A 1,153,433-nucleotide genomic window follows, 5' to 3' on the forward strand; every position below is an offset into this window, starting at 1 on the left:
AGTAGGGGCCTGCTGGCAGGTGCCCCTCACTGCTGGGGGGTGGGGGTGCTTGGGGACATGAGTGGGGTTCTGCTGGCAGGTGCCCTGCACTGCTGGGGGACATGAGTGGGACATGAGTGGGGGCCTGCTGGCAGGTGCCCCTCAGTGCTGGGGGGTGGGGGTGCTGGGGGACATGAGTGGGGGCCTGCTGGCAGGTGCCCTGCACTGCTGGGGGGTGGGGGTGCTGGGGGACATGTGTGGGGGCCTGCTGGCAGGTGCCCTGCACTGCTGGGGGGTGGGGGTGCTGGGGGACATGAGTGGGGGCCTGCTGGCTGGTGCCCTGCACTGCTGGGGGTGGGGGCGCTGGGGGACATGAGTGGGACATGAGTGGGGGCCTGCTGGCAGGTGCCCTGCACTGCTGGGGGTGGGGGTGCTGGGGGACATGAGTGGGGGCCTGCTGGCAGGTGCCCCGCACTGCTGGGGGGTGGGGGTGCTGGGGGACATGAGTGGGGGCCTGTTGGCAGGTGCCCTGCACTGCTGGGGGGTGGGGGTGCCGGGGGACATGATTGGGGGCCTGCGGGCAGGTGCCCCTCAGTGCTAGGGGGTGGGGGTGGAAGGGGACATGAGTGGGGACATGAGTGGGGGCCTGCTGGCAGGTGCCCTGCACTGCTGGGGGTGGGGGCGCTGGGGGACATGAGTGGGACATGAGTGGGGGCCTGCTGGCAGGTGCCCTGCACTGCTGGGGGTGGGGGTGCTGGGGGACATGAGTGGGGGCCTGCTGGCAGGTGCTCCACACTGCTGGGGGGTGGGGGTGCTGGGGGACATGAGTGGGGGCCTGCTGGCAGGTGCCCCGCACTGCTGGGGGTGGGGGTGCTGGGGGACATGAGTGGGACATGAGTGGGGGCCTGCTGGCAGGTGCCCTGCACTGCTGGGGGTGGGGGTGCTGGGGGACATGAGTGGGGGCCTGCTGGCAGGTCCCCCTCACTGCTGGGGGGTGGGGTGCTGGGGGACATGAGTGGGGGCCTGCTGGCAGGTGCCCTGCACTGCTGGGGGTGGGGGCGCTGGGGGACATGAGTGGGACATGAGTGGGGGCCTGCTGGCAGGTGCCCTGCACTGCTGGGGGTGGGGGTGCTGGGGGACATGAGTGGGGGCCTGCTGGCAGGTGCTCCACACTGCTGGGGGGTGGGGGTGCTGGGGGACATGAGTGGGGGCCTGCTGGCAGGTGCCCCGCACTACTGGGGGTGGGGGTGCTGGGGGACATGAGTGGGACATGAGTGGGGGCCTGCTGGCAGGTGCCCTGCACTGCTGGGGGTGGGGGTGCTGGGGGACATGAGTGGGGGCCTGCTGGCAGGTCCCCCTCACTGCTGGGGGGTGGGGTGCTGGGGGACATGAGTGGGGGCCTGCTGGCAGGTGCCCCTCACTGCTGGGGGGTGGGGGGCTGGGGGACATGAGTGGGGGCCTGCTGGAAGGTGCCCTGCACTGCTGGGGGGTGGGGGTGCAAGGGGACATGAGTGGGACATGTGTGGGGGCTGCTGGCAGGTGCCCTGCACTGCTGGGGGGTGGGGGTGCAAGGGGACATGAGTGGGACATGAGTGGGGGCCTACTGGCAGGTGCCCTGCACTGCTGGGGGTGGGGGTGCTGGGGGACATTAATGGGGGCCTGCTGGCAGGTGCCCCTCACTGCTGAGGGGTGGGGGTGCTGGGGGACATGAGTGGGGTCCTGCTGGCAGGTGCCCTGCACTGCTGGGGGGTGGGGGTGCTGGGGGACATGCGTGGGGGCCTGCTGGCAGGTGCCCTGCACTGCTGGGGGGTGGGGGTGCTGGGGGACAGGAGTGGGTGCCTGCTGCCATGTGCCCTGCACTTGCTGGGGGGTGGGGGAGCAAGGGGTCATGAGTGGGGGCCTGCTGACAGGTGCCCTGCACTGCTGGGGGGTGGGCTGCTGGGGGACATGAGTGAGGGCCTGCTGGCAGGTGCCCCGCACTGCTGGGGGGTAGTGGTGCTGGGGGACATGAGTGGGGGCCTGCTGGCAGGTGCCCTGCACTGCTGGGGGGTGGGGGTGCTGGGGGACATGAGTGGGGGCCTGCTGGCAGGTGCCCTTCATTGCTGGGGGGTGGGGGTGCAAGGGGACATGAGTGGGACATGAGTAGGGGCCTGCTGGCAGGTGCCCCTCACTGCTGGGGGGTGGGGGTGCTGGGGGACATCAGTGGGGTTCTGCTGGCAGATGCCCTGCACTGCTGGAGGTGCTGGGGGACATGATTGGGACATGAATGGGGGCCTGCTGGCAGGTGCCCCTAGGTGCTGGGGGGTGGGGGTGCTGGGGGACATGAGTGGGGGCCTGCTGGCAGGTGCCCTGCACTGCTGGGGGGTGGGGGTGCTGGGGGACATGTGTGGGGGCCTGCTGGCAGGTGCCCTGCACTGCTGGGGGGTGGGGGTGCTGGGGGACATGAGTGGGGGCCTGCTGGCAGGTGCCCTGCACTGCTGGGGGTGGGGCCACTGGGGGACATGAGTGGGACATGAGTGGGGGCCTGCTGGCAGGTGCCCTGCACTGCTGGGGGTGGGGGTGCTGGGGGACATGAGTGGGGGCCTGCTGTCAGGTGCCCCGCACTGCTGGGGGGTGGGGGTGCTGGGGGACATGAGTGGGGGCCTGTTGGCAGGTGCCCTGCACTTCTGGGGGGTGGGGGTGCCGGGGGACATGAGTGGGGGCCTGCTGGCAGGTGCCCCTCAGTGCTGGGGGGTGGGGGTGCAAGGGGACATGAGTGGAGACATGAGTGGGGGCCTGCTGGCAGGTGCCCTGCACTGCTGGGGGTGGGGGCGCTGGGGGACATGAGTGGGAGATGAGTGGGGGCCTGCTGGCAGGTGCCCTGCACTGCTGGGGGTGGGGGTGCTGTGGGACATGAGTGGGGGCCTGCTGGCAGGTGCCCCACACCGCTGGGGGTGGGGGTGCTGGGGGACATGAGTGGGGGCCTATTGGCAGGTGCCCTGCACTGCTGGGGGGTGGGGGTGCCGGGGGACATGAGTGGGGGCCTGCTGGCAGGTGCCCCTCAGTGCTGGGGGGTGGGGGTGCAAGGGGACATGAGTGGGGGACATGAGTGGGGGTCTGCTGGCAGGTGCCCTGCACTGCTGGGGGGTGGGGGTGCAAGCGGACATGAGTGGGGGCCTGCTGGCAGGTGCCCCACACTGCTGGGGGTGGGGGTGCTGGGGGACATGAGTGGGGGCCTGTTGGCAGGTGCCCTGCACTGCTGGGGGGTGGGGGTGCCGGGGGACATGAGTGGGGGCCTGCTGGCAGGTGCCCGTCAGTGCTGGGGGGTGGGGGTGCAAGGGGACATGAGTGGGGGACATGAGTGGTCACCTGCTGGCAGGTGCCCCGCACTGCTGGGGGGTGGGGGTGCTGGGGGACATGAGTGGGGGCCTGCTGGCAGATGCCCTGCACTGCTGGGGGTGGGGGTGCTGGGGGACATGAGTGGGACATGAGTGGGGGCCTGCTGGCAGGTACCCTGCACTGCTGGGGGGTGGGGGTACTGGGGGACATGAGTGGGGGCCTGCTGGCAGGTGCCCTGCACTGCTGGGGGGTAGGGGTGCTGGGGGACATGAGTGGGGGCCTGCTGGCAGGTGCCCCTCAGTGCTCGGGGGTGGGAGTGCAAGGGGACATGAGTGGGGGCCTGCTGGCAGGTGCCCTGCACTGCTGGGGGGTGGGGGTGCTGGGGGACATGAGTGGGGCCTGCTGGCAGGTGCCCTGCACTGCTGGGGTTGGGGGCGCTGGGGGACATGAGTGGGACATGAGTGGGGGCCTGCTGGCAGGTGCTCTGCACTGCTGGGGGTGGGGGTGCTGGGGGACATGAGTGGGGGCCTGCTGGCAGGTGCCCCGCACTGCTGGGGGGTGGGGGTGCTGGGGGACATGAGTGGGGGCCTGTTGGCAGGTGCCCTGCACTGCTGAGGGGTGGGGGTGCCGGGGGACATGAGTGGGGGCCTGCTGGCAGGTGCCCCTCAGTGCTGGGGGGTGGGGGTGCAAGGGGACATGAGTGGGGACATGAGTGGGGGCCTGCTGGCAGGTGCCCTGCAGTGCTGGGGGGTGGGGGTGCTGGGGACATGAGTGGGGGCCTGCTGGCAGGTGCCCCTCAGTGCTGGGGGGGTGGGAGTGCAAAGGGACATGAGTGGGGGCCTGCTGGCAGGTGCCCTGCACTGCTGGGGGGTGGGGGTGCAAGGGGACATGAGTGGGACATGAGTGGGGGCCTGCTGGCAGGTGCCCTGTACTGCTGGGGGGTGGGGGTGCTGGGGGACATGAGTGGGGGCCTGCTGGCAGGTGCCCCACACTGCTGGGGGGTGGGGGTGCTGGGGGACATGAGTGGGGGCCTGCTGGCAGGTGCCCTGCACTGCTGGGAGTGGGGATGCTGGGGGATATGAGTGGGACATGAGTGGGGGCCTCCTGGCAGGTGCCCTGCACTGCTGGGGGGTGGGGGTGCAAGGGGACATGAGTGGGACATGAGTGGGGGCCTGCTGGCAGGTGCCCTGTACTGCTGGGGGGTGGGGGTGCTGGGGGACATGAGTGGGGGCCTGCTGGCAGGTGCCCCACACTGCTGGGGGGTGGGGGTGCTGGGGGACATGAGTGGGGCCCTGCTGGCAGGTGCCCTGCACTGCTGGGAGTGGGGATGCTGGGGGATATGAGTGGGACATGAGTGGGGGCCTCCTGGCCGGTGCTCTGTACTGCTGGCGGTGGGGGTGCTGGGGGACATGAGTGGGGGCCTGCTGGCAGGTGCCCCGCACTGCTGGGGGGTGGGGGTGCTGGGGGACATGAGTGGGGGCCTGCTGGCAAGTGCCCTGCACTGCTGGGGGGTTGGGGTGCAATGGGACATGAGTGGGACATGAGTGGGGGCCTGCTGGCAGGTGCCCTGCACTGCTGGGGGGTGGGGGTGCTGGGGGACATGAGTGGGGGCCTGTTGGCAGGTGCCCCGCACTGCTGGGGGGTGGGGGTGCTGGGGGACATGAGTGGGGGCCTGCTGGCAGGTGCCCTGCACTGCTGGGGGTGGGGATGCTGGGGGTCATGAGTGGGACATGAGTGGGGGCCTCCTGGCAGGTGCCCTGCACTGCTGGTGGTGGGGGTGCTGGGGGTCATGAGTGGGAGCCTGCTGGCAGGTGCCCGGCACTGCTGGAGGGTGGGGGTGCTGGGGGACATGAGTGGGGGCTTGCTGGCAGGTGCCCTGCACTGCTGGGGGGTGGGGGTGCTGGGGGACATGAGTGGGGGCCTGCTGGCAGGTGCCCTGCACTGCTGGGGGGTGGGGGTGTAAGGGGACATCAGTGGGACATGAGTGAGGGCTTGCTGGCAGGTGCCCTGCAGTGCTGGGGAGTGGGGGTGCTGGGGGACATGAGTGGGGGCCTGCTGGCAGGTGCCCCGCACTACTGGGGGCTGGGGGTGCTGTGGGACATGAGTGGGGGCCTGCTGGCAGGTGCCCTGCACTGCTGCGGGTGGGGGTGCTGGAGGACATGAGTGGGGCATGAGTGGGGGCCTGCTGGCAGGTGCCCTGCACTGCTGGGGGTGGGGGTGCTGGGGGTCATGAGTGGGGGCCTGCTGGCAAGTGCCCCGCACTGCTAGGGGATGGGGGTGCTGGGGGACATGAGTGGGGCCTGCTGGCAGGTGCCCTGCACTGCTGGGGGTGCAAGGGGACATGAGTGGGACATGAGTGGGGGCCTGCTGGCAGGTGCCCTGAAGTGCTGGGGGGTGGGGGTGCTGGGGGACATGAGTGGGGGCCTGCTGGCAGGTGCCCCGCACTGCTGGGGGGTGGGGGTGCTGGGGGACATGAGTGGGGGCCTGCTGGAAGGTTCCCTGGACTGCACGGGGGTGGGGGTGCAAGGGGACATGAGTGGGACATGAGTGGGGGCCTGCTGACAGGTGCCCCGCACTGCTGGGGGGTGGGGGTGCTGGGGGACATGAGTGGGGGCCTGCTGGCAGGTGCCCTGCACTGCTGGGGGTGGGGGCGCTGGGGGACATGAGTGGGACATGAGTGGGCGCCTGCTGGCAGGTGCCCTGCACTGCTGGGGGTGGGGGTGCTGGGGGACATGAGTGGGGGCCTGCTGGCAGGTGCTCCACACTGCTGGGGGGTGGGGGTGCTGGGGGACATGAGTGGGGGCCTGCTGGCAGGTGCCCCGCACTACTGGGGGTGGGGGTGCTGGGGGACATGAGTGGGACATGAGTGGGGGCCTGCTGGCAGGTGCCCTGCACTGCTGGGGGTGGGGGTGCTGGGGGACATGAGTGGGGGCCTGCTGGCAGGTCCCCCTCACTGCTGGGGGGTGGGGTGCTGGGGGACATGAGTGGGGGCCTGCTGGCAGGTGCCCCTCACTGCTGGGGGGTGGGGGGCTGGGGGACATGAGTGGGGGCCTGCTGGAAGGTGCCCTGCACTGCTGGGGGGTGGGGGTGCAAGGGGACATGAGTGGGACATGTGTGGGGGCTGCTGGCAGGTGCCCTGCACTGCTGGGGGGTGGGGGTGCAAGGGGACATGAGTGGGACATGAGTGGGGGCCTACTGGCAGGTGCCCTGCACTGCTGGGGGTGGGGGTGCTGGGGGACATTAATGGGGGCCTGCTGGCAGGTGCCCCTCACTGCTGAGGGGTGGGGGTGCTGGGGGACATGAGTGGGGTCCTGCTGGCAGGTGCCCTGCACTGCTGGGGGGTGGGGGTGCTGGGGGACATGCGTGGGGGCCTGCTGGCAGGTGCCCTGCACTGCTGGGGGGTGGGGGTGCTGGGGGACAGGAGTGGGTGCCTGCTGCCATGTGCCCTGCACTTGCTGGGGGGTGGGGGTGCAAGGGGTCATGAGTGGGGGCCTGCTGACAGGTGCCCTGCACTGCTGGGGGGTGGGCTGCTGGGGGACATGAGTGAGGGCCTGCTGGCAGGTGCCCCGCACTGCTGGGGGGTAGTGGTGCTGGGGGACATGAGTGGGGGCCTGCTGGCAGGTGCCCTGCACTGCTGGGGGGTGGGGGTGCTGGGGGACATGAGTGGGGGCCTGCTGGCAGGTGCCCTTCATTGCTGGGGGGTGGGGGTGCAAGGGGACATGAGTGGGACATGAGTAGGGGCCTGCTGGCAGGTGCCCCTCACTGCTGGGGGGTGGGGGTGCTGGGGGACATCAGTGGGGTTCTGCTGGCAGATGCCCTGCACTGCTGGAGGTGCTGGGGGACATGATTGGGACATGAATGGGGGCCTGCTGGCAGGTGCCCCTAGGTGCTGGGGGGTGGGGGTGCTGGGGGACATGAGTGGGGGCCTGCTGGCAGGTGCCCTGCACTGCTGGGGGGTGGGGGTGCTGGGGGACATGTGTGGGGGCCTGCTGGCAGGTGCCCTGCACTGCTGGGGGGTGGGGGTGCTGGGGGACATGAGTGGGGGCCTGCTGGCAGGTGCCCCTCAGTGCTGGGGGGTGGGGGTGCAAGGGGACATGAGTGGAGACATGAGTGGGGGCCTGCTGGCAGGTGCCCTGCACTGCTGGGGGTGGGGGCGCTGGGGGACAGGAGTGGGTGCCTGCTGCCATGTGCCCTGCACTTGCTGGGGGGTGGGGGTGCAAGGGGTCATGAGTGGGGGCCTGCTGACAGGTGCCCTGCACTGCTGGGGGGTGGGCTGCTGGGGGACATGAGTGAGGGCCTGCTGGCAGGTGCCCCGCACTGCTGGGGGGTAGTGGTGCTGGGGGACATGAGTGGGGGCCTGCTGGCAGGTGCCCTGCACTGCTGGGGGGTGGGGGTGCTGGGGGACATGAGTGGGGGCCTGCTGGCAGGTGCCCTTCATTGCTGGGGGGTGGGGGTGCAAGGGGACATGAGTGGGACATGAGTAGGGGCCTGCTGGCAGGTGCCCCTCACTGCTGGGGGGTGGGGGTGCTGGGGGACATCAGTGGGGTTCTGCTGGCAGATGCCCTGCACTGCTGGAGGTGCTGGGGGACATGATTGGGACATGAATGGGGGCCTGCTGGCAGGTGCCCCTAGGTGCTGGGGGGTGGGGGTGCTGGGGGACATGAGTGGGGGCCTGCTGGCAGGTGCCCTGCACTGCTGGGGGGTGGGGGTGCTGGGGGACATGTGTGGGGGCCTGCTGGCAGGTGCCCTGCACTGCTGGGGGGTGGGGGTGCTGGGGGACATGAGTGGGGGCCTGCTGGCAGGTGCCCCTCAGTGCTGGGGAGTGGGGGTGCAAGGGGACATGAGTGGAGACATGAGTGGGGGCCTGCTGGCAGGTGCCCTGCACTGCTGGGGGTGGGGGTGCCGGGGGACATGAGTGGGGGCCTGCTGGCAGGTGCCCCTCAGTGCTGGGGGGTGGGGGTGCAAGGGGACATGAGTGGAGACATGAGTGGGGGCCTGCTGGCAGGTGCCCTGCACTGCTGGGGGTGGGGGCGCTGGGGGACATGAGTGGGAGATGAGTGGGGGCCTGCTGGCAGGTGCCCTGCACTGCTGGGGGTGGGGGTGCTGTGGGACATGAGTGGGGGCCTGCTGGCAGGTGCCCCACACCGCTGGGGGTGGGGGTGCTGGGGGACATGAGTGGGGGCCTATTGGCAGGTGCCCTGCACTGCTGGGGGGTGGGGGTGCCGGGGGACATGAGTGGGGGCCTGCTGGCAGGTGCCCCTCAGTGCTGGGGGGTGGGGGTGCAAGGGGACATGAGTGGGGGACATGAGTGGGGGTCTGCTGGCAGGTGCCCTGCACTGCTGGGGGGTGGGGGTGCAAGCGGACATGAGTGGGGGCCTGCTGGCAGGTGCCCCACACTGCTGGGGGTGGGGGTGCTGGGGGACATGAGTGGGGGCCTGTTGGCAGGTGCCCTGCACTGCTGGGGGGTGGGGGTGCCGGGGGACATGAGTGGGGGCCTGCTGGCAGGTGCCCGTCAGTGCTGGGGGGTGGGGGTGCAAGGGGACATGAGTGGGGGACATGAGTGGTCACCTGCTGGCAGGTGCCCCGCACTGCTGGGGGGTGGGGGTGCTGGGGGACATGAGTGGGGGCCTGCTGGCAGATGCCCTGCACTGCTGGGGGTGGGGGTGCTGGGGGACATGAGTGGGACATGAGTGGGGGCCTGCTGGCAGGTACCCTGCACTGCTGGGGGGTGGGGGAGCTGGGGGACATGAGTGGGAGCCTGCTGGCAGGTGCCCCGCACTGCTGGGGGGTGGGGGTACTGGGGGACATGAGTGGGGGCCTGCTGGCAGGTGCCCTGCACTGCTGGGGGGTAGGGGTGCTGGGGGACATGAGTGGGGGCCTGCTGGCAGGTGCCCCTCAGTGCTCGGGGGTGGGAGTGCAAGGGGACATGAGTGGGGGCCTGCTGGCAGGTGCCCTGCACTGCTGGGGGGTGGGGGTGCTGGGGGACATGAGTGGGGCCTGCTGGCAGGTGCCCTGCACTGCTGGGGTTGGGGGCGCTGGGGGACATGAGTGGGACATGAGTGGGGGCCTGCTGGCAGGTGCTCTGCACTGCTGGGGGTGGGGGTGCTGGGGGACATGAGTGGGGGCCTGCTGGCAGGTGCCCCGCACTGCTGGGGGGTGGGGGTGCTGGGGGACATGAGTGGGGGCCTGTTGGCAGGTGCCCTGCACTGCTGAGGGGTGGGGGTGCCGGGGGACATGAGTGGGGGCCTGCTGGCAGGTGCCCCTCAGTGCTGGGGGGTGGGGGTGCAAGGGGACATGAGTGGGGACATGAGTGGGGGCCTGCTGGCAGGTGCCCTGCACTGCTGGGGGTGGGGGCGCTGGGGGACATGAGTGGGACATGAGTGGGGGCCTGCTGGCAGGTGCCCTGCACTGCTGGGGGTGGTGGTGCTGGGGGACATGAGTGGGGGCCTGCTGGCAGGTGCCCCGCACTGCTGGGGGGTGGGGGTGCTGGGGGACATGAGTGGGGGCCTGTTGGCAGGTGCCCTGCACTGCTGGGGGGTGGGGGTGCCGGGGGACATGAGTGGGAGCCTGCTGGCAGGTGCCCCTCAGTGCTGGGGGGTGGGGGTGCAAGGGGGCATGAGTGGGACATGAGTGGGGGCCTGCTTGCAGGTGCCTTGCACTGCTGGGGGTGGGGTTGCTGGGGGACATGAGTGGGGGCCTGCTGGCAGGTGCCCCTCACTGCTGGGGGGTGGGGTGCTGGGGGACATGAGTGGGGGCCTGCTGGCAGGTGCCCCTCACTGCTGGGGGGTGGGGTGCTGGGGGACATGAGTGGGGGCCTGCTGGAAGGTGCCCTGCACTGCTGGGGGGTGGGGGTACAAGGGGACATGAGTGGGACATGTGTGGGGGCTGCTGGCAGGTGCCCTGCACTGCTGGGGTGTGGGGGTGAAAGGGGACATGAGTGGGACATGAGTGGGGGCCTACTGGCAGGTGCCCTGCACTGCTGGGGGTGGGGGTGCTGGGGGACATGAATGGGGGCCTGCTGGCAGGTGCCCCTCACTGCTGAGGGGTGCGGGTGCTGGGGGACATGAGTGGGGGCCTGCTGACAGGTGCCCTGCACTGCTGGGGTGTGGGGTGCTGGGGACATGAGTGAGGGCCTGCTGGCAGGTGCCCCTCACTGCTGGGGGTGGGGGTGCTGGGGGACATGAGTGGGGTTCTGCTGGCAGGTGCCTTGCACTGCTGGGGGTGCTGGGGGACATGATTGGGACATGAATGGGGGCCTGCTGGCAGGTGCCCCTAGGTGCTGGGGGATGGGGGTGCTGGGGGACATGAGTGGGGGCCTGCTGGCAGGTGCCCTGCACTGCTGGGGGGTGGGGGTGCTGGGGAACATGTGTGGGGGCCTGCTGGCAGGTGCCCTGCACTGCTGGGGGGTGGGGGTGCTGGGGGACATGAGTGGGGGCCTGCTGGCAGGTGCCCTGCACTGCTGGGGGTGGGGGCGCTGGGGGACATGAGTGGGACATGAGTGGGGGCCTGCTGGCAGGTGCCCTGCACTGCTGGGGTTGGGGGTGCTGGGGGACATGAGTGGGGGCCTGCTGTCAGGTGCCCCGCACTGCTGGGGGTTGGGGGTGCTGGGGGACATGAGTGGGGGCCTGTTGGCAGGTGCCCTGCACTGCTGGGGGGTGGGGGTGCCGGGGGACATGAGTGGGGGCCTGCTGGCAGGTGCCCCTCAGTGCTGGGGGGTGAGGGTGCAAGGGGACATGAGTGGGGACATGAGTGGGGGCCTGCTGGAAGGTGCCCTGCACTGCTGGGGGTGGGGGCGCTGGGGGACATGAGTGGGACATGAGTGGGGGCCTGCTGGCAGGTGCCCTGCACTGCTGGGGGTGGGGGTGCTGGGGGACATGAGTGGGGGCCTGCTGGCAGGTGCCCCGCACTGCTGGGGGGTGGGGGTGCTGGGGGACATGAGTGGGGGCCTGTTGGCAGGTGCCCTGCACTGCTGGGGGGTGGGGGTGCCGGGGGACATGAGTGGGGGCCTGCTGGCAGGTGCCCCTCAGTGCTGGGGGGTGGGGGTGCAAGGGGACATGAGTGGGGACATGAGTGGGGGTCTGCTGGCAGGTGCCCTGCACTGCTGGGGGGTGGGGGTGCAAGCGGACATGAGTGGGACATGAGTGGGCACCTGCTGGCAGGTGCCCCGCACTGCTGGGGGGTGGGGGTGCTGGGGGACATGAGTGGGGGCCTGCTGGCAGATGCCCTGCACTGCTGGGGGTGGGGGTGCTGGGGGACATGAGTGGGACATGAGTGGGGGCCTGCTGGCAGGTACTCTGCACTGCTGGGGGGTGGGGGAGCTGGGGGACATGAGTGGGGGCCTGCTGGCAGGTGCCCCGCACTGCTGGGGGGTGGGGGTAATGGGGGACATGAGTGGGGGCCTGCTGGCAGGTGCCCTGCACTGCTGGGGGGTAGGGGTGCTCGGGGACATGAGTGGGGGCCTGCTGGCAGGTGCCCCTCAGTGCTCGGGGATGGGAGTGCAAGGGGACATGAGTGGGGGGCTGCTGGCAGGTGCCTTGCTCTGCTGGGTGGTGGGGGTGCAAGGGGACATGAGTGGGGGCCTGCTGGCAAGTGCCCTGCACTGCTGGGGGTGGGGAGGAAGGGGACATGAGTGGGACATGAGTGGGGGTCTGCTGGCAGGTGCCCTGCACTGCTGGGGGTTGGGGGTGCTGGGGAACATGAGTGGGGGCCTGCTGGCAGGTACCCCTCAGTGCTGGGGGGTGGGTGTGGAGGGGGTCATGCATTGGTGATCAGTAGTGCAAGCTGTTATGTGGCTTGCCTGGGGGGCATGCCCATGGTGGATGGGCTGCCTGCGGGACATGACCAGGGGTGCAGGGTAGTCCCCTGTGGTGTGGGCTGCTTGCAGGGGCCGTGGAGGGTGTAGAGCGAACACCTGGGAGAAGCCACACTGACAATTGACGTGTAGGACTCCACGGCACCCCCGAAATACACGTACCCTGCTGAAATCGCGTGCGAGACTTCCCGCGAACCCCAGATTTACACGTACCTAGGCCAATCGCGTGTGAAACTTCACGCAAACCCCAGAAATACACGCACCCCACTCGCACAGGGCCTATCGCGTGTGAAACTTCCCTGCGAACCCCAGATTTACACGTAACCAGGCCAATCGCGTGTGAAACTTCACGCGAACCCCAGGAATGCACGCACCCCACTCGCACAGGGCCTATCACGTGTGAAACTTCCCGCGAACCCCAGATTTACACGCACCCAGGCCAATCGCGTGTGAAACTTCACGCAAACCCCAGAAATACACGCACCCCACTCGCACAGGGCCTATCGCGTGTGAAACTTCCCTGCGAACCCCAGATTTACACGTAACCAGGCCAATCGCATGTGAAACTTCACGCGAACCCCAGGAATACACGCACCCCACTCGCACAGGGCCTATCGCGTGTGAAACTTCCCGCGAACCCCAGATTTACACGTACCCAGGCCAATCGCGTGTGAAACTTCACGCAAACCCCAGAAATACATGCACCCTACTCGCACAGGGCCTATCGCGTGTGAAACTTCTCTGCGAACCCCAGATTTACACGTAACCAGGCCAATCTCGTGTGAAACTTCACGCGAACCCCAGATCTACACGTACCCCGCTCGCCCAAGGCCAATCGTGTGTGAAACTTCCCGCGCACCCCCGAAATACACGCACACGCTATTTTTGACACAGCGGGTGTGGGTGTTTGTCGCGTACCCCATTGCACGTCATTTGTCCTAGAGGGCCACAGTATGGGACATTCATCAGAGCTGTATATACGTGCTTTTTGTTAGCACACATTTTGGCGCACATTTTTTTCATGCGCAGGGACACTACCGCCTGCCTTCGTGTGGCAGACGTGTTTAGGCCTGTGCGCGTCTTTGCCCGTGCGCTGTTTTTCCCTTTTGGATTCCATGAATACGTGTTGTAGGCAAGCGTGTGGGCATTCCGCGCACTTGCCTCCTGTACTTCCCCCGTGACGCCCACATTTTCACGAGTTGTTCCCCATTCCGCGTGTCACGCCCCGTGTTACGCCTACTTTTGTTATGTGCGCCGCGCTATGTGCGCTTTCGCTGTGGCCGTAGAGCACGCTGTTAGATGACCTGTGCGCCGACGTTCGCCATGCAGAATTTCAGCGCACATCCCAGATTTTACTCGCGAACGGCCTTCCATGAATCGATGGGCGCGGGTTTCGGTGCGATTTTCACACTTGCACTGCGATTCGCACGGTTTCGCATGCTTGCGCGGGAATTTTCAGCGCACATTAATTCCATGAATCGGCCTCTTGGTTTTTACCTTGACTCAAACCTTTCATTCATTAAACAGGTGAACTCCCTAGCATCATCCACAGCCTACACTTGTAAACTAATACGTACTGGCAAACCGTTCCTCTCGGACAACAGCTGTATTACCTTGGCCAGAGCCCTCATCCTGTCACGCCTGGACTACAGCAATGCCCTCTACCTAGGATTCTCCAAAGCCACCATCAAAAGAATTCAAACATTGCAAAACAATACGCTAAGAGCGCCCCTACGCATATCCAGAAGAGACCACATTTCAGAGACTTGTCGACAGAACTGGCTCCCAACTCATGACAAAATTCTCCTAAAAACGTTATCGCTTACTTATAAATCTAACAATACCGCACCCATCTACCTGGCTGAGAGATTTCATAAGCAGACGTCAACGAGACCAGTAAGACTTGTCAACAGAGATCGACTCTCCATACCTAGCTACAAACGTTCCACAATTGGAGGTAACAGCTTCCCAGTAAAAGCTGCCAAACTATGGAACACGATGCCTCCCAGCCTAAGAACAAACCAAACATACCACAAGTTCAGATCCAACGCCATCACATGGCTAAAATCCAATAACCAGCATTCATAACACTACCCAGCTTTGTCACTGCTATGATAATATCTCTGCAATTACCTGCGTACCAGACCTATTCTTGTATATATTTTCTTAGGAACCGGTTTTCCTAATGCATATCATGCCTGTAAACTTGCCCTCTCTGTATATACACCTTCTAATCTATCCTTGAATGTATTTTATTATCTCTGTATAACTAAGCTTCCAATATACTTGTAACTGTTGCGCCCTGTTACCTCAGGGTATGATGTGCATTATAAATAATAAACAAACAAACATCTTCCGCTCATTACCCTCAATCTGCTCATTCAACCAAAATCTGCCTCTAACAGCCTATTTGTTGGAACTTGGAATGGCAGCCCCACTCCATCTTGACGGTGTGCCTGTGCCTTCACCTCCAAAGAATGTCACTGTTCACTCTTTCTAATAGCATTCTGAGAGGCCAGCAGCTCTCTGGGCTCTGTCACTTGGTGACCGACTTAGACAACAGATTAATGATTTTGACAGTACCATTTTCATGTAAGGGGCGACGCTCAACAGTTCCCATTTGGACACATGGATTCAAAGTGCCCTTTTATGGAAAGATGTCATAGGACCGTGCCACTCTGTGATAGGTCTATCCGTCTTCTTGAAATAACTTGCAACATTTATACTGAACCTGTTTTTAAAAAATATATGTTTTATTTATTAGTGTGAGAAAATACATTGTCTGATAAAATGTTCAATCGAATTGATAAAGACTAGGGGCATCTTCCACGTGCTGACAATGCCGAGATCCGTTTCTTCTCATCATCCATTGTTTCTTTTCTCCCAACCATTGGGTACCAGTGGAAAGGACCATCTTCAAAAGTTGACGTTTTCCACAAGATAAGAATAGAATTATTTGAGTAATTACCAGTTCTCCCGCATGCTCAGTGGGGGCATATGAAGGAGAGGAACATGTCCACCTCATTTTGTATGATGACCCTCCCGGGATGGATGTCATCTCTCAGGTAGTGGCAGGAGGTCATTTCCCAGGCATCAACAATTGCCACAGGCAGCTCAGAAAACATCTTTCTGAGGATCAGGTCCAGCTGGAGGGAGAGCCAGTCGCTCCCATATATAGACTTGTATCCCGTGTTGGCTGTTTTGATGATCACTGTTGTCTGGGGGCTCCTCAGCAGGAGGTCAATGACTGCCTTGCGGATGTTTCTTACTCGATGGATGTACACCTCCACCGGATAAGTAGTGAAATGAGCCCAGATAGTAAATACGATTACCACGTCAGGCCCACCTCCGATTTCGGTGATGTCGTTTGACATGTAGTGGAGGTCTGCAATCATTGTCTTTGTTGTCCTCAGTGGGTTCCCGTGGGCTCTCCAATACAAAATTAAGCCATTGCTCGGGTCAACAGCTATAAGGGGGCCTGACTTGTACTCTACATGCAAGTCGATCTTCTTGACAGCTGTGAAATGAAGAAAAAAAAGGATTGTGAAAAGGAGGAGGTCAGAGAGTGTCCCGTGAAGCTGTCAAAGTGGAGGAAGTTATAGAATGCAGATATTAGAGCTGAGGGAAGGGGGTAGAAAAAGGTGGAAGCAAGAGGAAGTCAAAGGGGGATGAGGTCACAAGAGAAGAAAACATGAGATATATGCCCAACAAGGCAGAGGGTTGCACTAGACTCAACAAGCTTTTAACCAAAATCTTGAAAATTGCCTCAAGGTTCTCTTGCACAAAAAGGAAACAATTGCTTTCTGGATACTTGTAGACTGAGGACAACGTTCTCCATTTAAAATAATTGGTTGGCACAATTATAACAGTGCTCAATTCAACACAGTAATGAAACAACGGCAAGCAAACAAAATCAAACTTAAGTACAGGTTTTAATAAACATAAAACACTAACATTAAATAAAGCCCGCAAGAGAAACACTTTAAAAACATCGTATTGCAACAATAACCTTAAGTATTCTAGAAATTGCCATCACTTAGAATTGAACTTTACTCTGTGATTTACTCATAGCGAGAAGTTTATTTATTTATTTTTTTTTTATTACGAGTGTATAATCACCGTGGTGATTTTTACAAGAGGATGAACGAAAAACAACGGAAAACCCTCCCCAGTTCCAACAATTATCTGTCAAACTGTCAACTTCTGTGGCCAGGCCCGTTAAGACGGGGGTACATGTGCGAAGATCTGATCCAAAATTTTTGTGGCTGCAATAGACCAAGATGTTCTCAAGCCTCCTATTAGGCGCTCCCACCAGAGCTCTTCCTCCCTCAGATAGGAGTTTTTTAAGTGATGAAGAATGTATGGTGATCTAAATTTGTCAGTACCTGGACATAGTAGTAAAAGGTGCCGTAATGTTTCGCTTTGTTCAATGTTATTACAAAAGCGGCAAGTATTTGTTGTTGAAAGGCCCCTTGTGTACAGAATCTCATTTGTAGGTAGCAAATTTAGCCTCGCACGGAGTAGAGTGTTCCTAGTTTTTTTGTCTGGGTGCTTTGTCAGGAAGGGTTGGAGTACATTCAGTTTTCTGTTTGTTGGTGGAAGGTGGCTAGTTAACTTGTACCCAGATGCCTTTTCCAATGTATTTATCCAGTCCAATTCTTCTAATCGGGTTTTAGTTCTTGTCGGGTTCCCCAGAAGTTCTTCAATCGAGCTGCCGCAGATGTCAAGTTGCTGTAAACACATTTGCTCCCATTTGGACGATAACATGGATTTGCTTGAATTCATCTCCTCATGGACCATCTGGAAAATTGCAGAGGAAGAAGGATCTATTATTTTCCGATATAACATAACTGACGCTCTTTTCACGATTGACTCTAAGGAAGAGAGGGAAAGTTCACGTCTAATCAGAGCAATCGGAGTAGAAGATGGCATGTTCAGTACTGAGCGCCAGAACTGACTCTCCAGTCTGGCCCATATGAAGTGAGGTAAAGATGGCATGGCCTCGACTCCATAGGTGATGGCCGGGATAACTTTGCCCCTGTAGAATTTAAGTAGTGGCAACAATGAAAAACGTCCGTATTTGTTATCCAGTATTTTTGCTTGCGAGGCTAGAGTTTTCATTTTTTCAGAAAGATGGTGCTGCATCGCTGAGTCATTGGCCGTGGAGTCAATGAGGACTCCAAGATATTTAAATTCAGCCACTTGTTCGATTTTGTTTGTGGCCAGATACCACGAAAAATTCTTCATTTTTGTCTTTTTTTGATTCTTTCCAAATACCATTATCTTCGTTTTCTGTTTGTTTACCTCTAGGTCGTTGGCGGCTGTATATGTGATCAATGCAGATAGCTGCCGTTGTAAACCAATTGGGGTGTAGTCCAGCTGAATGAGGTCGTCTGCATACAGGAGTCTCGGGATCTTCTCTTTACCCAGTTCTGGGGGGAATACTTGTGCGCTGATTAGAGAATCTTTATAGTCCCCAAAATAGGACAGAAAAAGGGCTGGTGCTAGTGGGCAGCCTTGTTTAACCCCTCTGTCTGTTGTTATGGATGTCGAGAGTAGGCCGTTGGTATTCAGTCGTACCTGCATTGATGTGGCAGCGTGCAGGGCCTTGATGGGGTTCAGGATCTCCTGAGGGCAGTCCCACCTGGAAAGTTTTCCCCAGAGCTTCCTTCGGTTGACTAAGTCGAAGGCCTGGGACAGATCTATAAATGCCAAAAACAGGGTCCGATTTTTTTCGCGGGCTTTTGCTTTTAAGAGGCTGAGTATAAAGATGTTTATACTAGTTCCTACTCCTTTTTTAAACCCCGATTGGAGAGGGTCATTACAGTGCGCACTTTTTGCCCACTGATTAAAGTGATCCAACAAAAGGGAACCATAAACTTTCCCTATCACCTCTAGGAGGGCCACCGGGCGAAAATTTCTAGGGTCGTCCTTCCTTCCTTTTTTGAATATGGGAATAATGATTCCTGAGGTCCAAGTGGGCGGGATTGGGCGAGAGGTAGTGCATTTGTAGAAAATTATGCTCAGCAGGTTTGCCCATTCTTCTGGCGCGGATTTCAAGTTCTCGTTTGACAGACCGTCAGGCCCTGGAGCCCTTGATTTCTTTAGCTTGAGTATTTTGTCCAGAATTTCAGCTCTGTCCGAAAGGTCGACCCACCGAGCTGTCGTCTGGGGATATAAAGGTCCTGCCTCAGAGTCTGGAGATTTGAAGAGTGATGAGTAGAACCCAGTCCATGCTGGTTCCGATATACTGTTTAGCATCATTGTAGATGCCTCCTTAGCTCGTGGGTTAACCAGACTCCAAAAGTCTCTAGAGTTGGATTTTCCAATTTGTTCTAACATGTTTTCCGAGTCTTGTTGGTGTAGTTTTAAGCGGTGGCCTGTAGCCAGTTTTTATAGGCTCTTGTTGTCTCCTTCATGTAAGCCCTATTAGCGGGCGAGTTGTTTCTTGCAGCCATTCTTTTAGCTCTGCGGAGGATGTTTCGCTGTGCCACCAACAGCGAGTCAAAAGTATGTGCATGGTAGGTCTGGGTTGTATTGGGCCCCTTCGATCTTTTTAACGAGGCTCTATAAGGTTCCAAAAATGGTCTGTAGTCCACCTTTGCGGCCTCCTTGCTGCTTCCATACAAACAAGTAATTTCTTGAATGTTGGTCCGTGAGATCCTTACCCGGTTGCCTTTTCCTACCGGTTCTATTCTTTCAGAGTAATGATCTATATCTGGTTTTATGGAGGCCCATTTAATGGCCAGCAGGTTGTGATCGCTTTGCTGTGACTGGCAAATGTTGAAATCTATCAACCGGGCTAACAGCAAATCAGAGACGAATATGTAGTCTATTGTTGAGCTGGTCAAACCTCTTTTCCATGTTGGTAGAGAGATAGAGTCAAGAAATGTAGTTGCAGAGTTGAAAAGATGTCTGGCCGTCATCAGCTTCTGCCAGGCTAAGCCTTGTTTACAAGGCTTACTCTGTGCGGGGTCTGTGGTGCTATTATTAGCCAATGGGCACTTGATGTTTAAGTCCCCACATATTATAACATCGCATACCCCAAACTCTAAGTAGACTGAGTCCAATGTGGAGGTTACTATATCAAACAGTGAGGTCTGTTGAATCCCTTTATGGTTCCAATAGATCGACATCACCAACAGGGGGGTGCATGTTTGATGTTCTTCCCCAGCCTCCTTTCGTTGCCACGAGATGAGTACCGCGATGACGTATGGGGTCGTCAAGATGGTTTTGGTTATTTCTAAACCCACACCCATCCGGACTGCGATGATTAGGCCTGATGATGGTCTTCCTTTAGGGCCCGCTAATGCTTCTGAGAAGGCGATCTCGAAACCATCCAATGTTGGTTTGGTTTGTAACCAGACTTCTTGGAGGCATAAGATGTCATAGTCCCCTAAATTGATGTCTCCAGAAGTTGTCAAATGTAAAAACCCTCTTGTGTTCCATGATGCCAGAGTCAGTTGATGTTGGTCTTGGTCAGTGTTTGTAGATTCTGATGGCTATTTCTGTAGGCGTGTGGATAAAGCTTTTGGTAGCCAAGCCCATGAAGACGATTCTAAAGACGGTCTGGTCTGAGTCACTTTTTGGGTCTCTTCTAAGGTTGTGGGAGCCTTTGTGTTAGAAGAGCTACTAGGGGAATTTGCTTTCCCCTGAGGAATAGAGTCGATCGTGTTGGATTTAAGAGTAGCTGGTGGTTTCTTTACGGAATTTTCCTTTGAGTTAGTGGACTGACATTCTTCGTTTGATCTTTCCTCCATTGTACAATCCTTTGTCTTGTCGTTATCTGTTCTAGGTGGTCTGGTTAATGTTAACTCAAACCCTTGTTTGAATAGTACTTCCTCTGCTGCTAGTAGTGCTGTAGTCACATCAGCTGATGATGTGTATAGCAGACAATATGCTGTATGGTCCTTGTGGAAAGGTTCCACCGTTGTAAGGTCCTCTGATTTTAAATTTCTTAAAGAGGAGATACTATGTAGCAGTCTCAACACCATACGTCTATTTAGTACCAGATATTTTTGGTTCCCAGACCGTTGGCGTATTTTGACCGCTGGATTCTTGTTGTGGTGTTTCAAGTCTTGGTGCGACTTCTTCGAATGATGGAATCTACGATCCCCATTCTCATGTTGTTTGTATTCTTGAGGTCCCTTTCTCTTGTGAGAATACGTCAAGTCTTTAGAATTATCCGGTAGATCAGATTTTGTTTGAGTGTGAACTCTTGATCTATACGTCACTTGAGGCCGATGAGGAGGTGAGACCACTTCACAATTTTGTTCAGGACGCTTTTCAGTGAATTTCCTGAATTGATCCCCTTGAGTGCTACGTAGAGATTTGAAGCGCTCATCCAGTGAGCTAAAGCCTGAAAGGTCTCTCGTGACTGACTGCTGGTTGTGTGTCATCTTAGTTAGACGAGAGTTCGCCCCTTTCTGTTTGTCCGGGGAGTCGTCAAAGTGTTGACTTATGTCCATCAAGTCCTTTTGCATAAGAAAATCTTCTACTGTTTTTGGTGACTGCGATGTGACTTCTAAATGTGCCTCTATGTCTGACTCATTTGTTGTCACTGGTTTCATCCCTCCCCAGTTTTGGGGCGTCTTTGGTAAGGGATCTTTTTGTTGGAGATCACATTGCGGCATTACTGGAGATGCTTTAAACAAAGGAGCCGTCTTGAGGCATGTGTGCGTTTTGAGAGTCTGTTGCTTTGGTCTCGTGTCCAAATTCCCCTCAAAACGCGGCCCTGGGTTCATTGGTTTGTGGCCTGGGCCTTGGGTGAGTTTCGATCCTAAGTGGTCTTTCTGTGGGAGGATGGCGTCTAAACAAATTACATCGTTTACGCTCAGATTGTTAGATGTCAGATTTGCTCTGATTGGCAGTGTGTTGAGAGAGCCTGACATGGAGGTTGAGCCCGCTTTTGGCCTTGTCCCACAATCAGTGTAGGATACGTCGCTGCACGGAGTGACTGGTGCTATTGTTTGGGTACTTACATCCATCCCTAGGCTATCTTTGTTGGTTTTTCTTAAGCTTGATAGGGCTTCCATGAACTCAACTTGTTGGAGCTGCAAAGCACCAATTGGGTCAGTTTTTCTTTTCTCTAAAGCGTTGATGTAACCTTCTAAGTAGATGAGCTTAGAATTCATCATCGCAAAGATAGAAGTGTGGTCTTTCAAAGAGTCGTTTATTGCCTCATAGAGTTTGCAAAAAGGAGCTAGAGCGATGGTTACAGCAGACATGATGTACATGAAATCCGCTTTTTTTGACGAAGTCTCCTTAGGGATAGTGTAAGAAGCCTCACTTGATCTTCTATTCGATGCGGAACTCACAGGTGTTGAAGGCGGCCATAGCCGCGGCAGTTCCTTTGGTTTCTGTTGGGAGGTCGTCAGCCTTGGGATGGAGCCCTCTCGGGGGTCCAGCAGGACGTCTTTGATTCCATTTTCCTCATGTGCTTCCCTGGCCGAAGGAGCCACCGAAGGGGTGGGCTTGTATCCCGAGTTGCTTTTCTCAAAAGGGTACTCCGTCAGACTTGGACTGTCAGCTAGCCCCGAACAGATTAGATCCGGTGACACAGGTAGAGGTGGTATTGATCTTGTGCTGTCTGACTGGGGTAAGAAATTCTTACTTCCCAGTAGAGGTTCAATTAAAGGCTCAGCCTCCGAGACAGTTGGGGCTTCACTGTGAGACTCCTGGACTTCACCACAAGGCTCATTATGCACTAGTGATGGTGGTGGAGTTACTGGTTTCTCTATCCCAGTTTTTTGTAGTTCCAAGAAAGTTGGTGAGCCTGATGGACCAAAGTTAGGAGTATCTATTGGATGCACCTTTGTATGAGTTAATGGAGCCATACACCCACTGTTGGAGGAATTCTTCTGAGAGCCCGATGATGCAGTGAGTAGAGGTTCTAGGAGGGCTTCCAAAAGGTCTGCGTCTGAAATTTCCCCAAGCCCTGCGTGGTGCAATTTCTTTGTGGCTTGTCTGTGAAAAAGCGTTTTTAGTGAGTTTTCCAAACGCTGACTCGCCATTGGTGTTGCTAATCTCTGAGGTTTTTTTGCAGCTGTTCGCTTGGTAGACTTTGGAAGGTCAAAATTTTTCTTAGAAAGCAGTCTGAATGGGATTCCATGTAATTGGCGAGTTGGATCCCCCTGTTTGCTACCTCTCCTCAAGTCTATAGATTTGACAACCTCAGGTTCGATGGACTCAAGACTTATGGGGGCCAAAGGAGAGAAGGTTAGTGCGGGCGAGGTTGGAATCGTCTTCTCAGCGAGAAGTTTATTGGGCCATTTGATGCTTAGTTAAGGGTTCTACGTTCTTATATCCAAGTAAATTATTTTTTTGGGTAATATACTTCTGATAAAATAACGAACGTTTATTTTGTTTTCTATGTAAATGCGTGAGGGGGATCCCTACCACACAACCTATATACCCGATCCCTAATAAACATATATCTATTTTTTCACCACAATGTCATTTATTTCCATAAAGCAATGGTACACCTGCTTGAGATATGCCAGCCAAAACATATTGACTTGGGAAATGTCTCTTGCCTAAATGCACTTTGCCAGTTGGGCCTGTAGTAAAAGGATGTGTCAGGGGTAACTATAACAGCTAGGGCTCCATGAACAAGGGTTCAGAGGACACCAGCAAAGTCCGTCATTCTGGCTTAGACAGAGGACCATGGCATTTGACTCCTTTATTCAATAAAGCCACTTGCCTGCATATTTCTATCACTGAAACAATGCTACATCCATTTTCTTCCCGTAGGAGTCTATTTTCCGCAGCTATTGTTCTTGCATTGATGGTTAGCTACAGAAATGTCTTATTTGCTACCAGTTAAATACTTCTTCCCAAGTCTGCTCGTCGTGTTGTGTAATTTAATGTCAAGTGCAATACTTTTCTCGTAAGGATTTACTTTCTGTGCCTCCTGTAAACATTGAGCTCTCCTAATGGGGACATGTCTGCTTGGTTGAGGAGCGAAGCAAAGTACCTCTAGACTTCAGGCAGGGATCACCTGTTGAGGTTTTTGGGCACCTGCTGACAAATGGACCATTTTCTCTTGTGTACTGACCAATCCTTATTGGAACAAAGACAATCTTCCAAAGGGTTAGAAGCTTGCCTCCAGCAGTAGCCATGAGCTGACAGGAAGCCATTGTCACAAACTCACCTGCTAAGCGCTGGTCGCAGTGCTCTTACCCCATGTTGCTTGGGGTCCCGCTCCATGCAGGGCGAGTGCGGCGCCCTGCCTCCATGCCGCTGGTTGTCCCATTCAGATTACAGATGGGTTCCGGGACTGCGCGGCAGAGGGTGCTCCTGCGTTGACCTTGGAGATTGGCTTGGTGATGCAAGACGTGCGCACCAGCAACGCTTGAAGGCGGTCACGTGACAGCAGTGTGTCACGTGACCAATCAGGAAATGCCTTCCGGATCTATATAAATGTACAGCAATTACATCTCCTTGCTTCTCAGCTGTTTTGCAGGTGGCGTTCGTTTATTATTTGCATTTTTGACTTTTCTTGGGGGATTTTTTGGCTCAAGTTTGTTCTTGATTGCTCCTGGGTTTTCCCTGTCGGATTTGGTGAACTGGTTATTTTTTGGACATTGGATTAATTGAATTTTCAACCCTCGAACTGTACATTTGGAACTCTCTTGGACTTTCCCTGGATTTCTGTACTTTCTAAATTGAACTCTGGTGAGACTACGAAACTGGATATTGTCATCCACTTAGCTTGCACCCTCGTGCCATTTGGGTTAGATTTGCCATATATGGGATTTGTTGACAACACCCATCAGGATTTCGTCTCTTCAAGGCACGCCTATTACTAGATCATGTATGTTATGTAAATGGGGGGGTTACATGAATATACATAGTTGTAGATCTGTGTGACTAATTCTCTGTTTTCTTTCTAGCTGCCGAAAGCCTGGCGGTGCTGTATCCTGCCTCACCTTTTGTCCCAATTTCTGGCCAAGGACCGTCTTTTCTCTTCTCTGGCTGGTACTTGGGTAAGAAGGAATAGCTTCATCTGGGACCTCAGTTCATGACAAACTGAGAAGCCACTTTCTACCCAGTTGGACTTATGGAGGCCGCCGAGGACCAGGTAGCATCCTTGATTCAGGACAATAAGGCGCTTAGGACAAACAGGTCTACCACTAATACTGTATTGCACCAACGATGGGATGCAATCCAGGATGGCCATCACCCTCGGCCTCCAGATGATGAGTTTGGGGATGGCATACCCCGCAATCTGGGGCTGCTCCTATGCCAGTTCCTCAGGCCACGGTATACGTACCAGGCCACGGTATACGTACTTACTCCTTTCAATTTGGCTTCTCTGAAGTGTTCGTCCGGGGAACCATGGAAATTTTGCACATTTATCAACCAGTGCAAATTGCATTTTTTATGCAGATACCACGCCTTTCACGATTCTTCGACTAAGGCTGCCTTCATGTTATCACATCTGGGTGGGTTATCGGGCACTTGTGTTAATCCTCTGTTAGAAGGCAATAGTCCTGTTTTGTACGACTCTGATCTCCTAGTTTTGGAAATGACTAAAGTCTTTGATGCCTACTTTAAGGCTCAGACAAGAGACCTAGAACTATTAAAATGAACACAAGGAAACGCAGGTCTTTGGGGTACATCGCCCAATTAATAGCCTGATTCATGGAATTATTTGCGTGAAAAACGCAGATTTGTGTGCCTTTCTGCCCAAAAATCCCTATACTTCAAACAGGGATTTTCGGGCAGAAAGGCTCGCAAATCTGTGTTTTTCACCCAAATAATTCCATGAATCAGGCTAAATCAGCTAGCTGCTGAAACTGCTTGACCTGAAGATAAAAGGTCTGTTGTTTTCTACAGGGGTCTTAGTAATCCCATGAAAGATGCCCTAGCTGTGGTCCCTTTCTTTCCTACCCAATAACCAGTACTAGTGGACTAGATCCAAGTAGATGCAAGAAGAGCAGAACGTAAAGGCAAGCTAAGTAAAAAAGCTAGCTTTGGACCTTGTCACTCCTCAGGTCCTTCAGGGTTTATGGAGAGTGCCCCTGAGCCTATGCACATTGGTGGTACTCGGATTCCCTTGACATCTGCCGAAACTGAACAATGATGTGTGTCTAATGCCTGCTTTTATTGTGCTCAAACCAGACATTTTTTTTAAGGAGTGCCCCCACACGACCAAAACGCATGTCTGTTTTTCTGGAAGGCTCATCTGAAAAAGCAAGGGGTACAGGTGGGCATTGACCTCTCTACACCCCTCAACATGTTTATCTCTAGTCAGGCTACTCATATGATCATTGAAGCTCATCTTACTATACCAGGACAAACAGAACAACCCATCTGTGTCTTGATCAATTTGAGTGCCACATGCAACTATGTCGATATGTCTTTGGCTGCCTCCTTGAAACTGCCTCTACAAGATAAAGTAACACCCGAAACTGTACAGGAAGTGGACGTCACTAAACTCGTCTCTGTTCTGATTCGACAGCAAACCCTGCCCATGCTTCTTATTATTCAGGAAAAATAACAAATCATGTTCCATCTTATTGCTGCCCCTCAATTTGGCATCATACTTTGTATCCCTTGGCTAAAGAAGTATAACCCTGTCATTGACTGAGTTAATAGTACCCTTGACCTTCATTCTGTCTGCTTTTGTCATACACAATGCCAGACAGTTGCATCTGTATGCCAACCTCCTTATCAGGCCCTAGTAACTGTAGGATACTTGGTGGGTGCTATCTCCTCAGGTATACCAGAAGAATGCACGTCCTGCTTAGACGTCTTCGACAAACGCCAGGTGGGGACGTTACCACTGCATCACCCATATGACTGTTCCATCAACTTTATTGCAGACACTGAGATACCTAGTGGCTGTGTCTATTCTTTGACCCCTACTGAAGACGAAGCATTGAAAGAATACATTGGCAAAGCCATGCACAGCGGGCATATCAGACCCTTCCAGTCCCTGGCTGCGAGCCCTATATTCTTTGTCCCCAAGAAAGAAGGTGACCTTCGATCTTATGTCGATTACAGATGGGTGGACCAGATTACAATCAAGAACAGGTAAACCATTCCCCTAATCTCGGTCCTATTAGATCAATTTAAACAAGCGATTATCTTACGAAACTTGATCTAAGAAGTGCATACAATCTAGTCTGGTACCTAGAGGGTGATGGTAGATGGCATTCTGCACACATTTCAGTCTATTTGAGTATACAGTCATGCCTTTTGGTTTATGTAATGCACCAGAAAACTTTCAGCGATTTATATCTGTCACCACATCCTGGATTCGTACGTTATTGTGTATCTCGACGATATACTCATATTCTCTCCATCATATGAGACATGTGTAAAACAAGTTTCAGAGGTGCTACTTCAACTACATCACAATCAACTCTTTGCTAAAGCTAGAAAATGTGTGTTTCACGTCCCTGAGATTGACTTTTTAGGATTCCAGATAGCTGCAGATGATCTTTCTATGAACGTGAATAAGGTGAACACTACCCTTGAATGGCCAGTACCAACATCAATTAAGTCATTGCAGTCTTTTCTTGGTTTCTCTAATTTCTACCATTGCTTTATTCAGGCATTCTCTGCCATTGCTGCTCCATTGACCAAGTTTACAAGTCCATCAGTACCTTATCAATGGACATCAGTGCAACAAGATGCCTTTGATACTTTGAAAATGGCTTTTACCACAGCCCCTGTTTTAAAACACCCAGATCCTGATTCTCTATTTGTGATGGAGGCCAATGTGTCTTCGTTTGCCATGTGGGCTGTCTTGTCTCAAGTCTGCACCACCACTGGTTTGTTACATCCGGTGGCGTTCCATTCTAGGAAATTCACAGTTGCTGAAATGCATTAGACTGTCCCTGAGAAGGAACCTCTGGCCATCAAAGATGCATTAATGGCTTGGAGGCATCACCTCTTGGGCGCTAAATGGCCAGTGGCTGTGTATACTGATCACCGTAACATTCAGGATCTGGCTACTATGAAATGTGTGAACAGCCGACAAGTGCGTTGGCACATTTTCTTTTCTGCTTTCGATTTCACAATTCAACACTTTCCTGATTCTGCACATGGGGTTGAAAATGCAGTTTTCTCCTTGGCATAGTCTGTCAGGGCTATTTGCCAATAGCCTGACGTTAGGTCAAATGTACTGAGGTACTTGGCTGAACCAAGTTTGTGCACCAGATCATCTGTCTTAGGTAAATGATGGGAATCGGTCTTAGTGACTTAATTTCGAGCTCTATAGTCCACACATAATCTCAACTCCTTGGATCCTGCCTTTGGCACTAGTACAACTGGACTGGACCATGGACTAGCAGAGGGTTCTAGTACCCCGAGATCAAGCATCTTGTTGACCTCTTCCTTTATGTGGGTTCGGACATTATCAGACACCCTGTAATCTCTGCTTTTAACAGTTAAACAGTCACCAGTGAGAATATCATGCTGGCCCCAAGGGGTCAAGCCTGGTGCTAGTAAAAACAGGGTGGCAAACTGATTCAACAGAAACTCACACTCCTCCTGTTGTTCCAATGTCAGATTAGAAGAGAGATGAACTCCTTCTATTTTGTCATCTAGAGGTTGTCCCCTGAGGAGATCAGGTAGAGGTTCATTCTCATCCGCCTCTTGAGCTGAAGCTAGAAGCAAAGCTCCCACTTCTGGTCTGGTGAAATAAGCCTTCAGAAGGTTGGTGTGAAAGACCCTGGTGCCTCCTTACGATTGCCTAAATCCACCAGATAGTTAACCTCTCCAAGTTTTCCCAAAACTTTGAAGGGTCCTATCCACACTGCCTTGTAGGAACCATAACTAAAACGTGCTGGTCTTAAGTAAACTCAACCATGTTGGCCTTCTGGTCATGCCAATGCTTCGCCATAGCCTGACCTGCTTTTAAGTTATCAGATGCTTCTGTCATCATGTGTGCCATTATCCTCCTGAGACCGAACACATAGTCAGTGACTCTCACTGGCTTGGGAGAAGGAGCACTCTCCAACCCCTCCTTAATTAGGGCCAATGGACCTCTAACTGGATAACCATAGAGAAGCTCAAAGGGACTAAATCCAACTCCCTCCTGAGCGACTTCTCTGTAAGCAAATAGAAGGCATGGCAGTAGAAGGTCCCACTTTCTACTAAGGGGTTCCTTCCTCTTAAAGCACCTATCATGCTCTTCATAGTACAGTTAAACCTCTCTTCCAATCTATTTGGCTGCGTATGGTTACTCCACAGTTTTCCCACATGGCCTTCATGTAGTGGGACATAAAATGTGATCCCCTGTCAGAGATGACTTCCTTAGGAAAACCTACCCTGGTAAAACTACCAAGTAGGGCCTTAGCAACAGCCTGAGCTGTAACAGTCCTCATAGGTATAGCTTCAGGATACCTAGTAGCATGGTCCACCACAACCAATATAAATTGATTGCCTGAAGTGGTTGGAATGTCTAAGGGACCAACAATGTCGATTCCTACCCTCTCAAAAGGGACTCCCACCACTGGGAGGGCCACCAAAGGTGCCACATTCTTGGCTCCACTCTTTCCTGATGTCTGACAAGTGTGACAGCTCCTATAGAATTCATCTACATCAGACCCCAACTTAGGCCAGTAGAAATATAGAGAAAGCCTTTCCTTGGTATTCTTGAAGCTCAAGTGACCAGCCAAAGGAATCTCATGGGCTAACTGTAGGAACGGGTGTCTTGTCTCTAGAGGCACTACAAGTCTTCTGTAGTTCCCTGGGATAGACTTGGTCAGTTCACTGCAGAAGAGGCCATCTTCCAAGTATAACCTGTGCTCGCCTGGCTCTTGCCCTTTCAGCTGGGAAGCTGCCTGTTGGCGAAGACCTTGAAGAGTAGGAAACTCTCTATGACCTCTGCAGGCATCTGCCCTAGAGGGGCCACCTTCTGCCAGTAAAGACAGTAGTTTAGGATGGTCTTTAGGATCCACATCTCCATCGGGGGTAAGGTCTTCTTCCAGCTCTGAATCCTCAGCGGCTGAGTCAACCTTTCCTGGTTGTTTCTCACACTCAGCCTCGCTGGAGGAGCAGTCACAGGTGTGACTGTGGACCGTCCTCTCAGGGATGTCCTTCTTGGTAGCACAGGAGTGCTTTCTGACTTTTTCCTGGAAACCTTGGATTGGCCCTTTGTCTCAGTCGTCTTTGAAATAGCAGTTAGTAGCTCCTGTGGGCTAGGTGTTATAGATCCTTCTGTAACATCCTCTGGAGAGCCATCTAAGGTACTCTCCCTGGCCCTCCTTGTCTGCTCCTGTATCCTTTTTCTGGGAAGCCTGGGGGTGCTTAATACCACTCCAAGAGTTTTTAAGTCATTCCCTAACAGGACTCTCACAGGCACCTCACTTTGTACACTAACAGGCATCTTGACAGTCACATTGTTGCACTGGATGAGAGCTGGTAGCATAGGAAGCATTTGGACAGGGCCTCCAGCAAGCTTAGTGAGGCTTTTGTGTGCCTTAGCAACATCCTCAGCCTTGGCAAAAATATTCATCCACTACAGTAATGCTGGCCCCAGTGTCTCTAATGGCAGGGGTCTCCTAGTCATTCACAAGTACACTGTCCTTGTAATATTCTTTGGTGTTATCTGGAATTGAATTATAGACATCTAAATTATGATGTTCCCACAGACCCAGGGACACTAAAGAAACACTGGCAGCGACTACAATGCGGTCTTCAGCCGGTACTTGAAAGTTACCACTTGTCACATGTACTTCTTTCTCTGGGGAGAAGGTTAAGAAGACAGTGTGGATCCCTGAAGGTTTACCCTTGCACCTGGGATCCCCTTTCACATGGTCAGTAGACCCACAAGCATAACATTTTCCAAATGTTTTGACAAATGGGGGCCTCTGCTGACCTCCCTATGGTTTGGCACCAGAGGTTTCACTAGCCTGATTTGGTTTCCCTGGTGGCTTACCCTTCTGATGTTTGGGGCCATCTTGTAGATTGGAGGTATTAGAATTCTCTTTGACATCTTTCTTTTGCAACTTCCCATCATCCTTTTTCTGAGTTGCCCCGGAATCCTTGTGAGTAGCCCTGTTGGCAACCCACAAGTCAGCAGCCTTTGCTAACTTCTTTGGATCAAGTTCCTTAGAGTCAGCCAAGTGCTGTCTCAGTGCAGGAGGGAAGGCATCAAACATAGATTCCAACAAAAATAGATTTCTCATTCCTTCAAAAGTGTTAACTCTGTAACCCTTTACCCAACCAGGTTGTTCAAACATTCACACACCCAGGAAGCCCAAGAGGTACCATCATGCTTTTTGAGGGTCCTAAACCTCTTAAGGTACTGGGAAGGAGTTTTCCCAAATCTAGCTATCAAAGTTAGCTTCACATTTTCATACTCCAATCTTTTCAGTTCTCCCACATCCATTACAACATCAGTTGCAACCTGGGGGAGCCTAGACAAAAGCCAAGGAATCAACTGATTCCATGTGAAACCATGAATCCCATAGTTATATTCAAAAGCAGCCAACCAATCCAAAATATCAAGTCACACCTCATACATACTTACAGCATCTTTAGGCATGCAAGGCCTCTTAGGACTGGAAGACCTAGAAGATAGAACCATTTTCAAGAGACAATTTCTTCATTTCAAGGGCATGATTGAACTCCATTTCTCTGAGCCTGAGCTCTTGAGGTTTACTTTCAGTTTGCATTTGGAGCCTTTTGAACTCTAACTCAAGTCTCATCTTTTCAAGAGAGACACATTCTGGACTCAGTACTGGATCTGGTAGGGACCCTGTGGCTACATGTTGAGGGCCGAAAACAGGTAGAGGGGCAGTGGGCCTCACATCTTTTTATTATATGTGCAGCCAAAGCGACCGGGCCTCACATCTTGAGACTTCTCTGACTCTTCTAGCTCATCAATAACATTAGAGTTAGACTCTGAATCATTATCATCCTCATGAACACTATCCACATTTGCTGAGGGGGTAGGGGTTACAACTCTAACACTCAGACTTTGATGATTCAACAATTTCCAATCAATTCAGTTTTCTTGCCTTTAACAGAGAGAGACCTGACTTTACACATCATTCAGTTGATCTACTGAAAGAATGATCAAGGCTTCCTGTCTGAAGTTATCCATATCTGTCATTATAAAACAATTGCTTATCTAGTGGTGTTTGGCATTGTGAAGGTTATTTGAACAAAAGTAAGAACAGCACTCTCAATGTAACAACTATACTTTATCCTCACTGGTGAACACCAGTGTTAGACAGAATTGCATGCAGTTCCCTCTGGGACCACCACATACAATTAGTGCTACAGGTGTAAGCAAAAACCAACCTGTGGTATAAGTCTGTACTACACAGTTTAGTGGTAGAAGGGCTGAGAAGTCAGGCTTATCTCAAGAGAGAATGTGGGCAGTACAAGATATTACACAGAGGACTTACAATCACAGTGGTTCAAGTAGACACTTATGCTCAAGGTTTCTTGGTAAAACCCTTATTAATCTATTTACACAATCATTTATAAAACATTCACTAGTGTTAGGCAACTTAATAATATACACAGATATACTTCAGTACTAAACCGATACGTTTCTGAACAAATTGGGTTCCCCTGAAGTGGGAGCAAAATGGCACTTCAGTAACTTTCAAAAGGAGTAAAAAGGCATAAAGTAGCAGAATAGATTACATATACTTGGTAGACAGTGCAAATAGTTTCAGCCCACCAGAATAGTTCAATTCAAGTCAATAGGCCAGGCCAAAGTCAATGGGCTAGTGTTCTGTATAGGAAAGAGCCCGGGAAGGAGAAGCCCTGTGCGGAGAAAAGGGCAGAGCATCTGGACTGTTTGAGAGACTGTGGAGCTGTGTCTCTATCCTGCTGTCCAGTGCTTTGAGCCCCTGTGCCCCCATGCTGACTTTGGAGCAAATCACCTAGCTGATCAGCATTCGCCTTACCTGTTTGGGCTTAGTCCCATTGAATTGCTCAAATCCTTTGTTCAGCTCGTAGCGCATCACGTGACACATCACGTGACCAGGAAGTGCGCTATTTAAGGAGCCGTAGTGACCCCTTGCGGCGAGAAGCCTGGCGTGGAGAAAAGGGCGGAGCATCTGGACTGTTTGAGAGACTGTTTGGAGCTGTGAGGAGGCCAGGAACGTGCTTCTGGCCCCTCCTGAGGAGCTCTGCTCTACGCTGCCCAGCCTCCCGCCCTGATCCTATCCACTCAACAGCCACAATGAAAAGCGGCCTCCCACTGCGGTGGCGCGGCACTTCGGCAGCAGGGTGTTCGACCCTCCAGCGCCATCCTCACCCGAGCGACCACCCCCGGATTCAATCGGAGAGCGGGCTACCGGGCGGGGTGTGTGGCACTCGGGCCCCCTGGAGGTGGTGCCCGCGGCAGGCCAGAAATCCACGGCCTGACAACAGCAGGGGCGGGTGAGAACCCACCCGGCCTGCCTGCGCCATCGGCCCTCTGGTCGGTCGTAGCTGCTCGTCTCCAGCCTACAGAGCCCCCCAGACCCAACCGGAGAGAGTGGGAACGTATCTGAACACACCACCGATACCAGGTAGGAGAGACACCGCCCCGACTTCGGCCGCCCCACCCCAGGTCTCATCCCCGGCCTGCAGATCCCTGCGCGGCTGCCGACCCCGCGGGAGGGACATTCCATAAGCCTCCAACTCCTTGAAACCCTAACTGCCCCAACCACAGCCCCATCTCCAGCGAACGACCCTCAACATCGAAGCCCGCTGGCGGACACCCCGCACGATGATCAAACGTGAGGCCCACGCGGCTACCCCATCCAGGCCTCTTGGGCCCGGCTGTGGAAGTACTTTAAAACTCATGAACTCTCCAGCCTCCTAAATCCACACGGCCCGGGCCCCACCATCTCCAAAATGCCCTGCTGAGTGCGGTCAAACGAACAAAGAACATAGCGAGAAAACTCGCCACTGGGGCCCACACTGCACTGCGACAACTCCTCGGCCGCTGCAACCTCGTGGAAGGCCTCTGCCGTTATTCTGAAACCCGACAACGAGACACAATGACCACAGCGCCAAACAACTATCACTCAAGCCAGACGAGCGAGCCCTTTGCCCCTACACCCAGCAAAGTCAGGAATCCATACCAGCATGGGCAAAACTGACAAATCGCAGCGAAAATTGATGTTTGAAACCGGGGCCATAGCCAAAACTCCCAAGCAGTCGAATCGAGAGATAGCGCCGTCACCAAGCATGGAACAGGAGGCCGAGTCGATACCCTCCCAATCTCTCGACATATGAGAAATATTGCTTGAACTCAAAACAGGCATAGGCAACCTCGATGCCAAAATTGACACCCTTTCATCCAAAGTTGACCAAATACAACACCGCCTTGATAAACACGGCGAGAGGCTAGACACCGTTGAACAGAGGGTCTCCGATCTGGAAGACAACACCACATCCCTGTCCTCCAAAGTGTCATCATTAGAGCGCCAAGTAAAAGAAATTGTCGCCAAAAATGAAGACTTAGAAGGGCGCAGTCGCCGAAACAACATTAGACTGGTGGGGATCAGAGAGCAACAAAATCCTGCAAAAATGGAAGACTTCGTGGAACGACTATGCAAAGAAATCTTTGGAACAACCACCTTCTCGCCACTATTTGTGGTTGAAAGAGCTCACAGGGTCCCAACCAACCGCCCAATTCCAGGAACGGCACCTCGCCCCATTATCGCCAAACTGCTGAATTTCATAGGCCGCAATCTAATACTCAAGTTGGCCAGGGACAAAGGCGACATTCAATTCGACGGCGACAAAATCCAAATCTTCCCCGATTTTTCACCAGCAATGCAAGCGTCCCGAAGAGCCTTTGGTGGAGTTAAACGTCGCCTCCGAGAGGAGCAAATTCAATATTTAATGCTTTTTCCAGCCAAATTACGTATCCTCCATGCTGAAAAAACGCAATTCTTCACGTCACCAGAAGAAGCCAACATCTTTTTTGATAATATCGGATGTCGCCCATTACGTGAAATGCCTAGACCACGAGGGAGAGCGAGGAATGGGAGCGATCCACCCTGAAAAGCACCCCACATTCAGCTCGACTTAGGTGATCGGGAAATGAGCAAAAGTCAGTTATATACACCTCGGGATGGGTGTTCTTGGAGGGCACCAGCGCCCCGTGCACAGCACTGTTCACAATGTTACTTGGGGTGCGGTCACATTCAGCGGGTTGGGGGTCGCCCGACAGGGAGGGAGAAAGGGGAGATGGGACACAAGTTGGAGAAAGTGTTCCCAGAAGAAACAAACCAAGAGTTCTAGACGTGCACCGACTGGGGCCGAAACCAGCCCCACCCGAACCCGACCGAGACCAACGTCTCCACCTCGGATATACGAACATCCTTGTCGAATCAACATACACTACCAAAGAGCGGCCTTAAGCACTCAAAACCACCAAACAGTAAGAGAGCAGCAGAAACAACGCAGCAACTCCAAGCAAATTCAAACTAGCTACATGGAACATTAAAGGAGGCAATCAGCCCTCCAAAACCAGGAAGTTGCTACACTACCTCTGACGTCACAACGTTCATGTAGCTCTCATACAAGAGACACATCTACGACCAAACTCAGAAAACCACTGGGCAAAAACATGGGGATGCCACAGATACTTCGCCTCGTTTTCATCATACGCAAAGGGAGTCGCCATACTCATCAACAAATCAACAAACTTCAGACTAATTCGGACTCAGAGCGACTCCAAAGGGAGAACACTGCTCGTCCACGGAACCATAGACGGGGAAGAAATAATCATGATCAACTCCTACGGCCCCAACATCGATGGTCCCAATAATTTCGACTGGGTCCAGACCCACATTGAATCAAACAGGGAAGCCACAATAATATGGGGTGGCGATCTGAACACCCCGCTCGATCTTCGTACAGACAAATCACACATAACAACCGCCCCTCGCTCCAAGGCGAGTATGCAAATATCCGAAATATGCAAAGCACACAACCTCATTGACATATGGAGGAGCAAACACCGTGAATCTCATGAGTTCACCTTCTACTCCTGGGTACACAAATCCAGCTCGAGACTTGATTACATCTTAGTGTCGGCACATAGCAGACTCCAATGGGGCGAATGCCAAATCCTACCCAGGTCCATCTCAGATCATTCAGCGGTCACCTTAGTGTGCACGACATTTCGGAGCGACTTTACCAGGTCTCAATGGAGATTCAAGCCCAGAGCCCTCCAAGATCAACTCTTTGCCGAGGAACTTCGTTCCGAACTGAGTGCATTTATCGAGACAAACAAAGGCACGGTAGCTTCGCCAGGAACACTCTGGGAGACACTGAAATGTTTTATCCGAGGAGTGTGCCTAGCAAAAGAAAATTGAATCCTAAAGAGGTTAAGGGAAGAACTGAACAAATGCGAAAATCGCCTCAAAACACGTGAACAATCAGCTACAGTCACAAATACCCCCGGCTCACTGGCCGCTCTCAAGGCAGAATTGGAAACCTTCAGATCACTAGCAGATAGAGAAGCCAAATTCCTAGCAAGCCAGCACAAAATCCGCCAGTACGGCGAGGGGCAACGACCCGGTGCATTACTTGCAAGACTAATCACCGCAGAACAAAAACCCACAACAGTCGAGGCGGTGCGGGACACGTCGGGAACCCTTGTATACTCTGAGGACGACATACTGGAAACATTCCGCAAATATTACCAAAACTTATATAACTCCAATTACTCCAGGGAGCCCGCCGAAATAACAGAATACCTAAATACAGCCGAACTATATTGGACGAGTGCCGATTTACGCGAGCCGTTGAACGCACCCATCACCTCAGCAGAGATCCTAGAAGCCATTAAAAAATTACCGAGCACCAAAGCCCCTGGACCGGACGGCCTAACAGGTGAATTTTACAAATTTTTCGCAGACATCGTTGCCCTGCTCCTGCTCCAAGTCTTCGAAGAAGCCATAGCCAAAGACCAACTTCCACCAACTCTTTACACAGCGAATATCATTCTCCTGCACAAAACAGGTAAACCAAAGGATGATTGGGCCTCCTACAGGCCCATATCGTTAATTAATCTGGATAACAAAATCTTTGCAAAGATCCTGACCAGGAGGTTGATGCCACTCATGCCCGCAATGGTTCTGGCGGATCAAGCAGGATTCGTCCCAGGTAGAAATACATCATTCGGCCTCAGAAGAATGTTTGGAGCGATGGAGGCCCTCAACCCAGAAAACCAAGCGGTAGCAGTACTTCTCGACGCAGAGAAGGCGTTTGACTCTGTGGAATGGCCCATTCTATTTGCAATATAGGAGCGAATTGGCCTCGGCAAACGATTCATCCAAATGATAGGCCTTCTCTACAAATACCCAACATCTAAAATCAAACTCGGAAACAAAAGCTCCTCCGAAATCCTCTTACGCAGAGGGACCAGACAGGGCTCCCCAATGTCAGCATTGCTCTTCGCCCTGGTCATGGAACCCCTAGCGTCCGACCTAAGGCTTTATCATCTGCACAGAGGCCTCGCCTTCGGCCGGCACAAAATGGTGGTTTCACTTTACGCCGACGACATAGCACTCTTACTTCGCGACCCATATGACAACCTGAATCCGGTGATGCAAGCAGTCCTCAAATTCGGCAACTTTTCAGGACTAAAAATCAACAATGCAAAATCGATAATTTTCCCCCTCACAGAATCAACCAAAGAATTTCAGGACGATTTCGGCTTCCACTGGCAACACTCGAAGGTCCGATATCTGGGGATTCTCATGTCCAGAACCAGTACTGACATCATGCAAGACAACTACGAGAAGACCCTCGACACCATCCAAACAAAAGTGAACAGATGGAAAACACTTCCCCTCACACTTTGGGGCAGAGTGTCCCTAGCGAAAATGGTGATCCTCCCTAAGCTACTCTATCTCTTTACAAACATCCCCCTACTACTCACGCAAAAATTCTTACGGCGAATCAAGTCCATCCTTCTTGACCTTATCTGGGCTGGCAAGGTGGCCCGAATAGCACACAGCACTATGATTCTGCCCATAACGCAAGGCGGACTGGCTTTACCCGACATAGAAAGGTACTACTGGGCAGCGCAAGCACAGTTCCTGAGCCATTGGTATGCAATACACTTCATCTGGCCACATGTGCAAATCAAAAGAGCTCTGGCAACACCCTATCTTCTCTGCGCAGTCATACTTAACGAACCACCGACATCCTCAACGCCAATGAACATAATGGTCACGACACACACGATTTGGAAACAAATCGCCAAAAGAAATGGAATCCAAACCAGATATTCTCCCCTCCTACCGGTAAGAAGTATTCCAGGGATACCCCTAACATCTGAAAAGGTTTTCCAGCTCTGGACCAAGAAACTGCAAATCCACTCATTGGGCGACCTGTTTCCAAATGGCTCGTTCCTCTCGATTCAGGAAGCTCGAGACAAAAGCGGAAACAACGCCCTCGACGTTTTCATGTACTACCGAACTCGACACGCCATACAGTCCAGCTTTCCCATGTTCCCGCTCCAACCACCGACCTGGCCACTGCTCCACGGAGTGATTAAAGCCCACTGTGATGGCCGCCTGGTGTCAAATATTTACAAAGCCTTGCTAACAGAAAAACTCACCCGCTGCTTAAAAGCTCGAACAAGGTGGGAGAAAGCTCTGAACACTACGATACTCGACGAAGACTGGTCATACATACTACGACTCACAAAGAAAGTGGCAATAAACACAAGGTATAAACAAATTCACTTCAACTTTGTCCATCAGGTCTACCACACTCCAGCAAGACTTCAGGCCCAGAGGACGACAATATCCGCCTCATGCTCTTGCTGTGGACACCCGGAAGCCGACTTTGTCCACCTGGCATGGTCGTGCCCCGAAATAGGAACGTTCTGGAAAGCAGTCCTAGAGAAAGTCTCGGCTATAATCGGAGTGCAACTAGAACCTGACCCAACACTGACCATGCTGGGTCTAACCAACCAACTACCAGAACATACCAGAAAACTGGCGAACCTACATTTAGTCCTGAAACGCAGACGAATAGCTTGCAACTGGGGCAGAGGACCACCACCCAAACTAAAGCAATGGTTCCACGATGTCACCTACTGTCAAGACACCGAAATGAACTACTTACGAACTCTGCCCCTCCACGCACGCCTCCCTGATATTTTGGGCCTCTACATTGCATACCTGTTAAATGCACACCACGATTCGATTCCACAGTCTCCACCTCCAATACAAAACTGTCACGAGCAACCGGCCACTCCAATAGCAGCCATGAGTGCCGAACAACCACAACACTAGAACTGATGTGAAACTGTACCCGACATCAAGCGGGGATCGTTCCGAGTGAGGGAGAGGGTTAAAGGGTCTCGTGACCGGTGCACGGTCTTGTCCAAATCTCACCAGATGAACTCCGAAGCGAAAGCAGTTTCCACTTAAGAGATAAGAGGGAAAATGCAAAAGCTAACCTTCATGAATTAACCCCTCGAAAAGACTGCACTTCGCTCTCTCCTTTGAGGAGAAGACGGTCTGACTTTCAAACACCCAAATCTACAGCTTCACCCGGAAAAAAGCCTGACTTATTGACAATCATGTCCACAATAACAATCGCTATGGCCCCCTTCTGCAAACCATATGAGGGAATAGCAGAAACTATGAAGGATCACACAAATATCATGGCCGCAATGAACTCAAAACTTTGCCTATTGGAAGGCTTTATATTGGCAAAGAATATAGAAGTTCCAACAATGATGAACCAGACAAGTGAAATCTTACCTATAGATTTCCAATGTCTTCCCCTCAAAGCTAGCCAAGAAAAAGATAACCATGCAGGGGGGCAACGATTCAACACCCAGGGAACGCAAACGAATGAGTGCCCAACGGATCACTTCATTCTAATCCCAGACTCAGAAACTGGTCCTATTGACCTGACTGAGGGTGGTGAAACCCGAAAAGCATTAAGACCAGAGAAGACGACAGCCTCAGCTAATCCACCCCCTGCCGGGGTGGGGAACAAACTAAACTACGCAATAAAGGCTCATCTCAATGGAGGCACACTTACAAACGGATGCATATCTCAGATAAACATCTCTGAAATAAGCTCTGAACCAACTACAGATAAACCTCACCTGTATGAAAGAGAGGCAAAGAAACAGCTGGATGAAGTGGCGTCTTTCGGCATATTCTCAAAAAAGGCTTCAACAATTGTGAACCTTGTGTGGCCCTCTAATTCAAAGTCAAAACCCATCACAGATAAACAACGTTTGGAAAAGCCACTAAAAAAAAACAGCCGGTTTTGCTGAACCTTCAAAAACCAAGCACTCCATAAACATTGAAGACGCAGTCAAAAGATTCTGTAACAAAATCAAGAAGTACTCAGCTTCCAGCTCACAGCAGAATTCAAGACGACTCAGCAGAGTTATTAAATATGAGTGTACATTTTGAAGATCTCCCGGACCAGAGCGATCCATCGTCAGAAGGAAGAAAGAGGAAAGCGGGGGCGAGTATAAATGAAGAGGGTGATTTACCATCACAAGAAAAGAAGAAAACAACGAAAGATTCTCTTGCACCTAAGTTCGTCACTCTTGAAGAGAAAAGAAATATCTTATTGGTTAAAAAATCGAATGAAAGATACAAGAAAATTGATCCAGTCACTCCAATCCCTCAAGCCAGTACCTACAGATCCAAAGAGAGGCACGAAAATGGAAACAGGACATTACTGATCCAACTGTCTCCTTATAAAAACCAAATTACAGAAATGAGGCGCATGATGATCATAGAGAAAGAAGACCATCGCAACAAACAAAAAGGACTCCAACAGTAAATAATACAAAAACACCGGACCAAAAGTCAGATCGTACAACTTATCGGGAGGAAAACACGGGATTGAAAAAGTCTTTCAACATAGGAAGAATTGCTCACAAAAGGGATAACCTGATATTGAACCGGCGGACACTGATGGAATTATTCTCAAGAATACCGTGCTTAAAACAACTGAGATCGAGCGATTTGAAAATAGTGGAGCCAGGATTGAATGGACGTGATGATTCAGCTTGTCTGTTTATCGAATCCCCTATGGTAAAAGATTGGATAAGAAATGCAACTGAGGAATTATATCACTGGGGATACAGACTCGAAGATCTTAGCCAGATCACACATGAATATTATTCTGCCTATAGCAACTCTAGAAGACCAATGAACAAATCGCATCAATCGTTTTATGAATCAAGACCTGAAGGGAGAAGAGACTCGCACTCTGAGGGATCCAGTCACCACTCAAATGCATCGCAAATTTCAGAATTGAAAGCTGCGGATAGATCGGCAAGGAAAAGTGACCCTCTACTGAAATCTCCATCAGACCACCCAACTAAATCCCGATTAGACAAAGAAAGATCACAGTACAAACACCCCTCAATGGAAAAATCTTTAGATCTTGATCACTCCATTTCTAGCGATCGAACTGAATCCAGAGATCCTGATCGCTTTCCAAAAGGCCCAATAACAACGATGAAAATCACCTTTGACCAAAAACTACCAGTGAACGAAAATAATGATTCAATTGAACGCAAATCATATGAAGATAAGAGCGTGGAAAAATGGGCCTGGATCGCGTCCACCTTAGCAAGTAAAGAAGCTTAGCAACCAGCAAAATTCATCAGAATACAACAACTAAGTGAAATACCTGATAAAGATCTACCAGATAATTTATCTATTATTTCGTGGAACCCTAGAGGTTTCTCTCATTTGACTAGGGAAACCAATATAAATTTGGGACTACACGATGTAGTAATGTTACATGAAATCTGGTTGCTAAACAAACCTTCACTGGACGGCTTTGAAATCCACTTCTCCCCAGCATATAGAGGCATCAAAGGTCATCCGATGTCCGGCCTATTAACAGCTTTCCATTCCAGTAGTGGGTTCCATTTGATGGCACCATTGACATCAACAAAATTCTTACAAGCTTCCCTGGTTCTATGGAAATCACATACCATAAAATCGGAAGTGATAAAAAGGAAGCTGATGTTCATAAACACTTATTGGAATCCAAACGCAACTTCGGATGAAGATTTCCTGAATGCTATGGAAAACACCATTGAAACAGCGTCTGAGAAATTTGACATTGATCACATCCTGATCAGAGGTGACTTGAACACAACCTTCGAAGGGACTGACAATCAAAAAAGTGTCTATCCGCAAAACACAGATATGGTAAGAAGAGCACATCTATGGGACTCACTCATGAAGATCAATGACCTGCATAACCTCCATGTAATATTTAAAGCAACAACTGAAAAGATACCTACTTGGGAGAGAGAAAATTAATCAGGAACCATAGATCACATTTACGTCTCAAGAAATCTGCTCACAGAAATCAAATCCTTCAATGTAGTAACAACAACTCATAGCGATCATAACATGCTGCAAATGAAATGGACATCCCCAAAACCGTCGACTCAGAAAATCCATCTTGACTTAGAAGCAAATTGCAGTGCAGTCAGCCTTAGAATAACGGAAGCAGGGATTGTGCAGCTAACAAAACGGTATTCTAACACTGGTATGATTAACAAAACAATAGATTATCGCCCACTTCTTTTGACATTCAGGCAACCAAATGGAAACCCAAAGAACCATACAAAACCTGAAAATCATACATACGACCAAGAATTAGTTGCAAAGCGCAAATGGATGCGCAAACTAAAGAGACAAGCAAAAAAAAAAAACCCTCACCCGATGTTATAGCGGGCGCCTGCAAAGCAGAAAAAAAATACAAACCTTGGGTAAGAAATCATAGAAGTAAAATGTATCAGACTGATTCTGAGGAGATGTTGAAAACTCTTTCTGGGAGAAAAAAAAGTACTTTTTGGATCTTAGTAAAAACCACTACAAGATCAGCAAATGAGGCATTACAGAATAGCGTGGGAGAAGCGAAGTGGATTGACCATTTTGAACAACTGTACCAAGCAAGAAATACCTGCGCCCAATCAATATCGAATGAAGTTTCCGAGGCATGGACCATTCCGCATAATAGAGACCAAATAATGATCAAAATAAAGAAACTAAACCAATCCAGAGCCCCAGGACCAGACGGGGTGACCAATTTCGATCTGAAAAAACAGGCAGATGCATGGGCTGTATTCATCAGTAAAGTATTCGCAGAATGCCAGAGAACTAGATCGATCCCTGTGTCATGGAAATGTGCAAACATAGTACCAATATTTAAGAAAGGAGCAAGGGATAATCCCAAACATTACCGCCCTATTGCACTACTTGACACAATAGGAAAGATCTTTGCCTCTTTTTTATTGGATCAATTTCAAATCTGGACCAATACCAATAAAATCAATGTCCCTCTACAAACCGGATTTGTCAGGGCTACAGGAACAACAGCAAATATTCTCTTGCTAAGTATACTTAAGAACAAAGTGCTGGAAGGCAAGCCGAGAGTATTTATGGGATTCATTGACCTTGTACAGGCCTTTGACCAAGTCAACCGGTCAAAACTGTGGAAAAAACTTGTCTCTTGTAAATGCCCACCTCAATTACTGGCGCAAATCAGAGCACTACACTCTGGAACCACAATCCAAGTACGCCTCAGCAGAGCGGGCCAATTAACAAAACCTATTGAAACAGCCCGAGGAGTAAAACAAGGCTGCCCTTTAGCACCGGGGTTATATAATGCTTACATTGCAGATTATAAGATCAGTGAATCTAAAATTCCAGCTTTCCCTCCAACCTTTGGTGGGGAACCACTACCGCGACTAATTTACACAGATGACATTATCATCATTGACCAAACACAAGTAGGCCTCCAAAGAAAATTTAACAACTTGGTCTGCTTCATCAAAGAAAATGATTTGGAAATCAATAATGCCAAAACTAAGATAATGTCTTTTGTATCTGCAAAAAGGAAAAATGAAAATCCGAAGTGGTACATCGAGGGGAAAAAACTAGACAGTTACCAGCTTCAAATATTTAGGTGTGACCCTCAGTTCAAGTGGAAGGGATCTTCCAATGCAAGCGGCATTACAGGAAAAATTGAAACTCCTGATTGTTCAGACTAAAGCCGTAAACAAAAAATATGGAAGATTCTCCCTCCTACCGGATCTGAACTTTTATAAAGCCAAAATCATACCAAGTCTGGTCTACGGTATAGAAGCGATGCCTAATCTCCCGGAATCTCTGTGGGACAAGCTAGAAGGGAAGTTTTGGAGAAAGGTTCTGTCACTCCCGCAATCAACGCCCATAGCATCGATCCGGAGAGAGCTAAGCATCCAATCAATTTCATCAACTGTAGCTCGAAACAGAATCATGCTATACAGGAAGATAATTGATCCTGCAAGCCCGCATATATTTGGCTTAATTAAAAAAGAACTTCAGGAAAACAGCACCAAGATCATGACAAGATGGGTGATTGATATACAAGAGAAACTTGATCAAATTGGCTGCTCAGAGAAGGATCTTTTGGAAAATCCGGTAAAAATTAAAAAAAAAGATACTTATCCAGGATTGGATATTAACTCAAGACCGCACTAACAGAAATAAATTGACAAAAGACATTCCTGTAATACTAAACAAGATCAACCAGCCACCAAATTACCTTCAAAAATTTCCCATCAAAACTGTAAGAGAAAACTTAATGAGAATAAGACTAAATTTATTAAAGACCAAAGAGGTGAAAGCCATGAGGAGTAAACAAAGTGAAAAATCCTGTCGGTTTTGCCAAAACAAGGAGTTAACTGGAAATTTAAGACATCTATTACTCAACTGTAAAGCATTAGAACAGCAGCATAAAAATTATTTCGGACACATCCTTTTTGACCTCCACTCTTACGATGAAAATTAATGGTGGCTATGCCTGCTGAGTGGGGAAAGAACTACATGGGTGATTGCTGTCACCAAATTCTTTAAGAGCTTGAAGCTCGAGACCACTGGGATGGACTGAAAGCCAGGATAGAAGACTGCATGAGGGGCTGGGGAGAAGAAGTCCTCAATCGACTAAGTGGAACTCTCACCCGGAGAAAGAAACAGGATTGGCCGGGTTTTACACCAACAGAGTACCCGCTTTTGTAACTTGAGAAGTGCATCCTCGAACTATCTGTCTTGCCCTACCGTTCATTCTTCAACCCCTGCCCCCTCCCTAGAAACACGATTTTTTTTTTGAAAAAAAAAGAAAAAATGAAAAACTTCTTCAATTCTTGTAAAAATTGATTTTCAATTAAAATAAGTTAAAAAAAAAGAAAAAGCAGTTCTGGTATCAAACGGTAAAGTCTTTGCAAAAGTTCTTAGAAGTAGTTTTGGTGAAAAAGAATCATATATCAGGTCACAAGCTGATTAGGCCTGCAAGTTGGGAAAGTTTCACAAACTGTCACCGCAAGAGAGAGGTTTCTCAATCGAATAGGCACAGTACCTTATTATGAAGAAACAAATGCTGCTGAAGTCATGGTTTCCTGGCAGTTCCTGCAGGTCTCACTGTTCCTGGGCCTCAGTCGTGGGGACAAGAGGGAGGACATCGGGGGACTCTTGCACTGCACAGGATCGTCGAAGAAAGCAAACAAGATGGTGTTTCCAGTAGCTGTAGATTCAAGAACACAAGCTGGTGTCCCTCTCCCTGGTTAATCCTAACCAGCCTGGAGAATGGTATCCAGGTGTATTACCAGTTGGTTGGTCCCACCAACTCAAAGGAAGAAGCCATCCTTGAAGGAGCTTCTCTGCTGAATGGAGGTTTGGCAATTCAGACCTGCAGCAAGGCTTCACCGGGCAAACCAATGGTCCAGGAGTTGCAGCAGCCGTCCTCTTCCAGCTCGTCTTCGGTTCTTTCGTTCCAGTGGTTGACTATGCCTTCCATTCCAGGAGACCCGACTTTTAATCAGTTTTCTCCCATTCATTACAGCCTAGCTGTCACTTACCTAGCAGGGTGGCTGTCCTTGCTGGACAGTCAGCCAGCCAATCACGCCAGAGTGCATTTGGATCTCCTAGGAGACTAAGCACAGGGAGTTTCAGGCACCTCCCTCACTTCCTGCCCATCCCAGACACTCAGACGCCAGAGGCGGTCTTCACTCCTGAAGCCCGCTAAAGGCACACTAACAAAGGGACCAAACCTGGTTTGGCACGCAGAGACAAACTCTAGCAGGACCTATCCAAAAAGAAACGGCGAAAAAAGAAGACCGGGACCTGTTTAAACAAAGGGGCTTAAGGCGCCATCTTGAAAAACATGGCTCCCGTGATTTTTAGCTACCGGTGTTCGCATTCAGGAGTAATCATGGAAGTTCGTTGTAAAACCACTGCCACCAGCCTTTTCAATAGGAAAGCGCAGCATTTGACTGCTACGTGAGTGTTTAGACACAGGTGATACTATGTAACCCCTCCAGCACTCCATTGTAAGATGGTGTGTGTTGGGTCTATGAATTTTGGAAAGACTAGTAAAGTCAATTTCGCTTTACACTCTCTGGGAAACAGTAGTTTATCCCAGAGAAGGTATTTAAACCTTTGGGAAGTCTCAAAGACATCCCTGTGTCACTGCACTGAAGGTGCTGTATAACACACATGAAAAGATGATGCCTATGGAGTTATCTAAAACCCCATATTCAAAGTGTAACACACACATCAAAACACATTAAAGAGTGGAGAAAAAAGACTCACACTCTTTCCAGGTAAAAAATCGAGTCCTCAAAGTCCAGCACAGTTGCTGGGGGTCACTAAGGTGAAGGGAATTGGCACATTTACGAGAATTCTCCCTAACAGACAACACATTGTTTAAAGAATTTTTACGGTAACACATAAATCACTTCATTGTACTGGCATAGAAATGTTAGGAAAAGGTTATATTTGGGCCATGTTAATCGATACTGCACTATAATGAAGCTTGTAATGTTACAGCCGCATATTCCTCGGAGACACTCAAGTACTTGTGACTCCGCCAACGTTATTTATGGCATAAAGTGCTCTTGTGGCATTTATTGCGTAGGAATGACAGCGCAAAAAGCCAAAACATGTTGGACGGAGCACAAATCAAATGCAAGAACCAAGAATTTGAATTCCCCAGTAACAAGTCAATTCTGGAAGTTAAACATACCATCGCACACAGGAAATTAGTGATGTTAGAGAGAGTGATAATGTCAAAGAGAGGAGGGGATCTGCAGAATAAAATTGCTGTAGAGAGAGATTAAGTGGATAGAGGATTTGGATAAATTGACCCCAAGGGGGATGAACAACGAATGAGACCAGTCATGTTTTCTCTAGCCTAGGAACTAGATTGTGAATGGACCAGTGGTGACAGAGGACTAAAGCATAAACATATTTGATGTGATGGAGCTATGGCTCTAGGAGCAGGATGATTTATAACAGTAGGCCTAGATTGTGTCGGTAGCCCTGGTCTGGGAGGAGTGAAAGTTATCATATATTTCTGTATTGTGCCACCAGGCTGAAGATGGAAAGAGTGAGACATTGTCCATAGTGAGAAATGCTGGGGGCTAGTGAATAAAGGTCAAAAGGGGTGCATTAAACTAAGGACACAGATGTGAATGCAGTAACAAGAGTCCGTTAGAAGGGAGCGTGTTGGTACAATAGTAATAGGCTTACAGGAGCCATCCTGAGAACAGGACAGTATGCCCATAAATCGTGAATATAGGTCAAAGGAGTGTGTTACATTAAGGACACACAAATGAACGCAAGAGTCAGAGAGAAGGGAGCCTGTTTGAGCCCAGAACAGTAATATACGCTCATAGGAGCCATCTGGAGAATAGCTCAGTTTGCCCATAAATCGTGAACCGCAGCCCAGCAACCGTAATTGGCACTGCTGGAGCTACGGTTCATACAAGGATAACGTAACCAGGGACAACAAATGGGTTAAGCACTTAGTGCAGGTTTGCCCAGAATATATATGGACGCACCATCATTGAGCCATAGTGTATTTATTTTTAAAACAAACTTAGGAGGAATATTTTCGGGAAGATATAAATAGGTGCCATTAAAAAGACAACTGCACTAATATCCATATTGGTGAATCCCATAGGAAAAGGGAGATATGGGTGAAAGAAAGGGATCGACCTAGGAAAATGCGGGAAACAAGAACTAGGTTAAAATGGGCTACATGCGAGTGGGGAGCTGAACCTCGTTCTCGACAAAGCCACTCTCCATAGACAGGTAGTAAACATATATGCGGACGTGGGGCATCCGGCCGGCTTAACGGGAGAATGTCTCGCATTCCGCACAACAAGAGACTGGCACAGTAAGTAAAGGGCGGACTGGGGAGGGTAACTGAGAACCCGGCACTGTGCAATCATAGTAATGAGGGTTATATGCATTTTCAGATGGAATGAAATAATGATGCAGGGACATCGAGCATAGCAGAAACCTGTGGGAAACATTAGCGTGCAAACTGTCTAGTAAGTTGGGGGCAATGATATATGTTAATTTATGGATGGAAAATGCAAGTTGGTCTGAGCTCAGGGCTGTGTTCGGTTACGTTGACAAGTTTGTGCTGTTGGATTTGGTTTTAGGTATTTGGATAAGTAAAGAGACCAAGGAGTTTTTGAGGTGGGTGACTGACACATTAGAAATAAAACTGCACGAATAAGAGGCAAAATGTTTAAAAGGAAATGATAATGTGACAGATTGTTATATTTGTTCTGTAGAGAAGGAGCCAAGTGCCTCTACCGGAAGTCCCGCCCCCATTTTGCCTATATGTTGTCAGTCGGAAATTGCAACATGCGCAAAGCCAATAATGTTACCTATACCACGAAGAGTCCTTGAAACAAGGTATCCATTGAGAAAACCATTTATGTATCCACGAAGAAATGACAGCCTCATGAAAGAAGTTCTGGTAGAAGTGTGAAAATGAATGAAAGAGAAGACTGGTGACGTCACATGTAGCAGAAATGACGCACTTAGAAGACATGCCAATTAAAAAAGTATATAGACCTTATATAATCTGATGGTGAAGTAGCGAATTAAGCACCATATTCCGGGAGCAAAATGAAGATTGCCCGTGCAGAGAAGCACTGTAGAAAATGCAAAGCCATTTTACAAATGTACAGACACAATAATGCAAGCAGACAAAATAATCATGAGGCTGGCTACGTAGAGAATAGTAGATTGCAGGTGCTGCCGCCAATGTATACATATATGTATATATATATATATATATATATAGATATATAGATATATTACATGGACGCGGTAGCGTCCATGTAGTTATGGTTAAGTTGGTGTTTCCATAGGAAGGGCATTCTTTGGGTGGCTTATAACTTCGCTCTCTCTGGACGAATCCTCACCAAACTTTGCAATAAAAGTATATGGCCCACTCTGAATTTGTTTGCAAAGTTTGGAGAGGTTTGGTCTAGGGGGGCAAAGTTATAAGGGGGGTCCCAAAACTTTTGTTTTTTCCTATAGACTTAATGGGAAAAAACTTTGCGCACGGCCACAGGCCAAACCGCCGTACGGATTTACACCAAATTTGCGGCAGGAGCGGGGGCTTGGTCCCGAAAGCGTGCTTTGGCAAATTTGGTATAAATCCGTCCAGTAGTTTTTTATAAAATGACCAAAACGTAAGGCAAAAAAATTAGTGATATCTGTGTTCGCTTCGCGGACGGACTTCCCTGTTCGCTCCGCGGACAGCACCCCGATTGACCCATGGGCTTGCGTCATGTCCGCGGACATGCGACGTGTTCGCTGATTGGACGGCGAGGGGCGTGGAGCGCGTCAGATTTTCTGTGGCGCCCGCCATCTTGTATTCGCTGTCGACCACGTACAGCGCGGTGAAACGTGGATAAAAAATTGTATTTAGTGCCGTGTGTTGGTGTGTAAGAGTGTTTGGGGAGGGTGGGGGAGTATGAGATAGGTTCAATGTTTTGTTTTTTTATGTGCTATACGTTTTTGTTGCGTTCGATTTGTCCGCGGAGAACACGGCTGTTCTGGCATTTTGTAAATAAACTAAATGGTTGGGTGTTTAGAGGACGGAGTATGTGTCATTTTTGTTCGCAAGGAAGGTAAAAATGAGCTGTGAACACTCGCGGTGTACTTAATTGTTCGTAAATACACAAACTGGGGGTGTCCTCAGGACGCTGTCCGTATTGTAATCTGTCTAGTTGAATGTGTTCTAAGAACACTCGCGGTGTCCCGAAATGGTTGCAATTACACAAAATGGGATGTTCTGAAAACGTTGTTTGTATTGTTCGTTGTCAGGGTGAAAGTGTTTTAAGACCACTCCTTTTGTCCGCTAATAGTACAATTTCCCATGGGCATCAACCGACTTTTTGTCCACTAAAGAAACGATAAATCCGGCTGGTGTGCGCCAACATTATGTGATAATCCTATGACAGGCGCTATTGACCTGGCTGACTTGCTTTTGCGACACTAAATCATATCACCCGCCCCTAAGCCTGATATTATCAAAGCATTCACATTCCCCGCCTCTCTCCGTGACGTTACAGGGTGCGTCATCAAACGCGCCCAGTTCTCTGCAGTCCTAAGTGACTTTACACAGAACCCGGAAGACAACACATATTATGTCACAACACAGCGCGCCACAATTCGGAATATGAAACAGTGATTTTAAAGCAAACAGCAAGATTGTAAATTTTGTAAAGTACATTTATTTGACATCAAATGTTTAGAGAATATTCAGCAATTTGCATTTGTCTTTGTTGTCGATCCGCAAAAGTTCATGTTGAGGCACGCGATGTTCCTTTGCGGTACAGAGGGTGTTAGATCAGCTTACAACTCCGTGCGCCACAATTCGGAATATGAAACTGTGCTTTAAAAGTAAACAGCAGGATTGTACATTTGGTAAAGTACATTTATTTCACATGAAATGTTTAGTGAATATTCAGCGATTTGCTATTGTCTCTGCTGTCGATCAGCAAAAGTTTATTTTGAGCCACGCGTTGTTCCTTTGCGGTAGATAGGCTGTTGGTTTATGATAAAAGCAGTAAATGGTCGCTCTGATAATCGGAAGGTTGCTCCAACAATGAGCCATTAGATCACCCTATTGGTTGGTATGTTGTTAGTAGCCGCTAATACTGCGTAAGATTGTCCCATAAAATGGTGAGGGTCATGAAGTTGCATATTTGGACCTGCACCTGGCAGTTGAAGACCCCATCCGTTGGAGTCTGTAAACCGTGACATAGGCAAAATGGTGCCACATACCTGTTTTAAAAAACATAAATTAGTCTCACCAGCCGATCTTCATTAAAAATCATCATTTTATTTATTAGGGCGTAAAACTATTTGCTATTGAAGATAGTGCAACGGAGTATGTTAATAATAAAATAATAATATTTTCCCATTCATATAGCGCTAAGAACCGTGAGGTATCTAAGCAGTGCTTATTATTACCCACGGTGTGTGGTGCTCATTTATCAACCACGGAAGAATGAAAGGCTGAGTTTGGCCTTGCCGGGATTCGAACTTGCATTAGCAAGCTGTGCACGGATGTCAAAGCGAGCGTTGTACTCGCTGTGCCACTTGACAGGCTACAGTGACGTGGCACAGCGAGTAGAGCGCTTGACCGCCTATAGACCGGTTACATTATTTCTATTAACCCACCCTGTGTCGTCTGCCTTTTTCAGAGCCCTCTAAACGACAGGGGATCAATTTGGCGGTGATAGTGCGCGGTAGAAAACATTATGCCACTTTCAACGAACAAGTTCAACTTGAGCGGTCTTTAATGCTACGCTATTGTAATTGTATTTGGTATAAAATAATCTAAAGGGTTACTTACAGTACAATTGCAATTTCCATTGTCTACGAGTAGTGCAGTCCCAAAATACGACTCCGCGTGTGCAAACGATCTTTTGGATAGTGATATAATATATAAAAGTGTTTTCGTTTCAGAAATTTCATCCTTATCTTCTCTTACGTTTTAGCAACACTCCTTCAAGAGAAGTCTTTCATCACAATCTCTGTCTGTCAAGGTCAAAACACAATACAACCTTATAGTCCGCTTCGTGAGCCTCTCTGGGGCCCGAGAAAAAAATGGAAGCAGCTGACCTTCACTGTGAACAAGCATAAATTCTTACTTTGCAACATTCTGTGTAAAGCCATCTGTGAGAAGTTGGTTTTTGCACACCATGTTTGTATATTGTTTGCGTGATATTAAAAAAAGTTTGTTTAAGGGACGTTATGGTTCTAAGTACAGATGAAAGACCCCTGAAAATCGCAAGTTATGGTAAGCTATGAAAAATATCTCGCGCCACCACCGTGCACTGCTAAGACTAACAACCAGGACATCAAATATGACATCGCAAATGTCATTGATGAAATCACTGATGACAACACATGTGTATGTACTTTTCATGGAATTTGTGTACTAGGGATTTTTATTATAATGTGGCGAAAAAAGTGTCAAGGATATTGCAATAAATATCATACCGTTATTAGTGCTTTGAATGATGCATTGATATAAATAGCATTGTATTATGGGATTCTATCTAGTATACTAGCTACTAATGGAGAAACATAGCATTGTGTGCAGAGTACAAGATGAAAGTATAATATTTGTAATGTTAATATGTTGAATAATGAAATGATAATTGTCCTGAAATGTTCGAAAATTCACAAAATAGGGGTGTTCTGAGGACGTTATTCGTATTGTGTGATTGCTTAGCTGTATGCAATGAGGGAATGCCACAGGGAGTAAAGTGGACGCCGTCCGCGGACAGGGCATGCTACATCCGGGTTTTTCCAGGAAATCTAACATGGAAAGAAGACTGTACGGATCAGCCAATCAGATGTCGAGGTTGTGGATTTGTGTTGAAAGAGATTGTGTGTGGTGAAGATGGCAGAAGTAGAGAAAGTCAGGGTGTTGGTGCTTGGAGATATGTTTGTGTATGGTTTACAACAGTACGCTCAATGCAGGCATGTTGCAAAGAACTTTGATGTGAAAGGAGTGGAGGTGGTGTGGAGCACTGTGCCTGATTGCAATGTACAGGGAATTGCACAAGTTTATGAGGATATGGCCACGATGAACAGTCCGCATGTGGTAGTTTTGCACTATGGTGCTTTCCATTTGGGCAACGTCAGTGCCCCTACTTTGTTGGCTGATTTGGAACGCTTGGTTCAAGTCGTAATGAAGATCCTTCCAAATGCGAAAGTAATTTTTTCTGGATTACTACCTAGGGCAATATGGGACAATAGTTCAGTTTTTTGTCCTCAGCAAAACATTGCTAGGTGTGTCATCAACCGAGGCATGTGTGCCTTCATGCTTAGAGCTGGTATGTTCTTCTGTAATAATGAGAATATTGATGCCAGTAATGCTGTTAATTTTAAAGAAGATGGCATTTCTTTATCTTTTACGGGAAATGCCTTTCTATTTTGGAATGTAAGGGTTGCTTTGCAGAAGGTTATGTGAATATTATAGGATAAAGTAAGAAAAAAAACAAGAAAAAAATACAAAATAACAGGTGTCTGTCAAGCATCTGTAAAAAAAACAAAAAAAAACGCTCTTTTCAGAGCCAACTTCAAAGGGGAAATGGGGCACACTATTTAAATTTACATTCACCACGCTCAGATTTTCGATATGTCCGCGGACATGGCGGTAGTCCGCAGACATGAAAATCACTATGAGGGGGTTAGTATGTTCTATGTTACATGTATATGAAGTCAGGGATATTATGGTTAAGTTGTGCTACTAAAAACCTATGAAATTCAGTGAAAAAACTTTGTTAAAGGGACGTTATGGTTAAGTTGCGCTACTAAAAACCTATGAAATTCAGTAAAAAAACTTTGTTAAAGGGACGTTATGGTTAAGTTGCGCTACTAAAAACCTATGAAATTCAGTGAAAAAACTTTGTTAAAGGGACGTTATGGTTCAAAGTAAAGCCTGTGTCTTCCGCTAGGTATATTTTTCATATGATGTGACTTGACCCTAAGTCTACAAATATAGTACCTTTTCAATTTTTACTTCCTGACTGTTACTGAAGAAAACTATGTGGCTTCGATATGCCAGTAAAGGATAAAAAGGGAGAGCCAGCCATGTGATGTCATCAGTGATGTCATCAATGACATTTGTGATGTCATCTTTGATGTCCTGGGTGTTATTGTTAGCAGTGCACGGTGGCGCGAGTTATGGTTGCTTATGTTACCATAACTGCCGAATTTCAGGGGTTATTTGGTTTTACTTTGAACCATAACGTCCCTTTAACAAAGTTTTTTCACTTAATTTCATAGGTTTTTAGTAGCACAACTTAACCATAATGTCCCTTTAACAAAGTTTTTTTTACTAAATTTCATAGGTTTTTAGTAGCGCAACTTAACCATAACGTCCCTTTAACAAAGTTTTTTCACTGAATATATATATAGATATAGATAGAATCTGGATGTTCCACGGCTCATTTTAGTAAACTTGGACCCCATGAATGAAAGGGCTAAGGGCTGGAAATGTGGTGCAGCAGAATAGAATAGTTAACAGCGAGGGAGGATTCGAGAAGGCTTGCCTGGCCGAGTGTCAAAAGTCGGGGGGCCACCAAGAGTCTGGTTATCTACTCAAGAAGATACAATGAACGTGAGAAGCAAACTGAGCTCCTGTTTGAGGTGTAATCGAAAAACACTAGAAGCGCCAGGTTATTTCATTTAATAATAGTAAATACAACGAAGGAGCTCAAATCATAGTCTCTAGTCACATGGTGAGATGAAAATAGACCTTGCGGCGAGCTACACTGAGACCAGAAGATAAGGCCATGCCTTCACTCCCTTTTATTCTCAGGCACAGTGAGCCTTTGCAAGGCCTAGTTCAAACAAAGTAATTTAATGGCAGACAGGCAGGAGTGGTGATGGGCTAATTGGGTGAGGAGGCATGGCCAGGCCAACCCCCCAACACCTGGGGTACCAGTTTGCGTGATTATAGCGAGTGGAATATTCCAGAAGAGTACAAGCATGCCAGCAAATTGCAGAGGCCCACGTAGCAAAGAGCCCTATAGTTTGAGAAGCCAATAGAACATTGCATATTAGTCTAACACAGAATAAAGGGCCTACAGGTTCACATGGTAGCAGAGGATGGTTAAAATCCCATCGACCAGTAGGCTTTTAGAATTTCGGAATATCGGGTGTCCTTCGCCATTTAGCTGGAGGATCGCAAGCTTCCTGTGGAGAGCAGATGATATACAACTCTTGCAAGAAAAAGATGATACAGGTGGGATGGTTCCCTCTTTCACAAAATCCCTTCTGGTTTCCACAGGCGCTGAGTGGACCAAATGCGATGGTGGCCGGTTGGAGGTGGAGACAATCCAGAGGGTCAGGAGCTGAAAAGGCGAATGGTGAGTAGATTGAAGGGGTTGGTGAAATAAGGGAATGGGGATTGTGGTAAAAGTATAAGGTAACAGAGGTTGGTAAATATATGACGATGAGCGTCTGCATAGCCCAGAGTCCTAAGCTGAAGGAGCTTTTAGAAGAAGTAATTTCAAAACCCAAGGGGTATTGAGGTGACACATAGATTGATCTATGAGAGTAAATTGTTTAAATTCCTTAAAACCTCCTAAAGGGACGAAAAGAAAATAGAAAAACAGATTTTAAAATTCAACAATTCTAAAGTGCTTATGTGTTAATCATTTATTTGTTTCTGTGCTTTTACAAATCCTACCACTGCCAGAACCATTGATGTAGTTCTACCTGTAAGACATTCATTCCACAATAAATACCTACCCGACGATGAATCTGTGACGCTCACCTGGTATCCACAGGGACGCCACCCAGTCGGGTTACTCACTGGTATGCTTCTCAGCTTTGCCCTGATCTGGTCTGCGGGGAAGGTTCTGCCTGAAAATACAGGAGGACTGTGTTCAAGACTGACCGACTGGGGTAAGTATCCTCCCTCCACCCCAGTATGATTTCAGTCCCTCTGGCGCCCTCTCCTCACCTTGTGGTAGAATTAGGCGTGCTCTCCGTCCTGCCTTCTTTGCAGGGGCGCGTTGTCTTTCATGGGCGAGTGCGGTCCAGTTACTTCACTGACGCCGGCCCGTTTGATATTGTTCAGGTTGGTCTTATTGCTGTTATTTAGTTTTGTAGCTATCCTGCATGCCTTTCTTTGTTTAAAATGCCTCTTTTTTCTTCCTTAGGTATGCGGAGGTTCAACGCGGCGAACTGGCTTGGTTGAGCCCTGCTGGTAAATGATGGCGCATTAAGAGCGCTTTGATGCGGTAAGTAAGCACTATGCGCAGCGCTGCAAAGTCTTGCCTTTGCTAACCTGTGTTTTCCTTCCTTGTAGGTCGCGGTGTTCTTCAGCGCGAGTGGAATGTCCGGAGTGGTGCCAGCCGAGAGGCGACCAGCCAGGTAAGCCTTTTGAGCAGATCGGAATTTGTAAATGTCTCTACTGCTTTCTTTAATGTTGCCTCTATCTTCCTCTTTCAGGTCATTCTGTCCGGGAGGCGTGCAGATTCGAGGAAGCTGTTCTCAGTAGCTGCGAGTGTTTAAAGATGAAGACTGCAGGTAAGATGCTATTGGTAATGATGTTCCTTTTGTCTCCTTGCAGGTTCTGCTTCTCCGAGGTTCGAGGGAATAGCTGGACATGGTGAGCGTCACGTTGCAAGCTGCAAAGTAACGCGAGGCGTGTTGTCTTGCTCGGGTGTGTTTTAAATAGCCCCAACAAAATAGTCCAGGTAAAGTAGTCTCTAGGCTACCACACCCAAAACACTAGACCGCATAGCTTGGTTGCCTCCATGTTGGCTGACAATACAATAAAGTAGTTCCTAAGCACATTGTTTTTCATGGTATAGGAGCCTGCTGCCATAGGCGCCAGGACTGGCCCCATGAGGGCTTTTGAAGAGGATGCCAGGCTTTAGAGGCCCAAGTCTTGACTCCACCTGGCCAATAGGTTTGTCAGAGGGGGTTTTGGGCGAGGGTCGTGACAGTATCAAAATAATTTAATTTTCTAAAACATAATTCTCGAATCCCTGAGAGCGCTGGACAGGCAGTTACCAAATGTATAAGGTATTTTATCATCTCTTGGGGTGCACAATATCTGCAGCTAGAGGGTTCTGCCGTACAACAACCGTATCTTCTTCTTATTTGCCTAGTGCAATGTAGATTCCATAGGAATTTGCAGGAATTGTCTCCTAATCCTCCGGCTTGGATAAATAGTTAAATATGAAGCTATAATTCCATGTTTGTTATGATCCATACTCGGGTGATTAAATGACTTATATGCATGGAGTTTCTCCATTATCGCAATCCAATCCCTTTGATAAAATACATCTTTTACTTTGTCCGGATTCAATGCAAGATCTTCGACTGCCAAATCTATATCTGTTAACAAATGTATACAAAGTCTGGTCAACTCATTTAGGGGTTTCTGTTTCCCTTTTATTACCATCATGGCCCTGTGACTATATAATGACTCTGGAATTGGAGTATAGGCTTCTTGTAAAAATTGAATAGACTCCAATTAACTTTGCTGAGTGAGTTAATGCCAAGCTCGAAATGGATTGCCATAATGGCATGGAACTCTGAATACACAGAACCTGATGCCAATAATGTCCCTGCAATGTTTGGAGGCGTTTCAGCACCAAGGCAAAGTAAATCTCTATCCCGTATAAAATCTTCATATGACTTTACCCTAAAAAAACTAATACAGGAATAATTGAAAATCAACCAAATCGAGCATCTAGCTGAGTGGTTTGGTTAGACTGTGCTGACACGCTTGCTCACAACAGATCTTAATTGGAATTTATGTGACTTGGAAATAATTGGAAATCCAAGGTAGGTAATACAATCTACTCTTTCCAAGGGAACTTCATTAAACCATTTAAAAATATCCAAGTGCTTTTTCAAAGTTCAATGCATAACCTTCGTATTAGTTGGGTTTATTTTCAGACAATGGGTTGTTGCACAATTATTAAAATCAGATAAATGTCATTTTAGTCCTATCTCTGTACAATCGAACAATAACAAATCGTCAGCATAACTGATCCACGTCAGTTTCAATAATTGCAGATTAGGAGAGGCTAAGGCTACAGGCGTTAAATATTCACCAATATCAGACATATATATCAGACAAGAACACACCCCTGTTTGATGGTCTTAAAAGTTGGTATTTAATTATTGTATTTATAAACTGCTTGAACTGTGCCTTTAGGCGTGGAAGCGCAGGAATGGACAAACATACAATGAACAAGAATCCTAACTGTAAAGAGAAAAAATACCTGGAAGAGGTTATCATTTGAAAAAGAAGGTCTTCGGTAAACGTTTGAATGACACCAAGGAGGAGCAGTACCTCAGATCTGGCGGCAGTGCATCCAAGAGGCGAGGGGCTGCCATAGGGAAGCATCCATCCAAGATCATAGTCAGTTTAGCTTTTGGGATCAGCAGGAGGCCCAAATTGTTGGATCTCAGGGTGCGTCTTGCCGATAGCCATCCCAACAAAGATGAAAGGTAAATTGGACTCCTTCAAAAAAGACAGGAGTGAGCAATGCACAGATGCGGAAGACAATGAGCTTCCTAATCGGGAGCCAGTGCAAGGATTTTCTTGCCACAGATACATGGTCAGATTTATGCAGACCACTCTGACAGCATTATTCAGAACAACCCTGAGGCGATTGAGTTCCCCCTGTCCTATGCCCTGTAGTAGGCTTGAAGAGTAGTCTAAACGGAACCCAATAATGTCTTGCGCCAGGGTGGCACAACAGCTTGAGTCTAGGCTTAGCTCTTGATACAAAATAACTCCCAGAGGCTTAACCTTTGGAAGAGTTTTAAGAGAACATTCAGTCACTTTGACGGTTTGAAATGCAAGGTTTAGATTACGGAGCTTGTAAGCAGTGCCAACAATCTTGATTTCAGTCTGTGAGTTGTTGAGTGCCAAGCCATTAAGCAACATCCAATTTTGTATGAGATTAAAGGTGGTGTTGATCGTCAGGGTGTCAGTCGCATGGTTACCTGTAAGGAAAATGAGACACTGGGTGTCATCTGCATACTTTGCGCAAATTACATATTGGATTCCAGCAAGAAAAAGAGGGGCACAGTGAAAATATTCAATAGCATAGGGGACATACATGACCCCTGAGGAACCCCACAGGGCAGTATAAAGGCCTCTGTGATGGCATTGTCACAATGCATTCTTGCTGTTCACTCCGTCAGAAAAGAAAGAACCCAGCTAGCCGCTTCAGGAGAGAAGGCAAACAAATCTTGGAGTTGGGTGACTACTATGGCATGGTCAACCAGGTCAAAAACAGCAGTCAGGTCTAGAAGCATTAAACAAGCTATTTGCCCCTAATCTAGATGCTGCAAGATATTGGTTTTCAGATCCCACAGGGTGGATTCCATACTATCAAAACTTCTGAAACCTGACTGTTTTGGGCCTAGCATTTTATGATGGGCAAGAAAATCTTGTATTTGTTGGTGGGCTATCTTGTCCAGCATTTTAGAACAAAAGGGCGTCTTAGTTATGGGTCAATAATTACTGCTAAGGATGGGTCTAATTAAGTTTTTTTTAGTAGGGGATTAATCCAAGTTTGTTTAATTGAGGTTAAACATAGTTTTAGAGAAAGTATAGATTAACAAATTTAGTAATCATAGGTGGTAAGGTGGTGGGCGCTAGATTTTACAATATTTGCGAGGCAAATGTCCCCTTCACAGTTGGTTAGTTTCAGTTTTTCTAGCATATCCAAGATAAATGCATCAGTCACTTTAGAGAAGACAGAACGAGGTATATGTTCCAATGCGCTTCCCCACTTAATACAGGTTTGTTATCCAAAAAAAAGCATTTCTATTGACTGTGATGATGCTTTTCATGTTCTCAATCTTAGTTCACATGGAGTTCTGGAAGTCTAAACACCACTTCACATCCTTGGCGACTAAGTAGGAGGGTGTACAACGATCCTTGAGTTATTTAAGACTCTTGAACAGTTCCCTTGAGTTGGAAGAGGCCCCCTTGTCTCATAAAACAATTTCTTGGCATGCATCACAGATGGCCTGGTTGACTGCTAAGGTGTAACAATTCTTATCCCCAAGAGAAAGGGACTTCCGCTATCTCTTGAAGGCCTTGTCTTTCCAGGATTTTAATTTCCGATTTCAGTGGAATACCATTGTTTTAATGGTTGTGCATTTACCAATCTTTGTTCTAATGGTGCATGATTGTTCACTGCCAGATCATTAGGTCACAGGCTCATCCAATTTTAGAAGCAGAGTCAAAGCAATCAAGATTGTCTATTACAGGAGTGAAAAAAGGATGCATGGAAGAGGGGTCAATTTACGTAGATTGTGACATACAAACTTCACTGGAGAATTTTTCTTTTTTTACCAGATGGCATACTCTGTAGCTGCTGGAAGGAAATGAGAAAGTGTTCAGACCACAGCACGGAGTTACCTCAAGGTTCGCTAACACTAACCTGGGGGGGCCACCCAATCCAGAATTCTGCCGCCATTATGTGATGGTGGTAGATACATTGATGGAAGTTTAGGCTCTCTAATGTATCCTGGGTAGACCTAGCCAAAGTGTCATCTGGGTAATTAAAACCAAGATTCCGATCTTCCAGTACAATCACCTTTGAGTGAGGTTTTAATGAATATGAAATCCAATCACTAAATTGGATAAGAAAATCGGTATACTCTGGGGAGGGCGGTAAATCAGGAGAATGTTAAGCGTGGTGTCATGGTCGATTAGCGTTTTACCTTGCAAGGTTTTGCAGTCTGCAATGCTTATTGAGTTAATCATATGAATGTTCAGGGCCTCACGAAAGATAAGGGCCCTCATTACAACCCCAGCGCTAAACCATGGCGCTATTAGCACCATGGTTGGTGCCGGTGTTGTAACGAGTCCGCCATGGTGAAATGGGGAAATACCGCCCCATTCCAAGGTTGGCAGGGCGGTATTTCCCCATTTCACCATGGCCCTTCCCCATTCCCATTTTCGCCCCATAGGGTTCAATGGGACTGGGGAAGGCGCTAAGTACGGTACCGCAAATTGCGGTACCGTAATTAGCACCGAGGTCCCTTTGCGGCACCCTACTTTAACGGCTGCTAAAACCAGCCGTTAATGTCGTGTCCCGCAAAGGGACCTCGTAATCAGGTGTTAAGGGTTTAACGGCGCCGACACCTTTTTACGGCGCCGTTAACCCTTAACGCCAGGGTCGTAATGACCCCCAAGGGCCAAGGCCAATGAAAGAGCAGTATCTTTGTAGTCAAGCCTCCTTCTGTATTTAATCTAACTTGGAGTTCCGAATGCTCATGGAGACCAATAATTTAACTTAATAAACCATCAGGGAGGCCCCATTTGTGAAATTAGCCCAAAGTAGATTTCAATCTAACACATTAAAGGTGGGGAATAGGTCGATGGTGGCGACAAACAGACTGTTTCCTTTCCCACACCATTGATTGAATGCATTTAAACATCATGCCATTTAAGGTGGTATTCAAATTATGTTGAAAGCCTTTCCGCCACTTTTGTAGTCAACCAGAATCCTTAGCCCACTTTCCCAAGTGGATAAGAATTAAAGAAGGAAAATCTTTACTGTACGTGTCCAATATGGAAACCGGCTTGTAATTCCTCGGTCACTTCTGACCTTTTAAAGATTGATGCTATGTATGCGGTCCGCCATGAGGCTGGGAATCGTTGACATGCTGAAATCTGCTGAAATAAAATGTATCAAATAATCGACCATTCCCTTCTGGAACTTTTAAACAAAGCATTTGAGAGTTTGTTGCAACCAGGGGCTCACAAACTACTTATTTTGACAAGTATTTCTTCTACTATTTCCAGGTTCATGGGAATTTCTAATGTAGAAACCTTATTAAGCTCAAAACTAAGATTCAAAGAACTCATATGATCATTTTCTGATAACACACTGGAATAGTTAGCAACCCAATCCTTCTCAGACACAAGATTCATTTGTACGTTGAGTTGCTTGTTGGAGTCATCATTTTTGATCCTCCAGAAAACTGAAAAATTATTTTTTTTTTATCACTGCTGCATCTTTTTGGAATAATGCCAATCTATAATTCTTAACCTAATCTTTATAGGAGAGCTTTACTTTTTTAATCAAAAAAAATGGTGGAATACAAGGATAGCTCTCTTCTGCCTTTCAATATTTTAATTGAATTTCTCATAAGAAGTTTTCTATAATGTCCCTCTTGATCAAACATGTAAGTATGTTTCTGCTTTGCCCCCAAAATTCCTACCAGATTGTCCCAAAACAGCACCAAGAAATTCATCAACATATGGCTCAAATGAGTCAACCGAAAAAGTATCCATTTTCCAATCCAGGAAGGGATCGAAGACCAACTGCATCATTAACCTTTTTGATATTAGCTAGGTTCCATGATATTATGTTACCCGCCTGATTCACAGATATCCCCTTTGGGCCTTCTAGCATGTTACACAGTATCCCCATGTAGATCTCTGCAAACAACCTGCAGTGATCACTTAGGTTGGTTGATTGAATACTCAAAACATTACATCTATTAACCAACCATTCAGGTGAAATTATGTAATCTATGGTGACAAATTGTATATTATTACTCCATGTGCGTTTAGTTTATGCGGGATGTCCCCTGAGACTGACCAATTACACGTGTAAACCTAACGCATGCAATGCCCCTGACGATTTCTTACCATTACCCAATTGTCTTCATTTCAACATCAAGCCGGTCAGATAGCACAGTAAATAGAGCACTCGCTTTGACATCCGTGCAGTGCCTGCGACGCCAAACTCAACCTTTCATCCTTCCGAGGTTGATAAATGAGCACCACACACCGTGGGTAATAATAAGCAGCGCTCAGATGCCTGAAGGTTCCTAGCGCTATATAAATGCTAAATTATTAATTATTATAAATACAGTAAGCATTCAAGTCTCCCATTATTATTGGTGAACCTCCCCTAACTCGGTTACACCAGTCATTTACAAAAGATGTGAGCCTCTCCAACATTTCATCCACCACGGAAATCCCACTATGCCATTATATATTTATAAACAAGAGGTCCTGCCTTATTCCTTGATCCATAATAATATGGGAAACCAAAAAACCTCTTGTCACGCCTGTCACGAGACAACTTCTAAAGCTAAGTATAATTTAATTAATGTAAGTAGGCCCCCGAATCCTTCTTTGCTGCTTGAAAATGGGATATATATCCGTCAAAAAAGGGTTTGTCCACGACCCAAATTTCCTGTAGGCTTAAGTGTCATGTTTTAAAAAAGAAATCCCAATTCATGGTTGGTTATCAAATTACATTGTCCCCTAGTTTTCCAGGACAGAAATGTTGTCCCTGATAGCTGACTTTTTAGATTCAAGCTACGGTTGAGCCCCCTTTCCACCCTGCAAGAAGGCCCCTGTCAGCCAGTACTAGTCTTGATTCTATCCCCAGTTAACTTGATTGGCTTAGAGAAACAAACCCCTCTGCCACCATATCCATTACAATCCGCTGTTACCAAAATGTCACTCGGGAGTGGAACCCTTGTGTTCCCCGAATCTAAGCACCCATTGTTCCTCTCCATGTACAGTCAGCCCAATTGTTGCAGTGAATGACGTTCTTTCAAGATAATACCTGCCACAACTTTGGAGTTAATGTACAATGATGGCGTGATCTGTAGGATGCAGATCAATAAAAGCCACTCTGTTAATGTCTAATGATAAGGTCCGAAGCATTGAGACCCCTCTCATACCTCTCAAAAATGTTAACTCTCTGGTAGTAAACTTTCCACCAGGATCTTAAGCGGGCCCCTCGCCCCCAAAACAGCGCCATCCATAGTGCTTGGGGACTGTCCATGCAAACCTATTTGAGCATCCGGCAGGCCAAATTCCCAATGATGCAGATGCTCAAGGCCTTTAGGATTTTTTGAAATACTCATCGTTCCTCTATAGTTCTTGCAGATATTAGATAGAAAGAAAATCCAGTTGAGATGTTTCTTCAGGATTACTAAACCGATCTCGAGCTTGGGACATGGAAAATAGAACACTCCAGTTGCCTGTCGTGGATAAAGGATGACCATTTAGGGCTCCATTCGTTCCAATCATTTCAGCTTGTCCATTATCTGGACTATATTTTGATGATATTTAAGGCAAATGAATTGTTCTGTCATGATTAGACGCAATGGGCACCTCCACCCAGGGTGCTGTATTTATTAAGGTCCTGCCAACATCTCTATTAAGATGGGGGCCGGATCTGCATCATTTCCCCTTATAGTCAACCTTTCACCACCCAGACCCTGCCAGTCAACATAGATTTGCAATCTGTTTGCACTGCATGTGACTCCATGGCTCCTAACCCCACTACAGAATGTACATGCAAATATAAAATCAATAAGTGGTGTGAATGAGGCTGGCGGGTGAGCAGTCGACTTCACTATGAACATTCACTCTGCATCTGTCCTTGAACTCCCTACAAAACTTTCAGAGCCTTAGGCAAGGCTCTGAACGTTCTGTCACCAAACTCACCAAACTCAGAAACGCCCAGAAGAGATTTATAGTACACAGCACACCAAGAGAGTCACTCTCATTCCTCTCTGCGAGCAAACAATGCTATGAGGTCTTACAGAAAAGATGCTGAAGCAAAGCCTCATGCATTGTAAGGGATCAAGAGTAAAACACAGACACAATGCGCCTCATACAACTTTGCCAGTCCGGAAACAACAGTGCCTGTAAGCTTACCAGCACCGTTGTTTCCGGACCGGCAAAGTACAAGTCTCGTGGGCGGGTGCCCTCCCAGCACCGGCACCGTTATTACCAATGCCAGTGTTTCTGTGGTCTCCATTCCCGAGTCCTATCGGACTCTATGAGAATGGGGAACAACATATTACCAGCGCCTGACTTTCCGGCCGCCGGGGTTGTAATACCCCAGTGTTACCGGCAAGCCAGGTACTGTTAACGGTTTACGGGTCGGGCAGCTACCTGCCGGTTTTACTGGCACGGTTACCGCCGGACCCGTAATGAGGCCCAGTGACATTTTTGGTGTTGGTTAAAGACTTTTATTGATGGAAGATAAGAGGGGTTTGGGAAAATCCTACCCATCCCTAACTCTAGGAGGGGCTTCCCTGCCTCAACAAAACTAAGGAACATCTGTGTCAGAATGTCCAAAACAAATCGTTCTCTGTCCTTCACTCACTAAATTAAATATAACGTGAAGGGGGTGGGGAATGTCTTTTAGCTGAACACCTGCACCATCTTTCCAAAGTTATAAACAGAACATTCTAAAGTGTAAATGAAAACCAATAAAGTTCCATCAGAAAAGGGGGCCTTCCCGTCTGCTGGATTTCTCTGGCTTTTCAATGTCACATTAATATACTCTACAATTTCAAGGTGGACGACATTTCCCTCGAGTTTACTCCAGTTTACACAGTTTATCAAAATCTGAAGGGGTATGACCCTTCCCTTCAAGGTTTCCAAAATTCCTCAATTCACAGGTTCAAGGGGTGAGTCTCTGCCCCTGAGCTTTCTTAGCTTTCCCACAGTTCACAGTTTTACAAGCTCAAGGAGTATATCTTTGTCCCAAGCTTTCTTAGATTTTCCACGGTTCACATATCTCCCAATTTCCACAATTCCAGGGAAGGGGAGACTCCCTTCCCCTAGTTTCCACACATTTGGGGTACTGTTTCTCCAGTTCAACAATCTTGATTGAGTGCAGGTCGCAGATTTGCTGTATTCAAGGTTTACTCTCCTGCCAGGGCTTTCTTATCGCATTACTTTGGTGCGTGTCCCAGACTCGTAGTTTGCCTGGTTTACTCTCCTGCCAAGGCTTTCATATTTCACTCAGTATTTGGGTGTCGGTCCTGGACTCACACTTCTCATCAACAATCACATTCTTATTTAAACAGTTCCATGATCATTTAACTATACTTTTCAGGTTTTGGGTCAGCGACCCCTTTTCAAAAGTTTTAGTCTCTTTGCCCACATTTATCAGTCTCCCAGTTCACTTGTTAGGGCTTATCAGGTTTTTAAATGGTATGCAGCATCTGCCACAAGGCGCCCCAGCGTCCCAATATCTCTTTGGGCTCAGCGGTCTCTGTCAGTGGCTTCAGCGTCCCTTGTGTCTCACCATTCTCACTGCTGCTTGTTTGTTGGCTGGGAGAGGGTTCCGTTGGCTCTCTGGTTCCCACCTTGCCTTCTTCCTAGCTTGAAAGCTCCCGCAGGCCATAACACAGGCGCAGCAAACCTTTCACTGCTCTACTCCCCTGGACGGCACTACATTACAATATGACATACAGAAATGGAGGGGGACAGGAAAGTATTGCCAGAGGGACATATCTGTTTTGACCCAGTGAGTCTACTCCACCTCCCTGAGGGTTGTCTTCCCCCATGTGGTCCTCCCACAGATAGCCACCCCCAGGGTCAGGTAGCTACTGCCTTTCCCGGGCCACATGAAGGAAGATTTCCCCCGTTGAAGTAGTGACAACCTCGCTAGATTCGTCACACAACCCTCCCGGTTTACATAGGAGACACCTGATTTTCTTTAGAAAAAATTTTGCTATTTTTGACTTTCTAAATAATTAATTAAATTCGCAATGCAACTCAATGGGAAAAATAAATTCTCCCGCTTTCTGTGAGAACATCTCTCTCCCAGGTGCTGCAAAATGTTGGCATTTATGCAGCCTGACCCACCGCCGTCTCTGGTCTTGCATTAGTGTCCAGGCACTGGTTTCTGATGTGTAATTTCTCCTGGATGGGTAACAAAGCATGTAAGGCGGTAGTAGCTTCTTGTGAAGTGGGTAGTTAGAGCACCAGTGAGGAGTGTACCAGCTGTGGAGTGGCAGAATCATATAGATGTTATCTACCTTGCTGTATCCAGCTTGGAAAGCACACAGCCTGCACCAGGCAGACCAAAGGCTACAAATATCTGGTCCGTTTGTGTCCAATGTGTGTAGTATCAAAGGGCTCTTCTGGTGTCAAGAATGTGCAATGCAGGTTCCACTGGTGGGAGAGGTTTTGGAAACATTTTAGCGAAATAACCGTTTGATTGATGTGGAAATGTGATACTATTTTAGGCCGATAGCAAGGATGCGTTTTATGGACGCCTGTTGGCGTGCAATTTTATTTGTTTGTTCATTTGTAATGCACCTATACACAAGTGTTTTGAGGCGCATCAAGGCAAGGGGGGGATCGCAAAAAGGTAGCGATCCTAATAGGCCTTGCGACATTCATATCGTGCAAGTGCAGTAACGAGAAGTGCAAGTGTGAAGGGGTGATGGGGCGGAGGGCCCTAGTGAGGAGAGTGCCAGAGGCAGCCAAGTGGAAGGGCCAGGGGAAACAGAGTGTACAAAGGAATGGGGGTCCACCACAAGTGCAAGGTATGGGGCTGGGCTATCTCAAGAGTGCAGGCCAGCCAGCACATGCAGAAAGGGGGGCCTGTGAGGGCAAGTGTACCAAGAAGGTGGGTCAGGGGGAAATCCAGTGCAAGTGCAATGGGGTAGACTGGACAGGGGACCTGGAGCCCTGTGTTATTCTGTGGGAACCAGGCCACAAGTCTAGGGCAAGCGGAAATTAGCAGGGGAGAGGGAGGAGGAAAGAAGAAGAGAAAAGGAGGGTCTTGTGTAGCTTCCGGAACTTAAAGAGATCTGGCTCAAGTCTGCGAGAAGCAGGAAGACCATTCCACAGAGAGGCACCTGCAGAGGAGACAAATCTACCCCTCACTCTCTGCTTGGCAAAGGGTCTGATCTGAAGAGAGTTAGAGCTAGATGTGCAAAGGGCTCTAGCAGGGAGGTATTTAGGGGGAGAGAGTTGGATGTAGCGGGGTTCTAGGCCACAGAAAGCCTTGTGGATGATGCAGAGAGTCTTGAACATGATCCTCGGAGCAACAGGTGTGCCAGTGGAGAGATTTAAGGGTTGGAGAGATGCTGTCCCTGGGCTTGAGGCAAGGATAAGTTTTACAGTCCTATTCTGGATTAGTTGTAGGGTGTGAAGGAAGGCGCTATGCAGATTGAGGAAGAGGAAGTCCAGCCTAGAAAGTACCTCTGGAGACATTGGGCCACATTACGAGGTTGGAGGTAGCCTTGCTGGTTTTACCGGCAAGGCTACCTCCAAACTCGCATCCGGGTCCGTCTCTCGCGAATGGGCAATTACTGGCTATTCCGGCCCAGCCGGAGCCGGTAATTGTCCTTTCACGGGTCCCGGACCCTGTACATCCCCATTGCCATTTGAGCCCCATAGGGCTCAATGGGAATGGGGAGGGTGGTAGCACCGGTACCGTTAATAACGGTGCCAGTGCTACCATCATGTTCTGCTCGCGGGCGCCTGTATGGCCACCAGGTCGGACCTGGTGGCTGCAAGGGCACCCGCGAACTTAACTCCTAGTATGGCAATATGGTAGCAACGATGCCGGTAGCGATTCTGGCGCCGTTGTTGCTTTACCGCCATACTTGTAATGACGCCCATTGAGTTTCTGGGGGAAGGTGGGAAGATGGGGAAAGGGAGAATGCCTCGGAGGAGGTGTATCTGGAAGTGTGCCTTCTTGTTGAAGTCAGTGATGTGAGGAGAGAAGGAGAGGGGCCAAAGAGGACGCCAAGGTTTTTTGCTTCATAGGAGGGTGAGGGGAGGGGGCCCAAGGAGGGTGGCCAAAGTATGGGTGGGAAGGAGGGAGCAGGGGTCCCAATGAGAAGGATCTCTGTTTTACTAGCATTAAGGCAGAGTTCATTGGTAGTGCACCAAGCAGGAATGGCAGACACGCAATCAGGAATAAGAGAGGCTGAAGAAGTTAGTTTGAAGGAGAGCTGGGTATCATCTGCATAACACTGGACATTAGGAGAGAAGTTAGAGATCAAATGGGCTAGAGGGGCCAGGTAGATGTTGAAAAGCCAGGGCAAGGGGATAGAGTCCTGAGGGACACCACAGGTGGAGAGTGAGATGGAGGAGAGAAAAGGGCCCAATTGAACCTGAGAGGGTCGGTCCAAGAGGAAGGAGGTCAACCAACCCAAAGTCAGGTGTGTGATGCCAAGGGTGTCTTGGAGGTGCTTTAGCAGGATGGCATGATTGACCGTATAAAAATCAGAAGAAAGAAGATTGAGAACAGAGGGAGAGCAGGAGTCTAAGATCAGTGAAGAAGTCTTCACAGGTGTTCATGAGAGCAGTTTCTGTGCCTCTGAATCCAGACTGATGGTCATGAAGGCAACAAACTGAGTCAGTGGGGTGGATAAGCTGGGAGACGGCCAGCTTCTCCCCAATGTTTGCCAAAGAAAGGGATTGTGGTGATTGGGGGGTAGTTTGCCGGCAGGAAGGGTCGGCAGAAGGTAGTTTGAGGAGGGGTTGCACAAAGGAGTGCTTGAGGAGTGAGGGGAAGGATCCAGTGGCAAAGGGGTGATTGCAGAGATCAACCAAGGCAGGAGCAAGAGGTCATGTTGTCCTTGATAGTTCTGGAGGAGCAGGGGTGCACCTGTTTGGCTGAGGCTTTCATAGCACAGACTTGTCTAGAATCCTCATCAGGTGCTATCGGAGAGAGAGGGGGGTGAGGGAGGCCTGATAGAAGGTGTGGGAGGAGGGTGTGGGCTAGAGGAGAGTGAGGAGAGGATGTCTTGGGTTTTGGAGATGAAGTGAGAGGCAAGAGAGGTGCAGAGGGCCGGCCTAGGTAGTGGAGACTGGCGTAGGATTGGCAAGTTCCTTGTAGATTTTGAAAAGTTCGAAAGTGTTGTTAGTGGCTGCAGAGATATGGGCATGGATATAGGCCCTTTTCTTGGAGCAGATGGAGAGTCTGTATTGCCTTCGTAGCAGGCGGCAGGCCAGGTTGTCAGAGGATGTGCTCGAAGCCTGCCACTTCCACTCCGCAACTCTGCACTGACATTTTAGAGTGGCCAAGTTGGAATCGTAACAGGAGTTGCATTTGGAGGCAGGTTTTATGTGGATCCTCATAACAGGGGCAATGATGTACAGAATGTTGGCAATGGAGAGGTGAAGGTTAGTGAGGGCTGTGTCAGAGTGAGAGTGAGAGTCAGAGGAAGGAGTGAGAGGGGGAGTGGAAAAGTGCAGCTGACACTCACTTTATCAGTAGCATGGAGAAGGAGTTTGGCAGAGCGGGCCAAGGGACTAAGGAGGTCAAGGTGAGAGGAGGGCATGATCAGTCCAGGGCGGAATCGTAATAGTCTAAAGAGATGAGAGCATCAAGGGTGAGTCCGGCTGAGTGTGTCTGACCGGAGGGGAGAATGCTGAGGTAAAGAGTCGCAGTGTTTGGTAAGAGCCCCGTCACCACATCAGAGGAGTCGAGGTGAATATTGAAGTCACCAAGGGGGAGAAGCTTGGAGGAGGTCAAAAGAGACCAGGTGAGGTCAGCCCATTCAGAGAGGAACTGGGAGATCTGGCCAGGGGGCCTGTAGATAGTGGCCACAGTTGGAGAAGGGCCATTATAGTAAGCCTGCAGACAAGGCATTCGAAAGTGGAGTCGGACTAAGTGGGTATGATTCAGGCAGGGATCCACTCAGGATATATGAGGTCCACACAACACCTGTTGCAATTAGGCCTGGGATTGGAGATCATCTTATAACCCTCTGGGAGAAGAGTGGCAAAACACGTGGCAGAGCTGGACATGAACCAAGTCTCATGAGAGCGAGGACATCCAGGTTGAGGTTGTTATGAAGGAGGCACATGTCAGAGGAGTTATTGACGGCAGAGCGAGAATTGAGGGTAGCTAAGTGAAGCGAGTTAGCCCCTTTGAAGGTCTTCCGAGGAGGGGTACAGGAGTGTGGTACACTCATCGGAAGTGGCAGAGGAGCCAGAGGGATAACAGGAGGAGGAGGGGGAGAGGGAAGGAAGTTGATGAGACAGGAGATACCTATCAAGGACTGAGAGCACTGAGCCATGTGTGAGAAACCAAGAGGTGACTCACCTGCTAGTCCCTGGGGATCTCTCTCTCAGGTGGCTAGGGCACAGCCATCACCTTTGGATCCAGACCCTGGGTGGGAGGATCACATGGGTGAGGGGTCTCATGGGAGTGGCGGTGAGAAAGCATATGGTGAGGCGCTGTATCTCCCCCCCTTTCCTGCACACCTAACCCATCCCATTTCATAGGATTCCATGATTTCCTATCCCCCCCTTTTCACACAAACACTGAGCCGAGAAAGAGGGCAACTGAGAGTAGCAATGCTAACTCATTGGCCATGCCCCACTAATTGGGTCAGGCAAAGTCTGGCACTTGACTCTAAGGGCATACATCAGATACCAATTAGCTCTCACACGGAAAATAGGGAGAACAGAGACACACTCTGAGCAAGGTGGAACACGAGTAAGAGCAGAACATCCGGGTCAAAGGCGAACCTACAGGAGCAGAGCAACAGACCGAGGGCCGAGAGTCACTGGTAGAGAACCCCAGGAGTCCCCTACAGGAGGTTGTTGCCTCCAAACGGCTGCGAAAGATACGTAGAGAAGGTTTAATCCCAAAATTGAAAGCAGCATTGTGTTCCAAGGATGCCAGCAACCCTTTGGGGTGAACGGCAGAGTTTGAGAGGCAAGGACAAGCCTGTGGCACCTACTTTGACTTGCAGATTGGAGAAAGTAAAAGACAAGAAAGAAATTCACACAGCCGGTGAGTTGGCGAGCTACATGAGAGACTTGTGTGTGCTAGAGAAAGATTGAAGTGGCAACATTATAACCCAAAATCGAAGGCTGCATGCATGTGGATGAGATGCAATGAATGGCAGACCTGCGAGTCAACTTTGAAGTAATGATAGCTGGAAAGTTAGCGATACTGAGTAGCGGAGCGGTCCGGCGAAAGGAAGTAACCCACTCGAAAGTCTCTGTGAATGGAAGAAGGTTGTCTCGATAAATTGAATTCATAGAAAGGTGATTGAAATTAACCCCCGAGAGAAGGGAAACGTGAAAAGCTGAACGCAGAACTTTGGTACTTAAACAGCAAACTACCCAGACCAAAAAGCACTGGGGTAAATAATCTGGGAGTGTATTGAAAGTTGGAAATTCGAAGTGGTCCTGCGGAGGTCTTTTGCAAAACCCATGCGTATTTGAAAGTCTTTGACATCAGGAAACGGTCTGAGCCTGACTGAGGGAGACCGGAAGTATAATAAGCCTGGGGAAGGGAACCCCTCCAAGTGTTGTGAGATTTTTGCTGTGAAAGGTCTGAGCCCGACAGAGGGGGACCAATATGAACCTTTCTGTTGTGAAAGGTCTGAGCCCAGCACAGGGGGACCGAAGCGAACATTTACTGTAAGAGGTCTGAGGGGGATAGAAGGGGACGGCTGTGAACATTTTGTTAAACTGTGTTTCTGGAAATTGGAAAACAAGACTTTGAGGTGGAAGGCCAGGCAGGCTTCAATCTACGTGTTGAACTGCCTTGTGTTAAGAACCTGAGCGAGAATGTGTCGCCTTGTCTACAGGGACCGCCTTAACCCGTGCTGTCCAAGGTGGGGAGGAGAGCTGATTCAGCCACATTTATTATTTTGAACACTGACTTTCCTTTATATACATATATTCCTTTTCACATTTGTTGTACTAGGTATAGAGCATGCATTAGGTTTTTGTTAGTGTAGGCCATTTTTATTTGACAGACACAACTAGGACTGTTTGGTTATGATTTGATGGTCGAGACTACTCCCATCCTAGCTATAGGGCAAGGTAGGAGTTTCACCAACCTCATTGAAACTTTAATTAAGATTTTACAAATGGTACCTTTTGTGTCAGTGTCATACATGTGAGACCATGCCTCCCTTACACACGACAGTGCCATTCTTGTAGACATTAATAAAGACACTTGAGGAAATAAAGGATGCCAAGGGTACCTCCCAGCGGGTGCCACCATTAATGGGAGAGCAAAAGGATCATATAGGGAGTCCACAGGTCTGGAGAAGGAACGACAAGGAGGATGTCAGTGAGAGTGTCTGGAAGAGGCATTGACATAGGTTTCAGTGATGGGAAGGTAAACAAAAGGGAAAGCCCTATGTACTGGGAAGGTCAGGAAAAGGGCATCAAAATACTGCTATACAAAAGGAGAACTGACCTACCCCAACGGGTTATTGCACACACTATTTATTTACGTGTGATTGCTTTTTAACAGATGAGGCCCGTGACTAGTTGGTCTCCAAAGGCAATGAATGTAGAACCCAAGTGCTCTGGATATACCACTGGTTCTATATCTCAGGCTACCCCATAAAGTGCAATGTTGCTGGTCTGGAGCAAGAAAACAATGGTTATGGTGGACTACTGTTGTGACTTTGTAGCCATTTTTAATTTAGGGAATGTTTAACAAAAGAAACATTTTTCTTAAAGAAAGGTACTGCACAGGTTCTCCTTTTGTATAGCAGTTCAATGATGGGAAGGCCAGGGTTGGAGACCAGAAAATCCTTCTTAAACCTTTTTCTTACAGACTTAGAGGGATAGGATAGGTGATGAAAATAACAATTTGAGAAGATGGGGAAGATTGCGAGGACCATTGAGGCGAGGAGAGGGAAGGAGGAGAGAGAACGAACCCAAATAATCACAAGGAGTGCAAAATCCGACAAAGTGTGGTAGGATTAGGCAATTTATTACGACATATACCAGTAAAACAAGACAATTAGTAGTGGGAGCAAAGACAGAGGAACCAGGGAAGAGGGATGATAGGGGTGGACAGAGGATAACCCAACAGGTCATTTCAAAACAGGTAGATAAGACTTTTCATAGAGCGGTGGAAAAAGTCTACATTTAAGCACAGCCAGCAATTTTAAATAAGCAGAATTTGACTTTCATAGAGATAAGGAAATAAACCTACCTCAGAAGATAGCAAGCAAATTTGAAAATAGGCAGCGATATGAATGCAAATTTCTAGTATAACCAGCAACTTCAAGTCAAACACACAGATTTGACTAGCATAGAAACAAATACTTCTGTGCACACCCGGGGGATGCAAAAGAATGCAGGCATATTCGAGTTGTGCAGGGAACTTATTATTATAGCCAAGGGTGAAGAACTGCTGAGTTCGGGCAGAAGTCATAGAACAGCATATGGTAGAAGAAAATCAATAAGAAAAGGAGGCCAGTGATAAGGGTTGTGGGAGCGACGCAGCAGGCAGTCAATAAGGATAAGGCCAGTCAGATGTAGGAGAGTGGGGGAGGGAGGGAGACAGTGACCATGATTCTGACAGCAGCAGAGCAGATTTGAGAGGCCGCGGCAGGTGGAGCGATCTGAACGAAATTAAGCACACCTGTGCGGGGGACCATGTGGCATTACTCAGAGGGGTAGGGGTGGGTCAGGGAGGAGGGGGGAGCTCCTTACCAGCACATTACAGCACAATGAGGATCACTGTTGATTTAATCGTTGGGGCCGGAATCAGTAAGATGAAGGTGGGGTCACTTGCAGGGCCCTGGCACGCCCAGACAAGGTCTGAACGAGGCCCTTGTAGGGCGGCCCTTTTTCAAAGCTGGAAAAGACTCTTTGGAGGAGAAGGCCTGCATGTCACTGACTCTCTTGGCAGACAAGACCCCTACCATGAAGGCTGTCTTAAGATACGTACTTTAGCTTGACTTTGTGCATAGGCTGAAACGGTGCCTTCATGAACCAAGAATGGACTGTGTTCATCTTCCATGCAGGGACCGGCTTATTTGACAAAGGCCCAGGAGACCCTTATGAATTGATTTGTGATGGGTGTTGCTAAAAGCAGAAATGCACTTTAGCTCGGCTGATAATATCCAATCACTGATAAGTGGACTCTCAGGGATGATGTAGGATGTAGCAAAGTATTTGGTATGGTTGCTCGCTTGGGAGATCCAGATTCTTCTGCAGTTCCCATAAACAGAAACAATGCTACTTTTAAGAATAGGTTCTCCTTGTGGAATTGGGCATTGCTTCTACCTTTACCCACAGGCAACTGTTTGTTGACCTAGCGGTCTGCATCTGTACCTTTCGTGTACCAGGCTGTTGAAGAAAGTGATGCTGGCGCATGGTGGCATATTTCTTCTCTCCCTGGTCAGCAGATTGTGAGTGACTGGAGCCTGTATGGCAGCCGCATTGGTAGGTGCAGTAGATCTTGGTGCCAGATTTGTGTCGACTACAATGTGGCTATCAGGATGATCTTTCATGCAGTGCTGCTCAGCTGGTCCTTCAGTTCCCATTCCTGAGCGAATCTGCCAGGGTGTTCGTCGCACATGGAAGGTGGTTTGCACATTTCCATAGCAGTTTTTGCTTCCCACGGACTGCAGACAGCACTCTGTACCCTCTGCTTGATGAAGTAGAGAATCTCTTTATGACTGACCAGAATGCTGAAAGTGCAAGGCAGATTGCCCTGAGCTCCGAAACGTTTATAAGCAGTTGACTCCTCCTTGGACCATATGTCATTTGTTATTAGTTCACCTATATGCGCTTCCCAGTTCATGAGAGAAGCGTCTATGGGGGTCATTACGAGGTAGGAGGTAACCATGCCGCTATTAGCGGCATGGCTACCCCCTTACCGGGTCCGGGTTCCTTGAATGAGGAACTACCGGGCCATTCCTACCTTGGAGGGCCCGGTAATTCCTCATTCAAGGAACCCGGACCCGGTACATCCCCATTCGAGCCCCCATAGGGCTCAATGGGAATGGGGAGCATGCTAACAACGGGTCCGTTAATAAGGGGCGCGTTGTTAGCATGCTGGGCTGCTCGCGGGACATGCTAAGGCCGCCTGGTAAAACTAGGCGTCCTTAACGGGTCCCGCGAGCAGAACTCGTAATGAGGCGTTAAGGGGTTGACGGCTCCGGCACCTTTACTGGCCCGTTAACCCCTTACCGCCAGGGTCGGAATGACCCCCTATGACTATGGTGGTTATGTTCCGGTTCCTAAAATGGAAATCTCACGTGTAATGTCCTTGCATGTATTTTGAATAGAGAACTGGTCCTCCTCCTTATGTAAAAGGGGTTCCATGTGTTAATATCCCTGCAAAAATATCGGCATACAAAAATATTGCCATATTTTTGCGACAATATTAAGGCACGGAACCTGCGGGGGACACCCCCACAACCCCTGCTCCCAATAACCCCAAATATTATCCCCACTAAAAATATCGCCCATGGCCGTTCCCGACGACTATATATATTGCGATATTTTTGGTGGGGCTAATATTACCTGATACCGTCAAAGGAAAGGCCAAATCTCGGTTGGAAAAGAAAGGAAGTGACTAGCGGGATGAGTAGGGCGTATGAGGCCACACAAAGTGTAGTTGTGTATATAGAGATACCCTTAAGCGAGGATGAGATGGCAGGCGGTTGTAAAAGGAAGCATTAAAGAAGAGTGACAAAGCGGATGCAATGTGAGCTGAAAAAGGTAGGCAATTGTATGCTGCACAAAGGAAGGTACAGAATCAGACTAAGAGGTGTGGGTGGAATGCAGAGATGGCACGTAGAGAGGAAACTAACTTGAATCGGCATGCAGGCTTGCAAGGATGGATGTTTAAGATGTGCAGGGCCACATTGAGAATTGTGAGGCATGAGGCAGCCCAGAGATGGGGTATCACTATCTGATGGTGTGTGAAAAGTTCAGATTGCAGAGGGAGTTGCTGAAAGCCAGGATGAGTGACATCGGGGTTCGAAGTGAGGAGGCCATCTGATTTATAACAATTAAAAAAGGGGATAGATGACAAGCAGTGCGAGTTCCTTCTACAATATGTGAGAGAGACTGGGAAGTGGAAGGAGATTTAAAGGCGGTGCTTGGTTGAGAAGGAAGAAAAATAGTAAATATCATCTATTCAGATGGAAATCGCTGGGACTCCTGACTTTAAGGAGCCAGTCCAAGAAGAAGGAAGAGGAGGGGCGAGAGAAGGAAGGGGCAGAGTAGTTTGAAGTTTAACGGATAAATGTTATCTTCTGTGTCTGTCTGCGCATTATTGATATGTGCCAGGAGTCAAAGGTACTTTCTGTGTGATGGCTGAATCGTGACTTGGAAATGGGCATCCTGTAGATTGATGATGGTGAAGATATCCCCTTTCCAAACGTTCTGTAGATTGATGTTTGTGAAGAAATACCCTTTGCTTAGACAGGTTACTTTTGTAGTGAGATCATTATTTTTTCTTTTTATTGTATACAAATGATTTAGTTTGTTACAAACTTTCCATTTATTCATTATATATAATTTCTATTCGAAGGTTCAACTCAAACAAACGCAAGAAAAAAAGGCAGGCAGAAAATTAAAATCACACCCTCGAACTCCCCTGTCGAAATTCATAGATTTGGATATTTCACATGTCTATGAGACTGTCAAGTCCTTTATCTCCAAAATTGTACAACTCTGTATATTCGGCTTTTTGTGCTCCCATAATCAAAATATACCAACGTTCTTCTGGGTCAATGAAGATGCTTGTAATGGCAGCATGGCACTGTATTTTGTTCTTATGGGAGTTAGCGCATCACAAACCATTATAAGAGGATATATTGATTCTTGTTGTATTGTATCTTTGCAAAATCGACAGGTGATGGATTGATCCATCACCTGTCTTGATTGTACCAAGACCTCTCTTGCCGGTAGAAGGTTCAGCCTCATTCGGAGGAACAAGTCCCGGATCTGAGGGCATGGGAAAATATGTAGATATACAGGTAACTGACTCAGGGCCAACTTTCTGCAAGGCAATTTATGGCCAGTTTGTAGAGACTTTTCTGCTCCTGGGTCTCAATCCAATCATTACGCTGCATTTCTTTTTTCACTGAAAGTGGACGTAGCTTCAGCCTTTCTGTTGAACATTCCAAAGCTTTGATCCATTCTAGAAAGTCTGATTTCCAGATGTTCAACACCATGTTCTGGTTAGGTGGGAATCTTGTTCTCAATATGTCATCGGTGGTAGTTTGTCCTCTACTATGGTTTGCCTAAAGAAATCCAATGATTTCCATAGTATGATGGAGTGCATGGATTGTAATGCTAGTTCAAATCTTATCCTTTGAACTGGGTAGGATTTTGGGCGCTACAGTGTTTCCTCCAAAATATGCCCTCTAGCAAATCCCAGTTGCGCCATGTCAAATTAAGGATTGCTTCTCCTCCATATGTCAATGTTGGCCCTACTTTTTGCTGATAAAAAGTAAGCACTGGTCGCAGGGAGAATTTTCCATATGTTTTCTGCAGAATCAAGCCTTTTCGGGCTAGAGATTCGGCTTTTGCTCACAAATGTTCCTCTCATCCATGTTCATCGATACTGGAATTAAGCCACACTCCAAGATATTTGACTGTTTTGATGTGCTCCAATTTTTGGGAATTCAGGAATATGGCAATCATTATTCTTTTGTCCTTGTTGGCTTGCGAGGCACATAGATTGAGACTTCCTTATGTTTCTCGTAAGGTCATTGGCTTTGACATATTTTGACAGAGAATTTAGTATTCTTAGTAGGCCAACTTGTGTTTCATCAAGTAGGACGAGATCGTCCGCATATACCATCCATGGGACTGTCATCCTGTTTAGGATCGGGGGGGGGGGAACGCTCGTACTACTTCTTGATTGTCTGCGATGTCTGCGATATGCAGGTTGAATAGGGTGGCTGCCAGTGGGCAACACTGTTTCAACCCATTTGACGTAGGTATTTCCTTTGTGGTTGCTCCCTTTGCTGATAGCCTCACTTGGATCGAAGCTGCCTGCAAGAAGATCCACCAGGCAGTCCCAAGACCGCAATTTCTTCCACAGCTTCTCACGGTTTATGCTGTCAAACGCAAGTTTTAGGTCTACAAATACAGCATGCATTTTGGATTTTAACCATATTGCTTCCAATTTCCATAGATTCAATATCATCAAGTTGATGTTGATTCCAGCTCCCTTGACGGATCCAGTCTGACGTGGATCTCTTCTATTGAATTGCATCGAACAAGCAGTCAGTCACCGTAAAAACATGGCAGCAAAAACTTTACCTAGCGGGTCCAGAAGCGCTATTGGGTGATCATTTGTGGTCATTGTTCTGTCACCTGGTTTACAAATAGGTATTAGGACCGCAGTTTTCCATGTGCCAGGGATCTGTTTAGATTCCATAATCAATTGGAAGAGCAGTTGACAAAGTTCAGTCCAAGCCTCTGGGCTTTCTTTCAGGATTGTATTAGATCGCCCATCAGGGCCTAGAGCTCCTCAGGTATTTAGATGTCTGATATTGTTATGCTCACCTGGCTCCCACAGGGGCGTCGATCGGAACTGGACAGCTGCGGTTTCCACCCATGTGACGCGTAGTGCATAGATGACAGACTGGACTGGCCCACCTAATTTCATCTGCTTGACCCGTAGAAGTATTCTCCTGAAAGTGGAGAAAGGGAATTAGCCACCCGTGGATTTGAGTGATAACCCCCTCCCCATTGTTCAACCCTCTAATCACCTCCGATGTCTCCTTTTATATTCTCACCTTAGGTTTTTAAAAGATGAGCTCTCCATCCTGCGTGGAATGCAGGGGCGCGTGGATAACCAGTTACTTCACTGGTCCGAAGGAATTGGGGCGTTCCAGAACAATATTGACTCTGAGATTCCTGGCGAGGAGCCGTAAGTATATAGTTCGTAAGAGTTCAAAATGTCTGACTTTCACTCTTTTCCGATTCCTTGCAGCTTGCAGCTTGATCCCTAGAGAAGATTGTCTCATGGCAGCTGGTAAAGTTCAGGTAAGAGTCTGTATTACCCAACACTGTCCAGCAAATGACACCTGTATGTAATCTGTTGCTTTCTCCCTTATTACAGGTGCAGGGTGAGAGATTATGACGTCTTGAGGAATAATGCCCCCGGCGGTAAAATCAGGTAAGTCTATTATGGTGAAAGAGATTCCCTTGGTTTGTTCTTTCGGCTCACCTGGCTGTCCTTTTGTTCCCTTTAGGTGCCGGAGTTCGGCAAAGATGAGATGGAGGCTGCGCCGGCCCGTGGAGATGAAGAATGCCTCCGGCGTTGAAATCAGGTAAGTCTATCATGGTGACTAATATTGCCTTGTTTATTCTCTCGGCTCACCTTGCTGTTCTTTTGTCCCCCTTAGGTGCCGGAGTTCGGCGAAGAAGTGATGAAGACAGAGGTGGATCGTGGAGGTGCTGCGAAGGCTAGTGAGTATAGCGCGGCGCTGCAGCAGGTGATGCAACGCGCATCAAATAACGTCTTTCTTCCTATTCGACGGCGCGATGGATCCAGGATCAGGTGAGGAATAAAAGTATTGTTTTTGTGCTATCCTTTTTCCCTTCTTTCCCCTTTTTCCTAGGAGCTCCAGACTCGAGGCGGGCATGGCTGAAGACTGGATGCTGACTTGCAGGCACGGTGAGCGTTACGCTGCAGGATGCAGAATAACACGAAGCGTGAGCTGCTCTTCGGGCGTGGTTTAAATAGCCTTCAAAGTAGTCCCAGGTAAGAAATTCCCAAGACCACACCCGAGTAAGCAAATGAGCCTGGCGCATATGGCGCCAGGACTGACCCCTTCTATGAGCCTGGCGCCTATGGCGCCAGGACTGTACCCAGATGGCCCCTAGCGGGGGCTGCTGGATTTTTTCCAAGTATCTGTTTGCCTGCTCCCGGGACAGATGGACCTGGTCCGGATGCCCGGGGGTAGGTATCATGACAGATATGATTCAGTATGTCATCTCGCGCCCATTCAATGTCCAAATTGATTGTAGTTGTTTTTTCAATTGGTTCTTGCCAGTCCTGTTTCTTTGCAAACAGGGTAGTAAAGCGATGCACCCAGGCTACTTCTGATATGTCGGCGGATCACCAACTGAGGAGACAAGCGCATCTCTGAAGTTAAAAGGATCCCTGAATAGCTGTGACAACTAAACAGCAAAGGAGACATAGCCCTTTTTTTTGAAAAAGAAGGAAACACAATTAAAGAAAACAATTATCACTAAGAAACAAAGGAAAGGATTCTCTCCTGACGATCCATGTAACACACATGGTGAAACACGTGTTGAGAGGTGACATTTGATAGCGGACATTTGAACCAATTAAAGGAAACTACTTACAAAAAGGAAGAAGTGAAGTAGTCTTATTCCTAACAAGACTTCATAGAGGTTAAATTGGCGCACATCAATAAGATACCATACACAGAACCAAGTCAGCATGTTGTGATTAACCATTAAGTAGGCCCAAGAGTTCTTGAGTATTTCGCTGGGCTAGAGCTCGCAGCATACATTCGGCATCCCTTTGGAGGCGGAGCACTCGTGAGCTGCGCAACCAGTTCTTATACCTTTGTTTGCTTTTTTTGGCTCTTCTCAATTGGTCCTCCAGTGGAAGGGGTCTCAATGCCCTCAATTCTCCTTGATGTGGTTTCCTTTTTCCTATGAGTTCAGCACAGCAGGCATGGTCGTGCTTAGAGAGCCTATTTGATGATTTGGTATCCGCTGTTCTATAGGGAGTTAGAACCCATTCATATTCAAGTTTCTCGGTCCTAACTCGAGAGCTGTTTATAAAACATTTGGTTAGCTCCTGGGCCTGTTCCAGTCTAATGCAGAGCCTGTTTTTCCTTCTGTTCAGATGCATCATTGGAAGTATATGTCCCATTGTTCTCTCTTTTCCTTCTTTCCAAGTGAGGGTCAGCATGTGGTGGTCTCTGCTTATTGTAGGGATAATCTTCATATTTTCAAGTCCGAGATGAATGCCTGCAAAGTAAAAATATAGTCGAAATAAGCCTCAGATTGACCCTTGTGCCATGTTGGCACCGGTGGAATGTCTTCCCTCAGCTCTCCATTTATTAGTAGGATGTCGCTTGGATGTAGTTATTTCAACCATGTTTGGGCCTTTGGGGGGAGCTTACTTCGGATCCAAACTCCTGTTTTTTTTAAGAGATGGATGTTAAAATCTCCACATATGATGAAGTTCATAGGTTTGTAGCGCTCCCGTAACTCAACGATAGTCGAGAGTATAGCGTCAATGAAGACGTTGTCATTGATGGCTACAGTGTTCAAGTAAAGGTTACAGATCCCTAACAGGTTCCGTTTTGCATGATTCTGGTTTAGATCTTCAATTACGATTACCTGACTAAATGGATTGGGCTTTATCATCTCAATAACTGTCAAGTTAATGGCAGACTTTAGTAAGGTCAGGAGTCCAGAAGAGGGATGTCCAGCAGTTCTTTTGATTGTCGAATTCAAATATGATGTATATCCATCACAGAGAAGTTGTTTGGAGAGCCACGTTTCTTGTAGACACACAATATCAAATTTCTGTAGTTATGTACGAATCCTCGTGTATTCCACGAGCAGAGCTTCCAAGGGTGTTTCTCGACTGATCGTAATGGCTAGTGGATCTTCGACACTTGTGCACTGATTTTCATATGGCATTTTGTTTTTCGCTTCCGCCCTGATGGACTATGGACCTCCGTGGCGTTTACTTCTCTGGGCAGTCTTGCATCATTAGAATCAAATATTATCTTCATGTGTTGGAAATACATTACTTTGTCAGCGCTTCTTTTTGCTTTTCTGTTTTGCTCTCGAGTTAGAGATGTGAGAATCACACACTCTTGATTCCTTCAAGTTTTGCTTTTGTCTGCTTCAAATGAGATTTTGAGTTTGGACAAGTTAGATCAAATCCAAGAGGTAAAACGGCAGCACACTCAGCCAATACAGTCATCTGTATCCTTCTTGAGAAAATGTGCAATACGATCCAGTCAGTTCTTGTTTCTTTTATATATTCAACAATTTGAATGTCTTGCGATTTAATATCTTGCATTTTAGGTATGACATGTAGCAATCTCAACACATTGGTTCGGTTTAGGATTAGTCGGCCATCCTGGTCCGCCATTCTTTCAATGATGATAGCATTGTCTGAAGTGTTCTGTTGTGGATCATCGAAGTGGGGTAATTTTCTTGTTTCTTCGGTTGTCGTCGCTCTTGGCTTCGTTTCTTGATAGTGTTCGTTGAGTTTCAATAAGGAAGTTTGTTTCTGATCAAGTGTTTGAAAGAACGATCCACGCGAAGCGGCTAATATGTCATGTGGATGTTGATAGTCTGTGCTTAGAGACTCTTCAATAGATGAGCATTCCAGTTTGTTGTCCAACATTTCTTCACACGAGATCTCAATGTTCATTATGGGTACTATCATTTCTCCATCTTCTTCATTAGATATGTATACTGATAGGTTCAGCAAAATATCCCTTTATTCAATTTCTTCTTTCGACCAGGGAGATTTGTCGCTTTTAGTTTTTTTTAGGGGTGCCTGTCAAAGTCTTGTCAGATGAGACGTTTCCAGTGTTTTTTGAAGGGCAGTCCGGATTTGATGCAGATATTTTTAGATTTCTAAGAAATGCCCTTAGATCTCAATTTCGCACTTCTTGCTTGATTTTGGGATTTTCTTTGGGTCCGTTTCTTTACCAATGTGGCCTCTGTGCCCATCTGTGTTGGCAGTCTATGGAATATGGAGACGGATTGTTTCAACTGAACATCTTGAAAAGATTTTAATTGATTGCGCTTTTCTTTTAATCTCATTTCTGCCAGCACTGGTTTGGTTGTTGCTTGCCTGTCCTCCATAATTAACTGTGGTAAGGAGGTGGCCCTGGTTAAGCCCACTGTCTCCTGAGGTGTTGTGGTCGATTTCGGATCAGTTGTTGTAAAAAGAGCTAGTGATGTCTGTTTCGCCTCTGTATGTACTGGCTGATTAAGAGCTTTTTCCTTTTTGTTCTGGATTAGTGGGTTGGATCTTTTCGCCTCATTTATCTTTTGAGTAGTAGTCTTCACCACTTTTATCTTGCTAGGGTTCCCGTTCTCCATTCGGGACACTTCATGCGACTTTGGGATGTTAGGAGAACTAGGCAAGTCATGATTACTCCTCTCTAGACGCAAGGTTTTGTCATTTCCAGAATCGCTGTCATCATACTTGATATATTAGTATGCTCACCTCTTTCTACGTCGAAGAACCTTGCATGCCACTGTGCAGAATGCACTGCTTCGGTATCAAGTCGTTAAATGATATGATATTTTATTTGTATCATGCTCATACACAAGTGTTTCAGAGCATGATCAGGCAAAGGGAGGGGAACAAGGGAGAAACAAAAACAACTATCTTACTAGGCCCAGTGACATTGAGAACACGCAAGTGCATGGAAAAGGGAAAAAGGGGGAAAGTGCATGGAAGGGGGGAGAAGTGGAAAGTGCAGAACAGAGGAGAGAACAGAAAGTGAAATAAATAAAGGCAATGAACAGTGGAAGTGCAGCCAGCATGTGGCAAGTGCTAGATTATTCAAATAGGGTATATCTGATAAGTGGAGGAGAAATGTGGGAGGGAGACTGTATGTGTACAGATACAGGTCCCAGGGAAGGGGTGGCCTGGAGGTGAGGCAGTGCAGGAAGGTGGCATGGTAAGCAGATACCTGGGCCTGAAGAACAGAGGGTGACCAGGTGCATAGTGACGAGAGAGAACAGATCAGCAGGGGAGAAGAGGAGCAAAGGCAGAAGCAAAGAGGAAGGTCTTGAGGTGCTCCCGGAACAGGAGATGGTTCTCCTCATGTTTCAAGTTAGCCGACAGGCTGTTCCAGAGGGAGGCCCCAGCCGAAGACAGAGATCTACCCCCAGCTAGTTTCATTGAAAAACTACTGACCCTGAGGGAGTTAGAAGTAGAGAAGCAAAGGGATCTAGAGAGAAAGTATTCCAGAGGGATAGTTGAAGGTATTTTGGTGCCAGCCCCCAGAAAGCCTTGTGGACAATGCAGAGGGTTTTAAATGTAATCTTTGCATCCACTGGGAGCCAATGAAGGGATTTCAGAGCTGGAGAGATACGATCCCAGGGCTTGAGGCCAAGGACAAGTCTCGCAATTCCTGTTCTGGATTAGTTGTAAAGGGCAGAGAGTGGAGGCAGGTAGATTTAGAAAGAGGCTGTTACAGTAGGCCAACCTAGAGAGAACCAGAGCTTGGGAGACAGTGAGCTTCTGAGGCAAGGAGAGGAAAGGTAGAGTACATCTAAGGAGGCGCAGTAAGATGTTTGACTTTTTAGAGATGTCAGAGATGTGTGCGGAGAAGGAAAGTGTGGAGTCCCTGAGGTTCTTAGCCTTGCAGGTAGAGGTAGAATGAGAACCAAGGGAGGCCGGCCAGAGTGAGGGGGAAAGGATGATGGTAGGTGTACCAATGAGGAGGGTCTCAGTCTTATTTGTCTTTTGACAAAGATCGTTGGCAGCACACCAATATTGAATGACGGTTAGGTAATCAGAAATGAGGGTAGGAGATGAGGTGGCTGAAGGAAGTCTGAAAATGAGTTGGGTGTCATCAGCATAGCACTGGAAATTTGAGCAGAAAATGTAAATGCAGTGGGCAAGAGTTGCGAGGTATTGGTTGAAAAGCCAGGGCAAGAGGTTAGAACCCTGGGGAACACTACAGGTAGAGAGGGAGATAGAAGATAGGAAGGACCCAAGTTGTACCTGGGAGGGTCAATCAGAAAGGAAAGAAATCAGCCAGGCCAGAGCCTGATCGGACCCAGGTTGTCTCGGATTTTTGACAAATGCTTTCATATGGATCTGTTTCGTATGGATCATGGCCAAAAGCGTGGCCTGATCCTTCATTGCTTCCCTGTATGATTCATAAAGTTTAAGGAATGGTGCTAGCAGGATTGTAGTTGCCACCATTACACTATTTTGTGGTTCCATCATTGTTGTAGGTATTGATGGAGAGGCTTCCGGTGCCATATATCGACATTGACATAAGGGTGTTAGTATGTTGTCCATATCTTCAGCGCATTTTGTCTCTGTTGTGCCTTGTAGATTGCTCATTCTTCTTGGCAAAATGTTTACTGCATTATCAGTTGACTTGAAACAAGCATGCATGCCCTTCATGTCAGTAATCATTTCGGCTGGGGCACTTGGAAAGTGGATCAACGGAGTAGATGTCAAATCCATTTTCTTTCCTTTCCTGAATTCAGGTAATGTAGTTCTGAATACCGATTTCCGCTTTTCATGGTTAGACATCAGAGATTCAATCCTCGTGATGTCGAATGAGTCTTGCAGCACGGCCACATGCGGAAAACTGAACGCCAAAAGCGCCCGAGCAGCGCTAGTAGCAGAAGGACTTGTTTGATGGACAGAGGGAGAAGCTGGTGAGGGGAGGTTCAATGCAGACTCTGGGCCTCATTACGAGTTTGGAGGCAGCCATGGAGCTAATAGCTCCATGGCTGCCTCCAAACCGGGCTCCTTTTCCGGGTTCCTGCAATGGGGACTTACCGGGTCATTCCGACATAGGAGGACCCGGTAAGTCCTCCTTGCAGGAACCATTCCCCATTCCCATTTGAGCCCCAATAGGGCTCAATGGGAATGGGGATGGAGGTAACAACGGGCACATTATAAGTGTCCCGTTCTTATCTCCCGCTTCCCCTCGCGGGACCCGGAAAGGACGCCTGGTTTTACCAGGCGTCCGATCCGGGTCCCGTTTTGGGAAGCTTGTAATCAACCCTGACGGAATGAAGGGGGCCGGTCCCGTACCGGCCCCCTTCATTCCGTCAGCGCAAGCCTTGTAATGAGGCCCTCTCTCATTAGAGTGCACATTGCCTCCTGCATCAGTTTCCTTCTATGCTGCGTGAAGCCTTCTAAATTCTCGTCCTCCGTTTCTAACTCTTCAATGTTGGTGTTACTTATTTGTGTAACTTCACAGTCCTGCTCCATTACCAATGCTCTTTCAATCGGAGGGAAGGGGTTTGTGTTCTGGGGTTTTGGAGTAAAAGCGCAGGTTGCTGCATCATTTGACTCTTCCGTTAGAAGCCTTGCTTCAGAGTCAGAGGTGCAGTGGAGTTATATTACCTCTGAGCCGTTTGCATTGAGGCCCCATACATCTACTACTTGTGTGGGTGTCAGTGGGTCACCATTTGTTTTCCATTCATTCTCATGCGAGGTGTCAGGCATTCCCTGCCTGTCTTGCACTCACCACAGTTTGTAGTTCGAAGCAACGTTCATTTTCACTCTTGGTGCATTCATGTCCACTTAGGCCAAATGCCATGTGTGAATGCCTTCTTTCTGGTTCCATGTGTTCATATCCCCGCAAAAATATTGCGATACAAAAATATCACCATATTTTTGCGGCGATATTGAGCCATGGACCCTGTGGGGGACACCCCTGCACTATTTTTAAATGTGCGGGGGACACCCCTGCAACCCCCGCTTCCACAAATTATCCCCCCCCCAAAAATATCGCCTATGGCGAGACAAACAACCATATGTACGGCGACATTTTTAGTGGGGATAACATGTAGGGATACCTTCTTTCTGTCGCCACTCTGTTCGATGAAAGACTTTTCTTTACTTGGTTCCATGTCTGTGGGCCAGATATCGATGCAATCGCTGCACCTCACTCACACCTCCGAGTGAACTCCAGTAAACTCCTTTGTAGAACTTCGTGGCAAGAGTGTAATTTATTCTTGCAGGGGTCGGTGAGGACTTAAACCAACAGCAGTCCAAAGAAAAAGCAGTAAGGGAGCAAGCCGCCACACCGCCAGTAAACTCCTTACTCCTAGTGAGATCATTCACATTCACAAAGAGTTATTTGATGTGCTTTTAGGCTTCCCATAGGTCTAGTATTGGTCACCACTTTATTTTTTGCTAATTAATAAATATCGGGAGTAAAACCCTCACCCTTTTAGATCCTTTGCCACTGGCTGGATGAGCCTTTTGAGCAGTATTTGCTGCACCTCATCTTCCAAGTATTGTTTCAATCTGAGAGGAGGCCTGTGGGGCGGGGTGCACATGAATTCTGAGGTGTATCTGACCTGTATGACTTGTACCATCCACCTGTCTGCGGCAATCGTTCACCACCAGTGAAGCCAATCATATAGCCTCTTCCAAGTGGGTATAGCACATCACGGGGTGGGCGCCTGGAGAGTCAGGTGTTCCTTGGGGTCTGGGACATTCCATGTCCCCCGGGCCCTTCCACTCTTTCCACCGTTAGTGCTGTATCAACAGAAGGAGGACGTTGAGGGTTGATGTATGGTGTAGGTGGAGGAAGAGGTCACATACTCTATCTAAGATGCTCTCAGGGTAAATTGACCTCTGGGTCTGCAGCCTGTAAGAAGCAACTAAGGCCTGCTATTCCTGAGTGAAGCCATCACCCTTGCAGTGTCCAATTTTATTTCTTTGGGTGCACCAAACAACTCATTGCAATCAAAGGGCATATCAAGTACACGCACCTGGAATTTCATCACTTTCATCTATGCTTGCCACCTCAATACCACCCTGCTAGTCAGCTGCCTGAACGCTGAAAGGACAATGGCCATTAAGGTATCGATTGCGTGATTTGACACAGTCTCGCCTTCACTGATGATTGACTTGGCCCCCATCTGCATGTTGCTGTGCAGGATCAACTTGTCAATTTTAAACCACATTTCTCAGTCATACCTATCTGTGAAAGCAAGGGTGTTAGTTGCCTGGAGTGTCATAGATGCAAGTGAGTATACTTTTTTCTGAGTGCGTCCAACTTCCTCCCCTCCTTATTTAGGGGCAGGATGAGTGTTGATGCTGGATTGATATTTCGCTGCTGGATTGATATCTCGCTGAAACTGTTATCAGAGTGTGTACGTGAATATCCTTGCAAACAGAGCACAACAGCATCAGGGCCTCTGTATTTTTTATCAAGTCGTGCTGCAAAAGGTGTTGCTGGGAACGCCCTCTTTAGATTGTGGGCACCCGCTTCCCAAACGTGGTCTAAAATGAGAAGTGGCAGTGATCCTGCGCTTCCAGTCCCTCCTGTCAAACACTGTTTTTCCTCGGAAATGTCCTGTAGGTCAAAAAGTGTAGCCGCTTTCTCCATCATCTGTTGGAAGGACACAATGTCATTGGGGCAAAACTCTGCCTTCGTCCTCAGGTCTGTCATGCTTCAGCATTACATAAATGTCCCCATTATTCTCTTGGTGCATTGCATTGTACTCATGTCGCTGCTCACCCCCATGATGCCAACCGTGTTCCTCTTCTGAGGGATATCTAAGTTCACAATCCTGTGTAGGCCCTGGAGGGTGCATGGGGGCAGTGGGAAGGTGAGTGCCCTTAACCTCTAGAACTGTCATTCCATGCCGGTGACCCCTTAGGTTTGGCCGGTGACTTTTCAGACCTCCTTTGCTTTTCCATCTGGTAGTCCTGCACTGGAGAGGTAGGAGAAGGGCTTTTGGGAAAGTTCATTGGGGTTTGCTCTTCTGCATCAGATCGCAATGAGGAGACTGTCATCATTATGTGCGTGCATCTCTGCCTGCCTTCCTGGTTCCTGCTTATCCAGCAAGCATTCGCACTCCCAGTCCAGCAATATTACTGCTGGCCCCACTGGGGATTCATTTATTGAGGAAAGTGTTAGCTATGGATGTAGTTCTTGAGTACCCTTGCTCCTCCCAGTGGACAAAACCGTAGATGCTGGAATCAGCGATCAGTGGATGGCTTCCTCATAGACGAAGCTGCTGGCCTTCCTGTGGATGAGGAGCCCATGGCCGATGTTGACTGCTTCGTAATGGATGGGTAAGTCATTAGGCCTCATTACGGGTTTGGCAGGGCTGGGAAAAAGTGGCAGTAATGGCTTTACTTCCACTTTTCCTGCTCCGCCATACTACGAGTTTGGCCCTGAAGTGGGGGCCCAGAGGGAAATTTACCTCAAGCATCATGCTGGAGGTAAATACTCCATTCTGCCTAAAGATAATTGGCAAATTCTGCAGAATCACTGCAGGCAGAATTACTGCTGTGGTAATTTCGCTGAAATCCCCAATGGAGTCCTACGGAGTCCAAATTAATGGGGACTAACACCGCCACCACCACTTGTAATAGGGCAGTAAATTCACTGCCAGAATGCCTCCAAACTCGTAATGCGGCCCATTGACTTCTGGTATGGGGTTCGATGATGGTAGGTCGGTCGTCAAGGACTAAACAGCTATGTTTAGGGCCATGTATCGGTGTTCGATTAACAGGGCTGCCTTGGATATCGGCAGGGATGTGGACGGGCATCCCGTTGATGGGGACCTCAATGTGCTCACTGCCATATTCTCTAGTGACAAGTCACTTGTTGACGGTGGTTTAGTGGACGGTGTCATTGTTGGCATAGCGACCATTGACGGCACCAACCGCGAGCCACCAATTATGGGAAAGTTAGGGTGCACAGATACCCGCTAATACTGGAGGGGCACTTTTCAAAGAGGTATCAGCCAGGAAGCACTTAAAGGGGCTCACAGAAGTCTGGGCTTGACCAGTGCCTTTTGCCTTCTTTCCATGTGAGGCCCCGTCTTCTGAAGAAAGTTATGTTAGGTGTGGTTTTTATAGAGCGCAATAATCATCAGTGCCGGTATCTCAGCGCTATCAGGTTAAAGAATTATGCATAATACAGTGCTGAAAAGAAAAAAACATACTTAGGATGAAGATTAATGAAGGTTAAATAAAAATGTCTTCAGTTTTTGCAGAAATAGATCAGGGGTAGGGTGTGCCAAGTCCTGATCGCACTGACTAGGAAGGAGCGACCTCTAGACTCTCCTTCTTATAAAATGGCATTTTCAGTACACTGTCATGCCGCCATCTCATGGAGTGAAGAGATATGGGAGTTTAACTTATGGAACAGAGGAATTGCGTGGGATTTGTAAGACTTTTAAAGACTATGCACATACTCTTGAAAGTTATCCGAGTTTTTATCGGGAGGCAGTGCAAAGATCGAAGGACTGGAGTAATATGCTCATACTTGAGTATTTTCTTAAAAGTCTGGCTGCCGTATTCTGGACTCTTTGTAGTCTTGCGACTTAGTAGTCAGGGAGGACAAGATGCATGCCATTATTAAAATCGAAGGGGTGGACACCAGAGAGTTCATTACCATCACCTAGTGGGGAAAGACCTGGGAGGGTAAGAGTCTTTATTTTCCTTATCATAAAACAATGAAACTTTATGACACTGGATATTTGAGAGTTTTGTGTTAACCTATTGTCTAGGATAACAACTTAGATTCTTACCCTCAGGGCAAGGGGTAGGGCATTGCCTAAAAGAGTTGAGCCAGTATAATGGGGTACAGACATTAGGTTTATCGTTGATGACTATAATTTCAGTTTTATCATGGTTTATATTCAGGAAATGCGCATCCATCCAGGATCCGACAACAAGGAAAATGTTTTGATTTTGTTGGAGAGCGCGTCATCACCCTCCTTTAGATCCTCCAAAATTGGTGTGTCATCAGCATTGTTTGAAAATGTGACATCAGAATCATGTAGAACTTCCATAAGTGGATAAAGGTTTGGATTTAACAAGAGGGGTGACCAGGCAGCTCCTTGAAGGACACTGCGTTCCAAAGGGTGGATCTGAGAGAAGAACAAGTTACTTACCAACTGGTAATGTTCTTTTGACTGGATGTTCCTCCAACGTATTCCTCATCTATGACATGTAATGTCCACAGTTGTGCTGCTTCGTACATTTTTTGGCAGAGGGCACCCTGTGTCAATGGCATTGGGTCGATGTCCCTCGAAGCCCTCCGTCGAGGGTGACATCATCGGATGTTATAAGTAGCACGCACAGCGCCCATAGCCTCAGTTCATTTTTTTCCCCCTCACAACATGTGGCACACATGCCAAAAACCCAGCACCAACTGCAGCTTTCGTTCAAACAAGGCCAAGTGCAATGGCATGGGAAATTCTTGAGAGGGGTAGGCTGGGAGGGCGATGAGGAATACGTTGGAGCAACATTCAGTCGAAAGAACGTTACCAGTTGGTAAGTAACTTGTTCTTCGAATGGATTGTGTCCTACAACGTATTCCTCATCTATGACAGACTCCCAAAGCAGTATCCATGAGTGGAGGAGGGAGAAGAACTTGGACATAACCAATTAAATGGCAGAGTAAAGCAAAGCCTTCCCAAAGGCAACATCCTGAGCATGGGAAGTATCCAGAGAATAATGCTTCACAAACGTGTTTATGGAGGACCACGTTGCAGCATCACAAATGTTGTTTACCGGTACACCCCTCTACAGAGCCCTCGATGTAGCCATACCTCTGGTGGAATGAGCTTGCAAGCCCTCAGGAGGGTCCTTGTCAACAAACCTGTAGCATTCCGAAATAGTTAGGAGGATCCACCTAGACAATGTCTGCTTAGAAACAGCCTGGCCCAATCGGTGTCCAGTATACCCCACAAAGAGCTGGTCGTCCGCCCTGACCTTAGACATTCTAGAGAGATAAAAGCTCAATGCCCTCCTAGGATCTAACCTATGGAGTCTCCCCTCATCCTTACTAGGATGCAGAGGAGGATAGAAGGCGGGGAGCACCACCTTCTGACTTAAATGACATTCCGACACTACCTTCGGTAGGAAGGATGGACGTACTCTCAATACAACCCTGTGCTTGTGGAACAAAGTAAAGTGTGGTTTAGAAGAAAGTGCCTGCAACTCGCTCATTCTTTGAGCAGAGGTAACTGCAACCAAGAAAACAGTCTTAAATATCAACAATCTCAACGGACAAGAGTGCAAAGTTTCAAACGGAGTAACCATCAGAAACTTTAAGACCAAATTAAGATCCCAGACTGGCACCTGGAAAGGCGACGGCGGGAACATTCGTGAGCCCTTTCAGGAAGTGAGTGATCAGTGGAATCTTAAAATAGTAGCATTCCTCAGACGAGCGCTTAAAGATAGAAAGCACTGCCAGTTAACCTTTAATGGTTCCCACCTGAAGACCCCTGTGGGCCAAAGAAAGCAAGAAGGAGACAACCTCTGGAATTGAGCACTGAAAAGGATCAACATTCTTTCCTCGGCACCAGTCGCAAAACTTAAACCAACAGCAACGGTACAGGGCGTTTGTTGCTGGCTGCCTGGCTGAAAGCAACACCTCCACTCCATCACGTCATTCGGGAGGTCCCAATCCTTATATCACAACCATTCATAAAGCATGGGTGAAGGTTGAGAGTTTTGACCTGTGGATGGAGGACCCGACCTTCCTCTCGCGAGAGAAGATCCTCTCTTTGGGGAAGACTTATTGGAGGACAGATGAACATATCAAGAAGGTCCAGGTACCACGCTCTCCTGGCCCAATCCGGAGCAATGAGGATCATGCGGGTCCCAAACCGTCACAAGCTCCTGAGAACTTGAAGAATGACAGGGATTGGAGGAAACTCGTACAGAATCGGGAATGACCAATCCATGACAAACGCGTCTCCTAGAGCCCCTCTCGGAGGAACTTCCCTCGAGCTGTACCTTTCATGCCGGTTGTGAACCGGTCCACCTGCGGGGTTCCCCAAAGGGTGAAGATCTCTTGAAGGACTTCCTGCGCTATCTCCCACTCGCGGGAGACTGTGCTCTGCCTCCGCTGCCATGTTCTCCTCTCCGCCAGATGAACCGCTGCTAGGGAGATCCCCTCTTGAATCGCCCAGAACCAGAGCTGCATGGCTCCCTGCACAGAGGGAGTGACCCTACACCCCCTCTCTTGTTGAGGTAATGCATGGCCCACAACCGAAGATCCTGGGAGACCTTGACGGGAACATGAAGGAGATCCGACATCTTGCCGGAGAACTGGGTCCATTGAGTCGGGAGAGACCACTGAAGGGATCGCATTCTCAGCTGGGCCTCTGGCACCAGAAAAATGCAGGATGCCATGAGGCCGAGCAACCTTAAGAATTCGAAAGCCGGAAAACTCTGGGCTTGTTGAAATTTGGAGACCATCTGGAGAATGTGTTGAGCTCTCACCTTGGGTGGCGAGCACATCCCCAAGGACGTGTGTAACACTGACGTACTGGAGCTGTTGGGAAGGTGTCATATGCGACTTCTTGAAATTGAGGGAGAAGCCCAGTTTGTGAAGGGAGTGGCAGGTGACGCTGAGATGATCCAAGGCTTGTTCGGGAGAACGCATCCTTATCAGCCAATCTGCCAGGTAGGGGTAGGCTTGAAACCCCCCCTCTCCTGAGATACGTTGCCACCACCACGAGCTTGGTGAAGACCCTCAGGGCAGAGGTCAACCCGAATGGCAGGACTAAAAAATTGATACTGCGAGCCGCCAAATGCGAACCTCAGGTATTTCTGTGCTTGAGATGGATCAGCACATGAAAGTAAGCATCCTGCAGGCCCAATGACACCAACCAATCCTGAAGTTGGAAGGCCTGAAAGATCTGAGAAAGAGGGACCATCTTGAACTTGTCCGAAGTGGTGTGTTTACATATACCTTAAGCTCAGATGGCGCTTATCATCAATGTCACTGTGTCATCCCATGTTCTGTGAGGGAGAAAAAGGCAAACCCTTGTAGACTTTTTGGGCACTAATCATAGCCTACCCTACTAGTCTACCAAATACAAAAGACTGGGTGTTGTAGAACATATTGTCGGAGGGACCTACATGCTACCGTAGAAACTAGGCTAATGGGATTCTCTGAGTGCAAGAGACAGGTTACCTTTATAGTCTGACTTCAAATCTCCCCCGTGTTCTACAAATGCTAACCAACGTAGTATAATAAGCACGTTGTCAAGGATATTTGCCTGTAACCACAGTGCGATACAATGGCTAAATTAAGCAGTGTATAGGTGCAATGGAGGGTTACCCACATATCTCTCTGGGCATCCTAGCCAGGCTAAACAAGGTAGGCGTAAATGCTCTAAGTGTACCACATGTGTTAACCTGCATGTCCTTCTTCGATTTGCAATGCTAGGCTACCAGTAGATCTAGGTATAACCCCCATGGCTCTCCCCACAGGTATCGTAAGCGGGGTAATATGAAACTATCAGGTCCAGTTCCAAGACCCTGGAGCAGTGGCATTCTATACTGACAGATCGTTAAACGCAGAAAGGGCAATCCTAATGCGTCTTCTAACACATTTCCTATCCCCAAAATCCATCTAAGTGCAACACATTTCCTACCCCCAAAACCATCTGAGTGTAACACGTTTTTCTGCCCCAAAAACCATCCAAGTGCAACACATTTCCTACCCCCCCAAATTCATCTAATTGCAAACAAATCTCCTGCCCCCAAAACCTAGCTAGATTTAGGACACAGCAGTAAATGGAGTAGCACTACATTTTCAGACACAGCAGTGAATTGAGAGGCACCTAAAATTGAGATACATCAGTAAATGGAGAAACACCTAGATTTGAGATACTTTTTAAATTTTTTTTATTTATTTTCATTTAGTTTATACAAACTTTTTGAAAAAGAAAGAAAAAGAAAAAAGTTAAACAATTCCTTCCTTGTCTAACGGGTGCTTCAAAAACTAGGTCATATCAGTATACTGTTATATACCAAAATATTACATTCCGTGCCTTACTCCTTCCACCCACCTCTGGTTAATACCATCTTTCATTTGTTCTATTCACTTTAAGCGATTCATTGTTCTTATACCATTTCTGTCCGACATTACTTCACATCATAATTACATCTCAACTTTCTTGAAGCACCCATAGCTTAGTTCAGAAAAACTCCCTCCTATTTAGCTGTCTTTAAGCAAGCTTTCGAGCAGTTGCAAAAAATGTGTTAACCCAAAAATATCTTTTTCACAAGGGTTATGAAATTTTTGCCATAAATCCTTTCCGTTTAAAGTGGAGTATTTCCGAACTAATTGTCCTAGATGCACAGATCTCTGGTCTTTTAGGGCTTTGCAATACAGTGTGAGATGTTTGGGGGTCTCTTGCTGTTTATTACAAAGGTGACACCTGAGTAGCGCTGTCGTTTTCCACGTTCTTATGGCTTGGCTTACTCTGGTGTTTATTAAGTTCAGCCAAAATTTCATGTAGATTGCTCGATGTCTTGCGTTTGCAGTTTTCATCAGATATTGTAATATATTCTTTCGATCTTTTACCTCAGTTACTGCATCTTCCATAAGCTTGTGACGATTACGATCGTCGACTGTCGAGCACCAATCCTGAACCCATAACTTTTTCTTCACATAGTTCGGGTTATTTCTCAAAGTATCTTGATCAGTTCCCAATAACTCTAACTGATTTCTGCAACCATCTGCCCATTTGCATAGTAGTGTTTCTGGACTACCCTTCAGGGCATCTTGTAAGATCTTAAACTCAGGAGCGCACCCAACTATGATTATTTTCCGATATATGGATAGCGTGTTCCATAACACTCGGGCATGCATGGATATCAGATTGAGCTCGTATCTCACACATGCACTCGAGATTCCTTTCTGTAGGTCCAGAACTCGCCTCCAATATAGGTTTTCTAGTTCAGTCCATAAGGTGACAGGTACTCCTAAAGCGCTTTCTGCTCCGTAAAGCAATGTCGGTATAACTTTTTGATTGTAATGGGCTATTACTGGTTGCAACGAAAATTTCCCAAACATTTTATTTATTAATACTCCTTGACATGCAAGTTGTCTGCATTTCTGTTTAGCATTCTCTGTCCAGGGCGCATCATTTATGTTACTATTGATCCAGACACCTACATACTTTGTCTTTTTCACACATCTCAAATTGTCATTTCCCAATCTCCACTTCGGGTCGCGTTTTGTATTTCGTTTGTTGTTTCAGACTTTGCAGGATTGATTTTTAGTTTGTTTTTTTCTACGTAGCTCTCCAGGGCAGCTAGCCTTCGTGTTAATCCAATTGTTGTTAAATCTAATAGTGCAATATCATCTGCATTTAATATCCAACTTATTGGCTGCCCATTTATTTTTGGTGGGAAAGAGTTTACATCTTCGAGGCTATCGCCAATGTCGGACATAAATAGGCCAAACAACGTAGCTGCAAGCGGGCATCCTTGTTTCACACCTTGATTCGTTTCAATTGACTTTCTCAACGTTCCGCCAGAATCTAGTCTGATTTTAATGATTGTGTCCGTGTGGAATTCTTTTATCGGTTGAAGTAGATTTTCCAGGCAGTTCCATTTCTTCAACTTTTCCCAGAGCATTTCTCGGTCTATGGTATCGAAAGCGCTAGACAGATCAACAAACGCTACATAGATCTTTCTATTTTGGCGGATAGCTTCCATCTTCAGGAAATTCAAGATTGTCAAATTCAGCCCACATCCCACCCCTTTCATAAATCCTATTTGTCGAGGATCGTATCTTTTAGCGTCCTAGATCCATTGTAATAGTTGGCTTTGAAGCTGGGTGGCAAAAACGTTCCCAACCACATCAAACAGGGCGATCGGCCGGTAGTTCCTGGGGTCTGCACGATCGCCCTTTTTAAAAATTGGTACTACAATGGCGCTCTGCCAGGATGTGGGTATCTTTTTCATCTGAAGAATGGTCCGAAATAGCGAGTAGCAAAATTCTGCCCATAATGCTGGATGTTGTTTTAGCTGTTGATTTGGTAGACCATCTGGTCCCGGCACATTAGATGTACTTAATTTCAGAATGTTTTTATAAATGTCTTCTTTCTCTCATGCTCTGTGGTTGGTAATGTTCTTATCTTAGTTAGATTATTGTTGAAGGAGCCCGCGTAATGCCTTGCCCACTGATCTTCCGGAATCATAGATTTTATCACAGCTCCTTGGGGCGTTAAGGTGTTATTCAGTAAGGTCCAAAAATCCCTAATATTTCTCTTGGCGAGTACTTTCATCATGTTTCAGCATCTCTTTGTAACATGATGTGTTTATGGCTAATTAGCCAGTTCTTATAGGATTGTTTCAGATGACTTATCTTTCTTTGATTGTTCGTATTCATTTTCTTTTTAAGCATTCTCAATTCTTTTTTCAGGTTTTTTTTCTTTTTATTAACCTCGGCATCCCATACGTGGAGCTGTGAAAAGTCCGGTTTCTTATTGACACCTTTTTTCTCCCGGTATGTCTCTAGTAAAGTGGTATACTCAATTTGATCCTTTTCTGTTTTTTTCAATGATTTCCGCAGAGAGATGACATTGTTCTCATTTAATCTTAGTCTATTATGACCAGGGCCCACTTCAAGCGTCTGTTCTTCATTGACAGCTGGACAGTTTTGTTTAGTTTCAAATAAAGTTTTACAAGGGAATGATCGCTGACCTCCATTTCGATGATTTTAAGGCGTATAACATTGCTTCTTAAGTTTTCGTCTGCAAACATATAATCGTTTGTCGATCTTTGCATGTTTCTTCGTCAGGTTGATTGGCAAGGATTGTCTCCTGCAGTATATCCATTCAACATCTGTAAGTTCCAAACTTTCATTTCTAACATCCACCGCCTAGCTGCCTGTTCGCCATTAGTTGTCTTCTCTTCAAGAGGATCATTATTTTTATTAGGCAGGCAATTTATATTTAGATCTCCACATATTAAGATGTTTATGTCTTTTTCATTCCTTTTAGTATTACAGATTAGTTCGGTGATGGTTTCAATGAAGATATCCAAAGATGTTGCTGCGTGTTGCCAATATATATTGACCAGAATTAGTAAATTATCTCTGTTCGCTGATGTCACAGGAAACTTCACTTTGCACACTTGTAGATATGATGACATGTTGGTGTAGGAGAGAATGCGTATTCCACTTTTAATTTTTGCAAGAATTACCATTCCTGACATAGGTCGACCTTTTTTCCCTTTGATTACGCTGTTAAAGGCTATCTCATAACCGTCTGCTACTGGCGGCTGCAGTAACCAGGTCTCTTGCAAGCAGAGCAAGTCTATGTCCTTCAATTCATTTAATGTGTTTTCAAAAAGGTGTGAGTGCCCACGTGTATTCCATGAGGCAATACATATATTGCCAAGCTCCTGGATCTTTGTGCATTAACTGTTTTTCGTGGTATTGGTAGTTTTGGCAACCCATGACCAATCCATATCCTCCTTTTGTGGATTAGCAGTTTTTTTAATTTCGGGGTCCGGGTGCCCAGTTTCTGCTAGATCTTTTTCTGGGATTTGGCTTTCATCATTAATGTGTCTCTTTACGGTGACAGATTTACTTCTTGCACATTGATATTCTAAACGTGCACTTCCGTGTCAATTGCAGCTTTATGATCTGATGCCATTCCTTTGTCCCTTGATTGTATTGTCTCCTTTGAATTCCGAATTTCATGTATATCAAACCCCATTGAATTAAGGATGGCACTCATGTCTAATAGTGAGTCACAAATGATTTTAGAAGCTATGTTCAGAATCACGCAATCATTATTTTTCTCGTCTTCAAATTCTATTAGAATGTCTTCAGAAACCACAGTTCTTAATTGTGGAATGTGGTGTAGTAGTCTCATTACGTTATTCCTATTTAGCAGCAGACCATCTTTTTCTCTCACTATTCGTTCTAGACGCAAAAGATATTTCCACATTTTCTTGCATCTTCGAGTTTGTTGGCCATAGTCAGAGTCAACATCATCATTTGCCCATACATTGTTCTGCGATTTCAGACACGTCGGTTGACGCTATACCCAGTGGCCCTTTTGTTGCACGGATGAGTCTTTCGAGAACTGTTCCGAGAGGGGTTTAAGATTATGAGATGGCCTTGCTCTAGGATCAGTGTCGTTTTTCGGATCTGTTTCAATTAATCCGTCATCCATTAATGCCATTTTTGCTTCCAGAACCGCAAAGTCTCGCTCATATTTCCACAAGTCTGTGTTACGCGAGATATTCTTTATCTTAGGCTGTTCGTATTTCTTAGTGGCTATAGTTAACGCTCTTTTAGCCTCAATCGTAAAACATTCTAGGGAGGCGTCCTCTAAGGCAAGTGGCGTTATGCCAGATTGTTTCGGAGAATCCCTATTAACGCCTCTTAGTCGATTTGCAGGTTTCTCAAATTCTGAACCGCCGGATTTAGTAGTTGGAATGACTCTAATGGCTGACTGCTTTTCAAGAGACTTCATTTTAGCGAGCGCTTGATCTCCTTTTTTATCCATTGTAAGGTCGATATTAATTATAGCATCTGAGGGAAGATGATCCTTATTCATGGCCGATTCAGGGATCTCGGACCATTCGTCCTGATCTTCTTCACAATGCTCATACGTTGAGAGATCTAAGAGATCTTCTATTGTGCCCACATTTCCAAGTGACTGATCATTTGATATTTCTTTAGTACTGAGTTGCGAGTGTCTTCACTTTGCTAGAGCCGCCTTTGCTGCGATTTCATCGACTTGCTTGGCAGTTATTGTAGAGAAAAGGCCTTTGATGTTCCTTAAAAATGATCGTACACTCGATCTACTTTGTATTTTCTTTTTTTTCATATTTTTGGATTTTTTCCCAGTCATTAAGTCTCTAACTTTATTTTTTGATACAGCATCCGATTTTGATTCAAATATTGGAAACATCTCTTTTTGCTTTGCCTTTGGCTTGATAGAGGCGACTGTGGCACCAGATTCCTCAGACTCATGTGCTAAGTTCGTAGGGCCTATGTTCTCTAACTCGCTACAGTGTTGTTGAGGTTTAACAGCTGGGTCATCAGCGTCAGGCGTGCACTTGCTTACAGATTTTTTGGACATAAGGTCCTAGACTCTATCCCAGGAGTTAACTTGCGTGTAAAGTGGGTTTGATTTCTTATTTCCTTCGCACATTTGTGGGACATCTTCTGAAACTGCAGTGGTCATAATCGCTCGTTCTCTACTACGGCTTATATTGATGACACTTTTACAATTGAGGGCTTCATTTGACCGATTTAGTTTTTGTTTACATTTCCCCAGAGGCTCTTTCTCACCTCCCTTATCACACCTCGTCTCTTGCGTGATTATCTCTGTGTCTTTTTCGGTGTCTGGAAGTGCAATTGAAGCCTCTAAATCAATTGCATTAGTCACCGGAGTAATCTCCACATTGTCATTATTGTGCAAAGTGATCTCTTTTGATGTCAAGGAGTTAAAGGTAGAATTTGGTTTATGTTGTTGCAGCAGTACTATATCTTCTCGAGCTACTTCAGCGAACAAACGTTTGTCCGCCGCGCTGTTCCTGGTTTCTTCCACAATGGTCTTGACATGCGCGTCAGATCTTAGTTGCTCATCGGACCAGACTTGTTTCATCCAGTTTAAGTCTTGATCCACGTTTATCATTTTCGAGTTCAACATAGCTATGAGAGTTGTTTGATCCTTGATACTCTCATTCAGCTGTTCGTATAATTTAATGTATGGCGACATTGAGATCGTATGGGCAGCCATTATGAGTGCGTTTAGCTCTCTCGTGATTTCTTTAGCCAAGTATCCTGCCATATTTTGTGTTTGCATATTTTGTTTTTTGATGTTATTCAATCTTAGTCTGGAAAGTCTTAGTTTTTTCTTTCGTAAATTACATTTTTTCTTGAATGGAATATCTAGGTGTATCTCAACAACAGGTGGCGGACAGTGGGACTCGTGTCCGGAAAAAATGGGGCCAGCCAAATCCTTTTCTTCGGCGTGCCTTTTTTGGGATATAATAAGCAGGCCACTGTAATCCTCATTGAAAGAATCTAATAGTTTCCTTTTCAACACCGGTTTCAACCACGGATTATGTTGTTCACTTGAACCTCGAAGTACAAATTGATTACTGCAAACATTCTCTGCGCCGGACAGAGATACACTCTGTGCTTGCTCCACGAGGTTACAATTTTCAATCGGTGCTATTTCCAATCTATTTCCCAAAGAGTTCTGTTCTGCTGAGTCCTTCGAGCTGCGCCAGTTAGGGCTCTTCGGGGTGTTGGATGTTTGATTCAATGAAATTACAGGACAAGGCCATGTCGTCTGGTCTATTTCTCCAAATGCATCATCCGTTAATGATTCCCTTCTACGATGCACGCTATTTGCTGTGTGGTTAGCAGTCCCTCGTTCCACGTGCACCATGGCTCTACCGGGACTGTAATGTGACACGACTGGTCTCTTATCACTTGCTTCATTAGCTTCATTAGCTTCAGTGGTTTCTCCATTAGACCGGTCTATGCTATCTGTACTGTTGGTCATGGAGCCCACAGCATACACCCTCATCTCAATTGCAGCCTTATCAGTCATGAGTTGTAAGGACTTGACATTGTGCAATTCATCACCTTCATCCGAGTTATGGATTGTATTAGTCCGACGAGTGTTTATCATTAAACAACTTTTGCAACTTTCGCAGCTTTCAGCGGCAGAATTCAAGTTTGTCCCCTGAACGACATCAGTCACATCAAGCCTTGCCTCCCCCCCTCAGAGTTTATTTTGGGCTCTTTCTGCGTTGGTTTTGGTATTGATGGGATCGGTGCTGTTACTGGTGTTAATGGTGTTGTGGCTATACTGCATGTAGATATATTAATGTTCTAACAGTCAAAATAATTCTCAGAGCTTAAAGAGGTAGAGGTGGCACAGTTCTTTTTCCAAGACTTACAGCGGCTTACCAGTGAATCCATTCGCGGGTCGAAAGTAGCGCATCCGTCGGCCGCCAGGAAGCGTCGCTGCCACTGTGTAAGCAGGTGAGTAACACCTTCTTCTTCTCCATGAAGCACCACAACGTCATCCATGTCACCCATATCAAGGCCCGAAGGGCCCGGCTACAAAGTGGGGACCAAAGTAGTCATGAGTGGCACGGAGTAAAAAAAAAACTGATGAACACGTACAATCGCCGTACATAGAGCGATTCAGGCGGTTCAGTGGAAATCCGAGCGCGGTTCGGCGAGGAGGCACCAAGAAGGCACCCGGCTCCCCAGGCACCCCAGGCACCCCTGGCAACACTGCCAACACTCAGTGTCACTCTGTCGCTCCGCGACCAATGCTGGGTAGATGAAGGAAAAAAGCAACTTCCTTGCACAACGAGGTAATGGCCACCAAAACAGAGCTCCCAACACTGCCAACACTCAGCGTCGCTCCGCGACCAATGCTGGGTAGATGAAGGAAAAAAGCAACTTCCTTGCACAACGAGGTAGATGGCCACCAAAGCAGAGCTCCAAACACTGCCAACACTCAGCGTCAATCCGCGTCGCTCCGCGACCAATGCTGGGTAGATGAAGGAAAAAAGCAACTTCCTTGCACAACGAGGTAGATAGCCACCAAAACAGAGCTCCAAACACTGCCAACACTCAGCGTCACTCCGCGTCGCTCAGCAACCAATGCTGGGTAGATGAAGGAAAAAAGCAGCTTCCTTGCACAACGAAGTAGATGGCCACCAAAACAGAGCTCCCAACACTGCCAACACTCAGCGTCACTCCGCATCGCTCTGCGACCAATGCTGGGTAGATGAAGGAAAAAAGCAACTTCCTTGCACAACGAGGTAGATGGCCACCAAAACAGAGCTCCCAACACTGCCAACACTCAGCGTCACTCTGCGTCGCTCCACGACCAATGCTGGGAAGATGAAGCAAAAAAGTAACTTCCTTGCACAACGAGGTAGATGGCCACCAAAACAGAGCTCCCAACACTGCCAACACTCAGCGTCGCTCCACAACCAATGCTGGGTAGATGAAGGAAAAAAGCAACTTCCTTGCACAACGAGGTAGATGGCCACCAAAACAGAGCTTCCAACACTGCCAACACTCAGCGTCACTCCGCGTCGCTCTGCGACCAATGCTGGGTAGATGAAGGAAAAAAGCAACTTCCTTGCACAACGAGGTAGATGGCCACCAAATCAGAGCTCCCAACACTGCCAACACTCAGCGTCACTCCGCGTCGCTCCGCGACCAATGCTGGGTAGATGAAGGAAAAAAGCAACTTCCTTGCACAACGAGGTAGATGGCCACCAAAACAGAGCTTCCAACACTGCCAACACTCAGCGTCACTCCGCGTCGCTCTGCGACCAATGCTGGGTAGATGAAGGAAAAAAGCAACTTCCTTGCACAATGAGGTAGATGGCCACCAAATCAGAGCTCCCAACACTGCCAACACTCAGCGTCACTCCGCGTCGCTCCGCAACCAATGCTGGGTAGATGAAGGAAAAAAGCAACTTCCTTGCACAACGAGGTAGATTGCCACCAAATCAGAGCTCTCAACACTGCCAACACTCAGCGTCACTCCGCGTCGCTCCGCGACCAATGCTGGGTAGATGAAGGAAAAAAGCAACTTCCTTGCACAACGAGGTAGATGGCCACCAAAACAGAGCTCCCAACACTGCTAACACTCAGCGTCACTCCGCGTCGCTCAGCAACCAATGCTGGGTAGATGAAGGAAAAAAGCAGCTTCCTTGCACAACGAAGTAGATGGCCACCAAAACAGAGCTCCCAACACTGCCAACACTCAGCGTCACTCCGCATCGCTCCGCGACCAATACTGGGTAGATGAAGGAAAAAAGCAACTTCCTTGCACAACGAGGTAGATGGCCACCAAAACAGAGCTCCCAACACTGCCAACACTCAGCGTCGCTCCGCAACCAATGCTGGGTAGATGAAGGAAAAAAGCAACTTCCTTGCACAACGAGGTAGATTGCCACCAAAACAGAGCTCCCAACACTGCCAACACTCAGCGTCACTCTGCGTCGCTCCACGACCAATGCTGGGAAGATGAAGCAAAAAAGTAACTTCCTTGCACAACGAGGTAGATGGCCACCAAAACAGAGCTCCCAACACTGCCAACACTCAGCGTCGCTCCGCAACCAATGCTGGGTAGATGAAGGAAAAAAGCAACTTCCTTGCACAACGAGGTAGATGGCCACCAAAACAGAACTCCCAACACTGCCAACACTCAGCGTCACTCCGCCGAGTGAGACACTTTAGTAGTGGTAGAGATGCCTAGATTTGTGACACAGCAGTGATTGGAAACTAATTACTAGCTGAATAACATGGGTGGCTCTGAACCTTTAAGAGACCACAGTAGGGAAGATGGACTTAAAGGGAGAAACGGCTAAATTCGAGAAACAGCAGTAATGGGAGAACGCCTAGATTTGAGGCACACCTGTAGTTGGAGAAATGCCTAGAAATTGAAGCACAACAGTAAATGGAGAAACACCTAATTTAACACACAACAGTGATTGGAAAGCTAATTACTAGCTGACTAACTTAGGTGTGCTAAGTTGAGTAAGGTAACGAGTGGTGGGGCTTTACTGGAGTACAGCAATGGCTGTACCTCCCACCCAGACCACACATACCATATCAGTTGCTGCTGGTTGACTGTGGCATGCTTCTCAGGTGAACACCGGCAAATAAGGAGTGGCGTTGCTCAGGGGCGTAGGAGGCACATCAAATCTGGGGGGGACAGGGGACACCTTGGGGACTTTTGCTTTTTTAAATGTATTTATTGTGATTTAGTCAAAGAAGTCGACTTTTCACAAAATTAAAATAGCAGTTCGTATTAAATTACACACATCATCACTGTATAAAACAAGAGAAAAAAAGAAAAGAAAACAGAAGAAAATTAAGAAAAAGAAAAGCAGTTCAGAGTATAAAATCCTTCAATTTGGCATCTCACTTCAAAAGGCTCAGTTCACGTAAACATTTGACCACTTCCCAGGTCAAAAGGCTTTCATGGCCTGAGGATTGCATGTCCACCAAACATTCCTTGTCCACAAATCTCACAAACTTTACAACCCTCTTAACGGGGACTTTGCTACAGACACAAACCACATGCATGTTTTGGTTAACTTTTCTTTCCTCCCACCCCCCAACTAAAGAAATCGTATGTAACATGCTGTATTTTAAGGGTAAGGGCAAATATGCAACATGAATATCATTTAATGCTCGCTGGGTGATCATGAAAGGTAATATTCCAAGCATCAACTACAACACCAGTGCCCAGATCCAATGAACGGGGCACCCTTCACCGTCTTGCTTTTTTTAACATTATGGGGGCGATTCATGGAATAAATGTGCACCGAAAATAATGGTGCAAGCAGGCACAAGCTGGCGCAAGCGTGAAAAAACAGGCGCACGTCCACGCGTGCGTCTCATGGAAGTCCCTGCGCGTGTTTTCCTTGGGATGTGCGCCAAACCCGTGCGTGGCGCACACGGGCGCTCATGTCATTGCAACATCCCGAATGCCGTGCGCGACGCACACAGGGAAAGCGCACATGATCCGCGCACACACCAAAAAGGGGGCCGGACACGGGGCATAACACGCAGAATGGGCAACAACGCGTGAAAAAGAAGGCGTAACAGGGGATGTACTGCAGGGAAATACACGGAACGCCCACACGCACTTGAAGAACCCGTATTCATGGATTTGAATACGGGAAACACGCGCACGGCAAAAGACGCGCATAGGTGTCAACGCATCCGCCACACAAAGGCAGGCGGAAGCGTCCACGCGCACAGTATAAAAGTGCGCGCAAACAACAAACACGTATATACAGCTACGATGAATGCCCCATTTGTCGTAGCACTGATCGTGGGACACCGCAGGAGGAGGAGAATAGCCAGGGCCGCATTTTTTTCCCCGGACCAGCCTTTTTGGGATACCTGACGACCCGTCTATGGCAGGTATAGGTTTCCACCTCGTATCATCCTAGACCTCGTCAGGGAGTGGGAAGATGACCTTACATCCCCCACCCTGTGCTCCCAAGCATTGAAACCCTTGGAGAAGGTGCTCAATGTCCTGCATTTTTAGGCCACTGGGTCATTTCAGTGGACAACTGCCATAGTGGGGGGGTCTCACAGGCCATGCAGTCACTCTGCCTACATCAGGTGTTGGCAATCATCACTGCACGCCCCTCAGTCCGCAGGCACATATACATGCCCAGAACACCCGCAGAAAGGCAGGCTGTGGCCTAGGACTTTTACAGGGTGGCACACTTCCCCAAAGTGCTCAGTGCCATAGATTGCACCCATGTGGCCCTACGTCCACCTAGGGCCACTGAGCACATCTATCGAAACCGCAAGCACTGGCATTCCATCAACGTGCAGGTTGTATGCGATGCTAAAGGAATCATCACCTCTGTCTATGCAAACTACCCTGGCTCCACCCATGACAGTTTCATATACAGAATGTCCGCCCTGAGCCGGGCCCTGGAAGCTGGGCAGCATGGTGACACATGGCTCCTAGGTGAGTACAAATACCTGTGCACATGCATGCATGTCACACACAGACAAAAACCCAAACCCTAATAATCACAACTATTATCACCTCCCCAGGGTACAGTGCCTACCCTCTGAGCAACCACATGATGACGCCAATCTGGAACCCCACCACACCACCCCAGGTAAGATACAATGATGCCCATATTGCAACCAGGGGCATAGTGGAGAGCACATTCGGAGTGCTCAAGTCACGCTTCCGCTCCCTTGACCGCTCAGGTGGGCAGCTACTATATGCACCCCAAGTAGTGTGCAGGATCATTGTGGCAGCATGTGTCCTGCACAATGTTGCAACACAGCGGGAGGTACCGGTGGACATGGTGGTGCCCCCACATCCCCAACCACAGGCACAGGCGCTGCACATGGGAGGGGACAGGGCACGTGGCGAGGCAGACCGGACCCAGCTTGTGGCCACATTCTTCACCTAAACTCCCACCCCTGCGGAGTGCACACAGGCCTGGCACATACCAGGTGACAATCGATGATGACAAAGAGACAGTCAACTGTCACAAGCTTACCACCCTGAGAATGTTGCCACGGAAGTGCTACATTGTGTGCTTCCCTAGCTACCTAACCATAACCAATCCCGTGTGACAAAAAAAAACAGTCCATCACAATCCCTGATATGTCACACAAACCCTCCCAAACCACATCACCCTTGTCTGCCACACCATGACATGGCATGCAATAGCAAAAGGCCAACACATGACCAATAATATACAATGTGAAATGTCATAAATGAAAATGGCATGAGACAATAATGCCTGACATGGAATCAGAAGAAATGACTGACCAACAACCTCCCGCACATACAAAGTCAGACACAAATGCTTTCCAACAGTCGTAGCATGAACACAACGCTGAATGCCCGTTCACATGCACATTGTGCATGGCAAAATTCTGACTCCCGAACCCCTGTGCTGTGTGTGTCTCTTGCAACACACTGCTCAGCACACAGCACTTTGAGCAGCCATTGTGTTGCAGATACACCTTGAGCATCACATGAAAAAGACTAACCAAATCCACAACCAAATGACGCATGTACAGGATACCCAAATGGTAATAGATCATGTGCTCCATGGACACAGCGGGCCTGAGAAGGCAATCTGTGTGCACCTGTGGCCATGGAAGGGTGGTTGTACGTGTGGTGGATCATTGTGTAACTGTGTGTGTCATTAGCGACATGCACTCAATATATGCATGTGAAATCAAGTGACCCTCAGTGTCCTGTACACATCACATGTGAACATTGGCCATGTGAACACCCTAGCATGTCAAACCACACCAATCCCCTGACACCTGAAAAGTAAACACAACACAGGAACAGGCATTGACCAGCACAACACATGCACATGGTACCCCACAATTACAATGTCAGAGTGCCCAAAACACTGTAGGCCAAGCCAACTGTCCAACAACAAAAGGCCCTCCCTTACACATCACCTTGACCTTCTGAACAACTATCTCTGGGGTATGAAGCCTTCTTCCTTCAAGTCTACCTGGCTACAGGGTCACCCTACCCCTTGATCTCCATGTTCCAGCTTGTGTGTAAATAGGGTCCAGCCCCCTCAGAGGCCACCTTGACTGGTAAAAATACCAAATCGCACAGAACTCCAAGTAGCCAAACACACAAACCAGGGAAAAAGCCTGTAGGCACCAAAAAACCCTGGAAGAGTCTCCAGTAGATGACTTGAAGTAGCAGGAAATGTCAAAGCACATGTACAAGCACAATGATAGAACAACCAAGGTAGCACAGTTGAACAATGATCCAACAGGATGAGTACCATTTACGGTACATAACATACAATGATGATGCAACAACTGATGGGTAGTGTCACAGCTCTGGTGTCCAGGCGCACACCCCCTCCGTGGTCTGGGCACCTGCAAGGTCAAACTTGCACGGGCCTCTGAGACCCCGGCAGGGAAGGAGGGTCAGGCATATGTTGCATGGACAGGCATTGGTATTCAGGATAACCGGAAAGAGGGGCAGGAGAGTGGATGTGGATTTGCAAGGGAAAGATTGCAAAATACAACTATTCACAAAAACACATACTCAATTAGAGAAAACATGTTCATCATGCACATTGTACCAAATTAGTCAAATGCAAGCTGAAGAGAGACTTATCTCTGGGGTGAGTGCTGGCCTCCTGCCTGTGCACTCTCAGGTCTGGTAACAGGAGCACTTCAATGCTGCAAAGAGAGCGTGAGTTACTAATCTGAATGTGTGTTTACAACACACACACACAACACCATCCATGCCCTAAAGTAAGTGACTTCTCCACAAACAAACACCCCTGTATGCTGCTTTGTACCCATATGTTAGCTTAGCCCACCGATGGTTCATACACTGTCAATGCAGTAAGGCAGGTGCATGTGGCCGTGCAGGAAATGGAAGACCAATGGGTCAAGAATCATACATGATACAATGGTCCCTGGGTGAGCTGCTAGATGCGTATAGGAAGGTGCAACTTCAGTACAAGTTGTGTTCTGGCAGCCGCATATTTCAATAGGCAGTGCACCTGACAATTTGCACATGCAAATGACATGAACTGCCCACGAGTCTGTGCCTCGCTGGGTGTCCCTGTGCGCTGTATCAGTATCTGGCCAGGAATGCTACTATCCTATGCGTCAATGGAGCAGGGGGTACTCCAGGATATGTTTGATGGCCCCTGCGTGTGCCCCTGACAACTTGTAAAGCCACTTGGCATTTGGCCCTCAATGCATGCCAGATGTACTGTGTGCTTCTCCAACAATGCCTGGCAAAGCTCCCCAGCACTGGTGCTACTTAGCATGCATGTGCAAGTGGCCTAGTGGAAAGTTGGCTGCGGTGTGGGCCTTTGTGCTGCTCACCTTGCCTGGAGATCCTGGAAACACGTCTTCTTCTGTTGCACGTCTTCGCACAAGCCCTGTGCTTCTGCTTGCGCACATCCACACGTCTGCACCACCGAATGTGGCCAGTTCTCTGGATTAGTCGCCCCTGTGTCTGCTGGCAAAGGTAGTCTTGAGGCTCATCTTCCTGCAGAAAGGGCATAAAACAAATTAATAAGACATGAAAGTTCTGTGTGTGTGTGTCTTCATGCTGGTTGTCACTGATCCAGGTCACAGACCTACATCCAAGCTCCACCCACCATCAGTGTCACTTTGACAGGCCAAGGGTGCAGGCTACTGTGTACAGCATGAAGTGCATCAAGCACATATACAGGCAAGAAAATAACATACATCATAATCCACATCAATTAATGGAGACATCAATCACGTACTCACCCAAATTGATCACAGACATGGGGTGGATAAAACACAACCAATCCCCACTAGGGGTGTTAACACAAGTAGTACAGCAGCAGACAGGCCACAGTTATGAGGAAAGTCCAAAGCCCTTGTGTAATATTTTGTTACACCAAACCATCCTAGCCCATGGATAAGGGAAGCGGGAGTGGCCTATGTGAGTCAGGACCCCAAGCTGCAAACACATACACGACACAAGCTTGAAGGGCCCAGCTAGAACAGACAGTGGATGCTTTCAAAAGCCACAAAGCACCACACCGTCACATGAATGCACAATAGACAAACAACATTAAACTATATTAACTAATTAAACTAACAATGAACAACCTACATAACCTAATTAAAATAACTATCAAATGGTCAATATTAACTAACTAAACTAAAAACAAAAATCAAAAATGGCCACATACGACCCGGGGAGGAGGCACCCAGGAGGGCGGAGGTACAGGGTGCACCGCAACACCCACATGCGATGCTATTGAGACAAAAAAAAAACCTCCATGGGCTCAACTCCTGCACACCTCGGCCTGTGTGAGAGATAAGTCCTTGTCCGAAGCTGCTGGACGGGTGAGCCTGGTTCTGTGCGGCAATGACACGCAGGGCCTGCATGCAGAACCTCCAGTGATACACATGCTTCTTCTTGCAAGGTAACACGTGTAACACGTGTAACACAGAGTTCTTCCTGCATGGTCTGGCTGGACAACTGATGCGTCACCCGGCAAGCATGTAGCTCAGCCGAGATGGTACGCTCAAGCTGCTCAAACCTCTCCTCTGAGACATCAAGGGGACACCCAGAGTGGATCTGAGGGAAGCATACTCACCCTCCATGGCCTTCATGTGTGCCTCTGCGTGAGCAGCAATTGCTTGACACAGAGACAACATGTCAGCCTGGCGTGCCCTGTCTGAGGTCGCCATGCCCAGCCTGAGCGAGCGGGTCATGGACTGCGCCGCCTGCCGCTGGAGAAGCACCTGCCCAGTAGGGGGGAGCACGGATTGGGCCACAATTTCCATGCTCGCAGCGATGTTATCAAGTGCTGCCCCCTAACGTTCTGAATTGGCAGTCATGTCTTGCTCCCACTCAGTATACCTCGGTGGCGCGCGGCCACCGCGTTGCTGGGCTTGACACCTGCGGGACCCAAGGACCGGCCGTTGTCGTTGGGTTGGCACCACCCACGGCTGCACAACTAAATTCCCCCGTCTACATGATGCCCCAGGCACATCAGCGACTGGTGTGGAGGGTGACCCTGCGTCCCGGTCCACCACAGACAGAGGTCCCACCACTGTCTGGCCCCTCAGTGCAGGTGTCGCGGACAGAGGAGTGTCCACATCAGAATTACTCACCCCTGACGTATGGACCTGATGCACTTCCAACTCGACATGGCTGTCAGAGTGGTCATCTGGGCTGGACTCATTGCCAGCCAAAGACAAGATGGTCTGAAGCACACGTGGGTTCTCGTGGTCTACCACCCCACAGCCCCCACTTGTGCCGGGTTGTGGTTGTGATAACAACCCTGTGCCTGACATGACAACATCATCCTCTGGCTCCATTGCGTCATCATCTGAAAAGTGGAGAGAAAAAAACATTAGTACACATGTTAGAAGCACATGACACACATACACATAGACATCACACAGACAGCCAACACATGAAGCAGACGTGTCACACACAAAAGAGAACCTGCCATGCATGCCTGGTCAATTTTACATTGCATTTGTGAGTAGGCATGAGAACGGCTCAGAAAAGGGTTGATGCAGTGCAGAACATGTGCACGTTACTCACTATCTACATGAACAAGTACTTCATGATGTGTATCAAAAATCGTGAAGCCAGTGGAAGGGCTAGTTCAGGCATCACATGCAATGTGCATGCAATGGGTTGCATGGCGACAAGCAAAGCCCCCCTCAATGAAAATGCAGGGATGCCTTGCATGGTAGCAAAAGGCTGACCAGAGACCTGTGCATTGGCAGACAGTGTTGACTAGCATCAATGGCATCATCTGAGTCAACTGACAATACAGCACATGATGATGGGACAGTAAGCAGGACACATGACAAACCCTCAGTAGTACACCCAAGTGTGCAAAAGCCACTACACCAGTTGGACAGAGTCATTGGGCCTGAAACTGGGGGAGGACGGTGCCCCACACAGACTGTGACACCCTAAACATGTGTGTGATGCAGGACACAGCCAGAGTGGGCATGGGATGGCTGAAGAAATCTCATGAAATGTTGCTCATACAAGACACGTACTACAATGATCATCCAGGCAAGGACACATCGGGGCATGCATGGAATGCACATGAGGCATGAATGGGCACTCATGTCCCTGCGGAGCATCTGCCATCTGCACAGTCCAAGTGTGACACCCTGCATGAACGGCAGAGGATGTACCCCACTGCATGTGTCTGGCAGGTTGGCTGGTGGAAGTTAGCATGTACACAGGAGGCTTGAACAGGCCATTGCAGTACACCAAAATGATGCACAACAGTGCAATGGTGTAATTGGGGTGCAGGAGGGGTGGAGGGGCAAGGGGGCATGCCTACGTGGAGTACCCGCATGTAGACAGAGGACACATGCACGTCAGTCATGCAATGACATAGTCCCAGTGCTGAGAGGAAAACCACCCCTGGCTACATGCAGAAGGGCCAGAGAGCAGGCACATGGACCGGAGGGGCATCTGGGTGACTTGCATGTGAGTAGGGTGCAAGTGTGGTGATGCGGACAGTCCCCGTCTGCTCTACATGTCCACCATCTTGCACAGCAAGCACGCATCTGTGAAGTATTGCATGACTAGCACATGAGAACCATGTACACATAGCATGTAGTGGCAGTCAAGCACAACACATCACACAGGCAAACCACACATGGGCTGGACATACTCGCAACAACACTCACTGGACTGGGCATCAAAGTCCTGCATCTCTCCCACTCCTTTGACCAATTCTGGTGGCATGAACTCTGCAACGAGTGCCTCGTGCAGAGTGAGGTCATCCTCCTCAGGTGGTGGCCCACCACCAGTCACCAAAGTCATGCTGTAATTATAGCCACGCTTGGCCTTAGCACTGCGTTTGAGGTCATCCCAACGCTTCTTGCACTTGCATGTGCGCACCTCATGGCCAAATGCACTCACATTATCCGCGACATGCTTCCAGTGGGTATTCCGATGGGCAGCCGTAGTTTGACAATTCGGCCCTACTATCATGTCACGTTTATGGGCCTGCACGTAGTCCACAAGGGAGTCCAGTTCCTGCTTGCAGAAAAGCTTCTTCCTTGACGTGCAGGAGACCGTGGCTGTGTCTGGGGTCCCCACCTGTGCTGCAGATGCAACCTTCCTCCTCTTGGATAGTGGCGTTGACCCTGGCTGGGGAATGTTGTTGGCTGCATCTGCCCCTGCACTTGCTAACACCCGGCTGATCGGGGCAGCAGATGACATTGCTGCCCCAGGGACACATGTCTCAGTCAGGGCAGCCCTGCGTCCACCTACGGTGTTCCTCCTGACCTGCTGGAAATCTTCCAGGGACTCTTCAAGTGCCAACGCAGCCTGCGCTGGCAGACCCTGAGCCTGGGTGGTGGTGTCCACAGCTGCACCTGCAGCTACCACTACCCTTGGGGCCGTGGCAGTCGATGAAACGGGCTGCCGGGTCACATGGGTGCCAGATGCAGAAGCTGCATCTCCCGGAACCACACGGGGTGGTGGCATGACTGCACCAACACATGGCACAACATTGTGCTGAAGTGGCGCACCCCTGCCTCTTCCCCCTCTGCGGCCACCCTGGACACCCTGGAGTCCCCCTACTCCCTGGTCACCCCGGCCATGTCCCTAACCACGCCCGCCACGAGGAGTACGCCCAGCTGAGGCGCCCCTCACCTTTGGTGGCCTCCCAACCATGGAGTAGTGCCGGCACAGATGGAGAAGTGCCAATGGGAGGTGTACACTACATTTGTCCTGGGCAATTGGGGTGAAGGGGGTGGGATACAATATGTTATAAGCACCTCTGCACCTGCAAGGCTGTATGTGACCCCGGTGATGAAGTGACGGGTCTCGCAACGCTAAGGCACCCCAAAACTGCAGTAAAACCGCACCCCAGTAGCCCACATGTGTGGAATTAACCTTCTGCAGTACAGTGGCACCCAGGGACCCGTAAAACACATACGTCTGGGACACACAGGCTACTATGATCTCGAAAACGGGTACACGATACACAGGGGCACCCGCAGTGGGAATAATAGCGTGCGCAACTCACCGTCAGACTAGCGTGGTAATACAAAACAAGCGTAGCCAATACCCCCACCAAAAGAAGAGATACGTCCTTGATCCGCTGTGAAGTAGTGATGGTGCGCGAAACAACACGAAGTAGCAACACACACATCGGTCTCCACGAAAGGCACATACAGCGAACTGCCGGGTTCGCTCACCTTTAACCCATGCTGAGGGAACACCCGCGCGCATCACGTCACTTACACACTTAGGCCCTATCCTCAGATTACATGCATTAACACGCGGACGTTCTGTTTTTTCACGTGCTGAATCACTGTGCACCCGTCACGAGGTTAACGCCTGCGCGTAACTTCACAGACGCGCTTACGCGCTAAGAGCCTTTCCTCAAATTACACGCTGACGTGCACTTTTTTCGCTCCAGCCCTGAAGGCCATTTTCCTGCCCCCCAGTGCCCCGAGCACGCTCCCACCTGCCATCTGCTGCTGCCTGCCTGCCTGCAAAACACCTGCCCTGCTCTTTGGTGCCTGCATGTCAGCCATCTGCAGGGCTCCAGTGTGACCACCCCTGCTGGAACAGAAGACTACCGACTGGGATACCATTGCTCCACAGCCCAGCCCCAGGACCCAGTTCCCCACCCACACCTGCCTCGGGGGTTGCTATGTCGGATTCAACACCATCTGGCACCAGTGGCAACCCCCCAGCAGGGAGGCAGAGGGCTACCAGCTTCAGTGCCAATGAAGTTGGTATCCTGGTGGAGCAAGTCCTGGGGCAGTATGATGCCCTCTTTGGATGTTTGCGCGCCGACTATGAAGGACGGAAGAGTATCTGGATGGACATCGTGGCTGCCATCAACGTGGAGGAGGTGGCAGCCCGCGACATCAAACCATCAAACATGTCCGGAAGCGCTGGGAGGACTTCAGGTCCAGGACCCTCAACAAGGCCCGGCGCCTCTTGAAGGCAACGGATGCTGTGGGGTGCCGGGTCCGCCTAACCAACAACCAAATGAGGGTCCTGGAACGTATACACCCAGCGCTCCACGTCCAGGTCCTTGAGGCAGACCTGCCTGGAGTCGAGCGGTAAGTGTACATGCGTACTGATTGGATGCTGTGCATGTCGAGGTGTGGCAGGAGTGTGCAGGTTGCACATATGTCTTTGTAGGGCCATGTATGGATGTGTATGTACAGGGACGTGAGCTGCCACATGTGAGTCCTCTCATGTGTGAGACACATCGATGGTGTATGTGTTGGTAAGCATGCTGGCCAAATGCAGGTGTGGGTGCACACATGTTTGAATTTCTGTGCATGTACTGTGGCATGGTTGTGGTGACACACATGGATGCTGGTCCACCTGCATGTATCTGCACAATGTACATGTGCATGTGTGTGTATATGACAAGCGTGCAACTGAGGTACACCATGGATGCATGTGACACTGACATGTAGGAGGCTGATTGCAAGATGTGACATGGATGGCAATGTAATAACTGCGACAGATGGTGGAGATGTACAGATGCATGTATGTCTCGTGGCGCGTGTGCATGTGTTCTGCACTCCCCGTGTTGCATGTGACGTCAGGCTCACCTTCGGCTACTCATGCTATTGTTTGTGTATGGATGGTGCTGGCTAGTGCAACATTCCTGTTGTATTGCTCTTGTGTGTGAGTTGAAATGACATGTGTGTTGGGGTGTGTGATGCCATGTCTGAAGTTTGCGACTGCCACTCATCAGCAACTGTCATGTGTGTATCAGACCATTGTACATTGCCCTGATGCCTGTGTTCTATCTCTCCCTTTCTGCAGCGTCAACTGATGAAGAGGGCAGAGACGGTGTTGTGGAGCACAGCGGCAGTGATCCCACCGCTAGCCGGAGACGCAAGGCCCAGCTCCCCTCCCAGATTGACATCTCTTCGGGGAGTGAGGAGTCTGGTGCCGCGTCCGCAGCTGCCGGGGGTAGGTCCAAGAGGTGGAGGTCGGAGGTGGACTCCTCGGCAGCAGAACGGTCAGCTGAGACACCACAGGGGCCTACGGAGGAAGATGGCACGGAGTCATCCAAGTTGGTGGGGGGTTTGGATGAGGAGGAGGCTGTGGAAGTCACATGCACGGGTCCTGGAGGGGGGATTGCACTGTTGCCAGTGTTGCAGTCCAGGGGCAGGGACAGGAGGCAGCACAGGCCGCCGTGGAGGTGCCTGTGTGTAATCCTGTCCCCGATCCTGTGACTGCAACATCCAGCGCCAGCAGGGATGTCTTAGTCCAGCCCCATTTTCAGGGAGGGGATAGCCGCACAACTGGCCTTCCTCTCCCTGCAGATGTGGCAATCCGGGACCGTGTTCAGCCTGTCCTGGCTGGGGTGGCGTTGTGTGTTTGTGACAATCGGGGTGACGTGCAGGGTTCTCGTGAGGACAATGCATGTCATTTCGAATGCCTCGAAGACCGCATCGACCGGCTAGGAGGGATCACCGGAGCTGGGTTCCTCCGTGTGCTGGAGCTTCTACCAACCCCCTCCTCAACTGAACCCCCTATGCGCCAGTCGTCCTCCGTGCCATCTTCCTGCCCAAGTGTCATCCGGGCACCCTGTGGAGCATACCACAGTCGGGAGTCAGAGGTCCAGCAGGGGTGGCCACCACAACAACTGGACCCCAAAGGAGGAGGACGTGCATGCATCACAAAGCAGGGGACATGCACGGCAGCAGCAGGCTCAAGGTGGGAGCGATGATGGCTCGGGGACATCAACATCAGAGGGGCAGGCATCGGCGATAGGGCAGGAGGACCCTGGATTGGGAGTGTCTTCCATGTGGCAGCGTTTGGGCCATGCCATAGAGGCGGAGCGGCACCGGGCGGAAGAGGCACGGCTCACTATGGTCAGGGCGGAGAACTCCATGCGCAGGGCGCTGAGGTGGGTTGAGTGCCTCGAGGGAATTCGCAGGGATTTGGAGGTGAACATGGCTTTATCCCTGCGAGACCTCAGGGCCAGTGAACAGGCCGGCCTCCAGGACATTGAACAGGAGTTTGATGATGCCCTGGCCCAGGACATCAACAAGTGAGCCGTTGGACTTGCCCGTCGCCATTGTATATAGTTCATTAGTGTTAAGTTTCCTTTCTTTTTTCTTTCATTTGGGGTGCATGGACTATGCCCCACATTTTTGTATATAGTTATTTATTAGGTAGGGTTTTTGGTAGGTTTCATTTATATCGTCGGGCTCATGGACGCTGGATTTGTTATTTGTAGATAGTTGAACTGTGGATTTATCATCATTATTTTATTTCTTTTCACCATGGAGCAATGGATTTTCCTTATTTCTTTCACTTTGGACTTGCTTTGTTGGACGGAGACTTTGGACACATTTTCATTGGGATTTTTTTGGATTGTGATTTCATAATTTTTCTCATTTTGGAACATGAAGCATTTTATTTCTTATTTCCATTATTGTGTGTTTTCATTTGAGTCACGGCATTTTGTGTTGAATAAATGTTTGGTTCATCCTTCAATGTGTGGTATTCTCTCATTGGTTTCATGCATGTCACAATGTGGGTTTTCACAATCACTGGCACCCATTGTGTGTGTGTGACGGACATGTGTTGATATACATACATGCCATTTGGGTTGTTTCATGTAATGGGCATTTCAATGTGGGGTGTATGTAATACTTGGTTGGTTCTTTGGCCAGGGGTGGCGTGCAGTGGGATTTGGGTCGCCATGAGGGCCATGATTGTGGATCATAATGACGTGTTGGGGGAGACATGAGTCGGGGGCTGCTGGCAGGTGCCTGTCACTGCTGGGTGGGTGAGTGGGGACATGAGTCGGGGTCTGCTAGCAGGTGCCTGTCACTGCTGGGTGGGTTAGTGGGGACATGAGTTGGGGCCTGCTGGCAGGTGCCTGTCACTGCTGGGTGGGTGGGGGTGCAGGGGGACATGAGTCGGGGCCTGCTGCCAGGTGCCTGTCACTGCTGGGTGGCTGAGTGGGTGAGTGGGGACATGAGTCGGGGCCTGCTGGCAGGTGCATGTCACTGCTGGGTGGGTGTGGGTGCAGGGAGACATGAGTCGGGGCCTGCTGCCAGGTGCCTGTCACTGCTGGGTGGATGAGTGGGGACATACGTCGGGGCCTACTGGCAGGTGCCTGTCACTGCTGGGTGGGTGAGTGGGGACATGAGTCAGGGCCTGCTGGCAGGTGCCTGTCACTGCTGGGTGGCTGAGTGGGGACATGAGTCGGGGCCTGCTGGCAGGTGCCTGTCACTGCTGGGTGGGTGGGGGTGCAGGGGGACATGAGTCAGGGCCTGCTGCCAGGTGCCTGTCACTGCTGGGTGGGTGAGTGGGGATATGAGTCGGGGCCTGCTGGCAGGTGCCTGTCACTGCTAGGTGGGTGAGTGGGGACATGAGTCGGGGCCTGCTGGCAGGTGCCTGTCACTGCTGGGTGGGTGGGGGTGCAGGGGGACATGTGTCAGTGCTCACTTGTGCATGGTGACATGTGGGCTGGCTGGGGGCATGCCCAGGGGTTAAGGGCTTCCTGCGGACCATGCCCAGGGTGGATGGGCTGCCTGCGGGGTATGGGGAGGGTGGATGGGCTGCCTGCGGGGTATGGGGAGGGTGGATGGGCTGCCTACAGGGTATGGGGAGGGTGGATGGGCTGCCTGCACGGCATGGGCAGGGTGGACGGGCTGCCTGCAGGGCATGGCCATGGGTGCAGGGTAGTCCCCTGTGTTGTGGGCTGCCTGCAGGGCCTGGGGAGGGGGGAGAGGGCACACCTGGGAGGACACACACTGGCAATTCGCGTTGGGGCACCCCAGGAATACACATTCCCCTCCCGCGGAAGCGAAAACGCGTGTTGAACTTCCCGCACACCCCCGAAATACACGTACCCCGCTCGCACTAGACCTATCGCGTGTAAAACTTCCCGTGCACCCCTGAAATACACGTACCCCGCTCACAGAAGACCTGTCACGTGTGAAACTACACACGCACACCAGTAATACACGTACCCTGCTCGCACAAGGCCTATCGTGTGTGAAACTACACGTGCACCCCAGTAATACACGTACCCTGCTCGCACAAGGCCTTTCGCATGTGAAACTACACGCGCACCCCCAGAATACACGTACCCCGCTCGCAGAAGGCCTGCTGCGTGTGAAACTACACGCGCACACCAGTAATACGCATACCCTGCTCGCACAAGGCCTATCGCGTGTGAAACTACGCGCGCACCCCCAGAATACGCGCAGGCAGCACATCCACCCTCCCCATACCCTGCAGGCAGCCCATCCACCCTCCCCATACCCCACAGGCAGCCCTTCACCCCTGGGCATGCCCCCCAGGCAGCCCATCCACCCTACCCATAACCCGCAGGCAGCCCATCCACCCTGGGCATGCCCCGCAGGAAGCACTTCACCCCTGGGCATGCCCCGCAGGCATCCCATCCACCCTCCCCATACCCTGCAGGCAGCCCATCCACCCTCCCCATTCCCCGCAGGCAGCCCATCCACCCTGGACATGCTCCGCAGGAAGCCCTTCACCCCTGGCCATGCCCCGCAGGAAGCCCTTCACCCCTGGGCATGCCCAGCAGGCAGCCCATCCACCCTCCCCATACCCTGCAGGCAGCCCATCCACCCTCCCCATTCCCCGCATGCAGCCCATCCACCCTGGGCATGCTCTGCAGGAAGCCCTTCACCCCTGGGCATGCCCTGGAGGAAGCCCTTCACCCCTGGGCATGCCCTGCAGGAAGCCCTTCACCCCTGGGCATGCCCCGCAGGCAGCCCATCCACCCTTCCCATACACCGCAGGCAGCCCTTCACCCCTGGGCATGCCCCGCAGGCAGCCCATCCACACTGGGCATGCCCCGCAGGCAGCCCACTCCACAGGGGGGACTTTTCCCACGTTGTACACGCGATTCTGCTGGCGCGAGCGGGGTACGTGTATTATGGGGCGAGCGCGGGGAGTTTTACACGCTATTGGCCTAGCGCGAGCGGGGTACATGTATTCTGGGGCATGCGCGGGGAGTTTTACATGCTATTGACCTAGCGCGAGCAGGGTATGTGTATTCTGGGGTATACGTGGGGAATTTTACACGCTATTGGCCTAGCGCGAGCGGGGTACGTGTATTCTGGGGCGTGCGCGGGGAGTTTTACACGCTATTGGCCTACCGCGAGCGGGGTATGTGTATTCAGGGGCGTGCGCGGGGAGTTTTACACGCTATTGGCCTTGCGCGAGCAGGGTACGTGTATTCTGGGCCGTGCGCGGGGAGTTTTACATGCGTTTTCGTGGTTGGGGGCCTGTGTGCTGGCCCACTGGCCTTTGCGCCATGTACTTTATTTGTGCACTGTTCATGGCGCATGGGGTGGGGTTGGGGGCGTAACTGCCCTGCTGCAGGGTTGCTGCGCCACTCTGCACCACTGATGGTTATGGATGTTGAAATCCATGAATACGCTGTGCGCTGAAATGGGTTTTGGGGTACGCGGCTTACGCAGACTGCCGCACGCGCACACTGTGCACCAGCCGCGTGCGCCACTTGTGCGCCAAATTCTATGAATTACCCTCTATATCGGGGCGTGCCATAGGGAGGGATTAGTCGATAATCCAACGGTATATAAAATGTATGCGACAATAGATTATCATTTATTTGCCCGGGAGTAAAAGAGTTACAAGCTCCGAAATGCATGGTAATGCAAATGGAAATTAGTTTCACTTTGAACATTGAATGCCAACATTGAAAACCTGCTAGCAAAAGAGGATTGAGGGGCATGATCTGCATGTTGTGACGGTCACATAAATCAACATTTTTCATGTGGAGGCAATGGAGTTGTGTTTTTACCACTTTTCCCCTGGTAACTAGGGTGGCCAGCCATCCCATATTTTGCATGACTTCCCCGATTTAATGTGTTGTGTCCGACATCCTGCAAATGTCGCAGCTTGCACCATCATGATCAAAGCCTCCCCGCTCATTCGCACTTTCTTGTGACATTTGAAGTCCAGGGCAGCAGAGTGGCTCAACAATATGTGAAACAACCCTTCTTAGCGCAATTGGAAGATAACTGAAGCTGACAAAGCAGTGAAGAGGCTATTGGTAAGGAATCTCGTCCCTTTGGAGGTGCGAATGGGGGGTGATAAGAATTGGAAGGGGTGCATAATGCTGCATGTTTTGTGAAATAATCACAACAATTGTAAAACCCAAGGGAGATTTATTTAGGCAGATCCACTGCGACTGTCTATTGGGATGGGGAAAATAAAGCTAAAACCATACTTTTTTAATGCTGTACTATGCAATTTGTGTACTTTTCAAAGCATGACAATAAAACAAAATATTATTTAAACGCATGAAACCTAAACAAATATTTACAGCTTTGAAAATATTAAGGGGCAATTGCTTAAAGCACCAACAAATCAGTTTCACCACTTAACCAACGTGTGGGATCTTGGGCAAATGACCTAATCTTTGCCTTATCTACAGTCCCTGGAATGGATTGAGTTCACAATTTATGCTATTGTTTATCTTGTCATAAAGCCCCACTCATGGTTTACTTAACCATGAAGTTGCACCACATTTAATAATAGTGACTACTCTTATATCTCACACCACAAACGTTGCTTCTTTGCGTCCTCATGGCAACTACTTGTTATGTCACTTCCCGTGGTACTCCTAAGTATGTAAGACTGGAGACACTCCTTGAAGAAGCCTTTTCTGTGATGTCAATATCTAAATTAGGAGGTTTGTGTTTACCTTGCCATACATTCCATGGAGATCCCTGGATCAGTCATGGATAGGAATGTAGAATAACAAATGAAGAAACGCTGCATAGATACGGTATTAACAACCTTAGAGATGTGCTAAATGAGTCAAGTACCTTTTCACGGGACTACACTAATTCAAATCCCGGGATCCTTATTCAGTGTATGATTTATACAAAGAAACAACACATATGCCGTGAGGTTTTGGATGAATAATTGTTATAATTGTTATTCACATCAAATTACATAAAAGACAATGAGTGACAATAAATAACTAAATGACCCTCCAATCTCATTCTACAGAAAGGAGAAGAGAAATAGTAGTTTAGGGTGAACAGAAACCCAGTGCTGAGGGAGAAGAAAAGTGTCTCTAGATACAGTAGAGAGAAAATAATCTTTTTTGGTTAAACAAAAGAAAAATTCTAAACAACATAAGAACAATTTGACAATTGCAAAAAACAGTTTTTATCTCAAACTGATACACCAAAAGGTTATTATATATACACAAAAATAAATAAATATATATATATATATATATATCAGTAAAAAAACTTTGTTAAAGGGACGTTATGGTTAAGTTGCGCTACTAAAAACCTATGAAATTCAGTGAAAAAACTTTGTTAAAGGGACGATATGGTTCCAAGTAAAACCGAAAAACCCTTGAAATTCGCCAGTTTTGGTAAGCTAAGCAACCATAACTCGCGCCACCACCGTGCACTGCTAAGACTAACACCCAGGACATCAAAGATGACATCACAAATGTCATTGATGACATCACTGATGACATTACATGTGTATGTACTTCTCATGAAATATGTGTAGAAGGGATTCTTATTATGTTGCGAAAAAAGTGTCCAGAATCATTGCAAGAAATATATCCTAATAAGTGCATTGAACGATGCATTCATATAAATAGCATCCTATTAAGGGGTTATCTATCTAGTATACTAAGCTACTCATACAGAAACATAACATTGTGTGCAGCGTACAAGATGAAGGTATGATATTCGTAATGTTCATATGTTGAATAATGAAATGATAATTGTTTTCTTAATAGATTTTTGTGTACTGTGAAATATGTAATAAGTAGCTAATAAAACCCCTGTATTGCATAATTGCATTACTATAGACAAAACACAAAGACACAAGAACACATACCAATATGGGTATATAGAGGGAAAGTGAAGTTAGCAAAAAAGCACAAGTAGTAGCAGAAACAATTCATAACTTAACTGATTAGTTTCATGCAAATAAATGATTGCTCTGTTTCAAAGCTGCTATTTACCCTATGCATATGTATCACTTGATGTGATTGGACCCTAAGGAAAGTAGTGTGAGTACAATGTATAAAAATATGACCATATACAGGGAAAGTACAGCCATAAAAAAAACAACGGAACTATCAGAAAGTGCTCATCAGTCTAGTGATTATCTTTATGCACAAAAAGGATTGCTGTCTTTCAAGCGTGTGTTTTCCCATATGTATGTTTCATATGATGTGACTGTACTCTTAGGGAACTACTGTAAGAACCCACTAGAAGGATATGTCTACAAATAAAATAAAATTCTTAGTTTCTGACTGTTACTGAAGAAAACCATGTGGCCTAGATATGTCAGCAAAAGAAAAAATAGTGAGCCAGACATGTGATGTCATCAGTGATGTCATCACTGACATTTGTGATGTCATCTTTGATGTCCTGGGTGTTAGTCTTAGCAGTGCACAGTGGTGGCGCGAGTTATGGTTGCTTAGCTTACCAGAACTGGCGAATTTCAAGGGTTTTTCGGTTTTACTTGGAACCATAACGTCCCTTTAACAAAGTTTTTTCACTGAATTTCATAGGTTTTTAGTAGCGCAACTTAACCATAACGTCCCTTTAACAAAGTTTTTTTACTGACTTTCATAGGTTTTTAGTAGCACAACTTAACCATAACGTCCCTTTAACAAAGTTTTTTTACTGAATTTCATAGGTTTTTATTAGCGCAACTTAACCATAACGTCCCTTTAACAAAGATTTTTTACTGAATTTCATAGTTTTTTAGTAGCACAACTTAACAATAATAACTTTGACTTTATGTACATATAATATTGAACATACTGAACCCTTTCTACTGAATTTGACTGTCCGCAAACATGTTTGGACAACAGTACCACGACCTAAAAACTCTGGGGAGGTATGTGTAATAGTTATATCATAACATAGGAACATTTAACAAATTCACAAAGCAGCACACATACAAAGTATATGTAGTAATACTTAAAAAATGTTACCCATATATGTAACACACTAACCATTCATGTAAATACAATATGTTTTAAAATGGAATATACCAAAAGAAGATAAAGTGGCTTCCACCATAATTACCTCACAGACGCTCCACAACCAACAGCAAGACCAGACGTATACACTACTGATTACATATCTCACCAGACATAGTAAGTGCACTTCTTTTTACTCATATATTTATAAACTTTCTATATTAGAAAAAAAAAACATATTACTTTTTTTGTTTTCTCACAGAAATGTGTAGTACTCTCGACTGGCTAGAGGAGCATTTCCCACGAGAGGAAATGTTAGAAAATAGTCCACCTAATGGTACACACTTTACTATATAAACCAATTAATAAATATTATTTTGTATACATTTAACATATACATTTTTTTTAATTACAGACCATACAAAAATTCCAAGCATCTCACAACACCAATCAGAGGATATCACTCTACAGCAGATTAATCAAAACATGGACGACCTTATGCAAAATTTTATGGATTTGAAAAACTTTGTGGAAAATTATGTGAAACCCCCAACAGCACACCATTGTCCAACCAGCACTTGTCCCCCCTCACCCTATCCCACGCAGTTAACCCCAAACCCTGTCTATGGACCAAAGCGTTTCGATGAGATTTCCTTCCCTTCTTCACCTGATCCCAGTTATCTAGAAATCCCTAATTCTCCTGTTTTTGTTTCCGTTTCTGCCCCACCTTCCCAGTCATAATTGTATATATATATGAAATAAAGTTACTTTTCTTATATTGTGTTGTAATTACTTTCAGTTCCTTGTGATAAAATCAATTTAGGTGTCCACGGACACCGCGGTTGTTCGGAAATGTTCGTAAAGAAAAGAAAATGTAACTGTCCTGAGGACACTACATCTGTCCGTAATGTTCTCATGCAAGTTCAAAATGTTCTAAGAACACTCATAGTGTCCTGAAATGTTCGTAAAGAAACAAAAATTAAAGTGTTCTAAAGAACACTATATCTGTCCGTAATGTTCGCTATCAACTTAAAACTGTCCTAAGAACACAATTGGTGTCCTGAAATGTTCGTAAATAAATGAAAATGATGTGACCTGAACAACAGTACAACTGTTCGCAGTGTTCGCTACCCAATTGAAAGTGTTCTAAGAACACAATTGGTGTCCTGAAATGTTCGTACATAAACTAAATTACACGTGTCCTGAAGAACACTATATCTGTCCTTACTGTTCGCTACCAAGTTTAAACTGTTCTAAGAACACACGCGGTGTCCTGGAATGTGCGTTTCACGTGCGACGCACTTTTAATTACTTCAGAACCCGAACAGTGTCCGTAGGACATCAATGCGCATGCGCTAACCAATCTCAGTGCACTTGGTGTCCTGCGGACAGGCGCTTCCTTCGCAGACTAGTTCGCAAACAGATCATATGACCGCGCCCACGCTCATCGTGTGTCCTGAAATGCGGACACTGTTCGTATCCCCAAACAATTTAAAAGTACATTTTCAGTTAATCCATAATATTTTTCAATAAAATCTCACCATGCCACAAGTCCCACATAGCAATCATGAGTTTCTATATACCTTTTGAAACTTTCCGATCCTTTTTTTGTGTTCGATCTGTCCACGCACAGTGTGCATGTCCGCAGACTGCGCACAAGCACCCCTATAATAGACCACGCCCAAGAGCTTATTCCCATTGTGTTTCTGGCTATTCTTCAGAACACAGTGATTTTTGCTGCCACCTGCAGACTACACCATCATCGACATGGCATCCTTGGCTGGTGAACTGCCACTTGGTGCTGTACCTGCTTCAGCACCACCACCACCCCCTCCACCACCACCACCTCCCCAAGGGCCTGAAGAGGGGAACAGGACTGAGGATGCAGAGGAGGAAGAAGAGGATGATGAGAATGAGGTAGAGGAAATCCCTACTACCCGCACTAGGCGTGAGTCTTGGGTGTGGCGGTTATTTACCATACATGGGAATGGTCCTAAGGCTCGTGCGAACCATGTTACCTGCAATGAGTGCAAAATGATACTCAGTCGCTGGAAGCACGGTAACTACAGCTTTGGGACCACTACTATGAAGCGACACCTGAGGTCATTTCACTCTGGGGCTATTCGCAGGGTTGTACCTTGCGAAGAACGTAGCAGGTTGATTTCCTCTACTTCATCCTCTGTTTCTGATCCTGTCACCACAAGGACTACCTCTGTGGGACAGCGTCTTTCTCAAGCTGCCTCACAGGCCATACAGAATGCTGATGACCCTTACCTTTCGAGGGTCACAGTTGTATGTATGTACTGTGACACAGTACTCTGCAGAGGGGAGCGACTTCGGAGTGCTTTTGAGACTATCGTCTCAGAGCACGAGAAGACCTGCTCACTACCCAAATAAAACCCACTCTACATCTTCCTCTCTCAGCTCGCCCTTTCTTATCCCTGTGGTTGGTGTCCCCCCTTTACCCTCCTCTCCTAGTGTGTCGTGTCTGAAAAACCAAAAAAAATACAAAATTACAAAAATAAAAAAAAAATAAGGCTCTTTTCAGAGCCGCCTTTCCCAGTTAAAAAATAGAAGTGAAAATAAATGAAGCAGGGCTCTTTGTATTTTTTAGAAGTTCGCGGACAGTTCGCGAACATTAAAAAAATTGGGTTGCTACTCCATCACAAACATTGTCATTTTCTCTGGAAAGAAGTGGTGGCTCTGAAAAGAGCCTTTGGGTGGTGTTTGTAAGTCAAAAATTGTAAATGCTTAACATCTACTTCAAAATCGTTGTTGTAATTCCAAAAAAGGTCGCAATGCATTTTGTACATTTCTCAGAAAAATCTGATTGCCAACATAAGTAAGATGGACTCCATCTCTGCGAAAAATGTATGTACTACAAAACATAATATTTTCATTGTGAAAAGAAGACATGCCAAAATCTCTTAGAAAGCCACAAACAGCCTTATTAACATTGCGCCTTGCTTTTTCCATTTGTGGACCAAATGAAGAAGAACGAAGCCACATTTGTCTCTGCGCAATCCGTAAAAATATCACTTGAGAATTAGGAAACATGTCCATAACCTTCCTCAGTCCTTCTTTCATAGCAAATTGCAAAAAAATTCCAGTCACATGTCCTAAACTGTTCCCTCCACAATGAATTACAATTATGTCTGGATGTTGCTCTGTCTCCAAAGTAGCACAGAGAGGTAGCAAGTCCAACCACTTCATTCCACGTACTCCATGCCAGTGTACTTCCACATGTGGGAATCCAAGATCTACAGCTACTCCACAGCTTTCTGCATGCACCTTCAACCAATGTATCCACAAATCTCCTAAAATCCAAACAATCTGTTTTCTGAAACACACAGCCATAGCTATCTTTTGTTCTCTCAGCAAAAAGAGTATCTGAGAAAATCTCTCCTGGCACAACACACCCACCAAACTTTCCTGACCAATCCCTTTCAGTGCTTATTCTCATTTGCATGACTTCTGAACCCAAAAATCCCCGGATGTAATTCCCGATGTCCGCGAACTACCGCCATGTCCGCGGACATATCGTAACATGAACAGCCCTTCTACCATTTCCACTACACTCTCTCTGCCATTCCCTCATTGGATGTACCTCAAAAATCACATGACCATGCACCAATCACATTCAAGACCTCTACATCTAACTGCATCATCATAGATCAGCACTGCAAATGTACTCTGAATCTCTCTGAGTACAAGTGTCATATCATTGACAAGCAGCATCTACCAGAAATACTGTACAAGTCTTCAAGATTTCTACTTGCAGCTCCATGCATATCCATATGCATGAACACAAACTTCAGGTATGCATATTTTCTGTATAGTAGATGACAAAGCTCTCAACCATTTTTGTTTTACAGGCGGGTGAAATCACCTGATTTTGTTTTTGGCGGGTGAGACGCCCATTGGAATGAATGGGCGTGCAGGAGGCTTGGCGGGTGAGTCTGCCCTTTACAAGGCGTGTGACACCCGCCAAAAGCATGTGAGTTGAGAGCTATGGTTGATGAACACATTTTCAAACAGACTTTTACCTTGTAAAATCTGTAAAATGAGTTTACTGTACTTTTTTCAATTTCCTAAAATCAACTATCACTTATACACCTTTATACTTTTTACTTTCTTATACACACAAACTCAAATCATGTTAAACTAACATTTTTTAAATGAAATATATAGACTACATATATTCAAACAAAATTGCATGCAAATACAATCTATGTTTAAACCTTTATAAAAATACTTATACAATTTCATATTTTTTGGTTTTATTTATTTACTTAATTACTTTAAATTAGACATGACATTGAGGCGCTATTACCTAGCACAGTTTACTTACAGAAATAGTGGTATTCACTAATATATTATAAATTTCACAAGACATAGTAAAGATATTTTATTTTTGCTACAGTTAACCATTCAATACAATTTGTTCATTAAGAACATATCATATGTAATGAACTGATGCAATGTATCTTATGTAAATAAATTAGTTTAATGGTTTTACAGAAGGCACTGAGGATTTCAATTAAAAAAATCAATATCTAAATTAAAAACAGTGCTATATACAAACAAAGTTACTAGTTTGAAGCTTTTACAGTTGCAGTGAAGACCAGTTTCCTGAAAAGAAGCAGCCGAATTCGAAGAAGAAAGAAAAACTAAGAAGTTACCTGTTAATTTAAAAAAAAAAAGTAAGTAAAATATCACCATAATATTTATATTATTAATCAAATATACTATAACATTAATACGAGCTATTTTGGTTTCTTAAAATAGAGATTTTGTACCATTTTGTCCAAAAATTTCCATGTCTTAAACAGCGATTTACAACCAGAATGGCCCACAAATTTCTATTTTTGGACACACAAATTAGCCAACTGAACCACTACAATTTTCATATCATAGAACAAACAACTGTTTTAATTGTATACATTAGATTTACTATTTGTACTTTTCCACACCACTAGCTTACTTTTTTTTTGTCATCTGAACCCCAGTTTAGCAACACATAAATTCAAGAATACCTATCCCTACTAGTTTTAGTTCCCAATGCACAATCACACACCATTACATACATCTTTATCATCTTACTCGAATACTCATGCACACAGCACACATACATTCCAGAGCACCCCAACCCATATCTTCTTTATTTTTTTCAACAGACCCTAAAGAATGCCTACCAAAAGACAACTCCGTAGAAAGCAACACAAAATTAGAGCAAATGAAAATAAAGGTGTCCAACATAAGCATCCATCTCTAGCAGAATTTGTAAAAAAAGTTGAAACAAAACAGCTAATACAATCATTTAGTGAAACACAAGAAGTTTCAAGTACAACTTCGCTTCCTCTATCAAAATGTAAAACAAACCAAAAAACAATTAACAGAAAATCAGCTATCAGTACAGATAAAACTACTTCTTCAAATTTTAATATAGTGCAAAGTAAGCATACCAAGAAAAGTATTTTAGCCAAAATATACCGTCACAAAGTCCTTCAAAATCTTATAAAAACAGGAGAGAAATCAGGTTCAAAGCTTAAAACCTATCATAGGAAATTAATCTTAGAAGCATTGATGGACAGTGCAATTCTTCTCAAAAGAAATTTATTTATTTTACTGTTAAACAAAATGAAACCACTAACAAAACTAATAACTAAATTACATAAGAGACTTCTCAATAAGCGAAATGTCAACAGAAAGAACTTCTTAAGTATCTGCGGAGGTGAATGGAATCACACTACGAGCACAGAACCATATTTTAATGAAGAAGCGTACAAACAAAAGAAAACGAATACAATTGCCATAAATAGCAGTGGTCGAAGTTATGAAAAAGTGAATAATACCATAATGGAACAAGAAGTACTCCTTACAAAAATATGCCCTGAAAACTTAGAATTACCCCTCCATTCAACTGAATCAGAACGTCTAGTGTACAAATGGCCATGCACGTCAATGTGTAACATTCCCAAACAATGTTTCAAATCTTTACACCAATTCCTCAATAAATATGTAAAAAGCAAAGACAAAATCAAAATTAAATTACTGCAAAATATAGATACCTGTCCAGTGCGCAAGTACACAGGACTACAAGGACATTCATTGGCCTGCATTACAGGACCTACTTGTAAAACCACTTTCCATGATATCAAAAGGATATCAACACATCATTCAACAATAAGAAATCTAGTCTATAAACTGTACTATGCTAAAAGTCCTGCTTTAGCACTAGCAAAGTTAAATAACATCCTTCTACATGGTACAGCAAAAGACCTACTTGAAGAAATTCACTATATCCAGAAAAAATATTTTGGAAGTGAAAGCCATTTACAGAATGAAATAGCTTTAAACCAATTAAGCAACAATTCTACACATGGCAACCTTTTGCTAAACACATACAAAAAAGAAATACTAAAATTTAAAAGTACATCAGCTGAAGTACCAAACCATGTATGTGTATGTTGCCGTAGAATTTCTTATAAAAGTAACACAAAAACTGTGGACCTATCATACAAAATAGAAGACAATGAAGATTCTAAATGGTTTGAATTAGCTCTCTACCTTCTAGCAGAAAACAAATATGAAATAACTGAGCCCTTAATACTTTGCAGTTATTGCACTACAAAACTTGACAACAACCAAACTCCTTCACGTTCTATCACAAATAATTTGGAATTATACCCAGTACCAAAACCTCTACAACAACTTAATTTATATGAGAGCATCATAATTCAAACAGTACACCCATTTCAAGCAATAATACGCCTTCAAACAAAAACAGCAAAATTACCTCCCTCTGAATTGGTAAAAGGCATTCGTGGAAAAGTAGTTTATTTACCATTAAATCTAAAAGAAAATGTGCATACTCTAGGAGTGCAACGTCCAATGCAGCAATCTTTAATTATATTAGTAAATGGAGTACCTACAAAAGACAAAAAAATATGGCAACAGCTGGTAGATTTATATAAAGTTAGACAAGCCTTCCAATATCTTAAAGAGAATAATGAATATTACAAAGAAATTAATATTGAAGAAAACTTGAAAGATACAACTGAAATAATTCAAGAAACACAAGAAGCTGGTCAATTTGAGCTACTAGATCCTGCTACAATATCAAATACTTTAGACCATTATACAATTCATCCTTTGCACTGTAATGACACCGTACAAGATGAACTGGAAACTTACCAAATGTGTCAAACAAAAGGATCGCCAATCAGTATAGGGGAAAAAAATATAGAAGCACGTGCTTTTCCTCTATTCTTTCCTACTGGCAAAGGAGGACGGTATGATGAAAGACCTATTCAAATATCAGCTTCAGAATACCGCTCATTACGGATGTATTCTGAAGATCCCACATTTAGACAAAATGTGGAATACATATTCCACCTACTCTTTGAAAGTGAACTAGCAACTTTATGTTACGGATTTGCACACATATTACAATCAGGATCACACTTTCAAAATATAACAGCTACACAATTATTAGAGAAAGTGCAACAAAAGGATGAGGTTTTACAATCAAATATTACAAATCTATTAGCAAATATGCGTGGTACTAAAGAGTACTGGTTTCAACGTCATGGAGATATACGTTGTATGATCAGAAACCTTGGCCCACCCACTTGGTTTGTTACATTAAGTTGTGCAGAATATGCATGGGAAGATTTACATGATTTCCTACGCATATCAAATAAAAACAAAACAAACATAGATATTCTAACACGTGGAGAACTTTGTTCCTTGGATCCTGTTAATGTTTCAAGATATTTTCACCATCGCTTCATTGCTATGCTACATTTTATTTGTAATAAAACTGTTCCTCCCCTTGGAGAAGTGCAACACTTCTTTTGGACAAAAGAATACCAAGCCAGAGGAGCGCCACATATCCACATGCTTTTATGGATTAAAGATGCTCCTAAATTTGGTCAAGACAGTGATGCCACTGTTTTACAGTTTATTGAAAAATATGTCACTTGTGAAATTCCATCAGAAGCCACAAATAGTGATGTTCGTGCACACATTTTACAATTTCAAAGACACAAATGTGGAAAATATTGTCGTCGCAAATACAAAAACAAAGGCAAATACTACACCAAATGCCGATTTGGTTTCCCTAGACCAGTTACAAATACAGGTCAAGTAAACAACCTCATGTCTTCAGTTAGACATAGTGTTAAAGGTAAGTCACCTAAAAAAAACATATTACATAAAAAGAAAAGAAGAAGAAAAATATATCAATGATTATATTGCAATCATTGCCCACTTATGGAATGCAAACATAGATGTGCAGTACATTGCAGACAATTCTACTGCAGTTGCACGATATGTCACAGCATACTTAACTAAAGCAGAAAAGACAGAGCTCCAAGACCTCTGGAATGACCTTTCATCAGATAAAACAGTATCTCAGAAATTATACAGCTTGGGCATAAAAATGCTCACCCATAGAGAATGTGGATCTTATGAAGCAGCTGATCGTTTAACTGGTACTTCATTGTATGATAAATCTGAAAATATAGTATGGCTAAGTCTTGGTCCAGCTAAATCTAGAAAAAGAGTTCTAAAATCATATGAAGATATAGAAACAATAGCCAAACATGATCCCAACAGCCAAGACATTTTAAAAAACAATTTATTGGACACATACTACCCAAACAGAAGTAATACTTTGGAAAACATGTGTCTATACCAAATATCCCAAAACTACACATACAAAAATAATATGAAACCTGATGAAAAAAAAAGGTAAATATAGAGTGACAGACTGTGAAGGCAGCTTAGTTAAACTCACTACACCAAATTTAATTAATCATATCAAATTGTCAGTGAAGACTCCTCAACATAAAGAAGTATATTACATGTCCCTGCTACAACTCTTCAAACCATGGAGAAAAGAAGAACAATTACCAGATAACTATGACTCATATGAGGATGCTTTCAAAGCAAATGAAAGCACTATAACTGATGTAAACTTTACACAGTACAAAACAATGTTGCACAATGAACAGCAACATGAAGAAGAACTCCAAGCCAAACTAGATAAGGATACTCCTGACAGTAGTCAACCTTCTGTAACAGGAAGCCAAGAACCACTAAGAAATGAGGCAGAATTAGCTATGATAGAAGTAGAAAACCCCATGTGTCAGTATGAAGATAAGGAAGACTTAACTATACTACAATCAAAACTAAACAATGACCAAAGTAGCATTTTTCAAGAAGTAACAAAACAAATTGCATATGGTGTAAAACATGAAAATAAAGAATGTTCCTGCCATAATTATAAACCTATACTACTGTACGTCAGTGGTGAAGCTGGTTCTGGCAAAACATTCCTAATCAAAATCATTAGTAAGTTCCTTCAACAATTGACAAACAAACTGTCAGCTGTTGCCACTGCCCCCACAGGTTTAGCTGTCTACAACATAGGTGGTGTTACATTACACCGATTACTACTATTACCAGTAGAACACCAGAACAAATTAGACTATTACAAACTTTCTGCAGAAGCTGCAATGGAATTACGCAGAGTATTGAAACAAATGAAAATGCTACTAATAGATGAAGTGAGCATGGTCTCCAACCTGATGTTAGCTTTGATTCACCTCAGATTATAAGAAGTACTCAAAACAGACTATGAAGAGCTCTTTGCAGGAAAACACATTATTGTTTTTGGAGATCTGCTTCAATTAACACCAGTAAAAGGTGAACCTATCTTTAAAACATTAGGGCACAAACTCTGCCGTAAAACTGTTGGCAGCATTGGAAATGTCAACCTTTGGCAACATTTCCAATACAGAGAATTAACAGAAAACATGCGCCAATCTGCAGATCTAACTTATGCCAACATTTTAAAAAGTTTGAGAGTTGGTATACTTTCTAAAGAAGCAGAAGCAACATTGAAAACCCGGCACATTAATGCACTTTATGGCGATAATGCATGTGCTACAGATGTTATGGAACAATTAGCCCACAAAAATGTCAATTGTATGGCCTTAATGCCAACTCTTGCAAGCTGTTTCAAATTCAATGAAATCATGCTAAGTAAAGAAATGCAACCAATAATGGAAATTAGCGCCACAGACAAACTAGATGTACATGGTATGACACTACCCATGTGTGACCAAGCCACAACAAGACTAAATAATTTAGAAAAATCAAACTCAAACACAGCAGGCTTAGAAAAGATGTTAAAATTATCCTTAAATTGCAGAGTAATGCTTAAACGTAACCTTGACGTGGACCAAGGACTAGTTAATGGAGCACTGGGTACAGTTGTTGGCTTTCAAACATACCCACGTGACAACAAAATTCAGTTTGTCAATATACTCTTTGACAAACTTTCAGAAGTAAAACGGATAGGACGCTCAACAGCTAGATTCCTTCTCTTCAAAGATATGTATGTACGCAGAGAACAATTTTCTCTAACTCTTGCATACGCAGTCACGATTCATAAATCACAAGGTCTCACCCTAGACAAAGCAATGATAGATATTGGTAACACAGTCTTTAAAGAAGGCATGAGCTACGTATCACTATCACGCTTATGTACACTTGACGGTCTATTTCTAATCAACTTTAAAGTAAAGTAAACGCTGATATTCCTTGCATTTTAGAATATAATAGACTTCGCTCACTATACACTCCCCATCTAAACACATATTCTGTTCCACAAAAACTAAAACGTTGTAAAAGAAAACTAAATCAAACAGAAATGCAACAGGACGTCACTGCAAATCCTCCAAAGAGAGTAAAACAAACTAATACTTCATCAAGTACCACAAACAAAAAAGAATCAATTAGAGAAAGTAAACCAGGTACTTCTTTAAAGAAGGAAGACAAACTCCAAAACAGCAGTTAGATACAGAACTACCAGGACCATTTAAATTCTCAAATATAGTTGGTGTAAGTTGCTATGCAAATGTAGCAATGAATATTCTATTTCAATTACCACCAATTGTTGACAACATTTACTCACACAGTACAGACCCATTGTGTTTGCAAATGTTAGTACTTCACAGAAATGCAGCAAACAATCCTGACAACACATATAGAGTTTTTGGAATAAGACGACGATTGGACCACTGTGCTGGAATGGTGAAATTCACTATAAACTCACAGGAAGATCCACAAGAATTTCTAATGTACTTACTACAAGTACTGGAAAACAAAAACATACCTATAAATGAAATCTTTCAGATTTCATACATGTGGAAACATACACGCACTCTCTGCAACAATGTGACACAAGAAGAAATCCCCAATGAACGCTTCATATATATATATCAATACCAAATTGTGAATCCATTCCATTTCAGCAACTTGTACAAAATGCAAACCATGGTACATTATGCTCTACCTGCAATTCAGATAATCGCTCCACGTTAGTAATACAAACACATAGTAAATACGTAATACTAATGCTTCTACGTTACAATGCAGATGGTACCAAAAACAACTGCAAGCTGGCTGGATTCACACATGGTCAAATATCACTTGGTAAGAAAACCTTCACAACAATAGGTATAATCTACCACGCAGGAGCCACAACCAATTCAGGGCACTACACTGCATATATAAAAAAGAAATGTGGATGGTTTGAATGTAATGATAGTACCATTACTCTAAAGCAGAGATTACCAGCAAATCTTACAAACGCTTATTTGATGTTCTTAAAACCAAAATTTGATAAATAAACTGTATTTAAACCTTTAAATAAATTTGTGTTAAAAAAATATAAACTATTAGAATACTCCAAAAGCTATCTAACTGCTCAAAGATTCTACAACAACTAATCAGATAAATGAATACCACTAAATTAGACCAAAGAATACACAGTTAGAATACGCCAATTGGTATCTAACTGTCCCAAAATTTAACAATATCCAAATAGATAAATCAAAATCACTAAAATATATTAAAAAAATACACAGTTAGAATACGCCAATTGGTATCTAACTGTCCCAAAATTTAACAATATCCAAATAGATAAATCAAAACCACTAAAATATATTAAAAAAATAGACAGTTAGAATATGCCAATTGGTATCTAACTGCTCCAAAATTTTATAATATCAAAACAAATGAAGAATCTTATACTGCTCCAAAAAAAATACAACAAAGCAAAGTATAAAGCATTAGCCAGAAACAACAAGTGAACACTGAAAACAAACAAACAAATAAACTGTAGCATAACAGAAAAAGGTTTTTTTTTTAATCCAACATGGATTTTTTTTTCTCCCACAGACCCAATGATTTTAGCAACAAATACAGAAACAGAGCAAATTGCACAGTACTCTGATTTGTACTCTACTAAATATGAGGGTCGAAAAAAAATAAAAGTATATTGCTTATACAATGTAATAAGTCATTACAAAATACTAATACTAACATGCAATTTTCTTTTATCACAGACATGAAGAAGAAAAACATGGACTTCCATTACTAGACCAAACAGTAAGTATACAATAATAAGGACAACCATAGCAGCATATCACATCCATAGTATCTAATACCTTTGTTCCTTATACATTTGTTTTTCACCCAAAGTTATAAGCAAATATGAATGTGATATGCTGCGGTGGTTGTTGCCAGGGCATACAATCATGGGTGCATGGCCAAATGGCCATGCACCCAAGACTCTATGCCCTGGCAACAACCACCGCAGCATATCACATCCATAGAGTCAAACATTTCAACTATGATCTATGGGAAACTTTTAATGTCCGCGAACAATGTGAGTGTTCTTAGAACACTTTGAACATGCCAGCGAACAATACGGACACCGTTTTCAGGACACCCCCTACGAACATTTCAGAACAACGCGATAGTTCTTAGAACACTTTCAATTTAACAACGCACAATACGGACAGCGTCCTAAGGACACCCCCTACGAACATTCCAGGACACCGGGAGTGTTCTTAGAAGCGTCTTCAGAACACCACCATCTTGTTTATTTCCGAACATTTCAGGACACCGCAAGTGTTCTTAGGACACATTCAACTTGACAAAGAACAATACGGACAGCGTCCTCAGGACACCCCCTACGAACACTCCCCAGACACCGCAAGTGTTCTTAGAAGCGTCTTCAGAACACCCCCATTTTGTTTATTTGCGAACATTTCAGGACACCGCGAGTGTTCTTAGGACACATTCAACTTGACAGAGAACAATACGGACAGCGTCCTCAGGACACCCCCTACGAACACTCCCCGGACACCGCAAGTGTTCTTAGAAGCGTCTTCAGAACACCCCCATTTTGTTTATTTGCGAACATTTCAGAACAACGCGATAGTTCTTAGAACACTTTCAATTTAACAACGCACAATACGGACAGCGTCCTAAGGACACCCCCTACGAACATTCCAGGACACCGGGAGGGTTCTTAGAAGCGTCTTCAGAACACCACCATCTTGTTTATTTCCGAACATTTCAGGACACCGCAAGTGTTCTTAGGACACATTCAACTTGACAAAGAACAATACGGACAGCGTCCTCAGGACACCCCCTACGAACACTCCCCGGACACCGGGAGTGTTCTTAGAAGCGTCTTCAGAACACCACCATCTTGTTTATTTGCGAACATTTCAGGACCCGGCGAGTGATCTTAGGACACATTCAACTTGACAAAGAACAATACGGACAGCGTCCTCAGGACACCCCCTACGAACACTCCCCGGACACCGCAAGTGTTCTTAGAAGCGTCTTCAGAACACCCCCATTTTGTTTATTTGCGAACATTTCAGGACACCGCGAGTGTTCTTAGGACACATTCAACTTGACAGAGAACAATACGGACAGCGTCCTCAGGACACCCCCTACGAACACTCCCCGGACACCGCAAGTGTTCTTAGAAGCGTCTTCAGAACACCACCATCTTGTTTATTTGCGAACATTTCAGTACACCGCGAGTGTTCTTAGGACACATTCAACTTGACAGAGAACAATATGGACAGCGTCCTCAGGACACCCCCTACGAACACTCCCCGGACACCGCGAGTGTTCTTATAAGCATCTTCAAAACACCCCCATTTTGTTTATTTGTGAACATTTCAGGACACCGTGAGTGTTCTTAGGACACATTCAACTTGACAGAGAACAATACGGACAGCGTCCTCAGGACACCCCCTACGAACACTCCCCGGACACCGCGAGTGTTCTTAGAAGCGTCTTCAGAACACCCCCATTTTGTTTATTTGCGAACATTTCAGGACACCGCGAGTGTTCTTAGAACACATTCAACTTGACAGAGAACAATACGGACAGCGTCCTCAGAACACCCCCTACAAACATTTCAGGACACCGGGAGTGTTCTCAAAAGCGTCTTCAGAACACCCCCATTTTGTTTATTTGCGAACATTTCAGGACACCACGCGTGTTCTTAGAACACATTCAACTTGACAGAGAACAATACGGACAGCGTCCTCAGGACACCACCTACGAACACTCCCCGGACACCGCGAGTGTTCTTAGAACAGTTTCACTTTGCTTGCGAACAAAACTGACACATATTGACTCCTTAGAACACCCCCTAGTCAGTTTATTTAGAACATTTCAGAACACCCGTGATGGCCGCAAACAAATCGAACACAAAAAGAACGTCTAACACATAAAAAACACAACTTTCATCATATCTCATACACTCCCACCCTCCCCAAACACTCCTACACACCAACACACTCTACAAAATACACATTTTGAACAAAGTTTCACCGCGCTGTCCGGGGACGTCCGCGAATCCAAGATGGCGGGCGCTACCGAAAAATCTGACATGCTTCACGCTCCACGCCGTCCAATCAGTGAACACTTTGCATGTCCGCGAACATCACGCAAGACGATTGGCCAATCAGGACACTTTCCGCGGAGCGAACAGGGAAGTGTATCCGCAAACCGAACACAGATATCACTAATTTTTTTTTACCTACTTTTTGCCCATTTTAAAAAAAACTACTGGACGGATTTTCACCAAATTTGCAAAAGCACGCTTTCGGGACCTAGCCGCTGCTCCTGGTCCAAATTTGGTGGAAATCCGTCCAGCGGTTTGGGCTGTAGGCGCGAGCAAAAATTTTTTCCCATTCACTCTATGAAGAGTGAGTATAATGTATACAAATATGAGCATATAGAGGGAAGGTAGAGTAATAAAAATAAAACTATGAGAAAGTGCTGATAACCATAATGATTATCTTCATGCACAGAAAGGATTGCTCTCTTTCAAGCCTGTATCTTCCGCTATGTATATGTTTCATATGATGTGACTGGCCCCTAAGTCTACAAATATAGTACCTTTTCAATTTTTACTTCCTGACTGTTACTGAAGAAAACTATGTGGCTTCGATATGTCAGTAAAGGATAAAAAGGGAGAGCCAGCCATGTGATGTCATCAGTGATGTCATCAATGACATTTGTGATGTCATCTTTGATGTCCTGGGTGTTAGTCTTAGCAGTGCACGGTGGTGGCGCCAGTTATTTTTCAAAGCTTACCATAACTTGCGATTTTCAGGGGTCTTTCGGCTGTACTTAGAACCATAACATCTTTTAAACAAACTTTTTTTAATATCACGCAAACAATATACAAACATGGCGTGCAAAAACCAACTTCTACAGATGGCTTTACACAGAATGTTGCAAAGTAAGAATTTATGCTCGTTCACAGTGAAGGTCAGCTGCTTCCACAACTTCTACAGATGACTTTACACAGAATGTTGCAAAGTAAGAATTTATGCTTGTTCACAGTGAAGGTCAGCTGCTTCCATTTTTTTCTCGGGCCCCAGAGAGACTCACGAAGCGGACTATAAGGTTGTATTGTGTTTTGACCTTGACAGACAGAGTTTGTGATGAAAGACTTCTCTTGAAGGAGTGTTGCTAAAACGTAAGAGAAGATAAAGATGAAATTTCTGAAACGAAACCACTTTTATATATTATATCACTATGCGAAAGATCGTTGGCACACGCGGAGTCGTATTTTGGGACTGCACCACTCGTAGACAATGGAAATTGCAATTGTACTGTAAGTAACCCTTTAGATTACTTTATACCAAATATAATTACAATAGCATAGCATTAAAGACTGCTCAAGTTGAACTTGTTCGTTGAAAGTGGCATAATGTTTTCTACCGCGCACTATCACCGCAGAATTGATCCCCTGTCGTTTAGAGGGCTCTGAAAAAGGCAGACGACACAGGGTGGGTTAATAGAAATAATTTAACGGGTCTATAGGCGGTCAAGCGCTCTACTCGCTGTGCCACTTCACTGTAGCCTGTCAAGTGGCACAGCGAGTACAGCGCTCGCTTTGACATCCATGCACAGCTTGCTAACGCAAGTTTGAATCCTGGCAAGGCCAAACTCAGCCTTTCATCCTTTCGTGGTTGATAAATGAGCACCACACACCGTGGTTAATAATAAGCACCGCTTAGATACCTCACGGTTCTTAGCGCTATATGAAAGGGAAAATATTATTATTTTATTATTAACATACTCTGTTGCACTATCTTCGATAGCAAATATTTTCACGCCCTAATAAATAAAATGATGATTTTTAATGAAGATCGGCTGGTGAGACTAATTTATGTTTTTTAAAACAGGTATGTGGCTCCATTTTGCCTATGTCACGATTTACAGACTCCAGCGGATGGGGTCTTCAACTGCCAGGTGCAGGTCCAAATATGCAACTTCATGACCCTCACCATTTTATGGGACAATCGCCAAGGACCAATATGCCCTTACGCAGTACTAGCGGCTACAAACAACATACCAACCAATAGGGTGGTCTAATGGCTCGTTGTTGGAGCAACCTTCCGATTATCAGAGCGACCATTTACTGCTTTTATCATAAACCAACAGCCTATCTACCGCAAAGGAACAACGCGTGGCTCCAAATAAACTGTTGCTGATCGACAACAGAGACAATAGCAAATCGCTGAATATTCACTAAACATTTCATGTGAAATAAATGTACTTTACCAAATGTACAATCCTGCTGTTTACTTTTAAACCACAGTTTCATATTCCGAATTGTGGCGCACTGAGTTGTAAGCTGATCTAACACTCTCTGTACCGCAAAGGAACATCGCGTGTCTCAACATGAAATTTTGCGGATCAACAACAAAGATAAATGCAAATTGCTGAATATTCTCTAAACATTTGATATCAAATAAATGTACTTTACAACATTTACAATCTTGCTCTTTGCTTTTAAATCACAGTTTCATATTCCGAATTGTGGCGCGCTGTGTTGTGACATAATGTGTGTTGTCTTCCGGGTTCTGTGTAAAGTCGCGTAGTACTGGAGACGACTGGGCGCGTTTCATTACGCACCCTGTAACGTCACGGAGAGAGGCGGGGAATATGAATGCTTTGATAATATCAGGCTTAGGGGCGGGAGATATGATTTAGTGTCGCAAAAGCAAGTCAGCCAGGTCAATAGCGCCAGTCATAGGATTATCACATAATGTCGGCGCACACCAGCTGGATTTATCGTTTCTTTAGTGGACAAAAAGTCGGTTGACGCCCCTAGGAAATTGTACTATTAGCGGACAAAAGGAGTGCTCTTAAAACACTTTCACCCTGACAACGAACAATACAAACAACATTCTCAGAACACCCCCATTTTGTGTAATTGCAACCATTTCGGGACACTGCGAGTGTTCTTAGAACACATTCAATTAGACAGATTATAATACGGACAGCGTCCTGAGGACACCCCCAGTTTGTGTATTTACGAACAATTAAGTACACCGCGAGTGTTCATAGCTCATTTTTACCTTCCTTGCGAACAAAAATGACACATACTCCGTCCTCTAAACACCCCACCATTTAGTTTATTTACAAAATGTCAGAACAGCCGTGTTCTCTGCGGACAAATCGAACGCAACAAAAACGTCTAGCACATAAAAAAACAAAACATTGAACCTATCTCATACTCCCAAACACTCTTACACACCAACACACGGCACTAAATACAATTTTTTATCCACGTTTCACTGCGCTGTACGCGGTCGACTGCGAATACAAGATGGCGGGCGCCACAGAAAATCTGATGCGCTCCACGCCCCTCGCCGTCCAATCAGCGAACACGTTGCAGGTCCGCAGACATGACGCAAGGCCATGGGCCAATCGGGGTGCTGTCCGGGGAGCGAACAGGGAAGTCCGTCCGCGAAGCAAACGCAGATATCACTAATTTTTTTGCCTTACATTTTGGTCATTTTTAAAGAAACTACTGGACAGATTTACACCAAATTTACAAAAGCTCGCTTTTGGGACCAGGCCGCCGCTCCTGCTGCAAATTTGGTGTAAATCCGTCCAGCGGTTCGGGCTGTAGCCGTGCGCAAAGTTTTTTCCCATTCAGTCTATGGGAAAAAAAAAAGTTTTGGGACCCTCCCTATAACTTTTCCCCCCCTGGACGAATCATCACTAAACTTTGCAAAATGATTCAGAGTGACCCAACTACTTTTTTTGCAAAGTTTGGTGAGGATCCGTCCAGGGAGAGCGAAGTTATAAGCCGCCCAAAAAGTGCTCTTCCTATGGAAACAGGAAACAGCAACTTAACCATAACTACATGGCCACTACCGTGGCCATGTAATATATATATATATATATATATATATATATATATATATATATATATATATATATATATATATATATATATATATATATATATATACACACTGCCCTTGGTCTTGATTCAAGACTAGGCTTCCTTATAACAATGTAAATGCAAGAGATAAAGGCTTTCATTCAAATACTAGTTTCTGTAGCTTCTACTAATAAGTCTTATTGAGAAATCAATAATTCTTGTGTCAAGTAATTCTAAGTGTTGTGAGTTGTAACAGAGACTTACATCCTGTCTGCTGATGCAAGAATTTTGATAACTTTTGCTGGTTAGTCTTATTGTAAAATTTTCGTGGATAGGAATGTAACCAGTCTGTGCCCTGTATGCACATTGGTTCCACAGGCTTTTTACTGCCGTTGTGTGTGTTAACATGACAATTACCACAAATGTTTTAATAAAACATTCGATGAGGGTGGTAGATGGGCATGAATGGCAAAATTTCCTCTGGCAGCTCCTGGAGCGAGCACCTGCCACAGTGCCCTCTAGCGCAACAGCAGCCAAGACCTGCAACAGTGACCCCTGCTAGCCCCAGCATCAAGCACCTCTTACAGTACCCCCTGCTAGCCCCAGCAACCAGCACCCGTCACAGTGCTCCTGGCGGCAACAGCAGCAATAGCACCTGCCACAGTTCCGCCTGGCAGCTTCAGCAGCCATCACCCGTCACAGGTCCCCTGGAAGCTCCATCCTCCAGAAACTACCGCAGTGCTCGCTGGCAGCTCCAGTAGCCAGCGCCTGACAGTGCCCGCTGCCAACTTCATCAGCCAGCATCTGCCACAGCACCCCTTGCATGTCCAGCATCCATTGCCTGATACAGTGCCTCCTGGCAGCAACTGCAGCCAAGACCTGCCACAGTGGCCACTGGCAGCTCCTGGAGCGTACAAAATACTACAGTGCCCCCTGTCAGCAACAGCAGCCAAGACCTGCCACAGTGCCCCTTGCATGTCCAGCATCCATTGCCTGACACAGTGTCTGAGGCAGCTCCAGCAGCCAAGGCCTGCCACAGTGCCCCATCGCAGCTCCTAGAGCGAGCATCTTCCACTGTGCCCCCTGTTAGCAACAGCAGCCAGCACCTGCCACAGTGCCCCTGGCAGGGCCAGCAGCCAGCACCGTCACGGTACCCCTGGCAGCTACATCCGCCAGCACCTGCCACAGTGTGATATGGCAGCTCCAGCCACCAGCACCTGCCACAGTGCCCCCTGTTACCTTCATCAGCCAGCACCTGTCACAGTGCCCCTTGCATGTACAGCATCCATTGCCTGACAGTGCCCCCTGGCAGCAACTGCAGCCAAGACCTGCCAAAGTGCCCCATGGCAGCTCCTGGAGTGACCACCCACCACAGTGCCCCCTGTCAGCAACAGCAGCTAGCACCTGACACAGTGCCCCTTTGCAGCTACAGCAGCCAGCACCCGTCAATGTCCCCCTGGATGTTCCATCCGCCAGCACCTGCCACAGTTTTATATGGTAGCTCCAGCAGCCAGCACCTGTCACAGTGCCCCTTAGTATTCCCCAGGAGCCAGCACCTGCCACAGTGCCCCCTACTATTCCCCAGGAGCCAGCACCTGCCCCCTAGCTGCAACAGCAGTCAGCACCTGACACAGTAGCCCTAGCTGCTCCATCAGCCAAAACCTGCCACAGTGCCCCCTGACATCTCAGCAGCCAAGGTCTGCCACAGTGCCTGAGGCAGCTCCAGCAGCCAAGGCCTGCCAAAGGGCCCCCAGCAGCTTCAGCTGCCAAGACCTGCCACAGTGTCCTGTGGCCACAACAGCAGCCCTCCTCTGCCACAGTGGCCCTTGGCAGCAATAACATCCAGCACCTGCCACAGTGCCCCATGTCAGCTCAGCAGCCAAGACCTGCGGCAACTCCAGCAGCCAAGACCTGCGAAAGAGCCCCGTGGCAGCAACAGTAGCTAAGACCTGCCACAGAGCCACCGGCAGATCCAGCAACCAAGACCTGCCATAGTGCCCCGTGGCAGCAACAGTAGCCAGCACCTGCCACAGTGCTCTCTGGCAGCTCCAGCAGCCAAGAACTGCCACAAGTGAAGGGCTGCTTACTTTCATTGGACATTCTCTTAGAAGATGCAGAGGAGCTAGCGAGTGATGCAACAAGCTTGAGCAAAGACAGTTGGTCTGACTTTCTAAATGTGTATGTTGGGGATTGGAACGGGCACAGGGGTTACGGGTGCAGAATGCTTCCTGACAGAAGAAACAGTGGGAGTGAGCTAAAGGAGCACTGTGGGATGTAAGGAGTCCTTTGTGGGAGCAAGACGCACTGGGGAGAATACAGACCTCTGGGGAACCAAAGAGCGTGGAAGGAGAACTGGGGGAACAAGGAACCCTGGGGAACATGGGCAATTGGAGGGCTGCCTAGAGCACTGGCAAAGCTGATGGGGCATTGGAGGGCACATGGAGTTTCCATAACAATGCAACAGGTACTGCAGGTACAAACGATACTGGGGTACAGGGGCACTGGGTACACAAGAAACACTGGGAAGCAAGGAGCACAGGGCTGGAATAGGAGAAGCAAGGGCTCTTGAGGGCACAAGGGGCACTGGGGGAGCAATGGGCAAAGGGGGATCTTGACTTACCTTAGCTAGCTCTTAGCTGTCGAGTAGAGTCTCTGTCTCTCTCTGCCTCCTCCATAACGCTGTCAGCGGAGGCTGGCCCGGCCTTCAAGTTCTCAGTCAGCACGACGAGAGCACGCGTCGCTGCCTGGCGTGGGCTGCTCCCTTCCTTCTGGAAAAAAATGCAGGCTGAGGATGCGCAGCAGTGCACTGCACAGAGGCACGTGCAGTTTTTACCCCGGTGGCCCGAGCACGTTCCAAATGCACAGGCGCGCGGCATGCATGAGCGAGCTGTGAGCAAATAAATGTACCTTTAGCGTGCAGTCTACAGAAGAACTTTTGCACGCATGCAGTGACGGCTGCAGCAGCCTCCAAACGTTTGCAGTGCACTGCACTGAGTTTGTGCATGACCCAACAAACACTTTTATTCTGGGGGGGGTTAAATGGCATTCTACCCCTCCCCCCCACTTAAAATCATGGGGGGTATTTTTCCCCTCTGTGCTCTCCATGTCCTACGCCTATGGAGTTGCTTCCTCAGGAGTTGGCCTTTACTTTGGGCCCTTAACAGAGGGCTGCCCGGCCAATCGCTGCCATAGGTGCTTCACTTAAAAAGGCATTAGGCCCAATCAGAGGTCGGAGTGGGCTGGTGGGCAGAGGGAGGGAGCAAGGGGACCAGGAAGAGGGCTATGGGAGGAGGGGGGGGGCACAGATCGACGTCACAGAACAGCAAAAAAAACATTAGCCAAACTCAAAGTAACACTTGGGCAGCACAATTTCCAAAGCAAAAGGTGCAAGGAATACATAACAGAACACTTTTCAGAGGTAACAACAGAACAGATATACAGCAGGGGGTAGAAAACAGAGTGGCACAGAGGAGGGGTACAGCTGTACATGGTTGCAGAGAGGGGAGGACGGCATCTAGAAAGTCAGGTGGCGTAGGGGGCTTCTGGTGGTGTGCTGGAGTGACCACCCACCACAGTGCCCCCTGTCAGCAACAGCAGCTAGCACCTGACACAGTGCCCCTTTGCAGCTACAGCAGCCAGCACCCGTCAATGTGCCCCTGGATGCTCCATCCGCCAGCACCTGCCACAGTTTTATATGTGCTATCTGCTGGAGATGCTGAATTTCTCACGAGATAGCTGGGTGACTTGAGGGCGACTGCCTTATAGATGATGCAGCAAGACTGGAAGGTGATTTGTATGTGCAGTGGGAGCCAATGAAGGTTGATGAGGGCCAGGGTGATATGGTCATATATGCGTAGACCCTTGATGAGGCATACGGCCACTTCTCAGGGGCACAAGGGAGGACGACGGGAGGCCTTCAAGGAGGGCATTGCCCCCATCCAGGACGGATAGGACCAGTGCTTGAACGGTGGATCTAGAGCTGTCTGGAGGGAGAAAGGGCTTGACATTCCACAGGAGGGAGAGCTGATACCAAGTACTCTGAGTTTTCTTAACTATATGTTTGAAGGAGAGCTGTTTGTAGATGTGGAACCCAAGGGACTTGGCGCAGGAGGTGAGCTCTGGTGTGAAGCCCTCAGGGTTCATGGTTGATAGCCAGGTCTGTATGTCTGGGTGTTCGGTGTTCAGTGTTGTTGGTGAGGAGTAGGAATTCGGTCTTGGAGGGGTTGAGCTTGAAGTATGCACTGAACATCCAAGACTGGATCAGCGATAGGCAGGTTTTGAGCCTTTGGATGTCCTTGATGGAGTCAATCTTGAGGTATAGCTGTATGTCGTCGGCGTATTGGTAGCTGTGGATTTTGTGTGTGGGTAGGAGTGCTCCTAGCAGCTCCATGTATAGATTGAAGATCACTGGGGAGCATATAGAACACTGCAGGATTTCACAGGCGACAGGTACCATTGGTGATCTAGAGGAGTCCATCTGAGCAAACTGCTGGCGGGTGGCGAGGTCCGCCCTGAAGCTGCGAAGGACAAGGTCGCTGATCCCCATGTGCCAATGTAGGGTGTCCTTGAGCACGGTGGTGGTCTATTGTGTCAAAATTGGCTGAGAGGTCGAGTAGAACCAGGAGGCACGGCGGCCGATGTTGAGGGTGTCGCCGACCACCTGTATGGTTGCCGTTTCTGTGCTGCATCTGAGTCTGAACTCGGATTGATAGGTTTGGAGGAGATTATTGGTGTGATGTGTGCAAAACGGCAGTGCATTGATAGGGAAACAAAGTGCAAATTGCAAGTTTAAAAGCAAAATCAATTTAAAACAGCATAGTAAAAGGCTAAAACACACAGTTTAAATTGAATTGTTCTAGAAGAACGTTAAGTAGGAAGCGTTAAAAACAAAAGTGCCTCTGAGATTCATCTGGTAAAAACTAGCAGCATAAGTAATTTGCACACAACACATTTTATCAATGGGCCTTTTCTTGGAGGTGTGGTTTGACCCTCGACTCCATTCCCTCCATAGACCAAGGGGCAGTTAGGAGGACTCCTCATCTGAGGTTTGTACCTCATTCTCACTGAAGAAAAGAAGCAGGTGTCTCTTCCTGTCCTGAAGTGTTTTACGTGAAAATCTACTGCAGAACCTACAATTTTCTGGAATAAGGTCTGGGTGTATCCACTAGATGAAATACTCATGAGGGTCCTAAGGAATATGTTCTTTTTGTGACATTTGCCACATTCCTTGAAGAGTGACTTGCCAGGTTTGGCTGGATCTTGAGTATCTCTTTCCTCAGCCATGAGAAAAGGCTTCACTCACAAAATGAGAGAAATAAACTCTCAGCAGGCTGAGAAAAACATAGGTTGAAGTGCCAGAACGTTCCTCTGAAAACGTTGAAGCAAGTGAAAAGATTCAGACATCTGTTCCAACTGAAACAGTGAGGACTCCCACGCACACGACATGCTGTAAGAATCAGAAGATGGTTTCATGTGGCGGTGCTTGCCCTAATTGCCCTAATTGGTCAGAGTTCAATGGACCAAAATGAGGGCCATAAGCTGTATAGCTAAACTTCTGATAGAGTTTACATTGATTTTCTAATACTGAGGATTCCCAGCCTGGCGTAGGGGATTTATCCAAAGCATGTTAATCTATGAGAGATCTAATGCTGGACAATTGAACAATTTCCTGGTGCAACCATACAAATATGCCTGCAAATCAATGACTTCTAAAGACAACTCAAATTGGGCCAACATTTCAAGCATCATTGCAAGAGGCCCCTCAGTTCAAATCTAAAAAGTGTAACAGCTTAGCTATAATGTCTGAGGGAGCAGCATTGAGAGTATGGAGGTCTAGGCGGGTAGCAGTCAACCAGGGTGGCAGTCTCAAAGCGTAGCTATTGAGGGGGATAGGTATGAGAAGAAATTGATCAGAAGGAAAGGAAGTTATAGAGAGAAGGCCAAAGTTTCAGGATGTCAGTCTTAAAAAGAGGAGGCCGAGAAAGTCAGAGTAGGCAGAGGTGCGAGGGGAACAAAAGTGTGGTGAAGAGGTTGGCTGTACAGCCTTCTTACACGGAATGAAGTCTAGCAGATATTCCCACCACTGCCTTAAGGTGGAGTCCCCAAACATGTGTATAATCTTCCCCTTCAGGCATTTGCTGGCCTCAGGTGGAGTGGAAAATCTCTTGTGTGAACAGGCCAGGGTTTTCCAGACATCTTCATAATAGAATCCAGATGGCTGCGGGACAGCATGGCTCGGGCCGCAGGCTGGCAGGTTCCTTGCATCTGTGAATTAAAACATTCAAATGGGAAGAGTTATATCCAAAAGCCAAGATAGTTATATCTCTACAAGTTTCGCAGAATAATGCTGTGCGTAATATTTTCAATCAGTCTCGTCGTACACACATTTCCACATTCAGGAAAAAACTCCACTGGCTTCCCGTCAAACACCGCATAACACATAAGATGCTTACCACGACCCACAAATGCCTCAGTCTAAGCAGCCCCATCTATCTGTCATCCCGCATTAGTACCAATCCCAATGTGAGGAACCTTCGCTCTTCCTCTGCGATCATTCTCAAACATCCTAAATTCAGGACAGCCAAATTTGGAGGTACTACCCTTGATGCTCAGGGTCCCCTTCTTTGGAACACACTTCCAGCAAGGATACGGCAGATCCAAAGCTATACCGTGTTCAAACGTGCTATAAAGACTCACTTCTTCAACTTGGAATAATCCTCTATCCTTCTGTTTTCATGCCTGTTGTGTTCGTCCTTGTTTTGTTCTGTGTGCGCCCTGAGGCCCGCGGGCATGTTGGCGCGTTACAAAAATTAAAATAAATAAATAAATAAATGCTGGCGCATATTACGGACACCTTCCCTACTTCCTGCCCTAACCTCTGAGCTTGACTCTGCCAACCCTCCAACATCCATCCTTCATAACCCTAATCCCGCCACAAACGTTCATCTACCCTCCAAGCATTGCTCTCACCTCCCAAGTCGATATCCATCGCCTCCTCACTTGCTGCTAAAGACTTTGCTCACTACCTTTGCTCTAAATTATCGAAAATTCTTAACACTCTCACATGCCTCCCTATCCCTGCTTCTGTCAACCAGCTCTCCGCCTACGTCTTCTACGTTCAACTACTTCTCCCCATCTCTCCAATTACCAACTGGTACGATAGCTCTGCAGTTTTTGCACTTGCTGCTGTGATCCGCAGGATACAGTTTCGTATCCCAACAAGGCCAACTCAGCCTTTCATCCTTTCAAAGTCGATAAATGAGTACCAACTTCACTTGGTTGATATTGTATGTAAATATCTTCTCTGTAAAGTGCTTTGCTGAAAGCACTATATTAATTAAACATCAATTGAATTAGAATTCATCCTTTGCAGTGCCAACCCATCTTGCACTTTTATCGACCCTTTTACTACCTAAATGTTCAAAGACCTAGTCTCAATCACTTGCCCTCATCTCTCTGATCCCTCTCTCTCTCTGCTGGACTCTTCCCTGCCTCCTTCAAGTCTCTAACTGTCTTACCGGATCACTAAGTACCTTAATGATAATGGCCTTCGAGATCGCCTTCAAATTGGCTTCTGTAGTAAACACTCCACTGAGACTGCACGCATGCATGCCCCCAACTTTCTCTCCAGTGCTCATCACTCTCCAAACTCTCTTCTATACACGATCCTTTTGGACCCTTTTGCAGCTTTTGACACTGTCAACTACTCCTCTCTCCTCACTCTCCAGGCCCTTGGGTTTCCCAAATCTGCTCTTGCTTGGATCATCTCCTACCTGAAAGATTGATCTATCGGCCACCTGGTCGGATTTCTTCCTTCCTCTCTGAGTGGGCGGACCTCTCCTCCTCACTCCTGGCCTCAACCACTCAACTCCTCCTTCTTGGAGACTTCAACATCCACCTGGATGCCTCCTGTCCCCCCACTGAACTCTTTCGCGACCTCTGCGACTCTCTCTCACTCACCATTCTTGCCTCTGGCCCGACTCATTCTGGAGGGCACACTCTCTTCAGACCTTCCCCTCTCTATCCCTCTCACCACTCCTCTCTCCTGGAGTGATCACTTTCTCCTCTCTTCCCACCTCACCTTCCATACCGCTCAGGTAAAGCCACCTTCATCACTGCCACCCCCCTTCTCGGTCATCCGACCCATGAAGCGCGTGTCAGTTGAGGCTTTCGCCGCACCTTCTCATCCCCTGACCCCTTCGGCTGACTCCCACCCTGACACAGCCCTCTCCACTCTCCACTCTGCTATATCTGATACTCTTGATATCCTTGCCCCTGTCATGAGAATCCTCCTGAAGCCCAAAGCCAAATATAACTCCTGGTATGACTCGGATCTCGTCACCCTAAAAAAACGCAAGTGCAGGGTGGCTGAGAGGAAATGGCGTGCTTCATGTTCATCCTCTGACAAACTGGCCTGCCGCCTGCTCCAAAGGCAATACCGGCTCTCCGTTCTCACCAAGAAGAGAGCCCTTATCCAAGCCCGCATCTCTGCGGCATGTTACAATTTGGCTGAACTCTTTAAAATCTGCAAGGAACTGGCCAACCCTGCAGTCTCTACTTCGCCTGTCCCCTCCCAGGCCCTCTGCATGGCACTGGCCTCTCACTTCATTTCTAAAACTCAGTACATCCTGTCCTCCCTCTCCTCCTATCACCTCCCTCCCTCTATTCCCTGCTCTTCCTCTGTCCCTTCTGAAGCCACCACTCCTCCCTCCTTCTCTGCCTTTCCCCTTTTTTCTGCTGTTGAGGTTTCCAGACAAGTCCGATCTATGAAAGTCTTGTCAAAACAGGTTCACCCCTGTTCCTCCAAAACTATCAAGGACCACATCAACTCCCTGGCTCCTGCCCTGGCTGACTTCTGCAATCACTCCTTCGCCTCTGGAGTCTTCCAATCCCCCCTTAAGCACTCCCTTGTGCACCCTCTTCTTGAGAAACCCTCTTCCGACCCCTCCTGCCCGGCTAACTATCGCCCAATCTCCATCACTCCCTTCCTGGGCAAGCTCCTGGAGAAACTGGCTATCTCCCAGCTTAATCTCCATGCTGAATCTGTTGGTAGTCTACATGACCATCAGTCTGGCTTCAGAGCCGCCAGAAGGACGGAAACTGAACATCCATGAAGACTTGCTCTCCAACCTTGACTCTAACACTTCGTGTGTTCTCATTTTGCTCGATCTCTCTTCTGCCTTTGATACTGTCAACCATGCCATTCTGCTCAACCGTCTCCATGATAACCAGGGTATCACTGGTCAGGCCCTGGAGTGGATGACCTCTTTCCTCTCCAATCGACCCTCCCAGGTCCAACTGGGGTCCTTCCTCTCTGACATCTTTTTCTCTACCTGTGGTGTCCCCCAGGGATCTAACCTCTCTCCCTGGCTGTTCAACCAGTATCTTGCACTCCTTGCCCACCGCATCGCCGCTCTCTGCCCCAACTTTCAGTGTTATGCGGATGATACCCAGCTCATTTTCAGGCTACCCTCAGCCACCTCCTCTACTTCCCTCATCTCTGACTGTCTGTCTCCTATCCAGGAATGGTGTGCCGCCAATGACCTCTGCCTTAATGTCAGCAAGACCGAGATTCTACTCATCGGCACACCCACTCCATCCTTCCCCGCAGCTCTCTGGCCGGCCTCTCTCGGCCCTCTTCCTGCTCCTACCTGCAAGGCAAAAAACCTTGGGGTCATCTTCGACTCCACACTCTCCTTCTCTCCTCACATATCTGACGTCTCTAAGTCACACTACCAGCTGCACCTCCTCAGAGGTATCCTTCCTTTCTTCTCCTTCCCCCAGAAGCTCACTGTCTCCAGAGCCCTGGTTCTCTCTAAACTGGACTACTGTAACAGCCTCTATCTAAATCTGCCTGCCTCTACGCTCCGCCCTCTGCAACTCATCTACAACAGGACTGCGAGACTTGTCCTTGGCCTCAAGCCCAGGGACCGTATCTCTCCAGGACTGGAATCTCTACACTGGCTCCCAGTGGCTGCGAGGATTAAGTTAAAAACCCTCTGCATTGTACACAAGGCCTTCTGGGGCCTGGGGCCAAAATACCTTCAACTCTCTCTTCCTAAATATCTTCCTTCTCGAGCTCTTCACTCATCCGCCTTCAACTCCCTCAGGGTCAGCTGCTTCTCCAAGCAACGAGATGGGGGTAGATCTCTCTCCGCGGCAGGGGCCTCCCTCTGGAATAGCCTTCCTGCCTCCCTGAAACTTGAGGAGAAACATCTCCGGTTCCGGAAGCACCTCAAAACCTTCCTCTTTGCTTCTGCTTTCCCCCTCTCCCCTGCTAAATTCCTGACTGAAATTGCACTGAATCTACAACTGGGCCACTCCCACCGATCTCGGTCCTTGGCCCAGCCACTCTCCCCTTGCACTGCCTACCGGGCAACCCCTGCACTGCGGGACTGTCTCTGTATCCCTACAGCCCCCCTTCCCAGCACTTGTATGCACTTACCTTGCACTTGCCACCAGCTGGCCCTTATTATTTATCTTGTTATTCTACTACCCCTGTACTGCACTTTCCCCTCTCCCATTCCCCTTGCACTTTTCCCTTCCCCTCTACCCATGCACTTGCGCGATCTGAATGACACCTGGCCTAGTAGGATCGTTGTCGGTCTTCCTTTTGTCCCCCTCCCTGCCTCATCGCGCCTTGAAAGACTTGTGTATAGGCGCATTATAAATACCATATCATATCATATCATTGATCCTTTAAAATCACCCGGAACTCGCAAACCTCTAATCCCATCCATCTTCCTATCGGCATCCCCCAAGGAACAGTCCTTGGACCTCTGCTCTTCACCCTCTTCACCCTCTATACCTCTGGCGTAGGAAGACTTACCTCATCCTTTGGTTTTCACTATCATCCTTTTGCCCCCAGGCAGGAACTGGCCCCCAGGCAGGAACTTGCCCATTACGTATCAGCCACGGGCCGATTGGCCGAGGGACCATTCCATCCCTGGTTACGCCTCCTTTCAACCCTTTCGATTTGGATATAGCTGCTCCCCTCACCACCACCTTAAATGCCTCCCATAGAGTGCCAGCCGATTCTACGCTTCCAGTGTTATTTTCGAAGTATTCTACAATTTCCGTTCTCAGGTCCTCCCTGAACACTGTCTTTCAATGCTTCGGCTCTAAGCCGACACGTTTTTTTTTACGTGGCTAGAACACATTTTGATTAAATCAGTCTGGCCACTCTGTGGCAAGACATTTTCACTAGGCATAGAAGGGCAGTAAAAATGTAATAGATATTCTAAATTCCAGACAAATCTCTCATAATAGGTGATGGGAACCTTCTCTCTTTTACTGACTGTCCCGAAAAAATGGACACAGTAATCCTAAAAAGTTATATAGAAAATAATTACATTTATTAATTCTATATCAAAATAATTAAAACTTCAACGACACCCATAGTAACACAAATATCATAACTCAATACAATATCACACGAATAAATGAAAAATACAATATTAACTCCTACGCTCAAAGTGTCCCTATATTAAAATTCCCAACATGTTTCTGTTCATAGCACCACGCTTGTAGAACATTCATCAGGGGATGACCTTTCGTCTACTTTTGTTTCTTCAACACTTTTTTGTGCTTTGGTTGACACTCATAGAACAACAATACAATTTAAAAACTCTGCAAGTGATACTTCTTCCACGGATTGGGGATAATTCCACCAACTCCAAAGTAAAAGGAATTATACACTCTAATTTGCCCCTGCATAGCACGCAAACTCATCTGTCGCTTCTACTACCTTTTTGTGTAACTCCAGACCAAATGCACTTAATTCTAATTGGCTCGATTACTGGGTCAATTATTCCCAGTCAAAAGAGCTGGATCCTATCTTGGGTTCACCGAAAGCCACATATATGTCGATCCGCCGGTATAAACAGGGTCTGTGTACGAATCACATTCCTTTAGATGTTCAGTTTACAAAACCCAATCTGATTCGTCGTGCTACGCGGTGTACTGGCGTACTATTATGAGAGATTTATCTGGAATTTAGAATATCCATCTCTCTTCTTATAAATAGATTTAGGTGCACCCCAGACCAAATAAATATATTGACCCTGGTGAGGGGTCAATTTAAGGGGTTTGTGCTTTACCTGGTTTAGGTATACAGTAAAATGTAATGCCACAGTAAGAAATGGCTAGACTTACTGCACCGAAAGGTCAGACTAGGCATATAATAACACTCACGCTTTCCTTAAAAGCATGATAAAGGATGCATGAGAAGTGTTATTACGTGGCTAGAATTGCATTTTTATGCAATCAGTCTAGCCATTTCATACTGAGGCATGACATTTTTTACTGGGCCTCTATGATAAAGCCGGCCTGATGAGCATTACATAACTAAACTAGAATGTTGATGCAGCCAGTCTAGCTATAATATCTTACTATGGCATGGCATTTGTTTACTGATCATCTATGAAGAAGCAAACATGATGTGTTGTTCGCAACCGCGGAAGGGCGCTTAGCCAATCAGGTCGCTGGAACAGCGGGTGAGAATACACAATCTCCGCCCGCTGTCCTAGTCACCCGAGGCCCTTCCCCGGGCGGCGGCATTTATTTTGTTTGATTTTATTTTTGTCAAGGTGGAAAGGCAACAGGGAGCATCTCCTTGTTGCCACTCCACCCCAACCTCCCCCAAAAATCCCCCAATCCTCTTTCCCACCCCACCCTCCATCTCCACTCACCTGCGAGACTGGAGCTCTGTGCTCCGGTCCTAGCGCTCCTCCCGTCTCCCGGCCGCCATTGACATGGAAAAGAGACTTAGTCCCTTTTCCATATGATGGCAGCCATCATTTTGGCTGTGCAAGCAGAGCGAATCTCCTGGGGAAAAATAATGAAAGCAATTCGCACCCCGGATGGACCCCAGACTGCGAATGGCTTTCATGCCCGCTCAGGAGGGCGGACATGGCTGGTGGGCAGTTACCGCCAATGTGCACCCTCCTGAAATGGCATGAATTCCATTTTATGGGCCTCACTACAGCTGTGGCGGTGTGGAAATAAGGGTGCCGGTCGCACCTTACCCGCACCTTTCCCAGACCGCCACAGTATAACTCTGCCTACCGGGACCTGTGCGCTCAGCAGGTCTGACCTACCGCGCGCAACTGTCCTGGAAAACAGAATTGTCATGGAAGCACTGACACCGTTGGCAACGGTGCCAGTGCTTCTGAGTCCCCATTCCCATGGAGTCTTATGGGACTCCATGGGAATTGAGACTAACATTTTGAGGCACTGACTTCCAGATCCGCCAGGACTTTTGTGGGATGTATTGACCCACTAGGCTCTGCCCTGCGACATCACGATGTGCTGCTTTCACCAGAACCAACAAAATGGCCGCTAAAAGCCCTATGCACGCTAAACCTCTGAGAATTGCGCAGTGAAACTGGAAAAATTGGCTGCCAATCCACTTTGCCTGTGTCAGTGGTGGAACAGGAGACCACACTGATAGAACCTGTCATTGGGCTGCCCACAGAGTGCATATGGAAACTTCATGAAAGGCAGTGCTTCATTGCAAGGAAACCCAGAAGTGCTCTGAAATCCGTTTTTCCTTGGCTGATGAAATTGTAAAATAATGGTTCAAAACATCAGAAAAGATCCAACATCCTTGCTGGGTGTTAACCATCACCTTATTTATTTATTTATTTATTTACTTGTGTATAATCAAATGAAAATGATTTTTACAAGAAGAAGAAAACTGAAATTGAGATCACTCTCCCGAAGAATCTCGTAGTTACATATTGTGTTTATGCGTGCTTATTTCAAGCAGAAAGTCGCTGTATTGTTAACCTCCATAGGAAGGGAAGAACAAGGGTTTGATCTAAGGTGCTCAAAAGGGGAGAATCCAGAATCCAGAAGAGGGATTGTCAGCTGTATCTTAGAGTTCACTTGTGGTTTGTTGTTGGTTAGAGTCGGTTGTGTTTATTTTTGCAAAGGCTGCTTCCATAAGTTTGGCTGTTGCCACCGCACAGCGGGCATTTTCAACCGAAATCAGGCGGCACCACCATTTGTCTTCTTCTACAAGCACTGAGTTGACCCACAAGGGAGCCAAGAAAGCTGTGCGCTCTGGATTTAGGATTGGGCAATTTAACAGCAGGTGGCAAGCTTTTTCTTGATTATCCAGAGTTTTGCAGAGTCTACAAGTTGTAAGACTAGCTTGGCTTCTTATTGCTAGGATCTCTCAGGTATGAAGAAGATTAAGCTGCGCTCTTAAGAAGATATTTCTCCGCTTTTTGTCTGGAAATTTTGTACAATAAGCCAGAGGACATTTTAACTTATTGTATGTTGGAGGAAGATGTTTCAGAAGCTTGAATGCCACTGCATGCTCACCTGTAGTTATCCAGTCTTGGTTTTTTAGCTTTTGTATCACTCTTTGTGGATTCACTATCAAGTCATCTGTTGTGCATGCTAGGTTTTTCAATTTGTCTTTTTGCTGGGCGATCCAGTTTTGGAGTGCTTGGCATTTGGTTGACATGAACTCATTGCCAATGATGTTGAAAATCGGGAGACCATCTTGTATCAGTGTCTTCTTGTAGATGGACAATGAGGACACGCTGACAGTTGCTTTCAGCGACAGCAGTCCCAGCTCTCTTTTCACCGCCGATATTGGTATTGAGTTTGGCAGACCCAGGACCGTTTTCCAGATGTATCCCTCGAGTTTCCTCCAGACAGAAGTCGACATGGTGATTGTGGCATCAATGCCGTATGTTAAAGCTGGAACTATTTTGCCTTTGTAAAAACTAATAGCTGGTAGCAGCGAGAATTTGCCAAACTTTCGGTCGATCAGCTTGAGTTGCGAGGTCAAATTTTTGACTTTGTCCAAGAGATATTGTTGCATTTTGGCCTCCTGTAAAGAGCCATCAATGATGACTCCAAGGTATTTGAAGTGGAAAACAACTTCAATTTGCGTTCTGTTTACTGACCAGGTTTTGGGCGTTTTCTGAGGCTGTCGATTCTTGGCAAAAATCATGATTTTGGTCTTGCTGCTGTTTATTAAGAGGTTGTTGGTTGCCATGTATTTGGCCAGGTTGTCCAGCTCTCATTGGAGGCCTACAGGTGTCTGGTCAAGAAGTATCATGTCATCTGCATATAAGATTCGTGATACCTTGATATTGCCTAGTTTCGGGGGAAATGAACGGACATCTGCTTCCGAGTCTTTAAAGTCCACAAGGAAGGCCACAAATAGGGCCAGAGCCAAGGGGCAACCTTGCTTCACTCCCCTTTCTGTTTGGATTTCTTTCGAGAGTGTGCCTTGTCTGTGCAGACGTACGCAAAAGAAGTCTTGGTATGGAGTGCTATTATAGGATTTAGAATTACTTCAGGGCAGCTCCAAAGTTTTAACTTTCTCCAAAGGAGTATTCTGTCCACTTTATCAAACGCCTGTAACAGGTCTATAAATGCAGCGTAGACAGTGGGTGACCCCTGTTTTATTTTTGCCTTTAGAATGCTTAGCAGGAGGATGTTCACTGAAGTACTGCCGTTCTTCTTAATACTGCATATTGGGGGGATTGAGTAGTGTGCAGGGGGAAAGAGTAATCACATTGCATTTTGATTGAACCCACAGAAAGTATTATTCCATGCTGCATTATTTTTCCTGATATAACTCCATATGATTAAAGAGATTCATTGTGACATCACCCCATTGGTGATCATTGTATAAACCATTAACATAGTTTGATCTATATATATTGTACAAATCCATAAAACAAATCTTTTAACTTTGCAAAACAGCCTGCATCCTGGTTCAGTGCGACCGGGGATTCAAAGAGAGGGGCGTGATATAAGGGTACATCATTCAGAAATAAAATAACTTATAGACAAAATATATAATTAAGGGTTTCAATTGTGCATCCCACGCTAGGCATTGACTTAGATGAAGTGCTGGGTTGAAATCACTTACACTTGTAATGTCCCGGTGGCACCTGGAAATCAGGCGCCAGAAAAGTGTTATGAGTCTGGCGGCAACCTGCAGGAAGCACCGGCAGAGTTACCGGCCGACTCGTAATGAGGCCCTATGTTCTGGAGTAGTCTGCATTGAAGCAGCCAGTTGAAACATGTTTTCCTATTGTGGCATTTTTAATGGCAAAGCAAACAGGAGTATGTTCTTGTGTGTGAGTACTGGCATATATTGTCAGAGCCAGTCTAGACATGTTTTCTTATCGTACCATTACTGCCGTTATGCGCAACATGAGTATGTACTTATATGGGAATACTGTTTTATATAGGTGCAGTCAGCATTAAATGCATGGGCACAGGCAGTGTGAAAATGTTTTTTTCCACTGGAATATATTGTGAGAAAGGCATAATATAAATGCATTGGAAAATGTTAGTGTGCACTGTTGGTGATGTCTATTGGATTTCTTTTATGAATTAACTTAAAAAACTGACTGGCTTTTTAACCAATTTTCACAGACAGTGTGCTGCATAACACACCATTGCAACCTATTATTAAAAAAAAATTTTGGAGTGGCAGAATCCCCACCCCCCGAGACCATCCTTGGTTGGTTCAGCCTCCCTCGCTACGCTCGGTCGCTCTTGCAAATTTGTGTGAAATATTTACGCATCATCAATTAAAAAATTCACCAGCCACCACTGGCAGTGTGAAAACAAACAAAGTGGCTTCTAAAAATCTGCTTTATTTTGGGAAATCAAGTTGTGAAGTTTGGCTTTCTCTAATATGCCATATATGCAAGACTGTATAAACCAGACAGAGTGGTAGCTACAGATGAAGAGCTGCTTATTCAGAGTCAACTTGTTCAGTTTATTTTTTGAGCCTACCATTTTGGGAAAAAATACCCCACATTTTGAAGTGGCCTGGATGTTCCCATATCCAAGTAAAATAGTTGGTATTATATAATATTTGTATGTATAGCACTCCATGTCTGACTCCGGATACCTCCAGCTTTTAAGCACTTTAAAAATAGGTGTTATTAGTACAAAATGTAATAGTACTTAGTGTATCAACCTTAATAGGAAGGACTGAGTCAGCCATGCTGAAATATAAACAAACATGGAACGTACAGGCTAGCACTTGTCAGAGATTAACATTGAACTCGCTGACCTATCCAATTGCGACACAAAATGCTGTTTTATCAATTGTGCAGTTGAAAACATTTATCAGTATATCTACCCATCACCCTCTACTGTCCCCGGCAGTCTTTTTAAAAAGAAAATATAGCACTATTTGTATCAGGTTTACATGTGGGCTATGGTATCATGCTGTGGTATTCACATTTAAGAAGAAATAGCTAGGACAGTACTTCATCAGGTTAAGTGCTCACCACTGGTATTTATGTGTGCAGGTCATAGGTGTGTATCGTATAAGCCACTCACCATATAATTTCAGGAATGTATGGTCAACAACTTTTATGGTCAGTGCCATATAAGAGTACAGCACTGTGGGGTCAGCCTATTGGTCCTCCTGATGATGGACCACGTACGGATCAAAACACGTTGAGGTGTCATGGGTTCCCTTTCAGTTTGTTTGATATGAATGATTGTATTAAAATGTGATTGATGGATATAGACTATAAACTTGACATTATGATTAAAGTCTTATTGTGGTTAGAAGAAGAAATAAATGGTTCCTTGTTACATATTACGGTGTTTGTTGTTTAGTGTCAGTTGGCTAATCCTCTGACTTTATCCCTTACCAGGTACAGGGCATTAGCTCACATTGGATGGCATTACTGGACATTTGAGGATGCAATTCAAATATTAAAGAAGCAACTGAATATACAAAGCTGTAACTTACATATTTTGACCATACCTAAGCTGTAAGGCTATAACAGACTTGAGAAGGCACCTGAGAATGTGGGTTTTTACTAGACATATGATTACTAGACCTGACATGTGCAGCAATAATGGCCGAATGAGGCTATAGTGGCATATACATGTAGTGCCCCTTGCCGATGTTAGTCTGTTTGGCCTACCTCTGTCATACCGTGACCCCCCCTACATGGCACGTCAAAGCAGCACCCCAGTGAAAATGTTCAGGGAATCTAAAAAGTCTTGTCTGCTTTAGTGCCGATTTGGTATTTTGTGAAATGTAAGCTTTCTTATGTTTTACACCAGTCAGTCACTTCAGGTGATGACATCGGGGTTAAATGTCATTTCATGTGATGCCACCAGGGTCAAAGGTCATATGACATCACTGTGTGTGATGTCACTTCTGCTACCCCAGGCATTTTGGTGAATTGACGTCCTTGTCGCCAGGTACCGCTAGTGTGCTACCAGGTGATTTCTTTGTAGATAAGACATGCAGTCTTGAACAGTAACCTTGCCTTGAGAGGAAGACAATGTACTCTGCATAGGATGGGGGTGTTGCGGTCCAATTTCACACACCTGTAATAAGGGATGCTACAGCATAGTGGACTGCTTTTAGGATCCCCGTCAGGAGGGTGTTACCCCAGATACACCCTAGAAACACTTGTTTACAGGCACGTTATAAATGCCACATCATATCATATCATATATATATATAGACAAGACCACAAGTGTCTGCACTACAGTCCAGACACTCTGCAGCAGGATGAAGGGTTTCATTTTGCGAAGGGTGGAGATTTGGAGCCACGCCTTTGGGCCTTCTGGGCTGTGTGTTTTGAAGGATAGGCTGCTGTTTATGGTGAAGCCTAAGCATTTTGCTGAATCTTAGAGTTGCGGATCAAATCCTTCTAGGAGCAATCATTGAGCTATTGTTGGATGGGTTGTGTTGCTGGGGGACTGATGTGGATGAATTCGGTCTTGAACGGGTTTATTTTGGAGGTAGGCATTCAACATACAGGACTGGGTGACGACTAGGTAATCGCAGAGCCGACTGATGTTCTGTGGGCTTTTTATCCTCTGGTACAACCGAGTATTATTGCATATTTTACGAATGGCTATATTAGGATCTTTGAGGTGAGTATGGAGAGGCTCCATGTAAAGGTTAAAGCAGATGGGGGAAGAGGATGTAGCCAGCGGGACTCCAAAGAAGACTGGGAGTAAGTTACAACGCAATGTACATCATCTGGATGGCCTGGTGTCTGTCCAAGAGGTAGAAGGTTAACCAATTCAGGACAGTGCTAGTACATCTCATCCTGTCGGCGAGGAGGATGCAGTGATGGACTGTGTCGAATACAGTCGAGAGGTCAAGTAAGACAAGGATGCATGAGTTTCCCTTATCCATGATCTGAGGGTCTTAGTCAACCACCTGGATGCTGGCTGTCTCCATGCTACACTTGGGGCAGAACCCCTACTGTTAGTCGTTTAGTAGGTACCACTGTTAACTCCCGGCGAGTAGCTGTGTAGTGACTACATTTTGCAAGATTTTGCTGATAAAAGAATAAGTTACTTACCCGTTCTTAAGATTGGATGTTCCTCCCACGTATTCCTCATCTTACGATAATTATCCTTCCAGCTTCAGCTGATTTGCCAATTTTGTTTGACAGGGGGTGCAGTGTGTTGTCTCGTAGAGTCGATGTCCATCGAGGGCCTCTGTTCGACTATCGACGTCAACATCAGTATAAATAGCACATGCTGCGCCCGTTGGCTTCAGTTCTGTTGTTCCCATCCTGTTGAGGAATTACCAGGCGTACCATAGACGGTAGGCTCCAATAAAGCATAAAGTGTACGTCTACAGCGGGGTAGGCAATGAGGAATATGTGGAAGGAACATCCAATTGAAAGAACGTTATCACGGGTAAGCAACTTGTTCTTCAAATGGATTGTGTCCTCCCATGTATTCCTCATCTTATGATAGACTCCCAAAGCAGTAATAATTTGGCGGTGGGAGTATGAATTATATTTTGTCTTTATTGATATCATGGACTGAATGAAGGACCACTTTTCCAAATTGTCCTTCTTGACTTGAAGATAAATCCAGGCAGTAATGTTTCACATACGTGTGAACAGATGACCAAGTGGCCGCTGCCCAAATGTCTTTAACTGGAACATCTCGCTGAAGAGCAGAAGTGGTTGCCATGCCCCTTGTGGAATGTGCTCTCAAGCCTTTCGGCTGGTCTTTGCCCGATAACCTGTAACATTCCCCAATAGCCAGGATGATCCATCTGGATAGGATCTGTTTTGTCACAGCTAAACCCAATTTAGGACCTGTATAGCCAATGAATGATTGGTCATTTTGACACATTTTTGCCATTGTTGATATATAAAAGATGACCCTTTTTGGGTCCAGCCTCTGTAATCTTTCCTCCTCCTTTCCAGGATGAGGAGGTGCGAAAAGCGGATGTCCGAGACTACCTTAGGTAGAAAAGAAGGTTTTACCCTGAGAACAACCTTGTCTTTTCAGAAAACAGTATGAGGAGGTTTACAGGAATGTGCCTGCAGCTCGCTTACCCTGCGGGCTGATGCTATTGCTATTAGTAAAACAGTTTTCAATGTTAACAGTCCTAATGGCCATGAATGTACTGTCTTAAAAGGGATGCATGTTAGAAATGTTAACACCAGGTTAAGATCACATATAGGGACTTGTATAGGAACTGGTGGGAATACGTTAGTAAGACCCTTTAGGAATTGAACAATGAGAGGGATCTTAAAATATGAATCCTCCTCTGAAGAGCGCTTGAAAATAGACAGTGCCGCCAGGTAACCTTTAATTGTTCCAATCTGGAGCCCCATATTTGCCAGAAGTAATAAAAAAGAAAACACCACAGGTGTATCACAAAGAAAAGTGTCCACATTTATTATCCCTGCACCAACGGCTGAACTTGTTCCAACGGCAGCGTTACAATGATTTTGTTACTGGCCTTCTGGCCGAAAGCAAGATCTCCATTACATCCTAATCCTTGTACCTCAACATCTCAGAAACCATGCGTGAAGGTTGAGTTTCTTGACCTCTGGATGGAGAACCCAACACTCCTCTTGCGAGAAAACGTCCTCTCTTTGTGGACGACACATTGGAGGACAGATGGACACGTCTAGAAGCTTCCGGGTAGCACGTCTTCCAGGCCCAATCCGGAGCAAACAGGATCATGCCTTTCCAGAACTTTCTCAACCTCCTGATCACGTGAGGAATGACTGGGACTGGAGGAAACACGTACAGCAGTGGAAACTCTTAGTCCACTACGAACGCGTCCTGTAGAGCTCCTCTTGGGTGAAATTCCCTGGATCAGTACAGTTCGCACTTCCGGTTGACACTGGTCACGAACAGATCCACTTGAGGGATTCCCCAAAGGGAAAAAAACTCTTGAAGGTCTTCCTGAGATAGTTCCCACTTATGGGAGACTGTGCTCTGCTTACTCAGAGCATCAGCCACAGTATTCCCCTCTCCGGCTAGGTGAACTGCTGACAGGGAGATTCCTTCTAGAATTGCCCAGAACCGGAGATACATTGTTTCTCTGCACAGTGGTAGTGACCCTATGCCTCCTCTTTTGTTTAGGTAGTACATGGCCATTGTGTTGTCCGTCATTATCAGGACATTCTTTCCCAGTACAGAGGGCAGGAAGGCCTTCAGCGCTAGTCTGATTGTCCTCTGCTCCAAAATGTTGATGAGCAGTTTGGACTCCGATGGAGACCAACGACCGCTGATTGTCACATAGTTGGTGTGGGCTCCCCACCCTGTGAGTGAGGCGTCCATCACTACTTTTTCTCCGGCCATGGCTGCCAAAAAGATTCTCCCTTCAGAATGTTGTCCTTGCAAGCCCACCACAGAAAATCCTGTGCGACCCTGCTCAGAACTTGAAGGTGATCTGACATCCTGCCTGAGAATTGGGACTATTGAGTCCTGAGACCCCATTGGAGGGATCTCATTCTCAGGCGAGCCTCTGGCACCAGGAAAATGCAGGATGCCTTGAGACCGAGCAACCTCATAAAATCGAAGGCCAGAAGACTCTGGCCACTTTGGAATTTGGTGACCATCTGCAGAATATGTTGAGCCCCACCTCGGGTGGTGAGGCTTTTCCTGAGGAAGCATCCAGAACTGCTCCAATGAATTGGAGCCTTTGAGATGGTTTCATGTGGGACATCTTGTTATTGAGGGAGAAGGCCAGTTTGTGGAGAGAGTGGCAGGTTACGCTGTGATTTTCCTTGGCTTGTATGGGTGAACGTGCCCTGATCAGCCAATCGTCCAGGTAGGGGTAGACGTGAATCTCCCCTCACCTGAGACTCACTGCCACCACCGCCATTGACTTGGGGCAGAGGTCATCCCAAATGGCAGAACTCAAAACTGATAATGAGAACCGCCAACCACGAACCCCAGGTACCTTCTGTGCTTGTGATGGATAGGAACATGAAAGTAAGCATCCTGAAGGTCAAATGACACCATGCAATCTTGGAGTTGGAGGGTCTGAAGGATCTGAGAAAGTGTAACCATCTTGTACTTGTCCTTCCTTAGGAATTTGTTTAAGTTTCTTAAATCCAAGGTGGGTCTCAATACTCCATCCTTTTTTGGAATTAGAAAATACGGTGGAGTACCAACCCTTGTTCCTCTCCGCTACAGATACTGGTTCTATAGCACCTTTCTCTAGCATGGTCAAAATTTACTGCACAAGGAGCGGATCTGGAATTTTGAAAAAGCTGTTCCCTGTGGAGGATGCTAAGGCCTTTTCAGAAAAGGAAGGCAGTAACCTTGCGCTGCCGTTTCCAGTGCCCAAGCATCTGAAGTAATGCCCCACCATTATTTCAGATGCTGAGAAAGTCTGCCTTTGATAGAGGTCTTGTGTATTAAGGCCTCAGAGTGGTTTTGAGGCGGCTGAAGCAGCGGCTGGGTGTAAAACTGAAGCTGATTGGGCTGATTTAGCACCTCTCCCTCGTCCACCATTAGGGGATCTTCTCTGCCCTCTATGACTGGCTTGCCCTCTTCCTCTTCCAACTGGGAGTAGAATCAAAAGGACTTACCCTTCCAAGATGTAGAACCGGGGTAGGAGTGTTGAGGCTGTCTAATGGCGGCACTAAAATATTTAGCCCCGGCTCTTGAGGTCTACAGCTTTTCCTTACTTTCATCAGGCCTGCTGCCAAACAGCGTCGAGCCATCAATGGGCATATGGAGGAGTCTAGACTGCACATCCAGTGCAAATCCGGACTTCCTCAACCACAAATCTGCGCAATACAGTGCTAGTTGCCATGGACCTGCTAATGCTATCTGCAGTATCTTTCTTCTCCTTCTGGGATGTGTTCAGCCGCCACAGCTTCGCAGCCCCACAAGGTAAATGTAAACCTTTACAAGGCAAAAGTTGTGTTTGTTGATTTTAAAGGCATACTTCCAACAGTAAATATTTTTCTCGCCCAGACATCCACCCTCTTATCTCTATCGGGAGGAATAAAAGGGTAAGCTGATTGCTTGGTAGATGTAAACAATGGAATGCCCATAATTCATGGGAACTCCTGTCCCCTGCACACCTGTATGTACTGGAAAAATCCAGTCAAAGTTTAATTCTGGTTTTGGATTACATATTTTATAACTCAGCAAACATATTATTTCTCTTCATTATAAACGTATCTTAATATCCAACTCAATTAGAGTTTATTAGTAAATATTTTCAAAGTGAATTATGTTGTATTCATAGTGATACAAATTCCAATCTCTTCACAGTTGTTTCAAAACATATACATTTAAATCATACTACATAACAATTAAATCATAAATTCAGATTAAAGAGCTCAACGCATTTCGAGAGAATGTCTCTCTTCTTCAGGAGCAAAAAACTTTCCACTGTCAATCATTAACAGTTGATTTCTTCCTTCTTCTATATCAAAGGTTGCATTCTCAAACTTCTCATTCTTTACCAATGTGAAGTGATAGGCACAGGCGTTTGAATGTGATGATAACTGGGACGTTCTAATCCCTGTAAAGTATAGAACCCAATTACTGTGCTGCTGTGTTTTAATGTAACTAATTATATTTATGAATGGTACAGTCTGGTTTACCTGGTACTGGTAGGTGTTCACTTCTGCAGAGTTGTCAAACGTTTACCAAGATTATCCATTCGGTGACTTCTTATCATCAGAGGATATGTAATTCGCTGTAATATAGGTAGCTAAGTGTAAATGCCATTGCAAACGACATTTGTTTAGGTAAGTGAGAGCAATAAATATAAACTTATGCTCACCTATTTAGTGCTCACCGGATGGCAAATCAACTAGTTTCTCGGCTTCCAATCATACGCTTCCAGTATATGAAGTCGATCGTGTATTTCCACATCTAATAGAAACATGCATGTGTTACTCCTCCTTTCTGACGCATTCTATGAAGTTAAAATGTCTTACTATGACGTGATACTTACTAAACATATGTCCCTCGCATCCGTGTCTGTGTTCAGCCGGCCGCGATATGGGGATGTCCAACTGCGAGGTGCAAAGTTTGGTGGTTTCCAAGCAACCAAGTTTTGTAACAGCGTGCGTCTTGACGTAATGCTTTGGCGTTTCCTTATTGGAACATGGGAATTGTAGCGCGGTGTTGTTAATTGTCAAAATGTTATCACTTCAGTTCTTCGTTTGCCGCTGTGATCTTTGCAAATATTTGCTAAAGTAGTTTTACCAGCGCCAAAGTTAATGGGATTTGGCTCCCCGGTAAAAGTTCTCTCCACCAATCTTCCATTGACCGCGAGCCATATTTCTTAGCAACTTCTGTCATTAAGCTCAGTCTAGTATCCTTCATTACTGGACAGAATAATACTAAATGTGTTAATGATTCACAAGAATCCTCGTTCTGACACAGTCTACAAACTACCCCATGTTTGCTACTTCTTCCCCGACTCAGTATCTCCCTCGTCGTTAGTAGGTTCTATCAGAATCTCATAAATTGATCCCTAAAATACCAATTAGGAAATAGCTCAAGGTATTTGGGCAAACAGTGCAGCTTTCTTGCTTCTTGAAAGGGGTTCCCATACAGTTTCAATGGCTGGCGATCTTCCTGGAGTGTGATCCAGTCCTGGATGTATAGTTTTTGTTTTAACCTTGTCTGGGTTCTCCCACAAGGTAAGCTCAGATTCACCCAATTCCGATATAATTGCCCGGCAGGTTGATCTCCATTCTGATAAGGTTGTGTTGTTGTTACTTGCCAGGGCTTCTCTTAGGACCGCAAAACCTCCTGTCTTTGAGTCATCAAGACATTTTCTGTACAAGGAAAGGGATTGCCAGACCACTATAGTTTTCATTGCTGTTAGACCTAATTCCATCCGGATTGCTTGAATTGGAGTGCTTTTTGGTAAAGGGAGCACTCTTTTCCAAAAGATCCCCTCGATCCTTGACCAATTCTCGACGTGGAATGAGAAAGATGTTTCCGCTCCGTATGTTAAGATAGGCAAAGCCTTCATACGATAGAACGAGATCAGAGGGGACATAGAAAATCCACAGAATCTTTTTAGCAGTATCCTTCCTTGACTCGCGATATTTTTTGCTTTGGCTCTCAGGAGATCTAGTTTTGGACCATCCCTTTTGTTTATATTCAGACACATTCCCAGATATATCAGTGACTTCACCTCCGGGATTTTTTTACCCAACAAGTGCCGTGCCTTAGTTTTTTTGGACGTCTGCCCCATCCATGCTTCAAAGGACATGATCCTTGATTTTAATAGGTTAATTTTAAGATAATTTGCCTCCACGTATTTTTGCAACGCCTCAAGTTGTCTCTGTAATAACACTGGCGTTTGATCCAGTAGAACTACATCATCTTTGTATAATAATCGTCCTATTGTGGATCGGCCAATCTTGGGTGGGAAGCATCTGATGTCAAGAAATGCATCTTCTATATCTGATTTGAACAAATTGAACATTTCGGATGCCAATGGGTATCCCTGTTTCAGCCTTTTATTTGTTGGAATTTCCTGTGTAAGGAGACCTGATTTGTCCAGTTTTACGTGCATAGATGTCTCTGAGTAAAGATCTTGAATTACTTCCAGTGTGTTGTTCGGACATCCCCAGTGTTGTAATTTTTCTCATAGTTTATGTCGACTAACAGTATTAAAGGCCTCTGTGAGGTCTATAAATGCCATGAAGATCTTCTTTTCTTTGTTTCTCTCAAATTGCGACTTTAAGATGTTAACAATAAAGATGTTTAATGACGTTTCCAACCCTAGACAAAACCAGCTTGCCATTCATCCCTATGGCTTGAGTCAATACTCCACTTCACCAAGGTCTTCAGTGTGAGTGAGGCAAATACCTTCCCTGCCACGTCAACAACGCTATCGGGCGGTAGTTGCCTGGTTCGGTGCTCAGTCCTTTTTTTATAAATTGGAATGATCACAGCTTTTTTTCCATGTAGCCGGAATGGATTGAGTTTTCATGATGTGGTCAAATAGCGTCATCAAGAAGATGGACCATTGCATAGGGTCTTCAGTAAGGCATTGGTCATCCCATCGGGCCCCGGGGCTCTAGAATTATTCAATTTGGTTATAATCTCTTGTACAGACGACACATGATTTCATTGGTCCCACACACTGCTTTCCCTTGGCTTTAGTGATGGCTCCAGTTGATATGGGTCAAAGAATTTTGAAAAATATGTGACCCATGTTGCCGCTGGAATTGGATTTATGACCAGAGCCTCCTGAGGTGCATCCACTCCATCAATCATGGTCCAAATTTCTGCTGTGTTCTTTGACCTTCTATTTTGAAGCATGTTTTCCGCATCCTGTTGTATTAGCCATTTTTTTGCAGTTTGCAACCAGTTTCGGTATTGTTGTTTTAGTTTATGAATCTCTATTTTTGCTTCTTCAGGATGCAAATGGAGTGGTTAATTACTTTCTTTTTCTCAAAAACAGCTCGATCAAATACATGGTGATGCAAAATGATCGGTTTATGCACAGTCCCTTTCTTAATTTCAAAAGCTTTAAGTAGCATAGGGTAGTCAACAGTATGGTTACCCTTTTTATTGGCTGTTTGTAATATGGCCAATTTATGCTTTTCTGTAAGAACTGTTATTTTCTTCCCTCATATCCTCAATCTGTTCCTTCCTGAGATCACTTCAGGATCAACAAAGTACTTGGATCCTGAGCTCTGTTTTAAAGCAGCCCAAGTCATGGTTAAGAGATTGTGATCACTGGAGGGCTTTTCTTCAACCAACAATGTTTGGATTGACATAATCATGTTGTGAGACACACAAATATAATCAATAATTTGTCCTCCATGCTTCCCTCTCCATGTTGCCTTTCCCGGCATATGCCAATCTGTGGTCCAATTCAGAATCAATTTATATCTCTCAAATTGATGGCGATTCTCCAGCGTTGCAACCTTCTACGGAAATCTGTTGTTACTAATGGGTCATCATCAAGTTCCCGTCCGTTTTTTTCATAACATTGTGAGTTTAAATCTCCACACAAGAGAAAGTGGGGGTCTCTCAATTTTTCTATTTGATCATCAATCAAAGCAACTACCTGCTCTGGGAAGTTGTTTAATTCCCGCATTCTCGGGTTCCAGTATAAATTTATGAGTGACAACATCTTCTCTGGTTCATCTTTTTCTGTTGGGACTCTGCCCACCAAAAGTTGGATATATGGACTTGGATTGAATTCTTCTAGCAGAGTAAATTGCCGGCCTATTGGACCTTTTATAGCCGGGTTTAAATAGATGTTATACCAGTCTAAAATCTGGGGTTCTCTCAACCACGTTTCCTGTAGATAGATGACATTATAATTGCCTTCCACCAGATCTTCATTGACAAACAAGTGAGAGAACCCCCTGTTGCCACTGTAAACTGCTTACTCTCATAGTTCACATGGCATTATGGCTTGCTGCTTATCTTTTCAGCCAAAAGCCCAGCTGGCCATCTCCAATTCTCCTCCCCACCTTCCTTTTCTTTGAGTCTTTTATCACTCTCATTACGTCCTGCTCTACCGGCTTCCCAGGATTTTATTATCCACTCTCTTTATCTGTAGTTTCATACTGGCCTTCTATTCTTCACAACTTTGAACCTTACAGCTCTTGATGGTTCTGACTTTGTTCTTACTAATTGTTGCAATTCTTCAGTTTCCAGTTTATGCTCCATTAAAATCGAATCCCATCGGTCTCAATCGACATGTCTCTTCCATTAGGATGAAAAGAACCCTATCCATCATCTTTTCTTCTGGGAATTCGATTGTGAGCAAATTATTTGAGGATAAAGGTCTCAAACCCAGAAAATGATGGAGTAGCCAGATCACATTGGCTCTATTCAAGATCACACCGTCGTTCAAGGGAATCATTCTTTCTAGTGCAAGGCATGTAATAGGCTTTACTTTACTTAGGTTCGTACTTCTATTTGATCTCTCATACGTTTTGTTTTCGCTGGCATCTCTTCAATCAATGTACTCCTCTGCTCCTCTGTTTAGTGATTCTTAAGGGAGATAACACGTATGACTCCTTATTTTGCAGAGTATGACTTTCTTCAAGTTGATAGTGGACTATGGTCGACGCCGGTCTGACTTTAATTTCAGTCGGTCCTGTCGATTTGATTGGGATTACCCAATGATTGATTCCTTTGCAGCTTCCTGTGATTATCTCCTCTTTCCGACTGTTCGTTGGTTCTCCTTTTCCTTTTCCTTTTCTAGTGAGACAGAATTTGGGTGGTTATTCTGTTCTTTAATATTCACATTCAGGTCTTTATAGTTACACACACATGATTGCATAATCCCCAAAGGGCTATAACTTGCTTTTAGGGTTTTTGAAATGCCATCATGTTGCTGTTTCTCACAAGAATTTACGGAGGGATTCTGGGGTTTTAGGGTCATTACCGTGGCTTCCACTCCTTGGCATCCCAGTTGATTTAAAGCATTTGGGCCTATGTGCCTCTTGTGCCATCTTGAATCTCTGTTTTCATTTAGTTCCACATCAGTCTCCGACGATGCAGGATCGTAAGTCGGATCTTCAAACTCAGAAGTTCCCCCTCCTCCTCGTCATTCCCTGAGATAGTATATGCCGATATATCTAACAGATCGTTTGAGACCGAATCTTCTTTTTCTTCAATTATTTGTGATGTTCGTTTATTGCTTGCCATTTGTGGCTTATGCAATGAGTTGTTAATGAGTATGACACCAATGGGTGTCATAAGGGTATCCCAAGGGTCTCTGTTCATCACAACCAAAAAGAGGAAGAGCTGCACTGCCAGGAGTCCCACATGGACTCCTGTGCAGAAAACAACACAGAACACACATAAGGGAGTACAGGACAAGGACATGGAGGCCCGTCAATCCAATACCTTTCCATCATCACAGTGATGAGGAGGGATCATGTAAAAACTAGGTTTACAGTGTTGCCTTTGTTGTGCGTGAGGAGATAAACATTTGCTAAAGGTTCTGGGAGCCGGTCAGTACAAATAGCGCGCTTCAAGTGTGGTTGTCGGTGTGAGACTCAGACACATTCAAGTGTGGTTGTCGGTGTGAGACTCAGACACATTAATATCTCAGAGAAAGACATTATAATTGTGTGCTATTTTGGTAGAGTAGAGTACGTTGGAGATGTTGTCAAAGGAAGAGTCTCTCCTGTGGGGTGGTCTGCAGATGAGGCAGCAGGTGATGAATTCCTTGTGTGATAAAGGACACCGGCAGGCAATTGATTCAAACAAGCTTGTTCTGGTAGAGGGCGATGCTGGGTCATGGCCAATCGCTCCTGTGGATGATTGCCACTCCATCTCCTGCCCTTCCTGGCCAGTCGGCATGTTGGATGCCGTAGCTGGAGGGTAGGAGGAGGTTGAAAATAGGGTGAGGTGAGAAACCGATGGACTTCAAGGTTGTACGAGATGAGGGTGGTGATTTCTGCAGCGTGAGCGACTGCTGAGCGAACATTCATCAGCAGGAGGGGATGTGTGATAATAGTCCATGGGTGTTGAATGGGAGCAACAGGGGTGGGCCAAAGGGGGGCAATTGCTACCAAGGCTGACTGGGCCGTTGCTCTCTGGGCCAGAGCTGCAAAATGTGAAAATAATAATTAAAAAAGGTAAAATCCTTCAGAATCCAGTCTTTCCCTGAAAATCTTAGTGCTGCAAGGTCTGCTCGGCTTCTGTTTTGATGGGGTGAGACGCATGTCTTGATTTCAGCAGTGGTGCAAATGTGCCTGGGTAGCGTCTACACGTATGTCTCCATGTTGGGTGAGTGAGAGAGAGAGAAGACCCTGATTACAGGGGCATGGTCATTACACCCAGTGCAATGTATGCATTTAAATGACATATTCTGTGACCCTGGATGGTTAAGTTGGTACAACTGCGGCCCATACACCATTGGTCTCGTACAATCTTCAGCAACTTATCACGACTCCTACTTGCCAATGAAGTAAGGGTCCATATCTTATTAGTTTTCTATCAGTTTCATTCTGTAAGATTGTTTCCCTATGCTCTGGTGAATTTCCTGATCACTGGTGAGTCTATTATAAAACGTTCTGCTGCACCCTGAATAGCGCCCATGGATGTCACTAGATGGCACTTACATAAGTGGGTATTGGAATGTTTGTGGTACTCCCTTGTGGACAGTTGAAAATGCAAAATGTAACCTTCAGGTATTAATTCTTAGTAGATAGTAATTCTTAGTAGACAACAAACTAAGAGTGTAATTCGGGGTTGGGCAGATTGTTTTTAACGAAACACTGTTGGAGAAAGTTATTACCTCCATCAGATTTACTTATGAAAATCCATCCAATTTGGGGTTTTGTCACCGGCAGAGGTGATATTTTTTAAAACCTCCACAAGTATTTTAGAAATACCACCTCTGCCGGTAACGTAAAAAGGTGTTTTTTATAACATTTTTATTCATCCATTTCCACCTTCAATATGAAGATGGAAATGGATTATGCACAATAGTGCCTTAGACTAATACTATGCATTTCTGTATGAACAAAATGGTCAGTTCTGACCCTTTTATGAATTACATGGGCAGGATGGTAAGAAGCACCTGCACCTCCATTCCATACAGTAAAAAAAGGGTTTAAAAAATGGGGGCCAATTTGACTTTAACTCCATCTCTTTAGTGGGGGTAGAATGAGGCAGATTTTCGGCAGAAAGTCAGCCTAAAATACTACTGTCGATATGTTCTCCCTAGTAAAATTTGGTTTATTTTTCCTGCACTCTTCACTTTACAATGAAGTGCTGTAGGGACACTGTGTCCCTGTAACTTTATTTGCAACTTTGTTTTATGTTATTGTTATTTATTCCACACACTGCTGCCATTTTCATGTTCTGCAAGCGCTCTGGCTGACCATGAAATGAAGGAGGGTTTGGGAGGGCATAGTGGGATTCAGAGGGAAAAGCACAAGATCTTTGATGTGATGTTGGTAGCTTCTGCTTGGACAAAACGGTCATTGTGCTAGGTTGTTTTTAGTTGTTCGGCTTTGTGGTGTTTGGTGTGTGTGTGTGTGTGTGTGTGTGTATGGGGTGCTTTGTGTGTAATTGGATTGGTTTCCTGTTAGGTGTTGTGGAGTATGTAGTTTGTGGTGGTTTTAGGTTTTTGCTGCAGTAGAGGCATGGGTGTGTATTTTGGTCGGGGTTTGAGGGCGAGTATGCAGGATATTGGAGAATCTTTAGTAGGGTTAGTGGAGAGTCATTTGTGTCCTTTTGTGCCTTGGTTATGTTTGTCTGTCGAGTTCATATTCATCTATGGTGATTTGTGGTGGAATGCTTTCGTTCGTTGGGTATCCATGCTTCGGTTAATTCGGTTTTGGTAGTTTGGGGTGTTTCTATTTTGATGTATTAGCAGTTTGTATTCGATGATGTTTCATGTTTAGCTCTCTGGATTGAAACTTTATGGTTACTAACTCGATGTGTCCAAGATTAGTGTTCGCAGAATTTTATACTGTTTTAGTCTAGTGCACTTTAGCATTCTCCTGCTTAATGCCACTTAGTGCACCAAATGGCCATCTTGTTTGGAATTCTTTAAGCCCTCAACTGGCATTGGTATATATGAACCCCCCACCCCTTCCTGGGCAAAGCGGTGGTCTTTGCGTGGCAGGATACAGGGGACTGGAACTGTCTGTTTCCATTCCAAAGTCTGTTTCTGGGGAGCTGTCTTTGGCAAATGCTGTCCAGGGCTGGACAGCCCTTGCCAGTTGGAATGGTGCAGATCCTCATCATCAGCATCTTGAGTCTTGGTGAAAAGGAGGACTCCTGCAGCGATTATGATATGATATGATATGATATGGTATTTGTAACGCGCCTATACACAGGTGTTTCAAGGCGCGACGAGGCAAGGAGGGAGGGAAACAAGGGGAAGACAGCAAACGATCCTACTAGGCCAGGTGTCATTCAGATCGCGCAAGTGCAGAGGTAAGGGGAAAAGGAGAAAGTGCAGGGGGAGGAGGTGGGGGGAAAGTGCAGTACAAGGTAAGTAGCGTAATAAAAAATAAATAATAAATGATAAATAAAAAGGGCCAGCTGGTGGCAAGTGCGAGGTAAGTGCAGAGCAAGTGCTGGGAAGTGCTGGGAAGGGGGCTGTAGGGATACAGTGACAGTCCCACAGTGCAGGGGGAGCCAGGGAGGCAGTGCAAGTGGAGAGTGGCTGGGCCCTGGACCGAGGTCGCTGAGAGTGGCCCAGATGCAGGTTTAGTGCAGAGTTCAGTGGGGAGTTAAGAAGGTTTAGCAGGGGAGAGGGAGAGAGAAGGCAGAAGCGAAGAGGAAGGTTTTGAGGTGCTTCCGGAACCGGAGATGGTTCTCCTCAAGTTTCAGGGAGGCAGGAAGGCTGTTCCAGAGGGAGGCCCCTGCTGCGGAGAGAGATCTACCCCCAGCTCGTTGCTTAGAGAAGCGGCTGACCATGAGGGAGTTGGAGACGGATGAGCGAAGGGCTCGTGAAGGAAGATATTTAGGAAGAGAGAGTTGAAGGTATTTAGGCCCCAGGCCCCAGAAGGCCTTGTGGACAATGCAGAGGGTTTTGAACTTAATCCTCGCAGCCACTGGGACCCAGTGAAGAGATTTCAGTCCTGGAGAGATACGGTCCCTGGGCTTGAGGCCAAGGACAAGTCTCGCAGTTCTGTTCTGGATAAGTTGCAGAGGGCGGAGAGTGGAGGCAGGCAGATTAAGATAGAGGCTGTTGCAGTAGTCCAGCCTTGAGAGAACCAGGGCTCGGGAGACAGTGAGCTTCTGGGGGAAGGAGAGGAAGGGAAGAATACCTCTGAGGAGGTGCAGCTGGTAGTTTGACTTCTTAGAGACGTCAGATATATGAGGAGAGAAGGAGAGTGTGGAGTCGAAGATGACCCCGAGGTTTTTAGCCTTGCAGGTAGGGGCCGGAAGGGGGCCAAGGGATGCCGGCCAGAGAGCTGCAGGGAAGGAGGGAGTGGGTGCGCCGATGAGTAGAATCTCAGTCTTACTGGCGTTAAGGCAGAGGTCATTGGCGGCACACCATTCCTGGATAGCAGACAGACAGTCAGAGATGAGGGAAGGAGAGGAGGAGGCCGAGGGTAGCCTGAAAATGAGCTGGGTATCGTCCGCATAGCACTGGAAGTGGGGGCAGAGAGCGGCGATGCGGTGGGCAAGGAGTGCCAGATACTGGTTGAAAAGCCAGGGAGAGAGGTTGGATCCCTGGGGGACACCACAGGTGGAGAAAAAGATGTCAGAGAGGAAGGAGCCCATTTGGACCTGGGAGGGTCGACCGGAAAGGAAAGAGGTCAGCCATGCCAGAGCCTGACCAGTGATACCCAAGTTATCACGGAGACGGTTGAGCAGGATGGCATGGTTGACAGTGTCAAAGGCAGAGGAGAGATCGAGCAGAATGAGAACACAGGGAGTGTTGGAATCGAGGTTCAGGAGCAGGTCCTCACGGATGTTCAGGAGAGCAGTTTCCGTGCTTCTGGCCGCTCTGAAGCCGGATTGATGGTCATGAAGATTACCAACAGATTCAGCATGGAGGTTAAGCTGGGAGATGGCCAGTTTCTCCAGGAGCTTGCCCAGGAAGGGAGTAATGGAGATTGGGCGATAGTTGGCCGGGCAGGAGGGGTCGGAAGAGGGTTTCTTGAGGAGGGGGTGCACAAGGGAGTGCTTGAGGGGGGATGGGAAGACTCCAGAGGCGAATGAGTGGTTGCAAAAGTCAGCCAGGGCAGGAGCCAGGGAGTCGATGTGGTCCTTGATGGTTTTGGAGGAACAGGGGTGAACCTGTTTAGACGAGGCTTTCATAGATCGGACTTGTCTGGAAACCTCATCAGCAGAAAAAGGTGGAAAAGCAGAGAAGGAGGGCGGAGGGGCGGCTGCAAGAGAGCAAGAGGAAGAGCCGGGAAGAGAGGGAGGGAGGAGAGAGGAGGAGAGCGAGGACAGGATGTCCTGAGTTTTTGAGATGAAGTGCGAGGCCAGTGCAGTGCAGAGGGCCTGGGAGGGGACAGGAGAGGTAGAGACTGCAGCAGGGTTGGCCAGCTCCTTGCAGATTTTAAAGAGTTCGGCCGAGTTGTTAGATGCCTCAGAGATGCGGGCTTGGATAAGGGCTCTCTTCTTGGTGAGAACGGAGAGCCGGTATTGCCTTTGGAGCAGGCGGCAGGCCAGTTTGTCAGAGGATGAACATGAAGCACGCCATTTCCTCTCTGCCACCCTGCACTTGCGTTTTAGGGTGACGAGATCCGAGTCATACCAGGAGTTACATTTGGCTTTGAGCTTCAGGCGGATTCTCATGACGGGGGCAAGGATATCGAGAGTATCAGATATAGAGGAATAGAGCATGGAGAGGGCTGTGTCAGGGTGGGAGTCAGCCGAGGGGGGAGGAGGGGGCGAGAAGGTAGCAGCGAAAGCCTCAACTGACACGCACTTCATGGGTCGGATGACCGAGAAGGTGGGTGGCAGTGAAGAGGGTGGCTTTGCCTGTGGGGTAGGGAGGGAGAGGTGGGAGGATAGGAGAAAGTGATCGCTCCAGGAGAGAGGAGTGGAGAGAGGGAGGGAGAGGGGAAGGTCAGAAGAGATCAGAGCATCAAGAGTGTGCCCTGCAGAGTGAGTAGGCCCAGACGGGAGAATAGAGAGTGAGAGAGAGTTGCAGAGTTCGCGAAAGAGACCAGTGAGGGGACAGGAGGCATCGAGGTGGATGTTGAAGTCACCGAGAAAGAGGAGTTGGGTGGTTGAGGACAGGAGTGAGGAGGAGAGGTCAGCCCACTCAGAGAGGAAGAAGGAAATTTGACCAGGTGGCCGATAGATAGTAGCCACGGTAAGGGAATGGCTAGGAGAGAGAGAGAGTCGGCAGACAAGACATTCAAAAGAGGAGTAGGTCTGCGTAGGAGTGACAGTGGCAGGAATCCACTCAGGGAAGATAAGGGCAACACCACCCCCTGAACGGTTGGGCCTGGGCACGGAGAGGATCTTGTAGCCGTCAGGTAGGAGTGTGTCGAAGCTGGTGGCAGAGCTGGCAGTGAACCAAGTCTCAGTGAGACCGAGGACGTCGAGGTCCAGTTCCTCAAGAAGGCGACAGATATCAGAGGAGTGCTTGATGGCAGAGCGAGAATTTAGAGTGGCAATGTGGAGAAGGTTGCCACCCTTGAAAAACTTCCGGGGAGGGGTACAGATCAGAGGTACGCCCTGCGGAGGTGTTAGAGAAGGAGTTGAAGAGGGAGCAAGAGAAGGGGCAGGGAGGGAGGGGAGAGGCAAGGTAGCCGAGGACAGAGGAGGGGGGACAGCGGGAGCGGAGAGGAAGTTGATGAGGCATGGGAAGCGTCTATCAAAGAGGAGAAGGTTGGCCTGAGGGCCTTGGACCAAGACGGTCCCGTTAGCATAGACATTAATGATGGCCTTAGAGGAGTGGAAAGGGGCCAAGAGGACATCCCAACGGGTGCCACCATTAATGGGAGAGGTGGAGAAAGGAGAGAGCACAGCGACCATGTGAAGGGTCCATAGGTCAGGTGAAGGCACGAAAAAGAGAATGTCAGTGAGAGTTTCCTTGGAGCAGGCGCTCGTGTAGGTGTCAGCGATAGGGAGGCCTGGGTTGGAGACCAGGATGTCCTTTTTAAACTTTTTCCTACCGGATTTAGTGAGGAGAGCAGGATAGTCAATAGAGAAGCAGTTAGAGTAGATAGGCGAGATAGAGAGCACCATGGAGTAGGAGGGGAGGCGGACGACACGAGTATGCAGACAGGAAGTGAGTGGAGGGCACTAGTTTAACACAATGCAGAGCAAACAGTAATGCGTAGGTCAGGGCCACCTAAGTTTGAGAATCCTGCGAGGGGAGAAAAAGCACCCTAGTTTAACACAGTGCAGAGCAAACAGTAATGCGTAGGTCAGGGCCACCTAAGTTTGAGAATCCTGCGAGGGGAGAAAAGCACCCTAGTTTAACACAGTGCAGAGCAAACAGCAATGCGTAGGTCAGGGCCACCTAAGTTTGAGAATCCTGCGAGGGGAGAAAAGCACCCTAGTTTAACACAATGCAGAGCAAAACAGTAATGCGTAGGTCAGAGCCACCTAAGTTTGAGAATCCTGCGAGGGGAGAAAAGCACCCTAGTTTAACACAGTGCAGAGCAAACAGTAATGCGTAGTAAGTCAGGGCCACCTAAGTTTGAGAATCCTGCGAGGGGAGAAAAAACACCCTAGTTTACCAAAAAATTGGGATAGGGGGGCGAGGCATCATGCGGATGAGGTGAGCAAAGGTGAGGAGGGGTGGGCCGGAGAGCGGAGGAGCTGGCGCCAGGCGTCCCCTGCGGACACCTGCAGACACACAGGGAGCCGCACTGTAGGAGTCGCCCTTGGCCTGGGGCCCTTAGCCGGGGGGGCTGCCGGGCAGAGGGCTGCCCAGGAGGGGGAGGTTATAGGCAGAGGGAGAGGAAGGGGGGGGTGTGGGCGGGCAGGGAGGCGGGGAGGGAGGGGAAGACCAGGAAGTGGGAGGGGGGAGCAGGAGCAGGCCAAACACCGCGCTAGGAGCGCGAGGAAAAACAATTCAGTTCAACTTTCTTTTTTCTTTGTTTTTAAGGCACAGAAAACACAACACTCACGGAGGCCCAGGCAGGGCTTTCCAGGCCTGCTGATCCCCTCAGGCCACCGGCGACCGCTCTCCACGCTCAGCTGGAGAAAAGAAGCGAGCGTGGGGAACGGCCGTCGAGTAGGCCAGAGGGGAGGCAGGAAAACAGCCAATCAGAGGGGGGGGTGGGCGGGCAGGGAGGCGGGGAGGGAGGGGAAGACCAGGAAGTGGGAGGGGGGAGCAGGAGCAGGCCAAACACCGCGCTAGGAGCGCGAGGAAAACAATTCAATTCAACTTTCTTTTTTCTTTGTTTTTAAGGCACAGAAAACACAACACTCACGGAGGCCCAGGCAGGGCTTTCCAGGCCTGCTGATCCCCTCAGGCCACCGGCGACCGCTCTCCACGCTCAGCTGGAGAAAAGAAGCGAGCGTGGGGAACGGCCGTCGAGTAGGCCAGAGGGGAGGCAGGAAAACAGCCAATCAGATTCAACAGATCCTCATTGGAGGGAAGAGGAGCATCCTGCGAAAGACATGGAACCTGTCGGAAGAAAGTCAGCAGCACTTTCTTCAATCGTCCTGGTGAAGCCCAGCTCATTTGCTGATCACAAGACAAAACCTTCCATGACCCCTTGACCGGTGGTAACAACCACTCTACTCTCAACCCCTGCTTGTGGACCTTTCCTTTGGCAGTCTTCAGAAGTGTCCCGGAATTATCATGTGGGCCGACTATGACAAAGTGCTTCGAAGCCATAAACTATGCAAGAAAATAAGCCTCCTCGTGGGCTACCTTGCCACATCTCATTTTGAGACTTGGGACTCTGCTGGTTCTCTACTTATGAGGACCAGCAGTTCAAAGTGGGGTCTTGCAGGACCAGCTTCTTTGTTCTTGCCAGAAGGGCTGTCTGCCGCCATTTATTTTGGAGTGGCAATCGTTGATCGCCACCTGCATCGTGTCCTGGCGGTCCCCTGAGGTCGTCACCAGAGTGGTAATTCTTTCTTCAGGCCAGTGGAGCTCTCCAGCTCTCCAGTAATGATCAATCTGAGCACCGAACTTCAAACTAGCTAGCCCCAAAATCTGACCACGGAAGTGACCTGTACTCAATACCCTCCTGGACATCTTTCACTGGAACCATGGTACAAGTATAGGGTGATCCAGCAATTTCAGGAGCTTCTGCAGGGGTCTATGAGTGAATCCGAGTACATGGGGTGAGTAAGCATACCTATATCTAGCCCTCCCTTGTCTGACCACGAACAGTGGAGTTCTGGTCCAGTATCCTCCCCTGGACATCCCCTGATGTGGTTGGATTGGGAGAGGGTCTGCTAAGAACTTTCTTCAAAAGTTGTCTAACTTTGAAACACTTACAAACTGCCTGTTTCTTTGCCAACTGTGGTTTACTCTTAAAAGGCTCATCGCCTTCGGACGATCTGACTCTTGGGCACGAGGCCCCATCTTTTTCTAACTAAAGACTTTTTCAGCTGAAATACCTTAGATTCTAAGGTTTAGCATGGGGTTTCTCCTTATTTTCAACATATTCTCTGACTGATACTTACCTGGTTCTTTTCCCTTGCGTTAGTATTTTATAGTATTATGAATCTGCTTTAACATTATTCCAAAAGTGAATGTTAGAGTATTACTTGCTTGGGTTTTTCAATGCTAAGAGTTGTCGAAGGCCTAAATTAATAACTATTTGTATATGTTCTGCCTAACTTGTAATAAGTATGTGTGCTTAATTGAACCCTTCACCACTCTCTAACTTCCTAGGTCTTGCTATTCAGTCACACTACCCAGATACTTTGGCTAGACATTAGTGTCTCTGTTTACCAGAACTGGGTGGTCTCGCAACCTGTCCACAGGGCTGATTCTGAAAATCTATCCAAACTCTTAACAGCAGGCATGGCTAGTTTTGTAACATTCAACAATTATGTTAGGTAGGAATACTGTGGGTGGACTAGGTACACACTTTTCTGGTAATAGAACTACATTTGGGTTGTGACACTGCCTGTTATGGGGGTAGTATCAGGAAGTAGGATCACATGGGAGGAGGGACGGCTATCAGGGGGATGTGGTGACTCCGCTGGGAGGGACACAGTATTCATCTTCTTCTGAGGATGAGTCATATCATTCCTAGATACCTAAAGGCGTGTTATCAATGTGTAAGTCCCTCCCATGTAACTACTCAAAGGCCCGGTCACGGAAAATCATCTAGACAGAATAAGGTTGGTTGGTGCCTCAGGGGTTCAAGATTCAAATATGAAATCCTTTAATTGTCATCTTTCTGCCTTAGGTAGATGTCACGCCTGTGCCACTGGTGCACACATTGGCAACCATCATGGACGAATTGGTACTCATTTATCTTCATAATACTCTTTAAACAACCCCTATTCACATCTTGGTCCTTAATTTCTATTTGTACAACTTTGGTACTTTCTTATTTTATTCAGCTAACTACATGTACCACAATGCACCTTGCTACAGCTATCAATTCCTGGCTATTCCCATTCATCTGTATTGGAACCACAATCCCCAGAAGCCCTAGCAATCAGTGCTGCTTCCACCATCTCAGGACCAGAGAGGGAGGAGGCAGATTATCTTTAGGTGTGCTGCTCCAGGTGATGCCAATTAGCCTGCCTCAGTACAGGGCAGGGCTGTATTTAAGCAGCAGCCTGCAGGAGCTCAGTCTCTTGCATCAAGAGTCCTCCCAGCGCCTTTTTGCCTTGTGACACGAATTTGTATGCTGTTCCTGTTGCTGCATTTCCCTGCTTGGATCCAGTGCTCTTTCGGGGCTGTCTGCCTTGCAGCCTGCTACACTCTGCTGCCTACAGCCCTAGCCTTCTGGGCTCCCTGCCTCACAGCCCTGCTCCTCTGGGCTCCCTGCCTTGCAGCGTGCAAACATCTGCTGCCTACAGCCCTGGTCCTCTGGGCTCCCTGCCTTGCAGCCTCTTACACTCCGCTGCCTACAGTCCTGCTCCTCTGGACTCTCTGCCTTGCAGCCTGCTACTCTCTTCTGCTTTCAGCCCTGTCCCTCTGGGCTCCCTGCCTCGATGCCCTGTTCCTTTGGGCTCGCTCCTTGCTGCCCTACTCCTCTGGGCTCTCTGCCGCCTACTACAGCTCTCAGTCCTGCTCCTCTGGACTCTCTGCCTTGCAGCCGAGTACAGTCCTCTGCAATACACTACAGTTTTACTGCACCTTGTGCCATCCGTTACTGCAGCCCTGCTTCCTTGTTTTCAGCCCCCCCCTATTAACTGGCGGCTGCTCCCTTGCTCTCTCCCTTGTTTGCAACCCCTTGTTCTTGATCTCTGACCTTCTCTTCCATGAGTCCTCTGTCCTCCCCTTTAGTTTTCCCATTTATATTGTACTGTTTTTTCCTTCATTCCCTTCTGCTAGATTTCTCTTAGACTTCCTTTTCCCTGGTTATTTCTGTTCTTGTCTCTCTTGTGTCTTATGTGGATCCTTTGTACAGAGCTTGACTGTTGGTTTCCGTCAGGCAACCTCTGCCCCTTCCCATGTCGCGTTTTCAGTGTTACAGACACCCAGAGCTGTTGTTCCGAGCCATGAGCATACAGAGTGGGCTCCTGTAATAGTAATCTGTACAGAAGGCTGGAGTTTCCAAAGGTCCATGGAACACTCTTTTCCATTTCTGCATACACCCCAAGAGGGAATCCAGTTTGTTTGTATCTTTGTATTTCCTGCCACTTTCTGTTCACAACTACAGTTGCCTACTTTCCTTTCTTGTTGAGTTTCCTGCTGTGTGTGTACTTATCTGTCACCTTATATCAGCACAGCCACCCAAACCATACCTAGGGGCCCTGTGCCACTCTTGACAGAGTGCCATCCTTGACAGAATGCAAGAGCTAAAAAATGTTTGTTCCATAGGCAGGAAAGGCACACACAGACCAAAGATGCTTTCCTTTTGCTTCAAGAAACCTCTGCAAAAATCTGAGGTTTTCCTAAGGACTGCACACAAAAACCCTAGTTTAAAAGACAGACTTGCCCTAGTAAACAAAGGTTTACAAGCACAGTACTACACTCACTAGCTCGCTGACCCTTCTATATGTAACTACTATGACATTTGCAACTATGATCCGCAGTCTCCGTCTGTAGAAGAACTACAGCAAGATAATGAATTCTTGCAGATTTTGTTAGCCCAACCAGTGGAAAACACTCATGCGCTTTCTGGCATTTCTTCTGACACTGCATTCGACATTCAGCCGGTACACAAACCTTGTATTCCTTTATCCTAGGCTACCCTGTCTCAGGACCAATGTCTTAACACGGCTACAGCCAAAGATATTGCACTCATTGTGGCAGACTCTCAACCAGAGTACGCTGTTGCCAAAGTGATATGCTCAAGATCAGCTTGGCAAGCTACACAACCTCCCCAGGTTGCTGGTAACACTCATTTAACAGGACAAGGCATTCAGTATCCTGAGGTTAGTGCAGCTGGTCCTGGGTACAAAAGACCAATACTGACCATTGGTTGTCTTAATGCTTCCCCAGTAACTACTAACCACGATAACTATAAGGTCAGTATTCATATTTCAACACCTGGCTTTTCTGTTACACCAGATTCCGAAGTTGTAGAACTGGAAACTGGGACATACCAGTTACAAGAACAGCTTTTACGCCTTAAAGAACAAACTGAAGACCTCTATGATGAATTTGTCTATTTGCATTGTAAGAATCTAGCAAAGGGACACAATTTACCAGATCATCTGACACTATGCCAAACACCAGACATTCTGCCTTTAGAGATTGACATGATAAGGCCTGGAATGATAACACAGAAAAGGATACAGACTTATACAGAGCAGATGGAAGACTTGAACTTGGCCTATGCATACCTTCTAAAGTTTGACATAGCTCATTCACTTACTAGTAACTCAGGCTGTTGTTCATATAGTGAAGAATTAGCTCCTCCGTTGGGTCAAATCACTCACACTACCATTACACCACAAAACAAGTTTAATCATCTGACTGGAGATCCTGCTGAATCAAAGGATTGTCTCGTTCTTACCCTTGATGGCGGTCCTTTACTCACACTTACAGCCTCTAATGAAGTGACCAAGTCAGTGATGTACTCTACTTCTGTGGACTTTTGTACACCAGACCATGAGTCAGATCCTGAACTACACCCAGTACCTGTCTGGAATCCAGCTTGGCCAACAGTCAATACCCCAGACCCATATATCAACTTGAGTACACAAGACTTTGCAGGCCAGCCATCAGAAAGTCTACTCTTTCCTGATCCTACATCACCCATGCTGCCTGTTACTGAATCTGCAAGCACAATCTCTACTAGTACTCCTAAATCTGCTACTGATGCAGCATCTCAAATCACTCTTACTGCAGTAGAAGCACCCCTTTCCTCTATGCCTGCAAGAACAGTACCTGTTGCAAAGCCAGCTAAAGGTTCTCCTATTAAGGCTACTGTTCCTGCTGATGCCTCTGCAACAGCTAAACTACCAGACGCTACTCCATCAGCCTCAGTTGCGTCTCTGCTGGTACTTCTGTGGCACCTATACACCCAGCTGCTACATCACCCGAACTTCCTACTGCCATTCCTGATCTCCCTGCTGCTGTAGTTTCTGAACTTCCTGCAAATCATGGAGTTCCTGCTACATTTGTTGACTCCTGAAGTCCCTGCTGCAAATCTTAATATTGCCATTGCTGCTTCTGAATATTTGGAAGACCTTCATAGTGCAACCAATTCAGCTGTATCTCTGGTTCCACCTTTCAGCACTGTACCGTTACCAGCCCTAAGGGAGACCACTACTCTCAAAGATAAATATGCCATGGAGCCTGCAGCAGATCTTCACAGTTCCTCAGTTTATGAACACACTGTTGTGCTTGGTGCCCCTAAGACTTTGTCTTTTCTAGATTCTATCTAAAGGGTTCTGAACATTGGTAAAGATTCCTCCTGTAAAAGCTCTCACCTTGCAGACTTACAGTGTTTGGATCTACATGATGTGCTTTATTAGTATAAGACTCTCTCATGGTATGACAGGCCTTGGACTTGCTCTTCTTGTTGGTCAGTCTTCAGGGGGCCTGGAGAGGGGCCTGGAGAGGGGCATACTGTCACGCCTGTGCCACTGGCGCACACATTGGCAACCATCATGGACGAACTGGTACTCATTTATCTTCATAATACTCTTTAAACAACCCCTATTCACATCTTGGTCCTTAATTTCTATTTGTACAACTTTGGTACTTTCTTATTTTATTCAGCGCTAACTACATGTACCATAATGAACCTTGCTACAGCTATCAATTCCTGGCTATTCCCATTCATCTGTAATGGAACCGCTATCCTCAGAAGCCCTTTTGATTAGTGCTGCTTGTAACGCTCACCTGACTCCCACAGAGGCGCTGGCCTGGTTCGCGCTGCTGTGACCTCTTCTAAGGTGATGCGCAGGGTTCGGAAGACGAACTGGACCGGGCCCCCAAATCTGGCTTGTCTGGCTCGCAGAAGTATCCTTCTGTAGGCGAAAATAGGGGATTTAACTGTCTGCGGGGTAATGCAATCAGCCTCCCACTTTCCCCTCTCACCCTCCTGAAAACCCTTCTGTGATTCCTCGTAGCGTCTCACCTTAGGGTCTGGAAGGACGAGCTCTCCATCCTGCTTCTGATGCAGGGGCGCGTTGGTATCCAGTTACTTCACTGGATTTTCAGATTGGTGAGAACCAAACTTGCTTGGCTTCCAGCTAAGTTTTTTGATAAGAGGTTCCCCTTGTGTCCATGCATTAATGTACTAATGCTAGTGTCTTTTTCCCCATAGGGGCCAGGGTACGGAATGCCGGGGAACAGGCACCGACCCGAGATGAGAGGTGAAATCCTTGTAGAAATCAGGTAAGTCTTTAATGAGCGTTTTTTGGTAATGTCTTTTCATTCGCTCATTAACGCTGATGTCTCTTTTTCCCCTTAGGGGCTGGGGTCCGGAAATGCCAGGATGCGGCGCGGACCCGAAATGGAGAGGGAATGCATCAACAGGTAAGTCTTAACATGGAGATTTAGCTTTCCTTATTCCCTTCTCTCTCTCACCTTTTGTTCTGGTCTTTTTCTCCCTAGGCGCTGGGGCGTGACTGCGAATCCGGATGATCGCTGCTGAACATGGAGGCGCCCTGTAAAGGTGAGTGGAATGCGGTGCTGCAGCGATCGACGCGATGAGCTTTTAAATAAAAGTCTTCTTTTTCAGGATTGTCGGCGAGATGTCTCCGGGATGCGGTTTTAGCAGGTAAGGACTTTTCCTTCTTCTGTTCTCTTCTTCTCTTCCTTTGCAGGTGATCCAGGATACTGGCAGGCGTGGCAGAAGTCAGGATGCAGGAGCAGACACGGTGAGCGTCCAGCTGCTAGATGCAGAACAACGCGAAGCACGTGTGGCTGTTCGGGTGGGGTTTAAATAGCCTTGGAAGAAGTTCCAGGTATGTATCCTTCCTTCAATCAGGTATGTATCCTTCCCCGACCACGCCCGGATGGTAAATTAGTCCCACAGGTAAAGTAGTTCCTTTCAGGCCTCAAGGAGGCCGGGATCCTGCAGCATGGTTTGCATCAGGTAAGTGCACCCAAGCACTTCCATAATGAGCCTGGCGCCTATGGCGCCAGGACTGATGTCTTTTATGAGCCTGGCGCCATAGGCCAGGACACTGTCCAACGGGCCCCTATATGGAGTTGCTGGGTCCTTCCTTGGGGACTGGATGTCCGCTTTCGGGGACGCAGGGCTTGAACCGGCTCCCCGGGAGCGGGCATCATGACAGCACTCCCACCCAAGGCCCCTCCCAAGGTTGTTCCCTCTGGGGGTTTTGGTTTGTCTGGGAAGAGTCGGTGGAATTTCCTGACTAATCGAGGTGCATGCACATGGTCGCTGGGTTCCCACGACCTCTCCTGAGGTCCGTACCCCTTCCAATCAATTAGGTAGAACAGTTTTGACCTAAACATTTTTGAGTCTAAAATGTTCTTCACTTGGAATTCAGACTCCCCATCTATTAGAATAGGTTCTGGAGGTTTGAGTAGTCGGGTTCCGGGTACCACTGGTTTCAGAAGTGACACATGAAAAACAGGGTGAATTCGCATACTAGCTGGTAAATCAAGTTTAACAGCCACTGGGTTAATTATTGCCGTAATAGAATAAGGTCCCAGATATTTTGGGTTAAAAGTTTGAGGCCCTTTGAGTGGTAAATGTCTGGTAGCTAACCACACTTGATCCCCAATCTGATACGAAGGTGCTTCACTCCGATGTAGATCAGCATTCTACTTGTATTTTCTCTTGGCTTGTTGTAAATGCGTAGTTGCCTCTTTGAAGGCTTGGGTAATTGTAGAATGCAGATGTTCTACTGCAGGCATTCCGAGTTTCTGAGGTGAGTCAAGGTTTGAGGTTCGAGGGTGGTGCCCAAACAAAGTATAAAAAGGACTGTGGCCAGTTCCAGAGTGTACCGAATTATTATATGCGTATTCAGCTATCCAAAGAATGTCTTTCCAGTTGCTTTCAGATTGCTGTAACATACACCGTAAGTATTGCTCAAGGGTCTGATTTGTCCTCTCGGTCTGACCATCGGTCTGAGGGTGGTGACTGGTCGATAATCTTACGTCGATCTGCGCCATTTGACAACATTTGCGCCAGAAGTGGGAAATGAATTGGCTTCCCCGGTCAGAGATTAGTATAGATGGGAATCCATGTAGCCGAACAATATTTTCGAGGAATTCTTTGGCTAGGACAGAAGCTGAAGGTAAACCTTTCAAAGGAATAAAGTGGGCCATTTTGGAAAACAAATCCACAATTACCAGAATAGTATTGTACCCCGAACAAGGAGGCAGGTCCGTAATAAAATCCATTGATAGGGTGTGCCAGAGTGCTGGGGGTATGTCTAGAGGTTGAAGGAGACCGGCTGGTCTTTTCTTTTGACTTTTATTTTGGGCGCAAACACCACAGGACAACCCAAAAGATTTAACATCTTTTCGCCAAGAGGGCCACCAAAATTGTCGTTTCACCTTTTCCTCTGTCTTGGCAATACCGGGGTGTCCCTCTATTAATGTATCATAATAACCGGAAATAACTAGTTCGTGTACTTCCTTATGTGGCAGGAATAAGCGTCCTTGGAAATAAGGTAAACCATTATCTACGGTAAAGTCTGATCCCTTTTGTATCCAATTCTGTAAGGTTGTAGGGTCCAGGAGTTGTTTCACTCTGGCTTGAATGTCTTCAAGTGTCTGTAATGAAGTCATGCCTAGAATCCTCTGTTCGGGAATTATTGGTACTGGTTCTGAGTTTATATCCGATTCTCCCATTCCAATTCGGGATAAGGCGTCTGCTTTGCCATTCTTGCAGCCATGTCGATAGGTAATCACGAAATCAAATTCAGCGAAAAACAAAGCCCATCAGAGCTGCCGTGATGACTGAGCCTTGGCGGTTTTCAAATACTGTAAATTCCGGTGATCAGTGATCACTGTGATGGTATGTCGAGCGCCAAGCAGATAATGCCGCCAGGCTTTAAAAGCGGACTTAATGGCTAACAGTTCTTTGTCCTTGATTGCATAATTAACCTCGGGTGCCGAGAATTTTCTGGACCAAAATGCTACGGGATGCAGTTGGTTGGTTTCGGGATATCTTTGGGACAGGACAGCTCCCATGGCTAGGCTGGATGCGTCAGTCTCGACGACATAAGGGAGATCTGGACGCGGGTGTTTCAATATAGGTGCGGAGGTAAACTTAGCTTTTAAATCCTGAAAGGCCTGCTCGGCTTCTTCAGACCATTCAAAACGTTTATTTTTCCTCAAGAGTGCAGTAATGGGTTGTACCACGCGTGAAAATTCCTGGATAAACCTGCAATAGAAATTGCCAAAGCCGAGCATGCTTTGAACCCCTTTTACAGAGCTAGGTGATGGCCATTTGAGGATGGCATCCACTTTTCTTGAGTCCATTCGGACTCCTTTGGGTGTCAGGATGAAACCTAGAAACTCGACTTCTATGGTATGGAAAACACATTTCTCCAATTTAGCAAATAGTTTGTGTTGGCGCAGTTTTTCAAGTACTGCCCTGACGTGTTTTCTGTGATCAGATTCCAAAGAGGAGTACACCAGAATGTCATCGATATATACGACAACACAAACATCGATGAGTTCCCGAAGGACATCATTCATGAAGTATTGGAAGGCAGCCGGCGCGTTACACAATCCGAAAGGCATCACCTGGTACTTGAATAATCCGTATTTAGTACGGAAGGCAGTTTTCCATTCGTCCCCTTCTTTAACTCGTACCAGATGATAAGCCTCCCGGAGATCTAACTTGGTGTATATGCAAGCGTCCTTCACCTGGTCAAGGAGTTCAGGGATCAGAGGCAGAGGATAACGGTTTTTAACCGTTATCTGGTTCAATGCGCGGTAATCGATACAAGTTCTAAGGTCACCTTCTTTTTCGGCACGAAGAACAAAGCCGAGGATGCCGGGGATTTTGACGGGCGAATAAAACCATTAGCTAGGTATTGATCCAAATATTGTCTCAAATGCAGATTCTCAGGTTCGGTAAGGGCATAAATCCTGCTACAAGGGGGTTGTGCACCGGGCACCAGATCGATTTGGCAATCGTACGATCTGTGAGGAGGTAACGTGTTGGCCTGTTCCTTTTGGAAGACGTCCTGAAAGTCTTGGTATTCTGGAGGTAGATGCATGGAGGCAGGCGTTACAGATGCTAGATTAATCTTCAGGTTTTCTGGGTAGCAGGTCTGTGTACAATCCGGGAAGGTTATTCTCTTAGCTCGCCAATCAATTCGAGGATTATGTGTCTCTAACCAAGGGATTCCAAGAATAACCTGAAACTGTGGAGCCTTGATTACATCAAACACAACACCCTCCCGATGGCCTTCGGGACCAATAAGAGTCACCTCAGTAGTGGAATGTGTTACCGGTCCAGAGGCAATTTCAGTTCCATCGACTGTGGTGACGACATCTTTGCTGGTTTTAGGACGGAGAGGGAGGTTAATCCTAGAGACCAATTCACGATCCACATAGTTTCCAATAGCCCCACTATCGATGTATGCCTTTATTGCATGCAACCGCTTAGGCTGTTCTGTATCTTCGAGAACCATTGGCACAATGAAATGCGAGGTCTGAGAGTTAGTTTTCAAGTTCGGCAAGCGGACCCCTACACTTGTCGGGCGGATTCGTTTGCCGAAACAGAGTCTTCATGGTTTTTATCAGCGGCTCCTACCGCCTTTCGGGGCGGTTTTGCCGGGCAATCTCATAGAAAGTGTCCAGAATTCCCACAATAAAGACATAATTTTAACTGCCGCCTCCTTTCACGTTCCTTTTGAGTTAAGGATCCTTTAACCCCTCCAATTTGCATAGGCTCAGAGACATCAACTCCCTTGGGATTAGCATGGGTCTTGACCAACACCCGGGTCTCAAACCTGGACCGATCTGCTTTTCTGTTTTGAAGTCTGTGATGCAATTGGACCACTAAGACTATATACTCTGTGCATTCTTGGGGCGGATTTACAACTTGGGCCAAGACATCTTTAAGTTCTCCGCGTAGGCCTCGATAAAACAACGTGACTCTTTTATCCTCTGGCCATCCCGTTTCCACAATTAGTCTATTAAAGGTTGCAATATAGGATAGGAGGTCCTGATTGCCCTGTCGCAGGGATAGAAGTTCGTCATCCAGAGCCTGCCCCTGAGAGTGTCGAGCAAATAACCTTTCCATGCTTGCTTGAAACCTTTGAAAATCAAGGAGAATCGGGTCATCTTGAGTAACCAGTGGAACTGACCAATCGGCAGCGCAGCCGCTGAGATATGACAATACAAAGGCTACCTTTGTCTGATCATTAGAGAAGGCCCCAGGTCTGCATAGTAAGTGCAAACGACACTGATTCATGAATACGGCGAATCGTTTGGGGTCCCCAGCAAAGCGTCCGGGTGGGGCCAGCGGCATGTTTCCAGGTAGATTAATCTGCACAGGGTTACTGGAAACCAAAGGAGCGGGGTTCCCTCCGGAACCGGGTAGAGGAGTTTGCCCAGCTTGACCTTGCAAAAGCTGTCTGGCCAGGTCATCAGTTCTTTCCTTTGATATTATTAATTCCCTCCTGAGGGCATTAGTCTCTTGACGAGCGGCATGTACTTCGGCCTGTAATTCCCCCAGTAATTGGGCCAACTGATCAGTCTCAGAACTTTCCATAGCGCCTGGGTGGGAATTTGTAGGAAGGCTTTGTGTTCTGTAACGCTCACCTGACTCCCACGGAGGCGCTGGCCTGGTTCGGGCTGCTGTGACCTCTTCTAAGGTGATGTGCAGGGTTCGGAAGACGGACTGGACCGGGCCCCCAAATCTGGCTTGTCTGGCTCGCAGAAGTATCCTTCTGTAGGCGAAAATAGGGGATTTAACTGTCTGCGGGGTAATGCAATCAGCCTCCCACTTTCCCCTCTCACCCTCCTCAAAACCCTTCTGTGATTCCTCATAGCGTCTCACCTTAGGGTCTGGAAGGACGAGCTCTCCATCCTGCTTCTGATGCAGGGGCGCGTTGGTATCCAGTTACTTCACTGGATTTTCGGATTGGTGAGAACCAAACTTGCTTGGCTTCCAGGTAAGTTTTTTGATAAGAGGTTCCCCTTGTGTCCATGCATTAATGTACTAATGCTAGTGTCTTTTTCCCCATAGGGGCCAGGGTACGGAATGCCGGGGAACAGGCACCGACCTGAGATGAGAGGTGAAATCCTTGTAGAAATCAGGTAAATCTTTAATGAGCGTTTTTTGGTAATGTCTTTTCATTCGCTCATTAACACTGATGTCTCTTTTTCCCCTTAAGGGCCGGGGTCCGGAAATGCCAGGATGCGGCGCGGACCCGAAATGGAGAGGGAATGCATCAACAGGTAAGTCTTAACATGGAGATTTAGCTTTCCTTATTCCCTTCTCTCTCTCACCTTTTGTTCTGGTCTTTTTCTCCCTAGGCGCTGGGGCATGACTGCGAATCCAGATGATCGCTGCTGAACATGGAGGCGCCCTGTAAAGGTGAGTGGAATGCAGTGCTGCAGCGATCGACGCAATGAGCTTTTAAATAAAAGTCTTCCTTTTCAGGATTGTCGGCGAGATGTCTCCGGGATGCGGTTTTAGCAGGTAAGGACTTTTCCTTCTTCTGTTCTCTTCTTCTTTTCCTTTGCAGGTGATCCAGGATGCTGGCAGGCATGGCAGAAGTCAGGATGCATGAGCAGACATGGTGAGCGTCCAGCTGCTAGATGCAGAACAACGCGAAGCACGTGTGGCTGTTCGGGTGGGGTTTAAATAGCCTTGGAAGAGGTTCCAGGTATGTATCCTTCCTCCAATCAGGTATGTATCCTTCCCCGACCATGCCCGGATGGTAAATTAGTCCCACAGGTAAAGTAGTTCCTTTCAGGCCTCAAGGAGGCCGGGATCCTGCAGCATGGTTTGCATCAGGTAAGTGCACCCAAGCACTTCCATAATGAGCCTGGCGCCTATGGCGCCAGGACTGATGTCTTTTATGAGCCTGGCGCCATAGGCGCCAGGACACTGTCCAAAGGGCCCCTATATGGGGTTGCTGGGTACTTCCTTGGGGACTGGATGTCCGCTTTCGGGGACGCAGGGCTTGAACCGGCTCCCCGGGAGCGGGCATCATGACACTGCTTCCACCATCTCAGGTCCAGAGAGGGAGGAGGCAGATTATCTTCAGGCGTGCTGCTCCAGGTGCTGCCAATTAGACTGACTCAGTACAGGGCAGAGCTGTATTTAAGCAGCTGCCTGCAGGAGCTCAGTCTCTTGCATCGAGTCCTACCAGCCCCTTTTTGCCTTGTGACTCGAATTTGTATGCTGTTCCTGTTGCTGCATTTCCCTGCTTTGATCCAGTGCTCTTTTGGGGCTGACTGCCTTGCAGCCTGCTACACTCTGCTGCCTACAGCCCTAGCCTTCTGGGCTCCCTTCCTCACAGCCCTGCTCCTCTGGGCTCCCTGCCTTGCAGCCTGCAAACATCTGCTGCCTACAGCCCTGGTCCTCTGGGCTCCCTGCCTTGCAGCCTCTTACACTCCGCTGCCTACAGCCCTAGCCTTCTGGGCTCCCTGCCTCGCTGCCCTGCTCCTCTGGGCTCCCTGCCTTGCAGCCTGCAATCCTCCGCTGCCTACAGTCCTGCTCCTCTGGACTCTCTGCCTTGCAGCCTGCTACTCTCTTCTGCTTTCAGCCCTGTCCCTCTGGGCTCCCTGCCTCGACGCCCTGTTCCTTTGGGCTCGCTCCTTGCTGCCCTACTCCTCTGGGCTCTCTGTCTGCCGCCTACTACAGCTCAGTCCTGCTCCTCTGGACTCTCTGCCTTGCAGCCGACTACAGTCCTCTGCAATACACTACAGTTTTTCTGCACCTTGTGCCATCCATTACTGCAGCCCTGCTTCCTTGTGTGCAGCCCCCCCCCTATTTCCAGGCTGCTGCTCCCTTGCTCTCTTCCTTGTTTGCAACCCCTTGTTCTTGATCTCTGTCCTTCTCTTCCTTGAGTCCTCTGTCCTCCCCTTTAGTTTTCCCATTTCTATTGTACTGTTTTTTCCTTCATTCCTGTTAGGCAGAAACCTGTGCAGTTCCCTTTGGGAACACTGCAAAAGATTTAGGACTACATGTGTTAGCAGTAAACCCACTTGGTAGCAGTCTCTACCACCCAGATTTACCCGGTAGCTATGGCTGAGCAGTCAGACTTCCCTCAAGAAGAGTTAGGCAGTATGCAAAGTATACACAATAGGCACTCAGATACAATAACACAAGCAAACACTGACCAGAGCTTTGGTATCAAAGTATATAATTATTTATTTAAAAACATACTGTTTGAAACACTCCAGCACTCTTATTGTAAAACACTCTAAACACAGTTACTATTATAATATATACAACTCTTATTCCTCATCAGATAAGTCTTAGTTAACACCACTTATTTCCAGACAGAGGTGAGCGCTTAACTATAGATGGCACTCCAATAAATTCATGAAGAAGGGAGGGAAAAAGACAGAATATGGAAAGATACACAACTTTAAGATTTAGGAACACTTTTAGCAAGGCAGAAGAGCAAAAGTCACTTGTGAGCCAAAGTCCATAGGCTGGGCCCACTCTTAGAGAGAGCAGAGCACAAATGCGCCCAAGATCACACAGTTACCCTAGGTTTTGAAAGTCTTGCAGAGAGTTCGAAAAAGAGTTTAGAGAGGCTCAGAAAAGTTTAGCCGGGGTGTCCCAGGCTAACCCAGGTTTGAAAGTCAGGGGCTAAATCTACCCCGTACAGTTGGTGGCAAGGGAAGCCAGGCGTAACGCGGTACCTCCAGCGGTGGCAGTTGTTCCTGGCAGCGGGGGCAAGTCTCGGCGTCGTCCAGGGGAATAGAAGATCTCGACTTGGAGGAAAGATGAAGGTCGTTGCACTGCCAGGGAAGAAACCAGCCGCAGAGTTTTCCGGTTAAAGGTATTACCCTTTATTTCGCGGTCGTGGTAAAACGTGGTATTCCGGTTGCCGGGGTGCTTGGCACAGGCAAGGCGGCCACGAGATGCGTCGGGAAGGCGAAAAGACGGTGAAACTGGTTATCCCCACTAGTCAAAGGAAGAAGACTCTCCGGCGGGAGATCTCCTCTGTCGTTGGGAAAAGTGGTGAGACGGTCCAGCAGGGCTCCACCGGTGGTGTTGTCCTGGCAGGTCGGCTCAGCTTCTCCCTCGTCGGATTCTTAGGTCCTGTGGCGACTTCTGAAGTTCCAGTCCCCAAAGCCCTGCTTTTATGCAGAAAACCCCCATTCACTCAGCCTAGCTGTCACTCAAACATGCTAAGTGGTGAGCCGGCCGGCTCACCACTTGGGCCAATCAGGACGCAGTGCGACTTGAGTTGCCTAGGCAACTCAGTCCAGGGTGCCTAAATCCCCCTCCACCCCTCCTAAGTACCCCAGACAGAGTGGCACCACTTTGGAGGGCTTCAGGGGAGAAGCCCGCCAAAAAGTGGAACAAAGGGCTCGACTTGGGTTGGAGTTACAGAAGACAACACAAACGCCATTTTAGAACCGAGTTTTGGCAAAAAATACCAACCGGAGAATTAATAATAATTAAATAAACTGGTGGTATGTTCGAGGCTATCGTAATTAAATAAATAAAGATAGTAGCCTCGAACAATGGGAAAATCCCATAGAGAAATATTTGCGGTTGAATATAAAAAGTAGTATCCACTGCCACCAGCCAAAACTCGATCAGGGGGGGCGGAGACGTGCCCCCTCGACTAACAGACCCCGGGGCAATCGAATTGCCCCAGCCAGTACATCCACAATATGATGGTTTGTACTGGTTCTGTTCAGAATTCAAGACTAGTAAAGTCAATGGTGACTTTACATGCCCTGGGAGACAGTAGTCAGTCCCAGGGTATGGAGTCTATACTGGGTGGTCACTATGACACCCCTGTGTTACTGCACTGAGGGTGCTGTGTAACACACATCACAAAAACACATGAAGCCCTATGGAGTAAAAGACCTCATAGCCCATTAAACACATCTAGAGTCAAAGGAACACACTCAAATCATGTCCAAGAGTGAGGGTAAAAGTGTCTCACTCTTGGCAGGAGAAAAAAGTAAACTCCAAAAATCCAGGAAAGCTGCTGGGGGACTCACTAGGTTAGGAAATTCAGCCTAAACAGAGAATTCTCCCCAACAATTCCCTTCTGCTAGATTTCTCTTAGACTTCCTTTTCCCTGGTTATTTCTGTTCTTGTCTATCTTGTGTCTTATGTTTATCCTCTGTACAGAGCTTGACTGTTGGTTACCGGCAGGCAACCTATGCCCCTTCCCTTGTTGGTTTTTCAGTGTTACAGACACCCACAGCTGTTGTTCCGAGCCATGAGCATACAGAGTGGGCCCCTGTAATAGTAATCTGTGCAGAAGGCTGGAGTTTCCAAAGGTCCGTGGAACACTCTTTTCCATTTCTGCATACACCCCAGGAGGGAATCCAGTTTATTTGTATCTTTGTATTTCCTGCCCCTTTCTGTTCACAACTACAGTTGCCTACTTTCCTTTCTTGTTGAGTTTCCTGCTGTGTGTGTACTTATCTATCACCTTATATCAGCACAGCCACCCAAACCATACCTGAGGGCCCTGTGCCACTCTTGACAGAGTTCCATCCTTGACAGTAGATGTCTTCACTTCAAGATTGAATCAGAAAACATTCTCACAACATCCCCTCTCTCCGAGAACTCTCAGTACATAACACAGTCACAACTGAGTATAAAAACATCAGTACCATTATGGACTTCAGTACCCATAATGCTTATGGCACTGCAACGAGGAACAACGGTTCAGAGGCAGTGGAGATTAAAAATGCTAATAACCAAAAGGTGCGGTCTCAATTGTTACAGGCCAAGGCACCTGAGCGGGACATTTAAATCCCGAAATGAGTTACAGCTGAAGGAAGGAGAGGAGGGAGGAGTTGAGCAAGGAGCTGGAGATGTAGAAGTCAGTACAGAAGAAGTAGTTGAAGCAGTTGTCCAAGGTGCAGGAACTGCCTCAGAAAAGAACACCACTTGATGCTGTCGTTGAGGGAAGGGAAGCGGCATTGGAGAGAACGCATAGCCGGAAGCGGCGTGTGGCGAAGAAGTGCAGTTGGTGGGGAGTCATGCTCCCAACTCAGCACACGGCGTGTCAGTGAGCAGGAAGCCACAGAAGATTACCAGAGCTATCACATCTCCACCGAAGGTACGCAGAAGCTGGAGAGAGGGCAGACAGGACCCGGGAAGTCTACCGCAGCAGCCGACAGTGAAAGGAAGACGCTGGGGAAAGCTGGTGAGTTGGTCAGATGCTATTGCTGACCCCAGTGCGCTCTGAATAAGACAATTGTTGAAACCCAATAATTTTGAATACCAAACAAGTAAAGAAACAAAACAAAAGTGGCAAGGATATATGTTTTCTCACATGAGTCTCCAACTGTGGTAAGTTTATAACCCACATTGCCAACAGCAAGAGACTGTGAAACCATACAGAGGCGACAAGTGCGCAGCTGCCTTTTTTTGGGATATCTACTGGGGGAAACTTTTAACCCACACTGCCAACAGTGTTCGGTCTCTAGAGGATAGTTTAGGGGCAACGTGCTCGCCTTGGCAGCAAGACGACCCCACAGGTTCGATCCCCGAGTCTGCGCTTAGAAACCTCTGGGTATTAAGCCTGTTATAAATAACCAATCATATCATATCATAACATTGAAGAGGCTGCCAAGAAATAGTTAAAAGCATGGTCTAGTAAAACATTTTATTGTCCCTACGGGTCGGCCATGTTTCTTTAAGCCTAAGTGGCTCGATTTTAGAAAACTTTCCTATGGACCTTACCCGAGTTTTCGTCCATTAAACGCACGCGAAAACAAGCACCAGGGACCCGCCATTTTCTGATAATCCTATCTTTTCCCCGATCGCCCTGGTTGACCTGCTTTTGTGGCACTAAATCAATTCCCCCTCCCCTGAGCCTGACATTATCAAAACATTCATATTCCCCGCCTCTCCCCGTGACGTTACTGTGCTGCGTTGGCAAACGCGCCCAGTCGTCTTCTGCGCGACTCCACACAGAACCCGGAAACCAACACAGACCATCTCACAACACAGCGCGCCACAATTCGGAATATGAAACTGTACTTTAAAATGAAACAGCAACACAGTACATTTGGTAAATTACATTTATTTGACATTAAATGTTTAGAGAATATTCAGCAATTGCCATATGAACTCCGGAAGCCATTTATTTTCTTTTATCTGTATCCGCAATAACTGTTCCGTTTCATCTTGAGTCACGCGCTGTTCCTTTATGGTACACAGGGTGTTCATTTTCGTAAAAAGAATCCCTTTGGAAGCACGGTGAACCGCAAGGCTGTTCCATCAACTAGGCACTAGTCCAGCCTAAAGGTTCATATGTTGCTTCTAGCCACTAGTACAGCCTAAGGGCATGTGGGCCCTTGGCGATCGTCCCATAATATGGTGATCGTGCTCCAGTTGTTGACACGAAGCTGCAGGTGTCTGCTGAAGAATCCATCCGCCGGTGTCTCAAACAGATGGCAGTGGCATAAAGGGATCAAATACCTGTTATGAAAACAAAAAAATGATAATTAGTCTTGCTAGCCGAACTTCATTAATATTACTCATTTTATTTATTACGGCCGATCAGAAATTATTTGCTTGCAAGGATAGTTCAATGGAGTATGTTCGTCTCTAAAATCAATGCGAAAAGTAACGAGATAAATCAAGGCCAACACACAATGATAAACGACAGTCTACATGCGTGAGGAATGATATGATATATGATATGGCATTTGTAACACGCCTATACTCAAGTGTTTCTAGGCGTGATGAGGCAGGTGGGGAACAAGGGCAGACAGACAACGATCCTACTAGGCCAGGTGTCTTTCTGATCGCGCATGGGGAAGGGCTGTACATGGTTAGTTGAATACAAATTAAATAATAGGGCCAGCTGGTGGCAAGTGCAAGGTAAATGCCGGGAGAAGGGGCTGAAGGATACACAGACAGTCCCGTAGTGCAGGTAGGCAGTGCAGGGAAAAGTGGCTGGGCCAAGGACCGAGATCGGTGAGACCAGTGGACCTGCATGCCCATATGCCCACTACGAACATTTTTACTTGCTTTTCCTAGCTCTTCATTCATTCATTTATTCATGCATCCATTCATTAAATCTTCATTCCGGTATAAAAGCGTGTAAAGATTTACTTACATTATATTTGAAATTTCCATTGTGTCTCTTCGTAATGCAGTCTGTAAAACGGACCGTGCTCTTGACAATGATTTTTCGTATATGACCTAAAACTGAAACTCGGTCTAGTTTCTGAATTTTCTGCCTTATCGTCTCTTACGTTATTGCGCACTCCCTTCAAATGTAGTTCTTTCGGCATGGTCCCTGTCTCAAGGTCAAAAAACAATAGACCCTTATACTTCCAGTGCGACTTGTGGGCCTCATCTGGGCGCTGTCCTTCGCATTCTTTATTTGCAACATCACGTAGTGTAGGCATCTGTGAGAACTTGAAGTTTAGAATCCGTCTATGTAGTGCGCCTCAATGTGCAAATGCGAACTGGCTTCTCTCCCAAATGCCACGGCCCGCTTGGCTGGCGCGTACTAAGTGCCCCAATTTTGTCCCCGTTGTCTGCGAGCTTTGCAGCCCAAATTGAGACATTTCATTTTTGGCGGAAGGTCATGGAAAGTATAAAGTACCACAGGAGTTGAGTTAAAAGTGAGATTTATTGTTTGTTTGTTTGTTTTATTATTTGCAATATGCAAGCCTCCCCTCCGTTAACAGTGCGCAGCATTTACATTTACATGAGATGTGACATGAGAAAAATATATACATACACATATGTGAGGTGAATAGAGAGAATTCAAAGATGACACCCAGCTTGTTCGCCACCCATGATGGTGAAGGTAGGGGTTAGGTTTACAGGTACACTGTACAATAACATTTATTTACAAAAAGACAATCGTATTGCAATTATTTAAACCGGGATTTGTACTTCACAATCAGCTGTGCTTCGGGTGGGCATGGCACAGTCGCAATGTTCGGTGGCAATGGAACACTTTCTCTGCACAGAAACGTCCAAAATTCCATATGTGTGCTTCTCTAACACAGCAACAATAAGGCCTTTCACAAAGTCAAACTGCATTTCATCATAGACTGGTTTGATCACCCATTGCTTACTTCGTTTTGAAAACACAAAACACATTAGTGTAGCGAGGCATCCTTACTTTAACCCTAGTCCTAGATTGTTCACGTCCGACATTGCTGTTATGGGCCAAGACCGCTAGTAGAGTGCGATGTTTCATGCCCCGAAAGCTAAAATGCAAGCGCTTTGGCCTGTACTTTAGGCACATATTGTGGAACACCTCCAAATCTCCTGTGTGACAGAATTCTGTCAGTCCTCTCAAATCTCTTGATAGAGTTTTGTCGAAAACAATCTTCTCAATGGCTTTGTGTGTCGGTGAAGATGGAATCAACCACTTCTTCTTCCGTGCCTCCTCTGGGGACAAAGGGCCATGTTCACATTGGTGGAAATGTTCATTTGCTGTCCAGCGGTGAACGTTGGTACAGTGGTGCATCAGTGACCGCCATTTTTCAAGTAGTATTTCCACTGACCCCTCACAAGTTTTTGAGCTCCACCAAAGATGGTTGGTGATAGAATGTGACCACTGCAAAATACTTACAAAACCTTTTTTTTCCCTGCAGCCGAGATTTTCTTATTGATTGATTTAGCAAGATGCCATACGTCAAATTGATGTTTAATATGTGGGAACTGCTCTCTCATTGTCTTGGCAATTGAAACGTGTCTATCCGTGGCTATGAGGTCGATGTGCATTCCCCTCGATTGTAGATATTCCACTGATTTTATAAAACCTAGTTTCTCCATGGCCACTGAGGATGTACATTGTGTTACCTGCACGACCACCGAACTTACAATTTTCTTACTATCCATGTCCTGAAAGTGGTAGGTGCAGTACTTGGCACAAAATCCAGGGCTGTCGCACTGTCCATCGCCGGCTAGCCTGAATCGTTTGCCTTCGAATGTACTTGCTAGAGACAATTGTTCTATTTTCCAAGCATCACTAATGGCCGGAAACAGATAATCACGTTGGTATATGTAGTACAGCGCTTTAGAAATGAAATGGAGTCCCACAAACTGAAAGAAAGCCTCTAACTTTCTAAAACTGGAGCCACTAAAAAGTGATGCAGCTGCACACAGTAGATTGCCTGCTGGCAGTTTCCCCAGCATCGGTTGTGCAGACCATGAGAACCTATGATTTAATCTACAGGCGGCATTTATTTTGACGTTACTGCCTTTTATTTGACGAGTCACATTAATCAATGGCTTCCCACATACTTTCCCTCTAATGAAATGCACACATTTCAGCATACTTATAATTTCCATCAAACAACTGTCGAATACAATGTATTTGCTCTCTTTCATTAGACTGTCATCCTGCGTCAACGTTGTTTCGGCCTGTGACGTTGTGGAGATTTCAACACATTGGAAAGTAATATCGCTGATATCAAGTTCTGATGCGTCTATGGATGCTGCGGCTGGTTCATTCTCTGTCATTTCGACATCTATTACTTCAACATTGATGTGAGAACACAACAATGTCGACAGGTTTTTGGGTGGCAAATTTTTGGCGGGTGTAGATTGTGTGAATTGATCTGCAACTACTTCAGAGCTATCTTCAATACATTCAATAACATCTTCTTGTGGTGGTGCGGTCGCACTGTAGCTATGGGCCAATGCAACTTTGCTGTAGTCTCCAATTACAGTTAATTCATGTTCTGGCCATTGGACATGAGCATCTCGAGCCTGAACACGCCCCGCCTCCGTTAATAGTTCCTCCAAAGTGTACACTGTCTGGCAAGCCACATCTCTCATTCGCTTCACTGTCTGTGTGTGTATAGTTCTGACACCCACGGGTAACTGGAGGAGAGATTGGAAAAGGGATGTTCAGTTTAAACACAAGATGGAGTGCAGTAGAATTGACTGGAAAAAAACATAAAATAGTCCCCAGCACAAACATTTTTTTAAAGTTATGAACAGTTTGTAACTAACCTTTTTTGTTTCTTTTTCTTTGCAACTTTTTTGACTCGACCTTCAACATCTGCACGCTGTAGCTCCGATTTGTTTCCGCATGTCCTCCCTTCCTCTTGCGCTGCAACGACTATATTTTCTGTATCCGCATAGACAGCACGGAATGAGGCTCCATCGTCTCCCAGAAACATAGTACTTTCATTACTATGTATCAAAATATTGTTAGCATAAAACACACGTGAGGACGAACACACAGGTACATCTCAATAGCCAAACACGATTTAAACATTGTGTGCAACAATCAAACGACAAGTATTCGACCAGTGATACCTCTGGCTCTGCATGGACTGCCATGAATGGTTGTATTGGAGAGGAGGCATCCGCATCTCCCTGAAACACAGTACCTGCATTAGTATGCTTTTCAATATTGGAAACACAACACACACTTGGGGTCGACGGCACAGGTACATATAAAGAGATAACCATAAATGATGCATTGTCCAAAAGAATCAAGGAAAATCTAAATATGATCACATTTCATCGACTTTTTTCAACGATTCCTTTACATCTGCATCATCTAAATGAGATGTTGTGATTGTGGTGGAAGCTTCGTCGTCTCCCTGAAACACAGCACTTGTGTTAATAGGGAAGAAAGTATAGCAAATGGGATCACGTTATATGATCACGCATGATGGAGCTGTCATTATCAATGCCTCGTGCTGCTGAAGAATATCTATGGATGTTGCAAATGTAGTGCGCACTTCCGAAAGCTGTTGCACCGATTCGTATACTTGAATGTCAGGCTCGGCATCAAGTGCAGGGGTTGACGCTCCATCATCTGCCTGAAACATAGTACTTGCATTAGTGAGGATTACAATTGTGAAAACATAACACACACCTGGGGTCGACAGCACAGGTACATAGCAACGGCTAACCACGAATGAAACATTGTGTAGAACAATCAAACGACAAGAATTCCAGCTCTGATGATGACGCTCGATGGAGCTGTCAGTATCCATACCTCCTGCTGTTGAAGAACATCTAGAAATGTTGTAGATGTGGCGGACGCTTCAGCATCTCCCTGAAAGACAGTACTTGCATTAGTATGGATAACACTAATTAGAACTGAAAACAAACACCAGTGGACGATAACTAAGGTGTATATCAATTGGAAAGCAGTAACCAAACATTCGGTAAAGTAATTACACGATAGAATAAAACTATTACTTGACATGCATAAAACAAGTCTGTAGCGGATTAGCCTAGTAAGATTACCTAATACGCGCTAGAAGTGGTTGATAACTGCGACCACGTCAAGGATGTAGAATGTTCTTGCTTCCGATTGAAGGGATAGTCAAGAAGTTGTAAAGGTCAATTAATGATTGATAATGAAATGCCAATATTAAAAATAGCCATGTAAGCCGACAGAATACTTGAAAAATGCTCAATACAGCACAGTTCCCTGTCCCCATATATATATACATTGCGTTTGTGGGTTATGAAATCGAAAAAGAATATATTGATAAATGTAATTATTCAAAAAACTATACACTCAGGGATAGAACACCTACAGAACACCTACAATATCAATTAATCCATTCGGCTACCTACACACTACCGCAAGGCCTAAAGCTAAATCCGGACACTTGACTCACCGGTGGCGGAATGTGGACGAATAGAGTGGGAATAGCATTTTTGCGCAATTTCCGTGTCGTTCGCCGTTTATTCTTCTTTGTTACCCAAGAAGTTGTGTACATGTCCAAGGAAAAGTGCCGGCTGCTGATGCGGTATCGATCACCCCTCTTGTCCTGTAAGACTTGTTCATCATCCAGTGGATATCCGCAATGTCTGACCCATTCTCTTATTCGATCAACAGTTTTCGGGAATACATGCATTGTAGTTCCTTCAGATTTCGCATGGGTCTTCGAAGGGCAACCGCTAATCGAACAGGCAGGCATTGTTGATAAATCTGAAAAGTAAATATCGACATTATTATACAATCTTCAAGAATAAAGATTTGATACAAAAGTAAATGAATCATACAATGATCAATGCAAGGTTTGTTTTGGTCGCAGGAACTATACCAGTTCATTATGTGCGGCTTAGCATTTGCATAAGTTGCAGAAATGTATAATTGATGTGACTGAAATCTGAACATGTGACTCGTCCCTTGGATGTTCTGTCTTGCACGAGAAGGAAACATGCTTACATTATAGACTGGACCCCCGAAGGATGCAATTCAATGACAATAGACAAAGATGAAAATAAATAGATCTATTGATAGCATAGCAATGGAAATTCAAGTCAATAGCAATGAGACCAATGAACATAGCACTATTGGGTACTCTACTCGCAAATAGATAGAAATTTAAAAATCTGCGAAATATGACCAGGATACATGGCCTTACCTTGACCAACAAACAGTTGGATTCAGCAAGCAGAGCAGTATGTTGCGGGAGAATAGGTGGATGGCCACAGGTAGCGCACTGATGGGTATGCTCGAAGCGGTCACAGAAGTTCACGGATAGCACGACGACGAGCAGATTAGCATAGATCTCAGTGGTTTCCAGGTAGCACGTTCAGGAGTTGACTTGCAAAGCACAAAGATGTTCTCATGAGACATATCGAGTGGTTTTTAAAGTATTAGAAACTGGGGTGTGTTTGTGAATGAATGACGTATGTATGTCGTGGTATTAGGGGGGCGGCCTGCTTCAAGGCGAGGCCTGGCTGGAGACACGGGGTCTGAGGAGGCCATGTGACCGATGGCCCCTTGGCGTGGGACACCTTTTGAAGTGTACATGTAGTTTTGCACCTTGGCCTTTCGCGCCCCTGACAGCCCCCCATGCCAGCGCGCATCCACCAGCGCGAACCGCCTTTGATACAGGGGGGTAGGATGGATGGGCCTGGGGCGTGCAGATAAGGCACAGGAAGACTGCTGAATGGAGACACACTTATGTGGATTGCAGGGGGGCGGCCTGCTTCAAGGGGAGGCCTGGCTGGAGACACGGGGTCTGAGGAGGCCATGTGACCGATGGCCCCTTGGCGTGGGATACCTTTTGAAGTGTACATGTAGTTTGGCACCTTGGCCTTTCGCGCCTCTGACAGCCCCCCATGCCAGCGCGCATCCACCGGCACGAACCGCCTTTGATACAGGGGGGTGGGATGGATGGGCCTGGGGCGTGCAGATAAGGCACAGGAAGACTGCTGAATGGAGACACACTTATGTGGATTGCAGGGGGGCGGCCTGCCTCAGGGGAGGCCTGGCTGGAGACACGGGGTCTGAGGAGGCCATGTGACCGATGGCCCCTTGGCGTGGGACACCTTTTGAAGTGTACATGTAGTTTGGCACCTTGGCCTTTCGCGCCCCTGACAGCACCCCCATGCCAGCGCGCATCCACCGGCGCGACCCGCCTTTGATACAGGGGGGTGGGATGGATGGGCCTGGGGCGTGCAGATAAGGCACAGGAAGACTGCTGAATGGAGACACACTTATGTGGATTGCAGGGGGGCGGCCTGCTTCAAGGGGAGGCCTGGCTGGAGACACGGGGTCTGAGGAGGCCATGTGACCGATGGCCCCTTGGCGTGGGACACCTTTTGAAGTGTACATGTAGTTTGGCACCTTGGCATTTCGCGCCTCTGCAGCCCCCCATGCCAGCGCGCATCCACCGGCGCCCACCGGCGCTAACCGCCTTTGATACAGGCGGGTGGGATGGATGGGCCTGGGGCGTGCAGATAAGGTACAGGAAGACTGCTGAATGGAGACACACTTATGTGGATTGCAGGGGGGCGGCCTGCTTCAAGGGGAGGCCTGGCTGGAGACACGGGGTCTGAGGAGGCCATGTGACCGATGGCCCCTTGGCGTGGGACACCTTTTGAAGTGTACATGTAGTTTGGCACCTTGGCCTTTCGCGCCTCTGACAGCCCCCCATGCCAGCGCGCATCCACCGGCGCGAACCGCCTTTGATACAGGGGGGTGGGATGGATGGGCCTGGGGCGTGCAGATAAGGCACAGGAAGACTGCTGAATGGAGACACACTTATGTGGATTGCAGGGGGGCGGCCTGCCTCAGGGGAGGCCTGGCTGGAGACACGGGGTCTGAGGAGGCCATGTGACCGATGGCCCCTTGGCGTGGGACACCTTTTGAAGTGTACATTTAGTTTGGCACCTTGGCCTTTCGCGCCCCTGACAGCACCCCCATGCCAGCGCGCATCCACCGGCGCGAACCGCCTTTGATACAGGGGGGTGGGATGGATGGGCCTGGGGCGTGCAGATAAGGCACAGGAAGACTGCTGAATGAAGACACACTTATGTGGATTGCAGGGGGGCGGCCTGCTTCAAGGGGAGGCCTGGCTGGAGACACGGGGTCTGAGGAGGCCATGTGACCGATGGCCCCTTGGCGTGGGACACCTTTTGAAGTGTACATGTAGTTTGGCACCTTGGCCTTTCGCGCCTCTGCAGCCCCCCATGCCAGCGCGCATCCACCGGCGCCCACCGGCGCTAACCGCCTTTGATACAGGGGGGTGGGATGGATGGGCCTGGGGCGTGCAGATAAGGCACAGGAAGACTGCTGAATGGAGACACACTTATGTGGATTGCAGGGGGGCGGCCTGCCTCAGGGGAGGCCTGGCTGGAGACACGGGGTCTGAGGAGGCCATGTGACCGATGGCCCCTTGGCGTGGGACACCTTTTGAAGTGTACATGTAGTTTGGCACCTTGGCCTTTCGCGCCCCTGACAGCACCCCCATGCCAGCGCGCATCCACCGGCGCGAACCGCCTTTGATACAGGGGGGTGGGATGGATGGGCCTGGGGCGTGGAGATAAGGCACAGGAAGACTGCTGAATGGAGACACACTTATGTGGATTGCAGGGGGGCGGCCTGCCTCAGGGGAGGCCTGGCTGGAGACACGGGGTCTGAGGAGGCCATGTGACCGATGGCCCCATGGCGTGGGACACCTTTTGAAGTGTACATGTAGTTTGGCACCTTGGCCTTTCGCGCCCCTGACAGCCCCTCATGCCAGCGCTCATCCACTGGCGCGAACCGCCTTTATATCAATATACAGTATATCGCCTTTATATCAATGATAGTATATCGTTGCTTATCAATAACAAATGCCACATACCGGAGATTCGTGTGAGCACAGACCCACACTTCAACCGGTGTATTATAGTGGTCAAGACCCTAAGGCCTGTATAATCCAATGGTAATTGTTAGTATAGATATATGTGTGACTTTTATAGAGACATAACCTTCTGAAAGACTTTGAACAAGTGTTATTTAGTGCATGCATTATCGAGAATATGTTATGTTAGCTTAGAGATAGTGACCACCCTCCTTCACAGCGACCAGACCTTCACCCATTCGGAGCACAGATGTCTGACGTCCATCCTTGAATGGAGACACACTTGATTCATTTAAAAAATCGAGACAACCGTTGTTAAAATATATGTGGTGTTTTATTTTGTATCTTATTTTCATGACACAAAAATACAAGGCTTTAAAGATTATACAGGTCATGTTGCAGCACAGCGAGAGAAAATCCCATGTACTGACCGCTGTCACTCGGGAACGTTTCTCTAGTGGCACGAACGGCACAGGCGGGTATCACTCTTCGAACGCGGTGTCCAAGCCTCCCGTGAAGCCACCATGTAAAGGAACGATAGGCCACCAGCCTGTACCACCTGTGAAAAGGAATGAAACAAACTGTTTTTAAATGACCAAGATAAGTTTAATAAATGTTTGCTGTCAATGACAATTCTTGTAACTAATGGCATTTTACACAGACAAATGCTATCTAGACAATGCACACTATTGAACGACTTACATGCGTTACAATGATATGTAGATGTAATTTTGGATATAGTAGAAGAACATGAAATAGGAGTGGCATGACAAGCAGAGTATACTTACTCGTTACTTGGATTACGAGGACGAACAGTTTCTCGAAGTTCGTGCATAAGCACCATCATTATTCTCAACATGGCCCGTGTGAGGCAGGCTGCCCTGAAGTCTGGCAGCTCGGTGATGCATTGCGGTCCAGGCTCGCCTTCCGAAATGTAGGCCAGGCATCCCGAGTTTTCTCGGCAGCAGCAGTTCTCGTCCTCAGTTGGCATTAGCTCGCACTGATTGCATGTGCACCAGGTGGAGACGGCGTCCATTCGACTAGGCCCAGGCTCTTCATCTGTTGATTCGTCCTGCCAACTGCCGTCCGAATCCCTATCGTTTTCGTGTGCTTCCCTTTCCAGTAGTTCCTCCTCGGTATACTCGGGCTCGTACATGTATTATGCATTATTGTAGCCGTTGTGTGTTAAACAGACTAAAATAATTTATAGCGGGGGTACTGGTATCTGTTCACATGGGCTACAAGCGGCCAAGGTAGCTGACCAGAGCACTGAAACGAGTCACAGAATACTCAAAGTAACACAGAGAGAGGAATGGAATCGAAAATCTGCTGCTGTGTGTTGTGAAACGTTCTGTTTATACTTATTGAGGAGAGAGGGGTCCTGCCATTTCCATGGCGACACGTCATTAGCTGAAGCGCAGCGAATGTTGACACGAGACGTGCTTTGGCGTTGGGAAATGGGAGGTACGAGTCTGCTGATGACAGGCTCAGGGGAGGGGGAATTGATTTAGTGCCGCAAAAGCAGGTCAGCCAGGGTGATCGGGGAAAAGATAGGATTATCAGAAAATGGCGGCTCCCTGGTGCTTGTTTTCGCGTGCGTTTAATGGATGAAAACTCGGGTAAGGTCCATAGGAAAGTTTTCTAAAATCGAGCCACTTAGGCTTAAAAAAACATGGCCGACCCATAGGGACAATAAAAAGTTTTACTAGACCATGCCTTTATAAGACAATCTAGAATAATCCTCCTATTCTGATTTTCCAGTTTGGGGAAAACTGGAATCTACACTACCAAGAGTCAAGAGACTGTAAGAAAAGGCAATTATTCCTTTGTCTTCCTTCCAAGAGATATTGGTGTGTAGAATCTTGGGAGCAATATTGCCATCAAGTTTCAATGTAGCTGTAGGAGTTTTCTTTCTGGTAGAGGAGTACACCAAAAAAGGGATCATGGTAGTTAGTTCTGGCAGGCAAGCATACCATGAAAGAAGAAGATGATTGGAAGAAGTAGGTTTGTTGCAAAAAGGTGGGGTGGAAAGAACGAATTAACCTTATCATGACATTTATGTGAGGTTATCATGTGTTTGACAAGCTGAAACATTGATAAAAGTAGTTGTGCTATCCTAACAAAAGTCTTTAATTTGAAGAAGGTGTGATATGCTAATAATTGTTGGGCATTCTGAAGAGAACAATTATTTTGGTTTATGAACTTGTTTTGAGAGAAAGACATTTTCCTGCCTAAGAAGGATACTGTGGAAACAAACATTTGCTTTGGGTGTGTGAACAGCATTTGTGAAAGAGACATTTAGTTTACAAAGTGGAGGGAAGTAGTAGATGGAAAATACTTTTTATGTTACATTGAACAGAACTTGGTTGAATCAGAACTTTGCTCAAGGTGTTCCTGAATTGATCCAGGGGAAGGGAGTCCAACCCTGGTCACAAGGAGTACTTTTCGAAACCTTTACGTTTGAACAGGTATATTGGTTGTTGAGTTGAAGACAGACAAATATTCCTTGTATAATTTTGTTGTATGTATTGGTGTGAGGCTCAGAGGCATTTTGGACACTAGGTCACTTTTCTTTAGCTTTAGGTTGCTAGGTAGAGACAGTGTTAGGTTAGGCAAAGATCAGTGTTTATCACACCCCAGTTCATTTAATAAATGGCAAACCGTGAGAAAACATTACCTTTGTGTCCGTCTCGCATTTCTGACTCCTCACAATTATCTTAAAACATTTGCTTGTGGAGTACTGTGGTCGACTAAGTTGTTGAAATTAGTGTGTGCTGGCATCAGATCTCAATTTGGGTTATGGAGACCAAGGTTGCCTCTAATGTGTCTCCCTAAATGGTTTGCTTTTGTGCACTTGTTATTTTCCTTGTGTACAACTGACTAGGAATACCACTTTGTGCATTCCCCCATTGCTTAGCGACCCGGATCTCGGCTCCGTTTCTTCCCTCACATCCTCATTCCCACCTCCTGCCCTCCCCCATGCCTACCCATAGAGCCCTGATTGGGGCCCGAGTCACCCACGGGATCGGAAGCTCTCCAATTTTGAGTTGCTCCCAGGGCAGCCGGAGAAGTACCAAAGGGGAGGGGTGGCTCCCTTACTGTTTGCCCTTTTCACTAATGAGAGCACAAGGCAGGTCCTAAAAGCAGCCTGGAACAACACCAAAATAAGCGGCAGTCATAGGCTTGCATAACCAAGTCTGAGTCCTGCATATAGTATCTGCACTGAAATGTGATAGCCGGTTGCCTTGGAAACAAAGACTTTGTACTGTATACTTCTGCATTCCTGAGCTCTGGCAACAGGCCTGCCTCCCACCTTTCTTTACTGTATAACATGCCTCTGCTGAACCATCTTCACTTAAATCTTACCTCATAGTTGAACACATTTAAAACCGAGTAAGCCTTGCTCTGCTTTAGCATCTCATTAACCATCTAACCAGTGTTCAGCCTCTGCACTTTAAAGCCTCTCTTTGTTAAGTATAGCCTAGTATTGAATTTAGCTGAATATTTGAGGTTAGCACTATACTGCATATAGCTCATTTCTAACACCCATTTCCTAGCCAAACTCACTGACTGCACAGCCTACTCCTAGCTCAGTAGTTTCACAGAAGCCAACCACCTCCTGCTCAGTCCGGGAAAAACAGAGATCATGATGTGCTGAAAGACAGGCCTCTTCCCACCAATGAATTGCATGTAGATGAATTGTGAGGGTAACCAATGTATTATATCTGGATGATTCACTGAGGATAGCCAATATGCTGCATCTGGTGGAACATTTGAGGGTAACCATTGTGTTTCATATAGATGGAGTTTTGAGGGTAGACAATGTATTGCATTTTAGCAGACTTTTTTAGGGTAGATAATTTATCACTCTTGGATGAATTCTGGAGGTTAACCAATGTCTTCACACCTAGATACATTCCAGAGTGTAGCCAAAATATCAAATCTAGGTGCATTTTAGACTGCAGTTACTATAGCACACTATGTGAATTTATATAATGAATGGGAAGAACTTAAAGGGAGGGGGTCAGAAAAGAGACAGACACAAAGTTGTAGTTTTTCTCAATGTTTGCCATATTTATTAAAAGTTAAAAGGGTTGAGATAAACACCTATCTGTCCCTATCCTAACCAGAATGTTCCTACCTAGCAAACTAAACTAAAGAAAGATGACCTGGATGTCCAAATATATCTGTCCCTCACACTAACATATATAACCAAAGTGCATAAGGTAAAGGCATCTGGTTTCAGTTCAACACAACAGTGCAAAAGCTCAAACTTATAATCCTCACAAAGTACTCCTGTTGACCAGGATTTGGTTCCCTTCCCCTGGATGGATTCAGGAAGACATTTGAAAAAGTACTGGTTAGTGAAAAATTTCTCTTTCACAAAACACTTGTTCAAAACCAAAGCAACTGTTTCTTCCACAATCACAATTATTCTTCTGATGAAATACTATTGTCAGGACATGACCACAAATCTCTCCTTGTTACAACAGTTTGTCAGGATGATAAAGTTATCAGTTTCTTTCCACAACACCTTTTACCATGACCACATTTCTTCAAAGCCACGGTTTCTTTCCTGGTCCAGTCGCTTGCCCGGACTAACTACATGTCCATTTCCTAGTTTACTCACCTGCCAAGGAGAAAACTCCTACAACTATAAATTGTCTCTTCTGATAGTGGCAACATGTATTCCAAAGTTCTCCAACCAATATCACATGTGAGGAAGTTTACACAATGTTTGCCTATCTTTGTAGTCTCTTGACTGTGTGAGTTACAGATTTCCCCAAACTGGTATGACATCAAAGGAGAATTGTGCCCGTTTTGCCCTTTTATTCTATTAGTTCGATATTCAACATGGTCTTTTATTGTTAATTGTTCTGCTCCGGGATAACCTTTCTCTTTAGGCCAACTCACCGGCTCCTTCAGTGTCTCTGCGTCATTCCTGGATAGGCGTTAGACCCTCCACAGTCCGGCAATTTCAAATGGATTGTGTTCTCCCATGTATTCCTTATCTTTGATATTTCCATATCCAGCTTACTGCTTCGGAAATTATTTTTCAGTAGAGGGCGCTGCGCGTCGATGACTGTCGAGTCGATGTCCCTCAAAGGCTCCCGCCTCGATGTCGACGTCATCAGTGGTATAAATAGTTTCACGCAGCGTCCGTTGCTCAGTTCCGTTTTTCTGTGCTTCATGAGCTTCGGGAATGTGACGCTCGGTTCTGTGAAGAGAACAAATTCTTTGAGTTTTTGTCAAGAAAACCTTTGGTTCCTCAATACGAGATGGCCTCTTCTTCGGCTCCATCTACGACCGATACGGCTTAATAAAATGCTGAGCTTGTGGGGTAAAGATGTCCTTGACAGACCCCCACAGGGTCTGGAGAGAGGTAGGCATAAAAAATCCATTACCCCAACCAAATGTACCTCAGATGAGTCGAGACCGTCGTCACCTCGACGTAAAAAACACTCCCGATCTAGATCTCGGAGCGGATCATATCACTCATCCGCTTCAAAGCGCAGTAAAACAAGGCGTCATAGATCGCCTGCGACATCATCCTCCAGTTCACCAGAGAGAGTAACATGCCCTACCAAAACAGCTCCCTGACTCAGTGGGAGGAATTTCGTAAGAAAATGATGAAGGTGTTCATCGGAGACACCTAGAGGCGATAGATACCCCAGGAGAAAAACTTGGTAGGCATTAAAGCCATGAGTCGTTGACCTCGGCAGGACATACCCCTTGAGAGCGTGAGAAACCCTTGAGTCGAGTCAAAGCCTCTTAGAGGCACAAGGCATCGACAATGTCGACTCACATGTCGACGCTGAAAACTGCATCATCATTGCCTTTGCCGTCTCCGTTGAAGGAGAAGTCTTTGACGCCTCAAACGTCGACCCCTTCTACGCCAATCGTTTCAATTCCCTAGACAACTTCGTCAAAGCTGTTGTCGATTTTATCGTCCACCTCGAGGCCAATCACTAATCCATCGAGGCCAATGATGTTTACATCAACAGTAACAAGTATAATTCCACCTGTAATGACTGCTAATATCCCTTCCTCATCGGAAAAGAGCTACACACCTCTACCACGCTCTGATTATTTCAAAACATTATCTTATCCTCAATCTATGAAGAGGGAGAGGATTCCAATGCAGAAAGACCCTTTCGTCTAGAATGTGTTAGACCTCACATTCCAGAGAACTGGTTCCAGAAGAGGTCAGATTGAAAGACCTGCAGGATTCCTTGCAGGAGGCAAACGGAATGGATAGCTCCCCAGAGATAGATTTTAGTAAACCTGAACCAGGGGACCATGCTGAGAGTAACTACAGGTCACGTATGAACAGGGTGATGGAATATATGTGGTGGTCTAGGCCTGCACCTGTATATGAGCAAGATGACCTCACGGACATACTTGATCGAGGACCACAAGAAGATCCTATCGTACCCTTTCACAAAGATTTACAGAAAAAACTTTCCACCAAATCGGAAACGCCAGAGGCGATTCCTGCAGTCAGTAAGAAATTATCAACACAATATAGAGCTTCAGCTGCAGACCCGCCATACTTATCTAAAAACCCAACTCTGGAAAGCTTTGTTGTTGAAGCTGCAACTTCGTCAGGAAGACAAACTCCATATCACACAATCCCACACGATTGTGACGACAAAAAGGTTGACACCATGAACAAGAAAGTTTTCTCGTCATGCAGCATTGCGCTAACGTCTGCAAACGCCACATGTACACTGGCAAAATTCAGCCACACCCTTTGGGAGTGTGCTTCAATGCGGCTGACCGTCTCCCGGAAGGAGAGGAACTAGACAGTTTCTTGAATATTATCAAGGACGGGAAGGATGCAGTGTGTGAATCCCTCCAAACCGGTCACGACTCTGATGACAGCATCTTTGTTTTTATTTATTAGCATTTGATTTTACACTTTAACCTTAGCTATCAAACCAAAAGACAAAACTAGACCTAATACAAATTCACTTTTTATATATATTTAAAAAAAGAAAGTAAAACAAGAGTACTATATACCTGGTCACTTTCAGCATTTCATTACATTTCCTTTACTACACCCCTCAGCAGGAGCACTGCTGTATGGAGGCTCCATATCGAGACCTATTGGGCCCCTTTTTGCCAGGGCGTTCCTGCAATTTAAATGCCATTTAAGTGAATTTCGGGATGTTTAGCCGCTATCATTTCAAATAGTTCCTTGACAAACGCCAACAGAGCCAGGGCTAACGATGTTCGTGTACTGGACATAATTCTTCCCCACCACTCTTCCGCTGTTGTAGTTACAAATTTGTCAAAGAAACTGCCCAGCCATTTTGACCGGATCTTTTTACAGCCAGGACATTGCAGGATGAGAAGAAATAAAGTTTCACGTTCATGAGCGCATAGGCGACACCTAAAGTCGCGAGACTTCCGAGGCTTCCTAGCTTCCAGAACTTCTTTTGTTGGATACAAATTCATCCTCAGCCTCAAGAAGTTGTGCTGCTTAAATTTACACAGGAATTTGGACATGTACGGAGGCAGCACGCCCCTTGCTCTAGTGTTCATAAAGTTGTTACTGTAAACTTTTGATGAAGTTCTGACCTCTAGGGACTGAATCCAGTCTGAATCATAGACTTTTCTCTTGACTCGGGCTGGCCTGTGCAGGAGCGAGTCGGTTGTTTCACACAGGTCCTTTAAGATGTCATTACACAACGAACTCCAAGCTCCCACTAGAGGTTCCGATGGGCAGGACATATCCCGACAAATTGCTGCCAATCCTTGTTGACTTCATTCTTCACTGCATTTCCTAAAAAGTGAGCGGGACTTCCAGATCGTAGTGGAGTATAGAGAGATCAACCCCAATTCTGCGCTTATCACCTGGATTGGGACACAGTTTGGCAGATTTAGTACTCTCCTCCAGAAAATCCCCTCCATTTTCCCCATAGCTTGCACAGCTAAATTCTTTGTTTTACTGCGTAGTACTTGTGCCCTTTGAGTGGCCACACTTCCTCTTTCCTTTCCCTAAGGTTAGAATTCTGGACTTTTTAACATTGATCTTGAGGCCATTTATTTCAACGTACTTTTCCAAGGCGCTCATCTGCCTTTGAGACCCACTTTCGTCTGATCTAAAAGGATCAAGTCATCCGCATAGAGCAGTCTCCCTATGTGAACGCCAGCCAATGAAAGTGGAAAACATCTTACATCTTCAAAAGCCTCCTCTACGTCTGAAATAAACAAATTAAAGACAGCTGGCGCCAACGGGCATCCTTGTTTTGGACCGTTAAATGTTCTAATGGGATCGGTCAACAGGCCTTTTCTATTTAATCTTAGTTCCAGAGTGAAGAAGCATCAGGGGTTCTCTGATGTCCGTCGGGCAGCCCCATTTTTCCAATTTTGACCACAAACGCTGACTGTCAATGGTGCTAAAGGCTTGTACCAGATCAATTGATGCCACGTAAAGTTCCGATCCCTTCCTGGCCTTCACCTGTGTCTTGAGAATGTTAAGAATAAAAAGGTTAACCACCGTTCCCATACCATTAATGAACCCCGTTTTCCAGGGGTCACAGTGCTGTGTTTATTTAGCCCAGATCGATAAAGCTTTGAGAAGCAAAATGTTGCCACTGACATCGGGGAGGGCACAACCGAGGGTACAATTGATTTTGTCATTGTGGCTTTAGGCTGCGAGTTTGTGGGGGGTTCACTCCTTCTTTTAGTCATATCCATTTCTGCTGTTATAATTTCAAAACGTTAGTGATGGCTTCCTTATTTTTGTCTAAATTTACTTGAATTCCTCTAACAAAGCCCTCCAAAAAAATGAGCTTTGTATACAGCATTGCAATGAGTGTAGACTGGTCCCTCATTTGTTCGCTCATTGTTTCGTGCAATTTCATGTACGGGGCCAAAGTCAGTGAATAAGCTGCAATTAAGCCTGAATCAATAGATGGCAATCTAGGAACCTGGCTTTCGACCTGCGCCGCTGCCAGGTCCATTAGGAGGCCTTTGTCGATAATCGGGCAATTTTGTGATAGAAACTGTGCCCGGTCTTGGGGATCCTGTTTCATCTTTTGAATTCAACTTTGATCATTTCAGTAGATGGGAACTCGGATCGACTGAGGGATCTGCTCTCCTTTTAAGGGAGGAGTTTCCTTCCCTTTGCCCTTCACGGGGGCTCCTCTCTCCCAGATTATCTTTTGAGGCAATCGTTGGTACACAGATCTCAGAGCCTGTCGGTGCTACCTTGTCGGTCTGCTTGTAGTTCTCATCGCTTAGGTCTGTGCACAGTGCAGAGGTCGTTGTCCCCACCCGCTTATAAGTGAATCGGGCTTTAGCTGCAGCAGTGTCAGGCAGCAGCCCTCTAGGCTGCCAACACGTTTCGGGCAGCGACTGAGTTTGGAGGTACCCCAAAGGATTCCCCTGAGTCTTTGTAAACCTATATATCCTCGGTGGAGAAGGTGCAGACCCACCATTCTTAATTGGGGGGAGCTGGCAATCCTTTTGGCTTTACCATTGAGGCCACTTTTGAGATCGCTGTGGTGGGATACTGGGCCAGCTAAGGCATACTTTCTATGGCCAAGAGTTATGTGCCCACCTCAATATCTCCCTGGGTGGCCGATGTAGTCAATCCCTGCTGCTCCACTCCTACAAGTTCCTGATCTAGGGATTTTGGGGACTGAAATACTTCAGGTTCGCCGATGCCCAACAGACTGCCACTGGGGGTGGAGGCTAATGGACTTGGATCGATCAAAAGCTCCCCCACCTTTTTGAGAGTATTTATCGAGGAAACAGTCTTTGCTGTAATGGATACCCGTACCTCTAAGGGACAGGCCTTTGAGTTCTGTCCCACGTTTTCAATCGGTGAATGCATGGTTAGGTCTTCCCGAGACTTACTGCAATGTGCCTCAGACAATTGGCACGAAGGTAAAGCAATGTGCTCCTCCCTGCTTGCCTCCAAGCCGTGCTCACATAAGTCCCCTGTTACCGCTTTAAGCAGCGTCATTCTTAACAAGCATTCTCCAACCCACAATGGCAGAAGGGCTGTATGCAACTTGTCGATTACAGCGATGGTAGGGCTCCTCGCGGTGGAATACACCCAACAACTCTTAGAGTCTAGTCCGACAACTCTTAGAGTCTAGTCCCTGGGGGAGCCCGTCTTCATTCCTTCTTTCCTTGGCTTCTCGGTTTTAACACAATGTTACAGAGGTATGTTAGGTGATGAATAAGTATCCAGTCACTACTTATAGTCTTATGTTATTTATGTAAGGTAAACCAGCCACTGCAGCCCAACACGCCGGCACGTCGGTACTGAGGACTGCAGACTGACACTTGTCGGCACTTCATGGTCGCTTAACGGTCTTGCAAGATTTTGTTGCGTGAAGGGGGGTGGAGCTCCAAGTTGCTCACACAGCGTCCTCAGGCACACCTCTGCCAGGCACAACTCTTCCTTAAAGCTGCAGACCAGTAGATATTCAGCAATGTAGCAATGCGGAGAGCAGCTCACAGGATCAGTGTCCTAATAAGTAAACAAGGAAAGCCAAACAATGAACCAGCCGTGTCTCCTCAGTACCTCAGACTGACACTTGCCGGCACTTTGCCATGATGTTGACAGCATCAGAAGAGCCATGGCGGCTAGTACCACTATCCGCAGATTTGCGTGGTTGAGGAAATCTGGATTTGCTCCTGATGTACAGTCCAGACTTCTGAACATCCCCTTTGATGGCGCCCATCTATTTGGTAAAAAAGCTGATGACAGTTTGGAGAAGTTGCAAACTTCCAAGGCAGTGGCTAAATCCCTTGGAGCTGCGATTAACAAGCTCCAAACCGCCCCACAGGTACGCCCTGGAAGGGTAAGTCCTTTCACTATTACTCCGCATTCAGAAAAGGCAGAGGCCAGCCAGCTCAAAGGGGCCAGAGATGATTCACCCGTGGTGGACGGGGCAAAGTCTGCATCTGCAGATGTTGCTTTACCATCAGCATCTGCTTCAGCCGCCCCAAAACCTCTCTGAGGTCTTCCATCACAAGACATCAGTAGGAGGCAGGTTAACTCAACATCTGACAGAATGGCAAGCTATTACTTCAGATGCTTGGGAATTGGAAACAGTTGCCCAAGGTTACTGCCTGCCTTTCCTGCACATACCTCAGAGTCATCCACCGGGGAACAACTCTGATGTTTCCAGACCCGCTCCTTATGCAGGAGATTTTGGACCTGCTAGAGAAAAATGCTATAGAACCGCTACCTGCAGCAGAGAGGAACATGGGTTGGGACTCCCCATATTTTCTAATTCTTAAAAAGGATGGAGGAATGAGACACATCTTGGATTTACGAGAATTGAACGAGTTCCTCAGGAATGACAAGTTCAAGATGGTTACACTTTCTCAAATCCTTCAGGCCCTCCAATTCCAGGATTGGTTGGTATCTCTGGACCTTCAGGATGCTTACTTTCATGTGCCAATACATCAGAAGCACAGAAAGTACCTGAGGTTCGCCATTGGCAGCTCTCACTATCGGGTTCTGTCATTTGGGCTAACCTCTGCCCCGAGGGTTTTCACCTAGCTAATGGTGGTTGTGGCAGCGAGTGTCATGAGAGGGGGATTCACGTCTACCCCTACCTGGACGACTGGGTGATCAGAGTGAGTTCCCCGGAACAAGCTCGGGAGCATCTAGACCTTGTTTGCCACTCCCTCTACAGGCTGGGCTTCGCCCTCAGTGTCACAAAGTCCCATATGATACCATCACAAAACTCCAGTTTATTGGAGCAATCTTGGACACATCCCTGGGAATAGCCTCGCCACCAGAGGTGAGTGCTCAAGACATTCTACAGATGGTGACAAAATTCCAAAATGCCCAACATCTCCCGGCCTTCGACTTTCTGAGGTTGCTTGGCCTGATGGCATCCTGGATCTTTTTGGTGCCTCAGGCCTGCCTGAGAATGAGATCTCTCCAGTGGGCTCTCAGGACCCAGTGGTCACAGTTCTCAGGAAAGATGTCAGATCTCATTCAAATACCGAACATAGTTGCTATAGACCTTCTATGGTGGGCTTCTCGAGAAAACATCTTGAAGGGAGAACCTTTTTGGCAACCATGGCCGGAGATAATGGTAGTGACGGACCCCTCACTCAGGGGGTGGGAAGCCCATGCCAACGATTTAACCATCAGCAGTCGGTCTCCATCGGAGTCCAAACTGCACATCAACCTTTAAGAGCTGAGGGCAATTAGACTAGCGATGAAGGCTTTTCTGGCCTCTGTACGGGGAAAGAATGTCCTGATAATGACAGACAACACGGTGGCCATGTACTACCTCAACAAAAGAGGAGGTGTAGGGTCACTACCACTGTGCAGAGAGGCAATGCAGCTCTGGTTTTGGGCAATACAAGAAGGAATCTCTCAGTCGACAGGTCACCTAGCCGGAGAGATGAACCCGGCGGCGGATGCTCTGAGCAGGCAGAGCGCAGTATCCCACGAGTGGGAACTAGCTCAGGAAGTCCTTCAAGAGATCTTCGCCCTTTGGGGAACCCCTCAAGTAGATCTGTTTGCAACGAATCCCGACAGAAAGTGTGAGCTGTACTGCTCCAGGGAATCTCCCCCGAGGTGATCTCTATGGGATGCGTTTGTGGTGGACTGGGAATATCCACTCCTTTACGCATTTCCTCCAGTCCCCATCATTCCTCATGCAATAAGGAGGCTGAGAAGGTTCAGGAAAACCATGATACTAATTGCCCCGGCTTGGGCCAGGAGAACGTGGTACTCAGACCTTCTAGACATGTCCATCTGTCCCCCGATTCATATTCCACAAAGAGAGGATCTTCTCTCGCGAGAGGAGGGTCAGGTTCTCCATCCGGATATCAGGACTCTCAGCCTTCACGCATGGTTTCTGAAAGGCTGAGGTTCAAAGACTAGGACCTCCCGGATGACGTGATGGAGGTGTTGCTTTCGGACCAGAAGGCCAGTAACCAAGTCACTATACCGCTGCTGTTGGAATAAGTTCAGCAGCTGATGAAGAGATACAAATATTGACCCTTTTTTATGCAATACACCAACAGTGTTATCTTTCCTTTTGCAACTAGCAATTTACGACTCCAGATCGGCACAGTTAAGGGTTACCTAGCAGCGCTGTCCATTTTCAAACACACTGCTGAGGAACCCTCATATTTCAAAATGCCCTTGGTTATCCAATTTTTGAAGGGGTTGACCAATGTTTACCCGAAAACTCCTTTTCAAGTTCCCCTGTGGGACCTAACTTTAGTCTTAAAATGTCTAATCGGTACTCCTTTCGAACCCCTTCATTCGTACCTATTGAGATTCCTTACCTTCAAACCGGTCTTTCTGGTGGCAATAACTTCTGCACGGTAAGTGAGCAAATAAAGTTGTTCTGCAAGTAAAGCCTAATTTCCTCCCAAAGGTTTCCCAAAGGTGTCGAAGTTTCATATTACTCGGAAAATAACCTTGCCTTCATTGTACCCTCCCCCTCATCCGGGAAAGAGGAAGAAAGGCTGCACAGACTTGACCCAAAGCGTGCTTTGCGTTTCTATAGTTTAGTTTAGTTTAGTTTATTATTTGTATAGCGCCGCCTGGCCCTAGGGCATCCAGGCGCTTGCGATGAATACAACAAGAATAATGAATACAACAAGAATAATGCAGCAGAAATGTACAAATCGATTACATATTTACAAATTTACAGTCTTGGTGCATGCTAGTGCGGTAGGGCTAGGCAGTTTCTGCTATATTAGCAGAAAGGCAAGGTTAAGACAAACTGACCAATTATTTGTGTGATACACAGGTCAAAAGCCAGGCCTAGCCATCAGCAAGCAAACAATTTCAAGGTGGATCATTCTAACCATTAGAGAATGTTACAAATTGGCAGAAAGGGACCCTCCAGACCACCCGAGGGCTTATTCATCACTGGGTATCGCAGCTTCGTCAGCTCTCCAAAGGGGACTTCCAGTAAAAGACATGTGTGCAGCTGCCACATGTTCGTCTGCACACACCTTTATGAAATTCTATAGTTTGGATTCCTCCACTATCCAGGAAACTAAATTTGGAAAGGCAGTATTGCATTCTGTGCATATTAAAATAAAAAAAAATGTTTTACTCCCTACTCCTTTATACTTTACTGCTTTGGGAGTCTATCAAAGATAAGGAATACGTGGGAGGACACAATCCATTTGAAGAACAAGTTACTTACCCATAGTAACGTTCTTTCGACTGGATGTTCCTTCCACGTATTCCTTATCGCCCCTCCCATCCTTCCCCGCAGTAAAGCTTCCCTTGTAGTTGCCGTCTGCGCTCCCTCAAGGGTAGTAGTCATTTCATCCTGCACAATACCTAACTCTTCAAAACGGAACTGAGCAACGGACGCTGCGCGTGACTATTTATACCACTGATGACGTCGAAATCGAGATGGAGGCTTTCGAGGGACATCGACTCGACAGTCATCGACGCGCAGCGCCCTCTACTGAAATTATTTTTCCAAAGCAGCAAGCTGGGTATAGAAATATCAAAGATAAGGAATACGTGGGAGGAACATCCAGTCGAAAGGACGTTTCTATGGGTTTGTAACTTGTTCATCTCTGACAGCACTCCTGTGACTGACGCCCCACAGGCTCAGTTGGGTTTCTGAGTCCTCCAGTACACCTGAGCGACTCACATCAGGTTGGAAGCATGTCTCCCGAACAGCTGGGCTTCTCTCCCCGCTGTCTTTCACGACTCTGCTTCATGCTGCGTGTACTGTGCAAAACCACATGCCTTCTCTTCCTGCGTCAGTTTCTGCTTGCGCTCTCATATCTGCTTCAGCTCCAACCACTTCGGCCTCACTTCGGACTGCTTCTGCCCCTGCTACTCCTTCCTCCACCTGCGGATGCTTTCCACATTTAAATGTCCCGCATTCTGTTTTGTTATGTTTGCTTTTCTTATTCTTATTGATTTTAATTATGGTTACAACTAACACTGATGATTGTTTTTTGATCTGCACCATGATGTTGATTAGACAAGGCCCAGATGGAGGACCTTTTAGTCCGAAATGCATTGGCCATTTTGATGATTTTTTGCTTATAGAGCAACAACGACAACCATTTTTGAAGATTAATGAATAAATTTGATATCTACGCACCAAATATATTTTTTATTGGTTTATCAAGGTACTATAAAATTTGAAGAATCCCAATGGGACATTAGGGTGTGCGGTCCACACCGCAGGCAACATTGCCTAGGTCTTTTCTTGCGTGGTTCACTAGATGTCGTCACTTCTCCCTGAGGGTGAGCCCTTTCCCATGAGGCCAGGGAGGTGAGGCCACTACCTAATAGTCCCCCTGGGGGTTCCTGGGGAGAGTCCCTCCCCATGAGGAGGATCTCATGGGGAGGGACTCTCCCTCTGGGAATAAGGACGACAATCTAGGGTACAGCCCTTATGAGAACAGGACACCTCCACATACTCTAGCTTCTCATTCCTCTGCAAACCTCTTTGTAGACATTATACATATGTACTGTTATAAGGCAGAGTACCGCAGGGCTCCTGAAAACACTGAGCCGAAGAAGTACAGGAAACTAGGTAATCCAAGTACTGGGACGAGTAGACCCAGCTGAGCAATGAAGATGAAACCTGTAAGAGACAAAGGACGTATATAATGGGCCCAGACACTGCTGGCAACATTGTATAAAAATCGACAATGTACTAAACGCTTGCTCTCAAGCAGCAACTGAAGACTGCAGGTATGCTGCGCACAGAATGCGGGAGATACAAACCCACGTCAGTGATCCGGCGGGAGAGACCTCCAAGAAAGCTGGCAGTTTGCTGTGTCTGATGACTGGAAGGTCTGCAGGAGCAGACTGGTGCCCAGAAGTGTCGAGAGGAGGCCGGAATGCAGACAGTAGCCGTGAATGCCGTTGAACTGTCGCAAGGAAAGCAAGGAGGCGGAGAAGCTGAACCAAACGCCCGTCATCCCAGGAAGCCCCAGCGACATGCCGAAAACGGACACAAGGGTGGCATGGGAGACCCGGAGGGACGCGGGGCGGCTTACCAAGAAGGCGCATGCAGTTGTCCCTATGCCCTTTTACAACCTTAATGCTCTGGTGGCACGGCAGGGGCAGAAAGCCTACAAACCTTCTCCTCCTAATTGCAGTGGTGGAACGAAGCCCACTGACCACCAGGAAAGGGTTGAGGTCCCTAGGCACCATAAAGATAATTTAGGAGAGGAGAGTCCCTCACAACAGTGGTGCAGACAAACACACTGAGAGCCAAAGGAGGGTCAGGGCCCCTAAACAAGATACTAGTCATCTTCCTCTGGGCAGTATTTGGCAGGGAAGTAAACCAAGTGGGCCAGATCAAAGATGAAGAGAAGCCATGGTGCCGGACATTCCTAACACTCAGAATTGGATGTTGTAGGTGTGAAACCTGATGAAAAGAAGACCTGAGGAAGAAGTCGTTTTCCCTAGTTGTAAGGGACTGATAACAAGATACCAGGAGAAGGGAGTCATTATCCTGCTAATCCGGACCGACAGTAAGGTTTAAAAAGACTTGGGGAGGGGATACATTCCCTTAGGGAGGCATGTGCCTGGCCAACAACGTGTGAGAAGAAAAAGTTACTGGTAACGTTCTTTCGATTGGATGTTCCTCCAACATATTCCTCATCTTAGATGTATTCCATCCCGCTTTGCTGCGCTTCTGAAATTTTTTCGGCAGAGGGCGCCATGCGTCGATGTCGTCGAGTCGAGGGTGATGTCATCGGGTGTATAAGTAGCACGCGTGGCGCCCGTTGGCCTCAGTTCTGTTTTTCCCCCTTTTTTTGCCTGTGATCTTGTACTGTGTAGATTGTGCCGGCAGACAGGTATCAGCCTTGCGAGATTTGAGATGGCAATAACCCGGAAAAATCTACAGAGGGGTAGGTTGGAAGGGCGATCAGGAATACGTTGGAGGAACATCCAATCAAAAGAACGTTACCAGTGGTAAGTAACTTGTTCTTCGTGTGGATTGTGTCCTCCAATGTATTCCTCATCTTAGACTCCCCAAGCAGTATTTTGCATACTTTCTCTGGAGGAGGGGTCAGATTTTTCCCCCCAATGCCTTTAGATGGCGGAATAAAGCATTGCTTTTCCAGAAGTCAGCTCCCTAGACTGAAGTAAAAATAAGGGCACCTGGCGGGGTCCTGATCTACCCAGGAGGGTACGTATATGATAATAAAAAATTATCAGGATGTGAGATCCTACAAAAAGCAAGCTACGGTTCTGAACAAATGTGTTTATTTCAAAAAACCACAAGTGTTTTTGTTCAATTAGTTTACATAGCTTTCGATAAGCATGAAAGGCGCAAAGGAACGGACAGGAGTAATTAAATTTGTTGAAAATATAGAATGAGTATCAACCTCTTTTGTATTGATGTACAGAGTTCCACCTAAGGGCACAGTGGTATACAACAGTTTGAAGAACATATATTTAAACAATATTGCACCCGGAACAATAAGGTGGTCCAGGGAATGGTTAACACGGGGTGTACACAACATAATCTACAAGACATACACGAAAAAGGGTTTTTGCAGTTGTGTCACTGGGGATCGACACAGGTGTGTTTCGGCCATGAAGGCAGAATTGTCACCTGGCTAGTGTTGGCCTTCTTCAGGATGAGCACCAAATGTGGTGTAGTCCGTATTGTCTTCGAATAGAGAAGGATTTGTAAGGATCTGAGGGTCTAATTGTTTTATTTATTGTTTCATAATTGAGGCCTAGTGTTGCCATGACAAAGGACAGCTTGCCTGCTGCTGTGGTAGCAGTAGTGATGCTATACAAAAACATCCAAGGATTAATGCTGGATGGTTGGTGCGAGACTGCACTTGGGGGAGCCATGGGTTCCTGAGGTATCAATTTCCGTCCGCTCCAGATACCCACCATTGCACCACTGTCCAACAGTGGTAACTAGACCAGGGTCACTGACACCCTCACCCTAGTTCTAGACGTTTGAACCGACGCCTCAAACTCACTTCCATCATTTTTTTTTTACAGACGAGGGACCTTTTTAGGCCCTCCTCTAGCCAATAGGATCCTGACCGAAATTGATACCTCAGGAACCCACGGCTCCCCCAAGTGTAGTCTCGTACCAACCATCTAGCACTAATCCTTGGATGGTTTTGTACAGCATCACTATTGCTACCTCGATGTATGTTCATCCACGTGGATCTTTGCGGCATGAAACCACATTGATCTGGATGTATTAAGAAGGGTATGACTTGCTGGAGCCTGTTGGCTAGTGTTTTCGCTAGGATTTTGGTTTCAGTGTTAATGAGGGAAATGGGTCTATACGAACTGCATCTATCTGGGGGCTTGTCTGTTTTAGGTACTACCACTATGGTGGCCTGTCTCAGGTCTTGTGGGAGGGACCCTTCTCTGTGAGAGGTTTCATACATTCTTAAGTGTGGTGTAATCAGGTGTGTGCCTATTTTCTTCCACACCTCAACGGGAAAACCGTTGGGTCCCAGGGTTTTCCCGGCTTGGAGATCCGCCATGGCTGCAGAGAGTTCATCCTCCGTCATGTCATTTTCCAGCAGGGCTCTTTGATCCGGTGTCAAAGAGGGGAGGGTAATATCTGAAATGGCCGTGGTTTCAATGGGGGAGGTTGGTGCTTTATAAAGTTCCTCATAGTAAGCTGCAAACCCTTCCGCTATGTCCCGGTCCGCCGTTATTAGTGTGCCCTCCTGCGATCTAATCGCTCTGACATGTCGGAGCCCCTCATCTCGCTTCTCTAGCCATGCCAGCATTCTACCCGCTTTATCCCCGGTCTCGTATACTCTGGCACGCATCGCTGTGTGTGCCAGTTTGGCATTGCCCAGGGCGACATTCTGTAGCTGTTTCTGTGCTAGCTGTAACTCACAGTGAGTTTCTGGGAGGCCCTGGGATAGGTGAACCATCTCTGCCCCTTGGACTCGCGCCTCGGCTGCTCGGATTGATGTAATCTGTTTCCTTTTATGGGCTGCGATCCGGGATATGAGTTCCCCCCTCAGTACTGGTGTATATGCCTCCCACAATGTTACAGGGCTGTCCACGGAGGTTGTATTCAATTCAAAATACAATTCTGTGGCGTTTTGGGCATGCTCAACTAAATCGGGCAAGCCCAGGTAATAATTATTTAGTCTCCAAGTGGGTGGGGGGACCGGTCTGTGGGTATTAAGCTCTAACAGGAGCGGGGAGTGATCTGATATGCCTCTGGATAGAAGCTGCGCATCAATTGCTTGATGTAGTTCGTATGCCGGGAGAAAGAAATAATCAAGTCTTGACAGCGAGGCATGTGCTCCGGAGAGAAAAGAGTATTCTCTTGTGCCGGGGTGTAGATGTCTCCATACATCCTTTAGACCCATGCGTCAACAAATGTGGCCAACTTGGTATGTGTGGAGGGATTTCTCAAGCGGATATGCGTGCGATCAAGCTCCAAATTCATGACTTGTTAAAGTCTCCCCCCACCACCATCAAGTTTGAGGGATCTGCTGCTATTGTGGGTGTTATGTCATTAAGTAGTGCGGTAAGTAAGGTAGGTGGCGCGTATATGGCTAGCATGGATATGGACCGCTCCCAGAGGGTCCCTGTTACAATGACAAATCTACCCCCTGTGTCCTGTGTGACGGATAGCAGACTCAATGGAAGTTGTTTGTGTATTAGAATCAATACGCCCCGGGCTCCCATGGAGAAGCCTGAGTGTATCACAATTCGGTAGTTGGTTCGCTTAAAGAGGTTGCAGTTCGTGCCTGCCAAGTGCGTTTCTGTCAAAAAAGCTACATCAGGCGCATATCGATTCAGGTATTGTAGTACAAGGCGCCTCTTAATACTGCTGCCCAGCCCATTCACATTCCAGGTCATTAACTTAATGGATTTGGTCTTACTTTCGTTGGTATATTCTGTCATGTTGGTTGGGAATTGGGGGTGCCGAGTAATGCTGCATGTGTGCCGGGATGGTGACCTCTTTCAGCCCGATGGGAGCCAGACCCTAGACCAAAGCGTGCAACAATCCTAAAACAGTGAACTAAACAGGCGACTTCTGTCGCAAAACCAAACTCCCCTACCCCCTACCCATACCTCACCCCAACTTGAAGTACCTGTCGCCCGAACATTAGTCCGAGTTTGACTAGGGTCTACTCAGACTGAACAATTAATAGGAAACTAAAGAAGTTGGGGGGGGTGCGCGCCGTAAGTTTACCCCAAGTGCGATGGCGGTACGCTCCCGCTAGCCGCATTGTGGAAGGTGTGAACACCTTACGAAAGTTACTGTGGCTTGACTCTGCACATTCCAAGTTATAGTTCAGCATCTGCACATCGGATCCGGATCCTCGTTGGAGAATTAAGCAATGTCAGTCCCCCTCTTCCGCCGGCCGGTTCGGTGAGGGTGGTTGGGCTGGGATCGGACGCTGGTCCGCTGGTGGTCTAGGGTTTCTGCCCCTGTTGGCACGGGGAGTCGACCAATCCCCCTCAATGTGCTGTTCAGCCCATCGTCAGGCTTCCTTAGGATCACTAAAATGGACCGTTGTGCCGTTATGATAGATTTTTAGTTGGGCGGGAAAGAGCAGGCCATATTTGGCTCCTAGGACTTGAAGCTGTCTCTTAAGCTTTTCAAAGGATTGCCTCGCCCTCTGCACTTCCCTCGTGTAGTCAGGAAAGAAGGCTACTTTAGAGTTACTGTAGGTGGTTGTGCCTTTGGTTCGTGCAAGGTGCAGAAGTGTGTCACGGTCCCGGTAGTTTAGCAGTTTTGCGATCACTGTTCGTGGGGGAGCGCCGGGCCCGGGTTTGCCTGTGGGGATTCGGTGTGCTCTTTCTATAGAAAACAATTTAGAGAAGGATTGCTGGTCGTACATATCCATCAGCCACTGCTCCAGGAAGAGCTCCATACAAGGATTCGAATGTCGTTGCGCCTGGATCTACCCTCTCCCTCTTCAACTCTGGCCTCCAGGATCTTAAGTTTGGCAGAGACTCCTTGGATTTGTTGTTGCACAGAGTGTAGCCCGTCCTCCGTGTTGGAGATTCGCTGTTCTGCTTCTCCGGTTCGTGCTGAGAGCTTCTGCAGGTCGTGTCGGAAGTGGGATACCTCCAGGCTTATACTATCCATCTTCTGCTCCATTGAGGAGCGGGAGTCCGCTATCGCTGCCATAATGTCTCTTAGGGAGAGCGTGGGTGCAGGGTCCACCTCTTCGGCAGGCAACTGTAGAAGCTCAAGGGGTTGTGATGGGGGATTGTGTACTGGTCGATCCTGTTCTGCACAGTGGGCCTCCTGGTTTTGTCCTTCCCCATGCTTGCCGCCAGGCCTCGCGGGCGTGCTTTTATGTCCCAAGCCTTGTCCGGTCGCTCGAGGGGGTGACTTCCTATTGCCCAGTTCGGTATACAGTTAGTGACACTGTGATAGTGTTGGGAAGCCACCTCGTTCCGTGACAAAAAGAGGGGGGGGAATCCGACAGAGCAGTGCCCCCTTTATTGCAGGGCACCGAACGCTGGTAGTCCCTAGGTCGTGTGCGCGGCTGTGGTAGTTTGGCCTCTCCGGTTTGTGGTCATTGTTGGATCGCACAGGGAGGTTTCTCGCTTTTGACCGGGTGGGTGTCTTTGAACCCGCTCTCCGATTCTTCCTTCGGAACCGGGTGTTCACTTGAGTAAGGCAGGGAGGGTACTTGTGGAGGGTTTTGCCCGCAGCAATATGCCATGTACGACGGTGGGTCCCTCTACTGTTCGCCACCTAGGTGGTAGTGGTAGTGGCGGTAGTTCAACTTGGAGGGAGTTGGCTGCGCAGCTGTGTCCCTGCTCGCCCCGGGTGCAGTGATCACCCGGTAGTATTGAATTCTTGTGTGGGGATCAGGTGGTTGGTTTGCCTTGGAGAACGGTATGTCCACGGGTGGGCCGTGCCTCCTCTATCTCCAGCGCACGTGTGCCGGTCGCCGGGACCAAGTTGGGCGATCGTGCGAGTCTTTATTTGCAGCGAGCCTCAGAGCGGGGAAGCCCAGCACCGTGTGCGGCGTCTACAGGATAGAGGGGCGTGTTTCACACAGGGAACTCCAGCGCTGGCACTCACCGGTGGGGGCGGACCTCTCCGCTTACGGGTTGCCGCGGCGGTGGTCGGCTGCATCTCTCTTGTCCCTTCTCCCAGTCCGCCGGTCCAGGGCACTGCTGGGCTCCGCCTCCACTCGCTTCCTCCACCGCTCCTTTGACGAAGTGCGCCCTGGTCCTCGCCACCGGCGCAGATCGGCCGGGTGTCCACTCGCCTCTGGCACCGCGGCGTCCCTCGGTGGAATCAGGTTGTTGGTATCGGGGGCCGCTCCGCTTCACTGTTGGTTCGCGCCCATGGAGCTGCCTTCACATGCTCCTATTTCTGCCGCCCGGGTGCGTTACAAGCTGATTCTGGACATGAGTGTACCACAGGGCATCATACACCAGTAGGTGTATTTTGGGGGTCGGCGAATGTCGGCAAACAGGCGTTCGGATCAGGATGTTATCCGCGGCGGCGGGAGCTTCTCAGGCGTACGTCTACTGCATCTCGCTGTTGGCCACGCCCCCCTCGCTGATTCTTCTTGCTGATGTTAGAGCAACTAAGAAGGCCGTTTTCCACGTTAGTAATCTTAAAAGACACGTGTGCATAGGCTCAAAAGGAGCACACATTAAGAATTTTAGGACTAAATTGAGATCCCAAATCGGTACTTGAAATGGGTGAGGAGGAAACACATTAGTGAGACCTTTTAAGAATTGTGTTATCAAAGGAAGTGGGAGCATTCTTCCGATGAACGCTTAAAAATGGAAATTCGCTGCAAGGTAACCTTTTATTGGTCCGATATTTAGACCTCTATGTGGTAGGGTCAGAAGGTAAGATAGTACTTCCGGAATAGAACATAGAAAAGCATCGACATTCTTTTCTCTGTACCAGTTGCAAAACTTTTTCCAACGGCAACGGTATAGAGACTTTGTTGCTGGCCTTCTTGCCGAAAGCAACACATCCATAACATCATCTGGAAGGTTCCAATCCCTGTATCTCAGCCTTTCAGATATCAAGCATGAAGGTTGAGTGTTTTGACCTCTGGATGTAGAACCTGACCTTCCATTTGAGAGAGAATGTTCTCTCTCTGAGGAAGACGTACTGGAGGACAGATGGACATATCTAGAAGGTCCGGGTACCACGTTCTCCAGGCCCAATCCAGGGCAATTAGGATCATGTGGTTCCGAAGCGTCTCACCCTCCTGATGACCTGAGAAATCACGGGAATCGGAGGGACGCGTACAATAGTGGGAAATTCCACTCCACCACGAACGCGTCCCCCAGGGCTCCTCTCAGGGGAAATTCCCTTGAGCAATACCTTTCACATTTCCGGTTGGTACTGGTTGCAAATAGGTCTACCTGAGGGGTTCCCCAAAGGGCGAAGACCTCTTGAATGAATTCCTGAGCCAGTTCCCATTCGTGGGGCACCGTGCTCTGCCTGCTCAGAGCATCTGCCGTCATAGTCTCTTCCCCGGCTAGATGAATTTCCGTTAAAGAGATTCCCTCCTGAATAGCCCAATACCAGAGCTGCATTGCCTCTCTGCACAGAGGTAGTGACCCCACACCTCACCTTTTGTTTAGGTAGTGCATGGCCACTGTGTTGTCTGTCATTATCAGGACATTCTTTCCCCTGACAGATGGCAGGAAGGCCTTCAGCGCTAGTCTGATTGCCCTCATCTCTAAAAGGTTGATGTGCAGTTTGGACTCCGATGGACACCAACGACCGCTGATTGTCAAATCGTTGGCATGAGCTCCCCACCCCAGGAGTGAGGCGTCCGTCACTACTGTGATCTCCGGCCATGGTTGCCAAAAAGGTTCTCCTTTTAGGATGTTCTCTGTACAGGTCCACCATAGAAGGTCTTGTCTGACCTTGTTCGGAATCTGAAGAAGATCTGTCATTTGACCCGAGAACTTGGACCACTGAGTCTTTAGAGCCCATTGAAGGGATCTCATCCTCAAGCGTGCCTCTGACACCAGGAAGATGCAGGATGCCATGAGGCCGAGCAACCTTAAAAAGTCGTAAGCCTGGAGATTTTGGGGATTTTGGAATTTGGAAACCATCTGAAGAATGTCTTGAGCCCTCGCCTTGGGAGGCGAGCTCTTTCCCAAGGATGTGTCTAGTACAGCTCCTATATACTAAAGCTGTTGGGAAGGTGTCATCTCTGACTTTTTGAAATTGAGGGAGAAGCCCAGTTTGTGGAGGAAGTGGCAGGTGACTTTCAGATGATCCAGTGCTTGCTCGGCAGAACGCGCTCTGATCAACCAATCGTCCAGGAAGGGGTAGACATGAATCCCCCCTCTCCTGAGGTGTGCTGCCACCACTACCATTAACTTGGTGAAGACCCTCGGGCGGAGGTCAACCCGAATTGCAGGACACGAAACTGATAGTGTGAGTCGTCAACTACGAACCGCAGGTATTTTCTGTGTTTGAGATGAATCGGCACATGAAAATAAGCATCTTGGAGGTCCAATGACACCAGCCAGTCCTGAAGTTGAAGGGCCTGAAGGATCTGAGAAAGGGTAACCATCTTGAACTTGTCCTTCCTGAGGAACTTGTTCAAGTTTCTTAAGTCCAAGATGGGTCTCAGTCCTCCGTCCTTTTTGGGGATCAAAAAATACGGGGAGTACCATCCCTTGTTCCTCTCTGCTGCAGGTACTGGTTCTATAGCACCTTTCTCCAGCAGGTTTAAAACTTCCTGCTGTAGGAGCGGGTTTGAAGACTTCAACGGGTGTCTCCCTGGTGGATTGCTTTGAAGTTGCTTTAGAAAGGGAAGCCTTGGGCTATTATTTCTAGAGCCCAAACATCTGAAGTAATGGCTCGCCATTCTTGCAGATGCTGTGACAGCCTGCCTCTTACAGGTGTTTTGTGATGCAAGTCCTCAAAGTGGTTTTGTGGCGGATGTTGCAGCCGCTGATGGCAGAGAGGCTGCAGCTGGAGCTGGCTTAGCACGTTTTCCTCGTCCACCGTGAGTGGCCTTTTTATGGCCCCTTTGATTGGCTATTCCTCTCGCCTTTCCATATGAGGTGTAATAACGATAGGATCGTCCCCTCCATGACTGCCCTTGCGCACGAAAAGGCTGAGGTTGCCTAATAGCAGCTCCTAAAGATTTGGCAGCTGCTTTTGAGGTCTGCAACCTCTCAAGGCTCTCGTCAGCCTTGTTGCCAAAAAGGTGAGACCCGTCAAAAGGCATGTTCAGAAGGCGGTTCTGTTCGTCTGGTGGAAAACCCGACTTCCGTAACCACGCAAATCTGCGCATTACCGTGCTAGTGCCCATGGACCTGCTTACACTATCCGCAGTGTCCAATCCAGATTGAAGGGATTCCTGCATGGCTTCCTTTCCATCTCTAACGATGGCTAGGAACCCTTCCCTTTCTTCCCCTTCTGGTATGTGCTCCACCGTCATTGCGATGCACTCCCAGAGTGTACGAAAATGTTGCCAATGCACTTGTGGAGTTGGCAGATTTCAATGCCATGGTCCCGGCTGAAAATACCTTCCGTGCCCAACCATCCACACGCTTATCGTCCCTGTCTGGAGGGATAGACGGGTACGCAAGTTTGTTGGAAGCTGTGGCTGCCTGTATGACCAGACTCTCGGGAGTTGGATGTTTTGACAGATAGCCGGGGTTGCTACTGGCTGGGTGGTATTTTGATGCGAGGGACTTATTTACCGGAGGAATAGAATCCGGAGTTTCCCAATTCTAGGCCACCCTGTTTTGCAAGGATACATGAAAAGGTAGTACTGGGTCTTCACTGGGACCATGGTCCAATATGTCTGTTAAATCATCTTGCACGAATTGGGCTGGTGGTTTAGCCCATCCCAAGTAATCTACCACCCTGGTCATTAACTGACGGTAAGATGGACTGGCATGCTCTCCTGGATCTGGTCTACCAAAGTCATTCTCAGGAGAAGTGTCAATGCCACTTGCATTGTGTAAAGACTCCACCAAATCCCTCATTCTGCTTTCCTCTGAGATCAAGCATTCTTGGACATTTGGGATGCCATATTCCAACCCAAAAGGTACATTTTCCTCATCCGATCTCTCCTGTTACTTAAAAATTGAGGTCAGGGATTTGAAAAACTCATTCCTAGGGAGAGGCTTGAAAACCTTCTCTGGGAGAGGAGGAGGAAGAGGTGTAGTACCAGGCTCTGAGGAAATAACATGTTTTGTAACCTTCTCCTTCTCTTTTTCTGGCTTCCCTGGCTTGACTGGAGCCTTTGGCGCCGAGGGTTTCAACGTCGATAAAGGCGTCGACGACATAGTAGTCGTTGACAGGGTCTGCTTCGATTTTCCCTTCGAGGTGTGATAGGTCTCGGACGGCGTCGGTGACCTTGAGCGGTCGACTCGACTCGAGCGTTTTTCGCTCTGCGTCCTGGAAGGTTCCCTATCCTTCCTTTTTCGATCACCCTGGCTCGATGGCACGCAAGTGTCGGAGCGATGACGCTCCCGGCCGGCTTCCGAAGTAGACGCGGACCGAGGCGTCGCCTTCTCAAACACCTCCATCATTTTGACCCTGAATGCTTCCCACTATTTGGAAGATTAATGTTTCGTGGGGCATTTCATCCTTTTCAGAGACTCGTCTGACGACGAGTTGGAGGGAGACCTGTGGTGTTGTTTCTTCGATTTTTTTGACGAAGACGACGAGCGATGAGAATCGCTTCTGGATCTAGATCGATGCCTTTTGCATCGAGGAGATTTCTCCTTATGGAGTCGCGACTCGATGCTAGAGGCTTTTCGATCTTTTCGACCTACCTGTAGCTTTCCTCTCCTTTCTCACAAGGCCTTCCCCGTCATTACCTGACACTTCGAACAGGCCTCCATGTCGTGGCCTTCTCCGAGGCACCACAAACACTCACGGTGTGGGTCTGTGATCAACATTTTTGAGCCACCCGACTTGCACTTTTTGAATCCCGATCTAGGGGTCGTGGTCGGCGTCAATGACGATTACATATTTCTTCTTTGTATATTATATTTCTTCACAGAACTCGAGGCGCGCCGAATGTCCGAAGCAAAGTATACTGCGGAAAAATGGAACTGAGGCCAACGGGCGCTGCGCGTGCTACTTATACACCTGATGACGTCACCCTCGACAGAGGCCTTCGAGGGACCATCGACTCGACAACATCGACACACGGCGCCCTCTGCCGATTAAAAAATTTCCGAAGAGCAGCAAAGCTGGATAGAATACATCTAAGATGAGGAATAAGTTGGAGGACACAATCCACTCGAAGATATATTTGGAACTATACTATCAGTGGATGGGAGCCATCCCACTAACAACGTGCGACACACGAGATTTGGGAACAGTTTTAACAAACCACTAACCATAACCCAGGAGAAGGGCAGTCATTTTCCTGGGGCTGGAACAGTACTGCCTCATTCTTTAGTTTCTAATGTAAGGGATAGAAGTAAGGTTTTCTTGACACAGGACAGTGGACACTTGAGTTTACAGACATCCTGACAGACACATTACCTTTAGTTGAGGCAGGTACACTCCTCTTAATAATAGGGACACATAGGTTTTCTCTTGCTATCTTGATTAATAAAGGTCTATAGCCCCAAACATGCCATCTTTGGGTCAGCCTCCTCCTTCTGCATCCTTACACTACCTTAGTTTGGGCTAAAACGCACACACGGATAGTAAAGATCTCGGACAACTTTTCCATACCTGGACTTCTGTCCGCCAAGGGCATTCAACCTAGAGCACGTTGGGACAATACCCATGGTGAATGGTGCTATACAAATGACAATTACGTTACAAACCCTGATTTGGGAAGACAGTAAAACGGTGGCATTTGCTAAATACTACCATTACAACACAAACTACACTCCTCCCCCTTAGTTCTCATTTTTTTGTTCTTTTCCGGAACACTCTTATCTGACCCACAAAAGACACACATACAAATCAACAAAATATTCACATATATAGATACATAGTCACATGATCACAGATGCATTCTTCCACATATCCATTACCCTCTCTCAAATAGACTCAAACGCAAAGGCACTTGCAGAAACCGAAAATAAACAACCACACAGACACACTCCACCTTTCTTTGAAACACAAATAAATATGATATGTCATCCATACTAATTTCTCCATCACAAGATCCCAGACGGACTCCCGTCGCAGTTCCCGCTTCTGCCATTAACTTAAATATGCAGACTACTTCCCAAGAAAGTGAATCTTGGGAGTACAATTAAAGCAAAGACCCCTCTGCTGCTTTTTCTCTGCAGTTTCCTATTGCATTGCCAAGCCAAGTGCAAGCCCCATACCCACATTCACTAGGAAGACCCCAACCACACATCTTGTCGTGTCTGACAGAGGTGGACTATCAAATCAAAGTGGTCTACTGTCTACATGTGAGCCAGGTCAATTGAAGGGGGTGAGTGACAAGGAGTTGGTGACTAAGCAATGTGGGCAAGTGAAGGGGGTGTGAGCGAGATAAGCAAATGGGATTGAGTCAAGGGTTGTCACAAACGGGGAATAGAAGTGTGAATTGTAATCGTAAGAACGACGGTCAATGGGCATTGAGAATGTGGTGCAAAAGAAGGATACATGAGACTGAAGGGAAAGGGAAATGGGGTAAATGAGAGAGAAGTACAACTCTGTAAAGGTTAATCATTACATTGACTGTTGCTGAGATCTGTGTGTAACCTTCATGCACTGCACACGACTGTGGGACTGGCTCAGCCCCTTTCTTTATTCGATGAAGTGAAGCACACTTGCTTTATGAACATATATATGAATTAAGACTTCTCTTGTATTTTGTCAGATTGCTGTGACTTGGTGCTTTGGAAGCCAGATGTATTAAACAATATATACGTTAGCTCCTGTATAACAACTTTGCAGAAAGCATTTTGTTTGTTTCTAATATTGAAGATGGAGTGGGAGAAGGAGAAGATGAAATCTCCTCTGCTGACTAAATCTGAAATTGTGGCAACAGGAAGCTAGTGCTTAATTTGCCTTCTTCCACAATTGACATTTTATGTGATCCTGAGCAAATCACTTTGTATTACTATGCCTGGTTTCCTTAACTGTCTGTAAGGAAAGTCTCACTCATACGAGTTTATAATCAATAGTGTTAATATATAAATAAATATTAACCATTTATATAATGTGTACTGGTGGGAAGACAGTATGTCAAGTGAGGTTTATATGTTGTGAAGCCTAGACAGGGTGTCAGGTCTGTCTTTTTGTTGTAGGTACGCAGGAAGCCAGGTAGGGGTATTATGCCATGCCAACGTGAGGTTGGTTCTCAGAGCAAAGCCCGGCCCCCTGACTCTGCTCTACCAATTAATTATTTTGGTTCTCCATCTCTTTACATTGATCTAAAACTAAACATGGGATGGGATGGAATGGGATGGGAGGCGATGTAGCCCGCTGTTAAATTGAAAACTGTGCCACAAGGAAACCTGTGCTCGAATCCCAGCTTTTCCATTTCATTGACTTATATTATCCTGGTGAAATAATTTATTGGTATCGGAAATCGATATTGATTCACAACCCCCAAAGTGTCAAATGGAAAGCCAAAGCGCACAATTAGGTATGTCACAACTATAGGTCTTCGCTCCTCTACCGCTAACTCCCCCAGGGTCAGTTGTTTTTCATCGAGCTGGGGGTAGATTTCTGTCTTCCGCTGGGGCCTCCCTCTGGAACAGCCTCCCTGCCACTCTAAAACTTGAAGAGAACCATCTCCGGTTCTGGGAGCACATCAAGACCTTCCTCTTTGCACCTGCCTTCGCTCCCCCTCTCCCCTGCTGATCTGCTCTCTCTTGACACCGTGCACCTGGCCACCCTCTGTCCTCCGGGCACAGGAACCTGCTCACCCTGCTACACTCACGCACTGCCTCCAGGCCACCCATTGCACTGTGGTCTGTATCTGTACCCATACAGTCCCCCACTTTTTCTTACTGCACTTATCAGACCTACCCTGTCTGCTGCCTTAAACCCAGCACTTGCTAGCTGCACTATCACTGTTTGTTGTCTTTATTATTTATTTATTTATTTTTATTTATCTGTTTCTCCTTTGCTTCGCACTTTCTACTTCTCCCCCCTTCCATGCACTTTTCCCCTCCCCCTTTCTCATGCACTTGCACGTTCTCAATGTCATTGGGCCTAGTAAGATCGCTGTTTTGTTCTCCCCTGTTCCCCTCCCTTGCCTTGTCGCGCTCTCAAACACATGTGTACGAGGGCGATACAAATAAAATATCAATATCTATATGAGACGGCAATTTGGAGATCCTCGCATTCATTCCCCTTGGGTCCTCTTCGCAGGTGGCCAGAGAAAGGTAATCCCTCTTGGATCCTGCCCATGGGGGTAGTGAAGCGAGAGAGTATCGCATGGGTGGCGGGTCCTTGGGTATTGGAGATGAGAGTTCCTCAGGCGAGAAGCAGTATTCTTCATTTCCTTTCTAGGAGGAACCCTCTATCCTCAAAGCATGTGTGGGGTATTGTTATCACTACCCCACTGACCAAAGAAATACCAGGAATCCTTACTAATCTCGAAGTACCAGGAAGAGGGAAAAGAAGGGAAGACTTAAGGGCAAGACATGGTATCCCCCTGTCCTACTGAAGACCAACCTAACCCATCCCCGACCTTTATGGGTTACTATAAAGTAGTTCCCCCACATTTCCACATATTTGACATCCGAGATCTATGTGACGTGGAAGAGGCAACTAGAAGTAATGAACACCACACCTTAATTTCAACACTTTAGTACTGGGACGAGGAAGATGCCTGCAGAGTAGTGTAAGGGTCAGGCATGTCCCTTTAACTATGGTCAGGCAAGTCTACTTAGGCATCCAGACCTACAGCCTATCAAGGGGCTACAGGTGTATAAAGCGAGACTGGTGGAGCAGAGAAGAGAGCAACAGGCAGGCCTGTGTAGGAGAGACCAGGGGAAACTTTCCGTGAGAAGGCAGGTGTCGTGGGACCTGAAGAGGAGCCTGGACGCCGGCTGAGACCCAAGAGATGTGGGAGCCTCTGCGACAGAGATTGAGCAGCTGGGGCTGCGAACAAGTAAGAGAGAGTACACCATCCGTGTCCACTCAGAACCAACAAAGCTGCCTGAGTATGCAGAATTCTGACCGGGGTGCGATCAGGGATTGCATAGGTCGGAGCCCCAGCCTGGGAAGCGAAAGGAAGCAGCAAGAGTCGCCGGAGCCAGATGCAAAAGACCTGTGAGTGTTGGGAAAAGTCACTCAGCTGTCGGGGCATTCCGGGCGGGTTTGCGCATGAATAATGAAGCACCGTATGACTGAAAGGTTCAAACCAAGATCAAATATATATTATTTTTATATAAAACCAAACTGAATAGAAGTTTAAACAGCGCTAAACTACACATATTGAATATCGGACTAAATGAAAGTTTAAAACAGTGCTAAAATATGCATATTGAATACCGAGTCGACTGAAAACCTAAAATTAAACCATGTTGAATACTGAGCTGAAATACAACTTTACAGGCAAAGCAAATAACTAATGTTATCTCAAAAGGAAAATACCCATATAAAAGCAACCCAAGGGGAAATGAGCAAGTGTAAAGGAGTGCAATCAAAGGTGGTGTATGAACAAGACCACCATAAAGTGAATCTTATGAACGGATGCAGTGTGGCAAGGCCAAAGACTGACAAGAGGTGTGTAATATGTTATGGCAAAGCCAGGAGGCTAACTAGGAAAAGCCAGAAGAGTATAAAACTGCAAGGGGCCCACAAAGAGGAAATACATGAACAGAAATGTGTACACAGGAGCAAATGGAGATGAACCTGCGTGGGATAAAGAACCTGGGGATCCTGATTGCGTGACCGGTTTTGGATGGACCGTGTTGTCCGACAACTGTGGCTAGACCAGTTAGCCCTATATTGTGAAAGACAAAGACACTTTGAACCCAACCAAGGAGAAGCACTGCAAGTGAGCTGGTGATGCAAATCAGAAGGAGGTCAGGTTAACCCAGAGTAAAGTTGAACTTTGAAATAATGAAACAAACATGGGTTGCTGCGTTGAAGTCTTGGGGAAGGAAACCCTGAAACTTGATGAACTACAAACACTGTCTTGAGGACAGGGCCTCAAGACCCCTTTTATTTGAACTGTGTACATTTTGAGCCTTTTTGTGGAAATGTCTTTAACTTGGGGAAGGGTAGCTGAAAAGGAACCTCAGAGCTGGAAGACGCTCAGAACCTTGTATTGTTCACCATTCCTTTTATTATTAAAACCCCTATACATTGTTTAGATTTAGTTGTGAGGGCAAGTATAGGTTTTGGACACAGACAGACTTTTAAGTAGAACTCCTTGACTCAGACTTTCCTTAGTTTCGTTCAGGTGGGGGAAACCCACCTTAGCATAGGGAAAGTTATGCCTTCAACCATCCTGACATTTAATTTAATAAACCATTGTATATTGTACTTTAAGTCTGTTGTATGTATCTTGCTTCATGATGCCTTCACATTGGCCAAGTACTTGGAATGCTTTCCGGACTGTACATTCCACCCCGTTTTCATGAGGTTTAGGTTAAATCAGTTGTGTACTCTGGATGTCTGGAGTGTTAGAAGGGGCCTCGAAAAGGAGAAGAGTATATGTCGGTTAAGATAAAGTTGTAAAATTAGAAACGTCTATTTTTAGAATGTGAAAAAGTAAAGGAACTGTGTTAACATTGTTTTAGTACATTTGTGTAAGATTTAAGGGTGTTAAAAGTGGATGATGGAATGCTTGACTGCAGCATTGCACGGGGACCGTGCCACTGTAGAGAAAACCTGGTTGGAGTTTCGCTCCGCATATGCTTCGTGAAACGTGCCTGAATTACGCTTTACCTAAGGTTATTATGGTTTAGTGCCTGAAATGACTCGAGTGCGTGTCAGCTGAATCAATACATGACTTCTATGCCCAATGCCATGACTAAAATGGCGGTTTAATGGTTTTGTTTAACGCTCTCTTTAGTTCCAGGTCTGATATCATGTGCGGGGGGTGGGAGTTGAGGGGTGGGATATAATTAGAAACAAAGGTTCGGCTTTCTTGTTATGCGAAATAAGAGAATGTAACTCTACTTACATGCTCGCTTTCTTTGTGAACAAGAGATGTAAGCTCCATTTATGTGATTGTAAAGCTTTCGAAAACCAATAAAAGTGAAATTTAAAAAAAACAAAAGTGGATGATTTTTAGTGTCAACTGCTAAACTGGTCCCTAGCACACGTTATTAAAGCGTTGTATGGACTCCTAGGTGAAAATTGGTTAATGCTTAGCTAAAGTAGGGAAAATAAGAAATGTGAACGTTAAAAAACACTAAAGCACTTTACTCAACTTCAGTAGGCCTGACAGTGATTAGGGCAGTTTTAAAATGGGTTTTAGTGTTTAGTGTTATAGGGAATGGAGGATTCTCAAGATGAGATGTGTGAGGCAATCAAATATGAATGTAAATACTGGTTACCTTCTCTTTTATGTTATGATGTATAAAGTGAAGAATGTATGAAGGTTTGCAATAAACTGAGGTACAATAATTCTTTTTTTTAAATAAATCCTTTTACTGCCTTTGGTAAATTGGGGAGATTACCTGGTACCTAGCTCTCTAAGAAACTACAAACCTAACAGAAAGATATGTTGCATAAAGGGAAAGTAATGTCAATAATGTCTACTATAAATACTTGTGAAAGTGAAGGTGGGGGAGAGGCTTGTATTGAGTTTAGATGCTCTGGAAGTTGGGGCCGTCGCATTGTGGGCTTGGGCCATTGCACCATGGGCCAGAAAACTGGACTTGCACTCCAGGCCAAAAGTTGCCAGTGCTCCCCTGGGGTCAATGCAATGGTGATGTGGATGAGGTTCGCTAGGGCAGCTTGCCGGGGCTCCCCAGGGCGGTTGGCCATTCAAACCCTAGGGAGAGTGGGGATGGGATGTTGAGGGAGGTGACACATTATGTTGTTCTTTGGCCAGTAGCTGTGTAGCATATAGTTTGTAGGTGAAATGCAGGATACCGGGTCTGGCCCTTGGCCATATCAGGCCAGAAAAGGTACAAACAGGTGAAGTCCTTCTCTTCATCCGTCCTTTGCTGAGGACGCGTAAGGAGGACTAGTGAAATAGGTGTTGGACGGAGGAGCGAGTGGCAGGGGCTGGTCACGTATCCAGCAGCCCCCTCAATACTGGAGTCCTTATGTAGCAGTTTAAAAGGCATGACATTGGGAGTGGGAAGAGCAGTTGAGTGGCAGAGCCTGGTCACCTGAACAGCAGCCCCCTTAATGTTGTCTGATTGGATCTGACCTAGAGTACTTATGTAGATGACTGAAAGGCAGAAAACAGGTGGTGGGCACAGCAGTTGAGTAGCAGGGCCTGGTCACCTGACCATCCACCTCCTCAATGCTGTCTGCCTGGAACTGGCCTGGAGTCTTTATGTAGCCACCTGCAAGGTGGCAAAACTGGAGTACACTGCCCCACGGAGGAGAAGAATCATCCTGACAACTTTCAGTTTAATTAAGACATTATTTCTTTATATTGGCCACACCTATGCACATTAGTTAATAAAACCCTTTATTAACTCGATTCCCTTGTCCGGCCTATTTGCCGATCAATGTCCACGGTGTGACACACAGCACCAGGTGCTATATGCTTGAGCTGGCAAAGTCAAACGGGCAGCACAGACTGCATTCCATGGAAAGAAGGTCAAGCTGGGAACATTTCATAGCAACAACACAGATGCCGGAAACCTTCTTAAAGAGGTTCACAGAGAGGCAACTGGACAACCCAGAGAGCAGAATCCTGATTAAAAGGTAAATATCTCATTATGTGAAGATATCGTGAAGACAAAAGAGGGACACGTCATGCTCTCAGCAATAGCACCTACCTCAGCTTAAAGAGGGCCCACCACATTACCTAAAAGTATATGTAAAGTGTGCCCATGGTAGTAAAGAAGACTAACAGCCAGGAAAAGGTGTTGAGGGGTGTACTTCCAACCAGTGAGATGTATTCCAAACCCAAGCAGGTATGCCACCAAGCTGGAACTGCCGGTGCCCTCTATCTATGTGAAGCAGAAGACTACATGTAGCTAGGCTGAGTGGATTCAGATTGGATGGGAAGAGATTCCCTACCTGAGGGCCTGTTTCAAGCTTGGGTCCAGGGATCAATCAGAAGTATGACGATTAGGAGGAAACGAAGGGGAAGGCTCTGAGTTTGAGAAATCAGAGGGGCTATAGAGTCCTGGATGAAACCACTGGTATAGGGGCTGCCAAGAGGCTCAGTAACCTTGAGGTTGTCAGAAAGTCACTGCATCCAGATTCCGAGGGAAAGCGCACGACAGGAAGGGGTTTGTCCATGCCTTGTGCCAGCATGCAAGACAATGACCACAACATGAGCACGGGTTGGCCCAGACACACAGATGCACACAGGTAGAAATGCACACATAATAAAAGCTGTCATGTCTCAGTGGCCTGCACAGCTGTGGAGATGCGCAGTGCCATGGGCATAGGCAGACCCACAGATCATACACAGCACACATATTTCGAGGGCGCACATCACAGAGGTTCAACTTTGGTGTAATGCTGCACTATGTCCACAGTGATTTGCAGGTAAAGGATAGATCTACTTACCTAGGATGCTAGTCCTGGGGAGTACTTGGACAGCGGGGACCAATACTGGTAACACCTGGTCCGTCAGCTCTCTGTGAGAAACACACAAATAAGTAAATAGGTGAATATAAGGCAAGTGGGAAAGACACTGTATGAGGACCACGGCTATGACCAGCAGTGTTGCCATGACCACACATTGTAAGCGACTTTGGGCTTGTTTTAGCACAAAGTAACTTCTAATATTTAAAGGTAGCTTGGTGTGATTTTGTTTGCTTATGTCAACCAATGTGCACCTGTAATTGGGCTTCTTCATCCTGCATCCTGCAGCTAAGCCCATTACCCATGTCCTGGCCACACAGAGCGTACTATGAGAGCAGCATCTTAACAACCTGCCATTACTTATTTATTTTGTCACCAGCACACCATTCTTGTGCATATGTTTAGGGATGTTTCACTGATGGGACCGTTTCAACTAAAATACCCCTCCCAGCTCGTTTCCTAGCCAATAGGGTGTCCACTTGAGGTGTTTAAAGTGACACAATAAAGATCCAATTTAAACGTTAGTCACGATCACCCTCATTCTAAAATGGGTACTGCATTAAAGGCATATTGCTTTTACGCCTATATTTGTTTTGTGCAAATTTAATTTTATTGAGACTCAGAGCAGGGCTCACACAGCTCCTACACCAGGAAAGAAACAGATCTGTTACTTTCACAGTTTCAAAATGTCCAGGTCTGGTTGCACTTGTCGTCTCGAGTTAAACAAACCTAAAGGCCTAGAACAATGAACTTGCACATGCTTACTAACAAGAAACAAAATAAAACTCTAGATCCCCCCCAAGCCCCTCACCGTCCCTTATTAACTCTCTCCCAACCCTTCACCCATCCCCCCCCTAGAACCTCCCGGTCCAACAGCAAAATCATAGTTAAACCTCTTGGGCACGTGCTAAATGCTCCACAACCAAAATGTGCTTTTTTTCAAACCCCTTTACACGAGACCACACAGTTCTGCATTGTTTACTGACTCCCCTTCAAACCCTCTCCTCTATGCTCCGTGTCAGTTTTCGCCTATTCAACAAACCCTTTATCCGGCCTCAGAAAACTCCTTTCCTTGGTCTCTCCACCCTGTAGAACTCCAGATATGGGATTCCATTCCATGTCATTGTGTGCATGGGACTCCATCATGGCTGCTGCGAGGGTGTCCATTTCATGCATTTCTTAGGCCTTGTCCAGCCACTCCACCTTAGTGGGGAGATAGGTCCCTTTCTAGTACCTGGTGAGACACACTCGTGCTGCCATGATTAGGTTCCTTGGCATGTGCGACAGCAGCGAATAGTCCCCTGCATCTTTCTCAACCACAAACAACAATGGCAATGGTGACAGAGTCCTGGCAATGCCATCTCTGGCACGCACCCAGCCTAAAACCTCTTTCCAGTAAAGTTGTGCTTTCGGACAGCTCCACCATTGGTGCCAATAGTCACTAAAGTCTGTGCAGCCCCTCCAACAATGGGGACTAACCCTTGTGTACTTTCGTGCCAACCTCTGTGGAGTGAAATTCCATCGGAACAGCAGCCTACTATTGTGCATTTCATATTGCACTGCTATCGTGGAGGACCAGACTGATCTGTAGGTGGTGGTCCAGACCTCAGTTTCCTCCTGCAGCCCCAGATCAGGCTCCCAACTTTCTTGTGTATGCGGCACAGTGAGATGCCCTCTGTTAAGAAGTGATGCGCATAACTGTGATATAAGCCCCCTTGATCCCCTGTGCGAGTCAAGAACCTGTTCTCGAGGTGTTAAGTGGCACTGCATTGGTCCTTCCCACCGCGGGTCCAATAGCACACCGCAAAGCTGCACGTACATCAGCAGTTGTATGTCTCCTATTTGCAGGGTTCCCTCCAACTCCTCTTTTGTTAGCACGACCTCTTTTTTCCACAGTTGCCCCGTCCTTAGAGGGCAAGCCTCATGTAATGATTGGAAACGTGTGGGGACCACTAGTAAGTCTCTGATCGGCGAGGCCCATATGCAACTGAGTGCGGAGGGCATGATGTGACCCCTATCACATCCCTGGATTTCCGCCAGATGGACCAGAAGACGTGACCAGAGGGTGATTGCATATCCTACACAACAATATTTCCTGCGGGACCCACAGCCATTCCTCTAATGTCACTGGCGCAAATAGACTGTTTTCTAGTGCCACTCACTGCTTCCCCTCAAGTGGTCTCGTATGATCCTCAGCTGCACCGCCCTGAAGTATTCCTGCAGGTCAGTGTAGCCCATGTCATCCATATTTTTTGGAAGGATCATCTATTTGTATGATACTCTAAGTCTTCGGTTCGCCCACAAGAATGCAAGGAGTTCTTTTTTCATCACTAAATGGAAATCAGCCGGGTTACTTATCTATTTATTCGAATTTGTAAAGCGTGCAGCAGCCCTAAGGCATCGTGGTGCTTGTTACAGGGAGTGGCAATCTTTGTTACAGTGTTATACATTTATACTTTACAAATAGTGTGGTATTTACATACAAAGTATATACAATTACAGTTGAGGGAAATTAGGAGGAGTAAGAAGTGTAAGGAAATAGAGGAAGGGTTAGTTGGCAAAGGAACTTTTGATGTTTTTGCAGAAAGCAGGAGGGAGGTTTCAGCTCTGAGGGTGGTAGGTAGTGAGTTCCATAGTTTTGGGGCTATGTAGGAGAAGCTAATCCCTCCTGCTTTGGCTCTGCGGATGTGAGGGATATGGAGTTGATTGGCGTATTGCGTTCTTGAGGGACGTGTGTAGGATGTTCTGGATATTGATTCTGTTAGGTATGACGGTGCTGTGTGGTTGATGCATTTGTGCGTGATAGTGAGGATTTTGAGTGTGATGCAGTCTTTTATAGGAAGCCACTGTGCTGCCTGTCTGGCTTGGGAGATGCGGTCCCGTCTAGGATGCTTAGTGCTGCTCTAAGGGGATTGTTTTGTGTAGTTTGGAGTCTGTTTAGGTTTTTTGTGGCTGTGCCTGCTAGGAGAGCATTACAATAGTCTAGTTTGGAGCCTATGGTTTCTCTAGCTATTGCGAGGCAGTTTGGTTTAGAGAGGTAAGGTTTTATGGCATTTATGAGTTTGGTGCTGTATGTTGAGGCGGAGGCGATGGCACTGACTTGTTTGTTCATTGATAAAGTAGTCATTGATAAAGTAGCATCAGTGTGAACGCCTAGCGTCTTGACAGACGACGAGACTGGGATGATGGAATTGTCTATGTTGAAGTTGGAGTATTGGATGTCAAGTTTGGCTAAGGTGGCTTTTAATCCGAGGATAAGACTGTCAATGACTGAAACAGGAAGAGCAATCTTGGCAACATTTTCATTTTTATGGTGGTGAACCTACCTGTCCATGAGAGGCTGAGCTTTGACCACCTTCCCATGACTGATTATTTTCCCCCATAGCTGCACACAGTTCGCTCTGTAGTGCTCGGTGAGCTGTCTGGTGACTGCAACCCCTAATGTTTTGATGTTGTACCCTGCCATGAATTGGGTGATGCAGGTGCTATCCTTGGTTAACGGTAGTGCCACTGTTTTGTGTAGGTTTATATGAAACCCTGAATATGTGCCAATTGTCGCTGGAGGGTTGTGTCGCTGGAGGGTTGGGATAGATGATTCTGAGCTGGGCGAGTGACATAAGTCAGTATGTAATCAGCAAACAAGGACAATGTGTATTCTCGTCCATATCTTTTGAATCCATGTATATCACCATTCGGCGAATCACCTGCGCGAGGGGTTCTATCACCAGAGCGTAGAGCAAAGGTGATAGCGGACAGCCCTAGCAGGTTCCGATGCTTATTTTAAACACATCTGAGGCTGTCCCATTGACTACTACCTGAGCTATGGTGTTCCTATACAGCACAATGGCACCAGCCATCCAGCTCTGCCAAAAGCCTAGTTTGTTAAGGACTGCTCGTACAAAAGGCCATTCCATTCTATCAAAGGCCTTTTTGGAGTCTATCGATATTAAGGTAGGATCCTCTACACTCGCTCTGGCAACTAGGTCCAGGGTTTTAAGGATAATATCTGAGCCTTGTGTGCCTATCACATAGCCCACTTGGTCAATATGAACTAACTTCAGAAGGTGACTACTCAACCGGGCCATTAAGACACTTGCATATATGTTTCAATCAATGTTAATTAAAGATGTAGGGCGGTACGAGTAAAATTTGTTTTATCCGTCCTTTCTTGGGCAGCACTATGATCCTCGCTTGCGTGAATGAGCTGGGGGCTTGGACTGAATGTAGTATATTGTTAAACGATTTTGTGAGGAAGGGGGCGATGGCTGGCCCATATGTTTTGTAGAAGGCAGGCGTGTAGCCATCTTGCCTGGGCACTGTGCCTGCTTTGATTTTGGAAATTGCCCTCTCCACTTACTCGCTATCGATGAGGGTACTGAGTGTGTCGCTCTCTTCCGGCGTCAGCATTCATGTGATCATCCCTGTTAGGTAGTCCTCGATGCCATGTGCGTCTTCGGAGCATTCAGCAGTATATAAAGCTGCATAAATGTGGGCGAAATGCTGGGTAATCTCCTGCGGGTTAATCAGGACCTTTCCTGAAGCGTCTGCAATTCTGTGTACTGCCCTGTCTGCTCTTTGCGCGCATAACCGAGACACCAGCAAGGTGCGCACTTTATCGTCCATTTCAAAATGACCTTGTTTAGGTAGCGCAGTTAGTTAAGCCCTTCCCCTTCCATATTTCGCCGAGCCCTCTCCTCAGATCCCTGATCTCTGCTACGGCCTCTTCAGGAATGTCAGCCCATTTATGGAGAGCACTTTCTCAGGCTGCCATTTCCTTTTTTAGAGTGGTCTCCTGGAGCAAACTGGCTCTTTTCTTGGCCACACCCTCTGCAATGATCACCCCCCCCTCCCGGATGGTCACTTTGGCCACCTTCCACACAGTGTTGAAGGAAGAGTTCCTGTGTCATCATTTTTAAAATACTCCCCCAATCTCCTGGCTGAGCTTTTCCTTGACAAGGGGGTGCTTGAATAATGTGTCATTACACATCCATCTTTGGTCTATCTGGGGGCTAGGCTGCATATTTAACGTGAGGGTGGACATGTCGTGATCCAACCATCCCACTATTACTAGTGCTGCATCTACGATTTTGTATTCTTGCGCTGCGTCTAACAAGATGTAGTAAATGCGGAAGTAGGTCTGGTGTGGCAGTGAGAAAAAAGTATATGCTTTTGCGGTTAAGTGCGCTGCCCGCCATGTGTCTAACAGTTGCGGACCCCTTTTTGAGCTCCAGTCAAGCATGGGATCTACAATGGTGTTGAGGTCGCCCCTGCAGATTACTACTCCTTTTCCTTATACTCCTAGGAACTCTAACACTGTTTTACAAAATGGGAGCTGATGCTGGTTGGGTCTGTAAATGGAGAAAAGGGTCACAATTGTTTGCCTTACTGTCCCTTTTAAGGCCAAATACCTCCCGTCTGGTTGATTGTGTCACCGTGAGGTTTAGTGAAGCCCGGTATAATATACCTACCCCAGTTTTTTTTGTGGGGCCCAATGCCCAGATGGCTCCCCCACTGTGTTTCCCCCTTGGTGCATTCGCCTCTCCTTTCTTGTATTTGGTTTCTTGTACAAACAGAACACCTAGCCCTGAGGAACATTGTACGCTTTTGCAGCAAGTTTAGTCCAATCACGTTTAGCGTTCCAACCATCACTGTACCGTTAGCCGTATTGATCTATGGGTGTTATCTCCTTGCTCTTACTAAACTGTGGACATGACTGTTTGGTGAATTTGAATTTGAATAATTTCTTACGCGCACCAGGCAGAAAACTGCATTCGAGCGCAGATGTTAACTAAAAAATTGAGTATATCAATGTGGGAGCCTGAACTGACCCTAAGGAAGTAAGTTCATTTAAATAAGAATGTTTTCAGTTCTTTTCTGAATCTTGCCAGAGTGGTGCATGAGCGAATGCTGAGGGGCAGCTGGTTCCATAGCTTAGGCCCAAACACAGAGAACCTCTGTCATCTTTAGAGATCCGTTTTGTCCTCGGGACACATAGCAGAAGTTTGTCTTCAGATCGGAGATCCAACTGGATGGATAGTAGTGGTGAATTCTGGTGTTTAGGTATCGGGGTGCAAGTTTATGATAACATTTGTACACCAGACATGCCATCTTAAATTTAATACGATCCTCCACCATCAGCCAGTGCAGTGCTTTCCTGGCTGAGGACACGTGATCTCTTTTACCCAGCTGGCCTGTTAACATAACCGCTGCATTCTGGACCATCTGTAGTCTTATCAATTCCTGGGGATCCCTGTCATAAGACTGTTACAGTAGTCAAGGTGGGAATTTACCAAAGTTCCCACCACTACTGGAAAGTCTTGAAGTGTTAAGAAGGGGAGCACATTTCTAAGCAGCCGCAGAGAATAATATACTGCTTTTACTTTGGCCTCTACCTGGGCTTCACTGGCTAGGTTTTCTTGCCAAATGCACCCAAGGTTTTTCACTTTCTTTGAAAACGGAATACTCACTCCCAAAATCTGTGGGGTAATATTTGTGTCTTCCTCTCTATTTTTCTCCTCTGATCTAAATAAGATTATTTCTGATGTGCCTGCATTAAACTGTAATTGATTGCAGGCCATCCATTTTTTTATATTTTGCATACAACGGTCTATCATTTCAAATGCATCCGGAAGGTTGTCTGTTTCCACGTAAATCTGTGTGTCGTCGGCATATGAGTGAAAACGTAGACCGTGTCTCCTCAGGATGTCAAACAATGGTCGGATATATAGATTAAAGATCAGAGGTGAGAGTGCTGACCCCTGTGGGACTCTGCACCTCAATTGTATTAATTCTGAGAGAAATGCTCCCAGTATCACCTGCTGTGTTCTATCCTGTAGGAAAGAGTCAAACCAGTCTATCACTACTTTGGCTGCTCTACCGATGTGTCTGATTTGTTGAAGAATAGTCTTATGGTTGATTGTATCAAATGCCGTGGACAGGTCAAGCATCAACAATATTGAATTGCTTTCCCTGTCTGCGGCTTTCAGTAGGTCATCCTGGACTGCTAAGACTTGGCAGTGGTAAGACTTGCCTCGTAATGCATTGTTAAGGTTCTCAGAACATTCCTCTTTTTTCACCAAAGCTGCTGCCTGTCTAAACAGTGCTTGCATGCCGTTGGCCTTCCCTTCCTCCTCCCAGTACCCCAGCTGCCCCCCCCCCAACAGGAACGATTGAACAAACCATTCCAATTGACTAGCGATGCCCTTTGTAACTAGGGCCACTTTTGGGTAACACAGCAAACCTTTAAAACAACAAATGCTACTGGAGAGGCGATATTGTGTGTGGGTTTGAGGCTGTCACGCCCTCCTTTCGCATCCCCAGGCTCAAGCAACGAAGTGTTCACCATTGTCAAAGTTATTGTTCGGGAGCATGATGCTTCCATTGCTGCTTCCGTAGCCCTGTTTCTTGTATCTTCCACAGGTAATGTCGCATTATTACCGTTTTCAGAGCGGCTTTGCGCCAACTAGCCGTCTATCATGGGGTGTTAATTCTTCGATATTTCCTGTATCCCGCCGCTCGACCGCGTCTTGGCTGGTGTCCACGATTCGCTTTCTTGGGCTACTGCATCTTCCTGAGCTCGCCCAATTCCGCATACATGTCCTCCGCTTTCAGGTGCTTGAGCACGCTGGACACTTCCTCTCCAGTAGTGACTCTTTAGTATTCCACTGTGTTCGAAGCTCAGTGAAAATGGAAATCCCCACCGCTACCCGATGCTTTGCTCTTGCAGCCAAGATGTTAACTGTCTGCAGTCCCGCCTTTTTAACAGGGTTGTCGCTGACAGGTCTTGATAGATGTGCACGCGCGGCCCTTCATCTTCTATACGTCCAACCCTTCATGTTCTATCACCTCTCGCTTCCTCACTTTTTCAGAGGGCCGCCTCCACTGTGAATTAACTCTATTAGGGGATTGGCGGTTCAATAAAAAAGGAGCTTAAGAGAACTTTAACCTGGTGCTCTAATGACAGTGGCGTCTCCTCCGGCAATTCTTTGAGGCCCATGATTCAAATATTTGAGCGCCTCTCTCTGTTCCCAAGGTCATCGTTCTTAGCCGCCTCCCTTTGTTCAAGGTCGAGAAAATGACCCTCCATTTTCATCTCTGTTGAAAAGTGGCGCTCCGAGTAGCTGGACGTCCGGATCAGGGGAGAAGAAGGCTCCAACTCCGATAGTGATGGTATGCAGGTAAGAGGTGCGCACAGCAATGGAGCGGCTGGAAGCAGGTAAGGTGCGCCTTCAGCGGTGGAGTAGCCTGATTCAGGTAAGAGGCGCCTTCAGCGGTGGAGTAGCTGGATTCAGGTAAGAGGCGCCTTCATCTTCTATACGTCCAACCCTTCATGTTCTATCACCTCTCGCTTCCTCACTTTTTCCACAATCTCCACCTTGTGCCTATAGTGGTGGCATTTCACCAAAACCAACCATGGCACATTGAGAGGGCCACCTCCACTGTGAATTAACTCTATTACGGGGATTGGCGGTTCAATAAAAAGGGAGTTTAAGAGAGCTTTAACCTCGTGCTCCAATGACAGTGGCGTCTCCTCCGGCAATTCTTTCAGGCCCGTGATTCAAATATTTGAGCGCCTCTCTCTGTTCCCAAGGTCATCGTTCTTAGCCGCCTCCCTTTGTTCAAGGTCGAGAAAATGACCCTCCATTTTCATCTCTGTTAACACTGCGGACTGCTGGTTATTCTCCAACTCTTCCAATTTGTCCTCCGCTTTGTCGATCCTTGATTGCATAACATTATCATCGCCGAGTTGTTGCTCTTCATTGATCAGATTTCTTCAAGCAGGAGGCATACGTCTGCTTTAGTCGATGCTTCATGGTCTTCTCCGGGATTCTTGGTGCACTCGCTTGCAGCGGGTCCCTGTTACGCTCGCCTGGTCTCTGCGGGGGCCTTGGGGCACGGTTGGAGCCCTCGCTGGATTTGGGCCCCCTGGATCGCCTCTCTCTCCCAGTTGCTGCAGAGCCTTCTGTTCTGGATGCTGGTATTGCCCACGAGAGAAGATGAGAGGCAATGAGAATGGCGTGTTGGTGTCGTGACTTCCCTCGACCCTCTCGTGCCACAATGAAGTGCGCAAGCGTTTTCCCATGCAAGCTCACCTGTTGTGTTGTAACGTTGAGTTATCCGTCCTGATTCTTATAGCAGGAGCGCGTAGAGTGGACCTAGTTGCTTCACTGGTCCTTGGAAGTGTTGATCCAGACCGGCTGCAACCAATCCTTTTAGAAGGTAAGTCTTTGGTTAGGATCATAGTTTGTTTATTATAATGTCTTTTGTCTTGATCATTAAGAGTAATTCTTGCAATGTCTTATCTCTTCTCAATAGGTGTGAAAATGCAGATCGAGTCGTGGAGCGAATCCGGGGATTAACTTGAGGATGATGGAGCTCCCTCCCAAATTAGCTGGTAGTTGGCCTTTATGATGGAACTCTAGTCTCAAGTATGGCGCGGCCAAGCGTTCATTATCTATATGATTTCTAACCTGTTGTGTTCTTTTTCCCTTGCAGGAGAAGGCCGGCGGCATAGAGCGAAGTCTGGATGTTCGACACAGCTCTGCAGTTGCAGGATGAAGGTACAGCGAAGGAGAAGAAGCGAAGTGGCGCTCCGAGTAGCTGGACGCCTGGATCAGGTGAGAAGAAGGCTCCAACTCCGATAGTGATGGTATGCAGGTAAGAGGTGCGCACAGCGATGGAGCGGCTGGAAGCAGGTAAGGTGCGCCTTCAGCGGTGGAGTAGCCTGATTCAGGTAAGAGGCGCCTTCAGCGGTGGAGTAGCTGGATTCAGGTAAGAGGCGCCTTCAGCGGTGTAGTAGCTGGATTCAGGTAAGAAGCGCCTTCAGCGATGGAGTAGCTGGAATCAGGTAAGATGCGCCTTAGAGATGGAGCAGCTGGAATCAAGTGGATGCACAGGTAAGGACAGCGGTAAGCGTTACGCTGCAGAAAGCAGAATAACGTGAAGCGGAGGCACGTGGATGGGTTGGCCTTATATAGACTGGCCCTGGCCCCTCCCTTTAGCTCTGCCTAGTGGCTCCACCTTGCCCCTCCCAGGGACTCTTGTACGTGTCTTCCAATGATGTTCTATGGCCACGCCCGACCTTGATGCACGTGCCTTAGGCATTTGGACCCTGGGGATGAGGAAGGACTGGACCCTTGTGCAGTGGCCATGAAAGTCCCCCATTGCTGTTTCTCTACGACAGAAGGACTGCAGAGTTGCCTTAGTGCTTGGGTCCAGCTTGGTGGCCCCTGCAGCAATGACAGGTGCTTGGAAGAGAGTCTCTGCTTCTCCCTCTGGTCCTCTTTTTCTTTGGCTGCTGCACAGGTTTATTTCAGTGATGGAGTACTGCCCAGGTCACTATGCCCAGCAGTGCTTGCTAGGTTGTTCTCGTTCGCTGCACACGTATATGTTTGCTGCGGAGTACAGGACAGGCTCGCCCACTATGTGGTGGACGCTTAAGGGCAGTTCACTCTGCACAGTGTGTTTCAGCGTTCACTGCTGCAGTGCCCGTATGGTTTCTTGCGCAAGACTGGGGTGCCACAGGAACCCAAACCTAGCCAGCCACTTGTCCATGCATTACTGGGTTCGCTGCTTCATGAGGCTTCTTCTGGGTGTAGTCCGCAGCGCCCTCTTGTCATTTATCTTGGACTTCTATGTTGGCACAGCGCGCATGCAAAGGCATCCTTTGGAGGTTGCGATACCCCCCTTGTTATTAATTTTTGTTGTGTTCTGCTTTTCTTTTTCTTGTTCCTATGGGCCCATTTTCTTCTTGCTTTGTTTTGCGCAGCAAATTCTTCTTTCAGGACACTCTTCAGAGTGGGCTCTCATGATGGGTTACTGCTGCTTTCTGCATTGCCTACTGCAGCGCAGGGTCTGTCCAGTGCTTTGTGCTACGGTGTTTCCCTGGATCAGTAGCAGGGAGCACTCCCTGGTGGTCTAGTGCTGCACTGCTGATCGTGCTCATTGCAGGCCTCCATATCGCACATTGCACAGTGCGCAGGAACGCGTGCTGTCATCCCGACAGTCCACCTCATCTTTTCGCTGCGATGGCTCGACTCCGGAATTTCGGGCAGTTTCACAAGGAGGGCTGCTCACTCACTGCAGCCCGCTGCAATGCCTACAGGGCTGGGCCCTCTGTTTACAACTCGGGGCGTTGTGTGCGCACCGCCTGCCGGGCCTCTTCGCCGGCCTGCTGCTCGCCACATGCCAGATTATCGGAGCCGCTAAACAGTCATCCCAGGCTGACACTGGCTGCAAAACATTCCCCTTCGACCTGCTGATGCTCCAGGTTGCCCTCAGCGTCACTGCATCTGCCGCAGATCATCTCTAACCGTCACCTCTCGGCATGTTGCTGCTCCAGGCAAGGGAGGCTCAGAATCAGGTGGCTTTTTTGACCACGCCCCCTTGTGGTCTCACCTTTAAGCCTCTATTTAATGCTGCAAGCCATTTTCAAGCAGTGTCGACGTCGAGGCCGAGGAGGGGCGAAGAGAAGGTCTCTGCTGTGCATTCTTCTTCCGTATCGTCAGGGTGTTTCAATTAAAGCATGCATACCATTTTCATTCAGGTGTGAAACGAATGGAATCTCCCTCGGTTTAGCACCTGCTAAAGAACAGGTTTGTTCCATAAGAATCCATCAGTAAACTGCACCTGTAAAGCGTACTTTGAAGGCAGCGTTTACTTTTTCACAAAACAGACAGGAAAATGAAATGGTAAAATTGAGTTTTGCCTTACTTTACTCTTTCCTTATCCCCACTACCTTGTGAATGTTTAAATTGCATGCAGGGGATGACAGAGCACATAAGTGCCAGCTTTGGTGGTTGACTGCATTGGATTAATATTTGATTTCATGGGTCTGGAATTCCTATAGACCCACTCCCAGGACAAGTTCTTTATTGTCATGGACAAAATGATTGCATACACATATTGTCCCCTAGACAAGAAGAGTGTAGGTAAAGTCTGTATATATTTATGGACTTTGTAGAGAAGCAGACGTATATGTCATTAATAGAGCCAATTCCCTCACCTCTGTCATACTGGGAGAACAGCAAGTAAGCACTATGTTTGACATCTGGTATTATTTCAATACCACATCGAAAGTATGAGAGACGTTATGCACTCAGACAACCATATCGGAGGTACCCTCGAACTGAGGAAGTAGACGTACACCTGCAGACAGAACTGGACATAGAAGAGCTATAAGTGAAGTCTGACAGACGAGAAGTGACGTCATAAAGGAAAGAAGATACTTGGATGCACTGAAACTGACATATGAACATTCAAAGCACGAAGATGTTATTGAAGAATAAAGTAAATATATATATGCGATTATGATGAAAACCATTTATACTAAGGTTAGTAACAAGAGACAAAGTAGATTTATATATGCAGAAATGCAAGATAGATGAGACATATAGAAGCTTGCCGATGTTGGAAATGGAACGCAGTTAAAGGAGCAATGTTGAGAAAATGGATGTCCGCATCAATAATAGTAACCGAGAATCCTTGAGGAGATAAACCAAGGATGTAGAGCTGACAAGCGAGGGAATACAGAATCGTGCAGAACAAAGGACACCGGTTTGACTCAGGATCAAGGATGCAGCAGCAGGAAGCAACTGCAAGGCACAAGAGGAGTCGAGGAGTCGAGAGGATAAGCCATGTATGTAGGTCAAATTTCTCTCAGATTAAGCAAATGAGTGAACATTTTGGGAGTATTGTACTATCGAATATGCAGAAAGCACATGCAAGACGGAGCAACCAAGTCTCGAGAGGCCAAGAGGAGTAATAGCACCTAATATAATTGAATCAAATAGCACTAAAGGGAAGGGCAGAATGGACAAAATCATGGTCTCCTCACACATGGTGCAGGCCCAGAAGAATGGGCCTATTCATATAGCTCCAGAAAAAGATAGCAATGTACCTTAACTCCCTTTTAGAGTTCCGAGGCAGAGAACGTTCAGCAAGATCAATTAGAAAGAGGCAGCCTTGGTTTAGGGCCTAACTGATGAGAGATGGTAGGCTAATTAGCCGAATTCGGCAGTTGTCTAATGATGTTCCTCTGCACCTGAGTTTCTGTGCTGCTAACGAGCCGAATGTCCAAGGTTGATAAGAGAGTGCCAACCAATCAATGCCTATGTGATGATAGACTCTACGTTGTTTTAGAAGCCTATCCGCTGCTGGTACTATGTTATTATCTGATAGATCGAGGTAGTTTAAGGCGTGCCTACCAGGACTCAAGTCGAGGGTACATGTGGGGGGTACAAAGTGAAACATGGATGTCCTCTTTGAATTTATGAAAACCTCAGGGATCAAACCGCAGTCGTCAGGTTTGAAGGCCGGACACTTCACCAATGCACTATATAACCGGATCAAAAATAACAAACAACTAAAGGTGAAATATCCCATTTGGGTACTGCAAGTCCCAGGGAAAACATTTGTATTGGTTCTTGGAGTTTAAAACATGCACACATTTTAACGTTTTCAAAATCACTATTAGAAGAAAATATCCTGTCTTGGTTTTGTGTGTGTGTTGATGTTATGAAAGGCAAATGCCATTCGTCCTGTTCAATTTGGGTGGTTATGCAAAGCCAATTTAATAAAATGCGCATCTTTCACCTTGATATGCTAATTTCTGACATCACATCCGATTGCGTTTGTTGATGAGTTCCCCCACTTTAATCTTTAGGACTTGACCCCTGGTGCCTACCAGATAAAGGGCTTCCAATGATGATACTAACACCTATGCAGACTATATGGTGACACTTCCCCTCACCAATCCCTCTGCCCGATAGGTTTTTACTTTTTGCCACATAGCATGATGTCATAACTGAAATGCATTGAGAGTGTATGAACTGCAATCTGCTTGTTCGCCAGTTTTCCCTAATTTATTGAGCTGATCATAAAGTAGTATTTGCCATATTCTTTGAGAATGTCCGGTTATTTGGGCCCAAGTAGTAATCCCATTCGGCACTAGGAACGCTACAGTTGCTATTGCACAACTTTCAAAATACTTCCTTTGAGCTACAGATGTACCAGGGAGCAACATGGCTACCAAGTGTGTTTGGGGACTCTGCTGCATGGCTCTGTATGTTTGCTGCATTTTTATGGGACAATTTTATTGCCAGAGTGCACTGGGTCGTCAAAGGTCTCCAACTTTCATAATTGCAATCAGTCTCTTAACATTGAAATGCTGTTACAACTGCAGGGGCACATTAAAATGCATTGAATTGAAATCCGATTTTGGGCAGCCACATCATGTCTTTGGACCAAGAAGGAGTGTAACGTTCTGATCAATCTAAAAAGCTTTCAGTGGGGGGTTTTAATACTAGCAGAAGTGGCATATGCTCTCCAAACATATGCCGCAGAAAACCACCTTGAAATCAACACGAGTAAAACGAAGGTCATGATTCTCCAGAATTGTGGGACGAAACAAAAAACCAACTTCAATTGGCACCTGGGTGAAGCCAACATTGAAACCGTTACCAAGTTCAAATATCTAGGAGTGATTATGGACAGTTCAGAAAAAGAGTCTGCCATGCAAGCAGAATTGTATTCAAAAATCAAAAAACTAGCTGCCCAAGCCAAAGTCATCGATGGCAAATTCGGAAAATTTTCCTTAGTACCAACGATAAACTTCTACAAAATGAAAGTGGTGCCTACAATAACATAAGGCGTAGAAGCAATGCCCACAATCCGAAAACAGCTATGGGCCAAGTTAGAAGCACTGTTCTGGCGCAAAGTGCTACATCTACCTACATCAACATCAGGGACAGCCATAAGACGCGAACTAAGTCTGCAATCATTAGAATGCTCAGTAACCTGCAATTCGATGATGTTATACAGAAAATGTAGAATGGCACACAGCAATGAGGTCTTCAGATTGCTAAAATGTGAAATGGACAGCAGAAATTGTAACATGCTAAAAGATTAATGAATCCATGTAAAATTCTAAAAAGAATAAAAGACTATGACTGGGCCTCTACAACAGAGGATGCTGCAAAGCTAAAACTCACCCGACATGTACCAAGCAACACGGTTAAAAGAAATGAGTTGCAAACTTATGTAAAACAATGGACAAGCAGACAGGTTTGAAATATAATTCTATGAGCACGTTTGAATTTATACAAAACAAATGAGATCCTACACATTAGGGGCCTGGCATTAATGAACAATTGACGATTCTGTAAACACAATCCTCATCCACCAAAAAAAAAATTAAGGCATCTGATTATGCACTGTTCAGCTACTAGTGCCATCAGGCAACGATATCTATCATGCATGGCAGGCATTGACATCTTGGCCGAAGATGACACATGGTGGTGCCGCTTGATAGGAGGCGAAAAAACTACATGGCAAATTGCATTGGCCAAAATGATTGATTATATCGAGAACAATCTACTAAACGATAAGAGTCAAGCAGTTTTATAATCACCACACTCAGCTGCACTGCGATACAATACTGGACCCTGGCAAAGGCACATAAAAAAAAAATGTACTGTGATAGACTTGTAAAATCGCAGCGAAAGTGAAGTGGAAGCCTGTCTTGTTTCGTCTCGATCATCTGATGAAATGCTCTAGAATAATAATGAATTGTAAAATCATATTTTTTGATCAAACAATAAAAAAAAAAAAAAAAAAAAGAAGTGGCATTAGCTCAGCAGGCCAGTCAGGAAGGATGACGGTAGGTTTGGTCCTCAGTGACAAAACTCTAGAGAAGGGGGTTAGACTTGCCACGGCTTAATGTCAATAAGTTAATCAGGTGGCTACAAATGCTCATTAATATTATATTTCATGTAAATGTGCTGCCTTTTGCTTAGAGACCTTAGTTTTTCAATTAATTGCACATCATCTGAAGTAGTGGTCATGCTACACGGTGTGACAGAATAGTGGTAATAATGTAAAGCTTCTTTCATGTTTGTGCAGACTCCATCTTTATGCTCTTTTCAGTTGCAAGACCAGAGTACTATGCTCTGTTCTAGCACTACAGATTAAACCTAGCAACTAGCTGAAGTGAAGCTGAAGCTGAATGAAACTGACATATATCCTGCAGACGATTGCATGGGTTTGTTAGAAAGTGTGATCTGGAAACGGAATCTTCTGTATTCAAAATGTCTTTTTTTTCATACATTTTTTTATTAATTTTATACAAGCGAATTATACATTGTGGCTTTTAAATTGCGAGCGCTGCGAGCATCCTTACGATGCTTGTTAATACAGGTGATAAAAAGAAAACAAACAACAACAACAGGTCAGAGAAATGTCCAGGGGGAAGGCAGGGCAGGGCAGGAGTGAGCAGACAGAAACACATAGTTGGGGTAAGAGCTCAGGGAGGCTGTTCATGCTTCAAGTTAGTATTGGGGGGGGGAAGGATCTGCATAGTCCTAGGCCTTCATTATTTCGTCTCTGCTCTTGCGAGCGGGAGAGGAACTCCCCAGGTCAATACCTCTGTTTTGCCCTTCCACCCTCCTTTTCAGTCATATTTGTCCATCCATCGTAGAGAGGGAGGTTGTCGGGCCAGGCCTGGGTATTTCCGTGTGTAGTCCAGGAAAGGGGCCCAAGTTTGGAAGAATTTGTCTCTGTTTCCAAACCGGAGGCCAGTTATTTTTTCAGCCGCTATTATGTCCCAACATTTAGTCCACCACATTTGGACTGCCGGTCCCTCTGGGTTTTTCCAAAGCCTTGCCACTGAGATTTTAGCGGCCGTCAACAAGTGGGCACATAGATCTGCTCTGTGACCTGATGGGGGGAATTGCCCTCGCCGCTCGCTCCCAGTAGGACAATACCCGGATCCCATGGGATTGTCAAGCCCGTTATCGTGTTGACTTGATCTAACACAGATTTCCAAAATTGGGGGGCCTTGGGACATGTCCATAACAGATGGTATAGTGTGCCTTTGTCTGGGCATCCTCTCCAGCACGAAGGTGGAATTACCGGATTGCATTTATTGAGCGTTTCTGGGGTTCGGTACCACCTGTAGCATACCTTGAATGCCCCCTCCTTGTTAGATACGCATTTAGAGATTCTATGTGCTCTCGTCCAGATGTGGTCTCATTCCTCCAATTCAATGGGCCTCCCAATGTCTTTCTCCCATTTGAGCATGTATGGCTCCTTGCGGGTAGGGTCAGTTCTCTCGAGGATCTTGTAGAGGGTTGATAGTCTGCCCTCTGGGGGAGTCGCTGTGAGGGTTTGCTCCAGGCCTGTAAGGTCTCTGCTTCCGAGGTTTTTTATGACCGTGTTTGAAAGCCAGTGCCGTAGCTGCGTATATCTGAATCTCTCATTTTCCGGAACATTTAATTTCACTTTGTAGGCTTCGAAGTCCAGGAAGTTTCCCTCCTCGAAAAAGTCTTGCACCCTCTCCAGTCCTCCTTCTTTCCACCTCATTAAGTTCTTGGGGTTGTTGCCCGGCGAAAATTCCAGATTCATCCAGTTCGGGGTGAGTGGGCCTGTTATACTGCGGACTTTCCAAAGTCGCGCCGCCTTCCTCCAGCTCGCCACTGTGTTTTCGGTTGCCGTCAGAGGCCCCATGCCCACATGGTCGCCGGGGCATTTCATGTGTGGTAGTGAGTTTATTGGAACTGGACTCCAGGCCTCCTCCAGCTCCAGCCAGCGGGGGTTCGGAGTGGTGGGTGGCCAGGCGAACGCGTGCGAGAGCTGCGCAGCCAAGATATACCTGGCAGCATCAGGTGCTCCCAATCCTCCCACCGCCCGTCCTCAGAGCATGAGTTTCCTTGGGATTCGTAGCTGATTTCCTTCCCAAATGTATCTCATAATGCTCCTTTGCAGTTTCTGTACAGCTTGCTTCGGGATGGTAGTTGGTAAGGCTGAGCAGTGATTAAGTAGTCTAGGAATTAGGTTCATTTTCAAGGCCATAATTCTCGCGAACCAGGAGATTTCCTGTTTCTGCCAGTGTAACAGATCACTCTTGAGTTCTTTGAGAAGCAACGGAAAGTTAGCTTTGTATAGTCTATTGGGTGTGCCTGGCAGCTGGACCCCTAAGTATGCCAATTGCTTTTTTGCCCAGGGTATAAGATATTCGTTTTCCAAATCTGTAGTTAGAGATCGTGGCAGGTTGATGCTCAGCGCTGTTGACTTGGAAAGGTTGACCGTGAAACCCGATGCCTCCCCAAATTCCTTCAGTTCCATCCACAGAGCTTTCATGGATTCCCTGGGCTTGGTCAATGTTAAGAGGACATCGTCGGCGTACAGGGCGGCTTTATATATTTGGTCTTTGATTACCAGGCCTTGGATCGCTGCATTTTGATGAACCCTGTTCGCAAACGGCTCCATGGAGAGGGGAAAGATAAGGCGGCAAAGGGGACATCCTTGCCTTGTGCCTCTTGAAATGTTAATTATGTTGGACCTGGTCCCATTCATTCTAAGTCTGGTGGATGGGTGCTGGTAGTTGGCTAGTGTCCATTTTATGAAATTAGGACCAAATCCATAGTGCCTTAATGTTTTTTGGATATAGCCCCAATCTAGCATGTCAAAAGCTTTATGAGCGTTGAGCGATAGCACCATCAATTTCAAACCCTTCCTGCTGGCTGATTCGATAATGTTTATGGTTCTCCTTATATTGTCGTGAGTACCACGGCCAGGAATGAATCCGGTTTGGTCCGGGTGTATGATATCTGGTAGTAAGGGGGCCAACCTGTTCGCTAAGATTTTGGCAAAGATTTTGGCGTCATTGTTCAGGAGGATGATGGGTCTGTAAGAGGCACAGTGTAATTTTTGTGTTTTCAGATTTTCTACCATTGGGATTTGTCCCTATTATTATATTTCGGACAACAGTCGTACGGATTAACTAGTTCTATTATTGGGTAAGCTCAAGTTATATTACATTATGTAATTATTTAAACACACTTAGCAACACTCTTATCAACAACTGAACTAATGGGCATTTTTTACTTTTGTCTCTTGTTTTTTCAATTTTCTTTTTTTGTGTACCCTAATTTGTTATTTTGTTATTCTATTTATTGCTATTTTGGCATGGAATGTCTCATATTATTTGATGTGGTTACATATGTCCATATTATGACATTATTGTGTGTTTTTTGAACCCGCTTAATCCTCCCCTTCACCAACCCTTGTTTCTCTGTCTAATCTAAATATGTGGACTTTTTAAATGTTTAATTTTCATATTTGATATGTGATTTTGAACTATGATGTTAATGTCATTTTTGTAATTTACTTATGGCTCCGGTTATAACAAATTAGCCCTGATTTGATAAAGGCTCGTGGGAGACGAAACGCGTAACCAAGTAGAGGGCTTTGTAACAGATTGTGCAATTAAACAATCAAGCCTCATAACTGGCGCTGAGTCCTGGAGTTTTCAGTTTTTTTTCGTTAGCGGTAAGTCTCGGATTATCAAGATGGCAACCCCTCTTTTCTTGAGGCCCGCAGAGGCAAAGTAGCGTTTTGGGTAGCGTTGGAAGGAGATGCGATGCTCGCCTATCCCGAGGAGATGTGTCTCCTGCAAGCAGATGATATCGGGTGCCAGTTGTGAGAGCCTGTGCTCTACGAACTTCCTTTTCCGAGGGGCATTCAGACCCTGGACGTTCCAGGTCAACATTGATAGCTCTCTATCCGGCAGGGCTATTTGTAATTAGGTTGGTTGGCGGATTTATCCTGCCTTTATCTGATTGCAAGACTGTAGTCTCCCCTTCTCCGGTGGGCTGAGCTTCCATTGTTGTGGCGGTTCCATGTAGAGGGACGTGTCCCCCTGCGGATTGCACCCTGTTACTCGGTGCCCTCCCTCTTTCGGCCAACTCCTTGGCTCCAACTCCCCCCCTCTCTCTGACCATGGTAAACAAACAAAAGGAATGAGAACAGAACCTGAAACAAAAAACAAATACCGGTATCCAGACCAGCCTTCTATCAACGGGGCTGTCGGCTGGGCCGTAGCTACCAGCTAGGTGGGAGACGCGAGGGTTTCGTGCTGTGTCGGTGAAATTATTGCAGTGCCAGATAGAGCGCAGTTGGTTACTCTGGCTAATGAGATTGTTGCCTTAGGATTATTTCCGGCTGGGCCCTGGGGGGCCAGTTCGTTTGTGCAGTTCTGGACTCCAGGCCGGTGATCCAAAGGAAATTGGTCGTCCGTCCGGGAGCTCTCACCCAGGGAGTCCTGGGCAGCTTAGTTCGATGAATACAACCCACCGAGGGGGAGTTTCCAGGATGTGGGGGTGGGGACCTTCAGCGGTTGTTGATGTTCTTCCCCCTGGAGGATGGGCCGCGTACCCTACGTCGGCCCACCAACCGGGACCAGGAGCGGAGAGACTCCCTGCTTGCCCTCTCGGGAGAGTGGTTCGAGCTCCCGGGGACCTCCTCCTCTGTGTCCGGGTTCATGAATAGTTCAGCTTCTGTCGGGGAAGGGGTTTGCCGTGTTTTCCCCTCCCAAGTGAAGGCGAGGCCAGTAGGAAAGCTCCAACGGTAGGTTATCTTATGTTCACGCAGCCAGTCAGCCATGGGCTTGAGAGCTTTTCATTTTGCTAGTGTTGATGCTGCTAAATCTTGGAACAGGGATATCGCTGAATCACGGAAGTGAATGTGTTACATGGCCCTGGCTTCTTGCATTATCTCCTCCGTGAGCTTGTAGAAGTGGACTCTCACCAGTACGTCTGCTGCACCATTGGATCTTAGTCTGGGTCTCGCTCTATGCACTCTGTCGAGCTCCAGGGGGGCGTCATCTGGAAGGGTGATAATAAAGCGGAAGAGGTCAGATACGTAGGATGGGTGGTCTTTCTCCGAGATCGTCATTGGAATTCCCTGTATCCTGATATTATTCTGCCTCGTGCGGTTTTCTGCGTCTTCTTGTTTGGCTTCGAGTGCCTTGCATCTGCACTCCAGGGCCCCAATTCTGTCCACTCCTTCTCCGATCTCAAAGTTTCGATTTCCTCGGTTCTTGATTCGATCGCCCCCACTCTCTTATCCAGTCGTGCAATTTGACTCTTTACTTCTTCTGTGCCCTTCTGGAATTCCTTGGTAAGAGCTGATAGGAGGTCATGCAAGTCAGCTTTTGTGACAGATTGGGATGCCATGGCTGCCTGGCACTCCGGCGGAGCGTTTCCCATCCGACCCTCGTTGCGCTCACTCTTCTTGTTTTTTTCCCCCACAGGCATATATAATGTCTGTTTGCTTAGTGGGCTTATTGGATTTGGACATGTTGATGCAGTGCGCCCCCGTACAGATAGGATAGGAGGGGGAAACATGTGCCGGTCCGATTCTTGCGGTTACTCCCAAGGTACTTCACTCCGCTTTGAAGCTCGAGGGGAGGGGACTCGTTAGCTTCTCGGATTGTGGGCAAGAGGCCGCCGAGTGGGCTGCGGCAGCAGGTGGTCTGATTGGTTCTAGAGCACCCAGTGGCCCAAAGTGGGAGGAGAGATCTAGCTCTTCGTCCCTGATCTCCAGTGGTGACAGTTAGTACGGGCTCCCTCTTTATGTCTAGCGGCTAGTACTTAGGTGGTGTGGGTTGATCACTAGACCCCTGCTGTCAGGGGGTTTATCGGTGTCAGTTTCGGGCTCCTGAGCCCAGGCCAGTCACAGGAGGCTGCGGAGCATCCAGGGGCACCGGGGCCCAAACAGGGGCCAGGCCGATATTTATCCACTGCCTGCAGCCCAGGTCCAAGCCGGTGATGTGCTCCGGCGGGAGCTGATTTGGCCCCGGGAGGGGGGATCCGCAGGTGGTTCAACAGTTCTTGGTCCACTGGGGTGGTGTCCCACTGAGTATACATAAGTGGATAAATATATAAAAACAAAACCCAAAAATGGCACATGAGTATGTGTTACACTGGATACAAGCCGAAGGGCTTAGTCCAGAGGTTTGTTTCATAGTAGGCGAGGTCCCTTTATACATTACCACATATGAAGTGTTAGCCATGACTGGTACCTTGGAACCCATTACGGGTAAAGTGAAAAGTGTGGGATGATTAGCTGGTCAAGATACCAAATGTTATATACTATGTTATGGTATGGTGGAGTTTCTCTTACAGGTAAAACCTTGCCCACTGAGATCCAAGGTGGGGAACCTGTGATGACCTGCCCTGTCTGGAACTTAGACGCTTGGACCGGAATACCTCTGCACCCCGAAACGACTACTCCCACTAAAGAGGCCATTGTCATTGCTACTGCGGTGGCTGAAGCAGTTAAAGTAACCATGGAGTGACAATGCCCGTCACCCTTGCTTAGTGAACATGGGGACTACACCCGCATAAGACCCTTTTCAGGTGAAAAACCTGTGCCCAAAGGAGAAGAGGGTTACGAACTGTAGGAAGAGCTCACTCAGCTCATGCTACACGACTGGAAAGTGTCCGACCAAGAAAAGACGAGACGAGTAATAATGGCATTGTGTGGACCTGCACTACAGACTGTACAGTCACTTCGAACACTGAGTCTGGACCTGACTTCCTTGCAAGCGAGGAGCGCACTGGAAGGAGCGTTTGACACTACTGAACCAGGGAAGGACTTAATGATCAGGTTTCATGCCACCTCTCTTAAACCAGGAGAGTAATTGTCTGACTACCTGGTGAGGATTGAACACTTTCTATGCCTGGCCCACCATAGAGGAGGAGTAGAGACTTCCCAACTGAACCAGTGTCGTTTGAAACAGACACTCAGAGGGGCCAAAAAAGCTGCCATACTGATTCTGCAACTGAGACTGCGTGAGAAACTGGACACACCTCCATCATATGAAGAACTACTAAGGTCAATAAGGGCACTGGAAGAAGAAGCTGGTGATATCAATGTCCAGAGCCACCCATTCCAAGGCAATTTCCCAGCACCCACTTCTCAGCAGAAACAGATTGAGCAGCTGCAGCAGCTGGTAAAGAAAATACAGGCCCAGCTGCTAACCAATGAAAGTCTGAATGCCAACCAGAAGCGAGGCAGAGAAGTGTTTCCTCCCTCTCGTGACCAAGAACATCAGATGTTGCAACGAGCTCAAGAGCCTTGAGAATGTGTTACCCAATCCTCTGCACCCTTACCACCATGGAGATTTTACATCTATGTGGGGATGACAGACACTCAACTCTTCTGTGTGATCAAGACCAAGACTACGCCCGAGAAGCTGCTCGATTTGAGGCACTGAAATCAACTCCAGCCCGAACAGTGTCGGGAAAAGCCCAGGAGGTTGTATTGGAGGAGCAGCTAGAACCTCGACCCCAGGAGTAAGCTCCATTGCAAGAAATTCCTGCATCTCCATAAGGACACTACACTCTGAAGTACCAACTACCAAGTATCAAAGTAAGGCTCAGGAAGGTCCCACAGCTGACCACCTCAGTTTAGTCTGGGAACTCTCCAACCCCAAGAAGACACTACCAGCAACTTGCAACAGACTACCAGCAACTTGGAACAGACTACGAACTCAAGCCTGTCTTCATCGAGGAATTCTGCTGGCCTCATAGGGCCCACCATGGCCATCCCCATTGACCTGGAAGGGAGAAGGACTACTGCATTGTTGGACAGTGGTTCTCAAGTCACCATTGTCTATGAGACCTACTATCATCGACATATAGCCCATCTACTCTTGGGGCACTTGGAGGGGTTACATCTGATGGGAGTAGGAGTTGCGACCTGCCGTTATCTGGGGTATACCTCTGTGAAGATCCATTTAAGTCAGGAAGTGGCCAGAGTGAACACCACCTTGACCACTTTGGCCTTAGTGTGCACCATGAGAAACCCGAAACCAGAAGTACCACTAGTCATGGGCACCAACTCTGCTCTGTTTCGTACCCTCGCCAAGATGTGTATGGAAATGGCTGGTCCACAGTTTGCTCAATCTCTGAAGAGGCACCCAGTTTACCAACAGGCATACCACAGGAAAAGCCTAGAGAAGGTGGATCAAACTGACTAGCCAGTAGGAGATGTGTCATGCCTAGGAGGCATGGGTGGTCGCTGTGGGGCCGCTGGAGACACACCGTAAGCTGTACGGTTGTTTCATCTCCAAGATGGCGTCTCGAATGAGTAGCACCGGTATAGTCTTCCCTGAGATCCCTGTTGGCTTGGCTCCTCCCCCTGCAGAGGCGAGCGATCATATTCCGTCTCCACGGAAGCCTGGGCGTGTTGCTACTCGACTGTCTGCGATGTTCCGTAAGTCTGTTCGAGACCTATGAGGCTTAGAAATCCCTTTCTTCCTACTACTGACTCTTGCTAACTGGCCTTGCTCTTCTGCTCTTAGATAATCTTCAACCGCTCTCTGATTCACACTGTTTACATTTGCGTACCGTATCCGGATTCAGTAACGCAAAGACTCCTCTCCCTGTGGTACGTGACTTCTTACCAGAATTCCTTCTTCATGAGTATTTTCCCCATCTTCCCTGCATTTACCTTACCTGTCATCCGTGTACTTAGGCAGTAGTTTTCTCTCGCGGAAGACAGACCGCCTTTCGGAGACAACCAGTTCTGCCTCTCTCCTCAGACACACGCCTGCGGCATTTAGCAGTCCGCAGCTTCCACATAACGCCATGGGTAGGTGCCATCTCTCTCCCGGTAGACATCTCTTACCATTCCTTTCTCTACTCTTTCCCACTTACATTACTTTGCAAGCATACTATCTTCCAGATCCCAGAACTTCCGAACTCCGCAGACAGCATCCTGAGTTTTCCTCTGTTTGTCTGGTAAAAGGCTTTCCTGCATCAGGTAAACACTGCCCGCCTAGGAAATATACAGACACACTTAGAAGACTTACTAACCTCTGATATTCTGTTCACAGAGGTTTCTGGTGTTCCTATCTCACAACTCGGGCAGCTCCTGAAATTCTACAACCAACGACGTGAATCCAGTATCAGCTCAGGTTTTCTTCCACAGAGGGTTTCCCTGGAAACTCTCCTCTTCTAAGACTCTACAACAGATAGGGAGAGAGTGACCAGGTGGATTCTCACTGCTGCAAGTCAACTGCATCTGATTCAGGTCGGGGGCTCTTTACATCTAATCTCTATGAATAGAATTTTCTGTGGTGTTTCAAGCCCATGGATCATAGTTAGCAACGTCCACAGTACCCAACATGGAACAGATGCAGCAACTGGTTGAGGCGGTTCAATCCTTAGCTGCGGTAGTCCAGAACCTTAAATGTGCAATTGAAACAACAGATGATCCGTTCTCCTCAGTGCTCTGAAAACCCTCCAGGCCCCCTTCCAGGAGGCAGGTTTGATGGTAATCCCCATAAATTACATGAGTTTTTGGAAGCATGTACAGTGCAGTTCGCCTTTAAGGCGGCCTTTTTTCCTACTGACCGGGATCGGGTAGGACATATGATTTCCAACCTGACTGGAGCAGCCTTAGCAGGGCAACCCCTTTAGTCACCACAAACAATCCTATATTGGATTCTTATTCTGTCTTCACCAATAGTCTAAAGTCTCTGTTTGGGAGGCAAGAGATTACTGTTGCCTCGCATGAACGACTGCTCGACTTTAAACAAGGGAGTCAGGATATCCTGACATACATCACCCGGTTCAAACAGATGACTGCTGATACCGCCTGGACCAACGATGCACTCATAACAATCTTCCATTGTGGGCTCACTGAAGAACTGAAGGATGAAGGGTCCAGGGTTCCTCGGCCAGGGAATCTAGCAGAGATGGTCTCACTTACTATGCAATTAGACTATCATCTACAAGAAAGACACACGAGAAAAGAAAGAACCGCCCCCCCCTCGAATTCCTCTAGACATTCCTCCCTTACCAAGGAAATGTACGTCTACAGAGGAACTGTTAGTATTGATATCCTCTTTCCTGTATGGATGTTAGTCATCTGTATGTATGTATGCTGAGTGCTTGATGTATGGGGTCATGAATGGAATGATTGGGTATGACTGAGTGGAATGCCGTATGTTGAGATTCCACCCAGGACAGTTGACAATGATGTAACCTGGGTGGTGGGAGCCAGTGGGCGTCCCTTGATCCTGTAACTGAATCTCCTGATATAACCTGATTAAAGTGACCTATTGAAGATCTCCTGGCATCCAGAATATTCTTTAACCTGATGATTCCACTTAAGGTCATAACAGGAACCTATGTAATTAGGTGTAGCCCGAGGTCCCTTGTCCCCTGAGGAATGAGTCCGACATAGAGCCCTCGGGCTGTGTATTTATTGTGGATCATCAGGCCATCGAGTTTTCGAATGTCCCATAGCACCACCAAAGCCGGGAAACGCCTCTGTCTGACCGTAACGGTAACCACCGTTCGGAAAGAAAACAATGGATTCCCCACTTCTCGTATCAGATCCCAATGCATGGACTCTCCAGAATCTCCCATTGTAGTTCTCCAACTAAATCTTACATGGGGTACTTCTTAGATCCTCAACATACCCCCTTTGATAGATTGTGGGGCGGCTTGTAATTTTGTTGATGTCACATGGGCCTCCAAACACAAAATTCCTCGAGTCACCAAGGTAGTTTCAGTCCTGGTTGAGAGTGTAGACTGTAGTCCTCTTATATCAGGTCCTATAGTCGAACAGACCGGACCCCTTCTTATGACCATCTCTTCTCACAAGGAAGAGATAATGTTTGATCTCATCAAGGTCACTCACTACCCCGTGATCCTAGGTTTACCCTGGTTGAGGAAGCACAACCCCTTTGTAAACTGGACAGCAGGGACTTTTTCTTAGGCTCAGAATTTTGTATAGATCACTGTCTTTCCCAGGGGGAAGTAGGATTACACACACCCACAGACACGGGTCCCATCTACACACATCCTGCTTCTTAACCAAATCCTTGAACTGCCCAAACCTTAGCACCAGTTCCAAAAGGTCTTTACTAAGGCTGCATACACCGAGCTACCCCCACCTCGTCAAGATGACTGCGAGATCAATCTGATTCCAGAACATCCTTTGCCTTTTGGAAGGATGTACATCTTGTCAGCCCGTGAGAAGGTAGTTCTCAAGGAATACCTGCAGACGAATCTCAGGAATGGTTTGATCGCTGAGTCCACCTCACCTGCTGGGGCCTCCTTATTTTTTATTCCTAAGAAAGACTCCCAAGAATTAAGACCATGCATCGAGTATCGTGCATTAAACAAAATCACAATACCAGACCGTTACCCCATGCCTCTCATCCCAGAAATTTTGAAAGCCGTGCAAGGGGCAGTGATCTACACGAAGTTAGACTTCAGAGGAGCCTACTACCTTATCAGAATTAAAAGAGGGGATGAATGGTAGATAGCATGCCGTACACCCTTCGGGCATTATGAGTATAGGGTAATGCCTTTCGGTTTATCTAATGCCCCGGCTGTATTCCTGCATTTTATGGATCATCTCTTCTCGGACATCTTTATGCACTATGTCATAGTTTATCTCGATGACATTCTAGTGTTCTCTAGTTCACCTTTGCAACATGAAGACATGTCCAGGAGGTGTTGCAGCAACTGCAACAGAATAAGCTTCTTTGTAAGCTGGAGAAGTGCAAATTTAGCCAAAACCAGGTGTCATATTTAGGATACATCCTATCTGCAGATGGCATAGCTATGGACCCCAGGAAGGTGGCTGCCATCATGGAATTGCTGTCTCCCTCCTCTGTTAAGGACATGCAACGATTCTTAGGCTTTGCCAATTTATATAGGCGCTTCTTCCCGGCATTCTCCACTTGCATTCGCCCCTTGACTTCCCTTGCCAAGAATAATGTGTCCTTTCACTGGTCCACAGTTGAGTTGCCCAACAAGCCTTTGACAACCTCAAGGTTTGCTTTTCCTCACCACCAATATTTATCTTCCCGGACCAAAATAAGGGGTTCATTTTAGAATCTGATGCCTCCCATCATGCCAATGGAGCGGTGCTATTACAAGTTGATGACCAGGGAGAGGAACGGCCTGTGGCATATTTATCGAAGACATTGACATCATCCAAAGTGAATTATTCGGTTCTTGAAAATGAGCTTTTAGCAATCAAACGTTCTTTCGAAGAATGCAGACATCTATTGCTGGGAGCCAAACACCCTATTGAAGTTCAAACCGATCATCATAATCTGCGAACCCTCCAATATGCCCAGACCCATAACAGCAGACAAGCTCGATGGGCTCATTTCTTCTCGCCCTATCACGTAGTTTTCAAATTCATTCCAGGATGAATCATTCTGCAAGCTGATGCTCTTTACTGAAAGGACCAAGTCAAGTTGTCCATGTTCCGATCCAAGCCTATCTTTCCGAGGGCCATTTTCGTGCATGTGATCGCAGATCTTCTTCATCAAATTGCAGACCATTCCAAGCACCTCAGTTCAAAGGACCCCCAAGTTATCACTCGAAATGAACTTACTATGGAACGTGGTTGTTACTTTTTTGGTTCCAGAGTATACTTACCCTTGAACTCTCTCCATGGCTAGTCGCTGTGGGGCTGCTGGAGACAATGTACACTGTACGCTTGTTTCATCTACAACATGGCGTCTCGAATGAGTAGCACCGGTACAGTCTTCCCTGAGATCCCTGTTGGCTTGGCTCCTCCCACTGAACAGCCGAGTGATCATATTCTGTCTCCACAGAAGCCTGGACGCGTTGCTACTCTTCTGACCGCGATGTTCCGTAAGTCCGTTCGAGACCTACGAGCCTTTCTTCCTACTACTGACTCTTGCTAACCTGCCTTACTCTTCTGCGCTTAGATAATCTGCAACCGCTCTCTGATTCTCACTGTTTACATTTGCGTACCGTGTCCGGCTTCAGTAACGCAGAGACTCCTCCCCCTGTGGTACGTGACTTCTTACCGGGATTCCTTCTTCATGAGTATTTTCCCAGTCTTCCCTGCATTTACCTAACCTGTCATCCGTGTACAGGAGTTTTCTGCGTCGGAAGACATAATGCCTCTCGTAGACACCCCGTTCTGCTGCTCTCCTAAGACACACACAGCATTCAGCAGTCGCGGCTTCCACAGAACACCACGGGTAGGTGCCATCTCTCTCCTGCTACACTTCTCTTACCATTTCTTTCTCTTCCCTTTCCACCTTACCTTACTTTGCAAGCATACTATCTTCCAGATCCCAGAACTTCCGAACTCCGCAGACAGCATCCCGAGTCTTCCTCAGTTTGTCTGGTAAAAGGCTTTCCTGCATCAGGTAAATACTGCCCACCTAGGAAAGATATAAACACACTTAGAAGACCTACTAACCTCTGATATTCTGTTCACAGGGGTTCCTATCTAACAACTCACAACAAGGGCATCTCCAGAAATCCTACAACCGAAGATGTGAATCCAGTACCAGCTCAGGATTTTCTTCCCGAGAGGTTTTCCCTGCAAACTCTCTTCTTCTCTGACTCTAAGACAGATAGGGAGAGAGTGATCAACTGGATTCTCATAGCTGCAAGTCTGCTGCATCGGATTCAGGTCAGCGTTTCTTTACATCTAATCTGTATGAATAGTATTTTATGTGGTGTTACAAGTCTGGGGATCACAAGATGTGACCACTCCCAACCATGGTTAAGCTGACATATTGCCTCTCCAGACGGTGATGTTGCCCGGCCATGTGCACCGCCAAGGACAAAATCGGTACCGGAGATTAGTGATGGAGGCCCCAGAGGGGGAATAACTGTCCAGAGGTCTGATGGTCCAACGCACTCTGATCAGTTACAATGGCCAAGGGCTGAAGAACGTTGCAGTCCTCATCACTAATATTACAGACATAACAGTGAACCTACCCGGGGGGGGCTGATAATTGCCCAGTTGCACCTTGCTGACTCCGTGGCCCAGGCAGCTGGCACCCGAAGCATATATCCTCCCTTGGATGTGAGAAAGATAAACTTTGGGGAGTCACCATTGTCGGAACGTGAACATGATAATCTACGAGACCAGCTATCCCTGTGAGCAGATGTGTTTTCAATCAGTGACCGAGACTTGGGTGAAGCAAAGGGAGTAAAGCAACACATCTGTCTAAACGATGTCAGCCCATTTCGAGAGAGGTCACAAATGCTGGCACCTGCTGATGGGGAGGGCGTCATCTTCTGCACCCTCTTCTTAAGAAACCCTCTGCTGACCCTTCCTGCCAGGCTAACTATCGTCCAATCTCCATTACTGCTTTCCTGGGAAAACTCCTGGAAAAACTGGCCATCTCCCAGTTTAATCATCACTCTGAATCGGTTGGCTGTCCCCATGACTATTAGTCTAGCTTCAGAGCTGCCAGAAGCACGAAAGTGCTCTCCTGAACATCCGCGAAGACCTGCTCCCCAACCTAGATTCCAACACCCCCTGTGTCCTCATCTTACTTGATCTCTCTTCTGCCTTTGACACGGTCAACCATGCCATCCTGCTCAACTATCTCCGTGATAACCTGGCTATCACCCATCAGCCCTTGGCTTGGCTGACCTCTTTCCTCTCCGATCGACCCTCCCTGGTCCAACTTCTGTCCTTCCTCTCCTCTATCTCTACCTGTGGTGTTCCCCAAGGGTCTAACCTCTCTCCCTGGCTGTTCAACCAATACCTGCCACTTCTTACCCACTGTATTGCTGCTCTCTGCCCCAACTTCCAGTGCTATGTGGATGACACTCAGCTCATTTTCAGGCTACCCTCAGCCTCTCTCTTCTCTGACTGTCTGTCCGCCATCCGGGAGTGGTGTGCCACCAATGATCTCTGCCTTAATGCCAGTAGGACTGAGAGTCTCTTCATCGGCACACCCGCTCCCTCCTTTCCTGTCACTCTCTGGCCGGCCTCTCTTGGCCTTCTTCCTGCTCCCACCTGCGAGGCTAAAAACCTTGGGGTAATCTTCGACTCTACACTCTCCTTCTCTCCTCACATCTCTGACGTCTCTAAGAAGTCACACTACCAGTTGCACCTCCTCAGAGGTATTCTTCCTTTCCTCTCCTTCTCCCAGACGCTCACTGTCTCCAGAGCTCTGGTTCTCTCTAGGCTGGACTATTGCAGCAGCCTCTTTCTAAATCTGCCTGCTTCTACTCTCCGCCCTCTGCAACTCATCCAGAACAGGACTCGAGACTTGTCTATGGCCTCAAGCCAGGGATCGTATCTCTCCAGGACTGACATTTCTGCACTGGCTCCCAGTGGCTGCAAGGATTAAGTTCAAAACCCTCTGCATTGTCCACAAGGCCTTCTGGTGTCTGGGGCCTCAATACCTTCAACTCTCTCTTCCTAAATATCTTCCTTCTTGAGCTCTTCGCTCATCCGTCTCCAACTCTCTCAGGGTCAGTCGCTTCTCCAAGCAACGAGTTGGTGGTAGATCTTTTTCTTCGGCTGGGGCCTCCCTCTGGAGCAGCCTCCCTGAAACTTGAGGGGAACCATCTCCGGTTCCGGAAGCACCTCAAAACCTTTCTCTTTGCTTCTGCTTTCACTCCTCCTCTCCCCCCCTGAATTGCCCGGCTAAAACTGAAACTGCACTGGTTACCTGGCCACCCTCTGATCTTGGGCCTGTTATGCTCATCTGGTCTCTGTGGAGGTGTTGGGGCACGGTTGCAGCCCTCCCGGGGGTGAGGTCGCTCGGGTCCAGCTTCGCCCTATGCGCTTATGTGACGACTGGTGGTAATAGGTCCTGCAGCTTCTGGCAGGGGCGCTTGTATGATCTGGACCGAGTTTCTTTACTGGTCCCTTGCACGTGGTAATCTAGTCCTGCTGCAACTAAGCCACTATACTTCAGGTAAGAGTTCCTGTTTGCCTTTGTCTTTCCTCGTCTGTTATTGTTGTATTGTAAAGTTTGTTGTCTTGAATTGCTGTCCGTTCCACAATTGGAATTCCAAATGTTTGCTCTTTTGCTTTCTTCCCTTGCAGGTGATGTTGCCGGCCCGGCAGAAGCTGCGGAACTCGAGGCGGCAGCTGGATGGAATGAGGAACAAAGCTGCAGCGGTACAGTAGCTGATAAGTTGTTAACTAGGGGGTGTCATGAACTTCAGATCATGCCCCTTTTGGACCTCCTGGTCCTTGACTCAACGGGGCTTACATTCCGTACTACTTCCAAAATGGCTGTCCAGAGCTGAAGCCCTTGCTCGCTCCATACGCTGAACGCAGCGTGATCTATTTATAGACCACGCCTTCCGCGGCTCCGCGCGTCTCAATGCTATTGCAAGTAGCCTCAGACATGTGTTCGTAGCTTGCGGTATTGTTTCCTTTGTCCCAGTGCTATTACCCGCTCCTGACCCTTTCCCCCTTCCTGATTCCGAGCATTACTAGCTTTTCCCAGTCTCCCGGATTCCTGGACTCCGCGTTCCTGGAACTAAACGCAACCTGGAACCAGACAAGACTCGAGCAGCACTGTTCAAGACCAGGAGCGTTCGCAAGAAGGCAGCGATCGAAGACACCGGCAAACACCGGACCCAGGTGAGAAGGGGGGAACTCCTTGACAGGGGGCGCACGGAGTTCAAATGTGACACGGCCCTAGGACAGATGTTCTATCCTTGTCTTTCTTCTTCTTCACATGGTCCGAGTTCGTGGATGCAGAGTGCGGTGCTGCGGCGTCGGGATCAAGATCACTGGCTATCAGGAGATGAGTCTGCAGATGAAGCGAGGAAGCACCGGTTTCCTGGAGGTGAGTATGCAGGAGAACGCCTGGTTTCAAAGGTAAGTAAACTGGTCCAAGCGGCGGTGAGCGTCACGTTGCACGCAAGTGCACAGTAACGCGAAGCACCGGTCTTAAGGATGGAGCAGCTTATATAGCTGAGCTTCTGAAGCCAAGCCACCAGGTTCAGCCTGCCTGCCACACCCTGTCACACCTGATGAGTCAGCACATGAAGACCAGGCCTAGGGAGCCACACCCGATGAGTCAGCACATGAGGATGTTCTCTGGAATAAAGGCTTTCAGCTCCTGGAAATTTCTTGTAAAATAAAAGCACTCCTTCACTGAAATAAAGTGTTCCTGCTCACATCTCTATATGAGCCTGGCGCAAAAGGCGCCAGGACTGAGTTCAGCCAGGGCCCCTGTGTTTATGGGTCCCAAAGGGACATAAGTGAGTCAAGTGACCCATTGCCCCATCACTAGATGGTGTGATTTTTGTGTTCTGGGGCCTGTGGCCATGACAGAGCCCAGGGCCCCTCACCCACCAGTCGCTCACCTGCACTGCCTCCCTGGCAACCCCCGCACTTGGGGACTGTTTCTGTATCCCTACAGTCCCCCTACCAGCACTTGACACCTGATGTCTGCACTTACCCTTGCCCCCATCTGGCCATACTTTTAATTATTGTTTATTTAATCTATTTATCCCATTTACTGCACTTTCCCCCTTCCCATGCACTTGAGCGATCTTAATGACACCTGGCCTAGTAGGAATGTTGTATCTGTCTTCCCTCTGTTCCCCCTCCCTTGCCTTGTCGCGCCTTGAAACACTTATGCATATACACGTTATAAATGCCATATATCCTGAAGAATTACTGCATGCAGGTATCATTCAGGAGTCAAGAAGCCCTTATGCTTCACCCCTCGTAGTGGCACGAAAGAAGAACAATGATGTGTGGCTTTGCATTGACTACCAGCGTCTAAACAGCAGAACAGTGCCAGACCAGTACACCACCCCCCGAGTGGATGAGGCTCTTGACTGTCTGGTTGGAAGCAAGTGGTACTCCGTTTTAGACCTACGTAGTGGGTACTATCAGCTCCCCATGTTTCCCGAAGACAAGGAGAAGACAGCCTTCATCTGCCCCTTAGGATTTTACCAGTTTACCAGAATGCCCCAAGGAATATCGGGAGTGCCAGCCACATTCCAACGTCTGATGGAGAAAACTGTGGGGGACATGAACTTACATGAGGTACTGGTTTACTTATATGATGTAATCATGTTTGGAAGGACCCTAGAAGAACACCATCAGAGGTTGCTGAAAGTTTTGGATCGTTTCCAGCAGCAGGGACTGAAAGTATCCTTAGAAAAGGGCCAGTTTTGCCAGACCAGTGTAAAGCATATTGGCCATGTGGTGTCAGCTGAAGGAGTGCAGGTTGATCCCATCAAGATGGAAACCCTGGAGTCTTGGCCCCGTCCACAAAATCTGCGAGAGATTAGACATTTCCTGGGTTTCTGCAAATATTACTGCAGGTTTGTGCCCAGATTCCCAACTATTGCCAGACCACTCACTGACTTGACCAAGGGCTATCCTGCACCACAGAAGGCGGCGGCCAGAAATGAAACTCAGTCCAAGCCCGATACCATCCAAAAGAGGACGTTAGCCTGCGATGGAGTGCGAACAAGCTTTTGCTCATCTGAAAAAGACTCTTACTGAAGTGCTGGTACTGGTGTACGCTGACCCCCAACTGCTTTATATTCTACATGTAGATGCCAGTTCTAAACGGCTGGGTGCTGTACTCTACCAAGAACAGCAGGTAACGGTCAGACCTGTGGCGTTCGCCAACCGTCGACTAAGCCCCTCTGAAATGAACTACCCCACCCACAAGATGGATTTCTTGGCACGGAAGTAGGCAGTGACTGAACAACTGCAGAACTACCTATACCGAGAAACTTTCACTGTGAGGACGGACAACAATCCACTCACAAACATCCTCAGGTCCGCCAAATTGGATGTTACTGACCATCGATGGTTAGCAGCTTTGTCCATGTAGAACTTCCAGTTGGAGTATCACCCAGGAGTGAATAACACAGATGCTGACGCACTGTCCTGCAGACTCCACTTAGAGGACAGTTTGGAATCCATCCCAATCAAAATGGCTTCTGTGACCACTATGAAAGCATTACTGCGGAAAGGAACTGGTCAGCCAGGGGGACCAGCGCACTCCATCGACTGCCTAGGGGGAACTGCACAGGGGGTCCGCGTGATCTATTGTGACGCAACCAGTCTAATGGCTCCTGAACTGCTGCACATGAACCAGGCGGATATGAGACAGAAACCATTACAAGATGTATAACTACGCAAAGTGCTGCAGGGCAAAGAGAATGGCGCTAACGGCCCACCATACCACAGAAATATGCCCAATTACCAGATAGATCAGAAAGAGTAGAGATCACTAGTGATGAAGGGAGGAGTGCTCTACAAGGAGAGTCAAATCCAAGGGCATCATTAACACCGGCTTGTACTACCCCGATGATTCAGTCCACTGGCGTTGCACGCCCCTCATGACCAACATGGACACCTGGGGATTAACAAACCTTAGAGTTGGTACAAAGCTTATTTTACTGGTCGCGCCTGGGCCCAGAAGTAGAAGAGCATTGTCACACTTGTGCCGGATGCATCACCCAAAAAACTCTCAGCCATCCTGCCGCAACACTCCAACATCTACAGAGCTCTGGACCCAAGCACTCAGTTTGTGTGGACTTCCTCAGCCTTGAAATAGACAACAACGGGATTCAGAACATCTTGATAGTAACAGACCATTTTACTCTATATGCCCAAGCATATCCCACCAGAGATTCTTTGTGCATTATGGCTGGCCTGCTCACCTTCATTCCGATCAAGGGCGAGATTTTGAATCTAAGCTCATTAATGTACTCATGCAGATGATTGGGGTAAAGAAAACTAGGACATCCCCATCACACCAAAGGGATGCACAAGCTGAACGCTTCAGTCGCACATTGCTCTGTATGCTGGAGGCACGTAGTGCCAAAGAGATACTCAAGTGTAGTCAACATGTGTCTACTCTGGTTTACGCCTACAACTGTACCAGGAATGACAGCACTGGGTTCACACCACATCAGCTGATATTCGGAAGAGATGCTTGCCTACACATAGACTTAAGTTCTGGGGTATCCACGGATGGAACAGGTGTAGAGAACTATCGCAAGTATGTGAGAGACCTTCAAGACCAGTTGTCGCAAGCCTTCCATCAGGCACAAGCCACATCTGAACAGAATGCGCAGTAAATAAACTAAACTAAACCAAGAGGAGGTATGATGAGAAAGTCTGGTTCCGCAAGCTACAACCTGGTGATCATGTGCTCATCCGGAGTTTAGAGAGAAGAGGACGAAACAAGCTGGGAGACCGCTGGGAATCTCATCCATACCTTGTGGAGAAACAGTTGACAGGGTTGCCTGCGTACAGACTGAGAAGGGAAGGCACCCCGAGGGATGTGAAGACCCTCTACCGGAATCAACTCCTACCCATAAGGGATGGTGTGGACATGGATCTGACACCGAAGTTCCTCTTTCGCCAAGTAAGAGGATCACCCGTGCTCATCAACCGGAGTCACTCCACAGGGAAGTCCTACGCCCCGCGGGACCAAGTTCTGTACAGTCTGCAGCCTCCAGCTCAAAAGAGAAGGAAAATCATAAGGATGAAGAGCCGTCAACCCCACCAGCAGCCCACAGGCCCTCAGACATTCAGACATTCAGGTCTGTGAACAAGAAGAGGAAGGAGACTGAAAGTTTAGACATAGCCTACTGGAATGAAAGGGAGGATCCAACTCCGGATCCCTCCGGACTGTCTGAGAACAGGAGAGAGGTATCAGCTTTTGGAGACACTGACATTTTTGTCACACCACAAGAAGGAAACATAGCAAGACCAACCTCTGTGACCCTGGACAGGTCTCCAGCACTAATAGACCATCAGAAAGCCGTCTCTACAACTAATTCGCAAGTCAATGAGGAGCTCTGCCGATCTCAACAAGAAGTCAGGCTAGTCAGAATGTTAAGCTATGATGCTCCAGGAACCCAAACTGAAACTATCAGGAGGGGATTTACTGTTCAATCTACTCCATGTACAAATTCAAATGTTAGTAAACAAATGTGTTATGCTCAACAATAGTGGACTGTACCGTTGTTATGGGATGGAAAATATCAGTTTGTGTTGTCTGCACCTCTAGGGCATATAAACCCTTATGGACAAGGGTTGTTGAAGGAGAAGGGGGTGAGTGTAAACTCGCATTTCATGTTGCTTCGTGTGTAAATGGGCCCTGGTTTCATGTTTTGCTTTGAAAGGTCCTTTCTCGCTTTCCGTAGTGGTTCCAGCGCGAGAAGTCCCTGGGACATGGTATGCCCCGTCAGCAGGGGGAGCAGGCGTGTGGCTGAGGTGTTTCTACTTCGGTTCCTATCAGGAGGCCCCCGCAGTTCAGCAACTGGTGGGCAGGGCCGAGTTCAATATAGGGTTCCCTGGTGTGGCATGAAGGGAGAAGCTCAGTGGAAACCGGAGAGGGCAGCCACGCTCTCTGTTTCGTTTGAAGGGATGTCCCCTGAGGCCATCCTCGCTTCGGGCTGGCCTGTTTCTTTCCCCAACCCTGGGTCGAGAGTGTGTGCTCATCCGGAGCTGAGGGAGTAAAGTCGGCTGGTGTGTTCCCCACTGCTGGCGCTGCTCTGTTAAGACAGAGCCGGGTCGCTCTCACGCATAGCCGTGTGTGGCTGGCTTCGAGGTAGGAGAGAGAAAGTGAGGGGGAGGAACGACATTCTCAAATTGTATGGCGGTATCCTTCTCTCATGCAGCTCATAGACTGGCTTGGTAAAGTGTACAATTCCTGTCAAGGTGAGGAGAGGACCGACCTGATCAAGTTCCTTGGTCCCTCAATACGTGCTGGGGGAGAAGTTTACTCAGTTCTCTTGAACGGGGCTCCTGGAGGGGTAGTTCAGGCTGGTGGAGAGACCGAAGGGAAATGTTTATCAGATAAAATAAAAACAAAGGAGTACAAGGGAAAAGAAAAGAAATTAAAACAAGCAAGAGAAAGTGAGGGGAGCGGTCACAGACCCTTCCCAAGATTCCCCACGGGGTTTCATCAGAAGCCTGGAAAGCGCTGGGAAGTGGGGTGTTTAATCAATACACAGTAGTGTTTACTTATTCTTTCAAGGGATACTTTGTTGTGCGAATGTTCACAGAGGACAGGGGAGCCGCTAATCCAAGCGATCACCCTGTGCTCTCTCCCCCCCTCACACCTGTACCATGAGGTCCTTTGCCACCCTGAGATTTAGTGTTTTCCTGGGTCAACGAATGAACAGTGACATTGCCCTTTTCATATGGTGACGGAATTCATAAGGGTAGTCAATAGAAGATCATATGCCTCAGCTATGGGCAAAATACCCTGCACTCGTTAGAACATTGTGGTGGGGAAGGTCCTGTGGTAGTTGTATTGTACCTGTGAGAGTCTGTGTGTTTAAGTGGTGTATCATGTGATAGACTGCAGCTACCACGTGTTTAGGAGTACGGGGGTGAGATCAGAGTAAACCAAGTGCCTACAACAGGAGAGGCCAGGGCACTGCCATAACCTGTATGAAGAGTATTCAACTATTTATTTACCAAATGTGAACTGACTGGCTTACAAGTGATACAATTGTTAATATTTAAATATTTATTTCGCAAAGGTGGATTGACTCCCTCCCAAGTGACCCAATTTATGATATTCAACTATTTATTTACTAAATATGAACTGATTGGTTTACGAGTGATCCAATTGGCACTATTTCATTATTTATTTACCAAATGTGAACTAACTGATTTACCAGGATCCAATTGTTAATATTTCATTATTTATTTACCAAAGGTGAACTGACCTGCTCACTGTCTAGGTTATGTAATGATTTTATACCAAGGATTCAATTGCACAATTTCTGTGTTATAAAGAAGGCTGTCAAGCTGGTCAAATGAGATAAGTGTGTGACTGTTTATTTAACCATGGTGCACACTAATCAATGTTAGCCAACAGGGCTAACCGGCTCATAGAAGAAGACCCTCACTCCCACACACCCTACTGTTCACTCAGGGCTTTCCTTGGTCCTCATAGAAGAGCCCACTCATCGCCCCTTGGGTTGTCATTTCTCACATGTGTGCGGTAAGGTACAATTATCCCACGCTCAGGACTCCTACACGTTGCTGCCCAGCCTCCTTTCAGATACATTAGGGAGAGACACCTTACAGAGAGGAAGAGGAAGCACAGAAATTAAGGGATAAAGGGATACAGAGATGAAGGGAAAAGGAAGAAAGGAGAACAGGGGTGAGGAGAGAAGAGCAAAGACAAGAAGAGGAGAGAATTAGAAGGGAGGTGAGAAAGCAACGAGAATTAAATGAAGCATTAGAACACAGGAGGAGACAGCATGACTTTGATATTAGCCTAATTCGAAAGGAACCAGTAGAACCAAGCCGAGCAATATGTTGGGACAGATTGGAAGAGTTCCTTCCGTTAAAGGGAGCAACATTAGGGGCATCTAGAGTAGCATTAGAAGAAGAGAATTTTGATACAGGAAGCATCGGAGACCGGATCGATAAGGCCTATCAAGAATTAAAGGAAGGTAGCAAATCAGGAAGCAGAGGGAAGGGAGAGCAATCCCTAGCATGTCAATCACAAGGTGAAGAAGAAAATAGCTTTAGTTGCAAGCTCAGGGCTTATCCTTACGCATACTGACCTTAGATAAGGGTGACGGGGACGAGAGTCACACTAGTTGGGGACTAGACATGTCAGATGAAGAGAGATAATCCTTCCTTGGTGAAGAGGGAGGGAGTGCGTCTGTCCCAGAGGAAAGCCTGCAGATAGACAAGGAAGTAAGATGGTCCGATCTAGAACAATCTAAGGATAGGACGCCAGATCAGACAGCATATGCAGAACGTCCCAGAGGACGATCGTATAGTGAGAAAGGAGAATCACTGCCATATGTGAGCAGGTTAAGATTGCCACCAACAAGGAGACAGCCTGGGACCACTGTCCCTGCCATGAATAGGCAGAGGACGGGAGCAGACTGCGGGTAAGGGTTTGAGCAGTTTCACTTATTGGAAAAAAGGGGGTGCAAGGCTACAGTATATTCCATGGCCACAGTTGGATAAGGATAATTTAAGGTGCAAACTCCAGAGTTTGACATCGGGTGCCAGGAAATGCATATATGAGCTAGAAAATAAAGGACAAGAGGGAACACATTGGCTATAGGAGACATTTAAGGTCTCCTAGCAGCTATTCTTTGAGAAAGAGCTGATCACATATGGAGGAGAGCAGACAATTCAAGTGTGACAGCACAAAACACAGTGCACGACGGAGCGCCATTCAATAATTGCAGAGCAGATGTGTGGAGGGCTCTTAGGGTACAGTATCCTGACACATCGGATATGGGTGCAATTATGACACATAAGATGAAAGAAGATGAAGACCCTCTTGCTTAAATTCGGGATATTCAAGAGTGTTGGCAATTTGAAACGCAGTAACCATGGGGAAAAATGGTGGCAGTATTTTACCACAATCTATTTCAGGGGTTACCCGAGCAAGTGCAGAGGCAAATGAAGAAACAAGTGGGAATGGAAGCAAAGCCGTGGGCTGAAATAGAGTTGACGATAGTGCATCACTGTCGGCTGCTGCAAGAGAAAAACAGGAAGAAGGATGAGGCTAGGAAAATAGAGGAAGCCAAGTTAGTTCAGAAGAAAGCTTCAGAAATCGCCATCGAAGGGGCGTTATTGACAGGGCTGGGAATGCAGCAAGCAGTGGGTGCATTATGGGAAAATAATCAGCAGCAGATGGACCAAGAAGGGAATGGGTTCATGCCACGAGGCAGAGGTATGGGCTATAGAGGAAGGGGTGGATTCCAAAATAGTGAAAGTCCAAAAGCAGCGTTTTAACAACATATGGCGAACTCTGAAAGTTTTGACAGTTATTGTTTCTGAAAAGTTGTTAGGAATTGTTGTTACTTAAGAAGCAGCTGCACTTGGGTTCTTGTTCTGAGGCTGATCAGAAAATGAAACAGATTATAGAAACAAAGTAGTAGAACCCGATTTTGTGCGCGCTATTTGTTGATAGTTTCTGCTTTGTTGTAAATGGCTAGCTTTGCTTAATTGTGAGTTAGAGAAGACTCCTCATGTCGGTTCCAAAGTTTTTTATTTTATTTCCAAATTGTTGTTGTATATTGTGATTTTCTCAACATAAATGAACCCTCCAAAATAATGAAGGTGGGTTTCAAAATGCACAGAATGAGAATCAAAATGTGCAAGGAGGATTTAACAAAGGGAGATTAGTCAGGCGGCCTCCCCCTGTATATTGGACTTGTGGGATAACAGGGCACATTGCACGCTTATGTGGGAGCCAAGGAATGTACTGAATGGCCAATTCTCAAGAGGGGGGACAGCTTATCCTCTGTCATATAGCTCACAAACTAGGGAAGGGTTTGGTCAAGATCAGACAGTGTATCAGACACAAGCACCGCAAATGCAACAGACACAGCAACCAGAGCAAGTGCAAATGAATCCACCGCATGGGCAGTCGCAACACGCCCCCAGCACTCCGGGGTTAGTAACTTACCCGTCTTTCTTAGACGATCTAAATATCTGCCTAAAGGGACATTGAACTGTAATTTAATTCTCTACATTTAGATCCTCTAGGGAAGGATTTCTATTCCTCTCCTTCTGATTATTGTCTATTCAGTGATCGTGTATGTCCAATTCTTTCTTCAATTCAGGGCTGTGAATGGCCGTTGATTGCCATGTCTCATATTTTCCGGTGTAGTGTCTGCCTTTGGCTCTTACATGTTTCTTGTTGTTTGTTTTCATCAGCGCCCTCATGCCTTTGGATTATATGGTGCGCAATATAAATGTAATAAACAAACAAACATACAGACACAGAAGTATGCAAACACAGGACAATTACTGACACCCAGAATAGGAGGTGTACTGTGGTAGGAGGAAATACTTTCACATGTCCAGGGGTATGCATATACCCACAACAGGGCAGCTCACAGGGTGACTTGATGTATTCAGTACTAGGAACCAAGGGTTGATGTGATGATAGGAGGAAAATCGTTTTCTTTCCTATTAGACACTTGGGCTACTCATTCATTTACAAGACATAAGATCGATTAACCAGATTGTAGAAGCAGAGTTTCCTCTAGTTACTAATCCGTCGACGATACCATGCAGTATCCCAGTGGAAGCACGATATTTCACAGTGATTGATTTGAAAAATGTGTTTTTCTCAATCCCGTTGCAAACAGACTTGCAAGACTTGACTTCATTTACTTTCCACCAGACTCGTCTGAAACATACTAGGCTGCCTCAGGGGTACTGTGAGTCTCCATCAATCTTTAAGAGGGTCCTACGCGATGGACTTAGGCAATGTTGTTTTGAAAATCGTGGTGATACAGCACATAGATGACATTTGAATTTGTAGCAGGACCGAAGATGAGTGCAGGCAAGACTCGATACAGTTAATGACTATCTTAGCAGACAATGGATACAAGGTAGACAAAGAGAAGCTACAGCATTGTCAAGAAGAGGATACATAGGACAGTTGATTTCACATGAGGGAAAAACAGTGACACCTGAAAGAGCTTAGGCGATTACGGAAACTGCAAAAACCGTACACAGTAAAACAGATGCAATCGTTTTTGGGATTATATAATTATGTTAGAGACCGGGTGTTTGACTACAGTTCATACACAAGACCACTTTTGCAGGCTTTAAAGAAAGCACAGGTGAATGAGGTAAAAATAGAATGGACTGAGGAGATGGAGGAAGGGTTTGAAGAATTGAAAAAAGCAATTTGGCCAGCTCCAGTTTTGTGAATTCCCAATTATGAGGAGGAGTTTTATTTGTTTTCATATACGAATGGGACAGTCATGACAGCAGTGTTTACACAGAGGAATACATTGGGGTACAAGCCTTTAGCGTATTACAGTGGGATTTTAGATCCAGTTATGAAAGGACACTTTCCTTGTGAACAGTCATAGGCAGACACCATGTTCGCAATTGAGAAGGCCACAAGTATTGTGATGGGCTGCTCTATGACTCTCTTTGTCGAACATGCTTTGTTTGCCATTTTAGAGAAACCCATAGGTACACTGATGTGTCAGAGAGCTTCTGCTTATGAAGTAATGATTTCAAACCCATTGATCAAAATTGCCAGATGTAAAATAGTGAATCCTGCCACGTTTGTAGCTGAACCAATAACAGAGGGCGATCATGTGCATGACTGTGCTAATTATGTAGAATTTTATGATGATATACCTTGTGTAAAGGAAAATGCTCTGTCAGGAGGGGAAATTCTCTTTATTGATGGTTCTTCGAAAATTGATCAGACAAGTGGAGAAAGGCATTCTGGTGCAGCTGTAGAATAAATGGCGAGTTTGAGGTTGTAGCAAGTGCTAGGCTACCATCTCACTTTTCAGCACAAGCAGCAGAATTAGTTGAGCTTATTGTCGCACTCGAGAATCATGAATCATGAAGGACAGGAAGTGATGGTGTGCAGTTTTCTCTGAGGGGACGGCACTCCAGTTCAGTGCGCATCTTTATTGGACAGGCTTATTAAAGCACTACAACCCCCAGTAGCCGTAGCGGTCGTTAAATGCGCCGCACACACTTAGTGAACAGATTTTATTTTATGCGCGAATGAAGCTGCAGTCGCAGAAGCCAAAAGGGTTGCATATTTCCCAGATATTTTAAGTTTCGACACTCTGAATGTCAAAGAGAAAGTAGTCACGATTATGGTAATACAAGACGGGTTTAATCATTTGCCAAAGACCCAATTAATGGAGATTCAAGGAAGTGCACAGCAGGAAGAGCAGGAATTATGGAAACATAGGGGTGTTCTCTATCCCGCATAGAAACATTATGGTGACAGGATAGCACTGGAAAGCCAGAAGTATTGTTAAAGATTGCGCTTGAACAGCTGCATTACCCCGTGCATATAACAAGGGAGAGTCTTGCTGCTACGATTGAGGAAGACTGGTTGGTTCCAAATTTGTTAGAACATGTTACATTCTATGTAGTGAATTGCATCCTATGTCAGAAGTTTACAGCAGTGCATACACTGAGAACTATTATGGAGGAGTTATTCCTCAACCAAATGGTCCTTTTCAGCATTTACATATTGAATATGTTGATATGCTACAAGTGTGTAATGGATACAGGTATCTGATCGTGGTGGTGTGTCCCTTCTCTAGGTGGATGGAGGCAGGTCCATGTACACACTCTAATGCCACATGTGCAACAACATTTTTAGTACGTAATGTCTTTCCAAGATGGGGTGTGTGTGAAGTGCCGAAATCCGATAATGGGCCAAACTTTGTCAATGAAGTATTTGAACAGATAGGACTATTATTGAGTATTACGCATATGTTATCTTCTGCTTATCAACCGCAAGTGAACGGAAAAATGCGAGCGACTCAACGGCATCCTTCAAGAAAGGATTGCCAAGCTTAAGCTAACTTTGAAGAAGGGATGGCTATATTGCCTGCCCTTAGCTTTATATGCCTTACGGAATCAGTCTGGTTTGGACCGCCACCTCACACCCCATAAACTAGTAACAGGTAGGTGAATGAGAACGCCTCTTACACCTTCATCGAGGAGTAGAAGTGATGCCTAGAGTACAGAAAAATTGTTAGGTGATGAGCTGCATAATTATTAGACATGTATGACCTCTAGCATCTCTCTCATTTCTGATCAACTCAAGCGCCAGGGGGGGGTCGGTCTCAGAACACAGATGAAAACCATCCAGCAACCAAATCAACTGAACTTTTATCGGCACCCAAACTATTTATTGGAGACACAGTTTTGATTAGAAATGTCACTAGAAAGTGGTACGAGCCACGGTTGAGTGGCCTCTTTATCACTGAAAATATAACCCCCTCAGCAGTAAAAGTCCAAGGCAGAATGACGTAAAACTGTACAACTGTACACCGGCAAGACCGTCCCTCCTACTGTTGCCGACCGATGACAAAGAAGAAGGACGATAAACCAACCAGTTGATTAATGCACATTGTGCATTTGGACAGTGACTCGATCAGACACTCTTTATAGATATTATAGCAGGCGTACAAACCTTTGCTGAGAGTCACAGGAATTGAGAAAAATTAGCTTAAGAAAAATATTGATGTATCACGAATATGCCTGATCTTGATTTTGAATTCGTAAACTGGAGCAATACCCAGACTCGGTTCTCACTGCATACCTGTTTGGTTGAATCTATTGTCTCCAGATTGGTATTTGCTGTTTTTGTATTTATACTTCAAGCTTATCCTGTTTTGTGAAAAGAGACATTGATGTTCGCGCTTTTTACAGGATCCTAAATATGGCCCTGTAATTAGAAGACTGCTCATAGCAGTAATAGAGGAGATATTACAATTGATGGAATAAAAAGTGTGTTTTCTTCAATTGATCAAAGTGAAAATGAGGAACGTTGGAGCTAGTACAAATAATACGTTGGTTCGTGATATACGTATGTGCAACTATACTTTGTGCCTTTCTATTTCGTCTGTGTACCATCCCCTATTATATTGCTGCTCCTGATAACGTAGAGATTGCTATAATTCCCCCCACTAAGGGAACTACCTTTGATTTGCTTGTTTCCACTGAGATAGAGGCACCTATAGTTCTCCCGACAAAGAGAAGAGAACTGCTTTTGATGGGCTTATTCTATGGCTAATTTCCCTCATCTAGTGAGTCTCCCAGCAGCTTTGCTGGATTTCTGGAGTTTATTTTTTCCACTTGGTAAGAGTGTGAGCCTTTTTCCCACTCCTACATGTGTTTTGCCATGTGTATTTTTACTGTTTGTGTGATAGTGGGCTCTGGAGGAACCCGCTCCATGAACCCCACTTTTTATTTGTGTTACACAGCACCTTCTGTGCAGTAACACAGGGTTGTCTTTGAGACTTCCCCCGACTCCATTTTTCTGGGGCTGACCACTGTCCCCCAGAAAACAGGTAAGGTTGCCATTTACTTTACATAGGGCCACATTACAACTCAGGCGGTAAGGGTTTTACGGCGGCGTAAACAGCGCCGACCCTTACCGCCTGAGTACGAGGTCCCTTAGCGCCATGGCGGACTTAATACCTGCTTTTAGCAGGTGTTAAAATCCATGGCGCTAAGGGACCATGGAGTTCATTACGCCACCGTAATTTACGGTGGCGTAATTAACGCCTTCCCCACTCCCATTATGCCCTATGGGGCAAAATGGGAATGGGGAAGGGAAAATGGGAAAATGGGGATTTACCGCCCCGCCAAGGTTGGAATGGGGCGGTAAGTCCGCCTACCACCATGGCATAAACATAGTTTACGCCTTGGTGGTAAAGTCACGGCCCAGGCGGTAACTTACCGCCTGGGTCGTAATGAGGCCCATAGTCATTTAAAACTACAGACCCAGTATACCCCATCCTACATGGAGTACTGGAAAAGTGTTAACTCCTATCCCTTTTTGATTGTGCCTCTCTGAGCTTTGTTTTGCTCTTTTAACATTTAGAATTGGCTGGTGGCAGTGGTATCTACCCTAACTTTTTTACCGCGATTATATTATATAAACGTGGTACTGTTCCAGACTATCATAGTAGCCTTCAGATACACCCGCTTGACCAAATACTCTTTCTTTTGGCTCCGGTCGGGTTTATTCGCCATTTCTTTTTGTTAAAGTCCTTCTTCTGTTTTATTTTGCGTGGCAAACCAGGTTTGCCTTCTTTGTTCACCGTCTTGGCGGGCTTCTCTCAGGAAGCCCTCTTTTGGGTGCCTGGGTGTCAAGGTGGGCTGAATGTGAGGGAGGGGTGTAGTCACCCCCTGCACAGGGTATCCTTGGAAACCCAAGTCGCATTTTGCCATGATTAGCTAAGGTGTTTGTCTGGGCCGGACAACCACCCTGCTGGGTGATTGACAGCCAGTCTGTGTGAATGGGAGATTTTTGCATAAAAGGCAGGACTCTTGGGCTGGAAGTCAGAGTCGCCACTGGAACTGCAAGGAACCAAAGAGAAGCGGAGAAGAAGATGGCTGCTGCAACTACCGAGTCCTGGAGGAGCCCTGATGCAGTCCTGAGTTATCTACCCTTCGACAACAGAGAAGATCCAGTCCGGAGTCTTCTTCCCTTGAGCTTGGTGGATTAACTAGCTTATCTTCCACAGGCAGAGGATCCTCTTCTTGGTTGAAATCGCTGCACACAGCTCTAGTAGCCATCTGAAGAGCCTCTCCTGTTTTAAAGGAGCGCACCTTTTATTCAATGTTGCTTTTGCTGCTGCTGGCATCATCCCTGAGTAGTGCAGATTGCTCCAGACGTCCTCCTTCTTGTCCCCACGACTGAAGTCACAGGAACCAACTGCTGTGGCACCAGCTCTTCTTCACTTGAATAAGGTACTGTTTCCGACCTTGAGGAACTAGGGTGAATCCCTTTTCTCCTCACCAAAAGGCTTGTCCTTATCTTCCTTCCCTCTTATAACTTTTGCTTCCTCTTGTGACAATATCCAAGTACTCCTGGCAATCTCGAATCGTGAACTGTACTAACCGTGTGATCCTCGACAACAGGAACCCTGTTCCACTTGACACTGGCGCAGGCCTATTGACTTTTATTCACTTGTAGGAAAGTGTCCTCTGATTCTACCTGCCTTGACAAAAGTATTGCCTATGATTTTTATCCCCAACTCTCTTGTGTTGATTCATGTGCTAAGTGTGTTTTAACTCCGGTAACATTTCTTCCCGTGGGTACGCGTATCTTTAGTAAGACCGAACTGTCATTACTGTCAAAAAATGATCGCATCTGTCCCCCCGGTAACGTCTTTGTTTCACAACACCGGTCTGTCAAAACCAATGGTACTTACCTTGAATTGTACTGCACAAAGTGAATTGGTTGTGTGTAGAAGTGAAGTGTTTTACGAACAGATGGTCTAGAAATAAATGTACTTTTACTTTTCAACAAAAAACCTTGAGTCAGTGTTTGCTTGAGTCACAGTAATTGTGGTCCTTTGTGTAATCTCTACTACTGCGCATTTTGTCTTGAGATAAGTCTGGCTGCTCCGCTACTGCTACCACTTTAACAGTGTAGTATAGGCTTGTACGAAAGGTGAACTTGTATTACCACTTGTAGTCTTAATTGTGTGTAGTGGTCCCTAAGGGCACTGCACAGAATTCTGCCTAACAACTTCTACTGGAATAGAAGCTCCTGTGGTTTTCCCTAAGGTGGGGAGAACTCTTTTTGATATACTTCATGATTACTATGCAAGCACTGACCTTGTAGTAGTGAGAACTAAGTGAAATACGGAAGAAGATAATGATAGGATAAACACATAGTAGTGAGAACTAAGAGAAATGCAGAAGAAGATAATGATGGGATAAACACATATCTAGATAATACAGCACACTTAGGTAACAACATGTCAGCACATGAAAAACGTGGGAGAGAGTCATCTAAGGAGAGTTGCTCTATCTGTGCTCTCATACCTTATGATTTGGGAACCTCTAAAATATTCATAGCCACAGAAGTAGCAGTTAAAAAAGCCCATTGCCTAACGCATCTCGCACTTTGCCTGACAAGAGGACAGTTCCAAGAGAGAACAGCATCCATAGTATGAATGGATAAAATGACTTCTCAAAGAGAAGATAATTATGTGCAAGAGCTAAAGACAAGAGAGAAGTCAGAAAGGAAGCATCAAATAATAAGGTATGAACAGCCTGGAACAAATGGAGCAGGAATCAAGATTGAAGAAAACAAGATCCTGCAATGCAAAGATAAGGATGGGAAGGAAATACGAGAATGCTGGAAAAGGAGACAACTACAAATGAAAGGAACAGTGCTTACTCTCGAAGGGTGGGCTGAAGGACTAGTTGTGTGCAAAGCAGCAGCACTAACCGGACAGCAGGAAGAAGTTGTGTTAAATATAGAAAACAAATGTATGGATCAATGGCCGAAGATTGCAAGATTGTTCACATGGGTCGATGATAAGGGAGGACTATTGCAGATATTACCTCTGAAGGATGCGTCCTTATGTTTCAAATAAAGGTTGGAGAGAATCATCAGTGTGGCCGAATTCTTGATGTTCCAGCAATGAAGGAAGGGACAGCTGTCCTGATGGACCATTATTGGGCTTGTGGGTACAGAGCCTACATGAAGCTGCCCAAGGACTGGGGAGGGACGAGTTCCTTGGTGCTCATCCATGTTCCTGCATTAGTAATTCCTCAGAGTGATCTGAACATTGGAGAATTTCCAAAAGTAGATGCCCATTTAAGAAGGATAAGATCGCTCAAATTACTAATTCGAAGAGAGGGAATTACTTCTCAGCCGAATAAATGGACGCATATGATACCATTGCATATGAACACATGTTGTTCAGAAAAACTGATACTATACTCATGCCTGGGATCCAGACGTTGGCAAATGCTAAATGGTTACAGATAACCAGATGAGAGCTTCTGCAGACCATCAACACCACCATAAAGGGATTCAATGCTATCAGGGAAGAGTTGAGGGCCATAAGACTGATGACCTTCCAGAACAGGTATGTCCTTGAAATGATCACAGAGATGTATGGAGGAGTTTGCACCAAAATCGGGCCATCATGTTGCACGTTCATACCTTCTCACGATGACAAGAATGGGACCTTGACAGAGGCCATAACGTTGCTGACAAACCTGCACAACAAGATGGAGCATAGGACCGAGGACATTATAGATGAAGCTGGTCTGCATCTATCTTTTCGTGGGTTCCACAATGGATGGCGAATATCTTCAAGTTTCTTGAAGCAGTATTGCTCATGGTCATGTTTGGATTCTTTGTGATAAATATAATACTCACACAGTGCAAGAAGACAGCAAAGAAAGCAGTAGGAATGAAGATCATGATTGATGATGAATCAGGGTTTGGACCCAAGGAGTTGACAGATGAAGATATCAGAAAATATATAGAGGCCAGCATCGTAGCACCTGAGGGAACGAAGTTCCTGTATCCGAAGAATCACAATAAGTACGTAGGACGATGGGTCTATTGTAACCCGAATGGACAGTGCCGCTACACGACCTAGAGTGTATATGATCATGTAAAATCAGCAGGAGTGATGAAGATTTGGACCCCAAAGAAGCACTTCTTCAAGAGAAGAAACCCAAATGTGGAGAAAAATGAGGGTGTGGTTGATGGTTTAACCAACCAGAGAGGGGATTGTAGAGGAGCAGCGAATGCCTCTGCAGGAAGTCCTGCCCCCCCTGCCTGTATGCTGGAAGCCTGAAATTGTGCCACCAGCAGTTGGGACTTTCCCGCAGAGAGTCTTTGAGAAGATGTATCCACTAAGAAATCCGTATATGATGTATCCCTGAAGAGATGACAATCTCTTGTAGGAGATCCACAAAGGAATATGACAAATTAGAGAATGAGAAGTTGGTGACATCACAAGAGACGTTCGTGATGCACTGAGAAGACTGGTTGAAGAAGAGAATGTATACACCTTATAGAAACTGATGACGATGTAAAGAGTCGAGTAAGCTTTCATATGGGATATTAAGATTGCACGTGTGAAGAGCACTGAGCGTTTTATAACTGCACAGATGCAGCAACGCAAACAGACTAAGTAATCTTAGAAGCTAGCTATACGTAGTGAATAGACTGCAGGCAGTGCCGCCATTACATAGAAGCTGGACATCGATGTCACAATTTTAGTAAGTTCAAGCCCATAGAGAAAAGGCTGAAGCTGTGTTGCTGCAAACAAGTAGCGGAATCACGGAAGACCCGAGAAGGGCTGTCTGGTCAGGTGTCAAGGATGGAGCTGCCAAAGTACTGGTTATCTATCCTTGGGAACAGTGAACGTGAGAAGCTGAGTAAGGCGCAAAGAAAGAAAACCATGGATGCCAAGTTTTATTCATTTAATATCATTAAATGCTGCAAAATTGGGCCAAAGTACGGTCTCTTGTCATGTGAACCTAGGATGAAATAGAAGTTTGGCATGCAGTCCAGAACTAGGATAGCGCATGCTCACACTTCCATATATTCTCAGAAGCAAGAATACATTCCAAGGCCAAGTTCAAAAACAATCTTCATGACAGGAGGCATGGGTGATGAGATGCTGGGCTAATTGGGTGGGAAGGTGTGATGCTGGAAATGCATTGGAGGGACAGGGCCTCCTTATCCTTGGCCTTTACTGTTTTTATCTTGTGTTTGGTCGTGTTTTTCCGCAAGAGTTCATGTGGGACTCCTGGCGGTGCAGCTCTCTCTTTTGGTTTGGTGTACAGACCCATGGGATACCTTTATGGCGGCCATGGGTGGGGTTACAAACCTGTGTCCCTAGTGTATGTTTTTGGGCACCTGTGTGTGGCCCACAGAGCAGGGTATGGGCTGGTGGTAGCTCCACGCTGAATTTGACGGGTGCTCTGAGTATCCTCCATTTTGGGATACCCAGTCCCTGTCATTGGAATCAGTAGATTCCTGATGGAAACAAGATGGCCCCCGTGGCCTCTTGCCTTCCATCGCCTGTTACCTGGGTTTTCCCGAAGTCCTGGGAAGCCCTGACTCTGTCCCTTCCCCCTGACTGGCTGTTGGGTGGAAGTTCGATATATGGTAGTGTGGGGAAGTGCCGACCAGACTGGCTGGAGCCTTCCCAACGACCGTATGTTGTGGGTACGCCTCTGGGTGGGACCTGGGTGAATGGAGTGTGTGACGAATATGCATTTTATGTTGTGGATGTCTAGTATCTGGTGTTTGACCCAATGACTGAGACAGCCCTGCCCGAAACTGGTATGAATGCAGTGTGCAGTGTTGAATGGCATGGTACTTGTCCGAATCCACATTCTGTGTTGTGAGTGGTTGGATGGAGAAGAATGGCCTGAATGCACTGTGCGCCTGATTGGCTGACTGGCTGCCTGAATGCCCTTCTGAGTGATTGGTTGCCTGAGTGTGACCCAGCAGAATGAATGGAAGATCAACAGTATATCTGGGGGCCTCTCACTGCTAGAAATCGTTCAGAAGCTGGAGTTGAAACAGACATTGAAATTGAAGCTTAACCTTGAAGCCCTGCTGGAAGAGAAGTAGTGCTGTTGCTCTACTTCGTCGATCTGAAAGCTGCTGTGTCAACCTTCGCCGAAGCGCCCTGGAAGTCAGCCTACGAAAGACTGTCAGCTGAAGACGGGGACCACCGACAAGAAACGAAGAGAAGCACCGGACAGCCATCCACCATCGTCGACCAGGGTTCGCAGGTTTACTACAACCGCTGGAGGCCATCTAAGTTATTGCCCAGAAGCGGGGACTGCTTGATGCTGTGCCGTCGCGACTGGAGCCGCACCGCTCCTTTGCCTAAGACATTTGATTCCCGGATGCGCTCATCCGCGCCGCCGACCGCCTTACCCTGCCGGAGAAGGCCAGGCCGTTGATGCGCCGAGGAGCATCCGCCGGTGGGTTTCCCGCCACCCAAAGACCGTAGAGATGCCAGACGACTCGACGCCCTTGCTGGGCCAAAGTTCTTCACAAACTCTTTGCTGTCCTAAACTATTGACATCGAGGTGCCCGCACGCCACATCCTTGCAGGACGTCTTCGACTCATCGTCGACGAGCACCGCCAGGACCGAAGCTGCTGCCTCGGCGCCATCGAACTTATCATTGAGGATTATCAACGTCAAGTTCACCTTCTTTCGAGGCCCGTCGACAATCCGTGACTACTGCTTTAAAGGGAGTCACTCAAGAAGGATCCATCGACACCTCCTCGAGAAAGTCTGCTGTTCCAGTAACATTGGGGTGGTAGAAACATTTTAGAAGGAAATAAGACTAATTGAACAATATATGGACTCGGCTTGTAGTATATCTTTATTTTACAGGTTGCCCAGGTGGGGGGGATCTCCACACATAACTGTGCATAGCGGTACGGGCCCAGTATTCTGCCAACTGTTCTAACCAACTGCTTTCCTCCTATGTCTAGTGTTGGTTACCTTTATTAATTGATTTGTGTGACATTTGACCACAGTACAGTTGATGCACTTTAATGAAATCTGATAATAATTGTGGTACCACTTAGAACTGTATATATTTGCCATTGTAAATTAATTGAGCACAAAGTGAGTTAATGTGATTGTGTACATAACCTTGAACCTTAATTTTATAAAGACTGTGTTTTAACTAATACAGTGTGCGGACATTCCTTTGTGGGTGCTTGGAGACTACACTGTACTTAAGAACCAGCCTGCATCACCTCCTGAGAAGCTAGGCCTCGATTGCTCACCCGCGTTTACCAAATAGAGAATCTAGGCTGGAGTCCTCTGTCCCTCTCCTGTGCCATATAGAGAGCGGGAGTACTGACACCCTCCTCCAGTCCTTACAGGAGGTACGGTCAATTCCACCGCCTGACACCTGGGGTATGAGCTTATGTGCTGCTAGTGAATCAAATGTTCCAGAAGGGCACAAGCGTGCCAACCAATTGTAGAAGGCCATACAATGAAGGGCCTTATAGTTTGATAACCAATCGTATGCCGTGTAACTAATAAATGATGAAGATGACTTGCCTTAGGGGTGGGCATGAGTTATTCACCTAACTGTAGAGACCCAATCACAATCCTATCTCTTATAGAAAGTATTTCCCCTTGAGCCTATCACAATCCCCATAGGTGTTTGCTTATTTGCTACATAGTATGATGTCACGTATGACGAATTTTCAGTATAAAAGTGTTGTTTTTTATTAAATGCTTTGAGAGATATGCTATGCGACGTCCGTTAATGTCTGTTGTAACTCCCTGTTTTAGACAATTGATAATGAAACAGTAAACAAACTTTGCCTTCTTCCCGAGTTGGTTTGATCATTTGGTGTAAGAGTTACTATGCCTCCCACCTACTGCATGACGTGCTACCTATTTAAGGGCCATGAGCTCAGAAGGTAAGGTGAACGGAAAGAGCGGTGAACCGGAACAGTAAAAGTCATCGAAAGGAAGAGAGAGTAGAGTAGCAACAATGCCTACCTATTATGTAAGAAGAGTGGAATCTAGGTTCCAACGTTTGCACTGCTGTGAAGAAGGGAAGTAGGCAGGAGATGCCTTGTGCGTACTATGTCCTACTTTTTCTATAAAGCCAAAACAATTCAATAGACCAAGTTCTAGTAAGCTGAACATGCTGTGTTGCATGCATCTGTCTGGTATTTGACAGTTGTCAACTATAACATAGAATGTTGTGTCTGTGTGCCATATTTAATAGATTGAGGGCACAGAGTAACAAGTAGATTTTTACAAATATTCCACACCCCTGTTAATATAAAATAAGGCTAGGTGTCTACTGTGACATGCAAAGAAGGGAAGTCTATGACCAACACAGTGATACTACAACAGAACATTTTGTGTAGTGGTTCTTAAAGTGATGAAAGTACAGTGGTATAAAAAGAAGAGCAATTTCAGACTTGCATTATTTTGCATTGCAGGACATACAGGATATGGAAAATAAAGCTATAATGATATTGTTTTGGCTTATTTTATTTATTTATTGAGCATTTGTTAGGCGTCTATAGAACAAAATGGTGTTTCCAGGCGCCACGAGGCAAAGTGGGGAGGGAACATGGGAGTAAATAATAATGGCAAAAGAAAACAGTAAATATACATTTGTGGTCCTACTAGAGGCCTTTTGGCATTTGGAAGTGCAAGTGCAGTGAGAGAAGTGAAGGAGATATGATGTGGAGAGTGCTGGTGAGGGCCTGGGAGGGGAGTGCCAAGGAGAGGGTGACTCCCCAGGGAGCTAGAGATCAGAGCAGTGATGGAACAGAGGAGCAACTCACAAGGGCATGGGTGACAAGTGGGCTCAAGCCATGCATCACACCATGAGTCAGTCCTGAATTTTCACTTTTCCTGCTGGTACTTGTAGACTCATAATAATGGGAAGAACACACAATCCAGTGCCATCATTCACCAGGCAGCACCAAGACTGGCACACAGTGTCACGTTTGCTCTCGTGCCATGGGGTAAATTGGCAAGCCTGGTGGTTGAACTTACTACATTTTGCAGCATGCACACACATCCCAGAAAGCATAAAAAGGTTTTTTAAGTGGAAATCACTGAGGTCTACTTCCTTTTAGTTTAAGTAATTAAAAATCTGACTGGAGTGAGAACTAGAGTCTAATGAGAAAAACAAAGGACCAGGCTCGGACTGGCCAATAGGCCAAAATGCTGATTTTGTTTTTTGTCAAAGTGGGCCGGGCACTTTTTGGGCCAGTTTGATGAGTTACTTCACTATGCGGCTAATAGTTTTGACTAGTGTTGCTGAATAAATATTCTTTAAAATGCACAATTTGCATCACATTTTATCAATGAGTGCTATTCAAACAGTGTCACAAAAGGAATGAATAGCCATTTGAAACTGTGGCCCACTTTTTCATTAGTACCCGATACAATTTTATGGCCCAGTCCAACCCTGCACAGCATGCAAGTGAATACCCTGCATCATCTGGACAACGGAATCCACACCAGCAGACCATAGTACAGTACACATTTGGGGTCATTACGACCCAGGCGGTAAGTACACCAACTTTACCACCATGGTGTAAACTACGTTTACACCATGGTGGATGGCGGATTTACCGGCCCATTCCAAGGTGAGTGGGGCGGTAAATCCCCATTTCCCATTTACACTTCCCCATTCCCATTTTTGCCCCATCGGGCATAATGGGAGTGGGGAAGGCGCTAATTACGGCACCGTAAATTACGGTGCCGTAATTAGCACCAAGGCGGTTTAGCGCCATGGATTTTAACGCCTGCTAAAAGCAGCCGTTAAAATTGGAATCAGGCGTTAAGGGTTAACGACGGCGTTAACCCTTAACGCCTGAGTTGTAATGAGGCCCATTGCATCATATGTATCTGTGTGCATACATCCAGGGACATGTGCATGTCAACACCAAATAGCTGCAGCCATGGCAGTGATTCCTAATGGTGTGAGGTCAGATATTGACTTACACATACCTCATTGTGCTCCCATGTAGGTGATGGTGTCTATCCCTTGAAGCCGTGGCTACTTACCCCTGTACGGAACCCACAAAACAGGCACGAAGAGGAGTACAATCGGGTTCATACCCGTACCCGTGTTGTGATTGAGCAGACCTTTGGCCTGTTGAAGGCACGGTTCCGCTGCCTCAGCCGGTCCGGTGGAGCACTCCTTTACGGGCCTGAGAAGATGGGAAAGATCACCATGGTCTGTGTCATGCTGTACAACATGTGCATCTGGAGAAACGTACAACTGCCACCTGACATTGACCTGCATGCGCCGGGTGAGGATGATGAGGATGATGATGGAGGAGAAGCAGCTGGCAGTTTGCGATGTACAAGATGGCTGTGCTGTGTGCCAATCACCGATTGACGATTTCTTCTGATCCACAGGGATGCTGATGGTTCTGTGTTAGTACTACACTGGGCACTGGGATTGTGTGGACATGGACGCAGGGTGTGTGGGGAGTTGGGCACTGTGCGCTGTAATTAATTGAATAAACACACACGAAATGAACAATGTTCAGTCATGATATGATTTTGAACACAACGGGTGTATTGGAAATTAAACAATATTGTGCTTCATCCCTCCACCTCACACACGCCTCCCACCTTCCAACACCCCCAAAAAGCCCCAACACCCCATACCACCCCCCTAACACACCATACCACCCCCCCAACACCACAAACCCCTCCAAACCCCCAAACATCTCCAACCCACCTCCTCCCTCAACCATTGTCATCCCACACACGATGTGCCAATCATCATTATCCCAAGGTGTCAGTTAGCACATGCAGTGTGGACCTGCTACTTCTAGCCTCTCTTCGGGTCTGGGGGCAGCATGTCCGTGTGGCCTGCACTGCGCCTGGTCATGCGCACAGTGCTTGCGGGAGTCGAGCTGCCAGGTGTGGTTGATGGGGTGGAGGTGGATGGATGTGCGACTGCCGGCGCAGGTTGTTGCTGCTGCATATGGTCTACAATCCTGCCAAGGACCTGTGTAACTGCAGCCAAACTGTCTCGGATGATCATGGTGTTGATGTTCATGGTCGTTATGGTAGCCGCATTTGCCTCCTGTATCTCACGGCGGGTCAGTTCCCCCTCCGTCACATACTGCCGGATCAGTTCAACCATACTGTCCTGGCGGGCCTCAACCCTCGTCTGTGGAGGCGGATGGTGCAGTGGCAGGGTGGCCCACTGCTGGACTGCCCTCTGATGTGGTCGACAGATGCAGATTTCCCAGTACAGTGGCGTGTTCTTGCATGAGGCATACTTGTGTGCCATGTGTGGAGTGCTGGGGGGGTGGGCTGAGGGCTCGGGATATGGGGACATAGAACATGGATGTTGTTGTCCATGTCTAGGAATTCCTTGGCGTGGACCTCCACGTCGCTGAGGGGGGCAGTGGCTGCTACCTCCCCCATGGGACTGGTGGCAGCAGACTGCGTTCCATCACCCTCTGCCTCTGCAAGATTTGCCGACTTCGTAGTGGCAGTGTCGTCGGCTGGTGTTGTATCCTCCTCTGCTGGCCTGGGCTGTACTGCTGCCCTGTGTTGCACTCTGGGCTTTGGTGTTGCCCTGGAGGTAGAAGGTCCAGTGCCTTTTTGTCTGGCCATGGATCCCTTTGAGGATGTCGTGGCCTTTGGGGCAGGGTCCTGGTCTTCACTTTCTGCGTTTGTGCCTGTGGGGGAACAAGAGATGCAGGGCATCAGTGTTGGTGTTACGGGCAAGATGCATGATTTGGTGCTGTTCAATAGTTCATGTTTCATGCATTGCATTCTTGTAGGTGTGATGCACAGAGTACTTTCAATGGGGGGGCATATTGCATACGCCGTGGACTTATGTGTACTAGGGGGCATACCGTTGTATTGCATACCGTTGTATTGCATACCGTTGTATTGCGGTTTGCGTGATGTGTGACATGTGATTGATCCCTGTGTGTTGGGTGTCTGTTGGTAATGGGATTGGCACGCAGCATACATTTCACTGTGCCAGGGTTTGGGCCACCATCTGGACATGGATCTGTATATGTGTGTATGATGGCCCATGCATTGGCTTGGTTCACTTTCACATCTGTTGTGCTACGTCATGCTTTGGTTCTCTGGGGTTTGTGGGGACACTCACCTCCATCTCCTGATGTCGGCACACCCGTCTCCATTTCTCCGAAGCCCTTGATCGATTCCATGTTGATCATGGTGCTGCACGTCTCCTCCCATCTCATCAATTTGGTTGGTGGGTGGTCCCCGTGGCCTGTAGCCATGGCTCCCTGTGCTTGGCTGAAAGTATGTTGCGCACCCAGAGACGTAGATCGTCCCACCTTTTTTTGCAGTCCTTCACCGTGCGGGGGGTGGTGCCAACTGCAGTCAACTTCCGTGCCACCTCCTCCCATATTTGTTTTTTGAGCCGTTGGGCTTCGCGTTTGAGGTTATTGGCAAAGACCTCATCGGCATGGCCTACCAGCGTGTCCGCCAGCATATTCAGCTCCTCGTCGAGAAGTGTTTCTTGCGCATGCGCGGGGGGGGTGGACTTCCGAGTAGCCTTGGACACGATGGGTTGATTGGGCCTGCTCTCCACTCTGCACCACTGCTGTGTTAAGAGGATTGCAATGGATTGCGTTTTTTAAGATGGCTGCAATGAAGTTACTTCCGGATCCGGTATTACGAACCCGGTATTTGCAGGATGGTATTGCTGGGTCTGTTATTAAGGGGTTGCTCCTGGGCAGAGGCGGTATTAGCGGGTTCCGTGATGGTCTATCAGGGCTTTGGGGCGTCTTTGGCGGCATGGTGGTGCAGCCATTACCGGCATGGGCGTTCGCGCGTGCTCGCGCTCTCGTAATCAGTCGCTATTTGCGGTGTCGAGGGTACACGGATGTGCTAATTACACCATGCCGGTAATGACTGCGTTTTTTCCGCGATTCTCATAATGAGGCCCATTATGTTTTGTATTGGGCATCTTTGATGAAGCATGCATGATCAGTGGCATTATTATTTCTGTGGCATGGCATTTTTTATTGGGCATCTTTGATAAAGCAAGCATGATAAGAGTTCATATGTAGCTAGACAGGCATTTCAATGCAGCCGGTCTAGCCATTTCTTCCTGAGGCATGACATTTTGCATTGGGCCTCTTTGATGAAGCAGGCATGATAACTGTTTTTATGTAGGTCGACTGACATTTTAGTGCAGTCAGTTTGGACATGTTTTCATACTGTGGCATGAATTTGTAATTGTAAAGCCAACTGGAGTATGTTCTTACATGGGGATACTGCCATATATTGGCAGAACAAACATGGACATGTTTTCTTATAGTATCATTTCTGGCATTATGCGCAAAGCAAAAATGAGTAGCAGGTTTATACTGGTATATATTGTGGGAAAAGGCATCATGAACATTTGTTGGAGAAATGCTTCTGTGCACTGTTGGTGACTTGCATCTATTGAATTTTTTCATGAGGTACCCTACAAAACCAATTGCAACTGTTTTTTTTTAATTCAATTTTTCTAAAAAAAAAGTGTGCTCTAAAATGCACCATTTTAAGCCATTATTCAAACAAAATTCTAGGGGGGGGAAACCCACCCAAATCCCCTTGATTGGTGCAGGCTCCCTCGTTACTCTGGGTCACTTTGACATTTCTGGGACAAATATTGACACACCTCCTCATAAAAAAATCACTAGCGGGCTGTGGACTAGAGGTTTGCGTAATGAGCAAAAACTATTTGCAAAGGTTGCTCTTCTTCTGTAATGCCGCGGACAAGATCAAATCACTACGGTAGAGACGCTGCCCAGAGAGATGACATTGGTAATGATTGATTTAAAACATTTCAATGATCACTTTTAATGGGATGTCACTTCCTATGATGTTCATCCACTGATATCACTTTCCATGACAGCACCTGGGTCAAAAGTTGCATCATAAGGATGGACACCCCCAGTATTTTTAAAGGTTGGGACCCTTGACAAGTAGAATTCTCAGGAATAAGGCTGGGCTCACGTTGATGAACAGGCTTTCTGCTCACCCTGGTGTGTGTCGCTAATACTACTGTGTAAGCATCAACTTCATCACAAATCCTTCTGGCCGCTACATCCCTCAGCATTGAAGGAATCCTCGTGCCTCACTTGCCGCGATAGATTTACTTTCTGTTCTATTTGCCATTGTTCCTCACTGTACACATTAGTAGTAGTGAGTATAGCACATGTCTGTTTGTTGCGTAACTCACATTTGAAAACCTCTGCCTCTGTCCCATTTCCTGCAATCCACCTGCCCTTACTCTAATCCAGTGGTCTTTAAACATTTTTGGCTTGGGCCCCGTGAGCTAAATGTGGGCAGGCCGCGCCCCCCCCACCCAAATGCAAAATGGACAGTAAGTCCAAATGACTATGAACTACTGCGTGCCGTCACCGCACCCTGCTCCCAGTATAGTCCCTGGGCTCCACCACCTTCTTCCATCACAGTATCTGGACTCCCTCATCCCACTCCTAGCCCATTCCTTGGGCTCTCCCCATTCCATCCCACCACAGACACTGGGCTCTCCCCACCCTGCTCCCATCAGAATCTAGACAGAGAAATGTAGTATAATGATAGCCGTACACAGGTAAATGGTACCATTACACACGATATTCATTGCAAGCTTAAGACCAGATTTGTTTGTATTTTCTTTGGAGTCTAGAATAGAGTCAGACTGTTGGTGCACAACCCCCTGGACATGAGGCTGTGGCTCCCTGGGGGTTGCACCCCACAGTTTGAATACCGCTGCTTTAACTGGTTAAATGTCCAAAGGCTGCGCACAAAAGTTTGTTCACGCAATTGCATGACAAAAGGTCGCAATCCTGTGGGTGCAACCTTTTGTGCGCCACCATGTCCCCGTCATCTCCCACACTGCCAGTCTGAGTGCCGCTACACCAGAAGTCCGGGGCACAGCACGGCACACTTTTGTGTGTGACCGTTTGTGCCCTGGGCTTCCGGCGGCACGGCACACAGTGCTTTAACCTGTGCTAGACTCACACTGTTCTTACTGCTGATTTACTCTCTGCAATTCCATCTCTTACAGTCCAATCACATATATCTTTCTAGTGTCATGTGAATACTTCTCACTGGCCTTTAAAGGTCCTGTCCTGTATTACTAGGCTAAGGGTAAACTGCTTTCTTCTTTTACCCAGGGCATTAGCAGTGCAATTAAGATTACTTACATCCTTATAAAGAAGAAGGTATAGCAGCAAACAAAGATCAAGAGACAAGTACCCCATTAGAATGCCCAGACGAAGAGGAGCAGAGGAGAAAATGCAAAAAGTAACCATAAAGAAAGTAATGGCCAAGAGTAGGAGTTACCCATTTAGTAGAGTATCTTCCAAGCTGTTTGTGACCTTCCTGTAGCCTCCTGCCGTGTGGTACACTAAGGAGTCACATGTAAGGTTGGAAGGTCTAACACAGACCCATGTTTCTCCACTTGGGGGGTCCCTATATTGACAGACGGACCGGTCAGGAATTTTCAGATTGCACTCGGTTGTCTCTGCCATCCCATTCCTCTGGAAGTGTCCATAAAAGTAGACTTTGTCTGGTCGGGAGTCCCTGGCTTTCCTCATGATCTGGACAGCCTCACTGGAGTGAATGAGGCGGATGGTTATTTCCACCTTTCCCGCCCACAGTAGCTGAAAGGAGACAGTGTATGTTCCATTCTGGTGGTCCCTCACCAATCCAGTCACCCCTGCCTTCAGACTGGGGGAATGGAGCTTGGCTCTGAAGAAGTCTCCACCGTAGGACTTGGGTTGTTTCTGGTGATTCATGGCAGTGAGGAACACTTCCAGCTTCTCGCCTACAAAGTAGTTGACTTTGGGTTGCAGGATGCGGTACTCGCAGTTTTTTGGACTTGTTGATGAGGCCAAGGTCGGGTTACCTTTTGGCTCCGGCCATGTTATCAGCTCCTGTAGGGCCCTCACTTCCTCTGCTTCTGTTGCTGCTTTTGTGAAGAAAAGATTAAGAGACATGGCATGCCCCAGCTCGGGTGTCTCTGCACTAGGAGTAGGATAAAAAGGCAGGGGTTCCTCTTGTGTTCTCCAGAGTTTTATCATAACCTGGTGAGGGAAATGACACACAATTCAGATGATATCATACACATTAGTAAAACGGCTCTGACAACATTAAGCTATTCACACACCGATTTATCACTACCGTTTCAATCGATTACATTCAAATTACAGAAACCCACCTACAGACACGTTGCTTGAGAACACATGGTCTTACTTCATTTATTCAATATATAGTTGTTGACAGGTTGCAAATGACAGCTGGTGAATATTTGGACTGGAGGGGCTTAATTATTGCCCACTAAAGAAGACAAGCGACTGAGGGCCCGATTCTCATGTGGGTGTTAAGTACCGAAAAGGTCGGAAAAAGAGTTATCGACCTATTCAGTACTTAAGACCTATTCTGTACTTAAGACCTATTCTGAAGGTGGCGCATTCTTCCGAGGTCGATATGAATGCGCCACGTTCGGAATGTATGTGGCTGTTGCTAAGATGGGATGGGTGTGTGGCAAATTTGTAATGTAATATGTGGGTAATTGTGAATATTGGCGTACAGCTGGCACATTGTTTTAAAGCATTTGAATAACGAATATGTCGTTATTTAAGGTGTTCTCTTGGCAGCACTTTCATAAAAGTAATGATGATGTTGTTATTTAAGGAACGTGCCGCAATGAATTTCCTTTGCGCCCGTTGTTGCCAGAAACTGGCACAATGAAGGCTGTGCACTATCGTGCTCTATGAAGAACCCCAGGACCACTTGAGAATAGTGGTGGAACCTGGGCGCCAGAATTGGCGTAGTGATTCGGGCTCTTTAGCACGCTCAGTGCGCCAACATCCCAATCGGGCCCCAAGTGTAACAAGAGAGCCTCAACCTAAGTGGACGGGGTTCCGCACAAAGAACACGTTTTTAATAATGGGTAAGGATGGCACATTTACAAGCACACCATTTGTGAAATATTGTGTAAGGAGCAGAGGTCAAGCCCAAAAACAGAAAGTGGCAGGACTCATTAACAGGTATCCACAAAACTAGAACCTAGGTTGGGAATCGGGACCTCGAATCTTCCCTAATGTTGTATCACACTCGAATCCGAGTCATATTTATTAAATTATTACTTCATTCTTAGAATTAATCCAAGGTAGTCGGTTTTTGAGTTGTGCCTTCAAGGTTCCACACGTTTTATTTTATGTTATTTACTGTGTTGTTTTCCAAGTCAACATTCATTTTTTATTTGCGTTTCTTGGATTTTACAACTGCTTAAAAATATGTTTTCTTTAAAAAAAGAGGAGTTAAAAAGAAGAAGAGACTGGAATCTCGGACCTAAACCAAAAAGATGGTGGTCATTAATGCTGACTCCTGTTATTGAATGGATTCAGAGATCTGTTTCTTTCGTATATGAGCTCCGTTCGTCAGTAGGTTTTTGGAGAAAAGAAAAGAGAAAGGTGATCCCTTCTTGATGTTGGAATCTACAAGCAATCTGATGTAGGGATCTTGTCTGATCCGAGTGCATCTACTCAGGTCGCAGAAGAAGCCGACCGGTTTCAGTGGTTTGAGAATGGATGTCACCACTTTCTTCAGGGCTATTGACACGCACTGATTTGTATTGTGCGGTCTGATCAATTCTTGTTGGGAGAACTAGGTCTCTAATATCCAGGAGTGATTCGTTGTTCGTTTTCGAGCTACGGCACGACTGCGGCGTTCTCCATTGCTAGTGGAAGGTGGGCAAGTGAACCCTTTGGATTCGAGAAACAGAAAACGCACGTTATCCGAATTCAGGACCCTGATAGATGGGAGTTTCTTTTAAAACTCTATTGGGGCGACTTTCCACTCCTGGATATTAGAGACCTAGTTCTCCCAACAAGAATTGATCAGACCACACAATACAAACCAGTGCGTGTCAATAGCCCTGAAGAAAGTGGTGACATCCATTCTCATACCACTGAAACCGGTCGGCGTCTTCTGCGACCTGAGTAGATGCACTCGGATCAGGCAAGATCCCTACATCAGATTACTTGTAGATTCCAACATCAAGAAGGGATCACCTTTCTCTTTTCTTTTCTCCAAAAACCTACTGACGAACAGAGCTCATATACGAAAGAAATAGATCTCCGAATCCATTCAATAACAGGAGTCAGCATTAATGACCACCATATTTTTGGTTTAGGTCCGGGACTCATTAACATACACAATGGGATGTGACGTCACCAGAAATTAGCATATGCTCATTTCATTCCATTGGCTTTGCCTAACCATACAGGACGAATCATAAAATCAAGACACAAAAATCAAGAGGATATTTTCTTCTAATAGTGTTTTGGAATCATTAAAAGGTGTGCATGTATTATTAATCGATACTCTGAAACAAAGGAGACTACTATTTCATTAGCAGACCTAACCCCAGCTGAATCTGCTTGGAAGGAGGCCATTATTACACAAGTCCACCTCATACCAACTAACATTGTAATTAAAGAGCCTATCGTTACGCCAATTGGGGTTGAAAGTAAGTCTCCTACAGAAACTTTAACATCTGGCACCATTACTGAAAGAAGGAACAATACAGTGTGCTCAGCATTAGAAAGAAATACCCAGAAATGCTTGGGTCCCCCACAAACACCAATAGAGTCTTGACCCACTTCTATCAATGTTGCACTTATTAATACATGTTCTTTAGTCAAACATGCTCTAGACATCCACGATTACATAGTCTCTAGCAAAGTGGACATACTGTGTATAAACTGAAACTTGGTTACAAGACACGAGTGGTCCCCATATATCGGATGCCTCTCCCCTGGTTATAACTTCTACAATGCAGATTGAAAGGGTGGAGGTGTGGCCATAATAGCCAAATCCAATCTAGGCCTTTTTCCAGCTACTATCACTTGTTCAGAATGCAAGATTCGACATCTTAAATTGACACCAACCTACCACCATTGCATCAATATCATACTATCGCCCCCTCGCAAAACATGCCCGAGTTTAATGATGAAATTGTGGGAATTCTTAACAGCCACAACAGTCCTAACTCTTATACACTCTTTTTGGGTGATCTCAATTGGTGGAGGGGAAATGCAGAGGACAAGGAAGCAACGCATATTGAGGCAGCATTAATAGAGAGTGGTTTTATCATTATAAACAATGACCCAACACACGAGAACTCCCATCTATTGGATTTGGAGGTCCCTAAGAACATTGGAACTATGGATATCCTTACCACACCATGCATCTGAAAACCAAAATTGTGTTCACCATGCACTCCTATTGATGATATTTGTGTTTTTGGATAAGTGTTAAACAGCACAATAGTGCTTTTAGGACAATTTAAGGTGCAGGGGAGATAACAGTCAACCCTGGCATATGGGTTGTAAAATATACGAAAACAAAGTAAGTTCCTAATAGAGGAACTCCCATCCCCTGCACACTTTCACTAGCTCAAATAGAGCCCAATTATTAATATGACTTAGATACACCAAATATGTGTGTACATACTTTGTAATAGTTAATATTTAGTTTAAAGCACACAAAAAACATTATTTTAGTATTCAATGAAGAACCTCCACACATAAATTGTAGGTATTTCCAGTTTCTTTAATTTTCAATAATTCATAGTTGGCCCAACGCGTTTCGAGAAGTTCATCTCTTCTTCAGGGGCATATTGAACAAAATTTATCACATCTAAAGGGAAATTTCAACAAAACATGGAATTATCTATATGATAATATATATTCAAAGTCAATCATAATTCAATATATTGTATTCACATGCATTCTCATCAGGAAAGCACCCAATGTACTGCTGGCTTAGGTAAATATCATTAAAGTAAACATATTCACTCAGTTATTCAACTATAAAGTTGTTCGGTCTATTCTATCCTAGACAATCAGGTGTGTCCAACAATTAATATACCAAATTCAAAGTTTCAAGTAGTAGATATTCTATATATTTTTTAAAAAAAGGCATTCAAGGGTCTGACCGCCAAATGGAGGTGGAATAGGGTCATTCAAGTAGGAGATATCATTGTCAGTGTCGGTAGTTGACAAGAGAAAGAGTGGTTCATTCATAAATGGAGGGCTATTAATCAATGATTATTCATGTTGAGAGATATGAGGCGGGCTGTATCTTTAGAAAAGAATATTAGTCTCAAATGGTTTTTGTGCTTACCCTTATGGTAAGAAAGTAGTCACCGTGAAGGTAGAATGGCAACAATCTCAACCCGGAGGATCCGGCAGAACACGAGATACACGAGTATTGCAAAGTATGTACACACATATTTGGTGTATCTAAGTCATATTAATAATTGGGCTCAATTTGAGCTAGTGAAAGTGTGCAGGGGATGGGAATTCCTCTATTAGGAACTTACTTTGTTTTCACACCATGCATCTGGTCAGACCACTGTATGATCAGCTTTACGATGTACTTACCTACTACTAAACCTATCAATAACATAAAATCTGTTAGAGGCTGTAATTTTAAGAAATTAAACTCTTCAGACATCATGAACGGAATGCAGACTGTCATGAACAAAATATTACCATCTGATCAAACTGATGATATGCTGTCAGTATTTAATAATATATTCTTAACAATACTTGACAAAGTTGCACCCATTCGAACGAAAGGGGTTAGAGAAAATTCTAATCATCAAAGCTGGTTTACACCTGAACTGGATGAGCTGAAAAAGAAAAAAAGGGCATTAGAAATGACCTGGAACAAACACCCCTCGGACACCACTCGACATGGAAGAAACTAGATATATCTTATAGATATTTGATAGTGGAAATCCCTAGAAAACCCCCAAACTGCAGAGCTTCCATTATCAATCACAGACAAAGATTGTACTCGGATATCACTGGCGTTTGAAGAGAAAATCTCTAAGGCAAAGGACAAAATCTTAGAAACTCAGAGTCTTAATGTTCCATTGGAGGATCCCAATAAGGCGGCTGAACCCAAAGAAACAGAGGACCCTCTCTCCAACTTTCAGTCCCTAGGTTTCTCTTTATCCCCTATCTCACCAACAGATATGAACCTGCTGCTTGCGTCCCTAAACCCCACTGAACCCGTACCTGTTCTTTAAATGTACTACCACCTAAAATCATCCTTCAAAACAGAAACACATTAAAACCGTTTCTAACACAATTTGTGAACGCTTCCTTTTGAGATCAAGAAGTGCTACCATATATTAAGAAAGTAACCATCACACCCATCCCAACGGAACTCCAAGGATCCAAGCAACATCCGCCCAATAACAAACAGTGAGTTTATTTTAAAAATACTGGACAAGGTTTCCACAAATCAACTACAGTCATTTATAGAAAACAATACCAAACTGCACAATCGACAATCCAGTTTCCATCCAACTTATAGCACTGAGACTGCTCTTCTTGATCTCCAGAATCACATGCTAGAGATCATTGACAGTGGTAAAGCTGGGATGCTGATCCTATTGGATCCATTGGGGGCATTCGATCTTGCTGATCATGAGCGATTACTAGAGTACTTACGTCAACAAGGGAGCTGTTCAGAGATGGCAGTAAATTGCATCAAATCATTCTTGTCAAACCGAGTTTCCAAGGTACAATGGGGCGCAGCCACTTCCCCAGCCTCTCAAATAAATAAAATATGGATTCCCAAAGGGTGCATCAATAGCACCCCTCCTTTTCAACCTTTACATGCGTCACTTGTTCACTATTGGAGACATTAGGGGCCCGATTCATGGAATGATTTGTGTAGAAAATAGGGGTCATGCACGGGAAATCACGCGCAAGCACCAGTTAGTGTATTCATGAACACAATGCGCAGGGCTGACCAGGGACTTGCGAGAAAGCCGTGCCGTTCCAACACGTCTGTGCGACACCACAAACGCCTTGCGTAAGACTCGTATCGTAGGGGCATTGGGTTCTGCGCGGTTACCTAAAAAGGGGGCGGAACACGTGGAATGGGGAACAACAAGCGTAAATGTGGCCGTTACGTGGGAAGCACCACAGTAAATTACTTGCAATGCCCACACGCGCGCTGACAACACGTATTCATAGGGCTCACTGTTGAGATGTATTTCTGAACTCTGACCTGGTGGGCAGAGGTTCATGAGGCCAGCCTAGTTTCTTGGAACAGGGTAACCTTCTGGACACGCCAGACCAATGAGGTAGCTTGGCAGTGGTCAAGACTAGGTCTCAGGAGGGGTCAGGGCGACTGAAAGACCTCAATGAGCATACAGAGCAAAGGACACTTACAAATCACTCCCAGTCAGGTGTATATATATTAAAAATATAAATACATTTATTTCAAGGCCTTTGAGTTTCAACACACAAATCTAATCACAGTAATACTTTTAAGCCAACACAATCCTATCTAAATACATATATACAATACCAATGGGGTCCAAAGGGTTAATGCTCGAAATGGATCCACAACCTAAAAGGGGAAAGCAAACAGGCAGTGCAAATAGTGTTTAGTCCCTGCATCCAACACACTCCTAACTAAGAGGCAGTCCAATCCCTAAGAAGAGTGGAGCCTATTGCTCGAATGCACTTGCACTGCTGGTGCACGCGGTAGTTAAAATGGGCAAAACGAGGTGTCTTTATGGGTTTGTAGCACCTCAGGAAGGTGGGTGAGGTGATGAAGAATTGGTTCCCACTATTCGAGGAGGGCCTCCACTTGAGGGCAGAGTCGATTCCAAGATTTGGGAATAGTTCGCTAGTTCACACTAGCAGTGGAAAGGAGAGGGGCCTTCAGGGGCCATTCATGCATAAAATTGGATGGAGGTGCTAGGGGGCCACCGGTTAGGGTTGCGATTACTCACAACCCTTGGCGCACTCTAGACCAAACTTCAGCAGTCGAGTCCATTTCGGTTGCAGGTTCAAGTGCGGCAATTTGGCGGCTCTGCAGCTTTCAGCGACGAAGATACAGCAATGATTCCCAAATGGGACAGTGGCGATTTCTCCGCTCCTGGTGGATGGATCAGGCCAGATTCACTGCAGAGGGGCACAAAATGCAGCGCACCTGCAAAGTGCGTTACCATGGCTGGGCGACACTGTAACCGCGTATACTCCGGTTCGGGCGCCCTCGCGTTACTCCAGTCCTGGAAATGCCAAGTGTACACAATTCGGTGTGAGAGTGCCGTGAATGCAGAGCTAGCAACTTACCAAGTTTCGAGGGCCCCCTTGAAACAACAGTGGTATCAGGGGAAAGAGTCTGCGTAAGCTGGTCAGCCCACTGGTTGGCCCAGGGACATTTCCAAGAGAGCTTACTTGCAGGGTTTGATGAAGGTGCCAAGAATAATTGGTCCCACTATTCTAATGGGTTGATGCATCTTCGCAGGCCTTCTAGGACGACCAGATGCAGAGGGGTCCCACTGGATGACAGTGGGCTCAGGGTGCCAAACCTTCCAGCGTTTCACCAGCGATACCTCAACTCGGCGTCTTAGTTTCAGGATACTTGGATCCTTTCCTTCATTCAGTGAGAACTCCAGAGATCGACATGGTATGGATGTTTAGGGCCTTCTCTTATCCAGAATCTCCTTCACGCTAAAACGAAGAGGACCCAATGGGAGATCTGCTCACATACAGGCATACCATACGTGGACCAATCACGGACCACGGTGGTCCCAGGCATTCACAGCACTCCAGACTCTCTGGCACCCAGGATGTGTATTGGAACCATATGTTCCAGCCCACATCCTGGAGGCGCACACACAAGGTATGCAGAAGCCCGCGAAAGCTTGGTGCTTTGCGGGATAATGCATGCCCACATAAGGACTGACCCGGGTTGGCTCGACCTGGGGAATGTGAAGGGGCAAAATTGCCAAAGGACAGGACAAAGAACCTCGTGGCATGGCCATTTTGGAGCCAGGCCACCTGTTCATGCCAAATGCGGTAATCGCTGTTTACCTGGCAGAAAGGGTTAAAGATATGCAAAATGATAAGCTGCACCAACCCTATCCAAGGCACATCTGCACTTCTCCTAAAAAATCCTTCGAGAGTATCTAGGGCCGTTGGAAATGACTAATAGACCCAACTGCACTGTACTGGTGCAACTGTGCAGAAAGGTTGCAACATTTGGAAAGGACTAAGGGAAACAAAGTCTCCCAGTACGGACCAACTTAAGGGCATGTCAGTTTCCCCATAAAAAGTGAGTGAAAAGCCAAGGGGAGTGCAGCAGAAGGCTGGGCTCCTCTGGTAAAGTCAGACTATGGTGTTTAACATCAGCAAAAAGTTGGGGAGTACACAAATGGAGGGAAAATTACACATAAATGGGAACCTTTCCTAACACCCACCGGCGCACGCAAAAAGACGCGCAAATCCGGAAACACTTCCGCCACGCGAAAGCTGGTGTAAGCGTCACTGCGCACTAAAAACAATGCATAAAAAGGGCGTGCAAAAACCAACATGTGTATACAGCTATGATGAATGTTCAATTTTTTTGCAGCAGTGATCAAGGGACACTGCAGGAGGAGGATAGCCACAGCATACATTTATTTACCGAGGATCAGCCTTTTTGGTATGCCTGATGACCAGGTCTATAGCAGGTATAGGTTTTCACCTCATATCATATTAGACCTGGTCACGGAGTGGGAAGATGACCTCACATCACTCACCCTGTGCTCCCAAGCACTCAGCCCCTTGGAAAAGGTGCTGAGTGTACTGCATTTTTTGGCCACTGGGTCATTTCAGCAGACAACTGCCATAGTTGGGGGCATTTCACAGCCCACACAGACACGCTGCCTACACAAGGTGTTGGCAATCATGACTGCACGCCCCTCAGTCCGCAGGCACATATACATGCCCAGAACACCCGCAGAAAGGCAGGCCGTGGTCCAGGACTTTTACGGGGTGGTGCACTTCCCTAAAGTGCTTGGTGCCATTGATTGCACCCATGTGGCCCTACGTCCACCTAGGGCCACAGAGCACATCTATCACAATCGCAAGCACTGGCATTCCATCAACATGCAGGTTGTATGTGATGCCAAGGGAATCATTACCTCTGTATATGCTAACTATCCATGGTCCATCCATGATAGTTTCATATTCAGAATGTCACCCCTACGCCGGGCACTAGAAGTTGGGGTGCATGGCAACACATGGCTCATTGGTGAGTACAAATGGCCCTGCAAATGCATGCATGTCTCTCACAGACAAAACCACACCACCGACAAACCAGGTCACCTTCCAAGAGGACAGTTCCTGCCCTCTGAGCACCTACATGATGACGCCAATACGGAACCCCACCACACCACCCCAGGTAAGATACAAAGCAGCCCATATTGCAACTAGGGATATAGTGGAGCGCACATTCTGAGTGCTGAAGTCATGCTTCCTCTCCCTTGACCACTCTAGTGGTGAGCTACTATATGCACGACCAGTAGTGTGCAGGATAATTGTGGCAGCATGTGTACTGCACAAAGTTGCAACACGGCGTGGCATACCGGTGGACATGGTGGTGCCCCCACATCCCCAACCACATGCACGGTGGGGGTGAAAGGGCACTTGGTGAGGCTGCCCGTTCCCAGCTTGTGGGACAATTTTTCACCTAAAATCCAATCCCTTCAGAGTGCACACAGCCCTGGCACATTCCAGGTGACAATCTATGATGGCAAAGGGACAATCATTTGTCCCAACCTTACCACCCTGAGAATGTGTCCTTGGAAGTGCTACATTGTGTGCATCCCTTAGAACTTAAACTAACTCAATCTGGTGAGCACAAAAGGAACACATGGAAGATGGAGTATGCCACTAACACCATGCCAAAGTACACATCTAAATGCCGGTATGTCACCTAAACCCTCCCACACTTCATGTCACCTGGTTGACACACCATGCCATGGCATGCAATGTCAAAAGAGACAAAGAAGTGACCAACACATAACCCTACGGTCACAAAGCTCTCAACGATCAACGGAACAAGTTCAGAAATAACTCACTCTCAAAGAACAAAATAATAATGTACACAGGAACATCAATTGGTCAAACACAGGACCCAAGAGTGAATCTGTCTGACAGTGACCAATCATAATTACACATAAGCCTCAATGTGTCGTAACTTGCACATGGCACCCTTGCATTTTGGTGTGGAATTGCTAACTGAAGAGGGCAGGGAAGCGCATGCAGCAGGAACGCTAACAATAATGGAGATAGGAAAGCTAATACATGAATATGGAACATGAACAAAGGATGGATCTCAATGTCCAAACAAAAAGGGATGCTAACCATGCACTGGACAAACAATCATGAATTCCCACTAGGGGTGTATACACAGCTCGGACTTCAGACTGCCCACAGATATAATGGAAGCCCAGTGCCCCTGTGTAAGTTACTTGTACATGATGCACTCCTTGCAAGCCCATGGAAAGGGGAAGCAGGAGTGGCATGTATGTCTGGACCCTAAGGCACAAACAAGGAGTGTACCAACACGAGACAAGCCTGTATGGGTCCAGCTGGAAACTACAGTGGATGCCCTCGGATGCCACACAAAGCAACACACTGTCACATAAATGCACAATTGACAAAAAACAAGTAAACAAAAATAAAAAATGACAATGGTGGACCGGGGGATGGGTGGCACCCAGGAGGGAGGCGGTGCAGGGTGCACGTCAACACTCAACACCCACATGTGTGGATGTTGAGAAGAAAAAAAAAACCTCCATGGGTTAATGGGCCGCACGGCTAGCATGGATCGGGAGACCTGCCACTGCTGTCGCCAGCCTCTGGTGTAGCATCAGAATGTGGTAGCGGTGAGGAAGGATCACCACGCATAGCCCTGGCCTGGTCCTCCATGGCAGTGGCCATGCGGGACTGAGATGATTGCATCTGCAACATGATGGCTCGGAGGTCCCCATGCAACACCTCACGGGATGCACAGAGATCCTCCGTGATGGTATCAGTCAACTTTTGCATCTGCTGTTCAGACCGTCTACCTATACTCTAACCTCAGGGCGTCCCTGTGTGCCTGATCCTCTGCAACCAGGGATGCCTGCAGAGCCCTCAGATCCGCCCATCGGCTCCTGTTGCTGGCCTCCAAGTGCAGCCTGTGTGAGCGGCATGTGGACCGCAATGCCTGCAGCTGGTGCTCCACCTGACTTTCTGGGGGATCATGGAATTGGCCACCCTATCCATGCCCTGAGCCAACATCTCATATGAAGCACCCTGTTGTGCAACAGTATACATGGAATGCTCGCACACAGTATCGCCAGCTGCTACATGGCCACCGCTTTGGCAGACCCCATGCCTGCCTGGCCCAAGGTAACCTGGCCCTTGATGTGATGACGCTCTCTGTGGCTGCAGGACTGCATCCCTCCCTTGATCAGCTGGCCTAGGACCAGGAATCAATAACTGCAGAGCATGACCCTGCAACCGTAACCACCACAGACGGACGTACCAACACTGACTGGCCCTGTGAGCGGTCCCCCCCCTTCAGACGTTTGGGATACAACATCATCTTCTATGTCTCATTATCCACAGCGATGTTGGAAGAAGAGGGCAGAGAAAGTGCTGTGGAGCAAGTCAGTGGGGATGCATCCACCAGGCCCAGACGCAAGGCCCAGTCACGCTCCCAGGTAATTACATCTTCGGGGAGTGAGGAGACTGGTGCCACGTCAGTGACATCGGCTGCTGCTGCTGAGGGGATCTCCAAGAGGGCGAAGGTGGTGTTGGAGTCCTCGGCAGCGGGAAGGACAGGTGAGCTCGCACAGGGGCAATCCACGGCAGAAGACGCTGGGGAGTCATACAGGTTGGCGGGGAAGGAGGAGGAGGCTGCATCAGCCCAGCCCATGGGGCCCGGCGGGGGTGATGAGGTGGGTGTGACTAGTGCAGTCCAGACTCGGGGTCAGGAGGCAGTGCAGGTCGCCGTGGAGGGGCCTGTGCATAACCCTGCCCCTGGGCCTGTGACTGCACCAGTTGGCACCTGTGGGCATGCCCCAGGCCGGACTCATCCGCAGGTGGCAGATGTCTCCACGCAAACGGAAACACCAATGCCTGCGGATCTCACCATTCGAGACAGGGAGGAACTGTTGCTAGCCGGTATCACGAGGCATACAGGCACCATTCGTGATGATGTGCTGACTTAACCGTGGGCTTGCACATCATCACAATGAGGACTTGCGTCTCATCAACTGGCTAGCTCAGTTCCTGGTCTCAAGTTGGGTGTATGGGCTGGCCACTTATGCAACCCCCTCCTCGACTTCCTCCTCTGTGCGCCAGTATTCCTCCCGGGCGCCTTCCAGCCCAAATGCCACCAGGGCCCGCTGTGGACCTGTCCCACCCCTGGCGGCCTGTCTGGTGGCGATCACATCCCTGCCAGAGTCGGGAGTCAACATAGGATCAGCCGAGGTGATCACCAAGCCGATCCAGCCGACGACAGGAGCTTTGGCAATGGAGGGAGAGCAAGCACCAAGTAGCAGGGCATGTGCACGACGGCCCCGGGTGTTGTCATCATCCCGGAGGCTGTCCTTAAGGAGCAGGCACCAGGCAATTTGGCAGCAGCAGGCTCGGAGTAGGCGGCTACAGTAATGAGGGCAAACCATCTCAGGGAGGCTGGTCTCAGGCAGGATGCAAACGTGGACCTTCTCCAAAGGATGTCTTCCATGTCGAAGCTTATGGAGCGGCAAATCAGGGCAGAGCGGCAGCGGGCACGGGAGACAAAACTCACCATGGCCAGGGCGGAGATTTCACTGCGTCGGGCAGGGAGGCAGGCTGAGGTCCTCGAGGAGACTTGCAGGGAGTGGGAGGGGATGGAGAGGACCATGTTGGACTTCCTGCAAGCCCTTGAGGAGAGAGCGGAGGCCCGCCTAGCGAAATTGGATGCAGTGTTCGATGATGCCCTGGTCGAAACATTAAGTGAGCATGGTGAGGAGAAGGACTAGCTCTCTGCCTTTGTAAATAGTTCTTTAGAAATAAGTTTCCTTTATTTTTTTATGATATGGAGTTTTTGGACTATACTCCACTTTTTGTGTATAGTTGTTTGTGTGTGATTTTGCTTTTTGTTTAGTTTACTTGTGTTTTGTATTTTTTGACTCAACATGACGGAATGGATTTTTTTTCTAATTTCCGTTATTATTTTGGAACACTTATGGACATGGACCTCTTTTCAGACTTTTAATTTTTTTAATGTACATGATTGGAAGTTTACTTTTGGACAATTGAATGTTGTTTTCATTTGTTATTGTGCATATTTGTATTCATGATTTGCAGTGTGTATGGCTCAATACAACTGTATAATATAATTTATTTTGATTACTCACGGTAATAGCTTCTCTGACTTTTTTTTGCAAAATTTACTGATTTGTTACTCGGTTTGGTGTCCCTGGTAAGGACCTTTGCTGGTCTTGTGTGTGCCCGCAACCCAGCCAAATCGCGTGAAAACTCAGCATGTACCCCATCCACACACCAGCCAAATCGCGTGAAAACTCAGCGAGTAACCTGTCCGCACCCCAGCCAAATCGTTTTTACTTGATTTGGCTGGGGTGGGAGGCTGTATGCTGGTCCAGGGATGGCACGGGGTCTTGCACCGTGTTAGGAATTTTATTTGCTTTTTACTGCGCATGGGGGCATGTTGGGGGCATTACTGTCGCTGCTTGATGTTCTTTGCGCCACGGCTAGTGATGCCTCAGATAATCCATGAATACGTGTGCTGCGCAATTGTTTCTTTGGCACATGGCACCTGTGCCTTTTCTGCGTTGGATTCTATGAATCGGGCTCTAGGAGTCTTCTTTATGAACTATGCCAATAACACGCAACTGGTCATCGAACTAACTGGTGATTACCAGCAAGACTCTATAACTCTAGAAAACATCTATAAGGCAATTGAAAATTGGATGTCCTTGAACTGACTCTGCCTTAACAGCAATAAAAACAGAGCTTCTCATCTTTGGCTCCCCCCAGGTGAGGGCCAAATTAGATCCGGCTTACTTTCACTTTTTGCTCTAAGGCAATAAGATCAAAACACAAGTGAAAGTGAAAACCTTGCAGGTCTTTCTGGAGACATCATTGAATTCAGACTTCCGTGTTCAAAACCTCTGTAAAACATACAATTAACATCTGAGGCGTCTTCATACCATACACCCCTATATTAACAACAAAAATGCAGAAACAATTGCATGGGCCATGAAACTATCAGGATTAGCCTACTGTAACATCTTACTATGTGGAGCGACTAAGTCTAACAACAGGACATGCCAAGTATTTCAAAATGATGCTATTTGCATCGCTATGACCATTCCTAGGAGGTCCCACATCACCAATACTAGAAGAGAATTACACTGGTTACCGGCACAGCAACGCATCAATTTCAAAATGGGATCATTAATACACTGCTCTCTCTACGGGAGAGCCACAAAGTATCTAAAAAACATAATTTTTCCTTACAGCCTGGCTAGAGATCTACGATCATCAAACAGGAACCTGTTATAAGGAATTAGAACTAAAAGAAACAAAGGTCTAGGTAGATTGTTTCGGACTAAAGCTCCTGCATTCTGGAACTCTTGACCTCCGTCCATCAGAGGGATCTCTGATTGGAAATGTTTCTGGAAAACACTAAAGACATACCTCTTCTGCTAAAATAGCCCCCTGGATCCTATAATAAAAGAATAGGGCTTGTACGCGCTTGTCCTGTCTTTTTGTTTGTTCCCATCGTGGCAATGTGAGCAACCTGAAGCCCGCGGGATTCAGCGCTATAAAAAAAAAGAATAATAATAGTAATACAATGTTTTCCCTGAATCGTGCAGTCCTGAAATTTGACATTTGACCATTAGTTGTGTGATATTTCTTATCATGCTAAATGGTGCAGTGGTGAAGCACCCAGCCCGCGCAACTGCATTGTTCGAGTCGCCACATCAGTGTACATTCAAAAATGGTTCTCATTGACAAATAGCTCTACAATAAATGGAGCCATACAATTCACAATCGGTTCTGTGTTGTAACACATAAAAGAAAAAAGAATTAATAGGCACTAGGTCACTAACCGTCCACAGAAGCAGTTCCAAAACATTTTTCATGATGCCTTTGTCCACAATATATGCATCATTGGTAGGACTTTGCCAGGAAGGTAACGACTTGCTGAGGGCCAATGAGCTCACTTGTTACAAGCACATTGTCCCTCTATGGGTACTAATTAGTATTATTAGCTCTACATACAGTGATGCATCGGATATCATCATCACTCGTCTCACGGGGGAAAGGCTATTTGAGGTTGTACAACTCTCATGGGAGAGAAGGGGACTCACTAGCAGGAACATGGTATCCCCCTTTCTACTAAGGGTATGACATCATTACCTGTAATTCCCAATCCTGTATGGCCTGTTGCAGAGAAGAATCAGACCATCCAATTTACACTGACAATAAGACTCTTCCAATACCTTTAGTAAAATGACTGGGATGAAAAATAGCATCTAGGGGGGCATTTGCAATAAATGCTAGAGTAGCTCCTGTATCTCTGGTAGGGTGAGCTCTCAGAGTGAAAGGTAGGGTCTTTTTGAATAGTGAATAGCACAGCTGTATGCATTGGACTATCCATCTGGAGATGGCATTTTTAGAGATGTGATCACCTTCTCTATCCATTGCTATGGAAACAAAGAGCTGGTCTGTTTTCCTTATAGGCTTTGTTTTGTTTACGTAGCTTCTTTCAACTGAGTTAAAGGATTTGGGAAAAATGTAGTTCAATGGATTGGTTGACATGGAACTTGGAGACGAATTAGGTGAAAACCTAGGATGTGTTCTAAGGACCATGGATTATAAAGAAAGCGACTTGTACTGACAATGTCTATAACTCACTGACTCGTTTTATCGAGGTGATGGCTACTAGAAAGGCGGTTTTGTGTTTTAGGTTGGCCTTGTGCATAGACTCAAAGGGCGGACCCATGAGTTTTGAGAGCACCACATTAAGGTCCCAACCTGGTGGAGGATTAGAAAAGGGAGAATAATCTTTTTACTCCCTCCATGAAAGCCTTGATAACACACACTTTCCACCAAGAAACCTTGTTCTGCAAAGTGGTTTATGCAGACAAGGCCGCTAGGTGTACTTTGATGGAGTTAAATACTAGGCCAGAGTCTAGTAGATGAAGCATGCAGTGTAGAATGTTGGATGGTGAACATTCGATTGGAATTAAGGACTGATCTGCACCATACCACAAACCTTTTCCACTCGTTGAAGTAACAGTGTCTGGTGTTGGGTTTTCTTGCCTCATTTAGAATATCCATACACCTTTGAGGAAGATTTAATTGACCAAACTTTATGATTTCAGGAGCCAGGCTGCCAAGTTCATAGACTGAGGATGTGGATGGAGTGTTGTCCCCTCGTGTTGAGACAGCATGTTGGAGGTGCGCGGAAGCTTGATTGGATTGCACATCGCCAGTTTGCGCAGATGTGGAAACCAAGGTTGTTTTGCCCACATTGGAGTGATCAGCATTATAGTGACTTGTTCCAGGTGCATCTTGTGCACTATCCTGCTCAGGAGTGGTGTAAGCCAATTTCCCTGACCAATTCATCCACAGGGTGTCTCCCTTGGATCCTGGTTGGGGAAACCTGGACGTGAAGTCTGGGCATTATGCGTTTTGGCTTGTGGCGAACAAGTCCAAGGCAGGATAGCCCCACTGGGAAAAGATTTAGTTGAGAATATCTCTGTTGATTTGCCACTCGTGTTTCACTGGTAGAGTGTCTGCTTAGAGAGTCTGCTAGAGCATTGAGTTCCCCTGAAACGTGGTGAGACTAAGAACATGTTCCGCTTGAGTGCCCACTTCCACATTTTTTGTGATATTCTGGGCAGACTTGGAGAGTGTGTGCCCCCTTGTTTGTATATGCAAAACATGGCAGTTGTGCTGTCTGTGAGGACTTGCACTGTCTGACTTAGTAGATTCTGCTGAAAAGCCTGCAAATCCTTGAGAACTGTCAGAAGTTCTAGGAGATTGATGTGGTTCTGGGTTGTGGTGTGTGTCCATAGGCCATGAGCTGTGTGGTAAAAGTAATGAGCTCCCCATACAGAGAGTGAGGCATCTGTAAATAGTATTGCGAAAGGGTTTTCCTTTTACCATGTTGTCCCTTGACCACCAGTGAAGAGCCTGTACTAAGGTTAGCGAAACAACCACTAGATCGTCCCACTGACCGCTTGCCTGAGACCATTGTTTTGCTAACCACTCCTGCATTGGGTTCATGCGCACCCGTGCATGTGGGACTAGATAAATGCATTATGCTATCATTCCTAGCAGGCGCATTGCCTCGCATACAGTTATCTGGTGACCGGCTAGTTAATGAGGTATTTGCGACAGTATCTTCTGAACTCTGTCATTTGAGGGGAAAAAAAGCCCCACCCTTGTCTTTATGATTGACTCCAGGAATTGTTTTGTTTGACTGGGTGTAGGACTTAATTTTATCTCATTGATGGAGAATCCCAATTGGAACAGAAGGTTGATTGTTTTTTGGGTATTGTATTTGCAAATTTGCGGGGACTCCCCGGTTATTAGCCAGTCGGCAAAATAAGGGTACACTGCCATTGATTGTCTGCGTTGGTGCGCTGCTACCCCTGCTAGTACTTTTGTAAATACCCTTGGGGCTGAGGCTATTCCGAAAGGGAGCACCTTGAACTGGTACTGTTCTCCTGCTATTTGGAAGCACAGATACGTTCTGCGTGCTGGAAACATTGACATATGAAAGTATGCATCTTTCATATCCAATGATGCCATGCAATCCCCCTGTTTTAAAAGGGGAATTACCTCCTGAAGCTTTGTCATGTGCCATTTTTGAGGCTTGTTCGCTGGGTGCAGGTCTAGCACAAGGCACATAGTTAGGTCTCTCTTTGGCACAAGGAAGTATGTTGAATACATACCCTTGTTTACCTGGTTTGCTGGGATGACCTCTATGGCGTCTTTCTCCAGCAGGACTTTCATGTCCTCCAATAATATGCATCTTTCTTCAGAAGTCATTTTTCTGTGTTTTGGCAGGTGGTTGGGTGGCTTTTGTAGAATTTCTGTACAATATCCGCCTGCCACAGTAACAACACCCACTTGTCTGACGTGATTTCCTTCCATGCATGGGTGAATTGTGAGATGCAACCTCCTACTGGAGTGGCATGGGAGGGGACCTGGAGTGGGTCGTAATTTTTTGGGTGTTGTGGAGCATCTGGCTGAGGAGGCTCTACCTCTGCTCCTGGACATTTTATAGCCTCTTTGAAAATTTGAGGAGGATTGTCCCTGTGAGCTGCCCCAGGATGAAGATTGGTTGCCCTGGCTGTAACCAGATGAGGGTTGAGGGCCCTGCCCACGAAATCTTCTTGTGTTGGAAGACCCACTTTGGCAAAACGCCTTGTTGGTAACTTGGCCAAGAGATTTGAGGGTGTCATATTCTTCCTTGGCACTTTTCAGTCTTCCACTGACTTGCCGAACAGGGTATTAGGCTTGTTGGGCATGTTGAGCAACCTTGCCTGCATTTATAATTTGAACCCAGACTGCCTAAGCAAGTCAGGCATGGCATTTGATTAGGGTGCCCTCAGCTATGATGCAGCCTGTGTTGTCTGCGGCATCTAGGTTATTCTTTAAGATGCAATTGGATACATGCGTCCCCTCAGATACAGTTTTTAGAAGTTCAGACTTCAAGGTTCTGGGACTGCTTCGATTTGTTGTTCCGTTTCATCCCACTTATGGCAACCATAGCTAGCCAGGAGGGTGGTATTGTTGGCTATCTTTGTTTGGTAGGCAGCTGAGGAAGCTACCTGTCCGCCAAAGGTGTAGATCTTTTACGTTCTTTATCTGGTGGGGACTCTGTGGAGGCCAGAGGGGTGCCTGCACTTTTCTTTGTATATGATATGAAATGATGGTTATTTATAGTGCACTTAATAACCAGAGGTTCGAACCTGTGTTGCTCTTTGTCGCCCTGCTTCAAAGGCGAGCACGTTAACCCCGAGCTATTCTCCCGAGACTGTAGTGGCAACAACTAAGGAATCAGGTTTAAGCTGACCACTGATGTACAGGGGGTTTGTAGGTGCTGGTCTGAATAGTTTTTTGATACAATGGTTTACCGCCCTCGTGAGGTTTGGTTATTAGTAGAAAAGGGTGGATACGCCTCTGGATGGATTGCAGGGGGGGATAAATTGAGTGGCAGACTTCATGTCACACAGGATGTCCTCCAAAATGTCCTTGTTGACTTGAGCCTCCTGAGCGTCTATTTTAAAATGTGGAGCAGCCCTTAGAAGGAGCTCATTATATTGAAGTTGGTTGTTGACTGGTGAGGCAGCCACTGGCTGGCCTTGATTGTCTGGTGACTGGATGACATAGATGTTGTCATCAAAATATTGGTCCTGGTCATCTTGGTCCCCCTGAGATCCAGGGTCCTGAGACCCCAAGGGGTCTATAAAGTAGAGGTCTTGAGAGGGATCATGGTACCTGAAGGTGACCTGGTTCTGTGTGGAAGTGCTGGGCTGTGAAACGTCCAGACGTGGCCTTTTGGCGGAAGGTTCATCCCTGGCCAGTTTCTTTGATGTAGGGCCCTAGAGATTTTTAAGTTCTTCAGGGTGCCTGTCCATGAAGTCTACAAAGCTGAACATTTTCCTCATAATGCGATAGAAACTCCCTGGGGTCTACTCAGTTCATTTGGGAAATACTGAAGAGGTAGGGGTGTCATGTAAGGGAGTCTGAACTTTGTGGTGTGTTGTCTACATAAGTAACAAGGCCCCTATCTTGGGAGGTAGGGGGCTTGGACGTTAGAGACATCGAAGATTTGGCTGTTTTTGATGTCTTCGCCTCTATTACGTCTCTCTCATCTTCCTCTTCTTAGAAAGGTTGTGCTGTTATTATAGCCTTCTTACTAGTTATATCAACTAGTGGGCCACCCTTCCTCTTTGAAGGTAGTCTATAGCAGAAATGCAAAAAGGATTCAATTTTTCCCCATGATGGTCGAAATTCTGTCCTCATTCCATAGGGATTCCTGTAACGGTTGTTCTTGTGTTCCTATTCCATCTTGTGTGCCCTACTTCTGTAAGGCAGCGTGTACGGTACCCTTCCCTTCTAGAGAAATGTGTGGTTTATTAACTAGAGTCTGTGTGTTGTCTGATTTATGAGTTTTCTTCATTTCAATGTCTTTCAGAGTTGGTTTACCTCCTTTAGACTTTGGAATTTCGGCTTCTGTGTTTTAGGCCTGTGTTTCGATGGGACCGTTGAAATCTCTGGGCTCTTCGGTTTATGTGTGTCCCCGGTGTTTTCACTCGACGGCCTTACCTTAGGCATCGTACCAGTTTCCGCCACCATTGCGGTGGGGGCGTCGGACATGTGTTTGTGTTCAACCGTATATGTGGCCTTCAGGCTTTGTGTAGCCTTGTGGACGTCAGGGGTAGTTTCCACAGCACAACCTGACGTCAGCCCTACAGAGCTGGGTGCCGGCTGCGAGGAAACTTTCAATGTTTCCTTGATCACTTGATTTTCTGTTTCTCTGGCAAAACCTCTGCCTCAAGGTCTTCCGCGAGAACAGTTGACTCGCCCAATATCTTTTCACCCTACATTGCTTAGGCTGCCCCCCTTCAGTTTGATGCTCCTTGAGTGTTTTCGGTTTAAAGATCCTAGAGACCCTACACTGGGAGTTGTCTTGGTCCCTTGGAAGGCAGCTGTTACACATGCAGTGTGTAAATGTGTAAAGGGGATTAGAGGCATTCTGTAAACCTTTCTAAATAATTGAGAAATGTTATCCCTCCCTAACTCTCCCTAATGCATCGTCTTTTCGGTGTGCTGTGCCTTTTGGTGTTCTTTCGCTGCCCGTCGTTCTTGTCTCTACTTTCGTATATGGGTGGTCGCATGGTTAGGCCTCAACTAGGCCTCGGTGGTTGTTTGTTCAACAGCGTCTCCACGTCTAGCATCCAACCACGGTGGTGGAAAAAAATAATCTGAGGACACCGACACGTGAATGTCATAGGTAGCCGTACACGTAGGGCTGAATTAGTGTTACAGGTGCAACCCTGTCGATACCCTTTTTTGATTTAAAAAAAAATAATAATATGTAATACTCTGCACCACTAGATGGCCGCCTATGCAAAGTATGTGGACTCTAAGCAGATTCACAAGCTCCAGAAAGAAGCGTTACACCTAGGGTCCACATGGAAGAACAAAACATATTATAAAATCATCTAGAATTTGACTGGCGCACAGACTGCAGGTACTTCTGAATCTGCACCCATCAAGGCATCATGATTTACACCATGCATCATCCTCTACTGCTCTAATCCCTCCTCTCGGCCCCTATGTTAAAGAACCTACCACCAAGTTTCCACCATAGTTAGCAGGGTTTGTGCTGTACAAGAGTTATATACATTACATTGCTGTGCCCTACATTTTTCCTACACTGTACTGTGACCCCTGATGGTCTTTACACTTGCAAAGTGGCTTGGTCTCAGTCTGCTCATTCTTGGAAGCAACTAGCCTCAAACATTAGAGGACGTCTGGTATACTAAGCTGGGAGTGTGCGGTTTCTATGGGAATGGGAGTTTTTGACGCATGGGATTTGGTCGAGGGATTATGTAGCGTTTTTCGCAACTTATTTTTCTGCACATGTATGTAGGGGGTGGGTTTAGGGAAATAATGTAGGGGGGATAAGAAGGAACGGCAGGGGGTCCCCACTGCATATATTTGGTGCAAAATCACCCAGTCAACCCCCCACAAAAAACGATTAGTTCTCTGTGGACAAAATGTTTTCTAGTAGATCACCCTGAACCATTTTGTGGTAAGCTTGTCCTGTAGGGGTAGTCTGAATTCATTGATACCCAATGCCACCTGGTATCACTGCCGATTTTCCCCACTATTGCTGAAGACATCAGTGTGTGATCCCCTATCAGAGGTTTCCAGTAGGAACACCGCACAGGAATATTGATTTCTGGTAGAATGTGCCTCCAAGGACACTGAAATATTGAAGGGTGGACCCCTATTGCAGAGTTTGCAAGACATTTCAAGGGTTGGGGTGGACCCATATTTGGCAACACTGTGTTTTTGGATCATCTCGAGGGAAGCCATATTTACAGAACTGTCTGACCATAGTCAACAGTGGCACAACATGACGGATAACAAAATTCCTCTTACACTATTGACATCCCCACCCAATATGTTCCAACCATGGCCAAATGAATCCCTGTCTCTGGAGCTGCCATGTGCGTTTTACCTGGATGACACCAGCAACCTAGTTCCACGGTGGGTAAGGTGGTGGTGTGATTTTGATGTATATATTGATGTGCTGGTTCCGCTTGACAATCACAGGAAGAAAAGTCTACTTACATTGGTGTTTGCTCATCGGCTTGTGACATCCTATATGAACTGCCGGTAGGTACTACGAACCCATTCAATGTTCTGAAAACAGCGATGTCAGAAAAATGTCACCCACACACGAATGTGGACTATGAACGACAAGTTTTTCATACGATGGGGTCCAGAACAAAGATAGAAGCATGGCTGACTTTGTGATGCGGTTTTGTGCCTGTCTGAAACAATGTGCTTGTCACAGATATTCTAATGAGGCGGCACTACGTTTGCCGATAATTGGGGGGTGCGAATCCTCCCATTTTCTGAAAAAAGCTACTGCAGCAACCACACTCGCTGGAAGACATCTTAATGTTAGCAAGCAACAGATGGCGACTGAGCTCCAAATTGAATTCAAGGACAAACTAAAAATACAGCTAGCTCCTCAAATGTCGGTGAACAAAATCACATTTTCGCAGCACTCCCATGCGCAGATGGACAAATTCTGCTTCAGACGTGGCCACGAGTGCCCACATGAAGGTATGCGTCCTGCAATAGGTCAGTTTTACTCTGCAGGCAGAGGGGAAAACCATTGTAACTCCTGAAGTGCTAAGGACGAGTATGTTCGTCCAAAATTCCCATAATAAATCATTGTAGGATCCACCCCACTTCTGCAGTTAAATGGTAGTAGTTTGCTTTACGGGGAATAACCCTCCTAGGACAGCGAATCCTGGGTCACTGTTACCGAACTATGGCAAAGGGCTGCCTTCGACACTGTAGAAGTAAACGCCACACATGCGCTCAAAGCAAGGTGCCAGACAGGATGATTGGTCTCTGGAGCACAGAAGATGACCAGAGGCTCTCTCAACGGTCAGTGGTTCAGAAGCAAACCAGAAGAACAAGACACCATTGAAGACACAATCGGACAGTGCTTCCAACTCATCCCAAGATGGTCAGAGACAGAAAGGGTACGTGTTCTCAGTAGGAAATCAAACGGCACTGAAACACAGCACAAAACTTTGGTTACAAATCAACAATCTCCCGGCTGAATTGTAGTTTACACTGGGGCTGGGGTCAACGTAATTAGTCAAGACATTTAGAACCGACTCCCAAAGACAATGGCGCTGCGGCCAACAGATGTCGACATCTATATGTATGGATCGCAGACACCATTACCATGCAAAGGCACTTATTCAGCTACATGTTGATACAAATCTCAATCTGCACACATTTAGTTACACATCTTAGAGGCAGCGGCTGACAGTAGGTGCATTCTCAGCTTCAAATCGGCTGGTACACATACTATGCACACACTGATGACTCACATGCATATTAATACAGAAGAGAAGATAGATCACTTATTTGCGTCTTTGTTGAAAGGTATGGGGAAAACTGAAGAACAGACAAGTGCACTTTCAACATAGACCAATCGATCCAGCCAGTGTGCAAGCTACTGAGGAATCCCTGTCAACATGCAGCGGCAGATCCACAAACTCATAGAATATGACATTATGGAACCTACAGCAGGGCCTTCACCATGGGAATCTCCTATCGTCCCAGTGACCAAGAAGGGATCGGACAATGTAGGACAATGCGTTGATATAGGACGCCCTAACCAAGCCATTCCAAGAAAAAGACATCAAGCACCTCGTACCACCATGTAAATAAGTCGAGCCGGATTCACGCTTGCCTTAAAGAATAGTCCTTTATTCAGATCAAACAAAAACAAGGTACCGACGCAGCAGTCTTTGTGGTTTATTTGATAATCAAACTCCCATTTCTTCTGTAGGAATGACCCATCTCTTCTTCGTGTAAGAGGCGTCTAGTAGGACCAATGGTAGCTTTCGCCTTACCCCTCAGCTTTGTCATGGGCCTTAGAAAATAAGGTTGGAAATAAAACAAAACATCAGTTCTGTTCTTTAACAACCTATTCTTCCGGCCCTTGGGCCAATCAAGGTCCATGCAGCACGTCGTTGTGCATGCCGTAGACAACCCGACACTGTCTCCACCCCCAGGGGCGTTCCTTCCCCCTAGTTGCAATGTTCCTATTAGGGTCTGCTCAGGTTAAGAGGGGTAACCATTATCCCGCGACACACCATCATTGAGAGGTAAGTGCAAAGCAAGCTGCCTTCTCTTCTGAGCTGGTACGCACAGGTTTTTGTACAATATCATCTTTGAATGGCAGTCCGTGCTGGATATTGTCTGGTGTGTCGATTCAGTCCTCTGACAGACGATCCAGGGGTCCTTGTTAGGTAGGGAGTACTGTAGTCATCCGAACACTCCCTCGGAGCTTCTGTAGGCAAAGCATCCGTCATATCCTCAAACACTGACATGATTCACCTGCTCAATGGAGCAAGAGTATTCTCAAAGTTATTCTTTAAGAAAGGATACCATCAACTGGAACTGGCACCGGAGTTACGCTATATCACAACATTTATCACCCATCTGGACCTATGCAGAAACAAACACCGTTTCAGTGTCTAGTATACGGATGAGCTCTTTCAAGAGGAGATTCATAACATCAAACATATTCCTAACTGTATTAATTACAGTGACATTCTCATATTTGGCATGAGAACCGAGCGGCATAATGAAACCCTGACCAGAGAATGCATGGCCCTAGAAGTGGTGATTCTCTCTCTAAATAGCGAGAAATTACAATTTAGGAAGAGTACGCTCTAATTCTTTGGTCACATATTTTAAGAACAAGGGATGAAACCAGACAAAAGTGGTCGCTTTGAATGGCACTCCTCAGCCTGCTTGTGTTGGACTTTGGTTCATTTTTAGGACTGGCGAGTAACTGCCCAAGACACATTCAAGGTTTCGCCACCATACACGCTCCCCTACGCAAGATCACTAAGCAACTGGTTAACTTACTGTCAAACTGGAATCGATTTAAGATATGTCAAAGAATAACATTGGTTGACAACATGGCATATTTTAACGCTAAATTTCCTCTGAAGACACCGGCAGGATCCGTGCGAGCGGAACCTTCAATAGACGATAGCTATTTCAACTATGTGATACACAAAGCCAAGTGGGCTGGTTTGGATCTCCACTTTCTACAACGTGAATCTGTGCTGGATCCAGCTTTTCATATCACTGACTGTTTGAGGAAAGGTTGCTGGAGACATGCAAAACAAATGGGAGCTCATGAAGTGGCAAATATTCGTAATGACATTGGCAATCGACTTTTAGTAAAAGAAGAACTATTGCTATCAACCGACTACCTACCACTTAAAGGCACCAAACTGGTGATACCATCTATGTTATGACAACTGTTGATTGACCTAGCCTATGAAGGGCACAGGGAGAAAGTGTTGACGAAAAGCATTTTGAGGCAAAAATTGTGGTTTCATCATATAGATACTTTGGTGGAAGACACATTAAATAAATGCTCCCCATGTTGCATTGTTACTATCCAGGCATGAAATGAGCCTCTACAAATGACACTCCTGCCCTTAGCGGTATCGGATGAGGTAGCTGTTGTTTTTTTCAGGCAGATGGAAGGGGTAGTTACATTCTTGTTGTGATGGACAGTATTTGTTTTTCCCAGAGACACAGATACTAACAACCATAACTGCTAGAGACAAAATATTCACGGCATACAGGTTCACTGAATTGTTACATCAAACAATGGTCCCGCGTTTACCACGGTCTCTGCAGAATACTTGGAATTGAAGCATCACAGAATCACACCATTATGGCCCAGGTAAGTGGGACGGTTGAGCGTTTTATAAGGAACATAAAACGAACATTGCACATCTCTTACTTAACCAACAAACCCCTGGAGCAACTTCTGTATCAACTCCCAAGAGACTATCGCAACATAGGTGTTTGAGGATAAGTATAGGGTTGACCAGGACATGAGGCAACATGATGCATGGTCAAAGACCAACATGAAATCGTATGCTGACAGAGAAGGTAGTCGGAAGAATCCACTCTCAAAATAGAAGCCAGGGTGCTTATGAACCAGCCATGGATGCACAAAGACTCCACTGCATTTCATTTTGATCCTTTAATGATGGTCCAGAATAAAGGGCTACTAGTCACTGCTCATAATGACAACCATCACATTACTCAGAACTCTTCACACTTTAGAAAAGTTGATTGTGTTGAATGGAACATGAACCTGGTTGACGGACAGTATTAATGAGGCTATGAGGCTATGAGTTGGCCGTGTCCTATCTGGGTGATTGGTGAAGCTTTAGATGGTGAAGCGTCTGAGATGTTCAACACTTTGACGCCTGTACCCATGAAAGGTGCTCTCGAGAAACATTCCTACATTCCTATCGTCTGAGAAGACCAATGAGACTGATTGAAGAAATGGGTTAAGTATCTCTTAGTTTAAATTGGGAAGCAGTTGCAATATTTTGGGTACTTGCCATTCATACGTTTGGTCCACCTCGTTATGTTAGAGGCAAGACGACAGTTGAGTCTTTTAGATGGAAGTGGTTACAAGGGATAGGGAGCATGAACGGGCAGTGAAGGAATAATGGTGTGAGTTATACATCCCCCTTTATGCAGTCTGAAGGCACCATGTGGAATCATTAAATATAGAACTTCTAATGAGATTCAACAGGCCAGTCCTCGGTTTTGCTGGGTTTTATGTGCTTGGCTGGAGGCCACAAAGCCTTTATCTTTTGCAGTTAGGGTCTCAAAATGGCATTACGATTTTACATGTGACAACACATGAGAACCCCATTCATGCGATAGCACCAGCTAGGTTAATTCTTGCCAATGAAAGTTCATTTAATCCTTCCTAGGACAAGTGTCGTTTTTAGCTTGGCACCCTTTGTGGCAAACTATTGCATACAAATACTGATTGATGTGTGCGTAGGGACAAGGGCTTGCAACAAGGGGCGCAGACGAATGACATTTGATGAGGGACACAGTATATTTTGGTGTTTGGTTATTGATACCTCCCATTCCCTGCCCCTAGCCATGCTAATCCCTATCGCTAACCCCCCCATTCCTGCCCATCTCTGGAACTCTTTTAGCTCCAAGCTCTTCCATGGTCGTGGCCATCTTGGGTGACTGTCTCAGGAAGCTCTCTGGAAACGATTTGAAACTAGTAGCCATCTTTGAATTGGAAATGTATCATGCATCTTCCAGATAAAATGACGCATTTTAAGGCGATTTCCACATCTTTTCCATTTCTATTTTCTGCTTATATGTAGAGCGAATTTAAAATATATGTAAGATACGATTTCACTAGAAAACTACTTAATGTTAAAAAAAAACATATTACCCTATTTTTTACTTATAAAAATATATATTGCGTTTATTTTCTTTTTACATGCATACATCCTGATTCAAAAGTGCACATTTGTTTACCACTGGCAGGCATGGAGGAGGAGAGGGTGGGAGCTTCGAGTGGTGTTCCCTGTCCACGGGAGGAGCCCACAGCTTTGTCTCCTTCCTCAAGACTCATATGAGGGAACCCTTCCTGCTTTTACTCCCTCCTCTCCCAGGCACCCGAGAGAGAAGCCCCATGGCCCTTCCTGCAGATGATATGTCCTAGTTCTACACGCATTTTGTCCAGGTTTTAGTTGGACAAAGAGGGAGAGACTCTTTCTTTGCTGTTTTGCTGTTTTGTATTTGGATTATCTTACCCCAGAATGACATAATTATTGTTTATTGTTTGGTGAAATACTGCAGAGTTAAAATAGCCAATATGAATGCTTGTTTTTCATCAGTTATACTGACTAACTTGATAAACACGCTGTAAAAGCGATAGACTTGTGCTTCTTAGGTCGGGCGATTAGGTGTCACTATAAGGCAAAACTATTGCATTTGAGTACAGCTAGGGAGAAATAGCAAATGAGGAGCGACACACCGCTTGTAAGTGTTATTTCCGCAGCCATTGAAGGCTCATGGCCATGCTAATCCCTATGGCCATTCCCTCCCAGTTTCTGCTCGTCACCGCCAAAACTCCTCCTCATGGGAACTCTTTGAGCTCGCGTTAATCAAGCCTTTGCATCAAACTTTGCACTTGAAGTGCCTGCTGTTGTTCTTTCAAAACAGCCTTCTGAGAGTTAATACTTAATTGGAGTTGTAAAGCCACTACTCGTGTAATAAAAATGTCAATCAGGTCTGCCTTCAGCAACTCGATTTATAAGCACTCTGTGTGCCCTTCACCGAAGTTCTAAACACAAGTATTGGCAAAGCCAACAGTTTGGCTTGTGTATAAGTATTAGGCATTTTCCAGGCACTGCTATTAGCTGCCCAAGTACTCGCACCATTTTGCACCTGCTACCATCAATGGCCAGTTAATACTACTACGGCTGTGCCTGGCAAGTGCCTTTCCCATTCCTACACAAAAGCCCAAACTGTTGGCATTGCCAATCCTTTTTTTTTTTGCGGCTGCTCTTGGAGAACCATCAACAATACTGAGTACCTGCAGCACAGGATTGCTCATATGCATCGCCTGATTTCAAATCCAACACTAAACTTTGTGATGGGGACCACTGTATTATAGATGCAATGAATCATTGTCTTCACCTTTCTCAAATTTGGTCAAGCCCATATCGAACTATTCCCAGCTCTCACTTGAGGCGTTGTTCCACTTCTCTTTCCACGTGCGCTTCCTCGCAGCATCCAGTTTACTTTGGAACTTAGCCCTTTTATTTGTTTCTGGACGGTTACTCCTGTCCTGCTGAGCTAGCTTTTTTATTTATTTGTTGACATTCGCCCTCAACTCTGCGATGGAACCGATGACTGGTGTTCATTATAACTTGCTCATGGCTTTATTCATTTTGTGTGCACCTTTTCCTCTCCTTTATGCATATGCATTTTCTTCTGGTCTGTAGGTCTTGATTTTCCAGCTCCCAGTTCCAACCATGTTCTTTCTACATTATGGGGTGAATCCTCGTGTGGTTTTTCCTATAGCTATTGGGCAGGATTTTGTTTACGTATTATTCGCTAGTTTCTGCCCCCCACTTGCTCGGAGATAAGAGGGTGTGAGTGTGATGTCTTGATCAGTTGAAATCCACCTTCCTGGCCTTTTGAACAGTAGTTGCCAACTGCATTAGGCATCTCAGCGGCAAGGCACTGATTTTGCTGAAAGAAGCATCGATCAGCCAGCCCGCCCCCTTGCGGAATTAACTCTTTTTTGCCAATCAAGACAGATACATTGGCGAATGTCATACCAGTTTATAATCCTGAGTTCACTGATTTGTTCTGGCTTGCTTTATGTTTAAAAATTACAACAGTAAAGCATTGCATTCGTTTTGTATACACATTATTTAAAATCTATTGTAAATCCAGTTGTTGCATGCTAGTTTATTGGTTAAAATCATTTACAGCTTCTTCCAGACATCTCCACAGCTTGATACCATCGAATGCATCCCTATAACCCTACCTCCATTGCTTTCAAAAGCTAAGTCTGTGCTCTAAAAAAACAAAAATAAAAACAAATTGGTGGATATCTCACGAGTTCAGCGCTTGCATCAGAAATGCGACCAAGCTGCGATTTGCAAGTTCGAATCCAGTATCAAGACCAACTCAGCACTTCATCATTCCAAGGTCAAATAGTACAGCTACATTGTGAGTTTCAGTGATGGCAACATACGTTATGGCAGCGCTTTGAAAAAGGAGGCGTCTTGGGCCATAACTTGGTGGCGATAATGACTGCTCCCGAGGTCTATAAGCCCATCAGCAAACAGTGGTGACAGCAATACATGCTTCGAAGTTTTAGTGATGAAGTGCCATTAATAGTGAGTAAAGCAAATAGACACTGAGTAAGTTTAAAGTGATTTATTATTTAAATAGCAATTAAATTGTAAACTTAATGCAACTGGAGTGGGTTTAACATGAGCATTCATTAGGTGTCATGGCAAAGTAAACAGTTTCTCTAAGGGAAAGTGAAAGAATGAACCCAAAGTATAGCTTTCTCTTCGGTGTGTTAAATAGGATTCTGAAGCAAACAAAACGTGTTTTGTTGAAAGAAACATTGCCTGGTTATTCTATAGTGTGGGATGTATTAACCCACTCATCCAAGCCCTGCAACATCACCGTGCATTGCTGGCAGCGGAAACATCAGTATGGCCACTGGAAAGCATGCTGCTCGCTCAAAATCACCAGAAAATGCGCAGTGAAAACCTGAAAAATAGGCTGACATCCACTTTTGCCTATATTAGTGAGCACAGGAGATCAATGCCAAAAACCACCATTGGGCTACCCGCAAAGCAGCCTGAAACCACTTGGAAATAGCAATGCTGACTCCAAAAGAAACAGCTAGATTCAAAAATCTGTTTTCTTGATTGTCAAAAATTGCTAGAATCCTGGCTCACAAATCACCTAAAAGGTCCAACCTCTTTGTTGGGTGTTCCCCATCATTTACCACAAGAATCCACACAAAATACAATGTCAGCAAAAATCATATGTTCTCAGAACAAAATCCTATTTTAAAGATACTGATGTAATGACAGCTGTCAAAAATGGGTGTAGTACCGTTGCTCACATCTACCAGAAAGCCGGCGTTTTAAAACCATTTCTTTGTGTAAAATTGAACAACTGAACCCAACTATGCCAAAGAAGAGAATTCCATCAAAATGCCATATAGAGAGTCACACAGTGATTTCATTGTTGAAAAAGATTTGATTTAAAGATATGTTGCTTATTGTGAGTTTATAAATGTATTTTCTTTTACAAGGACCTATGTTGCAACTGACTAGAAGGTAATCTGATTTAGTTAAAACTTCAAGAGGCCTTCCTTCCATGGGAACCCTTCACATCTTATCCCTAGACAAAGAAGCTTCCTTCTGCCCTTGGCCAAGAGATTGACAGACTGGTGTGAACAGGAACTAGCCAAGGCACCCTGGCATGTTTCTCTCAGTCAAGACAATGGGGGCTTTGGGATGAATAGGAATATCCTGATTTGGGTGTGACTGGTCAACAACTGGTCTGGGAGAAACAAGACATGTGACCCTCTGATTCAGCCAGCTCTGGGGGCGGAGACAAACCATTGTGGATTCAGGTAGCCCAGCAAAAATAGGTTTTATAAATTTGCGTATAACAAAGTGTACCAAGCTGACAAAAATATGAAACTTTGGGATTCTTAAAATGATAAATTCACCCACAATTCAAGACTAAGCTGGATGCCGTGTGATGTTCTGAGACCAAACCCCGGAATTTATTAATATTGTAGTTGCAGTGTTGTTGCTATGAACATAAAAACGTATAGTAATATGCTCAGAGAGGATCTGCATGCATGTATCAAATTTGGTGCATAACCAATATTGGGAAACCCACCAAAGGAGCAAATAAGTTGTCATTTCTGAACCCAAGCTCTCAGGAAGATCAGAGTTGGACAAGAATGTACCTTAATTAATCTGTGATGTGTATATGTATTATGAACAACTTGTGTATCTGGGAAATAGGTTTTTGGGAAAAATTCATTTTCTATGTAAAAGCAGAGGGGAGGGATGTCAGCTACGCCATAAACACAGCATCATGATGACACCTCATGACACGCTGATCCTTTTTCCAGTCAGAGGAAAAATCCTTTAACCTATCAAATCCTTAGAGGGTTGGGCATAGAGAATCAGACTCCACACCCACTTTGAAAACATATAAATAGAGACTGCTTAGGACAGAAAAGGAACACATTTTTTTCCACTACTCAGCGATTCCTGCGTAGCACTCTGCCAGACCAGATCCAGACAATATCCAGACAGAGACTCCAGACTACAGATCTAGATCCAGAGACCAGAACTCTAGAACCTTGAAGCAGAGGGGCCTAAACCAAAAGCTGAATCCTTTTCAGCAGGTTTCAGAATCTTTTTCAAACCTGATTCTCACCTTCAACAGCCGGGCTAAGCTGTCTGCTTCTAGCTAAGAACCCTGTGCTAGAACCTAGGTCCAGACCCAGAAAGCAGTGCTGTAATCCAAAACCCGTCAGATCCAGTTCAAGAGGCCGCAGACCGCCGTGCAGTGCTGAACGCAGAACCCAGAGGGCCTGAGACCTGTCCGGTGGCGAGAGTGAAGCCAAACCCCTTGACCAGATCGTTGACGAGGCCCATTCCATTCCAAAGCTTAGGATTGAGTATCTAGTCTAGAACTGTCCATAACCAATCTCTTAGTTTAAAGTAATCCTCTTCCATCCATTTCAACCTGTCCAGAACTGCATCATAGAATCTTGTGTCCATCCTGTTGATTCCAAATCTGTAACGCGCGATCTGTCATTTGGAAATCTTGACTTTATTTCTGAAAATCTACCTTCACAAAAACCTCTGTAACTTTCGACCCGCACGTCCTAGAAGCAAAATATAACTGTCATTTTAAAGCTAAGACCCTAAGCTTTCCAACAAACACATTCCAATGCATTATAGTTTTTCCGTAATTGCAATTTACACACGTGGAAAAATTGCCACGAATTGCAATTTGGCTCAATTTAATTTTCTGTTAAAATAGCTGTTCATTGCTTTCCACTGCTGGATTTCGTTTTCAATTTGATAATCATTCATGAATCATTGCTAGTGTTGACCTGAACCAATCTAAAGTAGTTCTCACTAGTGCTGAATCTCCTTTAGTGAATTAAAATCAATTTAGCATATTTTCACTTTCACTGCAATCACATTCAAAAGTATTTTTGCCTGTGAAAATCATACCTGTTTTCTCTAAGCTTGCTGGGGGAAATGGAATTGAACTGCATTCTTGATTGTATTGCTGAAACCTGTGTGCCCTCATTTCCATCTCTTCATATTGCATAGGGGGGAGTCACAGGGGAAAAAGTGACCATATTATCTTTTATTGAAATCATATCAAGCCTATTTCTGTGTTGCATTCTTTCCCATTATTGCGTTTCCTTGAATCACAAAGTATTCTCTGCTACAGTATCCTTCATATACATACTCCTAAGTGATTAAAGAGATTGTTAATTTTGTAATATTACCCATTGTTGATCACCGTTCATATTCATAAGTGTGCTATTCAAATATTATTTTATTCATAAAAGTGTGATATATATATTGTTTAATTCTTCAAATAAACCTTTTAATTTGCAAAACAAACCTACTTCTTGGCTCAGTGAGGTCAGAGGGATTCAAAGAGAGGGGCATTATATAAGGGTTCATCATCCAGATTTAAAGAATATTTGACATAAAAATATATAAATAAGGGCATCCCAGACTAGGCATTGACTTAGTTAGAGTGCTGTATTGAAGTCACTTACAATAGTTGTTTTCCTGTCTGCTTTTGACGATCTAATGTTCAGAATGCAGTCAATCAGTAGTCATTGTAAACATTCTGTTTGGCTGAAAGCAGAGCAGATCAATAAAGATATCCATGTCCTAAATATTATTATCATCATCTTCATGATAAGTAGAAAATGTGTCTGCCGTTTGTTCCTTCATGTACTACAATGTCGATTTGTTCACCAATGATCAGCAAGCTGCATGTTCGAGAGTGCCACTTTTGTGATGAGAGTAAGTAATATGTCTAATTCTATTCCTGATCCGCAACTCTGGTCTTTATGAAAGTGAACATTTTTCAGGATCCTTTCCACAAAGATCCTTTCCATAAAGATGTTATGTTTTGTCATAGTTGATAGGAAATGCATGGGACCCGAATCAGCTTTTAGTTGACTAGAGGCACGATAGAGCTATGGTCGTAGAGTTAGTTACTCAAAGCAAAATTTCATTCTGATGCTGTCAATGGCCACAAACTCCAGCTCTACTCTGAAGACCACTTCCAAGAACCACATCTAGGAGGAGAAACAAGGGTGGGCTGCACCCCAGGGCCTAGCTCGCTATCTCCGCACTATTTTGCCCCTGCCACAAAGGATCATTTGAGTGAGCTACTTTGCCGAAGGGAAGATGGGACACCACATTGTGTCATGGGCCTATTGGAACTTAGGTGCCTCCATATTGTCTGCTGCACTTCGTACTGCAGCTGTGAACAGTCAGCAGATATCATGTTTGCACTGACCTATACCGCTTCGTTCATTTTGTGGTCAGTATGGTCCAGCATACTATTCACTACAAAGCCAGCACTTTGGGAGTCATTACCAGCAAGACAGGGGCATCTTTTGAATTATACACCCGAGCATGCTCAGTCCCCAAATAGGGGTTTCCTGCCCATTCATTGCATGAAGTATTGGTTGCTAGGAGATGCAACGTAGATTATGCAGCTCATCTCTGTGGGCTTGGATGTCAACAGTTGCTAGGACACCTAAAAGATACACAGTGTTAGTAGGGCATATTGGTTGGCTAGTAATCGTTGACACAGCCGCATGGAGCGCACTCAGCCTCTTTTCACCAGGACATCCGAGTTATTTGTGCATTTCTCGTAGAAGTAGTAGCAGAAAACAGACAAAATAAAGAGGACAATCCAAAGTGGACACACCTAAACATTCTAAGTAAAGTACAAATTTGACCTGCGCACAATACAGACAAACTTCTATGTCAAGACAGGAGACGAGCAGACTACCCTGCGTAGTAAGCCTAGGCAATCTTCATTGTTCCACAGTGCCACAGGAAAATATAGAAGTTGGATGCCCTTCCGGAATTCCTTCCTTGACTTGACATCCCTCCATACCATCTAAAGAGCAGTTTGTAGGCAAATGATTGAACGAGAGATTCTGTGACCAGGAAAAAGGACTTTTTTTGCATTGGACCGGCTCAGAGGGACAGACAGTAGGCAAGCATCTATCACCCGCTGTTAGGGAGTATTCTCAGAAATGTGCTAATTCCATTCTAGCATAGAGACCCCCAGCACTTGTGCTGTACTTTAGGACTTTTTAATTTCTAACCTGAATCTCTCATGTATTTTACTGTAATCTGAACACTGTTTCTTTTGACTTTGGAATCTGACAAACTCCATAGGCATCATCTTTACATTGTGACACACAGCACCTTCAGTGCAGCGACACAGGGAAGTCTCTCAGATGTCCCAAAGGTTTAAACACCTTCTCTTTGTCAAAATGGCCCTGTTCTTCTTTTTTTGCCATTTCTTGGTGGAAAGGTCCTTCTTGATATTTACTCTGCACGCCAAACTAGGTTTGGTCCCTTTGTTCCTTTTGCCTTTTGCAGGATTCACTGGTGAAGCCCTCCTCTGGCTCAAGCATGTCTGGTAGGAGCAGGCAGTGAGGGAGGTGCCCGAAACTCCCTATGCTTAATCCCCTTGGTTACAGGAATGCACCCAAAGGCGATTGGCCGGCTGGCTGTCCGGCAAGGACAGCCACCCTGCTGTGTGATTGACAGCTAGGCTGGAATGAATGGGAGAAACCTGCATAAAAGGTGAGGCTATTTGGCTTGGAAGGCACAGTTGACCACTGGATGAAGGAATCCGAAGAAGAACTTGGAAGAGACGCCTGCTGCAACTCCTGGATCGTTGGTTTGCCCGGTGAAGCCCTGCTGCTCTGCTGAAGCTCTGAATTCACCCCGACTAGAGAAGCCCTGCAATGGACAACTTCTCCCTTTGGGTTGGTGGGTGTCAGAATCGGAAACTACCACCCCCGAAGGCTCCTCACCTGACTCCTTAGAGGAATCCTCCTTGGTAGATGTCTTTGGTCTTCTTCTCCCCTCCTTCTTGATCTCCTGCGGGTCTTCGTCTGTCTTGGTGCTCTTCCTTCCCTTTTTGTCCTTCTTGCGCTCGTAGAGATAGGGACGAGCTCCGCTTGAGGCCACCCTGACAGTGGTAGGAACAAGCTGACAGGTGGACCCAGGGGAGCCAGTCCCGTAACGTCAGGGAAAAAGCCAGTGACGGCAGAAAAAACCCTGTTAGATGGCGAGTCCTTGCTGGCAGGGAGTGTGTCGGAAGTGGAGGGCTGATGTCGAAAAGGATTGGAAGAAAGTCCACTGCGATCCAAGGAAGGCAAAAGCGGAGAATGCACACGAGCAGTCAGGAGGGATGGTAAGGCTATAATGCAGGTAAGAGTCAGAGAGGGAGAGAGAGAGAGAGCTGGTACAGGAGAGCGAGAGAGAGAGGAGAATGAGAGCGTGAACAGAAGTGGGAGCGAGCAAGGAGGAGAGAGAGAGAGAACTAGTAGGGAGAGCGAGCGGGAGCAAAAGCGGGTGAACAAGAGTAAAGAATCTAGCGAAAGCGAGAGAGAGAGCAAGCGGGAGCGACAGCGTATGAACAAGAGTAAGGTATCTAGCGAAAGCGAGAGAGAGAGCAAGCGGGAGCGAAAGCGTATGAACAAGAGTAAGGAATCTAGCGAAAGCGAGAGAGAGAGCAAGCAGGAGCGAAACCGTATGAACAAGAGTAAGGTATCTAGCAAAAGCGAGAGAGAGAGCAAGCGGGAGCGAAAGCGTATGAACAAGAGTAAGGTATCTAGCGAAAGCGAGAGAGAGAGCAAGCCGGAGAGAAGTAGCGGAGGGGCGTGAAGGAAGGCTTTACAGTATGGAACCCCGTACAAAAGGAAAGAGCCGAGAAACAGGGAAAGCCGAAGCGGGCTGAGTACTAGGTAGAAAAGTATCAAAGGACAGAGCTCAAGGAGCGGCACTGCAGGCGAAGTTAGCGAAAGGCTGACAATGCGAGTTGCAACGCACAGCGTTGTGGGCGTGGCTACCTTTTAAAGGAAAAGGACCAAAAAGACTAGAACGGTAAGGACCGCAAGGAGCCTAAGTAAGCCTCCATCTTTTCCACAGTGTCCAGGGTCGCGTTGTGACAGTATGCCCCCTTCTCATCTGGGGTTCCCCGGGCTTACCCGGATGAAGGCGGTGAAAAAGACGTAACAAGCGAGGGGCATGGATGTGGCTTCTAGGTTCCCAGGTACGCTCTGCAGTGGAGTACTCCTTCCAATGTACCAGGTACTGAACTGTACCATGTCTGTAGCGAGAATCCACCAGCCTCTCCACCTCGTATTCCTCAGGTTCTGGATTATCGGGAATTGATGAGCGTGGCACTGTCCGACCATGCGGATCTGATAGACAGGCCTTAAGAAGGGACGAGTGGAACACAGGATGGATGCGCTTCATACTGTGAGGAAGTTTCAGGCGAAAGGCCACCGGATTGATCTGTGCGGAAATGGGGAAAGGCCCAATGAATCTGGCAGAAAACTTCCCTGGGTGTAGCCAGCGTGGCAAGAATTTAGTGGACAACCAAACCTTTGTGCCAACAGTCCATTTGGGGTTTTGAGATCTCTTCCTGTCAGCGTACCTCTTTTGGAGCTCTCTGCTAGTCTCCAAGTTCTTCTTAGCCTCCCCTTGTATACGTCTTAGTTCACTAAGCCTTTGGTCAACCGCAGGGACAGCAGTCAATGGTATTCCGACCAAGGGGATATGCATGGGATGAAAGCCATAGGAGAAAAAGAATGGACTTGTTCCTAGGGAAGAGTGTACTGTATTATTGTAGGCGAATTCCGCCGTGGAGAGAAAAGATTTCCAACTCTCCTGTTCTTGACCACAGAAACAACGAAGGTACTGTTCTAAAGTGGAGTTCAGACGCTCAGTTTGTCCGTTACTTTGGGGGTGATAACCAGAAGAGAGAGCTCTACTGATTCCCAGAGTCTTGCACAGTGTAGACCAGAAACGAGAAGTGAATTGAGAGCCTCTGTCGGAAACAATAGTTTGGGGTAGACCGTGAAGACTAACCACATCTCTCAGAAAAACCTCAGCTACTTCTGGAGCCGATGGTAGGCCAGGTAGAGGAGAAAAGTGTGCCATCTTACTCAGGGAATCTACTGTAACCATGATGGCGGTAGAACCCATAGAGAGAGGAAGATCCACAATAAAATCAGTAAAAACGTGTTCCCAAGGACGTGCTGGCAAAGGTCCTTGTTGAAGGAGACCCAAAGGGCGATGCGTAGAGGGCTTACTGGAGGCGCAAATAGGACATGCGGCTACATAAGCCTTAACATCCTTGGCTAAAGTGGGCCACCAGAAATACCTTGATACCAAATTGGTCGTGGCTCCTATCCCCTTGTGGCCAGCAGAGGGTAGATCGTGACACCAAGACATAGCTTGAATTTGAAGCTCTTTAGACGGAAGGAACAGGGTGTCCTTGTAGAAATACACTGTCCCTCTTTTCTCCAAAGAAGACAGACGGTCGTTGGGTATCTGGGTAGAACTAGTTGTACGTTCAACCTCTTGTAGAAATGAATTGACCGCCCCTAATATCCTTTTCCCCGAAAGAATCTCTTCAGGTTTGTGTCCTTCTACTGGACATTCTTCTCCTAGGCTCCGGGATAAGGCATCAGCCAACACGTTCTCCTTCCCTGGAAGATACGTGATGTCAAAGTCAAATTGGGAGAAGAAATATGCCCACCGGGCATGTCTGGAATTGCGACACTTCATTTGTTGGAGTACCTTAAGGTTCCTATGATCCGTTCTCACCAGAAATGGATGGGCAGCCCCCTGTGACAGATGTCTCCACTCGACACAAGCCTGGCAGATGGCCAACAATTCCCGTTCCAATACCGAGTAGTTTCTTTCACTCGGGGTGAGTGTCCGGGAGTAGTACGCCACCGGGTGTTCGATACCATCCTTACCAGACTGTAATAAGGCTGCTCCTATGGCACCTCCAGAGGCGTCCATTTCAACCACAAAAGGACGGGACTGATTGGGTTGAATGAGGATGGGCGCAGTGGTGAAGGCTCCTTTGAGTACCTGGAAAGCTTGTTCTGCCTTCGAGTCCCATAAAAATTCTTGACCCTTCTTTAGTAGATTGGTAATGGGTAGCACGATCTCCGAAAAATTTGGGATAAAGCGTCTGTAAAAATTTGAGAGACCCAAGAACCTTTGTATATCCTTAGGGCTGCTGGGAGTGGGCCATAGAAGTACCGCCTTCACCTTCTCGGGATCCATCTGAACTCCTTCTTTAGAGAGAATAAAGCCTAGGTAGGGAACAGACGAGGATTCGGAGATGGACTTTTCGGGCTTTAACAATAGATGATTCTCTTGTAGTCTTCTTAACACCTGCTCAACGTGTCTGTGGTGTTCGGCCGGAGAAGAAGTGAAGACAAGAATGTCGTCAAGATAGACTACTACAAAAGAGTATAGCAGGTCTGAGAATATCTTGTCCACAAACCGTTGGAAAACCGCCGGGGCGTTTACCAGTCTGAAGGGCATCACTCGATATTCAAAGTGTCCCAGAGGAGTTCTGAAGGCGGTTTTCCACTCATCTCCCTCCTTGATTCTCAACAAATGATAGGCACCTCGAAGGTCGAGTTTGGTGAAAATGTTAGCCCCTTCAACTGCTTCCAGTATTTCCTTTATAAAAGGCATGGGATATCTGTCTCTTATAGTCATACAGTTCAAACCTTGATAATCAATACACGGTCTCAATTCGGAGGTCCCTTTCTTGGGTACAAAGAACATAGACGCTCCGGCAGAGGAGCGTGACTCTCTGATGAGACCGTTCTGAAGGTTTGCGTCCAGATATTCCTTAAGGGCCCTTCTTTCTGGGAGAGACATGGGATACATTCGGCCAAAAGGAACGGAAGCACCTGGTTTTAACTCAATGGAGCAGTCTTCAGGCCAATGAGGAGGTAAAGAGCGTGGTAGTTCGTCTTCAAAAAGTTTGGCGTATTGTTGGTAGCAGAGCGGCACCATCTGCACCACTGAGGCGGACTTAGGAGTAGGGATTCCCTTACCAGGAACCGGATTGGTCTGGAGAAGGCAGGAAGAAGTACAGAAAGAAGATGAAAAGCATATAGTGTTGGCTGACCAGTCTATAGTAGGATTATGCCTACGTAGCCATGGTATACCCAGTATTATTGGGAAGTGTGCGGCTCTTATCACATCGAAAACAATCTGTTCCTGGTGTTGAAAAAGAAGCATAGTAGTGGGTATGGTTTCTTGTACAATGGGCCCGGAGGAGAGTGGAGTTCCATCCACTCCTTCTACGGGTAAGGAACAGCTCTTTTGTAGAAAAGGCACCCCCTGATCTTGAGCCCACTGGACATCGATGAAATTACCCGCAGCACCACAGTCCAACATAGCCAAGACCTCAACGGTGGGATTGGGCTCGAAAGTGAGATGAATGGTGAACACCAACAATCTGTTATCATCTTCTATAGCCTTCTGACATGTAAGGTTGCAGGGATTGATCGTCTCTGCCCGGTTCTTATCCCTGCTCAAGACCGAGGAGAAGCGTTTCCCGAACGTCTTGGAGGTACTTCGGGGCAGTTCCGGAGCAAATGCTTAGAAGATCCACAGTACATGCAGAGACCCAGATCTCTACGTCTCTTTCTCTCCTCTGGAGTCAGGGGGCCTCTAGTAGTTCCGATCTGCATTGGTTCTTCAGTCTGGCTCCGATTAGGAAGAGGAACTGGAGTAGTACTGGCAGAAGGAAGGTTTCGGAACCTCCTCCTTTCTTGTCTTCGCTCTTGAAGTCGGTATTCCAGCTGAAGAGTCAAAGTCACTAGTTCTTGGAAGAAGGTCGGACGAGCCACTCTGGCTAGCTCGTCTTTGAGATCGTCATGGAGTCCCCGGCGAAAGAGGGTTTGTTGAGCAAAGTCAGGCCATCCTGCATCCTTTGCCAGTCTGATGAAAGCAGAAGCAAAAGTTTGAACATCTTGATTCCCTTGATGAATGTCCAAGAGGGCTTCATAAGAGGAAAACTGAACCTCAGGTCTGTCGAATCTGGCTCTCATCTGTTGGGTAAACAGGGAATAATTGTTGACTGCTGGATCGGATTGGGATATCAACGGGGTGGCCCAAGCCAAGGCATTTCCGACGAGATTAGCAACAAGGAAACCAACTTTGGACCTGTCTAGTTCGTAGGCCTTCGGTCTAAAAGTGAAATAGACCATGCAAGCATCCAGGAATTCCTTCAAATGCTTTGGATTGCCATCATATTTTCCAAAAGAGAATGACTGTGGAGGCAAGTCGCCCCGTGTATCATCTCGTACTGCGATCTGTTGTCGTAGACTGACATTTTCGGTTCGGAGATTCTGTACTTCAGTCTGAAGGCCTTGGATAGCAGCTACCATCTCCTGGATCTGTTCTAGGGAGGCCATGTTGACTTGTGGGCGTTGCAAACTGTCAGAATCGGAAACTACCACCCCCGAAGGCTCCTCACCTGACTCCTTAGAGGAATCCTCCTTGGTAGATGTCTTTGGTCTTCTTCTCCCCTCCTTCTTGATCTCCTGCGGGTCTTCGTCCGTCTTGGTGCTCTTCCTTCCCTTTTTGTCCTTCTTACGCTCGTAGAGATAGGGACGAGCTCCGCTTGAGGCCACCCTGACAGTGGTAGGAACAAGCTGACAGGTGGACCCAGGGGAGCCAGTCCCGTAATGTCAGGGAAAAAGCCAGTGACGGCAGAAAAAACCCTGTTAGATGGCGAGTCCTTGCTGGCAGGGAGTGTGTCGGAAGTGGAGGGCTGATGTCGAAAAGGATTGGAAGAAAGTCCACTGCGATCCAAGGAAGGCAAAAGCGGAGGCTGCACACGAGCAGTCAGGAGGGATGGTAAGGCTATAATGCAGGCAAGAGTGAGAGAGGGAGAGAGAGAGAGAGAGAGAGAGAGAGCTGGTACAGGAGAGCGAGAGAGAGAGGAGAATGAGAGCGTGAACAGAAGCGGGAGCGAGCAAGGAGGGGAGAGAGAGAGAACTGGTAGGGAGAGCGAGCGGGAGCAAAAGCGGGTGAACAAGAGTAAAGAATCTAGCGAAAGCGAGAGAGAGAGCAAGCGGGAGCGACAGCGTATGAACAAGAGTAAGGTATCTAGCGAAAGCGAGAGAGAGAGCAAGCGGGAGCGAAAGCGTATGAACAAGAGTAAGGAATCTAGCGAAAGCGAGAGAGAGAGCAAGCGGGAGCGAAAGCGTATGAACAAGAGTAAGGTATCTAGCGAAAGCGAGAGAGAGAGCAAGCGGGAGCGAAAGCGTATGAACAAGAGTAAGGTATCTAGCGAAAGCGAGAGAGAGAGCAAGCCGGAGAAAAGTAGCGGAGGGGCGGGAAGGAAGGCTTTACAGTACGGAACCCCGTACAAAAGGAAAGAGCCGAGAAACAGGGAAAGCCGAAGCGGCCTGAGTACTAGGTAGAAAAGTATCAAAGGACCCAGCTCAAGGAGCAGCACTGCAGGCGAAGTTAGCGAAAGGCTGACAATGCGAGTTGCAACGCACAGCGTTGTGGGCGTGGCTACCTTTTAAAGGAAAAGGACCAAAAAGACTAGAACGGTGAGGACCGCAAGGAGCCTAAGTAAGCCTCCATCTTTTCCACAGTGTCCAGGGTCGCGTTGTGACAGTGGGACCAATCAACCCCAAAGTCAACACCTAGACATCCTCTCGCAGCTAGCTGTACTTCCACTGCTGCTGCAGGAACCGATTGCCTGGGAGAGGAACACCAGATCGAGTGCATCGCTTTTAAGTCGGACCCAAGCTCCAGGAAGATCCTCCGAACTCCCATGAAGCAGGACTAACCAAGCCTGAGCCACCTCAACATAGTGCTGGACCCCAGATGTGAGGAAAGTCCATTAAGGTAGCCGAGAACCGTGGTTATGCAGTTTGCGAGAGCCGTAAGGAGCTGAATCCATAGACGTCCTCCCTCTTGTCCCCATGACTGAGGGCCAGGAACACAGGATCTACAGACCTACACAGGAACAGAAGCCAGCTGGATCCAATTTTCTTCAAACCAAAGGTACTGTAAAACTAAGGGGAGTTACCACTTGTTGCGTAGCCTTGCTAGCTCTCAGTTGAGACTCGTCTTAGTTGCCTTTTGCAGAGTTGCTTACAGCCTTTTCCCTCACAAGCCTCCCAGCGTGTGGCCGTTCAGTGATTTCATTTCTACAAACATTTCTAGACACATTGTGCAATACTTTTACTTACCTACAAGAAGATGTTCAGCTCCCCTAGACTTTGCTCAACTAACATTGGCTGTCCTGGATCCCTGAGAACTCTTCTTACCTCTGACTGTGCTTTTGCCTTTCCTCCAGGAAAGGGTTAATTTACTTTGCATTGGAGGGTTCAAAAAGTACTTACCAGTTTATCAATTGTTAACCTTTGTTTTATTCCCATATCTAACCTTTTGCACCAAACTCAGTATTGCTCTAAATGTACCAGTGATAAATCAATGTCCCCAGTGTCCTAGCTATTTAAGTCACCTGGGGGTGTAGGAAGCGTTGGTGTGCCATCCGCAATAGGTATCCTCTGATTAGAGAAACTAAGAGTGTGTTTTGAAGTATATTTTAAAGTGTTACATGTTTTGCTCCCTTCTAGAGAAGGCTTATTCAACTGACTGTTAAATAAATTAATAATTGTTTTACCAAGAAACCTTGTGTATACGTGTTTATTTGAATAACTGTCATTGTGAAACTCTGTTACAACCCTACAGCTCACATGGACACCTCCTGAGATAAGCCTGGCTGCTCAGTCACTCTACCAACTTGTGTAGTACATGCTTATACCAAAGGTTGGGTTAACTATTGCCAACAGGACAATGCTGGTGCAGTCTCCCACAGGGTACTGCATACAATGTTGCCTAGCACCCGCTCCACAAACGGAAGAAAGAGAGGCGCTGAACGTATATGACGAGCTTGTACCAAATATGGGCAAGCGGTTCCACGACCAAAGAAGATGTGATTATGGAATGCCATATGTTTTATACAAGAGCCCAACTACCTGGTGAATCAGTGGAACAATAGATTACTTTCCTCAGAATAATAGCCCCATCATGTAAACTCAGACAATTTTAAGATGAAGTCATCAGAGGCCAACTGCTGGTCCACACAACCAACCCACATAAACTCTCGAGAAAAGGTCCCTGTCACAGTGTTAAAACCTGGAACAAGAGAAAAGTCAACAACTACTGCATGTGCCACAAAGCCGACAAACGAAAGCTACACGAAAAACAGGAACGCATCGAACCCAAACATTGCATGTGCCCGGTGTGGTGAGCATTTCCACATCACCTTCTCCAAGGATCACCCAGCACTAGGGAAGGTGTGCAGAGTGTGGTACACTGTCAGGGAGTTTTATTTTACAAATCTTCCCACTACCTCCTTTGTGATCCCAGCAGTATTGCTGGATTTTGCATTGACTTTTAGAGTGAGCGAGATATTTTTTAACCTCACTCCACTTTTTTGGGTTACCAGTGCTAGGAGTCTTTTCCCTTTCTTCTTCTGTCAGAGTCCCTCAGGGCTCCCCTTTCTCTATCTCTCTGTCACGCCTTGAAACACTTGTGTATAGGCGCGTTATAAATAACAGATCATATCATACCGTGTTCGGTGCACTGCAGGGGCCATACGCTTATTAGTGCAGGAACTGTCATTCCGTTTTCCTGATATGTTAATGTATTTCTTACTGCAGCACAAGCCATGTTATGCGGAGTGTGGTGGGGACACTAAGTAAAAGAGGTTAAGTCTTTGCCTCTAACATGAATGTTGACCCCAGCTCAACTCTGAAGCCATCCTCCTTTATCCTCTTCCAAGGGAAGTTGTTTTACCAAGACTATGAGGAGGTATCACGCTCTTGAGATGGTTCCATGTAATAATGTCACCACAAAAATCTCGCCATGCAAAAATATCGCCGAAAAATGGCCGTTTTTTGTGGCGACATTATTGCATGGAACATGCGGGGGACACCCCCGCACACCCCAAACTTTTTTTTTTGCCCCTGTCCCCATATATATGGTCACCCAAATAATATCGCCACAACATTTTCCCGGCGATATTATTTACGGCAACCATATATATGGCGATATTATTACCTGATACCCTTGAGATGGAGACTGAAAATAGAATAAACTGAATATGAAGCACTGAGGTTCCCCACAGGGAGCTGAAGCAGAAATCTACTTCCTCATCCTCCTTCAAAGGATGAGGAGGACACTTCTGAGGAGTTTCCACCACCTAAGGTACCCGTTACAACCAGATCTTCCACCACAGCAAAGTGGGAAGACTTCTGGTGGAAGATGATTGTCACCTTTGTCAATGCTCTGGTGACTTCAGTTCCAGTGCTGAAGCAAAGGCACACCATGCTTGGACAAACCGGCCGGGGTATCTCTCTTCAGACATTCACAACCACACATCTGATAGCTCAGTTCCCGTTCTGACACTTGAGACAGCCACCCTCATGCACCACGCGGCTGTGTATTTTGTTCAAAAATGGACCAGATGAAGAGGGTGATCCAGTCACTTACTGGCTGGAGTCCTCGAATTCTGGAGAAATGGCGGATTTCACACAGAGTTTTACAACCATATGGCTGATCTAGCTTCCGATTTTCAATATGCCAGTGGTCTAGATACTTTCCCAGAATATGATTTTTGTGCAGACCTCTGCCTGTTGTGAGCAACATGTACCCTGTAAGAAAAGAACTGTTTGTTCACATATTGAGCCTCAATGGGCCTCACTGTACTAATGAAGCCGGTTGTCCAATTTCATATTATTGACATTCTGGACTAGGGTCCTGCAAAAGTGATCCTTCACCCACTTAATCTGGTAGTTGCTACCCCGGTTATACCAATGTAGATGAGACGAGCCTTGCCGTGACTGTGGACCAAGAACTTGCATGGTCTGACCCCATCACCAGAACCAGGCTTCTTGTCCACATACTACACAACCGAGAGTATGGTGGTCATGCCTCTACAGCCAGCTTCCCAACATTGTCCTGCAATAGGAAGAGCCAATAGATGAATGCCTTTGATGGCAATGTATTTTCTTCAGGTAGCAGCGCCTTGAGGGCTGTAAATGTTTGTGGAGTGTATTATCTGAGTAATCAGAAAATCTCCACGCCACATCAAGCAATCCTTCCATGGTCAATGATGGGAAGGAGGTAGCCCATCAACTTCTCCAGTCAGGCTGGGATATCGCAGACTATGTGGCGAGAGCCATGGGTATGGGTTATGTTATTCTCAGGAATTCCTGAATGCGGGCGTCTTGCCGCCGATATTCAGGCTAGACTCCTGGATATGCCCCTTGTCAGTGACAACCGTTCTGGGAATAAGGCAGATGCAGCTTTTCCAAAAATGTAAAGTCTCCAAAACCATTGCCAAGTGATAGGGTTATCCATCAGCTATAGGCTGCCTCATTTGTCCACCTTGGCAGAGCCCTGTGCCTTGTGGAAAGCAATTGCAGCATAGATTCCCCAATCAGTATAGAGGTAGGCAGAGTATAGGCAGGGGTGCACAGAAAAGTGGTGTTGCTTCAGCCCTTTAGCACTCCAGGTCCAAAACACCTCTGAAGTGGACATTACATCAGTGTGGGAGGATATCTCTGCACATCAGAGTGGGAACACATTACTTCAGATTCCTGGGCCTTACAGCTAATCTTGCATAGTAATTGTCTTTCATTTATGGAACACCTACCCAACCATCCTTGTAGCCCTTTCCCCTTGCTCAGATTCCTTCATGCTGGTGGAGATACTCCTTGCAAAAAGCGCCATAGAGTTCCTGCGGAAGCGCAAAGAAACTGGTACTCTCTATTTTCTAGTACCAGAGAAGCATGGGGACTGAATCCAATCCTAGATCCGAGGCTGATGAACATCACGATGGCCCTCTTGGCTCATATCCTACAGACCCTTGATGTTCAGGACTGGCTGGTATCACTGGATCTCCGAGATGCCTATTTCCATGTACCAATATATCCAAAGCACACAAAATACATGAGGTTTGTGGTTGGGAACACCAATTAGTCAAGGTCCTACCCTTCAGTTTTACCTTTGTGCAAAGTGACTTCAACAATCCGTTTGCTGTGGATCACAGTGCGTCTCAGTAGGAACAACATTTTTTTTTAAAATATGTTTATTTTAACAAGGCAGGAAACAAATACAAGTGTACATTAGTGTGACCTTCCGAACACCTTTAATCACATTATGAGTTCTCTAACCCTCCCTCTCCCCATCCCATCCCACATGTCCGTCCGGATTACAATCCTGGAGGTTGGCACACCCCCTCCCACCTCCCCATGCCTCGCACCCCCTCTCGGAGATGTCTTTGTTATCCAGAATCCGCTTAGCTTGTTGGGGCTTGAATGTAAGAGCCAGGAATTTTTGGTCATAGTCCAGAAATGGGCCCCAAATGTTTTGAAAGCGATGGAGCGTCCCTGCCTTTGCCACCGTCACCTTTTCTGCGATGAGGATATCCCACATTTTGATCCACCATAAGGGCAGGAGCGGACCTTCAGCAGTTTTCCAGGAGCGGGCGATTGTTATTCACCCTGCTAGAAGACATTCGGACAGGAGCTTGGCTTTGGGCCCTGACCTTGGGTATATTCCCGGAATTTGGGTGCCCAGCAAGATGGGTTCAGGCTCTAGTGGGGAGCGTTGTTTGGGTGATATCTTCAATAATGTTCAAGCATTGTTTCCAAAATTGTTGGGCTTGTGGGCATGTCCACCACATGTGAAAGAAAGTCCCTGTATGTCCGCATTGTCTCCAGCATGCCGGGTCCAGGGAACAGTTCATGTGGTGTAGCCTCAGGGGGCATAGTATCAGCGTAACAACATTTTATAAGCGTACTCTTTGTTGGTGATGCAGGCTGAGGAGGAGTGTGACCGGGACCATATGTCTATCCAAGTTTGGTCCTCTATGGGATGACCCAGATCCGCCTCCCATTGTGCCATGGCGCGCGTTTTAGATGTGAGGAAGTCCCCCTGAAAGAGTTTATATAGGGCCGAGATTTTACCTCAGGCCGGGAGGTCAGCCAGGGTTAGTTCCAGTGCTGTGGGCGGGCGGACTGCTGCAAGATGAGTCTGCGGGTGGGAGCACCAGTGGCGAAGCTGGATGTAGGAAAACCTGTCGGTCTCGCGCAATTGAAAGGTCTCTTTGCATTGCGCGAACGTGTGTGGTTCCCCTCCTTCAAACAGTTGTCTCAGAGATTCCAGACCCTCCGCGATCCAGTTCTTGAAGTTCCGGGGATTCATACCCGGGGAGAAAGATGGGGTGAGGAAAGTTGGTGATGAGGGACTCAGTCCTCTGGGGACCCCTTTTTTCCTTAGCGCTTTATCCCACTTGTCCACTGTGTTTCTAGTGACCAACATTAGTTTCTCTGTCGCATAGGTGGCGGGACGTGCGGGAGTAAGCGCAGGGGGAGGGCCAGGCAAGATTGTTCAAGTTCCACCCATCTTGGGCAGTCAGAGGATATACACCAGGCTTGGGTGATTGCCAGTTGTGCCGCCATCTGGTAGCCTTGCAGGTCGGGTACTCCCAGACCGCCCAGCCTGGCGTTCCCCAACATTGTTCTCAAAGGTATTCTGGGTTTCTTCCCTTGTCAGATAAAGCGCAGCATATTCCTTTGCAGGTCCCGAAGGGCCGGGGGAGGGATAGGCACCGGAAGCGAGGAGCACGCATACAGGAATCTGGGGAGAAAATTCATTGTACAGGCAGGAATACGGCCCATTAACGAGATCTCCTGGAGTTTTCATCGCCTCAGATCATCTGCCAGTTCCTTGAAGAGAGGGGGGAAGTTCACGCGGTAGACCTCCCTTGGGTTTGTCGGAATTTGGACCCCCAGGTAGAGGATTGCTGTGGTTTTCCACTGAATGGGACAGAGTGGGGTCAGGGTCGCCTTTTCCGACGGGGTCAGACCTAATCCAAGGGCTGTAGATTTATTAAAGTTAATAGAGAAGCCAGTGACTTTTCCATAATACTTAATCTCGGCCAGGGCGTGTTTCAGAGAGAGAGAGAAGGCTGTGAGATGGTAAATAGGACGTTGTCCGCGTATAAGGCCACCTTATGTTGGGAGGCTCCGACCTGGAGCCCCCTAATGGAGTCATTCAGTCTAATTCTTTGAGCAAAGGGCTCCATAACCAGGGCGATTAAGAGTGGAGAGAGTGGGCATCCCTGCCTGGTACCGCTGGTTAGATGGATAGGGGAGGAGAGGGTGCCATTGATTCTCAGGAGGGTCTTCGGGGATCTGTAATTCACTAGGACGATGGTGCGAAACTCTGATCCGAAGCCAAAGGCCTCCAGGGTGAGGTTCATAAAGGTCCAGTCTATTTATCGAACGCCTTGGTAGCGTCCAGAGTTCTTTGGATGTTGTCGCTTGTTGCTCTGTTTCTAATAAATCCGGTCTGGTCTGGGTGGATTATATCAGGCAGGATGCGGGAAAGGCGCGTTGCTAGGACCTTCAAATAGATGTTGGCATCGATGTTCAGTAATGCAATAGGTCTGTAAGAGGCTGGATTCGTTGGGACCCCCCAGGTTTAGGCAAAAGGATTGTAATGGACTCTTGCATGGAGGGTGTTATAGTGCCCGTGGTTCCCGAAGAGTTAAAGAGGTGAACCAAGGGTGGTAGTAATTGATGACGGAAGATTTTGTAGAATTTAGTGGTGTATCCGTCCGGTCCGGGGGCTCTAGATTTGAGAGTTTTTATGGCCTCTTCGACTTCTTCCGCTGAGATTGGCGTGTCCAGAGTATCTCGGGCTGGTAGCTTCAGCTGTGGAAGGGTGGCCTTCAGAAGATATTCTGTCTGTTCCTGCCTGTTGCGTGGGTGTGCGGACATTACTTGTATGAGGTGTTCGGTCGCTAACCGCAGTTTCTCCGGCTCCGAGTATTGAGTCGTGCCCTGAGGGTCACGCAGTCCGACAATGGTGTTGTTCTTCTTGATTTTGACGAGTTTTGCTACCATCTGCTTGTTTGCTTTGTTGTTCCTGACATAGAATTGGTTGGCTTTCGCTAGTAGATGTGCCGTATGTTTGGCATAGTGCGCCTCAATCTTCATCTGCGCCGTTCGGAGCGCTTGTTGTATTTTGGGAGACCAACATGCCTCGCCTCCACTTCTTGGAGGTCTTCCTCGAGAGCCATACGAGTCTGCCTTCTGTTTCTGTGGTATGCCACCCCGCGGGCTATTAGTTCCCCCCGGATGACCGCCTTCATGGCGTCCCAGGTATTGGCAGAGGTGTCCTCGTTGGGGTTTTCCGGGAAGAAGTTTGAGATTGAAGTCACTACAAAGTCCCTGATTGACATATCGTTCAGCATAGTGTAAGAAGATTCAATCCAGCACTACAGCCAAGTCAATGCCTAGCTTGGGATACTGAATGAAAAACCCTTATTGATATATCTTTATGTCCAGGTTCAGATTCTGGATGACAACCCCTGTATAACACCCCTCTCTTAGAATCCCCCTGACCCCACTGAGCCAAGAAGTAGATCTGTTTTGCAAGTTTAAAAGGTTTATTTGAAAAAAAATTAAACAGTATATATATATATATATATATATATATATATATATATATATATATATATATATATATCACACTTTTATAATTAATTAATAATTGAATATCACACTTAATCTGAGCAGTAATCAATAATGGATAGTCTGGCACTAGCACACTTCTTTATAATCAATGATGAGTGGGTATAGGATGGATAAGATAGCAACAATACTTTTATGGTTTCAAATAGATGCAATGTGGAATGAAAATGCAGTACAGAAAATAACTTGATAGGATTTCAGCAAAAGACAATGTAATCACTTTCTTGGACAATTCACTCCCCCCCCCCTTTATGCAATGTAAGGAGATGAAGAGGAGAGCACTCAGTTCTTAGGAATGCAATCAAATAGAAATCAGTTCAATTCCCCCCCAGCATCTTATACAACAGATAGGAGTTTTGAAACACAGGCAAAAGCAGCTATCTTTTTACAAGTAAAGAAATCGCGGCAAAATTTGCGAGTGCCTGAATCGGGATTACAAGTCGGTTCTAAGCTTGTTGAAAAGTTGAGATTCTAAGCTTTCAGAGGAAAGTTAAACCAAGTTCCTAGCCCAAACAGTTCCAGAGATACGGACGATTAAATAAAGGTAGTTTTTCGGATTTAAAGTAAACTCAAAATGACAGGTGACAGCTTTGCAGCTGTAGAATTGACAAATGACAGTCGTGCAGCTTTACAAATGACAGGTGACAGTTAGGAGGCAGTTTTGGTTAGATTAAAATAGTTTGGATTAGATTATTTTAACTAAGAGATTGGTTCTGCACAGTTCGGCTAGGTACTCACAATATATTTTTGAAATAGGCCTCGCCACGGATCTGGTCAGGTTTTGGACTGGACTCCGGTTCTGGTCTCGGCACTTCACAGTGGTCTGGGTCAGCTCTCTGGTTCTGCTCACAGCGGTCTGGGTCACTCTGGATCTCTGGCCTCTGGTTCTGGATACTTCTCTGCTTTCTCTGGGTACAGCACTGCTTCTGGATCTTTCTGACGCAGGGTTTCAGGCCAGAATCAACAGCTGAGCCCGGCTGTGAATAATCTGCAAATGATTTTTGGGCCTGCTGACAAATACTTTTGCTTGCAGTGGGCCTTCTTGGTTCAAAGTTCTGTAGTCTCTTTTCAGCTTGGAAGTCTAAGTGTAGGATCTCTGGATGTGAAGTCGTCGGTCAGCATGCTCCGCAGAAAATGGAATTGAATGTCTCTACCTGTCCCAGCAGTCTCTTTTTATGTGTTTTGAAAATGGGTGTGTGCCTGGGCCTAGCTAAGCCTGCCCCTCTCTACTTGTCATTGGCCCAATTCTCCCCTCTCCCATGATTGGGGGAAGGAAATGTGAGTCAGAGTGATGCTGTAGGTTTTATGGGTCAGAGGATCCTCCCCTGGTCAGTTTGCCCACAAATCTATATTTGACCCAAATACATATTGCACAGATACACAGCTGTTTAAAATTACATGCACCCATCACATATCACATGAGGTATACTCTGTTCAAACTCTGCTCTTCCTGGGGGCTCGCATTCAGAAATGGCAACATTTTGCACTTTTTAACTGGTTTTGCAATATCGGACATTTACCCAAATTTACACACATGTGCGCAAGGAATGTGGACATTAATTGATGAAGTGTCAGATTTTTAACATGCAGACATTTGGAGTGAAACCCTATTTTCCTCTAGCAACCCCCCAGATCATACCACCAGGTCCTAAAACCTCTTAAAATGTGGGCAGAAAAATCACAAGAATTATGGTATCATTTAGATAATTTTGACAAGTCCGCACCATGAGTTATACATCTTTCTTAAAATCATATTCTGGCCAACAGGGGTGTGTCTTCCCAGGTCACATGGTGGGGAAACCAGTCTATCCACTTTCTTTAAGGTCAGCCTGTCCTCAGAGGGGCTGCCCCTCCCCGTTTCTGCCAAGAGGAAGCCACTTTACGACCTCCCCTATAAACCATCTGCCTGAGTCAAGGAAGGGCTTTGTTCAAAAGGAAGCCATTTACGACCACCCTAATAAACCATCTGCCTGGGCCCAGGACAGGCCTTTGTTCAACTCCCTGTAGCTGCTCCACCCCTAATCTAATCAGAGAGGTGACAACTCCTTTTAGCAAGGGGAAGAGTGGCTGAGCAGGTTTTAACTCCTGTGGGGGTAGATGTCAGGCAGAATTCAGTTTCATTAAGCCAGGTTTCAGCTAAATGTCACTTTTTATCCCCCAGTTTAAGTCTATTACGATTTTTACATACACATTACATAATTACTTCCTTCAAGTCATTTCAGAGTATAGTTTTACATTGTATCCACCTCTTAGCAAGTCTTTCCTTGGTCTGGTTTTGTTTAATTTGTTCAGTTTTACACACAAGTCTGGTGGTTTTAAAACGCCGGCTTTCTGATAGTGGTGAGTACTGGTAATGCAACCATTTTTGGGATTTAAGAAAATGAATTCCCCACAGTTCTAGGTTGCTTTTGGCAATCAGCATTGCCATTCCCAATGGTTTCAGGCTACTGTGTGGGTAGCCCAATGGTGATTTTAGGCAGTGCCCTCCTGTGCTCACAACCTAGGCAAAAATGGGTGGCAGCCTATTCTTCGTGCATTTCCCTGTGCATTTTCTGGGAAGTTCTGGCCATCATGATGTTTTCCATGCCAGTACTGCACAGTTTTCCTATTCTGGCGTACATGTGGGCTTTTTGGCCATCCTGGATTTTCTAAGCCCACAGCACCAAATGTTGCAGCATGATAGCTCAAAAGTGGGTCAGTACACCCAATAATAGGGTCATATAATGACGATTTGCGGCGGGGGGGTTGGGTCGTGAGTGCAGATTTCTAGGGTTACCGGGGCGTGATCTGACAAAATTCTTGATCCGATGGACCCCTCCTTTGTGAAGTCGAGTATCTGTGGTGATGTCAGCAGGAGATCAATCCTTGAAAAGGTTCTATGGACATAGGAGTAGAAGGTGAAATCTGTTTCCGAGGGGTGCAGCACCGTCCATGAGTCGACCACTTCCAGGGTCTTGAATAGTCATAGTAGACCTAGGGGCAGGGCTATGTCTCCAGAGGAGGCCTAGTGTGACTTGTCCTTCGAGTAGTCTGGCACTCCGTTGAAGTCCCCACCCATCACGATCTGGCCCCAGAGGTAGTGCTAGATGTCCTTAGAGGCTTAGAGCCCACAGGCCGCAGTGAAATGCGGGTCGATGAAGCCCACCGGTCTTGAGGATGAAAAGGCGTGTCATATGCTGTGAGCAGAAGCCGGAGGGAGGTGGAAGATCTCGGGGTGCCCCTGGGTGTTGGAAACCAGAGGGTCACCCCCGGGCTGGGAGTGGCGGAGAGGGGGAGCCCCCTCCCCAAGTGCAGCTGGAAGTCCAGGAACATCCCCAGCAAGATCTGGTGGGAGTCACTGAGTGGGCCGGGGAGCCCCAGAAATGGCGTTGGATGTTGGGTGTCTTCGAGGGCTTAATGGATTTGCGGCACCCGGGGAGGGCCGGAGTCGCGGCACCTTTTAGCTGGGGCAGAATGTTTCTGCGGCGTTACCTGAGTGCAGCGTTGTGGGGTCACAGGTCATACCTTCCGCGCCCCCTGATGGTTGCGTTCTTAACACCACGGGCGGCGAGGGCAGGGGCGAGGGCCTCCCTCGTCCCATGCCGCGCCGGCAGGCAACCAGACCCCCACGGGGGAGTGGGGGTAGTAGGCTGTTGGGCGGGCCACGGTGCCCCAGGAGAAGGTATGGGGGGGAAGCTAGCCCCCTGCTGGGCCGCAGGCAGGGGCTCCTCTTGGTGTAGACCCCCCGCTGTCCCCGAATGCAGACAAACTCCAGGCGCCAAGTGGGGGGAGGGATGTGCCAGGGGCCGGTGCCTCTGTTTTCTGTGGGCAGACTGGGCCCTGTGAGGCATGCAGAGTGATGATGGATTCTATTGGAGGCAGGAATCCTGCCTGTGTGTTGTCGCCAGTGCTCCCGGCCGGAGCGGGTCCTTGAAGGAGGCGGCTGCAGTGGGGGCGGACGGGCCCGATCGCCCCAGTAGACCGTGAGGGGAGGGCAGCCAACCCTCCACTGCGGTGGGGGGCCGTGCTAGAGCTGAGCGTTCTTTGCCACCGGAGACGGCATGCAGAGCACTGGTAAGGTGCCCGAAGGGAGACGGCTGGCCCTGTAACAAGAAAAGGCCCCGGACGGGAGCCGCCGAGTCCCTGGTGCAGGTCCACGGATGAGTCTTAGGTGGGGAGGCAAGCAGAGAGGGAGCCGAACAGCGTGTCCCCGATGCACGCCGTAGCAACCGGCGAGCGGCGGGCAACCCGCTCAACGCGTAGCAGGTGGGGGCGGCGCCCCTGTGGTCTCCGTGCCTGGAGGCCGTGGACCCCCACTGGTCCCGCAGGATGCGATGTGCTATGGAGCAGTTAGACGGGCTGCGGGGGCATCAGGTCTCATTCGCCCCCTGCGCCGCCCCCGCTCCTCCCCCTCACGCCGGGCTGCCCAGCCGCCATCTTGAGGTCGCTGGAGTCAGCGAGGGGATTCTTTTCGTCATCAATTGTAGAGCTCAGCGGGCATGATGCTTCTTTATTTTGGGCCCCCAGCGTGCCCGGGACATTCCGATAGCGTTAGGTGTGCTTCCCGCATTCCATATGTTGGCGAAGCCGCTTAATTTCGCCACCGCAGCGGGCTTCCCATGGAGGCCGTTAGAAGAGCGGCCACATCGATGGCGCTCTTGGCCATGCCCCAGTAGGAACAACATTTAAATCTTTCCCTAACTGGACAACGGAATCCTTTGAGCTCGCACCCCAGATCCGCTATTGGGCCACCTGCCATAGAGCCGATGTTTGCTATAAAGCTTGGGCCTCTCCCTAAATTTCAAGACGTCATGCCTACCTAGTCACCTTAGTACATAGGAACTGTTCTGAACACCCATTCTGCAGGTCCACTCCCGTGGGGAACGAGTGACAAATATCTAGCTGATGGTCTGTCTTTTTTATCCCAAAATTTGGTTGCAGCCTCAGCTTTTCTGTATCTTCTTGGTCCTCCAGTGGCTACCTAGTCTCGGGTGGATAGCTCAGCAGCAACATGCTCGCCTACGAAGCAAGATGACACGCAGCAACAAAGGTTCGATCCCCGGGTCCGCGCTTAGAAACCTCTGGGTATTAAGCGCGTTATAAACAATCTATCATATCTACCATACTTAGTTATCAATGTCTCAGTTTTAGTGCATCATGACAGACCTGTACCAGCTCTCAGAGTGTCACAGGACTGCGTGTGGTTGGCCCAACAAGGCAATCTGCTGAGAGATGAGCCTCTGCAGAAAACTGTGGTATCAGATGTCCGACTGAAATACTGGGGTACTCAGCTAACAATCTGATGGTTAGTGTACTATGGTCCCCTGCAAAGGCACAGGAATACATCAATCTGCTGAAACTGCAGCCCACCTGGCTGGCCCTGGCAGCATTTCCTCCTTTGTTTGTGGCAAGTGCATCTTAATCCTGATGGGCAACATGGTTACCATGCATTACCATAACAAGCGAGGTTTTATGGACTTGCTGCCTCTGTTAATGGAAGAAATGCATCTGTGGTTCTGGGCTCTGTTGAATGGGGTCTCTCTGTCAGAGTCCCATCCTGGAAGAACGTAAAACGCAATTGTAGATGCTTTCAGGAGTGGGAGCTGTGCCAGGAAGTGCGGGACAAACTATTCGCCCCTTGGGGGATGCCTCAGGTATACCTCTTTGCATCCTTATCAACAGGTATTGCAAGTTGTTCAATACCGGCAAATTTCACCCATTGGGTTCTCTTTGAGATGCACTGAATGTTAAGTGGAACTTTGCTCTCCTCTATTTGTTCCAGCTGTTTCCTGGCTTTCTGTTGGTTATCAAGAGTCTGCAGATGTTTGGGTCCACAATAGTCCTGATCAGTCTAGATTGTGCTCATAACGTGGTACACAGAACTTCTATACATGTCCATATGTTCTTCTTGGGGTGTACCTCCAGTCAGGCGGTCATGTCCTTCACCCAAGCCTCAGGCTTCACCCTGGTTGTTGGCAGGCTGTGATAAAAGGAGTAGGACTTGTCGGATGCTGTCCTAGATATGCTCTTTTCATCCAGAAGGCCTGACACAAAGTCAATTTATGCCTGCAGGGGGGTGTAAAGGTTTAACAAAGTTACTGTAGCGACTACCTTACTCCTAGTCCATAGTACCCTATCCTCCATATTTTTGGGACTTTCCATCCTGGGGGATGGGACCGGAGCACTTTGAAGCATCGAAAAATACTTGTCCTTTTATTTTTACGCGGGATAAAGCATGTGGCTGTAGCCCCGCCTTCCTGAGCCCCGCCCAGCGCATCGCCCTTCACTCCTTTTCTATCTCCAAAGTCGAATGACAAATTAGCACATAGAGGAAACTTTTAGAGGGGAACGGGCATATGGAGGAAAGGGGACTATGGACTAGGAGTAAGGTAGTCACTACAGTGAGTCATTTTGTAACTTTGTTATACTCCACGTCCTGTCACCTTTCCTCCATACCTTTGGGAGATTCCCAAGAATTGACCAATTAAGAGGGTGGATGGTAATTTTTTTTTTACAGAAAAACGTTTTTGAGCATTACCTGGCCAAACCGGGCATCAGCCAGGGAACTGAGATCTAGGCAACAGTGCTTACAGAATGCTGAAGGTGAGGCCCATGTAGCTGCTTTGGCAATCGTCTACCATGGAACATATTTCTGAAAAGCGACTGCCACTGCTTTCCCTCGCACTAGATGTGCGTGGATGCCCTTGGGAGCTTGCAGACCTTGTAGTGTATAATGCTCTGAGATACACCAAGCAATCCTACGTGAGATGCAAGCTTTAGAGGCAGGGGTTCTTTCGAATTCCCAAAGGTAACAGAGTTGAGAAGAGTTCTGAGGTTGCTGGTTCTTTGTAGGTAAAACTTTAGTCCCCTCCTAAACGTCCAAGATATGGAGTACTCTTTCTGCATCTGAAGCCGGGTTTGGAAAGAACACCGGCAAGGAAATTGATTGGTTGATATGAAACTCTAAAACAATCTTAGGAAGGAAGGAAGGAAAGAAGGAAAGAAGGAAGGAAGGAAGGAAGGAAGGAAGGAAGGAAGGAAGGAAGGAAGGAAGGAAGGAAGGAAGGAAGGAAGGAAGGAAGGAAGGAAGGAAGGAAGGAAGGAAGGAAGGAAGGAAGGAAGGAAAGAAGGAAGGAAGGAAGGAAGGAAGGGAGGGTGCGGAACACCAGCTTGTCCTTATGAAAAACCAAGAATGGATGTTCAGTAGGGAGGGCTTGCACCTCACTTATTCTTCTGGCTGATGTAACCGCTATCACGAAGGTTACTTTCCAGGTGAGAAACTTATGTTTTACAGTGGCCAGTGGCTCAAAGGGTTTGTGACAGTGAGGACCACATTGAGATCCCATTTAGGACGAGGTGGCTTGATGGGAGGAAAACCTGGCAAAATCTCTCTTTACGACCAGATTTGTTAGAGTGAAAGAGCAATTATCTGTGCTAAGTTAAGCCCCAATGGCAGACAAATAAGTTCTGCGTGACAAAATGTGGTGCTGCCTGAATTATACGCATATTGTCTTCTGAGAGACTAAACTGCACTAGGGATTTGAACTCAGGAACCATGCTGCCAAGGAACCATGCTGCCAAGCTGAAGGATTGTGGGGATGGATGCCACACCTGTTGAATGTTCTGGTGAAGAAGATTCAGGATCTGCAGCAACCTAATAGGGCTGTGGACAGGTGCTGGAGTTCCGAGAACAAGAACCTGGCTGGCCACCAAGGAGCTATAAGCAGTAGAGTGCAATTGTTGCAGAGCGAATGATGAATCAATGGCAGAAGAGGAAAGGCATACACTAGCACGTTGTCCCACGGAATCTAGAGTGCATCCCCCAGGGAACATGTCCCTGGAGGCATACCACGGAAGCTTCTTGTTGGCAACCGTTGCGGACAGGTCCACCGTCGGAGTGCCCCACTGCGAGAAAAGGTAGAAAAGAACATTCTCGTTGGTCTCCCACTCGTGGTTCGCCATTGATTGGCGGTCGAGAGAATCTTCCGCAATATTGTTCCACCCTGGAATGTGCACTGCCTGGAGCCATATATTGTTCTGCACTGCCCATTCCCAAATCTGGATAGCTAGATTGACAAGTGGGGGAGTCCTGGTGCCCCCCTTTTTGTTCGCATAGAACAAAGCCACTGAATTGTCTGTGCGTATTCTCACTACCTTTCTGACAATAGAAGGCCGAAAAGCATTGAAAGCCAGGAACACTGCCAGGAGTTGGAGGTAATTGATATGAGACTTCCTGTCCTGAGGCGTACCTAAATCGAAGACATCTAAGTGATCCAAAGTGGCCCCCCGGCCCAGATGAGTCCGTCATTACTGTAACCTGCGGTAAAGTTTCTTGAAAGGAGTCTCCCACTGAAAGGTTGGAGAGAGTCGACCACCAATGGAGATCCACAAGCATGGATGATGGGATTGCTATCATTTGGGAGTCCGGGTCTGAAGCTTGAGACAAAGTTCTCTGTAGCGTGCGCCTCATCTTTAGCCTTGCCAGAGGGAGAGCCAGAACACATGAGGCCATGAAGCCCAGAAAGTCTCTGGAAACACCAGACGTGGGACTAGTTGAGAAACAGCCGGCAGGTGACTGACAAGTCAGTAATCCTGTACTCTGTAAGAAAGATCTTGGCTTTGGTGGTATCCCAGCGAAAACCTAAGAAGATCAGGTCTTCAGAGACCATCATGGACAATTTCTGCCAGTTTACTGACAGCCCCATCCGGAACAGTAGCTGGAAGATGGTCTGGAGGTTGCATGTTGCAGTGTGCAGACAGTGACTATGAAGTAGCCAGTCGTCTAAATACTGCAGACGTGGACTCCTTGGAGTCTGAGGAACACTTCAATGACCGCCATCATTTTCTTTAAAACCTGTGGTGCGGAAATGAGACCAAAGGGGGGGACTTGGAAATGTTCATTTCCTACTGAGAAACGGAGGAATTTGCAGTGTTATGGCCATATTAGGATATGCATGTAAGCATCCTGGAGATCTACCATGCTGAGCCAATCGCCTCTCCGAAGGGAGGATCTAATCTGGTTGGGCGTAATCATCTTGAATTTTTCTTGGGTAAGAGAAATATTGAAGTTGGAATGATCTAGGATAGTGCTCAGGCCAGGCTGGTTGGGTTTGTGCACTGAACAGACTGGATTAAAATCCCTCCCCTTGTTCTGAAGGAGGGACACGCTCTACCGCCCTCAGGTCTAGGAGCTTTTTCACCTCAGCCCGGTGAGCAGGAGACCCTGTCTGCTGTAAAGGAGGGTGAGAAGGTGGGGTATCTGGAAGAGGAAGATGAAAGCCAGACCGGGCGACGGATAAAACCCACCAGTTGTCTGTTGTGGTCCTCCATGCCCCCAGATGAGATTAAATCCGTCCTCTCACTTGGACTCGTGGGAACGATAAGAAACATCATTTTGTTGACCTGTATGCAGCAAGGGCACCTGTAGTCAAAGAGGAGGCTGAGGATCAGGAGAAAAACCACCATCCTTGTTTCTGTTGCTTGTGCCGAGGCCCACTGGAGGAGCGATCTGCTTGGCACGCTCTTTGGTCCTGAAACCCTCTGAAGGCCGAGAAGGATCTTGATCAGGATTCAGATTTCTGGGTGTAAGATGTTTTGGACGCAGTACGGATCTGGCTGTTAGCCTACTTGCCTTTGTTTTGTCGAGTTCTTCATCACTGGAGAAATGGAAAGGTTCTCTGCCCTCGAAGTGCAGGACAAGAACCTTTTCCTGGACCTCCCTTGAGAACTTGGTGGCATGGAGCAATGCCTGGCAGCAAATATCAACGCCGATCATAAGGCGCCAGGCTGAAATGTCCACATGATGGGCTGCAGCCTCGAGGAGATCTTGAGCCAACACCCGGTCATCAGACAGGCCTTTCTTGAAGTCTTCCAGCCTATCCTGGGGATACAGTCTTGAAATTATGGCAATTATTTCCATAACTTGAGGTTGGATGCCGCAAGTATGACCTCTGTGTTAGCCTGACATTGCTGAAGACCTACAATGGCAAAGACCTTTTTCCCCCGATACCGTTGAGGATTTTGTCTTCTTTAGACAGTATCTACAAAGTGGTGATGGAGGAGGAAGAAGGTTTTGAATGCAGAGTAGCCACCGCTATTAACATAGAGGAAGGAAGTGGACAGCAGGCTAAAGGAATTTCCTTTGATGATTGGAGCTTATAACGAGCGGCAATCTTCTTGTTGATATGCTGCCCAGTATGGGATTTTTCCCAAACACTGCAGGCTTCTGCAAGCACATCTTTTTACAAAAATAGGCACGCAAGAGCTCCCTCCTGCAATGCTAGGGGATCTGAGATCGGCATTTTCAGCAACGCCATTAAATCCCACATTGTCATTCATCCAACTGCCCCTTGACCTTTTTGGCGGGAACTGTAGGCTGATCTGCCAGACACAGTGTTTCAGGCACTTTTTGCTCAGGTTGCTGTACAACAGGGTTTGGGAGCACTGGATCAAGTGGAGGCAAAGGAGGAAGGGGATGCACTGGAGGAGGAGGCCCTGCTGGTAGCAGAGGAGGCAGTTCTGGAGCTTGTCGGAATAGTGGAGGAGCAGGCTGAGGTTTGGGAGGCTTAGGGTACATATCCTTGAAGGGGTCCCTAAAGTACGCCTTTATTGGGTCTGAATGCATGAGGGCCAGGAACTTGCCGAAGAACGCATCCTCCGAGGATGGCCTAAGCTGAGGAGCGGGCAAAGGCTGATGATCCAAAGAACTGTATACCTGTGACACCATTCAAACAGGCTACACTTGCTCACAGTAATTATACTCTTGCCCTGCATTACAGGCATCTGTCCGTGTGAACCACACGCGTTACCTGCAACGATTGCTGGAATTTTTTCTGGGTATCTACAAGGAACACACTTGCCGTACTTCCTCAAGTAATTGGCCACATTAAACAGGTAATCGAGCTCTCAGATTACCACTTGAATTACAAGATGTGTTTACATACAGCCCCCTCATTATTTTTTCTTTTTTCTTTTGGCATGTCTGCCACGGAAATGTCAACCTAATGGTATGTGTTATGCTTTAATCTCATGATAATTATGTGTTTTCACAATTATGCACATTTCTGTTTTATTTTCTCAACTGTCACGTTACAACCATTGTTTATGTATCATACTGACCTGCAATAACAGACTTGCCCTGAAGAAGAAAATTTATTTCCGAAATGCATAGGCAATTTAATTCTGACTTGTTAACGAGCTGTGGCAATTGCTTCCTCACTAAGAATGTATTAGTGATAGCGTAATTCTGAGTTTTTTCTGATAAATCATTATTTTTGATAAACAACAATGGATTCCTTTATTTGAATAAGCACATTACTTTGGATACATTACTGAATGTCCTTCAACTCACAGGAACTTCTTACCCAGGTTGGGTCTAATGGAGAGCGGCTGTGTGACCAGTATTTTTGCTAGGTCTCCTGCTTCTTGACCATTCAAACAGGCTGCAATGATGGTCCACCTCTGGTTGGATGGACATAATACAGAGTAGTGGACTTTGGGGGGAAGCACAACTGTGTGGGGAAGAGGAAATCTTGGGCGCCAGTCGATTGCCATCCGAAAAAGATTTCTGCTTGGCCCCCATTACTGGTCCCCCTGACATTGTTATCGATTTTGCGGGACCCGACAAAATGGCTGCATCCGACCCCATAGGATGGTTTGCCATTTTTTCACTATATGAGGAAATCTGTGTCAGACTTATGTGAAGCCATCGTCACCACAGGATTTTTGGGAGCTTTTGAATCAGTTTTATCCCTCTGTGAGGAAACCTCAGCAGAGCCAGTACTGGAAGATCTGAGACCTCTGTCCGCCTTTTTGGCCTTGAGATGTACTTTAGCCCTCTGTGAGGGAACCTCGGCAGGGCCTGTACTGGAAGATCGTGGGCTCTTGCCAGTCTTCTTTGGCTCCTCAGCAGGACTGGTATGGCGTTTAGCCCCTGTGATGGGAACCTCAGGCAAAAGCCTGGTGTTAAGATCCCCTGAACGGGGACCCTCAGATCCACTGGTTCTATTCTTAGACCCAATTTGGGGATCCTCGGGAACGGGCCCAGTACCTTTAGTGCCTCTTGAGAATAATCTCGCTACGTTTAGCCCATGACTGGGAATCATCGAGAGTTACCCCGGTAGAATTAGCCCTGGACAGGCAACTTCGGGGGTGACCCCGGTACACTTAGCTCCCTGACAGGGAATCTCAGAGGCTACTCGTGTCCAGGTTAGATCACTTTCGGGATACCTCAGGGTGACCCCTGGTATGGTTAGAGCCATTAAGACTCCTCCCAGCACTGGATGACCTCGGGAAGGAGGGACCGGGCTGGGGTGCCCTAAAAAGTAAGGTACCTTACCGGACGATTCCTCTTCTCGTTGATGAATTGTTGAAGGTGAGCCGGAGGAAGCCGTTGGAACACGTCCTCCCACCTGCTGACGAGCCTATGCTGAAGTGCCCGAACGGATAGCGAGTCGAAGTACAGACAGTAATCCCACTGATGTACCGGGCATAAACACTCGAGATGAAATGAGGATCCGCCCTTGCAAAACGACGTTCGCATGTAGAACAGGACACAAATTCCTGATGCTCCGGCATAGACAGAGATGAAGATGACCGCAGAACCGGAGCAGGAAGTGATGAAGGACAAGAGGAAAAACAAAAATCCTCAAGATGCAAGTGCATCTGACCGCACAGAGAAAAGGAGTGAAGGGCGATGCACTCGGCGGGGCTCAGGAAGCGGGTCTATAGCCATGCGCGGTGACCAGTGTAAAAATAAAAGAACCTTTTGTAATGGAATATGTTGGGTTAGTCACAAATTTTGAGGCCTGTAATAGAGGGCTATCCAAATCGACAAAAATGGTCTGTGATGTGTTAGTGCACATTCCGGCGCTAAGTGGCAGTGTAAGACTGAAGGTTAATCACTGTCTGTTGAGAGCGATCTCATTAAATTTGATAGTCTTGTACTAGAATCTGTACATCGAGAAAATGAACGTTGGGAGTGCCTATGTCAGCGGTGATCTAGATTCTGGAGTCAATACCGTTCATTTAGATAAGGAAGTCATGTAGTGTAGTTAGAGGGCTGTGCCAAACTCCCAAAAAATCATTGATGTAACAGAACCACGTTTTTAATTATTTATGCCATACTGGGTGCTGAACATAAAACAGTTGGCATACGCTAGGGCCATGGTAGCTACCATTGAAGTGCCTGATGTTTGTAGAAATAACTGATTGTCATGTTTAAAATAGGCATTCAGCAATATGAAAATTAGTAAGATCATAATGAACTCCTTTGCTGCTCCAATTGAATTCCCGTGTAGAAGCAACCACTCGACTGCTTCCTGTCGTATGTCGTGTGCGATACTAGTATAAAGACTACTAACGTCTACAGTGAATAGATGTCCTCCTCAGTGAGAGTGATTTTGTCTAGTGGTTGTAAAACATGAGTTCTGTCTCTAATGTATGTGGCCGTCTTCTGTATTAAGGGCTGAAGAAAATAGTCAATGCATGTCCCTAATGGTTTATTTATTTATTGTGCATTTGTAAGGCGCTTATACATCAAGTAAATTGTGTTGCAAAGTGCCCACAGGGCAACAGGGAGGGAACATGGGAAAAAAAAGGCAAAAATAATAGCACTGAAGAGAAAGAAAAACGCTGTCCTACTAGGCATTGTGAGCATTCAGAACGTGCAAGTGCAGATAGAGAGCGAAGGGATGAGGGAGCGGGGTAAGTGCTAGGAGTTAAACGGAGGGAAGTGCTAGGCAGTACGTTGCAAGCAGCTGTTAAGTGCCTGGGAGAGATCACTTTGTAAGAGTAGTGAACTGCCAATCCAATAAATGCAGGCCTGTGAGACAGCACATGGCAATGGGCACCCAAAGGCAAGTGCTGGGAGTGGGCAGAGGCGGAATGCGTATCGGTGGGCGGGAGGCCAGGACCCAGAAGGACAAATAAGGGCTCGGGTCACCAATCTCAGCGACTATGGGGTTTAGAGAGGTAGGGAGAGGGGATGGAGAAGGTGAAAAGGAAAGTCTTGAGAAGCTTTCGGAATTTGAGGAGATCCCGCTCAAGATGGATAGGAAGGGGGAGGCTGTTCCAGATGAGGAGAGATCGGCCACCAGCCCGCTGTTTAGAGTAGTCCTTGACATGCTCAGAGTTGGCACCGGAGGAGCGTAAAGATCTGGAGGGAGTGAATTTGGTGAGAGCCAGTTGTAGATAGCGTGGTCTCTGGCCCAAGACAGCCTTATGGATGATGCAGAGAGATTTGAATTTGATCCTTTCAAGCAACCGGGGGCCAGTGGAGAGATTTTAGGGCTGGACAGAAACGGTGCCTGGGTTTGAGGCCATGGATAAGTCTCACAGCCCTATTCTGGATAAGCTAGACCGGACGTACAGAGGACGGGGGTAGATTAAGGAGGAGGGGTGTTGCAGTAGTCCAGCGTAGAGAGTACTAGAGTTCTGAAGTCTGAGCTTCTGGGGGAAAGTGAGGAAAGTAAGGATTCCATTGAGGAGGTGGCGTTGAAAGTGGGCCTTCTTGACAAGGTCCTGGATGTGAGGGAGGAAGGAAGGAGAGGAGTCGAAGATTACTCCAAGGTTTCTGGCTTCAGATGAAGGAGAAGGGGGACAGCCCATCGAGTGTGACCAGAGTGAAGGGAAGAAAGGGAGAAGGAGTCTCAATGGGAAGGATCTCAGTCTTGCTGGCGTTGAGGCAGAGATCACTGGAGGTACACCAGGACTGTATTGCATATAGGCAGTCAGGAATGATGGAGGAAGTAAGGAGAGGATCAGAGGGAAGCTTGAAGAAGATTTGTGTGTCATCTGCATAACACTGGAAGTAAGGGGAGGAAGTGGAAATTAGGTGTTCAAACGGAGCAAGCTAGATGTTAAAGAGCCAGTGGGGAAGGTTGGAGCCCTGGGGAATGCCACAGGTGGAGAAAGAGGAGGGAGAGGAGAAATAGCTCAGGATAACCCGGGAGGGACGGTCCGTGAGGAAGGAGGTCAGCCATTCCAGTGCCTGTTCCGAGATACCAAGGTTATCGTGGATCCATTTGGCATCAATGGAGTGATTGACAGTATCAAATGCAGAGGAGAGATCAAGTAGAATGAGAACAGCTGGAGAGATGCAAGCAGTTCTTTGCAGGTGTTCAGGAGAGAAGTTTCCATGCCTCTGGATGCTCGGAAACCAGATTGATGGTTGTGTAGGCAAGCTCAGTATGCTGGGTCAGTTGGGGGAATACCAGCTTCTCCAGGAGTTTCCCAAGGAAGCGAGTGATAGAGATGGGGTGGTAGTTCGCCATACACAAAGGGTCCGCAGAAGATTTTTACAGGAGGGGGCGTGCAAGAGAGTGCTTGAGGGAAGAGAGGAAAGACCCAGCAGTAAGAGAGATTGACGAAATCAGCAAGTGCAAGGGCAAGAGAGCCGATATTGTCCTTAATAGTTCTGGAAGGATAGGGGGAGACCTGTTTGGAGGAGACCTTCATAGAGTGGACAAATCTAGTGACCTCATTGGATGTGATAGGAGAGAAAGGCAGAGGGAGGATGGTAGGCCATAGTTGGCAGGGGGATTGGAAGAGGGGAGGGGGGAAAGGAAGAGCTAATGCTGAGAATGTCCTGAGTTTTTGCAATGAAGTGTGTGGCCAGAGGGCGTGAGAGGGAAGAGGCGAGGAACAGACTGCAGACTTGCAGATTTGAAACAGTTCAGACGTGTTGTTGGATGCACCAAAGATGCAAGCCTGGATGTGGGCCCTTTTCTTGGAACAAATGGAGAGTCAGTATTGCCTTTGGAGAAGGCAACAGGTCAGTTTGCCGGAGGGCAAGCCTGAGGTCTGCCACTTCCATCCAGCAGCTCTGCACTTGTGTTTCAGGCTTGCAAGTTCAGAAAACAAGTTGTAAGATGCCGCCAGTGGCGGCCACAATGTGACGGCCCAGTGGATTGGACATGCTGTTATGTATTTTTAGTGGAGGGCAAAGGTGAGGTACTCAAGGATATTGTGTGAATACGTAGGTACTGGTCTTGTCTGAAATCCATTCCATGTCAAGAGCCATTTGTAAGATGTTTCTAGATCTGTGCGAATTTCCGTAGTGGGGTCGTGGTCTAATGTTGCATAGATGTTAACATCATAGTTTACCATTCACACTGGCCAGAGGGAGACACTACAACGTAAAGGATCACTGCATTTTTTACTGTGTTTTCAAGAAAATGAAACTGTCCAATCTTAATATCTGGCAATGGCACATCTAAAGAGGTGAGTCTACTATAGAAGGCACAGTGAAAGGTTCCTAGATAAGGGACAAAACAGAAGGGTTATAGAAATTGAAACCTTTTTTATTATCGTTACTGTCAGCACATTTCTCTTTGTTCTACCTTCCTTCTTTCCTTACCCCTGCCTCTTCCTTCCCTTCCCCACATTCTCGTCCACCTTACAGGCAGGGAAGATGTGTTGCATCTTGATGCAGTGCTTCTTTACGTATCATTGTGAGGTCACCATGGAAACTGGAAAGCATACAACTTGGTCCACCCTTCAATGTTAATCTGTTGACATGATGCTGTATGGGGCTTTGGTCATAGAATTATTTACTAAAAAAAAAGTCACCTTTCTTTCCTGATGGTGTCTGGGGCGTCACTCCAGTTTTATGGCCAGAGGGAGACACTACAATGTAAAGGATCACTGCATTTTTTACTGTGTTTTCAAGAAAATGAAACTGTCCAATCTTAATATCTGGCAATGGCACATCTAAAGAGGTGAGTCTACTATAGAAGGCACAGTGAAAGGTTCCTAGATAAGGGACAAAACAGAAGGGTTATAGAAATTGAAACCTTTTTTATTATCGTTACTGTCAGCACATTTCTCTTTGTTCTACCTTCCTTCTTTCCTTACCCCTGCCTCTTCCTTCCCTTCCCCACATTCTCGTCCACCTTACAGGCAGGGAAGATGTGTTGCATCTTGATGCAGTGCTTCTTTACGTATCATTGTGAGGTCACCATGGAAACTGGAAAGCATACAACTTGGTCCACCCTTCAATGTTAATCTGTTGACATGATGCTGTATGGGGCTTTGGTCATAGAATTATTTACTAAAAAAAAAGTCACCTTTCTTTCCTGATGGTGTCTGGGGCGTCACTCCAGTTTTATGGCCAAGAGTATGGATGGCAGCTATTGAATACCCAAACTTCTTTCTTGCCTGTGTAGTGGTGGGAAGGGGACAGCTCCGTCCCACCCCCCATAGACGCTTTAAAGTGAGGCGAGATGGCAAGGTGCTGGGAGAGATAAATTATAGTTCAAAATGAGGGTTGAGAACGTGGAGCCAGATGGCATGGAGGGGAGTGAGTGAGTGAAATGTGTGTGTGAAGGTTAGAGTGCCCCAGAAGCTCCTGTGTGTCTGTCTAATTAATTTGTTTTCTGACCTCAAAGTGAGAAGAACTTGAGCCCTGCAGCACCCACGTGATGGAAGATTGATGGACTGGGCTGGGACCAATAGACCGGGACACCCCTTATGGTCCATCCAATCAGCCGCACAGGTTTTACTGTATGTTGTTGCATCATTATGACACTGTGTATCTTTAAAAGTTTCTGCTTGTACCTCTTTTCGGCAGGACGTTCTTAGCAGCAGAGTTCTTTGCTGTTGCTCTCATCTCAGGGACGTCATTTCACCACAATGCCAGGGGTAGCAGAAGTGACATCACACAACCCTTGTCCCCCTGATGACATCACAGGAAGTGATGTAATTTGACCCCACCCCAAAGTGATATCGCAGGAAGCGATGGAACACGACCTTTCACCCGTTGACAAAACAGGAAGTGGCATCACATAGCATTGTACACTATGAAAAATATGGTTACGATATCACTATAATGTGATGTACATTTTATACAAGAATGGATCGCCATATGTATCGTTAAGATCAGTGTGTATAGGCCCATATTACCAAATTACTGTGAATGCAGCAGACGTCATGATCAAATGATATTGATGTGTTATTATATAGCACTTACGTTTAACTGATTTATATAGAAAAAATATACACCCAATATCACCCAACCTGTGTTGGTACTCATTTATCGACCTCAGAAGAATAAAAGGCTGAGTTGAGGCATTTAAGAACAGACTAAATCAGTGACTCACCCCCTGAAGTGTACCTGAAATAAAACTTTAATGAGTCTAGCAATTATTGTATAGAATTCCAGAAAGACACATTATTTGGTATTCCTATTCTTTCTTATTTAGGGTCTGTGCTGAAAGTGGCACTCCTGTTCTTATTTTTCTTATTTTTTTTAAGGGGCCTGAACAAGAAAGCCGGCCACTCCAGAACTACAAGAGCCACTCCAGAACTAAAAGAGCCACATAGTGATGGCCACAACCCAGGAGCTTGCATTACAAAAAAATGTATATACATTTTTTTTGTTTCTTTTTTAGAGGTTGCAAGGGAGACTACAGAGGTCACAAGGGAGACCTCAGAGGTCGCAGTTGCGACCTCTGGCGATCCCTAAATGACGTCCCTGTCTCATCTGCATTCGAGATTAAAAATTGTTATCCTTACAAGATCGACTTGGGCCTTTCTTCCCTAGCGGGTTGTATTCTCTCTGGTGTGAGCGTTTAGGGGTTTGCCTTCAATTGGTGACCCCGTCGTGATTCCAGCGCCCACTGTACCTACAGAGGCTTCCAGACTGCTTCTCCAGAAGGAGCCGCGCCAACCTACAGCGGCCGGTCCCAGAAAAACATGTGTTCAGAGTGGATTAGCAGGAGACATTTTAAGAGAAGTCCTCTCTGCTCTTTTAAGTGGGGCATGGCTCAGGGGAGAGTGTAGACCGGTGTTGGAACACAGTGATGGAGTAGTTCGAGTGAACACGCACATGTGAGAAGACTAAGAGATAACAAGTAGGGGACAAATGAATGGGGAAGTGTGAAAGCTGTGACATGGATGAAGTAAGGGTTATTTTTTGTTAAAATTTGTACTATGAATGGATCGGTAAAGCCTTATAAGGTAAGGCATTAAAAGGTAAGGCGGAGGAAAGGTGGTACTACAGGGCAGTATAGTATTTAAAAGAGGAATATGGGGATACAAAGTAGTGGTCTCGTATAAGTAGTAGGCCTGGAACAAGTAGTGGTTGTTAGTTCAGCCTGTTGTTTTAATATATTGTGTTCATGCATTTTGGGTGAAGAACAGTCCCTAGAAGGGGCAGTAATTGTTTGTGTCGTGGTGCGTTGTGATGTTGGATGATTTTTTGGAGTGGTGATAGAGAAGGGAGGGGGTTGATTTTCTTTGTTTTTGTTATCACAAGCAACCGGCAGCGGATGTGGCGCATTTGCGGGACTTTGCAGGGTCAGTAAGAGATAGACACCACTAGCATGGGGGTGGCACACTAGTAGAACATATGTATAGGGCCCTGCCACTGTATCATGACAAAGTGGAAAAAATCATAAGCAGTGGATCGCAGAGATAGGAGGGGGAGAATGCCCTGCCCATGGCTAGGGCAGGGCTCACACAACAAAAGCATTCTGGATCACATGTCCACATTTTTAGTAGCAAAATAGAAAGGGAAGCAGCTACAGAAGAAAAAAAAAATCTAGATCTCTGGCGTATGTACGAAGATGCAGAAGATCAAGGCAATGAAGTAGAGGTGCAGAGACAGAGATGGGAAGTCTAGAAAATGGGAAGGGGAAGGCGGTGCACCAGTGGAGGGTAGGGAATTATATCCCGGGACAACATATCCCGCAGAAGGGTATAGTAATCCAAGCTATGAAACCGCTGCGATTGGGTCCCTGTGTGATGCAGTAGGGTCCCCTGCAGTGGTAGTAACTCCACAGGCTACCGCTCCCCCACCTCTGTATACTCACCCGCCTGAAGTACCGGCATCGGCGCGTTATGGGTCAAGGGAGCTTGAGGATAGGTTGGCAGGATTATTAACAGAACTGAGAAGAATTCAGATGACCCCAAGATCAGTAAGGGATATAGGGGCATTGAGAGAAGTGTCAGGATAAGCTAGACCGGACGTACAGAGGAAATCTGTGGAAGTGCTTCTAGATGGCTACTGAAGGAATATGATGTGTAGGTGTTGAGAAAGAATGAAGCACGGGTGGCAGGATCATCCTGGGAGAGGAGAATACAGTGTTGGGAGAGAATCTGGAGGAAGAAGATGCTGATTCGTTTACTAAGGATCAGAGTGAAGGAGAAGGGAGGGGTGAAGAGGCGACTGAGAATACCCCCCCCAAGTTGAAGGTCTATAGGTGGGGGCAAGGTTGAGGAACAGGGCCGGCCGGATGGCATTGGTAAAGAGAAGAGGAGTTATGAAGAAGGGTGTGGAAAACAGGCGAAGATGCAGATGTCCCTAATACATAAGGGGGCAGGGAGGACACAGTATGTGCCCTGTGCGCAAATGGATAAGAATCATTTAATAAAGGCACTCCCACAGCTCACAGTAGGGGCGGGTAAGTGGATATATGAAAGCAAACAGCAGGTGTGCCCCAGGCAATAGGGGACCTTAAAACCTTGCTCTTTGCTCTAATTTGTCAAGCTGATTGGCCCGAGAGGACCGCGTACCTGTAGTCTTGGTGGTTGGTCTCGCAGAGGTCGCCAGTCTGGAGTCCAGGAACTGATGAGATAGCGGCACGAGGAATCAGCCTCTCCACCACCCAAAAGAGGAACTGGGTGAAGGATGGACCAACCCCCAATGTCACGAATGCACTCTCCCAGGTAAGCGTGACAAGAGGATGTAGGCTCAGATGGATGGAACCATAGTCCAGGTGGAGCTTGTAGTCAAGACCATGAATCTTCCAAGAACCTCAGTGCAGCGACAGTTGGTAGATAGACCAGTGTAGCAGAAAAGGTATTCGCAGTAGGCAAAAGGAGCTTGGCTGGTGCAGATGGTTCCAATGGTACACAGGATGAGATTCGGAGTCAGGCAAGACAGGGAAGAGTGAGGTCAGTTGGAACTAGCTGTCTGGCCAAATAGAGAACTGTAGAGACGTGCCCAAGATGGAACAGGGGAATGCAGGCTAGTGTAGGATAAGTCCCATCTACACAATGATGACTCAGGACAGAACTCCGGAATGGGCTGAGGGAAGGCTGACCCAGGGCAGAACCCAGGTAGTAGCTGGAGGCTGGCTGGCCCAGGGCCGGACCCAGGTGAGGATTGGAGGCAGGCAGGCCCAGGACAGGACCCAGGTAAGGACTGGAGTCAGGCTGGCCCAGGGCAGGCCACAGGTAAGGATTGGAGGCAGGCAGGCCCAGGACAGGCCACAGGTAGGACTGGAGGCAGGCAGGCCCAGGACAGGCCACAGGTAATGACTGGAGGCAGGCAGGCCCAGGACAGGCCACAGGTAAGGACTGGAGGCAGGCAGGCCCAGGACAGGCCACAGGTAAGGACTGGATGCAGGCAGGCCCAGGACAGGCCACAGGTAAGGACTGAATGCAGGCAGGCCCAGGACAGGCCACAGGTAAGGGCAGGGCAGGAACAACGAGGTGAGCAAAGCGAACCGCGTTGAGACGCGGCCCGCTTTGACTCGCGGCCTCTTTTATGGGCCGCCGGCGCCCGAGAGGCCTGGAACGCAAACCGTTCCGTTTCCGGCGAACCCAGAACGAGGCTTGGGAGGCAAGCCCCCACGGCGCATGCGCGGAACCGAGAGAGAGGGCCTCCACGCATGCGCCGAAGGCCGCCGGCCACGTAACCCGTCGCTCCCCTCCCGGCGAGTCCCCAGACGCGAACGCGCGGGTAGACTCGCCAGGAGGAAATGGGAGCGGCAGACCCCAGTCTCCCGCGTGACATGACACTATGCCCCCTCCCAGGAAGACCCGGGCCCCAGGTTTCCAGGGAAACCGTACGTAGAACTCACGTATCAGCCGGGGAGCATGCACGTGCTGGCGCGGTTCCCATGTACGATCACAGGCTGGGTACCCCTTCCAGTCAACCAAATAGTGGAGCACCCCTCTACGGTAACGGGCATCACAGATCTCGTGTCCCTCAAACTCAGGGACGCCCTGTACCAAAACAGAGGCCGGACGAGGAGAGGTGCGGCCGTAATCATCGACCACATAGGGCTTTAACAGGGACACGTGAAAAACGGGATGTACCCGCCAGGAAGAGGGTAGGCGAAGACGGAAGGCTACAGAGGACAACCGTTTGGTGATAACAAAGGGTCCCAAATATCGAGGGGCCAGTTTGACGGGCAGATTGCGGAGAGGCAGGTTCTTTGAGGACAACCACACCTTGTCGCCCTCCTGGAAATTAGGTTCTGCACTCCTCTTCCTGTCTGCCTGTCTCTTCATCCGATCCTTGGCTTCACTTAAGATCTTGCGTGCAAGTTCTTGCTGTTCCCGGATGTGTAAGATCAGACCATCAGCAGAGGGAACAGTACTAGATGGAACTGGTTGAAAAGGCATTAACCGAGGATGTAGACCAGTGGAACAGAAGAATGGGCTGACTCCAATGGAAGCATGAACGGTGTTGTTGTAGGATACTTCGGCCAGATCTAACCCATCTTTCCAATTAGACTGTGTGGCATTGGCAAAACAGCGGAGGTACCCCTCCAAAGTCTGATTGGTCCTTTCGGTTAGCCCATTTGTCTGTGGGTGGTAGCCTGAGCTTAGAGCTCTATGTATTCCCAGATGACCACACACCTGTCTCCAAAATGATGAAAGGAACTGGGTACCTCTATCCGATATGATTTTCTCCGGTAGGCCGTGCAACCGGTAGATGTCGTGCAGAAACGCTGAAGCCATTTGAGTAGCTGTAGGGATTTTCTGGAATGGGATGAAATGGGCCAGTTTGGTGAAGCTGTCCACAACCACCATTATACAGGTGTACCCTTCAGATGGAGGCAAATCCACAATGAAATCGGTGGCGATGGTATGCCATGGATAGGGAGCCACTTCGGTGGGCATTAACAAACCCAATGGTCGTCTTCTGGGAACCTTGCACTGGGCACAAATTGGACAGCTGTCGATGTACTTCTGGACCTCGGTCGCCCAACCAGGCCACCAGAACTGTCGGGATATCAAGTCTCGAGTGGCTCTGACCCCGCGATGTCCTCCTATGGGTGAATCATGGAATCCATGTAGAATGCCCCTTCTAATGGCTCCTCTAGGTATGTAGAGTCTTCTCTGAAAAAACAACAGTCCATCTCGTTCTGAAACCAATTGCCGACTAAGAAGGGTCGTTCTTTCTGGATCCGACCGAGTGGCTTCCGCGATGGACTTAAGGTGAGAGGACAAGGCCAGCAGAAAATGGCGAGGAGAAATCAGTGGCAGTTCTGGACAAGGCGTCCCATCTACGTTTTCCAGGGACCTGGAAAGCGCATCCGCCTTTGTATTGGAGGTTCCCGGGATATAAGTAACATGGAACTCAAACGGAGAGAAGAAGAAGGCCCACCGGGCTTGATGAGGAGTCCGACATTGCAGAGAGCGAAGATATTGCAGATTGCGATGGTCTGTCCGCACCTCCACAGAAAAGCGTGCTCCGAGGAGAAAATGTCTCCATTCCTCGAATGCGGTCTTGATGGCCAACAGTTCCCTTTCAATCACCGCGTAGTTTCGTTCGCTGGGACTCAACTTGCGAGAATAATAGGCCACTGGATGTTCTACTAACGTGGTTGAATCTTTCTGAAGAAGGACTGCTCCTACAGCAAAGCTGGAAGCATCGGCCTCCACTATGTAAGGCAACTCTTCCTGGGGATGGCGCAGGATCGGGGCAGCCATAAAAGCCGACTTCAATACGTCGAAAGCCCGGGAAGCCACGAGATCCCATTCGAACGTGATCTTGCTGCTGGTTAGCCTGGTGAGGGGCGCCGAGATCTGTGAGAACTGTGGGATAAAGCGCCTGTAAAAGTTTGCGAATCCCAGAAAGCGTTGGAGAGCCTTGATATCGTGTGGATGTCTCCATTCTTGTATGGCTCGCACCTTCTTGGGATCCATCCCAATACCTTCTTGATTGATAACAAATCCCAAGAACTCAATGCTGGGTTGGTGAAAGCTACATTTCTCCGCTTTGGCGAACAGGTTATTGACGGACAGCCGATGAAGGACCTCACGAACGTGTTCCACATGCTCGTCTAAGGATTTAGAGAATATCAATATGTCGTCCAGATAAACCCAAATGGATAATCCTAACAGGTCACCAAAGATGTAGTCCATGAATCGTTGAAAAACAGCGGGGGCATTACATAAGCCGAAAGGCATAACCCTGTATTCAAAATGCCCAAAAGATGTCTTGAAAGCTGTCTTCCACTCGTCCCCACTCCTGATGCGCACCAAATGATAAGCTCCGCGGAGGTCCAATTTGGAGAAGATTCGCGCAGTATGCAGGGTTTCAAGGATACTGCGAATTAAGGGTAAAGGATACCGGTCCTTGGCTGTTATGTCATTCAACTGCCGGTAGTCGACACAGGGTCTCAATGTACCTTCTTTTTTCTTTACAAAAAACAGGGGGAATCCTGCAGGTGATTTTGACGGCACAATGTACCCCTTTTCTAGACTCTCCGACAAATACTCCTGAAGAACTAGCTTCTCGTCACGTGTCAAAGCATATAATTTCCCATGGGGAATAACGTGGTCCGGTAGCAGGTCAATGGAGCAATCAAAAGAACGGTGTGGAGGAAGGGGTATGTTGCCGGGTTCAGAAAACACCTGTTTGAATTCGGAATATTCCTGTGGGACCAGAGACGTGGAACATAGATGAACCCCATTGCTGTCCGTTACTAGAGAAGTCGAGACGGTCCTGGTGGGAACCGGTAGCTTGCATTCTTGAGCACACCTTTCGGATGAAAAGGTCAAGGTCTGGGTTCTCCAGTCTATCAAAGGATTGTGGTGTTGCAACCAAGGTAATCCCAAGACCATCTTGTAGTTCGGTGACTTAATAACATCAAAGGCTAGTTCCTCGTAATGATCAGCAATCAGAAGAGCCAGTCCAACTGTGAACTGACTAACGGGTCCAGAAGACAAGGGAGTACCATCAATAAGCTCCACCGACAGAGGCGTGTGTCTGGAAACGAGTGGTATCTTATGTCTGGTGACGAACGTTTCGTCGATGTAATTTCCGGAAGCCCCACAGTCCAGTAGACCGGATACTTCCAGGTTCTTGTCTGGTAGTTTAATTCGGACCTTCAGGGTCTGTAGCACCGCTGGTTGCATGGGCAGACGAATAGAACAAATAACAGAAGGGTCTGAGGAAGGAATGGGACCTGTCGTTGCCCTTCCTGTATACGACAGGTCTCCTAGTTTCCCGACTTCTTCTTCTGCGGACGCAAAGGACACGTACCCAAATAATGTCCAGCTGCTCCACAGTAAAGACACAAACGCAAAGACCTCCTTCGTTTCTTCTCTTCTTCCGTCAAAGGTCCCCTCATGGCTCCTACTTGCATGGGCTCAGGTCCGGACTCGGTCGACCCAAACGAACCAGCGGGTGTGTTGGTCGTCCGGGGACCGCTTCTGTCAAGCCGACGTCTCTCAGCCTTTCGTTCGGCTAGCCTTTGGTCAATACGGAGTACTTGATCAATCAAGAGTTGAAGGCTCTCTGGTTCAGGGATGTGAAGTAACTCATCCTTGTACTCCTCTCTCAGGCCTCGACGAAACAGTGTCTTCTGTGTAATTTCGGGCCACTGGGAGTCGGTAGCCAAAAGTCGGAAACGGCTGATGTAGGTGATGACGTCATTGCTTCCCTGTTTGTAGTCCATCAATTGATTCTGTGCAACGGAGGCCAGGTTCGGCGTCTGAAATACCTCAAGAAAGGCCTTTTCAAAGGCAGCAAAGTCATTCAAAATAGGACTGTTCGTAACCACAAACGGAGTTGCCCAAGCTAATGCGTTCCCAGTTAGGTTCCCCAAGATGTAACCAATCTTGGCCCTATCGTTGTTGAAGTAGGTAGACCTGAAGAGAAAGTGTATCCTGCAGTGGTTACAAAACTCTGCCACCCGTCTAGGGTCTCCGTCGAATTTGATGGGTGTTGTATGAGCCAATGATCCCTCTACTTGAGAGGTACTAGGTGCTCCTTGCGTTATCATTTGTCGTAATGTTTGATTCTCCTGACGCAGGGCGGTCATCTCGGCCCTGAGCGCTAGCAACTCGTTCCTCATGTCCTGCGATTCATCCATCTCTGAATCAGGAGGAAGGCGTCTCAATCTGTCAAGCTGATTGGCCCGAGAGGACCGCGTACCTGTAGTCTTGGTGGTTGGTCTCGCAGAGGTCGCCAGTCTGGAGTCCAGGAACTGATGAGATAGCGGCACGAGGAATCAGCCTCTCCACCACCCAAAAGAGGAACTGGGTGAAGGATGGACCAACCCCCAATGTCACGAATGCACTCTCCCAGGTAAGCGTGACAAGAGGATGTAGGCTCAGATGGATGGAACCATAGTCCAGGTGGAGCTTGTAGTCAAGACCATGAATCTTCCAAGAACCTCAGTGCAGCGACAGTTGGTAGATAGACCAGTGTAGCAGAAAAGGTATTCGCAGTAGGCAAAAGGAGCTTGGCTGGTGCAGATGGTTCCAATGGTACACAGGATGAGATTCGGAGTCAGGCAAGACAGGGAAGAGTGAGGTCAGTTGGAACTAGCTGTCTGGCCAAATAGAGAACTGTAGGAACGTGCCCAAGATGGAACAGGGGAATGCAGGCTAGTGTAGGATAAGTCCCATCTACACAATGATGACTCAGGACAGAACTCTGGAATGGGCTGAGGGAAGGCTGACCCAGGGCAGAACCCAGGTAGTAGCTGGAGGCTGGCTGGCCCAGGGCCGGACCCAGGTGAGAATTGGAGGCAGGCAGGCCCAGGACAGGACCCAGGTAAGGACTGGAGTCAGGCTGGCCCAGGGCAGGCCACAGGTAAGGATTGGAGGCAGGCAGGCCCAGGACAGGCCACAGGTAGGACTGGAGGCAGGCAGGCCCAGGACAGGCCACAGGTAATGACTGGAGGCAGGCAGGCCCAGGACAGGCCACAGGTAAGGACTGGAGGCAGGAAGGCCCAGGACAGGCCACAGGTAAGGACTGGATGCAGGCAGGCCCAGGACAGGCCACAGGTAAGGACTGAATGCAGGCAGGCCCAGGACAGGCCACAGGTAAGGGCAGGGCAGGAACAACGAGGTGAGCAAAGCGAACCGCGTTGAGACGCGGCCCGCTTTGACTCGCGGCCTCTTTTATGGGCCGCCGGCGCCCGAGAGGCCTGGAACGCAAACCGTTCCGTTTCCGGGCGCCGGCGAACCCAGAACGAGGCTTGGGAGGCAAGCCCCCACGGCGCATGCGCGGAACCGAGAGAGAGGGCCTCCGCGCATGCGCCGAAGGCCGCCGGCCCCGTAACCCGTCGCTCCCCTCCCGGCAAGTCCCCAGACGCGAACGCGCGGGTAGACTCGCCGGGAGGAAATGGGAGCGGCAGACCCCAGTCTCCCGCGTGGCATGACATAATTGGGGACCAGACAGGGGACGTGCGTGTTAAGGCCGGATACCGTGCGTAACCCTGGGGGACGATACACATTATGGACCATCATTTAATGAAGTTAGGGCACTGGTATGGGACGCACTACGAAGGGCCTTCCCAGATAATCCTGATTTACAGTCTTTGATGCAGTATACTATGAGTGATGATGAGGACCAAGCTAGATTTATTCTTAAACTGCAAGAGAAGTGGAGAGCTGAGAAGGGAGGGCCGTGGGATCAATCAATACCATTTTTCTATTTTATTATGTAAAGTGTGGTCTGCCGAAGGAAGTACAGAAGGCATTGGATAAGATTGTGGGTATTGAGGTGAAGGGGTGGTCGGAAATACAGAGCGGGAAAAGTAAACAGGCCAAAGGCCCAGGGAGAAGAAGTGAAATTGTTGGAGAAGAAATTGGCAAATGTTGCTGTCCAGATGCCTGTATCAACACCAGTACAGGTGGAGGAAAGAGAGGGTAGCCAACAGGTTGTTAGTGCTACCACTGCAGCACTATGGGCTGAAGGAGGACAAGGGCAGTGGGGCAGAGGGTAACAGTACTCCGGCCCACAGTGGTAACAAGGAGGGCTGCAGAGAGGAAGAGGGGCATTTCGAGGAGCAAGAGGAGGAGGGATTGGGCCCAGGGGGGTTGGGTACAGACAGTCTCAATGTTGGAATTGTTTAAGGTGGGGACATTTTGCAAGGGAGTGCAGGAGCAGGTCTGCAGTGGGGTATAATTATGGGCTGCAGCAACAGGGCCAAGGGCCCCAAGGACTAGGGTACCCGCAACAGAATCAAGGGTATCCAAATCAAGAGTATTCACTGGGGCAATACCAAACCTATATTCAGCAGCCCCAAGCACTGGACACCCAAGCGCAGCACCTGGAACCACAACAGCAGGGGGGTGCTGCCCCAGTGAACAGGATACCAGGTGGGGCTGCCGCTCCCTTTGGGGGAGCAGCAGGGGTAGGAGGTAGCCCCTCCTCGTTCCCTGGAACAAACACCTATTCTGATTAGGACAGCCCACAGAGAGCACTCGCGTGTCCGGTCTTGTCAACGACAGCCCACCCTGAAGAGGAACCTTTGGTGGGTGCGGAGATAGGAAATAAGCAGTTCATATTCATGGTGGACTCTGGTGCAACTAATTCATGTATCATTGAAGGAAACTTTCCACTATCAGGAAAATATCTTGATGCACAGGGATTCTCTGGAGCTATTTCCAAGGTTCCATACACTGAGGAGTTAGACGTAAAGGTGGGAGGGAAGGTAATACGGGTGCCCTTATTATATTCCGAGTGTTCCCCTGCAATTTACTGGGTAGGGACCTACTCAACAAGTTAAACATGACTATATCCTTTACAGATATGGGGTAGTCTGTTCCACAACTGGGATGTGCGCTGTAAGGACGATGTTGATAATACACACAATGACAAGGGAGGTGGTAGTCCACGGGATTCCCGGAGACACAGATATGTTCATTTATGGTATTACGGTGCTTGCGGACGCAGTGCCCCAGATTGCCAAACAGTGTTGGCGAGTGCCCACTGATTTTATCTTTCATTCAGCAGTGTCACCTGAGGTGGTGGCGGGAAAGATAGTATCACTGGATTTACAGGGATTGGTGATGTTGAACAAGAGGGTTGCCCTATTGGGAATGGACAGGGACGTGTGTGAGTGGCACACAGTGCTCTGTGTAGATCCAATAGTGCAGCTAAAGGAGATGACAGATGACAAATTGTTTGAACATAATAACAAAATAGGGGGAAATAATCCTAGAGATCTGTATCCCATGTGACATAATGATACAGTACCATAGAGTGCAGTGTCCCTTAATGGCAGCATTAATTCCATCTCTATTTTTTGATGAAGGTTTACAACATGTGCCTTCACAGTTGTGGACTACAAATCCACATTATGTAGGATTACTGAAAGACATAACTCCTGTGCGTATAACACTGAAGCCAGATGCCGTGCTGCCCATGGTAAGACAATATCCACTCTCGAGCGAGGCGGAGGAGGGTATTAGAAAAACAATACAGGCCCTACTGCACATGGGGATTATTGTGCCATCTACATCCCTGTGTAATACAGAAATATACCCGGTCAAGAAATCAACAGTGGGCAATTGGAGAATGATTCAGGTCTTCTGCCCCCTAAATGACATGGTACAGAAAGAGTTTCCAGTTGTTCTGAATCCTGCAACAATTGTATGCAGCATCCCCAAAGAAACCACATATTTTACTGTAGTGGATTTAAAAAAAACATTTTTCTCGATTCCACTCCATCCAGAGTCAAGGTACCTCACAGCATTTACAGAAAGGCCAGATGCGGTTGGAACATACTAGATTTCCTCATGGGTTTTGAGAGAGCCCGAGCATATTTAACAGGAAACAGCATGCCGATCTTTGATATATTCAGGTGCCTAGCATGATTATGGAGTACTTGGACGATATGCTAGTGTGTAGTGCCAGTGAACCGCACTACCGAAGGGACTCTGTTGCACTCCTACAGTTGTTGGCCTGTAAGGAGTACAAGGTTGATAAGGCCAAATTGCAATATTGCCAACAGGAAGTAATCTATTTTGGGCAGTTCATATCAGCGAATGGTAAGAGAATACTACCAGACAGGGCAGCGTCAGTGCATGCCACCCCAGAGCCGCCTCAGTTAAAGAAATGCTGAAGTTCCTGGGCCTGTGTAATTACTGTAGGGCCTGGATGCTAGATTATGCAGCATACACAAGACCACTTTTACAGGTCTTTAGGGAAGTGCAAAAGAAAAAGGACCATAGGTTACAGTGGACGGCAGATATGATCAAACAGTTTTTGACTGACATGCCTACTACAGAGGATTTGATAGCGCACGACTGTGCCACATACGAGGGGGAGGAGGATGACACTCCCAAAGCAAGGGAATGTGCATTGAACAAGAGCGAGATACTTTTTGTTGACAGGTCTTCTACAATTGATCAGGAGTATGGACAGAGATGGGCAGGGGCAGCGGTGGTACGACTTGAGTAAGGATAGTACAAGATGGGGGTTATGAAAAGGTTGCATACACAATATTCTGTACAGGCGGCCAAACTTGTGGCGCTCATGGAAGCACTGAGAGCGTCTAAAGGGTGCCATGTCACAATATATTCAGACTCAGCATATGTTACAACAACGGTACAAGCCGGTCTATCCCGCTGGAAGAGGAAGGGTTTTCGAAGGGCGGGTGTATCTCCAGCACTGTTAGAAGTGCTGATAGAAGCGTTATCACAGCCATCTGTTGTGGTAGTCGTTAAGTTGCGCTGCCCACACCAATGGGACAGACGAAATATCAATGGGGAATCCAAAATGGCAACGTACCTGCCAAATGAAATACCCTCTGAGTGACTGCCCCACCCACAAGCGAGCTTCCAGTACCTTACACAGCATTGCCTATCTCCCAGATTATTGAATTACAAGGAAGGGCACCTGAAAGGGAGAAAGAGTTGTGGGTACGGAGAGGATGTAAGCAACTCCAACAGATCTGTTATGGAGGCAAGAGAGCTCTGGGTAGACTGATGCCCCAGGAACTGCTACCAGTAGCCTTCAAACAGTTACATTACTGATCTCACAGCTCGAAGCAGCACATAGCAGCAGATATACAGGAGGACTAGTTTATACCAAACATACAGGAAAGCATTACAGAAATGGTCATACATTGGACCACATTTCAAAGTTTCAGTTTAGGGATGACACTATAGACGTTACGGGGCACCTTGCCCCGCCCTACTGGGCTGTTCCGTGAATTACACATAGATTATGCTGATATGGATGAACGTAGAAATGGATCTAGGTACCTTGTTGCAGTGGTCTGTCCTGTCTCAAGGTGGGTGGAAGCAGGGTCATGTGCACACCCGGATGCCAAGTGTGCTGCAAGGTTTTCCCACGATGGAGTGTGTACAAGGTTTTAAGGTCAGACAACGGCACACATTTCTTCAATGCGTTATTTCAACGTGTTACAGTACTACTTGGCATCAATCATCGGATATGTTCAATTTATCACCCACAAGCCAATGGCATTGTGGAGAGAATCAATAGGCTCCTTAAAAGTAAGTTATCCAAACTGTGTACCACATTGAAGAAAAACTGGGTGTACTGTTTGCCCCTGGCCCTCTTCAATTTACACACACAGCCAAGCAAGGACCACCATTTGTCACCTCACGAAGTGGTCACTGCCCGGCATATGCATACTCCCATATCCCCTGTAAGAAGGGCTTCAGATGCACATAGGGCTGCAGTGGCACTAGCCGAGGAGTTCAAAGAGTATTTGACTACACTAACTAGGGTCATTAAATATGTCTCCCGACAGATGCCGAGACTACTACGGTGACGGACCACAAGCATATGACTGCAAGACCAATGCTGCCTGGGGACTTCATTTATGTCCACAATTTCATATGCAGATGGAATAACCCTTGGTTCTAAGGGCCTTACGAGGTGGTGTTTTGTACTCCTCTCGCTGTAAAGGTCAAGGAACTGCACTATTGGGCCCACCTCTCTGATGTTCGTAGGGCATCTCCAGAGAACACACTGGTGCATTAGTTATCTTAAAACGAGGGGTAGCAGTACTTGTACCCAGACTACCTCACCAGCCTGTCCAAGGGCCATACATGGGCGGCAGCACGCTCCAGTGGCAGGACGAAGCTTAGCTGCTAGCTCTGTATCGTTCCTTTTTTCAGGAGTGCTTTTTTCCTTCCATCTTTCCTCTCCCTCTCTCTTTTCCTCTCCTTCTTCTCCCTTACCCACCCTTCCTTTTCTCTCTCTCTCTCTTTCCCTTGTTTCTTCTTTTGTGTACAAATTACATCTTGTATGTTTCTCCCTTTTTGTTGTCTTGTGTGTCTGTGCTTCTATTTCAGGAAAGAAGAAGATGACTGTGACTAATGTAAATACATTTTAAGTAGGGACCTGAGGCGCAGATGCACGACTGAGAGAATGTGGACCTATATTTATTATTGTAGATCAACTATTGCTGGAGTTTATTGTGTGCTATTGCTAGTACTGTTGACAGTGTATTGGGGGTATTATAGGGGGAGTTCCAATAAAGGGGGGAATGAGGAAATAGGATTGTATATTATCCAAATGGAACGATACATATAAATGTTAATAATACAAGTGGATTTACCTATATTAGCACTAATGTGAACACTAACAATAATAATGGAAATTAATTTCTTGACTCTAATATGCACAATACGTCAGTGAGGGAACAGAGAATAGGTTGTTTGCAGCAAGTAGGGGATTGTCTACCCCTATGAAACGATATGTTATTTCAGATAGTACTACTAAAGCGGCCGCCCCTGAAAATGCGTACAGAAGAATGAAAAGAGAAGTACGACAAAAGTATGACACGTATAAAGGGCTGGGTTTTGATGTGATTGAGGATATTCATCATCCCGAGTTCACTAACTCATAGTACTCTGATATGAGTGGTGTGGGGATAAATGCAGTGAATGGGAGCTGTTAAATGAGTTCATTCATTCCACACGTGTCAGGGGCTCCCAAGGTGTTAGTACCACAACCAGTCCCAATTATAGAGGCACAATGCCTAGTTCATCTCGCGCTATGCAGAATAAAAGGAACGTTGCAGGCACATAGTGTGTAACTGCAAATGGTGGGTCCAGATTTAGTAAAGTGCAGTGATGACCCAGTTACATCTGATTTGTAAGTAACCGGATGTAACCAATTTCCTATGCACATGATTATGACTAAGCTTGAAAGTAACTGGATGTAACCTATTTCGTCATGTACAAGATGAACATTGTAACTGATTGTAACCATATTCTTAAATTCCAGCACCCAGATGCCCAAGGGTTAGGCGCGCTATATAAATGTAATAAATAAATAAATCAATAAAAAAAATCAAGTGTGTGGAGCTACCCTAGCTGATGGTAAAAGGGCAGAAACATGTCAAAAATAACTGTCAGGACACCACACGACCTTTCTTGGCAGAGGGACTGGTAACATATAGCAAGGAAAGGATAGCACAAGTGGATTTCTGTGCACAAATCTAGACAGAGCATATCACAAAGCTAACGTGGATTGCAACAATGGAAAAGCCAGTGCGAGTTCACAACGAAGAAGAATATAAACTCTGTTTTCACAGCAAAGGCACAGTCTTTGTTGGCTCAAATGAACATTGCAATAAAACCATCTTGATCACAGACATGAAGAAAGGAACAGCGGCGCTGATGGATTACTTCTGGGTCTGTGGCCGGCAAGCTTAACTTGCACCTCCCACAATCATTGAGGGGCTGTTGTTCACTGCCACATTGCACTAAGCGCTATTAGTAATCCCGGAAGAACACTTGAAGGTGGGAGCACTGCCTGCAGAGGGACCAAGGAATTTCACCACTGTCGAAAATGAAGATAATAGCTTGGTGCCCACACAAGAGCCCCATATCTAGTCATGAAATGGACAGTTCCAACAACCGCAGCGGATAAAAAGGTTGAATTACATATCCAAAGACATCCACAATGCTTGCCGGAATACCAGAAGAATACAGGCTTTTCCGCTCAGCAGAATCCTTTTTTGCATCTTTACTCTTGCTTGGAGTGCAGGCTGCAGCAAATGCCAAATGTTGTAAATAGTGAGATGGGAATTGGTCCAGCTCCTGAACAACACAGAGAATGGGTTCAGCGTGATCAAGGTCAAGTTGCGGGCATTGAGACTTATGACAATGCAAAATCGTTATGTGCTGGACATGTTAACAGCAATGAAGGAGGGGTGTGCAAAAAATGTGGTGATTCGTGTTGTACATTTGTGCCTCCAGACGCTGTGGAGAATGCGTCATTATCCCACATCATTGCAACTGCCCATGGCCCGAGTGTTCGCATGGAGAAGGAGGGAGGAATACAGGACATTGATTGGCTGACTATGGCATTTAAACAGGGCCAGTCGTGGCTTGGAGCGAATTTGAAGATCTTACTGCACATCATTGTGTTCAACCAGGTCATTTTCTGCACTTGTCAGCTGGTCCTTCGATGCTGTGCCACTGTGGCAGCAGATATCGCAAGAATGATGGGGTTCCAAAAGCGCCTTGCGAAACAAAAAATATTGAAGTACAAACTGATATTCCACAGGATGGCCCAAAGTATGAAATGTTCCTCATTGCGTGGAGATGAAGTTGATCCTCTACACCACACTATTATTTCCCCACCCCCTGACCCAGAACATTTCACAGAGGTTTAGGTGAACCTGGCAGGGGAGGGGCAAGAGTTTGCAATCCGTGTGTAGGGCCTGGGTGCCAATAAAGGGGACTCATCCATATGTGGATGCAGACACGGGGGAGCAGGAGTGCAGAAGCATTCCAGAGTTTGTTACTGTAGAAGTAATGAAAGGGGGGTATGTTGGGAAGGGAAAGCCCTACACGCTTTAAAGTGAGGCGAGATGGACTCAAGTCACTATGATGGGCCAGGGGCCAGGGGGGATAGTGAGAGGGACACCTTTCCATCTAAAAGGACCTCATTTTTATATAACCAAATATAGTCTAAGTACATAATATAGCCCAAGGCGCGAGGAACATTGCTATTTTGCGTAGTGATTAGTAATCATAGGGAGAAGGGAAGGCCTGCACGGTAAATGAGGCATTGCATGCACAGGGCCCAAATTCGCGAGACCACAGAAATCCCCAGCCATGCCTGACCTCCCATGAGTACAGCCCATACCCCCAACCACCACAATGCCTATTAATTGTTCTAACAGCGTTGCAAAGATGTGTTTTTTACCCAAGAGGAATCTGCTATACAAGGCCGCGATCACAGAGCGGCGCCTGGTATGTATGTTATCTCACACTGGCCAAAGCATAACCCAGCCTATTCCCGGGTGACCACGAGTTATATCCCATATAACTGACTAAAACTTAAGACCTTTGATTCCATGGCACCAGGTGCCCTTTGACCACCAACCCTAAAGTAACAAGTCCTGAGATGTTCAAAGAGGACGGACAGGGCGCATCATTGTAGCAGCAATCATGTGATTTGTATTGCAAGGTGCTGGGAGGGATAATTATAGTTCAAAACAAGGGTGGAGACTTTGGAGCCGGATGGCGTGGAGGGCAGTGAGTGAAATGTGTGTGTGTGAAGGTTAGAGTGCCCCCGAACCTCCTTTGTGGCCGGCTTTTGGCCTGCCAAGTGCACAGCATGAGTGATAAACTATCTGTATGTTAGGAGTATAATTAATTTGTTTTCTGACCTTCGATGTGAGAAGAAGATGAGCCCCACAGCACCCACGTGATGGAAGACGGATGGCCTGGGCTGGGACCAATAGACCGGGTAAAGGTAGAACATGTATAGGGTCCGTAGAGAAGCAGCTGTATACCTCTGCAGGAGACCCCACCTCCCTTCCTCCCATATGTTGGAGAAATGAGACCATGCTGTGTTTGACACCTGCCGCTGTGCCGATACTGCAGCGTGTGTTAGAAAAAAGATAACCGTTGAGACAAACCAAATGTATCCATGAAGTGATGACAACCTAAGGGAGGAACTCCCTGAAGGAATATGAGAAAGAGCAAAGAAAATAAGTTAGTGATGTCATCAAAAAGTGTGTACAACGTCCCAAGATACTGACTGTAGAGAATGTATACATCCTAAAGAAACTAATGACAAAGTAAAGAATCAAGTGAGCTTTTTAACTATGAAGAAGATTACACATGCACAAAGTGCTGCAGAAAATCAACCGTTCAATAATAGACGCAGCCGAAGCCGCCATTGTACAGAAGCTGGATATCGGTATAATGAATTTAGTAAGCCAGGAACCATGAAGCGGGAAGGGAAAACTGTGTCGCAGCAAGAATAAGCAGAACCGTGGAGCTGGATGGTGAGGTTGTCTGGAGTCAAGACTGTAGCAGCCAAGGTCAGCTATCTATTCTGGAAAGGAGTGAATGTGCGGAGGATGAATCATCCCTTGTTAAGGTGCAACGAAAGAACGCCAAGTGTGGCAAGTTTAATTCATTTACAGCCTGCAGAAATTGACCAAATCGTGGTCTCCTGTCACGTGGGCCAGGAATGAAAATAGAGTTCGAACTTGGAGGCCTCCCGTGCATTCTCAAAGACAAGGATACTTTTGCAAGGCCAAGCAAAAAGGCAATCTTCATGGCAGAAGGCATGGGTGATGGGAGATACTGGGCTAATTGGGTGGGGAGGTAGTGTCATGCCCCATATCCTTGCACCTGGGTCTGGGCTTACATGCTGCTAAGTGAACCGAATGTTATAGACATGGCACACGCATGCCAACCAATTATATCAGTCCATATATCAAATGACCTTATAGTTTGAAGACCAATGAGAAACTGTATCTGTTTCTGAAGATGACATTTTAGAGGTAGGCATATGTTGTCCACCTGATAGTTGACAGCCAATCACAATCCTAGCCCCTATAGAAATGCATACTTAGATGTTCCCCTTAGTCAATCCTGATTCCTGATAGGTTTTTCATTATTGCCACGTAGTATGACGTCACATCTCATGTATTTTTGCTACAAAAGCTATTGTTTGTGTAAAGATCGCTGAGAGGAACTGTGCGTACGTCTGTTGATGTTCGTTGTAAACTCCCTGTTTTACATTGTTAATAAAACAGTACTTTGCCATCTTCCTGAGTTGGTTCAGATATTTGGAGTTATTTTGTGTGATCCTATCGATTACATGCACTTTCCTAAAGGGCCATAAAACTCACATCCAATCAGCCGCGCAGGTTTTTATTGTATGTAGTGTCGTCATTATGACGCTGTGTATCTTTAAAAGTTTCTGCTTGTACCTCTTTTCAGCAGAACATTCTTAGCAGCAGAGTTCTTTGCTGTTGCTCTCATCAGCGTGTGGAATTAAACGTTGTTATGCTTACAAGGCCGACTTGGGCCTTTCTTCCCTAGCGGGTTGTATTCTCTGTGGTGTGAGCATTTAGGGGCGTGCCTTCAGTAGGAAGCTTGCAAAAGGTCCCGATATGAGTGAGTGTTAGCGTATGTGGCTTGTACCAGTACCCTCTCATGAGTGCGTTTTACAGATTGCAGTCAGATATGCCAGTTTATACTAAGTACTGGTGCCTCTCTGAACCTGAGAGGGCATGAATGGCACATCAATTACAGGCCAGTTGCTAGAAGGTGGGGACCGTGTAACTATAAATGAGTACATGATTTGATAGTGGCACTTTTTTGGGAAGCCTGCTGAAGAGAGCTTCACAGCCCAGAGCTATGTTATCAGGACAGCCAGAAGAGGAGGGCCTGCTACTTCCAGACTGCCAAGGGAATATAGGCACTAGAAGGCTAAAGTCTGATAGACACAAACTGCGCTCTAGAAAGTGTGGATCCTGAAACATTACAGCATATGCAGGGGTTTCCGCACTAGCAACTCTTATTCCATTCATGGGCGTTTGTTGAGGGGGGTTTCAGGGTTTTGGGAAGGAGACAGATCATTTGTCGGAGGAGAAGAGAAGGAGCTTGAGGCGGAGCAGGAAGGTGAAGGCTAGAGAGAGTTGGGCAGAAAAAGTGAGAGGAGGAGTAAGGTGGGGACAAAGGGAGTGGTGGTAAAGAGGGACAGCAGAAGGAGGATTTAGCAGGAGGAAGCATTTATGAAGTAGGGAAGGAAGGGTACACTACAGAAGAAAAGCTGGAGGAGGTACAAAGAAGAAGAAAGTGGAGAGCATTTGATCAGAGGTCAGAGGAGGAGCATATGAAGGAGGCAGTTGGGCGAAATATGGCAGGGAGAGAAGAGGTCCATTGAGAAAGGGTTTGGAGAAAACATCAAGAGAAAGGAGGCGGAGAACACTGAGGAGATACAGAGGAGGGGTCTGAAGGCAAAGCAGATGGAGAGAAGGAGAAGGCAGAGGAGCAACAGCAGGAGGGAGGTTGGAAGGCTTCTGAAGGAACAGGCACACTATAAGCCTCAAAGCAGAGGTACAAGAACCCCAAACCCCAAACCCCAAGACTTGAGTGATCACAAGTAAATAATTATGCTTAGTAACAGACCCCCCTAGAATCAGAGTTGGAAAGCAAAGCCTTTTATTATTTGACCCACAAGGCATTGGTGAGTTCAATTATCAAAGGCTGAAACATGTGTATGGGGTTACTGATGGTACTCTTGTTCAGAGGAGAATTGGCTAGCATTTCGGCGCTGGACTGCCCCTGGGCAGGACAAAGGCTGAAATGCGGGGAAATTTCTTCTCTGTGAAAGGAACAGTGAGCTAAAGACTTGGTAGAGTCTCTCCCTGGGGTTAATCACCCAAGAACAGGTCAGTGGGCTGTGTTCGTGCTGGTAGAGAGATTCCCAGACCACCCTTTTTTTGCAATTTTCAAAATTGCCCACTTGTGTAACCATCTTTAATAAATGTGCATGTTTTATCCATGACTTCTCTTCTGTTCTTTATTGATTCAATTTGTTATATGCCTTACTGCAAATTCAAGTCATTAAATGAACACAGATTTTCGTTTTTCAATGGTCTTGCTTTTTCAACACCAATGTAAAGTTTTTAAAGACTATTTTCATCACTCTTTTCATGGATATTCATTGGGGATAATTCCCACTTGGAAAGTGACCCATGCTAGGTTCTCATACCCACATTGAGGAGAACAGAACAACCCAAAGTCTCAATTACCTCAAAGTATGAACTAGTTTGTCCCAGATGTTTTGCACTTTATGGAATGCAAAAGGTGGTTCCTGTCCAGTGAATTCCCCCAACGTTCTAAGCAGTTTTGTAAGGCTGTGCTGTGCCTAGAAAATGTGGTGACAAACCAGATGTTACTGGATTTCTGTTTTTGGACAGGCTCATTCAGTAACTTCCGATATGTATAGCACACATGTTTAATGGCCTATTGCAACATCCCTTGCTCCTAGGCAATTTCCCAAGAGCTCTGCCTCATCAGAATAATCTTCCTTTAAGTAGAAACTGAGCAGCAATCCTAAAAAGTGTCCTTAGGGAAGATTTCCCTTTTTGAGTCTTAGGAAGTTGGCCCTTCCTATCAGTTTCTTTTATGTAGAATTTTGCGTACAGTCTGTTCTAATGTTCAACTTCAACGCTCATATCCAAAAAAGTAAGCCATTTTGTGCTGTCATTTAAAGAGAATGTGAGATTTACATACCCGATATTGACCCATCCATGAAACACCAATAATAACTCGCTATCGGCAGACCAAATAAACAGTAAGTCGTCAATGTATCAGTGGTGAGTGGATTTCGTTCTGACACAGGTTGTTAGAGGAGATGTTATTCTTCTTAAAGGCAGCCACATAAAAGTTTGCCAAATAGGCGGAAGAACACTGCCCCTATGGCTGTGCCTTTAACTTGGAGGAAAATTCCCGGGGGAAGAACACTGCCCCTATGGCTGTGCCTTTAATTTGGAGGAAAATTCCCATTTAAAAAAAAAGGTGTTATGGGGCAATGCCAGGTCTATCAGTTCAACCAAACATTTTATGAGAATAAACTATGCATAGAGAAAGCATTTACATATACCTCTGCTACGACATTTGCCTCATCCTGGGGATGTTTGTGTAGAGATCAGAAATACCTAGAGACACAATTTGTGGATATGTTAAAATAAGGCTCTTGGGTGCTGAAACTCACACACAGCGCAGTCCACAAGTGAAATGCAGAATTGTGGTGACAGAGATGCCAAACTAGTGAGGTATGTGGGTTAAACCATGGACACAACTGTGATTTTACCAAGAGTTCTGTGAAATGGAAGACACAGGAAAACCTACAGGTACATACGGGACTAGGAGGCACCAATTTGAAGAGGACGAGCAGCATGCACCACTATGACAGGGCCGCCTCACTGGCATTGTGAGTCCCCCATATAATGAGTTGACACACAGAGAAAAGGGTTGGAAGCAAATCACATGTAGACTGAGCAAGAGAAAGGACCACTGGCCATCAGACAATCACAAGTATCGATTGCCAACAGGGTACAGGTACCCCTAGTAAGCCCCTGATGGCCCTAATTCCCTTTTAAGAAAGGATGTGTTTGAAGAGAGGTTGACAGGAATGAGATGCATGAAACGAACCCGGAAGGAGGAGGAAGGTGGAAATATCAAGGAGAGGATGGACCTTGAGGATTGACAGAGGAGGAAGGAGGAAAAGAGCTGAGCCAGGGGGACATTGGAAGCGAGCCAGGGATAAATGTAGGTGTATTTTGGAGACAGAGGAGGGTCAGAGTGTTACGAAGTGAATAGCAAAATTAAAGTCAGTAATCCAGCACAGGCCAAGCTAATAGTGCCAAAGAGCCGAGAGCCCAGGAGGCTCAATGTTCGATAGGAATGTCTTCAAATGTTCGATAGGAATGTCTTCAGAAGTGTCCGGACCATGGAGAGCCCACTCACCCAAAATGAACTTTAAACAATTCCTTCAGGGCAGTTGATACAAAGTGGTCTTTTCACAGATACCAGGAGCCGCCAGGTAGAAAAGGAAATCTTCTTTAATAGTTACAGCGTAGTATAGATAAACCCACAGGTTACAGGACTCCCGTACAATGGGGAACATTCACCGGCCCACCCTCTTTCTCAGCCAGCCTCTCTCCAACGGTCATCCAAGGAACATTCAGCTGGAAATACTCACATCACATTCTACTCTCACAACACTCATGACATCACATCCATACAGAGCAGATAAAGCGGGAAGAAGGTACATCACAAAAGCAGTCTGATCCAGAACAGGAACTGTTGGAGACTGTGGCTGGAACCACCTTATGTTCAGTCACTGTCATTTCCCTCTAAGCTTCCGCAATGCTGGTGTAAGAATCCATGCTCTGTTGTAGGGCTTGCTTCAACCCTGATGTTCTGTACCATCAATTTTCAATATATCTCCCCATTATGTTTTCTTTCGATTGGTCTGTTGCTCATCCCTTTGTTCTTACAAATAAAAAAACAGATGGCAGCCTGATGGCCTTGCAGATGGCATTCTGCCAACTAGATCATATGGTGCACAGTGTTCTCTTTCCATAGTTATTGATAGAATAGGGGATGTATTGATTATTATATTCATGTTAGTTAGGGCATAGGGTTTCTGGTGGATATAGTTCAGAATACTGTATTTGATGTACATATTTATGCTTATTTTAAGTCTGATGTTTATCAGACTGGAAATGTTATCCAGAGCTCAAGCTTTGTTTGTCTTTATATGTGTCTTTTGTTGTCACGTGTACCCTTTCCTTACTTGTCAGTTTTTTTTTTCGGACCCTCCCTCCTGAGAATGAAGGTTGCTGTATGACTATATTTAAGCCGAGTATAGCGGTATGGTTCCATTAACTTTCCTTTCATAGAATGTTAAGGGGATTGGTAATGCTGTGAAAAGACGTACAGTCTTGGCAAGGTTGTGGAGGAGTAGAGCTGATGTGAGTTTCCTTCAGGAAACTCATTTGAATGAGCAAAGTGAAAGGTATTTGTCCAACTCAAAGTACTCCCGGGTAATTTCAAATTGTTATGATTCTAGGTCTAGAGGAGTGAGTATATTGTTTAAGAGGGGTCTACCGATTAAGATTGAGAAGACGGTTGCAGATGGGGAGGGTCGAAATGTGTTGCTTGACATACAATATGATGACAGGAAAATGACAATTGGAACTGTATATGCGCCATGCTCACTGAACGCGTCTTTTTTCGGTCAATTAGGTTTCTTGCTAGATGGTATGGAAGGTGAGTCGTTAATTTTAGGAGGTGACTTTAATATAGTGATAGTAAGATGGATCGGAAGTCGGAATGCAGATATTATAGTGAAAAGATTAGTGAAGAATTAAGGACATTTGTATTCAAATATGGACTTATAGAAGTATGGAGGGAGCTTCATCATGCTGAAGAGGAATACTCATTTTATTCACCTGTACATAATTCGTACTCAATAATTGATTATTTTCTTATTAGTAGTACACTAAGTAGCCAGGTAGTGACCTGAAATTTGCTGGAAAGGGGTATTTCTGATCATGCTCTATTAGATATGCAGTTACTTTTGAAAAATATGGGTGACAAAACTAAAAGATGGAGAATGCAAGCCAGTGCGCTAAAGGATAGTTTGGTTACAGTGGGATTAGATTAATTTATTAAACATTATTTTGAAGAAAATAAAGATTCAGCCGGAATCAAGTCTCTTTGGCACTGTTTTAAGGCGGTATTAAGGGGGAAACTGATAAGTAGAGCCACTCATGCAAAGAAGAAAAACCAGGAGGAGGTTAGAAATTTAGAAGTGGAAGTTAAAGAAATGCAAAAGGTTTGTGTTAGTGATGATTTAGATCAAAATAAGCTGGAATTGAAAAAACTAGAGGCAGAGTTGAAGAATCATGTACAGAACTTGGCAGGTAAAGGCATGTTTTATTCGAAAAAGCGGTTTTGGGAGTTTGGTGATAGAAATTGCAAATTATTGGCTAATAAGATTAAAGGGTTGATAGCTGATATATGTGTTTCTTCTATTCAAACAGACCAGGGTAATACTTTACATAGGAATGGAGAAATCTGTGACTATTTCCAGAGTTTTCATGAGACGCTGTATAGGGAAGAGCTTAATACTAATGCAAATAGCTTCGGAAAATTCTTTGAAAAGATTTCTCTTCCTAAATTGGCTTTAGAAAAACAAGCCTTGCTTGATTCTGTGATTGAGGTTGCTGAAGTATGTACTGCCATATCACACACAAATGAAAGATGGGAAATCACCAGGGCCAAATGGTATAGTTTTGGAATTCTATAAGAAATATAATACTCAATTGGCACCAATTTTATGTGAGCTTTATAATGCATTTATAGCATCAGGAGTAATGTGTGATTCGATGAAAGAGGCACTGGTTATTGTGATCCCGAAACATAATAAAGATCATAAAAAGTGTGGGAATTACAGGCTTATTTCGTAGCTAAATGTAGATCTAAAGAATTTTACAAAAATATGGGCTAATAGGTTAATGTCATGTATGGGGGATCTGACTGATGAGTCTCAGGTAGGTTTCATTCCAGGCCGGTTTGGATACGATAATATAAGAACTGTGTTAAATGTGATTGGAGAACATTATGGGAAGGACTTGAATAATGTTGTTGGTTTTTTCGATGCTGAAAAAGCCTTTGACAGGGTTAATTGGAAATGTATGGAATACAAGTTAATAAAAATGGGATTTGGGCCAGTATTTATGAAGATGGTGGAGTGTATACATCGTGATGTTAGGGCTCAAGTATTGGTTAATGGAATAATTTTGAAATCATTTCTGTTGTCGAAGGGCACGCGACAAGACTGCCCATTATCGCCATTTTTGTTTAATTTGACACTAGATCATCTTGATGCGTACATTAGACAATGTGAGATGATAAAGGGAATTATGGTTGGGAAGGTTTCAGACTTAAAATAAGCATAAATATGTACATCAAATACAGTATTCTGAACTATATCCACCAGAAACCATATGCCCTAACTAACATGAATATAATAATCAATACATACCCTATTCTATCAATAACCATGTGAACCCCCCCATTACTCCCAACCTCACCATCTGCCGATTTCACTCCTCCTCATCACACACATTATCTACTTTCTCATCCTTCACTGCCCTTATAGTGTCTATCATCTATAAAAAATAATCATCTCTTCCATCTACCCAGAAACCATCGTCTTTCCTTTCCTATCATCATCACATTTAACATAACCCTTTTAAATATCCATGCCCAAATACTAAATCTAGCACAATTGCCATAAGTTAATTTCCCCTTCTACAGACACGCCCCATTTTCAATCATTTTTATTGCAAAGTAGAGGGGTGGAAAGTGAATTGTGTTTTCGCCTCCTTTCTTCCTCTTCCTTTCCACCATACAAATGATTCAGCATTCGCACCGGCATAGATTTCCATGCAGGTGCAAATGCTGGAGATCCGTATGGGGTCCTTCGGCTTGTGTACCAGCATAAAAATGGTGGACCCCACAGCGATCACTTGTAAATGCTGCCTGCCATGTTTGCATGGCAGCATTTACAATTACAATGAAACCTTGCCTGAAATGCTTGCATATACGACAGGGTTTAATTGTAAGTGTGAGCACTGCTTATCATGCATGCATGGTAAGCAGTGTTCACAAACATGTGAGCATGCCAGCAGGGTTTAATTGTAAATGTGAGCGCTGCGTGCCATGTTAAGCCCAGGGACCACATCTCTCCTGCCCTAAAAAGTCTCCACTGGCTCCCGGTTGCTGCACGGATCAAATTCAAATCCCTCTACATCATCCAAAAGGCTGTCTGGGTCCGGGACCACACTATCCGCAACTCTCTCTTACCAAACACTCTCCTTCTAGACCTCTACGCTCCTCTGGTACCAACTCTCTGTGTGTAAAGCATTTTGCTAAACAGAGAGCAGGAGGTCGTTCCTTATCCTCAGCTGGATCCCTCCTTTGGATCAGCCCCCACCTCCATCTGCCTAGGTTCCGAAAGCACCTCAAGACTCTCCTCTTGTCCTCCTCCTTCCCTTCTTCCCTCCTCTGCTAATCTCAAAGTTGCTGTGATTGGTGTCCTGGACCCTTATGCATCCTCTGGGTAACGGACCATTCACACCCAATCTCCCCAGATTCTGTCTACCTTCAGCACTTTCCTCAGCATAACCTCCGCACTGGAGAATCGCACTTTCCACCCAACACGACTCCTGGTCGCATAGCACTTACCATGTCGTGCACTTCATATGCGGCTCATCCTCGAGCATGGGCACCCCAGCACCTACCCGACTGCCCTCTTCCTTGCTGCACTTACATGTTCTGAATACTCACAAGGCATAGTAGATTCGGCCGTCCCTTCCGCCACTGTATTTTTTGTATTTAATTGTACTGCAATCCCATGTTCCCTCCCTGCTGCTCTGTGGGCACTTTGAAACTTTGTATTTCCTGTGTAAGTGACTAACAAGCAAACAAATAAATTAAGCACGAATGGTACAGAGGCAAGTAAGCTCGGGCACCTTCGCCTAATTCCACCATCACTATATACCTCATATACCGCCCACCAGGACCTATGCAAACGTTTGAAGAGGACATTGCACAACTCCTCTCCACCAATACCAAACCATCATCAAAAATTATCATCATGGGAGATTTCAATCTCTGGCTTAACGACCCCGCTGACGGCCAAGCGCTAATAATTACAAGCACAAGGCTTTCCCCAGCGAATAGTCAACCCAACACACGGAAAAGGTTGCACACTTGACTGGCTGGCAGACTGCAACTGCATCACTAACATCACAGCCAACATCCCATGCCCAATGGTCTGACCACAACCTCATATTGTTCACCATCAACAACATCCTCACACTGCATAACTTCACTCAACATACCCAGATAACTCCATCCAGAAACCCTCGCATATCACCCCGGAGAACATTCTCCCTCTCATTTCACCTTTAACTTCAGACCTACTCACCCAGCACAAGCCTATAGATCTGGTCACGCTGCATAACCAGACCTTCCTTGAGGTCATAAATAAAATTGCCCCATTGGGCATCCGCAAACCTAAATCCACCGCCCACCATAACTTGTGGTTTACCCCTAGTCTTAAAGCCTTACGTCTAGAGAAAAGAACAGCAGAAAATACCTGGAAAAAAATAGTGACAATTTGTCACCCTGGTCTCAGAATACAAATTAGCCATCCTCCAAGCAAAAGGTAACTGCTATAACCTCAGAATTGGGCAAGCCAAAACTGGAACCAGAGAACTCTTCTCGATTTTAAGTGAGCTGGAAACCCCTGCCCATCCTCCAGAACATTGCAACAAAGACTCACATTGGTGTAATAACATTAAAATGGCTCTCCTTGGCAAAATCTCTTTACTTCAAGACAAAATGAACACCCAAAAAACTAAGCTAGCGTCACCTATCCATAGCTGTGATACGCAATCCACTCCACATCCATCGCTGCCCAAATTCGAATTCACACCTGGAACGATCTCAGATACCATCATTGGCCTAAAACCCTCCAAATGTCAAGGCGACATCTGCCCAGCATCACTCATAAAAGAGTTCACTGAAGAACTAGCCCCATTTAGCATGACCCTGATCAATAACTTATTCGCCTCAAATGACGTACCAGACCTTCTCAAAGAGGCCTTGGTTCTCCCCCTCCTCAAAAAACCACCACTAGACCCAAACATCCCAACAAACTACCAACCAATCAACACCCTACCCTTCCTCCTTAAAATATTGGACAGGATAGCTTTGCTGCAAATACAAATATTTTTGGAAATACATAACCTCCTTGGCCTCAGACAATCTGGCTTCCGCCCCGGCCATGGCACCAAAATCGCCCTTATAGACCTAAAACTCCAAATGGACAACATAAAAGACAATGGCAATATGGCTGCACTCCTACTAGATCTGTAAGCAGCCTTTGATTTTGTTAACCATAAGACAATGTGCAAACACCTACTTACAGGTGCCCATTTTTCTAACAGCACAAAATGGATTGATTCATTCTTATGCAACCGCAGTGTGACGTATTCTCAACCATAGCGGCTGCTCCCCCTGTACCAGTTACCTGCGGGGTTCCCCAAGGCTCCAGTGTCTCCCCCACCCTCTACAATGTCTTTACCAAACCTTTGTTTGATCTACTAGACAAATTGGGTGTCACCTATACCAACTATGCGGATGACCCCCAAATACTCCTTCCCATTACCGGCAACCACAACCTAGACTCCAAGGCCTTAAATGAAATATACCCAACCATCGAGGCCTGGATGGCACACAATGAGCTCTGCCTGGAAGACGATAAAACGGAGATACTCCTCATTGAGAATCAATCTCAGATTAATAACCTCTCCAATGACTACAAATCATTCATTATAGACGGCAACACGATCACCACGTCCAAAGAGGTAAAAACACTAGGTGTGTACCTGAACTCAACACTCTCCCTGACCAGGCAAGTCAATGCCATTGCATCGTACACAGCCAAACTGATCACCGCCAGCAGACCCTTCCTGACCACGGACAACACATCACCCTCGTTAGAGCACTGATTCCATCAAGAATTGACTACTGCAATTCTCTCTTCGCAGTCTCCAATACCAGGAACATTAAAAGACTACAAATCATTCAGAATAAGGCCATCAGAGCGGCTCTCAACATTCCTAAAAGGGACCACATCTCCGAAGCCAGACGCAAAATCCACTGGCTCCTGGTCCAAGAGCAGATTACATTTAAAATCCTATCCCTCACTCACAAATGTCTGGCCAAGAGTTCCCCTACATATCTAGGGGGGAAAAAAGCTGGAGGTTGCAGCTTCCCAGTAATCGCAGCTAAACTCTGGAACTCCATGCCAACAACCAATAAGATCAGTTCCATCCCTTTAGTCCTACCGGAAATAGCTCAAAACATGGCTCCTGCCCTCTCCCTCCGTTACGTATTCCAAACACTTCTGCCCCTCTAACTGTACCAGTAATATGTAATGCCTGCGTGTAATCTGTAAGCTGCAACTATGTACTACTGTTGTGAACGGCTTCATTTGCTGTTTTCTGTAATGCAACCTAAAACAACTACTGTGTAATCTGTTAGCTGTAACTAAGTACTATTGATGTTAATGATTTCATATGCTGTAACCTCATTGCAACCTAAGATAACTACTGCAACCAATACGCTTCTGTATACCAGCGTCTAGGTGCCTCCGGGCTTAGTGCGCTTAAAATAATTAAGGACAGACTATGGACAAATGGCAGTCTTGGCAGGTGGAAGCCCTTCTGAGAGCTTGTCCACACTTTATATGCTCACTAACTTATGACTTGCTATCTTTAAGGCTCCTGACATTTCCCCACAAGACTCAATTAAGTACCATAAATGGTACTTAATCTAGGTAAACTAAAAGCGCTCAGACAAACATTAGAAGAACAAAAGGCTAAGATAAGCCCCAATCAGTAGGGAGCATTTGCGACCTGGTTAGAAGAGGTGACAGCAAGACGCAATAGTCGTAAAGTAATGGGACTAAGAGGTTAATGACAGGCTGCGAGGACAGATACAATATCTGAGGGCCAGGAGGGTGTCAGAGAAATCAATGCACCTGTGGAGGGAAAGACAGAAAATGAGCAGGATGATCAGGACAGTGAGACTGGTGAGGACTTTTTCCTCTATTGTGCGTGCTGCAGCAAGAGCAGAGCTGCGGCTAGCGGCGGGAGGGGTAGGGGGTGGGGGTGGGGCTGGGTGGAGGGGGAGAGGCGCAGGTAGATGGAGCGGATCAGCCCCTTGTGGCAAAACGACCCCAACCACCTGAGCCTCCCCACGGGCACAGTCTGGGCCAAGTTATTTGGGATCCAAATAGGAGGGTCACTGTTATCTGATGCACCTCCCTTTTATACTTCGTCTGTGACGAGGGGACTCGCAACATATGGGAGGGACTCTCAGGTCCTCAAAGTACCCTTAGACAAATGCCGGCTGGAAACAAAGAGGAAGGAGGACAGCAACAGCCCCACCTTGTTACCCTGCATGTCCCATGGACTCCAGGCAACCTGCAGTGCCTGGCTAAAGAATTCACAAATATTAGGGAGTAACTGCAGTGATTCACAGAGGAGCTAGGCAATGTCATTCAGTTCTACAATCACTCTTGGGATAATATGCACCAGCCCATGTGGGAGTTGATGCCACCAAAGGTGAGAAAACGATTTGTGGAGCGGGCTACTTGGCCGGATACCAATCCCGGTACCAGGGGTACTCTTGTTCGGGCTAGAGAGGGAATAAATACTGCCATTCCCAAGATTTGCACCCAAAAGACTGACTGGGCCAACATAGGGAATTGAAAGCAAAATAAAGGAGAATCACCTCCAGATTATTTAGAGTGGTAGACATTAGTATTTGTCCAGCACTCAGGTATTACTAAGCATGACAATCACACAGGAGGCTATAGCAAATGCTTTCGTAGCGCAAAGTACAACCACTGTTAATGAACGTGTGCATCGGGTGGCATACTGAACTCTAGCGGAGCTAGTGGCAGTTGCGTATCACTGAATAGCAGGCCAAGAGCAAAAGAAGGAAACCTTTAAGAGTAAATGAATAACCCTCCAGCTCCAGATGCAAAGTCTACAAGGGCAGGTGCAGGTACAGATACAAAATGCACAGAATATTGTACAAAAGAGACTTAAACCCGTGTAATAAGGGGAAAGGAGAGCCCAGGAAAGGTGAGAGCAGGGGATCCAGTAGGGGGATAACCAGCCAAGCAGGATCAGCCAGGGCAATGGGGTCAACAGGGACAACAGGGACAGGGGAACCAGTAGGGACCGCAGTGACAATGGGGCTAGCAAAGAACACAGGGACCACTGACAAGCCCATTAAATTGTAATTTCTGTAAGCAGGTAAGGCATTGGAAGAACGAGTGGCCATACAGACCCCAGGGCCATCAGTAGCATTCAATGCACCCAGGCGAAAATCCTGCCCCTTTCCCCTTCCCTAGACACAAATCAGGGACACTTATCTCCCTTCCCGAGTGCACAGGTGTTTGGCCCCAGGCCACCTCTCTTGCTCCAGAGCGATCAAGACCCATTCTGGCTACGCCTTGGTTATGCAGTTTCAATGTACCCATTAATCCTGATTGAACAAGATGGTCATGTGTAAATTACAGTATGAAGGGAATATCGGTACCCTGCCTAGTAGACACCGGGGCAAGCAAGTCTGCCCTGGGCATGGACAGTATCCCATATGTACCAGTATCCACCAAAACTGAAAGCTGTAGGCCTAACACTCCAGTCATACATCCAGTTATAGAGCCCCTCACAATCACACTAGAACCTATCACTGACACACACGCCTTCTTATTAATCCCCTAAGCACCAGTTAATCTGTTAGGCAGAGATGTGTTATGCAAACTAAGATACACCTGTCATGCCTTTTCGCCTCTGGTCCTTGTGGGCAGCCTGGAGGCACTGTTTGCGAGTCACAGGCACCATTTCTCCTTCCAAGATGGCGCCCGATGTTACTCCTGAAAGGCTGCGCAACGGTCTAGTCTTTGATTTGTTCATCGACACTGCGGTCTCTTAGGCAGACGCTGCCAGTGCTCGGTGCGTGTCATCGCTAGTGTTCCTGTACCTAGCTCAGCACTTCCTTACTCCTTGTTACTATCCCTCTTCTCTTTCCTCCTGGCTCTCGTATTCTTCCTCCTTGGTGTCCTTGTTCTGCCTTAACCAGCCGTGTACCAAACAGTACCGCTAGTCACAATTCAGGTTTCTGCCTCATCCAGCCATGTTCCATCCAGTGTTGCCGGGTCACAATACAGTTATTTTCCCTTGGAGGGTTGTTTCCTATTTCTGGCAGCCTTCCAGGAGTCCCCTTGCCAGAGTGTTCATCCCTCAGGCAGGATGGCGTCTGGGAAGGCTCGCCCCTTTCTCCATGAAACCCTCACCAAACAGAAACCACGAAAAGCAAAACAGCTAAGCAAGTCTTGACGCAAGAGAAAACACCATCGATCGCACACTGGATGGGGTGTTCTAAAGTTTCCTTCACACTAACGCCAAAGCAGCCTTAGCAACGCTCCACATAGACCCAGAAGAACAGCCATGGGGAGAGCAGTCAGATGATTTTAAGGATTTGATTAATTCCATACCTCCCACTTTGTGGTCGACCCACAATAACAAGGTGTAATACATTCACACTGCAAAACCAGTCAGGATAAAAGTCATCCTTTTTCAGAAAGTTCCTCAGTATGCCCTAAAGCCAGAGGAAGAGCAGGGAATCTCTCCCATTATCGAAGCACTCCTATGCTAGGGTATATTTGTGCCCACTACTGGTCCATGTAACATCCTGCCTGATATTTCCGAACAAGAAGCTGGGAAAGACCACCTAACGTTTTGTGCATGATCTGAGGGCAGTGTGATGAACTGAGGGATCTCGTCACTTCTCCCCAGCGGGGAGCCCTTACGTGTGATGCTAGGGAGGTGAGCCTGCTATACAATATTCCCCCTTGGGGTTGCGGTAAGTGGAATCTTACAGGAAGAGACTCACCTTTTGGGACAAGGACTCCCGTTTCCCTTGTCATATGAGCCCCTCATACCACCCCTCATACCATCAGGGCTGCAGAAAAACCATCTTGAATCAATCACTGTTTGCTATTGTACCATCTCTGAAGACTGGGAAGGCTTGCGCGATACTGAGACGAGGAAGTTGAAAGGAGATAAAGAATGGGACTCCGACATCAAAAAAGGACTATAGCTACGTAGTGGGAAAGCTTCTGAGTAGAATGATAAAAGGAGGAAGAGTTGAAGAATCATGGAGAGAGACCCAGGAAGCTCAAACCTGGGACGTGCCGGACACAAGCATGAAATCGAAGATAACCGTGTCAGTACGTCTTGCATCTGTATCCTAGGAGGGAGGGCAGGAGCTGTGTCACGCTGACAAGATAACCGTGTCAGTACGTCTTGATCCGTATCCTAGGAGGGAGGGCAGGAGCCCCTTGCCGCCGGCGGCTTCTGGAGAAGCACATCCTGACCCAACCTGCAGCTACAGAGGAAATGAGGGTAAGGCTATGTGCAGAGGCACTAGCAGCAATACCTCCTGATCATTTGTAGCTGAAACAGCTTTTGGTTTTGCATTATCCCACCGCCAGCTGACTGCATCCATTCTACTGAAACTGTGAAATACATGTGTCTTAATGCACTAAGATGGCCGCCACAACGCTTGTTTACTCCGTTGCCAAGCATCCAACCCCGATGATCGCCGCAACAATGTTTTTCTTGCGACCGGCACCGCCGGAAGGCTATAGTCGGCCCGGATCACCAAAGGCCCGATACTTAAGGCTGTCGCCTCTTTGGGCCGCACTCAGTTCATCTTGCATCCATATCATAGGAGGGAGAGCAGGAGGCCCTCTCCGCCGGCGGCTTCTGGAGAAGCACATCCTGACCCAACCTGCAACTACAGAGGAAATCTAGGAAAGGCTATGTGCAGAGGCACTAGCAGCGATACCTCCTGATAATTTGTAGCTGAAACCGTTTTTCATTTTGGCATTATCCCGCCACGAGTTCTACTGAAACCGTGAAATAGACGTGTTTTAATGCATTAAGATGGCCGCCACGACGCTTGTTTACTCCATTGCCAAGCAACCAACCCCGATGATCGACACATTGTAATTGGCTGTAAAGTAGTTTTTCTTGCGATGAGCACCCTGGAAGGCGCTAGCCAGCACTCACCACAAAGGCCTGATACTTAAGGCTGTCGCCTATAGGGCCTAAACAAGGCCTCTGGGCCGACCACGCTGCTCCAGTCACCACCTAGACTCAAATATCTACCTAGGCTTATCACAGGGTAAGCAACACCCCCCCTCTACTAATGCACCAGGAACTGTGGTTACCACCGCACACCCGCCAAACATCAGCCTGTTTCCCCAACTATCAGTGTGCCTAACGCCATACCTCATCTAGCACCGACACGTCGCAAAAATTGACTGCCACTTAGCTGGACCAGCTACTCCTCCACCTGTCCCTCCACTAGCCTTGTTAAACTAGGCAGCTCATCGCCTGTCACTTGCTAACACTATCTTTTATACCGTAACCAACCACACATGCCCCTCACAGGTGAACTCCCATGTATATTCAGATAGCCCGAGGCAACAGTCATTACTGACCATCTGTAACTCTTGGAATTCTTGCACATGGTCCATCAGATGTTCTGCATTACCTGTCGGCCCCTGCACCTGATCATTGATTGTAACCGGACTGTGCCGTATTTTGTAGTGCACTGTACGCATCTCCTCAGCCCCCTGAGCTAACGAAACTGCATTACGTGCCTGCCCTATTGCTACTCTAAATAATTGCATTTCCGCTGTATTGGATGTATATGCCTGTTAGGGAGAATTCTCAATATGTGCTCATTTCTCTTACCTTTTGAGACCCCAGCAACTTTTCTGGATTTCTAGGATTTGATTTTTATACCTGGGAAGAGTTGTGAACCTTTTTATTCCCACTCTTCCATGTATGTTGTGTGTGTTTTACTTTTGTGTTCTTTGGTTATGGAGTTTTAAAAGCAACTCCAGTGGCATCATCTTTTTCTGTGTGTCACACAGCACCTTCAGTGCAGTGGCACAGGGGTGTCTTTCAGACTCCCCAAGGTTTAAATACCTTCTCTGGGACTGACTACCGTCTCCCAAAGCATGTAAAGTTAAATTGGCTTTACTAGTCTTTTGAAATTTACGGACCCAGCACACACTATCTTCCTATAGAGTGCTGGAGGGGTTGCTTAGCTTCTCCTGAGTCAAAACACTCATGTACCAGTAAAATGTGACCTTTTCCTACTTTAAATGGCTGGTGGCAGTGGTTTAGATCAACTACCGTGATTTTATCCGACCGCTAACAACGGTAGCTAAAAATCGGGTCAGCCATGTTTTTCAATATGGCACCCAAGACCTACCTGTAAAAACAGACTCCGGTCATCTTTTTTCGCCATTTCTTTTAGGAAAAGTGCTTCTTGTGTTTGTCTCTGCATGCCAAACCAGGTTTGGTCCCTTTTTTTGTTGGCCTTTAGCGGGCTTCAGTGCTGAAGCCCTCCTCTGGCGCCTGAGTGTCTGGGGTGGACAGGATGGGAGGGAGGTGCACGAAACTCCCTGTGCTTAGTCTCCTAGGAGACCTGAATGCACTCTGGGGTGATTGGCTGGCACGCAAGGACAGCCACCCTGCTGTGTGAATGACAGCCAGGCTAGAATGAATGGGGGGAAAACTGTTAAAGAGTAGGTCTCTGGGACTTGGAAAGCAGAGTCGACCACTGGAAGGAAAGAACCGAAGACGAGCTGAAGGAAGCGGACTGCTGCAACTCTTGGACGGCCGGTGAAACCCTGCTACAGGTCCGAATTGCCTGAAACTCCAATCGACGGAGAAGCCCTTCAAGGTTAACTTCTTCCCTTGAGTTTGGTGGGAACAACCAACTCGTAAGCCACCTGGACACTGTCCACATCTGGTCGAATTTTCATCAGAGTGCTGTTGAAAACCGGATAGCCAGAGGGAAGCTTGTGGACTTTAAGGAACTCACACCTTTAACCGACGTCTTGCTACAGCTTTTGGCCTCATCCCTGGGCAGTGCAGGAACCTCCCGACGTCCTCCTTCTTGTCCCCACGACTGAAGCACAGGAACAGCGAGATCTGCTCGAACTGCCAGGAACAACTGCCTTAGCTACAGCTTTCTTCATTGACAAGGTACTGTGCAAACACGGTCCAGAACTATTTTCGGCCATCGAGAAAGAGCGTGAAACTTTCCTCAACTTCGAAGGCTTGTCCTTCCCTAAACATTCCTCAAACTTTTCGCCTAGCCAAATTCTTGTAAACTCTGTGGCAAAGACTTAACCATTATCAACCAGAACTGTGCTATCCTATACAAAGACTCTGAACCATTGACTTTGGTCCAGGCCTATGAGAAGAATTGCTGGTTGTATTTAACTGAAACCCTTTGCCCTGCCTATGAATGTATTTAGCCTGTCTCGTCTTATAACCTTGTCTTTTTATCCCTTTATTTAGTATCTGAAGTGCCATTTTTCTCCCACTTAACAGGAGCTAAACTTGTTCATTTACTTACCGGTTGGATTTTTGTGGTGTATTAGTCTGTGATATTGAGCTGCTTATGCTAGTGTAATGTTTTCTAAATGATTGAATAAATAAATGTTTATTCTATTACCAAGAAACCTTGAGTAAGTGTTTGTTTGAATCACTGTATTAGTTGGTCCTGTGTGTAACTTGTTCTACTGCTTACTTAAACTCTTGAGATAAGGCTGGCTGCTCAGTCATCGCTACCACTTTACTGTGTAGTACAGGCTTGTACCAAAGGTGAAATTGTGCTTACACTTGTAGTCTTAATTGCCTGTAGTGTTCCCAAAGGGTACTGCAGGTGATTCTGCCTAACAATGCCCAGCCACCTGTGCTAACCAAACTGCATTATGTGCCTGTCCCATTGCTACTCCAAACGATTGCATTTTCGCTGTATTGGACGTATATGCCTAGCCCCATGTGCTAACCTAACTGCATCATGTGTCGAGCTTAAGCGCTTGCATTCTCTTTGTAGTGTACAGCACATATCTGCCCTGACTCCTGCGCTAATCTAACTGCATTACGTGCCTGCCTACTCCTATTCTTAGCTATTGCATTCTCTTGTACTGTATCCTGACTACTGTATATGCCTGACCCATTGCATGCTATCCTGACTGAAGCACATGCCTGCCTGATCCACGTTATCCTAGGTCCACCACGCATCTAGCCAGCCTCTTGTGCTAATCTAACCACAATACGCGCCTGCCCTACACCAAGGTTAATTGACTGCAGTCTGTCTGTACTGCACCTTGACTTCATCATGTGCCTGCTCCAATGCACGCTATTATGACCGCAGCACGTACCTCCCCCACTCTATCGCCATAGGCCCTCATATGGACATCGAGCTTTGACCATACACAGCTGTCTGCATCTGGACTATATTCTATATTCTGCGCACCACAGGTCATTTGTACAATTAGACAGACAACATTTTGAAATTATCCAAGCCCTCCTAGCTTCTCCCTCCACCAGCCTGTACCTAAAACATAGACTCACCACATCCACATCACACTATGCATATGCTCTTCACACTTCGCCTCTCACAGCTACTACTCTGCATTGTGCTACAGCCCATCCTGGCCACCAAAAACTCCAGCAACCACTCCTCACAGCCCACCTGTTCAGCTAATAACATGCCTAACATCATATGCACCACCTTGACCATGAGCAGTAGGCTCCCTACACCTTGTATCCAAAACTACACCCACCATCACAGCACTGCATAACCCCACCTAGACTCACCCGCCCTTTGGCTCAAACAATTTGCCATGAAACCTACACCAAATATACCATGCGCACTGAAATATAGGAATGATAGACTAGGCACCAGGTTCCTACCAACCCCATCAGCCCCTAAAACCCCCACTCTGATCAAACCTCAGACCAACACCAAAACTAGCGACCTCCCCAAGAGCCCTTCCACTAAAGAAAACTCCCCTTGTGAAATCACTACGCCTGCCAACAATAAGCATAGTCCTGGCACGACTTTCCATCCCATCAAGGGCGGTCTAATAAATACCAGATCTCTCTGTGCCCACGCACTTGACATCACAGACTACATTATAATACAAGACCTTGACTTCTTAGCTATTACTGAGACCTGGCTATATGAAGCAGCTGCACCCTCTCTCTCTCTCTAACCCCAATGATTACGCCATTATTAGATGTGACAGAGACTCTAACCAAACCAAAGGTGGGGTGTTGCCTTCATTTCTAAAACCTCCTTAGGCCTCAGACCCTTAACTGGCCAGCCTCTCCCCTCGGCAGAACTACTGTCCGTCAAGCTCTGTTTCAGCCACCCAAACACTCACCATACATTTTATTTATAGGCCACAAGGGCCAGTATCTACATTCGCAGAAGATATTACTACCCTTCTTTCTGCTAATACCAAGCTACATTCTCAGATCATTCTATTGGGCGACCTCAACCTCGGCTTTCAAGACACTAAGGATATCAAAGTCCTTGACATTGCCAACACGATAACGGAATTGGGCTTCACTCATTGCATACTTGAACCCACCCATATCAAAGGTAGGACTCTTGAATGGTTGGCAGACCACAACTGTAACATCAACATCCTATCTAAGACGCCCTGTGAATGGTCAGACCACTATCTGATATCATTCACTATCAAATACAATATCCAGCGCCCTAAGCAGAACCTCTCTCCCCCGATATATGCACAAGGAATAACAAGCACATAACATTAGAGAAACTGCTTCCAATCATTCTACCCATCGTCAAAACCCTACCGAATCACACACAGACCCCACTGCGTTAGTGGACATTTATAACCAAACCCTCCACAAGGCCATCAACACCATCGCCCCACTTAAACTGCGTAAACCAAAACCCTGCATGCATCTTAACTCTTGGTTTACGCCGCACCTCAGAGGCCTACGTAAGAAAAAAATAAATGCAGAGGCCCTTTGGAAGAGGCTCTCCACAGAAACCAATAAGGATAATCTCCTGATAGCATCACTCAATTACAAAGAGGCGATCCTACAGGCCAAAAAAGATACTTACAACAATCGGACTATCCGAGCTAAATGGAGTACTAAAACACTCTTTAATATACTCAAAGAATTGGAATCCCTGTCAGCAGGGGCGTTGCTAGGGGGGGGCTAAAGGGGCTATAGCCCCTGATCTTTTGGTTGTAGCCCCGGATAGAATCTCAGGAGCTACAGCCAAAAGACTAGCTAGCCCCCATTCCCAACGGTACTGACATCAGCTTAGCCCCGGGTCTTTTCCAGACCTAGCAACTCCCCTGCCTGTCAGCCCCCCCACGACACTTGCGCCAAAGAGATCACGTGGTGCTCCAACATTCAAAAAGCACTCCTAGGTAAAATCTCTATGCTCCCAAGAAAAAATTGTATCTAAGAAAAACAGTCTCTCACTCGCTGCCCCTCAAATCAGCACGCAAGCCCCACCTCTGAATTCCTGTAAGCTATTCAACTTTTCCCCACTATCATCTCAAGATGTAGAAAACATAATACTCAAATTGAAACCATCCAAATGCCAGGGTGATACCCGCCCAGCCCCCATCATCAAGGAGGCAATTAAACAACTGGCTCCTTTCATCACCTCTATAATCAACGCCTCATTCAATACAAGTAAAGTTCCCAACAATCTAAATGATGCGTGGGTTCTCCCTTTACTCAAGAAACCTTAATTAGATCCCGGTATCGCAACTAATCACAGGCCCATTACCACGGTCCCCTTTCTTTTGAAAATCCCGGATTGAGCAGCCTACCTGCAAATCCAGGAGTACTTAGAAACAACAACCTCCTCGGCCTCAGGCAATCAGGTTTTAGACCACGGCACGGGACTCAGGCGGCCCGGATAGACTTGAAAACTCAAACTGAAGAACTAAAAGAACATGGAAAACTCGCCCTCCTCCTACTGCTAGATTTGTTGGCTGCATTCGACCTGGTCAATCACCAAGTCCTATGCAACCACCTTATCTCAGCAGCACACTTTTCAGACAAAGCTACCACCTGGGTCCAGTCATTTCTGGAGAATAGATCAATGAGGGTCTTCTCGCCATCAGCCTCTGCTCAACCAGCTCCAGTCACGTGCAGAGCTCCCCAAGGTTCATGCGTGGCGCCAACCCTCTGCAATGTGTTTACAAAGCTCCTATTCGATGACCTTGACCATTTGGGTGTCGCCTACACTAATTATGCAGATGACATCCAAATATTCATCCTCATCAAAGGCGACCACATAGTAGACTCCAAAGCACTCAATTGTCATCAGGCCTGGATTGCGCAACATGGGCTCTGTCTTAACGATGATAAAACAGAGCTACTCCTCCTCGGATCACAACACCGACTCGGTAAGCTAGATGCCAGCTTTTTTCACTCCATCATAGATGGCAATCCCATCACGGTATCGAAAGACGTAAAAACTCTTGGCATCCATTTAGACTCCATTCTAACCTTAGGTAGACAAACAAATGCAATAATGTCCTATACGGCCTACACGTGCAAACTTATCACTGCTTGCAGACTATTTCTAACCACTACCAATTGCACCACCATAGCTAGAGCTCTAGTCCTGTCGATCCCAAACTATTGCAATGCGGTCTACCTAGGAACCAGCCGACGGAACACTAACAAGTTACAAGTATTACAAAACAACGCCATCATGGCCGCTATGAATATCCCTATAGCCCAACATATCTCAAAAACTCGACACAGTCTAAACTGGCTGTCAACCAAAGAACTGCCTTCAAATCACTGTATCTCACGCACAAATGCCTCGCAAACCTCACACTGATATACCTGTGCAATCCATTCTCACGCAACACATCTGATCAACCCGTTAAAGCTGAACAAGCTCAATGCCTCAAGATCTCAAGGTTTAAACTTCAGAAGGCAGGGGAGAGTAGCTTCCCTGTACTCGCCGCTAAACTGTGGAACACACTACTGAGCTCACTCAGATCTGAACCCTCCTATCACTCCTTTAGAAGCAAAGTCAAAATCTGTCTTCTAGTGCAAGAACACTAGCTCACCCACCCTAGACGCTCTTGCCCAGTACAGGCACCTGCACATAGGCGTAATGTAAAATTGTTTACTGCCTAACTGCTCTTGTTCAACCGCCTTTTGTAAATCCTGTGCAATATGTAATTAATGTATTTAATTCTACATTGTATACAAACAACTATGTAATGTAAATATGTAACTCTGTGAACCCAAGAAATACGCACAGATGCCCAAGGGCTTGGTGCGCTTTACAAATAAGCAAAATACAAATACGCTGGGAAGCCAAACCCGAGAATCGCAGCAGTGGCCTGCCCTGAGGAAGGTGGACTGTGCGGTCTGTGAACGGTGCCAAGACTGCTCCAACAGTGGCCATATCGAGCCACACCAGAGAGGAAAGGAGGACCAGAAGGAACACAGAAACCCTTCCAAAGCAGATGGATAACCTGGTTCCGAGCACCCAACCGGAGAGGCTAGCCTGTACGGAGAAAGGTAACAGGAGAGGTGGCCAACCCAGGGAGGAACACAGGAGGAAGGGACCAAAACAGCCTACTTGTCCCAGTGAAGCAGTAATTATTCAGCAGTGTATGAATGTATACAGGACACAGCCTACTCGTCCCAGTGAAGCAGTAATTATTCAGCACTGTGTGAATATGTGCGGGACACAGTGATGCTGTAACTATTTAGAAGTGTGTAAACCAGTGTGGGACACAGCCTACTCGTCCCAGTGAAACAGTAATAATTCATAAGAGTCTGAATACATATGGGACTAGGCCTAATCTTTCAATGAACAGACAGGAACCAAGGGAAGTGAATGGGGAAAGAGCCATCTGAGTAAGAAATATAGAAGATCACACCATCCAAACCTAGGGACATAAGGGACATACCCCTAAATTGATAAACTAAGTGACTTTTATCCAGGAAGAAAAGGGGCTACCCTGGAGGTGGAAGAGTCCCCTTGCAGGATTGAAATAAGTGATTCACGAAATCACCAAGAACTAGTTAGGAATAGCCTACAGAAGCTGAGCCGGCTTGTCCAGCAGAAGAGAGTTATTCTCCTGGACCTTTGTGTTATTTTGCTTAGTGGTAAAGTTAGCGTTGATTAGCCTTGGGATGGAAGATGGACTATTGTTTTGGACTAGATTATTGACGATGAGCACCCCAGTTAGTTTAGTGTTAGGCAGGGCAAGCCCTCAGAATAGGGCCAGAAAGGCCTTTTTCGTATCATTTAAATAAAACACATTTTGGAAATGTCACCATTTGGTCCGTATCCATATCTTGACATAGCACAGCAGTCAATTCAGTGGTCGCCCCTTTATTCTCAAAACTGGCTATGATACTGTCATATAGTACACCGGACGCTACACACTTTACAGTAATGGACTTATACTCAGCATTCTACTACGTCTCTATGCATAAAGACAGCCTGTACTTGCTTTCATTTTCACATAGGGAAATGCCGTACACCTGGACCTGTTTACCTCAGGGGAACACTGAGTCCCCTACTCTTTTCTCCCACCAACTAATTATATTATTATTACTTTTTTCATTATTTATTATACGCTAAAGGTCTTGGGCATCAAAGCGCAATAGCATAGCGCCAAACAGACAGGGAAAAGGCAAGAAGCAAAACCAAAATTGACAATGTGTAGGATTCAGAGCAGAGAATATAAATCAAACCCTCATCAAGGAAGTTCTTTACGTGAACAATTCAGCAAATAGGAATGTTTTTTAATTTTTTCCTGAAGGACAAAAGTGAAGACTCGCGTAGAGGAAGGTAGAGAGTTCCATAGTGCAGGAGCAAAGGCCTGAAATGATTTACCACACGCACGGATGAATTGGTGAGTTTGCACAGCAGCAGATGTTAAAACCCCGAGCGCAATTCACGGGTTGGCTTGTACCACTTTAGATGCTCTACGAGGTATGCCGGCGCGTTAGCATATAGGCATTTGTGTGTTAATGTTTTGAATTTACCCGTTGGGAAATTGGATGCCATTGCAATTTTTTTTTAGAACTGGTGTGATGTGCTCAAGATGGCCATTGTTGGATATTATTCTAACTGCAGCATTTTACAATACCTGCTGTCGGGCTATTTCATATGCTGGGATCCCCAACAGCAATGCATTGCCATAATCCTACTTGCTTCCTTTGATTGCTCATAATTGCAGCATTCGAACTGGTGATGAATGGTATAATCTGCCTGAGTAATCTAATATAATAGTGGCAAGCACTGACTTGATGAGATGTGATCAATAATGTACACATTTGAGTTAACAGTAATGCCCAATGATTTAGTTTCCTAGAGATCGAGATAGGGTGTGTCCCTAATATTAGCAAATCATACGTCTCCCCAATCTTTTTTACATGGCGGCGTAACTAGTAGTCATAGCTCTGTCTTTTAGTCATTAACACAGTGCCAGTTGTCTCGCTTCCAGACACTGATCATATCAAAGATTTCATTGATCAACAAGGTGTCAGCATCTTTATTCCCAGATAAAGAGTAGCTGAGTATCAGGGGAGTAATTTTGAAACAGAATGCTGCTATCAACCAACAAATCATGTAGTGGCCTGATATACAAAATGAATATAAGAGGCGATAGACACACTCCCTGTCGCACTCATTCTCTAATGGAGTATATGTCTGATGATGCTTGACACAACACTACTTTAGCTGTCCTATTCCGTACGAAAGAATCAATCCAATGGAATGATTGTTGATTGAAGTTAAGCGATTTTGACAGTCTTGCCAATAAGATGTTCCAAAACCTCAAAGGCAGCGCACAGGTCTACAAATATGAAAAGTCTGATCTTGCCCTTGTCGAGAATGTAAAATATATTTGATTGGACATCCAACATTAATGTTTCCGTACTATGAGATGGACGAAAACCTGATTGGTATTTCTCCAAGAGATTATGGGATAACCACAAATTGATCCACTTGCTGGTATTTCCCCAAGAGATTATGGGAAACAACAAATTGTTGTATTTGCAAGTGAGCAATTTTGTCCAATATTTTGACCATGAAACTCACGTTTGTGATTGAACGGGAGTACCCTGGATCACCTGGGTCTAGTGAGACTTTTTTATTGATGGGCGTAATGCAAGTACTCTTGATGGAATCTGGATTAATATTCGTAGTGAATGATTAATTAACAACGTTAGAGAACAGTGTTGTGAACAGAGGATAGCACAGGGGCAATGCGTTGGTCTTGGAATCAAGACCACGCTTAGCAACTGAGGTATGAATCCCGGATCTGCGCTTAGAAACCCAACCCAGGTATGTTATAAAAAAACAATTATATAAATAAAATAAATTAGCCAAGTAGGGGGTACAGTCTTTTATAGCATTTCCATGGCAAGTATCAGTCGCATAGTATGTTGCCTTCATCCCTTTAAAAAGATCAACCACTTCAGCAGAGGAGATTGGTCTAAATGCAAATTTGGGAATAGAAGCTTGTTCTATAGCTGCAGGCTTTGTCACAGTTTTAGATTGCGATTCAGAGCGGCTGGCTGGAGTTTTAGCCTCAATTGCGTCTCTGATTTTGTGCAATTTAAGCATAAAGTGACACATACCTTGTCATACCATTCAGGTGAGACCACTGGGCCATTAACAGACATAGGTAATTTTTCTATATCACATATGAGGTTAAATAACTCCCTAGAGGAGTTAAATGACATGAGAATTTTAGAGTTATAACATTTTTTTAAAATATTAATCAGAACTGCTTTATATCAGGCGTGTAATTTAGCCCTATGCTCTTCTAGTCCTGATTTGTTCCATTGCATTTCAGCTTGGCGTTAACACCTACATAATTATTTTACTTTGACGGTATCAATGTCATTATTCTCTTTGGTCTAACTATCTTAGGTCGTATGGCGCAAGAAGATCCATGGCGTTTTTCAAGGCAGAATGATACAAATCAATGTATTGTTCCAAATCTTTTTCTAGGTAGCAGTCTTCATTTAAACTTGGAAGTAATGGAGTCATAGATTCACAAGCAATCTTATTATGATTACAACCCATTATTTGAACAGTGTTAGCCTTAGGAGCCCTTTTTTAATCTTCCATAATCAGATAAAAACTGATCAAAGAATGATCGGACGAAGGGCATTACGACAAAGACATTTGTGAAATGATTTCCCTATTAGAAAGAATCCAATCGATTGTTCTACCTTTATCATGTGTAGGATGCCTTACAAGTTCAGAAAAGTTCAGATCTTCCAATGTATGTAGGCAGTCAGAGGCATCTTTATCAAGGTATCCTAGATTAAAATCACCCAAAATAATGTTAATTGAGTTTGTCGTCATAAATGTCTCAACAGCTTCCATGAAAGAGTTTTTAAAATCCGGCATAGCCACAAGAGGATGATATAAACAGGTACAATTATATGAACATGTGGAATTGACTAGTAATTTAAAATGCAGTACTTCACATCCGGGCACAACCTGAATTACAGACTTGTGCATGTTCAATATTTTAGAACAAACAACGGCACCGCACTCCTCCAACACGTTCCGAGTGATCCTGTCTCAAAATCAAGAGAATCTGGAATAGCAAGTGACAAGCCCGGACCAGCAGCTGAGTGAAGCCATGTTTCAGCTAATAAGAAAAAGTCACTCCCAAAGTTAGAAACAAAATCTGCAACCTCTGTTGCGTATTTCACTAGTGAACAAGTGTTTTAGAAAGCACACATAAGACATGCATTCCTGTCTCTAAGTTAATACCTTCAATCTTTCCAGGTGGATCTATTAAGTTTCTACAGATTTGGGCATTATAAAGTGCGACACTTTGGTCATGGCCAGTATTACCAATTAGGGACACTACTCTGAGGGTCTGGATAACCCAATTGCCTCTGGTACGGGCAGAATAGGTGGAAACAAAATGGCATGCTCAAGTTTGGGGAAACCAAGTTTATCTTTAGAACTCTCTAATAAGGTTGACGTATTATCTTGAGTAATTGTTTCTGATAAAACATTTTGAGGAAGGATTTTTATATTCTACCCAGGAATCTTAGCTGTGAGTGTAACTGCTATGAAATCATTCCTTCCATGAGGTTTTTCAATAAATCCCTGGATATTCTCCATCGGTTTTTGTGTTATAGTATCCCTGATAATATCCCTGGTGGTTTCAGCAGAAGGTGTAAGACACATGGACATATATTTATTCAATATTGCAGCAGCCCGCGTTTAAGTTGGGGGTATGCATATAATGATTTACCTGAGGTGGCAAAGATAACATTACAATTTCCTTGTATGCCTTGTAGCTTCAAGGTGGACATTAGAAGGTGAAAGTCTGAATGTGCAGGAAAGAACATGCAAAGAATTGAAAGAAGCACAACCAACTCACCTCTAACTAGAACACTAGACCATACAGCAGGAGCTACTACAAGATAGCACAACCAAATGTGTACCGAACATGAACCGGCACAAACCGGTCAGACGTGCCGGCGCTCACGCGCCTGCTTAGGGACTTAAGACACCATGGGAAACTGGAAAATGTAGTTTGTTCACCACCCGAAAAGTCACAGGTGCAAAATATGGTAAATAGGGCTTTTCAATAGTTTCCTACATGAACATGCTACAGAACACGTAAATCTGGGCAGAGACACATCAAAAACTAAATCAAAAGCAGTTTATAAAATAAAATTAGATACAACTGATTTAGGTTCTAAAATATCAAAAATGTAGACCATCTGAGAAGACGACAAATAAAACCAATTTTGAAACCAGCAGCACTGAAAAGGCTTTGAATACTGGTAAGAACTGGCGCTCAGTCCAGCATGTGGACGATTTGTTAATCACCTCACCATCATGCAAGGCTTGCAAGCAGAACACACACGGACACACACGTCTTACTAACCGCTCTTCCTGAGAAAGGACACAAGGCATCTAAGACAAAATAACAGCTATGTAGACATGCTGTACATTATTTAAGTCACAACATTACACAGTGATGTGAGCATTTCTGGGTGTGGTCGGGTACACCAAGATCATTTAACCCTTTCAGCAGTAAACCCACGTGAACACTTTAGAGCCTGGAGGCTGAAGAAGCCCTCGCCAAGATAAAGAATAGCTTGGCAAGTGCACACGCACTGAACTTCCAAATTACAAAAAAGGATTCACCTTATACGGTCATGGAAGGAACGGCTTTGCACTGGCCATACTGACACAGAAACATGGCATATGTCATAAACCAATAGCCTACTGCAGCAAAAAACTAGACCCTGTTGCTGCTGGGATGTCACCTTGCCCCAGATCAGTTGCAGCAGCCACGTTAGCGGTAGAAGAGTCCGAAAACATTGTCCTAGGATCTCCTACAGAGGTTGCAGTACTCCATCCAGTTGTCTCACAGCTACTGAAAACTAAAACACAGCATATGTCTGTATCCCGGTCCAGCAAATATGAGATTCTTCTCTTGAATTCCTCCAATGCTATGGTGACCAGACGCATGGAACTGACTCCAGTATCTCTGCTCCTCACACCCTTGCTGGGGAACCACACAACACTGAACCCCATGATTGTGTAACTATCGCCAATTGTTTATTGACATGCCAAACATATGTAACTGATGTACCTAACTTTCTTTGTTAATGAATCATGTTATCAAGACCAGAATCGGAAATTGGTTGCGGGTATTGAGCCTGTCGAATTGGAAGACAGTGGGAGATTGCCCCGGGTCACCTCAACCATGTTGCTGAGTTAATATCATTGGCAAGAGGATGCAGCCTAGCTGCTCAGCAATCTGTCAATATATACACTGATTCATGCTATGCATTTGGGGTAGCCCACGACTTTGGACAATTCTGGAAGCAGAGAGGGTTCCTGACATCGACAGGATAGCTTATAAAAAAAGTCAATATTTGAAGGATCTTCTAACACCATTATGTTACCGGAAATAATAGCCTTTATTAAGTGTGCTGCACACCAGCCCATAGATGATTAAATCAGTTGCAGCAATACTTTTGAAGACCAAAAAACCCACAACGCCTGCACTACCAACAACCCACACAGCCCCGCCAACCCCACAGGGGTGTTATCCCATGCAAGCAGCTGCAGGGTATACTAACCCAGAGTATGTGCCCCATGCAACTCAGCGACAGCAAGCCCCACTTATGAAAATGTTCCACAGCACCTAGCAGCGAGTGCTGCGCACAACCCATTAGTGATAGAAAGAAAATGTACATGTTGAGACGAGGGATGATGGTCGCAATGATGAAGGATACAGGGGAGGGCAACCGCAAGCAGATAGCCTAGATTACTAATCCATCCGATCCGATGCAGGAGTATCGGAGGAGGAGGAAGATTGGTGGACGGATGAGGAGCAGGGAGAAGCTGTGCTGCGTAGAATAATGTCAAGAGTAGAGAGTTTGTGGGGCCCAAGATTAAGAGCACAACCAGGTCACATGACTGTGGTAAAAGGGAAGCGAGGGGAGAGAGAGTTACCAGCGAAGCAGGTGGGAACACAGTTTCCATTGTTACACAAAGCTCCCGGCAGAGAACAGTATGTGCCTTGGCCACACATGGCTACAAACAACTTGATTAAGGCACTGCTCTTGCTCGCCGCAAGAGTGGGTAATGGGATTTTTGTGCTTGAGAAACAGACTGCAGGTTTGACATTGGCAGTATGAGATATGAAAAGCTTGTTCACCTCCGTATTAGGGTATCAAGCAGATGACATCGGAAAAAAGCAGCATATCCAGGGGTATGGATGGGAGATGACAATCATGATGGGGCCCACTTTAATTATTGTTGGGCTAGAGTGTGAGCGCAATTAAGAACAGCATATCCTGACACACCAGATGTACATTTAATATTGACACGTACTATGAAGGAAGATGAAGATCCAGTGCAGTACATATTATAGATTCACGAGATATGGGGGGCGGAGACAGGGGAATCATGGGACAAAACAATAGCAATTCTATCACATGTTGAAGATGGAACTCCCCAAAGAGGTCCAGAAGGATTTGGATAAGGTAGTAGGGTTTGAGGCAAAGGGATGGGCAGCGATTCAGGCGATTATAGTGCATCATTGCAAAAGGCAGCAGGAGAAGGAAAAAGAAGTTGAGGATAATGCGCAGAAGGTTGAAACAAAGTTAGTGCAAAAAGAAATTGGAGAAATTGGGTATATAAGGTGCAATGATTACAATGTGACCAGTAAAGCTGGTGGAACAGAGGACATCTCCGGTGTAAATGAGAGTGGCACTGGAGTGGACCGAAGTGGGCGTACAAAGGGTATCCGGACAACTGAGGGTATCAGGATGGGTACAGGAGAGGTTACCAGGAGGTTATTTGCAGGAAAGAGGAGTGTTTCAAGGGAGGCGGGGAGGTAGAGGAGGAGGATATGGTGGGATGCGTACAGGACTTGGTGGGGCAGGACTGTGTTGGTCATGTCGGAAGATGTGTCATTTGGCATGGGAATTTAGTGGCAGGCAAGCTTATGCATATAATCCTGGAGCAAATCCTTGTGGACCTGCAGTCCCAGTTACAATTCAACAGCAGTATGGGATGATGACCTCAAGAGTTCCATATGGTGCGATACCTGCGCAAGCACCCCAGCAGATACAAACACCTCGGTATCAATATCAAGCACTCGTACCCCACCAGCAGATGCCATCTCCAGCACCCAAAAATGCACAAGTGTATGCACCGCAGCAGACACACCAGCCACTCCCACAAATATGGGAAACAAATGCGTTCCCACAAGACACTGACATCATACACAGAAGCAAGTGTGGTTGGCGGTAACCCTTTCGTATTCCCAGAGACTTACACCTATCCCATTTAGGACAGCTCACAGAGATCCCTGACATGCCCAGTCCTGTCAGTCACTGCCGACTCAGAGGAGGAACCCCTGGTAGGCATGGAGATAGGCAACGCATCATTAATTTGCATGGTTGACACAGGTGCAACAAAATAATGCGTAAAGGAAGGGCACTTCCCCATATCAGGTAAAGTAATGGACACGCAGGGATTCTCTGGAGCTTTACATTTGGTTCCATTCACAGAAGATTCATCCATCAATGTAGGTAACCAGGAGGTATTAGCACCACTATTGTTTTCAAAGGCGACGTCAGTGAATTTTTTGGGAAGGGATTTGTTAAGCAAATTGAATATGACCATTTCATTTTCAGAAGGAGGGATAGTGTGTTCCACGCCAGGAATTTGTTATGCTAGCATCTAAACACATTGTTCAGCGATGGCGCTACTAGGGGAGTGCCCATGTACCAATATTTGTTTATGTATGGAGTAACAGTGTTGTTGAGTTGGGTGCCAACGTTGGAGAGTGCCGTCAGAATGTTTGGTCAGACCATCTGTGCCCCAAGACCAGGTACCAGGTACCATTAAGACGTTAGATTTGTAGGGGGTGTTGATTGCTGATTACAAAATAGTGCTCATAGGTATTGATAAAGAGGGAGGTGAGTGGTGAAGAGTTTAGTGCATTGACCCTGCTCAACCATTCAGTGGGGTATGTGATGAGAATCCCACAATTTCATCACTTCTCCCCACGAGGGGGACCCTACCCATGGGGCCAGAGAGGATAGGCCGCTACCTGATAGTCCCCCTGGGGGTAGTACTCAGTGGGTGGATCCCATATGTGGGGACCCCCGTTATGGGAGAAGTGAGGACTGTCAGGGGAGAATGCGGTATCCACAACTTCATGATGCCAGACATATCTCTCCCATTTGTTCAAATGGGGCTCAGACACCCCCATCCTCTCAGTCTACTCTCAGGGAGATAATACTGTGACGAGGAAGAGTGAATATGGATGACTCCAAAAGTACTGCAATGAGGAACAGCAGGGCAATAAAGAGCACTACGCAGAACAGATATAAAAATACTAGCTATTGGAAGCTAGAAAAATAATCTGGCATAAACACTGAAGAAGGACTCTACTCAACGTCAGTCCTGCCCCAGAGAAGCTTCACAATGGGGAGCGGAGCAATGCGTAGAGGAGGAGATGCAGACTGTGGCCCCTGGAGCAAGAAGGCAGGAACCGAGTAGGGGGAGAAGAACTACGACCCATCTGGTTTTTGGGAAATCTGGCACCCGGTGGCAGAAACCAAGCCAGCCGAGTGGTCCGGGCGAGGCCAGACGTGCAGTGAAAAACAAGCATGTTGGTACAGCCGAAAGCTGAAGAAAGACCGTGAGAGCCATGGGGAAACTACAGAAGTTTACCAATGTTGCAGAGGACTGGAACCCTCATGGACAAAGTGCAAAGGTACACATATGGTGACCAGAAAGTCACAGGGAGATCTGCTTAGGCTGTGGTTTGGAGGGAGTCCAGAGCCATCTTCATCGTCCCAGTAGGACCGAAGATAGAGACCAGTTGAGAACAAAGGGGGTGAAAGAGCACCCCAAAGAGAGTCAAAGTGGGGCTTGGCATTATAGCGAAACAGGCATTGCAAAGCTGAGGGGTCGGAGACCCGAACGTTGAGAAACCAAGAGAGTTATACATACGTGATAATGCCTGGCAGGTTAGTGAACTGGGCTTAAAAAATCTATCTTACAGAGTTGAGAAAGGGATCTGGGACCCACACAACGACACGGAAAATCCAGAGGGAAGAAATCCTTTGGCACAAGTCACAAGAAGTCCAGGTGAAGAGATGCTTTGCCACAAGTCATGAGAAGTCCAGGGAAAAAGATCCTTTGGCACAAGTCACAAGAAGTCCAGGGGGAGAGATCCTTTGGCATAAGTCACACAAATCTAACGGGGGGCAGAGATCCTTTTGGGACAAGTTACAAGAAGACCAGAGGAAGGGAGATATATCCTTTGGCAGAAGACAGAACTGTGACAAATAAAGCTATTGGAAAAGAGAGCCTGAAAAAGGCTTGGGGAAGGGAGACGCCTTCCCAATATTGTTTTGGCACTTGGAACTTTGCTTAGAAGGCCTGGAGAGAGGAAAACCTACTCCCCGACCATGGGAAACAATAAATGAAAGCCTAGTTACAGCTAGGGGAAGAAGGATATTCCCCCACCATTTATGAACTGATGGAAACAGCCCGAAGGAGGGAGTCATCCGGCTATAAGCAGGGTACAATCTAGTTATAGGTTTCTATTGAGTGTAAGGGATGGAAATAGGTTTGGCACATAGGACAGTGGACATTTGCCAACAAGCATGCCACCTTTCTGTCCTGTGTCTACCTCTGCACCCTAACAGGTGTCAGACCAACAGGTGTTTGAAGATGCTGACAAAGATGGCAAAATTATCTTGGAGGTGTGCGTTCCATGTCAAATAATGATTCAGCATAGGAATGCCCCTTGTCCTGTACTGCATATTACAGTGGTATCTTAGATTCAGTAATCCAGAGTCAATTCCCTTGTAAGCAGGCATTGGCCGCTGTAGCATTTGCTATTGGGAAAAATTCAACCATCACTATGGGGTGCTCAGATACATTATATTTAGAGCCTGCTGTGTTTGCAATACTAGAATGATTAAAATCCACATTAACCAAACAGAGGGCCTCCGCGTATGAAGCGAAGTGAGCTTATCCAGCCTATCCATTCACATTTTAAGATGCCTCATAGTGAAACTTGCCACGTTTATTGCTATAGAGGAGGTGCACGAATGCGTTACTTATGAAGGCCCCCCGAAGATGATTTAGTGAGAGCACAGGTCGACGCACTGGATGAGGGGGCGGTCCTTTTCATTGAGGGTTCCTCGACAATTGATCCAGAACTGGCCAGAGATGCAGGGGCGCAGCAGTGGTGCGCCTGGTAGATGGCTATTATGAGGTTGTTCAGAAAAGATTACCATGACATTATTCTGCTCAGGCAGGGGATCTCATTGCCTTTATTGAAGCGTTTAAAGCATTTCAGGGTTGCATGGTGACCATTTACTCCAATTTGGCGTACGTCACCACCGTCGTATATTTAGGGTTGTCCAGATGGAAGAGGAGGGGGGTTTGCAGGTCCGATGGCATGCCTGTACAACATGCAGCCTTTCTGGAGAGATTGATGTATGAAGTTTTCCACTGATCCTTGGTAGCAGTTGTTAAATGCGCCGCCCACACCCAGAATACAGACCCTATTTCACACGGCAACCATGCAACAGACAAGACTGCCGAGCTAGTAGCGTTCTACAGGGACCCAGATGTGTATTCTGTGGTGGCAAATATACAGTAACAGTTAACCATTCCATACACTGCAGCATCGATTACAAAAATAATTGAGTTGCAAGTAAAGGCACCCCAAAAGGAAAGAAATGTGTAGGTGAAGAGGGGCTGCTCACAGTCCTCCACGGACCTGATTAGGAGACAGAAAATAACAGCTAAGATGGTAATTCCACGGGAGTTGCTAACAGTTGCTTTTGAGTAGCTACACTACCCAGAGCATGTTTCAAAACAACACTATGCTGCAGATATTTCGGAGGACTGGTTTGGCGACAATCTGCAAGAAGGTATCAACACGTTTGTGGAAACTGTAAAATGTGCCACCTTTTCAAAACTGGCCAGATGCTCAGGACTTTGCACGGCACAATGCCCGGTCCCACTGGGCCGTTCCGGGAACTGCACATTGACTATGCAGATATGTCCAACAGGTGGAGTAATTATCATTACCAAATTGTTGTGGTATGTCCGTTCTCCCGTTGGGTTGAGGATGGCCCTTGTGCACACCCAGATGCAAAACCTGCTGCAAAATTTCTAGTATCACAAGCTATTTCCTCGTTGGGGGTTGTGTGAGGTCTTAAAATCTGATAACGGAACTCTCTTTTAATGATTTATTTAAGGAGATTGCATCTTTGTTAGGAATTCGGCATAAGATTTTCTCCATAATCCACCCTCAAGACAATAGGATTGTAGAAAAAATTAATGGACTACTGAAGAGCAAATTGTCGAAGTTATGTGTAATGTTAAGGAGGAACCGGGTGCAATTGTTTAACCTGAGAACTCAGCCCAGCAAAGATCACCACGTGTCCCTGCACGAGATAGTGATGGGGAGAAGGATGAACACACCTCTTACTCCTACACACACAGCATTAGATGCTCACAGGGCAGCAGGCGTTTGGGGAGAGGTGTTCCATGGGTACTTGTGTGCATTAACCAAATGCATCAAAGTGCTCTCTCGACAGATTGTTCCTAGAAGAGAAGATGAAGCCGTAACATTGGCGACCAATGAACTGGACTACAGTTATTTCCAGTGGCGGTTCCAGGGGCCCTTCATCGTAGAATTTACAATGCTTTTTGCAGTTAAGGTAAAGGAGCTGTGGTATTCAGAAGGCACCTGACACCACTCTACATTCTCATGAAGTGGACCTAAGCATTGATCCAGAATAAACTGCATATTGCATTAGGGACCTGACTGCCCATTCAAAGTCTGAACTGATCCAATTATTGAACCACTAGGAGTTCCATCGTGTAGTGTGTTTAATATTGACTCATTACTGTACCAGGTACCCCTTCTTACTCAGTAGTACATTGAGATTAAAAGTGCATCAGATATCACAGCCCCTTTTCAACATTGTGGCACAATCCAGTACCTTTTCTATGATTATGCATTTGCTGTCGTTTGCATGGATGTCTGTTGTTTCTCTCCATCTGCACGTGCAACATCACAGACCTTGTATAATATATATATATTATGTTGTATATGATATTTTATGTGATTCTTTTATATGGTAGGGGCATATAAAGGGGGATTACGGGGATTGTGGAATGTCTTTGAGAACAAAACACACTTGGGGATAATATAAATCCAGAGGGAAACTGAAGAGATAGAATACAATCAATATAAGGGTGTTATATTTGATACTGTGGCAGATGTGCAACATCCTGAATTGGCCAGGTGGTATAAACCAATGCATGAGGTGGGGCGGTAGAGGTCAAATGAGAGCTGCTATGCATGCTCTTTGATACCTTATGTGACGGGTGCACACAGTGTTTATACCCCAAGAAATTGCGCCTCTTATAGGCCAGTGCCTGGTACACTTGGCCCTGTGCAGAGTATACTGTCTTTTTCAAGGGCCCATCGTCCAAGCAGTAATTATGGACGGGGACAATGACGAATGTGCCAAGAAGAAAGAACAGACGTGGTGCAAGGTGCGACCATTGTTGAAGATGTAATGAGTATTGATTTCCAACGATAGATGGATGGCAGGAGTAGTGAGCTGTACAGTGTGGGGCTCACTGGGGTTTCCCGAAAACATCGTGGCACGTGTGAACATAAACTATGGCCAAATATGGGTTAACTATGTGCCAAAATAGACATGGTTTGAGCTAAATGAAACACCAACCAAAGTACAAAGGCCAGCAGAGTACTCCTTTTGTTTTGGAGGAAATTACACTGTACCCATAGGAACGAACAGTCGTTGCAACAAGACCTTGTGTATCCCTGATCTAGCTAAGGTTACAGCTGTGTAAATGCACGCGTACTGGGCGTGTGGACAATATACAAATGTACACCTTCCACCATCATGGAGGTATGTATGCTTGTTGACCACCCTACATGCTTCGGTTCTAGTAGGTCCTGATTCTCATCCATCAGTTATAAATGTGCTTGCCCCAGAACCAATTAAGCCCTCGGGCCATTAACTGAGTTTGTCGCCCCCTAAGAGGCTGTAGCCAGAAGAGATCGAACTACTTGTCCAAAGACTTCTTCTTCTGAGAAATTAAAGGAGGTTCTGGACCAATACCGGTTGTTCACCAAAACAGAAAAATGTTTGCCTCCCTTCCGGTGCCAGGTAGTCAGACTGCAGCCAACACAAAATGGCTGCAGATAACTAGATGTGAGATGATTCAGATGACGAACCAGAAAGTCAGGGCCTTAATTCAATAAAGAGCGAGTTGAGCGTCATTAGGCTTATGACTCTCCAGAACCAATATGGTCTGGATCTGCAAGTAGCAATGGAAGGGGGAGTCAGCAAAAATGTTGGACTGTCTTGCTGTACGTACATACCCCCAAATTATGCTGACATGCGATAGGGGCCCTCCACAAATTGAGTATTGCCATAGAGAATGAAGCTGGATTGAAGGCCGATGACTGCTTTGATGACATATTTTCATGACCCCTCGTGGTTAGAGATAGCTGTAAAAATGCTGGGTACCATCGTAGTATTTTTGTTAGTGAATTTTTGCTTTTGTCAGATGATCCTGGAGGTGCTGCACAAAGACTTTGCCGAAGTGCGCCATGCTGATGTAATGTAAGTTAATGTAACCATATTTATAAAGTGCTATCTATGGCCCGAAGGCATCTAGGTGCCAAAAAAAGAGAGAAACGGACCAAAAAGAACCTTCAAAACAAGAGAGTCTTCAAAGATTTACAAAATCCAAGATGATCAACAGTTTCTCCGAGTTGCAAAGGGAGGAAATTCCACATTGTCGGAACAAAACAAGAAAAGGCTCTGTCTCCAATGTGGGCTTTTTGAAATCCAGTCCCTTCTAACGGCTTCAGTGTAGCGGAATGGAGTGATCTGGCTGGGACGTAAGGAGTCAGTTTTTCTTGAAGATACTTTGCTCCTACTAAGTGAACTGCCCACACGCAGAGCACCTTAAATCTGATGCGACTGCTGACCGGGAGCCTGAGGAGCTGAGAGAGCAGTTCCTGAGATGAGTGGCACCAAGAGGTAGGGGTGTGGTGACATTTAGGAGTAACTGAAGCTGATAGATTACAAATGCCATCTGTCCCAGGTAGTTCCCATTACAAAAATCCAATAAAATTATCATTTCGATAAGGGTAGTTAAAGCTCCTCCTCTCACAAAACATAAGTACACCCAGACTGATAGGTGGGATGGGGTTGTCAGGCCAAGAATGGAAAAAACAGAGAGGTCTCCGGAACCCCTGGCGACAGTGACCACACCCCCACCAGACCCAGAGAATTATATTGAGTGTTGGGTCGACTTAGCAGAAGATTGAGGGTGCTCTTTTATGACTGGCACCCAGGAGTTTATGTCACGGGTGATGACTAAACAAGGAAGGTAGGAAGAAGGGTTAGTTAATGGAGTATTAACTAAAGGGGGGAATGTTGGGATGCACATACAGCGTTGCAGCCAGACAAAAAATTCCTGGTTGTGGAAAATCTATTATAGTGCAACATTGTGGGATCAGAGTGAAGGTTGTGCCGTAGAAAGTGCATATATTGTTTTAGTTAGGTCTGATAGAAATTGGCTACTCACATATAGCAACACAGAAAGAGCAACAAATGTATTGATGTTGTGATTGCAGAGGTCATAGATAGGCCCCAGTGTTTAGTTGATGTATTGTAGTGACGTAGGATAGCGTGATGTGCGGGGAAGACTCAAATAAGCTGAATGCGGAGTCAATAAGGTAGTGTGGTTGAAGCGAGGTTGTTGTGTTACCCTGGCAGTAGTGGCGCCATTTTGGATGCTAAGGTCTAGCACTCAAACAGTAGTGAACACAGGCCTGAGTTCCGTTCCCCAGGAGAGAAGCCAAGGTCAGAGGCACCAATTGCATTCAGCTGCGGGGCCTGAACGTGGTGGTAACAGAATTATAGTTGGTTGAAGAGCAGGAAGGGATGTGACAAATTCTCGAGAATAGGGCATGAGGCTTTGTGATGCCAAAGAGACAAGCAAAGATTTAGAACACTAATGCCCTCACCCTGGGGCGGTCACCCCATATTATTTACTTAGGAACACAATTTAAGCAAACACATTCTTGAAAATCAGGCACGAGAGCCCTAGACACCTGGAGTTGGGAGGAGATAAGGGGAGCTGTGTCTGGAACGTCTTGTGATTTGGGACAGAAGGAGCAGAGGTGTTGCCAATAAAAGTAGTACAGGTCGGGGGTGCAGCTTGTGTGAGCCATGGTGTCAGGTTTAATAAGGAAACATATTGTCTCATCAAAAGCAGGGTTGGCCTTGCCAAGTTATTTTGATTGCGTCAGGAACAGGAGGGTTCACATCACTTGATGGGCCCAAATTTACAAACCTATTGATAAGAACCCACCGATCATATACCCGGGTTTGACAGTGACGGTGCAGGGGACCACATGTCTAGGGTAGTGGGGGTAGTGTAGATGTGGCCAATCGGTCACGGTACTATAGTGGGGGATTATTAAGTTCTAGAGGTGGTATCCAATGAGGGTGGTGGGATTATGCTGTACTCATTATGCATAATATTATTAATTTGCGATTTCTCTGCTATAAAAGATGTAATGTCCTCAGATAAGACGAGCTTGGTATATATTCGGTTCTACGGGACCACCTGTGACCTTTTTGCATGTAATGCACCTTTGTTTTCCCTTGCAATAAGGTGCAATGATTGTTTTACCATGTTTGTTATCTTCTGGTTTTTGGGCTACCATAGTCTCAGTGGTTTCAGTGCTCATGACAAATTTGGATATTGTTATAAAGACAGGAGCTCAATACATATTGTCCTGCAGTAGAAATAAATCAATAAGTGCTCACAGTTACTAAAGAGGACACCATAGTCAAAGAGGATTACTGGCATCAAAAGAGCTTGCAGGTGCTAGAAGTAGTATTTAGGAAGGTGCTTGAGGTAGCTCATTGTACGGCTACTCCGAGTACTCCTAGTGACTTCATGTGTGCTATTAGTATAATGAAGTCTCCAAGTAACATTACATCACCATACGGATGTGAATAACTGTGTTTTTCTTCTTTTTGGCAGGTATTGCTTCCTGCTGTCGATGGTGCTGCAATAACAGGAAAACCATGATCATAAATACAACACCCTCCAGATCCTCTCCACGCTCCATGACTTGTATGCTTATTCTGAAACTTATAGATAAAAGTATTCTATCCAACAAGAATTAAACAGTTTACTAGATATTTAAAAAACCATTATAATAAAGTGTGATCATCCTTAGATCGTAGTTTAGAGAAAGAATAAAGATTGAAATTTGATAGCCCTGATCCTGCAAGCCCTGAACCCCTGAAAAATGGAAAATGGTGTAAGAAAATGCCTGTAGCTGCGATCTTAGTTCTGCTAGAAGCACAATTGTGGGAGGGAGGAGTTTGTGGAAGAAAGCAACACTCCGAGTGAGTTGAAAAATAAATAAATAAAATAATATGCTGATTATTGGAACGGGGAACATTATGAAATGAGGAATGGGTCTATGAGGGATTCCCTTGGTAAAGTGAAAAAGACAATGTTTGCCGCCCCATCAGAACATCATCCCTGAACCCCTAGTGTTTGTTATTTTTCTTTAAATCCTAGCGTACACTTGTTAGGGGGTCCCCTAAACCTGCTGGCACCAACCATTCCTGGTTGCTGTAATCTAGACAGGGCATGTATGCCCAATTAGCTGACACTGAATATTTGGCCTGCCTCCGGTGACTGTCGCAAGGCCACCGGGTTTGTGCTAACGGGTCGCGCTGGTCTGAACCAGCTCTAACAAAGGAATATTCATCTGCAATGGAATCTGTCAGAGCGGTGGAGGCCCTACACCCTTCACCTGGGGAGGATGTGACCAGAAATACATTAGTACTTCCATGATTGACCTGGAAGATACCCATCATGTGATGCCTTATGGACATGGGCATAAAGAAGGGACTAGTCTCATGAGACAAATGCTTTCATTGTTCAAGGCAACCCGATATAATGGGGTTGACAGTCTGCAATGTATTTAAGGAGCAAGCCTGGATGTGGGTAGTTTAGTGGATTAGGAATGGGTTCATGCTAGGATGCTGCCAGTTTGTTTTGCAAGACTAACTGTAATTAACCGTTTTGTTCATTCAATTGCTTGAGGATTAAGATCATTCTTTTTTGACGTTCCCAATGGTTTTACCGGCATCATATGTCAAACAAATCAAGCAATCCAGAAGGAAAGATTCCTGGCTCCCTGAATCTGTGATATGATGCACCTGTTGAACGGAATGACACCATTCTCGAAACATGGCCAGAACAAAGGTTAAATCCTATAAGAACTGGAATCTTCACCCCAAGACTTGCTACCCATCTACCTCTGTTACGATAGAAAATCAAAGTCCATTAAGCCATCATAACCATTTATAGGAATCCAAAGGTGAAGATTTTCCCCACATAGGTAGATGGAGCCTATCTATAGGAATACAAATTTGATATCATACATACACCTGGGAAGGAATACAATCCTACTTACTCTCTCGCTAGATATACACTGCCAACACTAGTGGCACAAGATGCCAAATACATTGAACTCTATGCAAATCCTGCACCCACAAAGTTAACTGAAGAGAGTGAAATTACCATAAGAGATCCTGTTTTTCCTTCAATCTGGAAAATGGCACCAGGAAAAATAAGCAACTCCATCATTCACAATCATTGATAAGGAAGCTCTAAAAATGCTCACTATGATCAACAACTGCCTCTGTCCAGCAAGAGATTACTCCTCAAAAGCTACAGAATTGTCATTTCTACGTTGAACAGCAGAAGATGTTGGATCTTGCATATTGAGGACAGAGGTAGGGGGTATCTCCCAAATGACTCATGCAAAAGAAGTTGCTCCCCATAATGGGTAACATGGTGTAAGAGAAATTAAGGGAGCATCGTGTCTGTCATAGATATGAACCTCCAACATATCCCAAACCATTACAAAGTACAACTGCCAGTATCCATTTGAGAAAAAGTGACTGTTGATTTTGCTTGACCTATTCACAAGATGCCCATGTCAGTTTGTATTCAATTAAATTTTTAGATGCTCAGAAATACAAGTAATTCAGTATTACAGAGGCAACTTCTGTAATTCCAGAACTTAACAAGATAGATTTAACTCAAGCAATTCCTTATATCATTATGAGTGATAATGGTCAGCCTTGCTGAGGTGAAGATTTCAAGTTATTTGGAGAATATCCTGGTTTTTCGGTCATCTTCAAGTAGATTCACTGTGACCTCAATCAAATGCTTCAGTGGAAAGCTTTTTGGGTGACCTCAAGTGAACCCTATAAACATGTTGTATCACCAGAGGGTCAGTGGTGCATGCTCTTTGGCAGCTACTCAGAATTATCACAATACCCATCACAGTACAACAAAGAGGTGAACTTCAGAACTAATACCCTTCAGAACTAATGAACAGAGTAGTTCTAACTCAAATTCCACACATCACACAGAACCCTAGCACCACAAAAGGCACACCTCAAAAGGAAAGATGCGGAATAAAAAAGGATATCTAGAACACCAAATGGCTCGATGTTAAAACTTTCAAAGTAGACACTTGATGCTTGTGAAACAATAAGTGACATCAGTCTTTGTCAGCTTTTGACCTTCGACCATTGATGATGAAAGAGAAGGAAAATGTTCCTCATATTTCAAGAAAGCAAATTAATGTTATTCCACCGGACACACAAACCAATGACATGCAGACTTCCTCAGATAGTAAAATATTGGATGATGTATACATACCTGAGATGATTCAAGGCCACAGCGAGTAGATGGTTGAACCAAAGCCTGGCCACTCTTAGAGAATGTACAGTAAATTTAAGAACTTGAAGTATTTTTTCTCTTTAGAGCACTGGAGATGTTATACCCCAATCCATGCCATTATGAGGTTAAAAACAGTGTTAGGAAGGAGGCGGTACACAGGAATGGGAGCTACAGGAGTTAAGGGACCAGGAAACACGTTACACATTGTGTCCAAGTAATTATTGGTCTTGGCCTTTTATAGGCTTCCTGCAGAGATTGAAGTAACACAAATATCACAGGTCTAGGACAAGTCCACTGCACGTCCCTGCACACATCTGTTACTGTAATGTTTGCGATGAGCCTCTATGCCCTACATCATAGCACACTGAGGATGGGAGTCACGCTTCCTGCAGATACATTGCCTCGATGATCACAAAGTTACTGCAGACAGGGTTGAAATTATACCCACCAAGAATTATGTTGATATGTATTATTTGACAGAACTCTGCAAGCACATTTGTGAACCTTTCAGTGTGCTGGTATTCTTTCCATTGTTTCAACACATCTAATTGATTTCCTGCTTCTACGCTTCCTCTTATTCCACCAAAGTCACACATCACCTAACACAGTTTCCAAGGCAGTAGCAGATTCAAGATAAAGGTCCCGTAATCAATAATGCCAAACAGGGTTTGGGTCAGTGGATGTGGGGCAGATGATAGGATAGGGCTTTGGGTGGGAAGACTTTGGGACAGTCTTGGGTCTTGTGAATTCTAGAGTTAAATGTTACCATCTGATGTGTTCAAAGTTTCTCTTTATTTCCTGTTAGAATTGAGAGCCCAACCACTATGTATCCTCGGTATGGTTTGCTGATGATGGAATTATGCATGCCTGACACTGTCTGCCGACTATGACAATGTCCCCTGCTTAGACTTAAGGTGTATGTGGGTGAGGCTCAGAGAATAGGGCTCACCCCCCGGACATGAAGTGCATTCTGGGTGAAATATGGGCATGATCCCCTGGCACCCACAATAAACACTTGGGGTTTGGGGCAGGGAACTGCCACATGGTTCAGGCAGCAGCTATCAGCTATTTAAGAAAGCAGAAAGAATGCCAGATTGAAAGCTACAGAACAAGTAGCCCCAGACTCACGTGTTTACTTAATGCAAATTTAATCACAGCACTGAAGCCATTCCGCTTGCCACTACCACAGAGAATGAGCCACAGACCAGAATGTAGATGGGAATCCTATAGGGTTTGCTCAGAGTGTGCAGAGTATCCGTCACATCATGCATGCTCAGTGATACTGAATTCAAGATGGCACAACAACTCTTTAAAGGCTCCCGCTGCACTGGAGTTGCAACCAGTGAAATTACAACATCCCTGAGTGCTGATCTCCACACAGCCCAACCAAAACCTGAATAGAGAAAATGGTCTGCCCCAGGCCTGTTGCAATTCCTTGTACCAAGCCAACACCAGGTGGAAGGGGAGGAAACACTATAAAAATCCTTACTGGGAAAGAAATTGTGTCGAGTTTGGAGAAGTGGAACAGTGAGTGGATGAACAGGGGATCTTGAGGAAAAGGAGAAGTTGAAGGTGAGGGAGGCAATATAGATAGATGTGATGTGAAGAATTGACAAGAGAGTTCGAGAACGTTGCAGGAGTAGAAGATGAGGACGGTTTGAGAACAGTACAGGACATAAATACATATGCCACCACATGTCAACCCCCAGCGAGTGATTGAAATTTTAGAGTAATTGTGCAGCCGGGAAGAATATCCCAACACAATTCTGACAAATAATGGAATACAGTTCAAATCATGGGACATGGTGAAATTCCCAAAAGACCATGCCATTTAGCATCATACAAGTGCTACATATCATGCCCAAACAAATGGCATCATAGAAAGGTTTAAAAGTATCATTAAAGAAACAATAAGAGGAACATGGACTAGTGGGAAAGACTGGAAAATGCAGTTAAGCAGATGGTGGTGGCATATAGGTTTACGTGACATAGTACAACCGGCATTTCACCTTTTGAATTCAGCAGGGGCAGAAAAGCTAATACTAGTCTGTTAGCAGCATGGTTAAGAAAGTGGGACAGAGCAGATGTCAGTGTAGATGATGCACAATACAGTATACGAAGGACACAAATGATAAACACAATGTTGTATGACAAATCTGGTGTAAAGAAAAGTGTGTGTCCTCAAATAGAAGACTGGGTCATGATTAAGTTACCTGTGGCGCTCAGGAACTAGGGGAGTCAATGGTTAGTAGTGATAAGGGTTAAAAGTGTTTATAGAAGAGCCATTAGGATGGCAAATGACAGAGTGTGGGACATGTGGAGGGTGATGATGAGACCGAGAGCTTCCAATAGTAAAGAGAGTGATCATGAAAGATATCAGACAAGAAGTGTTTCCTTGCCTTGCAAAACTGATTGTGGTCCATCAGTTTTGAGATTTGGCAGGAAATACAAGAAACCAAGATATCTGGAAGACTATGTTCAATAATAATAAGTTGTTCCTGCAAGAAGAACAAGTTACTTACCCCAGGTAACGTTCTTTCGATTGGATGTTCCTCCCACGTATTTCTCATTTTATGATATCTTCCCTTCCAGTTTCAGCTGCTTTGGAAAGTATGTTTCAGCAGAGGGCGCTGTGGGCCGATGCGGTCGAACCGATGTCCCTCGAGGGCTTCCATCTCGGGTTGATGTCATTGTCAGTACATATAGCACGCGCAGCGCTCGTTGGCTTCAGTTCTATTTTTACGCCTTTCTCGGGCATAATTACCAGCCTAAGTGAGTCCTAGACAGTACTAGACTCTGATAGAGCGTAAAGTAATGCCTGGAAATTCTAAAGCGGGGTAGCCTGGAAGGGGCGCTGAGGAATACTTGGGAGGAACATCCAGTCGATAGAACATTACCAGGAGTAAGTAACTTGATCTTCAAATGTCCTTCCACATATTCCTCATCTTATGATAGACTTCCAAAGCAGTGTAAGGTTTTGGAGGAGGGAGTACGAATTTTCAGTTTCAAGATTTGTCATGGATTGAGTATAAGACTGATTTCCCAAATACTCCTTCCTGGCTAGAGGATGAATCCAGACAGTAATGCTTTGTAAAAGTGTGGATGGTAGACCAAGCAGCTGCTGCACAAATGTCTTATCGGCATCCCTCTTTGAAGAGTGGAAGATGTTGCCATGCCCCTTGTGGAATGGGCTCTTAGGCCTTCTGGGGGATCTTTCCCAGCCACTCTGTAGCACTCAGAAATAGCAAGAATTATTGATCTGGACAGAGTTTGTTTAGTAACTGAAGTTGGTGTCCAGTGTAGCCAATGAAAAGCTGGCCATGTTGAAGTATCTTCGTCATCTGAGGAATGTAAAAGCTCAAAACCTTCTGGGAACAAGCCTATGCAGCCTTTCCTGTTGTGACTTGACTGTCGTGTAGTCAGGAGAGACCTCTGTCCACAAGTGCCGCACAGGGAGGAGCAAAAAGACTCCCTGTGCAACCCTTGAGGCCACAGGTGGGAGATCTTCTTCCTCCGGAACCGCAGACCCTCAGAAACCCCGGACCACTGCAAAGAAAGCACTGGTTAAGTTATGCACCCAACAACCACCACTAGTCAATACAATAACAAGTTGGAACAGTCTTACCCAGTGGAGCAGTGAGGTACTCCGGTATACCTATGGGGTTTTTCTGGGATTCTCCAGAACCCTCCCTATCAGGAAAGTATTGCCAGAAGGTCAAACGTACTTGAGATGGAACGGGCCCACCCGTTGTCAAAGTCCAGACCAAGGACCAGTGATCGTAGTGCCAGGGATAAAGAAGACGAAGTCCAAAAGCAGTCCGTGGTTCGTGACCGGTAGTTCCAAAAGACAAAGCCAAGGAGATCCAAAAGCAATTCCGTGAAGCAGTCCAAGGTCGGTATCCGGGTATTCAAGAAATCAGGAACGTAGCGCCGAACAGTGTCCAAGGATTTAAACAGCTGTGAAGCGGCGGTTGCACCGACACGGCCGTTTAAATACTGGCGCTTCGCTCCCCACCTGGACACGTGACCCGCAGCCTCCGGTCACGTGATCTGCTGCCACACGCGTGCGTACCTTCCGGGTCACGTGACCAGCAGCCATGTCCTGGGAACGTGAAGCATTCCTGGAATGCGGAAGTGCGGCTGCACGGAGTCAATCCCTCAATCTCCATGGGAGACACCACTGAAGCGGGCGTCGTAGCGGGTGGGTTGCAAAACGCTGGGGACCATGTGGTGGCAACCTAAATGAGGAGGATACCGGTAAATCCCGGAGCTGGGCATGAGATTGAGAGGGGTTAGGCACCATAGAGGGGGGACTGGGAAACCTGTTGTGATCCCTGCGAGTCGTGACATTTCCTCTTCTTTTCCAGAAGGAGGAGGCTGAAAGAAAGTTGGAAGCACAATTGTCTGGGCTAAATGGAAATCTGACAATTTTTGGCAAAAAAGAAGGTTTAACCTTAACATTATCCTTGTAAAAAAATTGTAGATAGAGGCTTATTAGGAAGCGCCTGAAACTCACTCACCCTGCGGGCTGATGTTAACACAACTAACAGAATGGTTTTAAATGTTAGCAGTCTTAATGAACATGAGTGGAGTGGCTCAAAAGGAGCACACATCAGAAATGTCAATACCAGATTAAGATTCCAAATTGGGACTTGAAAAGGTGTAGGCGGGAACGCATTTGTGAGACCTTTAAGAAATTGTACAATCAATGATATTTTGAAATATGATCCCTCATCCGAGGTGCGCTTGAAGATTGAAAGCGCCACCAAGTATCCCTTAATTGTCCTAATCTGGAGCCCCAGATTAGCCAAATGTAACATACTTGCAATACACCAGCTGCAGAATTTGCTCCAACACCAGTGGTATACGGATTTCGTTGCTGGTCATTTGGCCGAAAGCAAAATCTCCATTACATGTCCGGGAGGTCCCAATCCTTAGATCTTACCCTCTCAGAAACCATGAGCGAATGTTGAGCTCTGGATGGAGAACCCGACCCCGAACCCTTTGTGGAAGACGAATTGAAGGGCAGATGGACAAGAAAGTCTGGGTACCCCGTCCTGCTGGCCCAATTCGGAGCAATTAGGATCATGGATTTCCCAAACTTTCTCAGCCTCCTGATCACATGAGGAATGACGGGGACTGGAGAAAATGCATATAGAAGATGAAACTCCCAATTCCCTATGAACATGTCCGCTAGAGATCCTCTTGGGAGAAATTGCCTGAAGCAAAACAGTCTGCACTTCCAGATGACACTGGTCGCGAACAGATCCACTTGAGGGGTTCCCGAAAGGGTAAAGATCTCTTGAAGGACTTCGTGAGCTAGCTCCCACTCGTGGGAGACTGTGCTCTGCCTGCTCAGAGCATCCGCTGCTGTGTTCTCCTCTCTGGCTAGGTGAACTGCCCATATGGATACTCATTCTTGAATTTTCCAGAACGACAGCTGCATTGCCTCTCTGCACAGTGGTAGTGACCCTACACCACCTCTCTTGTTGAGGTAGTACATGGCCACTTTGTTGTCCATCATTACCAGGACATTATTTCTCCATACAGATGGCAGGAAGGCCTTCAGCGCTAGTCTGATTGACCTCAGCTCAAAATGAGTGATGTGTAGTGTGGAATGCGAAGGAGTCCAATGACTTCTGATTGTTAGATTGTTGACGTGGGCTCCCCTCCCCGTAAGTGAGGCACCCGTCACCACAATTATCTCCGGCCATGGTTGCCACAAAGGTTCTCCCTTCTGAATTTTTTCTGGTAGGTCCACCACAGAAGGTTGTGTGCTACTCCGCTTGGAACCTGAAGAAGGTCTGACATCCTGCCTGAGAATCAGGACCATTGAGTCCTGAGAGCCCATTGGAGAGATCTCATTCTCAGGCGAGCCTACACACCAGGAAAATGCAGGATGCTATGAGGGCGGAAAACCTCTGAAAATTGAAAGCCAGAAGACGCTGGGCACTCTGTAATTTGATGACCATCTGCAGAATGTCTTGAGCCCTCACCTCGGGTGAACTAATCGAAATACGAATAGCTGACCGTTACTGCTGGGTGACATTGTACTTGTTCGTTCTGTTTGGCATATTGCAATGAAGTGCTAGTACAACCTTTGTGTGCTGGGCTATCTACCGGGCACATGGGCAGGCCAGCATCGAGACGAATGTAGACCACCACTCGTTTCTCCCTGGCTCTATGCTAATAAATCATTACATTGTTTTTGCACCTCGAATTCTTGCCCCAGTTTATGCATTACGTTTAGAGCTCAACATTCTCGATCGCACTATCCTCGGAAGAAAATAGCAGAGTACTTTGATATTCCAAGTTGTATTCTCTCGGTTCACATTGCATCACCTCTGCGCTAATAAAGGAAATGATTAATTGTAATAAAGATCGGCTACTGAGACACTTTTCGATTTTTATCTTTTGCAAACAGGTACATCGTGCCGTTCTGCGATTGTCATCTATTCCAGACCCCAACCGATGGCTTCTTCAACCGCCAGCTGCAGCTACATGTCAATCACTGCATCTACTTAACCATCTTTTGGGACGACAGACAATATCCAATATGACCGTACGCGGTACCGGCGATCAGGAGCAACATAACAACCTTTACAGTGGTCTAGTGCAAGTTCATGCACCAGCCTTGCTATTCACCGAGTGACCGAAGTGCTTCATTTAGACAAAACGAACACCCTGTGTACCCAAAAGGAACAGCGCATGACTCACGATGAACATTTGTGGATTTATGAAACGAGAGCAAAGACGAAAAGTTCAATTTTAATTGATTAAGTCAGACGCTGAATGTTATCGAAACATTTAATGTGAAATAAATGTACTTTACCAATTGTACAGTCTTGCTGTTTCCTTTTAAAGTACAGTTTCATATTACTAATTGTGATGATGTGTGTTGTTTTCCGGGTTCCGCATTTAGTCGCGTAGGTGACGACTTGGCGCGTTTGGCCACGCTGCCCAGCAACATCACGGAGAGAGGCGGAGAATATAAATGATTTGGTGATGTCAGGCTCAGGGGCGGGGGATATGATTTAGTGCCGCAAACACAGGTCACCCAGGGCGATGCGGCAAGTGATAAGATTATCACAAGATGGCCGCGCCCTGCTGCCTGATTTAACTTGTGTTCATGAGACGAAAACTCGGGTAAGGTGCATATGAAATGTTTGTACGATCGATCGAATTATCATGGCCGAACCATAGGGACAATAATATTTCTGACCGAACCATTCCTTTAACTATCAGGCCTTAAAAGTAGGGCTGTGCCGAATAGCATATTCAGTATTCACCGAATATGAAGCTGAATAGTTGCTTTATTTAATAAATCATGTTCCAAACTTGAAAAAACACAATTACAAAAACAAATGAAGCATCATTGTAAATGCATTCTATACTTTTATTTCTCTTCATTGTAATTAATGTAGCATCTTTATTTAAAGTATAAAAGCCCGGAAAAAAGCAGATTTAACCAAAATGAAGGGACTGTCAGGGGTTTTGACCCATGTTCGAGTTATTATGCTGCAACATTTGGTGCTGTGGGCTTAGAAAATCCAAAATGGCCGAAAAGCCCACATTTGCGCCAGAATCCAGGAAAACCGCACAGTTTTGCGCACACCAAAAAGCGCCTGACCTGCCAACCACCGGTGCGAGCATGATGGGCTAGAAGCGCCATGAGTGAAACGTGGTGCCAAAGGAAAAAACAGCAGTGCCTGTTAGCTAAAAAAAAGCGCTTTGAAATCACCTTTGTTTCTCTGAAATGCATGCTAAAAATGCCTATTTTAAACATTGCAAGATATTCAAAAATCTCACTGAACACCAGCAGACATTTTGCAGAATGTAGTCTTGTGTGCATACAAAATCTGGAAAGATGAAGAGCGTAAAGCAATGTTTTTAACAAAACTGGCTGAGCTGTGGATGCCAGCAGCTTAACTGAAATTGGATTTAAAACCACTAAAATCAAAATGTTTAAAATAAATGAGTGACCTACTTTTGATTGTCACATAGGTTGCAACTGTTTAAAGGTCATAGTTTTGAACTCAGAATCAGCGTTCTAGCTGCATGTGTAAGAATTGTAAGTTTGATTTGAATGAAGAAAAACTGGGAACAAAGTGACATTTGGCTGAAGCCTGGCTTGAAGAGATTGAATTCTGCCCGGCAACTACCCCCGACAACAGCCACTGCATTCGCAGGCCTGGCTGACTTCTGCTGTTCCCACCAAAAGGTGATTACACCTCTCTGATTGAATCAGGGGAGGAGCACCTGGGAGCAGGGAAACAGAACAATGAGCCTTTCTTGGCTCAGACAAATGTTAAATTAGGGGGGTCGTAAATGGCTTCCTCTTGGGAGAAACTGGGAGGAGCAGTGCCTCTGTGAGCAACCTGAGTTGGAGGAAGTGGATAAACCAGAAATTCCACCATGTGCTTTGGGAAACCACAACCCTTTGGGCCAGAGCAAAATTTTAAAAAGATGGATAATTCATAGTACGGACTTGTCAAAATTATATAATTAATATCATTATTCTTGTGATTTTTCTTTGCCCATTTTAAGAGGTGTGAGGATTCTGTGGTATGATCTGGGGGGTAGCAGCGGAAAATAAGGTATTACTCCGAATGTCTGCATGTTAAAAATCTGACACTTTATCATCTGATGCCCATATTCCTTGTGCATGTTTGTGTAAATTCTGGAAAAGTTTAGAGGTTGTGTTTTTGATGAAAGGGGCAGAATTCTGTCATAAGTGGACCCGACATTTTACAAAGACAGGGATCAGATGGTTTGGTGCTACAGAAAATATGTTAACTGGACATATAATATTAGAAAAATGGTACATAGATAAATATGTATTTGGATCAAAAATAGATTTGTGTGCAAATTGACAAGGGGAGTGTTCTTTCTGTATGCCATAAAATTGATGCCCGATTACACTCCATTCCTTCCCCCAATCAAGGGAGAGAGGAGAGCTTGGCCAATGATAAATTGTGAGGGGCAGGCTTAGTTATGCCCACGCACACACCCATTTTCAAAACACATCAAAAGAGACTGCTTTGGACAGGCAACACATTCACTTTCCACTTTCTTGCGAAGCATTTTGCCGGACCAGACAATATCCAGAAGGACCATCTCCAGAACTTAGAATCCAGAATTCAGAACTTTTTCAGCAGTGCCAAGAACTTTTGCCAGAACCAGAGACCAGATCGCTGTGAAGTGCAGAGCAGAGCTGACCCAGGGAGCTGTGACTTCAGAACCACCCGCCAGGAGTCCAGTCCAAACTTGATCAGACCTTGACGGCCTATTTCAAATTCATAGTGTGAGTACTCAGCCAGAACTGTGCAAACCAATCTCTTAGTTTAAAATAATCTAATTCAAACCATTTCCACCTATCTAGAACTGCATCATAGAATTGTGTGTCCATCCTGTTCATCCAAAACCTTCCACAGCGCATCTGTCATTCTGAAACTTTAATTTCATTTCTGAAAATCTATCTCCACAAAATCGTCTGTATCTTTTGAATCGTAGGTGCTCGGATTTAACTTTCATGTTAAAGCTAAGATTCTAAGCTTTCCAACAAGCCTAAAACCGACTTTCTATTCCTTATAGTTATTCCGTAATCGCGCTCGACGCATTCGGAAAAATTGCTGCGAATTGAAAAATTAGCTCCTGTCAAAATAGCCACTTTTGATTGAACTGCTAAAATTCATTTTCAACCTGCTAATCCCTCATTGAGCATCGCAAGTGTGACTTGAACTAATCTTAAATCGCTATCACCTACCCTGAACCTCCTATAGGGAATTAAAAGCATTTTTAGCATATTTTACTTCATTGCCACCACATTTAAAAGGATTTGCCTGCTTTAAAATCATACCTGTTTTCCTCCAAGCTCGCTGGGGGGAACTGGAACTTTGTATTGCATTTTGTTTGTATTTCTGAAAATTGTGTGCTCTCCTTCCATCTCCTTATATCGCATAGGGGGGGAGTGAATTGCCACCAGGGGAAAAGGGAACATATTATCTCTTGTGAAACCCTATCAGTTTATTTCTGTACGGCATTCTTTCAATCATTGTTTTTCCTTGAAACCATAAAAGCATTCTCAATTACCTTTTCCTTCCTTTACCAACTACTAAGTAATTCAATAAGCGTACAATTGTAATATTATCCATTGTTGATCACTGTCATATTCTTAAGTGTGATATCAAATATTAATTTATTATAAAAGGGTGATATATATATATTGTTTCATTTTTCCAATAAATCCTTTAAATTGCAAAACACACCTACTTCTTGGCTCAGTGAGGTCAGGGGGATTCAAAGAGATGGGCGTTACATAAGGGTTTATCATCCAGAGTATAACTTGTCATAAAAATATATAAATAAGGGCTTCCCTTGGGCGTCCCAGACGAGGCACTGACTTAGTGGGATTGCTGAATTGAAGTCACTTAACAGGACCAAATGTACAGAAGGTTGTTGCATAGTCAAAACCAGTGCCAGTCAAAGTAGGTGTCTTCACAAATGCAAAAGGACTAGGTTGCAATGAACAAAATGGATATTGCAATTTGCAACTGCCTTTGTGAATCAGATGCATTGCATTATCCATCGAGTTGCAAGGTTGATGAGGTTGAGTTTCAAAACGTTTTGCAGCTCACATAGAAATTTATAAAATGGTTCATGTTGGCTCATCCAGGACACAAGTCAAGAGGAAATCTGAAATGCATGAACTCCATCTCACATCTATTCACCCCACTCAAACAAATGCTGCTCACTTTCACTTATCCTCGCTACTCCTTCTCGCCAATACACAAACATATGCAGATTATAATTCTTGATAAAATATCAGATAATGTTAAACTCAGGACTATGTCCATAAAAAAAGAAAAGGGGGACTAAGGCATACGCAATGGGAAGTGACATGACAGGAACTGAATGTATCCTAAAGTGAAATATGCCCATTTCTTTCAGTTTGTCTTTTCCAACTGAAAAAGTGCAAATTGCATATAAACATTTGCCAAAAGAAAAGATGTTCCTGTATTGTTTCAGGCTAAGTATAAAAGATGAGCACCTTTTATGGCTAAGAATCGGTAACACAACATGCCCTAAAGACCAGACTACAACATAACGTATTTTACAGCTTTGTGATAGCTATTTGTCTGGTCTCGTGACTAAGTGTCTGGTCTAATTCTTTTCAGTTTTGCAAACTGAAGTCTATATTTGCCTTTCTGAGTTATTGTTGCATAGTATTCAAATGTGAATGTCAAAGTATTCGGCAAGAGCTGAATAGCAAGAATCTATTCGGCCGGAGCAGAATACCTTATTTTCAGCCAACATTCGGCCGAATACTTACTCGAAGTCCAAGTTCGATACACCCCTACCTAAAAGAATGTAAAGTCTAAAGCTCGGAAATTCTACAGTGGGGTAGGTAGGAAGGGCGAAGAGGAATACGTGGGAGGAACATCTTGTTGAAAGAACGTTACCAGTGATAAGTAACTTGTTCTTCAAATGGATTGTGTCCTTCCACGTATTCCTCATCTTATGATAGAATTCCAAAGCAGTATTAAATTCTTTTGGGGAGGGAGTAAGAATTTGAGAGTTAATGTTTTTTCAAGAATGAGGCATAGAACTCCCTTCCCAAATCTTCCCTCATTGTTAGATGTAACTAAACAATAATATTTTGTAAACATGTGGTTGGTGGACCAGGTAGCTGCCTCGCACATATCCTGTATCGGAACCCCTCCCTGAAGTGCAGAGGAAGTTGCCATGCCCCTACTGGAATTAGCCCTTAAGCCTTCTGTGAGATATTTCCCAGCTAGCCTGTAGCACTCGGAAATAGCCAATATGGTGCATCTAGATAGAGTTTACTTGGTTACTGACAGACCCAGTTTGTGTCCTGTATAACCAATGAAAAGTTGGTCATGCTGTTGCAACTTTGCCATTCTTGAAACAAAAAAGCTTATGATATGATATGAATGGCATTTGTAATGCGCCTATACACAAGTGTTTCAGGCGCGACGAGGCAGGGGGTGGGGGAACAAAGGGAGACAGACAACGATCCTACTAGGCCAGGTGTCATTCAGATCGTGCAAGTGCAAGGGTAGGGGGACTGGGAAAAAGTGCAGGGGAAGGGGAGAGGGGAAGTGCAGTACATGGTTAGTAGAATACAAGATAAGTAATAGGGCCAGCTGGTGGCAAGTGCAAGGAAAGTGCGGTACATAGTTAATAGAATAGGAGATAAATAATGGGCCAGCTGGTGGCAAGTGCAAAGGTAAGTGCCGGGAGAAGGGGCTGTAGGATACAGAGACAGTCCCGTAGTGCATGTAGGCAGTGCAAGGAAGAGTGGCTGGGCCAGGACATGAGATCGGTGAGTGGCCCAGTTGCAGATTTAGTGCAGGTTCAGTGATTTTAGCAGGGGAGAGAGGGAGAGAAAGCAGAGGCAAAGAGGAAGGTTTTGAGGTGCTTCCGGAACCGGAGATGGTTCTCTTCAAGTTTCAGGGAGGCAGGAAGGTTGTTCCAGAGGGAAGCCCCTGCTGCGGCGAGAAATCTACCACCAGCTCGTTGCTTGGAGAAGCGGCTGACCCTGAGGGAGTTGGAGGTGGATGAGCGAAGGGCTCGAGAAGGAATATATTTAGAAAGAGAGAGTTGCAGGTATTTTGGCCCAAGGCCCCAGAAGGCCTTGTGGACAATGCAGAGGGTTATGAACTTAATCCTTGCAGCCACTGGGAGCCAGTGTAGTGATTTCAGTCCTAGAGAGATATGGTCCCTGGGCTTGAGGCCAAGGACAAGTCTCACAGTCCTGTTCTGGATGAGTTGCAAAGGACGGAGAGTAGAGGCAGGAAGATTTAGATAGAGGCTGTTACAGTTTTCCAGCCTAGAGAGAACCAGAGCTCTGGAGACAGTGAGCTTCTGGGGGAAGGAAAGAAAAGGAATGACACCTTTGAGAAGGTGTAGCTGGTAGTGTGACTTCTTAGAGACGTCAGAGATGTGAGGAGAGAAGGAGAGTGTGGAGTCAAAGATGACCCCGAGGTTTTTTGCCGTGCAGGTAGGAGCAGGAAGAGGGCCAAGGGAGGCCGGTCAGAGAGCTGCAGGGAAGGAGGGAGTGGGTGTGCCGATAAGTAGAATCTCAGTCTTACTGGCTGAGTCTTACTCTCCTTGGGTCGAGTGTATGAAATCTTTCCTCTTCCTTACCAGGATGAGGTGGAGGAAAGAAAGCTGGAAGCACAATTTTCTGTGGTAAATGGTAATCTGATACAATCATAGGCAGAAAAGAGGGTTTGACCATAAGGACAACCTTATCCTTGTAAAAGGTGGTAAATTGAGGTTTACAGGATACGGCATGCAACTCAATCACGCTGTTATTATTGCTACCAACAAAATATTTTTGTAAGTTAGATACCTTAAAGGGCAGGAATGGAGTGGTTCAAAAGGGGCACATGTCAAAAACTAATGAAGTTCCTAATTTGGGATTTGGAAATGTGTAGGAGGAAATACATTTGTGAGTAATTTAAGAAATTGATTTATTAAGGGTATTTTGAAGTAGGATGCCTCCTCCGAGGTGCGCTTGATTAAGGAAAGCACTGCTAGATAACCCTTGACTGTTCCAATCTGGAGCCCAAGATTTGCCAAATGCAGCAGAAACGATAATACTGTAGGTGTATCGCATTGAAAATGGTTCACATCTTTCTCCCTACCCCAGCTGCACAAATTGTTCCAACGGCAGTAGTATAAGGATTTTGTTGGTGGCCTTCTGGCCGAAAGCAAACTCTCCATTACGTCATTCGGGAGGTCCCGATCCTTGTACTTCAGCCTCTCAGAAATAATGCATGAAGGCTGAGTGTCTTGACCTCTTGATGGAGAATGCAACTCTCCTCTTACGAGAGGCGGTCCTCTCTATGTGGAAGACCAGGGCAATAAGGATCATGGGTTTCCTGAGCTTTCTCAACCTCCTGGTGACTTGAGGAATGACGGAACTGGAGGAAACGCGTGCAGGAGTAGAAACTCCGAGTCCACTAGGAACGCGTCTCCTAGAGCTCCTATTGGGGGGACGTTCCCTGGAGCAGAACAGTTTGGACTTTCGGTTGACACTGGTCATGAACAGATCCACTTGAGGGGTTTTCCAAATGGTGAAGATGTGTTGAAGGGCTTCCTGAGCTAGTTCACACTCGTGGGAAACCGTGCTTGGCCTGCTCAGAGCATCCACCGCTGTGTTCTCCTCCCGGGCTAGGTGAACTGCTGATAGGGATATTCCTTCTTGAATTGCCCAGAACCAGAACTGCATTGCCTCTCTGAACAGTGGTAGTGACCCTACACCTCCTCTGTTTTTGAGGTAGTACATGGTCACTGTGTTGTCCGTCATTATCAGGAAATTGTTCCCCGTAGCGAGGGCAGAAAGGCCTTCTGTGACAGTCGGATTGCCCTCAGCTTCAAAAGGTTGTGTAATTTGGACTCAGATGGAGACCAGTGACCACTGATTGTCAGATCATTGGCATGTGCTCCCCACCCTGTGAAGGAAGCATCTGTTACTACTGTTATCTCGGGCAATGGTTGCCAAAAAGGTTCTCCCTTCAGAATGGTGTCCTCGCAGGCCAAACACACAAGATACTGTGTGACCCTCCTCGGAACCTGAAGTAGATCTGACATCCTGTCTGAGAATTGAGACCACTGTGCCCTGAGAGCCCATTGAAGGGATCTCATTCTCAGGTGAGCCTCTTACACCAGGAAAATGCAGGATGCCGTGAGTCCGAGCAACCTCAAAAAGGCAAAGGCCGGAAGACGTTGGGCATTCTGGAATTTGGTTACCATGCAGACTGTGTTGAGCCCTCACCTCTTGTGGCACGGCTTTTCCCAGGGATGCACCCAGGACAATGAACTGGAGTCTTTGAGATGATATCATATGGGACTTCTTGTACTTGGGCAGAAGCTCTGTCTGTGAAGGGAGTGGCAGGTTACGCAGAGATGTCCCAGGGCTTGTTCGGATGAACGTGCCCTGATTGATCCAGGTAGGGTAGATGTGAATCACCCCTCTCCTGAGACTCACTGCCACAACTGCCATCAGCTTGGTGAAAACCCTTGGTGCAGAGGTCAGCCCAAATGGTAGAACTTGAAACTGATAATGAGAACCACCAACAGCGAACCTCAGGTACTTCCTGTGTTTGTGATGGATTGGCACATGAAAGAATCCTGAAAGTCCAATGATACCATCCAATCCTGAAGCTGGAGGGCCTGAAGGATCTGAGAAAGTGTGACCATCTTGAACTTGTCCTTCCTGAGGAACTTTTTCAAGTATATCAATCCAATATAGGTCTCAGTCCTCTGCCCTTCTTGGGGATTAGGAAATAGGGAGAATACCATCCTTTGTTCCTCTCCATCACAGGTACTGGTTCCATAGCACCTTTCTCTAGCAGGGTCAAAATGTCCTGCAACAGGAATGGATCTGGAACATTTAGCGAATAGCTTCCCGGTTGATGATCCTAAGGTTGTTGTATGAAGGGGAGGCAGTAACCTTGGGCTACTGTTTCTAGTGCCCATGCATCTGATGTAATACCTCGCCATTCTTCCAGATGCTGAGACAGTCTGCCTCCTACCAGGGTGTCATGAGTCAAGACCTTAAAGAGATTTTGAGACAGCTGAAGCCGTGGCTGATGGTAATGTTGCCGCTGCTTGGCCGGGCTCTGCACCTCTCCCTCGGCCACCACAGGGGAATCTTCTTTTACCCCTTTGACCAGTCTGTCCTCTCGTTAAAAGGACCTACCCCTCAAAGATGATCTGCTGGGGTGAAAAGGCTGTGGCTGCCTGATAGCAGCACCTAAGTACTTAGCTGCCGCCTTTGTGGTCTGCAGCTTTTCAAGGCTTTCGTGAGCCTTATTACCAAATAAGTGTGAGCCGTCAAAGAGCATGTTGAGGAGTCTAGATTGTACATCAGGTGCTAATCCTGAATTCCTCAAACACGCAAATCTGGGTATGTCAGTGCTTGCTGCCATGGCCCTGCTGATGCGGTCAGCAGTGTCCAGACCTAATTGCAGAGACTCACACATGTCGTCCTTACCATCGCTTATCAGGTTCAAGAAGCCGTTTCTTTCCTCACCTTCAGGGATGCGATCAGCCAGCCATGCTGTGCAGTACCACAGGGTGAATGTGACCTTTGCAAGAGCACATGTACAATTAGTAGACTTTAAAGCCATGCTGCTAACAGAGAAAAACGTTCTTTGCCCATGAGTCAACGTGTTTACCATCCTTATCAGGAGGTATGGTTGGATAGGCAGCTTGCTTAGAGGCGGATGTAGCTGCTTGCACTACTAGACTTTCTTGAGTCGGATGCATTGACAGGCAGTCACGGTTGCTACTGGATGGCCTGTATTTTTTTGTGACATTTCTATTTACTGCAGTGCTGGACTCTGGTGCCTCCCAGGTTGCCACAACCCTATTTTGGAGAACCACATAAAATGGTAGTATAGGGTCATATTGAGGACCTTTGTCTAATATGTCTGTAAGGTTGTCTTGCTCAAATGAAGGACAGTAGGCTTCTGTATGATGCATCTGCATGATTAGCTGGGTCCCTAACCCTGGTCTCTTCTGAAAGCGCTCAGGCACATCAGTATCTTTATGAATACCAGCGGTATCCAATTGAAGACCGCATGGAGGGGTTTCATCTGAAGTTTCATAGCCCATAGTTTGGACTACGGCAAATTTAATTTGCTTACGGGAGACACTAATGTTAGATATCCCAGGGCTAGATGGCTTCACTGTAGTCCATGAGCCTGCAAGGAGACCTAGAGGATGGCCTTTTGGTGGCCTATTATGTGCCTGGCGATAGGCTCCGGGCACGATGTTGGAAAACATGCACCTGGGTAGATCCGATATATATTGGGGCAAAAATAATTTGATGAGATGAGGCTCTAGTAAATTGGAGAACGTTTATTGTGCTTAATGTCTATGTTAATCCCTCTTCAGCTGAGCTATTGGATTTTTTTATGTGATTTTAAATGTACTTGAGACCTATACCTTGGTCAAAGATATGGGATCATTATATTGGGTGATTTTAATAGTGAGTGCTTAGATGATTTTCCTTATGGTTTGGAGAGTGTTAAGAAAACATCAGCTACTGCTCGGAACAGAGGGAGGTTGGTGCGCTCTGTGTTGGATCCATGGGATTTGAAACTCTAAAATTATCATATTCAGGGTGATGTCCCTCCAAAATGTACCTGGTCTAATGGGCTGGTGCATTCTACTTTCGACTATGTGTTTTCCTCAACGAATGTAGAGAGTAGCTGTGTCTCCTTGGAAGTAACGGATAACAAGTAGAGATCACTCACAATTGATTATTTCCTTACTGCAGTTAAAACATATAGAATGGAATGTCCCTCCTAAATGACTGATATAAATTAAGGGTAGAGAGCATCTTGTTATTTAACGTCCTAATTTTGCAACAAGATTTAATGTTAAGATGGATCAATGCTACCAGAAAGGTAGATTTTAAGCTATTTTTCCACAGGAGTTTGTGCCACTGCTACAGCAACTTTTACAAGGCCTAACTTCCGTTAAGTCTATAAAAAGGTCATGAGCAGGGATTTGATGAATTAGTACGCCATAGGAAAATAGTTTTAAAGGAGAGAAGCAAGACATGCGCTCAAATCGGGCCCTGTGGGCTATCTGAAAGTAAGAAAATTAAAGCAAGCTCATGTAAATTGGGTGAGAGTGTACAGACACCTTTTGCTCCAAAAAGATGCAGAGTTAATACTTAAAACTATTAACTGTAGAGATACGTCCACTTTTTGGAGATAAGTGCGAGTCCCTCTCAAAGTTATTTGCAAGTGCAGTTACCATCAGTGGTGCAATGGGAATCTTACTTTGCTAGTCTCTATTCTCTGCCAAACTCTGATCAGGATCTGAGTATTTGGTGAAGGATATGTACATGAACAGTGTGAATCATGGGCTTTTCTCAATGTGGAATTGGATGTGATTTTAATTGCTTTTGGTAAGGCAAAACATCAAACGCCCCTAGCCCAAAATCAGCACCATTACTTTGGGTAAGGGTGCTATTACAGCCTTTTCAAAATATAATTTGCTCTCCTCAATTTCCTTCACCTTGGAAGGACACAACTGTGGTTTTGATCTTTAAAAAAGGAGACAGTTCGGATCCTGTGAACTACCAACCTATCTCTCTTCTGGATGCCTCCTACAAGATGTTTGCTTTGTTTACTTTGCGATCTCTTGAGGGATATGCGATTCTGGCAAATTAGATATATATCAATATGGTTCCAGGAACGGGACAAACATCATTGAATAGCCTGCTTATCCATCTTTTAGCCAAACAGGTGAATACATCAAAAATGCACTGCATCTGGCCTTTTTAGATGTCAGTACAGCATTTCATTGTGTGCTTCGCCTTAGATTGCAGAACAAACTGAGGGCTGCTGGATGTCCAAGAGCTTTGGTAGACATGCTTGCATTACTACACTCTGATACTAGAATAAAGGTCAGACTCAACCAAAGGGACTCCAGTTCAGATTGGATTTATAGTAAGCAGGGCGTGAGACAGGGTTGCATTCTGGCCTGTTTCTTTTCAATATGTATATCTCTGACATAGGGGACTGCCTATGTGATATTGGAGCTAATCCACCGAAATTGGGTTCACTAAAAGTGCACTACCTCCTATATGCCAACGATTTGGTTTTGGTTAATTACACACCTATTGGCCTTCAGCAGTCTTTGAAAGCTGTTGCCACTTATTTTCAGGATATTCAACAGAACATAAATGTGCCAAAATCTAAAATCCTGATTTCGAATACTGTGAGGGGCAAGAGGTGTGGAGCCAAATGTGTATGGTAAATTAAAGAGCAGAACATTGAGGTGGTTGATAACTTAATATCTGGGCGTGGTAGTTAAAGCAAAACCATTGCTAGGTGATCTCAATTTGGCTATAAAAGCAGCAGCAATTTCTGCTGCCTCTCAATTGCGTGCGGTAGACAACGAGTACGGTTGATTTTCCCTAATTCCGGTACTTAAAATGAACAACCAAATGATAATACCTAGACTTATCCAGTGAGCAGAGACTCGAGAAGAAAAATTGGACTAATCTAAAGTGGAGTCCATAATATGGAAGCAGGCGTTTTCTTTGACGGTGGGGACCCATTTTCTTGCTGTGCACCATATGCTTGGTTTAATCTCAGAGCAGGACCGGATTAGCTGGAGGAGGTTACAGTTTTTAACATCTATTCTGCTTATTCCGGGGAATAGTGTGTTTGTGAAGATAAATGATGCATGGAGGATGCGGGCATGTAGATCTTTAAATGAGTGGGTGACTGTTTTGCTAACCCTGTTGACAAATAATTCTCTCACTTTAGATGATGTAGTATACTGTCCTTCCAAAGTTAGAAAGATCATTTTTGAAAAGGACTGGATTGACAATAAGATATTTGGCTCGGATCAGGGAGAGTTACAGCTCTACCCTAGATACCTGGCCACTAGGCTAAACCAATGTCTACCAATATGATCACCCCCCGTTGCCCCAAACTGCATCGTTATGCCTCTCTCCCACTGTACAGGTATCTGAAACTTAGCAGGGCCACTGTGCCCTAATTGCACTGTCTGTTCTCCAAACTGCATTGATAGCAGGGCCGCAGTGCCCAAATTGCATTGTCTGTTCTCCAAACTGCATTGATAACAGTGCCCAAACTTCATTGTCTGTCCTCCAACCTGCACTGATAGCAGGACCGCATAGCCCAAATTGCATTGTCTGCTCCCCAAACTGCATTGATAGCAGGGTCGCAGTGCCCAAATTGCATGGCCTGTTCTCCAAACTGCATTGATAGGCCTCTCTCCCACTATACAGGTGTCTCAAACCTAGCAGGGCCGCAGTGCCCAAATTGCATTGTCTGCTCTCCAAACTGCATTGATAGCAGGACCGCAGTGCCCAAATTGCATTGTCTGTTCTCCAAACTGCATTGATAGCAGGGCCACTGTGCCTGGAAATTGCATTGTCTGTTCTCCAAACTGCATTGATAGGCCTCTCTCCCACTACACAGGTGTCTCAAACATAGCACGGCCACTGTGCCCTAATTGCACTGTCTGTCCTCCAAACCACGGTTTGCAGACAAGGATATTTACCCAGGATGACTATGTTTTGTTCACGTGGGAAATACTAACTTATTATGCCTTAAAAGCTAGTTATGCCTTAAAAGTAAAAAGGTATTTACCTTTTTATTCAAAATATATGCATTGAAAGAGACCACTAGAGGGCGCGGACGATAATGGCCACCTAGAATACAGCTCCCGCCACTTTGGAAAGAAGAGATTTATTTTGCGGTTCCATGAATGCCCTGATTGTTTAAAGCCTGATCGGGTGATGTCTGATGGGGGGGAGCTGCCCAGGCACTGAGGAGCTAGGAGATCATGACCACAGCTGCACGAACACTGGTGTTCGCTGATGGCCCACTATAGGAAGGGCCCTGGAAGAAGCCGGGTCATCGAGCTGAAAGCCGGCTCAGGAGGAGTAGCAAGAAGATGGCAACGTGTGCGCACAAGCCCTGCGATCTCTTGCCTGGAATAGCAGCGCCGCAAAATGGTTGCGGAAAGGCGCAACGCAGGAGCAGCGTCTCGCGTAGTGCAGCTGCAGGCAAGGAAGAGAATGAGATAATTGGAGAATTAAACCGAAGACACAGCGAGGTACTCTGTGGTGAGGCACAGCATGGCAGAGGCAGACGGCAGGGTTGAAGGAACCGTGGGAGTCAGATCCCGACCTGAAGGAGAAGATGAATTAAAGTGCAGAACCAGGGAGGAGGCAAGCAGGTTATATTTTGAATGAGGCAAGTACCTGAATAGGAGCTGCAGCACTTAGTACGACAGCAGTAGCCGAAGACGGCTCGAGTGCCTCCGATATCGCAGTGGATGCCCAGACCTACACTTATGCCCCACTGCAGGTGACTCATGCATTGAAGGGGATAGCCATTCAACAGCAAGTGGCTCTGTCAGTAGGTGCCACAGCAGGAAAATTAATTTGAGATGTGGCTGTTCCATGTTTATTGGGATCTTAATGTTTATGGTGACTGTTGTGATGTAGTGTGGTTTGTGTCAGTGTATGAAAGGGAGATGTTGTAATGTAGTCTTGTTATGTGATGTCACTGGCCTGGAGTGCTTGCTGTCAGAATTTTGATGCATGAATGCAGCTCAGGAGTATGTGGAGTGGATCTGTGAGTGAATGTTCTGAGAGTGTCAGTTGGGGGCCTGAGCTGGGATGTTAGGATGGCCGGTGGGTTTTCTCCTATGTATGTAAGTCCAATACCCCTCCCTGTCACTGTCCTGTCCTGTCCTAAAGTCATTGTACATAATACAAGAACGTATGACTCCACAGCAGGTCTGTGTGTGAGTGCCAGCTTGAATGACCACCAACAGACATTATAACAGTGACCTGTGAGCAAGACGGTGGCAGCAAAAAGATCGCCCTTGGATGGTCCATTTGAGGAAAGCGCCTCTGGGGGACATTACTCGAGGGATATCACACCCTACTTATTGAAACGATTGCTTTGAGGGGGTGATATGGACATGTTTGCGGGGAGGATTGAAACTCACCTATAGACAAAGTGAAGGAGAGATTCCGGTGGGCTGGAGAGTGAAGTAGAATCAACGAGGAGAAGGGCGCCCAGCACGTTAACAGCTTTCTCAGCCTTACAGAGCAACAGGAAAGAGCAAGGTGAGGGTGGGAACGGTCCATCGCCCATGATGGCGGCACAATTGGACTTAGCAAGCAAAGAAGATATAAGGGGCATCTTATTAGAGATAAAGGCCCTTGAAGTGATATACAATCCTCAATAGCAGATCTGAGGGGCAGAGATGAGACCGTAGAAGGCAAGATAGAAGGCCTCTAGAATAACCAGTTGAGTGCAGACTTGCTGAAGATGCAAACGTATGACAGGTTGATGGAACTATAATCCAGGAAAGAGGAGGTGCTCTTGAAGTCAGACGACTTGGAGAATCGGGAGAGGAGGAACAACATCATGGTGTTGGGTAGGAAGGAACGTGATGGGGAATAACCCCTGAAGATGGAAAGGAAGGAGCATGAAGGTATTAATCTCCTTTTTTGGGGCGGACAGCGGAAAGGTGGTACAATTTGAATGGGCACATAGATGAGGTAACGCTTATGGTGGTGGTCCCAGGTCTATCCTTTTGCATTTTGGTCCATTTTGCAACTACTGTGAGTTTTTAAATCTAGGTGCTTTTTCCCCCCACTATTGTGAGTTTCAATCTAAGTGCACATTCCCACTGCTGTATACTTTAAACCTGGGTCCATTTTCCCACTATTATGAGTTTTGAATGTAGATGCTTTTTCCCCTATCACTGAGTTTTCGCACTTCTGTATATTTTAAACCTGCATCCATTTTCCCACTACTGCGAGTTTTTGCATCTAGGTGTATTTTTCCACTACTGTGAGCTTTGCATCTGGGTGCATTTTGCCACTGCTGAGGTGCATTTTCCAAGTGTTGAGTCTAAAAATGCTCAGAATGTTAGATTAGAAGAATTGTTGGGGGTAGGAAATGTGGTACCCCAAGTTGTATTTTTGGGAGCAGGAATTGTGCCGTATTCAGATGGATTCTGGGGGTAGGAAATGAGCTGTATTGAGATGGATTTTGGGGAAGGAAATGTGCCGTACTCGGATTATGGGGGTAAAAAATGTGCCGTATTCAGATGGATTTTGTGGGTAGGAAATGGGCCATATTCGTCTGGATTTTGGGGTAGGAGATATGTTACACTTAGATGCATTACTGAGTTTGGAATGTGTTGTACTTAAATGCATTGCTGGGACAGGAACTGTGTTACACTAAGATATCCAGTAAGATTATAAGGTAGCCTGCCCATGGTGCCTAAATAATCCTCCGATCCTAAAACCTACGGTAGCAGCCTAGTAGATATACTAGGTCAGACAGTATATTGCGCTAAGAAGAATTGAGGATAGCTCCCCACCATGATGTATAGAAGAGTCTATGAGGGTAGCTGGTATTTCTTTCCACATACTGTGACAACACAGCGACGATAATCTCCTTGGTACATATAAATGCACTACTATGGTGGCTAGCCTTCCACTCACAGTAGAATGCAGCTATGACCTATGACAAAACAGGCTCACTGGATACTTAATGTTTTTAAGCCTACTTACACCAGACCATACCTCAACACCCTATAATCAGTATGGAGCGAAGACCTATGCAAAATTCGGGCCTGCTGGACACATAGCAAATCTCTAGCACTCACGCAATCTCCTGCCCACCCCCCCAACAACGATCCACATGCCTGATCTTTGTGGGTTGTTTCTACAGGAGCCGGGGCCAGTCCTGCTTAGCCTCATCGTGGTAAAATGAACACACGCATTCAAACTCCTTGATCTCCAACACTCAGTGTTCGCACTACCAGCACTTTGAGACTATAATAATGGTAAGAGGTGCTATATAAATGACAGGTACAATGCAATACAATTTTCACTGATACAAAGATAGGATGGAGATGCTGGCCAGAGCAAAGACGGTCGCAGATATAACATATGACAGAGGGAAGATCTGCACTTTTCAAGATTTATCTGGTCTTACCCTATCCAGGAGACAGGACTGTTGCCCTCTGACACAATGGCTCACGGAGAAGGGTAATAGATCTAGATGGTGTGAAGAATCATGTGGATGCCTCAATAAAACCCTGCCTAAAGTCTACACCCGGGAGGCCAGGGGAAGGCAGACTCTTCCTGATGCCAACCCCCAGAGTGGTGTTCTGCGGGAGGATTGCCTGGGTGACGACAGTGCCCAGGGTAGTGAGGAGATTCCGTGGAATGATAATGTATTTTTCCTCGGAAGGGTGTATTCTTACCACTATGCCAGAAGAGGTTACAGCTTACTGTCATTTTAATATTTCTCAACCTCTGGTTAAAACTAAGGTGGTAAAACCTAAGGTTGTAACACCTAAACCTATTATGTTAAAGAGAGAATTCTTTTGATCCCTAAAATCAAATGCCCAACCCAATACCAAAATGCAAACTACAAGGAATAGCAAAAGCTATGCTTTCTTTACATCATCTTCCTCCAATAAAGGTTGGAACCTACAATCATCCCTCTTTTAAACATATTAAGGGAATTAAAACTACCCTTAAAAATATACCAGAAATGTAAAAACCAAATTTTACTAAAAATGAACTACATGTACCAGAATCCCATAAAGACTGAGACGAAGACGAGGGCTGAAGAGGCACGTAGAAGCAAAGGACAGAGAATTGGGACCAACAGCTTTGCCAGGGTCAGGCCATTAACAATAATGGCCTGCACCTGAAATCAATTGCACCACCTAAGAGGCATAAAAGACTGCAGGAGGAAGGAGCTGGGGAAGAAGATGGAAGCCTGGCAGGCTGGCAGTAGTAGCAAAAAGAGAAAGACACGAGCTGGCAGTTCAGGAGGAAGTATGATCACTTAAGGGACGCTGGGACATGGAGAAAGCAGATTTCACCTGCAAGTTCTAAGAGGGTCCTGTGTTCACAAACCCTGCCTTGCCTTGTCTGCACTGAGACTTGCTGAAAGTGAAGGTTTTCCCACATGCGCCTAGTTGCTGTAATCGCAAAGCTGTGACCATACTGAAGCCCGAGACACATGGCAAGAAGCAAGCCAAGGGACCGAGGAGTGAAGGGTACTCCTAGTTGGCGCGGTCGGACTGGAGAGATCCGTGCTTCAGGAGTGTGGGTCCCAAGTGTGCCTAAAGCCATAGTAGGAAAAGAAGAAGTAGGGAAGTTGAAGCAGCCCGCAACTGCAGTTATTTGGAGCCGGTGGGTGTAGCTTGGCGTTCAGGTTCACTCTTAATCCATTGCCTGTAACTGTTACCAGCTCTAAAATGACTCACGTTGAAGCAGAAGCTTGTTTAAACTGTTCATTATTGTGAAAGCTATAGCTATTCTTTACAATGGAAATGTATCACGCGCACTTCTAATCCAATTTATTGTGGTTGTGTGTGATGAAAAGCAGTTCATTTCTCATTAGCTAAATTTTGAAGGTTGCAAGAGTGGTCCCGTGTCTCCAATAAAAGTGCAACGCTTGCTGAAATACTCTAATCTCTGAAACTGACTTTTCACACTTGTTACAAGATATTAAAACATCAAAGGGAGGTTGTGTGTGACCAATTCCGATTAGGAAGCATCTCCAAGTTAATACATGGGAATATAAACTTTAACAAATAATTTATGGTTGAAGATCTACCTTAAAGACAAGTCGCGTATGACTAAAACGATTTTCCCTTTGAAGACTGAACCTTGAAACACTGAGAACAGAGCTGTATTAATAAGAACAAGCCTTACCCATACAAGAGGCAAATCCTTCCTATTTTGACGAAACCCTTCTTTAAACCAATCCACCTAACTGTTGAAGTTGTTAAAGGTCCAGTGTCCTCTGATACAAGTGTGACATTGTTATCTGAATTTGGAAGTGTGGCAATACAGCTTCAGGGTAACTACTGGAACCAGGAAGGTGTGAACAAAGCTGGGGAAAGGAGCTGGGTGTGTGTAACAAAGTTGATTAAATAACTTGTAATGCTGAGACTGTTGAAGCTGGGAGAAAGTTAGTCTGGAAGCAGAGGCAGTTTATCCTAGTGGCAGTAAGGCAGATCGAAGAGGCAAAGAGGCTGACCTTTTCTTGGTGCTTAAAAAAAAATGAAAAAAAGAAATGGAGTGCCTTGCCTACCTGTAGAGGTCAGAGTGGCTTGCCTTTAAAATGCCTAACCACTCTAACCTATAAAGTTGAAGCAGAAATACCATAAATATGGTTGTGTATAATACTGTTTGTGCATGTCACATTGATGTTCTTTGAAGTAGTGGCATACTATGGAACCAAGGCATCTGTTTCCACAGTAACAGTAGTAGACGGGTGTAGAGGAGAAGGTGGAAACATCATCCCTAGCTCCCGCCCCTGCACCTCCGTCATACTGGAATAGCAGGGGAAGAGCCCTATGTGGAACATCAGGTATCATCCCAATACCTCATCGAGTGTATGAGAGACGATATGCACTCAGTCAACCGTACCAAACGTACCCTCGCCTGAAAGGGTGGAAGGATGTCGGCACACACAATTATTTATAAACACAAGGAGTGCCTGATTGAAGTCCTTGGTCCTCCAGGCTTCATATACTCGCAACCAACAGAAATGGGCCAACAGGAATGGGAATAACCAACTCAATACATTTATCCTTTTACAAATACCAATAAATGCTAAATATTAAATTCAAAAATCTTTTATTATCATATCAAAAATATATAAAACTTTTTTAAAACATTTAAACAAACAAATATCTTCATATTCAACTCAAACTGAATCACTCCTACCATTCATTCCATTTTATTTTTTTCAAATCAGTAACATATATTATGTGGCCTAATAATAATTAGCCACCAATTCCAATTTCCACAATGATATAAGTCCTCCACCAAATGCTCTGATGGTTCCATCTTTGTGATCCTAGTCACACAGACATAAGTCTACACGTGTTTCGGTTGTCTGTCACCAATCTTCGCCCCTTTACTCTCGCAACGTTCGTCAGGACCAGAAATAGGGAGTTTCCTTATTCCCATTAGCAACAAGTAGGGTGAATAACACCACCTAAAACATAATACATAATTGGCCTCATTACGACCCAGGCGGTAAGTTACCGCCTGGGTCGTACCTTTACCGCCATGGCGTAAACTATGTTTACGCCATGGTGGTTGGCGGATTTACTGCCCCATTCCAAGGTGAGTGGGGCGGTAAATCCCCATTTCCCATTTTACCCTTCCCCATTCCCATTTTTGCCCCATAGGGTATAATGGGAGTGGGGATGGCGCTAATTACGCCACCGTAAATTACGGTGGCGTAATTAGCACCATGGTCCCTTAGCGCCATGGATTTTAACGCCTGCAAAAAGCAGGCGTTAAACTCACCATGGCGCTAAGGGACCTCGGAATCAGACGTTAAGGGTCGGCGCCGTTTACGGCGCCGTTAACCCCTTAACGCCTGACTCGTAATGAGGCCCAATGTCAGAATCTAAAAACAACTAATTTCCAACGTAAGACAATTTTTTGGCTATTCCCTCTCAATTTAAACCACACTGAATGTGTGCACATGATTCTTAACAGTAATCATTAAATCAATGTGTCAGAGTGAACATTTTTTGACACTCACAGGGTAATCATAGAATTTCGCAGAAAAGTGTCGCAAGCGGCTGGCGCAAAGAGTCCGCGTGCGATTGTCTGCGCCAGGCGCGTGCGCCAAAACCGATTTCCGCGCACAGCGTATTCATGAATTTTAGGCTCCCAAACCAGCCGTGGCGCAGAGTATCGCAGCGACCCTGCAGCAGCGCCAGTAACGCCCCCAAGAACGCCCTTGCGCAAGGAAAAGCCATCAAAATCGCTAAATCATCGCAAAGGGCTGCGCTAACCCTGGACCAGTTTACAGGGCTGCCAAACAAGAAACGCAAAGCGGGTAACGTTCATATCAGGGGTATGCGGGAAGTTTTACATGCGATTAGCCAGGATAAGTGTATTACAGGGGTACGCGGGAAGTTTTACACGCGATTAGCCAGGGTACGTGTATTACAGGGGTACGCGTGAAGTTTTACACGCGATTAGCCAGGGTACGTGTATTACAGGGGTACGCGGGAATTATCACACGCGATTTGGCTGGGTACGTGTATTACAGGGGTGCGCGGGAAGTTACACACGCGATTTGTCTGGGTACGTGTATTACAGGGGTGCGCGGGAAGTTACACATGCGATTAGGCTGGGTGGGTCCTCACAGGTGTTCCCTGTACACCCTCCACGGCCCCTGCAGGCAGCCCACAAAACAGGGGACTACCCTGCACACCTGCTCATGTCTCCCACCCCCCACCCCACCGGCAGTGTGGGGCACTCTCCACCAGGCCCCAACTCATGTCCCCTATCACCCCCACCCCCAGGACTGTGGGGCAGCCTCCACCAGGCCCCCACTCATGTCTCCCACCACCCCCACCCCCTAGCAGTGCAGGGGCAGCCTCCACCAGGCCCCCACTCATGTCTCCCACCACCCCCACCCCCCAGCAGTGCAGGGGCAGCCTCCACCAGGCCCCCACTCATGTCTCCCACCACCCCACCACCTAGCAGTGCAGGGGCAGCACCACCAGGCCACCATTCATGTCCCCTATCACCCCCACTCCCAGCAGTGCAGGGGCAGCCTCCACCAGGCCCCCACTCATGTCCCCTATCACCCCCACCCCCTAGCAGTGCAGGGGCAGCACCACCAGGCCCCCACTCATGTCCCCCATCACCCCCACCCCCCAGCAGTGCAGGGGCAGCCTCCGCCAGGCCCCCGATCATGTCTCCCACCACCCCCACCCCCCAGCCACCAGGGGCAGCCTCCACCAGGCCCCCACTCATGTCTCCCACCACCCCCACCCCCCAGCCACCAGGGGCAGCCTCCACCAGTCCCCCACTCATGTCCCCTATCACCCCCACCCCCCAGCAGTGCAGGGGCAGCCTCCACCAGGCCCCCACTCATGTCTCCCACCACCCCCACCCCCCAGCCACCAGGGGCAGCCTCCACCAGGCCCCCACTCATGTCTACCACCACCCCCACCCCCTAGCAGTGTAGGGGCAGCACCGCCAGGCCCCACTCATGTCTCCCACCACCCCCACCCCCCAGCCACCAGGGGCAGCCTCCACCAGGCCCCCACTCATGTCTCCCACCACCCCCACCCCCCAGCCACCAGGGGCAGCCTCGGCCAGGCCCCCACTCATGTCTCCCACCACCCCCACCCCCCAGCCACCATGGGAGCCTCCACCAGGCCCCCACTCATGTCTCCCACCACCCCCACCCCATAGCAGTGCAGGGGCAGCACCACCAGGCCCCCACTCATGTCCCCTATCACCCCCACCCCCCAGCAGTGCAGGGGCAGCCTCCACCAGGGCCCCACTCATGTCCCCTATCACCCCCACCCCCTAGCAGTGCAGGGGCAGCACCACCAGGCCCCCACTCATGTCCCCCATCACCCCCACCCCTCAGCAGTGCAGGGGCAGCCTCCACCAGGCCCCCACTCATGTCTCCCACCACCCCCACCCCCCAGCCACCAGGGGCAGCCTCCACCAGGCCCCCACTCATGTCTCCCACCACCCCCACCCCCCAGCCACCAGGGGCAGCCTCCACCAGGCCCCCACTCATGTCTCCCACCACCCCCACCCCCCAGCAGTGCAGGGGCAGCCTCTACCAGGCCCCCACTCATGTCCCCTATCACCCACACCCCCAGCAGTGCAGGGGCAGCCTCCACCAGGCCCTCACTCATATCCCCTATCACCTCCACCCCCTAGCAGTGCAGGGGCAGCACCATCAGGCCCCAACTCATGTCCCCCATCACCCCCACCCCCCAGCAGTGCAGGGGCAGCCTCCACCAGGCCCCCACTCATGTCTCCTACCACCCCCACCCCCCAGCCACCAGGGGCAGCCTCCACCAGGCCCCCACTCATGTCTCCCACCACCCCCACCCCCAGCCACCAGGGGCAGCCTCCACCAGGCCCCCACTCATGTCCCCTATCACCCCCACCCCCCAGCAGTGCAGGGGCAGCCTCCACCAGGCCCCCACTCATGTCTCCCACCACCCCCACCCCCCAGCCACCAGGGGCAGCCTCCACCAGGCCCCCACTCATGTCTTCCACCACCCCCACCCCCTAGCAGCGCAGGGGCAGCACCACCAGGCGCCCACTCATGTCTCCCACAACCCCCACCCCCAGCCACCAGGGGCAGCCTCCACCAGGCCCCCACTCATGTCTCCCACCACCCCCACCGCCCAGCCACCAGGGGCAGCCTCCACCAGGCCCCCACTCATGTCTCCCACCACCCCCACCCCCCAGCCACCATGGGCAGCCTCCACCAGGCCCCCACTCATGTCTCCCACCACCCCACCCCCCAGCAGTGCAGGGGCAGCCTCCACCAGGCCCCCACTCATGTCCCCTCTCAACCCCACGCCCAGCAGTGCAGGGGCAGCCTCCACCAGGCCCCACTCATGTCTCCCACCACCCCCACCCCCTAGCAGTGCAGGGGCAGCACCACCAGGCTCCCACTCATGTCCCCTATCAACCCCACCCCCCAGCAGTGCAGGGGCAGCCTCCACCAGGCCCCCACTCATGTCCCATATCACCCCCACCCCCTAGCAGTGCAGGGGCAGCACCACCAGGCCCCCACTCATGTCCCCATCACCCCCACCCCCCAGCAGTGCAGGGGCAGCCTCCACCAGGCCCCCACACATGTCTCCCACCACCCCCACCCCCCAGCCACCAGGGGCAGCCTCCACCAGGCCCCCACTCATGTCTCCCACCACCCCCACACCCCCAGCCAACAGGGGCAGCCTCCACCAGACCCCCACTCATGTCTCCCACCACCCCCACCCCCAGCAGTGCAGGGGCAGCCTCCGCCAGACCCCCACTCATGTCTCCCACCACCCCCACCACCCAGCAGTGCAGGGGCAGCCTCCACCAGGCCCCCACTCATGTCCCCTATCACCCCCACCCCCAGCAGTGCAGGGGCAGCCTCCACCAGGCCCCCACTCATGTCTCCCACCACCCCCACCCCCTAGCAGTGCAGGGGCAGCACCACCAGGCCCCCACTCATGTACCCTATCACCCCCACCCCCAGCAGTGCAGGGGCAGCCTCCACCAGGCCCCCACTCATGTCCCCTATCACCCCCACCCCCTAGCAGTGCAGGGGCAGCACCCCCAGGCCCCCACTCATGTCCCCCACCACCCCCACCCCCAGCTGTGCAGGGGCAGCCTCCACCAGGCCCCCACTCATGTCTCCCACCACCCCCACCCCCCAGCCACCAGGGGCAGCCTCCACCAGGCCCCCACTCATGTCTCCCACCACCCCCACCCCCGCCACCAGGGGCAGCCTCCACCAGGCCCCCACTCATGTCTCCCACCACCCCCACCCCCAGCAGTGCAGGGGCAGCCTCCACCAGGCCCCCACTCATGTCCCCTATCACCCCCACCCCCTAGCAGTGCAGGGGCAGCACTACCAGGCCACCACTCATGTCCCCTATCACCCCCACCGCCAGCAGTGCAGGGGCAGCCTCCACCAGGCCCCCACTCATGTCCCCTATCACCCCCACCCCCTAGCAGTGCAGGGGCAGCCTCCACCAGGCCCCCACTCATGTCTCCCACCACCCCCACCCCCCAGCCACCAGGGGCAGCCTCCACCATGCCCCCGACTCATGTCTCCCACCACCCCCACCCCCCAGCCACCAGGGGCAGCCTCCACCAGGCCACCACTCATGTCCCCTATCACCCCCACCCCCAGCAGTGCAGGGGCAGCCTCCACCAGGCCCCCACTCATGTCCCCTATCACCCCCACCCCCTAGCAGTGCAGGGGCAGCACCACCAGGCCCCCACTCATGTCCCCCATCACCCCCACCCCCTAGCAGTGCAGGGACAGCCTCCACCAGGCCCCCACACATGTCCCCCTGCCCACAGGCCCCCACTCATGTCTCCCACCACCCCCACCCCCTTGACAATCCTCAAGCATGGGCCTCATGGCCAGCCACCACAGCCCAAAGACACAACCAAGTATTACATGCGCCCATGATACTACTCCAATGGAAACAATGTAAATGAACACATGTGTCTCACACACACACAATGGTTGCAAGTGAACCTGAAAACCCATATCATGACATGCATGAAAACAATGAGATGAAACCACACATTGAAGAATGAAAAAATCAAAATAATGTATTAAAAACAACAGTAATGGCAATCAAAATTAAACAATATACACAAGTATAAAATAAAGAAAATTAAGCTGGCTGTCCCTTTTCAAATTAAAATCAATAAATGATAATCCAAAAAAATGTCTTCCAAAGTTCAAGTCCATAAAAAGGAAATGAAGGGAAAAAAGAAATAAAAAACCATTGCTCCATGGAAAAAAATATTCATAGTAAAAAAAATATCCAAATGCAAAGTCCAACTATGTACAAAGTATTCCGGGTCCATCATCCCAACAGAAGAAATGAAACCTACAAGAAAACCTATCTAAAATGGAAGTATATACAAAAGGAGGAGCAGTGTCCATCGTCTCCAAATAAAAATAAACAATAAAGGAAACCTATCACTAAATAACTATATACAATGGCGGCGGGCCAGTCCAGCGGCTCACTCAGTGGTGTTCCGGGCCAGGGCATCATCGAACTCCTCGTCTATGTCCCGGAGGCGGTCCTGTTCCATGGCCCTGAGGGTCCGCAGGGACGCCGACATGTTCACCTCCAACTCCCTGCGGATTGCCTCGAGGCACTCGGCCCGCCTCAGGGCCCTCCGCATGGAGTTCTCCGCCCTGACCATCGTGAGCCGCGATTCTTCTGCCCGCCGCCGCTCCGCATCTATGGCGTGGCCCAACCGCTGCCACACGGAAGACACTGCCCGTCCAGTGTCCTCCTGCCCTCCGGCCGATGCCTGCCCCTCCGATGTTGAAGGCCCCGAGCTATCGTGGCTCCCACCTACAGCCTCCTGCTACTGCAGCTGCTGCTCTCCATGTACCCTGTCCGATGGTGCCTGCACATCCTCCTCCAGCTGGGGTGCAGTCGTTGATGTGGCCACCCCTGCTGGACGTCCGACTCCCGACTGTGGCAGGGACCAGTTGTCCACCAGCCTGGCCGCACGGTCGGAGGCAGCTCCACAGGGCACCCAGGTGACACATGGGTGGGAGGATGGCATGGAGGACAACTGGGGCATAGGGGGTTCTGTGGAGAAGGGGGTCGGAACAAGGTCCAGGAAACGGAGGAATCCAGCCCTGGTGAGCTGTCCCAGTGGGTCAACGCGGTCAACGAGCCATGCGAGAAGACGTGCAGACTCATCATGAAAAGACTGCAGGTCAGCTCGCATGGCCCGTTGACACAACGCCACCCCACCCTGGACAGGCTCAACCTGGTGCAGGATAGCCCCATCCGCAGGGAGACGAAGGCCAGGTGTTGTAAGCCAATCCCCTCCCTGAGAACGGGTCTGGAGGTAGGCATCCCCGCTGGTGCAAGATGATGCAGTGACAGGAGCAGGGACAGGATTGCACACAGGCACCTCCGCGGTAGCCTGTGCTGCCTCCTGTCCCTGATCGTGCACTGCACCACTAGCACCAGTGGAATCCCCACCTCCAGACCCCGCCTCTGTCGCTTGCACGGCCTCCTCCTCCAAACCCCCCACCAACCTGGATGACTCCGTGCCATCTTCCTCCATTGGGCCCTGTGGGGTCCCAGCTGCCCCTTCTGCTGCCGAGGAGTCCAACTCCAACCTCCGCCTCTTGGACCTCCCCTCGGCAGCTGCGGCCTGGGACACGGTACCGGACTCCTCACTCCCCGACGAGATCACAACCTGGGAGGGGATCCGGGCCTTGCGTCTCCGGCTGGTGGTGCGACCCCTGCCGCTGTGCTCCACAGCACCTTCTCTGCCCTCTTCATCAGTTGACGCTGCAGACAGGGAGAAAGGAAACACAGGCATCAGGGCACTGTAAAATGGACTCATACACACATGACAGTTATACATGAGTGGCATTGGTAAACCTCAGACATGGCATCACAATCCCCAACACACATGTCATTTCAACTTGCACACATGAGCCATACCACAGCCATATTGCAACAGCCAGCACCATCCATTCACATACAACAGCATGAGCAGCCAAAGGTCATCCACACATCACATGCAACATAGTGAGTACACTTCACATGCACACACACCACCAAACTTGCATGCATGTGTACACCTCCGCCAACTGTCGCAGTGTTCCGATAGACATCCATGTCACACCTGACAATCATTCCTCCACATCCTGTGCCATGCAAGCCCACACACACAAGCACCATCCATGTGTCACACATGAGACCCCTCGCGTGTGTCACCCTCACGGCCCTGTACACCCCCCCCCTACTTGCCCACATAAAAATACATGTTCAACCTGCACACTCCTGTCACATCACCACACGCACAGCTTACAATCAGTATGCATGTACACTTACTGCTCGACTCCAGACGGGTCTGCCTCTCAAGGACCTGGATGTGGAGCGCTGGGGATATGCGTTCCAGGACCCTCATCTGATCTTCCGACAAGTGGCCCCGGCACCCCTTAGCATCCGCTGCCTTCAGGAGGCGCTGGGCCTTGTTGAGGGTCCTGGACCTGAAGTCCTCCCAGCGCTTCCTGACACGTTCGTAGTCGCGGACTGCCACCTCCTCCGCGTTGATGGCAGTCACGATGTCCATCCAGATCCGAGTCCGTCCTTCCTTGTCGGCGCGCAACCTTCCGAAGAGGGCATCATACTGCCCCAGGACATGCTCCACCAGGACACTAACTTCGGTGGCAGTGAAGCTGGTGCCCCTCTGCCTCCTTGGCCGGGGGTTGCCACTGGTGCCAGATGTTGCAGTGCCCGACATGGCAACCCCAGAGGCAGGAGTGGGTGGGCAACTGGGTCCTGGGGCTGGGCTGAGGGGCGATGGAAAAGCAGTCGGGAGTCTTCGGTTCCAGCAGGGGTGGTCACAGCAACAGCACCCCTGGCTGATGTGCAGGCAGCAAATGGCAGGGCACGTGGGCAGCAGGCAGCAGCAGATGGCAGGTGGGAGCGTGCTCAGGGTTCTGGGGGGCAGTAATTCGGCCTTCTGGGCAGGAGCGTGGTCTTCCGTGTGTGAACGCGTGGCCAGCTTGATACGGAGTGATTTTGCACGTGAAAATCCAGCACGTCTGCGTGTAATTCGAGGAAAGGCCCTTAGCGCGTAAGCGCATCAACACACGTCTGTACATTCATTGGCCCAAAGGCCACCAGCGTATGCGCGTCTATGAAGTCACGTGCACGTTGAATATGGCACACGTTTGAAATGTTGCGTGTTAAAAAAATGAAAGAGACGTCCGAGTGTCAAAGCGTGTAATTGGTGGAAATGGCCTTAGCGCGTACACGCGGAAGTGACAAAGCGTGTAATTGGTGGAAATGGCCCTAGAGCGTACACGCGGAAATGACGCTGGACGTGTGGGCCTGCATAAAAGGTACGTGTAGAACACCATTTCCTTGTACATGCTTTTCGTGGAGAGCGAGTGGGTGAAATCTGTACTTCTTGTCGTTTCACACGCGATTTACTTCACAGCGTTTCAAGTTCGTACTCCCTGTTACCTCTGACAGCTTTTTCTCTTTTTTCTCTTTTTCTGGTTTTCCTGGGCCTGTTCCCTCAAACAGTGTTCCCTTCTACTGTTGTCCTGTCTCCTCAGACAGCGTACAATTCTTCTTTTGGCGGGGGTGTTGCCAACGCGCACACGCGCTCCTTTTTCACGCTCTTTTTCCTGGCAGACGGTGAGTCACGCACGTATCTAACATCTGTGCTTGCCCCGTGTGTAGCCTACCCCTTCAGAGGTCATTCTAGGCTGCGTGTGACACACATACGTTAATTCTTGTGTTACTGGGTGCCACAGCGTAGTGCAGGTATTTTTTTCCGCACACGTGGTCTAGGAGGGGTTGCGTGCACGTCATCTCCCTTTTTTGGGCTTCCTGTGCGTTGCGTGACGCGTCATCTTTCCCCAGGGGTCACATTCAGCCTTGCTAGAGCACTAGGGTACAATTACCATCTGGTACCCAACCCCTTTGACCCCCAATTGCCCAGGACAATAGTTTACAGCCACTCCCATACGAACATTAACATCAGTGCCATGGTTGGGAGGCGAGGAATCCGTAAGGGTGGCAAAGGTGGACGAGCCACAAGTGGTGGCCGTGGTGGATCCGGTAGGGGACGTGGTCGTTACTTGCAGGGTGACCCTGTCCCCCCATGTGTGGAGGACCAGTCAAGGGCACCCATAATCACCCCCCGCTCCCCCTGGTTGAGGCTGATGTGGCTGACACCATCCATACTCAGCCCTTGTTGGACCAGCCCATTGTGGCACCAGACCTGGCTGACTCCATGGCTGACTTCCAGGTCAGCAGGCCTATGACACGTGCGCTGGTACACGTTGATGTCATCAGGCCACGTGGATCAGGGGCAGCAAGGTCATCTGCTGCCCCAAGTAGGCAGGGTGGAGAGGCTGCAGGGGCAGCTGCGGCTCCATCCACCCCAGCTCTCACACACCCAGCCAGGACAGTGTCGGTCCTAGTCCATCCTGCTGACATTCCCCCTGACACCATTACACTTGAGCCAATGCCTGCACCAACTCCCATGCTGAGTGTGCAATCCCACACTCCTGATACAGAGTCCACCAGGGCTCCTGCCCCTAGTGTCCAGAGCGGCGTAGGACACTCAGGATCACCACCACCTTCCAAGCGGAAGAGGAAGAGTGTTCGGCCGGCACAGGCTGATGCCCCAGACACGGCTACACAGTCCGGCCCGTCGAGGAAGCCCAGCTTCACGGATGCCAAACTGAATGCACTTGTCGAGTATGTGTCCGCAAATGATAACGAAATGGTCATTGTTGCAGGATCCAAGACCACACCTGCACAACGCAAGGCACACTGGCAGACCGTTGCGGACATCGTAAGTGCCCTTGGAATCGTGAGGCGCACAGCCAATGATTGCTATAAGCGCTGGAATGACCTAAAGCGCAGGGCAAAGAATAAACTGGCCTCAAGTCATGCCGCAACTCTAGTGACTGGAGGTGGGTCTCCAGTAGAAGACATTGAACTCACTCCACATGAGTCAGTCGCTGGGACCTACGTCACGGAGGAACAGATCCAAGGCGTGGGAGATCTGCCTGATTATGAGGCATTGTCCGGTGAGTGCACATGCATGTGTGTGTCATCCATGTGCATGGTGTGTGTGTGAGGACTTCTGTTTGTGTGCCAGGTGAGGGTGTGTGCGCCTGAGTCGTTTGGGTCACCCAAGTGCTTCATGCAATACATTCTGCACAGCAGCATTTGGCCATAGCAGTATCCCTTCTGCCAACAGTAGACATCTAGCCCAACAGCACGCCAGTTGCCCTGGAAGTGTCACCTTGCCACAACATTGTTCCTTATTTTTCTCTGTTCATTCAGGCAGATTGTTTGCATTCCACCACTTTTACTAGGCATTTCTCAGTCCTCTAGTCACATGTCTGACATGGCTATGGGAAAGTGGAGTGACTTTGTTACCTGGATATCATTTGTTTAGACATGTCCCTGTACAATCGGACCATTTTGGACTGGCAGCTCCAGGTGAAAAATCAGACCTGTTTGAATTAGGAAAGCTATTAAATGAGGGAACTGGACTGAATGAATAAGTGCTGCCCTCCTCTCCATCTTCACTCAATAGCAATCGTACATGCCATGTGTGATGGCATGTGTATTTCACCTGGCAATCACAGGCCAATGTGTGATGCCACTGCTAGGCAGCATGCAGAAAATGTGTTCATCTTCCATCTTGGTGTCATCAGTGTGTGCCATTTGCCTACCCTTCATACGCAGTGAGGGTGCATGCATGGGAGGGTTTTAGTCATGTGGGACATGTGTCAATCAAGTACTGGTTCTGTTGCTTCTCAGCCCTCATTGTGTGCCATGGTGCTAATGCCTGTTTCCATTTGTTTGCTTTTATGTCTTTGCAGGGGAAGACGCACCTGATACTGCTGGGGTTGTGGAGATGGTGCAGACCCAGAAGGGGTCTGAGGGCCGACCGACCACCAGTGAGGGACGTGGTGTGGTGGTGGGTGAGAACCCACAACTGCTGCAGGTCGTGCTCTCAAGGGGTCTCTCTGGCTGCACCTCCCCCGAGCTGTACTCAGGTGTTGATTCGGATGATGAGACCTACGTGCCGTCTCAGGTGAGTGTTCCTGGGAGGGATTCTGTTCTGTCCGACCCACCTGCACCAGGGTCAGAACCCTCAATGGGGATGTCAGTGTTGGCAGCTACGCCTTTGGTGGTTACGGATGCAGGGTCACACTCCGCGACATCTGATCCTGTTCCTGGGCCAGCAGATCAGAGGGGGAATGCAGTCCTGCAGCCTCAGGCAGTGCCGGCACAGCAAGGCGCAGTTCGCCTTGCCCCAGACAGGTGCGGTGCCCGCCGACGTGGTGGCCGTAGGCCACCTGGCAATACCGCATGGGAGCAATCCATTTACGGTATGGCAAACCAACAGGCAGCATCATCAGAGATGATGGCTCAGGCCATGGATAGGGTAGCCACTTCCATTGTCCCCCCCGAAAGGCTGATGGAGCGACTACAGCAGGCAACCGACTCCATCTGCCAGTCACACAGGGAGGACATGTTGGCGTCCAACAGGGACAGGCGGGCGGCACTGGCGACTCTGCAGGAAGCCATCTTCATAGAGTCCCAGGGCCACAGGGAAGCCCTGAGGCTGGAACTGCTTCACCTCAGGACGACTCTTGTTGAGCTTGAGGCTTCAACAAACCGAAGGACAGAACAGCAGCTGGAGCGTCTCACCCGTACGCTCTCAGCTGAGATGCAGGCAACTAGGGCAGAGGTCCGGGCATCCCGTGAGTTGTTGCATGGGGACCTCCGCACACTCATCCTCCAGAACGAGACCTACCATACCCGCATGCTTGCAGCCATGGAGGAACAGACTAGGGCCTTGCGTGGGCTGCCTCCCATAGTGCCACCACCTCTGGATGCAGCTGCACAGGGTGATAATAGCGACAGCAGTGATACTCCCACAATAGGATAGCCGTGTGGGCCATGAGCCCATGGAGGTGTTTTTTTTTTTCGCAAGATCCACACAGGTGGGTTTTGGTGTGCACCCTGTCCTCGGACCTCCTGGGTGGCCTCCCCAACCCCCCCGGGCCCATTAATGGCCATTTTTGATTTTTTCTTGGGACAGTGTGTTGCCTTGTGTGGCTCCCGTGGGCATACACTGCATTGTGGCTGGGCACATGCAGGCTTGTCATGTATTTGGTTCAGATGCTTGGGTTTTTGTCACACACACCCCTCCTGCTTCCCGTTTCCATGGCCTTGCAAAGGATGTGCCCAAGTGACATTGACGTACATGGTGACATTGGACTCCCACTACATGTGTGGGTAGTCTAGTCAATACTGTGTATACATTCCTAGTGCATATTGCTGTTGTGTTGTACACTGCATGTTGCAATGATGTGTAACTCATCATCCATGTCTACCTCCTAATTTCCTCATGTCTACACAAAGCCCTCTAATTTGGAGATGGGGTCCATGTTGGCAGCAGTGCACCTACAACACTCTACATGGCAGCAACACTGTACAGTTGGAAGTGGTGGGAGTGCAGGCATTTCCAGGTGGTGAGACTACTAATTCCTTACATTCGTAATGTCATGTTAATGGTAGTTTTGAGGGTCAGTAGCTGATAAGTGTTATTGCTAAATAGCTGCTCAAGTGTGTTGTTGGTCCTGCATTACTGTGAGCATTTCAGGTGTCGGGAGTTTCAATTAGGGACAATGTACTTTGTGACACTTGTGTCATGTTGTGGGGATTACTTTGTTTACCTGCACATAGCATGACATGGCATGGTGTGTCGTGCGTCGGTGCTGGGGATGGGTTGGGTGACATAGCACTGTCCTCATGTTGCATTTTGCAAGTGGGTATTCATTTTAGCTGCATGAATGTGTTTTTTCACGAAACTGCATTGGTGGTGTCTGTGTAGGTAGGGATGCACACATTGTAACATTTCCAGGTGAACAATCTCAGGCTGATATGGTTTTGACGGTTGATTCTCCAGACATTCAGGATCAGTGTCAGGTTGAGTCATCATTGATTGTCAGATGGTATGTGCCAGGGCAGTGTGCACTCCACAGGGGTGTGATTTCTATGTGAAGTAATTAGCCACTAGCTGTGTACGGGCTGCCTCACCCCGTGCCCTTTCCCCTCCCATGCGCAGCGGGCGTGCATGTGGTTGGGGATGTGGGGGCACCACCAAGTCCACGGCCAGGCCCCGGCGTGTTGCAACGTTGTGCAGGACACATGCTGCCACTATGATCCTGCACACTACTGGGGGAGCGTATAACAGCTGCCAGCCAGACCGGTCAAGGGAGCGAAAGCGTGACTTAAGCACTCCGAATTTGCGCTCCACTATGCCCCGGGTTGCAATGTGGGCTGTGTTATATCTTACCTCGGGTGGCGTGGTGGGGTTCCGAATTGGCATCATCATGTGGGGGCTGAGAGGGTAGGCACTGTCCCCTGTGGAGGTGGTGATGGGTATCATTGGTGGGGTTGTGACCTTGCTCAGTATCTGACATGCATGCATGTGCAGTGGCATTCATACTCACCAAGCAGCCATGTATCGCCATGCCACCCAGCTTCTAGGTCACCTCAGTCACATCCTAGGCTTAGGGTGGACATTCGGTAAATGAAGCTGTCATGGGTGGACCCGGGATAGTTGGCATATACTGAGGTGATGATTCCCTTGGCATTACATACTACCTGCACGTTGATGGAATGCCAGTGCTTGCGGTTCCTATAGATGTGCTCAGATGCCCTGGGGGGATGTAGAGCCACATGGGTGCAGTCGATGGCACCTAGCACTTTGGGGAATCGTGCCACACCGTAAAAATCCAGGGCAGCAGCATGCCTTTCTGCAGGTGTTCTGGGCAGGTATATGTGCCTGCGGACTGATGGGCGTGCAGTGATGATGTTCAAGACCTGGTGTAGGCAGCGTGGCCTGTGACACCCCACCCACTATGGCACTTGTCCGCTGAAATGATCCAGTGGCTAAGAAGTGCAGTATATTGAGGACCTTCTCCAGGGGGCTGAGTGCTTGGGAGCACAGGGTGGGTGATGTGAGGTCATCCTCCCACTCACTCACCAGGTCCAGTTTTATGTGTGGTGGAAACCTGTACCTCCCATACACCTGGTCATCAGGCATACCGAAAAGGCTGGTTCAGGGTGTGAAAATTCTGGCCCTGACTATCCTCCTCCTCCTCCTTTGGTAGCCCACGGCCACTGCTGTTAGGAACGGTATATTCATCCTGGCGTCTGAGCTTGTTAGTTTTTTGCGCGCAAATTTATGCATCGCGGGTCGACGTATGCCTGCTTCCTTCTGGCGTACGTGTTTCTTTGAGCCTGTTGTAGGCGAGCGTGTGAAACTTCCCGCGCACCCCTGAAATCCAGTACCCAGGCCAATAGCGTGTGGAAATTCCCGCGCACCCCGGAATACACGTGCGCTGATATACTCGCGTGTGTAAGTGCCCGCGCACCCCTGAAATACGTACATAGGCCAATCGCGTGTACGCGCACTTTTGTCCAATTACACGCAATGACACTCTGACGTGCAGTCTTTCCACGTGTGCTCCGTCATCACGTGCTATGAGGGAAACACCCGTGCGGGTCACGTCACAGACGCGCTTACGCGCTGAGGGCCTTTGGTCCAATAGAATCGCGTTTGCGTGCTGACGCGCTTACGCGCTAAGGGCCTTTCCTCGAATTTCACGCTGACGTGCAGGATTTTCACGTGCCAAATCACTCCGTATCAAGCTGGCCATGCGAAAACACACGGAAGACCACGCTCCTGCCCGAAGGCCAAATTACTGCCCCTCAGTGCCCCGAGCAGCCTCCCACGTGCCATCTGCTGCTGCCTGCCTGGCTGCCTGCCTGCTGCCACCGTGCCCTGCCATTTGGTGCCTGCACATCAGCCATCTGCAGGGGTCCAGTTGCTGTGTCCACCCCTGCTGGAACAGAAGACTCCCGACTGGGATAACATCGCTCCACAGCCCAGCCCCAGGACCCAGTTGCCCACCCACTCCTGCCTCTGGGGTTGCCATGTCGGGCACTTCGACATCTGGCACCAGTGGCAACCCCAGGCCAGAGGGGCAGAGGGGCACCAGCTTCACTGCCACCGAAGTTGGTGTCCTGGTGGAGCATGTCCTGGGGCAGTATGATGCCCTCTTTGGATCGTCCCGCGCCAGCAAGGAAGGACGGGAGAGGATCTGGGCCGACTGTGTGGTTGCCATCAACGCGGAGGGGGTGGCAACCCGCGACGTCCAGAAGATCAAGAAGCGCTGGGAGGACTTGAGGTTCAGGACCCTCGTGAAGGCCCGGTGCCTCGTGGAGGGGGGCCGGGGCCGCATGAGTTCCATCCAGATGAGGGTCCTGGAACGCGTACGCCCTGCGCTCCACGCCCAGATCCTTGAGAGGGAGACCCGTCTGGAGTTGAGCGGTAAGTGGCCAAGCATTGCTGTGTGAGACAGGGCATGTTGCGGTGTGCTGGTTGTCTGATACTTGCCTGTATGTGTGACATAGGCCATGTACGCATGTATGTGTGCAGGGACATCATGGTAATGCATGTGCGACCAGTGATGTGTGAACCACATGGTCGTTGCATGTGTTTAAATGCGACATGGGGAGCCCTATGCAGATTTTACACATGAGAGCATGCCAGTCTCTGTTCCTGGACATGGGTGGGGGTGAGGGATGGGTGCTGATGCCAGGTACATATATGGTAGGCATGTCTGTGTGCCTGACCTGCGTGTCTGTGACTTGTGAATGCCATGGATGCATGACACATGTGTGTGACAATGCACAGATTCACTGATGCAGCCTAGTTATCCTTGTATCCGCTGTGTTTGGGGTGTATGAGGCCAGATGGATGTGACTGAGGTGAAGTGTGTGCATGTGATAGGCATGACCCATGATGCATGTGAGTTCCATATCATTGTATGTTTCAAGAGTCCATTGGACATGTATGGAAATGTCCATGGCATGCACCATGCCTGTTACTGTGTGTGTTTTGCCTGGACTGACCCATGTGTTGTGGAGGGACATGATGGAAGTGTACTTTGACAGTGGTACTCATCTGCTATTGCTTCCTGTCTAGGGGACCATTGTACAGTACCCTGATGCTTGTGTTCTATGTCTCCCCCTACGCAGCGGATAGTGAAGAAGAGGGCGGAGACTGGGCTGTGGAGCAAGGTGGCGGGGATGCCCCCGCGGCTGCAGAGGAAGGGGTGGGTGAGCCCCCACAGGGGCCTGCTACGGCGGAAGATGGTGAGGAGCCATCCAGGTTGGTGGTTTCCACAGAGGAGGAGGAGGCCGCCACTGAGGCACACATGGGGCCTGGTGGGGGCATCCCTGCTGGTGCAAGTGGTGCAGTCCAGGGGCAGGGGCAGGAGGCAGCACAGGTCACCGTGGAGGAGCCTGTGCATGTCGCTGTCCCTGACCCTGTGACTGCACCACCATGCACCAGCAGGGATGCCCCGTCCCAGGCCCGTCCGCAGGTAGAGGGGATGTCCATGTCACCTGACTCCCCTCCACCTGTTCGGGGGTTTCCTGCATGTGTCGGCCAATCTGGCGGCCCTCTCCTCCTCTGTGGAGGCTATACGCCGGTCGTTCTCCTTGCCGTCTTCCGGCCCAGATGCCACCAGGGCCCCCTGTGGACCTGCCCTGAGCAATGCAGCCAGCTCGGTGGGGATCCCATCCCTGCCACAGTCGGGAGTCGGAGGTCCAGCAGGGGTGGACACCACAGCAACTGTACCCCAGCAGATGGAGGATGTGCCGGCATCATCAGGCAGGGCACGTGCACGACGGCGTCGGTGGATTCCATCAGCCTGGATGCTGTCGTGCTGGCAGAGGCAGTTGCGTCGGAGGCAGCAGCAGAGTCAACGTGGGAGGCATCATGGCTGGGGGCCATCAACATCAGAGGGGCAGGCATCGGCCGGAGGGCAGGAGGACCCAGGACGGGAAGTGTCTTCCGTGTGGCTGCGGTTGGGCCAGCAGATAGGTGCGGAGCGGCGGCGGGCGGAAGAGGCGCGGCTCACGATGGTCAGGGCGGAGAACTCCATGCGGAGGGCCCTGAGGCGGGCCGAGCGTCTCAAGGCAATCCACAGGGGGTTGGAGGAGCAGATGGCGTCATCCCTTCGGACCCTCGGGGCCATGGAACAGGACCGCCTCCGGGACATAGACGAGGAGTTTGATGATGCCCTGGCCCGGAACACCACGGAGTGAGCCTCTAGACTTGCCCGCCGCCTTTGTATATAGTTCTTTAGTTTTAGGTTTCCTTTGTTTCTTCTTATGATTTGGAGTCGACAGACACTGCACCACTTTTTGTATATAGTTGCATTTTAGTTAGGGTTTTTTGTAGGTTTCCTTTGTTCAGTTGGGCTCATGGACCCTTGGATGTTTTGTACATAGTTCTTCATTGGATTGTTTTTTTTTTTAAATTTTTTTATTTATTCACCATGGAGCAATGGTCTTTGCATTTATTTTTCTCTCTCGGATTGATTTAATTTTTAATGTGACTTTGGACAACATTTTTTTGGATTTGGATTTGTAGTTTTGATTTTTTTGGACGGACATGCAGCTTATCTTTTTTTCATTGCCATTGTAGTTTGTTTCATTTCATTTGCATTCAATTTTTTTTAATACAATTTTGTTTTCATACTTCACTGTGTGGTATCATCTCATTGGTTTCATGCATGTCATGTTGGGTGTTTTCCCATTCAATTGCAACCATTGTGTGTGACGGACATGGGTTCATTTGCTTTATGAACATTGGGGGTGTAACATGTAATTTCCATTTCCATGTGGGTGAATGGGTTACTTGGTAGGGCCTTTTGGCTGTGGAGGCTGACCATAACGGACATGATTGGGGATTGTGAGGACCTGGGTGCAGGGGGACATGAGTGGGGGCCTGGTGGAGGGTGCCCGGCACTGCTGGGGGGTGGAGGTGCAGGGGGACATGTGTGGGGGCCTGGTGGAGGGTGCCCTGCACTGCTGGGGGGTGGGGGTGGTGGGAGACATGAGTGGGGGCCTGGTGGAGGGTGCCCTGCACTGCTGGGGGGTGGGGGTGGTGGGAGACATGAGTGGGGGCCTGGTGGAGGCTGCCCCTGGTGGCTGGGGGGTGGGGGTGGTGGGAGACATGAGTGGGGGCCTGGTGGAGGCTGCCCCTGGTGGCTGGGGGTGGTGGGAGACATGAGTGGGGGCCTGGTGGAGGGTGCCCTGCACTGCTGGGGGGTGGGGATGCAGGGGACATGAGTGGGGGCCTGGTGGAGGGTGCCCTGCACTGCTGGGGGGTGGGGATGCAGGGGACATGAGTGGGGGCCTGGTGGAGGGTGCCCTGCACTGCTGGAGGGTGGGGGTGGTGGGAGACATGGTTTGGACATGAGTGGGGGCCTGGTGGAGGGTGCCCTGTACTGCTGTGGGGTGGGGGTGATGGGAGACATGAGTGGGGGCCTGGTGGAGGGTGCCACTGCACTGCTGGGGGGTGGGGGTGGTGGGAGACATGAGTGGGGGCCTGGTGCAGGGTGCCCCTGGATGCTGGGGGGTGGGGGTGGTGGGAGATATGAGTTGGACATGAGTGGGGGCCTGGTGGAGGGTGCCCCTGGATGCTGGGGGGTGGGGGTGCAGAGGGACATGAGTGGGGGCCTGGTGGAGGGTGCCCCTGCACTGCTGGGGGGGTGGGGGTGATATGGGCCATGAGTGGTGGCCTGGTGGAGGGTGCCCCTGGATGCTGGGGGGTGGGGGTGATAGGGGCCATGAGTGGGGGCCTGGTGGAGGGTGCCCCTGGATGCTGGGGGGTGGGGGTGATAGGGGCCATGAGTGGGGGCCTGGTGGAGGGTGCCCCTGGATGCTGGGGGGTGGGGGTGGTGGGAGACATGAGTGGGGGCCTGGTGGAGGGTGCCCTGCAGTGCTGGGGGGTGGGGCTGGTGGGAGACATAAGTTGGACATGAGTGGGGGCCTGGTGGAGGGTGCCCTGCACTGCTGGGGGGTGGGGGTGATGGGAGACATGAGTGGGGGCCTGGTGGAGGGTGCCCTGCACTGCTGGGTCGTGGGGGTGATGGGAGACATGAGTGGGTGCCTGGTGGGGGGTGCCCCTGCACTGCTGGGGGGTGGGGGTGGTGGGAGACATGAGTGGGGGCCTGGTGGAGGGTGCCCCTGGATGCTGGGGGGTGGGGGTGCAGGGGGACATGAGTTGGACATGAGTGGGGGCCTGGTGGAGGGTGCCCTGCACTGCTGGGGGGTGGGGGTGGTGGGAGACATGAGTTGGACATGAGTGGGGGCCTGGTGGAGGGTGCCCTGCACTGCTGGGGGGTGGGGGTGATGGGAGACATGAGTGGGGGCCTGGTGGATGGTGCCCCTGCACTGCTGGGGGGTGGGGGTGGTGGGAGACATGAGTTGGACATGAGTGGGGGCCTGGTGGAGGGTGCCCTGCACTGCTGGGGGGTGGGGGTTCAGGGGGACATGAGTGGGGGCCTGGTGGAGGGTGCCCTGCACTGCTGGGGGGTGGGGGTGGTGGGAGACATGAGTGGGGGCCTGGTGGAGGGTGCCCCTTGATGCTGAGGGGTGTGGGTGGTGGGAGACATGAGGTGGACATGAGTGGGGGCCTGGTGGAGGGTGCCCTGCACTGCTGGGGGGTGGGGGTGGTGGGAGTCATGAGTGGGGGCCTGGTGGAGGGTGCCCCTGGATGCTGGGGGGTGGGGGTGCAGGGGGACATGAGTTGGACATGAGTGGGGGCCTGGTGGAGGGTGCCCTGCACTGCTGGGGGGTGGGGGTGGTGGGAGACATGAGTTGGACATGAGTGGGGGCCTGGTGGAGGGTGCCCTGCACTGCTGGGGGGTGGGGGTGATGGGAGACATGAGTGGGGGCCTGGTGGAGGGTGCCCCTGCACTGCTGGGGGGTGGGGGTGGTGGGACACATGGGTGGGAGCCTGGTGGAGGGTGCCCCTGGATGCTGGGGGGTGGGGGTGGTGGGAGACATGAGTTGGACATGCGTGGGGGCCTGATGGAGGGTGCCCCTGGATGCTGGGGGGTGGGGGTGCAGGAGGACATGATTGGGGGCCTGGTGGAGGGTGCCCCTGCACTGCTGGGGGGTGGGGGTGATAGGGGCCATGAGTGGGGGCCTGGTGGAGGGGGCCCCTGGATGCTGGGGGGTGGGGGTGATAGTGGCCATGAGTGGGGGCCTGGTGGAGGGTGCCCCTGGATGCTGGGGGTGGGAGTGCAGGGGGACATGAGTGGGGGCCTGATGGAGGGTGCTCCTGCACTGCTGGGGGGTGGGGTGGTGGGAGACATGAGTTGGACATGAGTGGGGGCCTGGTGCAGGGTGCCCCTGCACTGCTGGGGGGTGGGGGTGGTGGGAGACATGAGTTGGACATGAGTGGGGGCCTGGTGGAGGGTGCCCTGCAATGCTGGGGGGTGGGGGTGATGGGAGACATGAGTGGGGGCCTGGTGGAGGCTGCCCCTGGTGGCTGGGGGTGGGGGTGGTGGGAGACATGAGTGGGGGCCTGGTGGAGGCTGTCCCTGCACTGCTAGGGCGTGGGGGTGGTGGGAGACATGAGTGGGGGACTGGTGGAGGCTGCCCCTGGTGGCTGGGGGGTGGGGGTTGTGGGAGACATGAGTGGGGGCCTGGTGGAGGCTGCCCTGCACTGCTGGGGGTGGGGGTGGTGGGAGACATGAGTTGGACATGAGTGGGGGCCTGGTGGAGGGTGCCCCTGGATGCTGGGGGGTGAGGGTGGTGGGAGACATGAGTGGGGGCCTGGTGGAGGGTGCCCTGCAATGCTGGGGGGTGGGGTGATGGGAGACATGAGTGGGGGCCTGGTGGAGGGTGCCCCTGGATGCTGGGGGGTGTTGGTGGTGGGAGACATGAGTGGGGGCCTGGTGGAGGGTGCCCTGCAATGCTTGGGGGTGGGGGTGATGGGAGACATGAGTGGGGGCCTGGTGGAGGGTGCCCCTGGATGCTGGGGGGTGGGGGTGATGGGAGACATGAGTTGGACATGAGTGGGGGCCTGGTGGGGGTGCCCTGCACTGCTGGGGGGTGGGGGTGATGGGAGACATGAGTGGGGGCCTGGTGGAGTGTGCCCCTGGATGCTGGGGGTGGGGGTGCAGGGGGCCATGAGTGGGGGCCTGGTGGAGGGTGCCCCTGGATGCTGGGGGGTGGGGGTGCAGGGGGCCATGAGTGGGGGCCTGGTGGAGGGTGCCCCTGGATGCTGGGGGGTGGGGGTGATAGGGGACATGAGTGGGGGCCTGGTGGAGGGTGCCCCACAGTGCTGGGGGGTGGGGGTGCTGGGTGACATGAGCAGGTGTGCAGGGTAGTCCCCTGTGGTGTCGGCTGCCTGCAGGGGCCGTGGAGGGTGTACAGGGAATACCTGGGAGCACACAGCCAAATCGCGGGTAGAATTTCCCACGTACCCCTGAAATACACGTACCCAGCCAAATCGCGTGTGGAAATTCCCGCGCACGTACCCGACCAAATCGCGTGTGGGACTTCCCGCGCACCCCTGAAATCCACGTACCATGCCAAATTGCGTGTGAAACTTCCCGCGCACCCCTGAGATCCACGTACCCAGCCAAGTCACGTGTGGAAATTCCCGCGCACGTACCCAGCCAAATCGCGTGTGGAACTTCCTGCGCACCCCTGAAATCCACGCACCCTTCCAAATCGCGTGTGAGACTTCCCGCGCACCCCTGAGATCCACGTACCCAGCCAAATCGCGTGTGGAAATTCCTGCACACGTACCCGGCCAAATCGCGTGTGGAACTTCCCGCGCACCCCTGTAATCCACGTACCCTGCCAAATCGCGTGTGAAAGTTCCCGCGCACCCCGGAATACACACACACGTTATTTTTCAGTCAGCGGGTGTCCGTGTTTGTGGGTACCCCTTTGCACGTCATTTGTCCTGGAGGGCCACAGTATAGGACATTCATCATAGCTGTATATAGGTGCTATTTGTTGGCGCACCTTTTGGCGCACATTTATTACAGGCGCAGAGACGCTACCGCCTGCTTTCTTGTGGCGGTCGTGTTTGTGCCTGTGCGCTGGTTTGACCGTGCGCTTTTTTGCCCTATTCGATTCCATGAATACGTGTTGTAGGCGAGCGTGTGGGCGTTCTGTGCACTTGCACCCTGTACTTCCCCTGTGACGCCCACATTTTGGCAAGTTGTTCCCCATTCCGAGTGTCCGCCCTGTGTGTCGGCCTACTTTTGTTGTGTGTGCCGCGCTATGTGCGATTTTCGCTGTGGCCTGTGCGATTTTCGCTGTGACCTGGCGCATGCCGTTAGATGGCCTGTGCGCCAACGTGCGCCGCAGCGCACATCCGATGGTTTTCTCGCGCACAGCCTTCCATGAATCGATGTGCGCTGCTTTTCGTGCGATTTTCGCACTTGCACTGCGATTTTCGCAATTCCACTGCGAATCGCACGTTTTTGGCCACTTGCGCCGCGCTAATTATTCCATGAATCGGCCTGTCAGTCTTCATTGATAAATGGATTAATCCTGTTCCCATCTCTACATAGAAGCCAGCTGAGTCTGACCCCAACCAGGATGCAAACAAACACATAAAGTACTTATTCAGTATTGTACTTACTCCAAATGGTCATCTCTAAGTATATTATGGCGGAAAAAACTCCAATTTCTATTTCTTCAAGGGAGAGTCTTTGCTATGTAGAGATGGGAAAAGGTTTAATCCATTTATCAATGAAGACTGAGGGGTGATTCATAGAATTTAGCACACAAGTGACGCACGCGGCTGGCGCACAGTGTGCGCGCGCGAATCTCTGCGCCATCCGCGTGTGCTAAAATCCATTTCCGCGCACAGCGTATTCATGGATTTTAGCTACCAAAACCAGCCGTGGCGCACAGTGGCGCAGCGACCCTGCAGCAGCGCCAGTTACGCCCCCAAGAAGGCCCCTCGCGCAGGGAAAAGCCATCAAAATCCCCAATCCAGCACAAAGGGCTGCGCTAACCATGAACCAGCACGGCAAGCGGGGTACGTGTATTACTGGGGTTCGCGGGAAGTTTCACACGCTGTTTCAGCAGGGCAGTGTATTTCAGGGGTGTGTGGGAAGTTTCACATGTGATTTCTGCAGGGTACGTGTATTACAGGGGTGCGTGGGAAGTTTCACACGCGATTTCAGCAGGGTACGTGTATTTCAGGGGTGCGCGGGAAGTTTTACACGGGATTGGCCTGGGTACGTGTATTTCAGGGGTGCACGTGAAGTGTTAACCGCGATTTCAGCAGGGCATGTGTATTTCAGGGGTGCGCGGGAAGTTTATCACGCGATTGGCCTGGGTACGTGTATTTCAGGGGTGAAGTGCGCGTGAAGTGCTACACGTGATTTCAGCAGGGTACGTGTATTTCAGGGGTGCGCGGGAAGTTTCACACGCGATAGGGCCTGTGCGAGAGGGGTACGTGTGTAACTGGGGATCGCGGGAAGTTTAACCCACGATCTCAGCAGGGTACGTGTATTACGGGGGTTCGCGGCGAAGTCTCACACGCGATTGGATGCGTGTACATGTATTTCGGGGGTGCACGGGAAGTTTCACACGCGAAAGGGCCTGTGCGAGTGGGGTACGTGTATAACTGGGGTTCGCGGGAAGTTTCACCCGCGATCTCAGCAGGGTACGTGTATAACTGGGGTTTGCGTGAAGTTTCACACGCGATTGGAGCAGGTACGTGTATTACGGGGTTCGCGGGAAGTTTCACACGCGATTTCAGCAGGGTATGTGTATTTCGGGGGTGCCGGGGAGTCCTACACGTGATTTGGCAGTGTGGGTCCTCCCAGGTGTTCCCTGTACACCCTCCACAGTCCCTGCAGGCAGCCCACACCACAGAGGACTACCCTGCACCCCTGGTCATGTCCCGCATGCAGCCCACCCAACATGGGCATGCCCCCCAGCAAAGCCACATGTCTCCTTGCACTATTGATCACCAACTCATGTCCCCTTGCACCCCCCCAGCAGTGCAGGGCACCTGCCAGCAGGACCCCACTCATGTCCCACTTATGTCCCCCTGCACCCCCACCACCCAGCAGTGCAGGGCACCTGCCAGCAGGCCCCCACTCATGTCCCCTTGCACCCCCACACCCCAGCAGTGCAGGGCACCGGCCGGCAGGCCCCCACTCATGTCCCACGCATGTCCCCCTGCACCCCCCACCCCCCAGCAGTGCGGGGCACCTGCCAGCAGGCCCCCACTCATGTCCCCCTGCACCCCCACCCCCAGCAGTGCGGGGCACCTGCCAGCAGGCCCCCACTCATGTCCCACTCATGTCCCCCTGCACCTCCACCCCCCAGAAGTGCAGGGCACCTGCCAGCAGGCCCCCACTCATGTCCCACTCATGTCCCACTGCACCCGCACCCCCCAGCAGTGCGGGGCACCTGCCAGCAGGCCCCCACTCATGTCCCCCACAACATGTCATCACGATCCACAATCATGGGCCTAATGGCCACCCAAATCCCACCACACGCCACCCCAGTCGAAACACACAACCAAGTATTACATACACCCCACATTGAAATCCCCATCACATGAAACATCCCAAATGGCAAGTATGCACATCAATACATGTCCATCACACACACAATGGGTGCAAGTGAATGAGAAAACATGCATCGTGGCATGCAGGAAACCAAGGAAAGCATACCACACAATGAAGTATCAAATAAAAATGTATTACACACAAAAGCAAGGGAATGAAATGAAATCACACAATAATGTAAATAATAAACAAAAAGCTGCATGTTCAAAATATGAAAAAGAAGATGTGTAAACCCAGAATAAAAATCAATCCAAAAGCAAATGGGTCCAAAGAGTCTGTCCGTCAAATCAAATCCAAAGTGAAAAAAAAGATACATCCATTCATCCATGGTTAAAAAAAAAAAAAGGCAAATGAAGTGAAATCCATTGTGGAACTATATACAAAGTACAAATCCAGGGTCCATGAGCCCAAGCATTGAAAGGAAACCTACAAAAACCCTACATAATGAACAACTATATACAAAAAGGTGGGGCATTGTCCAAGCGCCCCAAATGAAAAGAAAAACAAAAGGAAACCTAACACTATATAACTATTTACAATGGCAGCGGGCTAGTCCAACGGCTCACTTTCTGATTTCCCGGGCCAGGGCATCATCGAACTCCTGCTCGATGTCCCGGAGGCGGTCCTCTTCCATGGTCCCGAGGGTTCGCAGGGACGATGACATCTGGACCTCCAGGTCCCTGCGAATGGCCTCAAGACACTCGGCCCGCCTCAGGGCCCTATGCATGGAGTTCTCCGCCCTGACCATCGTGAGCCGTGCCTCTTCCGCCCGCTGCCGCTCCACATCTATAGCATGGCCTAACCGCTGCCACACAGAAGACACTTCCCGTCCAGGGTCCTCCTGCCCTCTGGCCGATGTCTGCCCCTCCGATGTTGAAGGCCCCGAGCCATTACTCGGTGCCGGTCAAGTGGCACAGCGAGTAGAGCGCTCGCTTTGACATCGGTGCAGAGTCTGCTAACGCAGGTTCGAATCCCGGCGGGGCCAAACTCAGCCTTTCATCCTTCCGAGGTCGATAAATGAGCACCACACACTGTGGGTAATAATAAGCAGCGCTCAGATACCTGAGGGTTTGTAGCGCTATATAAATGCCAAATTATTATTATTATTATTATTATTACGGCTCCCACCTTGTTGCTGCTGCTGCTGTGCCTCTGCCTGTGCCCTGGCTCCTGCTGCCTGCACATCCTCCTCCGGCTGGGGTGCAGTTGTTGAGGTGGCAGGGATGTGTCCTCCACCAGCCTGGCCGCAGGGTCAGAGGCAGCTCCACAGGGCACCCAGGTGACACATGGGTGGGAAGATGGCACGGAGGACGACTGGTGCATAGGGGGTTCAGTTGAGGAGGGGGTCGGAACAAGGTCAAGAAAACAGAGGAATCCGGCCCTGGTGAGCTGTCCCAGTGGGTCAACGCGGTCAACGAGCCATGCGAGAAGACGTGCAGTCTCCTCAAGAAAAGACTGCAGGTCAGCTCGCATGGCACGTTGACGCAACGCCACCCCACCCAGGACAGGCTCAACCCGGTGCCGGATAGCCACATCCGCAGGGAGTTGAAGGCCAGTTGGTGTAAGCCGATCCCCTCCCTAAGAACGGGTCTGGACGTATGCATCCCTGCTGGTGCCGGATGATGCAGTGACAGGATCGGGGACAGGATTACACACAGGCACCTCCGCGGCAGCCTGTGCTGCCTCCTGTCCCTGCCCCTGCACTGCACCACTAGCACCAGTGGAATCCCCACTTGCAGACCCCGTCTCTGTCCCTTGCATGGCCTCCTCCTCCACCAAACCCCCCACCAACCTGGATGACTCCATGCCATCTTCCTCCCTCGGATCCTGTGGGGTCTCAGCTGCCCCTTCTGCTGCCGAGGAGTCCAACTCCGACCTCCGCCTCTCGGACCTACCCTCGGCAGCTGCAGCCTGGGACGCGGCACCGGACTCCTCACTCCCCGACGAGATCACAAACTGGGAGGGGAGCCGGGCCTTGCATCTCCGGCTGGCGATGCGATCCCTGCCGCTGGCTCCACAGCACCCTCTCCGCCCTCTTCATCAGTTGATGCTGCAGACAGGGAGAGATAGGAGACAGGCATCAGGGCACTGTACAATGGACTGATACACACATGACAGTTCCACATGAGTGGCAGTGTCAAACTTCAGACATAACATCACAATCCCCAACACACATGTCATTTGAAATCACACACATGAGCTATTCCACAGCCATATCACAACGGCTAGCACCATCCATACACATACAACAGCATGAGCAGCCAAAGATGAGCCAGACATCACATGAAACACAGGGAGTGCACTAGACATGCACACACGCCACCACACTTACATGCAAGTGTACCCCTCCACCAACTGTCAAAGTGATGAGATCGGCATCCATGTCACATCTGGCAATCAGCCTTCTACATATCAGTGTCACATGCATCCATGTTGCATCACTGTTGCACCCTTGTCAAATACACACACATGCACATGTACACGGTGCAGATAAATGCAGCTGGAACCAACATCCATGTGTGACACCACTACAATGCCAACTTACATACACTGGCCCTCATTACGACCCTGGCGGAAATTGACTGACCGGACCGCAACAGCGTAAATAGCGTTTCCGCCATTGCACGAAGGAGCAAAGTGCGGCTAATTACGACCCATCGGGCACGAGCATTACGCCATGGCGGAATCCGAAAGGCTGCGATGGCGGAAATGACCCCAAAACGGCCCTTACCGCCGCCGTACGCTGCACCAGGTGCAATACCGCCACCCATCTTAGCGGTCACCGTAATGAGCGGGCACCGTAATGAGCGGGCACCGCAAATTACGGGCACCGTAAATATACGGAAACGGAAGTAAAAGCATGTGGCCGGAACGGGAAACAGCACGCCGCACAACTATAAAATCCGAATCCCAACACAACCATTAAAAATCCGACCCTGACACACATCCCAACCCGTTAGCAACCCCAGTTAAAAAAATAAATATGGGAAAGGTAGCCAAGAAAGCGTGTGATCGCAAGCGGCAGGTCCACTTCTCCCGAGAGGAACTGACCGTGCTGACCGAGACCCTGCAGGAAAATGCCGCCGTCGTCTTCTCCAGTCAAATGACCAGGACGGCCCTTGCCAACAAGAAGGCCATATGGGCCCTTGTGGCACAGCGCGTAAGTGCGGTGGGGACAACACCCCGCACGCCACAGCAATGTCGCAAGCGGTGGGACGACCTGCGGATCCGCGTACGCAGCATACTTTCTGCGAACAGGAACATCGCCACAGCTACCGGGGGGGGATCAGAGTCGCCCATCAAGTTGACCCCCTGGGAGGAGATCTGCGCCTCCACCATAGGAATGGAGAGCATAGAGGGAGTCGGAGGGATGGAGAAAGGAGTGCCGACATCCGGAGAATCAGGTAGGTTGGCCAAGAGAAACAATGCGAAATCCACAAACCACGAACATGTGCAGTACCATGTGACCCCATAGTGCAATACATACTTTGCCCTGACAGCGCCCTCTAAAAGTCAGAATGAATAAACAAATTAATCAAGATGCCATAAACAACCCCTACATGTGCAGCATGCACCCCCTAACTGCAGGCAGCCAAATGAATGCATCCTCAATCCACACGAAAATGAGACCACCTCCAAGGCCCAGTCCCATATCAGCCTCATGTACCACCCCAATGCATTTGATACGTTGCCATTCCAAATCCGACAGACCCATAACTAACGCTCGCCCCTCTTTACTCCACCACAGGGTCCGATACCAACGACGAGCTGCAGGACACCCCTACCAGCACGCCTGCAAAGAGGGCCAGGACCAACGTGCCAAGAGCCTCCACCTCAGGTGCAAGGATCAAGACACGGCAGCAGCAGGAATCAAGTGCCAGCACACTGGAGGGGACTGCAACAGGCACCCCAGCAGCCAGCAAGTCCACAACCCCAGCACCACAGGTCCCCCCAAAGAACGTATCTGATGGCACTGCCTCTGGTGCTAGCAGCACCATAGGTGACACAGCTGTCATGCCAGCATGCTCCGACACGGAAAACAGTGCTGGCGACGTAGGTACCATCCATGACCTTTCCCAATCCCCCTGCATGTCCCATCCCCTACACCATGACGAAACCACGCAGGGGCACCCTGAAGACGACGACTGGCCAACCCCCACAAGTCCTGTGCCAAGGCAACATGTGTTGAGCAGCCCCCCTGTCACACCACCGCAAATGTCCATGGCCCAGCAGAGGCAACAGTCCCTCGACCTGCTGATCGAGCAACAGCAGGAAGTGTCCACGCTACTCAAGGACCATGCGAATGAATGCGGGGGTTCCAGGGCAGCCATGGAAACATCCACCGAGACACTCAGGGCACAAATAGAGAAAAGTAGTGAGAGCCTCAGGGGAGAAATGGAGAGAAGCACCGAGAGCCTGAGAGCACAAATGGAGAAAAGCACCGAGAGCCTGAGGGGGGAACTGAATGCGACGTCCAAAGACGTTTGTGCTGAACTTGCTGCTGTGCGCCGTGTGCTCTCGGAGCTCTCACAAACCCTCAGAGACATGCATGGACGCGAGCAGGCAGAGACGTCATCCGTGGCAAGTTCCGTCCAGGGCAGCCCCCAACGCAGATCTGGCAGGAACCTGCGCTCCACGGGCAGGGGTGCCCCTGATACCCGTAGAGGGGGCTTGCAATAGCGTCTACCCACGGGCAGCATGCATATTTGGACACTGGTGTTGGGGGGGGAGGAAGTAGGGTGGAGGGGGTGTGTTGGGCTTCACTGGGTGGCGGGTCCATAGGGTGTATGAATCAAATCACATTAACAATACAGCACTTCATTATCATCCAATGACATGTGTGGACATTGATATTTGCGTACGAGGCCTTCATAGGCGTACAGTCCACTATGTGCCTGTACTACACACACACAGTGCCACAGGTCCCCTTTCCGTGTAATAGGCACCATGCGTGGTTGCTAGAAGCATGCATCTATGATGCTCTGTCGGATTGCACGTGCATCCTGTGCCTCATGGACTCCTTGGGGTGCCTCCACATCCCCACCCTCATCATCATCATCTTCAGGTGCATGCAGTACAGCGTCAGGGGGCATGGGCACATTCCTACGTATGCACATGTTGTGCAGCATGACACATGCCATGACCATCTTAGAAACCCTCTCATGGCTGTACATGAGTGCCCCGCCAGACCTGCTGAGGCTGCGGAAACGAGCCTTCAGTAGGCCGAATGCCTGTTCAATGACCACACGGCTACGTGAGTGGGCATGGTTGTAGTCCTCCTCATGCTGGTTCTGTGGGTTCCGGATTGGTGTAAGGAGCCATCTCTTCAGTGGATACCCGGCATCACCTGTATGGGACGAATAAAGGGTGTCAGTGGAATGATAGTGCTAAGTAGCCCCCCCCCCCTCCTGCAAGGTCATTGACGCATCAAATGGGCCACGATGTCATGCATGGAATGAGACTCACCGAGTAGCCAGGATCTGTGCCCTGCGTGTCGCTCCATGTAGCGTGGTATTCTTGTGTTCCTCAGGACCATAGAATCATGGGTAGATCCTGGAAATCTGGCACAACAATGCGTAAAGATCTTGTTGGAGTCACACACCATTTGCACATTGATTGAATGAAATTGTTTCCGGTTGCGGTACTGGACCTCCATGGCATGTGGGACAACCAATTCAACATGGGTGCAGTCGATGGCACCAATGCAACCCGGGATGCCGCCAAGTGCATGGAATCCCACCTTTGCGTTGGTAATCTCCTGGTACGTGCGTGGTAGTGTGATGTGGTCGTCGGCGTGCTTCAGGAGGGCATCGTGCACTTGGGAGAGTGTCCGTGAGAACAGTGGCTGTGAAATGCCATGCAACTGTCCCACTGTGTGCTGGTAGGTGCCTGTGGCCAGGAAGTGGAGTACAGACACCACCTTCAGTAGGGGTGGGATGGCGGTTGGGCTATCTATCATGCTCACGAGGTCAGCATGTGTCATGTCCACAATGGCGATTATGGTGTCCCGGTCCAAACGGTAGAGGGTGTGGATCTGCTCAGCAGTGAGGTTGAACGGATCAGCTCGGAGGCGTGGGATTGCGGGCCGCCTGCGTGTTGGTAGTGGCAGTGCTTGTGGGCCTTGCTGACCCTGCCTTGCCCTCCTCCTCCTCCTTCTCCTCCGTCTCCCCTGTGCGCCCGGTTGTTGTACCTGTTGTTGTTCGTCGTCTTCTTGTAGTTGTAGCACTTGCAGTGCTATCTGGTGCCCCAGGCCCAACATCGCTAGTCCTGCCGGTAGCATTTTGGAGTGGGAGTGGTTGTGGGAGGGGTTTGGGTCTGCTATATATGTGCTGTCGGCCTGTATGGCCTCCACCTGTGCTGATTGAATGAATCTGTGGCAGATGCAATCCCTTCTGGCCGAGCACGTCCCGCACGTAAGGCTGCATTTGGCCGCATGGCATCTTGGGATTGGAATCATGTATCAAATCCCGATGGCAGTGTGATGTACTTTGACTGATTTTCATGCTATGCTCCCATTGTTACACATGCTATGATTGCAGCCGCTTACATACCTGTGAAGAGTCAGTGGTATGTAGGGCTCGATCGATGGCCGACCCTCATGCAGCACAGTATCGTACTTCACCGACGGGCGTGGCGTCCCATTTGTGATTGCAGCCAGTTAGCATTATGACACACAGCCGCACTACATTGATGTAATTGTGAATGCAAGCGTTCACAGAAGCCTTTTCGACGTAATGTTGCAAGTGAGGAATTCGAAGGCCAGGATTTTTGGTTGCGAAGTAGCGGTGAGGAGACGCCCACAGGTCTGCCTGGAAATGTAACGTTCTATTGTTGAATGTCCTTGGGACAGGGCCCATAACGAGCAAGCAATGAATGACATGAATTGAATGGGATGCGCAATAGCGTAGTGGACGATAAGGCAGGACGTTCCCAAGTCCATCTAGCTTCACGACACTACAGATCCGGCCAGGAGCACAGTGGTTTTTGCAGACTGCATTACGCACAGACGCGATGGAAGTTTCACATATTATGTGAGTGAATGTTCATGCGTTTTCATTGCGGGATGAGGGAATGATGAATGGATGCATGGACAGATGATTCCATTTAGGGTCTGCCATGTACATGTGTTTTTTGATTCAATCCCCTTCCCCTGCGCTATGTGATGCAAGGCTGCCATAGTGGGACTTACGTCTATCTGCCCTTGTCGGATCCTCCCTGTCTCGACGCGCCTTCATACACTTGTGTCTAGGCACGTTACTAATCCCATGTCATGGGTTCTATCTTGACGGACGCATGCACAGTAACCGACGTTGCCAATGGTGTATTAACCTCGATTGGTTTCGTTATGTATCGATACTGATTTAGGGGTGTGTATATTCCTTTGGAGTGGGCTAGCATGCATATGGGTGTGGATTTGGTGTGTTGAATGAAGATAGTGATGCATCATGTGTCCTGTAGTGCAATCGGTTAATTTGTGTTTCATTTTGGTGACAGGTATCTCCTGCCCTATTGCAGATGCCATCTGTACGCCACTCCTCCAGATGGATTTTACTCTCGACACCTGCAGCTTCGGGTGAATCAGTGGAGCACCATTACGATCTTATGGGACGATCGCCAATGGGCCACATGCCCTTACGCTGTTCTGGTGGCTAGGTGCAACATTTCGGCCTTTCAGCTGGACTAGTGCCTGCCTCATGGGACGGACCTGCGGTTCTTGCCGCTTCCATGTTGCCTTTTGGAACGTTGATGTTGGCCCTGTGTGCCATGATGGTACAGGGCGTCACACAAGTGGAAGCTGGTCAATTATTGCAGATGCAGCCCTCGGTGATGATGGATGTTTTGGTGTTATTTTACAAATTGCTGTGAGGCCTTTGTCATTTGGATGTGCATTTAAATTGTATTCCGATATTTGGCGTGTTGCGTTATTCTTTGCAGGTGATGTGACGATTTTCGATTTGTGGCGGTATGTATTGCGAGATGATCTGCATTGTGTTCCGCCTTCTGAGTTGAGTTGTGTGGTACAGTACTGGCCGCTTTTGCCTACGTAGCACAGTGTGGTCACGGATAGGGGCTGCCATTGTGACTGTTTACATGATGTGCTGTTCAGGGGCGGGGGATTGGCTTTTGGCCGACTGGTGCCTGTCAGCCAGGTCGATTGATGGTATGATGGGATGTTCAGAATGTGGCTGGTCACAGGTGCCTGTGTTTGCGTGCGTTTGTTGGAGGGGGACTGGGGTCATGTCCATTGGAATAGCTTCTGTATTGATGCCATCTGTGCCCTGCAGCTCCCATCGGCCCCTCTTGGGATGTGCCTGGCTGCTCAGTCACTCTGCCAACTTGTGTGGTACATGCTTCTGCTGATGGTTGGTTTGTTTACTGGCAAGAGTACAGGGCTGGTGCAATCCCCCTCAGGATGCTGTTTTGGATGTTGCCTTGAGCTGGTGGCAAGCGATGGGGGACTACTGTTGTTTTGTGTCATGTGTTCTTGATTTCCATTTTGATGTCTTGTACCTTCACATGCCTGTGCTGCATCAGTACGGCTATGGTGACATGCCGTACATGGATGCCCACTCACGGGGCGCTTTGAACACCTGCATGCATTTCTACGTTGGCATGCATGGGTGAATTGTAGATTTCACTGGTTGCATGGTGTGAGTACATTGCGCCTGCCAGGAGTTGTGCAATGTGGCCAGGGAGTGGAGTACAGGCACTCAGTGGGCCATTTACGGTTGGTTCACGATGCCGTATTTCTCGCCATGGCGGGATGGTCCATTCCGCCATGCCTGATGGCGTTAGGTACATGTCCGCTAGGGTCGGAATTGGCGTACCGTTGCACCATGGTGGTGTTTGCGGTTTGGCATGGTGCGCGCGCGCGTGCTTAGTGCAGTTAGCGTTGGCGTTCACTACGGTGTCGCTAATGGCTTCGTACTTTGCGGTGACGGGTCATAGTCGCACCGAGCGCTTTTCGATGGCGGTATTGCTTTTCCGCCATCGTTTTCCCCTTTCCGCCAGGGTCGTAATGAGGGCCACAGTCATTCAAACATGTGTGCTCACACATATGCATTTGGCCTGCATGCTTACCCATACATACACCATCTATGTGTCTCACACATGAGAGGTCTCACATGTGTTAGCCTCACGGCCCTATACATACACATCCATACATGGCCCTACAAAACCACATGTGCAACCTGCACACTACTGGCACACCACCACATGCACAGCTTCCAATCAGTATGCATTTACACTTACCGCTCGACTCCAGACGGGTCTTCCTCTCAAGGACCTGGACGTGGAGCGCTGGGCATATGCGTTCCAGAACCCTCATCTGGTGTTCTGACAGGTGGCCCCGGCGCCCCTTAGCATCTGCTGCCTTCAAGAGGCGCCGGGCCTTGTTGAGGGTCCTGGACCTGAAGTCCTCCCAGCACTTCTTGACATGTTGGAATTTGCGGACTGCCACCCCCTCCGCGTTGATGGCAGTCAGGATGTCCGTCCAGATCCTGGTCCGTCCTTCCTTGTCGGCGTGCAAACTTCCGAAGAGGGCATCATACTGCCCCAGGACTTGCTCCACCAGGACACCAACTTCGGTGGCAGTGAAGCTGGTGGCCCTCTGCCTCTCTGGCTGGGGGTTGCCAGTGGTCTCAGATGGTGGGGTGCCCGACATGGCACCGCAGAGGCAGGTGTGGGTGGGCAACTGGGTCCTGGGGCTGGGCTGTGGAGCGATGGTATCCCAGTCGGGAGTCTTCAGTTCCAGCAGGGTTGGTCACAGCAACTGCACCCCTGGCTGATGGTCTTTCGTGTGTTTTCGCGTGGCCAGCTTGATACGGAGTGATTTGGCACATGAAAAAATTGCACGTCAGCGTGTAATTCGAGGAAAGGCCCTTAGCGCGTGACCCCGTCATCGATTTCATTGGACCAAAGGCCCTTCGCGCGTAAGTGCTTCTGTGACGTGACGCGCAGGGGCTTGCGCGGGCGTTTCCTCCCTGATGTGGGCATAGTGGATTAGCGCGCACGTGACAAAAATGCACGTCCCCGCGTGAATGCGTGTAATCCGAGGAAAGGGCCTACGCTCGTAAGTGACATGACACGCGCGGGCGTTTCCTTCAGCATGGGTTAAAGGTGAGCGGGGCCAGCAGTTCGCTGTACGTGCCTTTTGTGGAGACCGACGTGTGTTGCTGCTTCGTGTTGTTTCGCGCGCCATCACAAGTTCACAGCTATCAAGGACGTATCTCTTCTTTTGGCGGGGGTATTGGCTACGCGTGTTTTTCTGCATCACGCTAGTCAGACGGTGACTCGCACACGCTATTTTTCCCACTGCGGGTGCCCCTGTGTATCGCACCGTTTGTGATGTCATAGTAGCCTGTGTGTCCCACGCGTACGCGTTTTTCGTGTTACTGGGTGCCACCGCGTACTGCGGGAGGTTGATTCCACGCACGTAGGCTGCAGGGTTGCGTGCATGGTTTTCCAGCAGTTTTGGGGTGCCTGAGCATTACGTGACCCGTCACTACATCACCGGGGTCACATACAGCCTTGCAGGTGCAGGGGGGCTGTTAACATCTTGCTTCCCACCCCCTTCACCCCAATTGCCCAGGTCAATTGTGGTGTACACCTCCCATTGGCACTACGCCATCTGTGCTGGCACTACTACATCTGTGCCATGGTTGGGAGGACACCAAAGGTGAGGGGCGCCTCAGCTGGGCGTCCTCCTCGTGGCGGGCGTGGTCAGGGACGTGGCCGAGGTGACCAGGGAGTAGGGGGACTCCAGGGTGTCCAGGGCAGCCGCAGCGGGGGAAGAGGCAGGGGTGCGCCACTTGAGCACCATGTTGTGCCATGTGTTATGTGCAGTCATGCCACCACCCCCTGTGGTTCCGGGAGATGCAGCTTCTGCATCTGGCACTGGCGCCCGTGTGACCCGGCAGTCCGTTCCATCGACTGCCACGGCCCAAGGGTAGTGGTAGCTGCAGGTGCAACTGTGGACACCGCCACCCAGGCTCAGGGTCTGCCAGCGCAGCCTGCGTTGGCACTTGAGGACCACTTGGAAGATTTCCAACAGGCCAGGAGTGAAATCATAGGGGCACGCAGAGCTGCCCTGACCAAGACACGTGTCCCTGGGGCAGTTATGTCATCTGCTGCCCCAAACAGTCGGGTGTTGGCAAGTGCAGGGGCAGAAGCACCCAACAACAGCCTGGTTGTGAGTCTGCCAACCAGGACAGTTGCGTCAATGACCCTGCCACAGCGGATGTTGCTGCGCAGGGTCCATTAGAGGGCAGCCAGCTGCCACTGACAGAAGTCAGGCCTTTGGTCGTCCCTCCACCTGCCACTCCCTTGGCTCAATCCACCGAACCCACTGGCCATACTGGTCAGGACGGCATTATCCAGCCAGGGTCTGAGCCACAATCCAAGAGGAGGAAGGTTGCACCTGCAGCACAGGCTGGGACCTCACACACAGCCACAACCTCCTGCACGTCGAGGAAGAAGCCTTTCTGCAACCAGGAACTGGACTTCCTCGTGGGCTACGTGCGGGGCCACAGCCGTGACAAGCTAGTGGGTGCCAATAGTCAGACTATGGCTGCCCAACGTGATACCCACTGGAAGCATGTTGCGGAACATGTCAGTGCATTCGGCCATGAGGTGCGCACGGCGCAAGAGTGCAAAAAGCGTTGGAATGACATCAAACTCAGCGCTAAGGCTAAGCGTGCCTCAAATTACAACTTGACACTGGTGACTGGCGGTGGGCCTGCACCAGAGGAGGAAGTCCTCACTCCGCATGAGTCACTCGTTGCGGAGTTCATACCATCTGAATCGGTCGAAGGAGTGGGAGAGATACCGGACTTTGATGCCCAGTCCAGTGAGTGTTGATATGTGTTTGTTGAGGACGTGTGTGTTTTACTTGTGGGATGTGTTGTGCAAGATTGCCACTACATGTGACGTGTACACGTTTCGGATGTGCAAGTAATGCAATGCTTCCGTGATGCATGTCTGCTCTGCTGGATGGTGCACATGTGGAGCAGACGGAGACTGTCCGCATCAACACTATTGCACCCTACTCACATGCTGGTTACCAGTATGCCCCTCCGGTCCATGTCCCAGCTCACTGGCCCTTCTGCATGTAGCGTGGGGTGACCTTCCTCTCAGCCCAGGCGCGATGTCATAGCATGACTGACGTGCATGTGTCCTCTGCCTGCATGCGGGTACTCCATGTAGGCATGCTCCCTTGCCCCTCCACCCCACGCTCTGCACCCCAATTCCACCTTTGCACTGGTCTGCTTCAATATTGCCGCTGGGTACTTCCCTGTTAATGCGTCCTGGGTACATGCTAACTTCCCGCAACCAATCTGCCAGACATATGCTGTGTGGTACAGCCTTAGTTCTTGATGCAGGGTATCTCACTTGTACTGTGCAGAGGTCAGATGCCCCGCAGGGACATGAGTGCCCATTCATGCTCCATGTGCATTGCACGCATGCCCCTATGTGTCCTTGACTGGATGATCACTGTAATACAAGTCCTGGGTGACATACATTGCATGGCATTTCATCAGCCTTCACATGTCTACTGTGGCTTAGTACTGCGTTGCACACATGTTTAGGGTCTGACAATCTGGGTGGGTCACAGGCCTCGGCCTGTTTAATAGCCAATGACTCTGTCCAACTGGTGTAGTGTCCTCTTCACACATGGGTGTCCTCCAGACGTTTCATCATGTGTCCTGCTTACTGTCCCATCATCATTTGCAGTGTTGTCACTTGACTCACATGAAGCTGTTGATGCTAGTCAACAGTGCCTGTCAATGCACATGTCTATGGTCAGCCTTTTGATAACATGCTAGGCATCCATGCATTTGCACTTGGGTGGAGGGGTGCTTTGCTTGTAGATATGCTACCCATTGAATGCACATTGCACGTGATGCCTAAAGTTGACCTTGCACTGCCTTCACATTTTCTGAAACACACCATGAAGTACTTGTACATGTAGGTAGTGAGTAACATACACATTGGCTGCACTGCATAGACCCACTTCAATGCAAACTGCCACCTTTCAACAGGTCTGATCACAGAAGCAATTCCAAGTTGACTCAGCATGCATGGCAGGTTCTATTTGGTGTGTCACATGTCTGCCTGATGTTGTCGGTGTGTGTGTGTGTTGTGTGCTTCTGACATGTGTAGTGACCTTTTTTCTCTCTATTTTTCAGGTGATGACGCAATGGAGCCGGAGGATGGTGTTGTCATGCCAGGCACAGGGTTGGTATCACTACATCAACCCGGCACAAGTGGGGGTCGTGGGGTGGCAGGCCACGAAAACCCCCAAGTGCTACAGGCCATCTTGTCTCTGGCTGCCTATGAGTCCAGCCCTGATGACGACTCTGACGTCCATGTCGAGTTGGATGAGCATCAGGTCCATGTGTTAGGGGTGAGTGATTCTGATGTGGACAATCCTCTGTCCGCGACACCTGCACTGAGGGGTCAGACAGTCTTGGTCCCTCCGCCCGTGGTGGATCGGGACGCAGGGTCACCCTCCACACCAGTCACTGATGTGCCTGGGACATCACGTCGACGGGGGCATGTAGTCGTACAGCCGCGGGCGGTGCCAACACGAGGACAACCGGTTCGCGCAACCTCTGTATACTAAGTGGGAGCAAGACATGTCTGCCAATTCAGAACGGCAGGGGGCAGCAATGGAGAACATCGCTGAGAGGATGGAGCGTGTGGCCCGATCCGTGCTCCCCTCTGCTAGGCAGGTGCTTCTCCAGCAGCAGGCAGCACGGTCCACGGCCCGCTCGCTCAGGCTGGGCATGGCTGCCTCAGACAGGGCACGCCAGGCTGAAATGTCGTCTCTGCGTCAAGCAATTGCTGCTCACGCAGAGGTACACATGGAGGCCCCGAGGGAGGAGTATGCTTCCCTCAAATCCACTCTGGGTGTCCTTCTGATGTCCCAGAGGGAGCGGTCAGAGGAGAGGTTTGCACAGCTTGAGCGTACCATCTCGGCTGAGCTACAGGCTTTCCGGGAGGTGCAGCGGTTGTCCAGCCAGGCCTTGTAGGAGGAACTTTTGAGTTCTCTTGGATGTAGTGTTTTTGCAAATCAAGGTGGACTCTGAGGGTGCAGGCAACATTTTACACACAAGGTGGGAGATGGAGACAAAGGGGAAGGGTGATCCTGTGGCCAGGTGAAATTCAAGGATGAAGGCTCCATAACCCCGGTGCAGTTGTTCAGTGGGTCATGGTGATTTGTGAGGGAGGGGTGGTGCTTGGTTGGTGATAGTTGCCTTGCCCTGCAGCGTGATGGGCACCCTGACATTGTAATTGTGGTATCCTATGTACATGATGTGATCTGCTGATCAATGCCTGTTCATGTGTTGTGTTTACCTTTCAGGTGTGAGGGGATAGTTGTGGTTTGACATGCTGGGGTGTACACATGGTGAATGTTCACATGTGATGTGTAGAGGACACTGATGGTCACTTGATTGCACATGCATATGTTGAGTGCATGTCCCTACTGACCCACACACTCGCACTATAATGCACTACATGTACAACCACCCTTCCATGTCCACGTGCACACTCTGTTTTCCTTCGGGTGCCCACTGTGTCCCTGCAGCACATGTCCTATGACCAATTATGGATCCTGTACATGCCTAATTTGCTTTTTGATGTGGTTTGTCGCTTAGATGTCATGCTCAGGGTGTGCATCACACGCAATGATGTTAACTGTGCTGTGCACTGAGCAGTGTGTTGCAGGAGGTGGACACGGCACACAGAAGCTGCAGTGTTGATTTGTCAATGCACAATGTGCATGTAGACAGGCATTCATTGTTATGTTACAACTTCGACTTTTAGAATGCATTTGGGTAGGACTTCTTGTGGGTGGGAGGTTGTTGGTCAGTCATTTCATCTGATTCCATGTCAGGCATCATTGTCCGATGCCAATTTACATTTTTCCCATGGCAATGTGTACCTTATTGGTACTGTGTTGGTGTATGGCTATTGCTTGCCATGTCATGTTGTGCTTTGGGAGGGTATGAGTGACATACCAGTGATAGTCATGGCCTGTTTTGCAGGTGTGTGTGATTCACACCTTGCATGTGTGCCTTTTGGTCACACAGGATTGCTTGTGTTTAAGTAGCTAGGGATGCACACAATGTGGCACTTCCATGGCAACAATCTCAGGGTAAGGTGTGTGTGATTCACACCTTGCATGTGTGCCTTTTGGTCACACAGGATTGCTTGTGTTTAAGTAGCTAGGGATGCACACAATGTGGCACTTCCATGGCAACAATCTCAGGGTAAGGTTGTGACAGTTGACTGTCTCTTTGTCATCATCGATTGTCACCTGGTATGTGCCAGGCCTGTGTGACCTCCGCAGGGGTGGGAGTTTAGGTGAAAAATGTGTCCACAAGCTGGGTCCGGGCATCCTCGCCACGTGCCCTATCCCCACCCATGGGCAGCGCCTGTGCCTGTGGTTGGGGATGTGGGGGCACCACCATGTCCACCGGTACGCCCTGCTGTGTTGCAACATTGTGCAGGACACATGCTGCCACAATGATCCTGCACACTACTGGGGGTGCATAGAGTAGCTGCCCACCAGAGCGGTCAAGGGAGCGGAAGCGTGACATGAGCACTCCGAATGTGCGCTCCACTATGGCCCTGGTTGCAATATGCGCCGCGTTGTATCTTACCTGGGGTGGTGTGGTGGGGTTCCGGATTGGCGTCATCATGTGGTTGCTCAGAGGGTAGGCACTGTCCCCTGGAGAGGTGATAATGGTTGTAATTATTGGGGTTTGTGTATTTGTGTGTGTGTGTGACATGCATGCATGTGCAAGGGCATTTGTACTCACCTAGGAGCCATGTGTCGCCATGCTGCCCAGCTTCCAGGGCCCGGCTCAGGGCAGACATTCTGTATATGAGCCAGGGTAGTTTGCATGCATAGACAGAGGTGATGATTTCCTTTGCATCGCATACCACCTGTACATTGATTGAATGCCAGTGCTTGCGGTTTTGGTAGATGTTCTTAGTGGCCCTAGGTGGACGCAGGGCCACATGGGTGCAATCTATGGCACCGAGCACTTTGGGTAAGTGTGCCACCCTGTAAAAGTCCAGGACAACGGCCTGCCTTTCTGCGGGTGTTCTGGGCATGTATATGTGCCTGCAGACTGAAGGGCGCGCTGCCATGATTGCCAAGACCTGGTGTAGGCAGCGTGACTGCGTGGCCTGTGTGACCCCCCCCCCACTATGGCAGTAGTCCACTGAAATGACCCAGTGGCCAAAAAATGCAGGACATTGAGCCCCTTCTCCAAGGGGCTCAATGCTTGGGAGCAAAGGGTGGGGGATCTAAGGTCATCTTCCCACTCCCTGACCAGGTCTAGGATGATACAGGGTGGAAACCTATACCTGCCGTAGACCTGGTCGTCAGGCATCCCAAAAAGGCTTGTCCGTGGTGAAAAAATGCGTGCCCTGGCTATTCTCCTCCTCCTGCAGTGTCCCACGATCAGTGCTGCGACAAATGGGGCATTCATCGTAGCTGTATACGTGTTTGTTTGCGCACACTTTTATACTGTGCGCAGGGACGTTTCCGCCTGCCTTCGTGTGGCGGACGCATTCACGCCTGTGTGTGTCTTTTGCCGTGCGCGGGTTTCCCGTATTTGTATCCATGAATACGGGTTGTTCGCATGCGTGTGGGCGTTCCGTGTAGTTTCCTGCAGTACTTCCCCAGTTACGACTTCTTTTTCACGCGTTATTCCCCATTCTGTGTGTTACGCCCACTGTTCCGCCTACTTTTGTGGTGTGCGCTGCGCTATGTGCGCTTTTGCTGTGCGCGTAGCGCACGCCGTTTGATGACGTGTGTGCTCACGTGCAACATGCGCCGATTTGGCGCACAACCAGTGGGAAACAAGCGCAGCGCCTTCCTTGAATCGCACGTGTGCGCTTGCTTTCTCACGCTTGCGCCACCTTGCGCCTGCTTGCGCTGGGATTTTCGGCGCACGTTTGTTCCATGAATTGGCCCCTGAGTGTCAACATTTTTTCACTCTGACACATTGATTTAATGATTACTGTTGAGAATCATGTGCACACATTTAGTGTGGCTTTAATTGAGAGGGAATAACCAAAAGATGGTCTTAAGTTGGATACGAGTTGTTTTTAGATTCTGACATTATGTATTATGTTTCAGGTGGTGTTATTCAGGTGGTGTTATTCACCCTACTTGTTGCTAATGGGAATAAGGAAACTCCCAATTTTTGGTCCTGACAAAGGTTGCAAGAGTAAAGGGGCGAAGATTGGTGACTTCCTGAAAGGCAACCGAAACACGTGTAGACTTATGTCAGTGTGACTAGGAGCAGATAGACGGAACCATCAGAGCATTTGGTGGAGGACTTATATCATTGTGGAAATTGGAATTGGTGGCTAATTATTAATAGGCCACATAATATATGTTACTGATTTGAAAAAATGAAAATGGAATGAATGGTAGGAGTGATTCAGTTTGAGTTGAATATGAAGATATTTGTTTAAATGTTTTAAAAAACAGTATTTTATATATTTTTGATATGATAATAAAAGATTTTTGAATTTAATATTTAGCATTTATTGGTATTTGTAAAAAGATAAATGGATTGAGTTGGTTATTCCCATTCCTGTTGGTCCATTTTTGTTGATTGCGGGCACACACAATTAGACATCAGCAAGCTGTAAGTGAAATCTGACAAGGGCAGAGTGACATCATGAATGAAAATACAAAGACACACTGAAACAATATGCAAATACTTAAGAATAAAGATATAACTGAAGTAACAAGAGAAACATGTAATTGAATATGAAGAAATCATATATGCAAAGAAGATAAAGTAACCTGCTGACTAATACGTGTATATTCGCAGAAACACAAGGTGGACAAGACATATAGAAGCTTGCTTCAGAGGAAAACATGATGTGGTTAAAGTGGCCATGATGAAAATATGGACGCCGGACTCATATTCAAACCAATAAAGCTACCTCTGAGACAAACCAGGGCTGCAGAGTCAGGAAACACCGGAAAAACAGCTGTGTGTGAAGAATAAAGAGGAATTTATTGGCCTGGGATCAAGAACAATATTTCAAGGAATAATTGCAAGGCACAAGGGGAGTCAAAAGTATAAACCATGTACGTAAGACAAAAGATTAAGCAAGGAGGAGCAAAAGCCAAGTATTAGACAATAAAGATGCAAAAAGTTATGCAAGGTGAAGTGAGCAATTCTCTAGAGGCCGAAATGAGTAATGACACCCAGTACAATTTAATCAAATAGCAGTAAATAAAAGGTCGAGATGGACAAATTTGCGGTCTCCTCACATGTGATTCAGAAGTCAAAAGCAAGGGCTATTCATGAGAGATGATGGACTAATTGATATGATATGATATGATATTTATAACGCGCCTATACACAAGTGTTTCAAGGCACGACGAGGCAAGGGGGGAACAGGGGGAAGACAGACAGCGATCCTACTAGGCCAGGTGTCATTCAGATTGCACAAGTGCATGGGAAGGGGCAAAGGGGGAAGTGCGGGGGGAGGGACAGTGCAGTACATGTGATAGAAGAATAATAACAATAAGTTGAGGTACGGCCAGCAGGTGGCAAATGCAAGGGTAAGGACATCAGTGTAAGTGCTGGTAGTGGGACTGTAGGGATGCAGAAAACAGTCCCCAAGAGAGACGGCAGTGCTGGTGTATGACTGGAGATGGGGGGACCAGTGCCCAAGATCATAGGGTGGCCAGGTAACCACTCCAGTTTAAGTTTCAGCCAGGAAGTCAACAGGGGAGAGGAGGAGAAAATGCAGAAGCAAAGAGAAAGGTTTTGAGGTGTTTCTGGAACCGGAGATGGTTCTCCTCAAGTTTCAGGGAGGCTGTTCCAGAGGGAGGCCCCAGCCGAAGAAAGAGATCTACCACCAACACGTTGCTTGGAGAAGCGACTGACCCTGAGGGAGTTGGAGGTGGATGAGCGAAGAGATCGAGAAGGAAGATATTTGGGAAGGGAAAGTTGCAGGTATTGAGACCCCAGTCCCCAGAAGGCCTTGTGGACAATGCATAGGGTTTTTAACTTAATCCTCGCAGCCACTGGGAGCCAGTGCACAGATATAAGTCCTGGAGAGATACAATCCCTGGGCTTGAGGCCAAGGACAAGTCTCGCAGCCCTGTTCTGGGTGAGTTGCAGAGGGCGGAGAGTAGAAGCAGGCAGATTTAGAAAGAGACTGTTGCAGTAGTCCAGCCTAGTAAGAACCAGAGCTCTGGAGACAGTGAGCTTCTGGGGGAAGGAGAGGAAAGGAAGAATACTGCTGAAGAGGTGCAGCTTGTAGTGTGATTTGTGGGAGACCTCGGAGATGTGAGGAGAGAAGGAGAGTGTGGAGTCGAAGATGACCCCAAGCTTTTTTGCCTCACAGGTGGGAGCAGGGAGAGGGCCAAGAGAGGCCCGCTAGAGAGTGACAGGAAAGGAGGGAGCGGATGTGCCAATGATGAGAATCTCGGTCTTATTAGCATTAAGGCAAAGATAATTAGCGTCACACCAATCTTGGATGGCGGATAGACAGTCAGAGATGAGAGAGGGAGAGCAGGTGGCTGAGGGTAGCCTGAAAATGAGCTCGGTGTCATCCGCATAGCACTGGAAGTTGGGGCAGAGCAAGGCAATGCAGTGGGCAAGAAGTGCCAGGTATTGGTTGAACAGCCAGGGAGAGTGGTTAGACCCTTGGGGAACACCACAGGTAGAGATAAAAATAGAGGATAGGAAGGACCCAACTTGAACCTGGGAGGGTCTATCAGAAAGGAAAGAAGACAGCCACGCCAGGGCCTGACCGGTGATCCCAAGGTTATCACGGAGACGGTTGAGCAAGATGGTATGGTTGACCGTGTCAAAGTCAGAAGAGACACATAAGGACACATGGGGTGTTAGAATCAAGGTTGGAGAGCAGGTCTGAGAAAGTGGGGAGTAGTCAGATGTTACTCTCGGTAGCTGGGGTCCAGTTTGCTTACGTGCTGCTAATGAGTCGAAAGTCAAGGTTGGGAAAGCATGCCAACCAATCAGAGGGTCTATGTAGCAACATACTATACAATACTGCAAAGGCCAACTCCCTGCATTTGTCTGCTATAATCAGTATTACATGTATTTAGAGGTAGTTTCAGGTGTGCCTAACAGATAAGAGGCAGCCAATGGTGTCACTAACATTTATATATATTACAGGTACATATGCACCATTAACCAATTCCTCCCTTCAATAGGTTTTATAGTTTGCTACTTAGGACGACATCATAGCGGACCTACATTGAGGAATAAAACCTCTGTATGATTAAATTTGGGTGTGAGTGTGTGGACTACCTTCCTTTGTTCGCCAGATTGCCCTACTTTATTGTGTGGACTACCGCCCTTTGTTCGCCAGATTATCCCTACTTTATTCTATATTGATAATAAAGTAGTATGTTGCCATATTCATTTAGTCTGTGCGGTTATTTAGGTCCGAGACTGTTACTGGTAATTCCATCTAGCACATGAGATACTTCAAGGTGCTAGAGCCCAAGGGTGGTTGTCAAGAGTAAAGCAACAACCCAAGAAGAAGCATCCTCACAATTATACCAAATGTACTGCAGAAGTTAAGAACACTTGTACAGTTCTCAAAGAAGAAGTTGCTAATCTATTCTTTGATCTGTGGCCCAACAACATTGGAAGGAAGCCATACAGGATTACCTATGGTGCCATTTTCTTGGCTGGAATTGGAAAGGGATCTTTTCAATTGAAACCTGAAGGACTGTTACCAGTACATTTTTGCTTGGTGAACTTTTTTTCATTTGGAACTTACAAGAACTGGTTCAAGTATCTTTTGAACATTTGGCGGAATTGACTTTGAACAATCCTGGGGAAGGGATCTACCTAGGACAGTTGAAGGTCAACGAGATTACAGGTTGTTTGCTATTTACTCATTTAAGCTGTTTTTGATTTACTTTGAATGTTCTGTTGTTTAATGTGAGGGCCAGTTTTGTTTATGTTAGGAGTGGTCCCCTTAGCTCTTAGACTAGGTAGGGAACTCCATGATACAGTAGGTTTAGTAAGGATGTATTTCCATCTTTTTCTTTTAATAATATGTTCAAATCTGAGAAAAACACAGCAAGTTGTCTGCCTCGCATTACTGACCCCTCACAATGGGCATACCCATTATCGTTGTAATTTGATTATGGGAATGAGGACTACCTGACTACCACAGCCAGGAAAGCAAACCAAGTCTTAAGTCACTTGAATGAAGAGTCTGCGTTGGAAATTGGGCTTCCACGAAAAGGAGAATAAGGAGCAACACTTGCCCCCAAAAGAACTGCCACAATGAAAGGAGCCTGGGAGTCGAAAATATATGAATCTGGGCACGCCGTCCCCAGTGAAATAAAGTTGAAACACGCTGTTGGATGCCAGACACACCATAGTATGCTATTTATGGAATCTGTAGATGTGAGCTATCATTGAACCAATTAATTTGATGGGGGCGGGTGGAATATTTCCCAAGTGGCCCTCTGCCTGAAACAGGGCATCTCATGGGGAATGTTTACTTTAAAGGGTTCTAATTGTTTGTTTTATGTTGAGGAAATGGATGGGGACGTCAGAGAGGCAACTTGGGGGAATGGATAGGTGTTTATGAATGTGCAGTGCTGGATGCAGGCAATGTCGATAATGCTGTATTGATGTTAGGAGCTTCCATGGATGGGCGGGGATGACTGCAAATGATAACAGTGCTCCATCAAGAGAAGGCTAAATATGTGTGGGTACATTGAATGTCAAAGGGCTGAATTCCCCTACAAAGAGGTCGCTGATAGTTCGATAATTTCAACGTGCAGTTTTGGATGCAATGTTTATACAGGAAACAAGAAGAGGGTGAAGAACAGACCGGATGGGGGTTTGGGTGAGGTTTAATGGGCCTCTGGTGATGTAAAGGGCAGTGTCCGAATTCTCCGTAAAGGGCAGTGTCGGAATTCTCCTTCATAGGCACCTAAGGATGACCAAAGAGAACGTTTTAAATGTATTGCAGAGGCATCTGTTGATGGGGGGGGTGCTTCTAGTACTGGCTTCTGTATATTGCCCCAATCAGGGGCAAATTGAGTTTAGTGAACAAGCATTGGTCGAAGTGCTAAATTTGGAAGGGGAGCTGGTCATCATAGGTAGTGATTTTAATATGGTGCTGATGTGGAATTAGCTAGCCATTCCATGCGGAATTTATCTGAAGCGGCCGCAGGTTACATCAAAGGGGTTCCAGGAGACTATGGAGAGAAACAGGATTATAGACGTTTGGAGAGTTCTGCAACCCAGGCAGAGAGGGTACACCTTCCACTCTGCTCCTGATGACACCTACACAAGGATTGATTACTTGCTATTAAATATGGAATTTGATACAACACAGTGGGATCAGACCTGTGGGATGGACAGATCACGATATGGTCTTCATGATGGTAGATACAGTTGGAGTAGGTAGAGCAGACTTGAGGTGGAAGTGCGATGTCTCCCTGTGCAGGGATCAGTTATTTGCTGACCGCTGGATCATGAGATGCAAGAATTCTTTGAGTTAAATGTTACTGGAGAGGTGGGGTTGAATGTGTTATGGAAGGCGAGGACTGCCAAGTTGTGAGGTCTGCTGATGCGTGAAGGGGATAAAAAGAAACAGGGGAGAAGGTTGATGGAAACAGCACTAAAAAGGGATATTAGTCAATTGGAAGGAGTGATACACAACGGTATGTGGAGGGGGATGTCCTTCCCTTCGTAAGAAACATATATGGAGCTTAATGCTTTAGAGATGTGGCGCACAGCCAGGAAATTGTGCTTTTTAAAGGAAAGGTAGTATGAAAAAGGTGATAAGATAGATGCATTGTTTCCAAGACCTAGGGCACGGAGAGCAAAGAGGTGGGTTTCAACAATGAGAGATGCAGCAGGGATTGAGTTTGATACCCCTACGTAAGTGGTGGAATGCTTTGCTGGTTTTTATTATAAACTTTATACTAGTGCGGATGATGGGGGGGGGTGAGGTTGTGAACCAGTAGCTGGATGACAGGAGGATGTTGGTGCTGACTTATGAGGAACTGGCGGAATTAGATGTCCAATTTACTGCAGAGGAAATTCAGAAAGTGATTGATAAACTCCCAGGTGGGAAAGCTCCAGGTGAAGATGGGTACACGATTGGGTTTTACAAACAGTATTAATGGGGCCCAGCTCCTTCACCTTGGTAAGCTTTTTATCAACATCCTAGAGACGGATACGGCACCTTCTTCGTTTAGCTGAGCACTAATATTGGCAATACCAAAGGAAGGGAGGGACCTAGAGATCTGCCAGTCATTCCAATTGATATCTGGACTATAGCATCTTGCCTGGAAGGGCGTATGTCTCGTCTGGTCCATTCTGACCAGGTGGGTTTTATACACGCTTAACAGGGTGCGAATACGCTGCGTAAGACGCTAAACCATATGGACTCGACAAGTACAGAGGGAGGTGATGCAGTGCTACTCGCCCTCGATGCTGAATAAGAGTTCAACAGGGTTGAATACTTTTTTTTAAATTATTTGCAGTCCTCCAGAAACCGAGATTTGGAGAGAGGATTATGAGGAGTATACTCAGCATATATACGGAGCCAGTCCCACAAGTGGTGGTAAACAAGAAGAGCTCCCCTGATTTCCATTGTTGTTTCCCCTTACTATTGAACCATTGGCAATTAAGGGGAAGATCAAGGGGTGAGTGGGCTGACTGTTGATTATGGGGAATATAAGTAAGGAATGTACACAGATGACAGCCGTTTATATTTACGCAACCCAGTTGTATCGATTTGAGGGCACTCCAAGTTATTGGCGATTATGGACGTGTAGCAGACTTCAAAGTCAATTCTGCTAAATCAATACTCTTTCCGTATAGTAGTTGGGTTGGTTGATGATGCTCATAACATGACCACAAGTCGTGATGGTATTACATACGTGGGGTAAAAGTCACTAGGGAATTGGGTGGTCTCTATGAAGTAAATTACCCACCGTTGTTGAACCAGGAGATGGAGAACTAGTCTAAGTTTATATTATCTTGGATGGGGTGCTTAAATGCGATAAAGATGACACTCTTACCTAAGATTTTGTATCTGTTTCAGATGCTCCCCATACAGATTCCAAGGGAAATGTTCTTCGAGTAGAAACGGAGGATCCTATGCTTTCTTTGGCAGGGTAAGAAACAAAGGGTGGCATAAACAACTCTGATATTGCCAAAGGATGCAGGGGGAGTCTGATTACCGGACATGTATACTTATTATAGGGCTGCTCAGTTGCAGGTGTTGGTTCCACATTTACGTAGAGATAAGGATAAATAGTCGGTGTGGTTGGAGAATCACTGGCTCTGCCCAATAAAGGCGTGAGAGTGGCTGCGGCCGCCACTGCGGGCTGCCAGAAGAGAGTACTGAGACATGAGATACTCGGCCTCATTGACATCTATGGAAGAAGGGTAGTGAGATAAGAGGTGTCACCACGTGGCCATCACTGTTAAGTCATAGTTGGGCCCTGTCAATCAGTGATGACATTATGGAGGTATCTTGATTGCAGCAGTGGTTTGAAGCAGGTGTGGAGAGGGTGGGACAATTATTAAAAGGAACAGATTATGTACTGATCAATATATTGGAATAGAGCCTACACATGAGGAAGCTATCGGTCTTCATTTATCTGCAGTTGAAAGGGATACTGATTGTTAAAAGGTGGACATTAGTGTTGCAAAGAGAAACTGACAGTAACCGAGCATATTCAACAGCACCAAGATGACAGGTCTGATCTCAAGTATGTATAGATCTCTGCTGTAAGCAATGGGGAAGAGCACTAAATCCTAAAGGTGTAGGTAGGAGCAGGATTTATAGCTAGAGTTGGACGATCAGAAATGGAGGGCTTTGTGTCGTAATGTCTGTAAGGCATGTTGCACGAACTGAAATTGCTATATGGATGGCAATATGGTCCAGTGTGTCTCTTGAAAATGTACCTAGAAGCAGACCCAAGGTGTTGGCAGGGCTGTGGTGGAAATTCTGGAGAAATGCAGTGTTTCTGGAAAGAGGTGCTTAGATGGATTAAACACCTAGATGGAACTGAAAGAGTTAGACCCACGTTTATTATTGTGTGGTATAAGGGTACGAGAAGGAAAGTGGACCGGTCTTCATCATGTGATTCACTTTACCCTTCTCGCAGCTACAGTCTGTATTGCCATTGATTAGAAAAGAGACACTCTTCCTGTGACTGTGATCACTGAGAGCTAGAGAATTAGAGGAGATGGACAATATCACAGGCGCCCTGATGTATAGCCATCTAGGGAAATGGAATGGCCGGCTGTCACAATTGGTCACAAGAGGACAACAAGGAGATGTCAATAAGGAAGATAGTGACTCAACAGGAACGTAGCACGGGTCCTGGTTTGAACGGCTGTGCCCTTTGTGCAATACTCAGGATCTTTTAGATGTAAAAAGACCTTCCGAATGATAAACCCCACTAGCTGCAGTGGATCACTGGAAAGGGCGAGGGGTCCACCAATACAGGGAAAAAGCAGTGTAGTGATCCTCTTCTCAAGGTGACTTGTTTTCCATCCCTGGTTTTCTCCGTACTGATGACATCACTGATGACATCACATGTGTACCTCCCTCATTTTTTATTTACTGACATATGTAAGCCAGGTGCCCTTCTTCACTATCAGACAGGAAGTGAAAAGGTTAAAAATGCTATATTTTTAGGTGTAAGCCTTCTCATATGTTCCTAAAATACTTTCCTTAGGGTACAATGACATGATATCATACATATAAATAGGATAAGAAGGAATTCTGAAACACAGCAATTTTTTCTGTGCATGGAGGTAACAAGGACGGTTATGAATAGTTTCTGGTAATACAGAAGGTTTTTTTGCCTATGTTACGGTCCCTGTATATGCTTCTATTGGTATACATTGTGGTCTCTTTGTGTTTTGTAAGTAATAGTAGAATTATGCAGTAAGGGAAGCATTTGTAGATGTTTATGTAGCACAGTATGCAAAAATCTGTAATGGAAGCATATATCAATATAGTAGTGGACATGGGAAGATTTAGAATATTGCACATGCTGCAGACAATGCCTATGTTTTTTTTAGGGTGTTCATGTATTGAACGAACATACTATTTCAATGGAATTTTTTTGCAATGCATTGCTTAATGAACTATTTGGCATATGATAGTTCTGCAATGGTCTGTTACGCATTTCGGCCAATATCCTAATGACAATCACTAGTGGAGGTACAGCGTGAAAATTAAATGCACATGTGATGTCATCAGTGATGTCAGGAATGACATTTGTGATGTCATCTTTGATGTCCTGGGTGTTAGTCTTAGCAATGCACGTAGGTGGTGCGAGTTATGGTTGCCTAGTTTACCAAAATTAGGGAATGCGCAGTGTTTTTGGTTTCACTGTAACATCCCTTTAACAAAGTTGTTTTACTGAATGTGCATATATATATATATATGGCAGTGAACGAAAACAAAGGGGCTAAACAAGTGATGGCGTCAGTGATGTCATCAATGACATTTGTTATTCCATCTTTCATGTTCCGGGTGTTAGTGTTAGCAGTGCACAGTGGTGATGGCAGGTATAGTGGCTTAGTCTACCATAACTGGCGAATTTCAGGGGTTTTTTGGTTTTTTAGTGAAGTGCACAGGTTTTTGGCAGGGCAACCTAACCATGACGTCCCCTTAACAAAGGTTTTTTTAAGTGAATTTTTTTACAGGATTTTGGGAGGGCAACTTAAGCATAACGTCCCCTTAACAATGCTTTTTTTGTAGTGAATTTTACAGGTTTTTGGGAGGGGAACTTAATCGTAAGATTGTGTTAATTAAGTTGTTGTGCTGAAGATACACTGTTGTCATGTTATTTTGGGAGAAATGTAGTATAATGTACTTACGTGATGTACATGTAACATTTAACATACAGAACCCCCTCCCTATTGATATTAGAGAGGGACGGACTGAGCGCCTGTTTGCGGACTGAGCACCTGTTTGCGGACGAGTGCAACAGTACCCAAACAGACAGGGAGTCTCTGAAAATGTACTATTTTCTTACACAAAAAAATGTTGAACTTAGAAAAAAGGACAGAAAGACATTATAAGTATTAATAAATAAATATGGAAACCTAAACGTGTGAAATGAAAACGATGCATTTAATAACCATGTAGAATGAAATGGATGGAACCATAAAAAAAAAAAAAAAAGAAAAAAGGATGCCTCCATCGTAATTACTTCACAGAAACTCTGCAGCCTGGACCGACAGTGGACAGACGCAGTAGGACGAAGGGAAATAACATCAAAATAGTAAGTGAAGGTCATTTTTTGTATGTGTGTGTATTTTTTTTGGTATGTGGTGCAGAAATAATAATGCCTTTCTGTTTTCACACAGAAATGATGAGTACTTTGGAGTGGTTGGAACACTACTTTACTCATCGGGAAATGAGCGATAACAATGGTACACAGCACTCTGCGTATGCAAATTAATGGCCAGTATTTTATGGGCATTTAATAGATATATATTTTTTTTTTTACAGACCAGGAAAGAAAAGAAGAAAGGCCAACAAACGACACAGAAGAAGACAGGATGAAAAGGATTGAACTGAAAATGAACACACTGAATGAGAATTTTAAAACTTTAAGGGAGTTTGTGGAGGACTGTGTGAGAGGAAAAGTATGTTACCACTGTCCCATCTGTACCTGTCCCCCTTCTCCATTCCCTAGTGAACCATCCCCAAACCTTCAAGAAGAAAATAGACGTTTTGATGAAACATCCATTCCTTCTTCCCCTCACAAATCTTCCCTTCATAACCAGCCCGTGTTGAATCCTAATTCCCCTATATTTGTGTCAGTATCTGCTTACCCCGGTATTTCTTTGGAATGAAGTGTGTGTGTGTGTGTGTGTGTGTTTGGAATGTTTTTGTATAGTAGTTGTAGTTAAAGAGTTTGAGGAATATTGTTTCTTTTTAAAAGACTTAAAATGTTCGCGAACAGCACGTCTGTTCGACCTATCCGTAAGGAATGGAATGTGGATGTTGTAAAGGCAGTACACCTACCCTTAGTAATGTCAAGTAAGATGGAGTTGATGTTTGACCGCACCATCTGTGCAAGTTGTGCGTACATAAACAGAAAGGGGCGTCCTAAGGACATTATACCTCGCAGTACCGCTTACAAACGGGATAAAACATGTTCGTAGAACACACCAGGTGTCCGGGATGGCAGTAAATGAGCAAAATGGGAGTGTGTTAAGGACAGTATACCTGTCCGTATCGTCCGCAGCCAAGATGGTGCCATCCATAGAACATGCGCGGTGGCTGGCAAGTTCATAGTCAAACGAAATGGAGTTGTTCTAAGGACACTGGACCTGTCCGTACAGTGAGCATATCATGTACGCACATGCGCAGTACAACCATAAGTAAAGCGAACAACGCGCCTGATCCTAACTGTCCGTCTCGCTTGTGTCGCACTTTGAATTAGTTTGAGAACCTGAACACTGTCCTTAGGCCACATGCGCAAGTTTGTTAGTCTGCATTTGCTGTCCAGCGGACAACCATTTCTGTCGTGGATGTGTTCAGGACGTCGTCATGTGACCGCACCCACGCTTAGCGCGTGAACAAATTTGTGCAGTTTGTGGGCTTCCGCAACAGTACAAAAGGAACTTATGCGCACAAGGCAAAGTAATGTACAGTCTAAAAATATAATTTCACATATCACAGACAATAGCTTACCTGTGGACATGTTGTGTAAAGCTTTCGGAACGCTTTTCAGTGATGAAGATGGTCACGAGGCGCACCTCTCTACCCCTATAAATGGCCACACCCCCGAGCGCATCTTCATTGTCCTGCTAGCTATAGCAGATTGAGGTGTACTGACTTTACTGCTGTAGTGACCAAAAAGAAAGTAATCGGTATGGCATCCATGGCTGCTGTTGCTTCATTAGCCTCTGCACCACCCCCAAACCCGCCACCACCACCACCTCCCCAAGGGCCTGCAGAGAGATATACGTGTGAGGATGTAGAGATCGAGGAAGAAGAGGAGGAAGAGAATGAAGTGGAGGAACTCCGCACTACAAGCACTCGCCGGGAGTCGTGGGTGTGGTGGTTGTTTTCCGTTTATGGGAACGTACCAAAAGCATGTGCAAGCCTGGTCAGGTGTAACCAGTGCAGGGTGGTGCTGAGTCGCGGGAGACTTGGTGCGTACAGCTTTGGTACAACAACCATGGAGCGACACCTCACTTCGTTCCACAGTGCGGACATTCGCAAGGTGGTGCCATGTGAAGAGCGTATTCGACTGAGTTTCTCCACAGCATCCTTCGTGTCCGATCCTCTCACCATAAGAGACACTTCTGTGGGGGAGCGCCTCCCTCCAGCTGCCTCACAAGCCATTTGCGATGCTGTTGATCCTTGCCTTTCAAAGGTGACAATAGTGTGTATGTATTGTGACTCAGTACTCTGCACGGGTGAGAGTTTTTGAAGTGCTTTTGAGGCTAAGGTCACAGAGCACCAGAAGATCTACGTCTTACCTAAGTAAAGCTCACCCTATATCGTTCTCTGTCCACTTGCCCTTTCTTATCCCCGTGGTTGGTGTCCCTTCCTTATCCTCCTTTGTCCTCCTCTCCTAGTGTGTCGTGTGGCCAAAAGCAGGAAAGTGGAGAACAACACAAATTTTAAAAAATTGCTCTTTTTAGAGCCGCCTTTCTCAGTTTAACAATAGAACTATCAAGTGACAGTGTAGGCCTCCATGCATTTGTGAAAAAGTTCGCGGACAGTTGTAGGTCACACATAAAAGGAAGGTGCAAGCGGAGCAAACCCAATGAAGTGAACACTGGGAGTAAGTGGTGGCTCTGAAAAGAGCCTTTCGGTGGTGTGTTGTGTGGGTCATAAACTGTGGATTGGAGAAAACGGATTGTCACATACGTTATTGTGAATCCAAAAGAGGTTGCAATGCATTCTGATTGCCAGCATATGTGAGATGGACTCCATCTCTGCAGAAAATGAAAGAGCTGCGAAACAAAAGGAGTTCATTGTGGAATGAGGACATGCCAACATCTCTTAGAAAGGCTCAAAAGCCTTATTCACATTGCGTCTCGCTTTCTCCATTTGTGGCCCAAATGCAGAAGAACACAGCCATATTTGTCTTTGTGCAATATGGGAAAAAATTATTTAACAATTTGGAAACATGTCCATGACCTTCGCAAGTCCTTCCTTCATTGCAAATTGCAAAGAAATTCCAGAGACATGGCCTAAACTGTTGCCTCCGCAATGAATGATAAGTATATCTGGAGGACGCTCTGTCAGTAAAGTAACACAGAGAGGTAACAAGTCCAGCCACCTTAATCCACGCACGCCATGCCAGTGCACCTCCACATGAGGAAATCTGAGATCTGTAGATAGACGGCAGCTTTCTGCATGCACCTTCAACCAATGCATCCATGAGTCTCCCAAAATCCAGATAATCTGTTTTCGAGCATGCAGAGCCACGGCTATGTGTTTTCCTGTCAAGGAGAAGACGGTTTTACTGAATCTCGACGTTCAGAACACACCTACTGAACTTTATTGACCAATCCCTAGCTCCGCTCATTCTCATTTGCATGCGTCTCCACCCCAGAATCCCCTTTGGTGATATGCGCAGCCTGCAAACTACCGCCATATCTGCAGAGTTGTATAGGATCAGAGCGTGACGACGGTACTTTAAAGTATTATTCACCTTTTTCCCCTTTAAGGTGGGCTCGGAAAAGAGCATTTTTGTTTTGTTTTTGGGCAGATGCCTTACAGACATCTGTTATTTTGTTTATTTTTTTGTATTTTTTGTTCTTACTTTACTCCTACAACCATTACAGAACCTTCTCTAAAGCAAGCCTTACATTCCAAAAGAACATGGCATTTCCCAAAGAAGATAGCGCAAAACCATCTGCTTCAAAATAATCCGCATTACTTGGAACAATGTTATCGTGGCTGCAGAAAAACATACCAGCTCGTTACATGAAAGCACGCATGCCGCGATTGATGCTACACCTCCCAATACTTTGATCTGGACAGAAAACAGAATTGTTGTCCCATTTTACTCTAGGGAGTAAACCAGAAAAAATGACTTGCAGTTGGAAAGATGTTCATGAGTGCTTCAACCACCTGTCCCAAATTTGCCAACAAAGTATGTGAACTCACATAGCCCAAATGGCAAGCACCCTAGTACGAAATTACCACACGAGGAGTGGTCATCGTACGCATGTCTCTGCAAACTTGCAGAATTGCCGCAACATTGGCATCAGTGTCAGCACTCCACATCACCTCCACTCCTCTCACATCCAAATGGTGCGCCACATGCCTACTCTCGGCATAGTGTTGTAAGCCATGGACAAAAATGTCTCCAAGCACCAAAATCCTGACCCTCTCCACCTCTGCCATCATCAGTATATGCACCGTCTTTCGACACAAAAGAGTAATGTGAACATCTGATTGGCTGATGCCTACAGTCCCCTTTCCATGCAGGATTTGCTGTAGACACCCGTATGTGACACGCCCTACCCGCCGCGGACAAGCGTTGCCTACGTGCGGCACGTAACTCTTACCCAGTCCTTCTACCCTTTCCACATCGGTAGCAAATCGAGTCCCTCATTGGACACAACTAAGCAGTCACACAACCATCCACCAATCACATTGAACATCGCTAAATCTAACTCTGTCATCAACATTGCGCACTTCAAATGTACTGTTGATGACTCTGAATGGAAGTCGCATATCATTGCAAAGCACCTACTTCAGAAACTACTGTGCAAGTGTTGCATATGCACATGCATGAGTATAGAGTACAGGTATGCATATTTTAATCAGAGAACATGTGCAACCTTTATGATTTAATTGAAACAAATTAATGCAGCTAAATGTGCATAGGCAATATATACCAACGCTCCCCCTTTTAAGTGCAAGATGTCCGATTTATCATTGACAAACCGCACGACTTCTTACTGTCTTCCGCTCTGCATAACCTATACATACGTTACAAGCATGCCTATTTAGGGCGAAACGCAATTTTGCATTAGAAAATGTAAGAGTTGTGTACTGTGTACGGCCTACAGTAATGCTACTTGCAATGTGATCGTATGAGAAAATAAGCGCTCCCGATTGCTGTGATGACATCCCCCTCTGAGGGTCTCCCGATGTTTCGGCATTGCGCTTATAATTTGCAAGTAGAAAATGTTTTCCCATCTACTATTATGCCCTATCGCTCACAAACCTCTCTCCTATAGATAGTACACCTTTTAAAAAACAAGGAATTTCCATAACCTTAAAATTGTTCTCAATTCAGAAGGACTTGCAAGTAACATATTGCAAATAACATACAAAGGCAGCACAAAGTGAAGTGAAATGCACATGTGCACTGGGTTGAAATATGAAAGGAGAAAGCTCTGACGAAAGATGCACAATTAATGTGTGCAGTATCATCACTGCTGTAAACACACAAAGTAATTAATGTTTTTATTTTCAATCGCAGTGAAGACTACTCTCCTGAAAGTCAACAGCATCTACACTGCAAACGACATATCCGAAGAAACCTGGTCTTTTCACAAAAAAAAAGTAAGCACAGTACTACATTTATATTGTAACTATTCCTCAAAGAGGCTGCGTGGGTTATTTGTTTAATTTGTACACCAATGCAAACATTGATTTCTGAACCATTCTACCTACAAATACCCATTTATTAAACAAAGAATAACAGGCAGAATGGCTCACGAATCCCTGTGTGTTTGGAACTCAAATAACATACAGAATCATTAGAAGGTTAGTTCTACAAAAGAAGTTGCTGTTTCAAGTTTGTGGCATTTCGTTTACTAATAATGCTTCTCGTCACCACTAGCCCACTTTGTACTCTCATCTGAAGCACATTGTAGTAGTATACAAACAGTAAAATAGCCTTACCAAATCATTGTAAGAGTCCAATGCACATTCACACACCATGACAAAGAGCTACCCCATCAGACACATGCATGCACACAGCACACATACATTGAACAACAGACCAAAGCATGCCTTCTTTTTTTCAACAGACACCAAAGAATGCCTACCAAAAAGCAACTCCGTAGAAAGGAACGCAGAAGTAGAGCAAATAAAAAATAAATTGTTCAATCTAAGCATCCATCTGTAGTAGAGTTTGTAGAGAAAGTTGGAACAAACCAGCTAATGCAGTCGTTTAGCAAAACAAAGAAAGCTTCAACTACCGAAACTTTACCTCCTCCATCAAAATGTGTCACAAAACACACAAAAAAATCGGCTACCAGTACAGCTAACAATGCTCCTAATAATCCTGATATAGTAACAAGAACCCATAGTAAAAAAAAATATTTTAGCAAAAATGTTTCATCACAGAGTCCTTCAGAATCTACTAAGAAGAGGACCGAAATCATCCTCCCCCTTAAAACCTATCGTAGAAAGTTAATCCTACAAGCTCTCGTAGACAGTGCAATCTTTCTCAAAAGGATGTGGTTTATATCAGTGTTAAGTAGGATGAAAGCACCAACAAAACTAAGTACCAACCTACAAAAGAAACTCAGCAATAAACGGAATGTGAACAAAAATAATTTCTTAAATGTTTGTGGAGGTGAATGGAGTCACACGACAACCACAGAACCATATTTTAATGAAGAAGCATACAAACAAAATCAAACAAACACAACTGCCATCCATAGCAGTGGATGAGATTATGAGAAAATCAATAGTACCATCATGGAACAAGAAACACTGCTTACAAAAGTATCCCCTGAAAATTCAGAATTACCTCTCTATTCTACAGAACCACACTGTCCAGTATACAAATGGCCATGCACATCAATGTGTGCCATTCCAAACAAAGCTTCCAAATCTTTACGTCAGTTCCTCAATCAGTATGTAAAAGGAAAAGACAAAAGTAAAATGAAAGTGCTGCAAAATATGGGTATTTGTCCAGTGCGCAAATACACAGGACTACAAGGACATTCATTAGCCTGCATTTCTGGGCCTATTTGCAAAAGCACCTTCCATGATATCAAAAGGATATCAATACATCATTCAAATGTAAGAAATCTAGTGTATAAAATATACTACGCAAAAAGTCCAGCTTCAGAATTAGGCAATTTAAATAGCACTCTTCTGAGTGGTACACAGAAATACTTGCAAGAAGAAATTGACCGTATTCAGAGAAAGTATTTTGGAAGTGAAAGCCACTTACAAAATGCAATAGTTTTAGAGAATAGTAGCAACAATTCTGCACATAGCAACCTTCTATTACAGACATACAGAAAAGAAATACTAAAATTTAAAAGGGCATCGGCTGAAGTACCAAACCATGTGTGTGTGTGTTGCCGCAGAAACCTTTACAAAATGAACACAAAAAATATAGACATAGCATACAAAATAGAAAACAATGAAGATTCTAAATGGTTTGAATTATCTCTCTAACTTTTAGCAGAAAATAAATATTAACTAACTGAATGCCTAATATGTTGCAGTTACTGTACTACAAAATTAAACAACCACACTCCTTCACGTGCTATTACAAATAATTTGGAATTGTTCCCACTACCAAAAATCCTGCAACAACTCAATTTGTATGAGAGCATCATAATTCAAACAGTTCACCCATTTCAAGCAATTATACGCCCTCACCCAAAAAGAGCAAAATTACCTCCCTCTGAATTGGTGAAAGGCATTTGTGGCAAAGTAGTTTATTTGCCATTAGATCTAACCGAAAACGTACACACTCTAGGAGTGCAACGTTCAATAGAGCATTCTTTAATAGTGTTGGTAAATGGCGTACCAACAAAAGACAAAAATAATTGGCAACAACTGATGGACTTACATAAAGTTAGACAAGAATTGCAATATCTAAGACAATAACGAGTACTACAAGGAAATAAATATTGACGAAAGATTCAGGGAAACAACTGAAATCATTCAAGAGCCATCAGAAACTGGACAATTCGAACTTCTGGCTCCTGCTACATTATCCACTCTTTTGGACCAGTACACAATTAATCCATTGCATTCCAATGAAAGCATAGATGATGCACTAGAAACTTACCAAATGCGACAAACCAAAGGTTCACCAATGAGTATATGGGAAAAAAGAATAGAAGCACGTGCTTTTCCACTGCTATTTCCTACTGGCAAAGGTGGAAGATACGATGATAGACCCACTCAGATTGGGGCATCAGAATACAGCTCATTACGAATGTATTCGCAAGATCCCAGATTTAGACAAAATGTGGAATACATATTCCATCTACTCTATGAAAGTGAATTAGCAATGCTATGTTACGGAGTTGCACACATTCTGAAATCTGGAACCCACTTTCAAAATATGTCAGCTACGCAGTTAATACAAAAAGTACAGGAAAAAGATGAGGTTTTACAATCAAGTATAACAAATTTGTTTGCAAACATGCGTGGTACAAAGGAAGATGTGCGTTGTATGATCGAAACATTGGACCACCGACTTGGTTTGTTACACTAAGTTGTGCAGAATATGCATGGGAAGATTTACACGAGTTCCTACGCATAGCAAACAGCAACAAAAACAACATAGATATATTAACACCTGGAGAACTTTGCTCTCTAGATCCAGTTAATGTGTCAAGATATTTCCATCATTGTTTCATTGTCATGCTACACTTTATTTGCAATAAAACTGTTCCTCCCCTTGGAGAAGTGCAACACTTCTTTTGGAGAAAAGAATATCAAGCGAGAGGACACCACAAATTCACATGCTGTTATGGATCAAAGGTGCACCTAAATTTGGTCACGACAGTGATAGCACTGTTTTGCAGTTTATCCAAAAACATGTCACTTGTGAAATCCCTTCACAACAGACACATAGTGAGCTGCATGGGCAGATTTTACAATTTCAAAGACACAAATGTGGCAAATATTGTCGCCGCAAATACAAAAACAAAGGTAAATACTACGCCAAATGCCGCTTTGGTTTCCCTAGACCAGTTACAGAAACAGGTGAAGTAAACAACTTCATGTCTTCAGTTCGACATGGTGTTAAAGGTAAATCACCTAACAACACGTATTACATAAAAAGAACAGAAGAATCAAAATATATCAATGATTACAATGCAATCATTGCCCTCTTTTGGAATGCAAACATAGATATGCAGTACATTGCAGACAATTCTACTGCTGCTGCACAATATGTTACTGTTACACTCACGAAGCGCTGGTCCCTTTGGTCTCGAAGCCGGCTCTGTGGCTCCATTCGGACAAGTACCTTCAAGATGGTGGATCGCAGCACGGACGATTCCGCTATCACTGTTCCAGTCCTCTCACGTTCGCCAGAGGTACGGCGTACCGCTCACGTGACTTTTCATAGGACACAGAGACTTCCAGCTCTTCGCGTCGCTACTGTACTAGTGGATGCTCCGTGAGTTCGCAACCAGGCAATCTCAAATCTTCAGCATAAATCTCTTACCTCTGATCTATACTAACCCCTCTCCTCTTAATATTCCAGATTCTCCTTTCAGCATTCTTTGTTCACACAAATCCCCCGGATTCATCTCGCGTCTCATTCGGAAACGCTGCCTTTGAGTTCTCGAGTCACTACATTCTGGGTAACATTAAATACGCCCGTCCCAGTCCCTTTCTGAATCTGTCTTCAGGTATTGTAGGAATTGCCTTTACGGGCTTACTCACCTTTACTTTCTTCTGACAGACTTGTGTTCCAGTCGCCCTCTCCGTTCCTCATATTCCCAGCTTCTCTTCTGGTATTTACAATCCGGCTGGTTAAGAGGTCAGGGGAATTAGTCTCTTTCCTGTTTTTTATCCTCTTCCTATACCTCTGCTATTCCTTACTTCGCTTCTCATTTCTTCCCTCTCCAGAAGCAGTCTTCCAATACGCTACACCACGATCGAATAGGCATCATCAGCCTGCAAACCACGCTCCAATCTTCGGATCCGGCGCTCGACCAGGGTTTTCTTCCCCAGAGGGTTTCCCTGACTGGTGCGTACCTCTTACTCTGGGTTTCCCTACCAGTTGAGAGGTTGACACATTGGTCGGGGAGATTCTTGAGTTCAGCATTTGCTTCCCGTTGAACATATCAGTCTGCTCAAGGTAAGACCTCCAGACCTATTTATCGGGGGTTCTTAAAGATCCATTGAACTTAGACTTAGACTCGAGTATTCTGTAACAGTTAGCGACGCCAATAAAACATTAAGGCTACTGCAGACTGAGATTCAATGGAACAGCAAATGCAACAACTTATTTCCGCCATGCAATCAATGTCCCTAGAGTTGCAGGCCCTCAAACAGGATAATGCTCAATTACGACAACAAGTTACTCGTGCCTTCTCAGACTCTCCCCCAGTAAGTTTGAATTCTGGCAAGTTCGACGGAGACCCACACAAACTTAAGGAGTTTCTTGACAGCTGCACTGTGCAGTTTACTTTCAAATCCCGCTTCTTTCCCACGGACAAAGATAAGGTTGGCTTTTTGATTTCGCATTTGGCCGGACCTGCTTTGGCCTGGGCTACCCCATTGGTGACCTCTAATAATGTGATCCTAGACTCTTATTCTGCTTTCACCAACAGTTTGAAATCAATGTTCAGTAGACAAGGGATCTCAGTGTCCACACAAGAAAGGCTATTAGATCTTAGACAAGGTAACAAAGACCTACTTACCTATATCACTCTCTTCAAACAACTTTCCTCTGAGTTAGGATGGCCAGACGATGGGTTGCTCACTCTATTCCGACGAGGGCTGTCAGACGAACTAAAGGATGAGGTAGCTAAGGTTCCGCGTCCGGCAAATCTAGCAGACATGATAACACTCATCATGCAAATTGATTACCGTTTACATGAACGTTCGTCTGAAAAGAAGAAGACTAGAGGCATACGATCTCAATTTGATTATCCCTCCATATCAAACAAACCTATAACTTCTGATGAGCCTATGCAAATTGGAACTGTGAGAGGACCCTTATCAGCAGCAGAGAAAGAGAGAAGGAAAAGTTTGGGACTATGCATGTATTGCGGAGCCTCATCTCATAAGTTGCGAGATTGTCCTTTAGTTCCTCCCCGACGCACTCCAGCTAAGGGGTCGGGAAGCTTCAAAGCCCTACCGCAGGGGGAACAACGGTAAAGGTACAAGATTCTGATTCCCCAAAGGAGATCCCCGTAAATCTGGACTCTGTAACAACCTCTCACAATATGGTTATTATTTCGGTTACTCTTGTTTTTCACGATCAGATGGTACAGAACGTACCTGCTCTGGTAGACTGTGGAGCTGCAGGGAATTTCGTTGATGATCAATGGGCCAATAAACAAGGAATTACCTGTATACCCAAAGCGATGGTCACTCCTATCCAAGGAGTTGACGGTCATCCGCTAAGTTCCGGCCCTATCCGAGAACAGACAGAACCTATTGTCTGTCAAATAGCCTCACATAAAGAGACCATAACCTTCGATCTAATCAAGGCAGCCCATTTCCCCATTATATTGGGTCTCCCCTGGTTAAGGAGACATAACCCTTTTATAAATTGGACAGCAGGTACTCTCTTTCTTGGCTCGGAATACTGTGTCAGCCATTGTTTAGCCAAGAAATCAGTTGGCATCTACATTCCTACTGAAAACTCGATCCCTACACCAGTATCTTCAATAAACAATTTGGAGATTGTTCCGGAATGTTATTCGCAGTATCACTCTGTCTTCTCCAATCCCCAGTTCCCTACTCTACCACCGCATAGAAGAGATGACTGTCACATTGAACTTTTTCCTGACAAACCCATCCCATTTGGGAGAATGTACGTCCTTTCCCAACAAGAAAAGGTAGTCCTTAAAGAATATCTCCAAACCAATTTAAAGAACGGGCTCATTACTGAGTCGGTTTCCCCCGCGGGGGCCTCTCTCTTCTTCATCCCAAAGAAGGAGACCGATGAACTTCGACCTTGTATCGACTACAGGGGTCTTAACAAGATCACAGTGGCAGACAAATATCCCATGCCGTTAATCCCTGACATCCTGGAGGCAGTTCGAGGAGCTTCCTGTTATACTAAGCTGGACCTTCGCGGAGCTTACCATCTCATCCGCATTGCCCCTGGTGACGAATGGAAGACAGCATTTCGAACCCCATTTGGGCATTTCGAGTATCACGTCATGCCTTTTGGATTGGTGAACGCACCTGCTGTGTTCCAGCGTTTCATGGACCATCTATTCGCAGATATTCTATTCCATTTTGTAATCATCTATCTAGATCACATCTTAGTATACTCCCACTCTCAAGAAGAACACCTGACACATGTAAAAACTGTACTCGAACGACTGCAGTCAAATCAGCTTTACTGTAAAGCATCTAAATGCGAATTTCACCAAAGACAGGTTACCTATCTCGGGTTTGTTATGTCGGCCCAAGGCATTTCTATGGATCCAAGAAAGATCTCTGCAGTGGTTGAATGGCCTATACCTTCTAACGTTAAGGAGATTCAACGTTTTTTAGGGTTTGCTAATTTTTATAGGAAATTTATCCCTAACTTTTCGGATATTATTCTGCCTCTTACTCGGCTGTTAAAGAAGGGAATTCCATTTATATGGGATAAATCCACCGAATTCGCATTTCAGACTCTTAAATCCTTATTCACCTCTGCATCCTGTTTGATAACCCCCGATCAGAACAAACAGTTTTTTGTGGAAACGGATGCATCTCATCATGCTCTCGGCGCAGTCTTACTTCAACAAACCGACCAAGGAGATGAAAGACCAGTTGCATATCTTTCTAAAACCTTCAGTGCCTCAGAACTTAACTACTCGGTGCTCGAAAAAGAATTGCTGGCTATAAAAAGGGCGTTTGAAGAGTGGAGACACTTATTACTTGGTTCTCCCTTTTCTATAGTGGTACGCACAGACCATCAAAATCTTAGGGTCCTACAGAACGCTCATACAACCAACAGTCGACAAGCACGTTGGGCGTACTTCTTCCTTCCATTCCGGATCGAATTTACCATACTTCCAGGAAAGCAAAACCAGAGGGCGGATGCTCTCTCTCGCAAGGACGTTCCTGTCCCCCACTTCTGCTCTGAACAATTGTTTCCCAAAGCAAGATTCATCGCTGTCATCACCGACTTCTTGAGTGAATTGAGGACTGCATCGGTCTCTAACCTAGACGCCTGCAAGAAGACAGCCAGCACTTATCATCTTACCCAGAACGATTCTTTCTTTTTTCACAAATCACAAGTTTTTATCCCTACTTCAGAGCTGCAGCATGAAGTATTACGAATGTGTCATGACTCTCGGGCCGCTGGGCATCGAGGCGTTCAAGGCACTTTAGACCTAGTACTAAGGTATTTTTGGTGGCCAGAAGTCCGCAATGATGTACAGGATTATGTAGCAGCCTGCATCGTTTGTTCCCAATCCAAGAATCCCAGGACCCCACCTTTGGGGCTGCTCACCCGGATGCCTATTCCAGAGAAACCTTGGCAAGTGATTTCTACCGACTTTATAGTAGATCTTCCTCCCTCACTCAACAAGACCGCTATAATGGTCACCATAGATTATCTTACAAAGTTGGCACATTTTACCCCCTTGAACAAGCTGCCGGGGGCTGGGGAGATGTCTAAGATTTTTCTTTCGGAAATCTTCTCCAGACATGGTCTACCGGACACAGTGGTCTCCGATAGAGGCCCTCAATATACCTCCAGAGTTTGGGAAAAGGTTTGCCATGTCTTGGGAATCAAGCGGGCTCTCAGCTCGGGGTACCACCCACAGACGAACGGACAGACAGAACGTCTTAACCAAACCTTGGAGACCTATCTGCGGTGTTTCGTATCAGCAGCCCAAGACAATTGGTTGGACTTGTTGCCCTTAGCCGAATTTGCATACAACAATGCCCTTCATACAGCCCTTCATACTAGCCCTTTCCATTGTACTTATGGTTTTCATCCGTCCTTTGTTCCTTCTGTCGCTGTATCCCCTTCTAACTGTCCGGGAGTGGATGGCCTCATTTCTGAAATACAAGAAGGACATAAATTGGCCAAAGTCTCTTTACGAATGGCTCAAGATAGGGCCAAGCGGACTTCTGATAAACATCGCCAAGACGTCCCACCATTAAGCCCGGGAGATACTGTTTGGTTGGCTTCTCGCTTTCTTCCCCGGCATTTGGTCCCTTCTAAGCTATCCCCTAGGTTCTTCGGTCCTTTCAGGATCCTATCGATGGTCGGTTCTGCGGCAGTCAAGCTCGAATTGCCCTCGTCTTGGTCCCGGATCCATCCTGTTTTTCATCTCTCCCAGATACGGTTGACAGTACCGGACCGTTTTCACCGGTCGGACTGTACCCCTCCTCCTCCTGTCTCTACTGATGCTGGCCCAGAATATGAAGTCGCCTGTATCTGTGACTCCCGTTATCGGAGGGGGAAACTACAGTTCTTGGTGGACTGGAAGGGGTACTCCCCTGCAGAAAGGACTTGGGAGCCTGCCTCAGGTGTTCATGCTCCACGTCTGATCCGACGTTTCTTTAGGTTACATCCTGGGAAGCCGGGGTCGCCCCCCAGGAGAAGGGGGCATACTGTTACACTCACGAAGCGCTGGTCCCTTTGGTCTCGAAGCCGGCTCTGTGGCTCCATTCGGACAAGTACCTTCAAGATGGTGGATCGCAGCACGGACGATTCCGCTATCACTGTTCCAGTCCTCTCACGTTCGCCAGAGGTACGGCGTACCGCTCACGTGACTCTTCATAGGACACAGAGACTTCCAGCTCTTCGCGTCGCTACTGTACTAGTGGATGCTCCGTGAGTTCGCAACCAGGCAATCTCAAATCTTCAGCATAAATCTCTTACCTCTGATCTATACTAACCCCTCTCCTCTTAATATTCCAGATTCTCCTTTCAGCATTCTTTGTTCACACAAATCCCCCGGATTCATCTCGCGTCTCATTCGGAAACGCTGCCTTTGAGTTCTCGAGTCACTACATTCTGGGTAACATTAAATACGCCCGTCCCAGTCCTTTCTGAATCTGTCTTCAGGTATTGTAGGAATTGCCTTTACGGGCTTACTCACCTTTACTTTCTTCTGACAGACTTGTGTTCCAGTCGCCCTCTCCGTTCCTCATATTCCCAGCTTCTCTTCTGGTATTTACAATCCGGCTGGTTAAGAGGTCAGGGGAATTAGTCTCTTTCCTGTTTTTTATCCTCTTCCTATACCTCTGCTATTCCTTACTTCGCTTCTCATTTCTTCCCTCTCCAGAAACAGTCTTCCAATACGCTACACCACGATCGAATAGGCATCATCAGCCTGCAAACCACGCTCCAATCTTCGGATCCGGCGCTCGACCAGGGTTTTCTTCCCCAGAGGGTTTCCCTGACTGGTGCGTACCTCTTACTCTGGGTTTCCCTACCAGTTGAGAGGTTGACACATTGGTCGGGGAGATTCTTGAGTTCAGCATTTGCTTCCCGTTGAACATATCAGTCTGCTCAAGGTAAGACCTCCAGACCTATTTATCGGGGGTTCTTAAAGATCCATTGAACTTAGACTTAGACTCGAGTATTCTGTAACAGTTACAGCCTACTTAACAAAAGCAGAAATAACAGAGCTTCAAGACCTATGCGATGACCTAGCATCAGACAAAGCACTATCACAGAAATTGTACAGCCTTAGGATAAAAATGCTCTCTCATAGAGAATGTGGCGCCTATGAAGCAGCAGATTGTTTAACCGGTACTGCTTTGTATGGAAAATCAGACAACAGTCTCGCTAAGTCTTGGTCCTGCTAAATCTAGAAAAAGAGTGCTGAAATCATATGAGGACATAGAAACAATTGCCAGAAATAATCCCAACAGCCAAGACATTCTAAAAAACAATTTACTGGACACATACTATCCGAACAGGAGTAGCACTTTGGAAAGCATGTGTCTATACCACATAGCTCAAAACTTTGCATACAAAAATAATATAAAACCTGATGAAAGCAAACGTAGATATAGAGTGACCGATTGTGAAGGGAGATTAGTGAAACTTACCAAACAAAGCTTAAATAATCATGTAGAATTGTCAATAAAAAACATTTTAACAGAAAGAACTATATTACATGTCTCTGTTACAACTTTTTAAACCATGGAGAAAAGAGGAAGACATACTAGATAACTATGACTGCTATGAAGATGCATTCAAAGCAAATGAAAGCGCTACCACCGATGTGAACTTTACGCAGTACAAAACAATGTTACACAATGGAAGAAGAACTTCAGGCCCAACTAGATAAGGACTCTTCCTGTTACAGAAGGTTGACTATTGTCGGAAGTCAAGAACCACTTTGACAACCACTAATAGCAAATGAGGCTGAAGTAGCTATTACAGAAGTAGAAAACACCATGTATCAGTATCAAGAAGATACAGAAGACTTAACTGTACAACAAACAAAACTTAAAGATCAGCGCACCATTTTTGAAGACGTAACAAAACAAATTGTACAGCATGTACAACACGAAAATAAAGAATGTACTGCCAAAATTACAAACCTATACTGCTGTACGTGAGTGGTGAATCTGGATCAGGGAAACCATTCTTAATCCAAATCATCAGCAAGTTCCTTCAACAATTGACAAACAACAAACTGTCAGTTGTTGTAACGGCCCCCACAGGTATAGCTGCCTACAACATAGGCAGTGTCACTTTACACCGATTACTACTGCTTACAGTAGAGCATCAAAATAAATTAGACTATTACAAACTTTCTGCAGAAGCTGCAATGGAAGTATGCAAGAGTATTAAAACAAATGCAAATGCTACTAATAGATGAAGTGAGCATGGTCTACACCCTAATGTTGGCTTTGATTCACCTCAGATTACAAAAAGTACTTAAAAGTAACAACGAAGAACTCTTTGCAGGGAAACACATTATCGTTTTCGGAGATCTTCTACAATTAACACCAGTGAAAGGTGAACCTATTTTTAAAACCTTAGGACACAAACTCTGCCGTAAAACTGTTGGCAGCATAGGAAATGTCAACCTTTGGCAACATTTCCAATACAGAGAATTAACAGAGAACATGCAGCAATCTGCAGATCTCACTTATGCCAACATCTTAAAAAGTATTACAGTTGGTGTACTATCGCCAGAAGCACAAGCAGTATTGAAAAACCGGCACATTCATGCACTTTATGGCGATAATGCATGTGCAACTGATGTTATGGAACAAATTGCGCACAAAAATGTCAATTGTATGGCCTTAATGCCAACTCTTGCAAGCTGTTTCAAATTCAATGAAACAATGTTAAATAAAGAAATGCAACCAATAATGTAAATTAGTGCCACAGACAAACTAGATGTACATGGTATGACAGTACCCATGTGTGAGCAAGCCACAACAAGACTAAATAGTTTAGAAAATGCAATCTCCAACACAGCTGAGTTGGAAAAAATATTAAAATTACCCTTAAATTGTAGAGTAATGCTCTGGGACTCTGGGAGCTGGCCACACCTGCCAGATACATGATCGATTGTGTGGGTGTGAAGTATAAATGTAATAAGCTGCAGTGGTTGTGGGCAGTGTGTACATGCTTGGGTGTATGGCATACAACCTGCAACCATGCACCGAAAAGTATACATCTTGGCCACAACCACTGCACTAGATAAAACCCATGTTGACTTGTAAGTGATGAGGTTATATCTTTGTAGTGAGTGCAGGGTCTCCCCACAACCACCTTAGTGATGCGTGGTAGTTGGGGTTTTTCTATAGGTGTGGTATCCTTCAGTGCTTCTGGCCAGAGGCTGCACTCCTAGCTGTATATTCATAGATATTACATGGGATAGGTGTGCAGTGGCTTGGAGGTCCAGTGCTTATAACTTTGTTCTTGGCACACTTGGCACACTTCAACACTGCACACACTCCCCACAACCAGGGTGTATCCATGGGTGTGACATGCTGCGGTGGTTGTGGCCAGGGCCTACAGTCTTGGAAGTAAGGCCTTTGGCCTTCGGCCGACGGCCATGCATCCAAGACTCTAGGCCCTGGCCACAACCACCGTAGCATGTCACACCCATGGCGGCGTACTAATGAATACAATACCCATAGGAAAAAGTAATGCAATTACGGCATGTTGTCAATTTCAATGTTCGCTAACACCATGCGTGTCCTTACAACAGTTACAATTTCCCTGTGCACTGCACGGACTGAAATGCTGCCCTTATTAGACCCCTCATTTTCTGTGCGTACAAGGGGGCTATAGAAAATACATTATGAAGACCGACCGCCAGAACAAATGCATTGATCACCCATGTCTTACTGTCTGAAACTTTCCCAACGCTCTATGACACAGCAAAAGAGTTTTATAAATATAGCATGTTTCCGCTGGTTGTCGCTCCGCCATCGGCGGATCCAAGATGTCGGAAGCATCCAAACAATCTGACGCAGAACACGTCTTGCTGCAGCCAATCGGCAGAGACATCGCGTGTCCGGTCATGACGCCAGCCTCTTAGCCAATCGGTATCTTGCGTGTGGACCGAACAGGGAAGTGTGACCGCGAAGCGGACATAGATATCACAAATTTTTTCAGACCTACTTTTTGGTCATTTTAATGAAAAGTACTGCACGGAAGGTCACCAAATGTACAAAAGCACGCTTTCTAGACCAAGCCCCTGTACCTGCCGCAAATTTGGTAAAAATCCGTCCATCGGTTTGACCTAAAGCTGTGTGCAAAGTTTTTCCCCCATTCAGTCTATGGGAAAAAAAATACTTTTTAGGACCCCCCTATAACTTTTGCCCCTCTGGACGAAACCTCACCAAACTTTGCGATATAATTCAGAGTGGGCCATATACTTCTTTTGCAAAGTGTGGTGAGGATTCGTCCAGGGGGAGCGGAGTTATAAGCCGCCCAAAAAGTGTTCTTCCTATGGAAACAGCAACTTAACCATAACTACACGGCCACTACCGTGGCCATTTAATGGAGACGGAGATATTTGTTGTTCACCCAACACAGAATATATGCATTTCATTATTTGCACAAGAGGTAAAATGAGCAATATCTGACTTCCCGCCAAAAGGCATCCCCAAAACATTAAAGTAAAAAATAAACTCTTCTAACCATCCGTGCCTTAACAAGCAAAAGACCTCACACTTCAGCAGATGGTGCTTCCAACTTTCCGCTTTGTCTGTAGATTTACAAAGACGACAATGTCTGTCAGTGCGTGGAGGCATGTTGCGGGCCACAACACTAAGTGCGCACAATTCATTAACACAAAACTCATGAATGTCATTGGATACTTTCTGTCCCAGAAGGAACTTAACTAGATAGGGTGGAAGACGTGTGTGGAATCCATTTTATACAGATAACTTTAAAAGTGCACAAGTAACATGATAAGCCAGCCTGAGAACGTGTACACCATTGTAGAAATAAGTACGGGTATGATTTTGTTTTGAATCCTAAACTGCATAGAGGGGACTTCTGTTTGCAATTGTGTGTAAAAGGTTCCCACTGTACAATTGTAATTGTTTGGATCCTGTAGTGGAGAATTAAATACTAAAACACAGACTTAATCGCCTTTACTGTTCTCATTTTCACGTTGTGTCTAAAAAAGGATGGGACGGGGGCGAAGCGTTTCCCCCCGGGGTTGTTTTGGGCGCTGCACAGGCCTGCGCATAGAGTGCCGCCGGGATTATTTAAGGGGGCTGGGAAGGTTCGAGAGCAAGCGACGGTTTAGGACAAGCGTTTGTCCAGGTCGCCTGCTCCCGTGCCTTCCCTTTGTGTGGCCTAGGTTAGAGTAAGGTTAGTGAGGTCTAGCAAGTGTGGGGGTTTTCTAGTTGGCTGTAGTCTGGGGGCGGGTAGGCATATTTGCTAGAAGGTTATTTAATTTTTTGTATATTGTTATATCGTCGGGTGTGCTGTAAATAAAGCACGCCCAACGCTTACCAGTCTTTGCATGTGTCCTGTCTTCGTCGCGGCTCAGAAGAGAGAGAGGCAGTCCCAGCGGGGTCGTGTGCTTGTAGCAAAGCGTCCTTGCAGGGAGTTAGGCAGCTCTCGCGGGGGGCAAAGCGGAGGGTAGGTGTCCCAGTAGGGCACATTTGGGCGGTTTGGGAGAGCATTGAGGAAGGTAGGAAGGGCTGTCGTGTGGCGGCTGTATGGCCATAGGAGTGCGTAGGCCTGAAGCGCGGTGTCGCTCGGCAGCCGCCAGGTGGCAGTGCAGAGCCCTTAAAGGGCCGCACATGCGTTTTAGAGAAGGGAAATACTGCAGCTTGAGATAATCAGATAATAATTAAGTGGGCAGCCAGTTGCTGCCATGCAGTATCTGCGTGGGGGGCTACTGTTGAGGTCTAGTTTTAGTGGGCTTGTTTGGGGGATTTTTCAGATAAAGATTTTTCAGATAAAGAAGCTTCTTTCCCCCTGGGCGGGCAACACTCAAAGGGAGCATTTGGCTCGGGGGCCTGCTGTTAAGTTGTGTGGCAGGGCGGGGCGCAAGCTTGAAGAAAAGCTGCTGCAGCAGAATGGTTGAGCAGGTGGCAAAGGAGAAGGGGTTGATCGATACACAGGCATTGTGGGAAGCCTTGGCAATTATCAGCAGGGCACCCAAGGCGCAGCTTGAAGGGGCGGTGGGGGAGGTCATGGGTGAGAAGGAGGATGTTGGGGGGGGACCACAGCGGAGAGCAGCAGCAGATGGGGCTCTGGCGGCAGTGGTGGCATGTACACCTGCTGCAGGTAGAAGAGAGGTTTGGGAGACATGGAGTAGGAGGAGCAGGAGTGAGTTGGGTCCAAGAGAATAGGAGAGGTAGGGGAGGGGTCGGGAAGGGGTCTTGGGGATAAGAACGTGGTGGAGGAAGTGGATTGTAGGAGGGTGCAAAGAGGTGTAGGGCAGGTAGGGGGTGAAGATGGGAACGCCAGGGTGCAGAGAGTAGTGACAGGGCGGAGGGGTAAGGGAGGAAAATACATGCAGAAGAGTGCAGGTGGGAGGAGAGAGCGGTCCCTCTCGATTAGTGAGGAAAGGGAGAGGTGCGGAACGGCCGCCCCGGCTAGGAGGATTTCGGGTGGTGGGCATAGTGAGGCTGAGTTGGGAGAGGGTTTAAGAACAGCCCCTCCGCAGGAGTTACGAGGAGAGACTAGAGGGTGCAGTACGGCCCCTAGCACAGAGGACCGAAGGGTGGAGGAGAGTACTCCTCGCCCGAGAGAAGAGGACCAGGTGGGGGTTTCCACTGCCCCGCCGAGAAGACACCATAGGAGTGATGGGGCGGACGCCCCTGGCTCACAGGATGAGGATCTGCCCGGCCCGAGCAGGTGCTCGCAACAGCCATGCAGGAGCCCAGTAAGGAAGGAGATGAGGAGCAACGAGTGGAGGCCAGGCTTCAGACGGGTGATGGCAGGGCAGAAAGAGGTGAGCGGGAAGGGGATGGCAGAGGGGGGACACAAGATTGGGGGCAAGGAGGGCAGGGGTGCAATGGGCGAGGAGAGAGATTGGCTTGCAGGCTATGGGGGCCTTGGTTGTGGAGAAGAAGGTTTCTTTGGTGGAGGTGCAGAAAGACAGGGTGATTGAGCCCTTTGCACCCGAGGTACAGGTTTCAAAAGAGAAGGATGCAGAGGGAAAGGGAAAGGAGAAAAAGCTGCCATACATGGGCATTAGGAAACCGTTGGGAGCACATTTTATGGCATCAACAAAGGAAAAGACATGGGCAGGGGAATTTGTGGACGTATTCAAGCTTCTGCATAGGGAGGTGAGAGCCAAGGAGGGTTCTAAGGAGGAGGAAAGGGAGTTGGCCTCGCAGCCCAGCGTGCCGGTGACGATCAGGAATTGGACGTCGGCTTTTATTATCTATGCAAGTGTCTATTGTGAGAAATTCCCAGAGAGATGTGTGGCATTGTTGAAGTACATGGATGTGATTAGAAAGGCATTCACGAGTTTCAGGGGTTTCACGTGGGTGCGTTATGGCAAAGAATTCAGGGCGAGGATGGCAGAGGACAGCCAGGCGGCTTTGGGTGAGAGATATGGACCTCTGGCTGCAGTGGATGGTGCCGACGAGGCCAGCTCCAACGTTGCACACAGCAGTGGTTTGTCTGTGCCTTTCCAGCTCTTTCTTGTTCGCCCCGCCCATGGGGGGCGGGCGGAGGAAGCAGAGGTCAGCCCTCAACAGCATGTTGGGCTTTCAATAAAGAAGGCTGCACGAGGACGTTGGATGTGCAAATTTAAACACGAGTGCAGCAGATGCGCGGGTCGCATCCGATTACACATTGTTTTCAGGCAGGGGACAGAGGGAAAGGGCGAGGAGCGGGGCAAGAAGGTGGGGGGGAAGGTCCGTATGCCAGTTAAAGTTGGAGGTTTCTGTAGGTGGGGCCTCAGTTTATCGGAAAGGGTGGAGGGCGCAAAGATTGGGGAGAGGTTTGGGGGCGAGTAGAAGGTGGGTGAGGAGGCAGACGTTTAGGTAGGGTAAGGGAGGGCCGCGGGGATTGATCTAACTGGAAAAACTGATAGGGGGTGGTGGCCGTCATTGGGAGGGCGTGGAAGACGGTGGCGAAGCTTTGGGGGACTTGAGGGGGTTATAGCGGCACAGAGTCAATATGGAGAGACTCACAGAGGTTAAATGGATATTGCAATTTCGAGCATACAGTAGTAGCCCCGGTTTGCATGAGGGGCAGGGGACAGGGCACGCAGTAGGGCGGGAATTAGGTACACACAGCACTGGAGGAACCTGGCTTGATTGGCCATTGGTGCAGTGGGGGGAATGAGGAGAGGTGACCGCATGGACGGGGGTGCACAAGGGCCCCTGGTGCAGCTGGGAAACATGGTGTAATGGACGCAAGGTGATGGAAGAGCAAGTATGTGGATTGGACTGCATGGGCGGGGGCGCAGGTTTGGCGCCTGGTGCAGTGGCGGAGAGGAGAAATGAGGAGAGGGGCCTGCATGAATAGGGGTACACGGGGCCCCTGGTGCAGGGTGGGTAACATGGTGTAATGGTAGTAAGGTGGAAGGTGGGGGGCAAGTGTGAACAGGAGGGTAATAGGATAGCGGAGGAAGGAGTTCTAAGTGAGGGTAGGTGCATTGGCTAGAAGAAGGGGGTTAAAGGCGTGAATTAAAGGTGGGCCAGGAAGGGAAGGGCCGGGAGGTATTTCCGTAGTGGGAGTAAGGAGTTGGTCAGGTGAGGATGGGTTGTCTTCGGGGAGACAGATGGGGGTAAAAGCAGGGTGGTTTTAGGAGTTACATTTGGGTCGGAATTGCTGGCAGCACATGTATTAGGGGGTCAGGAGGAGGCTTTGGAGGCAGTGGGGGAGTGAGCAGAGGGGGGAATGTTCCGTGAAGAAGGTTGGCGCAAGGCATTGGGAAGGCAGTTGGAGGGGGGACTAACAGTGAAGGGGGGGAACAGGTGGGAGGGCGCTGGGATAAGGGAAGTTCAAGGGATACACGTAGAGATTTCCTGGATTGGGGCAGATTGGGAACGAGGGCAGGAACAAGGGGGGTTGTTTGGCAATGGCAAAGAGAGACTCATAACTATTTTCTTTTGAAGATGGGGGATTGTAGGAGAGATGAGTTGCCGTAGACGTGGAATTGTGGCCAGTAAATGGCTATTGGGGCGGGGAATGTGGGGAGGGAGATCGGATTGTTGGTACACAACTGAGGACACAGTCATAACTGTATTTTATTGAGATAAGGGGCTTTGAGGGGTCTATTTGCTGCCCATGTTGGCAGTGGGAAGGGAGTGTCATGGGGTTTCGGAGGAATTTATAGCACACGCAGGAGGTGTGGCTTAGCAAATTAAGGAGGAGGAGTAGCTTTGCTATAGAAATAACAGGGGACTTAGCTGGTTTTCGGGAGTGGGGCTCAAGGTAAGAGAATTGAACAAAGTTGTCACAGAGGAGGGTTGCAGGGGGATGGTATTTGAAGGGGAGGAAGTTTAACAGGTGGTTAGGGATGTTGCTGGGGCTGTGGGGGGCACAAGTGCTGGTGCTCAGGGACACAGCTTTGTGAGGGTTTTAGTTTCAAGAGGAGGGCATCTATCGGTTTATGGGAATAGTTATTGAATTAGGGGGCGACGTGGGCGGTCCAAGACATAATAAAAATGTGTAGCAGAGGTAAGTTCGGTTAGGTGGGGCAACACCTCAGGGGAGGGTTTTTCTGGTGCCTGGGGCATGGCCCCTTTGGATGAGGGGGGAGGGAAGCACAATGGGGGAATAGCGCGGGAAAGGATGAGGTTGGTGCTGTCTGCACGAACGGACTACCCCGGGGGTGCAAAGAGGGGAAACAGGTATTGAAGATGGAGGGGGATGGCCCCGGGGAGAAGATGGGAGAAAGCGGGAAGGAAGGCTGGAAAAGATGGTAAGGAGATGGTAGGGAGCAAGGGATAGATAGGGAGGAATTTAAACGGACTTATTTATTTCATTGTTGGGGGAATTGAAATGTTTAATTTGTTTGGCAAGTTGTTAAAAACAGATTTGTTAGTCTGTAAGGCCAGGGGCCAGGTTAGCGTGATTTGTGAGCTTTGGTCTGTCACATTAAAGCGACCTTTTCCACTACAAGCGAGTCTGGGTGCTTTGTGCAGTAAGCCCAAAGTTTAAATACCTTCAATAATGAACTATAGCAGTAGCCATCTACAATGGATTCTCCCTGCTTTTACCAGGTGTAAAAGTCAGGGGGATTTCATATGAATCCATTACTTTTCCACCAGCATGAAAAGACATGTGACGGAAAACCAATGGGATTTGTCTTGCGTGTTATCCTGCTAGCCTGCTCTGCTCTCCAACTTAACCTGTCAAATCATAAAAACATCTTGAAGGTGTAAAAAGTGGCAGTAAACACTTTGTTTCACTCCACAGGACTTGGAAAGAGACCCCCCTTTGATTGTAACTTTATTTTCCCCATCCTTAGGGTAGGGAATTGGGGGGAACAAGACTCTGCCCATCAGCCCTGCCAACATAACCACTCTACCCCATGCACGAAGGGGGTAGGAGGAGGCGGGTGGTTCCCAAAGTAAATTGTCCTCATTTTCAGTACTGCCTATCCTGAAGGGTCACTACCATAACTAATAACTCCCATTGTAAAGGGCCTGCTGCTAATACCGGTTATAAAGATAAGATCTCACTTTAACGCCATGTGCAGCCCTGGCTGTTTGTCTTGAATAGGGGATAAGTAAGGGAGGCTGTGGGCACTTGTTCCCATGGCTTTAAGTGGGCCGGGCCTGGGGCAGAACCCTGAATCTACTTCTGAACCGGGGCTCTGCCGGTGCTCCCCGAGTCTTCGTTAGCCCCGTACCGGACACTCTTCTACCGTTTGCTCTCTGAATGTAAAATGTGAACGAGAAGCAGTTTATTTTTTTCGCTCAGCCTCCACCACTCACATTCCGTTTACTGTGAGGCTGCAGGGAGTGGTCGCAGACCCTTTTTTGCATTTGTGAGGAAAACGTCAGTTGGGTGTGGAGGAGATGGTCATGCTGAAAGGACCACCTGTTGCGTTGGGGTTCAGGGGTTGCCATTAAGAAACAGAAGTGGCTAATTGGAAATAGTTTGCATGGTGGACATGGCCTTTTCTTACGTTTGTTCGCTGCGTATAAAACGCAAACTGGTCTCAATTTACATTTTACTGGCAGAACCCACATGCCTTTACTGTGGGGCTGCAGGAGTGGGGCCGTTCTTCCCAGTTGGAATGGAAGTGCCTATTGGGTGGAGGGGAGGTTGAGGGTGATGGCTTGTGGCGATAGGATCGCTTGTTGTGCTTTGGTGCTGCCATTAGCAAACACAACGTCGCCTCTGAGCGTACGTGGTTTCCCTTGGCTACGTTTCTGGCGATTACCTCAATAAAAGCCCTTTCCTGGCTGCAGCATTCAAAGGCCTACAATATTGCAGCCGTTCAGCGCGCCACCTAGAGGTTAAGGAGAGTAGAGATTCCATTGAATGTCCTGCTTTATCTGTGTCCTTCTTGGCTTTTAAAAGTACCGAGCTCCAAACCTTGTCCGAAAAGGAACAGGAGCATTTGGTAACTTTTTTAAAGCATACAGTGAGCACCGTGTCCAGGAATGGAAACAGTCCGTTGGCGGAGGCTTCCAGGATCCGTACTGAGGAGGGTTATGCGACATTCAAAGTCTCACTCGCCTCAAGCAGAGGCAAAAGCCAACACACGAGTCACTGCGGGGGAGGGGAGGAACGCAGCAGTAGCCATGAGAAATTGCAACTTTTGGAATGTTCATGTTAAAGGTATTTGTACCGGGCACTGTCACCAACCATATTGGTCCCAGGCGCTCAGGCGGATCTGGAAACAAGAAGAGGGAGGGGGGCTTTGGTCTGGTGAAGAGGGAGTAGGAAAGTGATGTCCTGTTGGCAGCTTCAGTTCGGGTTTCACCATGTGCTGAGCTTGGGTGCGAATATCAGATCGATGCGACCCTCGTGTGCTGTTGGTATGTCTTATGTGTTGATTGTGTTGTTGCTGGGAACATTTTACAGGTGGATGTCCGTGAAAAAAAAAGGCAAACAAATTTCGAAGTAGAAAAGACAGAATTTTTTGGGGCTGAAATTCTAAAATTCTTTTGACGTTTTGCACTTAAAAAAAAAGCACCTTCTCCACTACCCTAAGTTATACCCTAACCGCAACCCTAATCTATTTTTCTATAAAAATGCACAAACATTTAGAAAAAAGTCGGCCAAAAATCTTGGATGTTTTGTACCTCAACATTTTCCGATTCGGTTTCTTCCTCTACAGAACGGATTGGGCCATCGGGCGCCAATGAAAAAGAGGCCCACAGTTGTAAATGGCAATTAATTCCTTTTGTGACAGACTGTTTGAGTAGTACCCATGGGGGAGGTTATTAATCAAATGTGATGCAATTTATGCCTTTTAAAGAATATTCATTCAGTAGCACTGGTGAAAACTACTGTCCGCATAGTGAAGTAACTCATGAAACTGGCCAACATGGGCCAAAAAAAGAGGCCCACATTGACCCAAACAACTGGCTCATACTAGCATTTTGTGTTTTTGTTTCAGGCATTGTCCTACAGGCCAGTCGAAGCCTGTGCGGATACCATGTTATGTTAAAGGATATTTATACCATGCACTATCACCACCTGAGGGGTCCCCTGGCGCTCTGAAAAGTAAGAGGGTAGGGTAGGTTAGTAGGACTGCGGGAAAAAAGCACAAGTGAGCTGTGATGTGCTGTTAGCAGCTTCAGTTCGGTTTACATCGTTCACTGACCATAGGTGTGGTTTTTCGGTCGGTATTTGTCATGTGCTGTTGTGTAAGGCCATGTGTGGTTTGTTTCATTGTTGTAGTGTAGTTAAGTGTGTGCGGTTTGTTGTGCTGTATAGGTATGGTTGTGTTTTGTTTGAGAGGTGTAAGCAGATGGATTCGTTTTTTAGTGGGTTGGTTAGTGGTGCTGCTCCATCATTTCCCATCCGCTTTGGCCATCTGTGGCAACTGTCAGGGTTGTGCATTGTGGTGTGCTAGGGGGGGGGGTCTCATTCCTGTATTCTGTGAGGAGTTGTGGGTTGTCAGAAGGGCTGTTTAGTGGTGATGCCTCCTCCACCTCCCCCCACGCCCATGTGTTCAGACTAATGGATGTCTAAACCGCTTTGTCCCATGGCATATCCTTGTGTGCAGCCACCATTGCCTCCCTGGGCTCCTTGAGTGGGAGAGGGGCTTTTCCCTGTGCCCTCGAGCTCCCTGGGTCACGTGTTATATCTGGTTGGTCACTACTCTTTCCTTTAACTCTAATGCCCTCTGTCTGTGGTTCAATCTAGGATGCTCCCACCTCTCTCCCTAGCCTGGGAAAGGGTCACCCGGGTTACCCTCCCACTCAGACGTCCCTCCACCTCCGTGCACTTTGTTGTGGTTCAGTTTAGTCCTCTGTTTTGCAATTTGTGTGTTCATTCTGAGGGTTGCAGGTGTTGCTCATTCGTTTTCATCCGGTTCTGAGGTGAAGAGCCAAGTTTTTAGGAGTTTTCTGAATTTTAGATTGCCCTTCATGTTTTGCCTTTCTCTTGGGAGGGAGTTCCACAATTTTGCAGCTAGACAAGAGAACGCTGATACACCAAGTTTTTTTGTTGTGTATGGTTTAGGTTCCAGGCGAATGTCGTTGCTGGATTTGAGCGTTCTGGTTGGCTGATAAATGATAATTTTCTTTTGTAAGAATTCCACTGCTTGACTGTAGCGTGCTCTGTGTGTTATGCACATGGTTTTGAATGTGATTTGTTTTATGACTGGCAGCCAATGTAGCGCTGGAGTGATATGGTCCCATTGTGAGAGTTTGATAAGTTTGGCCGCTACATACTGTGTACCTTGCAGTTTCATCAGCAGATAATTCGGCATTTCGAGGTATAGGCTGATGGCGTAGTCTATCCTGGACATGAGCGAGATGATGGCCATTGTTTTGTGCATGAAGGATGAGGCTTGGCTTGGCTGAAACACGTGTCTGTGGTTGCTGTTGGTACTCTTGTTCAAAGGAGAATTGCCTAGCATTTTGGTGCTGGACTGCCCTTGTGGGTGGGACAAAGACTCATATGCAAATGGATATTTACCCTCTGTGAAAGGTACAGTGAGCTAAAATGTAGTTGGAGACCCTCCCCGAATGGGCACCTTCCCATAGAACAGGTTATTTGGCTGTGTAAAGTGCACATGTTCCAATGTTTGTTCGTGGACATATGTCTCTTAACAGTTTTGTCGGGTAGGGAATTGATATTAGTCTGTAGTTAGAGAGGCCTTCCACATCGCCCGCAGTATCCTTGAGGAGAGGTATATACAGAGGAATTGTAACCAAGGCAGTGATTGACGTTCATTGGAATGTCGGAATCCAAGCAGGTAATCTCTTCCTTTGATAACAGTAATGTCATTAGGCATTTGTTCGGTCATTGATTTGACACATTCGTTGAAGGAGCATGTTATTATGTTAAAAGGAATATAAATAAAAAAGTTATATTCACACTGTTTTTTTGCGCAACATTAAAAGTTACTTTATTTGGAGTGTGATATAATGCACAGGTGGGAGTGCATTTAAGTAACTTGTGGTTGCAGCAATTTAGTTCAGCAGAAAGTTCCTGAATATTTAGCAAGAAAGCAAAAGCTCAGACAGGACGTCAATGCTTTTCCTACTTACTTAGACACTGTGGCTGGGAATGGCTGTGCCCAACTGCCCACAATTCCGAATGGATTCAGAGGCAAACAATATAAGAAAACATTTTTAAAAAAGATGAAACCTTACTAGTACACTACACGTAGCCCACGCCCAGAACTACTAAAGCCACCTCTCGCCGCCAAATGCAGATTTCTGTGACCTTTGTCACCCCACTTAGTTGAAGCACTGTTCGCTCCTTATCCGACTGGTAAATTCGGCACTTTGGCCATCAGGCATCAGAGCCTTTCTGAGAGTGACACAATCAGCGCTGTAAAAGAACCCCTCAGACAAGCAAAGGCACGCCTGACAAGCATAGGTACTGAAGAGCCAATGCACACCGGACTCCCTTGGGGTGTAGGGCTCCTCCATACACCCCGTCCCCACACAGGGCAGGAATGGGACTTGTAATAGACGGAGCAAAGCACCGCCATTCCGTGGAGACCCGCAGAGGGAGGAAACTGGGCGATTAGACCTCGCTCTTGCACCTGCAGACAAGCACCTAATGAGTGTATATGGCTTGTGGTTTGGTTTATAGACCGGTTTCTGTTCGGGTATGTATTGTGACAAGTGAAACGAGCAGAGAGCCCAGCTTGCAATACCTGTCCCAAAACGAGTTGTACCTGAATCGCAGTTACTGAAATATTTTAAACATAAAATGCGGTGGTTATTCTAATGTCCCCAAAATGCGCGCTACTTGTATGGGCGCCGTTTCACCTGAGAGCTTGGCTCGCCTCTCGTCCCGGCTGTCTGACAGCCCCTCACCCTGCAACTGGAATGAGGGGTCTTTATCAGAGTAAAGTGGCCATTAATGAGAGTCCTCCCGGGGACGCAGCTACCAACTGAGAGACAAGGGGGTGGGGGCGCGGGCTCAGGACCGGGGTCCCCCAGGGGCGCATAGGACTCTCTTGGAACGGGGACTCACCGGCAGAAGAAAACACGAGGAAAGCAGCAGCAGCACCAGGTACCCGCGAGGGACCCGCAGGAAGTCAGCCATACTGACTCTGCGAGGAAGAAGGTGGGTAGAAAAGGAAACGGCCGAGTGCAGAGGAGCACACGATCGCGCCTGGGTGGGGCTGAGTGCCACAGAAAAACCCCACAATTAGAATGCGTGACGCACGCGCCCAACGACTCGCGCATACATCAGCTCCAATGAGATTAAATACAATGACAAACTCTTCCTTCAGTACAGCGATGTAACGGGAGAAAGTATATACTTCCCTGTAAACTGTTTCCTAAATAAAAGTACAGCCCATTAAGTAGCTATGCGTTTCTATAAATGTGGGTGCCGACTTCATTTTTGCTATGGGGGCGAAATTGCTTGTGCCCATACCAAATCATTAACCCTAAGGCTGTAAAAAAAAACAGTAAACATCTTAAAGTAGTTAAAGCACGTGGTTCGCTGTTAAGGTGCACAAACACGATTGGCAAAGCCAACAGTTTTGGTTTATTGTACCCATGGGAAAGGTATTTTACAGGCACTACCATCATCGTACCACCTGGCCATAAGATAGCAAAGCTGGCAAACGGTGTAAGTACTTCGGAATATGTTGACCATGCCCAGACAGGCCCTTGGAATTGCAGGGATCTGGGCGGCAAAAGGTGTGTGGGCACCCTTTATTTGCAACACAGAAAATACGTCACAAAATTAGTCATTCTACTGATATTCAATATCTGAATTTTAGCTGTAAATATTATGGTTGTAGCACTATCAGGAGGGAGACTTATTTTGGAGTAGCGACCGAGTGAGCCGACTCATTTGTTGAGATGGGTACCTCAAAAGAAAGTACTGTGACGATGAAGAGTAGGACGAAGAGTAATGAAGATCACTGGCAAGTAATCCAGACATACCTAATGACTGCACGTTCCAAGGATGTAAGGGCAGTGATTGGCCCTCGGCCACACAGGGCAAAGTGCTTTTGTGGCAGGATAGTGCAATTGTGACAAAGCCTACTTGCCGGAAAGGTACTGAAGCAGTAATAGTAAGCAATTCTGCAGGTCTTCAAATGTCATCAATAGGACTCAAACCCAGAAAAAAAGTGTGGGGTTGCATTAACATACACACAGGGACTGAACGTATCCTAAAGTGAAATACGTACATTTTATTCAACTGGCCTTTCCCAATAGAAGACAATTAAAAATAGAAATGAGCATCGCCTTTCACAAAATGAATCCTCAATACCCGGGAAAAAAAACAGCTAGAGGAGATTTCCCTAGAACATGGCTGACAAAGTATAAAAGGTGTGCACCTTTTAAAACAAACATCTATATTGAAATATTCTATGCAAAGCAAAACATCAATACAAGACGTGTTCTGAAGACACTTTAATGTGATTTTGTGGGTTGAAATCCTCGTGGGCGAAACTTGAAAAAAGTGGCCCGACGCTGTCAACCCACATGTAATCTGAACTGGTACCATGAAAATCAGCACAGGGCTAAGTAGAACTACTTCAGTCCAACATCCACTCTTCCCACATCCATGGACCGGGTAAATCATCACAACAAAGGTGTCCTCTGATTCTTTCCTCTCCTCACCATGACGTTTGGCTTTCAGCAATACTCTGTTTTATAAATCGGACTTGAAAAGTAAACACTTCATAATTAAAGTACTCGAGCAATGTAGGAATCCTTTTAGAAATATATTAAACAGAAAGACTACAAATATTGCGTTATTTTCACCCCAACTTGAAGACTACAAATACCAGAATGCAATTCCACAAAATTGTTTTAAAAATGGATTGTAGGCTGTCTTTCAAGACTTGGGGTCTCATCACAAGTTGGACTGAGCAGTAAAAATGCAGTGGTAATGCTATTACCACCCCATTACTGCTCCGCCCAATCGGACTTGAAAAGTAAACACTTCATAATTAAAGTACTCGAGCAATGTAGGAATCCTTTTAGAAATATATTAAACAGAAAGACTACAAATATTGCGTTATTTTCACCCCAACTTGAAGACTACAAATACCAGAATGCAATTCCACAAAATTGTTTTAAAAATGGATTGTAGGCTGTCTTTCAAGACTTGGGGTCTCATCACAAGTTGGACTGAGCAGTAAAAATGCAGTGGTAATGCTATTACCACCCCATTACTGCTCCGCCCAACTATGAGTTGGGCGGAAAGTTGGGGATTCACCTCCAGCCCTGAGCTGGGGAAAATCCTCAGGCATTCCGGCCATTTGTGGCACAATTATCGTGGCATGTGTGCCAAAAGTGTCCCATTGCGACCATTGAATCCAATATAAATGGGCACATACCGCTGTCCCACAACTCAGGATCCTGTGCTAATAGCGCCAGACCGAGTTGCAGTAATGTTAGTTGCATTGGGTGGTATCCCAGCAGATATACCAGCGGAATACCGCCCACTCGTGATGAGGTCCTTAATCCTAACAAAAGGTAATCTGAAATAGTCACCTTTTGCATGGTTTGACAAAGACATGCTTAATATGAAGCGTGTGAAATGTGACATTCTCTCCACAAAATAAAAATATATTTAACACACCAACTGCGGACATATGAATACGATTGAGAACTCTTTTTTTTTGTCAACATAGCGTGAAGCGAGCCACAGGCGTTTAGAGGCTGGACGCGTGGCTTCAGTAAAACAGGCACAAAGAAAAGCCCTGTGCTGGAAGCAGTACAGCCCTTGTTACTTCTTATAATCACGGCAGCAGGTAGCTGCAGGGCCCAGGGTGACGGCACAGACTGCCAAAGCCTCGGACCAATTCGGACTATGCCAGACTAATGTCTACACAGTATCCACAACTGTTGGCTTTGCCAATGCTTGTTAACATGAATTTAGTGCAAGGAACATATGTGAGGTAAAACACATTGCTTGTAAATAAAGTGGTTGAAGGCACACTTGGTTGAGCCATTTGTATTTCCCCAGTAGCTGGTTTAGACCTGCAAATAAGCTGTTACCTTTTAGAAAACTGCTCAAGAACAATATAGACAGCCCTTTAAAAGCACAGAGCTAGCTCAAATAGATCTTGTAGGGAAGGGTGTTGTGGACGGGGTGGGCAGTTAGTGGGACTAGCATGGTCACCGGTTAATAAAAATCCAAATACCAACAGGACGTGTGCCTGCTCTCATATTCTATTCCTCTCATCGCTTCACTTCTCATGGCAAAGGTATTGGCGTATGTGTAGTGTTTAAAGACCAACTTAATTACTAAACTTTAAAGACTTTTAGAAAATCGTACCCTATGTCCAATGACACAATATCGTGCTACTTTTTAAACTTGCGATTAGTGCCTCTCTGCCAGGAGAGTTAAACATTTGGGCTCAGACTGCAATGCTATCAGTGAGCTCAAAGGAACTTCTAGAAAGCATTTTGATTAGCCTCTGCCTGCAAACCAATAGCTAGGGTGGTGGAAAGACTGCTATATTGAGATTAGCCCCTTGCCACTCTGGCACCACCAGCCTGTCACTTCAGTCTCTAAAAATGGCACAAACTGAAAATATAGGAAATCACTGTGAATATTTCAGGTATGTTTATGGGAAATTCAAGGATATGGCCACTAGTCATTCAAAAAACAGTCACAAAGAAAGAGACTTGTAGGCTTAGACAAACTAGGAGGGGAGCACCGTGGGGGGTAAATTCAGCCCCTGAGTGAGAGCAACTGAGAGGCCATGCAAGACCCTATTGGCAGAATAAAGCTGACTGAAGTTGAAACCCATTGGAATATGCAGGCCTGTTTAAATATTGATTTCCGACATAAGGCCTAGTGAAGGAACAAAAATGGGCCTATCTCAACATTATCAAAATTAACAGGCGCTCAAATGAAGGGAAATGTGCCTGAGAACTGAAAACTGCTGGATGTGTCTAATAAATTGCAAAAGGCAGGTGTGGCTAAAACTGCTGTTTTCATAAAATATGAAAAGCTACCATTTCATTTAAGGAGACAGATAGCAGCATGCCACATTGACTTCAATTCAGCACAAGACTGTGATCCGGAAATCTAAAGGGAAGCCAAGCACTTTGCATTTGTCACAAATAAAACACATACTTTTCAACCTTCTGAAGTGAACACTAGTTTCCTATGTTAACTGTGGCCTACGTGTGAATAATGCTGAAAGTGAGACTCATATTATTGTATTGAAGAAATATTTTGTTCCCGGACAGAAGGCCCAGATGCAATTAAAAATGTTACATGTTAAACACATGCTTTCATTTTAAAATGCTATTCTGTTAGAATTATATAGGTAGCTTGTTTTCCCCACTAAACTGAAAGAACTGTGCCCCTGAAACTTTGATCTCAAGACCTTTGGGCTGAGGCACTACAGGAAAACAGGTATTTTCTGTTAAATGCTAAGAAATCCAGCATTTGAGATCAAATCCGTAAAGGGCTTGGATAAGGAAAACCAAGGTCTGACCTCTCTCCCCATAAACTCTGCATTAGCTGCAAACAGAGACCTTTGAAGACACTTAATGGCAGGGCTGAAATAACATGGAGCCAGGTAGGTATTTGTGTCATGTGATTTGGGAGAATTGGAAACTCATCAGGGGTTGAGCTAGATGTGGAGTCAGGGTCCCATAACATGCAGTGCCATTTGATTAACATTGGACTCCTTTTCCGTAATAAAAAGAGAATTCTGTGTTCCAGTGACCTCATCCAGGACACATATTAAAGATCACAAAATGACCGCCAGTTCTATGTAAATATTAACCATATGTCATGGATAGAATTTTAGTTAGGAAGAAAACCATGGTCATGGCCTTCTACTTAAGAGGAACTCGAAAGTTGGTAAACTGATGTGAAGGGTCATACTTGTAACTATGTAATCTCACGAACAAACCACGAATATAATAACTTCTCCCAGGAAGGGTGTGCCGAAATAAAACCAGTATTCCCCGATTCGCCATAAAATGTAGAATTCAAAAATATATATTTTCATGCAGTTATCTGAAAAGTGGCGGTAGTTGCCATGTAGTGAGATTGATTGAGAAATAAAATGTAAAAACATGTCATTTTGAAATGATGCATTTTCCTCCTCTCCATTATCCACAGTACATACCTCCAATCCATAGTGTGGGAATATTCATAATATGTAAATGTCCTCAGCACTATATGATATCAGTTTTCAATCTAAAGGGAGAAAGAAGGGCAAAAAGAGGAGAGCAGACTGACAGCGGAGAGCTGACAAAAGGAAGGCTGACACCCAGGAGAGTAGATAGACAAGAGAGCCTGGGTACACTTGCTGGGGACCTTTGCCTGGACGCTGGGAGCCCTATCTGAGAGAGAGGCCTAACATATTGCTGGAGGGACCTTGATGTGAATAGAGGCCTGAGGTGTGAGCTGCCTATCAAAAGAGGCTCCCAAAATCTGTCTGGCCTCTTGCGCTAAGAAAAAAAATCTCCCATGTAAGTAGATATATCCCAAAGGTATCAATTGTGTGGGAGTTACCTGCCTTAATCCCTTTCTTGATTAAATATTTTTATTAATGATAAATAATGTCAGAAATTACAACAAAGTTAACTAAGTTTTCTGAAAATTACATAACTTAGTGCATTCAAAGTTGTACAAATGTAATGAGAATATTTGATGTCCGAGGTTACAATAAACTAGTTATGATTAATGAAAAACTGAGATACAATTCAGAAAATAATAATAATATTAGGGGGAATTCATATCCAAATCAGACAAGAGGGAAGGGAAGGGGGTGAAATAACTAGATAGTTTATCTTTTAGACATTCATATTCAAGTATTGTATGAATCTATTCCATTTCTTTTGGAATGTATGCAAATAATCAAATAATGAAGCACGGCATTGTTCTATTCGATGAGTGGAGCAAATTGAGTTCCACCAGAGATTGTAAGAACGATTAGTAGCATTTTTCCAATGGCATGTGATATTATGAAAAGCAATGTTAATAAACAAGTTAAACAAATAAGTAGTCAATTTGACTTATGACCGGATTGATTATAGGACCGATAATTAAATTAGCAAGTGTTAAAGGTTCAGTGAAGAGAGAAATTGATTGCATTTGGATCCAAACTTTAGACCAAAAAGCATAAACATATGTACATTTGAAGATTAAATACGTAAAATCGTCATTGGGTTCATTACATGACCAACATTTATTGGATGCACCAACTAAACTCTTAGCAATACGGGAAGGAGTAGGAAGAATAAAGTGTGAAGAATACAAAAATAAATTTGGGTGAGATTGGCAGCAGAAGATGTGGAGTGATATATCTTCCAGATTTTAGGCCATGGCCCTCATTACGATACTGGCGCTAAACCATGGCGCTATTATCACCATGGTTGGTGCCGGTATCGTAACGAGTCCGCCAATGTTCAATGGGGAATTACCATCCCATTCCAAGGTTGGCAGGGCGGTAATTCCCCATTGAACATTGGCCCTTCCCCATTCCCATTTTTGCCCCATAGGGCTCAATGGGACTGGGGAAGGCGCTAAGTACGGTACCACAAATTGCGGTACTGTACTTAGCAACCAAGGTCCCTTTTCGGGTCCCTACTTTAACGGCTGGTCTAGACCAGCCGTTCAGGTCGGGTCCCGCAAAGGGACCTCGTAGTAAGGCGTTAATGGGTTAACGGCGCCGCAGCATTTTACGGCACCGTTAACCCACTAGCGCCAGGGTCATAATGAGGCCCCATATGTCTAGGGGGGGGCTGAAGTTTCCAATCTGTTTCCCAAAACCTGATAGTAGTGAGATTAAGTAAATTAGGGGAGGGAGGGTCATTTAGGAACATACACAACTTTAAAAGAATAAAAAAAGGAGAAGGGGATTTCTGCTTAAAGGTAGAAAGAAATTTAGTAATTGATTTGATTAATGAAGTATGGAAGGAAAGATCATCTGCAGGACTACTGAATTGTGTACAAATTATCAGAAAGGGGATTACTATTTCATTTTGAATTAGTTGTCTGATGAATGTAATCCCGGAAATATACCATCAATATATAGTTAAAAGGTTAGCTTTGGTGGAATTTTGTTTATTAAACCACAAAAAATAGTCTTCGGGCTCTATTTCATTAAAGGAATTAATAGTAAGTTTATTCCAAACGATCTTGAAAAAGTGGAGTGATGGATAAGAAGTAATGTTTGGCCAAGAAGATGTGATTAGGAAATGAGAGAAAGAAAGTGAGGAAATAAAGCTAGCTTCAATTGCGATCCAGAGAGGAGCTTTGCTTAGGTGGAATTCATGATGTTTAAAGGTTGCAGGTTGTTTTAAAGCGAAAGCTTTATGGTAGAGTTGAAAGTCCGGGAATTTGACTCCACCTAAGGATGTAGAACGTTTTAGTTTGTTAGTTGCAATGCAGGAGGAGTCTTGTGGTTCCAGAGAAATTTTAATAGTAATGAGTCAAGTTTTTTGTAAAAGGAGGAATTAATAGAGGTGGGGATCATGGAGAGCGAATATAGAATAGTGTGAGTAATCATCATCTTGATGCCCACCAAGCCATGCCCACTAAGCCACCGAGCTCACCAAGATAGAAACAGAGGTTACCATCTTTCAGTCATTTCAGAGACTTTTTCCAATATGTAGTTAGCATTAAGTTGATAGTGGTATATGTGCCTTTGGCAACTAGAAGTCCAAAGTATTTAATAAGAGACGATTGCCAAGATAAACCCGATAAAGGGGTGTTGGACCTATTCCAAATATAAGTAAGGGGCAACATTTCTGATTTATCAAAATTTAATTTGTAGCCAGAAAATAGAATAATCATTAATAGTGGAAATTAAATGTGGTATAGAGGAAGTAGGATCAGAAATATATATTAGAATGTCGTTGGCATAAGCCGAAAGTTTGGCCTCTATGTTGTTTATAAAAATTCCTTTATAAAAATTCCTTTAATGCCAGGGTTTAATCTGATGCTTTAAAGTAAGAGTTCCAAAGCTAGGTTAAACAATAGGGGGAAAGGGGTCAGCCTGAGAGAATTATTAATTAGGATACAAGTGGTGGGTGAGTAGTATAAGATTTTAATTAAGTTGATGAAGTAGGGAGGAGGCCATGCCATCTTAGGGAATGAAATAAAGAGAACCAGTAAACACGGTCAAACGCTTTTTCAGCATCAAGGGCCATAAAAGCCGAAGGTACAGTGAGTTTTGAGATTGTGCTAGAATGTTAAATAATAATCTCGAATTAGAGGAGGCATGATGCACTTTAGTAAATCCAGATTGATCACGATGTATGAGATTAGGAAGGAAGGTTTCTAAACGTTTAGCAATAATATTTGCGTAGATCTTTGAGTCAGACAAATGGGTCGATAATTTTTGGCAATCGAGGGGTCTTTGTCTGGCTTGAGGAAAAAGAATGAAAAGCACTTCACTAAAAGAATCAGGACTTTGTCCAATATTGACAAAGTGGGAATATAACTCTAACAGGTTAGGAGCCATAGAATCAATAATGGTTTTGTAAAATTCTAGCGTGAATCCATCAGGGCCTGGGGCTTTGTTAGGTTTAAGATCATGTGTGGCTTGTTTAATTTCCAGAATAGAAATTGTTAAGTCTAGGGGAGAAGAATCTACGATATCATGTATATCAGCTTTTTTATTTGCTTGGAAGGAAGAATTGATATAATCAGATTTAATGGAGGAATCATCTGAGTATAAATTAGAATAGAAGTGAATGAATGCATCGCTAATATCTTTTGGATTAGATAATCTGATACCTTCAGGAGAGGTTATGTAGGTTATAGTCGATTTTTCTTTTTTCCTCTTGAGATATGAAGCTAACATTTTGCCGGCTTTATTAGAATTATTATAAAGTTTAGTTCTTGAGCTGAGAATAGAATTGGCGGCATTGTCCGTGCAAGTTTTATTAAACTCAAGGCGCTTTGTTATAAGGGCTTTCAACATATTCCGATCCAGTTTTGCATAATATGATTTTTCAAGTTATTTTATAGAAGCTAAGAGGGAGTTGTGTGTAGATTCAGACTGTCTCTTTTTGATAGCCACAAACTGGATTATGAAACCCTGTAAGGAGGCTTTAAAGGCAACCCAGTTGTTATGTACCGAAATGTGTTGAGGAAGATTGTTAAAGAAAAATTCTTTAATAAAGGAGTTGGTTTTATCAATAAAGGAATGATCTTTTAAAAGAAATGAAATGAATCTCCATCTCAGTGAAGATTTATTAGAGGAAGATCATTCAAGTACCGTAGAAACTAGGGCATGATCGGAAATAGTTATAGGGTCAATTTCAGAATTTACAATGGAAGGAGCTAATGATGAATTAACAAAAAAATAATCAAGCCTAGAGAAGGATTGGTGAGGTGCAGAGTAAAATGTAAAATCAGTTATTTGGGGATGATAAAAACGGTACGAGTCCAATAGGTTTATATTTTGTATTAAATTTAGGAAGCTGGTTTGGGATCTGGAATTGATAAACTTGGATGATTATTTCCGGTTTAGGACAAAATCAACTATCTGATTCATATCCCCACAGAAAATGAGTGTGTCAGAAGTCTTTTGTGCAATTTTAGTGAGTAAAGAGGACCAGAAATAGGGATTAGGGGCATTAGGGCCATATACATTGATAACAGTTGCGGGGAGATTATTAACGAGACTCTCAATAATGATACATCTGCTTTGTGGATCCTTGTCTTCATTGATTAGGGTGACATTTAAAAGTTTATTGATTAATTTAGAGACTCCAGCTTTCCTATCTACAGGGGTAGCAAAATATGTCTGGCTGGACCAGGAAGCTTTAATCTTAAGATTTTCTTCATCAGAGCATAAGCGAGTTTCCTGTAGGCAAATGATATTAGATATTTGCTTAGATAATTATGAAAATATCGTGCTGCGTTTGATAGGGTGGTCTTGACCTTTAACATTCCATGTTGTGATTTTAATAGGCATTGGAAGACATTAAGAAGATGTTAACTGTAGAAACATATACAGTTAAATCACAACCATAAATATAATTCCTTAAAAACATTTTTATATAGACCAAAGAGACAATGGAATAGATGTTACTAAATTCAAAAGCGAACTATGAACATATAGGTAAGAACATAAGGTAGGGGAGACAACAAAACAAGAAAAAGAATAAGATAACGAAAATGATGAATGTGAAGAGATATAAGTGAGTAAATACTGGTAGAGGAGAAGTTATTAGAAGAAAAAGAAAAGCATGAGTCTTAGGGAGTGTCGGGTGTGAAGATGGAAGAAGCATAACTAAGAGAGGTAAGAGCAAATAGAGGATATCAAAGTGAGAAAAGAAAAATTAAACACATCAGAGAGTCTGAATAGTTATAAAAACAGGATTATACTCAACTATGGATGTGAGATGTTATAACAATCATAGGCATAAAAAATAAACTTACAAATAAATCTGATTTTACAGGCAGTGAAAGAATGATCCATTGTTTTAATTGGAGATCTAGATTTGTCCCTAATATGACTTGAGGTGGTTGGTATCTCCAAAGGAATAGAAGAAGTAGATCTACTACATTTGGGAGTACATTCTATATGCTGATGCTTGGGTACTTTGAAGGTTGACATAGGAGTTTGAGAATCTGACGGGGAGTTGGTCACGGATTTAGGAGATGAAACATCCATCGAAGTAGTTTCCAGAGCTTGGAGCAAGTTATACAATTCATCTGGATTGGTAAATTCTTTGGTGGAACAATCAGGCATGGTGAGGCTCATTCTTGCCGGGTCAAGTAGGCCAAATCCGATGTTGAGCAATTTAAGAATAGGTCTCACGTCTAGAAATCTCTTCCTTTTTGCTTGGTTAGTACTGGAGAAGTCAGGAGAAATGAAAACTCTTATTTTGTAAGAGAATACACGATTTTTTTCCAGACCGCTTGAAGAATCTGACCTGCCTGATGATGTTGGAGAAAACATGCAATGAAGGGTCTTGGAGAAGAGTCCGTTCTGGTAAAGCAAGGTCTGATTCTATGAGCTTGCTGAAGTTTCTGATGGTGGTGAGAAAGAAATTCCAAGGATGGAGGGGATCCAATTTTTATAGAAAATTGATTGGGTCCTCGCCTTCAGCCTTTTCAGGAATCCCATAGAAACATAGGTTGTGCCTGCCATTTCTGTCCTCCAACTCTGTAATTTCCCCTTCGAATGTTTTGTGTCCTCCCACATATTCCTTATCTATGATATTTCCATATCCAGCTTGCTGCTTCGGAAAAATGTTTTCAGTAGAGGGCGCTGCGCGTCTATGACTGTCGAGTCGATGTCCCTCAAAGGCCTCTGTCTCGATGTTGACGTCATCAGTGGTAGAAACAGTCACACGCAGCCTCTGTTGCTCAGTTCAGTTTTTCTGCGCTTCATGAGCTTTGGGAACGTGACACTTGGTTCTGTGAAGAGAACACATTCTTCAAGTTTTTGTCAAGAAACCCTTTGATTCCTCAATATGAGATGGTCTCTTCACTTACTCCATCTATGCCCGATCTGGCTTCAAAAAGTGCTGAGATTGTGGGGCAAAGATGTCCTTGATAGACCCCCACAGGTTCTGCCTATGGTGCTTCGTGGCAGAGCATCCCGGTTCGGAATGCGATGAGTGCCTATCGATGACGGCGAAAGCCTTAAGGGAGCACAGAGGGATGCTGGAGAGAGGTAGGCCTAAACAATCCATTAACCCTACCAAATTTACCTCAGACAAGTCGAGAATGCAGTCTCCTTAACAAAAAAACATTCCAGATCTAGATTTCGCAGCGGATCGCATCACTCATCCGCTTCGAAGCACAGTAAATAAAAGGCGTCACAGATCGCCCTTGACATCATCCTCCAGTTCACCAGAGAGAGTAACATGCCCTACCATAAACAGCTTCCCGGCTCAGTGGGAGTGATTCCGTAAAAGAATTATGAAGGTGTTCGAGAACGCAGCCACAGAGACACCTAAAGGCGTTAACCCAGGAGAAAAACCTGGTAGAGACGATAGCCATGAGTCGTCGACCTCGGCACTCCTCGAGAGCGTGACAAACCCTTGAGTCGAGTGAAAGCCTCTTCGACGCACAAGGCGTCGCCACTGTCGACTCACACGTCGACGCCGAAAACTGCATCACCAACGCCTTTGGCACCTCAGTTGAAAGAAAGATCTTCGACGCCTCGAACGTCGACCCAGTTAACGCTGATCACTTCCATCCCTTCGACTTTGTCGAAAACGTCGAAGCAGTTGTCGATTGTATCAACGTCCTCAAGGCCAATCACAAATCCATCGAGGCCAGTGACATCTACATCGACAGTGACAAGTTTAACTCCTCCTGTAATGACTGCTATTGCTCCTTCCTCATTGGAAAAGAGCTCCTCTACCATGCTCTGATTACTTCAGAGCTTTATCCTCAATTTATGAGGAGGGAGAGGATTCAAATACAGAAAGACCCTTTGGTCTAGAATGTGTCAGACCTCACATTCTAGAAGAACTGATTCCAGAAGATGTCAGATTGAAAGATCGGCAGGATTCCTTGCAGGAAGCAAGCGGAACAGATACCTCCCCAGAGGTAGATTTTAGCAAGCCTGAACCAGTGGCACATGCTGAGAGTAATTATAGGTCACTTATGAACGGGGTCATGCAATATATCGGGTGGTACAGGCCTGCACCAGTATATGAACAAGATGACCTCAAGGACATACTTGATAGAGGACCACAAGAAGATCCTTTTGTACCATTTCACAAGGCTTTACAGAAAAAAGTGTCCAGCAATTGGGAAACTCCAGAGGTTATTCCTACAGTCAGTAAGAAACTTGCAGCAAAATATACAGCTTCATATGTAGACCCTCCATACTTAGATAAACATCCAACCCCCGAAAGCTTGGGTGTATAAGCTGCAACTTCATCAGGAAGACAAACTGCATATCCCACAATCCCGCAGGATCGTGACGATAAAAAGGATGACGCCATGGCCAAGAATGTTTTCTCGGCATGCAGCATGGCGTTATAGTCAGCAAATGCTACATGCACTCTGGCAAGGTTCAGCCACACCCTTTGGGAGTGTGCTTCAATGGCGGCTGACCATCTCCCGGAAGGGGAGGATAGAGACGGTTTCTTCAATATTATCAAGGACGGGAAGGATGCGATGTGTGAATCTCCCCAAACCGGTCTCGACTCTGTCGACAGCATCAGCTGAGCCATGGCGGCTAGTACCACAATCTGCAGATTCACGTTGTTGTGGAAATCTGGATTTGCTCCCGATGTGCAATCCAGACTTCTGAATATGCCCTTTGATGGCACCGATCTATTTGGTAAAAAAGCTGATGGCAGTTTGAAGACGTTGCAAACTTCCAAAGCAGCGGCCAAATCCCTTGGAGCTTCAATTAGACAAACACCAAACGGCCCTGCAGGTATGCTCTGGAGGGGTAGGTCCTTTTGCTAATATTCCGTATCCGGAAAAGGCAGAGGACAGCCAGCTCAAATGGGCCAGAGACGATTCACCCGTGGTGGAGGGGCAAAGGTACTGAGTCTGCATCTGCAGGTGCTGCTTTAGCCTCAGCATCTGCTTCAGCCGGCCCAAAACCTCTCTGAGGTCTTACATCAAAAGACATCAGTAGGTGGCGGGTTAACTCAACAGCTGACAGACTGGCAGGCTATTGCTTCAGATGCTTTGGCATTGGAAACAGCTCCTCACTGATGAGCCCCAACAAGGGCGAAACATGTTTGGGGATGCTTGTGGTCTCGTGCAGAGGGGATGTGGCCTAGCAGTTCGGGCTGGACTGCCCCTTTTGGGGTGGGGCCAAGCCTGATTTGCATATGGTCTTTCCCTTCTGTAATGGCTTGGCAGGCGAAGAACGGTGGTCTGGAGGGTTGCCCAGAGCGTTGCCAGTGGTTAAGATTAATTCTAAACCTTCCAGCCATCACCTCTTTGTTTTTGCTATGTCACCCCGAGTGGGACGGGTATGCCCAGACGTGGGTCCCGTGCCTGCTGGGCCTAGAGACCCAAGCTACTCCTCACTGATGAGCCCCAACAAGGGCGAAACATGTTTGGGGATGCTTGTGGTCTCGTGCAGAGGGGATGTGGCCTAGCAGTTCGGGCTGGACTGCCCCTTTTGGGGTGGGGCCAAGCCTGATTTGCATATGGTCTTTCCCTTCTGTAATGGCTTGGCAGGCGAAGAACGGTCGTCTGGAGGGTTGCCCAGAGCGTTGCCAGTGGTTAAGATTAATTCTAAACCTTCCAGCCATCACCTCTTTGTTTTTGCTATGTCACCCCGAGTGGGACGGGTATGCCCAGACGTGGGTCCCGTGCCTGCTGGGCCTAGAGACCCAAGCTACTCCTCACTGATGAGCCCCAACAAGGGCGAAACATGTTTGGGGATGCTTGTGGTCTCGTGCAGAGGGGATGTGGCCTAGCAGTTCGGGCTGGACTGCCCCTTTTGGGGTGGGGCCAAGCCTGATTTGCATATGGTCTTTCCCTTCTGTAATGGCTTGGCAGGCGAAGAACGGTGGTCTGGAGGGTTGCCCAGAGCGTTGCCAGTGGTTAAGATTAATTCTAAACCTTCCAGCCATCACCTCTTTGTTTTTGCTATGTCACCCCGAGTGGGACGGGTATGCCCAGACGTGGGTCCCGTGCCTGCTGGGCCTAGAGACCCAAGCTACTCCTCACTGATGAGCCCTAACAAGGGCGAAACATGTTTGGGGATGCTTGTGGTCTCGTGCAGAGGGGATGTGGCCTAGCAGTTCGGGCTGGACTGCCCCTTTTGGGGTGGGGCCAAGCCTGATTTGCATATGGTCTTTCCCTTCTGTAATGGCTTGGCAGGCGAAGAACGGTGGTCTGGAGGGTTGCCCAGAGCGTTGCCAGTGGTTAAGATTAATTCTAAACCTTCCAGCCATCACCTCTTTGTTTTTGCAAAGTTAATGCCTGCCTTTCCTAGACACACCTCAGAGTCATCCACCGGGTAACAACTCTTTGATGTTTCCAGACCCGCTCCTTATGCAGGAGATTTTGGACCTGCTAGAGAAAGGTGCTATACAACCGTTACCTGCGGTGGAGAGGAACAAAGGTTGGTACTCCCCATATTTGCGAAAATTGAACAAGTTCCCAAGGAAAGATAAGTCAAGATGGTTATACTTTCTCAGATCCTTCAGGCCCTCCAACTCCAGGATTGTTGGTATCTCTGGACCTTCAGGATGCTTACTTTCATGTGGCAATACATCCGAAGCACAGAAATGGCGGTTGTGGCAGCGAGTCTCAGGAGAGGGGGGATTCACATCTACCCCTACCTGGACAATTGGTTGATCAGAGCGAGTTCCCCGGAACAAACTCGGAATCATCTATATTTTGTTTGCCACTTCCTCCACAGGCTGGGTTCTCCCTCAACTTCAAGAAGTCCCATATGATACCATCTCAAAAGCTCCAGTTTATTGGAGCAATTCTGGACACATCCCTGGGAAAAGCCTCACCACCAGAGCTGAGGGCTCAAGACGTTTTACAGATGGTGACAAAGTTCCAAAATGCAAAATATCTTCCAGCCTTCGAATTTCTGAGGTTGATCGGCCTGATGGCATCCTGCATCCGTTTGGTGCCTCAGGCCCACCTGAGAATGAGATCTCTCCTGTGGGCTCTCAGGACCCAGAGGTCACAATTCTCGGAAAAGATGTCAGCTCTCCTTCAAATACCGAACAGAGTTGCTCTGGACCTTCAATGGTGGGCTTCTCGAGAAAACATTTTGAAGGGAGAACCCTTTTGGCAACCATGGCCGGAGGATAACGGTAGTGACGGATGCCTCACTCACGGGGTGGGGGGCCCATACCAACGATTTGACCATCAGCAGTCGTTGGTCTCCATCAGAGTCTAAACTACACATCAACCTTTTAGAGCTGAAGGCAATCAGACTAGCGCTGAAGGCCTTTTTGCCCTCTGTACGGGGAAAGAATGTCCTAATAATGATGGACAACACAGTGGCCATGTACTACCTCAACAAAAGAGGGGGTGTAGGGTCACTACCACTGTGCAGAGAGGCAATTCAGCTCTGATTTTGGGAAATACAAGAAGGAATCTCTCTGTCGGCAGTCCACCTAGCCGGAGAGATGAACACGGCAGCGGACGCTCTGAGCAGGCAGAGCACAATATCCCACCAGTGGGAACTAGCTCAGGAAGTCCTTCAAGTGATCTTCGCCCTTTGGGAAACCCCTCAAGTGGATCTGTTCGCAAAGAATGCCAACAGGAAGTGCAAGCTGTACTGCTCCAGGGAATGTCCCCTGAGAGGAGCTCTAGGGATTGCGTTTGTGGTGGACTGGGAATGTCCACTCCTTTACGCATTTCCTCCAGTCCCTGTCATTCCTCATGCAAAAAGGAGGATGAGAAAGTTCAGGAAAACCATGATCCTAATTGCCCCGGATTGGGCCAGGAGAATGTGGTACCTGGACCTTCTAGACATGTCCATCTGTCCTCTGATTCGTCTTCCACAAAGAGAGGATCTTTTCTCGCGAGTGGAGGGTCAGGTTCTCCATCCGCATATCAGGACTCACAGCCTTCACGCATGGTTTTTGAATGGCTGAGGTACAAAGATTGGGACCTCCCGGACGACGTATTGGAGGTGTTGTGTTCTGCCAGAAGGCCAGCAACCAAATCACTATACCGCTGCCATTGGAACAAGTTCTGCAGCTGGTGTAGAGATAAAAATGTTGACCCTTTTTCATGCAATACACCGACAGTGTTATCTTTCCTTTTACACCTAGCAAATTTAGGACTCCAGATTGGCACAGTTAAGGGTTAACTAGCAGCGCTGTCCAATTTTAAACGCACTGCTAAGGAACCCTCATACTTCAAAATACCCTTGGTTATTCCATTTTTTTAAAGATTTGACCAATGTTTACCCCCAACTCCTTTTCAAGTCCCCCTGTGAGACCTAAATTTAGTCTTAAAATTTCGAATGAGTACTCCTTTTGAACCGCTTCATTCGTGCCCGCTGAGGTTCCTTACCTTCAAAACTGTTTTTCTAGTGGCAATAACTTCTGCACGGCGGGTGAGCGAGTTACAAGCTGCAAACCCCCTCACAATGTCTTTCATAAAGATAAAGTTGTTTTATACGTGAAGCCAAATTTCCTCCCAATGGTTGTGTCAGAATTTCATATTGCTCAAAAGATAACCTTGCCTTCATTTTACCCTCCTCCTCATCCGGGGAAAGAGGAAGAAAGGCTGCACAGACTTGATGCAAAGCGGGCTTTGAGGTTCTATATAAGCAGACTGGCAAAGACAAGACAAACAGACCAATTATTTGTGGGATACACAGGTCTCAAGCTAGGTCTAGCCATCACCAAGCAGACAATTTCAAGGTGGTTTATTCTAACTATTACATAATGTTACAAATTGGCAGGTAGGGACCCTCCAGAACATCTGAGGGCTCATTCTACCAGGGGTATCGCAGCTTTATCTGCTCTTCAAAGGGGAGTTCCGGTAAAAGAAATGTATTCAGCTACCACATGGACATCTGCACATACCTTTACTGTGTAAACCCTGGGCATATTTGACTAAAAATATCACTTAATGAATTCCCTTAGAGAAAAACACCATATCCATATTAACTTGAAGTGTGAGGGAAAGCTGTCTGTTTTAACCCATTCCCTTTCATTGGTGGGTGCTCTTCCATTAGTGGGAAGGGGTAAAAGCGTTATACCCTTAGCTTATTTCACGAAAAATATAATTGTATTAATTCCCATAGGGTCAGCTACCACAGAGTGATGTTTTTGTCAATGTTATCCCATTGCACAGTAAATGACTCTAGTCTTTAATATAATTGGCTAACCCTGCTGTTCATTTGAATATGCTAGCGTCCCCAAAACTAAAGTAAACACATTTTCCCATTGATTCTAATGTCCCCAAATCCAGCTTTTCATTTTAAGTTGTGTTCCCCATTGAATTAATATTCCAAACCTTGCATTTCAAATAAAAAACACTCAAACACTTGTGCCACTATCTGCCATTGGTGTGAATATCATATAAATCCTGAAAGATGCATGCAATATGCATCAGTACATTGCGAAAGGGCCGCCATTTTTTCTATCAAGATGGCGGATGCGGAATGCCATGCAACAACTAACCTACGGGTTTAGGTGTTCAGCATAATAAACAACAAACCAACAAGGCTGGGGAGTCCACCTCTCTTGGTGCCGAACACACAGCACTTGTTGGACACAGACAACTTGTTTCTAAAAGGTAAGGACTCGGTCCTTCGAATGCCGGTTCGTTTACACATTTCTGCGAACCGTCCCTCGCTCACGCAATCAATTTGATTTTGGCAATTTGTGTTACAGAGCAAGCGTTAGCCGAACTATGGCATGCTTGGGAACTGCAGTATCCAGTCCATAGAACCAAATGAAAAGAGGGAAATGCAAGTATTTTGAGCACAGGTACCAATGTAGCTCAGTTGATTGGTTGTGTTTGAACTGAGGAATAAAAACGGGGGTATGCCTGAGGTGAACAATTGACAAGGAAGCAGATGCACTGATACTGCAAATATAGCAGCTTGACAATAAAAACTGTTTGTAGAGGTTACAGGGGTTATATGGAAGCATAGCACCAATATGCCCATTATCCTTTTAGACATGAGTATGTGTTGTCATGTTTTCATCAAAAACATTTGGTATATCATAAGTGAGAAATCAAACAATTTGACTCATGTGCAATAATGCAACATGCCTTTTTGGGAAACAATAGACATGGGTAGATATGTTTAATTTTTCAGATATGTGCTGTTGAAGATTGAAATAACTATTGAACCAACCACATCTGCTAATTGACCGCAGATGAAGCCTTACACGTCTTTAAAGAAATTTGAAGGTTAGTGTCGTTAGTTGCATTTGCCAATAAATAGAGAGATAATACGCTAAAAGATTTTATCCTGTTCACCAACACATTTCTTGTCTTGGTTTTTAGATTGTTGCGTGTGAAGGGTCCAAATTCATGGGACAGCTCTAAACATTCTGTGCCATTACACAGTGTCCTGAAGACGGGTCCAGCAGACGTCAAAAAGCATATTAAATTGGCTAGAGACAGCTATATATTGTTATGCCTTGGACCCAGAAACACATGTTTCAGTGTCGACATAGTCAAGCACAATTAGTCAATAATATGAGGATACATTAAATGTCTGAAATGTCTACCTCACGTCCTTACTAACCACACCACTATCTTGTGATTATAAGACCTTTTTCATCCATGTCAGAGGGCCTATTGATGTTAGTCCCTTTTTGTTTGATTTCACAATGCGTTTTATGTGATGATTTTTTATATGATGTTATTTTTAATAACCTTTTGCAGTTCTGCGTATATAATAATTAAAATATGTAAATTCTCTGTATTACTCTACTAGGAGATGCCATGAAAACAAATATGAAAAAACGCTGTATAGCAACTGTGACAGGTTGTTTTAACAAAATTGATTGGGATCCCAAATGGGACGAGGGCTTTTATGTGCAGAAGAAATCCTTCATCAAGAAGGCAGAGAGATTGGACTGGTTGCAGAATTTCGAGCATCTGTCCTCATTGAACAATTATGTCTGTATGGCAGAAAGGTTTTATACCTTTAAAACTGCACAAGGTTATTTGATACTTTGCTCTTCGCCAGCCTTGCATAGAATTTTCTATTATTGCGTGTGGATCGCCTCTCCGTTTTGTCAGGTTTGCGATCTGCAATGAAATTAACCAAAGACAAAAGATTTTGTCGAATCTTTAAAGTAAATGTGTTGCCGGAGACGGGGAAACATGTGTTAATAGACTGCAAGGAGCTTGCATCGACCTTTATGTGCAATTTAGAGCAATTTGTTTACAATGTGGAATCCATACAAAGGGATGACTTTTGGAGGTATTGCCTATATTCAAAGAGTAATGCACTACAAATAGCACTTTACTTTTTTAATTTTAATTTTTTTTTTAATTTTTTTTTTTAAACAACAAACAACTTCTCACCCACATTAGGGTGGAATTAGCCTAGCCTTGTCCCCCCGACCTCTCTCCCCACTTCCACCCTCGTCCCCCGACCCCTATATTGTGTATACTCCACCAAGTCTATGAGTATGTAACCGAATCAGCGGTCGGTATGAGAAGAGAAACTTCACCCGCTGTCAATGACGAGAAGGTACTACCTTTACTGAGTAATGGCCGGTGAGGCAAGAGCACTCACAGACTCATTCATCAAAAAAGTTACTAGTGGTCCCCAGATGTCAGGTGGGCGTGCATGTTGTGGCAGCAGCTTAATGAAATCGGTTTCAACATCTTGGCAGTAAAGAATGTCTCTGCGCCATGCGGTGACAGTTGGGGGGGGACCGCGGCTCCAGGCCAAGGCGACTCTTCTGCGAGCCAGTGTCAGGAGAATACCTGCTAGCTTTCTCGTAGGGGTCTTCAACAGTCTGGTCATGCCCAACAGAGCTGCAGTGTTGGCTGGGAGAATCGGCTCACCGATTATCTTACTCGTGATTTCCAGCACCTGGGGCCAAAATGAGGCCAGCTTAGGGCAGTCCCATGCCAGATGTAAGAAGTTTGCTGAGGTCAACCCACACCTCTCACATCCGAAAGACGATTCTGGATGCTGCATTTTTGCTTTGGCTGGTGTAAAGTATGTTTGATGCAGGTAGTTGAAGTGGATTAACTTGAGGCGGGTATTGAGGGCAATCTTCTGGGTCTGTCTAAGGATAAAGGACCAATCGGTGTCGGAGAAGGTTATATTTAGGGCCCTTTCCCATCTAATCTTGGCTCGGGACACTGTGGGAGATGTGTCTGAAATGATGGTTCTGTAGATCTGAGAGAGTGGTCTCCCTTCACCCTGAGACTGAATTACTGAGTGTAAGAGCTGCCATGTTTGGGGTTGCTGTGGAAAGGTAGGAAGGATTGCTTGCAGAGTGTGGCGTACCCTGAAATAAATAAAGATGTCTAACGGGGTAGTGCCACCTTTTCCCCTTGCTTGATCGGGAGTCAGGAAACCGTCATCTGTGAATAGGTCCCTGAGGTTCTTGATTTGAAGTTTCTCTAGCCATTGGAGATATACTTTTTCGGACGTCAACGGGATCCCCGGTATGAATTTTGCTGGGAGGAGTGGAGAATATCGAGTGTCGATGTTGTATTTCTGCGCCAGGAGCTTCCATTTCTTGTACGTTGTTAAGATTATATTCATAGTGTCGTTGGGGACCGGGATTTTCCCGAAGATGACTGCTTTCAGTAGGTTCGGTGAGGCCAGGGCCCTCTCTATTTGCACGTGTGGTCTGACAGGGTTTGTGGTGTACCAGTGGCTAAGAAATTGCACCTGGGCCGCCCAGTAGTATCTCTCCAGATCGGGGAGCGCCAAGCCACCTTTTATTACTGGGAGGGTTAGCGTGGAATGAGCCACTCTGGCGGGTTTACCGACCCACAGTAGTTCCAGGACCAGACTCTTTAGTTTCTTCAGGAAGGGTTGTGGAAGTAGGATGGGAATGTTGGTGAAGAGATATAGAAGTTTCGGTAGAATCACCATCTTGACAAGAGAGGCTCTTCCCCATAGTGTTAGGGGTAGGGTTTTCCATCGGGCCACTTTTTCTGTTAAGGACTTGAAGGCCACTTCATAGTTGTCCTGGAATACTTCTTGGTGATTTAGTGACATTTGGATGCCTAGGTATCTCACCTTGGATGACTTCCAGGTGAGATGGAAGTCATCATGGAACGGCCGAGTCGCCGGGGTGAGCGGGAAGATAATTGATTTTGTTTGATTAATTTTGAGGCCAGATGCAGCTCCGAATCTGATCACTTCGCTCATGATAGGGTTTAAATTGTCGACTGGGTCCCTTATATAGAGAACCACGTCATCAGCGTACAATGAGATGATGAGTTTATGCGGGCCTATGACCAGACCTCTGTGTTGCCTATGCTCGCGTAGATTGGAGGCAAGGGGTTCCATTACTAGGGCAAATAGTAGAGCTGACAGTGGGCAGCCTTGCCTGGTACCACGTTGTAAGTTGATGATGGATGATCTAGCTGTGCCGACTATTATGTTGGCTGTAGGTTTAGAGTATAGCAGGGAAACCAGTCTAATGAAGCGAGCCCCCAGGCCCATCCTGGTGAGTACTGAGAATAGGAATGGCCACTCCACTGAGTCGAATGCTTTTTCAGCATCAAGAAGAAGAGCAATGGCTTGTTGGGATGGGTTCAGTGCTCCCATCACTCCAAATAGTCTCCTAATGCCGAATGTGGTATTGCGGCCCGGTATGAACCCCGCCTGGTCAGCAAGGACTAGAGCAGGCATTAGTGGCATCAGTCTATTCGTTAGGATTTTTGCTAGAATCTTGTTGTCTAGATTTAGGAGGGAAATGGGGCGGTAGGAAGCACATTTATCCGGTGGCTTGTCTGCTTTGTGCAGGAGAATCACATTGGCTTCACGCATGGTCTGTGGTAGGGTACCTTCCTCCAGGGCTTCCTTGTATACATCGGCCAAAAGGGGAGCAAGGGTAAGCGCAAAGGCTTTATAGAATTCCCCGGTTAGGCCATCGGGGCCGGGGGCTTTGGTATTCGGGAGTGATTTAATTGCCTCAACTATTTCTTCTGGGGAGATCAGTTCGTTGAGGGGTTCCCTTAGCTGTGCTTCTACCCAGTACAATTCAGTCTCCCTCAGGTATCTCAGTGGAGCATCAGAATTGTCGGAGTGTTGGGAACTATAAAGCTCTTGGTAAAAGAGTCTAAATTCCTCCGCCATGTCGACATCTGTGTTCAATGTTTCTTCCTTCTGGCTGCGAATTTCTGTAATAGGCGTCGGTGTGCGGTCAGCTCTCAGCAACCTCGCCAGGAGTGCTCCAGGTTTTTGCCCCTCGCCGTATTGTCTGACTACAGTGCCACGGTGGAGAAATTTTAGTTTGCGCTCGGCGAGTGTATTAAACTTCAGTAGTTCTTCTTTCAGGGTAGCTTTCGTTTTCGGCTCGTCCGAGTCTCTAATTTTGTGTTCGAGATCTTTGAGGCGGTCCTCACAGGTTTTGAGTTCGCGTCTAATAAGTTTGATGATGCCGTTCTCCTTGGCTTGGCACACTCCTCTTACGAAGCATTTCAGAGACTCCCATAGCACTCCGGCCGATGAGACCGACCCCACGTTGGCTTCGAGAAAAATATCGATTTCCTCCTTTAGCTCTGCTGCGAAAACCATGTCCAGCATGGAACCCGTAATGAAGCGCCAATTCTGTAGTCTGGGAACAGGCTGGGAGGGGAGGAGACAGAGGACCATTGGAGAGTGGTCTGATAGAGTCCGTGGTAAGATGTGACAGGGACCGGGCTGCAGGGGGCCGGTTCTGGATGTGAACAGGTAGTCGATGCGAGAGCTGGTATTATGGACCGCTGAGTGAAAAGTGTAGTCTCTCAGATCACCGTTAACCGTTCTCCAGGCGTCCCTTAAGTCAAAGGCACGGCAGATTTCTGTTATTTGCATGCTGGCTTTAGAGGTCTGTTGTGACGTGGTGTGTGATCTGTCTCTGGCCGGGTCCATGAGAGTGTTCATGTCGCCACCCCAAACCACCGTGGATTGTTCAAGTGAGGAGAGCTGCGACAGAACCCAGCCAAAGTTATCTGGACCGTCCACATTGGGGGCGTAGGAATTAATGAAGGTTATTGCCTTGCCTGCTATTATGCCCTTGACCAGTACGGATCTTCCTATAGAGTCTTTTGCAACATGTGTGAGACGGAAGTTGGTTCTTCTGTGCACTAGAATAGCCACGCCTCTGGAGTAGGAGGAGTATGATGAATAATATCTATGGCATCCCCATGATTTGGCCCATGTGCGTTCTTTCTCGGGTGTCAGATGGGTTTCCTGTATCATTGCCACATCAATTTCATGTCTTCTTAGGTATTGCAGGATTTTGCGGGTTTTGGATGGGATGTTACCTCCCCTTATATTCCAGGTTGCAACCTTGAATGTTGAAAGGAGAAAAATGTTTGGAATTGCGTTGGAGGTTCACTGGTCTTGCAGTTGTTGTACATTTGTTTGTGGAATGATGGGCTTGGAGCATATCGTGGTACGTTACATGGAGCATGACAGCTGGAAGCAGGGAGCGGGGAGCGAATCTCGTGGGGGGCATTCCGGGAAGGTGCTGGCTTTTCCTTGTGAGAAATTTGCACTTAACAAGTTCTGGCAATGCCAGAAGGGTGGTTATTATCCCAACCCTGAACAAAAAGCAATAAACAACCCAACAGTCCTTAGAACTATTCCCATTACGCGGCCAACCCCCAACATGTCCGACGGGATCCCCCCAAACTTGGGTGAGGGAACAGATGCTGTGCTCGGGGCGCTTGGGGCCTCTCCAAGAACTCTGCCCAATTGTTTAATGGAGAATGAGCGTGTTCCGGCTGTTTGGGTATGTTTCGGAGCCTGACCTGGGTTTAAGGAGGATTCCTGGGGACCCTCTCTCTCTGTGCGCGGGGTCGTCGAGTATTGTGAGCTGGGCAGCCGTTACGATCCAGAAATAGATGGACTTCCTCAGGAGAATCAAAGAAGTGAGTCTTTTCGTTGTGTTGTACCCTGAGACGTGCAGGGAATATCATGGAATATGCGAGCTTCCCCTCACGAAGTCTTTGTTTGGCACTGGTGAAAGCTCTTCTCTGGGTCTGTACTGTCGATGAAAAATCGGGATAAATATGGATTTTGTCTCCGTCATGGTGTAAATCTCCCTTCTCCCTTGCCAGCCGTAGGATGGTGTCGCGATCTCTGTAATTGAGCAGCCTCGCTATGATGACCCTGGGGGGGGCGCCCGGGGCTGGTCTGGAGGTCGGGGTCCTGTGGGCCCTCTCTATCATGAACATTTGCGAGAAGGAGTCTTTGCCGAAGAGGGAGAGGCACACGGACTACACAAAGTCCTCCATCTTCCTTGGGGTGTCGTATTCCTTGACCCCAATGATTCGGATATTGTTCCGCATAGAGCGACCCTCCAGGTCCTCGCACTTGGCCATTGTTGCAGACATTTGGCTTTCAAGTCGCGCGACTTTGTTGGAGAGGGATGTAGCACCGTCATCGAGGTTCGAGACTCTTTGCTCGACGTCAGTTAGCCGTTCCGAATGTGTGTCTAGGCGATGTTGCATCAGGTCGACTTTGGAGGATAGACCATCCATCTTGTTATTTAGACTCCCTATGCCTGCTTTTAGGTCTAGAAGGAGTTCTTTTATTTCCATCGGATAGGTTTCGGCTACTGGTTGATTAGAACTGCACGGTGACGGGTCATCTCCTTGTTGTGGGTTTGGGGTTTTGGGTGCAGTGTTGCTGTCAAATGTCAGCTTCTTTTGTAGTTTGTCTACTTTGCCCATCTTGGCAGATGTATGTAAGCAGTTTAAATGAAGAGGGTCAGCGGTGGCTAGGTGGCTCGCAGTTATCGCCGTGACTGAAGGGGCATTGGCATTGGGTCGATGGAGGGTGAAGGACTGCGCAGTTGTATGGAGGACAGTTAAGGGGATAAAGTTAGGATCACACCTTGATCCTCCTGAAGCTTCAATCGTGTTCCAGAGAGAGAGTGGCTGTATTATCTTGCGCTTGCGATGAGAGGGTCGAAGACCTGGAGTTGGTTGGTATATGATCCGTCCCCACGCAGGGGTCGCACAGGAGGCTGCCCGACAGCACGGCCCGCTCCGGAGGAGGCGCGACTGCTAGTAGGGTATCAGGAGTTTTGGGGCGAAGTAGCTCCAAGGGTCGAAGCCGGGGCCATGGCGTCTTATGGACTTCCTAGTAGACTGGAGGAAGTCCAGCCCCCCGAGCCACTGCTACCAATGGCCAACCGCGCCCACGGCCACGGTTTGGGGGCGCAGCAATCTACTCTCCGGGGCCCCCGGTGATTCCCGGCACGTACCTCAGGTCTTCATCCGTCGAACGGGTGCTCTGGCGTTCCACAGCCCGCGCCGCCGCCTCCCGGTCCGGTGCGGCTCTGCAAGATGGTTCCGGGGAAGCGGGAAGGCGCCACTATCGCCGGAACGCAGGTGCTGTAATCAGGAGGGGGGGGGCCACCCGTGGGCGAGGATTCGCCAGATGGTTAAGCGTCGACACCCCTCTCCTCGGAGTCCGCTGGTGAGGTGGTCCTGGGAAGGATGGGAGGCAGCCGGCTGCCCGCCGGGCTCCAGGTGGCTCCACTAGCGCCGGCCTCGGCTTCGCGCCCGGAGTGCTGGCGCCGCGATCAGGAGGGGGGGCCATACAGGATCGCGTTGGGACCCACGCCGGCCTGGAACCGGGGGGGGGCGCACCCCCCGAAGGCTGCCAGCGCTCGTGGATGATGGATCTCTGGAGGATGAGACGTCCGCACAGCGGCCCCCACGAAGCCGCGCCCCGCCCCCCAGCGCCCGCTCGGCGCGCGGGGAGGCTCCGGCCTCCGCACCGTTGTAGTGGTGTGGGGTCTTGAACTGGCCGATCCTCCCCCAGATTTCGCCAGGGAGGGCGCGGTGCATACAGAAGCAGGGAGAAGCCTTCTAGTTTCCAAAGCGCAGCCAGGAACCGCAGGATTCAGCAGGATTTATTACGGGCAGAGCGGGAGCTCAGGTAAGAGCGGCCATTTTGGTTGGCCCTCTAGCGCCCCCTTACAAATAGCACTTTACAGAATCAGGTTATAGCTGTTAAGTGACTTGTCTGGAATCAAAAGTATTATTTGGTAAACTGCATGGATGAAATATTTTATAAAATTGGTATACAGATGGAATAATTTATTTTAAATTGAAGAATTGTGAAATGCGAAATGTTATGAGTGTTTTACGAACTATGCACTTTATTCGATATGTATTTTATTGTGTACTGATAAATGTTAGCTTCTTTTTTCTTATAATTATCTGAAAACTTTATGCATGAACAAAATCACATTAAATAAAATAACAAAAGACCAAAATAATAATAAAATAATAATTCTATTTCGAAAAAATCATACTGGATTTTCTAATCTGCTGCAGATCCCCACAAGTGGAGCTGCCCCTCAAGCAGCGTGCCATCACGCCAGTCCCAGGGCCAGCCTCCCCCAGAGATGCCCACGCCAGAGCGCATGGGGTCGATCCAGGATCCCCTCTCCGCCTCCAAGTGGGGAGTGACCTGCCCCTCCGACTGCTTAGTGAAAATTAGCTCAGGGATCCACTTGAGCGTAGGATGCCGGCTGCGGGCCCACAGGACAACTCAAGGCAGGGCCTCCATTCATTGGAAGCGCTTTTGATCCATTTCAGGTGTAATCACCTTGCTCCTCAGATCTGTTCATCCTTCGTTGCTGGGGGGATATCTGTCGTCATCCTTGATGAGGAGTTCCAATTTAGGCCAACGGGCTGGGGGAATAACTATGTCAGCTGGTAGTGTGATCCTCAAACCGCCATATTGGCTGCTCCCCCTTATGATCTCCCAATAACTCAATGTTTAACTAATTATCATGTGACTGTTTTAATTGATTTATTTCTCATAGGGTACATTTCGATCTGATCATTTAGGCCCGAGGCAACCACATTTGCCAAAACATCTTTATGTTTGTGAGGAAAAAAAGTGCTGGACAAATTTAGTTGAATCTGTCCATCTCTGGATTGCCACTGTTCTTTGCTCTCTGACATGGGTGCTAACTTTACATGATGGAGGGCCCACATATAATAAATCATATAAGAAATACAAGCCTTCGTAAATGTTTTAAATTCAAGATTGAAAAGATATTTTGATCCATCTCATATTACCATAAACAAATGTTTTGGGACTTAAATTTAAAGGGCACAATACCTACATGCCACAGGCAAAATGTTCTTGTAGTTGCAGACCTTCAGTTAGCACATTGTCTTCTCCACTGGGTACCTGTATATGTGTGTGTTTGTGTTAAATATTGTTTTACACTCTTCTCTTTCCTATAGGCAAATAATGGCATAGTGGGCAATTGCATCTCGTCCATAATTAGGGGCCAAGGTTTTCGAATAAGCCAACTTAACTTATTGCTAGTAGGTTTAAAGGTAGTACGTAAACACTTCTGTGGTTACTTTGTGAGAAGACTGTTGTTGGGGCGGGGGTCGGTATACTATTATGTGCAATCCATATTATATGCTATTTTCCAAGCTCATCTAACTAGGAATTTTAGGTGCTGTCTCTGGCATAGTTCATTCTGTAATTTGCTCCGGGTGATAGTCCTGAATTTTCAGGAACTGCACACAGGGAAGTCCCTTTTTCAACCTTAAAACCTTAATGTCAAACCGTAATAATGTGTTCCTATCTATTGATCTGCTCTACAACTTAGTGAATACGCTACCACATTCATCATGTTATTCTTCGGATAATTCCTGGGCTCTACCCTCACTGGGTTCTTCAATCAGTCTCAAAGTCTGTTTGGGATGACAGCGTTTCAACTGATTGATATGGACCCATTTCTCTTAGTCTGTTCTCCTTTAGGGATGCAGATCTTATAGGCGACAGGTGAGATTTTGTCGTCAATTTAAAAAGCACAGCGCCAAGAGGGGAGGAACTTACGCTCTTTGGTGTGGTTCCTTTGGAAATTGTAGAGGTAGACCCTGTCTCCTACTTCGTACTTTTTCTTCGTAATCTTTAAGTCGTAGTGGGTTTTCATCTCCTCTGCCGACTTTTGGTGTTTGCATAAAATTCTCACTATTCTCATGGGTCATGGACGAGTTGATCAGGGTCTGCTCTTGGGTTCTGTAGTGCAGATGCTTACGGTAGTACAATTTTTCATCCAGTCATGAGCTCGAATGGAGAGATTTTTGTCGCAGAAGATGGTGTTGTTACGCTCACCTGGTATCCACGGGGACGCCACCCAGCCCTGGTTGGATGATTTGTACTCTCGAACCCTCTCCCGGTCCCTTGGTAAGGCCTCTGGTTAAAAATGGGTCTGCAATATAGGAGAGCTGGATTCAATACCAGATTGTCTTTATGTTTTCCCACCTCCCTTGGCCTCAACTCCTTTCTCCCCCCTGGGTCTTCTCCTCACCTTAATATTGTAAAAGGTGGATTCTCCATCCTGCTCCTCGTGGCAGGGGCGCGTAGATGTGGGGGTGAGCAGTGACCAAGTTACTTCACTGGTGCAAGCCCCCCTGTGGGAATCCAGGCCTGCTGCGATTCCGTAGGTTTGCTGCTTTACAGTCTCTATATGCAGTTCTTATGTTCCTCTTAGTTCGAATAATAATGTCTTGCTTCTTTCCTTCTAGGTATGGAAAGGTATTTTGGTGTTGTCATGCAGTTTGAAGATGAGCATGGGCCGGTAGGCGAAAGCGCGGTGTGCACAATACTGTCCGGTGAGTAATGCGCGTTGCGCCTTTTATATTGCTAACCTGTGTCTTTTCTCTCCTTGCAGGTTGCGATGTTCCTCGCTTAGCGCCGTAATGTTCCAGCAATGATACTGACCAGGAGATGACTACCCAGGTAAGAATTGTGTGGCTTTCTTCATTCTGGAGGAAACGTGAGTAAACGCTTACTAATGCTGTCTTTCTTTCTCCTCTTTCCAGGTTATGGTATTCCAGGATGCATGCGGTGCCGGATGATGGAGTTCGTACCTTCAGGTGAGTGGAAATGAAATCGGCGATGGATTGAAGACAGGATACTGTTCCAGGTAAGTTTCGTAGTGTTCTTTCTCTCTCTGCAGGTCCTTGGTTTCAGGTAAGCTGGCATCAAAGAACTGGACACGGTGAGCGTTACGCTGCCTACAGCAGAATAATGCAAAGCATGTTCTGCTGTTTCGGTGCGGTTTAAATAGTCTCAGGTAAAGTAGTCCAGGTAAAATAGTCCCAGGCCTGCCACACCCAAAGTAGTCCAGGTAAAGTAGTCCCAGGCCTGCCACTCCCAAAAGACTAGACCGCATAGCTCAGTTCCTTGTAACTGAGCTATGTGTGTGCCACCATGTTGGCTGAAGTTAAATAGTCCCAAGTAAATAGTCCCATTCTAATGTTGGTCTTCATGATGGTTATGAGCATGGCGCCAAAGGTGCCAGGACTGACTCCAAGAGAGTCTTGGATGAGGTTTTAAGGCCTTTGACCTGGCCCTAACTGGAAGGCTGACTTGCCAGTGAGGGCCAGTGGCAAGGGTCATGACAGGTGTAGACCTAATGGCCATCAGGACAAGCGGCAATTGAATGTCCAAACTAGGTCCATAGTCCGCCACAAACTTCTTCAAGATGCCCACAATCGTTTTATTGTACCTCCCAACTCCCCCGCTCGAGGCTAGGCTAGGCGGTAGGCAATGTGGAGTTTTCTCTTTAGCCATAGTATCGCCCACATCTTTGTCATCACCTCACTGGCAAAATGACTTCCTCGGTCCGACTCAATCCTTTGGGGAAGGCTGAAACGTGAGATGTGATTGATCATTAGGGCGGCAGCTGTTTCCACCTTGCAATTTAGAACCGGAAGACATTCCACCCACTTGGTAAACAAACATGTCATGGTCAACATGTACTTGGTTCCTCTACAGGAGCGAATCCGGCCAAGGCAGTGTCATTCCCCTTTCCTGTAGGGGAGCTTGGAGTGTGAGGGAACATGGCTAAAACTGAGCACACACAAGACACCTCTTTAAGTATAGGTCAAGGTCCCGACACAATTCTGGCCAGTATGCAACCTCTCGCAAGATTTCTAAGGTTGTAGTAAACCTCCTACGACCGGCAGTGGCTGTGTCATCTTCTTCTTCTGCTAATTATCGACAGCTTGGGCGGACCCACGCAGGCGCTTCCCCATCCAAAAGGATGATGTGCACCTCCCCACCAATCTTACACACAACCCTCACTTTCTCATAACTCCTCCCACCGCCCCGTCTGCCCCACAAAATCTAACAGCACACTGCTCCTTTCTCTGCCTCTCACCCCGACTCCTCCCAGCAAAGCCTTCCCACTCAGTTCAGCGACTCCCAGCGCAGACATCCGAACCTTCATCAACTCTCTCTCCTCGACATGCCTCTCACACGCAAGCAGGCACCCCACACAGTCCCTCGACTCACGCTTCCCCACGCTTCCCCACTCGAAACAGACTGTCATTCAGCCCCACGTGCCCTATCCTCAACCGATTCAGCATCACCTCCTCCCTCCTCCTCCATTCCAGTTTCCCTGCATCCACCTTCACAGACACTTTCTCACGAACACCAAACATCCACCTGCCCTTCACCCCACTCTCCCACCTCACCTGCCACTCATCCATAACCCGCTTCACCACCACAGCCTTCACCTCATCCACACAGTGACTTAACATCAGGCTTCAGAATGAGGTAGGTACCACCCACTGGTCACATCCAGATATGGATCTCTGTACCAACAAACCATTTTGGATTCAGAACATTTTGAAAAACTTCATCAACACCCGGAGATCCTCTTTCCTGATACAATCGGATTCTGTCAAAGGAAAATTTACAGGATCTTCAATATGTTGATAAAATATCCCAATAATCGGGTTGACTTTTTGTGCAGTAATCAAATCTGCATCTGGGGTTTCTTTACTCCACTGGGCAGTTGAGAGTTAATTTTGGGAATGTGTTTGGGACCTGGTGACAGCAGCGACCTGGATTTCCCCAAACAATGATTTGTGGATGGCTCCTGCCAAGTCATTTCGAGTCATTTCCAGTTTTGTCTGGTCCCTCTATTTTTATTTTGGAGTGACCTCAGTTCTTTTTCCAATAGATGGTCATTTCATTAGAGTTGACCAGATCATCGATTGCTTGGATTCCTTTCCTGTGCTTGAGCAGTTTGTTATTCGCACACAACATGCCTTGATTTTTCCAATTAATCAGGTGCTTCACTAACCCATTCCTGACATAATCTGAATCCATGATTATGACCAGTTCTTTGACTTGGTGTTGCACAGCAGTGAGGATGGCTTGATGTACCGCCATCAACTGTGCCTCCTATTTTGTACCCAGCAGAGACCTCGGGATCATCATTCACCCAGGGATTCCCAATGCCTACCACTAGTTATTTTTCCCCATGATTATCAACATGGTAAGAGCACCCATCCACATAAACTATGGGTATCCCTGGCATGTGTCTTCCTCATAGACTTTGTGCGGGGACGTAAGGTACTCCTCCATTTTGTTGTTGGATTTATGACTAACGTCCGCGAGACAGTTTTCTTGTGCACAGTCATGCAAGTCAGCCGCAACTTACGCTAGGGGACTCTTCTTGTTTTGGCTATATCTGACCTCCACAGGAAAGTCTTGTATGGACAGAATCCAGGAAGTCATTCTGGAATTACTCAGCTTCCCCATTTGGATTCGATCACTTTGGAGATATTGCAAGGGCTGGTGAGGAGTCTCAACAATGATATGCACCACCTGGAGGAACGGGCAGTAATTATTCAATTCCCACACCGTTGCCAGGAGTGTCTTTTTACAATCGTTGAATTTTTCCTCCACAGAGGACAAAGTCTTGCTTGCGTACAAGATCACTTTGTTGACCTTGTTGTGCTTTTGGTATAATACTGCCGTTAAGCAAGTATTTGAGAACCCTGTCTCCAAGAAGAATTCCTTGTTCTTTATGGGTATGCCAAACAGGGTGCTTCGGAAAGGCTTCTCTTTAGTTGTTTTACTGCCTCAGATTGCTCTGGACACCACTCCCACTTGACCCCAGCTTTTAATAAATTTACCAAGGGTCATGTGACCTCTGTATAGTCTTCAATGAACGTTCTACTATAATTAGTGAGTCCAAGAAGGCTTCTTAGTTTAACCAGAGTAGTAGGGTTTTTCGATTTCAACAATGCTTCTACCTTTTTTGCCTGGGGACTGAGACCCTCAGGGGTGATTTCATGCCCTAAGAAGGTCACGCAGGTCTTACACCACTGTGCCTTCTGAAAGGATAGTTTTGCTCCGGCCTTCTGCAACTGGGTGAGAAAATAGCATATTTCAGCTATGATTTCCTCCACAGTTCAGCTCTTGATTAAGACATCATCTACATAGGCTAGGTTTGCCCTTTCACCCAAGTCGGGCATGGCCTTATGTAGGAAGATATTACATTTGTTGCCAGAGTTTATGTATCCAAAGGGGGTTCGTGTCCACGTGTATTGCTGCCCCCCCCCCCGAAGGTAAAGGCAAGCTTGTACTGGTCTTCCCTACTCATGGGTACGGTCCAGTAACCGCTGGTCAGGTCAATGGTGGTACACACCTTTGACCCTTGGATTGTGTCCAGTCCCTGAGCGATGTAGGTAAGGGACCATCTTGACATGTGGACCCGTTTATTTAACTCCCTAAGGTCTCCGTAAAGTCTCCATTGGCGATTGGGTTTGAGTATCCCCAGTACCGGGTTGTTAAAGGTACTGTGGACTGGACAAATTATCCCACGGGACTCTAAGTTGTTAATCTCTGTGAGTGACTCCATAGACACGAGAGGTAACTAGTATTGCTTCACAAACACAAGAGCCATCTTGGGGTCCATAAATATGGAGGTTGAATGTATCTTGGTGCGTCCACAGTCGTACAAATCTGCAGCAAAGATATCCTGAAAATCCCAAAACACCTTTTTCAGATTCTGCTTTTGCTCCTCGGTCTCACAGGCATCAGTGAGATTGATTTGTTCTTTGACCATCTACTTAATGCCTGGAAATACCTTGGGTTTGGCAATTCTGGCGGTATCCTCCAGCTGTGTGGAGAGATCTCTTGTTATGGTGTTGGCCTGGACATGAAGTTTCAAGGATGGGAGGTAGTCACTGTTGACTCGAAATACCACCTCATCCTTCCTGATGTCACAGGTCACCTCTTCCCCACCTTAAGGGCAGAAGTAGTACACCAAGAAATTCCCCCCTTGCTGGGTAAAAATCTTTTCCGGAGGAATATCGTCATCAAAATTGTAACGGTCATTTGGAATTGGTCCAATGATCTCATTACTTAACACAATAGAATAATGTTGGGAATCAACCGCCATTCCAATAAAGGTATCTGCGCCCAAAGTGATACTTCTAGGGTCGCTGTAATCCAGCAGTATTCAGATTGTGTCATGTTGTAAGTCAACTAGGGGTGTCAGATGTAAATACAAACCTTGCTGTTGGAGGTGATAATTCAAATGTATATAAGCATCCTTGTTTTTGAGGTTCTGTCCTCGCTTAATTTTTAGGGGAATTGTAAATGGTCGTACCTGTCCTGGGATGGTGACCTCTTCTCCATTTTGAACTTCAACCGCATACCGCAGCAACTGAGCTGACCGAAATGCTTTCTCGGTGTTGTCAATGCCCATGGGGTAACCCCCGAGTCGGGACCAGGCTTTGTAATTAATTATGTCCAAAATAATTGCGAATAGATTGAGAATGTCACTGCCTATGTAAAAGGCAGAGGAGGCATCTCTCACAACCCAACAATTATGGTCTATGCTTTTGTCGCCAATAGAAACCTTTAGCATACACTTGCTAGGCAGGAGATGTTTGGAATTTGGGGTTTCCAGGCCCATTTCCCACTTATCAATCAACTTAAACGTGGGAATGGTCTGATCTTTGGGAGTTTCCTGGATAATGCTTTGCTGATGAAGCTTCTTTCTTTATTCAGGCATACTCTGGTGAGAACAGGCTCCCCCCTCAAATACCTGAATGGGAAAAAACAGTTGTTCACCCTTTATCTGGATGTCGGTCAAACTGTGAGCTGGTTTTTCATCATCTTTTATCATGGGATTTGGGTTTCCTTCAGATTGTGGATTGGTATAACATTTTAGAGTATTTCCTTCCAGTGTGGAAGGCCACTAAAAACTGGGAGGAAGGTTGATTTTCAAAAATAGAGAAGGGCCCCATCACCAGGTTGTTCTGATGCAGAATTGACAGTGATGTCTGGGACTTGATTATTCCTACAGTGGAATTCTATTTTGTCGGACCGTTGTTCAATCATGTGGCACATACCATTTAAACTCACATCATTTGTACTTTGTTTTAATTTGATCGGCCAGTTAGTATGAGTCCAGAGGACCTTGTTCACGCAGCCAATCAGGGGTGATAACCTCCAAAGGAGGTCATTCCCCAGTAGACAAGGTGTGCTCTCTGGAGTGATGACTATCACCAGGTGTTTCACCCTATGTCGGCCAATTTTGATCTCCACATCACTTTCTCACGAACACCAAACATCCACCTGCCCTTCACCCCACTCTCCCACCTCACCTGCCACTCATCCATAACCCGCTTCACCACCACAGCCTTCACCTCATCCACACAGTGACTTAACATCAGGCTTCAGAATGAGGTAGGTACCACCCACTGGTCACATCCAGATATGGATCTCTGTACCAACAAACCATTTTGGATTCAGAACATTTTGAAAAACTTCATCAACACCCGGAGATCCTCTTTCCTGATACAATCGGATTCTGTCAAAGGAAAATTTACAGGATCTTCAATATGTTGATAAAATATCCCAATAATCGGGTTGACTTTTTGTGCAGTAATCAAATCTGCATCTGGGGTTTCTTTACTCCACTGGGCAGTTGAGAGTTAATTTTGGGAATGTGTTTGGGACCTGGTGACAGCAGCGACCTGGATTTCCCCAAACAATGATTTGTGGATGGCTCCTGCCAAGTCATTTCGAGTCATTTCCAGTTTTGTCTGGTCCCTCTATTTTTATTTTGGAGTGACCTCAGTTCTTTTTCCAATAGATGGTCATTTCATTAGAGTTGACCAGATCATCGATTGCTTGGATTCCTTTCCTGTGCTTGAGCAGTTTGTTATTCGCACACAACATGCCTTGATTTTTCCAATTAATCAGGTGCTTCACTAACCCATTCCTGACATAATCTGAATCCATGATTATGACCAGTTCTTTGACTTGGTGTTGCACAGCAGTGAGGATGGCTTGATGTACCGCCATCAACTGTGCCTCCTATTTTGTACCCAGCAGAGACCTCGGGATCATCATTCACCCAGGGATTCCCAATGCCTACCACTAGTTATTTTTCCCCATGATTATCAACATGGTAAGAGCACCCATCCACATAAACTATGGGTATCCCTGGCATGTGTCTTCCTCATAGACTTTGTGCGGGGACGTAAGGTACTCCTCCATTTTGTTGTTGGATTTATGACTAACGTCCGCGAGACAGTTTTCTTGTGCACAGTCATGCAAGTCAGCCGCAACTTACGCTAGGGGACTCTTCTTGTTTTGGCTATATCTGACCTCCACAGGAAAGTCTTGTATGGACAGAATCCAGGAAGTCATTCTGGAATTACTCAGCTTCCCCATTTGGATTCGATCACTTTGGAGATATTGCAAGGGCTGGTGAGGAGTCTCAACAATGATATGCACCACCTGGAGGAACGGGCAGTAATTATTCAATTCCCACACCGTTGCCAGGAGTGTCTTTTTACAATCGTTGAATTTTTCCTCCACAGAGGACAAAGTCTTGCTTGCGTACAAGATCACTTTGTTGACCTTGTTGTGCTTTTGGTATAATACTGCCGTTAAGCAAGTATTTGAGAACCCTGTCTCCAAGAAGAATTCCTTGTTCTTTATGGGTATGCCAAACAGGGTGCTTCGGAAAGGCTTCTCTTTAGTTGTTTTACTGCCTCAGATTGCTCTGGACACCACTCCCACTTGACCCCAGCTTTTAATAAATTTACCAAGGGTCATGTGACCTCTGTATAGTCTTCAATGAACGTTCTACTATAATTAGTGAGTCCAAGAAGGCTTCTTAGTTTAACCAGAGTAGTAGGGTTTTTCGATTTCAACAATGCTTCTACCTTTTTTGCCTGGGGACTGAGACCCTCAGGGGTGATTTCATGCCCTAAGAAGGTCACGCAGGTCTTACACCACTGTGCCTTCTGAAAGGATAGTTTTGCTCCGGCCTTCTGCAACTGGGTGAGAAAATAGCATATTTCAGCTATGATTTCCTCCACAGTTCAGCTCTTGATTAAGACATCATCTACATAGGCTAGGTTTGCCCTTTCACCCAAGTCGGGCATGGCCTTATGTAGGAAGATATTACATTTGTTGCCAGAGTTTATGTATCCAAAGGGGGTTCGGGTCCACGTGTATTGCTGCCCCCCCCGAAGGTAAAGGCAAGCTTGTACTGGTCTTCCCTACTCATGGGTACGGTCCAGTAACCGCTGGTCAGGTCAATGGTGGTACACACCTTTGACCCTTGGATTGTGTCCAGTCCCTGAGCGATGTAGGTAAGGGACCATCTTGACATGTGGACCCGTTTATTTAACTCCCTAAGGTCTCCGTAAAGTCTCCATTGGCGATTGGGTTTGAGTATCCCCAGTACCGGGTTGTTAAAGGTACTGTGGACTGGACAAATTATCCCACGGGACTCTAAGTTGTTAATCTCTGTGAGTGACTCCATAGACACGAGAGGTAACTAGTATTGCTTCACAAACACAAGAGCCATCTTGGGGTCCATAAATATGGAGGTTGAATGTATCTTGGTGCGTCCACAGTCGTACAAATCTGCAGCAAAGATATCCTGAAAATCCCAAAACACCTTTTTCAGATTCTGCTTTTGCTCCTCGGTCTCACAGGCATCAGTGAGATTGATTTGTTCTTTGACCATCTACTTAATGCCTGGAAATACCTTGGGTTTGGCAATTCTGGCGGTATCCTCCAGCTGTGTGGAGAGATCTCTTGTTATGGTGTTGGCCTGGACATGAAGTTTCAAGGATGGGAGGTAGTCACTGTTGACTCGAAATACCACCTCATCCTTCCTGATGTCACAGGTCACCTCTTCCCCACCTTAAGGGCAGAAGTAGTACACCAAGAAATTCCCCCCTTGCTGGGTAAAAATCTTTTCCGGAGGAATATCGTCATCAAAATTGTAACGGTCATTTGGAATTGGTCCAATGATCTCATTACTTAACACAATAGAATAATGTTGGGAATCAACCGCCATTCCAATAAAGGTATCTGCGCCCAAAGTGATACTTCTAGGGTCGCTGTAATCCAGCAGTATTCAGATTGTGTCATGTTGTAAGTCAACTAGGGGTGTCAGATGTAAATACAAACCTTGCTGTTGGAGGTGATAATTCAAATGTATATAAGCATCCTTGTTTTTGAGGTTCTGTCCTCGCTTAATTTTTAGGGGAATTGTAAATGGTCGTACCTGTCCTGGGATGGTGACCTCTTCTCCATTTTGAACTTCAACCGCATACCGCAGCAACTGAGCTGACCGAAATGCTTTCTCGGTGTTGTCAATGCCCATGGGGTAACCCCCGAGTCGGGACCAGGCTTTGTAATTAATTATGTCCAAAATAATTGCGAATAGATTGAGAATGTCACTGCCTATGTAAAAGGCAGAGGAGGCATCTCTCACAACCCAACAATTATGGTCTATGCTTTTGTCGCCAATAGAAACCTTTAGCATACACTTGCTAGGCAGGAGATGTTTGGAATTTGGGGTTTCCAGGCCCATTTCCCACTTATCAATCAACTTAAATGTGGGAATGGTCTGATCTTTGGGAGTTTCCTGGATAATGCTTTGCTGATGAAGCTTCTTTCTTTATTCAGGCATACTCTGGTGAGAACAGGCTCCCCCCTCAAATACCTGAATGGGAAAAAACAGTTGTTCACCCTTTATCTGGATGTCGGTCAAACTGTGAGCTGGTTTTTCATCATCTTTTATCATGGGATTTGGGTTTCCTTCAGATTGTGGATTGGTATAACATTTTAGAGTATTTCCTTCCAGTGTGGAAGGCCACTAAAAACTGGGAGGAAGGTTGATTTTCAAAAATAGAGAAGGGGCCCCATCACCAGGTTGTTCTGATGCAGAATTGACAGTGATGTCTGGGACTTGATTATTCCTACAGTGGAATTCTATTTTGTCGGACCGTTGTTCAATCATGTGGCACATACCATTTAAACTCACATCATTTGTACTTTGTTTTAATTTGATCGGCCAGTTAGTCTGAGTCCAGAGGACCTTGTTCACGCAGCCAATCAGGGGTGATAACCTCCAAAGGAGGTCATTCCCCAGTAGACAAGGTGTGCTCTCTGGAGTGATGACTATCACCAGGTGTTTCACCCTATGTCGGCCAATTTTGATCTCCACATCCGCAGTCCCTTCGACGGAAATAAAATTCCCATCAAAGTTTTGGAGTTGTCCAGGAAGAGGCGTGAGGGGAATTTGTTGACCTCTCCCCCCACCTTCCTGAATTCATTTGGTCAAAGGCCTTTTTGGACAGGAGGGTGGCTTGGGATCCAGTATCCACCAGCACTGATAATGCACATTGCCCGTGTACCTTGATGGAGGCATACTATCTTCCATCTCTCTCTTCAAGGGGACAAAGAAAATGTGCATTTTGTGCCAGCTTGGCAGTTAATCTTCTTATATTGAACACCGACACTGTGTGATCTTGGACAGTTTTCTGTGTCAGAGTCTGGGAATCTGTAAAGAAGATTTTGCACCCAGATATATGTGGGATTGGGAAGTTCCCTTTTTCCCTGATTCTTTGCTGGCCCCCTTCTCCTGGAGACAGTTACTCGAACCTGTTTGGGTCGGGGGGATCCCTCATTGCTTTCAGGGTCATCTGGGTGACATTGTTGGGGTTTAAGAATTGGTTGCTCTGGGTCCGTCTCCATACTCACCCAGTCCAAGTTAGGGTCTTTTGGGACCCATTGTTCCTTGGGAAGGATCTCTCCATCCCTGAAAGAGAAGATTTTCTTCCCTGAATCCTCCAGGGATTCTTCCCCTTCAAACATGATGATGCGGACTTCCTCCAATAAGTGGGTTCTCTTTGGCTCCAGCTTTTCGGGGTAGAAGATTTGTGTTCAGGTTCAGAGATTTCCAGGGGGTTTGTTCTAGTGAGAAGGGAAGCTTCCTCTATGGCTCTTCATCTCCCTTCCCCCAGGCCTCCTCCTCTGGAACCTGTTTGTTGTCAAGGGTTTCTTCCCGTCATTGCTCTGGGGCACCAGACCCTAGTGCCGAGCTGTTCTGGTCAGCAATTTTCATTTGAGGTTTCTGCTGAGCCCTCAACATGCAACCCAGGTCTTGTGTTAAATGTAGCTTGGGTATTGAGAGTTTACCTGATAACTCTCCATCCTTTGTCTCCCTTCTCCCTGAAAATTGGGGTTTGAAGGGTATCTGGGAAAGAAACTTGGTGGGTGGGTGGAGTATTTCTTCCTTCCTGAGGGAGGTTCTGAGGGAAGGTTTGAGGGAGGTTTCCTAGGCCAGTACCTACCTGATTGGGCCCCTCACCCCCTGTGCAGGAGGAGTCCATACATACCCCAAGATGGGTCTGTTACCCTTGTATCTAGGGCTGATATAGGTGGCAGGGCAGATGGAGAGCTGGTCAGGTATCCTGCCTGGCTACCACCCGATTGGGCTGGATCAGAGGGTCTATTCTGTCTCTCATTCTGCTTATTAATATTAGTGGGAGGAATATTTTTAGCCCCCACCATTTCCAAGTCCAATATGTTTTTTGTTTTTTGACCCCTGCCACCTTTACAGCAGCAAGTGAGTTTGACGGTTTGAGGTTTGTAGGGTTATTTTTGTTTTCAGAGGGCTTTTGTATTCCATAAATCCGGGGGGCCTGTGCTATAACCCAATCGAGGGTCCTACACTCATGGAAGTCCCTTACTAGTTGGGTCATAATGTATTTCGGGAGCACATGGAAGTAAATGTTAATGAACTCCCGCCTATTTGTGTTCACCTGCCTAGAGTGCTGGGTAAATGCCCGCTTCAGCTCTTGCCGAAACTCTCTAGGTGCCTGGTCTTCCCCACGCTGCAGGTTCTAGGCTGCCTTGTGGGCCTCCTGAGCTTTCATGTGAATAGAGAAATGCTTTAAGATAGCTGTTTTATAGTTGGACCATCTTTGGTGATCTTAGTCCTCCAGCCATGCAATGAAGCTGCAGTATTCAAGGGAGAATGTCCATTTGATGAACTCCATGGAATTTTGTTCATTCTTGATACCAAATTAAGTCATCATTTGGTCATACAGTTCTAGATGCTCCCATACTGAGTATTTGGCATTCTTTTGGTAGGGAGTCATAAAGTCCTTTATGGCCTTTATCTGCCGAATTGGGTCTTTCACAAGAACTCTCTTCTGTTTAGCAGTCTTTCTTTTCCGCTGCACCTTAGTCCACTCACCCTCTGACTCAGAGCTGCTACTATTGGTGGTCCACTCCCTGTCCTCTACCTCTACGAGATTGGGAATCCCTCCCGGAATGACAGGGTCTGGCCTCTTCTCCCCTGTGATACTGTTGGCTCTCAGGGTCACTTCCTGAGGGGAGTACTCATTTTCCTCATCCCTTCTTCCGGCTATGGTGGAGAATTCTCCCCACCTCCCTGAATGTGTGAAGGTTTTTAAAATACTCTGAGGCCTGGACTCTGGTTCTTTCGTGTTTGCAAAGCAGACCAGATTGTCCCTTTGTAACTTTAGTTTCTGCCAGTCTAACTCCCTGATCTTCTCATCATAGGAGCCCTCCCGGTCAGAAATACATCCCAGGGTATTTTTAAATCTGGGTAGAGATGAACACCCATTAATATCTGATAAGGGCTGGCCTCCTGCCTCAGTTGGACTAGGCCTGCTGCCTCATGTTTCCCTGTTCTTGAACACTGGCAGACATGAAGTTAGCGGCACCCTGTGCATATAATATGGTGAGTTGGCTTGAGGTCCCTGGTAAGGAGGTCTTCACTCTGTGATCGGAGTGTGCTTTCCATACTCTAACTGGTCGGGGTGCCTCAAAGCCTGTTTGTATTTGGCTTTTTCCTTTTCCAATCTCTCAGATTCGATTTTCTCGGCATCTATCTCTTGGTAATATTTAGAGGTCTGAGTTTTCAACTCTGATACCAGTTCTTAAGTAGCTTCTAGCACTTTTTTTGTGCCCATACTTGGCCACTGAGTCCCTTGTTCTCCTCACAAATGGACCCATTTTCCTTCTGTGAGCCTTGTATTGTCTGGGCATATTCAGACCTCTTCTTTTGCAGGAGACTAATCTTCTCCCTTTGTGTACTTTTGGCCTGTGTTGCAAGCTCTGTGTCAAATTTTGCTTGCCTCACATGTTCCATGAATTTTTCATTTTCTATCCTCATGTCAGTCATTTCTTGAGAAAGCAACTCACTTTTCTCCATGTCTGTCCTTTACTGACGCACTTCCTGAAATAGGGCACTTTTCTTCTAACATAATTTGCTATTCTCTTCCCTGAACTGTTCTCTCGGTTGTTTCAGAGTGTTCAGATTTTGGCGCTTCTGGTCGAATTCCCTGACATCCCTACTGATCAACTGGCTATTTTCATCTTTCAGTTGTTTAATCTGCGTTTGAAATGCAAAAATGTTCTCTAAGCAGGCTCTATTGTGAACAACCTGCTCACTTAATTTGTGTTGACTTGCTCTCCGGTTTTCAACACATTCTTGATTCTCCTCTTTCAGTGCAGAAAATTGAGCCTTTTGCTATAAATTTGCTTGCTGTTGTGTTTTAGCTGCTGAATAATGCCTTCTAATTTCAACTCTGAATTTTGGCTCTGTTGCGCTTTTTCCTCTAATTCTTTCAACTCTCTCTGTTCTTGATCCAAAAGCTCAGACTGGTTTTGAACAGAGGCTACACTATCCAGGTTTCTTTCTTCCCTGATCATCATTTGGAAGATGGAAGTACATATATGCTGTGACCTGAGGCAATTTAATCTGCTCATCTCTACTAATCTGTGTCATATAAAAGTCTGTCAGGGCCTGATGTAACAGCATATTATCCTGCCACATATCAACATTTGCAGAGGTAACCTCCTGCATCATTCTAGCTCACCACATTTCATGCTCCTGCTCTACCCATTCACCTTTAACAATTTGGAAAGAAGGTACTCCCTGGCCATGTTGATTTCTATGGTGCTCATTCTGAAATGTGTTCTGCACCTACTATGCTCTCTATGCAAGGGCAAAATCACAACCCTGTTCCTTCTTAGTTTGTACTCACAATGACACTCAAATTAACACAGTTTTATCTACAAACCGGCCTGAAACCAGGGTACAGGTCTGAATAGCGCCTTCACAATGCAACACAACTTTCCATCCACTGAAATACAATTACACCTACATGAATAAGAGAAACAGTCCTGGTTACCTCGCAGTTCTAGTTTTGAGAAAAATGTGTATAAATTAGTTCCCACGCTAGTTGCCTGGTCGGGCCCCTTTGGGCTCGACTTTTCATGTTATCTCCCAGTATTGGATCTTGGAATTAACCTGAGGCTGATATTACAAAGGGGCACTACCAGGGGCAACAAATACCCACATCCTACAACCTATTTCTTGCCTTGTTAAAGCCTCGTCGAGGCCAAAACACGTGTCGGCTGACCACCACAAAACTATGTGTCTACATTACAATAAAAATGTCACTGTAAAACACAGCAACTAGTGTGGGAACTAATTTATACTAAAGTTTCTCAAAACTAGAACTGCGAGGTAACCAGTTTCTCTTAACCTTCCCAGGGTTGTGGGTTCACCCCTACTGACCGGTAACATTGCACATAAAAATCAGGCCTACAAAACTAGAATCCGACTTCTCTCTAACCTGTTACAACTAAATGAATAGTCTGCTGCAACAGCAATGTCACAATTGGAAATTCTCTACCAATCTTGGTAGGAGCCCCCAGTTTTGTAGTGGTTTATTACGCAGTCACACTCAACTCCGGGAGTTCCTTTCCCCCCAAAGAATGTGGCGCACAATAAAGCACTATTAGTTTGTTAAGGTTCACTTTGGTAAGGCCTCCAACATGTCTCGCACCCAACCCCAACAAATACCCGGTGCCACAATAGACTAGGAACCAGGCCAGGGTGTAGTAAGAATATAGATTTATTAATGTATTTAAACCAAATTTGACAAAAACACTAACATCAGCCACCAAGGCTGTTGCAACACAAGAACAAAAATGACTTCTGTAATGGCACCAACACAGAGATAATACTGCAATATACAGTCACAATTTCCTGCAGCTTTCTTTTCAAATAACCCACCAATACAGAAAAATAACAATTCAAAACACACAGTGATTGCTGATTTGGTTATAATACTTTTCTCCCAGCAACCCCCACCCTCCAAACATCAATTAGACTTGGCCCCTCTGAATTGAAGGCTAGTGGCAGAGAGTGGGAACACAATGGGAACATCGTTTTGGAATTCTGATAAAATGCACTTTTTGGGAAAAGGGATTCAAGGGGCAAAATCGTTTTTTTTACTTATTACCACAGATGCAATATGAGGGAAAGTAAACCAATGGGAAAATTAATTTTACCACACCTAAAAATAACAGGCAGAGCTTTGTGGTTTGGGTCAGAGCACAATGGGAACAAAGGGGCAATTTCGTTTTGCACCTAGCACACTCATGTGGAAACAGGGTTTTGGGATTAATTCTTTTGGCAAATCTTTATGTCTATACCGGCTAAAAACACACTGGGAAGAGCTTGTTAGTTTTGAATGCTAACAAAACACATCCCCTGATTTCTATGGGGGAATTAATTGATTTCCTTTAATTAAATATGCTAAGGATCTACACAGACAAAGAGGATATGTTACTACGTGGAAATAACTGAAACAATGCTTGAAAATGCAGGGCCTACACAATCTATGGCTTTCGGGATAGCTTTACTTACAGGAGAGGCCTTGTAATGAAAATCAGGGAACAGCAGGGCACCTTTGGGACAGCAATGGTGTCAATCCAGGATAGTCCACTCTGGCTCGTCCAAGGGGTCCCAGTCAGCTTCCATGTCTCCTGGGCCCTGTCTCCAATGCAGGATTTGGGGCCTCTCTGCTTAGATGTTTCTCTTTACATGTATGGATATATTTGTAAGAACTACATTTGAAGGCAAATCAGATGATGCACATCTGAAGTTGGCATGCCCATCCTATGCAGAGATACAGTTTTTCTTTGTTTACTCAGGAGCCGTATCAGTGAAAAATATGCCACTTCATAGTTGCCATGTTAATTTTCTCCTTCACCCTCACACCAACTTCCAAATCTCTCGGAATCAAGGGAAGGCCCAAATCAAATTTGCATTACTAACTTTAGTTATGTTTATCACACAAACATTGTTTTAGCATGGTTCAAAGGGGGTTGTTGTCACCTTTAATGAAAGTCTGGAATGACCGTTGTGGCACATACACTACCCCTTTTATGCAATAATATGTATTTTTCTATTAACTAAACTCCTGTTTATTTTCTTTATCCACTTTCAGTTTAATTTTCCCTTGAGCATGTGATCAGCCAGAGGCTGGCTCTGTTTATCTTCGCCTCTCCCTTTGTGGCCTGGCTGCAACTCTAATGGACATTTTATGGCAATTGTGACCTCAAGGTCACTTCTGCTGAAAGAACAGGCATGGCCTTATCTGTTTCCACCATGGTTTAAATCTAGGCAGTGTATTTATTTCTGTATTTTTGAGCAATGGCCCTGTTTGATGGTTGACAACCAGAGCTTCCTCTCCAGGATCAGCAGAGGAAAGGTCTTGGCGGTAAAAGTTTCATCATTAGGAGAAATGACCGGCTGCATGTAAAATTCTGCAAGAATTTACTTTTAAACTCACACAGAACACATTTTACATGGCATTTTATAAGGCACCTGGGCCTTATATCCATGTGTAACATACTTTAATCTCACAGTTGCAAAATACAATAATATCACTCACGGAATGTCCATATGCTTGTCGTGATAGTGCTTGTCGTCTATGAGGAACCAGAACTGCATGCCCTTTTGATGTATCGGCACATGGAAATAAGCGTCCTGTAGGTCTTTTGACACCAGCCAGTCCTGTAGTTCGAGAGCATGCAGAATCCCTTTCAAAGTTACCATCCTGCATTTGTCCTTCCTTAGGAACTTGTTCAAGACACTGAGGTCCAGGATGGGACGGAGACCTCCTCCCTTCTTGGGCACCAGGAAATACAGGGAATACCAACCCGATCCTCTCCGATCTTTGACAGCACCCTTCGACAACAGAGTTCTCAGTTCTTCCTGGAGCTCCTGTCCCAGTTGGATTGGGAGAGGCCTCTTTAGGAAAGGCAGACAATAAACCAACTGAATCAACTGCAGGGATCAGACATCAGAAGTTATTTCCTGTCACTGGGACCAATGCCCTGCCAACGGTCCACCAACCAGTGGATCGTGGGAGGGGAAGCAAAGCACTTAGAGGACACAGTGATCTTGCCACTGTTTGTTGGGCTCCAGAGGCCCCTCTGACCCTTCCGGGATGCGAGAAGTGCCTCTGCCCATGCCTGGCTTGCGGGGGATGCCCCTTCCTACCATAGGGCACATAACGTCTATAGCCTCTGCCCTGGAGGCGAAGCTGTAGGCAGATTTGGCCGACTGTGCCGCTAGGCCCAATGATTTAGTAGCCAACTTTGATTCCTTGAATTTCTCTAAGGATTTGTCTGCTTTGTGCCCGAAAAGCATGTACCCCTCAAAGGACATCTCAAGCAAGCTACTGTGAACATTTGGAGAAAAGCCAGAAGTTTTTAGATAGGCTTGGCCTCTCATTTCAACTGCTGAACCCATTGCTCTGCCAACGCAGTCTGCTACGTCCAGGCCCATTTGTAATGACTGCTTGGTTACCTCCTTCCCACCCTCCACCAGCTGTAAAAATCCATCCCTCATGGCACCCTCAGGGACGTATTCAGCAGCATGTTCCACAGCCTTCCATAAGCCAAAATGAGTACTCTGTGAATCCACATGCTATGTTAATGGCTTTGATCGCCTGTCTACCAAAGGTAAACACCTTTCTGGCCAATGCGTCAGATTTCTTCCTCTCTCTGTCCGGAGGTTAGAGGTGGATGCCGCAGGTCTGGTGGAAATAGTGGTAGCCTGTATAACCAGTCTCCTGTTGTCGGCCTGTACTTCCCTGTAAAATCGGCATTCACAGGGACAGTGGTATAAGGGTGCTGCCATAAGGAGGCTAAAGGGTCAGCAATGGCTGGGTTGAAAGGCATGTTATGCTCGACTGCAGGACTCTCGTCCAAAATGTCAGTGAGCTCATACCCCGGAAGAGGTGTAGTGGATGCCTTCAACCCCAGGGTGTTGACCACCCTGTGAATCAGATCCCTGAACCTAATATTAGCATGGGTATAGGGCTGGTTTTGCTGTAACTCAAGGTCTGGAGAAGTATCCAGACCACTGGCGTCATGTAGGCCCCGAGCTAGGACCAATAAATCGGCCTGGTCGTAAAAAAAGAATTGAGGTTGCTGGCTCTCGTGTCAACAGAGTCCTTGGGGTCATCAAGGTCATCAACGCCAAATATGGAATGCATCGAATCGAAGAAACCCGATCGCGACAGCGGCACAAATGAACTGTCACTGTCAGTGCTAATGGCTTGAAAATAGGTTTTGAAGCCGAAGCTTTCGATGCTGAAGGCTCTTTCGGTGCCGATGGATGCTTGGATAACCGATGGACATTATGGGCCTGGGCCTTGGTCTTATGGCCCTCCGGCGATTTATGCCTGGCAGGCGTAATGCCCGAAGACATTTTCAACACCAACAATGTTGACAAAGTGGCTGGCTTGCGGTCGGGTGCACTGAGCGCCGCTTTTGCTGCCAAAGCTTGCTGGTAGGGGTCCGGAGATGCACCTCCAGTAGCCTGCCTCTTAAACATTTCTAACATTGACGTTTTAAGACTTTCCCACTCTTCCCGAGTGGTCAGCCCCACCAATGGCTTACCTCGTTCCAGAGGCGTTGCTAGGGGGGGGACTAAGAGGGCTATAGCCCCTGATCTTTTGGTTGTAGCCCCGGATAGAATCTCAGGAGATACAACCAAAAGGTTAGCTAGCCCCCAGTCCCGACAGTTCCGACATTAGCGTAGCCACGGGTCTTTTTCAGACCTAGCAACACCCCTGCCTCATTCTGACCATGAGCTGGACCTGCGTCGATGGCGGTGGTGCTGCCTCTTCTTCCACGAGGAAAACGAAGAATGGCTCCTGGAATGGGACCGTGTCTTTGTTTATTTGCAATGTCATTCCGTCTCCTTGTTGGCAGTGGGCTCCTTAGTCTCGGGCTCTGAAGACCGGACGAGCAACCGTGCCGGAGACTTAGCGCATGATCGGCCCAAGGCCAGTTTCCCAGTCCTCTCACGTAGGGATTTCAGCTGCATCTTTGCGCACGACGCTCAGGCCTCCGTGTCGTGACTAAAACCTAGACACCATAGACAGACGTCATGGAGGTCGGTCATAGACATTTCTGCCTCGCAATCACGGCACCGCTTGAAGCCGGAAAACCTGTGAGACGACATTGCGTCGAGGCTTCAGAAGAAAAACATACAAATAGTAAAAAAAGAGTAGAGTAAACTCAAGTCGTGTTCCCAATGCAGCGTACAAGCGCACGGAAAAAAGGAACTGGGGCGTAGTGATGAGCTATATATACGACGCCTGACGTCACTTCCGGAGCCCGATGATCAAGAGCCAGACAAGACGAAGCGACGATCGATGGCCGAGTCGAGGTCCACTATGGCCTTCTGTCGAAAAGTTTCCAAACAGCAGAGTTGGATGATAGATATCTATCATGATGCGGAATCTGCAAGAGAAAAAAAATCCACTGAGAAGGCCAGTACCCACACACGTAAGAACATATTCCTGTTGGTATTGCCAATAAAAATGTCATACCACAATAAGAAAACATGTCCAAGTTGGGTCTAATGCAGGCCAGACTAGACTTATAAGTACACTTATCATGCTTGCTTTATCATAGATGCCCAGAAGAAAATGTCATCTACATTAAGCAAACACTAGACTGGTTGCATGAAAATGCCAACCAGCCATGTAATAACGTACATCAAGTGGGCTTGCCCAGAAATGCCAGTAAAACATGCCATGTAACTTATGGAAATTAGAACATTGCTCCTGTGCTCCTCATGCCCCTCGTGCCCCCCCCCAGCGACTTGCATGGACACAATCACATTCATACCCATTCACCCACCAGTCACTAACCGATACACCTTCTCTCACATTCAGTCAGACTTCATTCTCCACGCATGCACGCACGCAGAACATTCAGTCTAATTCATACCATCACTTATCTTTCACTCACCCATACACCTTATCTCATAGTCACTCACACTGCATTCTCCACACAGCACACACGCACCCAGAACATTCACAGTCTCATTCATAACCATTCACTTGGTTAATATTATTATTTCGTAGCTATTGAGCACGGACCTAGCTTCAGGAAGTAACACAGCACTTAACAATCATTGTTAAAAAAGGGAAAAAAAGGGAGCAAGGGACTAATAAGGGAGGACGAGGGTGGACAGTTGTCAGCATGGGACAAATTGCTTGTTTTGTCTTATTTTCTGTGGCCTTTTCACTTTTTCTTAGGGGAGTCAGTTTGTTTCTACATGCTCTGTTCAACTGTTAGCCCTAATACCTTTACCTTTATTTTGAAAGTCAAACCTAGGTGGTTTGAATTCTACCGGCTGTGTTCAAATGTTAGGATTTTCGCAAATGGCTGTGTTCAATTGTGAGGATTGTTACATTCATTTTGAAAGTCAATTCTAGGTGTTTTGAATCCTACTGGCTGTGTTCAAATGTTAGGATTTTTACCATTATTTTGAAAGTCACATCCAAATACTTTCTGTAGACACTGCTGCTTTTTAAATAGTGAGTCCTTTCTACTTTGATTGCCTATCCCCCTGACGCCTGACCTACTGCTCACCGAAATTGTCTTACCTGATCTGCTGTTAGGCCACCTGGTGACTTCCTTGTGCACTGTGCATTCTTCTGTTACATTTTCCCACCCCCCTTGCAACTGTGGTGCTCTCCATCTATCCTATCTATTCTAATTGTTACTCTATTACCTATCCTACCCCTCTCTCAAAGTGTGGAAGGAAACATTTTAAGAAAGCACTCCTGGTCTCCAAAGCAGACCTTCCCATTGCTGACACATACATCAATGCTTCATCCAGGCAGACTATTGCTGACATCCTCTTTGTTGACCCTTCTCCAGACCTATGCACTTCTCATTTGGTCTCTGTCCTCTCCCCTTATCTTCCTCGCCCATTAATGGTGGCACCATATGGGAAGTTCTCTTGGCACCCTTCTCATCCTCTAGGTGTATCAGGAATGTATATCTAAATGGCACTGTCATGGCCCAAGGCAACCTCCTAACTTCTTGATAGGCATCTTCCGTCTCTCATTAATTTCCTTACTTCTCCTGCCATTCCTCCCTCTGCCACCCACCCTGTCTCCTTGTCCACCACCGATGGGTGTACCACATCCCTGTACCCCTCCTCAAAAAACCTTCAAAGGAGGAAATCGGCTTCACTTAGCTACTTTCAATGCTCGCACTGCCAGTAAACACTCCTCCGACATCTGTCACTTTCTTATAGACTTGTACCTTGATGTTCTCACCCTCATTGAGACGTGGTTCAATGCCAGCTCTATCACTGCTCTTGATACTCTTCTACCTGAGGGCTACAAGATTCTGTCCAAGCCCAGGCCTCATCGGACTGGTAGCAGAGTGGCCTTGTCTTTCCCTGAATGGGTCCCTCCTCTCTGAATGGGCTGACCTCACCTCCTCTCTCACAACCTCTTCCTCTCACAACCTCTACCTCCAAGATTCTATTCCTTGGTGATTGGTGATTTCCACATTCATCTTGATTCCTCTGAAGCGGCCACTGTTCTATTCTGCGACCTCTGTGATTCTCTTTCCCTCACTATTCTTCCCTCCGGTCCGACCCACTCTGCCAGACATCCCTATCTCCAACCCTACCACACCACACCTCTCTCCTGGTCTCACCATTCCCTCCTCCCCTCTCATCTGAAACTCCCGGGCTCCCTGGCCAAGCCTCTGTCCACACTGCCAGTCACCTTCTTTGTCATTCGACCGATGAAGCGAGTGTCAGTTGCTGCTATCCCCAGAACTTTCACCCTCCCTCTCACCCCTGCTACTGAATCTCCCAATAACAAATCCCTTTCTAACCTTCATCTCTCCATCTCCAACACCCTTTCCCCTCTCATGAGGATCTGCATGAAGCCTGCCTCCAAATGCAACAGCGTTATGATACCAACCTAGTCTCTATGAAACAGAAGTTCAGAGTTGAGTGAAAGGCTTCAAACGCATCCTCTGACAAACTGGCCTGTCACCTGCTCCAAAGGCAATACCGTCTCCATCCGTTCCAATAAGAGGGCGCCCATATCCAAGCCTGCATCTCTGGGAACACCAACAATACAGCTGAACTCTTCAAAATCTGTAAGAAACTTGCCAATCTTACTGCAGTTTCCTCTTCCATCCTATGCCATCGAAACCGCACTGGTCTCCCCACCTACTATCAGGCCTGCCTTGGACCCCCACTCTGCCTCCCCTATACTCTCCTCCTGCTCGCCCACAACACCGGATGCAGTCTCTAAAGTTGTCAGCTCTTTGAAAGTCTCCTCCAAACAGGTACTTGCCTATACCACCAGAACTATAAAGGACAACATCTCCACTCTCGCTCCTGCCTTGTCTGATTTCTGAACCATTCCTTTGCAATTGGTTCTTCCCCACTTTGCATGAAGCACACCCTCCCCTAAAAAAGCTGCCTGCTGACCCCTCCTGCCCAGCTAATTACTGTCCTCACTCCACTACCACATTCCTCAGCAAACTCTTGGAAAAGTTGGTTATCTCCCAACTGACCCACCACACTGAATCTGTTGGCTATCTCCAGGAGCACCAGGCTGGCTTCAGTGCACCTAGAGGCACGGAAACTGCTCTCCTGAACACCCTTGAAGACTTGCTCACACACCTTGATTCCAACTCTCCTTCTGTTCTCATCCTCCTTGATCTCTCCTCTGCCTTTTATACGGTCAATCAGGACACCCTGCTAAAACGGCTCCACAACACCCTTTGAATATTGGATCTTGCACTAGAATGGTTGACCTCCTTCCTTTCTAATCGACCTCCACAGGTGCAACTTGGCCCCTTCATCTCCTCCACCTCACTCTCTACCTGCCACGCCCCTCAGGGCTCTATGTTATCACTGTGGCTCTTCAACATTTACCTTGCCCCCTTGGCCCACTTGATTTCCTCCTTCTCTCCTCATTTTCAGTGCTATGCTGATGACACTCGACTCTGCTTCAAGCTTCCCCCATCTACCTCCTCCCCCTCCTCTCTCATTCATGACTGTCTGTCTGCCTTCAGGCATGGTGCACGGCTAATGATCTCTGTCTCAATGCCATTAAGACTGAGATCATTATCATCGACGCAGGCCGCCATCCTTGGGTCCCATCCCCTTATCATCTAGCAAGGCAAAAAACCTTGGTATCATCTTTGACTCCTCTGTCTCTTTCTCCCCTCACATCAAAGACCTTGCCAAGAAGGCCCACTTTCAGCTTCAGAGGCATTCTCCCCTTCCTTACCTTCTCAGAAAAATTCCATGTCTCCAGAGCTCTGGTTCTCTCTAGGCTGGACTACTGCAAAAGCCTCTTTTTCAATCTACCTCTCTCCAATCTTCACCCACTTCAACTAATTCAGAACAGGGCTGCAAGACTTATCCTTGGCCTCAAGCCGAGGGACCGCATCTCTCCAGCCGGTGGCTGCAAGGATCCAATTCAAGACTCTCTGCATCATCCACAAGGCCATTTGGGGTCAGGGTCCCCGCTACATCCAATTCTCTCTCCCTAAATATCTCCCTGCTAGAGCCCCTCATTCCCCCACCCTCCACAAGCACTTGCATGGACCTTGGGCTGGGCCCTTTCCTCCCATCCCTCTGCACCCTATGCCCCTGCATTATGCCCCTCCTACCCCCCTCCATCTCTCCTCTTCCAGCCGCGCGCAGTAGTATTTTCTGCACTTCCACGATCCGAATGTCACAAGGCCTAGTAGGACTGTTATTGTTGTTTTAACATTCCCTCCCCCACTGTTACGCTCACCTGGTATCCACGGGCACGCCACCCAGCCCTGGTTGGATGATTTGCACTCTCGAACCCTCTCCCGGTCCCTTGGTAAGGCCTCTGGTTAAAGATGGGTCTTAATATTGTGAAAGGTGGATTCTCCGTCCTGCTCATCGTGGCATTGGCGCCTATATGTGGGAGGAGAGCAACAACCAAGTTACTTCACTGGTGCAAGCCCCACCTGTGGGAATACAGGCCTGCTGCGACTCCGTAGGTTTGCTGCTTTACAGTCTTTATATGCAGTTCTTATGGTCCTCTTAGTTCGAATAATAATGTCTTGCTTCTTTCCTTTTAGGAATGGAAAGGTATTTTGGTGTTGTCATGCAGTTTGAAGATGAGCATGGGCTGGTAGGCGAAAGCACAGTGTGCACAATGCTGTCCGGTGTGTAATGCGCGATGCACGGCGCTGTTTCGCCTTTTATATTGCTAATCTGTGTCTTTTCTCGCCTTGCAGGTTGCGATGTTCCTCGCCGAGCGCCGTAATGTTCCAGCAATGATACTGACCAGGAGATGACTACCCAGGTAAACATTGTGTGGCTTTCTTCATTCGTGAGTAAACGTGAGTAAACGCTTACTAATGCTGTCTTTCTTTCTCCTCTTTCCAGGTTATGGTATTCCAGGATGCATGCGGTGCCGGATGATGGAGTTCGTACCTTCAGGCGAGTGGAACTGAAGTCGGTGATGGATTGAAGACAGGATACTGTTCCAGGTAAGTTTCATAGTGTTCTTTCTCTCTCTGCAGGTCCTTGGTTTCAGGTAAGCTGGCATCAAAGAACTGGACACAGTGAGCGTTACGCTGCCCACAGCAGAATAACGCAAACCATGTTCTGCTGTTTGGGTGCAGTTTAAATAGTCTCAGGTAAAGTAGCCCAGGTAAAATAGCCCCAGGTCTGCCACACCCAAAGTAGTCCAAGTAAATTAGTCCCAGGCCTGCCACACCCAAAACACTAGACCGCATAGCTCAGTTCCTTGTAACTGAGTTATGTGTGTGCCTCCATGTTGGCTGAACCCCCCCAAGTTAAATAATCCCAAATAAATAGTCCTATTCTAATGTTGGTCTTCATGATGGTTATGAGCCTGGAAAAGGCACCAGGACAGACTCCAAGAGAGTCTTGGATGAGGTTTTAATGCCTTTGACCTGGCCCTAACTGGAAGGCTAACTTGTCAGTGAGGGCCAGGGGCAAGGGTCATGACATCCACCCCTTGTTGCCTTGTGGTGCGTAGAAACACTTTGCTGTACAGTGCGCCTTATAAATACTCTATAAATAAATACATAAATAAATAAAGGGATCTACCAGCAACCAGGGGAGGAGACCGTGGAGAGCAGATCACTGAGTTTCAGGTAGGGTGGTGAAGCAGGGTCTGTGTGACCTGGGTGTAATGGAGGAGCCATTCCTTGAAGAGGAAGGTCTTGAGCTCTTTCCTGAACTGTGTGATTGGGCAGTCTAATGTTGATGGGAAGGAGGTTCCAGAGTCTTGGAGAATAGACACAGAAGGCCTGTCTTCTGGTTCTTTCCTTCGTGCACCCTTGGAAAAAAAGTCTGTACATTTCCTTATTTCTGGTGGATAACTCCTCTATTAGTCATCCATACACCTTGCACATTCACTCACACTGCATTCGACACACAGGCACCCACCCAGAGTATTCATACACATATAATCACATTCATACCCATTCACTCACCCATACACCTTCTCTCACATTCACTCACACTACATTTTTCACACATGCACCCTGTCTCAGCCATACACATTTTCTCTTAGTCATTCACACTGCATTTTATACAGGCACCCACCCGGAAACATTCACACACACACAATCCTATTCATATGCATTCACTCACCCATTCACCATCTCATACATTCACTCAAACTGCATTCTCCACACATGCACCCACCCACAACATTCATGGTCACATTCATACCCATTCTCTCTCCTACCACTCACCCCTACGTGTTCTCTCATAATCACTCTCACTGCATTGTACACACGGGCATGGGCACCACCCCCCCAGAACATTCAATCAGACCCATTCACTCACCTGTCACTCATCCATACACATTTCACATTTACTCACATTGCATTCTACAGACAAACACCCAACCACAACAATCACACACACACAAACACCCATAATCCCATTCATACCCATTCCCTCAGCCATACATCTTCTCTTGCACTGTGAGAACATTCACAGACAAATCACTACATTCATATCCATTCACCCACCAGTCACTCACCCTTACACCTCTCACATTCACTCACACTGTATTCTCCACACGAGCACCCACAACATTCAACCACACACGCTGCATTCTTAATCAACAACAACAGGCACACTCACCACCCATACATACATCCACCATTCACATGAATGAATGCATAAACATACATTAAATGCTTGCATGCACTGCTTGCATTCTTCTGCATTGAGATCAGAAGCTCAGGGGCTTGTTGTAGTAAATTCACACAAGAAAGCAAATGGCCTAGGTAGAGCATTTTCCAACCGTGCAGCCGTTAGCTGGAACAAACTCCCTCTGAACCTGAGATTGGAACCCAATCACCTCATTTTCAGGAAGATTCTGAAAACGTTCCTGTTCAAATGAAGATAGTTTACCCTAGTTAAGTGACAGCTCCTTTTTATGTCTTGGCCTGCCAAGTGTCCTGTCCCTTCTTGTCTCATATCTTGTCTTTTGTATTCGTCTTTTTGTGGCGCCCCGATGCCTGCAGGCTTTTTTCGGCGCCTAACAAATAAATAAATAAAATAAAATAAAAAATATAATACACAATCACAACACACACGCACTCACACATAGACATTTACAAAAAAAAGAACAAGTTACTTCTTACCTGGTAACGTTCTTTCGACGGGATGTTCCTCCAACGTATTCCTTATCTTTGATAATACGTTTCCAGCTTGCTGGCTTCGGAAATTTTTTCTGTAGAGGGCGCTGCGCGTCGACGTCCGCCGAGTCGATGTCCCTCGACGGCCACCGTATCGGCGCTGACGTCATCATGCCCATAAATAGCCATGCGCTGCGTCCGTTGCTCAGTTCCGTTTTGTAGCATAAGAAAAGTCATTCCTGAATTGGTTATTGACCTTGTAGGAGCGTAAGCTGCAACCACAAGGGAAGTATCACTGCGGGGATGGTTGGGAGGGGCGATAAGGAATATGATGGAGGAACATCCCGTCGAAAGAACATTACCAGGTAAGAAGTAACTTGTTCTTCTCACCCATGACCTCCCCCACCGCCCCTTCAAGCTGCGCCTTGGGTGCCCTGCTGATAATTGCCAAGGCTTCCCACAATGCCTGTGCATCGATCAACCCCTTCTCCTTTGCCCCCTGCTCCACCATTCTGCTGCAGCAGCTTTTCTTCAAGCTTGCGCCCCGCCCTGCCACACAACTTAACAGCAGGCCCCTGAGCCAACTGTTCCCTTTGAGTGTTGCCCGCCCAGGGGGAAAGAAGCTTCTTTATCTGAAGCCCGGTAAAATCCCCCAACCAAGCCCACTAAAACTAGACCTCAATAGTAGCCACCACGCAGATACTGCATGGCAGCAACTGGTTGCCCACTTAATTATTATCTGATTATCTCAAGCTGCAGTATTTCCCTTCTCTAAAACGCATGTGCGGCCCTTTAAGGGCTCTGCACTGCCACCTGGCGGCTGCCGAGCGACACCGCGCTTCAGGCCTACGCACTCCTATGGCTATACAGCCGCCACACGACAGCCCTTCCTACCTCCCTCAACACTCTCCCAAACCGCCCAAAAGTGCCCTACTGGGACACCTACCCTCTGCTTTGCCCCCCGCTAGAGCTGCCTAACTCCCCGCAAGGACGCTTTGCTACAAGCACACGACCCCGCTGGGGCTGCCTCTCTCCCTTCTGAGCCGCGACGAAGACAGGACACATGCAAAGACCCGTAAGCGTTGGGCGTGCTTTATTTACAGCACACCCGACGATATAACAATATACAAAAAATTAAATAACCTTCTAGCAAATATGCCTACCCGCCCCCAGACTACAACCAACTAGAAAACCCCCACCCTTGCTAGACCTCACTAACCTTACTCTAACCCAGGCCACACGAACGGAAGGCACAGGAGCAGGCGACCTGGACAAACGCTTGCCTAAATCGTCACTTGCTCTCGAACCTTCCCAACCCCCTTAAATAAACCCGGCGGCACTCTATGCGCAGGCCTGTGCAGCGCCCAAAACAACCCCGGGGGAAACGCTTCCCATAGACTCCCATAGCAGTGGCATGTAATTGGAGGTGGGAGTGAGAATGTTATGCATCCCTTTAGGGATGGACCGAATGTAATACGGCCTTGTCAAATCTGGTCTCTTAAGCAGCAGAGGAATCCAGATTGTAAAATTTTGTGAATGTATGTGCGGACGACCATGTGGCAGCCGCACATATGTCTTGGACCGGTACCCCTCTTTGGAGAGCCGAAGAGGCTGCAATACCCCTGGTTGAATGAGCCCTGAGATTTTGGGGTGGCTCTTTCCCTGCCAGTTTGTAACATTCCAGGATGGCCAAAATAATCCACCTGGAGATGATTTGTTTTGTTATGGGTAGTCCATGTTTTCCATCATTATCAGGATATTTCTCCCCTGTACTGATGGCGGGAAAGCTTTCAGCGCTAGTCTGATCGCTCTCAGCTCCAATAGGTTGATGGACTCTGATGGAGACCAACGACCGCTGATGGTCAAGTCGTTGGCATGGGCTCCCCACCCCGTGAGTGAGGCGTCTGTGACTACTGTTATCTCTGGCCATGGTTGCCAAAACAGTTCTCCTTTCAAGATGTTCCCTTGATAGGCCCACCATTGAAGGTCGCGGGCTACCTTGTCCGGGATCCGGAGGAGATCTGTCATTCTCCCTGAGAATTGCGACCACTGACTTCTCAGTGCCCACTGAAGAGATCTCATTCTCGGGCGAGCCTCTGGCACAAGGAAGATGCAGGATGCCATGAGGCCTAGCAACCTCAAAAAGTCGAAGGCTGGGAGACGTTGGGCATTTTGAAACTTGCTGACCCTCTGTAGAATATCTTGAGCCCTCACCTCTGGTGGCGAGGCTTTTCCCAGGGAAGTGTCCAGGACCGCTCCAATGAACTGGAGTCTCTGTGATGGTATCATCTGTGACTTTTTTAAATTGAGGGAGAAGCCCAGTCTTTGAAGGAAATGGCAGACATAATCTAGCTGGGCCTGGGCCTGTTTCGAAGATACAGCCCTGATCAGCCAATCGTCCAGGTAGGGGTAGACGTGGATCCCTTCCCTCCTTAGACTCGCCGCCTCTACCGGCATCAGCTTCGTGAAGACCCTCGGAGCGGAGGTCAGCCCAAATGGCAGAACTCGAAATTGATAATGAGAGTCGCCAATTGCGAACCTCAGGTATTTCCTGTGTTTGATATGGATTGGCACATGGAAATAAGCATCCTGAAGGTCCAGAGATACCAGCCAGTCGTGGAGCTGGAGGGCCTGAAGGATCTGAGAGAGAGTTACCATCTTGAACTTGTCCTTCCTGAGGAACTTGTTCAATTCTCGTAAGTCCAGGATGGGCCTCAGTCCTCCGTCCTTCTTTGGTATGAGAAAGTAGGGGGGGAGTACCAGCCCTTGTTCCTGTCCGCTACAGTTACCGGTTCTATGGCACCTTTCTCTAGCAGGTCTATAATTTCCTGCAAGAGGAGCGGATCTGGAACTTTTGGAGAGCTGTTCCCCAGTGGATGACTCTGATGAATGTGTAGAAAGGGTAGGCAGTAGCCCTGGGCAACTGTCTCCAATGCCCAAGCATCTGACGTTATAGCCTGCCATTCCGTCAGATGGTGAGTTAACCTGCCCCCTACAGGTGTGTTGTGTGGGAAGGCCTCAGAGTGGTTTGGGGGCAGCTGATGCAGATGCCGAGGGTAAAGAGGCACCTGCTGCTGCTGCGGCCTTAGTACTTTTGACCCATCTACCTCGGGTGGATCTCCTTTGGCCTCTTTGAGCCAGCTGTCCTCTGCCTTTCCTGAATGCGGAATAATAGTGAAAGGACTTTCCTCTCCCAGAGGTTCCTGAGAGGCGAAAAGGAGTTTGGCGGATAGCAGCTCCTAAAGATTTTGCTGCTGCTTTAGAAGTCTGCAACTTTTCCAGACTGTCATCATCCTTTTTCCCGAATAATGAAGAGCCGTCAAAGGGCATATTCAAAAGTCTGGCCTGTACATCTGGAGCAAAGCCCGACTTTCGCAACCACGCATGCCTGCGGATTGTTGTACTTGCCGCCATGGCCCTGCTGATACTGTCAGCGGAATCGATGCCAGTTTGAAGTGATTCGCACATGGCATCTTTGCCATCTTTAATAATGTTAAGGAAGGCTTCCTTTTCCTCTCCTTCGGGTATGCAGTCAGCCGCTGATGAAGCACACTCCCATAGTGTGTGACTGAACCTGGCGAGCGTACAGGTGGCGTTGATGGACTTCAATGCCATACTACAGGCAGAGAAGACTTTCTTCGCCATAGAATCGTACCTCTTGTCATCTCTATCCTGTGGGACAGTAGGGTAAGCAGTCCTACTGCTAGATGAAGTTGCCGCTTGAACCACCAGGCTCTCTGGGGTTGGGTGTTTTGATAAGTATTCAGGGTCAGCAGCCACTACCCTATACTTGGCTGACAATCTTTTATTGACCGCAGGGATAACTTCAGGAGTTTCCCAATTAGATGCAATTTTCCTTTGTAAGGCTGCATGGAAGGGGACCACCGGGTCCTCCTGTGGGCCTATGTCTAATATGTCTGTTAGGTCATCCTGCTGAAAAACAGGTGAAGGCGCAGACCAACCCATAAATTCAATAATTCTTGCCATCAGGGTTCTATAGGGTGTTTCGGCATGTTCCCCTGGGTCTGGCTTAACAAATTCCACTTCTGGGAAAGTGTCCAGCCCACTTGCCTCATGTAGTGACTCCTGTAGGTCCTTCAGCCTTCTTTCCTCAGAGGTGAAATCCTCTGAAATAGGCAGTGTGGTCCTCTGTAACCCAAATGTTTCCTGGTCAGAATCTTCCCCCTCTTCATAAATTGAAGATAGTCCAGGGTACTCTGACCTCTGAAATGGTGTAAAACCCATCTCTAAGGCAGAAGGAGCCAAACTCGTCGTTATTGGGCGAGAAAACGTCGATGTCGTTGACGCCGATGTAACAGGCTTCGAAGGCGTCGAAAAAACTGGAAGGGGTCTCGAAGAAATCGAGAGGATCGGGATCCTACTCGAGGGCATTGACGACGGTCTCGGCGTCGTGCCGGAGGCCCTTGGAATAACCGTTGGCTGTGGAGTGGCCTTGGTCCTCTCTTTCATCGGCGTCGATGTCGGCGTCAACGATGGTGTCGAGTCACTCGACCGATGCGTCGAGTAACCCTTCGACAACGGTGTCAATGGTGCCGATCCGTGCGTCGCAGGAATCTTCGACGACGGCCTCGAAGATGGTGCCTTCTTATCCGATGGCTCATGGCGCTCTCGGGTGGAATGTTTTGCCGGGTGCTGCGACTCGCGGCGTTTTTGGGTTTTTCACCCGGGGTATCACCCTCAGCTGTCTTCGAGGGGGTGGAGGCCGCGTTCTCGAAGACGCTTAACATTTTCTTTCTGAATTCCTCCCACTCAGCTTGAGAACTGTGTTTAGTGGGACAGGAGACCCTTTCTGGGGATACAGAAGACGACGAGGAAGGGGACCTTCGATGTCTCTTTTTTGAGTGTCTTGATCTCGACGAATGGTCGGAGCTACTTCAAGATCTAGAATGGGAATGTTTTCGACGGCGAGGGGACGAATGCCTCGATTCAGCCGAAGAAACTTTCGAGGAGGTTTTGACTGACTTACCTCTCTCGAGCTTCCCCTTGCGCTCCTTCAAGGCTTTCGCCATCACGGACATGCAGTCCTCACACTCCGAACAATGGTGCTCGGATCCCAAGCACCACAAGCAGATCCTGTGTGGATCCGTTATCGACATTTTTTTACCGCACTCTCGACATTTCTTGAAGCCGGATCGCGGCGTCGTCGGTTCCGATGAACAAGCCATCGAGAACGAGAAGGTATATTTGAGTAGATATAGTTAGTTATCCTGACTGAACTGAACAACGACGTTCCGAGGCCCCACGAAGCGCGGAAAAACGGAACTGAGCAACGGACGCAGCACGTGGATATTTATGGGCATGATGACGTCGGCGCCGGTACAGTGGCCGTCGAGGGACATCGACTCGGCGGACGTCGATGCGCAGCGCCCTCTACAGAAAAAAATTCTGAGGCCAGCAAGCTGGAAACATATTATCAAAGATAAGGAATACGTCGGAGGACACAATCCCTTCGAAGGTTTCCTTATCTGTTAAGCAAGAGTGATGCTCCTTCCCTCCAGGCCTCTGGCTCACGAGCTGCACAAGGACAGGAAGCAGGGACCCTGCCTCCTGTCCGACATGCGCAGCGAGCCAGAGGTGGAGCGCCTGCTTCCCGCACCAACATCTTGACCCTAGCCCAGCCCTCATCCTCAGTTAAAGTCAGGGAGAGGGCTGTTCCGGAGACACTCCTGGACTTGGGGTGGCGGGCATCTCGTTACACCAGTGATCATGTGAACTAAACTATTCTAGAACACAAGTATCCTGATCATAAACTGCTAATGTGCTTGAAATACCACTCATTCTTATTCTGGAGGGGATAAAGGTGGTCTGGGTGCTTCAAGGGAATTCCCGTGAAGGCTGGCTGAAAATGTCAGGGTTGGTGGGGGCCCATTTTAACATGTTTGTGGGACTCCCATGGCCACAGCTGAGAAAACATTTCGGAGGCACCCATGGGGTGTTTAAATTACAACGGAGTCAAAAGAATGCAGCAGGGTGCAGAATGACATGGGGCAGCCAGTGGGGTAAAGCTCTTTGTCAGCCATGGGCTAATATAATGAAAACAAAGTAAAAAGGCCATGAGGTTATACATACACCGCTGGATACTGGAAAGTCCAAAATCGGTGACCACCAGAAAGTGCTTGCAATGAGTACCTTACTAATGTAGAGGTAACCGGAGAAGAAAGGCAATACGGTGAGAAGAACCCTGTTGAATACAGAAAAGACCAGAGGGGTGACTGCTTGGAAAGGCAGCCTGTAACATGTGGTAAAGTGCACATTAATAATGTAGAGGAAACCGGAGTAAAAAGGCAACAAACTGAGAAGATCATGGTTAGATATTAAATCCCAGGGAGGCGACTGCTTGCAAAGGCAGCCTGTAACATGTGTGCTGTATGCTGCTGTGTCTAAAGACTGCCAACAAGAGGCAGCTGCTCAGGCCCACTCCTCCAGGCTGGCTTGGGGCCCGTTTCAACTGAAAGGCCCTGACACCGTCCCTGATGCTCATGCTTACTGCCATCACTGCCAGGGAAGCATGTCAAGTTTTGACTGGTAGAAGGAGGGTCAGACACATGGGTTCTTCAATCCCTTCACTTCTTTGGTGGTAGCCGGAAGGATCACATTTGTCTGTGCATCAAGCTACAAAAACACTTTGAGTAGCCTTGATGTCACTGTCATAAGAATTAGATAAATAAAAGCAGATAATGACAGAACAGCCATAGGGACGTCATTTGTGGGTTGCAGCTGCGACCCCTGTTGTCTCCCGTCCTACCCCTAATTAAAAAAAACGAAAACACATTTCTTTTTTTAAACGGAAGTTCCTGGGCTTTGTTCAGCACCATGTGGCTCTTTGTTTCTGGAGTGGCTGGCTTTCTTGTTCAGGCATCTTAAAAAAAACAGCGGGTTTCACAAGTGTAACACTTTGAAAGAAAGAAAAGGAATAACAAATAATTTCTCTTTCTGGAAGTCTATACAATAATTGCTAGACTCATTAAAGATTTAATTCAGGCACACCTTAGGGGGTGAGTCACTGATTTCGTCTGTTATTAAACACCTCCAATTCACAATGCAGAGAAAAACTTCCAAAAAAGCATTTAGAGTACAAAAAGCATCATTTCGGACTATGGGCCTCATCACGAGTCTGGCGGTAACCCTCAAATGCGGCGGTAGCGCTATTACCGCCGCATTTAAGGGTCCGCCAGATCATGGCCTTGGCGGATTTCCGCTGCAAATTTGCTGATTTTCGGCACTATTACCGGCGGCGGGAATTCCACCGGCAGGAATAGCACGAATATTCCTCATTGGGCCCAATGGGGAACAAGGAATTCCTGAATGGGCCCAATGGGGAATGGGCACTAACCGTTCCGCCAAACCCGTGATCCGGCGCTAATAGTGCCGGGGGGTTTGGCGGTAGGGCTAATAGCGCTGGCATTACCGCCCAACTCGTGATGAGGCCCTATGTATTTTGCTTTTCGCAGGTTGAAAATATAGCATGTTTTTTTCTGCCGTTGTCTGTGTTACGATCATCACAAGACATTCCATCTTGGCGGCCTCGTTCATTTGACAAAATCCTTGTGCCTAAAAGTTGTGTACAGTGTAGAAATATTTGACCATAGCACATAAAGAGCACCTTGATTTCATTGTGCAGCAATAAATGCTCTGTTGTAATGTGTCTATCTTTCCTATCTCCATGGCATGCTGTTCAGGATATTTGTTTGCATGTATGAGGTAACGGATGCCGTGGGAGTGCGCGACTTTCCCTGCACTACTCTAAATTCTTTATTACACAGTTATGAACCCTCCCAATTGTATGTATTTTGCCAACTTCTGAAGCCTGAAAATTAGATCCAGGTAGGCTTGACATGTGGCCAACTTTGCACCAGACCTGCAGATGAACTGACCTGCTGTTGAATCTCAGTTACCAGTTCAATGAAATCCACTAAAGAGTGTAATTTGCTTTCTGACTTTGAAAACATTCAGACATGTAATTGCTTATTTTACTGTAGTAGGTAAAATAGCTCAGTGGGTTGAGCGCTCGCTGCTGCAATGTGTGTGTAATCTGCAAGTTGCAGGTTAAAATCCCGGCAAGGCAACACAGCCTTTCATCCTTCTGAGGTCAACAAATGAGTACCAACACAGGTTGGGTGATATTGTATATATATGTGTTCTATATAAATCACTTAAACGTAAGTATGATATAATAACACATCATGCATCTGCGACTGCACTTCTCCCTCTACCCCCCCCTGCACTTACCACCTTGTCTTGCACTTGCAAGGTAGGATTGTCACAAGGCCAATATAACCGCTTCTGTTGGCCTACTTTCTTTCCTATGTCCCCCCCCCCCACCCAAACTTGTCTTGTGGCGCCTAGAAACCCTTGTGTATAGGCCCAATACAAATGTCCAATAAAATTAAAAATCATTATCATTTGGCCTTGCACGTCTGCTTGCATTCACAGTAATTTGGGAATATGGGCCTTAAAACACTGATATTAACGATACATATGGGGATCCATTCTTGTATGAAAAGTATATCACAATACAGTGATATCATAACCATATTTTTCGTAGTGTACTTAGGCACAATGCTATGCGATGCCACTTCCTGTTTTGTCAAGGGGTGAGCGGTCGAGTTCCACTGCTTCCCATGATGTCACTCAGCGTGGGGTCAAATGACATCAATTCCTGTGATGCCATCAGAGGTTGTGTGATGTCACTTCTGCTAATCCTGGCATTTTGGTGAAATGACGGGCCTGAACAGCAAGAGTGTGGGGGAGAGGAGTAGCACTAGCAGCTCTCCAGGTGCAACACCTGCAACACGTGTTGCCCCTTTTATTTTGGTCCTTTATGGGCACAAATAATTGCACAAAATATAGAGGCTGAAGGAGTTGTAAAACTCCTACAGTCCCAGACCATGCTGCCTCCAGTGCGATTAACAGCATATCGACCAGGCAATGTGGCACTGCTGTCCCTTAAATGACTTCGCCACGTCTTTCTGTTATCAGGTTATCAGCATATTCTCAGGGTAATGGGGCATATTTGTCTCTAAAAGCCCCAGTTAAATAGCATTCTGTGCCTACGTCCAAGACAATTACACTGAGGCAAGTTAAACGTCTTTTTAAAGCTTAGTATATAGTCATGATGTCTGCTATTAAACAGATTTTCAGGCCTTCAACACTGCATTGTGGTATTTATAGTCTTTTATTCAGGATGTGGAAAATTAAGCTATGATCCTACTCTGTTTAAAATATGGATTTATATATTGTAAGAGTTATGATTCGTGCACTTTGCAAGCAATCTCTATGATGCAGCAGTTGTGCATTTCTTGAAATGCGAAAATGTTATATTTGTACCATCTAGAGTTCAGAAGGTATGTGTTCAATTGCCTACATTTTGGAGCAGTTCACCCAGCAGCTTTAATGCTTAAGTAATGGAAAGTATGTAATGCTGGGCAAATGTAAATTGCATGCCCGTATCAACAACATTAGCACGTACATGCTATATGTATATATATATATTCAGTAAAAAAACTTTGTTAAAGGGACGTTATGGTTAAGTTGCGCTACTAAAAACCTATGAAATTCAGTAAAAAAATGTTGTTAAAGGGACAGTATGGTTCAAAGTAAAACCGAAAAACCCCTGAAATTCACTAGTTATGGGAAGCTATGCAACCATAACCCGCGCCACCACCGTGCATTGCTAAGACTTACACCCAGGACATCAAAGATGAAATCACAAATGTCCTTGATGACATCACATGTCTGGCTCCCTCTTTTCTCCTTTACTGACATATGTAGGCCAGTAACAGTCAGAAACAAAAAATCCAAAGAGTACTATATTTGTAGAGTTATACTTCAAATATTACAGTAATTCACTTGGGGTTCACTCACAGCATATGAAACATATACATAGGGGAAAACACAGACTTCGAAGACAGCAATGCTTTGTATGTATGAAGATGATAAGTAAACATGGGAAGATTATGAATATTGCACCTCCATCATGTATCATGTATGCTGCACACAATACTTATGTTTATACATGAGTAGCTTATTATACTGTAACAAACTTTATAATACAATGCTCTTTATATCAATGCATTGCTTAATGCACTACAAAGCTCATGACATCTATTCCAATGATCCTTGACACTTTTTTATCAACATTATAATAAGAATCCCTTGTACATACTTTTCATGAAAAGTAAATGCACACATGATGTCATCAGTGAGGTCATCAATGACATTTGTGATGTCATCTTTATGTCCTGGGCGTTAGTCTTAGCAATGCATGGTAGTGGCGCGAGATATGGTTGCTTAGCTTACCATAACTAGTGAATTTCAGGGGTTTTTCGATTTTACTTTGAACCATGATGTCCCTTTAACAATGTTTATTTACTGAATTTCATAGGTTTTTAGTAGCGCAACTTAACCATAACGTCCCTATAACAACGTTTTTTTACTGAATTTCATAGGTTTTTAATAGCGCAACTTAACCATAACCTCCCTTTATCAAATTTTATTTTACTGAATATACACATTCATAGTGTGAATTTGATAGATGTTTACTAGGATTCCCTTACTTTATATACATTTAACATAGAATATACTGAACCCCCAGCTAGTGATCTGATGTCCGCGGACTGTGCGTATGTCCACGGACGGATGCAGACAACATCAACACTACCCAGAAACTCAGGAGGTATCTTAAATTGTTTGATTATGCCATATAAACACTAAACAAGTTCAAAAAGCAGTACATAAACACATTATATGTAATAATAAATAAGAAATGGAACCTATATATGTAACACATCAACCTTCCATTTAAATAACATATGTAATAAAATGGAATATACCAAAACAAAAAAGATATGCTTCCAACATAATTACCTCACAGAAACTGCACAGCAAGGAGCAACAACAGACCTACACAACAGTAAGAAGGGAATAGTTTCTTACCTGTAACTCCATTTCTCCAGCATTGGTATCTTTCATGGATTCACATGCTTAGAATATTCCCCGTCGTCAGGCGGGGAACCCTCGTTATATTTATACAGATGTTTTCCATAGGAAACATTTCTACACTTCTGTGTCCTATCTACGTCGTTTTGGGCCGCTTACGCCTGCACCAATAGGACGTAGTGGTATAAATAGCCCCGCCCCCGCGGCTCCCTTCAGATTTTAACCCTCAAAGTAGTATGGGGTATATATGGTTTGCATGCAGAGGAGGCCGGCGGGCGCATGTGAATCCATGAAAGATACCAATGCTGGAGAAATGGAGTTACAGGTAAGAAACTATTTCCTTCTCCAGCATTTGATGTTTCATGGATTCACATGCTTAGAATAGATTGTATATCAGTACCCCCAATTTTGGAGGTGTGTATGTAAACCAATATCATTATAGCCACAAATGCATGTTGCCATGGCTGAACTTCAAGTCATAGTACATTAACCGCAAAACAACACATTAAGGTACATTGGTAGAAGGATATATCCCTTTACGGGGCTTACCTTATTAAAACAGGTGTTGTAGGACTGCTCGTCCCATCTGTATATCCTCTGCATGTTGATGTTCGAGGCAATAATGCTGGGTAAATGTATGTGGCACCGACCAGGATGCCACTTGACAGATCTCACCCAGCGAAATTCCAGACCACAATGCCGCCGACGACGAAGTGGATCTCGTCGAATGGGCTCTTGGACGCTTTTCCAGCAGTTTTCCTGCTTTCGAATGGCAAAAAGCAATCATAGACGATACCCATTGGGCCAGTCCTTGTTTTGAGATCGCTTTTCCTTTTGCCGAAGGGCCATAAACCAAAAATAGTTGTCTTGTACCTCTAAGATTTTGAGTATGATGGAGGTAAAATTTCAGAGCTCTTTTCACATCTATTGTATGGAGAGTTTTTTTCGCGACAGATGAAGGTGTTTGAAAGAATGTTGGTAGTACCATAGAAGAACGCTTGTGGAACATGGATGGAACTTTAGGTATTGAATGAGGGTTGGTTGCCATACCACCTTATCTTTGAAAAATCTCAAGTATGGTGGGTCAATAACTAACTCCTGTAGTTCCGAAAGCCAAAGTAATAGCCTCCAGAAAGGTTAATTTCCACGATAAAAGTTTTAATGATGACGATGACATAGGTTCGAAAGGAGCCTTTATTAGCGCTGCCAACACGGGGTTAAGACTCCAGTTCGGAGGAAACTTTTTAGTTGGAGGAAAGGTTCGAAATAAACCTTTCAGGAAATGTTTAATTATCCAGTCACTAAACAATGGTATTGAATGTCTTTTCTGAGTGAATCTTGAAATAGCTGCTAGATGAACCTTGATCGAACAAAAAAGATAAACCCTTTTGTGCTAAGAGCAGCAAGTATGGTAGAAGCTGTTCTGGCGTGATGTTCAGCGGTTGCAAACCTGGCTGATCCCTGCACCACATGCAGAATCTCTTCCATTTACACGCATACGAAGCTTTCGTGGACGGAGCTCATGCAGCTTGTAAAATTATATGACAGTCCGATGAAATTGTTAGACCCATGCTTGGAGAAGTCAGGAGCCAGGCCGGCAGGCTGACGCCGTCCGGGTCATGATGCCAAACTGCTCCCTTGTCCTGAGATAGAAGGTTCGGGATCTTCTGGAACCTCACTGGTTTTCGTTATTGATAGCTGAAGTAGATCGGAGAACCATGCTTGTCTTGCCCAGTATGGGGCCACCAGGATCACACGACATGGATATCCGTGAATCCATTGTAAAGTCCGACGTATAAGTGGAAACGGCGGGAACGCATACAGAAACTTCTCCGTCCACGGGAAGGAGAATGCTTCCCCCAGTGAGTTGGGTTGTGGCCACCTGCTTGCGTATTGCAAGCACTTCTTGTTCTCTCTCATTGCAAAGAGATCCAGGGCAGGGCGGCCCCACTCTCTGAAGACCTTCTCTAGTTGTTGGTCGTTTAACTCCCACTCGTGCAGTCGATTCATTTCTCTGCTGAGAGAGTCTGCTTGTACATTTTTTACTCCTGGCAGGTGGAAAGCCAATATATACATCTTTTGTTTGAGGGCCCAATGCCATATTTCTTGTGCTTCGGTCGAGAGGGTTCTGGAGCGAGTACCTCCCTGTTTTCTCAGGTAAAACATTATTGTTATATTGTCCGTCAGTATGCGTACGACCAATCCCTTTATGTGTGGTAGAAAGGATTTCAGGTCCCAACGCACTGCCCTCAACTCCAGCACGTTGATGTGAAGGGTGGACTCCTCCGATAATCACCGACCTTGAACTTGTAGGGACTCCAGATCAGCTCCCCATCCGGTCAGAGAAGCAACCGTCACCACCGTCATCTAGAACTCTGGTTCCTGTAGGGACATTCCTTTTGTTAGATTTATGGAGATTCTCTACCACTGCAGTGCTTGCACAAGCTTGTTGCTGATGGTCAATTTGTCTGACCATAGTCCTCGACTTTGAGACCATCTGTCTGCCAAGAATTCTTGTATCGGCCTCATGAAGAGACAACAGTTGTTTATTAAGGGGATACATGACGCCATGGTCCCCAGTAGGGACATGTATTTTCTCACTGACACTCTGGTGTTGACTTTCCACTCCATTGCCTTGTGTCTTAGTTTGAGAACTCTTTCCACAGATGGCTTTACCAATCCTGACTGCATCTCGAACTCTGCACCCAGAAATACCAAGGTCCTTGAGGGAGCTAAGGAAGACTTTTCGAAGTTTATCGCGAAGCCCAATCGCTGCAGAAGGTACATGGTGGCCTTCAAACTTTCTTGTGCTATCGTTGGAGACAATCCCCTTACCAACCAATCGTCCAGATAAGGGTAAACATGATGACCTTCTTTTCTTAGCCAAGCCACTACTGGAGCCAAACATTTTGTGAACGTCCTGGGAGATGACTTCAGTCCGAATGGGAATACCTTGAATTGATAATGGGTTCGTCCGACTACGAACCGCAGACATTTTTTGTGTCGTCGATGCATCAATATATGAAAGTAGGCGTCTTGCAGGTCTAACGACGCCAAAAAATCACACGGTTGTATAGATCGAATAACCTCCTGAAGCGTAAGCATCTTGAACTTCAGATTCTTTAGTGTCTTGTTGAGATCTCGCAGATCTAGGATGGGCCGCCACTTGCCGTTGTGTTTATTGACAACAAAGTAACGGGAGTACACTCCCTGCCCTCTCTCCGCCACCGGGACGAGTTCTATAGCCCCTTTCTTTAGCATAAGCACCACCTCTTGCTGTAGTATTTAAAGATGGGGTTGCGCCGAAAACACAGGTGGAATGTGCGGTGGCCTGTCCTTGAATTGTAAAGAGTGGCCCAGAAGTATTGTGTCTAAAACCCATCAGTCTGATGTTATTCGCTCCCAATCGTCGACGCAACGAGACACTCTGCCGCCCAGGACGTCCTGAAGCTTGTCATTGCTGGGTCTTAGACTGCTGGTCCTTCGTGGACGATGAGTATCCTCCTCTTCTTCTTGAAGCCTGATAGTCTCGGCCTCTACGAGTTGCTTGGGCTGCTCGTCTGTAGCGTTGAGAGGAGTAGGATGGTCTACTGAAACCTCGGTCCCTAGATGACCCAAATCGGGAGTTACCTGATGCCCCTCTGAAGCGACAAAAAGAACAAACATTTCTGCCACTTTTGGAGGGCTCCAAGAGAGCGAGCAGTATCCGAGTCTTCTTTCATGCCTTTCAAGGCCTTGTCTACTTTCTCTCCAAACAATTGCTCCCCTTCGCACGGCAAATCAAGCACTTTGTATTGTACTTCTGGTCTAAAAGTCGTACACTTAAGCCAGGCTTGCCTCTTCAAAACCACTCCATTATTGATTTGTTTAAAACCTGATTCTGCCAGGTCTATGGTGATGTTAATCGAGTGATTTGAAGCCTCTTCCCCCTCACGTACCACCAGCATAGCCGACTTCCTGTGTTCTTCTGGTAGATGGTCCAGGGTAGGGGCTAGACGATGCCACATTTCTCTGTCATATCTCGCTGTGATAGTCTGGATGAAAACCCTAACATTGAGACACATGTTCTTGTGTCCATACCAGAACGGGAAACCATCACATGGGAGAAACCAGTCACAAACGTCAAAACTAGACCTGAAGAGCCCATGGGAACTTGGTGGGGTCGAGACATGGTCCAGAGAGTTACGGATTCAATTGCAGCAGAGAGCGAGCCGCGCTCACAGGAGGAGGTCTCCGCATAGCAGGAGTCCCGAGCGCCAGCCGCGGCCACCCAGCTGAGCGAGCCGCGCTCACAGGAGGCAGCCGCCGCATGGCAGGAGTCCCGAACGCCAGCCGAGGCAGCCCAGCTGAGCGAGCTGCGCTCACAGGAGGCGGCCGCCGCATGGCAGGAGTCCCGAGCGACAGCCGCGACAGCCCAGCTGAGCGAGCCGCGTTCACAGGCGGCGGCCGCCGCACAGACAGAAGAGATTGGTACACAGTGTTTGTCAGCAACCATGCCGAACATGCCCAGTATATCAACAACGCTAACTAAGGACCAAGAAACCAAAGCTAATCAGTCAATGTTAAAACTGTATCAGGCAGACAGTCAGGTGAAGAAACCCGCACACAATCCCTCTTACCTGGGACCCTTGACAGGACACGGCCTAACTGCAGCCTCCACCACAATGACACAAAAGGAAGGGGGCGGGGCTTGGAGAGGTATTTATAACGTGGGCAGTAAAAACGCTCCTGATTGGCTGATACACACGGGATATATAAACCAGTGTCAAAGGAATGAAGGTGTTCTTATTCCTCATTTTGTTGCAGAACCAACCAGAGGTGGAGAGCGGAGCTGCAGGAGACTTATGGGCATATGAGGACTGAGAGGAGAAGAAAAACCCGGAGTCCTTACTTCATTCCCTGCCAAAATCCTGGAAAAAGAAACCACAGAAAAGAGAAGACTTAAAGGAGAAGCCTCAAGATATTTTTATTTTACATTCAACATTTTTCTCTTGGTTGTTGTAAGCCAAATAAATACATTTTTTTTTTCTTACTACACCGTCTGTCTGCCTTTTTGTCACACTCGCCATAATAGCTAGAGAGTTGGCCGCCTTTACTGTCATCATCCTATCGACAACATTTTTTTGCCAAAAGTATCTTGCCTCCTGGCCTCGTTGTCCAGGGGGGGTCGTGCATTTATGCTATGACCTCGCCTTCCTGGCCGCAGCTGCGGATACAACAGATTCCGGTGAAGGTTGAGACGATAAACACTTTGGAGTTGACTCCGGAGCTTTGAACTTCTTTTTTAGTCGTCCTTTAATCTCCGGCTCCTAGAACAGGTGACGCATGGTTCTCAGCCCCTCCTGCCAGACGTGGTCTAAAATGGGGTTCGAAAACACTGACTTCCTTCTCTTGCCCATATGGTCAAATAAGAAACAGTCTTTCTTTTCCTCCTCTGGGGCCAAGCCAAACTCTGTACATGCTTTTCCCATCATTGCGTGGAAGGAACCAATGTCATCAGGCGGTGATGGTTGCACCGGGCTTCTTGGAGCTTCCACCTCAGCCTCCGATTCCCATGTCGGGTCTCTTGAGGGGGATGATGATACGTCTGAAGAAGACTCTTCCTGTTCCGACTCAGACTCTGGTAGTTCTCCTTCTTCCAGGTGTGAGCGAGGCCGATCTTCACTAACCGAAAGTGTTGTTGGTACTCTAGCCGTTGATCGAGGAGCTGGACCTGGCTCGTCGTCAGCTGGCGTAGCCTGAACTATTGCCGGGACACTAAATTGAGGCAAGTGTGTGTCCAAACGTCCCAACAGCTTCTGCAATGTGGACAACACCTCCAGGGACAATACCGCCTGGGGGTTCAGCAAAGGAGTGGTGACTCAGATACTAAGTTCACTCGAGACCGTCAACTAATTGACCCCATGCAATCCAAGATTTGATGGATGCACGGTCATCCTCTACAGATGAGATGGAGATGGCCGCTTCTTTTTGTAACAAGGCCTCAGGCAAGACCAGGTCGTAAACCTCTGGTTGCCAACCCTCCGAAGGGGCCACCATCGACGACGCCATTTTCTTCACAGCCGTCGTTTGACTCGACGAAATGGTCGTAGGAAGAGTTTGCGTCGATGGTAAAGAAGGCGTCGACGACCGGACTGCCGTCGACGATGACGTTTTCTGTGGCGCAGAGCTTTGAGGCGTTCCCGCCTTTTTTGAACTTGACTTGTGTGTCGACAACTCTTGAGGAAGACCTGTGGCGGTCTCCTGAGGAGGTTTTCAACAGATATTTTCTCTCTTTTTTTGATGAGGAGGAAGAAGATGAAGCCTTCTTTGATGAAGAATGTGGCTTCTTTGCAGGCAGCTCTGCCGATACAGAGCGACGGGGGGGCTACCAGAGATTTTGATCTCGAGGCCAAGCTATGAGTAGAGCCTACCTCCGATGGTGGGTACACACCCACTTTGTCATTTAGCCACATTACCAGGCGTCTATTCCGGTCCTTCACGGTCTTCTGTGAGAAGCCTTTACAGATTTCACACGTGTCAGCCGAATGATGAGGGTGAAGACAGTATATGCAGTCCATATGCCCATCTCCTTCATACGCCTTCTTTAATCTGCATGTAACACACGGACGAAATAATGCCTTCCCAGACATTTGTGAAAGAAAAAACACACTCAACCTTGTAAAAATGGGGGGAGTGGCCAACTACGCGATGAAGAGCACGTAGATCTCCGTCGCTCCCACTCCCGCGACCGCTGCAATAATCCTGGAATAATCACCTGATAACGCTGCTTGTGGGGTTCCAAAATAGCCCCCACGCGTGGCGGACACTGTCATGCCCATCTGGACCACCCGCCGGCACTAATCGGATACCGGGAGTGGAGTTGTGCCGTGGAGAAGCTGGACCCAGGGCCGCCTGGTGCACTTCCAAAATGGTCGCCTAGACGAGGTGGTCCCGACTCGGAGCGTCCAGTGCGGGGCGACGCTGGAACGATCCTCGCTTCGATCCCTGGGGGATCTGCGTGGCGGATTACTTTTGTTGCCCTGTTGAGCCACGGCTTGCGATCCAGCGAGCGGGACCTACCTCACCAGCGGAGCGCCGTACAGTAAACACCCTCGGCACCCTCGGCAGCCTCGGCGGCCACCCAACGTCAGAAGAGGCGGAGACCGCACCGCTGGGGAAAGCTCAACAGACTGCAGCCTTAAAGATCCATGCTGCGGCGAGAGCCAGGTTCCCCATAACCTTTCCTCCTCCATCCTCCCAGCTCGCCGTCCTCGACCAGCGGAGGACCCAGAGTGGGCGACCTGGATCGATCGACCGACTGAACCCTGTGCTGGCATCGGGGGACAGCTGGGACAGGAGAGGGAGCCCGTAGGAGCCTCGGCCCGCGATTTCTCGCACATCTACAGAGCATGGCTCCGGACCCGACTGTGGGAGGCTGCTGAGCTGGAAGGCTACAAAACATAGGTGCGGAGCTGGGCAGTGGAGTGGAGGATGCTGCGCCGCGTCCCTGGAAGGCCTCTATAAGGTACGACCTGTGCACTGGTGGGGGGAGAGCGGTAGCCTGTGCCCCTGGCTTATACCCACCGGCGCCCACCTCTCTGAACGGCCCAGGGTGTAGAGGGATGCTAACCATCTCTACCAACTTGAGGACTGCCTTATCCGAGACACCTAGCATGCCGGGCTTGTGGTTGCTAAACCCTCGCACAGTGGAGGGGAGGGAAGGGGCCGTATTATCCTCAAGGTAACCTGATCAATCAACGTCCTTCTGACCTGGGCCGCCACGAACACTGTAACGATACAAGGAAAGGGCTTAATATAGCCCCATTGCATGCACCACACGATCCAATGCCCCAGCGCACCAGGACGTTCCTATTGACCACCAGGGGCTGATCTGACGACAGCGGGCACACCAACTCAACAATCAGCGGGGCTCTCCCCCCCCCCCATCAAACCACCTCTTCTCCTGCTGTGGTGCACGCATACGTTGATGGCACAATCATACACACTGGGCCGCGCTGCCGATCGAGCTTTAGGGCAAACAATCCTGAATGCCTGGAGTCAGTGACTGTAACCTATAGACAACGTGCCAAACCTAATGCCTCTGATAAAAGCACGTAGCGGGGAGGAAGCCTGGCACTGCACGAATAGAAAATGAAAGGGCTGTGTTACGACTACACGGCCGTACTGGGATCGCCCAAGTTAACACCTGACGAGATCTCTGGCAGGAATACTCCTATAAATCACGACTGCCCGCCAAGGGGTGACCATGGGTAAAGAGCGGACGAAGAAACCCAACATGCAGAATAGAATTGAACAATACACGGTGCCCTCGTCACAACATGCTGATCTCCAACCACAACAATCCGAAGACACAGAAGCTGTGCACACGCTCTCCCTCAAAGACGTCATGGCTGCTATTGCGGACTCCCGTTCATCTATGGAGCAGAAGATAGATCAGATAAGTTTAGATGTCTCCCTTCTTAGACATGATTTTCAGAAGTTGTCTGCACGCACTGGCGAAGTGGACCAGCGCATCTTGACTACCGAAGATGGGCTACATAACGCTCAACAACAACTCTGCGTCGTCTCGACCACACGTAAGACGCTAGAAGCTAAGGTGGGGGAGAGTGAAGGAAGGTCCAGGCGGAACAACGTCCGCATACTCGGAATCCCGGAGAAGGAGGAGTGGCCCTGCATGGAACTTTTTCTGGAACAATTCTAACGGACCTGTTTGAACTGGACTCCTTCTCAAGATTCTTCTCCATTGAGAGGGCGCATCGTGTGCCCGCAGGTAGACCGCTGCCCGGCGCTCCCCCAAGCACAGTGATAGCGAGATTCCTGAACTACCGGGATGGGGACGCGCTCCTCCAACTTGCGAGAACTAAGGGCACCACCACCTTCAACGGGTCCAGACTGGCCTTCTTTCCCGACTACACGAAGGAAGTACAGAAGGCGAGGCAGTCTTTCTGAAAACTAAAGAAACAACTCCAAACACTGGGAGTTAAGTACGGCCTACTATTCCCTGCACAACTGCAAATTTACCATAAAGGCACAACAGTCCACTTTGACGATCCCACCGAGGCCTGGCGCTGGGCGGAGCAACATATTGAAGGGGATTGGTCCACAACCCGAGGTAACAGAAACAGAACCCCCAGACCACGACCGGAGCAGCATCACGAACCAGACCGGCCGCCGCTACCGAATCCACCTGTGGACGAGGGGGATGAACTTCCATCTTGACCACCCCCCCCCGAGGGCTCCATCTCCTGGTCGGCGGGTGCCCACCCCGTGGACGCAGCTGCGGCTGGCCCTCTCGACGACCCGACCACCAGGGACGTTCTTACACACACAAAGCGGTAAGCGGAGGAATGCCACCCTCCCAATTGGAGTTTTTTGAAAAGGAAGAAGGGTACCCCTCCTGCCCCATTTTATGGAGCAGACTGTCTCTTCTCCTCATTTGTTCCTAACGTTAGTTAGACTGTGAGCTGACCCCCTAAGGTTTTGAGGATCAGCGATGTTCGGCGACAGATACTTCGAGTTGGGGTGGAGTATAGGGAGGGGGAAGGAAGGGAATGTTTTTATGATGTTTTATTAGTTCGGAACTACAGCATGTTCAAGCAACTACCCAATCACAATCCAGTGCTTATTATACCTCACAGCACCACTTACCGGGACCCTACTCCCGCAAGGCATACCAACGGGAGGCAACACTCCCGACTAAGACATCATTCAAGCCCACCAACAGGTGCTATAGATGACACAAACTCAAAAGCCACCGACTGATCGCCCCAGGTCCCTCAAACTACTCACCTGGAATGTGAATGGGATGGGCTCTGGGATCAAGAGACGCCTGATAAGGCAACTGCTGAATAGACACTCTCCCGATGTGGCCCTGCTATCCGAAACACACCTAGCGGGATCACACTGCACCCTCTTCAAGAGAACCAACTACCGGACCGCATTCCATGTGGGCTACACAATGGGTTCTAGAGGCACCCTTATCCTTATACACAAAAGAATCCCGTTCTCCCTGCAGGTCGTAGAACAAGACCCTCGAGGTCGCTATGTATCCATCCTAGAATCGTTATGGGGGGAGGACTTAGCCATTGTGTCAATATACTCCCCACCAGGACTGGGCCAGGAATTACTGGACGATCTAACCAGTCTCATGGGAAAACACCAGCCAGATAGGTGGATCCTGGGGGGAGACTTTAACGGTGTTATGTGCAATACCACAGATCGTACCCACCTTAGAGGGCGCAACCCCAATACCCCGACGAGACTGTCTAACTTTGTATCCGCCCTGGGCCTCCGCGATGTGTGGCGGGAACTACACCCCCGAAACAAGGGCTACTCGTTCCACTCCGGGGCCCACGGCTCCCTCTCCAGACTTGACTACCTCTTCCTCCCGAACTTGGACCTACATAGTGTAATATGCGCAGAGTTCCTCCCCCGTGGAATCTCAGACCACTCGCCCCTATTAATAGGAATATGAATACAAGGAACGACCCCCCCTAGAACATGGAGACTGAATAACTACCACCTCGGGTTCCCCAAACTGATTGACCACCTCACGGAAGTCTTCGACGAATATTTTGAGATAAATGAACCAGCAGTAGACAACCCGGTAATGGTATGGGAGGCCTACAAAACGGTGCTCCGAGGAGCGATAATTTCCTGGACAACGAACCAAAAAAGAGAGAGACTCCAAAAAATAACAGAGGCGGAGGGGGAATTGATCCAATTCGAGAACAACCACAATCTTGACCCCACCTCCCAGACCCAAGGGAGCCTTAAACTAGCTACAGAACACCTCAGAAATATAATGCTAGATAACGCCAAACAAGCCCACTGGGATTCCAGAGCGATAGTATACGAGCTGGGGGACAAGGCAGGCAAGATGCTAGCCTGGCTTGAAAAGAGGGACGAAGGAAGACGCTATGTCAGGGAGATTATCACCCCATGCAATGAGAAGCACCAGACGGATACCGATATAGCAGAGGCCTTCACCCAGTTCTATGCAGAATTGTATCGAGCCCCGACATCACCGCTCGACTCGCCTCTGCTAGATGATATAGCACTCCCATCATTAACAGCACACCAGCGAGTGGAACTAGACTCTGAGCTCTCTGAATCCGAAATAGCCGAAGCTCTAGCGCAACTCCAAACAGGGAAAACACCAGGTCCTAATGGATTCCCAGCCGAAGCCTGGCAAAAACTAGGAGCGAACAAAATAGCAGCCCCCCTCTACAAAATGCTCCACGGCGCCTGTGAACAAGGCACCCTCCCACCAGACCTATGTAAGGCCACCATTGTGGTCATTCCCAAACCTGATAAACCCCCAGAGATGTGCGCTTCCTACAGGCCTATCTCATTGATTAATAGTGACGCCAAAGTCCTCGTCAAGCTCCTAGCCAATCGCCTGCAAACTGTAGCTCACACCCTGATCCACCCGGATCAATGTGGCTTTATGCCACACAAGTCGACCCGAATGAATCTGCGTCGGCTCCACTTGGCGTTAGAACGGGCCCCAGTTATCGACACATCTCTCTCCCTACTGGCAATTGATTTCGAAAAAAGCCTTCGATTCGGTCAGGTGGGACAGCCTCTGGGAAATCATGAGACGCATGATTTGGCGACGGCTTCTTGGGATGGGTTAAATTACTCTACACGAACATCCAAGCGGAGGTCAGGGTGAATGGTTGGCCCTCCCGGTTCTTCCCTCTGGGAAAAGGCATGAGACAGGGCTGCCCCCTCTCTCCCCTTCTTTTTGCCCTGGCAATTGAGCCCCTCGCCCTTTGGCTCTGACAAAATGCAGCCTGGACAGCATTCAGATGGCCTGAGGGGCACGAGGATCGAGTTTCCTTGTACGCTGATGATCTTCTGATATATCTGGGGGGCCCAGCCCAGACCTGCCCCATAGTGACACAAATGCTTGTCCGTTATGGTGAATTCAGGACTCAAAATTAATTGGGGGAAATCTGTTCTCTCCCCAGTGAAGGGTGGTGTGCTGGTCAGCCCCCAGGACTGCCCGTACCGAGTGGAACAACAGGGCTTTCGATACTTAGGGATCTGGGTGACACCAGACCTCACCAGCTATGCAATGCACAATATTCAACCCGTAATTGACCGCTTTGTTAGTGATGTTCACCATTGGAAGCTCCTCCCCCTCATGCCCATGGGCAGAGCCGCACTTTTTAAGATGATGACTCTCCCAAGGTTTCTCTATGTCTTACAGAACGCCCCTCTCAGGATTCCAGACTCCGACTTTAACCGGATTGAAACTCTCCTCCGGGAACTTATATGGGGTGGAGGCCAACCAAGAATAGCGCTAACAATTCTCCAAAGGTCGATCTGGGAGGGCGGGATAGGGTTCCCCCGCCTCCAAACCTATTATTGGGCATCACAACTCGCGGTGGTCAATGACCTGCTGCACAGAGACAGAGAACTCCCCCACATAAAGGCTGAACTTGCCGCCCTGCATGACACCGACCCGCTGCACTTATTATACCAAACCCTGTCGAGACCCCCCCAACCAATGATCACGACCCACATTATTACTGTGTGGAAACAGGTGCACAGATTCGTTGGGTGGGAAAATAAAATAACCATGGCACAACCCCTGTGGGGAAACGGCAATCTACCCGAAATATGGAAACTCGACCCATGGCCTCCATGGGAAAGGGCTGGAATTCTGAGAGTTGAAGATATTCTTGATGGGGGGGAACTAGCCTAGTATGAAACCCTACAACAAAAATTCGAACTCCCTGGCACTGAGCGATACCACTATGCACAACTAACCCATGCCTTAAGAAAGCACATACCTGTAAATTCTAATATCCCGGACTACACACCAATAGAACGCAACATGTTGCCAGCATTCATCCCCACCAAATGCACCTCCATCCTATATAACTCCATCACATCCTTTGCCACACCTGAATTGACAAGCTTGAAGGTGAAATGGGAGGTGGATGTGGGAGAGATAGACCCAGAGGACTGGATCCAAGCATTAATGCATCCAAGGGAGGTTGATATCTCTTCCATGCTTTGGCTGGTACAATTAAAAATGCATAGAGTATACTACCCCAGAACGATAATATATAGATGGAAGAGAGCGCCGAACCCGAACTGTCTCCGATGCGGGGAGGAAGAAGGGACTTTTTTTTCATATTCTATGGGCATGTCCCCAGATCCAAACCTTCTGGAACGCATGCTGCAATGAACTCAATAAGATCCTTACCTGTCATATACCATTGGACCCAAAGATTCTCATCCTGGGTATTCCGGATGAGACTGCTCTCAATAAATGGGAAAGACTGCTCTTGAACACAGCAGTGGGGCAGATGAAGCGTAACATAGCGCAAAAATGGGGAGCCCCCGAGTCCCCATCGGTGGAGCACTGGGCAACGGACATGGACATATGTGCAATGATAGAGCACAGAATATATAATTCAAGGGGCTGCCCTGTCAAAGCTGCTAAAATATGGGGGAGGTGGGAAGAAGGAGGACAGTAGATCCTACAAGACAATACGGGAGTGATGCTGCTCAACTGCACTAAAGTTCTGGGAAATGTTTTTGGGTGATTGGTAACGAATCTGATAATATTGACCTTTGAAAAGACATGCTAGTTCCTATGTGTTGTTGTTATTTGGATTATGATGTAAAACAATAAAAAATGTTTTATCAAAAAAAAACCTTGTAAAAGTAGCAGATACTTGAGGTGATCCCACTACTATGGTAGACGGTTGAAATCTGAAGGGAGCCGCGGGGGCGGGGCTATTTATACCACTACGTCCTATTGGTGCAGGCGTAAGCGGCCCAAAACGACATAGATAGGACACAGAAGTGTCGAAATTTTTCTTATGGAAAACTTCTTTATAAATATACCAGGGGTTCCCAGCCTGACGACAGGAAATATTCTAAGCATGTGAATCCATGAAAGATCCAATGCTGGAGAACACAACCTACCAGAAACTAGTAAGTAAACTTCATTTTTCTTATATATTTCTAAACTTTCTGTATTAGGTACACTAAAAGTAAAATTTTTCTTTTTTACACAGAAATGTCCAGTACTTTGGAATGGCTTGAAGAAAATTTCCCAGGTGAGGACATGACTGAAGACAGTGATACTAATAGTAGACACTTCTCTATATAAGCAAATTAATAATCATTACTTTATGTGTACTTAACATATATATATTTTTTAACAGACCATACCAACATTGAAAATAGTATATCAAAAGAGACATTACGAAATACTCTGCAGCGCATGGAACAAAAAATGGATATGCTTATGGAAAATTTCAATCAATCAAACATTTTGTGGGGGACTACATAAAAGAAAAAAATAAATATCATTGTCCCACATGTACCTGTTCCCCCTCTCCATGTCTCAGTCAACTATCCCCAAACCCTCACCACCAAGAAAAACGTTATGATGAGACTTCCATCCCTTCATCCCCTCCAATCTAACCTCTCCAAACCCCTAATTCTCCTGTATTTGTGTCAGTTTCTGCTTCCCCGTCTCTTTCATACATATTATATCTGTATATAATTTTTAAAAAAAATCATGTGTGGTTTAATTCAGTCCTTTGTGTCTTTTCTTTTTTTAAAAGGCAGTTAGGGTGTCTGCGGACAGCGCGGGTTTCGGAATGTCTGCAATCAACCAAAATGGGGGTGTCCTAAGGACACTATACCTGTCCGTACTGCCCGCAAGCAACATGGAACTGTTCTTAGAACACACTCGGTATCCGGAATGTCCGCCATTAACAGAAATTGAGGTGTCCTAAGGACACTATACCTGTCTGCACTGTCTGTAGACCATCTACGCATGTGCGCACCACACCCATAAGTCCTACGAACATTGCGCCTGCCCGTAACTGTCCGTCTCATGTGTGTCACACTTTTAATTAGTTTGATGACCCGAACACTTTCCGTAGAACACCCGCGCGCATGCGCACAACCGTTCCTACGCATTTGGTGTTTTGTGGATACCCATCCCATTTGCGGACGTGTTCGCGACGTCATCATGTGACCTCATCCACGATGAGCATGTGTCCTGATTTGCGGACACTGTCCGGGTCCCCGAACATTTTAAAAGTACTTTATTGGACAATCCAAAGTATTTTACAGTAAAAATTCACCATTGCACATGTCCCAGACAATGACCCTGACATTCTACATATTTTTCTGAACTTTTTGAGCCTTTTTGGGGTGTTTGATCTGTCCGCGGACAGCGCGGGTGTCCGTGAAGCACGCACCAGCACCACTATAAAAGGCCACACCCCAGAGCTGATCCTCATTGTGCTTCTACCTGACAAAGCATTGTCTTTCCAGCACTGCAGAGTGACCTAACATATTGACCAGTTTTTCCTGCTTTTGCTGCAAATTGCTTCAGCCTCTGCATCAGCACCCCCACCCCCTCCACCACGTCCCCAAGGGCCTGAAGAGGGGAACAAGAAAGAGGATGTAGAGGAGGAGGATGAAGAGGATGAGGAAGTCCCTACTACCAGCACTCGCCGTGAGTCTTGGGTGTGGCGGTTGTTTACCATTCATGGTGACGTACCAAAAGCACGTGCGAACAAGGTCACCGGCAACCAGTGCAAAATGGTGCTGAGTCGTGGGAGGCCTGGTTCGTACAGCTTTGGTACAACATCCATGAAGCGTCACCTAAGGTCATTCCACGGTGGGGCCGTTCGCAAGTTTGTACCTTGTGATAAACGTAGTAGGTTGAGTTCCTCTACAACATCCTCCGTTTCCGCTCCTGTCACCACAAGAGACACTCCTGTGGGACAACGCCTCCCTCCAGCTGCCTCACAGGCTATCTATGATGCTGTTGACCCTTACCTTTCGAGGGTCGAAATATTGTGTATGTACTGCGAGGCAGTACTCTGCAGGTGGGATAGTCTTCGGAGTGCTTTCGAGACTGCGGTCACGGAGCATGAGAAGGTCTGCTACCTACCTAAATAAGGCCCACCCCGCATCTTCCTCTCTCCACCTGCCTTTTCTTATCCCTGTGGTTAATGTCACTTCCTTACCCTCCTTTCCTAGTGTGTCATGTGTAAAAAAACAAAAAAATATAAAACAACAAACCCCCCCCCCAAAAAAGGCTCTTTTCAGAGCCGCCTTTCACAGTTCAGTTTAAAAATAGAAGTGGCAAATAAATGGAGCAGGGCCCTGTGCATTTTTTAGAAGTCCGCGGACAGTTCACGGACATATAAAATTTTGGGGTGCTGCCCTGTCATAACCATTGCACTTTTCTCTGGGACGAAGTGGTGGTTCTGAAAAGAGCCTTTTGGTGTTGTTTGTTTCTATTTGGAAAATGTCAAATGGTCAACACCTACTGCAAAATGGATGGCTGTAATTCCAAAAAGGTTGCAATGCATTTTGTACATTTCTCAGAAAAATCTGATTGCCAGCATAAGTAAGATGGACTCCATCTCTGCGAAAAAGGTATGTGCTACGAAACATAATATTTTCATTGTGAAAAGAGGACATGTCAACATCTCTTAGAAAGGCACAAACAGCCTTATTGACATTGCGCCTCGCTTTGTATATTTGTTTTCTAAAACACACAGGCATAGCTATCTGTTCTTCTCTCAGGAAAAAGACTTCCTGACAAACTCTCTCCTTACACAGCACACCCAGTAAACTTTATTGACCAATCCCTTGCTCTACTCTTTCTCATTTGCATGCCTCTCCACCCCAAAATCCCTGTATGTAATACGCAATGTCCACGGACTACCGCCATGTCCGCGGACATATCGAAAATCTGAGCGTGGTGAATTTAAATTTAAATTGTGTGCCCCTTTTCCCCTAAGAGGTTGGCTCGGAAAAGAGCTGTTTTCTTTGTTTTTTTTTTACAGATGCTTGACAGACACCTGTTATTTTGTATTTTTTCTTTTTTTTCTTACTTTACTCCTAAAATCTTTCCATCTTCTTTAAAATAAACAGCATTACTGGAATCAATATTCTCATTATTACAGAAGAACACACCAGCTCTAAGCATGAAAGCACACATGCCTCAGTTGATTGCACACCTAGCAATGTTTTTCTGAAGACAGACAACAGAACTATTGTCCCATATTGCCCTAGGTACTAATCCAGAAAAAACAACTTTGGCATTTGGAAGGATGTTCATTACTGCTTGAACCAAGTGTTCCAAATCTGCCAACAAAGTAGGGGCACTGACATAGCCCAAATGACCACATGGGGACTGTTCATCCTGGCCATATCTTCAGAAACTCGTACAATTCCCTGTACATTGCAATCAGGCACAGTGCTCCACAACACCTCCACTCCTTAAACATCAAAATTGTTTGCTACATGCCTGCATTGAGCATACTGCTGTAAACCATGCACAAACATATCTCCAACCACCAACACATTGACTTTCTCCACCTCTGCCATCTTCACTACACACAGCCTCTTTCAACATAAATCCACAACCTCAACACCTGATTGGCTAATCCCTACAGTCCCCTTTCCATGCTGGACTTGCTGGAAAACCCCAGATGTGGCACGCCCTGTCCGTGGACAACCGCGATGTCCACGGGGCGTGTAACTCTGGGCAGCCCTTCTACCCTTTCCACTACACTCTCTACACTCTCTGTGCCATTCCCTCATTGGATACAGCTAAGCAGTCACACAACCATCCACCAATTACATCCAAGACCTCTACATCTAACTCCATCATCAGAGTTCAACACTTCAAATATGCTGTTGATCACTCTGAGTACAAGTCTCATATCATTGGAAAGCACCTACTACAAAAACTACTGCACAAGTCCCCAAGATTTCTACTTGTAGCTGCATGCATATCCACATGCATGAATACAACTACAGGTATGCATTTTATGCAGAGTACATGTACAACTCTTATAAATACATATAAACAGAGTAACTGCCACTTAACCTGTATAACCTATAAAAGGAACTTACTATTATTTTTCCCATCTGCTATAATGAACTGTCACTTCTAAATCTGTCTGCTATCTAAATTCTTTTTTACACACACAACTATCTCAAAAATTATAATATTAAAAGATGGGAGAAATAACAATATAATTGTAGAAGAACACTTAGTAGTGTATTATAAAATTACACACAGCCAGGATAAGTTCATGCATCTCTATACACTCACACAGATAGACACTATCATAGAAAAGCTCCCAGCTGAAATAACACCACTGCCTGTACATCACATCCTTCTGCTCTATTACCCACACCTTCACAAGTGCATACATTCTATGCTTTTCCATACAGTTTCTGCCATTTACCTTATAAAAATTGAAAAATAAGTATATCATTATTTTTTCTATCTCCTAACATGCAATAACACAGCCTTAAGAACCCAAGTGAGTTTCATACACTTAGTATTCTACTCATTTGCAAACCATGATGAACTAACATATTGTAAGTAAAATATAAAGGCTGCACATAGTCAAAGGAAACTGCATGCACACACTATGTTCAGTTATCAAATATACTACTACAAAAACATAAAAATCAATGTCTAAATTAACATCAGTGCTATAAACACACAAAATTACTAACTTTCTTTTACAATTGCAGTGAAGACCACTCTCCTGAAAAGCAGCAGCATCTGAAGTACAAACAACAACTCAGAAGAAACCTGCTCATTCCAAACAAAAAAAGTAAGTACAATACTACCATAATATTCTTACTGTTACTCAAAGACACTGTGGGGTTGATTCATGGAATTTGTGCACCGAAAAACAGAGATTTGTGCACGATTCTGCCCACAAATCCCCATTTGTTAAACAAGGATTTGCAGGCAGAATGGCGCACAAATCCCCGCTTTTTGGCGCACAAATTACATAACTCAGCCCCTAAAATGTTAGTATTGCAGAATAAAGAACTGTTTTAACTCTATACCATTAGATTAAGTATTAGTGCTTCTCCTCACCACTAGCTTACTTTCTACTGTCATCTGAACCCCACTATACTAACACACAAATACAAGAATAGCCTTCCCAACTAGTTGTAGCTGCCCAATGCACAATCACACACTACCACATACATCCTTACCATCATACTCACACTCATGCACACAGTACACATACAGTGCAGAACAGCCCAACCCATACCTTCTTTTTTTTTCAACAGACCCCAAAGAATGCCTACCAAAAAGCAAATCCGTAGAAAGCAACGCAGAAGTAGAGCAAATGAAAATAAAGGTGTCCAGAATAAGCATCCATCTCTAGCAGAATGTGTACAAAAAGTTCAAACAAAAGATCTAAGAGTCATTAAGTGAAACAAAACAAGCTTCCAGTACAAAAACGATGCCTCCTCTTTCAAAATGTAAAACGAAACAGGAAGTGATTAACAAGAATTCAGCTACCACTACTGGCATTACTGCTCCTATAAATCTTGATGTAGTGGCAAGTAACCATACCAAAAAAAGTATTTTACAAAAAATGTTCCACCACAGAGTCCTTCAGAATCTTATAAAAACAGTAGAGAAATCATGCACAACCCTTAAAACCTACCGTAGAAAATTATTCTTAGAAGATCTCATAGACAGTGCAATCCTTCTCAAAAGGAAGTTATTTATTTTAGTGTTAAACAGAATGAAACCACTAATAAAACTAACTACAAAATTACAAAAATGAGCTTCTCAATAAATGGAATGTCAACAAAAATAACTTTTAAAATATCTGTGGAGGTGAATGGAGTCACACCACGAGCACATAACCATATTTCAATGAAGAAGCATACAAACAAAAGCAAACAAACACAATTGCCATACATAGCAGTGGATAAGGTTATGAAAAACGTAATAATACCATTATGGAACAAGAAACGCTGCTCACAAAAATATCCCAAGAAAACTCAGCATCACCTCTCCATCAGACTGAACCGAAACGTCCAGTATACAAATGGTCGTGGATATCAATGTGTAACATTGACAAAAAATCTTTCAAATCTTTACGCCAGTTCCTCAATCAATATGTAAAAGGCAAAGACAAATTCAAAATGAAACTTCTACAAAATATGGATACCTGTCCAGTGCGCAAAAACTCAGGACTACAAGGACATTCATTAGCCTGCATTTCAGGACCTAATTGCAAAAGCACCTTCCATCATATTAAAATTATATCAACCCATCATTCAGCTATAAGAAATTTAGTCCATAAACTGTACTGTGCTAAAAGCCCAGCTTTAGCATTAGACAATTTAAATAACAATCTTCTACATGGTATAGCCAAAGACCTACTTGAAGAAATAGAGCATATCCAGAGAAAATATATTGGAAGTGAAAGCCACTTACAAAATGTAATAGCTTTACAACAGACTAGGAACAATTCTACAAATGGCAACCTTCTACTACACACATACAAAAAAGAAATACTAAAATTTAAAAGTACTTCCGCTGTAATACCAAACCATGGCCCTCATTACAACTCAGGCGTTAAGGGTTTAACGGCGCCGTCGGCGCCGTTAACCCTTAATGCCTGATTCCCATTTTAACGCCTGCTTTTAGCAGGTGTTAAAATGCAAGGCGCTAAGCCGCCTTGGTGCTAATTACGGCACCGTGATTTACGGTGCCGTAATTAGCGCCTTCCCCACTCCCATTATGCCCTATGGGGCAAAAATGGGAATGGGGAAGGGGCCATGGTGAATGGGGATTTACCGCCCCGCCAAGCTTGGAATGGGGCGGTAAATCCACCATCCATCATGGCGTTAACATAAATTACACCTTGGCGGTAAAGTTGAAAACTTACCGCCAAGGTTGTAATGAGGGCCCATGTGAGTGTGTGTGTGTTGCCGCAGAACTTTTTTAAAAAAGCAGCACAAAAACTGTAGACATAACATACAAAATAGAACACAATAAAGATTCCAAATGGTTCGAATTAGCTCTCAACATTATAGCAGAAAACAAATACGAAATAAATGACCCCTTAATACTTTGCAGTTACTGCACTGCAAAACTTGACAACAACCAAACTCCTTCACGTGCTATCACAAATAACTTATTCCCACTACCAAAACCCTTGCAATAACTCAATTTATATGAGAGCATCATAATTCTAACAGTGCATCCATTTCAAGCAATACTACGCATTCAACCAAAAACAGCAAAATTACCTCCCTCTGAATTAGTGAAAGGCATTCATGGCAAAGTTTATTTACCATTAGATCTGAAAGAAAATGTATACACTCTAGGAGTGTAACATCCAATAGAGCAATCTTTAATTGTCTTAGTAAATAGTGTACCTACAAAAGACAAAAAAATTGGCAACAACTCGTAGATTTACATCAAGTTAGACATCAAGTTAGACAAGCCTTGCAATATCTAAAAGACAACAATGAATACTACAAAGAAATGAATATTGAAGAAAACCTGAGGGAAACGACTGAAATAATTCAAGAGTCACAAGAAACTGGTCAATTTGAACTTCTAGATCCTGCTACAGTATCCAATATTTTAGACCATTATACAATTCATCCATTACACTCTAAAGACACCATAGATGATGCACTAGAAACATACCAAATGCGAAAAACCAAAGGATCACCAATCAGCATATGGGAAAAAAGTATAGAAGCACATGCTTTTCCTCTACTCTTTCCTACTGGGAAAGGAGGAAGGTATGATGATAGACCCACTCTGAGTCTGGCAGAGTCTGAGGAGTGACCAGGAGTGTTCAGTGACTCTTCGCTTTCTACTGCTGCTGTGGGAGTGTCTCCAGCTTAAAAACTGCCTCTCCCCGCGGAGCGGGCGCGGAGTCTGGCAGAGTCTGAGGAGTCCGAGGAAGTCCGTGGAAGCCGGGGTGCGGCTATAGTCTCCCCTGGCCTCTTGCTTACAGTACCCATCCCCGTACTCATCTCCGCTTCAGTCCCTGCCATAATGCGAACAAGCGCTCTTATGGCTCTGGAGAAAGGAAAGATCGTGAGTAACGCTGTAAAGACCCGAGCCCAAAGAAAGCGTGTGCGCGAACCGGCGTGCCCTGACTCCGAACATTCATGGCTTTCAGCGGAGTCCTCGGAGGCGCTCCACACACCTGTCTCTGTTGTCTCTGTTGTCACAGTTGTCTCTGACTGCATACAGTCCAAGAACCAAGATGAGCGTCTGACGCAGCCAGCCGCGAACTCGACATCTACGCCTAGCGACAACGACAACGACAACGATGAAAAGATAGTAAGTGATTGTGTGGTTACTACTTCACGAGTGGATCGAGTTCTTCTTCCTCAGTCCTGGCAAATGGGAGGTGCGGCAGAGGTATTGGGGGCTGAGAGAGTGGCTGTGGTACCTGCTCTACAGTCGGCTACTGACAGTGTTATTGCCCAGCCCAGCTCTACAAAAATGATCCCACCCCAGGCTTTCACATCCCGCTCCCCGCATCAAAGTAAAAGTGATGTGATCCTTGACAAGTGCGCTAGTTCACATGAAGTACAGTCCATTCCGATGATTATGCTTGAATCGGCCCTAACACACGGCCCTTTTGATTTTCCAGCCAGTACTGCATTAAATGACACGAGTTCAACGCTTTACGACCCTGCTACCACGCAAACGCCTTCTTGTCAACTCACTGGTGCGAGGCCCGGAGCCCAGGTGCTCCATGTGATTACCGGTGATTGCGATGCAGTAGATGCTCGAACACAAATAGAAGCAAGCAATGGTTCCCCACGCACACGATTCTACAGTGCACATGAGAAGTTGCTACCTTCGCCAGTGTTTCCACTAAACACGCTGTACGAAAGTAGTGCGCCTGACATAGCGCTCACACCCAACGAAGTGTTCAACCCGGTTCAAAAATTGGACTCACAATCCTTTGCTTGTGATTCCCTTGCAAATGCTGAGGGAGTGAGGGTGCTGATTCCACAAGAAAAAGACCCAATTAACCGCAGAAACTCCCTAGAAGTGGTTAATAAACTTTTAATGGACCTTAAGCACTTGAACAAAAGCAGGTTGAATAACTCGGCAATAAAAAACTGCTTGCCAGGGGCTACAACCCCTACGAGAGCGTCCCATAACCTTGTGGACGGGGCGCCTCCATCAGTGTTGCTGGCTAAAAGTCCCTCGCGGAGCCTCCTTACGACCAATTTGATCGAAAGAAGAAGGAGAAGTAGACGCTCGAGTGGTTCACCGAGCATTCTATGCTCACAGAAGAAGCCCGCTATGGTGATATCGCAAATGACCCATCGTCTAACTCACATCAATGTATGCATGGACCTTCAAGCGTGAGTTCGCAATCTGAAGACAAGTCAGATTTGTCTTCATCGGACTCATCCTTAATGGAGCGCCCTTTTCCCAAAATTAGACGATTTCCAGTGGGCAAAAGACAATCCAAGGGCCGTACAATGGATTGCTCTGGTAACGCACGCTATACTCCAAGTATGCAAGAGCTTCAAAGTATCATCATGTCATCAACCACAATTGCCTTGGCTCCTTTTCTAAAAATGTACGAACATATAAACGACAACATAAAAGACCTAACAGCTTCGCTCAGTGGTGTTTATGCGAAGATTGCTGAATTGGAAACGTCTCAAACGACTCTAAAGAACTCATCCCTACACACTAACAAACAAGTGGAACTGGCATTAGTTGCTTTAACAGACAGTAACAAAAATGCACTCTTAGACAGAAAACTACTGGCTGAAGTGGCTAAACAGGCTCTACACCTTTTTCAACAAAAAGCCGACAATCCTGGTTATATTGAAGTTCTTGAAGACCGAGATGTACAGAGCCCTCGAACCTCAAATAATTCTGTAGTTTGTTCATCTTCTCGGATACCTGTAGCCACGTGTGCCCAGATTGCAGAAGCCACTGCTCTTGATCGCATGAGAAACGCAGATAAGCTGGCTAATATAGAAAAGGCGACAGCTGAAGAAGGTCAAGAGCATTCTTTGTTGTTACTTGTTCCATGTGCTTCTGGCCCGCAAACGGCCGACCTTGACCTCTCCACCACTGACTTGGCTCCATCTGACTCGACCAATTTTCAGGCTATTTGCCTGGAAACTCAAGCTGTAGAGAACTTGGCGCTTCATGATCCTCAATTGGCTGCCTCGTAAAATCTAAATCTTGGTTCTGTTTCTGACATAGAGGTACCGGTCGATGCACTAAACTCTGAAACCGACGCTGCTGCTGCAGTTTTTGACATATTTAAACACCCTACAAGCCGGTCTATCTCTGGCTCGAAAACTGCAAACTGTAGAAACAACGAACCTAAAAAATCAAAAAACATGCCCATGAAAAAAAGGAACCGAGGTAATGATCCCAGGAAATTCTTGCGCAACCTAAAAACTTTGAATGTAACTGTCAACAAAACAACTCTAAAAAATAAAAAGACGCATGTGAATCGCTGTCAAATGTTACTACCATCGATCTGGATCCGGCCATCGAACCGATAATCGATTTACGCGGTATATCGGAGGAGTTGTTAAACATATCGACATATGAGGATGAAGTAGCCACGAAAGCGAACGAGACTGCGGAGCACAATTTGTTGTCGGTTATCCCCCTCGTGGTATCTAAACAGATTGACAACACCACAGATCCCTCGAACGCAGTCTGTCCCCAAATAATCAATCAGCCTGACATCGGTTTACATCTGCCTGGCCTCAATTCCATTCTGCCTAAAGTGCCGGCCCGGAAAGCTTCAAGAATTATATCTTTATGTGAAGTAACTGGGCCAACTTCAATTTTAACAGATGACATGAACAGCTGCTCTAAACCATTCATGACGCTCGAGGAGAAACGCCGGAAGATCTGCAATCAGTGTAACAAAGATCCTCCGAAATCGAAAGATCTAGAACCTCAATCTTCTTTCAATCTTTACACTAGCCAGCAACCATCCAAAGCCTTAAAGTCTGTTCCTCCAGGCACTAAAGTACAAGACCTTATTCAGATGAACCCGTCGCAATTCAAGGCCATGGGGGTTCCACAAGGAAATCCTACACTGAAAAATCACTCAATAAAAGAACCCCCTACGAGTAACTATCCGAAGAAGGCGTCCTCTTACCACCAGGTACTATTGGAACGTATTGACTCTGCTGATGACTTGATAATGAATCGCCACAATGTTCTGTGGCTATGTCACTTGGTCCCAAGTCTGCGGGCTACTGAATCTGGTGACTTGAAAATTGTAGAATTTCTCGAGGAAACCAAAAACGATGCAGTTATTCTACACGTTCAATCAAAAATCATAGCTGATACATTGCTACAAGCCGGTCCGGTGTTAATGTCGCTAGGTTTTGACATCTCACTAGTCCCAACACGGGCCCCAGCAGAGGCATTGGGTGAAGCTGCGAACCCGATAGAAGCGGGCAGAGACGATAAAATTCCACCAACGCGCTCAAGTGAGCGGGCTCCTGCAGCCTCGCACTTAAGCTCATTATCCCTGGTACAGAAGACTCGGAAGCCGATGATTGAGACACCTAGTCAAAACAACATCAAGATTACAATTCAAGGAGCTAGCCAAGTGCACCCAACTGAAGACCGGCCAGTGTCTGACCCCTCAGCTTTGGCGCAAGGGAACGACTGGGCGTGGGTTGCTGAAACCTTAAATAACACCATGCCTCGTTAACGCCAGGCTCTCAGGCACTCTAACAACAAAAAAGCCCTTACTTTGGGCTCCTGGAATACAAGAGGCTTCAGTCATCTGTTTAACACCGCCTGGGCCGAAGATCTGGATCTTATCTGCCTTCAAGAAACTTGGCTCTGTGAAAAACCCATTTTGGAAGGGTTTGAAATCGCCTTTACACCGGCTCTCAAACAGACCAGGGGGAGACCGATGGCAGGCCTCCTTGTAGCTGCTAGGATCAACTCTGGTCTCCGGATTTTGAATTCAATTGACATTTCTCCATATATTCAGGTGACTACGGTCGGGGTGGGTAGCTCACCCGCTGGAACCTCGACTTCCATCTGTATTTTTAACCTCTATTGGAATCATGAGGTTCATGGAACTAAAAACTTCATAGATGAAGTTACAAAGTCCTTGGATGAGTATATGGAAGCCGGCCCCCCTCACGAGCTGATAATCTGTGGAGATCTTAACATCGACTGCTTTAATCATTTGAACGAAACAGGTTACAAGAAGACCGGAAACAACTTAGAACTCTATCCGGTAACCCAATGGTGCCTAGAAATGGAGGTCCGTGACATTATGATGCTGAATGGTCAAACGCTGGGTGATATTCCCGCTGCTCCCACTTGGCGTCGAGGCAAACTCAAGTCCACCTTGGACTACATCTTTGTATCCAGTAGGTTTCATATGAGAACGACTAGTTTGTTTGTTCAATCAATGCAGCACAGTGACCATGATATGGTGGTCTTGACATTCACGGAAACGGTTGAAAACCCTCGAGATCTTTGGGCCTTTCATATCAGAACAGGAACTGGTAGGATTCGTTTAAATCTGGACTCCTCTGAAACAAGTAACATCTTGAGGGGTCTCCAGACCTCCAAATCTACGGATTACGACTATTTGCTAACCCAATACCGTGAATGCAGGACCTCAATGGGCAAAAGTCTGTTCTCTCCGAAGCACAAATTCGACCTCGAGGTGCAACAACGAAAACGTCTTCTACGTTGGCAGATAAGATCGGCCCGTAAACAAGTACCCAGTATTGCCCATGGCCTTGTGAGAAAATTTAAACAACACCATAAGAACTGGCTCAAGTCTCATAAGTGTATCATGCTGCAGAATGACGCGGAGTTAATGTTATCAAAAATGAAGAGCTCAAACGCCGCTGAATACTGGAGACTGATAAATGACAATCTTGCGCCTCAACATGCTCTTCAGGCCAATTTGGTTGCTGAGGCTGAGTGGGTATCCTTTTATGCAAACCTTTTCTGCAATAACAACGAGGTCGCTGCTTGGAGGCCTCCCGTACTATCACATTGGGACCTGGTCTTCGACTACGAGGATATATTGAGAGTCATTAAGAACTTGCACAATTCAAGAGCCCCTGGTCCTGATGGCCTAACGAATTTCACGCTCAAGCTTCACCCTGAAACATGGACCACCTTTTGTGAGTTACTGTTCAAAAGGATTGCCATGAACTGCAAGACTCCCGTGTCCTGGAAATCAGCAGTGATTATACCCATTTTCAAAAAAGGCGACCGCCGCAATCCAAAGAATTACAGACCAATTGCTCTTCTTGATGTAGTGGGCAAGGTCTACTCTACTCTCCTCCAACAAAAACTGTTGGAATGGTCAATAAATTGCAATCAGATGGACCCTAGACAAACTGGTTTTGTAAAAGGATTGGGCTGCGGTATTAACCTTTTAACATTAAACCTATTGAAAATGGAAGCTTTACGATCCAATGCCAAGATATATCTCGCCTTCGTGGACCTGTCCCAGGCGTTTGACAGTATTAATAGAGATCTACTCTGGTCTAAATTGACCAAATGGAACTGCCCAGCAAGCCTGCTGGCCGCCATTTATGAACTGCACACGAACACGACCATCAGAGTTCGCCTAGACCAAAAGGGCAACCTTTCTTCACCTATTGACACCTTTCGAGGTGTCAAGCAAGGGTGCCCGCTTGCGGCAATCATATTCAATTTGTTCATATCCGACATCAAGGATGTATTTCGTGACCTCCGCACTTTCCCGCCAAAACTACACGGCTCTCATGTTGACTACTTAGTCTATGCAGACGACATCATTCTAATAGACTTAACCCCTATAGGCTTACAGCGCAAACTGAATGCCGTAGAAAAATACCTAACAAATAACGGGTTGGTTATCAACAGAGGGAAATGCGAAGTCATGGTCCTTGAAAGACTCCAAGGATTCAACTCGACTCGGCAGAATCTTAAATGGTATGTGAACAAAGAACCCATTGGGCGTGTGTTCAACACTAGATACCTAGGAATGCAGCTAAGTGCTAGCAGAAATGACGCCCCCTGGGTTGATTCAGCCAAGAACAAATGCCGTCAATTGGCATGCCAAGCAGTTTTAATTAACAAAAAATTTGGAAAATTTAGCTTAAGACCTACGCTAATGTTTTTCCAGCAGAAGGTGGTACCGTCTTTGATATACGCTGGCGAAAACGCCTTTGGGTGCGGCTCTGAGGTGTGGAATTCCTTGGAAAACATCTTCTGGTCTAGAGTGCTTAATCTTCCAAAAGGCACCGCCACAGTGTGTATTAGATATGAACTTGGATACATATCTATGCAAGCGAGAGTCGCTTGGAACCTCCTAAGCGTTTTCAGGAAATTAAACGCAAACATCACACTGCCCCAGTTGGACATTTTAAACAATTTACAGTCTGCCAAGGCCCCCTCAATGGCATTTCAATGGAACAAGCTATGCCATGACGTGCTTAGCACGTATGATATCACGATGCAACTGCTGCTTGAAAACCCAGATGCCGCGAAATTAAAGATATGGAGAAATGACTGGATCCAGACCTGTGATAAACGAGCCAATTCTAGGTCTATGCGTGAAGTGCCAGCCGAGGCAAGAGCATATGGATGTGTACCATCGTACTTGGCTTGTTTTCCAGACCAGTGGGTTCGGGCCTCTTATCTTCACTTCAGGTTGAATGTCATGACAACCAAAGAACGCCTTTGCTACTGGTCCCAATCCCCGGACTTGGACCTCACTTGCCGTTTCTGCTCCACCTCTAAGGAAACTCTTAAACATTTAATCTTAATGTGTCCAAAGTTTGAGTCTAAAAGAGCTAATATCTTCAGCCCAATAACAAAGAATTTTCAGTGCCTAACCCGCGAAGACTGGTGGAGAGCCCTGTTTGATGGGTCAAACAGAGGGGTGCTCTATGCCCTGGTTTCTTTCCTTCGCATTATAAAAGACTATCTACGCGATGCCTCGGCGGATTCAACAGTTGGGCCGCTTTCGATGTCCGCAACATAAGCCATGACATAGGGAACCGATGTAGAGATGACGCCTGGCATTGATTGGAGATGAATGTAGAAACTTTGGCTTGTTTTTTGTTTTCTCTCTGTTTTTAAAGGGTTGTAATACAACCTAACAAAAATAAAAGGAAAAAAAAAAAAAAAAAAAAAAAAATAGACCCACTCAGATAACAGCATCAGAATACTGCTCGTTACAAATGTATTCTGAAGATCCCAGATTTAGACAAAATGTGGAATACATATTTCACCTACGCTTTGAAGGTGAACTAGCAACTCTATGCTACGGAGTTGCACACACATTGAAATCAGGTACCCACTTTAAAACTATGTCAGCTAGACAATTACTACAAAAAGTGCAAGAAAAAGATGAGGTTTTACAATCAAGCATTACAAATCTGTTAGCAAACATGCGTGGTACTAAAGAGTACTGGTTCCGACGTCACGGAGATGTACGTTGTATGATAAGAAACCTTGGCCCACCCACTTGGTTTGTTACATTAAGTTGTGCAGAATATGCATGGGAAGATTTACATGATTTCCTACGCATATCAAACAAAAACAAAACAAGCATAGATATACTAACACCTGGAGAATTTTGCTCTCTCGATCCTGTTAATGTTTTAAGATATTTCCATCATTGCTTCATTGCTATGCTACACTTTATTTGTAATAAAACTTTTCCTCCCCTCGGAGAAGTGCAACACTTCTTTTGGAAAAAAGAATACCAAGTGTCATGATGCCTACCTCCAAGGAGCCAGGTCCGACCCAGCAACCCCAGAGGCAGGCATCATTCCCCCCAGGGAAGTTCCAGCGGGCCCAAGCTGGGGCCCTTTGGACGCAGTCCTGGCGCCCTAGGCGCCAGGCTCACGTTGGACCCCAGTCCTGGCGCCTTAGGCGCCAGGCTCATAAAGCTGGACATGTGTTCAAGTGTTTTTATGTGCACTTACCTGATGCAGACCATGCTGCTACATCCAGGCCCTCTTGAGGCCTGAATGGGACTACTTTACCTGTGGGACTACTTTCCACCCGGGTGTGGTCGGGGAAGGATACATACCTGATCGGTGGAAGGATACATACCTGGAACTTCTTCCAAAGCTATTTAAACCCCACCCGAACAGCCACACGTGCTTCGCGTTGTTCTGCACCTAGCAGCTGGACGCTCACCGTGTCAGCTCCTGCTTCTGGACTTCAGCCACGCCTGTCAGCATCCTGGGACACCTGCAAAGGGTGATAAGAAGAGAATTGGGAGAGGAAGAAGGCCTTACCTGCTAAACCTGCATCACGGAGACATCTCACCGATGATCCTGAAAAGGAAGACATCATTTTTAAAAGCATTTCGCTCCGATCGCTGCAGCGCTGCATTTCACTCACCTTTCTTGGGCGCCTCCATCTTCAGCAGCGATCATCCGGATTCGCAGCCACTTCCCAGAGCCTTGAGAGAAAAAGACAAGAACACAAGGTGAGAGAAGGAAGGGAATAGGAAAGGCTCAGTTTCCTTCTAAGACTTACCTGTTGGGTCATTCCCATTTCATTTCGGGTCTTGCTGCTTCCAGGCATTTTCCGGACCCCGGCCCCTATGGGGAAAAAAGACAAAGACATTAGATGAGCGAATGCAAAAACATTACCTGAGCGCTCATCTAGGACTTACCAGATCTTTACTGGAACTGCACTTTTCACTTCGGGTCGGCGCCATATCTCCGGCATTCCGAACCCCGGCCCCTATGGGGAAAAGACATCAACATTAGCGCTTTGTTGCAAGAAGTCTCCAAAGGAATCTTCTTTCATCACCTGAAAAAGACAATGAACATTATTGTTTAAAGCTTGAACTTTTGAACTTGCAACAGAACTTTTACAGCGCCTTACCAGTATAATCAAGCTTATCTGAACTCCCATCCAACCTCAATCCAGTGAAGTAACTGGGTTCAACGCGCCCCTGCGTCAGAAGCAGGATGGAGAGCTCGTCCTTTCAGACCTTAAGGTGAGACTTCACGGGGGATCGTGGAAGGGTATCGAGGAGGGTTGGAAGGAAGTGGGAGGCTCAAGCATTATTCCGCCAGATTGTAATACTCCCTTTTCACGTACAGGAGGATATTCCTGCGAGCCAGATTAGCCAGAGTAGAGGGGCCCGTCCTATCCATCTTCAGAGCCCTGCGCTTCACCATTGAAGAGGCATCAGCACTCGAAACCAGGCCAGCGCCCCCGTGGGAATCAGGTGAGCGTGACACCAAGCCAGAGGAGCACCACATATCCACATGCTTTTATGGATTAAAGATGCTTCTAAATTTGGTCAAGACAATGATGCCACTGTTTTACAGTTTATCGAAAAATATGTCACTTGTGAAATTCCATCAGAAGCAACAAATAGTGATCTTCATGCACAAATTGTACAATTTCAAAGACACAAATGTGGGAAATATTGTCCTTGCAAAATACAAAAACAAAGGGAAATACTACACCAAATGCTGCTTTGGTTTCCCTAGACCAGTTACAGCAACAAGTCAAGTAAACAACTTCATGTCTTCAGTTAGACATAGTGTTAAAGGTAAATCACCTAAGAACATATATTACATAAACAAGAACAGAAGAAGGAAAATATATCAATGATTACAACACAATCATTGCCCTCTTATGGAATGTAAACATAGATGTGCAGTACGTTGCAGACAATTCCACTACAGTTGCACGATAGATTACAGCCTACTTAACCAAAGCAGAAAAAACAGAGCTTCAAGAACTCTGGGATGACCTATCATCGGACAAAACACTGTCTCAGAAATTGTACAGCTTAGCCATAAAAAATGCTCTCTCATAGAGAATGTGGCTGCTATGAAGCTGCAGATCGTTTAACCGGTACTGCTTTGTATGGAAAATCTGAAAATATAGTAAGTCTTGGTCCTGCTAAATCTAGAAAAAGGGTTCTCAAAACATACGACGACATAGAAACAATAGCCAAAAATTATCCCAACAGCCAAGACATTTAGAAAAACAATTTACTAGACACATACTACCCAAACAGGAGTACCACTTTAGAAAACATGTGTCTATACCACATAGCCCAAAACTTCACATACAAAAATAATATAAAACCAGATGAAAATAAAGGTAGATACAGAGTGACAAATTGTGAAGACAGCTTAGTGAAAGTTACCAAACGAAGCTTAATTAATCATATCAAATTGTCATTAAAAACTCCTCAACATAAAGAACTATATTACATGTCCCTGCTACAACTTTTTAAACCATGGAGAAAAGTAGAAGAGTTAGTAGATATTTATGACTCCTATGAAGACGCTTTCAAAGCAAATGAAAGCACTATAACCAATGTAAACTTTACACAGTACAAAACAATGTTGCACAATGAACAGCAACACGAAGAGGAACTCCAGGCCCACCTAGATAAAGAAACTCCCGACAGTAGTCAACCTTCTATAACAGGAAGCCAAGAACCACTGGGACAGCCACTAATAGAAAATGAGGCAGAATTAGCTATGACAGAAGTAGAAAACACCATGGGGGTAATTCATAGAATTCAGCGCACAAGTGGCACACGCGGCTGGTGCACAGTGTGCGCGTGCGAATCCCTGCGCCATCCGCGTGAGCCAAAATACATTTCCGCGCACAGCGTATTCATGGATTCCAGCCACCAAAACCAGCCGTGGCGCACAGTGGCACAGCGACCTTGCAGCAGCGCCAGTTACGCCCCCGAGAACGCCCCTTGCGCGGGGAAAAGCCATCAAAATCCCCAATCCAGCGCAAAGGGCTGCGCTAACCCTGTACCAGCATGGCAAGCGGGCTACTTGTATCACTGGGGTGCGTGGGAAGTACCTCACGTCATTTCGGCTGGGTACATGTATTTCAGGGGTGCGCTGGAAGTTCCACACGCGATTCCATCAGGGTACGTGTACATCAGGGTTGCGCGGGAAGTTTCACATGTGAATTCAGCAGGGTACGTGTATATCAGGGGTGCGTGGGAAGTTCCACATGCAAATGTCCTGGGTATGTGTATTTCGGGGTGCGCGGGAAGTTTCACGCGCAATATCAGCAGGGTACGTGTATTACTGGGGTGCGCTGGAAGTTCCACACGCGAATGTCCTGGCTACGTGTACCTTGGGGTGCACGGGAAGTTTCACACGCGAATTCAGCAGGGTACGTTTATTCCAGGGGTGCGCTGGAAGTTCCACACGCAAATGTCCTGGGTACGTGTATCTTGGGGTGCGCGGGAGGTTTCACACGCGATATCAGCAGGGTACGTGTATTTCAGGGGTGCGCTGGAAGTTCCACACGCGAATGTCCTGGGTACGTGTATCTTGGGGTGCGCGGGAAGTTTCACACGCGGTATCAGCAGGGTATGTGTATTTCAGGGGTGCGCTGGAAGTTCCACACGCAAATGTCCTGGGTACGTGTATCTTGGGGTGCGCGGGAAGTTTCACACGCAATATCAGCAGGGTACGTGTATTTCAGGGGTGCGCTGGAAGTTCCACACGCGAATGTCCTGGGTACGTGTATCTTGGGGTGTGCGGGAAGTTTCACATGCGATATCAGCAGGGTATGTGTATTTCAGGGGTTCTGTGGAGTACTACACGTGAATTGGCCATGTGGGTCCTCCCAGGTGTTCGCTCCACAACCTCCACGGCCCCTGCAGGCAGCCCACACCACGGGGGACTAGCCTGAACCCCCACTCATGTTCCCCTGCACCTCCACCCCCCAGCACTGTGGTGCACCCTCCACCAGGCTCCCACTCATGTCTCCCATCACCCCCACCCCCAGCACTGTGGTGCACCCTCCACCAGGCTCCCACTCATGTCTCCCATCACCCCCACCACCCAGCACAGTGGTGCACCCTCCACCAGGCCCCAACTCATGTTCCCCTGCACCCCCACCCCCCAGCACTGTGGTGCACCCTCCACCAGGCCCCCACTCATGTCTCCCATCACCCCCACCCCCCAGCACTGTGGGGCACCCTCCACCAGGCCCCAACTCATGTCCAACTCATGTTCCCCTGCACCCCCTGTTAGGCGGAAACCTGTGCAGTTCCCTCTGGAACCACTGCAAAAGATTTAGGACTACAGGTGTTTGGCAGTAAACCCACTTCGTAGCAGTCTGTACCACACAGATTCACTTGGTAGCTGTGGCTGAGCAGTCAGACTTCCCTCAAGAAGAGTTAAGCAGTATGTGGAGTATACAATATAGGGCAATTCTTCACAGTAAGACAAGCAAATACGCAACGAGGCTCAGTGTAAAGATATTAAGGTATTTATTTATGACGGAACATCTATGGAAAACACTATGGCACTATCACGGCAAACACTTCAATTACAATTACTCTACGAAGCAGAAACAATCCCCCTAACAATATTTCGACAAGTCTAGGTTCTACCAGCATCACTTATTTGCAGGCAGAGGTGTATGCCTCAACCTAGATGGCACTCTAATATTAGTTAGGACGGGAGAGAAAAATAGGCAGGTTACGAAATCAACACAGTTCAATACGGCACGGGAAAAATGCAAGGCAAGAAGGCAAGAACCACGATAGATCATGAAGTTCAGAGGCCAGACCCACTCGGAGAGAGGCAAGGCGATATGTCCCAAAAGTCTCTTAGTGGAAAAGCGTTTGAGTCTTTGTAGCAAATTGTTATCGGCAGATTGAACCAGTTCAGAACAATACGTGAGAAAAAGCTTGGAGGCGACCCAACGGAAAGGAGAGGATTAAGATACCTCACTCGAACCGATCGAAAGGGAAGCCAGGCGGACACGGTACCTTGTTTGTGGAGAGACAGCTCCGGCGGGGGCAGTTGTTCCTGGCGGTTGATGCACGTCGGGTCTTTGCCAAGAGTAGAGATGATCTCGTCGTCGAAGAAAAGTGAAGTCCGGTGCACCACCAGGGAAGAGACCAGCCGCGGAGTGCTCCGTCACAAGGCACCACCTTTTGGTCGTGGTACAGGGGTAGTGGCTATGTGGTTGCCGAGGTGCTCTGCACAGGCAATTCGACCTCTGCGTCCTGAGGCAAAGAACAAGCAAAGGGGACTGGTTGTTCCCACCAGTCAGGGGAAGAGACTCTCCGGAAGGGAGATCTCCTCTGTCGTCGGGAAGTGGTGAGTCGGTTCCGCAGGGCTCCACCGAGGGTGTCGTCGTGCAGGTCGGCTCAGCGTTACCCTCGTCGGATTCTTAGGTCCTGTGGCGACTTCTGAAGATCCAGTCCCAAAAGCCCTGCTTTTATGCAGAAAACCCCCATTCATTCAGCCTAGCTGTCAATCAACACATGCTAAGTGGTGAGCGGGGAGGCTCACCACTTGGGCCAATCACACCCGAGTGCGACCGGAGTTGGCAAGGCAACTCGGTCCAGGGTGCCTTAACCCCCTCCGACACCCCTGTGGTAACCCAGACAGAATGGCACCACTTTGGAGGGTCTCTGTACAGATGCCCGCCAAAAGTGGAACAAAGGGCTCAACCTTTGGTTTAGGAGTCACAGAGACGAACACAGACGCCATTTTAAAAACCGAGTTCTGGCAGAAAATACCGTCCGATAAACTTATTTAAGATAAGTAGACCGGTGGTACGTTAGAGATTAACGAGGAAAAAGTATCAATCTCCAACAATGGGACGGGTCCCATAGGGTTATGTTCGGGGTCGAACATAACAAGTAGTTTCCACTGCCACCAGCCAAAACTCGACGAGGGGGGACGGGACAGTGCCCCCTCGATTCACAGATCTAGGAGCAATCGAATTACCCCTACTAGAACGTCCACAATAAGATGGTTGGTACTAGTTCTGTTAGTAAATTTAGGTCTAGTAAAGCCAATGGTGACTTTACATGCCCGGGGAGACAGTAGTCAGTCCCCGGGTATGGAGTCTATGGTGGAGGTCCGCTAGGACGCCCCAGTGTTACGGCACATAGGGTGCGGTGTAACACACATAGCAGAACATATGAGACCCTATGGAGTAAAAGACCCCATAGCCCATGGAACACATTGACATTCAAAGGAATTACACACATTCATGTCCAAGAGTGGGAGGAAAAGAGTCTCACTCTTGGCAGGATGGAAAAAAACAAACTCCAGAAATCCAGCAAAGCTGCTGGGGGACTCACTAGGTTAGGAAATTCAGCCTAAACAGAGAATTCTCCCTAACACTCGCCCCCCCCAGACTAAGGGACAGGAGGATTTAATCCACTCCTGGATGAATCTCATACCTCTAGTCGATAACATACATCCTAGAGAGACCATCAGCATTTTGGTGGTGACATCCTGACCTGTGCTCAATGGTGAAATCAAACCCTTGCAGGCAGATCGACCATCTCAATAGTTTTGGGTTTTCCCCTTTCATTTGCATTAACCATCTCAAGGGTTGGTGGTCAGTGTGAATAACGAAAGTAGAACCATACAAGTACGGCCTAAACTTCTTCAGAGCCCACACGATAGCAAAGCACTCTCTTTCGACTGTTGCCCACCTTGTTTCAGGATCCTTCAGCTTGCGGCTGATGAAGCAAACGGGGTGCTCCCTACCTTTCCCATCCAGTTGACTGAGTACGGCACCTATCCCTACATTTGAAGCATCTGTCTGCACAATGAAGGCGGTAATCAGGAGCTCTGAGTACTGGGGCTTGGCAAAGAGCCTTTTTCAGGTTTTCAAAAGCCTGATTGCACTCCTCGTTCCATTAAACCTTTTTAGGAAATTTGGGCGAGGAGATGACATTCAGTGGAGAAGCTATGGTCCCATAGTTCTCTATGAAATTCCTGTAATACCCAGTGAGGCCTAGGAAGGCTCTCACTTGGGTTTGAGTAGTAGGTGTTGTCCAATTTTGCACAGCTTCAATCTTGCTGAGCAAAGGCCTTATTTCTCCACTTCCTACCTCATGTCCAAGGTAGACTACCTTACTCTGTCCAATTTGGCATTTACTCGCCTTTATGGTCAGATTGGCTTGTCCAAGAGCCTGCAAAACATCTCTCAGGTGGGTTACATGTTATTGCCAGGAATTGCTGAACACTGCGATGTCATCCAAGTATGCCATGCAGAAGTCCTCCATCCCATTCAGAACCTGGTTTACCATCCGTTGAAACGTAGCAGGTGCATTCTTCAATCCGAAAGGCATTACCTTAACCTGGTATAAGCCAACGGGGGTAGAAAATGCAGTTTTCTCCTTGGCATGGTCTGTCAGGGCTATTTGCCAATAGCCTGACGTCAAGTCAAATGTGCTGAGGAACTTGGCAGCGCCAAGTTTATCCACCAACTAATCTGTTCTTGGCAAAGGGTGGGCATCAGTCTTGGTGACTGCATGAAGAGCTCTATAATCCACGCAGAATCTAAGCTCTTTAGATCCGGCCTTTGGCACTAACACAACTGGGCTAGACCATGGACTAATAGAGGGCTCTATTACCCCACCCCAAGATCAAGTATCTTGCTGACCTCACCTTTGATGTGGGTTCGTACGTTTTCTGACATTCGGTATCCTCTGCTTTTGACTGGCAGACAGTCACCAGTGAGTATGTCATGCTGGCCCCAAGGGGTCAAGCCTGGTGAAAGCGAGAACAGAGAGGCAAACTGATTCAACATAGATTTGCACTCTTCTTGTTGCTCGGGTGTCAGATTGGAGGAGAGATTTACTCCTTCAATTTGTTCATCTAAAGGTAAGCCTCTGAGGAGATCCGGAAGAGCTTCACTTTCTTCTTCTTCCTCGGATGATGCTAGCAGCAACACTCCTACATCAGGTCGTGAGACATACGCTTTAAGGCGGTTGGTGTGGAAGACTGTCGGAGCCTCCTTGGGATTGCCCAAGTCCACCAGATAGTTAACCTCTCTGAGTTTACCCACAACTCTGAAGGGTCCCATCCACTTATCTTGCAAGGCCCTCTGCCTTGTTGGGATCATAACGAGAACGAGCTGGTCTTGAGCGAACTAAACCATGTTAGCCTTTTGATCGTGCCAGTGCTTGACCAATGCTTGTCCAGCTTTCAAGTTATCGCTTGCTTCCGTCATCATGTGCGACATTCTCCTCCGGAGACCTATCACATAGTCAGTCACTCTGACTGGCTTGGGGGAATGCGCACTCTCCAACCCCTCCTTAATCAGGGCCAATGGACCTCTGATGGGATGACCATAGAGTAGTTCGAAGGGAGAGTAACCTACTCCCTCCTGAGGGACTTCCCTATAAGCAAAGAGAAGGCATGGCAGTAGAAGGTCCCACTTACGCTTAAGGGGTTCCTCTAAAGCACCTATCATGCTCTTCGTGGTTTGGTTGAACCGTTCTACCAACCCATTGGTTTGTGGGTGGTAAACTGTTGAGAACTTGTAAGTAACTCCACAGGTTTTCCACATGGCTTTCATGTAGTGGGACATAAAGTTTGACCCCCTGTCAGAGATTACTTCCTTAGGAAACCCGACCCTAGTAAAAATACCAAGGAGGGCCTTAGCCACAGCCGGAGCTGTAACAGTCCTCATAGGAATTGCCTCAGGATACCTAGTAGCATGGTCTACTACAACAAGTATAAACCTGTTGCCTGAGGAGGTTGGAGGATCAAGGGGACCAACAATGTCAATCCCTACTCTCTCAAACGGGACTCCCACAACTGGGAGGGGCACTAAAGGTGCCACATTCTTGGAGCCAACCTTACCAGAGGTCTGGCAGGTGTGGCAGCTCCTGCAGTGTTTTTCTACTTCGGCCCCCATCTTTGGCCAATAGAAGTAGAGAGAGCGCCTTTCCTTAGTCTTCTTGAAACTCAAGTGACCAGCCAAAGGAATCTCGTGGGTTAACTGCAAGAACTGTGGTCTGTTCTCTTGGGGTACTACAAGTCGTTTGTAGTCTCCAGGTGCAGACTCGGTCGGTTCACTGTAGAAGAGGCCATCATCCCAGTGCAACCTGTATTTCCCAGGCTCTTGCCCTTCAGCCTGAGCTTCTGCCTGGTGGCGAAGACCTTCCAGAGTTGGACATTCCCTCTGTCCCTTACTGAAGTCTGCCCTGCTGGGTCCACCTTCTGCCAGTAAAGACTGCAGCTCAGGATGGTCAACAGGATCCAGATCTCCAATGAGTTCCTGGCCTTCCATTAGCTCTTCCTCAGAGTCTAATTGTACCACACAGGGTTGTACCTCCCTCTCAGCCTCAGCTGGAGGTGGAGTTACGGGTGTAACTTTGGACAACCGCGGGGAAGTCCGTGTTGGCTGCACTGAAATGCTGGCTGCTGGTTTCGGGATAGAAGTCTTAGGTTTCCCTTTCGCTTCTGATTTCTTGGAGACAGCTGCCGACAATTCCAGTGGAGCAGGAGTGATTTCCTTCTTCATCATCTCCTCGAGAGTACCACGCATGGTCCTCTCTCTTGCGGGTCTGGTTAGCTCCTGTAACCGTTTACTAGGAGGTCTGGGAGTATGCGATACAACTCCGAGAGTTTTCAAATCGTTACCCAACAGTACGCGTCCTGGTACCTCACTCTGTATGCTGACAGGTATCTTTACAGTCATGTCGTTACACTGGATTAGAACTGGTAATTGGGGAAGCATCTGCACAGGCCCTTCAGCTAACTTGGTGAGGCGTTTGGGTGCCTTAGCAACATCCTCAGCCTCAAAAACGATTTATCCACCACAGTTATGCTGGCCCCAGTGTCCTTAATGGCAGGAGTCTCCTGCCCATTCACCTGGACACTGTCCTTATAATACTCTTTAGTATTATCGGGGATAGAATTATAGACATCTAAATTCTGTTGTTCCCACAACCCCAGAGATACTAAAGAAACGCTGGCTGAGACTCCAATGGGTTCGTCAGCTAGCAGTAGAAAGTTTCCACTTGCCATTTGGACTTCCTCCTCTGGAGCGAAGGCTAAGGAGACAAGCTGGACCCCTGACGGTTTACCCTTACATCTGGGATCATCTTTCACGTGGTCAGTCGAGCCACAAACAAAGAATTTACCGAACGCTTTTTGGAATGGTGGCTTGTTCTGACCTCCTTCCGGTTCGGCACCAGAAGACAGACTATTCTGCTGTGGTTTTCCCGGTGGCTTACCCTTCTGGTTTTGTTTGGGGCCCTCTTTGGAATTTGAGTTATTCGTATTCTCTTTTGAGTCTTTTTTAGGCTGTTTTTCCTCATCCTTTTTCTGAGTTGCCCCAGAATCCTTATGAGTAGCCCTGTTGGCAACCCACAAGTCAGCGGCCTTAGCTAGCGTCCGGGAATCCAATTCCTTCGAATCAGCCAAGTGCTGTCTGAGCTCAGGAGAACAGGCATCATAAATCGACTCCAACATAAAAAGATTCTTCATACCCTCATAAGTGTTCACTTTGTAACCCTTAATCCATCCCTCTAAGTTTTTCAACCCTTCACTCAACCAGGTAGCCCAAGGGGTACCATCATGCTTTTTGAGGGTTCTAAACCTCTTAAGATACTGGGAAGGGGTCTTCCCGAATCTAGCTATTAAAGCTAGTTTCACACTTTCGTAATCAGTCTTATCCGCCTCCCCCAACTCCATTACCACATCAGTCGCAACAGGAGGGAGCCTATAGAACAAGCAGGGAAGTAACTCATTCCCGGTGATATCCTGGAGCCCATGATTGTACTCAAACAGTTTTAAACAATCTAACACATCCAATCTTGGTTCATACATACCCACTAATTCCTTCGGCATCCGGGGTCTTTTGGGACTGGAGCTCCTAGAGGAACCAGAGGGGAGAGAAGCATTTTCGATAGACAACTTTTTCATCTCTAACTCGTGATTAAGTTCTATTTCCCTGAGTCTTAACTCAGCTTGCTTCTGCTCAGCCTGGGCATTCATCCGTCTGAACTCGAGCTCTTGGTTTCGTTCAGATTGAGCTAAGAACCGTTTGTATTCTAATTCGAGCTTCATTTTTTCAAGTTCAAAATAAGCAGGGTTACTTGTGGGACCTGGTATGGCCCCGTAGGCACAGCTGGTAAGGCAGGTAGAGGAGCAGGGGAGGCAGTTTTGTTAGCCTCTCCGTCCTCGTCAGCCTCTACATTGCTATCATCAGAATCACGATTCAGATCAACACCATCACTGTTATCTACAGTTGCTGGAGAAATTGGTTCCTCTGAACCAGTACCCAGACTTTGGTTCACCAGCAATCTCTCTATTAATTCTAACTTCTTGCCTCTTACAGAAAGATTCTCTTGCCTACAGAGAGCTCGCAAACTCTCAGTATTTTCACCTGACAAGGATTCTTGACTGTAAGTTTCCATCGTAGACATGTTTTTGAAAGTTGATTTTTAGTGCTAAGTTTTGTGGTTAGTTATCCTAAAGTGTCGAAAAGCACTCTAAACTGTATACTCGATACAAATCCCACTGCTGCCACCAGTGGAAACCTGTGCAGTTCCCTCTGCGACCACTGCAAAAGATTTAGGACTACAGGTGTTTGGCAGTAAACCCACTTGGTAGCAGTCTGTACCACACAGATTCACTTGGTAGCTGTGGCTGAGCAGTCAGACTTCCCTCAAGAAGAGTTAAGCAGTATGTGGAGTATACAATATAGGGCAATTCTTCACAGTAAGACAAGCAAACACGCAACAAGGTTCAGTGTAAAGATATTAAGGTAATTATTTATAACGGAACATCTATGGAAAACACTATGGCACTATCACGGCAAACACTTCAATTACAATTACTCTACGAAGAAGAAACAATCAATCCCCCTAACGATATTTCGACAAGTCTAGGTTCTACCAGCATCACTTATTTGCAGACAGAGGTGTATGCCTCAACCAAGATGGCACTCTAATATTAGTTAGGACGGGAGAGAAAAATAGGCAGGTTACGAAATCAACACAGTTCAATACTGCACAGGAAAAATGCAAGGCAAGAAGGCAAGAACCACGCTAGATCATGAAGTTCAGAGGCCAGGCCCACTCGGAGAGAGGCAAGGTGATATGTCCCAAAAGTCTCTTAGTGGAAATGCGTTTGAGTCTTTGTAGCAAATTGTTATCGGCAGATTGAACCAGTTCAGAACAATACGTGAGAAAAAGCTTGGAGGCGACCCAACGGAAAGGAGAGGATTAAGACACCTCAGTCGAACCGATCGAAAGGGAAGCCAGGCGGACACGGTACCTTGTTTGTGGAGAGACAGCTCCGGCGGGGGCAGTTGTTCCTGGTGGTGAATGCACGTCGGGTCTTTGCCAAGAGTAGAGATGATCTCGTCGTCGAAGAAAAGTGAAGTCCGGTGCACCACCAGGGAAGAGACCAGCCACGGAGTGCTCCGTCACAAGGCACCACCTTTTGGTCGCGGTACAGGGGTAGTGACTATCTGGTTGCCGAGGTGCTCTGCACGGGCAATTCGACCACTGCGTCCTGAGGCAAAGAAAAAGCAAAGGGTCTGGTTGTTCCCACCAGTCAGGGGAAGAGACTCTCCGGCAGGGAGATCTCCTCTGTCGTCGGGAAGTGGTGAGTCGGTTCTGCAGGGCTCCACCGGAGGTGTCGTCGTGCAGGTCGGCTCAGCGTTACCCTCGTCGGATTCTTAGGTCCTGTGGCGACTTCTGAAGATCCAGTCCCAAAAGCCCTGCTTTTATGCAGAAAACCCCCATTCATTCAGCCTAGCTGTCAATCAACACATGCTAAGTGGTGAGCAGGGAGGCTCACCACTTGGGCCAATCACACCCGAGTGCGACCGGAGTTGGCAAGGCAACTCGGTCCAGGGTGCCTAAACCCCCTCCCACACCCCTGTGGTAACCCAGACAGAATGGCACCACTTTGGAGGGTCTCTGTACAGAGGCCCGCCAAAAGTGTAACAAAGGGCTCAACCTTTGGTTTAGGAGTCACAGAGACGAACACAGACGCCATTTTAAAAACCGAGTTCTGGCAGAAAATACCATCCGATAAACTTATTTAAGATAAGTAGACCGGTGGTACGTTAGAGATTAACGAGGAAAAAGTACCAATCTCCAACAATGGGACGAGTCCCATAGGGTTATGTTCGGGGTCGAACATAACAAGTAGTTTCCACTGCCACCAGCCAAAACTCGACGAGGGGGGACGGGACAGTGCCCCCTCGATTAACAGATCTAGGAGTAATCGTATTACCCCTACTAGCACGTCCACAATAAGATGGTTGGTACTAGTTCTGTTAGTAAATTTAGGTCTAGTAAAGCCAATGGTGACTTTACATGCCCGGGGAGACAGTAGTCAGTCCCCGGGTATGGAGTCTATGGTGGAGGTCCGCTAGGACGCCCCAGTGTTATGGCACGTAGGGTGCGGTGTAACACACATAGCAAAACATATGAGACCCTATGGAGTAAAAGACCCCATAGCCCATGGAACACATTGACATTCAAAGGAATTACACACATTCATGTCCAAGAGTGGGAGGAAAAGAGTCTCACTCTTGGCAGGATGGAAAAAAAACAAACTCCAGAAATCCAGCAAAGCTGCTGGGGGACTCACTAGGTTAGGAAATTCAGCCTAAACAGAGAATTCTCCCTAACATCCCCACCCCCCAGCACTGTGGTGCACCCTCCACCAGGCCCCCACTCATGTCTCCCATCACCCCCACCCCCCAGCACTGTGGTGCACCCTCCACCAGGCCCCAACTCATGTTCCCCTGCACCCCCACCCCCTAGCACTGTGGGGCACCTGCCAGCAGGCCCCCACTCATGTCGAACTCATGTTCCCCTGCACCCCCACCCCCCAGCATTGTGGTGCACCTTCCACCAGGCCCCCACTCATGTCCAACTCATGTTCCCCTGCATCCCCACACCCCAGCACTGTGGTGCACCCTCCACCAGGCCCCCACTCATGTCTCCCATCACCTCCACCCCCCAGCACAGTGGTGCACCCTCCACCAGGCCCCCACTCATGTCTCCCATCACCCCCACCCCCCAGCACTGTGGGGCACCCTCCACCAGGCCCCAACTCATGTTCCCCTGCACCCCCACCCCCAGCACTGTGGGGCACCCTCCACCAGGCCCCAACTCATGTCCAACTCATGTTCCCCTGCACCCCCACCCCCCAGCACTGTGGGGCACCTGCCAGCAGGCCCCCACTTATGTCCAACTCATGTCTCCCTGCACCCCCAGCACTGTGGTGCACCCTCCACCAGGCCCCCACTCATGTCTCCCATCACCCCCACCCCCCAGCACTGTGGGGCACCCTCCACCAGGCCCCAACTCATGTTCCCCTGCACCCCCACCCCCCAGCACTGTGGGGCACCCTCCACCAGGCCCCAACTCATGTCCAACTCATGTTCCCCTGCACCCCCACCCCCCAGCACTGTGGTGCACCCTCCACCAGGCCCCAACTCATGTTCCCCTGCACCCCCACCCCCCAGCACTGTGGGGCACCTGCCAGCAGGCCCCCGCTCATGTCCAACTCATGTTCCCCTGCACCCCCACCCCCCAACACTGTGGTGCACCCTCCACCTGGCCCCCACTCATGTCCAACTCATGTTCCCCTGCACCCCCACCCCCCAGCACTGTGGTGCACCCTCCACCAGGCCCCCACTCATGTCCAACTCATGTTCCCCTGCACCCCCACCCCCCAGCACTGTGGTGCACCCTCCACCAGGCCCCCACTCATGTCTCCCATCACCCCCACCCCCCAGCACTGTGGGGCACCCTCCACCAGGCCCCAACTCATGTCCAACTCATGTTCCCCTGCACCCCCACCCCCCAGCACTGTGGTGCACCCTCCACCAGGCCCCCACTCATGTCTCCCATCACCCCCACCCCCCAGCACTGTGGTTCACCCTCCACCAGGCCCCACCTCATGTTCCTCTGCACCCCCACCCCCAGCACTGTGGGGCACCCTCCACCAGGCCACCACTCATGTCCAACTCATGTTCCCCTGCACCCCCACCCTCCAGCACTGTGGTGCACCCTCCACCATGCTCCCACTCATGTCTCCCATCACCCCCACCCCCAGCACTGTGGTGCACCCTCCACCAGGCCCTCACTCATGTCTCCCATCACCCCCACCCCCCAACTCATGTTCCCCAGCCAACATGTCATCACAATCTAGATCCCTGGTCCCTATGGTCAGCCTCCAAATGCAAAACACCCACCCGAGTATTGCATCCACCCACTTAGAAATGGTAATAACATGATAGAACCCCAATTGCAAGTTTGGAAACGAACACATGTCCCTCACATACACCCAGACGTGGCTATCCGGGTCCGGGTTGAGCCTGTCCTGACTGGTGGGTGTCAGTGAATCTCAAAACCCATATCATGATATGCATGAAACCAATGAGATGATACTACACATTGAAGTTGGAACAAAAAATATGTATTAAAGGAAACATAAATTGAATCAAAAATAAATAAACAGAAATGGGAATGTAAAAAAATAAAAAGAAGCATGTCCGTGAAAAAATGCATAACCAAAAATCATAATCCAAAGGAATGGTGTCCAAAGTCACAGTCCACAAAAGAAAATCCAATGGAAAATTATAATTGAAAGCCATTGCTCCATGGGTAAATTGTAAAAAAAAGAAAATCCAACAGTCAACTATGTACAGATGAACAAGCCAGGGTCCATCATCCCAACAGAAGAAATAAAACCTATCTAATAACACTACCTAATAAAAATAAACTATATACAAAAATGTGGCCCATTGTCCAAAAGGTCCAAAAAAAATGCAAAACCAAAGGAAACCTAACACTAACTACAGAACTATGTACAAGGGTAGCGGGCTAGTCCGACGGCTCACTTTTGGATGTCCCGGGCCAGGGCATCATCGAACTCCTGCTCAATGTCCCGGAGGCGGTCCTCCTCCATGGCCCCGAGGGTCCGCAGGGCCGTCGACGTGTCCACCTCCAACCCCCTGTGGATTGCCTCGAGGCACTCGGCCCGCCTCAGGGCCCTCCGCATGGAGTTCTCCGCCCTGACCATCGTGAGTCGTGCCTCTTCCGCCCGCTGCCGCTCCGCATCTATGGCGTGGCCCGACCGCTGCCACACGGAAGACACTTTCTGTCCTGGGTCCTCCTGCCCTCCGGCCGATGCCTGCCCCTCCGATGTCAAAGGCCCCGAGCCTTCATGGCTCCCACCACGTAGCTACTGCTGCTGTGCCTCTGCCCGTGCACTGCCTCCTGCTGCCTGCACATCCTCCGCTGGCTGGGGTGCAGTCGTTGATGTGGCCACCCCTGCTGGAAGTCCGACTCCCGACTGTGGCAGGGATGCCTCCTCCACCAGCCTGGCCGCACCGTCAGAGGCAGCTCCACACGGCACCCAGGTGACTGATGGGTGGGAAGATGGGACGGAGGACGACTGGCGCATAGGGGGTTCAGTTGAGGAGGGGGTCGCAGCAAGCCCCATCAAACGGAGGAATCCGGCCTGGGTGACCTGTCCCAGTAGGCCGACGCGGTCAACGAGCCATTCGAGATGACGTGCAGTCTCCTCATGAAAAGACTGCAGGTCACCTCGCATGGCCCATTGAAGCAACGCCACACCAGTCAGGACAGGCTCAACCCGGACCCGGATAGCCACGTCCGCAGGCAGAGGAAGGCCAGTTGTCGTGAGCTCATCCCCTGCCTGAAGACGGGTCTGGACGTAGGCATCCCTGCTGGTGCAAGATGATGCAGGGACAGGATCAGGGACAGGATTGCACACAGGCACCTCCGCGGCGGCCTGTGCTGCCTCCTGTCCCTGGTCCTGCACTGCACCACTAGCACCAGTGGAATCCCCACCTCCAGACCCCGTCTCTGTTGCTTGCACGGCCTCCTCCTCCACCAAACCCCCCACCAACCTGGATGACTCCGTGCCATCTTCCCCCGTTGGGCCCTGTGGGGTCCCAGCTGCCCCTTCTGCTGCCGAGGAGTCCAACTCCAACCTCTGCCTCTTGGACCTCCCCCCGGCAGCTGCGGCCTGGGACGCGGCACTGGACTCCTCACTCACCGACGAGATCACAACCTGGGAGGGGAGCCGGGCCTTGCGTCTCCTGCTGGCGGTGGGATCCCCGCCGCTGTGCTCCACAGCACCTTCTCCCCCCTCTTCATCAGTTGACGCTGCAGACAGGGAGAAATAAAACACAGGCATCAGGGCACTGTACAATGGACACATACAGACATGACAGTTGTACATGAGTGGCATTGGCAAACCTCAGACATGCCATCACAATCCCCAACACACATGTCATTTCAACTCGCACACATGAGCCATACCACAGCCACATCGCAACTGCCAGCACCATCCATACACATACAACAGCATGAGCAGGCAAAGCTGAGCCAGACATCACATGCAACACAGGAAGTGCACTACACATGTACACACACCACCACACTTGCATGCATGTGTACACCTCTGCCAAGTGTCTCAGTGTTCAGATGGGCATCCATGTCACATCTGCCAATCAGGCTTCCACATCCCGCTGTCACATGCATCCATGTTGCATCACTGTTGCACCCTTGTCAAATACACACAAATGCACATGTACACAGTGCTGATACATGCAGCTGAAAACAACATACATGCGTGACATCACAAACATGTCTACTTACATACACATTCATCCAAACATGTGTGCCCACACAACTGCATTTGGCATGCAAGCCTACACACACAAGCACCATCCATGTCTCACACATTACAGCCCTTGCATGTGTTAGCCTCACGGCCCTGTACACCCCCACCCATACTCGACCCCATACAAACAGATGTGCAACCTGCACACTACTGAAACATCACCACACGCACAGCTCACAATCAGGATGCATGTACACTTACCGCTCGACTCCAGACGGGTCTGCCTCTCAAGGACCTGGACGTGGAGCGCTTGGGATATGCGTTCCAGGACCCTCATCTGATCTTCCGACAAGTGGCCCCGGCGCCCCTTTGCATCCGCTGCCTTCAAGAGGCGCCGGGCCTTGTTCAGGGTCCTGGACCTGAAGTCCTCCCAGCGCTTCTTGACATGTTGGAAGTCGCGGACTGCCACCCCCTCCGCATTGATGGCAGTCACGATGTCCGTCCAGATCCGAGTCCGTCCTTCCTTGTCGGCGGAGGAACTTCCGAAGAGGGCATCATACTGCCCCAGGACTTGCTCCACCAGGACACCAACTTCCCTGGCACTGAAGCTGGTGCCCCTCTGCCTCTCTGGCCGGGGGTTGTCAGTGGTGCCAGATGTTGCAGTGCCCGACATGACAACCCCAGAAGCAGGAGTGGGTGGGCAACTGGGTCCTGGGGCTGGGCTGTGGAGTGATGGAATCCCAGTCGGGAGTCTTCGGTTCCAGCAGGGGTGGTCACAGCAATAGCACCCCTGGCTGATGTGCAGGCAGCAAATGGCAGGGCACGTGGGCAGCAGGCAGTCAGGCAGCAGCAGATGGCAGGTGGGAGCGTGCTCGGGGCTCTGGGGGGCAGTAATTCGGCCTTCTGGGCAGGAGCGTGGTCTTCCGTGTGCTTACGCGTGGCCAGCTTGATACGGAGTGATTTGGCACGTGAAAAATCTGCACGTCAGCGTGTAATTCGAGGAAAGGCCCTTAGCGCGTAAGCGCGTCTGCACGCATACGCAATTTCATTGGACAGAAGGCCGCTCAAGCGCAAGCGCCCCTGTGACGTGACGCGCGCAGGCTTGTATGGGCATGTCAGCGCGCGTGAAAAACTGCACGTCCGCGTGTAATCCGAGGAAAGGGCCCGTGCGCGTAAGTGACGTGACACGCGCAGGCGTTTCCCTCAGCACGGGTTAAAGGTGAGCGGGCCCAGCAGTTTGCTGTACGTGCCTTTCGTGGAGACCGACGTGTGTTGCTGCTTCCTGTTGTTTTGCGCACCATCACAACTTCACAGCTATCAAGGACGTATCTCTTCTTTTGGCGGGGGTATTGGCTACGTGTGTTTTTCTGCATCGCGCTAGTCAGACGGTGAGTCGCACACGCTCTTTTTCCCACTGCGGGTGCCCCTGTGTATCGCACCCATTTTCGATGTCATAGTAGCCTGCGTGTCCCACGCGTACGCGTTATTCGTGTTACTGGGTGCCACCGTGTGCTGCAGGAGGTTGAATCCACGCACGTAGGCTGCAGGGTTGCGTTCACGGTTTTACTGCAGTTTTGGGGTGCCTGAGTGTTGCGTGACCCGTCACTACATCACCGGGGTCACATACAGCCTTGCAGGTGCAGGGGGGCTGTTAACATCTTGCTTCCCACCCCCTTCACCCCAATTGCCCAGGTCAATTGTGGTGTACACCTCCCATTGGCACCACTCCATCTGTGCCGGCACTACTACATCTGTGCCATGGTTGGGAGGCCACAAAAGGTGAGGGGCGCCTCAGCTGGGCGTACTCCTCGTAGCGGGCGTGGTCGGGGATGTGGCCATGGTGACCAGGGAGTAGGGGGACTCTAGGGTGTCCAGGGCGGCCACAGAGGGGGAAGAGGCAGGGGTGTGCCACTTGAGCACAATGTTGTGCCATGTGTCGGTGCAGTCATGCCACCACCGCCTGTGGTTCTGGGGGATGCAGCTTCTGCATCTGGCACTGGCGCCCGTGTGACCCGGCAGTCTGTTCCATCGACTGCCACGGGCCCAAGGGTAGTGGTAGCTGCAGGTGCAGCTGTGGACACCGCCACCCAGGCTCAGGGTTTGCCAGCGCAGGCTGCGTTGGCACTTGAGGAGCCCTTGGTAGATCTCCAACAGGCCAGGAGGGAAACCATAGGGGCAGGCCGGGCTGCTCAGACCAAGACACGTGTCCCTGGGGCAGTCATGTCATCTGCTGCCCGAACAGCCGGGTGTTGGCAAGTGCAGGGGCAGATGCACCCAACAACACCCCAGTTGTGAGTCTGCCAACCAGGACTGTTGCGGTCAATGACCCTGCCACAGCTAATGTTGCTGCGCAGGGTCCATTAGAGGGCACCCAGCTGCCACTGACACAAGTCAGGCCTTTGGTCGTCCCTCCACCTGCCACTCCCTTGGCTCAATCCACCGAACCCACTGACCATACTGGTCAGGGCGGCATTAGCCAGCCAGGGTCTGCGCCACAGTCCAAGAGGAGGAAGGTTGCACCTGCAGCACAGGCTAGGACCCCACACACAGCCACGACCTCCTGCACGTTGAGGAAGAAGCCTTTCTGCAAGCAGGAACTGTACTTTCTCGTGGACTACGTGCAGGGCCACAGCCGTGACATGCTAGTGGGTACCAATAGTCAGACTACGGCTGCCCAACGTGACACCCACTGGAAGCATGTTGCGGAACATGTCAGTTCATTCGGCCATGAGGTGCGCATGGCGCAAGAGTGCAAAAAGCATTGGAATGACATCAAACGCAGCACTAAGGCTAAGCGTGCCTCTAATTACAACTTGACTCTGGTGACTGGCGGTGGGCCTGCACCAGAGGAGGAAGTGCTCACTCCGCATGAGGCACTCGTTGCGGAGTTCATACCACCTGAATTGGTCGAAGGAGTTGGAGAGATGCTTGACTTTGATGCCCAGTCCAGTGAGTGTTGATGCGTGTTTGTTGAGGACGTGTGTGTTTCACTTGTGGGATGTGTTGTGCATGATTGCCACTACATGTGACGTGTACATGGTTCTGATGTGTAAGTAATGCAATGCTTCCGTGATGCATGTCTCCTCTGCCTGCATGCGGGGACTCTATGTAGGCATGCTCCCTTGCCCCTCCTCTGCCACTCTGCACCCCAGTTCCACCTTTGCACTGGTCTGCTTCAATCTTGCCAATGTGTACTTTCTTGTTCATGCGTCCTGTGTAGATGCTAACTTCCAGCGTAGAATCTGCCAGACATATGCCGTGTGGTACAGCCTTAGTACTTGATGCAGGGTATCTCACTTGTACTGTGCATAGGTCAGATGTCCTGCAGGGACATGGGTGCCCATTCATGCTCCATGTGCATTGCACGCATGCCCCTATGTGTCCTTGACTGGATGATCACTGTAATACAAGTCCTTGGTTACATACATTGCCTGGCATCTCATCAGCCTTCCCATGTCAACTGTGGCTCAGTCCTGCGTTGCACATATGTTTAGGGTCTGACAATATGTGTGGCTCACAGGCCTCAGCCTGTTCAATTACCAATGACTCTGTCCAACTGTTGTTGTGTCTTCTTCACACATGGGCGGCATCCAGAGTTTTCATCATGTGTCCTGCTTACTGTCCCAGCATCATTTGCAGTGTTGTCACTTGAATCACATTAAGCTGTTGATGCCAGTCAACACCGCATGTCAATACACAGGTGTATGGTCAGCCTTTTGATACCATGCTAGGCATCCCTGCTTTGGTACTGGGGTGGAGGGGTGCTTGGCTTCTAGATATGGTACACATTGAATGCACAATGCACGTGATGTCTGAATTTGACATTGCACTGCCTTCACATTTCCTGGCACACACCATGGAGTCCTTGTACATGTAGGTGGTGAGTGGCGTACACATTTTCTGCACTGCATAGACCCACTTCCATGGAAACTGCCACCTTTCAACAGGTCTTATCACAGAAGCAATTCAAAGTTGACCCAGCATGCATGCCAGGTTATATGTTGTGTGTCACATGTCTGCCTGATGCGTTTGCTGTCGGTGTGTGTGTGTGTTGTGTGCTTCTGACATGTGTAGTGACCATTTTTTCTCTCTATTTTTCAAGTGATGATGCAATGGAGGCGGAGGATGGTGTTGTCATGCCAGACACAGGGTTGTTACCACTACATCAACCCGGCACTAGTGCGGGTCGTGGGGTGGTAGGCCACGAAAACCCCCAAGTGCTGCAGTCCATCTTGTCTCTGGCTGCCTATCAGTCCAGCCTTGATGACGACTCTGACGTCCATGTTGAGTTGGATGAGCATCAAGTCCATGTATCAGGGGTGAGTGATTCTAATGTGGACACTCCTCTGTCCGCGACACCTGCACTGAGGGATCAGGCAGTTTTGGTCCTTCCGCCCGTGGTGGATCGGGACGCAGGGTCACCCTCCAGACCAGTCACTGATGTGCCTGGGACATCAGGTCGACGGGGGCATGTAGTGGTGCAGCCGCGGGCGGTGCCAACACAGTGAGGACCCCCGGTCCTTGGGTCCCGCAAGGGTCAAGCCCGGCAACGCGGTCACCGCGCGCAACCGCAGTATACTGAGTGGGAGCAAGACATGACTGCCAATTCCGAACGGCAGGGGGCAGCAATGGAGAACATTGCTGAGAGCATGGAGCGTTTGGCCCGATCTGTGCTCCCCCTGCTAGGCAGGTGCTTCTCCAGCAGCAGGCGGCACGGTCCACGGCCCGCTCGCTCAGGCTGGGCATGGCGGCCTCAGACAGGGCACGCCAGGCTGAAATGTCGTCTCTGCGTCAAGCAATTGCTGCTCACGCAGAGGCGCACATGGATGCCCTGAGGGAGGAGTATGCTTCCCTCAAATCCACTCTAGGTGTCCTTATGATGTCCCAGAGGCAGCGGGCAGAGGAGAGGTTTGCACAGCTTGAGCGTACCATCTCGGCTTAGCTACAGGCTTGCCGGAAGCTGCGGCGGTTGTCCAGCCAGGCCTTGCAGGAGGAACTCCGTGTTACACGTGCTACCTTGCAAGAGGAAGCACGTGTTTCACGTGAGGTTCTGCATGCAGACCTACGTCACATCGCCACACAGAACCAGGCTCACCCGTCCAGCAGACTTGCTGCCGATGAGGGGCAAGCTGCAGCTAGGCGTGGCCAGGCTACTGTGCCACGTCCTCCTTTACAGGATGAGCCAGACTCGGACAACCATCTATCTCCCACATAGGTCGGGCTGTGTAGGCGTTGAGCCCATGGAGGTTTTTTTTTTGGCTCAGCATCATCGCATGTGGATGTTGAGCAGCACCCTGTACCTCCCCCCTCCTGGGTACCTCCCCTCCCCCGGGTCATATGTGGCCATTTTTGATTTTTCTTTTAGTTTAGTTAGTTAAGTTTCTGTTTGATAGTTAGTTTAATTAGGTAATGTAGGTTTTCCATAGTTAGTGTAATTAGTTAATATAGTTTAAAATTGCTTGTCTATTGTGCTTTCATGTGACGGTGCGGTGCTTTGTGGCTTTTGAAGGCATCCACTGTCTGTTCCAGCTGGGCCCTTCAGGATTGTCTTGTGTTTGTGTTTGCTGCTTGGGGTCCTTGACTCACATATGCCACTCCTGCCTCCCTTATCCATGGGCTCGCAAGGATGGTTCGGTGTCACAACCTTTTACACAAGGGCTTTGGACTGTCATATCTGTGGCATGTCTGGTTCTGTGTGACTTGTGTTTACACCCTTAGTGGTGATGATTTTGGTGTTATTGTCCACTGTGCAACTTTTGCTAGATGGGGTGTTTCATGATTAATGTGTACATTCATTGCTATGCATTGTGTAGTATGTTTCTTATCTTTACTGTACACGTGCTTGTTGCAATTCATGCCGTAGATAGTGTTCCACACTTTGGATGTGAAAGACGGACTGATGGTGTGATTTCTGATGTGACTCTCTGACATGGTCAAGTAATGAGATGCCTGAAGCGACACACACAGATGACTTTGAAGCATTAATCATGTGTTTCATGCCCTTTCTGCAGGGGGATGAGCCTCCAGAGCACCTTTGCCAGCAGACATGGCCCATTGGACGTCGGAATTCTGGACACGTTTGTTGGTGCCCACATGCACATGTGTGCACAAGCAGAGGCACAGGGATTGCAGACCTACATCCTAGAACTGCTGACGTGTTCCAAGGAACTCCAGGCAAGGTGAGCAGCACAGGGGGCCACAACACAGCAAAGCTTGCACCAGGCGAGTTGCACATGCAGGCTTAGTCACAGCACTGAGGGTGAACTTGGACGAATATTGGTGTTGAAGCACACAATACAGCTCAGATGTGTTGGTGGACTGATGGCTGTTGATTGTAAGGTTTTCTGGGACACCTGCAGTGGCAGTGGCACATACCCTCCGGTACACCAAGGTCCATTGAGGCACTTGTATCAACCATGTAGCCTTCCGAGACATGGAAAGGGGCAGCTCACAGGGACATACAGCAAGGGACATACTCGGGTGCAGTGCATTTCATTTCCATGTACATTTTGATAAATGCACTGCCAACTTTGTTTCGGTCATGGTGGTACACAACTTGCTCTGAAGTCATGGCTTGCTATATGGGTATGTCTGCTTACCCAAGGAACATTGCATGATGTGTGAATTGTGACACATTGGTGTTCCATTTGCCACGCACCCACCGGCGGCTGACTTACTGCATTGACTGTGTATGACCCATCACAGGGGTAATGTTATATATGGGTACGAAGCATCAACACCAGATTGTCTGTTTGTAGAGTAGTTTGTTGCTATGGGGCATGTTTGGTGGTGTGTTTTTGTGTAATTGGCACGTACAGGTTGTTGACTGTGGCTCTCTTTGCAGCATTGCAGTGCTCCTGTAACCGGACCTGAGAGTGCGCAGGCAGGAGGCCAGCACTCAAAACCAGAGCTAAGTGTCTTGTTGTTTTTCTTTCAAACTGCTCTGCATAGGCTTGCTGGGGGGTGCGCTAATGCATGGATGAATGTGTAATTCAATTTGGTATGTTTTTTTCCCCCTAATCACCCGGAATCCTATGCAATTTTGAACCCTGTACCCTCTACCCGGTGTTCCTGCTTCCCGTACCTATCCAAGCAACGTTCCCTAACCCTCTTTCCCCGCTGGGGTTGCGGATGCCTGTGTAAGCCCCAAACTTGCAGGTGCCAAAACCCTAGAGAGGGTGGTTGGTTCGTGCCACTCCTAAGCCTGGACTACAGAAGGCCATGACAATGATGTCCAAGTTTGTTTGGATTGTGTATGTGTTCATGCAGGTAGTACATTTTCGTGCATTCCCTACTTTCATGTGTCATTCCTCCTCCCCTCTCCTGCACCCGGGACACGGTGGGGGTGGTTGTTTCGTGACACTCCCGCGCCTGTACACGGGACCTGTGACAGTACACATCCGTTCATGGTGCATCATTCTATGTTATGTACCACACATGGTTCACATCCTGTTGTGACATTGTTTTACTGTGCTACCTTGGTTGTTGCATCATTATGGTAGTACTTGGCCTTTGTGAGGTACTGCTACGTCAAGTCATCTACTGGAGGGTGTTCTGGTTCGTTTTTCTGGCTTGGATTTTGTGAGTTTGGAAATGAGTGTGGATTCTGAGGGTGCAGGCACCTTTTTACACACAAGGTGGGATATGGTGAAGAAGGGGAAAGGTGTTCCTGTGGCCAGGTGGAATTGAGGGTTGAAGGCTCCATGACAAAGGGTGCAGTTGTTCAGTGGGTCATGGTCATTTGTGAGGGAGGGGGGGGGTTGTTGTTGATAGTTGCCTTGCCCTGCAGTGTGATGGGAACCCTGACATTGTAATGGTGGTATCCTATGTACATGTTGTGTTCTGCTGATCAATGCCTGTTCATGTGTTGTGTTTACCTTTCAGGTGCGAGGGGACAGTTGTGGTTTGACATGCTGCGGTGTACACATGGTGAATGTTCACATGTGATGTGTAGAGAACACTGATGGTCACTTGATTGCACATGCATATGTTGAGTGCATGTCCTTGCTGACCCACACACTTGCACTCTGATGCACTACATGTACAACCACCTTGCATATCCACGTGTACACTGTTTTCCTTCTGGTGCCCACTGTGTCCGTTCTGTGACCAATTATGGATGCTGTACATGCCTAATTTGCTTTTTGATGTGGTCTGTCGCTTAGATGTGATGCGCAGGGTGTGCATCACACACAATGGCTGTTCACTGTGCTGTGCGCTGAGCAGTGTGTTGCAGGAGTAGGACACAGCACACAGAAGCTGCAGTGTTGATTTTGCAATGCACAATGTGCATGTAGACAGGCCTTTGTTATTTTACGTCTACAACTCTTGTAATGCATTTGGAAATTACTTATTTTGGGTGGGAGGTTGTTGGTCAGTCATTTCATCTGATTCCAGGTCAGGCATCATTGTCTGATGCCACTGTACATTTTGGACATGGCAATGTGTACCTCATTGTTACTGTGTTGGTGTATGGGTATTGCTTGCCATGTCATGTTGTGGTTTGGGAGGGTTTGAGTGACATAACGGTGATGGCCATGGCCTATTTTGATTCACACCTTGCATGTCCGGGTCATCCGCTTCTCAAAGCAACTAGCTGGGGGTAGATCTCTCTCCGCGGCAGGGCCCTCCCCCTGGAACAGCCTTCCTGCCTCACTGGAACTTGAGTAGAACCATCTCCGGTTCGGGAAGCACCTCAAGACCTTCCTCTTTGCTTCTGCTTTCTCTCTGCCTCTCCCTTGCTAAATTCTTCACTGGAACTGCACTGGATCTGCAACTGGGCCACTGTCACCGACCTCGGTCCCTTGCCCAGCCACTCTCCACTTGCACTGCCTCCCTGGCAACCCTTGCACTGCGGGACTGTCTCTCTATCCCTACAGCCCCCCCTTCCCAGCACTTGTCTGCACTTACCTTTGCAGTTGCCACAAGCTGGCCTATGTATTTGTTTTTTGGTCTACTTACCCTGTACTGCACTCCCCCCCTCCCCTTGCACTTTTCCCTTCCCCCCTACCCCTGCACTTGCACAATCTAAATGACACCTGGCCTAGTAGTACCGTTGTCTGTCTTCCCTTGTTCCCCCCTCCCTGCCTCATTGCACCTTGAAATCCTTGTGTATAGGCCATATCATGTCATGTCATATGTGTGCCTTTTGGTCACCCAGGATAGCTTGTGTTTAAGTAGCTAGGGATGCAGACAATGTGGCACTTCCATGGCAACTATCTCAGGGTGGTAGGGTTGTGACAGTTGACTGTCTCTTTGTCATCATCAATTGTCACCCGGTGTGTACCAGGCCTGTGTGCACTCCGCAGGGGTGGGAGTTTAGGTGAAAAATGTGGCCACAAGCTGAGTCCGGGCTTCCTCGCCACGTGCCCTGTCCCCTCCCATGGGCAGTGCCTGTGCCTGTGGTTGGGGATGTGGGGGCACCACCATGTCCACCGGGACGCCCTGCAGGACACATGCTGCCACAATGATCCTGCACACTACTGGTGGTGCATAGAGTAGCTGCCCGCCAGAGCGGTCAAGGGAGCGGAAACGTGACTTGAGCACTCCGAATGTGCGCTCCACTATGGTCCTGGTTGCAATATGGGCGGCGTTGTATCTTACCTGGGGTGGTGTGGTGGGGTTCCGTATTGGCGTCATCATGTGGTTGCTCAGAGGGTAGGCACTGTCCCCTGGGGAGGTGTAAATGGTTGTGATTATTGGGGTTTGTTTATTTGTGTGTGTGTGTGTGACATGCATGCATGTGCAAGGGCATTTGTACTCACCTAGGAGCCAGGTGTCGCCATGCTGCCCAGCTTCCAGGGCCCAGCTCAGGGCGGACATTCTGTATATGAAACTGTCATGGGTGGAGCCAGGGTAGTTTGCATAGACAGAGGTGATGATTCCCTTTGCATCACATACCACCTGTACATTGATGGAATGCCAGTGCTTGCGGTTTCGGTAGATGTGCTCAGTGGCCCTAGGTGGACGTAGGGCCACATGAGTGCAATCTATGGCACCAAGCACTTTGGGGAAGTGTGCCACCCTGAAAAAATCCAGGACAAGGGCCTGCCTTTCTGCGGGTGTTCTGGGCATGTATATGTGCCTGCGGACAGAGGGGCGCGCTGTCATGATTGCCAGTACCTGTTGTAGGCAGCGTGACTGCGTGGCCTGTGAGACCCCCCCACTATGGCAGTAGTCTGCTGAAATGACCCAGTGGCCAAAAAATGCAGGACATTGAGCAGCTTCTCCAAGGGGCTCAATGCTTGGGAGCAAAGGGTGGGGGATGTAAGGTCATCTTCCCACTGCCTGACCAGGTCTAGGATGATGTGGGGTGGAAACCTATACCTGCCATAGACCTGGTCGTCAGGCATCCCAAAAAGGCTTGTCCGTGGTGTGAAAATGCGTGCCCTGGCTATTCTCCTCTTCCTGCGGTGTCCCACGACCAGTGCTGCGACAAATGGGGCATTCATCATAGCTGTATATACGTGTTTGATGTTTGTGCGCACTTTTATACTGTGCGCGGGGACGCTTCTGCCTGCCTTTGTGTGGCGGACGTGATGACGCCTGTGTCGTCTTTTGCAGTGCGCGGGTTTCCCGTATTTGAATCCATGAATACGGGTTGTTGGCGTGCGTGTGGGCGTTCCGTGTCCTTCCCTGCAGTACTTCCCCAGTTACGCCTTCTTTTTCACACGTTATTCCCCATTCCCCATGTTACGCCCACTGTTCCGCCCACTTTGGTTGTGTGCGCCGCGCTATGTGTGCTTTTGCTGTGCGCGTAGCGCACGCCGTGTGTGCCTGCGTGCGCCATGGCAGGATTGGGCGCACGGACAGCGGGAAACACGCGCAGCGGCTTCCTTGAATCGCACACGTGCACGTGCGCTGCGTTTCTCGTGCTTGCGCTACCTTGCGCCTGCTTGCGCTGGGATTTTCGGCGCACGTTTGCTCCATGAATCGACCCCCACGTGTCACTAGGAAGAAGATACAGAAGACTTAACTGTACTGCAATCAAAACTGAACAATGAGCAGCGTAGCATTTTTCAAGAAGTAACAAAAGAAATTGCACATGGTGTACAACATAAAAATAAAGAATGTACCTGCCAAAATTACAAACCTATACTACTATACGTCAGTGGTCAAGCTGGTTCAGGCAAAACATTCTTAATCAAAATCATCAGCAAGTTCCTTCAACAACTGACAAACAACAAACTGTCAGCTGTTGTAACTGCCCCCACAGGTTAGCTTCCTACAACATAGGCAGTGTCAATTTACACTGATTACTACGCCTTCCAGTCGAACACCAAAACAAATTAGAATATTGCAAACTTTCTACAGAAGCTGCAATGGAACTACGCAGAGTGTTAAAACAAATGAAAATGCTACTAATAGATGAAGTGAGTATGGTCTCCAACCATGTTGGCCTTCATTCACCTCAGATTATAAGAAGTACTCAAAACAAACTATGAAGAGCTATTTGGAGGAAAACACATTATTGTTTTCGGAGATCTTCTTCAATTGACACCCGTGAAAGGTGACCCTATTTTTTTTATTTATTTATTTATTTATTGAATATAGTTGAATTTAATCAACTTCTTTCAATCAGTACAATTTTATCAATCATTCAATTTAACAACAGAAATTTAGACAAAAAAAGAAGACAATTTTTACATATACAATTACAATTTTCAATTTTAAGTTAATTTAAAGTGCATCTCTGCAGGACGATAAAATGCCATTCATTCCATTTTCAAAGCTGTCAAAAAATTAATGGTGGCTAGACTAATACTCATGGATTTAGTGGCGGCCAATGCTATCCAGCGGTATTCAGGGTTCATCTGTGCAAAGTACGCAAGATGTTTTGCGAAATGAGTCCTCCTTAGATTTATAAGTGCCGGACAGTCAATAATTACATGTTTCAGCGTCTCAACAACACTATTATCATTACAAAAATGACACCATCTCTCATCAAAAGGTATCAATTTCCTTCTGGCTTTAATTTCACGGGTAGGCCAGATATTAAATCAGAAACGCAATATGGCATATCTTGAGGCCGCTGATGGAGCTAGATTTAGATAGGAAGCCATTTCTTTATAGCGTTTAGGACTGAATACTGAGGCATCGAAGTCCTTATATTGGAGACATCTATCCCTCGTATCAATCCAATCCATCAGATACATTTTTTGTTTTTAGCCCGGTCTGGATTAAATAGGAGGGTCTCAAGAGAAATATCAGCATGAAGCATGACAGCAAAGATTTTATTTAACCATTGTCTCGGAAAGCTTTCAGAGGTTTTAAGTAAGTAGCTGGTAACTGTAGCTAATGTGGTATTATTGCTTGAAGACAGCAAACATTTTCGTAACAAGGCACATAGACGCCAGTTATACATTGCAGTTAATGAGATTAACCCAAGTTCGTAGCAAAGAAGCACTCCTGGAATACATTGGCCCTCATTACGACCCTGGCGGAAAGTGACTGACCTGACCGCCATAGCGTAAATAGCGTTTCCGCCATTGCACGACGGAGCAAAGTGCGGCTAATTCCGACCCATCGGGCACGAGCACTACGCCATGGCGGAAGTGCAAAGTCCGCGATGGCGGAAATGACCCCAAAACGCCCCTCACCGCCGTCGCATGGCGCCCAAGGTGCAATTCCGCCACCCATCTTAGCGGTCACCGTAATGAGCGGCAATCGGAAAGTACGGTGACCGTAAATATACGGAAACGGAAGTAAAAACATGGTCCCGGAACGGGAAACAGCACGCCGTACACCTATAAAATCCGAATTCCCACACAACCATTAAAAATACTACCCTGAGACACATCCCAACCCGTCATCCACCCTAGTGAAAGCAATAAAAATGGGAAAAGTAGCGAAAAAAGCGTGCGACCGCAAGCGGCAGGTCCACTTCTCCCGCGAGGAACTCACCGTGCTCACAGAGACCCTCCAGGAGAATGCTGCCGTCGTCTTCTCGACGCAAATGACCAGGACGGCACTTGCGAACAAGAAGGCCATATGGGCCCTGGTGGCACAGCGGGTAAGTGCGGTGGGGACCGCACCCCGCAACCCACAGCAATGCAGAAAGCGATGGGACGACCTGCGGATACGCGTCCCTAGCATACTTTCTGCCAACCGAAACAGTGCCACAGCTACCGGGGGAGGATCGGAATCACCCATCAAGTTGACCCCCTGGGAAGAAATCTGTGCCTCCACCATTGGAATGGAGAGTATAGAGGGAGTCGGAGGGATGGAGAAAGGAGTGCAGACATCCGAAGAATCAGGTAGGTGGGCCAAATTAAACAATGCCAAATCCACAATGTCCAATCATGTGAAGTACCATGTGTCCACATAGTCCAACAGTAACACATGTCCAGGAGAACGTCCACATACATCGGCCTGATAGCGCACTTTAAAACTCACATTAAATACATAAATAATTAAAAATCCTAAAAACACCCTCTACACGTGCAGCAGGCACACCCTAACTGCAGGCTGCAAAACAACTGCATCCTCAATCCACACAAAAATGAAACCACCTCCAAGGCCCCGACCCAAATCACCCTCAGGTCCCACCCCAATGCATGTGATACATTTCCATTCCAATTTCAACAGACCCATTAATAACGCTCGCCCTCCTTTACTCCACCACAGGGTCCGATTCAAATGACGAGCTCCAGGACACCCCTACCAGCACACCTGCAAAGAGGGCCAAGACCAACGGCCAAAGACCCTCCACCTCAGCTGCACGCATCAAGACACGGCAGCAGCACAAATCAAGTGGCAGCACACAGGAGGGAACTCCAACAGGCACCCCAGCAGCCAGCATGCCCACGTCAGCACCACCACTGGTCCCCCCAATGGATGCCACAGAAGGCACTGCTTCTGGTGGCAGCAGCACCATAGGTGACACTGCATTAATGGCAGCATGCTCCGACACAGAAAACGGGGATGTCGAAGTAAGATCCATCCATGACCTGTCTCAATCCCCCTGTATGTTTCATCCCGTAAACCATGAGGATACCACGCAGGGGCACCCACAAGACGACGACTGGCCATCCCCCACAAGCCCTGTGGCAAGACAACATGAGGTGACCAGCCCCTCTGTGACACCACGGCAAATGGCCATGGCACAGCAGAGGCAACAGTCCCTCGACCTGGTGATCGTGCAACAGCAGCAACTGGCCACGCTCCTCAAGGACCATGCTGATGAATGTGGGGCTACTAAGGCAGCCATAGAAACATCAACTGAGACACTTAGGGCAGAAATGGAGAGAAGCACCGAGAGCCTGAGAGTACAAATGGAGAGAAGCACCGAGAGCCTGAGGGGGGAACTGCATGCGACGTCCAAAGACGTATGTGCTGAACCTGCCGCTGTGCGCCGTGTGCTCACTGAGCTCTCACAAACCCTTAGGGACATGCATGGACGTGAGCAGGCAGAGACATCATCCGTTGCAAGTTCCGTCCAGGGCAGCCCCCAACGTAGATCTGGGAGGAACCTGCGCTCCACAGGCAGGGGTGCCCCTGATACCCAGAGAGGGGGCTTGCAATAGCGTCTGCCCACTGACTATGAGCATCTTCGGACACTGGTGTTCGGGGGGGAGGTAGGAGGGTGGAGGGGGTGTGTTGGGCTCACTTGGGTGGCGGGTCGATGGGGTGTGTAACATAATTTCACATATGCTATAAACAATGCACGATCATCCAATGAGATGTGTGGACATTGATCTTTGTGTACGAGGCCTTTATAGGCGTACAGTCCATATTGTGCATGTTCCAGACACACACAGTGCCACAAGTCCCGTGTCCATGTATCAGCCACCAGGCGTGAGTGCTAGAAGCATGAATCAATGAGAATCTGACGAATGTCACGGCCCTCCTGTGCCTCGCAGACTCCTTGAGGTGCTGCCACATCCCCACCCTCATCATGACCATCTTCAGGTGCTTGCAGTTCTGCGTCAGGGGGCATGGGCACATTTCTACGTACGCACATGTTGTGTAGCATGACACATGCCATGACCATCTTTGCAACCTTCACATGGCGGTACAGGAGTGCCCCGCCAGACCTGCTGAGGCAGCGGAAACGAGTCTTCAGTAGGCCGAATGCCTGTTCTATAACTACACGGGTACGTGAGTGGGCATGGTTGTAGTCCTCCTCAGGCTGGTTCTGTGGGTTCCGGAGTGGTGTAAGGAGCCATCTCTTCAGTGGATACCCGGCATCACCTGTATGTGGACAATAAAGGATGTTTGTGGAATGACATTGCTACGTAGGCCCCCCCCTTCCTGCCAGGTCATTGCCGCATCACATACCCCACATTATCATGCATGCAATGAGACTCACCGAGTAGCCAGGATCTGTTCCCTGCGTGTCGCTCCATGTAGCGTGGTATTGTAGAGTTCCTCAAGACCATAGAATCATGGGTTGATCCTGGAAATCGTGCACAACAATGTGTAATGATCCTGTTGGAGTCACACACCATTTGTACATTCAGAGAATGAAATTGTTTTCGGTTGCGGTACTGGGCCTCCATGGCATGTGGGACGACCAATTCCACATGGGTGCAGTCGATGGCACCAATGCAACCCGGTATGCCGCCAAGTGCATGGAATCCCACTTTTGTGTTCGTAATTTCCTGCTCCGAGCGTGGTAGAGAGATGTAGTCGTCTGCGTGCTTCAGGAGGGCATCGAGCACTTGCAATAGTGTCCGTGAGAACACTGGCTGTGAAATGCCATGCAACTGTCCGACTGTGTGCTGGTAGGTGCCTGTGGCCAGGAAGTGGAGTACAGACACCACCTTCAGTAGGGGTGGAATGGCGGTTGGGCTATCTATCATGCTGACAAGGTCAGCCTGTGTCATGTCCACAATGGCGGTTATGGTGTCCCGGTCCAAACGGTAGAGGGTGTGGATCTGCTCATCCGTGAGGTCGAACGGATGTGCTCGGAGGCGTGGGATTGCGGGCTGCCTGCGTGGTGGTAGTGGCTGTGCTGGCGGGACTTGCTGGGCCTGCCTTGCCCTCCTCCTCCTCCTGCGTCTCCTCTGTGCGGCCGGTTGTTGTAGTAGTTGGTGTTCGTCTTCTTCTTGAAGTTGGAGTACTTGCAGTGCTATCAGGTCCCCCAGGGCCAACATCGCTAGTCCTGCCGGTAGCATTTTGGAGTGGGTGTGGTTGTGGGTGGGGGTTGGGTGTGCAATTTATGTGTTTTCAAGCTGTATTGCCTCCACCTGTGGTGATTAATTCCACCTGCGCAAGCTGCAATCCCCTTTGGGCGAGCACGTCCCGCACACAACGCTGCAATTCGACGCATGGCATCTTGCTATTACAATCATGTATTTGATCCCGATGGCAGTGAAATATTGGTTCCTATGTTCATTCTGCTATGGTCCCATTGTTTCACATACTATCTTTGCAGTCACGAACAAACTTGTGAAGGGTCAGTGGAATGTAGTACTCGATTAACGTTGGACCCTCATGCAGCACTGTACCGCGCTTCACCGATGGGCGGGGCGTCCCATTTGTGAGTGAAGCCACTTTGCATTTTCACACATTGCCGCACTACATGGATGGATTTGTGATTTCGAGCGGTCACAGATGCCTTTTCGACGTGATGTTGCAAATGAGGAATTCGAAGGACGGCGCTTTCGGTCTTCAGCTAGCGGCGAGGAGACGCCCACAGGTCTGACTGCAAATATAACGTTCTATTGTTTAATGTCCTTGGGACAGGGGCCATGGCGAGAATGCAATGATTGATATGAATAGTATGGGATGCGCAATAGCGTAGTGGGCGATAAGGCAGGACGTTCCCAAATACATGTTACTTCACAACACTGGAATTCCTGCCTGGAGCACAGTGGATTTTGCTGACTGCATTACGCACGGACTCATGGAAAATTCACATGTTATGTGAGTAAATAATCAGGCGTTTTCATACCGGGATGAGGGAATGATGTATGGATGCATGGACAGATGATTTGATGGAGAGTTTGCCATTTACAGGGCTTTTTGGGATCTATCCACCTCCCCTGCGCTATGTGATGCAGAGCTGCCATAGTGGGACCATCGTCTATCTGCCCTTGTTGAACCCTCCCTGTCTCGACGCGCCTTCAGACACTTGTGTCTATGCACGTTACTAATCCCATCGAATGGATTCTGTTTTGACAGACGCATGCACACGAACACTCGTTTGTAATAGTGTTTTCACCTCGATTTTCATAGTTATGATTCGCAGGTGATTTTTGGGTGGGAATAATCCTTTGGAGTGGGCTAGCATGCATATGGCTGTGGATTTAGTGTGGTGATTGAAGTGAGTAATACAAATCAAGTTCTGATGGCCTACTATTCTTTTTCATTTCATTTGGGTGACAGGTATCTCCTCCCCTTTTGCCGCTGCCATCTGTATGCCACTCCTGCAGATGGCTTTTACTCCCGACACCTGCTGCTTCGAGTTAATCAGTGGAGTACCATTACGATCTTATGGGACGATCGACAATGGGCAACATGCCCTTACGCAGTTCTAGTGGCTAGGAGCAACATTTCGACCCTTCAGCTGGATTAGTGCCTACCTAATGGGACGGCCCTGCGGTTCTAGGTGCTTCCATGTTGCCTTTTTGAACGTGAATGTAGCCCCTGTGTATCATGGAGGAACAGGGCGTCACACAAGAAGAAGCTGGTCATTTATTGCGGATGCAGCCCACAATGATGAAATGTATTTTGTGGTTCATGACCTAATGGCTGTATGGGCTTGGTGATTTTGTGGTGCATTAAATTTCTATTCTGATATTAACCGTGTAGCGTTCTTCTTTGCAAGTAATGTAGCATATTCCTATTTGTGGTGCGATGTATTGTGAGGAGATCTGCATTGGGTTCCGGCTTCTGGTTATAGTTGCGTGGTACTGTACTGGCCGCGTTTGCCTACGAAGCCCAGTGTGGTCAGGGATAGGGGCTACCATTATGACTGTTTTAATGATGTCATGCTCATGGGCGGGGGATTAGCTTTTGTGTAACAGATGCCGGTCAGCCAGGTGGATTGGTGGAATGATGTGATTATCAGAATATGGCTGGTCACAGGTGCCTGTGTTTGCGTGCGTTTCTTGGAGGGAGACTGAGGTCATGTCCATTGGAATAGCTTCTGTATTCGTGCCATCTGTGCCCTGCAGCTCCCATTGTCCCCTCTTGAGATGAGCCTGGCTGCTCAGTCACTCTGCCAACTTGTGTGGTACATGCTTATGCTGACGGTTGGTTTGTTTACTGGCAGGAGTACAGGGCTGGTGCAGTCTCACTCAAGATACTGCTTTGGATGTTGCCTTACACTGGTGTCAAGCGATGGGGGGCCTGTTTTTGTTTGTCTCATATTTCAGTTCATGTTGTTGTACTTGAACCTTCACATGCCTGTGCTGCATCAGTGCGGCAATGGTGTCATGGCAAATATGGATGGCCACTCACAAGGCACTTGGAGCCCCTAGATTAATTTGTTCGTTGGCATGCATGGGTGACTTGTACATTTCACTGGTTGCATTGTGTGACTTCATTGCACCTACGGGGAGTTGTGCAATGTGGCCAGGGAGTGGTGTACAGGCACTCAGTAGGGCCGTTTACGGTTGATTCGCGATGCCGTACTTCTCACCATGGCGGAATGGTACTTTCCGCCATGCTTGATGGCGTTAGGTACATGTCCGCTAGGGTCAGAATTCGCGTACCATTGCGCCATGGTGGTAGTTACGGTTTGGCATGGCGCGTGTGCGCGTACTTGGTGCAGTTAGCGTTGGCGTTCACTACGGTGTCGCTAATGTCATCGTACTTTACGGTGACGGGTCATAATCGCACCGAGCGCTATTCGATGGCGGTATTGCATTTCCGCCATCATTTTTCGATTTCCGCCAGGGTCGTAATGAGGGCCATTGTGTTAAGTGTAAAATAGCACGCCAAAATTTTGTTTCTAATGAATTCAGAAAAGTCATTGAAATTGTGCAATATGTCTCAAGACCATATAATAATGTAGCAACTACTTTCTGACTCCAGTAAATAATAGCAGGTTTTAATGTAAATTTGCCGTACTTGTAAAGGACTATTCTGGTTTGGTATATGGCACTAGATAGCTTTTGTTCAATTTTACGTAGTTGCGAATGGTCGGAGGGACGGCCATCAAAAATGAGACCGAAATAAATGTAATTTGGCACTATTTGTAAAGCAATATTTTCTATTTGCCAGATCATTCTCTTTCTTCGCATACCCGTTGGGACATATGTAACAATTTGGGTCTTGGTACTATTAACAACTAATTCATTGTCTCGAAAATATGAACATAGTGAATTTAACAAATTATTTAATCAACTTGGGGTCTTTGATACCAAAACAAGATCGTCTGCGTACCATAAAGCATTAATTTTCACACCATTTAATTTTGGACCATCAGCTACGAGCTTGGGGAAAATCCATTGCACATCATTAATAAAGAAGTTAAACAATGATGTTGCCAAAGTGCATCCTTGCTTTAAGCCTCTATTTGTAACAACAGCACTGGAAAGTAGCCCTTCCATATTTAATCTTATGAATACCTTTGTCTGGGAGTGAAGAAAAAAAATAATGTCAATCAAGGTTGGAGGACAATCAGCATGAATTGGTTTAGCCATAAGTTTTGGTCTGGAAACAGAATCAAATGCGGAGTGTAAGTCCACAAATGCAAAGTAAAGTGGAAATCTCTTAGTTTGAGCTCGATGTCTGATGGCATTCAAGGTGGTAAGGTTTACCACCGTCCCCAAACCCGCGACAAACCCGGTTTGGGCAGGATCGCGGAGGCCAGCTTTGTCTGTCCAATCATTAAATTCCCTTAAAACCATCCTTGAAAAGATTTTCCCTGGCGCATCTAGTAATGCTATCGACGGATAGCTCTTGGGGTCCTTACGGTCACCCTTTTTAAATATTGGTACAATTATAGATGAACGCCATGAATTAGGAATGGTTTTGTTTTGTATGACGTGTTGAAAGGTATTGTTTGGAATATTTGCACACTCATTTACATTTTGTTTAAACATGTAATTCGAGAGGCCATCCGGGCCTGCTGCCCTTGAGGAGGATGATCTTTTAATAAAATCCTCAACTATTGCTACGGAGCACTTCAAACGCCACCTTCCACCCATACTCGTATTGTGAGTGTAATTGGACATTTTACTGTCAGCATACAGTTTAGTAAAATGATTAATCCATTGTGCTTCTGTCACAGCATTAATTTGGGAACTCACTTGAGAGCCAGCCTTACAAATATTTAGTAATTTCCATACCTGGGTAGAATTTGTTTTATAACATGCTGTCAAAAATGTCTCTCCATCACTTTGAAAAAGAGCTGCCTTTCTTGATTGAACCCAATTACGATAATAACAGTTAGCTGATTTAATAGCTTTTATTTGATCAGCCATGGGTAGTTTACAGAGGCTTCTAATCTCTTTTCTATGTGCCTTTTTACGGGCATGAAGTGCTAAGTCAAATTCATGGGTGTGCTTCACGGAGGTCTTATGTTTCAGAAAGTGAATATTCTTAAAAGTATTTAAGACATCAACATATGATTCAACATTGCTCAGTCCATGGCTGTTCAAAATCGCAGAGTTTAGGGCTGATAGTTTATCATTGGACCAGCTAAAACGATTTCTACCATTATTAAGCAAAAGAGTTTGTCTATACCATTGTTTGGTGGTCGGCACAATTTGATTTTCAATGGACCAACCGAGGGATAATAAATGATGGTCACTTTGTACCTGTTTAACAACAGCAAATTTAGTGCCATTCATAAAAATATTGTTACTCATAAAAATATAATCAATAGTGGATTTGGAATTTCCTCTCTCCCAAGTGTTCATTGGCGGAATATCGCCAATAATAGCACCATTCGCCATCCTTAAATTAAGGTCATTCATGAATAACAACCATCTCTGACTATCAGAATTTGTACTCTTTTTGTTAGTTTCAATGCATGAGAGATTCAAATCACCCATTACCAAGATGCCAGAGATCTCTTTGTCTCTAGCAATTATTTCATAAAGACACGACAGAGTATTGTAGAATGGTTCTTCGAGAATGCCCACTGGATTTTGGTAAAGATTAATCAGGGCGTATGTTTCGAAGCCAATGGTGATTCTGACTAGCTGAATAAACTTATTTGGAGATTTCCATGCAGGGATTCCAAGTCCTCTACTAGATTTCACTGCCACTAGCAGACCAGAAGTTGGCCTTCCTTTACCAGAGAATTCCGCAGGTAGTAAAACCAAATCATGGTCGTCCCATATGGGAGCATGTAACATCCATGTTTCCTGCAAAACTATGATATCGTAGTTATTCAAATTATCATTTTTGGTCCATTGAAGGTGAGAAGAACCTCGCGTATTCCAACTGGCAAGTGAAATTTCAATACTTATGACTCTCATTCGTGGTTATGAATCAGTGTTATGCATTGGTTATAATATTGAGTTGTGGCTGGTTTCATTGACACAAAAATGACATACACAAACTGGCTCTACTGCATGAGTTGTAAGTATCTCTACATTATCAGGCTTATGATGGTTCTGTCGGGCTGGATCCTGAGCCAATAAAACCCCATATTAAACAGTTCCATTCTTGCATTCCATAATAAATTACGCACTACTCCTGATTTAACCCATAAACCAACAACAGATAGATTCCTATCACAAAGAAATTCAATTTGATCTATGTCACTCGAAGCAATTGCTTCCAATCCTTCAACATCGCCAAAAATATTTAACACACTAGCACGACATAGATCATATTTAGGGAAATCACCATCACAGCATTTCAAAATCAAAGTGTGATAAGTTTTAAATCTCAGAGCAATAGAATCTCTTTTGTCACCCACATGAACTTTTGACACTGTTTTCTGAGTGTCGGTGTTTTTGGAAGTTTGAATGGCCCTAGGCCCAGAGCAGTCACCAAATGTAGAGGCTGCGGAAGGCTTAGGGTTTGTCATTTTTGCATCTATAAATGGGATAATAGTCTGTTCGTTGTTAAAGTGTACTGTTTTGGGTTGGAGGGACTGTAGATTGACGGGAGTTGGTTCTGGCAACACCTCCGACAATCTATTCAAGAGATAGGAATCAACTGCAGTTTTGAGAATACTCAACCGATTGTCAGGGCCTTGTTGTGGTATGGCAGTTGAAGTGGAAGGTTTCTCAACACCAACTACCATCACTCTTGAGTGTGTGTGCGTCATGGATTCTGCAGACTTTTGGAGCTGACCTGGTATATCTATATTTGAACCTTGAGACACTAATTCAAGAAGATCATCTAATGGCGTGTAACCCAAAGTCAAGTCCTGTGTCACTGAATGATTAACTGGCATGGGGACAGATCTTAATGGCACATGTACACTTAAGTGTGGAGTGACATTATTGGTTAAAGGTTCTCGAGGTGTCTCTATCGACGCTGGTATAAAGCAATCAGAATTTGTCTGATTCACTACAGAGACATTTTCTTGCTGTAAATTGGGCTTAGGTAAGGCATTCGTGTTTCTTAAAGAAACTTTATTTTGTGCCGTTTTCTTTTTTTTGCTTAGTGTTGGTTGTTGAGATTTTTTTTTTGTGTAGCTCTGTTGTCAATTTTAGCACCCCACTGGTCTTGGGTGGTGTTTCTCTCAGGAGAATCAACACTTATCCAAGAGTCGTTTTTTCTTTCGGCGCTGATCTCTACACTTTCTACAGGACGAATGATATTGGTAAAAGCAGGCAAAACTTAGTCTGTCATGATGGGAGGGTTGCGAAGAGACTCTAATGCTACGAGTCTCTGTGCAATACTTGAGCCAACATGAGATTGACCAGTTTGGTTGGACAAACAGAAGGTCTCTAAACTAGACAATCTTTGCATGATATTTTCCATTGTCGATGTATTAGGGACAGCGTGAGAGCTAACTTTCAAGTCATTTCCAATTAAATCTAGCTTAGAGGCAAGACTAGTGATTTTACAATCTAAGGACTCATGCAGTTTAAACAAACTAGATATAGTAGTGTTTATGGCTCCAAGGGTAATCTCCATAAGAGCAGGATTGGCCGAATGTTCACGAGGTTTCCTCGTGGATTGACATCGGCGCGGTGTTGGTTGTAAAAAGGATATGTCCTCACCATGTCTTGTTGAGTCCATAGAGCCAGGTAGATTATAATCTGTTAGAACTGATGCTCTCGAATTTTCTAATTCTCGACCATCTACATGGACTGATGTATCTAGTAACGGGACCTCCTCTGACACCACTTCTATTATTTCAACATTCTCTATACCCATTACCGAATCACTCAACGGTATTTCATTACTAGATATTGCATCTTCGTTCAAGGATTCTTCTATTACCACTGGGAAAGGTTGTGGACATTTTTAAATTTTTTGAGGGGACTGTGCAATTGTGAGTATAGTAGAATCAGAGATAGTATTCTTAGTTTCGAAATATTGGAAGCACAAGATGACACTGCTACTTCCTGTGGCACAACCATGGGCATTTGAGCAATAATGGGTTCAGTAGCTTTAGATATTAAAGTCGAATTATCACTGTGATTAGAGACACTGGTAATCTTCTCGTAAAAATGACGTATGTCATGATTAGAAACAGGCGTTTTTTTGATTGGTGTCAGAGTTATGGTTTTTTTTGAAGTTCGTGTAAGGCTTTTAGGCTTGTCACCAGATTTGGGTACCAGATCGTTAATCGGAGTGTTCAAAGAATGATTTGCGAGTGCACCAGTTGGTGTTCTGCAAGAATTATTGTCAAACATAGTCTTGTCCATCACACATGGCATTCCTGCGGTTAGATTATACATAATTTCGGTCCCTCGGAGTCGGAATCAACTTGTGCAGGGAATGTAAAAAAAAAAAAGAGCTTGACTCTTCAAAGTTAAAATGGCATATAACTTAGTTACCTGCAATGAAAGGAACGTTCAACTTTTATACCATTGGACACGTAGAATGTTAGTATCTGGAGAGGATCAAAGAGATTAAGCCTCCACAGTCTCCAAACTGGAATAGTGCCACCAGCGCCTAACAGCCGCACAACAGCACAGCTAGTGGCCTTGACCCCACCGGGCTTAACGCCGCAAGGGTGGCAGCCTCTGCGTTTTTACGGCGAGGGGAATCACGTGATGGGGCACGTGTCCAAGGAAGCTCCGCCTCCTCCAGGAAGCGGATTGATGCCGGCAAGAGCACGAGAAATGCTCGCAGTGCCGGTAAACGCTAGAAAATGCGTTCGTTTTCACTCGACAGTTCTTTTCCAGGCAACACACTCCGCCAGGGCGGCGGCCTCTGCGTTTTCACGGCGAGGGGAATCACGTGATGGGACACGTGTCCAAGGAAGCGCCGCCTCCTCCTATGACCCTATTTTTAAAACCTTAGGCCACAAACTCTGCCGTAAAACTGTTGGCAGCATAGGGAAGGTCAACCTTTGGCAACATTTCCAATACAGAGAATTAACAGAAAACATGCGCCAGTCTGCAGACCTCACATACGCCAACATTTTAAAAAGTATTAGAGTTGGTGTACTACCTCAAGAAGCACAATCAATATTAAAAACCCGGCACTGTATGGCCATAATTCATGTGCTACTGATGTCAATGAAAAATTAGCACACAAAAATGTCACTTGTATGTCCTTGATGCCAACTCTTGCAAGCTGTTCAAAATTCAATGAAACAATGTTGAAAAAAGAAATGCAACCAATAATTGAACTTTGCTCCACAGACAAACTGGACGTACATTGTATGACACTACCCATGTGTCAACAAGCCACAACAAGACTAAATACCTTAGAAAACTCAATCTCCTTAGAAAACTCAATCTCCAACACAGCTGGTTCGGAGATAATATTAAAATTATCTTTAAACTGTAGAGTAATGCTTAAACGTTACCTTGACGTGGAGCAAGGACTAGTTAATGGAGCACTTGGTACAGTTGTTGGCTTTCAAACATACCCACGTGACAACAACATTCAGTTTGTTAATATTCTCTTTGACAAACTATCAGAAGTAAAAAAGATAGGACACGCAACAGCTCGATTCCTTCTTTTCAAAGACATGTATGTACGCAGAGAGCAATTTTCTCTAACTCTAGCATACGCAGTCACCATTCACAAATCACAAGGTCTTACCCTAGATAAACCATTAATAGATATTGGGAGCACAGTCTCTAAAGAAGGCATGAGCTACGTAGCACTATCACGCTTATGTACACTTGACGGTCTATTTCTAATCAACTTTGATTTGATTTGATATTTTATTTCTATTGCGCTTGTACACAAGTGTTTCAGAGCACGACAAGGCAAGGGAGAGGAACAGGGGAGAACAAAACAGCGATCTTACTAGGCCCAGTGACATTGAGAACGGGAATAGTGCATGGAAGGGGGGAGAAGTGGAAAGTGCGAAGCAGAGGAGAAACAGATAAATAACAATAAATAAATAATAAAGGCAACAAGCAGTTTTAGTGCAGCCAGCAATTTGCAAGTGCTAGGTTTAAGGGAGCAGACAGGGTAGGTCTCATAAGTGCAGGAAGAAAAAGGTGGGGCTGTATGGGTACAGATACAGACCCCAGTGCAAGGGGTGGCCTGGAGGCAGTGCGGGAGGGTGGCAGGGTGAGCGGGTAGCTGGGCCCGGAGGACAGAGGGTGGCCAGGTGCACGGTGCCAAGAGAGAACAGATCAGCAGGGGAGAGGGGGAGCGTAGGCAGAAGAAAAGAGGAAGGTCTTGAGGTGCTTCCGGTACCAGCGATTGTTCTCCTCAAGTTTTAGAGTGACAGGGAGGCTGTTCCAGAGGGAGTCCCCAGCCATAGACAGAGATCTACCCCCACCTCGTTTCTTTGAAAAGTGACTGACTCTGAGGGAGTTGGAGGTAGAGGAACGAAGAGCTCGAGAGGGAAGGTATTTGCGGAGGGATATCTGAAGGTATTTTGGACCCGGGCCCCAGAAAGCCTTGTGGACAATGCAGAGGGTTTTTGAATTTAATCCTTGCATCCACTAGGAGCCAATGGTGAGATTTCAGAGCTGGAGAGATATGATCCCAGGGCTTGAGGCCAAGGACAAGTCTCACAGTCCTGTTCTGGATTAGTTGCAGAGGGAGGAGATTAGAGGCAGGCAGATTTAGAAAGAGGCTGTTACAATAGTCCAAGCTAGAGAGAACCAGAGCTTGGGATACCATGAGCTTCTGGGGGAAGGAAAGGAAAGGCAGAGTACCTCTGAGGAGGTGCAGTCAGAAATGTGACTTTTTAGAGACCTCAGAGATGTGGGCGGAGAAGGAAAGGATGGAGTCAAAGATGGCCCCGAGGTTCTTAGCCTCGCAGGTGGGAGTAAGACGAGGGCCAAGGGAGGCCGGCCAGAGAGTGAGGGGAAAGGATGGTTAAAGTGTGCCCATAAGGAGGATCTCTGTCTTGCTGGCATTCAGACAAAGATCATTGGCGGCACACCAATCTTGAATGGCAGTTAGGCAATCAGAGATGCAAGTAAAGTAAACGCTGCTATTCCTTGGATTTCAGAATACAATAGACTACCTTCACTGTACACCCCATCTAAAAACCTATTCTGTTCCACAAAAAACAAAACGTTGTAAAAAAAACTACTTCAAACAGAAATGCAACAGGATCTCACTGCAAATCCTCCAAAGAGAGTAAAAGAAGCTAATACTTCATCAATTACTACAACCAAAGAAGAATCTACTACTCAAAGTAACTCAGGTACTTCTTCAAAGAAGCAACACACACTCTGAAGAAATGACTTGGACACAGAACTATCTGGTCCATTCAAATTTTCAAATATAACTGGTGTAAATTGCTACGCAAATGTAGCAATAAATATTCTATTCCAATTGCCACCAATTGTTGACAACATTTACCTACACAATACAGACCAAATGTGCTTGCAAATGTTAGTCCTTCATAGAAATGCAAGCAACAATCCTGACAACACATATAGTGTTCATGGAATAAGACAAGAATTGGACTACTGTGCTGGAATGGTGAAATTCACTATAAACTCACAAGAAGATCCACAAGAATTTCTAATGTACTTACTGCAGGTAATGGAAAACAAAAACATACCTATAAATTAAATCTTCCAGATTTCATACATGTGGAAACATACATGCACTCTCTGCAACAATGTGGCACAGGAACAAATCCCTAATGAACGCTTCGTGTATGTATCCATACCTAACTGTGAATCCGTTCCATTTCAGCAATTTGTACAAAATGCAAACCATGGCAGATTATGTACTACCTGCAATTCAGATAATCTCTCCACCTTACAAATACAAACACATAGTAAATATGTAATTGTTATGATGTGACTTCCAGACTTTCTTGGTTACTTCTTAGGTTTATTACAGGAACTTAGATTACAGTTACATAAAGATAAATAATAGAGAGTGTGGACTATATCAGCACTGGCCCCATCACCCAGGTAGGGGAGCTCTAACTGCCTCAGTATGGAACCTTCAGATAATCATTCCACCATCCACACAGTGACATTCCATGTGACATCACAGGCTCACAGCAAGACAGCATTACACAGACAGCCACTACATAACACATCTCCTTTCCTTACCAGACACACACACAGAAGGTCACTACCCAACACATCTCATTTCCTTACCAGACACCCACACAGGAGGTCACTACACAACACATCTCCTTTCCTTACCAGACACCCACACAGGAGGTCACTACATAACACATCTTTCCTTAACAAACACACCCACACACAGAGGCAAAACAATAAAGAGTTCCAACTAAACACAGCCTATCAGGTGTAACCAGATTAGTCAATACGACCAAATACCACAGATCACCATGAGACACTGGCCAGACATCCCAAGTCCACCTGCGTACCAGGCATTTGACCACTGATGACCTAAAACAGCATTACAAGAGTACTATGCCAAACAGACTGTCTGGAGAAAACGCAGTCTTTAGCACAGCAAAATATAGGAAGAATATCGCAAAAAAAAACGAAGGCGCTACCTCCTTTAAATATCTGTGGAAACAATCCAACGCGACACTAATCTACTAAGTTTCTAGCCCTACTCCATACTGGCAGAGGCGCTACCTCTCGCACAACAGAATGTTCCACACGCTGGAGGCGCTACCTCCCTCGCGTACACTAGGGTCCATGCTCACCAGAGGCGCTACCTCTCTTCAATACAATTCTTCGCCTACGCACCGGAGGCGCTACCTCCCTCTAATACCAATTGAGCCACACTCACCAGAGGCGCTACCTCTTTCACTCGTGACCCACATACCAGAGGCGCTACCTCTAAGTACTACTAAAATGTCACTCAAGCCAAAGGCGCTACCTCATCTTCATATCAATCGTGACACAGGCACATCAGAGGCGCTACCTCCTTTAGCACTTATTTTGCCACATTAACCGGAGGCGCTACCTCCCTCTAATACCAATTGAGCCACGCTCACCAGAGGCGCTACCTCTCTTCAATACAATGCTTCGCATACGCACTGGACTAATACATTTGCCTATAAGTCTACATATGCCTAAAAGTCCATATATGGCTATATGTCTATATTCACCCTGCAAATCCTCAAAAGTATTAATAAACTTGTATAACTTTTGTCAAAATTCCATATAACTCTGGATTTAATGCCATACCATTCTAAACTAATATGCATGACTCTGCATTTAACACCATACCATTCAAAACTAATGTGCACACAATTTCCATTCACCACTAAAACAGCCAAGTAAAAAAACAATTTCCTTATGGCAGCAGTATCATAAACACAGTCCTTAAATTACACGATGCTGCAGCTCCACTAGACTGGTTTTCAACAATGCCTCATTAAAACGGCATTCGCATAATCCCCTTTGCATTGCAGTGTTACTTCACTCTTTCCTGTGGAACCAGCACAGCGCCGCAATTGTATTTGTTTAAAAGTACCTGGCAACTGACTCTCGTGCCACGCTCTTCCTGGTATGCTGTCCAAAACACTCCTGAAGAAACTCCTACATTTCAGAGTAGGCTGCACTTCATTTCCCGTATTTCATTTTTTTTCCTTTCAAAATGCTGCCCTTTTAATGTTTCTGTAACTTCTTTTGTCACTAAATATTTAAAACCTCTCATGCAGCCGATGCCGCACAGAAAACATATTCCAGTCGATGCGACCGCATTCACTTTAGGCACTTGCTTATAAAATGTGCATTGAAAAAAATGAACCGGAAAAAAAAAAATGGACTTATACAAAGTCCATCCAGACATCCATGCCAGTTGAAACTTTCCCTCATTTACTTCAAATGAGACTTCTTTGATACGGAAAACGAACCCTGAACCTGATGACGTCTTCCTTATTGCCTCCTTCCGCATTCCTCATCACGTTGGGCCACGTACGAAGGGCCTCTCCTCTCATGTTTACAAGAAACACACGGTAATGGGAACGCTTCTCCTTCCTCATTCGAAACGAACTTGGAACATTTTCCCACAATCTTCGATTTCGACCAACAAGGCATGAACGTTCCAAAACGTCATCACTTTAAAACAGCATCCAAAGGATCCATATCAGCTGCACACGACCATAACCAACGGTCTAAACAGCGATCCAACACTTCCATGCAGGGTCAGTCACTAGTGCTAATGCATGACTGTAAAACAAATGTCATTTACATTACTCCATAGACGATATCACGCTCCACACAGCCGCTTCACCAGGCTGGCATTATTTCCTAATTTAGCGTTATTTTACAGGGCTTTATAGACTATTACTCTGTGCCCAAATTGCAGGCTGTTCGCAGGAAACTTGACAAGTTTTATTGGCTGCCCCATTTCTTCTGACATCTCAGCTTATCACCAACTGTCAGGCACACCACAATTCACGCCCATGTTGCCTCCTTATTGCACATAGTCTTCAATGAAGAAATCTTCACAATTAAGAGTTTCTTCCTTTTTTTTTCTTTACTTTTAATATGCCCATAGTTCAAGCCTTATTACTTCCTCTTGCAGACTGCGCTCCTCAGCAAGCTCATACATCATTACAGTACCTTTTTTTTTCTTGGGCATCTTCAGCTTACTACTTCTCTGGCTGCCTGCAAGGGAGAATATGTATTCCCATCCCCAACAGGACTTATGCCACGCCGAATTCAGGGCATCTTCTCCACTGCTGGCCTCACCAGCTTCATTTCTGTGGTCACTTTTCATTATCTCTGCTTCACCACTGGGCGCCATCACACCACTGGACTGCTAACTGCCATCACTGGTCCTCTTCTAAAAGTATCACCTCACTTTTATTGATGCCTGAAGAAGTGGGTCTTCCTTGCTCCTCTCCACCTTGGCCCTGGGTGATGGGTCTTACTTGTATGTGGGGGCAGTGCTGACCACCACTTTGTCCTCCTCTCTCCTGCACCCCCCGCAGCAGGCTCCTTCATACTTCAACTTCTTATTATGTGCGCAGGTTCTTCTTGAAAGACCTCCTCGTCGCCATTGTTATGATGTGACTTCCAGACTTTCTTGGTTACTTCTTAGGTTTATTACAGGAACTTAGATTACAGTTACATAAAGATAAATAATAGAGAGTGTGGACTATATCAGCACTGGCCCCATCACCCAGGTAGGGGAGCTCTAACTGCCTCAGTATGGAACCCTCAGATAATCATTCCACCATCCACACAGTGACATTCCATGTGACATCACAGGCTCACAGCAAGACAGCATTACACAGACAGCCACTACATAACACATCTCCTTTCCTTACCAGACACACACACAGAAGGTCACTACCCAACACATCTCATTTCCTTACCAGACACCCACACAGGAGGTCACTACACAACAGTAATACTAATGCTTCTACGTTACAATGCAGATGGTACCAAAAACAACTGCAAGCTGGCTGGATTCACACATGGTCAAGTATCACTTGGTAAGAAAACCTTCACAACAATAGATATAATCTACTACACAGGAGCCACAACCAATGCAGCACACTACACTGCATATATAAAACAAAATTGTGGATGGTTCGAATGTCATGATAGTACCATTACTCTAAAGCAGAGATTATTAGCAAATCTTATAAACGCTTATTTAATACTCTTAAAACCAAAATTTAATAACTAATCAGTGCATAAACATTAATAAAACTTCAATTAGAAAACTATAAAAAGTTAGAATACGCCAACAGGTATGTAACTGCCCCAAGATTCTGCAACAACCAAACAGATAAATCAATACCACTAAATTATAAGAAGAAATAAACAGTTAGAATACGCCAACAGGTATCTAACTGGCCCAAGATTTTGCAACAACCAAACAAATAAAACAATACCACTAAAATATAACAAGAAATAAACAGTTAGAGTACGCCAACAGGTATCTAACTGCCCCAAAAATCTGCAACAACCCAGCAGATAGATGAGCAACTTGAGAATACAAATAAAAAACTATAACCAGTTAGAATTCGCCAACAGGTATCTACCAATCTGCAACAAACCAACAGATAGAACATTAGCCAGAAACAACAAGTAAACACTGAAAACATAGAAAGAAATGTACTGTACCATAAAAAAAGGTTTTTGTTTAATCCAACATGGATTTTTTTTCCCACAGACCCAATGATTTAAAAAACAAACACAGAAACTGAGCAAATTGCACAGTACACTGGTTTGTAAACTACTAAATATGAGGGTCGAAATAAAGCAGAAATGTCTATTATGCAATGCAATAAGTCTTTATAAACTACCTACACTAACATGATCTTTTCTTTTATCACAGAAATTGAAAAAGAATATCTGCTCCAGTTACCCAAGTCATGAGAAAAATATATCCAATCACAAAAAATCAAACAGTAAGTATATTATAACACAACTCACAAACACTGCTCCATAACACAACCATTGAAGCAAACATCTAACCATACACCACAATACAAAGTGTTTACTTCCTTGGATATGTTATACTGCAGTGCTTGTTATCAAACTCTACAATCTTAATTACATGACGTAGCCAAAACTTCACATACAAACTATACAAATCAAACAGTACACAAACTGTAGATATGCGAATATTTAATAGATGTTTGATTCTATGGGTGTGATCTATGGGTTGATATGCTGCAGTGGTTGTGGCCAGGGCCTAGAGTCTTGGGTGCATGGCCGAAGGCCGTAGGATATCGATCACACCCATAGAATCAAACATTTTAACTCTGCTATATGGGCTTCTGCGTTTTGTATGTCCACGGCGACCGCGGACATGGCAAACACATCAGGGGCACCTACCACCTAAACAAATACAGCATTTGACCCATCTCTTCCTCCCCCACCCTCCCCAAGCACTCTTAGACACCAACACACTCTGATTGCCTAACTGCCAAAGTTGTATTTCTCCCCCGTTCATCACTGCGCTGTCCGCGGATCCAAGATGGCGGGCGCATCAAAACAATGTGACGCACCTCATGCTTCATTCCAGCCAATTAGCGAACACGTCATATTTCCGTGGACATGACGCAAAGCCAATTAGCCAATCGGTGTCCTGTCCGCGGAGCGAACAGGAAAGTGTGTCCGCGGAGCGGACATAGATCGCACACATTTTTTGTGACCTACTTTTTGATCATTTAAAAAAAACTACTGGATGGATTTTCTCAAAATTTCCAAAAGCACACCTTCAGGACCAAGACGCTGCTCCTGCCACAAATTTGGTGAAAATCCGTCCAGCGGTTTGGGCTGTAGGCGTGAGCAAAGTTTTTTCCCCTTTCACTCAATGGGAAAAAAAGACATTTTGGGATCCTCCCCTATAACTTTGTCCCCCCCTGGACCAAACCATACCAAACTTTGTAAATGGATTCAGAGTGGGCCATATACTTTCTTTGCAAAGTCTGGTGTGGATTCGTCCAGGGAGAGCGAAGTTATGAGGCGCTGAAAAAGTGCTCTTCCTATGAGTTTATCAACTTTACCATAACTACACGGCCGCTACCATGGGCCGTGTCATATATATATATAGCCACCCCAACTTTTCTCCACTGGGCGCCCAAAAAGTGCTCTTCCTATGGGATTAGCAACTTAACCATAACTACACAGCCACTACCGTGGGCCATTTCATATATCTATATATATGACTCAGCCCGTGATAGCGGCCGTCTAGTTATGGTTAAGTTGAAAAACTCAAAGGAAGAGCACTTTTTCGGTGCCTTATAACTTCACTCCCCGTGGAGGAATCCTCACCAAACTTTGCAAAAAAAAGTATATGGCCGGCTCAGATTTTTTTTGGCAAGTTGGGCGAGGTTTTGTGCAGGGGAGAAAAGTTATAGCGGGGCTCCGACATTTTTTCTATAGACTGAAAGGGGAAAAACTGGCTGGATGGATTTTCACCAAATTTGCGGGAGGAGCGGGGGCTTAGGCCTGAAAGCATGCGTTTGTGTGTTTGGTTGCAATCGGACCAGTATATTTTTGGCAAAACAATGAAATGTACATCCCAAAAAATGTGTGATAGCTGCGCAGACCCATTTCCCTGTTCACTGCACAGACCAATGTCTCATTGGCCTGCCGTACACCGTGCTGTCGGCGAACAGTGGACGCGGCCAGTGGTTGGCTGGAGGGAAGCATGCTGTGTGTCAAAGATTTTGGGAAACGCCACCATGGTGTATCAGAGGACAGCGTTGCCGTGTGTGTGGCAAGGGTCTACACTACTGTGTGCATGGCTGGGCCTTTTGTACGTAGCAGTGTGCATACTCAAAATAGGCATATCTGGAACCGCTCTGCTGTCCTATTTCCCTGTTCGCAGCACGGTCAAGATTTTGATTGCACTGCAGTGTGAAGTGACGGGATGTGTGAACAGTGTTCCATGCCGGTGGCATGTTGTATCGGAAGACAATGCAGCGGCAAAAGGATCTGACAATCATAGTGTACGGCATCCGGTGGTGGGAAGAAGGGATGGAAAGGGTGCGGGAGTGAGAAGAACTTCACGTGATATCTATCAATATACAAGAAGACAGTGGTGTGACAGCGGTATCCGGTGGCAGGCACATTTGCTGAAGGGGAGGGCATTCCACGACACATGATGATATAAACATAGCGTGTACTATGGTGTGCTGTGTGAGGTAAGTTTGTAGCCCCTTGGCTGCATGCCTGCAGCCCTACCACAGAAAATTATGTTTACTGGTTGAAAAGGTAAGTCCACTGGTTGAAAGTAGGTGCCACATTGTTGCTTATTGTGTCACATTTGGCTGCAGTGCACACAGTGTTGGTTGCATGTGTGTGGTGATTAGTACACCAACCTACAGTTGTCGGTGTATGGGTAGAGATGGTGCAGTGAGCAGATACGCAGTGTGTCCACTGGGTGTATTAACGGAAAAGTGTACATATGGAAGAGGTCACAGTGCAAATGCTTCTTGTATATGCTTGCGTAGTGTCCATTGCGCAGATTAGTAAGTGTTGCACTGCAGTATGCACCATTGGTTCTATGCATGCACTAGAGTGGTGGGAGCAGGCTGAAAGTTGCGAAGACTGTCTTGTTTGGTTGGCATGCTTACAATGGTTTCTGATTGGAATTGGGTTGCGGTGCCGCACACACCAGTTTGTTGCTGCATTACGGTAAATGGAACATGTGTCGTTGCGTCTCTTCTTTATGGTCTGGCGGTTTGGTGGAAGTACTGATGCGTATGTTGGCTCTGTGATATTTGGAACATGTGTAACTGGTCACCTGCATGGCTCTGTTTTGTTGTGGTGATTGTGAACTACGCCTAGGTTGTTGGGTGCATGGCCGTAGCCATGCACCCAACAATCCAGGGACGTCATTTCACCAAAATGCCTGGGGTAGCGGAAGTGACATCACACAACCCTTGACCCCTAATGACATCACAGGAAGTGACGTAATGCCCCACCCCAAAGTGATATCGCGCGATACAATGGAACACGACCTTTCACCCGTTGACAAAACAGGAAGAGGCATCACATAGCATTGTACACTACGAAAACTATCGTTACGATATCACTATAATGTGATGTATACATTTCATACAAGAATATATCGCCATATCTATCGTTAAGATCAGTGTATAGGCCCATATTACCAAATTACTGTGAATGCAAACAGCCGTCCATGACCAAATGATAATGATGTGTTATTATATAGCACTTACGCTTAAGCGCTTTATATAGAGAAAATATACACCCAATATCACCCAACCTGTGTTGGTACTCATTTATCAACCTCAGAAGGATGAAAGGCTGAGTTGAGGCGTTTAAGAACAGACTAAATCAGTGACTCACCCCCTGAAGTGTGCCTGAAATAAACCCTTAATCAGTCTAGCAATTACTGTATAGAATTCCAGAAAGACACATTATTTGGTATTCCTATTCTTTTTTATTTAGGGTCAGTGCTGAAAGTGTTAGACTTGTGGCACTCCTGTTCTTATTATTTTTAAGGGGCCTGAACAAGAAAGCCAGCCACTCCAGAAGTAAAGAGCCACATGGTGCTGGCCACAGCCCAGGAGATTGCATTACAACAAAAAAAAAATAAGTTGTTTTTTGTAATTTTTTTTTAGAGGTCATATGTCGCAGGGGAGACCACAGAGGTCAGCAAGGGAGATGCCAGAGGTCGCAAAATGACGTCCCTGCAACAATCTAGGCCTTAATGAAAGCCTCCACAATATAATACAGCAATGCAGTTGTTACTGTGTATGCTTTTGGAGTTAGTGAGTAGCACACAATGGTTGCAGAGGACATAGTGCACTTGGTGGAACAGCAGAAGTGATCTGATATGCCTTCATTACAGCCTGCACAATAAAATGCAGCAATGCAGGTGTCACTGTGCATGCATTTTGAGTTGGCGAGTAGCACAGAATGGTTGCACCAGACGTGCATTTGGTAAAACAGCAGAAGTGAGCTGCTAAGCGTACATTACCATATGGTATACATTATTGACCCTGTTGCACAATAGGGAGCCACATGTCACCATCTGCATTTGCTATGGGTAGGCCCTTATAAGACCCTTCCTTGACAAAGCGTTTTACCACATTGCGCCATGAAAGGAAGTCATCAGCATCAGAAAGATCCAAATGTAAAATGTACACAGCCACTCACATACCGGTATGAACAGGCAACACAATGTACTTGAGCAACGTATGTACAGATGTGGCCAGGGTGAAAGTTGGCAGGCCCTTTTGCAGATGGTGCCTGCATTACACATGAAATGAGAAGTAAAACATAGGTTGCACTAGGGTGTTCAGTGTGTGGTGAGGCCCAGTGGTCAGTGATGGTAGAGCAATGGCAGAAGGGGAGAACAATGGAGAACACATGAAACTTGTAACCTACACTGCAATACGTTGTGTTGCGTGTGCTAAGCCTGTAGACCCTTCCATGCATGGGTGGCCACCTTGCACTGGCAAAAGAGTGCTGTGGGGTGAAGTTGTTTTTACAATGCTGTCGTCCTCGATGTGCGGTTTGCATAAAATGTTGCTTTTATGGTTGTGGGGATTGGTTGCAATTATTACACTGTGTAGTATATGCTTGGACCTGATGGAGTGCCGACTCCTCCATTGTGCCCTGTGGGAGAAGTGCTGAAGTAGTGGATGCTTAGAAGTGGCTAGGGGTGACCTGCAAGTACCTGGCCAATTGTTTACCTGCATAAGTCTGTTATGTTGAGCTGTGTGTGGACAAGGCCAACACTGTTGGGTGTATTCCAAAAAGCCTGTACCCTATAGGGTACTCGACAAAGAGGCTAGGCTTGCGCAATAGCACGCCACGATAACGATGACATGCACTTTTAAGTATGCAAGTCTCCGCTGGTGGTGACATTGAAAAAATGTTTGTGCAGGACCTTGTAAACGTGGTTGAACAGCACAAGTTACCTGATATGCGTCTGGTAACATATGGTACCTGGTTTGTGATCATATCCACCTGCACTGCAACATGGCAGGAGCCACCCTAGATAGCTGCAGGAGCAGCTATCCCGCCACCAGATCCCCACAGCCCGCACCCAGCCGCCATCTGGAGACGCAGCAAGAGTTCTGAAGCAGCCACTCAGAAGCTGCGTTACCTCGCTGTGAGCCTCATCCCGTGTGCTCATCCCATGGTAGGCTGCCACTGCTCCCTAGCCGCATACTGCCACCTCCGAGCAAAGTGCAAGCCCAAGACCCCCACTGCTGCCGCCATTCGCCGCGTGGACCAGATCCACACAAGAAAATGGCCATTGCGACGATTCGGAATACTTTTGATTATTAACGTTGCCTGGCAACCAGCAGCTACGTGCTACTTCCTTCTCCCGGCACGACCAGAAGGCGTGAGTCGGCACCCCGCCTCTAAGGCACCGCCTACAAGGCTCAACCTGTCTGTGCCTGTCCGTGCGTGGACAGTGCCCAGAAAGCTTCACCCCTCCTCATCCAAGGAACATCAGCCAAAAGGATACTAGTATCCCGGACACTATTACAAAGTACTCATAAAACCCTTTGTCTTAAATATGATTATTCACCGTTGATAAGCCCTATACCAGGTCCTCCACTCAGTGAGCCGCTCGGCAAAATGTGCCTTCTTAAGGCACTGCATTTGTTACACTACACTCTGCCTATGTCTATGAATGCTCCTGCTATGGTCATTGATATGTCACTATATAATGCTCTGATGTCCATCTGATATACTGTGCTTCTAACCCTTGCTCAGCCACCTGACTACATAGCCTCTCAAGTTGATCGTACCTAGATCCCATTAACGGCCCACCCACCTCATTCTCGACCTAAGAAAGACTGCTCACCACTGACTATGGCATCCTCTCTTCCCTGCTCACTCCATATCCCACCCACATGGTTCTTACAAGCGCTCACTATGGCCAGAACCAATCCCTTGCATACCACCAATTGACCAGAAAGTGCATCTACCCACAACACCACCCCTAAGCCACACCCCAACACACAAACTACCACTATCCCTATCCTGTCCACTTAAGGAACCAAAGACTAGGCGTCCGCTCCACTCGCCCTACACACTACTCTATGGTATACCCAAGTACACACCCTGAGAACCCACCACCACCAACAAAAACATGCACCTCGCAAGTCAATACCAACAAAACCGACACCCCAACTAATACCTACACAAACGCTAAGCATAGGGACAACCAGAAAACACAGCTCCAATGTGCACTCATTAATACTCGCTCCCTAACTGCACATGCAACTGAGATCCATGACCACATTCAGGGCCTAGACCTGGACATACTCGCTATTACCGAGACATGGCTACATGAAGCCTCCGAACCAGCCATATGCCTAACCTTACCACAAGGGTACATCATCCTACGCCAAGACAGAACCTCCGGTAAAGGAGGAGGGGTTGCACTAATCCTCAAGGAGACCCTCAACGCTAGGCAGTTGAAGACCTACGAAGCTGAGAACTTCGACATCTTATCAGTGAAAATATCACCCTCTCCCAATGACAACATCACAATGCATATCGTCTACCGCCCACCAGGCCCAAGCCCAGACTTCCAAACCAACATCATACACACTCTAGGAGACAACCCAACCTGAAAGCTAATTCGAGAGTCCTTCTCTTAGAAGACCTTAACCTTGGGTTCAAAGACCCTAAGGACAAAAAAAGTAAAGCTCTCACCAAAGCCTTCCTAGACCTAGGCTTCACCCAACGAGTTAACGATCCAACACACACCAAAGGTCGCATACTAGACTGGATCGCTGACCAGAACTGCACAGCCAACATCAGCTCTAACACCCCCCGCCCCTGGACCGACCACCATTTATTGCACTTTTTCATCCCAATAAAAACAGGAGCTAACCCGTACCCACCTGCACCAGTCACCTTGGCCAGATCTAAAAAACTGCTCACCGTAGACAGGCTACTCCCACTCCTGGAAACCTCAGCCCTCGCCCACCCCACCTCTAAGGACCCAACAACATTAGCTGAGATTTACACTACCATGCTTCAGGGCATAGCCCCACTGGAATAGAAAAAAGGCAAGAAAATACTCCATGCTAACTCCTAGTTCTCTGAAGAATTTAAGGAGCACGGACTGCCAAAAGAACAGCATTAACAGCCTGGCAATCCAAGCCCTCTTCTCTCACTAGAGAGACATACCTCACCATGGCCAAACAATATAAAAAAGCCATCGCCACAGCTAAAGCAGCCACATACAACACTAGAATAGAGAAAGCTAACTCGCAATCCAAAGAGCTCTTCGCCATATACAATGAGCTTACTATTCCCCCCACATCGGCACAACCTACCAAGAAAAATGCTACCTGGTGTAACAACATGCCATGATAGACAAAATCAAAACACTCAAAAACAAAATCAAAACCCAACTCGAGAATCTGCCCAAATCCAGCTCACCGCCACCCATCCCCTCCACCAACACACCAGGGATAAATACGTCCCACAGCAAAAACCCACCCAAACCCTTTAGCTTTAGGGAAGTAACTATCCCTGAAGTCCTACATATCATGAAACACACTAAGCCTTCATTATGAAAAGGAGACATCTGCCCAGCCAACCTAATCAAAGACTGCGCTACAGCACTTGCCCCCTTTGTCACTACCTTCATCAATGCCTCTTTTGCCAACAGTACTGTCCAGCCCACCCTTAAGGAAGCCTGGGTCCGACCCCTACTAAAAAAAACCTACCCTTGACCCTGACTCCCAAAACAACTACCCTCCGATTACCACCGTGCCTTTCATATTGAACATTCTAGACAAAGCTGCATACTTACAGATCCAGGCTTTCCTAGAAAGTCATAACATCCTTGGAAAAAGGCAATCAGGGTTCCGCCCCCGCCATGGCACAGAGTCGGCGCTAGTTGACCTCTAGAACCAACTTCTTGAGGCTATGGACAAGGTCAAAACCTCCCTTCTCCTTCTCCTAGACCTCTCTGCAGCTTTCGAACTGGTTGACCACAAGATCCTCTGCAGACATCTAACAGCCCACTTCTCCCAAGAAGCCACCGCCTGGATAACCTCCTTCCTGAACGGTAGAGCCATGAGGGTTTACTTGGACCAAGCATCCGCCATCCCTTCACCAATTGACTGTGGAGTCCCACAAGGTTCATGCACCTCCCCGACTCTCTACAATCTCTTTACTCTCCCCCTTTTCAATGACCTAGAAGAATTCGGCAATCCTAGTCCCAATAATGGGCAACTATGAGCAAGACCGCAACACCCTACAAAGCATATATGCCCGCATCCAGGCCTGGATGGCAGCCAATGGCTTATGCCTAAATGGGGAAAAAACCAAAATACTGTTGGTAGGTCCCAAAGAAGCCCTAAAAAACTAGATGACTCTTACAACTTCTTCATCATCGAAGACTCAGTCATCACCACCTCTTCTGCGGTAAAAGCCTTAGGTGTCTACCTGGACTCCACACTGTCCATGGATAGGCAAGTCAGTGCCATTTCCTCCTCAGCAGCCCTTACATCAAAAATCATAAATGCAGTAAGACATCATCTATCGCCAAAGAACTGTCTAAACATCGCTAGAGCCACAATCGGAGCAAAACTGGACTATTGCAATATCCTACTCCTTGGCACCTCCACAAACAACATTAACAGACTGGAAATCGCACAAAACAATTCTCTCAGAGCAGCCCTCAACATATCCAAGAGAGAACATATCTCCCAGGCTAGAAAAGAGGCACACTGGCTCCCGATCAAAGATCGCATAACGTTCAAAGCCCTCACGATCACACATAAATGCCTCGCAGAGACAGCACCAGCCTATCTAGTGGAAAGAATACACCAAGCTCCATCCCACAGACCTAAAGGCAACAAATACTCTAACCAACTCTCAGTTCCAACCTTAAACAGAACCAAGGCTGGTGTTACCAGCTTTGAAGTCCTAGCTCCCAAAGCCTGGAACTCACTGCCACCTAATCTCAGAAAAGAAGAATCCTTACTCACATTCAGAAGAGCGCTAAAAACTAAACTATTCTACTAAACTATGGTCCAATACTGCCCCCTACAATAAGCAGTTCCACTGTAACCACGGAACACCATCTCTGTTTGTTATTGTTAATAACAATTGTTCTCACATTGTTCCACTGTAACCATGGAACTCCATACACTTATCGCAAATAGACATGATCTATGCCTGTCACCACTGTTGTTAGCTTGTTACCAAGTCAAATATTTTGTAACAGTGCCACAATGCCCCCGGGCCGTTGGGCGCTTAACAAATCCAAATAAAATAAATTGCATAACATGGTGCTTTTATGGTTGTGGGGATTGGTTGCAATTCTTACACTTTGTAGTATATGCCTGGACCTAATGGAGCAATGGCTCCTCCAGTGTGTTCTCTGGGAGAAGTGCTGAAGTAGTGGATGCTTAGAAGTGGCTAGGGGTGACGTGCATGTACCTGGCCACTTGTTCACCTGCATAAGTTTGTTATGTTGAGCTTGGTGCGGCCAAGGGCAACACTGTTGGCCGAAGAGGCTAGGCCTGCTGAATAGCACGCCACCATAACGCCGACATGCACTTTTAAGTATGCATGTTTTACCGATGGTGGCGATGTTGAAAAAATGGTTGTGCAGGACCTTGTAACGTGGTAGAACAGCACACGTATCCTGATATGCATCCGGTACCATATGGTACCCATTATGCCACCACCTTGCACATTAGGCAGCCACATGGGGGAAATGTTCTGTTTCATGAGGCCATAATTTTGTGCTGGGTGTAGGTAAGGCCTACAGTATTGGGTACATGGCCAAGGGCTGTAGGCCGTTGGTTATGCACCCAAGAGCCTATCCCTTGACGACAGCCAACATACCATACTGCAGCCATGTACTACAGCCTCTGTTTGTCTCCGAGGATGGTGATCTTTGAATAATGGGTGCGGAGAGAATTGTACTCTTGGTGGAACAACCACAGTGAGGTGCTATGCATTCGCAAGCACATGCTGTAGGTAATTGCACGTGTTGCACATTAAGCTGTAATATGCCCACAGCTACAGGTCGGGAGGTGTTTTATAAACAGAAGCATGTGTGCCTTTATGCGCAGTGCTGGGTTGTTCAGCACCGACTATGACAGCGTTAACGAGCAAGATTTGCACTGGGTGCAAGGAAATTGAATTTTTCTTCCCTCCATTCGCAATGCTGTTTTGTTTGCCACTTTGCACGCAGCATTACATACAATCCTGTAGAACTGCAAGAGTAGCGTTGACGTTCAGTATGTACAAGTGTGAGGAGGCGAAGGGAACAGAAACGCATCGAAACACATAAAAAAACAAAAAAATGTGTATGCAAGCATGTACATAATGAAAACAGGACAAAAAAGTCACAAAAAACAATTTATTTTCCGAAACAGTACTACAGACCCAACTCCTTATTCTGTTTTACATTTAACTGCCCAACACACACCCTCCCTCTCTCCCTCCCTACCACGAAAAGTCAGCGGTTTAAGCTGAACGTTACGCTTTCACATCGCTACATCCAGCCATTTGCTGGATGGGAGCCATGGAAAGGAAAATGTGGAGCGAAAGACACTGTTTATAAGGTTGGTGGGTCAGGTGTGTACTGAAAAAGTGTACCAGAAGGTTTCTTTGCACAAAGCAGTGCAGAAGGCTAAGGTGGAAGTGAGCAATGTAAGGAGCAGGCAGCCTGGGTGCATGTAGTAAATGTTGTATTTCTTTGGAGCTAGTAACATGCAAGGTGTGCTGCGTGTGCCCAATATTTTTTGACAAGTGTGCAGTAAGGGGGGGTAGTGCCGAAACTAAACAACAACTTTGCAGTGTACACAGTAAGTGGCAGGCATCCCACTGTGCGATTGTATGCTACAGCATTCGTAATGCGCCTACACACACGTGTAGCAAACCACAATGAGACAAAGGAAGGCAAACAGAGGGGAGACAGAGACAATGAATCTACTAGGCTAGGTGTGACTTAGATCCCCGAAGTGCATGGGTGGAGGAAGGGGAAGGTACAGTACATGGGAAGAAGAAGGAATGACAAAAAGTAAAAATATGGGGCAATTGTGCCAAGTGTATGGATAAGTGTACACACAAGGTTGTGGATAACCTGGTAGGTATCCAGGAAACAGTCCTGAAAGTGCAGGGTTTGCTAGAAAGCCAGTTTAGGGGTTCGCCTGGCAGGGGGAGGTGACATGGGTTCGACATCACATAGTCGTCAGGTAAGTAGTGCAGATTAAGTGTACGTCATACAGTTAGCTGGGGAGATGAGTAGAAATAGAAGACGTGAAGAGAAAGACTTTGAGGTTGCTTCTGGAACCGGCAATGGTTCCCCTCAAGTGTCAAGGAGACAGGGAGCATGTTGAAGAGGGAAGCCCCGGTGAAAAAGCACATCTACCAACAATTGTTTTTTTTTAGAAGCGCGTGACCCTGAGGGAGTTGGAGACGGATGAGGGAAGAGCTTGCGCACGCACATATATAGGGAGTTAGATTTGAAGGTTTTGTGTCCCAAGGTCCAGAAGGACTTCTGCATAATGCATAGTCTTCTCCCTTGCAGCTACTGAGAGCTATTGGTGACATTTCAGTGCAGGACAGATACCATCCCAAGTCGCGCACTCCTTTTCTGGATGCGTTGCAGAGGGTGGAGAGTGCAAGGGGGTACATTTAAAAAGAGCCTGCTGTAATAGTGCAGCCTACCCAGAAGTACAGCTGTGCAGACAATGATCTTTTGGAAAGTTGCTTTCCCTGATTACAATACAATTAATGCTGCTATTGATTCATTTTTGTACACTTTATGTAGGAGGTGGGTTGGTGGGGAAAACATTTCGTACCATTGTGGGAAGGAAAGCAAGGAATTCCTGTGTGTATATTACACTGTATGATATGGGTCAATGAGAATGCTGCAAGCTCATATCACTAACGTGACACTTCATGGTAGGGGATGGCAGTATGCTTCTAAAGACTGCTATGGCCGCTCAGTGGCAGATACCGGGTGCAGAGGTACTTATAACACAGTAATACGCATAGTGCAGAAACATTTTTGGCACCTCACATTTGTGGTAGTGGGTGCGCAGGTGGATGAATGTGGATGCACACATTTTGCAATCTGTTACCGAAATTGGTAGTGGACGTGCTGGCAAGTGACAGTACAGTAGCAGGCTGAATTACTAACGGTACTTATGAAGTGTTGTGCAGCACAGCCAGTGTTAGATGGTAACGTCTTCGATGGCATTGGTGGAATCGTGTGTGCCTATTTACCCGTACCCAATGAGGTGGTGCTGGACAAAAGGTAGTGGAAAGGAAAGAAGGATTGGCACTGGTTTCCTGGGGTGTGGCCCTTTGTGGTACTTTGGGAACCGCACGTGCGAGAATCTGCGCTTTTTACTTTGTTGTCCAATGAACATGGGAGTTTTGGAATTATCCAGTCAGGTACTGTGGGTGTGGTTCACTGGAAGGGGCGTTCACACTGCTGTACATTATTCTCTGCCTAGTGAGGCTGGTTGACATGGCAAAACCTATTTTGTTGCCTATAGGTGATGCCTTTCTACTACATCTGCATGAGTATGCCCTGGAAAGAAACTTTGCTGGGAATTTCGGGTTGGAAGGAGTGGTCACATTGTGGAATGTTGGGCACAAGCGCAGTTTCGCCGACATGGATGCACTTTGCAAAGACCTGGCAAGTTTCGGTAGAGGCAACGTCACCCACTATGGCGGCATGCACATGGGTTACATGCCTTGTTTAGTCTTGTTCCATCAACTGAAGAGGTTGCTAAAGCTAGTGAAGAGGCTTTTTCACACTGCCAGGGTGCTGTTCTCATCGATAACACCACGAAGAGTGTGGGCTACTGATCATGGATGTTGTTCCGAGCCAGACGCAGAAAGGTTTCTCATCAACAGAAGCATGAATACTTTTTTGCCCGCTGCTGGGAAGTTTTTCTGCCACAATGACCTTATTAGTTGCGGAAATGCAGAATTTTTCCAACCAGCTGGCATTTCACTGTCGCCCAGTGGTAATGCTGTTTTGTTTGCCAGTCTACAAGATGTAGTGAAGAGTTTACTTTAACAATGTCCGCACAAGAAAACAGAAAATAAAAACAAAATGGAAAAGAAGGTCTTCCTCTAGAACCCTTTAAAATACAAAAACTAACAAAGCTCTTTTAACAGCTGCCCCTTTTAACACACTTCCCCTACCCTGGTTGCATGTTATGCCCCCATTCTTGCACGCAGCACGAAAGCCACATCCGAACATTTTCAGGATGGCGCCGATGGAAATGGGACTATGGAGCCATAGGTATTCGCAATAACTTATCTAGGCGGGCTGTGTACGCACAGGACTATTGTACAGAACTGATACTGTTACATGCAGACCTCTTCAATGTCATTGGTGGAAGCGTGTGGAACTTTTTAACAGTACGCAATGACGGCATGCTGCAAAGAAGAAACTGGAAATGCAAGAAGAAATGTTTGTGCTTCATTTGGACAAGGTTGTCGCCGTACTTGGGTACACGCACATGTGTATACTCCCTTTTTCTGGAACTTACCAATGACATTGCGACAATGGGGACTATCGCTGCTGCTGGTGTGGGTGCCACCAAGGCCCGTTCATAATTTCCGCGTACTACTGTGCATACCTAGGCACAGTCACATGGCTGGTACTAGTTGCAGATGCACTCTAGGTGAGCAGGCGTGGTGCACCATTATTCGCAGTGCAAACCTATGTGCCGCACTCCACTGCTCAGGAAAGGCACAAACACATTACACAGCACTTCTACGGTGTGCCATTTGGCCGGATTGTTGTGGAGTTTCTTTACTCGGAAAGCAGCCGTACATTTTTGGGAAACATGCATGCATGTGCAATGGGACATAGCGATGTGTTTGTGAGCCTGCCCTTTGCCCTTCCCAAAAAATACTGCATACACTGCTCAAGCCTATGCTTTGCCGCTGTTGCAGAGTCCGGCTCCTGTCCCAGAAATGAGTGCCAACGCGCACTGTTGGTGTGGTCGCCTGGTCACGTTGGCAATTGTGTCGTTACGCAGCTCGAAAGGCACATCCGGCGACTTTTAGTATGGAAGCTATGGAAATGGAACTGTACAGGCACAGGGATTGTGAAACTACATTTGTGGCCGCGGTGTGTACGCAGAGGGCTGTTCTAAACAACTATAATGTGACATGGAGAGTTCTTGAATGTTATTGATGGAAACGTGTGCACATTTCTAAGAGTATGCAATGTCGCTGTGCTGCAAAGAAGCCACTGCAAAGGGAAGAAGTAATGTTTCAGCTTCAACCGGCCAAGGCCGTCGCCTCCCTTTTTCTGCAAGCTACCTTTGACATTGGGACAATGGGGACTGTCGCTTTTGCGGGTGTGGGTGACAGGAAGGGATGTTCATAATTTTCTCCACTACTGTGCGTATTCAGCCAGAGTGAAATGGTTGGTGGTAGTTTGAGACGCATTGTAGAACACTACTTTTAGCCTTTCGATCATTGCAAAAAGTGAAATACACGCAATTTCTTCTAGAAATGGTTTCAAGAGACACTCTTTTACCCCAGCATACCCAGGCCTGTCACATGCATTTGTGACATACTGCTCAAGAATATTCAAAGGCCCCCTGCGGTGTTTGCGTACTGTGTGCGGTATGACTGATTGTATAGAAAACTGAGTGATATCTTATGAAAGTCACTAATGCACTTTGCACAGACCCCCACCAGTGTATGTGTATCTTGTGAGGTCTGAGTGACTGTGTACAAAAGTCAGTGATGTCTTATTTGAGCCTTTATGTACCTTTCACCAACCCCCACTAATGTATCTGTTCCTTGTGAGATCAGATTGCATGTGTAGGAAACTGAGTGATATATTATGGGTTTTTTTATTTGTATTTATTCATTAGGTTTTGCAAAGCGCATTAGCAGCCCAAGGGCATCGAGGTGCTGTTGCACGACATTGTCTTAGTTAAATGAACTTGTCTTACTTACATAGGGATACTTGGCTCTTACAGTGATATAATTTTATAAAGACCTTATACACAATACAACCCTTTAACCAATTCGAACGCAGAAGAATACAATCAATGTGCATAAGAAAAGCAATTTTAAAGCATAAACTGTCCTAACAAAGAAACTCCTGCTCATGGCCACCAATGAAAGAAGTATCTCCTTCTTCCTCTCCATCAAAGAAACATTGGATTATGAAACCCATTCCATTCAACTTGTACAAAAAGAAATGATACATTGACTGGTGAAATTATAAAACAAACTGCAAAATCATAAGTAGGATAAATTAACATAAGAATACTTTGCACCTCCTGAAGATCCACACTTTGTGGTGGAACACGTGTAGAGGACCTATTCTTGCATCACTAAGGACTGTTTTCTGGAATGATTTTGATGTAGATGTGTCATAATGTTTAATTACATATTGTCCAAAATTAACATAGTTGTGCTTGTTTGGCAGTAGTGGGTGTGGGAGTCAAATGTAGCTCCTGCTAACTGTGGAGTGTTAAGCTAGGCAGATCATTCTCTGCTACAAGTAGCATGTACATTGCTTCCAGCTCCCCTGATTTTTGAACCTTGTATTGTATGTTTGCTCATATTTTTGCTCCATTTCTGTGATGCTTACTTATTTCAATGTAACATTACAGTTTGTAACACCAAGTACACTTGCTTTTTGTTAAAAAGTGTAGGCTGTAAAAAATCAGTTTGATGTCAAGGTCGTCTTTGCTATTTAAATAGTTACTGCAAAGTTACTGCATTTACCTACTGAGTACACTATTATCACTTTCTTTACTTGCTCGTCTTTACTTACTGACATGTTGTTTGTTTTACCAAGACCTATTAAAATGGTTCATTTGTATAGAAGTAGTACATGTGTCTTGATCTCATACATTGTTCACTAGGTTTCATCGAGGTCTAAAAATCCAAAGTGAATGGTGAATTACATTGTTGTTATTGATATGTTTCAAGAGGAATTTGTGTTCTGCTAATGAAGAAACTGGTGACACTATGTACAAGTCACTTGTTTGGTACTTCTCTGTATCATGATGGGTCAGAGGATATGGGATGGAGCCCACCTGGCACTCTGCTCCTGATCTCTTGAAGGCCATATGCAAACTGAGATAATTTCCTGTGATGTCATAAGGTGAAAGTTCATGTGAAATCATTTCCTGTGATGCTATGTACTGTCATTCCATTGCGTGAAGTTGATGTAGCATCATTTCCCGTTATGTCATCAATATGGTAGGTACGATTGTTGAAATGTTAACATCCCTGCACATTTTTGGGCATAGAATGTTGGCATGTATGATTTTGTAAGACTGTCCGCTGGACGCACTTTGGCCGCACTGCGTTGTGTGCATGTGCCTGGGTGCACTATGCACACTGTTGCCAATTTTCTACACACTAATAGTGCGCAACACGTGCACCAACCATTTTGGGAAGATGCTGGCTACTTATAGGGTGCACCAGCTGACTTATAGGGTGCACCAGCTGGGAGGCCCCGATCACATTAACGTTCCTTTGCATATGCTGCAGAGTGCTGATGTTACCAGGACACAGAGGCACATATATACATGCCTGCACTTGCAGTAGGCACAAACGACCGTTCCCACACGCATTGCCAGGTGGTGGACAACATGCAGCCATGCAGAGCCTGCTGCCGTCATACGGATGAGTCCATTGTGATTGTGGGTATTCCGTAGGGCACTTATCTTTTGCTTAGTTGCAAGCATTGCAAGGAGGACTGTGTGCCGCTGAGTCTTTGCGCAATTTCAGGAAAAAAGCATACTACAAAAACACTTAGCCACACTATCATTATTAATGTTCAGTTTTGCAAATTTCTACAACCCATTAGGGAAGGGAAGGGGTATCACAATTCCATAATTGCTGTGGGGAAATGCAGATTTCTAGAACTTGGTTGTGAGGGAAGGAAGAGATTGCTGTGTCACTGTCACGTCTCCCATGACATGATTTTTGAGGGGATGGCGGCCTGCGACATGGGGAAGGAGTATAAGTGCAGGTGTACCACAGCCATTTCATTTTGTCCAAAACATTTGTTTGTATGCAACTGATCCTAAGGCTTTATATTATAAAAACTTAATAAACCAGCTACTATCTGCATATGAACAACAGATTTGTCATGTACTAACCTCACAGATTGCACTAAGTGCTTACATGAAATTAAATTACAGTGCTAAACTTATGAAGGCAAAATATTGTTCTTAACTATTTTTATATTGTTTCATGAATACAATATGTGATATGCAAAAAATTGGTGAACCCATGCTTTGTATTTTAAGTGGTTTGAGATAGAGTAAGCGCCATACCTGTTGGCCTCTAACTGAGCGGATTGAGAAAGGGGTAGTTGATGTGACCTGTTCACTTTTCAGTTACGGAACTTGTAAGAGGGCACAATTGTTCCCCATTTTCTTTACTTTGCCTTCTAGCCTCTTCTTTTTGCTATTTGCACAGTTTCTTTCCTTTGCTATGCGCAAATGGTGTTGTTCAAGGATTGCGGCTTCTACTGGCTTGCTTTCCTTTCCAATATCTTTTCTTATGGAAAACAGAGTGTGTTTTCTGTACATGCAGGAATATATAGTACATAATGTATGCTCCACACTACAGTGCGTACCAATAGGGAATAGGGTTACTATACAAAGTTATTCTGTTTTGAAGGACATTTTTTTCCTGCAACTCGAAGGTGCTTGGCATTGCCGCATTTCAAAAACACATGTTACACATATGTACTATTGCATACTGCAACACATGTGCAATCATTACAGACTGTTCTGCTTCTTTACTACATTGCAACAATGTTTTGCTGTAAACTGTTTCCAGTCGTTACTCTGCCCCTTACTTCTTTGTTGCCATGTACAGTAGCAGTGCGGTATGATTGGTGAAGGGAGACGTTAATTATGTCATGCATGAGATTTGTGATGGCATGGGTGTTAGTCCTTGCAGTACACACTGGTGGTGTAAATTATGGAAGCGTACCTTACCATAACATGCGAATTTCAGAGTTTTTTCAGTTTTACCTGTAACCGTAACGTCCCTGTAACAATGTCTGAATTGCATAGGTTTTTGCTAGTACAACATAACCATAATGTTCCTTTAACAACGTGTTTTGCCAGTGAATATACATAAATATATTATAGTGCAGCACTATAGTTAAGTTGAGTATCACGTTACATAGGAACGCTGAAAATTGAATTGCTAATAACTTGTCGACCACTTGCTATTAAGCACGGACCCCAATCTAGGAGGTAGGGGTGGGTAATTGGTGGGGGTATGATTAGAAAGTGGGTTGGGACTTTGGTTGGAGGAAGCATGGTGGGGTTATGTGTGTAAGGTGTGTGCGTGTGTGAGGGGAGTGAGGTAATGTATGGTGGGGTATGCAGGAGGAGGTTGGGAGGTCAAGTGTAACAGTTGGGGTATATAGGGTGGGTAACAAAGTTCTAAATGGGGCAGGGATGGAAGGGAGTGTTGCAGAACAGGGGTATCAGGTGGTGGTGCCCAGGTGGAGCTAAGGAGGGAGGTTGGAACGGGGAGGAGGAAAGGGGGCATAAGGGCGCATAAGGAGAGCTGTGGGATTAGTTTAGGTGAGGAGGGTTAAACAGTTGCATATGGCAACCACCTGGGGTCAACCAGAATACAACTACTTATAGGCATTAGTAATACAACCGTGGGCTGCCTAACTCTCATGGACAGAGAGACCCTGAACAGATAGGCATGTTTGCTGCCTACCTGCGAAAAAGACAGTTTGCAAGTGTCTAGTGCCCGTGCGTGAGACGGTCATCCAGTCCTGTTTTAGGTTAGAATTCTGGGGATTCTTAGTTTTCCTAAATTTCAAATGGGGGTGTGGGATGTTTTTATCCACGCATCCAAGCCCTACCTCAAAACTGTGCAGTACTGACATGGAAAACATCATGATGGCCAGAGCTTCCCAGAAAATGCACAGGGAAATGCATGAAGAATAGGCTGCCACTCATTTTTGCCGATGTTGTGGGCACAGAAGGACACTGCCTAAAACCACCATTGGACTACCCACACAGTAGTCTGAAACCATTGGGAATGGCAATGCTGATTGCCAAAAGCAAACCCATAACTGTTGGGAATTCATTTTCTTAAATCCCAAAAAGGGGTGCAGTACCAGTACTCACCACTATCAAAAAGCCGGCGTTTTAAAACAACACCAGATTTATTTTTTTTGTGTAAAACTGAATAAATGAACCCAAGGCAAGCCAAAGAAAGACTTACTGAGAGGTGGATCCAATGTAAAGTTATATTCTGAAGTGACTTGAAGGTTTATAACAAGACTGGCTGAGCTGTGGATTTCAGCAGTTTAAGTAAATTTGGACTGAAAGACACTAAAAATCTAAATGTTTAAATTGACTGAGTGACCTACTTTTGAGTGCCACATAGGGTTCAATTGTTTAAATGTCATAGTTTTAAACTTAGAATCAGCATTCTAGCTGCATATGTAAAAATGTTTAGTTTTATTTGAATGCAGAAAACCGGGGAACTGAAATGACATGTAGCTAAAAACTGGCTTAAAGAGATTCCAATTTTGCCTGGCAACTACCCCCCATCAGGAGTGAAACTTGAGTCACAGCTGTGTTCCCAGGCCTATCTGCCTTTTGCTGGCCACACTAAGGATATGCCATCTCTCTGATAATTGAATTAAGGGGAGCCCCCACAGAATACAGGAGCTCTGAACAAAGCCCTGTCCTGACTCAGGCAAATGTTTTATTGGCGGGAGTCGTAAATGGAGCTTCCTCCTGGAAGGACAGGGGAGGGGCACTGCCTGCGAGAGCAAGCTGGCTTGGCAGAACTGGAAAAACCAGAAATTCAACCTTGTGCTGGGGGGAAACCACACCCCTTTGGGGCCAGAACATAACTCTAAAAAGATGAATAACTCATAGTACGGACTTGTGAAAATTATTTAAATGACACCATAATTCTTGTGATTTTTCTGCCCACATTTTAAGACGTGTTAGGACCCGGTGGTATGTTCAGGGGGGTTTTAGCGGAAAAGAGGATATTACTCAAAATGTGTGCATGTGAAAAATCTGACACTTCATCAACTAATGTCCATACTCCTTGCGCACATGTGTGTAAATTTGGGGTAAAGGAGTGGACTTTCTGCAGGCTGTAAAATGACATCACTCTGACACAACTTAGCTCCCCCAATCAGGGGAGAAATGAAAGCTTGGCCAATGACAAGTGGAGAGGGGTAGAGTCTAGTGATGCTGCACACACACCCATTTTCAAAACAGATAAAAGCAGACAGACAGGACAGATAGGGACCTTCAAATCCATTTGCAGCTGGAAGCTCTGCCGGAAAATCCATACTTTACCTCCATCAACCTTCAGAGAGCCAACCTAGAGACTTCAATCTATCCAGAACTAGAGACCCAGACCAGACCAGCAGAGCAGAGCTGATCCAGATCACTGTTAGCAGAACCAGAGAGCTGAACCGGAGTCCAGTCCAAAACCTGACCAGATCCGTGGCGAGGCCCATCTAATTCAAGAATATAGTGTGAGTACATAGTAGAACTGTGCAGAACCAATCTCTTAGTTAAAATAATATAATTCAATCTATTTTAATCTAAGTAGAACTGCCTCCTAACTGTCACCTGTCCTTTTCTAGTTGCTAGCTGTCACTTGTCTTTTTGAACTTTAAAATTTCAAATCTGAAAAACGACCTTTATTTAATCGCTCATATCTCCATGACCGTTTGTCCTAGAGACTTGCAGTAACTTTCATCTGGAAGCCGAGATCCTAGGCTGTCCTAGGACCCCAAAACGATATTGATAGTCCTTGTAGTTCCTCTGTAATCGCGCCCGGCGCACTCGGAAAAATCTGCCGCGATTTGACATTTTGCCACGATTTGCAAGTTTCTTCACGTGTAAAAATCTGCTGCTGCTTGCCTTCCGTTAAAGAAAAAATTTGTTTAACCTGCCAATCATTCCTAAATCCTTGCTAAAGTGAGTCTGAGCTAATATTAACTAGATACCACTCACCTGAACCTCTAGAGGGAATTAAAAGCATTTTAGCATATTTTTCACTTCATTGCCAGCACATATAAAAGCATTTTGGGCCTGTGTTTCAAACTTCTGTAGTCTAAGCTTGCTGGGGTGAACTGAATTACATTTGATTGCATTTCTGAGAACTGTGTGCCCTCCTTCCATTTCCTTGCATTGCATAAAGGGGGGAGGGGATTGCCAGAGAAAAGTGATTACATTGTTATGTTGAAATCATATTGAGTATTTTCTGTATTGCATTTTTCATTCAACATTACATCCATCTGAACTTATATAAAGTATTCTCTACCACCTTATTCTTCTGTCCCTATTTACCAGTGTGCTACCTTATCCATTTTATGTCAACTCCTTAGTGATTATAAAGAAGTGTGCTAGTGCCAGATTCTCCGTTGTTAATCTTTATCAAATCAGGTCAACAGGGTAATTCATAGAATTTCGCAGAAAAGTGTCGCAAGCGGCTGGCGCAGAGTGTCCGCGTGCGATTGACTGCGCCAGGCACGTGCGCTAAAACCGATTTCCGCGCACAGCGTATTCATGGATTTTAGGCTCCCAAACCAGCCGTGGCGCAGAGTATCGCAGCGACCCTGCAGCAGCGCCAGTAACGCCCCCAAGAACGCCCTCGCGCAAGGAAAAGCCATCAAAATCGCAAAATCATCGCAAAGGGCTGCGCTAACCCTGGACCAGTTTACAGGGCTGCCAAACAAGGAACGCAAAGCGGGTAACGTGCATATCAGGGGTACGCGTGAAGTTATACACGCGATTAGCCAGGGTACGTGTATTACAGGGGTACGCGGGAAGTTTAACACGCGATTGGCCAGGGTACGTGTATTACAGGGGTATGCGGGAAGTTTAACATGCGATTAGCCAGGGTACGTGTATTACAGGGGTACGCGGGAAGTTTAACACGCGATTAGCCAGGGTACGTGTGTTACAGGGGTACGCGGGAAGTTTAACACGCAATTGGCCAGGGTACGTGTATTACAGGGGTATGCGGGAAGTTTTACATGCGATTAGCCAGGGTACGTGTATTACAGGGGTACGCGGGAAGTTTAACACGAGATTGCCCAGGGTACGTGTATTACAGGGGTAGGCGGGAAGTTTCACACGCGATTAGCCAGGGCACGTGTATCACAGGGGTACGCGGGAATTATCACATGCGATTTGGCTGTGTACGTGTATTACAGGGGTACACGGGAAGTTTTACACGCGATTCGGCTGGGTACGTGTATTACAGGGATGCGATTTGGCCAGGTACGTGTATTACAGGGGTGCGCAGGAATGATCACACGCGATTTGGCTGGGTACGTGTATTACAGGGGTGCGTGGGAATCATCACACGCGATTTGGCTGGGTACGTGTATTACAGGGGTGCGTGGGAAGTCACACGCGATTAGGCTGGGTGGGTCCTCACAGGTGTTCCCTGTACACCCTCCACGGCCCCTGCAGGCAGCCTACAAAACAGGGGACTACCCTGCACACCTGCTCATGTCCCCCTGCACCCCCACCCCCCAGCAGTGCAGGGGCAGCCTCCACCAGGCCCCCACTCATGTCTCCCACCACCCCCACCCTCCCGCCACCAGGGGCAGCCTCCACCAGGCCCCCACCCATGTCTCCCACCACCCCCACCCCCCCGCCACCAGGGGCACCCTCCACCAGGCCCCCACCCATGTCTCCCACCACCCCCACCCCCCCCCGCCACCAGGGGCAGCCTCCACCAGGCCACCACTCATGTCTCCCACCACTCCCAGCCCCCACCATCCAGGGGCACCCTCCACCAGGCCCCCACTCTTGTCTCCCACCACCCCCACCCTCCCGCCACCAGGGGCAGCCTCCACCAGGCCCCCACCCATGCCTCCCACCACCCCCAACCCCCAGCAGTGCAGGGGCAGCCTCCACCAGGCCCCCACCCATGCCTCCCACCACCCCCAACCCCCAGCAGTGCAGGGGCAGCCTCCACCAGGCCCCCACCCATGTCTCCCACCACCCCCACCCCCCCGCCACCAGGGGCAGCCTCCACCAGGCCCCCACCCATGCCTCCCACCACCCCCAACCCCCAGCAGTGCAGGGGCAGCCTCCACCAGGCCCCCACCCATGTCTCCCACCACCCCCACCCCCCCGCCACCAGGGGCAGCCTCCACCAGGCCCCCACCCATGCCTCCCACCACCCCCAACCCCCAGCAGTGCAGGGGCAGCCTCCACCAGGCCCCCACCCATGCCCCCCACAACCCCCACCCCCCCGCCACCAGGGGCAGCCTCCACCAGGCCCCCACTCATGTCTCCCACCACCCCCACCCTCCCGCCACCAGGGGCAGCCTCCACCAGGCCCCCACCCATGCCTCCATCCACCCCCAACCCCCAGCAGTGCAGGGGCAGCCTCCACCAGGCCCCCACCCATGCCTCCCACCACCCCCACCCCCGCCACCAGGGGCAGCCTCCACCAGGCCCCCACCCATGTCTCCCACCACCCCCACCCTCCCGCCACCAGGGGCAGCCTCCACCAGGCCCCCACCCATGTCTCCCACCACCCCCACCCCCCCCGCCACCAGGGGCAGCCTCCACCAGGCCCCCACCCATGCCTCCCACCACCCCCAACCCCCAGCAGTGCAGGGGCAGCCTCCACCAGGCCCCCAACCATGTCTCCCACCACCCCCACCCTCCCGCCACCAGGGGCAGCCTCCACCAGGCCCCCACCCATGCCTCCCACCACCCCCAACCCCCAGCAGAGCAGGGGCAGCCTCCACCAGGCCCCCACCCATGTCTCCCACCACCCCCACCCTCCCGCCACCAGGGGCAGCCTCCACCAGGCCCCCACCCATGCCTCCCACCACCCCCAACCCCCAGCAGTGCAGGGGCAGCCTCCACCAGGCCCCCACCCATGTCTCCCACCACCCCCACCCCCCCCGCCACCAGGGGCAGCCTCCACCAGGCCCCCACCCATGCCTCCCACCACCCCCAACCCCCAGCAGTGCAGGGGCAGCCTCCACCAGGCCCCCACCCATGTCTCCCACCACCCCCACCCCCCCGCCACCAGGGGCAGCCTCCACCAGGCCCCCACCCATGCCTCCCACCACCCCCAACCCCCAGCAGTGCAGGGGCAGCCTCCACCAGGCCCCCACCCATGCCCCCCACAACCCCCACCCCCCCGCCACCAGGGGCAGCCTCCACCAGGCCCCCACTCATGTCTCCCACCACCCCCACCCTCCCGCCACCAGGGGCAGCCTCCACCAGGCCCCCACCCATGCCTCCCACCACCCCCAACCCCCAGCAGTGCAGGGGCAGCCTCCACTAGGCCCCCACCCATGCCTCCCACCACCCCCACCCCCACCCCCGCCACCAGGGGCAGCCTCCACCAGGCCCCCACCCATGTCTCCCACCACCCCCACCCTCCCGCCACCAGGGGCAGCCTCCACCAGGCCCCCACCCATGTCTCCCACCACCCCCACCCCCCGCCACCAGGGGCAGCCTCCACCAGGCCCCCACCCATGCCTCCCACCACCCCCAACCCCCAGCAGTGCAGGGGCAGCCTCCACCAGGCCCCCAACCATGTCTCCCACCACCCCCACCCTCCCGCCACCAGGGGCAGCCTCCACCAGGCCCCCACCCATGCCTCCCACCACCCCCAACCCCCAGCAGAGCAGGGGCAGCCTCCACCAGGCCCCCACCCATGTCTCCCACCACCCCCACCCTCCCGCCACCAGGGGCAGCCTCCACCAGGCCCCCACCCATGCCTCCCACCACCCCCAACCCCCAGCAGTGCAGGGGCAGCCTCCACCAGGCCCCCACCCATGCCTCCCACCACCCCCAACCCCCAGCAGTGCAGGGGCAGCCTCCACCAGGCCCCCACCCATGTCTCCCACCACCCCCACCCCCCCGCCACCAGGGGCAGCCTCCACCAGGCCCCCACCCATGCCTCCCACCACCCCCAACCCCCAGCAGTGCAGGGGCAGCCTCCACCAGGCCCCCACCCATGCCTCCCACCACCCCCAACCCCCAGCAGTGCAGGGGCAGCCTCCACCAGGCCCCCACCCATGTCTCCCACCACCCCCACCCCCCCGCCACCAGGGGCACCCTCCACCAGGACCCCACCCATGTCTCCCACCACCCCCACCCCCCCCCCGCCACCAGGGGCAGCCTCCACCAGGCCCCCACCCATGTCTCCCACCACCCCCACCAGTGCAGGGGCACCCTCCACCAGGCCCCCACCCATGTCTCCCAACACCCCCACCCACCAGCACTGTGGGGCACGTGGCCAGCAGGCAGTCAGGCAGCAGCAGATGGCAGGCCACCAGGGGCAGCCTCCACCAGGCCCCCACCCATGTCTCCCACCACCCCCACCAGTGCAGGGGCACCCTCCACCAGGCCCCCACCCATGTCTCCCAACACCCCCACCCACCAGCACTGTGGGGCACGTGGCCAGCAGGCAGTCAGGCAGCAGCAGATGGCAGGTGGGAGCGTGCTCAGGGCTCTGGGGGGCAGTAATTTGGCCTCCTGGCCAGGAGCGTGGTCTCTCGTGTGTGAACGCGTGGACAGCCTGATAGGGAGTGAAATCCCACACGTCAGCAAAGGCCCTTAGCGCGTAAACCACAGCATATGCGCGCCTATAGTCACCTGCACGTGCAGGAAATTGTTGCGTGACACGTCCCAGTGTCAAAGCGTGTGATTGGTGAAAATGGATCTACACGCAGAAGTGACAAAGCGTGTGATTGGTGAAAATGGATCTACACGCAGAAGTGACAAAGCGTGTGATTGGTGAAAATGGATCTACACGCAGAAGTGACAAAGCGTGTGATTGGTGAAAATGGATCTACACGCAGGAGTGACAAAGCGTGTGATTGGTGAACGTACACGCCGCGTAAGTGACGCTGTACGTGTGGGCCAGTATATAAGGTACATGTAGAACACCATTTCCTTGTACGTGCTTTTCGTGGAGAGCGAGTGGGTGAATTCTGTACTTCTTGTCGTTTCACACGCGATTTACTTCACAGCGTTTCCAGTTCGTATTCCCTGTTACCTCTGACAGCTTTTTCTCTTTTTTCTCTTTTACTGGTTTACCTGGGCCTGTTCCCTCAAACAGTGTCCCCTTCTACTGTTGTCCTGTCTTCTCAGACAGCGTACACATCTTCATTTGGCGGGGGTTTAGCCAGCCAAACGCGCTCATTTTTCACGCTCTTTTACCTGGCAGACGGTGAGTCACGCACGTATCCAACTTCTGTGCTTGCCCCGTGTGTAGCCTACCCCTTCAGAGGTCATTCTAGGCTGCGTGTGACACGCATACGTTCATTCTTGTGTTACTGGGTGCCACAGCGTAGTGCAGGTTTTTCTTTCTGCACACGTGGTCTAGGAGGGGTTGCGTGCACGTCATCTCCCTTTTTTGGGCCTCCTGTGCGTTGCGTGACCCGTCATCTTTCCCCAGGGGTTACAATCAGCCGTGCTAGAGCACTAGGGTACAATTACCATCTGGTACCCAACCCCTTTGACCCCCAATTGCCCAGGACAATTGTCTACAGCCACTCCCATACGCACATTAATATCAGTGCCATGGCTGGGAGGCGAGGATTCCGTAAGGGTGGCAAAGGTGGAAGAGCCACAAGTGGTGGCCGTGGTGGATCCGGTAGGGGACGTGGTCGTAACTTGCAGGGTGAGCCTGTCCCCCCATGTGTGGAGGACCAGTCAAGGGCACCCATCATCCCCCCCCTCCCCCCCTCCCCCCCTCCCGTTGAGGCTGAAGTGGCTGACACCATCCATGCTCAGCCCTTGTTGGACCAGCCCATTGTGGCACCAGACCTGGCTGACTCCATGGCTGACTTCCAGGTCAGCAGGGCTACGACACGTGCGCTGGTGCACGTTGATGCCATCATGCCACGTGGATCTGGGGCAGCAAGGTCCTCTGCTGCACCAAGGAGGCAGGGCGGAGAGGCTGCAGGGGCAGCTGCGGCTCCATCCACCCCAGCCCTCACACACCCAGCCAGGACAGTGTCGGTCCTAGTCCATGCTGCTGACATTCCCCCTGACACCATCACACTAGAGCCAATGCCTGCACCAACTCCCATGCTGAGTGTGCAATCCCACACTCCTGATACAGAGTCCACCAGGGCTCCTGCCCCTAGTGTCCAGAGCGGCGCAGGACACTCAGGATCACCACCACCTTCCAAGCGGAAGAGGAAGAGTGCTCGTCCGGCACAGGCTGATGCCCCAGACACGGCTACACAGTCCGGCCCGTCCAGGAAGCCCAGCTTCACGGATGACGAACTGAATGCACTTGTCGAGTATGTGTCCGGACATGACAACGAGATGGTCATTGTTGCAGGATCCAAGACCACACCTGCACAACGCCAGGCACACTGGCAGACCGTTGCGGACATCGTAAGTGCCCTTGGAATCGTGAGGCGCACAGCCAATGATTGCTATAAGCGCTGGAATGACCTAAAGCGCAGGGCAAAGAGTAAGCTGGCCTCAAGTCATGCCGCAACTCTAGTGACTGGAGGTGGGTCTCCAGTAGTAGACATGGAACTCACTCCACATGAGTCAGTCGCTGGGACCTACGTCACGGAGGAACAGATCCAAGGCGTGGGAGATCTGGCTGATTACGAGGCATTGTCCGGTGAGTGCACATGCATGTGTGTGTCATCCATGTGCATGGTGTGTGTGTGAGGGCTTCTGTTCGGGTGTCAGGTGAGAGTGTGTGCGCCTGAGTCGTATGGGTCAGCCATGTGCTTCATGCAATCCTTCCTGCGCAGCTGCATTTGGCCATAGCAGTATCCCTTCTGCCAACAGTAGACATCTAGCACAACTGCACGCCAGTTGCCCTTGAAGTGTCACCTTGACACAACATATTTGCTTCTTTTTCACTGTTCATTCAGTCAGTTTGTTTGCATTCCACCACTTTCACTAGGCATGTCGCTGTCCACTAGTCACATGTCTGACATGGGTATGGTAAAGTGGAGTGACTTTGTTACCTGGATATCATTTGTACACACATGTCCCTGTGCAATTTGACCATTTCAGACTGGCAGCTCCAGGTGAAAAATCTGACCTGTTAGAATTAGAAAAGCTATTACATGCGGGAACTGGACTGAATGAATAGGTGCTGCCCTCCTCTCCATCTTCACTCAATAGCAATGGTACATGCCATCTGTGTGATGGCATGTGTGTTTCACCTGCCAATCACAGGCCAATGTGTGATGCCACTGCCAGGCAGCATGCAGAAAATGTGTTCATCTTCCATCTTGGTGTCATCAGTGTGTGCCATTTGCCTGCACTTCATACGCAGTGAGGGTGCATGCATGGGAGGGTTTTAGTCATGTGGGACATGTGTCAATCAAGTACTGGTTCTCTTGCTTCTCAGCCCTCAATGTGTGCCATGGTGCTAATGCCTGTTTCCATTTCTTTGTTTTCATGTCTTTGCAGGGGAAGACGCACCTGATACTGCTGGGGTTGTGGAGATGGTGCAGACCCAGGAGGTGTCCCAGGGCCGACCAACCATCAGTGAGGGACGTGGTGTGGTGGTGGGGGAGAACCCACAAGTGCTGCAGGTCGTACTCTCAAGGGGTGTCTCTGGCTGCACCTCCCCCGAGCTGTACTCAGGTGTTGATTCGGATGAGACCTACGTGCCGTCGCAGGTGAGTGTTCCAGGGAGGGATTCTGTTCTGTCTCACCCACCTGCACCAGGGTCAGTACCCTCCATGGGGATGTCAGTGTTGGCAGCTACGCCTTCGGTGGTTACAGATGCAGGGTCACACTCCGCGACATCTGATCCTGTTCCTGGGCCAGCAGATCAGAGGGGGAATGCAGTCCTGCAGCCTCAGGCAGTGCCGGCACAGCAAGGCGCAGTTCGCCTTGCCCCAGACAGGTGTGGTGCCCGCCGACGTGGTGGCCGTACGCCACCCGGCAATACCGCATGGGAGCAATCCATTTACGGTATGGCTACCCAACAGGCTGCATCATCCGAGATGATGGCTCAGGCCATGGATAGGGTGGCCACTTCCATTGTCCCCCCAGAAAGGCTGATGGAGCGACTAGAGCAGGCAACCGACTCCATCTGCCAGTCACACAGGGAGGACATGTTGGGGTCCAACAGGGACAGGCGGGCGGCACTGGCGACTCTGCAGGAGGCCATCTCCATTGAGTCCCAGGGCCACAGGGAAGCCCTGAGGCAGGAGCTCCTTCACCTCAGGACGACTCTTGTTGAGCTTGAGGCTTCAACACACCAAAGGACAGAACAGCAGCTGGAGCGTCTCACCCGTACGCTCTCAGCTGAGATGCAGGCAACGAGGGCGGAGGTCCGGGCATCCCGTGAGTTGTTGCATGGGGACCTCCGCACACTCATCCTCCAGAACCAGACCTACCACACCCGCATGCTTGCAGCCATGGAGGAGCAGACTAGGGCCTTGCGTGGGCTGCCTCCCATAGTGCAACCACCTCCGGATGCAGCTGCACAGGGTGATAATAGCGACAGCAGTGATACTCCCACAATAGGGTAGCCGTGTGGGCCATGAGCCCATGGAGGTGTTTTATCTTCCCAGGATCCACGCAGGTGGGTTCTGGTGTGCATCCTGTCCTCGGACCTCCTGGGTGGCCTCCCCAACCCCCCCGGGCCCATCAATGGCCATTTTTGATTGTTTCTTATTTTTATTTTTATTTTGATTTCTTTTATTCCCAATTTTTTTGGGACGATCTGTTGGCTTCGATCTGTTGGCTTCGATCTGTTGGCTTCCGTGGTTCCTGTGGGCATACGCTGCATTGTGGCTGGGCACATGCAGGCTTGTAATGTATTTGGTTCAGATGCTTGGGTTTGAGTCACACACACCCCTCCTGCTTCCCGTTTCCATGGGCTTGCAAAGGGTGTGCCCAAGTGACAGTGAATTACACAGTGACGTTGGACTCCCATGAGCTGTGTGGCCAGTCTGTAGTCAATACTGTGTATACATTCATAGTGCATATTGCTGTTGTGTTGTACACTGCATGTTGCATTGATGTGTAACTCTTCTTCTGTGTCTACCTCCCAATTTGCAGGTCCCTTCCTCATGTCCACACAAGGACCTCTAGTCTGGAGATGGGGACCATGTTGGCAGCAGTGCACCTACAACTCTACATGGCGACAACACTGCACAGTTGGTAGTGGTGGGAGTGCAGGCATTTCCAGGTGGTGAGACTACTAATATGTAACATTTGTGATGTCATGTTAATGGTACTACGTGCTCAAGTATGTTGTTGGTCCGGCATTGCTGTGAGCATTTCAGGTGTTGCAGGTTTCTAATAGTGCCACTGTACATAGTGAGACTGATTTCATGTTGTGGGGATTACTTTGTTTACCTGCAATTAGCATGACATGGCACGGTGTGTCGTGTGGCGGTGCTGGGGTTGGGTTGGCTGACATGGCACTGTCCTCTTGTTGCATTTTGCAAGTGGGTATTCATTTTAGCTGCTTCAATGTGTAACTTCACAAAACTGCATTGGTGGTGTCTGTGTGGGTAGGGATGCACACATTGTGACACTTCCAGGTGAACAATCTCAGGCTGACATGGTATTCCCGGTTCATTCTCCAGACATTCAGGATCAGTGTCAGGTTGAGTCATCATTGATTGTCAGATGGAATGTGCCAGGGCAGTGTGCACTCCACAGGGGTGTGATTTCTATGTGAAGTAATTAGCCACTAGCTGTGTACGGGCTGCCTCCCCCCGTGCCCTTTCCCCTCCCATGCGCAGCGGCTGTGCATGTGGTTGGGGATGTGGGGCCACCACCATGTCCACGGCCAGGCCCCGGCGTGTTGCAACGTTGTGCAGGACACATGCTGCCACTATGATCCTGCACACTACTGGGGGAGCGTATAACAGCTGCCCGCCAGAACGGTCAAGGGAGCGAAAGCGTGACTTTAGCACTCCGAATGTGCGCTCCACTATGCCCCTGGTTGTAATGTGGGCTGTGTTATATCTTACCTGGGGTGGCGTGGTGGGGTTCCGAATTGGCGTCATCATGTGGGGGCTGAGAGGGTAGGCACTGTCCCCTGTGGAGGTGGTGATTGGTATCATTGGTGGGGTTGTGACCTTGCTCAGTATCCAACATGCATGCATGTGCAGTGGCATACATACTCACCAAGCAGCCATGTATCGCCATGCCGCCCAGCATCTATGTCCCGGCATAGGGTGGACATTCGGTAAATGAAGCTGTCGTGGGTGGACCCGGGATAGTTGGCATATACTGAGGTGATGATTCCCTTGGCATTACATACTACCTGCACGTTGATGGAATGCCAGTGCTTGCGGTTCCTATAGATGTGCTCTGATGCCCTGGGGGGACGTAGAGCCACATGGGTGCAGTCGATGGCACCTAGCACTTTGGGGAATCGTGCCACTCCGTAAAAATCCAGGGCGGCAGCATGCCTTTCTGCAGGTGTTCTGGGCAGGTATATGTGCCTGCGGACTGATGGGCGTGCAGTCATGATGTTCAAGACCTGGTGTAGGCAGCGTGACTGGGTGGCCTGTGACACCCCACCCACTATGGCACTTGTCCGCTGAAATGATCCAGTGGCTAAGAAGTGCAGTACATTGAGGACCTTCTCCAGGGGGCTGAGTGCTTGGGAGCACAGGGTGGGTGATGTGAGGTCATCCTCCCACTCAGTCACCAGGTCCAGTATGATGTGTGGTGGAAACCTGTACCTCCCATACACCTGGTCATCAGGCATCCCGAAAAGGCTGGTTCTGGGTGTGAATATTCTGGCCCTGACTATCCTCCTCCTCCTCCTTTGGTAGCCCACGGCCACTGCTGCTAGGAACGGTATGTTCATCCTGGCGTCTGAGCTTGTTATAGTTAAAGTCCGCAATTTTATGCTTTGCGCGTGTTCTAGGCGAGCGTGTGACCCACGCACCCCTGGAATCCAGTTCCCAGTCCAATAGCGTGTGGAAATTCACACGCACCACGGGATACAGCGTGTGACCCGCGCACCCCTGGAATCCAGTTCCCAGTCCAATAGCGTGTGGAAATTCACACGCACCACGGGATACAGGTTCGCTGACGTACTTGCGTGTGTAAGTGGCCGCGCACCCATTAAATACACGTACATAGGCCAATCGCGTGTACGCGCACTTTTGTCCAATTACACGCAATGAAATACACGTACATAGGCCAATCACGCGATGACACTCTGACGTGCAGTATTTCCACGTGTGTTCCGTCATCACGTGCTGTGTGGGGAACGCCCGTGCGGGTCACGTCAGACGCGCTTACGCGCTGAGGGACTCTGGTCCAATAGAATCGCGTATGCGTGCTGACGCGCTTACGCGCTAAGGGCCTTTCCTCGGATTTCACGCTGACGTGCAGGATTTTCACGTGCCAAATCACTCCGTATCAAGCTGGCCACCCGAAAACACACGGAACACCACGCTCCTGCCCAGAAGGCCGAGTTACTGCCCCCCAGTGCCCCGAGCAGCCTCCCACGTGCTATCTGCTGCTGCCTGCCTGCCTGCCTGCCTGCTGCCACCGTGCCCTGCCATTTGGTGCCTGCACATCAGCCATCTGCAGGGGTCCAGTTGCTGTGTCCACCCCTGCTGGAACTGAAGACTCCCAACTGGGATTACATCGCTCCACAGCCCAGCCCCAGGACCCAGTTGCCCACCCACACCTGCCTCTGGGGTTGCCATGTCGGGCACTTCCACATCTGGCACCAGTGGCAACCCCAGGCCAGAGGGGCAGAGGGGCACCAGCTTCACTGCCACCGAAGTTGGTGTCCTGGTGGAGCATGTCCTGGGGCAGTATGATGCTCTCTTTGGATCGTCCCGCGCCAGCAAGGAAGGACGGGAGAGGATCTGGGCCGACTGTGTGGTTGCCATCAACGCGGAGGGGGTGGCAACCCGCAACGTCCAGAAGATCAAGAAGCGCTGGGAGGACTTGAGGTCCAGGACCCTTGTGAAGGCCCGGCGCCTCGTGGAGGGGGGCCGGGGCCGCATGAGTTCCATCCAGAAGAGGGTCCTGGAACGCGTACGCCCAGCGCTCCACGCCCAGGTCCTTGAGAGGGAGGCCCGTCTGGAGTTGAGCGGTATGTGTCCAAGCATTACTGTGTGAGACAGGGCATGTTGCGGTGTGCTGGTTCTATGATACTTGCCTGTATGTGTGCCATGGGCCATGTATGCATGTATGTGTGCAGGGACATCATGGTAATGCATGTGCGACCAGTGATGTGTGACCCACATGGTTGTTGCATGTGTTGAAATGCGGCATGGGGAGCCCTATGCAGATTTTGGACATGAGAGCATGCCAGTCTCTGTACCTGGACATGGATGGGGGTGAAGGATGGGTGCTGATGCCAGGTACATATATGGTAGCCATGTCTGTGTGCCTGACCTGCGTGTCTGTGACTTGTGCATGCCATGGATGCATGACACATGTGTGTGACAATGCACAGATTCAGTGACGCACCCAATTTACCCTTGTTTCGCCTGTGTTCGGTGTGTTTGGGGCCAGATGGATGTGACTGAGGTGAAGTGTGTGCATGTGATATGCATGAGCCATGATGCATGTGAGTTCATATCATTGAATGTTTCTAGAGTCCATTGGACATGCATGGAAATGTCCATGGCATGCACCATGCCTGTTACTGTGTGTGTTTTGCCTGGACTGACCCATGTGTTGTGGAGGGACATGATGGAAGTGTACTTTGACAGTGGTGCTCATCTGCTATTGCTTCCTGTCTAGGGGACCATTGTACAGTAGCCTGATGCTTGTGTCCTTTGTCTCCCTCTACGCAGCGGCTAGTGAAGAAGAGGGCGGAGACGGCGCTGTGGAGCAAGGTGGCGGGGATGCCCCCACGGCTGCAGCGGAAGGGGTGGGTGAGCCCCCACAGGGGCCTGCTACGGCGGGAGACGGTGAGGAGCCATCCAGGTTGGTGGTTTGCACAGAGGAGGAGGAGGCCGACACTGGTGCACACATGGGGCCTGGTGGGAGCATCCCTGCTGGTGCAAGTGGTGCAGTCCAGGGCCAGGGGCAGGAGGCAGCACAGGTCACCGTGGAGGGGCCTGTGCATGTCACTGTCCCTGACCCTGTGAGTGCACCACCATGCACCAGCAGGGATGCCCCGTCCCAGGCCCGTCCGCAGGAAGAGGGGATGTCCATGTCACCTGACTCCCCTCCACCTGCGGACATGGTAACCCCTGGCCGCGTGGAGAAGGTCCTGATTGGGGTTGCGATGCGCACGGCTGTGATTCGTGATGACGTGCGTGCTTCCCGGGAGGAGCACGCACGTCATCACGAAGTGCACCGTGCCGACGTGGCCCAATTGGGATCGGCCATGTTTGGGGGTTTCCTGCATGTGTTGGCCAATCTGACGGCCCTCTCCTCCTCTGTGCAGGCTATCCACCGGTCGTTCTCCTTGCCGTCTTCCGGCCCAGATGCCACCAGGGCCCCCTGTGGACCTGCCCCGACCAATGCAGCCAGCTCGGTGGGGATCCCATCCATGCCACAGTTGGGAGTCGGAGGTCCAGCAGGGGTGGACAACACAGCAAGTGGACCCCAGCAGATGGAAGATGTGACGGCATCATCGGGCAGGGCACGTGCACGACGGCGTCGGTGGTTTCCATCAGCCTGGATGCCGTCGTGCTGGCAGAGGCAGTGTCGTCGGAGGCAGCAGCGGGCTCGACGTGGGAGGCATCATGGCTCGGGGCCATCAAGATCAGAGGGGCAGGCATCGGCCGGAGGGCAGGGCAACCCTGGGATGGTGGTGTGTTCCGTGTGGGAGGAGTTTGGCCAGCGGATAGGTGCGGAGCGGCAGCGGGCGGAAGAGGAGCGGCTCGCCATGGTCAGGGCGGAGTTCTCCATGCGTCGGGCATTGAGGCGGGCTGAGTGCCTCGAGGAAGCTCGCAGGGAGTTTGAGGTGGACATGGGGTTGTCCCTGCGAGACCTCGGGGCCAGGACAGAGTCCCGCCTCCAGGACACGACATGGAGTTCGATGATGCCCTGGCCAGCAACATCACCAAGTGAGCCGCAGGACTTGCCCGCTGCCTTTGTATATAGTTATTTAGTTAGTTAGTGCTAGGTTTTCTTTATTTATTTTTATTATTTTGGACCGCTCGGACAATGGCCACTTTTTTGTACATATATTTTTCATTAGTTAGTGGTAGGTTTCATTTTTGGTGTTGGGCTCATGGACCCTGGAACATTCCTGTATATAGTTTGTTTTTTTGGGAGATACATTTTTTTAATTTCTTATTGTTTTCACCATGACGTAATGGTTTTTCATTAATTTTCTATGACATGATATTGCTTTGGACAAATTCATTTTAATTTTTTATTCCTTTGTTTTTTTGTTTATCACTTTTGTTCTCGGACATGGACCATTTATTTACTTAGCCACATCGTTGTATGTTTGAAAAGTTCACTTATTTTTGGTATTTAATACATTTTTTATATTTTCTTACACTTGTGTTATTTTCTCATTGGTTTGTTACATGTCATGATATGGGTTTTGACATTCACTTGCACCCATTGTGTATGTGTGTGTGACGGACATGTGTTCTTTTGCATACTTGGCATTGGGGTTGTGTCATGTGATTGCATTCACTATGTGGGTGGATGCAATCCTTGCCTGGGTGTTTGTGCTGGGTATGCTGGCCATTACTGCCATGATTGTGTATCGTCAGGACCTGGGGCCAGGGGGACTTGTGTGGGGGCCTGCTGGCAGGTTCCCCACAGTGCTGGGGGGTGGGGGTGGTGGGAGACATGGGTGGGGGCCTGGTGGAGGCTGCCCCTGGATGGTGGGGGATGGGGGTGGTGGGAGACATGAGTGGGGGCCTGGTGGAGGGTGCCCCTGGTGACTGGGGGGGTGGGGATGGTGGGTGACATGAGTGGGGGCCTGGTGGAGGGTGCCCCTGGTGACTGGGGGGGTGGGGGTGGTGGGTGACATGAGTGGGGCCCTGGTGGAGGGTGCCCCTGCACTGCTGGGGGGTGGGGGTGGTGGGAGACATGAGTGGGGGCCTGGTGGAGGGTGCCCCTGGATGGTGGGGGCTGGGGGTGGTGGGAGACATGAGTGGGGGCCTGGTGGAGGGTGCCCCTGGATGGTGGGGGCTGGGGGTGGTGGGAGACATGAGTGGGGGCCTGGTGGAGGCTGCCCCTGCACTGCTGGGGGGTGGGGGTGGTGGGAGACATGGGTGGGGGCCTGGTAGAGGCTGCCCCTGGATGGTGGGTGGTGGGGGTGGTGGGAGACATGAGTGGGGGCCTGGTGGAGGCTGCCCCTGCACTGCTGGGGGGTGGGGGTGGTGGGAGACATGGGTGGGGGCCTGGTGGAGGCTGCCCCTGCACTGCTGGGGGGTGGGGGTGGTGGGAGACATGAGTGGGGGCCTGGTGGAGGGTGCCCCTGGATGGTGGGGGCTGGGGGTGGTGGGAGACATGAGTGGGGGCCTGGTGGAGGCTGCCCCTGCACTGCTGGGGGGTGGGGGTGGTGGGAGACATGGGTGGGGGCCTGGTGGAGGCTGCCCCTGGATGGTGGGGGGTGGGGGTGGTGGGAGACATGAGTGGGGGCCTGGTGGAGGCTGCCCCTGCACTGCTGGGGGGTGGGGGTGGTGGGAGACATGGGTGGGGGCCTGGTGGAGGCTGCCCCTGCACTGCTGGGGGGTGTTGGTGGTGGGAGACATGAGTGGGGGCCTGGTGGAGGGTGCCCCTGGATGGTGGGGGCTGGGGGTGGTGGGAGACATGAGTGGGGGCCTGGTGGAGGCTGCCCCTGCACTGCTGGGGGGTGGGGGTGGTGGGAGACATGGGTGGGAGCCTGGTGGAGGCTGCCCCTGGATGGTGGGGGGTGAGGGTGGTGGGAGACATGAGTGGGGGCCTGGTGGAGGCTGCCCCTGCACTGCTGGGGGGTGGGGGTGGTGGGAGACATGGGTGGGGGCCTGGTGGAGGCTGCCCCTGCACTGCTGGGGGGTGGGGGTGGTGGGAGACATGAGTGGGGGCCTGGTGGAGGGTGCCCCTGGATGGTGGGGGCTGGGGGTGGTGGGAGACATGAGTGGGGGCCTGGTGGAGGCTGCCCCTGCACTGCTGGGGGGTGGGGGTGGTGGGAGACATGAGTGGGGGCCTGGTGGAGGGTGCCCCTGGATGGTGGTGGGTGGGGGTGGTGGGAGACATGGTTGGGGGCCTGGTGGAGGGTGCCCCTGGATGGTGGTGGGTGGGGGTGGTGGGAGACATGGTTGGGGGCCTGGTGGAGGGTGCCCCTGGTGACTGGGGGGGTGGGGGTGGTGGGAGACATGAGTGGGGGCCTGGTGGAGGGTACCCCTGGTGACTGGGGGGGTGGGGGTGGTGGGAGACATGAGCAGGTGTGCAGGGTAGGCTATTCGCGTGTGGAACTTCGCGCGCACCCCTGTAATACACGTACCAAGCCAAATCGCGTGTGATAATTCCCGCGCACCCCTGAAATACACGCGCCCAGGCTATTCGCGTGTGGAAATTCCCGCGCACCCCTGAAATACACGTACCCTGCTGTAATCGCGTGTGGGACTTCCCGCGCACCCCTGTAATACACGCGCCCAGCCTATTCGCGTGTGGAAATTCCCGCGCACCCCTGAAATACACGCGCCCAGGCTATTCGCGTGTGGAACTTCCCGCGCACCCCTGAAATACACGCGGCCAGGCTATTCGCGTGTGGAACTTCCCGCGCACCCCTGAAATACACATACCCTGCTGTAATCGCGTGTGGGACTTCCCGCGCACCCCTGAAATACACGCGGCCAGGCTATTCGCGTGTGGAACTTCCCGCGCACCCCTGAAATACACGTACCCTGCTGTAATCGCGTGTGGGACTTCCCGCGCACCCCTGTAATACACGCGCCCAGCCTATTCGCGTGTGGAAATTCCCGCGCACCCCTGAAATACACGCGCCCAGGCTATTCGCGTGTGGAACTTCCCGCGCACCCCTGAAATACACGCGCCCAGCCTATTCGCGTGTGGAACTTCCCGCGCACCCCTGAAATACACGCGGCCAGGCTATTCGCGTGTGGAACTTCCCGCGCACCCCTGAAATACACGTACCCTGCTGTAATCGCGTGTGGGACTTCCCGCGCACCCCTGAAATACACGCGGCCAGGATATTCGCATGTGGAACTTCGCGCGCACCCCTGTAATACACGTACCAAGCCAAATCGCGTGTGATAATTCCCGCGCACCCCTGAAATACACGCGCCCAGGCTATTCGCGTGTGGAAATTCCCGCGCACCCCTGAACTACACGTACCCTGCTGTAATCGCGTGTGGGACTTCCCGCGCACCCCTGTAATACACGCGCCCAGCCTATTCGCGTGTGGAAATTCCCGCGCACCCCTGAAATACACGCGCCCAGGCTATTCGCGTGTGGAACTTCCCGCGCACCCCTGAAATACACGCGGCCAGGCTATTCGCGTGTGGAACTTCCCGCGCACCCCTGAAATACACATACCCTGCTGTAATCGCGTGTGGGACTTCCCGCGCACCCCTGAAATACACGCGGCCAGGCTATTCGCGTGTGGAACTTCCCGCGCACCCCTGAAATACACGTACCCTGCTGTAATCGCGTGTGGGACTTCCGCGCACCCCTGAAATACACGCGGCCAGGCTATTCGAGTGTGGAAATTCCCGCGCACCCCTGAAATGCACGTACCCTGCTGTAATCGCGTGTGGACCTTCCCGCGCACCCCTGAAATCCACGTACCCGGCCAAATCGCGTGTGAGACTTCCCGCGCACACGTATTTTTTGTCAGCGTGTCCGTGTTTGTGGGTACCCCTTTGCACGTCATTTGTCCTGGAGGGCCACAGTATAGGACATTCATCATGGCAGTATATGGGTGCTATTTGTTGGCGCACCTTTTGGCGCACATTTCTTACAGCCGCTGAGACGCTACCGCCTGCTTTCTTGTGGCGGTCGTGTTTGTGCCTGTGCGCTGGTTTGAGCGTGCGCTTTTTTGACCTATTCTATTCCATGAATACGTGTTGTAGGCGAGCGTGTGGGCGTTCTGCGCACTTTTACCCTGTGCTTCCCCCGTGACGCCCACATTTTGGCAAGTTGTTCCCCATTCCGAGTGTTACGCCCCGTGTTCCGCCTACTTTTGTTGCGTGCGCCGCGCTATGTGCGATTTTCGCTGTGGACTGTGCGATTTTCGCTGTGACCTGGCGCATGCCGTTAGATGGCCTGTGCGCCAACGTGCGCCGCGCACTTTCTTATCGCACGTTCGATGGTTTTCTCGCGCACGGCCTTCCATGAATCGATGTGCGCTGCTTTTCGTGCGATTTTCGCTATTCCACTGCGATTTTCGCTATTCCACTGCGAATCGCACGTTTTTGGCCACTTGCGCCGCGCTAATTATTCCATGAATCGGCCTGCAAGTGTGATATTCAATTATTAAATTATTATAAAGTGTGATATATATATCTATTGTTTAAATTATCAAATAAACCTTTTTAACTTGCAAAACAGAACTACTTCTTGGCTCAGTGGGGTCAGGAGGATTCCAAGAGAGGGGTGTTATATAGGGGTAGTCATCCAGAACGCATGAACTGGACATAAAGATATATCAATAAGGGTTTTCATTCAGTATTATAGACTAGGCGTTGACTTAGCTGTAGTGTTGAATTGAATCCTCTTACAGGGGCAAAAACTACAAGTCCCAGAATGCAAAGGGAATAGAACAGGACTGGATGGTCTCCACATACATGGCCTCGGAAAAATGTAGAGATTAGGAAAGAACCTGTAAGCAACTAAATGATCTTCCTAGTTTATTTTAGCGATTCTGTTCCTTATGCAGTGGCCCCGAATGGGCAATGTTGCACAACAATGATATGATATGATAGTTTATTTATATAGCGCCTATACACAATGTGTTTCAAAGCGCTTCAAGGAGGGAGGGGACATAGGAAAAATACAGTTACATTCAGCAAAAGTCCTTGAAACAATACAGAATGTGCAAAAACTATCATAATAGGCCTGTCGACATTTCTGATAGTGCAAGTGCATAGAACGAGTAAGGCAAGAGGTAATGGAAAGGAAGGAAAACAGAGCAAGCAGTAACATTACTAAGTCTGACGACAATTTACGCAGTGCAGGTGGTAACAAGAGGCGGGGTGGGAGGGGGGGCAAGTGGAAGGAGGGGGGAAGGAGAACAAGACACGCTTCTGAGCAAAACGTTAGTGACAAATTGAAAAGTAGGGGAGGGGGGAGGGGGAGAACAACAGGGGGGGGGACAGACAAGCTGCTATCAAGAGTCACGGGACAGATGATAGGAGTAAGTGCTAGGAGGCGGAGTCTAAGAAGGGGGAGAAAAGGAGGGGGAGTAGGAGGGACGTTGAAGAGGATGGAAATGAGGAGGGGGAGGAGTGCAGAGCAAGAGGGGGGGGCAAGCAGCGTGAGGGCACACAGATACTCACGGGGGGGAAACAGAATCTCCGAGGGGGCAAACAGACACTCATGGGGGGCAGAGGGGTGTAAACAGATACTCACGGGGGGCAGGGGCAGAGGGGGGGCACACATACTCACAGGGGGCAGGGGGGCGGGGGGGGCACATAGATACTCACGGGGGGGCACACAGATAGTCACAGGGGGCAGGGGGGCAAACAGATACTCACGGGGGCAGGGGGGGCACACAGATACTCACGGGGGGCAGGGGGGGCAGGGGGGTCACATAGATACTCACGGGGGGCAGGGGGGGCACACAGATACTCACGGGGGGCAGGGCGGTAGGGGGGGCACACAGATACTCACGGGGGGCAGGGGGGGCACACAGATACTCACGGGGGGCAGGGGGGCACACAGATACTCACGGGGGGCAGGGGGGCCACACAGATACTCACGGTGGGAAACATTTGTTATTTTGGGACGTCACACTGGTGTTAGTCACTTAATGACCTTTTTGTGCCATCATCAAATAAGGTAGTGTGGAGGCAGAAACATTTTCCCAGTGGACTTTCCATATGAGACAAATTTATTTATACACAGGATGGAGCAATGCTCTTTTGATCACAATAGGATGTAAAATGCCTAAGAAATCAGATTTGATGGGAATCAGTGAGCTTCTTACAATGGGGTGATTTCGAGTGACATTCTAAGCAAGGTTTTGGAGAGGAGCAAATGGAACAGTCACCAGGGACAATACATGCACAGAATTAAATATTAAGAACATACAACTTTAGACATTTTAAGTGCTTGTAGGCAGTACAACCAGCTGGGTTAGGGGCGTGACCAGTGCTACAGATAAGATTTTGAGGTGCAAGTATTTTACTCCCTATTTTTAAACTTTGAGTGTAAATGCGGTTTCAAGGGAGTAAAATGAGTTTTCTCCTTTGTAAGAGAGTAAAAAATATGTGTCATCCAGACGACTTGTGCAAAAAGTTAACTGTAAGGAAACATTCTCACACGATAGAGGTCCACAATGTGACAGAAGAGCCGGTTTCCCTCTCAATTAATAGATGAAGCACAGAGTGCAGTAGCACAAGCATCCTTTCAGCAGCAGAAAAGGTAAGAACTAACACTTTTAGCTTCCCTTGCATGTAACGAATCTCATGGTCAAATGCTGGCTGGACAATTGCACCCTTCAGAGGTCTGTATATGATTGACTGAGGCAATAATAATCACAGTGCTAAGAAGATGAAGGAAGACTGCATGAACCACTACATACGGTTAAATACCTGTCTGGATTACGTTTACTGGGACATGTCTTGCTTACGTTTTATTCCAGTTACAAATGTAACCATCATTTTTTTTGTTTTGTCACAGTACTTGTATAAGTCAGAGAGTCAGGGTTTGAATGTTTGTATTGTAGTCTTGAAGCTCTGAAAGGTGTGATTGGTGTAAAGTCAATCACTCAAAATTGAGCAAAGCCCCTGCTGCCGCTCACCTTTAATAATACCATTTACCATATTGGCTTCACTTAAGGTTGGGTGGATGTTTAAACTAGACATTACATACTCACCAATACCTCAGATAAGGTTTTGAGGTGGGAGTATTTTACACACTTTTTATAGTTCGAGTGTAAATTAAATTGTGCGAGTAGAAGGGATTTGCCTGCAAAAGAGTGCAAAGTGCATACGACAGGCAAGAAAAACATGAATAAACTTGAAAATGAATAGAACACATTAGAAAGAAAACAGTTGTATAGCAAAGATGGCTGACTTCAAACAATACATTATCTGTGTGGAAAGCCTTCTCCTACACACTAATGTGTATGAACACACCTTATAAATGCAGTCTGATTTTAAATGCACATTACGCCAAATATTTAGGTGCAATGCAAGACTGGAGTATTAACAAAACAAAGTCATTGCTTTGTTAGAAAGGATACATCGCAATTGTTTCTAAGATTTCAATGTTATTACTGACGGGACCCCAACATGCAAGAAAAATAAGTATGCATGCATATTTTTTTCCATGAGCATCTACATGCAAAACACAGCAGAACTTAACCAAAAGGAACCATGTGTTATCGCACTGACGGCTGTGTCTTTCAGAAAACCTTGTTGCAAACAGTTAAGAGAGTCAAATCACCTGCCCTCTGCTCCCCAATAGTGCGTAAATACGCACAGAAAGGTAAAACGAGTCATATTTGCAAGGTTTTAATGCGTAAAAAGGCCCAGTACGATGCTTAGCTGGATGGCTTGGATGTGACCATGAGGGATGAGGTGCTAGAGTGGAGGTAGAGAAAGTGAGTGACAGTGAAAGTTTAGAGGCAAGGGAAACATTTTAGCTAGAAGGCAGATGATTGGTAGGTTAAGAGGGTAACTCAGAGGGGAGGAGGTAGGTTTTTAGTTTGGTTTTCAAACAAATTGGTATGGCTTGTTTCTCGGATGTCCGGGGGAATATAATTCCATGCAAGTGGAGCAAGAAGAGGGAAAGGGGAGAAGCGAGAGAAAGCACAGGGATGATGAGATGCCACAAGGTTAGTCAAGGAGGTAGATCATAGATTACGAGAAGGCTTGTAGAGTTGGATAGAACAGGATAGATACTGTGGCACCTTACATGTGCTGTGATGACACTTTTATGTGGTCTTGTGGGTAACATCTGCATTTTGAACATGACAACATGGGTGAAATTCTGATAACGAAACACTTGAGCCAGCTTGCCGGCCAAAGGGGGATGCATCCACTCTCTGAAAAAAGTGGGCGGACCCTGTCCACCCACACACATCCTCCAGTTGTGCTCTGAAAAGCAGCACATGTACACAACCAGGGAAAATAACCTTTCCAGTCTCTAGGAATGCAACCTCTATTGCCCCATCCTGGGCAAATACTCATGTCTCACTTGCCTTCTCATCATCTGCCACCCTAACTGCCATGTTTGACTTTCAACAATACTGTTTTACAAAGACAACTTGAAAAGCACACAAGTCATAGTAAGGTACTCACACAGATGAACAAGTTACTTCTTACCTTGTAACGTTCTTTCGACGGGATGTTCCTCCAACGTATTCCTCATCTTAGATATCTCCTTCCAGCTCTGCTGGCCTCGGAAATTTTTTCTCTAGAGGGCGCTGCGCGTCAACGTCCTCCGAGTCGATGTCCCTCGACAGCCGCCGTATCGACGTCGACGTCATCCTGCCTATAAAGGCCGCGCGCAGCGTCCGTTGCTCAGTTCCGTTTTGTAGCCCACAATAATTCTTTCTGGACTAGACTAATCACCCTGAAGGAGCGTAAGCTGCAACAACAAGGGAAGTAGAACTGCGGGGATGGATGGGAGGGTCGATGAGGAATACGTCGGAGGAACATCCCGTCGAAAGAACGTTACAAGGTAAAAAGTAACTTGTTCTTCGAAGGGATTGTGTCCTCCGACGTATTCCTCATCTTAGATAGGCTCCCATAGCAGTATTCTATTATCGGAGGAGGGAGTACTGACTTCATGCTGTCTTCTATTGATGAATAGAATGCAGTACAGCCCTTCCAAACCTAGTCTCTTGACTGGAGAAGGAATCCAAGTTGTAAAATCGTGTAAAGGTATGGACAGACGACCATGTAGCGGCCGCACAGATGTCTTTAACCGGCACACCTCTTTTGAGGGCCGATGAAGCTGCAATACCTCTGGTCGAATGAGCCCTAAGGTTTTGAGGGGGCTCTTTCCCTGCCAGTTTATAACATTCCAGAATGGCTAGAATGATCCATCTGGAAATGGTCTGCTTAGTTATTGGTAACCCCAGCTTGTGACCTGTGTAACCTACAAACAGCTGGTCTGCCTGTCTTATCCTGGCTAGTCTACTGATGTAAAAACTTAAAGCCCTTCTAGGGTCTAGCCTGTGTAACCTCTCTTCCTCTTTCCCCGGATGAGGAGGAGGATAGAAAGATGGTAGGGTAATCTTCTGAGTGATATGGAATTCCGTAACCACCTTTGGGAGGAAATTAGGCTTCACTTGCAGGACAACTTTGTCTTTGTGAAATATTGTGTGAGGGGGTTTACAAGAAAGAGCTTGTAATTCGCTCACCCTTCTAGCAGATGTAAGTGCTATTAATAAAACAGTTTTAAGGGTAAGGAATCTTAACGAACAAGAATGGAGTGGTTCGAAAGGTGTGCCCATCAGGAAAGTTAGTACTAAGTTTAAATCCCATAGGGGAACTTGGAATGGTCTTGGGGGATAAACATTGTTTAACCCCTTTAGAAACTGTATTACCAAGGGTAATTTGAAATAGGATAGCGCTGCGAGATAGCCCTTAATGGTGCCAACTTGAAGGCCTGAATTCGCCAAATATAGAAAGGAAGGACAAAACCATTGGTGTACCACATGAAAAAGGGTTGATATTCTGTTCTCTACACCAGCTGCAAAATCTGTTCCAACGGCAGCGGTATAAAGACTTTGTTGCTGGCCTCCTTGCCGAAAGCAACACCTCCATAACATCCTCAGGGAGGTCCCAATCCTTGTACCTCAACCTTTCAGAAGCCAAGCGTGAAGGTTGAGGGTTTTGATGTCTGGATGGAGAACCTGACCTCCCTTCTGTGAGAGTAGGTTCTCTCTGAGTGGAAGTCGAATTGGAGGGCAGATGGACAAGTCTAGAAGGTCCGGGTACCACGTTCTCCTGGCCCAATCCGGGGCAATTAGGATCATGGTTCTCAGGAATCTTCTCAACCTCCTGATCATTTGAGGAATGACAGGGACCGGTGGGAACGCGTACAGAAGCTGAAACTCCCAGTCCACTATGAACGCGTCTCCCAGAGCTCCTCTCGGGGGAAATTCCCTTGAGCAGAACAGATCGCATTTCCTGTTGACGCTGGTGGCGAACAGATCCACCTGAGGGGATCGCCAAAGGGCGAAGATCTCTTGAAGGACTTCCTGAGCTAGTTCCCACTCGTGGGAGACTGTGCTCTGCCTGCTCAGAGCGTCCGCTGTCAAGTTCTTCTCTCCGGCTAAGTGAACTGCCGATAGAGAGATTCCTTCTTGGATTGCCCAAAACCAGAGCTGCATCGCCTCTCTGCACAGGGGTAGTGATCCTACGCCTCCTCTTTTGTTGAGGTAATGCATGGCCACTGTGTTGTCCGTCATTATCAGGACGTTTTTCCCTTGTACAGCTGGCAGGAACGCCTTCAGCGCAAGTCTGATGGCTCTCGGCTCTAACAGGTTGATATTTAGTCTGGACTCCGATGGAGACCAACGACCGCTGATGGTCAAGTCGTTGGCGTGGGCTCCCCACCCCGTGAGTGAGGCATCCGTGACTACTGTTATCTCCGGCCAGGGTTGCCAAAAATGTTCTCCTTTCAGAATGTTCTCCTGACAGGCCCACCACTGAAGGTCTCGAGCTACTCTGTCGGGAACCTGAAGAAGATCTGTCATTCTCCCTGAGAATTGTGACCACTGAGTCCTCAGTGCCAACTGGAGGGATCTCATTCTCAGGCGAGCCTCTGGCACTAGGAAAATGCAGGATGCCATGAGGCCTAGCAACCTCAAAAAGTCGAAGGCTGGGAGACGTTGGGCATGTTGAAACTTGGTAACCATCTGTAGAATATCTTGAGCCCTCACCTCTGGTGGCGAGGCTTTTCCCAGGGAAGTGTCCAGGATTGCTCCTATGAACTGGAGTCTCTGCGATGTTATCATTTGTGACTTCTTTAAATTGAGGGAGAAGCCCAGTCTGTGAAGGGAGTGGCACACATGATTTAGTTGGATCTGAGCTTGTTCCGAAGAAACAGCCCTGATCAACCAATCGTCCAGGTAGGGGTAGACGTGAATTCCTTCCCTCCTTAGACTTGCTACCACTACCAACATTAACTTGGTGAAGACCCTCGGGGCGGAGGTCAGCCCAAATGGCAGCACTCGAAATTGATAGTGAGAGTTGCCAATTGCGAACCTCAGGTATTTCCTGTGTTTGAGATGGATAGGCACATGGAAATAAGCGTCCTGAAGGTCCAGAGATACCAACCAGTCCTGGAACTGAAGGGCCTGGAGGATCTGAGAAAGAGTGACCATCTTGAATTTGTCTTTTCTGAGGAATTTGTTCAATTCTCGCAAGTCCAAGATGGGTCTCAGTCCTCCGTCTTTCTTTGGAATGAGAAAGTAAGGGGAGTACCAGCCCTTGTTCCTCTCCGCTACAGGTACCGGTTCTATGGCACCTTTCTCTAGCAGGTCCAAAATTTCCTGCAAGAGGAGCGGATCTGGAGCTTTCTGAGAGCTGATCCCCGGTGGATGACTCTGAGGTATACTTAGGAAAGGCAGGCAGTAACCTTGGGCAACTGTTTCCAATGCCCAAGCATCTGACGTGATAGCCTGCCATACCTTCAGATGTTGAGTCAACCTGCCTCCTACAGGTGTCCTGTGAGGGAAGTCCTCAGAGTGGTTTTGGGGCGGCTGATGCAGATGCCGATGGTAAAGAGGCACCTGCTGTTGCTGCGGCTTTTGAATATCTACCCCGTCCACCTCGGGTAGTTCTTCTTTGTCCCCTTTGAGCCGGTCGTCCTCTACCTCTTCCGAATGCGGAGTAGAAGTGAAAGGATTTGCCCCTCGCAGAGGTTCCTGTGGGACGAAAAGGAGTTTGACGGATTGCAGCTCCTAGGGATTTTGCTGCTGCTTTTGAGGTTTGCAGTTTTTCTAAACTGTCATCCGCCTTTTTCCCGAACAAAGAAGAGCCATCGAATGGCATGTTCAAGAGCCTGGCTTGCACATCTGGGGCAAAACCAGACTTTCTCAACCAAGCGAATCTCCTGGTTGATGTACTTGCCACCATTGCTCTGCTGATACTGTCAGCCAAATCAATGCCCGTCTGGAGGGATTCACACATAGCGTCTTTACCGTCCTGTATAATATTCAGGAACGCATCCCTTTCTTCTCCCTCCGGGATGCAGTCAGCCGCTGTAGAAGCACACTCCCAAAGTGTATGGCTGAACCTAGCAAGGGTGCAAGTAGCATTAACAGATTTTAACGCCATGCTACATGCTGAAAAGACTTTCTTTGCCATAGCATCATATTTTTTATCGTCCCTGTCCTGTGGGACGGTAGGATAAGCCGTCTTGACATCGGTAGAGGATGCTGCCTGTACCACCAGACTTTCTGGGGATGGGTGTTTAGACAAAAACTCCGGGTCTGTAGAGGATACTCTGTACTTAGTAGACAGTTTTTTATTTACTGCTGATACGACATCTGGGGTTTCCCAGTTTGTCATGACCTTCCTCTGAAGAGCTTTATGAAAAGGCACCACAGGATCCTCCTGTGGGCCTTTGTCAAGAATATCCGTGAGGTCATCTTGTTGGAAAGATTGTGAAGGTGCAGACCACCCCATGAACTCTGTGATCCTGGCCATTAAGGCTCTATATGGGGTTTCAGCATGCTCCCCCGGGTCTGGCCTAGCAAACTCCACCTCAGGGGAAGTGTCTAACCCACTTGCCTCATGTAAGGAATCATGAAGATCCTTTAACCTGCGTTCTTCAGAGGAAAATTCCTCTCTAATTGGGGTTACAGGTCCCTGCAACTCAAATGTGTCTTCCTGTTCAGACAATTCACCCTCTTCCAAAATTGAGGACATAGTTCTCAATTGTTCTGAACTCATAAAGGGAGTAAATCCCATTTCCAGGGCAGAGGGTGCCGAGCTTGTCATTATTGGCCTCGAAAACGTCGATGTCGTCAACGCCGACGTCAAAGGCTTCGAGCGTGGCGTCGAAAACAAAAGCGGAGGCTTCGATGACCTCGACAGAATTGGGATTCTACTCGACAATCTCGAAGCCATCGCCATCGAGGACCTGGGGATAGTCACTGGGTGTGTCGTGACCATGACTTTTCTTGGCGTCAACGCCGGTGTCGAAGCTGGCGTCGAGTCGACAGACCCGTGTGTCGAAGGTTCCTTCGACAACGGCGTCGAAGACACCGACCTCGGCGTCGACGGAACCCTCGTCGACGGCGTCGACGGAACCTTCGAGGAAGGTTTGGAGGTCATTGTCCTACTCGAGGGTTCGAGACGCGCTCGAGAGTTTCCTTCGCCGGGTACTGAAACTTGCGGCGTTTTTGTCCTTCGGGTCTTTCGACCAGAGCATCGCTCTCGGCAGTCTTCGAGGGGGTCAAGGCCGCTTTCTCGAAGACGCTCATCATATTTTTGCGGAATTCCTCCCATTCAGCCCGGGAACTATGTTTCGTGGGGCAAGGGATTCTTTTTGGCGAAACAGAGGAAGAGGAAGACGGAGAAGGGGATCTCCGACGTCTCCTCTTCGAGTGTTTCGATCTCGAGGAGTGATGGGACCCACTCCGAGACCTGGAGCGCGAATGGTGACGAGGAGACGAATGTCTCGACTTCGTCGAGGACGAAGAAGAAGCATTAAAAGTCTTACCTTTCTCCAGCTTCCCCCTACGCTCCTTCAGGGCTTTAGCTGTCATGGACATACAGTCCTCGCACTCCGAACAATGATGTTCAGCTCCCAAACACCACAGACAAACTCTGTGAGGGTCAGTCAGCGACATCTTTTTCCCACAATCTCGGCATTTTTTTAAGCCGGATCGAGGAGTTGTCGGTTCCGACGAGGAAGCCATCGAGTACGGATCGAATAACTCGAGGAAAATAGGATTAATCTGACAAGAACTGAGCAACGGTATTCCGAGGCACTGAGTAAGTGCGGAAAAACGGAACTGAGCAACGGACGCTGCGCGCGGCCTTTATAGGCAGGATGACGTCGACGTCGATACGGCGGCTGTTGAGGGACATCGACTCGGAGGACGTCGACGCGCAGCGCCCTCTAGAGAAAAATTTTCCGAGGCCACCAGATCTGGAAGGAGATATCTAAGATGAGGAATACGTCAGAGGACACAATCCCTTCGAAATATACATTCTTCACACATATATATAAATCATTATAGAAATATCTTATGCTAAAAGTGTACAATTATTTCCCTCATCATGAATGGGAGGCAACACATCGCAGAATGCAATTCAGCAGAAGGCAAACAATGCCCTTCGATTTTGAAAATCATGTACTTTCCAAATGTTAAGACTCATAACAACAGGCAATGTGTGAAAAGATTAACTGTTTGTGTTTCAATGTTTAACAAGTGCAGGCTTCATATATGATGTGATAAAAATATAACAATCTATCAAAAATGAACACTTTTTGTTGCGTTAATTATGAACATTCGAAAAATATTGTAATTAGTTTAAAACTTTTTTGTGTGATATATTTTAACTGGCCAGAGGAAGGCATACATTTAGGCTGCAGCTAACTGGTGGTTTGTGTGTGCTTTCAGAATAATAATGCACCATTGTATTTCTTGACATTAAAACGTTAAGAACATCTTGTTCAAAACAATGGTCTCTTAAACGAACCATGAATTATAAATTGCTCTTACTTTAAAGGTTCTGCTCAGAGAAATAAAAAGTTACTCACCATAGTGACTAACGTACTCCTAGTCCAGAGTCCCCTGTTCTCCATACTTGAGGCACATTAGGTCCATCGGAGCGGGACAGCAGTACTTTTTTGTAGCATCAAAGAAGTTGTCATTTTTTTATGTTTAGGAATTTTTTTTATTTTTATATTTATTTACTTATTTCTACTGCGCCGGAGACTGCAGGCATCAGGCCGCCACATGTACATGCAGGGTAACTTTAGACACACACAAGTCACAAGACTACATCAATCTACAGATTCGCAGGTGGCATTTAAGTTAGGTTATTGGGAGTTATCTAAACAAGTGGGTCTTGAGTTTCTTTCGGAAGGTGCTGTATGAGGGTTCTAACCTCATTTGTGGTAGGAGGTTGTTCCATAAGGTCGCAGCTTTTGAATGAAAGGCTTTGACTAGACCGTGGGTTTTACTGAAACTGGTGGTTGCGAGCTTGCACTGAGTATCGGACCCATGTGCCCATCCCGGTACGTAAATAACCAGTTTCTTCTTGAGGTATACTGAGGCTTTTCCCTATGGGCTAATGTCAGGGCATTGAACTGAATTCTATATTCGGTAGTTAGCCAGTGTAGGCTTCTCCTTTCTTTACTGATGTGTTCTGTTTTCCTTTTTCCTTTGATGATTCTCACAGCCCTATTTTGTATTTTATGACATTTAGCAATTTGCCCTTTGTTTGCTCCTAGTAGCAGAGCGTTGCCGTAATCCATCCTGGACATTATGGTGGCTTTTGCTACTGTAGCACAGTTTTCCTCGCTTAAATAGGGGCGTATTCTGTGTAAGAGTCTCAGATAGAATGAGCAATTCTTATTCAGTTGCATTACCTGGGCCTCTGCGCTCAGTGATGCTTCCATTTGTATTCCCAGAGTGTTTACTTTATTCACCACTTTTATTTGGGACTCATTAATGTGGAAAAACTCGCATTGATTGTTTACTTTTGCTCTAGCTGACTTAGTCCCAAAAATCATTAATTCGGATTTTTGACGTTGAGACATTGGGCCTCACTACACAGCACGTGGTAAAATCCGGCTTTTAGCGGCATGGCGCTATTAACGTGTCCGCCTTTGCAACAGGCTGCTAATTGCGTGCTATTACGAATACGTGGACACGAGCACAGCGCCATGCTGGTAATGACCCTACCGCCATGCCGCTAAAGACCCCAAAAAGACCGACGAAAGCGCTGATAGCACTTCCGACCTCCTGCAACATGCAAATAGCTGTCACCGCTAATAGCGGTGATTGATATTAGCGGTCACCGTAAAATTGTGGAACCGGAAATAGCGTCATTGCACAGGAACGGGAAAGAGCACGGTGGCCACCTTTAAAAACACAATCCATTGCCATCCTCTGCCCCCAGGACCTGTTTCCACACCAGTGCCATACCAAAGCCTCAAGGATCCCTTCACAATGCCCAAGGCAATCAAGAAAAGCGCAGACCGCCAGCGCAAGGAGAAATTCACTAATGAGGAGCTGATAATGCTGACGGAGACCCTTGCAGCAAACACAGATGTTGTCTTTGCGACTGACATGCGGCGGGAGACCCTGATTAAAAAAAAGGCCATCTGGGCAGAGGTGGCCCTGAAAGTCAGTGCGGTGGGCACCACCACCCGCACCGTTAAAGACTGCAGGAAGAGGTGGGACGATCTCCGCCTCCGGGTCCGCAGCATACTGTCTGCTAATCGTAAATTGGCCATGGCCACAGGAGGTGGCGCTGATTCTCCCATCAAACTCAGGGAGTGGGAGGAGACCTGCGCCAGCACGATTGGCATAGAATCCATCGAGGGAGTCGGGGATATGGAGCGTGGTGCGTCCACAACATCAGATAGAGGTGAGTGTACACATGAAACAATGCACTGTGAAAGGTGAGCCCCCCCCAATGTGAGCCCAGATCCACCTCATGGATGCGGCCACAAACACATGCACACAATCCTGCCCATGTGAGTGTCACACCCCAACACACACACACATGCACGCATCACCACAGACATGTGCCACACAGACCCATGCATAGATGACCCACTCAACAGCCCCATGACCTGAATGCCCACTAATGAAGTCCCAATGCACAGAACAGCATGATGAACAGAATCTCCATGAAGCACGTTGAACCATCACCAATGCCATCCCCTTCTTTGTCCCCCACAGGCACACAGACCGACAGCGATGAACAGGGCACAGCGACTCAAGCTCCCCCTTCCAGAAAACAAGCCAGGGCACAGGAGACAGGGAACACAGCCACCACATCAAGGGGCACAGGAAGGAGTGAGCACCTGCAGAGGGGCAAACACAGCAAGAGTGCCACTGCACCAAGACCTGAATCTACGGCTGCAACAAATACCGCACCCACTGCTGTGATCCCCCCAACACAGGAAACACCCAGGGATGGCCCACTCTCCGCCGCTACCAATTCGGATGCTGAGGCAGGAGCCACTGCGCCGCTGGCTGACGTGGAGGACACCAGTGACATCCCCATGCAAATTCAGACCCACAGCCCCCCAGGATCCAGAGAAGCAAGCCCACCGCCAACACCACGATCCAGTAGCTATGGCCAGTTTGGCAACGAGACCACGGCAGGGTGCTGGAGCACACAGGTGGCCTCACCTGATGGCTGAGACGTAGAGGAAGGTGCAGCAGCCACCCCACGAGCTTGCCACAGTGGCCATGACCTGGCCACCATCAGGCAGCGCCAGGAGGATATTACAGCGCTGGTTGGTCAGCATGTAGATGAGGCTGCCCGTCTGAGGGGGGAGGTGAGGGAGAATGCTAGGCAGTCGAGGGTGGGCATGGAAGCCTGTACCAACAGGCTCTGCGAGGAGATGGACCAACTGAGGCAGGTCCTCACGCTTTTGCGGATGCGATGGACCGACAGTACCCACCACCACCACAGGGACAAACAGGCACCTCCTCCTCTGCAAGTTCAAGGCAGACAAGGCCCTGCCGCTGCTCCTTGCGTTCCATGAGGCGCACACCCTCCCAACCTCCAAATGGTGGTGGTGGGAATGGGAATAAAGGCCAGCAGGTTCTAGCTGGCACATGTGCAGCAGGACACCAAAGTTGTGCAAGTGGACGGAAAGGGGGCAGACGGAAAGACTCATCTGGTCCGAGAACCAGAACCTGGCTGGCCATCATGGTGCTATAAACACCAATACACAGTTCTTCACCTCCCTCAATTTTAGAAGAGCATGATGGATCAGTGGTAACAACGGCAAGACTAATGATGTCATATTGTTCCAGGATATTTCTAGAGCATCTTCCAGACCCTCTCTCGATGCATAAAAGGGAAGTTTCTTGTAGCCATTTGTTGCAAACAGTTTGATCTGGAGAGTTTCCCATTCGCAAAATATCTGACTGAAAATTGTTTCTTGTTCATTTCCCATTCACAGTGGCAAAGCAACTGAGGGAGACCGCTGTAGAGTTCTCCAGACCTGAGATATGAATAGCTTGTAGCAATAATCCCCTCTGGATTGTCCATTCCAACCTCTATACCGCCAGAAGATTTAGGGGTAAGACCTGGTCCCTACATGCTTGTTGATATAGAACATTGTAACGGCATGTCTCTCCGGATATGTACTACCTTGTTCTCGATGTTCGTCTGAAAATCTTTAAAGGCTAAGAAAAATGATGACAACTCCAGTAGGATAAGTCTTGCAGTCCTATTCTGGATTAGTTGAAGAGGGTGAGGTGGGTGAAGGGAGGAAAGAGTAGTCCAGCATAGAGAGAACCAGAGCTCCAGAGAAAGGTGGGGAAAGGTAGAATGCCACTGAGGAGGTGGAGCTGAGAGTTGGACTTCTTGGCAAGGTCCTTGATGTGTGGAAAGAGGCAGAGGAGTCAAAGATGATCCCAAGGATTTTAGCTTCACAGTTGGGAAAGGTGGGGGGGGAGCAAGGAGCAGGCGTCCCAATGAGAAGGATCTCCATTTTACTGGCATTAAGGCAGAGATCATTGGCAGAGCACCATGTCTGGATAGCAGTGAAGCAGTCTGGTATGAGAGAGGAAGGGGAGGAGGAAGAGGATGGGAGCTTGAAAGAGATCTATGTGTCATTTGCATAACACTGGCAATGAGGGGCGAAGGTGGCAATCAAGTGGGTCAGAGGGACCAGGTAGATGTTGAAGAACCATGGCGATAAGATTCTGCCATGAGGGATGCCACAGGTAGAGAGTGAGGTGGAGGAGAATAAAGGACCCATTTGTACTTGGGAGGGTCAGTATAATATGAAAGAGGTCAGCCACTCCAGTGCCCGCTCTGTGATGCCAAGGGAATCATGGAGATGGCTCATGAGGATGGAGTGGTTGACTGTGTCAAAGGCAGAAGAACGATTGAGAGAGATCAGAACAGAGGATGAGTCTGAGTCTATGTTAGAGAACAGGTCTTCACAGGTATTAAGCAGAGCAGCTTCCGTGCCTCTGGATGCCCAGTGTCATGATTACGGGGTTCGCTCGCAAAAGAATTTCCAAGATTTCCTGCTGATCTAAGGATAGGTGGGTTAGACTCTTCCTCATCACCCAACATGGCGGCCTGATGTTACAATCTCTAGTTTGGGCCAGCAGTCTAGTTTTCTGTCACTCTGGAGTATTTAAGCCCCTCCCCTGTGCTCAACGGCGCTTCGCGTCTTCAGCTGTTTCAGCGAACGCTTACCGCGGTTCAGCCCTCTGACAGGAATTCCTCCGCTTCCTTAGTATTTCATAGATACCCTTTTAGTAGTGCCCTGGTTATTGTTTTTTCCCGTCCAGTCCGCAGTCCCTTTTTCTGTGAACATTGTGAAGTTGGTGTTCGTCAGCGTTAAGCTGGCAGTGTACGCTTTTCCTTTTAGCGTAATTTGTGAGGAGAATTTTCTAGGCGCTCGTTCCAGTTGTCGCCCCTTGCATCACAGCAAGTATTGTTACTCTTCTAGTTTTCTACATGACTAAAGTTGCCATAGGGGCTCTTCACACATTTGTTCTTAGAGCGCAAGTGAATGCTAAAACCATACTAGTTGTATCCACCTCACAGAGCTAAGGGGGTTGTGTGGAGAATATTGTTTCTAGGAACAGTAGTGTTCGTGTTTTCTGTCGTCATTAGGTACACTAAGGTTACACATTTAGGAATCTAATATCTTTCAAGTTGTGCACTTCAGTTTTTAGACACATTTGGGTATTTCTTGCAATTGGTTGGCTAGCGACACCTTTCCTGTCTGAGCACTGTTAGGAAGTGTACCCTTTTAGGAGTTTCTAGGAGTTCCGCAGTGTTCCCTTCATTCTCCAGTCACTGTAGTGCAGTTCGGTTAATAGGTAAATTCCATATTGGGCAATTCATCCTTCCTGCTCACATCCCTTCTTCAGAACACGCGCCCCTGCACAGAAGCAGGATGGAGAGCTAACTAAATCACCAACTAAGGTAACCAAACTATGCAGTTTTTTTTGGAGAAGGTTCTTATTTTCCCCTACTTCAGGACTCACTCAGTTATTTGGTGTGGTAATTTGTTTTTATGCATAGATTGAGAGTCCAGTTGGGATAGTGAACAAAAGATAACTGCGCACCCTGAGAAGTTTCCGAATATTACGTGGTGTCCCCGAGGAGTCTAAGGTAAGCGTTACACCCAGAAACTGGACTAGTGTTCATGGAGGTAGCCAGCCAATTCGGTGTGGAGGGTCAGTTGGAGAATGACCAGCTTATCCATGTGTTTGCCAAAAAAAGGAGTACTAGAGATAATTAGCCGGGCAAGAAGGGTCAGCAGTTGGCTTTTTTTAGGAGAGGGTGCACAAGAGAGTGCTTCATGGTTGTGGGAAGGAGCCAGTCGCAATGGAATGGTTGCAGAGGTCAACCAAGGCTGGGACAAAAGAAGAGATATTGTCTTCAATGGTTTAGAGGAAGCTATCATAGAGCAGATGACTCTAGAGATCTCATCAGGTGCAATGGGAGAGGAGAACAAGTTACTTACCAACTGGTAACGTTCTTTCGATTGGATGTTCCTCCAACGTATTCCTCATCTTAGATGTATTCCATCCAGCTTTGCTGCTCTTCCGAAATTTTTTCGGCAGAGGGCACCGTGCGTCGATGTCGTCAAGTCGATGGTCCCTCGAAGGCCTCAGTCGAGGGCGACGTCATCGGGTGTATAAGTAGCAGGCGTGGCGCCCGTTGGCCTCAGTTCTGTTTTTCCCCTCTTTTGTATCTGTGATCTTGTACTGTGTAGATTGTGCCGGCAGACAGGTATCAGCCTTGCGAGATTTGAGATGGCAATAACCCGGAAAAAATCTACAGAGGGGGCGGTTGGGAGGGCGATGAGGAATACGTTGGAGGAACATCCAATCGAAAGAACGTTACCAGTTGGTAAGTAACTTGTTCTTCAAGTGGATTGTATTCCTCATCTTAGGCTCCCAAAGCAGTATTTTGCATAGTTCCTCTGGAGGAGGGGTCAGAATTTTTTCACCAATGCTTTTAGCTGGCGGAATAAAGCACTGCTTTTCCAAAAGTCAGCTCCCTAGACTGGGAAGCATCCAGGCTATAGAATTTTGAGAAGGTGTGAAGTGAAGACCAATTTACTGCTTCACAAATGGACCTTATCAGGACACCTCTCTGAAGGGATGTGAAAGAGGCGATGCCTCTGGTGGAATGAGCCCATAACGCTTCTGGTGGGTCTTTTTGTGCTAGTCTGTAGCATTCTGAAATGCAAAGCACGATCCAGCGTGAAATTGTCTGTTTTTTTACTGATTGACCTAGTTTTCTTCCTGTGTAGCCTATAAACAACTGGTTGTCCACTCTAAGCCTAGAAAGTCTAGAGATGTAAAAGCTTAAAGCTATTTTTGGGTCCAGTCTGTGTAATCTTTCTTTCTCCTTAGAAGGATGAGGTGGAGGATAGAATGAGGGTAAAACAATTTTCTGACTTAAATGAAAATCGGATATTACCTTCGGTAAAAATGATGGTTTAACCCTCAATGCAACTCTGTCCTTATGGAACACAGTTTAGGGTGGCCCAGAAGACAGTGCCTGCAATTCGCTCACTCTTCTTGCTGATGTTAGAGCAACTAAAAATGCTGCTTTCTATGTTAATAATCTTAATGGACACGTGTGCATAGGCTCAAAAGGGGCACACATTAAGAATTTTAAGACTAAATTTAGATCCCAAATCGGTACTTGAAATGGGTAAGGAGGAAACACATTAGTGAGAACTTTTAAGAATTAAGAATTGTGTTATCAAAGGAATTTTGAAGTAGGAGCATTCTTCCGATGAGCGCTTGAAAATGGAAAGCGCTGCAAGGTAACCTTTTATTGTTCCGATATTCAGACCTCTATGTGCCAGGGTCAGAAGGAAAGTACTTCCGGAATAGAACATAGAAAAGAATCGACATTCTTTTCCCTGCACCAGTTGCAAAACTTTTTCCAACGGCAACGGTACAGAGACTTTATTGCTTGCCTTGTTGCCGAAAGCAACACCTCCATAACATCATCTGGAAGGTTCCAATCCCTGTATCTCAGCCTTTCAGATACCAAACATGAAGGTTGAGTGTCTGACCTCTGGGTGGAGAACCTGACCTTCCATTTGAGAGAGAAGGTTCTCTCTCTGAGGAAGACGTACTGGAGGACAGATGGACATATCTAGAAGGTCCAGATACCACGTTCTCCTGGCCCAATCCGGAGCAATTAGGATCATGCGGTTCCCGAATCGTCTCAGCCTCCTGATGACCTGAGGAATGACGGGAATCAGAGGAAATGCGTAGAAAGGGTAAGGAGGAGGAGGTGTAGTACCAGGCTCTGAAGAAATTACATGTTTTGTAACTTTCTCCTTCTCTTTTTCTGGCTGCCCTGGCTTGGTTGGAGCCTTTGGCGCTGAGGGTTTCGGCGTCGACGTCGATAAAGGCGTCGACGGCATCAATGACATAGTGGTCGTCGTCAGGGTCTGCTTCGAGGGCGTTGAGGCGGCCTTCGACGGTTTCCCCTTCGAGGTGTGATAGGTCTCGGACGGCGTCGGTGACCTCGAGCGGTCGACTCGACTCAAGCGTTTATCGCTTGGCGTCCTGGAAGGTTCCCTATCCTTCCATTTACGATCACCCGGGCTCGAGGGTGCTCGAGTGTCGGAGCGATGATGCTCCCGGCCGGCTTCCGAAGAAGGCGCGGACCGAGGCTTCCCCTTCTCAAACACCTTCATCATTTTGACCCTGAATGCTTCCCACTCTTCGGTAGACAAATGTTTTGTGGGGCATTTCATTTTCGGAGACTCGTCTGACGACTGGGTGGAGGGAGATCTATGGCGTTGTTTCTTCGACTTTTTTGACGAAGACGACGAGCAATGAGAATCGCTTTGGGATCTAGATCGATGCCTTTCGCGTCGAGGAGATTTTTCCCCATGGGGTCTCGACTCGACTCTAGAAGCTTTTCGATCTTTCCGACCTACCTATAGCTTTCCTCTCCTTTCTCGCAAGGCCTTCCCCGTCATCACCTGACACTTCGAACAGGCCTACATGTCGTGGCCTTCCCCGAGACACCACAAACACTCGCGGTGCGGGTCCGTGATCGACATTTTTGAGCCACACGACTTGCATTTCTTAAAACCTGATCTCGGGGTCGTGGTCGGCGTCGATGACAAGGACATAATTACTTCTCGTTATATTACATTTCTTGACAGAACTCGAGGCGCGCCGAATGTCCGAAGCAACGTAACTGCGGAAAAACGGACTGAGGCCAACAGGCGCTGCGCGTGCTACTTACACACCCGATGACGTTGCCCTCGACGGAGGCCTTCGAGGGACCATCGACTCGATGACATCGACACACGGCGCCCTCTGCCGAAAAAATTTCCGAAGAGCAGCAAAGCTGGATGGAATACATCTAAGATGAGGAATACGTTGGAGGACACAATCAACTCGAAGAACAAGTTACTTACCAACTGTAACGTTCGTTTGATTGGATGTTCCTCCCACGTATTCCTCATCTTAAATATATCCTTACCTTCAGCTTTGCTGCTTCGGAAATGTGTTCTCTCTCTCTCTCCACTAGCGGCTGCTCCACTCGAGGTCGCGGCGTTGATGTCCCTCGGCGGCATCCGTCGAGCGCCGACGTCATCCTCTGTATAAATGCCTAGAGAGCACCGTTGGACTCAGTTCTGTTTTTTCATGTATTATAGCCCATGGATTGTAGTTAAAGGTGTGCCTCTTTTGACACAAGCCTTAAAAGAATTTAGAGTGTAAAGCACGTAAACTGTACTGTCGGGTAAGCTGGGAAGGTCGATGAGGAATACGTGGGAGGAACATCCAATCGAACAAACGTTACAGTTGGTAAGTAACTTGTTCTTCGAATGGATTGTGTCCTTCCACGTATTCCTCATCTTAGATAGACTCCCAAAGCAGTTTTGTATTGAGGTGGGAGTACAGAATTGTTCTAGTTATGTACAGAATGAAGTACAGATTTAGCAAATAGACCTCCTTGAGAGGAAGTCGAATCTAGAGCATAATGTTTTATAAACTTATGCATGGATGACCATGTGGCTGCTGCACAAATATCTTGCACATGGACACCCATTTGAAGTGCTGTTGAAGTTGCCATGCCCCCGGTTGAATGAGCCCTAAGCCCCTCTGGAGGTTCTTTCCCAGCTAATCTATAACATTCTGAGATAGCCAAAAATATCCATCTAGATAATGTTTGTTTAGTTATAGCAAGTCCTAATTTGTGGCCAGTGTATCCCACAAAAAGTTGAGCACACTGACGTATTTTTCCAATCTTGAAATATAGAAGCTAAGAGCTCTTCTAGGATCTAATCTATGTAGCCGTTCCTCTTCCTTACTTGCGTGAGGAGGAGGGTAGAAAGTAGGCAGTGTTATTTTTTGTGACAGGTGAAAATCTGAAACAATTTTTGGCAAAAAAGATGGTTTTACTCTAAGGTCTAATTTATCTTTATAAAAGATGGTGTGAGGAGGACCGCTGGAAAGCGCCTGCAACTCACTTACCCTGCGGGCTGATGTCATTGCCACAAGAAGTATTGTTTTTAAAGTAAGGAACCTTAATGGAATGCATGTGAGGAACTTTAGTACCAAGTTCAAATCCCACACAGGAATTTGAAAAGGTATTGGAGGAAACACATTATTTAAACCTTTTAAGAATTGAATTATTAAAGTAAGATTCTTCCCCTGAGGAATGCTTAAAAATGGATAGCGCTGCTAAGTATCCTTTTATCGTACCAACCTGGAGCCCCAGATTAGCCAAGTGCAACAGAAAAGACAATATTGTGGGCATATTACAGTGAAACGGGTCCCCATTATTTTCTCTGCACCAGTTACTGAACTTCTTTCAACGACACCGATACAGAGATTTGGTTGCTGGCCTTGTGGCCGAAAGCAAAATCTCCATTACATCATCCGAAAGGTCCCAATCCTTGTATCTCAACCCCTCAGAAGCCATGAGTGAAGGTTGAGTGTATTGACCTCTGGATGGAGAATGTGACCTTCCTCTTGCAAGAGAAGATCCTCTCTTTTTGAAAGACGTATTGGACGGCAGATGGACATGCACAGAAGGTCCGGGTACCATGTTCTCCTGGCCCAATCAGGAGCAATTAGGATCATGGTTTTCCTGAACTTTCTCAACCTCCTGATTACTTGAGGGATCACAGGGACTGGCGGGAACGTGTACAGAAGTGGAAACTCCCATTCCACTACGAACGTGTCGCCTAGAGCTCCTCTCGGAGGAAATTCCCTTGAGCAGTATATTTTGCACTTCCGGTTGGAACTGGTCGTGAACAGATCCACTTGAAGGGTTCCCCAAAGGGCAAAGATCTCTTGAAGGACTTCCTGAGCTAGCTCCCACTCGTGGGAGGCTGTGCTGTGCCTGCTCAGAGCGTCCGCTCCTGTGTTTTGCTCTCCGGCTAGATGAACTGCCGACAGAGAGATCCCCTCTTGTATTGCCCAGAACCAGAGCTACATTGCTTCTTTGCACAGTGGTAGTGACCCAACTCCTCCTCTTTTGTTGTGGTAGTACATGGCCACCGTGTTGTCCATCGTTATCAGGACATTCTTTCCCCGTACAGAGGGCAGGAAGGCCTTCAGCGCTAGTCTGATTGCCCTCAGCTCAAATAGGTTGATGTGTAGTTTGGACTCTGATGGAGACAAACGACTGCTGATTGTCAATTCATTGGTGTGAGCTCCCCACCCTGTGAGTGAGGCATCCGTTACTACTGTTATCTCCGGCCATGGTTGCCAAAAAGATTCTCCCCTGAGGATATGTTCCCTGCAACCCCACATTGTAGATCCTGTGCTACTCTGGTTGGAACTTGTAAAAGATCTGACATTTCCCCTGAAAATTGGGACCATTGAGTCCTGAGGGCCCATTGTAGGGATCTCATCCTCAATCTGGCTTCTGGCACCAGAAAAATGCAGGATGCCATTAGACCGAGCAACCTGAGAAAATCGAAGGCCGGTAGATACTGGGCATTCTGGAATTTTATTACCATCTGCAGAATGTGGTGACCTCTCTCTTTGGGAGGCGAGTCTTTGCCCGAACAAGTATCCAGGACTGCTCCGATAAACTGGAGCTTCTGTGATGGTATTATGTTTGACTTTTTTAAATTCAGAGAAAACCCTAGTTTGTGAAGGAAGTGGCAAGTCTTGGACAGATGATCCTGGGATTGTTCTGGAGAACGTGCCCTGATCATCCAATTGTCCAGATAGGGGTAGACATGAATCCCCCCTCTTCTGAGACTCGCTGCCACTACCGCCATCAACTTGGTGAAAACTCTTGGGGCGGAGGTCAACCCAAATGGCAGTACACGAAATTGATAGTGAGAATTGCCAATCACAAACCTCAGGTACTTTCTGTGCTTGAGATGGATTGGCACATGAAAGTAAGCATCCTGAAGGTCCAATGAAACCAACCAGTCCTGGAGTTGGAGAGCCTGAAGGATCTGAGAAAGTGTGACCATCTTGAACTTGTCCTTCCTGAGGAACTTGTTCAAGCTCCTCAAGTCCAAGATAGGTCTCAGTCCTCCATCTTTCTTTGGAATGCGGAAATATGGGGAGTACCAACCCTTGTTCCTCTCCGCTACAGGTACATGTTCTATTGCACCTTTCTGTAGCAACGTTAAAACTTCCTGCAACAGGAGCGGATCTGGATGTTTGACTGAGTTGTATCCCGGTGAGTGATTCTGAGGTTTCCTTTGAAAAGGAAGGCAGTAACCTTGGGATACTGTTTCCAGACCCAAGTATCTGACATAATGCCCCACCATTCTTCCAGATGCTGTGAGATCCTGCCTTCCACTGGGGTCTTGTGGGTCCAAACATCAGAGTGGTTTTGCGGCAGCTGCAGCAGCGGCTGAAGGGACAGATGCCGCTGCTGGGGCAGATCTAGCATCTTTTCCTCGCCCGAGGATATTTTCTTTGACCTCTCTGACTGGACTGTCCCCTTCCCTTTCCAAATGAGGAATAAAAACGAAAGGGACGACCACTCCAGGAAGAAGAGCCTGTGTAGGGGCGTTGTTGAGGTTGTTTTATAGTGGCAAAGAGAGATTAGAAGCTCTAAAGGCTTCCCATTTTCTCAGGGAGTCATATCTCGATGGACATGTTATGACGTCCTCAGATGACATTGAGGAAGAAGAGGGATAGCAGTGTCGTCTTCTTTTCACCTTCTTAGAAGACGAAGAAGAGGACTTCCCGGATCTGCTCCTCGACCTAGATTTTTGATGGTGTTTCACCGAATACTCAGCCGAGTCTTTTCTCCACTTCGAAGAAAACTTCAAGGCTTCTTCATCCACTGCCAATTTACCTCTTCGCTCGTTTAAGGCCTCATGGGTCATCGACTGACAAGAACCGCAGTCATCTATACGATGGTCGGAACCGAGGCACCAGAGGCAATTTTTATGGGGATCAGTCAGCGACATCTTTCTCCCACATTTCTGGCATTTCTTGAATCCAGTTTTCGGTGTGGAAGGGTTCGAAGAAGACGACATTATTCACATGAAACTGAAGCACCATTTTTATAACTATCCGAAGCGGAGCTAACGGAAAAACGGAACTGAGGCCAATGGGCGCGCTCGAGGCATTTATACAGAGGATGACGTTGGCGCTCGGCGGATGCCGCAGAGGGACATCGATGCCGCAGCCTCGAGTGGAGCGCCCTCTGGTGGAGAGAGAGAGAAAAAATTTCCAAAGCAGCAAAGCTGAAGGTAAGGATATATCTAAGATGAGGAATATGTGGGAGGAGACAAACCATTCAAAGGAAGACAGTATATGGCAAGGGGGGCAAAAGAGGTAAAAGAAGGGGGGTTGGGAGGGAAGCAGATGACAAAGAGGACACTATGTCCTCAGTTTTGGAGGAGAAGTGGGTGGCCAATGCAGTGCAGAGGGCCTGGGAGGTGGGAGGAGATTGCAGTAGGATTGGCGAGTTCTTTTCAGATTTTAAAGAGTTCAGCTGTGTTATTGGTAGCTCCAGAGATGTGGGTTTGGACATGAGCCCTCTTCTTGAAGCAGATGGGGAGACGATATTGCCAGTTTGTCAGAGGATGAGCTAGATACCTGCCACTTCCGCTCTGCAGCTTTGCACTTGCATTTCAAAGTTGCCAAATCAGAGTCATACCAAGAGTTTGGAGACTGGCTTCATGCGGATCTTTATGATGGGGGCAAGGATGTCCAGGGTGTTAGATATAGTTAGATGGAGGTTAGCAAGAGCAGAGTCAGAAGGAGTGTCAAGAGAAGGGGGAGAAGAAGGAGGGATGAAGGAAGAGGCAAATGCAGCAACTGACGCATGCTTCATAGGTCGAATGACATAGAAGGACTGGCTGTGCGGGCGGAAGCATCAGGGGCCCAGGGAGGTCAAGGTGGGAGGAGAGGAGAGAGTGGCCAGACCAGGAGAGAGGGGTAGTGAGAGGGTTGGAGAGTGGGATGTCTGTTGTGATGAGGGCGTCCAATGTGTGTTCTGCAGAGTGGGTTCGGCAAGACTAAAGGATAGTGAGGGAATGAGAGTCACGGAGGTCACGAATGATTACAGTAGCCACATCTGGAGCATCAAGATGGATGGTAAGTCCCCAAGGAAGATAAGTTTGGGGAGGAGGCAAGAAGAGAGGAGGACAGGTCCACCCATTCTGAGAGGAAGAGGAAGGTCGGACCAGGGGGCCTGTCGATGGTCGAGATAGTAACAGAGAAGGTAGTCAAGGCAGTCTGCAGACCAGGCTTTCAAAGGATGAATAGGTTTCAGTGTGGATGATGGATGCAGGAACCCTCTTAGGGAAGATCAGAGGCACACCACCACCAGACTCAGAGGGCCTGGGATTGGATAGGATCTTGTAGCGTTCAGGGAGAAGAGTGTCAAAAGCAGTGACGGAGCTGGCCTTGAACCACGTCTCAGTGAGAGCAAGGACGTCAAGGTCTTCAAGGAGGCGACAGATGTCAGGGGAGTGTTTGATAGCAGATTGTGAATTGAGGGTAGCTAAGTGAAGCAGGGTGTCCCCTTTAAAAGATTGGTGAGGGGGGGCACAGTGGTGGGATGCAACCCCTGGGGGGGTATTCAGGATGAAGAGGTGGCAGGAGGGGGGGAATTGAAGAGAGATGGAAGACATCTTTCAAGAAGAAGAAGGTTGGGATGGGAGTCCTGGGTCATGAAGATGCCAAGTGAGCCAAGAACACTTCCCATCTGGTGCCACCAGTAATGTGTGAGGAAGAAAAAGGGGAGAAGACAGAAATCATTTGGGGAGTCCATAAGTCAGAAGAAGGAGTAGCAAAGAGAATGTCAGGATTGTCTGGAGGAAGCATTGATGTAGGTGTCTTCAATGGGCAGACCATGGATGGCTCTCAGGAGTGCCTTTTAAAATGTCTCCCTTACAGACTTCATGAGAGAAGGAGGATGGGGATGGAGAAGCAATTAGAATAAATAGGAGAGATGGAGAGCACCATGGGAGCCAGAAATCGGAGGATAGGAGAGTGTGTAGAAGCACTATGCAACAGTAGGATCTCACCAGGTGGCCATACAGGCAAAAAAAGAACAGTGAGAACACTAGTATGTCCTGAATCAAGATCAATTAACAAATTGAAAAGCACGCCAAGTTCGAACTTGCCAGTAAGCACTAAAAAGCAGTGCAAAATAGAATAATGCAATTGTGTCTGTCTTTTTGAGCCTAGCCAGTGGGCATGCCAGTAGTCAAGAAGCCATTAAACAAAACAGCCTCTGGAACCACCATGATATCATGTGGATTGATTTCAGGAAAAGAGTACAGGTTTCAAAAAGGTCTCTCCTTCTTTCATTGTGTTCCAGTGAAACTCTGTAAAAATTCAGGTCTTGAGAGACGATCACAGAGGATTTCTTCCACCAACAGGCCAACATGGTACAACATGGTACAGAAGATGAAGTCGAGACCAAAGATGGAGATTCACCTTCTGTGGACAATGAGATCTAAGGAGCCAATTCTCCAGGTAGAAAGATACATAGGTTCCTTGCAGCCTGAGGAAGGCCGCTATTGCCGACATCATCTTTGTGAAGACTTGTAGAGCCAAGCTCAGGTGGAAAGAGAGAACACAATACTGGAAGCGATTGTTTCCTATTAAAAAACAAAGACATTTTCGGTATTGAGGGCATATCGCGATATGAAGGTACATATGTTTTAGATCCACTGCACAGAGCCAGTCCAAATGCTGTAGATCAGATCTGTGCAGGGGTCAGCATCTTGAACCTCTCTTGGAGAAGGTAGATATTGAAATCTGACATGTCTAGAATTGTGAACAAGCCAGCCTGGTTGGGTTTGGGCACAGTGCAAATACGAGCATACAAACCTTTGCCTTTCTCAGTCATTGGAACTTTTTCTATTGCTTGCATAGAGAGACGTTTTTCAATCTCCACTAGGAGAGATGGAGAACCTTTTTGAGCAAGAGGGGAACGTGACGGGTGGACAAGGGGAAAGGGGTGCTTATAGCCCTTGCAGGCCACTGAGATGACCCATGCATCTGATGTCATGGTCCGTCATGCTTCCAGATGGAGAGAAATCCGTCCCCCCACTGGTGTTCCATGGGACCATTCCTAACCATACTTTATCAGTGATTGTAGAAGACGATCCTGTGGAGCGGAGAAAGAGAAGAATCCTTAACCTGCCTTCCTCTGGGAGAGCAGTCTGGCTGCTGAGATTTACAGTCCCAAAACTCTCGAAACCCAACAAAAGACCTGGAGAGAAAGTCAAATCCTTGCAACTAGATGGACATTTGGCTAAGCCCAAGCGATTTTGCTGTTAAAGTACTTGTTTTCCTCTTTGTAAGCTCCTCAACTGTTGTGCTATTAAAAAGTTCCTTACCTTCAAATGGAACGTTCTAAACATTATCTTCAACATCCTTTGCAAACGTAGTTGCAAGGAGTCATGCTTGAAGAGAGGCGTCTAACCCTATGGTCATGCCTTTCGCAGATGTGTCTATATGTTGAGCCGGGGATTCTAACAAGTCTTGTGTCAAAACTCAAGCTCTGTGAGATCCGTTTTAAAATGTTCAAGCTTATTTTATTTATTTATTTATTTTGCATTTGTAAAGCGCTCCTAGCCCACGGCCATCTGTGCGCTGGTTTCAATGAATGATTTGAGAACAAAGCAGTCAGTCAATTTACATTTTGCATGAGGCTGGATGCTGGTTACAATAGAGCGCAGTCCAGCCCTGTGGTGTTGTTACTTTGAGAATAAGCAGTTGGCCTACCCCAAGGGTCAAGGTGGCTTTAGGGGATTCACGTGTGAATAGCCAGGTTTTAAGGTTTTTTCGGAAGGACCAAAGGGAGGAATCTGATCGGAGAGCAGGCAGGAGTGCGTTACAGTTTTTAGCCGCCACCGCTGGGAAGCTGGGATCTCCTGCCTTATCTTGCTTGAATCTGGGGACAGTGAGGAGGTGTGAGTAGGCTGCAGGCGTGGGTCTATTGGATTGCGATTTAGTGAATTTGGTTGATAGGTATAGATGGGAAACGTTGGCTAGGCATTTATGTGTGAGTGAAAGAGTTTTAAATTTAATACGATCGCGTACCGGCAGCCAATAGGCACCCTGTCTGGCAGATAAGATTTGCTCTTTTTTTGGAACATTCAAAGCTGCTCTTAAAGTGTTGTTTTGTATTATTTACAGTTTTTGGATGTTACAGGTGCTTGTGCATGTGAAGAGGGCGTTGCAGTAGTCGTTCAGTGCTCTAACTAGTGTGCTGTAGCTCTCAGGGGTCAAGGATGGTCTGGTAGCATTTATGAGTTTGGTCGTGTAAACTGCCGCTGAAGGGATTGTGTTCACATGTCTTGAGAGTGAGAAGTCCAGGTATATCCTCAGAGTTTTCACTTCTTTAGAAACAGTAATGGTGTTCCCGTCTATGATATAGGATTTGAAGCTGTTGTTTAGTTTAATGAGACGAGTTTGAATTCCTACAAGGAGTAGCTCTGTTTTATCCTCATTCAGGTATAGGTTGTGTTGGGCCATCCAGACTTCTATGATGTGGTATATTTTGCTTACAGCAGTAGAGTTGGAGATGAAGTTGCCAGTGATGGGAAGGAGAACCTGGTTGTCATTCACGTAGTTAGTGTCCACCTTGCTTGTCCAGTAAATCGAAAAGAGGCTGTGTGAAAATGTTGTGAAGAGTCGGGGAGACACAGGAGCCTTGGGGAAAATACTGCTCAAACTCAGAGTTCCTTCCAGAGCTTCAAATTGGCAGCAGCAAAAAGGGCCTAAGTGTTAGCCTGCCTAAGTTTCAGCTCTGAGTTAGAAAATACTTTTTCCGGGGGCGCTGTTGAGCAGCCAAGTAGGATGGCTGCCTGAAGAAGGAGCTCCAGCCTCGCCATATCCGTAATATAAATAAATCAGTCCATGCCCATTAACCTGAGAAAATAACAGCATCGGAGCATTGGGGACCGCTCATGCATCTACGTGTCTCATCCTACTGAAAATCGAAGTAATTGTGAGGAGCCCCGGCCCAAAGAAGACTCGCTGTGGGCTGGCGACAGGTGGAAGCTGTGGAGGCTGGGGGGCATGGAGCACTCTTGAACGGGCTGGCGGCTACCCCTCTGCCGCCGAGCCGACCCTTCCTGCCTCTGCGTGCACCTGTTGCTGGTGGGGAGCGTTGATCTGGCGCCAACTGGAACGCATTATAATTTATAAACACGCACTCCTGATCCTGGCCGGTGTCGTGCCCTCCACTGGCCCGCCTTGCTTGCGGTGCGGCCTGGCTCCTGTCTAGCGCCCGTGCCCACTGCCGGAAGGACATGCCCAGGGAGATGCTGGTGTTCGCATGCAGCTGCATGTATTGAGGTGACTTCTGAAGGCTGGAGCGGGCATCGCCTGTTCCGGACATTGGACCGCGGGGGCTGCCTTCCTGCTCGGCCCCTGTGGTTTAGGCACCTGGTCCTGATGCGGGATGACTTGCTGCAAGGTGTCCCTGGGCCAGGACTCCGCCATGGGGCTGGTGCTGAGCTGTCCACGCGCCTCCTATGCAGCGGACTGCGCAGTCTGCTTGCTGATGTTCCATCAATGCCTGGACTAGCCCAGGACCCTCTATGCCGTGCCGGGTCCGTCCTCGCCTGTGTGGTGATCGCCGGTGGAGTCTGCCGGACTGCTGGTCCCTGCTGTCCGCAGGGTGCCCTGAGGCGGCATGGAAGATGCCGTTGCACTTGTAAAGACCTGCATGGTGCTGGACTGGTGGTGCTGGCGAATGATTCCGCGCACAAGTATGAGTACACCTAGCGGCACATTGTACCCTTTGGGGCCCCATACTAAACTACGACTGGACTTGGTTTGATGATCACCCCCTGGGGTCCCAGCAGCTGTGAATTTGCCCGATTTGCTGTACATGGCACAATCTCCCAGGACAATAGGAGACCTAACATTGATCTCCCCCTCGCTATATATATATCATCTGTCCTCGAAGGGCATACTGATTCCCGGGCGTATGTGGAGCCTGCATATCACAACACATGTTGTTTCTGGAATGTTGGCCAGGCTTTTTAATACCTGATCCTCCAACCGAATGCTAACCCAAGCGCTCCATTCACCGCCGAAACTGTAATTGTGCTACTAAATATGCTGAGCCAGATTAAGCGACGTAAGCGTAGACGGCTCGCTGGGACTAAAGGGCTGGGCTTAACACTACTGGAACTGACCGGCATACTGTGGTTCCGCATTGTGGCAACGCCGAACTCCGCAGTGTTGTCTGAGGAGCGCTGACGCGACAGCACCAGAACCACGATAGCAGCACAAGCTGCATGGCCGTTCCCTCCTGCGCTACAATTGTGAAACACTACTGACCCATTCCACGAAGAGATGGAATACGTTTGGAGGGAACACTGGTGGCGCGCCTGTCATCTGTTGCCAGGCAGTGGCTTCGGAGTGCCCGGTGATAAGACTGCTGATACACTACAACTACAAGCTACAGCAAAACGGCCGCGTCTTTAACATCCTGATTGCGACCCGAGCACTTAACCCACCCACTGAAAAGTAAAACATTAGGGGGTTCCACTCATTGGCGGGGCTCCATCAAGTTTCAATGGTACAGTGGTGGTCAAATGATTCAATCTTCCTGGCAGCATACAACTACTAACAAGCCACACCTTGTGCCACACTCTCCAGGCAAACTTTGGTCTTGTCTTAGAACCCCTGGACTCTGCACTGCCTCCCGCACTGTCTTGGGTGTAGGCTTGTTGAAATCATACTGTCGGCACCCTGCATAGTTCAGAAATAAATCAGTGAAGAAATCAGAATGATAATCTGTGGTGCTGCGCTACCGGGATGAAGACAGCAACTGACAAGTTATACCCGGCGGTCTACAGCTTGGACATCAAGAGGGGAACGGCATGACAAAGGGAAAAGGCATGACAAAGGGGAACGGCATCACAAAGGGTTCCGGGTCCAAAGAAAAGAGAGGCCCTATGGATACATACACCAGCACTCCGGCAAAGACCCCAAACTCTGTTGGTGAATCTCTGGGGGACATGCAGGCCCTGGCGTCCACCTCCACCAGAGACGATCATCTCCTTACTGCAATGCAAAACGGCGTTTTGGCGGTGAACGTGAAACTTGATGACATAGTCTCCACTATTGGGTCTTTGAAATCCAAATTCAAAAGGGAGGTGGCCCGCATCACCGAAGTTGAAACAAGAGTGAGCGAAACTGAGGACGAGGTCACCAAGCATGGCCGGGTTATCGCCCACCTGCAGCAGGAATTCAGCAAAGTCTGTAATAAATGCGATGACCTTGAATCACGGTCGCACCGGAAAAACATCTAAAGAGTCGCAATCCCAGAGGCAGCCTGCAAGTGTCCAATGGAGCAATTAGGTGAGAACCTGTTTAATACACTATTTGACCCATCTAGATTCTCACAACACGTCGCAATTGGGTTTTGGCCCTGGTTCCCAGGTCAGGAGCTCCCCCTTGTACCACCTTTGCCAAACTGCTTAATTACCATGACAGGGATCGATACTTCGCATGGCCAGAGAGAAAGCGGTGCTGCGCTTCGAATCCTCTGATATTCGTATATACCCAGATTTCGCTGCAAATGTACTCGCCAAACGGAAATCATATGGTCCGGTTAAAAATTGCTATGAATGCGTTAAGTCCAATATGCGCTGTTGTACCCGGCAAAATTGCGCAAATACCACAGTGGAAGAGCACACTTTTTTGAAGATCCTGATGAGGCAACCATATACATTGAATCCAACATCCCCATACCATTGCTTTGGCGAAACCGTGATCGTGGGGGGAGCCCATCTGCAGGTGCCAATGATCCTGACATCATGGACAATTACTGACTCCTGTTGATTGCTCGGACCCTTTATACGAATGAATCATGGGCACAGGTAAACTAAGACATGGGGCTGATGGCAGGTTGTCAGCCATCAGGACAGTCCCACGGCACACATACAGTGCACCCCAAGAACCAAGAATGTTCAAATGTTGTTTTATTATGGGGTATTCATCATGAAGTTGGAGAGTTGATGTGGGTGGGGGGAGGTGCTGAGGAAGATTGCAATTGCAACTGCTTAGACCAGTTGGGTGCACTGTTTTGTGTATCGTTAGGCTTTGATGGCCTACCAGTTGGGGTTTGTGTGAGTAAATTGAAAATCAGTGAAGACTACTCCTTGCTTACGACATACTCTAACATGCCTGTTATTGTCCAGATACACCCGGGCCTGGACTTTATATGCCCCAGTCATGCTGAGTGCTAATAACATGTTTCTATCATGGAACGTACAGGGCCTCAACCACCCCATCAAGGCGCACAAGTTTGCCACCTACATCAACAGACAGGCCCCCAAAGTGGTGATGCTGCAAGAGATGCATGCCCAAGGGACCACCAACGATACATTTGCCAAAACATGGGGCCCCCAACGATGCTACACTAACTACTTGACCCCATCCCGTGGGGTTCTTACGCTAATACATAGCTCTATATAATTTCAGGAGACTAAATGTAGTGTAGATCCACTCAGTAGGTATGTCATTTTATGGGGCGAATTGGCAGGTGTCGAAATGACATTGAAAAATACGTATGGCCCAAATGTTGACGATCCTCAATTCTATGGCCTGATTCCTGACCTCCTACTTGGAAGCCCCTGCTCAAACATCATATGGTGGGGGATTTCAATTTGATTTTAGACTGCGTCATGGACAGTTCCAGGGCCACACAAAGGGAACTATCCGCAACGTGCCGGGTGTTGTTAAATGTGACAAGACATTTGGGGTTGTCGGATGCAGGGCGCGACCGGAACCCAACTGAACGTGAATACACATACTATTCTACAGTTCACAATGCTCACTACCGGATCGACTTGTGGCTGGTTCCTACCTCACTCATGTCACGCGTAGCTGAGTCCAAGATTCTCCCTCGTACGATCTCAGATCATACCCCCATCACACTGACCCTTGAATGGAGTGCGCAGGCCACTGCTAGGCCACTTTCACGCATGCCCCCCTCCTGCCTGTCAGATACGGTATTCCTAGAGGGATTGCACAATGGGACAGAGGAATTCTTGCAAAGAAATGATGGGACGGTACAACACCACAGCACGGTATGGGAGGCCTATAAAGTGTGGGTGAGGGGCGAGATCATCTCCATGGCCTGTGGGGCATTGCACGAAACTAGAAGGGAACTGGGAGTGGTAGAAACTGACCTTAAAAAATTGGGAGATGAATACAGCAACACTCACGATCGGGCACTCCTGGACTACATAAAAGGCAATTTTCTTAGATTTAGGGAACTTGCGGATAGACAGGCCCAACTACTTTCCAATCCAGTGCGGGCAAGGAGATATGGCGAGGCTGACAGACCCATTTGCCAACTGGCAAAGGCAGGCAAGAGCGAATCTGGAGTATAACACATCACTGGGATTCTTGATTTCTCAGGACACACGCTAAATTCCCACGAGGCGCTTTACTCTGAATTTTACAGATTTTATAAATCCCTGTCCACTAACTCTGATAAGTGTACTCCTAGAGAACTCGAGGCATATCTAGTTGATATATTGCTAACAACGGTCTTTGAGGAGGCCCGTTTGGAATTGAATCAGCCGCTGACCGCCGACAAAATGATCAAAGCTATTAAAACCCTCCCCTCGGGTAAAGTACCGAGCCCAGACGGTCTGGGGACTGAACTTTATAAAGAACTGAGCTCCATCCTCGCTCCTAATCTGCTGCGGATATGGGAGGAGTCACTCCAAACTGGTAGACTCCCCACTTCAATGTCAGAGGCAGTGAATACGGTATTGTTGAATCCCAATAGACCCCCCCTCAAATATGGGTTTGTACATGCCTCTGTCCTTAATTAACTTAGATACAAAAATCCTTGCTAAATTATTAGCCACCAGACTCCTCCCACATATGTCGGACCTGTTGCACCCTGACCAATCGGGGTCCATCCCTGGGCGTAACTTTGCATTCAACTTGCGTAAGCTTTTTGGCATAATCTCATAACCCAACCCGAAGGCACAGGCGATGGCGGCTTCCCTAGATGCTGAGAAAGTGTTGGACTCGGTCTCCTGGTGGGCCCTGTTCTCAGCGCTGTGTCACATGAGACTGGGTGAATTCTTCATCCAGTGCGTTTGCCTGCTATATTCCTCCCCATCGGCTAGGGTTAGAACTAGGTTCACACTGTCCCCGATGTTTCTGCTCGAACATGGTACGAGGCAGGGGTGCCCACTGTCCCCGCTGCTCTTCGCCCTTACCATAGACCCACTTACGTGTATCAGGAGACTAAGTCACATACATCGCGGTTTATGCATGACAGGTCCCACACATATTATTTCATTGTACGCTAACGACTTGCTACTATACATCAGAAACCCTGCCACGAACCTTGCCCCAATTCTGGAAGAGGTCAGCAAATTTGCTAACTATTCAGGCTATCACATCAATGAGGCCAAATTGGAACTGTTCCTCTGAATGAGGCACCACCCTCCTCCCCCACAACCTGGAGGGTTTCAGATGGGTTTAAGATAAGTTGAAATATTTGGGCATCGTGATCACACGACAACACCACACCTTGTTACTTGAAAACCACGGAAAATATATGCAGACACCCAAAGACAAATTGTGTCCGATCTCGCTCTACGATAGACTGTCCCTCCTAAAGATGATTGTAGTTCCCAAACTCTTGTATTACTTCGTCAATATTCCAGTCTGGCCAGGGCGTATATTTTTTGATAAACTGAGGTTGATGGCAATAGGTTTCACATGGGGTCCCGACACGCCGCAGATGAAGTGGGAGGCTATGACCAAACCATATGATCAGGGCGGGCTCCGAGCTCCCGATTTTGAGTTATATTACGAAGTGGCGCAAGCGCACTTCGCCGGGCATTGGTATACTACACACATTCGACTACTACACACAGGGCTTGAGGAATATAGCACATCTCCGTCTGACCTTCGCACTATAGTTCTAGCCAACCGACACTCTGACACTTACACGTTTGACCCAGTCCGTATGACAGTTAATGCCTGGTCCAGAATATTAAAGAGACTGCATGCCACGGAGCCTTAGGCAGGTTCTATCCCGCTTTGGTGTTGTCCTGGGCAGCCCCCAACATATGACAAGACTATCCAGCAGGGGTGGGACCCGGACGTCACATTGAAACTACATGATCTCTTCCCGGAGAGCACGTTTGTAACACTTTCTGATTTTTCAGAGAACCTGGGTACTGGACCCACTAAAACACTGCAATATTACAGAATAAGAGCAGCGGTCAGGGCACAATGGTCGTCTTTTCCTTGCGAACCCGAGGTGTGCGAAATACTAGAAATGGTGGTAACGGTTGGAAACCCTACAGGTTTGGTTGCCAAACTATATAAGAAATGTCAAGACACAAATCCACAAACCCTTAAAGCCAGGGAGAGATGGGAGGAGGATTTGGGTACCCCATTAGATGAGGCACAGCGGACAAGGTGGTGCCGCCTCACTAAGGAGGTGTCCTTGAGTGCTAGGCACAGACTCATTCAATTTAAGGTACTCAATAGACTACATTACACCGCAGTGAGAATTGCCAAGTTTGACCACCCCAGCGAATGGTAGCTGTATTAAATGTAATGTAGAAACTGCTGACGCACACCACATGTACTGGGAATGCCCCTGTGTTGTGCAATTCTGGCAAGTGGTTGCCAATGTACTACATGAATGTACGGATGTCCCACCATCTCTGTCACTGCCCAAATACTTGTTCAGAGATATTGGCAAGATTTCGACCAAGATGAGAAGACTTTTCAACTTAGGCTGCTTCCTGTCCAAAAAGTGTATATTGCTCAAGTGGAAGTCCTCAACTGCTCCTGATATAACAATGTGGGTTCATGAAATGATGTACGCTAATGAGTGTGAAGAGGTCTATGTATCACTAGTAACACCGAGCTGCAGGCCGAAAGATATCTGGGAACCTTTCCGTGAATATCTTCGAGAACTGTTTAGTCACTACTGGGTCAAAGTAATTGTACTTACTGTTTTGTTTAAATGTTAATCACGTACGCGAGCACTGAAGCTCCAAGTTGATGCTTAACCAACTGTAGACTGTATTTGAGGATGTAGGTCTTTCACTGTGTTGAAAATAAAGGTAAAAAAGAAAAAAAAGAAAATACTTTTTGCCCAGTCCTTCATGGTTTTAATCATCCGTTGCCAAGAGCTGCGAAGCAGCGGATGTAGAGGAAGAGGCCTTAGAATACAGTGGGCCTCATTACGAGGTTGGAGGTTTTTGCTAGTAGCCATGGTGCTATTAGCACCATGGCTACCCCCTTACCGCATTCCGGGTCCGGGTTGTCGGAATAGGGACTTACCGGGTCATTCCAACCTTGGAGGATCCGGTAAATCCCCATTCTGAAAACCATTCCCCATTCCCATTGAGCCCCCATAGGGCTCAATGGGAATGGGGAAGGAGCTATTAATGGGCCGGCAAATAGCGGGCCCGTTATTAGCTCCATGGTCCCTTAGCGGCTCCCGCTGAGGGCGGGCGGTAAAACTAGCCGGCCTTAGTGGGACTCGCTAAGGACCTCGGAATACAGAGGTAAGGGGTTACTGGCAGCGGCATCCTTACCGGTGCCGGTAACCCGTTACCTCCAACCTCGTAATGAGGCCCATTGTCTCAGCTGCAATGACCGTGGAGGATGGCTGTGGTCAAATGCTTAAGGAAATTTCCTCTGACTGGAACGGGAATCTATCTTTTTTATGTATGGACCAAAGTGTGGTTTGTCCCACACTTTTCTGGCATTCGCCATGACATCCTTTTACAATAGAAGGGTTGTCGGTCTAATGGCTTGTGGGATAAAGCTCTCGAGAAATATGCCTACTTCAGGCAGGGAGATACTGGAGTAGGAATGTCTAAATACAACATGAAATCTAGGATCAGGTCATGGAAAGATGATTCCTCCTCTTCCTCCTGTGTGACAGCACCACCCTGATCGGTGGGAGCTTCAATAACATCCACCAGACGTGGAGATTGAGGGAGGGTATCGGGTCCCTTTGGTTCTGGTAGGCACTCCACTAGCATAGGAAGCAGCGCAGGACAGAAGGGGGTTTCCAAAGTTTTCGCACTTCCTGGAGCTGTGGTAAAGTATTTCTGAAGAGATACTTAAAATAGTTCTACACAGGGTTTTGAGGTCATCAAATTTTGAAATGTCTTGAAAAAGGCCTCTTCTGAGAACTGTCTTGCCTGAGGGGTTCGTACCAGTCTGCCGTATGGATTCTGCTGTAAAGATTCTGTTGGGACTGGCTGCCATGAAGAGCCCCCCAACCACGGATCAATTTAACAGAGATGAGGTGGGAGGGACAGACACAGCTGAAAGCAATGACATTCTGGTGTGTGGAGTCCATTTGATTCTGGGTGTAGATACATCCCTTCCCAAAGAAGTGCTAGTTCTTGATTTTGGTCTGGTGTCAATTGGTATGGGACCTCAGGAAGTTGACAAGATGGCCAATGTCGTCACTTTCGGAGGAGCTGCCATTTTGGGAGCGTATGTGGTAAAGTGTGTCACATATTTTTCTGAGGCAACAGAGGTTTTGGCTGTTATTTTGGAGGCCTTTTTGCGTGGCTTTTTAAAGATTGTCTATGTCTTTTTAGCGAACTTCAGCGGCAGGTTTTTTGGTCTTTGCGTGAGCCTCTGACCTCTTAGCCGTTGCGATATCCTTGACTTGGCTGGTGTGTCTTTGAGCCCCTTTTTGGGGAACATCTGTTTTTACACTGGTACTTTTAGCCCCAGGAAGGAGATCCTCAGCCTTGCCGGTAACATTTGTAGGCCCTATTTAGGGAACCTCTGGGATCTGTTATAGTTTCTTCCTACTGTACAGACCGCCCTGTAACATTACCATCTCTGAAGAGCAATTTTTACTTCACTCATTTGTGAAATCAACTTCTAAAATTATTATCTCTGGCGATGGGGGTCATACCTTGGACTGGCTGTCTTCTTTAGGTATTCCATTTGGACAACCAGAGATGTGTGCCTGTCCATGGTCTGATCATTTCTTTGGTAAATTGTAGTCTACATAAGATTACTCCACTCTCTCTTACGTCTTTCTTGGAGTCTGCAAGTATCATGTCAACTTCCATCCAGTGGTCAAAGTGTCTGAAAAGAAGTAGTGAAAATATGCTCCCTGCTGGCCTGCCCCAGCTGCCCACAAACCCCATCACCATGCCCCCTACCACGTGCACTCCAAACCCCCAAACAAATGCACCTGATGTTTAAGGGAATGTTCAATGCAGTGCATTGACGTGCTAGTTTTAACTTATTGCCACACTTTTATTTTAAAAGTAAACCATTCCGGAATGGTTGTTTTGTAAAATAAAAGTATAGGAACAGTAAAATATTTGTTTAAAGTAGAGGAGCAGCGCTGCCAACTGCTCTCGCCCTCTTCGACCACTGCTTCCATCTCCTCACCAGTTGCCCCTTCGGTATACTACCATCAAAAGCTATCTATGGACCTTGATACTATTGCGCCTTCCAGAGTTTGTAATTCTACTACTGTAGTAGAAACTACATCACAAGCCTGGTTCAATCAGGGTTTAGGTAGCTTGAAACCAGATGAAACCAAAACATAAATAAAGAAGACAGCTTAAAGATACTAAAAAACAAAGAATGATATAAAAATAATTAAAGGAAAGTGTAAACGAAGGAGCAAGAAGAACAGTGTCAATACAATTTTTCAGAAAATAATCAACAAAGGTAAGGAAAATATTCAGATTTTCTGGATACGAGTGGCGATTGATGGTTTCTGCTCATATATATTAAAACAATATATTCTTAAGAAACTCGAAAGGAAGAGGAAAACATTGGGTAAGTATTGGCAGTCTGAATTGACTTGTCATCATGGAAGTGAAACCTCTCACACATTTATGCAGAACATTACCAAGATATACAGCCAAACATAGGCAGAATCATTCCGAATGGATTAAGGGCACGACCAATATGACATTCATGCCCTGGCCTCCAAGAGATTTGTTTTTAAATACGGTATTACGTAATCTGGTGACATATTTACATTCTACAGATAAGGGAAAGAATCTAGAGAAAAGATTGGATAAAGGGGAAGATGTAACACCTTCAGCACCTCTTTTGCCTCCCGAGAAACAAGACGTAGAGGATAAAGAGAAAGGATTTTACCCTGAATTAAAAGCAGCAGCAGGGTATGTTAATCTACAATACAAATCCAATGCCTATACTAGTGAAGAGACAGTGGAAGAGAATAAAAGCAGAGACCGCAAATATATGCAGACAAGCGATGAAAGTAAACCTGCGTGATGAGAAAAAGGATAGACACAATAAACAGACAGGGATAAAGGAAGAGGCAGAGAAACAAAAATGAATAAAAGACACAGTTAAAGTACAACAATAGTACAGAATGGATGGGAGGACAAATATTGCTTAAACTAGATGATAAAGGGACTGATGGAGTTTGAGAAAGAGAGGAAAGGGAAGAGTGAGATAAGAAAGCGAAAGAGAAGGAAGAAGAGAGGCTATACAAACAAGAAAGGGACAAGGAAAATAAGCGAAGCGAAGAACAAAGAAAACATGAGGAAAAAAGAGAAAAAGAGAGACTAGAAGATGAGAAACGGGAAGAAGCAGAAGCCCAATAATTGAAAGTACGTAGGTTGCAGAGAAAGCATGACAAAGCGGAATTGAGGGAAATAAGGAGAGGAAGAAATGAACAGAAGAACAAGTTACTTACCAACTATAACGTTCTTTCGATTGGATGTTCCTACCATGTATTTCTCATCTTAGATATATCCTTACCTTCAGCTTTGCTGCTTCAGAATAATTTTTCTCTCTCTCTCTCCACCAAAGGGCGCTCCTCTCGAGGCTGCAGCGTCGATGTCCCTCGGCGGCATCCGTCGAGCAACAATGTCATCCCCTGTATAAATGCCTCGAGCACGCCCGTTGGCTTCAGTTCTGTTTTTTCATATATTGTAGCCCATGGATTGTAATTAATGGCGTGCCTCTTTTGACCCTAGCCTTAAAAGAATTTAGAGTGTAACTCACGTAAAGTGTACTGTGGGGTTGGTTGGGAGGGTCGATGAGGAATACGTGGGAGGAACATCCAATCAAAAGAACGTTACAGTTGGGAAGTAACTTGTTCTTCGAATGGATTGTGTCCTCCCGCGTAGTCCTCATCTTAGATAGACTCCCAAAGCAGTTTTGTCTTGGAGGTGGGAGTAAAGAATTTTTCTGATCGTGTACAGAATGGAGTACAGATTTAGCAAACAGAGTTCCTTGAGAAGAAGTCGAGTCCAATAAACTGGAGTTTCTGTGATGGTATCATGTTTGACTTTTTTTTAATTCAGAGAAAAACCTAGTTTTTAAAGGAAGTGACACGTCTTGGACAGATGATGTTGGGCTTGTTCTGGAGAACGTGCCCTGATCATTCCATCATCCAGATAGGGGTAGACATGAATCCCCCCTCTCCTGAGAGTTGCTGCCACTACCGCCATCAACTTGGTGAAACTCTTGGGGCGGAGGTCAACCCGAATGGCAGAACTCGAAACTGATCATGAGAATTGCCAATCACAAACCACAGGTATTTTCTGTGCTTGAGAGGGATTGGCACATGAAAGTAAGCATCCTGAAGGTCCAATGATACCAACCAATCCTGGAGTTGGAGAGCCTGAAGGATCTGAGAAAGTGTGACCATCTTGAACTTGTCCTTCCTTAGGAACTTGTTCAAGTTTCTCAAGTTCAAAATGGGTTTCAGTCTTCCGTGTTTCTTTGGAATGAGGAAATACGGGGAATACCAACCCTTGTTCCTCTCTGCTACAGGTACATGTTCTATTGCACCTTTCTGTAGCAGGGTTAAAACTTCCTGCAACAGGAGCGGATCTGGATTTTTGACAGAGTTGTATCCCGGCGGGTGATTCTGAGGTTTCTTTTGGAAAGGAAGGCAGTAACCTTGGGATACTGTTTCCAGTGCCCAAGCATCTGAAGTAATGCCCCGCCATTCTTTCAGATGCTGTGAGATCCTGCCTCCCACCGGGGTATTGTGGGTCAAAACCTCAGAGTGGTTTTGCGGCAGCTGCAGCAGCGGCTGAGGGGACAGATGCTGCTGCTGGGGCAGATCTAGCACCTTTTCCTCGCCCCGAGGACATTTTCTTTGACCTCTCTGACTGGCCTGTCCTCTTCCTCTTCCAATTGAGGAATAATAACGAAAAGGACGACCCCTCCAGGAATATGAGCCTGTGTAGGGGCGTTGCTGAGGTTGTCTTATAACGGCACTGAGTGATTTAGCCGCTGCTTTGGAGGTCTGCAGCTTCTCCAAAATTCATCCGCCTTGCTGCCAAACATCCTCGAGCTGTCAAATGGCATATTAAGAAGCCTGAATTGCACGTCCGGCGCAAAACCCGACTTCCTTAGCCACGCAAATCTACGTAGCACCGTGCTAGTTGCCATGGACCTACTGATACTATCAGCTGTGCCCAAACCTCATTGAAGGCATTCTACCAAAGCCTCCTTTCCATCCCTTATTATGGCTAGAAAGCCATCAAGTTCTTCACCTTCTGGGATGTGTTCAGCTGCTGCTGACATGCTGTACCACAGGGTATATGTGAAACTTGCCAAGGTGCAAGATACATTAGTGGACTTCAAAGCTATACTCCCTGATGTAAAAATCGTCCTAGAACATGCATCCACTTTCTTGTTGTCCCTATCTGGAGGGATTGTGGGGTATGCAGCATTTATTGTGGGATATGCAGTATTTCTAGTGGAGGTAGCTGCTTGAACTACCAGACTTTCTGGTGATGGATGTTTGCTTAGGTATTCTGGGTCAGAGTTACAGGGTCTATATTTTGACACAAATGTTTTATTAACTGCCGGAATGGCTACAGGGTGTTCCCATGCAGAGTTAACCCTCCTTTGCAAGGCAATATGAAACGGAAGAATGAGGTCTTGCTGAGGTGTTCCTGATAGAATATCAGTCATATCATCATCCTGATAGACTGGTGAATTTCTACCCCATCCCATAAATTCAGTAACTCTATTCATTAGTTTTCTATAGCCCGCATCAGCTTGTTCTGATGAGTCTGGTTTATCAAATTCGTGTTCTGGAGAGGTATCCAGACCACTTGCTGTTTGTAGACATTCCTGCAAATCCTGTATTTTAGATTGAGGATCATTTAATTCCTCTGGAACTGGCCTTGTGCCAAATTTAACACCAGCAGAGGTAACCTGCTGATGATTCTCCCTCATAAATAGATGACATGGTCCTAAAAAAATCATGTCTACTCTCATGGTGAAAAACATTTTCGGGTAATACAGGTTTTTCCCTTGTTATAGGCTTGGGCGTTGACGAAAACGTCGATGGCGCTGATGCAGTAACAACAACCTTCGATGTTGTCGAGGGAACCTTCGATGTTGTCGAGGCACTCATCGAGGGAATTGTAGAAACCATCGACACTGTCGCAGGAGCCTTCGAAGATGTCGACTGTGTACTCGACATAACTTTTTTAGAATGAGTAGTCGATGCCTTGTACTCGAGGGTCTTCGAAGACTTCGATTTCGACTTATATGGCGTATGATAGCTTGACGCCATTTTATTTCCCTCTACCTCTGATTTATGCACCGGTAGGTTTGTATGAGGTGACCGGGAAGAGTCCCTGGGTGACACCCTCGACAACATTTTGTCGGATTTTCTTGTTTTGGACCTTCCTCTGTCACATTTCAAATGAGCAGTAGCATGGTCATCTTTAGACTTTTTTGAGGGGGTCTGGGCCGCGTTCTCAAAAATCTTTAACATGGAAACTCTAAAGGCTTCCCATTCACTCGGGGAGTCATGCTTCGAAGGGCATGCTATCACTTCCTCAGATGACGTCGAGGAAGACGAGGGAGATCGGAGACATCTTTTCTTTGTCTTTTTAGAGGACGAAGAAAAAGACTTCCCGGATCTACTCCTCGATCTATATTTATTATGATGTTTTACCGAAGACTTGGCCCCGTCTTTCCCTTTTGAAGTAGACTTCGATGAACCCTCCCCCATCACCAGTTTACCACTGCGTTCTTTTAAGACCTTATGGGTCATCGACTGGCACGAACCGCAGTCTTCAATTCGGTGGTCGGAACCGAGGCACCAGAGGCAGTTTTTGGGTGGATCGGTTAAAGACATTTTCTTTCCACATTTTAGACATTTTTTAAATCCCATCTTCGGTGTGGAAGGGTTCGATTAAGACAACATTTTCTTTCACGAAAGACTGAAGCGCCATTTGTAACGATCTGAAGTGAAGCTAACGGAAAAACGGAACTGAAGCCAACAGGCGCGCTCGAGGATTTTATACAGCGGATGACGACGGTGCTCGAAGGAATGCCGCCGAGGGACATCAGCGCCGCGGCCTCGAGAGGAGCACCGTCTGGTGGAGAGAGAGAGAAAAAAATTCAGAAGCGGCAAAGCTGAAGGTAAGGATATATCTAAGATGAGGAATACGTGGGAGGACACAATCCATTCGAAGTAGGAGATGAGATTGAATATCTATGCCGTAGAGGGATGATACCCATAGAATCTCATGATCTACCTGTAGAGGAGAGAGGTTCACAACAGTCCTGTGGAGGGTTGCAAGGATTCTCAGACAACATGGAGAGAAGACACAAAGAACATGGGGCAAGGATAGGGAAACTATATACACAAATGAGGGATAAGGAAAGATATAGAGATCATGAGGGTGAACAAAGAGCCTCCTTTAAAGAAATAGGAGGAAGCTTGGATGACATGGGAATAGACAATCATAGAACATTATCTTTAAATAGGTTTGAACTTGATGACACGGAAGAGGACAATAGTCATACAAGTTGGGGCGTAATATTGTCAGACGAGGAAAGGAAACAAAATAAGAAAACCAGAGAAGAGGATGCATATGGATTTTCATGAGAATCAAGTGTAGATAAATGGTAAACTGGTCAGACTTCTAGGACCTTATTAGGAGAGCACCAGAACCAATACCATGTACTGAATAACCGCAAGTACGATCACACAGTACAGGGGATGTATCCTCTCCTTATGTGAGCAGATTAAGGGCATTGCCAGGAAGACAAGAAGCAGACGATGGTAATGCTGCCTGGAGAAGAAGCAGTGTGGGGAGGTATGAGCAAGGGCAAGGGTTTTCACTATCGAGTTTGACTTCCGGTGCAGGGAAATGGATTAAAGAAAAGAACATCAGGAATGACGTTAGCTATAGGCAATATAAAAGGCCTATTATCAGCTATCCTGGGGGAGAGAGTTGATATCATTTGGAAAAGAGCAGGGTATCCAAAAGTAACTGCACAAAACACAGTGCACAATGGAGTGCCATTCAATAATTGTAGAGCAGATATATGGCGATCGCTTTATTCAGATACATTGGATAGTGGGGCAATAACCATTAGGAAGATGAGGGAGGATGAAGACCCCATTGATTTTATTGAGGATATTCAGGACAGATGGAGGTCGGACACGCACAAAACTAGGGATAAAACAGTAGTGTTATTTTATCACATATTATGTCAAGGACTGTCAGAGCCAGTACAAAGACAGTTAAAGAAATAGGTGGAAATGGAAACAAAACCATGGCCAGAGATACAATTGGCAATCGTGCAGAAAAGAAAGCCGAGCGTGGAAAGCAAGAAGAGGCAACATTGGTGCAGAAGAAATTGTCAAAATTCACCATAGATGGAGTGGTGTTGACAGGTAATGAGGGAAGCATGGCACAAGTAGTGCAGTTCCCAAAGCAAAATAATAGTCAATGGCCAAGATCAGAATGAGTTTAATCATATACCAAGAGGCAGAGGGAATGGGCCTCGAGGAGAAGGTAGAGGAGGATTTCAAAGTCCTCAAGGAAGGGGAGGATCTAATGGCAGACAACCATAAACATGTTGGAATTGTGAAAAATAGCATATATGGCTAGAGCATGTAGAAGCAGAGGAGGCGTGCAACAACCGAATTGGCACTCTCCAAGGATGGGGGACAGGATATGCTCCACAATACAATACAGACTCACAAGGATATTATTCAAATTAGGCATATGCACCAGAAACACAGCAGTTTCAGCAAGTGCCAGCACAGATACAATTGCCAGCAATTCCAACAAGTACAAAATGCAGATACAGTCATTACAGGGGCAGCAACAGCAAACACCTATGCAAATGCAACAGGCACCCATTCAACAAATGCATCCCAATGCAATCGACAAGCGTATCACAATGGCATATGGACATGGAAGCTACACACGTAGTAAAGGCCAAATTAGGGAGTGTGACTATTGTGGGAAGGAATCCTTTCACAGGCACGGGATGAATTTATACCCACAATAGGACAGCCCACAGGACAATCTGATGTGTTCAGTACTATCTGTAATACCAGATCCCCAAGAGGAACCAAGGGTCAAGGTGACGATAGGAGGCAAGACATTTTCATTTCTTGTAGACACAGGAGCGACTCGTTCCTGTGTCCATGACGGAAAATATCCAATGTGAGGCATTGCCGTGAATGCTCAGGGATTTACTGGGGCAACAAATTTAGTTCCATTTACAGACAAATTACCAATTTCTATAGGGGAACATGACATGTCTATGCATTGCTATACTCTAAGCAGACACCAGTGAACAATACTGATTTAATGACAAAGCTTGACATGACAATATCTTTTACTGACAAAGGCATACCGTGTTCAACTCAGGGGATACATTACATGAATGTGACAGAATTCTTATCAGCATTTGCTGGAAAGAATGCCTTACGGTAGTCCCTCTAGACGAGGAAGTATTTTTATATGGAGTGGTTGTTTTATTATCATGGTTACCTTAATTGGCCGGAAAGAGATACCCAAAAAAATGTTGCTCAGGCTAGAAATTCCTATGGATGATGGGGAAGGGCAAGATATTCCTTTGGAATTAGAAGCAGCAGTAGTAAGAGAAGAAAGGGTGATGCTTCATGGGACAGATGATGAGGGAAGGGAATGGAGAACATTGATAGCCCTCAATGAAGACCAACAGATGAAAAACTGTTCAGGAAAGACAATTCCGATGATGAGTTAGTATTCTTAATAAATCTCACTTATTGGATTAAAGTTGAGAGCACAGAGGTACCCCAGAGAATGGCGTTGGTAAAAATGAAACTGCCATTTTTTCAGGAAGACTTGGAAAAAGTGGCAAGTATTCTATGGACCACAAGTCCATATGACATGGGCCTACTGAAAGGAGTGGGAGCAGTGAAAATTAAGCTTAACCCACAAGCTATTTTGCCACGTGCAAAACAATACCCAAAGTCCAGAGAAGTGGAAGAGGGGATATTCAAAACTATATCTGCCCTAATGAAACAAGGCATTCTAGTACCATCAGATCCTCCATGCAACACGGCTGTCGACCCTATCAAAAAATCAACAGGGGAATTGTGGAGATTCATACAAGATCTTCACCCCTAAACAATGCAGTCAAAGCAGAGTTTCCTTTAGTTCCAAACCATGTGACAATATTGTACAATAGTCAATTGACAACCAGGTATTTTACAGTTGTCAATAGGAAAAATGCATTTTACTCAATCCCCCTACATTAAGACCCACAGGATTTGACTTCCTTTTCATATAGAATGATTCATCTGAAACATACTGGTTTACCTCAGTATGTGAGTCCCCTTCTATGTTTAATAGAGCCCTTCAGATAGACTTGGGAAATGTTCAGCTTGAAAATGCCATAATTCAATACATGGATGACATTTTAGTGTGCAGTGACACAAAAGGAAAATGTAGAGAACATTCTGTCAAACTTATGACAATACTCGCAGAGAAAGGGTACAAAGTAGACAAACAAAATTACAATATTGTCAAGAAGAAGTATTATAAATAGGACAGTTAATCTCGCATGAAGGAAGGAAAGTGACACCTGAGAGAGCAGACGCCATAATGAGAACTACACAGCCAAAAGCAGTGAGACAAATGCAGCGATTTTTAGGTCTATGCAATTATTCCAGGGCCTGGGTCTTTGACTACAGTACATTTATTCAACCACTAATAAAAGCACTTAAAGAAACTCAGGTGGCTAAAATAAATCAATGTGGACAGAAGACATGGCTGGAGGATATAATGAATAAAAAAAACGCGAGTAGTACAGCTCCTGTATTAGGGATTCCAAATTATAGTATAGAATTTTATGTATTTTCCAATTCAAATGGAGAATGTATGACAGCAGTCCTTACACATAAAACGACATTAGGCCATGGTCATAAACCATTATCTTATAATAGTGTTATTTTAGATCCAGTTATGAAAGGACACTACCCCTGCAAACGGTCTGCTGCTTTTGCCGCAGAAAAGGCTTCAAGCATGACTTTGGGGTGTTCCGTAACTCTATTTGTTGAGCATGCATTATTTGCAATTTTAGAAAAACCCAAAGGTACATTGATTACTCAATGAGCATCAGGGTACGAGGTAATTATCTCAAACCGTGTGATCATAATTGGTAGGTGTAGCACAGTGAATCCAGAAACGTTTATTGCTGAACCAGAAGGATAAGATGACGATGTGCAATAACTATGTTTCATACACTGAATGTTATAATGATAGTCCCCATGTTAGAGAGAATGCTCTAGGAAGGGTGGAAGTGGCTTTTATTGATGGATCATCATGAATCGATCATCTGGGGTGAGACATACAGGATCAGCAGTAGTAAAGATGAGCCAAGGGGGTACATTTGAAGGATTTATAAGTAGAAGATTGACATCAACATATTCAGCGCAAGCTGAAGAATTAACCACACTTATTGATGCATTGCGAAGTTTTGCGGATGGGGAAGTGAACTGTGTACTCTGACTCTGCCTATGTGACATCAACTATAACCGCAGCTCTGTCACGTTGGAAAAGAAGGGGCATCCCCAATGCAGATGGCACTCCAGTGCAACATACAGGGCTATTACACAAACTCATTGAAGCCTTAAGCTTCCCAGCAACCATAGCCATTGTGAAATGTGCAGCGCATTACAAAAGAACCGATTTAATCTCTTGCAGGAATGATGCCGCAGATTTAGAGGCCAAACATGCCGCATATTATTCAACCATATTTGAAAATGAGGTAAAAGATATAAATAAAGTGGCAGGGCGGTGCATGTTGGTTGAAGAAGGCTTTAATATGATGTCCATTGTACAGTCAATTGAGATACAAGCTTCGCAAGACGAAAAGGAGCTATGGAAAAAGCAGAGGTGTTCTTTGTCTCCCACTGAGGCAATTTGGAGGCAGGACAGTACAGGAAAGAGAGTTATGCCTCTAACATAGTTGAGAGTAGCATTGGTGCAGCTCCATTACCTAGTGCATGTGAATCAAGAGAGTCTACCTGCTACAATAGCAGAAGATGGTTTGTAACGAACCTCAGTGAATATGGGGCACAGTTCATTAAAAACTTTATTGTGTGCCAGAAATGTACAGCAGGACACACCCTGCGAGCGGTAAGAGGAGTAATCCCTAGACCTAATGGCCCCTTCCAACAACTGCATATAGATTATGTGGATATGTTGCAAACATGTAATGGTTACCGATATATGTTAGTTGTAGTGTGTCCCTTTTCTAGATGAACCAGACATCCTGGCACCCAGGAAGTGTTTTGGAACTAGACAGTCCAGCCCACATCCTAGGCGCACACACACAAGGCATGCAGAAGCCCACAAAAGCTTCGGTTTGCGTGGGGATCTGCATGACAAAATAAGAGTTTTCCTGGGTCTGCTCGACCTGGAGAAGGCAAAGGGACATGATGGCCAAAGACAAAACAAAGGACCATATTGGTCCTGGGCCAAACATGGTAAACACAATATGGACCATAAGAAAGGGTTACAAATATATGAAGAATAACAGCTGCCACCGGCTCTGTCCAAGACACATCTGTACTTCTACCGAAAAATACTTTGAGGGTTTCTAGGGCCTTAAAAATGAAAGAAAGACCCCAGCACAAGGTACTTTGTGCACTGTTAACATGTTGCTAAAAACTAGTAACAAAGTGAAAAACTAAGGGAAACAAAGACTCCCGGTACTAACTGTCTTTAAGGGCATGTCAGTATCCCCATAACAAAGTGAGCAAAACCCCAGTGGAGTACAGCAGAAGGATGGGATCCATTGGCAAAAGTCAGGCTAGGATGGTCAGACAACAGCAAGAGTTGTGGGGTTCACAACTGAGGGAAAATTATACACACATGGAAATCTCTCCTAACAGTGATATCAAGCACTATACAACTGAAGCATTGACTTCTCCTGCACCTACCCACAGTGAAGCAAGTACCCACAGTGAAGCAAGTGCCCACAGTGAAGCACGAGAAGAGTGGCAACGAATGACAATGCGATCTATGACAAAGAACATAAAGACAGCAAAACATTTTTAGATTAGGGTTGTTTTATGAACTGATTAATGTACAGTGATCTTGGAACACTTTCCCTAGATAAGCCTCAAGAGACAATGAGAGAAGAGTTCGAGCTTTGAAAGAAAAAGAAGAAAAAATGCCTGGTCTTCGTTCATGATACCCACCATTACATTGGTATACACATTCTTAGTTATTCTTTTGTCCTAAATTTCTGAAACACATCCAGCTTTGATCCAAAGCGGAAGAAACATTGTTGCTTTTTTGGAAAAACCTAAAAACTGTTGAATCGTTTGGAGAGTGATAATTGAAACAATAGTTCAATTTCTGATATAGAATTGATTATAAAAAGGGAGGTACTACATGTGCATATTCATACAATTGGGAGGCTTCAACATTTTAGAGATTCATTACCAATAAAAAACAATAGGGTTTCATGTGATATTGATTGTGATGCCTAAGGGCGTGTCGCGCTTTATACAAATTTTAAATAAATAAATAAAGATCAGCTGGTATTATGATTTGTGTTTTTCTCCTTATTCTTATAGCATTTTGAAGTGATGCAGAAAATGGCACTAACATGGAGGGTATTAACGGCACTGATATGAAGAGTGCTAATGAAACACATATTATTATTGTCCCCACTATAAGCACAAGTATCCAGTAATCTAATCTAACTAGAAGGTTAATCCACTTTAAAAGAAATGCTGAAGAGAACCATGGAGGTATATATATATATACCCTATGGTATCAGCACATGAAAGAGGTGGGAAGGAGTCGGCAGATGTCAATTGCTATGTCTGTTCCCTTATGCTCTGGGAATATCTAAAATAGTCATATCTACAGAAGCATCAGTAAAAAAGGCACACTGTTTGACACATCTTGCACTTTGCCTAACCAGAGGACCATTTAAGGGCCGAATAACATCCCCAGTATGGATGAACAAGAAAACATCTCTAAGAGAAGATTATTATGTGCAAGCAACAAAGTCGAAAGAAAATAAAGATACAATGTACCTGATACTAAAATATGAACAACCTGGAGTAAATAAACCAAGAATGAAGATCGAAGAAAAGAAGATGCTAAATTGCCAAGGCAAGAATAAAGAAGAGACACATATATGTTGGGAAAGAGGACAATTACAAATGAAAGGAACAGTGCTCACTCCTGATGAATGGGCTGAAGGAGTGGTTGTGTGCAAGCTATGACAGGACAATGGGACGTAGTTGTGATAAAAGCAGACAAGGAATGTAAAGATCAATGGCCATTGCAGATACTACCCATGACAAATTTGTCTCTATGTTTCAGAAACAATGGCACGGTGAAAGCTGGAGAAAATCGCAATGTGTGCTTGAATCTTTGATGTACCAGGCATGGATGAAGGAACTGCAGTCCTGATGCATCATTATTGGGCCTGTGGATCAAAAGCATATATAAAGCTACCACCAAAAGGGGGAGGAATTTGTTCATTGGTACTGGTCAGCATACCAGCTTTGGTAGTTCCACAGAGTGACCTACAGATCATAGAATTCCTGAAGATGGCTGTACATCTGAGGAAGAGAAGATCTCTACATCAAAGCCAACAAAAAAGATAAAATTACTACTCAGCAAAATCAGTAGAAGCCTATTAGGACGTTCCAGATTAGCACAAATTATTCAGCAGAACGGAAGTGATCTTTACATCTATATTCATGCCAGGACTACAAACAGCAATACATGCTAAATGGCTCCAGATTACAGGATGGGAGCTATTGTGGATGATAAATACAACAATAAAAGGATTTAATGCAATCAGAGAAGAATTAAGGGCAATAAGGATTATGGCCCACCAAAACAGATATGTCTTGGACTTAATTACAGCAATGGAAGAAGGCGTATGCACCAAGGTCGGGCCTTCTTGCTGTACATTTATACCTTTTTATGATGGAGAATATGGAACCCTGACAGAAGCAATAACCATGCTGTCCATATTGCATACAAAGATGGTGGAAGAAGTAGACGAAATTGAAGATGATGATTGGTTTACATCTTTGTTCTCATGGATTCCAACGTGGCTGGTAAATGCTTGGAGCAATACTAGTGTTTGTATTGCTAGGATTCTGTCTCATAAGGATCATCTTGGGACAATGTAAGAAGTGTGAAAAACAAGAGGGTTTATCACAACCCAGTCCCTGGGGATATTGTGATCAGGTGGCCAGGCAAGGGCCATCGCTTGGAACCCTGAAACCCTGTGCTTTGAACGTGGGGAAGGGAAATGTAGCCAGTTCATGGAAGCCATTCTGACATTTAATTTTGAAACAGTATTTTCCTTTGCAAACATCCCTTTTCACATTTGTATATTTAGAGAGAGGGCAAGGTTAGGTTTCTTTAGTATAGGCCCCTTTTTGTTTTGACAAGACTGACTAGGACTGTTTTCTTTTAGTTGATGGTCGAGATTACTCCCATCTTAGCTGTAGGGCCAGGTAGGAAGTCTGCAACCCTTTCTGAAGATATTAATAAAGGTTTTTGAAACTTACATCACTTGTGTACTGTTGATACCACCCCTTCCTTACAGAAGACAGCCAAGAAAGCTTTTGGAATGAAGATAATGATTGACATGGATACTAGAATTAGTGAACAAGTGCAAAGTGAAGACAGTATTTGTGAGAACATAAAGAAAAGTACTCTTGCACCTCCAGGAACTAAGTATATTATCCTAAATATCGAAAGAAATATGCAGGACGATGGAAATTCTATGCACCAGCAGGAGATTGTCGTACGATAACCTGGATTGTGGATGAACATATAAAAAATGCTGATCACCTGAGTGGGGTGGCAAAGTTATGGGTCCCGAAGAAAAGAAAATATGATGAAATGATAGAAGACAAAGCCAGAATTGCAGAAGAGGAGGCAAAGAGTTTGGTTGAGAACTTGACTGGAGGGGGGAATTTAGAGGAAGCAGGAGGACACCTTCGCCTAGGACTGCGCCCTGTTTGCACCATCCCATTGGAACGACAGATGAAGAGCCACATGATATGATATGATATGATATGGCATTTATAACGCGCCTATACACAAGTGTTTCAAGGCGCGACGAGGCAAGGGAGGGGGAACAGATGGAAGACGGATAACGATCCTACTAGGTCAGGTGTCATTCAGATTGTGCAAGTGCATGGGAGGGGGAAGTGGGAAAGTGTGGGCGGTGGGGGACAGTGCAGTACTTAAATAGAATAAATAACAGTAAGTAAAAGTACGGCCAGCAGGTGGCAAGTGCAGGGGTAAGTGCAGATAACAGGTGTCAAGTGCTGGTAGTTGGACTGTAGGGATACAGAAACTGTCCCCAAGTGCAGGGGTTGCCAGGAAGGCAGTGCAGGTGTGCGACTGGTGAGGAGGGGACTTGGGCCCGAGATCAGAAGGTGGCCAGGTGACCAGTGCAGTTTTAGTTTTGGTAAGAAAGTCAGCAGGGGAAAGGAGGAGAACAAGTAGAAGCGAAGAGGAAGGTTTTGAGTTGCTTCCAGAACCGGAGATGGTTCTCCTCAAGTTTCAAAGAGGCAGGGAGGCTGTTCCAGAGGGAGGCCCCAGCTGAGGAAAGAGATCTACCACCAACTAGTTGCTTGGAGAAGCGACTGACCCTGAGGGAGTTGGAGGCGGATGAGCGCAGGGATCGAGAAGGAAGATATTTAGGAAGAGAGATTTGAAGGTATTGAGGCCCCAGGCCCCAGAAGGCCTTGTGGACAATGCAGAGGGGTTTGAACCTAATCCTTGCAGCCACTAGGAGCCAGTGTAGAGATTTCAGTCCTGGAGAGATAAGATTCCTGGGCTTGAGGCCAAGGACAAGTCTCGCAGTCCTGTTCTGGATGAGTTACAGAGGGCGGAGAGTAGAGGCAGGCAGATTTAGAAAGAGGATGTCGCAATAGTCCAGCCTAGAGAGAACCAGAGCTCTGGAGACTGTGAGCTTCTGGGGGAAGGAGAGGAAAGGAAGAATACCTCTGAGGAGGTGAAGTGGTAGTGTGAGACATCAGAGATGTAAGGAGAGAAGGAGAGTGTGGAGTCGAAGATGACCCCAAGGTTTTTAGCCTTTCAGGTAGGAGCAGGAAGAGGGCCAAGAGAGGCTGGCCAGAGAAAGACGGGATAGTAGGGAGTGGGAGTGCTGATGAGGAGAATCTCAGTCTTACTGGCATTAAGGCAGAGGTCATTGGCTGCACACCACTCCTGGTGGGTAGACAGACAGTCAGTGATGAGAGACGGAGAAGAGGTGGCCAAGGGTAGCCTAAAAATGAGTTGGGAGTCATCTGTATAGCACTGAAAGTTGGGGCATAAGACTGCAATGCAGTGGGAAGAAGTGCCTGGTATTGGTTGAACAGCCAGGGAGAGAGTTTAGACCCCTGAGGGACACCACAGGTAGAGAAAAAGATTGCGGAGAGGAAGGACCCAAATTGGACCTGGGAGGGTCAGTCAGAGAGGAAAGAAGTCAGCCATGCCAGGGCCTGACCGGTGATACCCAGGTTACCACTGAGGCATTTGAGCAAGATGGCATGGTTGACCGTGTCAAAGGTGGAAGAGAGATCAAGAAAGATGAGGACACAGGGGGTGTTAGAATCAAGGTTGGAGAGCAGGTCTTCATGGATGTTCAGGAGAGCAGTTTCCGTGCTCCTGGCCGCTCTGAAGCCAGACTGATGGTCATGAAGGCAACCAACAGATTCAGTGTGGAGATTGAGCTGGGAGATGGCCAGCTTTTCTAGGAGTTTGCCCAGGAAGGGAGTGATGGAGATTGGGCGATAGCTGGGCAGGAGGGGTCGGCAGAGGGTTTCTTAAGAAGGGGGTGCACAAGGGAGTGCTTCAGTGGGGATGGGAAGACTCCAGTGGCGAAGGAGTGGTTGCAGAAATTGACAAGGGCAGAAGGCAGGGAGTCGATGTGGTCCTTAATGGTTTTGGAGGAGCAGGGGTGAACCTGTTTGGACAAGACTTTCATAGATCGGACTTGTCTAGAGACCTGTCAGCAGAGAACAGGGGAATCCTTGCAACCTTCCTGTAGCAAGTAGAGTATATGAGAGACAATATGCACTCAGGCAACCATTTAGAGTGTACCCACAAACTGACCTAGTGGAGGACTGCTACCAAGAAGGATGCCTTTCCCAGAGCTGTCGAGATGCAGCCATGAGCAAAATGGATGCATGTTAAAACCAAGTCTGGTGACAGAAAAACAATGACATAAAAACATAAGAACCTATGCTGAAAAGATATGAAAATACTTAAGAATGATGACGTAACTGAACCATTAAGAGAAACATGTACCCAACGATACAGTAATCATGAACATAAAGAATGAAGTGACTCACTAGTCAATATCTGTAAAAACGTTGTAACGCAAGGTAGAAAGAACATATAGAAGCTTGTTTATGAGAGGTATATATTCAACGTTTAGGACTACCGTTAGAAGAAGATGGACGACGGCTCATGTCAATCCAGCCAGCTACCTCAAAATACCAGCGCAGGATCCTGAAGTGAAAAGACGATGAAGAGGTTGTTTTTCCTTTGCAAAATAAGAGTGCATTGGCATGCAACTAAGGATGCTATTTCAAGAGATGAAGGCTAAGTACGAAGGGAGTCCAATCAGCAGATCATGTGTGAATGACATATTTCTCAACATTAGGAGGAACAAGAACATTTAAGAATGCCAAGAATTGGACAATTAAAAGTGTATAAAGTTTGTATGGGATAGAGTGAGAAAATTTGCGAAGGCCAAGAGGAGCAACTGCACCCAGTATAATTGAATCAAATAGTGCTAAATGCACTGTTGAAATTGACAAATTTGTGGTCTCTTAACGTGTGATGAGGAGCTCTCAAACAAGGGCTATTCATTAAGCTTGAAACTAAGATAATGGTGTGCCTACACTCCCTTGAATATTCTGCGACAGTGCAGACAGTGCAGACTGGCAAGGTCAATCTTCAAACAGAGGATACTGGCATAAGATCTTCCGATGAGAGATGGTAGACTAATTGTGAAAAAAGGAGAGAGCTGACGTATCTCAAAGCACCATTTCTATGTACGTGCTACTAGAGAGCCGAATGTCCAAGGTTGGATTTGGGTTGTCAGCCAATCAGAAATCCTGCATGCACTTTTACATAAAATGTTGCAAAGTATTATTATGCTGCTATATTTCCTGTTGTCATCAGTATTATATGTATTTAGAAGTATCTCAGGGCGTGTCCTACAGACAAGGGACCGCCAATGAGAGATTAATACTCATGCATTCTATATGTAGACATGGGGCCTCATTACAACTCAGGCGGTAAGGGGTTTACGGCGCCGTAAACAGCGCCGACCCTTACCGCCTGAGTACGAGGTCCCTTAGCGCCATGGCGGATTTAACACCTGCTTTTAGCAGGTGTTAAAATCCATGGCGCTAAGGGACCATGGAGTTAATTACGCCACCGTAATTTACGGTGGCGTAATTAACGCCTTCCCCACTCCCATTATGCCCTATGGGGCAAAAATGGGAATAGGGAAGGGTAAATGGGGATTGGGAACTTACCGCCCCGCCAAGGTCGGAATGGGGCGGTAAATCCACCAACCACCATGGCGTAAACGTAGTTTACGCCATGGTGGTAAAGTCACGGCCCAGGCGGTAAATTACCGCCTGGGTCGTGATGAGACCCATGGTCCTCTAATCGAATCCCACCCCTCAATAGGTTTTTGTGCTATGCCACCTAAAATGATATCATGGATGACACATCTAGCATTATATAAACAAAGTCTAATCAAGAAGACAGTGTGAGCCTGCATGAATCAATTTGATGAATGGTGATTAACCCGTCTTTCCTTCATTGAGATTAAAGCAGTATTTTACCATCTACTTTGAATCTGTCCAGTTATTTGATCTCAGACATTTTATTGGTAATTCCAGCTAGCACAAAGATGATTCAAGGTGCTAGAGCATACAACAGCAAATGCAAAACACCTAGATTTGAGATATCTGGATAGAGAGAACGCCAAAGTATGGGACACAACAGTAAAATAAAACCACCTAAAGGTTGGTAAACAGCAGTGATAGGAATACTATTTACTAACTTGCTAATTTTAGTATGCTATGTTATGTAGGTAAGAAGAGTGGTAGGGCTTTTGGAATAGTGATTGCTGTGCTCCAAACTCAGATCACACTTGCCTTGTCAGTCGCTGCTGGTTGACAGCTAGCTACCTGCTTCCCAGGCGAACACAGACTGAAGCTGCTTCTTCGGGAACTGCCCTTTGCCTTGGGGCTCTTCGCCAAAGGGGCTGCATGGGCAGGGCCTGCCATGGGGGTTGTTCTCAAAAGGGTTACTCAGGCCAATCAGAGCTCGGGGGCGGGCAGCTACGGGAACAGGTAGCGGGTCGAGGTGCCACCTGGGACAGGGCTAGCGCACAAAGGGACACTTGACTGCCTCAGCCAATTGCTAAAGGGCTGGGTGGGGAAAGTAAAAAAGCCAAAAACAAACAAAAAACAGCACCAAGTTAGCCCAGTCCACACACACACCAGCACAGAAAATGGGTTGGGAGTCAAAGGGAAACTACTAATAAATCCCTCTAAAAATAGGCAACTAGCCCAAACAAATGTTTTCAATATACTCACAGATCCCTCCAAAAAGTCATCCATATTCTAGCCACAATTGGACTTGAATCAAAAGAATCCAGGAAATCCCTCACAAGTTACCTATTGGGCACTAGGACTGATGAAAAAGTGGTCTCTGTACAGGAAGGTTCCACATTACATTCAGGAAGGGAGAGGGAACAGGGAAGGATGGCCACCAGGAGAGAGGCAAAGGCACCCCTGACTGCCTCAGCCAATTTCGAAAGAGATGGGTGGGGAAAGTCTGAAGAATACACCATAGTAGCCCCTTATGTTCTTTTTGCAATTTCTCTTGGCTTAGGCAATGCTGGTCCCAAGTTTCCCCCAACTGAAATCTCATGTCAGGGAAATTGCACTACATTCGCCTTTTCCATTTAGTTCTATTATGTTGGTACTCAAAACTACTGTTCGTATGCTTATCAGCATCTTTGCACATCCTGTGGCCCCTTTCTCTATAAGGCTGGTTTACTGGCTCTTTGTGCTGCGGTAGAGAGATACTCGTGAGGGGATGGTTCTTCCCGCCTTCGTTGACAAAACTGGTGTTGCTCTTCAGGACCGCATCCCCACACACGGCTCTGCTGCACACTCTCTGCTTCTTATTGACCTGAGCTCCTCTGTGAACTCCGCCAGCTGACTTCTGGCATGATGCCCTCCCCACAATCCTTAGAGAAATAAGTGTGTACCAGATCCTTTGCTGTCTTGCATTATATTGGGTAGGGAAACCACTGACATCTTTTCAGTAGAGATGGTTGGGGGTGGCAGGAGTGTGTGATAGCCCCCCTCCTATTTAGTGTGTACATAAATACAATAATTGAAGAACTGTTAGTATGCAGCCTTCATCTCCCCAAACTTGGTACATGTACATTTCCACCACTCTTCTATGCAGATGATGTAGAATTGTTAGCCACCACTCCCATGGGTTTAAGACATCATTTGAAAGTTTTCATTGATATGTGTGAAGATCTCTTTATGGAGCTTAACACTGAAAAAACAAAGGTGATGGTGTTTGGTCGCAAATACACTGAGGATTCTAATAGAAGAGTGTATCTTGGAGCAGGTATGTCATTCTGACTACTTGGGAATCAGGTTCACATAAGATGTTACATGGACAGCTCAATGTGCCAGGGCGATGACCTCCCTAGAGAAGCATAGTAGTGGAATTCGATATATCTTTAATACGCACGGAAATGGTGCAATTTCCCCTGCAATTAATCTGTATGGAACCCAGGGTTGGGAAGCGACTGTATACAGGGCAGAGCTAGGGAGTCACTGTGTCAGTGCACAAATCAACGTGGTGGATAACCACTTCTTAAGATCTGAAGACTTTGGATCGTCTGGAAAGCTAAAGTTACAGGCACATCTGGTTGAGCATGGCCTTTTAAGCTACAGACAATCTGATTTTAGAGCCTTTCACTGCACAGAATCGTCTCTTCTGGACCTTAAGGCTAGCGTGTATCAAATTATCGATAGTGGACAGGTATCTCTTCTTGTTTTATTAGATCTGTCGGTTACCTTCGATATGGTGGACTTTTTTATTCAACAGGGTCCAGACTACAGCCTTCTTTTCTCTAAGGCAGCAGCCAATTGGGTCCTATAGTTTTTATCTGGCAGATCAGCAAGAGTGTTTTGTAAGTCTTCTATGGCCCCTCCTGTTGAGCTATTGTATGGTTGTTCCGCAAGGGTCTTGCCTGTCACCCACGCTTTTAAATATTTTAACAAAACCATTATTTGATGTTTTAGGTGATAATGACATTCTGTATACTAATTGTGAAGATGATACACACACCTTGCTTCAACTTTCAGGTGATTACAGTGTAGATTCTGTGAGATTGAATGTCATCTTTGTTTTGGTTCAAAGCTGTATGGTACAAAAATGTCTGGCTCTTAATGATGCCAAGACCAAACTTTTCTTAATTGGTTCTCAACAAAGGCTCTCCAAGATACCCGATATGTAAGAGAATTTTACCATTGCGGATTGCACAATTTCTGTGCTCCCGGAGGTTAAAACCTATTAAAGATTAAGTTAATGCTGTGATGACTTCTCCCGTATACGATCTTAAGAGGTCTGTCATTTCTAATGACAATTGTGCCACTCTCGCTTGAACAATAATTGGTGCAAAAATGGATTACTGTGGCAGTCTTCTGGTTGGCACAACTCAGAGAAACATTGCTAAACTTCAGGTTCTGCAGAATAGTACATGTTGCACACCTTAATCAAAGAGCACACATTACTACTGCTTGCAGAGCGTTGCACTGGTTACCGGTTAAATAATTTCAGGGTCCAGACTATTACCCACAAATGCATATTTGGTAAAGTCCGGTATACCTCCAACAAATTGAGGATTGGGGTTAAAAGACCTAATTAGAAATGTTCGAGGGAGAAAAGACTGAAGATAATTTTTTTTTCGAAATAATCTTCAGTCTATTCTCTCCTGAACATTACTGACTTGCCCAAACCCCTACCCACACCCCCAACACATCCCTACCCACACCCCCAACCCTACCTCCCACCCCTCTACTTACCTTGCATTCCGACTCGCTGTGTTCCTGTGACGCCTGTTCCCTTTCACTTCTGTGATCAGGATCCGGTGCTGTAGGGGCCTTTCCTTTTATTAAAACAATTTCGGACATCTGCAGGGGTGCCCCACGCAACCCCTGCTCACAATATAGTGAGCTTGGGTGCAGGGGACACCCACGCAGCCCCTGGAGCATTTTTATGTTTTTTGGGATGGCTCCTGGGGACACCCCTGCAACCTCCGCTCACAATATAGTGAGAAAGGGTGTGGGGGACAACCCACAGCCCCCAGCACTGAATGTGTGATCTGGTCGAACTTTTCAGCCGTTCGGCTTTTTCGAACGTCCAAAATTCGGCCAGAACACGCATTCAGTATTTTTTTTGTTGAACATTTGAACATTTTTGACGAAAACGCTTGTTGAGATCCAATCGGAGTAATCTGCTAATTGTTCCCCGTATAAAGCTAGAGAGGGCTGGTAAATGCTCCTTTGAAATTGATTTTATTGCTCCTTCCCTGTGGAATTAATTGCCACTTTCCTTAAGATCAGAGTCCTCTACTTCAGCATTCAAGAAATATCTTAAGAGCTTTCAATTTACCAGAATGGTCTTTGTTTGGTGCTGACCTGCCTTTATCCCGCTAACTGGCTCACATCTTGTCACTTTTTAGGTCGTTTTAATTATTCTTAAGTGTTTTATGCTGCTTTTTTTCTATTTTATTCAGATTATTCTGATATTTTTTAGTTTTGTGTCTGCTAGTTTTTTTGGGGTTTTCTTGTTCTATTGCCTGTTATTGGTATGTCTGCGCCCCTTTGCCCATGGGTCTAAGGTACAAATACATAAACATGTCCCACGATAATATTAGCCCCAGAACCCAGAGTGGAGAACCTCAGAGGAATGTCCGGTATCCAGATTAGTCCCTTTAAGGGCTACCTCAGTGTGGACCCCGGTGGTGCAGTGTGACCCCTCCCTGATCCAAATGCCCCTGGAAAGAGGTCACCTCGCCAGGCAGCCGAAAAAAGAAAGGTACTCACTGATTGCCACAGTTTTTCTTCAATAAATTCATTCCGATGGACCAGAGGAATCCCATGGAAAGCTTCTTAACACCTGAGAATTCTTCTCTCAAGTGCCCGAACCGACAGCGTGTCGCAGTAGAAGCAGGCACTCCACAGGTGTTTAAGTCAAACACTTGAGACGAAGGTTGTGCGGATCCGCCACCGTTTATTGTCCCCCGCAGGAAACGCAGAACGTGAATCCTTTATGCTAGGCTTCGGCAGACTAAGACTGATTGCAGGAACCGGGCAAGAAGTCAAATGTGACATGACAAAAAGAGGTGCAAGCGCATGTACGAACCTGTTGCGCAAAGAGAAGGACTAAAGAGCATGGGGTGGGGCACAGGAATGCAGGTTTGAAGTCTCAAAATTGGGCTGGCCCACATTTAAAAATGAAAAAAGGACAAGGATTTTTGGAGCATCAAAAAACAGATCTGGTCAAGTCCTGATGAGCAGAATGTTGCACAAGTATGGAGGAAAGGGGATGGGATGTAGGAGTTTGAAAGCGATAAGCAATAATTATGGGCCCTCAGCGTGGCACTGGGAGTGGATATTAATTTCTAGAGCGTCATAAGGGGTTGGAAGGGGACACTGTGGCCACACTCGAACAAACATAAAAGTGAGCCTTATAGATGGCCGCAGCACAGCTCCTCTTTATAATAATATTACTTTGTATAGGCGAGGCAGGCACTAGAGCCTCATGGCCCCCCTGATAGTGGGACCCTGGAACACCGCACAGAGTGCCCCTGCCTCGGGCTGGTCCTGATCAATATCACTGACATAACATACAATTCTGTGGTCATTCTTGTGTCGTGCCAAAATGCTCTTTACTTTCATGCATATCGCAAGGATACTGGCCATAATGCAGGTGCCGCTGCACTTGATTCAGTACCTTCAGGAGATGGATTGCTTGCTGCTCTACCTGAATTCAGCTGCACTCACATCAGTCTGTCACCTTCCCCCTTCAGGGAGAGCGGCTGCTAACAGTTTAACTCAGCCAGAACGTACTCCGCAAACATGGCCTATCCACAGTAGACAACACTAGCGGGAGCTCACTGAGGACGAGCACCCGAGGGAGGGGCCCTTCACTTGGAACAGAACCCTTATGAGGCATAAGTCACCCTGAGAAACAGGCAGTCATGACATTTCACTTCGATTTTCCCAGATCCGGCAAATATCATCTGGCCACATCTGGGAAACCCATTTTCACCCGTTATTAATTTTAGTGAGCTTGTACTCCTTTGGCACTCTTGATTTGGTTTAGCAGGTTGATACACATTTAAACACTACCACATTTTAGGAGGACTCAAACCGTAGTCTGCAAGGTTGGGGGCGAGAATATTACACACAAGACCATTTAGATGCCCTGTGAACTCTTTAGTTAAGATTGTACTCTGCAGGAAATATGTATGTACAACATTTTAGGTTTAAAATGTGTGCACATTTTATACTTATCATGCAACATTATAGGAAAAGCTCCTCCCTAGGATTATTTTCCAGGTGCTCTTGATTAATCTTCTAAGAAAAATGTTTATGAAGGAGGGGTGAGAACACCTGCCGCAGTCACACCTCCCCCCCCCACTACTTTCTGGTGGGATCCAACAGTAAAATACTGCAGTGGGAACCCCCTGAAGACCAAATTATTCTTTAGAGGTAGAACTCTCCCTGAGCTACAAACTTTGGCAGGGTGACTTGGAACCCAGAATCCCCTTAGGTGCAGAACAACTATGAAAGAGAGTCATCAGCAGGGCCAGGAAAACCCTATAGCTACCATTGAGAGTCAAAGACCCATACATAATAAGAGTTTTGACAAGGGTAAGGCTACACCCTGGGACAGAACACTCCAGCCGCAAGACTTATCCTTGGCATCAAGCCCAGGAACCATATCTCTGAAGCCCTAAATTCTCTTCACTGGCTCCCAGTTGCTGCGAGCATCAAGTTCAAGACCCTCTGCATCATCCACAAGGCATTCTGGGGCCTGGGACCTCGCTACATCCAAATCTCTCTCTCCCTAAATACCTCCCTGCTAGAGCCCTTCGGTCTTCCAGCTCCAACTCTTTGCAGATCAGACGTTTTTCCCAGTGGGGGGTAGATCTCTCTCCTTGGAAGGTGCCACCATCTGGAATAGCCTCCCTGCCACTCTCAGACTTGAGCCGGATCTCCTTAAATTCCGGAAGCTTCTCAAGACCCTCCTTTTCTCTTCCTCCTTCTCGCTCTACCTCCTCTGATAAATTCCCCCTCGGCCTCCTTTGACTGGCTGCCTGGTTCCCTCATAATCCACAGGACACCAGGCCCCACTCAACCAGTCTACTATTGCACTTGGTCTCCCCTGACCCCCCTCATTCCTGTACTTGCCTTTGTGCTCCCTTTCCCTACACAGCCTGGCTGGGCCGGCACTCCTTAAGCACACCCAGGCCCGTCCCTCACACTTAGCACGTGGACCTTCTTCCGCTGCACTCTCTTAATTCCTCTGCCATTTGTCCACCTGGCCTCCCCTTGGCCCTTGCATAACCCATGGGCCCTTCAGTCCTGACGGGCACTTCTCCCCTCCCCTCTGCACTTCTTGTTACAGCACTTGCACGATCTGATTGACACAAGGCCTAGAAGGACCATTTTTGTTTGTCTTCTTCCCTGTGCCCGCCCCCACCCCTTTTTTGTCTTGTGGCTTGAAACACTTTTTGCTGTATAGGCACATTATATATACCCAAAAAACAAATACATAAATTCAGGTTGGAGCCCACACAAGGTTCTGTTCAGGGTCGAGCTGGTTCGAGACATGTGTTAACTGCTAGGTAGGATCGCTGAGTGACGCTCCACTGTTTCGAGTCAAAGGTCAGCGATGAATGGAAGCAGTGATCCTGATGGACCGGTTTGCGGTTCTATAAAGTGGTAGTTCAAGATCAATCCGGGGCAAGTAATTTGGTAACTGCTGGTTTCAGTCAGGGTTCTGCGATGAGCAGGTGACAGGCTCTGCAAGGTACAATGCAGCATTGAGCTGGTTCAAGATGCAAGCACGCTGGTTTGAAGAGTTTGGTTGAGTGCCAAAGAGAGCTCGGTGGGCCCTGTGGTTCAAAATATGTTGCACCTGCTTCAATGTAAGGAAAACACAAATCCTGGCTGTCTTGACTCTCAGGGTGCTGTGAATCTCAGTGCAGGTATTAAAGGAGCAGATTAGTCATTCTCCATCTCGTAGACAAGAGGGAGGCTGGCACACAACTGCAGGGGACCTTCAGTCAGTGAGATCCTGGGTACCGTTGTGGCTGGCAGAGAGGCAGGTATTTTTCTAGCAGCAGTTCACCCCCAATGTTCCCTGTGAATGATAGGGATCAGAGCATGCCTCTGCCTTGAATACTCAAGTCTCCACCTCACTGGCAGAGGACTTTGGAAAGATCAACTCTCCTAAACAAGGTCTAATGAAATCTTCCTTAGTGTTTTTCCATAAGTAAATCAGAGGAGTGGGTGACCCCTTCTTTTAAAGGTAAAAGTCCACCAGGGATTGGTTTAAGCAAATCTGCTCTAGGGCTCTTATCCCTGTCCTTAGAATCAATGGACATTGCCGTCTCACATCACATCCAAAGTGCTTTGTGCGAGGAAGTAGAGGAGAAAGGATGGGAAGATTTAGGTATAAAGAAGCAAGTTGGTGGAACAGAAAGCATTATTCACCATGAGAAATAACAGGGAGACATTGTATCTGGAATGGAATGGGACACATTCTGTTTTTGCAGCTTACTGTGTATATAAGAGCCAGTCACTTAGTTGCCATTTAGGTTGCCTAGAAAGGCAACTGGGCATATAACAGGGCAAACATGTCAAACACTGATTCAAACATTAGAGAACTGTGAGTCATTATCTGCCCTGAGTGCTATCACCAGTGAACTGCTGACGAGCCTGATCTAGAATTTTACCATGACTGGAGACACACGTCAGATTTTGTCGAGCAAATTCATGATACAGCCACAAATCCTCCCAAATTAAATGATGAATCAGTCCAAACACTCATCTATGCAGACGACATTATCATCCTGGAAAAAATGTCATCTGGTCTCCAAGTAAGCCTCAACAACTGTTACGCTCACCTGGCTCCCACAGGGGCGTCGATCTGAACTGGACAGCTGCGATCTCCACCGATGTGACGCGTAGGGCCGAGATGACGGACTGGACTGGCCCACCTAGCTTAGTTTGCTTGGCCCATAGGAATATTCTTCTGCAAATGGAGAAAGGGAATTAACCACCCGTGGGGTTGAGCGTTAACCCTCGCCACTCCCGCTGTTCTCCCCACTGATCACCTTTGATGTCCCCTCTTATAGTCTCACCTGATGGTTTGGAAAGATGAGCTCTCCATCCTGCATACAGCGCAGGGGCGCGTAGATAACCAGTTGCTTCACTGGCTCGAAGGAATTGGTGAGTTCCAGAACAATATTGACTCCGAGATTCCCGGCAAGACGCCGTAAGTATGTAGTTCGTAAGAGTTCAAATGTCTGACTTTCACTCTTGTCCGATTCCTTGCAGGTTGCAGCTTGACCCTAGCGAAGAGTTCCTTGTGGCAACCGGTAATATTCAGGTAAGGATTTGTATTATCCAACACAGTTCGATGAAATAATGTCAATATGTAACCTGTTGCTTTCTCCCTTATTCAGGCGCTGAGAGAAAGTATGAAGTCTCTGGGAATAATGCCCCTGGCGGTAAAATCAGGTAAGTCTATTGTGGTGAGGAGGTTTCCCCTTGTTTGTCCCTTTGTTTCACCTTGCTGTCCTTTTGTTTCCCCTTAGGGGCCGGGGTTCGGCGAAGATGCAGTGGAAGCTGCGCCGACCCGTGAAGAGGAATAGTACCCCTGGTGGTAAAATCAGGTAAGTCTATGGGGGGTAACTAATATTGTCTCTGTGCATTATTCCCTTGGCTCACCTTGATGTTCTTGTCTTCCCCTTAGGTGCTGGAGTGCGGCGGGAACATGCAGGAGGATGCGGTGGAATGTGAAGATGCTGCGAAGGCCGTTGAGTTCAGCGCAGCACTGCAGCAGGCGAGGCGACGCGCATAAAATAACTTCTTTCTTCCAGCTCAATGGCGCGATGGATAGGGAATTCAAGTAAGGATCAAAGGTATTGCTCTTGTTCTAACCTTTTCTCCTTCTTTCTCCCTTTTTCTAGGAGCTCCAGACTCGAGGCGGGCGTAGTAGAAGACTGGATGCAGACTTGCAGGTACGGTGAGCGTTACGCTGCTGGATGCAGAATAACGCGAAGCGTGTGCTGCTCTTCGGGCGTTGTTTAAATAGCCTCTAAAGTAGTCCCAGGTAAGTATTCCTCCCCAGCCCCATCCGAGTAAAAAATAGTCCATAGGTAAAGTAGTCCTTTCAAAGCCTCCTTTGGCTTGGAGCTCTTGCAGCATGGTCTGCATCAGGTAAGTTTGCAGCATGGTCTGCATCAGGTAGGTTTTAATCTATGAGCCTGGCACCTATGGTGCCAGTTAACAAGGGAGGGTCCTGGGAGTCCCTCTGCCAGACATTAGTCCTGGTTACGAGAGACTTACCCAGAGTTTTTAGCTCACTATCTTTCACAGAGAAGAAATATCCCAAACATATCAGTCTTTGTCCTGCCCTCGGGCAGTCCAGCACCGAAATGCTAGGCAATTCTCCTCTGACCAAGAGTACCAACAGAAACCCCAGGCACGTGTTTCGGTCTGGTTGGACCTCATCAGTAGGGTGGATCTGTGCCTCTCTAAGAATAGTGAGCACGGGGTCCACGTCTGGATTCCCCTAGTAACTTAGGGTGAGAGCCAAAGTTACTTAAATATGCAAATTAACAAGGGGGGTCCTGGGAGTCCCTCTGCCAGACATTAGTCCTGGTTACGAAAGACTTACCCAGAGTCTTTAGCTCACTATCTTTCACAGAGAAGAAATATCCCCAACATATCAGTCTTTGTCCTGTCCTGGGGCAGTCCAGCACCGAAATGCTAGGCAATTCTCCTCTGACCAAGAGTACCAACAGAAACCCCAGACACGTGTTTCGGTCTGGTTGGACCTCATCAGTAGGGTGGATCTTTGCCTCTCTAAGAATAGTGAGCAAGGGGTCCACGTCTGGATTCCCCTAGTAACTTAGGGTGAGACCCAAAGTTACTTAAATATGCAAATTAACAAGGGGGGTCCTGGGAGTCCTTCTGCCAGACATTAGTCCTGGTTACGAGAGACTTACCCAGAGTATTTAGCTCACTATCTTTCACAGAGAAGAAATATCCCAAACATATCAGTCTTTGTCCTGCCCTGGGGCAGTCCAGCAGCGAAATGCTAGGCAGTTCTCCTCTGACCAAGAGTACCAACAGAAACCCCAGACACGTGTTTCAGTCTCACCCTAAGTTACTAGGGGAATCCAGACGTGGACCCCTTGTTCACTATTCTTAGAGAGGCACAGCTCCTCCCTACTGATGAGGTCCAACCAGACCGAAACACGTGTCTGGGGATGCTGTTGGTACTCTTGTTCAGAGGAGAATTGCTTAGCATTTCGGTGCTGGAATGCCCCAGGGCAGGAAAAAGACTGATATGTTTAGGATATTTCTTCTCTGTAAAAGATAGTGAGCTAAAGACTCTCCAGAGTGAGAGGAGGAAAGCAGGGGCGGAGGTCCCAGTGAGAAGGATCTCCGTCTTACTGGCATTAAGGCAGAAATCTTTGAGCGATAGAGGAGAGGAAGCTGAGGAGAGGCAGAAGGAAAGCTGAGTGTCATCCGCATAACACTAAAATTTAGAGGAGAAGGTAGAGATCAGGTGGGCCAAAGTGGCCAAGTAGAGGTTGAAACCCAGAGTGAGAGGACAGAGCCCTGGGGAACACCAAAGGCAGAGAGAGAGGTGGCAAAAAGAAAGGAACAAAGATGTACCTAGGAGCGAAATCCAAGAGGAAGGAGGTCAGCCTCTCCAGGGCCTGATCCGTGCCCATGTTCTCACAGAGTTGATTGATCAAGATACCATGGTCGACCGTGTTGAAAGCACAGGAAAGATCAAGGAGGATGAAGACAGAAGGAATGTTGGAATGAAGGTTAGAGAGCAGATCTTCCTGGGTGTTCAGGAGAGCGGTTTCCGTGCCTCTGTCAGCTCTGAAGCCAGTCAGTGTGGAGAGGAATCTGGGATGTGGCCCGCTTTTCCACGAGTGTACCCTAGAAAGGGGTGATGGTATTGATTGGGCTATTGATGATCCATTACAAATTAAGGATGATGCCTTCATGAACATCAGTGTTTAGACTTTATGTTCAGGGGTTAAAAAAGGTCAGTCTGTGTTGGCCTGGTCCCTACCACAGTTTTGTAACGGGGTATAGGGATGGGTTTAATAAAGAGTTGTTTGCTAATAAAGTGCAAAAGCAGGGAATGGTGATGGTGAAATTTGACCGTTTTACGTTCCACAAAAAAAGTGAGTCCCATAATTTCCATTTATTCATTGTCTGCTTATTCATCATGTGCATGTCAAAATTGCCTTACTCTATTCTATGTTATGACTTGCTTTGTATAGGTTTCTGTTTGATTCTCTTTTGGTGTGGGCGTTAATAGTATGACAAGTTTTCAAAGAGTCACATGTCAATTGTAATTGTGCAGAAGGAGGAGACTGGCACACAGATGGTGGCATGGTTATTGGAATAAGCTTTTATTTAGAAGCTACCTCTTCCTAACTATAAAAGGGGTTTCCGTGCCTAAACTTAAAGACTAAGGGTTTGGTCGGGATGTCCATCTAAAATGCTGTCCTGTCTCAAGAAGACTATTTCTGTCCCTCACACTTATAACTAAACTAAAGGGATAATGGATCTCCTTGGTCCAGAAGAATGGCTCCCTTCTTCTGGACAACGGATCACAGTTCCAATTAGTAGGTGGGACCTTTACCTGATGGAATGACTCCCTTCCCTAGGCCTCAATCCCTTTCAAAAGCACAAAACAAAGTTCCTGGTTGTAATGTCAACACGCAGCAAAGTTCTCAGTTCAAAACTCAAAAGGTAAAATTCCAGTTCAAACATCAACATTCCTTATTGCCTATAGTTGCTTCTTCACTACTGGGTATCTAGAGAACGTCTCCCTTCTCTAGGTATCTTGTTCCCTGGTTTCCCAGCACCAGGGTGAATGACTCCCTTCCCCTGCCTTCAATATTTCAATATACACGATTGCCGGCTTTGAATTAAAAGTTTATCATTTCTTCTCTCCAGGGGGAATGACTCCCTTCCCCTGGATTACTAGTTTGGTTCTCTTTGTGGATTCAACCACCAAAAAAATGACTCCCTTCTCCTGATGTCTGGCTCTCATTGCCTTTCTCTACACATAGCCTGACGCAATGACTGCCTTCCTCTGGCCTTCTTTGGCCTTGTTCTCACACTCTCTTGGCTTACTTTGACAGTTCACAACACCAGGGGGATTGTCAGCCTTCCCTGGCCTTTCTCAAGCCCTTTCTCACAGCTCACAACACCAGGGGGAATGTCTCCTGCTCTGGCAGCCCTGGGTCAGTACTCTGAAGAGCCAGGAATGAGACACAGAGAGCTCATAGCTGTATCTATAAATGTTTATTTAACAAGTAAGGGGTTGGGAAAGGCCTCGCTAACCCCATGTTAGGAGGTGGCTTCTGTGATGAATCCAATGGAATCATAACTTTTCCCCCGGTGGTAACCTCCTCCCATGTGAACAGGGGATGTCAGACGCTTCATGATCCTGACACTGGGGATGGTTATATGAGGGAGGATTACATGGGAGGCGACTACTACTGGGGAGATATGGTGACTTCATTGGAGAAGACGCAGTATTTCCCTCTTTGCCACGAGGAATAACTCCTGATACCTTAACTCTTAATGGATTATTGCTATTCTGTGTAACACACAAAAGAGAAATCGCAAAGATAGCTTCTCTCGAGCTGTTTATTCATTGTGCCATCAATGCATAGCCCTAACACTCTCCTTAATCAGAAAAAATATCCTGACCTTCATGGTGCTCCTAGCCCTAGAAAGCGCTGTTGCACCGACTATCTGGAGGAGATAGATGAAGGAAAAACGCACCCTGTTCCTACATTCATTGAGTTGATTTTCAAGCAAGGTATTAACAATGATTGCATTTATCAAAACCCTAATTTTGACACAAAGGGCCTGATCACGACTTTGGCGGTAACGCCGGCCGTATTACCGCCGGCGATATTAGCCCTACCGCCGAACTCCCCGGCGCTAACAGCGCCGGATCACGAGTTTGGCGGTAATGTAATTCCTCATTCCCCATTGAGCCCATTCGGGAATGCCCCATTCCCCATTGGGCTCAATGGGGAAAATGCGTTCTTACCGCCAGCGGATTTTCCGCCGGCATAATAGCGCGAATTTTCGGCGGATTTCCCCCAGCCAAGAGCTGGGGCGAAATCCGCCGAATTCTTAATATGGTGGACCCTTAAATCCGGCGGTAATAGCGCGGCCGCCGGATTTAAGGGTTACCGCCAAAGTCGTGATGAGGCCCAGAGTAGTTAAAAAGTTGCAGTTTTGGGGATTCCCAACCTGCACACTTCGGTCAATCGGACAGTTCACGTGGGACTGGAGGTCACAAATCTGGACAGTTTATTTGCCCTCCGTGAGGTGTGTCCGATTGTCCCAAGTGTAATGTACTAAAACATTTAAGAATATAAATAACGCTCTCAACATGTTATTATACTCCCACACATTATCTATTCCTTTAGAGTACACACAGGGTTTGTTTTTTTAAGAGCACATCATTTTCACATAAAAACAATTAGAATGTCCACATAATTAGTTTAAGTTTCCAATTTGCACGAGTCCACTATGTGTCACTCTTGATCAGGTGACATCTAAAAATCTGATTGACAGGTTTCAATGATTTTCTTTCATATATCATCTTCCTCAAGACCAATTACTTCTTTGTTTAGACCCTATCTGTGCACCCCTCAGAGCCGTTAATTCAGCATGTTCTGGTTTTCTGTTGTGTGTCAATGATGATGCACGCCTAACATGAAGAATTTTGGGCAGTTCTTGTTAGCCAGGTCAGGGCACCTGTGTCGATGCTTGATCTAGCTGCAGTATGGATATCACACTTTTAGAGCTGGTTGGATCACTAATGTAGAGTTCCTGTTTTGCTGCTGGTCAGGCCCCCTCTTGGAACCCAGATATCCACATCACACATATAACACCTTTTTCTGATGGGCCTTTTTGTGAAACCTCAGAGAGAAGCCATCTGAGAGTGACAAGTCCAAAAACATCTATGTACTCCAACTCCCACAATCCTTCAGGTACTGAGATGAAGATGAGGACAAGGGACTTTATGCAGATTGATAAAAGCTCAAAGAACAACGTGCAGGCTAATTGTTTCCCAAAACCTACAGTACACTGGACCTTTAAAAATGAAAGCTGCATTGCTAGAAGAGAGAGTGGTGGAGAGGATGTCGGGTACCAGATGGAGACTCACAGACGCAAAGCACACAAGTACCGAGCAGGCTGCCGAAACTGGGGAAGAGACGGCGCAGATGAGTAAGGAAGGTCACTCGAAGAAGCAGCATTCTCCTATCTGGAGCGGAGAAACAAGGCAGCCTGTAACAGCGGAGCCGTGCGACCACTGGAGAAACATTCACACACTTAAACCTGGAGAATGGATGGAGGAACCAACCCACAAAGTCACGAAACACAGAGAAGAACCAGTGAGTCTGCCCAAAGCAGCTGGGCACACTGGGACGCTCTGAAAACTGTGTCAGCAGGTGATTGAATTATGTAAATTTGCTGATGCAGAAAATACATACAATTTGTTTAAATGCAGCCAAAGCAAGGTGCAGATTCAACACCCAATAAGAAGAATGTTTGAATGCAGACAAGACAAAGTACAAAGGCAAGTTTGTATGAATGCAGACAAGGACCAATATAACACCCAATAAGAAGAATGTTTGAATGCAGACAAGGCAAAGTACAAAAGCAAAGATTGTTTGAATGCAGACAAAACATAGTACAAAGGCAAAGTTTGTATGAGTATCGTCAACCACCAATAAGAAGAATGTTTGAATGCCGGCAAGCAAAGTGCAAAAGCAAATCCCAATCCAATACAAGTAATTTTTAAAATGTGTAATGGGTAATTTATAATGCACTTAACACCCAGAGGTTTCTAAGCGGGAACCCGGGGACCGAACCTGTGTTGCTCCACTTCGTTTTGCTTCCAAGGTGATTAGATGGCAGTGTGGGGAAGAAGTATGAATAAATATTATTCAACCAGAGAACTGTGAAACACATAAGAAGTCCTGGCAGGCGAGTACACCAGGCAGCGGAAGTTTGAATGGGAGACTCCCGGCAGGGGAGCACAGCAGGTATTCTGAAAAACAATAAAGAAAAGTCCTGGCAGGTGAGTACAACAGGCCACTGAAAATGAATAATGATTCCTGCTAGGGGAGTATACCAGGGAATCTACAAAGATACAAGAAAACTTTAAGGAAAGACCGTTTTAGAATGTATTTGTTTATTCCAGAACTTTGTGAGTCCAGTGAAGACGCAAAGGAACTATTAGTAAAGAAAGATTTTTGCCATCCGATTTTGTTAATCCAGGGGACGGGAACCACCCTCTGGATTCAAGGATCTTGTCCTTGAAGAACATTTTGTTTCAAGTTATTTGGAGTTTGAACACTTTTTGCCAATATCAAATAAAAGACATTTCTTGCACCTTTTGTTGTTCTGTTTAAAGTGTGATGGTCAGGGTAGGGTGTTTTGGACACAAGGAAAGCTTTTCAGTAACTGACATCTGACATTGTGAGATCCTTAGTTTTAGTTTCTAGGCAAGGAACACTCCTCGTTAGAAATAGGGTCAGAAAGGCCTTTTGCCAACCCCTTTTCTGACCCCTCACCAAGGGTCTGTCAGTTGTCAAGATCTACAAATAAAAATGGCCTGTGTCCGAAATATTTTATGGCAGGCTGCACTTATAATGTGTGCCCATTTTCATTAAAATATCTTGGTTTCCCTCTTTGCCAATATCCCTGATATGTATTTTGGCTCACTTTCTCCTTTGTGGTCCTTCGCCCCGTTATTCTTATTTGTTCACTCTTCCCCGTAGTCTCCCGGACTTATAGCACCCGTCTCTCCCTCAGCGTACTTGTCTCTTCAGTGCACAGCATTCAGTGAGGTGTGCTTCTCTGCATCCGGTTCGGGGTGTTCAGGTTTCTTCTGTGGCTGGAGGCTTCCGCAGCTCAATTCACATCTGGGGATACTGCTCCCTAACCCGGTCTTGGCTCTTTGGGACTCTTCCAGGCAGTGGTCTCTTGCACAGCCATGCTGGGTGTGACTTTTAAATGTCCCGGCACCTATCAGTGGTTCTCCACAACTAGACCACATTCTGTGCTTCTCACTGTCAGTGATCATCGTTGCTCTAAGCAGCTTCCTCGTCACAGTACTTTCATTTTCATAGGAATGGTAGTGAGGTGTAGGAAACCTATGCACAACACAGGGGAAGATATCCATATTGGTTTCTCTGCGTGGTAGAAGGGAGTTATGGTAATAAGCCAGTAAGGCATGGGGAACAGTAGGTGTATCCCTAAAAGGGATCCGATGATGCATCACCCCCCCCCCGGAAGGTCACCTCTCACCCATGTGATCCTCCCTCATGTAGCCACCCCCAGGGTGAAGATCAGGTAGCTGCTGCCGTCCCCATGCCACGTGGGACAAGGCTACATTTGGGAAAGGAGTGATGGCATCATCAGATTCATCACACTACCCTGCCAGGTACTGCCACAAAGAAGATACCCAGGAGGCTATTCGTTATTGGGTGCAGGTGCCCGACCCGTACTGCACTTCTCAGCCCATCTTGTGTCCCACCAACCCAGATACATGCAGGGCACTTGCTGGTGCTTTATAGTAAATTATGGCTCTCCCGGCGTGCATTCTTGGGCTTCAGGCTGCTTCTCCAGCGGCTGTGGTTGCTCAGCAACATTCTTTCTTTCTCGGTTTGCACCCCACTGACTGTGCGTTTCAGCTCCCTCGGTTGGCTGGAAGCCCGTTCTTCCTTCCACTACGTCGGTCCATTTACTGTGGACCTGTCAGGACCTCCTCTGCGGGCAGACAAGCATCTTGGGTCGTACTCTCACTGACTGTCCTCGTTTGCTGGCTTTGAATCTCGTGGCTCCTCCGGGGAGGGAGACCCTCTGTCTTATGTAGTCCTTCCTCTATTTCTATGCATATTACTCCAACGGGAGTGGAAGAACCATTCGAAGGTTCAAAGGGGGTTCTGGGAATAGTCGGTAGGGCTGTACACCTCCTCCTCATCCCAGTACTTGCCCATTGTATTCATTCTGGGTTGTCTTTGCTCTTCTTTGTCCCAGTATGGGTCAAGGATATTTCTCTTGGGTAGTCCCTACTCTTCCTCATCCTAGTGGAAGTTAAGTTTTGGGTTTTACAGAGACACATAGATGTCTGTCGTATGGAGGGGAGGTGTGTGGAATGGGGTTTAAGGCTAGGGATATTTGAGGATGTTGGGTGAGGGTTGTCATACCGTGTCTCTATTCGATGATCATCCTTGTCCTTAGAGGTTGAGTCTCTCCCCATGAGATCCGCCCATTGAGTGCCACCCCAGGGAGATTATTGGGTTGTGGCTTCATCTCCCTGACCTCATGGGAAGGGGCTCCTGCTTGGGGAGAAGTGACAACATCTAAGGATTTGTCACACAAATGTAAATAAAGTTTCAACTTTTATTTTAAAAACATATAAAGAATAGACTATTGGGGTTCCTAGTTTAAGTTTCCCTTATCTAATCTCACTTGCCCAGCCTCCATGCTCCCAACATTTCTTCTGTGAGGGATTAGAAATGCGAGGCAGACCACGTTGTGAAGTTTTCTCAAGAAATGCCATTTCATTATTGTATGGTTGGATGAATGCCTCACTATCCCTACCCTGACAAGGATTTCCCTGCCTAAAATAAACTAAAGGAAAAACTCTAACAACGGATATCTGTCCCTCACACTTCTACATATAACAAATAAACAAGGAAATGCATGGCCGTTCAAAACAATAACGATTGAATTCACAATGTAACAACAGTCTCTCTTCATAACCTCAGCAAACTCCCCTTCCGCAGGTTTAAACGTGATTCTGCTACACAGTTCAAGAAAAGAACACAAGGAAATGCTAATTTGTGACAACATGCCAATACAATTCGATGTAACTTCAAGTTGTCAACAGAAAGTTCCAACACAGAAGATATAAGGCTCTTCTTCCTTAAACAGGTTCTCAGTTCCCGCAGCGATGATTGTCTTGGTCAGGATCATTTGCCACTCTGACAACCCCAAAGAAATGCAAGTTCTCTGTAGCATCCTTGAACAGCTTTTCCTCTAGCACCACTAACATAAAGGGCCTCATTCCAAGTTTGGCGGCCCGGATAATAAGGGTGCAGGTAGCCATGCCCCGGAACGCTTTCCAGACCGCCAAACTACAAGAATGATGTTAGGGACCACGGAACTCCCGGCAGGCCTGACATTCTGGGTTTTCAGGCCCCTACCAGCATGTCTCTCTGTGAAAAAGGGACACTGATAGCAACGGTGCCGGTGCTTCAGTGTCCCATTTCCGTGGAGTCCTATAAGACTCCACAGGAATGCTGATCTCCCGTTACGCGCCACTTAGGATATCCCGGTGGCACTGGGATATCAGGCGGCGGAAACAGTGTTATGGGGCTAGCAGCAACCAGCCGGCAGCACCGTCAGGTACCGTCAACCTCGTAAAGAGGCCCAAAGTGTCTCTGTCAGGATGACCTTGTAGCACTACTTCAACATATATTTGGCTTTCTTTCATGCCAGACTCCAAAGGTTTGCCATCCGTGTATACTCACCTGTCCGGACAGCGTTTCACAACAACACGTCCTATTGAGGTCAATGTCAATTGACAAGAGGTTTACAGCAGCTTCAAGGCATTCAACAAATTGCAGCTTCAAAACATTCAAAAGCTTTTCTGGGAAAACAATATTCACATTGCTGCTCTTTAATACTCTTGTGCAAATTATGCTGCTCTCCTTCTGGATATCCTTTTCCAGAAGGGCAACCTTTTTATCACTCTTGTTTCCTCAATACACGAGCAACAAAAGACTAACTGGGATAGGGTCTCTTCCTGCCTTGCCCATGGTTTTGGCAATGTGTGTGTATCCTAGCTTGCACCATATGTTGTATAAAATATAGGCAACACGTTTCAGAGCTTATAGACTCTACATTAGCCCCCTTATGCTGTTGGCAATTTTGGCTAGCATGTGTTTGCCTTGGCTTCAGTCTCTCCTGGTTTGGGTAATGCTTATTGACATTAACTCTTAACAAAGTTGCCCCCACGGGTTACTGGGGTTTCCACAGACACACACTTTCAATGTTACAGCCATTTGGCTTTGATATAATAGGTGGTTGCTGCTTTTCCCTAGTTCGGTATTCAGAATTAACTTGGAAATCGCTTTCACTCACACACAAGTGCTGCGTCTGCTGCTCTGTAATAGTATGGTATTCAAAAGTAACTTGTTAATCACTTTCACTCACACACGAGTACTGCTCCAGCTGCTTTCCAATAGTTTGTTATTCAGCACTATTTGTACTCTTACGCGAGCGTTGCTCACTCGCCGAATGCCTGTTTTCAACACACAAGCGGTTACAGAGTGCTCCGAGGTCACTGACAGCTTGTGAACTCACCAGGTCAGACGTGTGCCTCTATTCCCCTCGCCGCTCACATGACTTCTGCTGCTGTGGCTCCTCGCAACCCGGCAAACTGCTTAGTTTATTCCATCTTTGCCCAAGCCACTTCCAATTGGAGCTCCCCTTGCTCCTAAGGACCTTTGTTGCACGCCAGCCACCAGAGACATCCTCAAGGACCTCTGGTGCACACCACCTGAGATAACCCCTGCACGCTTCCCGCTGCACAGCCTCTGCAGAACGGGTCACAAGGGGGGGAAGCTTTCTACCTCTGCACTTCAGATTTCTGGGGGCACAGACGCTCTCATGACCGGCAGCTGATATCTACCAAGCAGTGGTCCCGGCGCCCTTTCTCTCCTCCAGCTACTGCCTGGGCTGCCAGGATGAACCACGCTGCTTCTGCTTTTGGCTTCCTCTGGTCTTCACCAACGCCAAATCTATGGCCTGCACCTGAGGGGGCCTTTTAAGCCTCTCTTTCCCCATCAGGTGTTTGTCATCTGCATTAATATACTGACCACTCCTACAACATTGTACCTCTCCCTCGTTCCAGTACCTACGAAATTATGGGACTTGTTGTCCCTAATAGTAAAATTAGGTTTTCATATGTCTGTTTTATTTTTAAACCCCAATTTGTTTCTTATAACATTCTTTAAAGGAACATTTGTATTTGTATTTATTTAGTATTTATATAGCGCCTTAATCCACAGTGCTTAACACAGCAAAAGTATAAAAACGGTACAATAGTAAACAAGTGAAGATGGACATTAGGAGCTTGGGATGGGCCCTGTTGGACGAAGTTTTCAGCCATTTGCAGAATAATGAATAGGTAGTGATAGAGCGTAGAGAAAGTGGAAGAAGATTCCAATGCAGGGGGGCAAGGTGAGCAAGTGATGCAGAAGCATGATTGAGCACAGGGAGGGGCTGGAACTACCAGATGAAACTGAGAATTAGATTGAAGGGAGCGGGAGGGAGCGGGAGGGAGTGTAGAATGAGAGTGTAGAATGAGAGCAGCGAGGAAAGGTAATCAAGAGTAAGACCATAAAGTGATTTAAATACCAAGCAAAGAAAGTTGACTTTAAGCTGTGCATGGAAAGGAAGCCAGCCAAGGGTGAGAAGAGCAGAGGATATTTATTCATGTGAGGTCAAACAAAAAAGAGTACCCGAATAGCAGCATTGAAAACAGATTTTAGCGGAGCAAGTCGAGACGTTGGGACATCAAAAAGTGTAGTAGAACAGTAAAAGAGACGTGAACAAATTAGAGAGGATATAAGTAACTTAGTTGTGTCAAAAGTTAAGAAAAGGCAGACTTTTGAAATGTGATGTTTGAATGATAGGGCAGAGTCAAAGTGGAGTCCAAGATTGAGAGCAGTAGATACAATGAGAAGTTGAAAAGGAGGAAATGAAATAAATGGAGGAGTAACAGGAGAAGGAATGGTAGTAGAGGGGAAAAAGAGTATTTCTGTTTTTGTAGTGTTAGGTGTAAGGTAGTAGGAGGACATCCATGATTTGATGGCCATTATGCATGAAGACAGCTGAGTATGAATGTCAGATGAGAAGGAGGAGAAGGATAGAACAAGCGTGCTGTTATCAGGATAGAAGTGGTGGCCATAAGAGGAAATAACTTTGGCAAGAGGAGAAGTATAAAGAGAAAAGGCCCTAGGACCGACCCTTGTGGAACACCATGAGCAAGAGGATGAGAGTCAGAAGTTGTCCTACCCCAAGAAACAGAAAATGTCAGCTGGGACAGGTACAATTTAAACCAGGAACGAATAAAACCATAAAAATCAAAGGAAGGCAGAGAAGCTAGCAGGAGTGAATGATCAACAGTGTCACAGGCGGCGGTAAGGTCTAATAGAATGAGAATAGAAGAATGTTTGGAGTAGCGGTTCGTAAGTAACGAGTTTAGGACTGAAAGAAGAGCAGTTTCCGTTGAGTGTATGGGTCAGAAACCAGACTGAAAACGAGGGAGAATAGAGTTATTAGAGACAAATGAGGAGACTTGTAGATATACAAGACGTTCAAGTAACTTGGATAGATATGGAAGAAGAGAAATAGGGTGACAGTTAGAAACAAGAGAGGGATCAGCAGAGGGTTTCTTTAAACTAGGAATCGTGGAAGCATGTTTGAAGGAGGAGGGAAATGTTGAATTTAGGAGACAAATATTAAAGAAAGATGTGAGATAAGATTGAAGAGAGGGATAGACCTTCGAAATAAGGACCGATGGATTGGGATCAGTGGGTGTAGCAGTAGGATGAGAACGAGTCATCCGAAGAGAGATATCTTAATTTGTAATGTTAACACAATGAGAAATAGAGGTAACCAGAGGAAGAGCAGGTGAGAGGACGTTGTTGGTGAAAGTGACAAAGAGGAATCAATCGCAAGTCGAAAGAGAAGTCACCTTGGAGGAAAAAAAGGAGGCAATATCAGAGTCAGATAGAGAAGAGTTAAGCGAATGGCCCAAAGTTGGAGGGGTGAGAAGATGAGAGAGAGTTTGAAAGAGATGTCATGGATGAGCAGACTGGTCATGGAGGATGTCTGAGAAATAAGATTGTTTAGCGGCTAGAAGACAATCATCATATAAGAGTGAAGCTATCGCCTTTCCAGTCGGCGTAAAGCACACCATATTATTTATTTATTTATTTATTAAATTTATATAGCGCGCAGGCAGCCCAGGGGCATTGTGGCACTGTTACTTGCAAGGAAGACTTAGTTACAATGTGAGCAGGTTGTGCCTTGGGTTACAGTAAGGCAGTGACCTGTGATCAGATATATCACATAATACATCATACAATACAATTATGAGGGCTAGGCCGTGTAATTGTTAGATGAACAGGGTCGTTTTCAGGGTTTTCCGAAAGGCGGTCAGTGAGGGTTCAGAGCGCAGGGAGCTAGGGAGGGTGTTCCAGTGTACGGCAGCGAGGTACGGGAAACTGGAGCCCCCTGGTCCTTTTTACCCTGGGTACTGAGAGCATGCTAGCATAGGGTGATCTAGTGGGTCTTGTGGAGGAGACCAGGTGGATCCTCTGCGAAAGGTACATTGGGGCGGCAAGATGGACACATTTGTGGGTGATGCTTAGGGCCTTGAATAGGATCCTCTCCTTTATGGGGAGCCAGTGGGAAGCTTTTCTGGCAGCGGTGATGTGCTCTCTCTTGGCAATGCCTTGTGCAGCGCGTAGGGCACTGTTCTGTATTACTTGGAGCTTCTCAAGATTTTTGTTGGAGGTCCCAAGGAAAAGAATATTGCAGTAGTCAAGTCGCGAGCCGGTTATGGCCCTGGCTATATTAGTGCAGGTGTCTTTTGACAGATAAGGTCTGATTGCGTTAAGGAGTTTTGCATGGTAAGCAGCCGAGGAGGCAATGGCGTTTACTTGTCTGGTCATGGATAGATTGGAGTCTAAGTAGACGCATAGTGTTTTTACCGTGTCAAGTACTGGGATCGTGATTGAGTCAATGGTGAAATGGCTGAACTGAGCGTCAAGTTTCTTGATGGTGTCAGGGGAGCCTACGAGTAGGAGCTCAGTTTTGTCAGAGTTAAGGCAGAGGCCGTTGATAGCCATCCACATTTGAATTGTGTTGTAGATGTTGTTGAGGGTAGCAGAGTCCGTGTCATAGTCGCCTGTCAGAGTGAGAAGGATCTGTGTGTCGTCGGCGTAGTTGGTGTAAGAGATGCCCATGGCGTCAAGGATGAGGAAGAGGGGGCGGGTGAAGATGTTGTAGAGGGTGGGGGAGAGGCAGGAGCCTTGGGGCACCCCACATAGCATGATAGAGGGTGATGCAGTGGCTAGGTCAGAGAAGACCTGCATGGTCCTGCCTTGGAGGAAGGAGGTGATCCATGTAATGGCTTCTTGAGAGAAGTTGGCTGTGGAGGAGAGGTGGTGGCAGAGGATGTCGTGGTCTACAAGATCAAAAGCTGCCGACAGATCCAGGAGAAGGAGCAAGACAGGTTTGCCTTGGTCCCTTGCGTCGTCCATTTGGTTTTTTAGGTCGAGTAGGGCGGTCTCTGTCCCATGCCTAGGGCGAAAGCCGGATTGTCTCAGTCCAAGGAGGTTCTGTTCTTCGAGGAAGTGCTGGACCTGCAGGTAGGCTGCTTTGTCTAGAATCTTGAGGAGGAAAGGGACAGTGGTGATGGGGCGGTAGTTATTAGGGGAGGTGGGGTCAAGTGTGGGTTTCTTTATGAGGGGTCGGACCCATGCTTCCTTTAGGCAGGCGGGGACTCTCCCAGTGGTGAAGGAGGCGTTGACGAAGGCTGTTAGAAAAGGGGCCAAGGTGTCTGCGCAGTCTTTGATGATTGAGGCAGGACAGGGGTCGCCTTTGCAATTGGAGGGTTTTATGTTTTTCATAATGTTGATCATGTCGTTTTCTTGGACGGTTTTAAACAAGAAGGTGGGTGGGGCCTCAGTGGGTGATGGGGGCAGTGGTGGTGGGGAGGGTGTAGTGTGGGTGGAGAGTGTTAGTTTGGTGTTCAAGATTTTGGCTTGGAGAGAGCTGATCTTATTGCGCATGGCTGTTTGGATGTTGTCACACCATTCTTTGTCCTTAGTGAAGTTTTGGGGGGTGGGTGTGGGGTTCTCAAGTTCCCTGAAAATGGCAAACATTTCCTTGGTGTTCGACTTGGCCTCAGCAAATCTCTCTTCGAAGGATTTAGCTTTGGCTTTAATGATGGCTTTCTTGTAATTAATTGCAAGGGATTTGAAGTTGAGTTTGTCTTTCTCATCCCGTGATGTTTGCCAAAGAGCTAATGCTGCCCGTTTGTCGGAGCGTAGTTTTAGAAGGTCTTGGGTGAACCACGCATTAGCGTGTCTAGTGGGTTTGGTTTTCCGAAGTTTAAGTGGGGCGATGGTATTGATTGCTGCTGTGATGGCCGTATCATAATTTTTTGCCAGAGTTTCCGGGTCGTTGGAGAATGGGGCTGTGAAGGCAGGTCCCTGTAAGAAGGGTAGGAGTCTTTCTTTGGTCAGTTGACGGGCACTCCTTGTAAGGGCAGGAGGCAAGGGAGGAGGGGGGTGGGATGTGGTTGTAGTGGTGGGGATGTTAAAGGTGATGGTGTGGTGGTCGTACCATGGGGTGGGGGTGTTGCCCGTGACTGTGATGGGGCAATTGTGGTGGGCGATCCAGTCTAGTGATCTGCCTAGGGCGTGTGTGGGGTTGTTGATGGTGTTGACGAATCCTAGGGTGGCTAGAGCTGTGTCAAGTGCTTTGGCTGTAGGGTCTTTGGCGTCATTCAGGCCAAGGTTGATGTCTCCAAGGAGAATGGCTTTGGATGGCTTTTTGAGGTTGTCGGCCAGGAGGTGGGTGATGGAGGCCTGGAAGTCTCCTAGGGGGCCTGGTGGTCGATAGATGAGGTGTAGGGTGATGGTGCATTGGTGCGAGATGGTGAGTTTTAATTGAAGGTAGTCGCTGTTATTGTTGATAGTTTTGTCAGCCCTTCTGATGGTGATTGAGTCTTTGGCTATGAGTGCGACACCGCCTCCAGTGGTCATGCGATCTTGTCTTGTGATGGCATAGCCAGGTGGGAGAGCGAGGGATAGGGCGGGGCCTGAGGCTTCATGTAGCCAAGTTTCGGTGACCATTAGAAGATCTAGATCTAGGGTGGTAATAAGGTTGTGGATGTCTAGTGCATGCGCATTGATGGAGCGGGCGTTGATGAGGGCACATTTGAGGTGCGGTTCAGGGGTGACATTGATGGTCGGGGGTGGCCTATCCGAACCGGTGGGAGGCATCTTTCCTGGGGTCATAGACACAGATAAAGTGGCATTTGCATCATTAGGTAGCAAGGCAGTGGTAGAAGAATTGCAAATAGCGGTAATTTCATTCAAACCAGTGGGGGGCATGTTTCCTGGGGTCATAGACACAGATAAAGTGGCATTTGCATCATTAGGTAGCAAGGCAGTGGTAGAAGAATAGCAAATAGCGGTAATTTCATTCAAACCAGTGGGGGGCATGTTTTCTGGGGTCATAGACACAGATAAAGTGGCATTTGCATCATTAGGTAGCAAGGCAGTGGTAGAAGAATTGCAAATGGCGGTAATTTCATTCAAACCAGTGGGGGGCATGTTTTCTGGGGTCATAGACACAGATAAAGTGGCATTTGCATCATTAGGTAGCAAGGCAGTGGTAGAAGAATTGCAAATAGCGGTAATTTCATTCAAACCAGTGGGGGGCATGTTTTCTGGGGTCATAGACACAGATAAAGTGGCATTTGCATCATTAGGTAGCAAGGCAGTGGTAGAAGAATTGCAAATAGCGGTAATTTCATTCAAACCAGTGGGGGACATGTTTTCTGGGGTCATAGATACAGATAAAGTGGCATTTGCATCATTAGGTAGCAAGGCAGTGGTAGAAGAATTGCAAATAGCGGTAATTTCATTCAAACGTGTGAGTGACACATTAACCAGATGCTTTGTCGGTGCCCATGCCTTCCAAGGCATTGACTGGAGGAGGAAGGAAAGCCATGGCTGTGAAGGTTTATAGGATGGATGAAAAGGGGAGGCAGGATAAAGCGTATCGAGAGATGAAGAAAGTGAAGAAAAAAGGGTGGAGGCTGCGTCATCGGCTGACAGAGCAGAGAAAGTAGAATAAGATGGTAGGACAGCGGTACAAGTAGAGACAAATAAATAGTGGGGTATTAAAGTTGCGCAAGTCGCGTTGAGAAAGTGAGTGAGGGGAGGGAGAGACCACTGATGTAGGAGATATAGGAAGGATAGAGGTAAGAAGAAGATTGTGATCAGAGAGATAAACAGGGAGAGATGACGCATCAGAAATGGAGAGAGAGGAGGAAGCAAAAATGTAATCAAGATGAGACCCAGAAATATGTGGAGGTGGGGGTGACAACAGGAGAGAAGAAATAACAATCCAGAATAGCAAGAAATGGAGAAAAAGAGTGGGTACTAGCAAGATGAAGATTAAAGTCACCGAGTACAAGAGGAGTGTTCAATGGAAGAATAAATGGAATGAAAGAAGGTTGTCAATGACGTCGCAAAATGAATTAATAGCACCCGGAGGGCGATAGATAAGTAAGAATGAGATAGGACAGGCTTTAGAAAAAGTAGTAAACGAATATTCAAAGGAAGAGAATGTAGGAGGTGAAATTGATGATGGTGAGACAGTTACATAGTTTGCACGGAATAGTATTCCTATTCTTCCGCCACGACCAGAGGTTCGTGGAGTATGGCAAAAGGAGGTATCTGCAGTGGTTAAGGAGGCAGTTACTGTGGTGTTAAAAGAAGGAATCCATCTCTCAGTAATACAAAGAAAGTGCAGGTTGAATCTCAGCAAAAGGTCCAATACAGATGAGGATGTTACAAAGCAATCTTGCGTTCCATAGACCTAAATCAACGTGAAGAGGATTAACAGTGCAAGGAGGGCAGATAAGGGTAGAACAGGCCCGAAAAGTAGCAGATCATGAAGTATCCAGGTAGACTGTTGGAGGCATAAAAATTATTGTACATACAAATGTTACCAGTATATATGCAACTAAAAGATCGAGACAAGGAGGCTGGTCCAGCTGGCGATGTTACAGCAGGAAAGACTGCAGTGGGCTGCATCAGGAAGTCCAGGTGGGGACGGCTGTCTGAGTCGATATTTGCACGACCTTCCACATCCAGCCACAGACAACGAGGTCCAACGTGTTCCCAACTTCACCCCCGCTTCGCCTACAGCGAATATTGTAAGCCGGCGAGTGGGATGGAAACGAGGCAAGGGGATGTGTCCTTGGACGTTGCCTAGTGTTGCTAAGCAATGTAACGCTGATGTTTCCCTTTGTGCTCCGCAGGAGCGGGCAAGCACTGCAGATGGGAACTACTCCAATACAATAGTGTGGTGTGTGCCCTCACAGTCCGGGCTGATGCAAAGAAGGCAGATCTTACTGTTGCGGACCCCGCAGACCGCTAGTTCCAACTTGTCCCCAATTTCACCCCGGCTTCGCCTAGATCGGAGATTGTATGCCGCCGAGCGTGATGGAAACGAGGCATGGGGCCATGTCCTTGGACATTGTCTAGTGTTGCTAGGCAATGTGACGTTGATGTTTCCCTTTGTGCTCCGGAGGCGCGGGCAAGCACTGCCAGTGGAAACTACATGCAAGGGCAATAGTGCAGTGTGTGCCCTCACAGTCCGGGCTGATGCAAAGACGGCAGATCTTACTGTCGTGGACCCCTCCAGACAGCGAGGTTCAACTTGTCCCTAACTTCACAAGGAGTAGTCATTATCCTTGATTGACAAGGGAAAGGCAATTATTTAACGCCAGTGTTATTCACAAATTTCCTTTTCACTCCACCTTTGGGTGTTTGGGAGGTTTTCAGCTTTACGGGTCTACCGAATTTTAGAAGGGATTTGATTTCTCCCCAGGCCTGTGAATGTATGATTGGTTTCACCCCTATGTATATGTGTATCTTGTGGTACAGCAAGATGGTTATTATAACAAGCCATTATATTCTTTGTCATTAGGAGCCATCCTCCCTACAGGAAGACAAATATAGTGTCTCATCCCACAGATTCCTCTCACTTCACCAGGTCTTTCTCGTCCCAGGTGATCCTCCCAGAGAACACCACCCCCAAGGTCAGGATCAGAAAGTGTCTGCCTTTCCCGGCCACTTGGGAGCAGACTTCAGGCAGGGGATTAGTGGGGAGTTTGTAGCATTCATCACCCTTCTCACATTACCCTTTCTCTGTGACTAAACAACCCCTACTGCCTAGTCTGCTCCTCTCCTAGGAAGAGTGTAAAGTCCGTGACATCATCTCTCTCAAACTCCCTCTGTTATTTTCTAAGTGATCTAGAGGGGTAGTTTAAGCTCCCTGGTTGTCTTAGATCTGGATGACCGTCTTTCAACTCTTTATCTCACTCTCCTCTCATTACGGCTGCCTCAACTCTTTGCCCCAGCCCAATCATATCACTCTCTTTTTCCACCTTCCTACACTCCACTCCATATATGTAGGAGGTGAAATTGATGATGGTGAGACAGTTACATAGTTTGCACGGAATAGTATTCCTATTCTTCCGCCACGACCAGAGGTTCGTGGAGTATGGCAAAAGGAGGTATCTGCAGTGGTTAAGGAGGCAGTTACTGTGGTGTTAAAAGAAGGAATCCATCTCTCAGTAATACAAAGAAAGTGCAGGTTGAATCTCAGCAAAAGGTCCAATACAGATGAGGATGTTACAAAGCGATCTTGCGTTCCATAGACCTAAATCAACGTGAAGAGGATTAACAGTGCAAGGAGGGCAGATAAGGGTAGAACAGGCCCGAAAAGTAGCAGATCATGAAGTATCCAGGCAGACTGTTGGAGGCATAAAAATTATTGTACATACAAATGTTACCAGTATATATGCAACCAAAAGATCGAGACAAGGAGGCTGGTCGAGCTGGCGATGTTACAGCAGGAAAAACTGCAGTGGGCTGCATCAGGAAGTCCAGGTGGGGACGGCTGTCTGAGTCGATATTTGCACAACCTTCCACATCCAGCCACAGACAACGAGGTCCAACGTGTTCCCAACTTCACCCCGGCTTCGCCTACAGCGAATATTGTAAGCCGGCGAGCGGGATGGAAACGAGGCAAGGGGATGTGTCCTTGGACGTTGCCTAGTGTTGCTAAGCAATGTAACGCTGATGTTTCCCTTTGTGCTCCGCAGGAGCGGGCAAGCACTGCAGATGGGAACTACTCCAATACAATACTGTGGTGTGTGCCCTCACAGTCCGGGCTGATGCAAAGAAGTTTCTCTCTCTCCATTTCTGATGCGTCATCTCTCCCTGTTTATCTCTCTGATCACAATCTTCTTCTTGATCAGATGATACTCAACTGATTATAGAACTCAGCGGAGACCACACCACAGACAACAACAGACTCTCAGCAATCTATAATTCTATAGAAAGCTGGATGAAAGCCCACTGGATGTGTCTAAATAGTTCAAAAACAGAACCTATGACATTCGGATCTTCAAAAGCCTTATCCAATCTAGGCCCAGCCTACTCATCATTTCTTATCAAGGACTCTAGCATCACGGTCTCAACTAAGGTGAAAACACTTGGCATATACCTGCAATCCTCATTAGGAGCAGATGCTCAAGTCACTTTTCTTAAAAAGAACTGCCAATACTACCAGAGATTACTACGCCGCATTAGGCCATACCTCAACCTCACAAATTGCGCCACCATTGCTAGAGCCACGATTTTGTCCCGACTGGATTATGGGAATGCGCTGATGCTCGGTTCAAGCAACTCTTGCATTAAACAATGCCAGATAATCCAGAACAACGCTATTAGAACTATTACCAGGAAGTCCAAGCGCGAGCACATCACCCATGACCGAATAGGCCTTCACTGGCTCGCCATTGAGGAGCGTATTAAATTTAAATCCCTGACACTTGTCCACCGCTGTCTTTTTGGCACGGCTCCTACATACCTAGAGAAGGAATTTCTTTGGTATGAACCAAGCCGCTGTCTTAGATCAGCAAAAAAAGGGCTACTCAAAGTTAGCCACACTAGATTCAAAGCTACTGGACTCGGGAGAGCCTTCCCCACCAAAGCTATTGCGCTCTGGAACGAGCTTCCTGAGAATCTCAGATTGGAAAGTAGCTACTCGCTATTTAGGAAGCAGCTGAAAACATTACTTTTTCGATAATTCGTTACATATTCAGCATGGACTCCCTTGAGTCCCCCGTCCTCTCTTTTTATGTTGTCCTGTGATCTGTCCCCTCGTGTGCTTGTCGCGCCCTGATGCTTGCGAGCTTCGGCGCGTTATAAATATATAAATAAATAAATAAATAAATAAATATCATGACCTTATCACGTCTCTCTCTCTTTTTCCATTTCTACTGTCAACCTAACTCTTTTTTTTATATTAAATTGTATTGTTTTTTTTAAACATACATCTGCTGGACCGTAACAGGTCAGCGCCTATTACTACAACAACAGTAACATTCGATGGTGTACGTGCTCATACAGTTTGTCTACAGGACATAATATATTGCACAGCAAAGTGTCTGCCATAATGTTCATGTCATATTTCACATGCTATCGGGGCTCTAGAGTGCAGGGGGATCACACGGTGTCTTCCCAGCGTTGCCATATCTTGTCCGCCTTTTCGGGGCATCCTCTGGCTCTGTACACTCTCCTCTCAATGGCTATGCAGATTTGTACATCCGTGATCCACTGGTCCACTGTTGGCAGCTGTGCGGCTCCCCAGAGTTGCGCAATGTTTCTCTTGATTATCGCGGTTGTGGTCATGAAGCACATCTTTTCATATCTGGATAGGTCTATATCGCTATCAGCTCCCAGCAACAGTAGTTTGTGGTCCCTGGGAATTGTCTGCCGCAAGACTTCCGTAAGGATATCACATCATTGTTGCCAGTAATGTCTTATAGGTGGACACTCCCACAATATAAGGAAGAAGGTTCCTTCCTCTGCCCGACAGCGCAAACAGTTAGGTTCTGTTATTGTGCCCCAGCTGTATAGAGCCACTCTCGGGTAGTAGATTCTATGCAGTATTTTAAGCTGGACGAGCCTTAGTCTAGTCGAGATGGTGGTTTCACGGGGTACATCAGGATCTGGACCCAGTCCTCCGGAAGGATCTCCTCGACCTCTCTCTCCCATTTTGTTTTCAGCTGTGTCAACTCTGGTGTGGCAAAGGAAGTTATAACATTGTACATCACTGTGGTAACCTTCACCTGGATATGATCTATGATGACATTACGTTCCAGTGGGGTACTGTCTGGCATGCTCGAGAGGGCGGTGAGATGTTGTTGTAGTGCATGTCGAAGCTGTGTATAGTGGTATCGTTCCGACTCCGGTAGGTCAAAGGACAGAGTCAGCTCCTCATAGGACTTGATATTGTTGTTTTCTATGACATCGCTCACTTTTCTTATGTCACATCTTACCCAAGTGGGCCATTCCGGGAGTTTGGACACCTCGGGAAGGTTCCTATTGTTCCATAGGGGTTGTACTGGTGCGACCTTGTCTTCCCAACCCATGAAAGCATGCGCTTCCCTCCAAATGCGAGTTGTCTGTGTTACCATTGTGCCGGGACCCGCTCTGGATGTTGCAGCATATATCTTCAGGGGTGGTGACGCCCGTACATGTAGCAATGTAGGTTCTGCATGGAGCGCATCATTTATTACCGACATTTGACCAGCCCAGTAGTAGGATTGTAGCCTCGGGAGGCCGATACCGCCTTCCCATATCGATCTTTGGAGCGTTCGGAGGGCTATCCTCGATCGTCCCCCTCCCCACAGAAGTTTCCGGAGTATGCCATCTATTATTTGGAACACCTTCACCGGTATATACAGTGGGGCATTCTGAAGTATGTACAGGTATCGAGGAAGTGTCAACATCTTAAACAGTGCTGCGCGTCCTAGTAGGGTCAGTGGCAGGGATTTCCAATGTTGCACATCTCTTCCGAATCGATCTGTGATGGGTTGGAGGTTATTAGCTGTGTAGTCGTGCAGGTTCCTTGTGATCTGGATACCCAGATATTGAAAGCGGTCGGGGGCTATTTTATAGGGGCAGGGCTCTGGGGGTTCTGTGCCCAGCTGGTTTAATGCAAATAACATCGATTTGGACCAGTTTACTCTCAAGCCACTGAAGGCCTCATATTTCTGAAGCAGTTGTGTTACTTCCGTGCAGGCTGACCTGGGGTCGCGCATGTATATCAGTAGGTCGTCTGCGTACAATGACACTTTGTCTTCCCAGTCTATACCCCCTGGGATCCCTCTCCATGTGGGTGCATCTCTCAACAGCTGGGCAAGCGGTTCCATAGCCAATGCAAAAAGGAGAGCCAAGAGGGGGAAGCCCTGTCGCGTCCCCTTTCCCAAGGGAAAGGTTTGAGACGTCCAACCATTCACTCTAACCTCGGCCATCGGTGCGTTGTACAACAATTGAACCCAGGTTAGAAACTGTTCACGAAACCCCATTTTACGCATGATCTCCCAGAGTGCCTCCCACAGGACAGAGTCGAACGCTTTTTCAAAGTCTATTGCCAGAATTCCCAGGGGAGCATTCAGGGTCTGGGCGCGTTCAATGGCCAGGTGCAAGCAGCGAATATTCATTCTTGTAGACCTGCCCGGCATAAAGCCGCACTGGTCTGGATGGATCAGAGTCGGTATGACCTGTTGTAAGCGCGTCGCTAATAGTTTGGCCAGAATTTTTGCCTCAGTGTTAATAAGGGAAATTGGCCTATATGAGCTACACAGTTACGGGGGTTTGTTGGCTTTGGGAATTACAATTATTGTGGCTTTCCGCAGGTCCACCGGAAGGGTGCCGATGGTCCGGTCTTGTTGGAACATTTTAAGCAGGTGGGGAGACAGTTCATTACCTCCTATCTTCTTCCAAGCTTCAATAGGGAAGCAGTTTGGCCCTGGTGTTTTCCCAGATTGGAGCTGCATCATGGCAGTTGTGATTTCATCCTCAGTGATTTCCTTTTCTAGGACAGCATTTTGTTCGGCATTTAACGGTGTAAGGGAGATCCCTTCCAACACCGTGGTCTCAAGGGGGGATGACGGCTTCTCGTACAATTTCTCATAGTACTTAGCAAATTCTTTGGCTATTTGCCCATCTGTCAGGCAAGGATCTGCATGTTGGGGTGTGATCCTTCTTACTTGGTTGTGGCCCTCGTCCATTCGCTCAAGCCAAGCAAGCATTTTTCCTGCCTTATCGCCTGTCTCATAGATTCTGGCTTTCATAGCATTGTGTGCTTGTTTTGCATTGTCCAGTGCAACGTTTTGTAATTTTTTCTGTGCCAGGGTTAGTGCTCTGTTTGTGTCAGCACTGTCTTGGTTTAGGTGGTCTGCTTCTGCTTGTTTCACATTCTCTTCTGCTTCCTTTATTGATTCCAGGTATTTCCTCTTTTGCGCTGCGGTCCAGGAGATAATCTCTCCCCATTTATTTTCAAATTTGTTTATTGGCATTTATTAATGAACACATTTGTAGGATAACATATGCCAGGGTACAAGGATGTTGAGAGTTAATGAGGAAAAACAACAACAAACAAACCATGAAACATTAACTTTCTCCCAGTGATTCTGCGTGCTAAGTTGGGTTGGTGTCACCAAGTGGGTCGGGGGGGAAGGGTTCCAGGCGGTTTGGAGTGAGGGGGAAGGAAAAGGAGGGAAACAGCTTAATAACTGGCGGACTATGGTCTCAGGCCCATTGTACGGTTGGCTCTTATTGATTCACGGAGGCTTGTCATCAGAGGGATAAAACAGGGAGTCTGTAAGTTCCTTCCAAGCTTCCAGGGACGAGCTGGATTCGTCGGTCGATCTGGTTATGCTTTCCTCCCACGCTGAAGTTTCTGCTCGCACCCAGCGCTTCAACTCAGAGTGCCAGTGTTTCTGTTGGGGCCCTGCTGCCTTCTTCCAGGACATTGCCATGGCCCTTTTTGCCAGTATACACATGATGTCCATTAGTTTGGTGAAATGCTTGAGTTTGGCCGGCCTGGTATACGTGCCCAGTAGGCATTCCTCCGGGGACCACTTGTATCTAGTCGCTCCCATGTTGTTGCTTGTCTGCTGAATAGTGGTCCACAAGGATTGCGTTTTAGTGCATTGCCAGAACATATGGATCAAGTCTGCATTATACTGTCCACACCATATGCAGTTAGTGGGTAGTTTGTTGTTAAGTTTTGTTAGCCTGGATGGTGTCAGGTATGTTCGATGTAGGAGGTTAAGTTGAATGTGTCTGAATCTGTGGTTTCTAGAGACCGATTTAGGAAATGACAGGGCCCTTTCCCATTCTTCGTCAGACAATTCTCTGCCTATGTCAGTTTCCCATTTGTCTCTCAAGTTGGCGCTTCGTGGGTTGGGGATGTCGCTCAGTTGAGCGTATATCTGGGACACCGGTTTCCATCCTTCTCGATAATCTCTCCCCATAGCGCCGGTTTATAGGCCTCCCACAGTGTGATAGGGCAGTCCACAGTTCCTTCATTTATTTCAAAATATTCACTGCTAGCAGCTTGCAGGCGTTCTACTAATTCAGGAGAGCTAGGTGGTAACTGTTTAGTCTCCACATCGGTGGCGGGGTCGGCTTACTTGTTGTTATTGACACGAGCAGAGGGGAGTGGTCCGAAATGCCCCTTGGGAGGTATTCTACCAGCACTGCCATGTGAATTGTTACTGCAGGGACAAAAAAATAGTCCAGACGTGATAACGATGTGTGCACCCCTGAATGATAGGAGTATTGCTGCTCACCAGGGTGCAGATCTCGCCAGACGTCTTTAATGTTCAGTGCCTCCGCAAATGAGGCCAGGTTGGTCCGACGGGTGGGGTCTCTGCTACGTATATGTGTGCGGTCATGCACATTACTCATGACATTGTTGAAGTCGCCCCCAAGGATCAGGATATCAGAGGCGTCATCAGACATTAAAGGGGTTATTTCTTCAAGTAGGGCAGATTGCAGTGCAGGCAGGCATAGATCGCCAATAGGAATATCGATTTGTCCCAGAGGGTACCAGTGGCGTATGTAAACCGGCCTCCAGTGTCTTGTATTGTTTTTGTGAGATTGAGCGGTAGTCTTTTATGCACTAGTATCAATACCCCTCTGGCTCTCATCGCAAAGCCCGACTGTGCGGCCGAGTGATAGTTGGAGCTGTTAAATAGAGCATTGGCTGTGCCCGCAAGGTGCGTTTCAGTTAAAAAAACGATATCTGGGCCATGTCTATTTAGCAGTTGTCGCACCAATCGTCTTTCAGGCTGTTTCCTAATCCATTCACATTCCAAGTGAGGAGCTTCAGGGTTCGAGCCATGTTATCTCGTTGCGGCATTTCAATGGTTGTGATTCTGGATGACATTGCGTTCTTCTGGGACAGTAGCGGTGCCCCTGCACATCCCATATCGGGGATCCCCAGCTATTGGCCGCTTGATTTCCATTTTCTGCACGTTTCGACATTCTGTTGAGCTTTCCCATCTTTTGAACTGGTACCCAACTCCCCCCTCCCCACACTTCTTCCCCAACTGAAGTATCTGTCGCCCTTCCATAACTTAGTAAACTAGTTCAAACTAAACTGATTAAGTAGTATGTGATCTGTTCTTTGTTGTTGGTCGGCCGCCAGCCTTAATATAACATGTGTCTTGGTATATTTTGCGAAGCACGGGCTTCGTTGCTTCATTATGTGTTGCTCTGGTCATTTTTCATGGCTGATTCAATCTTTATGCATTTCCTGGGTTCGGATTCTGCATTTGTTGTTGCTGTTGTGGTTCAACGTCCGGCGGGCGTTCAGGGTGTGGTCTATTGCGATCCCCTCGTCCTCTCCCTCCTGTGCTCCAGTCACCATCTATATGCCTCTCGGCCCAGTTCCATGCCTCCTTTGGATCTGTGAAATGCACCGATGTGCCCTTGTGATAAATCTTTAATTGGGCGGGGAAGATTAATCCATATTTGACACCCATTGAGTGCAGGCGTTTCTTGAGCGGATCAAATGACTGACGTGCCTTTTGTACTTCTCTGGTAAAATCTGGGAAGAAGGCGATTTTAGATCCGTTATATGTGATTGTCCCTTTTGATCTCGCCAGTTGCAGCACTGCCTCTCTGTCTCTATAATTTAAAAATCTCACAATGACTGTGCGTGGCGGCGCCCCCGGAATGACTTTGCCGGTTGGAATGCGATGGGCCCGTTCAATGGAGAAGAACTTAGAGAATGACTGTGCATCATACGTGTTCACCAGCCACTCCTCGAGGAATAGCTCCACACAGTCCCCTTCTGCCTTTTCGGGAAGGCCTAGTATGCGAATGTTGTTTCGCCTAGACCTGCCTTCGCCATCATCCACTATTGCCTCCAGAAGCTTGATGCGCGCCATCATGCTGGACATGTTGCGATTCATCCCTCGTAAATTGTCTTCGGTCTCAGAGATCCGCACCTCAGCCTCCCCCGTGCGTGAGGTCAACTTTTGCAGGTCGTGCCTTAGCAGGGATACATCCACACCAATGCTATCTATCTTCTTCTCCATTGAAGTTCTGGAGCTGGCAATGGCGCTCATAATATCTCTGAGGGAGATATCTTCCTCCATACAGTCTGATTCGGATGGTAGTGGCCGCTCCGGGGAGCGGGCCGATGGCGTTGTAGCATACTGGTCAATTCGGCTTTGGGTAGAAGTCTTCCTAGGCTTATCTTTCCCCATTTCTGGGTATCCGTGACAATATCAGTGGAGGTTTGCCCTCGTCAGGAGTGGAAGGACAGCGGTGAAGTGAGAGGGCAGATGGGATAGTCGGGCTAGGAATGGTCCACCAAGTGGGTAACCTCCCAGAACAGCTATGCCAGGAGCTGTTGCATGTTATAGGATCTTGTCTACCTCAGTGCCCGGTATAGCGTGGACTTCACCTCCTCGCGTGGGACCTTGTGCTTTACTCTGTAATATTATTATTTGGAGAACCGCTCTGCATATATGGGATGGAGGATAATGACAGAGCAAGCAGGCAGGCGTTGCCCGGGGCCTCAGGGGTAATATGCACTGGTCCTGTGGTGACTGGGGCGGAGGTCACGTGGGGTCGTTTTAGGATTAGTCTCCGTATTTCGCGCCACCCTGTGTTGAGAGTGACCACCCACTTTATAACCCCGTGTTGAGTTGTGCTTTCGCTCTCTTGGCTTGTTTAGCCCTCATATACTCTGTAGTTCCTCTTGTACCCTGTTCTCTCGATTGTTGCTTGTCGCCAGCGGTTGTTGGTTCCTTGTGATGGCAGGTTTATTAGGGCTCAGGGTCAGTAATCTGGTGGCTCGTGTATTTTGTGTGTACTGACACGTAGTATCCTAGTACGCGCCTTGGAGGGGGGGTCGTGTGTCAGTGCCACACACTGTTAGTTGTGCCCAGTGCTGGTTCGTTCAGGGGCCGACAACTTTGCGTGGCGCTCTGCTATCCAGCTCATCATAGGGTGTCTTCCTGGTGGTCATGTGGTCACTGGCACCGTGTGCGTTTATAGCGGTGGGGACCTACTCCTGGTCACTTCTGACGTTGCTTTGGTAACGGGGTGTTCAGAGTCTCAAGGAGTACCAGGGAGTACCAATTAACGTTGGTAAAGTTTTGCACTCACTTCATGTGGCACAACATGCGTGGGTCCAGGACGAGGCCGCAAAGTCACAGCAAGCCGGGGCAGGGACCGCTGGAATCTGCTGGATTGGTGCGGTCCCACATCCAATGTCACCACTCCCCACCAATGGGCCACTGGGGGGGGCCCCCGCTTGCGTCCCCACCTCCTCCTTACTGTTATTTCTGGTGGACGGGCCCCTGCATCTCCGATAGTTGTTGCCGCTGCACTGGGGAAAAAATGGCGGGTGCTCGACGTGGAGCGGAGCACCCGCGTCCGTGTTGTAGGGGGGGAAGGCCGCACTGTAGCACCCCCGGGACTTGATACTGCCGGTGCTGTCGGTCACTGGTGCTGCCGGCTGTCGGCATTGCCGGCGTGTTCTGGAGCCGCTCGATGCTGGTATGTGGTGGGGGAAGGGGATTCCCCGACTCAGGCGGTGTCCGCCGTTGCCACGTATTGAGGGTGCGCTGGTGAGTCGCTGGAGGCGGCAGGCACGGGTCAGTCCTGTTCCGTTGTCTCTCGCTTCTTGGTCCGCCTCCGGGACTCCCGCTGTCAGCGCTGTCGGGGGCAGCCCTTTTGGGATATCGGCTGACTTCCCTGCCGGACCACTGCGCTCGGCTCCTATTCCAGGATCTCGGTGGCCATCTTGGAAGCACTTTTTCCAGCGGGCGTCTGTTCTTTCCAGACGGTGTAACTCCCGAATACACACCGATTCTGGATTGCAGTGCTGCGGTTTGCTAGACCAGTATTTCACGCATTGCTGAGATGTCTTTGGGTATCTCGCACATCGTTATTAAGGCAGGATGGATGCAGGAACAGGCTGGCAGCTCGGGAGCGGCGAGGAATCACGTCTGCATTGCACGCTTGTCGGCCACGCCCCGTCAACCTAACTCTTAATCCTATCGTCCTATCACAATTCCTGACCCTTCTACACTCCAACCACCTGTAGTAATATGTTGCCCTGCTCACCTCCCAGGGATATGGTGCACTGATCACCGAAAACAGACCCAAGGAATACAGTGCCCTACTCACAAAAGTAATTCTCCCCTCTATCTCCTTACCACCTGTACTTCCCCCACTTACCTGGATCTTAATTCTCTCTCTCGCGACACACTTACATATTCACCCACATTCACACGAATAGTCAAAATTGTTACTGCTTCCTCAATCCCACACTTTAACTTAATTCTCTCCAAACACACCAAAAATCTCCTACAAACCCTCTTCAACCTGTGTTGTGTTGAGTGCTGAGCTGCCATGACATCTTGAGGGATGGGAGAGACCATGGGCCTTGTCCAAGAGGAAGCCTGAAGCAGGGTGTACCTGGAGTGATATCTGATTTCCCTGAGGTGGAGAAAGCAGATTGTGGAAGGGGCTAGCAGACTAGGGAGAATACCTGGAAGCTGTGATGGTCCATGTGTGAAGTGTATATAAAAGGAATAACCCAAAGTGAGTACATAAAAGCCCCATGTCCTCATAAACTGTTTCTCTGCTAAGTCCATGGAATGGGTGCAACTGGGAAGGATGCCACTTAGAGAACTCATTGCAAATATAATGCTTTAACATTTTAGTGTAACATGCCAATTGCTTTATCTCTATATTTAAAGCCAATTGAGATCTGATTTAGTATAGAAAATAGCAGTTTTGTGCAGATCAGTCTTTTCAAACCATAGCTAACAAACTGTAACTGTTTTTTCACAGGTAAAGTCCATAACTGGGGCTATGGACTGGTGGACAATGCTCCGTAGCTTGACAGGGAAATTCAGGCAGAGACCCTCAGAGACGCCCCTGTCTTTTGTAATTGATATAGCTGAAATTTATCAACTTTTCAATATAAAAATCAAAATTACATAACATTTACAGAAATTTACAGAATTTTATAAAAATAAGGAAAAAATAAGGCATGTATGGCATTTAACACTAAGAAACAACACCTTCAGGTTTTGATTTACACTGAACTATCTGCAAATTGATTAAATAATAAATAAATTAACAAGTGGCATTTGACTACTGCATAGTTACTTCATCTAATTTTAACTCGTACAAGAATGCAATAGCTCCTAACAAGACCGCAGTAGAAATACCAGAGTAGATAGTTCTCCATAGTATGTCCGATGTTGAAACTCCAAATGGTTCAGTTAGGTATTTGAAGTATTTCACTCAATGATTTAGGAGTGTCACACATTCAGTAAGTAGGTGTATCAATGTTTCGGTTGTGTCTTGCTGTTTACAAAATCTGCGAAATTTTTGGTCGTTGTTAATAAGCTTGCGCCGTGCCATCACCTGTCTTGTTGACCAAAGATTAAATCGTAGTCGAAGCAGATCATTTCGATGTTTTATGGTTGGGCATCTAATCAAATAGCGTTCTGGCAAAGAGTGGTTCTTTACTGTAACGGTTGTGGAGTCAAAATCCCGATAGCTGGAACATTTTACTTTGGTATTATTCCAGTCCATAGCAAAAAATCCTAGTTTTTATTTGCATTGGGTTCTGAAGTAGACTTAACAAGAAAGCATATATTAACGCTAGAGTGTGAATAACTTGGTTGCGGCATTTTGATATAAAGGTATCCTTTGAAGCAAATATATAGGCCGCTAAGGTTCCCAAAACTGTGGTTGCATTCCAGGACAATAGACATTTTCTAAATAGTGCTATTATTAGCCATATATATCTCATGTTAAGAGAAATCAACCCCAGTTCGTATCTAATGATGCATAATGGGGTTGATGTAGGTAAGTGCAGGACACTTCGCCAATATTTTGCTTCCAGATTGTGCCAAAATTCCTCCGTTATGATGGGTCTTGTCTCTGAGGAGTATAATAAAATAGGTGTTACTTTCTGATTGTAAAACGATAAGGCCGGGACCAAGGTAAATTTCCCATATTTCCTTAGAATGATCTTGGTTTGCTGGATAAATATGGTGACCCTATCTTGTTGCTGTTGTTTATACGCAAGGGTTTGATACTTTGGGTAAGATTTGGGCACCCAAATATGTGTAATGGTTGACAATTTGAAGGGTTTCTCCCATCATATTCCAGGTAAACATTTCTCTTGATGTTCTTTGAGCGATATTAAAGATCATGACTTTCGTTCTTTCAATATTAATGCTGAGATGATTAGCATTAGTGTAAGTTGTTATCGCATTCAGAGCTTTCTGTAGAGCCATTGGTGTTTTTGTCATGATAACCAGGTCATCTGCGTACATTAGAAAAGGAATCCTTTAGTTTATTAGTTTTGGAGGATCTGTAGAGATTACTTTAAAGGACACTCCCACATCTGAAATAAAAAAATTGAATAGCGCTGATGCGAGAGTACATCCCTGTCTCAACCCTCGGAATGTTTGGATCGGTTGGGATAGCTTGCCATCATTTGTTAATCGGATCTTTACAGTGTTGTCTGTGTGGAGATCGTCAATCAACTGAATGAGATATTTTGGACAGCCTTGTTGGGTCAGTTTTTGTATTAGCAAATCAGGAGAGACAGAATCAAAGGCAGCCCGCAGATCTATATAGGTGATGTAAAGTGGCTGTTTTATTTCTTTGTGGTGCTCAATGATCGCTGTAAGTGTCAATAAATTGACACAAGTTCCCATTCCGGCAACAAATCCAGTTTGAAGAGGATCTCTAGCACCTGATTGAATTGTCCATTTGTTTAAATCTCTGAGGATGAATTTAGAGAACAACTTGCCCGAAGCATCGAGCAGAGAAATGGGTCTGTAGTTTTTTGGTAATTTTCTGTCTCCTTTTTAAAAAAAATCGGAATAGTGATCGCTGATTTCCACGTGATCGGTAAGATCTTTGTATTGATGATGTGATTAAAGATGCAATTGAGAATCTTTGACCATTTTTCTGGGTCTTGTTTGAACCCAAAATTGCTTATGCCATCTCGGCCTGGGGCATGTGAAGTTGAGAGTTTATTTATGAAATACAGGACGTCATCTTCTTCAATTTCGAGACCTGCATAGTTAGAGCGTTCTCTTCTAGCCAGGCTTGACTCAGATTGCTCTTTCTGATAGATGTTAGTGAAGTATTTTGTCCACTCCAATTCACTCACTCCATTAAGTTGTACTGCTTTTTGGGTGGCATTAGTACTGGTGTTAATTAATGCCCATATTTGCCCTGTGTTTTTGTTAAGGCTGCTGCACAACATGGCTTCTCCATCTTTTTGGTGCATTAGTATTCAGTGTCCTCTGAGCCAGTTTTTGTATTGGCAATTGAGTGATTTTAGTTTCTGATATTTATCGAGGTTATTTTAGCACAAGATCAGTTTTTTGTTTTGCCTTAAAGTTGTTCTTTTTGCTTGGACGAGGGCATCGAATTCATGTCGTGGTTTAAAAAAATCAAGTTTGTGTCCTTTGCATACTACTTGATAGAGATGGAGAAATTATGTGTAATAGGTGGAAACTAGTTGACCATCCTGCATATTTAACTCTATTTTTTTCCAAAGTCAGTCAGATTCTGTCTATTCCATTTTAATCTTGTACGAGCATTATTTACTGTGAATTGATGAGCAAAGGTTTCACCGCACTCTTGAGTGACCATTTCCAAGTTCCATTTTAAGTTCAGAACATTATGATCACTGTGCACTTGTGGCAGAATATGAACGCTTATAGTTCTGTTGAAGGTTTCAGGATCCAAAAAAACATAATCAATTATTGAGGATGATTCTCCGCTTCCCCATATTGTTTTTGGATTTATATCGCCCTGGATGGAGCCATTACACGTAATAAGTTTACGATTTTTCATTAGACTCTTCCATCTCAGGCAGATTAAATTGAATTTTTGATTGTGAGTTGGTAATAGTTGCAGATTTAAGTCCCCTGCCACGATCACAGTTGTAATATCAGGAGAGTCTGTTATGGTGTTCAAAAGAAGCTCCAACTCTAAACAGAAGACATCATCTGAGATGCCTTTAGGATTTCTGTAAACATTCAATAAGACCATTTTACCTTTGCCGAACTCCAACCTAACCAATTGTAGATATGGGTTCGGAGATACGCATGGCGACAGGCTCCAGTTTTTATGATTTTTAACAATCACCATTAGGCCAGAAGATGGCCTTCCACATCTCCCAGATCTCGCTGGATTTAATAAAATGGTATGTTCTTCCCAGATTGGACTCTTAAGTAGCCATGTTTCTTGTAAAAGAATTATGTTGTGTGGAGCTAGGACTGCTGCACTGGGGCCTAATAAGTGATTATTCCCACATGTGTTCCTGCTAATTAAGGATGTAGTTCTTTGTTCTCTGCCTGGCTATGACTTATTTGTCCACTCGTTTTCTTGGTTCTGAGAATTCTTGGTTTGATTTGTGCTCATGTTATTCTTAATGTAGGCATAGCTTCCGTGATGCTGCTTCTCCATATACTTATCTTTTTTCTCCATGGTGATGTTCCCTTGAGCATCTAGGCACATGGAATCTCTCAACCTCTCAACACAAATCCTAGGGCAAAAATTTCCATTCTGGCTTGCCATAAGACATTTCTGGTTAAGTTGGATGGTAACCAGAGTCTTACCATAGAGTGGTCATTTCCCTTAATAAATTCAACTTGAGCAATGTCGATCGATGTTATGTCCTGTAGCGCATCTACTTCATCACAAAACATGAGATCCTGTTAGAAACAATGGTTGAAAACATTCACTGCCTATAATAGGCCTCGTATAGACAATATATGATGTTACTAATTTCAATGTATAGATTAACATACAGCTAAATTTAAGTCATCTTCATAACACTTCATTTTCTGCAAAAGTTCATTTTCAATTTTAGATAGAAATCTACCCAAAGCACACATGAATGCAATGTGAGGATTGTTCATACATTTACACCATAGCATTGCACGGGAAGATACCGAGTTCCCAACATTTTTCTCCCCCAGAAGAGCAAGTCTCTTGTTTTCAAACTGACTGCAATAAATAATCAGATGTTTTATAGTTTCCTTTTGTGCAGCTATTTTACAGAAACGACAAATATCTGAATTAAAGTACACCCACTGACTAATGCGTTCTTTAGAATGAAGCTGATTCAAACAAAACCGCATGTAGATGTACCGTACGTTAGTGTCAGAAAAGCACTCCATGCATATCAACCTCAGAATCCTTTTGTGTGTGTGTAACGCAAATTCTTTATACAACTGATAGGAACCAATTTTTTCATGCGAATCAACCATATCCATCTGATATGCATTTTTTGGGAATATCCCACTCACTTTATCAGATCCTCTTTGGTGATATTAATACGTAGAAGGGCAAGATCCATTTTCTTCTTAAAGAGAACTATTGAATATGGATTGTCTGAAGCCAACATCATGGCAAATTCAACATAGATGGAATTTCTTGGGGGATTCAACATTTTGACATAAGCATTTAATTGACGCCACAGAAAACGAGAAGAGGAAGGGTTTGAGCTGCTTCCAGAACTTCAGGTGATCCGGCTCAAGTTTGAGAGAGGCAGGGAGCATATTCCAGTGGGAGACACCTGCAGAGGAGAGAGATCCACCACCCCAGTCTCTGCCCAGGGAAGCGTCTAACCCTTAGAGAGTTGGAGGTAGCTGAACGAAGGGCCCAAGAAGGAATGTATTTTGGAAGAGTGCGTTGGATGTAGTGTGGGCCCTGGCCTTAGAAAGCCTTGTGGATAATGCATAGGGTCTTCAACTTGATCCTTGCAGCCACCGGGAGCCAATGGAGAGATTTCAGGGCTGGAGAGATACAGTCCCTGGGAATGAGGTGAAGAATAAGTATCGCATTCCTGTTCTGGATTAGTTCTAGAGGGCGGAGAGTAGAGGAAAGCAGATTGAGGAAGAGGCAGTTGCAGTAGTCCAGCCTAGAGAAAACCAAGGCTCTGGAGACAGTAAGCCTATAGGGGAAAGTGAGAAAGAGAAAAGTCCCTTTGAGGAGGTGCAGCTGGTAGTCGGACTTCTTGGCAACGTCCGAGATGTGAGGAGAGAAAGAGAAAGTGTAGTCAAGGATGACACCAAGGTTCTTTGCCATGCAGGAAGGTAAAGGAAGAGGGCCCAAGGCGGGCGGCCAGAGTGAGAGGAGGAAAGAAGAGGGGGTTCCCAATGAGAAGGATCTCCGTCTCACTGGCATTAAGGCAGAAATCTTTGAGCGATAGAGGTGAGGAGGCTGAGGAGAGCCAGAAGGAAAGCTGAGTGTCTGTCGTGATAAGCTGCTAGGCGCTTGCAGTAACCTACACTTGCACTAACCCACTGAGCTATCTTGTGTGTATTAGAGCCTATTCAAAGCGTGGAGGAAAATGCTGACATCAACCAGGCCTCTCAAACTGGGTGAGCCTGCATGCTTGTAAGGGGTTAATTGCGAAGGCCTTTCCTAAAGACATAAAACATCTAGCATTTGCAAGAGGTTCTACGCAGCCCTTGGGAGCCAGGCAGGGCTTAGCACAGCTTTGCTCGTCTTCGCTCTGCGTGTCAGGTGCACTGATAAGGCAAGAATGTCAGATCTTCTCAAAACACAGTGCACGAAGCCTGGGAGCCAAGACTGGCTGTTTCCAGTCTTGTAACTTTCCAAGCGAAAACATGTTTACTGCCCGGAAGGGTGAGCCTAGAAGCTTCTCGAAGAGCTGATACGTCATGATGATTGACGTGCAGCCCCTAATAAGAGAACTATACTTGGACCAGTGAGGTAGGGACTCATCCTGTGCTGTTGGTGAGACGCGCGTACCAAGAGGAACAGTGCCTGGATGACCAGCTGTGCACTATCTGGGCCGAGACTCCGAGCATCACAACCCCGCTCTGGTGCTGGACTGTTGGGGCTTGGCCAGTCCTCCCCTCCTCTCCCGAGTAGTGCCGGTCACCTGTAGCGGCGAAGGTCCTGGGTGTGATCTGATCGTACCTTCATCTACATCCTAACTCTAAAAGGTGTTTCCCTACCTAAACTAAAAAACGAAGGGTTTTGGTCAGGATGTCCGTCTAACACTTATAACTAAACTAAAGGGATAGTGGATCTCCTTGGTCCAGAAGAATGGGTCCCTTCTTCTGGACAACGGATCTCAGTTCCAATTTTTAGGTGGGACCTTTACCTGAGGGAATGACTCCCTTCCCCAGGTTTCAATCCCTTTCAAAGGCACAAAACAAAGTTCCTGGTTGTAATGTCAACACACAGCAAAGTTCTCATTTCAAAACTCAAATGAATGACTCCCTTCCCCTGGATTACTAGTTTGATTTTCTTTGTGGATTCAACCACCAAAAAATGACTCCCTTCTCCTGATGTCTGGCTTTCATTGCCTTTCTCTACACATAGCCTGAGGCAATGCCGCCCTTCCCCTTGCCTTGTTCTCACACTCTCTTGGTTTACTTTCACAGTTCACAACACCAGGGGGATTGTCACCCTTCCATGGACGTTCTCAGGCTCTTTGTCACAGCTCACAACACCAGGGGGAATGTGTCCTGCTCTGGCAGCCCTGGTTCAGTACTTTGAAGAGCCAGGAATGAGACACAGAGAGCGCATAGTTTTGGCTATAAACGTTTATTTAACAAATAAGGGGTTGGGAAAGGCCTTGCTAACCCTATGTTAGGCATTGGTTTCTGTGATGAATCCAATGGAATCATAACTGTTTCCCCAGTGGTAACCTCCTCCCATGTGAACAGGGGATGGGAGGCGCTTCATGATCCTGACATTGGGGGTGGTTATATGCAGGAGGATTACATGGGAGGAGACTACTACTGGTGAGATATGGTAACTTCATTGGAGAAGACGCAGTATTTCCCTCTTTCTCATGAGGAATAACTCCTGATACCTTAACTCTTAGTGGCTTATTGCTAGTCTGGTCAAGCCCCCGCTTGTGACCCAGATATCCGCATCACACATATAACACCTTTTTCTGGTGGGCCCTTTTGTGAAACCTCAGAGAGAAGCCATCTGAGAGTGACAAGTCCACAAACAACTATGGACTCCAACTCCCATAATCCTTCAGGTACTGAGATGAGGAGGAGGACAAGGGAGTTTATGCAGATTAACAAAAGCTCAAAGAACAACGTACAGGATAATTGTTTGCCAAAACCTACAGTGTGCTGGACCTTTAAAAATGAAAGCTGCATTGCTAGAGGAGAGAGTGGTGGAGAGGACGTCAGGCACCAGCTGGAGAATCACAGACACAAAGCACACAGGTACCGAGAAGGCTGCCGAAAATGGGGGAGAGACGATGCAGGTGAGTAAGGAAGGCCACTCGAGGAAGCCGCATTCTCCTATCTGGAGTGGAGAGGCAAGCCACCCTGTAACAGCGGAACCGCGCGACCGCTGGAGAGACATTCGCACACTTGAACCTGGAGAATGGATGGAGGAACCAACCCACAAAGTCGCGAACCGCATCAGAGATGCGGAGAAGAACCAGTGAGCCTCCCCAAAGCAGCTGGGGACACTGGGGCGCTCTAAAAAATGTGTCAGCAGGTGATTGATTTATGTACATTTGCTGATGCAGAAAATACATACAATTTGTTTAAATGCAGCCAAAGCAAGGTGCAGATTCAGCACCCAATAAGAAAAATGTTTGAATGCAGACAAGGCAAAGTACAAAAGCAAAGATTCTTTGAATGCAGACAAGACATAGTACAAAGGCAAAGTTTGTATGAATGCGGTCAACCAAAAATATAACACCCAATAAGAAGAATGTTTGAATGCCGACAAGCAAAGTGCAAAGGCAAATCCCAATCCAATTAAATTAATTTTAAAAATGTGTAATTAGTTATTTATAATGCACTTAATACCCAGAGGTTTCTAAGCGCGGACCCGGGCCCGAACCTGTGTTGCTCCACTTTGCTTTGCTTCCAAAGCGATTAGATGCCAGTGTGGGGAAAAAGTAAGAATAAATATTATTCAACCAGAGAACTGTGAAACACACAAGAAGTCCTGGCAGGCGAGTACACCAGGCAGCGGAAGTTTGAATGGGAGATTCTTGGCAGGGGAGCACAGCAGGTATTCTGGAAAACAATAAAGAAAGGTCCTGGCAGGCATGTACAACTGGCCACTTAAAATGATAAAGATTCCTGGTAGGGGAGTACACCAGGTAATCTACAAGGATACAAGAAAACTTTAAGGAAAGACTGTTGCAGAATGTATGTTTTTATTCCAGAACTGTGTGAGTCCAGTGAACACGCAAATGAACTATTAGTAAAGAAAGATTTTTGCCATCCTATTTTGTTAATACAGGGGGCGTGTAACACCCTCTGGATTCAATAATCTTTTCCTTGAAGAATATTTAGTTTCAAGTTATTTTGAATTGAACACTTTTTGCCAATATCAAATCAAAGACATTTCTTGCACCTTTTGTTGTTTTGTTTAAAGTGTGAAGTTCAGGGTCAGGGTAGGGTGTTTTGGACACAAGGACAGCTTTTCAGTAACTGACATCTGACATTGTGAGATCATTAGTTTTAGTTTCTAGGCAAGGAACACTCCTCGTTAGAAATGGGGTCAGCCAACCCCTTTTCTGGTCCCTCACATTTCCCCACCTCAATAAAAACTAAGGGTCTGTCAGTTGTCAAGATCTATAAATCAAAATGGCCTGTGTCCGAAATCCTATTCTGACCCTCACACTTAAAGCATAACTCTAAAATGAGAAAGGGAAATGTCTTTAGCGTTGGTAATGCACAAATTAAAGTAAAGTAAAGGCGTAACTTTAACACAAATGTTCCATTGGATACAATCCACAGTTGTAGGGGAATGTTTTTTTTTGTTTAGTTGTTTGTTTGTTTATTTTAATTATATAGCGCTCCAGACCCGGGAGTAAAAGGGCGCTTACGACAGGTTACAAGGCACAGTACATGGTAATTAGCAGTGGTGCAATAGCAAAGGTTATATACAGTACATACAGACAATGGTAGTAATTGCATACAGTAAAGACATAGGTGAGGCATGTACAATATATACAGATTATAGCAAGGTCTAGCTTAAGGTTGACTTTTTGTCAGTAGCCACCCAATGGCAACTTTCCTGAAAGACTGGAAGGACTTAGACGATTTGATGTTCAGCGGCAGGGTGTTCCAGGGTTGGGAGGCGAGGACTGTAAAGCTCGAGCCTCCGGCTCTTTTAGAGATGAATCTGGGCACCGTGAGGCATAAATTGTTGGAGGATCTAGTGGTTCTGATGGACGGTTTTCTCTTCACCAACACAACAGTTCTTAAGGGTATGATTCTTTTTTACATGTCACTATACAACAAAAACAAAAGTGACTCATATGTTAAACAACTCAGCTTCACCTGGTATACTCTCCTGTCAGGTCTTTTGTCTTATTAAGGATATGATTCTTCCTTTAATGTCTCTGTGTAACAACAACACAAATTACGTGTATGTTAAGCAACTCGGCTTCACCTGGTATCCTCTCTTGCCAGATCTTTTCCTCTTAATCTTCATTTAACAATACTTGTAAACTTGTCTTTGCCTGGTGTACTCTCTTGCCAGGGGTTTGCCTTCATGAGCTTTGTACAACACATTTGTACATTTTACTATGCCTGGTATACTTTCATGCCAGGTTTCAACACATGTGTAAACTTCAATGTGCCTGGCATACTTTCTTGCCAGGGCTTTTCCTTCATGAGCTTTATTCAACACATTGAAAACTTCATTGTGCCTGCTGTATTCTCTTGCCAGGGATTTTCCTTCATGCGTTTTATGCAAAACACTTGTGCCTGATATGCTTTGTTGCCAGGGCTTTTTCATCTGTCTCTCTTGACGCACTTCCAAACTTAATCCACAACAATATTTTGTGATAGGCTACACTTATAATGTGTGCACATTTTCATTACATCTTGGTTTCCCTCTTTGCCAATATCCCTGATATGTATTTTGGCTCACTTTCTCCTTTGTGGTCCTTCGCCGTTATTCTTATTTGTTCACTCTTCCCCATAGTCTCCCGGACTTATAGCACCCGTCTCTCCCTCAGCGTACCTGTCTCTTCAGTGCACAGCGTTCAGTGAGGCGTGCTTCTCTGTGTCCGGTTCGTGGTGTTCAGGTTTCTTCTGTGGTTGGATACTTCCGCAGCTCGCTTCACATCTGGGGATAATGCTCCCTGCCCCCAGACAGGCCAGAGCTCCAACGGAAGGTTGCCTTGGGCAGCGTGACAAGGGGGTCTTCTCCCTGTGTCGTCCTCCCACTCCCGTTCTCCTTTCTCTTCAGCGGAATTGGCTCTTCTGGACTCTTCCAGGTAGTGGTCTCTCACAGCCATGCTGGGTGTGCCTTTTAAATTTCCCAGCACCTATCAGTGGTTCTCCACAACTACACCACATTCTGTGCTTCTCACTGTCAGTGATCTTCATTGCTCTAAGCAGCTTCCTTGTCACAGTACTTTCATTTTCATAGGAATGGTAGTGAGGTGTAGGAAACCTATGCACAACACAGGTGAAGATATCCATAATGGTTTCTCTGGGTGGTGGAAGGGAGTTATGGTAATAAGCCAGTAAGGCATGAGGAACAGTAGGTGTATCCCTAAAAGGGATCCGATGATACATCACCCCCACTGAAGGTCACCTCTCACCCATGTGATCCTCCCTCATGTAGCCACCCCCAGGGTGAGGATCAGGTAGCTGATGCTGTCCCCTGGCCACATTGGGCGAGGCTACATTTGGGAAAGGAGTGATGGCATCATCAGATTCATCACACTACCCTGCCAGGTACTGCCACAAAGAAGATGACCCAGGAGGCTATTCGTTATTGGGTGCGATTCCCCGACCCGTACTGCACTTCTCAACCCATCTTGTGTCCCACCAACCCAGATACCTGCATGGCACTTGCTGGTGCTTTCTAGTAAATTATGGCTCTCTCTCTGTGCCTTCTCGGCTTCAGGCTGCTTCTCCAGCGGCTGTGCTAGCTCAGCAGCATTCTTTCCTTTTCCTTTTCGGTTTGCGCATCCCACTGACTATGCGTTTCAGCTCCCTTGGTTGGCTGGATGCCCGTTCTTCCTCCCACTGCATCGTTCCATTCACCGTGGACCTGTCAGGACTTCCTCTGCCGGCAGACAAGCGTCTTGGGTCCTACGCTCACTGACTGTCCTCGTTTGCTGGCTTTGAATCTTGTGGCTCCTCCATGGAGGGATGCTCTCTGTCTTCTGTAGCACTTCCTCTATTTTTATGCATATTTCTCCAACAGGAGTTGAAGAACCATTTGAAGGCTCAATGGGGGTTCTAGAAATAGTCGGTAGGGCTCTGCACCTACTCCTCATCCCAGTACTTGCCCATTGTATTCGTTCTGGGTTGTCTTTGTTCTTCTTTTTCCCGGTATGGGTCAAGGATGTTTCTCTTGGGTAGTCCCTACTCTTCCTCATCCTAGTGGAAGTTACGTATTGGGTTTTACAGAGGCACATAGATGCCTGTGGTATGGAGGGGAGGTGTGCGGAATGGGGTTTAAGGCTAGGGATATTTGAGGATGTTGGGTGAGGGTTGTCATACCGCGTCTCTATTTGATGATCCTCCTTGTCTTTAGAGGGGGAGTCTCTCCCCATGAGATCCGCCCACTGAGTGCCACCCCCAGGGGGATTATTGGGTTGTGGCCTCATCTTCCTGACCTCATGGGAAGGGGCTACCAATTTGGGAGAAGTGACAGCATCTAAGGATTTGTCACACACATGTAAATAAAGTTTCAACTTTTATTTTAAAAACATATAAAGAATAGACTCTTTGGGCCCCCAGTTTGAGTGTCACTTATCTTATCTCACTAGCCCAGGCGCCATACTCCCAACATGTCTTCTGTGGGGGTTAGAAATGTGAGGCAGTCCACGTTGTGAAGTTTTCTCAACAAATGCCATTTCATTATTATATGTTTGGATGAATGCCTCACTATCCCTACCCTGACAAGGATTTCCCTGCTGAAAATAAACTAAAGGAAAACTCTAACAAAGGATATCTGTCCTTCACACTTCTACATATAACAAATAAACAAGGAAATGCATGGCAGTTCAAAACAATAATGATTGAATTCACAATGTAATGACAGTCTCTCTTCATAACCTCGGCATACTCCCCTTCTGCAGGTTTAAACGTTATTCTGCTTCACAGTTCAAGAAAAGAACACAAGGAAATGCTGATTTGTGACAATGTTCCAATACAGTTCGATGTACCTTCAACTTGTCAGCAGAAAGTTCCAACACAGAAGATATAAGGCTCTTCTTCCTTAAACAGGTTCTTAGTTCCTCAATAGCAGCAATGATTGTCTTGGTCAGGATAATTTTCCGCTCTGACAACCCCAAAGAAATACAACTTCCCTGTACCATCCATGAACGGCATTTCCTCTAGCACCACTAACATAAAGGGCCTCATTCCAAGTTTGGCGGCCCAGATAATAAGGGTGCAGGTAGCAATGCCCCGGAACCCTTTCCAGAGCGCCAAACTACAAGAATGCCGGTAGGGACCACGGAACTCCCGGCCGGCCTGACTCGCCGTGTTTTCAGGCCCCTACCGGCATGTCTCTCTGTGAAGAACGGGCCCTGTTAGCAACGGTGCCCGTGCTTCAGTCTCCCATTCCAGTGAAGTCCTATGAGACTCCACAGGAATGGTAATCTCCCGTTCTGCTGCCACTTAGGATATCCCGGTGGCAGAAACAGTGTTAAGGGGCTGGCAGCACCGGCGGGTACCATCAACCTCGTAAAGAGGCCAAAGTGTCTCTGTCAGGACGAACTTGTAGCACTACTTCAACTTATGTTTGGCTTTCCATCATGCCAGGCTCCAAAGGTTTGTCATCCGGGTATCCTCACCTGTCCGAACAGCGTTTCACAACAACAAGTCCTTTTGTGGTCATTGTCAACTGACAAGAGGTTTACAGCAGCTTCAAAGCATTGAACAAATTGCAACTTCAAAACATTCAACAGCTTTTCAGGGAAAACAAGATTCACATTGGTGCTCTTTAAACTCTTCTGCAAATGATGCTGCTCTCCTTCTGGATATCCTTTTCCAAAAGGGCAGCTTTTTTACCACTCTTGTTTCCCCAATACAGAAGCAACCAAAGACTGACTGGGATAGGGTCTCTTCCTGCATCGCCCCTGGTTTTGGCAATGTGTGTGTATCCTAGCTTGCACCATATGTTGTATTCAATATAGGCAACACGTTTCAGAGCTTATAGACTCTAAATTAGCCCCCTTCTGCTGTTGGCAATTTTGAATAGCTTGTGTTTGCCCTGGCTTCAGTCTCTCTTGGCTTGGGTAATGCGTATTGACATTAACTCTTAACAAATTTGCCCCCACAAGTTACTGGGTTTTCCACTGACACACACTTTTAATGTTATAGTCATTTGGCTTTGATATAATAGATGTTTGCTGTTCGGTATTCAAAAGTAACTTGTGAATCACTTTCATTCACACACGAGTACTGCTTCAACTGCTTTCCAATAGTTAGGTATTCAAAACCATTCTCAGCACTACTTTTACTCCTACGCGAGCGTTGCTCACTCGCCGAGTGCCTGTTTGCAACACACGAGCGGGTGCTGACAGCTTGTGAACTCACCAGGTAAGACGTGTGCCTCTATTCCCCTCGCCGCTCACATGACTACTGCTGCTGTGGATCCTCGCAACCCAGAAAACTGCTTAGTATATTCCATCTTTGCCCAAGCCACTTCGAAATGGAGCCCCCCTTGCTCCTAAGGACCTCTGTTTCACACCAGCCACCATAGACATCCTCAAGGACCTCAGGAGCACGCCACCTGAGACACCCCCCTGCACGCTTCCCGCTGCACAGCCTCTGCAGAACAGGTCACAAGGGGGGAGGCTTTCTACCTCTGCACTCAGATTTTTGGGGGCACAGACGCTCTCATGACCGGCAGCTGATATCTACCAAGCAGTGGTCCCGGTGTCCTTTCTCTCCTCCAGCTTCTACCTGGGCTGCCAGGATGAGCCGCGTTGCTTCTGCTTTTGGCTTCCTCTGCTCTTCACCAACAACGCCAACTCTATGACCTGCACCTGAGGGGGCCTTTTAAGCCTCTCTTTCCCCATCAGGTGTGTGTCATCTGCATTAATAAACTGACCACTCCTACAACATCGCTCCCTTGTTCCAGTACCTATGGAATTATGGGACTTGTTGTCCCTAATAGTAAAATTAGGTTTTCTTATGTCTGTTTTATTTTTAAACTCCAATTTGTTTCTTATAACATTCTTTAAAGGAACATCTGTATTTGTATTTATATAGTGCCTTAATCCAAAGTGCTTAACATATCAAAAGTATAAAAACGGTACTATAGTAAACAAGTGAAGATGGACATTAAGAGCCTGGGATGGGCCCTGTTGGATCAGATGAAGTTTCAGCGAATTGCGGAATAAGGAATAGGTAGTGATAGAGCGTAGAGAAAGTGGAAGAAGATTCCAATGCAGGGGGTCAAGATGAGCAAGTGTGCAGAAGCATGATTGAGCACAGGGAGGGGCTGGAACTACCAGATGAAACTGAGAATTAGAGCGAAGGGAGCGGGAGGGAGTGTAGAATGAGAGCAGTGAGGAAAGTTAATTGAGAGTAAGACCATAAAGTGATTTAAATACCAAGCAAAGAAAGTTGACTTTAAGCTGTGCATGGAAAGGAAGCCAGCCAAGAGTGAGAAGAGCAGAGGATATTGATACACGTGAGGTTAAACAAAAGAGTACCCGAATAGCAGCATTGAAAACAGATTTTAGCGGAGCAAGTCGAGACGTTGGGAGACCAAATAGTGTAGTAGAACAGTAAAAGAGACATGAACAAATTAGAGAGGATATAAGTAACTTAGTTGTGTCAAAAGGTTAGAAAGAGCAGACTTTTGAAATATTAAATAGATGATAGCGGCAGGCACAAGAAGATATAGAAATGTGATGTTTGAATGATATGGCAGAGTCAAAGTGGTGTCCCAGATTGAGAGCAGTAGGTACAATGAGAAGTTGAGAAGTAGGAAATGAAATAAATGGAGGAGTAACCGGAGAAGGAATGGTAGTAGAGGGGGAAAAAGAGTACTTCTGTTTTTGTAGTGTTAAGTGTAAGGTAGTGGGAGGACATCCAAGATTTGATGGCCATCATGCATGAAGACAGCTGAGTTTGAATGTCAGATGAGAAGGAGGAGAAGGATAGAATAAGCGTGGTGTCGTCAGGATAGAAGTGGTGGGATAGGCCATAAGAGGAAATAACTTTAGTAAGAGAAGAAGTATAACGAGAGAAGGCCCTAGGACCGACCCTTGTGGAACACCAAGAGCAAGAGGATGAGAGTCAGAAGTTGTCCTACACCAAGAAGCTGAAAATGTCAGTTGGGACAGATACAATTTAAACCAGGAAAGAACAGAATCAGAAAAACCAAAGGAAGACAGAGAAGCTAGCAGGAGTGAATGATCAACAGTGTCACAGGCGGCAGAAAGGTCTAATAGAATAAGAATAGAAGAATGTTTGGAGTAGAGGTTCGTAAGTAACGAGTTTAGGCCTGAAAGAAGAGTGGTTTCCGTTGTGTATACGTCGGAAACCAGATGGAAAACGGGGGAGAATAGAGATATTAGAGACAAATGAGGAGACTTGTAGATAGACAAGATGTTCAAGTAACTTGGATAGATATAGAAGAAGAGAAATAGGGCGACAGTTAGAAACAAGAGAGGGATCAGCAGAGGGTTTCTTTAAACTAGGAATCATGGAAGCATGTTTGAAGGAGGAGGGGAATGTTGAAGTTAGGAGACAAATATTAAAGAAAGATGCAAGATAAGATTGAAGAGAGGGATAGACCTTGGAAATAAGGACCGATGGATTGGGATCAGTGGGTGCAGCTGTAGGATGAGAACGAGTCATCAGAAGAGAGATATCTTAATTTGTAATGGAAACTAAATGAGAAATAGAGGTAACCAGAGGAAGAGCAGGTGGAGAGGATGATGTTGGTGAAAGAGACAAAGAGGAATCAATTACAAAAGAGATGTCACCTTGGAGGAAAATAAAGGAGACAATATCCGATAGTCCGATAGAGAAGAGTTAAGCGAATGGCTCAAAGTTGGAGGTGAGAGAAGATGAGAGAGAGTTTGAAAAAGACGTTGTGGATGAGCAGACTGGTCATGGAGGATGTCCATCATTCGACAAATGAAGCAAGTGTCAGTTGCTGCCTTTGCAGCCACATTCATTCCCCTTCTCACTCCTGCCACTGACTCTCACACTGACACAGCCCTTACTAACCTTCAACTCCATTTCCAATACTCTGGACATCCTTGCCCCTGTCATGAGGATCCGCATGAAGTCTGCCTCCAAGCGCTACACCTGGTATGACTCTGACCTTGCCTCTCTGAAACACAAGTGCAGAGCTGCTGAGCGGAAGTGGCAGGCTTCGAGCACGTCCTCTGACAGACTGGCCTGCCACAGGCCAGTCTGTCAGAGGACGTGCTCGAAGGCAATAAAGGCAATACAGACTCTCCATCCGCTCGAACAAGAAGACTTATATCCAAGCCTGCATCTCTGGGGCCACTAACAACACGGCTGAACTGTTCAAAATCTGCAAGGAACTCACCAATCCTACTGCAGTCTCCATTTCTCCTCTGCCTTCCATGACCCTCTGCACTGCACTCTAACTACATTACAAAAACTCATCATGTCCTCACTCTCCTCTAAACCACTCCCTTCTCCCTCACCTGCCATCAGGCCTCCGTTGGCCTCCCTCTCCCCTTTCTTCCTGTTCTCCTCTTTTTTTCCCTCATCACCTGATGAGGTCTCTAGGAAAGTGTGCTCTATGAAAAACCTATCCAAAAAAGGTGCTCCCCCTGCTCCTCCAGAACTATCAAGGACAATATTGCCTCCTTTGCTCCAGCCTTGGCTGATTTCTGCAATTGCTCCTTTGCATCCTCTCCCCAAAAAGCCTTCTGCGACCCCTCCTGCCTGGCTAAACACCGCCCAATCTCCATTAGACGCTTCCGGGGCAGAGACGTAGCCAGAATTATCTAATAAGTGGGGCCTGAAGCTAATGTAGTTGGGCCCATCCAGTGACATTAACAAACTGTAAATCCCCACACAGCGCTGCTGAGTGGGCCTTTACAGATTTTAGGTGAGCCTTGCCTGCCTCGGCCCTACCCTGTCTACGCCTCTGTTCCTGGGCAAACTCTTGGTGAAGCTGACCATCTCCCAACTTATCCACCACACTGAATCTGTTGGCTGTCTCCACGACCACCAGTCTGACTTCAGAGATGCAAGAGGGACGGAAACTGCACACCTGAACACCTGTGAAGACTTGCTCTTTAATCTCTATTCCAACTCTCTTTTCGTTCTCATCCTTCTTAACCTTTCCTCTGCCTTTGATCCGGTCAATCATGCTACCTTATAAATCGGCTCTGTGATACCCTTGGCATCACAGACCTGGCTCTGTACTGGTTGAACTTACTCTCTGACCGACCTTCCCAGGCTCAACTGGGCCCTTTTCACTCCTCCATCACACTCTCCACCTGTGGTGTCCCTCATAGCTCTATCCTCTTGCCGTGGCTCTTCAACATCTACCTTGCCCCTCTAGCCCATTTCATCTCCGCCTTCTCTCCTAACTTCCAGTGTTATACAGACGACACACAGCTCTCCTTCAATCTTCCCTCCACTGCCCCCTCTTCATCCTTTCTCATTCCTGACTGTCTGTTATCAGGCATGGTGCACTGCTGAAAACCTCTGCCTTAATGCCAGTAAGACTGAGATCCTTCTCATTGGGACCTCAGCTCCCTCCTTTCCTCCAACTCGCTGGCCACCCTCCATGGGCCCCTCCCCTAACCCTCCTGTGAGGCAAAAAACCTGGGTGTGAACTTCGACTCCTCTCTCTCCTTCTCTTCTCACATCACAGACCTTCCCAAGAAGGCCCACTTTCAGCTGCACCTCCTCAGAGGCATTCTCCCTTTACTCAATGTCCCCAGAGCTCTGGTCCTCTCCAGGCTAGACTACTGCAACAGTGTCTTCCACAATATGCCTAATTCCTCCCTTAGCCCCCTTCAACTAATCCAGAATAGGACTGAGAGACTTTTCCTTGGCCTCACGCCCAGGGACTGCATCTCTCAAGCCCTAAAATCTTTTCACCGTCTCCTGGTTGCTGTGAAGATCAAGTTCAAGACCCTCTGCATCATCCACAAGGCTTTCTGGGGCCTGAGACCCTGCTACATAATACTCATCATTTTATTTATTTATTGTGCATTTATTATGCGCTTATACAACAAGTAATTTGTGTTTCAAAGCGCCCTCTTCCTAAATACCACCCGGCTAGAGCTCTTCAAGCTCTAACTCTCTGCAGATCATACGCTTTTCCAAGCAGAGAGTGGGGGGTAGACCTCTCTCCTTTGCAGGGGCCTCCTTCTGGAATGGCCTTCCTGCCCCTCTCAGACTTGAGCCGGATCTCCTTAAGTTCCAGAAGCTTTTCAAGACCCTCCATTTATATTCCTCCTTCCTTGTCCCCCTCTGCCTCTTTTTGAATGGATACCTAGTTCCTTCTGATTCTTACAGGGCACCAGGCCCGCCTCGACCGGTTTACTCCTGCACTTGCTCTCCGCTAACCCCCTCTAAACTGCACTTGCCCTTCTGGGCTCCCTCCCCCTGTACTAGCCTGGCTGGGCCTGCATCCCATTGAGCCCTTTCAGCCCAGTCCCTCACACTTAGCACGTGGACCTTATTTCCCTTGCACTCACTACATTCCCCTGTTCCTTGTCCACCTGGCCACCCCTTAGCACTTGCCTAACCCATAGGCCCTGTTTCCGCCCTCACCGGCACCACCCTACCTCCCCCGCACTTCTGGTTACTGCACTTGCACGATCCAAATGACACAAGGCCTAATAGAACCGTTTTTGTTCCGCCTTCTTTTATCTTGTTGCAACTTCAAACACCTTTGCAGTTTGTTGTATAGGTGCATTATAAATACCCAATAAATAAATAAATACGTTAAGACTGGTGAAGGCATAGTAGTTTAAGAAGAGAGCTTTGGATGGAATGGAGCTTATTTCAACCACTTCCATTTGTAAAAAAAAGTATGCTATTTTAATTGAAACCTCACCAAATCGAGTAAAATCTTTGGGGCATTAATATTGAGAGAACTACAGCTTTGGGCATCTAAAAATGGCTGCAGTAATAAAAACCAATCTGGTTTTAGACCTGGCCTAAATACCTCTCATAATTGCTTTGCAATTTACTTACTGCAATCAAAGACAATCCAAGAAAAAAGGATCATTTATTGTGCCTTCTTAGACTTATCGCAGGCATTTGAGTAAATTGTTCCATTCTCTGGAAAAATCTGCATGATTCCAGGTGTCCATCTGGATTGATAGGCATGCTAATTGCCTTATACTTGGACACCAAAGTGAAGATTTGTTTGGAACAAAAGGGCAGTTTTTCCAGATGGATAAACACTCTTTGCAGTTTGCGCCAGGGCTTTATGTGAGACCCATTCTTATTTAACTTTTACATTATTGAGCTGGCAAAGGCCCTTCAGAAAATAAACAGTTTCCTGCCCAAACTGGGAAATCTGATAATTAATTATCTTGCTTATGCAAATGATATAGCCCTATTAGACCTGACCCCAATCAGTCTCCAAAGATCATTGACAGCAATTAACTCCTATTTTACATCGTTAAATTTACCATTATGTGTGCCTAAATCTAAAATAGTCATGCTTAATTACACAAAAAAAGGAGACACCTTCTGAAATGGTCTATAAACCACATTCATTTGGACATGGTTCCTAGTTTTAAATACTTAGGAGCTGAAATCTTTGAAAGACGCTCCGGTCGAATGGACCTAATGAAGTTTAAACACAAGATCAGATTTAATTCTTTCAAATTATTAGCCTTTGATGAAAAGTATGTCAGATTTTCAGTTCTCCCAGTCTTGAAATACTATCATCAAAAGTCAATTCCACGTCTGCTTTATGGGGCAGATACAGATCTTCCTACTAATCAATGGGACAAACTCAAGTCCATGTTATTGAAGAGACTGCTCTTAGTGCCTAAGGGAACTCACATTGCAGTTCGCCGACATGAGATGGATATGATTTCAGGCCCATGCCGAGGAGACTGCAACTATTAAAAGTTATTATGCAATCCCCAGAAGACTATTTCATATTTGAACTGCATATAGTATTGTTCACAAGTTCGTGTAAAATTCTGAGAGATTGGGTTCACAATTCGTTGTTAATTATGAGAGAATACAATCTAGACCCTCTATTTCTGATGACTCCATCAATCAATATAAAAAGCTCCTTTTTGAATTTGATTGGATTAGGATTAGAGATTTAGCAATGTCCTATCATCTTTTTTTATCACCTCAAATATGAAATAAGAGTTTTTAACACTTTGCCTTTTTATCCAAGATAACACATCTAGACAACACAGATTTGATAAGTTATTTTTTAATTTGAATCTTTTTCTAAGGAGGTTGATGGTGCAAGACAGGGCATTCCTCAATCTGGGAGGGCTTGTAGGTATTGTGCTTTGAGCATTGAAGCTCTCGTTCATTTGATTATATAATGCTCTGTCTTGATAGATCTTCGCTGCCACCGCCTTGGTCGTTTTGTGCGTGATATTTGTTTTTTAAACACTGAATGGTTCTGGGTGCTAATTTTAAATAGTAATTAACTTTCTTTAGATATCTCTATCCAAAAATGTATTACCTCGGTACTGAACTAACCAAATTGCTTTTTTTTTATTGTATCACTGATTTAAGCCTGATCAATTCTTTTTAATCTATCTCTTTATCTTTTCTATATATTGTGATTTTTAAATTGATTGAATTGTAGTGTACATCTACTTTTTATCAGACATTTTGACTTTATTTACAACTGTTTTGTATTGTAAAGATTTTGGGGGTTATTCATGGAATAAATGTGTGGCAAAATTTGTGGTGCAAGCTGGCGCAAGCGTGAAAAAGCCATCGCACGCGTGCGATTCATGGAAGGACCTGCGCGTGTTTTTACCGGGATGTGCACCAAATCCGCGCATGACGCACACGGGCGCTCACGTCACTGCAACATCCCCAACACAGTGCGCGACGCTCACAGCGAAAGGCACAACGCGTAGCACACACACCAAAAGGGGGCAGAACACGGGGCGAAACACGCGGAATGGGGAACAACGCATGAAAATGGGGGCGTAACTGGGGAAGTACTGCTGGGAAATACACGGAACACCCACACGCAAGCGAACTACATGTATTCATGGAATCGAATAGGGGAAACACGCGCACGCCAAAAGACAAGCACAGGCCTAAACACCTCCACAACACGATAGCAGGCGGAAGTGTCCCCGCGCAGTATAAAAGGGCGCACATACAAAAAACACATGTATACAGATACGATGAATGTCCCATTCTGTGGCCCCTTAGGGGAAATGACGTGTCACACAACGCTCAGGCATCCCAAAAAAGCAAGAAAAAGAGATACACGACCCCTGTAGCCCACGTGCGTGTAAAAAAACACATGCATTACGCTGTGGCAGGAAGGAACACAAAAAATGCATACGTGAACAACACGTGGGCTAGTATGACCACAAAAAAGGGGTACGCGACAAACAGGGACACCCGCAGTGGGAAAAATAGCGTGCGCGACTCACCGTCTGCCTTGCGTGTAGAAGAAGAATGCGTAGACAACACCCCTGCCATAAGAAGAAGTACGCACTGTAGCTGCTGTGAAGTAATCGCGTGTGAACCCCAACGTTTGGAAAACACACGCACCGCTCTCCACGAAAAGCACGTACAGATCGATGGAAACCCACGTCGGAACTTTAACCCGTGCGAGTGAAACACCCGCGCGAACAACTGCCATCTGCAGGGGTCCAGTTGCTGTGACAACCCCTGCTGGAACAGAAGACTCCCGACTGGTGTTCCATCACTCCACAGCCCAGCCCCAGGACCCAGTTGCCCACCCACACCTGCCTCGGGGGTTGCCATGTCCGAATCAACACCATCCGGCACCAGTGGCAGCCCCCCAGCAGAGAGGCAGAGGGCTACCAGCTTCAGTGAAAATAAAGTTTCTATCCAAGTCCTGGGGCATTATGATGCCCTCTTCACACCATCGCGTGCCAACAAGGAAGGACGGAAGAGTATCTGGAAGGACATAGTGGGTACCAGAAGTGCTGCGAGAACCAGTCCAGGTCCCTCAAGAAGGCCCGGGTCCAGTTTACCACCCAGCAGATGAGGGTTCTGGAGCTCATTCGTCCAGTGCTTCAACACCAGATCCTCTGGATGCAGGCCCGTCTGGAGTCGAGCGGTAAGTGCCCATGCATTCACGTTTAAAACAGTGCATGTTGTAGTGTGGTGGTAGTTAGCTACTTGGCTGTATGTGTGACATGGGTCATGTATGGATGTGTGTGTGCAGGGACATGATGGTGCTGCATGTGAGTCCAGTCAGGCATGACCCACATGGATGATGTATGTGTTACAATGTATCATGCGGAGCAGCATGCGGAATGCACACATGTATGCATGCCTGTGTCTGTACTTGGACATGTTTGGGGTGTGAGAGATGTGTGCTGCTGTCATGGACATGCATGGTGTACATGTCCGTGTGTCTGAGTAGTGTGTGCGCCATGGATGCATGACACATGTCCCTGACGATGTGTTGATTCACTGATACAGCCTAGTCATCCTTGAATCCACTGTGTCTGTGGGTATACGGGGCCAGATGCATGACCCTCCGGTGATGTGTGTGTTTGTGATCAGCATGTCCGATGATGCATGTGAGTTTCAGCCCACCATTGGATGTTTCTACGATGCCTTGGACATGGATGCAAATGTCTGTTGCATGTGCCATGCCGGTTCCTGCATGTGTGTTGCCTTCGATGGAAGTCACATTTGACAGTGCCACTCATGTGCTATTGCTTTCTGTCTAGGGGACTATTATACAGTACCCTGATGCTTATGTTCAATGTCTCCCTTTACACAGTGGCGAGTGAAGAAGAGGGCGGAGACGGCGCTGTGGAGGAAAGCAGCAGTGATGCCTCCACCGGCCGGCGACGCTAGGCACAGTCACCCTCCCAGGAAATTCCATCATCCGGGAGCGAGGAGACTGGTGCCGCATCCGCCACTACAGCTGCAGCGGAAGGGGTGGGTGAGCCCCCACAGGGTCCTGCGACAGCGGAAGACAGTGCAGAGCCATCCAGGTTGGTTGTGTGTACGGAGGAGGAGGAGGCCGCTACAGAGCAGCACATGGGGCCTGGTGGGGGTGGTACCACTGGTGCAAGTCCAGGGGCATGGGCAGGAGGCAGCACAGGTCGCCGCAGAGGGGCCTGTGCATGTCACTGTCTCTGACACTGTGACTGCATCACCATGCACCAGCAGGGATGCCCCGTTTCAGGCCCGTCCGCAGTTAGGGGGGAGGTCCACGTCATCTGGCACTCCTCTACTCGACGAGGGGACCCGTGACTGGATTGAGTCCGTCCTGATTGGTGTCACGTTGCGCATACGTGACATTCGTGATGACATGCATGCTTCCTGGGGGGACCACGCACGTCATTACGAAGAGCTGTGTGCCAACGTGGCCCAGTTGGGAGGGACCGTGGTCGGGGGTTTCCTCCATGTGCCGGCCACTCTTGCGGCCCACTCCTCCTCTGTGCGCACTATACACCAGTCGTTCACTGTGCCGTCTTCCGGCTCAGATGCCACCAGGGCCCCCTGTGGACCTACCCCAACCAACGCAGCCAGCCTGGTGGAGATCACATCCCTGCCACAGTCGGGAGTCGGGGGTCCAGCAGGGGTGGCCACCCCACCAACTGGACCCCAGCAGATGGAGGATGTGCCGGCATCATTGGGCAGGGCAAGTGCACGACTGCGCCGGGAGATTCTATCAGCCCGATAGCCGTCGTGGTGGCAGAGGCAGTTGCGTGGGAGGCACCAGCAGGCTCAGCGTGGGAGGCATCATGGCTCCGGGCCATCAACACCCCGGGGGCAGGCATCGGCCGAGGGGCAGGAGGACCCCGGCCTGGCAGTGTCTTCCATGTGGCAGCGGTTTGGCCGGCAAATAGATGCAGAGAGGTGGCGGGCGGCGAGGGCACGGCTCAGGATGGTCAAGGCAGAGAACTCCATGCACCGGGCTTTGAGGCGGGCAGAGGGCTTTGAGGAAACTCGCAGGGAGTTGTGGGATTCCATGGCTGCATCCGTGCGTGACCTTGAGGCCAGGGAACAGGCCCATCTCTGGAACATCAACGTGGAGTTCGATGATGCCCTGGCCCGGAACATCACTAAATGAGCAGTGGGACATGCCCGCTGCCTTTGTACATAGTTCTTTAGGGTTAGGTTTCCTTTGTTCTATCTTTTTTTTTGGAGTTCATGGCTTTGCACCACTTTATGTATATAGTTATTTATTCATAGGACTTTTTTGTAGGTTTCCTTTTGTTTGGGGATCATGGACCCTTTGGACTTCCATTGTATATAGTTCCGGACTTGTACATACTTTCATTCTTTGGACATCCCATGGATCAATGTTTTTAAAAAAAAATTATGTACTTGATTTGGACATTGGCAATGGACCACTTCTCTTTTTTCCTGTTGTGGATTTTTGTTTTACATTGGATTCTTATCATTTAAAAGTTTTTTCCTTTCATTATTTCTTAATTTGCAAGTTTGTATTTTAATTATGTTTTTTTCAGTACGTTTTTCAATACATTTCATATATCTTCATTACTGGTGTTGTGTACACTCATTGGTTTTGTGCATGTCTCTATGAGCATTGCCTAAGTCATGTGTTGCCACTGTGTGGCTCTGTTGTGCATTTATGCATGGCCATGGTGGTTCTTTTAAGACTCTCATGGCATGGGTAATTTGGGAGTGGGTGCAGTGGATGGTTGCATGCTTGTACTGGGGGGCAGGAGAAATTTGTGTTGCATTAGGGCAATCGGTCTGTTTTGTTGGGACATGTTGTTTGGTGGGCCATGTGTCGGGCCTGCTGGCAGGTGCCCGTCACTGGGAGTCGGATGGGCGACATGAGTCGGGGCCTGCTGGCAGGTGCCCATCAATCGGGGTGGGGGACATGAGTCGGGGCCTGCTGGCAGGTGCCCGTCACTGGGAGTGGGGTGGGGACATGAGTCGGGGCCTGCTGGCAGGTGCCTGTCAATTTGGACGGGGTAGGGGACATGAGTCGGGGCCTGCTGGCAGGTGCCCGTCACTGGGAGTGGGGTGGGGAACATGTGTTGGGGCTCACAAGTGCATGGTGCCATGTGGGCTGCCTGCAGGGCATGGTCAGGGGTTGCAGGGGTCCCCCCCCTTAGGTGTGGGCTGCCTGCAGGGCATGGTCTGGGGTAATGGGCTGCCTGTGGGGCATGCCCAGGGGTGGAGGGTGGCCACCTGGGGTGTGGGCTGCCTGCAGGGCATGCCCGGTTTGGATGGGCTGCCTGCGAGGCATGCCGAGGGGTGTAGGGTGGTCCCTGGTGGTGTGGGCTCGGAATACACGAAGCCCGCTCGCGCCAGGCCTATCGCATGTGAAACTCCACGCACACCCCCAGAATACACGTACCCCGCTCGTGCCAGCGAAATCACATTTGAAACTCCCCGCGCACCCCTCAGAATACACGTACCCCGCTCGCGCCAGGCCTATCGAGGGTGAAACTCCACACGCACCCCTGGAATACACGCAGGCAGCCCATTCACACTCCCCATACCCCACAGGCAGCCCACACCACAGGGGAGACTTTTTCCACGCATTTAACATGATGCGAGCGGGGTATGTGTATTCTGGGGGTCCACAGGGAATATTACACGCGATTTTGCTAGCGCGAGCGGGGTACATGTATTCCGGGGGTGTGCAGGGAGTTTTAAATGCGATTTCGCTAACGCGAGCAGGGTACATGTATTCCAGGGTACGGGGGGAGTTTTACATGCGATTTCGCTAGCGAGAGAGGGATACATGTATTCCGGAGGTGCGCATGGAGTTTGACACGCGGTAGGCCTGGAGTGAGCGGGGTACGTGTATTCCGGGGTTGTGCAGGGAGTTTTACACACGATTAGCGCAAGCTGGGTACGTGTATTCGGAGGGGTGCGCAGGGAGATTTCCACGCGTTTTTGTGGTTGGGGGGCTGTATGCTGGTCCACTGGCCTTTGCGCCATGTACTGGATTTGGCCGATGTCTTTGGCGCACGGGGCGGGGCTGGGGTCGTAACTGGCGCTGCTACAGGGTCGCTGCGCCACTTTGTGCCACTGCTGGTTATGGATGTTAAAATCCATGAATACGATGTGCGTCAAAATGGGTTTTGGCACATGCGGCTGGCGCAGACAGCCGCACGGGCACTGTGCGCACCAGCCGCGTGCGACACTTGTGCGCTGAATTCTATGAATTACCCCTAAAGTATAACCAGAGCAATTAATAAAATAAATAAATAAATGGTAGCTCGCCTTGCCTTGCTGACCACTCTTCATCTACTTAATAAAACTGAAGACCAGAGACAAGATCCATGATTGCTCCCATTGAATATTATCCATTTAAGGACGATGCCCTTAGGCTGTTGTGCGCTTTAAAAATATGAATAAATAAATCAATAAATCCTGGGATCTTTTTGACACACTCTTCATTGGTGTGCATTACAGATTAAGACAAGACTACTCACGGCACTGGCTTACCAACAGAGGCTTTCCCGGTGAGAGTTGACTACACCACTATTCACCTGGCCTCTAGTGAGCAGAATGAAAAGTGTTTAGACGAAACACATATTGAAACTGATTTCAAAGCGATTGAAGGTTTTCGAAATTATAGATACCTAGCATTATCAGTGACCTCAATTATATTGTTCCTGATCAATGTTCCCCACTAAAGGAATTACGAACAGAAGCATGTTGATGCTGAAGTGCAGAGGCTTTTAGTGTATACATTCTTCAATACACAGAGTGATCACAACTCTTTCGAGATTGTAAATTACATAATTCACCTACAAATTATAGGCTTACCTAGAGAGGTTAAGGGTACTGTTCTGCATAATCTGCATTTTTTGTATATATTGTCTGCACCGTAATTTCTATGTTTGTGTCTTGTTCTTGCATTTATATGCACATTTGAGAGTTTTCATGCATTTTAATGAATTTGTTAACATGTAAGTAGTAACGTATTTTCTATTAATTAATAATTGACTCTTTGTGCCACAGTATAGACTGCCAATTTTTCCCAACCCCACTGTTTATTTATTTATTTACAAGTATGTACAAAAACGATATCATTACAAAACTCAGAAATTACAGAAGGAAAAGTAAAAAGAAACAAATAAAAACTAAAAGAAATCATCTCATTGCGACGAGTGGTAAACCTGAACGCTTGCACTGCGAGCCACCGAAGGGCTCTCACCAGCTGTTTCACGCGCTTCCTGGAGGAGGCGGAGCTGGGTTGGTCACGTGACCTGGCACGTGACTTTTTGCTGCTAGAAAACACCGAGGCCACCAGCAGAGCGGTGTATCTCATTGCGACGAGTGGTAAACCTGAACGCTTGCACTGCGAGCCACCGAAGGGCTCTCACCAGCTGTCTCACGCGCTTCCTGGAGGAGGCGGAGCTGGGTTGGTCACGTGACCTGGCACGTGACTTTTTGCTGCTAGAAAACACCGAGGCCACCAGCAGAGCGGTGTATCTTATTGCGACGAGTGGTAAACCTGAACGCTTGCACTGCGAGCCACCGAAGGGCTCTCACCAGCTGTCTCACGCGCTTCCTGGAGGAGGCGGAGCTGGGTTGGTCACGTGACCTGGCACGTGACTTTTTGCTGCTAGAAAACACCGAGGCCACCAGCAGAGCGGTGTATCTCATTGCGACGAGTGGTAAACCTGAACGCTTGCACTGCGAGCCACCGAAGGGCTCTCACCAGCTGTCTCACGCGCTTCCTGGAGGAGGCGGAGCTGGGTTGGTCACGTGACCTGGCACGTGACTTTTTGCTGCTAGAAAACACCGAGGCCACTACCCTTGCGGCGCTAAGCCCGACAGGTGCAAAGGGCGCCGGCTGTTCAACGGATGTTCGGCGCTGACGGCGTGACCAGTGACTGGGAGTCTGCGGAGGGGTAACCTCATTGATCCTGGCCTGAATACCAAGCGCACCATACCCTGCGTCATCAGAATATATTATAACGGTACAGCAGAGGTATACATACTTGTCATCAGAGGAGCTGCAGCAACTGCCCATTTAACATCGCAGTGGGAACCGTGAACCACAAAGACATTCTACAGATTTAGACGCACGTGGTAAGTAGACACGGCGTAAGTAATTGATCTCTATACCGCATCTCCAGCGCTGTGTATGGATGAAGACATGCGCTTGCGAAGCTCCAAACAAGGGGAAGAGTGCCAAATCAATGAGGACATAAGGCCCGTTATAAAGCACATCCCACGTCCTCATTCCCCATGCACACCCAGTCCACAAGTGACGAGAGTGGGGGATGCCATCACCAGCTCCACCCCCCCCCCAAAAAACGGTAAACCGAGTGCCATCCCCATTGATTTAGCATGCTCAGGGGTGGCTAAGGAAACGACCAGGGGGGGGAGAACCAGGTCACAGCTGAGATTACACGAATCAAAGCGCTTTCTGTGGCAACACACGGAGCAGTGAAACTGGCCGAGTCGCAGTCTCCCGGAGGGGAGAGTAGACAAAACCTTACCTGCGACCCTGCGCACGCCAAGAAGCGCGACATACACTCTATTGCTGCACTGGGCACGAGCAGTAATGCTCTTACGCAGTCGAACTGGAGCACAGAGTCCTCGTCAACCAGTGATGAGTGTAACGAATCCAGTCTTGAGCGCACAAAGCCGCAGCGAAATAAAGAAGACAAGTCTATTTCAGTACCAACACACAACACGAGGGCTCAAGTTCACGCCCACAGTGACGCCGACAATGCACAAGTCCCGTCAGATCAGATAGGGTCACTGCCAGAACTGCAAACAAGCACCTGTGCAGTCAACAAACTATCAAATGCTCACAATTGTAAAAAGAGATCGAGAGACAAATGCACAAAAAGCATAAAAAAAAAGCTACCACAAGCTAGAAAACAACAAGCTATCAGAAGCGGCACGATCAAAAATTTAACATATACAAAACTTCGGAAAAATCATTCTTTGCGAATGTTGACTGATTTTTTTGAAATTCAGCCACAAGCAAAAACTAACATGTGCGACGAAATCTCTGACGCAGAAATGCTCGCAGCAGAGACTGACTTGCTACCCCCGGCAAAACAAAGAAAATTCGATCATAAAAGCAGAGTCATCCCAGATTTGTCAACAACGCTAGACCCTCAATCTGCAGACGCAGCGGTGCCGCGAATCATGGAAAAGCCAGATGCGCCAAACAACGGAGAAATAGCACAGAAATTGCCAGCCCAAAGTGGAACTCAACCCATGAGTAATGTCCAGGACCAGCACAATATGGAAAAACAAAATAAAGATGAGCATCAAAAGGTAAAAGGTCGGATTTTGGATGAAAACACCATACCGACCAGTGATATTATACCCACAAGGGTTAATCCTATCAGGATTCCTCTGCTAAAAGAATAATTTCTAACAGAAACCCCGTTAGAACAAATTGACGGAGTACCAAGGAAAACAAACTTACTCCATCCCCCTGGCGACGACAACAGTGGGAATTCTAATGAAGGTGATCGACAACACCCCATAACCCATAATGACCTAATAGAAGCAGGCATCAGCATCGTAAAATCTAATGCCTCAACAGATGCACAAGTACAGGAGTCCAAGAAAGTAGCTGCCGAACTCACGACATCCACAGACGGACACGCAGAACAAGAGCACTCATTTGCGAATCCTAACGTTTCCGCGAAAAAAACTACGATCCCCAAAGACAGGCGGACGTCGGCAGCAAAGGAAACCACATCTAATCTACATGGACCGAACGCAAGTCGACTATCGACAAATAACGCCACGTCGCCCTCGAATAAAGGAAAAGTAAGTCTCTCAACACAAACACCAAGTAAACGGTATTCTGCTTCTGGGCTAACGCACTACGAATACACGAGTCAGCAACCAGTATACGCAGCACAAGAGGAGACCACAAAGAAAACAGATCTCCAAGGCATAATGTCAGTTATAACCATTCCCTTGAACCCCTTCTGTAAACTTTATGAAACAATGCACGAAACGGTGAAAGATCAGCAAGTGGTTCTAGCCATGATCCTCACAAAAGTGCTGTATTTGGAGACCTACATAACAGCAAAGGAAAACGCTGTAGGGCCAAAAGACAAGTTGGATCCACAAGTCCCATATTCAAAAAATAAAGGTGCACCATTGCATCATCATGCCCAAACGCAAACAAGGAAAGAACACACTGCACATGAAATTGGAACACAAACCAACATAGTCATTGATCTTACAGAAGAAAAGCGCGTCATCGGCATGCGGGCAACGCAGACAATAGTGCAAAATCAAACTGACAAATGCAATCACAGGGGGAAGTCGCCCCTAAACTCAACAGGTCAGGCTCCCAAAATACTGCTAGTCCTAGACAAGGTACCTGCAAGTAATCAGGTTGAAAAGGACAAAAATGAATTAACATATTCTATTTTCGAATCGACCAATTGCAAAGACAAACTGAGTCTTGAAAGTACATTGGCAAATGCAAATAGCAATTCCACTACGAAAAAGAACACCAAGGTGCCACAAAAAAGTACCCTTAACAGTGATAGCTCAAACAGAAGACAAGCACCGGTAAAAATACCTTCCACCGACAAAAAAAAAAGTCAGAAGTTTACTAATGATAATGTAAACCCCTCAAAACTGAATGAAACAAATGAAAAACAAAACGCCAGAGGGAACTCAGCGGCAAGAAACTATTCAACTGATTCAGATTCAGTAGATGCACTATTAGATCTCAGCGTCTATCCTGCTGACGACTCAGGCTCAAACATAACACCGGAGCAAATCACAAAAGACAAGGCAAGAGGGCATTACACAAATCAAGACATTTCCGCAACCCTGGGAGGAAATAATAAAGACCCAAAGGAGCGCGACTTTGAAACCCTGGAAGAAAGGCGTAATCGCCTGGCATATCACTTTAAAACTAATGAGGCAGAAAAGTGCATGAGGAAAGCAAATAACACAACGAAAACGCCAGACAAAGAAACTACTCATAAGAGATCTAAAATTGATAATCACAGACCCGAGATGGACAAGAGACACAGGAGAGGGAAAGAAAAGATACTTAGGCAAAACAACGAAACTTGTGAGAAACAAAAGAAATTAGAACCATCACCCCAAGATTCACGCTTGATCTCCTGTGGCGATCAAAATAATACATACGACAGAAACACAACGAAAAAGCATCACGGGAGAGATGCAGACAGTAGAACAGACGAAAAAGAAAAAAATAGACCAAGATCCCGCACTCAGCTAAACCACAGGACTAGGGAACAAACTCCTAGAGACATGTACCGTAATTCAAATAAACATACAAAGTATAGGTGGCTAATAAGGATGACACAAAGACGCTCTAACACTGATGATATCATCTTAAACAGAAGAACTGTCATGACCATATTTAGCAAAATTGGCAATTTACGTGAAATTCACACTGCAGATATAAAAATCGTGGAGCCATGGCATGACAGGTCAGGAGCAACCACCTTACTTCATGTAAATTCGAACACGGTACACATAAGAATCCTAAAACAAAAACTTGACATTTACAAACAGGGATTCCACATTGAAGATGCCTCGGTCCGTCAGCAACATAAAAGTCCAGACGCTCTATCCCGCAGACAGCAAAGTGCATCAAATGACAGACATGGGAACCCCATGTACAGGGCTCCCATAAATCAAAAGGTGGAACGAGAGCATCAGAAAAAGTCAAATTCCAAAAAAACAGTCAACCTAGATTCACAACCAAGCAAGGCTCAAAATGATACACATAAGGATGAGCAACAAAACTCAGAACACAACCTGGTATCGTATTATTCAAGAGAGAGAAGTCGGGACAGAAAAGAACAAAGATCAGACAACAGACATAAATCAAACAATAAAATGGAACACAATCAAAGATCCCATTATTCAAGGGAGAGAGGTCGGAAAAGAAAAGAGCAAAGATCAGACAACAGTCGTAAACCAACTAACAATGCGGTCTCGCAAACATTAGAGCTGCAGAAGAGCGCACAAACAAAGAAAGACACAACTCGAAATATCAAAACAGGACTATGGGCTTGGTTGCCGAAAGTGCTCGCTAACCATCGTACTCAATAGCCATCCATGAATGGAGGCCCATCAACATGCGACATACCAAAGGAAGGGCCAACACGACTCACCCTCTGCTCCTGGAACACCCGAGGCCACTCCCACCTGACGATGGCAGGTGGGCCAAACCTAGGGGAATACGACATCATTTGCCTCCAGGAAACGTGGCTTCAACAAACACCAGTATTGGAAGGATATCAAATTATCCTAGTTCCGGCCATTAGAGGAAGCAAGAGGCGTCCAACCTCAGGTTTGATGATAGCCTGCCGCAATGGAACAAGAACCCAAATTGAGAAAATCTTACTGACAAATCAATCTCTGCTAGCAGTCGTGATATCTGTGCAAGATCTGACCAAGCCAAAATCAGAATCTAGAAATGTCGTCATAGCTAACGGATACTGGAACCCAGTGGCAATCACAACAAAAAGATTCATCGATCTATGTGAGAACTTGCTTGGCACAGCAATGATCGATTACCCAGCAGCAGATGTCATAATGTGCGGCGACCTAAACGCCACTTGCAAGGAGGCAAAGAAACCAACGGCAGCACAACAGGCATCAGCACAAAGAGGGAAAGAATGGCTAAAGTTTTGCGAGCCACATGGCCTTCATAACCTAGATGATACATTTCCAGCATCAGACAGGCCACCCACGTGGGAGCGTCCACCCACGACAGCCACTATTGACTATATATTTGCATCGCAGTCATTATTACCAATCATTGAATCTTTCACGGTACGTCGCACATCCAAGAGCGACCACAATTTACTCGAAACAACTTGGTCTCTAAAAAGTAAAAAAAACATGCATTACACCACTTAAATTGTAACTTACGCACAAGGCTTAAGGCTAAAAATAAAGGCCTCAGACATCTGCGAAGTAACAAACAAGTACACCAAAAATAGACATCCAGACGACAACGATGGAATAGATTATCAACCATTACTGACTCCCTACATGCATCACAAGCAGGGAAACGGATCAGTTTCTGATCAAAGCACCAAGCATGTTTTTAACAAGGAATTGGTTGAGACAAGGCGCAATTATAGAAGAGCGATAAGAGCAGTTCGCAGGACCACGAATACAGACATACCAAACGCCATCAAAGATATAAAAAAAAGGTATAAGGACTGGGTCAAATTTCATCGGCACAAATTATATCAAGCGGATGCCGAGAAGATAACCAAAACTCTCGTCACTAACAACAGCCGAGAATTCTGGTCTCTAATAAGGGACGCAGATAAAACATCGGACAATCAGATCGTAAATAATATTAACCAGGTAACTTGGGTAAAGCATTTTACCAAAGTTTTCCAATCGGCCATCAGTACACCAGCCAAAGAGCAACAAGTAAATAGAGCAACTTGGGTCAATTTAGAACAAGAAGATGACATCCTCAACATCATCAAAAAACTAAAAAACTCCAGAGCCCCAGGGCCAGACGGCATTTCAAATGCAGAGTTAAAAAGTCATCCCAAAGAGTGGGCAAGCCTAATGAGTGCCATATTTCGGCGGTGCACCGAAACTCAATCTATACCACACTCTTGGACTAAAGCCATAATCATCCCAATTTACAAAAAAGGCAACATGAACAATCCCGAGAATTTTCGCCCGATTGCCTTATTGGATGTAATGGGCAAGGTATATGCCTCACTCCTTATGACCAAATTTCTAAAATGGGCAGCAGGAGCCAAATGCAACGACCCCTTCCAAGCAGGTTTTAAGAAAAGCGCAGGCACAACCTGTAACATCTTAGCATGTAGCACGCTGAAAGCAAAATCACTACAAAGCAAGTGCCATCTATTTGTCGTATACATTGATTTTACTCAAGCCTTTGACCGGGTGGAAAGACTGACACTATGGGATAAATTAAAAGCGTGGCATTGCCCCGAGGAGCTACTCGCACCTATCCAAGCCTTACATCGTGACACCTCAATGAAAGTTCGTCTGAACCGTGATGGAATACTATCAGAAGAAATCCACAGCGAACGAGGTGTAAAACAAGGGTGCCCGTTAGCATCTGCCCTCTTCTTGACATACATCGGCGACATCAACTGCATAAATGATACAATCAGAGCCTTTCCACCAAAGCTGGGGCAAACGCAGATCGGACATCTTTTGTACGCCGATGACTTAACAATATTCGATCAGACGGAAATAGGTCTGCAGCGGAAACTTGATGCTCTTCAAATATACGCCATAAAGAATCATTTGGAAATCAACACGAGTAAAACAAAGGTTATGATCCTTCAAAATAGTGAAAACAAAAAAAAAAAACAACAAAGAAACAACTTTAAATGGCATCTGGGAGAAATCAATCTCGGGAGCGTTACACAATTTAAATACTTAGGAGTGATTATGGACAGCTCTCAAAGAGAAACAGCCATGCAGGCAGAACTTTACGCAAAAACTAAAAAACTAGCTGCTCAAGCCAAATTTGTGGATGGCAAATTCGGAAAATTCTCCTTAGTACCAACAATCAATTTTTATAAAATGAAAGTTGTACCGACAATTACGTATGGCGCAGAAGCAATGCCCACCATACCAACAGGATTGTGGTCCAAATTGGAAGTGCTGTTTTGGCGCACAGTATTACATCTTCCATCTTCAGTATCAGGGTCAGCTATTAGGCGTGAATTGAGCCTATTATCGCTAGAATGCACAGTCCTCTGCAACTCCATCATGCTGTATAGAAAATGTCGAATGGCACATAATAACGAAGTCTTCAGATTACTAAAATGCGAAATGGACAGTAGAAAATGTAAAATGCTAAATGAGTGGCAGGATAAAAACCAATTGATTCTGAAGAACATCGCATCTGAAGACCAAGAGCTCATAAACAATCCATGCAGAATACTAAAAAAATTGAAAGACAACGATTGGGCTCTGACAATAGAAAACGCTGCCAAATTGAAACTCACTCTGCATCTTCCCGGTAACACGTTAAAAAGGAACGAGTTACAAAGATTTGTAAATCAATGCCCAAGCAGATACATACGAAACGCAATCCTTCGAGCACGGCTGAACTTATACAAATCAAAGGAGATTCTACACATTCGAGGACAAGCAGCAACAAACGGATGCTGCTTCTGTGAAAATAATCCTGACCCTCCAAAAGAAACACTAAGGCATTTGATTATGAGCTGCTCAGCCACAACTATCATCAGGCTACAATATCTATCACCTATGGCAGGTTTTGACATCTTGGCAGAAGAAAAGACATGGTGGTGTCGACTAATAGGAGGCGAAAAAACTACATGGCAAATTGCAATGGCACAAATAATTCGATACATCGAAATCAATCTACTAAATGAAAATGACAAGCAATAAATAAAGCATTATGTAGAAAATCACCTGTTCCGTCATCAACCGGTTGAAATGGATGAAGTGATAGCAAAGATTAATGCTTGTTCGAGCCCAACAACTTTAATAACAAAAAACGAGAAAAGCCTTGGCAAAGTCCTGCCATGAGAAAATGATCTGATGATGATGACTAAAGAACTTATACTTTGTATTGTAAAATCTTATTTTTTGATTAAACAATAAAAAAAAAAAAAAATAAAAAAAAAAGAAATCATTAAACACATTCCAGATCTTCTCATATAAAGTCAGTTTACGTTTCAATTTGTAAATCAATTTTTCCGTTCTGGACAGGCAGTGTATTTCCAGGACCCATTCCACAAATGAAGGAGGGAACCTACCTGTCCACCCTCGGAGGATCAACCGCTTGGCCACAATGAAAGCCCTAAAAAAACACTTTTTAAGTGCAGAGCTGACATCAGCCAACCCTGAATCATCACCTAGGATCACTGTCCTAAAATCCAGGACAGACCCTCCACCTCCATCAACCCCACTGTTTTGACTTAAACCTTCTTTCTGAGTCATGTTTTAAAGACAAACACTTTCCCGGCCTCCTGGCGGGTGGCTCACCGGATTCCCATTTATAAAAAAGGGGACAGATCGGAACCCAAAAATTATAGGCCTATAATAATACTAGATGCTGACAGCAACGTTTTTGGCTCCTATCTACTACAGCATCTTGAATCTTAGTCCAATGATTTTGGAACCCTAAAATATGGCAAACTGTGTTCAGAAGGAATATGTCCACTTCACTGAATGGCTTCATCCAAAATTGTGTGCAGTCCCTCGCATTGTGTAAAAAAATGAGTCTATTGTTATTGCTAGTATCGCTCTAAGAGCTGCCTTTATTCTTGTTAACAGAAATCTTTAGTAGTCAAAGTTGCAGCAGTGGGTTATTCCTCATGGACTACTAAGGCTCATTGTTGGTCTCCCTGAAGACTCTGGAGTTTCAGTGAGACTGAATCACAGTGAGGGTCTAGCCAATTCCGCCCTGTAGTAGAGTGAGGCAGGGGTGCATCCTGCCCCCCTGCCTCTTTAACCTTTACATGTCAGATCTGGCCAATTACCTTGACCCGGTGGCATATGTCCCCCTGAAATTAAATGGCCTTTCTAATATCTGGCTAAGTTATGCTGACGCCTTCCTTAAATTTGATTACACTGAAATAGGGCTGCAGTGCCTACTTAATACATTTACGAGATTCCTCTCGGAAAACCTCCTGGCCCAAAAACCTCAAGTGCTGCAATGTACATTGAAAAAACAGATCATCCAATTTTAAGTGGCAAGTTTCTTCTGAACCAGTGGCGAGGGTTATGAACATAACTTATTTGGAATTCCCCATTCTGGCTACACCAACAGGTCACAGGTACAGGAGTGGTTACAGGAAGTTCTCAATCCTCCCTTTTCAGAGATTTTCTGAAGGGAAGAATGTGGCAAAGCTGCTGTATTGTTATGAGATCCTTCCCTTGTAGGCATTAGACATGTTACCAGTGCTAGAGGACATACTAAAGCGCAAGATTTTGGGTGTTCAGTCCTCTATCCCTCTAGCTGCAGTCCAGTACGAGTTAGAGTTTAACTCTCTTGTTGTTAGAGCCAAGTGGAGAGTTTTGTCATTGTTTCAAAATATCCTCTACCCCCCTGACAAATACATTGTATAGGGACCTACAGATACTATTACTTTCGGAGAAGGTACCATTTTTCTGAGAATTTTAAGTATTCTGCACATCCCTGTTAGATTTATTTATTTATTTATTTATTCACATTTATAGAGCGCACAGCAGCCCAGAGGCATTGTGGCGCTGTTACAGACAGTATGCTTTGTTACATAGTTCAATGCATAATTACACTTAGAAAAACAAAATTAAAGGAAGAGAGTAGGGAAGGGGAAATGGAAAGGTGGAGCGGTGGGGGGGAATATATTCAGTTAAAGAGTGTGGTTTTTAGCATTTTCTGCAAGGCTTGGAGGGAGGTCTCCGCTCTGAGAGCAATAGGTAGGGCGTTCCAGAGTTTAGAGGATATGTATGGGAATCTAACCCCACCTGTTTTGGACCTATTAATGTGGGGGATGTGTAGTTGGTTAGAGTAGCAGGTTCGTGTGGGGGGTTTAGAGGTCTCTGATAGGTACGATGGGGCTGTGAAGGTTAAGCAATTGTGTGTGAGTGTGAGGATATTGAAGGTTATACGATCTCTTATGGGATACCAGTGTGCTCCCTGCTTTGGGATATATTGGCCCACTCAACAGTATTTCCCCACATCACCAGGCTGCATGTGCGCAGAAACAGCAAAATGGCACTTCTGGCTCCTGTGAGCATTATGGCCTCAAAACTGTGTTTTTCCAGCAACAAAAAGATGGAACAAGGGGACACACTAAGGGAGTGTGCCAGTGTGTTCTTACCTGTGCAAAAGAAATGAAGTGAAAAGGCAGCACTGCTTTGCTGAAAGCCCAAGATTTCCATTATAAAGGAAACTTTTCACCTTTAAAATAATGCTGCTGACGCTATTTCCATCTGTTCTTCCTTAGATCACTGTGATTAATAAGGCCCTGCCATGCCCAGTATCTCATTGTGCCTCAGCAAAACCAGGCATGATTTCTGAATGACAGCCCTGTCAAACCAACTCTGAGAAAAAATCAACAAGGAACTGCACTCTTACTCACACGGAAAACGTGTTCATTTCTTTACAAATGTATCAAAGCTCAGTAGTTCAAAAGAGACTCCAGCTATCTGAGCCCTGTCAGTTTCAATGCAACTGTGTTTCAAATAAACTACTACTGCCTTGAAGAAAATAACTATGGCTGCAAGGAAATATTGGGAAGTCAGACGGCAAAATCGAATTTGAAAGGAAATGCAAGCAGTTTTCAACACGTGTAAAAATGGGCTTTTGCAAAATGAAAGGAGAGAAATGCCCGTTTGAAGGAGGAAAGCCTAGCATTACCTAGCATTTGAAGGGGTTTGTGGCTGGTGAAAATACATTTACATTGCTATTTTATTCCACAGGTTTGTTTTAATTCAGGCCCAAATATCAGAAAATAAAGGTTTTAAACTGCCTTGGCTGGGGTTGCAAGCTGTCAAAAACAGGTTATTCCGGTTGGCAGAGTTAAAGCTTCCTCCTAGGAAGGGAGCCACACCATAAACTTCCAGGACACGAAAGTGATAATTGCTGGCTTGAAAAACTTTGAATGGACCAGACAAAGAAAGTTCACATGCTCGTGGACAATAGAAGTCCTAGGACACTAACCTGTGAAGTGAAGGGGGCCATAAAACCTTCAATCAAACTGGGAACCCCCACCTCACACAGGGCTGAAGTGACAGTTGGTAGCAGCTGAAGAAAGTAAAAAATGATCTAGTGCAAGACAAAGGACTGCCATTTGCTTTCAAACATTATTTTATGAATAAACTTTAAAGACCTTTTATCTCTGCAGCAAGAATTTGTAAAATGTGAAAATGTTATAGTTTAAGTATAATTTTATGGGCTTTCATTGAAGACATGGTAGAATTCACTGACACTTTGGGGACAGAAATGGCAAAGTATTGCGGATTACAAGAAAAGCATCCATGTTGCAAATGCAAAGTTTTGTACATACATCCCTTATAATCATCCACACCTATGTATAAAGTTATGGAAATTTAGGCCGAATATTTCACACTGAAAATGACCAAAAAAGTATAAAAGGACAAAACCATGTCTCACAGATTGCAGGACTGGATGGCAGTGCTCTAAATAAAATATAAAACCTGATTATGTCATTTATTAAGGTGCCATAACTGTACAAATGTGTAAATTCTGGTATGACAGATTTTTGGCAAAAAGGTTTGTGGGATGTCTTTTCACATTATAAAATGCATCCCCCTGAACTGAGTCACATCCCAGGGGAGGTAACCAAAATTGATTGTCTAATCCAGTTGCTTAGAGGCGTGATTAGCTAAGCCGGCCTAGCAATATAGTCTATGATGTCACCATGCTCTATATAAAGAGTCCCTGACAAGACTCTGGACAGACACCCATCACTGCAAAGACCCTGTGAAACCACCCCTACTGTGACAAGACCACACAGACCAAGAAGAATACAAACCCATGACTACATACTCAACCCGAGAAGATGGAGTAATGAGGCTCAAGCCTCTGTATCCAAAACTCACCGCCGATGGATAAAAATCTATCAGCAAGAAGAAGAACAAGCGCTCGCTCTGGACAGACACACTACCTGACGTTCCTGCGCTGCAGTCCTGTTCCATCCATCCAGATTCCAGATCCCAACTACAAGGCCAAAGCATTGCTGACCCTACTCCAGCGCCCACTGCAAAACCCAGGCAGTGCTGATCCTATTCCCAGCAAGGCCTCAATTCTGAAAACCCACTAATCTCCCATTAAAAAGGGGAACGCTGTGGTATTCTTTTGGGAAGCATCCTGAACCAGCCTGGCTTGCTGCTCCCTAACTGCATGCTTGCTGCAATCCTTCCATCCAGCTGACCTTTAGTATCCAGTGACCAGAATTGGCATTCCAGTTCAGTGCCATCCTGTGACCAGAACTGCCCAGCTGTTTGCCAGGCGCGCTGCCATGTAGTGACCAGAACCGTTGACGGTCCAAAAAATCCCCAAACTAAAAGGTGGACTGTGAGTATAATCGCCACCCCATAGAAACCCATAGCATATCTTGTCTTTGTCCTTATCCCATTCTCTAAGTCATCCTATCCTTATCCTGATAACTTGTTAAAACTGTCAGATTTATCCCTGTAACCTTCCCCTTGATTTCTAGTGCTAGCGCCATCTCTTTTCCATTTTTGTCTTGTGTAATCCTAAACCATTAGTCCTATTTCGAGTGATCGGACTGGTTTCCACCAGGGTTGGGAGCAGGGGTGACGGGGTTGAAGTCGCGAATCAACCCAGGCTCTTATTGTGTCCATCTTTGGTGGCCTAGCCTGAATACTCTAGTGTAAAGTAAAACTGTTCTTGTCAGAACCGATTTCCTTTCCTATTTCACAGCTCCATTTTACTCAAAGCGCACCTTTTTATATCTTGCATAACTCACCCAATTTACCAGCTAGAGACTTAATTGCACTTCCATATTGTTCCTGTGATATACCTCTACACCCCAACCAAAACCGCATTCCAAATCAGTGTATTTCACCCGTTTGGGTAATTTCCGGCGGGAATCGAAAAATTGCAAAGTTTCCAGCGTGTCATTTTGCTGCAATCTGTTTTAAACTTTCCACTCATTTTCGAGCTGTATGCTTTTGGTAATCCATTCTTTGTAATTGTTAGTGTCTTTACATTGTCGCTTTAGTGAGGAATTATATTTGCTTCAAGGTTTTTAACACACATTCATTATTTATTTCTCCATTTCCGAGTGTCATTTCATAACATTGCAAGGGGTTTAAAATCCTTTTTCTCTCTTATTTGGGGAGGAAAGGTCAGATTTGCATTCTGTATCCTGTTTCTTATTCATGATTACCTGCTGCTTGTTTTTCCACTCAGAACTGATTATTTGTGGGTTTGAGGGAACATTGCAGGGGAAATTTCTAACTTGGGTGGTATCTTTCCTAACCCAAAAAGTGCTCCTATTCCGCTGTGCTATGTCTATGTTCCATTAGCAGGTTAAACCCAGTGCATTGCTCATATTCTCATTGTAATTATGACCCCATTGGTGATTGCTGCCCCATATTAAAAAGTGTATGTAAATAAATAAATATTGTATATTACCAACCAGCCTGGTTCATGGTCCATTGCGACCCGGAGTATTTGAAGGGGGGGTTGATATGAGTGGTGTACCATCTCAATATTGAATCTATATAACAGAAAAAGATAAGTATTTCAGTCGTGAGCTGCATACTAGGCCGAGACCAAGGTGTGTGTCGCCTGATTGAAATCCTTAACACTGCCTAGCTTGTGTAATGTGGTCTCTTTTGGGATTGCACAGTGCTGCTCTTAGAGCATTATTTTGTGTGATTTGCACCCTGTTTATATTTTTAGCCGGGTGCCAGCTAGGAGGGCATTGCAATAGCCTAATTTAGTCCCAATGGTAGCTCTCGCTATTGACAGTTGGGTTTGGAAAGGTAGGGTTTTACCGCATTCATAAGTCTGTCGGTGTGAGCGGAGGCCCTGACCTGCCTAGTCATAGATAAGGTGGAGTCTATGTAGACCCCTAAGGTCTTTACTGAGGAGGATACGAGAATGATATTGTTATCTAAGATGAAGTTACAGTATTGGTTGCCAAGTCTGGCTAGTGTGGCGTTTGGTCTGATAATAATGATATTGGTCTTGTCTCCATTAAGACAAAGGCCATTCGCCGCCATCCAAGCTTCGATGGTGGCGTATATTAGAAGCAGGGCATCAGCGTCTTGGTCATAGGAGCCGGAGAGTGGTAGGAGTACTTGTGTATCGTCAGCATACTTTGTGTAGGCTATACCAAGTGCATCCAGTTTGTCGGAGAGAGGTTTCGTGAACAGGTTGTAGAGCATGGGAGCTGTGCAAGAACCCTTTGGGACTCCACAGTGGATGGTGGTGGGAGCTGTACTAGCCTGGTTAGAGAAAACCTTCATAGTTCTGCCTTCCAAGAACGATGTAATCCATGAGGCGGCTTGTTTGGAGAAATTTGCGGCATGGGTGAGGTGTGATGTGAGAATCTTGTGATCCACAAGATGGAAGGCAGCCGAGAGACACAAGAGTAAGAAAAGTACTGGCTTGCCTTTGTCCATGATTTGTGTGATTTGGTTTTTTAGGTCTACCAGGGCGATTTCTGTGCCATGACCTTTGCGGAATCCAGATTGTCTTTTCCCTAGGATAGAATTTGATTCAAGAAAGTGTTAAATCTGGTTGTGGCCACTTTATCCAAGGTTTTTAGGAGGAAGCGACAGTGGTTATGGGCCGGTAGTTATTAGGCAGGGTATACTTAAACACCAGGCTTCATCTTTAATGATCTCATCCGGGCTAGTGGGAGGGGTGATGAGTTCATTAAAAATGGCGAAAATGTCCTTGGTTTGGGTGTGGCTTTAGCGATCCGTGAGTTGAAGGAGTTTGATTTAGCTTTAGTAATGGCTTCCTTATATTGGGAGGAAATCTGTTTGAAGCTTTCCTTGGTATGGTCACTTGGGTTGGCTTGCCAATTGTTTAGTGCCTCCCGTTTGCTCATACATAGAGCCTGTAATTCCTCTGTGAACCAAGAGCTGGAATGCAAGGACTTTTTCTCTATTTTTGTGTTCGATCGGGGCTATGGCGTCAATAGCTTTAGAGAGGGTGTCCTTGTAAGTAGCCGCCAGAGTGTTAGGGTCATTAGAGAAGGGGGGCGAGAGTTCAGGGACTTTCAGGAAGGGGCAAAGGTTTTCCTTATTTAGTTTTTTGGAGCTTCTAACCTGTGCTGGAGGTGAATAGGTGAGGGTTTTTGTGGCTATGGCTTTGGGGATAGTGAAGTGGATACAGTTGAGATCAGTCCACGGGAAGGCAAGGTTAGATATGATGGTGGAGGAGTAGTTGTGGTCAGCAATCCAATCCAAGGAGCGTCCTTTGGCGTGGGTAGGGCTAGTGACTTTCTGTATGGAGCCTTGGTCATTGAGTTCTTTGGCTAGGGCTGAGGCAGCTTTATCTTTAGGATCGTTGAGACCTATATGCAAGTCGTCAAGAAGGATAGTTTTAGTGGGGATTTTGATATTATCGCTAAGTAGGTGGATGAGGTGTCCTTTGAAGTCTGATGGTAAGCCAGGGGGCTGATATATAGTGTGTATGTTAATGGTGCAGTTAGGGGACAAGGATAATTTGGCAGATAGGATGTCAGCGTTGCCATCCCAAGGGCGATTATTCAGTCTCAGGGATAGAACATCCTTGGTGATTAGAGCTACTCCTCCTCCTAACTGAAGTGGTCTATCTTGTCTGAGGATGGAGTATCCAGGTGGTAAAGCTAGTGCAATGGCCGGTCCAGATGCCTCGTGCAGCCAAGTTTCTGTGATGGCAAGTAGGTCAAGGTCATGGCTAGTTAGGAGATGGTTGATTTCCAGGGCGTAAGCAGGGAAGGAGCGAACGTTGAGCAGTGCACATTTGAGGGATGTGATGGTGTACTTTTCTTCGCAGGTGGGTAGGAGGCGGGGCTGTGGTAGGAATGGTGGTGCGTTTTGTGGTGGTAAAGGTGGATTTGGTAGCTGAGGTGGCAGACGGAAAAGGGGGTAGTGATTCCAGTGAGGAGAAGCCAGTGTGGTGAGAGGTGTGTGTGGGAGATGAGCGAGTTCCCAACCTAAAATTCCTGAAGGCTGTGAGTGTGGGAAGGCTGATGTGTTGTAGAGGTAAGGTGCGGGACCTGAGTCTCATAAATCTGGCAGCTGGTTAGACAGGATGAGACAAGGAGGATGAAACAGTCACTGTAGTGACAGGGAGGCGCCGGAGGGGGCAGAGGGGTGGTATATGTGCAGAGGCATGTGGTGAGTAGAAATTGGTGGTGGTGCTATAATGCAGAGGCAGTGAGCAGAAGGAGAGGGATGGGTTAGCAGTCATTGGTATGGGAGAGGCTATGTGGAGGAGGTTGGTCACTGTGTCTACAGTGAGGTGCCAGGTAAGTGTGGTGAGGCGTGTGCTCAGTTGTGTGGAGACGTGGGAGGCCCGTATATGTGAGATGGCGTGCCAGAGCCTTGGCCGGCATGGTCGGGGCTGTTCAAAATGCAATTGGCTGCACTAGCAGCGTGCAGATGTAAAGGAAGTGGCAGGCACAGTAGCAGTGGGCAGATACACTAATGGTGCAATCACAATAGCAGTAGGCAGATGCAGTATTGAAGGCAATCACAATAACATTAGGGAAGTGCACTAAAAGTGCAGTCACTATTAGGGGTGTAACAGTATAGCATTATAGATACCGTGTTACGTTGTTTATACCGGTATACCGGTTTAGGGCCTGCGGCTATTAAGTGAGCTCATCAATCTGATTTGGAAAGGCTGCAGTAAGCAAGTGCTGCACATTCTGTATCTTGTACTGTGGGATGTGGTGTTTGGCAGACAAGAGCATAGGGAAAGTGAGGTCACATTAGTAAATGCAGCTTTGATGCTGTGTCCACTCTTTCTTTGTGATCGGTAGAGTCGGGTTAAAGATCAGCCGATTTGTAGTTTTCCCACAAATTTGAAAGATGGGGAACTACACATCCCAGAATTCAAAGGGGGGAATGAACTGGATGCCCTTCTGATCCATGTTAGGATTGCATGGTCAGTGCTGACTCCAATATCAGACCTTTCTAATGCACCAGGCAGATGGTAAAAAAGCTATAGTGATTTGACCAATATGCAACCTTTCAGTGAGTGTGTGTTGGCTATGACATTTTGACATAAGAAACACAATGACGTGGGCTTTCAGACCTCACATGAGTGACTTTTCTCCCTTTAATAGGATAAAGCGTTATCAAAACAAACGTATATGACTGATCACAGCGAGGGGTCATGATTCCCATGCCATGTGGTTCCAAAATAATGCAGGTCGAGGCCGATTTTAAAGCGACGACCTGTGACTGAGCAGCAAGCTCATTGCTCAAAATGTGCGTTTTAACACTTCCACTAGTCACTCTTTCTTTCAAGGGGATCAACGAGTGAGCGTCATGAAAGACCAAATCTTCAGCCGCCTTAGATTCCTGGAGGATCAGCTAAAAATGTGCAGAGACAAGTTTCAAAATGCTGACAATTTATGACCGTTAAGAAAATATTTGTTAAGATTAGTTAACTCCACCTGCTATACCGCAATAACCATGATATACCGTCATTTGGCAAGAAGGTTATCACACCGCCATAAAACCAATACCGTGACACCCCTAGCAGATACAGTAATAATGGCAATCACTGTAGCGTTAGGGAAGAGCACTAACAGTGCAGTAACTATAGAGGTAGGCAGATACAGTAATAATAGCAATCACAGTAGCATTAGGGAAGTGCACTAACAGTGCAGTCACAATAATGGTAGGCAAATTACACGCGCAGTACGCAAAGTACAGCTGAAAGGCCTGCAAGTCTGGACAAGGCTAGTACATTCGAGAAAGACATTGTCATGATGCCTACCTCCAAGGAGCCAGGTCCGACCCAGTAACCCCAGAGGCAGGCATCATTTCCCCCAGGGGAGTGCCAGCGGGCCCAAGCTGGGGCCCTTTGGACGCAGTCCTGGCGCCTTAGGCGCCAGGCTCATGTTGGACCCCTGTCCTGGCGCCTTAGGCGCCAGGCTCATAAAGCTAGACATGTGTTCAAGTGTTTTAATGTGCACTTACCTGATGCAGACCATGCTGCTACATCCAGGCCCTCTTGAGGCCTGAATGGAACTACTTTACCTGTGGGACTACTTTCCACCCGGGTGTGGTCGGGGAAGGATACATACCTGATCGGTGGGCGGATAGACACTTGGAACTTCTTCCAAAGCTATTTAAACCACGCCCGATCAGCAACTCACGCTTCGCGTTGTTCTGCTCCTCGCAGCTGGACGCTCACCGTGTCAGCTCCTGCATCTGGACCTCAGCCACGCCTGCCAGTAACCTGGGTCACCTGCAAAGGGAGACAAGAGACCTTACCTGCTAAATCAGCCCCGCGGAGACATCACACCGACGATCCTGAAAAGGAAGACATCATTTTTAAAAGCATTTTGCTACGATCGCTGCAGCGCTGCATTTCACTCACCTTTCCTGGGCGCCTCCATCTTCAGCAGCGATCATCCAGATCCACAGCCACTTCCCAGAGCCTAGAAAGAAAAAGACAAGAACAAAGGTGAGAGAAGGAAGGGAATAGGAAAAGCTCAGTTTCCTTCTAAGATTTACCTGTTGGGTCATTCCCATTTCATTTCGGGTCTTGCCGCTTCCAGGCATTTTCCGGACCCCGGCCCCTATGGGGAAAAAAGACAAAGACATTGAATGAGCAAATGCAAAGACATTACCCGAGCGCTCATCCAGAACTTACCTGTCATTTACCTGAACTGCACGTTTCACTTGGGGTCGGCGCCATATCTCCGGCGTTCCGAACCCCGGCCCCTAAGGGGAAAAAGACATAGGCATTAGCGCTTGCTGCAACAAGACAATGAACATTATTATAAGCTTAGACTTTTGAACTTGCAACAGAACTTTTACAGCGCCTTACCTGAATAGTCAAGCTTATTTGAACTCCCATCAATCCTCAATCCAGTGAAGTAACTGGGTTTCAACGCGCCCCTGCTTCAGAAGCAGGATGGAGAGCTCATCCTTCCTGACCCTAAGGTGAGACTTCACGGGGAATCGTGGCAGGGTATCGTGGAGGGTTGGAAGAGAGTGGGAGGCTTGAGCATAATTCTGTCAGTAGGTAATACTCCCTTTTCACGCACAGGGTAATATTCCTGCGAGCCAGAGAAGCCAGAGTAGATTGGCCCTTCCTGTCCATCTTCAGAGTCCTGCGCTTCACCATTGAAGAAGCATCAGCACTCAAGCCAGACCTGCGCCTCCGTGGGAATCAGGTGAGCGTTACAGACATATTCGATAAATTAAACTGGATCAGCAGAATACATGAAGGACAGGCTTGACTTGGAAGAGGATAAGCAGATGCTGTTAGATTATGGATGCTGGGGAGCACGTATGGTAGAGTGTAAAACCTTAAGGGCAAATCGTCTCACCGGGCAGTGGAATAGTGACAACACGACAGGGCACACTCCAGGATAGACATGAGGACCATACTACGCATGGTGCAATGGCAAACCACCGGAGTCAGGCCTCACTGTGTGATCATGTGGGCACACTCTAGGATAGACACGAGGCCCATACTACGCATGGTGCAATGGCGAACCACCGGAGTCAGGCCTCAGTGCATGATCGTGTGGGCACACTGGGTTAGAGCAGAGATATGCAAACAGCGATGTGGATTGAACAACAGGTAATTGCTGAGTCGGCTCACAGCAGAGGTGAGGCCCAGTCATGTAGGCTGGCGTGGCACATCCAATAGGGAGTATTAGAAAAACAAATCTCTCAGCCCCTTTTGGGCAATATGATAAGAAAGTAAGAGCAATAAGGATGGCAGAAATTATGTGGGGCTCACATTACAGTGATGCATTTAAGAGTCAGAGGCACGATGATGAACAAGCTGGGAACAAGTCTAGGAAGCTTCTTACCCTTTAGTTAGATGGGTCCTGGTAGGAGCAGCATGGCTGGCCTCTCGGCCTCATGCGGCCACGATAGGCCAAGACAGGCGATCGGCCGTAAGTACCAGGCCTTGGGTTGACTGGCCGGCTCACGCCTACTGGCGATACCGGAACTCTGATATGAGACGCAGGGGAAAATCTGGGATCACAGTGTTGCGTTGCTAGGCAAAGAGTCGAAACAAAATTACGGCGGCCATCTTAACAACGGTGAACGTGTTTTCTATGGCAAGATCAGCTGGGAAAAGCACTGGTGTAGCAGTAGAACGCATAAGATCTTAGGGTGATGCAGAAACAGGTCGGCTAGCAATGCCGGAGCATCTGCATACAGATACCGCTGTACCCTAATTGCAGGACTCTTCGTCACATCTTCAAGGAGGGTGGCTGATGCTGGGAAGTTGGTGGGGGCAAGGATGGGCTCCTGCCCTCCTCCTTGGCCGCGGTGGATGATGAAATAGGCCAAGACAGGCGATCGGCTTTAAGCAGGGCTCAAGTCGAGGGTACACACGGGGGATGGAGTCCCCCCACTTCATTCAGAGGGCGGACTCAGTCCCCCCAGCTAAAAGAGAAACCTTGGATGTCCTCTTGGAATTAATTAATTAAAGCAGACCTCGGGGATCAAACTGCAGTCGTTAGGTTTGTTTGCCGGACACTTCACCACTGCACTGTATAACCTGATAAAAAATAACAAACAACTAAAGGTGAAATGTCCCATTTCGGTACTGCAAGCCCCAGGGAAAACATTTGGATTAGTTCTTGGAGTTTAAAACATGCACACATGTTAATGTTTTCAAAAACAATATTAGAAGAAAATATCCTCTCATGGTTTTGTGTGTGTGTTGAGTTTATGAAAGGCAAATGCCATTTGTCCTGTTCAATTTGGATGGTTATGCAAAGCCAATTTAATGAAATGTGCATATTTCACCTTGATATGCTAATTCCTGGTGACGTCACATCCCATTGCGTTTTCTGATGAGTCCCCCCACTTACATGTTTAGGACTTGGCCCCTGAATAAGTACCAGGCCTTGGGTTGACAGGGCGGCTCACGCCTTACGGCGATACGGAACTCTGATATGAGATGCGGGGACCAATCTGGGATCACAGCGTTGCGTTGCTAGGCAACAAGTTGAAACAAAATTACGGTTGCCATCTTAACAACGGCGCATATGTTTTCTATGGCAAGATCAGCTGGGAAAGGCGTCGCTGTAGCAGTAGAACGCATCAGATCGTAGGGCGATGCAGAAAAAGTTGGGCTAGCAATGCGGGGGCATCTGCATACAGATACGGTTTTTCCCTGGGTGCAGGACTCGTCGTCATGAAGCAGGGTGGCTGATGCCGGGAAGGTGGTGGGAGCAAGGACAGGCTCCTGCCCTCCTCCTTGGCCACAGTGGATGATTAAATAGATAGCTTAGAGGTGCAGAAAAAAGTCTTATCTCTAACCCGCTAGGGGTTAAGAAAACTTTATTTGACAATGACTGGATCCAGATCATGGAAACATTCTTTAACCATTTATTTGAACAGAAAAGTGAGAAGGCTGTTTCTCAGGTTCAGGTGGAATCTGCTCCCAACTAATGAAATCAAGTCTTGATATGGTTTAAATAGTAGGAAGACTAGCGGGTGCATGTTCTGTAAAAGTGATGACTTGGTTGAAACACTACCATCTGGTAATTGATTGCCCTGCTCTGGGTAGGTATCGACAGTGTTATTTTAGTAAATGTACATACCGGGCACACCCTGTCTGGGAAGGCATGTTCTGGAAGGAATGTTTAGCAGGGAGAATGACATCTACAGTCGTAGCTGTTGTGGGATTTGTATCAAAGTTGCAATTGGATGATGAGCTGGTTTGGTCAGTCAAACTCTAGATTTAATCATTTGAAATAGTAGCCGAGCAGTCTATGGCTACCAAGTCTTAAAATTATGGAGTATTTTCTAATGAAATATGGTATGATTAGTTAATGCTGTTTTAATGTAAAATTATATTTTATTGTCTTTTATTTTTTTGGTTGAAAATATCTGAGATTTAAGGTTGTTTTTTCTGGAATTTAATGTTGGCAAAGGTTATTAGATTAACCGCAAAACAATAAATTAATACCAAATTCTCCTGATAGGCTCTTCTTGCATATTTAAAATAGTTCACAATTTCAAGGGCATGGATCTTCCTTGAGATTCTCCTTCTATTATGACCTGTACACACACTTAAGTTTGCCTGGTGTAATCTCCTGTCAGGTCTTTCATGCAATCTTTCAAAACCTTTTCTTCATCTTATGTACTCTACAGCCAACATTTTACTTTGCATACATTCAGCTTCAGCTGGTATACTCTCCTGACAGGATTTTATTTCACATTTTATCTATGAAATGAGCTTAGCCCATCGCTGCCATAGCAACACTTGTTTCATTGAGTTCATTTATATAATCGCGTTCACTTTCAACAAAGGGTACTTTGCACTTTTCCAAGAGCATTCACCTTTACTTTGCGTTCTCCCCTCAGATTTGGGTTCAACAACCCATTTGTAGTGTGCTCCACAAACGCGTTAACTTCTTCATTGACTTCTCATTGCGTCTCTTGCTTAATTCTTAGGTAGCAGTGCACACTTCACGCCAAACCGGTAACCCAACTGTCTTCCCTGGGGATACCGGTTGCTCCTCGTGTTCCTTTGCTTCGTTTCCCTTCACCTTGCGTCTCTCGTTGTATTCTTATGGAGCGGCACTGTAACAATCTTGCCAAGAGGATGAAAACAAGCCACCACCTCAAAGAGTATACATAAAGAGGTATTCACTAACCTGGTGAGAATGCCAGGAAGGTAACAGCAACTGCAGAAAGGAAAAGCCTCCCTGAGGATCCTGAACCCCCTCCCGGGATAGTAACTCCCGCCGGTGGAGGAGGACGAACCCCAGGGAAACCCTCTGGGGAATAAAACCCTGGATGTGTAGATAGATGGTCTTGCGGGTGGACAATTATCCTAGGCGCAGATTCTCGGGAAGTCTGTAAGTCGGGTTCTACTGAGTGAAGAAAAGACAGATAAATTACAGGGAAGATGGAGGGACAGGACAGCAGAAGCAAGTGTTACATAGCTCTTACGGATAGATCCTAACCTGGTTAGATGCAGGCATAGATTAACGAACACTCAGTGTCGTTGAGGGATGGTGACTGGTACTCTGAATCCTCCAGGGTTTCCTGCAGTAAGAAAAGTAGTGAATAGCGGAACAAGAGAAGGGAAAGGGGAATTTACCGGAAAGAGAAACTCACTGAATCAAGAGGAACTGGGATCCTATTATTTGCTGCTCGTGAGGATGAGGGCACTGAATGAGGTAAGTAGAATAACCCGGAAGAGAGGTCTGGATCGGAAGAGCCACGGGAAGAAAGCACTGCAAAGGAATACTGCGCAGAGGTCAAAGAGCGAAAGGGTGAATACAGACAAGAATCTCAATACTTGGAGAAAGAACGTCCTAGAGTTCGAACTTACGGAGCGTCATGCATAACAGTGGCGATGCAATGAGAAGCAAGTCTTCGGTCCTTAAATGATATCACGTGACTTGCCGATGGTGTCAGTTGATCGCGTGATGTGATCACGTGGCTCGCCTCTGACGTTCGTTGACAGCGTGGAACAGCTAGACTGCTGAGATTGTTATCGTCAGAATCTGCCGTCTTTGAAGAAGAATAATAAAATATAGAACCACATAATTTCCTTCTCTGCAGCCAGAACCAACATCGAAAAGGTGTAACAGGCACATGCTTGCAGGCAACCCGGGAACCTATCAGTTTCCCCTCGGCTTACTGGTTGCTTCTTTCGTTGTTTTGTTTCGGTTCCCTTCAACTTGCTGGCTCGGCGTGCAACCCATTAGCCGCTTCACCATTTCCTTTTATGAAGTGTGCAGTTCCCGCTGCCTTGTGTTCTTGGGCGGCGAACCGTCTGCACTCAGGTTTCGCTCTCTGCTGTTCAACTCGCCACCATTTCCCATGTCGTGCTTTCCCTCAGTTTGGTCCGCACGGGTCGCTGTGCAGCCCAGTGCATGCAGATCTCGCCTCCTCTGCCTGTCAGCTATAGCGGTTTTAAAATTCCTGGCATGAATGCATAGTTTCCAAAGGCTAGACTGTGAGGAACCTGAGGGCATCCCCACTTCTTTCCCCAACATATACTCCACCAAGGTGGCCAGGGAAAGGCTGTCACTTTCAGATCCTGACCCTGTGGGTGGAAATACGAGGGAGAATCACTTGGGTGGAAGAGAGTTGGGAGTAGGGATGAGGCAACCTTGGGTGAGACATGGTACTTCCATTTCCCTTTTCTGATGAGCCTAATATTCCCCAGGTCTTTGTAGAGTATTTTCAATCCCTTCCCTATTTTTCTAGACAACCTTCTCCCACACACACCACTTAGGTACTGAGACGAGGAAGCCACCATTAAAACAGAAGAAAGACTGGAAAAACTGAAGAGGGATTGGGAGGCCTACCACCCCCTCCTCCTCCTACTAAATTCATGACAAGGAAGAAGGCCAGAAAGCACTACAATCAACCATTCTATTTTGGACGAAATCCCAGCGGACCAATGATTGACAAATGTGTCGAGAGTTATCCCCTCAGCCAACCATACCAGGACATACAGATCTATCCATTCGTGGAGGAAGAGCCACAGACCATGATTAAGGTCACCTGTATGAATAGCTTGGACTAAAACACCAGCCCTTGCTGATTTTTGCAACCACTCCTTTGCCTCAGGATCCTTCCCCTCTCCTCTTAAGCACTCCCTTGTGCATCCTCTTCTCAAGAAACCCACAGCTCATCCTTCTTGTCCGGTTAACTGTAGGCCGAATTTCCATTACTCCCTTTCTAGACAAACTCCTGAAAAAGCTGCCCATCTCTCAGCTTAACCTTGATTCCAATTCTGTTGGCTGTCTCCATGACCACCAGTCCGGATCCAGAGCTGCCAGAAGCATGGAAAATGTTCTCCTGAACATCCGGGAAGATCTGCCCTCCAACCTTGACTCCAACATTCCCGCTGTCCTCATCCTCCTTGATCTCTCTTCTGCCTTCGACACGGTCAACCATACCATCCTGCTCAACCGTCTCCGTGATAACCTGGGTATCACTGATCCGGCTCTGGCCTGGCTGACCTCTTTCCTCTCTGATCGACCCTCGTAGGTCCAACTTGGGTCCTTCCTATCATCTATCTTCCTCTCTACCTGTAGTGTTCCCCAGGGGTCTAACCTCTCGCTCTGGCTTTTCAACCAATACCTGGCACCTCTCACCCATTGCATTGCCATTTTCTGCTCAAATTTCCAGTGCTACGCTGACGACACTCAACTCATTTTCAGGCTGCCCTCAGCCACCTCCTCTCCCTCGCTCATCTCTGATTGCCTAACAGCCATTCAAGATTGGTGTGCAGCCAATGATCTTTGTCTGAATGCCAGCAAGACGGAGATCCTCCTCATCGGCACACCTTCACCATCCTTTCCCCTCACTCTCTGGCCGGCCTCCCCGGGCCCTCCTCCTAACCCCACCTGCGAGTCTAAGAATCTCAGGGTCATCTTTGACGCCACACTTTCCTTCTCCGCCCACATCTCTGATGTCTCAATAAAGGCAAACTTCCTACTGCACCTCCTCAGAGGTACTCTGCCTTTCCTCTCCTTCCCCCAGATGCTCATGGTCTGCCAAGCTATAGTTCTCTCTAGGTTGGACTATTTTAACAGCCTCTTTCTAAATCTACCTGCCTTTGCTGTCCACCCCCTGCAACTAATCCAGAACAGTACTGCAAGACTTGTCCTTGGCCTCAAGCCCTGGGATCGTATCTCTCCAGCTCTGAAATCTCTCCATTGGCTCCCAGTGGATGCAAGGATTCAATTCAAAACCCTCTGCATTGTCCACAAGGCTTTCTGGGGCCTGGGTCCAAAATACCATCAGCTATCCCTTCGCAAAGACTTCCACTCTCTAGCTCTTCGCTCCTCTACCTTTAACTCCCTCAGGTTCAGTCATTGTTCAAAGAAACGAGCTGGGGGTAGATCTCTGTCTTTGGCTGGAGCCTCCCTCTGGAACAGCCTCCCTCCCACTCTGATACTTGAGGAGACCCATCTCTGGTTCCGGAAGCACTCAAGACCTTCCTCTTTGCTTCTGCCTTCGCTCCCACTCTCCCCTGCTGATCTGTTCTCTCTTGGCACTGTGCACCCGGCCACCCTCTGTCCTCCGGGCCCAGGTACCTGCTCACCCTGCCACCCTCCCACCCTGCCTCCAGGCCACCCCTTGCAATGGGGTCTGTATCTGTACCCATACAGTCCTCCCCCTTTTTCTTCCTGCACTTATCAGACCTACCATGTCTGCTGCCTTAAACCCAGCACTTGCCACTTGCTGGCTGCACTACGACTGTTTGTTGCCGTTATTATTTATTTATTTATTATTTATCTGTTTCTCCTTTGCTCAGCACTTTCCACTTCTCCCCCCTTCCATGCACTTTTCCCCTCCCCTCTCCCATGTACTTGCGCGTTCTCAATGTCACTCGGCGTATTAAGATTGTTGTTTTGTTCTCCCCTATCCCCCTCCCTTGCCTTGTCGTGCTCTAAAACACTTGTGTAAGAGCGCGATAGAAATAAAATATCAATATCAATATCAAGAAGCCATGTTGCTAGAGACACCACGACAGCGTTAGACATGAAGCATACGTGCCATCCGCACTTCGGGACAGAAGCACATACTCGAATACATGAAGAACATGAGTGTACAGTTCTGTAGTTAGTGGACAAATACATATACATACTGTCATTGCTTTTATTTTTTTGCCATTAGCCAAATGCAGCAACGCAGAAACCGAAAGAGACAAGAGATCCTGAGCAAAACTTGCAGATGCTTTCATGCGAATAACCCTATGGAACTGCTTGAGCACCTATGGGACCTGACTGAAGCAATTGTGACTAGCCTATGGAAATGTAGCTTAGTATGGACACTGTAGAAACTGCATTATACGGTTTAGGAAAATTACAGCAGGCCTCAAGCCTCTGAGCCAGAGACAGAGCAGACAGAACTGACTCCAGAGGCAGTGGCCTGGCTATAATCGCCAAAACCCACCTCAACCTTAAACCTGACACGACCGATCACTACTCATCTTGTGAATTGATCACAGCCAAACTCCCCACTACTAACTCCAAAACCATCACCATCCACCTTCTATACAGACCCTCAGGACCCCTTGCCTCCTTCGAGGAAGACCTTATCTCCATCCTCTCCAACAACCTAAAGAATACCTCCCAATGCCTCCTCTTAGGAGACTTTAACCTTGGCTACAATGATTCTAAAGACACCCAAGCGTCCGCCATTAATAACTCACTGTCAGAACTAGGCTTCACCCAAAGAGTGTCAACCCCCACTCATAACAAAGGGAGAACTCTTGACTGGATAGCAGACCACAACTGCGTGATTTCCATCACTGCCATCACCCCGCAATCTTGGTCAGAACACCACCTCCTCTCCTTCACACTTGAAGCGCCCAGCCCAATCGCTAACATCTCCCTAGCCAAAGCCATCCCAACTAGAAGCAAGAAAAATATAACTGTGGAAAAACTCATCCCTCTCATTCTACCTACACTGAACCAACTCCCTGCCAACTCCAACCCCCACCTCTTGGTTGAAAGCTACAACAATAGCATGCGCCTAGCCCTAGATGCCATCGCACCACTAAAGCTGAGAAAACCCAAGCCGATAAAACACTTGAATACCTGGTTCACGCCCCACCTAAAAGCCCTCAGATTAGAGAACCGCAAAAAGGAACACATTTGGAGACAAGCTCCCACAGACAGCAAGCAGCAAGCTGATCCTCAACAAAATAGTTTCTACCTATAAAAAAGAAATCCTCCTCGCCAAACAAGAATCTTACAACCTGAGAAAACGACATGCCAAATCCAACACTAAAGAATTGTTCACCATATTAAAAGAGCTAGAAACACCCATCCCGGCCCCAGACACCTGCAAGAAAGACAAACAATGGTGCACCAGCATCCAAAATGCCCTATCCAATAAAGTTGTAGGCCTCCAAATCAAAATTAACAAGAAAGAGACGTTATCCAACTCCAAACCCATCAACACCCCCCACGCACCATCCCTCAACACCCTACCCCCAACCCGCTCACTCGCTGCAGCTTCTCCAAAGTTTCCACGCTAGAAGTGGAAAAAATCATATTCGGCCTCAAGCCTTCTAATTGCCAAGGCGACCTATGCCCACCTCAATCATCAAAGACGCAGCCAGAGACCTATCTCCGTTCATTACCAAACTCATCAACGCCTCCTTCTCTTCAGGTACTATCCCCAACAACCTCAAAGAATCCTGGGTCCTCCCCCTACTAAAAAAACCCCACACTCGACCCAGCTGTACCCACCAACTACAGACCCATCACCACCGTCTCCTTCCTACTAAAAATCCTCGACAAGACAGCCTACCTACAAATACAAAAATTCCTTGAACAAAACCACCTCCTAGGAGTCTGGCAATCAGGATTTAGACCCCAACACGGCACAGAAACTACACTCATCAACCTCAAGGCCAAAATTGACACTCTGAGAGATAATGGGAAAACTGCCTTATTGCTCCTCTTAGACCTCTCGGCAGCTTTCGATCTTGTTGATCACAAAATCCTATGTAGCCACTTAGACTCGTCTGCCCACTTTTCCCAAGAAGCTATTGGCTGGATCACATCATTCCTGAGCAACAGATCCATGTGTGTCTTCTCCACCACAGCCTCCGCTGACCCCATTCCCATCACATGTGGGGTCCCTCGGGGGTCATGTGTCTCCCCCATACTGTACAACGTGTTCTCTAAGCCCCCGTTTGATGATCTCGATGGTTTGGTTATCACCTACACTAACTATGCTGATGATACCCAAATCCTCATCCCGTTGACGGGAGATTACAACACGGATTTGGCCTTGGTGAACAAGGTTTACCTCATCATCCAGGCATGTATGGCCTCCCATAGTCTATGCCTGAATGATGACAAGACCAAACTCATCATCCTGGGATCAGCCACGAACTTAAACAAATTGGACATCAACTACTCCAGCTTCACCATAGACGGCAACCCTATAAAGGTAGCTAAGGAAGTGAAAACCCTTGGCATTTACCTCGATTCCACCCTTTCCTTCCATAAACAGGTCAGCTCCATGGCATCCACTACAGCCTACACATGCAAGCTTATATGCTCAGCCAAACCCTTCCTCTCCACCCAAAGTTGCATTACTCTAGCCAGAGCTCTCATACTATCAAAACTGGACTATTGTAACTCCCTCTATGTAGGCGCTAACAAACAGATTACCAATAAAATCCAGATCCTACAGAACAATGCCCCCAGAGCAGCGCTTAGCTTCCCTAAAAGAGAGCACATCTCGAATACTAGAAGAACTCACAACTAGCTCACTACCTCGGACAAAATCCTCCTTAAGGTAGCCTCTCTTACCCACAAATGCCTTAACAACGCAGCTCCCCATTATCTAACAGGCATAATAACTAGATACAAGCCCAACAGACACACTAGAAACAGCAATGCTAACCTGCTCGCTGTTCCCAGATTCAAGCGAACGAAAATGGGCGGAAATAGCTTCCAGGTGAAAGCAGCTCAACACTGGAACACACTACCACCCTCCGTCAGAGCACCACAAACCTACCACCAATTTAGGCGTAACTATATCCAGTGGCTTAAGAACAAAGATCAATAACCGACACCCTGTAACTACTACAAAAATGTCTCAACCTGGAACTCTGTCGTAATTCTAATCTGTCTCTGTAACTGTATTTACTCACTGTGCCCTTGGATAATAATGTATAATAATGCAAATAATGTACTGAACTGTAACTAAGCTGAGAATATACCTGTAATGCTTGCGCCCTCATACCTTCTTGTCCGGTGCGCCATATAAATAAATAAACAATCAAACAAACAAGCTGAGCTGATGCAAGGTAGACAGAGAGCAAGGCATGTCAGAAAGGACCCGCAGCCAAGGCCAAGAGATACGGATGACATTCCAATCCCCAGACAACAAAGAGACCTGCTGCGGAAAATGCTAATAAATCCTCATAATTCAGAACTGCATTGGTCTCTGAGCATGTGGTGCAGCCGAAGCAGATAATGGACAGCGATCAGCGGAGGGAAAGGAGAGCCGGTCCCAGGCCACCAGACACAGACAGCAACAAATATGCAACAAGTGTTGCGCTGATCAGGAGAGCAGTCTCATAAGCTAAGGTGATACACACAAGTTACAATGCAGACACATAGGGCCTCATTACGAGTCCGGCGGTAACCATGCCGGAAAAACTGGCAGGTTACCGCCAGACTCGTATTACCATTACGCCTCTGTGATTCCCGGAATCACCGGGGCATTACGACCCCGGTGACCTGGGAATTCCGGAGGCCGAATTCTGTAAGCCCCCATTTCCATGGAATCCAATATGACTCCATGGGAATGGGGAAGTGGCACCATGCTGTAATGTTGCCAGTGTTTCCATGTCTGTCTCCAGGCGGGTGGCGTTACTCCCGCCAGGTCAGACCTGGCAGGAGTGACACCTCCCACCTGCAGAACTCTTAATCAGCTGGTCCGGAAAGAACAGTGGCGGCAGTTTATCACCACCGTTCTTTCCGGACTGGCAGGGTCATAATGAGGCCCATAGTCATTCTTGTTACCTTGAAGAGGTACACAGTGAGCTGAGAACCTTTGCAGATCCCAGGCCTGGGAACGGTTTTGTACCCTAGGGGTGGGTAGCAACGGACAAGAACCAATGGTAAGTCCACCATGCTGCAACAATGTTATCGTTAGTAATTTGAGGATGGAACAGGCCAGCCACCTGACATGCAGGGGCCAGTAGAATAACATCTATTATGTCCACTATAAGTGGTAAAATACTCAATACCTAATCATTTGGCCCGATAGGGTTTCTTGAAAAGGGCCCAAGTTGTGATGTTATGCTGATGACATGTGGTAGTAAAACTGGCCTGCGAGCCGAAGAAGAGTGATATGTGTATGGATTTTTCCTGTTCCTGTGCTGATCCCTGTTGGTTTTGCCTGTAATAAACCGCAAATTGAACTTGCTGTTGACTGAGGCCTCTGTGTATCCTGTGGAAGGGAGCTGGGCCCTCCAGGTTGGTAAACTTCCAGTGTCCCGCTGGCATACCTGGGGGTCCCCCCAACATGTTGGTAGCAGAGGATGGTTCACTGCGCAAGCCAAGCACTGGCTGCACTGTTTTCCTATTGCCCTGTTTGCATTGCGCAGTAAGCCTTGGTCCAACCACCATTTAATGCCCCAGGAGGTGGTGACTGGACGGCGCATGCATCTTTCCCTGGCTCCTCCCACAAGAGCACTGAAAGATTATGAGAATAGCACAGATGTGTTAGGGCAGGAAATCAACGATTATGTTACTTTTTTGGTGGCTAGCGCTTCTTTTATCTCTTGCCAGATACAACGACACTGGGGAGGCCCAGAATACAGCAAAGAGAACAACTGCGGCAGTGCACTACAACAGTTTAAAAACCCTGTGTGTGTGTGGGGGATATAATCCTCCTCAGGAACTCAAGAGGCACTGGAATGTGCCAAGGTTTATCGGACCGCATATCGTGGAGAAAGTGGCTGACCATGCTGGCAAACTAGAAGGAAAGACAGTCTGGAACCACTTGGCGGACCTCAAGCCCTACAAAGCAGCAGCCTCTCCTGGCAACAAGGTTGCCTTTGTCCCACCCACAACGGCAGTCCAGCACCGAAATTCCATAATAGACGCGACATTATTATTATGTTGTGTCTATGTGTCTATTATTTCTGTAATGCTCACCTGATTCCCACGGAGGCGCCGACCGGTTCTGGACTGCTATGACCTCTTCTAAGGTAATGCACAGGACTCGGAAGACGGACTGGACCGGACCCCCAAACCTCGCCTGTCTGGCCTGTAGAAGAATCCTTCTGTAGATGGAAAAGGGGATTAACTGTCTGCTGGATAATGTGTCGGATTCCCCCCCTTTCCCCTCTCACACTCCTCGAACCCCCTCCGCGATTCCCCGTAGAGTCTCACCTTAGAGTCTGAAAGGACAAGCTCTCCATCCTGCTTCCGATGCAGGGGCGCGTTGATCTCCAGTTACTTCAATGGAGCTCGAGTTTGGTGAGTATTCAACTCCGCTTGACTTTTCCGATATGAGGCCGTAAGTATTCAGTTGCAAAAGTTCAAGCCTTAATTGTCCGTTGTCCTTTTCTCTGTTTCAGATGTAGGATGAAGAATCCACGTAGAGGAATGGATTCGCCGAAGGTAAACTCTGGTGAGTCTTTTTGATGGATGGTTCCCTTAGTGATCTTGCTTTTACCCACTAATGCGTGTGTCTTTTTCCCCTTAGGGGCCGGGGTACGGAAGTGCCAAAGAAGCTGCGCCGACCCGAGGTGAGGAAAGATTGTCCCAACAATAATCAGGTAAGTCTTAAGGTGGAAGAATCAGGCCTTCCTTGATCTGTTCCTTCGCTCACCTTTGTTTTGTCTCTTTTTCCCCTTAGGGGCCGGGGTACGGCAGTGCCAAAGAAGCGGCGCCGACCCGAGGTGTGGAAAGATTGTCCCAACAAAAATCAGGTAAGTCTTAAGGTGGAAGAATCAGGCCTTCCTCAATCTGTTCCTTCGCTCACCTTTGTTTTGTCTCTTTTTCTCCTTAGGCGCTGAAAGGTGACGGATGGTGCCAATGGTTGCTGAAGAGCCCGAGGGCGCCTCGTGAAGGTGAGTGGAACGCGACGCTGCAGCGAGCGATGCGATGCGCTTCTAAAAATAATGTCTTTTCTCAGGATCGTCGGAGTGTTGGTTCCGGACTCCGGATGGAGGTAGGTAAAGTTCAATTATTCACCTTTCTCTCCTTTCCTTCCTTTTCAGGTGTTCCAGGTTGCAGGCGGGCGTGGCTGGAGCCAGGATGCAGGAGCAGACACGGTGAGCGTCCAGCTGCTAGATGCAGAACAATGCGAAGCGTGAGCTGCTGTCTGGGCGTGGTTTAAATATCCTCCAAAGTAGTTCCAGGTAAGTATTCTTCCTCAGCCACGCCCGAGTGGTAAAATAGTCCCATAGGTAAAATAGTCCCTTTCAGACCTCAAGGAGGTCTGGATCCGGCAGCATGGTCTGCATCAGGTAAGTCCATCCAAGCACTCCCATAATGAGCCTGGCGCCTATGATGTCAGGACTGATGCCTTCTATGAGCCTGGCGCCAAAAGCGCCAGGACAATGTCCAAAGAGCCCCTATAAGGGGTTGCTGGGTCCCTCCCTGGGGACATGATGTCTGCTTTCGGGGACGCTGGGCCTGATCTGGCTTCCCGGGAGTAGGCATCATGACAATTTCCAAGTGAGTTTATGTGATTCATATTCTGGAGAATATGGCTTGTTGCTAGTACTATTATAATACTCCCATTAAAACATGCTGCTGGAAATACTCAACTTTACATTGAGCAACAATATATTTCTTTTTAACAATACCATATATCGTCAACAACAAGTGACTGTGATAGGCGCGAAATTCGCACCCTTGTATGCAAACCTATATGTAGGCCTATTTGAGCTAGAACATGCTTGGCAACATGAAGCATTTACCACAGCTAATAACATCATCTATTGGGGAAGATATATCGATGATGTTCTCATAATATGGAACGGAGACATAGAAGGCCTCAACCAATACTTTGATTACCTTAACAACACCTATAATCTGAATTTCACCATCAACCAAAGTGTAAAGTCAATTCGCTTTCTAGACCTCGAACTGTATGTTAAAAATTACATAATTTTTACCAAACTCTATGCCAAACCAACAGCTGGGAACACAATCCTACATGTGGACAGCAATCACCCAAAACATATCATCAGAAACATCCCCTATGGGGAAATGCTCAGAATCAAACATAAGTGCACTGAAACACAAGAATTTGAGATGAACATCCAAATATCAATTGACAAATTTAAAGCTCGAGGATACAATAGTGAACATCTACACAAAACATATTTGAAAACGGTCAAACGCACAAGAGAAGAACTTCTTACAGACAAATCAACTACCAAGAAATCCTTCGATAAGATCAGATTTATCATTGCTTACTCATCCAACACAAAAACAATTAGGAACATCCTTAAACAAAATTGGCTCAAAATGGATGAAGATATAGCAGATTACTTGGATGAGGAAGCTAACATCACATTTTGCAAATCCAAAAGTCCTCAAGACATACTGAATCATTCTCACTTCTCCACCATACTCCAAAAAAAGAGGACTAGCCTAACTATGGGACTCAGACTGACTAAAAGGAAACTATAAATGTGGCAAATGCATCAGCTGTCCTCACAGGCCAAATGGGAAGACCGAAATATCGCTACTGAATGGCAAAAAGTACAAAATTCGAGACTTTATAAATTGCAATACCAAATGTGTGGTATATACCATTCAATGCAGCTGCAAAAAAACATATGTAGGCAGTACCACAAGAAAATAAAAAATTAGAATCAAGAACATTTAAGAGCCATATCAAAGGTAGATCAAAGATACCCCTTGTGATACCATCACCTAACCGAACATCAAGGCACAACCAAAAGAGATATAAGCTATTATGGCATAGAAAAAATAAACCTCCCACCGAGAGGAGGCAATATCGAGAAAATATTGGGAGCAAGCGAAGCCTACTGGATCTGCTTTCTGGACTCATGCCACAATGGATTTAACACAGAAGGAGAGATGAATAATCTCCTGTAAAGGAGTGAAATGCATTTCCTGCGCACATCGGTTCCACAAACCTTTCGAAAAATACAAGACTTAATGTAACCTTTGGAATATATGCTAAATCAGTATTGTTCCATTTTTGTAACATTGTAATGCAAATCTAATTGCTCTTTCTAACCTTCAGATCCCAGGTTCAGAACACTTATGCATTCTTGCTATTCTAAATATTAGAAAAGGTAGCCACAAACTGACGTTTCAGCAAACAACCAACATAACAGATACGATGTGGCCACATCACTTAAGAAACTTAGGGCACATATTTAACAACCAAGTTAGCATCACTTTCCCATAAAGCACTTAGCCTGAGGCGGAGCCGAGGTCACATGTTTAGTATGTACACATGACCACGAGCCTGCGCTATCATTTTTCTCCATTCGATAACGGAAATGTAACCACAATTACTTTACCTATAGATATAATGCGGTTAAATCAACACAGAAACTCCACCCCTATATTCAGTAAGAAATTCTCAATCATTTTACTGTCATAAAGAGTAGAGTAGACAACCTGTTCCAGGATGGCCGACTGGAATTCACATGATTAAAATACAGATGTGACCACCAGCCGCTGTAAAAAATTCAAAATCTAGAATGTAATTGGGAAAGTTATGCCGGCATATATCAAGCAACAACCTAGTCAATTGAGCCAAATTTGCCAAATCATTCTTCATACTGAAACTAACGAACTGATCCAATCCAAGATGGCGGATCGCAATCATGTGATTTGGATAAACACGGGACCGCGAGACCGTTTCAGTATCAGAAACATTTCGGCTGGGAATACGCCGGTTATCACGCCGGTCCCTGCAAATACCTATGCTACGAAAAACGAAGCACTAACAAAAGGTAACAGCCCCCTTTCCATGCCCTAACCAGTTAGAGTAAACTCAACGTTTCTAAATATGCAAAACCATACGTATCGGTGATCACCTAATTCACCTCATTTTAGGTCCAAACAATTAGGAACCAATGCGGAAATCGCACATATCTAACCAATGGAAAAGGAAATAAGGAACATAACTTAAGTAAAAGTCATCCCTTTAAACCATAAAGGCTGCACATAATAGCAAGCACCTGATAGTAAGTACAAAACTCATTTCAGGTCGATTGTGATGTTAAAAATGGTATTATTAAGAAAAAGTGTTGAGATGCAGCATACTCAGATCATGAAAATTGTTGTTCTTTCTGCTTCTCTCACAATTGGTTTGATGCTTTAACAATATTAGACAAGTCATTTGGAGCATAACAAAATGTAAGAGCAATGTAATATGACCAGTACTTATTTTATTTTTATTTTCCTCACTTTTTCAGTTGTGTATAAACAAATCCCTCCTGAAGATCTGTCAAACAGCTTATTGACAGTGAAACACGTGTAGAGGGTTTTCTTTGAGAACACAAATCACAAAATAATAGCTGGAAAAAATAATAAACAGAAAAACATTTTTGAAACCAACACGAGAAGCATTGTGTAATTTTTGAAACAACCAACCTCTTATAACTAAGCAGAAATATTCATTTTTAGCGTGCACACAATCTGGTTCTTACCTTGCTCTTTATAATTGATACTATTGCTGTACCCGCTACTAACATTCCCCCAATCAGAGCAGGTGGAACGACCATGTCATGTGGACAGGAGAACACTGATGATAAGCGCAGTGTTGACACAGCATGAAGGAGGTTGGCATGTATCTCACTGACACTGCACGAGTGTCTAATAACATGTGGTACAAAGACATGACCAAAGTAGGTTAGGAAGCCACCGGTGGGAGCTGTTATATCTGCTTCATAATCCCCTATTCAATGAGTGCCTCCAGAACGTTCATAGCAACTGAAATACCAGCAGCAAGAGCACAATGTCTAATATATCTCTCAGTGGTGCAAACTCAAGGAAGATTTCAAGGGAAGACAGCCACGCTGAGATGGATGTCCAAGGCAACGTTCCTGTATGAAGATAATTACATAAAGACACTAGACATGATGAACAATTATTGGCCACTAGACCAAGCTATACAGTACATAACTGATGGTCCAGAAAAAGGAGAGATAAAGACTATCACCAGAAGGAAATACCATGTCCATGGACATGAGTGAGGGAAACAGACGGAGAGCCAGGTTGCTGGTAAATACCACAGATACTAGTCTATGGCCAAGTATACACTGAGGATGGATGACAAGATGGAGTGGTGGGAAGCAAAGCACTGACACTAGCACAGTTCCCAGTGAACGTGGTACAGGAAGGAATTGACAACTGCCTGAAAGAAGTGCCAAGTTACTGACATGGGTCGAGAATGAAGCTGGTCCAATGCCAATAATACCCCTGAAGACACCAGCACAGTGCTACCAGAACAATGGCGAAGTTGAAGTTGGCGAAAATGTTGGGTGCAAAAGCACTGAACAACACGCAGCCATGAAGGCAGGAACAGCAGTACTGATGGATCATTACTGGGCTTGTGGATCAAAAGCATACGAGAAGCTGCCACCTGACTGGGGAGGAGTTTGCTCATTGGTACACATCAACCTGCCTTCGTTGGTCTTGCCGAGGAAAGATGTAAAGCTTGACGACTTCCCGAAAATGGACAAAAACAAAAGAAGAAAGAGGTTGATTGCAGTGGCACCAACAGAGAAGGAAGAGAAGTAAGCAGGATTGAGCAAAGTGAAGAGAGGAGGAAACTACTTCTCAGAAGCATCAGAGACAGCACTGGATGGATGAGGTTCCAGTGGGACATAGGTTGTTCAGCTGGACCCAATTGTTCTTTGCGTCCATAATACCATCTATGCAGACGTACACAAACGCAAAGTGGTTACAGATTACCTGCTGGGAGCTGATGGGGACTATTAGTTCTAGAGTGAACGGGTTCAACGCAATAAAGGAAGAGTTCAGAGCAATAAGCTTGATGGCGCTCCAGAATAGGTATGTTCTGGATCTACTCACAGCCATGGAAGCAGGCAGGGGTTTGCACAAAGATAGGGAGTTCCTGTTGCACATTCATACCTGCCAACGATGAAGATAACCAACCCTATCGGATGCGGTGGCAAAACTGGCACAGACACATGCCAAAATGGAAGCAGAAGCAAGAAGGACAGGAATGGATCAGAGCTGGATAGCATACATATGGTATTGGATGCCATCATGGCTGTCAGATGGACTAAATGTGATGATGGGAGCACTTGTGTTGGCAGCAACGTCGATGTGTGGGATCACAATTTGCATGTCCAAGTGCAAGAAAACAGCAGAGGAAGGGATGGGAAAGCAGATCCTGATGAAGGTCAACATAGGAGGTCTTTGGAGTTTAGCCTCAGACAACCATCCAGCAGGAAATGGTTTCCGGTATTTTAACTTTACTGTTATCTACAAGTCACTTGGCAGTGGTGTCGGACGCTCTGGATGAGAGTTGCTCATAATGACAATGACACCACATTAACTGATTTCATCAGGAGCGGGCCACTCCACCACATGATACAGGCTGTCAGTGTGACTGGAACCTCTGGATTTTCATGGATACAGCAAACTTCAATCGAGCTAAAGATAGTTCTCTGGAATATATCATCTGTTTATCAGAAAACAGATTATTTGCTGCTTCTGGACAGCAGCCTGCAGAATCTGTTCCTGCGCTACAGAATTTGGCTCTGGACACTTAGCTGTATCTGGGTAATTCAGGATACAGTGGGACTCAGGCTCTGTGTTACTGATTTAGTCTACTTTGTCTGGCTTCAGTTCATTTCTTGCTCCTTGCCAAACTCTTTTGTTCTTCAGGCTTCTCTTCAGCAGATCTTCTTTGCTTTGTTTTTGTGCTTTGTCTTCCAGAGGGCTTCTTCCCTGTCCCTCTCACCAGAACAGGCCTTCTCCCTGTTCTCATTTACAGGGTTAGGCTGGTGCAGAAAGTCGAGAGCTAAGGACTTTTATGCATGAAAAAAAGAACTAACTTTTATCAGATTGGGACTGATTGTTTATTTTCAAAACCTCCTGATGATCTTTTTTAAAACATCAGGTTGTTTCTGGAAGAATCTGTTGAATTCATCAGCTAGTAGACATTTCCAGTGCTTTATCTATATTGACCTGTAAAACAGGCTTTTTTGGGGATTAGCCTTACAATATCAATATACACATGCTTATAAATAATTCCAATCATATAGATAACAATTGCAATCATGATCATAAAACATACTTGAATACTTTAAAATATGCTTTCAAGTAACGGATCCTCCCACATCAAGTGCAGCAAGAGTACAGTTTCGTGCACGGTACTCTAACTTCACTGGAGCTTGTTTCATGGAGGACCCAAACAGCTGCAAAACACTCCTGTCTAAAAACACGACTACAGCGCACAGTAAGTGCAGCAAAAGTGCAGTCTTCTTCACGGTACCCTAACTTCACTTGAGCTTGTTTCCTGGAAGACCCATACAGCTGCAACATGCTCCTGTCTAAAAATACTACTACAGTGCAGAATAAGTGCAGCAGGAGTGCAGTCTTCTTCACGGTACCCTGACTTCACTAGAACTTGTTTCCTGGGGGACTCATACAGTGGCAGCACGCTCCTGTCTAAAACGCTGCCACAGCAGCAAGCGCAGGGAGCATGCCGTCTTCTGCAGTCTGTGGTAGGATACGGCAAGCAGAGCCATTGGTTATGGTCAGCCAACCTCAGAAAAGGAAACAAGGAACGAATGGCAGTGTAAGGAATCAGAAGTAAGGAGGTCATTACAACCCCGGCGTTAAGGGTTAACGACGGTGTTAACCCTTAACACCGGATTCCCACATTAACGCCTGCTTTTGGCAGGCGTTAAAGTCCATGGCGCTAACCCGCCATGGTGCTAATTACGCCGCCGTAATTTACGGCGGCGTAATTAGCGCCTTCCCCACTCCCATTATGCCCTATGGGGCAAAAATGGGAATGGGGAAGAGAAAATGGGAAATGGGGATTTACCGCCCCACTCACCTTGCACTTAGCACCAAGGTTGTAATGACCGCCTAAGACTCGGACAAAGGGACATGTGATGGTTGCTATAGACTTTTATTAATGAAAAAAGGAGTGTTGGAGAAAGACCTATCTCGCCCTATTGCTTCTAGGAGTTTCACTGCCCCAACAAAACTAAAGTATGTCAGTGTCAGAATGTCCAAAAGTAAAGAGTTCTCTGTCCTCTGTCCAAAGTCCTAACCGGACCTTTACATGCAAAACTCAAAATAAAGTGCAAAGGGATATAGTCTTTCAACAGGCCATCTGTAGCTTTTGTCAAAGTTCCAACACCAAGTTCCAAAAGGTACAAAAATAAACAAATAATCAAAGTTCCACAATCCTCAGGAGGGGGTGAGAGCCCTTCTCCTGAGTTCCCCAGGCTCTTTAAAGCATACAACCAGAGATATAATTGGGACTTTAGATGTCTCCTGAAAACCCTTCTGTTCTAAATGAGCTTTCCTGTTTTAACGCTACTTATCCTAGCGCCATGATACCCTTGGGTGACAGTGCGCTTTACAAGTTCTGTCAACATAACATAACATCTTTCCTAAAATATGTAGTTTTCCAGTCCAGGGGATATAGCTACCTTCCCCTGGATTTCACACAGTCAAGGGGTTCTCTTCCTCAGCTTGGCTTTTACAATGTATTCAACTTTCCAGACCAGGGAGTATGGGTCCCTTCCCCTGTCATTCACAAACCTTAGATGTTGTCTTTCCTCTTCTTGACTCTCACATTTTATTTTCAATTGGCGTGTGGGTACACAATCACATTGCCTGGTATACTCTCCTCCCAGGACTGGGCCTCATTACAACCCAGGCGTTAAGGGGTTAACGGCGCCGTAAAAGGTGTTGGCGCCGTTAAACCCTTAACGCCTGATTACGAGGTCCCTTTGCGGGTTGCACTTTAACGCCTGCTTTTAGCAGGTGTTAAAAAACCAACCCGCAAAGGGACCTAGGAGCTAATTACGGCACTGTAATTTACGGTGCCGTAATTAGCGCCTTCCCCATTCCCATTGAGCCCTATGGGCCAAAAATGGGAATGGGGAAGGGGCCATGGGGAATTACCGCCCCGCCAACCTTGGAATGGGGCGGTAATTCCGCCATTCACCATGGCGGATTCTGGCATGGACCATGGTGCTAATAGCAACATGGTCCACCGCCTGGATTGTAATGAGGCCCAATGTGTTCACTTGTTTTTGGTTGCGGGTCCCATCCTCACATTCATTAATACCTGGTATACTCTCCTGCAAGGTCTTTCCTCATGATCACAACACAATTGGGTGCAGGCCCAAGACTTGCAATCCATTCACCTGGTTTTCCAAAGTTCAAAAGGTGAGGGGCTATCCTTCTCCCCCTTGACCTCTCTCAGGCTTTGCTTCCCTTGGTATCACACTCTTATATTTCAACATATGTATTGACTTGTGTTTCCCAGCCTCTACTTGGCTTCCCAATTCTAGCCAAGTACTGGTACTATGAAGATTGCAATACAAGTCACCTGGAGGACCACCCTCCCTTCAGTGATTTGGGAACTTCCTTTCTAGGTTCCCCGACTGTGCTCTGGACTTCCAACTCTCTCTCAGTGGGCTCACCGGTACTGTACACCATCCTCAACATCACCCTATATTGTCGTGGCCTCTCATCGGCTGCCACGGCTTCGCGTTGCTTCAGCAGTAGTCTCCAGCAGCAGGGCGATATCCTTTCGGTGTGCTGGTTCTGTGTTCCAGTAGGCCTTTCTGCTTCTGTTTCCAATCACTCAGCAGCATGTTTGGAATCTCCGGCATCTTGTCTTCTCTCGGGATGCTGTATTTATTTATTTACTTATTCGCATTTGTTGAGCGCACAGCAGCCTGAAGGCATCGTGGCATTGGTTACAGACATTTTCTTAGTTACAGTTAAACATTGCCATTAGCATATTATAGTTTTAAGTGCCAGTATAGAGGAGAGCGGGAAGTAGAGGGTTAGGTGAATAGACTGGTTTTGCGTTTTTTTCAGAAGGCAAGGAGGGAATTTTCAACTCTGATGTCTGAGGGTAAAGAGTTCCATTGCTTGGCGGCTATGTAAGGGAAACCTAGCCCTCCAGCTTTGCCATTGTTGATGTGAGGAGTGTATAGTCGGTTGGCGTAGCGAGTCCTGACTGGTCATGTAGAGGAGGATTTGGTTATGGTCTCAGATAGATATGAGGGTGCTGTAAGAGAGAGGCATTTGTGGGTGAGAGTGAGGATTTTGAAAGTGATCCATTCTTTTACAGGAAGCCAGTGAGCTGCCATTCTGGCATGGGTAAAGTGGTCTCTTTTTTGGAGTGCAGCTCTAAGTGCATTGTTCTGTGTGATTTGGAGTCGGTTTATGTTTTTGGCAGAAGTATCTGCTAGGAGGGCATTACAATAGTCCAATTTGGCCCGATGGTAGCCATGGCTACAGATAGAGAAGTATGGCTTTATAGCATTTATGAGTTTGGTAGTGTGTGCTGAGGCGGCTGAGATGGCGCTGACCTGCTTTGTCATGGATAAGGTGGAATCTATGTAAACTCCTAGAGTCTTTATAAAGGTGGACACAAGATGATGGTTTTTTGTATGGTGACGTTGGAGTAAAGTTTGTCAAGTTTGGCCAGAGTAGTTTGTTGACCTAGTATAATGATTTCGGTCTTGTCCCCATTGAGGCAGAGGCCATTGGCCACCATCCAAGCCTTGAAGGTGGTATAGATTGTGTGGAGTGCTTCAGCGTCTTTGTGGTATACGCCAGACAGTGGTAGGTGTACCTGGGTATCGTCAGCGTAGTTGGTATACGCAATACCCAAAGCGTCGAGCTTGTCCAAGAGAGGCTTCGTAAACAGGTTGTATAGAGTGGGGGCTGTGCAGGAGCCCTTTGGTACTCCACAATGGATGGTGGTGGGGGCTGGGTTAGCTTTGTTTGAGAAGCCCTTCATGACCCTACTCTCCAAAAAGGAGGTTGCCCAAAGCGCTTCTTTATTGGAGAAGTTAGCTGATTGAGTGAGATGTGAGGTGAGGTGAGAGATAGGACGCAGCTGAGAGGTCTAAGAGTCGCAAGAGGGGTGGTTTTCCTTTAGCCATAATTTGAATGATCAGGTTTTTTAGGTCTACTAGGGCAGTTTCAGTGCCGTGTCCTTTGCGGAAACCGGATTGTCTAGTCCCAAGGATGGAATGGGTTTCAAAGAATTGTTGGATTTGGCAGTGGGCAGCTTTATCCAGGATCTTGAGGAGGAACGGCACAGTCGTAATCGGGCGGTAGTTGTCTGGTTGGCTAGGGTCTAGCGTGGGCTTTTTCAGAAGGGGGCGTACCCATGCCGCTTTGAGGCTGGCAGGGATAATGCCGGTTCTAAAGGAGGCGTTGATGAAGGCTGTCAGTAGTGGAGCAAGACTGTCGGCACAGTCCTTGCTGAGTTTCGGGGGACAGATGTCCCCTTACACATACAACGTTTTTTGTTTTTGAGGATGTTGGTGACTTCAAGTTCAGTGATGTCTCTAAAAGAGAAAAGGGGTTTAGTGGTGGATGGGGTGGAGTGGTGTGACTGGTTGGCCCTTATAGGATGAGGTAGAGAATTGTAATGGTCCTGAATTTATTTTTGTAGGAGATCAATTTTATTAAGCATGGCCACTTGAATGCTGGTACACCAAGCTTCATCTTTGAAGATCTTATCTGGGGTGTTAGTGGGGGAGGTAGGTTACTTGAATATAGTAAAGATTTCCTTGGATTGTGAGTTTGCGTTAGAGATTCGGATGTTGAAGGCGTTGGCTTTGGCTCTTTTTTGGGGTCTTTTTTTATTTTTTATTTTCTAGTGCGGCAATGGCGTTGATAGCATTGGAGAGAGTATCTTTATAGATGTGCGCTAGAGTGTTTGGATCATTCGCGAAAGGGTGGGCTAGTGCTGGTGTGCTGAGGTAGGGGCGCAGATTGTCTGCAGTGAGTTTTTTCGAGCGTCTCACTTTTGAAGGGGGGGCTGATGAGAGCTTTTTAGAATTGGAGGTTATAGGCAGGGTGAATTGTATACAGTTATGGTCGGTCCATGGCAGCGCTGTTTTAGAGGTGATAGTAGTGAGACAGTTATGGTCTGCAACCCAGTCATGTTCTGAGTGGAGGTGGAGATTTTTTGGGAGAATCCTAGATCTTTAAGCTCTTTGGCAAGGGTGGCTGCAGCTTTGTCCTTAGGATTGTTGAGTCCTAGGTTTAGGTCCCCAAGAAGGAGGGTCTTTGATATTAGTGCTAAGTAGGTGGGTGAGATGTCCCTGGAAGTCTGATGGGAGGCCTGGGGTGATATAGCATGTGTATGTTGAGTGTTATTAGGGGACAATGTGCACTTTACAGAGAGCATGTTTGAGTTGCTCAGTCATGGGTGGCTGATGGATCTGATGGAGAGCGTTTCTTTAAAGATGAGAGCGACTCCTCCTCCTAGGCGGGCTGTTCTGTCTTGTCTGAGAATTGTGTAGCCTGCTGGGAGTGCAAGGGCAATGGCAGGGCCAGATGCCTCATGCAGCTAAGTTTCAGTGATAGCTAATAGGTCAATGATTGGTTAGGAGATCATGTATTTCTAAGGAGTGAGCGGTGAGCGACCTGACGTTGAGGAGGGCACATTTAATGTGCGGAGGTGGTAAGGTTGTAGTTTTGGTAGTGGTGTGGAAGCTAGTTGTGTAGGAGGTGGTGGATGTCTTTTTGAGACGGTGTGATTGGAGTGGGCTGGGAGTGCGATTGGTTGTGATGGAGAGTTGGCGGTGCGAGGTAAGTTTGTGTGTGAAGCGGGAGCCTAGGCAGAGATTTTGAGAGGTGGTGAATGTAGGAAGGCAAGCATGTTCTATTGGAAGCGTTCTAGCCCTACATCTGGTGCATTTGCTAGTAGAAGGATTGAGGCTAGGCATTGGATATGCGCTTGTTGCGTGTAAGAGGGGGAGCTTGTGAGTGGTGGTGTAGGTGGGCAGAGTGGTGTGATGAGTGAGTTGTGTAATGTCGTGAATCTGTGTTGGTGGAGTTGAAGAGTTTTTCAGTGGAATTCAGTATGATGAGAGCGAGTGTGAGGGCCAGCACTATGGTGAGGGTGGAATGGTGGTGGCTGGGGAACTTGTATAGGACCTTGCTGATGGTTGTGGGCTGCATGGTGTGATTGAGAGCTGGTGAGAGGGGCAAGGGCAGTACACAATAAAATGGCAATTGGCACAAAGCAATTAGTGAAGAGGGCATGGGCAGTACGCAATAAAATGGCAATTGGCACAAAGCAAATAGTCAAGAGGGCAAGGGCTATGCACAATCACTTGTATACTTGCCGAGTGCACTGGTTAGACTGTAGACATTTCTCTCGGTATTCATGGTGAAAGTGTTAGGCCACGCCATGCGTCCCAGCACATAACAGACGCAGAACAGGGCCTTAGACTCTTGGGCCTTGCGCTCGAGGGCCGGCTTCTGCCTTGCCGACGGATGCAACGTAGATAAAACAGTAAATGGTGTCCTAGCAATGGGACGTTTCGGTCACATTAGGATGGGCGGCCATTTTAGAACAGGCTGCTCTCAGGTACAGTACATAGAGATATTTGTAGCGAGATTGTGATGAGCTCAAAGATACAAATAAGATTGGGGCTACCAATGTGTAGCCAGAGCGTGGCAGCAGCAGCAACTCTGCATCTGCTCACCTCGAGCCAGTTGGGGACTGGGTCGGATGATCTGCAGCACCTGAGGATTCGGTGGGGAGCCGAGGCGGAGGGGCTCGTGCCCGCTCCAAGTCTGATGCTGCCTGGAAACTGTAGCCCTTATACCTGAAGTTTCTCTGTCAGTCTGCACGCCTGCTAGTGAGCTCCTGGTCCCGCCTGCTAGTGAGCTCCTGGTCCCTGCCAAGAGGAAATCTCCCATGTTGTTTTCCCTCTTCCTTTGTAAATGAATTTGGACTAATCAGGTGATGGAAAATACTAGACCAAGCACATTGGTTCACTACTCGGGGCCTCTTCATTGTCTCTGTATGTTTACTCGCCCAGAGTTTAATAGAGCTATTCCTTGGTTCTGTATCTAGAAGGAGGACTCCCTTCCCTATCTTGGAACACAAAATAGAGACAAGGACATGATGATTAGGGTCTGGAATGTACAGAAAATACCATTTCTCACCTTGAGTTCACCTCACTCCCATAAGGGGGGTCTCCCCTCATGTGGTCCTTCCTGAAATAGCCGCCCCAGGGTCAGAGTCAGGTAGATTGTCTTTCCCTGGCCACATGAGGATGGATGCTACCTGGGAAAGCAGTGACGACATTGCCAGATTTGTCACAGCAGATAAAGATTGTCAGAGGTAAGAAGGATATCTTTTTGACTTTTCTGTAATAATAAAGCATAACTCTTTGAAACCTAAACCTAGTATCTAGCCCTGGATAAGTACCAGAATATGGCCTATAACATACACCTATAACATACGGTGAAAAACTGTTCAACCTTCTCTGCCCCGTGGATGCCCTTGCTCCTTAAGCGCCTGCTCTGTGAACTACATCCAGACACTACTACTAGACTTGATCTGCTTAATACTGCAGTGGCAAGCACTCCATCTGTCAGTAACCTACCGCTAAAGTACATGTAGAGTGTCACTCTGTAGCATTTACAAACAATAATATACAATCCTCATGTGGAAGCAAAACAACTAGCTATTTTTCAATGTTGAAAGTGTAAGCGTAGCCGGTGTTAGAGGAAGATATGGCCATATCGGGTGTATCAACTGAAAATGAGTCCCAGGCCTTGCATTCTAAGGGGCAACCAGATAGTGAACATTCCCATCTTGGTGGAATGTAGCAAAATGATGGGGGTGGGGAAAGGAACAAAGCAGACCTGAACCTATGATATGATATGATAAGGTATATTTGCCTCTCCCACTGTAGTTAATAGAGGGACCGGCCAACAGGGGAAGGATTTACTCATAACCTCCTCTCCAGCAGCTGCACAGACATTGTTTTTTTATTTTTTATTTATTTATTGTGTGTTTTAGCTAAAAACCTTTCACATGTTATACACATAAAATCTTGTGCATAAAATTCATCCTAAGAAGAATAAAAAAAGGTAAGAAAGGGAAACGTGAAAAAGACATTACAACAACCAGTATAAGACTACGTGGACACTCAATATTACACTCGCACATACACATATAAAATCAAATAAGCCCTACATTTTGTAATGAATCCTAATAATTTCATCAGAAGATCTGTTCCATTTCTAACCAAACATGGTAAAATGCCAAGTGCGTAGAGTCCGAAATAGTGTTCAGGCAATAGGTCCAAAAGTCTTTAGTTTTGATTGAGTCATATTTATGGTCCGAATTGCCCAGAGTAGTTATATAACGAGGTCCTAATTTAGGGCACTCTGTAAAGACATGTCTTACGGTCTCTAAGCTATTAGGACACATACAAATTCGGCAGAATCTGGTGTTCCGTGGGAGTTGCCACATAGTGCCCCAAATTGACCGTAGGGGAAGATGATTAATGCGCATCAGAAGGCGTAGTTGCCGAACCGCTGGATGTGGACATTGTGTGAGGCAAGTTTGTGTCCTCTTATGCATGTGAGAAACCAAGGTGACTGGAGCGTAACCACTCAATTTAGCCAAATGATCATAATTACCGCTCCAGTACCACTTATCCAATCTTCTAAAGAAGGCTTGCTTTACAATCTCATAGTTCTGGCAGCGTGTAAAATCAGGGGTCCAGTTTATGTTTCCAAAAAGATCATTGTTCAATGACAAATAATTATACCTTCTTGCAACCGGTTTTTTATCGTAGCTGTCTCCTATGAATGTTAACAGAGGGCACCTGCGAGCAGTCACTGATTTAATGAATAGTGTCCCTGTTTTTTTTAAGGCTAAACCTTGCAGAGAGATTAGTCCCAATTCCATGCATCTATATTTGATTGGGGTGATCTAGATAAGCCCAGAATACTCCACCAGAAAAACCCTGCAAGTTTGTTTAGCCAATCCAAGTCTCGCATTTCCAGTGCCTCCAGGAGATAAAATATGGTCGGGCAGAACCACTGTTTATACAGTGCTACTATTACACCCATCGAATACCCTGCATGCTGATCTGCAAACCTACGGATAAGTAGACAGTTGCCTCGCTTTCCTAGTTTTTAGATCTATGATTCTGGCATAATTTGCTTGAGCAGAAATTTCAAGGCCTAAGTACATATAAGTATTTGTGTATTCAATTTCCCCTAGCCTTGTTACCATGGCAGGTCAGTTCACTTTCTTTAAGAAAAACAATATTAATTTAGCTTTGACAAGATTCACAGACAGGTCATGGCGTACATCCCCAATTCGTTGATTATAGCTTTCATGCCCGAAAAGGTCTGGTCACACATGACCATGTCATCAGCATAAAGAATTGTTGTTCCTGGGACAGGACCTATTTACGGAGGGCAATAAGCGTATCACTCCAATTGTTTAGGCAGATCTTCTATGTATAAGTTAACAGGAGAGCTAGCACGCATCCCTGCATGACTCCCCTGTTTACTTTCATGGGCTCCCGTCATTTCCCAGCCATATTTGAGCTGTGATATTGCTGTGTAGTGCAATAATAATTTACAACAGTCACACTGGGCATTTAATTTCCCTCACGTTTTCCCGCAGAATGGAGCGGTTAACCTGGTCAAAAGCTGTGCGGAAGTCCACATATGTGATGTAAAGAAAGGAACAATGCCTGTGACCTGTCCGCGAGATAAGGACATCTAACAATCTTATGTTATGGATGGTACTAGATGCCGGACGGAAACCTGTCTGAGAGGGCCATACGATTTGATTTGTATCAACCCAGGTTTGCAGCTCTTGCAATATGATAGATGCAACTATCTAACCTATAGCGTCCAGCATGGAGCGCAATCTGTAGTTCACAGGCCTCAGTCTATCTCTGGACTTGAAAAATGGGACCAAGATTGACTTCATCCATGAGGTCGGTACAGAGCGTTCTGTGCAAACCTTTTTAAAACAGTTGTAACAATAGGCCAGCCCAGCCCTTCTTTAACACAACAGATGTTAGACCATTATGAAAGGGACCCTAGGGGTCCCTCGTGCTATGGAAACAAGGCAATAACCATACACGAAAAGATGCGCCAGACACGAGGTTCAAATTGCCAATGCTAGGGTTTATTGCAAGCAAAGAATAGTATCAATTTGCCAATTCTGATCTCACGCCCCGCGACGTGAGTTTCCTAGACCTCGAGGGACGCAAGAGAGCGAATTACGTACATCAGTTACATATATACAAAATGCATATCATACAATCAGCAAAGTCATGTTCAACACCCCTCTTTATTAAGTTCCTTTGAAATCGGGATGACGATAGACATATCCGACGATTCTGACGATTATGACATTGTCGATGTCTATTCTAGTAACAATGTGCAATTAGAAAGTGCGGAGGCATCTTTTAGTTGTTGAACAGAACATGGTGGTTCTGTTCTTGGAAGCAAGCTGCACACAAGGGAAGAGCCACATTCCAAGCTTTGCTATCTATGAGGTACTATTCGTGTCCTGGGAGCCGACACCTTCTAAAGGGTTTTGCGAAGGGGGGCCGTAAGAAGAGCATAATTCAAGCCTTTAGCTGTTTTATTCTAACACATTCTACCATTGTATGAGGCTGGCTGGCAGCTGTGAAGTGATTAAATGCCCTGCAGCTCTCTCCCAAGGCTACAGTGAGGGAGCGTGGGCATTCGTCTTTGGGCTACTCATGAGGCGTTTCAACAAACTCTTCAGTCCGGCGACCTTGTCCTTTCATATTCAGACAACAATGTTAACAGTTGAGCAGAGTAAGCAGAAATCACAAGAATTGCAAGCTGCAAAGCAGTTTTCAGACAGAAAGCAATGAGCAATGGTTAACAAGCAAAATGGCGATTCTTGCTACGTTTAAAATGGCCGCTTGTTGGTCAAGCATAGCAGTTTATATTTCTATAATTCTGTGTATTAAACGGTTGGCCCACGGCCATCAAGTTACGTCTATCATTCAAATGAAGGGTATTCATTTTTCCAGCTTGACAAACCCTCCTTTTGGCCATATGCTAAACGTCTTATTTATTCATTGTATCCTCCTCCAATGAGGGTAAGTCTGGGGTATCTATGTCTGAATCATCTTCATCATTAATGTCTATCGCCATGAATTGTTTTACTGTTTTTGTTTCCTCAGTGTCTCTGTTATTTCGGCCATGCGTTTGTTTTCCTCTCGACACCATGTGCATACATCCCTTAGTACATCCATCAGTTATTTCAGTGCACACTATTGGTAAGCATTGTATGCAACAGCAGCATGTTATGAATATCCCAAGTACCATCATTAATATCGAAATTAACTTACATCCCCAAGACCGCAACAATCCCCAAAACCAGGATCCTATCCCCCAACCCCCTTCCTCAGTAGAGAGTGTGGAACTTATGACATGTAATTTCTGGATCGCTTTAAATATCGTAGGGGAGTAGTCATCTATATACACACAGCATGCAGTTTTTACGAGTTTGCAAACTCCCCCACGATCAACTAATATTATATCGAGAGCCATCCTGTTTTGAAGTGCAATTAGTCTTATTCCTTTTTCTTCTAACGTCATATTCAATAAAATATCCGTTGTGGAATCTATTGTTTTTTGTAATATTCCAGACAGTTTTCTTATATTGTAAGAATTTTCTATTTGGGACAAGAACGGTATAAATGATTTGGCTATATCCATTGCTATCATTCCATCCTCGCTACTCCTTTGAGTTCTACCTTTTGTTCATTTGGCTACTTCTGCTGTCTCCAAGAGGAACACTCCTGGAAACAGTAGACGTAGGTAGCATGTACCTCCCCAGTTTCTAGGTAACCATGGATATGCTTTTTCTCCACATATAAAGTAAACAGGGTCTCCTACGTACACAGGTTCTATTTCGTGTTTTAAAACCACTGTGTTCAGGCAGTTGCTAAACGTTCCTACTTTATAGGAACCCTTTTTCTGTAGACATAGGGGAGCAGTTTTGCGGCTGTGATCCACTGTATAGGCAGGGGGCACAGCATCTTTGCTCCATTCATCCCTCATTCGAAATGTCATTACTGATGTTTTTTCTGCTGGCGGGGTTGGTCTATTTTGCCTATGTAATCTATCTAGTCTTGTTATCTTTTGTGTATTCTTTCTCATGGGTTCTAGTGCAAACACGCAAGCTTTTTGGAATGTGGAACAATCCACAGGTCTCATGATCACTTCCTCAAATTCATTCATATTGGTCTCATCTAGCTGACCCGTATTACTCTTGTTCCATTTCCCAAATAACATTGCACTTAATGTTACCTCACATGAATAAATCAATGGCAACGGATGTACATACCAGCCTATCCCTTTCCCACCGTGCTGTGGTAAATGGGTGCAAACCCAGCAATCTTTTTTCTTTAAAACCGCATGGGTCATGTTCATGATGAGCAACAATGTATTGTTGCCATATCCTTCTCTATGGGCCTCATTACAACCCAGGCGGTAAGGGGTTTACGGCAGCGTAAACAGCGCCGACCCTTACCGCCTGATTCCGAGGTCCCTTAGCGCCATGGAGGATTTAACACCTGCTTTTAGCAGGTGTTAAAATCCATGGCGCTAAGGGACCTTGTTGTTAATTACGCCACCGTAATTTACGGTGGCGTAATTAACGCCTTCCCCACTCCCATTATGCCCTATGGGGCAAGAATGGGAATGGGGAAGGGTAAATGGGGATTGGGGACTTACCGCCCCGCCAACCTCGGAATGGGGCGGTAAGTCCGCCAACCACCATGGCGTAAACGTAGTTTACGCCATGGTGGTAAAGGTACGACCCAGGCGGTAACTTACCGCCTGGGTCGTAATGAGGCCCTATGTCTCTCTTCCATTGGGGGCAAAGTACCAGTGATTACATGAACCGGGCTTTCAGTAGCTGCTTTTGGCAAAAGTGTTTCTAATGGGTGTACTCCAGGAACCATAGTGTAACAGCTGTTATTGTTGGTACTATCATACTTAAGAAACACAGAACCAATGTCCAAATCAGTACCTTATTCCTTTTACCATGCTTTTTCCCTAAATTTACAGTCTCTAAATTATTATCTTTTCAGCAGGGGTGCAGGAGGAAGCTGAAACCGGTCTTGACTTGTTCTTCATCGTCCTTCTTCTTGCTGGCAAAGTTCGTCGCGAATGTCTCCAGTTCTTGATGCCAGAAAAGTTCAACGAAAAATGTCACAGTTCAATTCTGCCAGCCTTTTCACAGCCTAGATCATTTATCCTCTCCGAGCAAGATTAGTTGTTCTTTCTCCCACTGCTCGGACGATTTCCGAACAGTTCTTTATTGATAGAGTACTATGTGCATCCAGCTTGTCCCGCTCTGGTTTAGGACACATGTACTCTATCAGCCTTAGTACTTATGTGCATCCAGCTTGTCCTGCTCTGGCTCCTGACACATGTACTTTTATAAGCGCACCGAGGAGCCGTGAGTCTTGAATTGTCCGATTTTCACAATTCTCACACCTCTCTCCTCTACGCCCCTGGCTCCTACTCCGTCCGTGAGTGGAACCAAAGGCAAGAAGAAAAGCACCAAAGATCTGTGGATCACTTTGCCTGTCGAGGCCGCAAATTATACCGATTCACTCCTGGTATTGTATGATCTGTGAATAGTGCCGTTGTATTTCCAGTATTAGGCTCAGAGTCAGCCTGTGGCACAGTGATGGGTAGTGATGAGCGCTGTGGCAATAATGTAGTTTCTTTCTTTGGCTTTGGTGCATTTGCAGGAACTGTTGGGCGCCAAATGGGTACACACGTTGTTTCTGCTCGTGTTTGCCATGCAGGGTTTGTGTCGCTCGGCAGTGATGTTGTTTCTGTTGCGCACCGTTAGGGCACTTTTCGCCCTTTTCCCTTACTGGCAGTCTCCTCAGGCTCTGTTTCGAGTTTCACTTCTTGCTCAGGCTGATGCTGTGGCACTGGACTGGCAACAGTTTCTTTCGTTTCCGAGACCGTTTCCTTTCTCTGGTCGTCGGAAGTTGTCAGCAGTCCTGGGAATCTTTTGGCATGTGTCGCGTGGATCCATGCCTTCCGTCCGTCTACTCGGATGGCCGTCTGCGTTGCCAAAAGTTCTTGATAGGGGCCGCGCCACCTGGGTGCTAATGCTGTCTTTCGTTTGAAATTTTTAATCTAGACCCAGCTCCCAGGCTCCAGCGAGTGCCCTGGTCCGGTATATCGCACTGGTAACGCCTCCTGCACCTGCTGATGAATCAAACGCAACTTTTGTATTAAAAGCCCACAATAAGTGTTTAACATAGGATGCTCGACCTCACACAATCTTTTGGGCTGCGGAGCGCACCACACATTTGCTGGTCTCCCCATTATAATCTCATAGGGGGAGAGCCCAGTCTTAGCCTGCACAGACGTGCGCATACACAACAGCGCTAGGGGTAATGCATCCACTCAACTCAACTTGCTCCAAGCGCAGATTTTTGCTATCTTTGACTTTAAGATTCGGTTATGTCTCTCCACAAGCCCTGCAGAACTGAGATGCCTGGAACTGTGATCTTTTCTGCACAGATCTGTACCACTACTGGGCCCACAAAGTGGGGGCCGTTGTCTGACCACAGGACACGGGGCAACCCAAACCGGGAATAATATTCTTTTAACATTACTTTTGCTGTGGACATGGCAGTACAGTCTTTTAAAGGATATGCCTCCACACACTTGCTGAATGCACAAATTACCACTAACACATATTTGTAGTTCTGGCACCTTTCTATTTCTATGAAATCAAAATGGACCACCTCAAATGGCATAGAGGGCGGGCCGAAACTACCTGCTGGAGTCATGGTTCCCTTCACTTGTGTTGCAGGCACGTAATACAATTCTGCACTAGTCTTTCTGCATTCTTTTTTATGTGCTCATTCTTCCATACTGTGGATAAATGCTGTACCATCTTCTTCGCGCAAATGTGGGTAGGGTTATGCGCCATTATAACCATTGCAGTCACATAACAATTTGGTAACATCCAGTTCTTTGTTTCCTTGTCCACCGAACATCCTTCCAAATCTAACTCAGCAGAGCCCTGAGCCCACCTCTGAATCTCTTCGGTCGTGGCCTCAGCCTGCATTTCTTTGACTGTGGCAACTCCATTCTCTATCATACAAGGTACTTCCTCAGCCTGTACTGTCATCATTTTATTCCCCAAATCTGTGGCTGTTTGCTTCGCAATCCTGTCTGCAAATGCGTTTCCCTCTCCCACTCTACATGTTACTTTCTTATGCGCCTCGCACTTCACTATAGCTAGGCGCTTTGGAAACGTGAGCGCAGACAACAACCCACAATCAAAGGGCCATGCTGAATCCTGGCCCCATGTGATGTCAAGAAACCCCTCTCAGCCCAAAGTCGCCCAAAGTTGTGAACCACGCCAAAGGCGTACTGGCTGTCAGTATAAATATTCACTTTCAAATTCTCAGACAGTTCACAGGCTCGGGTCAGTGCTATTATTTCTGCAGCTTGCGCCGAATTGTAGGGGATTCTTCTGCTTTCTACAACACTCTTTAGGGTAGTAATTGCATATGCGGCCGTTGATGTGCCACCAGGTAATTTAAAACAGGAGCCATCACAAAATAACTCCCCATCTGGCTCCTTCTGTGGGGTATCGCTCAAATCAATCCTTCCCTTTGTTTGTTCTTCAGTGATCATTAAACAATCATGGGGTGGTGATTCGTTGTCACCAATTTCTGCTATGGGCAGTGGCATTAATTCTGCAGGATTCAATGCGCTACACCTCATGATTTGGATGTGGGGTGCAAACAAGATGAGCTCATATCTTGTCAGTCTAGCTGAGGTGAGGTGTTGCGTCTGCGTCCTATTTAATAGAACGTCTATAGCATGTGGCACCATCAGAATAAAGGTGTGCCCCAATACCATTCCTTCCGTTTGTTTCACTAACGCAGCAGCCGCTGCGACAGATCGGAAACATTGTGGTAGTGCGCGCGCTACAGGGTCCAACGCGCAAGAAAAATAGCCGCACGGCCTATTTCTTCCACCTTGTTCCTGTGTCAAAACCGCCAATGCACATCCTTCACTCTCACTCACAAATAGTCTGAAGATCTTTTTATAGTTAGGAGTGCCTAAAACTGGCGCAGCACACAATGCAGCTTTCAATTGCTCAAACGCTTTCTGACATTCCTCATCCCACTGTAAAGGCATCTCTGCATCCTTTTTTGTCAACTTTATCATCGGCTTCACAATCAACGCAAAATTACTGATCCACTGCCGACAATAGGAGGCCATGCCTATCACAGCTCTCACTCCTTTTTGAGTTTTTGGAATAGGCATACTAGAAATACTTTCTATGCGTTCTGGTGTTAATCTTCTCCCTTCTTTTGAAAGTAGGTAACCCAAATAAGACACCTCCTTCTGATTATACTGGAATTTCTTCAAACTTGCCTTATGACCATGGGTCGCTAAGTGTGTCAATAGTAATATAGTACTTTCTTTACAGATCTCTTTCGTGTCAGCAGCTAGTAACAAGTCATCTATGTACTGCAAGAGTACGCAACCTTCGGGTAATTCTAACATGTCTAGCTGCTCTTTTAGCGCTCTGCTGTAAATGCTCAGGCTTTCTGTGTATCCTTGTGGAATGCGGGTGAATGTGAATGATCGACCTCCTAGAGTGAATACGAACAGATGTCTACTGCTTTTATCCACTGGAATGCTAAAGAATGCGTTCTTCAAATCGACTACACTAAAGTATTCTGCAGTGGCCGGTATCATTGTCAGTATTGTTGTGACATCTGGGACCAAAGGGAATTGTGGGTCTACCACTTTGTTTAATACGCGCAGATCAATTATGAAACGATAGGGTACCTCATTGCCTCCTTTCTTGTAAACTGGAAGAATCGGCTGTTGCACGTGCTACGTGCAATTTCCTCAACCACCCCCAATCTCACCAGGTCAGTAACAATGCTTTTCAATCCCTTCTCACCTTCAACAGAAATTTTATACTGGGGAATTCGTGGTAGTGTGACACCTTCTTTCAAAGTTATTTTTGCTGGCTCTATTTTCAAGCATCCTACATCGTTATCATGCATTGCCCACAGACAGGTTGGTACTCTACTTAGCTCTTCTGGCAACTCTTTTGACATAAATTCTGTCACCGGTGCATCGTGAGGCCACATCGTGAGGAACACCCCGTCTGCCGTACAATGTATGACTGCCCCCAATGTTCTCAACAAATTTAATCCTAGCAAGTTCTCTCCACAATTTTCTGTCAAAAGAAATGGACACTATTCCGTTAATGGTCCTATTGTCATTGGGACAGCTTCGGACATGGGGTTAATTACTGGTGTACCTGCGAACCCTACAGAAACATTCTTCTGCCCCGACAGTGGTATCTCCGGAACCAAGTGGTGGTCTATCGAGCACTTCTGTGCCCCTGTATCTACAAGGAAACGGTGCTCCTTATTCCCGACTCTCATTTCTACATAGGGTCCTCTCTGATTCACGGGAATAGACACTGGTTCCGACCCCTGCCGTGGGCTGTCCTATCGCAAAAATAACACATCGTCCGATGTGTAGTCACAGCTGCTGCTATAATACGTGTTTGGTTGTGTATCAAAAATATTCCCATTTCCCCCTCTGTGTCCTCCACTCTGATCATTTCTCTGTTGGCCCTGCCTGCCCTGATTTTGGTTCGAAACACTTTGGTTCAATGCCTGGTTCTGTTGTGCTTGGTTTTGACCATAGGATTGGGTTTGAGTACCTCCGTTGGTATATCCCTGCTGCTGCTGCATGTTATTTCTGCTTGGACCGTTTGACCCCTGATGCCCTCTATGAGGCCTTCTCTGACCAAACCCACCTCTATTCTGTAGGTGCGGGCATTGCGCTCGCCAGTGTCCTTCCTCCTTACAATACGCACATTGATTTAATCCCAATGACACCCCATGCATATTATTCAAATTTCCCCTGCCTTGTGCGTTTCCTCTACCTCTATTGTATCCAATGACCTGCTGCAGTAACACCCGTGTTTTTAAATTTACTCTATCCTTCACCTCTCTATCTTTCGCCACATTTACCCTGTTCTCGTAATATTGGGCTATGTGTAATATCTCACTCACTGGTTTTGCTGCCCAGGAATTTTCCGACATCATTAACATATCTTGAATTGGCGATATTAGTCCCCTCACATATTTATCAACAAATAGCCTTTTCCCCGACTCTGTGCTCACATCCTGCCCACTGAAGTCTGTGAATACTCCTTCAAATCTATTGAAATAATCCGTTACTGGCTCATCCTTGCCCTGTACGCATGTAGTTAATTTGTCCCACTGAATCCTTTTTTTTGGAATTATTTCCCTCAATCTCCGCATTATCCGTTCTGGTAGCTCTGCCATGCGGGTTCCCGGATTTTCCCCTACCTTTCTATTTTTGTCCTCCAATAGTAACTCCGCCCATGTGGCGCCAAAAGCCCCCGCGTCATCTACTGTCCTCATCTGTTTCCATATATCTGCTGGCAAAATGACTGGGAAAATCAAATCTATATCGCTCATAGTAAGCACTGCTGATCTCAGGGTTGACTCTACTTCCTTGTATAAACCTGCTGGATTCTTTCTTATATCAGGAATCGTCTGTTTTATAGTATTCACCTCTTGCCTGGAAAAGGGGACATGCACATACTGGGCGGTGAAATGGGCTGGTGTTACCTGCGCTCCTACTGTACCCGTCGCAGGGATCTCTACTTTTGGTACAAACGTGGGCGGAACCTCTCTCATTGGAAATGCCCCACTCACGATCCCTCTCCCTTCTCTTAGGTTCAATAGTATTCCTAAGTCCAGTGATAAACCCGTTTCTCCTGTACTTTGCTCGAATGCTCTCCTGTATACCGCTAGTATCTCAGGTGGGCTAGACTTATTATTTTTTATATCCTTCTCCTTCAAATGTTCAGCCATCGATTGCAGTGCTTTTCTTTTTCAATGGCATGGAATATTCGTCAAATATATCATCTATAACCATTGTTGGAATACTAGGATTTGATACCCATTTTACCGTTTCTCGTATACATACTTTCAACTTCTCGCCCTTCTGTACAGATGACGTTGAATGTCTCCACTCTATGTATGATTCTACCGTCCCTCTCCCCTCTCTTCTAATATCCCAACCCCTGTACCCAGGTGCAGCAAACATTTCGGCATATTCATCATCCAACTCATTTTTAAGATCAAAAAGTCTATCCACATGTTCCTTCACTTCTTCATCTTTTATTCTACAACATGCTAATTGGTTCAAATCTAAAAATCGTTGTGGTGGTAATTTGTCAAGTAACTTTTTCCATTCTCCCACCAAAAATGTCCCCATGCATTCCAACACTACCTGTCTATCGTTGCTTCTTCGGTACCCATACAATGAGGCCAATGCTGCCGTCCCATTGTTTCCTTCTATGTACATTTCTGCCTCTTGCTGTAATTCAATCTTTCTTTCTTTGCTGATCGCGCTTCGAGTTACCCGTCCAAATCCTGTCCCTTCAGCCCCGCCTCTCGCCTCCCCGGTCACAATTTCGACTCCGGGAGGGGCGGATGGTGCTGAATCTGTCTCTGGAGCGGGAGGTGCGGATGGGACAAGTGACACAGGTGGCATCTGTGAAGGGTCTTCCTGGATGCTGGGAAATTGTGTGTCCGCGGTCTGCACTTGTGGGAGTGCTCGCGCTGTGGGCGGGGCTTGGGTTAACGCCTGCGTGAGGGGAAGTGCTTGGGCTACGGGAGGGGGTATGAGAGCTACTGGTTGGGCCTGCGCAGTTACTGCTGGCGTGTTTGGTTTCGATTCTGGTTTTGGGCCTCGACCCGTGTTAGTTAACAAATGTTCCATTAATTCGTCTGCTATGTGTAGTTCCCGCTGCGGGTATATTCTGTCTATGTTCATCTGGTCACGTCTCCCTTCCCGTCTTAGACTTGCAGTCCACTCCTCCTCTTCCTTCTCTTCTGCTACCTCAAGCTTTGTTTTGTGCCTACGCGCATGCTTCTCTGTACTCCTAAGTCAGAGCATTGCTTCCCTCCTCCAATCTTTGACAGTCTCAAAAGCTGCAGGTCGCGCTTTCTTCCTAATTAGCACCCTTTCTAGGTTATCTATCCTCCCAATCTCAAAACTACCATTAATCGGCGACTGATGGTCGGGTTGCTTTCTAGTTTGCCTATGCCAAATTTCACAACATATTATCGCACCCACACCATATTTTGCATACATATCATAAGCCGGCGTTCCCCCAGGCGGTGCACTTTGGCCATATTCCAAGGACTGTCTACCGCAGCTGAAAAGCCCCACTAAAGTGGACAGTACTCCAGGCATGTTTCTTTAACCTTTCCCTTTGGTTAGCCACTTTTACCTGGACGTTTGAGTTTGCAAAATCAACACTCTACCAAAAATCAGGTTTCTCTTTGAATCGGGGAATGACTCACCTGATAAAACAAGTCGCCTGTTCTAACGCAACCTCTCCCAACGTCGTGTCAGCACTCCTCTGGCTTCTGCCTTGTCTCGGGACCCTCGCCTCCTTTGCCCTCTTGCCTGGTACGTCGATCAGGGATCAGATGTGTGCAGATCTGCGGAAGGAATCTCTCCTCACTTCTACAGGGCGCCCCGTACACTTCTTGATCCCGGCTCGACCGTCCCGTCCTCGCCGTTCTTCCGCCTTTACTCCGTTACAACGTATACGATGGGGCAAGTGGGGGAGGGTCCCTATTCGGGCACCATCTTGAAAGGGGCCCCTAGGGGTCCCTTGTGCTATGGAAACAAGGCAATAAGCATACACGAAAAGATGCACCAGACATGAGGTTCAAATTCCCAATGCTAGGGTTTATTGCAAGCCAAAAATAGTATCAATTGGCCAATTCTGATCTCACGGCCCGCGACGTGAGTTTCCTAGACCTCGAGGGACGCAAGAGAGTGAATTACGTACATCAGTTACATATATACAAAATGCATATCATACAATCAGCAAAGTCATGTTCAACACCCCTCTTTATTAAGTTCCTTTGAACTCAGGATGACGATGGACATATCCGACGAGTATGACGATTATGACATTTTCGGTGTCTATTCTAGTAACAATGTGCATTAGAAAGTGCGGAGGCATCTTTTAGTTGTTGAACAGAACACGGTGGTTCTGTTCTTGGAAGCAAGCTGCACACGGGGGAAGAGCCACATTCCAAGCTTTGCTATATATGAGGTACTATTCGTGTCCTGGGAGCCGACACATTCTAAAGGGTTTTGCAAAGGGGGGGCAGTAAGAAGAACATAATTCAAGCCTTTAGCTGTTTTATTCTAACATATTATACCATTGTACGAGACTGGCTGGCAGCTGTGACGTGATTAAATGCCCTGCAGCTCGCTCCAAAGCCTACAGAGAGGGAGCGTGGGCATTCCTCTCTGGGCTACTCATGAGGAGTTTCAACAAACTCTTCAGTCCCGCGACCTTGTCCTTTCATATTCAGACAACAATGTTAACAGTTGAGCAGAGTAAGCAGAATCCACAAGAATTGCAAGCTGCAAAGCAGTTTTCAGACAGAAAGCAATAAGCAATGGTTAACAAGCAAAATGGTGATTCTTGCTACGTTTAAAATAGCCGCTCGTTGGTCAAGCATAGCAGTTTATATTTCTATAATTCGGTGCATAAGACGGTTGGCCCACGGCCATCAAGTTACGTCTATCATTCAAATGAAGGGTATTCATTTTTCCAGATTGACAATTAGGGCCAGGTGCCCTTGGACTATTCAGCTTTACTATACGCATATACAGGTCCCTCCTGTTGAGCTTGAAAGACCAATTACTGAGCCCTTCACATTGTACTATGCTACCAGGCAGAAATACCTTAGATGTATACATTTTTGACAAAATATATTCCCTCCTTTCATGTTCACCTATCGGGTTTATCGTGGAAGTGCTCTTGAGCCCCTTGACAATGTTAAAACTTGCCACATAGTTTGAAGATTCTTACTATGGACAGCTCCAATAATTCTTTGCCAATACCCATTGAGACCCGCCGCTTTATGTCTCTTCTGCCAATTGTGATAAGCGTTCTTGGCCGTTCTAGTTTCTTAAAGAACTGATTTATGGGAGCCTGTGCCAAGTGAAATGCAGCGTGGGCTTCTCTTTAAATTCTGTTTTGCTGTCTGAATTTCGGAATCATATAATTGGGGCTTCTGTTTGTTAATGACAGAGTTCAACCTTCCCCTTACAGTCCCAATTTTATGTGTCATGTCATGTATCCATTTTTCAACCTCAGATATCGTGGATCTATGTAAAGTTTTAGGGGCATAGAGTGTCAGATTCCACAATGCAGTGCACGCCTTCTGTATGCTAGGGTGGGACCAAACAAATCGATTGTCACCATGATTGGTGGCAGCTCCCCAGATTCCTTTAATCTAGTTAGCACCATAGTTAGTTCCAAACTGAGTAAAGCATGATCACTGCACTGGTTAAGATTAGCTTCAAAGCTTGTAACCTCGCCAATAGAGCATTATTCCCACCAAGATAATCAAGAGTCACCCGCTTGGTACCAATTTGCCAGGTCAGTTTACCCAGAGAATCACTCAGAGTTCTACCATTTAGGAATATTAACTCCCATTTCTGGATAAACTGTGTCCACTGTACACCCCTCTGATTGCAAGCTTTAAGCATCATGCCACAGTTAGAAACCACATCTTCATGTTCAGCAATTGATGTGGATTCACCAAATCACGCATTTAAGTCTCCCCCAATCAATATAATATCACTAGTTGTGGATGAACCCCAGATACTGATAATCTTATCAATGTACTCAAAGATTTCATCTGATCGACATTTACACGGTGGGTCATATATATTTAATATTAACATACGCTGACCCGCAAATAACCTTGTCCCCGTGGATTTCGACAGCCAGGTCGTTTCGATTAATGTCTGCTGAATGGATTAATTCAGAATGTATGGTCTGTCTCACTCCTATCATCATGCCACCAGAAGGTCTACCTCGAGAACCATGTTTTGCATACTATTGGTATATTTTATAACCATCCAGATGGTAAGGGAATCGCATCCAAGTTTCTTGTAGCATGAACATTTAGAATCCAACAAGCAAATTCAATGAGGGACCAACATCACAATAATGGGAGTGGTCTCTGGTATTCCAGTTGACCACGCGACAGTTTCATTCGTGAAGGGACCCCAAGTTTGGTAAAAGGGTCTTTAACCATTTCAGACCCTTAGCATTATCGTACTTCCCCATGTTACTCGGCTTAACTTTAGCTGGAGGCATTACAACTGCATTTGTAGTTGATGCATTACAAGTTCAGCAGAGTATAGAGGCAGCAAAGAGATTCATGCTGGGCTCTTATCATTGTTGCACTTTCCGGTAGCGAACAGTGGAATTTAGTCATATTTACACATTTCTCCACCAGGGGTTGTGTAAAATCAAAATCACAGCTGTTTAAAATCTGCAAGAATGATGGCCACCAGGGGGCGCGTGGATGCAGCAGGCCTTCACGTGAGCTCCCGGCTCAAGGGTCCCATAAGAGGGTTGAGACCCCACTTTTGGACCCCACGCTGACAAAATGGTTGATCGGAGAGATTAATGAATATCTCCAGAATAAGCTGACCGAAAACAGGGAGAATCTGCTTCTGATCGCCGAAGTTATGCTCACTGAACTTGGGGCCGAAAGCTAAGCTCGACCCCTGCAGGGCTGTGCTCGGTAGTGAGAAAGATCAGCATACCTCGTATCAGGGAGAGGAGACACACTCCATAGGCACCGGCTACGATGATACAAATCCGCTGGAGCTCCCCGTGATATCGGACCGCAACACACAAGAGGCTCTAACACGGTCCATTGCTTGCAGCAGAGCCCGCCGCTGAGAAGACCTGCGGTAATAGTAGCTGGCAGTGCCCCGGGACTCGGAGGTTCTCAGGGGTGAAAAAAGAAGCTGCACCTGTAGCGCACAATAAGGAGTGGACTGCGAGGTTTCCGGCTGCTACGACTCCCCGCGGATTGGACCTACATCGCTCTGCCAGTTCCTGGCCCGGAGGCTCAACTGGAGGCCTGAATTCGATCCGAGGTGGGTGGAACGCAGGTCCCAAACCAGCGGTCACTGCTTGAGTGGGAGTCCACTCGAAACTGGAGGACTGACACCCCGCCCAGCAGCCCATAGGGACAGACCCAACAAGCTCGGAGGTAGGAGACGGGGAGCGCAGCCTGAAAGTACAGCTCCCAACCCCAAACTCGTTCCCTGGAGACTTTCTGCCCTAGAGACACTGCTCTCACACCTCCTCCCTAGACATATTCAGCCCATAAGTGCCCCTGCTAGAGAGCTGGACGCAGCGCAGGCGATCCTCCTCACACGGGACGAGAGGTGCAAAGCAAGTGCCATACGCCCACGGTTTAAAAGGGATCTCAGAGTTAACCCCATATCCCGACAGCCTTGTGGGAAGGACCCTCATGACTCCTCTATCACATCCCTCTGCCTACAGTGACAAAGGTGGCCATTCTCTATGTCAAGGAAGCTGGGGTACCATTGAGAGAGGGACACATATTCCAGAGGGTGCCTTCTGGGTGGAGACAGTCACCCTCACCACAACCCACCCTCTACCTGCACCGGAGAGCTCAGCCCGCGCACTGGAAAATGTCCGCCCATTGAGATCAGAACTGAAGGTGGTCATTTCGAAGTGCACGCCGGAACAACACATCCAACAAGTGAGGTTAGGAAACAAGTGCACCATACTGTTGCTTGCTGGAGGAAGGAGTGGGGCGACCCCATACATAAGCAGTGAGCACCCTCTGGACTGTGGGGCATATAGAGGAGACACGTCTTGTCCCGTATGGAATTCTCCTGGCTTACAATCTATTAACCTGGACACCAGCGCCCGTCATTGATGTAACACTCCTCCTGGCCCAGCAGGGTCAAACAGGCATGAGGCCATATATCGAGGCAAATACTGGTTACCACAGACCGGCTAATTCAAACCCCATCTGTTGACTGGGAACCTGGGCAATGAATCCAATGAAGTAAACAACCATAGAACGTCGGGAGCGGATGAGTCACTCACTCGTCCCTAGACCGAAGAGGCGGGAGGACTCTGCCGAGTGATTCCCATGTGGTCGATCCCTTGAGGGAAAAAGGGTTGCGCCCTGTACTAAGGGTGTATTGTGGTCCACTGGGTGGTAGAACGCAAATCATGGGCCCTGCAGTTACCCTACAGCATCCCCAACACTAGAGTGCTCAGTGACTGTCGGACAAGACATAGAATCAGGCAATAATCTCCACCATCATCTGGAGGAGGACTAGGGACAGTCCCCCATATCCTGGGAACTTGCGCAGGTCTCAGCTGAGACAACCTCAATTACGGCAAAAGGAGCATGGAAAATACACCCAGCACACGATTGCTTGCCCGTCTATACGAGGTTGCACTGGCTCAGGTCCCCTGGAGCTCCTACTTCCAGACCCCGGCCTCCTCAGGTGCACCTACTGGAAAGCAGGAAGAGACACTACTGACGACCCAGGTCACACAAACCTGTGAGGGTTGGGGCACCATTGTTGATTGAGGCGTGTGCCCTCCTCCAGGGCACGAATCCATGAAAACCTGCAAGAATAATTCTGCACCCTGACGCAGAGTATGGAGCCATCTGTATCTGGCGGATCCATCCACGACAGTACTCTCCTGCAGAGACATGGCGACCTTGGTGGCGGAAGCTGCATCCACAAAGGCTAATGTAGTGGCCTTATTGCAGGAAATAAAAAATATGGGATTTATGGGAGCCAAAATTGGGGGAAAGATTGACAAAATCACAAAAAGAATGGACAAAATGGAGGAGAGACTCGAAGGAGTAGAAACTAACCAGACCTCGCTGAGCACCCTTGAGACCCAAATGGGCCACAGGATTACCGAGATAGAAACGAGAGAAGAGGAATTCCTTCTCAATATGGATGACTTAGAAAACCGAGAACAACGGAACAACCTATGGCTCTTTGGCATCCCCAAAAAAGAGGGGGAAATGGAAAGGGACTTGAAAAAGATACTCCACGAGATTATGAAGCTATTATTTGAAGATGATGCCATTGATGAACCAAAGATCAAAAGGATACAGAGAGCAGGGGGAACCTCTGGCGGTCCAAGGATGGTCTTGATCTGCTTCCATAACTACCAAGACAAGGCCAGAATCCTGGAAAAGGGCAAACGTAGTGGACCCATCACCCCCGATGGAGCTATAATAACGATCTTCAAGATTTGTCATCTCTGACTCTCGCCTTGCGGCGGATGTGCATGCTCCTCACAAGATGGTTGAAAGAGAAAGGAGGCGGTATAGATGGGGCTACCCATGTTCCCTTACCTTTGAGTTGGAAGGTAGAAGAGAAAGACTGAGGTCCGAGAGGGAAATTAAGAACTGCATTGCCGACCTATTGGGCCACCGTGAAGGTGGGCAGGACCAAGAGGAGGCTAAAGCTGACGACAGGCAGTGGCATATCCAAGGCCCGAGGCAGAGACATATACTGGGCTCCAGGAAATACCGAAGGGGGAACGCCTCTCCCGACACAAAAGCTTGAAGACTCCTGAAAATAACGACTTACAATCACGAGGGCCTGTAGCGCTCCTATCCAAGCAGGGGCTCGAAAGAAACTCCTTTGTTTACACGTTGGTGGGGAGGGTCACTTTTTTTCTTGACACCATGGTCGGTCGCACTTGCGGTTCGACAGGCCCTGGAGCACCAGAGCCTGGTTCTTGGCGACAGGCGACAGTACATAACTCGAACGGGCCAAATACTGACATGGGTAAGATAACGGTCCCGCCGACACCCGAGGGATAAGGGTCTGTCTAATGTATAATGATGTTGGTCCTGGGCATCCCAGAAGGGAGAGTTATCTTGGTTTAGGGAGCATACGTTACCTGAGAAATGTTGAAATGATTACGTAGTTTGTTTGGTTGTGGAGGGTGGGGGCGTTTGAAGGGGGGCTCAATGTTATTTTGGTTGGAATTTAGGTAGGACCGGGGGATAGCCGGTCTCCACTGGTGGCCTGAACCAGACTTGTCGAAGATACCTGAGTCTGATCGGATGCCGTTAGGGAGTTGGGGAGGGGGGAAGAGGGAGGGAGGACTGGGCAGGAACGGAACCGGGTCAGATCGGATGCCGTCAGGGGAAATGGGGGAGGGGGAATTGGGGGGGACGAGTAGGAACGGGATCCTCTTTAACCTAAGAACTTGTGACAAAATGTGTAGTCCTTTACGTGTCCGGCCGCCAGGTGCCATGGGAGGGTCACAAGGTGTACACAAAAATAAATGGCGGTAGATCTACCACCTCGAAGGGGTGGGCTCCTCAGGGCGGGGACGCTAAAAGTCAAGAGTCTGAATTCGCCAACCAAAAGATCTCTGGTGTGCAGGGAGTTCCGCAGAGCGGGACTCGATGAGATGTTCTTACAGAAAACTAAGTATGCATGTGGAGAGGAACTGAGGATATTGAATCCAAAAATAGGGACTGAATATTGGGCGTAGGGTCCCCCGAGGAAGGCGGGAGTGGGGATTCTCATCAGAAAAGGGATACAATTAGAGGTAACAAAGATATGGGCCGATGTGGATGGAAGAGCCCTGCTAGTAGTAGGGACCGTGCAGAAGGTAACTTTCACTTTTGGCACAGTGTATTCCCCCAACTCTGGACAGTCTCAATTTCTCACAAAAACGCTCCCCAAAATAATGTTGGAGGCAACAGGGCACATAATCCTCGGTGGAGACTTCAACCTATGGGCATATATTAGACTAGATAGGAAAGTAAGCAATCCCACTACACATGAACCAGGGGAAGGAGGTCGGGCGGGGGTTATGGAGCGGTTAGACCTGTATTATAAGTTGCAAGACGCATGGCGGGGACTTCACCCAGAGGAGACACGTTACACATTTTACTCCGCTCCACATCAGACTTTTACTAGGATTGATTATGTTTACCTTACTGAGGACCTGAGTGAGGCGGCAATGGGCTCAGAGATCGTTCCGGTCGCGTTGTCCGATCACGACATGATCATGGTAGACTTGAACAGGGAAGGCCTTCCATGGTAGGGATTGAGGTGGAGATGCAATTAATCACTCTGGGGTGACCCGATCTTTAGGACCAAATTGGGTGACAAAATCAGGGAATACTTCAAAACAAATAACACGGAGAGGTCCCAAAGACAACGGTTTGGGAGGCAGGGAAGGCAACATGGCAGGGAATCCTGATTAGAGAGGGAGACAACAAAAAGAGGGAAAGGGCCTTGATCGAAGGCAGATTGAGGAAAGAAACTAGATGAGGTGGCGAGGAGGGATGTGAAGGTAGGAAGGACACGGTCCTGGAGGCCAAACAAAAGAGGGAGGAGCTCGGACACTTGGTAGAGGGACAGATAGTCAGGAAACTGCAACTTCTCAAGCAGAAGTTTTATGAAAAGGGAGACAAAGCGGAGGCCTTATTGGCCGCCAGACTACGGGGTCAACAGATTGAGAGGAGGGTGATGTCCATAGAAGAGGGCGGCAGTGTCCAGAAGACAGAGAGGGCAGGCATCCAGGAAACCTTTGCAGAGTTTTATGAGACCCTATATAAATCAGAGGCGGACCCCACACAATCAGGAATAGATGAATATATGGCAGGGGTTGAGATGCCGAAGCTCACGAGAGATGAAACCCTTGACCTTGATGCCCCCATCACTGCTGAGGAAATTAAGAGGGCAGTGGAATGACTCTTGTTAGGGAAAGCCCCAGAAGAGGATGATTATACCACAGGGTTCTATAAGTCCTTCCTCTCACCACTCCTTCCCTTTATGGTTGAGCTCTTCAACGACATCCATGAGACAGGTACTGCCCCTGACTCCTTTTCGCAAGCCCTCATCACAGTGATCCCCAAAGAAGGCCGAGATCCCAAACAGTGTGGATCGTATCACCCCATATCCTTGCTAAATATTGACGCACAGATCTATACAAGGGTCCCCGCCGCGATATTGGAAACGCTCATGCCCAGCCTGCTATATGATGAGCAGGTTGGATTCATAATGGGGAGACAGGGCGCAAATACCATGCAAAAGAACCTACACCTGATTCATGAATAACAGAAGATGACCAACGATACTGCCCTCCTCTCGGTAGATGCAGAGAAGGCCTTCAACAGTGTTGAATGGGGCTTTCTGATGGTGAATTTCGGCAGAGTGGGAATTGGTCCTAAACTCATAAAATGGATTCAGGCAGTGTATACGTCCCCCAAAGCCTCTGTGTTCGTCAATGGGGATTACTCTCGCTGGTTTGGCTTGAGCGGGTGCACACGACAGGGCTGCCCCCTATCCGCGATATTGTTCGCCCTATCTGTGGAACCCCTGACCCAGAAATTTAGAGAGGATCAACAGGTGGAGGGACTCAAGATGGGAGGGAAAGAATATAGGGTGGCCCTATATGCAGATGATCTACTGTTACACATTCAGAATCCCCTGTCGTCCATACCCAAAGGGATACAATTGATTGAAGAATATGGTGAACTTTCCAGGTTTAAAATAAATAGAGCCAAGTCCATTCTATTCCCGCTGCATGAACCCATATAAGGTGATTCTCCCCATTGGGTCTGACGATTGGGGTGGGACTTTAAGATACTTGGGAACAAACATTACCAGAGATTTGAATATGTTGTATGATGCCAATTCCCCCCACCCCCTCCTCAAGAGATTCCATGCTGACATTGTAAAGTGGGAGAAGCTAACAATATCCTGGCTTGGGAGACTGAATGCGGTAAAGATGGTATGTTCACCTAGATTCCTCTATCCCTTTCAGATGCTCCCGATTTGAATGCCGAAATCCTTCTTTGGTAAAGTGAAAAGGGCAAATTTGGCGGTTCTTGTGGCAGGGCAAGAAGGCCAGGGTAGCCTATGAGGTCCTGACGCCCCCCAAGGATAATGGCGGGGTGGGCCTACCGGAAGTCAGGAAGTATTATGAGGCTGTTCAACCAAGGATTCTTGTCCCCCATTTGAGACTACAGAAAGGGCTCCAGTGGATAGAATTGGATAATTCCCACCTGGCACCAGCCACCATTGCCGAATGGTTATGTGTCCAGAGGAATAAATTGACATGTAGAGGGGATCACCCGATACTGGGGACCATATGGAACATATGGAGAGATGGTATCAACATGCGGGCGATTACATTGTGGCTGTCCACCCTGAGTCACATCTGGGCACCCGGGGTCAGAGAAGACATCCCTGAACACGGGAGATTTCAGCCCTGGTACGAAGCGGGGTTGAAGAGGGTGGGCCAATAGTGGAGGGAGGGGACTTTTATAACTATTACAGAATTAGAGGAGGCACTGGGGTTGGGCCCCCTTCCGGTCTTTCCCTTTCTGCAGCTCAAGGGTATTTTTATGAGGGGCAAAAGCAGGGAGAAAATTCAGAGGTACCTTACCCCTTTGAAAAATTATTAAATTCCAGAACTGAGTCCAAAGGCCTGATTGAAGCTGGAAAGGGATCAACTCTAGCCCTGAAACGTAGATGGGAGAATGACTGTGGATGGGAAATTGACCCTGGCCTATGGGAGAAAATGTGTAGAGGGGCCTCACAGGTCTTGATAGCCAGCCAGTATAAGCTGCACGCCATTAAACTGCTACATAGATGGCAGTACGATCCACACAGATTGTCCACAGATGAGGCAGCCACTGGAAGGGGGAGACAAATTTAAAAAAGACCTTGAATTCAGGAGGTTGCTGGATGTATGGAGTGCCCTGCACCCGGACCGCAAGGGGTACACATTCCTATCGGGAACACACACAGCCTTCACCAGGATAGATTACCTGCTCAGAGGCAGGGAACACAAGTCCTGCTTAAGCTGTAGTACAATCCGACCCAGCCCAAACAATGCACCTTTCACAGAGACCATGGCATGGTAACCATGATCCTCGACATAGGGGGGATGAACAGAAGGGACTCAAGTTGGTGCTGCAATGAATATTTGTGGTGTGACAAAAGCAGCTCTGGAGGAATACTTTCAGATAAATGATAATGGAGAGGTTGGGGAGACTACACTCTGAGAAGCAAGGAAGTCCACCTGGAGGGGCACCCTGATAGGGGAGGGAGCCAGGAAGAAACAGAAACGGCTCTTACAAGAAGAGAAGCTCAGTAAAGAAATTAGGGAGCTGGAAGGCAGACACACCGCCAGGGGGATTATCAGGAAAGTGACCTGGAGATACTTAAACAAAAGAGAGCAGAACTTAAAGCGCTGGGAATAGGGGACACGGTCCGGAAATTAAAACTCTTAAAGCAAATATTTTACAAGAAAAGCTGTCTGGTTATTTGCAGCAAGACTGAGGGCATAGAGGACGGATAGATGGGTAGCCTGCATTCAGGGGAAGGGGGGCATTGGGCTACATCTCCTGGAGAGGTGGCAGACCATTTCACTAAGTACTATGACGGACTGGGAATCTCAGTTGCACCTACGGGCCTTAAATATCTGGGAGTAAACATCACGAAGGACACAAATGACCTTTATGCGGCTGATTTCCCCCGCTCCTGCCTGAGCTAACTACGGAACTGGACAGGTGAGCCAAACTGACGATTTCCTGGCTTGGTCGCCTCAACGCAGTCAAAATGTCGATTCTCCTTAGAATCCTCTATCTATACCAGAGGTCGGCAATAGCCATGTCGGGAAACCATTTTGCAGAGCTAAAGGGTAAAATCAACAGATTCCTATGGCAAGGGAGAAAGCAGAGGATAGCATACAACACACTGAGACACACCAGGGAAGAGGGGGGGGGGGTTGGCGTCCAAGATTTCTACACATACTAGCGGGTGGCACAGTTTATAGCAGTGGTCCTGAACCTCACAGAGAACAAAGAAAAGCAGTGCGTGGAAATAGAAAATCATTTATTAAGGCCAGTGACACTAGGAGAATGGCTCTTGGTGCCGAAATCAGCGGTCCCAAATGAAGCCCTTAACCACAGAATACTGGGGCCTCTCCTACAGCCGTGGTGGAACATTGTGAAATGAAGGGAGTCACTTCCTGGCTGTCCCTGATGAGTCACATATGGGCCCCCCGGATCAGAAATGACATTCAGGAACAGCAATGCTTCCAAAAGTGGTTTGAGGCGGGCCTGGAGAGGGTCAGACAAATGATAAAGGGCAACACATACATCTCCCTCCAAGAACTGCAAGAGGGGCTGAAAATGGGTCGCCTGTCAATTGAAGGGAGTTCTGATGTCCCCGAAATGGGGGAACAATCTACAAAGGGGCCCAACGCCAATCGAACGCATACTGGATGGAACCACGTCTACATCGGGTTTCATCTCTCGAATATATAGAGCCCTGTTGAATACAGAGACAGACATTAGCCTTCATTGCCAAAACCCAGCTAGGCCTCAGAGCCACCCCACCTGTTAGTTTCCCGTCTGCAGAACTTCTCTCGGTGAAACTTACCGCTCTCACCCACCCAAACCATTCTCTTACAACTTATCTACGGGCCTCCAGGTCCACCTCTCTCCTTTGAGGAGGATATCCTGAACCTCCTCTCCATGCACACTAAATTAGGATCACAAACTATCCTCCTAGGAGACATGAACCTGGGCCTCCTAGACCCTAATGATCCTCACGCCTTAGCCGTGGATAACACCATCTCCAACTTGGGCTTCTTACACAGAATCTCAACACACACCCACTCCAAAGGTAGAACGCTAGACTGGATATCGGACCTAAATTGTTCCATATCCATTACCCAAAATGAACCTGTAGCCTGGTCAGATCACCATCTCATCTTATTCTCCATCCCAGGGCCATCCCCCTCCAAAACCTCTTTAGCACCTCCTTCGCTATCCAGGAACTGTCGCAACATAACCATAGACAGTATCCAGCCTCTCATTAGCGACATCCTCAACGAGAATAATTTCAGCACCCGTGACCCATCTAATTTGGTCGACTTATTCAACAACTATCTCAAATCTGCTTTGGATATTGCAGCCCCTCTGAAACTCAAAAAGGACAAACCCCAGGCTCACCTTAACAAATGGTTCACCCCTGAACTAAAAAGTCTCAGGAACATAAAAAGAGCAGCCGAATCCACTTGGCACTAATCCCCATCCATCAACAACAAAACTGCATTCTCATCAGCTTCTGCCATCTACAAAGAGGCTATCCATTCAGCAAAAAAGGATACCTATAATTCTAGGATCCAGAATGAAAAATCCAGTACTAAGGAACTCTTCAGTATCCTAAAAGAGCTTGAATCCCCTGCACCACCCTCACAAGACTGCATCAAAGATGCAGAGTTGTGCAGCAAAATTCAGCAAGCATTTGCTGATAAAATCACCCTGCTCCAAAATAAGATCAAGGCCAAGAAGGCTAGCATTACGGGTAATGCCCAGCCTGCCATGGACCATAAGAAAATCCCATTCACATGCACCTCCTTCAGCTTCTCTCAAGTCACCTCTAAGGAAGTAGAGGACATTATTAAAAGCCTGAAACCCTCTCACTGCCAAGGTGACATTTGTCCAGCTACATTGATCAAAGAAGGTACTAAAAACCTTGCCCCTTTCATCACTGCACTAATAATTTCCTCCTTTGCCACCAATCAAGTTCCCAACAACCTCAAGGAAGCATGGGTTATGCCACTTCTAAAAAAACTAATCTCGACCTAAATATTCCCACGAACTACAGGCCTATCACTACTGTCCCCTTCCTTCTAAAAATTCAAGACCGGTGGCTTATCTGCAAAAACAGAAGCACCTTGAGGATAATTACCTCCTTGGTCTCAGACAATCAGGTTTCAGACCCAGACATGGAACTGAGACTGCACTTCTAGACCTAAAGATCCAAATGGATGAGGCAAAGGACAAGGGTAAGCTCTCAATCCTCCTACTCCTAGACCTCTCCGCAGCCTTCGACCTCATCGACCATCAGACTCTTTGATCACAGCGGCAGCTTTTTCCACGAATGCTTCTGACTGGATCAAATCTTTCTTATCTAACAGGACTACCAGAGTCTTCTCCCCATCAGCCTCAGCTGACCCCACACCAATTCTATGTGGCGTCCCCCAGGGCTCTTGTGTGCCGCCTACACTGTAAAATATATTTACAAAGCTTCTCTTCGACCGCCTGGATCACTTGGCTGTCATCTACACCAACTACGCAGATGACACCCAAGTCCTCATCCCCCTAACTGGCTGCTACGACCACGACTCCAAACTTTTAAACACTATCTACCTCGAAATTCAGGCCTGGATGGTGACCAATGGTCTTTGTCTCAATGACGATAAGACGGAGTTAATGATCGGGAGAACTCAGGCACGCCTGAACAAACTGGACACTAACAACTCCTCCTTCGCCATTGATGGCAACACTATTCGGGTTTCCAGGGAGATAAAAACACTGAGGGTCTATCTTGACTCAACTCTATCACTCAAAAAACAGGTAAATAGCCTAATATCCTCCACTGCCTACACCAACAAATGTATCTACAGTTGTAAAGCCTACCTGTCAACAAGTAGTTGCCTAACTCTGGCCAGAGCACTTGCGCTCTCCAAACTCGATTACTATAACACCCATTTCCTTGGTTCTTCTGAACAAAACCTAAGCAAACTCCAGATACTCAGTCTCCCCGAATCCTGCCACATCTCCCTTCACAGACAGAATGTCAACTGGCTACCCATCCGTGACAGAATCATGTTACACACCCCAGCCATCACCCACAAATGTCTAACCAATTCTGCCTCAAAATATCTGGCTGATAAGTTTTGCAAACACCTTCCCACTCGCACCACAAGGTCAGCACACTCACATAACCTGAATGTACCAAGATACAATCTGAAAACTGCTGGAGGAGCCAGCTTCCCAGTTCAGGCTGCCAAACGATGGAATTCCATTCCCATCCCTTTCATACAGCAACCCTCGTTCCTCACCTTCAAAGCCAATATAAAAAAATGTCTGAGCAGCAATTCGTTTCATCAGTAGACTGATACCTTGCAAACTCACCATTGCGTATTTTAGAAATGTATTTTAGAATTAATCCTTTTTGCACTCTTCATACTCGTATTTGACTCTATGCCTCCTTTCTCAAGCACTGACCCACTGTATGTAACCAGGGTCCCTTATCGTTATCCTTATTACTTGATGTATGCCTGCATCATTGTACATTGCCCATAAGTTTCTCTAGCACCCGGTTACCTCAGGGTTTGGTGCGCGATACAAATAATAAACGAACAAACAAACAAACATGAATGAAGCCCTCAGGAAGAGCTGAGAAAGGGGCCTAGGTGGAGCTACTGTGCACCAATACCCACAAAATGTCCATCTCATGCCAATACGAATTGCATGGTCTAAAGCGCCTTCATAGGTGGCAGTACGACCTGGTTCGCCTTTCCAAGATGTTCCAGGGATCGATGTAGCAGGGATCAAGTCCTCTATGCTGGAGAGGCTGTGACCAACAAGCTGACTACTGGCACATGCAGTGGTCATGCTAGAAAGTGCAAGTGTTCTGGAAAGAGGTCTTCGGCTGAGTAAAGAGCTTGGACGGCATTGAGAGACACTGTTATCCCTGGTTTATGCTATTCGGGCTGGAAGAAAGAAGTAGAGGGCCAGTGGCTATGGCTCCCGCACATGCACCACTTCCTTCTGCTAGCTGAAAGGGTTTGCCTCAAGATAAGTTATGATGTCATATGATATGGCATTTATAACGTACCTATACATAAGTGTTTCAAGGCGCGACGAGGCAAGGGAGGGGGAACAGTGGGAAGACAGAGACAACGATCTTACTAGGCCAGGTGACATTGAGATCGTGCAAGTGCAGGGGGAGGGGGGAAGGGGAAAAGAGTGGGGCAAGGGGGAGGGGTACGTGCAGTACAAAGGAAACAGTAAAATAAGACAATAAATAAATAAAATGTGCGGCCAGATGGTGGCAAGTGCAAGGGTAAGTGCAGTCATCAGGTGTCAAGTGCTGGGAGGGGGCTGTAGGGATACCAACAGTCCCTAAGTCCAAGGGTTCCCAAGGGGGCAGTGCAGGTGTGCAATTGGCGGGGAGCAGACCTGGGCCCGAGATCAGAGAGTAGCCAAGTAACCAGTTCAGTTTCCATTTCAGCCAGGGGATCAGCAGGGGAGAGGAGGAGAGAAAGCAGAAGCAAAGAGGAAGGTCTTGAGGTGCTTCTGTAACAGGAGATGGTTCTTCTCAAGTTTCAGAGAGGCAGGGAGGCTGTTCCAGAGGAAGGCCCCAGCAGAAGAAAGAGATCTACCACCAACTCATTGCTTGGAGAAGCGACTGACCCTGAGGGAGTTGGAGGCGGATGAGCGAAGAGCTTGAGAAGGAAGATATTTAGGAAGAGAGAGTTGAAGATATTGAGGCCCCAGGCCCCAGAAGGCCTTGTGGACAATGCAGAGGGTTTTGAATTTAATCCTCAATGCCACTGGGAGCCAGTGCAGAGATTTCAGTCCTGGAGAAATACTATCCATGGGCTTGAGGCCAAGGACAATTCTTGCAGTCCTGTTTTGGATGAGTTGCAGAGGGCGGAGATTAGAGGCAGGCAGATTTAGAAAGAGGGTGTTGCAGTAGTCCATCCTAGAGAGAACTAGAGCTCTAGAGACAGTGAGCTTCTGGGGGAAGGAGAGGAAAGGAAGATTACCTCTGAGGAGGTGCAACTGGTAGTGTGACTTCTTAGAGGCGTCAGAGATATGAAGAGAGAAGGACAGTGTGGAGTCGAAAATTACCCCAAGGTTTTTAGCCTCACAGGTGGGAGCATGAAGTGGGCCAAGAGAGGCCGACCAGAGAGTGACAGGAAATGAGGGAAAAGGCGTGCTGATAAGGAGAATCTTGGTCTTACTGGCATTGAGGCAGAGATCATTGGCAGCATACCACTCCTGGATAGCAGACAGTCAGAGATGAGAGGAGGAGAAGAGGTGGCGGAAGGGAGCCTGAAAATGAGTTCAGTGCCATCCGCATAGCACTGAAAGTTGGGGCAGAGAGCGCCAATGAAGTGGGCAAAAAGTGCCAGGTATTGGTAGAACAGCCAGGGAGAGAAGTTAGACCCCTGGGGAACACCACAGGTAGAGATAGAGGTAGAGAAGAGGAAGGGTCCAAGTTGGACCTGGGAGGGTCAATCGGAGAGGGAAGAAGACAGCCAAGCCAAGGCCTGATCGATGATACCCAGGTTATCACAGAGACAGTTGAGCAGTATGGCATGGTTGACCATGCCAAAGGCAGAAGAGAGATCAAGTAAGATGAGGACACAGGGGGTGTTGGAATCAAGGTTGGAGAGCAGGTCTTCATGGATGTTCAGGAGAGCAGTTTCTGTGCTTCTGGCAGCTCTGAAGCCAGACTGATGGTCATGGAGACAACCAACAGCTTCAGTATGGAGATTATGTTGGTAGATGGCCAGCTGTTCCAGGAGTTTGCCTAGGAAAGGAGTGATGGAGATTGGGCGATAGCTAGCATGGAAGGATGGGTCGGCAGGGGGTTTCTTAAGAAGAGGGTGCACAAGTGAGTGCTTCCGGAGGCAAGGGAAGACTCCAGTGGCGAAGGAGTGGTTGCAGAAGTCAGCCAGTGCAGGAGCCAGGGTGTTAATGTGGTCCTTGATGGTTTTGCAAGAACAGGGGTGAACCTGTTTTGACGAGACTTTCATAAATATGACTTGTCTAGAGACCTCATCAGGGGAGAACAGGGGAAATGCAGAGGAGGGAGGCGAGTTGGCTGAAGAAGGGCCAGAGGAAGAGCAGGGAGTAGAGGGAGGAGGGGAGAGGAAGAGAGTGAGGACAGGACTTTCTGAGTTATAGAGATGAAATGAGAAGCCAGGGCTGTGCAGAGGGCCTGGGAGGGGAAAGGAGAGGTAGAGACTGCAGCAGGATTGGAGACCTTGCAGATTTTAAAGAGTTCGGCTAAGTTGTTAGAGGCCGCAGAGATGGAGGCTTGGATGTGGTCTCTCTTCTTGGTGTGGACAGAGAGCTGGTATTGTCTTTGTAGCAGGTGGCAGGCCAGTCTGTCAGAGGATGTACCGGAAGCACTCCATTTCCTCTCAGCCACCCTGCACTTGCGTTTAAGAGTGATGAGGTCTGAGTCGTACAAAGAGTTGCACTTGACTTTAGGCTTCGAGCGGACCCTCATGACAGGGGCAAGAGCATAAAGAGTATCAGATATAGCAGAGTGGTGCATGGAAAGTGCTGTGTCAGGGTGTGAATTAGCCAAGGGGACGGGGGGTAAGGAAGTGGCTGCGAAAGCCTCAATTGACACACGCTTCATGGGTCGGATAACCGAGAAGGTAGGTGGCAGTGCTTGAGTTGGCTTAGCCTGAGGGGTAGAGAAGGTGAGCTGGGAGGAAAGGAGAAAGTGGTCACTCCAGGAGAGAGGAGTGGTGAGAGAGATAGAAAGGGGAAGGTCTGAGGAGATCAGAACATCCAGAGTTTGCCCTGCAGAGTGAGTTGGGCCAGAGTGGAGGATAAAGAGTGAGAGAGAGTCGCAGAAGTTGCTAAAGAGTCCAGAGGAAGGAAAGGAAGCAAGAAGGAGGAGTTAAGTGGTCGAGACCAGGAGGGAGGACGAGAGGTGGACGATAGATGGTAGCAATACTAAGGGAATGGCTAGGAGACAGAGAGAGAGCCTGCAGACGAGGCAGTAATCCACTCAGGGAAGATCAGGACTGAACCCCTTCCGGAACGGTTGGACCTGGGCACGGAGAGGATCTTGTAGCTATCGGGGAGGAGAATGTCAAAGTTCATGACAGAGCTGGACGTGAACCATGTCTTGGTCAGACCGAGGACATCAAGGTCAAGTTCTTCCAGGAGGCGGCAGATCTCAGAAGAGTGTTTGACAGCTGAGCAGGAGTTTAGAGTGGCAATATGGAGAAGGTTGCCGTCCTTGAAAGACTTCCGAGGAGGGGTACAAATCAGAGGTACACCCTGCAGAGGTGTAGAAGAAGCCTGAGGGGTGGGGGGCAGAAGAGGAAGGAGGAGAAAGCAAGGTAGCCAAGGCGGGGACAGCAGGGGGTTGGAAGTCACCATCACTCCCCTCGGAAAGAATGTGGGCCCAAAAGGCCAAAGAGATTTACAAGATGGAAAACATCACAGGGGCTCTGCACGACCTCCCACCTGCAAGAGAAATGGAATGGTCATCCTTCCTCAACGCATAAACATAAACGCTACTCTCAATCTACTGCTGCTACATCTCCTGTTTGCCTGAGCGCCACGGACCCAAGCATGAACTGCTATCTCATCTCATCAGTTGGGGGAGTGGTGGGGAGGGGACAACAGGTTACATGGTTAAAAGTATGTTTAAGTTACGTTAACTTGTTCCACAAAAAGTTGAAAATCTCAGCCGATGTCGAGTGAACGAAAACAGAATTATTGGTGATATGATGTTATATGTACGATGTGCACCTTGCCTAAGGCTTAAATAAAGAATTTAAAAAATGTAAAAGGTAATTCACTGGTCTGCCTTTCCTCATATTTCATCTACACGCGTGCAGCCTTCACTTGTGATATATTGTTGCAAACCACAATCTGAGTACACACCTGTCTCTCAGGTCGCTTGCCAACTCACCGGCTGTGTGCGTTTCTTTCTTGCTTTTTAGATTTCCAAATCACGAGTCAAGGTTAGTACCACAAGCTTGCTCTTGCCTCCCCAACTTTGCCGTTCACCTGGGGGGGTCGCTGGTGTCCTTGAAACACAATGCAGTCTTCGATATTGGGATCTGGCCTTCTCCACGTGTCTTTCGTGGCCTTGTGGAGGCAACGACCTCCTGTAGGAAACTCCTGGGGTTTTCGACCTGCTGCTCTCGTCCCTTGGTCCGTCACTCTGCTCCAGTAGGTTTACACTGGAAGTTCTGCTCGTACTCGTGTTCCACCTTGCTCAGAGTGTGTCTCTGGGTTCCGCCTTTTATTCGTGTGAGGAGAGCTAATTGGAATCAGGTGTATGCACTTGAAGTCAAGTGCCTGACTTTGCCTGACCCGATTTGCGGGACATATCCAGTACAATGTATAAGAGTTAGTCTTGTTACTCTCAGTCACCCTTATCCACGACCTACTGTTTGCGCAGAAAGGGGTGGGTGTTGGGACATCAGATCCTAAAAAATAGGAGGGGTTGGATGCACACTAGATACAATAACTTCTAGGCCATACAAAATACTAGGCACAATACAAATTTTGACAGAACCAGTAAACCATCAATAGGATAACCCCCAGATCTCTGAATAAATGATCAAATTGCATGGAACTTAGTCATAATCTTATTTGTAACATTTTTGAAAGAATACCCCTATGTATCATGTTAGTTATAGGGACACCTAAATACATATACGTGGTTACTTCTTGTAGAATTTCTTTTTGTATCACCCATGTGTACTTTCTGACGGTCTTCCTGTTTACCTTAAAGGTCATTACCTTAGTCTTTCCAAGATTTATCACCAAACCATGGTCAGCTGAAAATTGTGTGATGGCTGACTGGCTGAGTTGAAGGCCAATCGCTGTTTGATCTAGGGTCACAATATCCTCTGCGTACAGCAGCCAAGCATAGTTCTATTCGTGGTGGAGAGTTTCTACATTTCCTGAAAGTACTATCTAACTGAGCAATAGAGATATTAAATAAAGTAGGGGCTAAAGTGCAGCATTGTTTCAGCCCATGGTTGACCGGATAAAACTAACTAGCAGAACCATCCTGATTCTATGTCAAGACAGGAGGCAAGCATTATGCTATACTTTCTTTAATACTGCAAATCACAGCTTTTCAACATTCTGAACATTTAAACTCAACATTTTCGTTTTAGCCCTAAGACCCATAGAAAAAATGAAAATCCTATAGTTTAAAGATTTCAAGGAAAACAGTTCCACTGAAACAACTAGTCCCATGAGCCTCTAGTGTTTGGTAGTCCTGAGGCTCTTGCGCCCCACCTATCAGATACTAGGTCTCAGTACAAGAGGTCCCTACACCAGGTTCTTTCCTCTTTCCTTTAGCTGCAGCTCATCAGATAAGTCATTTTTTATTATACGCTTGTTTTCCAACTTATTTTCTCCATATAAAGAGTAAGAAAATTATATTTATAGACAGCGCTAGCTTAGCGAAGTTTCAAGTGTATCTAGTATGCCTCTTTTAGTTACTCAATGCTGATGGTGTATTCACGCTTGCGTGTGTCATAGTTCCTTTCAGCTCTTTGGAGCACAGTTCTACCCACCACGGAGTCCCTAGAGAGTCGGGGCCGGAGCCATGAGAGAACAGAGATAGAGGTAGAGAAGAGGAAGGGCCCAAGTTGGACCTGGGAGGGTCAATCGGAGAGGGAAGAAGTCAGCCAAGCCAAGGCCTGATCGATGATACCCAGGTTATCACAGAGACAGTTGAGCAGTATGGCATGGTTGACCATGTCAAAGGCAGAAGAGAGATCAAGTAAGATGAGGACACAGGGGGTGTTGGAATCAAGGTTGGAGAGCAGGTCTTCACGGATGTTCAGGAGAGCAGTTTCCGTGCTTCTGGCAGCTTTGAAGCCAAACTGATGGTCATGGAGACAACCAACAGCTTCAGTATGGAGATTATGCTGGTAGATGGCCAGCTGTTCCAGGAGTTTGCCTAGGAAATGAGTGATGGAGATTGGGCGATAGTTTGCATGGAAGGATGGGTCGGCAGGGGGTTTCTTAAGAAGAGGGTGCACAAGTGAGTGCTTCCGGAGGCAAGGGAAGACTCCAGTGGCGAAGGAGTGGTTGCAGAAGTCAGCCAGTGCAGGAGCCAGGGTGTCAATGTGGTCCTTGATGGTTTTGCAAGAACAGGGGTGAACCTGTTTTGACGAGACTTTCATTGATCTGACTTGTCTAGAGACCTCATCAGGGGAGAACAGGGGAAATGCAGAGGAGGGAGGAGAGTTTGGCTGAAGAAGGGCCAGAGGAAGAGCAGGGAGTAGAGGGAGGAGGGGAGAGGAAGGGAGTGAGGACAGGACTTTCTGAGTTATAGAGATGAAATGAGAAGCCAGGGCTGTGCAGAGGGCCTGGGAGGGGAAAGGAGAGCTAGAGACTGCAGCAGGATTGGAGACCTTGCAGATTTTAAAGAGTTCGGCTGAGTTGTTAGAGGCCGCAGAGATGGAGGCTTGGATGTGGTCTCTCTTCTTGGTGTGGACAGAGAGCTGGTATTGTCTTTGGAGCAGGTGGCAGGCCAGTCTGTCAGAGGATGTACCGGAAGCACTCCATTTCCTCTCAGCCACCCTGCACTTGCGTTTAAGAGTGATGAGGTCTGAGTCGTACAAAGAGTTGCACTTGGCTTTAGGCTTCGAGCGGACCCTCATGACAGGGGCAAGAGCATCGAGAGTATCAGATATAGCAGAGTGGAGCATGGAAAGTGCTGTGTCAGGGTGTGAATTAGCCAAGGGGAGGAGGGTAAGAAAGTGGCTGCGAAAGCCTCAATTGACACACGCTTCCTGGGTCGGATAACCGAGAAGGTAGGTGGCAGTGCTTGAGTTGGCTTAGCCTGAGGGGTAGAGAAGGTGAGCTGGGAGGAAAGGAGAAAGTGGTCACTCCAGGAGAGAGGAGTGGTGAGAGAGATAGAAAGGGGAAGGTCTGAGGAGATCAGAACATCCAGAGTTTGCCCTGCAGAGTGAGTTGGGCCAGAGTGGAGGATAAAGAGTGAGAGAGAGTCGCAGCAGTTGCTAAAGAGTCCAGAGGAAGGACAGGAAGCAAGAAGGAGGAGTTAAGTGGTCGAGACCAGGAGGGAGGACGAGAGGTGGGCGATAGATGGTAGCCATACTAAAGGAATGGCTAGGAGAGAGAGAGAGAGCCTGCAGACGAGGCATTCGAAAGATGAGTAGGCCTGCGTAGGAATGAAAGAGGCAGGAATCCACTCAGGGAAGATCAGGGCTGCACCCCTTCCGGAACGGTTAGACCTGGGCACGGAGAGGATCTTGTAGCCATCAGGGAGGAGAATGTCAAAGTTCGTGACAGAGCTGGACGTGAACCATGTCTTGGTCAGACCGAGGACATCAAGGTCAAGTTCTTCCAGGAGGCGGCAGATGTCAGAAGAGTGTTTGACAGCTGAGCAGGAGTTTAGAGTGGCAATATGGAGAAGGTTGCCGTCCTTGAAAGACTTCCGGGGAGGGGTACAAATCAGAGGTACGCCCTGCAGAGGTGTAGAAGAAGCCCGAGGGGTGGTGGGGGCAGAAGAGGAAGGAGGAGAAAGCAAGGTAGCCAAGGCGGGACAGCAGGGGGTTGGAAGTCACCATCACTCCCCTCGGAAAGAATGTGGGCCCAAAAGGCCAAAGAGATTTACAAGATGGAAAACATCACAGGGGCTCTGCACGACGTCCCAACTGCAAGAGAAATGGAATGGTCATCCTTCATCAACGCATAAACATAAACGCTACTCTCAATCTACTGCCGCTACATCTCCTGTTTGCCTGAGCGCCACGGACCCAAGCATGAACTTCTATCTCATCTCATCAGTTGGGGGAGTGGTAGGGTGGACAACAGGTTACATGGTTAAAAGTATTTTTAAGTTACGTTAACTTGTTCCACAAAAAGTTGAAAATCTCAGCCGATGTCGAGTGACCGAAAACAGAATTATTGGTGATATGATGTTATATGTACGATGTGCACCTTGCATAAGGCTTAAATAAAGAATTAAAAAAATGTAAAAGGTAATTCACTGGTCTGCCTTTCCTCATATTTCATCTACACGCGTGCAGCCTTCACTTGTGATATATTGTTGCAAACCACAATCTGAGTACACACCTGTCTCTCAGGTCGCTTGCCAACTCACCGGCTGTGTGCGTTTCTTTCTTGCTTTTTAGATTTCCAAATCACGAGTCAAGGTTAGTACACAAGCTTGCTCTTGCCTCCCCAACTTTGCCGTTCACCTGGGGGGGTCGCTGGTGTCCTTGAAACACAATGCAGTCTTCGATATTGGGATCTGGCCTTCTCCAGGTGTCTTTCGTGGCCTTGTGGAGGCAACGACCTCCTGTAGGAAACTCCTGGGGTTTTCGACCTGCTACTCTCGTCCCTTGGTCCGTCACTCTGTGTCATGATGCCCGCTCCCGGGGAGCCGGTTCAAGCCCTGCGTCCCCGAAAGCGGACATCCAGTCCCCAAGGAAGGACCCAGCAACCCCATATAGGGGCCCTTTGGACAGTGTCCTGGCGCCTATGGCGCCAGGCTCATAAAAGACATCAGTCCTGGCGCCATAGGCGCCAGGCTCATTATGGGAGTGCTTGGGTGCACTTACCTGATGCAGACCATGCTGCAGGATCCCGGCCTCCTTGAGGCCTGAAAGGAACTACTTTACCTGTGGGACTAATTTACCATCCGGGCGTGGTCAGGGAAGGATACATACCTGATTGGAGGAAGGATACATACCTGGCACTTCTTCCAAGGCTATTTAAACCCCACCCGAACAGCCACACGTGCTTCGCGTTGTTCTGCATCTAGCAGCTGGACGCTCACCGTGTCTGCTCCTGCATCCTGACTTCTGCCACGCCTGCCAGCATCCTGAATCACCTGCAAAGGAAGAGAAGAAGAGAACAGAAGAAGGAAAAGTCCTTACCTGCTAAAACCGCATTCCGGAGACATCTCGCCGACCATCCTGAAAAGGAAGACTTTTATTTAAAAGCTCATCTCGTCGATCGCTGCAGCGCCACATTCCACTCACCTTTACAGGGCGCATCCATGTTCAGCAGCGATCATCCGGATTCGCCGTCACGCCCCAGCGCCTAGGGAGAAAAAGACCAGAACAAAAGGTGAGAGAGAGAAGGGAATAAGGAAAGCTAAATCTCCATGTTAAGACTTACCTGCTGATTCATTCCCTCTCCATTTCAGGTCCGCGCCGCATCCTGGCATTTCCGGACCCCGGCCCCTAAGGGCAAAAAGAGACATCAGCATTAATGAGCGAATGAAAAGACATTACCAAAAAAAACGCTCATTATAGACTTACCTGATTTCTACAAGGATTTCACCTCTCATCTCGGGTCGGTGCCTGTTCCCCGGCATTCCGTACCCCGGCCCCTATGGGGAAAAAGACACTAGCATTAGTACATTAATGCATGGACACAAGGGGAACCTCTTATCAAAAACTTACCTGGAAGCCAAGCAAGTTTGGTTCTCACCAATCCGAAAATCCAGTGAAGTAACTGGATACCAACGCGCCCCTGCATCAGAAGCAGGGTGGAGAGCTCGTCCTTCCAGACCCTAAGGTGAGACGCTATGAGAAATCACAGAAGGGTTTCGAGGAGGGTGAGAGGGGAAAGTGGGAGGCCGATTGCATTACCCCACAGACAGTTAATCCCCTATTTTCGCCTACAGAAGGATACTTCTGCGAGCCAGACAAGCCAGATTTGGGGGCCCGGTCCAGTCCGTCTTCCTAACCCTGCGCATCACCTTAGAAGAGGTCACAGCAGCGCGAACCAGGCCAGCGCCTCCGTGGGAGTCAGGTGAGCGTTACAGAACGCGAAGCCTTCCTACAAATTCCCACCCAGGCGCTATGGAAAGTTCTGAGACTGATCAGTTGGCCCAATTACTGGGGGAATTACGGGCCGAATACATGCCGCTCGTCAAGAGACTAATGCCCTCAGGAGGGAATTAATAATATCAAAGGAAAGAACTGATGACCTGGCCAGACAGCTTTTGCAAGGTCAAGCTGGGCAAACTCCTCTACCCGATTCCGGAGGGACCCCGCTCCTGTGGTTTACAGTAACCCTGTGCAGATTAATCTACCTGGAAACATGCCGCTGGCCCCACCCGAACGCTTTGCTGGGGACCCCAAACGATTCGCCGTATTCATGAATCAGTGTCGTTTGCACTTCCTATGCAGACCTGGGGCTTTCCCTAATGATCAGACCAAGGTAGCCTTTGTATTGTCATATCTCAGCGGCTGCGCTGCCGATTGGTCAGTTCCACTGGTTACTCAAGATGACCCGATTCTCCGTGATTTTCAAAGGTTTCAAGCAAGCATGGAAAGGTTATTTGCTCGACACTCTTAGGGGCAGGCTCTGGATGACGAACTTCTATCCCTGCGACAGGGCAATCAGGACCTCCTATCCTATATTGCAACCTTTAATAGACTCATTGTGGAAACGGGATGGCCAGAGGATAAAAGAGTTACGTTGTTTTATCGAGGCCTACGCGGTAAACTTAAAGATGTCTTGGCCCAAGTTGTAAATCCGCCCCAAGAATGCACAGAGTATATAGACTTAGTGGTCCAATTGGATCACAGACTTCAAAACAGAAAAGCAGATCGGTCCAGGTTTGATACCCGGGTGTTGGTCAAGACCCATGCTAATCCCAAGGGAGTTGATGTCTCTGAGCCTATGCAAATTGGAGGGGTTAAAGGACCCTTAACTCAAAAGGAACGTGAAAGGAGGCGGCAGTTAAAATTATGTCTTTATTGTGGGAATTCTGGACACTTTCTACAGGATTGCCCGGCAAAACCGCCCCGAAAGGCGGTAGGAGCCGCTGATAAAAACCATGAAGACTCTGTTTCGGGAAACGACTCCGCCCGACAAGTGTAGGGGTCCGCTTGCCGAGCTTGAAAACTAACTCTCAGACCTCGCATTTCATTGTGCCAATGGTTCTCGTAGATCCAGAACAGCCTAAGCGGTTGCATGCAATAAAGGCATACATCGATAGTGGGGCTATTGGAAACTATGTGGATCATGAATTGGTCTCTAGGATTAACCTCCCTCTCCGTCCTAAAACCAGCAAAGATGTCATCACCACAGTCGATGGAACTGAAATTGCCTCTGGACCGGTAACACATTCCACTACTGAGGTGACTCTTATTGGTCCCCACGGCCATCGGGAGGGTGTTGTGTGTGATGTAATCAAGGCTCCACAGTTTCAGGTTATTCTTGGAATCCCTTGGTTAGAGACACATAATCCTCGAATTGATTGGCGAGCTAAGAGAATAACCTTCCCGGATTGTACACAAACCTGCTACCCAGAAAACCTGAAGATTAATCTAGCATCTGTAACCTCAGCCTCCATGCAACTACCTCCGGAATACCAAGACTTTCAGGACGTCTTCCAAAAGGAACAGGCCAACACATTACCTCCTCACAGATCGTACGATTGCCAAATCGATCTGGTGCCCGGTGCACAACCCCCTTGTAGCAGGATTTATGCCCTTACCGAACCTGAGAATCTGCATTTGAGACAATATTTGGATCAATACCTAGCAAATGGTTTTATTCGCCCGTCAAAGTCCCCGGCATCCTCGGCTTTGTTCTTCCTGCCCAAAAAAGAAGGCGACCTTAGAACTTATATCGATTACCGCGCATTGAACCAGATAACGGTTAAAAACCGTTATCCTCTGCCTCTGATCCCTGAACTCCTTGACCAGGTGAAGGACGCTTGCATATACACCAAGTTAGATCTCCAGGGGGCTTATCATCTGGTACGAGTAAAAGAAGGCGACGAATGGAAAACTGCCTTCCGTACTAAATACGGATTATTCGAGTACCAGGTGATGCCTTTCGGATTGTGTAACGCGCCGGCTGCCTTCCAATACTTTATGAATGATGTCCTTCGGGAACTCATCGATGTTTGGGTTGTCGTATATATCGATGACATTCTGGTGTACTCCTCTTCGGAATCTGATCACAGAAAACACGTCAGGGCAGTACTTAAAAAACTGCGCCAACACAAACTATTTGCTAAATTGGAGAAATGTGTTTTCCATACCACAGAAGTCGAGTTTATAGGTTTCATCCTGACACCGAAAGGAGTCTGAATGGACTCAAGGAAAGTGGATGCCATCCTCAAATGGCCATCACCTAGCTCTGTAAAAGGGGTTCAAAGCATGCTCGGCTTTGCCAATTTCTATCGCAGGTTTATCCCAGAATTTTCACGCGTGGTACAGCCCATTACTGCACTCTTGAGGAAAAATAAACGTTTTGAATGGTCTGAAGAAGCCGAGCAGGCCTTTCAGGATTTAAAAGCTAAGTTTACCTCCGCACCTATATTGAAACACCCGCGTCCAGATCTCCCTTATGTCGTTGAGACTGACGCATCCAGCCTAGCCATGGGAGCTGTCCTGTCCCAAAGAGATCCCGAAACCAACCAACTGCATCCCGTAGCATTTTGGTCCAGAAAATTTTCGGCACCCGAGGTTAATTATGCAATCACGGACAAAGAACTGTTAGCCATTAAGTCCGCTTTTAAAGCCTGGCGGCATTATCTGCTTGGCGCTCGACATACCATCACAGTGATCACTGATCACCGGAATTTACAGTATTTGAAAACCGCCAAGGCTCAGTCATCACGGCAGCTCCGATGGGCTTTGTTTTTCGCTGAATTTGATTTCGTGATTACCTATCGACCTGGCTGCAAGAATGGCAAAGCAGACGCCTTATCCCGAATTGGAATAGGAGAATCTGATACAAACTCAGAACCAGTACCAATAATTCCCGAACAGAGGATTCTAGGCATGACTTCGTTACAGACGCTTGAAGACATTCAAGCCAGAGTGAAACAATTCCTGGATCCTACAACCTTACAGGATTGGATACAAAAGGGATCAGACTTTACCATAGATAATGGTTTACCTTATTTCCAAGGACGCTTATTCCTGCCACATAAGGAATTACACGAACTAGTTATTTCCGGTTATCATGATACATTAATAGAGGGACACCCCGGTATTGCCAAGACAGAGGAAAAGGTGAAACGACAATTTTGGTGGCCCTCTTGGCGAAAAGATGTTAAATCTTTTGTGATGTCCTGTGGTGTTTGCGCCCAAAATAAAAGTCAAAAGAAAAGACCAGCCGGTCTCCTTCAACCTCTAGACATACCGCCAGCACCCTGGCACACCCTATCAATGGATTTTATTACGGACCTGCCTCCTTGTTCGGGGTACAATACTATTCTGGTAATTGTGGATTTGTTTTCCAAAATGGCCCACTTTATTCCTTTGAAAGGTTTACCTTCAGCTTCTGTCCTAGCCAAAGAATTCCTCGAAAATATTGTTCGGCTACATGGATTCCCATCTATACTAATCTCTGACCGGGGAAGCCAATTCATTTCCCACTTCTGGCGCAAATGTTGTCAAATGGCGCAGATCGACGTAAGATTATCGACCAGTCACCACCCTCAGACCGATGGTCAGACCGAGAGGACAAATCAGACCCTTGAGCAGTACTTACGGTGTATGTTACAGCAATCTGAAAGCAACTGGAAAGACATTCTTTGGATAGCCGAATACGCATATAATAATTCGGTACACTCTGGAACTGGCCACAGTCCTTTTTATACTTGTTTGGGCATCACCCTCGAACCTCAAACCTTGACTCACCTCAGAACCTCGGAATGCCTGCAGTAGAACATCTGCATTCTACAATTACCCAAGCCTTTAAAGAGGCAACTACACATTTACAACAAGCCAAGAGAAAATACAAGGAGAATGCTGATTTACATCGGAGTGAAGCACCTCCGTATCAGATTGGGGATCAAGTGTGGTTAGCTACCAGACATTTACCACTCAAAGGGCCTCGAACTTTTAACCCAAAATATCTGGGACCTTATTCTATTACGGCAATAATTAACCCAGTGGCTGTTAAACTTGATTTACCAGCTAGTATGCGAATTCACCCTGTTTTTCATGTGTCACTTCTGAAACCAGTGGTACCCGGAACCCGACTACTCAAACCTCCAGAACCTATTCTAATAGATGGGGAGCCCGAATTCGAAGTGAAGAACATTTTAGACTCAAAAATGTTTAGGTCAAAACTGTTCTACCTAATTGATTGGAAGGGGTACGGACCTCAGGAGAGGTCGTGGGAACCCTGCGACCATGTGCATGCACCTCGATTAGTCAGGAAATTCCACCGACTCTTCCCAGACAAACCAAAACCCCCGGATGGAACAACCTTGGGAGGGGCCTTGGGGGGGAGTGCTGTCATGATGCCCGCTCCCGGGGAGCCGGTTCAAGCCCTGTGTCCCCGAAAGAGGACATCCAGTCCCCAAGGAAGGACCCAGCAACCCCATATAGGGGCCCTTTGGACAGTGTCCTGGCGCCTATGGTGCCAGGCTCATAAAAGACATCAGTCCTGGCGCCGTAGGCGCCAGGCTCATTATGGGAGTGCTTGGGTGCACTTACCTGATGCAGACCATGCTGCAGGATCCCAGCCTCCTTGAGGCCTGAAAGGAACTACTTTACCTGTGGGACTAATTTACCATCCGGGCGTGGTCGGGGAAGGATACATACCTGATTGGAGGAAGGATACATACCTGGAACTTCTTCCAAGGCTATTTAAACCCCACCCGAACAGCCACACGTGCTTCGCGTTGTTCTGCATCTAGCAGCTGGACGCTCACCGTGTCGGCTCCTGCATCCTGACTTCTGCACGCCTGCCAGCATCCTGAATCACCTGCAAAGGAAGAGACGAAGAGAACAGAAGAAGGAAAAGTCCTTACCTGCTAAAACCGCATCCCGGAGACATCTCGCCGACAATCCTGAAAAGGAAGACTTTTATTTAAAAGCTCATCTCGTCGATCGCTGCAGCGCCGCATTCCACTCACCTTTACAGGGCGCCTCCATGTTCAGCAGCGATCATCCGGATTCGCAGTCACGCCCCAGCGCCTAGGGAGAAAAAGACCAGAACAAAAGGTGAGAGGGAGAAGGGAATAAGGAAAGCTAAATCTCCATGTTAAGACCTACCTGCTGATTCATTCCCTCTCCATTTCGGGTCCGCGCCGCATCCTGGCATTTCCGGACCCCGGCCCCTAAGGGGAAAAAGAGACATCAGCATTAATGAGCGAATGAAAAGACATTACCAAAAAAAACGCTCATTAAAGACTTACCTGATTTCTACAAGGATTTCACCTCTCATCTCGGGTCGGTGCCTGTTCCCCGGCATTCCGTACCCCAGCCCCTATGGGGAAAAAGACACTAGCATTAGTACATTAATGCATGGACACAAGGGGAACCTCTTATCAAAAACTTACCTGGAAGCCAAGCAAGTTTGGTTCTCACCAATCCGAAAATCCAGTGAAGTAACTGGATACCAACGCGCCCCTGCATCAGATGCAGGATGGAGAGCTTGTCCTTCCAGACCCTAAGGTGAGACGCTACGAGGAATCACAGAAGGGTTTCGAGGAGGGTGAGAGGGGAAAGTGGGAGGCCGATTGCATTACCCCTCAGACAGTTAATCCCCTATTTTCGCCTACAGAAGGATACTTCTGCGAGCCAGACAAGCCAGATTTGGGGGCCCGGTCCAGTCCGTCTTCCGAACCCTGCGCATCACCTTAGAAGAGGTCACAGCAGTGCGAACCAGGCCAGCGCCTCCGTGGGAGTCAGGTGAGCGTTACACTCTGCTCCAGTAGGTTTGCACCGGAAGTTCTGCTCGTACTCGTGTTCCACCTTGCTCAGAGTGTGTCTCTGGGTTCCGCCTTTTATTTGTGTGAGGAGAGCTAATTGGAATCAGGTGTATGCACTTGAAGTCAAGTGCCTGACTTTGCCTGACCCGATTTGTGGGACATATCCAGTACAATGTATAAGAGTTAATCTTGTTACTCTCAGTCACCCTTATCCACGACCTAGTGTTTGCGCAGAAAGGGGTGGGTGTTGGGACATCAGATCCTAAAAAATAGGAGGGGTTGGATGTACACTAGATACAATAACTTCTAGGCCATACAAAATACTAGGCACAATACAAATTTGACAGAACCAGTAAACCATCAATAGGATAACCCCCAGATCTCTGTATAAATGATCGAATTGCATGAAACTTAGTCATAATCTTGTTTGTAACATTTTTGAAAGAATACCCCTATGTATCATGCTAGTTATAGGGACACCTAAATACATATAGGTGGTTACTTCTTGTAGAATTTCTTTCTGTATCACCCATGTGTACTTTCTGACGGTCTTCCTGTTTACCTTAAAGGTCATTACCTTAGTCTTTCCAAGATTTATCACCAAACCATGGTCAGCTGAAAATTGTGTGATGGCTGACTGGCTGAGTTGAAGGCCAATCGCTGTTTGATCTAGGGTCACAATATCCTCTGCGTACGACACCCAAGCATAGTTCTATTCGTGGTGGAGAGTTTCTACATTTCCTGAAAGTACTATCTAACTGAGCAATAGAGATATTAAATAAAGTAGGGGCTAAAGTGCAGCTTTGATTCAGCCCATGGTTGACCGGATAAAACTAACTAGCAGAACCATCCTGATTCTATGTCAAGACAGGAGGCAAGCATTATGCTATACTTTCTTTAATACTGCAACTCACAGCTTTTCAACATTCTGAACATTTAAACTCAACATTTTCGTTTTAGCCCTTAGACCCATAGAAAAAATGAAAATCCTATAGTTTAAAGATTTCAAGGAAAACAGTTCCACTGAAACAACTAGTCCCATGGGCCTCTAGTTTTTGGTAGTCCTGAAGCTCTTGTGCCCCACCTATCAGATACTAGGGCCCTCATTACGACCCTTGCGGAAATCGGAAAACGATGGCGGAAATGCAATACCGCCATCGAATAGAGCTCGGTGCGACTATGACCCGTCACCGCAAAGTACGAAGCCATTAGCGACACCGTAGTGAACGCCAACGCTAACTGCACCAAGCACGCGCGCGCGCGCCATGCCAAACCGCAAACACCACCATGGCGCAACGGTACGCCAATTCCGACCCTAGCGGACATGTACCTAACGCCATCAGGCATGGCGTAATGTACCATTCCGCCATGGTGAGAAGTACGGCATCGCGAATCAACCGTAAACGGCCCCACTGAGTGCCTGTACACCGCTCCCTGCCCACAAAGTACAACTCCCCGTAGGCGCAATGAAGCCACAATGCAACCATCGAAATGTACAAGTCACCCATGCATGGCAACGAACAAAAGAAACACAAGAGGGGCCAATGGGAGCTGCAGGGCACAGATGGCACGAATACAGAAGCCATCCCAATGGACATGACCACAGTCCCCCACCAAGAAACGCACGCAAACACAGGCACCTGTGACCAGCCATATTCCGAGAATCACATCATTCCACCAGTCCACCTGGTTGACCGGCATCTGTTACACAAAACCCAATCCCCCGCCCCTGAGCATGACAACATTCAAACTGTCATATTGGCAGCCCCCATCCCTGACCTCACGGGCTTAGTAGGCAAACGCGCACAGTACAGTACCACGCAACTAAACTCCGAAGCTGGAACCCAATGCAGATCTCCTCACAATACATCGCCCCCCAAATAGGCATATGCCACATCACTTGCAAAGAAAAACGCTACACGGGCCAAATCAGAATAGAAATTTAATGCACATCAAAGTCACCAAGCCCATACAGCCATCAGGCCATGAACTCCTAAACACCAATCACCATTGTGGGCTGCATCCGCAAGAAATGACCAGCCACTACTTGTGTGTCGTCCTGTTCCCTCATGGTACACAGAGCCACATTCACGTACGAAAAGGCAACATGGAAGCGCACAGAACCGCAGGGCCGTCCCAATGGGGAGGCACTAGTCCAGCTGAAAGGCCGAAATGTTGCTCCGAGCCACCAGTACTGCGTAAGGGCATGTGGGCCATTGGCGATCGTCCCATAAGATCGTAATGCTGCTCCACTGATTAACACGAAGCAGCAGGTGTCGGGAGTAAAAGCCATCTGCAGGAGTGGCATACAGATGGCAGTGGCAAAAGGGGAGGAGATACCTGTCAACCAAAAGAAAAGAAAAAGAACAGAATGGCCATCAGAACTACATTCCAACAACTCACTTCAATGATCACACTAAATCCACAGCCATATGCATGCTAGCCCACTCCAAAGGATCATCACCACCCCAAAACCACTTGCGACTCCTAACCATCTATATCGAGGTGCAAACACCATCACAAACGAGTGTACCTGTGCATGCGTCTGTCAAAACAGAATCCATCAGATGGGAATGTTAATGTGCATGGACACAAGTGTCTGAGGGCGTGTCGAGACAGGGAGGGCTCAACAAGGCCAGATAGACGATGGTCCCACCATGGCAGCCCTGCATCACATAGCGTAGGGGAGGCGGATAGATCCCAAGAAGCCCTGTACATGGCAAACTCTGTATCAAATCCCCTGCCCATGCATCCATTCATCATTCCCTCATCCCAGAATCAAAACGCCTGAATAATTACTCACATAACATTAGAAACATCCATTGAGTCTGTGCGTTATGCAGCCTGCAAAATCCACAGTGCCCCAGCCCGTAATTCCAGTGTTGTGAAGTAACATGTATGTGGGAACGGCCGGCCTCATCGCCCACGTAGCAATTGCGCATCCCAAACTATTCATATCAATCATTGCTTCCTCGCCATGGGCCCTGTCTCAAGGACATTGAACAACAGAACGTTATATTTGCAGTCAGACCTGTGGGCATCTCCTCGCCGCTAGCTGGAAACCGAAAGCGCCGCCCTTGGAATTCCACATTTGCAACATCACGCCGAAAAGGCATCTGTGGCCGTTTGAAATCACTAATTATTCCATCGAGTGCGGCTGTGTGTGAAAATGGCAACTGCCTTCACCCACAAATGGGACGCCCCGCCCGTCATTGCAACTCGGTAAAGTGATGCATGAGGGCCCACCGTTACTCGAGTACTACGTTCCACTGACCCTTCACAAGTCTTTTCGCGACTGCACAGATAGTATGTGCAACAATGGGACCACAGCAGAATGAACATGTCAACCAATGTTACACGGCCATCGGGTACAAATACAGGATTGCAATAGCAAGATGCCATTCCCAGATTTGCAGCGTTGTGCGCGGGACCTGCTCGGCCAAAGGGGAGAGCAGCTTGCACAGGTGGAATTAATCACCACAGGTGGAGGCCATACAGCCTGAAAACACATAAATTGCACAGCCAGTCTCCTCCCACAACCACACCGAAATGCTACCGGCAGGACTCGCGATGTTGGCCCTGGGGGACCTGATAGCACTGCAACTACTCCAACTCCAAGAAGAAGACGAACACCAACTGCTACCGGCCGCACGAAGGAGACGCAGGAGGAGGAGGAGGCCAAGGCAGGGCCAGCAAGGGCCGCCAGCACAGCCACTACCACCACGCAGGCAGCCCGCAATCCCACGCCTCCGAGCACATCCGTTCAACCTCACTGATGAGCAGATCCACACCCTCTACCGTCTGGACCGGGACACCATAGCCGCCATTGTGGACATGACACAGGCTGACCTTGTCAGCATGATAGATAGCCCTACCGCCATCCCACCCCTACTGAAGGTGGTGTCTGTACTCCACTTCCTGGCCACAGGCACCTACCAGCACACAGTCGGACAGTTACATGGCATTTCTCAGCCACTGTTCTCACGGACACTATTGCAAGTGCTCGATGCCCTCCTGCAGCACGCAGACGACTACATCTCCCTACCACGCTCGGAGCAGGAAATTACCAACACAAAAGTGGGATTCCATGCACTTGCCGGCATACCGGGTTGCATTGGTGCCATCGACTGCACCCATGTGGAATTGGTCGTCCCACATGCCATGGAGGCCCAGTACCGCAACAGAAAACAATTTCATTCCCTGAATGTACAAATGGTGTGTGACTCCAACAGGATCATTACACATTGTTGTGCCCGATTCCCTGGATCGACCCATGATTCTATGGTCTTGAGGAACTCTACAATACCACGCTACATGGAGCGACACGCAGGGAACAGATCCTGGCTACTCGGTGAGTCTCATTACATGCATGATTATGTGGGGAATGTGATTTGGCAATGACCTGGCAGGAAGGGGGGGGGTGTGCGTACGTAGCAATGGCATTCCACATCATACGTTTCTCGTCCACATACAGGTGATGCTGGATATCCACTGAAGAGATGGCTCCTCACACCAGTCCGGAACCCACGGGACCAGCATGAGGAGGACTACAACCATGCCCACTCACGTACCCGTGTAGTCATTGAACAGGCATTCGGCCTACTGAAGACTCGTTTCCGCTGCCTCAGCAGGTCTGGCGGGGCACTCCTGTACCGCCATGAGAAGGTTGCAAAGATGGTGATGGCATGTGTCATGCTCCACAACATGTGCGTACGTAGAAATGTGCCCATGCCCCCTGACGCAGAACTGCAAGCACCTGATGATGGTCATGATGAGGGTGGGGATGTGGCAGCACCTCATGGAGTCTGCGAGGCACCGGAGGCCCGTGACATTCGTCAGCATCTCATTGATGCATGCTTCTAGCACTCACGCCTGGTGGCTGATACATGGACACGGGACTCGTGGCACTGTGCGTGTCTGGGACATGCACAATATGGACTGTACGCCTATGATGGCCTAGTACACAGAAATCAATGTCCACACATCTCATTGGTTGATCGTGCACTTTTTATGGCATATGTGATGTCATGTTGAACACCCTATCGACCCGCCACCCAAGTGAGCCCAACACACCCCCTCCACCCTCCTACCTCCCCCACGAACCCCAGTGTCCAAAGATGCTCATTGTCAGTGGGCTGTCGCTATTGCAAGCCCCCTCTGCGGGTATCAGGGGCACCCCTGCCTGTGGAGCGCAGGTTCCTTCCAGATCTACGTTGGGGGCTGCCCTGGACGGAACTTGCAACGGATGATGTGTCTGCCTGCTCACGTCCATGCATGTCCCTAAGGGTTTGCGAGAGCTCAGTGAGCACACGGCGCACTGCGGCAAGTTCGGCACATACGTCTTTGGACGTCGCATGCAGTTCCCCCCTCAGGCTCTCGGTGCTTCTCTCCATTTGGACTCTCAGGCTCTCGGTGCTACTCTCCATTTGTGCCCTCAGCGTCTCTGTGCCTCTCTCCATTTCTGCCCTAAGTGTCTCAGTTGATGTTTCTATGTCTGCCTTAGTGCCCCCACATTCATCGGCATGGTCCTTGAGGAGCGTGGCCATTTGCTGCTGTTGCACGATTAACTGGTCGAGGGACTGTTGCCTCTGCTGGGCCATGCCCATTTGCGGGGGTGTCACAGAGGGGCTGTTGTCCTCATGTTGCCTTGCCACAGGGCTTGGGGGGGATGGCCAGTCGTTGTCTTGTGGGTGCCCCTGCGTGGTATCCTCATGTTGTACGGGATGGGACAGACAGGGGGATTGGGACAGGTCATGGATGGATCTGACTTCGGCATCCCCGTTTTCTGTGTCGGAGCATGCTGCCATCAATGGGGTGTCACCTATGGTGCTGCTGCCACCAGAGGCAGTGCCTTCTGTGGCATCCATTGGGGGGACCTGTGGTGGTGGTGTTGTGGGCATGCTGGCTGCTGGGGTGCCTGTTGATGTTCCCTCCTCTGTGCTGCCACCTGATTTGTGCTGCTGCCGTGTCTTGATGCGTGCAGCTGAGGTGGAGGGTCTCTGGCCGTTGGTCTTGGCCCTCTTTGCAGGTGTGCTGGTAGGGGTGTCCTGTAGCTCGTCGTTTGGATCGGACCCTGTGGTGGAGTAAAGGAGGGCGAGGGTTAATGATGGGTCTGTGCGAATTGGAATGGCATTGTATCACATGCTCTGGGGTGGTACCTGAGGGTGATTTGGGTCGGGTCCTTGGAGGTGCTTTGATTTGTGTGTGGAGTGAGGGTGCAGTTGTTTGGCAGCCTGCAGTTAGGGTGTGCCTGCTGCACGTGTAGTGCGTGTATTAGGGGTTTTTAATTATTTATGTATTTATTGTGGGTTTTAACGTGCGCTATCAGGCCGATGTGTGTGGCCGTTCTCCTGGACATGTGTTTCTGTTGCACTATGTGGACGCATGGTACTTCACATGGATGGACTGTGTGGATTTGGCATTGTTTTATCTGGTACACCTACCTGAATCTTCGGATGTCTGCACTCCTTTCTCCATCCCTCCGACTCCCTCTATGCTCTCCAATCCGATGGTGGAGGCACAGATTTCTTCCCAGGGGGTCAACTTGATGGGTGATTCAGGACCTCCCCCGGTGGCTGTGGCAATGTTGCGGTTGGCAGAGAGTATGCTGCGGACGCGTATCCGCAGGTCGTCCCATCGCTTGCGGCATTGCTGTGGGGTGCGGGGTGCGGTCCCCACCGCACTTACCCGCTGTGCCACCAGAGCCCATATGGTCTTCTTGTTTGCAAGTGCCGTTCTGGTCATTTGCGTGGAGAAGACGACGGCAGCATTCTCCTGGAGGGTCTCTGTTAGCACGGTGAGTTCCTCGCGGGAGAAGTGGACCTGCCGCTTGCGGTCGCACGCTTTCTTCGCTACTTTTCCCATTTGTCTTGGTTTCGCTAGGGTGGGTGACGGGTTGGGGTGTGTTTCAGGGTAGTGATTTTAGTGGTTGTGTGGTTTTAGTGTTTTTATAGGTGTACGCCGGGATGTTTCCCGTTCCGGGCCCATGTTTTAACTTCCGTTTCCGTATATTTCCGGTCACCGTACTTTCCGGTAGGCGCACACTGCGGTGACCGCTAAGAGGGGTGGCGGTATTGCACCTAGGGCGCCGTACGGCGGCGGTGTGGGCCGTTTTGGGGTCATTTCCGCCATCGCGGACTTTGCACTTCCGCCGTGGCGTGGTGCTCGTGCCCGATGGGTCGGAATGGGCCGCACTTTGCTCCTTCGTGCAATGGCGGAAACGCTATTTACGCTGTGGCGCTCCGGTCAGTCGCTTTCCGCAAGGGTCGTAATGAGGGGCTAGGTCTCAGTACAAGAGGTCCCTACACCAGGTTCTCTCCTCTTTCCTTTAGCTGCAGCTCATCAGATAAGTCATTGTTTTATTATACGCTTGTTTTCCAACTTATTTTCTCTATATAAAGAGTAAGAAAATTATATTTCATAGTTCCTTTCAGCTCTTTCGAGCACAGTTCTACCCACCACGGAGTCCCTAGGGAGTCGGGGCCGGAGCCATGAATGAACAGAGATAGACGTAGAGAAGAGGAAGGGCCCAAGTTGGACCTTGGAGGGTCAATCGGAGAGGGAAGAAGTCAGCCAAGCCAAGGCCTGATCGATGATACCCAGGTTATCACAGAGACAGTTGACAGTATGGCATGGTTGACCATGTCAAAGGCAGAAGAGAGATCAAGTAAGATGAGGACACAGGGGGTGTTGGAATCAAGGTTGGAGAGCAGGTCTTCACGGATGTTCAGGAGAGCAGTTTCCGTGCTTCTGGCAGCTCTGAAGCCAGACTGATGGTCATGGAGACAACCAACAGCTTCAGTATGGAGATTATGCTGGTAGATGGCCAGCTGTTCCAGGAGTTTGCCTAGGAAAGGAGTGATGGGTAGTGGGCGATAGTTAGCATTGAAGGATGGGTTGGCAGGGGGTTTCTTAAGAAGAGGGTGCACAAGTGAGTGCTTCCGGAGGCAAGGGAAGACTCCAGTGGCGAAGGAATGGTTGCAGAAGTCAGCCAGTGCATGAGCCAGGGTGTCAATGTGGTCCTTGATGGTTTTTCAAGAACAGGGGTGAACCTGTTTTGACGAGACTTTCATAGATCTGACTTGTCTAGAGACCTCATCAGGGGAGAACAGGGGAAATGCAGAGGAGGGAGGAGAGTTGGCTGAAGAAGGGCCAGAGGAAGAGCAGGGAGTAGAGGGAGGAGGGGAGAGGAAGAGAGTGAGGACAGGACTTTCTGAGTAATAGAGATGAAATGAGAAGCCAGGGCTGTGCAGAGGGCCTGGGAGGAGAAAGGAGGGGTAGAGACTGCAGCAGGATTGGAGACCTTGCAGATTTTAAAGAGTTTGGCTGAGTTGTTAGAGGCCGCAGAGATGGAGGCTTGGATGTGGTCTCTCTTCTTGGTGTGGACAGAGAGCTGGTATTGTCTTTGGAGCAGGTGGCAGGCCAGTCTGTCAGAGGATGTACCGGAAGCACTCCATTTCCTCTCTGCCACCCTGCACTTGCGTTTAAGAGTGATGAGGTCTGAGTCGTACAAAGAGTTGCACTTGGCTTTAGGCTTCGAGCGGACCCTCATGACAGGGGCAAGAGCATCGAGAGTATCAGATATAGCAGAGTGGAGCATGGAAAGTGCTGTGTCAGGGTGTGAATTAGCCAAGGCGAGGGGGGTAAGAAAGTGGCTGCGAAAGCCTCACTTGACACACGCTTCATGGGTCGGATAACCGAGAAGGTATGTGGCAGTGCTTGAGTTGGCTTAGCCTGAGGGGTAGAGAAGGTGAGCTGGGAGGAAAGGAGAAAGTGGTCACTCCAGGAGAGAGGAGAGGTGAGAGAGATAGAAAGGGGAAGGTCTGAGGAGATCAGAACATCCAGAGTTTGCCCTGCAGAGTGAGTTGGGCCAGAGTGGAGGATAAAGAGTGAGAGAGAGTCGCAGCAGTTGCTAAAGAGTCCAGAGGAAGGACAGGAAGCAAGAAGGAGGAGTTAAGTGGTCGAGACCAGGAGGGAGGACGAGAGGTGGACGATAGATGGTAGCCATACTAAGGGAATGGCTAGGAGAGAGAGAGAGAGCCTGCAGACGAGGCATTCGAAAGATGAGTAGGCCTGCGTAGGAATGACAGAGGCAGGAATCCACTCAGGGAAGATCAGGGCTGCACCCCTTCCGGAACGGTTGGACCTGGGCACGGAGAGGATCTTGTAGCCATCAGGGAGGAGAATGTCAAAGTTTGTGACAGAGCTGGACGTGTACCATGTCTTGGTCAGACCGAGGACATCAAGGTCAAGTTCTTCCAGGAGGCGGAAGATGTCAGAAGAGTGTTTGACAGCTGAGCAGGAGTTTAGAGTGGCAATATGGAGAAGGTTGCTGTCCTTGAAAAACTTCCGGGGAGGGGTACAAATCAGAGGTACGCCCTGCAGAGGTGTAGAAGAAGCCCAAGGGGTGGGGGGCAGAAGAGGAAAGAGGAGAAAGCAAGGTAGCCAAGGTGGGGACAGCAGGGGGTTGGAAGTCACCATCACTCCCCTCTGAAAGAATGTGGGCCCAAAAGGCCAAAGAGATTTACAAGATGGAAAACATCACAGGGGCTCTGCACGACCTCCCACCTGCAAGAGAAATGGAATGGTCATCCTTCCTCAACGCATAAACATAAACGCTACTCTCAATCTACTGCCGCTACATCTCCTGTTTGCCTGAGCGCCACGGACCCAAGCATGAACTGCTATCTCATCAGTTGGGGGAGTGGTGGGGGGGGACAACAGGTTACATGGTTAAAAGTATTTTTAAGTTACGTTAACTTGTTCCACAAAAAGTTGAAAATCTCAGCCGATGTCGAGTGACCGAAAACAGAATTATTGGTGATATGATGTTATATGTACGATGTGCACCTTGCCTAAGGCTTAAATAAAGAATTTAAAAAATGTAAAAGGTAATTCACTGGTCTGCCTTTCCTCATATTTCATCTACACGCGTGCAGCCTTCACTTGTGATATATTGTTGCAAACCACAATCTGAGTACACACCTGTCTCTCAGGTCGCTTGCCAACTCACCGGCTCCCCAACTTTGCCGTTCACCTGGGGGGGTCGCTGGTGTCCTTGAAACACAATGCAGTCTTCGATATTGGGCTCTGGCCTTCTCCACATGTCTTTCGTGGCCTTGTGGAGGCAACGACCTCCTGTAGGAAACTCCTGGGGTTTTCGACCTGCTGCTCTCGTCCCTTGGTCCGTCACTCTGCTCCAGTAGGTTTGCACCGAAAGTTCTGCTCGTACTCGTGTTCCACCTTGCTCAGAGTGTACTGGGTTCCGCCTTTTATTCGTGTGAGGAGAGCTAATTGGAATCAGGTGTATGCACTTGAAGTCAAGTGCCTGACTTTGCCTGACCCGATTTGCGGGACATATCCAGTACAATGTATAAGAGTTAGTCTTGTTACTCTCAGTCACCCTTATCCACGACCTAGTGTTTGCGCAGAAAGGGGTGGGTGTTGGGACATCAGATCCTAAAAAATAGGAGGGGTTGGATGTACACTAAATGAGGAAGTACCACATCTCACCATCGGCTGCCTCACCCCCACTCCCCGAAGACCCCTCACCCAGGTGACCCCCCATACTGGTCCAACCGCAGGGTCTGGATCAAAGGCGATGGCGGGTGAGAGACCCTCGGGTTTCTCACAGTGTACACATGGATCAATAGGAAAACTTTGATGTATATACTGCTTAAAAGTAGACTTCTCTGTAAGTTTAGACATACTGTAATTTATATCCCAAACTGTTGCTTTTTCTTTAATCTCCTTATATTTTAAAGCTAGATCGTCCGCAGCGAATGCGCAGTCAATATAACCTGAAAGGGTCTGCATCTCATAACACCACACTGTTAAAACAGGTAAAATAGTATTAGAATCCATTTGGATCATAAAATGTGAGCAAATAGACTTACCTTTATTGCAATTACCTAAAATATTTCCATAAAAAGTACAAGCAGAGATCCTTCTCTGTGTAGCCGGAATAATCAACCCCAGGTCATTGCAGATGGCTTCGACAGGTACCGAATTGGAAAGACCCAATGCCCTTCCCCAAAGTTTGCCTTCCAAAATATTTACCAAAGTAACTTACTTAGATACAATAACTTCTAGGCCATACAAAATACTATGCACAATACAGATTTTGACAGAACCAGTAAACCATCAATAGGATAACCCCCAGATCTCTGAATAAATGATCGAATTGCATGGAAATTAGTCATAATCTTATTTGTAACATTTTTGAAAGAATACCCCTATGTATCATGCTAGTTATAGGGACACCTAAATACATATAGGTGCTACTTCTTGTAGAATTTCTTTTTGTATCACCCATGTGTACTTTCTGACGGTCTTCCTGTTTACCTTAAAGGTCATTACCTTAGTTTTTCCAAGATTTATCACCAAACCATGGTCAGCTGAAAATTGTGTGATGGCTGACTGGCTGAGTTGAAGGCCAATCGCTGTTTGATCTAGGGTCACAATATCCTCTGCGTACGACAGCTAAGCATAGTTCTATTCATGGTCGAGATTTTCTACATTTCCTGAAAGTACTATCTAACTGAGCAATAGAGATATTAAATAAAGTAGGGGCTAAAGTGCAGCTTTGTTTCAGCCCATGGTTGACCGGATAAAACTAACTAGCAGAACCATCCAGATTCTATGTCAAGGCAGGAGGCAAGCATTATGCTATACTTTCTTTAATACTGCAACTCACAGCTTTTCAACATTCTGAACATTTAAACTCAACATTTTCGTTTTAGCCCTTAGACCCATAGAAAAAATGAAAATCCTATAGTTTAAAGATTTCAAGGAAAACAGTTCCACTGAAACAACTAGTCCCATGAGCCTCTAGTGTTTGGTAGTCCTGAGGCTCTTGTGCCCCACCTATCAGATACTAGGTCTCAGTACAAGAGGTCCCTACACCAGGTTCTTTCCTCTTTCCTTTAGCTGCAGCTCATCAGATAAGTCATTTTTTTATTATACGCTTGTTTTCCAACTTATTTTCTCCATATAAAGAGTAAGAAAATTATATTTATAGACAGCGCTAGCTAAGCGAAGTTTCGAGTGTATCTATTATGCCTCTTTTAGTTACTCAATGCTGATGGTGTATTCACGCTTGCGTGTGTCATAGTTCCTTTCAGCTCTTTCGAGCACAGTTCTGCCCACCACGGAGTCCCTAGAGAGTCGGGGCCGGAGCCATGAGAGAACACGCTCCCATTAGGCTGCCGGCCTTGCTCTGTATGTGTAGTTTTATCTTCGTTTTTCCCGGTGCGTAACAGTGCCGGCAAACAAGAGAGACAATTGGACTCAGAGGAGCGGGAGGCGCGTAGCCTTCCCATCATCCTCTGGGTGCCCACAAAGACGTTTTTCGCCCGCCAAGTCCAACCGCAGTGCAAATTGGATGATTTATAGAGCGCAATGAGAGGGAAGACATAAAAAAAGTGTTTTAAAAAAAGATACAGGGAATGTTATCAATGACTTCAAGCAGAGCCACTTGACAGGGTGGTTGCCCGAAAGCTGGCCTTGCCAGTCAATTTAGACATCATGGCTCAATATAAAGAACCAAGATTTTCCCAGTCTACCTCACCAGAGTGGAGTGAGGAGGAGTGGGTACAGGAGAGACAGAGCTAACCCTCAGTTTCAAAAGAGTCCAAGGTGACTCTATTCTAAGCAGTGTCACAAGGAGTGCAATCTATCGCTCAGCGCTTGGATATGCTAGAGGCTATGCTGGCCAAGCAGAGAGCTGACCAGGAGGCTTTCAGGAAAAGATGGGCAGACAGCACTGGCGAAGGGACATCAGCCAGACACCCCCATGCCAGGGTTGACCATGAGGGGTGTAAAAAAGCTCCAAAGAGGATCTCCTCTTGGATCCCCTGAGCCAAAAAGAAGGGGTAATCACTGTGCACCAAGAGGTGTCTGACCCAATGAGCAAGCCTAAAGAGGCCTTTCTGAAGAAGTTGATGGGGCAACAACCACGATCCCCTACCACAGGGTGAATAATTTGGGGGAATAAGACGCTGGCTACTCGCCCGATGATGAAGGGGATGAAGAGGAAGAGGAGACCCTCATAGAGTCCTGCAATAATGACCCAACTCCAGAGGAAGAGGATATTATGGGCAACATGTTCGACCCCTAAACTATCCGGCACACAAAATCATCAGAGTGGGTGCCATCCCTGAGAGTAGCCTTGTACAAGTCCCAGCATATTAGAAAACCCCTTGATAGAGCGGTGTGCTCGGGAATGAGGGTGGAATGCCCACAACCGGAGCTGCCTGGGAAGCTGGTAGACACCCCAGACCTCGACCCTAGGATGGCAACATTTGTGACAAACACAGCCAGGACATTAGAAAAGGCGTTGACCGCGCCTGGAGAGGATGCCAGGAAAAGCTGCTGGACCTGGCAGGGCCTTTGGCCAAAATAATGGATTTAGTGAAGAAGGCAAAAGATACCGGAACTCCGATAGATGCCCAAGCCCTAGGTAACTGGGTACAGCACGCAGTATACCTTCTAGGGAACGCTAACTGCACGCTCGCCTCAGGAAGAAGGAGAGGTGTGCTCTTAAAGATTGAGCAAGCTAAGCGATTTGGCCTTCTATGCGGCGGGAGAAGGAGCAAACGGGTTACTGTTCGGAGAAGCCTTCACCAAGGAGATGACGCAATGTGTAGGGAACTATTCAGCTTTAGAGAAAGCTCAAAGCTCCATCCGTAAAATCTTTCCAGGGCGCGTGTTTTCCGGGACAGGACACCATCGGGTTGATCGTCCGGTCACTTCACCACGCAGCGCAGACCCCAAGGCCCACAAGCTCAATATTGGAAAGGGAGACAGCAGGATACATTCTTCCCAGCCAGAGCACGGTTCTCCAGAGGTCTCAGGGGATGAGGCCCTTACAGGCAACAAAGTGCAGCAGGCGGTGAGTACACAGAGCATGAGAATTCTCCCCCCAAAGAGTTGGGGGGAGAACTCTTCTTTGTCTGCGCGAATGGTGGGGTTTATCCAATGGTGCTTGGGTGCTGCAAGTGATAGCAGCATTATACTTAGAATTTGCAGGCGATTCAGTGCAAAGAACAGGACCCCAGCCAATGCATATACCCTAAGAGGAGTTAGCACTCCTGCAAGATGAGTTACACAAGCTAGTAGACAAGAACGCGATAGAGCTCGATTCACAAGGAGGCCTGTGTTTCTTCAGCAATCAGTTTCTAGTGCACAGAGGAGAGAAGACAAGGCCAGAAATAAACTTGAAAGGTCTAAACGAGTGGCTAACCTACAGATATTTCAAGATGGAAGGAATACATCTCCTCTGAGACCTCCTGCGCACAGGAGTCTGGCTAGTGCGCCTAGACCTCAGGGACGCCTACCTACTATTCTGATAGCGGCAGAGCATCAGAGATTTCTCTGTTTTTGGTGCAATGGAGAGACTTGCTGCTTCACATGTCTGCCCTTCGGGCCAGCATCCGCCCCTCGGCACCAAGATAAAGCGTCCAGTAGCAGCAGCGATACAAGAGAGTGGCATCAGGATAATCATCTATTTAGATGATATCCTCATTCTGGCTCCAAGCAAGGTAGCTCTTCATGAAAATGTATAGTGGATCTATACCCTCCTATCTTCTCTGGGTTTCATCGTGAACTTAGACAAGTCCCAGTTGCAGCCAGTACAGAAAATAGAGTTTCTAGGATTCATTATAGATACCAGTAAAGCAGTTCTCGAACTTCCGACGCACAAAGTGAAAGCCATCCAAAAAGAGCTTAGGACAGGGCCAGTTGGGGAGCCAGATGCAGAGAGATAGAAACAGGAGGGAAATGGTCAACAGAGGAGCTGCGATTACATTTAAATTTCCTCCAGCTTCTAGCAGGGTCCTATGCAGTGTGCGCTTTTACCAAAGACAGGGCCAACTGTTGTGTCTTACTCAAAATGGACAACATATCAGCTGTTCGCTATATAAACAAACTAGGAGGGATCATATCCAAAATGCTAGCAGAGCTAGCAAAAGATTTTTGGCATCACTGTCTTCAACATCACATTAAAATATCAGCAGAATATTTGCCAGGGGAACAGAACAGTGTAGCAGACTGGAACTCGCGATATCTCGAGGATTCCAATGACTGGAAGCTTCACCCCTAGGTCTTCACACGACTACAGGAGATTTGGGGTCCCATAGATACCGATCTATTCACGTCCAAGTTGACGCTCAGACGCCAAAGTACATCAGCTGGAGGATAGACCCGGGTGCATTAGGGACGGACGCCTTTCTACATCAGTGGAGCGGAGCGGTTCACTATGCCTTTCTGCCTTTTGTCATGCTGACGAGAGCCCTAGCAAAAGTCTGCAGGGAAGCGGCAGAGCTAGTGGTAATAATCCCATTTTGGAATTCCAGAGGATAGTTCCTCATCGGCAGGACCTTCTGCTTTGCCTGACTGGCCTTCCTCACCCTTTGATAGAAGCAGACAGTCTATGCCTAATAGCTTGCAGGGTTTCAGGAAAAGATGGGAATTGCCAGGTATTTCACAGCTCGCTGCCTACTGCATTAGAGACTCGTGCGCGCCCTCCTCAATCCGAAGCTATGGTGCAGCGCGGGACCGTTGGTCAGATTGGTGCACAGAGTGCAGTATTCATCCTGTTTCAGCTCCTCTAGTTCACATTCTAAATTTCTTAGCCGACAGATTTCACGACGGATGCGCCTACAGGACGCTCAGAGTTTACAGATTGGATGTATCGGCGGGACACAATAGGATAGAAGGGAAGCCCATAGGGGAGCACCCCGCAGTCGTTCACTTACTCAAGGGAGTGTAGTTGAGGAAACCGCCAGAACCAAAATATACAGTCCTCTGGGACGTCAGAGAAGTGTTCCAACTGTTTCTCAGCTGGCCCGATAATAGCAATCTCTCGCAATCGCAATTGTCGGGGATGCCACCAATGTTGCTCTGCTTGGCGGAATGCAGAAGAGTATCGAATGTTAAGGCACTGGAAATAGACAGGAAGATATTTTACCCTGAGGGTGTAGCGCTCAGCATAGCTAAACGAACGAAAAGTGACTGTAAAATCATTTCTTACCCCTAATTTCCAGAAAACAAAAAGATAAGTTTAGCACAGTGCATAAAAGATTACGAGTCGGCAACAGCCAGCGTTAGGCCAGTAGGAGTAACCCAACTGCTTATAGCGCGTTGGAAGCCATACCACACCGTAGCTACACCCACGATAGCCAGAGGGGTTAGAGAGGTTATGCATTGGGCAGGCATAGACATAGCCAGATTTGGTGCGCATTCAGCTAAAGGGGCAATGGCGTCTAGAGCTTTCTCAGCAGGAGTGTCACTACAAGACATCATGAAGTCAGCCAATTGGTCTTCCAAAGCTACATTTATGACCTTTTATTTAAAACCAGTGTCACAAATACCAAACAGGGTGGTGGCGAGCTTGGAACAAACATAATGCTCGCCTCCTATCATGACATAGATAGAAGATTGCCCATGCTTACAGCGCAGGGTACCCTTGATTCCATTAAAGACACGGAGGCGAGCATTATATCCCGCCCGATACGGTGAGAAGTTTCTATGCTGACATATGTTTTCAGGATGTATAAACTCTCTAGCGTATTCCCACCCTTAAGATTTCACTCTTGATTCCTTATAGGTGATGAACAGATGGCTTGAGAGCTGTAAAGTAGAAGAAAGCAAATCTTGGTGCTAGGAACACACGTTGTGTCCCCTTGGGCCAGAACAACCGCGGGATGGAAAGAGGAGTTGGAGATGCCAGGACACGGCCGAGTTCGCATACAGGCAGGAGTGTTATGTTTCAAGTTCGGGCAGAGTTTGCTGTCAAAAGAAAGAGGAAAGGACCTAGTGCAGGGACCTCTTGTACTGGACCTAGTATCTGATAGGTGGAGGACAAGAGCCTCGCGACTACCAAACACTAGAGGCTCATGGGACTAGTGGTTTAAGTGGAACTTTTTTCCTTGAACTCTTTAAACTATTGGATTTTCATTTTTTCTATGGGTCTAAGGACTAAAACGAAAATGTTGAGTTTAAATAATCAGAATTTCAAAAAACTGTGAGTTGCAGTATTAAAGAAGGTATAGCATAATGCTTGCCCCTGTGTCTTTAATAGAATCAAGACTACCCTCCGCTGTAAGCATGGGTGATCTTCATTAATTCCAATTTGAGCCAGAAGAGTCTGAATAAAGTGTTTTGACAAAGTGCAATATTTGTGGCTGTAGTCCCCAATACCAGCCCCGACTGGTATACCTTCGCTCCACAGCCCAGCCCCAGGATCCAGTTGCCCACCCACATCTGCCTCGGGGGTCGCCATGTCGGGGCAAACACCACCAGAGAGGCAGAGGGCTGCCAGCTTCAGTGATAAGGAAGTTGGCATCCTGGTGGAGCAAGCTCTGGGGCATTATGATGCCCTCTTCATACCATCGCGCACTGACAAGGAAGGATGGAGGAGGATCTGGACGGACATAGTGGGTGCCATCAACGCGGAGAGGGTAGCACCCCGAGACCTGAGACACGTCAAGAAGCGCTGGGAGGACTACAAGTCCAGGACCCTCAAGAAGACCTGGCGCCTCTTAGAGGCAGAGGATGCAGTGGGGCGCCGGGGCCAGCTTACCAACCAGCAGATGAGGGTCCTGGAGCGCATTCGCCCAGTGCTTCACCACCAGACCCTCAGGATGCAGGCCTGTCTGGAGTCGAGCGGTAAGTGGCCATGCATTGCTGTGTGAAACAGGGCATGTAGCAGTGTGCTGGTAATCTACTTGCCTGTATGTGTGACATGGGCCATGTATGGATGTGTGTGTGCAGGGACATCATGGTGCTGCATGTGAGACCAGTCATGCGTGAACCACGTGGATGGGGGGACCACGCATGCCATCACGAAGAGCTGCGTGGCAACGTGGCCCAGTTGGGAGGGGCCCTGGTCAGGGGGTTCCTACATGTGTCGAGCACTCTATCGGCCCTCTCCTCCTCTGTGGAGACTATGCGCCAGTCGTTCTCCCTGCTGTCTTCCGGCCCAGATTCCACTAGGGCCCCCTGTGGACCTGGCCCGACCAACACAGCCAGCTTGGTGGAGATCACATCCCTGCCACAGTCGGGAGTCGGAGGTCGAGCAGGGGTGGACACCCCACCAACTGGAGACCAGCAGATGGAGGATGTGCCGGCATCATCGGGCAGGGCACATGGACAGCAGCAGCAGGCTCAAGGTGAGAGCGATGATGGCTGGGGGCCATCAACATCAGAGGGGCAGGCATCGGCCGGAGGGCAGGAGGACCCTGGAATGGGAGTGTCTTCCGTGTGGCAGCGTTTGGGCCAGTGGATAGATGTGGAGCGGCGGCGGGCCGAAGAGGCACGGCTTCCTATGGTCAGGGCGGAGTCTTCCATGCGCAGGGCGTTGAGGCAGGCTGAGTGCCTGGATCGCAGGGAGTTGGAACAGGCCATGACTGCATCCCTGCGAGACCTCAGGATCAGGTGAGAGGCCCGCCTCCAGGACATCGACATGGAGTTCGATGATGCCCTGGGCAGAGACATCACAGAGTGAGTCGTAGGACTTGCCCGGCGCCATTGTATATAATTAATTAGTGTTAGGTTTCCTTTCTGTTTTTATTTCTTTTGGGGCGCTTGGACAATGCCCCACCTTTTTGTATATAGTTGTTCATTAGGTAGGGTTTTTTGTAGTTTCCTTTCAATGGTTGGGCTCATGGACCCTGGATTTGTACTGTGTATATAGTTCAACACTGGATTTCACTTCTTTTTATTTTATTGTTTCCATGGATCAATGGTTTTGTATTATTTTTTCACTTTGGATTTGTTTTGACGGACAGACACTTTGGACCCATGTGCTTTTGGATTGATTTGGATTCTGCTTTCACACATTTTTTTTTTATTTTGGACATGCAGATTTTTCTTTATTATTTCCATTATTGTGTGTTTCATTTCATTCCCTTGCTTTTGTGTTTAATGCATTTTTATTTCATACTTCAATGTGTGGTATTCTCTCTTTGGTTTCATGCATGTAACAATGTGTGTTTTCTCAATCACTTGCACCCATTGTGTGTGTGCGACGGAAATGTGTTGATGTGCATACTTGCCATTTGGGATGTATCATGTGTGGGGTGGATGTAATACTTGATTGTGTTTGGACTGGGGTGGCATGGGGTGTGATTTGGGTGGCCATAAGGCCCATGATTGTGGATCGTGATGACGTGTTGGGGGGACATGAGTCAGGGCCTGCTGGCAGGTGCTTGTCACTGCTGGGTGGGTGAGTGGGTGGGGGGACATGAGTCATGGACGGCTGGCAGGTGCCTGTTACTGCTGGGTGGGTGAGTGGGTAGGGGGACATGAGTCAGGGCCTTCTGGCAGGTGCCTGTCACTGCTGGGTGGGTGGGGGTGCAGCGGAACATGAGTCGGTCCTCACTTGTGCATGGTGACATGTGGGCTGGCTGGGGGGCATGGCCAGGGCGGATGGGCTGCCTGCGGGGCATGGCTAGGGGTGCAGGGTAGTCCCCTGTGTTGTGGGCTGCCTGCAGGGCCTGGGGAGGGAGGAGATGGCACACCTGGGAGAACACACACTGCCAAATCGCGTTGGGGCACTCCAGGAATACACGAAACCCGCTCGCGCAAGGCTCATCGCGTGTAAAACTCCCCCCGAACACCCCAGAATACACGTAGCCCGCTCGCGCCAGGCCCATCACGTGTTAAACTCCCCGCACACCCCCAAAATACACATACCTCGCTCACGCCAGGCCCATCGCGTGTTAAACTCCCCGCGCACCCCCGAAATACATGTACCCCACTCGCGCCAGGCCTATCGCGTGTTAAGCTCCCTGTGCACCCCCGAAATACACGTACCCTGCTCGTGCTAGGCCAATAGCATGTAGAACTTCACACGCACCCCCAGAATACACATATGCCACTCGCGCCAGGCCCATTGTGTGTTAAACTCCCACGCACGCCCCAGAATACACATACCCCGCTCGTGCCAGGCCCATCGAGTGTTACACTCCCCGCGCACCCCCAAAATACACGTATCCTGCTCGCGCCAGTCCTATGGCGTTTTAAACTCCCTGCGCACCCCAGAAATTAATGTATCCCGCTTGCACTAGGCCAATAGCATGTAGAACTTCACACGCACCCCTCAGCATACACGTACCCCACTCGCGCTAGGCCAATAGCATGTAGAACTTCACACGCACCTCCGGAATACGCGCAGGAAGCCCATCCACCCTGGGCATGCCCCGCAGGCACCCCGTCACCCCTGGCCATTCCCCGTAGGCAGCCCATACACCCTGGGCATGCCCTGCAGGCAGCCCATCCACCCTGGCCATGCCCCGCAGTCAGCCCTTCACCCCTGGCCATGCCCCGCAGGCAGCCCATCTACCCTGGCCATGCCCCACAGGCAGCCCTTCACCCCTGGCCATGCCCCGCCGGCAGCCCACTCCACAGGGGGGACTTTTTCCACGTTTTACACGCTATTGGCCTGATGCGAGCGGGGTACGTGTATTCCGAGGGGTGCGCAGGGAGTTTTACACACGATGGGCCTGGCGCAAGCCGGGCACGTGTATTCTGGGGCGTGCACTGGGAGTTTTACACGCGATGGGCCTGGCACGAGCGGGGTACGTGTATTCCGAGGGGAGCACGGGGAGTTTTACAGGTGATGGGCCTGGCGCGAGCGGGGTACGTGTATTCCGAGGGGAGCACGGGGAGTTTTACAGGTGATGGAACTGGCGCGAGCGGAGTACGTGTATTCCGAAGGGTGCGCGTGGAGTTTTACACGAGATGGGCCTGGCGCGAGTGGGGTACGTGTATTCCGAGGGGTGCACGGGGTGTTCTACACGCGATGGGCCTGGCGCGAGCGGGTATGTGTATTCCGAGGGGTGCGCGGGGAGTTTTACACACGATGGGCCTGGCGCGAGCGTGGTACGTGTATTCTGGGGCGTGCGCGGGGAGTTTTACACACGTTTTCATGGTTGGGGGGCTGTGTGCTGGTCCACTGGCCTTTGCGCCTGGGACTGGATTTGTGCGATTTCTTTGGCGCGTGGGGTTGGGGCTGTAACTGGCACTGCTGCAGGGTCGCTGCGCCACTCTGCGCCACGACTGGTTATGGATGTATTAATCCATGAATACGCTGTGCGCCTAAATGCGTTTTAGTGCACGCGGCTGGCGCAGACTGTCGCACATGCACTCTGTGCACCAGCCGCGTGCGCCACTTGTGCGCCGAATTCTATGAATTACCCCCTAAGTGTAAACACACCGCTTCTCATCAGACAAAATCAGAGTTGCTTTTCCAATCGTTTCACTGTCTTTTTTTTGGATCGACTGTGACTCGTTTCTGCTCTGTTCAGCTATCTTTGTTGCACGGAGCCCCTGCGAACAGATATTTATACTAGCATTACTATTGATTTCAAACGTTACTTCCATTATAATGGCAACAATACAGCCGTACTAGTACAAGCCAGAGTATTCCGAGGCGGAATTAGTTGATAGAGAAAGTTGCGGAAACGATGGGGCATCAGACGACAGTTGGGAAGATGAATCACTGGATCATGAGCCTATTCGCACGGAAGACGTTGCCACCTGGTGTACCTGCAATCGATGCAAAGTCATGCCAACCGAGGAGAACTGCTGCTGCTGCAAAGAAAACTCTGGATGCTTGGCCTACATATCTGAAGAAGACACACCACTGATATACGTTACAGGTCTCTGTGAGGGTTATGATGGTGCTTATGCACGAACTTCACACAACAGTTAGCCCTCGCAATCCAAGTAACGATTAAGTGTACTCTAGGTTTGAAGTCATTTTGACCACTGAGACCACTAACATTTAATGTTTCTGTCCTATATTGTCATAACTTTGATCTATCACTACCTAATAAATGTAGTCTGCCAATTCAATACATTTCTCGCGCTTTTGTGAAATCAGAGTGTTCAACTTATGTTTCTTTCACGCTCAACTAAGAAACAATATTTCTCTGTGCCCCAAACGTTATGGATTGCATGTGTGTTCACTTTTGGAATGTGTGTACTCTTCAAAGCCCAAGTTCATTGATCCATGAAGTAACTTTTGTATGGGCAACTATGCCATAGGATACAGGGTGCATTTTCAAGTAAGGTTTGTACACTTATCAGGTTCATTTAAATACAGTATGTATGTTTCTCTTCCACAGGTGGTACAGGCTGGTGGCCTACCGTTCATTTACATGGTGGCTTTATAGGTGGCTTGGATTCCTTGTTCAACGAGTAATACCCGCCTGTGTTGTTGGAGCCATTCGCGCCATATTGTCCAGTGACACCGGACAGTACAGGGGATTTTGACACACTGTGCTGCAACCCGAAGTATACAATTTGTAGTATATTTGTGCCATCAACATCAGCAATAAAATAAAATACAAATGATCTTTTATGAATAGTTGTTTCAAATGTTCAGTGAATCAAGGACACGCTCACTTGTCTATGATATGATATGATACGGCATTTATAATGGGCCTATACACAAGAGTTTCAAGGCGCGACAAGGCAAGGGTGGGGGAACAGAGGGAAGACAGAGAGAATGATTTTACTAGGCCAGGTGACATTGAGATTGTGCAAGTGCAGGGGCGAGGGGTGGAGGGAAAAGGGCGGGGGAAATGGGGAGGGGCCAGTGCAGTACATAGGATAACAATAAAATAAATAAGACAATACATAAGATAAAGAATAACTAACAGACAATACATAAATGTTTGGGCAGCTGATGGCAAGTCTATGGAGGGACGGGAAAGAATGGTTGGTGCCCCTTTACGCTCACCTACTGGACAACAATACATCCCCCCTCCATTATAACCCACTAGAGAACTGGGTGTGTGCGAACGGCCAAGGTGCCAAACACCATGTACACTTCAAAGGTATCTTCCACACAGGTGCCATTGTTCACATGGCCTCCCCAGACCCAGTGTCTCCAGGCTCCCGTCTCTCACAGACCCCGTCCGTGCAATCCACATAAGTGTGTCCCCCTTCTGCAGTGTTCTAGGTCTCGTCTGCACACCTCATGCCCATCCATCCCCCCTCCAGTATCAATGGCAATTCGCACCAGTGGCCCTGCGCTCCCAAGGGGGCTGGCAGGGGCTGGCAGGGTGGGAGCGGTCAAGGTGCCAAACACCATGTACACTTCAAAGGTATACACAGGGGCCATTGATCACATGGCCTCCCCAGACCCAGTGTCTCCATGCTCCCCTCTAGCAGACCCTGCCAGAAACATGTCACACATTCGCATACACACCCACTTTTCTAATCCCTTATAAACCCCTTGATATTTAGCTGAACATCTCTGAGCACTGGAAGTCAACTCTTGATCGTACTACCTGTTCTCCTGCTACTAACTCCGCTGCTTGCTGAATCTAATTGTTTGTTAGTCAAGGTAAGGGCAGGTCACCTATTAACTTCTCTATATTCATCTATTTCTGATCTCAAATTTTCTATCAATTCCGACCGAATGTACTCAGCAGTGTAATGTTCATTCATCTCAATGACTTTACCATCGTCTAATGTTTCAAGTGTTTTGATCTCGATATATAGCACATTTCATCAGTTGCCATTGTAATAGAATCACATCTTTCTCGGACCATGTCTCTAAGCATGTTTCCTTTTGATGCATGAGAGTACATTCAACGGACAAGTAACACGTTACGATTTGCGTTATATCAATCAATTCTGTATGAAAGTTATCCCAGTGTATATTCAACTATGCTACACAGGTTTTGATTCTTTTACCAAAAAAAACATTGCATAGAAAGCTGTGGTATAATTCCATCAATCTCATGCGACAGTACTGTTTTTTGTAATTATTTATACTTCTTTTATACATATCTTATAGATTTTTCAAGAATGCCTGCTTGTATGGTTTTGGGTTGCCCTTCTAGGGGCCATGTCAAAAGTCAGGGAACAGTCCTGCATACATTCCTGAAGGATAATGATTTAATAAGATGGGTTTGATATTGTGGTTTTGCAGTGGATGAGCTTGAAAGTAGAGGACAGAATGTCTTGAAGGACCTGAGGGCCAATCGATTCCGCATCTGCAGCCTGCACTTTACAAACAATATGTATGACCAATCGAAGTACACAAAAAAGCGTTGACCCAGAATTATTCGTAAATTGCTTCCAAATGTGATTCCAACTCTATTGATGCACATGCTGCCTCAGGTGAGTCCCGGATGATGAATTAGCTATAGGCAGTGGGGTACTGAAAAGGTAACTTCATGACGGATTTGTGCTTTTTGTGTAAATGTGTCTTACTAATGTTTGCATATATACCAGATTGCATTACATTTTAACTATACCACATTTTACTATACATCTGTCCCTGGTTTATGGAGCCTCAAATCAAGTAATTATGACCATAAAAACAATGCCATACTGCCCTTCAAAAGAAGCATAATGTTTTTGTAATCAATCGGTTGCTTGACATGTCAATTTATTTAGGAACGCATACTGACGAAAGCACAGACCCTCGAAAGTGACGAAAACACTGACACGTCCAGTATGCCAATGGTGACTTGCAGAAGTTCATATTCTCGACAGTTGGATCTTCCCACATATCTAATGAAAATCTAATTTTCCCTTGTACAACTTTATCACAATGCACTGAAAATGAAGGAGCAAGATTCTGCATCCATTTATTTTCCGGAGTCAACAACTTTTTCAAGTGCCTACCACGTAATTTTATTTCACCTTTCATTTATGAGAATGTATTCTGCTCGGAATTTCAAATAATATGAAATTGTTTATGTATCCTGTGGGTTGTTTACACTAGGTGTTATTTATGGGTTTCTTGTTATATGTACCATTGTCTCAGTTCCATTTTGCTGTTTTCACCAGTATTAAAACAAATACTGTGTTACAGGGGGATGCTGGACTACAATGACATCGTCTTTTGCAGCTGGTCCAGATTATGTGATATGCGTACTTACAGTTCCCTTGAAAGAAAGAAAGTAAATCCTACATAGGATGCTATTAGACAGTGACATTCATACAAACGTGCAGTGTTTCAAACTTTTATGATTTCAGTTCTAACGTTACACTTCCTCCCTAATGCAGAATACATTGCAAAATGTTTGAGGGCAACATTACAATCAGTATGTTTTGCACAGTGATTTCTGATCAAGTACACTTGCCATCTATCAGGTGAAATTTGAAATGTATATCTTGACTAAATGACGTACACTGTTTGCAAGGGTATGTGTGTAAGCTCTGTGTGCGATGAAAGATTTTAATTTCCAATCCGATTGACTTTTTTTATTTTTTATGAATATTCTATTCAAGGAATGTACACATGTGTGGAATTAGAGGTGGAGGCACATGGATCAGAGGTGGTGGACCAGCTTTCTGGTGCGGTGGTTACAGAGAAGACCACAGTTTCACACAAAATCAAGGAAACAAGGTTAGCTAACAGACAATTTCATTTTCTAGAAGTGTTTTGGGCTGGTGTTTTCTTCATGACATTTTTGTATTTAAAGTGATATACATTGAACATGATTTTACAACACATCTCCTAGTGGCCAAGAAGGAAAAGAAGTATAAAGACACAGACAACAAATGAAACCAAAGATGTTGCTTGCCAAACAGATGGAGCAACTACTATTTGAGGCACAACGTGGTCAGCCAATAAGCAGATTTGTGATGCTTATGCTCAATGGCCTGAAACTGAAAGGAATGTGAGCAGCGAAGCCAGCAAAGTGTTTTTGGACCAGTGCTACAATGTGAGAACTCGACAAGATGAAACTGAATATAATGAAGATGCATTTGAATTCCCCGCAGACCTCTTGACAAAATCTACACCTGCAATAAAAAAAAGGTCCACCCAATAAACATTCGATGTTGACGGTTTCTCCAATTTGTGTGCACATAACACAAGCTGAATAGAGACTAAAGCTTCAACGCAATTGACCGAGGAACTTGCCTAGTTTGGGCGATTTGTCCACCACAGTTGAGTCACAAGCCACATACATGCAGGATGATTGGCTAATAAAGAAGCTAAAATACATTGTATTCGACAGCTGCCTGGTAGAGATTATACTGATGCTGAAATGTGTCCATATTTCGAAGGGGCCATTGGTGAATGTGTCTCGTGCATTACAAGGTACTAACCTGAAAATCCAAGCCTGCTGAGTGAACCTTCATGATACATTTTCATGGTCCGCTCAACCGATGCTGGACAAAGTGCCAGCTGGATATCTACTATGTTCAGCAGCTTTACTGTTCAGTGGCTCGACTTTCAGTAAGATGTGCAGTTTCTGTCAATTTGTGGGTGTTCAGTTCCTTGCTAAGACCCAGTACTACAAATACCAAAGGGAATTCTTATTCCCCGCTATCAGTCAAGCCTGGAAAATTGAACAGATGTCAATCGAAAGCACATTCTCTGGCAAACGTTTCTGGCTAGTTGGCGATGGACAGTGCGACAGCCTAGGATTTTCAGCAAAGTACTGTACATACCACTTTCAAGACATGGAAAGTAAAACAATCGTGAGTTCGAAGATCGTGCAGGTGTCCGAATGTACATCTTCTGTGGCCATGGAGAAACATGGTTTCATCAAATCCCTCGAACATCCTCAATCGAGGGGAATGCAAATAGATCTCATGGCCACTGACAGGCATGTTTCAATAGCCAAGGACATGCAAGTGCAATTTCCAAACATTCATCCTCAATGTGATGTATGGCACGTTGCCAAATAAGTCAATAAAAAAATTACAGCTGCTGGTGAAAAAAGGGTTCAGAAAATATTTTACAGTGGTCTCAGTCTTTCAGCAACCATCTTTGGTGGAGCTCCAAAACTTGTAATGGGTCTGTGGAAATTCTACTTGAAAATTGGCGCTCGTTGATGCACCACTGTTCCAACTTTCACTCATGGACAGAAAACCAACATGTTTACGAATGGGCACATTGACCTTTATCGGAGGAGCAGGAATGCAAGAAGAAGTGGTTGGTGCCATGTTCACCTCCACACAAAGCTCTTGAGAAGATCGTGTACGATAAAACTCTTTCAAGAGACCTAAAGGGGCTCACAGAATTCTGTCACACCGGAGATTTGAAGGATTTCCACAATATGTGCTTAAAAAACAGGCCCAAAAGATTGCATTTTGGCAAAGACAGTATGCAGGCCCGAACATTACTAGCTGTATTAGCGCACAACGAGAACTTAGGGAGAGAACAATCGAGAACTGCTGGAAACTTTGGGATGCTTCGTTACACCTTTGCCTTTGAAAAAAGGAAGCAAAAAATGGGTGGTCAAGCCAATATACCAGGAAATGCAATTCGATTTTGTGAAAGATCTCACTTTGACTGTGTTGGCCATGCATACTCATGGAATCGATCATGATTTTGTTCTTAGGACACATACAATGCCACAAAACATTGCAAACGAGCCCTTGTCCACCTAAAGCTGAACTTGTTGAACAGTTGACTTCTCGGTATACATGATTTGATATATTCCCCAATGTTTGTACATTGTACATCAACAATCAAATGCTATTAAACTCGAATTTCAATGTTATAAAAAGTATTGAGAAGTATGTCATCATGGTGATATATTTCAAAATATAACTGCCCTAGCACATCGGTGCAACACTGCCCATTTGGATTTCTGAATTATTGATAGGCAAATGGATATTTGCCATCAGGAAAAGGTACACTGAGGCTTGGTGTCTGTAAATCCCTCTGTTAGACCCAAACCACACCCACACTTACAGTTCAAGGCACTGGCGTTGATGGCCTATGGTGGGTAAGATTTTCATAGCAATGATCAATCGCCTGACCTGTGCCAACCCCATAACTAACTAACATAACATAACAGGGTTTTGCTTTTCATGAGCCCTTCTCTGTGTCCTTCCCATGTGTTCACCCTTCCCCCTCCACCACTCTTCCTCTTCTCTCCACAACCTACCTACTGTATGGTGCTCCTTTTCTCCTATCGTTTATAAATGCTTCTCTGTCGAATATTCTGCTCTCGTCACTAAATCAGGTAGCAAGAAGTTTATAAAGGACATCCTGTTCTCCAATCCTGGCTTCCGTATCGCTGATGGCCACTTGGGCTTATCACTTGTCAATGTCTCACGTTCTCCACAGAGCACATTACTCCATGTGAACAGGGCACGCACAGAGGTGCCAATGGCGAGGCGATGGTGTGGGCTGGCTGAGCGAGGAGCTGGGGATGTGAGAGCTGCAGTTGTACAGAGAGATAGATTTTTGGGCCTAGTAGAAAGATGTAAGTCGGGCTATTTTGAAAAGGTTTCCTAATGCGGGGCTAGAAACCATAGTGGGTGTGTTTTTTGCGATGGAGTGTGGTGTAACGGAATGCCGCGGGGGTTGGCTATGCCTCTCCCTTGGCTATTACAAATGTTATGTTTCGAGAGTGACAAAAGAGGGTGGGGGAAAGAATCGTCTACTTCCCAACACTAGTAAGATCGCTGTCTCTGTCTTCCCTCTGTTCACCCTGCATTGCCCCATCGCACCTTGAAGCACTTGTGCATAGTTAATGTTAATGTTAATGTTAAAGGTCATTTGTACCGCGCACTATCACCACCGGAGTGGTCCCCTGGCGCTCTGGCGGCTCTGAAAGAGGGGGGGGGTGGTGGGTTAGTGGGTGGAGGCTGGAAAAGTGCAAGATTGCAGTGATGTGCTGTTGGCAGCCTCAGCCCAGTGGTTCCGTCGGCTGGGCCTGGGGTGTATGCGGCCGGTAGTCGTCGTGTGCTGGTGTGCGAGTCTATGTGATTTTTTTGTTTTGTTGTTGCAGTGTAGTGAAGTTCGTGCGGTTTGCTGCGCTAGAGGTTTGTGGTTGTGTTTGGTTTGGAGTTTGAGAGGTGTATGCAGAGAAGGAAATTGTTAATGGTATTCGTTAGTCATCTCTATCCTGGACTGAACCGGTTGGGCTCGTGTAATCTTACCCGACGGGATGCTTGTACACCCTGAGCCTCAGGAGGTACGTGCCCGATTTTCCATTCGAGGCCGTTTGAGGATCTAGCTGTCCCCTCCGCCCGCTCCCTTAATAAACCTTGCATGCTCCTCCCCCCTCCACATGACTAGCGCCGCTGCTAGTGTCCATACACCCGGTTGTGTGGTGATTGGTGGTATCTTGTCTGTTCCACAGCCTCGTGGGACCTAGTTGTGGCTGTAAGGGCGGTGGGGGATGGTTAGGGTTGGCTGGAGTAGTTGTATCCGTTTCTCTGGGTCTCGCAGGGTGGACCCCTGTGTCCAGCGTCAGCCCTGCTGGTGCCCAGGGTACTTCTGTCGGTTCTAGCGGTTTGTCACTGTCCTTTTTTGATGATTCGTTTGTCTTATTGTTGTTTCGGTTTTAGTCTCCGGTGTTGAAGAGGTAGGTTTTTAGTAATTTTCTGAATTTAAGGTGGTCTTTGGTGTTTGTATCTTCTTTCAGTGTTGGTCCGATCTTTGAACCTGTCTGTGGGGGTGTGTTCTGTTGTTGCAGTTCTTAGTTGAAGTTTCGGGGTGTTTGTGCTTTCTTCTCTTCTTTCCCTCTGGGTGGGTCGTTTGCGCGGCATTGTACGATTCTGAGTTGTTTTAGTTTAGTTGTTGTCTTGGTCGGGGTGTAAGGGTGGAGTTAAGGGTTGTATAGTTATGTAGTTGGGTTCTAACAGTGGCTCTCTTTAGTCTCCGTCTCCCTTAGCGACAATGCAGATTTGGGCACGGCGGCCCTGCTAGGTTTGAGACACCTGTATAGTGTGGGAGTGGCCTATCAGTGCAGTTTGGAGAACAGACACGTTATAAATGCAATATCATATCATCATATATTATAATTACCTTCAGTGTAAATGTTGTCCAAAAATAACTAAATCACTAGCACTATTGATGGTTAAAATACGTATTTATGATCGCCCGGCATTGGTGGATGCCAGCAACCAATTACTTTATTTTTCGTGCATATTTCAAATGCCACATTGGTTGGCCGGGATCATTGCTCCCATGGAGTGATGATCACTTCGTGTGATGTTGCTTGTGGGGAGTTCACACCAACGCATCTTGTAAGATTTTTTTGTTTTGTTTTTGCGGCTTTCCTTCACAGAAATGAAAGCTACCAGGCATACACGCCATAAACAACGTTGAATTGTTATTCGACCTTGTACGAAAGGGAGGAGTCGCCATGGCTTGAATGACAGAAGGTGTCGAATACCGGCAGAAATTATAACATTCACTATTTTGAAACTGGACATTGTAACATTTACTTTCATTCTATGCAAATCGTTGTTCTGAGCGGACACTCTGCGTTACGCGAAGAGGATGGAACTACCAAATATAATGTAAGTTGAATACTTCAACGTTTTTTTGCGATTCGAACAGCATTTAGGCTGTATGCATATGGAACAATATTTACTAATAATTTATATGTGTGTACAGTTTAAAGACGAATGAGTAAAGGTTTCATTTTCTGACAGGTATTGCTTGCTTATATTGTTATGGGTTGTTAGTTGGAGCATATTGTGACGATTATTCATCGACGAAATGCTAACACAACCGGCATGCAGACTAGTGATATCTAAACCACTTTGTCCCATGACATATCAGGGTGTGCTATGACCGTTGTATTATTGGATGTGCAGGGTGCAGAACATTTTCCAAGATTCTGTAACATTTTTAAAGAAAGTAGCAAGCGCCCCTCTCTAGAATGAACATGGCATGATAACCTGTTATGTGTTTTTTTCACACTTTAAGAGTTTCCGCAGCCATCGCCTTTTGCTCAATGTACCTTTTACCGATGGGAAATATCCATTTGCATATCAGTCTTTGTCCCGCCCACATGGGCAGTTGAGCACCGAAATGCTATGGCAATTCCCTTCTGAACAAGAGCATCTACAGCAACCCCATACACGTATTTCAGCCTTGTTGGGCCTCATCAGTGGGGTGGAGCTGTGCCTCTCTGAGCACAGTGAGCATGGAGTCGACATCTGGGTTCCCCAGGGAACTTAGGGTCACCAACCCCATGTTCCTTGCAAATATTCAGAGATAATGCCGTATATGTGTTGTTCAATTTTTCCGTCAGCTTCTGCATCCCATTAGGAGCTATACATACTCCACAGCGCTAACCTCTCAAGCACATCATAGACTCAATCTTTCCCCAAAGTTTTCTGTGTGTTTCCATTGTTTGTGGTTTGTGTTCGTTATTAGGTTTCACATGGTGCAGAATTACAGGGTAAATTGATACAGTACTCAGTATTAATGCATCTTAATTCTCAATTGATTCTATCTATAATAGCGAGATTGATGCATTCCGTTCAAGAGTCCTTGACGTGATTGTCTTGCGTAAACTATTGACGGCACTGATAACCCAAGGTGCTACTCAAAAATCATGTGAAACGAAAAAAAGAGCCAATTCAACAATGAACTGCCTACAAGGGAATGCAGACCCTCGGACAGTCGAGATCACTTAATCAACAGAAGAATCATATAAGGAAAGGATATAAGGAAATGAATGGTCATGGCTGACATCTGCACTGGATCAGAGCTGAAAGAACTGTTATGGAATTGTAGAGTATTTAAAAATCTATTAGCTCATACCACTCTATTTCCATGTCATTCTACCTTTTACATATTGTTATTACAGGAAACCTAGGTACCTGAAAAAATAACTATGGATGGGATGTTAGTCCCACGAGCAGACCAAGGTGCTAACAACAGGCCCGTTGTTAGCACCCTCCCCATTCCCATTGAGCCCTATGGGGGCTCGAATGGGAATGGGTTCCTTCAATGAGGAATTCCTGGGCCCTCCAAGGTCGGAATGGCCTGGTAATTCCTCATTCAAGGAACCCGGTATCCGGTAAGGGGTAGCCATGCCACTAATAGTGGCATGGTTACCTCCTAACTCGTAATGACCCCCTAAGACTTCTCCAGCACAGTATCTTTCAAAATGCACATGCTTGAATAGAATACCAAGCAGTGGATGCGTGCCACCTGCTTCAATGAAGCACACATTAGGTCAACAATAGTACCCACACAGAGTACATGAATAACGGGATGGAGAGAAAGACTAATGGCGCTCCTACCTCATGCAAACAAGTGTTGCAACACTGATTGTCCGACAACCGATTCCTTTACAGACATCTCCAGACAGTAGTGCTTGGCGAGCGTATTACAGGTAGCCGCACTGCATATGTTCTTCATGGCCACTCCTGCCGGGAAAGCCGCTGTAACTGCCCTTCCTCTTGTCGAATGGGCTGTTGTTTGACAGTTTGACAGGTAAACGGGTTGCCCATGATTTTTTGGCAGTGGGTGATGCAATTCATAATACTATCGTAAACTCCGTTAGCCGGGTGCCCCAATATTGCTCTGTAATCAAGTTGCAACCGTTTCTTTGTAGTTGGGAGTCCCAAAGTGATTCTACTTTTGGTTCATCAAGTAAAGAATAATAAGTGGATAATCAATTCATAAAAAAATGCCCAAAAGTCTCTTTAATGTTTTTTCTTGAAAGGCAGAATCAATCCAGTAAAGTGTCCAAGGTAAACCAATGCATTTCGGAAATTAATCCATCATCAGGGGTGGACACTACCATAACATAAATTTCACAACAAAAGTAACAACATAAGTATATGTACCCAAAGCAAAGAGCAGTGGTTGGAATACATCAGTGAAAACAAAACCGAGGGAAAGGGAAAAAATAATAATGTGAACACTGCTCTCCAAGATTTAGAAAATCAAATATAATCAATGCTAGAACAGTCGGGCACTTACAGTAAATTACCTGGAATGTGATGCCTATGTGTGCATCTTCAAGGGAAGAACTACAAGTATGTGATGCTATTCAGACCAATTATATAAATCAAAGGTTAAAAGCGGATGATTCCAAAAGAAATTAAAACGATCGTTACCTGGTCAGGTCTTGTGGTAATTCACAGGTGACGAAATATCTACATCTGTGAGGAATACATCAGAAATGTATACATAAATATCTTGAGAAGATAGCCAGAGAGATTATGCAGACAAGAATTCGTAGTAAATTTACCTCAACAGTAGTTAGTGAAGATAGTGGAGGCAAAGAGCACAAGCGTTCTGCCGCTTACCTTAGGCAATATTTTTGTGCACTGACGGCGTTACGCCGTGACGTCATGTGTGCACGCAATGACGTCACCGACGTCTCTTGCCCCGCGCTTTCTGTGTCGACATGTAGCATAGGAAAAGCCACCGTGGTGTGCAAATAATTTCCAGCAAAGAAATGTCTTCAAAATGTACATTTCATAAATGTATGACCAAATGGATTTCTTTTTTTATAAACAAATAGGTACTGCCCTATTGGGGTCGCATTGTGGTCTAAGCTAACTATATTGTGGAAGTAAATACATGCACAGCTCTGAACCATTTATGTCCACAAGGCGGGTGAATTCACCTGATTTTGTTTTTGGCTGTTGAGACGCCCATTGGCATGAATGGGCGTGCAGCAGGCTTGGAGGGTGACTCAGCCCTTTACAAGGCGGGTGACTCCCGCCAAAAGCGTGTGAGTTGAGAGCTATGTACATGTTTATGCAAATAAGTATGGGCTGTATAATAAACATAGAACAATGTCATACCAAGCCTGACCATTACTTGGAAATAAGAATGTGCACAAGCAGACCTAAAAGGGCTGTATGATCAATATTACAGTGACAATTAAACTATATTGTGCCAATTGGTTCGGACTGCTAGATAAAGGCGTTAGATATACAACAAATTACGTAAACCCAGAATTATGTTGCTGTTAGAAAGCAGAGTATAGAATTCACCTTTGACATACTACACCCTGTAGGGGATCATTAGATAAGGTATTATAAAAAAAATATATCAGGCATTATCAAAAAAAGATTTAATCCAACCATAATAACCATCCATTCATGGTACAGTGCCGTAATGAATATACAAGCAAGGAATCCGAAGTCCAACAATGTCCATCATATAAAACACATATAGTTAATCTCTTCATTAATCCCACCAGGGACCATGGCATCCAGCTCTCAATCCAAAAGGTTTCCCTTTGATCCAATCTCTTCATCATGTTGTCATATTTATTTTGCTTGACGACCGATTCAACAATTTGAAAACGGATATGCGAAATATCATGTTTCTTTTTGGACCAGTGCCATGCTACTGCTGAATTTATATTCTTATTCCTAATGTAAGATCGATGTTCATTCTATCTTAATGTAGCTGGTCTGCAATTCACCACCCATCGGCCAAGGCCTTGTTTAGAGATGCTTTGACCCTTACGTGGCAAAAGAAACAAATAACCTGGAAGACATTCTAAAAGTGCTAGTGTGCTGCAAGAAGAAATGGAATATTCACGACAGGTCTTGCGAGTGCAGGGCGCGTTTAGGACTGGAAGTATGATTGCCGAAAAAAGTTGCCATTACAATGCGCTGTGACAGAGTCATATTCAACAGCAAGTTGGGAAGGAACTTAGGGTGCGGCCTGAAACCTACTCAGTCCTTCAGGGAGACTGTAAACGGAGGGTCCATTGCATGTAGCTCGCTGATTCGTCTTGCTCTCGTGATCACCACTAGGAAGGTGACTTTCCAAGAGAGGAAGTTTAGATTGCATTTATGGATGGGCAATGTGATACTGGAAATGCCTTTTTGGAGGACACAGCCTCCTAGTCCTTGTCTTAACACTTCTCTGTGTGTGTTTTCTATACGTTTTCTGCCACTGAGGTCGAGCCTGGCAGTGCAGCTCTTCATGTTTCCTTTTGGACAACAACGCCCATGGGATACCCTTATGTCACTCATAGGTGGGGGTAAACCCTTGTACCGCTTATGTGGGTTTCTGGACACCAGTGTGTTGATCACGGAACAGGGTATGGGCTGGCGGCAGTTACATGTGACTTTACAGTGTCTCTGAGTGTCCTTCATTTTTGGGACACCCAGGCCTTGTCATAGGACTCAATGGATTCCTGGACAAAGGCAAGATGGCTACTGTAGCCTCTAGGCTTCTATTGCCTTTACACCTTGTTTCCCAAAGTGCTCGGAATCCCTGACTCTGTCACTTTCTCCCTGACTGGCTGTTGGGTGGAAAGACCATACATGGGTCTTGGGCTGCCTCCTGTCAGAATGACTGGAGCCTTCCCAGAGACGGTATGTTATCGAAACACCCTTGGGGTGAGACCTGTATGAATGGAGTCTGACGTCAACTCACATTCTGTGTTGTGGGTGTCTGGTTTTGGTTGCGTGACATAATGCATGGGCAAGCCCAGACTGAAACTGGATTGAATGCAGTGTAGTGTTCCGAAAGACTGGCTGCTCCCTCCAATCCACATTCTGTGTTATGGGTGTCCGGTTTGGGTGAATGGCCTGAATGCCTGGGAGCCTGATTAGATTCCTGAATGCACTTGTGTATGATTGGCTGACTGAGCCTGACTCAGCCTGAGTGAATGGGGATCAAATATGTATAACTACGGACTCTTCACTCACCAATTTGTTCTGAAGCAGAAACCTGAAGCTTGAATCCTGGGTCCAGTCAGAGGAAGGAGTCTGTTTCTGCATTTCTTCAAGGAATCCGAAGACTGCTGAGCTGACCCAAGGACGGAATCAAGTGAGGACATGGATAGGCAACCTATTCTCAAAGGTACGCCGGACTATCGTGCACCTGCTACTCTTCATCAGAAGGACCATGGAAGCCAGTCCTGTGTGCCTTATCTCCGTTGAAGGGGTCTTCGTGAGTTCAGAGGAGTGCTTAGATATCTTGATCCGAAGAAGTCCAGTTTTGTCGCCCCAAGACCAGAAGAGTGTTTGTGACTGCTGGAAGCCAGATCTATGCGTATCGCCCAGAAGAAGAGGTACCCTGGCATAGTGCTGCAATAGTTCCACCTCATCAAGTGATCTTTCAAGGGACATCCCTGACACGGCCATCTGACCACTTTTCCCAACAAAGAACATCCCAGTTCGCTGTGTGCAGAGGACGGTCTGCAGGTGGGTTTCACGCCACCAAAAACTGAAGAAGCCGTCCGGAGCATCCAGCCTTGGAGAGCATCCATAGTCCAGTCCAGTGGTCAAGTCCATGTCACCAGAAGTCACCCAGAGGTCCGTGCTGTGGATGCAGCACCGAAGAATAAAAAGTCGGTAAACAGCGAAATCGGGAAATCCGACACCTACTTCTGCCACTGCACCTGTCGGTACTGAAGGGCATCCAAGGTCCCCAAGGATGTTATCCTCTTGAGCCAGGCCTTTTTGGAGCCCACAATAAGCTTCACCTTCGTGGGACCTCAACAGCCGGAGTAACGACCCGCCAACGGAGACCACAGTGAAGACCGAAAGTGTTGACTTTCCAACGCTGTCTGGTTCCTTTTTTTTCTCTTGGCCTTGACATACAAGTGACTCCTTCTTGCAAAGGGGGTCCATCCTCAAGGGGACCCATCATGTGAAACCAAGAACCTCCGCCTCTTCGCCTGCCAAGGCACCCAAGGTACTGTGATGAGGAAGAGCATTTTTCAGCCTCAGAAATCATCAAGGGGCCCCAGATTCATCTTGGATCCTGTTCTCCTGTGGCATCTCAGGTAATTTGGGGTGGTGGAATCTGAACATTTATGGACTGGGCCATAATAGACAAGATAAGATACACCCTAACCTTTGCCTTACAGGTTGCCCAGGTGGGAGGGATCCTCATATAGTATTACTATTTATGTCTAAAGAAAGTATATTGCCTATGTTCTAAATACTACTCGCCTTTTCTTGCTTGAACTATGAAGTCACACTTTGCTTATGATTGCTCTGTGGAGAGGCGACGGAGACCGTCCAGTGAGGGGAAGACGTTTTGCCCCGCAGCAGAGGATCATCAGAGATTGCGGAAGGGGTGATCAGACCGGGAGCACGAACGGAGAAGAGACGCAGCAGACCACCCAAAGGCCGGAGACATCAAAGCCATTGAAGATACGTTGCCCAGAGCCCACACATTCTACTGCTAGGAGGCGGCTAAGAGGAGTGGTGAAGAGCCCTGAGAGAGTCGAGAATCCAGACACGGCTGAAGTTCGACCCGGGGCCAAGTAGGAGCTGGGAAGGGGAGCGCACAGCGTGGGGATGTAAAGAGAACGGATCACACAGCTCCCTCTTTAGCTCTGGAAACCCTGAGGTAGTGGGCAGACCCCCCGCCCAAGAGGCTTGCTGTGAATCAGGGACCAGCGATGAAGGGAAGGCAAGAGAAACCGACCCGACCCAGTCCAAATACTCCACCAGAGTTGGGTATATGGAGCACGCAGATTGCAGGCCATTTACCCGCAAGCTACTCCAGATGATCAAATGGTGCGGGACTGAAGCCTAGACAAGGTTTGAGAATACGTTGTATTGCTGGGGCACTAAGTGAAGAGACCTGTTGAGAGAGCAGAGGCACCTGCTGGAGGAAAGAGGCTTGTGACGCCGGGGTGAAACCGGCTGCCCATCCCGGCCCTCACCCTCCAGGAGGCAGAGGGGGCGCATAAGTGGACCTGTGGTAGATGAACTAGGAACTGACGCCCACCAGCTCACAAGACTATAGGGGGCGCAGCAGAAAGAGGCTCCAGATGCCACAGTGGTAGAGGAATCTAGGGAAGCTACTGGGACACCAGCTTACTGGAATAATTGTGGACCGTGGAGACTTGCCCAGTAAGGGCAACTGGGCAACGCACAAGGCCCAGTCATAAGAGAAATCCCACTGCAGGGCTGGCCCTAGCTGGCAGAATTGGAACCTACAAGGGCACACCGCTGATGGGTACAGATAGTGCTGTGAGCAAAAGATAACTGGGGGACAGTAAACGCCATGGCAAGCACTGTAACAAGAGGGAAAAGGGGATGCCTCCCGGATGGCGGAGGCAAACGGAAGAAGACAGTCCCAAAAGTGCAAATGGCAACAGGGATTGACCTCTCCAAGTTCTCCTCCAAAGAGGACATTGGGCACATCCTGGCGGAGATAAAGGCCACTAGAGGAGACATACAAGCTTCATTGACGGACTTGATGGGCAGAGTAACCACAGTGGAAGGCAAAATCGAAGGACTTGAAAACAACCAACCTAATGCCGACATGGTGGAAATGCGGCTGGCCGCCAGAATGATGGAACTGGGCCTCAGAGAAGAGGATATGAGGCTCAAAATCGATAACTTAGAAAATAGGGAGGGACATAATAACATCAGGATTTTGGGCTTGAAGGAGTCAGACAGAGAAACACCACAAAAGGTCGGGGAAAAAGTGCAAGCACTGGTACACCAACTGTTTGAAATGGCTTTGGGCAGGACGGTGCAACTTTAGAGGGCGCACAGAGGAGGTCGACCATACGGAAACGGCCCTCTCTCCATAGTGACCAGGTTCTTCAGCTATAAGGACAGAATAGAGGTCCTAAATAGAGCAAAGCAACAACAAGAGATAGAATTTGAAGGCTCCAAGGTTACCATATATCAGGATCTCTCAAAGGGAGAGCAGGGAGAAGAGGCTGCAGACCACTCACATCATGTCTGCGGGAGAGGGGGCTCCGTTACAGATGGGGCTACCCCTTCTCACTGGAGATTGAAGCTGAAGGAATGAAGTACAGACTGACGTTGGTACAGGAACTGGAACAGGCATTGAGACACCTTACATCGGACACGGAATCTCAGCCAAGAAGATCGTGTGACTACCAGGACCCTCCTATGGATGGACCACAAACCGGCCCCACACCGAGCCCACAAAGAAGGAAAAGAGGGCAGTCGAGGTGGAGGTTTATGAGACTTAACGGAGCCTCACCGCGAAAAGTGCCAGCGCCACAAGAACAGCAAATGGAATAAATCAATAGAGATAGGTGGATGCTCCGCTATAACCTAGACTACAAGGACCGGGCAGGTGCTCGGAAGGAATCTGAGGATTGCTGGAGGGAGACAGTACCAATCCCTCTATAGTGGCCCCCAGTGAGAGTGGGGGCGTCTCCCATGTTGATGTTAAAAAAAAGTTGAGGGTTTTGTTCGTTTCATTGTTAAGTAAAAAGTTGGGTAGGGTTTCTGGCTCCAGAATGGCCAATATTGGGTACTTTGAGCACAATCCTCTGATGAAAGGAAACACAGAACCTGAGAGGGCATTAACAACGGGTCAAAAGGAGATAAGTGCAAAAAGAAACACCTGTAATGGGGAAAGGTGAGGTTATTAAGTGTCTGAAGGTGGGCACACTCAATGTAAAGTGCCTGACCTCCCCTACTAAGAGATCCTTAGATATCCCTAGTGGTACGGGAATTCCAGAAAGCCTCCCTGGACGTCTTATTCTTGGAAGAAACAAGGTTGACACGGGGGGAAGAACGGGCGCTAAGAGGAGGGGGAACAGGACAAGTCCACTGGGCATTGGGAGATACTAAATAAAGAGCAGTGGGTATAGTACTCCATAGACACTGTCGGGTGCAGAACTGTGTAGCTTCAAGCTTATTAGAGAGAAGACTGCTAATATTGGAGGGTACATAGGAGGGAGCTACGTTATTGCTGCCAGCAGTATACGCCCGAACCTGGGACAAGAAAGGTTCTTAAGGGAAGTGTTGGATAAAATACTTGAATGAGCGGCATACTTGTATATCATTGGAGGAGACCTTAATTCTTGGGCAAATGAAAACTGGGATAGGAAGGCGAAGGAAGGAAGCACAGACTGGGGAACAGACAAATGGGTCACCTAGGGGTAGCATTGGACCGGCGAGGCCTATTAGATGTATGGAGGCTGAAGCACCCGAGGGAGGAAGGGCATACATTCTTTTAAGCACCACACAAAACATACATGAGGATCGACTACCTCCTTATAAACAAGGACCAGGGCTCAAGGGTTATGGACATTTGTATTAAACCTGTAGGGTGGTCCGACCATGACATGGTGCCAGCGACCCTAGACATCGAGGGACTTCATAGAGCCGGGAGCTAATGGTGATGTAATGATTCACTCTGGAATTACCCCACTTTCTCTGATCGCCTGGCCAAAGAGGTAGCTGAATATTTTGATTTTAATGACACTGGGGAGGAGATTGTGGAGATGGTTTGGGATTCGGGGAAAGACGCCTGGAGGGGCCTGTTGATGGGTGAGGGGGCGAGGAGGAAGACTAAGAGAGGCCTGGTGGAAGACAGACTCTGTAAAGAAATAGTAGGAATGGAGGGGAGGATGCATGCCACAAAGGACGTAAAGGAACTAAGGGAAAAGGTAATGGCCAAAAGGGCAGAGTTAAAGGCACTGGGCATGGGAGAAACCCTATGGAAATTGAGATACCTGAAGCAAAAGTACTATGAGAAGGGTGATAAGGCCGATGCACTTCTAGCTGCCAGACTCAGGGCCCAGAGAGCGGAACGATGGGCAACGAAACTGGGAGACCCGGGAGAGGAGAAGGGAGATCAGCAGGACCCGAGCGAAATAGCAGAGAGATTTGCTCAATACTATGAAACGCTATATGCAACCAAGGCGCAGGGCACAGAGGACGAAGTTGAGGAATATTTAAGAGGGGTACACATGGCCACATTCACACGCCCAGAAATAGAGCTTTAGAGAGCCCGATCACAGCTGAGGAGGGCCAGAGAGTGATATCACGCCTCCAGAATGGGAAGGCCCGAGGGGAGGATGGCTATACCATAGGGTTTTACAAGAAACACGCGGGAATCCTGTCACAAGACATGGCAAAGTTATTCAACCACATTTTAGACACCGGTAAAGCCCCTGCAACATTCAGTAGGGCTTTGATATTGGTTATTCCAAAGGAGGGAAGGGGTCCAACCCATTGTTCCTCATACCGCCCAATCTCACTCTTAAACGTAGATGAGAAGATATTTACGAGAGTCTTGCCGACGAGATTTGAAGCAAAGTTACCCGACATAATACATCCTGATCAAATGGGCTTCATAGCAGGTAGACAGAGCCCAGATGCAATTAGGAAGACGCTGGACCTGATGGAACATAATGGGGTGGCGGCCCGGGGAATACGTGATGTTAAGCCTGGACACGGAGAAGGCCTTTGACAGGGTGGAGTGGGGCTTCCGCTTTACAATTCTGCGTAAAATAGGGGTAGGAGACAGGATGTGCAGGGCAAATAAGGCAATTAATTTGGGACCAACAGCTAGAGTCGTGGTTAATGGGACTGGATCAAGGGAGTTCTACATGAGGGAAGGAACTATGCAGGGATGCCCCGTCTCGCCCCTACTCTTTGCCATGGAGATGGAACCCCTGGGGGAAAGGATAAGGAAAGACGACCTGATAAAAGGGATTGAAGTGAGAGAGCAAAAGCATAAAGTAAGCATGTTCGCAGATGATATTCTTCAGTACTTATCTGACATAAGGGAGTTGGTGCAGAGGGTGCTAAAAGTCACTGGGGAATATGGAAAGGTGTCAGGCTTTAAGGTATATATTGGCAAATCCACCCTCCTCCCCTGAGTGAGATTACAGAGGAACAGTTTAGGAGATGGTCCGACCTGCGGATACCAGTGGAAAATGATAGCATACGGTCCCTACGGGTGCAAATACCGAGGGAACTGGGCAAACTGTATGAATGCAACTTCCCCCCGCTCCTGCACAGGCTTTTTGAAGATCTAGAGACTTGGTCAAAATTGGCTGGTAAGGCTAAATGCATTGAAAATGGTACTTCTTACCAGGGTGTTATATTTATACCAGGCCCTCTCGATAGAGATCCCGGAGATACACTTTGCAGAATTAAAAAAGAAAATGCTAAATTTCGTGTGGCAGGGGAAAAAGCAGAGGGTGGCGTGCAAGCTACTGGTCCAACCCAAGGAGAAAGGAGTGGGGGGCTGCCAGAGATGCAAACTTACAATAGGGCGGCTCAATTTAGAGCCCTGTTCCCACATTTGCGCATGGACAATAACAAACAGTGGTTGGAGATAGAGAATTTTCTTTTCCGCCCGGTCACATTGGGGGAATGGCTCTGGGTTCCGCCCATAGCAATTCCAAGTAGAATCCATACACATAGGATTTTCGGCCCGTTGTTGAGGGTATGGAACGTCAGAAAGGAGATGGAAGGGGTAACGACATGGCCGTCACCACTGAGTCATATATGGGCCCCCCATACACGAGTAACATACCAGACCATGGGAGGTTCCAAGATTGGTACGAGGCGGGATTGGAGAGAGTAGGACAGGTCTTGAAGAAGGACAAATTCATAGACATAGCGCATATGGACATAGCCCTCGGGATAGGGAGCATCTCAGTATTACAGCTAAAGGGAGTAATTATGGCAGAGGCATGGAAGATGGAACTCCAGAGAGATTTGACACATATGGAAAAGGTGTTGGATACAGCAAGGGGTGCTAGGGCCCTCATTTCGAGAATGTACCAAGTGCTGCTTGAAGCCAAGGGGGAGGATGTAACCGCTCTCAAGAGGAGATGGGATAGGGACCTGGGGAGGGACATGGATGCAGATCATTGGAGGAAATTATGCCTGAATGCCCACCACACATCAGTGGCTTGTCAATATAAGCAGCATGGTCTCAAGCTACTGTACAGATGGCAGTGGGACCCAGAGAAATTGGCGGAAAATGTTTCCGGGGGCGGACCCCCATTGCTGGAGGAAATGCAAACAAATTGCAGATTAGTGGCTCATGTGGTGGAGTTGCAGGACCGTACAACAGTTTTGGAAGGAGGTGCTAAGGTGGATAAAGGGCGTTTAGGGAATAGAAAGAGGTATGGACCCCCTACTGGTCTTATTTGGGATGGAAACGTCTGAAGATGAATGGACGACGCTCCTGCATATGGCGCACTACCTTCTACTAGCAGCTAGGGCATGCTTGGCGGGGGGATGGATGAGAGAGAGACTCCCAAGTGAGACAGAATGGGCGGAAAAGGCGCTCGATCTGAGTAGGATGGAGGAACTGACCAGGCAAATACATAAACGAGGCCCGACGAGAGCTATGGAATGGGCATCTTTCCAGGAAAAATATGACACAGAGAAAAGAGACGTCATTTGGGGGTCGCCAGGGTTTGCAGTTGTGACCCCTGAGGTCTCCATTGCTACACCTAGAAAAAAAAATTATATTTACATTTACAGTGGCTGACTTTCTTGTTCAGGCCTCTTAAAAAAACAGGGTTCCACAAGTGTATCACTTTTAGTAGTGACGCTAAATAAGAAAGAATAGGAATAACACATCATTTGTCTTTCTAGAATTCTATCCAATAATTGCTGACTCATAAAGGTTTATTTCCAGGCACACTTCAGGTGGCGAGTCACTGATTTAGCCTGTTCTTAAACACCTCAACTCAGCCTTTCACCCTTCGGAGGTCAATAAATGAGTACCAACACAGGTTGGGCGATATTGTATGTATATTTGTTCTATATTAAGCGCTTAAGCGTAATTGCTATATGATATGATATGGCATTTATAACGTGCCTATACACAAGTGTTTCAAGGCGCGACGAGGTAAGGGAGGTGGACAAAGGGAGGACGAACAAAGATCCTACTAGGCCAGGTGTCATTCAGATCGCGAAAGTGCGTGGGAAGGGGGCAGATAGATAATAACAATAAGTAAGTGACAGCCAGCATGTGGCAAGTGCATGGGTAAGTGCAGACATCGGGTGTCAAGAGCTGGTAGGGGGACGGATACAGAAACAGTCCCCAAGTGCAGGGGTTGCCAGGTGGGCAGTGCAGATGTGACGTATCATTTTCATTTGGCCTTGGACGTCTGCTTGCATTCACAGTAATTTGGTAATATGGGCCTATACACACTGATATTAACGATACATATGGTGATCCATTCGTGTATGAAATGTATATAACATTATAGTGATATTACATCCTTGGTGTACTTAAGTACAATATGTGATGTCCCTTCCTGTTTTGTCAAGGGGGTGAAAGGTCGTGTTCCATCGCTTCCCGTGATGTCACTTCAAGATGGGTTGGGGGGGTTGGGGGTCAAATGGCATCACTTCCTGTGATGTAATTGGAGGTCAAAGTTCATGTGGTGTCATTTCCGCTACCCCAGGCATTTTGGTGAAATGACATCCCTGCCGGAGAACCCGCAGAGTGCTGAGATGAGAGGAAGATGGAGGCCCTAGTGGGCTGAGAGAGGGAGGGAGCGTCAGTTCCACCACCCCCATGGGTGATGGGAATGTGGTGCAACGGGAAAACCACACAAGGGCCTGAGAGAGTTGAAATACTATACATGATATTTGAGTTGCCACCGAGGCCCAGAAATTACAGAATGTCATGCTTCACTAGGTAAGATACAAATTGATTGGCATAATGAGTGGTACAAAGTATGTGTGTGTTTTGTTTTGTGTGTCAAGGTGTGTGAATGTTTGTGATGGATCAAACTTGGGTGAGATTTTACGTTTTGGTGATTTATTTTGGCTTTGGAGTGTCATAAAATGTATGTCTCACGTTGTTTTATTATATGCGAGTATATACTTGGAAATCTTTGTGACATAAAAGAATTCCATTGTTAAGAAGTCCTTGGAACAACTATTTGCCTGTCTCCTTTTTTCTCATATTCCCTCCAGTGCCTTGAAATTGCTTTCCACTTTTTCCTCTATAAAGATTCTTTAATCTGTAACTATTCAGTTAAACCTTTAATTCACTTTAGTCGGCATCTTAAGCTTGCAAAGCAATGATGCATTTTGAAATGTGCTAAGAATTTCAGCTGGAAAAAGTCCTTGTCCGCCTTTAACTTTCAACATTTGGTCGTTATTTGCACTTTATTGTAACCTTCTCTGCTTTTGACCTCATTCCCTCAGCTGATGTTACTTCTTGGCCTGAATTGGTGGTCTTTGGCTATGAATATAGCACTGCATACTTTGAGATCTTCCCTAGATGAGCGATTCGTATACAAGATGACTTTGGTCTGAGCCTGCTGCGTGTTCTGTCCAGGGGTGGAGTGGCCTACAAGAAACTCTGGTGGTGGGCCTCTCCATCATAGGCCTTTTTTGTGTGGGCTTCCTGGTTTTCTGCTCTTCTTGCGCTGTCTCCTGTGTCACGATATATTAGGCGGTCACTCTCAACTCAGAGAGTTTCTTCCCCCCACAAGCATGGTGGCACGCACCCAAAGCGCTTATACAGATTCAAATTTAGTGAGGCCTCCAACCCGTCTCGAACCAGCCCAACAAATCCCCTAAATAAATAAATAACATTTCTTTGTGCTTTTGGGGAGGGGAAATACTTTTATTTTAGTTGTGCTCTACTTATACTCATTTGCAGCTGCTGCTTTTTACCATTTCTCAGATTGTATGAGAAGTGCTGATGAGTTATCTCTGCTGGATAACTAGCATCTGTGAAACATGAAGCTGGATGGGTTGTTACATTTGAAGGGCTATAGAACTCTGCCTAATGTTAATTTTATTTACAAGGATACATGAGATTAACTATGTGAGTATAGTTCACATGACGAAATATCTTACCACCTACTGATATAATGCATTTGATGCTGAGTTGCTGAGTTCATATTACATAGATGGTGGGATATTTCTGAAAGGTCATAATTGGAAAAAAAATGTGGTTAGGATGAAAGTCAACTACTACAGTGACTATTCTATTTCTATATGGATGCATTGCGTAACACCCCTTTTTTATTGTTACTTTTATCCACTTTGCTGGATGGCTGAGCTAAGATTAGGTAGGAAAGATCGCATACATCTGTTAAATTGCAGGCATAGGTTTCTGGGTGGTAGTGAAGAACTGACTGTTCATGTATATATTGGAAATCTTGTTGAGCCTGACTATTGTTAGGCATTTTTCAATTGTGATACGTGTATGTTTTTGTGTGCTGTCTCAGTGGTTGTATGGGTTGGGGAATGTATGGTATTTTACACTCTGGCTTTATTTGTTTTATTTATTTATTTTTCCAGTAATTTTATGTTGTTGTTACATAGATTACTTTACTGAAATGATATTATGTTATGTTATGTTATTTTGCATTTATATATTGCCTTATATACCATTGGTATAGTCTGAAGGCGCTGGTAGGTTGAACGCCCTTGGGAACCGAAGTTCAGATCAGTAGAGGGAGTAGAGAGAGTCAAAGGTGAGTGTGAGCGCCGGGTATGTGTGCAGCTGGTGCAGTATTCTTGTAATAGCTGCTTCTTAGGGGTAGGTGTGGTGGTTGAGAGATTAGGAGTATGTGTTGGTTCTGGCAGGATTTATCCAGACTGGATGTGGCTGCGTTAGGCCTGAGGAAAACGCCTGGCTGGGGGGTGTGTAACCAGCAGTGTTTACTTAGAATGATGCGGAGTATGCGGCGGATGTTGGTATGAGAACAGTTATACCGAATGGTGTCATAGTATCTCTGTGTTCTAGTTGAGTGGTGGTGTAAAGGAGAGAGTAAGCATGGTGGTGTGATATGATGGGTTATATGGTCTTTCAAACGTTCTCTGCATTCCAAACCATACTATGTACGTCACGCAATTCTATGCGCTCCAGTCCATTCCATGCACTCCTATCCCCTCCATGCACCCCAGTCTGTTCCCCACATTCCGGTCCGCTCCATGCACTCATGCATTCCAGCCCGCCCTGCGCGCTCGTGTCCACCCCACGTGCTGTATGCATTCAGCAGCTCTACGTACTTACCCACTCTACGCAACTCGTCCACTCTACGCAGCACGCCCGTTCGCTCCAGGCACTCCTTCGCTCCATGCACTCCTTCGCTCCAGGCACTCCTTCGCTCTATGCACTCCTTTGCTCTCGGCACTCATCCGCTTTATGCCCTCACACCTAATATGCAGTCACCCCCTCTACGCAGTCATCCCCTCTACGCACTCATCCCCTCTATGCACTCATCCCTCTGCGCACTCATCCCTCTGCGCACACATCTCCTCTGCGCACTCATCCCCTCTGCGCACTCATCCCCTGTGCGCGCTCATCCCCTATGCGCACTCATCCCCTCTGCGCACTCATCCCTCCTAGGCACTCATCCCTCCTACGCACTCTTGTCCTCTTCTCCTCTTCTCCTCAATGCGCTCGTCCCATCAATGCGCTCGTCCCCTCTACGCGCTCATCCCTTTTATGCACTTATCCCCTCTATGTACCCATTTTTTCATATGCACTCATTCGCTCATATGCACTCGTCTGTTCTATATATTTGCCGGTCCTACCCACTAGTCTGTGCTACGCAGTCCTCCACTCTACACATTCTACCACTCAGCTCCTCCATCCCGCTCCGCTCATCTATCCATTCCTCACACTCTGCATGCATTCCGCACTCATCCGTTCTACATGCTTATCTGTTCTACGCACTCACCTGGTCTGTGTAACTCATCCTCTCTAGGCGTTTGTCCACTTTAACTCCTCGCGTGCACTACACCATCATCTGCTCTACGCATTCACCCACCACCCTACGCAATCACCTGCTCCCCGCACTCACCTGCTCCTGCACTCACCTGCTTCCCGCACTCACCTGCTCCCTGAACTCAACAGCTCCGTGCGCGCATCCGCTCTCCACAGTCATCCGCTCTCCACACACATCCGCCCTCTGCACTCATCCGCTCCCCGCACTCATCCGCTCCCCGTACGCACCCGCTCCCCATACGCACCTGCTCCCCGCACTCGCCTGCTCCCCGCACTCACCCGCTCTCTGCACTCATCCGCTCAATGCGCTCGTTCTTTCTATGCATTCATCTACTGTATGCACTAATCCACTCTATACACTCATCCACTCTATACACTCAGCCGCTCTATACACTCATCCGCTCTATACACTCATCCGGTCTGCACATTCATCTGCTCCAGTGTTCTACTCACTCTTCCGCAGTCACCCCATCTACACACTCATATGCTCTACGCACTCCTGCATTCTACGCACATCTCTGTACTTACGCACTCATCCGCTCTACGCATTCGTCTGTTCTACATACCCAGCCACTCTACACACTCATCCGCTCAACATACTGATCCGTTCTATACACTTCTCCTATCTACATACTCATCCGATCTATACACTCATCTGCCCAGCGCATTCATCCGCTCAGCGCATTCAACCGTTTCACACGCTTCATCCATTCTAACAATTTCATCCACTCCATTCATTTCGTTCATTCATCATGCATTACATCCATTTCATTGATTTAAATCTCGTTACTGTTTTTGTACGATTTGTTCTTATTATCCACTTCACTGCTTTGATCTACATTACTTGTTCTATTCTGTTTGTCTTTTTAGTTTATATTAGTGGTTATTAGATGTTGATTTCTCGCATCTGGTAGTTTGTTGGATTGGTGTCATTGAGATGCTGTTATTCTGTTTGGGTTAGTTTGTGTACGGGTTGGTTCTAGGGGAAGAGCCAGGTTTTCAGTAGTTTGCGGAAAGACATTAGATCCTCAGTTAGGCGGATGTGGGGTGGGAGTGTGTTCCACAGCGTGGGGGCCAAGACTGAGAATGATGATCTGCCTAACCTCACTGAGTTTGTCTTAGGTATGACTAGGAAGCCGGCTCAGCTTGAGCTTAGAGTGCGTTGAGGGTGGTAGGGTTTTAGCTTGTCTTGAAGATATTGAGGTCCGTTTTATGCACTGCTCGATGTGAGATGCATAAGGTTTTGAAAGTCACCCTTTGGGCCACTGGAAGCCAGTGAAGAGTCTTAAGGGCCGGGGAGATGTGGTCTCTTGGGCCGAGAGCAACTAGCAGTTTGGCTGCAGCGTTTTGTGCCCTTTGAAGTTTAATCAGTTGGTAAGTGTGGAGTCCGAGGTAGAGGGGGTTTGCGTAGTCCAGTCTTGATATAACAATTGATTGGACCGCAGAGAGTCTGTTGGGAAAGGAGAGATATGGAAAGATGCACCTAATGGTTTTAAGGTGGTAGTGGCATGACTTTGAGACGTTGTTGACTTGGCGCGAGAGCATTAAGTCAGAGTCAAGCGTGCATCCAAGGTTTTTCACTGCGTTAGAGGGGGTCGGTGAGTTTCCCATGGCGGATGGCCAGGGTAGTGGGTGTGGAAGAAGTTTGGAGTTGCCACATATCATGATTTCAGTTTTGGAGGGGTTTAACAAGAGGTGGCTTTGGGTCATCCAGAGCTCTATGTCAAGGAGGCACGAGGCGATGTCAGGTCGGGAGTTGGGTTTTGAGTTCAGGAGTTTTAGAGTTAGTTGAGTGTCATCAGCGTAGTTGTAACACAGGATGTTGTGTGAACGAATTATTGGTGGGAGGGTGATCAAGTAGAGATTGAACAGGAGGGCAGATAGGCATGCTTCTTGTGGGACTCTCGTGTCGACTGGTCGGGCTTGGGAGGAATAGGTGGAGAGCATTGTTATTTGGTACCTATCTTTGAAGAATGAAGCAATCCATTTAAGAGCGGTTCCACGAATTCCTAGGTAGTGGGGGTGGTCAAGGAGGATTGAGTGATTGATTGTGTCGAAGGCGACGGATAGGTCAAGAAGGATTAATGCGGCGCATCCCGCGTGGTCAGCCCTTATTTTAAGGTCATCCCAGATTGAGGTTAGGGGGGTTTCGGTTCCGTGACGGGGTCTGAAACCTGATTGTGCGGGGTCTAGGAGATTGTTGGCTTCGACAAAGGCATTTAGTTGGGAGTAGGCCGTTTGGTCAATGAGTTTGGCAAGGAACCTGGTGTTTGAGATGGGGCAGTAGTTTTTGGGCTCGAGAGGGTTGAGGGAAGGTTTTTTTTAATAGAGGTTTGACATGAACCGTTTCGAATGCGTCGGGAAAGATACCTGAGGAAAGGGAGTCATTTATGATGGATCTTGCGTGTTCTCCTGCGCAGGTGGCAGCGAAAATTTCTTTGAGGGTTGTGGCCCAGCAAGGGTCTAGGGGAGAGCCGGATGGTTTGCGGGTAGATAGGAGTTTGAGAAATTTGTCTAGTGATATTGGACTAAAGGATTCGAACGTTGGTTGCGTAGTGGTCGCAGGCGGTGGGTTGGCCGGTATGGGGGGAGGATTTCCTGGTGGATGTTAAAGAGCAAGGTTGGGGGTTAGAGCATTTGTTCTTTCGAGAGCCGTGGCATAAAAAGTGGAGAGAGAGTGAGTCGCACAGTGATTGAGACGGGGTCGGGATGGTCGTAGTGCATGCCGGGTTGGTGAATTCAGAGATGAGTTTGTGAAGTTCTTTGCTGGGGTTTTTGCAGTTTAGGATTCGGGAGTTGTAGTGGGCTTTTTTTGCTTTCCAGATTTCGGCCTTGTACTGATGAAGGTGTCGGGCCAAAGTGGCACTGCTCTCCTGGGTTTTGTCTTTCTCCCATTTGCGTTCTAGGTATGTATATAGTTGCTAGTGGTCTCCAGCTCAGGTGTGAACCATCTAGGGAACAGGCCACGGCGGGCTGATGGTTTACAAGAGGGTGTGAGCCGCATTAGTGAGGTGTTGAGCCATGAGTCAAAGGCGTTGGGGGTTAGTTGTTTATTGAGTTGGCAGGTAGGTGGTGGAGATTGGAGGAGTGCGTCGGCTAGGTCAGGAACAATTGTTATATTTTTTTCCTACATTTGCGTAGCTTCGGAGGTTCAGATTCGAGTACGGGAAGGGGTTCGGGTGACAGAATGGCGAAGGAAACAATGAAGTGATCGGACCAGATGATAGGGGTGGAGGGTTTAGATGTATCCTGTTGTGGGAGATAAAATGGCATCAAGAGTGTCTCCTTTATAGTGAGTCGGGCCGTTTTTGTGGGGTTGGAGGTTAATTGCGTCTAGACCTTCAACCAGAGAGTGTGTCATAGGTTTGGTGGGGATGTCGAGCCATGTGTTGAAGTCTCCAAGAAGGATGAGGTTGGGATGGTTTAGTTGAAGGGTGGCAATAGAGTCGCAGAAGTTGTTTGAGAATTGTCTATCGTAGCCGGGGGGTCTGTAGATTATTAGGAAGCTGTGTGAGAGCGACGGGGAGAGGGATAGTTTAACGAGGAGTGATTCACAGGAAGGAATGGAGGGTTGGTTGTCGATGATTGAGGCGTGGAAGTGAGACTTGAAGACGAATGCTATTCCTCCACCCCTAGAGGGACGGTTAAGTGGGATGAGGGTGTAGTCAGGGGGGAAGGCTTCATTGGTGATTTTTGGCGAAGTCGTTGGAGAACCAAGTTTCGGTGATGAAAACCAGGTCTGGTTTGTCAGAGGCGAGGAGGTCAAAGATGCAGTGTCTGTTTTTTGCTATGGATTGGCTGTTAAATAGGATGCAGTTCACTTCAGTAGGTGAGGTTGGTGTTGGAGGTGGAGCGCAAGGGGGTTGGGGGGAGAGAGTGGAAACTGGAGAGGTAGAGGGGTAGGGTGGTTGATGATCGATGGAAAAAGTGGGCGAGCAGAAAAACTGGTGGGTTTCGGGTGGGAGTGGGTGGATGCGTGAGTTAGGATGATTGCGTTTGGACCAGGGAATTTGAAGGTGGGGTGTGGGCGGTTAGGGGTTTCAGTTGCAGTTGGTGAGAAATCAAGGGAGAGGGGTTACAGGAAGGGTGAAGCAAGGGGGGAAGGTGGTGATTGGGGGAAAAAGGTGGTGGGTCGAGACAGGGGAGGCAAAGAGTGCTGAGAGATTGAGGGGGACCAGGTACGTTTCCTCTTTAGTGACTTTGTTTTGATTGGCGTGTGAGAGAGGGTAGGAGGGCCAGAGGGGGAGAGGGCTGAGGCTTCTGTTCTTGCTAGGGCTAGGCGTGCAGTTTTTAGGGAGGGGGAAAGGGTGTGCTCGGGAGGGGAAGATGGTGGGGATTTGTGGGAAAGGCAGAGGGTGGATGATTGTAGGGCGGGGTGTGCCCGGTATGATAGTGAGGGGAGCGGGCATGATCAATGTCGGCTGGCCGGTGATGGGGTTCAGGGGAGCAGTGGCCTTAGGGTGGTTGGTTCACTATCATGCCCCTCTGGCTTGGTGTTTGGAAAGGGGAAGGGTAGGAGATGGGAAGGAGGGTGGGATGATTTGGGAAGGGGGGGACGGGAGGCAAGGCGGACCGGAGAGTGGAGACAGTCCACGGTGGTTGTTTCCGGCACACTCTGGTGGAGCGGGTGCACTCATGGTTAGCATGAGCTATTGGGAGTAGTTTCAGGTGCAGCTTATACTTTATTGGACTTTATAAGTTCGGCTATCACTGGGTGGGATTAGTCTTGGTTTCAGGGTTCCACTAAGCAGGGTGATATTATTCACTTATTCTAGGTTTTAGTGTACTAGGTTGCAGATATTAGGCCGTTTTTGAAGTGTAGCTAGACCTTAGTATATGCTGATTAGGCGGCCTATTTAGTTGCAACTACAGCACAGTTACGCTGTTGGGTAGGCTCTCTTCTAGTAAGCTGGAATACAGGTAAGCTATTAAGGAGACATTGAATATATTAACACCACAGATATGGTTTTAGGTCGACTTTTAGGTGCAGTTTAGGAGGGCTTTCTAATTGTAGTTCTAGATTCAATGGGCATGCTATTAGGCACACTTCTAGATTCAAGCTAGGGGCGCTATTAGGCCCACTTCTAAGGTCAAGTTTTGTACAGATAGGATATTAGAGATGCTTCAATAATCAGCTAATAACTCTACGTTACTGGGCACATTATTGCACAGGGAGGGATATTATGTATATGGAGAGGATATTAGGCACACTTCCAAGTTCAATTAGCACTGAGAGGGTATTAGGGATACTTTTGAATTAGGCTAGGGCAAGTTATTAGACACACGTCTAAATTCGGGCAAGGTGCTCTATTAGGTCCACTTCTAAGTTTAGCTTTGCACAGAGAGGGTATTTAGGGATACTTCTAAATTCGAGTTTTGCACAGAGACACTTTTAGGCACACATCTAGATTCAACTTTACACAGAGATGATATTAGACTATTAGGTACACTTCTAAATTCAACTGTACACAGGGATGATATTGGGCACACTTCTAAATTCAACTTTTCACAGAGGCTATTGGGCACACTTCTAAATTCAACTTTCACAGAGAGACTATTGGGGACAATTATAAATTCAGCTTTCACAGAGAGGCTATTGGGTCTCCATTGCTACACCTAGAAAAAAAAAATATATTTACATTTACAGTGGCTGACTTTCTGACGTTCAGGCCTCTTAAAAAAACAGGGTTCCACAAGTGTATCACTTTTAGTAGTGACGCTAAATAAGAAAGAATAGGAATAACACATCATTTGTCTTTCTAGAATTCTATCCAATAATTGCTGACTCATAAAGGTTTATTTCCAGGCACACTTCAGGTGGCGAGTCACTGATTTAGCCTGTTCTTAAACACCTCAACTCAGCCTTTCACTCTTCGGAGGTCAATAAATGAGTACCAACACAGGTTGGGCGATATTGTATGTGTATTTGTTCTATATTAAGTGATTAAGCGTAATTGCTATATGATATGATATGGCATTTATAACGCGCCTATACACAAGTGTTTCAAGGCGCGATGAGGTAAGGGAGGGGAACAAAGGGAGGACGAACAAAGATCCTACTAGGCCAGGTGTCATTCAGATAGCGAAAGTGCGTGGAAAGGGGGCAGATAGATAGTAACAATAAGTAAGTGACAGCCAGCATGTGGCAAGTGCATGGGTAAGTGCAGACATCGGGTGTCAAGACGGTGGTAGGGGGACGGATACAGAAACAGTCCCCAAGTGCAGGGGTTGCCAGGTGGGCAGTGCAGATGTGACGTATCATTTTCATTTGGCCTTGGACGTCTGCTTGCATTCACAGTAATTTGGTAATATGGGCCTATACACACTGATATTAACGATACATATGGTGATCCATTCGTGTATGAAATGTATATAACATTATAGTGATATTACATCCTTGGTGTACTTAAGTACAATATGTGATGTCCCTTCCTGTTTTGTCAAGGGGGTGAAAGGTCGTGTTCCATCGCTTCCCGTGATGTCACTTCAAGGTGGGTTGGGGGGTTTGGGGGTCAAATGGCATCACTTCCTGTGATGTCATTGGAGGTCAAAGTTCATGTGGTGTCATTTCCGCTACCCCAGGCATTTTGGTGAAATTACATCCCTGTCGGAGAACCCGCAGTGTGCTGAGATGAGAGGGAGATGGAGGCCCTAGTGGGCTGAGAGAGGGAGGGAGCGTCAGTTCCACCACCCCCATGGGTGATGGGAATGTGGTGCAACGGGAAAACCACACAAGGGCCTGAGAGAGTTGCAATACTATACATGATTTTTGAGTTGCCACCGAGGCCCAGAAATTACAGAATGTCATGCTTCACTAGGTAAGATACAAATTGATTGGCATAATGAGTGGTACAAAGTGTGTGTGTGTTTTTTTTTAAGTGTGTCAAGGTGTGTGAATGTTTGTGATGGATCAAACTTGGGTGAGATTTTACGTTTTGGTGATTTATTTTGGCTTTGGAGTGTCATAAAATGTATGTCTCACGTTGTTTTATTATATGCGAGTATATACTTGGAAGTCTTTGTGACATAAAAGAATTCCATTGTTAAGAAGTCCTTGGAACAACTATTTGCCTGTCTCCTTTTTTCTCATATTCCCTCCAGTGCCTTGAAATTGCTTTCCACTTTTTCCTCTATAAAGATTCTTTAATCTGTAACTATTCAGTTAAACCTTTAATTCACTTTAGTCGGCATCTTAAGCTTGCAAAGCAATGATGCATTCTGAAATGTGCTAAGAATTTCAGCTGGAAAAAGTCCTTGTCCGCCTTTAACTTTCAACATTTGGTCGTTATTTGCACTTTATTGTAACCTTCTTTGCTTTTGACCTCATTCCCTCAGCTGATGTTACTTCTTGGCCTGAATTGGTGGTCTTTGGCTATGAATATAGCACTGCATACTTTGAGATCCTCCCTAGATGAGCGATTCGTATACAAGATGACTTTGGTCTGAGCCTGCTGTGTGTTCTGTCCAGGGGTGGAGTGGCCTACAGGAAACTCTGGTGGCGGGCCTCTCCATCATAGGCCTTTTTTGTGTGGGCTTCCTGGTTTTCTGCTCTTCTTGCGCTGTCTCCTGTGTCACGATATATTAGGCGGTCACTCTCAACTCAGAGAGTTTCTTCCCCCCACAAGCATGGTGGCACGCACCCAAAGCGCTTATACAGATTCAACTTTAGTGAGGCCTCCAACCCTTCTCGAACCAGCCCAACAAATCCCCTAAATAAATAAATAACATTTCTTTGTGGTTTTGGGGAGGGGAAATACTTTTATTTTAGTTGTGCTCTACTTATACTCATTTGCAGCTGCTGCTTTTTACCATTTCTCAGATTGTATGAGAAGTGCTGATGAGTTATCTCTGCTGGATAACTAGCATCTGTGAAACATGAAGCTGGATGGGTTGTTACATTTGAAGGGCTATAGAACTCTGCCTAATGTTTATTTTATTTACAAGGATAAATGAGATTAACTATGTGAGTATAGTTCACATGACAAAATATCTTACCACCTACTGATATAATGCATTTGATGCTGAGTTGCTGAGTTCATATTACATAGATGGTGGGATATTTCTGAAAGGTCATAATTGGAAAAAAAAATGTGGTTAGGATGAAAGTCAACTACTACAGTGACTATTCTATTTCTATATGGATGCATTGCGTAACACCCCTTTTTTATTGTTACTTTTATCCACTTTGCTGGATGGCTGAGCTAAGATTAGGTAGGAAAGATCGCATACATCTGTTAAATTGCAGGCATAGGTTTCTGGGTGGTAGTGAAGAACTGACTGTTCATGTATATATTGGAAATCTTGTTGAGCCTGACTATTGTTAGGCATTTTTCAATTGTGATATGTGTATGTTTTTGTGTGCTGTCTCAGTGGTTGTATGGGTTGGGGAATGTATGGTATTTTACACTCTGGCTTTATTTGTTTTATTTATTTATTTTTCCAGTAATTTTATGTTGCTGTTTCGTAGATTACTTTACTGAAATGATATTATGTTATGTTATGTTATTTTGCATTTATATATTGCCTTATATACCATTGGTATGGTCTGAAGGCGCTGGTAGGTTGAACGCCCTTGGGAACCGAAGTTCAGATCAGTAGAGGGAGTAGAGAGAGTCAAAGGTGAGTGTGAGCACCGGGTATGTGTGCAGCTGGTGCAGTATTCGTGTAATAGCTGCTTCTTAGGGGTAGGTGTGGTGGTTGAGAGATTAGGAGTATGTGTTGGTTCTGGCAGGATTTATCCAGACCGGATGTGGCTGCGTTAGGCCTGAGGAAAACGCCTGGCTGGGGGGTGTGTAACCAGCAGTGTTTACTTAGAATGATGTGGAGTATGCGGCGGATGTTGGTATGAGAACAGTTATACCGAATGGTGTCATAGTATCTCTGTGTTCTAGTTGAGTGGTGGTGTAAAGGAGAGAGTAAGCATGGTGGTGTGATATGATGGGTTATATGGTCTTTCGAACGTTCTCTGCATTCCAAACCATACTATGTACGTCACGCAATTCTATGCGCTCCAGTCCATTCCATGCACTCCTATCCCCTCCATGCACCCCAGTCTGTTCCCCACATTCCGGTCCGCTCCATGCACTCATGCATTCCAGTCCGCCCTGCGCGCTCGTGTCCACCCCACGTGCTCCCGTCTGGCCCACGCATGGACTCTTGTCTTCGCCACGCATGCACTCCTGTCAGCCCCAAGCATGCGCTCCTGTCTGCACCATGCTGTATGCATTCAGCAGCTCTACGTACTTACCCACTCTACGCAACTCGTCCACTCTACGCAGCACGTCCGTTCGCTCCAGGCACTCCTTCGCTCCAGGCACTCCTTCGCTCCATGCACTCCTTCGCTCCAGGCACTCCTTCGCTCTAGGCACTCCTTTGCTCTCGGCACTCATCCGCTTTATGCCCTCACACGTAATATGCAGTCATCCCCTCTACGCAGTCATCCCCTCTACGCACTCATCCCCTCTATGCACTCATCCCTCTGTGCACTCATCCCTCTGCGCACACATCTCCTCTGCGCACTCATCCCCTCTGCGCACTCATCCCCTGTGCACACTCATCCCCTATGCGTACTCATCCCCTCTGCGCACTCATCCCTCCTAGGCACTCATCCCTCCTACGCACTCTTCTCCTCTTCTCCTCAACGCGCTCGTCCCCTCTATGCGCTCGTCCCCTCTATGCGCTCATCCCTTCTATGCACTCATCCCCTCTATGTACCCCATTTTTCATATGCACTCATTCGCTCATATGCACTCGTCTGTTCTATATATTTGCCGGTCCTACCCACTAGTCTGTGCTACGCAGTCCTCCACTCTACACATTCTTCCACTCAGCTCCTCCATCCCGCTCCGCTCATCTATCCATTCCTCACACTCTGCATGCATTCCGCACTCATCCGTTCTACATGCTTATCTGTTCTACGCACTCACCTGGTCTGTGTAACTCATCCACTCTAGGCTTTTGTCCACTTTAACTCCTCGCGTGCACTACACCATCATCTGCTCTACGCATTCACCCACCACCCTACGCAATCACCTGCTCCCCGTACTCACCTGCTCCTGCACTCACCTGCTTCCCGCACTCACCTGCTCCCTGAACTCAACAGCTCCGTGCGCGCATCCGCTCTCCACACTCATCCGCTCTCCACACACATCCGCCCTCTGCACTCATCCGCTCCCCGCACTCATCCGCTCCCCGTACGCACCCGCTCCCCGTACGCACCTGCTCCCCGCACTCACCTGCTCCCCGCACTCACCCGCTCTCCGCACTCATCCGCTCAATGCGCTCGTTCTTTCTATGCATTCATCTACTGTATGCACTAATCCACTCTATACACTCATCCACTCTATACACTCATCCGCTCTATACACTCATCCGGTCTGCACATTCATCTGCTCCAGTGTTCTACTCACTCTTCCGCAGTCACCCGGTCTACACACTCATATGCTCTACGCACTCCTGCATTCTAAGCACATCTCTGTACTTACGCACTCATCCGCTCTACACATTCGTCTGTTCTACATACCCAGCCACTCTACACACTCATCCGCTCAACATACTCATCCGTTCTATACACTTCTCCTATCTACATACTCATCCGATCTATACACTCATCTGCCCAGCGCATTCATCCGCTCAGCGCATTCAACCGTTTCACACGCTTCATCCATTCTAACAATTTCATCCACTCCATTCATTTCGTTCATTCATCATGCATTACATCCATTTCATTGATTTAAATCTCGTTACAGTTTTTGTACGATTTGTTCTTATTATCCACTTCACTGCTTTCATCTACATTACTTGTTCTATTCTGTTTGTCTTTTTAGTTTATATTAGTGGTTATTAGATGTTGATTTCTCGCATCTGGTAGTTTGTTGGATTGGTGTCATTGAGATGCTGTTATTCTGTTTGGGTTAGTTTGCGTACCGGTTGGTTCTAGGGGAAGAGCCAGGTTTTCAGTAGTTTGCGGAAAGACATTAGATCCTCAGTTAGGCGGATGTGGGGTGGGAGTGTGTTCCACAGCGTGGGGGCCAAGACTGAGAATGATGATCTGCCTAACCTGACTGAGTTTGTCTTAGGTATGACTAGGAGGCCGGCTCAGCTTGATCTTAGAGTGCGTTGAGGGTGGTAGGGTTTTAGCTTGTCTTGAAGATATTGAGGTCCGTTTTATGCACTGCTCGATGTGAGATGCATAAGGTTTTGAAAGTCACCCTTCGGGCCACTGGAAGCCAGTGAAGAGTCTTAAGGGCCGGGGAGATGTGGTCTCTTGGGCCGAGAGCAACTAGCAGTTTGGCTGCAGCGTTTTGTGCCCTTTGAAGTTTAATCAGTTGGTAAGCGGGGAGTCCGAGGTAGAGGGGGTTTGCGTAGTCCAGTCTTGATATAACAATTGATTGGACCGCAGAGAGTCTGTTGGGAAAGGAGAGATATGGAAAGATGCACCTAATGGTTTTAAGGTGGTAGTGGCATGACTTTGAGACGTTGTTGACTTGGCGCGAGAGCATTAGGTCAGAGTCAAGCGTGCATCCAAGGTTTTTCACTGTGTTAGAGGGGGTCGGTGAGTTTCCCATGGCGGATGGCCAGGGTAGTGGGTGTGGAAGAAGTTTGGAGTTGCCACATATCATGATTTCAGTTTTGGAGGGGTTTAACAAGAGGTGGCTTTGGGTCATCCAGAGCTCTATGTCAAGGAGGCACGAGGCGATGTCAGGTCGGGAGTTGGGTTTTGAGTTCAGGAGTTTTAGAGTTAGTTGAGTGTCATCAGCATAGTTGTAACACAGGATGTTGAGTGAACGAATTATTGGTGGGAGGGTGATCAAGTAGAGATTGAACAGGAGGGCAGATAGGCATGCTCCTTGTGGGACTCTCGTGTCGACTGGTCGGGCTTGGGAGGAATAGGTGGAGAGTATTGTTATTTGGTACCTATCTTTGAAGAATGAAGCAATCCATTTAAGAGCGGTTCCACGAATTCCTAGGTAGTGGAGATGGTCAAGGAGGATTGAGTGATTGATTGTGTCGAAGGCGACGGATAGGTCAAGAAGGATTAATGCGGCGCATCCCGCGTGGTCAGCCCTTATTTTAAGGTCATCCCAGATTGAGGTTAGGGGGGTTTCGGTTCCGTGACGGGGTCTGAAACCTGATTGTGCGGGGTCTAGGAGATTGTTGGCTTCGACAAAGGCATTTAGTTGGGAGTAGGCCGTTTGGTCAATGAGTTTGGCAAGGAACCTGGTGTTTGAGATGGGGCAGTAGTTTTTGGGCTCGAGAGGGTTGAGGGAAGGTTTTTTTTAATAGAGGTTTGACATGAACCGTTTCGAATGCGTCGGGAAAGATACCTGAGGAAAGGGAGTCATTTATGATGGATCTTGCGTGTTCTCCTGCGCAGGTGGCAGCGTAAATTTCTTTGAGGGTTGTGGCCCAGCAAGGCTCTAGGGGAGAGCCGGATGGTTTGCGGGTAGATAGGAGTTTGAGAAATTTGTCTAGTGATATTGGACTAAAGGATTCGAACGTTGGTTGCGTAGTGGTCGCAGGCGGTGGGTTGGCCGGTATGGGGGGAGGATTTCCTGGTGGATGTTAAAGAGCAAGGTTGGGGGTTAGAGCATTTGTTCTTTCGAGAGCCGTGGCGTAAAAAGTGGAGAGAGAGTGAGTCGCACAGTGATTGAGAGGGGGTCGGGATGGTCGTAGTGCATGCCGGGTTGGTGAATTCAGAGATGAGTTTGTGAAGTTCTTTGCTGGGGTTTTTGCAGTTTAGGATTCGGGAGTTGTAGTGGGCTTTTTTTGCTTTCCAGATTTCGGCCTTGTACTGATGAAGGTGTCGGGCCAAAGTGGCACTGCTCTCCTGGGTTTTGTCTTTCTCCCATTTGCGTTCTAGGCATTTATATAGTTGCTAGTGGTCTCCAGCTCAGGTGTGAACCATCTAGGGAACAGGCCACGGCGGGCTGATGGTTTACAAGAGGGTGTGAGCCGCATTAGTGTGGTGTTGAGCCATGAGTCAAAGGCGTCGGGGGTTAGTTGTTTATTGAGTTGGCAGGTAGGTGGTGGAGATTGGAGGAGTGCGTCGGCTAGGTCAGGAACGATTGTTATATTTTTTTCCTACATTTGCGTAGCTTCGGAGGTTCAGATTCGAGTACGGGAAGGGGTTCGGGTGACAGAATGGCGAAGGAAACAATGAAGTGATCGGACCAGATGATAGGGGTGGGGGGGTTAGATGTATCCTGTTGTGGGAGCTAAAGATGGCATCAAGAGTGTCTCCTTTATAGTGAGTCGGGCCGTTTATGTGGGATTGGAGGTTAATTGCGTCTGGACCGTCAACCAGAGAGTGTGTCATAGGGTTGGTGGGGATGTCGAGCCATGTGTTGAAGTCTCCAAGAAGGGTGAGGTTGCGATGGTTTAGTTGAAGGGTGGCAATAGAGTCGCAGAAGTTGTTTGAGAATTGTCTATCGTAGCCAGGGGGTCTGTAGATTATTAGGAAGCTGTGTGAGAGCGACGGGGAGAGGGATAGTTTAACGAGGAGTGATTCACAGGAAGGAATGGAGGGTTGGTTGTCGATGATTGAGGCGTGGAAGTGAAACTTGAAGACGAATGCTATTCCTCCACCCCTAGAGGGTCAGTTAAGTGGGATGAAGGTGTAGTCAGGGGGGAAGGCTTCATTGGCGATTTTTGGCGAAGTCGTTGGAGAACCAAGTTTCGGTGATGAAAACCAGGTCTGGTTTGTCAGAGGCGAGGAGGTCAAAGATGCAGTGTCTGTTTTTTGCTACGGATTGGCCGTTAAATAGGATGCAGTTCACTTCAGTAGGTGAGGTTGGTGTTGGAGCTGGAGCGCAAGCGGGTTGGGGGGAGAGAGTGGAAACTGGAGAGGTAGAGGGGTAGGGTGGTTGATGATCGATGGAAAAAGTGGGCGAGCAGAAAAACTGGTGGGTTTCGGGTGGGAGTGGGTGGATGCGTGCGTTAGGATGATTGGGTTTGGACCAGGGAATTTGAAGGTGGGGTGTGGGCGGTTAGGGGTTTCAGTTGCAGTTGGTGAGAAATCAAGGGAGAGGGGTTTCAGGAAGGGTGAAGCAAGGGGGGAAGGTGGTGATTGGGGGAAAAAGGTGGTGGGTCGACACAGGGGAGGCAAAGAGTGCTGAGAGATTGAGGGGGACCAGGTACGTTTCCTCTTTAGTGACTTTGTTGTGATTGGCGTGTGAGAGAGGGTAGGAGGGCCAGAGGGGGAGAGGGCTGAGGCTTCTGTTCTTGCTAGGGCTAGGTGTGCAGTTTTTAGGGAGGGGGAAAGGGTGTGCTCGGGAGGGGAAGATGGTGGGGGTTTGTGGGAAAGGCGGAGGGTGGATGATTGTAGGGCGGGGTGTGCCCGGTATGATAGTGAGGGGAGCGGGCATGATCAATGTCGGCTGGCCGGTGATGAGGTTCAGCGGAGCAGTGGCCTTAGGGTGGTTGGTTCACTATCATGCCCCTCTGGCTTGGTGTTTGGAAAGGGGAAGGGTAGGAGATGGGAAGGAGGGTGGGATGATTTGGGAAGGGGGGGACGGGAGGCAAGGCGGACCGGAGAGTGGAGGCAGTCCACGGTGGTTGTTTCCGGCACACTCTGGTGGATCGGGTGCACTCATGGTTAGCATGAGCTATTGGGAGTAGTTTCAGGTGCAGCTTATACTTTATTGGACTTTATAAGTTCGGCTATCACTGGGTGGGATTAGTCTTGGTTTCAGGGTTCCACTAAGCAGGGTGATATTATTCACTTATTCTAGGTTTTAGTGTACTAGGTTGCAGATATTAGGCCGTTTTTGAAGTGTAGCTAGACTTTAGTATATGCTGATTAGGCGGCCTATTTAGTTGCAACTACAGCACAGTTACGCTGTTGGGTAGGCTCTCTTCTAGTAAGCTGGAATACAGATAAGCTATTAGGGAGAAATTGAATATAGTAACACCACAGATATGGTTTTAGGTCGACTTTTAAGTGCAGTTTAGGAGGGCTTTCTAATTGTAGTTCTAGATTCAATGGGCATGCTATTAGGCACACTTCTAGATTCAAGCTAGGGGCGCTATTAGGCCCACTTCTAAGTTCAAGTTTTGTACAGATAGGATATTAGGGATGCTTCAATAATCAGCTAATAACTCTACGTTACTGGGCACACTATTGCACAGGGAGGGATATTATGTATATGGAGAGGACATTAGGCACACTTCCAAGTTCAATTAGCACTGAGAGGGTATTAGGGTTACTTTTGAATTAGGCTAGGGCAAGTTATTAGACACACGTCTAAATTCGGGCAAGGTGCTCTATTAGGTCCACTTCTAAGTTTAGCTTTGCACAGAGAGGGTATTTAGGGATACTTCTAAATTCGAGTTTTGCACAGAGACACTTTTAGGCACACATCTAGATTCAACTTTACACAGAGATGATATTAGACTATTAGGTACACTTCTAAATTCAACTGTACACAGGGATGATATTGGGCACACTTCTAAATTCAACTTTTCACAGAGGCTATTGAGCACACTTCTAAATTCAACTTTCACAGAGAGACTATTGGGGACAATTATAAATTCAGCTTTCACAGAGAGGCTATTGGGTCTCCATTGCTACACCTAGAAAAAAATTTATATTTACATTTACAGTGGCTGACTTTCTTGTTCAGGCCTCTTAAAAAAACAGGGTTCCACAAGTGTATCACTTTTAGTAGTGACGCTAAATAAGAAAGAATAGGAATAACACATCATTTGTCTTTCTAGAATTCTATCCAATAATTGCTGACTCATAAAGGTTTATTTCCAGGCACACTTCAGGTGGCGAGTCACTGATTTAGCCTGTTCTTAAACACCTCAACTCAGCCTTTCACCCTTCGGAGGTCAATAAATGAGTACCAACACAGGTTGGGCGATATTGTATGTATATTTGTTCTATATTAAGTGATTAAGCGTAATTGCTATATGATATGATATGGCATTTATAACGCGCCTATACACAAGTGTTTCAAGGCGCGACGAGGTAAGGGAGGGGAACAAAGGGAGGACGAACAAAGATCCTACTAGGCCAGGTGTCATTCAGATCGCGAAAGTGAGTGGAAAGGGGGCAGATAGATAATAACAATAAGTAAGTGACAGCCAGCATGTGGCAAGTGCATGGGTAAGTGCAGACATCGGGTGTCAAGAGCTGGTAGGGGGACGGATACAGAAACAGTCCCCAAGTGCAGGGGTTGCCAGGTGGGCAGTGCAGATGTGACGTATCATTTTCATTTGGCCTTGGACGTCTGCTTGCATTCACAGTAATTTGGTAATATGGGCCTATACACACTGATATTAACGATACATATGGTGATCCATTCGTGTATGAAATGTATATAACATTATAGTGATATTACATCCTTGGTGTACTTAAGTACAATATGTGATGTCCCTTCCTGTTTTGTCAAGGGGGTGAAAGGTCGTGTTCCATCGCTTCCCGTGATGTCACTTCAAGGTGGGTTGGGGGGTTTGGGGGTCAAATGGCATCACTTCCTGTGATGTCATTGGAGGTCAAAGTTCATGTGGTGTCATTTCCGCTACCCCAGGCATTTTGGTGAAATGACATCCCTGCCAGAGAACCCGCAGAGTGCTGAGATGAGAGGGAGATGGAGGCCCTAGTGGGCTGAGAGACGGAGGGAGCGTCAGTTCCACCACCCCCATGGGTGATGGGAATGTGGTGCAACGGGAAAACCACACAAGGGCCTGAGAGAGTTGAAATACTATACATGATTTTTGAGTTGCCACCGAGGCCCAGAAATTACAGAATGTCATGCTTCACTAGGTAAGATATAAATTGATTGGCATAATGAGTGGTACAAAGTGTGTGTGTGTTTTTTTTTTTAAGTGTGTCAAGGTGTGTGAATGTTTGTGATGGATCAAACTTGGGTGAGATTTTACGTTTTGGTGATTTATTTTGGCTTTGGAGTGTCATAAAATGTATGTCTCACGTTGTTTTATTATATGCGAGTATATACTTGGAAGTCTTTGTGACATAAAAGAATTCCATTGTTAAGAAGTCCTTGGAACAACTATTTGCCTGTCTCCTTTTTTCTCATATTCCCTCCAGTGCCTTGAAATTGCTTTCCACTTTTTCCTCTATAAAGATTCTTTAATCTGTAACTATTCAGTTAAACCTTTAATTCACTTTAGTCGGCATCTTAAGCTTGCAAAGCAATGATGCATTCTGAAATGTGCTGAGAATTTCAGCTGGAAAAAGTCCTTGTCCGCCTTTAACTTTCAACATTTGGTCGTTATTTGCACTTTATTGTAACCTTCTCTGCTTTTGACCTCATTCCCTCAGCTGATGTTACTTCTTGGCCTGAATTGGTGGTCTTTGGCTCTGATTATAGTACTGCATACTTTGAGATCTTCCCTAGATGAGCGATTCGGATACAAGATGACTTTGGTCTGAGCCTGCTGTGTGTTCTGTCCAGGGGTGGAGTGGCCTACAGGAAACTCTGGTGGCGGGCCTCTCCATCATAGGCCTTTTTTGTGTGGGCTTCCTGGTTTTCTGCTCTTCTTGCGCTGTCTCCTGTGTCACGATATATTAGGCGGTCACTCTCAACTCAGAGAGTTTCTTCCCCCCACAAGCATGGTGGCACGCACCCAAAGCGCTTATACAGATTCAACTTTAGTGAGGCCTCCAACCCTTCTCGAACCAGCCCAACAAATCCCCTAAATAAATAAATAAATAACATTTCTTTGTGGTTTTGGGGAGGGGAAATACTTTTATTTTAGTTGTGCTCTACTTATACTCATTTGCAGCTGATGCTTTTTACCATTTCTCAGATTGTATGAGAAGTGCTGATGAGTTATCTCTGCTGGATAACTAGCATATGTGAAACATGAAGCTGGATGGGTTGTTACATTTGAAGGGCTATAGAACTCTGCCTAATGTTTATTTTATTTACAAGGATAAATGAGATTAACTATGTGAGTATAGTTCACATGACGAAATATCTTACCACCTACTGATATAATGCATTTGATGCTGAGTTGCTGAGTTCATATTACATAGATGGTGGGATATTTCTGAAAGGTCATAATTGGAAAAAAAATGTGGTTAGGATGAAAGTCAACTACTACAGTGACTATGCTATTTCTATATGGATGCATTGCGTAACACCCCTTTTTTATTGTTACTTTTATCCACTTTGCTGGATGGCTGAGCTAAGATTAGGTAGGAAAGATCGCATACATCTGTTAAATTGCAGGCATAGGTTTCTGGGTGGTAGTGAAGAACTGACTGTTCATGTATATATTGGAAATCTTGTTGAGCCTGACTATTGTTAGGCATTTTTCAATTGTGATACGTGTATGTTTTTGTGTGCTGTCTCAGTGGTTGTATGGGTTGGGGAATGTATGGTATTTTACACTCTGGCTTTATTTGTTTTTTTTATTTATTTTTCCAATAATTTTATGTTGTTGTTACGTAGATTACTTTACTGAAATGATATTATGTTATGTTATTTTGCATTTATATATTGCCTTATATACCATTGGTATGGTCTGAAGGCGCTGGTAGGTTGAACGCCCTTGGGAACCGAAGTTCAGATCAGTAGAGGGAGTAGAGAGAGTCAAAGGTGAGTGTGAGCACCGGGTATGTGTGCAGCTGGTGCAGTATTCGTGTAATAGCTGCTTCTTAGGGGTAGGTGTGGTGGTTGAGAGATTAGTAGTATGTGTTGGTTCTGCCAGGATTTATCCAGACCGGATGTGGCTGCGTTAGGCTTGAGGAAAACGCCTGGCTGGGGGGTGTGTAACCAGCAGTGTTTACTTAGAATGATGTGGAGTATGCGGCGGATGTTTGTATGAGAACAGTTATACCGAATGGTGTCATAGTATCTCTGTGTTCTAGTTGAGTGGTGGTGTAAAGGAGAGAGTAAGCATGGTGGTGTGATATGATGGGTTATATGGTCTTTCGAACATTCTCTGCATTCCAAACCATACTATGTACGTAACGCAATTCTATGCGCTCCAGTCCATTCCATGCACTCCTATCCCCTCCATGCACCACAGTCTGTTCCCCACATTCCAGTCCGCTCCATGCACTCATGCATTCCAGTCCGCCCTGCGCGCTCGTGTCCACCCCACGTGCTCCCATTTGGCCCACGCATGGACTCTTGTCTTCGCCACGCATGCACTCCTGTCAGCCCCAAGCATGCGCTCCTGTCTGCACCATGCTGTATGCATTCAGCAGCTCTACTTACTTACCCACTCTACGCAACTCGTCCACTCTACGCAGCACGTCCGTTCGCTCCAGGCACTCCTTCGCTCCAGGCACTCCTTCGCTCCATGCACTCCTTCGCTCCAGGCACTCCTTCGCTCCAGGCACTCCTTTGCTCTCGGCACTCATCCGCTTTATGCCCTCACACGTAATATGCAGTCATCCCCTCTACGCAGTCATCCCCTCTATGCACTCATCCCCTCTATGCACTCATCCCTCTGTGCAATCATCCCTCTGCGCACACATCTCCTCTGCGCACTCATCCCCTCTGCGCACTCATCCCCTGTGCGCACTCATCCCCTATGCACACTCATCCCCTCTGCGCACTCATCCCTCCTAGGCACTCATCCCTCCTACGCACTCTTCTCCTCTTCTCCTCAACGCGCTCGTCCCCTCTACGCGCTCGTCCCCTCTACGCGCTCATCCCTTCTATGCACTCACCCCCTCTATGTACCCCTTTTTTCATATGCACTCATTCGCTCATATGCACTCGTCTGTTTTATATATTTGCCGGTCCTACCCACTAGTCTGTGCTACGCAGTCCTCCACTCTACACATTCTTCCACTCATCTCCTCCATCCCGCTCATCTATCCATTCCTCACACTCTGCATGCATTCCGCACTCATCCGTTCTACATGCTTATCTGTTCTACGCACTCACCTGGTCTGTGTAACTCATCCACTGTAGGCGTTTGTCCACTTTAACTCCTCGCGTGCACTACACCATCATCTGCTCTACGCATTCACCCACCACCCTACGCAATCACCTGCTCCCCGCACTCACCTGCTCCTGCACTCACCTGCTTCCCGCACTCACCTGCTCCCTGAACTCAACAGCTCCGTGCGCGCATCCGCTCTCCACACTCATCCGCTCTCCACACACATCCGCCCTCTGCACTCATCCGCTCCCCGCACTCATCCGCTCCCCGTACGCACCCGCTCCCCGTACACACCTGCTGCCCGCACTCACCCGCTCCCCGCACTCACCCGCTCTCCGCACTCATCCGCTCAATGTGCTCGTTCTTTCTATGCATTCATCTACTGTATGCACTCATCCACTCTATACACTCATCCGCTCTATACACTCATCCGCTCTATACACTCATCCGGTCTGTACATTCATCTGCTCCAGTGTTCTACTCACTCTTCCGCAGTCACCCGGTCTAAACACTCATATGCTCTACGCACTCCTGCATTCTACGCACATCTCTGTACTTACGCACTCATCCGCTCTACGCATTCGTCCGTTCTACATACCCAGCCACTCTACACACTCATCCGCTCAACATACTCATCCGTTCTATACACTTCTCCTATCTACATACTCATCCGATCTATACACTCATCTGCCCAGCGCATTCATCCGCTCAGCACATTCAACCGTTTCACACGCTTCATCCATTCTAACAATTTCATCCACTCCATTCATTTTGTTCATTCATCATGCATTACATCCATTTCATTGATTTAAATCTCGTTACTGTTTTTGTACGATTTGTTCTTATTATCCACTTCACTGTTTGATCTACATTACTCGTTCCATTCTGTTTGTCTTTTTAGTTTATATTAGTGTTTATTAGATGTCGATTTCTCGCATCTGGTAGTTTGTTGGATTGGTGTCATTGAGATGCTGTTATTCTGTTTGGGTTAGTTTGCGTACGGGTTGGTTCTAGGGGAAGAGCCAGGTTTTCAGTAGTTTGCGGAAAGACATTAGATCCTCAGTTAGGCGGATGTGGGGTGGGAGTGTGTTCCACAGCGTGGGGGCCAAGACTGAGAATGATGATCTGCCTAACCTGACTGAGTTTGTCTTAGGTATGACTAGGAGGCCGGCTGAGCTTGATCTTAGAGTGCGTTGAGGGTGGTAGGGTTTTAGCTTGTCTTGAAGATATTGAGGTCCGGTTTTATGCACTGCTCGATGTGAGATGCATAAGGTTTTGAAAGTCACCCTTCGGGCCACTGGAAGCCAGTGAAGAGTCTTAAGGGCCGGGGAAATGTGGTCTCTTGGGCCGAGAGCAACTAGCAGTTTGGCTGCAGCGTTTTGTGCCCTTTGAAGTTTAATCAGTTGGTAAGCATGGAGTCCGAGGTAGAGGGGGTTTGCGTAGTCCAGTCTTGATATAACAATTGATTGGAGGACCGCAGAGAGTCTGTTGGGAAAGGAGAGATATGGAAAGATGCGCCTAATGGTTTTAAGGTGGTAGTGGCATGACTTTGAGACGTTGTTGACTTGGCGCGAGAGTATTAGGTCAGAGTCAAGCGTGCATCCAAGGTTTTTCACTGCGTTAGAGGGGGTCGGTGAGTTTCCCATGGCGGATGGCCAGGGTAGTGGGTGTGGAAGAAGTTCGGAGTTGCCACATATCATGATTTTAGTTTTGGAGGGGTTTAACAAGAGGTGGCTTTGGGTCATCCAGAGCTCTATGTCAAGGAGGCACGAGGCGATGTCAGGTCGGGAGTTGGGTTTTGAGTTCAGGAGTTTTAGAGTTAGTTGAGTGTCATCAGCGTAGTTGTAACACAGGATGTTGTGTGAACGAATTATTGGTGGGAGGGTGATCAAGTAGAGATTGAACAGGAGGGCAGATAGGCATGCTCCTTGTGGGACTCCCGTGTCGACTGGTCGGGCTTGGGAGGAATAGGTGGAGAGTATTGTTATTTGGTACCTATCTTTGAAGAAAGAAGCAATCCATTTAAGAGCGGTTCCACGAATTCCTAGGGAGTGGAGGTGGTCAAGGAGGATTGAGTGATTGATCGTGTCGAAGGCGACGGATAGGTCAAGAAGGATTAATGCGGTGCATCCCACGAGGTCAGCCCTTATTTTAAGGTCATCCCAGATTGAGGTTAGGGTGGTTTCGGTTCCGTGACCGGGTCTGAAACCAGATTGTGCGGGGTCTAGGAGATTGTTGGCTTCGACAAAGGCATTTAGTTGGGAGTAGGCCGTTTGGTCAATGAGTTTGGCAAGGAACCTGGTGTTTGAGATGGGGCAGTAGTTTTTGGGCTCGAGAGGGTTGAGGGAAGGTTTTTTTTAATAGAGGTTTGACATGAACCGTTTCGAATGCGTCGGGAAAGATACCTGAGGAAAGGGAGTCATTTATGATGGATCTTGCGTGTTCTCCTGCGCAGGTGGCAGCGAAAATTTCTTTGAGGTTTGTGGCCCAGCAAGGGTCTAGGGGAGAGCCGGATGGTTTGCGGGTAGATAGGAGTTTGAGAAATTTGTCTAGTGATATTGGACTAAAGGATTCGAACGTTGGTTGCGTAGTGGTCGCAGGCGGTGGGTTGGCCGGTATGGGGGGAGGATTTCCTGGTGGATGTTAAAGAGTAAGGTTGGGGGTTAGAGCATTTGTTCTTTCGAGAGCCGTGGCGTAAAAAGTGGAGAGAGAGTGAGTCGCACAGTGATTGAGAGGGGGTCGGGATGGTCGTAGTGCATGCCGGTTTGGTGAATTCAGAGATGAGTTTGTGAAGTTCTTTGCTGGGGTTTTTGCAGTTTAGGATTCGGGAGTTGTAGTGGGCTTTTTTTGCTTTCCAGATTTCGGCCTTGTACTGATGAAGGTGTTGGGCCAAAGTGGCACTGCTCTCCTGGGTTTTGTCTTTCTCCCATTTGCGTTCTAGGTATTTATATAGTTGCTAGTGGTCTCCAGCTCAGGTGTGAACCATCTAGGGAACAGGCCACGGCGGGCTGATGGTTTACAAGAGGGTGTGAGCCGCATTAGTGAGGTGTTGAGCCATGAGTCAAAGGCGTCGGGGGTTAGTTGTTTATTGAGTTGGCAGGTAGGTGGTGGAGATTGGAGGAGTGCGTCGGCTAGGTCAGGAACAATTGTTATATTTTTTTCCTACATTTGCGTAGCTTCGGAGGTTCAAATTCGAGTACGGGAAGGGGTTCGGGTGAGAGAATGGCGAAGGAAACAATGAAGTGATCGGACCAGATGATAGGGGTGGGGGGGTTAGATGTATCCTGTTGTGGGAGCTAAAGATGGCATCAAGAGTGTCTCCTTTATAGTGAGTCGGGCCGTTTATGTGGGATTGGAGGTTAATTGCGTCTGGACCGTCAACCACAGAGTGTGTCATAGGGTTGGTGGGGATGTCGAGCCATGTGTTGAAGTCTCCAAGAAGGGTGAGGTTGCGATGGTTTAGTTGAAGGGTGGCAATAGAGTCGCAGAAGTTGTTTGAGAATTGTCTATCGTAGCCAGGGGGTCTGTAGATTATTAGGAAGCTGTGTGAGAGCGACGGGGAGAGGGATAGTTTAACGAGGAGTGATTCACAGGAAGGAATGGAGGGTTGGTTGTCGATGATTGAGGCGTGGAAGTGAAACTTGAAGACGAATGCTATTCCTCCACCCCTAGAGGGTCAGTTAAGTGGGATGAAGGTGTAGTCAGGGGGGAAGGCTTCATTGGCGATTTTTGGCGAAGTCGTTGGAGAACCAAGTTTCGGTGATGAAAACCAGGTCTGGTTTGTCAGAGGCGAGGAGGTCAAAGATGCAGTGTCTGTTTTTTGCTACGGATTGGCCGTTAAATAGGATGCAGTTCACTTCAGTAGGTGAGGTTGGTGTTGGAGCTGGAGCGCAAGGGGGTTGGCGGGAGAGAGTGGAAACTGGAGAGGGAGAGGGGTAGGGTGGTTGATGATCGATGGAAAAAGTGGGCGAGCAGAAAAACTGGCGGGTTTCGGGTGGGAGTGGGTGGATGCGTGCGTTAGGATGATTGGGTTTGGACCAGGGAATTTGAAGGTGGGGTGTGGGCGGTTAGGGGTTTCAGTTGCAGTTGGTGAGAAATCAAGGGAGAGGGGTTTCAGGAAGGGTGAAGCAAGGGGGGAAGGTGGTGATTGGGGGAAAAGGTGGTGGGTCGAGACAGGGGAGGCAAAGAGTGCTGAGAGATTGAGGGGGACCAGGTACGTTTCCTCTTTAGTGACTTTGTTGTGATTGGCGTGTGAGAGAGGGTAGGAGGGCCAGAGGGGGAGTGGGCTGAGGCGTCTGTTCTTGCTAGGGCTAGGCGTGCAGTTTTTAGGGAGGGGTAAAGGGTGTGCTCGGGAGGGGAAGATGGTGGGGGTTTGTGGGCAAGGCGGAGGGTGGATGATTGTAGGGCGGGGTGTGCCCGATAGGATAGTGAGGGGAGCGGGCATGATCAATGTCGGCTGGCCGGTGATGGGGTTCGGGGGAGCAGTGGCCTTAGGGTGGTTGGTTCACCATCATGCCCCTCTGGCTTGGTGTTTGGAAAGGGGAAGGGTAGGAGATGGGAAGGAGGGTGGGATGATTTGGGAAGGGGGGACGGGAGGCAAGGCGGACCGGAGAGTGGAGGCGTTCCACAGTGGTTGTTTCCGGCACACTCTGGTGGAGCGGGTGCACTCATGGTTAGCATGAGCTATTGGGAGTAGTTTCAGGTGCAGCTTATACTTTATTGGACTTTATAAGTTCGGCTATCACTGGGTGGGATTAGTCTTGGTTTCAGGGTTCCACTAAGCAGGGTGATATTATTCACTTATTCTAGGTTTTGGTGTACTAGGATGCAGATATTAGGCCGTTTTTGAAGTGTAGCTATACCTTAGTATATGCTGATTAGGCGGCCTATTTAGTTGCAACTACAGCACAGTTACGCTGTTGGGTAGGCTCTCTTCTAGTAAGCTGGAATACAGGTAAGCTATTAGGGGGAAATTGAATATAGTAACACCACAGATATGGTTTTAGGTCGACTTTTAAGTGCAATTTAGGAGGGCTTTCTAATTGTAGTTCTAGATTCAATGGGCATGCTATTAGGCACACTTCTAGATTCAAGCTAGGGGCGCTATTAGGCCCACTTCTAAGTTCTAGTTTTGTACAGATAGGATATTAGAGATGCTTCAATAATCAGCTAATAACTCTACGTTACTGGGCACATTATTGCACAGGGAGGGATATTATGTATATGGAGAGGATATTAGGCACACTTCCAAGTTCAATTAGCACTGAGAGGGTATTAGGGATACTTTTGAATTAGGCTAGGGCAAGTTATTAGGCACACATCTAAATTCGGGCAAGGTGCTCTATTAGGTCCACTTCTAAGTTTAGCTTTGCACAGAGAGGGTATTTAGGGATACTTCTAAATTCGAGTTTTGCACAGAGACACTTTTAGGCACACATCTAGATTCAACTTTACACAGAGATGATATTAGACTATTAGGTACACTTCTAAATTCAACTGTACACAGGGATGATATTGGGCACACTTCTAAATTCAACTTTTCACAGAGGCTATTGGCACACTTCTAAATTCAACTTTCACAGAGAGACTATTGGGACAATTATAAATTCAGCTTTCACAGAGAGGCTATTGGGGACACTTCTAAATAAAATATTTCACAAAGAGGCTATTGGGCACACCTCTAGATTCAGCTTTCACAGAGAGGCCATTGGGGACACTTCTAAATTCAACTTTTACAGAGAGATTATTTGGGCACACTTCTAAATTCAACTTTTCACAGAGGATATTGGGCGTACTTCTAAATTCAACTTTCACAGAGAGGCTAAATTCAACTTTCACAGAGAGGCTATTTGGGCACACTTCTAAATTCAACTTTCACAGAGAGGCTATTGGGCACACTTCTAAGTTCAACTTTCACAGAGAGGCTATTTGGGCACACTTCTAAATTCAACTTTCACAGAGAGGTTATTTGGGCCCACTTCTATAAATCAACTTTCACAGAGGCTATTGGGGACACTTCTAAATTCAGCTTTCCCAGAGAGGCTTTTGGCGCACTTCTAAATTCAACTTTCACAGAGGCTATTGGGCACACTTCTAAGTTCAACTTTCACAGAGAGGCTATTGGGCACACTTCTACATTCAACTTTCACAGAGAGGCTATTTGGGCACACTTCAAATTCAACTTTCACAGAGAGGCTATTTGGGCACACTTCAAATTCAACTTTCACAGAGAGGCTATTTGGGCACACTTTAAAATTCAACTTTCACAGAGAGGCTATTTGGGCACACTTCTAAATTCAACTTTCACAGAGGCTATTGGGCACACTTCTAAATTCAACTTTCACAGAGAGGCTATTGGCGACATTTCTAAAATCAGCTTTCACAGAGAGGCTATTGGGGCACTTCTAAATTCAACTTTCACAGAGGGGCTATTTGGGCACACTTCTAAATTCAACTTTCACAGAGAGGCTATTTGGGCACACTTCTAAATTCAACTTTCACAGAGGGGCTATGTGGGCACACTTCTAAATTCAACTTTCACAGAGATACTATTTGGGCACACTACTAAATTCAACTTTCACAGAGAGGCTATTTGGGCACACTTCTAAATTCAGCTTTCACAGAGAGGCTATTGGGGACACTTCTAAATTCAACTTTCATAGAGGCTATTGGGGACACTACTAAATTCCGCTTTCACAGAGAGGCTATTGGGGACACTTCTGAATTCAACTTTTCACAGAGAGGCTACTGGACACACTTCTAAATTCAACTTTACACTTCTAAATTCAACTTTGCACTTCAAATTCAACTTTGCACAGTGAGGCTACTGGGCATACTTCTAAATTGAACTTTGCAGTTCTAAATTCAACTTTGCACAGATAGGCTACTGGGCACACTTCTAAGTTCAACTTGTACAGAGAGGGTATTTGGGCACACTTCTAAATTCAACTTGTACAGAGAGGGTATTTGGGCACATTTCTAAATTCAACTTTCACAGAGAGGCTATTTGGGCACACTTCTAAATTCAACTTTCACAGAGAGGCTCTTTGGGCATACTTCTAAATTCAGCTTTCACAGAGAGGCTATTTGGGCACACTTTTAAATTCAACTTTCACAGAGAGGCTATCTGAGCACACTTCTAACTTCAACTTTCACAGAGAGGCTATTTGGGCACACTTGTAAATTCAGCTTTCACAGAGAGGCTATTTGGGCACACTTCTAAATTCAACTTTCACAGAGAGGCTATTTGGGCACACTTCTAAATTCAACTTTCACAGAGGCTATTGGGCACACTTCTAAATTCAACTTTCACAGAGAGGCTATTTGCGCACACTTCTAAATTCAACTTTCACAGAGAGGCTATTGGGGACACTTCTAAATTCAACTTTCACAGAGAGGCTATTTGGGCACACTTCTAAATTCAGCTTTCACAGAGAGGCTATTTGGGCACACTTCTAAATTCAGTTTTCACAGAGAGGCTATTTGGGCACACTACTAAATTCAACTTTCACAGAGAGGCTCTTGGGGACACATCTAAATTATGCTTTCACAGAGAGGCTATTGGGGACACTTCTAAATTCAACTTTGCACAGAGAGGCTACTGGCTATACTTTTAAATTCAACTTTGCAGTTCTAAATTCAACTTTGCACAGAGAGGCTATTTGGGCACACTTCTAAATTCAACTTTCACAGAGGGGCTATTTGGGCACACTTCTAAATTCAACTTTGCAGTTCTAAATTCAACTTTGCACAGAGACGCTATTTGGGCACACTTCTAAATTCAACTTTCACAGAGGGGCTATTTGGGCACACTTCTAAATTCTGCTTTCGCAGAGAGGCTATTGGGGACACTTCTAAATTCAACTTTGCACAGAGAGGCTTCTGGGCACACTTCTAAATTCAACTTTGCAGTTCTAAATTCAACTTTGCACAGAGAGGCTATTTGGACACACGTCTGAATTCAAGTTTCACAGAGGGGCTATTTGGGCACACTTCTAAATTCAACTTTCACAGAGAGGCTATTGGGGACACTTCTAAATTCCGTTTTCACAGAGAGGCTATTGGGGACACTTCTAAATTCAACTTTGCACAGAGAGGCTACTGGGCACACTTCTAAATTCAACTTTGCACAGAGAGGCTATTGGTCATACTTCTAAATTCAACTTTGCAGTTCTAAATTCAACTTTGCACAGAGAGGCTATTTGGGCACACTTCTAAATTCAACTGTCACAGAAGGGCTATTTGGGCACACTTCTAAATTCAACTTTCACAGAAGGGCTATTTGGGCACACTTCTGGATTCAACTTTCACAGAGACGCTATTTGGGCACACTTCTAAATTTAACTTTCACAGAGAGACTATTAGGGACACTAGTCAGTTCATGCAGGGCACGCTAGCGGGCCCAATTCTATATGCAAATAAAGTACAGATGGAAGAGTTGATTCAAAGCTTTACTTGTTACATGACTTAAAATTATGGGGCTGCTAACGGTAGGAACTTGGAATGTGAAAGGCTTGAATTGTTTGACTAAAAGGAGAAAAGTACTATCAAACTTTGGAGGGAAAGAATTGATGTGATCTTCTTTCAAGAGACACACTTTGATGAAGGTGTTGGGAAACCCTTCTCTAATTCAAGATACACAAGAATGTGGTTGAACTCCTTCACCTCTAATTCAAGGGGAGTAGGAATTCTGATCCGGAGGGGTTTGGGAGTTAGTGTGGAAAAGGTTTCTATGGACGCTGTGGGTCGTATAATTTTGGTTGACTTGCTATATGAGGATAAACTTATTACCTTTGGTTCTATTTATGGTCCGTGTGCATCTAGTGGGATTTTTTTTACTGTCTTGAGGTATTTATTGTGTGACATGAGAGGAGAGTTGATTGTCTTGGGAGGAGACTTTAACTGTGTCCTAGATTTTAAGTTGTACAGATCTTCGATGTGCTCTTTTACAGGTCAAAAGTCTAGCAGAGAATTTTGAGAATTTTTTAGAAGTTTTTGAACTGGTGGATGCGTGGAGGATTGTGCATCAAAGTGAAAAGGGGTTTACCTTCTATTCCCCTGCACATGACTCTCTTTCCAGGCTTCACTACGTGCTTGTTTCTGACAAATTGGTTGAGGCTATAAGTGAAGCTCAGATTTGTGAATTATACCTTTCTGATCACTCATTGGTTAAAGTTCAATTGCTCTTTGGCTTGCATAAGCAAGAATCTTACAGGTGGAGATTGAAGCCTTTTATCTTGAAGGAGGAGAAAGCTTTAAAATCACTAGATGTATCTATTGTGAACTATTTTATAGAAAATAATGGTTCTACTGATAGTTTGAATGGGAACTGGCTGATTTACAGTCCATCTTTGGCCGCACTAGAGCTGCAGAAGATCGTATAAAGGTGGGAAAGATAAAAGAATTGTTGAAGTGTGAGATTGATGCTCAAGCTGAACGTGGAACATTTTATATCAAACAGCGATTTTGGGAGGTTGGAGATTGTAGTGGTAAATTACTAGCAAGTAGGCTGAGAGGCCTATGTGAGAGGTCTTTTATTCATAAGATTGATAATGGTTCAGGTGGAGTATTGGTCAAGAGGGAAGAGATAAGTGAGTCATTTAGCTCCTTCTATGAAACCTTGTATGCTGAAGATCGTACTCCATTGAAAAGTGAGCTGATGGATTTCTTTGACAAGATTGATGTCCCCTGTTTGTCTAGCGAAGCCAGAGAGTTTTTAGATTCTCCAATATTAGTTGAAGAGGTTTTTCAGGCTATTCAGAATCTAAAGACTGGAAAATTGCCGGGTCTTGATGGCTTACCGACTGAATTTTATCAATCCTTTGGTGAACAGCACCATAACTGTGTGCTCTTCATAACCGGTTTCTTATGGAGGGTTCATTATGCCCATTAATGAAGGAAGCAATTGTAACTGTGACTTCTAAGGCGGGGAAAGATGCAACCAAATGTTTAACTATCTCCCTATATCCCTTCTTAACGTTGATGTTAAGGTATTTACAAAAATGTTGACGATCAGGTTGGATAAGTTTATGAGTAATTTGATAAATGAGACTCAAGTAGGTTTTATGAAGCATTACTATGGTTATGACCACATTAGAACCCTCCTTGACATTCTGAACCTGTCAAACACAGAAACAGGAAACTTGCTCTTTATTTTTTGGGATGCAGAGAAAGCGTTCGATAGTGTAAATTGGATCTTCTTAAATTTCACTCTGTTGAGGATGGGTTTTGGCCCTTCATTCATTAATGCAGTTGGAGCACTACAGTCGGATACCAGTGCCATGGTTTGGGTAAATGGAGTCTTGTCAGCTTCTTTTAAGCTTATAAGGGCACACGTCAGGGGTGTCCTTTGTCACCTTATCTTTTTAATTTGGCTTTGGAGCCTTTTTTAATTTATATTCGACATGCTCTGTGTCTTATGCGGTTTAGAGTGGGGGAGCTCGAAATTAAAACGCTAACTTATGCAGATTATGTTACGATTGTTCTTGGTAACCCTGAGGAGGGGGGTACTGTTTTGAGAAATATGATTGAGGAGGTCGGTAGACTCTCAGGTTACAAAATAAACTGGGAAAAAACAGTGGTATTTCCAGTACGGAATACTCCTGTACGTAACCAGTTGATGGGCTGGACCTGCAAATGGGAAAATGAATGTGTGAAATATTTAGGGGTATATCTCACTAGAGCTTAAAAGGCATGGCTGGGTTTAATCTAGATAGAATCATAGATATTCTTTGGTGGGATATTTGGAAATGGGGAAGGCTTTCATTATCTATTTGGGCTAAGATTAATGCCATCAAAATGGTTCTCTTGCCTAAAGTCTTATACGCCATTCATTCACTTCCATTAAAATTCAGCAAGAAGGTTTTGGGTCGAGTAGATAGAATTTTTCAAAATTTTCTGTGGGGTATTGGGAAAAGACCTAAGACACCAAGGTATCTTATGGTTCGAAGTGTTCATGATGGAGGGTTTGGTTACCCCGTTCTTGATAATTATTATAAAGGTTTTTTGAAAAGAAAAATCAGCTTTTTGTTTTTCTACAAATGTGTTGGGGACTCCACTTTGGGCTCGGATTGAAAAATACAAAATGAGACCGTTTCTCCTTAAAAGTCTGTATTCTTTCAGTAGGGTACCCAAACAAATTGTGAATTTACAAACAGTATTATCTTCAAAGGATGCTGTCACATCATTGATTTTGAGTAGTGGTCAAGTAGGTACATGTACGGGGAGGCCTCCATCTGGCAGAATCCAGGCTTACAAATTGATAATAGAATGTTGTGTTGGAGAGGTTGGATCAACAGAGGCATTTTGTTGCTAGAAGATGTTTGGTGTAATGATGGTGTGGGTGATGCAAACTTTTGAGTACCTACAAAGGAAGTATGGCCTACAAAAGCGGGAACAAAGAAGGTATAACCTGTTAAAAAACGTTGTTAATTGAAAGACGAAATGTGATGTCCACTCCTCTGGTACAAAGACCCGAGAGATGTGATTTTATTGTGGCTGCTCCCCATAAAGTGTCAAGCTTTTTGAAACTCTTTCCGGTGGAGAGTTATTCAGTCGATTCCTGGGATAACTTGAGGCTTGCATGGTCTAATGAGTTAGGAGTAGATTTGTCTTTGAAAGAATGGGAAAACATATGGAGAGTCCCGATAAAGGCGAAAATGGACAAGAATTTACTGTCATGATGCCTACCCCCGGGCATCTGGACCAAGCCCATCTGCCCCGGAAGCAGGCATCAAGACATTTAGTAAAACCTCAGAAGCCCCGGCTAGGGGCTATCTGGTTTCAGTCCTGGCGCCTTAGGCGCCAGGCTCATAGTCATCACTTACCTCAGGCAGACCATGCTGCACATGCATCCAGGCCAACGTGAGACCTGGAAAGGACTATTTTTCTGCAAGGACTATTTTTTACTTGGGTGTGGTCCTAGGGACTTCTTACCTGGGACTACTTTTGAGGCTATTTAAACCATGCCCGATCTACAACACATGGTTCGCGTTATTCTGCATTCTGCATTCTGCAGCGTAACGCTGCATCCAGTCTTCTGCCACGCCCGCCTCGTATCCGGAGCTCCTAGAAGAAAGGGCAAAATAGGAGAAGAGGTTAGGTTACGGACATTAATCCAATTTCTTACCTGATTCAGGATCTTGCACCATTCCGAGCCTGAAGGGACATTACTTCGACACGTGTCGCTTCGCAGCTGCAGCGCTGCTCCATTCTCACCAGTCCACCGCATCTTCGACTCGGCGCTGCCTCCATCATTTTCTTCGGCGATCTTCAACACCTGGGGAAAAAAGACAAAGGAATAGCGAGGTGAGCCTAGAGAGACTACAAAGACAATCATTACCTGATTTACCACCAGAGGCATTATCCTTCAATACGCTGCATCTTCTAACGCCCCATCTATGAAGGGAGGACAAAACAACAAGTTAAACTCACGCAACTTTACCGGATAGTGTTGGGTAATACAGACACTTACCTGAACACCACCAGCAACCTCCAGGCAGTATTTGTTGCCGCAAAATCACCAAGGGGTACAAGTGTGAGCATTGGACATATTGAACTCTTTAAACTTGGTAAACTCCGGAGTCAATAATCTTCCTTAACTCCAATACCCCAAACCAGTGAAGTAACTGGTATCTACGCACCCCTGCAAGCCACGCAGGATGGAGAGCTCATCCATTAAAAACATGAGGTGAGGACACTAAGTGGGAATATCGGAGGTGGCCAGCGGGGAGAGCGGAAGCAGTGGGGACGGGTCTGCACTCAAATCCATGGGGCTAAATCCCTTTCTCCATCTACAGGAGAATATTCCTACGAGTCAAGCACACGAGACTAGGCAGGTCCGTCCAGACAGCCATCTTTGCCCTACGCTTCACGTTGGTGGAGGCCGCTGCTGTCCGGGTTCGATCGACGCCCCTGTGGGAACCAGGTGAGCGCAACATTTACTCTACATTCAGCAGAGAATTTTAGGACAACTTTATTGGACTCCAGATAGAATGTATAGATTTGGCCTGAGCGATAGTCTTAAGTGATGGGGTTGTTTGAAGGAAAGGGGCACCATGTTACATATGTTGTGGGATTGCACAAAGGTGAATGGATATTGGAATGATGATCTAGATAGGATTGACATGGTGTGGAATATTGCTTTTCCAAGAACAGCTTTGGCTGTACTTTTGAAATCCCCAAATTGTGTTTGACATTTGGATTGTGTGACGTTGTGTTGGGTCACTAAAGTTCTTCTGGTGGCCGCTAGACACATTTTGCGTGTCTGGAAAACAAGGAAAAAGCCATGCGTTGAAGAATGGCTAATACATGAGCAGCTCCTTTCCCGTTTTGAGAAGATCAAATTTGGCAAATTGCATAGAGATGAAGCTTATAATGAACAATGGAGTGTTTTTAATGAATTTTATGTTTAATATTTGGCTGGAGTTTGGTTGTTTATGTTTTATTTCCTTAAGAGTGTGTGAAGGGGGGACGGTTGAGTGGGGGGTTAGTGCTGTGTTATGTTGTGTGTCTTGTGTTGGTATGTGTGTTATTGGTATCTTTGACAATATTGTATCAAAGGTTTGTTTAACATTTTAAAAATCCTGTGGATATTCTTCTTATTGTTTATGCAATCTGTTTTTGATTTTATTATAAGTTTCATGCTGATTGCCTATCCATTATTTTGTTGGATTGAAATGTTTGTTATCCTGAAATATAACTTTGTTGTTATTTAATCGTTCCTTAAAAGTTAAATAAAGAGAAAAAAAGTTAAATAAAGAGAAAAAAAAGAAATTACAGAATGTACCCACAAGGACAGGACCTCATGACCTGAAGCGAGCTACAATACGATTGCCCTGGACCCTCCTAATACCAGTTGGGGTTTGGGAGGTGGGGAGGAGGGTGTTTGAACAGTTTGGTGGGAAGGCATGAAAATACAAAATGTGCATGGTGTTCTACAGTAAGATACTGTTCCTAGGAGCACTGTGTGGAATTGTACTTGCATAATACACCAATAAAAGATAAAAGTTGAATTTGAAAAATATATATATGTATATATATGCCCGAATGATCTGGACAATAGCATTTTTGAGCGAACTTCCATCTTTAAGAGAAGGGTGTTCAGGTCCTTCATGAAATGTACAATGGAGGGGAGCAAGAGGGCTTAATTATCTATATTGATAATTTGTTACGGAGACAGGGTGCCTAGTTATCATTTAACCACAGTAAACTGTGGCAATATTTAGCTCCAAAACAATCTTGCAAAAGATGTACCTCTGGGGAGCCACAGGGCCAGGGTCTCAAAAAAGTGTGTGTCTCAATGAAATGTGCAATGGTGCAAAGCTGGGCCTGCAACATTGTGCATTTCAATGCAAAGAACAAATTCACAACCATTAGACCAAAACATTATCTCAACATACGGATTCGCAAAAAGAGCAAGCGAAGTGCAAATAATGGTGCACAAAGTTTGCATTCGTCCAGATGCGCCTGTCTGAAGTGATTCTATCAGATGTGTACCAAAGTAGAGCCGATCCACATATATACACATAAAATGTGCGCAACTCGCCACAGAAACTGACACAAAGCAAGAAGAAGTCCCTGAACACCAGTAGGACACCTGAAGGGCTGTTCACCTCCATCAAGCAACATTCAGACCTCCTAACATAGTTTGGGGGGGTAGTTCAATTTTCGATCCTTAATCCTTCACATCCAATGTGCTTGTGATGACCAACGGAGCATAGTGGCTCATTCTGTATGTAGGTAGTGCATTTATAGAAAGCACAGCTCGCCTCAAAGGAGGAACTGAGGCGTTACCACATTTAAAAACTCCTGCCTTCTAAGCTGATGATATTAAACTCAGAAACAGCCAGCTCTTCATGCTACGTCTAAATTCTAGATGGTTTGAAATAATCTGAAGACACAGAGGCAGGGCATTCGATAGATTAGGTGCCAAAACGCTAAAGGACTGGCCTCTCCATCGCTGATATTTAAACTTCGGCGTATTCAGCAAATTGGCAGAAGTCGATCTTTATGTTCTGCCAGGGAAATATTGTATCAAACGCTTACGAATAAAGGCTCCTTTAAACCCCTTAAGTGCCAAGGACGAGTATGCTCGTCCTTTTTGCATAGACTTGCATAATAGCCTGGCACTTAAAAGGTGAAAAATGTGTGCACCATACATAGTATCTTAAAGTCAATCCTTTATGTCACAGGCAAATAATGCAGGTCTATAAGCACAGAGAAATATGGGCATGGAAATAAAGGTCTGGCGGCAGAATTCTCAATTAGTTGCAGTTGGAAGTTCTTTTTGTTAGGAAGGACAATATATAGAAAGTTGCAGTAATCCAAGGGGCTAGAAATAAACACATTCATGAGTTGGCTGCTGCACATGCATCCAGGCCAATGTGAGACCTGGAAGGGACTATTTTTCTGCAAGGACTATTTTTTACTCGGGTGTGGTCCTAGGGACTTCTTACCTGGGACTACTTTTGAGGCTATTTAAACCACGCCCGATCTACAACACACGCTTCGCGTTATTCTGCATTCTGCATTCTGCAGCGTAACGCTCACCGTGCCTGCGAACCTGCATCCAGTCTTCTGCCACGCCCACCTCGCATGAGAAAAAATCAAGAAACCTTTTTAAGGATTTCAGTTGAAAAAAACATCTGCTTGTGAGTTTGTTTATCTGTGTTGTTGAAGTGAGATCTGCATCAAACCAAATACCCAAGTTATGAACCGATGTAACAAGTGGGGGGAGGGGGGCAAGAGCCCAAAGTAGTTGGTCAGAAACTGCAACTCTCTTAATTCTCTGGGGGCCAAAGAATCCAGGGTTACCAGTGCACGTATCAGACTGCTGTTGCAAAACATGACCTCTGTTTTCTTTGCTGTATTGTAAACAATTTGAGGACATCCAAGCCCCGACTTGCTATATACAAGTTTGAATACCCTCTATTGGATCTTGAACGATACCATGCAATCGCAAGATGAGTTGGGTATCACCTGCGTACATGTAGAATTGCATCCCCCAATGCATAAGTTAGGCCTGCCAAAGGTTTTAGGTACAAATTAAAAAGAAGCAGACTTAAAGAAGAGCCCTAGGACACTACACATGTAATAGATCTACAAGAGGAATTGAAAGTAGGAAAGGAGGAATCGATATATGTTGGGTCTGGTCACTCGGAAATAATTTGATCCAATTTGAAAGCGTCCTGCTTATCCCCATTCTGTGCAAGGGTCCTAGGAGGATGCCATGGTCCACAGTATCAAAAGCTGCAGACAGATATAATCAAACTCATATCCCTGTTCCATCAGTCGATCCGCCCCTTTAAATCCTCCTTTAAATAATACAAAGCTTCTGTAGCTACTGATTATATATTGTGACCCTGACAAAATCCTCATGAAACCAATAATTTCTTTCCACAAAATGCTTGAGTTGAGATGTAACTATAACTTCCATCAATATTGCGATGTAGAGCAACAGCGAAATAGGACGATAGTTGACTGGGCAGGCTGGATTCAGAGATCGCCTTTTAATTTGTGGTATAACCACTGGCATTTTTAATAGACTAGGTACCACTCCTGAAGGCAAAGATTGATAATGTTACAAATATCACCTGAAATGCAACAGCAAAATTATTTAAGAAGACCTTCAGGGCAAGGGTACTGGGGCGACTCTGATGGTCTTAGCTCAGCCTTAAAACAGTCATATATTCTCAGATAGTTCAGCAAACGTATTGAAGATGTTCAAATTCTCCAGATGTCCAATCCCTAGTTTGGAAATTGGAATATGCCATTTGTAAAGGCATCTCAGAAACATTGCACCATTTGCAAACATATCTCTCTACTACCAGATAAAGATGACAAAGAAAAGCTAACAGGAAGTTTAAATGAAATGAATGCGTGGTCTGGTCCTGAGAGAAATAGGGGCCTGTCAATCGTTACTGAGGCCAAGTTTGTGAAGAGACAGCCCAGGGTCCATGGTATCTAATGAGTAGGGCAACCCAATTTCTGAGTGAGCCTCATACTTCCTAACAGATCAATCAGCACACCATCCTGACCCAATGGGCATTGCAGCCAAAAGTTAAGATCTCCAAGAACAACAAACCTAAAGCAGACGGAAGTCAACTGAGCAAATTCATGACCAAGGCCCTCCATAAAATGAACAACCGGACTTCGGGGCAATAAATCACTATAACGTCCATAGAAATGTTTTGATTTACCAACATTTTAGATGTAGAACATGGGCTGTCCTGGAAATTATTTGACCATTTGTAACATGTTTTTAAAAATGATGGCTACCCACTTTACCTACCCGATTGTCTACCAATGCAGCATAATCCATAGGACACAAATCATAAAAAGCGTTTAAAGACAGCTCTTTAAACCAGGTTTCAGTTGGGTATAATATATCCAACTGATCATCTACAATTAAATTGTGTACAAGAATGTGGTATTTCAATGCGGATTGTGCATTAAATAAAGCTACAGAGAAAGCTGGGTTCGAACTTGAGGGGAGATGAGAGCTATTTAGCTCCTGCGTGTTGCGTAGAAGAGCCTTGTTAGCTTGACATCACTACTACCAGGAACTACTTTTGGCTCCCAGACAAAATGATGCTGAACAAAACACGCCTATATGAATTTAACTCTGTGAGTTTGGAACAATATAGAAATTAACATTAGGACAAATCTATACAATGTTGAAAGAGTAAGGAGTCATAAATAATGGAGGAAATTTTATGTTTACATCTTATGTGGAAGTTAGATTTGCAGAACGCTATGCATTAGGGACTCTTCCTCCAGTGGTAGCTCTTGGTCACTGGCTAATGCTGGATACCCAGGAGCTACTTTTAGCTCCTGCTTATCCAATCGTAATTTCGGTCCCTGGACAACAGTGTTCTTATTCATTTTATTATTACAAAAATCCTGATTCTTATCAACATCAATTAAGATTGGACTTTCTGTAATAGGTTCCTCATCCCACCTTCAAGGCATATTTTTGGCCCCATTAGCTCGATTATAGAATCCAGCTGCCCAAAGAACCGGGGACACAGGGATGCAATTCTAACCTCATGTTTTGGGGCGGTATTCGATGAGAACGGCCACTACCTCTGATTCAATGAGCAGGAGCAAAAAGCAGCACCTAGTAGTCGAGCATCACCCAGTGGGCAGGACTGCTGGGGAACTAGAAGCGAGTACACAGCGCACTGCACATCTAACTTTCATATGGAATGCACACTTTCACTTTTTGCCCATTATTTATGATCCTTATATGTCCTAATTCTTTATTTACATTCCCAAACACTCAGTTACAGCCTCATTTGCATGTTTGTAAGGCACCAGTTGGCCTGGGGAGCCAAATGTAGCTCCTGGTTAATGTTGTATTTCAGCTAACAAGGTTCTCATACGGTAGAAGCAGGGCTAAATAGCTCCCAGCTATTTCATACCTGGCCCTAGCCTCTTTGCATCACCAATGCATAGCTGAGAAGCCAGCAGTACTTTCTGAGCCTTTGCTGGGTTCAAAATGGAGGGCGGAGCTGGGAGCTATTTAGCTCCAGCTTTGAGCCTAGAAGAGCCTGTTTATCTTGACACCAATAGCAACAGTAGGCTCCTCAGGCCAACTGATGCCAAACAAACATACTCATGGGAATATAATAATGTGCGTTTGGGACAATCTATCAATAAACATTAGGACACATCTATATGACATTTAAAGCATAATAGGTGATAAATAATGGGCAAAATGATACGTTTGCATCTAATGTGGAAGTTAGATTTGCGGAACGCTATTTACCTCGTTCCGCAGTGTTAGCTCCACGTCACTGGCTAATGCTGGATAACCAGGAGCTGCTATCAGCTCCTCCTTATTTGATCTTAATTTCAATCCCTGCTTAGTATTGTTATGTAATGCATGCGCTGAATGTAAGCGGGCATCATATCCACTTGTGCCATCTCTAGTGGCATCCACCAATACGGAAGTTGGCCAAGAAGGCGAGAAAGGACACTGTGCACAAAACTTCAACCCGGGGTAGGCTGGATGTCATGATAGCATATATAGTAGACCATGAGGAAACCCTATACATCCTACAATGGCAAAGGACGATCACTGAGGTACAAAATGCCCTCTCGGCTGAACCCACAAGCAACATGAGTGCCTCGGGAGCAGCGCTGAGGTCTTCAAAGCAAGTGAAGAAAAGTTGGGGAAACCTCAAGCGGCAAACAAAGGGGAAGCTGGCAGACCAGAATGTGCATGCAGTACCACAGGAGGCGACCCAGTAAGACAACACCCACACCCCAGCATAACAGGCAGTGGCAGGCACGATCAATGTAGTGGAAGTAGGTGGACTCCATCGACCTGCCAAAACTGTGCAAAAGCAAGGTGAGTAAAGCACTATCACCACAGTCTGCGCTTACTGCTCCGCCATGACCCAGAGCATGCAACCCAGCACCACAGTTCCTGCACTTAGTCAAGCAACTTCAACATGTAACGTCATATGTCTTGCCATACAAAAACACCCCAAGTCAGCACCAGTGTAGTATGAGAACACCTATGCATGTCAGTGGATTGGCCTACTGCGATAGCTGGAGGAAAGTAAATAAGGGAGGATGTGAGCAGATAAAGCAGGAACTACATGCAATCGCCATGGGGAGTGAGGGAGGCAGTGGAGAAGACAAATCACTGGGAATCACATGACATATGAAACATGCGGTGTCACTACGTCCCGATAACGGGTAATGCATGTCTGTCCTCTACCAGGGGTACAGCCGTAAAGCAATATACACAAACGTGATGCACACAACCTGCCGGGAAGCCTGAGCATACCCAAGGGCAGAAGAAAGAATGGTAGTGCCAGCAATACATTTACAGATTCCGCCATGCACATAGTGCTGTAACGAGATTCCCTGTCCACAACGCATGGCACACATGCATGTTCTTCATATACATTTCCTCTCTAGCACACGAACAACCAGAGGTGGATATGGCTTCATCAGGCCCTAAAATGCCACCACTTGATCAAGAAGAGGAGCAGCCCACCAAACTTGGAGAAACCCAGAACCAAGGTAAGCCAACCATGGTGCCAACCGCTGCCCAACATGCACCACAGGTACACCCTGAGGGCCATGACCCAGACCCACAGCCCAGACAAGCAGACACAGACAGCCACCATGGAATGTATCATTCTATACAAAACATTATCCTGCTGCATTTTACCGTACCTTACCTTTTGTACATTAATTAGGTTTCCGCACGCAGAAAGTGGATGAAACAGTCATTCAATGCAACGACTTTTATTTTGTTTAGTCGTTTCGCACAAGACACCCTTTATTGGATTTTTCATTGAATAAATGAAAGTGGTGAAGACTTTCGTGTATGGGTATGTTTTGCAGTAAAATGCAGTTTTCAATATATCAATTGTAGCCATTCCAACTGTGTATGGTCATCGCTATGGAAATAATAGAGCACCTATCAAGGATATTTTGGGCTATTACAACTCATCCCAGCTATAAGAAATGATGTTATTTGAAAACCTTGACTTTCAAATGTATTACACATTCTTTAGTATCTTTTTGATTATCATGTTGAATAATTTACCAAAACCTTAGTATTGTAATGTTCTTAAGCAAACCGCAAAACAAAATTTTTCTTTTGAAATCCCATTTCGCGCAAACGTTGGTGTTGACATTGGACACGAGGGGTAGTTCTTTGGAAGCACATGTCGTATCAGTTCACTGAATATTTTTCTGTTCACTTACGATCAAAGTAGTTTGGTCCTCATTACAAGTTTGCTGGTCCGGAATTAACGGTGCTGGTAGAACCGTACCGGCACTGTTTTCCGGAACGGCAAAGTATGAGTTCTGCGGGCGGGAGCCGTCCCGCCTGCCAGGTCTGACCTGGCGGGCGGAACGGCACCCACCCGCCGAGATGCATGGAAACACCGGTACCATTACGACATTGGGCCGGTGTTTCCGCGGTCCCCATTCCCATGGAGTCCTATGGGAATACACGGGAATGGGGATTTACAGAATTGCCGGCGAGGGATTTACCGGACCACCGGGGCTTTAATGTCCCGGTAATTCCGGCAAGTCTGGCGCCGGTAATTCACTACGGGTCTGGCAGCATCCTGCCGGTTTTCCCGGCATGGCTACTGCCAGACTAATAATGAGCGTCTTCTATTACAATCTTTGAATCAGCAAGCATTATGGGTACAGCGAAGGGGCAATCTGATCCAGCACGGTTTTCCGAGCTTACTATCATGATCTTTCCATTGCACAGCATGACGGTCATATGTTCAACCTGAAGTCCATCGAACAGAATAGGCTCACATACCTGTGTATCAATACAACATTGTATTACTATTATGCCACAATCGATACTTGTGACATCATCTTCTATATTTTGACTACACCGAATCTCTCTTCAAAATGTGTGTATAGACACTTACCACAGTGGTATTCTAATTTGTTTTGACCCTCCTCCCCGAGAGTACAAATATTGTTTCTGAACCACCACTCAGTAAAACTATTGTTACCAAGCCACCATAGATGCTAGATTTACTTATATTTTCTATTGAAAGCGATCACGGACCTCCCTTTTTAAAGAGCCAAGCTCCTCCCCCCTGTAATGTCGATAAATGAAGTTTGCATCCAGGAGGGCGGGATGCGGGTGTGGGGAGGGAAGTGACGTGGTAGCTCTGTCTCTCCCTCGTTATTTGCACTTTGCGAAATGCGCATTTGGGCTGCCCGATTCCAGAGGTCCCGGTGATGCAGGTGCAGCCGAACACCACATTGGCGATGAAGGCAGCTTGCGTGTGCGGCTGTAATCTCAGCGACCCATGGCAAGGAGTGCCGGCGGCTTCCCCCCATTCAAGGGAGGAGGCCAGGAGGCTGAAATTGACGCGTGGAGGTGGACCTCAAACCCAGGGCTGCGGCGGTGAGGGCTGGAAGGTTGGTGAGGCCCAAATGAAGGGCCCAGTATCAGCGGTGCTCGTGCCACAAGGAGGCCACCGCCACGCAAGGTGACTAGAGGACAGAGGAGCCATTCAAGACCCAGAGAGTGCAGTGCGGACCTCAGGAAGAAGCCTGTAGGGTGCTCTAGTGCGGTGCTAGTGCCTGTCCCTTGCGGCAGCATCATGTGGGAGGAGTCACACGTCGCAAGGCTTTGTCAAATCAACCCCATAGAGAGAGGGAATTCAGGGAACACAGCACAGAGTCAAACAGTGAGACCGCAGCATGTCGGACCAGGACATTTCAGCGATGGTCCCAGTGACTCCACAACCTCAGAGCCATCAGAGGGTATCAGAGTCCCTGGCAGTACAATTACTAGGTGTCTTTGAAGGGATTGACCCCAGCAACATGGGACCCAGGTGGACCAGGATTTTGACTTATATGTAAGGGCAATTGGCCCAATGGAGGATGCACGTCAGCAATCGCTGATGAAGCTTGCGTTGGGCCCAGCCACAAGAGACATCATAGGCAAGTTCCCTGCGGACTCCATTAATACGATTCAGGGTCTCAAGATGGCTCTAGCCACGTATTTTACACCCCACAATAATGTTGATTATGGGAGACATCTGTTCCACGCCATGAAGCAAGCAACAAGGGAAACAATGGAAGCATTTGTAATTGCATTGTAGCAAAATTAAGTACTGTGATGTCATGAAGTGTACCAACATAGCTTCTTCTTCCTGGATAAGACATAAGCGCATCTATTCCTATGGGAATCCACGGGAATGGGGATTTACAGAATTGCCGGCGAGGGATTTACTGGACCACCGGGGCTGTACATGGACGAGGTGCACCTTCATGTGCTCCTTGAATCGGAGAAAGTTCAGAATGTCTCATCTGCTCAGCAGCCCATTTAGGCATGAAAGTGTCTCGCACATCTCCATTTGGGATCTTCTTTTCAAAACTGCTTTTGGGTCAATTTTCACTGGACCAGGTGTATTTGCATGACTTACTTGTGTAGGCTCACCTTTTATCAACCCTTTGCCTTGCCTGTTTCGCTGAGCCTGTCTCTGGCGTCCAGAAATAGTCTCTAAGACACGTTTTGCATGTGTATTATTGCTAATGACATCCATCTCAATCTCAGGCTATTTGCCATCTTTCTTTGGAGCAGGAAAGGCTATATGGGTCTAGGCTGCCTAGTAGTTACCACACGTACATTTTCACTCTGCTCAGAAACATGCACAGGAGTGTGTTAGGGAGAATTCTCTGTTAAGGCTAATTTCCCAAACCTAGTGAGTCCCCCAGCAGCTTTGCTGGATTATTGAGGTTTATTTTTTTCTCCTGCTAAGAGTGAGACTCTTTTTCTCCCACTCTTAGACATGATTTGAGATATCCTTTGACTTTGTATGTGTTTTATGGGCTATGGGGTCTTTTACTCCATAGGGCTTCATGTGTTTTGGGTATGTGTGTTACACAGCACCCTCCGTGCCGTAACACAGGGGTGTCATAGTGACCCCCAAACATAGACTCCGTACCCTGGGACTGACTACTGTCTCCCAGGGCATGTAAAGTCACCATTGGCTTACTAGTCCTAAATTGTGAACAGAACCAGTACAAACCATCATATTGTGGGTGTACTGGTAGGGACAATTTGATTGCCCCTGGGTCTGTTGTTCGAGGGGGCACTGTCCAGACCCCCTGAGTGAGTTTTGGCTGGTGGCAGTGGATACTACTTTTTATATTCAACCGCGAATATATTCCTATGGGATTTTCCCATTGTTCGAGGCTAATACTTTTTAACATAGCCTCAAACATACCGCTGGTTTATTTATTTAATATTAATTCACCGGTTGGTATTTTTTTGTCAGAACTCGGTTTCAAAAATGGCGTTTGTGTTCGCTTCTGTGACTCCAACCCAAGTCGAGCCCTTTGTTCCACTTTTTGGCGAAGCCTCCAAAAGTGGTGCCACTATGTCTGGGTACCACAGAGGGTGTAGGAGGGGGTTTAGGCACCCTGGACTGAGTTGCCTCAGCAACTCAAGTCGCACTCTTGTGTGATTGGCCCAGTGGTGAGCCGCCCGGCTCACTACTTAGCATGTTTGAGTGACAGCTAGGACTGATGAATGGGGGTTTTCTGCATAAAAGCAGGGCTTTGGGGACTGGGACTTCAGACGTCGCCACAGGACCAAAGAATCCGAAGAGGGAGAAGCTGAGCCGACCTGCACCGACAACACCACCGGTGGAGCCCTGCTGAACCGACTCACCACTTCTTCCAACGACAGAGGAGATCTTCATCCCGAAGAGGCTTCTTCCTTTGACTGGAAGGGATAACCAGTTTGTCCGCCTTTTCGCCTTCCCGGATCATCTCGTGGCTGCCTTGCCTGTGCCAAGCACCCCGGCAACCAGGATCCCACATTTTTCCACTACTGCAAATAAAAGGGTAGTACCTTTTTACCGGAGAACTCCACGGTTGGTTTCTTCCCTGGCCGTGCAACGATCTTCAGGTTTCCTCCGCAATGAGACCACCTATTCCTCTGGACGACGCCGTGACTTGCAACCGCTGCCAGGAACAACTGCCCCTGCTGGAGGATTCTCTCCACTTTCAAGGTACTGTGTCCACCTGGCCTCCGTCGCAACGGTCTGTGTGGGGTGTCTCTTAAACCCTCAACTTACCACTTGGGTTGGCCCTAGGCTGGCTAACTGAACTTTTCTGAGCTGAACTGATTCCTTTTTAAACTCTCTGCAAGACTCTCCAAGCCTTTTAAACTTTGTGATCTTGGGCGCATTGGTGTTCTACTCTCTCCAAGAGGCAGCGTGGCCTCTGAACTTTTTGCTCACAAGTAGACTTTGACTTTCCTGCCTTGCTAAGTGCTTCTAAAGTATTGTGTTGTGTGCTGTTTCTAATTTCTGCCTTTTCCCTCCCTTTTTCTTAAACTTATTGGAGTGCCATCTTTAGTTAAGCGCTCACCTCTGTCTGGAAATAAGTGGTGTTAACTAAGACTTGTCTAATAAGGAATAAGGGATGTATATATATTAATAGTGACTGTGTTTTTTAACTTGCTTACAATAAGAGTGCTAGAGAGTTTCTAAGTGTGTCTTTAAATAATTAATGATATACTTGATACCAAAAGCTCATTGTTTGCTTGTGCTACTGTATTTTGGTACCTATCGTGTATACTCTATATACTGTCTAACTCTTCTTGAGAGAAGTCTGGCTGCTCAGCCACAGCTACCAGGTAAATCTGGGTGGTGCAGACTGCTACCAATCGGATTTACTGCCAACACCTATAGTCTTAAACCTTTTGCAGTGGTCCCTAAGGGAACTGCACAGGTTTCTGCCTAACAGAGTGTTAGCTCCATTTGCACCAGTATAGAACGCTGTTTGCACAGTCAATGAAAGCAGTACAATTATGAACACAGAGGTACGTCAGCCTACATTTACTTCTTGGACAATGTGAGCGTCTTTCTTCATGCAGTCATATAAAGTTGCTGCTTAGATTTCCCATCTTGACTACCTAAGGAAGGAAAAACTCAAACTTTAATACATTAGCATTGTGAACTGCTTCTGGAAGCTGCTGTCTTGACTAAGCAATTAGTTCTTGATCAGTTGTCTGCTTACTAGACAATAAAAACAACTTTCTCTGTATCTCTGGAATCAGTCTTTCACCAGCCGAAATGTAGATCCCTCTTTATTGTGAAGAAGAATGACCTTAGTAAGTCTAGACGAGCTCAATGACATAGATTATCTCCCAATCTATGCCTCGAATCTGCCTCAGCCCAGACGACATGTTGAAGTTCTTTCAGCATGAATCACAAGTTATTTTTATCCATAACCTTTCAATCTGTCCCTCGAGGAAAGTTTCTACACCGACCTGTGATTTCGCTCAGAATATATGTTCACTTGGATTATAATGCCTTCCAAGATCACATTCAGATTTGCAGTGTTTCTAGGATCCCTCAGAATGGTATGCACATCAGTGTGCCTTCCAACAAGGTGCGGATATTCTTCAATCAGACGAAAGAACACCACACTGACTAGTCTATGAGCCGCTTCGTTTGATAGGGACATTTGTATTCTCCTCGCTGTACTCAGGTAGTTGCAAGACTTGTTCAGTGATGACTATAAGCAATCGTCTTATAACTTCTTCTATTTTAGGATGTTGTAAGAAATCTGGAATGCGAGTGGTTCTCCCTTCCAGCGATGGCTAAGTGCACAACACCAACTCGAAATAAGTAAGAATGTGCCTAGAAAGGTCATCACTGGGTAACACCATAGGTAAATCCAAACAGGAACTCAGTGTCAAATGAATCTGGGTATTGTACTCTTTTCCAATTGCTGTGTCCACGATCAAAATCTGGCATAATCCGCTTCTAATCAAGGCTTAAGCATGACTCACTCCAAAGTCAATAAGCTACTGTGGAGTTTCTCCAGCAAAGAGAAGATCCAAGCACGCCTGCCTTGCACTTTGACAGCAGACGTGTGATGTCTTACACAATGAACAGACTGTTAAATCGGGGTTCGTCCTTCTTTTTCCTTACGTGGTTGCGGATCAAGACCGCATCCCCGGGGGATCTCTTTCTCCCTTCCGTCTCTTTATTTCTCTTCCTATATCTAGAGATGTACTTGGTTGATCACTTCTTTCCTTATCGCATCTCTCCTTGTCTCTCGGGACTTTAGAGATTACATCTTTCTCAGTATTTTTCTCTGGGTCCTCGTCACTACTTTGCGTAGGTGACTCATAAACTGGGTTTCTATAACCCGCCGCTGCTTTAAGTTCCCTTAATGGGTATAACCCATCATCTTTCTTACTCTCGTCTTCTGTTTCAGACAGGGCGGGTTGAGCGGAGGGCTCTTCACCCCCCTCTTTACATACATTAAGTATCCAATCTAAAGGAGGCTCCTCATCTTTTCCTTGTTGGTACATTTTCCAAAGCTCTAAGCTCGTTAGCCGCTTGTCTAGCTTCTTCCCAGTATATGCTGCATGAAAATAGGTCATCATATGTTGTAGGACGGCCTTCGATAGTGATCCGCCTTGTGGCCACGGCATAAACATTTTGTCCATGGTTCCTTTAACCCATTCTGCACTGTACTGTCTAGGTTTGGGTGCATGTTTTGGTAATTGCTTGCAGAGATGCACTAATGGAGTTACATCCTCCATTCTCGATTCATCTACCCTTCGCCTGCTAACACTCGCTTGCTTAAATCACAGGTTTAAAAACACATTTAAAAAACAACACAGTATGAGCCAGCACCAACCGTTGCAAGCTCCAATCCCGTCAATCACAGTTTTACTTTAATCTTGCTAAAAAACAACCATCAAATACAATTAAAAAATAATTTGATTTCTTTTTCAACTTCACACTTCTCTATCGTCAATCTTTTCTTAACTATGATGTCATAATTGTTTCAAAAACACATAAAATAAACAGACAAACTTGACCGGTCACATAAATCTCCTACGATCTTCTCTCTCAGACTCATTTTGCCCTTCAAAAAATACTTGATACGAAGTGTAAACTAACCCCTTCAAATCTGCCTTTAATCAGATCTGTTTTCTACATTGTTCTACTATGGGACTCTGGGTTCAAATTTCTTCTAACGTTCTTTAAAACGTAGGTATAGGGCGTATTCTCTTTATCGTGGCCTTCCACATGATATTCCTTATTATATTGCTCGGCCTCACTCAAGTCAATATCTCATTCCCCTTATATATATATATTTTTACACTCTTACGTTACGTTTATCCTGCCTCCCTCCATTACTCTCCTTTATTTTACTACGCATGCATCAATTTGCCATACTCCTCAGTTTCTACTCACCATTCGCTTATTTTCTTCTTCGGACCATCGGGCTCGTACGCCTCCGTTTACCCCCTCTTCAAACTGTTTTCTGATATGCTTTGCGTAGACGTGGGAGGGGATTCTTATGGAAACTAAGGGGACCCGTCACACCCTCCTTGCAAGGATTTTTTCAATTACACTAACCACTATCTACGGGGAGCTTAACGTCCTGTCAGCCGAATGGCAAAGGTCGTGCGATATTACAGAGACTTTAAAGTTTTCTTATGTCGACGGTTGATGCATTTTTTAAAGAACCATCCTGTCTCTGCTACCAAGTGAACTGGGTTTACCAGCCCTTTAAGATGAGTATCAATACCCTGGAGATGGATTGGGGTGCAGATTTTATTCATACATTAATATTTAAGACGACTCAGGTAGTTTGGCAAAAGGGAGTCCGTTTTAATATCAAAGGTCTAAAACAGGGAGTACAACGAACATCAGCATTCGCTCAATCCCTTTACTTGACTTATTTTAGTAGAAACTGAGGTTATATAATATAAAATCGTCATCATTGATGTGTTGACCTGCGTCACTACCTACGTGACAAACTGAAAAACCTATCGGAGGGAGTGATTGGCTCTAAGTGAATAACTAAGTATAAGTTCCATATCAGTATAGAACCGTGAAGGTGAGTGATAGGGTACTTAACATCAGGTGGGGCAACAAAGCCCTCCCCTTAAAATGGCCACTATGAATGTCACTAAATACACAACATTCCATTGGCTACACAAACTATAGGCCCTTGATTACACAGTCCTCTACAATTGCTTGGCTTCTAACCCCCGTCAGTACTTTTCCACCTACGTCTAGCAGCATGCAGACTGAACGTCCAGTTGCTGGTGGGCTCGTTTTAACACTAGCTTCCAACCAATTAATATATAAATCCATCATCACCTCAATGGTCCAGTGTCAATTAGTGCTTTGAAGTTTGGCCCTGAGTTCGTACTGTGCTCTGAGAAATTTTAAGGAGTGCAGGCACAGCTTGCCCTCGTGCGTAGGTGGGAGCACCTCGATCGTCCAACTTCCTTCTTCCACGTGACTGGACACCATGAATTTGAGCATTTTTGTGTGTTCAATATTATTTTCTAATAGTCCTCTGACGTCTTTTGTTTTGCTCAAGCCTTCTGAACAGGAGTCTCTCTTCTTTCTCACAATTTGTATCCGATGTCAGCCAATTCCTGTTTGATAAGACCTTGGCTTCTTGGCTCATTCAACTCCTTCTGCTGATATTTCCTTTGTAATTGAATTGCTTTTAACTGCGACACACTGAAGTGAGGCCTTCTTGTTAATGTTCAGCACTGCTTTATAATGCGTAGTATTATATATATATATATATCTATATATATATATATATTGGCGCTTATCGTAATCTATTTACTATAAAGCTTGAAGCTAGCTTTCAAGATTACTTTGCTCCTTGCGTTTCTGTTGCATCTGTACACGTTTAAACTAGCTTAATATCTTTATCTGTTTCTGTGGGATAAGCTTCTTCACCTTGATCCCAAGATGTCACTTATCCTTGATACCTTCTTGATGCCTTATAGAATATGTGCATTCTCTAGTCTCTGCATCTCTTCTGTGTGTATCATCTCTCTTTGTGTGACATATTTGCCCTTCATCTGCTCTGGATCTTCAGGAATCTCATTTAAATGGCCATCATATTGTCTACCATGCAGGTACGGTTTTCTCAGTGGGTACCTTGTCTCCCAGATTCTCTTAGGGATAGGTACTCACACCTCCCATCATCGTGGAGGGGCTACTGTGTGCTAGCAATACTACATTCTGTAGTGTTGGTGGTACCCGAGGAGCACCTAAAGGGGGGAGCTGTGCCTGAAGATGTACAAACGGCACAGAGACCAACCAAAACGCCACCCACAGCTCCACCCCCCCATCTTCCGCATACTATCGGAAAATGAGCGGCATGATCATCTGTTTCGAAGGAAGTGCTCCTCGAACTACCTGTCTCAAGGGTCATCTGACCTCCTCACGCAGATTACAGATGAATACAAACTTTTCAATTCAGTAGAGACATTCTTTGCATCATTGTTGCCCAAAATCCAAGCAAGAGAAAATGCCAAATGGCTACAGATTGTCCGGTGGGAGCTGATCCAGTTGGCAAATGACACTGAGGAAGGGTTCAACGTAATCAAGGTGGAAGTAAGAGCACTCCGGCTAATGACAATGCAGAACAGATATATCCTCGACCTCCTCACAGTCATGGAGGGCAGGGTTTGCAAAAAGATTATGAGTTCATGTTGCACGTTTGTACCCTCTGCCGATACTGAAAACGGGACATTATCACACGTGATAGCAGCAGTACATGAACTGGCGCCAGGATGAAGAAGGAGGCCTGAGTGCAGGAAAATAACATAGCATTCGGCTGGGTACCCTCATGGCTTGGGACTACATTGAAGATGCTAATCCCTATCATCATGTTTATCTTGCTGATTTTTTGTGTGTGCCAGTTGGGTCTCCGATGCTGCGCAAAAGTAGTACCTAATAGTACAATGATGATGGTGTCTTTTGGGAATAGAAGTAGTAATAGGGTTCCTCATGATACACAGGAAGCACAAATACAAACAGGAGAGAGTGATGAGCCCAAACACCGCATGGTAGCGATATACCACACTGGGGATGAGGTGGACAATAACTATCATACAACTATTGCCTTGTTTCCACGGAAGTCAATCTGTTCACTGTCCTTTTAATGTTGCAAATACGCAGTATCGTTTCTCAAAGAATGTGCTCTGCGGAGAGCGTGAGACAGAAACATGCCCCAGTACAAATGCACATCCATCTCCACTAAACTGCCCGTGTACCCTCGACACCCACCACGCCAGGCCAGAGCCCCCCAGTTCCTTTCATACTGACAAACATCTAACCCCCTTGTCTTGGCCATTCCAGAACAACCACCCTAGACCTAATCCTGGGTAGCAATATATTCTCTCAATAGCAACACACATCTGTTCGTATCATGAAGCACCAAGGAAGATAGGCGGTAGATCAAGCCCCCAGGAGAGACACTTGGGTGCGGGAACTGCGGTATCAATGAAACCCTGAATGTCGAGGTCGGCATGTCAATACATTATCCCCTCTTCTCAAAGAACCCCTTTGCATGTGTCGTTCAGGTATCAGTCATTGTTCATAAATTACCAGTTCCTGTTGTTTAGCCTAGATTAGATAGAAATGTTTTGCCCGCCTGAACTGACCTTCACCGCAGAGATGAGCCCAGCTGACCCATGTGCGCCAAGATCGACTGGGAAGCAGCAGCCAATTAGGGCCTGGCATCCCAGAAAGAGCAGGCCAATATATAGGTCCCCCACCAACCAATAACACGACATCTGTATTAGTGTAAATCGTCATTGATGATGCAATTGCCCTTTTTAATGTGCTGCCCGTGTAATTTTTGGCAGAGCGCTCTCGGGCAGCAGAGGTCTTTGCTGGCATATTGATATTATATAAACTTGGTTTTCCTTGAAACTTATCTCTTGGTCTTATTACGACGGGGTGTGTAATTATTGAGACACGTGTATGAGGACGGTGCCTTCACATGTCCCCTAAAGGCTCCATATAGAGATTTAAAACAGTTGGTGATGAAATCGACCCCTGTGGTACTCCAAAAGGGACGGCACTCGGGGATGACCGTTCCTGGTTAATTAAAATTAATTGATGCTGATTTCTTAAAAAGGATTAAATCCAGTTAGTACTGTACACTTAATGCCCATTCTTTGCTTCAATATGTCAAGGAGAACCTCATGATCAATGTGATCAAATGACGCTGTCAGATCTAATGAAAGCAATATGCAACACGCCCCCTCATCTAAGATCCTCATGATTTCGGCAAAAGAATCTGTAATGTTGTGGTTTATGTACTATGCCCTAGTTGATAAACTGATTGGGAGACTGCTAATACATTTCACGATCTGTTGCAATCATTTAACTGAACAAATACCGTTTTCTTTTTAGGAACTTCCTCAACTGAGATATGTAATCAAAGGCTAACCTCAAGCACAGGTGAACTCCACCGAACTACAAAAATCTCTTCCTTTGGACACAATCCCTTAGGCTCACAATGTGATGTGGTGGATGAGCTAGGGTTTGCGGGTCATGCCCCCCCTTCCACATCAGTACTAGTCTCCTTTGGGAGGTAGGAGGACCCAAGACCAGCCGCTCCTCTATACACAGTATCCGGCTTTGGTGTCTCTTCTGGCTCAACTGTGGTATAAGGTTCACAAATGAGTTGGTCTACAGGATCCACCTTTGTCACCTGGAATAATTTGGAGTGATGGTTAAAAAGTAGGACTTTAGCGATAGACCAATAGTCCAGATCAATTTAACTGGTGCCTATAAACTGGTCAAGTGGCACAGCGAGTAGAGCGCTCACTTTGACATCCGTGCAGAGCCTGCTAACGCAGGCGGGGCCAAACTCAGCCTTTCATCCTTCCGAGGTTGATAAATGAGCACAACACACCGTGGGTAATAATAAGCGGCGCTCAGATACCTGAGGGTTTGTAGTGCTACATAAATGCCAAATTATTATTATTTATTATTATATCAATTCCATATGTAACGGCTAGGCCTGACTTCTGGGAAAGGTGCACATAGGTTCCCTCTAGGAGAGCCATTCCTAATCTGGTGTAAATAAGGGCTCAACCCTCACAGGAATAGCCAACATATGAAAACTATACAAATCCCAGCCACTTGCCCCCAAACCCATGGTACTTGTGGTGGGGACCCAGTCCATAGATACAGTACGATGCACTTTCAACTTAGGGGTAAGGCAGACATCCATCACAGTCTTTGTACGTGGCAGCGAAATGAGTGGGATGCTCAAGCAACCAGAGTCTGGCAGTATGTTCAGGTTTTTATTTACACAGTTCACAAAGATGAAAACAAACTCCCAAACGCAACCCAATCTTCTGTTTAAAGAAAAACACCTAAAATCTCCAACCTCATTCCTGATGATCAGTCCTTCTTAGTGATCTATCGAGATGTGTCATTTGCCAGAGCTCAGACCCATGGCTAGCTAGCAAATGAGTCTCCTGCAAGTCCAAGCTTGGGTCACCTCTTTGGGACCCGTGATGAATATGATGGAGAGGTTTTCCCGGGGGTGACCTCCTCCCATATGGCCAGGGGACGTCAGCCACTACCTGATCCTGACTCTGGGGGCGGCAATTGTGGAGGATCACATGGGATGACACAACCTGGTGGTGTGCACGAATGAGACATAGTATCCCCCTTTTCCCTTGCAGGATGAATCTCCCATACATAACACCCTATTGTGATTCTTTCTCTGCTCCCTCAAATGAGAATGCAAAATTTCCCTCAAACAGTTGTTTAGATCAACTTTCAAAAATGTATTATCCCTCAGGACATGTTAAAACGATTCCTGAACCATGTAACTCTGTGGCACCTCAGCCAACCTCAGATAGTTCTCTAGCTTCTCGGGGACCACAGTTTAGAGCCCGGTGTATTGTTTGTTGCCCTCTAGATCCAAAGCACTATCCTCAACTTCTAGGCAGCTCCCCAACATTCTCTTGGCTTCCAGGCTCCTAACTATTCTGCACATGTTAAACGATTCCTTAAATGTTTTCCTGCAAGCTAGTGAAAAGAAACTGCTGTATCCAGAAACACCTTAACACTGTGACGAGGAAGAGGAATAGAGGAATGCAGAGAAAAAGAAGCCCTGAGCACAGGCAATGCTCTAGTTGTGGTGAGAAAACACCTGTGCCCTTGATCTTTAAAGGAAGATCACAAGAAGAAATGTCAGACTGCTGGTGGAAGCGGGCTGCAGCTCTTCGAGTGGCTGAAGAACCAAAAGAAACACATTGGAGCCAACCGAAGATTTCATGTGGAAACACCAGATGCGAGAGCAGTGCTCCTGGGCATTTGCCAGTGGAAAAAACACAAAGAGAAGCTTACTGGAGAGCCGCAAGGAGAGGAGGAGCCCAGCCAGAGCCACAGGAGACGTGGAAAATGAAAGCCGAGCAGCGCGGATGGTGAGAGAATCCAGCGGCTCTTATCGGTGAGCTGCAGACAGAGCAGGAGATGCCACGAAGAGCCGGCAAGTCCTTGCTGGGATAATGGGAGCACCGGGGCGTATTGGTGAACACAGCATAGGTTAAACATTGAACAATCCAAGTCGGATAAAGAGAGAAAATGGTTTCTTAATAATGAAAGCAAAAAATTAAAAGCACATTTGCCTCAGAAGGGAATCTTTAAAGGACAATGTAAATTAACCGACAATGATTGGTGAATGATTAGAAGTGTGAGCAAAAACAAAACACTAATGAGGCAATATATTATTAAAGGAATAGCCAAAAGGGCTTATGTGGTAAACTATCAAAGGTGGAGTTGCAGAGACAGGCAAATAAAAGAATTCCTGACAGGAGTGTATACCAGTCCATTACACGTTTGTGAGAAAAGGAAGCCCTGGCAGGAGACTATACCAGGCCGTAGCAACTGTGTGAAAACAAGAAGCTCTGGCAGAAAAGTAAACCAGACAATTGCAAGTGTGTGAAACCCAGAAGCCCTGGCAGGAGAGTATATCAGGCAATTACAAGTGTGTGAATATAGGGAAACAGAGAAACCCTGGCAGGAAAGTACACAAGGTAATTACAACGGTATGAATATAGAGGAACAAGAAGTGTGAAACAACAAGAAGCCCTGGCAAGAAAATATACCAGACAATCACCAGTGTGTGAATATAGGGAAACAGAGAAAACCTGGCGGGAAAGCATACCAGGTATCCTGACATCCCCCAAAGGCCGAAGATAAATACATATATGGATCTGGTATTAAACAAGAGGAAAGATAAGAACTATTATTGTCAAGAAATTGTGAAGACGAATCCAGGGGAAGGGTGATACCCTCTGGATTAAGGAGCAATATCCTTGAAAGACGTTTTGTTGGAGTTATTTATTTATTTCCACCTTTAGACATGTTTGTAAAAGGCAGAGACATTATCCTTTACACCTTAAGATGTATTTCCTTAGAATGTGAGGGTCAGAATAGTGCTTTGGACACAGGACGGTTTTGTTTTGGACAGTCTGACACTGACAAAACATTTGTTTGGAGCTTCGGTAGGGAAACACCTCTAGCGCACGGACAGCAAGTTCTTTTCCCAACCCCTTTTTATTTATCAATAAAGGTCTTTACCCAAAAACATATTTAATATATCTGGTTTTCATTCCTGATTCTTCGACGGATACCTGAACCATGTAACTCTGTGGCACCTCAGCCAACCTCAGATAGTTCTCTAGCTTCTCGGGGACCACAGTTTAGAGCCCGGTGTATTGTTTGTTTCCCTCTAGATCCAAAGCACTATCCTCAACTTCTAGGCAGCTCCCCAACATTCTCTTGGCTTCCAGGCTCCTAACTATTCTGCACTTCCTGCCTGTGTCTAATGCTTCAGCCTACCTAACCTAACTTCCCTGGGTCGACTTGGCCTCCTTATTATTTCCTACTCTTGCTATTAAGGTCTCTTCCACATATTTCACGTTCCCCTGATCCGCTCTGCTACCGCCTAATCTTAGTTCATCCACAGAACTCCCAGTTTCTTCTTGTTCTAGCACAACCACTGCTTAGTAATGTTATCTTCACCAAACCTGCCACATTCCCCAGACACTAGCACCTCCTCCAACTCTTCTCCACATTCACCTTATGCTACCTCCTCCTTACAGCTCTCTGCACTACCTGACACCACCACTTTACAACCTTCTCTTGTTAGTGATTTCATCAAACTCTCCACACCTTCCTGTCTGCAACACACTGCAGATCTCGCCTCCTGGATCTTTCGCCCCCTTTCACCTCCAATAATCTCCACTCCTCTAATGTCCCTGCAACACGCTACAAAGTTCTCAAACCATCATCTAAAATTGATCCAACAACCGACCCTCCCAAAATGAGGAGTCTGATGTGTATAGTATGGTTAGTCCTCCCATTGGGGGGGGGGCTTTGGGTTGAGGATGGTGCCACGTGTTGACGTTCTGCGATTGGTTGTGGGTCTCAGCTTCCTATTGGCTAGAATGAGGCTGAGAGGGGGCAACCTAAGCCTATTGGAACCCTGGAGGCTCTTTTGGAACTCATATGTACACAGGGTGAGCCACGGAAAGCTGCCTGATCCTGGAATAAGCCTGCAATTATGATTTGGGCAGGAAAGCTGATTTGGGAGGGGTGCTGTTTATTTTAATATTTCATAGTCTCAGTGATACTGGGACTGACCCTCACGGGACCTGCAAAACGTGTACTTGCTGTCCCTGGGTCTGGACGTCCTAAATGTGGGGAAGAGGATCTTTGCATCCCACGTAGGGATAGGGGTCCACAAGGCCTTTCCTTGCATGTGACTATTCCCTGCTTAGTGAATTATAGTTATTATTGCATATGGCTTGCTGAGAGGTGAATAAACTATTTGCAAGAGATCGTTTTGATCAGTTTTACTATTACATTTCGGATAACATCAGAATGTAATACTATACAGATTTGTCAAGATTGCATTTTGCGAATATGCTTCATGGTATTGTTACACTCAAGTGAAATTGTTTGACTCCTCCAGGAGTTGTGAATATCTCTAGCATGTTTGTTAGATAGTTTGTTAGCTGAACTGGCATTAAGTGTACCCTAGAAAAAGGGCTTTCCTAGGGGGGAGTTTAGTAGACTGGTCCAGAGTTCAGGGGATCAAGGGAGGCAGTTTGGCTCATAGGTCTCCAATGGGGATTGGTAATGGCATGGAGTGGTAGAGGTACTTAGACCTTTGTGGGTTCCCAACACTAGCCAGTTATAGGCACCAAATCGAGAAGCCAAAGGATGATAGAGTCAAAAAGGATGGAAAAGCTGTAACGCAGCCCAGCCAAAACTCCAGAACGGTAGGGGTGATGTCCCCAGCCATGGGCACCTGTCTCCCATGTGGGTCGACCGTCCCCAAGTACAGCGGTGGTTTCAGGGAACCCCAGTAGGGTCCCCAACCCTCCCCGGAGGGAAAACCTATAAGGTGGCATGGCCAGAGGTCTCGGATGGCCAGGGGTGCTGCCCCCAGCCTTGGGTAAACCGCTACCCCCAGTTCAGCAGCGGTCATCCGTTGACCGGACAGGGTCTCTGTCCCTCCCAGGACGGAAAAGCTGTAACGCGGCATAGCCAAAGCTCCAGGACGGCCGGGGGTGCAGCCGCCGGGTTTGGGCGCCTGTCTCCTATGTGGATTGACTGGCCCCAAGTCCAGCAACAGTCCCAAGGAACCCAAGCAGGGTCCCATTCCTTCCTGCAGGGAAGAGCTATAACACAGCCCGGCCAGATGTCTAGGAAAGTCAGGGGTGCTGCCCCCGGCCCTGGGCATCTGCCTCGCATGTTTCGACCGCCCCCTTGGCCCAACGACGGTCATGAGGCGACCCAGCGGGGTCTCCGACCCTCCCGGGAGGGAAAAGCTCTAACGTTGCTTGGCCAAAGGTCCAGAGCGGCTGGCAGCCGGCGGTGCTGCGATGGGCAACGGGCCAAACAGCCCCCACCGACAAAATCCTTTCCCTGGTGGCCTAGTGCTCCTTTCTGCTTCCTATGGGTGCACACATTGGGCCAGACACTCAATTCTGCCCCTCCCCACCCAGGGAAACAGAAAGAATGTGCCCATCTGTGGGGAGATTCCTGAGAGGGCTGACCCCCAGGGACTGAGCCAGCCCCTGAGGCTCCCAATTGTGCCACTAACAATGCAGTACAATGTTGCTTTGCCTTTCTTGTGGGGAAATGGGTGGAACACAGCACCCATCTGCCTACAAAGAAGGCAAAACAACATTGTGCCACCTATGTGGCTTTTATTGGGGGTGGGGGTGAGGGGTAGTTTAAGCTGGGGGGCCCCTGTGCCCCTACAATCAATTCCTTGGTGGTCTAGTGATCTTTTCTGCTTCCCAGGGGTGGCAAAATGAGTCCAGACTTTCACTTTAGACCCACAGGGAAGCAGAAAGGATCTGCCCCTCCTTGGAGGGTGCAGGGGGTTGTTGAGAGGGTCAGGACCACAGGCATAGGTCCAGCCCCCTAATGCCCCCAAGTCTGCCCCAAATATTTTATTTTTTATTTTGCCTCGCTTGGGGCAAATGGGTGCAAAACAGCACCCATCTGCACCCAAAGAAGGCAACACATTATGCTCCGTTTTTTTGTTTGGTTGGTGGAGGTGGGGGCCTGCTTGGCTTGGAGGGAGGTGAGCACCCCCAAAATCAATTCCCTGGTGGTCTAGTGGTCGTTTCTGCTTCCCTGGGGTGGCAAAATAATGCCAGACCCTTACTTTGCCCCTCCCGCCCACAGGTGGGCTGGCCCACAAACATGGGTCAAGCCCCCTGAAGCCCCCAGGTCTGCCCCAAATATTTGTTTTTATTTTTGCCTTCCTTGGGGGAAAATGGATGCAAAACAGCACCCATCTGCCACCAAAGAAGGCAGAACATTGTGCCCCCTTTCCTTTATTATTTGGGTGGGGGTCTGTTGGCTTGGGGGACCCCCACCCCCAAAATCAATTCCCTGGTGGTTCAGTGGGGATTGCTGGTTGAGGATCCTTGACCAACAATCTGCTTGAGTGAGGGCTCTTTGGAAAGGGGAGAGTCTCCCCTTCCCAAGAGCCCTCACTTGTCCTAATCTGGTAAGAAATGCCCTCCCAGGACGCAAATGCGACCCTGTGAAATGTACATGATGAAGCCTTTTGGCTTCAGCATGTAAATTTAATTTCCGGATGACGTCGGTGCACGTAGCATGCGCCGATGTCATCACGGCACCCTCTGATCCCTAGGCACAGAAGGGGCAGTCCTCCCCTTCACTGCCTGGAGGTCGGGAGGATCACTGCAGCAGCAGCTGGGCGATCCAGCCCCCCCAATGGTAAGTAGTGAGGACGAGGTATCTCGTCCCCCGCACTGGAAACATAGACATGAGGACGAGATACCTCGTCCTCCGCACTTACGGGGTTACATTATACATGTTTACATTTTTGTATCAGGCAGTAATAATAGTACTTTCTTTCTGTGGAACTATGTACACTACTGGTCCAAAAATGTCCATGGTGCTGTGTGGGTAAAAGCAGGTGCACAAGGTCCTATGTGTCTGTTTCCTATTTTTTGTTGTGAGTATTTGCCTATTTTTAGGAAGTAAAAGTGGCTGATAACACACCTCTTATCTGTCGGGCTGCAAACAGCAAATGCAGAAGAATATTCACAGTAACTGGGGCAGAATCCTTAGGAGCAAAACATAAAGGCTGAGAAATACTGACTTTCTCAGGAAAGGCCTGCTAATGACGACTACGAAAATACCAAAAGCCCTAAAACCGACTGGCCTCACCAGAATACATGATCCTGAGTCAAAAGGCAAACAGCTTCACTCAGTTACTCAGCTCTTTTTGTAAAACCATTCCCATGGCATTCGCCACTGCTGAGGCGTCACTGGCCTGTCGACATGTCTTGCTACTATGCCAATGCAATGGTGTTTTGTTTACCTTGGCATTGGAAGCTAGCTAAGCCCTGCTGGGTGTGGTCGCAGTGGCTGCCGGCCACTGCTCCTCATCACAGAATCAACCCCTGCCGGCCACACATTGCAATGGCAGGGGTTTGGGTAGAGAACTCAAATAATTTCTTGTCACTAACTGAGCTAATTTCCTCACAAAATGTGTCCTTTCTGGAGTACAAGGTTTGAAATCTGAATAGCAGACACTGTTTTGATGAAGCAACATAAAATACATTTCTTAAACACCAGAATATTCAGTAATATTATCGTCCCAATCCGTTAAAATTATAAAGGTGGTTACAATATCAATGTAACTAATACATGCTTAATTTCCAAATAAGTCATTTATCCACAGTGTTATGGTGCCCTTTTTAATTCTGCACATTTGTAGTAACAACATGCACACAGAGCTAACACATCTACCATTATTATTAGTCATATGCATTAAGGTATCTTTTAAAGAACGGTACATTGTTTTGCATAGTCTTTCCCATGTCTGTTTGTCATTGTATTAAGGCACACTCATTTGGTTATTCCACTTAATCCAAACACATTTGGGTTTGTGCTTTTCTTTAAGAGTTTGCATTGTGCAGCCTGTAGTAGGACCCCACATGGCTACGTTGACATCAGAAGCGTCCATTATTCCACACATGTGGCTTAGGTGCTCCTATCCAATTTTTTCCATACATAGAATTCTGGGATATCTATTCTCTAGCTGCAGAATGGTGTTTTAGTTTTGGCTATTAGGGGGGGCGGTGAAATCGTTGCATACAAGCCACAACTATGGTCATGGTATGGTATGGTATTGTTTATTTATAAGGCGCCTATGAACAGGCAAGTGTTTCAAAGCGCTCAAGGAGGGTGGAAACACAGGGGAAAAAACAGTCACTCAGAGCCCTTGAATTTCTGAAGCGATAACGGTCTGCACAGGCAGATTAAGTGCATGTGGTACATTTAACAGTTAGGATACAACAAATAGGCCTGACGACGATTCTGCGTTTTTTTCAAGTGCACATTAAGGGGTAAGACAAGGAAGGACAGAAAGATCTACAGGCAGAGCTGTCGTGCAAGTGCAGGCAGGACGATGGAGGGGCAGGGGACCAAGTGCACCCAGTCAGTAGAGACTAGGGAGGTGCGGAGAGAGAAGCTCTCAGGATGTATTGCCAGTGCAGTGAGTGGGTGGGGTGCTGGGCCCTGAGGAAAGTGCAGTAGGACTGGCAGGGGTGCCTGGGACCTGTGAGACTCTGGGGTACACCAGGCGGCCAGTCAGTGAGCTGTATGGAAGGAGGGAGAGAGGGAAGAGGAGAGAGCTAGGTTAGCAGAGTGAGAGAGAAGGAAGAGGAAGGTCTTGAGGAGATAAGAATATCAGGCTCAAACCGGAGGGTGGCAAGGAGGCTGTTCCAGAGGGAGGCGCCTTCTGAGGAAGGGATCTCCCTCCAAATCTCTGCTTGGAGAACCTTCTCACTCGCAGAAGGTTGGAGGTAGATGAGCGGAGGGCTTGGAAGGGACAGTATTTAGGAAGGCAACGTTGAAGGAAAGTAGGTGCCAGTAACCAGAAAGCCCTGTGGACAATGCAGAGGGTCTTGAATTTGATCCTTGCAGCCAGAGGGAGCCAGTGGAGGGATTTCAGTGCCGGAGAGATGCGGTCTCTGGGCTTCAGGCCAAGGATAGGTCTTGCAGTTCTGTTCTGGATGAGTTGGAGAGGGTGCAGGGCAGAAGCAGGGAGGTTGATGAATAGCCTGTTGCAGTAGTCCAGCCTAGAGAGAACCAAGGCTCTGGAGACAGTGAGCCGCTGGGAGAAAGCGAGAAAAGGTAGAGTGCCTCTGAGGAGGTGTAGTTGATAGACTTTTTTGAGATGTCAGAAATGTGTGAGAAAAAGGAGAGAGTGGATTTGAAGATGACCCCAAGGTTTTTGGCCTCACAAGTTGGGGGGGCGCAGGGCTAAGGGAGGCCGGCCAAAGTGAGAGGTTGAAATCGGGAGCAGTGAAGTAAAGATAGGAGTGAAATGACATTTGAGGACAGACACACTCATTGACCGCCCCTGGCCATGCTAATCCGTATGGCCATATTTACCCATTACCTGCACCTTTCTGCGCATAACACCCCCAACCCCCACCATCAGGGATCTCTTTGGGCTATCTCTATCAAGTAGTAACATCAGACTTCGTTCTGTTAAGGGTTTGCCAGTGTTATGTGGTTGGTTGTTACATTCTTGAGAACTGTCAGTCTGTGGTTGACAAAACTGTATATAAAATAACACTGCCCTATAAGACCATCATAATTTACTCATATGACACTAAAAGCAGTCTTTTCAATTAATTTGCATACCCATATGGATACTGTATGACTGTGATCTGTAGGCACAATTCCAGTGATGGCTTCTAAGTGGTGCTGTGCATGGGTGGCTTTTTTGCTCACATAGCCTATTCTGCTATGACATTGCAGGTAGAATAGTTTTTTCTTTCTTTTCTAAAACGCCCCCATAACATAGATGGTGAATGTTAATTCAAAGCAGTCTTCCGGGAATGAATGGCTTTATTACATTTATAAATATACTACTAGTATAATAAAATATCTGAACCAAGAGTTCCTTCAGTCACTTGATTCATAAGCAGGATACGCATCCTTACATGAAAAGTACTATTAAAAACAAATATTATCAAAGCCAACAGTGTTTTCTTGTTTATAGGCAGGTGTAATGCACAGCTACCATATGTTCAGGTACCCAGAGGTTTCCAGCTGTAATACCCTTATGAATAGGTAGTAAACCATTTCCCATGCTTACACTGAAGCCAAAACTGTTGGCTTTGAGAATGCTTATTTCCTTGAGCCCAGAGAATGTTTTCCCTCTCACACCTTGTCGCCTCGTCACGCCCCACCCAGTCCCCTGCACCTCCATTACACCCACGCACATCTCTTCACTACTTGCCTCCTCCATCTTCCCGCTCCGCATTGTCTCTGTTGGGCCGCCTGCACTAAACATATAAAAGGGACTATGGGTCTCATATAATGAGTATGGTGGTAACTCCGCCTTGGAGGAATTACTGTTACCGCTGTGGTGTCTGAAAGAATTATTGCTGTATCACAACTTGGCGGGATGCAGACACACCATTGGCAGTAACAGTAACTCCGTCCATGGAATTACTGGCAAAACTGAATACCCAATGGCAATTCTGCCCGTATTCGGCAAAATTACTGTTACACCATACAATCAGTGCTAATTCTGGTGTCAGAATTCACGTCAAGGGAAATAGCATTATCGCCAGAACAGGAAGCATGGCAGTGGACATTTTGAAAAACTCAATCCACACTGAATTCCCCACTTCCTGTAGCCATCCAGACACACAAGTCAGAGACATCATGTCCCAAGGGAATGCCAAAGGGAAGGTGCCTGATCTGCGGCACAGGGAGCAGATGGTCAGTGAGGCTGAGCTGCAGGTCCTCGCTGATGAGGTGGTCGCCGATGCCGAGGAGTTATATGGTCCTCTGCATCGTAAGACATCAGGACAGAGGAAGGCAGCAATCTGGTGAGGCATCCGTGACAAGGTAACGGCTTTGGGCAGAGTCCCACGGGACAGTGAGGGCTGCATGAAGCAGTGGAATGACTTGAAGATCAAGGTCCTCAGCCTCCTGTCCTAATACCGGCAGGAGACATTGGCCACAGGAGGGGGCACTGTGGACCCCCTTGTCCTGACCATGTGGAAGAAGAAGGCCAGCTCTATCCTCCAAATGGAGGGGTTCGAGGGACTTGGGAGTGCCAAGGTCGGGGTCAGCAGCCAAGGCAAAGCTGGTGAGTTTGAAGTTCCCCTGACAATACACTGTCCAAATGACCACATCAACCATGTGTCACTCAAGATAGATGGGCCCAATGGACAGAGGTAGGTGCCACCAGATGTCAATGCACCAAAAGGCAATGCCACACAATGTGTATTCAAGGCTAGATGGGCAACTGTGTGTACTCATGCAACATAGAATGAATGTGCATGTGAGCATATGCAACTATGAGCAGCACCCGTGTGTGCTGAGAAAGAACAAGTGCTAAAGTGGACCCCCAACGCAACAGCATGTACAGGTCACATTACCAGACCAACAGGCAAAGGGCACATGCCAATGCGGTGCACACTCTCAGCAGGCACTACCCCCATCTTGCATCGGCCATATGCATTGGCCTGCAATTGACCATACCCATCAGACCACACGTGTATGATGTCCCTCCATAATGTAGCATGGGCTCATGAACAAGTATGCATGATGACTAACAGCATGTAATTGTCCCCCCAACAGGTTTACTGGTGACTTGGGAGGAGTTGGATGCAGGCCCATTTACCTACCATGGCTGGGCCTTTAGTACAACACCAACAGCCTCCAAACCTGCACTGCCAAGCAATGGGATGAGAAGGAGAAAGAAAACTGGCAAGACACCACAGCCCAGCACTGCTGCACAAGCCAGCGCCAGCATGGCACCCAATGGCAGTGATACCAATACAGCTGCAGGTGAGCAACCCGGACAGCTGCACCACCATCCAGCAGCCAGTCACTGTGGTTGTGACAGAGAGCCAGATGCTGGCACGCGCACATAAGAAGCTGCACTGGCACCCACTCAACTGGCCCATGATACCCCTTCATCACTCGAGCAGGACGACCAGTCACATGGTCAGCGTTGCCTGGAGTCAAAGGGTGACACAGATGGAAGTGTAGGTGGCAGGGCATACAGCTCACCCTGCATAACCCCGAGCCCTCCCGATAGCCCATAACCAATAGTACAGCATACACAGAAAGCAATATTGAGGAGGCTGGACCCTATTGGGCAGCAACAGGTGCACATGGAAACACTGGTGGACACACAAGTGCAACAACTGCAGGCTATCCGAGACTCTGTCTAGGGTGACCCACAGATGATTTTGCGGGCCATGGACCTAGACCAGCGACAGTCTGCAGTTACATCTGCCACTCTGTCGTGGGACAGAGGGTAAGGGCGATGATGGAGGGCAATTCGGCTTTTGCTGAGGCAATTCAGGCCAGCGTGCTCCTGACGCTCTAACACATCCAGGGGCCTGAGTCAGGCCAATCCACCTTTGTCACACCCACAGAGGGATCTGTGCCCGGCACTCCAAGGTGCCACTCAATGCGTCATCTTGCTCCAACGGTGCTGGAGTTGGCTTGCAAGGGCAAGAGGCCATGCAAGTGACTTGACATTGCACTGCGTGCATAGGCACAAGGGGGGTGGGAGGGCATGGGTGTGTTGGGGATGGCGGGTTGCGGAGGGGGAGTCGGGAAGGCATGGGTGTGTTGGGGATGGTGTGTTGTGGAGGGGGAGGCGGGAGGGCATAGGTGTGTTGGGGATGGTGTGTTGGGGAGGAGGAGGCGGGAGGTCATGGTGTGGTGCGGATGGTGTGGATGGTGTGTTGGGGAGGGGGAGGTGGGAATGTACAGGTGTGTTGGGGCTGGTGTGTTGGGGAGGCGGAACGGCATGGGTGTGTTGGGAATGGTGTGTTGGAGAGGGAAGAGGCAGTGTGTTGGTGATGGTTCATTCACACTTAAATATATGCATCTATTTCACTTGCAGAAATAACGGTACATAACATTTTGTGTAATTGCGGTTTCTTCGATGTGTGGCTGGCTATGTGCAAAGGTGAGAGGCATGTGAATATCAGTGTGATCAGAAATAATTGTCTATTAGTGCTTGCTGCAGAAGACGACCGCCCCCTTTCCTCCTCCCACTCACTGTGTGGCAGCAGAGTAGTGAGTCGTTGTCTTCTTATGGTAGCATGTCCTCATCAGGGGGCAGTGGGACATTTTGCCTGAGGCAGATGTTGTGCAGCATGGAACAGGCATGAAATATTTGTCCAAACTTCTCTGGCCTGTACATCAAGCTCTCTCCAATACGGTATAGACACTCAAAACGACCCTCCAGCAGGCCAAAGGTCCGCTTTATGCACAGCCTGGCCCTGACGTGTGCCTCATTGTAGGCCACCTCCTGGAACTTACGTAAATTGCGCTCAGGTGTCATTGGCCGTAGTGGCTGACGGTATCCAGAGTCATCTGCAAGGGCATAGTTAACAGGTGTCACTTACAGTGCATTGTGTATGAGTTTCCTGTCCAAAGACATATTGATGGACACTCTAGTCATGCATTTTTTTTGCATTATTGCACCACATGGTTTTTCATCCAGGTAATTGAATGTGGTGTCATTCACTTTAGGGGGATACAGGGTTTACACCGGGTGCACAGTTCACAGCCAGCAGTCGTCTCTTTCATGGCCTTTGATTGCCTTTGCAGGATGCATGTTGCCTGTGTTGGGCCTGTGCGTTGCTATCCTGCATGTGGCCTGATTTGTGATTAGTTGTTCTTGCGCATGTTGTGGTTTCTGTTTCCCTTCCGTTATGGCATCACATGCATGATTACCAGAGTACATGTAATCACTGTCTGCCAGTGTTGAATTTTCTTTATGCAGTGTTGGACTTTGACAATGGATGTGTAGCGGTGTGTTCCCTATGCATTGTGGTTGATGCAGTCCGCTGTGTGTCACCTACTTGTTGGGTAAATATGTATCACTGGCATACTACTAAATTGTCCTGCATGGCCTAGTCCCATGGGTTGGTGGCTGTCGTGTGCGGGCTGAGAGGGCAGATCCTGCCAGGGCATCCATTGATCAGTTGTGGTAATGTCCTGCCCCCCTTTAACATAGCATTTCACTGTTGCTGCGTGATTGGTCTGTGTGATGCATTTGTACTCACCCAGTATCCATGTCCGTTGGCCTCTGTGGATCTCTATGTATGCAGGCAATGTGCTGTTCTGCAGGACCATGGCGTCGTGGGTTGAACCTGTGAAGCGGGCACAGCAGCGTGTGGTCACAAGATCAGCGTTGCAGGTGACCTGGACATTCATGCAGTGATGCTGCTTCCTGTTGTGATACACCTCTTCGGATGTCTGGGGTGCCACCAAAGCCACATTGGTGCGGTTCAGAGCAGCTATGACGTTGGGCAGGTGGACTTCTGCATTGCAATGTACCTTTGTTGGATTGATCTGTCCGGGGTGGTGTGCAGGGAGATGTGCCAGAAGGCATGGCGCAGGAGTGTTTCAGGCACATGTGAAAATGTCCGCTGGAACATGCAATGCAGCATGCCCACAGTGTGCTATAAGGTGCTAGTAGCAAGGAAGTGTAGGACTGGAACAAGCTTTCAGCAATGGGGGTAAGGCAGAGATGATGTTGATTTTGCTCTGTATGTTATCATGGATCGGGGCGAGTAGCTCAGCGATGGCCTCACTGTTCAGCCGGTAGAGAGTAATAAGCTGGGTGTCAGTTGATGTCAAGGGTTAGGGGCTGACCTGGGGAATGTGCCCTCGCCTTGCATGGCGTCTTCTCCCTGCGACCTGTGCTGCTGTCCCTGCCCATACAACTCAACATGGAGCAGGAGGAGATGTATGTCCCAGTTTGTAACGACTAGTGGCTGCATGGTGTTCAAAAGTGTCTTTGTATCAGGTGCTGCCCTTTTGTGGTTTCCTGCGTGGATTGGGTGCACCTGTCACTTGTTTCACATGGGTTGTATGCATTTACGTCCACCTGATAGGTGAGGGTAACAGCACTGTGTTTTTAGGGGAATTACTGCCCATTTTCGGCAGTATTTATTTATTTATTTATAACATTTATATAACGCCCAGACCCGAGGGTATCACAGCGTTTGTACCAGTATACAGTTAGACGTGCAAAGACAGCCAGATGTAATAGGCAGGACAAGAAATGTAGAAAGATAGTAGCGGTATTACAGTCATTAATCATATTTGTTGAAAAGCCAGGTTTTGATCAGTTTCTTGAAGATGGTATTGGACGCTTCATCTCTGATGTGTGAGGGTAGTGAGTTCCAAAGTGCGGGAGTAGGGATACAGCTGCGCAGATGCTAGCACGAGCATGTGAGTTCCCTGGGAAGGTTGGCTGGGTGTGTAGAGGTATGGGGGGATAGAGAGGGAGTGAGGGAAGTGAACGGTGGCCATAGGATGCCTGGGTGGAAAGGCTACGTGATTGAGAGGCAATGTGCATGAGGGAAGGAAGGACGGAAGGGGGTGGGCAAGGGGAGCACTTCTGCGATGTAGGCACAGAGGAGTTTGAAGAGCAGGCGTAGGGGGGGTGAGGCAGGGATCGTACCTTTAGCCGTATGGGTGCATAAACCGTCATAGGCAGGGGTAAGAAATAGAAGAGCGGGGAAGGAATAGCGTGGGTGGGGGAAGGCAAGGTATGACAGCATCGGCAGGGCATGAGAAGGGTAGAGCAGTGCCGGAGCAAGCTTGCGAGATCGGTGTCTTAGAGAGAGCATAGCGACTCATAAGTTGTGGGTCAGTTGAGAAGGCAGGTAAGGAATGTGGTCGGTGGAGGTAGGGGACAGAGCTTGAATGGGTTGCAGGAGAACATAGGTGCTGGGTAAAGAAGGTAGTCGCGAGAGGGTTGTGCAAGGTAAATCAGGGCTTGCATATTGGTGTTGGGGTTGTCGGACCCCATAGAACAGTAAACATAGACAGAGTGCTTGAGGCTAGGCAGCAACGAGTCCCAGCGTTTAGCTTGTAGTGGGTGAGTGGAAGGGCAGAGCTCTGTGATGATATCTGGGAGGGCCTGTGCAATGCACAATGGGAGGTTCGGCCCGACTGAGTGATGTAACAGGGCAGGAACGGTAGCATCGCACTAAGCGCCATTGATGGCCGGACAAGCCCAGACAGGATCAATGGTCCTTGAAGGGGTGCCTTCTGGTAAGGCAACAGAAATACCGTTTTGGATCTCAGCAGTAATTCCGCTGGCGGAATTAGTCCTGGCACTAATTCCACCAGATGTTGGTGGTAATTCCCCCTGTGCTAATTCCACCGGGGCTCATTCCACTGAGCTAATTAGTGCTGACTCCTCATTCTGCTGTATGGTAAAAGTGGCAGTAATTCCGTTGTCAGCTATACAAAATTGGAGGAGAACCTCTACTGAGAACGAACATGGTTCAAATAACCTGTTCTATGGCAGGTTTCTCACTCAAGAAGTTCTACAGCCACACTTGAGCTCACTGCACCATTCACAGAGGAGAAATAACCATTTGCATATCAGTCTTTGTCCCATCCATAAGGGCAGTTCAGCGCTGAAATGACTGTCAAATTCTCCTCTGAACAAGAGTACCGTCAGCAACCCCAGACGCGCGTTTCGGCCTTGTTGGGCCTCATCAGGGAGATGAAGCTGTGCCTCTCTGAACACAGTGAGCAAAGGGTCCACGTCTGGGGACCCCGGGGTTACTTAGGGTTAGACCCCAGCATTACAAAATGGTGGCAGCTTTCATAAGTGAAACAGGAACACGTGTGGCCCGTTTCCCTTAAAAAAGATAAATTGCCACCTATTCTGCAATAATTAACAGATTTAGTTCCAACACACTGCAGTCATATGGGCCAACTGTATAATCATCCGAAACCACATTATTCACTTAAAAGGGCTTCTTACTGAATCACTATATATATAACATGTTTAACACTTAACATTCTGTACAAGATGCTCCTATAATGCTCTTTGCTTTTATGCAAATTAGTAGGATTGGGTTCTATGAAGAGATACTGGGTTGCAACCTGTCCATCCCACAGCCCCACCCCTCGAAAGAGGTGACAGTTCCTCCAATAAATGTTTTCCTTTTCCAGCACTGGGTGAAGTAAGAGAGACGTGATGCCTGGGGGACTCCACTGATAGAGAAATGGATTCTATAACTAGCATCCGTGCATGAAGCAGGGGTTCACGAGCATCACATGCACCACAAGTTACCATCTAGTAACTAAAAGGTAGAGGTGGGTGAGCCTGGCAAGACCCGGCCAGCCCCGGCCAGCCGGTCACAGCCAGACCCTCCTTTCGGGCTGGTACCCCCGGATGCCACAGGCCTTCCACGAGCCCCACCATGGATGCACATTGCAAAAAAAAAAAAAAGTGAGCATTTCTTTCCATTTTGCCCGCGCAGGACCAGCAGCAAGATAAAAAATAAATAGTCAAATATGAAAACAAATAAATGGGCATTTCTTTCCATTTAAAGTAACGCTAATTTATGTGTTTTCATATTTGAACAATTCTTCGCATTTTGCCCCGTGGCGCAGGCAAAACGGAAAGAAATGGTCAAATATGAAAACACATAAATGGGCATTTCTTCCATATTGCCTGTGCCGCACAGGCAAAATGGAATCAAATGGTCATTTCTTTTTTACATTTGACCATTTTGTTCAATTTTGCCTGCTCCACGTGTGCAAAATGGAAAGAAAGGTCAAAATATGAAAACAAATAAACCTGGCCCTGCTGGTGGCTCGCCAGGGCCGCATTTAATTGTTTTCCTTTTTCTGGGGGAGTCAGGGATTTCATGGGCTCGGCCTGTGGTGGGCTCCTAGAGCCGGGCCTGACCCCCAGGCTCGGCCCTACCCACAGGGTCGGATTGGCCCGTCGGCCATTCGGCCCGTGGCTGGGCCGAAATCATGATGAGGCCCTAGGGGCCAGTTCCTGAAACCCACACCTGGGCCAGATTCTGGCCCAGGCGTGGGCTTCAGGCCCCAGGGACTTGCGGGACATGTAAATTGCAAAGGATCTAACTTAGAGATCCTTTGCGGCCCGCCGGCCCGCTGCAGATGCAGTGAAAGGTAACCCTAAAGTGTTACCTTTCCTTGATGAATGTGGCAGGATGGCGGCCAACGCCACCTTGGTGCCTGCAGCAGTCAGTGTTACAAAACACTGGGAGGGAGTGGCAGGGCTGGGCGAGGCCTGGGAACTCTCCCAGTGATTTGTACAGACTCACTGCTATGCATAATTATAAAAGCGGTTTTGAACACTGAGCTCAAGTGGCATATCACACTGACTGCATTCTGACCCCTGTGAACATGAATACACCGCGATCTGAAGAACAATATATAAATGCACCGACGCTTGAGCGAACAGGGCCACTTAAGTGCATTTAATATGTTGGTTTTTAATCGACTGATACTACGCAGTGCACCGAACACAGAAACTTCCTCCTGGCAGCATGTGGCAGCATGCAATATACATAACATCACATAAATGGTTAAATGGACATGGCTGGGGCCGACATTTCTCCGATTTATCAGCCAGTTCTAAACGATGACAAGTTTACTGTGCTAGGACATTTGATCAACATTGCAACCTTGAAAGGATGAAAAGCTGAGTTGCCCTTGCCGGAATTTGTACCTGACAGCTGCAAATCACGGCAGCAATCGATCAACCCGCTGAGCTACCTTAACGGCTGTCTTTCAGACCACATAACCATTTCCGGTCCCAATAATTGTTCATACTGGAGGGCATGAGTAAATCCAACTGGTGCCAAGGTTTTCCGAATGGACATCCTTCGATGAGAGTGAGGCCCAGTTGCAAATCCCTGTTTGCCCTTCGGGGGTACCAGCTAGTACCCATGGATTGTTTGACCGGAAGCTCTTGTATCCGACACCAGTGATGTAAGGACATGCTCTAAGCTGCTCTCCGCCACACGCTGCATGCCGCCAGTGCTGCCACAACTGAGTCTGAAGGATGCCAGCATGCCCCCCAACCTGATGTAAGCGCATGGTGTGTTATTGCCACATTTTCGTTGGAAAAACAACTGTCATTGTTTCTTTTTTTTATTGAAAAACGTACTACAGTTTAGAACACAAGTTTCAAACTTTCACTTCAAGTACCTTAATACCTAGCTACCATCAATTATTTAACTTTCACATCCCAAGAATCAGAAAAAGAAAAAATCATTACAATGGACCAACACAGAGATCCATCAGTTACAGTTACAGTACCACCGCAATTAGTTCCACTTAGTTGAACCCACTCCATTTCAGATTGGTGTCGTCTGAATCTTAAGAATCAGATTTCAGAAGCCTATCTAAGTAATTTACTGTCGCACAGACTAATTTGATATTGCTGCCCGAGATGATCGTGGCCCACCATGCAGCCATATCACCATGTTGCCGGGCAAAAATGCCTAGATGTAAAGAACAGTGACTAGAAGTTTGTACACATTCAATTACTACATGTTTTGCGGATTCAATAGATAAGTGACAGAAGCGACAGAGATTATCTGTTATTGAATTATCATGGCGTTGCCACAAAATCTCTTTGGTTTTCAAAGTGTTTGTTCATAATCTCAGAAATTGAGCTTGATGGTGGCGAGATGGGCATTGAAGCAAGTAGCTGGCCTGCACATTTTGTTTTTTCTGAACACACCCCAAAGACTTAGTGGAAAGTGACAAGCCTCTTTTTTCCTGATTTACAATCCAAGCCCATGCATCGAATATTTTCTTGACATGTTGAGGACGTTGTAACAGTTCTTCTTTGTCAATATCGGCTGCAGACAAAAATGCCGATATTTGCTGAGTCCAAAGATTTAACAAATCAGAACCCATCAAGTCGGATTTGTTAACAAAAATTTGATATGCCGGCTCAGGAGATTCGAGATAAAACTTTTGCAGCACAGAGATAGATTTCCACACAATTGTACTATGTAGCGCATTTAGTTCATGCCTTAAAACCGTCATAGTAGTTGATTGAGGCCTTTTCAAAACATAGCGCTAGAAACGGCCCTCCAGCATATGCCAGATTTGTTCGTTGATGTTCCAGCCTGCCTCGGCACCAAAGGTAATAACTGGCACCACTTTTTGAAGATAGAATGCCAAAACAGGAGCCAGTGAAAATTTTCCATAGTTTTTGTTTATCTTGGCACCTTCAAAGGCAAGCTTCTGCATCTTATCCTTCAATTCCAATTCCATAACCCAATGATGTTCGCAGATGGAATTATTAAATTCAATCCCCAGATACCTGATCGATGGCACAGAAGCAAGGATTTCGCCATCAACTGACCACCTAAAGGATTTGTCCTTCTTGTCACTCACACTGCCGATTGACAGTATTTTGGTTTTCAGGGTATTTATAACAAGTTCATTGATGGTTTAATATTCATGTAGTCTTGCAAGCAGTCGTTGAAGACCGACTTGAGTTTGATCAATTAAGACCAAGTCGTCTGCATATATGAGGAATTTACACAAACATGATTCGTCTTTGGGGAAAGCACTTGACTTGAGCCAAATGGAGAAGCAAGTAAGCCAAAAACAGTTTAAACAGATCGGCTACAAGTGGACACCTATGTTTTACACCTTTGGCATTCGGTATAGAATCTGATAACTCGCCACAGGTGTTTAATCGAAGTATTGACATAGAGGGCCATAATGGGATCAAGAATATTTGCCAGCCAATTCCCCCGGATGCCACAGGCCTTCCACGAGCCACACCATGGATGCACATTGCAAAAAAAAAAATGTGCATTTCTTTCCATTTTGCCCACGCAGCACGGGCAAGATCCAAAATAAATGGTCAAATATGAAAACAAATAAATGGGCATTTCTTTCCATTTAAAGTAATGCTAATTTATGTGTTTTCATATTTGAACAATTCTTCGCATTTTGCCCGCGTGGCGCAGGCAAAACGGAAAGAAATGGTCAAATATGAAAACACATAAATGGGCATTTCTTCCATTTTGCCTGTGCCACACAGGCAAAATGGAATGAAATGGTCATTTCTTTTTTACATTTGACCATTTCGTTCAATTTTGCCTGCTCCGCGTGGGCAAAATGGAAAGAAAGGTCAAAATATGAAAACAAATAAACCTGGCCCTGATTGCGCGCGACCCCCAGGCCGGAATTAGCACCATGACGCTAATACCAGGCCATCACAAGCCATGCGGACATGGAATTAGCGGCATGGAAAACACCCAAAAACCCCTTACCAGCATGGCGCTAATAACGGCATCGAAAAGCACCCGTTAAGAGACCTGAGCAGTGTACCCATCTACCACAGGTGGACACAATCAGCACAGGTGCATGCAATGGAGACAGGCAGCACAAAAGAGCACACCACACCCCTACCTACACCCCTTCCCACACCAAGATGGTCCCAATAGCCGCAGCATGACATGACGGGCTTGACTACATGATAGCAAAGCAGCACCAACAACAACAGCCAGCACCAGAGGTGACCCGTAACAGGTACCCATTCCTCACACCATACAGGCGATGCCAGCGATCCACTGGGGAGGTGGCTCCCAACCCCTGTACAGAACCCACAGAACCAGCAGGAAGAGGACAACAATATTGCACATCCTCGTACCTGCGTCGTGATAGAGCTGGCAGTCAGCCTTCCAATGACAGTGCTCCGCTGCCTAAGCAGCCTGTGTGAGGCACTCCTGTACAGCCGTGTCAAAGTGGCAAAGATAACCATGGCATGTGTAGAGCATCAAAAAATGTGCATATGATGGAATGTGCCAATGCCACCTGAAATTGACATGCAACCACCAGAAGAGCATGATGTGGATGGGGATGAGTAAGGGTGGAATGCCCCGGCAGGACATGCAAAAGGCAATGCCAAGGAGGCACACAATGTGCGTCAGCATCTGATTCTGAAATCCCATCAGGCACAAAGGTGAAATAGCATGGACGGAGACGGATATTGTTGCCCTGGTGCATGTTTCTCCACAAAGGACCCTGTCCAAGATAAATGACACATACACAATGATGGAGACCACGCTTGGGTTTCAACTTCAGAACAGTGTGTACTGAACAGAATGTGATAAGAAGTGCAACACCCCAACACACCTAAATGCGCCCTTACCCTCCTTCCCCCAAAACACCCAAATGCACCCTTATCCCCCACCCCCAAAACACCCAAATGCACCCTTAGCCCCCTCCCCCCAAAACACCCAAATGCACCCTTACCCCCCACCCCCACAAAACACCCAGGTGAGTCTTATGGTGTCTATGTTTCCGGCACCACCTGTGCCACCTGGTCCTTGGTGGAGCTAAGCATCAGGGCCTCCACCAATGTTGGGTTGGTGTGATGTGGGCCGCCTCAGGTTGCGCCGGGATTGGCACAGGGGGCTGGTCTGCTGGGAACTCGCTGAGGAGGAGGTTCCCGGTCGATCCTGTTTTGGGGGTTGGTGATGCTGCTCCATGATGTCCCCAATACGTAAAATGGCCTGGCGGAGTTGGCCCATCTCCTGGCATATCCTGTCAGTGCAGACCTCAATGGCCTCCTTTGTTTGCCCTGCATATTTTTTGAGGTCATCCCTTAGACGGCCTGTCTCGGCCACATGCTGGGCGACCAGCACAGTAATGTCTTCCTGCCTCCGGGTGATGGTTGCAAGGTCTGCCAGGGTGGTAGGTGCTGCTGGGCTGGACCGTGCGCCCTGGCCCGTGCTTCCGGCATCCGGTGTGGACAGCTGAGGGCTCCATGCACCTTCTACAGTGTGGGTGTCATGTGCTCCCTGGGTAGCAGATCCGGACGTTGCCCTTGGACTCCCCACAATGGACCATGTTGGGCTGGGGTCATGGATGAGTTGTAGGACGTTGATTGCGTCCTCCTCGTCAGTGGCGGGTGCGGTGGCTGCTGCCTCCCCAGTGGAGCTGGTGGCTGTGGAGTGCGTGCTCTCCGTGCTCATCTCAGCAATGATAGGGCACACTTGCGTGGGTTCAGCTACAACAGGAGCCGTGCCCTCAGGCTGTGATGAAATGGTGCTCCTGCTGCCCTTGGCCTTCTGCAGATGGCCCGTCCTCCCAGTTCTCCTAGAGGTGGTGGCGGTGTCACCTCTCTCATGCATTCTGGCTTTTTTGGTTGCTGGGGGAGTACGTGTTGCAGTGCTTGTGTCTCCCTGTCTGTCGGTGATCCTGTGGAGGACATAAATAGGGTACATCATTGTTAATGGGTCTAGGTGCCTCATGCAGAATGTTCACGTCATGCTGCTCTATGCATTGGGGCCTATTCATCAGTGATTCTTGTAATGGGGATGTCGGGTTGGTCATGCATTGATCGGTCTGTATTGCACGTGTATATGGTGATGCATGCATGTATGTGTGTGGCAGGATCAATGGCCTGGTCATCGACACGTTTGGGGTACCCCCTCACCCTTCACTGTGCATTGTTTGATGTATACACTCACCTCCAACAGATGAGATGGCCACACCACGCTCCATGTCTCCGACCCCCTCTATGTCTTCGACTCCTATTGTGGAGGCACATGTCTCCTCCCACTCCTTCATCTTCGGAGGTGATTCTGCGGCACCTCCTGTGGCCATTGCAAGGTTGCGGTTGACTGATAGGATATTCCGCACACGTAGCCGGAGGTCGTCCCACCTCTTGCGGCAGTCCTTCACACTGCGGGTGGTAGTGCCCACCGCACTAACTTTGTGGGCAACTTCGTCCCTGACGGCCTTTTTCTTGATGATAGCCTCCCGGCGCATATCATTGGCGAAGACGACTTCGGCATTGGCTGCAAGTGTGCTAGTCAGCATTATGAGCTCCTCTGGTGTGAATTTCTCTTTCCGCTGTCGATCAGAGGTTTTTTTCAGGGCCTTTGACATCTTCAGGCAGTCCTGGATGGTTTTTGGTCAGAGTTCTCCGGAAAGATGTCCTGGATGCAGAGCATGGCAATGGATTGTGTTTTTAAAGATGGCCGCCGTTCTATTTCCTATTCATGTGCGATGACGCTATTTCCGGTTCCGCATTTTAACGGTGTCCGCTAATAGCGGTGACCGCTATTTGCATGTTGCGTGAGGGAGGATGTGCTATCAGCACTTTGGTCGAGGCCGTTAATGGGCATTTTGTGGACTTTTGCGGCATGGCGGTAATGTCATTTACGGCATGGTGCTATGCTTGTGTCCGCAAACTTGTAATGGGACGCTATTAGCAGTCTTTTGCAAGGGCGGACACGCTAATAGCGCCATGCCGTAAAATTCCGATTTTTACCGCACAACGTGTAATGAGGCCCTGTGTCTTGCAGCACTCGTGGCTTGAATCTCCAATGAAGTCGGGGTTTGGTTGTTTGTGCGGTGTTGCAGGTGAGAGACACCATGGAGTGGTCTGACAGGGTTCTCAGTAGGATATGGCAGTCGTTCCATTGTAGGCGGCTGTGGCAGGACAAGAGGATATAGTCTATTCTCGAACTGGTTCCGTGTAACCATGAGTGGAAGGTGAAGTCGCTGATGTTTGGGTTCTGGTGTCTCCAGATGTCAATGAGGTCGTAGGCTTTGCAAATTTCAGTAATTTGTAGGGACGCCTTGGATGGGGTCACTGTTTGGTTATGCGATTTATCTTTGGCTGGGTTCAGGGTTGTGTTGAGGTCGCCACCCCATATGATCGTGGACCGACTGACCATGCTCAGTTGGGTCATTACCCAGTCGAAGTTATTGGGACCATGGGTGTTCGGGCCATATGAATTCACTAAGGTGATTTCTTCTCCGTCAATCGTTCCTTGTACCATGAGCGACCTGCCTTCTGTGTCCTTTTTTTGAGCGATTAGTTTGAAATTGATTGCCCTATTGATTATTATGGCCACTCCTCTGGCATAGGACGAGAAAGAGGCAAAGCAGCGGTGACATCCCCAGTCTTTGGCCCAGGGGTGTTCGGACGTTGGGCGGAGGTGTGTTTCTTGGATAAACGCTATGTCAATTTTGTGCCGGCGAAGGTATTGAGTCATTTTCCTCACTTTCGCTGTTGATTCCCACCTTTAATGTTCCGTGTGGCTACGGTGAAGGCGCCGTGTTTTCAATTCTTTGCACGTGCCGTTCGTGGCATTTAGCTACTAACGGGCGGGGGTGGGTGGCCCTGTTGGGGCGGTTTTGTTTGTGGTGTGGACTTCTCTTGAGTGGAGCATGTGTGGTGTCCTGGGTGCTGTACAACTTGTTAACCCCCAACTTGTGTGCTTCTCCCTCCCATTTCTTGCTAGCAACCCCCAACTGGCTCGTCATCGATCCCCCTTCTTTTAACTTGTAATTTGAAAACCTGAACATTGCTGTGCTAGGGGCGCTTGGATCTTCCCAAGTTGCGCGGCCTTAAGGTTGTTTAACCGTCTATTTTGCATTCCAGCTGCGCTGATTGTTGCTGTGTGTCATGTTCTTTTGCTTCAGTCCGTTTATGGAGGGTTCCTCTGGGCCCTTTCTCTTTTAGCTTGTGCCTGGTTATTCTCTGGTGGTCGACAGCCCGCCCGGTCTAGTTACATATTTGCCTCTTCAGGTGTTTGGAAAAACTGGGTTTTTCCCTGGTGTTGTATTCTCAATTGGGCTGGGAACAGCATTGAGTATGGTATCTGGTTCGTGCACAGTCTCTGTTTAGTGTTTGTGAAAGACCTCCTTTGTGCCTGGACGGCTGGGGAGAAGTCTGGATAAAAGTGGACGGTATCGACATCGTGCTGTAGCTCGCCTTTCTCTCTGTCCATTCGAAGTATCGAATCTCTGTCCTTATAATTGAGTAATTTTGCAATTATTGGGCGAGAGGGGGCTCCGGGAGCGGGTCTTAGCGTCGGTATTCTGTGGGCTCTTTCGACGACGAACAGGGGCGAAAGAGTTTCCGGACCGAAGAGCAATTTGCACATTTCTTCAACGTGGTCTTCCATTTTGCCTTGTAGTTGTTTCTCTCTTACTCCCACTATCCGGATGTTGTTCCTTCTGGAGCGCTCATCGAGGTCTTCGTTTTTGGCGTTGATTATTTTCATTTGTGCCTCGAGAGACATCACCTTTGTATTCAAAGACGAAACCCCATCGTCCAAAGTAGATATCCGTTGCTCTGCCTCATCCAACCGTTCATTGTGGGTGTCCAGCCGGTGTTGGACTTGATCAACCTTGGACGCAAGGCCGTCCAGCTTACTATCTAGGTTACTGATACCGGATTTCAGTTCCAGGAGCAGTGCTGTGATGTAGAGGGACTGGATATCGTTGTTCTCTTGGTGTAGTATGTGTGGCGGGGACACTGATTCGTTGCTGTGTCTTGGGGTTTTTTGCAGAGGTTCCAGTGTCAAAGTTCAGTTTGCGCTGTTGTTTGTCGGTTTTCCCCATTGCGGGTGGACAGCGCCGTTGGTTGCCTGGTCGTAGAGTTTGTGTGGCGGCCGAGGCGGGGGTTTCCTGTGCCCTTTTACAGTGTTTTGCAAGATGTTTCGCTCGACCGCAGAGACAGCCTGTGCCGGACACTCAGCCCGCCATATGCATCCTGGTTGGTGTCGAGGACGGTGGATTATCGGGTCTCAGGATAGTTGGTTCAGTTCGGAGTTCTATGGTCCCTGCAGTGCGTCACTGTGCTGCCGGAGTGAGGCCTCTTGCTAGATAGCACCGAGTGGGTCGTTGGGCACAGCCGCGCCGCCTCCCCCCAGCGTGCGCTGTACCTGGTGAGGCCTTGCCCGCATTCCGCTCCTTCAATTTGGCCGCCGCTTCGTCAGGATGCAACTGTGTAGCTCGCCGGCGGGGGGCTGTGGAGCCGCGAGGGTCTGCCGGGATGCTGCTTCTCAGCTGCCGGGGCAGTGCCGGATCTGTACCGCCGGCATCTTGGGCAGCGGGCTACTCCTTTCTCTCACTTTTCAGCACGGCCTTGCCTGGGCCGCGCTGCGGCCACCGAAGCTCTCTCTCGCAGTCTTTAAGGCGCCCCAGCCATCCAGGGACGTCGCGAAGTGGGATCTAGACAGTCAGGGTCTCTGGATTCTGCTTCTGCATGGCTGGTTTTCTTCCCTGTACACTGGCTGAAGCGATGATAGTTGTTTTAGGGGGTTATACTGCCGGAATAAACAGGATTAATAAGGATTTTAAAAGGCCGCGCAGGAGCTCACAAGGGAGCGGCCATCTTGGTCGGGTCTCTAGCGCCCTCTTCTGAGTAAAATAATATACATTTATTTGCACATCAGTTATTAAACATTTCACTATTATCAAGCAGTTGAAAAATCATGATTCTAATACACTACACCGCACCCAATAGATTCTGGACAAGTTAGGCTCAAAATTAAGTGTGAGCAAAATGGCACTCCAGTAAGTCAAAATGGAGGGAAAGACAAAGTTAGACAGAAGTTGAGCAGCACCAACAAGTAAGTCAAGTAAGTAAGAAAGGCAATATAGAAAGAGGAACTACAGTGAGGAAATCAAATCAAGAGGCCATGGCCAAAGTCAATGGATCAAAGTCTTTGCAGAGGAGCACACAGTTTAGGGTAGTTCACGGTTAAGTCTTTGCCAAGAGTTCAGAACGAAGTTGGTCAGACGAAAAGTTACTTTAAAGAATAGAGAAGGACAAGCCTTCGGATTGGTAAAAGATTTCACACACTTTCACCGCGGCTGGACGAAACAAACTACCTGTTTAGCACAGTACCTTTAGAGCAGAAGAATGCTGTATCTGAGGCAGATGTTCCTGGCAGGTCCTGCAGGCTCACGGTTCCTGAAGTGACTGTCGGACAGACAAGAAGGAGGAAGATTGGAGGGTCCTTGTTACGCTCACCTGGTCTCAGCGGGGATGTTGGGGCACGGTTGGAGCCCTCCCTGGATTCGGCTCCCTGGAATCGGTTCTCACCCCCAGCTGCTGCCAAGTATGCTGTTCTGATGCTGGTGCTGCCCCTGCGGGAACACGAGAGGCAATGAAAGGTGTGGAGGTATTGTGATTCCACTTGGGCCTCTCGTGCCAAACTGAGGTAAGCAAGCATTTACCCATATAGGCTCACTTGATATATAGTTAGGACGACCTCTCCGTCCTGCTTCTCATCAGCAGGGGCGCTTCAAGAAGACCCAGTTGCACTGGATCACTGGTCCGTAGATGTGGTGGCCCAGGCCGGCTGTGATCGAACCATTTTGAAGGTATGAATCTTTATGATGATTATTGTTCATATAAGTATTAATGTCTTGTCACATGATTTAAGTTTGCACTCTTAATAGTGTCTCTTTCTCTCTTATATGGGATGGCAGCCCAGCGGAGCCATTGCACCGGTGGAGGACTTCGAAGTGTTCCCAAGAAGATGACCAGTTGGAATCAAGGGTAAGCGCTAGATGCGATGGCGCACAACCTTAGCGAATGTCTCTATTAGGTTTCTAACCTTATTTGTTCTTTCCTTCTGCAGGTGTAGTCTGGTGGCGCTTGGAGAAGAGTTGTGGTGCGCGGACCTGGCGGCAGGTGACGGATGCCTGCGACCGTGACGAAGCTGGCCGCATAGAACTTCGGAGATGGTGTTCGAGCTGAAGGTCAGGTAAGGCGTGCAGTCGGTGGTTGTATTCCATGAGCCAGGTAAGTGCGCCCTGGATGATCGCAGATGGGGTCACTGCGAGCAGGTAAGAGACGCTTCAGCAATGATTGAGCTGGTTCTGATGCAGAAAACGGGTAAGTAGTGCCTCTGCAATGGTTTGGCTGGCTATGCAGGTAAGATGCTTCTCCGCAATGGTTTCGCTGGAAGACAGGTAAGATGCTTCCCCACGATCATTTCGCTGGACGACAGGAAAGATGTTCCTCCGAGATGGTTTGCTGGGGGACAGGTGAGAGGCTTCTCTGGGAGGTAAGATGCTTCTCAGGCACGGTGAGCATTATGCTGCGTAGGCAGAATAACGCAAAGCCTAGGCCTGCGGGCGGGGCATGTTTAAATAGCCTGGTCCAGGCCACGCCCCCTTGCTCTGCTAGATGGTTCCACCCTGCCACTCCCCAATGATGCTGCATGTGCAGCTTCATTGATTCCTATGGCCACGCCCGGCACAGATACACATGGTTGACTGATGATGGAATGGCACGAGCCCAAGGGAAAAAGTGTGCAGAGCACACTTTCTTATGAGCCTTGCGCCAAAGGACCCTTTAGGGGATGTGAACTGGGGTTCCTGTGCAGTGACCATGACAGTCCTGCACTGCCCAGGTAAGAAACCAGCATCGGAGCAAAGCGACAAATAAATGGTGCGCTCCTTAAAAACCCAAACAGGATCTGACCTTCCTGGCTATCCTGTTCACTTTAGCTGTGCACAGCAAATTCGATTCGATTCGGACCTGCAGCAGGGATTCACCGGGAGGTTCAGTCGTTGTAGAGGTCCTCTTTTGCCAGCTTCTTTCCGGTTCTCTCGATCCAGTGGTGACTCTGCCTTCTCAGTCCCAGAGACCTGCTTTTTATGCAATTTTCCCCCATTCACCCAGCCTGGCTGTCAGTCACACAGCAGGGTTGCTGTCCTGCTGGGACAGTCACCACAGCTAATCATACCAGAGTGCGACATGGGTCTCCAAGGAGACCCTGTGCAGGGAGTCTCAAACCCCTCCCTCACATCCTGTCCCCCTCAGACATACAGGCACCTAAGGAGGGCTTCTGTGCAGAAGCCCATGAAAGGCCGGTGAACAAAGGAACCAAACCTGGTTTGGCGCACAGAGTAAAACACGAGAAAGACTTTTACAGAAAGAAATGGCGAATAAACCCAGCCAGAACCATATAAAAGTAAATATGGTCCAGTGGGTTTAAAATAGGGAAGTTACCACTGCCACCAGCCAAATGTTACTGAAAAGGGAACGAAACAATGTTCCATGAGAAACAGACAAAAAGGGATAACTAGTGACCCTTTCCACTACTCTATGTAAGATAGCTTGTACTGGGTCTGTGGATTTAAAAAGACTAATAAAGTCAATGGCAACTTTACATGTTCTGGGAGACAGTAGTCAGTCCCAGAAAATGGAGTCTGAGTTGGGAAGTCGAAAAGCAACCCTGTGTCACTGCACTGAAGGTGCTGTGTAACACACAGTAAAAAGATGATGCCTTTGCAGTAGGTGAGGCTCCACAGTCTATGAACACAGAAATGTTACACACACACGGCAAAACACATGTAAGAGTGGGAAAAAAGGCTCACACTCTTACCAGGGGAAAAAATAAATCCTAGAAATCCAGCAAAGCTGATGAGGAACTCAGTAGGTAAGGTAAATGACCCATTCTGGAGAATTCTCCCTAACAGCATGTGATAAGATGTGGCATTTATAACACACCTGTACTCAAGTTTGTCTGGTAAATGAGCAGCAGAAACAGACTGGACTCAGGTAGTGCCTCACAAAAGGTTTTTACAACAATCACAACTATTTTATGAATACAAAAGCAAACAAGATGTTTACGCAAATGTCCTTTGTGTGATAGCTTCACAACATTGTGGCTCGGGTTCTTGAAATATATATGTTCTTCACCCATAATGTGTAAGCATGAGAAAGGGGCTGCCAGATGCCTAATACTTACACAAGCAAAAACTGTTGGGTTTGCTAATGATTGTTTTAACATGACTTCAGTAAAATATGCAGATAGTGCTTATAAATCGAATGGTTGAAGTCAGAACTGGTTAAGACATTTTTGTTATGCCAGTAGGGCATTTATATAATCAAATTAATTCATTAACTCTCAGAAGACTGATTTGAAAAAACACTGGCAGGCCTTTGAGTGCAATGTTTAATGGTTAGGCAGTGTTTAGGGTGGGGAGGGGCAGATACTGGGTGGTAATGGCCATATGGATGAGCATCCCTATGGGCAGTCAATCAATGGTTGGGCAAATACTCAAACAACATCTACATTCTTAGGGCCCCAACCAAAAGAGAGCAGGTGGTTGATCGCTTTCCTCAGCAGGCTCTTTTCTTTGGAACATCCTCAAACCTCCTTCTTTGTCTGGAGCAGGACCTCCTTAAGTTCTGGAAAAGCTTCAAGACATTCCTCTTTACCTCTTCCTTCCCTCCCTCTCTCCCTGGCTAATCGCACAGTAGCTTTACTGGTGTGCAGGGCCCTTATGCATCCTTGTGGCCCTGCCCTCTAACATCTTATCATCCCCGCTGCTGTCTATCCTCTGCACTTGTCTCGGCTCACTCTCCAGCACTGGAGGTTACACTTACCTTTCTTCATAGCACTTGACCTGCTGCTTCCCATGAGCACCTATCCCATACCCCTCTCTCCTCCGCACTTGCACGTTCTGAAGACTCACAAGGCATAGTAGGTTTGTCTACCCCTCCTCATTGTCTCTTCTTATTTTGTTGTACTTAATTATTTAACATTGTTTTAATTACACTGGCTATCACTCCCTGTCTCCGACCTGTTGCCCTGTGGGCGCTTTAAAACAGTATTTGCTTCCTGTATAAGTGCCTAACAAGTGAATAATAAATAAATAAATTCAAGCACTTCATCTGTGGCTCACCCATGAGCTCAGACTCCCCAGCATTTACCTTCTCTGCCCTCTCCCTGGCTGCACTTGCACGTTCTGAGAACTCACAAGGCATAGTAGGTGTGTCCTTTCTTCCATTCCCCTCCACTGCTCTTTTTAATATTTTACTTTTGTAATTGTAATGTTTTTCTATCCCATGTTCCCTCCCCTCGCCCTGTGGGTGCTTTGAAACAGTATGTTACTTGCTGTAGAAGCACCTACTGTAGCGGAGTGTGGCGAGTGTTTCCAGTGTGGAGAGGCTTTGGAAAAAAAATTCCAATTTTTTTTTTCTGGTTCTGGTTGCCGAGCCACGGTCAAGGAAGAGGAGGATCCACCCTTTGAAAACACCTGCCACACCAAGTGGAGTGTGGTGAGTGTTTCCCGTGTTCCCCGGTAGTCTGTGGCGGTCTCCGGAGAGGACTTTGGCCTGTGGAAAACACCCGGTTAGAGTAGCTGCAACACTGTAAAGAAATTGACTATTGCTCGGTGACTGCAGTACGAGCTGCAGTACGAGTCATATAATGAGTCTGGGAGTCCCTCCTAATACACGTGCTCACTTGAAACGAGGGATGTTAGCAGAACGAACGTTGTCAACCACTAAGGTAGCTGAGAAACCCACTACCCTATTACCAGCAGAGGTGGTGGACAGACTCTCTGAACTGGTGGAGAGAACGGAGATACCATCTACGCAGTCCCAGGGCTCACGACTCACCTGCCTTAATTCCCACTCTCCTTGCTTTAGTCATCACGCAGACCCATGCACCCCAGGAAAAAGAGGTGGTCTCGCGATGAGGGTGAGCGGTGGACTTACTGAGTATGCAGTAGTTGATGACAGGCATAGTGAGAGAGAGAGTGGGTCGGAGAGCGAGAGTGAGAGTGAGAGTGAAAGTGAAAGGGAGAGCGGATTGGACAATGATGAAGACGATGATGGACTAGAAAAAACAGACGATGTGTGAAAGGACGAGCTTGAACGCCCAGAGTTACTGGAGTTACAGGAGAACAAGAAACCGTTAGGTGTCATGAACAGAACAGTAACAGATAAAGAGGCGGCTTACACCAAAGGAAACAAAACAAATAGAAATTGAACCCGATAAAGATTGCCTCGTAGAAAATAATAGAAAAAATGATTTAGCTGCAAATGAAGATGTGGGCTTGATTAACGTACCTAAGACGATCGCCTGTGCAGCATTGATTCACTGCGTTACAAAAACAAACGCCTCGAACCCTAAAGGTCAAGTTTCACAATATGTGAATGCAACAACCCAAAGGAGTGTACGGCGAAGGAGAAAACTAAGTGAATCATTATCCAATGTAGACGATGAGGACAAGGCCAAATTAGACGACTCCTCAAAAAGAGTAGAGGCGTCTCTGAAGATGCTGGCATTGTCAAAAGTCACCGAAATGTTAAAATTAAATATTAAAACAGGAAAATCAATGACCAACATACGTGAAGAAGACTCATCTAGAAAACACACGATCCAGGGTGTAGTGATAAATACACCACGCCCTATATGGTCTGAGAATGTGTGGCTAGAAGCAGAGGAAGGTGAAGCAAATGAAATAAGCTCCTCTGTGGCAAGGTGGAATGGAATGTGGGATGTATTTACCCATGCATCCGAGCCCTACCTCAAAACTGTGCAGTACTGACATGAAAACATCATGATGGCCAGAGCTTCCCAGAAAATGCACAGGGAAATGCAGGAAGAATAGGCTGCCACCCATTTTTGCCGATGTTATGGGCACAGAAGGACACTGCCTAAAACCACCATTGGACTACCCGCACAGTAGTCTGAAAGCATTGGGAATGGCAATGCTGATTGCCAAATGCAAACCCATAACTGTGGGGAATTCATTTGTTAAATCCCAAAAATGGGTGCAGTACCAGTACTCACCACTATCCAAAAGCCGGCAGTTTAAAACCACCCTGTGTTTCTCTGAAGGCAAGCCAAAGTGCCTATTTCAAACATTGCAATATGTGCAAAATATTCACTGAACACCAGCAGACATTTGGTAGAATGGAGTGTTGTGTGCCTACAAAATCTGGGAAATGAAGAGCCCAAAACAATGCTTATAACAAAACTGCTATGGAGTCAGCAGTTTAAGTTGCACTGGATTTAAAGACACTAAAATCGAAAATGTTTAGATGAAATGAGTGACCTATGTTTGGTGTCACATGCCTTTGTAATTGTTTAAATGTCATAGTTTTAAACTTAGAATCAGCCTTCTAGCTGCATATGTAAAAATGTTTAGTTTTATTTGAATGCAGGAACTGGGGAACAAAAAGTGACATTTTATCTGAAACCTGGCTTAAGGAACTGAATTCTGCCTGGCAACTACCCCCATCAGAAGGGAAACTTGAGTCACAGCTGTGTTCCCAGGCCATCTGCCCTTTTGCTGCTCACACAAAGGATATGCCATCTATCTGATAATTGAATTACCTGCTCTGCAGGAAAGTGAACAAAGCGCTGTCCTGGCCCAGGCAAAGGTTTTATTGGCAGGAGTCGTAAATGGTCGTAAAAAGTGGCTTCCTCCTGAGGAAAGGGGAGGAGCACTGCCTGTGAGAGCAAGCTGGCTTGGCAGAACTGGATTGCTGAGAGGAAACCACACCCCTTTGGAGCCAGAACATAACTCTAAAAAGATGAATAACTCATAGAGCGGACATGTGAAAATTTTATAAATGATACCATAATTCTTGTGATTTTTCTGCCCACATTTTAAGAGGTTTTTCGACCCGGTGGCGTGTTCAGGGGGGTTTTAGCGGAAAAGTGGATATTACTCTAAATGTATGCATGTTAAAAATCTGAAACTTCATCAGGTAATGTCCCTACTCCCTGCGCACATGTATGTAAAGTTGGGTCAATGTCAGAAATTGAAAAATCAGTTAAAAAGTGAAATATGTGCCATTTCTGAATGCAAGCTCCCAGGAAGAGCAGAGTTTGAACAGGGGATACCTCCTGTAATGCATGATGGGTGCATATGATTTTAAAACAATATGTACCTCTGCAAATATGTATTTGTTTCAAATCTAGATTTGTGTGTAAGTTGACAGGAGGAGTGGACTTTCTGCAGGCTGTAAAATGACATCACGCTGACTCACAGTTCATTCCCCAATCAAATGATAAATGGAAGTTTGACCAATTAGAAGCTGAGAGAGAGGTAGGGTCAGTGATGCTAGAACACACCCACATTCTAAACACATAAAAGCAGACAGACAGGACAGATAGGGACCTTCCAAATCCATCTGCAGCGGGACGCTCTGCCGGAAAAATCCATACTTACCTCCATACAACATCCAGAGATCCAGACTTCAAATTCATCAATCTATCCAGAACTAAGAGACCAGACCAGAGAGAAAGCAGTGCTGTACTAAGAGACCAGACCAGAGAGAAAGCAGTGCTGTACTAAGAGACCAGACCAGAGAGACCCAGACCAGCAGAGAGAGTGACCAGAGCCCAGTCTAAAACCCTGACCAGATCCGTGATGAGGCCCATTTAATTCAAGAATATAGTGTGAGTACCCAGCAGAACTGTGTAGAACCAATCTCTTAGTTTAAATTCATCTAATTCAATCTATTTAACCTAAGTAGAACTGCCTCTTAGCTGTCACCTGTCATTTCTAGTTGCAAGCTGCACTTGTCATTTTGAGCTTTTGAAATTTGCAAACCCAAAAACGACCTTTATTAAATCGCTCATATCTCCGCGACCGTTTGGGCTAGAGACTTGCAGTAACTTTCCTCTGATAGCTTAGAATCGTAGCTTTGAATCGCACCAAGAACCGCATTCCTACCCCTTATAGTTTTACCGCAATCGCGGAACACGCATCCACGAATTTTACCGCGATTTGCAATTTCTTCACATGTAAAAACTGCTGCTGTTTGCTTTCCATCTGCCAGAAATTCGTTTAACCTGCTAACTATCCCTGCATCATTGCTAGTGTGAGCCTGGACTAATATTAACTAGATACCACTCACCCTGAACCTCTGAAAAGGGAATTAAAAGCATTTTAGCATATTTTTTAATTCATTGCCAGCACATATCAAAGCAATTTGGGCCTGTGTTTTTAAACTTCTGTTGTCTAAGCTTGCTGGGGTGAACTGAATCACATTTGATTGCATTTCTGAGAACTGTGTGCTTCCTTCCATTTCCTTGCCTTGCATCAAGGGGGGGGGGGGATTGCCAGAGAAAAGTGATTACATTGTTTTGTTGAAATCATATTGAGTATTTCTATACTGCATTTCATTCATTCAACCTTGCATCCATTTGAACTCTATAAAGCATTTTGTACCACCTTCTTCTTTTGTTCCTATTTACCAGTGTGCTACCTTATCCATTTCATGTCAACTCATTAGTGATTATAAGAAGTGTGCTAGTGCCAGATTCTCTGTTGTCAATCTTTATCATATCAGATTAAGTGTGCTATTCAATTATTAATTTATTATAAAGTGTCATATATATATCTATTGTTTAAATCATCAAATAAACCCTTTTAACTTGCAAAACAGAACTACTTCTTGGCTCAGTGGGGTCAGGGGGATTCCAAGAGAGGGGTGTTATATAAGGGTAGTCATCCAGAACGCATGAACTGGACCTAAAGATATATCAATAAGGGTTTTCATTCAGTATTCTAGACTAGGCGTTAACTTAGCTGTAGTGCTGAATTGAATCCTCTTACAGGAAAGGGACCACCAGAAAAAAGTCAAGAACTGCCTGGCAGAAGGGACACCCTAGGGATTGCCGACCAAGTCTTAAAAGATCTGGTTGAGATGAACGCTAAATGTGCGAAAACAAGAACTGACCTGAATAGAAAAAACTGCGAAAGAACAGTCTCCCAAACCGCACAGCAACAGTCCAAGGTCAGAAACCTACAGGAAGTGATAAACTTGGAGGTCAACACTCCACACTTTGAATTAAGAAACGAGGAGATTGCGATCTCCCAAAAAAGGAATAGAAGAATGCTAAGTGCAGACAGAGACACGGAAGGGGTGTCCGAACGGTTTAAGGGTAAAACAAGCCAGAGGGCATCTATCACCCCAAAACATTTGAGCGAATGCCTTCAAGGCGCTGGATCTTCAGAGTCAGAAGACGAGGGCAAGTTAACAACGGTGTTAACTGATAATCACCCAAGTGAAAGCCTGGTCGAGCAGAAAGAATTGGAAATTCGACATGTGCTTAGTTTAAGCGCTGAGACGATTGTAGCAAAAATAAGCCTGCTACTGATGTCATCAACAACAATAGCGGTGGCTCCGCTAGTGAAATTATATGAAAATTTAAATGAGAGCCTCAAAGATCAAACAACGCTGATTGCTCTTTTGAATTCGAAAATTGTCAAACTAGAGATGAACCTGATAGAGATGACAGCCCAAGTCCGAGCGACGAGAAATGGCAATGACATCACCTTAACAGCCTTAAGGGAGTCTCTAAAAAATACAGCTGAGAACAAGAGACTTCTAGCTGAGGTTGCGAAACAAGCCCTGGTACTCCTACAAAGAGAACATCTTGATAGAAGATCGCCCACAGCACGCTGAGTCTTTCAAAAACCTCATTTAAACGAGGTTCATGTGACTGGGAGATGTCATGCCTCAACCAGCACAGTCACTGGAGATTCTAGCAAAATCACAAAAGCAGTGAATCAGGAACCGAAGAGAACACAGAACTGCTGATCTAATGTAGTGGTGGACATTACCACAGAGATCTGTGATTGTCCAGTTAAAAGTCCAGCGAATAAAGAGATCAGAAAAGAAAAACAGAGGGAATACAGATGCGACAGAAGACATTTTCATAAAAAAAGGAAAGGCAATGACAAGAAAGACATTGAGGCCATAGAAGTCACGCTCACGAAAGAAAGATGAGCACCTTGGAAAATGAAAAGAAGACAGAAGCCGAGTGGTTTGACATATTTGAGAAAGATGAAAGAAAAGAAAAGAGCGACCGGAGAAAGACTTGAAAAATAAGTCTGTTAATGCGAAAGTGATCACGAGCAAGAAAACAACTAAAAATCAACAGAAACAAAAGTTTCAAAATCCAAAGAGCTCAACAAATTTCTTTCGAAATATCAAAGCCCTAAACATAACTGTGAATAATCCGGAGTCGATGGTCTCAAAAAATAAAAAAGGAGCCCAGAGCGTCATCGAAGAAGTGGAAAAGCAGAAGCCAGAACGGCAATCCATAAGTAGCAAGTCTCCAGATAAATTAAATGTAATTGAGAAAAATTCAACGTCCGTAGAGAGGATTATAGATGAAGAAGTTGAGGAAGAAGTTGATGAAGAAGAGTTGATAAACTTGTCAACATATAGCGACCAAGATGTAGATGAACAAGAGGATGAGTCTTCAGATGAGAATACTCAACAAAAGGCGGTAAAAGAGCAAAAGACGGACAAGGAAATTCAAATTGGGAATAAAGAAGCAGGAATCAAAAGATGCTTGCCCCCAAAAGATATGGTACTGGCGAAAATGAAGTTGACTAAAGGAAAAAGAACGATTACTTGGCCGAAATCACTGGGGAAAGAGGAGCCCCCTATAAAGAATAAAGATCTAAATGAGAGAACCGGTCAAGTGTTCCTTACACTTGAAGAGAAACGGGCCTTGAGTTCGCATCACCAGAAAATCGAAGAACATAGAGACATTACATCTATGGACCCTCAAAGTGCGGTCCAGTCTGAGATGAAACAAATGATGGGGGCTAAGAAAATAGGTCAAGGAGAAACAAAAACACCAGATACTGCCCCAAAGAATAATATAACAACTAAGAGAACGGATAATGTTCATAAAGAAAAGTCATACAGGGTGCTGGTTGAGAAAATAGAAAACAAGAAGAGCGATGCGCAGTTAAATATATACAGGATTCTGCAACTATTCCAAAAGATCCCAGTACTAAGAACAATAAAGAGCCAACGAATAGACCGTGTCGAACTGATACCATATGCCTTGCAGAAATTCGTGTTGCTCCATATTAACAAGAAAAAGGTGGCTGAGCAAGTTATAATGTGTGAAAGACAACTTTTGGACGCAGGTTATCAGGTTTATGAAGTCGACAATGCACTGGTGGAATCGGAGAGAGAAGATTCAATTGGCAAAAGCAATCAGCCCGGTATTGAACCAAAAGACCAAATGAGCGATTTATCCAAAAGGCCCAAGAAAAGTAAAGGAGTAGAAGCGTCGAGAAGATTAGAGGATGCAGAGGAAACAAGGCAGCAGTGGTTAAGTGAAGAGATACAGCTGAAAAAGATTAAAATAACAATAGAGAACCCACAAGAAGACAATGCTGCATTAATAGAAGACTCGTCAGATAACAGCGAAGAGGGCTTAGCCTGGAAATGGCAGCCCCATCCCTGAATGGAGCAAAGAAGATCTAATGGCTAGATGAAAGAGCCAACATGGTGATAACCTCTTGGAATACGAGAGGTTTCTCACATTTGGTGAATCAAATTCCAGAAATTATGACAAAGGCAGATCTTATCGTATTGCAGGAAACATGGATAACAGAGATACCATGCATTGAGGGGTTCGAAATGGCATTTAAACCAGCCATTAAAAAAACAAAAGGCCACCCTACGACAGGTCAACTCACGTTAGTCAACAGAAAATGTGGGTTGCGAATTAAGTCATCAAAAAATATATCACCCTATATACAATGGAGTTACATTGTATCTGAGTTCCAATCATCAGGGCTCCACAAAGCCTTTTATATTATCAATGTGTATTGGAATTCAACAACAAAATTCCATCAAAAATTTGAAGATGATCTACTAGATGTAATTGATAATATCCTAACAGAGAATCCAAAAGCAAGAATGATAAGTGTGGAGACTTCAACATGAAACTGATTGAGATCTCGCAGTTGATGGTGGTAGTAAAATGTGACCGCTGGTTAGAAGAAACAGCTCAGAGAAATCTCATAATGATGAATGGAGTAACCGGTGGTGATATACCGGCGCAACCGACGTGGGAAAGAGGTACAAAAAGATCTATTCTAGCCTACATCTTCATATTGGAGAATCTTCTGGCAGAAATGATCTCATTGAATGTACACACAACGGAACAAAGTGATCATCATATTGTAGCAGTTGAATGGAACAAAAGTAAATTAGAGAAAAGGGAACAATGGAGACACGAAATATTGGTAGTCCCAGCCCGAAATAGATTGCGGATGGGAAATGTCACGGCTCGCTCCCTTCGCTCCCGTTCCCGCCCTACTGGACATTTCCTCCGAGCCTTATGCTACAGTGTCCTGGTGAATTGGGAGCGCTAAAACCTTATTTCCCAAATTACTTCCCTTCCGGATCCATTCCAGGTTTTTGGCAGCCAGCATGCTACTGCTACTTTAATCAAATGACTATGCTTCCCAGAATGCCTGGCTCACTGCCTCACCTCCTCCCTTGCAGGACAAGGCTGGGTGGAGGATAGGCAACACCTGTGGCTGCAGGTGCAGCAGGCGACACGCCTGAGGGGTGTGCTCGTTAAGCAGCTTTAAAAGCCTCAGTTTGCTTCAGTCCAGCGCTGGTCATTGTTGCAGCGATCCTGTCGTGACTGGTCCCTTGTTCCTGGTTCCTAGTTTTTGTGCCCAGTTTCTAGTTAGTGTTTCTTGTTCCTTGTCCTGGAATTCGTATTTGTATGCCTAATTGATTTCTGCCTTTTGGAAATCCCTTTCTCCCTTTCTCTGTCTGCAGGCAGCCTTTCTCTGAGCTTTCCTTTTGCTCTAGCCCAATTGCCTGTGTTCACTGTTTCCTAGAAATTGTCCTTTGCTACTGAAAGACTTGTTGCATTAATCTTTCCTTTACAGGTTTAGTTTCCTGCCTTCTCACCTTGGATGGGTGGGAAAGTTTCCCTTTTGATATTGTTTTCACTGCTCCTGATCCTTGCCTTCTATTGGGATCCATGCCATGTTTTCCTTTACACTTTTACATTTATTTCCTATTTTATTATTAGGTGTGGGAAGCTGTTGTAACTAGCTCCTGTGTGATTATCTTTTGTTTTCCACACTGTACTATTCCTTCTTGCCTCTTGACTTGGGTTTAGGTATTTAGTCATCCTCACTCTTTGCCTTTACTGCCTTCTGGGTTCTTGTTTGATTTACAGGGTTGTGGGTTAGTACTGACTTTTTGAGTGGTCTTTCCGGTCCTCGTGAATACGGACATCCAAGTGGTCTTTCCGGTCTTCGTGAGTACTGGCATTCATGTGGTCATTCCGGTCCTTGTGAGAACTGTTTCCAAATTCTTTATTCAGTACCGTCTAGAGTGTCAGCTTACAGATTCTGTCCCTGCTTGCCCTCTACGTGGGCTTAGCGCTGTCAGTATCTGTAATAGCATAGTGGGTAAGGAGTTGCCGACTTTCCTTTCAGTCATAAGGAGGTTCTAAGTGCTTACCCTACATTCCTTTTCATATAGTGGTATACACGAGTCTTGGGTATTGAATGCACGTTGTTATATTCAAGGTTGTTTACTGTGTATTTTGTGCACATTTCCCCTGCCATATCCATCGCCTTCTTCCTTTCCTAACAGGAAAGAAGGATATTGTGTCAGTAAACAACCAGCTACAACAATATCAAGAGCTGAGCTCAGACGTTTCAATCGAATACCAACAGTTCTTTGAGGTTTACAAAACTAAAAAGTGGCCCTCCTTGAACAGACCGGGATTTCAAAAACATCAATATGACCCCGAGGTGACTAAAAGAAAAAGAGAATTAAGGAAGGCAATAAGGATAATCCTGTCATCAAAAACCAGTGATGAAAAAAGTAAAATAAAAAGGATAAAAAACTGATATAATAACTGGTGTAAACAACATAGATTGAGATTGGAACAAAGAGATGCTGAGGTGATCTTGAAAGCTCTAAATCAAAAGAATTTGAGAGGCTTTTGGGCCATACTAAATGATACACAGAGCACTGAAAAAGCACTATTGACAAACGCAGCACAAGAAAAAGAGTGGGAAAAGCACTACACTGAGTTATTCAAAAAAAGGAAAAAGGGAAGTCTGAAAAAGATGGATACAAGCCAACCCTGGACATTAGAAATAGCGAGAGACGACATTAGAACAATCATCCGAAAAAGTAATGCGTCACGCTCAGCAGGCCTAGATGGCTTGTCAAATGCAGACTTAAAAGGTAATGTAGATGAATGGACAGAGTTCTCCTATACACTGTCCACTGCGATAACAAAAGAAGGCAGAATCCCGACAAATTGGAAACAGGGGATCATAGTGCCGATCTTTAAGAAAGGCATTCGATACGATCCGGCGAATTATAGGCCAATAGCACTACTCGACGTACTAGGAAAATTGTTTGCATCGTTATTATTACAACACCTAAGTGCGTGGATTCGGCAACAAGAAACCTTTGACAAACGCCAGTCAGGATTTGTCAAGGGAGTCGGCTGTAGTGTTAACTTACTTATGTTAAATCTCCTGAAAATCGACGCGATAAGAACTGGCCAAAAGATATATCTGGCATTTATCGATATGGCAAATGCCTTCGATGGAGTCGATAGAGAAAGCCTATGGTCGAAACTAAAAAAAAAGGGTGCAACACATGTCTGCTCCAGGCGATAAAAGATCTTTACTCTGGAACTTCGATCCAAGTGAGGTTAGACAATGAAGGAAATCTAACAAGACCAATACGACCGAGAGGGGTGTCAAGCAAGGATGCCCACTAGGAGCAACACTTTTCAATTTCTACATTGCTGATGCAGGACCAGCACTAGCATCGGTGGTGTCGTTTCCACCATCTATAAATGGAGTTGAGATAAATCACATTCTATACGCAGATGACATGGTAATTTTGGACCGCACCCCGATTGGTCTACAACGAAAACTAACGGCTCTTAGAATATTTATTGAAGATCTGGGGCTAGAGATCAATGCTGCGAAATCTGAAATTCTGGTGCTGGAAAACTTAAGAGGATGGAAATCCAAAAGTCAGAAGTTTTCATGGTATGTAGGACCAAAAAAGATATGTAAGGTACCCTATACGAAATATCTAGGAACCATTATTAATTCCAGCATAAATGACGAGCCGATGTTGAGAAAGCTATTAAATAGTTGTGAACAGCTCACAAAGCAAGGTAACATCATACAGAAAAAATACGGGAAATTTACGTATGATCCCGTAAGAAGATTCTATTAAGGAAAAGTGACTCCAATCCTCACGTATGGAGCTGAAAATATGTTTGGGGTTGATCATGGTCACGATGTGAAGGAGTCTTTTGGATGAAAATATTGCAAATTCCTCAAGGAACGCCAACGGCCTGTGTGCTGTATGAAGTAGGGGTTTCATCACTCAATGCACGGATTGCCTGGAACAAGTTGGCCCTGTTTAGAAAAACGAACGCAGAAGAAAACCTACCATCTGTTAAAATTTTAAGTCAAAAGAAGAGTATAAGGCAATCTGCTTTAGATGAATGTAAGAGCCAGTGCAAAGAGATTCTTGCACAGGTGGGGTCAGATGAACAAACATTATGGCAGAACCCCGACCTGGAGAAGCCAAAAAACGTAACACACTTGCAAACTATTTAATGTTATCACCGTGCAAACGACTAAGAAAACTATACCTGAAGTTCAGATTAAATATCTTCGAAACAAAAGAAGTTCTAATTTGGAGAAGGTCAATTGAAATAAGTAACTCCAAGTGCAGGTTGTGTGCTAGAGAAGATGAAAACCTAAAACATTTGATATTGTTTTGTGCTGAATTAAAAGATCAGCGCGAACAATGTTTAAGGATCGAGAGGAACCGAGTTCTGACATACAATGCAGAAGAATTGTGGAGGCATCTACACACTGGCGAGAGCAAAACCCTAAGGATCGCCACAGTGAGATTCCTAGACCAAATCCAAATATGTTTAGAGACCAATCCAATAGAATCAGCTGACGTGGAGCCGCCATAAATAGAGGTGATGTTATCGATCGACAGAAGAATGTGAAGGAACGTAAAAATACAAGAGTGAATAGACTATTAAATAAGTAAAGCCATGGACTATCTTGAATAGCTGAAAACGAATGTAGAAGCAAGATGCTGAGTTCCAGTAGTAGTCTAAATGTGGAATTGAAAATGTTGCTACTTTCTCTCTTTTATATAGTCTCTAGGTCTTATTAAGATTTTCTTTTTTTTGTATTCAAAGTTTTTTTTTCTTTTTTGTCTCTCACACTCAAGGTGTTTTCATAGTTATAAATTTCGAAAAGTTTGTAAAAACTAAATGAAATAAAAAAAAGAAGCACCTACTGTGGAGTAACTTTACTAAAAATGTTGGGGGGGACATGACATCTGTAGAAAAGTTGCCCCAGCCAAATGAATGGGGACAAAATGGTGACCCATGAAAGTTGGGGGGACAAACACCCCTGTCCCCCCTAAAATTACACCCATGAGTGCCTAACAACTAAACAATAAGTTAATTACTCAATGGATATCTCATTTGGTACTGGTACCCAATGAAGGTGGCCACTACGATACAAAGAGAAAGGCACCCTTGGCCCAATATAGATGACCTGTTTCACCAGCTTTACAGAGCAATACGATTCTACAAGCTAGACCTACCACCAACTACAGCTACACCTTGCGTCCAGGACTATTACCACTTTCTTGACACAAGTCTTTTCTGGGTGAAGAGGTTCATTTTTGGTATTTCATCCGCAGCAGAAAATTTTCATATTATGCTAATTCCTTTCGAGAAATGTGATGTTGACAAAAGGAATCTCCATTCTTTGCACCATTACAAAACTGGCTGCTCCCGCTCAGCCGGCTGAAGTGTGGTCCTTTCTCTGCATGACTGAAAATGCCATGAGATACCTCCATAAATACGCCACAATGACAGATTTCTGCAACACTTCCTGGAAAAAGAAGTAGTGTTCGTATGGTCTCTAGAGTGTCAGGTGGCTTTTAACCAGATCACAGTGACACTATTCACGGCTAAACAGCTTACATCAACCCTGCATGGCACACAGAGACTATTGTGGATGCCAGTCCAGTGGTTCTTGGGGCGATGCTGGCACAAATGGCACATCATTGCATATACAAGCAGAGAGCTATTGCTGACGAAATGTGCATAGCCGTGAAGGGGGGGCTTAGTGGTGGTGTGAGCGTGCAAGCACTTTCATCATTTCATCATTAGGTGGAAGTTCACCCATGTGACCGACCATCAGGCACTGCTGTCACTTTTCAGGAAACCTCGCACGAAGATGCCGCTGCGCATTGAATAATGGGGCATTAGCCTGCAAGAATATCACTACAACATCATTCATCAGCCAAGAGGTGATCTAAATCCGTCTGGTTACATCTCATGGCAACCGGCCATGATTTCTGAGGGGTGATACAAGGAGCAGAGAACGCCTACTTCCAATACAGGACGACTCATGCTTTCCCTTCAGCGTTGACGATGGCTGAATTCAAACAAGCGTCTGAGGTGAACTCGACGGTACAGCTGGTCATCAAGCTGACTAACACAAACAGGAGGGTTGACTACTGCAAACACCTGGCACAATACTGACGTGCCGATCCATCGAAATAACGAGGATGGCTAAAATACACGCAGAGCTGTGGTGTCCAATCGAGTGATACTGATGAGAGGATGCAGTCTAGTTGTTCCTGGGGTGTTGAGGAGAAGGGTGGTACTGACGGCCCACGAAGGGCACATAGGAATTACAAATAATCAAATTCACTAAGAAGCAACACCGGCATCACGTATGGTTCTCACTAATGGACATGTTAGAGGAGGAGATAGTCTATAGCTGTCTCACGTGTCAATGCACAGCGACGGCTGACCTACCAATATCGCTATAAGAGACTACAATGCTGAGTGCCCATGGCACAGAGTTGCATTGAACTTTTACTGCCCAATGGAACGTGGAGCATTCCTGCTGGTCGCTATAAATGAGTTCTTTTGGTTTCCTGTGGTGAAGCAAATGCCTGCGACAGTATTTACCCAGGTGGCGGGAATCATTGATGAAGTATTCAGTTTATGGGGCATCCTACACATGGTAAAGATGGACAAGGGTGCCCCAAATGGGAATTAATTTAAACAATTTGCAACACATGGGATTTCAGCATCAATAGATCACCCCTGGAGTCCACCAGGGGGCGTGGTGGAAGATGGCCACTGAAAGACATTGCTCCATTGCTGGATTGACAAAGGCTCTCGTCCCCATAAGCCAACGGCTCTGAGAAGCCCCAGGAGACCCGATGACGAGCAGAGAACCCAGTGCCCTGTCCCACCTGAAGCGGAAGACGATTAGGGGATGGGAAAGGCGAGAAAGCGATGACGAGGGACAGGGCTCCCCGCGCAACAACACTGTGTGAAAGGAGAGAGCCCAGCAGGAAGAGTGGGAAGTCGGATGGCGGCCCAGCACCACAGAGCACCAGGTCGAGGCAGAGTCATGTCTGCTAGTCCATGGACTGTGACTGGAGAAGGTGCACTGTGACAAGTTGTGCGGAGCAGCCAGGTCTGAGGATGACCTAAGGAAGAATGGCCACCATTCTCTATAAAGACACAGCCCCTGAGTGGCCTGTAACAGCCGGGTGACGTGGGACGGCCTGCAGGGTTAGCTTGGAGCAGTGGTGGTTGTATTGATGTCAAGGACACCTGCTGGGAAGAGTGACAGCTAGGGGCTGCATACGAGAGGTAGGTCCCCCGTACAGTGGCAGACCCAGGCAGAGGAATCCGCGAAGAGGCTCGCAGGAGAAAAGAGTGCACGGCCGGCTGAGGAAATTTATGCAGATTCGAGGTACAGGGAGACACAGTGAGGCCCCAGGGGAGCTACAGGACTGTGACAAACTGCCCAATGGCAGTTGCTGTTTCATGGTGGTAAACAGCACAGAGGAGCCTGGGAGGAGGGGCTTCTAGGTATGCTTCCCCGAGGGGCAAAGTGAGGTGCAGGTGGTGAGAGGAGACAGTGAAGCGTAAAGGGTAGCACGACCTGGCACCCTGCCCAGCACATTGTGACTAATGTGGGTCAGGGATGTGGTCAGACCCTGCGTAGCGAGGCGTAGTAGACCCAATACAGATACAGACGATGACAAGGCCCGCATGGGGGGAGCCAAGCAGTGAGTGCCTGAGAGTGTGAGGTTTCCTAGGACACCTCAAACTCTCATGCGCTCACTGCTCGGCTCCCCCATTTCGGGCCTCGTCATCTGGATCTGTATCCAAGGCTAGGAGCAGTGGGGAGAGGGGAAGCCTGTCCTCACAGATGGCTTCCCCTATGAGAGGAGGGGAAACAGAGATATGGGAGTCTTGAATCAGCCGACCGATCCATCCCAGCGGGAAATAAAGGCAATGAGGTCTGAGGTTCAACTCAACATGGCAGAAATGAAGACGCAGATTAATAAAACTGAGGACAAGGTGGAAACCTTGGAACATAACCAGCTCTCAGCTTACATCATGGAGGCAAGGTTGGAAGTGAAAATCAAGAAGATGGATCAGATGGGCAAGGAAACTCGCCAGAAGGGTGTATGACATTGAAACAAGGAGCGAAGATGCAAATAAAGTCAATGAGGTCTGAGGTTCAACTCAACATAGCAGAAAAGAAGAGGCTGAAGAATAAAACTGAGGACAAAATGGAAGCGTTGGCCCCACACTGATGGGGGGACCCAGGATGACTTGGAAATCTTGCTGAAAGGACTGGTTGCAAAACTCTTGCCAGCGGATTATCACAGAGAAGTTCAATTTGACCGTGTCCAATGAGGGGCAGGCCAGGCAGAGGGCCAAAAGTCAGCAGTGGCTTAAGGGCCATTACTTTAAGGACAAAGCTATCATAATGGAGAAAGCCAGGGCAACTCTGACCTGGAATGGGAAGGCACCAAGATCAAAAATATTTCAAGACCTATCAGCATATACCCTGGAGCAACAGAGATTGTGCAGAACCCTCCCTCTTGACTTACTGAAGAAGGAATATGTTTTATGTGGGGATACCCCCTCTCTCAGGCGTTTGAAGATGGGAACAGCCAATACTTGGTGTGGGACACGGTGCAGGCACCCATTCTCATGCAGGAACTAAAGCAGATGTAAGGGGGTGTAGGAAACGATAACCAAGTATCGGTCGGAGAGACTTTCAGGAAGTCCTTCATGCAACTGAGCACACAGAAGAAGGTGGCAGTGGCAAGGAATTTCCGCAAGACAGGCATGCCATCACCTAAGTCACACAGTTGATCACCCTGGGAGTTCGGGTGGAAGACATGATTATGGTGGCAATGGGTGATGGAGGGAGAGGGGGAGCAATGGTGTAGTCTGGAGAATGGGACTTGTAAGGAAGGCATGGTATCAAGAATAGACAGACACAAGTGATCACAGTTCAAGGGTGACTCCTGAGCACTGCACACTCCCAAGCTTCCCAGCAGGAGACAATAGTTTAGCTTAAGGTATCAGGACCTTCGGTGATTAAGTCTATTTTCTGCAAAAAGCCTCTTGAATCCAAGGACCTGATATGTTCCAAAAATAACAAACAAAAAGTTCCTTTCAGAAGTATGTTGGGTGATGACTTCACCCCTGGGTCCCCCTCTTCTGGCCTCATACCCTTCTCAACTGTTTGCCTCTCTTTGGGTGATGCTTCTTCACACCTGGGTGCCCCCCTTCCGGGCTCAGACCCCTCTGGAATGTCAGCCTCCCGACGTCGGGTTCACTATAGCTTGTATGCAAAGATATTTTCACCTTTCATATTCACAAATCTTAATGTCTTTTTAAATAGTTCACTGTGGACATCCCTCTCTCATTTTCACTCTTTTTCCTCATAATGTTCATTGGTTATCTTGCTTTGCATGTTCTATAGGCATCGTTCCGTCGGGTTCACTCTTGCCAATCTTACAGATTCTTTGCTTCCATTGTTTTTAATTGTTTGCCGGTCAAAGACTTTCGACTGTACAGGGGATTTTGCAAGACCTCTGTATGACCACTTTGACATATCTTTTGTGACTCTCCTGCGGCCTTCAGGTATCAGAAGATTTAACAAAACGTGGGGTTAACCAGAGTCTCTCAAATGAGCACTCACGTGATGCTAGACCCCCTGCAGCTAATTTTCCTTAATGTTAAAAGTTATTTTTTAAATCTTCCATTTGGGCCTTTCTTTTAACACAGCTCGGTTTCTTATTGGTATTCCCCTCGACTCACCGGCTGTGATGAACCGCTTGGCTTTTCTTGTTTCTGGAGTCAAGGCTAGTACCACGGTAGCAAGCTTCTCTCCCTGTTCTGCTTATCAGTGTATGCATGCTCTGTGTACCGTTGACATCTGCTGCAACACACGTTTGCTATTGTTTGCGGCCTTACGATTCCTTCCACAGTGGCTTCGCAGGTCTGGGTTGGAAAGGGCAAGGTCGCTTATCTCCTAGCCGTCCTCTCGGTCTCGTCACCTTTCTCCTCTTGAACTGCCGTGCTTGGATAGCTGTTTCGTCGTGCCATCTGCCTTGCTCGTCGTGTGCCATACCTTTTATCCCTGTGAAAAAGGGAATTGGCCGTCAGGTGTGTGTGTGATTCTGGTCAATTGCCTGACTTTTTCTGACCTTTGTGCTGGGGCATGTCAGGTAAATGGCTTTGGTGTTAGCCTGTTGTCTTTCGTACTGTGCGAAGGTATTAGTGTTGGAAAATGGGGGGGTAGAGTTTCTGAGTATCCTACATGGCAGGATGGGATGTCCCACTTCTACTCCCTGAGGACCCCCCTATCCAGGTGATCCTCCCTCACTGGTCCGACCCCAGGAACTGGATTCAATAGCGATGGCCGTGTCCGGGCCACCTGGATGACAGATCCCCGGGGACTAGTCAGGGAGACACCTTCAGGTTTCTCACAGAAGACAGAAGCTTAATGATGCTATCAGGGATGTGGGATTAGGGGCTTGATAGTAGCAGGCTGAGGGTGTCTAAATGACCTGGACGGTGGCCCAGTATACTTGGGCCATATCAGTACACTTATTATTGTTGTTACAGGGTTTTCTGTTGGTATTGTTTGCAGTGGTATTTAGGGGGTTTTGGGGGAGGAGAATTGAAAAGGTGATGGGGGACGAACTGGCAGAACACCGGACCAAAGTGCCTCTGGTCAGGCAGGCAGGCAATGGCAGCAGGGATACTCGTCCAAGAATGAGAGATTAGATGCGTGTGCCATGACGTTGCCTGATACTAACATAAGGATGGGAACGCCCAATGTGCAGGGGTTAAACTCATTCTACAAAAGGTGTCTGCTGGTGAGGGAAATCACAAGAAAGAAACTGACAGTGGCATTTGTCTGGGGGACGCATTACATAAGGGGAAAGGAAAGAAATATACCAGGGCGACACATAGGTTCAGCACATTGGGCCTCAAACAAGGTGACGAAGAAGGGGGGAGTAGGCATTTATGTCTCTAAAGCTATAAAATTGACACACCTGCAGATGAAGGCCCAATTGGATGGTAGGCTATTGATGTTGAGGGGCATCACACTGGCAACCTGTATGCTCCAAATTCAGATTTGATCTCCTTTTTAAAGGCTGCACTACTGGTGGTGCGGGAATTGGCGGTAGGGGCCATAATACTGGCGGAATTTTAACCTGATTTTGTACCCCACCATTCAGTGGAAGTTCCTGACAGGCAGGGAAAGTAGACTTCCAACAATGTGGAACTGGGGCAGTGCCTGGCAGAGGGTCAATGGTGCGATACGTGGAGACATCTACACCTAAAATTATGGGGGTTGCACATTTTATTCAGCACTGCATGCAACCTACACATGAATTGATTATTTGCTGATAGAAAGGCTCAGGGATTCGCATGGTCGGACCATGATATGGTGGTTATGACCATGGAGTGGGTGCTCCGGAAATACCTGTTCATCGAGATGGTGTTGCAGTGACTCACTGTTGGCGTATAAGGCATTCAGGGACCAGCTGAAGAAGCACATTACACAATATTTTGAGATTAATGACAATGGGGAGGTGGCTCAGTCTTCTGGTTGCAGAGGGGGGGAGAATAAAAAGAACGAGGCCTGGTAGAAAATAAACTGGTGGCTGAGTTAGCAGCCAGGGGTTTGCATATAGAACCAGCAGAAAAAACAGGATTTACAGAAACTGTTGCTGTGAAGGGTTTACCACGGGATGAAATTGACAAGCAGAAATATAACGAGAAGGGGGATAGGGTGGTAACGCTCCTGTTGCACAAGCTTATTTCTTATTGATTTAGCTGATTACTCAACTTTGCAATATTATTTAGTACAAATTGTGTTACAGATTAAAACAAATCAAAATACATCTACAAGATTATTTCTCTAAACATTCAGGACTTCACGTTTCTTAACATTTTATAAGGTGTCAAAATTCAGATGTCAAAATTCAGGCTCTGCATTTGCACAAATGTCACAATGACCTTTTAGTAACAATCATCTTACGATATTATTTCTGATTATACATATATTCATGATTCGAATACAGCTTGTAAAAAATGTACATCTGCAATACAAATTGACATTCGATTTACTGAGAAAAACAGTTTCCATCTGTCATCATCATTAAGTGTGGTGAAATGTATATAATGTGCAGTTCTCTAATGCTTGTCAGCGCTGGCCATTCTAGCATGATATGATGCAAAGTTTCCTTTTGATTAGCAAATTCGCAGAACCTGCAAAAATTCAGTGTTTTGCTAATTGATTTTCGTTTCGCCAAGACCGCTTCAGTTGACCAAATGTTGAATCTTAACTGGTAAAAGACGATCTAACGGCCACAGAAGGATGTAAGGAGAGGTATGTTTCACACATTCCAAGTTTTTCATCTACAAATGGGTTATTAACAAAACCTTTATACATGCTGCAAAGCTCACAAGTGTGAATCCAATCCCGTAGATACACCTTTTTCTTAGCTCTCTCAGGATTTTATAAGAAGACATGTAAAATCAGCCGTGGCCTTAATGTCAAATATAGTGTTTCTCCACTCCACGACAACCCTCTGCTTTGACGTAAGCAGATATTGGGAGAGAGACAAGAGTAAAGTTCTGGGACCCTTAGCTAATATGCACTTTCTGAACAGGGCACACTGACGCCATTGGAAGATGCTGTTTAAATAGGTTAGGCCAATCTTATATTGTATGAGCGTCATCGGCACGCATTGAGGTAGATTTAAGAATGACCTCCCATATTTACCTTCCAATTTTTGGAGATTTATATTTTTATGCTAAGCTATGTTACCAAACCATATAAAAGAACGGGAGTTGTTTTCAGCCTGTAATATGCAATTGCCAATCTGAAGGAGAATTTGCATGGTTTCGTAAAATCATCTTGGTTTGGGAGATGGCTGTAGCTAATTTTACTTCCATGGTCTATAAGTGCACCCTGTCAAAAGGCTGATTGTCCATTCGCAAATCAAGGTATATGTATACTTCCACTATCTCCAGTTCAGAATTTTGGGGTGTCCACCTCATTCTGCTCCTTTTTGCATACTTGGCATTACAAATCATGATTTTAGATTTTTTGGTATTAACCGTTAGCTAGTTTGTGTGTATATACGTCGACAGTGCCTGTAATAGGTTATGCAAGCCTATTGGTGTCTTTGAAATTAACACTAAATCGTCAGCGTATCGGAGTGACATTACTTTGACCTGTCCCAATTTTGGAGCATCTGCAATGACATCCCTGAACTCATCCGGTATGTCACACAGAAAGAAATTGAAGAGGGCTGAGGCGAGAATACATCCCTGCCTCAGCCCCCTTGTGGTTTATACTGGTGTAGTGAGCATCCCCTGCATAGTCAACCTGACTTGGAGCGAAGTTCTACTAGGTAATTTGTTGACAATATCTACAATAGTAGGTGGAGAGTCCTCTTTTTGTAGTTTATTCACCAAAATCTGTCTTGAAATCGAATCGAATGCTGCATGGAAGTCAATGTACGCAAAGTATTGCGGCCGTTTTGAGGCATGGTACTGCTGTTTGATTGCATATAAAGTTGTCAAATTTACAGCTGTGCCCATTCCAGCTATAAAACCGGTCTGGTGGGGATCTCGCTTCCGACAATTTAATGTCCATGCGTTGTAGTCCCATAGTACAAAACGTGCAAAGATTTTGCATGCTACGTCCAGAATTGAAATGGGTCTATAATTCCCAGCACTTGCTCAATCCCCCTTCTTATAATTGGGATCATTATGGTATTCGTCTCTTTGCTATCACATTAGTAAAGATGTTGAAGAGAATTGTAACCCAACTAAGTGGATGGGCCTTCAGCATGTAGTTGCTTAGGCCGTCCGGCCCTGGGGCCCTTGAGCTACTAGATGTCCTAATATAATTTTCAATATCTTCAACTGATGTATTTAAACACCATGGTGTGTGCGCTGTGGATTTAGTCCCAATTGTTAGCCATGTAGAGTTGTCGTACAAAGCAGAGAAATATTCTATCCATTGTTGTTCTGTGATTCTGTTTATCTGAGTTTGAATCTGCGAGCTTCCTGCGGCTTGAATAAGCATAGTCCAAACAAGGGCCGTATTTTTGGATGATATCGCTCGCAGGAAATTTTCACCATCTCGCTGATATCTAATGGCCTGCTGACTACGGGTCCGATTTCTATATTCACATTTGGCCGCTCGAAGTGCTGTTATTCTCTCGTAACAGCATTTTTCTTTCGTCGTAGTTCAGCTTTGTTTTCCTTTTGGGCTAAGCCCAAGCAATAACTTTTCTGTAGCGGTTTATACGTTGTGTTGTTAGAGTGCGTATTGAAGAGGATAAGAGCCAAATGTTTATCAGCATGTTGTTTAATTGTGCCAATTTATGTTCGTTCCATTTAAATCGATTAACTGCATTGTTAGCATTGAGCTGCTGAGCATAATAATTCCTTACATCAATAGGGTCCGCTGTTCGCCAATGCAACATGAGGATATTATGGTCGCTGTTTAGTTGCTCAATGATTTCAAACTTATCGGCTAAGTTATACAGTTGTTTGTCTACATATACATAGTTGATTATGCTTCATGAGGAGCCTCTAGACCACATTGGTCGACCCTTGACATGAGAAGGCCTCTATTCTTCATCATTGCAGACCATCTAAGTTGGGTATCAGCACTCCTTGTCATAGTATCCAAACATCTTAAGTTCAAGTCTCCAGTAATTATGGTGTTTATGATTGAAGAGTGTTAGGACAGTTTTTCTGAAGTCCAACTAAGGGCTTAGTAAAACCATTCAACTGAGACAGTACAAGACTCCACTCTTAGCATAAGGCTGTACCACCTGAGTATATAGTAGTTTAGACAAAGCAGCCAGGTGTATCTTAGATGGGAGGGAGGGCTATAGAATCAGTACAAGTGAAATTGTAATACAAATGATCCAAAGAAACACTGAAACACTATGGCCTCATTACGAGAAGCGCGGTAAAATCGGGGTCATTACCGGCATGGAGGAACTAGTAGGTCCATGCTCATATGACACCGCTAATAGCGGGTGATTACGAGTGCGCAAGCACGCGCGAACCCCCATGCCGGTAATGGCCATACCGCCACAGCGCTAAAGGCCCTCCAACCCCCCGAGAGAGCCATCACGGGACCCACCGATACCGCCTGCGCCTAGGAGGCACCCCTTAATACCGACCCGGTAATAATATCATGTTAATACCGGGCTCGTAATACCGGACCCGGAAGTAACGTCATTGCGTCGGAATGGGAAAAGCGCCGGCGGCCATCTTTAAAAACACAATCCATTGCAATCCTCCCAAACCACCAGTTGTCTTCAGGAGAGATCAGTGCCAATCCCTTCAACATGTCAAAGGCTACCAGGAAATCAACCTCCCGCCTGCGCAAAAAGCATTTTTCAGACAAAGAACTGAACATGCTGGCGGACACCCTAGCTGCCCATGCTGAGGAAATCAACCAGCACAATCTGAAAAGGGAGGTGCAGCAATGCAAAAAGGAGATCTGGGAGGAGGTAGCCTGCAAGGTCTCGGCAGTCGGCACCACCCCACGGACAGTCAAGGACTGTAAAAAAGGTCGGATGACCTCTGACTCAGGGTACGGAACATCCTGGCCAGCAATAGGAGGGAGGCCATGGCTACAGGCGGGGGTCCCCACTCACCCACGAAACTAATGCTCTGGGAGGAGACGTGCAGCACCTTCATACAGATGGAGTCCATCAAGGGATTTGGGGAGAGGGAGACGGGTGCTGCAACATCTGCAGATGGAGGTGAGTGACCCTGCAGATCCCAGTAGGGGAAACCATGACGTAGCACAAGTGATGTGGAAGAGAGTCTAGGCAAGGCAATGCATGTCCCAACACACACATCAACATATCCTTGTCCAGATGGAGGCCCAAAACCTGCTACACTGAAATACTTGCTGAGTGCCAATCCCATTACCAACACACAGCCAACACACACGGACTGTGCCCATGTAATACATCACACAAAGCAATACAAGGGCATGCCACCTGCCATGCAGCATCCCTGCACTGAGACATCTCGGCACATGCCAAAATGCCCCCTTCATAGTACCCTGTGTGACACACCTGTAAAATATGAATGCATGATAAATGTAATTCTCCACAGCACCATATAATGCATCCTGCATGTAACACCATCACTGATGCCCTGCATCTCTTCTACCCCCCAATGCACCGTTTGAGAGGATGCCAATGAGGAAACATCCACAAGGGCATCCACGTCCCAGCACAAGACTGCTCCCACAGGCAAGACCACCTCTAGGGCAGCCTCACAGGCCACACTGAAGCCCAGGGCGAGTGCCCAGCCCAAGGCCACACATGAGGGCCCCACATCAACGCCTGACACCAGGACCAAAGATCTGGCAATACGAGTGGAAGGCGAGGCCAGTGGCACAATATCGGCAGATAACAAGTTCGGTGGGCGAGGCAGCAGCCACTGCCCCACTGAGCCACATACAAACTGCAGTGGAGGAGTATGTGAACGAGGATGGACTAACCCATGTTGCATGTCCACACTCCCCAACCCCCGTGTCCACCCCCCAACCCTACACTCAGCCCCCACCCACCAGCAGCAGTGCGGATCCTTTGCTACATGATTCGGACATCAGCAGCCTCTCCGAGGACACCACTGCCAATGCAGGCCCGGTGGCAGCACCCTCAACTACTGCTGCTCCCACCACCAACCTTAAGGCACGGCTAGCAAGGGTGGAGGCTAGACAGGAATCAATGCTGGACATTCTCCGACAATATGTTGCGGATGGGAGGACATGTGGCGTGAGATTGCGCAGGCCATAGCGGCAAATACAGCTGCCATCAATGCCTCAGCTCTGATGATGCGAGACAGTCTGGGGGCCGTCACACAGGTCCTCACCTCTATCCTGCAGCACATGCAGCAGCCACAACCCGCAACAGCCGTGCAAATCACCACGGCTTCCACCACATCCACCACACCCCCATCCTCCACACCCGCTTCCTCTGCACCCTCCAGCCCTGTGCATCCAACAAGACGGACTGCGAGGCACTCAGAAATGCTGCCCCCGGATAACAAGAAATACAGAAAATAGCGTGGTAGAACAATGGGAGTGGGGAGTTTTGGGAATTCATTGGGGGGTTTTGGGAGTTCATTGGGGGGCTTTGGGAGTTCATTGGGGGGTTTTGGGAGTTCATTGGGGGTATGGGTAGTTTTGGTGTAGTGGGGGGTTGCACATTTATGTAGTTCATATCAATATACCCGTTGTGTGAAAAATCATTCAATGCCTGGACATTGTTCATTTTGTGTGTATACATTTAATTCATGACAGTGCACAGTGCCCAACTCCCCACATTCCCTGTGTGCATGTCCACATGGACCCAGTGTACAATGTGTTACTGACACATATCTATCGACGTCCCTGTGGGTCAGAGGTATTCGTCAATCAGTGATTGGCGTACTGCACGGCCATCTTGTGCATCACGTACTGGCAGGGCTGCTGCTTCTCCTCCATCTTCATCCTCATCAACCTCACCCGGTGCATGCATGTCAATGTCAGGTGGCAGTGGTACATTTCTCCGGAGACACATGTTGTGCAGTAATGACACAGGCCATGGTGATCTTTGCCACCTTCTCAGGCCTATAAAGGAGTGCTCCACCAGACCTGCTTAGGCAGCGGCACCGCGCCTTCAACAGGCCAAAGGTCTGCTCAATCACAAGACGGGTAAGGGTATGAACCCGATTGTACTCCTTTTCATGGCTATTCCGCGGGTTCCGCATAGGGTTAAGTAGCCACGGCTTCAAGGGATATCCTCCATCACCTGCAAGTGAATTCAAATAGGTCTGTGTGAGTCACTCTGAGCTACCACCTTCAGGATTCACAGCCATGGCCGCAGCTATTTGCTGTTACACATGCACATGTCCCTGTAGGTATGCACAAATATTATTTAGATGCATTGTATACTGCAATATGGTGTATCAGTCTGGATGGCGTTGTACGGATGATGCAGGGAGAATTCTTGCATGCTGATGCGGATTTACTGTGGTTGCAGGACGATGTTTAGCCTCCCATTTTTGGTGTGTATAGTACACTGTGCATGGTCACACTAGTCACTTTGGCACAGTTGCAATCATGTTTAGTCATGCATTGCTTGACAAACCCATGGTAGCCAGGTTGTGGGTCTTACATGTTGTCATTGATATACGGCATTGGTCCAATGTGTGACAGTGATGTGTCTTTTTCGGGTTGTGAGGTTCAGGTCAGGAGTGTTTAGCTCTGTGTGCATTGTCCACTCACCTTACACTTTACTGAATAGTTATTCTAGGTAGGCAACAACCTAATGTAGACTTATTCTGGATAGGCTAGCAGAAAGTCAGGGGAAGCAAGACCCAGTTGGGGAGCACTCATACGATTATCCTCAAGGAACTAATCTGCTGAAACCAACACTTTACTTTTGGGCAGAGGCACAGCCTAATCACAAGAGAGTAAAATACCTTCACATCTACTTTCTATTAGACTGGCAAAACAGTTGCTAAGGAAGAAAAGATGTTAACCATACTTTTAAGAATAGTGCATCATACATTCAAGATCAGTAACAACTTTTGTAACTGTTCACTCTTAGAATTACAGTTACCAACAAACTCTTTACAAGTAAGTAACTTTTAAAACACTTCTTTTCTTTTCTAGGCTGAAGTCCCAATCCCTTGACAGTCTTTCCCTTATTCTTGGAGCATGAGTGTTCTCAGTGGGCAAAGGGGTTGTCACCAGGGCTTAATTTGTAAACAAAATAAGTGCCAGTTCTGCCAGCCACAGTATTTAGCCTAACATGGCAAAATATTCTGTATAACATTTCACAAAATGTCATGGTAACTCCAGATTCTATTACAACTTTGCCAAACGCTGGTTGGGATCACCATGGCTAAGATGCTATAGTAAAGTGCAAATTGCAATATATGAACAAAACAAACAAATGCAAATTGCAGTTACTAAATAAAGTACAAATAAATATTTTTTTAAATAATTACAAGTGCAATAGTGTGCATGCATAGTTGTCTCTATTCGCACATAAATGCCCATAAAATGTCTAAATCTGACCTGGCCATATCCTCTTTTCGTTCCTTACTCCTAGGGTCATCAGCAGCTCTTCATCCTTTTGCAATCCATGAATTGACAGAGGGGATGGGGTTGAACTTCAATGGTGGGCCAACAATATTAATAATTAATATGGATGAAATGGTGTCAGTATGCAGGGATGCCCTTGTTGATGTGCAGACAAGATTCATTTGTGAAAACCCTCGTTCACACTCAGCAGTGGAGATAGCAATAGTGTTCACAGCTGTCACAGTTTCTTTGTAGTCTCTATTAGCTTCTTTTCCACCCGTCTCCCTATGTTCCTTGTTAGCCCGAATGGTTTGACGAGTTTCACCAATGTCAAATCTATCACACAGAGACTCTATCTCACTTTCTCCATACACAGGTGGTAACTCATCTGGCCAGTAATGCTTGTACAAAACTTTGAGTTTGCATATTAGTTTCTCGTACGCATCTTTGTTGTCAGCAGCAGCAGAACCTCCTGTAGACAACAAACGACTCCGTACATTTTCTGCAAGACTGCGAAAAAACTGTCCATGTTCAATTCTTTTGTCGCATGCCTTTTCTTCATGCAGGGTCACTCCTTGGAAACTATTTTCTTCTATGGCTATCTGGCATTGGGAAGACTGTTTTCCTCGCCTTTCTACCATTGCCTCAAACACTGATATTTGTCGGCAATGTACATCAATGATCGTGTAATCACGCTTTTGTAATTTTAGAGACAATTCTGATAACTCTTGAAGTGCATCAAACATAATGCCATGATTAGCAACAAACTGCACAGACGAAAGGCGCCTACATAGTCCAGTGTACATGTTTCGTGTTGTGCCATCATGAGAGCCATCACTAGATGCCAATGTAAAGTGTTTGTAAAGAGCAGGATAAGCATTCCAGACAGCCTGTACTGTTCTGTAGCTTGAGGCAACCCAGCGAGTATCTAACACTCTTCCTATTTTACAAAGCGAATGTCAAGAGCATCTGCACATTCTTTTAGCTGCAAACGATTTTCCACAGATGTGCTAAAAAGAGAATACAGTTTGTCTAGCAATGCTTTGAAATGATTTGTAGCTCCAATTTCTTTCATGACATCACTGACTGCAAGTTCTAAGCGGTATGCTGAGCAGTGCCAGGCTACAATATTGGGAGAAATTATTTCTTTTAACCTTTTCACAATCTCGCTATTGCGGCCAAACTTTACTAATGCTCCATCACAAGCGACTGACACCGGACATTTGGTGAGAAAGTCATCACTAATGTTAATTGGGTCCTTTTGGAGCGAAGACAGCAAACTGTTCACTATACCTTTGGCAGACACATCACTGAGCTCGATAAGGTCAATATAATATTAGCTGGAGACTCCATATCCTGTATCTGAGTACGTACGTACACAATTAAAGCACTTTTTTAAATTTAAGGCATTGCCTCATCCAGCAAAAGGCTCACTATTTTGGCAAATGTCTTTCGTTTCATTTCCGATTAAATGTGTTGCTGTATACTTGAGCAAGCCACATTGGAATGTAAAATACGACCCATATCTAGCCCTTTCAATTGCTGGCAGTCTATCTCAGATTCAAAACCATAGGCTGGCCTTTCCGCTTTGCTTCTTTATAAGCCGTTAGGAATATTCTGGCAGTTGTTGCTATTTTCCCTGCCTGGGCTCTAGAAGTTACTTTAAGCAATGTATATTTTTTTTGCCTGCTCTAATATTTTTGATGCTGTGACGTGTGCCTTTGTTGAAAAATGTTCGGTAATCTTCTTTCGTAAGGATCTTTGTTGCTTGTGTTTGTTGGTACCACATGAGCTAACAGTACACTCAGTCCATTCTTTAGACAATTTCATCCCATGAGTTTTCTCGGCACCTATTGACTTGACGGCAAATGGTGCATCCAAGAGTCTGTCCTCTAACAATCAAACATGGGTACTTGCTTTGAAAATATGGTTTCTGGTCCAGCTACCAGCCTTCAGGGAGTCTGCCTTTCGTTAAGGGAGCTGAAATTTGCAGAAGTGATAGTTGATCAGATTCTGTGCTAGTACTTGGCATTTCCGTGTCACTGTTGTTCGGTAGTTCACGATCTTCATCAGCGATACCAGTGCCACCCAGTCCCTCTCAGAGTGCAATGCTGGCTGTCTGGATGTTGACAGTAGAAGAGCTGGTGGTGTCATCTAATGTTTTGTGTGGTTCTTCACAAACACTATCTGACTTGGAACCAGATTCCTGTTTACTTCGCTTGCTTGTAGGCTCATCTGTGCTGCATTTTTACCCGGTTTTGAAAAGTATGAAGAAATGTTCTTCTGGGCTCCAAATATTTTAGGGAAGGAAATGAGAAGTATGGATAATCGATATCATGGGATTCCTTCCAAGTTTCGATACACACAATGTTCAGGCCAGGGGTCAGGACAGGACAACAGACCTCTTAAGTGCTTCAAACGGAATCAAGGACTTTTGAAATGTCGCTCTGTAGTGTAGTACCCATGCCCATCTCCGTTTTTAAAAAACTCCCACTTTCCTTGAGTCAGTAAAACAATTACACCCCACTTATGCTTGGTAACGTACATCTTTCTTACCTTGTTTTCATGTACGAGGTTGCAGCGTACCACACAGCAGCCTGCGACTCTCAGATTCTGACTGACACCACGATGAACGAACCTCTGATGAAGTCGCTCACTGCAAACCTAAAGGGGGCCAAAGACACTAAGTCAATTAAATTGCAAACCGCTGGCGTGATACCTCGTATGCTCAATAGGAAATTCAACTGCTGGAGGCAGAATTGGGATATTTGGGTTCACACAAAAGGCATGACCATTGCCCCCAGAACTGTATGCACCAAACGTGAGGGTAGGAAAAAGAAAGCCTAATAGGACACAGTGGGCCAAATCTGTAGGTATTGCAAGTGAGGCATTTTACTAACAGGGCAAAGGTTGGACTTAACATGACAGGATGTCACACTGCACAAGATTTTACTGACCTCTATTACGGCACCCACAGACATATGTTTGACTTGCCTTCAACAATGCAGAGGGGAAGAAGGGTGGAGAGTGACCCTTTGCAGTTGAAGTCAGGTCAGATTACATTATTTTCCCGGGATCACACGCATATGCTGAACAGCAGGCACCTCCCAGGGTGCTACTAATTCTTCATAAATATACCTAAAAGCTTTACACATAATAATGCTGTCAATTGAGAAAACTAGAGCGAGTTAGAGAAGTACCCTAAACAAATTATTACTATTTGTTTCATACTTTGTAATTTATAACATACATAGGGGCAAAGGCAAGCACAGGGGCAAAGCGCTGGTCTTGGAAGCAAGACCACCCAAAGCAACAGAGGTTTGAATCCCAGATCCGTGCTTAGAAACCGAACTCTGGGGGTATTAGGTGTGTTATAAAAAAATATCGGCAAAAACAAATGCTGCTCTGACTTATCAAACCATAGCTTTAGCACACAAGGGCATTTACAAGCACCTTGGAAATGGCAATATGGTGAGTCGCTATTTTCGTTTTTTTTTTACTGCAGCCAGCATTTGTATTGCTTGTCCAATTGCCCCTTGGTGTAAAAAGGATATACCAGATTAAACATGTTTTAGGAAGAGATTTCTCATTTTTGAAAACTATAAAGATACTTACAATGTTATTTCAAATCCTTGACTCGATAAAGGAATGAGGACAGCTACTGTGAGGCTTAAAAGGTGAGCCATGATTTCCATTACATTACACTAGAGCCTGAAGCAAAATATAGAGACACTGCAAACGAAGACTCTTGTAAGTCAGTAATAAAAGCTGATCTCGCGTGTTACCCAACCTCATTAATCAGATCAGAGCTGTCTTGCTGAAGAAGATGCAGGGCTCAACTGTCATATCAGAAACCAATACATGCAGCAGTAATAAAAGCAGCTAATGCAAATCAGGCACTTGTAGATGCTGCCGGGACAGGAGTAGTAGACAGAAGTGGCAGCCATATTTCTTCCAACCCACCCTGAGCTGCCTTGAATGAAACAAACAGCACAACTGCACAAGGTGCCTGCAATGAGGCGGTCACACTGACTCTCCCCCTGCGAGTCCTCACATTATGCCCACCTAAGCCTTCTGTTAGAGCAAGCTTAAGCTAATGATGTTTTTCTTTGTTATATTCTTTCAAGAATGGCAAGGAGAGTTGGGTGAAAAGACAACAGGGCAGAGGAAAGGGGCACTAGCAGGGTGGGGGGGGGCTGATTGCAAATTTCTCAAAGGCCTGACTAAGTGGCCAATGAGAACATGTTCGCAACTATGGACAGTTTTAAAGCAGTTTACCTTACATTATTATTGCGGCAGCCCGAAGTGGATAGTCATCCACAGCGGCCGCCGCAATAATAATGTAGGCAAGGATCATGATGTTTTAACCCACATTTCCATAGAAGGTGTGCTGAAAATGCACAATTTAAACCCAATATAGTTTACATTTTCTCAGGGGTAAACCGACCCCCCCCCCCCTCCCTTGGATGATCCACAAATTCAGGGATAACATGATTTACACCTGTGCAGTGTGCATCAAACACATTTTGTGACTCCAACAGAGTATGATTCCCACCGATTATGGTAGATTGTTTAGTTTGCTAGTTGGGCAGGAGGGCTCCGTTGATGTCTGATCAGGCTTGGCAGGTACAAGGAGCATTAGAGATGGGATCGGCAGAGGGTTATGTGGTTACTTGAGCAAGTGGGGTACAGTTGTCAGGTCATTGTAGATGGGATCGGGAATAGATGTATGGCAGTAGGAGTGGTTCTCGCTGTTAGGGAGAATTCTCTCTTTAGGCTGAATTTCCTAATCTAGTGAGTCCCCCAGCAGCTTTGCTGGATTTCTGGGGTTTGTTTTTTTCTCCTGCCAAGAGTGAGACTCGTTTTCTCCCACTCTTGGACATGATTTATGGTGTTCCTTTGACTGTTAATGTGTTTTATGGGCTATGGGGTCCTTTACTCCGTAGGGTCTCATGTGTTTTTACTATGTGTGTTACAGAGCACCCTCCGTGCAGTGACACAGGGGTGTCATAGTGACACCCCACCATAGACTCCATACCCTGGGACTGACTACTGTCTCCCAGGGCATGTAAAGTCACCATTGGCTTTACTAGTCCCAAATTATTAACAGAAACCAGTACAAACCATCATATTATGAACGTACTGGTCGGGGCAATTCGATTTCCCCAGGGTCTGTTAGTCGAGGGGGCACGTCTCCGTGCCCTGATCGAGTTTTGGCTGGTGGCAGTGGATACTACTTTTTATATTCGACCGCGAATATTTCCCTATGGGATTTTCCCATTGTTCGAGGCTACCAACTTCAATTATTTAATTCTCATAGCCGCGAACACACCGCCGGTTTATTTATTTAATATTAATTCGCTGGTTGGTATTTTTTGCCAGGACTCAATTCTAAAATGGCGTTTGTGTTCTCTTCTGTGACTCCAACCCAAGTCGAGCCCTTTGTTCCACTTTTTGGCGGGCTTCTCCACAGAAGCCTCCAAAAGTGGTGCCACTCTGTCTGGGTACCACAGAGGGTGTGGGAGGGGGTTTAGGCACCCTGGACTGAGTTACCTTGGTAACTCAAGTCGCACTCTTGTGTGATTGGCCCAAGTGGTGAGACGGCCGGCTCACCACTTAGCATGTTTGATTGACAGCTAGGCTGAGTGAATGGGGGTATGCTGCATAAAAGCAGGGCTTTGGGGACTGGAACTTCAGAAGTCGCCACAGGACCTGAGAATCCGACGAGGCAGAAGCTGAGCCGACCTACTATGACGACACCACCGGTGGAGCCCTGCGGAACCGACTCACCACTTCCCGACGACAGAGAAGATCTCCTGGCTGGAGAGGCTTTTTCCCCTGACTGGTGGGTACAACCAGTTTACCTTCTTCTCTTCGCACCCCCGACCGGTTTGTGGTCGAACTGCCCGTGCCAAGCACCCCGGCAGCCGGATAGCCACTTACCACTGGACCGCGAATCAACGGACTGCTCCTTGTACCTGAGAAACTCCGGGGCCGGTTTCTTCCCTGGCAGTGCAACGGACTTCTGTCTTCCTCCCCGACGAGATCCTCTCTTCCCCCGGACGAAGCACCGACTTGGATCCACTGCCAGGAACAACTGCCCCGCTGGAGTGTTCTCACCACTTTAAGGTACCGTGTCCGCCAGGCCTCCCTTTCTAAAGATTGCTACAAGGTTATAATAACCCCTTAACCTTCTGGACTGGGCTGACCGCCTTGACCCTCTAACTGGTCTCTTTCTTTGGTCCAACTCCTTTTTGAACCGTTACAAGACTTTTGTGCACTGCAACCGTGTGACCTTGGACACATTTCGTTTTGATCATCTTAAAGCGGATCTGGCCTACTGACTCTGAATTCACGGTGTTACTTTGCCTTCCTCTCTCGTTTTGTTCGTGAAAAAGTGTTGGGATCTGTTTCAATTTATTCTCTGCTTTCCTCTCCCTTTTTAAAACGAATTATTAGAGTGCCATCTACGTTAAGCGCTCACCGCTGTCTGAAAATAAGTGGGGCTTTACTTAAGACTTGTCTAATATTCTTTTAAGGTAGTGTATATCTTTTAGTGACCGTGTTTTTGAATTGCTTACTATTAGTGCCTGTGTGTTTTTCTAGATATGGTTTTAAATAAATAATTATATCTCTTTTGCACCAAGCCCTGGTCAGTGTTTACTTGTTCTATGGTGTTCTCTTGACCTATTGTGAATACCCTGTATACTGCCTAACTCTTCTTGACGGAAGTCTGACTGCTCAGCCACAGCTACCAAGTGAATCTGTGTGGTACAGACTGCTACCAAGTGGGTTTACTGCCAAACACCCGTGGTCAAAGTCGGGGGGCTGGTGGCAGAGGGGCAGCCAGCCAGGGGGTCGAGCTAGCAACAAGGCTCTTACTTGATCTGTCCCCCAGTGCTTCCCTTACATTATTATTGCGGCCGTGGCAGCCCTTCATATCCACAGCAGCCGCCGCAATAATAATGTAGGCAGTCGCACTAGGCACGCATTGGCATTGCAAGCAAGGCCAACCATCTCGCGCAACCTGCTGCCAGCTCGGGCCATCCTGGTCTGCAGCGGCCACAGCCCGCAGCCGGACACACAAACAGACGACACACTGTGTGACCGCGGTCAAAGTCGGGGGCGGGTGGGGCAGAGGGACAGCCAGCCAGGGGGTCAAGCAACAAGGCTCTTCCACAGCACTATTATGATTGCCCCAGTGCTTACCTTACATTATTATTGCGGCGGCCGGCGGGCCACCATATCCACGGCCGGCCGCTGCAATAATAATGTAGGCACAGGCAATACGCACTAGGCACGCATTGCCAAGCAAGGCCACCTCGCGTAGCCTGGCAGTACATTCTGATGAGAACATTACTTCTATGCTTTCCTCTCCCTGAGCCCATCGTTTATTTTCAGCTATTTGTCTTTCTCGCAGCAATAAGAGCGGCTTACGCTAACTGTGTCCGTATAGAGATCCAGCGTTAGAGTCATCTCCTAATACTGGGACATTTGCGTGTTTTGGAGCAGTTTATTGGGACTGGGGGACATGTTGTGAAAAACCAGGACTGTCTGTCTCCCAAAAAACCAAGACTTCTGGTCACTCAAAGCAGAAGAGAACCTGTAGAAACCATGTACCCCGCAGCCATAAATAGAAAGGCTACTGGAAGTGGGCAGTCAGTAGAGACCAGGGGGTGTCGCAGAGTGAGGACTAGCTTCCGCCTTCCATTATATCCAGCACTGTGTCCATGAAATGGCGCCAGCACCTTCTGCCTCAACGGCCACGCAGCAAAGTGACAAGTAGATTTTTTCAGCCACCGCCCTGTCCTGTCCTCCCACGCATTTCCAAGAAAGAAGTCAGCTTGGTCAGAGTGTGAAAAGAGGCTGTTATTAGCAAAGGCGGCGCTCTGAAGAGTTCTTCCTGATTACATGTTAGCAGGTTATTAATGATCAACCAGTTTCAACACTCATGTTAATGCCATGACACATGACGTGCAGCAGCATGTGCCAAATTACTGGGATAACAGTTCATTTGAGCAGGGCCGGTCTTACAACAGATTGCACCCCAGGCGGGAAGCATCGTTGGCGCCCCCCTCCCCTGACCTGGGATCTCATGCATGTGTCATGGGCTGAGCTGCAGGAGTGGGGACTATGAGTTAACAAAATTACTACTTCATGTGAGTGGTAAAGTCTACTTTAAACATATGCAGAGAGTTAACATGCATGTACAATTCAACATAGCTCCCAATGTTAATGGTGGAGAGGTGGCGTTGTAAAATTATGACATTACAATGTGGACTTTACATTGGAACACACTGCAGTGCATTACCGCAGCAGAGAAATGGCAGTTCAAGTATTGGGGTTTGTTTCGCTCATGCTTGTGAACTCTCAAAATTCTTAAATGTTTCCTACGTGATCACTCATTTTAGGTCCCGACAGCACCATGAAACAGTAAGATCGCAAAGAAAAACGATGTCTACCATCCCAACATAAAAACAAAAACAATCAAATTCTTAAAGGGTGGAAGATGACCTCTTCTTGGGACTTGTTAAGTTTACTTTTTGCAAATTACTAGTCGCGTGCTGCTTGAATAACAGCGGTCCTTGCACACTGTGCAGTTCATAGACGAATTTCATTTCATGGGACTTGGAGTACTGCGGGTATCAGGGGAAGCATCTCCAGTGTACCCCAAGCGTAATGCGCTTTGCCCTCCACCCCCAGCCCCCAGCCTTGCAGCCCTGCGCTTTTTCAAATTCTCTATTATGGTAAAGAACATTGTCCCGAGCTTGGGAGAGAAATGGACTATGCAGAAGGAACTGCCTCCCCAGGGTATGTTTAGCTGCTGGTGTATCAAATGCAGAAATGGGTGGCATCAAGAGCCCTACGCTCTGAAACATCTTTTGCGCACTGGTTGGTCACACGACAGAAAGTGTGAGCAGGTGATTCCCCAACACTTGAACCATTCTTTAGAGACCTGGCTTTGATTAATGTGGCGTTAGCTAGTCATGGCCATTTCCCAGCGTTGTGTTAAAGGAGATCGGAAGCTGCACTGTTCAGGGTATTTTAGAGGCCATGAATTGATGCTACAGCATGTCACCCCCAATGGAACAAAGAAAGTGAAGCATGCATCCTACAAGTCTGGGTATTTGCATTATACGGAAGACGGGCCAACCGTCCACAGAGACGGTTTCTACTGTAGTTGCTGAGTCGCTTTCCCAAGCCAGTTGCTGTGCAGACTTCGCTCAGCTTTTGGTCCAGCGCCTGCATCCATCCTTCACACCATCATTCACAAGGCGCGTTCATGTAGGTGTTTGTTTATCTCGTTAGACTAGCATTATTGCTATTCCAAACAAAGGAAGCACAACGACAAAGAAGAGTATAAGACAAGTCTGAGCGAACAGTGAAATGTATGAAACTCTTGCACTAAAATAAAGTCAGCAGTGCATGCCCAGGAAAGAGGAAACGATAAACAATATGCTTGGGAGAGGGAACTAGGGGGGCGTAGTAACCCCTAAACCGGCCCATGCGTGGTACCGGCCCCCAGGGCCTCAACCGCAAAGTGATTTTGGCCCGGCCAATGGACCGACCAATCCAACCCCGCTGGAACGTGCAACTGTCTAAGATCTGCTGACAGTGACACTATGCCCAGGTCTGCCGAAACCGGCCTTTTGATCTCCTGAGGAGAGTCCACCACCAGTGCTCGCTTCCTTTTTCATGACTACTTGAGCCTTGACAAAAGTGTCTAGCTTTGTGGCCTCCAGAGGCTTTTCTTGGATGGCCCAGTCATCTCCGCAATACCATTTTAAAATAAATAAAACGCCTATGCAGCAATAGGCCTCACCTGCGAGGACGGGAGCAGGAGGAAAGAAGTGTGCTTGCCTCGGCAGGCTGTAGTTACTGCCGGGTTTCCTGAAACAAGGCCAATCAGCAAGGGCAGGATGCAGCAACTGTTTGTATTTGCTTATTCTGATGCTGCTTGGCAGTGTGTGCTTGTGATGGGAACAACTTCAGGATTTAGTGACCCACTCGCTCCTCTTTTCTGTAATAGCCGGGGCAGACAACACCAGCCAGCCCCAATCGATCCACACTTCAGTGTCAGTGCGCATCCATAGCCGGGAGGAGGGCAAACCGCACGTGCGTCCATGGACCTGGCTGGCGCCAGCAGCTCCGGCGCCACCCGGGGCCAGGGGAAGGTAATAAAGCAACAAATGTTGCTAATTTATTTGCCAATTGCCCTGCCCTCCCTGAGGGCCGAAGCCAGGCCTGTTTCTTGGCCCGGACGAGGCAGGCAACTGCCTGGGGTGCAATAGCCCCAGGGGACGCAATTGCCCTGGTCCCTGGAGCCTCTGGAGTGGATGGAATTCCCTAGTTTGTGGGGCGGCACATTGACGTGGGGAAAGTTCCGCAGGTCAGGTGCTGGCGCTGCCCATTCCGACTGTAATGTCACGTAGTACAAAAGTACAACGTGACAGGACAAAAGTCAGAGGCTCCATCCGACCACTTTTGCACCACTTGGGGTGGGGGCATAAGCACACCAATAAAAACACTTTAGGTCCCCGTGCAGCTAAGACCAGCCCCTTCCATCACAATGCCGGCAGGAAAGTGCTAATGGTGGCCCATTAGTCACAAATTGGTTTTGTGCTGGCATTGGGATGGGAGTGGAGGTGCAGGGGGCTGTGGGGAGTGTGCGTGCCTTGCAGGGACACAACGTGGGCCCCGACATGGTACAAACGGAGACCCGTTTGGGCCCATGGTGCGTCCCTGCAAGCCCAGAAAATGGCCAAAATAATAGTTTAAAGCATCGCTATTTCTTTCATGCTGCTTCTTTTCCAAACTATATATCAATTACACTTTAAACCACTTCCATGGCACTGGTTATGAGTTACTTCACTATGCGGACAATAGTTTTGACCAGTGTTGCTGAGTAAATATTCTTTAAGCTGCGAACCTGTTTATTTATTTATGCAATGTTTGTCGGGTACATGGAGACGGATAATTTATTTATTTATGCAATGTGTGTTGGATACCTGTATCCGACACACATTGCATAAAATAAATAAATATGCATGTACCTGACAAACATTGCATGAATAAATAAATAATCCTGGTCCATGAATCCTTACAACAGTCAAGACTTTACTGTATCAAAGCATAACCCTTGATTCCCATTCAAAGAATGTGAAAGTGATTGTTTATTGGGTTCAGGTGTCTCCTTGCCATTGCCCTTTTGGCTTAGGTTGCCTCTAAACCCCCTTCAGCATCTTGTGTTCTTTGTTGGTTGTATATAGTGCATCCTGTGGGACTGGGACATAAAATTGTCTTGGGCACCAGTGAAAAAGTGGGCCACTGTTGCAAATGGCAATTCATTCCTTGTGTGACGGACTGTTTGACTTTGGGTAGGAGTTCCTTAACGGTGTAGTTTGGGAATGGCGCGCAGGGTGTAGTGGGAGTGGTGCACGGGGTGTGGCAGGAGTGGAGCACGGGGCGCGGTGGGAGTGGCGCATGGGAGGCGGTGCGGGGGGGTCGCATTCCTAATGTTTACCCTGGGCACCAAATGGACTATAAACTGCCGAGGTCACAGCTTGCAGCAGTGCCAGTGGTAGAATACACGTTTAACACGTTAGTTTTCGAACATTATAAAAATGAATAGGCACATTCACTTTTATAATGTTAGGAAATGAACGTGTTACACGTGTATTCTAGCACTGTCCTGCCTGAGGGCCAAGGCTGCAGCCTGCAACAGTGCCAGTGGTGGAATACACATTTAACACGTTCGTTTCCTAACATTATAAAAATTAATCGGCACATTCATTTTTATAATGTTAGGAAACTAACGTGTTACACGTGTATTCTAGCACTGTGGACTGCTGGTGCAGCGCCCCCTAGAGGCTGACTGACATCAGGCAGCCGCCTGGGCTGCCTGACGCAAAGACCGGCCCTGCATTTGAGTTCCCAATTCTCAATTCCTATATTTACAAACGAACACTCTTCTGAAGAGACGTACATACTCTTTTCAACACAAGTCTTTCTGTGTTATGCATCCTAATAGCAGGCCTGCCCATTGTGTTTCAATGGGCACTTGGTGTGTGTCCATCTTCATGAGTCTTGACCCAAAATATTCAACCTAACTTACTCTGCTGCATTTTCAGAGCCGACTCACCTAGGCTGCTGCCAGCTCGGGCCATCCTGGCCTGCGCTGGCCGCAGCCCGCAGCCCACAGCCCACAGTAGGACACACGAACGGACGACAACGTGTGACCGCCGTCAAAGTTGGGGGGAGTGGAGCCAGGGGAGAAGCCAGCCAGGGGGTCAAGCAACAAGGCTCTTACACTATCATGATCACCCCAGTGATTATCTTACATTATTATTGCGGTGGCCACCATTTCCACGGCGGCCGCGTCACCGCAATAATATTGTAGGCACATTGGCAAGCAAGGATCACGACCTCGCGCGGCCTCCAGCCTGCTGCCAGCTCTGCCTCGGGCCATCCTGGCCTGCAGCAGCTGCAGGGCACACGCACATTTTGGGCCGGCCGGCCTACGGACTCACACGCCACAGTGAAAGACCAGGGGAATCCCGCCATAGACAAAAATCACACAAAGGAATTACTCACCATGGATGTCAGGGGAAGGAACACAAAACAACAAGAAACACTAAAATGGCGAAAAAAGAAGACAGGGCCCATTTTGGTAAAAATTGACACCCATAGGTCCCTTTATTGCAGCTGTGAAAACAGCCCGTGGTAAAGGTGCACCATATTAATACAAGGTATCACTGCCACCAGCCATTGAAGGTAAGCTTGTCACTGTAACAGAATTGCTACAGTTTTATGTGAAAGGGGATACATTGTATCTCCCCAGCACTCCACATAAGGTGGGGTGTGCTGGTTTCACTAAATACAATGTAAAAGGGATCCAAAGATCCTTTCTACCCATGGGAACTGTAGTTCACTCAAGGTTAGCACAGGAAAGCTAAAAGTGTAGCCCCTATGGCAACCCAGCAACAACAGGCACTTATAGTCAACAAATTGTTAAAGATGATAACTTTAAAAAGACAATATGGAGAGTCTTAAAAATGACACCCATAAAAAGAATTAAAGATTATGTGAGGGTGGAAAAAGGTTCCCACTCACTGAGGTATTAATGAAAAATATTCCAATAATAAAGCACAAAGTTCTGGGGTTGAACCAGGAATTGAAGATTTACCAGTTCTGTGCAAATCTTACCTAACAAAGGATCAGTAGAGATAGTATCTAACAGAACTCGTAGGTCATGAAAGAATCTTTTACCTATTATTCTCACCGGATTCCTGTATAATTTAATTAAAGCAATGGCACCATGCCGGTGTTGGATTTTGAAAAGTTACATTAAGTTGTTTGGTACTACCCAATCCTGGACAGTACGGCTACCATGAGTCCAGAGGTCTGTCGACCTTTTGGAGCCACAATTGCCCTGAGAAAGACGATGTCATGGTCATTCCAACTTGGTTTTTGTAAAAGCCATGTTCATGTTGTATTTGTTGATATAATTTTGATTAGGGTATGGAAGATATGTGTGGCCACGGGTGTTCCAACTTGCCAGCTTGATGGTACTTTCTTGTGTTACCTCCAGAGACTTCCTCAGTACTTCATCTGTGCGTAGTTATGCTTCAAGAGTATTTGCAGTTTACTTTGACACTAAGTTTTGGCAAGCACACCCACAATTGGTCACAACATTGTTCTTGATTTCCAGGTTTTCTATTTTCGGCAGATCCTGTGAGATTGTAAAACCTATCGTGCATAGCTCGGGTTTGGCCTACCAGATGGTATTAAGGACAACTCCTTAAGGTATCCAAAGTCTCACTGTCGCTGCATCATATAAGTCTGGAATTTCGACTTCGGCTATGTCACCTGTCATGATGTCTTCCAGTCTTGGGATGTCCTCAAAAATACTAAGTATGGTAGAACGAGACAGTGTGAATTGATTGAAGGGAGCCGCCCGACAACTCATGATCAGATTATGTTGAGCAGGCCCATGTTCGTTTTTCCTCTTTGGGCCATTTTGCCTTGAGTGGTTCGAGAATGTTGATGGTAAACCTTGCGTTTGGCTCCTTCGGGCTTCTGACTGTGTAACATTCAGCGGGTGTGCATTTGTCTCCCGACAATGATTTGACAGTTCTTTATTTTGGGAAAACTGCAAACGCTTGCAATTATTTGTTACCGGCAATCCCCATTTTTGTAAGGTAGAAGGTTCTGCGTCTAGGAGTGCTTGAATCGGGTGCTGGGATATTTATGTAGACATGTAGGCCTCAACGGCCTCTCTGATTTCTTTCCTTCGATCTTCCTGAACTCGGCGTTCAGAACTCTTAACGCTGTTTAACGTGCCTTTATCATTGGGATCTATGTGTGAGTTAGTTTGGCCCATGTTTGCGTGATCTCTGTTTTTTTTGTTGTCATTTCAGAGACCGGATCATCTAATGGCTAGTATGGAGCAATGATGATGTTTCCTTGCCTCTGCTCGGCTTTTTTCTCCTTCCGTCGATTTTTATATTTTTTCACAACTGCCGAACTAGCATTTTGTGTTTGCTTTTGTGAGTCAACAATTTTCCTTATGAATTGTTTAGAGGAGTATTTTGCCATTGCACCTGGATTTTTCATGTTTTTTAGTTCTCATGGTTTGAGATGTACCTGAGGTTTTGCCTGGCCCTTTATTTAGGTTTTGGCTGGATTGCAACGTGGTCCAAATGGAATATGTCATATGGCGGTTGGAGTGGCACAGACCTCAGTACGCCATTTGTCATCCGACCATCCTTGCTAGGGAGCACCAGGTATTCAGCAGCAATTGGCCGACTCACAGCATCAAAACTTGGTAAAGGCTGAGGTATCGCGGTTTTAGGGACCGTTGGTTGCATAATTATTTGTTTCAAAACAGTATCAGTTTGCACAAGTTTATCCATGGCCATACAGGTCTTCATGTTCATATTCTCATTTCGAGCAGTCCAGTACGTTATTTGTTTAATTTGTACCGCTTATTCGGAAAGTATATGGTTTAGAGATTCAAAAAGATGACTCAGACTAACAATAGCCGTATTGATCGGTGTTAAAGTGATTTCCAATAGCGGTTGTAATTTGGGATCAGCCATTTCCATGCGCGGAATGGTAGGTCTCCTTGGTGTTGGAGCAACAAATTAAATGGAAACATTCGGTGACTGTGAACGTTCCTGCTCGAAAATAGACGGAGATCGTGGCAGGTTGGAAGAGTGTGCCTCTTCAGATAGACCCGCATGCAAAGAGATTCCATCGATCAATGAGATTACCAGATCAATAATGGTGGCAGTAGGGGTTGGAGCCGAATATGGCATGTGTCATATGCCAGTGACACGTGCCACTGCATGTCACCACTACAAGTGGAGCCGAATATGGCATGTGTCATATGCCAGTGACACGTGCCACTGCATGTCACCACAAGTGACACGTGCCACTAGCAGCTGTCACATGCCATGCCCAAAAAAAAAGGTTTCAGGTGTCACGGTGTCTCTTCGGTTTTCAAATTATAATCCTCCTTTTAAAAAATAAAAATACGAAATGTCAATTTTATTCCCTTTTTTTTAAAAATAAAATTATAATGCTCTACGAAAGATTCGAACTCATAACCTCCTGTTCGGGGCACAGCTCCATTAACCACTGCACCATTATGTCTCACGATATTAAAATTTCAATCAAATTCTACCTCTAATGTGAACTCCTACATGGTTCAAAACTGCTCCTTTTCTTGTACAATTATGAAAGTTTGTAGCATAGAAACAATTTACTGAAAGTTTTCGCATCTTGTGCTTTTCTTGCATAATACAAAATGTAAAAAACAGTTCAATCCAAAACCTGGTACTGTGTAATGCTTTAAATGTCAATCATGTATTGTGTACATGTTTTCCAAAACAGTATGGTCACAATATTAAAGTGTGTGTTTGTACATTAATTCATGCGTTTCACACTTGACTGTACAAACTGTGATAAATACAGTACAACCATATCCTACTGATAATATGTATAAATTATATATCAGAGTATATACACGATCATGAAAACATAATTTACAAATGTTGCTAAACCTTCAGATTTAGGGCCCAATTCACAGAACCAGCGCAGAAGCAGCACAAGTGGTGCACGCCGAGAAGGAGCATATGCCATGCGTGCACCAGCTGTGGCACAAACCAGCAATTGCACGGCACGCGTATTCATGGATTTTCTGAGGCATCAGTAACCGTGGCGCAATGAACATCAAGTAGCGCCAGCAACGCCCCAACACACCCCCATGCGCAGGCAAAAGACAGTGAAATGCCCAATACGGCGCAACGCCCCACACCATCCGTGACCCAGAACACATCCACCCCATTGTAATTGCATGAAAAATCAGAGCGTAACCCGCTCGCACCAGCCAAATCGCGTGAAAAGGCCCATGCGTACCCCGTCCGCACCCCAGCAAAATCGCGCACCCCGCTCGCACCAGCCAAATCGCGTGGGAAGGCCCGCACATACCCCATCCACACCCCAGCAAAATCATGTACCCCACTCGCTAAATCACGTGGGAAGGCCCGCGTGTACCCCGTCCGCGCCCCAGCGAAATTACGTACCCCGCTCGCACCAGCCAAATCACGTGGAAAGGCCTGCGTGTACCCTGTGAAACATGCACAACTCCCCTGGAGGCAGATGCCTCCTCACGGGACAGCCAGACCCCAGCAGTGGACCATACCCCGCAGGCAGCCCATACCACATGGCCCCCCATCACCCGTGACCACACCCCGCAGGCAGCCTACACCAAATGGGATCTCCACCATCACCCGTGAACATACCCTGCATGGCCAACCCATCACCTGTGACCACACCCTGCAGGCAGCCCACACCACATGGAACCCCCACCATCACCCATGACCATACTCCGCAGGCAGCCCACACCACATGGGACCCCCACCATCACCTGTGAACATACCCCGCAGGCAGCCCACACCACATGGGACCCCCACCATCACCCGTGAACATACCCCACAGGCAGCCCACACCACATGGCTCCCCCATCACCACACCCTGCAGACAGCCCACACCACATGGGACCCCCACCATCACCCATGACCACACCCAGCAGGCAGTCCACACTACATGGGACCCACACCATCACTAGTGAACATACTCCGCAGGTAGCCCACACCACATGGGACAGCACCATCACCCATGAACATACCCCGCAGGCAGCCCACACCACACAGGCACCCCTTCACCCGTGACCATACCCTGCAGGCAGGCCCCGCCTTATGCCCCCACCTGTGATGGCAACCTGCAGGCAGGCCCCGCCTCATGTCCCCACCCCCCCACCTGTGATGGCAACCTGCAGGCAGGCCCCGCCTCATGTCCCCACCCCCCCACCAGTGACGGCAACCTGCAGGCAGGCCCCGCCTCATGTCCCCACCCCCCAACAGAGACGGCAACCTGCAGGCAGGCCCCTCCACATGTCCCCACCAGTGACAGCAACCTGCAGGCAGGCCCCGCCTCATGTTCTCACCCCCCACCAGTGATGGCAACCTGCAGGCAGGCCCCGCCTCATGTCCCCAACCCCACCAGTGACCGCAACCTGCAGGCAGGCCCTGCCACATGTCCCCGCCCCCCACCCCAAAACACATTGGACCAACATACAACCACGCAGCACATGCCAACTAAAATGCCACCACACGCTGCATCCCCCTGGTGCACCTCAACACCCATCCATTAGTCATGCTCCCTATATTATGTGAATCCTAACATCACACATGCATGCATGTGCATACACATGAACAACATTGGTGAACAGCAGGGACACGCAAATGCGTCAAGGAGGAGTGAAACGTGCACTAAACCGTTGAGACCAGATACCACTTCGATTTCAATGTCAAAAAATGATATTAAAAAACATGTATCTAAGTCACCCACAGTAAAAACAACAAATTAAACATGCATGAACCAAATGAAAAATCAAAATAAAGTGAAAACCAAAATCAATGTGATGTAAAAAATGAAAGAGTCAAGAATGTGGTCCTTGTCCATTAATGTATGTGCAAATGAAATCACATATCATGTGAAAACCATTCCAAATTAAAATCCAAATATTTACAAAGATCCAGGGTCCATGGTCCCAAAACATGTAGAAAAATCCTAAAAATACAATACAAAAATAACTATATACAAGATGCGGAGCAAAGTCCAGGAACTCCAAATAAAAAGAAAAAAACAAATGAAACCTACTCCTAAAGAACTATATACAAAGGCAGCGGGCTAGTCCATCTCCTCACCATGCTATTTCATAGTCTCCGCCAGGGCGTCATCGAACACTGCGTCCACTTCCAGTAGGCGGGCCTCGGCTTCGCCCTCGAGGGATTGCAGGGACTCCTTCATGCTCCTCTCAAACTCCCTGCGAGTCTCCTCGAGGACCTCCACCCGCCTCTCTGCCCGACGCAGTGAATTCTCCACCCTGGCCATGGTGAGTTGCTTCTCCTGTGCCCGCTGCCGCTCTTACCCGTTTTGGCGGTCCAAACGCTCCAACACGGAAGACATCCTTGTCGTAAGGTCCACGTTTGTCTCCTGCCCGATGGCCGATACCTGCCCCTCTGATGATGAACGCCCGAGTCCTGTTGCCTCCTTTCCTGAGCCTGCTGCTGCCAAAATGCCTGGTGCCTGCGCCACAAGGACAGCCTGCGGGATGATGATACAACCCGGGGCTGTCATGCACGTGCCCTCCTTCTTGGTGCCTGCACTTCCTCCCTTGCCATAGCTCCTGTCGCTGCAGTGACAACCTCTGCTGATCCTCCTTCGACTCCCGACTGTGGCAGGGATGTGATCTCCACCAGACTGGCCGCCGGGGTTGGGACAGGTACATAGGGGGCCTGGGTGGTATCTGGGCCGGAAGATGGCAGGGAGGAGGACTGGCGCACAGAGGAGGAAAAGGAAGAGGGGTTTGCAGCAGTGGCCAGCACATGTACCAGATTTGTGACCAGGAACTGAGCTAGCCAGTTAATGAGGCGATAGACCTCATCGTGATGATGTGCAAGCCCCAGATTGGAAGCCTGCACATCATCACTAATGGTGCTTGTATGCCTCGCAATACCGGCTAGCAACGGCTAGCAACAGTTCCACCCTGTGACAAATTGATTCATCCACAGGTAGTGGAGGATCTGTTTGCGTGGATACATCCGCCACCTGCGGAGGGGTCCGGCCTGAGGCATGCCCGCAGGTGCATACTGGGGCAGTCGCAGTTCCAGGGACAAGATCAGTCACATGCCCCTCCACGGTGACCTGCACTGCCTCTGGCCCCTGATCCTGGACTGCACCACTCACACCTACCTCATCACCCCTGCTGGGCCCCATGTGCTGGGCTGATATGGCCTCCTCCTCCTCCTCCTCCTCCACCACCACCAACCTGGATGACTCCCCACTGTCTTCTGCATAGGATTGCCCCTGTGTGGGCTCATCTGTCCCTCCCACTGCTGAGGTGCCCACGACCAACTTCACACTCTTGGGCCTCCCCTCAGTAGCTGTGGCCATTGTCATGGACGCGGCACCAGTCTCCTCGCTCCTGGAAGATGACAGTACCTGGGAGGAGGACTGTGCCCTGCGTCTGTGCCTGGTGGAGGCATCCCTGCTGCGGTGCTCCAAAGCGCCTTCTCCGCCCTCTTCTTCCATCGTCACTGTGGATAGGGAAACATAGAACACAAACATCAGGCTACTGAACATATGTGTGTATGTGTGTTTGTCACAATGCAAATGTACATCAGTGGTACTGTCAAAGGTCACAACCATCATCACCCTCCACTACACACAGGGAAGTGCCATTCACACACATTCACAAACATGTCTATCATTCACAACAGACATTCACATCCATGGAAAAGGCACTGACACAAGATCATAATTCTGTATTCAGCTCACACACATCATGGGACATACACATCTCATTCACACACATCACCTGACAGTCATGAGGCAGGCCATGGAGCTATCACGTCACAGTGCACTCAAGGGCAAATTGGCAGCGTGAGGCAATCACAAATTAAGAACTCAAGTAACATACGTGCGGAGTGTTGGGCAGTTACACACTCACTACTCAGACACACGCACATGTACACCATGCATGTCCATGATGATGACATAAGCACCTATGCGTCACACCTCTCATATGCCCCAGATCAGACACAGGTATGCAAACATGTGCGCATCGTTACATGCCGGTGCGCAACACAGACACCATTGATGTGGGACACGCTTGAATGGACTCTCATGCAGCACTGTCAGGGACATGCACACAGACATCTGTACAGGAGGCATGCGAGACATAAGGCCAAGGTGCACACTCCAGCCACATGTCAACATGCACATGCTCAATGGTGGACAAGAACACATGAACCATTCGACTCCAGAAGGAGCACCAACTCCAAGACCTGGGGGTACAGCACTGGGTAGGCTCCAGGACCCACATCTCGTTGGTGGTCAACCGGCCCCGGCACCTCACTCGATCATCACCAGCCTTAATGAGGCACCGGGCCTTGTTGTGGGTCCTGGACATGAAGTCTTCCCAGCACTTGTGGACATGATGGTAGTCGCGGGGTGCCAGCCCCTCTACATTGATGGCACCCACTATGTCCCCCTAGATCTTCTTCCGTCCTTCATTGCCAACTTGCGATGGGCCGTGGAAGAGGGCATCATGATGCCGCATCATGATGCCCCAGGACTTGCTCTACCAAGATGCCAACTTCCCTGGGTGAGAAGCTGACAGCCCTCTGCCTCTCTGCCAGGGGGTTGCCACTTGCCTCAGATGGTGTGGTGTCAGACATGGCAACCCCTGAGGCAGGTGTGGGTGGGCCAGGTGGTCCTGGGGCTGGGCTGTGGAACGGTGGAATGGCAGTCAGGAGTCCTCAGGATCAGCAGAGGTGGTCACAATGACAGGATCACTGGCAATGGCTGATGAGCAAGCACCAAAATGCAGGGCATGTGGGCAGCAGGCACACAGAGTGGGCTGGCATCAGCAGATGGCTCGTAGGAGGCAGCTTGGACAGTTGGAGGCAGGTAAATGGCCTTGTAAGCAGGAGCGTGGGTTTTCCATATTCTTTTGCGCGGCCAGCTGGAAACAGAGTGACTCCGCACATGCGTAAACAGCACATTAGTGTGTAATCAGAGGAAAGGCCCTAAGCGCGTAAGTTACGTGACATGCGCTGGACATTGAGCGTTGTCATTCAGTATCGGGTTAAAGGTCTGGGTAGGACAACAGTGCACTGTACATGCTTTTCGTGGGGACGGATGCGTGAACTTCATATTTTTGTGGGTTCACACGCAAATAGTTCACTACTGTGGCAGTGCATACTACTTGTTTTGGCGCAGGAGTTGCCTACGCGCAGACACACGTGTGATTTTTTTTCATTCTACGAGACAGACAGTGAGTCGTGCACACATTTTTCCCACTGTGGTTGCCCCTGTGTGACGCGTACACCATTTTCGAGGTCATAGTAGCCTATGTATTCCTCGCGTACACATTTTTTGTGTTGCTGGGTGACACAGCGTACTGCAGGCTGTTTTTTACTCAAGGTGGGCTACCGAGGGGTCCCATACATGTTGATTTTTGTTTTTTGGGTGCCTGAGCTTTGCGCGACCTGTTATTTTTTCACCAGGGGTCACATAGAGCTTTTCTGGAGCACAGTGGTACATTTTCCATCACGTACCCTGGCCCCTCACTCCAATTTCCTAGGACATTTGTTGGCTGCGCCTCCCATTGTGCTAGTCCATCAGTGCCATGACTGGGAGGGCAACAAGTGGGAAGGGAGGCAAAGGTGGGCGACTTGCCAGAGGTGGCCAAGGTGGGCAACGTGGCCAGGGTGGCCAAGCTGGCCAAGGTGGGCGACGTAGCCAGGGTGGCCAAGGTGGCCAAGGTGGTCCACATGGGCAAGGTGTGCAGGACCATGCATGGAGAAGTATGCCCCACACCCAACCGGGCCAGGGAGATGCAGCAGCTGCTGACAAACCCAGCACCCGTGGGCCGGGACAAGCAGTGCCATCTGCTGTCCAGAGTGTGGAAGCTGCAGGGGCAGCTGCGGCTATCACTACCCAGGCTCAGGGTCAGCCAGCCCGGACGGTAGTGGTCCCGGCACAGGGACAGGGTGACTCAATGGCCGATTTCCATGTCCCGAAGGCCAAGACACGTGCGGTGCAAGTTCCAGGCACCGGCACACGGGGATCTGGAGCAGCGGTGTCATCTGCTGTTCACACCGGCCAGTGTCTGGAAGCTGCAAGGGCAGCTGTAGCAACCGGCACCCTGTCTCAGGGTCACCCAGCCAGGAATGGATTGGTCCCGGCCCAGTGTGACTCAGGGGCCAAGTCCCTTGTCACTAAGGCCAAGCACGTGTGGCGCATAGTCCTGGCAAAAGCACCCAGCTAATGATACCTGCAAGCTGACCTTCTGTAGTTACATTGGTGGCTGATTCCATAGGCCAGTCCACCTGTACTCCAGCCCCTACTGACCAGAGCAGTACACGCCACTCAGGGTCTGCACCACCTCACAGGAAGCAGAAGCATGCTCCAGCAGTACAGGCTAAGACCCCAGACACGACACAGGAGTCCCACACATCGAGAATGAGGAGTTTCTGTGATGAGGAACTGAAGATACTCTTGGACTACATGTTGGAACATGGCTGTGACATGCTGGTGCAGGCAGGGAGTACACATACACTTGCTCAGCGTATGACCCCCCTGGCAGTGCCTCGCTGACCGTATTAGCGTCTTGGGCTATGAGAGGCGCACAGCTGGTGATGTTGTGAAGCGCTGGAATGACTTCCAACACCGAGCAAAAGACAAGCTGTCTTCAAAGTTTGCCTCTACATGGTGACTGACAGTGGGTCACCACCAGAGGACGATGAACTCACTGGACATGAGGAGATCACTAGTGATTTCATTGCAGTGGAGCAGATCCAAGGCGTGGGAGACCTGCCAATGTATGAGGGAATGTCCGGTGAGTGGTGATGCGTGTGTGTACAGGCCATGTGTATGTTGCTTGGGTGATGTGTTATGATTGCCTGCCAGTTCAAGCTACATTGTAATGACTGCCATGTGTGACCCGTGTGATGTTGGACTGATACGTGCTTGTTATCATGCAGACTGCATACAAACCATATGCTGCACACAGAGGCAATCCTCATCACCACACCTGCTCCCTCCTTCCATGACACTCTCTGTCCAGCCTCTCTTGGCCCTATTCTTGCTCCAACCTGTGGTCGCGGATAGCCTCTGATGATCTTCCACTCAACAGTCGCCTTCTATCATCACATGACTGACGTCTCTGTGAGGTCACCCTGCAAGTTGCTCATCCTCAGAGGAATTCTTCCTTTCCTCTCCATCCCCCAGCAGCTCACTGTCTCCAGAGGACTGGTAATTCCTTTGATGGACTACTGCAACAGGCTTCACCATGATTTCTATGATTCTACACTCTTCCCTCTGCAACTCTGCCAGTCCTGGACTGTGTGAAAAGTCCTTTAGGCTTGGTGCAAGGTATCTTCCAAGGACTGTGATGATGGCACAGGCTCACAGTGGCTATGAGTGTTCATTCCTGAACCCTGTGGATTCTTAGCAAGTCCCTATGGGTCCTGGGCCAGCAATTCCTTCAACTCCACCTCCAGTATTTACTTCATTCTCATGGTCTTTGATCATCCCTTTCTTACTCCCTCAGGGTCAGTTGCTCCTCATGGAAATTACTTTGTGGTTCACATCTGTGTTGAGCTGGGGCCTCCCTCTGGTACAGCCTCCCTGCCTCTATGTAACTGGAGGTGTAGCTTCTTCAAGGCATGCTAGCACTTCTGATGCTTCCTCATGTGTTGTGCTTTCTGTCCTCCTCTCCCCTGTTGTAGTCCCAGATGACTGAGAAAAGGCACTTGCCACCTGCCCACACTGTCTGCTACGACACGGTACTCTGAGCAACCATTTTAACCCACGCACTGCCTCCCAGCCACCCCCGCCCTTGGGGGTGGGGATTACTGTATCCCTACAACCCACTACCAACACTTTACACATGATGACGGCACTTACCCTTACACTGCCATCAGGCCACGACATTGCATTACTGGATCTGTGTTTTTATTCATAGTTGAGGCTGTACCCATGTACTGCACTGCACCCACACACTTCTAAACCCTGTTATCCCCTTCAATATGCCTATTCACTTGCGTGATGTCAATGTGACCTAGCATTATTGAATCCGTATGCCTGCCCTCACTGTATTACAACACCCTAGCGCTGTTGCACCCTGTGACACATGTGTGTTTTCTAATAGTGAATTCCATGAAATGTCATCTGACATGCATTGTACATGGCTCATGGTCAGGAGTATTCAACTTCCATCTGAGGCTAGTTGACAATTCTGGCATGGATATACTACGTGCCATCTTTGTATTGGCATCAGTCATGTTTGTGGAAGGACTATGCCAGTCACATGCTTGTGTGTGATGCAGGTGCTATGCAGTATATGTGTTATTTTACCCTTTGACACAGACATGGGTCTGCTTTCAGGCGCCCCTTCCCTTTCATTGACACTGCGTGCGTGCCTGACTTTGTGTCATGTGTGGTGGATGGTGCGAGCTGGTGGTGCGAGGTGGTGGAAGAGGCTGCGGTAGGGTTGGCTAATTCCTTGCAGACTTTGAAAACTGTGTCCGTTTTATTGGATACCGCAGAGATGCAGGCTTGTATAAAGACTCTTTTCTGGGAGCAGATGCAGAGTCTATACTGCCTTTGGAGGAGGCAGCAGGTCAGTTTGTCAGAGGGTGCGCCAGAGGAATCCCATTTCTATTTGGCTGCCCTGCACTTGTGTTTAACAGAAGCTGATTTGGAGTCATACAAAGAGTTGCACTTTTTGGTAGGCTTCAATCGTACCCTCATGACAGAGGCAAGAATATAAAGAGTATTGGAAACAGAGAGGTTAAAGTTTGAGAGGGCTGTGGCAGGGTGGGAGTCAGTCGCAGGAGTGGAAGGAGTATAATAGGTGGAAGCAAAGGCAGCTACTGAGACTCTTTTCATGGGTCAGATGACCTTGTAGACGGGAGGCAGTGCCGGGCTTACCTATGCAACGGGAGAAGAGAGCTTCAAGTGAGAAGAGAGGAGAAAATGATCAGTCCAGGAGAGAGAAGTAGTGAGAGGGATAGATAGCGGAATGTCAGTTGAGAAGAGAGCATCCAGGGTGTGGCCAGCGCTGTGCGTTGGGCCAGACGGTAAGATGGAAAGAAAGGGAGAGTCGCAAAGGTTGCATAAAGGTCTTAAGGAATCAGGTGAGTCGAGATGGATGTTGGGATCACCCAGTAGGAGATGAGAAGAGGAGGAAAGGAGAGAGGAGGCCAGGTCAGCCCATTACGAAAGGAAGAGGGAGGGCTGACCAGGTGGCTGATAGAAGGTGGACAGCAGTAGTGAAGAGCTTGGAGAGAGGGACAGCCTGCAGATCAGGCACTCAAAGGATGAGTAGGCCTGAGTGGGAATGACAGACACAGGGATACACTCAGGGAAGATCAATGCTACTCCCCCACCTGATCTGTTTGGTCTAGGAAGAGAGAGTATTGTGTAGCCTTCTGGGAGAAGTGTGTCAAAGCTTGTGACAGAGCAATCCTTGAACCAGGTTTCAGTGATCAAGAACATCACAATCCAGGAGTTCAAGGAGGTTGCAGATGTCAGAGGAGTGTTTGACAGCTGAGCGAGTGCTTACCATGGCAATGTGGAGCAGCTTGCAATCAGTGAAAGACTTATGGGGGGAGCAGGGGACAGTGGGCCCCCCTAAGTAACGATAGTACCTGAGGGACAGAGGTAGAAGGGGGCAGAGGAGCCAAGGCCGGTAAGGGAGACGGGACCATAATGGGTGAGGAGGGAGCCGGTGCGGGAGGCACCACAGGGGGCAAGGGAGCCCCAGATTCTCTGTTAGTGTGTGACTGGTTCACCCAAGAGGAGAAGGCACATGGGATTGTCAGTGTGTGGGGTGGTGGCAAGAAAGCCATGGCGAGGGTAGAATGGTGGTTAGGAGGTGGCAAGGGAGCCAAGGTGGGCACAGCTGGCATGGGAGCCAGGACAGCTGAAGGAGCTGGTGCAAAAGGCGGTGGGAGGTTGATAAGGCGGGGGAGGAGCCTATGAAAGAGTAGAAGGTTGGTTTGAGGACCATGGACCATGATGGTACCATTGCTGTAGACATTGATGATGACCCTGGAGGTGGAGAGGGCAAGAATGACCTCGCAGCGGGTGCCACCATTGATGGGCGAAGAAGAGAAAGGAGAGAGAAGAGCAATCATATGGAAAGTCCATAGGACGGGTGAGGGAACGACAGAGTATGTCTGTGAGAGTCTCTCTGGCAGAGGAAATGATGTAGGTGCTTGCAATTGGAAGGCCTGGGTTAGAGCTCAGTATGTCCTTCTTGAGGTTCTTCCTGACAGACTTAGTAAGGGGTGAAGGATAAGAGATAGAGAAGCAGTTTGAGAAGATAGGAGAGATAGATAGCACCGTAGCAAACTGCAGAGAGTGAGGTACACTTAACCAGACTGAGGCCACAGAGGCACAGCGAGAGCAGAAGGTAGAGGGGGGGGGGAGACAGGGAACAAGAATGGGAGAAAAACAATGGGAGCTGGGGAGGTAATATGCACAGAAGAACAGTGCACACGCAGAGGAAGGGGACGTAGTGGGTGTATGGCTGAGGGGAATAACAGCACAGAGGGACAATGGGACTGAGGAAGGGTGAGGTAACCGGTGGCAGACTAGACAGAGTACAGAGGGGTGGACTTGTTAACACATTCTCATGAAAAGCAGGTTATGCACAAAACTAAAAACAAATGTAAACAGGAGCAGGACAATCAAGATGGGCATACAGCTGAAAACGAATTTAAAAAGCAGCAGGACAATCACAATGTGCACACAGATAAAAGCGAATTTAAACAGCAGCAGGACAATCACGATGTGCACACAGCTGAAAACGAATTTAAATAGCAGCAGGACAATCAAAGTGATAAATATTTTAGAGGAGTCATCGATCTGACCATGCTAACCAGAGCTTTTGCGTCAACTTCCACTGCCTCCGATGTCGACGCCCGAAGACCTGGATAACCGAGCAGGTAGTCCATGGGGTTGCCAGCCACTGCATCGAAATGGACAGTTACCATGTAATCTGACAGTTGCAGTCAAGTGCTCTAATGGGAGTGGTGTGCGAAGAAATGACCCTTGGAAAATTGGCAGTAGGGGTTTTGGGTCCATCATGATCATGTTAGGATGATGAAAAATGTAAAGGTGGACATGACGACACCACAACAGACCAAAGAACACCTCACACTCTATTTGTGAATGTCGCATTTCTGTTCGTATCAATGCTTTGGGAGCCCCCACTCTCTGCACCCCCTATTCCAGGGTAAAGGGCATTCCTTCTTTCCTTATGTGGCTCCTGAAATGCCTGGCCTGTTTAATATACCAGGGGACCCCAGGCTCCATCTAGGCCATGTGTCTCTGGAAATATTGTTTTTAACTAAACCCTGTCATGCTTTTCTTCTATTCTTTGTCCCACTGCTGAGATCCCACACAGTAACATGTAAAATGTGACTTGGAAGCAATGGGCCTCACAAAATGAACACATAGCTCTCAACTCTCACGCTTTTGGCGGGTGTCACCCGCCTTGTAAACAGCTGACTCACCCGCCAAGCCTCCAGCACGCCCATTCATTTCAATGGGCGTCTCACCCGCCAAAACTAAAATCGGGTGTTTTCACCCGCCTTCGCGACCCAAATGGTTGAGAGCTATGTGAACAACTTATCAAAATGCAACACATCACACACATCTATGACTCCAAGAAATCAACAGCCTACAGAAGGACAAACATATGATACATAGATTTAAGAGAAAGCTATATTTCACATGGGCCTGCAGTATAAGAATATTGTTACTCTCTTGCCAACATGGACTAGGGGAAAAGCCATATAATTGCTGCCATTTCTTCCATAAAGCTGTGGCCCTGAGGACAGTTGTCTATTTCATGCATGATTTTGAAGAACAATAGAGGTTGTGTAGAGTGTGAGACATATGAGCCACAGCGACATTCAGAGGGACCAGTCTGTTGGGAAGTGTCTGGATTTTCCTCAGGCTGAGGCTTCAGGAAAGTAGACATTAAGGTGAAGTAGTCCCTCCGTGAAGCCTATCCCTTGACATTGACCGGGGCCCGCAGCACCGACCTGGTAGTGATGAACTTGCACATGAAATCAATAAGAGAATTGCAAGGTCCTCTCCTTTTCTTATGTAACATTATAAAACGAAAGTACTGGCTTAGAAACTCTAAACTGTGCTTCTTATGAGACTGCAGGATGTGGTTTCTAATAATATTTAGAAGCAAAGCAAGAATATGTCCTGTCAGACACTACAGTCATGTTTGTGTGCCAGAATATGCATGTCAGACCATCACATGGGCTGTGTAGCCTCTCGCACACCACCTGTGCTGAAATTACACACATGATCATCTTATCTATACCATTTATCCCTCTTTATCCAAAGTTGCCACTGAGATCAGCTGGAAATTCAGCAGCAGAGGTGTACAGGACACAGCTTAGCCCCAGTCAGACCAGCATGTGCTGTTGAGTGCTGTGTTCAGCAGTGTGTTACTTACTTCAACCCAGTGTTGCCACAAACAAAGGGACTGTCTGAGGCACAGCTGAATTTCTTTGCAGATGTAGAAAGAAAATCCTGCTCAAATACGAGAGTGCAGGTGTCCGCCTCCTTTTGCTAGAGACTTCCACGATTTTAGGGACACTTGGCAGCTCTGTTGACAGGCACCGCAAAGTACAAGCTAAGTACTGTTGGCTGTTCGCGACACTATCCCGGGCTAACGTTTCTGTTTGCCTACGCATTTCAGATGTATTGAATCCGGATCGGCACTCGTGGCGTGCTGTTTATTTCAGCCCTGGAGGACATCTTTGCTGGAGACACGCGAAGTGCCTGACCCTCCATTCAGGAAGTAGGAGGTGACTTTTGTACTTGCACGTAGGGCTCATAGTGGAGTCCATTGAAAACTGTGTGGCCGCATTGCCATTTATAGTAGGAGCCCATTTGAAAACTGTGTGCCCGCAATCATATCCATACTTGGAGCCCATTGAAATCTGTATAGCCTTGGGATGGGTTAAAACTGAGAATTAATTTTCTTATTTTTTTGAAGTCATATATCTAAAACCCCTTATTTATTTATTTATTTATTTATTTCCTAGGGTGTGTGTTTGGGAGGTTGGCCCCGCCCTTGGTTTTGTGCAACGATCCGCCTACTCCAATAAATACCGGCACCTTGGCGCACCCGCGCCGCGCACTGCAAAGTACAAGCTAAGTACTGTTGTCTGTTTGCGGTTCTCGTTGCGAGGTGCCTATCCCCAAGCCTATGTGATTATTGATTTGGGATCTCTGTAATAGATTGGAACGCTCCGAGCAAATTCCGTCAGGCCCATCGTTCCCTCTTTGCCTCGGAGCACAGTGGAGCGGAGAGGTGGGAGAGGTGTATTTCGTCCATCCTTTAATTTTTCTTGACTTGCGCGGGTGAGGGTGAATGTGGTTTCATGGTCATGTCTTTGAAGGCAGGCATGCCAAAGGGCATATGTCCGCTTAGCGCACCGTGTGTGGCGAGTCGGACGAGTAATAATGTCATAAACTGTCATTTAAGTAATACATCCCCGCCAAAGGTTTTGCGAAAGGCAAATAAGGTGAAAACCGTCTTAAGTCATGGGACGGATATTAGAGAATTCTGCAAAGATCCATTACCGCCAAGGATCCAACCGCCCTTGGCCGGGGGGGCGGGTGTAGGTACTCAGCCAATTACTATTAATGACTCCAATGTAAATGTGATTGATGCCTTGTCTAGGAGAAATGGTAATCATGGTAAACCACAACAGCAGGAAACAAATGTAAGTAAAAAAAAAACATCACGTTGGGCACAGTCCCGAGGACCATAATGGCAAATCTGAATATTTCAATAACGGACACTAGTTTGCTGAATACGGTGCAATGTACAGCCTTTGATAATGCCTCTAAAGTCGTAGTGGATGGTGGTGAAAAAGATGATGCCATAATTGATTTGAACTTTCTTAATTCTGGGTTTTCTGCACAATTGCTCACAGATAATTTATCGAAAACACCTGATATGTTTTCTACTATTGGTTCTGGTTATTCGAGTGTAAATGTGTCATATTGTGCTCCAACTCCGAGGAAATGTGTTACTCCATATGTGTGTGTAGATGAGGAGGCACCAAGCTGTGGGGAGGTAGGGCAGGAACCAACAGTACCCAATGATGTGGAACCATTGCAGAAAATAGAAATAGGCAACCAGGTCCCAAATAGTGTTGTACTCATGGAAATTGCGCTAAAAGCTACTCAATTTTCATTGGCTGTGCTGTTTAAATTATATGATACCTTGGCTGAACAGGTCCGTAAGCAAGCCCTTCAAATTGAGCATTTGCTTTTATGGCAAAGAAAGCTATGCACAAATTGAAATTGAAAAGTGATAATCCAAGTATAACGCGCCCTGATCTAACTACATGTTCAATAGCAGGGAACATGGGTGTTAGGGCGGGGTACAAACTTATCCCACAAATGGATTGTATTATAGGTGAGGTGTTGGAATGTAATGCGCCTGACAAAATAGCTACGCAGGAGGGTAAGTGTACAGAGAACGAAGTTGTAGGGAGGCGATTCGCTAGTGACACTGTGATGAAGGAAGACAAAGTTGCCTATACAGTCGTCACCAAACAGGCAAAAGTGGTACAAAGCAGAGTAACCATGTGAGTAAAAAGCTACCAAAAAATCAACCAATGCCAACAAATAAGAAGGGGGCTAAAATACAAACATTTATCAAAAAGTTAAGCATTCCAACTAACAATACAATCACAACTGCTCAAGCTATTGCAAAAAAATATCACATGCGTACTTACTCAAAGGATGATCGAACGGGAAGTGGTTCATTGCAACCAGTACTAGCACATGCCCCCCTTGATGCTCTGGTTGATGAGGTAACAGATCAGAATCTCCGGACTGGGTCCAAGAGGGAAAAAGTTCCAGTTGAGAAAGCCTCTAATTCTGGAGAAGTGAGGACCACTGTGCCGAGCCTCAATATAAGAGATTTCCATCGCCAGGAGATAAGAAAGGCAGTAGATGCCTACATGAGTAGCAATTTGGTGGTTAACATGGATAAGCCGGAGCCAATGCCCTTATGTAAAAAGATTAAAAGTGTTAGTTTTAAAGAACAAAGGGTGGAAACAAATTTTGTCCCACCCATAAACATACCTACAACAATAGAGTTAAATAATTTGCCTTTGGGACTGGGAGAGAACCATATGGTAAATCCAGAAATCTGCCAAAAGGCCAAAGAGTACATAAGTCCTGTAATACCTCAGAATTCCTTGATCTCACAGATTACGCCAGAATTTTTAAACATTATACAAAATGCTTTGAGTACCGGTGGCAGACAAAGAAGTTCCATGCCCTCAATGGCAGCAGTTACAAAAGTTGTGTCGGCGACTAAACCCGCGACCATTAAGAGAAAATCACTGGCAAATTATTCATTGAGGCTGTCTTGTAACGCCTCTCCGGCAGTGCAATATGAACTAAATAGAAGAGCTATTTTAGCCATATTCTCGGATATACCAAGTCTTGAGGACATTTGTTCCACAGACTTGGAGCTGAAGAATTCCCGGACAAAGGGAATCGCCAAAGTGTAAGAATATGGATGAATTCGAGGTTGGTGCAAAATACAATCTGGCTTGCTAAAACTGATTTGACATTGTTGGGATTTACAGTATTCACTGAAACAACTGCAAATGTCGAAATCAAAAATGAGGTACTGCTGAATTACAATCTCAATGGTTCTAACCTTTGCCTCACGGAAAAGAAATACTAAACAGGGTGAAGTGTGTAATTGTAATTGTTCTCAAAGAAAAGATCGAGCCTAACTAGTAGGATCAGCCGCAAATATAAATCTGGCATTAATTAGTTGGAATACAAGGAGCTTTGTCCATCTGTTAAATAATGACAACAATGATCTAGTGCAATTCGACATAATTATGTTACAGGAAACATGGCTAATGTCGGTACCTGTGTGGGATGGCTTTGATCTTTTTTAAAATCCTGCATCACAGGCTTTGCACGGAAGACCGATGTCTGGCCTACTCATAGCCATTAAATCTAAAGGGGGGATCTGCGCGTAGGCATGGGAAACGCCGAATGAATTTCTCCAACTGGTTAAAGTAAAAGTCAACAATGAATCGTATGGGCTGATAAATGTCTACTGTAATCCAGTGGGAATATCGGACGGGTCCTTTATCAAATCATTTGGAGACCTATGTAGTCTTATTGTAATGGACTCATCAATTTCACGAATTATAATTGCTGGAGATTTTAATTTGGATTGCACCAATGACCAGCCCTTAAAGTATAATCCAAGACTGAATAAATGGGCTGAATTGTCTCATCAAATAATTTGATACAGTTGAATGGTGCTTTTCCTTCCGATATTCCCCCTCATCCAACTTGGCATTGTGGTGGTAGTGTTTCCATAATTTACTTTATTTATGTGAATATGAATATGTTTGAGGGGATCAATAAGTTTTGCATTGTGGAAAATACACAGAGTGATCACAACCAACTTGTGATGCAATGGACAGTCAGTGGCGAACCAACAACCGGACAAAAAAAATCTAATGAGAGTAAATCTTGTTGTAAATAATAATGGTAATAGGCTATGATGGTCGGAGAAATTGTTAAAATGGCTCAAAGATCAACTTGAAAGTCAAAGGTGTACAGGGGGGAATCATTTGCAGCCGTGTTATGCTGACATGTTACAATACCTTCAAGCCGACGGAAGAGGCAAAGGAGGGTGTAGAGAGCACCTAGATCGTCCCCAGATACATGTGTATGATGCTGCCACCAGAGCAAGGAAGGCTGAGTATCGGCGTCAAATAAGGGCAGTTAATTGTTTGACCTTGAAGGAAAGAGGACTTGCGTTGGCCCATATTAAAACAACATATACAAATTGGCTCAGAGTTACTAGAGGACTTCGACTGCAGCAGGATGGTGAAAATATGCTGGCGAAAATACAGTCGAAAAACCTAGCACAAATCTGTGCCTTATTGAGTAAGTCAACGCATTACTCACAAAACATTATGCAAGCAAATAATGTTACCGACCAGGTGTGGTGTGCCCATATATTGGAGTATTATGCAGCCCCTTCCAACTCGATAGTGACTATTCCGCAGGATCTGGGTCCCTTTTTCCAAAAGTATGATCTGGAAGATATTAAATTCTTCATAAATAAAATCAGTAACTCAGGTGCCTGTGGACCTGATGGGTTATCAAATAGGACCTTCAAAAAGCATCCTGAGCTATGGGCCGGGATACTCTTTGAAATATTCAGGATAATTAATATGAATCAATCCCTGCCTGCCTCCTGGACACATTCTCTGTTGGTACCTATATATAAAAAAGGTGACCGCTCGAGCCTGTCTAGCTATAGACCCATTGCGTTACTTGATGCGCCTGGCAAGATCTTTACTAGATTGGTGTTGAGAGACTTCAGAGAATGGACATTGAAGAATGAGCTACATGACCCTTTCAAACGGGCTTTGTAGCTGGGTTGGGTACTATCCCAAATCTTATGGCACTAAATATGCTAAAAAGAACCAAGTGCTGTATATAGCGTACATAGACTTTCAATCTGCTTTTGATTCAATTGATAGGAACATCTTGTATCAAAAACTAGTACAAAACAATTGCTCTCAGTCTTTACTGTAGCTGATTATGCGCTTTCACAATAACACCACAGTACAAGTAAGATTAACCTTGGATGGAAAACTGTCTGACAAATTGAATACATTCCGAGGGGTAAAACAAGGTTGTATATTGGCCTCATCAGTCTTTAACTTTTTCTGGTTAGAATTAGGCATGGAGATGAGATCTCTGAAATGTGACCCACCAAAATTAGGGACAGAAAAAATCTCGCCCATATTGTATGCGGATGATCTCATTCTCTTATCCCAAACTCCAGCAGGGTTACAGTGGTTGCTTGATAAGTTGAATGACTTTGTGATGAAAAACAATCTAATCATTAATTTGCCTAAAACACAGATTATGGTTTGTCGTCCACATTTTAAGACTAAAGTCAAAAATTACAAGTGGCAGCTACAAAACAGAAGTCTTTCTAAGGTAGAGCAGTATCGATACTTGGGTCTAATTTTTGCAGTCCCGGTGTCAAATAAAATTAATGAACTTGAGAGATATAATAAACTTGAGACGCTAATACAACAAGCGAAAATGTTAAAAGGGAAATTTGGGAAATTTACTATAAGTCATATAATGACTTTTTACCAACAAAAGATCATCCCTACGATATATGGAACTGAGTGTCTAATTGTGGCAAGCATAAACTGGCAAAAATGTGAATCCCGGTTTTGGAAAGAGCTACTGATGTTACCAAAATCCGTCCCGCTGCCATTGATTAGGCCTGCATTGGGCTTATTATCCCTCGAAGTACAAGTGAAGTAGAAAATGGCTGCCACACTGAGAAAAAGCATTTTAGGTCTAAAAACCTCGAATCTTTTGGGAATAATGGCAAAACATCTGCTTGCTCGTGATCAGGTTTTTACCAAAGAATGGTGTGAATATGTATTGCACGCGTTGGCCGATGCATCAATAACATTGGATTTATTGCTTGAGAATCCTGATCGAGCAAAAGCCAAAATATATCAAAATGATTGGCTTGTAAATCGGAATTTATGTTTTCGATATATTGACTTTAAGTCCAATCAATTTGTACATAAGCATTTTTGAAGTATGGCAGACTATCTCTCCAAATTCCCTATCCCTCAAATGCGTAACCTATACCAAAGGTTCACGCTGAATCTGTGGCCAACACGTGAAATCCTGGTGAGAAGAAGGATGATTTCCAGAGATTTGGAATATTGTCACTTCTGTAGTAACAAATTCAGCAAGGAAAATTTAGAACATGTTTTAACTAAGTGCCCTAACCTAGAGCTGAGGAGTAGACACTTCAGTAAATAATTTGTAAGTTCATGTAGTAACATGGAACCAGAGGCAGTGAGGCACCTTTTATTTAATAATGGAAAGCTAACGGTTCGTATAGCAATCATTCATTTTTTATTGACCATTTTTCCGGATATAATATCATTTTGATTAATCCTTGATTTTAGAGGGTGATTGCTTTGTGCTGTTGAAATTTTATTTGGTGTTTTCCTTGCATGAATTATGAATTATGACTTATCCTTGTATGAATTATGAATAGTATGAATTATGTTTTGAATAGTATGAATTATGACTTGTATGATGTCATAAATGTGTATAGTAATGAAATTATGATGATGTAAAAATTTGAAAGGATGATTTTATTATCCAATACAAATAAAAAAAAAATTGTGATAATGTAGGGGGCACTCCATGATACGATATGGAATACATTGCCAGAAAAAAGGGACTAGCCAGAAATGCTGTCTGATGGTAAACTCCATTGAGGCAGTTGGTACTGTGGTAGAGTCCAGATTGTCAATACTTTCTTTCAGGAAAGTCATGATTCTATTAAAGACACAGAGGCTCGTATTATGCACACTCTTCTTTATTAAAACTCAAGCAGCAATCTTAAAAAGAAAAAAAACATTAAACAAAAATCAAAGAAAAAACATTTTCTGTGTCAATGTAGTCTTTGCAGTTTGAAACTCTATTGCCCTCAGGCATAACACTTGTCCTAGTCCATCAATCACAGCGTTATGGTCCTATCGCCTCACAATTCCTCATCCCCAATTCCTCTTTCTTTCACTGTCTCGCTGTATCTTCCTAATAAATGACTCCATCTCGAACAGGGTATAGCGAAGAACAAAACCTGTAATGAACCGCCTCCAACTCCAGCAGGGATCCGCCGTGTGTTGTCTGCCTGTTTAGTGTCCGCACCTGCTGTCAGGTTCCCTTGGAGGTTCAGCAGATTCCTTCTTAGATAAGTGACTGTAAAATTACTGACACATGCAACTTGTTATGACATTTGATTGATGGAAAATTGATCAGTTAGTTAAAAGAACTTGTAAACAGAAGAGGTGATTGAGCAAACATAAGACTGTCAAGTAAAGTTTAGTCTTTAATGGAAAGTCAATACTGTGATGTTTCAAAGGGTCGTTCAATTTCTACAGAGGCAGAGATAGTGCCCCAGCTTTGAGTCTGTGATAAACCGCAGGAACTCCATTCTCTGCTGTGGTCTGGTCTCGGATTTCTCCCAATTGATGAGAGTTTCTCTAGGAGACTCGTCATTGGGACCATTTGCTCTGGTAGCCGCATCGGATCCTGCGCCATGAGACAAATATCCTCGATGTATAAAATCAGTCTGACTCCTGAGTAGCTTTGTGAAGCACCAATGTGCTGAAGTTAGTCTGAAAAGGGAGACACATAAACTCTCACCTTTGCCATCACCAGAGGAATTCTAAAAATTGCTGGTGCATCTCAGGAATGGGTACTGCTAGATAGGCATCCCTCAAATCTATGCAGGTTAGCCAGTGCCCTTTCTGCAAAATGTCCCTGAAGAGATGGATTTCCTCCATCTTGCAGTGTCGGTACACGAAAAAGGCGTTAAATTGTCTGAGATTATCACCGGCCTGACCTTTTGCTTCTGTTTCACCAGTAAGACATTGCTTAGGAAGCGTTGCGCCACCTGCTGCGCTGGCCTTATCTCCATTTTCTTTAGAAACTCTCCTACTTCCTTGTCCATGAGGCTTTGTTCTTCCTCTGTGTTTAGGGAGGATTCTCAAAATGTGCTAATTTCCCTTACCTTTTGAGACCCCCAGCAACTTTGCTGGATTTCTAGGATTTGATTTTTCTACCTGGGAAGAGTGTGAGCCTTTTTTTCCCACTCTTCCATGTATTTTGATGTGTGTTTTACTTTTGTGTTCTTTGGTTATGGGGTTTTTAAACAACTCCATAGGCATCATCGTTTTCTTTGTGTCACACAACACCTTCAGTGTAGTGGCAAAGGGGTGTCTCTCAGACTCCCCAAGGTTTAAACACTTTCTCTGGGACTGACTATTGTCTCCAGAGCATGTAAAGGTAAATTGACTTTACTAGTCTCTTTATATTTACTGACCCAGCACGCACTATCTTCCTATAGAGTACTGGAGGGGTTGCCCAGCATCCCCTGAGTCAAAACACTCATGTAACAGTGAAATGTTACCCTTTCCTACCATGGCTGGTGGCAGTGGTTTAGATCAAACTACCATGATTTTACCAGACCGCGAACAATGGTAGCAAAAAATCGGGTCAGCCATGTTTTTCAAGATGGCGCCCAAGACGTATCTGTAAAAACAGACTCTGGTCGATTTTTTTCGCCGTTTCTTTTAGGAAAGGTCCTTCTTGTGTTTAACCAGGTTTGGTCCCTTTGTTCATTGTCCTTTGGCGAGTTCCAGTTCTGAAGCCCTCCTCTGGGGTGGACAGGATGTGAGGGAGGTGCCCGAAACTCCCTGTGCTTAGTCTCCTAGGAGACCTGGATGCACTCTGGCGTGATTGGCTGGCTGGCTGTCCGGCAAAGACAGCCACCCTGCTGTGTGAGTGACAGCCAGGCTGGAATGAATGGGGGAAAACTGTTCAAAAGCAGGTCCCTGGGACTTGGAAAGCAGAGTCGACCACTGGAACGAAAGAACCGAAGACGAGCTGAAGGAAGAGGACTGCTGCAACTCCTGGACGACCGGTGAAGCCCTGCTGTAGGTCCGAATTGCCTGAAACTCCATCGACAGAGAAGCCCTTCAAGGTTAACTTCTTCCCTCGAATTTGGTGGAACCAACCAACTCACAAGCCGCTTGGAAACCGTCCCCTCCTGATCAAATTTTCTACAGAGTGCTGTGGAAAACCGGATAGCCAGTGGGAAGGATACCAGTTTGTGTTCTTTAAGGCACTCATACCTTAAACCGACGTTTAGCCAAGCTTGTGGCCTCATCCCTGGGCAGTGCAGGAACCTCCCGACGTCCTCCTTCTTGTCCCTACGACTAAACCTCAGGAACAGCTCAAACTGCCAGGAACAACTGCCTCAGCTACAGCTCTTCTTCACTTTAAAGGTACTGTGCAAACCCGGTCCGGAATCTTTTCGACCACAGAGAAAGTTTGTGAAACTTTCCCGTCTTTGAAGGCTGGTCCTTCCCTAAAAATTTGTCTAACTTTTCACCTGGCCGAATTCTTCTAAAAACCGTGGCAAAGACTTAACTGTTATCTACCAGAACTGTGCTATCCTATACAAAGACTCTGAACCATTGACTTTGACCCAGGCCTATCGAATTTAATTGCTGGTTGTAGTTAACTGAAACCCTTTGCCCTACCTATGAATGTATTTGGGCTGCATTTCTTATGACCTTGTCTATTTACCCCTTTTTTAAAGTAACTGAAGTGCCATTTTGCTCCCACTTCAGGGGAGCTGAACTTGTTCAGTAACTTATTGGTTGTGTATTGTGGTGTATTAGTGTATGATATTAGGCTGCTTTTGTTAGTGTAATGTTTTCTAATTGACTGTGTAAATAAATGTGTATGCTTTTACCAAGAAACCTTGAGTTGAACCACTGTATTTGTTGGTCCCTTTGTGTAACTTGTTCTACTGCTCACTTCAACTCTTGAGATAAGTCTGGCTGCTCAGCCAATGCTACCACATAACTGTGTAGTACAGGCTTGTAGCAAAGGTGAAATGATACTGACACTTGTAGTATTAGTATTGCATGTAGTGTTCCCAAAGGGTACTGCATGTGATTCTGCCTAACACTCTGAAATTGCGAAAGGGTGCTGCGGTTTAGTTTGTGCTCTTTAAAAATTACAGACAACACCCCTGCACAGTCTCTGCGACCCAAGAGTCCACGGTAAGCTCCTCCCAAGCACTTAGGTGCATCGCTAGCCTACCAACTATCGCGGGAATTGCGCCTTGAAACACTTGTGTATAGGCGCGTTACAAATGCCATATCACATCATATCATTGCTTGCTGCTGCACTGTGTGCATACGACTGTACTCTCACATGCTGCTGCAGTGACAACCCCTACCCCTGCCTCTTCCACGGGAGGGGAAGGAAGGATTCAGCCTTCTGTCTTCCTGCTGTCACTAGTTGTTTCCTCTATAGGGCCTCTGGCCTCCTCAGTGGCTAGCGGAGACGCCTCTGCTTCTGCCACCCTGGCAGATACACAGGGCACAAACACTCTTTTTTAACAATGTCTGACCTTTGTCCAGAGCAGCAAAGGTGTTAACAAATCTGGACATGTCTTTGACAAATGCTTCTCTAAACAAAAGCTCTTTAGCTGCTGCAGTGGCCTCAGAGGATGCCAACTCCCAGAGTTTCAGGTCGATCTTTACTACAATCGACCGTCTGCTCTCCGCTGCTATTGTACAGTTGGTATTACTTATTAAACAAACTGCTCTTTGTGCCCAATTAGCCAGAATATGCACATCCATTGGCAGGGCCTCTTTGGTCTCTTCCGCCATTTTAATGATCTTGGCCAATGGACCTATGGAATCGGGGAGTGTTTCCTGGCACGCTATCCATGAGCGGTCAATGCCCTTTTCAGGTCCTTGGTGTGCTTCACCATGAATGAGTCCACCTCCAGAGTGTCCGGTACTTTATCCGGCAGAGAAGGTCTGGGATATTGTGCCTTCAATTAGCCTCTCACCTCCTTATTTAAAGGCGTGCGCAGTCACTTGCTCAAGTACCTTTTGGCCTTAAGTGAGAGTCTCCCTTCCGAGGATCTCGGGTGGAGTAGCAGGTCTGGATGAAAGGGGTCGACCAGGGAACTATCTCTGCATTTCTAAACGCTCTTATTGTGCCTTTTGCACGGTTCTCCTTCCGGAGGAGTGGCCAAGCTCACAGAAAGGTGAGAACTCTCAGTGCTGCTGGAATCCCATTCAGTGCCCTCTTGGTCTTCCTGTGGGCTAAGGAGTATTCCACCTTGTCCCTTCCATCACGCCTTTCCCTTAGCATGCCTCTCTTTTGTGTGTCCTTTGCGTGATTCGGACAGTGGTTCGCCACTGGCCTTATGTTCCTCCTGCCATTGTCTCTTGCAGGCTTTGGGCCTCACAGCTGTCGGCCTTTGCGAGAAGGCGAACCAGCCCAGGAGACAGTCCAGCTTATGGGATAGCGGTACTATGCCTGCCCATGCTGCTTTGTCCATCAGCTGTCCCAGAGAGGGGTCCTGCAGAATGTTTGAAGGCCCTTCTCTGCTTTACTCGCTGTCAGAGGATTCTACTTATACCCAGGCCATATTGTGTAATGCACAGGAGACAGACAGCTAGCAGCCGCAAGGTGACGTACAGGCTTCTTATTATTAAATTTAATTTATAACATCTCTCAATGGTCTTGAGACTATTTCTTCACTTGTTTAATGTCTTTGAAGCCATTTAAACAGTACAGTTTACATCAGCTAGTCCAGAGATTGATGACATGCTGTGGCATGCTGGAGTTCCAAGTGGCTGAAAGTTATGAAATAAAACACAAGAGGCTAAGAGGTAAGATTCCTGAAGTAATTTTGAAGCAATGAAAAAACTGATTTGAAGCAGATATAAAGAAATATTTAGGTGGCATGCCACGCTAAAATTGACACTAAAAAGGAACTTTCAGGCCCTGGTGTTTAAATAGGTCATAAGAACTAGCACCAGATATTTCTCTTCTAAAGCAGTGGTGCAATGGTTGAGCTTCAGACTACAGTGCACGAGGTAGGAAGCTCTCAATATTCAATTTTATTTTTAAATTTCATTTATAACATCTCCCAATGATTGTGAGGCTTTTTACTCACTTGTTTAATGTCTTAAAAGTCATTTAAACAGTAAATTTGACATGAGCTAATCCCAAGAGGGGTGACATGCTGTGGCATGCTGGAGTTCCAAGTGCTTCCAAACATTCAATTGCTGAAAGGTATGAAACATAAGACAAGAGACTAAGAGGTGAGATGCCTGAAGTAATTTTGAAGCAATGAAAACAGTGATTTGAAGGAGATATAAGACATATCTAGGTGGCATGCCACGTTAGAATTGACACTGAAAAGGGACTGTTGGGCCCTGCTGTTTGAATAGGTCATGAGAACTAGCACCAGACATCTTGGACATAAGGCATTGGTGTAACTGTAGAACTGCAGAATACAGTGCATGAGGTTGAAAGTTCTAGGCAGCTGTCAGCATCCATATTTTTTTATTTTTTATTTGATTTATTAACATGGCAAAAGGATTGTGAGGCTTTTAACTCACTTGTTTAATGTCTTAAAAGTCATTTAAACAGTAAATTTGACATGAGCTGGTCCCGAGAGGGGTGGCATGCTGTGGCATGCTGGAGTTCCAAGTGCTTCCAAACATTCAATTGCTGAAAGGTATGAAACATAAGACAAGAGACTAAGAGGTGAGATGCCTGAAGTAATTTTGAAGCAATGAAAACAGTGATTTGAAGGAGATATAAGACATATCTAGGTGGCATGCCACGTTAGAATTGACACTGAAAAGGGACTGTTGGGCCCTGCTGTTTGAATAGGTCATAACAACTAGCACCAGCCATTTTCAACATAAAGCATTGGTGTAACTGTAGTACTCTGGACTACAGTGCATGAGGTTGAGAGTTCTAGACAGCTGTCAGCATCCAGATTTTTTTTTATTATTTGATTTATTAACATCGCAAAAGCATTGTGAGGCTTTTAACTCACTTGTTTAATGTCTTAAAAGTCATTTAAACAGTAAATTTGACATGAGCTGGTCCCGAGAGGGGTGACATGCTGTGGCATGCTGGAGTTCCAATTATTTTCAACATAAAGCATTGGTGTAACAGTAGTACTCTGGACTACAGTGCATGAGGTTGAGAGTTCTAGGCAGCTGTCAACATCCACATTTTTTTTAATTATTTGATTTATTAACATCGCAAAAGCATTGTGAGGCTTTTAACTCACTTGTTTAATGTCTTAAAAGTCATTTAAACAGTAAATTTGACATGAGCTAGTCCCGAGAGGGGTGACATGCTGTGGCATGCTGGAGTTCCAAGTGCTTCCAAACATTCAATTGCTGAAAGGTATGAAACATAAGACAAGAGACTAAGAGGTGAGATGCCTGAAGTAATTTTGAAGCAATGAAAACAGTGATTTGAAGGAGATATAAGACATATCTAGGTGGCATGCCACGTTAGAATTGACACTGAAAAGGGACTGTTGGGCCCTGCTGTTTGAATAGGTCATAAGAACTAGCACCAGACATTTCCTATGTGAAGCTTTGGTGCAACTGTAGAACTGTAGACTACAGTGCATGAGGTTGAAAGTTCTAAGTAGCTGTCAGAATCCACATTTTTTTTAATTATTTGATTTATTAACATCGCAAAAGGATTGTGAGGCTTTTAACTCACTTGTTTAATGTCTTGAAAGTCATTTAAACAGCAAATTTGACATCAGCTAGTACCGCGATTGGTGACATGCTGTGGCATGATAAGTACTTAAACTATGCATTTGCTGAAAGTGTTTCAATATAAAACAATCCCACAATGATTGAGAGGGTATTTTTCACTTGTACAATATGTTTGAACTCCTTAAAACTGCACATTTTCCATCAGCCAGTCCAGAGATTGGTGGCATGCTGTGGCACGCTGTGGCATGTGCCACATGTCACATGTCACATTCGGCTCCTACCCCTTCTCTATTTTTGTCAGTGCAGTGGGCCCAACTACATTAGCTTCAGGCCCCATTTGCTAGGCAATCCTGGCTACACCTCCGGCGCCCATGACTTCGCCCTATCATATTGTTGGGGAACTCATGCAAGTAGCGCTGAATAGACCTTCGATTGAAGCGATGTTGACTTTACAAGCACACATTAACACTGAAAATAAATCCCGCCCTAGTCGAGATTCATCGCATCTAACCAATCACCTAGCATGTTCATGAATAACAAAACGGCATTGACGCCGTCATCTGCGTCATATGTAAATCTTACGCCCCGCCGAGTGTCGTTACCAAAACACAATGCCTCTCCATTACTTGAAATCACCATGTCTACGTCCGTTCAGGGTGAGAGGCGCAGACTGATACGTGCCCTGCCTCTCCCCCGCCAAAAACCTAAGGAGCTACAATTTCTTAAATTTAGAGAAAGTACATTAAAATTGCCAAAGGGAAACAAGGCAACTTCAAAAGCCTCCTGCCTTTTGCAGGGCCTGCTCGATGGATGGAGCTTATGACCCTCTTAATGAGATAGGTTAGAGAGGCAACTAAATTGAATGCGGAATCCTCTGTCGATATTCTTAATGGTGATCGGAAACAGAAGTGCACCACAACATTTGAACCCTGTAGCCTATTCACAGCAGATGTCAAACACATCAGGTAGCAATACTTCTAAAATCGATGCTGTTTTGAATTCTGACGCTTCCCAGCAACGTAAATCAGTAGCCTGTGATCAGCAGAGGCCTGGTACATCTTGTAATAACACTTCCAAAATGGCTGCTACTTCGAACTCGGATGTCAATCACTCGGCTTACATGTCCTTTTGTTTACATCCTACATCGTGTAATACTCACAAATACTTAACAATCACATAGTGATCATCAGCTTTTAGCGATGAAATGGTCCTGGCCAGTGCCTATATATAGCCCTGATCGCTATATACCGCAGTTATACCTGACAAATGGACATAATAGATTCCGATGGTCAGTTGAACAACTAGCTGACTTTGATCATTCTTCGCATGGATTCTGAGCAACTAACTGTGATATTATCAGCAATGATGGCTTTTATGTAGCTGCGTTGACATTGTTCAGAGTACAAGTGTCAACTAGCCAAAAAACCCTTTACATACATAAACACTCTTATGACCGTGAAGTTGCATACCAAAAAACTGTGCACCACTCCAGTATTAGATATGCAACAATCTGGTGAAGACAGGCGCACCATTGTTCGCAACCTAAAAACCATATATAAAAATTGGTATAAAGCCCATAGGGTGCTTATTTATCAATGAGATTCTGAGCAGATGCCAGTTGCAATTGCTTCTAAGTTCAGCTGTGATACATGGAGAATTATAAATTCGGCCTACCAAACTAGCCAAGCACCCTATCAAATTAATTCAGTATCTACTGAGAATTGGGTCCAACATTTCCAACAATTGAATGCTGCTTCAACCATACAAAGCTCTTGCTCATTAGCGGTGGGGACCTCATCAAAAACCTTAATCTTTGATAAATTAGATATTCTGTTACACATAAACTGTCTAATTCCCAGGCTTCGAACCAGACGGGTTAACTAACCTCATGCTCAAAACCACCCTGAAGCATGGGCCTCTGTGCTGTATACTATCTTCACCAAAGTCATAACTCAAAAACAAATACCGCCAACCTGGCAAAAATCGGTAATAGTACCAATCTCTAAAAAGGGTCATCACGAATTGCCGAGCAACTATCGTCCGATTGCGCTGCTAGATATAGATATTCCCAGAAAGATATGTGCATGTCTTTTCTAGTTGGCTCAAAGAAGCTACACTATTTGACACTTATCAAACAGGCTTTGTGGCAGGTATAGCAACGGCTTTAAACCCATTTGCTATTTGTGCTATAAAAAGTTATAATCTTCAATTGAAACAACTGCTATACATAGCATTTATTGACTTTAAAGCCGCGTTGGATTCTGTCTTGCGTGACCTCCTTTTAAAAAAACTCGAACACCTCAATTCGCATTCGTCTTTCCACAGATGGCAATCTCTCTCAGTCAATTCCCACTAACTGTGGTTTAAAGGAAGGGTGTATTTTAGCCTCATCGCTCCACAACTTCTTTATTTCTGATGTTGGAAATTCGTTCAAATTGGTAGTGTCTGATCCACCTAAAATTGGTCCTCATGCTATTCCGTGGTTATTAAATGTGCATTACTTAGTCCTAAAGGACTCCAGAATTTATTAACAACCCTGGAATGTTATACCAATCAAAATCAATTGACTATTAATTCAAAGGAAAATGTCATGGTATGTGGTGTAACTCAGTTCAATAAAATCAGCAAATACAAATGGCACATTTATGATAAGCCTATTGAAGTTATTCAACAATAATGATATCTTGGGCTAAACGTCAATAACCGTTCAATGGATCTTCGGTATAAACTAACCCTAAAGAGAAAAATGCTGACAGCGGCACAAGCCACAATTATACGGAAGAAATATGGAACATTTACCTGTTATATACGGAAAGTTACTCCAACAGTGACATATGGGGCTGAGACTAGGACCCTTCAAGATCCGGCATATTTGACGAAGCTTGAGGATATATTCTGGAAACAACTCTTGCCTATCCCAATTAGTCAACCTATGTGCATATTGCGACAGGAGCTTCTCCCTAAGTGCTATTTGCACGTGGAAATTGTTTAATCTGTATAGAAAATGCATTTAAGATGCCCCTGAAGGTTCACTACCATCTATTCTTGCAATATATTTAATACAACCTAAAGTCAAGAATATTATGCCATGGAAAGAACATGTGACAAACATGATGACAGAAGCTGGAATATCTGTAGAACTACTCAGAACCAATCCTGATAGAGCCAAAAAAAGCTATGGTTTTTAGATTGGATCACTACCCAACAACAGTGCATGCAACATTCTAACTTCACGGAAAACAACTTTATTGATAAATCTTTGCATTGTCCAAAGCGATGTTTAATTCTATTGCATGCAGCGATATATAGGTCTGTGTTTCTACGCTTTAGATTAAATCTGTGGCCCACATGTGAAGTCACAGGACGCAGACATAATACAGCCAAAATCACTAGGTCCTGTAGATTTTGCAAAAACTTGTCAGAACTGGAAACATTAAAACATTTTACGATCTATTGCCCGGCTTTGACGTCTATTAGAAAACTAGATCTAGAACGACTCTACAGGTCTTATAGATGCTTAACCAAGACATTCTATGGATTAGCTGCTTTACAGGAGTTGGCCATCGATGGAGCTATGATTTTTGTGCGCTCCTTAAAGTTAGAGACTGATACGATCACTAACACATAGATTCAGGAGCAGAATGCATAATTGGTTAGTCTCCTACATAACGAATCAACCAAGGCAGTGCTGTTAAATGAAATTAACTGCAAGCCTTTGTTTTCACTGGTAACTAATGCAATACTATCAGTGCAACACTTTGTGCCTGGGATGTGGATTTTGTCAGAAATGAACATGGAGCAAATTCTTATTTAAATGGCTATTCGTCTATATGAGAAATGATGATAGATCATTTAAAGTGATTAAGTAATCATTGTGGTTTTGTGGTCTCTTTCTGCTTCTTTGGTTTCATTTTGCACGCTTTTAACAGTATGGATCATATGTGTGTGTTCTTCTACTGTAATCTTGTTTTATCATGTAAATTGAAAGATTAAATTCAACCATATCAATAAAAAAAGAAAAAATGTATGCTGACTCGTTAAACCTACATAATCCAAATGTTGAACTATGTTTATTGTATTTTGTTCTAACCTCCAGGTGTATTTGTTGCTAATTTCTGTCTGTTTGAAAGATTATTATCTTGGTTGTCAATGTGTTCATTGTTAGAGGATTTTTTTGGCGTATGAATTGAATGCATCAAGTTGATGTTGTAGACCCTTTGTGGGTGACAGTCTATGAGAATAAGATCATCTGAGTATCTGAGCCATTGCAACCGCGCTGGTATACAGCTCCAAGGATATGTCAGCGAGCTTCAAGTTAAACATGCTGGGCGCTAGAAAACATCCCTATTTTAGACCCACTTAAGTAGGAATGGAAACCATGACCTACCCACGTTGCGGGAGTCTTACTCTAACCGCTGTTGGCAGAGGCGTAGCCAGGATTGTGTAGCACGTGGGGCCTGAAGCTGGCATTAACATCTGTAAATGCCCACACAGAGCTGCTGAGTGGGCATTTACAGATTTTGGGTGGGCCTTGCCCGCTCAGGCTCTACCCCGTCTACACCTCTGGCTGTTAGTATGATGGGCAATGATAATTTTCAATTATCCTGGAGGAATCCCCCAACGATGCAGTTTCAGCCACATAAGTTCCCTCCTTACTGTGTCAAAGGCGGAACCAAAGTCAACGAATGCAACATATGTTGTCCGGTGGTAGGTTTGCCAAGCCATCTCCACAGTTGTGGCAAAAGCTAATATGTTGACGATTGTGTGGTTTCCCTTTCTAAACCCTGTCTGGCTATAGGTAACCATGTTATCTTCAACCAACCTATTCAATTCCATGAGTAGAATACCGGCAAAGATCTTGACTGGTGCGTCGAACATGGCCAGGATGCTATAGCTTTTGGAATCACTGCATGCCCTCTTTTGTAGAATGGGATAATAGTACTGTCCCTTCAATTCTTTGGGAGGCTACCAGCTTTGCTTGTGGATGAGCAAAGCCAGTATATGGATGAGAAAAGCCAGTGTAGTAAATCTCTCGGATGTATCTGTAAGAGGGCATTACATAAGCCATCAGGACCCAAGGCACGATAATTCTTGATGGATTTAATTATCATTGGCTTGACAAAGTTCCACATAATATTGTCATTCAAACTGCACAGCTCTCCAGTAAGCTTAGCCCCAATGGTTTTCACAATGAAGTATTTCCAGTCATCTTTTTTACACCCCCTATAAAAAAAAGGTATACCGTCATTTCATTGCCGGACTTTTCATCGCAGGGTTTTTTGAAGCGTTTTTTTTATTTTTTTTAAATCATCGAATTTTTTTGGGGTGGTAACATTTTTTAAAAATGGGTGTTTGGGATAAAAAAAAAAGAAAGGTGGGTTTGGGGAGTAAACCCCCCAGAAAGAAAATCTGCGGCAAAAAACTCTGCGATGAAATCACGTAGAACCATAAAAAATGGGACATTTTCACCCGTGCGGAAAGGGCGCGGGAGTTTGTTGTCCCGACGCAGCAGTACAGGAAACCACATTTTGGCCACGCCCCCTCTACAAACTCTTTCCCAGCCACCCCCAAAATCCCCTTGCAGGTTGAAGCCCGTGGGGAAAGGGTGGAGGAGTTTGCCACCCCGGAGGGAGTTCGGCAGATGCAGGAGGATGATACCAAACAAGCAATGGAAATGGTGTCAAGAGAAAAAGACTGCCAGGTGGGCACCCCCAATCACTCCAGCATTACTGTTGGCCTGGATGATTCTGCCCCACTGTGTAACTATGGTGCCAAAGGGGGAGAGCAACTGATTCACAAATGTAAGATTTTTACAGTAAAGCACAAGATGGCGCGGTGTCCAGGCTTGGGTGCGTGCCCCGAAAAAAAACATCTCCCGAGCCCCACAAAAATTACAGGGAAGTCTGCTTTTTGATTGAGAAAATGTATCAGTTTTTGGGTCTAAACAAAAAGATCTCTGGGGATAAGACTGCCATGGTTACGATCAACCCAGCGTTCACACCTGCTCTAGTCTCTGTTGCAGAATGGAGATCTCGGGTCCAGGGTTGCATTAACAACTGCATCTCGAGCCTGGCCTTGAGGGACGGGCCGCTGCCCAGGACAATGTTGATGAAAGACCTAAAATACCCAATGTTCATAAAGGATAAAGATATCCCGATTTCGCCCACAGGCGGATCTAATCTGAACCTAAATATGAATTTGTTGAACCCGGATAAAGCTACTCTAACCCATCTACAGCTACAATGGGGCTAACACAACCTCGAGTGACAGCTCAAGCCTACTTGGCCCACAACTTGGATTCCTCAAGAAATGCGATGGCCTCGAGCAAAATTGGGACAGGGGTAGCTTACACAAATGGAGAACTTGCTGACTCTGAGGGGGCCCTGACTACCCAGGTGTACTCTGTCCCACATTAGATTGACCGACATGCGCTGTTATTACCATCAATGAGCCAAGAGATGCAAATGCTTGAGCAGTCCACTTCCAGGGGAACAGCTCAGGCATCTGGAACTAAACTCTCAGTTGAAAAGCCATTAGCTGGGGCTGACTGTAAGGCACAAAGCGACCCTATAAATGTGTGCCGACCTAGGGCCCTTAGAACACACTGTGGATTAGGAATAAGGAGAGGTACGGTTTATTTACACCAAGTCCCTAAACTTGCCAGTAACCGATATCAATCTAGGGAGGCATTGATTTAAAGTCTGCATTGGCTTTGAACAACCCGTGGCTGTCTATTTGTATCTCAGGAGAGTATCCTAAATGGCTCCAGACTTCGTCACCAGGGAGAGAACTGCTTTGACTCTGTTTGGATAAATCTCCAGGACCAAAGTACAGCAGGCGGGATCCTAGGCATCATCACGAAAAATACTGCTTTACCCAAAAGTTCAATTCAAATTAGTCCCCATTCTGACCCGAAAACAGATTATTCGTCCGCAGCAAGGCCCCACAACTATGTGTTACCTGGGGCAAATGCACTACCATTCGGGACACGGCTCATGGGGAACTGAAGTAAAATAGGGACATAAGATATGGAATAAATTGGTGAAACCTCGGCACTGTGGGCATTGTGGTTGGGGCTGATCAATCTGGGATAAACCGAAATGTGATATCCTGTGGCGGTAGGCTGCAGTGAGTGATGTATTTGTTTTGCTCTAGAATGTTCTTGTTATGTTATTATGTGTCTTTATGCACTTTCATGGCCCTTTGGCCAAAAAGTTATCGTGCTGACATTTTCGTGCCATTAGTGGTTGGGAGCGATGCTCCTCTACTTTTTTTAATTGTTTTTCAGTTCCTATACTTTTATTTTAAAAAGAAACCGTTCCGGAATGGTTCAGGTAGGAATAAGTTGAAACTTGTACTAAGTTTCCTCACACAGCAGGCGCATTCGTCTTTGCATTTGCCTTAGTGGGGTGTGGAACCTCGGACCTGCTGGATGGCAGAACTGTTGCACTTCTCTTATTGTTCCAGTGGCCTGCTTTGAATAAAGCCCATTCCCAAGCCCCATCATAACCCTGCTCCTGCAGTAATCAGATTTTTTCTTTTGTATTTAAGCAACTTAACGTGAAAATACTGAGGAATTCGAGCATCCGCACGGGGAGTGTGCACTTGCCGGGACTGACTTGATATTGTTTTTAAAGAAATAGAATCTTGGAAGATAAACTCTGGGAAATGTGTGGGGCTAATCGGCACACATTTCCCAATGCTCGCCGCACAATAAACACATAGTCAAGTGTACTCTGGGGGACACAGCCTACTAGCGCAGTCCTCCTGTCATGTTCAGCTGGAATGTGACAGCCACATGTACATCAAAGCATCTCAAAATGCTGTCATGAGGATCCGCATGAAGCCTAAAGCCAAGTGCAACTGCTGATACGACTCAGACCTCATCACCCTTAAACGCAAGTGTAGGGTGGCTGAGAGGAAATGGATGGCATCTTGTACATCCTCTGACAAACTGGCCTGCCGCCTGCCCCAAAGGCAATACTGACTCTGGCCTCAGTAAGAAGAGAGCTCACATCCAAGCCTGCATCTCTGTGCCATCTAACAACACAGCCAAACTCTTTAAAATCTGCAAGGAACTGGCCAATCCTGTCGCAGTCTCTACCTCTCCTGTCCCCTCCCAGGATCTATGTATGGCCCTGGCTTCTCATTTCCTCTCTAAAACCCAGGACATCATGGCCACCCTCCCGTCCTCTCCTGCTTCTCCCTCCACTTTCTACTCTTCCTGCGGCCCTCCTGCAGCTCCCCTTCTCTTCTCTGCCTTTCCTCTCTTCACCTCTGACAAGGTTTCTAGACAAGTCTGATCTATGAAAGTCTTGTCAAACCAGGTTCTTCCCTGTTCTTCCAAAACCATCCAGGACCACATTGAATCGCTCCAGCCTTGGCCGACTTCTGCAATCACTCTTTCGCCACTGGAACTTTCCCTTCCCCCCTGAAGCACTCTCTTGTGTACCCTCTTCTCAAGAAACCCTCAGCCGACCCCGCCCCCTGTCTGGCTAACTATCGCCCGATCTCCATCGCTCCTTTCCTGGGCAAACTCCTGTAAAGGCTGGCCATCTCCCAGCTTAATCTTCACACTGAATCTGTTGGTTGTCTCCCTTGGCCCTCTTCCTGCTCCCACCTGTGAGGCCAAGAACCTCAGGGTCATCTTTGACTCCACACTCTCCTTCTCTTCTCACATCTCTGATGTCTCTAAAAAGTCAAACTACCAACTGCACCTCCTCCGGGGTATTCTTCCTTTTCTCACCTTCCCCCAGAAGCTCTCTGTCTCCAGAACTCTGGTTCTCTCTAGGTTTGACTACTGCATCAGCCTCCTTCTAACTCTGCCTGCCTCTACTCTCCGTCCTCTACAAATCATCCAGAACAGGACTGCAAGACTTGTCCTTGGCCTCAAGCCCAGGGATTGTATCTCTCCAGCCCTGAAATCTCTCCATTGCCTCCCAGTGGCTGCAAGGATCAAGTTCAAGACCCTTTGCTTTGTCCACAAGGCCTTCTGGGGTCTGGGACCGCAATACCCACAACACTCTCTTCAGAAATATTTTCCTACTCGAAGTCTTCGCTCCTCCACCTCCAACTATCTGAGGGTCAAAATGCTGCCAAGCAACGAGTTGGGGCAGATCTCTCTCTTCGGCTGGCACTTCCCTCTGGAACTGCATCTCTGAAACTGAGCAAAACCATCTCTGGTTCTGGAAGCATCTCAAGACTTTCCTCTTTGCTTCTGCCTTCTCTCTTCCTCTTCCCTGCTGATCTCCAGTCTGATACTGCACTTGTCACCTGACCACCCTCTGAACTTCGGGCCCACGTCCCTACCTGCCCAATTGCACACATCTAATATTCCCTTAACGAAACACCAGAATTGACTAAAATGATATATCAGGGTCATGTCGTTGCCCAAGAAGAAGAGCTCCCAGAACAATTCCTTTGGACCCACAAACACCCCCGGATTGCCCTACACCAGAGCATATCTTCTACGAATAAGATCGCTATCCACTAGTTGATGTTTAATGGGTGCTATGTTGGTGGAGCCGCAGAGTCTACAAGTTCGTATTTCTCTGTTTACCTCAGAGGCGTGGACAGGGTAGGGCCTGAGGGGTAAGGCTCGCCCAAAATCTTTAAAAGTCCACTCAGCAGCGCTGTGTGGGCATTTACAGATATTTTTGTCAGGGCCCAACTACATTAGCTTCAGGCCCCATTTGCTAGGCAATCCTGGGTACACCTCCGGCGCCCATGACTTCGCCCTATCATATTGTTGGGGAACTCATGCAAGTAGCGCTGAATAGACCTTCGATTGAAGCGATGTTGACTTTACAAGCACACATTAACACTGAAAATAAATCCCGCCCTAGTCGAGATTCATCGCATCTAACCAATCACCTAGCATGTTCATGAATAACAAAACGGCATTGACGCCGTCATCTGCGTCATATGTAAATCTTACGCCCCGCCGAGTGTCGTTACCAAAACACAATGCCTCTCCATTACTTGAAATCACCATGTCTACGTCCGTTCAGGGTGAGAGGCGCAGACTGATACGTGCCCTGCCTCTCCCCCGCCAAAAACCTAAGGAGCTACAATTTCTTAAATTTAGAGAAAGTACATTAAAATTGCCAAAGGGAAACAAGGCAACTTCAAAAGCCTCCTGCCTTTTGCAGGGCCTGCTCGATGGATGGAGCTTATGACCCTCTTAATGAGATAGGTTAGAGAGGCAACTAAATTGAATGCGGAATCCTCTGTCGATATTCTTAATGGTGATCGGAAACAGAAGTGCACCACAACATTTGAACCCTGTAGCCTATTCACAGCAGATGTCAAACACATCAGGTAGCAATACTTCTAAAATCGATGCTGTTTTGAATTCTGACGCTTCCCAGCAACGTAAATCAGTAGCCTGTGATCAGCAGAGGCCTGGTACATCTTGTAATAACACTTCCAAAATGGCTGCTACTTCGAACTCGGATGTCAATCACTCGGCTTACATGTCCTTTTGTTTACATCCTACATCGTGTAATACTCACAAATACTTAACAATCACATAGTGATCATCAGCTTTTAGCGATGAAATGGTCCTGGCCAGTGCCTATATATAGCCCTGATCGCTATATACCGCAGTTATACCTGACAAATGGACATAATAGATTCCGATGGTCAGTTGAACAACTAGCTGACTTTGATCATTCTTCGCATGGATTCTGAGCAACTAACTGTGATATTATCAGCAATGATGGCTTGTATGTAGCTGCGTTGACATTGTTCAGAGTACAAGTGTCAACTAGCCAAAAAACCCTTTACATACATAAACACTCTTATGACCGTGAAGTTGCATACCAAAAAACTGTGCACCACTCCAGTATTAGATATGCAACAATCTGGTGAAGACAGGCGCACCATTGTTCGCAACCTAAAAACCATATATAAAAATTGGTATAAAGCCCATAGGGTGCTTATTTATCAATGAAATTCTGAGCAGATGCTAGTTGCAATTGCTTCTAAGTTCAGCTGTGATACATGGAGAATTATAAATTCGGCCTACCAAACTAGCCAAGCACCCTATCAAATTAATTCAGTATCTACTGAGAATTGGGTCCAACATTTCCAACAATTGAATGCTGCTTCAACCATACAAAGCTCTTGCTCATTAGCGGTGGGGACCTCATCAAAAACCTTAATCTTTGATAAATTAGATATTCTGTTACACATAAACTGTCTAATTCCCAGGCTTCGGGACCAGACGGGTTAACTAACCTCATGCTCAAAACCACCCTGAAGCATGGGCCTCTGTGCTGTATACTATCTTCACCAAAGTCATAACTCAAAAACAAATACCGCCAACCTGGCAAAAATCGGTAATAGTACCAATCTCTAAAAAGGGCCATCACGAATTGCCGAGCAACTATCGTCCGATTGCGCTGCTAGATATAGATATTCCCAGAAAGATATGTGCATGTCTTTTCTAGTTGGCTCAAAGAAGCTACACTATTTGACACTTATCAAACAGGCTTTGTGGCAGGTATAGCGACGGCTTTAAACCCATTTGCTATTTGTGCTATAAAAAGTTATAATCTTCAATTGAAACAACTGCTATACATAGCATTTATTGACTTTAAAGCCGCGTTGGATTCTGTCTTGCGTGACCTCCTTTTAAAAAAACTCGAACACCTCAATTCGCATTTGTCTTTCCACAGATGGCAATCTCTCTCAGTCAATTCCCACTAACTGTGGTTTAAAGGAAGGGTGTATTTTAGCCTCATCGCTCCACAACTTCTTTATTTCTGATGTTGGAAATTCGTTCAAATTGGTAGTGTCTGATCCACCTAAAATTGGTCCTCATGCTATTCCGTGGTTATTAAATGTGCATTACTTAGTCCTAAAGGACTCCAGAATTTATTAACAACCCTGGAATGTTATACCAATCAAAATCAATTGACTATTAATTCAAAGGAAAATGTCATGGTATGTGGTGTAACTCAGTTCAATAAAATCAGCAAATACAAATGGCACATTTATGATAAGCCTATTGAAGTTATTCAGCAATAATGATATCTTGGGCTAAACGTCAATAACCGTTCAATGGATCTTCGGTATAAACTAACCCTAAAGAGAAAAATGCTGACAGCGGCACAAGCCACAATTATACGGAAGAAATATGGAACATTTACCTGTTATATACGGAAAGTTACTCCAACAGTGACATATGGGGCTGAGACTAGGACCCTTCAAGATCCGTCATATTTGACGAAGCTTGAGGATATATTCTGGAAACAACTCTTGCCTATCCCAATTAGTCAACCTATGTGCATATTGCGACATGAGCTTCTCCCTAAGTGCTATTTGCACGTGGAAATTGTTTAATCTGTATAAAAAATGCATTTAAGATGCCCCTGAAGGTTCACTACCATCTATTCTTGCAATATATTTAATACAACCTAAAGTCAAGAATATTATGCCATGGAAAGAACATGTGACAAACATGATGACAGAAGCTGGAATATCTGTAGAACTACTCAGAACCAATCCTGATAGAGCCAAAAAAAGCTATGGTTTTTAGATTGGATCACTACCCAACAACAGTGCATGCAACATTCTAACTTCACGGAAAACAACTTTATTGATAAATCTTTGCATTGTCCAAAGCGATGTTTAATTCTATTGCATGCAGCGATATATAGGTCTGTGTTTCTACGCTTTAGATTAAATCTGTGGCCCACATGTGAAGTCACAGGACGCAGACATAATACAGCCAAAATCACTAAGTCCTGTAGATTTTGCAAAAACTTGTCAGAACTGGAAACATTAAAACATTTTACGATCTATTGCCCGGCTTTGACGTCTATTAGAAAACTAGATCTAGAACGACTCTACAGGTCTTATAGATGCTTAACCAAGACATTCTATGGATTAGCTGCTTTACAGGAGTTGGCCATCGATGGAGCTATGATTTTTGTGCGCTCCTTAAAGTTAGAGACTGATACGATCACTAACACATAGATTCAGGAGCAGAATGCATAATTGGTTAGTCTCCTACATAACGAATCAACCAAGGCAGTGCTGTTAAATGAAATTAACTGCAAGCCTTTGTTTTCACTGGTAACTAATGCAATACTATCAGTGCAACACTTTGTGCCTGGGATGTGGATTTTGTCAGAAATGAACATGGAGCAAATTGTTATTTAAATGGCTATTCGTCTATATGAGAAATGATGATAGATTATTTAAAGTGATTAAGTAATCATTGTGGTTTTGTGGTCTCTTTCTGCTTCTTTGGTTTCATTTTTCACGCTTTTAACAGTATGGATCATATGTGTGTGTTCTTCTGCTGTAATCTTGTTTTATCATGTAAATTGAAAGATTGAATTCAACCTTATCAATAAAAAAAGAAAAAATGTATGCTGACTCGTTAAACCTACATAATCCAAATGTTGAACTATGTCTATTGTATTTTGTTCTAACCTCCAGGTGTATTTGTTGCTAATTTCTGTCTGTTTGAAAGATTATTATCTTGGTTGTCAATGTGTTCATTGTTAGAGGATTTATTTGGCGTATGAATTGAATGCATCAAGTTGATGTTGTAGACCCTTTGTGGGTGACAGTCTATGAGAATAAGATCATCTGAGTATCTGAGCCATTGCAACCGCGCTGGTATACAGCTCCAAGGATATGTCAGCGAGCTTCAAGTTAAACATGCTGGGCGCTAGAAAACATCCCTATTTTAGACCCACTTAAGTAGGAATGGAAACCATGACCTACCCACGTTGCGGGAGTCTTACACTAACCGCTGTTAGCAGAGGCGTAGCCAGGATTGTGTAACACGTGGGGCCTGAAGCTGGCATTAAAGGATAGTTCCGGGACTTTTTTTTTATTGTCCCTACGGTTCGGCCATGTGTTTTTAAGCATAACTCGGTAGATCGTAGAAAACTTTCCTATGGACCTTACCCGACTTTTCGTCCATTATCGCACTCGAAATCAGCCGCCATTTTCTGATAATCCTATCATTTCCCCCCATCGCCCTGGCTCACCTGCTTTTGCGGCACTAAATCAAATCCCCCGCCCCTGAAACAGACTTTATCAAAACATTCATATTCCCCGCCTCTATCCGTGACGTGACTGTGCTGCGTAGGCAAACGCGCCCAGGCGTCTTCTACGCGACTCCACACAGAACCCGGAAATCAACACAGATTAGCTCACAACACAGCGCGCCACAATTCGGAATATGAAACTGTACTTTTAAATCAAACCGCAAGATTGTAAATTTGGTAAAGTACATTTATTTGACATCAAATGTTTTGAGAATATTCAGCGATTTTCATTTTTATTTGCTCACGTTCCAAAAAGTTCGTTTTGAGGCACGCGATGTTCCTTTGCTGTACACAGGGTCTTAGATCATCTCACAGTACAGCGCCACAATTCGGAATATGAAACTGTGGTTTAAAAGCAAACGGCAAGATTGTACATTTGGCAAAGTACATTTATTGGACATCAAATGTTTAGAGAATATTCAGCGATTTGCATTTTTCTTTGTTCTCGATCCAAAATAGTTCGTCTTGAGGCAAGCGATGTTCGTGTGCAGTACACAGGGTGTTGGTTTACGATAAAATAAGCTCTTCGGTCGCACTGATAATCGCATGGCTGTTCCAACAACGAGGCACTAGGCCACCACAACGGTCTGTATGTTACATCTAGCCGTTAGTACCGCGTAAGGGCATACTTGTACTTGGCGATCGTCCCATAAAATGGTCAGGGTGGTAACGTTGTTCACGCGGAGAAGCAACTGGCGGTTTAAAAAGCCATCCGCCGGTGTCTGGTACTCGTGACACATACAATAATGAATGATGTACCTGTTTGAAAAACATAAAAAATGAAATTAGTCTCACCATCAGATCTTTATTAAAATTATTCATTTTATATATTAGGTCGGGAAATTATTTCATAGCTAGGACAGTGCAACTGGGTATTATACGTCAAGGGGGGCTGTAGGATACTGAGACAGTCCCCCAGTGCAGGGGTTGACAGGGAGGCAGTGCAGGTGGAGAGTGGAAGGGCCCAGGACCGAGGTCGCAGACAGTGGACCAGTTGTAGCAGGGGAGAGGGAGAGAGAAAGCAGAAGCAAAGAGGAAGGTTTTGAGGTGCTTCCGTAAAAGGAGATGGTTCTCCTCAAGATAGTGCGCGGTACAAAACAATATGCCACATAGAACGAACAAGTACAACTTAACCCGTCTTTAAAGCTACTGTATAGTAATTAAATTGCGGTATAAACTCATCTAAAGAGTTACTTACATTATATTTGCATTTTCCATTGTGTCTGTGCGTAGGGCAGCCCCGAAATACCACTCCTTCTATGCCGACGTTATTTCTTCTAATGAATGAACATTAAATGGCTTTCGTTTCTGAAATTATATTCATTATCGTTTCTAAAGTTATTGCACCACAACCCCAAAAAGAAGTCTTTCGGGATGGTCCCGGCCTGTCAAGGTCAAATAACAATAGAACCTTATACTGAGTCGTGGGCCATTCCGGCACCCGAGCAAAAAATCAAAGCAGCTGACCTTCACTTTGAACGAGCACACATTCCTAGTTAGCTACATTCAGTGTAAGGCCATCTCAGAGGACTTGAAATTTACACTCCATCTTTGCATTTTGTCTGCGTGCTTTGCAGCCCCATAGAACCATAAATACGGATACATTCTATATTTTTTGAAAAATAATTTATATTACTGTTTGGTTTAATTTAATGCGCAAATGAACAAGGTTGGATAGACACATTGCATGTACACTGAGCAATCACTTTTATTTACACAATACATAGATACACATATTCAATGGGCCTGCGACATGAGGAGACTCGAGAGAACAGACAATCAAATGACAATCATTTAAACCGTGATGTGTATTTCTCAATGAGCTCTGCTTTAGGTGGACATGGAACAGAGGCAATGTTGGGTGGCAATGCAGTTGTCCCCTGCACAGGTTCGTTCACAACTCCATGTATGTGCCTATCTAGGACATCAACAATAAGTCTCTCAATAAACTCATATTGCATATCCTCAAACACTGGTTTGATCACCCATTGTTTACTTCTTTTAGTGAAGGCCTTATTGTAGCGAAGCGTCCCT

At 47.0% G+C, this 1,153,433-nt stretch overlaps 1 protein-coding gene across 3 annotated transcripts; it reads right to left on the reverse strand.

Annotated features, from left to right (window-relative positions):
* Nucleotides 1-14,840: 14,840 nt before the first annotated feature.
* On the reverse strand, nucleotides 14,841-785,577 carry LOC138568036 (NXPE family member 3-like). Of its 3 annotated transcripts, XM_069646417.1 has the most exons (6): nucleotides 540,775-540,906; nucleotides 302,128-302,870; nucleotides 241,417-241,487; nucleotides 147,559-147,771; nucleotides 144,128-144,394; nucleotides 15,498-15,626 (listed from the first exon to the last, which is right to left on the reverse strand). In XM_069646417.1, exons 1-5 carry the CDS (start codon nucleotides 540,844-540,846, stop codon nucleotides 144,129-144,131), a joined length of 1,365 nt encoding a protein of 454 aa, XP_069502518.1. In that variant the 5' UTR covers nucleotides 540,847-540,906; the 3' UTR covers nucleotides 15,498-15,626; nucleotide 144,128. The 3 variants fall into 3 exon arrangements, with proteins under 3 accessions (XP_069502517.1, XP_069502516.1, XP_069502518.1); XM_069646416.1 differs by lacking the exons at nucleotides 144,128-144,394; nucleotides 540,775-540,906 and adding an exon at nucleotides 785,360-785,577 and having other exon boundaries at nucleotides 14,841-15,626; XM_069646415.1 differs by lacking the exon at nucleotides 144,128-144,394 and having other exon boundaries at nucleotides 14,841-15,626.
* Between the last annotated feature and the right edge of the window lie 367,856 nt (nucleotides 785,578-1,153,433).

Source organism: Ambystoma mexicanum, chromosome 1p (assembly GCF_040938575.1).
Source record: "Ambystoma mexicanum isolate Mex_15411 chromosome 1p, UKY_AmexF1_1, whole genome shotgun sequence".
Lineage (NCBI taxonomy): Eukaryota > Metazoa > Chordata > Amphibia > Caudata > Ambystomatidae > Ambystoma > Ambystoma mexicanum.

Coding starts and splice junctions, on each gene's coding strand:
- LOC138568036 (XM_069646415.1), bottom strand. CDS start 540,846: ATGGCTGACTTCCTGCGGGTCCCTCGCGGGTACCTGGTGCTGCTGCTG. Junction 302,871..540,774: donor CCTCGTGTTTTCTTCTGCCG/GTGAGTCCCCGT, acceptor TTCCCTCACCAG/GTTATGATAAAACTCTGGAG. Junction 241,488..302,127: donor GAAGATACTCTACTAAATGG/GTAACTCCTACT, acceptor TGTTTCTCACAG/AGAGCTGACGGACCAGGTGT.